The following is a 1,135,124-nucleotide window of genomic DNA, read 5'->3' as shown; positions in this document are numbered from 1 at the left end:
TTATCCCTTTACACTTGTGTGTATAAGGTAGTAGTTTTGGAATTGTTAGGTTAGATTACTCGTTGGTTATTACTGCATTGTCGGAACTAGAAGCACAAGCATTTCGCTACACTCGCATTAACATCTGCTAACCATGTGTATGTGACAAATACATTTGATTTGATTTGATTTATATTTCCACACTGAGATTGGAATAATACTGTGAAATTGTGACAATTATGATAATACCCCTTTTAGTGTGAGCTGTTTGAAAAGACTGCCTGAAATTGAATCGTGTTTTGGTGGGATGGCGTTTTGGCCTGCCTGCTGACATCACCAGGCGGTAAATTAGTTAATAGACAAGTAAGAAAGAGAGTTCCAAACCTCACTGCCAATAACAGCTAGTTTTCAGTTTTCCCTCCCCACCCAGACCACTCCCAGACAGTCCTAACAAAATTCTTGCTTGAGAAATATCTCTTTGCAAAGAACACATTTTTGTTTCTTTTTGACCATTTTAAATTAAAACAAATCACAGTAAGGTACTTGATTGTTATTCAGGAATGATTTGATATTGAGATAAAAATGGCTGAAGTGGATCTTTAAGAACCATAACACAATTCAGAAATACATTTTCTAAAAATCAACACATGATTCCATCAACATAAGCGAGACAGTGTACTGTACAGTTCAGCCAGTAGTCCATAAAGCAGCAATATGTTTGCATAATAGTGGCATTTCTTCCGACTGTATTAAGGAATCTTGATAGTTGCACATGTGGCCTTTTCAGTGGCGAGATGACTGGACACATTCTTCTGAGTGCGGTGGGTCCATGCAGCGGGCAGCCAGGCAAGGGTGAACAGAGTAGGATCTTCACTACTAGAGCCCACACAGGCCGACTGTGTTCTCTTTTTGACTGGACGATTGTCCTGCATGGGACACAAGGATCAGCCAATCACTTAGAACCACTTTTTTTGTTCAGCTGCAACAACAAACACCATCTTTTGACTTACTGGTTATAGTACAGTTGTCCAGAGGGGTTGAAACCTTTTGTGTAAGGATGGTGATACACAACATGGTTTCTCAACATAACAAGAAAACGTCCGAGTTCTTAAATATTGTATCATTGTTCCCATTTGAAAACCTGATCATGGATGGCAAATGCTTTAGCCAATGAAACATTTCTTAACATTTTTAAATGGACTCATTAAAATGGGTGAGTGTCATCATGCATAAACAAAAGAAGAAGTGAAAGGTTCCCTCCACAGTTGTCCTCATGTTGACATAGAACTGAGGGCTCGGCGAAATCGGTTAGTCAGGGGCCTTGTGTAGCGTTGTGACAGGAATCTCTGTAGTCAACAGATCATACTCAGACCCCAGCGCTACTTGCCTTCTGGTGCTGCATACAAACTGAATGAATGGGAACCGGCTAGTCCCTTACTCCAAAAAGTCATCACAACTGTGCCAAACTGGGCCCAGGATACAAACCCCGCAGTAACACTGTACAGAGCTCTGAAATACATCTTTGTCCCAATGTTTTACAGTTCAAAATGTACAAAAGTCAATAAAACAAAGATGGCCATCCATCTCATAGGAGTCTGAGATAACCTATAAAGTCATCACAACAACATTTACCAACACCTATTGTACTGTTGAATAAACATAAAACATAATCATATTCAAGCAATATGTATTATATCATACACTACACAAAAATAGATTATGGCTACATTGCAAACCCAGTAAAAAGCATATAAAAGGATTCAGGTATACATTTCACTAAATTATGCTACAAATGTATTTTTATCCTTATCCTGAGTGGTTGATTATTTCATTTCAACAAATCTGACCATGTTCCTGCTTTTATTGTGTTTAGTAAAGATGAGTTGTTCACAGTAATTCATAAAAACAGTTTTATAAATAGAGAAGAGTATCTGAGAGGGAGGTTGACTAATTCAGTCTAGTAATGAATGCATGAATGAATAGAGTGATTGGTACCGTACAGCAGTATCAGGGGTTCACTACAAACAGTCTTGTCTACCAGATCACTACATGTCTGGGGACACCAACCTGTTCCAACACAGAACAACCATGTTTTCACTGGACAAACTCTCTGCCTTTTCCTCTTATAATATATACTGCATTTTCCTAATATTTAATAATATAATAATATAATAATAATAATATATTCTATATATATATAATAATATATATCCTAATACTGTGTTGCACCCCCCCCCATTCAGAATAGCCTCAATTTATCGGGGCATGGACTCTACAAGTTGTCAAAGCGTTCCTCGTGGATGCTGGCCCATGTTGACGCTAATGCTTCCTACGGTTGTGTCAAGTTGTCTAGATGTCCTTTGGGTGGTGGACCGTTCTTGATACACACGGGAAACTGTTGAGTGTGAAAAACCCAGCAGCGTTGCAGTTCTTGACACAAACCGGTGCGCCTGGCACCTACTGTACTACCATACCCCATTCAAAGGCACTTAAAAATGTTGTCTTGCCCATTCACCCTCTGAATGGCACACATACACAATCCATGTCTCAGTTGTCTCAAGGCTTGCAAATCCTTCTTAAACCTGTCTCCTCCCCTTCATCTAAACTGATGGAGGTGGATTTTACAAGTGACATCAATAAGGGATCATAGCTTTCACCTGGTCAGTCTATGTCATGGAAAGAGCAGGTGTTGTTAATGTTTTGTACTCAGTGTATATCGCTCTCCATCTCTCTGCCACACAATCAGAGATGATTTCCCAGTTGAGACTAGGCCTTTAAAAGTGATGACTAAAGAGAACTGGAGCCAGCCAGGCCCTGTGTTTTTGGATACTTGGGGACTGGGTTCTAGCGCGGGCCAAGCCAAGATTATAAAGAATGAGCACAGGGGAGAAAATTAAATGGCACATGGCATAAGGCCACACAAGCACCTCAGCCCTCTGCTCATCCCATTCCCAGCAATCTATAATGGAAATGGAGGGAGAGTTTTTTTTTCTTCTCTCACGCCACGTGTGTCCAAGCTGCTCTTGGAATAATATTTAAATAACCATAATATTTAAATTAAATTCTGCTTCTTGTATTTTTTCTAGAGTTCTCATTTTTTAGAAAGCTTATACACGGTCACTACTTTTATAGCCATCTGTGTTAATCAGGGTAGGCTCTTACTTATCACCCGACCGAAAAAAACAACAAACCATCAAATATTATGGTAAGTCAAACCTTTTTTTTTATGTCATCCATTATATTTTTGGGACCTAATAATGTTCGATTGGTTGTCCTTTACTATTGACCTTTTCAAATAAAGCTTTGGTTAGCAAGCGTTTAAGCATGAAGAACAAGACCCTCTTGAATTGAATGAAGCCGGGAGGGATTAAATACATTTCCTGTTCCTAATCTGGAAATTAGCCCTCGAAAGACAAGAACTTTTCTTGGGGATTTTTAACCATTTGAAGGAAACAATGTGACCGAGACATGGAACCCGGAACCCAGAGGCCTGGTTGGTTGGGGCTGGGGTTGGGAACAGAACAGAGCAGACAAGGACAGACCAGGACAGAACTTTCAGGTCCATTAGAGTGGAATGTGGCTGGGGGTTGGTATGAGATAAAACATGCAGGGGAAAGAGCCTGCCATCCTTCCCCCCTCATTGAGCGACCGCGTCCTTGAGGTCCCATTCATGGAATCCCACTAATGAGAGTGGAAATGTCAGCTATGATACACTCAGAGGATAGAAGGGAAACAGAGCGCCACACAAAGGTCTTTTATGAGGTCTGCCTTCTATTTCCTCTGCACTTGTTTTCCAACTCTTTTATAACTTGATTAGTGGGCCCTTTCACACATTCTCACATGCAGAAAGAGAGCTATTTGCTTATAGATTATTTTTAGTAAAGCACAGACTGCCCTCATTGTATTCGGTGGTGGTAATGGTGGTAGTGGTGGTGATGGTGGTGTAGGGGTTGTATGGTTAGGGGATTGGAATTGATTGCCTATCTGAATGGTGTCTTCCAGTTGGGAAAGCACAGACTCTGTAATGCATGCTTGGCCAGTCTGTGATAGTGGTGCTTCTATTTTCTTAACAGAAGACCACTGATGGGGGAGGGCACAGCAATGACAATAATTATACTGAGAGAGCACAGTTAGTTGAAAGCAAAAAGTGACATGAAGCTGGTGTGGCTGTTGGGCACACAAGATGAGCAAGAGCCCAATGGTCTTCATGTTGTCATCTCCACTGAAGCAGCTGACCTTGTAGTGCCAACGAGTAAGAGTAATGTGTTCCTTGAACTGATCAGAGAGCCAAAGGACTGACTGTACACATGGCAAAGTAGGTTACATAGTTAATTAAGAAAACTTGGCTCTAAATCCGCTAAGTCAAATTACCCCCCCGTAGAGACAGTGGAAATAACATTGGCAGATAGGAAATCACTAAATCCTGTGTAAAATTATAAAAAGATGGACCTGTCAAAAACGGAGTCTGGCGCCTACGAGAATGGCATTAGATAAATGAACCTCCACACGACTCCAGAAGGGGATGTGTGGTTAGGACAGCCAGCTCTACATACTGTACAGAGAGAGAGAGAGAGAGAGAGAGAGAGAGAGAGAGAGAGAGAGAGAGAGAGAGAGAGAGAGAGAGAGAGAGAGAGAGAGAGAGAGAGAGAGAGAGAGAGAGAGAGAGAGAGAGAGAGAGAGAGAGAGAGAGAGAGAGAGAGAGAGAGAGGGAGAGAGAGAGAGAGAGAGAGAGAGATTTCCTGGGTTAGCAGGTAATAGAATATCCTTCCAAGGTTTCTGGATAACAAAGAGAGAGGTGATCTCAGGTGTGAGGCCCCTTCTCCATGAATCTGATCAATCATACTGAGACAGTTCCCCCAGGACAGAATCGTAAGGCCATTACACCTGTCTCATTACCACACACTTCAACACAGTCTAACCGTCAGGCTGCATGGGTGTAAAGAGAGAGAGACAGTGTCATCTCCACTTTTACCCATTTCACTGCCACTGTTTTCTCACATAAATAAATCTACAATCATTACTATCATTACTGTGTTTTTGCTCCATTTTAAATTACTAATAATTGTACTTTTCAGAAGTGATGGTGAACCATGAGCGGTGCCAAAAATGTCAATAAATAATTAACAACATAACCATATTTGATGGGGGAGTTTTGAAATGTGTTTTTCTAGCATGTTCACCCCGCTGTGTGTTTTTTCAGTAGCAGAGCCCTGGGGTCACAGTGAAAAGGTGTTCTGTTCTGGAGCTTGTGGTCACTGAGTGGGTGATTTTCAACACACTCAGTCCTGCGATAAAGTTTCACATGCTCGCTGAGTTTACCTACGCTGACTGACGGCCACGGAAGAGGTGGGACTTGTGAAGGGAAAGGGACCATCCAGCTAGTCAGTCACTGTGTTAACCTGCCCTCTGCTCAAACCCTGATCCATCTACCTACTGCTCTCTGCCTCACCTGGCTGGCCCTGTCTGCAACAGAACACAGCATAGGCTGCCTGCTCTCTTCTCTTTGTCTCTTTAAGCTACAGTCTGCAGTCCCTCTAAGATGCAGCTAAAAACACAGAGAGAGGAGGGGGAGCAAAAGGGAAAGAGAGAGAGGGAAAGAGAGAGAGCGAGAATGAGAGAGACATATCTGAAATCTGCATAGAGTGTTTCTGGAGAGGCCTGGGCCCTTGAGCCTGTTGTTACCTGTCTGGGATAAACAGCAGCAGGCTGGGTGAGCTGAGCTGAGCTGCACACCCTGGTCACACACTAAGCAAACTCTCCCCAGGTGTGCACGTAGAGCCGACCCTCCGTCAGCATCCTGTCATGCACAAGATGTTTATCCAATTTGTCAAGATAATCTTTCCTCAAACAAGCGCTGGGCCCAGTCCCCGGGACACACTGACTGGCTGGCTGCTGGGCCTGAAATGCAACCCTGGCCTCCATCTCTCTGCATCAACTCCATTCTGCCTCGCAGGAAACCAGTAAGTAATTATATCTCCCTTAACTGAATTATCTGGCCAGATCATTTGCTCTGGGAGTTAAAAAAAAGTGTCTCATCCCTCCTCCACAACGCACTTCACACATTTACACTCCTTAATGGAGCCAATATCTGTAGATTTTTTTCTCCAGGATTACAGCTTTCTTAATGATGTCAGTTTTACAGAAATAAAAAATGGCATGTCGATTTACATAAATAACACACACTCCAACAGACACACACTGACACACACTCTCTTACACATGCAAAGTAAAAAAATCCTAGAATGTTCTAAAGCTGCTCATTTTATAATGAATCTTTTCATTTGGCATGGTTCGGATTACTTTAAAGGGATTTTGGGGGAATATTTACATGCATTTAAATGATTCACTAACTTTATATTTATAGAGGTTCATTTATCAACGGATATCATCTTCAAATTATAACGGCTATAAAACAAACCTCTGAAATGATGTACTGCACAATTACACGGCTACAGCACATGTTTATTTCTCATTTGTGACAACATCTATGAAGTTAGTGTGTGAAAAATGTCTTAAGAGGATAGATTAAAGTCTTGGAAATCATGTTCAAAGTCGTACGTCTACTCCACTCTAACTCTTGCATTACAACTTGCAGTAGGAAGCTGTGGACACTCAGATTTCAAACAAACAAAAACCCTGCTTGGGCAACACTTGGCACAATGTTTATGTTCATGGAATGTTAGAGCTAATACGCTGGGCAGAGAGACAGAAAGCTTAAAAGCACTGAGAATACTAGACGTTTTTGCACAATCAGGAGAAATCACAGGTAGAGCCTGAGCACCGATTACAATCCAAAAGGTTAACAGTGAATTCCAGCTAATGGATCAATCACTAGGCTCAATGACTACACTATAACAGCCACTAGAGGCCAAATCATTTTTATTTTGTGTAAGCGATTGGAGATTAAATGTGAGCCAAAAACGGTTGGCTGGTAACTAAAATGCTATTCTAGAGTTTAATAATGAGAAGCAGACATGACTGAATTGATTTGACACAATTAAGGGCTTTGGGTGACAAAGTGTCCCCGTCTTAGCCTGTGTGGTGACTGTCATCAGCACAGTGGAAGTTGTAGTACTCTCACACAGTAACAACTCATAGTCACACAAATCAAATCCCCCGAACAGTGGGTAATACCATGTCCTCTCGGTCTACTCCTCTGTCCTCTCACATGGTTACCTGAAGAGGCTTACTGCTGCTAGTTTGGACACACATAGACCTCCCTGGCTTGTGATAGCCTGCTGTCCTGAAAAGAGTGATGAATGCATCTGTCTGTCTGGACGAGAAACTCCCAGACACATATTCACCTCCACCTTCTGTCTGTCTGAGCAGACACCCGGCCCATCCAGGTATACCGCACACACACTTGTCGCACCACATCCCCACAGGCAGTGGAACACTTGAGCGAGGCACACAGACACTCCATTGACACTGCCCGCTCAGTCAAGTGCTTAAATCTGAACTTTGGATGAGATGGTCGCAATCCTGTGATTTCATTCTACAGCAGATTGTCATTGCTTAATTGAATTCTTAACTGGGCAATAAATTCAGCCACCTTAAATAGATGTGAACTGCTTTAGACATGAGCAGAATCTGCTAGTTAATCAAATCATTTGGGACAGTCCCAAGTCTGTCTGTTCTAATCAAAAGCACAACATCTGCACAAAACCAACCAAAAACACACTTTTGTCTCTGCAGACTATTGAATAATGAACGATCTTGTAACATTTTAGAATAAATCATTCTCGACAGAAAACATTGACATGAACACACACAGTTCACTCGAGCTGTGCCTTATCTTCAGCTGTGTTTTTGTGAATGATGAGATGTTTTTCCCCAGGCAGGCAGGCCCGGAGCAGCGCGACGAGTGGCCCACGTGGAGGGGAGTGCTGCTGTGCTGCAAAAGCTTCAGACAGCCCAGAAGTGGGACTAGTCCAGCCAGTTACTCACTGGAGCTTTAGCAGCAGACCAGGACCAAACAAGAGACATTGCCACAGAACACCCACCCACTGGCTGCCATTGTATCACAGGGGGCCCACTATCTGGCCTGTGTGTTTTTGCATGCAATCGCTTTATCTGGATACCACCATGCTCGATGCAGGCTCATGAAACGACTATAATGACAAGATGCTACAAGACGTACAGTACCACAGACAGTGTTCCTCCAGTCAAGCCCTGGGTTCACTCCTCTACAGTTAACACAGTGTTTATCCCCCTTTCATTGTGTCAATTACAGTGTCAGTCACTCATCAGAGAAACAGATCAGCTGCGTGCTTAGCATGCATTCCAGCAGACTCATCTGAGCACTAAAATCCTTCTGCCATCTTTCTGTGACCCAATGACACAGCTGGATCCATTTCAAGAACAAGAGAGGTAAGGTGTCTTAAGGCAAGGAGACAGTAGCTGGGTGAGGGATCCACCTTGTAGTCTATAGCAACCCCATCCGTCTTCCTCCAGGCCTGAGACCTGAACACTATGACTACCTGTCACATCACCGTATTCTCATGGACTAGCAAGACATTAAGCAACAAGGCCTGTTATGGTGATTGACAGGGTGTGAAAAGGTGTGAACCTGGGTCTGTGTGTGCGCACCTGTCTGGGTTTCTTAATTATTCTAACCCATACTGTAGACAATAACTTCTCTGATACAAACTACAAAGTGTAATTAGGATCATTTTGTCATAAAGTGACTTTGTCATGACTTACTTGGGTTTTGATTTTGACAATGCTCACTTGCCCACTAACATGGGATACACAGCTGTGGTGATTGCGCTCAATCCATTCCTGCGGCAGAACACACAGACAGTGAGATAGACCTGCCCATCAGCACAGAGGATCTGACTTTGTTTACGTAAGACAACACGTCACAACACGTTTATTCAAGAAATACGGTAGCAAACACAATAGCGAGATATCTTAGATTCATTTGGGCTATTTTAAGGACGTGATACTGGCTTTGTTTCTGACTTGTCATTGAGGACTAACATCAGTAACTGTTGCATCGAACCACACCCCAAATCAAATCAAATTTTATTTGTCACATGCGCCGAATACAACAGGTAGATAGACCTTACCGTGAAATGCTCACTTACAATCCTTAAACAACAATGACGTTCAAGAGAGTTAAGAATGTATTTACTAAATAAACCATAAAAATGTTTTAATGAATAAGTAACACAAGAAAATTACATAACAATAATGAGGCTATATTACAGGGGGTACCAGTACCCGAGTGCGGGGTAAAGGTTAGTAGAGGTCATTTGTAAAGTGACTTGCTGAAACCTTGTTTTCATTAATGAACAACAGAGAAACACATGACGTATCGGTGCTTTCAGTCGCTCTTTAATGTTACTGTTAATGAAATAAAACACATTTCTGAGCAATAAATAAACATAATGTGAAAGCTACATAGAACGTAAACAAAGTTTTATAATGCCCCTCAATCTATCCAGCAGCCTTAATGATTGATAGTACTATGTAGCTTTGTAAAGTGTATATTTACAATTTGGGGTACTATCTTTTATAATGGGTCAAAACTAGAGTAGCAACTTAGATTTTTCTTTTTAATCCCCCACTCCTCTGTCATTGTAGGTAGTAATGAAGCATGACAGTTCCATGGTTTTGTAATGACCTTTCACCCCTGAAATGGTGCCATGGAAGCCCCCCCTAACAGAGCCTGTATGTAGACCTCACCACATTGTTTCATCAGATTAGTGGAGATGCTGGAAAACTCCAGCGGACGTGTAGCTTGTGTGCACAGTAAGCCTGTCATGATCGTCTCCTCTTCCCTACTTCTCAAAAAACAACCAAAACCAGTTCCCAAGCTCATTACATGTGCTCCTTTCTACATTACACACGCACGAATGGAAGAGGGGGGGGGGCAATAAATCCCAGAGAAGAATTACAGTTTGAAAATGTATCACTTTACTTGAGTGGTCCAAAATTTGAAGAGGCTCGGAATGTCTGTGTGGAAAAAAAGAAACACTCAGTATTGGCAATTAAAATCCAAATGGACAAGACACTTAGTACTGTTAACGCTGGCCCCTTAGGTAGAACCAATTTCCCCCAGCTATACAACTTATAATTATCCTGATGTTAATCGCAGCAAGATGACTGTGAGGGATTGGCCTTTCCCCTCGCTTTTATTCTGACTCAGATCTTATCTCTTTGAAAAGCGATGTCAGACCGGGGTCTCTGCTCAACACTAGGATGTTTTTCTCCTAACTAATTTGATAGAAAGGGAATAAATGTGTTGCCTCTTGGCAGGATGCAACCTGGACTCACCTGGTAGAAGTAACATAATAAATGTAAATCTGGGACACTAACTACACTGAACAAAAATATAAACACAACATGTAAAGTGTTGGTCCCATGTTTCATGAGCTAAAATAAAAGATCCCAGAAATGTTCCACATGCACAAAAAACGTATTTATCTTTGAGGGAGCGTGCAATTGTCATGCTGACTGCAGGAATGTTTACCAGAGCTGTTGACAGATCATTTCATGTTAATTTCTCTAACATAAGCCACCTCCAACGTTGGTTTAAAGAATTTTGAAGTACACTTGACCAGCCTCACAGCCGCAGACCACGTGTATAGCGTCGTGTGGGCGAGAGGTTTGTTGATATCAATGTTGTGAACAGAGTGCCCCGTGGTGGAGGTGGGGTTATGGTATGGGCAGGCATAACCTACGGACATTGAACCCAATTGCATTTTATCCATGGCAACTGGAATGCACAGAGATTCCGTGACGAGATCCTGAGGTCCAGTGTTGTGCCATTCATCTACCGCCATCACCTCATGTTTCAGCATGATAATCCACGGACCCATGTTGCAAGGATCTGTATACAATTCCTGGAAGCTGAAAATGCCCCAGTTCTTCCATGGCCTGCATACAAAACAGACATGTCACCCATTCAGCATGTTTGGGTGAACGGAGCAAAGTACAGAGAGATCCTTGATGAAAACCTGCTCCAGAGCGATCAGGAGGTTCACCTTCCAAAAAGGATAATGACCCAAAGCACACAGCCAATACAACACAGGATTGGCTTTCGGGACAAGTCTTTGAATGTCCTTGTGTGGCCCAGCACGAGCCCGGACTTGAACCCGATCGAACATCTCTGGAGAGACCTGAAAATAGCTGTGCAGCAACGCTCCGCATCAAACCTTGATGAGTTTGAGAGGATCTGCAGAGAAGAATGGGAGAAACTCCCCAAATACAGTTTAAAAAATGTATTTCACCTTTAGTTAACCAGGTAGGCAAGTTGAGAACAAGTTCTCATTTACAATTGCGACCTGGCCAATATAAAGAAAAGCAATGCGACACAAACAAGCATGTTGCCTCATACCCAGACTTGGTGGTAATCGCTGCCAAAGGTGCTTCTACAAAGTACTGAGTAAAGTGTCTGAATACTTTTGTAATTGTGATTTTAGTTATAAATGGGGGGGGGGGGGTGATTTAATCCATTTTAGAATAAGGCTGTTACGTAACAGAATGTGGAAAAAGTCTGAATACTTTCCGAATGCACTCTACATTTTTGTTCAGTATAGTATGATATGTTTAATTTCGTATGGTATGTATTAATTTGTGGATTTCCATTAGCGTTTTCCTATGGTATTGTGCAAATTACAATTCATATGATATGTTATGAATTGCAATTCGTACAATATTTTATGAATTGCAATTCGTACAATATGTTAGAAATTTGCTGAATTTATGATATGTTACAAATTCCAATTTGTTGTGGCAAACTTTAGTTAGGTGGCAAACACTAATGTTAGCTAGGATGCTTATGTTAGCTAGGACAGGGGTTAGGGGTTAAGTTTAGGAGTTAGGTTAAAGGGTTAAGGTTAGGGGGAGGGTTAGCTAACATGCTAAGTAGTAGCTAAAAAGTAGTAAGTAGTTTCAAAGTCGCTAAAATGCTAAAGTTGTCCGTGATGAGACTCAACCGTGCAACCTTTATGTTTTAATTTTTAAATTTTTAATTGAATTTGTATTTAACCAAGTAGGCCAGTTGAGAACAAGTTCTCATTTACAACTGTGAGCTTGCCAAGATAAAGCAAAGCAGTGCAAGAGAAACAACAACAGAGTTACATATGGAATTAACAAACGTACAGTCAATTCTACAATAGAAAAAATGTCTATATGCAGTGTGTGCAAATGGCGTGAGGAGGTAAGGCATAGATAGACCATAGTAGTGATGTAATTACAATTGAGCAAATTAACACTGGAGTGATAGATGTGCAGATGTGCAAGTAGAAATACTGGTGTGCAAAATAGCAAAAAAGTCAATAAAAACTATATGGGGATGAGGTAGGTAGATTGGATGGGCTATTAACAGATGGTCTGTGTACAGATGCAGCGATCGGTTAGCTGCACAGATAGCTGATGTTTAAAGTTAGTAAGGGAGATATACTTCAGTGATTTTTGCAATTCATTCCAGTCATTGGCAGCAGAGAACTGGAAGGAAAGGTGGCCAAATAGGTGTTGGCTTTGGGGATGACAAGTGAGATATACCTGGTGAAGCGCGTGCTATGGGTGGGTGTTGTTATCGTGACCAGTGAGCTGAGATAAGATGGAGCTTTACCTAGCAAAGACTTATAGATGACCTGGAGCCAGTGGGTCTGGCAACGAATATGTAGCGAGAGCCAGCCAACATGAACATACAGGTCACAGTGGTGGGTGGTATATGGGGCTTTGATGACAAAACGGATGGCACTGTAATAGACTGCATCCAGCTTGCTGAGTAGAGTGTTGGAGGCTATTTTGTAAATGACATCGCCAAAGTCAAGAATCGGTAGGATATTCAGTTTTACGAGGGTATGTTTGGCGGCATGAGTGAAGGAGGCTTTGATGTGAAATAGGAAGCCGATTCTAGATTTCATTTTGGATTGGAGATGTTTATTATGAATCTGGAAGGAGGGTTTACAGTCTAGCCATACACCTAGGTATTTGTAGTTGTCCACATGTTCTATGTCCGAACCGTCCAGAGTAGTAATGCTAGTCGTGCAGGCGGGTGCGGGCAGCAATCGGTTGAAAAGCATGCATTTAGTATTACTAGCTTTTAAGAGCAGTTGGATGCAATGGAAGGAGAGTTGTATGGCATTGAAGCTCGTTTGGAGGTTTGTTAACACAGTGTCCAAGAAGGGCCAGATGTATACAGAATGGTGTCGTCTGCATAGAGGTGGATCAGGGAATCACCCGCAGCAAGAAGGACATTGTTGGTATATACAGAGAAAAGAGTTGGCCCGAGAATTGAACCCTGTGGCACCCCCATAGAGACTGCCAGAGGTCCGGACAACAGGCCCTCCGATTTGTCACACTGAACTCTATCTGAGAAGTAGTTGGTGAACCAGGCGAGGCAGTCATTTGAGAAACCAATGCTGTTGAGTCTGCTGATAAGAATGTGGTGATTGACAGAGTTGAAAGCCTTGGCCAGGTCGATGAAGACTGCTGCACAGTACTATCTAATATCGATGGCGGTTATGATATCGTTTAATACCTTGAGCGTGGCTGAGGTGCACCCGTGACCAGCTCGGAAACCGGATTGCACAGCGGAGAAGGTACGTTGGAATTCGAAATGGTCAGTGATCTGTTTACTAACTTGGCTTTTGAAGACTTTAGAAAGGCAGGGCAGGTTAGATATAGGTCTGCAACAGTTTGGGTCTAGAGTGTCACACCAGCTTTCCAATATTTAGGTTTCTTGGATGATACGAAAGAGAGGTTGAACAGACAGGTAATAGGAGTTGCGACAATAGCAGTGGATAATTTTAGAAAGAGAGGGTCCAGATTGTCTAGCCCAGCTGATTTGTACTGGTCCAGGTTTTGCAGCTCTTTCAGAACATCTGCTATCTGGATTTGGGTGAAGGAGAAAATGGTGAGGCTAGGGAAAGTAACTGTGGGGGGTGCGGAGCTGTTGCCCGGTGTTGGGGTAGCTAGGAGGAAAGCATGACCAGCCGTAGAGAAATGCTTCTTGAAATTCTTGATTATCGTGGATTTATCAGTGGTAACAGTGTTTCCTAGCCTCAGTGCAGTGGACAGCTGGGAGGCCGTGCTCTTATTCTCCATGGACTTTACAGTGTCCCAGAACTTTTTGGAGTTTGCTACAGGATGCAAATTTCTGTTTGAAAAAGCAAGCCTTTGCTAACTGACTGTGTGTATTGGTTCCTGACTTCCCTGAAAAGTTGCATATTGCGGGGACTATTCAATGCTAGTGCAGTCCGCCACAGGATGTTTTTGTTCTGGTTGAGGGCAGTCAGGTCTGGAGTGAACCAAGGGCTATATCTCCTCTGAGTTTCACATTCTTTGAAAGGGGCATGCTTATTTAAGATGGTGAGGAAAACACTTTTAAAGAATGACCAGGCATCCTCTACATGAGGGTGCCCATGTTTATGGATTTAGGGTTGTACCTGGTGGGTTCCTTGATAATTTATGTGAGATTGAGGACATCTAGCTTAGATTGTAGGACTGCTGGGTTGTTAAGCATTTCCCAGTTTAGGTAACCTAACATAATGAACCCAGAATACTTATTGGGGGCAATCAATACACATATGGTGTCCAGGGCACAGCTGGGAGAGAATTATTTCTGGAAAGATACATTTAAAAAATGTTGCTAGATGTTTGTGTTATATGCCCACCAATCCACCCCGACCAACCACCCTAGTTTCATTTTTGTCTTAAACCTCTCTAGGGTAGGGGACAGAATTCTGAATTTTGGATGAAAAGCATGCCCAAATTCAACGGCCTGCTACCCGGGCCCAAAAGATATGATATGCATATAACTGGTAAAATAGTGTCTGTGAGTATAAAACCTGAGAAAAATCCATTCAGGAAGTAGTTTTTTTTTGGTTTTGTAGTTTTCTATTCAATACCATTACAGTATCCATTGACTTAGGACTCCATTTGCAGTTCCCATGCCTTCCACTAGATGACAACAGTCTTTAGAAATAGTTTCAGGCTTGTATTCTTATAAATGAGGGAGTAAGACCAGTCTGAACGAGTGGACCCTAATGTGACACAGAGCTTTTTCAGGCGCATGTGCATTTCTTGTTTACCTTTTATATTGATGACATTATTGTCCGGTTGAAATATTATAGATCATTTAGGCTAAAAAACAACCTGAGGTTGGAATATAAACTGTAATTGAATTTGATGCTCTGCAACCTCACTGGATGTTGGCCAGATGGGACGCTAGCGTCCCACGTACCCTAGAGAGGTTATTAAGTAGACTTCTGTCTTATGTAACCATACAAAATGTAACATATCATACTAATTTGAGTGTTCTGGATTTACATTTAGGATGTTATGTTTAGTTTCTGAGACCAGGCTGCAGTATGTGGTGGAGAGTAAAGGGGTGAAAGGGAGCTAAATCCACTGTGTAGAGATGGAGACAGCACACACACACACACACACACACACACACACACACACACACACACACACACACACACACACACACACACACACACACACACACACACACACACACACACACACACACACACACACACACACACACACACACACACACACACACACACACACACACACACACACACACAGAGACAACAGACCTACGGCCCAAGGGCATCACTCACCCCCTCCAGCCTGGAAACTGGCTTTAAACAGGCAGGGGACAGGGGGACAGGTGGACAGGGACAGATCTCTCTGCTTTCGGAACACTTCCTACAGGAAGTAGGCAGTCTTTTATCCTCCAGGGATCAACTAATTAGTGACTCCAAATTAGGTTCATAGCATTCACTATACAAAGCATATGCTTGAAAGAAACAATATTCCACAACATCCACTGAACAAAAATATAAACGCAACATGTAAAGTGTTGGTGCCATGTTTCATGAGCTAAAATAAAAGATCTCAGAAATGTTCCATATGCACAAAAAGCTTATTACGCTCAAATGTGTTTACATCCCTGTTAGTGAGCATTTCTCTTTTGCCAAGATAATCCATCCACCTGACAGGTGTGGCATATCAAGATGCTGGTTAAACAGCATGATCATTACACAGGTGCACCTTGTGCTGGGGGACAATAAAAGACCACTCTAAAATGTTCAGCTTTGTCAAACATCACAATGCCACAGATGTCTCAAGTTTTGAGGGAGCGTGCAAACTGCAAGTATGTCCACCAGAGCTGTTACCAAATAATTTAATGCACATTTCTCTACCATAAACCGCCTCCAACGTTGTTTTAGAGAATTTGGCAGTACGTCCAATTGGCCTCACAACCGCAGACATGTGTGGGCGAGAGATTTGCTGATGTCAACATTGTGAACAGAGTGCCGCATGGTGGCGGTGGGGTCATGGTATAGGCAGGCATAAGCTACACACAACAAACACAATTGCATTTTATCAATGGCAATTTGAGTGCACAGATGAGATCCTGAGGCCCATAGTCGTCCCATTTATTCGCCGGCATCACCTCATATTTCAGCATGTTAATGCTCAGCCCCATGGCGCATGGAACTCTACACAATTCCTGGAAGCTGAACATGTCCCAGTCCTTCCATAGCCTGCACACTCACCAGACATGTCACCCATTGAGCTGTGTGGGATGTTCTGTATCACCATGTACGACAGCATGTTCCAGCTCCATTATCCAGCGATTTGAAGAGGAGTGGGACAACATTCCACAGGCCACAATCAAACAGCCTTATCAACTCTACTGTATATGAAGGAGATGTGTCGCGCTGCATGAGGCAAATGGTGGTCACACCAGATACTGACTGGTTTTCTGATCCACGCTCCTACCTTTTTATTTAAAGTATCTGTGACCAACGGATGCATATATGTGAAATCCATAGATTAGGGCCTATGTAATGTATTTCAATTGACTGATTTCCATATATGAACTGCAACTAAGTAAAATCTTCTAAATATATATTTTTGTTCAGTATATTTTCCCCCCCATAAGTTGCAATGCACCTATACAGAATATTAAAACTATATCAAACAGCAATTCTATGAAATTACAACATTTTCTGATGGCAAATTCATGTTAAATTTTCCATTCAACTTCCATGAAAATGTGGAAATTGAAACTCATTAATCAAGGAATAGCAACATGCTACTCAACAGGTCAGACTGGTGTGTCTACTAACCGATGGAGGATTGGGCAGATGTGTGTGTGGTAGGGTAGGACAGAGAGCGTGATTCGGGCTGTAACACCAGCATGTCTGGCATCAGTGGGACTTCTCCTGTCGTTAGCCTCAGCAGCTGTCAGCGCACTGTGAGCACCGAGACGACTTGTGACAAGCCCCCAGTGAAGCAGAAAAGGAGGGCCAGTGATGGCGGGGCGAAGAGGCCCAACGCAGATGTCCTGTGACAGCTCTCCGCTGGGCTCGGGTGCAGCTGGAAGCAGCTGTCTAGCCTGCTGGAGGAAGGGAAAGGCAACCCCTCTCCCCCGTACCCCCCTCTGTACCCCCCCTGTGCCCCCCCCTCTCCTTTCCACCCATCCCGCAGCTGTATCCAAAGAAGAGGGGACAGTTTGAGATGAGGTAATGAGTGAACCGAGAAACCCCTATGGAGACTCCGCCCCCATTCCAATACTGTAGGTACCTAACTAACAAACTAAGCGCCCGCTCTAATGACAGCAGTCTGTCTCAGTGAGCCAGTTAGAAACAGGAGCAGTACCCTGTGGTGACCTCATGCCTCACTGTCTGTCTGTCCTTCAACCTGTTTACAGCACACAGGGTCAGGAGGGGTCAGGCAGAAGATTGGGGCCCCATTTCAGATGACATGTTACATCTCTCTGCATTTCTACAGACATCGAGGTCAGCCCTCTTTCATTAAGCAGTCCATCTCTTCAGTAAAGACAGCACTGTGGTGATGAACAAGATTATCACATTGTGTCCACAAAAAAATGCATATTTTGAGCAATGTATGAAATTATATGTTGTGTAGATAATCCTCTAAGAAAACCAATGGTGCAAACTTCATGTCTTTATCTGTAATGCTCCGGGTGTCGTGGGTGTGGAGTCAAACGCAGGAGACAGAGAGTGCAATGCTGTGCGTCTTTAATAGCACCAACGCACCACAGGGTGCTCACAATAGTAACGGCCCCAAACACAGGGAATGAAAATGTACAATGGAAAAGTCACGACCAGGCACTAACACGTACCTCTACAGCAGAGCCGAAGGTTACACTGAAATAATCCCGCACAACAACCAGGCGGGCCGGCTGTCTAATAAAGACAAACTAATTATACATAGACAGGTGCTACCAATAAACATACAAAGAGAGGGAGGAAAGACAATCAGTGGCAGCTAATAGGCCGGTGACGACGACCGCCGAGCGCCACCCGCCCGGGAAGGGAAACCACCCTCGGTCGGACTCGTGACAGTACCTCCCCCTGACACGCGGCTCCCGCAGCGCGCCGACACCGGCCTCGAGGTCGCCCTGGAGGACGAGGTGCAGGGCGATCCGGATGGAAGCGATGTAAATCCCTCAACATGGATGGATCCCAGATGTCCCCCACCGGTACCCAGCACCTCTCCTCCGGGCCGTACCCCTCCCAGTCCATGAGGTACTGCAGGCCCCTCACCCGGCGTCTTGAGTCCAGAATGGCCCGGATAGTGTACGCCGGGGACCCCTCGATGTCCAGAGGGGGGGGAGGGACCTCCGGCTCCTCACTGTCCTGCAGGGGACCAGCTACCACCGGCCTGAGGAGAGACACATGAAACGAGGGTTTAATACGATAATAGGAAGGGAGTTGTAATCGATAACACACCTCGTTTATTCTCCTCAGGAATTTAAAGGGCCCTACACACTGCGGACCCAGCTTCCGGCAGGGCAAGCGGAGAGGTAGGTTTCGGGTCGAGCGCCAGACCCTGTCCCCCGGTACAAACACGGGGGCCTCAATGCGGTGGCGGTCAGCACTCCTCTTCTGCCGTCCACTCGCTTGTTTAGAGATTCCTGGACAGCCCTCCAGGTCTCCTTGGAGCGCTGTACCCATTCCTCCACTGCAGGAGCCTCGGTCTGGCTCGGATGCCATGGTGCCAGGACCGGCTGGTACCCCAACACACACTGAAAAGGGGACACGTTAGTAGAGGAGTGGCGTAGTGAGTTCTGAGCCATTTCAGCCCAGGGAATATATCGTGCCCACTCCCCTGGCCGATCCTGGCAATACGACCGCAGAAACGTACCCACCTCCTTGTTCACTCTCTCCACCTGCCCATTACTCTCGGGGTGATAACCGGAGGTCAGGCTGACAGAGACCCCCAAGCGTTCCATGAACGCTCTCCATACCCGAGACGTGAATTGGGGGCCCCGATCAGAAACGATGTCCTCCGGCACCCCGTAGTGCCGAAAGACATGGGTGAATAACGCCTCCGCAGTCTGTAGGGCTGTAGGGATACCGGGCAACGGGAGGAGACGGCAGGCCTTAGAGAACCGATCCACAATCACTAGAACCGTGCTGTTCCCCTGAGACGGCGGAAGATCAGTCAGGAAATCTATGGACAGATGTGACCATGGCCGCTGTGGAACGGGGAGGGGTTGTAACTTCCCTCTAGGAAGGTGCCTAGGAGCCTTACTCTGAGTGCACACTGAACAGGAGGAGACATAACCCTTAACGTCCTTAGCCAATGTAGGCCACCAATGCCTCCCCTGAAGGCTCCCCACTGTCCTCGTCACCCCAGGGTGACCCGAGGAGGGTAGGACGTGAGCCCACCGAATCAGTTTGTCCCGAACACCAAGCGGCACGTACCTTCGCCCCGCTGGACACTGAGGAGGCGCGGGTTCAGCCCGTAATGCCCGCTCGATGTCCGAGTCCACCTCCCATACCACTGGTGCTACCAGCTTTGAGGCGGGAAGGATGGGAGTAGGTTCAGTGGACCCATCCTCCGTGTTGTAAAGACGGGAGAGTGCGTCAGCCTTTACGTTCTGGGAGCCCGGTCTATAAGACAAAGTAAACCGGAACCGGGTGAAGAATATGGCCCACCTTGCCTGACGTGGGTTAAGTCTCCTAGCTGCCCGAATATACTCCAGGTTCTGGTGGTCGGTCCAGATGAGAAAGGGGTGCTTAGCCCCCTCAAGCCAGTGTCTCCACACCTTCAGAGCTCTCCCCCACATCATAGTTACGCTCCGCTGGGCTGAGCTTCCTTGAGAAGAAAGCGCAGGGGCAGAGTTTTGGTGGCGTACCCGAGCGCTCTGATAGCATGGCACCCACCCCAGCCTCGGACGCGTCCACCTCCACTATGAATGCTAGAGAGGGGTCCGGATGCGCCAACACGGGCGCATCAGTGAACAGCGCCTTCAACTTGTTGAATGCTCCGTCCGCCTCTGCTGACCACTGCAACCACACCGGGCCCCCCTTCAGCAGTGAGGTAATGGGAGCCGCTATCTGGCCAAAACCCCGGATAAACCTCTGGTAGTAGTTGGCAAAACCCCCAAACCACTGCACCTCCTTTACCGTGGTCGGAGTCGGCCAATTACACACGGCCCTAATGCGGTCACCCTCCATCACTACCCCCGAGGTGGAAATGCGATATCCCAGAAAAGAGACGGCTCGTTTAGAGAACACGCATTTCTCAGCCTTGACGTATAGGTCATGCTCCAGCAGTCTACCAAGCACCTTGCGCACCAGAGACACATGCGCGGTGTGAGTGGCCGAGTAGATCTGAATGTCATCGATATCAACAACCACTCCCTGCCCGCACAGGTACCTGAGAATCTCGTCTAGAAAGGATTGAAAAACGTCTGGAGCATTTTTTAACCCATACGGCATGACAAGGTACTCATAGTGGCCTGATGTGGTACTAAATGCGGTTTTCCACTCGTCTCCCTTCCGAATACGCACCAGACTATACGCGCTCCTGAGATCCAGTTTTGTGAAGAACTGCGCTCCGTGGAATGATTCCACCGCCGTAGCGATGAGAGGTAGAGGGTAACTATACCCCACTGTGATGGCGTTTAGACCTCTATAATCAATACACGGACACAAACCTCCCTCCTTTTTCCTCACGAAAAAAAGAAACTCGAGGAGACGGGTGAAATGGAGGGCCGAATGTACCCCTGTCACAGCGACTCCGTGACATATGTCTCCATTGCCAACGTCTCCTCCTGGGACAGCGGGTACACGTGACTCTTGGGAAGCGCAGCCAGGGAGTCCCCAGCACCACTGGAAACGCAAGCGAATCAATAATAAAAAACTGATACGCTCCCTATGATTCTCCTGCGTCACCATGTCCAGTGGGACCGTGGTCTCCCTGACCATCCCTGACCCTAATGGCCGGCTATCTAGGGAGTGCACGGGGAAAGGAGAATCTATCGGCACCAGTGGAACCCCTAACTTAAGGGCGAGTCCGCGATCCATAAAGTTCCCAGCTGCGCCTGAATCGACTAGCGCCCTATGCTGGGAAGAGGGAAAAAAGTGAAGAAAAAAGGTTAAGACAAACATGTGGCCAACAGGGGGTTCTGGGTGAGTTTGATGCTGACTCACCTGGGGTGACCGAGAAGCGTTCCACCTGCCATCTCTACTCCCAGACGGACCCCCAGCACCGATCAGACGTGTGTCCTCTCCGACCACAGTTGGTGCAGGGAAGGCCTCCTCCTCCGGTACCCCTCGGCGCAGCCCCTCCCAACTCCATCGGAATGGGAGCGGAGGGGCTGGGTGGTGGAACGCACAGGACGCTCTCTGAATGCCCACGGGCAGCCAACAGATTGTCCAGTCGAATGGACATGTCAATCAACTGATCCAGTGACAGAGCGGTGTCCCGACACGCTAACTCCCGGCGGACGTCCTCTCGAAGACTACACCTGTAGTGGTCCGTAAGGGCCCTGTCGTTCCACCCAGATCCGGCTGCCAAGGTCCGGAACTCCAGCGCGTAATCCTGGGCGCTCCTCCTCTCCTGCCCGAGATGAAATAGTCGTTCTCCCACAGCTCGGCCGTCTAGAGGGTGATCAAACACGGCACGGAAGCGGCGGGAAAACACTGGGTAGTGCTCCCGCGTTGAGTCTGGGCCATTCCAGACTGCGTTCGCCCACTCCAAAGCACGACCTGTGAGGCAGGAGATGAGGACACTCACCCTCTCCGCTCCTGAGGGAGTGGGTCTGACGGTGGCCAGGTATAGCTCCAGCTGAAGCAGAAACCCCTGGCAACCCGCCGCCGCTCCATCATAAGCCCTCGGTAGCGTCAGACGGAGGGTGCTGGAGTCGGGAGATGGGGAGTCCGGAGCCGGGGGTGCCGAGGGGTGGAGAGAGGAGACCACTCCTCTCCCATCGGTCCATTCTCTCCATCACTTGATCCATCTCGGATCCGATCCGATGGAGGACGGTGGTGTGGTGTAATAAAGACAAACGAATCATACAAACTAATCATACATAAACAGGTGCTACCAATAAACATACAAGGAGGGGGAGGAAAGACAATCAGTGGCAGCTAATAGGCCGGTGACGATGACCGCCGAGTGCCACCCGCCCGGGAAGGGAAACCACCCTCGGTCGGACTCGTGACATTATCATAATCCGTTCAGAAGTTATTGGAATTTTTCCAAAGTTGCGTCGAGAAAGATGCACCGCTCTGTCAACAGAGCTCAGTGCTTATCATGGGATGTAGGGTACAAAATCCACCTTGTTGTATATACTGTTACTGAAATGATAGAGAAAGACCTCACTGTATGATTAAGAACATGAATAATCATATTTGTCTTGGTAAAATGTATTTTATAACATAAGAAAGTGAAATTTCATCACCAAAGCGGGGTTTTACCCACTCTGGGCAGAGTAGACACCCTATATTATGATACTATGTATAAAAATATTGACAAACTATCTGACATTTTAAACACTCTACTCTTTATTTTATAGATGTATTTTTTTTGTAATTGTGCTTTCCCTGCCTGCCCACCAAAAATGGTCAGTAAAATATTGTATTTTGTAGATGTCCAAGATGACGTAGCAGTCAGACGTTGTTTTCCTCGTCTTGTCGTGTCCCGTGTATAAATCTTTTTATATCTTTTTTTCTTTGCATATATTTTCATATTTTTCTTAACCTCAAATTCAACATACACTCCTGCAATCCGCCTCACCCAATGTGGTATGGATCTGCTATTTTCTTTACTTTGAACCGGAACCCCCAACAGAAGCTAGCCAGCTAACTAGCTATTAGCTTGTTGTCAGCAAGCCACTGCTAGCGGTCGGTCATCAGCTACCTTTAGCCCGGAGAACTCTCGCCGGTCTGCACAGTGCGACCCAAACCAGAGCAAATCTGACTTATTTTTCTCCATATCTCCGGATTCCTACTGCAAGCTCTGAACCTTTTCACCTGGATCATCACAGCTAGCTAGCTGCTATCCAAGTGACCACTCCTGGCTAACGTCTCTGTCCCAAAGCAAGCACCAAATATCTTGGAGCTAGCCTTTGCTAAGGCCATCTACCGGCTAGCCGAAGTCGTCCATCAGCCACTGCTTGGGCTACAATATCTATTTTGCCAATTGGCCTGGACCCCCACGGACCCATCACAACTGGACTAACAACGTAATTCGACCAAGGGGGGTTTTCAACTGGCTCCTCCGTCGCGACGTCCCCTGAATGCCCATCTGATAGCCTACTATCCACGGCCCGCTAGCTGTCTAGAGCATATCGGACTGTTATCTTAAAAGGCCCATCGGACAAATTCTTGGCCACTATACCTATTTTGCCATTTGACCTGGACCCTTTCACCACACAGAGCTCTGCTGATCCACGATGACTGGTCTGCCGATGTTACAGCACGAGGGGGCTACAACTGACTTCTTCCGTCGCAACGTCCCCCTAAGGCCCTTCTGCTAGCTTGGTAGCCCCGGCCCACTGGCTGCCTGAATCGCCGTGTCTCCGACCCACCAAAGCCACTCACTGGACCCCTATGATCACTCGGCTATGCATGCCTCTCCCTAATGTCAATATGCCATGTCCATTGCTGTTTTGGTTAGTAATTATTGCCTTATTTCACTGTAGAGCCTCTAACCCTGCTCAATATGCCTTAGTTAACCCTTTAGTTCCACCTCCCACACATGCGATGACCTCACTTGGTTAAAATTATGTTTCTGGAGACAATATCTCTCTCATCGTCACTCAATACATAGGTTTACCTCAACTGTATTCAAATCCTACCATCTTTGTCTGTACATTATGCCTTGAACCTATTCTACTGTGCCCAGAAACCTGCTCCTTTTACTCTCTGTTCCAAAAGTACTAGACGACCAGGACTTATAGCCTTTAACCGTACCCTTATCCTACTCCTCCTCTGTTCCTCTGGTGATGTAGAGGGTAATCCAGGCCCTAGCTAGCTCCACTCCCACTCCCCAGGCCCTCTCATTTGTTGACTTATGTAACCGTGAAAGCCTTGGTTTCATGCATGTTAACATTAGAAGCCTCCTCCCTGAATTTGTTTTATTCACTGCCTTAGCACACTCTGCCAACCCGGATGTCCTAGCTGTGTCTGAATCCTGGCTTAGAAAGACCACCAAAAGCCGTGAAATGTCCATCCCTTATTATAACATTTTCCTACAAGATGGAACTGCCAAAGGGGGCACAGTTGCAATCTACTGCAGAGATAGCCTGCAGAGTTCTGTCTTCCTATCCAGGTATGTGCCCAAGCAATTTGAGCTTCTACTTTTAAATATCCACCTTTCCAGAAACAAGTCTCTCACCGTTGCCGCTTGCTATAGACCACCTTCTGCCCCCAGCTGTGCCCTGGACACCAGGGTAGCCTAGTGGTTAGAGCATTGGACTAGTAACCAAAAGGTTGCAAGTTCAAATCCCTGAGCTGACAAGGTACAAATCTGTCGTTCTGCCCCTGAACAGGCAGTTAACCAACTGTTCCTAGGCCGTCATTGAAAATAAGAATTTGTTCTTAACTGACTTGCCTAGTTAAATAAAGGTAACATATGTGAATTGATTGCCCCCCCATCTATCTTCAGAGCTTGGGCTGTTAGGTGACCAAAACTACAATCTAAGCTAGATGCCCTCAATCTCACACAAATTAGCAATGAACCTACCAGGTACAACCCTAAATCCATAAACACGGGCATGCTGATAGATTTCATCCTAACCCGCCCTCCAAATACAACTCTGCTGTTTTCAACCAGGATCTCAGCGATCACTGCCTCATTGCCTGTGTCCGTAATGGGTCTGCGGTCAAACGACCACCCCTCATCACTGTCAAATGCTCCCTAAAACACTCCAGCAAGCAGGCCTTTCTAATCGACCTGGCCCGGGTATCCTGGAAGGATATTGACCACATTCCGTCAGTAGAGGATGACGGAATGTGCTTTCCTCACCATCTTAAATAGGCACGCCCCATTCAAAACAAAATTGAACCAGGAACAGATATAGCCCTTGGTTCACTCCAGACCTGACTGCCCTTGACCAGCACAAAAACATCCTGTGGCGGACTGCATTAGCATTGAATAGCCCCGGCGATATGCAACTTTTCAGGGAAGTCAGGAACCAACATACACAAGAAGTTAGGAAAGCAAAGGCTAGCTTTTTCAAACAGAGATTTGCATCCTGTAGCACAAACTCCAAACAGTTCTGGGACACTGTAAAGTCCATGGAGAATAACAGCATCTCCTCCCAGCTACCCATTGCACTGAGGCTAGGAAACACTGTCACCATCGATAAATCTGCAATAATTGAGAATTTCAATATGCATTTTTCTACAGCTGGCCATGCTTTTCACCTGGCTACCCCTACCCCGGTCAACAGCCCTGCATCCCCCACAGTAACTTGCCCAAGCCTCCCCATTTCTCCTTCACCCAAATCCAGATAGGCGATGTTCTGAAAGGACTGCAAAATCTGGACCCCTACAAATCAGCCAGGCTAGACAATCTGGAACCTCTCTTTCTAAAATTATCAACCCCTATTACTAGCCTGTTCAACCTCTCATTCGTATCGTCTGAGATCCCCAAAGATTGGAAAGCTGTCGCGGTCATCCCCCTCTTCAAAGGGGACACACACTCTAGATCCAATCTGCTACAGACCTATATCTATCCTGCTGTGCCTTTCTAAGGTCTTCAAAAGCCAAGTTAACAAACAGATCACCAACCATTTCAAATCCCACAGTACCTTCTCTGCTATGCCATCTGGTTTTCGAGCTGGTCATGGGTGCACGTCAGCCACGCTCAAGGTCCTAAACGATATCATAACTGCCACCGATAAGAGACAATACTGTACAGCTGTATTCATCAACCTGGCCAAGGCTTTCGACTCTGTCAATCACCACATTCTTATCGTCAGACTCAACAGCCTTGGTTTCTCAAATGACTGCCTTGCCTGGTTCAACAACTACTTCTCAGACAGAGTTCAGTGTGTCAAATCAGAGGGCCTGTTGTCCGGACCTCTGGCAGTCTCTATTGGGGTGCCACAGGGTTTAATTCGGGACAACTCTCTTCTCTGTTTACATCAATGATGTCTCGCTTGCTGCTGGTGATTCTCTGATCCACCTCTAAGTAGACAACACCATTCTGTATACTTCTTTGGACACTGTGTTAACTAACCGCCAGACGAGCTTCAATGCCATTACAACTCTCCTTCCGTGGCCTCCAACTGCTCTTAAATGCAAGTTTACACTGCAAACTCTCTTTCCAGACTCAGGTTAAGCATCTCCAATCCAAAATTAAATCTAGAATCGGCTTCCTATTTCGCAACTGAGCATCCTTCACTCATGCTGCCAAACATACCCTCGTAAAACTGCCTAACCTACCAATCCTTGACTACGGCGATGCCATTTACAAAATAGCCTCCAACACTCTACTCAGCAAATTGGATACAGTCTATCACGGTGCCATCCATTTTTTCACCAAAGCCCCATATACTACCCACCACTGCGACCTGTATGCTCTCGTTGGCTGGCCCTGGCTTCATATTCGTCACCAAACCCACTGGCTACAGATCATCTATAAGTCATTGCTTGGTAAAGTCCCGCCTTATCTCAGCTGACTGGTCACCATAGCAGCACCTACCTGTAGCACACGCTCCAGCAGGTATGTTTCACTGGTCACCACCAAAGACAATTCCTCCTTTGGCCGCCTTTCCTTCCAGTTCTCTGCTGCCAATGACTGGAACGAACTGCAAAAATCACTGAAGCTGGAGACTCATATCTCCCTCACTAGCTTTAAGCATCAGCTGTCAGAGCAACTCACAGATCACTGCACCTGTACACATCTGTAAATAGCCCATCCAACTACCTCATCCCTATACTGTTATTTTGTTTTTTATTTTGCTCCTTTGCACTGCACACTCATCTTTTTCACAACTATCGCTCCAGTGTTTAATTGCCATATTGTAATTTTCTCACCACTATGGCCTATTTATTGCCTTGTACCTCCCTTATCCTACCTCATTTGCACACATTGTATATAGACCTTTTGTATTGTTTTACTGACTGTATGTTTGTTTATTCCATGTGTAACTCTGTGTTGTTGTTTGTGTCGCACTGCTCTGCTCTGCTTTATCTTGGCCAGATCGTAAATGAGAACTTGTTCTCAGCTAGACTACCTGGTTAAATAAAGGTGAAAAAAAACCCAACTGCAAACGGAACATTTCAGATATACTGTAAGATATGTACCTAGTCATAAATATTGAAGTCACACATTTCCATGCCAATGTACTGAGGTCTACAAAACACACTAAGTGGGCCAGAAAATGAGGTCACACTCAGATGGGACATGAGGGTTTGAGTTGCACAATAGGCCTTCCTCTTATCATACTACATCGGCTGTTTGGGTTTCAACAGGTTACACATCACTGCTGCCTGTGTATCCTCTGTGATTGCAATTCATCCTGCCACAAAGAGCTGATTTAATACTTTGGTTTTGTTGGACAGACAGCACAGCGCGTACTTCAACAACAAACTCACTTCAGAGCTGTTTTAATAACAAACATCATTACAATCATTATTTCTCTTCAATTTGTATTTTTATTGTTCTTGAACTTTGGACCTTTGGTTTTCCAAGATGACAATATGATTTCATTTCAGACTATCAAATTGCTTTTAGTAAATTAAACACACCAAACACTACTCTTTGCTATAATTGTACCATCTTATTTCCACAATCAAACACAACCCTGTAACATAAAAGACACTGAATCCTTACCAAACACTCTTAACCCCTGTGCAACATTTGCGTTTTAATCTACAGTGTCCCCACTGAGGCCAGCTAAAGAGTGACCACCACAAGAACCAGCAGCAGAAGCAGCAGAGCTGAAACTTCACTCTGGGATCCATGTCTGGGCCAGCGATCCTCAGACAAAAGTCTACCTGACGTGCTAATTAGGCTGTGAACTCAGGTGGTGACCCCTGGGCCTCGGAGTGCTGGTTATGCTTTTGCAATTGTTGGATGTTGGCTCATTTCGGACACAGCTATAATTATTGAATTAGTATACAAGTTCAAAATGGGACTCCAACTTCAGATCATTACTGAGCTTCCTGATGAAATATTAATCGCAGCGCTGTTCCTATGTGTGTGTGTGTGTGTGTGCGTGCGTGCGTGCGTGTGTGTGTGTATGAGTTCCAGAGTCTCACCACAAACCTGCGTGCGTCTTTTCAGATGAAGAGGGATTGAGTTGAGAGAGAAGTTGGCTGCACATTCTGTATTAACTTGTGAAAGCTATGCTCTCCGAATACATTTCCAAGCCATCCCCATTTTAGGTGTTGGACAGACTCAGGCAGACTAGCAGGTGCTGTACATTTAAACTAAAAGTGCAGCATAAGCAGAGATTTAGTAATGTGTGTGTAAACATGGCGTGGCTTGCAGGTATTTTACCGGGTAAAGCTGGGGTCTTTGATGGGTAGAATGAAGATGCCTTGGCCAAATAGGAATAACAGAATGCCTAATCCAGCCTGATGACAGGATGTAATTCTCTCTCCTTACAACCCGTCGTCTGTCACTTCTGAGGTGTGTTGGCGGCCACACACACGTACACACAGACGCACGTACGTACACGCGCTCACAAAGGAATTATCAGCCTTCTCCCTCTCTTTGTGATGCACTTTAGCCGAACTGAATGTCTGATTTGCTATGGCAAGGTGGAGTTGGCGAGGAGTGAGAAAATGGATAGGGAAGTTTAGAGGGGGAAATGTAGAAAATATCCGAACAAATCCTGTTGTTTGGGTTCATCACGCACTGTCTTTAACGGTGTTGTGCGTCTGTATCAATAATGTTTTGATTGAAGTGATGAAGGAAGAGGAAGGTTACTGTTCTATATCATTTCAGTCGACTTACACAGATTCCAGTGGCAGATAAGATCCTAAACAAACTGCCAGTGTATGACAGTGTTACAGGCTTTTAAAGCTCTCCAGGAAAATAAGCCAGGTGCTGGATTACTCATCTTCATGGTTGATTCATGTAACTACATATGTACCATTTTTAGGTTAAGTAGTTTTGAATGAAGTGGATATGCACAGTGTCTTCTCATACTATTTTTAGTTGGGGACAAAAATGATACGGCAGACTGAAGAAGATGGATGGCTATGACGGGGACTGTCTGGAGGTTTCCCTAGGTGGGTGTAGAGAGAAGTGGTTTGTCCATACCTAGAGTTAGTGCAGACAGACTGAGGGAGCGCCTGGGCTGGCTGGCAGGATGGGAGGGGGGGTGCCATGGGAAGAAGAGCATCTTAGTCGGGCTGATGTGTTCACAGTGAGGCCTTGGCTCATCAGTCGCTCCTGATTCCGTTGATGTGAGGCCCAGCCTGCGTTGGAAACACTGAGGGGAGTGATGCCTGGCCTCATTTTGGCTCTTCATCTAGTAGAATTTGACACACACTCACACAGTGCGAGTGATAGGCCCTAGGTCTCTTCAAGTAGCCAAACAACAAAACTAGGCTACTTCATTGGGAAGATGCTGAATAGCGAAGCTTCTGCGGTGGTGTTCAAATGTAGGCAAAGTAGTTTTTGTTCTCCTTAAAATTATCACGGAGTATTGTATTGTAGTGTTTATTGTTTTCTTGGCCTTCATCAGTGCTTTTAAACAAAACACTAAACCATATTTTTCTGAATATGTCACACTTGGCTTGGATGTGGCTACGTTATTGATGTCATGTTAATCAGGGCTGGGTTCTTGTCCGGGGGTGTCATCGGATGGGGCCACAGTGTCTCCTGACCCCTCCTGTCTCATCCTCCAGTATTTATGCTGCAGTAGTTTATGTGTTGGGGGGCTAGGGTCAGTTTGTTATGTCTGGAGTACTTCTCCTGTCCTATCCGGTGTCCTGTGTGAATTTAAGTATGCTCTCTCTAATTATCTCTTTCTCTCTTTCTTTCTTTCTTTCTCTCTCCCGGAGGACCTGAGCCCTAGGACCATGCCTCGGGGCTACCTGACATGATGACTCCTTGCTGTCCCCAGTCCACCTGGCCGTGCTGCTGCTCCAGTTTAACCTGTTCTGCCTGTGATTATTATTATTTGACCATGCTGGTCATTTATGAACATTTGAACATCTTGGCCATGTTGTTATAATCTCCACCCGGCACAGCCAGAAGAGGACTGGCCATCCCACATAGCCTGGTTCCCGTCTAGGTTTCTTCCTAGGTTTTGGCCTTTCTAGGGAGTTTTTCCTTGCCACCGTGCTTCTACACCTGCATTGCTTGCTGTTTGGGGTTTTAAGCTGGGTTTCTGTACAGCACTTTGAGATATCAGCTGATGTATGAAGAGCTATATAAATATATTTGATTTGATTTGATTGGATGATTTGATAAGGTTGAAAAACAACACAACATGGATATAGAGTGTGTAAGAGGTTGTGGTCCCAGGTCTGTAGCTCTATCCCCAGCCAGACCTCTCCCAGGCTCCTGTGCTGCGGCTGTTGCAGGATGTTATAGGCCAGTCCTTCAGCCAGTGACACCTGACTCCTGGGAGTGGACACATCTTCACTGGTGGTAATGAGAGCTCTCTGTGTGTATGGTGATAAAGCCTGTGTGTAAATGACTTTCTCTACCTGGGACACACACACTCCCCCTCTCTCTCTTCTCTCTCATTCTCTCTCTAACTGGATTCCCGTTGGATCTCCCGGGTGAAATATAAGAATAAGACCCTCACTAACAAGGAGAGATATGGATGGCATTTTAGAATGCTCAAATGTTTCATGGCCATTGGCTAGAAATATGGACAGATTAATAATAGGAAACATTTTGAATCTACCTCCAAACATAAGTCTAGAAAAACACAACCATAACATAACCACAACCTATGATATATAGCTCCCACAGTAAGCCATGTACTATTCAATATCTTTAAATGTTCAGACCACAAAAACATGGATTATTTCAGGATTTACCCAAGGCACTCTGACACGTACAGCACTCAGTCAGTTCTTTGCCGACGATGACAAAGATTCATTTTTAAATGGTTCCTTTTTCTGTCCATAAAAGAGTTCACACAGACACAATTAAAAGATTAGGCTGTGTGCCAAGGGAGTAAATGCACTTTGACGTGGTGAGTCATTCCCCTCCCTCCCTCCCCAGGATATTTGTTGTCTTTGCAGTGTTGAGATGGAAAGAGAGCTGCTAACAGTGACGTTCTGATTACTTTTAACATCAGGTATTACTGCTAATCCCAAAACCAAATCTCACTCACATACCCTGGTCCAGGTTCCAGAAGATTCTGCAAATAAAACACCTAAGTCAAAGAAGGTCAAAAAGGGATAAATAGGTGTATTGAATTGAACCTATAGACTCCCAAATCACCTAAACACCACAACTGCGCAACTTTCCAACGACATCAGACCACCTGGTAACCATGGGTACCCTCAGTCCAACACGACCATAACCCCACCCCCCACCACCACCATACCCAAACCCTCCTATGAAAACACACTGCTCTCTAAACCTGAATTTAAACCTCCTTAAATCTAATGAGGGGGTTCTGCCACATAAGCAATCGAGGATTTACTATAATATATCAGAAGCATTATTTAGCATCTAGCAGTGCAAAGTGCATTATAAGGCACCAGTGTAATGTGCTCAGAGTGGAGGCGGTGCAGCCTCCTGGTTTGCAGATTAACTGGGCTTGTCCATCAGTATGGTCTGCTGTTTAGATATTGGATTTTCACCCTACATTATTCATGCAGGATGTATTTTGAAAACGTCAACTGGCCCAATCGGTGTCAAATTCAAAATTTGTTCCTCTTACATTATTAATGGTTGGAAGCCGTTGGAGTAATGAAAGGAACTTTTCTGTTGTTGCCTGGCAAGCCACATGGTGACCGAGGAGTTTGTGGCACACATGCTCAAAGATTCCCAAAACAATTGTTTTTATAGGCAAAGACAGTGTACTGCATATGTACAATTAATACAAAATAAATGTACAAGGATTTTAACATCAACTTGTGGCAAAAAGTAACACCAGAGAGCCAAACACCATTTGGCAACAATGGACAATTCCTAATTGTTTCATTGTCCATAGAGCTAGAACACATTAATCCTAAATATTAGTTACAGACAAGATTGGGAAAAGATAGATTTTCCTCATAACATACTTCATGTACTGTATGTACATTCATATTTGTTTAGGAAAGTTAAACATTAACTAACAGTTCCCAGAATGCCTCTCTCCTGCCAGGGCGGACCAAGCTGAGAGGATCCCAGTTAGACCTCACCTGTAGGAGGTTGGGGATTATTGGGCTCGCACGCACGCACGCATGCACGCACGCACGCACGCACACACACACACACACACACACACACACACACACACACACATACACATACATACACATACATACACATACATACACACACATACACACACATACACACACACACACACGCTGTTTATCCATCATCCATCTACTCCCAATGGCATGACAAACTGCAAAGCTGCCCAAAATATTTACTAGTTACCAGGATTACTCACGGCACTGCTAACCACACACAGAGGGTGCAAATGAGTACGCTGAGCCATGTGGGTTATAAAAGATTCTGCCATTTCCTTTGTACAAAGAAGCCTCTCCATGTGCCTATGTTAACCCTTTACACTCATACGGGTTGAAAATGGGAGATATGGGCAGTAATAAACTCACAAATTGGAACGTATTGGCTGTACACTAACATGCTATACATGACGCTCTGCGCTTCACAGCGTTGTATGGGTTTTGACTGACAGCCATTCTGAACTTGAGCACTGCGCTCGACAAGAAGTTGCCCCCAGACTTCCTGCTAATTGGGCAACTTTTGCAAATGTATTGTTGTCTGAGTGAGGAAAATGTTAAGTTAAGATGACGATGTATTTTTGAAAGAGGAGACGTTACCACTTCGATGTCATACAAGCAAGCCAAACACCCGTGAGTCCAAATGGGCACTTCACCATCTCCAAATCATAAAACTCATGTCATATACCGTGTCAAAATGTATGATCACTATGTTTTATGTACAGTTACAAGATGACATGTCTGAACAGAATGAGCTTGTTTGTCTATTGTGAAGAACATTTTCCACCACACACGCCCCTGAATGCACTTATGACTCCTTTCTATGCGTACCAAAATTATGATTGGCTTCTGAATTGCCTTGTGAAAGCATAAGACTGTAAGATCGTATTTTATAACTTAGCTCGTCATGTTGGCAATAGAACAAGCTTTCAAATCATGCCCACCTGACCCAGATTGCGACTTATCATGGACCGTTTTTGGATTGTATAAACAACAGTAATTGTGTGATGGCGGGGATTCAGGGTTGTATTCCAAACAAAACAACCATAAGTGTGCTTGCTCTAGTTTCTCAACAGCACATCTAGGAGAGTTTAAAAAAAAGTACCTTATAGTTGAAGACTCTTCTTTGAGTCATTGAAATGACTTAGGAACTGTGCATACTTTGCAATGGTGTTTGGCCACCAGTTAATTCAACCCCTTTTTGTTGTCTTATGTTACTTTTTCAGATTTAGTTATAAAAGAAATGTGATGAAAAGTACAGTAAATGTAAAAAAAATCACCTACTTAGATTCAGTCTTGTGTCAGGTGAACCGTTGTGTCCTCACGTTTGGTCTAATCATTTTCCTGTGTCCTCCAAACTGTTCCCTTTCAATTGCTACCATAGTTATGAATATGCTTTTCATATTTCTTCTGTAAGAAACATTTCAATTTAGCCCATTCATATAGGACAATTCCCACCAGTGTAAAGGGTTAAAGCATGTGAAAATACATGCCAACTTATAATTGATTGGTCTCTAATCAATTATCCAATCGGATTCTATGAAACTGGCAATTTTATTATTTATGTTGTACATTAAAAGGCCAAGGTCTGTAGAGATGAAACTATTCAGGCTATTGTGAGACCAAGGTTTCAGACTGCAGTGCTCTGGTCTGCATTGTGCTTGCATATCGATTTGAGACTGACATTGAAAATGGCTTTCATTGTTAAAAAAAAACAGAGAAAAATAATGGAGTCTAAGCTGTAATGTCATGGACAGAGAATTCAGAGTAAACTTCACATCTTCAAAAATCCATTTGTCTAACCCCTTTACCTTGGTTCAAAAAGGATGGGAATAGAAATACATACACTATAGATGAATGCATTTGATGAACACATCTGTCTCATAGCAAACAAGGGGATATGTTATAATGTCATGATAAGTAAAGCTTTGTTAAATAACCTTCAGGTACAGTGTTATTTTCCACAACCATGTTATTGAGAGAAAGGGTGGGAAAGAGGTACTCGCAGGCCTACTTTTTTTGTCAACCTGTCTATTGTCTTGCGTTCCTTCCGATCTCTTCGATACACTTCAGGCTGGTTCTCCGTCCCACAGTTTAAAGCTGTGGGCAACAGCTGGCAGGTGGAGAAAACCTGTTTAGCCCCGTAGAGACAGGTCCACTCCTAGACCGAGCAGCCTCTATCTTCTCCACTGTGAGGCTCAGTTGCCCTGAGACAAAGGCTGTGGACAGATAGGTGTAATTACCTCTTCTACTGTTGCTCTCAGCTATCTCCCCTGACTCCCTGAGGTGGGAGTAGCAGTTTTCTAACCCAGCCCTATGCCTGCTGTCTGTTTGTTGATGGATTGTCACAGAGTGAGAGGTCAGTCTCAAAATGTGAGCATTCAAAAATATGAAGTTGTTCATGAAAGTTATGATGTAAATATCAATCTAGGAAGAAAAGAGTTAGAATAAATGTAATATTTCGGGATTACAGTGATCCTGGTGGAAAAGGCCTTAATTCCAACTAAGAACTCCATCCAAACATGAGAACAATGTGGCCTTTTTATTGAACACCAGTCCGACTATGTGAGCCCTTGGTCAAGCGAACTGTCAACTGCTTTGGTCAAACTTGCAGTAGCACTAGGATATGCTTTGTCTACTGTTCACAACAAACTGCATGTCTAGTGTGAGCTGAGGGAGTCAGGGGGAGTAGTGTTCTTCTGGTGGAGACTAAATACACTGCCCCCATTAAGAGAAAGAAAAAAGCAGGTAATTGTGCAGTATTATGATCTGTGTATAATTACATCAATTTTAGGAGTCAAAGCCATTTCTGTGTTGAACGGTCAGACTGCATAAATTTAAAGGAAGGCAAAGGCCACATGGGTTAGACCAGGGCAAGACAGAGCCATCCACATGGATTAGACCAGGGCAAGACAGAGCCATCCACTTGACTCAAACTACATTGATAATCCAAACCAAACTAACTTCGCTCACAACATTTTAAAGAATGGGAAATCCTTCCAGAGCCAGATAATGAAAACCTACAACATTAAGGAACATGTGCAAGAGACAAATAGCTGCTTTGTGCTTCTGTGGCTTGAATGCAAGTCTGATGTTTATAATCAGATTTCATGTAGGCTATTGATTAGCCATTTAAATCATATTAACGCCATTCAGCTCATGGTTACAATACATCTTCTTTCAGTTGAAGATATCTTCCTAAATATGAAATTGGCCTTAATGTTTTCTCCTGTATCATTTGATTTTACAGCCGACACTAAAATTAAACTACATAATGCAGCGGTTCCCAAACTAGGGGTTGTGCCACCATATGGGGTCACCTGATATGAAAATGGAGTCACGGGGGAAATTCCAAAATCCTGGAAAAAAATATATTATACACAATACCAGTTTGAACACATTCCAGGGCTTTTCTTTATTTTCACTATTTTTACCTTTATTTAACTAGGCAAGTCAGTTAAGATCAAATTCTTATGTTCAATGACCGCCTAGGAACAGTGGGTTAACTGCCTTGTTCAGGGGCAGAACGACATATTTTTTATCTTGTCAGTTCAAGGATTTGATCTTGCAACCTTGCAGTTACTAATCCAATGCTCTAACCACTAGGCTACATGCCACTCCAGAAAAACAGCGAAGACATCAAAACTACGAAATAACACATATGGAATTATGTAGTAACCAAAAAAAGTGTTAAACAAATCATAATATATTTTCATAGTAGCCACCCTAAGCCTTGATGACAGCTTCGCACTCTCTTGGCATTCTCTCAACCAGCTTCATGAGGTAGTCACCTAGAATGCATTTCAATTAACAGGTGTGCCTTGTTAAAAGTTAATTTGTGTAATTTCTTTCCTTCTTAATGCGTTTTAGACAATCAGTTGTGTTGTGACTAGGTAGTGTTGGTATACAGAAGATAGCCCTTTCTGGTAAAAGCCCAAGTCCATATTATGGCAAGACCAGCTCAAATAAGCAAAGATGAATGACAGTCCATCAATACTTTAAGACCTGAAGGTCAGTCAATCTGGAACATTTCAAGAACTTTGAAAGTATCTTCAAGTGCAGTTGCCAAAACCATCAAGCACTATGATGAAACTGACTCTCATAAGGACCGCCACAGAAAAGGAATACCCAGAGTTACCTCGGCTGAAGAGGATAAGTTCATTAGAGTTATCAGCCTCAGAAATTACAGCCCAAATAAATTCTTCTCAGAGTTCAAGTAACAGACACATCTCAAAATCAACTGTTCAGAGGAGACTGTGAATCTGGCCTTCATGGTTGAATTGCTGCAAAGAAACCACTACTAAATGACACCAATAAGAAGAAGAGACTGGTGGAAATCGGTCCTTTAGGTCTGATGAGTCCAATTTTGAGATTTTTGGTTCCAACAGCCATGCATTTGTGAGACGCAGACTAGGTGAACGGATGATCTCTGCATGTGTGGTTCCCACCGTGAAGCATGGAGGAGGAGGTGTGATGGTGTGGGGGTGCTTTGCTGGTGACACTGTCTGTGATTTATTTAGAATTCAAGGCATACTTAACCAGGATGGCTACCACAGCATTCTGCAGCGATACGCCATCCCATCTGTTTTGCGTTTAGTGGGACTATCATTTGTTTTTCAACAAGACAATGACCCCACACACCTCCAGGCGTTGTGTAAGGGCTGTGTAAGAGTTATTTGACTAAGAAGGAGAGTGATGGAGTGCTGCATCAGACGACCTGGTCTCCACAATCACCCGACCTCAACCCAATTGAGATGGTTTGGGATGAGTTGGACCTTAGAGTGATGGAAATGCAGCCAACAAGTGCTCAGCATATGTGGGAACTCCTTCAAGACTGTTGGATAAGGATTCCAGGTGAAGCTGATTGAGACGATGCCAAGAGTGTGCAAAACTATCATAAAGGCAAAGGGTGGCTACTTAGAAAGAATCTAAAATACACAACTTTACCATTCGGCCATCAGATTTGCCACCAATGTTCCTTACAGGACACATCACTGCACTCTATACTCCTGTGTAAACTGGTCCTCCCTCTATACCCTTCGCAAGACCCACTGGTTGATACTTATTTATAAAACCCTCTTAGGCCTCACTACCCCCTATCTCAGATATCTGCTGTACTGCAGCAGCACGCATCCTCCACATACAACATCCATTCTGCCAGTGACATTCTGTTAAAGGTCCCCAAAGCACACACATCCCCGGATTGCTCCTCTTTTCAGTTGCTGCAGCTAGCGACTGGGACGAGCTACAACACTCAAGCTGGACAGTTATATCTCAATCTCTTCATTCAAAGACTCAATCAGGGACACTCTTACTGACAGATATGGATGCTTTGCGTGATGTATTGTTGTCTCTACCTTCTTGCTGTTTGTGCTGTTGTCTGTGTCCAATAATGTTTGTACCATGTTTTGTGTTGCTACAATGTTGTGTTACTACCACGAGGTTGTCATGTTGTGTTGCTGCCTTGCTAGGTTGTTGTCTTAGGTCTCTCTTTATGTAGTGTTATGTTGTCTTTCTTGTCATGATGTGTGTTTTGTGATATATATATATATACAGTTGAAGTAGGAGGTCTACATACACCTTAGCCAAATACATTTAAACTAGGTTTTTCACAATTCCTGACATCTAATCCTAGTAAAATGTCAGTTAGGATCAAGACTTTATTTTAAGAATGTTAAATGTCAGAATAATAGTAGAGGGTGATTTATTTCAGCTTTTATTTCTTTCATCACCCCCACAACATGATGCTGCCACCCCGTGCTTCACAGTTGGGATGGTTTTCTTTGGCTTGCAAGCCTCCCCATTTTTCCTCCAAACATAACAATGGTCATTATGGCCAAACAGTTCTATTTCTTTTTCATCAGACCAGAGGACATTTCTCCAAAAAGTATGATCTTTGTCCCCATATGCAGTTGCAAACCGTAGTCTGACTTTTGTTATGGCGGTTTTGGAGCAGTGGCTTCTTCCTTGCTGAGCGGCCTTTCAGGTTATGTCAATATAGGACTCATTTTACTGTGGATATAGATACTTTTGGACCTGTTTCCTCCAGCATCTTCACAAGATCCTTTGCTGTTGTACTGGGATTGATTTGCACTTTTCGCACCAAAGTACGTTCATCTCTTGAAGATAGAATGCATCTCCTTCCTGAGCGGTATGACGGCTGCGTGGTCCCATGGTGTTTATACTTGCGACTATTGTTTGAACGTGGTACCTTAAGGCGTTTGGAAATTGCTCCCAAGGATGAACCAGATTTGTGGAGGACTACAATTGAAAAAAAATAAATGTATATATTTTTAATATATGCATATTCAAATATATATAAATGATAATGTCATCTTTGTATCTCAAAATCATTGAAATGTGGATAACCTTAAAAATCGATATAAAAATGATTAAAATCAACATTTTAAAATCTAACCAGAGAGTGCCCTTAAATCATAGGGAAAGGCGTTCCGGTTTCTGACTCAAAAGGAATACCTTGCCGTCTCCCTCTGAGCATTAATGCGACGTTCAAGACAACTGGGAAATCAGAAAAATAGTTTTGAACGGTCATCCAACTCGGAAACTCAGGCCTCTTTCTAGAGCTCTGACTTTCCAACCTGAAGATCATTGAAGTCATGATTTGACCTCGTATTTTTCAGAGTTCCCAGTTGTCTTGAAAGCACCATAAAATGAATGGTACCCTTCGCCAGCTTATACCTGTGTGAATGTCGTGATCTCGCCTGGATTAAAACCAAATATCGATCCAGGTTAAATGTGATAGCGGAGATGAGGTGTTGACCACACCCCCAGACTTTGAGAAGCTCTGATGTGACATGCATCAAGCCACACCCGTCTCATTAGTGGTGGTGAGATAAGAGACATTATGTCAGAATAATTTGCAATTGACTGTCATAGCCCGTATTAAAAGTATGTGATGCTGAGTTGAGAAGACAATCAGAAAAACTGTTAGATTGTTTTTCCATTGACTGCCATAGCCCCAAATAAAAAAGTTGTGGTCCCGAGAATTTTCAGATATCAAAATGGAGTCGTGGGCCAAAAAAGTTTGGGAACCCCTGAATATGGCCTCTTGGAGATGCCACACACTTTCCTGGCTTTTAATATTAGAGTGCAACAGTACCTGGTTACTGGAGGACAAGTTGTATTGGGTGACTCTGGGCATAGTGGACACTTGGCCTATTAAAACAAAGGTTTTAGTGGCTTTTAAATAAAACAATATTTATTTACGGGGGCCTTTGTTGGTGTCCCCCATAGCCAACTGGTCCCATAAACACCTCTCCACTGTGAGAGACATGGCTCCAGCGCATGGGGCTATCATGAAAGTTTCCAAACAGGTCAACTATATGCTAATGCTATGTGCATACAGCTGACTCGTTTAGCATTCCTGCTTAGTGCGGGGGTTGGCACGCTCCTTGGCAGGGGTGGCACTGCCATCTGCCTGGCCGGGGGGAACGGAGTGAGATAAATGGGTGATTGAGTGCGGGCCCTGCCTGGTGTAAATGGGTGACTGGCATGGGGCAACGGGTACACTGGGGCATTTGGACAGATTGGAGGGAGCCGTCTGTTTCTTCTCCCTTTCCTTGTAGAAACACTGTTTGGCTTCAATGTTGCCCTACATAAATTCTGCCATTCTCATTGAAAACATCCATCCGGCCCGGTCTGCTCCCGTTAGATCATCTCCCACGGCCCCGAGATCACTCCTCTGATTGGTGGACCAGTTTATGATAAATATGAACAGTGTGTTTATCAAAAGTCTCTGGAATAAACTCTTAAAATCTTGAAAAACTTAGCTTTGTTGTTGTTCGCGATCTGGAGGCAGTTAATTTAATTGGTGATTTGGACTCAGAGGTGAAAGCACATGGCCAGTATTGAAAGGGTGGTGAAGTCTCCCAGCTGTCACTTTGTTCAGCAGAGGCTGAAGGAGCAGCAGGCCGACTCGGCCGGCCTTTAGACAGAGGTGCATAAATCAAAGGGGTTCAACAAAGCGAGCACCTATTAACGTCAGCCGCCCAGGGCAATCTATGGCTCTACCTCACACCACCCTGTGACAGTCAAGACAGGGAGTCTGAAAGGGAAAGCTAGGCTAAAAACACAAGTCCTGTCAGATGAAATGGTGATTATCGGCTCTTAATGTTTAATGGTAGCCTTATGTAAGTCTTAAATCCACATTCCCTGCCAGATACACTATATCCCCATCTACCAAATGCTTATTTTTCTGTATGAAGCTAAAAGTTTGCAGAAAAACAGCTTAGCAGGTAAGAGAGTGGTGAGGGGAAAGTGAGGAGTTGATCATTTGAAGGTAAAAGACCTAGGAGAGCTGGGTTTACATGCTGAGAGCACAGCAGATAAGAATGAGGATTTCTGCGATCTTGGGATTAGATCCTGCATACCTGTATTAAGACATGTTGTGGAGTTTTGGGCTTTGAGAAGTGGGACAGTTGACTGATGAGTGTGAGTGTAGACTGTATGAGTGTGTGCGTGCGAGTTTCCAGCCGGTCCGGAAAGAGCCATTTGTAGCCAGGAAGAGGGAGAAGGCCACAAATGGAAACTCAAGAGGTGCTGTTTATCAGCGCTCAAGAGTGGAAGGGCACTAAGCTGATAAACAGAGGGCAGAGTTGATGTGGTCTACTGTTAACTTCCAGGTGGGCAAAAGTAATGCCCCTAGATTCCTCAGCATCTTCTCAGAAACCACCGGAGAAATCCCCCTTGCTCTTAGTCCTTAAGCACCTTGCAAAGTCGAGGTGGCTTGCAACGGATTGTCTTAATCTTTCCTTTTTGCAAAGAAAAGGGTAAGCCAGGCAGAATGTCAGTCTATATCAGTCAAGAAACCAATTGGTTACAAGGATTTTTTTCTTTTGCAAGGAAGTAGTTGCTACCAACTTTGTGAAAAAGCTTGACGTGCTGACACCAAAGCACAGCACAAATGCATACATCCCAGGTAATTTAATGTGTAATCATATGTGGGATTAATCCTCATGTTATGAGGGGCAATGCAATTTTTTATGCCCCATCCAGAGGTCAGATATCTTTCTGCTGCTCTCAGGGCTTTCAGGGGAGGCTTAGCGATATGTTAATGAGAACGTTGTAGCAGTAAGTACAGGGAGTTGCTTTAGATTAAACAGTAAAAACTGTCCCTGGCACTCGAGTGGCTTAGGTGGGCAGTCCAAAACTCATTACGCTGATCGAGTCCCAGACAAGCAGCGAATCATCTCCACGCCGCTGCTCAGGCGCTGCAGAATCCCAGGACGTACAATTTCATCCGGCGCTCTCCTTACTTATCAGGCCCTGACTGAGATGTACTGTACCCAGCCTCCACTGTCTCCAGCCCCCCTCCACAGTCTCCAGCCCCCCTCCACTTTCACACCACACTAAGAAGCTAACTTCTCCTCCCACCAGGACAACAAAACAGGAGAGAGGAGTTCCTGCATCTAGGGGACTGCCTCAGCATTCAGACTGAGGACACCTCAGTCCAGAGAAAACACCCAAACAAAACACTACTGCCCGGAAACAAATCCAAAAACAGCCTCCCACATCAGGGTGTGGATGTATGGAAGCTTGGTATTACTTTTATAATCCCTCATGAGAAATGAGTGATTAACAACCTATCACAGTCTGTTAATTAAAGTTTTGCTCTAATACTAACTGAGCAGGTGATTGGAGCCATCATTTTATACTAAAGACTGGTAGGCATAAAGCCACTGTAGAAAAACAGAACAGGACAAACAAGGGAGGAGGGAGATAATGCTGCACGTATTGACATTAGTTTGCTGAGTGTGATGACAGCGTGACAGCAGACCAGCCTGGCCAGGTATGATGGAGGAGATATAGGTGGGAAGAAAGACACTTCCTGTTGACGGGCTTCTGCAGGATCCTAGGGGCACACAGGGGGAGAGGCACTGAGGCGTGCAGAGGTGTAGCTCCCCTGCACAGCAGCTGCGTTGGGAGGAGGGAGTCACACAGGACAGGACCACACATTGAGATGCCAATTTCCCCTCCTCTTCCCCCTCCCCTCTGCTCCACTCCCAAACCCTCCACTGATATGGGGCTTTAATTGGAGATACATGTTCCCAGTAAAAACTCAGGAAGGAGCTTACTGTACCAGGGTCAAGCTGAGAGAAAGTGTTCATCCAAGGCAGAATGTATACAGATTAGGTTAAATCAACCTGCTCTCTGATATCAAAATCCACAGAATGATGTTAATTGTTGGTATGTTTTTGTAATATTGTATTTTTTACGAACGCATACCACATTTCAGATTGCAGTAGTTATAAGGCAGTGTTAGTGCAAATGGGCTAAAATACAAGATACGTGTAGTATGTGTGGCCAAAAATAAACAATGCAAGCTTTGCAAACCCAGAGATGTTGCGGGTGCATAGCAGAACGGTTATAATGCTCATATACATCTCAGCCACACTAAGCCTGGCCAGTCATGGCCAGACCAAGAGCTGAGCTGAAATTAATCTTCGCGACATGGCTGTTCAAATTTAGCTTCTCAATTTAACACAGGCGATTTGCAAGCGGTTTTTCTGCCTATCGGCCAGCTCGAGATTTATTTAATTCCATTAGTGGATATGCTGTCCGGAGCAGGGTTGTGCATGAATGCGGTCCGGCCTGAGTCTGCTGAGTGGGCCAGAAAGGGGCCAGGGGAAGGGGAGACAGGTGTGTTGTTGGCTGGTGCTGTGGCTGGGTGGGACTGTTTGCCTGTCAGTGGCAGAGCCCTGCGTCTTACCAGCATGGCTGATTGCACAGGGCAGAACCCGGAGGTTAGCTCCGTTGACAGGTGGAGGCAATCGGAGCATATCAGTGCTAATCCACCACTGCCATAGGAAGGAGAAGGAAAGGGAGAGGGAGAGAAAGGGGGGACCAGAGAGAGAGAGGGGGGGGAGAAAAATAGAGGAGGGAAATGGAAACGGTGAGATAGAGAGAAAGACACCAAAATAAAGCTGTGCTTTTGCCTGAGGGTCACCAATAGGTAGTGGCAGTGTAGTCCATCTTGATTTCATCCAATAATACTGGACCAGTTAGTCAGCAACGCAGCATGATAAATCATACCACAGTCAAAAACAGCAACAGAAAAGAAAAGACTTCTCACAGCAGCCCAAAACCTTGATAGGCATCACTGGCCGAGGCATAAGAATAAGACAGAGTGGTGTGCGCTAACGCGTACACAAACACACACACATACACACATACACACATACACACACACACAGGCTTCCATCCCTGCCACAGGAGATGTTATCGTGCCATTGTGTTGTTTCTTCAGGTGCTTCTGTGCTGCTACAGCAAGTCAGACCATGTACAGCACACGCAGCCTGCCATATCGTTTTCCCCATTACCCAGCAAATGTCATCCCTTTGATCTGCCTACCTTTGAATCTCAAGCATGGTGGCTCTATGGTTTCCTGGCTGCATGTTCCAAACAAACATAGTGTTCCCCTCCTCCCCTTCCTTCCTTAACCTACAGAGGTTCAGAAGGAACAGGTAGTGAGCAGAGCCATCAAGCAGGCAGATGTTTATCGGCCTGCCTCCCCCCACCAGGGCTGCTTCAGTAATCATGTCACTTAAATTGCCTGGCTGGTGTACAGCGAGAGCTACCCAATCAGTCAAACACAGAGAGCTCTACCAAAACAACAGAAACTTTAAAATAGACAAATAATATTGAGAGCTGGAGTACATGAGTTCCTCTCCCCTTTTACTATTAAACATGCAGGGATACTGTATAGTATTTCTTTATCTGAGGTCTGTGATTGGCTTGTTCTTTACTGAGAGGGGAAGGGAGAGTTGGTGTGTGGTGTGAAAATAAAGGATCATGGGAAAAGGTCATCGAAAGGTTTTTTTTTACAATTAGGAGTGGTGGTTACTAATCATGTGGAAGTAGCTGGGATTACTGCAGTCTGACATCTGGGCTTAATGTGCATCACATTCACTCTGGAACAGGAAGGGGAAATGTCAAATACACTTTGGATTCATGTACAAGTTTCTGCACATAAGCAGAGTCAAATTTGGTGCCCTCGTGTTATACATAAAACTTAAAGAATGTAGTAAACCAAAATATCCTAGTAATCCATCAAAGTGAGCAAGGCTTCCCTCTCTTTACGATGAGTTTTCAATACCTCTCATTGAAACACAAACCAAAACAACAGACCTGTTTGTCGACGGGGCCTCGGGCCCTCGGTGGCAGAGGTTCCCATAACATCAGGTGTACATATCTTTTGTGTCACCTGTGTCATGTGACGAAGGCAAACAGCTGCATCTTTCTGCCTTTATAACTTTCACCTTTCTCACCTGGGTGGGCCCTGTCTGGAACCTCTGTTTGGATTAGTGACGATTAACAAGACAAAACATATTAAATCAGGAATCGAGTGTTGCTTGTTTTCCCGGACCAAATTACAGACAGAGCAGGGCACAGCACTTCCTTTTCATGTTCTTCTGGTGAACCCTCCAAACAAACAGGTCTGCAGTATACAAGAGAAGCATCGGAGCTTAAGCCCCATCTGTCATTGCAGTTATTGTGTGGCCTGCAGTTGACCATGCTTGTTCCTGTCTGGCTGGGCTGGGCTGTAGCTACGGTCTCATCTCCTGAGAACTGCAGCGTGCTTTCATTGAACATTACCTGTACTACCAAAGTAAATACAAATTCCTTTGTCGTTTTATGTTGATTCTATTGTTTATTGTCTGGCACATCGATAGATGTGGTTTTGGGAGCCTGGACGTTTCTGGTGAGAATTTGTAAAGGGGAAGGTAGTTGTTCAAAACAAAGCTGAACGGCTAACACACTATGGATAAGAAAAACTAAGAGGGTACAAATATATATCCTGGACAGAAGAGTAGAATCGACCAAGATGAACAGATTGTTTCTAAAATGTATGGTCAAGTTTTTATAGAACATATTTTTCTTTGGGGACATTTTCTTGTTCTGAAATTATTTAGCCTCTTTGCTTGTGTTGGACATTGTCAAAGGATATGTTCTGGTGAACTGTTTAAGAAATGCTGCCACTGTCATGCACCCTTGACTAATTCACACGGATTTACACCTGATCCCCTCCCCTCTCTTTAAGATGGTCCTGTGTGGAATGTGCCTCTTTTAGTCAGTCAAAACACAACATTGTGTGTTGAACATGGTGCACGTGGTGCTGAACATGGACACTTTGCCGGAGGGTGGGCCTGGTGCCGTACCACAATCCAAAATTGACAACGCTGGCCTAACATCAATTGAACAATTCCTTTACAACCATACAGCACATCTGCATATTCAGGGAGAAGAGTACACTGGCCTCCAATGGATCCTCACCAGGCTGTAGTGTATTCTGATAGCATTAGTTACACATTGGAGCTACAAAAGAAAGGATGTTGTGTAAACCCAAGACTAATCAATTTCCTTTTTAATGACGACAGTGCTTTCACTCTGCTTAGGGCTGTCGTTGGAGAAGAACTTAGGCAGGACTTTTGTCTTCTGAAGTGATCTCAGCCCCTCCTATCTCAGCAAGATCAACACATTCTGATTTGTTTGCTTGGCCAAGAGTAAACTAGCCATAGCACGACACCCAATGGGTGAAGCAGGTCACAAACACATGACGGACAGGTTGGAGCTTGCTGCAGGGAAACTGTTTGTGGAGGACTGGAGCATTAGAATGGGGCATTAGAGGGTTTATCTAAGGTGTGGTCCACCTCAACTCTGGGTAATTATCCAGCATATGACAGCTGAGGGCTGCCAGCCTTGCTCTGCCTCCCTCACACCGGCTGCACTTAACCCATGAGACAGTGGGGGAAAGGACTCGCACTAGTTACCACAATATATCCTTCTCACTTTCCCTCCATTGTTTCTTGACACACACTCTCTCTCTCTCTCTCTCCCTCTCTATGTGTTTCTCACCATCAACCTTCTTTTTTGACACTAAAATTTCAAATCAAAGACCTTGAAATAAACCCAATGAATTGTTCCAATCCATAGCTCTTACTTTTGAACACATGAAAATAAATGAATAAATAACTGCGCAAACATTTTATTCACAAACTATAACAATCGATTATGATTCATTACTACCTATTTCTTCTGAGCTCGATCCTCCTTGAGCTCCAAGAGAATCCTGTTCTCCATCCATCACTTTTTCTTTTCTCTCACCCTCACTCTTATAGTACGTATAGCATATAGTACGTAGACCTACAGTATACAAAACTGAAATGTGACATCTGATATAGAAACCCATTAGTGTCAAACCTGTAAATCATGAACCCTAGCCCTGACATTTAAATTGTTCAGATGGTGCTAATATTTAAAACATATATGATCAATCATATTTGTACATCACACAGCATTATATGTATAGTACAGCTTATCCATATCATCCACTGGCAGTGATGTTTGGGAGTGAATACAGGCCCTGGATATAATGTACAGTATGCTGACAGGCTAAATTAAACTTTCACTGGGCTGAGCCCTGGCTGTGAGGGAGAGGAGGGAGGGTGTGAACAAACAAACAGGCTCAGAGTGTGTAAACGGCTGCTCCCCCCCCCCTCCTCCTCCTCCTCCTCCTCCTCTCTCTCTCTCTCTCTCTCTCTGGTGGAGGAACGGAGAGGTGATCACAGTGTTGCGTTGCAGTGTTTAATTCGATTATTTATATCACCAGGCTGTGTTAACCTGATTACCGTCTTCAGACGCTCCATAGTTCCCCTGCTCCACACTCTGTCATTGCCGTGGTGACTAGTTAACTTCACACACAGCTCTAGTGCTCTGGGGCCATGTTAATAATGTTAATGATGATATTTATTAATGCTCTGGCGTTGGGTATTAGAGGCCTATGATGTGTTTGTCCATCCATCAGGGTAAAGACCAAGCAGCCATATGTACGTCTATAGAGGAACGGAACAGGTCGGCCTGCCAGGCAGGAGCACAGAGCAGAGCAGCATAAACATAAATCCCTCATTAAAACACTGCTAATCCCCACTTCACTGACAGACTAAACTACGTTACATTACAGTCTGGAGTAGAGACAACATGATGAGACCCAATGAAACAGCATCATCTGTTCCCACTTTATGAGCCAGACACACCTTGTAGACTCATTAGAAAGGTGATTTGTCACCTTAAAAGGTGAGCCACTTTGAAATGGGGATAAAATACTATAACGGCTCTGCCATTGTGCGTATGTGTGCAGTGCTGCATACAAAGTGTACTGTCTTTCAGAGGAGTCTGTCTCTCTCAGCTGCCTGGTTACCCCCGACAACTCCAGACTCTATGTCCAATTGCTCCCTGTGATGCGTTGTGCAGGACGTCAAGAGGAGGACGGCATAGAGAGCATCTTCTGGCCTAAGTATGTCACGGCAAAAGCCTACAACTGGGTTGAACAAGGCGTGAAAACAGACCATTCTCTCCCTGCCTGCCAATAGGGAGCTGTCTGTTCTCCTAAAGCAGGCAGGGGAGGGAAGCCTCACCCTCTCCCCTCTCCCTCCAATGTCACAGAGCGCCAAGGGATACAATATTTACGTCACGCCTGCCCTTCATAACTCTTTTTTTGGGGGGAATAGGCGGGCCACTACAGAGAGCGTCAGCCCGACAGGCAGTGGAGATAGTTAAGATGAAAAGCTGTGAGGAGCTTCTTCACAGTCAGTGATGCAGCAGGAAGCCCTGTCTGGCCCTGGGAGGAAGACAAAGAGCAGAACATAAAGGGAGGGTTTCACTAGACCATTTTACTGGACCACTGTTTGATACCACTGTCAATGCAGACACACTTAAGAACAACCTTGCGAATAAGCTGATAAACAAAAAGGCAATAAATGAATATGCTTACAACGTGATGCATTTGAAGAGTATAGGGGTACAACTAGAAGACAGTAGACATTCCAGACATCCTGAGCCCATATTTTGTCTGAGTGCTGGAAAGAGGCCGTCTTTAGGTTCCTGTGCAGACTGTTATTTTGTTTTGACATTCACCTGCTGTCACAACTCTGAGCCTTCATCTTCTATGTCTGCTCCTTTAGGGTAGTGGAGAGGGGGGACTTGGATACTTATCCAACCACATGTAAATAAAACACTACAATGAAGAGCCGGAAGAAGGGGAGGACAGAGATGCAATTTGCCCAAGCATATTTACAAGTGGCTCTATTGAGTGATACCTTATTTCTGCAGAGTGGTGATTTGGATCCTGTGTGGTTGTTGTGACAGAAAAATACATTAGGGTTACTTTTGTGCAATTATGAGAGATGGGCGGTGATATAACAGGGCTAGACAGTTTGGTCTCTTTCTCTCTTCCCCCTCTCTCGCTTTCTCCTCCACTGGGTATAGGCCTGCTTTAGTATAAGAGTCTTTGCACCGTCTCCAGGGACTAGCAGAGCTGAGAGGATTAAGTGGATGGCATATCAGTAAAAAAAATCAGATCAAAAGGCTAAGTTGGGGCCAGTTAGAAAGTTGCAGCCCTATAGACCGAAGAGATTTCAAAGGCTCCTAGTTGAACAGAAACCCCTTCTTTATCTTCCGCCACCCATCGGGTTTAGTGTTGGACCGTGGAAATGGTGATATAGACAGAGCTTTGTTTTAGGCTTGGCGAATATGTGGAGGAGAGGGCCAACGACAAACCCAGCCCTATTAAGGGGTAAAGCACTGGGAAGATACAGCAGTGATCCTTCACAAGGGACAGCCACATACATCTATGCCCTCAAGGAGGGCCTTTCAATTGCTTTTTCATTTGACATTCATCCGTGTTACAAGCGTTACATTTACAACTGAAACATGATTTATAGCTACGTATGATGTCATGTAACATGTAGGCCTAATAGTCTTTACGAAAGCATTCACCAAACATAGTGCATGTGTTTATTGATCATTTAAAAAAAATCTACAATTATTTTTAAAAAATGACAATCTATAATGATGAATGTTTGATGAATAAATACATACACAAAATGTCCAAAATGACAATATGGTACGATGACAATCCTGTTTGCCAAGAATCTGATCTGTATTTGTGTTGAAGTGTTGACCCAGATAAGCATTTCTAGTGACTGTGTGTTTTTCCGTGTTCCTGACCTGTGGGTCACCTGATAGCCTCTACCCATAATCCCTGTGTTAATGCCATGGGCAGGAAGTGAGAGTAGACGTTTTGTGAAAAGAAAACCCTTTCACTGGGCTTCCTCTGTTTACATGTGTTGAGGTTGGTTTAACTCCTTCCTGTAGCAGACACACAAAGCGACAAGGGCCGTTCAGAATGACTGCCTACTGACACCACAGTACCACAGACCTGGAGGCTACAGAAGGAAAGCTCGAAAGATTTCTGGAATCAAGTCAACAAAGCAACGAGCCAACAAATATGACAGTGTCGCATAGGTCAACATAGGTCAACATAGGTCAACATAGGTCAACATAGGTAAATAGGTAAACATGTTTACATGTTTGTTCATTATCAACACATATTGTTCTATTGCTCTTTCCTTTTTTCTCAAACAGATGCACATGATAAACCTAACCAAGCCTGCCTGAAGCTTTGGTAGAAGTCTGAAGGTTAAAGTATGAGTAATGGGGGGTTGATTGGACATAATAAAGTTAGTACTTCAAACTTAATGTGACCCATATTAAAACAACCAGCTTGATATAACTATTAACTAAGATGTATAAATGGGGTAGTGCACCGGAGGTGTCAGATTGGGTTGCAGCCACTCTTTGATTGGCCGCAAAAAAAACACATCTCACCACGGATGGCTTTGAAACCGTTTCAGCCTCGGTGGATTATAATCTTTATCAATTATCGCATCCTATCAGGATGAGCGCTCAGCTTCTCATTGCCTAATTGAATCATTAAACAATTTCAGTTCCTTGGGAGATGCGGTGTGCAGGGTGCTGTTTGCAAACAGAGTCATCCTGAGCCCTCCGGCAAGCGACAATGTGCTTTTCAGATATGTTTATTAATGTTGAATCCCCTGGCAGGCTGTGTTTGGAGGGAGCACAGAAAGCTGTCAACCTCCGCTAGACTAGAGCCATGTGTTCATCTCAACTGGCAATCTCTCCCTTCTAAATAAGACTGCAGGCCGCCCTGCTGTACTCACTGGAAAATAGATCTAAAAAAAGTCTCCCCCGTTGTGAAAATGTGTTATAACCCCTCTAAGAGGGGAGCCGAACAAAACAAATGTTTTTATTGAATTGTCATGCCCACAACAATGTGGTTGCATACTGAGTACTGAGCAGGGCAAAGGTGTGAGGACACCCCCTCTCTGAGCCTGGTATTTGTAGTGTTTGTGGAGACACTTGGCCTGTGAACGCCCCTCTAACGCAAGGCACAGTGGAGTCCCAGTGGTGTCCTGGCTGCCTCTGCTACTTGGCAGAGGGAATCACAACCGTTTCACAAGACACTAACAGTGAATGGCGTGGATCATCACCATGGCATCACCATGTCACTTACTAACACTACAATGAGAGAGGCACAGAAACCCACTGCCATCAACTGGGGAGCTGCAATGTATGTACCTTCATACTGGCATGGCCTGAATACTCAATTGAACACTAGCGTTATAGTCAGCTAATTGCTAGCGTTAAAAATACCAGCTGTATAAATAGGCAACTAATCATAATTTTAAATGCTCATAGTAGATCCAAGCAAAACTAATTTCTTATTAATATTGGAGCTTATTTTTGTTGTGGTAGTTGTCTCCATAAGGACGATGATGAGACTGTTACATGAGTGTTTACCGAAAGTGGAATACTTTGTCAAGAAATTTGCTCCTCTTTGTTGCTCACAGGCTATCGGCAGCACGCGGTCAATTTTGATAAGTATCTCTTCGTCAAGCATATGTCACTCATCCACACACTCCTTCCACCCCAACAAAACTTCTACCCCAGCCCTGTTCTGTCTACCAGTGGTGTTGGAGGGGAAGGTGGATTAGTCACCCCCCCCACATACTTCTGGAACAGCTGGTCAGAGCATTTGAAAGCTGAGGTAAGGGAATGAAAGACGTGTGTGGTGGTAGGGGGGGGGGGGGGGCTGAAAGGGGAGAACCAATTTACCTGTCAGCTGTAGTGAATTATAATGAGCACATTATTGACAAGTTGAGGTATAGATCCTGGGGCTTGGCCAGGCTGCAGATAAACAGTCCTGTTATGTGACTAGGAGGAAGACCAAGTCAAATCTAAGACCACATACCTGTCTCCCCTGCACCCACCCACGTTTCCAAAGGCATACTGCACAACATAGAACACCTTGTCTTGGAGAGATTCAGGGATACAGTTAACTTTGAACCAGGAGGAGAGTGACAGAGATTGCCTGACTTCACAAACCTCCCATCGTGAGGCTGTGAAATTTGCAGGGTCTCCGTCTTGGATCCAATTCGTCACTGCCTTAACACTCACTGTTCTGGGATGTCCTGTAGTTATGTTCTTCAATTATTTTTCCTCTTTAATGTGCCAACTGTACATCGATATTTAGTCAACCAATGTAATTGCTCCGCGTGAAATATACCAGATTCCTGGTTTGAGAATCAAAGGGGTGATAGAGTTTCCTCAGGCATGTTTAAAGATTTGCATTTTTCTATATTCTTTGGGCTACATCTGCAATTTGAGGCACAACAGTTAAGGCTACTGAAGTTTGGGTTTTCAGCATGGCAAGCAGATTTCTAGAAATCTCAGGTAAGGATATAGGTATATTAACATGGAGGATAGAGAGGACATTCAAACAACAAATAATGGGAATAAACAACCCTCCCATTCACTGTTTCAATCATGAGAGCTTTACTTTTCAAACAAAATGATGACATCACAAAGTGAAAGTTAATATTCTTGCTGTATTTCTTGGAGAAAGCTTGAGAGTGCATTTCCAAGCAGTCAAGATGCAGCATATTAATTTATTTCCAGAATACAATTATTGCTTTGAATTTAATGCTGAGGTAACAGGCCCAGGGAGAGAGGTTGATTGGCTCTTATTTAGAAAAAAAACTACATTATTGAGCATCTGGAGGTAAACTGGCAAATAGAGGATGGTGGTCAAATCGATGATGAGGTGAGGGCTTGAATATATAGATCTGGCCAAACAGCAGGGAAATTACTTCAGTATATTCATAGGGTAGGTGGCCTGATAACAGCTGCTATTGTCCAGGAGCACTGGAGAGAAACACCAGGTAAAAGAGGGTAACTATCTCACTGGTTTATACATAGTTTGGCCTATAATCATTACGCACATTTGCATTCAATAGTATTAGATATATTTCATTATTTGTATTAATTAGAGATGAGTAAAACAGCATGCAGAGTGGTGCTTACATTTTAGGGGTTTGGTATGTAGCTTACTGTAAGAAAACACTATTCACAATAAGCCTTTATAAATCAAATCAAATTTTATTGGTCACATACACGTGTTTAGCAGATGTTATTGTGGGTGTAGCGAAATGCTTGTGTTTCTAGCTCCAACCGTGCAGTAATATCTAACAAGTAATATCTATCAATATCACAACAATACACACAAATCTAAAGTAAAGGAATGGAATAAAGAATATATAAATATTTGGACAAGCAATGTCAGAGCGGCATAGATGAAGATACAGTAGAATAGAATAGAATGCAGTATATACATATGAGATGAGTAATGCAAAATGTGTCAACATTATTAAAGTGACTAGTTATAACAGCACTGAAAGTGATTGTAAATTTGAGGGATTTCAGTCCTCTACTACATGTCTCTGCTGTCTCTTATCACAGTAGACAAGTGCTAATTTAGGCCTGTGTGTGAGATCCCAGGGAGGCAGAGTCAGGGTTTAGCTAAGGTGACTTGTTTTGCAAGTAGACGTCAGCCATAAGGCCTACTAGTGAAGAAAGGCTTGCTGCAGAACTAGCAGAGATAGAGCTCAGGTAGTCAGTCATACTGGACCTGAACAGGCGCTTTGATGCCAAGAAACCTAATCCTATTAATAAAACTAAAATCAAAGCAAACATGACAGTCCTAACCTCTGAGCACTCTCCTACCTCTGCCCAAGCCAGCACTGGAATTTTAAAAGCCAGTCACAGACAAGCTCCAACCCGGGTGTTTTCACAATTTAGCTTGCAGTGAAGTCACGCACTGCATCCCAGGTGGGGCGGGCAGACCCTTGACACACACACACCTATCTTCAGAGTTCGTACTGTTAGCTGACCTAAACTGGGATATGCTTAACACCCCGGCCATCCTACAATCTAAGCAAAATGCCCTCACACAGATTAAGGAACCTACCAGGTACAGCCCTAAATCCGTAACCATGGGCTCCCTCTTAGATATAATCCTGACCAACTTGCCCTCTAAATACACCTCTACTGTCTTCAACCAGGATCTCAGTGTTCACTGCCTCATTGCCTGTGTGCGTGATGGTTCCTCAGTCAAATTACCACCCCTCATCACTGTCAAACGCTAACTAAAACACTTCAGCGAGCAGGCCTTTCTAATCGACCTGGCCCTGGTATTGACCAAATCCCGTCAGTAGAGGATGCCTGGTTGCTCTTTAAAAGTGCTTTCCTCAACATCTTATGTAAGTATGCCAAATTCAAAAAATGTAGAACTAAGAACAGATATAGCCCTTGGTTCACACCAGACTTGACTGCCCTTGACCAGCATAAAAACATCCTGTGGCATTCTACATTAGCATCGAATTGCCCCCGCAATATGCAACTTTTCAGGGAAGTCAGGAACCAATACACTCAGTCAGTTAGGAAAGCTAACGCTAGCTTTTCAAACAGAAATGTGCATCCTGTAGCACTAATTCCAAAAAGTTTTGGGACACTGTAAAGTCCATGGAGAAAAAGAGCACCTCCTCCGAGCTGCCCACTGCACTGAGGCTAGGAAACATTGTCACCACCGATAAATCTACGTTAATCGATCATTTCAATAAGCATTTTTCTACGGCTGGCCATGCTTTCCACCTGGCTACCCCTACCCTGAGCAACAGCTCAGCACCCCCTGCAGCAACCCCCCCCCGGTTCTCCTTCGCCCAAATCAGCTACAAATCAGCTGGGCTAAACAATCTGGACCTTCTCTTTCTAAAACTATTTGCCAAAATTGTTGCAACCCGTATTATTAGCCTGTTCAACCTCTCTTTCGTATCGTCTGAGGTCCCCAAAGATTGGAAAGCTGCCGCGGTCATCCCCCTCTTCAAAGGGGGAGACACTCTAGACCCAAACTGTTATAGACCTACATCCATCCTGCCCCTCCTTTCTAAAATCTTTGAAAGCCAAGTTAACAAACAGATCACCGACCATTTCGTGTCCCACCATACCTACTCCACTATGCAATCTGGTTTCCGAGCTGGTCATGGGTGCACATCAACCCCGCTCAAGGTCCTAAACGATATCATAACCGCCATCGATAAAAGACAGTACTGTGCAGCCGTCTTCATCGACCTGGCCAAGACTTTCGACTCTGGTTCACCAACTACTTCTCAGATAGAGTTCAGCATGTCAAATCGGAGGGCCTGTTGTCTGGACCTCTGGCAGTCTCTATGGGGGTGCCACAGGGTTCAGTTCTCTGGCTGACTCCTTTCTCTATTTATATCAATGATGTCGCACTTGCTGCTGGTGATTCTCTGATCCACCTCTACGCAGACGACACCATTTTGTATACATCTGGCCCTTCTTTGGACACTGTGTTAACACACCTCCAAACGAGCTTCAATGCCATATAACACTCCTTCTGTGGCCTCCAACTGCTTCTAAATGCTAGTAAAACTAAGTGCATGCTCTTCAACTGATTGATGCCAGCACCCTCCCGCCCGACTAGCATCACTACTCTGAACGGTTCTTAGAATATGTGGACAACTACAAATACCTAGGTGTCTGGTTAGACTGTAAACTTCCAGACTCACATTAAACATCTCCAATCCAAAATTAGATCTAGAATCAGCTTCCTATTTCGCAAAAAAGCCTCCTTCACTCATGCTGCCAAACATACCCCCGAAAACTGACTATCCTACAAATCCTTGACTTCGGTGATGTCATTTACAAAATAGCCTCCAACACTCTACTCAGCAGACTGGATGCAGTCTATCACAGTGCCATCCATTTTGTCACCAAAGCCCCAAATAATACCCACCACTGTGACCTGTATCCTCTCGTTAGCTGGCATATTCGTCGCCAAACCCACTGGCTCCAGGTTATCTATAAGTCTCTGCTAGGTAAAGCCCCACCTTATCTCAGCTCACTGGTCACCATAGCAACACCCACCTGTAGCACACGCTCCAGCAGGTATATTTCACTGGTCATCCCCAAAGCCAACACTTACTTTGGCTGCCTTTCCTTCCAGTTCTCTGCTGCCAATGGCTGGAATGAATTGTAAAAATTGCTGAAGCTGGAGACTCATATCTCCCTCTCTAACTTTAAGCATCAGCTGTCAGAGCAGCTTACCGATCACTGTACCTGTACACAGCCGATCTGTAAATAGCACACACAACTACCTCATCCCCATATTATTACTTACCCTCTTGCTCTTTTGCACCCCAGTATCTCTTCTTGCACATCCCCATCTGCACATCTATCACTCCAGTGTTAATGCTAAATTGTAATTATTTAGTCTATGGCTTATTTATTGCCTACCTCCCTACTCGTCTACATTTGCACACACTGTACATAGATTTGTCTATTGTGTTATTGACTGTACGTTTGTTTATGTGTAACTCTGTGTTGCTGTTTGTGTCGCACTGCTTTGCTTTATCTTGGCCAGGTCGCAGTTGTAAATAAGAACTTGTTCTCAACTGGCCTACCTGGTTAAATAAAGGTGAAATAAAATCAAATGTAAAAAAAAATAAAACACACACACGACAGCTGTTAGAGGTGCATCAGTAGAAAATACATTATGTGAACCGTACGTTCAGTCGGTCACTCGGTAGAACATACGATGGGAGTCAACGACAAATCCTATTCACCTGAAACAAACTGGAATTGCGTCCAACAGGGCAATGGATGCCAAGCCCGCCCTCGGAAGTGCCGCCTTCCTGGCTACAATACCAGGGCTCGCATCCACCTAAATTCTTCGCTCTTCAGCTTACCTGAAGGAAGTACATGTCGCACAATTTAAAAACCTTTCAAGCACATGAATGCGACAAGATTCGTCTCAAACTTAGGTGTCTGTTAGTGGGGAAAACAGACTCGTCCCCCTAGATGTTGAGAGTTTTAGGTCTTGGTATCAGTTTTTGTGTTTGCTAAAAGCTAACTACTTTCTGATCTGCTTGTGTAGCTAATGCTTCCTTGCTTGTGTAGTATTTGTGTTGGCTAAAAACCCAGTACTTTTTGCTCTGCTGGTGTAGCTAGTGCTTCCTTGCATGAGTAAGGCGGCAGGTAACCTAGCGGTTAAAAACGCTGGGCCAGTTACCGAAAGGTTGCTGGCTTGAATCCCAGAGCCAACTAGGTGAAAAATCTGTCATTAAGTACCCTTGAGCAAGGCTCTTCACCCAAATTGCTCTGGATAAGAGTGTCTGCTAAATTACTAAAATGTAAATGTACCATGGTAAGAGTAGGTTCAAAAAGGCTAACCAGCTGAGTTTGAAAATCCTACCTAATTCAAATTAAAGATACTTACAAGTGCTGTTCTGTTGCCTGAGGTGGAAACATGCTCAATAGGCCTTGGTTCGGACCAGTTCGTGTGACAACCAGTTCGTCTCTGAGGAAGATTGGTGTCGGAGTTGATAGGGGTGTCATCCCAGCCGTGGGAGGCTCATTCCGGTTTCTCTGACAGGGTTCAGAGTCCAGATTCCGGGGATGATATTCTATTTCTGATTGGCTCTGGAGGGTTTGAAGAGTGTGAATCAGGTGACATCAGCCTAAAGCCCCAGCTTTGGATTGAAGAGAGTGAAACACTGGGATGTGCATTTGATGGCATTTCCTCCCCCAGGTTTGGGTGAAGGTAGTTACCTCCAGTTCCTGCAGCAGGGAAGCGTTTTTGCATGACAAAATAAATAACTAATATCCCAGTTCTCAGGGTGGCACTCTGCCCCTTCAGGAGATAATGTATAGGGGACTGGCAGTGTGCTCCGTCCAGTGGTGGGCAAGCATAGTTTTACCATGGGTGATGAGGATGTTGACGAGGGGGTACAGTCTGCAGTTCGCTGTGCATCCTCCTCCTTTTAGTGGCGTCAATACGTCAATGGCCCCCAAGGTCCTGACGTTGCGTCCCATCGTGGACTTGCGTGTTTTAAATAAGCACCTCAAGAAAGCAAGTTGAAAATGTTCAAACATCACAGGCTATTGCAGTTGGTGCATCCCAGTGATTAGTTCACATTCATATATCTGAAGTACATATTTTCATGTGCTATACATCCTCTCCATCTCCCTATCACCCTGCAACTTTCTGTGGTGGTGGAGTATTGGTTGATTGGCTGGTCATAACAAAGTTGAGGGAACAGGTGGAGCTCCACACTGCCACGCTGGTTTACCATATTCAGGGAGTGGAGACCGCATCCCTCGGTGGTGGCCCAGATATTTTTGGTTTATTTATTTTATTTAACCTTTATTTAACTAGGCAAGTCCGTTAAGAACAAATTCTTATTTACAATGGCGCCCTACCAAAATAAAAAAGGCCTCCTGCGGGGACGGGGGCCGGGATTCTAAATATTTGAGATAAAACTGTCCAGTTTGAGTGTTTGTTGCAGCTCGTTCCAGTCGCTAGCTGCAGCGTACTGAAAAGACGAGCGACCCAGGGATGTGTTTGCTTTGGGGACATTTTACAGAATGTGACTGGCAGAACGGGTGTTGTATGTGGAAGATGAGGGCTGCAGTAGATATCTCAGATAGGGGGGAGTGAGGCCTAAGAGGGTTTTATAAATAAGCATCAACCTGTGGGTCTTGCAATGAGTTTACAGAGATAATTAGTTTACAGAGGAGTATAGAGTGCAGTAATGTGTCCTATAAGGAGCATTGGTAACAAATCTGATGGCCGAATGGTAAAGAACGTTTAGCTGCTCGAGAGCACCCTTGCCTGCCAGTCTGTATATGATGTCTCCGTAATCTAGCATGGGTAGGATGGTCATCTGAATCAGGGTTAGTTTGGCAGCTGGGGTGAAAGAGGAGCGATTACGATAGAGGAAACCAAGTCTAGATTTAACTTTAGCCTCCAGCTTCAATATATGCTGAGAGAAGGACAGTGTACCGTCTAGCCATACTCCCAAGTACTTGTATGAGGGGACTACCTCAAGTTCTAAACCCTCAGAGGTAGTAATCACACCTGTGGGGAGAGGGGCAGTCTTCTTACCAAACCACATGACCTTTGTTTTGGAGGTGTTCAGAACAAGGTTGAGGGTAGAAAAAGATTGTTGGACACTAAGAAAGCCAAGGATTGAGCCTTGAGGTACTCCCTTGGTGACAGGCAGTGGCTGAGACTCCTCCTCCTACTCTGTACTCTTTGCGAGGTAGTTAGCAAACCTGGCCAAACCAGAGACCCCTCAGAGACACCAATACTCCTTAGCCGGCCCACAATAATGGAATAGTCTACCGTATCAAAGGCTTTGGCTAATTCAATAAAAATAGCAGCACAACATTGCTTAAAATCAAGGGCAATGGTGACATCGTCATTGAGGACCTTTAAGGTTCCAGTGACACATCCATAACCTGAGCGGAAACCAGATTGCATACCAGAGAGAATACTATAGACATCAAGAAAGCCAGTCAGTTGATTATTGACAAGTTATGAATATAACTACTGTTCCCTGAAGGAGGGAACGAGGTATACATTTTGGGCCCTGTGCTGTCAGGGGATTTGGGCTCGCCTAAGAGCAGTACTGATTTGCCAGGAAGGCGGGATATCCGAGGACGTGCACGGCCTTCATTGGCCCGTTGGGCATGATTTCAGTTTTCTTCAGGTGATTATGACTGGTCGTTGACTCCTATAGTATGTTATACCTCGTTCCCTCCTTTAGGGAACAGTAGTTATATTCATAGCTGTACATTTTCTTAGCAGAGGTCATTTACTATATTAGTGGTCGTCTAAACGGATGCATTAGCTGGTAGCGTACGGTTCATATAATGTAACTTAAGGCATAGATTCACATGTTTTGGGTTGGGAATATTTTTCTCCACTCTGCTGATGAGTATTTTTCTCTGTTCATACAGGAGTAATGAAAGCCTAGTTCACTAATGTTGTGGAAATTTTGTAAATCGTTTTTTAATGTATTATTATAATAATTTTTCTATGTTTCCTTTTATCAGGGGGTGCTGCACCCTCGGCACCCTACTTCCCACGGCTATGAGCAAAGGTACATGAAAATAAAAAACAACGATTTACTCATGAGGGCAAAAAAACTGAAAGAGTAACCAGACAATGCCCATTTCCACAGTTCGGTAATATTAGTCATTCACAACATGACTAATCCAGACGGAAAAAATAGAATCGATCAGCACAGCCAATAGAGTACATATATGAAAAGATAATACTTTCCCTGTGGATAAGGTTCACTGCTATCACCAACTGCTTTGTGCAATATTTCTCTCCAGATATAATTGCTTATCTCAGTCTTTTCACTCTATTTTGCCAACCCTATCAGAGACAAAACTGGAGTTGTCTTCAGAAATGTTCCACCTTTTAGAGTGGAAAGACGATACTAAGTTTCATGGGCAAAGGTGCAACTGGAAGGACATTGTTGCATTGACAAGGATTTTTAAAAAGCCTTCTTACAGAGGTGAGCTGAGACAATTCCATGGTAAGTAACGAGTCAATCACTCACCATGGCCAGTCTAACCAGAAGGGTATCCTATGAAGCAAGCTAGATCTACTCGGGGTTTTCTAAAGCTAGCCAGCTCTAGTTAGTTTCACATTCCAGTTTAGGCTTCATCTGTATTACGATGGTGGTTATTGCTCATCCGCCTGCCGCTAACTCTAGCAGGCTTGTAACTGCGTGTACATGTCACGAGTGCCTAGTCCAACACCGAACTCTTCATTGAAACAGTGCTGAAACATCCATCAGTGCCACATTTTTATTTGTGGCCAAATCAAAACGAATGAAAAGTTATCTTGCAAATTCAGCATTTCAGGTGTGAAATAGGCTTGTATTACTTAACGTTAATGCCACAAGCACCTTTTTCCGCCACTCCTTTTGATAAAATTATTGTCATACAAAAGTGTTCCTGTGCGTGAAGTTTAAAATGCATTCTGTCATTACTAAATGTGTAATGTGATATACTTTAACATGATACATTTTAAGGATCCAACCCTTTTTTTTCAACTTTCGCCTAAAATGACGTAACAATATCTAACTGCCTGTAGCTCAGAACCTGAAGCAAGGATATGCATATTCTTCATACCATTTGAAATGAAACACTTTGATGTTTGTGGAAATGTGAAATTAATCTAGGATAATATAACACATTAGATCTGGTAAAAGATAATACATAGAAAAAAACATGCAGGTTTTTTTTGTACCATCATCTTTGAAATGCAAGAGAAAGGCCATAATGTATTATTTCAGCCCAGGCGCAATTTAAATTTTGGCCACTAGATGGCAGCAGTGTATGTGAAAAGTGTTAGCCTGATCCAATGAACCATTGTATAACTGTTCAAAATGTTGTATCAAGACTGCCCAAATGGGCCTAATTGGTTTATTAATACATTTTCAAGTTCATAAATGTGCACTCTCCTCAAACAATAGCATGGTATTGTAATAGCTACTGTAAATTGGACAGTGCAGTTAGATTAAGAATTTCAGCTTTCTGCCCATATCAGATATGTCTATGTCCTGGGAAATGTTTTTGTTACTTACAACCTCATGCTAATCACATTAGCCTACGTTAGCTCAACCGTCCTGCGGTGGGGACACCGATCCCGTACAATGTTTTATAAGTCATCTTCCTCAAATAAAAGGATGATGACTCAATATTTGCAAGAGGGAGGAAATCTGATTTCATTGGTCCTCAATTCGTGGCTCAGTCATTTCATTCAGGGTAAGTGGAGTTAGCCTGCCCCGGAGCAGGTTAGTTCTGAAGGATTCGTTGCAAAATAAATTTAGCTGGCTTAAAGGTGAACCACTTTCGTATGACCGGTTATCCTGAGTTGAACTCATAGTACATTTACATTTACATTTAAGTCATTTAGCAGACGCTCTTATCCAGAGCGACTTACAAATTGGTGCATTCACCTTATGACATCCAGTGGAACAGTCACTTTACAATAGTGCATCTAAATCTTAAAGGGGGGGGGTGAGAGGGATTACTTATCCTATCCTAGGTATTCCTTAAAGAGGTGGGGTTTCAGGTGTCTCTGGAAGGTGGTGATTGACTCCGCTGTCCTGGCGTCGTGAGGGAGTTTGTTCCACCATTGGGGGGGCCAGAGCAGTGAACAGTTTTGACTGGGCTGAGCGGGAGCTGTACTTCCTCAGTGGTAGGGAGGCGAGCAGGCCAGAGGTGGATGAACGCAGTGCCTTGTTTGGGTGTAGGGCCTGATCAGAGCCTGGAGGTACTGAGGTGCCGTTCCCCTCACAGCTCCATAGGCAAGCACCATGGTCTTGTAGCGGATGCGAGCTTCAACTGGAAGCCAGTGGAGAGAACGGAGGAGCGGGGTGACGTGAGAGAACTTGGGAAGGTTGAACACCAGACGGGCTGCGGCGTTCTGGATGAGTTGAAGGGGTTTAATGGCACAGGTAGGGAGCCCAGCCAACAGCGAGTTGCAGTAATCCAGACGGGAGATGACAAGTGCCTGGATTAAGACCTGCGCCGCTTCCTGTGTGAGGCAGGGTCGTACTCTGCGGATGTTGTAGAGCATGAACCTACAGGAACGGGCCACCGCCTTGATGTTGGTTGAGAACGACAGGGTGTTGTCCAGGATCACGCCAAGGTTCTTAGCGCTTTGGGAGGAGGACACAATGGAGTTGTCAACCGTGATGGCGAGATCATGGAACGGGCAGTCCTTCCCCGGGAGGAAGAGCAGCTCCGTCTTGCCGAGGTTCAGCTTGAGGTGGTGATCCGTCATCCACACTGATATGTCTGCCAGACATGCAGAGATGCGATTCGCCACCTGGTCATCAGAAGGGGGAAATGAGAAGATTAATTGTGTGTCGTCTGCATAGCAATGATAGGAGAGACCATGTGAGGTTATGACAGAGCCAAGTGACTTGGTGTATAGCGAGAATAGGAGAGGGCCTAGAACAGAGCCCTGGGGGACACCAGTGGTGAGAGCGCGTGGTGAGGAGACAGATTCTCGCCACGCCACCTGGTAGGAGCGACCTGTCAGGTAGGACGCAATCCAAGCGTGGGCCGCGCCGGAGATGCCCAACTCGGAGAGGGTGGAGAGGAGGATCTGATGGTTGACAGTATCGAAGGCAGCCAATAGATCTAGAAGGATGAGAGCAGAGGAGAGAGAGTTAGCTTTAGCAGTGCGGAGCGCCTCCGTGATACAGAGAAGAGCAGTCTCAGTTGAATGACTAGTCTTGAAACCTGACTGATTTGGATCAAGAAGGTCATTCAGAGAGAGATAGCGGGAGAGCTGGCCAAGGACGGCACGTTCAAGAGTTTTGCAGAGAAAAGAAAGAAGGGATACTGGTCTGTAATTGTTGACATCGGAGGGATCGAGTGTAGGTTTTTTCAGAAGGGGTGCAACTCTCGCTCTCTTGAAGACGGAAGGGACGTAGCCAGCGGTCAGGGATGAGTTGATGAGCGAGGTGAGGTAAGGGAGAAGGTCTCCGGAAATGGTCTGGAGAAGAGAGGAGGGGATAGGGTCAAGCGGGCAGGTTGTTGGGCGGCCGGCCGTCAAAGACGCGAGATTTCATCTGGAGAGAGAGGGAGAAAGAGGTCAGAGCACAGGGTAGGGCAGTGTGAGCAGAACCAGCGGTGTCGTTTGAATTAGCAAACGAGGATCGGATGTCGTCGACCTTCTTTTCAAAATGGTTGACGAAGTCATCTGCAGAGAGGGAGGAGGGGGGGGAGGAGGATTCAGGAGGGAGGAGAAGGTGGCAAAGAGCTTCCTAGGGTTAGAGGCAGATGCTTGGAATTTAGAGTGGTAGAAAGTGGCTTTAGCAGCAGAGACAGAGGAGGAAAATGTAGAGAGGAGGGAGTGAAAGGATGCCAGGTCCGCAGGGAGGCGAGTTTTCCTCCATTTCCGCTCAGCTGCCCGGAGCCCTGTTCTGTGAGATCGCAATGAGTCATCGAGCCACGGAGCGGGAGGGGAGGACCGAGCCGGCCTGGAGGATAGGGGACATAGAGAGTCAAAGGATGCAGAGAGGGAGGAGAGGAGGGTTGAGGAGGCAGATTCAGGAGATAGGTTGGAGAAGGTTTGAGCAGAGGGAAGAGATGATAGGATGGAAGAGGAGAGAGTAGCGGGGGGGAGAGAGCAAAGGTTGGGATGGTGCGATACCATCCGAGTAGGGGCAGTGTGGGAGGTGTTGGATGAGAGCGAGAGGGAAAAGGATACAAGGTAGTGGTCGGAGACTTGGAGGGGAGTTGCAATGAGGTTAGTGGAAGAACAGCATCTAGTAAAGATGAGGTCGAGCGTATTGCCTGCCTTGTGAGTAGAGGGGGAAGGTGAGAGGGTGAGGTCAAAAGAGGAGAGGAGTGGAAAGAAGGAGGCAGAGAGGAATGAGTCAAAGGTAGACGTGGGGAGGTTAAAGTCGCCTAGAACTGTGAGAGGTGAGCCGTCCTCAGGAAAGGAGCTTATCAAGGCATCAAGCTCATTGATGAACTCTCCGAGGGAACCTGGAGGGCGATAAATGATAAGGATGTTAAGCTTGAAAGGGCTGGTAACTGTGACAGCATGGAATTCAAAGGAGGCGATAGACAGATGGGTAAGGGGAGAAAGAGAGAATGACCACTTGGGAGAGATGAGGATCCTGGCGCCACCACCCCGCTGACCAGAAGCTCTCGGGGTGTGCGAGAACACGTGGGCGGAGTTGAGCAACCCCTCAAATAATACATTCTCACTTTGGTATTTTGTCTTATATTGTGCTGCAACCACTGTGAAAACCAATAGCTCTCCAAAATAGGTCAATGTAGTACATCTGCATCTTTGAATCTTTGAAAATCACAGTGTAAGTCTTTAAAACCTCAGGATAGAAAGATGGGTGAAAAGCAAATAATTTGTTTGTCAAGGATTAGAATAGAAAAGTCGTGTTTCTGAATGACAAAGTGGTCTTTGGTGGTGTCTTTATTCCTATTTAAATATTACCCTATTTAAATATTATACTAGTAACTATGGCCTCACTGCAGACAATAAAGGGCAAACATTTGGTTTGACTTTGCCTTGTTTTCCCTTCCCTTTCAATAAAGAAAGCCAGGACAGAGATCTAAATCTGGCAAGTCCCCTGGTCTTACCCTGTTGTGTGGCTAAAGGGGACACCTGCTAGAAAAACACACTTGGCTGGGCAAAAATGAAAGGCACGCAAAGCACTTGATGGCAAGCCTGAAAATGGCCCTTTGTCTTACCTAATGAATATATCCTTATGCTGGAGCTACCAGGGGACGAATCTCAATTGTCCTGCATATGAAAGGCAGGGCAGGAGGGAAGTGTGCCTTTGAAAATTAATAAAAGTTTGAGGACCCTCCCCACGCATTGAAGAAAGTGGCAATGAATAGATACTAGTGATTGACTCTGAAAGCAGCCTGAATACTACTCCAACAATGGGAAAGTTTTAAACCTGAGGCATGGGTGAAATACATTTTTTAAAAGTTGCTAAAAGATGGCGGCTGGCTGCAAAGTTGCCACTCCAGCCCCGATCCTTTTTGACCTCTCCTTTATGATGGGCCGCAGAGTTTGTTTTGTGTCAGTCGTCAGTTTACAATAGAGTTCATTTGCCCTAATTTCATTCCTGTGTGCATCTGAATGGTCTCAGAAACGCTCTATAGACACATATAAGTGTGCATACAATTTTGGCTCAGGTATCTAAGTGAAAATCACTAGACCAAAATAATGTGTAACTTGAGCCCCTGTTTCCACTTGAGACATTTCCTGATAAAACACACAGATCAATTTAATTTGACCTGTTCTATACTACAAATAGACCACTGAGAAATAAAAAGCAATATGGTATGTTAAATCAAAACAAATTTGAGGAAGCTAAATATAAAGGATGATTCACTCCCCAAGGCTAGAGAAAACAAACAATCCTTTACACTTGACACTTGACTTTGCATCCCCAGAAAACCCCTGTGGTTCAAATGTCAGACTTTTCCTTGAAGGAAATGCTGGGTAAACAAACGTGTCATTGTGTGCTTTCTCAATCACACACACCCATGTGAAATTCAGTTGTGCAAGATGCTTGCAAATAAAAATGTTTTAAACAATGTCATTTATCTGAAAAGTCTACCTGTGTATAATATAGTACAGGTCGTAAGTGAGGGAATGCAGTGTGTCCCGTAGATATGAGTGTATAGGTCTGGGATGTTTGCCTTCTCCAGCTGTGTGGACCTCTCACAGCACAGGGCAGGTCTTATCTGCATCACAGAGATGCTGTTTGCTCCTGCTTAATATAAATCGGTTGCCGGACAAGTCAAACACAGTCAATTATCCCTGCAGTATGAGCAGTGAGTACACCTACGTGATTTTAAAATGAATGGTAATGAGGTGTAGTTTAGAGAGGCGGTGATTCATGCAGCAAATGTTGATGAAAGAGGTGGTTATAAAGCATGAAGTTATTGCTTAAGTGGGAGGGGTGTCCCTGAATGACAGCTCATCAATTACAAGTGTTTGGCAATGGCTTGTTGAATGACGTCAGGACATTATGAGCAGAGCACGCCCTGCCTCGTAATATGATGAACTTCCTCACCTCTGACCTCAAACAAAACTTTCCAAACACACAGTATACAAACAGTATGGGTGATACTGTAGGCCAGCACAGCCACATACCGCAAACACCGAAGGAAAATGCTTTTAAATGTTGTGATCCTAAATGGATTAAAGGGACATTTCTCCAGCATCACCCCAACATCAACATGTGCAAAGTGCATGTTTCTATGGTTTATAGTAAAAAATATAGAGAAAGATGTGTTTCCAATGACATCTGTGTGCATTGTTTGATTTTAACCAATTATGAGTATGCATTACCTCCTAATTGCCAACTTATTGTCTACTAATTGGTTGAGGATGTCATTGGAAATACTTATCTTCCACAATCTTTTTTATTACAAAACATAGAAACACGCCATTTTCACACATGTTGATATTGGGGTAGTGCTGGAAATTATGAATGTGAACTTGAAACATTGTGAAATTTCCCTTTAAGGTCTAAGCAGATGTGTAACAGCACATTCCAGTGGGTTTAGTGTTTCATAGGCAGAATCATTTGCTGTGCTGTGCTATGGGTGTATGGGTTGGTTTGTCGGGTGGCAGTGTGTACACACCCAGGTCAGCTCTGTGTCAGGAAGTGGACAGGAGATGGGGGCTAATCCTGAGATTAGACCAGAAACACAGAGCATGTCCTGCTTTAGAGGAGGTCTGGGTGGGGGTGGAGGGGGTGGGAGGGCGCTTCCCGGTGGCCCTCCTGACAGGCCAGGTTGAGTGGAGGTGGTGGTGGCTGCAGACTGGAGTCATAAGACTGGAAAGTACAGTGGAGCATGGTGGTGCCACCTCCTGCCTGCCTAGCATCCAGTGGGCCACCACCACACTTCAGCCTTACCTGGCTAGGTCTACACTCCCAATAAGCCATACATACTGTACCTCCCACGGATCATGAGGCTGTGCAGGATCATGTTGATGTACAGTATATACAATATGTGCACATGACTGAAAAATATACTGTAGAACATAGGTCTACACCAGTCAGCATAGCCTCCAACAAACAGCTCAAGGCTGCTTCTGAGCTCACGGGAAGTTGAACGAGTGTACAGAAAAACAAGCAAAAGCAGGTTTTTAGATTTTTTTGCAAATGTATTACATACAAAAAACTGAAATATAACATTTACACAATTATTCAGACTCATTTACTTACATTTAAGTACTTTAGCAGACAGACTCTTACTCAGTACTTTTTTGAGGAGCCTTTAGAAGTAGTTACAGCCTTGAGTTTTCTAGGGTATGGTGCTACAAGCTCTGCATATCCTCTCAAGCTCTGTCAGGTTGGATGGGGAGCGTCCTTGCACAACTATTCTCAGGTCACTCCGGAGATGTTCGATCCGGTTCAAGACCAGGCTCTGGCTGGGCTACTCAAGGACATTCAGAGACTTGTCCCGAAGCCACTCCTGCGTTGTCTTGGCTGTGTGCTTAGGGTTGTTGTCCTGTTGGAAGGTGAAGCTTCGCCTCAGTCTGAGGTCCTGAGCGCTCTGGAGCAGGTTTTCATCAAGGATCTCTCTGTAGTTTTCTCCGTTCATCTTTGCTTTGATCCTGACTAGTCTCCCAGTCCCTGCCGCTGAAAAACATCCATTCAGGATGATGCTGCCACCACCATGCTTCATCACAGGGTTGGTGCCAGCTTTCCTCCAAACGTGACACTTGGCATTCAGTCCAGAATCTTGGTTTCATCAGACCAGAGAATCTTGTATCGCATGTTCTGAGATTCTTTAGGTGGCTTTTGGTAAACTCCAAGAGGGTTGTCATGTGCCTTTTACTGAGGAGTGGCTTCCTTCTGGCCGCTCTACCATAAAGGCCTGATTGGTGGAGTGCTGCAGAGATGGTTGTCCTACTGGAAGGTTCTCCCATCTCCACAAAGGAACTCTAGAGCTCTGTCAGAGTGAACATCGGGTTCTTGGTCACCTCACTGACCAAGGCCCTTCTCCAGCGATTGCTCAGTTTGGCCGGGTGGCCAGCTCTAGGAAGAGTCTTGGTGGTTCCAAACGTCTTCCATTTAAGAATGATAGAGGCCACTGTGTTCCTGGGGACCTTCAATGCTGCAGAATTGTTTTGGTACCTTTCCCTAGATCTGTCCCAACACAATCTTGTCTCAGAGCTCTACGGACAATTCCTTCGACCTCATGGTTTGGTTTTTACTCTGACATGCATTGTCGACGGTGGGGCCTTATATAGACAGGTGAGTGCCTTTCCAAATCATGTCCAATCAATTGAATTTACCGAAGGTGGACTCCGATGAAGTTGTGGAAACGTCTCAAGGATGATCAAAGGAAACAGGATGCATCTGAGCTCAATTTCGAGTCTCTTAGCAAAGGGTCTGAATACTTATGTAAATAAGGTATTTCAGTTTTTATTTGTTCATATATTTGCATAAATTTCTAAAAACCTGTTTACGCTTTGTTATTATGGAGTATTGTGTGTAGATTGCTGAGGAACAACATTTTAGAATAAGGCTGTAATGTAACAAAATGTTGAAAACCTCAAGGCATCTGAATATTTTCTAAAGGCACTGTATGTATAAAAGTATGTGGACACCCCTTCAAATTAGTGGATTCGTCTACTTCAGCCACACCCATTACTGACAGCGGTATAAAATCGAGCACACTACCATGCAATCTCCATAGACAAACATTGGCAGTAGAATGGCCTTACTGAAGAGGTCAGTGACTCTCAACATGGCACTGTCATAGGATGCCACCTTTCCAACAAGTCAGTTCTTCAAATTTCTGCCCTGCTAGAGCTGCCCTGGTCAACTGTCAGTGCTATTATTGTGAAGTGGAAACATCTCGTAGCAACAACGGCTCAGTCACGAAGTGGTAGGCCACACAAGCTCACAGAATGGGCCTGCCAAGTTCTAAAGCACGTAAAAATAGTTTGTCCTCGGTTGTAATACACTACCGAGTTCCAAACTGCCTCTGGAAGCAACATCACCACAAAAACTGTTCATTGGGAGCTTTATGAAATGGGTTTCTATGGCCGATCAGCCGCACACAACCCTAACATCTACATCTCTCCGGAGCAGGGGAAACACGTTCTCTGGAGTAATGAATCACGCTTCACCATCTAGCAGTCCGACGGATTAATCTGGGTTTGGTGGATGCCAGGAGAACGCAACCTGTCTGAATGCATAGTACCAACTGTAAAGTTTGGTGGAGGATAAATAATTGTCTGGGACTGCTTTTCATGTTTTTGGCTAGGGCCCTTTGGCTTGGCCCCTTAGTTCCAATGACATTCTAGACGATTCTGTGCTTCCAGTTTCGGGAAGGCCGTTCCCTGTTTCAGCATGACAATGCGCCTGTGCACAAATCAAGGTCCATACAGAAATTGTTTGTCGAGATCGGTGTGGAAGAACTGACCTCAACCCAGTTGAACATCTTTGGGATGAATTGGAACACCGACTGCGAGCCAGTCCCAGCAGCAATGTTCCAACATCTAGTGGAAAGCCTTCCCAGAAGAATGGAGGCTGTTATAGCAGCAAAGGAGGAGACCAACTCCATATTAATGCCATGATTTTGGAATGAGATGTTCGACAAGCCTGTGTCCACATACTTTTGGTCATGTAGTTTATCTCTTGAAATAATTATTGTTGGAAGAGCAGCTTTTTCAAGGAATCAGGTATTAATTAAGAGTGCATTAATGCCCAACCCACGTCAATCAAGCCATGAAACAATAGATTTCAAAAATCAAATTAGAAGAGAAAACAGATGGGGGACATACAGAAAATCAACAAAGGAAACCGAGGATGTTATTAAAGAAGGGACTGAAAGACACAGGCAGTTATCCTCGCAGCAGACTTTTACTTCAGACAGCTTCCTTGCTGGATGTCACAAGCTTTTCAGAGTGCAGTCTTTAGCTGGCTGCCAGCCCTAATGAGCCTGACCTTGTAGCATAGGTTGCTGCACAAATACTTAGTCACCCGACAATAATCTTTTTGTCACGTATAGGTGCTCTGCTGCTTTTCTCCGAACAGGAGCTGACTTATCATCAGATTGACAAAAGCTCCCTGTCCTTATTTGTTAGTCTGCTTCATTATATTGCCTCCATTCCCCGAGTTCACAAAGACAATGCGGTGTGTGAATGTGTGATTATCTTATAATTACTATTTTATGATGTACGCATCTCGCTCTGTGTGTTTTTGCTTTAAAAGTTGCAGGGGGAAGGGGGCGTTAATTGCAGCACCCATTCGTTAACCATCCAGATCACAAAAAGCAAGTCCCACAGCATGATGGCAGTCCCTGTGTAGGTGTGTCAGAAACCCTCATTTACTGTACAGCCCCAGTATCTCCAGTACTAAGTTGTGAAGACCTCTCTCTCTCCACCACTCCTCATTTCTCTGTCATACAAGGCCTATCCATGGACACTTAGTATAGTTCCTAGATACTTATATGCTTCTCATCCCTTCAGATATTTTTAAGACGTCTTACACCCTACTCCCTGGAACCACTTGCCTGTGCGCTTTAAGCACATTAATATTGCCTTCACTGATCTCCAATCTCCTCTATCCTGCTGGATTCCCCCCATTTCCCCAAAAGCTTAGTGGCCCTTCCTTTGAATTCACTGAGACAACCTTGTCATTATCAAGTTAAAAAATAATGACTACTAGCCTGTAGTACTACTAACCATAATGCACTGCATAGCAGTAGACAGACCCTATTGTCACACTCTGTTGTGTTCCCTTTGAGAAGTTATGGACACTGCTCCATTATTGTGACTGAATACCAACTCCTGACAAAGGCTAAACATGCATTACCGACTCAAAGAGGACCTCGTGACAGAATATAGGCTACACACAATAGTCACACCAATACTCTACAACATCTCAATTCACCCAGTATGAGAATATGTTTTTCATTGCGGATTACAATGATGTGTTATGTCGACACCAAGAACACTGTCTGATCTCAATATGAATGCTTACAGTCCTGTAACGAGCAAGACTATACTGATCTAATGGTGCCCGGACAATAGCAACTTTTGATCAAGCAGATGTAGCAGACAACTGTGAGATGAAGATTGTTGAACACACCATATGATCCTGAAGTTCATGCTAAGTGCCTTTGACAAAAGTTGTAAGGAGTACAATGACTGTGTAACACATTTGAGGATAAATAGTTACAATGATTTGGAACACAATCCCATTTTCTCGCTAGGCCTACATCACATAATATAATAGTGAGAATGATGTCAGTGGTAGGTTTCCACAGCATACTTGGCATAGCATGGCCTATCTCTCCACCTATGAAAGACTGGACAACATGGCTATCTTGACTTTAACACACCCACCCACCACTCATGAAAACATGATATGCTTATTTGTCACAGAACTGTCTTGAATTTGAAGTCTCGTGTTCTTTGATGATAAGGTTTGAAGAAAACAGCTTGTACCTCTTTTCATTCACCCAGCCAGATAAATCGAATGCGTGCCTTTCACACTAGAACCCGCAACTTCTCGAACATCTCGACGGATAGGAAATGAATTGCTAGTGAGTGGACACAGAGGCAGGTGCTCTTTAAATCCAGACATGGCGCAGCGCAGAGCGGGGGAGCGACAGACGAATCAAAATTAAAGATGGGTTTTTAAAAAGTACGTATTCATGAGCAAACAAAATGTGCAATATTTATAAACATATATATTCTCCATTATGGGTACACAAAACAGCTTTCCATCTGTGTATTAAGGGAGCAAAGGCGGATTAGAGAAAGCAGTGAGCGTTAGTGACGGGGAGGGCACAGAGATAACTGCAGGTTCATTACCGACGCTCGTGGTCCCCGTTCCAGAACCCGTGACGTTCAATTGAAACATGGAGCTCCATTTCCATATGAACAAAACACATTCTCAAAGTGTGTGTTTGTGTGCAGGTGGCTGTGGAGCACCACACCCACACACTCCTTTGACACCCACCTCCACTCCTATCACCTTCATTAATACCCTGCACTTTATATGATGCTCTGTGAAGAAGCCTCACTTTGTGCATTTATTAAGAGGTAATTTGGCTAAGCAGGGCTAAATGGAGAAGGGGGAGAGAGTAGAAATGCAGGTCTTCCTCAAACATAAAAGCTAACATTCCTTTCTTTTTCTAATCCAAATAGATGAGAGATGGGCTTTGCTTAGAAGTCTTGGATTATTTGTTTATTTGAGGCTGGAGCACTGCATTTTCCCATTTGTAGTATTACTGAGCTAACAGTTTAATCGTATATTCCCAAACACAACACATTTACAGTTCAAAGAGGAGTATATCTCAGTATATTATGACTATTAATATCACAATATTCACCTTGCCAGAAAACATCTCAAAGGCACGTTCATATTGTGGTTAACCAAGTATGGTCATTCTCCAAAACATGACCTCTTCTAAAGGAACACGGTATAGTTGTATTGAAGTTGCTTTTTTAAATCAAAAACAGAGTCCATGGTCTGTTGGCAGCATACTGTATACTGTACGTTGTAAAGCACAAAATAATTGATTGCAAATTAATTACTTAAAAATCATACAATGTGATTTTCTGGATTTTTGTTTTAGATTCCGTCTCTCACAGTTGAAGTGTACCTATGATAAAAAATTACATACCTCCACATGCTTTGTAAGTACGAAAACCTGCAAAATCGGCAGTGTATCAAATACTTGTTCTCACCACTGTATATCAATACCAATACATACAAACAAACGATCTATGTCAAATAGGGGAGAGGCGTTGCCCTAAGGTGTTGCTTTATCTGTTTTTTGAAACCAGGTTTGCTGTTCATTTGAGCAATATGAGATGGAACGTAGTTCCATGCAATAATGGCTCTATATAATACTGTACGCTTTCTTGAATTTGTTCTGGATTTGGGGACTGTGAAAAGTCCCCTGGTGGCATGTCTAGTGGGGTAAGTGTATGTGTCAGAGCTGTGTGTAAGTTGACTGTGCAAACAATTTGGGGATTTTCAACACATGAATGTTTCTTATAAAATGAACAAGTAATGCAGTAAGTCTCTCCTCAACTCTTAACCAAGAGAGACCGGCATGCATAGTATTTATATCAGGGCTCTGATTACAATGAAGAGCAAGACGTGCCACTCAGTTCTGGGCCAGCTGCAGCTTAACTAGATCTTTCCTTGCAGATCTTGACCACACAACTGGACAATAATCAAGATAAGACAAAACTAGAGCCTGCAAGACTTGCTCTTTGGAATGGGGTGTCAAAAAAAGCAGAGCAACTCTTTATTACGTACAGACCTCTCCCCATTTTTTTACAACAATTGAATTTACATGTTTTGACCATGACAGTTTATAATCTAAGGTTACGCCAAGTAATTTAGTCTCCTCAACTTGTTCAACAGCTACACCATTCATTACCAGATTCAGCTGAGATTTAGAACTTAGGGAATGATTTGTACCAAATACAATGCTCCTAGTTTTAGAGATGTTCAGGACCAGTTTATTACTGGCCACACATTGCTAAACAGACTGCAACTCTTTGTTAAGGGTTTCAGTGACTTCATCATTTGTGGTTGCTGACGGTTGAATCATCAGGATACATGGACACACATGCTTTGTTTATTAATACCAGTGGCAGGTCATTAGTAAAAATAGAAAAGCTTAGAGGGCCTAGAGAGCTGCCCTGTGGTACACCACACTTTACATGTGTTACATTAGAGAAACTTCCATTAAAGAAAACCATTTGAGTTCTATTAGATAGATAGCTCTGAATCCATGATATGGCAGATGTTGAAAAGCCATAACACCTACATTTCTTCAACAACAGGTTATGGCCCAAAATATCAAAGGCTGCACTGAAATCTAACAGTGTTAGCGTTACAGTAATGTAAAATACGTATGACTGCATAGTATTACATAAACATTTGTAACTCTAAGCCATCCATTTACTGCACTGCATTGAATGAATGAGGTTGGTTATCATGCTGTACTAAAAAAAATTGTACATTGTTTACAGTTCCTATGTTGAACACATACTGTGTTTGAATTCTGTACAGTGGAAAGGCAAAGACATCATGGAGGACGAGGACGCTTGTTTACAAATGTACAAGAGACTGCAATTATAAATATGGTTTTGGCCAACAATGCAATTAGGATTTGAGAGATAAGAGAGCATATCTTGAATAATGACACCATATTTAACAACATCAATGTTGTAAGCCTGTCGACCATACAACGCATCCTCCAACGGCACCGAGTGACGATGAAACAACTTTACAAGGTGCCATTTGAGAGAAACTCTGACAGAGTCAAGAATATGCGACATGACTTTGTAGAGGTATGTATGCAACACTACTTCCAGTACTTCAGACATACCATATTTACTCATCTGTATATTCTTTTGTCTGTTACAGAGAGTACTGGAGCTGGATGCCCATGTAATTCGCCATGATTTATTTACATGGATGAGGTTGGCTTCAACCTCACCAAAACCAGGCGCCGCGGAAGAAATGTAATAGGACAGAGGGCAATTACCAACGTCCCTGGACAGCGTGGGGGTAATATGTGTGCTGCCATCACTCAGAACGGGGTCCTCCATCACAATGCCACACTGGGTCCATACAACACCGGCCATATGCTCACTTTTCTGGATGCAATTTGCACAATGCTTGTCCCTGATCCAGATCAGGAGCCTGCTAGATTTGTGGTTTTATGGGACAATGCTAGTTTTCACTGGGCTGTTCTGGTCCAAAACTGGTTTGCCACCCATCCACAATTTGTAGTTTTGTACCTACCCCCATATTCACCTTTTCTAAATCCCATAGAGGAATTCTTCTCAGCCTGGCGCTGGAAAGTGTATGATCGCCAACCCTATGCCCGCATGCCGCTTCTCCAGGCAATGGAGGACACATGTGGGGACATAGAGGTTGCCTCTGTCCAAGGTTGGATACGACAACTGAGTCAAAGGCTGAGAAATTGCTTATGGTTTTGGATATTTGGTGTGTAGTTTTGCACTTTTGAGTGAGAGGTTTCAAAAATCGTGTGACATGAAAATATTTTGTGTGTAAGCAGTTGGGAAAAAACTGTAATCAAGTGCACCGTCTGGATACTCCTTATTAATCACATCAGACCAACAAATATGTTTTACATCATCCACATAAGAGTCACAGCAAAATCTTGGGTATGCTCACTTATACACTATTTTAGGCCCAGCTTTTGGAACTTTGGCATTCCTGGATATAGCCACGCTATTGTGTTCACTGCATCCAATGGTTATGGATACAGCTTTAGAACACAGTTCTACAGTATTTGTAAAAATGTGATCGATAGATAGTGTTTGTAAACACCCTGGTAGGTTGATTAATAACCTAAACCAGATTACAGGCACTGGTTACAGTGAGAAGCTTCCTCTTGAGCGGACAGCTTGATGAAAACCAGTCAATATTCAGGTCCCCAAGAAAATAGACCTCTCGGTTTACATCAAATACACTATCAAGCATTTCACACATATTATTTAGATACTGACTGTTAGCACTTGGTGGCCTATAACAACACCCCAAAAGAAAAGGCTTTAGATGTGCCAAGTGAACCTACAACCACAACACTTCAATAACATTTGACATGAGATCTTCTCTAAGCATTACAGGGACATGGCTCTGAATATATACAGCAACACCTCTCCCATAAGTGTTTCTGTCTCTTCTATAGATGTTATATCCTTGTATTGCTACTGATGTGTCATCAAATGAATTATCTAAGTGATTCTCAGAAATGGCTAATATATGAATGTCATCTTATGTTATGATTTCATTAACCTTGTTTCTAAGGCTACATATATTACTATGGGCTATTTTCAGCCCTTTCCTGGGTAGCTTATCAGAGATAGACACAATATGGAAAGAGCAAACAAAGCAAGAGAAAAAATATATGCATTCAGCACTCCATTAATCAATTGGTGTTTGTGTGTGCTATTGGTGTGTGTGTGTGCTATTGGTGTGTGTGTGTGCTATTGGTGTGTGTGTGTGCTATTGGTGTGTGTGTGTGCTATTGGCGTGTGTGTGTGCTATTGGCGTGTGTGTGTGTGTGTGTGTGTGCTATTGGCGTGTGTGTGTGTGTGTGTGTGTGCTATTGGCGTGTGTGTGTGTGTGTGTGTGTGTGTGTGTGTGTGTGTGTGTGTGTGTGTGTGTGTGTGTGTGTGTGTGTGTGTGTGTGTGTGTGTGTGTGTGTGTGTGTGTGTGTGTGTGTGTGTGTGTGTGTGTGTGTGTGTGTGTGTGTGTGTGTGTGTGTGTGTGTGACGAACCCATAGGCTTGGCTCTCTCAACCCTTCCAGGCTTCTGGGAGGGAGGGTGGACAACAATGAGCCTGTCATAGCGGATGAAAGCAATGTCCTCATGCGCTTTGGTAGCTTTCATGGCTGGTTCTTTCCTCTTCTCAAATCAAACTTTATTTGTCACATGCGCCGAATACAGGTGTAGACCTGAAATGCGTACTTACATGCCCTTAACCAACAATGCAGTTCAAGAAAGAGTTTAGTTTATTTGGTAAATATAAAAATATAAAAAACTAACACAATAAAATAACGAGGCTATATACAGGGGGTACCGGTACCGAGTCAATGTGCTGGGGTACAGGTTAGTCGAGGTAAATTGTACATGTAGGTAGGGGAGAAGTGACTATGCATAGATAATAGACAGCAAGTAGCACAGCAGTATACAAAAACAAATAGTCTGGTGGCTATTTGAATAATTGTTCAGCAGTCTTATGGCTTGGGGGTAGAAGCTGTTAAGGAGCCTTTAAGTCCTAAACTGACCATTTTTAGGGCTTCCACGGACACCGCCTATTATATAGGCACTGGATGGCTTGGAGCTTGGTCCAAGTGATGTACAGGGCCGTACGCAGTACCCTCTGTAGCGCCTTACGGTAAGATCCCGAGCAGTTGCCATACCAGGCAGTGATGCAAACGGTCACGATGCTCTCAATGATGCAGTTGTAGAACTTTTTGAGGATCTGGGGACCCATGCCAAATCTGTTAAGTCTCCTGAGGGGAAAGGTGCACAGCTTCAGGATAGACCTCGTTTAGGAAGATATACGCTCCTCTCAAGTTCTTGGCTCTTTCCAGAACAGCTACCTTGTCCTTGAACATCAGGAACCTGACCACTATCAGTCTGGGGGCCTGTCACCTGGGCTGGTGGTGGGTTTTCCAGTCCTGTGGGCGCACTCCAGCTCAATCTTCCGGTGGTCCATCTTCAATTTCTCAGAGATCATTTCTCTCACTTTGTCCTCAGATTCCATCCAGGTCTCATGTGGGTATTCTGCAATTCCGTCCACAACCATGTTGGTCTGGCTTGATTGTCCCTCGTCTGATTTATCCGTCACACAGAACTGATGTCCTCTCTCAATGACTTACAGGTTGCTGTCATCTCTCCCTTCTCCTGTTTCACCTCTCTGGTCAGGTCGTGGACCTCTCTGGTCAGGTCGTCCATTCTTTTAGTAGTTGAATCAACCAGTATTTGGGCAAAACACTTGAAGCTATTTTCTTGTTGTTGTAACAACTGCTTGTGTAACTTTTTTTGTTTGTTAAAAAGATGCTTCACCTGTGATAGAGACAAGACTTTCCACAACGGTACTCCCGCCGACTTTGGTCTTGGTAGTTAGCAAAGTATTATTTTTTTTGTTTCACCTTTATTTAACTAGGCAAGTCCGTTAAGAACAAATTATTATTTACAATGACGGCCTACCCGGCCAAACCCTAACCCGGACGACGCTGGGCTAATTGTGATACCGCCTGGAAGGTTACGCTGTTTCTCCTCGCAGTTACACACAGGGAAGGTCCCATGGAAGATTGAACACAACAAACAGCAGGGCTATAGACAGCCACAAACCCGGGACAATCCGCGGTCCCAGCCAAATCAAATCAAATTTATTTATACAGTCCTTCATACATCAGCTGATATCTCAAAGTGCTGTACAGAAAACCAGCCTAAAACCCCTAACAGCAAGCAATGCAGGTGTAGAAGCACGGTGGCTAGGAAAAACTCCCTAGAAAGCCACAATGTCTAAACGCGCCGGGGTTGCATTCAAGCCCTCAAGAAACCCTGCAAGTTTGATAGGCAGCTAGCTTGCAGCTAGGTTAGCTGCTATGCCAAATAGCTCCTCAGACCCGGCCTTGGTTGGCAGGATCACTAGACAGAGAGTAGCAGTCCAAGAAACTGATGCCAAATGCATCGCGGGATCCAAACTAAAAAGTTAGCTAGCTACTAAGCAACTTTCCAATACACTTTCAAAACAAACTTTTCAAAACAACAAACCGAGCTCTCCCTTGTTCAACAGGAAGTGTTGAACAGGAAGTGACATCAGCCATGGATGGGGAGAGTTTGGTGAACCACATAGCTTGAGCAGAAGGGAGATCAACGGGGAGATCGGGCAGGTCCTTCAGAGGCAGGCAGCACACTTCACTCTCCACTAGGCATCTCACCGGCACCTCGGCGTCCCTCCATCTGACTGCAACTTCTCCATAGCCGTTGACTCTCTGGTATTGTAGAATGACAGTGATTTCATTTTTGAGCTCTCCACTCACTCTGGATAATGATGACAGTCCACTCATAATATCAGAGGAAACCTCCTGACCAATTAAATTATCACTGCCAGCTCGCCATACATTGTAGTCCTCCCATTGCGTCAGAAGACCGTAAAAATAACCAAAAATAGGCTGGTGTATGCAAATAAAAAATACACGAACTAGCTAGCTAGCTTGATAGCATCGCTAGTTAGCAATCTTGAGAAAGCTGATTTGCCAGTAATTCATGGGAATTAAACAAATGGATGCAATCCAGACAAGATCTATACACATTTGGCTATTCAAAACCAAAAACAAAGTAAATATTCAAACAAAAAAACAAAAATGATCAAATATTGACAAAATACACTCTGCATAGGCGACCTCACAGCACCATGGCAACAACGGAACTCCCATGTGCTGCCCGTGTCAAAGACTAGGCCAATACTAGGAAAACATAGCAGTGACAAGCTGGACTCTATGCCCAGCTCAAATGAGGAAATAATTTGTGAGGTCAACCTCTGGCTCTGTAACTTTAAAATGTATTACACAATATTCCATAAACATGTTGCTGAAAGAAAGAGAAAAAGAGTGAGAAAGAGATAGAAAGAACGATAAAGAGAGAAAGAATGAGAAACAAAAGCTGGAAAACGGGACTAATAAAAGACATCTATGCAGCTGAGCAGTCCTCTCCTGGCTGGGTGCCACCATCATTTCCCATCTTTACACACAAATGTGATAAAATCCCAGCTTACTGCACCTGCACCAATTATTATCCAATTAGTAACAAAAACTACGCAATTAGGGGTAAACTTTCACACAGAGTTCTAAAAGGCTATAAAAACGGAGAGCAATAAATTACAGGAGCAGAAGCGATCAAAGGCAGATTAATCAGCAGAGGGAAATGTGGATCTCTACCACCACAACCCTCAACACTTCCTGCATTACTGGGTGGCAGATCTTTATGCAGTCATAAAATGTCACAAATAACTCTGTTTGAATGATTTGAATGATACATGCACTGTATCTGTCACTGATAAGAAAAGGAAACAGGCCACTAATAAAAACTAGATAAAAAAGTTAGGGTTGGATATTCCCGGTGTCATGAAGATGGCGGCATTTGGTTTGGCTGGCTCTTCTTCTTGTTTTTTCCAAATAACTTAGGCAACTGTTACTTTATATAGTTATATGTCCCTCTTTTTTGTGTAATTAAATGCAACATTTCTTGAAAAACAGTTTTCTTCTCCCAAGGTGATACTGGCAGATATTGTGTTCTTGGTATGACATCATTTTCAGCCCTGTCCAATTGTCATGGAACACAAAGCAATAACAGAGGTATAAGAAAGGGTTCCAGGAGTAACCGTGTAACTGAGGAATGTAAGTTAAATCAGTCAGTGAGAGAGTGAGATCTGTCATGTCACGCTAGTCATTTTATCAACACTCAGACTAACAGCCAATTGAGCCAAAGATTACAAGCAGGGTGTCAAAATAACTGCTTCAACTTGAAGACAACTTTCTGGCACGAGCTCCTCTTTCCTAATTGGCTGAGAGTTTGACTGATATAAAACTGCATGCAGGCATATCTGGTCAAAACAGAAATCCATTCGTATTCATATACATTTTCTGTTTTAAATTGTGTTCTCTGCTCTTAACACATTTTGGGGTGATTGAAAGCAGGGTGAAGAGAGAGCAGCTGAAAGGAGCTCAAGTTAGACAGCCCACACAGAGGGGAATGAGGCCTTTGCCCAACAATTTGATAACCAAAATGTGACATCACTGTCAAAAAAAGACACCGAAATTCAGCACTCGGATTGCGGTGATCTGTGTCAAAACAGCAGTTAACGGGAGCCGCAGAGAAAAAGAGAAAAAACATGGTAGCGCATAAAGACGGGTGTCATTCAACACTTCTTCTCCACCTCTCAGATAAAATGTCAGTTTACTTCAGAAGACTGTTCAAGCTGACAGAAGCAGACTCATGTTTTGGCTGAGGCATCTGGCACGGGCCACAGTGTTGAAGCCTTCAGAAATGTTTGGGGAATGTTCAACAGTAAACATACTTGTTCCGTTTGATATGACACAGACGCCTTTGATTGTGCTGTCTTTGATTGCTAGAAGGCACAGATCTCTGAACGAGGCAATTAATGGGGATGAAATCCCAGAAGTCCAATAGCCTGAGGTGATAGAAACCCTCCTCAAAAGACTGATTCACTGTTAATGTCATTGAGAAATCCCCCTCATTCCCTCTGCTCTGTTTCCTTCTGATAGCCACACTGAGTCCAGGCATATGTTTAGAAATACAACAGTATTATTTATAGAGGGTAAGTAACTCTGCGTACCAACCAGGACTTACATCTATCTGGTACTTTCCTAATCTGGAGTTGCAAGTCATTCATTAACCAGGAAACCTGTGCTCTGCAAATGTTGCCTTTACTTCCAATTGAACTAAGTGGTTGTACTGCTACAAAACATTATTTTCAACTGAAGCATTTTGTTGCCTTTACATATTCTTAAATTCAGTTAACACGTCTTACTTGATCACAACTGAAAGGCTGATTGGAGATTGTCTGACTTTGATGTGGCTTCCAGGAAGAGAGTAAAATACTTGACATTATGCCTTATAATGAATTGCTAAATTGCTAACCATTGTGGGTAAAGTGAAATTGAGAGTTGGTTTGCTTCTTGGCGGGCAGTCAGTCGTGCAGTGTGAAAGGTGACAAGGCCAGGGTTAAGGTGAGTATAAGTGTGGTCTGTGGACGGATTCCAGCTCTCATATGTATCCACCTGCAGAGAGAGGCCATTGAGTCAGAGGTGAGTCAGCTAGGTTAGCACCGCATGGCCTGTAGTAATCTGCCTCCTGCTCTCTCCTAGTCACCAGCCACCACATTAATGGATTCTGATAGAATCAAACCAGAATCCAAGCACCATAAGGTGGGAAGACAGGCGGGTGGGATGGGGAGGAGGGATGGTTACAACAGCATGAAGGGAGAGTGGCGCTATTAAAGACAGATACATTTCATTTCAAGAAGCCTCATCATAATGTCTTAATCAGCTTCATTACAAGGGATCTTCTCAGTTTCAAGCCTTGGGTGGAATTAATCAGGAATGAACAGTGTGTGCTAGCTACAACATGTGGATGTGTCATTGGGTAGAAGCCAGGCTGCAGAAGGAAGGCGGCTAGCTACCTCTGATCAAAGTGTTTTAGGTGGTGTCCATGCAGATAAAGCAGGATTAGCAGAACCTACTGAGCAAATAATTGCCCTTGCTTTGAAATCCTGCGTTCTGAGGGAATGATATAGAGGGTTGGTCATGGAGACCACTCTGAGGGAGAGGCGCTAATACCCCATGCCTCCTCTAATTTGATTGTTCCCCTTTAATATATTGTTGATAAATTCTAATCAAGACTTTGTCATTATATAAGGCTTCCTTCCCAAACACCTCTGGATACATCGTGGACATTCAATGGATGTCCTCAATTAATGACTTACTTTCTAATCTCTCTATTTTCCGTGGTCCAGATTTAGCTAATGAAGTACATACCTGTGGAGTAAGCTCTTTACTCCCCCCATAGAATATTAATTAGAATTATTCTGAACTGCAGGCATTTAATCATCTATTTATTTCCCAATGAACTAAAATCCCACCAAACCCTTAATCTGTTTAATTATGAAGGGACAACCCTTGAAAGAAGCTGCAACTTTACAGCGCCGCAAAAACAATTCATATTGTCCAAGGATTCTAAGCAATCACAGTACATACTGTAGACCAGTGAATTCTCATTTAGAGAAGATTCTACTGTGGTATTGTATGTGCTCTGCTGTGACATTTTGGGAAGTAAATACACAGAGAACATAGGAAGGCCTCAAAGAAATGACTCATTTGGGCTGATCCAATATAGCTCATACTGAAGATAATATATTACAAACACTCAACAGCATTTTTCAACAAAAAAAAGTAAATTGGCAATGATCTCACATTGAAAGCATATTTGAAAAGAAAAAGTAACTTTTTCTCATATTGTTGGAAGTTATGCCGCTATACCCGCTATCACACACCGCAAGCCGGTTTTCAGAGAGTTCATTATCAGTGTGTTTGAGAGAAAGCAGAGCAGTCCCCCCTAATCCAGCTCTCCACAGTATCAAGGGAAGCCCATAAGGAAGACCACCAACAACCACTAAGCACCAGCCTCTTGTCTGGGTCTCTGAGAAAAACACACATAGCTCCCTTCACTCAAGATGCTACCATTGGAGTTTCACTGAGAGGACTGGGCAGTGTGTTGTGTGCTTTACAAACACGCACGCACGCACGCACACACCTGTGCGGGGTCACAGGATCCCACCTCGCCTTTTGATCTCATGCGGTGTGTATAGCCGTTTAAAAAACGCCAGCATGCTCAAACAGGGTGCGCACCTCCAGCACAATCTGCTTATTAATTAGGTTTAGCAGGCGAGCCAGGCCAGTGCCCTGAGAGGAGTGTGTGTGGGCTGAGGGTTATGTGCTAATGCAACGGCCTTGTCACGATACCAATATGTCAACAGTTAAGGTTGGCAAACCTTTGACTCAGTACGCCTACACCAACAACTGGCCATTTTTCTAGTTCATGTTCTCTGACATGATCCTTATGATATCCCTGGCTGATTAGTGTTGTCAGCTTGAGGTGTTAGAGCACTGTATTTAATGGCAACAGTTACTTGAGGCTAACCTCGTAAAGTTTCCATCAGCTAAAATGCTCATTCCTGACGGCATTGATACTCGGCTGTAAAGGCTTAGACTGTCATGAGAATATCAAACATGGAAAGGTCATATTGAGTGTACAAGGCCATATAACTATGACTGAGTTAGAGATGGACGGCTTGAGAAGTCTGGGGCACCATTGCTGTCTGTTGTCCCGGAGCAATGCCCTCATGTGGTGCATCATCACCTGATAAAAAACTGCCTCCTGAGTTCTATTACTTTCCTCTAGAAATCAAGATGGTTGTCCATCATAAATATTAATACATAGACTAAATACGGGGACACAACCGAATGACAGAAGACAGTCAGTGGCACAACTTTGAACTTCAACTACTGTAGTCCAGATTTGATTTTCAATAACAGCCTGAGAGAATGACTGGCTGTAATGATATTTTGTAATTTGATTAAGACCTAAGACAACTGAAAGGCAATACGATTTGTTAGGCCATTTATTTTCCCCTCCGACATAGAACAGCTTAACCACCAACGTTCATTCCACTTCCTCTCAATCTCCTCTTCTTGATGGAAACGTTTCAGCAGCGAACAATACCCAATTACACATCAAAATAAACACATCAAATGCCTATTTTAATTGTTTCAGATGCAGATTGGAATGAAATTACAATAAAATGTGTCTTTTATACAACTTCTGTCTTCATAACTGACTCATTGCACAACAATAGAGGAACAGTTTCATTTGTAAATACACAATGGCTCTTTGTCTCCTTTGTCATGTTTGACTCTTCAAAGATGGCATAAATCTGAAAACAATTCACTAATAATCAGTGGCAACCTACATGTACATCATATGAAATAACACAATGTCATATAGTGCAATTTGACTTGTTACTGAAGTGACTGAATAAGTACCACATGTCAACGTCATGTTTAAAGTCGCGCTACATGATATCTTTGTCGTTAAACCAAAGAAAATCATGCTTAGAGACAACCTGCATGCTTGGCTGTCACAACATCCCTCATTTACGGCCACGCCGGGACTGAAAGCTGTAATTTACAGTTAAATGAATTATCTTGACTTTATCTTATCTTTATCAAAGTGCTGAGCAGGCAAGAGACAGGACAGACATGATGCTAATAAATGGTCAATTGTCTCCCAGAATTGGTTTTGCTTGAAGATATTAACAAAGATCGATGAATAGATTTTAAGATTATTATATGGCCAAAAATATACAATTATATGTCCAAAAATATACTTTATATTCAACTGCTCTTTACACATAATACCTTACACATTCCAATGTTGTTTTCTGCTTGTGATTGCATTTCCATTTGAATCATTTAGCACACACTCTTATCCAGAGCGACTTCTTGGATTGCTTTCATTATACGTTTGAGATTTTATATGATGCCTTTTCAAAGCCATTCATTCTGAACGACAGTGTTTGTGACACCGACTTATTTGTTGGAATCAGTTATAATCTAAAGAGCCAGGAAAGGGAATGTCTGTCCTTTCAAAATTTCAAAAGCATGTGTTGAAAAACCCACAAGTGTGTCTCTCTTTTTTCCACTTCGGCCCTGAGATAAAGGGCACAATTGGGTGCAGCAATATGTTCAATGGCTTGAGAGAGGAAGCCATGGCAGAGTGCCCATACTGCACTGGGATTGTGTCTGTCTGTCTGTGGCTGTGTTCTGTGTTGAACTGAACAGATAGGATCAGCAAACTCCCAAGAGGCAACAGACTGATCCAGGAAGGATTCATCACCTTATAGCCCGAGCTTGATCACCTTTATGGCTGTTTGATATAAAAGGAAAATAAATATATCTTAGCAGGCTAAAGTTCTGTGTTGCTTACAAAACCAGTAAACTGGTGTATCAACAACAAGGCTTTATCTACTTTGAGAGGCATACGCCTCTTATTGACTATTCATACAGATACTATTTTCTTTGAAACAACACAGATTTGATTGGACTGTTCATGGTATATATTCACTTAATATTTAACTCGAGCTGTATAGAGATGGATATAAAGCATATGTCATATTGATACTCCATAAGTGGAGTAAACCATTTTAAACAAAATTATACCTGGAACAGTTGAAAATAACCCACCAAAATGTAAAGTGTTTTATGTGACAAACCATCTCTGCCATTCACCAAATTCACATAGTATTTCATCTGTTATCCTTACAAGGCTACGGAGAAAACATCCAATCTGACTCTAATCTTGTATGGTTTGTCCCAGTTCTGTGCCATAATCTAGCATGGTGAATTCAAAATATATTACAATATTTATGGCGATTACAGATTGTACATGTATCAAAGCAAGGCTGAAAAACAGTAGCATTAGAGGGTCATGGGGGGGAATAGCCAAGCTATTTATAGTAGTCTCTTAAAGTTCACCACTCCTTTGAAATCCCCGGCTGCCTTTTGAATAATGTTGTGAATAAAATCAATATAATAACAAACAAATACTCACGTCAATGTTGAGAAAGTGGTTCTTTAGCATGTGTTTTATGTGTAGTACTGCAACAAGTCCACCATTCTAATGACAACACAGAAATTAGACAATGAATAGTAATGGTTATTATCATATGAGAAAATCTATTACAGAATTTGTGAGAGCAGTGCTTTACGTATAGCGTTTTCAGGGGTGAAACACGAAACACAAGATCACTCTCTATAGATGTTTAGTACTGTAAGCTGAGGGAAATGCTTCTCTGTGGCTCGTGTAAAAATGTTAGCACCTTACAGAGGAGTATGCAGCAGAGTGAAATTTGCCTCACGAGAAGAGAAATTTGGAGGTGAATCCGAAAAGGTTTAATTAATTTTAAATGATGCTTTTCAGAGTGTTAGAGGTTCAAAGCAGTGGAGTGGAAAGCAGTTGGAGTGGCTAGTGCTTGGCAACCGGACTAATCTAGGCCCTCCTCAGCAGGCTCATTTGGGAGTCTTACATCAGCATGTAGGCATCCCGAGGTGGAGCTTTACTGGGTCGCTAGTGGGGCTAGTGGGGGGTACTCAAAGTTTGTAAATCCACAAGCTTCTCCCATACAGAAAATCAACATTGCTATATTATTCAATGTGGACAATACACGTATACAACTTTGAGCAGGGCTTTAAAGCACCTAACTATCCTACCCCATCTTACTGCTACGAGGAATCCTACTTTTCATTTAAACTCCATTATGTTCTTTATGCATTCATACAAGCATTGGGGGGAGGGCCGGGAGAGGCAGACATCTATTTCTCCCTCAACTACATTACATGTTCTTTAGAGATAATTGCTTGCAATCTATGCTAAATCTAGAATTCTTGAAATCTAGAGTTTACTTTCCATGCCATTATGCACATTTATACTATTTTTCTTCTTAACTGGTTTCCCATTTGGGCAGCAGAAAAGTTTGAAAGCAGCTTCATGATGACTGCGAATAGGAATTGGACAAGCTCTTGGTTCCAATACTTTACATAAGCATAGGTTATGTAAAGATGTTCATAGTTATGGGGACACCTTTGTCTACTTATCTACCTATAAACAATATAGACACATTACTAAACAAAGCAACAAGCACCACTCTCTCTCTCTCTAGTGGTAATTTACAGCGATGTGTCCATTCTGTAAGCTATCTCCACACAAAGGCAATAAAATGCTGAGCACGAAAGATACAGCTCCACGGGAAGGAGGCCTCTGCTTGGCAGTGAGAGGAGGGGAAACAGTCCCCTCCTTGTTGTGGCCGAGTTGCTGCAGCTTATCGCTTACGTGGCCTACATGACGCGAGGGCCACGATAAGGGAGGCACAAATGCAGCCTTTATTTCTGACTGCAACATGAAACTCAGTCACTCGCAGATGAGTGGCAGGAACATCCTCAACAATTTATGCCCCTTTCACAGGAGTGGGACAAAGTGGCCGGGGACGGACGTTTTCACATTTGGGGTAAAATGGGGTTGTTTATGGGAAACTTATCAAATCAAATCAAATCAAATTTATTTATATAGCCCTTCGTACATCAGCTGATATCTCAAAGTGCTGTACAGAAACCCAGCCTAAAACCCCAAACAGCAAACAATGCAGGTGTAAAAGCAACAAAACTGTTTAAACAGTTTAATATTTTAATGCAATTCAGTATACCATATAAGTATTGTTTGTGTTTTCAGTTTGTTTTTCAAGTGTCAAGTTTTATTGTCACGTGCAGTACAGTGAAATACCTTTCTTGCAAGCTCTAAACAAAACAATGCAGTAATCAATATCAATGTAGCACAAAAAAAATTACGAGGTAGAACAAAACACACGAGAAATACAAATAATAAATACGTTTAATTGATTCACCACCTTTAAAATAGCAATATAAATATTTGAGTGTGTTTTCACATTATATGGAACCTCACAGTATATGGAACAGCAAATGACCCATGTTCAAAAACAGACTATTGTATGCATAGCTTAGCTACCTGTTGATATCAGCTGCTGCCGCACTTAAGCATCCTCCTGAATATGGTAAGGGACTTGTCTAGATGTCCACACTATCCAGAAGTGCCGAGGACACATTTTCTTTCCAAGGGGAGAATTTGTGTTTGTAAGGAGGGTTCCTGGGGCCTTTGTTTCCAGGCCTTGATGTGTGACCAGTCGCTCTCAGGCCTCCCCTTCACCCCTGGCCTATTCTGCCAGTGTTCTGCCCACCCATACTGTCACAGCAGGGGAAGGGTTTCAGGGAGAGACTGAATCAAAAGCTCAAGGAGAAAAATTGCTTTTCAGGCTCTGCTGTGTGGGAATCGGATGAGGGGCCTCGCTCAAATCCGGTCTCCAGGCAACCAGAGCGATATGCCGGGGGAATATCATTAAAGTTGGAAAACTAAGCAGTCTTTCTGAATTTGTAAACCTAATCAGCAGAGGTAAAAAAAAGGGAAGGGGAAAAAAGGATGACACACGAGGCAACCATCAAAGTCTGTCCCAATGTTCTCTTTTTTGTGTTTGCTTGTTCATTTATTCATTCATTAATTGATACTAAGAATACCCTATATCAGGGATCATCAACTAGATTCAGCCGTGGGCTGACTTTTACTTGAGTGGATGGTTGGGGGCCGGAACATAATTAAAAATTATTTGTAGACTGAAATTGACCACAAGAAGCACAAACAGTTATAACATTTGACTAAAACATAATCATTTCAAACCTTGCTTAGATTTGTATACGATCACGTCGTATCTCTCTATTATGCGTGGGAATACTTGGGAACAGATTTATTATATTAAAATGACTTTGAGCTGATTTCCTGTCTTTTATGTCTAACAATGAAAATTCCACCCCAAAATATTTTGTTTACATTTATTTTTTGCTCAGAAAAACAAATAAAACCACTTGCGGACCAAATTTGGCCCGCGGGCCACGAGTTGGGAAACCCTGACCCACATATTATGTGATTTTGAATGAAAGACAATGACACGATAGAGAGTAAATCTAAACCAGTGAAAAGTGCAGCTCCAGACAGACAGACCCAGGTTGGGAATGAAATAGGGGAACTGCCACCTCTGCAGCTGGCCCTTCATCACAAGATTAATAAGTTGCCGTTTCCAGGCCGACCAGAACCTAGTGGGAACCATCCAGCGCTTCTGTGAACGCCCTCACCACAAGCTGGCCTGGTTTACAGCTCTGTTTTGTCCTGCACTCTTAAAGTGGTGAAAACATCTGTGACTAGAATGATGTCACCATGAAGGGTGTCCAACAAGTTGAAGCAATCAAAAAAAAGAAGAAGCCAAAACAACAACAGCCAGGTTGTATTACCAGCCAATGGAGCATGTCCAGCACTTTTGATCTCTTTCCATTTCCTTTAGTGGTCTACTTTTGTTCTCATTTGGATGGGAGAAATAATGGGTTTACTTTCCAGCAACAAGATTTCAGATTTACTGAAGAATCTCTTATCACATACAGTACTTTTTTATTGTCTCTGGAAATTGGACACAAGGTTGTTTTCATGTAAATCAGAAACTAGTTCATCTATGATCATAAGTACTGTAATAGTACTGTACTAGTACTGTAATGGTTCAGTCCTCCACTACTACATGACCAAGGCTACAATGAGTTCCTTCATCTTTAGATCCGCCTGTCAAAGTTCTCTAAAATCATTAGTAAGCAAACCACGAGAACAGGTGCCTGGGCCATGTGATGCTGTGATACATACCTTATATATAACTTACATGAATTAGATGTCGGAGTTTTAAAAGGACTTAGAAAAACAGTAAAGCATGTATGATAACCTTCTCTTTCCAGAAGGTTGCTAATAGCATAACATCTTCAAACTCCCTACTTAGGGTAATAAAAGAGTATGTCCCCTCTTTGTTCATCATTCTACAAATGAATTACCCATAAGAGTCTCACAGATCAATTACTGAGTTGGACTACTTCATGTTTCAGAGGGTATGCAGTGGCACTGCCCCCCAGTGGATCACTGGAAGACACTTCACATTCAGACTAAACAGACTTGACACTATTACTATAAAGCATGGTACTGGAGTGATTGGAAATGTAGCTGACAGAAAGTATCATTTTGGCTTGTGCAGCTAGAAGCTCATTTTTCTCATTTTATATTTGTATAATTTTTTAATTTTTAATTTTATTGGAAAAACGGGATACTAAACTGTCATCAAGAAAAATATAGTTTCTAAATTGTGATTCTTTGCCATCACGCGACAACGCCATACAAGTCCCTGCTGTTGACTACAGTGAAGCTGCTTTGTTCGCCCAGGCTCATACGTTTTAATGAATCCAAAATAGCTTTTAACATTTAAACTGGGCCCTTTTATTCAAGTTTCACTGCACTGTAAGGAATACAGTGGGAGTAATGAAGCAGAGCATAGAGGAGATAAGAGTTTATAATATAGGTAATCACAACCCAAAGCAGCAACCTTAACACATAAAAAAACACTGATTATCACCAGGTATTGTATTCATTCAGTATACTGTATGGGGGGAAATCTGTGGTGTGTGACCATGTATATTATCCATCCTAATGAAAAATACTGCAATTACTTCAGATTGCTGTTGGCTTACATTTACTTTCATTGAGCCTGCTCTCTTCAAGAATCTTTGAGTCTAAATACGTTTTGCACACACACACACACACACACACACACACACACCACACACACACACACACACACACACACACACACACACACACACACACACACACACACACACACACACACACACACACACTTTGTCAGCATGGGGTGACATTTCCCTTCGTCCACTGATTGTTGTGTTTGTGTTTCCTGTGCGGACCTTGCCCCCCACAAAGAGCTCTATGTTTCACTGTTACCTGCCTGACAACCAGACGTAAACTAAACTAGTGCTCCTCCTGCTTCCTGACATCACAGTACTGGGCGAGAGGTTGGAGGCTGGATAGAGCAGCCAGGCCTGGCCAGTATCTGGAAATCGCCCACTGCCCCCCTGTGAGACAAAGCCAACTCCCAGAAGAAAATTAGCGCATTTAGCTGTCAGCACCAGGCTCGCTTTTCAATCCAGATCAGCATTCACAGAGACCCGCTTTTTTCCTCCCTTCTTTCTTTGGCTGGAAATGCGATCTCCATATAGCTCAAAGATCAAGAAAAAAGGTGTAAACTGCACATAAATGTGATCAAGTGTCCCTCTATCAGATCCCTTAGATCTGACTGAACTCCCACCCACCCAGACTAACCCACCCCTCTTTGTGGCTCCCGAGCCATCTCTCAAAAAGAGAAGCAGACAAGTGCAACACAGTTTTACTATTACTCACAGTGCAACTTTTCAACACTGGACAATAAAACACTTGTAATGGCAATGTTTATTGCTATTGTAAACATGTATAGATGCCACTCACTGTTGGACATTTTACCACAAAATAGCAAACACCCCAAAACATTTAACGCAGTAGACTTTTTACAACAGAAGTACAGTCTAACTACTTTTCCCTTTCTTTAAAGGGATCCACTCTGGCTGGCTGACTCTACTCTGATTTACACTGTTTTTTCCATGAGGGCCTACACTATAACTTGATTCACCCATCTTCCCACTTTGGTGACAGTCCCTTTGCCAGAGGCTGGGAAATGAGGGGTTGGGAATGCGGGGGTGGCACGGGTCCTGGCTGTGCCTGTGTGTGTGTGTGACTGGACTGAGTGAACCCCCCCGGCCCTGCTCTGCTCCGCCTGCCACAGGCATGACCCACATCACACTGGAGTCCCAGTGCACCCTGAGCACTTCTCCCGCCAAGGAGGCAGGCAGGGACGCGGGAACAACAAGTCATTTGTACCTGTAGAGGAGGACACTCCTGGGAAACAAACAGATGAGCCTCTCCCCCTGAATACAAGCCTTTCTCTCAGGGTAAACAGAACTGCATGAGAAACATACAAACTATCGGGAGGATCGCACTTAACTCTTTCAGCGCCTGCCGTAAGGCCTGGAGGGGACAGAGAGAGAGTGACGCAGAGGAGCGATTAGCCACACCTGCTGGGGACTGGGGTGGGAGACAGACTGTCCAGGAGGAGGACAACATCCTGATGTAGTAAGGGCAGCTCTACCAGGGCATTACATCACCACATATACAGGCTCACAGTGCTGCACTTCATGCTAATTCCACTTCATACTAAAAAATGTGTCAAGCTGTGCAAAAGTGTTTGAAACTGCCATAAGCAGCTTCGCTTTTGACTGTCATTGTGTTCTCTATAAATCCAAATTGTTGAACCACAATCAATTATCTGATAATAATGTAATTGTATAAAAACAAAAACAGATAAATAGTAGATACATTGTGGATGTGTTTGATTGCGAAAGCATTGCTTTTATTTTGATTTAAATCTGTGCCTTGAGGTACTTGTGAATAACCTTCCATTGAACACAGAACTCTTGCCAGTTCACATGGCTGTGCAGAAGACAACCCATTGTACACCCAAGGACATTTCTGTCTCTCCATCCATAGAATTTATACTTCAGCACCTAATAGGAGACGTCATATGGACTCGCTACAAAGAAACACTATGCATCTGCTCCCAAATACCCGAGACAATAAACAACTCAGACGAGATGTTAAAATCTCATTCTCAGACAGTCTGAGAAAAATAAATTACGTACATTCCGCTTTTGGACAATTCTTTCCCAGAGTTTCCTTAAGAGCCACCATTATCTTGGAGAAAGTTAATTAAAGTGGCAAAGTTTAAATCAATGAGGATTTTTCTCCTTGGTCCCAGACCGACAAACTGGATGGTCAGAAATGAGTGATGGGCATGACAAGACTTTACAAGATTATCCAGGAAGACAAAACTCAGCAAATGCTTCCTCCTGGAATACACTGGGAATCCTGCACTCCCTCTTTCTCTCCCCAAAACAATCTGGAGACACTAGTCAAAAGTCTCCCTTTGCCTCATAATGTGACCACATCGTGTAATTCCACAGATCATTACCAACTTTCCAAAACTTAATTTTGCAATTACACATGCAATTAATTAATAAATGTACTGTCATTACACTCCCCATGTGATCCCTGCCAAATGAATACCTCTAAATAAAGTAGTCAAAATGAACTGGGTGGGTTAAAAGAGAGAGGGAGCGAGGGGGGGGGGTGAAATTGTTATTAAGGGATTGTGAAGTTAATCTGGTAAGCAGCTAGGCGGATATGGGGATAGTTCTTCAAGGCAGCACTCTCTCTCTCTATCAGTGCGGGGGTCTAGATGGATTCAGGGCCGTTAGTTATTGAGAGCGATGGATGGAGAGTAGAGCTCCCGTCCCAGAGGACGGATTAATGACATCTATGAGCTCAGAGAACTCCACCGCCACGCCGCACCAACGCTAACCACGCCAGATCTGAGGAGAAGCGGAAAATATGGGTTGTGTACATCTTCGCTTAATGCACTGAGATCCCCGCATCGACCCAGCTTCTGTATTGCCAGTCTGTCTGACTACTGTACAGAGTGCCCACACAGTACCAGCACACTTACTGTATCAAAGAAGATCACATCAAGTCATTTCAGCCAATTGAATCATGTCCGTCATTAAGATGACCGAATTAGATCCGATCTCTCCATTGGATACTTTTCTCCATTTGCTTTTTCGACTTTTCAGCCCAAAAATGTACTAATAGCCGTATGACTCTGCACCACTTGGAAAGATATTTCTTCCCAGAATATTTTGGATCAGGCATTGCTTTAGGATTCATCTGAATACAGTTTTTCTTTAATCCTCATATGCAACATTTTTACACACACAGCTGAAACCATCTAGCAAATATACTATTGACACTATGAACAGCTTCAGAGGTATTTGATAACCATTGACACAGTGCACTGGGTTTGCTTGTTGCTGACATGAAGTATAGAGAGGAAGAGGAAAACACCATGGTTTGTTTCCAACAAGATCATGGACCGTTAAAGCCACTTTTGACAACAAACCTGAGCCCGTCCTCCATTAGTCCCCTCTTCAGTTACTAGATGATGTGTTTGAGGTGAATTCATTAATAATAAGGGTTAAACACTTCAGGTTCCATTTTAAAGCCTTTTGTAGTGGTAAAATACATTTTAAAGCCTTTTGTAGTAGTAAAAGTGCAGCCTGGATCATATAGGGTAAGGTGAGTCAGGCCCTAAAAGCACTCCACAGCACCTGGGAGCAACTAGACGATTGTTCAATGACAACTGATGGGCCACTATCTGCTGCTGAATGTAGATCTCAGTCCAATAAGAGAGAGCAATGAAACTAGCTACATCTGCTACGAGGACATCACTGTGCATACAGGGACATGGAAGGGAAATGTTTCCAAACAATACAAGCTCTTAAAGAACAAATCCTTTTTATACCAGTTTGTTTAAATATAAAATGTCATACTTTGTGGATTTTAGCTTTGACCATGAAGATTTGGGCATTTTCTATAGAACTGTGCCTTGTGTGCTTATGTACAAATGACAATGCACTTCGGATTGACTAAAATGCCGCTTTCGCAAACAATATTATCATGCATTCGTTGTCAAAACACAATCTATAGCAAAAAAACAATTCAGTGAATTAAAATGCTTAAATGACAGTCAATCAGCCTTGTAATCCACAGTGCAGGTAATTAGCGACTGGGAACCCAAATGACTCTGGTGAAACCCGAGTCTTCTTTCCTCTCGACATGGTTCATCAGATGGATCCAATGACAGCTACAGTATTAAACTCATTAGGCTGTTCACTCACAATGCAAGGCCTATAGAAGATGGTAAATACGCCTGGGAATTTAAAAAAACATTTAAACTGGTATTCAACTCTCAGTTGGGTAACAACAGGTCTTTTTTAATCAACCTTGACTCTTTTTAAGTACAAGAGTTTCTTTTTGCATGATTATGAGGGCTTAATTACAGGAATAATAGCAAGAATCTCTGTCTGAAATATTAAAGGGATACTTCAAGATTGTCAGATGAATTGTGGGTGCCATTTTTGTGTCTCTGTGTCCAGTATGAAGGAAGTTTGAGTTTGTTTTGCGAGCCAATGCTAACTAGCGTCAGCGCAATGACTGAAAGGCTATGGTCTCTACTAGCTTGCTAGAGAGAAGGAGAAAAATAACCTGCACACTTTTCAAACTGTTTCAGTTGCACACTGCTTCCCCATCTCCATGGAAACTCAAGTTGTGATTCTAAAATACAGATAATTGATCATCAAATCTGTCTGGTCTATGATAAGTTGACCAGACAGGGCTGTGTCAGTAACACCCCTAGAGACACGTGAAGGGGAGCGAGAAGAAGAGGGGAGAGGAAGAAGATAAGAAAGGAGGGGAGGGAGTAAGGGGGAGGGAGGGAGAGAGGTGAGGAGGGAGAGAGGATAGAGGGGGAATGGGTTGGAGAGAGCAGATGAAAGGAGGGAAAGAGGAGAAGAGGGAGAGAAGAGATGAGGGGAGGGAAGGGAAAGAGGAGGGGAGGGGAGGGAAAGGGGAGAAGATGGGAGGGAAGAGGAGAGGAGGGGGAAGAGAGGAGATGTGGGAGAGAGGAGATGAGGGGAGGGAAAGAGGAGAAGGAGGGAGAAAGGAGATGAGGGGAGGGAGAGAGGAGAAGAGGGAGAGAGGAGGGGAGGGGCACTGGGAAGCTAAAGTGGGTCAGTGACTGAAGCCGTCTGGAATGTGATGTGGCAGTAGGTGCAGTTGCCTGTTAAATTCACTGAGTGCCACCCTGCCTGCGGAGCGGTGCCACTGCAGTCGCCAGTCCCTCCAGTCTCTCTGGATCCACCATTCTGTACGCGTCGCTCTTCTCGACTGCTCTGGGTTGGCGTCACCCCAGAGTTGGCGGTTCCTTAAGTTAGCCATGTGCAGTGACCCGCTCCCGACCTCCAGCCATGATACAAACTACCGGATTGCAAGTAATCTCTAATTACCCACAATACCCCTCTTCACTCAGTCCACGCCTTATGATGTCGGCCTAATCAATTTGGACACCACCAAGATTTGGATTCCCTTGGATACGCAGGGTAGAGCAAATTAGGAAGCAAGGCTGGTGCCCCATTTAAAAATCCAAGGGGAGGGGGAATATTGTTACATAGTGATGCCACTGGACAAGTCCCATCCCCTCAAAATAGTTACTACGACCACACTAGCTGAACAACTCATGGAACGTCAGAGAACTCATAAATATGAGTGACACATATGTTCTAAATTGATTAACGTCATAACTTTCCAGCTGCCACAGTAACGGGTGTGAAGTCGAGGGACATTTCTCTTATAAGAGAGGGTTGTTTGACAGCAGCAGTCTCTTCCTGGGAAATAGACAGCCATTTTCTTATATGACTCAGCAGCATCATAAACTGCATATCGGACCTGGTCAAAGAGAACCGGGTCACTAAACACAGGAGAGTACGTAGACACAGACAGCACAAAGAACACGCCTTGTCATTGTCTAGGATGTAAAAATGAAACTACTGACAGGAAGGAATGACGGCATGGGTGAGAAGACATGACAACAAATAGACACAGAGAGTAGTAGAGTAGTCCGAGAGGAGTCTACTATAGCACAAAATATAGTCCAAACTGTATCTCCATTGCTTACATTAACAGCTATGGAATAGAATAACTTTTCAGACAAAAGTTCTTATTAGTGTTTTTTTACCTGCCCAACAATATTAGATATGAAATATATAATAAAATACCTCAACTATAGACATGTTTTGATATTAGATAAAAGCTATATGGTTGGGTAGCATCAACGTGTTTGACTGTAGCAGACCAGTAACTGTTAGAGTGGATGAATCTGGCCTGGATAACATCGTCGACAGCAGATTATATTTCACCTTTTCTGTGAGTGACCTTTCATCAGGGACAGAGCGGAAACACCATTGTTCTGGAGAAAATACAATACGCAGCTTGGGTTTTGAATGGTTAGGGGCAATGGCAAGAGAATTGGATTCCACACGAGAGCCTTAAGGCACATCATTCAAGAGACATGATCTACAACCAGGCTCCTGTCTTGAAATATGAATCCATCTAACGTATGAAGCGCATAGGTATCAGACTCCATGTTTATCATAAATATTTACATATCACAGTGGCAATCAGTTACTTATACAGTAACTATCATGACACAAGGTGAGACCCAGATGCAGACACAGGGGGCAGATGGTTGGAGTCTTACAATGTTTATTAAAAGGAGTAGACAAGAGAATGGTCGTGGACAGGCAAAAGGTCAAAACCAGATTAGAGTTCAGGAGGTACAGAGTGGCAGACAGGCTCATGGTCAAGGCAGGCGGTTACAGAGTCCAGAAACAGGCAAGGGTCAAAACTGGAAGCACTAGAAAAAGGAGAATAGCAAAAAGCAGGAGAACGGGAAAAATGCTGGTTAACATGGAAAAACATACAAGACGAACTGGCACAGAGAGACAGGAAACAGGGATAAATACACTGGGGAAAATCAGTGATACCTGGAGGGGGTGGAGACAATCACAAGGACAGGTGAAACAGATCAGGGCGTGACAGTAGCAGCCCCCACCCAGGGACGCCACCTGGTGTCCAACCAGGGCACATACCTAGCTGACATTGGTGTCGGCGGTGGAATTCGGCGATGAGGGACAGGTAAAACAGACCACGGTGTGACAGTAGAAACTGGTGTTAATTACAACTATAGCTACATGCTTAGGTAGGAAACAGGTGAAAAGGGGACAGGTGAGGGACGTGAAAAATACGCCACTTGGCGTCCTACCTGGGCGCATACATGGCTGACCGGGGTGTCGGTGGTAGAAATCGGCGATGGGGGCCGGGTCCAAGATGTCTTTAGCAGGAACCCAGCACCTCTCCTCCAGGCCATAACCCTCCCACTCAACCAGTTACAGGAAACTCCTGCCCCATCGCACAAGACAAAGGACTGTGAGACACAAGCTTAATTCTGGACACATGAAAAGTAGGGTGGACACAGAGGGTACGAGGTAACACAAGATGGACAGCAGTGGAACTCAGGACTCTGGAGATGGGAAAAGGACCAATGAACCGGGGAGACAGTTTGCAGGACTCTACCCGCAGGGGCAGGTCCCGAGTGGAAAGCCACACCCTCTGCCCAATGCAGTAGTGGGGAGCTGGGGTCCGGAGACGTCCACACCGCTGTCGACAATACCTGGAATTGGTCTTTAGAATAGCCACCCTGGCTCTTCTCCGGGTACGTCGACAGCGGTGGACAAACATCTGGGCCGAGAGTACGCTGACCTCATGCTCTTGTTCCGGGAAGAGTGGAGGCTGATATCCCATGGAGCACTCGAAAGGGGAGAGTCCCGTGGCAGAACAGGGAAGCGTGTTCTGGGCATACTCCACCCAGACCAGTTGATGGCTCCATGTAGTGATGTTGGTTGAGACCAGGCATCTCAAGGTGGTTTCCAGATCTTGGTTGGCTCGCTCCGACTGAACGTTGGTTTGGGGATGGAATCCAGATGACAGGCTGGCCGACGACCCAATAAGGGTGCAGAAAGCCTTCCAGAAATGAGACGAGAACTGAGGTCCCGGATTGAAGACCATGTCTATCAGGAGTCCATGCATCCGGAAGACATACTGCACCTTAAGCTGGTCCGTCAGCTTATGGGATGATGAGGGACTGGGAGAGGCTGAAGGAGGCCAGAATGAGCTTGCCGTGGAGTCTTGTTCTGAGAACACACTATGCATGCAGCGAAGAAGGCAGAGATGTCAGGAACCATTGTGGACCACCAGAAACGTTGTTGGAGGAAGGCTAGTGTACAACGGGACCCTGAATGACAGGTCAGCTTGGAGGAATGAGACCATTCCAGTACCCAGGACTGGACTGGGTTAGGGACAAACAGCCGGTTAGCCGGGCCTCCTTCAGGTCCAGGCTGGGAGCGTTGAGCCTCGTGAACCAGTTTCTCAATACCCCAATCGACAGTGACAGCAAGGCATGATGCAGGGAGAAGGGTTTCAGAGGTTGAGGGTGTGGTAGAGGAACTATATCGGCGGGAGAGAGCGTCAGGCTTCACATTTGTTGACCCTGGGCGGTAGTAAATTGTGAAGTTGAATCTGGTAAAGAAGAGGGCCCACAGGGCCTTCCTGGATTTGAGGCGCTTGTCTGTACAGAGATATTCCAAGTTTATATGGTGGGTCCAGACCAAAAATGGCTGTTCTGCTCCTTCCAGCCAGTGCCTCCACTCTTCCAACGCCATCTTAACCGCCAGGAGTTCTCGATTGCCTACATCGTAGTTCCTCTCTGCAGGATTGAGATGATGGGACAGGAAGGCACAGGTATGAAGGTTTTGGTCCTGGGCAGATTTCTGGGACAGGATGGACCCCATGCCAACATCAGAAGCATCAACTTCCGCCACAAATTGATGGGAGGGGTCCGGAAGGATGAGGATGGGAGCTGTTGTGAACCGATGCTTCAGGTCCACAAAGGCTTTGTCGACAGCTGGAGACCATTTGAACAGTACCTTGGGAGAGGGGAGTGCCGAAAGGGGGGGCCGCCGCTAGGGTGCTGTAATCCCGAAGGAAACGGCGGTAGAAGTTAGCTTAAACAAGAAACCATTGCAACTGCACCCTGGACGTTGGTTGAGGCCAATCCACCACTTCTTTCACCTTTCCAGGATCCATCTGAACATTGCCCTCAGCAATGACATATCCCAGAAAGGTGATAGTAGAGCGGTGGAACTTACACTTCTTGGCTTTCACAAACAATTGGTTTTCCAGGAGGCGCTGGAGAACCTGTCTGACATAAAGTACATGTTCTTGGGAAGATCGGGAAATAAACAGGCATTCCGAAGGTCCAACTTGGAAAACATGGTGGCTCCCTGGAGATTATTATTTTTTTGTTTGTTTTTTTAACCTTTATTTAACCAGGCAAGTCAGTGAAGAACATATTCTTATTTTCAATGACGGCCTGGGAACAGTGGGTTAACTGCCTGTTCAGGGGCAGAACGACAGATTTGTACCTTGTCAGCTCGGGGGTTTGAACTCGCAACCTTCCGGTTACTAGTCCAACGCTCTAACCACTAGGCTACGCTGCCGCCCCAAACGCCGAGGAGAGGAGAGGTAGGGGATAACTATTTTTTACCGTAATGTCGTTAAGTCCCCAGTAGTCAATGCACAGACGCAGGGCTTGTCTTTCTTTTCCACAAAGAGAAACCCTGCGTCGGCAGGAGATGCAGACGGACGAACAGCCCCAGTGGCCAGAGACTTCTTTATGTACTCATCCATAGCTTTGGTCTCTGGTCCGGACAGAGAATACAACCAATCCAGAGGTGGTGTAGGGCCTAGGAGAAGATCAATGGCACAGTCATAAGGACGGTGCGGGGGAAGGGAAGTAGCACATGCCTTACTGAACAATTCCAGGAGATCATGTTATTCAGTGGGAATATCTGAGACATCCACAGTCTTGCTAACATCCTGGGAAAGACGACTTGGGGAAGGCTGTGCTGCTTGAAGGCAGTGGGAATGGCAAAATGGGCTCCAACCCAGGATGGAGCTTGTGGTCCAGTCAATCACCGGATTGTGCTTTTGTAACCAGGAAAATCCCAAAACGACTGGAACATGGGGAGATGCAATGAGGAGGAACTGTATAGTCTCACTGTGGTTACCAGAAACCTGTAATTGAACGGGCACAGTACTATGAGTGACTTATAGAGTGGCCGCCCAGTGCCCTAGCACCCATGGGTACAGAAAGAGAGGTTGAGTGTGAATACCAAGCTCCGAAGCAATAGTGCCCCCCCCCCCCGAAACAGATCAGGGAGTGACAGTAGCAGTTGGCGTTAAGTTCAACTATAGCCACTTGCTTAGGTCGGAAACTATATGAAATCCAACAACAGTCTTGTTGAGGTGTCCTAGGAGTACCAAATTGTGTTTACTCGAAGGAAAAAAGGAAATCGCAAATACATTCCTGCCCATTTAATTTTGCATGTCGCGCTCTTTGAAAAATAGCTGTTAGAACTATTGAGTCAATAGCTTGACATGTCATTAAAATGCTAATGTGGTGTTTAACTTTGGTTCCAGTTGTCCTGTTTGTTTACTGTAAACTGTTGGAAAGGAGTGGCTGCCTGGATATTTTGCTGACAATAGTGTCTTTCCCATATAGCAAAATGAGACATTATGCTACATGCTTGATTCAAAAGTAAGAGGTGGGTAGTTGTTACCAAGACAACAGAGTCTCATTTTACCCCACAGCCCATTTCCAACCTGTTACCAAATTACTAAGTGCTGGGGCACAGCTTCAAAGAGCAGAGACTGATGCTACTAATGTAATGAAACTGTTCACTCATCTATTTAAAACGTGGTGTGTCAGCTTGGAAGTAAGACAACCAATTTTTTTTCTTTCCTTTTGGCAAAATATCAACGTCTTGGAGCTTCAAAGTATATTCCCAACATGTGCCCCAGGCAAAATTCCATTAATAAAGACATGTATAGTTTCAAGTCAGAGAAAAAAATGTCAGTATTTCCTTTAATTTACAGAAGGTGTACTTGAAAATCATTTCTAAGATGTGCTGGTTGGAGGTTCTCGTGAAAGTGTTAATGTATAGCTATTAGCCCAGCTATAGTGTAGTAATAGAAACATATTTCCAGACAAGCTATTGTTATGCTTAAAAAGGGGCAATCTGTAGTTGAACAAAAAAAGTTTTCCCCCCCTTTATTCACCTAAATAACAAAGTGGGCACCCAACACTGTGTTGGTGAAAAGCTGAGGGATGGGGCTGGAACAATTTAACCAAATTTCTAGATAGATCTATGGATGCAAAGACTGATCCATGATATAAAAACTATAGTTTGAACCATGTTTTGAGCCCATACAGTGTTAGTTTACATTCACGTTGTTTACAAACATTGGAGTAAAGCAAGCTTATATTTTGGGAACTGATGAAGTATGACAGTCAAACTAAGCTAATAAGCTATACTCTTCAAAAATCTATGGGTATCATTAAGTCCATTAATGGATGTAGCAACTGCAGATTGTCATTGTCATAATGCCTCTAGGAAGCCTGCCAATCACGTGCCATGCAAATTACATCTGTTATTGACAGTTACTTGAATAATATTACCTTCATTTCCAAGAACCTCCTATCTATTATGGCATCATAACAATAGTAGAGCTGGCTACAGCACAGCATGAGACCAGGCTATACAAAGACTGCCATTAGTGTATTGTCACATAAAACAACTGGATTATGATGGACAGTCCAAGTTCACTACCATGGACAGAGTAGGATGGTTGTTTGGGTGGATATCCAGCTTCCTCCTGCCTCAAACCATTTCAGTCCAGTTACAAAGATAGACCTATTGAGAAAGACAATGGCATGCGTTTTCCCACGGGTTCTAAAGGATCCACCCAACATCATTCCCAGGCCAGGGATTTTCAAACCTCTCCTCATGGATACCATTTTCAAACCTCATGGATACCATTTTCAAACCTCTCCTCATGGATACCATTTTCAAACCTCTCCTCATGGATACCATTTTCAAACCTCTCCTCATGGATACCATTTTCAAACCTCTCCCCGTGGATACCATTTTCAAACCTCTCCTCATGGATACCATTTTCAAACCTCTCCTCATGGATACCATTTTCAAACCTCTCCTCATGGATACCATTTTCAAACCTCTCCTCATGGATACCATTTTCAAACCTCTCCCCATGGATACCATTTTCAAACCTCTCCCCATGGATACCATTTTCAAACCTCTCCTCATGGATACCATTTTCAAACCTCTCCCCATGGATACCATTTTCAAACCTCTCCTCATGGATACCATTTTCAAACCTCTCCCCATGGATACCATTTTCAAACCTCTCCTCATGGATACCATTTTCAAACCTCTCCCCAGCCATTCCATGTATTCTAATTCATTATCAAATACTTGACTACTTGGATCAGGTGAGTTAGTTTAGGGCTACACCAAAACTGTGAAACGTCTGGGGCTCCCTGAAAAGAGGTTTGAAAACCACTGTCACAGACAATGAGATAGCAACGCAATAACAAACATGGCTAAGGGACTTGTCGTGGGAAGGGTGCCAGCGATCATTTCATTTACTGTATGTTCAGGTAACCTAGACAACATGAGTTGCCATTACCTCAGCTTTAAACTTGACAATATTATAGAGGTAGTGTTTCCCAAGGTTTAAGTTTCAAAATGACATCATCGACCCCATTCTGCTCCAGAAAATAAAGATCTAACTTTTGTTCCACAAAATTACTGCATCTGTGAGTTGTTTTTCCTAGATTTATAGTTTCCTTTGAGACAGTGTATGCCATACTATGGATTTGTGGCCTACGTCCTCTAAATGGGTTGTTATAAATCATTTCCATTCACATTCACACTAAAGTAATGATTCACTTCTTGCCTTGACAAAGGTTAATGTGACTATGCTGCCTTTGTTAATAAATGTGTATTTTGCAGGTATAGCCGTATTCCTGGAGGTAACAAAGATTTCCAAATAATAAGTTATGATAATAGGTTATGAGTTATCAAGTTTGTCTAGAATAAGTTGTTGAGGCACATGCTCTGTGGTTTTCAGGTCGATGTGTGGGTGTGATCCATCTCTCCATTACCCATATGGGATAAGAAGGAAGGGGAGGGGAAGAGCTGGCCTGGCTTGTGGTTCTTCAAGAGAAACAACACAAACACACAGCCAACCTCCTGGGACGTATCCTGGTGGCCAGGGAACAGTTGGCCAGCAGAGGATCCTGGGCTGGGGTGGGTGTGAGATGTGTGTGGCTGCAGGGCATAGGCAGTGCTTGGCACCTGTCTGTCTGTCTGTCCTGCCTGCCTGCCTGCCTGTCTGTCTGTTGTCTGTCTGCCGGCCTTCTGCTCCTCCCCCCAACCTCCCTGTAGCTAGGACCAGGTTTTGGTTCTCACAACTTTAAAGGGTGGGGCTGATCTCCACCCAGTAATGCAACCCTTGGTTTGAGCCCTACCACCCTCGGTATTGTTTGGCCAATCCCCCAGGCAGGTGACACACTTTCCAGGCAGCATCCGGATGCTCCTCCTGCACACCTTACCGTCTCCGATCTGTCAGCAGGCTAATTTAATACTTCCCAGAAGACAGATAGAACTTTTCCTGTCCATCCAGTCAGTGGCTTGGGGTTTGATTTCAGGTTGAATTAAATACTGTAAAATGAGTAACAAGTGCTCCAGGGGGACTGCTAGGCCAGCAGAGAGAATATGGGCGTTGTGGTGGTAAGATATCCTCCCAGTGTTGGAGTGGAGGGGTTATGAGACGCTACACGTTGTGGTGGTAAGATATCCTCCCAGTGTTGGAGTGGGGGGGTTATGAGACGCTACACGTTGTGGTGGTAAGATATCCTCCCAGTGTTGGAGTGGGGGGGTTATGAGACGCTACACGTTGTGGTGGTAAGATATCCTCCCAGTGTTGGAGTGGGGGGGTTATGAGACGCTACACGTTGTGGTGGTAAGATATCCTCCCAGTGTTGGAGTGGGGGGTTATGAGACGCTACACGTTGTGGTGGTAAGATATCCCCAGTGTTGGAGTGGGGGTTATGAGACCCAGTGTTGTGTTGGAGTGGGGGGTTATGAGACGCTACACGTTGTGGTGGTAAGATATCCTCCCAGTGTTGGAGTGGGGGGTTATGAGACGCTACACGTTGTGGTGGTAAGATATCCTCCCAGTGTTGGAGTGGGGGGTTATGAGACGCCCCTCCCAGTGTTGGAGTGGGGGGATTAGTGTGGTGGTAAGATATCCTCCCAGTGTTGGAGTGGGGGGTTATGAGACGCTATGTGGTGGTAGATATCCTCCCAGTGTTGGAGTGGGGGGGTTATGAGACTACACGTTGTGGTGGTAAGATATCCTCCCAGTGTTGGAGTGGAGGGGTTATGAGACGCTACACGTTGTGGTGGTAAGATATCCTCCCAGTGTTGGAGTGGGTGGTAAGATATCCTCCCAGTGGGTGGTGGTAAGATATCCTCCCAGTGTTGGAGTGGAGGGGTTATGAGACGCTACACGTTGTGGTGGTAAGATATCCTCCCAGTGTTGGAGTGGGGGGGTTATGAGACGCTACACATTGTGGTGGTAAGATATCCTCCCAGTGTTGGAGTGGGGGGGGTTATGAGACGCTACACGTTGTGGTGGTAAGATATCCTCCCAGTGTTGGAGTGAAGGTGTTATAAGACGCTACAAGTTCCCTGCCTGAGTAGGTAGATACACTGAGTAATGTTCCCCAGAATCAGATAATATCACACATCTTTGTCTGTTGCTAGTTAACCCCTACATGACAAACCACTCACTTTAGGGAGTAGTAGGAAAGCACTTTTGTTTTTACTTCATGTAAACAGTGTCAATAATAATATTCATTTCCCATTTCAATAAACCACTTACCTTTAATGATATTAAAAACATATTTAGTGAACTTGTACTGTACTATACATTGAGTTACAAAACCAATGACAATCAAGCGGCTCAAATAGGCAGACTACCATGCCATAGGTACTGAAACAATGATATTAACTCAATGGTTCCTATACAAGTCTGTTGCTAAGGCCTACCAGAACAATTGCCATTAATCATTAAACCATGACCACAGTTTCACCATATTTGGATTAGCTTTTTAGATTGGAACTAGCTTTTAATATGCTCCAGTATTACAACACATTTTCTGCCTTGAGTTTAATCAGTTGAACCAAAATGTCACACACTCACACAATGACTAAATATATATATATATAAATATATATATATATATATATATATATATATATATATATTTCTTTGGCATATTCCATTTTGATGAGAGGAGGAAATATATTTGGTCAATGTAATCCTACATGTCAAATTACAAAGAGCAAAGCTTTGGCAAGCAGAAAAGACAAACATTTGCTGTCTAACAGGTTCATCTTTACCAAGGCCTACTTGAGGCTCAATTTCCCATTTCCCTGAATTGCACTCTGTCTGTGTAGACTAAATCCTAATAACCACTTTTTAAGGTGTTTACTTGGGTTCTGAGATATTAGATGTTGGACCAAGTTGGTCTCAATTGGCTACTGGGAACAAACTGGAGAACAGTGGCATAAGTATCATCAAAGCATTACGATTTAAATGATTATAATTATTCACAACATGAAGACATCATTGTACTCTTCCCTACCATGCTGTTTTTCACAACACCATAAAGGGAAATTGGGCCTGATGATCAGTCTTTGTACGCCTGCATTTTCCAGCCCTCTGCTCAAATCGGCAAAGATCATTATTTCCATTAGAGAGGGTCATTATAACATTATTTTCATAATGCCTTTATTTGGATCCTGTGAATCAACACTGAGGCTTACTTTCATTTGAGCAGAATGAAATTAGGCCATCTTAACAGCCGCCACAATGTCCACGCTCAATCTAAGCTGTGTAAATGTTCCCACCTCTTTGAATAGCCACAAAGGCATTGAATAGAACCAACGGGGAGAATAGAGAGGTCCTAGAAAACGTCATCTCCTTCTCAGATCTGTCTGTGCTCCTTGCCTAGGTCAAAATAAGATAAGAGTAGTGATGTGTCCAGAGGTGCACACACCTTATTGAGCCTCCAGTTGTGGTGGACCTCATCGTTTTATTTTGGTTTATGTAGTCCTTTACACTCATACCCATATAAAGGTTGAAAATCGCAGATCTGTTTCTCTGAATTGCCTTGTGAAAGCCTATCACTGTACGATTATATTTTAGAACTTTGAGTCATGTTGGTAATAGAACAAGCTTTTAAATGACCGTTTTTGGGTTGAATAAACAACAACAGTAATTGTGTGACGGTGGGGATACAGGGTTGTGTTCCAAACAAAACAACTACAAGTGTTCTTGCTCTAGTTCCTCGACAACACAGCTAGGAGAGCTCAAAAAAACACCTTATAGTTGAAGACTCTTGTTTGAGTCATAAAAGTGCATTGAAATGACTTAGGAAATGTGTATACCTTGGAGGCCAGTTATTCCTCACTCAAACCCTTGTAATTTGTTTTTCATGTTGCATCTACCCCTCATTTCCAGGAATATTCTTATGTTATCATTTTCTGATTTCGTTATCAACAAATGTGCTGAAAAGTACAGTAAATGTAAAATGCACATAAAATCAGCAGTGTACCGTTTGGATTCAGTCTTGTGTCAGGTGAACTGTTGTGTCCTCACGTTTGGTCTAATAATGTTCCCATAATCTCCTAACTGTTCCCTTTCAATTGCTACCATGCTTAAGCATATACTTTTCATATTTCTTCTGTAAGATATATTTCAATTTAGCCCATTCATATTGGCCAATCCCCACAAGTGTAAAGGGTTAAGCAAAGTTAAAGGCTTGACGTTTCTGGTTCTGATGAAGGCCAGAGAGTTTTTAAAGGGATACTTCAAGATTTTGTCAATGAAAGCCCTTTATCTAATACCCCAGAGTCAGATGAACTCATGGATAACATTTGTATGTCTCATCATCCAGTATGAAGGAAGTCGGAGGTAGTTTTACTAGCGTTAACGTTGGAGTTAGCTAACAAGCGTCAGCGAAATGACTGGAAGTCTATGGTATCTACTAGCATGCTAGCAGTTACCATAGACTTCATCATTGCGCTAACACTAGTTAGCAACTTCCTTCAAACTGCACGCAGAGACATAAATGTTATCCACGAGTTCATCTGACTCTGTGGAAGTAGATAAAGGGCTTCATTGCTAAAATCCCTTTAATGGTGAGCAAGCGTTGTGACTTTGCCTTTTCAAATTCCTTTAAATTATTAAAGGAGGTATGCTTTTGAATTTTTTCTGTAAAAAATTATGAATCCCTTACATACAGGGGGCTCACTATTGAGAGTCTATCCTTGTCTAGGACACCAAGTCCCACAGAATATACTGGACATTTAGTTGTGGGACTGAGGTGAGTGCACTGCAGTGGAGGGGATGTGTGTGTGTTGTCCCCCAGTCAGCAGTCCAGCAGGTAGAAGCAGCAGCAGCAGCTTTGATCCTGGCTCAGGTGACTGTCTCCGCTCCGCCAGCGAGCTAGAGGTAGCCATCAGCCCAGGAGGGTCCCAGGGGAGGTGTCTGGTTGACCAGAAAGCTCAACTTTAGGCATCTGATACCTGAAGGATGGTCTTTCAAGGATTGGCATAATAGTCTATCATTCTGTCAGTCCCCCACCTTGCACCAAGGAGCCTCAACAGTCGTCAGCACATAAATAACAATTAAGTTCTCTGTTAAGCTGATAAAAACACAACATCCAGTACCAACTCCTTAAACTTAAACCAACACAGAGGGAGGGTGTCTACCAAGCCCATAGGAAAACAACAGAAATCTGTGGATAATGGACCATGGACCTTGTTGTCACACCATCACCATCTCATTGTTTGATTAGAACCAACAGACTATGTTCAATAACTCAGGCGTGTGTGGCCCTCTAGCCCTTTATCATTAGTACAGGTGTTCTCTTCATACAGATGGCTCGGAAGGTAATATGCAGGTAAAAACAGACAGAAAGAAGAGTTTTAAACCACCACCGGGGCCACCAGACTGCACCTGTACAGTATAACACTTCTAAAACTAATGGACATAGACAAATCCACAGTCCCCTCCCTGACTTCATCGTGGGGGACAATCATGCAAAACCTCCCACCAAAATACACAAGAACATAGACCATCTCCGTTACACACAGCAAAGTGGATAGCTAAGTAGGCCCTACATGTGTTTACCACAGCACTGCCTTGGAGAAGAGCAGCAGAGCAGCAGTGAATTGGTGGAGTTGTTTTTCCTCTTGTTCTCTCGCTCTGTCACCATATCAGGCTTTGTGATCAGGTAAATGAGACAGGTAGCAAGTCATCATCCCCCATTCCCTGAGGAGAGAGTCTGATCAGGGGAGGAAAGGGAACAGGGGGGCGGAGGCCCCGTCTTCAGGCCTGCCATATGCCTGGATGATCGTTAAGGTCAGAATTAGGGACATTTACATAATCCCACCCCTCCTCTGAGGTTGTTTTACGTACTTAACCCAGCTGGAACCCTTCATAGATTCATTCCAGTTTATGTCACGGTAGATTGTGGGCCTGTCTCCTGACTTCCTGTGTGTGGCTGTTTGTTTTGAGGAATGGGATTTAGTGTCACACTATGCAGTTTGGGTTACTAACGCTTGTATGTACATTCCCCATTCCCACCCCCAAAACGGCTTCCTTCTTTTGCCTTGGCAGGTACAGTCATTCCAATTTGCAGTAGCCTGTCAACTGAGCCTTATCTCAATTGGACAGAACTCAAAATGTCTTGTTGATGTCATCGTCTTCTAAAAGGTTCTTGTCAGAAGCCGTGCTTATTACTTTAAGGAGGGATTAATGCACTACACATACAAGTGATGACAACATCAGCCAACTTTGTTTCAGTACATGTTTATGAATCAGCTTTAAGAGCATTCATTTCAAAATGTATCTACAGACTGTAGGTTATGACCTCCCTAATAACCTGAACTCACTTACAAGCCATAAAACACATCTTCAGTGATGTATTCAACACCATGTTATCAACTAGTGCAATGAGGTTCATTTGAAGAAAACAATTTGACTGACAGCACTGTATAAGCAGTTACTGTCCAGACTACGTTCTTCACTTAAATATTGGACTAGACAATAACAATCTAGGAGAATTTTAGTTAAATGTTCAAGTTATCACAGCTTATGTACAATCAAGCACAATTGGCATTATCTCCGAACAGTGTATTAATGGACTATCAACCTCAACAAAAGAATGAGAAAAAGTTAATAACTTTGACTTTGCTAGCATAGGTTCTGAGGGATAGCAGTAAATGTAGAGGCACTTTATCTTTAAGGTCAAATATGCAATTAACCTCTCTGTGGAACATTAAAATCCCATGTCGGACACAAAAAGATCGGGGTGACTTTTGTATTCATAATAACAAAAAAAATATTCAGCATGCTATCTTTCGAAAGAGAATGGGAATCAAAGAAGATAAATAAGTTGTCAGTGCCTCCCCATCTCCCCTTTCCCCTTTTTGTTTAGCTAGTGTTGCGTTACCATAGCTCCCTCTCTTTAGTTCATGGTGAGTTAACATAGCTCCCTCTCTATAGCTGGTGGTGAGTTAACATAGCTCCCTCTTGTTAGTTCATGGTGAGTTAACATGGCTCCCTTTCTTTAGTTCATGGTGAGTTAACATAGCTCCCTCTCTTTAGTTCATGGTGAGTTAACATAGCTCCCTCTCTTTAGTTCATGGTGAGTTAACATAGCTCCCTCTCTTTAGTTCATGGTGAGTTAACATAGCTCCCTCTCTTTAGTTCATGGTGAGTTAACATAGCTCCCTCTCTTTAGTTCATGGTGAGTTAACATAGCTCCCTCTCTTTAGTTCATGGTGAGTTAACATGGCTCCCTCTCTTTAGTTCATGGTGAGTTAACATGGCTCCCTCTCTTTAGTTCATGGTGAGTTAACATAGCTCCCTCTCTTTAGTTCATGGTGAGTTAATATAGCTCCCTCTCTTTAGTTCATGGTGAGTTAACATAGCTCCCTCTCTTTAGTTCATGGTGAGTTAACATAGCTCCCTCTTGTTAGTTCATGGTGAGTAAACATAGCTCCCTCTCTATAGCTGGTGGTGAGTTAACATAGCTCCCTCTCTTTAGTTCATGGTGAGTTAATATAGCTCCCTCTTGTTAGTTCATGGTGAGTTAACATAGCTCCCTCTCTTTAGTTCATGGTGAGTAAACATAGCTCCCTCTTGTTAGTTCATGGTGAGTAAACATAGCTCCCTCTCTATAGCTGGTGGTGAGTTAACATAGCTCCCTCTCTTTAGTTCATGGTGAGTTAATATAGCTCCCTCTTGTTAGTTCATGGTGAGTTAACATAGCTCCCTCTCTTTAGTTCATGGTGAGTAAACATAGCTCCCTCTCTATAGCTGGTGGTGAGTTAACATAGCTCCCTCTCTTTAGTTCATGGTGAGTTAACATAGCTCCCTCTCTATAGCTGGTGGTGAGTTAACATAGCTCCCTCTCTTTAGTTCATGGTGAGTTAACATAGCTCCCTCTTGTTAGTTCATGGTGAGTTAACATGGCTCCCTCTTGTTAGTTCATGGTGAGTTAACATGGCTCCCTCTTGTTAGTTCATGGTGAGTTAACATGGCTCCCTCTCTTTAGTTCATGGTGAGTTAACATGGCTCCCTCTCTTTAGTTCATGGTGAGTTAACATGGCTCCCTCTCTTTAGTTCATGGTGAGTTAACATGGCTCCCTCTCTTTAGTTCATGGTGAGTTAACATAGCTCCCTCTTGTTAGTTCATGGTGAGTTAACATGGCTCCCTCTCTTTAGTTCATGGTGAGTTAACATGGCTCCCTCTCTTTAGTTCATGGTGAGTTAACATAGCTCCCTCTCTTTAGTTCATGGTGAGTTAACATAGCTCCCTCTTGTTAGTTCATGGTGAGTTAACATGGCTCCCTCTCTTTAGTTCATGGTGAGTTAACATGGCTCCCTCTCTTTAGTTCATGGTGAGTTAACATGGCTCCCTCTCATGGTGAGTTAACATAGCTCCCTCTCTTTAGTTCATGGTGAGTTAACATAGCTCCCTCTCTTTAGTTCATGTGAGTTAACATAGCTCCCTCTCTTTAGTTCATGGTGAGTTAACATAGCTCCCTCTCTTTAGTTCATGGTGAGTTAACATGGCTCCCTCTCTTTAGTTCATGGTGAGTTAACATGGCTCCCTCTCTTTAGTTCATGGTGAGTTAACATAGCTCCCTCTCTTTAGTTCATGGTGAGTTAACATGGCTCCCTCTTTAGTTCATGGTGAGTTAACATAGCTCCCTCTCTTTAGTTCATGGTGAGTTAACATAGCTCCCTCTCTTTAGTTCATGGTGAGTAAACATAGCTCCCTCTCTTTAGTTCATGGTGAGTTAACATAGCTCCCTCTCTTTAGTTCATGGTGAGTTAACATAGCTCCCTCTAGCTGGTGGTGAGTTAATATAGCTCCCTCTCTTTAGTTCATGGTGAGTTAACATGGCTCCCTCTCTTTAGTTCATGGTGAGTTAACATGGCTCCCTCTCTTTAGTTCATGGTGAGTTAACATAGCTCCCTCTCTTTAGTTCATGGTGAGTTAACATAGCTCCCTCCCTCTAGCTGGCGGTGAGTTAATATAGCTCCCTCTAGCTGGCGGTGAGTTAATATAGCTCCCTCTAGCTGGCGGTGAGTTAATATAGCTCCCTCTAGCTGGTGGTGAGTTAATATAGCTCCCTCTAGCTGGTGGTGAGTTAATATAGCTCCCTCTAGCTGGTGGTGAGTTAATATAGCTCCCTCTAGCTGGTGGTGAGTTAATATAGCTCTTATTACCTTTAGCCTTTTTTGTCCCCTGTTTATTACAGGGGAACAATTGTGGAATATGAAAAACGGAAGCCAGGTACGTTGATATCAAGTTATGCTTCTGTCGTGTCGGGACCAATGGGAAAGGAAGGGCTTCTGGTCTTTTTGGGAGCCCTCAGGGGAAGGGGATGAAGACAACTAGCACCGGAGAGAGAAAGGAGAGGGATCCCCCGCCCATTCCCAGGAGACTGAAATGGGAACAGGGTAGGGACCTGAAGGCAGAGGGGATGAAAAGCCACAGTCTCCTATCCCATTCAAAATGGTGAGGGTTCACAAAGGTTCAAAATCACTGGCAGGACATGGCCCTGCTTCCCCCACAGACCACAGGGACCCACCCAACCCAGAAAACAAATAGCAGACGCAGGTTTGATGTGGCTGGGTGTGAGTGTGCAAGTTCATATTTCAAACCGGTCATTTTCAAAAGATACCAGTACCTGTGGACAAAATAACAGCATGGCTAGCTATAAAATAAGTTCTAGAATAAGTTAGATCAAAACATGGTTTCCTAAAATCTTGACATTTCATTAACAATCATATTTAATAACTCCAACTCATTTCTGTTCGACTGAAACCCAGGCAGAATGGTGTGTTATTTTGTCAATTCTATAAAACGAATTAGACATTTCAAAAGAAGGAAGAGAAAACCAATTAATAATATATGTCAATGCAGTGGGGCTGTCATTCAAAAACTCATTAAGCACCGACTTTAAAAACAAGGTTCCCACATAATAAAACAGGGTCCTTGATCAGAATATAACATTTCTACATCAAAATTAAATGAAACGAATTGCAAGCATAAACACTAAGGAACAACAAACAAGAAACCTTGGAAAATCCATTGCCATTACATGCTGATTTCACATCATTAATAACACAGGGAAAATAGAACATTCACAATGTCTCTCTTTAAAAAAGGAAAGCTTTTGGCCTTGATTGTCAAGTGGAGTAGGCTAAGGCTTACACACAATTGAGAGGTAACATGGCTCGGGAGGGAGAAATGTATGAGCTGCGAGCCAGCATACAACGCTGTGTGCTGCCTGCCGGGCACAGAGAGAGCATGTTTAAATCTGGGAGGACTTAGAGAGGTTCAGATTACCCCAGTTGCTGTAATAGTCACACCTTTAGTAGCAATTACAGCTGTGGTTTCTTGCATGGGACCCTTTTGTCATGCTTGCTTGGATTCAATTTGGGACTTTCAGTGTGGATTCTAGAGACATTCCCAAGTTCAGCCAGTGGATCTAGTAAATACTGTGCTGTTTGGTTTGTGTGGGACAGATAGAAGAAGAAGTGAAGTGGAGTGTATCATACCGTTAAGGATGATATGTAGGCCTGTGTGTGGCTCATGCTGGACTCAACAAAAGCTACATGTAGCCTAAATGTCATATAAATTGTGGACATAAGGGTGACAAATATGTTGTTAATATGATCGAAGTAGAACAGCATGCTTTACTTCCCGCAATAAAGATAAGGAAATAGGCGTCAACCGCAATTCTAATTATGTGACATGAAGAGGCTCGCCGTTTGTATCTCATAGGCCCCTCTGGTTTCACCATGAGTCAGAGTGCCTAGAGAATTAACAATCAAGTTTGGGTGAATTTACCGCCTAGGGGTTGATCTATGATCGAGTTTCACTTCCAATGACTAGGAGGCTTGTCACTCACTGCACTGACCAGGCAGAGGATCATTCATCTCATCCCTGACAGTCTTCACAAACAAACTGGAAGGAATCTCCAGCCAAATTATTATTCATATTTGACCTGTGCATGCCCATAGAGAGCAGCTCATTCCGCTGCCTTTTCCCCTGGCTGACTAGTTGGATTGTATGCTTGAGGAGATAGATTTGGGGGGAGGGTCTTTAGTAGTCCAGAGTGCTAATAATACTGCAACCGGTGGACCTTTGTCTAATATCTGCTGCAGAAACATGCTGTGTAATCCTTGGCTACCCTTTGATAAAGGCTGTTTTGATTATGCCATGTGTCAAGTCCCTGAAGCACTGAATTATTAGCTGAAGATTAGAACCTGCTAATATCCTACTGGCATTGTCCTAAAGGACTGGTTGAGTTTATGATACAAATAAGATGAGGCTAACACACCACATAGGTTGCTTTTCATTAACCCTAAGAAGCAACCTCCAGAGCCTCTGGGTATTGGTCACAAATGAATCACACAACTCCTCGAAACCAGGGAGACCAGAGGAGACCATCTATAATGCTTCCTCCAGCACTAGCAGAGATTCAATTAGCACTAGTCAGCAATCTCTGTTTATAGGGGTTACACTGACATGTTATGAATTAAAATAAATCTGATTGGCCGTAATGTTTCTCATCTGGCTGTGGTTATATGGATTGAGTAAGCACTTATGGCGATTTGAGTTACAATAACTCAATGGATTGGACCTTTGCCACACTACATTTGTAGAAAACAGAGGGATTAAATGAAATATATAAATCGCTAAATTAACCAAAATATGAAAGCATTATCTTGCTCGTATCATTCTTTGTCTCCCTCTAGTGTTCAAAATCCCAGCAGGTTAAATTATGAGTGTGCGTGTGTGTGTGCGCATGTGTGTGTGCGCATGCACGCAGGGGTTCAAGATTTAATTAAGCAATAAGGCACAAGGGGGTGTGGTATATGGCTAATATACCACGGCTGAGAGCTGTTCTTAAGCATGACGCAACACAGAGTGTCTGGATACAGCCCTTAGCTGTGGTATATTGGCTATATACCACAAACCCCCAAGGTGCCTTACGGCTATTAAAAGCTAGTCACCAAAGTAATTTGAGCAGTAAAAATACATATTTTGTCATACCCGTGGTATACGGTCTGATATACCATGGCTGTCAGCCAATCAGCATTCAGGGCTAGACCCACCCAGTTTATAAAAAGGAAGATACTCTGGAGAGGACAGCTTGTTGTATAGCCTGCTATAGTATGTGAAGCTCCACCATGGCACCTGAGCACAAAGCCCGGTCCAGCCTGCTCACTGTCTTACACACATACACAAACACACACACTCATCAACCTTTGGGATCCGACAGCTTAGCATGAAAGCAAAGGTGAAACTGAAGCTGAAAATTGCAGTGCGGCGAGAGAGACGAGGTAGCCATCAGTGTGCTCCGGCTGAAATCACATCGTTGGGATAGGGTTTCCACCGTGTTTTCATGCCCAGGTCAGCTGACCGTGGCCCCAGGGCTCTATTGGACGCCCTGCTCACAAACCCCCGTAATGATGTAACCAGAGTGTGTGGGAACCAGAGTTCCGTGGCACATTGTGTGATGAATGCTACTTTCCCACTCCTGTGCCCGAGAATGGAGGCAAATTAACCTCACCATCTTAGTCCTGCCACTGGTTATCACGAAATTCAACCTGTGTGTGTGCGCGCACGTATATGACTGAGTGAGTGAATGAGAGAGAGAGAAAGAGTGGAACATGGTAGGGGAGATGAGGAGAAATAAAAAGAGAGTGGGTGAGAGGTAGAGGGGAGATCTGCACTTTCTCACAGTTTCTCACTCAAACTCAAGCTAATCAAGAGACGGAAAATTCACTTAAATTGCACATCCGCAGCCTTGTTCATATCTGGCCACAAAACATGAGCAGCATGTCCTCAATATCGCCCTCCCACATCACAGTATTCCTCGCTACCTTCCCTTAGCTGCTTCAGACATATCCCATGCCTAATTGCAACAAGATTTCCTGCCTCTCATGAATGCAGGTTTTAGCATAAAGGGTAATGAAGTAGAACATAACCAGGATGCTAAAGCTTAACGAGAAAATGCCTCCTTAATTACTGGTTAGCCTTGAGTGCCGTTGCTCTCCTAGTCATCAATGCGTGCTATTACAGCAGGCAGATTAACAGGGTCTGAGTACAGCAGGACCATGGAGCCTGTCTGTCTGCATCCTGATGTGCTGGACAATAGTCCCATTCCATCAGCTTCTTCTTCATTTCCCTCAACATCAGCCCAACTTTTAATCGCTTCAAATTCACTTCACACAGGTAAATACTATGGAGGACATAGCAGCCAACTCCTGATTCGTGCCATACAGTTCACCGGTCCCAAATCAGAAACATTACCCTGGAACAAGATCTAGTTTAGGCCATGCATTCACAACAGTCCTAAGCCACTGTAGGAGTCTACAGTAATACAGTTCCTTCTGTGTATTAATGATTGCGGGAATGACATTCCAGGGTGCATGTCCATTTCTGAAATAAAAAGCAGCTGATATTACAGTGTACCCACCAGTTTGACTTGGCATTGCCAGTTGTAAAACTCCTAATTGCAGATCATGCCGTGAAGGCAAAAATAACAGTCATTAGAAAATAGAAAAAATATAAGCATGGGAAGTGTTGTATTTGTGTTGTTTGCTTACAGTAGAGATGTACTGGTAACAATAGCAGTAATTGCACATTAACAACCCAATGGGCAGAGCTGTGTACACCAGAGGCCGCAATGAACCATTCACATGTTGAGAGACTAACAAAGAGCCAGAAGGTAAACTGGGGCGGCAGGGTGGCCTAGTGGTTAGAGAGTTGGACTAGTAACCGAAAGGTTGCAAATTCACAATCCCCGAGCTGACAAATCTGTCGTTCTGCCCCTGAACAGGCAGTTAGCCCACTGTTCCTAGGCCGAGAATGGATTTGTTCTTAACTAACTTGCCTAGTTAAATAAAGGTAAAATAAAAAAATGTAATTGTATAGTAACTCCAGCTCTTAAATTCTGTACAGCACTTTGTGACATCAGCTGATGTAAGAAGGGCTTTATAAATACATTTGATTCAGCCTTCATAGCAAGAGTAGTCTTAGTGGACCATATCAGATTTACTCAAGGAAATCAAAATATCATATTCATACAGTGCATTCGGAAAGTATTCAGACCCCTTCACTTTCTCCACATTTTGTTACGTTTACAGCCATATTTAAAAAACATTGATTCAATTGTTATTTTTCCTTATCAATCTGTAAGCAACACCCCATAATGACAGAGCAAAAACAGGTTTTTTAGAAATATGATATTTACATAAGTATTCAGACCCTTTACTCAGTACTTTGTTGAAGCACCTTTGGCAGTGATTACAGTCTGGAGTCTTCTTGGGTATGACGCTGCAAGCTTGGCACACCTGTATTTGCGGAGTTTCTCCCATTCTTCTCTGCAGATCCTCTCAAGCGCTGTCAGTTTGGATGGGGTGTGTCGTTGCACAGCTATTTTCAGGTCTCTCCAGAGATCATCGATCGGGTTCAAGTCCGGGCTACTCAAGGACATTCTGAGACTTGACCCAAAGCCACTCCGGCTTTGTCTTGGCTGTATGCTTAGGGTTGTTGTCCTGTTGCAAGATGAATCTTCGCCAGTCTAAGGTCCTGAGAGCTCTGGAACAGGTTTTCATCAAGTTCAACCTTGGTTTCATCAGACTAGAGAATCTTGTTTCTCATGGTCTGAGAGCCCTTTAGGTGCCTTTTGGCAAACTCCAAGCAGGCTGTCATGTGCCTTTTACTGAGGAGTTGCTGCTGTCTGGCCACTACCATAAATGCCTGATTGGTGGAGTGCTGCAGAGATGGTTGTTTTTCTGGAAGGTTCTTCCATCTTCACAGAGAATCTCTGGAGCTCTTTCAGGGTGACCATCGGGTTCTTAGTCACCTCCCTGACCAAGGCCCTTCTCCCCCGATTGCTCAGATTGGCCGGGAGGCCAGCTCTAGGAAGAGTCTTGGTGGTTACAAACTTCTTCCATTTAAGAATGATGGAGGCCACTGTGTTCTTGGGGACCTTCAATGCTAAATAAATGTTTTGGTACCCTTCCTCAGATCTGTGCCTCGACACAATCCCTCATGGTTTGGTTTTTGCTCTGACATGCACTGTCAACTGTGTGACTTAATATAGACAAGTGTGTGCCTTTCCAAATCATGCCCAATCAATTGAATTTACTACAGGTGGACTCCAATCAAGTTGTAGAAACATCTCAAGGATGATCAATGGAAACCGGATGCATCTGAGCTTAATTTTGAGTCTCATAGCAAAGGGTCTGAATAATACTTATGTAAATAAGCTAATTCGGTTTTCATTTTTCATAAATGTGCAAGAATTATGGGTTATTGTGTGTATATTGATGAGGAACATACAAATATATATATATTAGAATAAGGCTGTAACATAACAAAATGTGGGAAAAGTCAAGGGGCCTGAATGCAATGTATATGGGAAATATAATTTGAAGGTGAAAATGGTATTTTAAAGGGGTTCCCTGTGGCAGCCCTAACAGCCAGACGTCCCCCAAGATAACGGCATTCTAATATGGGAGGCTTGTTTGTTTCACTGCACTTGTTGACTGGACAACGTTGCAGGGGGCTGGGGGATACGACATGGCCGGGACACACTACAGAAAGGGTTAACACTCAGCCTCCTCCTGCTGAACCTCCTCCTGCTGAACCTCCTCCTGCTGCTGAACCTCCTCCTGCTGCTGAACCTCCTCCTGCTGCTGAACCTCCTCCTGCTGCTGAACCTCCTCCACCAACATTCCCTCTGCTCCCAGAGTGTACCCCCACAGTCTTGGCAAATCCTAATCTTAATTAATACAAGCCTGGGTGGAAATGGGAACGCGGCCGGCTCTCAGGCCCTGGCCTCCCTCTGAGCCGCTCTCTGAGGTAATGAGAGGGCTGCGCATCGGGGGCTGCCAGCTGAGGGGAAGGGGTCACTTGGAATGGATTTGCAGGCCTTCAATGAGAAGCCCCTCCATGCTGAGAGAAGCTGGCTTGTTTTCGGACACCTGGTCATTAACATTGCTAATTAGCGGCCATTAATCAGGTCTATGTGTGTGTGTGTGTGTGTGTGTGTGTGTGTGTGTGTGTGTGTGTATATATATATATATGTGTGTGTGTGTGCACGCAAGTGTGTGTGTCTGTCTGTCTGTCTGTCACACACTCAGTGTGGAGATGCCTGTTAAAAGAAGATTGCTCCTTGCCTCCCAAAGAGGTAAGATAAAAGAGGATCCCATCATCTAAAAATGAGCTGGATGTAGTGTTGGATTAAACAACAGTTTCCCATCAGCACCGCAGGTAGGCAGGGACTAGAGGGAGACACAGCAGCCCCCCTCCAAGGCTAAATCAATTAACTATTATTAATGAAATTGCACTCTGATCAGCACTAACCCACTCGAGAGGCTGGGAAGACAGTCTATTATTTTGAGGGATCAGCCAACCATGGTCTGTTTTCATAAGCTTTGAATTATGTACAAAGTATTTTCATTCGGTGACCTTGATAAGAAATAATAATGGCCCTATAACAATAAATCCAATGTCAAATTGGACAAAAATTACATTACAAATGTATACATTTGCCACCTTGATCATAAAATCAACATCAAGTCAAAAAAGTGAATTGAATCCAAACGTCTAACCTACGTTTTCCCTTTGGTATGGTGGATTATCTGTAAAGGTGGTTATTGATCAGCAGAGCAGTTTGAAGCAGATCATCTTCTAATGATCTTGTTAACCAACACACATCTCTTCAAATGGAAATGTGACCCGGGTCATATGTTGAGGCACCATCATTCACAAAAGTCAAACATAAGAAACTATTCTGGTAGCATATCGCTAATGAAGGATAATTGTACCTCGACAATTGTATTGTTTATATTATTGTGATACTAATGATGCAGTGCAAAGTAACATCTACTTTTTAAACAGCATCACTGTCTATTCAGAACCAATCAAGCAAAAAGTGTTGTAGCCCATAGAAAAAAGTTGTATGCTGATATGAGCACCGTAGCCCTGGGTCTTATCTTCTTCTCTCACTTTACCGCCTCGCTCTTGCCTTCTTTCCATCCCTTTTTCTCTACATCCTTAAAATGGAGTCTTCCCCTTGGTTTGATATGATTTCTGTGATTTCCCTGGGAAAATTGAATAGGCTGGGGCAGATTAAAATGACCAACTGAGGAACAAGACATAAGTTGTGCAAATGGAGCACATTCTTCCATTTTTCTCATGACAGATTGCTTGTGAAATGAGTGAGGCGAGCTGGTAAAATGGTAATGAGAGAGACGCATCAATGAGCTGTGTCATCCCTGGGGGGACCTCGCGAGGGGCAAAAGAATTTGGTTTTAGCGATGGGGACAGCAGCTTAAATCCACCACAGCCCCCTTTGCGAGCAAGCGCATTCCTTTACTTTCAGGGGCCAAGAGCTAAATCCCCCAGAAGTATTCATGGCATTGGAAAACAACTTAACCCACACCACACGACACACGGAGCGTTCTTTTGATTGGTCCATTCAGCTTCTGGGATAAGTAAACTGAAATGGTCACAGAAAAGTCAGTGAAGCATCCCATCCATCCCTCAACCCAACTGTTCCTGGGAGTCTTACTGCAGATGCATGGAATATTAGGATATTCCAGACCACATCTCCTCAATACAAAACAACCTGTTGAATCCAAAAGGTTTTACCTGTCTATTTAAACATGTACAGAAATATCATTTCCATATGCACATATTATATAAAGTAAATTAAACAAAGCCCATTTATAATATAGCATATGAAACTGCAATGTTTTTTTAAAGACGTGTTCAGTTCAGACAGAATAAAACTGTATTTTTCCTGTAGAGGGGTATAAAAGAAACCTGTGTGGCTGATGAAACGATGAGATAGACGCAGACACAGCTCAACCGAGGCCTTAGAAGGGAAGAGCACTATGCTAGACAATAACCCACACCGCCCGTAGCCTATCCGCCAGACTTCAGCTCAAGTTGTTGACGATGCCGGTACCTCAAGAAGGGAACTCACAGACTATACACTCTCTCTCCCTCAATTAATGCAGAGGTCTGTGTTTGCTGAGGACACTGCTATTGGAGGGGGAGAAATTGGGCCCTGGCAGCTTGTATCTCAGCAATTACAGTGTGAATTGCATGAGAGGATTACATGAGTGCTTGAGGCAGCCAGGCCGCCTCGTCTTGAGTACCAAAAACAGCTGCTTAGGGCCCATGCACCTGCTTGTTAACAGACCATTTTCACCTTCACTGCCATCTGAAACAAGAACATTCATTTTTTTATAGACACAGTCCTCCTCAAATGGAAGAAAAGAAAGAAAGAAAGGAGGACTGAGAAATAAGGCATGAATGAGGCTGGTATGGTGGTTGGAGGTAAGGGGGTTGGAGATAAGGGGGGGGTAAGGGAGGCTGGTTGTAAGGTGGGGTTGTAAGGTAAGGGGGCTAGTTGTAAGCGAGGCTGGTTGTAAAGGGGGTTGTAGGTATGGGGGGCTGACTGTAAGGGGGGGGTTGGAGGTAAGGGGGCTGGCTGTAAGGGGGGTTGGAGTGGAGGTTCCAAAATTGCTCTGGTTATACTGGGCTGCTTGGTAGTAAAACTGTCTTCAAAATCGTAGCTTTTTCATGATCATTCACAACAGTTTAAGTCCAACTGTAAAGTGTCTCTCAACCTAAGATAGTGCAACTCCCCTCCCCCGGGACCCCTTTAATTCATATCTAGAGTGACCAGCGTTGGCGAAAAAACAGCCAGGCTTTGCTTTGACGGTTACAATGTAAATGAGAAGATGGAATGAATGGTAAGGTCCCACCCACTCCCCCTGCCTTCTCTTTCCCAAGTCCTGTGGATCAACATACGCGTGGCTGTGCGTGCAGTGCATAGCAATGAGGCAGTGGCTTCAGCAAAGGAAGAAAAGAGAAAGAGGCAGCCAGAGTCTGGCCATGCAGGAACATCCGTCTGTGCAGACAGACTGACAGACACATCACTGCTGCAACCTGCTGGATCAGGAACACAGTGGAATGAAGTGGATTAGGTTGAAAGTAGATTTCTACTTTTGCATATGACGAAACGTCTCGAATCTCATAATCACAGGTTTGCTGCTGATTGTCTATTAATAGCCACCGTTAAGTCCGTTACAATACCATAAACAGATAATGCACTAGATGTACAATTTAATTGCAATTGTCAACTACTTAAAAGTGTACAAAAAAATGGCGTTCATTTTTATTGACGCTCATCCGTGATGAAACTGAAACTACACCGTGTTTCTCTCTACTATATGTGTGGCATTGCAAACAAGGTCTGATGTAGCCCAACCATCCTGCCATTCCAATCGGGGATTAGAGGAGGGAGGGAGGTTTATACTGAGAGGGAGGGAGGAACAGTATTACACACCATTCACATGATGTCACCAATATCAAACCAGACACTAATAAGCTTACTCACTGATCTGGGCCAACTCATTAAAAAGTTTGTCGACAAATTGCTGTGTATTCACGTCAGTAAAAGGTGTCTACTGGGGGGGGGGGGTGAGAATGGGGAGTAAAGAGGGAGGTAACAGAGGAGTGGGGGTGGCACAGGTGTTTAGATCAGCTTAAAAATAATAAACCCCCTCCCCACTGGGAGCTCCCCTTTCACAAGTCCCCTGCTTTTCTTCCCAGCTGTTAAGGGCTACCGTGAACAGGAAATTCCTCACGTGATTGGCCTTTATGAGTGGTGCTGAGGCTTAAAGATGGGCCTCTGAGGGGTCATTTGTGGATGACCATGTGAATAACCTTGTTAGGGCCCATGTTTCTCTTCACACCCAATGAAGAGACGCAATTACTACTTCACACCTCTCCCTGGAGAACACTTTATTGACCAGCATTAAAAACGTAACCAAGGGAGCCTAAAGGCAATCACAGACTTCTATAAAGCCCTTAGGCTGTGTGGAGTCCCTGCTTTATTCAGGCCATTAACACAGACTATTCACGTAAGCACACAGTACAGTCAACAGGGAGGTACTGCATGTAAAGGCTGATGCTTGATATGCAAATAGTTTGTTGCTCAACAGTATCATTTACAACATGGTTACAGTTTAATTAATACAACATTTCCATAATTCAACCCAATGTGAATCACCTTGACAATAAAATCACAATAATATTGATTTTAAAAAGTCTTAAACATAATTAAGCAAACTCTTTAAAGCTTTTTCTTGATCCTGGTTGATTATTCCATTAGGATGTTTAAACTGCCATTAAGGCCCTTTAATCACACAACCAATTCCAAGCTTTTGCAAGTGACATTATTTGAGTTAGCGGACATCGATCAATCTGAAAAATATAAATACAGCATCAGGACAAGGGTACTGCTGCTGGTCATACTCCAAAAAAATGACTTTCTCCACATGGTTGTTTTTCACTATTCCCTGTACGAGGAGAATCAGGAGAGGAAGCAACTCTCTCTGACTTCTACAAGCTCTACTCTAGCCTCCAAAGCCAGGCCTATTGCTTTTTTGTATGTAGTATACACACATCACTGAGCAATTCCTGGTAAAAAAGGAAGCTCTACTGTGAGGCTCTCCCACCCACTTTGTGAGGAGGCCAATTGTTCATAAAAAGTCAGTTACTACTCATGATGTCTTGGAGGTGCGTTCACAATTGGAAACCAATCAGGCTGCAGGATTTCTTGCACAACGGAAGCAGAGGTAATGTCCAAAAGCCAACCAACCCGCAAAGTCTTACCAAGTGTTGTTTGACTCAGATCAAAGTAGTAAGCAGACACACACCCAGTAGATACAATTTAAGCTAGCCCAGTACAAATCTGTGTAGTCCATTCTTAATATCAGTCCCCTTGTGTTTGTAGTGCATGTGAGGCAACATAACCAAATATATACACACACACACCTGCCAAAGTCATAAGGGTCTCTGAACTAAAGTGAGTGGGTACAGATCAGACCTGCGACTTTTGATACTAACACACCACAACAATTCAGTCTGTATAAAGCTACATCCTCAGAGTAACCTGATGAGGATCTGACTAGCTCGCTCTCTGGCTCAGACTATAGGTCTTGCTTGTGTCAGAATGAAGTAAGCACTTTAAATATGTACACCTGACTAACTATGAACAATCCTTAAGAGGAAACACTTTAATAAGATGGGCAAAATCCCACCCCAAAATTCAGTCATAATTTCAATTAAACGCCGATTTCAAACAGCCGCCTGTCCCTTTTAATAGCCGGGCAACGGTACACATTTCAGAAAATAAATGCTGGATCTAAATGAATTGTTTACTAGGTTACCATGAAATACCATGAATTGTTTATGAGGTTTAATGTTAGATTTGTTATATATAATAATTCAGTAATGACTCAAATTATGACAATCATCTGTTTTTATTGCCAGTATGAATCTGCTAGCCATTGAGTGCTAAGAGCTGAAAACTGCTAGCTAACTGGCAAGCACAAAAACAGTCAACAACTTCGTAAGTACAGACCCCCAGAAATCATTCAATCACCCTCTAGTGGCAAAAGTAAGAACTGCCGAAAATGCTGTGAAAATAATTATTCTGTCAATAAAAATAAATAAAACAGAAATAGAGACATACTAAAACAAAATAAATGTGATGCAGTGTGTAAATTATAACATTATAACATTCACTTTCAAATACTGGAAGTGAATGCTAGAATTAAACAATTAACTATGCAAATGAGCAAAAACTGTGTGCATTAAGGAAATAGAAGCCCATCTCTAATAAGTGCCTGTTGTGTTCAGTGATTTAAGCAAATAGACACCAGGCTATTGTTGAAGTTTTACAGCAGTTATTAGGTGGCTCTGTGAGATCCACTCTGTGCGAGAGGAACAGAGGAGCCACGCCTGTGCAGCTGACTGCAGTGAGGCAGGCAGGAGTCTCTCTGGAGCGGAACAGGGAAACAGGGCGAGGTCCCTGGCTGGATCTGTTGCACAGCGCTGTCTACGATGGACAGCTGTTACGCATATCTGCTCTGCTCTGCTCCCAGAGCCCCTCTTTGTTTGCTAATGCCTGGGAACCCACTGTATGACCAGGTGAGCAAACGCTGACTATTCCATGTTTCAGAACAACCGGAGGGCGAGGCAGCTCAATCTTTCCTCTTTCATCTCTCAATACAAGCGCTCAACCAGGCGGCATTTCAAAAAAGTAACACAGACAATACACACTGCTGCAGATGAGCACAGGAAGGGGGTTAAGGATTCTAGAAATCAACATGGTGAATAGAGAAAACTGTGATGGCCTGTCAACTTGTCAACATGATTAACACTAATAATGGCACAACTCTGGTTATGTTGACAACTTGTTCAAAGCTGTGCATTTGGACTTATTCATGAGTGGCAAGTGGCAGAGACTTTAAATATGGCATAAACTGTCTTGTGGTGACTGACTGTAGCTGAGAGTATTGCTTTAGTGATTGCTGTGAGAAGGGGGGTCATTCTCCTGGCCTCTTGCTTCTGTTCATAGTGTTCTCTCTTTATGAGCTGGGGAGTACAGCATCCTACCCCAGACAGGCATCAAAGAGGATGACCTCACTCTAACCTTATTGACATAAACTTCAAAACACAGGCCTTTACTCGGCTCCTTATTGTGCAAATAACGGTAATTTCATCAAGTGGTCAGCAATCTAAAGGAAACTTTTGTTGAATCGCAATCAATAGCAAATTAAAAAGGTAAATGTGACCGAGTGTAAGCCTTAAGTAGTTTATAAACTTGATGCCAGTACAACAATGACCAAAAGCAACCAACCATTTACGAAGGGACAAATACAGTATATCCTCAAAGAACAGAATGCCATTCATGCTTGATTGTAAAGATTAATACAATTTAGCATTTTGACATGCTTGCTTTTGTTCAAGGTGACCATCTTGCTCATTGCAGGTGAATTCACCCAAATAATACAAAAATAGAAATACACTAAACCAAACTATGTGAATGAAATAGCCTACTGTACCTAATCTCGGAGAAACTAGTGGTCTGTGTAAAATGAGGAGAATTCTAATCTGCTCCATGGCACATTACTCCCATATTTCAACACATTACATGAACTGATTTTGGTAATTCAAGCATTGGCTACTTTCAACTATGCAAAATGACTAAAATGATCATAATTTCAATATTTGTCACCGTATTATTGCATGAGACATTTTAACATACGAGTGGTTCTATTTCAAGGTAGTCAGAAATGAAGAGAGCAATTGATCAATGTTCATTTTAGAGTTCTAACTATGTAAAATGTTCTAATCATGCAGGGGGACTGTTTGCGTGCTTCTATGTCAACTTACAATTAGACTAAGCTATATTACCGTTCGATTAACTAAGAATAGAGTAGACCACGAGATGAGTTTCAAGTGTAGCGATATGTAGTCCAATCAAGTGGTCATTTCAGGCTTCAGATGTTTTGTTTACACCTGGAAATAATATTGGACAATGCTTCATATGTCTACACAATACAACAATGCTGAGACAGATTGAAAATGTAAGAATAATGTTTGCATTGATTTTGCTGGGTGTGGATTTCGCCACTTTTCCTCCCACATTTGCATAGTCGAAACAGTGTCGTCAGCTCTGATACTGTTATTATGGTCATGGGTTTCTAAATTAGGCAGTGTAGCTAAGAATTGAAGTTACCAACATAACATTGAAAAGTGTGCCGTCTTTTACGACAATTACACACTGCAATGGTGTCCTACGCTAATGCCTTTCCGGGCAGCAGCAATCCAAGACTTGTGTAAGAGCTGAAGAGAGGTCCATTCTCAATAACAATGTCACCAGACAGGAGTTGGGAAGGGGGAAGAGAGTGTTTCAAAACAATGAGCATGTTTATTCTTCATTTCTACCATGACTTGCTAAGACACAAAAAGCTCAAAATAGCTTAGGCACAATGTTATGAAGTACTGGTCGCCATCAAACATGGCAGCCATCCAAGGAGGTTATGTAGGTCAGCCCACCAGAGTTCTGGAATAGGTGTCCACAAAACTGAGTGTCAGCTTCACTTAGACTGACTGTTGCTTGTAATTGCAACTGTCATCATCAATTAAGAAGGAATGTAGCACTTTAAGGCCTTTGCTTAATGTTGCATTCATCCAATCACAGTCAACTCTTTCTCCTATTCAGTCAGTGTCCTGTATGGATCAGCAACATACATATTAGATTCCAGATGCACTGAAGCGCATGTTCTGAAACTGTGAGCAAGAATTTGTTGGCACCAATACCATGCTTATTGTGTACACAACAAGACTTGATCATAGTTCATTCAGTGTTTCCCCCATATTAATTTAGCAGTGGCGGGCCACCACTTGTTGCTGCCACTTCCAAAAATATGAATTCAAAAACAGTTTCCTTTTTTCAATTTGTTATAATTTTGGGGGGGATGGGGGGGATGGTAAAATGTTTCCAGTGTAAAGGACTAAACCCAGATATAAAGTATGTAGAAAAGATAATGGACCTATATATTTTTTTTATTAGATCCTCTGAGAACTAACAGTCACCAAAATAATAACTGGACTGTCAGGGAGAATCTAAAATTCTAAAAATGTTATGGTATCCCATTGATTTTGTTATAATGTTTGAGTCACTCAGATAGCATAAGAACATAGCATAAGAACATGGCATAAGCCATGGCGAAATGTGTCAAATTGCAGGAAATTTGCTTTAAAACTGACATTTTTTCTCTCAGCCCCATGACAAAATGTGTAGAATTGCATAAAACTAGCTTTACAAAACTGTACAATTTTCTCTCCGCCCCATGTAAAAAAAGTGTAGAATTGCAGGAAATACAATGTATAACAGCTCATCTCTGCAGCCAAGAGGAGGGCCTATCTTTCAATCAGAGACCGTGCCATTGGCCATGTCCACTGTCACTTCCCTGCCACCCCCACCATTTCGTTCCAGAAAAAACCCTGGAGTGACAAGTTACAACGTGCTGTATATTTGTAGCATTTGATTCATTGAATCTTGTGGTTTTCAATGAGGTAAATGAAGATGGACAACCCCATGCTTCAGCCTATTTATTTAAAGCCGCTATGCTGCATCATTTGGGCTACAGCTTATAATGCTTTTAAAGGGAACATTATATTTCAGATGGTGTCAATTTAACTTTCATTCATTTTGGAGTAGAATGTCGTTTTAAAAAGTCACCAGAAGTGACCTTCTCACAGTCGTTTTACAAAACAAATACCACTGTGGTGCATGCCCCCCCCCATCTAACTTTGCCACCACTGCTGAAAGAAAATCTTAGAGGAAACACTGTTCATTAGACTACTTTTTTATCTACAAAAAATGTCATACAAAAATACAAAACCATGAAAACATAGCTGTAATGCACAACCAGTAAGAATAGCAATCCACTCTGCTAACCAGCTGACAAAATGCACTAAGCAAAACAAAGATCCATATGTCGTTGGTTTGTGTGCCAGCACACCACTTGGTCTTTCTCAGAGGCCTGAGACAAATCCTGTTGCTAGGTTTTACATGTTGGAAACCATCCAAGCACTCATGGAGGAGTGGACGGTTGGTCTGTGGATTTATCAACACAGTCATATTTACAATGCAAACTGGGACTGACTGAATGCGCTACTACAGCTGGGCAACTTCAGAGGAGCTAGCCTACACGCACAGGCGTTGAGGGGACAATTCCTTTGACACCATTAATCTTTAAATTATAATATCTAATTACTCATCCTATTTACTTGTCAGGAGTTCAGTTGGCGAACTCACAGTGGGGAACAGCCCCTTAGCAACCCTTCTTGGCCCCGACCTTGCCCTCCCAGCAGTGTCGGCGTGACTGGCTGCTTCACCTGCCCAGCGGCAAGCTGTCCCAGGAATGTCCCAGGCTTGTCTGGGGCCCTCTCTCCACATCATGATTAATGTACAGGCCTCCGCGGGGTCACACTCCATGGGCACAGCCTGAAACAGAAAGAGACCAGCCTTGGGTGGTGTCCAGGAGCATCCGCTGCAGACGCAGATATTTGGGCAAACAATTTAGTGGCCAAAGAGGACGGCTGACAGCTCGTTGAAGAAGATGAATACTACATATAAGCCAAGCCTTACTAGAGCCAAACTTAGAGAACGCTTCAGTAAGATAAAAAAGTAATGATACAAATGCACAGATAGTTGTTTTGTTTGTATCGTTCTTTCTATTAGTATCACTATACTAATAGACATTCATGCACTTTTCTAGATCTTGGATTTCCTATTATTTTCTTCATAGAGCACCACAGTGGAGGTGTCATAATACTCATAATACCTAGCGGTCAAACAGGGAAATGGTTCCAATTATTTTTCTACCATAAATTCTTCCCATAGGGAATTTTAGAAACACTTAAAATACGTGCTGTGTTTCGTGTAGGTTTACCCTGGAGGGACGTTTTGATAACCATGTAAATCTCTCTCGGACAAGGTGACTTTTATCAATATATTCGGCTCTATTTACTCTCAGATTTGAAAATGCTAATTAGCATCAAAGTAGACTCATGCAAGACTACAAATCCCTGCAGGCTCTTGTACGTCATCTGTAGCTGACAACTTTGCTAATAAGTATTGTATCAATCTAAAACTTGCACAAGAAAGTTCCCTGAATGGTCCATTTAAAGAAATATAGGAAATTTATTAATGACTAAATGTAGCTAACATTATATAGTTAATCCAGAGATTCTTACCTTTGCCTCTATTCGGCAGTATCGTCCAGATCATCATGGCATTTGTAGTTCTTTATGATAGCCACATTAGCAGCAAATTAGCATTTCATTTTTGGGGGGGTAAATACAGATGAATGAATATATTAATATTACATTGTCCGAGAGAGATTTACACAGTTAACAAAAACTTCATGCCAGGGTAAGCCTACACAAAACACAACCCTTAAGTGTTTCTAAAATCCCATATGGGGAAAAAGTTAGAAAAGCGATTGGAACAATTTCCTTGTTTGATCGCTAGGTTTTATGGGTATTATGACTCATAATGTGGTACTCTATACTTCCAGGTTTGTTTCATTGACTCTCCCCTTTAACTTCCCGTAATTGCTCCACTTTTACAACTTCCGATGACCAGAGATTGAGTCAGTTGGAGAGGATCAGCTTGAGCAAAGTGAGGAGCAGAATCACTGATCTACAAATAATCTTCTTCGCCAAATAATAGACTTTGTAGAATCAAGATTTGCAGAGCTACACCACCCCTAACTCAAATACGCATGCACAACCAGACATAGATTGATAGATTGGAGACACCTTGTGCAAATTACTAGGATTTTGTACCTACAGCACTAGCCGGATAATGTTGGAAATACTGATCAAATTACAGTGCCTCATTTAATTGCGCAAAAACACAAGTACCTAGTCATGGGTGAAGCTTGCACGTGACTGGAGAAAATCTCAACTTTATTTTGAGTGAACTAACCACATCACACCAGACTGCAATGGCCCAAATGACCCAATACTGTTGTAATTGACTATACTTACAGTATCATCATATAAAGATGATTTATCAATCTTGTCAGACAAAAAGTTAAACACTTAGCCCTCCAAATTGAGCAGAACCTTAATCCACCTTGCTTGGACTAAGTTGCTTGCGTCCACTTCGCTTTCCTGACATTTCAGATCTCACGTGTGTGCTGGCTTTTGTTTCAGAGCCTCGCTGTTGATGCAGCTCACTCTCCTCTCCAGCTGGGCGCTCATTCATCTTGTTATACCCTGTATGTGTGGAGGCCATCAGCTGCTACACAACACAACAGCCACACGAACACTGGGGAGACCGGCTGAGTTGAGCTAAGCTGAGCCAAGAGGAAGCTCTACACAGCCTCTACAAACAGTCTGGGAACTCATTGGATTTCTGAACTGTTACACCCTAAAGATGACAAGCTCAAACCAAATTATGTTTTTTTCCAAAAGAGAACCAATGCAAACCTAGATTTGTTTTGTGCCAGCTGTTGACACAATGGATGAAACGGGAGAAAGCTTTTGAGCACCCATAAACCAATATTTACCTGAGGGTAACAAGTTCAAGATTATTTTGATGTCAGGTGTCCTTCCTTCAGGTCTAAGCTGAGTGAAAACAACATGCACTCTATCATCCCTGGAATTAATTGACTTTTAGCGGGAGACTTTGTTGAAGGTTCTGTTGAAACTATCAGAATTTCCGCTTGCGCTCCAGTGGGATTAGGGTCCTTAAGAGCGTGGTAGTTCTCTAGCAGCCAAAAAGCAAACAAACAAGAAAATAATTTCCATACACACAGCTGCTGTGCCATCCATCCTTTCCTGGGCTCGGTGCAATAGTCACGCATGTTCCTAACCACAAGCCCTCTGTAGGCAACATCAATCCACACGGCCAATTGTTACTGTACACCTGTATGTAACTTGTGATCTTTTACCCACCCCCTACAGTACTTACAAACCAGAGCACCGTGGAAAAAGATGTCACTTTGTAAAGCTGTGTGTATGTGTTTCTGTGTGCATAAGTGTGGGAACAAATGAAAATGTTTGTCTGTGCCTTGATGACATATACAGTAGTACATAAGACTATACACACACACAGAGACACACAGATATAGGGTCAGGGATATTAAAACAGCAGGCACAAAATGTGCAGAAGAGCACTGGAGCGCGACACAAGAGAAGATGAAAAATCCATTCAGCAAAGCAAACAATCTCTCATGTAATGATGCCTAGTTCTCCATGTATGTCATGTCAGCCTAGCTGAGCCGGGAAAGTGAGCTGCTATGTGACATTCGACCGTTCATTCATTATTTCCCTCAAAATAAAAAAAAATGAACCTCAACTCACTGAAGTATATTTAGCTGCAAATAAGTGCTCCCCTGTGAGGTTTGATGTTTAAGTAATTTTCACTGTTTTGCATGGATAAGAAAGAGTTAGATTTTAGATGTATTTTTACACCATACTTTATTTAATTATTGTTATGAGCAAATAATGCTTCTACAGATGAGGATTATGTTGTTCTGATTTTCCCTTCTGGTTTCAGTTTGGGACTGAGAAGATTGGACTTTCAAAATAAGGAACACAACTATTTGCCTTTGTTTCACCTGGAATAAAATGCCATTTGTAAAATACTGCACAATTATGTTTTTTTATTTCAATTTCTGGGGGCAATGCAATAGATGGAGCATTACATGACAATATACCAAATTCCTACAACCAAGTTGATTAAGTTGTTCTTGATGTCCTGAATATCTTCAATGTGGGGTATTTTGAGTATAGAACATAATACATGACTGAAAAACGATCATATTCGGTGGTTTCAACAGTACACCAAGCCACAGTGTTGCCATACAGAGTGTATAACAGTGTAAAGCTGGGGATGGTGGAAGACTGATCTGGTCTGCAGGGTACCATGATTCACAAGATTGTTAGATTTATCTGCAGAACAAATATAACCCTTTAAACTCATGGGGATTGGCCTGTATGGATAGGGCAACATTTATACGTTTCTTACAGAAGACATATGAAAAGCATATGCATGGTAGCAATTGAAAAAAGGGGAAAATTTGGAGATTTTAGGAAAACGATTAGACTAAAGTTGAGGACACAACAGTTCACCTGACACAAGACTGAATCCAAACATTACACTGTTGATTTGATGTTCCGGTTTTATTTTTGCTGCACTTGTTGATGCTTACCAGTAACATGATCCGAATATCCATGGAAAAATGTGTGGTGGATGCAACATAAGACAAAGCAATGGCAAGGGTTTGAAGGAGAGGACTAACTGGTTTCTCCAAGTGGCAACAACACTGCTCCAAAGTACGCACAGTTCCTAAGTCATTTTATTGCACTTTGATGACATGAAGAAGTCTTCAACTATAAGGTGCTTTCTTGAACTAGAGCAAGAACACTTGTTAGTTGTTTTGTTTGGAACACAACCCTGTTTCACCGTCATTACACAATTACTGTTGTTGTTGTTGTTTACACAATCCGAATACGGCCATTATAAATCACAATCTGGGTCAGGTGGGCATAATTTGAAAGCTTGCTCAATTGCCAACATGACTAGCTAAGTTATAAAATAAGATCTTAGTGGTAGGCTTTCACAGGGCAATTCAGAGAAACATCATTTTGGTCCGCATAGAAAAGTCATGTGTGCATTCAGGTGCGTCTTCCATGGCAACATTTCTTCACAATATACAATCATAGGCTCATTCTGTTCAGAACAACCCAGGGTATGACCCATGTCATCAAACATATTGGTCATAAACGTTGACACTGTAGATGACAGGAGTTTTTTTTTTTGATATGGAAATGTGAAGTGCACATTTGGACTCAGGTGTCTGATTTGCTTGTATGACATCAAAGCTGTGTTTATTATAATCCTCAACATCTCATCTGTCAAGATATATCAAGTCCTTAAATTTGCAGCATTTCCCTCACTCAGACAACCAAAAATGTGCTAAAGTTACCCAATTAGCAGGAAGGCTGGGGGCAACGTCTTGTCACATGCGGTGCTCAAGTTCAGAACGTCTCTCACTCCAAAAGCCCATACATCGCTGTGAAGTGCAGAGAATGAGTTCTGATGTCATTCATAGCATGTTACTGCATTCCAATGTAGGCGTTTATCAGTGCCCAAATCTGCCATTTTGAATCCGTACACAGGTACAAGTGTAATTAAAAAGCTTACCAAATATAAAATAACATGCATTTACAAATCAGAATTCACATCCAATCCGTAAATAAGTGTTTGAACTTTTTTTGGTCAACCATCTCTGTGTAGCATTTGGAAAAATCTTCTTCCTAAAAACCACTAGATTAAATAGATATAATAGTTATATTATAAATACACCGCCACACTGATTTAATGTAAAGTATTGAACCCCACATTCTGTAGTGGAGTAACATGCTACAGGTTTTCCATCGCTACCTTTATCTGTTCATTGGTGAGTATACAGTGCCACCTGCTGGTTCAGGAGAGAACAGACTGTGGAGATGATTCATATTGTTATGTTACTATTCCTTTGCCCAGAGTTAGCTAAAAACTAAGCATGTTTATGTGTATTTGCAAATGTTTATTCTGAATCTAAAGATACACATTAATGAAATTCAAAACAACACAAATCAATAAAGAAATGCCCTGAAAGAGTTAGGCGTAACTCACCTCTAACAAAGAGTAGACTAAAACTACTAGTAAAGATGGAAAAATGAATGTTTTCCAATTTTAAAAAAGACTAGAAAGAAATGGATGTCATGCTTCCTGCAGCCACTACATATGCCAGACAAAAATATTTACCTTCCATACAGTGATCTTAAAAGGGCTGCTTTTGGGGGACTGCCACATGTTTTGTTATGTTCAAAGCCTGTTTCCCCTCCTGCTTGCCTTTGATTCCAGTGTTTAGTAGAGGGTAGTCTCCTATGAACAAAAGAGACCGAGCAGGAACTCAAATATGGGTGAGGAGTGTGATTAGATCTATGTGATATTGCACTCGCACCACAGCTTGGTTGAATGTCCTCAGAGACAGTGGGGACATGAGGGCCTCCTCTCAAGCTTTCTCAACATTTGGCATCGGGAGATCTCAGAATTAAACACAACAACAAAATACACTGCAATATGGAATATCTGAATTTGGAATAGATAAGAGAAAGCAAAATGTTTTCATCAGAGTTGAAAGTGAGAGGAGAAATAATAATGACAAGAGCAAAGAAAACATATTTTGGCACACAGCCCTGGTGGTCTCCATCTCTCTCCACGGTCATGCTTTAGGAAATGATTCACCGCTTTTGAGAGACAGACAGCATTGGATTAGCTAACAATTGACAGGTATGCAGCGCTTCGCTTCCAGAAGTTTACATGCAAAAACTCTACAGGTGCATTAAACCTAAGCCACAAAATCTCGAGTCAGACCCACAGTCAGGGGCAATTACTGAAGCCCTGTAAAAGTCACAGCTCGATATTGATTTAGTCAGGCTAGAGAGAAAACATGTTTGGATGAGCAATTCTAGACCTGTCTTTTCTCTTGCCAGCTGCAGTGAAAACATTGTGTCGAGGGGGAATTAGAAATGACTCTGTGGCTTTCTCACAGCCCTGGATTGTACCGCTTGCTGTACCTTGGCCCATGGGTCCAACACAGATACCCTTCAGTTTGTAGAGAGTTTGTTACTGTATGACTATACATACACCTACTTCTCAAAGCATCTAGCCAACTTCTTTCTCAGATTGAGGGAGGGAGGGATGCAGCATCGTTGGGGGTCAGGAATGGCAGGAGAGGTGCTAGGAGAGCAGCCTGGGTTGCAGGTGTGTCCTGACAGAGTCTGGGCATTCTTCTCTGCCGCTTAAGCAGAAAAAACAACAGGAATCGAGTGGATTAAGACATATGCAGGTACTAACAGCCCCAAGAACGTATTTGAAATGGCACTTCAACTTTCTACAAGACAGGTGGAGCTTACATGATGGCATGGCAATTAAATACATGTTTTAGTGGGGGAAAGCTTAGGAAACATGAAAGGCTGTAGTATACATGACTATCAATTATCTTCCATATGTGCCACTCTGTCTACAGCCTGAAGCTTTGCTCCATAACAATTTTGGACAATTTCTGTCAGACAAGTGGTACATATCACTTATATTTCAGTATTCTATCAAGTATTTCAACTCATGCTGCTTTTCTGTAATAATGAAAACACTACAACGCCTATGGTTCAGACGTGAAAGGTAGGCTATTTCTCAATATGGATGATTTATTGCATTGAACTTGGCAAATTTGATTTGACATCAGTGTGGCAACAAAATACTTGATCTAGACAAGCTGTCAGTGTGAGCAGGGGGTTCAGTCAGAGGCTCCGTGATAACATTCACAGAAAGCACCTGGACTGTGCTTCAAGGTGTCAGATACCTCCACTCTGATCACTTAAACAAACGGTGTTCCGCTCTTAGTCCACCCAGAGCAGTTCAAATAGTTTTGTAGTCAAACAGAGGTCAAAGAGTTTCCCTCACCACTGCAAATACCTATCCTAAACCAAACACACTCCACTTCTGGCTGAGAAAGAACATGATTGAGTGCAACATGCAAGGTGTGGGTCTGATTATAGTGGGTCAGTGGTTGCAACTTCAGATTTTCCACAATCATTCACTATCATTAGGAATTCATGCATTTCTTGGCTCATATCATAACCATTTCAGACTATGCAGTAATATACATACCATTTCAATTCACCTCTGTGTCCTCAGTTCATAAAATCCATCATGAATGTTTATGAAATTGATATTTAACCTAAAACATAACTGTGTCAGGGAGTATCCGTCTATTTAGTAAAGGGAAAGAGACTTCCCACCAAAACCCCAATGCCTTTCCAGCACTGATAACCTGAGAGACAGGATGATTCCTCCTTTTCACCCTATTACCGTCACTATAAACATGAGAGCAGAAAAGCTAGACAGAAGATTAGCTTGATCAGTGAACAACACTCTGCCATTCCATTACTTTCGTGATTTCTTTTACTTTCTGTTCTGAATGGGCCGTAACCTCCCTGGAGATTAAAGTTAAAGTTGTAAATATTGTGAAGTGTGTGCAGCAGCTTTTAGTTACCAGAGGTCGCTTTCACACCGGCGTGACTAGCAATTTGAAACCACCAACAGCATCTAAGTAATGAGTCCGAGACCACACTCCATCTTCCCCCATTACAAGAGAGCAAATGTGTCACAGTCTGCCAGGATAACCCCACAATCACTCTGCTTCCCCTTGGCTGCCATTAGTATGCTGTGTCGGCTCAACAGGATTTTAGGGGCTGTCAGCAGGGTACCCTTCCCCCTAGACTTCTTCAAGCAGCGACCTGCCCCTTTGGAAATGAAGCACATCTGAAAGCATGGTTTAAAAACTCTGCACCATTCCTCACCACTCCCATCATCATCACAGGGTATCCCTCTAACCCTGTTTGTTAGCTGTCTACCTGCCTAGCCTGCTGCACTGCGTTCTATCTAGATCATTCACCGTTCTCACACATGCCCTGACAAATTCCACCTTGAACTCAACAGAACTGGCAACAGGGGTCCATTTATACTGGAATTGTATTATATTTCTTGGCATGATATTATACGGTTCCCTGATAGCTGAATCATCCACACATTTCCCCCTTCATAGTTTTGTTGTGACTTGGTGTTTTAGTGTATTGTAGAATCTTGCAGCCTTTTACACTGAGAGCTAAGGGTAATTTAATTGGCAGGCGCAGGCCACACAATCCACACACACACACCGAATGTATATGCTAGTTATCTATGCATAGTCACTTTAACTCTACCTACATGTACATATTACCTCAATTACCTCAACTAACCTTTGCCCCCGCACATTGACTCTGTACCGGTACCCCCTGTATATAGTACTGCTTGTTATTTTACTGCTGCTGTTTAATTATTTGTAACTTTTATTTTACATTTTTTACTTTACTTAACTTTTTTTTCTTAAAAATTCTTAAAGCATTTTTGGTTAAGGGCTTGTAAATAAGTATTTCACTTGTATTCGGTGTGTGTGACAAATACAATTTGATTTGTATTTTCTCCACCCTCTCCGAGTTGGGCATCTCCGGCGCGGCCCACGCTTGGATTGCGTCCTACCTGACAGGTCGCTCCTACCAGGTGGCGTGGCGAGAATCTGTCTCCTTACCACGCGCTCTCACCACTGGTGTCCCCCAGGGCTCTGTTCTAGGCCCTCTCCTATTCTCGCTATACACCAAGTCACTTGGCTCTGTCATAACCTCACATGGTCTCTCCTATCATTGCTATGCAGACGACACACAATTAATCTTCTCCTTTCCCCCTTCTGATGACCAGGTGGCGAATCGCATCTCTGCATGTCTGGCAGACATATCAGTGTGGATGACGGATCACCACCTCAAGCTGAACTTCGGCAAGACGGAGCTGCTCTTCCTCCCGGGGAAGGACTGCCCGTTCCATGATCTCGCCATCACGGTTGACAACTCTATTGTGTCCTCCTCCCAGAGCGCTAAGAACCTTGGCGTGATCCTGGACAACACCCTGTCGTTCTCAACTAACATCAAGGCGGTGGCCCGTTCCTGTAGGTTCATGCTCTACAACATCCGCAGAGTACGACCCTGCCTCACACAGGAAGCGGCGCAGGTCCTAATCCAGGCACTTGTCATCTCCCGTCTGGATTACTGCAACTCGCTGTTGGCTGGGCTCCCTGCCTGTGCCATTAAACCCCTACAACTCATCCAGAACGCCGCAGCCCGTCTAGTGTTCAACCTTCCCAAGTTCTCTCACGTCACCCCGCTCCTCCGCTCTCTCCACTGGCTTCCAGTTGAAGCTCGCATCCGCTACAAGACCATGGTGCTTGCCTACGGAGCTGTGAGGGGAACGGCACCTCAGTACCTCCAGGCTCTGATCAGGCCCTACACCCAAATAAGGGCACTGCGTTCATCCACCTCTGGCCTGCTCGCCTCCCTACCACTGAGGAAGTACAGTTCCCGCTCAGCCCAGTCAAAACTGTTCGCTGCTCTGGCTCCCCAATGGTGGAACAAACTCCCTCACGACGCCAGGACAGCGGAGTCAATCACCACCTTCCGGAGACACCCGAAACCCCACCTAGGATAGGATAAAGTAATCCTTCTCACCCCCCCCCCTTAAAATATTTAGATGCACTATTGTAAAGTGGCTGTTCCACTGGATGTCATAAGGTGAATGCACCAATTTGTAAGTCGCTCTGGATAAGAGCGTCTGCTAAATGACTTAAATGTAAATGTAAATTTGATTTGAATACATACAAGTGTATAGAGCTGCATCACCTTGCTCTCTGGGTCAGTGATTATAAAGTGAGGGTGTGGGGTAGAGGATTATTCCTTTAAGAAACTCAATACCTCACACACAATTAGGTTAAAGAGTTGTCATAGAGCAACCAAGCAACCCTAAGCAAGTTGTGTGAACAATTACAAGCATTGAATATGCTTGTTGCAGCAGTAAAAAACACGAAATATATATTTAGCGTGTAACATTCCACTATCCCTCAGGAGATGAGAAACTTTCACTGGTCGTTGTGGCTCTACTACCATTGCTTCTTCCCCACCACTCGTTCCTTCCGAATTTCTCAATGCAGATAGGAGACACTCCGGACACTCCTACAGGGCACTCCAAGAATTCAGGCGCATGTTCACCTCCACAGTTGCAGCATTTCCCTTCATATGGCATACTATACTCTTCCCTTCTGCACACACTTGACACATGACCAAATATTTTACATTCATGACACTGAAGGGGCTTGTGCACAAAAGCTCATGAATCCTAACTTTAGATGAGAAGGGAGAGACTACTGTTCATCAAAGAACAGTAGCATTGATGAAGTGAATGTATTTTCTCCGTCCACCATACAGGTCAGTCGACGAGCACCAGCCACTCCATTGAGGTAGTCAGTAACATGTACCAGTCAAACGTTTGGACACACCTACTCATTCAAGGGTTTTACTTCATTTTTACTCTTTTCTACATTGTATAATAATAGTGAAGACATCAAAATCATGAAATAATAAAAAAGTGTTAACCAAATCAAAATATATTTCATATATTAGATTCTTCAAAGTAGCCAACCTTTGCCTTGATGACAGCTTTGCTGGTTAAGAGAATGCCAAGAGTGTGCAAAGCTGTCTGGCATTAGTGTGTAAGCCTAAGCTTTAGGGCCTAACTGTATGCACGCCAAATAACCTACACTCCAATTGCCAAATGCTTTTGGAAATGGGCATAAAAAGTTAACATAGATCCATGGAGGCAAAAAGGACAATGTCGGAGTTTAATTCAATAAGAGAAAAGTTGCAAAATGGAGAGTTGAAAATAAAGATAAGGGAGGACCAGAAAATAAATGTTTTTGAAAGATTTGTTGAAGTGATAAGAGGATAATAGCAGTGCTGGCTATGTAAAGCCTGTGTGTGATGATTGTGAGGCACTACACAAATGCCAGTCACAAGATGGGACTTTAAAATAGGCCTATGGCACATGTAGCCTACTGCTCAGATGGGTTAAATGGAAACTGAAATCCGGACACTGAGTGTAGGTCGAAAGCCTTAATTTGAACTCCTGCAAAATTAAAAATTTCTTGCAGTAAAATTATACACCAAATCTAGGCAACATTTTGACTTAGGAGAAAGAGTGGAGAAATATGAGCCCCACCTGTTTAGCTTTTTTTTTAATGTTCTTTTGGCATTAATACATAGAAAATATCAGTTTGCAAACTATGCAACATCAATTCAAACATGGTCTCTTTTTTGCTTTTTTGAGTAAGACAACTCCAAAATGCAGGTGTTTCAGCCTGGCTCAGTGCTTTCTGTGGTGGTGGTGGGGCAGCCAGCGGAAAATACAGAGCATAGGGGTTGGGAATCTTCACTAGTTGTGCTGTGATTGGCTCAGTGTTCTGTCACTCATGGGGACACAACATCACCTTTCAAATCTACAGGGAGATCTAGAACATTCAAGCCCCCTTGGTTGCTGCCATAGATTTACATTAGAAGTGCCCATCCAAGAAGGATCAAGGTCATTGGCTACAGATAAAATGGCATCAAATCACATTACATCTACAGGAGTTTTGATTGGACTGATCATGTCAACATCATACTTTCAAAATCTTAGCCAGCAAGCTAGTCAAGCAGTCATCTTCATGAATCACATCGACAATCTACTAGCAAATCCTTTTTAATCCTTGTCATATGAAGATAAAACGTATCGGTTCTCATCGGCCATTGGACATAAACATTGCACAACAAGTTGAAATTCGCAAATTCAACAATGAGTGGTTTGGAAGAAATCAGTGGCTAACTGCAAGCGTTGCAAAGTAATCAGTATTATGCTTCCCCTGCTATTCGGTGGAGAGAATGAGTCGACCAAGTCTGGGTTTTCCAAGATAGGATAAAAAAAGGATAAACATTCACACGCAACACCATGGGTCAGAAAAGGTTGAATACATTGGCCATGCTGTCAATCCAGCATGACTACCGCATGTTTAAAAGAACTGGAAAAGCTCAGATTTCAGTGAGTTCAAGACAACTGGGAATTCTGAAAAAATATATAGCTCAGACTAGGAAAATACATTTTGAACGGTCATCCAACTCAAAATTCCAAGTCAGGAACTGAGGCCTTTTTCTGGAGCTTCTACCTGAAGATCACTGACATCATGATTCAACCTAACCTTCAGAGTTACCAGTTGTCTTGAAAGCACCATAGATCCAGAGAATAACAACATTTGATGCCAAAGTGTCATTACAAAATTTGGCCCCAAGAAGGATTCCCGTGCCACCTTCCTGTTCATGTAAGCAGAGCACAATGGTCCAAAATTGTATTTTATGCTGCTGCATAAATGATGTAATATGTCAGGGAGATATGTATACTGTGGCTAAGAAAGTAATACTAAGTGTATGTTGCATAGTAAGCTGTTAGTAGGCCATGTGCTTCACCCTAATCATTTGGTCCCCTTCCCCTCATAACGTAGCTTCCTGTTCTGACTTGGTGGTGTACATGTAGCCTATAGCCTGTTTAAAATAAATGTTGTCATCAAATATTGTAAGATCTTTCATTGTCTGCTTATATGCCCCCTTTATTTATCCTACGGTTCTGCCTTGGTGTACAGGGAGAATACTGTACGAATGGCCCATGTTCTAAATTCTGTAACTGTACCTTCCAAAAGTGCTGAATAGTTATATTGACTATGTCCTTCTTAGCTCACTCATTAATGTCTTAAATCGAAATGACAGATTGCCTCTTATCCGCTCGTCGTTCCCTTATGCATCTCAATTGTCACTTTTATAGAGCAATTAAGGTATTGCTGTGTAATGGCTTTGCTGGCATGCATCTTAAACCAAATATATTAAGTTTGCCCCACCAAGATTTACATTCTAAAATCGCCACTGGTGCAGTTATATTCCATCTGTAGAGGTGCTATCTTTATCAGCATCAAATCAAATTGTATTTGTCACATGCGCCAAATACAACAGGTGTAGACCTTAGCATGAAATGTTTATTTACAGCCCTTAAAATCTGATATATTTTATGTCATTTGAAATACTGTGTCCAAGCCAAACTGAAATCTTATCAGAAACATGCTGGGTTGTTTTCACAACATTCTATTTCCTTACAACCAGTCAAACTGATGTGACAGCGCCTCTTCCCCCTCAGGAGGTTGAAAAAGTTTGTCACGGACCCTCAAATCCTCAAAAAGTTTTACAGTTGTACCATTGAGAGCATTTTGACTGGCTCCATCACTGCCCGGTAAATGCAATAGCACTGCCCTCAATCGCATGGTGCTACAGAATGTGATGCGTACAACTCAGTACATACCTGGGGCCGAGCTCCCTGCCATCCAGGACATCTATATTAGGCGGTGTGGTAGGAAGGCTCTGAAAATCATTAAAGAACACAACCAACCAAGCTATAGACTATTCTCTCTGCTTCCGCATGGCAAGCCATGCCGGTGCATAAAGTCTGGCACCAACAGGCTCTTGAACAGCTTCCATCCTCAAGCAATAAGATATACCTAATAAAAAAATAGCTAAACTGACTATTGGAGTTAACCTTGTGTACTTATTGACATTTCATTTTTGCACGGTCTCTATGCACACGCACAGGATCCTACACATTCATTCACAAACACACACACACACACAATTAAACATACATTTATACTGACTACACACACCCACTCACATACAAGCTGCTGCTACTGATAATCTTATATCCTGTTGCATAGTCACCTTACCCCTATCCATATCTACCTCCATAACTCCAGTATCCCTGTCACCTTACTCCTATACAGTGCCTTGCGAAAGTATTCGGCCCCCTTGAACTTTTTTGCGACCTTTTGCCACATTTCAGGCTTCAAACATAAAGACATAAAACTATTTTTTTTCTGTGAAGAATCAACAACAAGTGGGACACAATCATGAAGTGGAACGACATTTATTGGATATTTCAAACTTTTTTAACAAATCAAAAACTGAAAAATTGGGCGTGCAAAATTATTCAGCCCCCTTAAGTTAATACTTTGTAGCTCCACCTTTTGCTGCGATTACAGCTGTAAGTCGCTTGGGGTATGTCTCTATCAGTTTTGCACATCGAGAGACTGAATTTTTTTCCCATTCCTCCTTGCAAAACAGCTCGAGCTCAGTGAGGTTGGATGGAGAGCATTTGTGAACAGCAGTTTTCAGTTCTTTCCACAGATTCTCGATTGGATTCAGGTCTGGACTTTGACTTGGCCATTCTAACACCTGGATATGTTTATTTTTGAACCATTCCATTGTAGATTTTGCTTTATGTTTTGGATCATCGTCTTGTTGGAAGACAAATCTCCGTCCCAGTCTCAGGTCTTTTGCAGACTCCATCAGGTTTTCTTCCAGAATGGTCCTGTATTTTGCTCCATCCATCTTCCCATCAATTTTAACCATCTTCCCTGTCCCTGCTAAAGAAAAGCAGGCCCAAACCATGATGCTGCCACCACCATGTTTGACAGTGGGGATGGTGTGTTCAGGGTGTTGAGCTGTGTTGCTTTTACGCCAAACATAACGTTTTGCATTGTTGCCAAAAAGTTCAATTTCGGTTTCATCTGACCAGAGCACCTTCTTCCACATGTTTGGTGTGTCCCCCAGGTGGCTTGTGGCAAACTTTAAAACAACACTGTTTATGGATATCTTTAAGAAATGGCTTTCTTCTTGCCACTCTTCCATAAAGGCCAGATTTGAGCAATACACGACTGATTGTTGTCCTATGGACAGAGTCTCCCACCTCAGCTGTAGATCTCTGCAGTTCATCCAGAGTGATCATGGGCCTCTTGGCTGCATCTCTGATCAGTCTTCTCCTTGTATGAGCTGAAAGTTTAGAGGTGACGGCCAGGTCTTGGTAGATTTGCAGTGGTCTGATACTCCTTCCATTTCAATATTATCGCTTGCACAGTGCTCCTTGGGATGTTTAAAGCTTGGGAAATATTTTTGTATCCAAATCCAGCTTTAAACTTCTTCACAACGGTATCTCGGACCTGCCTGGTGTGTTCCTTGTTCTTCATGATGCTCTCTGCGCTTTTAACGGACCTCTGAGACTATCACAGTGCAGGTGCATTTATACGGAGACTTGATTACACACAGGTGGATTGTATTTATCATCATTAGTCATTTAGGTCAACATTGGATCATTCAGAGATCCTCACTGAACTTCTGGAGAGAGTTTGCTGCACTGAAAGTAAAGGGGCTGAATAATTTTGCACGCCCAATCTTTCAGTTTTTGATTTGTTAAAAAAGTTTGAAATATCCAATAAATGTCATTCCACTTCATGATTGTGTCCCACTTGTTGATTCTTCACAAAAAAATACAGTTTTATATCTTTATGTTTGAAGCCTGAAATGTGGCAAAAGGTCGCAAAGTTCAAGGGGGCCGAATACTTTCGCAAGGCACTGTACATATCTACCTCCATCACTCCAGTATCCCTGTCACCTTACCCCTATACATATCTACCTCCATCAATCCAGTATCCCTGTCACCTTACCCCTATACATATCTACCTCCATCAGTATCCTCCACCCCTATCTACCTCCATCACTCCAGTATCCCTGTCACCTTACCCCTATACATATCTACCTCCATCACTCCAGTATCCCTGTCACCTTACCCCTATACATATCTACCTCCATCACTCCAGTATCCCTGTCACCTTACCCCTATACATATCTACCTCCATCACTCCAGTATCCCTGTCACCTTACCCCTATACATATCTACCTCCATCTCCAGTATCCCTGTCACCTTACCCCTATACATATCTACCTCCATCACTCCAGTATCCCTGTCACCTTACCCCTATACATATCTACCTCCATCACTCCAGTATCCCTGTCACCTTACCCCTATACATATCTACCTCCATCACTCCAGTATCCCTGTCACCTTACCCCTATACATATCTACCTCCATCACTCCAGTATCCCTGTCACCTCCCCTATACATATCTACCTCCATCACTCCAGTATCCAGTATCATATCTACCTCCATCACTCCAGTATCCCTGTCACCTTACCCCTATACATATCTACCTCCATCACTCCAGTATCCCTGTCACCTTACCCCTATACATATCTACCTCCATCACTCCAGTATCCCTGTCACCTTACCCCTATACATATCTACCTCCATCACTCCAGTATCCCTGTCACCTTACCCCTATACATATCTCCATCACTCCAGTATCCCTGTCACCTCCATCCATCTCCAGTATCCCTGTCACCTTACCCCTATACATATCTACCTCCATCACTCCAGTATCCCTGTCACCTTACCCCTATACATATCTACCTCCATCACTCCAGTATCCCTGTCACCTTACCCCTATACATATCTACCTCCATCACTCCAGTATCCCTGCACATTGTAAACATGATATTGGAACTGACCCTGTATATAGTATGCTTACTTACTTCCTGTGTTCTTCATATTTCTTTTTAGTATTACATTGTTTATATTGCATTGTTGGGTGTTGAGTTTGCAAGAAACAAATTTCACTGTACTTGTACATGTGATATTAAACATTTGGAAATTTAGCCAGAAAATGTTTCCTGTTTTTTGGAGATGTGGGTTTATTGCATTTTCTCCCCAGTTCCCTAAACGTCTTTGCATGACGAAAGAAGTAGAGATGGCAGAGAAAACTTTACCTATGTCAACTAGATTGAAGCATTCATTCTATTAATTTATGACATTATGCTGGTGAGCAAAGGCTGCATGAATTTAATTATAGAAAAGTTTACTTACAAATAGCCTACCAAAATTTTGGAAATTATAAGCAGAAACATTTAAAATCAGGCAAATAATAATCGTTCCGCCATCTCTGACTGCAGCCTACAGCGCATTTTTTATATTAGCGTGTTAGGGTCGGGGCCTCAGATTTTCACTTTATCACATTTAGTCGGGCGGTTTCGGATGGATGATGAGCAATTGCATTCCAACCAGCCAACCAAGCCTGAGCAATATTGGCCATAAATTACGATGCTCAATCAGTGATGACTTCTTGTGTCCGGTAGGGGGAGACCTTCGCCTTGACTTGAAAATTGTCAATTTTATATTTATGCTGTAAAACAGATAACTCATTTTAGATTATGTTGAAATCATTATTGATGGCATAGAAAGTGAAATAATGTAATCTTTCATCATTATTGACTGTACCATGGTCCAGTCCTGAGCCATGCATTTAGAATCCAGTCTAATTCAAGTAGTTCTAATTCCTTATTCTATAAGTTAGTCTAGTCCCTAGAATACAAAACAAGTGAGTTTGAACAAAAAGCTAGGTCTTGGGAAGCTTTATACTGACACATACCAGCACTATGGACAGCTACCATTTTAGAATGTAAGCTATTTTGATATAGCAATCACAGGAGGTTGGCAGCACCTTAAATTGGGGAGGACAGTCTGTTGGTAATGCATGGAGCAGAATCAGTGAAATTGTATCAAATACATCAAACACATGGTTTAACCCTCCTGCTGTGTTCCAGTCGAATTGGACAGATTTACATATTTTCTCTCTGAAAAATGTAGTTAATTTAAATCTAATTGTCATAAGGTTCCATGACTTTTGTCCACACAGGGCATCTAAACACACAAAATACATTTGGATTATTTTCATTACATTTTGGTTGTTTTATTTAACTTTTGTACACCTGTGGTGTTCCCGGTCAAAAATGACCGGTTGATGAATGGGTGAGACTACATTTAGGTTCTAAATTAGAGTTCAGGCACATGCCCATTCATCAGATGGACACACTTCCTCTCCCAGACCCCCACATGCATATGAGTTTGAGCACACACACACACACACACCTCACTCCTCTTCTTGGTTTCCATGGCAACCCCAGGGGAACCTTTCCCCAATAGAATATTTCCCCCATGGGAACCACACCTGTTGACATTCTCATTTACATTTTTACATTTAAGTCATTTAGCAGACGCTCTTATCCAGAGCGACTTACAAATTGGTGCATTCACCTTATGACATCCAGTGGAACAGCCACTTTACAATAGTGCATCTAAATATTTTAAGGGGGGGAGGGGGGGTGAGAAGGATTACTTTATCCTATCCTAAGTATTCCTTAAAGAGGTGGGGTTTCAGGTGTCTCCGGAAGGTGGTGATTGACTCCGCTGTCCTGGGGCCAGAGCAGCGAACAGTTTTGACTGGGCTGAGCGGGAACTGTACTTCCTCAGTGGTAGGGAGACGAGCAGGCCAGAGGTGGATGAACGCAGTTCTCACAAACAATCGCAACATTGTTTCAACAATATATAGAACTTTTCTAGCAGCTCTGGTAAATTAAGCTTTATTGAGGCCTTGTTCACAACTCATTCTGTGGCAGCACAATGACCAAACTATATAATATATATGTGAGGCTGTTGATCATATCTTTGATCAACAGGAGAGGGTCCTTGTTAAACTTTGACACAAAGTACTCTGTGATAAATAGCGCAATATGTTTAATCTGAGAATGTGTTATAATCAAAATAATCCATGCATTATGCTTTTTTTACTCAAATGTGTGGTATGAGCTCAAGTCAATGAGGCCTACAGGCCATACATAGCAAATAGAAGTTCAAAACTTGTAATGTTCACAAGAATTTAAGTTGATTGTTATGGATTTATAATCAGCTATATTGGGGGCGGTCATTTTCGACCGGGAACACAGAATTAAGGAACATGAAACGACCAGAACAGGAGAGTCAATGCCATTCGCTCCCTTCCAAACATTTATGAGCCGTCCTCCCCTTAGCAGCCGCCACTGAAAGCAATGCTTCCTATGAACAGGATTTTTCCCCAACGCGTTTTGCATTCTAGGGACTTTAGTGAGAAGACTGAACACAACAAATATTTTTCCTGTGCAGTGCAATATTTCTAACAGTGTCCAGGGGCCCCACACAAACCAGTTTGACCACAGTAAAAGTACAGCAACACTTGGTACGACCTAGCTTTTTGTTCAACTCACCTTTTTTGGATAATATGGTATGCTCTAACGAGTAGACTGAACTTTAATTTTATGGACACACAATCAATATATTTCCTTTAAAGTCAACTTTGTTTATGCAATATAACAATCCCACTGGGCACAGACTGGTTGAATCAACGTTGATTCCATGTCTTCTCAATGAAATTGTCATGCTGGTATGAATGACTCGAGATACAGGCGCAGGAATGCGTAATAGTTTAAATTTCTTACCCAAATGCCAGAGTGCCGTGTAAAGGCACAGGGATGAAGACCAAACAAACACTATACAAAACACAGGGTTGAAACCCAAACAAAAGAGCGAGGAGTACCTCGAATAAATAACACAAGCGCACAATGATTAACACACCGGACCCGTAATCATCTGCGCAATCCACAATGGCACAAAAGCCAAACCACACAGCACAGGTACTCACACAAACCAATGGGCAATGTAACAATAATCAATAGGACAACGGTAAACCAAGGACACGCTTATACAATTATCAATCACTGGGAATAGGGGCCAGGTGTGCGTAATGAAAACCCGGGAGGGATCCATGACAGAAATTACGTTGAACCAAAGAAGAAAAGACGTTGAATTGACGTGTGTGCCAAGTGGGATGCTTAAACATACATTTAAAAATTGCATCCTTAAACACAGGTAAATTAAGAATAATCCATATAATCAAAATAATTATTTATAATTTTAATTGTATATTATTTTACATGTAGGCTATTATTGTTATTATTATAGCCTATATTTTATTCATGAATTTGTTTTACTAACAGATAAATGACACCAAACAATACATCCCTGACAGAAGACAGAAAAACAAAAACTGAATGAAAAAAAAACAGAAAACAACATTGCTCTTAATTAAGGAATCTGCAACATGTTTTACAGCTGAGCTATTATTATGTTCTTTACATGCATAAAGGTTACTTAGGCTCCAACCATTTCTCAATAGGCTCCACATATAATTTAACTTATAAAAAGTAGGAATACTCTTGAGTTGAGTTTTTTCCCCAATGTAGTTATAATTATGTATCATAATTTAACATTATGCACTATGCAAAACTTCCACCTAAAAATATGTTGTATCTAGTGTCACATTCATGTGCTAGTAGTAACTAGCAAACTCAGAAATGTCTGACTTGCTAACTGGTTGTAGTTATACACGTGCCACGTTCAACCACTTAGCAAGTCTGACATTTCTGAATTTCCTAGTTCCGACTGGCAAGGGAAGGCGACAAGTACACTCCGTGCACAAACGATTAGGAACACCTGCTCTTTCCATGACATAGACCAGGGTTCCCAAACTCTGTCTGCCCCCGGTGCACATTTTGGTTTTTGCCCTAGCACTACACAGCTAATTCAAATAGCCAACTCACCACGATTTGATTATTTAAATGAGCCCTGTAGTCCTTTAGCAAAAAACGAAATGTGTACCCGGGTGGTCCCAGTACAGTTTGTTTGGGAAACCCTGACAAAGACTGACCAGGTGAATCCAGGCGAAAGTTATGATCCCTTATTTAAATCCACTTCACTTAGTGTATAGATAAGACAACATATTAAACTGCCGTTGAATGGGTATGGTAGTAGGTGCCAGTCGCACCGGTTTGAGTGTGTCAAGAACTTCAACGGTTTCATGTGTCTCCAGAATGCTCCACCATCCATAGGACATCCAGCCAACTTGACACATCTATGGGAATCATTGGAGTCAACATGGGCCGGCATCCCTTTGGAACGCTTCAAAACCTTGTAGAGTCCATGTTCCTAATATTTTGTACACGCCAAATAAATAGCGTTTCATTGCGAGCTTTTATTTTGAAGGGGGTACAACGGAAGTCAATGTTTTTTTATTTTTTCATTATAGGCCTCTATATTTTTTCTTCCAATTCCAATACAAAAACAAATAAACATAGCACATCACAAATATATTTTCTATTTATGTTTTTATTTATTTTAGTAAATAAACAAGAAATAAAAATCACTACAAATGTAGGCTACTTACAACCAGAGACTACAATTTCATTGTGGCCAGCTGTGACCACGTGATGCTGACGTGACGGTAAATCAGAGAGGAACAGGCGAATATTTGATTGAATATTCGGTAATTCCACAATTGGTTTGGATAATTGGTTTGATTATTGTGGACAGTTTTGACGGGAGTAAACTCTCGCTTCGCCTCATCCTCCCTTTTTATATTGCACCTCTAGCCCGAGGTCCGGCGCGCTATCGACTTGTGTCTCAAAAGCATGCTCGTGCGGCAGGGTCGATTTCCGCGTTTATAAACCCAGGGTCGTTACACTACTCCCTCCTTTCAAAGAGCGCGTCCTCGCGCTAGTTTGCGACTCTACGTTTTACAGGAACGCGCTCACCGGCCAAGCACACGCACTGTCGTGGATGCAAGGTCCGATCCCACTTCTGACACCAGTGTAATGAAACCGGCAGGGAGCAGGTCACGAACCCTCGACCTTCTAGCCCGAGGTCCGGCGCGCTATCGACTGTGCCGCAAAAGCATGCGGCAGAGTCGATTTCCGCGCTTAAAAACCCAGGGTCGTTACAATATTTAACCTTCATTTAACTAGGCAAGTCAGTTAAGAACAAATTATTATTTACAATGACGGCCAAAACCGTTCTTATTATACCTCAGTGGATCCAACTCATCCAACAGCCACAGAGTTTCTAATACTGTACTGTCTTTGACTCAGCTGCTCAACCTTTTCCGGGTCAAGGTTTTCACGTACTACCAAAATAAGAGTCCATATTGAAATCCGGGTGCAATCATTGGATAAAATAGCAAACAGTGAATTATATCGAGCATTACTAATTCCTATTTCAGATAAAGGTACAGCAATTAACAATTCAATATACATCGCTTTTTACAACGTTTCTAATTCTGAAGAATGACTTTTACAATTAAATATTCACATTTGAACCGGAAATAGTCATTTAACCCAGAAAGGCTTATGAAATGCTTGGCTCCTAAATTTAGTTTTCTATCGGCTTTTTATAAATACATAGCGAGCTAGCTAGCTAACATTATTGGCATAACTAACAAGCTGGTTACACAAAGTTAGTGGCACTAACAACATATGAACAATGTCACGCTTTAAAAGAGGTGCCAAAGTGGATTCTAGAGCAGGATTTAGAACAGAAAAAGAGGAACCGGGTGCTGTCCCTTATGGATTGTTGAAAACCGCCAGAAAAAGCGGGCAGCTCAATTTGTCTGGGCGAGGGCTGACTGAAGGTAACTGTCAGGGAAGAAAGACTCTGCCTATTTATCATGATGACACATCATGAGATGGGTATGGTGTTGATTGGTTGGTTGATTGATGACCACTTGAATGAATGCATGTAACGTTATGCTAATGCTAACCATTTTACCACTATTCTGCACTTAGTCCCACAAAGTGTCTGGAGGCTGAACTTAGACACACCTGAGGAGGCCAAACAGAACTTGTCCTTTGGGGCAGATGATCGCTGGTGGGACCAGACAGACCTGACCAAGCTGCTTCTCTCTTCAAACAAGCTGGAAGCTCTGTCAGAGGATGTCAAGCTGTTGCCAGCCCTTACTGTTTTGGATGTGGGTATTGTTTTTTTCTGAGGTGTTTTGTGTTGCCTGATTTAAGAAGTGATCGACTAGGCCCTTTCAAAGCTTGAATGGAAGGTCTATGCTCCCAAGATTTATGGGAGAAACTACTTTGACAAGTTTGATGTTTACGATGACCCTCTGACATTCTGTCTTGTCTTTCCACTTTCCCAAGGTCCATGATAACCAGCTTACCTCATTACCCACATCTATTGGAGAGTTGCAACATCTTCAGAAACTCAGTCTGAGGTATGTGAGGATTTTGTCAACTAAAGTTACTCAACAAATGAGAAATGCACACCAGGAATCACTTCCATTATAAAGAAAGAAGAGGTCCCTCCTCTATATACTGACGTTCTGCTAAAATGCTGTCCGTTACCTGGGCGGGTATAATTTGTGGAACATTCCAACAGGAATCTGTTCCAAAAACTTTGTAAAGTACAAGGTTGCTAACAAACAATGCATACAAAGTAACATGATCAATTCACCTAGCGAACTAGCTGCCGAATAGGCATCAACTCACCACGTAGCTTATTCTTAATGTTTGTCCATAGGTTACCAGAGTGAGGACAGACATTTTTCAGAATAAACATGGTGAGTGAAAAACTTAATTAAATAGCCCACTCACCTACCCGGTATCTTATTCTGCCGCTATACATTTTATTTGTCACATGCGCCGAGTACAACAGGTGTAGACCTTACAGTGAACTGCTTACTTACAAGCCCTTAACCAACAGTGCAGATTTATGAAAATATCCCCCTCCCCCAAATTTGTATTTATTTTTTATTAAGAGATAAGAATAGCAAATAATTAAAGAGCAGCAGTAAATAACAATAGCGAGACTATATACATGGGATACCGGTATGGAGTCAATGTGCGGGGGCACCGGTGTCAAGGTGATATGTACATGTAGGTAGAGTTATTAAAGTGACTGTGCATAGATAGTAACTGAGAGTAGCAGCATAGAAGGGGGGCAATGCAAATAGTCTGGGTAGCCATTTGATTAGCTGTTCAGGAGTCTTATGGCTTGGGGTTAGAAGCTGTTTAGAAGCCTCTTTGACCTAGACTTGGCACTCGGTACCGCTTGCTGTGCGGTAGCAGAGAGAACAGTCTACGACTAGGGTGGCTGGAGTCTTTGACAGTTTTTAGTGCCTTCCTCTGACACCACCTGGTATAGAGGTCCTGGAAGGCAGGAAGCTTAGCCCCAGTGATGTACTGGGCTGTGCGCACTACCCTTTGTAGTGCCTTGCGTTTGGAGGCCAAGCAGTTGCCATACCAGGTAGTGATGCAACCCGTCAGGATGCTCTCGATGGTGCAGCTGTAAAACCATTTGAGGATCTGAGGACCCATGCCAAATATTTTCAGTCTCCTGAAGGGGGATAGGTTTTGTCGTGCCCTCTTCACGTCTGTCTAGGTGTGCTTGGACTATGTTCGTTTGGTGATGTGGACGGCAAGGAACTTGAAGCTCTCAACCTGCTCCACTACAGCCGCATTGATGAGAACGGGGGCGTGCTCAGTCCTCCTTTTCTTGTAGTCCACATTCATCTCCTTTGACTTGCTCACATTTAGTGAGAGTTTGTTGTCCTTGCACCACACGGTCCGGTCTCTGATCTCCTCCCTACCACTGTTGTGTCATCAGCAAACTTAATGATGGTGTTGGAGTTGTGCCTGGTCGTGCAGTCATGAGTGAACAGGGAGTACAGGAGGGGACTGAGCACGCACCCCTGAGGGGCCCCTGTGTTGAGGATCAGTATGGCGGATGTGTTGTTACCTACCCTTACCACCTGGGGATGTCCCATCAGGAAGTCCAGGATCCAGTTTCAGAGGGAGGGGTTTAGTGCTGGAGTCCTTAGCTTTGTGATGAGCTTTGAGGGCACAATTTTTTTTATGCGTTATTTGTTGGCAACCTTGTTATTTACAATGTTTTTGTAATAGATTCCTGTTGGAATGTTCCACAAATTATACCCACCCCCATTACCTCTCTGTTGCAGTCACAATAAACTGAAAGAGTTTCCGGAGGAGATATGGAGTCTGAAGAACCTCACCTGTCTCCAGCTGCAGCAGAATCTACTGGAGCACCTGTCAGAGGGAGTGGGATTGCTCACTAACCTGGATGATTTCGTAAGTTCAGAACTGGCAATGAAACACTACTAAAATGTGTCAGTGTAACAAAGTGATTATCTTAGATTAACTCTTGGATGATCTCGCTGACTTGTTTTTGTATTGTTGGTGGAAGGATCTTTCCAACAACCAGCTAACTGCCGTCCCTGACAGTCTGGGCAACTTGAACCATCTGGTGAAGCTGAACCTCTCCCACAACAAGCTGAAGAGCCTCCCCTCAGGAATCAGTGTCATGAAAAGTAAGACGGAAATGGCAGCATATGTTTTGGTTTGTGTGTTGTTTAGTTTTTGTATGTACTGCCTACCTGTTAGAAATGGATGCATCCACTGTTATATTCTTGACATGAACATGGCTGAAGCATAACATCCTGTATGAATGCCTCCACAGATTTAAGACTGCTGGACTGCACACACAATCAGCTTGAGAGCATACCTCCTGTCTTGTCTCAAATGGCGTCTTTAGAGCAGCTCTATCTGAGACACAACAAACTGCGCTTTCTTCCTGAACTGCCCTCCTCAAGGCTCAAGGTAAGGACACTGATGATTTCCTTTGAGAAGGAACGTTTGAGTCTCAATGAGATCACCTGTATGAAGGAATTGTAAACAAGTGCCCTATGCAAACTCTGACAGCTTTCTGTCACATGTCTGGTAGGAGCTGCATGTTGGTAATAACCAGATTCAGGTGCTGGAGGCAGAGCACCTGAAACACCTGAGCACTCTGAGTGTATTGGAGCTGAGGGACAACAAGGTGAAGACTCTCCCTGAGGAAATCAAACTACTCCAAGGCCTGGAGCGCCTAGACCTAGTCAACAATGACATCAGCAGGTAGGTTTGCCTGATCAGATCTCCCCTGGTCTCTCCTCCGTGGTTACTGTACTTGGTCCACCTCACAGGTCGTGTGCTGTTATTCTTAACTCATTTGTTTATTATTTAGTTGATTTAGCCTCTTTCATCAGTGCATATAACAGATTTATACACAGCACAAATATAAACCAATTAAATAAGAACAAAGCTCACAAGTCAAAACACCCCAAAATGTCCTGTGTAGTGTTTAGCTGCCTGGATATCTTATGGCTGTGCTACTGCATTTCTCCCTTGTATGCGTGAGCCAGTCTGCCAGCTGCCCTTGCCCTCCTGCCCAAGCTGAAGATCCTGACTCTAGAGGGCAACCCTCTGAGAGGCATCCGCAGAGACCTCTTGACTGTGAGTTAGTTAGGACGACATCCCATTACCTTCTGGAAGCTACTACAGTTTCACCACTATAGTAGAACCTCAATTAACCTCACTGTAGAGTTGCAATGTAGCCAATTTTATTTATTTATTTTTTACCTTTTATTTATTTAATTTAACTAGGCAAGTCAGTTCTGTGATAGGATATGACTGTTGTGTCCTTCACAGAAAGGAACCAATGAATTGCTGAAGTACTTGAGGGGTCGAATAAAAGGTACAATGATGTTTGTCTTTTTCTGTCTATGCAGAAGGTTCTCGTATTCAGTGAATAGACCCTTTTATTTACTTTGCAAGGTTTTGTGGAAAGGCTGCTGTTGATTTACCAGACTGTCTCATATCATTGGACTGACATCTTCATTTTTCATTTGGATCTGTAGAGGATTCCGATGGCAAAGGAGATGAGCCTGACACTGCCATGACTCTGCCCAGTCAGGCGAAGATCAACGTGCACACCATTAAAACACGGAAGACATTGGACTACAGGTGTGTGTCAACAATTATTTTTGTGCCGTGTTTGAAGCTCAGTTAAGACATTCTGGGAAAGTTAAAAACTCAAACGTTCTACCACAAAATGATATTGCATTGCCACAGCATGAGGGTAGTTGTGATGTAGTGAAGTGTTGTCAGTAAACTGTTGCTTTGTGTGTGACCCTGGTTCCAGTGAGAAGCAGATGCCATGTGTTCCTGATGATGTGTTTGATGCTGTGGGAAGTGAGCCTGTTGCCAGTGTCAACTTCAGCAAGAACCAGCTGGCTGCAGTACCTCCCAGGTACCTTGCTTGTAATCAGTGACTTCACACCACAGTCTGGGCCTATGGAGGAAAAACCCTCCGTGTGAGAAGAATCACACCACTCCTAAAAGTCACCACAAAGCCATTGATAGAGAATGTCAGATACAAGTAGGACTGTTGTGGTGATAATGTTGGATGAGTTTGAATGAGTCTCTGCTTGGTCCTCAGGGTTGTGGAGTTGAAGGACTCTGTTTCTGACATCAACCTGGGGTTTAACAAGCTGACCAGCCTCCCCTTGGAGTTTTGCATGCTGCAGCAGCTGGCACACATAGACCTCAGGTACATAAACTGACAATCAGCCTCCACAGCACATCTGTCAGCTCTACAGCTCAAATACCAGAAAGCCTTGTCTTTCCAAATAAAAGTAGCGTTTGTGTTGCGGAGGTCAGTGAAACGAGAGGCTCAAATTTTTTTAGACTCCGAGGTGTTTCTGGTGGGAGCATTGTTTTAACCCGGTCTAAAATTGGTACATTTGCTTAAGATGGTGCATGTGAGACATTTGTAATATGCAGTTTATTTTGGCTTTTCCCTCAGAAACAATCTTTTGACATCTCTACCAATGGAAATTGAGGCCCTAATGAAACTGCGGAGCATCACACTGTCATTCAACAGGTAAGCACTCTGGTCTTAAAGGAATGTAGTCATCGTGCTGTACACAGATGATTGGTAAAAACGGATTCAAATTCATGTCATATTTTGACAGGTTTAAGTTGTTCCCAGAGGTGCTGTACCGGGTTCCTAGCCTGGAGACCATTCTTATCAGTAATAACCAAGTGGGAGCCATTAACCCACTGCAGCTCAAAGCTCTGGACAAGCTGTCCACTCTGGACCTGCAGAACAATGACATCATGCAGGTGCCACCTGAACTGGGCAACTGTACGAGCCTGAGGTAGGGACCGGGATGTGACACTGTGTTTAGGGGACGATATATGATGTGACGAAGATATAACTGGACAGGATTTCAAAAAGCATGGTCATATCTGGTTTTATTTAGATAGGGGTGGAAGCTGCAGGAACTGCTGTTTGTGTCAGGTATGGTGTTGAATAGCAATCAGAAAAGGTATATGCGCTAGGGCATCCAACTCAGTGATCCATATAGTTGTGATTTTGCTCCGAGCTGTTGTTGTATAGAGGGAAGTATGTGTTTGTATATCAATATTTGAAGCTGGCTTGAAGCTGGTCTCACTAATTCTCTCGTCTTTCCTTTAGAGCCCTCATGCTGGATGGAAATCCTTTCCGCAACCCCAGAGCAGCCATTGTATCCAGAGGAACTGATGCTGTCCTGGAGTACCTACGAAGCAGGATCCCTACATAGTCAACTGCATTAAAGCCAAACGAGATACAACACACAACTACAACACACCAAGTGAGATACAACACACACAACTACAACACACCAAGTGAGATACAACACACACAACTACAACACACCAAGTGAGATACAACACACACAACTACAACACACCAAGTGAGATACAACACACACAACTGCAACACACCAAGTGAGAAAGTACCATTTTATGATTAATCAGTGTTTGTTTTTGGCTTGAAACTAACTGCCATTATTCCGTGAAAGTGTTCATGACATTCGAGCCTGATGATTTGAAGTGTACTTTCTCTTGTTTGATCTAAGATATAAAGTTTGAATGATTACTGCTGTAACAATGTTTACAAGATCTTCTACCAATGGCAATATTTGAATTGCATTCCAAGCTGAAAAGCCTGTCTTAGTGTGGGTTCTTTTTCTCAATATATGGAAAAACAATAGCAATTCCACTAAGCTTATTCTTTAGGAAATTTTTGCATTCAATGTTTAACATAATGTATGGCAATTGCAAGATAATCTGACACTTCTACTGATTTGGCCTTGGCCTGTTTGATACTCTGATCCAAACGAGACATTTTAAAATGTTATATCATTCTCAAGAATTCATTTGTAATGACATTGAGATATGTTGTTACACTATCTAATAGCCTGAAAAAAAAACATCTGTGTTCTTCAGTCGCTTTTTATGTGTGACAGAAGAACTTGCATGCACTCTCAATTGTATTCATGAAAACTGAGTAAGACAATTGAACCATGTCTGTTTCAATGACTCCAACAACAATAATGATTGAATTCCAACCACATTAAATGTGTACAAGGCAGATGTGTTTGGTGCTTTGATGATAGTCTTTAATAAATACATAGTATGATACTGTTTAGAACAATATATTTGTATGTGGCAAAACACCACCTAGTCATGGAAAATCACGTGTGATAGATGGCTCTAAGATACCAGACTTACCATGAAATATTCCATTTGAGTCATTTAGCAGATGCTGTTATCAAGTGTGACAAATTAACTTCCTAATTTAGGGGAAGAAAATACTGGTTTTGATGGGATTGTATAAAGACCACAGAGGACCATGAAAAATAACAAGTGACATTTTTATTATTTGTACAATATACATTATTCAAAACACTTCTTAAATACTGAAAAATTGTACTTCCAAAGCCGAAAATGGCTCTGTATTTGCTGCACAGCATTTTTCATTCAATTTTATAATCTTTTTTTAATAAAAGTGTATCTTAAATATGTACAGATAGCATCTGCGAAATGCAATCTAAACACACAATATATACTTTACCAATTACATTTCTTTGTGTTAATACAGAAATAAAACTGGAAGGATTAAACTTGCATGTGCAAATAAATAGTATAATAAATTATCACTAAATTTGTCCAACTAAACAGAATAATTCTCTTTCAATAGTTAAAATTACTTTTTGCACAAAAAATGAAGCAGCATTCAAGTCCAGTGAGTCTTCATACTGCAGAAGCTTGGAGTACATTCACAATCTATGAATAAATTATCTCAATGTGTTTTTTCATTCACAATTATTTACATCAATACTGCAATTTGACTGAATATTACCATATATTCACTTTTTATATTTAATTGTATTTTAAACACATACAAAAATGACTATTTTTATATTCATATACATATATATAATATTTGTATAACACAAATTCACAATTACTGTAGAAATACATTTGATAGTAGAGCTTTTCTTCAAGTCGTAAGATCTTCATCCATACTCTTTCATTGTCCTTATAAAATCTTGCAAATTGAGCAAAGCTATATATTTGAGCAAAGGTATATCAATATATTCTGAATAATTACCTGAAAACATTTAGTAAAAATAATTATATTATCAAACTTTCTGGAACAATATCTTGAATATTTGAACTCATAATTGACTGGATACCGAAGTTCCACTTACCAGCTTAGCTTGGCACAAATTCAACCAGGGTCCTTCCATAGAGTTATAGGTGCTTAGTTTTTCTCAAGAATGTCACATTTGATGCTACATTTGACAAAAATGTTATGAAAAATTGTCAGGGCTCATAAGGAATATGTTTTTGATTGGGATAAAATGGCACCAATTTTGACAATATAATAATCTCATTGGTTTGCAAAAAGAGAGACATCTCTTTATAAGAGAGACCCTAAAATCTATTTCAAAACGCAGAATGTATCCCAAAAACATATTCAAAGACCATGCTGTAACATCAGAGCTTAAAATGAACATCCATCCAGAAATGTAACAGGGTGAAATGCTTATTCTGGGCAGTGGCATTGTTGAAAAAATACCATCATAGTTCTCACATTAATACTTCTCCAATGATGCGTACTCATAATAAACTGAGCTTGAAATGTTCTAAAAAGTCATTGGTGTTCCACAGAGTGGTGCTGAAAAGCTAAGCAATATTACTCACACCACTTCAAATCAGTGCGAACAAAACCACTCAAAGGTTTTTTATAGAAACACAGACAAACAGATGAGAAACGATGTTACAATTGTGCTTAAATGCACAAACAATGGATTTTTCTGTATATGAATGTGGGGGTATGTATGCATTACATACTCCTTGGCACAATTATGGGATACCACATAATATAGCCAGCAGATGGCCCTCTAGGGTAGTCTTGTCATGTTGGGATAGAATATTGCTTCTACTTCAATTTTGCTCATGTGTTCATTATTGAACATTGAGCACCTACAAACATTCTAGTTCACAGAATGCAGTGACTGGTTGGGTACAGAGAGCAACATAGTTTTAAAACAATTAAATAAACCGGTGGGAAAAGCTATAAGAAAAAATAAAAAGCAGTTTATAAGTTGGCCCTGTATTAAGGTTGGAGACAAGTGCGATTTCCTTCTTCTGTAACAAAAAAACAATAATATTTTCAGTACCATTCACCTCTCTACTGTTCATGTCTTTATTGTAAATGAAAATATTTACACAAGGCATATACAAAGTTGAGGCAGTGTTTATGGTGAATGTAATTTCTAAAGAGCTAGTGTGTTTTCATGCTCTGAGAGTAAAATGAGAAGCTACAATGAAAAAAGGTACAAAATAAAAGGCAATATAAATAAGCATAAAAACTTCTAAATAAAAACAAAGATCAAATAAAAATAAAAATAAATAACATGAAATTACTCCAACCTACAGCCTCGGGCTTGAATGAGAAAAATGACTTTCATTCACATCAACTCAGAATATACATTTCCTGTTTACACAAAATTCATAGATAGGTTATAAGATATGTATCCTATAGTACATTTGGCACTAGTATTTGCCATTGGTCCAGCAATTGGCAAATGTCTCTGTTCATAGATAAAAATCGGTTGTACACATTTCCACAAACCGTTTGGGCAAGAAGCAATGGTGTTATAAAAAATATTTAAATTGTGCTCTCCCTCAAGATTACCAAGTCCACAGGTTTCTGGAAATTCTTCAGAAGAGAGACAGCAGTTTCATGTTCCATGTGTAAAAAACTATGTCCATTGCCCTGCAATGCAAAAATGAAGCAGAAGGTGAACAGAGTGAAGGGGGTGAGGAGGGGCAGGGCGGGGCAGCACGGAGAGGACTGGAACAGTCCTAGCTCAGGAGATAGAAACACAACACTGTCAAGGAAAAGGAGAGGAGAGGAAGAGCAGAGAGATGCACACAGGAAGAGAACGAGGTCATGCTGTAAAGGAGAGAAGGAGGAGAGAAGCTGGTCTTTAGAGGTCTGTCCTTCAGCTAACACTTGTATCTGTGGAGAGAGTAGAGAAGTGCCTGCTTCTGCAGGCTACGGGTGGGCGAGGGGAAAGGGGCGAGGGCTTCTACTAGCACACATTTAAAGCGACACAGATATAACAGACATGCCAATAACTGTAGAGACTATTGCAATCCCATTAAGTTGTATTGGCGCAGAGAGCCTGGCTTGTTCATGTAGGCTTCACTGACATTGGGTTTGTATTTATGACTTACAAATATAGCCTGAACAGTAGCTTCACATGGACCAGGGATCTGGCATTCTACATGGGTACAGTGCCCTCTCTGCACTATGGTAAACACTTACTTTGACAGCTTCATCCTTATGTACTGTATGTGTGATGGTGATTACCCTTTTAGAGTAACAGCCCTCTACCTAAGCTAAATACACCACCACATCATAGTGTGCAATTTGTTTCTTGTCACATTGGGTAGAAGAACTCTGATGCTCATCCTAAAATGTTTACTCCTAAAGTATTTTCCGAGAAGAGATTGAAGTATCTGATATTACTAAAATAGAGGAAGAGACCAGATTCAATCTTTGCTGCAAAGTTGGAAAGATGGAGAGGACAGTTGAGAAAGCAGAAAATGCTCCAGGGGTTTCAAGGTTATCAAAAAAGTTGAGATCATTACATTGCTGGTCGATACTATATATATAAAACATCACATTAGGAATCCTATATATCAGCAAAGTTACTTACTTGTATGTTATCCACTTACATTTTTCAGTCTGTTTCTATGGGCCTTTATTAGGATACATACAGTATAAGCACTATTAGTAGAAGACCTGACTGAGGGACAAGTAAAGCATGTTGGAGGTTTGACAGAGGTCAAAACAGAGGACCATGCTCACTTGGTAGACACATGTACGTCCAGCACAAAATGCCACATGCAAAGCCTCTACTGGCAATGTGGCGGAAGGAGGATGCGCTCTCACAGACTCAGAGGACAATGATGATCGATGCAGTGATGAACAACATGGTTACCTTCAGTATTTTGTCCCCAGGCAGAAGCAGGTTGGAGGCCGGTCCATCAGGCTGTACCCTAGTAACAAAGATACCCTATAAGTCAAAAGTGATATGAGGTTAGGAACCACATGGTGAAGATGGTTTAGAATCTTTGCCTTTCAAACTGGGTGTTTGGCGCTTTTTTGTGTTTCCTCGAACTCAAGTTCTGTGCATGATTTTGATGAAGTCATTGTCAACATTAACTGTATAGGTTTAGCTGGACTGTAAAAAGCAGACAACTATCGTAAGGATCTGTCACAAGATCAAAAATGGAAGTGTTCTCTGAGTGTGCTCTGTTTGTTAAACTCAAGAACTACATGTACCTACATGGCATTTACATCTAACTTTAATGAAAAGATATCAACAGTACTAAAACAGATACGATAAAAATATATATATTTGTCCAGCTATTTACAAAGTTATGGACACTGTGGGGGAGGTTTTTTCATTTCATGTTTCCAAAAAATGTCTAATCAAGGCAGAGATTATAAATATACCAATCTTTGCATGCGTTTAAACCATATGAAGATGATCATAATACCATATGAAGATGCTTATTCAACACAGTTATACAGTTAATCCTCACTTGAAGCCCGAATAACGTTACTAACATCTAATGACTCATGTATTACATCAGGGACTCCTTGAGGCATCACAGGAAAGCAGGCCCTCAGAAGATTCCCTCTGTAATCAGCATGCACCACCTTTCAGTGGGGTGCTAAGATGGGGGATGATATGCACACAACATATACAACACATTCAATGGCTATAACAAGGTGTAGAAAATTGAATTTGAATTCTATTTCCATGGCTTACAATACTTTCCACCCTGCAAATATAATGTCAAGGAGAAGAAACTAGGGACTGGATTCGCGGAAGATCCACGTTATGCTCAATTGATATTTAAAGGCAATGTTCCCGCCACTACATTCACGGTAAACGCTGCATGTCATCTAAATCGGAAATTACCTTTACATTTTTACGTGGATCTTCTACGATACTTCTGCGATAAGGATTTAATCCAGCCCTAGGCTTTGATGTTTCAAAACGACAAGGGAAAAACAGCAACAACATTTGAACTGATTTAGAAATTGTTTAAATGCAAAGCTATGGACATTTTTCTCACTGCATCCTTTCTTTGCGGTTACCATGGTAACAAGACAGTATTGAACTATTGGGCATTTGCCAACCTTACGTCTACATTACGATTCATTGCCACAAAACATGTGGAGTCTTTTGATTGATTCTTGCTCATTATTGGCATATAATAAAAAGGTTCAAAGTTAACCAAGTAAACTGCAGCACTGTAGTAGCACCTGTTACCATGGAAACTCTGAAGGAGACATACAGTGCTGTGCAGTGGTTATTCAAACAGCTTAAGGAACAGCCTACAGCAGAGGAAAATGGAACATGTTCCTATGGCACAGGCTGCACAGTATCAGACCCCCAACAGAGAACATTTAGCTGCTTTAATCTTACCATGTCAGAAGGCTTGAAGGGGTTCCCTTGGCCACTGATTCCTCCTGAGATGCTGAACCCTAAGCCTGGATTCTTCTCTATCCGCACACAGAACTGCCAAACGACACAAAAACTTCATATTGCCAAAAATATAAATTTGATATTGTATTACGATACAATTATGTGGTGCAAATCTCTCCTCTCTATATACCGGTAGCCAGAATATAGGCCTCTCAGAGATCTGTTGTCAACCAGATTGAGAGAGGGAAAGGAAGAGAGAGAGAAGGAGAGTGAAAGGATGCCTAAGAGGAAGAGGGTGAGATAGAAGTACAAAGAGACAAACACAGATGGAGGGACAAACACAGAGACAAACAAAGAGATGGAAGTGGAGCGAGGGAGTGATGGCCAACCTGCTCCTGGAAGCCATCCATGCTTTTCTGGCCTTTGGTCTGGATGAGACAGCGTGCGCTCTGGGGCCGGGGACTGGTGGTGGTGGCCATGGGCAGAGGAGACTGGTACTGTTGAATGGAGATCTTGTTGATGGCGCCCTCGTACTGCTGGTCCCGCACCGAGCGGTGTGGGGGTGTGGCCGACGCGGATGTCACTATCATTGTCTGTGATTGGTGGGGGTGGTGGCCGCCTGCCTGTGGGTAATTCAACCCGTTAGGCAAAGAGTCAGGAAGCTGCAAAGATGCAAACGTCACGTCTTACAAAATGGCGGATAACAGACAGATGAGGTGCAGCATGCTTCAGCCCCTATCTCTGTTAGTTTGGTTTTCTTCAAGCCTGAATGACCATATAGAGGCTTTCCTGCAAACCCTATCATCCTACATGATACTCTTAGAAAAAAAGTGCTATTTAGAACCTAAAAGGGTTCTTCAGCTGTCCCCATAGCAGAACCCTTTTTGGTTCCATGTAGAACCCTTTCCAAGGTAGTTCTACCTGAAACCAAAAAGGGTCCTAACTGGAACCAAAAAGGGTTATCCTATGGGGACAGCCGAAGAACCCTTCTGGAACCCTTTTATCTAAGAGTGTACAAGTAATAAAACAGGATACACAACCCACAGTTCTCTCTGTGCATTAATATTTCATAGGAAGTCCCTGGTCTACCTTTCTCATTACTGTTGCACAGACACTGATGACTAGATTGTGACCACAATTAAATGACAGCCAAACCAACTGAAAAACAGAGGTTGCCAGGGAGACCAAGCAAGAATGGAGCGCTGCTGGAATGATTCATGGTGCTTAGCAATTACTCCTGACATTTAACAACATTGACATAGCAATCACAGCTAAATAAAGGAGCCCATCTTAAAAGAACAGGTGGAGTAATCTTAAGAAGTACAACAGAGACAAGACAAGGGACCCTTTATGCAGCATTATGTGGTTATACTGTATGTCCTTGTAATGTCACCTTTGTTTAAAACAATGCATGTATGGGGGGGTGTATTACAGTTTGACGTGAAATGTACTGGTATGTCATAAATAAATACATGAATGAGCTACAAGCTCAATGTTTCAGTCAGCAAGCTGGGTGATAATGAGCACTATATCATCAGCGTAGTTTAGGCTCAAATTAACAGTGACATTACACCACATATCTAACACTCCAAACAGGCCTCTCTCTCTGGGTCCTTTGTCAGTGTAAAGCACAAACCTTTTTCATGATGTTTTCTGGGGGCACGTCTCTCCTGCCCAGTGAGTAGGGGGCCCACTGAGTGGTGGGAGAGACCACCTCCTGGCCGTTGTCTAATATATTGCTCTGTTGAGAAGGGGTCTGGAGAGAGAATAGGGTAAAGGAACAGGGTTCAGGGTATCATTACGGCTATGGGGTTAACCTGCGTTTTCTGCCAAAAGGACTACAGTTTTACCAGAGATAAAGATGAATTGATTTACAGTGTTAATTATAAGGTTATAATCACTGATAATAATATTACTATTGACGGAGTACTGCAGCTAGTAAACTAGTGGGTGTCCTTGGATCAATCATGACCTTAACTTATTTATAATAGTAAGCGGAAAGTCCTATGCGTATGAATATATTAGTTGGGTTATTTGCCTCCTGTCATTTTTCCACATACAATACTTTTTTGTTAAGAATAGATTGAAACAGGTGTAGAGATATTCTGAATGATGGTTTCGCTTTCAAAATTATACATTGTCTAGGCACTAAAATACCTTATACGAGAAAGATACAATCTCCGTGTTTTATTACAATGTGCTTGTCTATGTCCTGAAATGCATGGTGTCTATTCACTAGGCTCCATTGGATTGAGGCTACTGAGTGACACAGTAATACTTGCACAGAGGACGGCTGTAACCCGTAGAGCAGAGCAGACACCGTAGCTGACACACATATATTGCAGACATGCAACACACCGAGGACATTTTAAGATTTCAGACAACAGATAAAAGACAGCACTTGGCTTGAAGTTGAAATGGGAGGGATTGCCATGTCCGTCAGTTTAAGGCTTGTTTCACCATTTGGCTGAGAAATGGTATAATACTCGGCTTCACTATGGATTCTATACTGATACTGTGATACATGAGGCTTAGCCCATCACATGTCATGGTTTATCTGTAGGCTAGTTTCTGTTTGATGTTGAAATATGGACTATAATAAAAAAATATATATATGTACGGCCATAGCATTTCAATATTTAAGGCAAGTGATAACAAATATTCACATTCTCCATTGGCAATTGTAGGTATTGGTAATATTGTGCTTCTTATGATAAATGTTATTTTTAAGCTTTTATCCTTACAAAACAGGACAAATGCAGTACACACTATCACATGAACGTTAACGGGTTCAACTGCACTGAGACTGTTTCTGTGTTTTCTGGTTCATACTCACATTGGGTAGAGGTAGCCACTGTGTCGTTTGGTTTTCATGCTTATTCGTGTTATTGTAAAAGTTTATTGTCATGCTTCTGCCGGCATGCGGTGCGGCATAGCCTCCAGAGTACAGCATGCCGAAGTTTACTGTGTTGTGCTTAAGGACAGCGCTCTGATTGGAGGGAAACAACCGCGTGACATGAGTAAATGGGTGAGCCACTGGGTAAACGGGATTGCACCAACACACATTGCGTAGCTGCAACAGATAAAGTGAGCTTGACAAACAGAACAACAACAGTACAGAGTTACTACAGTACCAGAACAAACACATTAAAAACACACTCATGGATACAGTACGATTACGTATACCATACAAGCAACAGTATGTACCTTTATTTAAGAGATGTATAGCACTGAAGTACTTGCCTATATTATCAAGGGCCGATTTCCCGGACCCAGATTAAGCCTAGTCCTGGAGAGCTTTTTAGCTTAGAACCAGACTTAATCTAGTTAGGGAAACTCATCCAAATTGTTGTAGTACAGACAGATATACTTGTCTTGTTAAAGTATGATATCATACTAACAGTAATAGTAGAATGAAAATTAAAGAGAAAGAAGAGGAGAAAACTTACCATGTTTGTGCTTCTTATCACAATCGACATAAGTGATTAACATACATATAGAGAAACATCAAGTGGGTCTGGTGCCACAACTGGCGCACTTTGCTAAGCAGTGGACTGACCACGTTCATTAATACTGACAGTCATGCAGTCATGTGGTGTGTCAACAGAAGCGCCCATATAGATGTTACGTGAGCATGTAATAAACTGTGTTTAAGAAGTTGTCAGACTTACCCGGTCCAATCGTTTGGCCTCTATATGTCTAAGCAGCTGTTGCCTCCAGTCTACTGGCATCTTAGAGGACATATCATCAGGCTTATGCTGCAGCTGCATGGTGCGCATTTTCATCTCATCAGGGCTCTTTATATTCTCAGTGCACGTGCTCAGATTATAATCTGGAGGCATCTTCTCCAACAGTGCAGCCATTGTGGGTCTGGCAGACACAGGCCTGGCCTGGGACGCCCCAAACGTCTCTGTGCTGTAACTCCTGGCCGACAGGGGGCGTCGCTGCGTCAGGCTCTTTGTAGGGTAGCCCATGATAGGCTTCTTGGGCTCCTGGTAGGAGGAGTAGTCTTCCTCGTACCTGCCATTCCTCTTGTTGTACTGTTGGTCCTGCTGGGCCATGCTGGGACTGTTCTGTTGCTCCAGAATGCCTTTGAAGTGCTGCCGGCCGTAGTGGTCCGACATCTGCTGCATCTCCTGGGCCTCCTGAACCCTGCGGAACAGAGCCAGCTCTGTGGAGCTGACCAGGGAGTCAGCCCGCCTCAGGAATCCAGGTCGGGAGCGCTGACTAGGGATGGGGAAGGGTTGCTGCTGCTGGGGAGGCTGGTTCTCCTCGTTGACTGAGGGCTGAGAGTAGGAGAACATCTGGTCCATAGGAGGGTAACCCCGATAGCCCCTGGGGCTCACCAGCTCTTTGGGCAGGGTCTTCCCTGGCTGGTTGACATACTCAGGGGTGTTGGGGAAGGGTGGAGGGGCCCTCCTCTCCTGCTGCTGATTCCTCATATCCATAGCCACCTGAGGGTTGAAGCTCTGGTCGAAGTGGTAGACCTTCTTGGGGATGGCAGGCTTCTGCTGCTGGCTATTTGTGCCGTAGGCGTCATCATCGTCCAGCATGGGGGCAGACTGGCTGCGGGACATGCTCTGTTCCATGGGGGCCGGCATGTCTGGACGGTCAACACTCCCATGGTTCTCTATGCTGGAGCTGTAGCTGTCCACGGGGATGCTGTACACCTTGTAGGAGCCCATGTCTATTTCATCAATGCTCTGGGACTTCTTGAACTTAGCCTTCACCTCCTTCATCATGGGAGAGAGGCGCTCAGAGCTCTTGCTCATCACCATGGCCCCAGAGCTTGGTCTAGTGGGTTTGGATTGGACATGTTGGTACATGCTGGATATGTTGGCCTGCTGGTTGCTGCGCCCCTGACCCTGCCCCGAGTTCCTGGAGTCTAGGTAACCCCATGTCCCTGTGGAGGGGAACGTCCCTGGCAGCTCCCCATGATGCATCTCCTGCTCAAAGTCCTTGCGGTCAGGGTTGGGGCTGTTGCCTGGGGAGCTCAGTTTTGAGGGGAAAGCTGTGCGGTCCTCGAAGGGGCTGGGCGTCCGTGTCCAGTTCTGCCATGGGTTGGGAGGGGGAGGCTGAGGCACTTCATTTTCTGGCGTGGTGCGGACATTATGGAATTGGTGGGAGGGGTGTGGGTGTTGGTGAGGGGCATCCTGCAGTTCCAGGGGGACGCCCACGATGCGCTCCTGCCTCATGAGGGGCCGGCGGCCCCCGTGGGAGGTGGAGGAGCTGCGGGACTTGGAGCCCAGCATGGGGTTACCACTGCTGCTACCACTGGGGGTCTCCAGAGGAGCCTCCTCAGACACGAAGCCTGTGTTGTCGTAGTGGGAGGTATCGTTCCACTGGTCAAAGGTGTCACTGAGGGGGCGTCGCTCACCACGCTGCTGCAGTGTGCTGGAGGGAGGGGTCTCTCTGGGGTCTCTCTGACTCAGTAGCGGCTTGGTTTCGATGGGTTTGGGGAACTGCTGGACCAGCCTGCAGAAAGAGCGTAAGCACAGGTATGACAGCGTATCATTTCATTAAGATGTACAGCACTTTTACATTTACATTTAAGTCATTTAGCAGACCAATCAAAAGTTTGGACACACATACTCACTCAACGGTTTTTCTTTATTTTTACTATTTTCTACATTGTAGAATAATAGTGAAGACATCAGAACTATGAAATAACACATATCATACAGTAACCAAAAAAAGTGTTAAACAAATCAAAATACATTTGAGATTTTAGATTTTTCAAAGAAACCACCCTTTGCCTTGATGACAGCGTTGCATACTCTTAGCATTCTCTCAACCTACTTCATGAGGAATGCTTTTCCAAAAGTCTTGAAGGAGTTCCCACACATGCTGAGCACTTGTTGGCTGCTTTTCCTTCACTCTGCGGTTCAACTCATCCAAAACCATCTCAATTGGGTTGAGGTCAGGTGATGCAGCACTCCATCACTCTCCTTCTGTCACGTTGGCATAAATGGTCGGAAGACAGGCGCAGGAACGCGTAATAGTTTTTTTATTATACCCCAACTTACAGAGTGCCGTTTAAAGCCACAGGGACGAAGCCCAAACAAACACTATACAAAACACAGGGTTGAAACCCGAACTAAAGAGCGAGGAGTACCTCGAATAAATAACACAAGTGCACAATGATTAACACACGGGACCCGTAATCATCTGCGCAATCCACAATGGCACAAAAGCCAAACCACACAGCACAGGTACTCACACAAACCAATGGGCAATGTAACAATAATCAATAGGATGATGGTAAACCAAGGACACACTTATACAATTACAAATCACTGGGAATAGGGGCCAGGTGTGCGTAATGAAAGTTCCGGAGCGATCCGTGACAGTATCCCCCCTGCCGCGCTGCACAAGCAGTGCAATGCCACCGGCCTCGAAGACGATCACAGGAACGCAGTACGGGTCGATCAGGACCCAATGCAGCTGCCGAAGTTGCAACGTCGTCGGACGGGCTAGTTGCAACTGCCGAAGTTGTATCGTCGTCGGACGGGCTAGTTGCAACTGCCGGAGTTACGGCGGTTGTCGGAAGGACCATTCGCAGTGGCGTCTGACGAACCGGTTGTGGCGGTGTCGGACGGCCTAGTTGCAGCTGCTGAAGTTGCATCGCCGGACGGACTCGTTGTGGCGGTGTCGGACGGCCCAGTTGCAGCTGCTGAAGTTGCATCGCCGGACGGACTCGTTGTGGCGGTGTCGGACGGCCCAGTTGCAGCTGCTGAAGTTGCATCGCCGGACGGACTCGTTGTGGCGGTGTCGGACGGCCCAGTTGCAGCTGCTGAAGTTGCATCGCCGGACGGACTCGTTGTGGCGGTGTCGGACGGCCCAGTTGTAGCTGCTGAAGTTGCATCGCCGGACGGACTCGTTGTGGCGGTGCCGGATGGACCAGTCACAGCGTCGTTGGATGGGCCATTCCCGCTGTCTCCCGTAATGGTCGATTATTCTGTCACGTTGGCATAAATGGTCGACAGACAGGCGCAGGAACACGTAATAGTTTTTTTATTATACCCCAAATTACAGAATGCCGTTTAAAGCCACAGGGATGAAGCCCAAACAAACACTATACAAAACACAGGGTTGAAACCCGAACTAAAGAGCGAGGAGTACCTCGAATAAATAACACAAGCGCACAATGATTAACACACGGGACCCGTAATCATCTGCGCAATCCACAATGGCACGAAAGACAAAACACACAGCACAGGTACTCACGCGCACCAACGGACATTGTAATAATAATCGACAGGACAATGGTAAACCGAGGACACACTCAAGCAATTACTAATCACTGGGAATAGGGGCCAGGTGTGCATAATGAATGTTCCGGAGGGATCCGTGACACCTTCTTGGTCAAATAGCTCTTACAAAACCTGCAGGTGTGTTTTTGGTCATTGTCCTGTTGAAAAACAAATTATAGTCCCACTACGCACAAACCAGATGGGATGGCGTATTGCTTCAGAATGCTGTGGTAGCCATGCTGGTTAAGTGTGCCTTGAATTCTAAATAAATCACTGACAGTGTCGCGAGCAAAGCACCCCCACACCATCACACCTCCTCCTCCATGCTTCACGGTGGGAACCACACATGCAGAGATAATCCGTTCACTTACTCTGTGTCTCACAAAGACACGGCGGTTGAAACCAAAATGATTAAATTTAGACTCATCAGACCAAGACAGATTTCCACCAAATTGCTTGTGTTTCTTGGCCCAAGCAAGTCTCTTCTTATTGGTGTCCTTTAGTAGTGGTTTCTTTGCAGCAATCGACTATGAAGGCCTGATTCACACAGTCTCCTCTGAACAATTGATGTTGAGATATGTCTGTTACTTGAACTCTGTGCAGCATTTATTTGGGCTGCAATCTGAGGTGCAGTTAACTCTAATGAACTTATCCTCTGCAGCAGAGGTAACTCTGGGTCTTCCTTTCCTGTGGTGGTCCTCATGAGAGCCAGTTTCATCATAGCACTTGATGGTTTTTGCGACTGCACTTGAAGAAACTTTCGGAATTAAAGTAATGGTGGACTGTCATTTCTCTTTTCTTATTTGAGCTGTTCTTGCCATAATATGGACTTGGTATTTTACCAAATAGGGCTATCTTCTCTGTGTGTGAGAGTGAGTGAGTGAGTGAGTGAGTGAGTGAGTGAGTGAGTGAGTGAGTGAGTGAGTGAGTGAGTGAGTGAGTGAGTGAGTGAGTGAGTGAGTGAGTGAGTGAGTGAGTGAGTGAGTGAGTGAGTGAGTGAGTGAGTGATAGAGAGAGAGGTGTGCTGTGCGGCGCTCTGTCAGTCTTATGGAGATGTATGTTAATGAAAGATTTAAAATAGCCTTGTTGCGCCACTCTCTCCCCTCACACAGCCTCTTGACAGCTGGAGTTCCAACCCTTCTTCACCCAGGTGCTCTACACAACATCCCTGTCTCAAGAAACAGACGGCTGGAATCGATGCCTGCTAAATGACATATTTACACAGTACAGAACAGTACTGGATGTGACCCAGCTAGCAAGCACTTATCATACCACAGGTGGCTGAGGCAGCACACCATGGTAGGCAAACTGACATCAGACCATTGTCGGCAAAAAGACGATATAGGGCTATGCTGAGCCTCTGATTTTGCCGATGGAAGACCGATCATGGGTCACCGTAAGCTTGCTATCAGGCGTGTGTCTGTAGCTAGCTACTGGTTCTGTGTGAGGACTGTGGGTTGAAAGCCGGTGAGCCACTGCCCACCTGTTGGTCCAGTGTTGTTGAGGCACTCCTCCATCCTTCCCAGCAGCCTGCAGGGCGGCCACGTTGCCCGGGGGGTTAGAGGAGCCAGAAGAACCCTGGGATGGAGAGTAGTCCGAGTAGGTGGCTGACGAGCCACTGTTGTTCAGGCAATGCATCTTATCCGGATCTGATTCATCTGTAGACTCTGACAGGGAAGGGCGAGAGAAAAGCATTGACATGTCTCTGCTGTCATCTACCTGAAAATTTCATTTGAATGGGGGCTTAAGGAGTTATCTTATTTTCAAAAGGTCACTGATCATGTTTCCACTTGAAATGTGGGTTAAAGCTGGGTCTCCAGGGGAGCAAAAGCTATTGGAGAGAATTGGATGCTGTTCTCCTCAATCCAGCAGGGAGTCGTTATGTAATGGATTGCAATAAACATGGGCGATTCCACGTCAAATATTTTTGGTATCTCAGATAGTTCTGGCAATTCTCACATAGTTACTTCCTTGGGAGGAAGGATGTATAACATGCTTTTTACATTTGTATCAAAAAACTTGTTTTGTATTATGAATAATATTGCAATTTTATGCCCATCTTGGTGTAATTATACTCCTTATAGTGGTCTCTCTAATATGTAGTATGTCTTTATTCTGAACAACCTTTTTGATGAAGATTATTTTTGACATATTGTTTGTAAACATCTCTAATTTACATAGTGTGCTCTCTGGTACTTTTAATGATATGACCCATTTTATATACAGAAATTGACGTTATAGGTCAGTAACCAATCACAGCCCTCCTTTAGGATTGCACATTCAGCAAGTCACCAGCAGAGGGAGTTTGTATTTCATCTATTTTCCCATTCAGGGTGTTGGTGGTGCTCATAAAATGTATCATACTTTCAGAATTAGTCCACTCTAGAAATGTGATGTACTTGTAGAGTATATTGTCCTGAACAATCCGTTTTAAAATGAACACAATCTAAAAAGGGTCATTTTGAGGAATAAATATTTTTAATGTTGAATAAATGAATGTGAATATTTGTATTTCAGAATAAAGACATACTACATATTAGAGAGACCACTATAAGGAGTATAATGACACCAAGATGTTGTATCATATATATCATTCCCGCTCCCGCTGAACCATATATCTGTATCATATATGGTTCACATATCATATGGTCTTACAGGAGGCATGTATAGGTCTATAAAGGGCATAAAATGGCCAATTCCATCATGATTTTCAGAAAAATCGTTTGTGATACAAATGTAAAAAGCATTTTAAACATTCTTCCTCCCAATTAATTTTCTATGTGAGAATTGCCAGAACAATCTGAGATACCAAAAATATTATTCCCGCTCCCGCTGGCGTGGAATCACCCTTATGCTTTATACCGTACCTAATTAGAATACAAAACTCCCCGAGGACATTATATAATAATTGTGCATTGCAGGACTATGCTTTGTAATCTCACAGGAGGAAACAACCATGCAATTAGAAAGAACAATAGCAAACACAGGGATTTTCACTGTAGAGTTTAGAAAGCTTGAGGCTTTTTCATGTCAGAATAGGATAAGAGCGGAGAGTGAGTGTATTTACTGATAGGGGTCAGCCTACCACCGGTTGAGATATCAGCCCAAATGGCCTGCAGCAACTAGTCAATCAGCTCAGTCTCTGGTTTATCAGTTTGAAAGTACGGCCCAAGATATACAGTACCAGTCAAAAGTTTGGACACACCTACTCATTCAAGCGTTTTCCTTTATTTTTACTATTTTCTACATTGTAGAATAACAGTGAAGACATCAACACTATGAAATAACACATATGGAATCATATAGTAACCAAAAAAGTGTGAAACAAATTAAATATATATATATTTTTTATATATTTGAGATTCTTCAAAGTAGCCACCCTTTGCCTTGATGACAGCTTTGCACCCTCTTGACATTCTCTCAAGCCGCTTCATGAATGCATTTAGATTTACAGGTGTGCCTTGGTAAAATGTCACGTAGAAAATAGTACAAATAACCCTTGAATGAGTAGGTCCAAACGTTCGACTGGTACTGTATATGGTGGGGTCACCATTGATAAAGATGAGCAATAATGACTATAAAATCAATTTAAGACATTGGGAAATTATATTATTTTATACTAGTATAATTGTTCAGAGAAAGAGATTTTGTTTAACAAGTAATCATTGTTTATCTCAAAAAGGTAGGTATAAAAATGATTGACACCCCTAAAGATTCTTATAAAGTATTAAAAAGTTCAGTATTTGTACCCATTTTCCTAGCATGCAATGACTACATCAAGCTTGCGACTCTATAAACGTGTTTGATGCCTTCACAGTTTGTTTGGGTTGTGTTTCAGATTATTTTGTGCCCAATAGAAATAAACGGTAAATCATTTGTGTAATTTTGGAGTACCTTTTCTTAGAAATAAGAATATAATATATTTCTAAACACTACATTAATGTGAATGCTACCATTATTATGGACAATCCTGGATGAATCGTGAATAACAATGACTGAGAAAGTTACAGAGGGTCAAAGATCATACCCCCAACACAATGCTAACCTTTCTCCATTACCATAACAGGGGAGGTTAGCATGTCTTGGGGGCGTGATCTTTGACCTCTAACATCACTCATTTTTGTTTTCTGAAATGAGTTTAGAGGAACAGGGAGCAGTGATGATATAACCTTAATGCTAATGGTTGTGTTTGTAGTGAAGTAGAATACCAGGGATGGGAGTTTACGGCCTACCTTTCTTGTCTTTCCCCAGTAATACAACCTTTGGTTTGTACATGGCCGGTTCCACCAGGGTGGGCCTCATATCAGAGATACGGATATCATTCGGAGAGCCACTCATAGAATCCTGAGAAAAGTTATTACACAATTCTTATTTCTGAACAAAAGACCAAAAGACACAAACCGACACACAGCTTGGTTTAACAGCTTCAACGACTTAACTCCACAAGCTCTTCCTGAGGCAGGAACTAACAAAAGTACACAAATATAGTACATAACTGATCATTATTGTACTGCTTATACTGATAGTGTCATCAGTAACTGATATATGTTCTCTATATCTTAGTGATGTGTAACACACTGGAGCATGTCCTATCTGTGACTTCCTTCTCTCTTAGGGCTTAGAGGCCCAGCTGCTTGCTACAGGAGAGCCTACTTCCCACACCTGATGTCCCACATCTGCAGCTCTGCTCACTGCACCCCCACAGGGCAGGCTGAGGCAGCCGAGCGGAGAGAGACCACCAGGCCTCTCCAGGAACCACATCCCAGGAACACTCACTACACAGCACTGTCTCATTGGCATATCTGTATCTCCCACCATCTTCTTTTTCTCTTGTGTAAAAGAAGAGATCGCAATATATCCCATACTTCTATATGTTTCAGAACATATAATCGAATATCTATAAATCCATACCCATGATGGGGCTACTATGAGGGTTCAGCATGTTCAGTGTTACATGACACGCCACGACAGCTGCAACCGCTTTCTGCTTTGGGTAAAAATGCCACCTTAAATCACTCCCGAGATTGTGTCCATAATTTACCAGCACTTTCTCTGTGGCTGGGAGTAATTGGTATGCCAGGCTTGATGCTTTTTGCCACGTCTCAGAGGAATGCTTGATTAACTCAAAACAAACAGCTGCGTGGTGTGGTGATGCCAATAAGTGCTGGAGTTAGCCTTGGCACTGCCAGTCTACTGCCCGTTTGCCCACTACTGTGTATACTATATATGCCATGATGCAGACTTTGCATAAAAAATGTTCCTGTTCATAAGTACTGTATATACATTATATACATTACATATCTACAGTTTCACTGTTCATTAGAGAGAGTGGCTGTTATCGGCTTTCATCTTCATATTTCATGATACTCCGACTTTGTTTCTCCAGACGTTTCATAGTCTTTGTCAGCGTGAAAGAGGCAGTGTGAAATCACACCAGCCGAGCCGTGGTTGAGCAGACTGTCTAATGTCTGATCTCACAGCCACTTACTATGAGGCAGAAACAGGAAGAAGCTGTAACGGCTGATGATGTATTCTCTTGCTGTGGCAGCTTGGGAACCACGCGATGTAAAGAAATCTAAGCAAAACAAACAAACACACATACAAACAAATAAAAGATGGAGAGGAAGTTTTCATGGTTCTACAAAAAAAAAGTTGTGTGAGGTAAAGAAGCATGGTTTATGGCATCAGCCCCCCCCACCCCTTCATCCCCCCACCCATCCATCCCCCACATCCCTCCACCCAATCTCTCCAGCCCCCTCCCCACCAGCCCCCCACCCCTCCAGCCCCCACCCAGTGACCCAGTTCCCATTGCGGCACCGCGGCACCCAAGGGTCTCTTTCTCCCTGGGGTTTTATGGGAGGAGACAGCATGCAATCCAAAGCAGTTATGGACACAAAGTACACAGGACATTTGTGCTCCGTCAACACAATTTACAGAGAGGTAGAGATATAGCAGAGTGTCAAGCACAGGAGAACCTTACAGATTTAGGGTTAGGAAAGTAAGTGGTTGCTAGCTGACTCCTTGGAAGTTCGAACCTACTTCCACTGGAAATGTATTTTCATTTTACAGGTTAAAATCAAATCTAATCTACATCTCATCTTAAATATATGCAATGTTTAAAGGACTCACAACCAGCATGAGTGCATTTACAACCCTGATGTAAATTGCCCAAACTCTGGGCTCCTATAGAGCTTATAAAGAAATGACAGTAAGCAGATACAAGATACATATTATATGACCTGCTTCATTGATCTCCAGATGCTGACCACTTGACTCAGGTGCTTATTCAGATCTAGCCTCTTGGAGTCCTCTGAATGCAATTGACATTTAACACTGACCTTTGCTCTGTTTGTTCAACAGCCTCTGCTGTTCGTTGTCCAGTATTTCAAGCCTTATTAAAGGCTACAAATTCTACACCCGGTTGCCCCCCTGGGGACTTGCAAATGCACTAATACTTGACATTTGAGCTATGGCCGAGTTAACCTCCATTTCAGCCCCAATATGATATTATGCCAAGATAATGCACCTTTTTGCACACAGCATAAAAAAAACATCTGAAAACAGCACCTCAGCAGCCTACCTGTCTGACTCCTCTGCGTATTCAGAGAGAGAGAGCTAACGATTTAACAAAGACCCAGTTGAAGCCATCATGGGGCCTTTGAGGCTTCCAGATGAAAGGATTCTATGATCTCTGTAGGTTTCAATCACCTCTAAAAAGTTGCTAGGCCACAGTTCCATGGCCCTGGGTTTAATACATTGCCCCCTCAAACTTTGTCACACCTGGCCATAAGTCAAAAACACTGAAACCTGATACTACATTAATCTATGTCTTTGAAAAAGTTTGGACACACCCACTCAGTTCTTTCAATGAAATTCAGTTCCCATGCGTTCAATACAGGTGGTCTCACCTCTACCCGAACTCTCACATTGAGATGTCCAAGGCAACTAAGGACTAAATCTGACATAACGGCCTGAGAGGACCTTGAGGCTGCAGTGTAAACATTCATGTCAGTACTCTCTCCCCCACCAAGCCCAATACAAGCTGTTGTTTTGTTTTGCTTTCCTGGTGTTAAAAGGACGTAATAAGTGCTACAAACGATTGAACATTTTCACAACGAGATAAGGAAATTGCTCCTGTACCTCTGAGCTCTCAGTCAGATCCTCCTTGTCCTTGCGCTTTGGGATGTCGATGGCAGAGTTGTGTATGATGCCCTGCTCTGTCATCTGAGTCTTGTTGAACTCTCTCTCTCTCTCTAACATCTCTCTTTCCATCACCTGGAACAGAAGATCACTCTGAGTGACTGGGTGACACATATCTATCGCATTCAGCCAAAGAGGACTATGTATAATCAAATCATTTGTTTTTGTATTTGTGTTTGTGTGTGAGAGAGAGTGTGGTGGTATGTGTGGGTCTCTGGGTGTGTGGTATGACCCGGTATGTTACCTCTTTGGGGGGCATGGGCCAGGGGGGCTCATACTGTTCTTGTTTTCGTGACTCCATGTTGGTACCAGAGGAGTTAGTACCAGTGCTGAGGGGAAGCTGGTTCTTGCCCACCATGTTCTGCACTGACTTCACCATGTTCTTCAGGTCCTCTGGGTACGGTGTGGGGTAGCGCTTCAGATTGATCTCAACCTGGACGGACAGGACAAGCAGAATAAGCGGTAATAACAAGATAAAAACGGGGGGAAACTGAGGTCAACAGAAAGTCCTGTGAAACCTTGACTTTTCCAGAGTTGTCCTCCTCCTCCTTCTTCTCCTCGAACTCAAAGGCCACGGTCATCCTCTGCTGACGCTGCTCCTCCCATAAGGTGGGGTTGAAGCTGTCGCTGTCTGACTGGTAGTCTACAGAGAGGACGGGCAGGGAAACAGGGAGGTGTCACTGACTTATTGTGCACTGGTCTCACACTGGTGCTGTTCTGACATGCTCACTTCACCAACAGCATACAGTGCACTGGCACCTAACCCAACCATCTGTCAAATGCCCTCAAGTGGAACCTCAAAATGGATTCAATCTCTGAGTAAATTTACACCTTCAGTCTCTCTGACCCTCAAAGGGTAGTTCAGTGACACATGCTCTGCACACATATCACTATACGCATTACTATGAGGGATACCAGTGTTATTTCAAGCACCATTCATCAATTGTAAATACATATCCATGGCACCTTAGCGATCACAAAATCACATACTCATAGTACTGCAACATCCACTTTGTGGGAATACTTGGCTATGAGCATTTCCCCTCATGTCAGCATGTGTTACATTTCCACCCACAGTATCTGGCTAGCTCACCCTCATCATGTCGTGGTTGCTGAGGGAACATATAGTTGGTGAGGACCCTCTGCTTGGTCTCTGGATGGGCCTCTGTCTGGAGAGGGATCAGGGCCTTGGACTGCACACAGAAGACAATCACACATCACTGACACTTCAAGTATAGCTAACAGGTAAAACTATAGATTTGATCCAAAAATGTAAAGGTCTGTTTCTTTCTAACAAAACAATATATAAGATCATAAGATTACCTGATTGTCTGAAAGCCAAAGAGCAGCAAGATCTTTTAGTTTTGTGAAAGTGAATGGGAGATTTTTTAATCTGTGTAAGGGAGAAGAAGACGACATGGGAGTAAGAAGGCAATTCATCTCAATAAGTACACTGTGTTCGGGTGTGTTCAAGGACACAGATCATCATTAAATCCCGTGTGAAAAGCCAATATTATTCCTCTGCCAAGGAACTATAATAGCCTGCCTCTGACTGACTGACACCCACTACTCACCTTGGCAACACGCTCAGCAAACTCTGCCTCACTTTGACAACAGAAATATGCCAGAGGAAGACAGTGTTGTGGGCTACCGTAGGCAGGATGATGCAGGGTTGGGGTGATTCCATGCCCATTCTGAGGCAGCCTATCAGCTCTGTGGTGTGTGGTGCTGCGTGTAGAGGCAGGTCTGACTAATGGCTGTCGTGTGTTAAGTGATGGTCAGGTTTAATTACCTTGGATCCAGTTAATCACTGGCAGAGCAACCAAACATCTCATAAAGAGCTTTCTTAATTAGCCCGTGGGCAGGGGGAAGTGCTTTCGAAGGCTGTGCAGCTATCTTAATGTGCTATTAACAAAATAATAACCACTAGCTAGCTTCCCTAGTTTTTATAAAATCCTCAGAAGAATGCCCTACTCCACCTACGCTCTATGTAAATATATAGACACACAACACAAGCTTTTTCCTCGTCAATGAGAGTGTGAGGAACATATGGATTCACTGTGTGTCTGCGTTACTGTGTGTCTGTGTTTCTCTGTGTTTGTGTTTCTGTGTGTGCGTGTGCTACTGTATGTATACATAGCAGAGCAATCGGTAGATACCTATTGTCGCTTAAGTTGAGAACACGTAGCTTGGTCATCTGCCCAATCTCATCAGGTAGAAACTCTAGTTTATTGGAGCGCAACGACATGACTGTCACATTCTTACAGTTCCCAATCTGCAACAAAAGAGCCAAGCAGATATTTCAGTGATCACTTTCCATCTTCCATGAACCAAACCATATAAATGACCAGTTTTGAGGAAGCTACTCTGAAAATATAGTTTACCACGCTACCAATTACTTCAAACTGGAAGAAGTTAAGCTACACTAAAGCTACCCTTAAGAAAAAGTAGATCACTACATCCAAACTACTTTGTGCTAAATTATCATATCCCAATCTGAAATGTCATAGACTACAAATTGCAAGAATAGATCACTCTGGAGTCAGATGTTAGCAGAATGTGTGATTTAGCCTATTCAACGTTTCAAGTGAAAGTTAGGCAGGTCTGACGCTGAAAAAGCAAGAAAATTATTGCCTACCTCACCGATATATTATTTTTGCAAAAAAGTAGCATGTAGTTCCATTAGCTGGCTACACCGCTGCATGGCAAAAAAGTAATTGACTACTGACAGCACTACCAAGACTTGAATTGAGTTCAACTGCCACCAAGCTACTGCAAAATGTAGTTAAATGACTAGTTGAACTAGATGTTGTTCACTATTCCCCAACACTGTTAAATACACAACCAAATGCATTGTGTATGTGTGTGAGTACAGGAGCACTGTGAGGATATAGGGACAGACGGACGTACCTCCCTGGGTAGTTCAATGAGAAAGTTTTCATCAGCAGAAAACGTGCGAAGGTTGGGCAGGTAGCCAATGGTGGGGGGCAGGGACTCTAATTCATTACAGCTGCAGTCAAACTCCTCTAAAAGCGATAAACTGGATAGAAGAAGAAAGAGGAGAACGAGTCCCTTAAGAATCCTTCACGCCACAGCTACTTCCACTTGGTTAGTTATTAGTGTAACATCAACATGTAAAGAAGCACAATAACCAAAACCCTATCAATAAAAACAACCACAAATCTGCATAGATGTTCTACTACACATGTCTTTGATGTACCATATTAATATGTGCATATCATTTTGTCAAGAACCTGCGAAGCACAGACCTACTTACACAGACCAACTTCATTTGTACGCAAAGAAATGGGCTGTGAATTATTGAAGTGGAACATTTACATACACTTAGGTTGGAGTCATTAAAACTTGTTTTTCAACCACTCCGCAAATGTCTTCTTAACAAACTATAGTTTTGTCAAGTCAGTTAGGACATCTACTTAGTGCATGACACAAGTAGTTAACAGACAAATTATTTCACTTATAATTCACTGTATCACACTTCCAGTGGGTAAGAAGTTTACATACACTACGTTGACTGTGCCTTTAAACAGCTTGGAAAATTCCATAAAATGATGTCATGGTTTAGGAAGCTTCTGATATGCTAATTGACATCATTTGAGTCAATTGGAGGTGTACCTGTGGATGTATTTCAAGGCCTACCTCCAAACTCAGTGCCTCTTTGCTTGACATCATTGGAAAATGAAAAGAAATCAGCCAATACCTCGGAAAATATTGTAGACCACAAGTCTGGTTCATCCTTGGAAGCGATTTCCAAAAGCCTGAAGGTACAACGTTCATCTGTACAAACAATAATACACAAGTATAAACACCATGGGACCATGCAGCCGTCATACCGCTCAGGAAGGAGAGGCGTTCTGTCTCCTAGAGATGATCGTACTTTGGTGCAAAAAGTGAAAATCAATCACAGAACAACAGCAAAGGACCTTGCGAAGATGCTGTAGGAAACAGGTACAAAAGTATCTATATCCACAGTAAAACGAGTCCTATATCGACAGAACCTGAAAGGCCGCTCAGCAAGGAAGAAGCCACTGCTCCAAAACCGCCATAAAAAAAAGAAGACTACGGTTTGCAACTGCACATGGGAACAAAGACTGTACTTTTTGGAGAAATGTCCTCTGGTCTGATGAAACAAAAATATAACTGTTTGGCCATAATGACCATCGTTATGTTTGGAGGAAAAAGGGGGAGGCTAGCAAGCTGAAGAACCCCATCTCAATCGTGACACATGGGGATGGCAGCATCATGTTGTGGGAGTGCTTTGAACTGAAAAAGTGTGTGTGAGCAAGGAGGCCTACAAACCTGACTCAGTTCCACAAGCTTTGTCAGGAGGAATGGGCCCAAATTCACCCAACTTATTGTGGGAAGCTTGAGGAAGACCTCCCTGAAACGTTTGATCCAAATAAAACAATTTAACGTCAATACTACCAAATACTAATTGAGTGTATGTAACCTTCTAACCCACTGGGAATGTGATGATAGAAATAAAAGCTGAAATAAATCACTCTCTCTACTATTTCTCTGACATTTCACATTCTTAAAATAAAGTGGTGATCCTAACTGACCTAAGACATGGAATTTGTACTAGGATTAAATGTCAGGAATTGTGAAAAACTGAGTTTAAATGTAGTTGGCTAAGGTGTATGTAAACGTCCGACCTCAACTGTATCATAATGATACAAGCATTATTTCACTCAAGCCACGGGCAGATTCATTTCAGCAGCAGGTTGCATTATTTGTTATTGACTGTATTTGTTGTTGACAGATACAGTCTCAGATGACTGATCCCTCCTTGGTGTAGAGACATGAATGGAAACAAAGCATAATTGTGTTCCTTATAAAGTAGTAGATCCATCTAAGACATGTACAGACTACAGAAAGGTGAAGTCATGAATCAAATGGATTCATGAGGATCATGGCAATATTCAATACCATGACTAGATAGAATGAGAGATTTTTTACAGACAAACCACAAAATTGATTCGACTTTATTCATTCCATGAGGGAAAATGAAAATTAATACTCACTATCTGGTGGTGCCAGTATCTCTTTTCAATCAGATTATAATCAACAGTATACTTTTTACCAAAATCGGGAATACTGAACTTCATGAATGACAAACTTAACTCTATATCTTATATTATACCTTAAACTCTAAAGCCACAGTGTTTATTGAGTCAAATGCCCTTTGCCTCTTTGTCAGATTTGAAAGGACAACGTGAGCAAAAACAACAACAACTGTCCAGTTTTTAAATTCAAACTCCAACAGAGCGTTAAGTGTAAAATGTCATTGTATATTGACAGGATAAGATGAGGGAAAGAGCTGCCTCCCCACACTGGAAATACTTCATTTAAGCAATAAGGCCTGAGGGGGTGTGATATATGGTCAATATACCACAGCTAAGGGCTGTTCTTAAGCACGATACAATGTGAAGTGCCTGGATACGGCCCTTAGCTGTGGTATATTGGCTATATACCACAAACCCCTGAGGTGCCTTATTGCTGCTTATCAACGTTATTAGAACAGTAAACAGTTCATTTTGAGTCATACCACAGCTTTAAGTCAATCAGCATTTGGGCCAATCACCATTTACAATTGTATTTATTTATTATACACACAGCAGAGTCATTAGCTCAACATTTGTCTGAACAGGCTGGCCCAGCTGGCCTCCCATATGCAGGCCTTTTACTAGAGCTGCTTCCCTGGCCGGAACATACAGACAGGGGACATTAAGGGGAGCACTTGCCTGAATAAACATGCTGTGGCGAGGAGGAACGTGTACAGGAGACAGGGATTTACAGTCTACTTACCCTATTTTGGCGCGTCCACTAAGTGGCCCATTTTAGATGCATGTGAAATAACCACAACACACAAAACCGACCAATGACAAACCAAGAAAAAAAGGTGTACAGGAAACAGTATAACAGGCTTGGGGAGCAGCAGTGGGGGAGGCAGGGCACGGTAAGGATGAACATGACATGATGAGCTGTAATGTGGTGACCCTGACCTATGTCATCCCAGTAACTGGGCGTCTTCAGACTTGACCCCCAGAATTGCCTCTGACTCATTCTAGTTTACAGATTAAACTGATATAGTATATATAAAACAAGCAAATCAACTTTGCTGGCTATTGTGTTTGAGTTTGAGGTTACAATACAAGCAGAGGAAGCTTGGGAAGTTTTTTAAATGTATTTTTTACATCAGAGTCAAGTCCACTCAGACAGCCTCCATTTTAAATATTGCACAACAAATTAATGGCACACCCCAAAAATGTATCTCTCTCCCTCTCTGCCCCTCTCTTTCCCCCGCTCTCTCTCTCTCTCTCTCTCTCTCTCTCTCTCTCTCTCTCTCTCTCTCTCTCTCTCTCTCTCTCTCTCTCTCTCTCTCTCTCTCTCTCTCTCTCTCTCTCTCTCTCTCTCCCTCCCTCCCTCCCTCCCTCCCTCCCCCTCTCTCTCTCTCTCTCTCTCTCTCTCTCTCTCTCTCTCTCTCTCTCTCTCTCTCTCTCTCTCTCTCTCTCTCTCTCTCCCTGTCTCCCCTCTCTCCCTCTCTCCCCTCTCCCTCTCTCCTCTCTCTCTCTCTCTCTCTCTCTCTCTCTCTCTCTCTCTCTCTCTCTCTCTCTCTCTCTCTCTCTCTCTCTCTCTCTCTCTCTCTCTCTCTCTCTCTCTCTCTCTCTCTCTCTCTCTCTCTCTCTCTCTCTCTCTCAGTGCTGCCAACTGAGACGCAATGTTCTACATCACTCTGTACTTGGTGTGAACAGTGATGGAGCAAATCAGCGTTAGCCGATGTGAGGTGAGAAGCAGCATCAAGGAGAAGGTGCCAGAGTGAGACAGCAGAGTTTCAGACCCCTTCTATCCACAGGCCGTGTTGACTACAGCAACAAACCACTGGCATAGAAGACGAGCTAAGATTAAGATGCAATGTGTCAACTGAATTTACCATCAAAATCTGTGTCTCTGACAATTTTTAATTTGGTTATGCAATAGATGCCCTAAAACGGACTAACATTCAGTTCAATGATAGATATGCATTAATAAACAAGACTTGGAATTTAGTTTAGCTTTTGGCCACATCCTTTCAAAAAATGTCATTTGGGAAGTTCAGGGATTGCAATTTGAGAAGTGAAAGTACTCACCTTCCAATGGTGTTAGGCAGTGAGGTGAGCTGGTTGTCATCCACTTTTAGTGTTGTGAGCTTCTTCAACATTCCTACAATGGAGACAAAGACATAACTCTAGTTTTACTATTCATTTGATGTTATGTAATTGATTCTTTAAAAAAAGGAACAAATACACTATGAGAAGCAAGGTCAAAAGAGAAGAACGCGGTTAAAAGGAATTTTTCAAACCCTTTGTATATATAATCCTCTTACCGGTTGATTCATTTACAGCCGGGAAATTATTGACAAACTTATTAAGTACAAAATAACTTAATTGATTGTTTGAATACTCAAATTTAATTTGCACAAACACTTTTTTCTCTCCAAATAGGAATGGCATTTTAATGACGCATATGATTGATAATGGCAATCCAAATCAGGGATTTGCGCTCTCAGATAACAACCTCCAAGAGGAGCCGCCACGATGAATGCAGTCATTACAGAATTAATCATCCTCTCCCCACCTTATCTCCTAATCATCCTCTCCCCACCTTATCTCCTAATCATCCTCTCCCCACCTTATCTCCTAATCATCCTCTCCCCACCTTATCTCCTAATCATCCTCTCCCCACCTTATCTCCTAATCATCCTCTCCCCACCTTATCTCCTAATCATCCTCTCCCCACCTTATCTCCTAATCATCCTCTCCCCACCTTATCTCCTAATCATCCTCTCCCCACCTTATCTCCTAATCATCCTCTCCCCACCTTATCTCCTAATCATCCTCTCCCCACCTTATCTCCTAATCATCCTTTCTTGAGCCTTTTTCTTATTCTTTCTAACTAGGAGATCCTATTGTTCCAGAGGGGAGAGAGCAGAGACAATATAACCAGGATATGCTATTGTTCCAGAGGGGAGAGAGCAGAGACAATATAACCAGGATATCCTATTGTTCCAGAGGGGAGAGAGCAGAGACAATCTAACCAGGAGATCCTATTGTTCCAGAGGGGAGAGAGCAGAGACAATATAACCAGGATATCCTATTGTTCCAGAGGGGAGAGAGCAGAGACAATCTAACCAGGAGATCCTATTGTTGCAGAGAGGAGAGAGAGGAGACAATCTAACCAGGAGATCCTATTGTTGCAGAGAGGAGAGAGAGGAGACAATCTAACCAGGAGATCCTATTGTTGCAGAGGGGAGTGAGAGGAGACAATCTAACCAGGAGATCTTATTGTTGCAGAGGGGAGAGAGAGGAGACAATCTAACCAGGAGACCCTACTGTTCCAGAGAGGAGAGAGAAGAGACAATCTAACCAGGATACCCTATTTTTTTAGAGGGGAGACAGCAGAGACAATCTAACCAGGATATCCTAATGTTGCAGAATGGAGAGAGCAGAGACAATATAACCAGGAGATCCTATTGTTGCAGTGGGGAGAGAGCAGAGACAGTCTAACCAGGAGATCCTATTGTTGCAGAGGGGAGAGAGAGGAGACAATCTAACCAGGAGACCCTACTGTTCCAGAGAGGAGAGAGAAGAGACAATCTAACCAGGATACCCTATTTTTTAGAGGGGAGACAGCAGAGACAATCTAACCAGGATATCCTAATGTTGCAGAATGGAGAGAGCAGAGACAATATAACCAGGAGATCCTATTGTTGCAGTGGGGAGAGAGCAGAGACAGTCTAACCAGGAGATCCTATTGTTGCAGAGGGGAGAGAGCAAAGACAATCTAACCAGGAGATCCTATTGTTGAAGAGGGGAGAGAGCAGAGACAGTCTAACCAGGAGATCCTATTGTTGCAGAGGGGAGAGAGCAAAGACAATCTAACCAGGAGATCCTATTGTTGAAGAGGGGAGAGAGCAGAGACAGTCTAACCAGGAGATCCTATTGTTGCAGAGGGGAGAGAGCAAAGACAATCTAACCAGGAGATCCTATTGTTGCAGAGGAGAGAGCAGAGACAATCGAACCAGGATATCCTATTGTTGCTTAGGGCAGAGTGAGGAGACAATCTTACCAGGAGATTGTATTGTGGCAGAGAGGAGAGAGCAGGGACAATCTAACCAGGATATCTTAGTGTTGCAGAGGGGAGAGAGCAGAGACAATCTAATCAGTCTACCCTATTGTTTCAGAGGGGAGAGAGCAGAGACAATCTAACCAGGAGATCCTATTGTTGCAGAGGGGAGAGAGCAGAGACAATATAACCAGGAGATCCTATTGTTGCAGAAGGGAGAGAGCAGAGACTATCTAACCAGGATACCCTATTGTTGCAGAGGGGAGAGAGCAGAGACAATCTAACCAGGAGATCCTATTGTTGCAGAATGGAGAGAGCAGAGACAATCTAACCAGGAGATCCCATTGTTATAGAGGGGAGAGAGCAGAGACAATCTAACCAGGAGATCCTATTGTTGCAGAAGGGAGAGCAGAGACAATCTAACCAGTCTACCCTATTGTTTCAGAGGGGAGAGAGCAAAGACAATCTAATCAGGATACCTTATTTTTTCAGAGGGGAGACAGCAGAGACAATCTAACCAGGAGATCATATTGTTGCAGAGGGGAGAGAGCAGAGACAATATAACCAGGAGATCCTATTGTTGTAGAATGGAGAGAGCAGAGACAATCTAACCAGGAGATCCCATTGTTATAGACGGGAGAGAGCAGAGACAATCTAACCAGGAGATCCTATTGTTGCAGAGGGGAGAGAGCAGAGACAATCTAACCAGGAGATCCTACTGTTCTAGAGGGGAGAGAACAGAGATGTTCTATGGCCTCACCTATGGTGTCAGGCAGATGCTGCAGCATGTTGGAGGAGAGTAGGAGGTCCTCCAGGCACTCACAGCCAGAGATGTCAGTGTCCAGGCTTTCAATCCTGTTTTTAGCCAGGTCCAGGTAGCGCAGCTGCCTCAGCTTCCCTATACACTTCAGCAGAAGGGGAGGGAGAGACATGGAGAGATGGATGTTAGAGCGGTTGAAGAGAGTGAGAGACAGACAGAGAGACACAGAGAGAGAGAGAGAGGGGGGGGAGACAGACAGAGAGAGATGGAGAGACAGAGAGAGAGACAGAGAGAGAGAGAGAGAGCATTCTATGCCATCAAAAGGAACATCAATTTCGACATACCAATTGTCATAGAGCCCATTGCCCTTTATGGTTGTGAGGTCTGGGGTCCACTCACCAACCAAGAATTCACAAAATGGGACAAACCACAAATTGAGACTCTGCATGCAGAATTCTGAAAAAATATCCTCCGTGTACAACGTAGAACACCAAATAATGCATGCAGAGCAGAATTAGGCTGATACCCACTAATTATCAAAATCCAGAAAAGAGCCATTAAATTCTGCAACCACCTAAAAGGAAGTGATTCCCAAAACTTCCATAACAAAGCCATCACCTACAGAGACATGAACCTGGAGAAGAGTCCCCTAAGCAAGCTGGTCCTAGGGCTCTGTTCACACCCCACAGAGCCCCAGGACAACAGCACAATTAGACCCAACCAAATCATGAGAAAACAAAAAGATAATTACTTGACACATTGGAAAGAATTAACAAAAAAACAGAGAGTACACAGTGGCAAAATACCTGACCACTGTGACTGATCCAAACTTAAGGAAAGCTTTGACTATGTACAGACTCAGTGAGCATAACTTTGCTATTGAGAAAGGTCCCGTAGGCAGACATCGCTCTCCAGAGAAGACAGGCTATGTGCTCACTGCCCACAAAATGAGGTGGAAACTGAGCTGCACTTCCTAAACTCCTGCCCAATGTATGACCATATTAGAGAGACCAACCAGTGAACAACAAACACCATTGTAAATACAACCCATATTTATGCTTATTTATTTTCCCTTGTGTACTTTAACCATTTGTACATTGTTACAACACTATATATATATAATATGACATTTGTAATGTCTTTATTGTTTTGAAACTTCTGTATGTGTAATGTTTACTGTTAATTTTTATTGTTTATTTCACTTTTGTATATTATCCCATGCCAATAAATCCCCTTGAATTGAATTGAATTGAGAGAGAGAAAGAGAGAGAGACAAAGAGAAAGAGAGACAGAGAGAGAGAGACAGAGAGAGAGAGAGACAGAGAGACAGAGAGAGAGAGAGAGAGAGAGAGAGACAGAGAGAGGGAGAGAGAGAGAGAGAGAGAGAGAGAGAGAGAGAGAGAGAGAGAGAGAGAGAGAGAGAGAGAGAGAGAGAGAGAGAGAGAGAGAGAGAGAGAGAGAGAGAGAGAGAGAGAGAGAGAGAGAGAGCGGGCGCTGTCACCGGCTTGCCATTGTTCCAACATGTGGGTTTGAGGGAACTGTCTTGCAAGAGTTTCCCTATGGTAGTGCATCACAACCGCCATCTACAGACCTCATCAGGGCCAATGACAAATGAAACAGACAGATAGTGACTGGAGGTGGTAGTGAAGGGCTGTAGGCCTACCCCAGGTATCTTCTGCAGAGAATTGTTGTCCATCCACAGCTCCTTTAGGTTATGGATCTGCTCCAGGACTTCAGGCTGAAACACCAAAGACACACAACATCCTGTAGCTGTCTAGAACAACCAGCAGCAGGAGGGCTGTACCTTAGAAAATAGCCCAGAAACTAGGGCAGAGACATAAGAAAGCCCTAACAACTTGGAGTCGGGGCAGGGTGAGGAGTGGCATGTCATTTATCATCATGGTAAAGGAAGTGGGATTTTAACACCCAACAATATAAGAAGTGAATACTCTCATTCCACAACACCAATGGGGGTAATTACAAAACAAAATAGGCATGTCAATGACGGCTTATGCACACAGAATGGTGCCAAGTTACGATCCTCAGTCGCTCCTCCAGATGTATTCTAGAATCATCTCACGTTCCGTATTCTATAATGGGAAAGGTGTGTTTGAATCGCTGCATGGGCCACAGAGTGGGGTAATGAATGAATGGAGCTCTGTGAGTGATTGTATTCGATACAGGCCTGTGTGGAGAGGCCTGGCCAGACTGTGTGTGTCTCTCTGGAGTAAAGGTTATACCCGACTATGTGTAAATGACTCCATTAGGCCAACCTGAGAGACTAAGTGACAGACCCCACAGTCCTTCATGCTGCCCAAATCAATTCCAATCTCTCTCATCTAGGTGTTTCATGCATTTCTTTCCCCAGCATGGTGTGGCATCATTGGTGTGGCAGTCAATAAGGACTCCAAATTGTATTGTGGACTATTTTCTATTTAGACTATTTCTGATTGTTATTTCTGACAGCTTTTTTTCTCATAGATTTGAGGGTAGCTACAGTATCTTGTGTGTTTTCTGAAAAAAGTAGTGATGTTTTATTAAGTTTGCCAAGGGCATTCTCCTATAAAAATGGTATGTGCTCGCTTCAGTGACAGAATTTGTGAGCGAAGTTAACAGAATCTCAGCATGGAAGCAGCGAGAACCCAACAACAACAAAAACAGGAGGTTCACAACCACTTTCTCAAAAATAATAGAAATTCCTACAGCATCATTTGAGACTTTACAACATAGCAATCTAAATCAGACTGATGCAATGCACATTCTATTATCTGCTCAAAAAAAGTATAATTTAGAGTAAACTTCAAACCCCCCCCTCAAAAAAAAGGAAGTTTCCTTCCCACTAAGGGTATAAAGAAGGTCATTGGGTAATGGATGCGGTGCTAAAAATGTCCCATGTAGGCGCTGTGTCCCCTACCTGCCCACTACCCTCCCAAAACATCACACACAATCTCCAAATCCCTCATTGAACTCTTGGAGTGTTGTGTGTAGTATGACTCATCAATCCATAACTCACTATCTACAGTAGAGCTGGAGTCAGTACAGTAGCACCACACTATTTTACTTGTAAGTTCAGCGTTAATGAGAAACAAAGAGAAGGGTTGGCATGGTGGACTGTGTTGGCACCTCTACCATGCATCCTGTTCTCTCCGGATGGAGATTAAACACTTGGATGGTGCTCAGTGCCATGGAGCTTCCTGTGCAGAGGCATGTCCTCTTGTCTGTCTTTGAAGCGCTGCGATGTCATTTCCTCTCTGCCGATGACATCCACTGCTCTGCTCTACTCCGGCCCTCCAAGCACCGGCATCTGCAGCCCCCCTCCCCCTCCTCCCCCCCTTCCCCTTCTCCAGGCAGGGACTTTAATTAGGAAACTTTCCTCACTCTCTGCCTGTGACACACAGGACTCAGCATCTGCTCGTGGCTCAGCTGGGCCCACATGTGCTGAGGTCATTGTTTGGTTTCGTCACATGACAATGCCTCTGAAGTTGCAGACGTTTTCACATCTGCAACTTCTGCATGCGTTTAGCCTAGAGCAAGAAGCACAATGTTTTCAGTCTCATTCATATCAATGAGCTGCTTGTGCTGAATGCACATAAGGTGCATAAGATAAGGTCTTCTGAATCCTGGTCTTATACATGTAAATGTTTGCAGTTTAGTAAAACCGAGTAGAAGACTGATTGCCACTAAAATAAGGCATGAGCTGAAATCAGAGCTTTCATAGAGCTTCTGGTTCAGCCAACCTGTTAGAAGCTCTGTTTATTCTGAATTATAGTCCAGAGCTTAGTTAAATTAAGGGGAAAGGTGTCTGCCTCTACAAAGAAATACCAATAAACCACGACGGAATTCTGGGAAAAAATCCATGAATTCTCCGTGCTGAAAAACACTGATAGAATAATCTAACATTCGCCACAGAAACCATCAGCTGAAGAAATGCAATAGGCATGTTGGCACAAAGTATGGGGCAGACAACAGCTTAAGGAATGCGAGAAAATGCATTATATTTTCCCTGGGCTTCGAAATCAGCAGGCAATAAAGCTAGACTACAGGATTCTATTTGAGGGGAATTGAGATGCAATTGGCAATGTTGCTCACACTATCAGCAAAAAGCAACAGGAGTCCTTGAATGGAGAAGGGATAGGACAAGAGAGGCCATAAGTGGAGGGAGGAAGGCTTGTATTTAAGTAGGACACACAGATTGTGAGTTCAGACTATAGCACCAGGAAGAGTTGATGGGCGCTCTCTCTCTCTCTGCAGTAACTTGGGGGCTTCAGCAAAGCATGCTTATCACAATGCCAAACCATCTGCTCCCTTGGAACGGGCTGTGCAAATTATGCCTTTTCCTCACTTCCCAAGGACAAAGTCCTGGAAATACTGAAGGTACATCAGACGTGACAGAAAGTATAGACGAGGGGTTCCCAAACTTTTTTGGCCCGCGACCCCATTTTGAGATGAAACATTTTTCGTGACTCCATCATGTAAACAAAGTGATCGTAATCAACGGCCAATGTTTACTTTTTTAAAATTGGGGTTATGACAGTCTATTACAAATCAGTCTGACAGTACTTTTGACAGTATTTCAATCTGAAGGAAGTATGTTTTGAAGTGACTGAAATGCATCAGAAAGGTTCAGAAGACCAGTAGTTTTGTATGATCTTGATATTATTCCCCCCCAGGCTGATTTAGTGCCTGGTCTTGTCCACTCTGTTCTAATAAGTCCTGCGTGGCTTGTGGGCTTTGCAGGGAAACAGAAGACACATACATGTCTTAGAGTCTAATCTTTCAGCGATGGGGTCATAACATTTTGTAGTTTAAACTGTTTAAAAAAATAGAGCCATTTTTAGGAAGAAAACAGAAACAGCTCTGTTTAATACCTCTAGCGGCTACCGGCTATGAAGCAAGTTCAATCTTTTTTTATTTCATTTCAGAGTTTCTCTCACAACCCTATTTTGAAATAAGGCGACCCCACATGGGGTTGCGACCCCTCGTTTGAGAAACGCTGGTTCAGACCTTCAACCAACTCCAAACAGAAAAATGCTCTTATGTTTAAAATTCGATGGTTGGAAAATATCACCCAGTCATTCTGAGATGGGTTTGTGTGCCTGTTAAACTTGACCTTGAGTGAGGAGGAGGCAGGTGCTGCCGTGTGCATAGTGAGTGTGTTCCATCGACCACAGTGAGTCACAGAGGGGTCCGTGGAGGCAGCCCAGCCCTCAGTCTAACAGCACATTTAGACATGCACAATTAAGGCATCAGTGGGACCTGTGGCACAGAGCATGTCATGCATGGCATCACCCAGCAGCTCTCCCAGGGGCTCCGCAGTCCCAGCACAGTGTGTGATCATGTTAACCAAGGATGACTTGAAAAGTTACGCACTTGAAAAGCCTCCCTCCCTCCCTGAGCATTCTGCATCCACACACTTCATATTGCCCCATTTTAGATATCACATGGATTGTCGGTCAATAATCATGCAACATTTTAAACTAATCTCACAGTACCTCTCTAATGTACCAGCCATTTCCCATGGCACACTTGCACGCATTCACGCACACATGTACACACACAAACAGCGGGCGGAGGGAGCAGTGCTGGAGATGTAATGAGGGTGCAGAGCAGAGCGAGGGGGGCCCGGCTCGTCTTCCAGGTCTGCTGGGTCATGGCTGCCTGTGTGGTGACAGCTGCTGTCCACGTGACTGCCGTCTTCAAAAGGCCTATTTTCTTACCAGTTCAGTGAATTCATTGCTTCCCAAGTCTAATCGCTCCAGCTGTGACAGTCTGTGTATTGACCTGCAGCAAACAAGAGGGAAGAGCCTCAGATTCTGGCATAGAAACAAAGTCACCATTTAGAAAGGCCAATCACCAGCCAAACTCCTTCCCAAACAGGCCTCCTGCAACTCTGCCATCGCAGAGGGGACGCCGTGCTTGCCAGATATCCCCACACATTCACATAATATTCACTACAAATATAAATAGCTCAAATCAAAACAATGCAGTTAGTTAATAATTAATATAACATGAAATTGCTTTCTCCATTGCACCATGCAACACCTCAAATGAAACTCTTTCATCCATGCAGTGTACACAGTGTCAGCCGGGGAGAGCAATGTCAGAATGATTTCATCTAGGATGCATTGCACATCATTACTGGTTGTATTGGCTTGCGATTGCAGAGGACCTTTGTCTTGAGTGGTGCGCGTCCATTAGTAAAATCACTAAAGAGGATAGTCTGCCATGTATGTTTTATGTCATGATATACAGCAGCTGGGCCATATAGTCCATTTCAATTATGATGTGAGAACAAACAGATCAGATCCCTCGTGGCAGAATATCTCCCCAACCTTGATTACATATCAAAATCCTATTTGTAATCTATACCCTTCCTCTAGGATACACTTTCCCTCCAATGACTCTGTGATAACGTGACACACTCATTAACTGAATGAGGACATTACACTCATCTTCCAGGGGAAACATGTTTGAGTTGGTTTACGCAGATGAATAAACATCCCTTGCTGTGCCACATTAGAGGTGACAGAGGATGAGTGTACTTCATTTGATTCAATCTCTAGTGTGAGGGATGGGGGTAGGGTTATTGTTATGGTGGGATAAAAGTTGTTTTCAAATCAGGACACCTGAGTGAGCCAGCATGCACCAACCAATGTGAGCAGTGTGTGTCTGTCCCTTGGGCACGCAGTGCAACACTCTCCACTATGATAAATCACAACACCACTGGCTGCGCTCCACTAGCTACACACACACCAGTACACACACACTCCAACATGGGGCCTTCTTCACATTTCATTTAGACATCAAATAACAAGACCACAGCACAGCGCCCCTCCTCTGACACATGCTACCCATCGCACAGAGAGAGACTGATGGCATTTGCTTTAGAAGCTGCTATTTACCATGCTCTGACTCTTATCTGCCCATTAAGATTCCACCTCAGAATGTTACTCAGGCTATTTGCCCCCCAGCGTGTGATGCAGGGGGAATGGTAAAACCAAAGCCTGCTGTGTTGACGAGTACCTTGGGCAGGGTTGGATTATTCATAGGGACTGAGTAGGCATGCTGGCTGCTAAAGCTGTCAGTGCTTCCATTAACAGACACTTTTCATGGCTACTTCAGTGGCTACTTCAGTAGCTCCTCCATAGGAGAGAGGGTACAGACGTGAGGTGGGTAGGCTATGTGTAGGCTGGATGGAGTGGGATGAAGGCTATCATTTATTTGAAGTGCTTGTGGAAGACATGGAGACGTTGCAATAAAATACTCTATTAACTTGTGGATAGATAACACTGCAACAGTTCAACATTGTAGTTCTCTCTAGTTGTATGAATCAGTGATATTGGCTGCAAATTATCCAGGCTGTATCACAACTGGCCGTGATTGGGAGTCCCATAGGCCCACGTCGTCCGGGTTTGGCCAGCGTAGGCCGTCAATGTAAATAAGAATTTGTTCTTAACTGACTTGCCTGGTTAAATAAAGGTTAAATCATTTTTTTAAATAAAATTAGATGTACTTTAGTGAAAAGTATGTTGGCAAAGAGTTTAGTTTCAGCCTGGGATGTCTTTTACTGTACCCTTTCCTTTCCATCCCATGATCAAACACGCCTCTGTAGCTAACTCTAGCTGCCCTGGTGAGTCACTCACTTTGGCATCGTTTTCAGGTGGTTCTCTCGCAGTTCCAGGATCCGTAACTTGGAAAGTCTGAAAGGTAGAGGATGTCAAAAACACACACAATCACGACAAGACAAACAAAATAAATTATAGGGAGGGTATATTCCTGGAAACTTTTGAAATTTGCCAGAAAATTACCAGAATTTTAATCTTTCAAGGATTTTATGTAATCTATTACAAGGCATTTAGTGGCCCTTTGGGTACTTCAGATTGTCACAGGTGCCTGTAATAATCTCTGGCACTCTGCGTGGCCTTATCACATGTAAAATACATGAAATAATTGAATAAGAGTAAAAAAAAATGGAATGACAAAGCTACAAAACATTATCCTAAATAAAAACGCTAAACTCAGGGTTCCAGCATGAAATAACCTTTATACAGTGCATTTGGTGCATTCGGAAAGTATACAGACCCCTTGATTTACAACCTTATTCTAAAATGTATTAAAACGTTTTTTTTCCCTCATCAATCTACACACAATACCCCATAATCACAAAGCAAAAACATGTTTTACATTTTTTTTGCAAATTCCGCTGTAAAAAGGCTGTAACATAACAAAACGTGGAAAAGGTCATGGGGTCTGAATACTTTTCAAATGCACTGTAGAAACTTTGATTTATTTTACTATGTCAATATGTATTTGTTGTCAATATTTTGGCGTCAAACTGGTGGTAGCTTTGAAAAATGTCAATAGTTGGAAGAGTTACAGATTTAATTCAAAATAATTCCATTTGTTGACAAGATGCTTTTTTCATTAATTATTATATTTTCTCTTGAACCTTATGGTCTATCAATTAGAAACTCATGGACAATTATGGACATAATAAATACATACTATATATGAATATATCATATTTTTTTTTACAGTTATCCAAGTAGAAATGACCAAATTTACAATAGATTGCCTTACATTTTCTGTTAATTACCAAAATTACTGAAGATTACAGTAACTTTGGTAAATGAACCTTAGTAGTAATAAATGTTAATGATATGCATAGGACTGTCAAGTATTGGATCAGAAAACATGACACCCCAACCTTAAATTCCATTACACTGAGCCCAAGAGCAATACCACTGCTGTTTTGATGAACTGTTACTTTATTTTCAATTCATCACCAAACCAGAGAGGAGATGCTGCTAAACCCATTGCTTTATTAAAGCAAGCCCCAGGCTGGTGCTTTTTACCAGGCGTTGTGTGCAGAGAATAAAGAACAGTCTGTTGACAATGTAAACCCACCCAGGCATACTTGTAATGGAGCGCAGAATAAAAGCTCCAATCCAAACCCTATACATACACAGAGGGCCCAAGGACCCACAGACGCAGAGCAGGGCACTACATAAGCTGAGCTCACCTGCCAAAGTTGGCGGGGAGGTACTCCAGAAAGGCGTCGTTTAAAAAGAGCTGTGTCAGGTTGAGGAGCTGGGTGAAGCCGTCTGGGAGCCTGCAGTGGAGAGATTGAAAATGAGAGAGAGGGAAGGGAATAGAGAGAATTGTAGAAAGAAAGAGAGCAGGTTCCTGATAGTTGGTGCCAGGGTACAGGATTTACAGAGGCTAAGGACCTCAGACACATTTAAAGTCAGGCTAAATGTTAGCCCACCCCATTCCCATGACAACTCCCCTGAACCAGCTCCACTCAGCACTGTCAGAAAAGCTAGCACACTGCAGCACTACAGAATGACTCATAATCATACCTTGGTGCCCCAAGGTTCAATATTCAGGCCCACTATTGTTTACAACATATATAAATAACATTGGTAATGCTGCAAAAAAATGTATATAATTGTAAGCAGATGAGACAGTGTTGTATTCCATTGCTCCATCGGTTAGCCACGCCTTTTCACATTTTAAGTCAGATTTTCAAGCACTGCAGAGGTCACTTTTTGATCTAAAGTTAGTGCTAGATGCAAACAAAATACATGTTTTTTTTTCTAGGTCCCAAAAAACAAGATTTAAATTAATATGTAATGCCTAGTTTGAACGGTACACAAATTGAGCGAGTTCCTTCCTACAAATATCATGGTAGCTGGCTTGGTGACAAACCTTCGTTTAAAAAACGTCACTGAGCTGGTGAAGAAGTTTTTTTTTTTTACAGAAACAAGCATGTCTGACTTTTGTTAATAGGAAGGAAATTGTCCAGGCCACTTGAATGTTTATTTTAGATTCTGGGGATATCATCTATACGCATGCAGCAGCAGCTACACTTATACCACTAGATGCTGTTTCATTGTGCCCTTAGGTTTATTACTGGTGATAGTTGTACAACTCACCATTGTGTTTTGTATCAAAAAATGGGTTGGGCCTCTTTGTATGTAAGGAGATAGCAGCAACTATCTACAAAGCACTCATGTAGAAACATCCTATGTATCTATCATCATTAATTAAATGTAGACTTATAAAATGGCCAAACCCAGGCTCAGACTTGGATAACAGCGGAGGCCCCTTCAGTCTCTACAGAGCTGGGTAAAGCTGATTTTAATTTTCTTGCACCATTTATGTGAGATCTCTGAAATGAGATGTTCTGGTCCCCATTGGTCAGTTCTGAGTACTGATCAGAGACCTTTACGTTGATAAATGTGTCTGTTTTTTCTTAATATGTTTGGAAACATTGTGTATTGTGTGTTTGACGTATTTATGCAGGGCTCATCTGTAAAAGAGACCCTAGTCTCAGTATAATAAAACGCCAATCAGTAATACATCCTTACTCTAGTCTACCAGGAGCCATTTGTTTGTCAACCTATGATTTTCCACCAAAAAATGCTAAATGTATGGTGTAAAAATGTTCAGTGGCAGAGCAACTCCTTATGGCTTTTCAATGTATTTAATAGCAGGAGTCACGTCATGTCATGAACTAGCAAAGAGACCTGCATTACCCTCTGTAAGGACAGAAAACGACTCAAAATCAAATGTATTGGTCACAGACACATGGTTAGCAGATGTTAATGCGATTGCAGCGAAATATTCCATATTTAACAAATGGCATATTTACACAATGCAGTATCAATTAAGATAATTAACAGAAATGTCTTAGTTTAACATTGATGGAATTGTTTATATTCTTCTATTCAAATCATTTCAATTCAGAAAAAAGCCTCAGATACACAAATAGAACAATCTCCCATGTAGTTATTTGCCTCTTTATGTTTATCTGTTAGAGTTGCCCTGGGGCGATTTTGGAAAATATTAAAAAGATTGACCCATAATTTCTACAGCCATTTTTACTGAAATATTAATGGATGTTTCTTACTGAGGTCATCTGTGGTTGTTGCTTGGTACATAACGACAGACACAGCTGTTGGCGATGATAGTACAGCATTACCATTGTCCCCATAGACTACAGCCATTCCACCACAATGATGCACTTCTCTCTTCACTTACTTGGCAATGGGATTTACACTGGCCTCCACAACAGATAAGCATTTACAGCATTTAATGTTGTCTGGGAACTCTTGAATACCTAAAGACGGAATGGAATAGAAACATGTTAGTCATTCATAACCAATTACCACTCATGCCTCATCCTTTTGTACATCATGCAGACATTTAGAGTCACAGTATCAGTAGAGAGTAGAGATTTCGAATAGATCAGAGTAGAAACTAGCAGAGATTGATGGATCTCACTGGCTTACCGTTTTTACTGATGTCCAACTCCCTCAGGTTTACAAGGCTGGCTATGGTGGTTGGCAGGTTTGACAGGTCATTGTCAGGCATGCTCAGCTTCCGGAGAGCCTGACAGTTAAATAGTTGCTTTAGAAAGAGAGAGGCAGGATAGAAGAAACACAAGTTTTACTCTTAGAGTTGAAAGAGTAGACTTGTAGACTTGTAGACTTGGTGAGACTTCATGCATTGAGTTGCAATGAGGCTGGTCTCGAGTGATGCGATGCTGTTAAATGAGTAACGTCTCAACATTCTAACGGGTTTCCCATTGATCACTGTAAGAGCAGAGGTAACAGAGAGAGATAAAGGGTGCTATACAGAATTATAGTGTGCATGTGCATCACAGCATGCCACTTGATGTTTGAGATAACAGGTTACAAATTATCATCACAGTGTATCATGAATAATGAATAGATCAGCTTTTACATTCAAAGCCAGCCAATACAGTATCAGCAAGCGCCTTCTCCTATATTTGACTGCAGTCCATTCCTTTCTCCATGAAAAGGAGAGAATAGAAAGGGTGACGTTCTGAGTCTCTGCATCCAAAACAGCACCTTATTCCCTATATGGCCCATGGGGCTCTGGTTAAAAGTAGTGCACTACAAAGGGAAGAGGGTGCCATTTGAGATGCAGTCAAGGAGAAATTACAGTCCAGTGGGGACATTACTATAACATGCCCATTATGAGAGGCCATTACTCTTTAAGAGCAGTAAGAGCCAGAGGGGGAGTAGCTACAAAAATGAAGACTGGAGAGGAGAGCCAGCATTGTCCAGTCCTGCCCAGGGCATCACTCTGATACATGAGCCACACTTACATAAAGGACCACACACTCTGGGTCTATCAATGCCTGGTCTTATGCAACCCTGTAAGGAGCCAAACTGGCCCTGAACTCTCTTCACAAAGACCCTAACCTAACGTAGCAGGCGTAAAAGAAAATGCCTGAGCGGGGTCCCCATATCCGGGTGTCATGAGAAAAAGAAGTTGAAGATACCGAAGTCGGTTTCTGCTGACTTAAAGCATCTAATTGGGAGTTTGTTGATGAACACTGAAATTTCATGAAATGTAGTAATTCCACTGAAACACTCTGAAGGATATCACAGTTAATTGCACTGTACACATTCAGCCAATACATTGTTGGATTTCATCAATGTTGTACTAAACGAATACGATGTATTCAGCCACGGGTTTCAATTTAAAACAAATACACTATTGTCAAGATTGTAATAGATCTCCGTTGAAAGTCTTAACGAAAGCTACATTCACAGATTGTATTGTTTTCAGTTCAATGTGAAGGTCAGACAAGAGTCAGCAAGTCCATTTGTGTTTCGCTCTCTGCTTCATAAGCAGCTCATTTACAGACAGGAAGGACATTGCGGCACTGTTTGGTCTGTGGGGTCTGGTTGGCCTGGCAACTTATTTAGCCAATCAACACTGAGCGCCACATGAAGAGAGAGTGCATCGAGCTGAGATAACGTTTCCATCGATCATTACGACATGCTTTAGTAATGTGGGGGAAATTCAAGGGAATGACTGTTGTCTGAACTATTTGGCTTTATAGAGCCTCTTTTCTACAGTTCACCCCTTTCATTTCCCAGCCCCAGCCTCAACCCCAGCCGCAGCCTTGTCCCCAGCCTTGTCCCCAGCCTCGTCCCCAGCCTCGTCCCCAGCCTCGCCCCAGCCTCGCCCCCAGCCTCAGTCCCAAACCCAGGCCCAGCCCTGTCCCCAGCCTCAGCCCCAGCAGAACCCACCTTGGGCAGCTCCTCGATCTGGTTGGCATCCAGGTAGAGTTCCTCCAGCGTGCGCTCAAAGCTGAATATCTCCTTGGGCACCTGCTGCAGGCTGCAGTGGGAGTAGTCCAGCACTGAGATGACCTCCTCCTCACCCCGGAAGCACCGGCATGGCACCAGGCGCCCAATGATCTTCCTCTTAGTCGTCATCTCCAGACACTGCACTGTTTAGGGGGAGGAGGAGATGGAGGAGGAGAAGAGAGAAGAAGGAAAGAAAGGGAGAGAATGTCAATGTACCGCATTTCAATCCCATATTAATGTGTGCTGACGCCAGGCTAGCGTGTCCTGAGTTATCGACAACATAAACTGGCCGAGCGTTCCTCTGACCCACTCTGCTTTAAATAATCTCCCCACTGCTTGGCCCACGCCTCGCCATCCCCATGATTAGGTCAGGACAGCATTGCAGAAGATTAAATGTAATTAGCCGCAGCCATGCTGAACCACGGTCGTCGACCAGGCTCTTAATTGTCTCCGACAAAGTTAAGTGCATTTAGCCAACCTGAGTCAAAGCCACTATTCACACTGTTACAAAGCACAGCAATACCATCATACCAGTGCCACATCCTAATTATACTGAAGACAAATATAAACTCAACATGTAAAGTGTCAGTCCCATGTTTCATGAGCTGAAATAAAAGATACCAGAAATGTTCCATACACATAAAAAGCTTATTTCTAAAAATGTTGGTGCACAAATTTGTTTACATCCCTGTTAATGATAATTTCTCCTTTGCCAAGATAATCCATCCACCTGACAGGTGTGGCATATCAAGAAGCTGATTAAACAGCAGGATCATTACACAGGAGCACCTTGTGCTGGGGACAATAAAAGGCTACTCTAAAATGTGCAGTTTTTTCACACAACACAATGCCACAGATGTCTTAGGTTTTGAGGGAGTATGCAATTGGCATGCTGACTGCAGCCATGTCCACTAAAGCTGTTGGCAGAGAATTTAATGTTAATTTCTCTACCATAACCTTCTCTCCAAAGTTGTTTTAGAGATTTTGGCAGTTCGTTCAGGACCTCCACATCTGGCTTCTTCAACTGCGGGATTGTCTGAGACCTGCCACCCAGACAGCTGATGAAACTGAGGAGTGGCTCCCCAGCGCCTCTGCCAGTCATGTGAAATCCATAGAATAGCGCCTAATGAATGTATTTCAATTGACTGATTTCCTTATATAAACTGTAACTCGGTAAAATCGTTGAAATTGCTGTTGCGTTGTGGTTGTGTTTATATTTTTGTTCAGTATAGTTTACATCAACTATCAAGGAGAAGTATAGTCATTTCACACAAATAAAAATGTAATATTCTTCTCTGGACAACAACTCCTAAGCACTATTTCTTAGGGCTAAAGGAGATTTACTGGATAAAGTAAATGGTAGATATCAGGGCCGATAAAAGGTACTATTATTAGCATACATTCTCCATCTGTCTTTTTTCACTATCACAAAACTGTGCAAATGATGCCACTTATCAATACGTACAAGGTACGCAAACAAGGTAGTATGAGCTGAAATATCTCTGTAAGTGTAAGTCCTCTAGTCCAAAGTGGTTATGTGTGCCTATCCACAGTCTTTAATGTATTGAATAATAGAAAGGAGACAAACATTGGACTAACAATAAATAGACACTGATCTGGATGTGATTAATTTGTTAGTGATCAGTCAGCAATAGAACAGTCTCTCACAAAGCCTCTCTGCACATCCCCACTGGTTAACTAACGGTGGAACATGTTTATGTGAAGACAAGGAACATGTTTGTGTGAAGACAATTTGCACTAAATAATTAGCAGCTCTGCACTCAAAGTTATAGAAGACAATTAGTATGAATGTGTCCTATTTCCATGTAACGATGTGGTAAGATCTGAGTTGTATCTGAGTTTATAGAGTCTGCGAGACCATATTCCTTTCTCTTGGAGATTGTATAAACAGTTTTTCCCAATGGGCTCAGGACTGGCAAAGGTTGAGTCATGCTTTCCCCGAAACATGACCCGCAAGCCTCGCTTCTTAAAACACACTCGCTTAACCCGGAAGCCAGCTGCACCCATGTGTCTGAGGAAACACCGTTCAACTGACGACCGAAGTCAGCTACCTGGGGTCGAACCCCAGGCTGCAGCGACGCCGCAACACTGCGATGCAGCGCCTTAGACCACTGCAAAACTCGGGAGGCCATGATGAGATCTTTTGAACAAAAGTCAATCATTCCCCCAATTAAATAACATTTATATTTAATAAAGCAGTGGTATAAATGTGATTAGAAATGGGGTGGTTCGAGCCCTGAATGCTGATTGGCTGACAGCCGTGGTGTATTAGACCATATACCACAGGTATGACAAAACATTTATTTTTACTGCTCAAATTACATTGGTAACCAGTTTATGATAGCAATAAGGCACCTCAGGGGTTGTAATTTATTGTGTCGTGCCTAAGAACTGCCATATACCACACCACCTCGTGCCTTATTACTTAAATGTAGCCTTGTGATAATTAAAACATTCTTCTATTATACTGAACCCATCGTTCAGTCTCTGCTGGGAAATCAATGCCAAATTAACAAGATACTTGTTTATCATTTTAGTTTTTCCTGTTTTAGTCCTTGTAAATACCACATTAAACACCACTAAAAATACCAAGACGTGAAGCTGTGATTGTCCCCTAACCTAGGGCTGCTCTATGCCACTACAACTAGTCCCCTGTATAAATCCACCGTTCACTGTAACGTCACTGTAAGATTTTTGTCTCTGTTTATTTTGAAAGATGCAGTCACATCAGTTCTGGCAGTCAAACGAGGTTTTTCATCATAGGCTAAAACCATATGATGAGATTTGGATTCCTACAGATGCAGCAGTAGCAGCTCTGAGAGGCGTGGCGTTGGTTAGTGTACTGTGCTGTGTAGTGTGTACAGTATGCTGGCGGGAGGACAGCTGTGCAGGTGGAGAGCAGGGGCAGCTGGGTACTGATCCACAGCCCCCACTAGCCAGTAGTGACTCCACAGCGAACAGGCTGGGTCCCACCACTCATCTTTGTTTTTCACCCAAAAACACACACACAACAACAATGGCTATAGCACAGGCAGAACAACCTTCTTTCCAGAAGCCACATTTTCCATGTATTGTTCTGAAATCCTATTGTAAAGGAGACAAACAGCCCTGTTTTAATCGGAGCGCCTTGTAAAGAGCCTCTCTCAATACTATAGAGCAGAGCAGAGCAGGGAGATAAATGATATTTCAGCTTGGGAGACATAAAGCCGGTATGGAGCCGGGCTCTCTGGGGGCAGGAGTATATCACACAAGGTCACAGTGAAATCCCTCTATCACATCCCCACTCCTACTTCCAGGAACACAGCAGCAGCTGCCAGTTCCCTCTCCTCTTCTCCTCAGTCCTCACACACACACAGCAGCATCAGGGGTCACACCCACAGAGAGGTGTCAACAGCCAATCAAAATGCAGGGAAGAGGCTGTCTGAGCAGCACAAAAAATACCCTTAGAAATATCCAGCAGCTTCGTGTGGGTTTCCTAATCAGATCCTTTGAGTGAGATCCCTGCTCTTATGACTGGTTGTATAGCATAGAGCCAGAGGGCCTCTCATAGAAGTATAATTCTGATTATATAGGGCCTCTTCACACAGATCAGACCTGCAGGACTCCAGTGCTAGGCTCAGCTGCCTGTGTGTGAGAATATTCCCAATGGGGCTAGAGAGAGAGAGAAGTGACAGAGAGTGGTGAAGGTGAAGACAGGCAGCAGAGAGAAAGAAGAAGCAGCATCAGCCAGACAAGATAAGGTCTCCTTAATCTCCACAGTAGTCAAGAAGGCTGACTGACAAAACCACAGCAAGATTTTACACACTTGATCCACAGCTCGTGAAATGTATCTATTTGTTTTAGGCACCATTTATTGTAAGACTGTGGTTATCTTACATAGCAATCCTAAACAATTCAGAAATGTGAAAACGAACTGATGCCAATACTATGTTCTCTCTACAACCAACAATAAACAAGTGTTCAAATTCCTGATCAAGATTAGCTGCATTACACAATCAATGAACCCTATAACCCACTGAATCTCATTTTTCTGTAAGATGAATTGCCTCTAGAACAGAAAGATTGCATAACACTGAATGAGTTCATCAGCAATCTGACATTGTGGGAAATCTATGGACTCAATCTATGGTCTCATTTAGGTTGGTCTCATTTACTCTAAGTGCAGGGTGAAGAGGTACCCCAAACGCTCAATCAAGTCAAATCGAGTATTGGAGTATACATAACAAAGTAACATACACATATGCCTGTAATGCAAAATGTATCACTTGTTGAATTGTATACAGTTTATTGAGCTTCTATTTTGAATATCCTTTTGTATACAGTACAATGACTATTATTCTATTCTCTCCAGTCTACCAAGTGTCAGAGAGAAAAGGAAACAGTAAAAGAAGAGCACTTTGGTATGTTGTGTTATCATCAGTCAGTTCTGCTCAGGGTGCTATGGAAACTACATGACGCAGGAGCAGATTCTGCAGAGGTGAGGAGCGAGGACACCGGCTCAGCTCCATCTCTATCTCTCTCTGTCAGCCATTCTATGGGAACAGCTCTGCTGATTAGATTTCATTCGCTAGACGAGTCATTCTAAATGTCTCTAACGTGAGCCCTCACTCTTGTGTACAAAATATGTACTCTTTTGTTGGCTTATCAAGAGCACTGCTGAGAATATGCACAAGAATGGAGATGTTGCCTGTAAAATAAGTTTATTTTTGGCTACAGATTTCAATAAAAAGCCAGCTCTGTCTTATTTATTTAAGGAAAGTTGTAATTTGTGTCTATATCCGTGGCTCCGGTGAGCAAACCCTTCTCTCCCAGGAAATGTGGATCAGCAGAACACTGTACATACTCATTATAAATGCATGCGTACCCCAACAGCTGAATTCCTCAGGGTCAGCTAGCAGCCAACTTTACAAACGCAGCTCCTCACAATAGCTCCAATCCGTTACCACGGTAACCACCTTTAAGGGGTCAATGTATTTTATAGACAATTGTATTTATTTATCTGACAGTTGATATTACACACGTTCAGGAACCAAGGAAAATAAGCATTGATTTAGATGTCCAGAGAGTGTTGTGTAATACCCTTGTTAAAATCAAGTAGAGTTTATTTGTTATAATTACATTGTATTAGATATAAAAGGTGATCGAATTGCTCCTGAAGTGTAATGTCATTCATGCATTTTTTTAAAGAAATATTTCTTTAATGTACAAGTGAATAGATTAGTTTACTTTGAAGTTTTGACCAATATGGTAGCTTGTTAAGCTGAGGCCAATGGGAGAGTTGACCTGGTTAACAGGAGGCCTGAGAAAGAGACGTTGAAGAAAGAAAAAAGAGATGTTGAAAAAAGGACGAGGAGACAATATCAGTGTTGGTGAAGAAAAACTATAAAAGAAGTAGATAACAGTATAACAAAACCCATATCTACAGAGTTTTGGAGGGAAATACTGATTTTATTTTATTTGAGAGTTATATTTATTTTGTTCAGAAAGACTTAGTAGAGACTGAAGCTACCGTTTCATCGTGGAGGTATTTGACAGCCTCGAAGTTAGCCTAGTATCGTGCGAGACGTGGAGAGAATTGCTTGTGGAAATACAGTGGGGAGAACGAGTATTTGATACACTGCCGGAAACGTATGATCTCTGTAATTGCAAACAAAAGTTTCTGTACCAAATATTAAGTTCTGCTTTTCTTATGTATCAAATACTTATGTCATGCAATAAAATGCAAATTAATTACTTCAAAATCATACAATGTGATTTTCTGGATTTTTGTTTTAGATTCCGTATATTTACCTTGCCAGAAAACATCTCGAAGGCATGTTCATATTGTGGTTAACCAAGTATGGTCATTCTCCAAAACATGACCTCTTCTAAAGGAACACGGTATAGTTGTGTTGAAGTTGCTTTTTTAAATGAAAAACAGAGTCCATGGTCTGTTGGCAGCATACTGTATACTGTACGTTGTAAAGCACAAAATAATATTTTTTTTTCTGGATTTTTGTTTTAGATTCCGTCTCTCACAGTTGAAGTGTACCTATGATAAAAAATTACAGACCTCTACATGCTTTGTAAGTAGGAAAACCTGCAAAATCGGCAGTGTATCAAATATTTGTTCTCCCCACTGTAAATGAGTTCATGTTTCCATGGCATATCTGTTGCTGCTAAGGAGTACTGTCTGCATTGGTAGCTGTGCTTGCTCTGGATCTTGTGAGGACACCTACACAGAACTGCTATACTTCCCTGAGGAAATATCAACTAATAGTGAGTAACCATAATGGTGGGGTTCTTCGGGACTTCGTGTGTGTCGCAATTTTTTTTCAGCTCCAAAGCAAGCTTGTAAGTAATTTGGACAATGGTTGTATTATTTTTCATTTCTTTTGATGTGATACATTGAAAATGTGATAATATGATAATATGATTGATAATATCATTGGTTTACAGAAGAAGGCTAAAAAGTATGTATTTTTCCTCTGTGAACAATATGTTAATAAGGATGGATGCTGCGGAAGTGATTGAGAGCTATGCCTTCCTTGCCTGGCTGTAAATAATGGAAGATTACAGTGAACATGAAGGAAAATGGGCTTAGGGTAATAAATCAAGCAATCTGTAAAAGGTAATTGTAGCACTGGGGCTTATTCACAGAGCCTGGGCAGAGCCTGGCCCACTGACAGAAAGATAGACAGACAGAGCCTGGCCCACTGACAGACAGAAAGAAAGAAAGAAAGAAAGAAAGAAAGAAAGGGGTTAGGTCGGGGTGTGACTAAGCAGCGTGCCCAGGAGGAGCAGGGATCCTGGGCCTGGGAGGAAAGCCAGGAGTGGAGGACATCCTGGACTTGGGACGAAATAATGGCAGGAGACAAAAGCCTGCCATGGAAGCAGGCGGAAGCAGCGAAAGAGGGACAGCGAAGAGCTGTTGGTTTGGCTGGAGAGGCAAGACAGTCGCCCTGAGGAGTGTGTTAGCCGTCCGATGCCACCTGTGCCAGCTCTCCGCACTCACTTTGAGGAGAGTGTCATCGTTCCGGTACAATGTTTTCAGGTTCTATGCACCGTGTCTCCAGTGCACCTCCACAGCCCAGTGCATCCTGTGCCAGCCCCCCGCATTTGCAGAGCGAAGGTTGTCTGTCCAGGACACATTGTGCCAGCTCCACGCACCAGGCCTGCAGTGCGTCTCCCCAGCCTGGTACACCCTTTGCCAGCTCCACGCACTGGAGCCTCCAGCGATGGTCTGCAGTCCGAAGCCTCCGGCGACTATCCACGATACGGTCCCTCCAGCGACGATCCACGGTCCAGTTCCTCTGGCTAAAATCCATGGTCAGGTTCCTCCTGCGACGATCCACAGTCCGGATTCTCCGGCGACGATCTTCGGGCCGGGGCTTCCGGCGACGATCCACGGCCCGGTTCCTCTGGCGACGATCCATGGTCTGGAGCTTCAGGCGACGATCCCCGCACCAGAGGCACCACCGAAGTGGGCGGATCCGCAAGCGGAACGGGGTCTACGTCCCGCACCGTAACCGCCACCGAGGCTAGATGCTCACCCTCCCCTATAGAGTCAGGTTTTGCGACCGGAGTCAGTACCTTTGGGGGGAGGGGTACTGTCACACCCTGACCTTAGAGATTCTTTATTCTCTATTTTAGGTTAGGTCGGGGTGTGACTAGGGTGGGCATTCTAGTTTCTTTATTTCTAGGCTGGCCTGGTATGGTTCCCAATCAGAGGCAGCTGTCTATCATTGTCTCTGATTGGGGATCATACTTAGGCAGCCTTTTCCCACCTGTTGGTTGTGGGATCTTGTTTGTGTATAGTTGCCTTGAGCACTGCATAGCTTCACATTATTTTCTTTCTTCTTTATTGTTTTTTGCCGGTTCACGTTAAATAAAGATGATGAATCCTACCCACGCTGCATTTTGGTCAGATTCTTATAACAACGTTCGTGACACAGACAGAGACAGAGACAGACAGAGCCTATAGCCTGGGACACATTGACTAGGATGCTACCAGTATTAAAACTATTAAAAAGCTCCATGCATCCTGTATGTCTAATCATTACATATTCAATGATCTGTAATGTTTTATGTAAATATTCTGTCATAATGCCTACACAAGGTTGTCATAAACTTGCCTTACACCGTGACATTACATTTAATGACGTTCCATTGCCAAGTTTGGCCTAGCCAGCCTTGGAGGCACTATACAGCCTAGTGTAGTAGACTAGTGTTACAACACACTATATAGCCTAGTGTGCTAGAGTAGTGTTACAGTTTACTAAAGGGAATGCCGCAGGTACAGTTGAAGACTGAAGTTTACATACACCTGAGCCAAATACATTTCAACTCAGTTTTTCACAATTCCTGACATTTAATCCCAGTAAAAATTCCCTGTTTTATGCCAGTTAGGATCACCACTTTATTTTAAGAATGTGAAATGTTAGAATAATAGAAGAGAGAATGATTTCTTTCAGATTTTATATTTTTCATCACATTCCCAGTGGGTCAGAAGTTTACATACAATGAATTTGTATTTTGTAGCATTGCCTATATATTGTTTAACTTGGGTCAAATGTTTCGGGTAGCCTTCCACAAGCTTCCCACAATAAGTTGGGTGAATTTTGGCCCATTCCTTCTGACAGAGCTGGTGTAACTGAGTCAGGTGTGTAGGCCTCCTTGCTCACACACACTTTTTCAGTTCTGCCCACAAATGTTCTATAGGATTGACGTCAGGGCTTTATGCCACTGCCATTTCGCCACAACTTTGGAAGTATGCTTGGGGTCATTGTCTATTTCGAAGACCCATTTGTGACCAAGCTTTAACAACCTGACTGATGTCTTGACATGTTGCTTCAATATATTCACATAATTTTCCTCCCTCATGATGCCATCTATTTTGTGAAGTGCACCAGTCCCTCCTGTAGCAAAGCAACCCCACAACATGATGCTGCCACCCCCGTGCTTCACGGTTGGGTTAGTGTTCTTCGGCTTGCAAGCATCCCCCTGTTTTCTATTGTGTTTCGTGGGTGATTATTTTCTGTTCTGTGTTTTATGTATGCACTGTACAGGACTGTTTCGGTTTCATTTCGTTCTCTTTGTTGTTTTATTATTTAGTGTTCTGAGTTACAAATAAATTTTCCAAGCTGTTTAAAGGCACAGTCAACTTAGTGTATGTAAACTTCTGACCCACTGGACTTGTGATACAGTGAATTATAAGTTAAATAATCTGTCTGTAAACAATTGTTAGAAAAATGACTTGTGTTATGCACAAAGTAGATGTCCTAACCGACTTGCCAAAACCATAGTTTGTTAATAAGAAACTTGTGAAGTGGTTGAAAAACGAGTTAAGTGTATGTAAACTTCCGACTTCAACTTTATATCAGACAGGTATTAGTCAATAACAGGACATTGATTTAATATTTTAGGGCAGTTGAACTTGTTTGAAGAGAAAAACACTAAAATCTCTACTTTTACATTCCCATAATTCTCTGTCACAATTTGTAAACAGCGTATACAAGCAAGGTGTGTTGTTTGCCACCTACAATTCAGACATCAGTCAATTGACATGTACTGTCACGAGTTTGTAGTGTCTAGCAGCTCTGGGAATTTGCAACAGCTGGATGAGCCCAAGTTGAAGTTTGACAACTTTGTGAATGGCTCCTTAGAATGGAAACACAAAGCAGAAGTCCCAAAGCAGTCAATGTGTCACGACAGTATGAACACGTATACAAATCTATCAAGAGATACACACAAGAGGGAAGTTAGTACAAATATAGCATGCCTAACTCTCATCCATCTCCCCTACTTCTTCTACTCACTATCTTTCTGTGCCTGCTGCCCTGTCAGAGGAGATGCAGTTTATTTAACAGTGAGCAGCACATCACTCTTAAGCAGCATGGTCCTGTTTGAGTGACTAGACGAGTCGTCTACCTCCCTTGGGCTGGATTGAGAACAGGCCCTGTGGAAGTCACAGCCAGGTCAGGAAGAGTAAGCCCTCCACGGCTCAGTTACAATGTGCAGCCAGACACACAATACAAACGTCTCCAGCTGGACATCAGCCAACAGTGGATTACAGAAGTTTACAGATAAGACTATAGAGGGCACCCAAAGTCACCAGAAACAGACTTCTTGTTTGTTTTGCTACTTTCAAAAAATGATATTGGTATGAATTACACACACAGCAACATGTATGAGGCATACTATTTCCTCGGAATTCCATATTATTTCCTTGGAATTTTACAGAATGTCTCAGCTTTAGCTCAGCGGGCTTAGACTTTCTTGTGGCGGGCAAAAGACCTGAATTCAAACCCCAGTCAGTCACACTAGTAAACCATTTGTCAGAAAGAAACTTCAATAGCCTTGGTGCTCTGGGACTGGTGTTACAGCACACTATATAGCCTAGTGTGGTTGACTAGTGTTAGAGCATGCTATGCAGTCCTAGTTAACAAGAAAATGAGAAAGCTACTCTCAAGGGCACATGTCACAGAGAGGCAGTGTAAAGGGGTGAGAAGGAGTACCTGTCAGGCAGCAGAGTGTGTGAATATACCCCTTACTAGCAGTAGGAGGGAGAGAGCAGTTAAATTAGAGCAGAGTCAGATCAAGTTACTGAGTCTGCCATCTCTCCAGTTCTCAGAAGTTTGGCCTAGCCAGCCTTGGAGGCAGGAGTGTTAAGGACATAGCTTACTGAGGGGAATCTCACAGTTATATCAGACAGGTGCTAATCAATAACAGGACATTGATTTAACCTTTTATCTCAGACTGCAACTATATGTTTGGATTATTTGTGACAGGTCTTATTTACGTCACAGTTTCTGCAAAGCTTAACAGTCTAATCCTCCAACAACACTATTTAAATTATACACATCCTTAGGAAGGATTCACTTTAAGATTCAAAGTGTAGCCAACCAACAGTTTAAAGTGTAGCCAACCAACGTTCATGAAAATTATAGTCCAGTTAGAGTGAAACTACTCTACATACTGTGTAAACACATCAAATATTAAACCGTTAAAATAATTGAATTGAAATCAAGGCTAATTTGGGTATGCATGGATAGTGGTAGATCTGAATAAGTACACTTTTATTTATTTAACCCCCCCCCCCCCCCCCCTTCAGTGATATCCAATTGCGATCCAATGATGATCTTGTCTCATCGCCTCAACTCCCCAACGGGCTCGGGAGAGGCAAAGCTCTATAGACCCGGGTTCGATTCCGTGTTAAGGAGCGTGGTTTGGCGGGTCATTTGGAGGGCGACTTACTCAGCCTTTGCCTCTCCCTTGCAGTGATGAGACAAGATCGTAATTGGATATGACAAAATTGGTGAGAAAAGGGGGGGGATAAAATACCAACAATTTTAAGAAAATAAAAGGACTCTTTTTAGTCCCCCCCAACCCCCCCTGACGATCCCACAGGTGAAGTAGCTGGATGTGGAGGTCCTGGGCTGGTGTGGTTACACGTGGTCTGCGGTTGTGAGGCCGGTGGAATGTATTGCCAAATACTCTAAAACAAAATGAACATTCAATTATCTGACAACAGCTCTGTTGGACATTCTTGCAGTCAGAATGCCAATTGCAAGCCTCACCTCAAAACATGAGAAATCTGTGGCATTGTGTTGTGTGACAAAACAGCCAATTTTTAGAGTGGTATTTTATTATTCCCAACACAAGGTGCACCTGTGTAATGATCATGCTGTTTAATCATCTTCTGGATATTCCACATCTGTCAGGTGGATGGATTATCTTGGCTAAGGATAAATGCTCTTTAACAGTTATGTAAACAAATTTGTGCACCACATTTTAGAGAAATAAGCTTTTTGTGCATATGGAACATTTCTGGGATTTTTTATTTAAGTTCATGAAACATGGTAACAAAAGTTTACATGTTGCATTTATATTTTTGTTCAGTATAAGAGAAGACAATATGAATGTCGTTATGTAGACTAGTCTGAAATTTCTAAATACAAAATGACTGTTAGTACGCACATCCAGATGAGACAACAAACAGACTACTGTCACAGATCTGTTTGCTGAGAGGTTATTTGTAAGAATCCCAAGAAAATAAAATGTCGTAAGACTCAGTCATGCAATAATTGTTGGACTGACTCCACAATATGGCCTTAGAGAGCCATACATCATGAGAGTGGAAGCTCTCTCCATTGAAACATGGTGCCCAAGGGTCTACTGTAGTCCATCACTGATGCTCACACACACACACACACACACACACACACATACACACACACACACACACACACACACACACACACACACACACACACACACACACACACACACACACACACACACACACACACACGCACGCACGCACGCACGCACGCACGCACACACACACACACACACACACACACACACACACAAGGTGACTTCAGAATGAGATCATCACAGCTGCCTCTCCTCTCGTCATTGGCCAGTCAACACCATCCTAATTTACACTAGAAAAAGGATTTCAACATATAGTACTGCATGTGGTTCACTTCATAGTCTACTTTATGACATCCACAGCTGGCTGCAGGAAAGAATAACTGTGCAGATACAGATTTAACACTGATATGTCTACATGCAGCTTTACATTGCCTTATTCCTAAAAAACAGACTACACCCTCAATTGGTGATACCAAACTAAAATGTTAGGTGTTAAAGGACTGTAGCTGTGTGAAGGATGACAGGAAGCTGAGACTTGATGGGAACACTTAAAGGTCACTCAGTCTACTGGTAGATGTAGACAATGAAGACATACGCTATATAACAGGACTGGGCTTCTGACAGCTATTCTCATCCTAGAATCCAGGTCAACCTCAAAGGCGCGTTGTTTCTAAAACTCTGAAATTACTGAAAAAATGCTCCAAATAGAAGGACCTCTTCAGTGGGTTTAACACAATGTTTTACAGAATAGTGTTGACTGAACAAGGGAAATCATGTTATACTGTGAGATCATTGTTTTCTCAACAATGTAGCAACTGCTCATTAAACATACAGGCAAGCTAAAATGTTAACATTTGAGGACAGGCCTCTTCAGCACAACATCAGTTGTACTTGTCACGATGGCAAGGAAAATGGGGGCTTCTTTTTTCCATGTCCTGTGCTCTACATTACAATCAGGCTCTCTGTGGTAACATGTCAGAGTGTGTGGGAGGAAAAAGCAAGGAACATCTTTTTTTATTATCTTGTTCTGCCGCAAGTTGTCATTCATTATAGAGGAAGACTGGGGATGCAGGATGGCAAAAGTAAGATCCTCACATGGAGACAAGATGAGTTTTTAAGCAGTGCACAGAATGCTCTGATGAGTCAGACAGGTTGGGCAATGGACCATGGCTTCCAATGGTGAGAACCGACAAAACACAGCTATGTCTGTGCAACAAACTCACAAGGGCAGTGGTGCTGATGATGATCAATAGCTTTTGTTGACAACTGGGTGGGATTTTTATATTGATTTAATATATTTCATACATTAAATGTCATGTATTTATCTTCACAACAACGTTCAGTGAGTCCTTTTATATTCACTCACCAGGTGTGAGATTCACTTTGATGAAACATGCTAACAAGGCACAGCTCTCCTATTCGCTGCAGTTTGTCCGTATGCAGGGTTTTGTAGTCACAGACACTGGCACTTCCATTGGTCGGCTGCAGAATTGCCTAATTAGCCTCACTATGTTTTAGCTTAACAGCCACCTACAGTGCATTCGGGAAAGTATTCAGACCCCTTCCCTTTTCCACATTTCGTTACGTTCTAAAATTTATGAAATCATTTTTTCCCCTCATAATTCTACACACAATACCCCATAATGACAGAGAGAAAAATGTTTTTTATTTTTTATTTGACCAAATGTTTTAAAAATAAAAAACAGAAACACCTTATTTACATAAATATTCAGACCCTTTGCTATGCGACTCTAAATTGTGCTCAGGTGCATCCTGTTTCCATTGATCATGCTTGAGATGTTTCTACAACGTGGAGTCCACCTGTGGTAAATTCAATTGATTGGACATGATGTGGAAAAGAACACACCTGTCTATATAAGGTCCCACAGTTGACAGTGCATGTCAGAGCAAAAACTAAGCCATGAAGTGGAAGGAATTGTCCTTAGTGCTTCGAGACAGGATTGTGTCGAGGCACAGATCTGGAGTACCAAAAGATTTCTGCAGCATTGAAGGTCCCCAAGAACACAGTGGCCTCCATCATACTTAAATGGAAGAAGTTTGGAACCACTAAGACTCTTCCAAGAGCTGGCCGCCCGGCCAAACTAAGCAATCGGGGGAGAAGGGTCTTGGTCAGGGAGGTGACCAAGAACCCGATGGTCACTCAGACAGAGCTCCAGAGTTCCTCTGTGGAGATGGGAGAAACTTCCAGAAGGACAACCATCTCTGCAGCTCTCCACCAATCATGCCTTTATGGTAGAGTAGCCAGACGGAAGCCACTCCTCAGTAAAAGGCACATGACAGCCCGCTTGGATTTTGACATAAGGACTCTCAGACTCTCAGACCATGAGACACAAAATTCTCTGGTCTGATGAAATCAAGATTGAACTATTTGGCTTGAATGCCAAGTGACACATCTGGAGGAAACCATTTAAAAAATGTATACATTTGCAAACATTTCTAAAAACATTTTTTTGCTTTGTCATTATAGGGTATTTTGTGTAGATTGATGGAATAAAACTTGAATCAATTAGAATAAGGCTGTAACGTAATAAAATGTGGAAAAAGTGAAGGAGTCTGAAAACATTCCCGAATGCACTGTATACATACACACGTGCCCTCGCGTCCTCCTTTTTAGCTCTAGGTGGATTCCAGGTAAGACGGAATCATCTGTTACTATGCTGATTTTTCACGCAAGTGACATAAGAAAAGCCTCTGCAATAATTACAGTCAAAATGCTCAACATCACAAAGCCTGGGGAAATGTACTGTAGAAAGTTTTTAAAGTCAGTGATGTGAACTTGAGACTGTCCTTGAATTACTTGATTTACTGGCTTCAGTTGTCTGAATTACAAGTGCCGGGAGAGGTTTCGTGGCTTAAAATGGAATCATTTGTGTTCTTAAATACAGTGGCCAGGTCACAGACTATTAAACCAAGGAGATATCCAAGCCTTCAAGAGTGACAAAAAGCAGTTTAGAACATTATAGCATTACCAACAACCGCATTATATGGTACAGTACTGAGGGATTTAGCTATATTTGATTGGCCTCTTTTGAGGCCACCACTTAGTTTTTTTCTCTTTTCTTGGACAAAAGCCTGTGATCCATGGCCCAGTTCTGCCTCTGTCGCAGAACATCCTCGAGCATGAGAGTGGGCCAGGGACAGCATCATAATGACATCTCACGCTCTGTTGCTAGAAAGAGGGAATCTATCACTAACAATAGAGAAAGACTCAATTTTCTGGGTGAATTGGTATAGCGAATAAGGGGGAACAGCCAGACGGGGCATGAACCAATAACCTATTATTACAGGGTAAGCATGCTATGTTGGCCCATAAAGATCCCAGTCTCTTGGCAGAGGCAGTATGCTTCCCATGCAGGGTGGATACACTATGTTCTCTCTTGAGAAATAGGCCTATGTCCAAATAAACAGGGGCACACATAAAAAAATTAATTGCAGCCATATCCCATGACTGCCACTGGTGTAGCGACTAAGCGGGAACAGCTTGAGTGCTTTTACATACAGTACAGGGAGGCTATAATATCAATTCATGTCTAAGTAATAATAATTTACATAAATACTTTTATAATGGAACCATTTGTCCCCTTACAACAAAAAGTACCTCTTGAAAAGGAGCTTGTGTGCACTGCCTTAATACTGTTGACAACAACTAAATATCTGGAGAGAGTGCAGTGCTGAGCATTAAAGTTAGGACTGAGGATGGTGGTGATTGGTGCTGTGTTTTAGGTCACCTAACAGAAGGGACTCCCAGCTGCCTGTGAGAACTGGTGCTCGGTGCCCAGGGAGCCAGGGACTTTCAAGATAATGGAGACAGATCCAGGACATCAGGCAGAGCAGACCATTATAGTGAAGATGGAGGGGAACTAGAACAGATACCTCACCCTGCTGGAGTCTGACAACACCTCCTGACATTTATTTTGTGGACTCAAACCAATGTATCACTTTTCTCAACACTATGAGCTGTTTCAGCATTAATTGCCAAAAATGATTAATATGACAAGAATGTATTCCAAAGTAATGTCTGCAAGTGAACAAGCCTTGATGCACCTGAATATGTTTCCTAAAGCCTGAGTCCTTGCAGATACTTCCATGCACTCTCATAATTCTGACAGGCAGAGGGAATTTGTGCTCTGTGAGTAAATGTGGTTACTGAGGAGGAATGCTTTGCTCCTGTGATCTTTAGCAGGTCAGTGGGCAGGCAGGCAGGCAGGCAGGCAGGCAGGCAGGCAGGCAGGCAGGCAGGCAGGCAGGCAGGCAGGCAGGCAGGCAGGCAGGCAGGCAGGCAGGCAGGCAGGCAGGCAGGCAGGCAGGCCAGTGGGCAGGCAGGGAGGCATGCAGGTCAGTGGGCAGGCAGGTGGGTCAGTGGGTAGGCAGGAAGGCAGGCAGGGAGGTAGGCAGGCAGGCAGGTAGGCAGGTCAATGGGCAGGGAGGAAGGCAGGCAGTCATGCAGGCAGTCATGCAGGCAGGGAGACAGGTCAGTGGGCAGGCAGGCAGGAAGGGAGGGAGGCAGGTCAGTGGACAGACAGGGAGGCACGCAGGCAGGCAGGGAGACAGGCAGGGAGACAGGTAGGCAGGTCAGTGGGTAGGGAGGGAAGGAGGCAGGCAGTCAGCCAGGGAGACAGATCAGTGGGCAGGCAGGCAGGACGGGAGGCAGGTCAGTGGGCAGGCAGGGAGGGAGGGAGGCAGGTCAGTGGGCAGGCAGGGAAGGAGGCAGGCAGTCAGCCAGGGAGACAGATCAGTGGGCAGGCAGGCAGGACGGGAGGCAGGTCAGTGGGCAGGCAGGGAGGGAGGGAGGCAGGTCAGTGGGCAGGCAGGGAGGGAGGCAGGTCAGTGGGCAGACAGGGAGGCAGGTCAGTGGGCAGACAGGGAGGCACGCAGGCAGGCAGGCAGGGAGACAGGTAGGCAGGTCAGTGGGCAGGCAGGGAGGCAGGTCAGTGGGCAGACAGGGAGGCACGCAGGCAGGCAGGCAGGCAGGCAGGCAGGCAGGCAGGCAGGCAGGCAGGCAGGCAGGCAGGCAGGCAGGCAGGCAGGCAGGCAGGCAGGCAGGCAGGGAGACAGGTAGGCATGTCAGTGGGCAGGCAGGGAGGGAGGCAGGGAGACAGGTAGGCAGGTCAGTGGGCAGGCAGGGAGGGAGGCAGGGAGACAGGTAGGCAGGTCAGTGGGCAGACAGGGAGGCACGCAGGCAGGCAGGCAGGGAGACAGGTAGGCAGGTCAGTGGGCAGGCAGGGAGGGAGGGAGGCAGGTCAGTGGGCAGGCAGGGAGGGAGGGAGGCAGGTCAGTGGGCAGGCAGGGAGGCAGGCAGGGAGACAGGTAGGCAGGTCAGTGGGCAGGCAGGCAGGCAGGCAGGGAGACAGGTAGGCAGGTCAGTGGGCAGGCAGGCAGGCAGGGAGACAGGTAGGCAGGTCAATGGGCAGGCAGGCAGGCAGGGAGACAGGTAGGCAGGTCAGTGGACAGACAGGGAGGCACGCAGGAAGGCAGGCAGGGAGACAGGTAGGCAGGTCAGTGGGCAGGCAGGCAGGCAGGGAGACAGGTAGGCAGGTCAGTGGACAGACAGGGAGGCACGCAGGCAGGCACGGAGACAGGTCAGTGGGCAGGCAGGCAGGCAGGGAGACAGGTAGGCAGGTCAGTGGACAGACAGGGAGGCACGCAGGCAGGCAGGGAGACAGGTAGGCAGGTCAGTGGGTAGGGAGGGAAGGAGGCAGGCAGTCAGCCAGGGAGACAGATCAGTGGGCAGGCAGGGAGGGAGGGAGGCAGGTCAGTGGGCAGACAGGAGGGGGGCAGGCAGGGAGACAGGCAGGCAGGTCACTGGGCAGACAGGGAGGGAGGCAGGCAGGGAACTGGCGGGTTGAGGGGTTCAGTGACGCAGTGTTGTCATCACTCATCACCACATCTGTTCACTGACTATGTGTATAAACAGAGTAAAGCTACCGGAGGGGAACAGGCAACTGTCGTCCATTTCACCCTGTCACAACAATCAAAGAAACAATCACTCAGCTGACCCAGGTCCAGCTCACATTACGGAGGAGGATAGTGAATCATAGCTGATCCTGAGGAGAGGCATTATGATATGTCTCCATTAGGAGGAAACACAGTTAAATACCTACTATAATTACATATCTATAATGGGTAATGACCCATTTCCATGCAATGAGTCTGTTTAGCCTGATATACTGCAGCACGTACGTCTCTGTATGACCCAAGCCTTGGCCCATGACCCACTATCTGACGCTGATCTAATGCTTCTGTAGTCTGAAGCCAGACAATCTGTCCTCTGTCTCTAGGCCGGAAAAAAAAAATGATACCCCCAAGTAATAAAAAGAGGATTCCTTCTGTGCAACAAACACAACAGTGTTTTCATTGTCCCTTTAGTATAGGTCAGTACTCCTTAAGTAATTGCCCAACATTTAGTATTATTAATGATTCCATATTATACCAACTATTTTTGAAAAAGGTCAAATCTAATTAAAAGTTTTTCAAAGTGTAATTTCTAATGCTATTTTTCTTGATGAGCCTTCTAACCTACATATTAGACCACCATCTCCATTCATTATTACACTCTTAATGAGTACTGGGGAACAAGTGACCTTTCCATATAGAACACATTTCACCCTCACACAGAACTGCTACGTTTCCGAATTTCTCCATTGATGCATTATTCTGGGATTGACTCCCCTTGCCTTGCTAGCGCTAATTTAATCTCTTTGTAGTCTGTGCCAGGCAATTGCTCTGTGAGGCTCTCCATTTCTTTCTTCTGTGTCCCTTTATGAGCTACACAACCCCAATAACAGACACATTTTTCTCTCACTCCCGCTCACAGAACTCAACTTTTACCATCTCCCCCTCTCAAAATACGTCATTAAGTTGGCTGGACAACCTCAAGCTCCTTTTCCTCCCTTTTCCAACACTCGACATCCCTATATTGGGGGCTAATAAGCATTTAGCCTCAGCACATGAAGCATTTAACTGTGCTGAACTACCATTTAAAATATCAAATAACAATTAAGGCATGTTCTGCACGTGTGTGTGTGTGTGTGACTGTTCCACTGGATGTCATAAGGTGAATGCACCAATTTGTAAGTCGCTCTGGATAAGAGCGTCTGCTAAATGACTTAAATGTAAATGTAATGTAAATGTGTGTGTGTGTGTGTGTGTGTGTGTGTGTGTGTGTGTGTGTGTGTGTGTGTGTGTGTGTGTGTGTGTGTGTGTGTGTGTGTGTGTGTGTGTGTGTGTGTGTGTGTGTGTGTGTGTGTGTGTGTGTGTGTGTGTGTGTGTGTGTGTGTGTGTGTGTGTGTGTGTGTGTGTGTGTGTGTGTGTGTGTGTGTTGTAAGTAGGGTTGCAATGCTACTGGTAATCTTCAGAAAATAACAGAAGATCAATGGCACTCTATCATTAACTTTGGTAATTTATACTTGAATAATTTGAATGCATTCATATATAGTATTAATTTATTATATCTGTCTCCATATTGTCCATGAGTTTCTAGTAGATAGACCATATGGTTCAAGAGAAAATAGCCAAATTAATGAAAAAAAGCATTGAATCAATTAACATTTTCAATTAACTCTACAACTCTTCCAGCTATTGCTGAAACTCTCATATTAGACACCAATGGTATTCACTAAATTGATGGTTTATATTTAGGAGAATGTTTTACAGCTTTGTCATACAGTTTTTATTAAATAAAAAAAATATCTTATTAAATTATTTCATATATTTTACATGAGGCCACTCAGAGGTCCAGAGAATATTACAAACACCTGGGATAATCTGAAGTACCAAAAATGTTCACTAGATGTCTTGTGATAGATTACATAAAATCCTTGAAAGATACCAAAAGTATTGTAGTGGAAGTTGGTGGAGGTATCTGAAACAGCCGGTAATCTCATTGAGGAAGCGGTAATGTTAGACAACAATGGGCCTGACACAAATCAAATCAAATGTTATTAGTTACATGCGCTGAATACCTTACAGTGAAATGCTTACTTACGAGCCCCTGACCAACAATACAGTTTCAAAAAATATGGATAAGAATAAGAGATAAAAGTAACAAGTAATAACTGACCTGAGCCCTAGGACCATGCCCCAGGACTACCTGACATGATATCTCTTTGCTGTCCCCAGCCCACCTGGCCATGCTGCTGCTCCAGTTTCAACTGTTCTGCCTTATTATTATTGGACCATGCTGGTCATTTATGAACATTTGAACATCTTGGCCATGTTCTGTTATAATCTCCACCCGGCACAGCCAGAAGAGGACTGGCCACCCCACATAGCCTGGTTCCTCTCTAGGTTTCTTCCTAGGTTTTGGCCTTTCTAGGGAATTTTTGCTAGCCACCGTGCTTCTACACCTGCATTGCTTGCTGTTTGGGGTTTTAGGCTGGGGTTCTGTACAGCACTTTGAGATATCAGCTGATGTACGAAGGGCTATATAAATAAATTTGATTTGATTTTGATTTGATTAAAGAGCAGCAGTAAAATAACAATAGCGAGACTATATACAAGGGGGTACCAATACAGAGTCAATGTGCGGGGGAACCGGTTAGTTGAGGGAGTATTTACATGTAGGTGAAGTTATTAAAGTGACTATGCATAAATGACAACAGAGAGTAGCAGTAGTGTAAAGAGGTGAGAGGGGGGGGCACTGCAAATAGTCTGGGTAGCCATTTGACTAGATGTTCAGGAGTCTTATGGCTTGGGGGTAGAAGCTGTTTAGAAGCCTCTTGGACCAAGACTTGGCGCTCCGGTACCGCTTACCGTGCGGTATCAGAGGAAACGGTCTATGACTAGGGGGGCTGGAGTCTTTGACCATTTTTAGGGAATTCCTCCAACACCACCTGGTATAGAGGTCCTGGATGGCAGGAAGCTTGACCACAGTGATGTATTGGGCCATTCGCACTACCCTCTGTAATGCCTTGCAGTCGGAGGCAGAGCACTTGCCAAACCAGGCAGTGATGCAACCAGTCAGGATGCTCTCGATGGTGCAGCTGTAGAACATTTTGAGAATCTGAGGACCCATGCCAAATCTTTTTAGTTTCCTGAGGGGGAATAGGTTTTGTCGTGCCCTCTTCTCGACTGTCTTGGTGTTCTTGGACCATGTTAGTTTGTTGGTGATGTGGACACCAAGGAACTTGAAGCTCTCAACCTGCTCCACTACGGCCCCGTCGATGAGAAGGGGGGCGTGCTCAGTCCTCTTTTTTTTCTGTAGTCCACACCAGACTGAGTCTCTGTACCACAGGGCCTGATAAGCAGTACAACAGTAGCTAGTGCTGGTGGCTTCAGAACATGTCGTCAGCAAGGCTTTGTAAATCTGTTTTACCACTACAGTGATCTCCGCCAATGTTATAGATGGTGTTATAGATTGTGTTATAGACGGCTGCAACAAACACTGCTGATACACTTGACTTGGTTGCTGCCCAGGAAAGAATAAATTACATTCTAAACAAAACTTACGACTTAAATGCCCCAGTTAGGAATAATTAAATTGATAATGTTGTTTATCCACAACTTTCCAGTGCCGAGCTAACTTAGCAGATAGAGCATGCTCAGGCAGCATTGCGTGACAGCTCATACCCCTGAGTGGCCTTGAACCACTTTCAGAGATAATGCAAAGTAATAAAGTTTAAAAATGGCTCTGTGGAGTGTACCCAACACACTCTCCTCCTCCTCGCCTAATTTGAAGATTTGAAACTTCACCCTGGGAGTGACTGGTGATTTACAAAACGGACTCTTGTACTGTCTGTGTGATCAGAATCTTGTTCCACTTAATCAGTGAAGTTCTCCACTGATGCCTCCATGGTTTGGGACTTACAGAGAGATCCTGATGAACTACTGTCTTTACATCACCAGACCCAATAGAGAAATGATGAAAAGATTTCTAATAGGCTAGAAAAAGTGAAAGTTGCCTTTTTTGTCTTTAATCATAGGGATTTAATGTTCATGTGAGTGAACCTGAAATGAAAGACTACGCTGTTCACCAGTGGGCGCTAGAAAGCAGTCTGGGGAAGGAGGCATTGGCAAATAATCAACCTGCATCGTCTAATTAGGATACCAGTGGTGACGCAGCGGTTCATAACATTCAGAACTCTGGGAAAGAAGAAAAAAAAGATCCTCTTCACAGTTAATGAGTAATCCTCTCTGACCTGGTGTGATGTGGCTCACAGTCCATTCACACAGTTCATATGGGGCTGGATGTATGTAGTGGGAGTATGAATTTTCTCTCTGTCTTCCTCAGGTTGATATTAGGGGTCATGAAATGAATTGTCATGTTATCGTGGTTACCCAGGGAAACCATGAGATTGGTTGATGTGAGCGGAGAAGTGTGTTGGGTACTGGAACATTAGATTCTGAACCAGGATGTACAGACCCAGTCCAGTATGCTTTCACTTCTTTTAACAATATTTGCAACAAATACTTGGGCCTATGCGATGTATAAAATGGTACAGGAGGACAAAACTAGGAACTGTCTGATGCAACACAAGACAGTCACAAGGCCCTCTGATGTTGAGTGAAAACATTGCCAAAATTCCATCCTAAAATCTATGCTCAGTCGACCTCAGGTGCCAACCAATAGACTGGCTTGAAATCACTCTAACTGCAACAAAGTGCAAATGATAGGATTTTAACAAACCAAGATGAGTAATTAATGAAAACCCCCGTGCTTAATACTATGAAAGCCACATTTCAAAATATGTGTTCGGCCAGACAACTTGACAAGGTTAAGCACTGTGAATGAAAAGTTGGTGTTTTAATAAAGCCTTTTCCTATATATCATGAAACTATTATGAGCGGCGGCAGGCCAGGCAGAATTTATAACATCATATATTATTTATCTCAAATGTAGCTATGACCTACTTCAGAATCCTATGCAGTACAATAGAATGGTATGAAGCTACAGTATATGCAAAGATTAGACTGATAACAAGATAGATAAGACTGCTTTACAGAACATGTAACCAATCCACATCTTCATTCAAAGTAGCCTATGACTTTCGTTGCTGCTCACCCAGCGGTCATCATTTGGTGTATGGGACATAATGTGATGTCATTGTCTGGTTGAAATGTGGTTTTCTGGTTGTGTTAGTTGGGTAATGTGATTGCTTCTACAACTGATGAGTCCCCTTCCTTGTTGGTATGCCGAATGCAATGAATCGGTACCAACCCGCCATGTTGGTGGGCGAAACAAATGCTAAAAATGACTTGTATCACACAACCCTGCGATATTAAGAGCTGCTATTTTTAAACCGAGATGCAAATGTGAGAGGCATAAGTAATCAGTGCTAAGGCATGTGTATGTAGAGCTTGTGACACTATTTTCTGATTCTCTCTCTCTATCTCTCTCTGATCATGCATCCAGGGCATGTCCATAGAGTCCCTTCCAGTATGAGGCTGAGGTAGGTAGGTAAACCATCTTGTAAGAGAGAGAAGAGGGGAGGACTCCAATAGCATTGAGCCCCTCTGGACTGCACTCACTCAGCCATAAATGTTTTTGCTCCATATTGCTTACTCTACTGCAGCCAGGAAGCCCTGAAGCAATGCATGTGAAGTACAACCATGAGAGGAAAGCTTAACCTGTACAACTTGAGAAAGATTACTGGAAGTCTGTGCAACACACGGTGCCCCATATTGCCTAACGCAGACATTAAAAATGTTGCACCAATCAACATTTGCATATGAGCCGAGTATGACCACGGTTTATATAAAACTGAAAGCCAATGGGAGGGTCAGGTGTAACGACGGGTCAAAGGAGCAAGCTCCATTCAATAGTGGTTACCGCTGCGTCGTCATACAAGTGCATCTAAAAAAAGAACATGCTTCCTCAGCAGAAACTGGCCTCATTCGATAGACTGATACCTATAAGTGAATCAAGGCTCTAGGGACTCGGCCTAGATTCAGAATTGGGAGTTGTTCCGAGAGCTGGAAGGAGAGACCAGGGAGAACAATTTCTGGAAAGTTACAGGAAACCCTGTAAAACTAATACAGTATATTTGTCTACTCCATTCACTCCATTCACTCCATTCTCCATAGAATGCTGATTAAAGGGGGTATGATGAAGTAATCCACCCTATCTAATATCTCATTTGTGCCCCGGTGCATTTACCACGACTCAACACACTAGCCAAAGGTTACAATGTCAAGGCCCATATTTATTATTGTTACTTAATATAAAGAGGGTGACAAAATGACTAATTGGACTAATGAGCCAAATCTGTGTTCAAATCCGGCTAGTGCTCCGAAGCATCTTGAGGGTATTTCTCTTACTTTTCATCTCAGTAGTGTTATTCCAGAGTGCTGTTCCATTTCTTTATGCCTGAGAAAGATTACATGACATCTCCATCGTGATATGGCCCTGCGGAGGAGGGAGGAAGGACAGCGATGGTTTAAGGTGCCCTGTAATCTGGGAGAATAGTGGAATTACACAGCAGGAATGTAAAGTGTTCTCTGAATGGAATTGCCCGGTCAGTATTCTTCAATAATCCTGCCTCTCCCAGGACCACTAGTGCCGCCCAGTCATCCACCCACATCCACAGCACACATCAACTAAACCATCCAGCCGTAGAACCGCTAACCATAAACATGTGAGGTCATTACAACCCCAGAGCCCATTAATGGGAGCCATGCACTCATGTGGAAATGATATTGCATCACAGTGGCATCTTATCAAATCAAATGCAGTAGCTGGAGTCGTACTCCTAATTAATGTATACTGAACAAAAATATAAATGCAACATGTAAAGTATTGGTCCCATGTTTCATGAGCTGAAATAAAAGATACCAGAAATTGTCCATACAAATGTGGGTGAGAAACAAATTCTAATTGGCTGAGCCTGGCTCCCAAGTGGGCGGCCCTATGCCCTGCCAGGCCCACCCATGGCTGTGCCACTGCCCAGCCATGTGAAATCCATAGATTAGGGCCTAATGAATTTATTTCTACTGACTGATTTCCTTATATGAACTATAACTCAGTAATATCTTTGAAATTGTTACACGTTGCGTTTATATTTCTGTCCAGTTTTTAACAGTGTTGGTTGAATGAACCTCTACCTCCTATTGAAGTCCCGACTTCTTCCTCAACAACAACCTTGGCCTTGTATACATTTCATATTTGTGGGAGTACTGCTTTGCTGTAAAGACCCCATCCCCCATCCGTGATGGCTATTCACTTACTGCTGAATAAATCCACAGTGTAGTGTTCCACCCTCACACCCTCAGTAAGAAGAGAAAGAGAAAAAGAAGGCAAGAAAGAGAGAGAGTGAGAGAGCAGTCAATAACCCCCCCCCCCTCCCCTCCAATGGTAATCCAAAAACATATGAGCTGCACATAGCCTTACATACCTTAAGGGAACATTTGGGAACATATGGGAACATATGGTTAGTGAGAAAGTCCACATTGCAAATGTATGGTCCCTTACTAGACGTCCGACAACGTTTCTAAAATTTACGGACGGCGGCGGGCAGTGCAGCAGGGCCGTGCAGCAGGGCCGGATTTTCCAGGAAGTCATCAAATGAAGTCTCTCAGACATTTGGTTTCCGTTTTTAACATTTTCAAATTTTGGTCATTTTTCCGCTGTCCCGGTAAATCCCACAGGAGGAATCATATTGAATCATATTGCAAATCATATTGCAAATGTACAAAACATCACCAATCACGACGTGTCCTTATCTCCTAAACGGAAAAGACTTTGAAGATTAAACTTGGTGAGCATAGGTTTGGCATAATGGGCAGTTGGCCCCGAACAAGATGGCGTCCAGGCCTCAACGTTTTTTGAGTTATGGCCATTTTTCTGGGATTAAAGGTCAAAAATGAAAATAGAGCAATAATTTTCCCACTTCACGTCAAAGTAAATGAACCTACGGTGTCAATAAAAAAGAACCAGCCATTTATCTATCGTAATTTAAGAGAAATCGTACAATGTCAAATTGGTGAAGTTCAAAAAAAGGTTTTGTTTTTTAAAATTACAGATCCAGTTGCAGTGTTCAGACTAAACTTTTTTAATTGTGTTTCCGAGCTATGCGAGACTTCTGTGATTTTCTGAAATAACACACACTCATTCAACCCTCTGCAAATAAGTCAGATCTTAACATAAAGACTTAAAACTCAATATTCTATAAGTGCCTACCTAAAGGAGGATATCTGTTCACTTTCAGCTTCCTGTGAAAACGAGAAGTGCATTAAAATGGTGTCATAGGTGCTGTTTCGAAGGGTTAAAAAGGTCTGATATTTTCAAAACTTCCTATGTGTGATTAGGCAACCCTCATGAACTGTAAATCAGTCATTTCTCCCAACAGATGTCAAAGAAAAGCACACACACACACACAGGAAGGATGGAGTGACAAAGTGCGGTGCTTAAAGACACACAGAGCCTGCAATGGCATTTCCATATTCTCAAGGCCGTGCCGAGTTCAACAAGATGTCCTGCTTGACCGTAGCTCGCTCTGAGTGCAGCGGTTCATCTCACAGATTACAATGACAGCTCTCCCCATAGGAATACATTGCCTGCTCCCCTAAATTCAACCTGAAGCCTATGTGAGTTATGAATGTCTTATGAACCGGTCTTCAATGACAGTCCATCAGGCCACTATGAGGTCTACCTGTGTCGATTCTAAGCTTCTTGGAGCAACCGGAAGTGGTTAAAATCACCCTAAAAGTGTTTGCCATATCCAACCTGCAGTTTGTGAGAAATAGTGCATTCAACCCTGTGTAAATCAGTCAGTTCTTAACGTATAGACTTAAAACTCAGAATTCTGTAAATCCTACTCAAAGGAGGATATATGGCTACTTTTAGCTTCCTGTGCCAACCGGAAATGCCTTTAATTGGGGTCACAGTGTCTGTTTTGAATGTCAAAAAAGTCACTTCTTTCCAAAACTTCATATGTGTGACTAGGTAACCCTCGTGAACTGTAAATCAGTAATTTCTCCCAACAGATGTCAAAGGAAAACCTCTCAAACGCACACACACAGCAAGGATGGAGTGACAAAGTGTGGTGCTTAAAGACACACAGAGCCTGCAATGGCATTTCCATATTCTCAAGGCCGTGCCGAGTTCAACGAAATGCCCGCTTGACCGTAGCTCGCTCTTGAGTGCAGCGACCGTGAGAAATAGAAGGCCCAAAATGAAGCCTGGACCTACATTTCATTTGCTTTTTGGTGACAGTGAGAAGCACAATTCGACCTCAGGTACGTTCCTGAGGTCCTCCCGATCTCTGCAAGCCTAAACTTGACCGTGTGGCATTAACCCATAACAGTGAAAACAGTTTTTTTTCATCTCACAGTTCACAATGACTTCTCTCCCCATAGGAATACATTGCCTGCTCCTCTAAAGTCAACCTGAAACCTATGTGGGTTATGAATGCCTTATGAACCTGTCTTCGATGACAGTCCATCAAGCCACTATGAGGTCTACCTGTGTCAATTCTAAGCTTCCTGAAGCAACCGGAAGTGGTTAAAATCACCCTAAAAGTGTTTTGCCATACCCAACCTGATGTTTGATAGAAATAGTGCATTCAACCCTGTGTAAATCAGTCAGTTCCTAACTTAAACACTTAAAAAAGCATACTGCAGGGAGGATATGTGTTTACTTTTAGCTTCCTGTGCCAACCGGAAGTGCCATAATTGGAGTCATAGGGGCTGTTTCGAAGGGTTAAAAAAGTCAGCTCTTTACAAAACTTCTGTGTGTGATTAGGCAACCCTAATGAACTGTAAATCAGTCATGTCTCCCATAAAATTTCCAAGAAAAACTCACACACACACACACAGCTTGGACGGAGGGACACAGTGTGGTGCGTAGAGATAGACAGAGCCTGCAATAGTTCACTTTGTTCAAACTATTAAAGAACCGTCAGACCTAGAGTTCTGAAACTTTAGAAACCTGTTCTAGAGCTCAGATCGATAGTGCGTAGTGAGTTATGTGGCTCTAGAAGGTTCTCGGACTGAGAAACAGCCTTGTACATTTGCAATAACTTCAATTCATTTTGACCATTATGAAAATTACGACATTTAGAAAAGTCCCAGAGTCACAAGACTAGGTACATTAAAACCGGCTCGGCCCATAGAGACGGACCTCAACGTTTCTGTCCGATAGCTCATTCAAGGACCCCGTAGCAAGGCATGGAAAAAAGTGGATTTTCAGCACCAATTATGGTCTTGCTCGGGATGTGAGGTTGCCTCAGCTAGGCCTACATATAATGTCAGAACTGGGCCCGCAGCTAGAACGTAACTACGTGTTTCATGTTTTTATTATGGTTTGAACAGAAGGTGCTGTGAATTTTGGGCCAGCTCTGAAATATGTGATAGTTGGCTTCTAAATGATTTGGAAAAAGTGGGTGTGGTGTCAGTTTGTATCAGTTTGGTGTCAGAATGATATCTAATTGACTGATGGACAGTGACTTGCTGGCTGACTTTTGTCCATTTGCAATATGTTTAAACAGTGAGGTACCATCACCAAAGTGACATTCTGAAATCAACCCCAACGAGTGATGGAGAGGAACCAGAATCACTGCCCGGCCATCCCGAGTTCATTAGGCCAGTCAATTTAGCATTTCTGCAGGAGTTTTGAGCATGCCAAATTCGTGATTCTAAATGCCCATTGAAACATATTGCAAATGCACAGTGCATTTGTAACGGATGTGAAATGGCTAGCTAGTTAGCGGTGTTCGCGCTAAATAGCGTTTCAATCGGTGACGTCACTTGCTCTGAGACCTTGAAGTAGTAGTTCCCCTTGCTCTGCAAGCACCGCATCTTTTGTGGAGCGATGGGTAACGATGCTTCGAGGGTGACTGTTGTTGATGTGTGCAGAGGGTCCCTGGTTTGCGCCCGGGTATGGGCGAGGGGACGGTCTAAAGTTATACTGTTACATTGATGCTGTTGACCCAGGTCACTGGTTGCTGCGGAAAAGGAGGAGGTCAAAAGGGGGGTGAGTGTAACGGATGTGAAATGGCTAGCTAGTTAGCGGTGTTCACGCTAAATAGCGTTTCAATCGGTGACGTCACTTGCTCTGAGACCTTGAAGTAGTGGGTCCCCTTGCTCTGCAAGTGCCGTGGCTTTTGTGGAGTGATGGGTAACGATGCTTCGTGGGTGACTGTTGTTGATGTGTGCAGAGGGTCCCTGGTTCGCGCCCGGGTATGGGCGAGGGGACGGTCTAAAGTTATACTGTTACACATTTTCAATGTGATTCAGCAGTGAAAAACATCACCAAATGGACATGATGAAATCAACACAATGAGCGATGGAGAAGAACCACTGTCACTGCCCGGCCATCCCGAGTTCATCAGGCCAGTCAATTTAGCATTTCTGCAGTATTTTTGAGCATGCCAAATTCGTGATCATAAATGCCCATTGAAAAATATTGCAAATACACAGTGCAAAAAATCTGATAATCAAAATAATCAAAACAAGTATGTTCATACAGTTCCTATACATGTGTAATTGACAAAAAAAATCGAAAGAATTCCGTAAAACGGTCCAGTAAGCACTTTTTTAAGGGGGTGATAAGTTTTTTCAAATGTTTTGTTATTTTTTACTTTTGACTTCCTATGAAATCATATTGCAAATGGACAAAACATATGCCTTATGCACAAGTAAAAATACATGTTTTAAAAAATTATAATAATAAAATTTGACAAAAGTATATTCATACAGTTCTTATACGTGTAGTTGACAAAAAATTGAAAGAATTTCATTTTTTTTGTTTAATTTTTCAAAATTGTGTTAAAAAAGTTGAATTCTTCAAAATTGTGTTACATTTGCAATTTGAAAAATTACGGTGGAGTGCACTTGCCATCTGTTGGATTTTTGCAGTGTTACACTTGGCATTTGCCATATGGCAAATTGAGTGGTATTGGACAATGTGTATATGTTTTGTACGGTGCCAATATGTTCCCAATCATTTTTGTACATTTCAGGGGGTGTTCCCTTACAAAAGTGAAGCACTACATGACCAAAAGTATGTGGACACTGCTCGTCGAACATCTCATTCCAAAATCATGGGCATTAATATGGAGTTGGTCCCCCCTTTTTGCTGCTATAACAATCTCCACTCTTCTGGGAAGGCTTTCCACTAGATGTTGGAACATTGCTGCAGGGACTTGCTTCCATTCAGACATAAGAGTATTAGTGAGGTCGGGCACTGATGTTGGGCAATTAGGCCTGGTTTGCAGTCGGTGTTCCAACTCATCCCAAAGGCGTTCAATGGGGTTGAGGTCAAGGCTATGTGCAGGCCAGTGAAGTTCTCCCACACCAATCTCGACAAACCTCTTCTGTATGGACCTCGCTTTGTGCATGGGGGCATTGTCATGCTGAAACAGTAAAGAGCCTTCTGCAAACTGTTGCCACAAAGTTGGAAGCACAGAATTGTATAGAATGTCATTGTATGCTGTAGTGTTAAGATTTCCGTCGGACTGCCAGATGGTGAAGCGTGATTTATCACTCCAGAGCATGCGTTTCCACTGCTCCAGAGTCCAATGGCGGCGAGCTTTACACCACTCTAGCCGACGCTTGGTATTGTTCATGGTGATCTTAGGCTTGTGTACGGCTGCTCGGTCATGGAAACACATTTCATGAAGCTCCAGACAAGCAGTTGTGCTGACATTGCTTCCAGAGGCAGTTTGAAACTTGGTAGTGAGTGTTGCAACTGAGGACATACAATTTTTACATGCTACATGCTACACACTTCAGCACTCAGCTGTCCCATTCTGTGAGCTTGTGTGGCCTACCACTTCGAGGCTGGGCCGTTGTTGCTCCTAGACCTTTCCACTTCACAATAACAGCACTTTGACGAACTGAATTCTTGGAAAAGTGGCATCCTATGACGGTGCCATGTTGAAAGTAACTTCAGTAAGGCCATTCTACTGCCAATGTTAATTTATGGAAATTGCATGGATGTGTGCTCAATTTTATACACCTGTCAGCAACGGGTGTGTCTGAAATAGGGCTGTCCACATAATTTTGTATATATAGTGTATTAAGGTTGCACTGCCGTCAGAGAAACTTCTCTTGATACCTGGAACACACATTGTAACACACAAAGCACCTTGACTGCATCCTGTTCACTTGACAGGTTTATATACTGTATATAAATATGAAATGCCCAGAAATAGTAAACCAGCATTTGTGCAACCATTGGGATATACTGTACATAGTGACAAACAGAAAGAATATCAACAGATGCTTCATATCCTCCAAACACTCTACAACCAGCTTACAGAAGCAAACAATTCCTAAATCTAAGGTATTGTCCTTTCCAAAAAAACATAAGAGAATAGATGAAGCATCCAAGTATGTTTGCATGCAATAGTTTGTATTAGTGGTATGTAATACAGCAGCATAAATATGACAAGCTGATGTTTAACCAACAAGGTAAATTAAGAGAGGGAGAGATGAGTCTAAATCACAAAGAGAATGATAGTTATGATTACTGTTTACCCCACATGATTCTGGAGTAAAAGACGTTTAAGTTTACCCCACAAGATTCTGGGGTAAAAGACGTTTAAGTTTACCCCACGTGATTCTGGAGTAAAAGACTTTTAAGTTTACCCCACATGATTCTGGAGTAAAAGACGTTTAAGTTTACCCCACATGATTCTGGAGTAAAAGATGTTTAAATTTACCCCACGTGATTCTGGAGTAAAATACTTTTAAGTTTACCCCACGTGATTCTGGAGTAAAAGACGTTTAAGTTTACCCCACGTGATTCTGGAGTAAAAGACGTTTAAGTTTACCCCACGTGATTCTGGAGTAAAAGACGTTTAAGTTTACCCCACGTGATTCTGGAGAAAAAGACGTTTAAGTTTACCCCACGTGATTCTGGAGTAAAAGACGTTTAAGTTTACCCCACGTGATTCTGGGGTAAAAGACTTTTAAGTTTACCCCACGTGATTCTGGAGTAAAAGACATTTAAGTTTACCCCACGTGATTCTGGAGTAAAAGACGTTTAAGTTTACCCCACATGATTCTGGAGTAAAAGACTTTTAAGAACAAATAATCCCTCTCAAAATGACCCAAAAGAAATGACAAACATGCAAAGTTATGGGTTATACAAAGTATTATCAGTTCAGTTTAATCATCCCTATTTCTTACTTTGAAAAAATTATGAGCAGCAACCAATATATTCTCAGTAGAACATCAGTCTCACTTCACCTTCGGGAGTGCAAAAATAGATAGCATTCCCTTGAGGTACACCAAGGTAGTGTTCAGGTTTTTTGTGTACAGTACCGCCTGCCCTTCCACATACATTCATGTTGGATTCAAACAGATCTTGAACTCAGTAGCATTAGTTGATTGGAGCTTTATACGATTATAGATCTAATAGGGTCTACAGGCACACGATGATAGACTTAATACAATGAATAACTTGTTGTGTTGTTGTCCTGAAATGCACCTCAGAGGCTATTAGCATCCATTGTCATCTTGCCTTTGCCCTCTAGCCCAGACAGGCCAATGACAGCCCTGCTGAGACACAAGTCAAAGCTGACTACTGGAAAGAAAACAACAGACAAATGTTGCTTGCCCCGGTCTGTCCGCTCAGACTACACTCCTATCAGCTTCCTGATAGCACATGGTTAGCGACTCTCTAGTAGATACAGTCAACATGCATGTACAACATACTGTAGATTAGTCTCGCTTGGCCAGACTTACAGAACAATGAGGCCAGGTCTAATTTGACATAAAGTCAAGACGTGCATTGATCAAATTGGATGATTCTTCCAACGATTCTTCTGCTTAACGATTTGCTGTGGGTCTTCCTAGCCTAGTACATCAGTGGCCATACAGAATTATAAAAACACATGCATAATGATATGGAGTTTTTGAACTCGTCTCCTCCAGTCAATTGCAGTCATTTCTATAGATAATGGAACCCTAAGGGCAGGAATACTTTTACTCTCTAATGTGAGCACTTATACTATAAGAAAACAGCTAGTAGAGTCATACAAAAGCCTCTGTCCTTTCAGACTGTCAGAATAAGGCATAGAGCCAGGACGAACCCACGGCTATACAAGACAGGCAAAGCCTACTTGTTTTATTTTGCACTTCCTCTACTCAACAGCTGAGAATTATTGGGAACGAAGATGTGGTGTGTTTGTACAAAATACCAAAAACATACAAGGCAAACCCAAATGTCTCAAGTGATACAGTCCATGTTACGTCTTGCTGCTGTAATTATTAGGAGTAGTAGTCTAGGTTGTCACAAAACATCAGACATATGGTTTCTTATTGTTTTCAAAGCCTGAGGAGAAATATGATGTAGTTATGTTTTTTATCCCAGTAGTCCCAGTTTATCCACACAGGAAGTACATTACAGGATTGGTCCATTCTTTCTACACCTCCGTTCCTTTATTTACAGTGCCTTGCGAAAGTATTCAGCCCCCTTGAACTTTGCGACCTTTTGCCACATTTCAGGCTTCAAACATAAAGATATAAAACTGTATTTTTTTTTATTAATACTTTGTAGCGCCACCTTTTCCTGCGATTACAGCTGTAAGTCACTTGGGGTATGTCTCTATCAGTTTTGCACATCGAGAGATTGACATTTTTTCCCATTCCTCCTTGCAAAACAGCTCGAGCTCAGTGAGGTTGGATGGAGAGCATTTGTGAACAGCAGTTTTCAGTTCTTTCCACAGATTCTCGATTGGATTCAGGTCTGGACTTTTTTCTTGGCCATTCTAACACCTGGATATGTTTATTTTTGAACCATTCCATTGTAGATTTTGCTTTATGTTTTGGATCATTGTCTTGTTGGAAGACAAATCTCCGTCCCAGTCTCAGGTCTTTTGCATACTCCATCAAGTTTTCTTCCAGAATGGTCCTGTATTTGGCTCCATTGATCTTCCCATCAATTTTAACCATCTTCCCTGTCCCTGCTGAAGAAAAGCAGACCCAAACCATGATGCTGCCACCACCATGTTTGACAGTGAGGATGGTGTGTTCAGGGTGTTGCTTTTACGCCAAACATAACATTTTGCATTGTTGCCAAAAAGTTCAATTTTGGTTTCTTCCACATGTTTGTTTGGTGTGTCTCCCAGGTGGCTTGTGGCAAACTTTAAACGACACTTTTTATGGATATCTTTAAGAAATGGCTTTCTTCTTGCCATTCTTCCATAAAGGCCAGATTTGTGCAATATACGACTGATTGAGAGTCTCCCACCTCAGCTGTAGATCTCTGCAGTTCATCCAGAGTGATCATGGGCCTCTTGGCTGCATCTCTGATCAGTCTTCTCCTTGTATGAGCTGAAAGTTTAGAGGGACGGCCAGGTCTTGGTAGATTTGCAGTGGTCTGATACTCCTTCCATTTCAATTTTATCGCTTGCACAGTGCTCCTTGGGATGTTTAAAGCCTGGGAAATCTTTTTGTATCCAAATCCGGCTTTAAACTTCTTCACAACGGTATCTCGGACCTGCCTGGTGTGTTCCTTGTTTTTCATGATGCTCTCTGCGCTTTTAACGGACCTCTGAGACTATCACAGTGCAGGTGCATTTATACGGAGACTTGATTACACACAGGTGGATTGTATTTATCATCAGTAGTCATTTAGGTCAACATTGGATCATTCAGAGATCCTCACTGAACTTCTGGAGAGAGTTTGCTGCACTGAAAGTAAAGGGGCTGAATAATTTTGCACGCCCAATTTTTCAGTTTTTGATTTGTTAAAAAAGTTTGAAATATCCAATAAATGTCGTTCCACTTCATGATTGTGTCCCACTTGTTGTTGATTCTTCACAAAAAAATAAAGTTTTATATCTTTATGTTTGAAGCCTGAAATGTGGCAAAAGGTCACAAAGTTCAAGGGGGCCGAATACTTTCGCAAGGCACTGTATATGTGCTGTGCTTGAGGTCCAGGTAATGCAAATGTAATGCTACATAATCACAGAGGTGAAACCTTGCAATCAAGGTATATTTAATACTGCTCACTAAAGCAGTTTGCCCCTCTCCCTATCTCTCTTTCTCCTTCCCACATACTGCATATGAATGAATGCAATTAGACATGGCTGGCTGGCACCCTGATCCACAATGCTGGCTGACAGGATTCTTTATCACGCTCACAACAGCTCTTCAGCACTTTAAGTAAGAAAAGGCACTTGGATAATTAATTGAGATTATGCTGTGAGAAATACGCGGTGCTGTTGCAGTCAGGGGATTCAGATTGTAATCGCTCGCTCTCTTTTCTTACCCACTCGGATTTATCCATTGAGTTTTATAGATTAGAAAAGACTAAACTCTAGGGTTGCAAAGATATCAGGTAATCTATGGCAATCTATCGTATTCATATATAAGTATTAATTTATAATATCTGTGTCCATATTGCCCATCAGTTTCTAGTAGATACACCATATGGTTTAATGGAAAATAAAATAATGAATGAAAAAAGCATCTAATCCACAATGGCATTATTTTCAATTAACTCTGCAACTCTTCCAACTATAGTTTTTTTCCACAACTGCCAGCAGTTTGACGCCAACACATTGACAACAAATACATATTCACATAGTAAAATAAATAAAAGTTAGAAAACTAAGTTGATGGTTTTTATTTAGTATAATGTTTTATAGCTTTGTTATTAAAAAAATATTTAAATATTAAATTATTTCACATAGTTTACATGTGATAAAGTCACACAGAGGCACTGAGATTATTACAGACACCTCTGATGATCTGAAGTACCCAAAAGGGCCACTAGATATCTTGTCATAGATTACATACTTTATTATTTTCCTTGAAAGATACCAAAATTCTGGTAGTTTACTGGTAAAGAACGAAATGTTACAGTAATGTACCCTCCCTTTGCAACCCCACTCAAAAAACCTTAAAACTACCCAGCAGGAGGAAACAACATCCTAGATGACTTTAACAGTGGTTGTCTATTGTCATGCAGGTGAAAGAGGACCCAAAAGCGACTTAACAGAAACAGAGTTTATTTAAGTCCAAAACGGAATAACAGAAATCCTCTAGATTTGTAGAGGGGAAACAACTGGAGAAGCGGCCACAGACTGCAGGTCGCTTCGGGTAGGCGCAGGCCGTAGCCGACAGAGACACCTGCTCACACGCAGCATCTGATGAAGGCAAAAAACACGACAGGACAGGGCGATACACAATCACGGCAAAAACACGACAGGACAGGGCGAAACGCAATCACAGCATGGTGAATACAATACAAGGAACCGACGGGACAGGAACGGATCACAAAGGAATAAATAGGGACTCTAATCAGGGGAAAGGATCGGGAACAGGTGTGGGAAGACTAAATGATGATTAGGGGAATAGGAACAGCTGGGAGCAGGGACGGAACGATAGAGAGAAGAGAGAGCGAGAGAGTGAGAGAGGGAGGGGGAGAGAGAGGGATAGAAGGAGGGAAAGAACCAAATAAGACCAGCAGAGGGAAACGAATAGCATGGGGAGCACAGGGACAAGACATGATAATAAATGACAAACATGACAGTACCCCCACTCACCGAGCGCCTCCTGGCGCACTCGAGGAGGAATCCTGGCGGCAACGGAGGAAATCATCGATGAGTGAACGGTCCAGCACGTCCCGAGACGGAACCCAACTCCTCTCCTCAGGACCGTAACCCTCCCAATCCACTAGGTATTGGTGACCCCGTCCCCGAGAACGCATGTCCATAATCTTATGTACCTTGTAAATAGGTGCGCTCTCGACAAGGACGGGAGGGGGAGGGAAGACGAACGGGGGTGCGAAGAAAGGGCTTAACACAGGAGACATGGAAGACAGGATGGACGCGACGAAGATGTCGCGGAAGAAGCAGTCGCACAGCGACAGGATTGACGACCTGGGAGACACGGAACGGACCAATGAACCGCGGAGTCAACTTACGAGAAGCTGTCGTAAGAGGAAGGTTGCGAGTGGAAAGCCACACTCTCTGGCCGCAACAATACCTTGGACTCTTAATCCTGCGTTTATTGGCGGCTCTCACCGTCTGTGCCCTGTAACGGCAAAGTGCAGACCTCACCCTCCTCCAGGTGCGCTCACAACGTTGGACAAACGCTTGAGCGGAGGGAACGCTGGACTCGGCAAGCTGGGATGAGAACAGAGGAGGCTGGTAACCCAGACTACTCTGAAACGGAGATAACCCGGTAGCAGACGAAGGAAGCGAATTGTGAGCGTATTCTGCCCAGGGAGCTGTTCTGCCCAAGACGCAGGGTTTCTGAAAGAAAGGCTGCGTAGTATGCGACCAATCGTCTGATTGGCCCTCTCTGCTTGACCGTTAGACTGGGGATGAAACCCGGAAGAGAGACTGACGGACGCACCAATCAAACGACAGAACTCCCTCCAAAACTGTGACGTGAATTGCGGGCCTCTGTCTGAAACGGCGTCTAACGGGAGGCCATGAATTCTGAATACATTCTCAATAATGATTTGTGCCGTCTCCTTAGCGGAAGGAAGTTTAGCGAGGGGAATGAAATGTGCCGCCTTAGAGAACCTATCGACAACCGTCAGAATCACAGTCTTCCCCGCAGACAAAGGCAGACCGGTAATGAAGTCTAAGGCAATGTGAGACCATGGTCGAGAAGGAATGGGGAGCGGTCTGAGACGACCGGCAGGAGGAGAGTTACCCGACTTAGTCTGCGCGCAGTCCGAACAAGCAGCCACGAAACGGCGCGTGTCACGCTCCTGAGTCGGCCACCAAAAGCGCTGGCGAATAGACGCAAGAGTGCCTCGAACACCGGGATGACCCGCTAACTTGGCAGAGTGAGCCCACTGAAGAACAGCCAGACGAGTGGAAACAGGAACGAAAAGGAGGTTACTAGGACAAGCGCGCGGCGACGCAGTGTGCGTGAGTGCTTGCTTAACCTGTCTTTCAATTCCCAGACTGTTAACCCGACAACACGCCCATAAGGAAGAATCCCCTCGGGATCAGTAGAAGCCACAGAAGAACTAAACAGACGGGATAAGGCATCAGGCTTGGTGTTCTTGCTACCCGGACGGTAAGAAATCACAAACTCGAAACGAGCGAAAAACAACGCCCAACGAGCTTGACGGGCATTAAGTCGTTTGGCAGAACGGATGTACTCAAGGTTCTTATGGTCTGTCCAAACGACAAAAGGAACGGTCGCCCCCTCCAACCACTGTCGCCATTCGCCTAGGGCTAAGCGGATGGCGAGCAGTTCACGGTTACCCACATCATAGTTGCGCTCAGATGGCGACAGGCGATGAGAAAAATAAGCGCAAGGATGAACCTTATCGTCAGACTGGAAGCGCTGGGATAGAATGGCTCCCACGCCTACCTCTGAAGCGTCAACCTCGACAATGAATTGTCTAGTGACGTCAGGAGTAACGAGGATAGGAGCGGACGTAAAACGTTCTTTTAGAAGATCAAAAGCTCCCTGGGCGGAACCGGACCACTTAAAACACGTCTTGACAGAAGTAAGAGCTGTGAGAGGGGCAGCAACTTGACCGAAATTACGAATGAAACGCCGATAGAAATTAGCGAAACCTAAAAAGCGCTGCAACTCGACACGTGACCTTGGAACGGGCCAATCACTGACAGCTTGGACCTTAGCGGAATCCATCTGAATGCCTTCAGCGGAAATAACGGAACCGAGAAAAGTAACGGAGGAGACATGAAAAGAGCACTTCTCAGCCTTTACGTAGAGACAATTCTCTAAAAGGCGCTGTAGAACACGTCGAACGTGCTGAACATGAATCTCGAGTGACGGAGAAAAAATCAGGATATCGTCAAGATAGACAAAAACAAAAATGTTCAGCATGTCTCTCAGAACATCATTAACTAATGCCTGAAAAACAGCTGGCGCATTGGCGAGACCGAACGGCAGAACCCGGTACTCAAAATGCCCTAACGGAGTGTTAAACGCCGTTTTCCACTCGTCCCCCTCTCTGATGCGCACGAGATGGTAAGCGTTACGAAGGTCCAACTTAGTAAAGCACCTGGCTCCCTGCAGAATCTCGAAGGCTGATGACATAAGGGGAAGCGGATAACGATTCTTAACCGTTATGTCATTCAGCCCTCGATAATCCACGCAGGGGCGCAGAGTACCGTCCTTCTTTTTAACAAAAAGAACCCCGCCCGGCCGGAGAAGAAGAAGGCACTATGGTACCGGCGTCAAGAGACACAGACAAATAATCCTCGAGAGCCTTACGTTCGGGAGCCGACAGAGAGTATAGTCTACCTCGAGGAGGAGTGGTCCCCGGAAGGAGATCAATACTACAATCATACGACCGGTGAGGAGGAAGGGAGTTGGCTCGGGACCGACTGAAGACCGTGCGCAGATCATGATATTCCTCCGGCACTCCTGTCAAATCGCCAGGTTCCTCCTGAGAAGTAGGGACAGAAGAAACGGGAGGGATGGCAGACATTAAACACTTCACATGACAAGAAACGTTCCAGGATAGGATAGAATTACTAGACCAATTAATAGAAGGATTATGACATACTAGCCAGGGATGACCCAAAACAACAGGTGTAAACGGTGAACGGAAAATCAAAAAAGAAATAGTCTCACTGTGGTTACCAGATACTGTGAGAGTTAAAGGTAGTGTCTCAAATTTGATACTGGGAAGATGACTACCATCTAAGGCAAACATGGGCGTAGGCCTGTCTAACGGTCTGAAAGGAATGCTATGTTTCCGAACCCATGCTTCGTCCATGAAACAACCCTCAGCCCCAGAGTCAATCAAAGCACTGCATGTAGCACCCGAACCGGTCCAGCGTAGATGGACCGACATAGTAGTACAAGATCTAGATGAAGGGACCTGAGTAGTAGCGCTCACCAGTAGCCCTCCGCTTACTGATGGGCTCTGGCCTCTTACTGGACATGAATTAACAAAATGTCCAGCAACTCCGCAATAGAGGCACAGGCGGTTGGTGATCCTCCGTTCCCTCTCCTTATTCGAGATGCGAATCCCTCCCAGCTGCATGGGCTCAGTCTCAAAGCCAGAGAGGGGAGATGGTTGCGATGCGGAGCAGGGAAACACCGTTGATGCGAGCTCTCTTCCACGAGCCCGGTGACGAAGATCTACCCGTCGTTCTATGCGGATGGCGAGAGCAATCAAAGAATCCACATCTGATGGAACCTCCCGGGAGAGAATCTCATCCTTAACCACTGCGTGGAGTCCCTCCAGAAAACGAGCGAGCAGCGCCGGCTCGTTCCACTCACTAGAGGCAGCAAGAGTGCGAAACTCAATGGAATAATCCGTTATGGACCGTTCACCTTGGCATAAGGAAGCCAGGGCCCTAGAAGCCTCCCCACCAAAAACTGAACGGTCAAAAACCCGAATCATCTCCTCTTTAAAGTTCTGGAATTTGTTAGAGCAATCAGCCCTTGCCTCCCAGATAGCTGTGCCCCATTCTCGAGCCCGGCCAGTAAGGAGTGAAATGACGTAAGCAACCCGAGCTCTCTCTAGAGTATGTGTTGGGTTGGAGAGAGAACACAATCTCACACTGCGTGAGAAAGGAGCGGCACTCAGTGGGCTGCCCGGAGTAGCAAGGTGGGTTATTAACCCTAGGTTCTGGAGGCTCGGCAGGCCAGGAAGTAACAGGTGGCACGAGACGTAGACTCTGGAACTGTCCAGAGAGGTCGGAAACCTGAGCAGCCAGGTTCTCCACGGCATGGCGAGCAGCAGACAATTCCTGCTCGTGTCTGCCGAGCATGGCTCCTTGGATCTCGACGGCAGTGTAACGAGCGTCTGAAGTCGCTGGGTCCATTCCTTGGTCGGTTCCTTCTGTCATGCAGGTGAAAGAGGACCCAAAAGCGACTTAACAGAAACAGAGTTTATTTAAGTCCAAACAGAATAACAGAAATCCTCTAGACTTGTAGAGGGGAAACAACTGGAGAAGCGGCCACAGACTGCAGGTCGCTTCGGGTAGGCGCAGGCCGTAGTCGACAGAGACACCTGCTCACACGCAGCATCTGATGAAGGCAAAAAACACGACAGGACAGGGCGATACACAATCACAGCAAAAACACGACAGGACAGGGCGAAACGCAATCACAGCATGGTGAATACAATACAAGGAACCGACGGGACAGGAACGGAACACAAAGGAATAAATAGGGACTCTAATCAGGGGAAAGGATCGGGAACAGGTGTGGGAAGACTAAATGATGATTAGGGGAATAGGAACAGCTGGGAGCAGGAACGGAACGATAGAGAGAGGAGAGAGAGGGAGGGGGAGAGAGAGGGATAGAAAAAGGGAACGAACCTAATAAGACCAGCAGGGGGAAACGAACAAAAGGAAAAGCAAAATGACAAGATGATATAAGACAAAACATGACACTATGACGCTAGAAAGGAAAGGCAGTAAGTTTATTGGAGTCATTAAAGTATATTACCCTCTCAGTCAGTATATTTTCATTGAAAGGTCTAAATAAAACACATACTGTATATGGAGTAGAAAGACAGATATTATAGCCATTTATGTTGCTTAGTTACAGGAAAATCTGTAGTTGATTAAATGGTACTAGCAATTGAAACCCCAACCATATATTCAAACTGAATAATATAAAATCACATTTATGGAGCCTCTCATCTTGTACCTCACGGTGACACTATCAACAGGAAGGATATTAGCTCAAGCTTATTGAGGTATCCTGTGTAGATCTGTAATGCATTAGTTATAGCCCACTGGTAAACCCCTCTGTGGTAGAGCCAGACACAGGAAGCTTTATTTCCAGAGAACATCTGATGACCTCAAAATTGGGTTAATGGAGATAAGGATTTGGCCTGAATTCTGCATGGCACCCTCTTCAAGCCAACATTGGGGGTCCATTGGCAACTCAAAGCAGACACACCATAAGGTAATTTTGAGGATTCTGCCATTTGTCTTTAAGAGGTAGTGGGAGTGGCTGAATAGACATAGATTTGGAGACACTTTGCAACAGTTTCTGTTAATATGTTGTGGTTGAGGCAGCTGTCCAGGCAGGGGCAGGGTGTATGAGTAGATGATGGATGGGCCGCCTTTGGCGACAGGCCCCAGGAGCTCCCAAAGCGCCTGGCAGGGGTCCAGGGGACTCAGGCCTGTTTGCCCTGCCTGGGTCCTCTCCTCTCTCTCTCTCTGCTACTAGAGAGAGGCCCATTAATCTCCTGCCAGTGCAATGGCCCATCATACAAACATCCCTCTGCTCACACTGTCACTCAGGTTTTGTGCTGCAGTCAGGCCTGATCCATTCCCATGGCAGTGCTTACGGGAGACACCACCGCCACACCTAATCTCCTCACACCTGTCCACCATGTTATCTCGTCCCTGCACTCCCACTGCAGGCCATTGAGACCAAAGTCTCCTGCCCATATGACTAACAATCAAGCCACTCTTCAGTTGAGGCTGGCCGAACCCATCTGTGAATAGAAAATCAACTGCAGTGTAAATACTGTAGCAAACCAATTTTGACAACTGACTCATACTGGCATCTATCAAGGTAACGTTAATAGAGACTGAGAAGAGATAATATAAGCACAATAGTTTCAAGTGTCTGCTTTGAGATTAAAATGGCGCCGGAGAAGAATGCAGACGTTTTACGTGCCCCCAAATTATTTTGTTTTTTGTTTGTTTCTTTGCGTTGTTTGTGATTTCTTTACTTATTTTGTACATAATGTTGCCGCTACCGTCTCTGACCGAAATAACTTCTGGACATCAGGTCCGCGATTACTTACCACGGACTGGCAGAATACTTTTTTTCCTTTAATGAGAATGACGAGCCCGATGCAAACAATATACTGCTTTCTCTGGAACAGGCCCAGATCCCCGTGGTTTGTGTGAAGAGGAGGCGGAGAAAAGGGCAGCTGGAGGGCGGGCTGCCTTCTGAGAATTCGTATGCGATCAAATAAACCCCCACTTCCTTCCATTTTGCTAGTAAACGTGCAACCTTTGGACAATAAATTACCTACGCGGAAGATTAAACTACCAACGGGATATTCAAAACTGTAATATCTTATGCTTTACAGAGTCGTGGCTGAACGACGACATTATCAACATACAGCTGACTGGTTATACGCTGCAGTGGCAGGGTAAAACAGCGGTGTCTGGTAAGACAAGGGGCGGCGGACTATTTATTGTTAATAACAGCTGGTGCACGATATCTAAGGAAGTCTCGAGCTATTGCTCGCCTGAGGTAGTGTATCTCATGATTAGCTGTAGACCACACTATCTACCTAGAGAGTTTTCATCTGTATATTTCATAGCTGTTTGCATACCACCACAGTCAGAGGCTGGCACTAAGACAGCATTGAATGAGCTGTATTCCGGAATAAGCAAACAAGAAAACGCTCACCCAGAGGCGGCACTCCTAGTAGCCGGGGACTTTAATGGAGGGAAACTTAAATACCAAATTTACCAAATTTCTATCAGCATGTTAAATGTGCAACCAGATGGGAAAAAACTCTGGACCCCCTTTACTCCACACACAGAGACACATACAAAGCTCTCCCTCGACCTCCATTTGGCAAATCTGACCATAATTCTATCCTCCTGATTCCTGATTACAAGCAAAAATCAAAGCAGGAAGCACCAGTGACTAGATCAATAAAAAAGTGGTCAGATGAAGCAGATGCTAAGCTACAGGACTATTTTGCTTGCACATTACCCTCCCCCAATTTGCATTACCCACTCTCCTCTCCCCCTCTTTTACACCGCTGCTACTCTCTGTTGTTATCATCTATGCATAGTCACTTTAATAACTCTACCTTCATGTACATATTACCTCAACTAACCGGTGCCCCCGCACATTGACTCTGTACCGGTACTCCCTGTATATAGTCTCGTTATTGTTATTTTACTGCTGCTTTAATTACTTGTTACTTTTATTTCTTATTCTTATCCGTATTTTTTCTAAAACTGCGTTGTTAGTAAGGGGCTTGTAAGTAAGCATTTTACTGTAAGGTCTACACCTGTTGTATTCGGCGCATGTAACTAATAACATTTTATTTTTTATTTGATTTGAAGCCTATATTGCAACTGTACTGATGTTGATGTCGTCTTCAGTTTGACTTCAGAGCTGCATATTGTTGCCCTGCAGAGTTTGTCTACTAACTTGGTATCTTGCTCTAGCAATGAATACACAAACTGGTAGAAAGAAATGACTATAAAACAGTCCAATATATGAGAGAAATACTGTTAGTATAAATATATTTATTTGCAAAAAGAGATGGCTGACATTTTCAGCATGGCAGATGGACTAATCAGTGAAATATGATGAATAGTATATGTAAGGAAGCACAGACAGCAGCTGCCCATGTCCATGGACAGATGCCACAACAAAGAACACCTTTTCCACTGTGTTTACAGATCCAGTTGGGGTCATCCAATATTCAAATCACTTGTCACTATTCTCCACCTAAAGGCTGGAAAGTTTAGAGTCCTCTAAACTTCAGAACATCATTTAGACTTGTAAAATGTTGAACATCTAGTAATTGATAAGCAGTTGTTAAACTAACAGAAACACTCACAATTCATAATTCATTAACACACAAACATAAAAAGCATTTATGTTAATTGATGGAAGACACAAATAGGGTTATGGAGGCTTAATGAAGAGCCTCTTCACAACTACTACACTTTTCGTAAAAATATCGTTGGCTGTTACGTCTGGAGCGCTACCTCTGGAGGTAGCACATGACCTCGCCCGACAGTTGCCCCCCTTGAACTAGGGTAGAGTAAACAGAATTGTCTCACTGAACTAACACTCCTACAGCATATCTGGTAATAGCAGAGCAATATTTTTGAAACAGGTGAAATGTATAGACCATTTCCAAATTTTTCCTTGAAATTGAATTAACATCCTTTCATATTCGCAGTAGCTGCCGGCTGCACTGAGTGACTTAAAACTATGGAATCCCATCACACCACCCAAAAAATGTCAAATGTAGATTATACAAATAGGCAGTGGCGGTCCGCCATATTTTGACATTAATACATGTCACATACCAGTTTGCAAAAAAAAAATCACTGAGTTAATAAAGCTGCATACATGCAACATCTGTTTTTTGCTTTCTTGAGAAAGGTAGCTCCAAAATGCAGGTGTTTCAGCCTAGCTCAGTGCTTTCTGTGGGGGTGGGGGTGGGGCAGCCAGCTGAAAATACGGACCGTAGGGGTTGGTAATGTTCTCTAGTTGCGCATGATTGGCTCAGTGTTCTGTCACTCATGGGGACACTACGTAGACTTCTAAGGGTAGAGCTCAAAACATTCAAGCCCCTTGCTGCCATTAAGTTACATTAGAAGTGCCCGTCCAAGAAGGTTCAAGGTCATTGACCACAGATAAAATGACGTCAAATCACGTTATATCTTTCCTTTCCTTCCAGTTCTCTGCTGCCAATGATTGGAATGAATTGCAAAAATCTCTGAAGATGGAGTCTTATATCTCCCTCTCTAAAATTAAGCATCAGCTGTCAGAACAGCTTACCGATCACTGTACCTGTACATAGCCAATCTATAAATAGCACACCCAACTACCTCATCCCCATATTATTACTTACCCTCTTGCTATTTTGCACCCCAGTATCTCTACTTGCACATCATCATCTGCACATCTATCACTCCAGTATTAATGCTAAATTGTAATTAATTTGAAATAATTAATTATTTCGCCTCTGTGGCCTATTTATTGCCTACCTCCCTACTCTTCTACATTTCCACACACTGTACATATATTTTTCTATTTTTATTTTATTTTGTGTTATTGACTGTACGTTTGTTTATGTGTAACTCTGTGTTGTTGTTTTTGTCGCACTGCTTTACTTTATCTTGGCCAGTTGTAAATGGGAACTTGTTCTCATCTGGCCTACCTGGTTAAATAAAGGTTAAATAAATAAAATAAATAAAAACATATCTACAGTAGCTTTAATTTGACTGATTATGTCAACATCATACTTTCAAAATCTTAGCTAGCAAGCTAGTCAAGCAGTCATCATCATGAATCAAGTCGACAATCTACTGGCAAATCCTTTTCAATCCTTGTCATATGAAGAGAAATAATAAAGAGAAATTATAGAGAAAACGTATCCGTGCAAATCGGCCATTGGACATAAATATCACACACGTTGGAAATCGCAAATTCAACGTTTTTCCAAGTATTCAAGTTTTTCCAGCATGATATCTGCTCAAAACAACTGGAAACTTGGAAATGTGAAATATCAGACTTAAGTGAGTCCAAGAAAACTGTGAACTCCGACTGGGAAAATATGTTTTGAACAATCATCCAAATCGGAATTGCATGTTGAGAAATCGAGCTTCTTTCTAGAGCTCCGACCTGAAGATCACTGACGTCATCATGATTCAACCTTGGTTTTTCTGAGTTCCCAATTGTCTTGAAAGCACCATAAATCCAGAGAATGCCAGACTTTGATGACAAAGTTTGATGACAACATTTGTTCACAAAGGACCCCCTCGCCACCTTCCTGTTCAAGTGAGCACAGCACAACAAGGTGAGTCCAAAAATGTATTGTATGCTGTTGCATAAATTATGTAATATGCCGGGGAGATACTGTAGCTAAGAGAGCAATACTAAGTGTATGTTGTGTAGTAAGCTGTTAGTAGCCCATGTGCCTCACCCTAATTATTTGGTCCCTTTTCCCCTCATAATTTCACCTACTGCTCTGACTTGGTGGTGAACATGTAACCTATAGCCTGTTTTAGAGAAATGTAATCACTTAATATTGTAAGATCTTTCATTGTCTGCTTATATCCCCTCTTCATTTATCCTGTTCCTTCTGAATTGGTGTATCTGCTCGTAGTCCCATTATGCCATAGTTTGTACATCTCAATTGTCAGTAGAAACCACGTTTGTTTAAGCAAGTCAGCCATTTCAGCTATGTTTTTTTTAAAGGTGTAGCAGTGGTAAGGTGTTGGGACTACAGTTGGGACTCTGCTGTTGGGACAGCTTTATGTAGGCTCTAACCGTTTGTGTGTCACGACTTCCGCCGAAGTTGGTCCCTCTCCTTGTTCGGGCGGTGTTCGGCGGTCGACATCACCGACCTTCTAGCCATCGCTGATCCATTTTTCATTTTCCATTGGTGTTGTCTTGTCTTCCATCACACCTGGTTCCAATCCCATCAATTACATGTTGTGTATTTAACCCTCTGGTTCCCCCTCATGTCGTTGTCAGTGATTGTTTATTGTAAGTGTATGTGTACGTCTGTACTGGTGTGTATTTAACCCTCTGGTTTCCCCTCATGTCGTTGTCAGTGATTGTTTATTCTAAGTGTATGTGTACGTCTGTACTGGTGTGTATTTAACCCTCTGGTTCCCCCTCATGTCGTTGTCAGTGATTGTTTATTGTAAGTGTATGTGTACGTCTGTACTGGTGTGTATTTAACCCTCTGGTTCCCCCTCATGTCGTTGTCGGTGATTGTTTATTGTAAGTGTATGTGTACGTCTGTACTGGTGTGTATTTAACCCTCTGGTTCCCCCTCATGTCGTTGTCGGTGATTGTTTATTGTAAGTGTATGTGTACGTCTGTACTGGTGTGTATTTAACCCTCTGGTTCCCCCTCATGTCGTTGTCGGTGATTGTTTATTGTAAGTGTATGTGTACGTCTGTACTGGTGTGTATTTAACCCTCTGGTTCCCCCTCATGTCGTTGTCAGTGATTGTTTATTGTAAGTGTATGTGTACGTCTGTACTGGTGTGTATTTAACCCTCTGGTTCCCCCTCATGTCGTTGTCAGTGATTGTTTATTGTAAGTGTATGTGTACGTCTGTACTGGTGTGTATTTAACCCTCTGGTTCCCCCTCATGTCGTTGTCGGTGATTGTTTATTGTAAGTGTATGTGTACGTCTGTACTGGTGTGTATTTAACCCTCTGGTTCCCCCTCATGTCGTTGTCGTAAGTGATTGTTTATTGTAAGTGTATGTGTACGTCTGTACTGGTGTGTATTTAACCCTCTGGTTCCCCCTCATGTCGTTGTCAGTGATTGTTTATTGTAAGTGTATGTGTACGTCTGTACTGGTGTGTATTTAACCCTCTGGTTCCCCCTCATGTCGTTGTCGGTGATTGTTTATTGTAAGTGTATGTGTACGTCTGTACTGGTGTGTATTTAACCCTCTGGTTCCCCCTCATGTCGTTGTCGGTGATTGTTTATTGTAAGTGTATGTGTACGTCTGTACTGGTGTGTATTTAACCCTCTGGTTCCCCCTCATGTCGTTGTCAGTGATTGTTTATTGTAAGTGTATGTGTACGTCTGTACTGGTGTGTATTTAACCCTCTGGTTCCCCCTCATGTCGTTGTCATTGTGATTGTTTATTGTAAGTGTATGTGATTGTTTATTGTAAGTGTATGTGTACGTCTGTACTGGTGTGTATTTAACCCTCTGGTTCCCCCTCATGTCGTTGTCAGTGATTGTTTATTGTAAGTGTATGTGTACGTCTGTACTGGTGTGTATTTAACCCTCTGGTTCCCCCTCATGTCGTTGTCAGTGATTGTTTATTGTAAGTGTATGTGTACGTCTGTACTGGTGTGTATTTAACCCTCTGGTTCCCCCTCATGTCGTTGTCAGTGATTGTTTATTGTAAGTGTATGTGTACGTCTGTACTGGTGTGTATTTAACCCTCTGGTTCCCCCTCATGTCGTTGTCAGTGATTGTTTATTGTAAGTGTATGTGTACGTCTGTACTGGTGTGTATTTAACCCTCTGGTTCCCCCTCATGTCGTTGTCAGTGATTGTTTATTGTAAGTGTATGTGTACGTCTGTACTGGTGTGTATTTAACCCTCTGGTTCCCCCTCATGTCGTTGTCGGTGATTGTTTATTGTAAGTGTATGTGTACGTCTGTACTGGTGTGTATTTAACCCTCTGGTTCCCCCTCATGTCGTTGTCAGTGATTGTTTATTGTAAGTGTATGTGTACGTCTGTACTGGTGTGTATTTAACCCTCCCTCTGGTTCCCCCTCATGTCGTTGTCAGTGATTGTTTATTGTAAGTGTATGTGTACGTCTGTACTGGTGTGCGTCGGGTTATGTTACCCATTGATTTGTATTATTCTGTTTTCCGGTGGGTTTTGTAGATAAACTGCGCCGTTGGAAACACAGTTATTTCTCTCCTGCGTCTGACTTCTCTGCCGCCAGTTCACACCCCTTACATTGTGGGCACCGTTTGTCACCGTTATAGTGAAATTCATTTATTGTTTAGTGTTGTGTTGGGTAGTGGCATTGCTGACATGCATCTAAAAAAAAATGTTTTTTTTGCCATACTAAGATGTATATGCTAAAATGTTTTTTAATTTGTAACGTGTGATTTCATAGGAGACCCAACAAGTCCCATAGTGGTGTGGGGGAAATTGTTTTCCTGGGGCCCAGAGTTTTTCCTGATCTGGTAGTGGGCGACCCTAACCCACTCTGGACCCTAGTTGTAGCGTATGACAGTAATAAATCAGCTGTTAAAATTTTTTTTTATATGGGCTATGATGGGACCCGATTATTTTTCTAATCAATTCAAATAGTAAAAAATAAAAAATAAACTCCTGGAAAAACTCCTGGCCCTAAGGAGGTTGAAAACGTTAAACCCCTTTACACAAACAAAGAGACAGGGCTGAGCTCACTGTATGCAGGGTTGCATTATGTAGGCCTTTGCATCTGTAATTAAAAAGATACTCAAACAGTATGTCATCTCTTTCGTGTTGATTCATTCCAGTCAATACTTTTTTATTAAAAAGACCTAGGTAGCCTAGCCACCCGAAGTTTGAATATAAACCAAGTTTGATCACATTAACAATTTCTCCGAACACAAATAAATGGGCCTATTTTAGACTAGAAATACATAGCTTAGGCTACAAAAACATGATGTTATGTTTCCCCTGGCCAGGCCTGTCACGCCTTGGTCATTGTATCTTGTGTTTTTGTTATATGTTTGGGTAGGCCAGGGTGTGACATGGGTTTATATGTTGTATTTCGTATTGGGGTTTGTATTAATTGGGAGTGTGTATTATTAGGGGCGTGTCTAGTTAGGCTTGGCTGCCTGAGGCAATTCCTAATTGGAGTCAGCTGATTCTAGTTGTCTCGGATTGGGAACCGTATTTAGGTAGCTTGAGTGCGCGTTGTATTTCTTGGGTGATTGTACCTGTCTCTGTGTTAGTCACCAGATAGGCTGTATTAGTTTCACTCGTTTGTTGTTTTCGTTTGTTGTTTTCGTATTTTCAGTTATTTCATGTACCGCTATTTTCTTCATTAAAAGTCATGAGTAACCTACACGCTGCATTTCGGTCTGACTCTCTTCAAACAGCAGACGAATATCATTACAAGGCCAAGATGGGATCAGAGAGCATGGGCTACCTACAGTTGGGATTGTTATCAGTAGGCTACAGTTGATCAGACTGAAACACAGACTAATTGTGCACGTTGAGAAATCATGGTGGTGTGTATCGGCTTCCATATAAAACAGCCCATCGCAGTGAATTCACCTATACCCACATTTTCAGCCACAGTTAGCTTATAGCACATGCAATGATTTGCATGATATAGATCAAAATTAAACAATGTTGTAAGGTAGGCCTACTGTACTTATATCTTCATATGAGAGAGTTAATCATACATTTTTGATAGGCTAACGTTACTTGATGTAATGAGTGTAGCATACAGATGCGTAAATTAACCCTTTAACTGTCTGCACATGCTTGTGAATTGTTGTGTTATTCAAGATTATAGAACAGGTGGTTCTAATCCTGAATGCTCATTGGTTAAAACCACATTCTGGTGTCTACCACAAGTTACCACCAGCTACATCTATGACGTTAAAATTCCTATTTACTCTGTTCCATCTGACTACACAATCCACTGTCTCATTAGCCCATCCAGGCACTTTATAAACTTGATCTCCGCTATAAAATGCATCTAGACATTATCTCACATTTCTTTAAGACTAACATTTTGTTTTCAACAGAGATTTGAATAAACCCTGCTGTCTGTCTCTCTGACATTTGCAACATTGTTTCAATATATATATTCGATCTCTACCCCTCCTGAGTGGTGCAGTGGTCTAAGGCACTACATCGCAGTTGCTAGCTGTGCCACTAGAGATTCTCTGTTGCAGCCGGCCGCGACCGGGAGACCCATGGGGCGGCGCACAATTGGCCCAACATTGTCCGGGTTAGGGAAGGGTTTGGCCGGCAGGGATGTCCTCGTCATATTGCACTCTAGCGACTCCTGTGGTGGACCAGGCGCATGCATGCTGACACGGTCGCCAGGTGTATGGTGTTTCCTCCGACAAATTGGTGTGGCTGGCTTTCGGGTTACGCGGGCAATGTGTCAAGAAGCAGTGTGGCTTGGTTGGGTCGTGTTACGGAGAACGCATGGCTCCCGACCTTCGCCTCTCCCGAGTCAGTATGGGAATTGCAGTGATGAGACAAGACTGTAACTACCAATTGGATACCACGAAATGTAGTTATTAAAAAATTATTATAATAATTATGTCCATCTCCATCTGTCTAATAGTCATGAACTAGTCGGGACGAGACAGACAGGTAGGCAGCGTTTCTCAGCCAGGCATCATTTTTATGGATACAAAGAAATGTAAATTGAAAAAAGGTCAAACGTAAGGAAGTGCAGCAAGTTTGCTGTCTTTCCTGCTTCAGTTTAAAGTGACTGTGTTAGCTGTGTTGTTGGCTAGCTCCTGTGAACAACAGTGTCCTGACGAGAGAGCACATTTTCTATGTCAGGCGAAATCGCGCCTCATTAGCTCATTGCTATGGATGTATCCAAATAAATGTCACTGGAAAACACTTTAAACAAATGCAAATGCAGCTACTGTTGTTATTCTGACTGCACTGTTTGACGTGACTGTAAGTTAGCCGTAGTTGGCTAGCTAGCAAGCAGGGGATAAGAACGTTGCCAGCCAGTATGGCAATGGAATGTTTAGAACGAACGACTGGGTCGCGTCCATAGATACAGAACAAAAAGACTGAATGACTGGGTCGCGTCTCTGGCAACCGAACCAATAGAACAAACGACCAGTCGGCTTGGGTAGCAACCCTAGATTTGTGTCGGGACTATATCTAGTGGAAGGATGAAATAGTATGAAGAAATGAATCAAAATAAGGTTTTTAATTAAAATATGTCAATCGTTATTTGAATATGTTGGTAACTCATTGTATAAAAGTGAAACCAAAGTGAAACTTTTCTTCTAAAACTTTGCCCTATTGAATAATGCAACCAAACCATATTACACTTACAGTGGGGCAAATTAGTATTTAGTCAGCCACCAATTGTGCAAGTTCTCCCACTTAAAAATATGAGAGGCCTGTAATTTTCATCATAGGTACATTTCAACTATGACAGACAAAATTAGAAAAAAAATCCAGAATATCACATTGTAGGATTTTTTATGAATTTATTAGCAAATTATGGTGGAAAATAAGTATTTGGTCACCTACAAACAAGCAAGATTTCTGGCTCTCACAGACCTATAACTTCTTCTTTAAGGGGAAGTGTACCTATGATGAAAATTACAGGCCTCTCTCATCTTTTTAAGTGGAAGAACTTGCACAATTGGTGGCTGACTAAATACTTTTTTGCCCCATTGTAAGTGATAATGCCCTGAAAGCCTGTGTTTAGATCATATATTGGCATGGTTAATCTCGGGCCTAACAACACCCGTGCTCTCCTGTACTCCCCGTTCACCCAGGACTGCGTGGCCACGCACGCCTCCAACTCAATCATCAAGTTTGCGGACGACACAACAGTGGTAGGCTTGATTACCAACAACGACGAGACGGCCTACAGGGAGGAGGTGAGGGCCCTCAGAGTGTGGTGTCAGGAAAATAACCTCACACTCAACGTCAACAAAACTAAGGCGATGATTGTGGACTTCAGGAAACAGCAGAGGGAACACCCCCTATCCACATTGATGAGACAGTAGTGGGAAAGGTAGTAAGTTTTAAGTTCCTCGGCGTACACATCACAGACAAACTGAATTGGTCCACCCACACAGACAGCATCGTGAAGAAGGCACAGCAGTGCCTCTTCAACCTCAGGAGGCTGAATAAATTCGGCTTGTCACCAAAAGCACTCACAAACTTCTACAGTATCACTGCCTGGTACGGGAACTGCTCCGCCCACAACCGTAAGGCTCTCCAGAGGGTAGTGAGGTCTGCACAACGCATCACTGGGGGCAAACTACCTGCCCTCCAGGACACCTACACCACCCGATGTCACAGGAAGGCCATAAAGATCATCAAGGACAACAACCACCCGAGCCACTGCCTGTTCACCCCGCTATCGTCCAGAAGGCGAGGTCAGTACAGGTGCATCAAAGCTGGGACAGAGAGACTGAAAAACTGCTTCTATCTCAAGGCCATCAGACTGTTAAACAGCCACCACTAACATTGTGTGGCTGCTGCCAACACACTGACTCAACTCCAGCCACTCTAATAATGGGAATTGATGGGAAATTATGTCAAATATATCACTAGCCACTTTAAACAATGCTACCTAATATAATGTTTGCATACCCTACATTATTCATCTCATATGTATATGTATATACTGTACTCTATATCATCTACTGCATCTTTATGTAATACATGTATCACTAGCCACTTTAACTATGCCACTTTGTTTACATACTCATCTCATATGTATATACTGCACTCAATACCATCTACTGTATCTTGCCTATGCTGCTCTGTACCATCACTCACTCATATATCTTTATGTACATATTCTTATCCCCTTACACTTGTGTCTATGAGGTAGTAGTTTTGGAATTGTTAGCTAGATTACTTGTTGGTTATTACTGCATTGTCGGAACTAGAAGCACAAGCATTTCGCTACACTCGCATTAACATCTGCTAACCATGTGTATGTGACAAATAAAATTTGATTTGATTTGATTTATATCCTCCAAACACCGGCTACTAAGGCATTATCACTTAAGTGTAATATGGTTTGTTTGCATTATTCAATAGAGCAACATTTTAGAAGAACGGCTGACCAAGAGTGTCGCATTGCCAGCCACAACGAAAGGTAAGGCAAGGACATAATGTGAATTGAAAAGTAGAATTATCTTTCGCCACAATGCTCCTCTCCTTCATATCTCGTAGTGGGAACAGGGCCCAAATGGAAGATAATTAGATTATTTCTGCTTATTTCTGCAGTAGTTTTATGAGCACTAAACAGGCAAATGTGTAGACATCAATGAGTTAATTAGAAAGATGCACTAAAAACTCAAGGTAGAGATATTTTCATGTGGAAGACCTGTTGTCAACTTTGAATGGCTAGCTAACTTCAACGGTACAGATTGTAGCAGTTAGCTGCTGCCTCTTTTCCAGTGACTTTTCCAGTGACGTGAACTGGCAGGTTGTGCTTTCATCAGCCCCTTCAAAGGCACAAAATGTAAACAGTACCTGCTTACTAATGAGAATGGAAGACAGCTTTCATCCATAAGCAAAAAATATGAACCAAATTAAAAATTAAACACCTCAACCCTTACACACACTCTTTACATTTTGCTGCCTTAAAATTAAAGGGATACAACTTTATTTTCCTACTGATCTCCTCAACCTAGTCCACATTTTCAAATTGAAATAAAACATTTCCAAATCAATAAAAATTGAAATGAAGAAGTCTTGATTGTGTGCCTTCATACCCCAGAGTTAATCCTATGTGGGAGCACCATTGATTAAGATTAGATTATCATCACTTTATTGGTCAATTACACAAAGGTCCAGCCAAAATTCTACTCCGCTTTTAACCCATCCCCCAAGAAAGACACACATCAGTGGAGACTCCTCAGAGGAGGAAGGGGAGGACCATCCTCCACAGTGAATTTCGTAAAAATGTTAATTGTAAAACATTAAAAAAGTTCAATTGTTTAGATAAAACTATACTACATATAATCATGTCACCAAAGAACGAATAAAAACACACTATTTTGCAAATAACGTCTACAGTAGCCTGAACAGCATTCTGTAGGGCAGAACCATGGTGTAGCCAGAAGACAGCTAGTTTCCATCCTCCTCTGGGTACATTGACTTCAATACAAAACCTAGGAGGATCATGGTTCTCACCACCTTCCATAGATTTGCACAGTAATTATGACAACTTCTGAGGACGTCCTCCAGCCTATCAGAGCTCTTGCAGCATGAACTGAGATGTGGTCCAACCAATCAAAGGAATCTAATACTGAAAGCATAAGGGTCAGCTAGCTAGCACTGCAGTGCATACACTGTGGTGAGTAGTTGACTCAAAGAGAGAGAAAGACCATAGTTGAACAGTTTTGAACAAAATAGAGAGAGAGAGCGAGAGCGAGAGAGAGAGAGATATCATTTTTTAAATTTAATTAGCTAGAAAATGCAGCTAGCTAGTTTAGCCTACTGAAACATCCTTCTAAAACAGAGGGATGCCCTGTTAGCTAGCTAGCTATGACTTAAAAACACAACAAGGTAAGCTTTTGTTATTGCAAAATTATTGCCACAGGTGCCCGCCGGCGTAAATGCTTACTGACTGCACACAAACTTTATGATTGTAGCCGGTTTACTAACGCATTAGTTATATTAGCTATGATGACTATGACGTTACTTTAGCTAATATGGTGACAACGATGTAGGCTGTGTGTAGTGGTTTGGCTTGGAAAGTTTTTTTCGCCTGGTCACATACAGCTGATGCATTGAAGTCCACAAGCGAAGGGAAGAGGTTACACGAAGAGAGCGCATAGATGCGAGATGGAATACAACATGGCTGCTATGAAAGTGAACTGTGTTTACGCATGATCAGGGGTGTATTCATTTAGCTGATTCTGTTTAAAAACATTTCTTAAATGGAAGCAAACGGAACAAAACAGGAATAAACATGCCTGAATCTGTCCAATTGAAACTCATGTTTGCAACTGTTGGACTAATGATTACACCCTATATCAGCTAGATGCAGGCAAGAGTTTGCAAGGCCGTATTGAATGTCACAGACTGTCCAAATCGTTCTCTCGACCTGTGTGCACCTACGTTGAAAACTTTAAATCATAGGCTAGGTTGTAGCAACCTCATGATGGGTATTGGGAAAATTAGAGTATCATGTATTAGCCTAAACCTATCGCTGTTACATTGAACTGGGTGAATGGAATATGAATATTTGTCATCCAATAAGCTGTAATAGAAATAAAGCCATGCTTTTGAAATAAAAATCTTCCGCCCTCGCCCTAAAATGGCACTGACCGCCACTGACACACATACAGGGTGCTCCGACACTGGGCGCCCAGGAACTATTGCTGTGTGGGGGTAAGTCCCTTGCTCAAGGGCACAACGGCAATTAATGGCATCTAGGATTTGATACCAGAAAATCTCCAGTTGCCAGCTCAATTCCCGCCAACCCTCTGGTGGCTGGCTCGCCGCTCGAACAGCTAGGCTACTTGCAGCCCTAGCAGACATTACAGCTGTGAATCATTTTAAATAAGATTCTACCAACTTTGCTCTATAAATTATAAACAATAAATGTATTTTACTTTGAAAATGTGGACTAGGTTGTGTAGATCAACAGGAGCAAAATCAAACTGAATCCTTTTTTAGATTGAATTTTTAAGGTAGCAAAATGTAAAGAGTGTGTGAAGTGAATGGTGTGCAGACTTTCACCAGGCACTATATGCAAAAAGGAAGCTGTCAACTCCAAATCAAATCAAATGTTATTTGTCACATGCACTGAATAAAACAGGAAATAAGGCCATGCTCATGAAATACTTACTTACAAGCCCTTAACCAACATTTCAAGCAATAGAGTTAAGAAAAGATGTACTAAATCAAATAAAAAGTAACACAATGAAATATCAATATCGAGGCTATTACAGGGGGTACCGGTACCGAGTCAATGTGCGGGGGTATATGTTAGTCGACGTCGTTTGTACATGTAGGTAGGGGTAAAGTGACTATGTATAGATAATAAACAGTGAGTAGCAGGTCCTGGATGGCAGGAACCTTGGCCCCAGTGATGTACTGGGCCGTACGCACTACCCTCTGCAGTTTCCTATGGTCGGATGCCAAGCAGCTGCCATACCAGGTGGTAATGTAACCGGTCAGGATGCTCTCGATGGTGCAGCTGCAGACATTTCTGGTGACCCATGCCAAATCTTTTCATTCTCCTGAGAGTGAAAAGGTGTTGTTATGCCCTCTTCATGACTGATCTGTTGTGTTTGGATCATGATAGTCTGTTGGTAATGTGGACACCAAGGAGGTTAAAACTCTTGACCCGCTCCACTGCAGCCACGTCAATGTTAATGGGGGCCTGTTTGAACCTCCTTTTCATGTAGTTCACGACAAGCTCCTTTGTCTTGATCACATTGAGGGAGAGGTTGTTGTCCTGGAAGCACACTGCCTGGTCTCTGACCTCCTCCCTCTAGGCTTTCTCACCGTTGTCGGTGATCAGGCCTACCACTGTTGGGTCGTCAGCAAAGTTAATGATTGTGTTAGAGTCGTGTTGGCCACGCAGTCGTGGGTGAACAGGGAGTACAGGAAGGAGACTAAGCACTCACCCCTGAGGGGCCCCAGTGTTGAAGATCAGCGTGGCAGATGTGTTGTTGCCTACCCTTACCACCTGGGAGCGGCCTGTCAGGAAGTCCCGGATCCAGTTGCAGAGGGAGGTGTTTAGTCCCAGGGTCCTTAGCTTAGTGGTGAGCTTAGTGGGCACTATAGTGTTGAACGCTGAGTTGTAGTCAATGAATAGCATTCTCACATAGGTGTTGCATCATTTGTGGATCTGTTGGGGCGGTATGGGAATTGGAGTGGGTCTAGGGTTTCCAGGATGATGGTGTTGATGTGAGCCATGTCCATCCTTTCAAAGCACTTAATGGCTACCGACGTTGGTGCTACGGGGCGGTAGTCATTTTGGCAGGTTACCTTCGCTTTCTTGGGCACAGGGACTATGGTGGTCTGCTTGAAACATGTAGGTATTACAGACTGGGTCAGGGAGAGGTTGAAAGTATCAGTGAAGACACTTGCCAGTTGGTCCGCGCATGCTCTGAGTATACGTCTTGGTAATCCGTCTGGCCCCGGGGTCTTGTGAATGTTGACCTGTTTTTAAGGTCTTGCTCATATCGGCTACGGAGAGCGTGATCACACCGTCGTATGAAACACTGGTGCTCTCATGCATGCTTCAGGGTTGCTTAACTCGAAGCATTCATAAAAGGCATTTAGCTCATCTGATAGGCTCGTGTCACTGGGAAGTTCGACGGCTGGGTTTCCCTTTGTAGTCCGTAATAGTTTGCCGGCCACATCCGACGAGCATCAGAGCTGGTGTAGTAGGATTCAATCTCAGTCCTGTATTGATGCTTTGCTTGTTTGATGGTTTGTCTGAGGGCATAGCGGATGTCTTATAAGTGTCTGGATTAGTGTCCCGCTCCTTGAAAGCGGCAGCTCTAGCCTTTAGCTCAGTGCGGATGTTGTGTGCTAGCAAAACAGTCCTGTAGCGTAGCATTCACGCCATCTGACCACTTCCGTAATGAACGAGTCCCTTTTACTTCCTCCTTTAGTTTTTGCTTGTAAGTAAGAATCAGGAGAATAGAATTATGGTCAGATTTGCAAAATGGAGGTTGAGCTTTGTATGTGCCTCTGTGTGTGGAGTAAAAGTGGTCTAGAGTTTTTTTCCCCTCTGGTTGCACATGCGACATGCTGGTAGAAATTAGGTAAAATGGATTTTAGTTTGACTGCATTAAAATCCATGGACACTAGGAGCAATGTTTCTGGATGAGCATTTTCTTGTTTGCTTTTGGCCTTATGCAGCTCGTTGAGTGCAGTCTTAGTGCCAGCATTAGTTTGTGGTGGTGAATAGACGGCTATGAATACTATAGATGAAAACTCTCTTGGTAGATAGTGTGGTCTACAGCATATCATGAGGTACTCTACCTCAGGCGAGCAACACCTTGAGACTTCTATAATATTAGACATTGCGCACCAGCTGTTACTGACAAATAGAAACACACCCCTACCCCGCATCTTACCAAAAGTAGCTGCTCTTTCCTGCCAATGCACGGAAAACCCAGCCAGCTCTATATTATCCGTGTCGTCGTTCAGCTACGACTCGGTGTAGCATAAGATATTAGTTTTTAATGTCCGGTTGGTAAGATAGTCTCGATCGTAGATCATACAGTTTATTTTCCAGTGCTCATTGGCCAAAATAACTGATGGTAAAGGTGGTTTACCCACTCTCCGATGAATTCTCTCAATCTTTTCTTCACACGAATGACAGGGATTTGGGCCTAGTCTCGGGGAAGCAGTATATCCTTTGCGTCTGACTCATTAAAGTACTCAGTTTGGACCCAGTTCGAGGTGAGAAATCGCTGTTCTGATGTCCAGAAGCTTTTTTTGGTCATAAAAGACAGTAGCAGTACCATTGTGTACAAAATAAGTTACAAACAATGCAAAGAAACTAAAACAATAGCACAGTTAGTTAGGAGCCCGTAAAATGGCAGCCATCCCCTCCAGTGCCATTATGTTACGTCACTATGAAACTGTATCATTGACTGGATATCTAACCAGATCAATTCCAACAGGATTAAGACACAATCCGACCTGTATCAAGGCACTGCAGTATCAGTTGGAGTGACCTGCTTATGCCACTCATATGAACACCAGGAAATTCATAGCCTTCTCATTAATTGATCAATTTAAGAAACAGTTGATTTGGATTGAAAGTGGATTGTACTATGGGACTACTAATAGACCCATATCCTCATTCAATTGTCTAAGATGATCTGGGTTCACCTTGAATAGCTATGATACCATAGAGGTGCAAACATGTCAATCATGAATATCAGGGACAAGTAGCCTAGGCACCTGGGGAACAAACATAGAGTGGCTCATGGTTCAATATAAACATCAAGCCTGATGTAGCCTATACTGTAGGTTAGTGAAAGACTAATAATGGATATACACTACCTTTCAAACGTTTGGGGTCACTTAAAAATGTCCTTGTTTTTTAAAGAAAATATATTTTTTGTCCATTAAAACGACATCAAATTGATAAGAAATACAGTGTAGTCATGATTCATGTTGTAAAACACCAGTCTCAACGTCAACAGTAAAGAGGCAACTCCGAGATGCTGGCCTTCTAGGCAGATTTGCAAAGAAAAGGCCATATCTCAGACTGGCCAATAAAAATAAAAGATTAAGATGGGCAAAAGAACACAGACACTGGACAGAGGAGCTCTGCCTAGAAGGCCAGCATCCTGGAGTCGCCTCTTCACTGTTGATGTTAACTGGTGTTTTGCGGGTACTATTTAATGAAGCTGCCAGTTGAGGACTTGTGAGGCATCTGTTTCTCAGATACTCTAATGTACTTGTCCTCTTGCTCAGTTGTGCACTGGGGCCTCCCACTCAGTTTGCTCTGTTCTGTGAAGGGAGTAGTACACAGCAATGTACAAGATTTTCAGCTTTTGGCAATTTCTCACATGGAGTAGCCATCATTTCTTAGAACAAGAATAGACTGACGAGTTTCAGAAGAAAGTTCTTTGTTTCTGGCTATTTTGAGCCTGTAATCAAACCCACAAATGCTGATGTTCCAGATACTCAACTAGTCTAAAGAAGGACAGTTTTATTGCTTCTTTAATTAGCACAACAGATGACAGCTTTGCTAACATAATTGCAAAAGGGTTTTCGAATCATCAATTATCTTTTTAAAATTATAAACTTGAATTAGCTAACACAAAGTGCCGTTGGAACACAGGAGTGATGGTTGCTGATAATGGGCCTCTGTATGCCTATGTAGATATTCCATAAAAAATCAGCCATTTCCTGCTACATTAGTCATTTACGACATTAACAATGTCTACACTGTATTTCTGATCAATTTTATGTTATTTTAATGGACAGAAAATGTGTTTTACTTTCAAAAACAAGGACATTTCTAAATGACCCCAAACATTTGAATGGTAGTGTATGCAATTATAATATCAATATAACCAAGTCTTTATACAGAACTCACTGCTAGCCTATATGTGAAATGTGAACATAATCTTCATAAAACATAAGAATCTTGCAATTGGTAACAGTGATCAATTGAGGTGCAATATTTTGTTATTATATCATTTGCTTACTACATTAGATGCAGTTTCTTATTGATGACATGGCTTTACAGTATCAACAATAAAATGCACACTTACGTTGTAGATGTGAGTAATTGTCCATTGGGTTGTTCTATAGAATTTATCTAAATCCAATTGTAATTCCAAAACCGGGCAGTAGCCTTCTGTGACAGGTATGAGCAGAGGTGAGTAGACTATTCAAGGAGCACCAACCCATGGTGCGGTTTTCCTTTCAGTGACAAGGAATAAATGGGTCTCTTTCAAGACAAAACAAATGAGCATCCACATGCTGACCATAAACACGTTAGACTGTAAGCACATCATAAAATAGTATTCCTATTCTAATAGCAGATTTCAGGTGATAATAGGATATTGATCAAGATGCGCTTTATATCACTGTAAACCGATAGATGAACACCCAGCCATTGCTCCCCATACTTTTATCAAAGGGTTCAAAGTCATAATGCTTATCTTCTTTGTGCATACAATCCCGTTTACCGAGGTGCACAAACACGGCAAAAAAACACGCGATTATGCCGGGTTTGATAGATTACGCTCATTGGGTGATTCCGTCATCGAATTTCGAGGCAGGTACCGATTTGGTCCTCTGCCCTCCACGAATAATTCGATGTCCTTCTCCGTGAGGGAACTCGAAGACTTCTCACGAATGAAATCAAATGAGCGTTTCCTCCTCTCGCATCGACACGAGAGAGGAGGAGGCAGAAGAAGGGAGGTGGAGGGAGGAAATGAGGACTAGATGAAGATGGAACGAACGGGGACGCAAAAGGAGTGGTCTGTGTGCATGCGAGCGCGTGAATAAAGTGCGCGGCAGGGAAACAACTGAGATAAAATAAGACCAGAATACACCGTTTATAAAACTAGAAACTACACTCCTGTCTGACCACTGCTCCACCGCCACTCTAGAATTACTCAAGAGCCTGCCCAATGCTGTGTGTATAACCCTTCCATGTCTGTGTAAACCAACAGTGTAGCCCACTTTCAATTAAATAAAAGTCCAATATTGAGGTTTAATACAGTATTTTTTCAGCCTACTATTGCATGTTGCTTTCATCATTCCTCTTCCAGACAGAAATTTGGGCAAGCTATCTCCGCGCTCTCTATAGCAGACACACAGAGGAATGGTGAGAGCACAGATCACATTGGGCTTCTTTGGAAAGCTATTGCATCTGTAAAGAAAACTGGATTGAGGAGGGCTTGTAACCTGTTGTTATACTTAGCTGCTTTAGTCTTAATATTTTTTGGTTTAGGGACAACTGAGAAAAAACTTAAATGTTTTAAGAGGGCATAGTTTACATTGCACTGAGCTCAGAACTCAAGAAAAACACACAAAACAACAGTTTTGTTAGGATTTATTGGCACCCTTGGTTAAGATGAGCAAAAGATACTATAAAATAAAGAGCTTCACAAATTTGTGAAATTATATTATTTTATTCTAATACAATTGCTCAGAGAAAGTAATTTTGGAAAAAATTCAGAAAGATAGGGGTCAAAATGATTGACACCCCTGTTTTCGATACTCTAGCAATACTCATCGACTTTGATTAGTGCTTGGGGTTTTTGTCTTGATGGAAGATCCACTTGTGGCCAAGTGTCAGTCTCCTGGCAGAGGCATCCAGGTATTGGGATAAAATTAGCTGGTACTTTGTAGTTCATGATGCCGTTGACCTGAAAGGGACAGTGTAGTCAAACACACAATTTTCTTGTATTTTATATAGGCTGAGTGTACAAAACATTATGAACACCTCTTTCCATAACATAGACCAGGGGAGTCAAACTCATTCTGTGGAGGACCTACTGTCTTCTGGTTTTGGGGTTTTCATTTTTAATTCATCAATCAAAGACAAGGGAGGAGTGAAAACCGGCAGACACTCAGCCCCGTGTGGAATGAGTTTGACACATGTGACATAGACTGACAAGGTGAGTCCAGGTGAAAGCTATGGTCCTTTATTGATGTCACTTGTAAAAATCCACTTCAATCAGTGTAGAAGAATGGGAGGAGACAGGTTAAAGAATGATTTTCAAAGCCTTGAGACAATTGAGACATGGATTGTGTATGTGTACCATTCAGAGGGTGAATGGGCAAGACAAAATATTTAAGTGCCTTTGAACAGGGTATGGTAGTAGGTGCCAGCGGTTTGTCTCAAGAACTGCAACGCTGCTGGGTTGTTCACGCTCAACAATTTTCTGTGTGTATCAAGAAGGGTCCACCACCCAAAGGTCAACCAGGCAAATTGACACAACTGTGGGAAGCATTGGAGTCCACATTGGCCAGCTTTCGACACCTTGTAGAGTTCATTGAGGCTGTTCTGATGGCAAACAGGGGGGGTTGCAACTCAATATTAGGAAGGTCTTCTTAATGTCTTGTACAATCAGTGTATATTTCTATTCAATGAGTTTTTAATAATACTATGAAATTGTGCAAATTCTGATACTGTCATTTTAGTGTAAGATCTGTTTGAAAAGATCGCCTGAACCTTCCGTTTGTTTGGCTGGGTGGGGATTTAGACTGCCTGGTGACGTCAAAATTCTTGATGGAGAAATTGCATTTTGCTAAGAAGCTATTTTAATTTATTTTTGACCATTTTAATTGAAAATAAGCACAGGTACTTAATTGATATCCAGAAATGATTTTGTATTGAGATGAAAACAGCTGCATTGGACCTTTAACAAACATCTCTCTGGTAAGAAGAGTGGCGGGGGCGTATGCCTCATGACTAACGGGACATGGTGTGATGAAGGAAACATACAGGAACTCAAATCCTTCTGTTCACCTGATTTAGAATTCCTCACAATCAAATGTAGACCGCATTATCTTCCAAGAGAATTCTCTTCGATTATAATCACAGCCGTATATATCCCCCCCAAGCAGACACATCGATGGCTCTGAACAAACTTTATTTAACTCTTTGCAAACTGGAAAACATTTATCCGGAGGCTGCATTCATTGTAGCTGGGGATTTTAACAAAGCCAATCTGAAAACAAGACTCCCTAAATTTTATCAGCATATCGATTGCGCAACCAGGGGTGGTAAAACCTTGGATCATTGTTACTCTAACTTCCGCGACGCATATAAGGCCCTGCCCCGCCCCCCTTTCGGAAAAGCTGACCACGACTCCATTTTGCTGATCCCTGCCTACAGGCAGAAATTAAAACAAGAGGCTCCCACGCTGAGGTCTGTCCAACGCTGGTCAGACCAAGCTGACTCTACACTCCAAGACTGCTTCCATCACGTGGACTGGGACATGTTTCGTATTGCGTCAGATGGGAATATTGACGAATACGCTGTTTCGGTGTGCGAGTTCATTAGAACGTGCGTCGAAGATGTCGTTCCCATAGCAACGATAAAAACATTCCCTAACCAGAAACCGTGGATTGATGGCAGCATTCGCGTGAAACTGAAAGCGCGAACCACTGCTTTTAATCAGGGCAAGGTGTCTGGCAACATGACTGAATACAAACAGTGCAGCTATTCCCTCCGTAAGGCTATTAAACAAGCTAAGCGTCAGTACAGAGACAAAGTGGAATCTCAATTCAATGGCTCAGACATAAGAGGCATGTGGCAGGGTCTACAGTCAATCACGGACTACAAGATGAAATCCAGCCCAGTCACGGACCAGGATGTCTTGCTCCCAGGCAGACTAAATAACTTTTTGCCCGCTTTGAGGACAATACAGTGCCACTGACACGGCCTGCAACGGAAACATGTGGTCTCTCCTTCACTGCAGCCGAGGTGAGTAAGACATTTAAACGTGTTAACCCTCGCAAGGCTGCAGGCCCAGACGGCATCCCCAGCCGCGCCCTCAGAGCATGCGCAGACCAGCTGGCCGGTGTGTTTACGGACATATTCAATCAATCCCTATACCAGTCTGCTGTTCCCACATGCTTCAAGAGGGCCACCATTGTTCCTGTTCCCAAGAAAGCTAAGGTAACTGAGCTAAACGACTACCGCCCGTAGCACTCACTTCCGTCATCATGAAGTGCTTTGAGAGACTAGTCAAGGACCATATCACCTCCACCCTACCTGACACCCTAGACCCACTCCAATTTGCTTACCGCCCAAATAGGTCCACAGACGATGCAATCTCAACCACACTGCACACTGCCCTAACCCACCTGGACAAGAGGAATACCTATGTGAGAATGCTGTTCATCGACTACAGCTCGGCATTCAACACCATAGTACCCTCCAAGCTCGTCATCAAGCTCGAGACCCTGGGTCTCGACCCCGCCCTGTGCAACTGGGTACTGGACTTCCTGACGGGCCGCCCCCAGGTGGTGAGGGTAGGCAACAACATCTCCTCCCCGCTGATCCTCAACACGGGGGCCCCACAAGGGTGCGTTCTGAGCCCTCTCCTGTACTCCCTGTTCACCCACGACTGCGTGGCCACGCACGCCTCCAACTCAATCATCAAGTTTGCGGACGACACAACAGTGGTAGGCTTGATTACCAACAACGACGAGACGGCCTACAGGGAGGAGGTGAGGGCCCTCGGAGTGTGGTGTCAGGAAAATAACCTCACACTCAACGTCAACAAAACTAAGGAGATGATTGTGGACTTCAGGAAACAGCAGAGGGAACACCCCCCTATCCACATCGATGGAACAGTAGTGGAGAGGGTAGCTAGTTTTAAGTTCCTCGGCATACACATCACAGACAAACTGAATTGGTCCACTCACACTGACAGCGTAGTGAAGAAGGCGCAGCAGCGCCTATTCAACCTCAGGAGGCTGAAGAAATTTGGCTTGTCACCAAAAGCACTCACAAACTTCTACAGATGCACAATCGAGAGCATCCTGGCGGGCTGTATCACCGCCTGGTACGGCAACTGCTCCGCCCTCAACCGTAAGGCTCTCCAGAGGGTAGTGAGGACTGCACAACGCATCACCGGGGGCAAACTACCTGCCCTCCAGGACACCTACACCACCCGTTGTTACAGGAAGGCCATAAAGATCATCAAGGACATCAACCACCCGAACCACTGCCTGTTCACCCCGCTATCATCCAGAAGGCGAGGTCAGTACAGGTGCATCAAAGCTGGGACCGAGAGACTGAAAAACAGCTTCTATCTCAAGGCCATCAGACTGTTAAACAGCCACCACTAACACTGAGTGGCTGCTGCCAACACACTGTCATTGACACTGACCCAACTCCAGCCATTTTAATAATGGGAATTGATGGGAAATGATGTAAATATATCACTAGCCACTTTAAACAATGCTACCTTATATAATGTTACTTACCCTACATTATTCATCTCATATGCATATGTATATACTGTACTCTACATCATCGACTGCATCCTTATGTAACACATGTATCACTAGCCACTTTAACTATGCCACTTTGTTTACTTTGTCTACACACTCATCTCATATGTATATACTGTACTCGATACCATCTACTGTATGCTGCTCTGTACCATCACTCATTCATATATCCTTATGTACATGTTCCTTATCCCCTTACACTGTGTATAAGACAGTAGTTTTGGAATTGTTAGTTAGATTACTTGTTGGTTATCACTGCATTGTCGGAACTAGAAGCACAAGCATTTCGCTACACTCGCATTAACATCTGCTAACCATGTGTATGTGACAAATAAAATTTGATTTGATTTGATTTGATTTGATTTTTAACAAGGGTCCCAGGACCTATGGAAGCAAAATATGGATCCTCCCCCATATTTTACCATCAGTATGAGGTACTTTTCCTCATGTGCTTCTGTTTTTCAATGCCAATCCCACAACTGGTGTGTGTGGCCGAAGCGCTCTATTTTCATGTCATCTGACCATAGCACCGGTTCCAGTCCAAGTGCCAATGCCGTTTATCAAACTCCAGGCGGTGCAACAGTCAGATGATCATAGCACCGATGGTCATCCTAATATGGGTGATTTCCATAACCCAGCTCTTGAGAGATGACTAAATCGCCTATGACTTTTCATTAGATCTCCCTCCATACATTGAAGGTCAATGATTGGAATTGTTCCATACAATGGCCAGTCAGCCTGTAAGCCACGTATATATAGGATAAAGCGCTGGAATTGGGACAGAGGCATAGAGTTACTAAATGGATTACAGATGGATGGTTGAATGTTTCAAGCTATATGGATCAAGTCCAGTAATAGTAAGCTAGATTATACAGTATCTTAGGCTATTATTGGCTTCTAAATATTAGGCATCTAAATGGCTGCATGAATACCCTTTCACCTTCAGACAGGCACCATTTACTTTGGCTATGGTGTAAATACAGTCATTCCCAAATGAAGGAGAATGCTTGCCACGGGTGTGTATTGTTGTGTTGTCATCACATGCACTGCACAACATAATCAAAGGCAATTATACACCTTCACACACTAGAGAGACTATAATCCAACCCACAGCCTCTATAGTATGTTTCAACCACTAACTATACATTTCTGTTTTATGATAAAAATACCTACTGTCAAAACATGTCCATTGAAAGACTGGACTCATTTGCACACCCTCTTAAATAAATGTATGTAGAGTCGAATGTCTGAACACATTATAAAACTCAGCCTCTTGTAGAGGTATTGTCAAGTATTTTAGTGTTGAATGCAGATATTACATCCTTCTTTCCTTGGTTACTATGGAGACATTGTGACAAGAATCCCTGTAATCCAAGGGCAAATAATAATAATCATACATTTTCATTACAAGGTTATCTCAAAGCTCTACTGAGGGGGAAAATAGCATTTATATACAATAAAAACAACATACATTTAGAATCAAGGCAGGTAAAGTAGTAATAGTGGGCTAAGTGCTAAATGCATTTTAGATTTGGACTAGGACTATGAAAAAGACAGTCTGTAGAAGTGGGTTTTAAATCTCCTATGACTCTTCATTAGATCACCCTCCATACATTGAAGGACAATGATTGGAATCTTTCTATACCATCGCCAGCCAGCCAGTAGGCTACAGTATATGGGAAATAGCACCTGAGTGGGGACAGAGACATGGAGTTACTAGATGGATACACACTCAGATCCATGTTGGAATGTTTCAGGCTGAGTTTACATGCACATGATGCAAAAAACATGTTTTTATTCATTACAAATGTTATTCTACACACCAAAATGTATAATCATCATTGTCATACATCATACTACAGACTGTATGTCACACATTACAATTGCTTCACAAAATCTATATACAGTAGCTTAATTTAACACAAACTCCTATCTGTCTCTCCTCTCTGTCTGTCCAACCCAGTGAATACCTACTATACGGTACACTGTCAACTCTCACAGCTGTCTCACTGTTAGATACAGCCAGAGGATGATTTTCATAATCCAGTGAGAATGATGAGCTAGTTTACTGACCTTCAGAGTGTCACTCATTATCCATAATCAATTATGAGCATGACAAATACACAGAATGCCATTAGGATGAAAATAAATATGAATATAAACAAAGTCTATGTTCTGGTTTAATGTTCAGTGATGTGCTCTGTGAGTGTGGTTGCTGCATAGGGATATTACATGATAATTAAGCTATCAAACAAGTGACATAACTGCTGTGTGAACCCTTTGTAATAAGATGCACTCTATGGCCTTGTCTCCGAAGCCAAACCCCCCGTCATCACAAGGCAGACATTCCCAGGTGGAACCCCAGCATGCACTACGATCGGAGAGGGTCTGTTTCAACGCTGCTTCAGAAGTGTCTGATTCAATTAGGCAGTCTGACAGCGAGTGCAGCACGACTGGAGAGACCCTCTTTGTGGGGACTAGGAAAGCTAGTTAACATTGGCAAGGCACTCCGCTAGCGTACAGCATCAGGCCTCTGCTCTCAACATCAAAGAACAGACCTGGACACGTCTTTAACGAAGCAGGCAGGGCCTGGCCAATCTCACTGAGACAGTTGCAAATGAAGAACCAAATGCAAATGAAGGCAATCAGACACCTCCATGTTTTCAAGGCCCAGGGGCTGTTTGTGTCTATACTACATGGGAAATGTATTCACTAAGTGGCATAAAATATGGTTTGCTCAGATCTGGGTAGCTATCTGAGATTTGTAAAGATTGCTGATTCGATATCTGCATGTCATCACTTATTAACAAGGGGTTATTTGGTTTTATTTCTGCTCTAACAGCCACCTGTGTGTTGACTGTCTGTCTCCTGCCGACTGTGCAGTGTTGTGGGCAACCTTCGTGGGGTAGACTGCTGTCAGAGAGGGGTGTAATGGTGATGAATGAGGTTCTGGGGAGGTATTGAGTCCATCTGTGAAATCCACTGCACTGGAAACACCAGTGGGCTTCTCAATGGACAGCACTATACAATGACATAACCCTTTTATGTCAGTGTGCTAATGGTCATTGGTGCAAAGACCTCAAAGATTGGTCATCATGAGATGAGATGCATAGTAAGGGTCCTGTCAACCCTATATCATACATTAATTAATCACTAACATCATTCAGTCATACCAGGACCAGTTTGATAGGTCCAATAGAGGAAATAGAAAAACAGATGGAAATGATAGAATTCTTATAGTGAATTCCACTGCAGTTGCCTGTTAAGAGGTTAACAGTGTTAGTAGTACATTTTCATTGATTCTTTCCTTCCTCAAAGGGATCAGCCTACAAACAGTCCTGTTTGATTTTTCACAAATGACACCGTTATCTAATTGTTAACATAAGCATGCACACAGTCCTTAAATAAACAGATCGTACATTAAGTTGAACACATTTGAATTATACAGCTAATAGATTTGAACATGTTTCTAGTCTCTGGTGACCGTTTATCCACCTACAACTAGTAAACCTACAGTATGGTATTGCACTGGGACTGGATACTCTGAATGAATCAGAACTAGGCAATATCTTTGCATTCATTTCCTCCATCCTGACAGCTACCCCAGGCTTTAGAGAGCGTTAAAGTAACTATCCAGGGAAATCTCACATTTAAAAGCTCATAAACTGTTAACACATACATAAACAATGTTGTTGACTTATTCTATACTCGTATTTGTGGCCAAAGCATAATTTGTAGAAAAAAACACAAAAAGAACCCACAAAGAGTTTTTTCAAAAATTTCAAATATAAGCACCCCCTATTTGACCTTTGACCATTCTGTTGTAGGGGTACGCCCACAACATTCCAACACAGAGAACTGCTTTTTGAACATACTTAATTACAATTTTATGGAAGGAAAACTACATGTATTTCACTCATATAGTAAATAATTATAGGTCATATTTCATAGAAATCTGGAAACACTGGAGAGTAAACTTTAAAAAGAACAGATCGCTTTTGTCATTTTCAATCTGTGAGAGTAATCCCACCAGAATTGCCATATCATCTCAAAGCAATTTTACCTGAGGTTGCCTGTAGTTTTAGCACAAAGGTAAACATTAAGACAAAGATCCCTAAACTATTCAATAAAAATATAGCTGTCACTTACAATTATAGCTCTAAAATTAAATGTAGGCCACTCAAAAAAATGGGGTTTCATTTTCCACGTCCTGCAGCGCTTGCCTAGACTAATGAAACCCCATGAAACTGAGTTGCATTTTCTGCTTATGATGGGGATGAAGGATAAGACAAGAAATACATACTTAATCAAATAATCAAATATGAAAATGGACCTAGTATGGCTAAATATACACAAATAATCTCCCACTCCCCCTCTTACCTCCCCCTCTCTCAGAAGTCCAAAACTTTCTCCAACAGTGAACCCGAGTGTCAGCACTTCTGCTTGGATATGAATAAATGATTTAGATTATTTTCCACAGGCCCTTTCATCAGCATTTCAGACCCTCACCTTTGGGAAGGGGAAGTCAATTTGTGTCTTCTCAGTTCACTATGGCTGCAGCAGCCCAGCCTGGCTCTCGAAACCTCATCTAATTAACATTGGTGCAGTGTTGTCAATGATCAGTCCAGAAACCCTCCCAACGACCATTAATACAAAGGCTGAGAATCAGGCTCTGATACTTTAATACCCTCATTAATTATGATCATTTTATACCACAACTCCACTAAGTCCCCCCTTGCAAATCAATGTTATCAATATGGGATTTATATCATTCTGGGACACACGTTTCCTTCACTGATGAACACAACACAGAGCTTCTTCTCTCATGCATAAAATGTATACCTGCATCAAACAAAACAAGTCATTAATGTGACACATTTCCACCTCATTAATAAAACCATACAACAATATATTATAGAGTAGAATTATTACCAGGAGGCTTCAATATATCCTGTATGTATCAGTAGAGGCTCCTCAGAGGAGAAAGGGGAAGACCATCCTCCCAGAAAATGCCATAAAAATAAAAATAATGTAACATTAAAAAAGTTATCCTTTTTAGATAAAGCTACACAAAATATATTCACGTCACCAAATAATTGATTCAAACACACTGTTTTGCAATGAAGATCTACATTAGCTTCAACAGCACTCTGTAGGGTAGCACCATGGTGTAGCCGAAGGACAGTTAGCTTCCATCCTCCTTTGGGTACATTGACTTCAATACAAAACTTAGGAGGCTCATGGTTCTAAACCCTTACCATAGTAATTATGACAACTTCCGGAGGACATCCTCCAACCTATCAGAGCTCTTGCAGCATAAACTGACATGTTGTCCACCCAATCAAAGGATCAGAGGATGAATCTAGTACTGAAAGTATAGAGTTGTTGTCTCAGCTTTGAACAAATTCATTTCTTCAAAAATGGGGGAGCAAAAGAGAGAGAGAGAGAGAGAGAGAGAGAGAGAGAGAGAGAGAGAGAGAGAGACAGCTATATTTCATAATTATTTTTTCACTTTCACTTTCACTTTCACTTACTTAGCTAGCAAATGCAGTTAACTAGTTTAGCCAATTGAAGCACCCATCTTTAACAGAGAGATGCTATGTTAGCTAGCTGGCTGTGACTATCCAACACGGGAACTCTTCCAAGTAAAGGCAAGCTTTTGGTTTTACTAATGTATTGCCACCGGGGCCCGCCGGTGTAACAGATAAATATCTTACTGGCTGTACACTGCACTGCATGGTTGTAGGAGGTTTACTAACACATTGCTTCTATTAGCTATGTTGACTATGACGTTACTTTAGCTAATATGGTAACAACGATGTCGAGTGTGAGTAGTGGTTATGATATGAAGGTTTGGCTTGGAAATGTTTTTTGCCTGGTCACAGACAGCTGATGTGTTGTGCATTGAAGTCCACAAGTGAAGGGAAAGGTGAGAGGAGAAGAGGGCTTAGATGCGAGAAGGAATACAACACGCTGTTGATATGTGGCTATGAAAGTGAACTGTTTGTGTGATCAGGGGTGTATTCATTCTGCCGATTCTGTCAAAAAACGTTTCTTAAACAGAAGCAAATGGAACAAAACAGGGATAAGTATACCTGAATTTGTCAAATAGAAATGCTCGTTTGCAACTGTTGGACTAATGATTACACCCTAGATCAGCTAGATGAAGGCAAGTGTCACGCCTTGGTCATTGTATCTTGTGTTTTTGTTATATGTTTGGGTAGGCCAGGGTGTGACATGGGTTTATATGTTGTATTTCGTATTGGGGTTTGTAGTATTGGGAGTGTGTATTATTAGGGGTGTGTCTAGTTAGGCTTGGCTGCCTGAGGCGATTCCTAATTGGAGTCAGCTGGTTCTCGTTGTCTCAGATTGGGAACCGTATTTAGGTAGCCTGAGTGCGCGTTGTATTTCGTGGGTGATTGTACCTGTCTCTGTGTTAGTCACCAGATAGGCTGTATTAGTTTCACTCGTTTGTTGTTTTCTTCTTCAGTTATTTCATGTACCGCATTATCTTCATTAAAAGTCATGAGTAACCTACACGCTGCATTTCGGTCTGACTCTCTTCAAACAACAGACGAACATCGTTACAGCAAGAGTGTGCAAGGCGGTGTTGAATGTGTCACTGACTGCCATATCGTTCTCTCGACCTGTGCGCACCTACGTTGTAAACTTTCTTTCATAGGTTGTTGCAATCTCATGATGGGTATATGGAAAATGTGAGTATCATCGTAGGTCGTAGGTCATAGCCTAAACCAGTTGATGTTACTTTGAACTGGGTGAATGGAATATGAATGACAGTCATCCCATATGCTGTAATAGAAATAAGGTCATGCTCATTAAAAAAAATGTCCTCCCTTTTAAACGGCACTGACTGCCCCTGTTAGGTATGTAGCTGTATTGTTATCAAATCTAATTTTATTTGTCACATGCGCCGAATACAACCTTACAGTGAAATACTTATTTACAATCCCTTAACCAAAAATGCGGTTTTAAGAAAATATTTTTTTTAAGTAAGAGATCAACGTAACAAATAATTAAAGAGCAGCCGTAAAGTAACAATAGCGAGGCTATATACAAGGGGGTACCGGTACAGAGTCAATGTGCGGGGGCACCAGTGTCGAGGTAATTTAGGTAATATGTACATGTAGGTAGAGTGATTAAAGTGACTATGCATAGATAATAACAGAGAAGAGCGGCAGCGTAGAGGGGGGGGAGGCAATGCAAATAGTCTGGGGAGCCATTTGATTAGATGTTCAGGAGTCTTATGGCTTGGGGGTAGAAGCTGTTTAGAAGCCTCTTGGACCGAGACTTGGCGCTCCGGTACCACCTACTGTGCGGTAGCAGAGAGTACAGTCTATGACTAGGGTGGTTGGAGTCTTTGACAATTTTTAGGTCCTTCCTGTGACACCGCCTAGTATAGAGGTCCTGGATGGCAGGAAGCTTGGCCCCGATGATGTACGCACAACCCTCTGTAGTGCCTTGTGGCCGGAGGCCGAGCAGTTGCCAAACCAGGCAGTGATGCAACCAGTCAGGATGCTCTCGATGGTGTAGCTGTAAAACCTTTTGAGGATCTGAGGACACATGCCAAATCTTTTCAGTCTCCTGAGGGGGAATAGGTTTTGTCGTGCCCTCTTCATGACTGTCTTGGTGTGCTTGGACCATGTTAGTTCGTTGGTGATGTGGACGCCAAGGAACTTGAAGCTCTCAACCTGCTCAACTGCAGCCCTATTGATGATAGGCGTGGGGGGGCGTGCTAGGTCCTCCTTTTCCTGTAGTCCACAATCATCTCCTTTGTCTTGACCACATTGAGGGAGAGTTTGTTGTCCTTGCACCACACGGTCAGGCCTCTGACCTCCTCCCTATAGGCTGTCTCATTGTTGTCGGTGATCAGGCCTACCACTGTTGTGTCACCTGCAAACTTAATGATGGTGTTGGAGTCGTGCTTGGCGGTGCAGTCATGAGTGAACAGGGAGTACAGGAGAGGACTGAGCACGGAACACCTGAGGGGCCCCCGTGTTGAGGATCAGCGTGGCGGATGTGTTGTTACCTACCCTTACCACCTGGGGCGGCCTGTCAGGAAGTCCAGGATGCAGTTGCAGAGGGAGGTGTTTAGTCCCATGGTCCATCGTTTAATATAGTGTTGAACGGTGAGCTGTAGTCAATGAATAGCATTCTCACATAGGTGTTCCTTTAGTCCAGGTGTGAAAGGGCAGTGTGGAGTGCAATAGAGATTGTGTTATCTGTGGATCTGTTGGGGCGGTATGCAAATTGGAGTGGGTCTAGGGTTTCTGGGATAATGGCGTTGATGTGAGCCATGACCAGCGTCTCAAAGCACTTCACGGCTACAGAAGTGAGTGCTATGGGTCGATAGTCATTTTGGCAGGTTACCTTAGTGTTATTGAGCACAGGGACTACGGTGGTCTGCTTGAAACATGTTGGTATTACAGACTGAGATATGCTCGGAGTACATGTCCTGGTAATCCGTCTGGCACTGCGGCCTTGTGAATGTTGACCTGTTTAAAGGTAAAGGTGTAGAAGGGATAGGTGATATCCCTGGAAAAGAGGAATAATAGCTTGTGAGTCACAGGTAAGCTAGAAGAACAAATGAATGCCAAAGAGAGCTTCTTTAGAAAATAAAACGAGAAGTAATACCAGCGTGAGCACAAATCCACTAACAAATCATTAAAACTCCAAAAAGAGCTTATACAACTAAACACACACACACTCAGAATGTGTGCAATGGTGGCCTTCTCTAGCATAATGAGTGCCTTATACCCAAAAGGACAGGGACAGGGCCAGTGGTATAGAGCAGTGAAGTGGCCTTGCTGGACACTGTAATCACAGGACACTAAGGTCTCTCAGCCATCTATCACTCATTGATCCCTGAACCCTGGCTCCTCCAGCCTTAAACAACCTCCCACAGAGTCCCCTCCCTGCACATCCTGGGATCCCTCCCTGCACATTACATCCTGGGAATACGACGGGACTGGAATCGACCACATTGTCGGGGGCATGTATAATATATGTATAATATATGTGTGGGTGCTGCAGCCCCGGTTAAGCATTTCAAATCCTAACTGGTTCCATTGAAGTCAAAAACATTTTTCACCACATCAATGTCGCCTACTGTACATGCCACCAGCGGCGTTTGACACACTCAGAGTGTATCTGAGGAAAATGGGTTCTGATCATATATCCAGGAGAAGTGGTGCCCCACTCTTTTACGCTACTGCTACTCTCTGTTCATCATATATGCATAGTCACTTTAACCATATCTACATGTACATACTACCTCAATAAGCCTGACTAACCGGTGTCTGTATGTAGCCTCGCTACTTTTATACCCTCGCTACTGTATATAGCTTGTCTTTTTACTGTTGTTTTATTTCTTTACTTACCTATTGTTCACCTAACACCTTTTTTGCACTATTGGTTAGAGCCTGTAAGTAAGCATTTCACTGTAACGTCTGTTGTATTTGGCGGACGTGACAAATACACTTTGATTTGATTTGTATTTTGGAAAATATAGAAAACAAAGCGAGACTAGTATAGGAAAATATAGGAATTATTGAATACACCCTGCTGTGTTTCCTACCATAAATCTTTAAATAAATTACCACAAATAGGGACTGTGTGTTTAAAGGAGATTTGGAGTTAAATAATGAGCACATACAGGTGTTCTTATTGCTGTGTTTTTGTATAATATGAAGCTAAATCAACAAAACGAACCACTTTTTAATCTTAATCTGCTTCATTTCTCAATGGGGATTGCTCTTCCCCATACTGCACATCAGTTCTACATCTGTACTGGAGAAATCTCAGCCTTGCACATCCTCACCACTTGGTTTCCCTATGGGCTCTCTGTTGCCATGGAAACCCCATCCTGTAGCTAGCCCGGTGGAGACAGATCAAATACCTGAAGAGGAAGTGGACAGATGGATTCAGAGCTAGGCCTGGCAGGATGCTCCAGCTAAGACAAATAATGACACAGAGAATCAACGCGGTGTATATGGTTTGAATGGTTCCTCTTGGTCTACACACGTTAGAGTAGGAGATTGATTTATTAAGGGAGGGGAATGAAGCAGGGAGCTAGGGGGTTAAGTGGGAAGATACTCACTAAAAGCTGAAACATTAACAGCACCGTTTCCTTGTGTCTCCCTGATGCCTTGTGAGTAATAGGTGAGGGTGTACAAAATTCTCAACCAGTGGGTTTTAAATCTGGATAGAACATGTTCTGCTGTGGTGCTCCTCCTCATGTCCCCCTGCAGCTGTTACAGGGCGCGTAAGGCAGAACGGTTGTGTATACGTGGAAATATATTAGCGAGGCTTGTGTCTTCACTAATCTCTGTTGTTTAAGACATTCTTCTAATTAATCTCATTGTCTGTCTGGCATAACAATTCCTTTTGGCAAGAAAACCCTTTAAGTATTCCAAGATCCATCTCTGGAGTATTCCGATGAGACCCACTCTTATTGGTCTGTTGCTATTGTTTAATGATAAGGCATGATTCCTATTCAGATGCAACATTTATCATCTTTTAGGCTCCATATGCGTATCATATGAAATATTTAGATTGGAATGGGCAGTTATATTTAGTTTATTCTGCTTTGTCTCCTCTTTCCCAAGGAATAAAACAGCATTTGGCTGAGCAGCAGCAGCAAGGTCATCAGACATTGAGCAGAGGCTATTGAGTGCAGTGTTTATGAACGCTACCCAGAGAAGTGACACTTGTGCTGGGGGAGCGTTACTTCATTATGCCATCTGCAGACACAGTACATTACAGAGGAGTGCAGGGAGCTATCCGATGGCCTGCAAAGGCCTAACAAACATCATGCAAAGAAAGCAAGCTGTGGATAACATGGAAGAATTTCATGAAATATACATTAAAAAACGGAGAGTGGCTCTGGAAAGAAAGGAATCAAAATGGTATAATAGAACATCCAGTCAAAATTTGCCAAGGTTATAAGAACTATGTTGTTTTAGCTCCATGTCATTAACCAGCAGAGTTTGAGCAGTGGTGTGATTACATTAAGCACTGGATTCTAAACTGGAAGCTCTCACGCAAATACCCGAATCCGCTTGCCTGTGCCCCCAAATACATTTCATAGCGCTCATGTTTGTGATGTCTGTGTATGCAGAGTATTTCTGTCATTTTCTTCAGGGATAGGTTGTGTGTGTCCGCCCCCAGAGCCTGATATTATAACTCAGCCAGCCTATGACAGACAGAATGTGGGGGCTGCCATACAGCAGGAAGCCATGCAGCCTCAAGAACATCACATAGATTAGAGCAGGCCTGGGCAACTCTAGTCCTCAGGGGCCTGATTGTTGTCTCACTTTTCCCCCATCCCTAGCAAACACACCTGATTTAAAAATCATTTCATTTTTAACTGAAGATCATGAGTAGTTGATTATTGGCATCAGGTGTGTTAGCTGGGGCTGGGCCAAAAGTGTGACACCAATCAGGCTCCCGAGGACTAGAGTTGCCCAGGCCTGGATTAGAGGGTACCAGGCTACACAGCTGCCAAACGCATCGCATGTCATCTCTTCAACCAAAAACACAAAGCTCCACCATGCTAAGCTTCAATGAATACCATGTGTTAGCACTGTCTGGAGGACATATAAACATTAGAAATGTTTTCAAAAAGATACTTGATTAATTGGTTGCTCTTAGTATACATTACACTGGAAATTGCATTTGAGTTACTTAGCAGACACTTTATCCAGAGAAATTTACAGTAGTGAGTGCATACATTTCTGTTAGTTTCCCCATGCTAATTGAACCCACAACCCTGGTGTTGCAAACACCATCCTCTACCAACTGAGCCATGCAGGACCACAGAAATGGTGCCTAGAGGTGCCCTCCTTTTGGAAGCAGCACAGTAACAGGCACAGTCTGCGTCAGAGCATGCCATGTTGGCATAATTAAACCAGGCCTGAGTGGCAGAGCTCTGATAGGGAAAGGTTGTCAGTGGTACTGTACATCACAGGCTGTGCCAGCTTCAGCACTGCCACACGGACAGGTCTGGCACGAAGCCAGTGGAGATGTCAAGACAACAAGAGGATGGTGAGATAGAAAGCCCAGTCCAACTGCTTCAATCGGGGTCACAATAACACCTTTCAGTGAAGAGGCATGAGTCAAGCTTCCTCTGTTCTATTACTAATTTCACTATAAAGTGTGTTTCATTTCCTACATGTCATTTCTCAGTAAAAGATTATGTTCAGTATAAAATGTTTTATATGTCATATGCTAGGAAAATCTCATGTAGTCCAAAACACTTCCATGGAGACCCACAGCTAGCTGTGCCTGCCTGTGTATCAGCTCATGCCAGGGTTTGAGTGGCATGCCTAGGCAGGGTTCTGACATGAAGTTACAGTGTCCAGTCCTGGACGTTCAGCATCACTGAGTCTCCATAGATACACAGTCAGCTCCCATAGTGGGCTTCTTTGAGCCTGGAGTGGACACTCTCTGTTGCAGTGTTGCTCAGGTCTCAAGGTCTCATCATACCAAAGCACAGATGGTTATTGGCCTGTAAATGAACAGGCAAGAAACAGATTACTGCCATGGTGACCCAGTTTATCTGGTGAGTGTATCAACCTTACTACAAGCTAAATGCATCACCACCGGCTGAAGACCAATCCAGATGTCGGTCCAGTGCTTGGCTTTAAGAATTTAGAATGGATTATTGTCCACTTGTTTCGTTGTCCTAGTAAAGTATCATATGGTAGCTGTCAGCTTCCTTCATCTTAAACACAAACATAACCTCCACCCAACACCTTAGCAAGAAACACGACTGTGCTCGGAGTGTAGTATCTATCTCCTCAAATTCACATAAAGAGTGAAGAGAAAGATGAATAAAATAGTGTCCCTGTTCTCTGTGTTACAGTGAGAGTGGCTTGCCTGCCTCCAGTGTGGGTGGTGGTAGAGAAGAGGTACAGAAAGCAGCAGTAGCAGTGAGCACATCCCCTCGCTCCAAGAGGACCCCAGCCACTCTCTGCTCTCTATCTCTGCTGAGGTGTAGCTGTGTTCCATCTGCCACTGTTGCTATGGAGACCAGTCCCACTGATCTACATAGGAGACCGTTGGGGAAGATCTGCTAGGGCTGTTCCTATTAGCATGACTCAACGGCAGGCAGCATTACAGGCCCTGCCAACCATCCTTTCTGCCTGGCCACATGACATAGTTTTTATTTAACCTTTAATTTGACAGGCAGTCAATGCTGAGACCATGGTCTCTTCCCCAGCTGAGGACGGTATAGCACCACAATACACATCAAAATACAATAAAATACACATTATTATAAACAACGAAACAATCATATAAAACAGACACATTCTTCAGTAACAATGTCCCCTAACAACCATCTGAAATGCCGTAGAGGCACCAATTCCACCATTTTGAAAGTGTATTTTAGATCATTCCACATGTAAGGTTAATGCTCATAATTTTTCTCTCGTTGGGCTGAAATTATAAATGGGAGGTCACCTCAATCCCCGTGTTCTCATCACTGTTCCGAAACCTATGGTTGTTGTTGTATGGAGGAGCTGCATGGGGCAGAAGTGATGATTCAACACTGCAATTAAGAACATCTTGTGAAATATTGATTTCATGATTGTGTACCACAGAGACATCTTTTATTGATTTTCACAATGATTAAATTACTTAAAACCATGTCCCAAGTCACATGTACCGGTATATTCCAGTATTCGAAGATGTTAGTTTATAGTGTATCATGTTCAGTAGCGACCCGTCATTCATGGCAGGTGGGGCTATTTTTTGCCCCAAAATAAAAATATATATATATATTTTGGGGGAGGGGTCTTGCTTCTTTTGCATGTTATTTTGGCATTAATATGTGTCACATATCAGTTTGCAAATAATGTAAATATATATATATATAATTGAGTTAATAAATGTTGTCTTGAGTAAAGGAGGTCTAAAATGCAGGTGTTTGAGCCTAGTTCAGTGCTTTCTGTGGTGGTGGGGCAAGCCAGCAGAAAATATGGAGTGTTGCGTGCTTCTATACCTGCATTGCTTGCTGTTTGGGGTTTTAGGCTGGGTTTCTGTACAGCACTTTGAGATATCAGCTGATGTATGAAGGGCTATATAAATACATTTGATTTGATTTGATTTTGCGCAATGATCGGCCCAGTGTTCTGTCACTCATGGGGACACTACATCACCGCCAAGTCTAAGGGTAGAGCTCGAAAAGAGCTTCAAGCCTCATTGGATACTGCCATACATGTCAACGTCATACTTTCAAAATCTTAGCTAGCAGTCATCATCATGAATCAAGTCGACAATCTATTGGCAAATCATTTTTAATCCTTGTCATATGAAGAGAAATAATTAAGAGAAATTATAGATAAAACGTATCAGTGCTCATCGGCCATTGGACATAAACATTACACAACCAGTTGGAAATCGCAAATTCAACGATGAATGCTTTGGAAGGAATCAGTGGCAAACTGCAAGCATTGCAAGGAAATCATTAGCCTGCTATTCAGTGGAGTGGCTGTAGGGTCCCAAGTCTAAAATTAAGGGTCTCTTTTCCTAGTTTAAAATTATAAACATTCAACACTGGCCATGCTGTCAATGAAGCATGACTTGTGCCGCGCTCAAAACAACTCTTATCTCTGAACTACAAAATCTAACTTTAGTAAGTTCAAGACAATTGGGAACTCGGGGAAAATACGTTTTGAACTTTCATCCAACTCGGAATTGTAAATCAGGAACTCTTTCGAGATTCAACCTTTTTTTCCAGAGTTCCCAAATGTCTTGAAAGCACCATAAATCCAGAGAATGCCAGACTTTAATGACAAAGTTTGATGACAACATTTGCCTACAAAGGACCGCTGCGCCACCTTCCTGTTCAAATGAACACAGCACAACAAGGTGAGTCCAAAAATGTCTTGTATGCTGCTGCCTAAATAATGTAGTATGCCAGGGAGATATGTATACTGTAGCTAAGAAAGTAATACTAAGTGTATGTTGTGTAGTAAGCTGTTAGTAGTCGATGTGCCTCACCCTAATAATTTGGTTTATTTTCACCCCTTAATTTTGCCTACTGTTCTGACTTGTTTCCCTGACCTGTTTCTGAGAAATGTAATCATCAAATATTGTAAGAGCTTTCATTGTCTGCTTATATGCCCCCTTTAATTAGCGGCTCATGTTCTGAATTCTGTCCCTGTACATTTCAAAAGTGCTGAACAAATAGTCATATTGACTACGTCCGTCCTAGCTCGCTCATTAATGTCTTACTTGAAATGACGGATTGCCTCTTATACAGTGCCTTCCGAAAGTATTCGGCCCCCTTGAACTTTGCGACCTTTTGCCACATTTCAGGCTTCAAACATAAAGATATAAAACTGTATTTTTTGGGGAAGAATCAACAACAAGTGGGACACAATCATGAAGTGGAACGACATTTATTGGATATTTCAAACTTTTTTAACAAATCAAAAACTGAAAAATTGGGCGTGCAAAATTATTCAGCCCCCTTAAGTTAATACTTTGTAGCTCCACCTTTTGCTGCGATTACAGCTGTAAGTCGCTTGGGGTATGTCTCTATCAGTTTTGCACATCGAGAGACTGAATTTTTTTCCCATTCCTCCTTGCAAAACAGCTCGAGCTCAGTGAGGTTGGATGGAGAGCATTTGTGAACAGCAGTTTTCAGTTCTTTCCACAGATTCTCGATTGGATTCAGGTCTGGACTTTGACTTGGCCATTTTAACACCTGGATATGTTTATTTTTGAACCATTCCATTGTAGATTTTGCTTTATGTTTTGGATCATTGTCTTGTTGGAAGACAAATCTCCGTCCCAGTCTCAGGTCTTTTGCAGACTCCATCAGGTTTTCTTCCAGAATGGTCCTGTATTTGGCTCCATCCATCTTCCCATCAATTTTAACCATCTTCCCTATCCCTGCTGAAGAAAAGCAGGCCCAAACCATGATGCTGCCACCACCATGTTTGACAGTGGGGATAGTGTGTTCAGGGTGATGAGCTGTGTTGCTTTTACGCCAAACATAATGTTTTGCATTGTTGCCAAAAAGTTCAATTTTGGTTTCATCTGACCAGAGCACCTTCTTCCACATGTTTGGTGTGTCTCCCAGGTGGCTTGTGGCAAACTTTAAACAACACTTTTTATGGATATCTTTAAGAAATGGCTTTCTTCTTGCCACTCTTCCATAAAGGCCAGATTTGTGCAATATACGACTGATTGTTGTCCTATGGACAGAGTCTCCCACCTCAGCTGTAGATCTCTGCAGTTCATCCAGAGTGATCATGGGCCTCTTGGCTGCATCTCTGATCAGTCTTCTCTTTGTATGAACTGAAAGTTTAGAGGGACGGCCAGGTCTTGGTAGATCTGCAGTGGTCTGATACTCCTTCCATTTCAATATTATCGCTTGCACAGTGCTCCTTGGGATGTTTAAAGCTTGGGAAATCTTTTTGTATCCAAATCCGGCTTTAAACTTCTTCACAACAGTATCTCGGACCTGCCTGGTGTGTTCCTTGTTCTTGAGACATGATGCTCTTTATACTGATTACGGTGGATTGTACTTTTCATCATTAGTCATTTAGGTCACCTCATGAGACTACTCACTGTCATGCAGGTGATTTGTTAGAGGACCATGATTGTGTCCCAATTCTTCAAGCAAAAAATACAGTTTTATATCTTTATGTTTGAACAGAAACAGAGTTTATTCAAGTGAAAGAGGACCAAACAGGGTTTAATAAACAGAAATCCTCTAGTCTGTAGAGGGGAATAACAAGAGAAGCGGCCACAGACTGCAGGTCGCTTCGGGTAGGCGCAGGCCGTAGTAGACAGAGACACCTGCTCACACGCAGCATCTGATGAAGGCAAAAAACACGACAGGACAGGGCGAAACACAATCACAGCACGGTGAATACTAAACAAGGAACCGACAGGACAGGAACGGAACACAAAGGAATAAATAGGGACTCTAATCAGGGGAAAGGATCGGGAACAGGTGAGGGAAGACTAAATGATGATTAGGGGAATAGGAACAGCTGGGAGCAGGAACGGAACGATAGAGAGAAGAGAGAGCGAGAGAGTGAGAGAGGGAGGGGGAGAGAGAGGGATAGAAAGAGGGAAAGAACCAAATAAGACCAGCAGAGGGAAACGAATAGAATGGGGAGCACAGGGACAAGACATGATAATAAATGACAAACATGACAGTACCCCCCACTCACCGAGCGCCTCCTGGCGCACTCGAGGAGGAATCCTGGCGGCAACGGAGGAAATCATCGATGAGTGAACGGTCCAGCACGTCCCGAGACGGAACCCAACTCCTCTCCTCAGGACCGTAACCCTCCCAATCCACTAAGTATTGGTGACCCCGTCCCCGAGAACGCATGTCCATGATCTTATGTACCTTGTAAATAGGTGCGCTCTCGACAAGGACGGGAGGGGGGAGGGAAGACGAACGGGGTGCGAAGAAAGGGCTTAACACAGGAGACATGGAAGACAGGATGGACGCGACGAAGATGTCGCGGAAGAAGCAGTCGCACAGCGACAGGATTGACGACCTGGGAGACACGGAACGGACCAATGAACCGCGGAGTCAACTTACGAGAAGCTGTCGTAAGAGGAAGGTTGCGAGTGGAAAGCCACACTCTCTGGCCGCAACAATACCTTGGACTCTTAATCCTGTGTTTATTGGCGGCTCTCACCGTCTGTGCCCTGTAACGGCAAAGTGCAGACCTCACCCTCCTCCAGGTGCGCTCACAACGTTGGACAAACGCTTGCAGGGAACGCTGGACTCGGCAAGCTGGGATGAGAACAGAGGAGGCTGGTAACCCAGACTACTCTGAAACGGAGATAACCCGGTAGCAGACGAAGGAAGCGAATGTGAGCGTATTCTGAGGGGAGCTGTTCTGCCCAAGACGCAGGGTTTCTGAAAGAAAGGCTGCGTAGTAACCAATCGTCTGATTGGCCCTCTCTGCTTGACCGTTAGACTGGGGATGAAACCCGGAAGAGAGACTGACGGACGCACCAATCAAACGACAGAACTCCCTCCAAAACTGTGACGTGAATTGCGGGCCTCTGTCTGAAACGGCGTCTAACGGAAGGCCATGAATTCTGAATACATTCTCAATAATGATTTGTGCCGTCTCCTTAGCGGAAGGAAGTTTAGCGAGGGGAATGAAATGTGCCGCCTTAGAGAACCTATCGACAACCGTAAGAATCACAGTCTTCCCCGCAGACAAAGGCAGACCGGTAATGAAGTCTAAGGCGATGTGAGACCATGGTCGAGAAGGAATGGGGAGCGGTCTGAGACGACCGGCAGGAGGAGAGTTACCCGACTTAGTCTGCGCGCAGTCCGAACAAGCAGCCACGAAACGGCGCGTGTCACGCTCCTGAGTCGGCCACCAAAAGCGCTGGCGAATAGACGCAAGAGTGCCTCGAACACCGGGATGACCAGCTAACTTGGCAGAGTGAGCCCACTGAAGAACAGCCAGACGAGTGGAAACAGGAACGAAAAGGAGGTTACTAGGACAAGCGCGCGGCGACGCAGTGTGCGTGAGTGCTTGCTTAACCTGTCTTTCAATTCCCCAGACTGTTAACCCGACAACACGCCCATAAGGAAGAATCCCCTCGGGATCAGTAGAAGCCACAGAAGAACTAAACAGACGGGATAAGGCATCAGGCTTGGTGTTCTTGCTACCCGGACGGTAAGAAATCACAAACTCGAAACGAGCGAAAAACAACGCCCAACGAGCTTGACGGGCATTAAGTCGTTTGGCAGAACGGATGTACTCAAGGTTCTTATGGTCTGTCCAAACGACAAAAGGAACGGTCGCCCTCCAACCACTGTCGCCATTCGCCTAGGGCTAAGCGGATGGCGAGCAGTTCACGGTTACCCACATCATAGTTGCGCTCAGATGGCGACAGGCGATGAGAAAATAAGCGCAAGGATGAACCTTATCGTCAGACTGGAAGCGCTGGGATAGAATGGCTCCCACGCCTACCTCTGAAGCGTCAACCTCGACAATGAATTGTCTAGTGACGTCAGGAGTAACGAGGATAGGAGCGGACGTAAAACGTTCTTTAAGAAGATCAAAAGCTCCCTGGGCGGAACCGGACCACTTAAAACACGTCTTGACAGAAGTAAGAGCTGTGAGAGGGGCAGCAACTTGACCGAAATTACGAATGAAACGCCGATAGAAATGAGCGAAACCTAAAAAGCGCTGCAGCTCGACACGTGACCTTGGAACGGGCCAATCACTGACAGCTTGGACCTTAGCGGAATCCATCTGAATGCCTTCAGCGGAAATAACGGAACCGAGAAAAGTAACGGAGGAGACATGAAAAGAGCACTTCTCAGCCTTTACGTAGAGACAATTCTCTAAAAGGCGCTGTAGAACACGTCGAACGTGCTGAACATGAATCTCGAGTGACGGAGAAAAAATCAGGATATCGTCAAGATAGACAAAAACAAAGATGTTCAGCATGTCTCTCAGAACATCATTAACTAATGCCTGAAAAACAGCTGGCGCATTGGCGAGACCGAACGGCAGAACCCGGTACTCAAAATGCCCTAACGGAGTGTTAAACGCCGTTTTCCACTCGTCCCCTCTCTGATGCGCACGAGATGGTAAGCGTTACGAAGGTCCAACTTAGTAAAGCACCTGGCTCCCTGCAGAATCTCGAAGGCTGATGACATAAGGGGAAGCGGATAACGATTCTTAACCGTTATGTCATTCAGCCCTCGATAATCCACGCAGGGGCGCAGAGTACCGTCCTTCTTAACAAAAAGAACCCCGCCCGGCCGGAGAAGAAGAAGGCACTATGGTACCGGCGTCAAGAGACACAGACAAATAATCCTCGAGAGCCTTACGTTCGGGAGCCGACAGAGAGTATAGTCTACCTCGAGGAGGAGTGGTCCCTGGAAGGAGATCAATACTACAATCATACGACCGGTGAGGAGGAAGGGAGTTGGCTCGGGACCGACTGAAGACCGTGCGCAGATCATGATATTCCTCCGGCACTCCTGTCAAATCGCCAGGTTCCTCCTGAGAAGTAGGGACAGAAGAAACGGGAGGGATGGCAGACATTAAACACTTCACATGACAAGAAACGTTCCAGGATAGGATAGAATTACTAGACCAATTAATAGAAGGATTATGACATACTAGCCAGGGATGACCCAAAACAACAGGTGTAAACGGTGAACGGAAAATCAAAAAAGAAATAGTCTCACTGTGGTTACCAGATACTGTGAGAGTTAAAGGTAGTGTCTCAAATTTGATACTGGGAAGATGACTACCATCTAAGGCAAACATGGGCGTAGGCCTGTCTAACGGTCTGAAAGGAATGTTATGTTTCCGAACCCATGCTTCGTCCATGAAACAACCCTCAGCCCCAGAGTCAATCAAGGCACTGCATGTAGCACCCGAACCGGTCCAGCGTAGATGGACCGACATAGTAGTACAAGATCTAGATGAAGGGACCTGAGTAGTAGCGCTCACCAGTAGCCCTCCGCTTACTGATGGGCTCTGGCCTCTTACTGGACATGAATTAACAAAATGTCCAGCAACTCCGCAATAGAGGCACAGGCGGTTGGTGATCCTCCGTTCCCTCTCCTTAGTCGAGATGCGAATCCCTCCCAGCTGCATGGGCTCAGTCTCAAAGCCAGAGGAGGGAGATGGTTGCGATGCGGAGCAGGGAAACACCGTTGATGCGAGCTCTCTTCCACGAGCCCGGTGACGAAGATCTACCCGTCGTTCTATGCGGATGGCGAGAGCAATCAAAGAGTCCACATCTGATGGAACCTCCCGGGAGAGAATCTCATCCTTAACCACTGCGTGGAGTCCCTCCAGAAAACGAGCGAGCAGCGCCGGCTCGTTCCACTCACTAGAGGCAGCAAGAGTGCGAAACTCAATAGAATAATCCGTTATGGACCGTTCACCTTGGCATAAGGAAGCCAGGGCCCTAGAAGCCTCCCTACCAAAAACTGAACGGTCAAAAACCTGAATCATCTCCTCTTTAAAGTTCTGGAACTTGTTAGAGCAATCAGCCCTTGCCTCCCAGATAGCTGTGCCCCATTCTCGAGCCCGGCCAGTAAGGAGTGAAATGACGTAAGCAACCCGAGCTCTCTCTCTAGAGTATGTGTTGGGTTGGAGAGAGAACACAATCTCACACTGCGTGAGAAAGGAGCGGCACTCAGTGGGCTGCCCGGAGTAGCAAGGTGGGTTATTAACCCTAGGTTCTGGAGGCTCGGCAGGCCAGGAAGTAACAGGTGGCACGAGACGTAGACTCTGGAACTGTCCAGAGAGGTCGGAAACCTGAGCGGCCAGGTTCTCCACGGCATGGCGAGCAGCAGACAATTCCTGCTCGTGTCTGCCGAGCATGGCTCCTTGGATCTCGACGGCAGTGTAACGAGCGTCTGAAGTCGCTGGGTCCATTCCTTGGTCGGTTCCTTCTGTCATGCAGGTGAAAGAGGACCCAAAAGCGACTTAACAGAAACAGAGTTTATTTAAGTCCAAACAGGGAATAACAAAAATCCTCTAGTCTGTAGAGGGGAATAACTGAGAAGCGGCCACAGACTGCAGGTCGCTTCGGGTAGGCGCAGGCCGTAGTAGACAGAGACACCTGCTCACACGCAGCATCTGATGAAGGCAAAAAACACGACAGGACAGGGCGAAACACAATCACAGCATGGTGAATACAAAACAAGGAACCGACGGGACAGGAACGGAACACAAAGGAATAAATAGGGACTCTAATCAGGGGAAAGGATCGGGAACAGGTGAGGGAAGACTAAATGATGATTAGGGGAATAGGAACAGCTGGGAGCAGGAACGGAACGATAGAGAGAAGAGAGAGCGAGAGAGTGAGAGAGGGAGGGGGAGAGAGAGGGATAGAAGGAGGGAAAGAACCAAATAAGACCAGCAGAGGGAAACGAATAGAATGGGGAGCACAGGGACAAGACATGATAATAAATGACAAACATGACAGTATGCTTGTCATCCCCCTTATGACATAGTTTGTACATCTAAATTGTCAGTATAAAGCACATTTATTAAAGCAAGTCAGCCGTTTTTTTAAAGGCAGTAAATGAGGCTAAATAAACTTTCGTTGCCAGGTGTAGCAGTGGAAAGGTGTTGGGACTCTGCTGTTGGGACAGCTTTATATAGGCCCTAACAGTTTGTGGGCACAGTTTGTCACCGTTATAATGCAATTAATGTATTGTTTACTGTTGTGTAGTGGCTTCCCACATTTTACTTCTTTTCTTTTGCCCCACCAAGATTTACATGCTAAAATTGCCGCTGATCATGTTGTATGCATTGCATATGTAATTGATACGACATAAATAATGTATCAACTACACTCTTTGAGGTTTAACATGAGCGATAGAGGCTTTTTCCGAATGTCAGCTTTGAAGTATAAAATATTTTTTTAAAGAAGAAGGAGCTTTAGACATGGGCATGGAAATGAACCTTGACTGGCATTATTCAAATGTCATAATATTCACGGCTGGTTGACTATGCCGACCATCATAGCACTACAGTGCTGTGTAAAGCAGAACATTCCCTGGGGCTCTGTCCCTTTCTCCACTGAGCCAAATCCACACTTGTCCATGACTATGTGGGAGTTCCTAGGGAAAACAAGAAAGCACTTTGAAAGATGAATCCAGATCAACAACGCTAGCCAGGGTCATGATGGGATGTGACTATCACAACAGAATAAAGGCAAGGTAAAAGTCAAAGCTTTTAGACCCCCTATTACTCCAATAACAGGATGTATGTAGTGAAGGGGTTCTGGATTGTAAAACATAGAGAATTATAGCACTTTCAGGAACAGACGATAATCGCTCCTCTTTGGGAAAAGTCGGCTTGGAGCCAGGAAGTCACCTCAGAGCCATTTCTCTTTCCAGGGATGGGAATAGCAGTTAATCTCCTGATTACGCTGGTAGAACTGGTGAAGTGACCCTAAACATCTATAAGGCTCTCCAATCAGAACCATGGCTCTCCTTCAAATCAAATTCAGCCAGGGATGAAATCCCATGGGTGACTAAAGTTGAACATGCCAGCATCCATAATACCGGGCCTTGTCAACAACCATAACGTATGGCATCCAAATATTATTATGTGTCCTTGGTCTCTTTCCATCTCTCTCCTTCACACTGTAGAGGAAGGCTCACAAAGACAGTCTGACAGTGCAAGCCCGCCCTGAAGATGATTGACAATTGTTAGGCTCTGATGCTATCTCCATGGGAACTGATTGGTAAGATAAATACAGTGCACCAGAAAGAGCGGTGGCTCGCCCAATAAGAGAGGAGCTGACCTCCTTTATGCACCATAAACCCAATAATTACTCAAACCTCATCACATAATTAAGCAAATTAAAGCCCTATGTTCATGACATTCCATTAGTCGTGTCATGTTTATTACCCACCTCATCAAACACTAATGATATGTCAGGTAATAATTAAATCATCAAACAAATGAACAGAGTCAATATACGGTATAGCCCTATTCTGATAATGTGGTTAGTGTTATTCATTGAGGATTATTATTCAGTTCATGAACTTCTGTGTAGACTATATTGAATGGCCCTGTATTCTAATGGTAAAAATACAGGGCTGATTCTAGGTTCTTATAGTTTAATGGCAGCTGAGCGAGAGGACTCTAAATGTGCCAGCCTCCTCCCTCCCTAAGAGGTTAGAAGAAAGTGCTAATGAGAACATCTGGTCAAATGGCTGAGAGCCAGAAGTGTTCCTGAGACACTCTGAAAGACACCTCTCAGCGTCGCTCTCCAAAGTGGAGCACATTCACTATTCACTGCTGTCATCATTCAACTGCACTTTAGTGGAATGGACATATAATTGCAATGCATTACTACTGTTGATTATATATCTCACATATTAAGGCCCTTGATTTGATCTGTCTCATAAGACCCCTGCTCATTATTTATCTCACATATCAAGATCAACACTTTGCGGACACAGCTCAAAGATACAAAAAATACAAACAGAATACAAGACAACATTTAATATTCTGCAGCAATGGTTGATAAAAATGTTTGATCTGGCTACAGCAAACACAAGTTCAATTTGCTCCTGTTCTTAACACTTGGAGCGTGAAGAAACACATGATTGTACTGTCCAGTGGCACCACTTACTCTCTTCTCCTAATGACTCGACTCTTCTCTTTCACCAACCCAACAAAGCAGCACAGCGATGTGTATTTGGCTTTTGGCCATAAAGATGGCATTTAAGACTAGCAAATATAGATTTTTTTACGACATTGGAATTACAGACATTTAATGTTACAGCCTGCTGGCAGAATGAGTGAGTCAACATTCCAATCTGCCATATTCAGACAGGCCTTCCTCTCAATCTGCCATATTCAGACAGGCCTTCCTCTCAATCTGCCATATTCAGACAGGCCTTCCTCTCAATCTGCCATATTCAGACAGGCCTTCCTCTCAATCTGCCATATTCAGACAGGCCTTCCTCTCAATCTGCCATATTCAGACAGGCCTCCCCCCCTGCATGTCTCCATAGATCATTATCACTGCACTATATCCAGCTGTGGTCAACCTCTCCCTGGAGGGAGGCCAGAAGTTAAACAATTGTATTATTGGACCCATATCCAGGCTGTAGTACACCTCAGTGAGTCCATTACATCAGTTCATTCACCCTTTTACTAGACCTTGTTCATCACTCAAATAGAGGATCCAGCTGCACTCCGATGACATCAGAAGAGTCACCCAGGCCTAGCGACAGGGTCAGTAAGTCTACAGCACTGGGAGACTACATCACTGCAAAATGAACCCCCAAAAACAGTTTCTGAAGCTCATTATAAAATTGTTGATCATAAAAAATATATTTTATTACTTACCAGGGCAGACAGGGGACGGCCTTGGGTTTGTGTTGCCTATGTTGTCGGTTTAGCCAGGGTTAGTAGAAGGCCCCTGGATTTCACTGGTGGTGGATGGACACAGTCGCCCAGTGCATTGACCTGCGTTTGTTCTTGTTGTCCTGCCTCATCTTTGCCTCCCTGTCCGTGCAAATCCTGCAGGGCACTAGGCTCTGGAGAAGTCTCTTGTTACATCCTCCATGTTATGTACATATATATGGCACTCCTGCCACTCTCCTGCTCTCAGTCCCAATGTGATGATGAATGCTTGTTACTCCTTAAGCGCCAATGATTCCTAAAAAAATGAATAAAAGGGAAGGGAAGGGACATCTTTAGTTCTGCTTCACAGGTTGCTCAAGTGGTCTACTGGTTTTCAGTTTGGTTTCAATGCGAGAAAAGATTTCCAACAGCAGACACAGTACATTAAAATGTGTATTATTGTCATCTCTGAAAAGAGAATCATGGAGGGCTGTGGCACAAGAGAGATGAATTGAGGGCATGTTTAGTACATCATATAGCTTTCCATTAAAAATATTCTCTAGTTGAAAGCCTCATGAAGAATCTGCCAGTGCACTCATGGCAATGTGCTTTATTTAGTGTGTGAAACATTTCCCTATTTTACTGAGGAGCAGGAGGACTCTGCTGCCTGCGATGGCCACACCATTCATGTCTTCAGGAATAAATGCTTTTAAACTTGAAAAGAGTGGAAAATAATGAAGCCCTTGAAAAAGGCATTTAGCCATTATTATAAATCCCTGCATAGAAGGACTTATCCCACAGTTAAATGTTTCAAAACCAAGTATAAATTATACACTCAATGTTCTCATCAATACACTTCAACATCTCTGTGTTTTCTCCCAGAGCAGAACAAAACAGACCGTACATCATCACCCCTTAAGCAGAGAATGTAGATAGATTAGGTTTATGTAAATTCACTGAAAGTTATTTCTGTTCTATGGCATGATTGCATGTCATGGCAATCAAATCAACCCACTGTCCATATTGTGTCAATGCTAAGAGCAGAAGAGTATTTAAATCTGTAGCCATGGTGAGCTTGTGTCATAAGAACGCATGTTCATTAAACTATTGAGGCTATTTAGATGCTCAGTTAATAGAACAACCTAGATACCAATGCTGTGTACCTCCTCAAAACAAGGCAAGAGCTCAATTTATTTTCTTAAAAACTTCAATTTGTAAATGTGGTCTACATAATGTTGTGGGGCAATGTGAACTCAACTGTGTTCTATTATCAAGGAAGTCTCTTAAATGTTTGATTTTTCAGCTGATTTTATATCATTCAACCCAGAGTCTTCCATTGGAGTGGTTGTGACTGTAATGTTAGCTGGATGGGCTGAGCCTCACTGCGAATAACTTACAGTAAATCACACTTCCCTGCTCTTAAACCATGGGGCCACAGAAGAACTAAACATACAGTACCCTCAGACTCAGAAGGAGGATGAGTGAGTCATTGGCATGAAATGGAATTGTGGGTATTAAACCCAAATGTGATTTGAAGGAGAGAAATACGTTTTGGCTGTGAGTGACAGCAGGCAGCATCAGTGTTGTGATGGAGACATGTCTATTTTCATAAGCTTTATCCTTGAGAATACCAAGCTCCACCGTACGGATTTATGCCCTTCTGTTCACATTTGTTTGGTTGCCATACCATGGATCTCCCTTTAGATCTCCCTTTAGGATCTCCCTTTAGGATCTCTCTTTAGACTGCAAGCCAATGGCATGATCATGACTGTCCAGTTAAGGCTTGGATAATGAATTCCTCCTCATGGTTACCCCTGATGTCTAACTCATATAATAACGCAGCGTCTAGACTAGAGGAAGGTCCACCAGCAGACATGCCATCATCCTCAAAGATATGTTACTTAAGAGTACCTCATTATGCACACAATGAAAATCCTCAATTATTGAAAATAGATCATTATGAATTCATGTTTAATGATTGCATTTGAGTGGTTATCGCATATGACATTGACTAATACAGTATTCGTGTAGCTCTCATGTAGATATTGTTCTGCTCGAGATTGGATATTTAACTTAAAGTACTTACTGTAGCCATGTGTACTTTACTTATTCAATATTAAATGACATTATTTTCCATTTTATATTTCCCTTGTTGCTCCTGTGTGCTGAATATGGGCTACATATACACCTGCATTTCTAAAAAAACAATGACGTGTCATTTTGTACTTTACAGTACACATAAGGCCATCCCCAGGCATGACTCAGAAAGAATGCCCAAAACTGAATTCAACTACAAAGTGCTGTCATGTTAATCTTCTTCTCAGCCTCTAATACGGTTCCCTTTCAAACTTAATCAATCAAGTAAAGACAGGAAAATAAATACTAACTGTTCATAGTTTGAACGTCCCTGAGGCAAATGAGAGTATTTTCTCTCCTTAAAACAGAAATGTTGCTGCACCTATCAGTGAAAATGCAGAGGCATTTGCCTTATATTATATTGCATACATCCATTTTCTTTCTCGACACATTTAATTATCCTGTAAAATATTGTTTTAGTTATAATCAGCCAAGATGCTTTTTGGAGTGTGATTCTCTAAAATGGGCTTCCAAAGTGGGCAAGTGTTAAATATTCCATATTAATGAGCCCAGAGAGGGCATCGCTTACTACAGAGTAGGCTGGGCAGCCTAAGGTGAAGATAAACTTAGCCTGATAGTGTCACGCCTTGGTCTTAGTATTTTGTGTTTTCTTTATTTATTTGGTCAGGCCAGGGTGTGACATGGGTTATTGTGGTGTGTTTTTTGTCTTGGGGTTTTGTCGGGTGTCTAATTAGTCTATGGCTGCCTGAGGCGGTTCTCAATCAGTCAGGTGATTATCGTTGTCTCTGATTGGGAGCCATATTTAGGCAGCCATATTCTGTGAGTGTTTTCGTGGGTGATTGTTCCTGTCTCTGTGTAGTTGTTCACCAGACAGGCTGTATAGGTTTTCTCGTTCCGTTTGTTGTTTTGTAATATTAATAGTTATTTCATGTCTCGTTCACTTTCATTAAAGAACATGAGTAACCACCACGCTGCATTTTGGTCTGCTTCTCCTTCAACAGATGAACGCCGTTACAGATAGCATGTAATCTTAACCCATGGAGTCATGGTTTCTCCCAGTTTCACTATGCTGCATCAAAGAAGTCTGGTAAAGCAAGCATACAATATGTTAAGCAACAATACCCCCGTGTATTAACAGCTCATTCACCCTTCCCTTGAATATAATGTGTAACTCTCCCACCCACACAGCAGGTAAAGTGATGAGTAATCTCCTCTGCAGCTGTGCCCCAGCCAGGTAAACACTGTGTGCATAAAGATGACCACTCACACCAACCACTCTGCCCTGATGAGTAAATGTCACCTCCCACCCCCACCCCCACCACCACCGCATGTCCAGGTAAACAATGACGGGCCCCTTCAGATCCTCTCTGCTGCCAGCCTCGTGACTGGCAAGGGCAGCTTTAGTGTAGTGAGTGGTGTTAGTGGATTCCCATGCCAGACGGGGGCAACCTGATGAAATAAGGCTGACGGTGGGGGGAGCCACGCACAGATTGAAAGTGGTTAAATCACAGCTGGGTAGCCGTGCGGACGGATCAATGGAAAGAAAGTATCTCTCCCTTAGTTCCACCAGTGAGCAGCATTTAAACATGCCAAGCTCAGACTCAATCACTTTACCTAATGTGCCACATTCGTTTTAGGGTTGTATAGGCAGTAACTGGGGGAGACACAGCACGCTTCATCTCAAAATGTATTGTATAGCTCAGATGGTATAGTACACATCATAAAGGACAATTTGCAGCATTTGTGACAATTAGAGTGTTTGTGACAATTAGAGCAGAGCAGCCATCTTATATTTGAATATTCATTTTTAGATTAAAGCCAAATGTTACTAATTTCGCTTTCTCTTTTTTCTGACTAACTTTTTATGTATGTTTGTCAGTCAAAACCACATGCATGGTCATTGAGTAATTTCTAACCCCCCCTTATAGTTGGTTAAAAGGGCTTACATAAGTTAGTTAGTGAGCGTCTGGATCTGTTGTGTATTTCCCACATAACACATGTGACTCAGTAGTCAGGTGGTGTCACTCAACTGAGTGAATTTCATCCTCCCTCTCAGACGAAGTCAGTCACGATGGCAACCAGATTCACTTACAGTAGTACTGTAGCTCCAGCCACTCAACTCAATCATGTTAGAATCCTGACCTCAAGACAACTTCAGACCCAAGAGGCAGGCTGGCCACAGAGCCAAAATAAGCAGCATACTGTATACCCTCTCTCTGAATGAGGTTGAAAAAAACTGGAGAACACTAAATCTAATACAAGGGCATCAGAGAGGTTCTATGTGGGTGTATGTTCTATAGGTATCTATAGATTTCAAATGTAGGTAAGATTTATTTGTGGTTAATGCTTGTGTGGAGTACTGCACTACACTGCTCCTCCACTGACTCTAACCAATGCACATAGGCCTACATTTGCCAATAGTAATGTGAGCACAGTCAGCCGGACGGTGAGCACCTCTAGAAAATTCAAATCAAATAATTTATTGTTCACATACACAGATTTCAGATGTTATCACAGGTGTGGCGAAATACTTGTGTTTCTAGCTCCAACAGTGCAGTAATAACAAATATTTGTATAACTAACCCCATATAGACCAGAGCCTGTCGTTTCCAATGGGAGCAAAGTAATCATAGTGGTCAGAACAAGCAAGGAGGTGGGCCGAGCCAAGTACGAGCTAATGAGATTCTATTGGCGCATTCAAGCATTCATTTGCATATTAACGTTAGAGAACTCCGACTCTGTGAATTGCTCGAGTGCAATAACTCAATTCGCCCTTGCACTCCTTCTAAACAATGCAGTCCATTCTGTCTGTTACATAATTTAGTTTGCAGGGGGGGGGGTATTGCAAATAGTCTGGGTAGCCAATTGATTAGCTGTTCAGGAGTCTTACGGCTTGGGTGTACAGTCATGGCCAAAAGTTTTGACAATGACACAAATATTAATTTTCACAAAGTCTGTTGCCTCAGTTTGTATGATAGCAGTTTACATATACTCCAGAATGTTATGAAGAGTGATCAGATGAATTGCAATTAATTGAAAAGTCCCTCTTTGCCATGCAAATGAACTGAATCCCCCCAAAAATTCCACTGCATTTCAGCCCTGCCACAAAAGGACCAGCTGACATCATGTCAGTGATTCAGCTGCGGGATCGGGGCACCACCAGTACAGAGCTTGCTCAGGAATGGCAGCAGGCAGGTGTGAGTTCATTTGCACGCACAGTGAGGCAAAGACTTTTGGAGGATGGCCTGGTGTCAAGAAGGGTAGCAAAAGAAGCCATTTCTCTCCAGGAAAAACATCATCAGGGACCGACTGATATTCTGCAAAAGGTACAGGGATTGGACTGCTGAGGACTGGGTTGGTTAAGTAATTTTCCCCTTTCCGATAGTTTGGGGCATCCGGAAAAAAAAGCTTGTCTGGAGAAGACAAGGTGAGTGCTACCATTAGTCCTGTGTCATGCCAACAGTAAAGTATCCTAAGACCATTCATGTGTGGGGTTGCTTCTCAGCCAAGGGAGTGGGCTCACTCACAATGTTGCCTAAGAACACAGCCATGAATAAAGAATGGTACCAACACATCCTCCGAGAGCAACTTCTCCCAACCATCCAGGAACAGTTTGGTGACTAACAATGCCTTTTCCAGCATGATGGAGGACCTTGCCATAAGGCAAAAGTGATAACTAAGTGGCTCGGGGAACAAAACATCAATATTTTGGGTCCATGGCCAGGAAACTCCCCAGACCTTAATCCCATTGAGAACTTGTGGTCAATCCTCAAGGGTGGACTAACAAAAACCCACAAATTCTGACAAACTCCAAGCATTGATTATGCATGAACGGGCTGCCATCAGCCAGGATGTGACCCAGAAGTTAATTGACAGCATGCCAGGGCGGATTGCAGAGGTCATGAAAAAGAAGGGTTAAGACTGTAAATATTGACTCTTTGCATCAACTTCATGTAATTGTCAATAAAATACTTTTACACTTATGAAATGCTTGTAATTATACTTCAGTATTCCATAGTAACATCTGACAAAAAATATTTAAAAAGACACTGAAGCAGCAGACTTTGTGGAAATTAATATTTGTGTCATTCTCAAAACTTTTGGCCACGACTGTAAAAGCTATTTTGGAGCCTCTTTGACCGAGACTTGGCTTGCCGTGAGGTAGCAGAGAGAACAGTGTATGAATAGGGTGGCTGGAGTCTTTGACAATTTTTAGGGCCTTCATCTGACACCTCTGGTATAGAGGTCCTGGATGGCAGGAAGCGTGGCCCCGGTGATGTACTGGGCTGTACGCACTACCCTCTGTAATGCCTTGTGGTCGGAGGCAGAGCAGTTGCCATACCATGCAGTGATGCAATCGTCAGGATGCTCTCGATGGTGTAGCTGTAAAACCTTTTGAGGATTTGAGGACCCATGCCAAATCTTTTCAGTCTCCTGAGGGGGAATAGTTTTTTTGGTGATGTGGACGCCAAAGAATTTGAAGCTCTCAACCTGCTCCACAACAGCCCCGTCGATGAGAATGGGGGCGTGCTTGGTCCTCCTCTAACTATGTACGCTGAGAGTCGGGAAGCAAGTTCAGGAAGTGAATACATTTAATAAATAAACGAACATGAACTAAACAAGAAACATGAATAGCGCACCGACATGAAACAGAAACAGAAACAATAACACCTGGGGAAGTAACCAAAGGGAGTGACATAAATAGTGCAGGTGAACAAGGAGGTGATGGAGTCCAGGTGATTGTCATTAGGCGCTGATGCGCATGACAGGTGTGCGCAATAATAAACAGCCAGGTGACCTAGAGGCTGGAGAGGGAGCACACGTGACAGTACTCCCCTCCCCGACACACGGCACTAGCCGCAGGACTGAGACCAAATGGACAATCCCGGGGATCAGGAGTGGACTGATTGCCTCCGCTGAGGCGCAGAAACCTGACGAACCGGCTACTCCCTGGTTGCTTTGGCCGAGGCACGGGAACCTGTTCACCCAGCTGAGGCATTGGAGCCTATCGAGCCTGCTGAGGCATGGGAGGCTGTCGAGCCAGCTGAGGCATGGGAGCCTATCAAACCCGCTGAGGGATGGGAGCCTGTCGATCCCGCTGAGGTAAGGAAACCTGTCGAGCCAGCTGAGGCAGGGGAACCCGTCGAACCCGCCGAAGCATGGGAGTCGGACAAACCGGCTGAGGCCTCCGTTGTAGCTCTGGTACTGACACCCGGACCTGACATCACCTCCAACACAAAAACAAAACAAAAAACACTCCCTGATGCTTCCCTTTGGTGAGGAGTTATTCTGTAAAGATGTATGCTGAGAGTCGAGAAGCAAGTTCAAGGAGTGAATACATTTAATAAATAAACAAACATAAACCATAAACCAAACAAGAAACACAAATCACGTGTAACAGGTGTGGCGCCTGGTGACCTAGAGGCCGGAGAGTAAGCACACGTGACACCTCCTTTTCCTGTCATCCACAATCATCTCCTTTGTCTTGATCATGTTGAGGGAGAGGTTGTTGTCCTTGCACCACACGATCAGGTCTCTGACCTCCTCCCTATAGGCTGTCTCATCATTGTCTGTGAAATATCTGTCTCATTGTTCTATCTGTGGTAATAACACCTAGCAAAACACAACAATAATCCCAACATTTTAAATAAAGAAATGAAGAAATATCAGAATGAGCAATGTCAGAGTACGGAATATAAATATATATTTAAAATTATATAGACAGTATGGACAGTATATGAATAGAAAATGTACAGCAGTAGTTATATTGCATAAACCATGACTAAAATACTGTATATACATTTCACGGTAAGGTCTACACCTGAAATATAAGCATTTCACGGTAAGGTTGTTGTATTCGCCACATGTGGTAAATACAATTTTATTTGATTTAGATATAATGTGGTTAAAACTTCTTCGGGATCGGTGTCCCATCCATGGGACGGTTGAGCTAACGCAGTCTAATACAATTAGCATGACATCATGCTAATCATGCGCTGCTTTTGATGTGTTTGACCACGAGTTCAACAAGACAGTGGATGTCAGGGAGATAGGCACTATCATCCGCTCCTTAGGCTGCTTCCCTAACGAAGGGGAGCTACATGACGTCATAGCAGAGATTGAGGAGGAGGAGCCGACAGGATACATCCGCTTTGAGAAGTTCCTCCCCACCATGACCAAGGTTCTAATGGAGCGCAAGTTCCGGCCCATCCCAGAGGACCTGATGCTCCAGGCCTTTGAGGTTCTAGATAAGCAGAAAAAGAGACATTTGGAACTGGAGGAGCTCACAAAGTACATGACACAGGAAGGAGAGCCCTTCACCCAGGAAGAGATGGAGGAGATGTTGTCAGCTGCAATGGACCCTGACAAGAACCTCATCTTCTACAAAGACTTTGTTAGCATGATGTCCGTGGATGACCCCAGATAGACTCTCAATCACACACACACACACACACACACACACACACACACACACACACACACACACACACACACACACACACACACACACACACACACACACACACACACACACACACACACACACACACACACACACACACACACACACACACACACATAGACATTCCTGCTGGGAGTAATGACAAATGTAATGTTGTCTTGCGTAATTGTTATATTATTATAGTCTAATACAGAATATAATTTGTAAGTCGCTCTGGATAAGAGCGTCTGCTAAATGACTTAAATGTAAATGTAATCATGCAACAAGAAATGACGTAAGTAACAAGAAAATTTCCCAGGACATAGACATATCTGACAGAACGCTTAAATTCTTGTTAATCTAACTGCACTGTCCAATTTACAGTAGCTATTAGAGTGAAATAATACCATGCTATTGTTTGAAGAGAATGCACAGTTTTGAACATGAAAAGTTATTCATAAACAAATTAGGCACATTTGGCAAGTCCTGATACAAAATTTTGAACAGAGATGTAATGGTTCATTGGCTCAGTCTTAAACTTTGCACATACACTGCTGCCATCTTGTGGCCAAAATCAAATAGCAGCTGTGCTGGAATAATACATTATGGCCTTTCTCTTGTATTTCAAAGATGAAGGTACAGAATAACGGGTTTTTTTCTTTGTGTTATCTTTTACCAGATCTATTGTGTTATATTCTCCTACATTCCTTTCACATTTCCACAAACTTCAACATGTTTCCTTTCATATGGAACAAAGAATATGCATATCCTTGCTTTAGGGTCTGAGTTACAGGCAGTTTGTCACGTTCTGACCTTAGTTATTTTGTTATGTCTTTGTTTTAGTATGGTCAGGGCGTGAGTTGGGTGGGTTGTCTATGCTCCTTTTTCTATGTGGTGTTTTTTTGTTTGGTCTGGTATGGTTCTCAATCAGAGGCAGGTGTCGTTAGTTGTCTCTGATTGAGAATCATACTTAGGTAGCCTTTTCCCACCTGTGTTTCGTGGGTGATTATTTTCCGTTTCAGTGTTTGCACCATTCGGGACTGTTTCCGTTTTCATTTTGTTTCTCTTGTTCCTTTTGTATTCTGTATTCATTCTCATTAAATTAAATTATGGATACATACCACACTGCATTTTGGTCCTCCGATCCTTCCTACTACTCCTCCTCAGAAGAGGAGGAAGAAAGCCTTGACACAGTTAGATTTGGGTATGTCATTTTAGGTGAACATTTTAAAAAGGGGGTGGATCCTTAAGACGTACCAAGGCCAAAACTGTTTAAAACATACATTTGCCTAACCTGATTTCAAAAGTGTGTTCCTGCGTTTGCAATAAGAATTGTTGTGCAATTACATCAGTGCCATTTATGATGAGGGAGGATTTTTTTATATGTTCATGGTCTTATTTCTATTACAGCATATTGCATGACTGTCACTCATATTCCATTCACCCAGTTCAATGTAACATCGGTAGGTTTAGGCTACTACATGATACTCTAATTTTCCCTATACCCATCATGAGGTTGCTACAACTTAGCCTATGAATGAAAGTTTACAACGTAAGTGCACACAGATCGAGAGGGTTCAATACCGCCTTGCACACTTTTGCCTGCATCTAGTTTATCTAGGGTGTAATCATTAGTCCAACAGTTTCTATTGGACAAATTCAGGTATTTTTTATCCCTGTTTCGTTTGCTGCCGTTTAAAAAACATTTCTCAAAATAATCTGCAGAATGAATACACCCCTAATGACACGGAAACACAGTGCACTTTCATAGCAGCCGTGTTGTATTCCTTCTCGCTTCTATGCACTCTCTTCCGCTCAACTTTTGTCACAACTTTTACCGAAGGTAACTCCTCTCCCTGTTCGGGCGGCGCTTGGCGGTCGGCGTCGCCGGTCTACTAGCCACCAACGATCCCTTTTTCCTTTTCTTTGTTTTGTCTTTGGTTCTTTTTTCACACCTGGTTTCATTTGCGTTAATTTCTGTGTGTTTAAGGGTAACCTGTTGCCTGCCTAAGTTTGTGCGGGATTAGTCTTTTTATGTATGTGCTCGGTTGTATTTACCGTTGCTTTCTTTTCACGGTTATGCAAGTGTATTATGTGTCGGAACTGTGTTCTCTATAACGAGGGCGTAGTCCTTTTCGACTGTGCCATTCCTGTGTTGGTGGACTGTGTTATTAAAACACGCTTCTCAGACATCCCTGCTCTCCTGCGCCTGACTCCTACACCTATCACCTAGACGCACCTTATCACAGAATCCCGCACCAACTCATGGAGTCAGCAGGAGCGGACGCTCTCCCCGTGTCTATGGAGGAGTGCGTTCAACACCACACGGCAGTGTTACACCAGCTGGGGACCGCAATGGATCAGGTGATGGCGATGATGGAAAGATGGGAGAGAGCTGGCCTTCCCACACCTCCATCAGCCACACCCCAACCAGTACCACCACCCTCTCCTTCATTGCCTGGGTACAGTGGGATCCAACTGCGGCCGGGTGCCAGGGGTTCTTACTCCAGATGGACTTATACCTGGCAACCGTTCACCCGGCTCCTTTGGGAGGTGAGAGCATGAACGCCCTCGTCTCCTGCCTCTCAGTTAAAGCTCTGGAGTGGGCCAATGCAGTATGGAATGATTCTGACTCGGCGAGGGACCACTACCCAGAGTGAATGGCTGTTCCATCTGAGGCAGGAGAAGAGGAGTGTTCAGGACTTTTCCCTAGAGTTCCGGACCTCGACTGCTGGAGCGGGATGGAACGACAGGGACCTGATCGATCACTATAGGTGCAGTTTGCGAGAGGACGTCCGTAGGGAGCTAGCCTGTAGAGACACTACTCTCTCCTTGGATCAGCTGATCGACATGTCCATTCGTTTGGACAACTTGCTGGCGACCCTCGGACGTCCAGATCGGGTTCTGTCAGTTTCATCCCCCAGCTCCTCCACTCCAACGCCCATGGAGCTAGGAGGTGCTGCAGCGAGGGAGACCGGAGGAGGGGGCCTTTCCTGTGCCTTTCCTGTGGTCGCAGAGGGCATAATGCTGACCGGTGCTGGGGGGTCCTCCAGGGAGTCGAGACGCCAGGCCGAGCACTGCTCGGACACCTCAGGTGAGTCAGCACCAGGCTCACCCAGAGCCCCCTGTTAGTCACATGTATGTATTGATTGTTTTTCCTGAATTTGCCCCTCTTTCCCGGCATAAGGCGCTAGTAGATTCAGGCACGGCGGGGAATTTTATTGACCATGGTTTAGCGCATAGGTTAGGGATCCCCCTTGTTCAGCTTGACAAACCCTTCCCAGTGCACGCCTTAGATAGCCAACCATTAGGGTCAGGGCTAGTCAGGGAGGCCACGGCTCCACTGGGCATGGTTACGCAGGAGGGTCATGAGGAGAGAATTAGTCTCTTCCTCATTGATTCTCCTGCATTTTCGGTGGTGCTGGGGATCCCCTGGTTGGTCGGTCACAACCCCAGGATTTCGTGGCAACGGAGGGCTCTCAAAGGGTGGTCAGAGGAGTGCTCAGGCAGGTGTGTAGGAGTTTCCATCGGTGCTACGACGGTGGAGAGTCCAGACCAAGTCTCCACAGTGCGCATTCCCTCAGAATAGGCCGATTTGGCTATCACCTTCTGTAAAAAGAGGACGACCCAATTACCACCTCATCGACAAGGGGATTGTGCGATAAATCTCCTGGTAGGCGCTGCACTTCCCAGGATTCACATGTATACACTGTCACAGGAGGAGACGGTGGCTATGGAGACATACATATCTGAACCTCTGGGGCAGGGGTACATTCGGCCCTCCATATCACCTGCCTCCTCGAGTTTCTTTTTTGTGGAAAAAAGGAGGGAAGCCTGCGTCCGTGCATTGACTATAGAGGTCTAAATTCCATCACGGTGGGGTATAGTTACCCGCTACCTCTCATTGCCACGGAGATTGAGTCATTTCACGGAGCACGCTTTTTCAGAAAAATGGATCTCAGGAGCTCATATAACTTGGTGCGTATCCAGGAGGGAGATGAGTGGAAGACAGCATTTAGTACCACATCCGGCCATTATGAGTACCTCGTCATGCCGTACGGGTTGAAGAATGTTCCAGCAGTCCTCCAATCTTTTGTAGAAGAGATTCTTAGGGACCTGCATGAGCAGGGTGTGGTGGTTTATACCGATGATATTCTGGTATTTTCCCGCTACACGCGCCGCGCATGTGTCTCTGGTGTGCAAGGTACATGGGCGACTGTTGGAGCATGACCTGTCCGTCAAGGCTGAGAAATGCTTGTTCTTCAACAGGCCGTCTCCTTCCTTGGGTATCGCATTTCCACATCAGGGTTGGTGATGGAGTGTGACCGCATTGCAGCCGTGTGTAATTGGCTGACTCCAACCACGGTAAAGGAGGTGCAGCGGTTTTCCAACTACGTCCCGGAGGTTTATCCGGGGTTTTGGGCTCCCGATCCCCCGGGCAGGTGGCTGCTCCCATTACGTCACTGCTGAAGGGGGGGGACGGTGCATTTGGGGTGGTCGGCTGAGGCGGACAGGGCTTTTGGTCACCTGAAGGCTCTTTTCACCTCGGGCCCCATGCTAGAGCATCCAAATCCCTCTTTGGCATTCATAGTGGAGGTGGACACGTCCTAGGCTGGGATTGGAGCCGTGCTCTCACAGCGCTCGGGTACGCCACCGAAGCTCCGCCCCTGTGCTTTCTTTTCACAGAAGCTCAGCCCGGCGGAGCGAAGCTATGACATGGGGGATCGGGAGCTGCTGGATGTCGTCAGGGCACTGAAGGTGTGGAGACATTGGCTTGAGGGGGCTCAATACCCTTTTCTCATCTGGACTGACCACCGTAATCTAGAGTATATTCGGGCATAGAGGAGACTGAACCCTCGTCAGGCAAGGTGGGCCATGTTTTTCACCCGATTTAGGTTCACCATCTCCTATAGACCAGGCTCCCAGAACACTAAGGCAGACACACTGTCCCGACTATATGATACGGAGGAGCGGGCCATTGATCCTGCGCCCATCCTCCCGGCCTCTTGTCTGGTGGCACCGGTGAGGTGGGAGGTGGACGCAGACTCACACGTTGTGACGGCCCTGAATTTTTCTGAACCGTCTCAGTGCAGCTCCTTCCAATAGGGCGCTTTCCCTTTAATTCCCAATTAAATAGCCAGTATCAGCTGCGCAAAAGTGGGGTTGTGATGGAGACGTGCATGAGGATGTGTTCAACCCTCAGTTCCCGAAGCTTCTCTATTCCGTTGTTTTGTTGCCGTTAAACGTGTGTTTTGTTGCCTAATAGAGTTTACCCAGGATCGGATCCACTCTTTGCGTCCCTGGACTACACCTCTCCGTTCTTCGTGGCCTTTCTCCGCGGGAGATCTATTGGCGGATTGGATTGTCTGACTGACCGACTGACTACCACCTTTTTGTATACGGTATTTCATTTGTTTTGATGTGATGTATACTGTGATTTATGTAGTTAGTTGTAGTTGAGGACTTATTAAGAGTGATACGCTTTAAAGTTCTGTGGTAAACTTATTGTTCTATTGATGGTATGATTAATACTGGGTTTATGCTACACGGAATGAACGGACAAACATTGCGTGACAGAAGTCACTTGAGTTCCCTGAACTTTACCGGGCAGGACTCTTTTTAGGCCCGAGGTACAGGACATTTCTGGAGGAACCAGAACTCATTGTGATATTATTATATATGTGTGTAATCATTGTTGTTGCTAATACAACCCACGCAACAGAATATAATTGTTTTTGAAGTTCTTTTCAATGTTTTAAGGGTTTATGAAAAGTTTATTTCCATCCTGACTTTTACATACGTCCTTTGTATTGGTGTAGACTTGACGGACCAGATGGGACTCATTCCCACCCAAACTAAAAGGAGAAACTAATGTTTTCTCTGGTAGGCACAACCTACCTGGCACCCCTATAAATAATAACCTCAAGTCAAAACCGTTACAACGTCCACACCTTTCCCCTTTGTTTGTGGACTTCAACGCACATGTAATGATGGGGCGGTGAGTCAGAAGCAGGTGCAGGCAAAAATGTAATATAAAAATATAATACAAAACAAGATGACGCCTGGGGAAGGAACCAAAGGGAGTGACATATATAGGGCAGGTAATCAAGAAAGTGATGGAGTCAAGGTGAGTGATGACACGCATGTGCATGTAACGACGGTGACAGGTGTGCTCCATAACAAGCAGCCCGGTGACCTAGAAGCCGGAGAGGGAGCACACATGACAGCACAACACATCAGCTGTATGTGACCAAGCAAAAAAACAATGTTTGAAGCCAAATTATGTCATAACCGCCACAAAGCCTACATCGTTGTCCCCATATTAGCTAAAGTAACATCCTAGTCAACATAGCTAATAGAACTAATGCTTTGTAGTAACATTAGTGTATAGTCAGTAATCAGTTTAGCAGTTACACCACCAATAAATGACAATAAATGAATAAAGCCAAAAGCTTACCTTGACTTGGAAGAGTTCCAGTGTTGTGTTGGATAGTCATAGCCAGCTAGCTAACATAGCATCCCTCTGTTTGAGCCAGGTGTTTGTGTAGGCTAAACTAGCCAGCTGCATTTGCTAGCTAAGTAAGTGAAGGGAAAGTGAAGAAATTACAAAATCTCTCTCCTCTCTCATGCTTCTCCTTCAATTTTGAAGAAATTAATTTGTTCAAAACTGTTCAACTGTTCAACTGTCATCTCCAAACCAGTGTTTTGTGTAAATATGATTATTTTGGTCATGAAGTCAATCTCGTCTGAAACAGAGTTTGGAACCTCACAACGAGTAAATGAAGGTTGGGTTTGGATTACAATTATGTCAACAAATCATACCCCCTTTTGCCAAGCTCCACTTGCAAATTAACCCTCCTCCCACTTCACTTCTCTTCATTGAGGGGAGTCGATTAATTGGCATAAGCCAGGTGCTCCGTTCACAGCTCATGGCGAAGTCTTGTCTTCACATATCATGATATCTGAAGTGAAATAGAAAGGTGAATGCAGCAACCAGGTGGGTTCCACCATGCTAATCATAACCACCATTGATAATGTAATCAGTGCTCGGTGTGTGTGTGACCGACCAGTATCTTTGATGAGGGGCCAGGAGATGATCTCCACTGCCATGCCCATCAATGGGGCGCTGGCAAAGCCCTTACCTCCAGCCTCACCTTTTGCCTGCTCGCCAACGGTCGTCGATGGGGAAACCAGAATTAGGTAGGTTTAATCGGACCGGTTAAAACTTCAACATAGTATATGTCTGTTTGTCAGAGATCATCTATCTTAATAGAACAGTGACTATGTGTGTATTCGTTCACAGATGCATCTATGGTGCCAGCACTTGTTAGACTTGCAAGATGATGTGATGGAGCCCTAACCGACAGACAGGCTTGACACTGGTGTCTCTGAATGGAGAGAGACCTGGCACTCTGCATAAAAATGTTAATTTCACTTGTATTGTCTTTTTTTATTATTTAATTGAATTGTATCAGTCAATATGGGGAGGGAAAACCCTGTGTATTCTGCACCAGTATCAGGGAACTCCTGTTGTATATGGGACACCACACGGGAAGGTGTGACCACTGTGACATGTTTGCCAAGGTAGCCCCATTGCCACCACCAAAATGCCGATAGGCACAGTATCTGTATTGGCTGGGAATGACAATCAAAGGTGAAAGGTGCACAGCGTTATATTAACAGAACACTGCTTCTATAGTATTATGTAAAGGGTTGTTTATACTACATGGACCTGTTACAACATTTGAAAGATATCACAACTCTTATTTTAGAATATCTACAGATAAATGTATATCTACCTATATCTACCTACATCTGCCTGTAGTTATTGAACTCAACCTGCAGGAGGTTTGTTTGTTGTGATTGAGTGAGGGAAAACAGCTGTGGGCAAGGTTCTGACAGATGGGTGTGTCTTGATGATGGCAAATACACATCCAAGAAACACCACATCAAACCACACCCCCAACCCAACTCACGTTTGGCTTCTGTCATGCCCGCCACATTAGTCATGTTTACATGCTGTTTAAAAAAAAGAGTGGTATCCCAGTTTAACATTTCTACAATGATTATTCATCTACTCCTTCAGTTGAGCATGTCATTGTTTTACAGATACACTTTTACATCTGGAGTTTTAAGAAAGGTTTAGATGCAGCTGTGCAACAGAAATTTTAAAGGGGCAATGTCGTTTTAAAAGAGCAATGACATACTTTGTAATAGAAACAACGAAAAATCGTATTTTGGGTGAATAATAATGAATATTTATTTATACATACATTCATATTTATAATAAAATAACAATAATTAATAATAATAACAATCAGGATGTTGTCTCCAATCGGGTAAACGCAGATGGAAAAACTCCATGCTTCCACCTACAGTATGTACATTATATAGCCACTATGGTTTATCAGTTGGGTTACAGGTGATAATGCTTATTGCTAATAGCACATCTGATAATATAGATCATTCATAGGCTACATGCATAGTCCAATATGTTAAAATAAACAATACTAACCTAAATGACAGAGTGAAAAGAAGGAAGCCAGTACAGAATAAAAAATATTCAAAAACATGCATCCTGTTTGCAATAAGGCACTAAAGTAAAATTGCAAAAAATGTGGCAAAGAAATGTACTTTATGTCCTGAATACAAAGCATTATGTTTGGGACAAATCCAACACAACACATCACTGAGTACCTGTCACGCCCTGACCTTGGAGAGCCTTTTTATTTCTCTATTTGGTTAGGTCAGGGTGTGATTTGGGTGGGCATTCTAGTTTTTCTGTTTCTTTGTTGGCCGGGTATGGTTACCAATCAGAGGCAGCTGTCTATCGTTGTCTCTGATTGGGGATCATACTTAGGCAGCCTGTTTTCCACCTTAGTTTGTGGGATCTTGATTTTGTATAGGTGCTGGGTAGCCTGCAGAACTTTACGTTCATTTTGTATTTTTGTTGTTTTTCGGTGTCATTAAAATAAAGAAAAAATGTACGCCTACCACGCTGCACATTGGTCCAATCCATCTTTAAACGAATGTGACAGTACCACTCTTCATATTTTCAAGCATGGTGGTGCCTGCATCATGTTATGGGTATTCTTGTCATCGGCAAGGACAGGGGAGATTTTTTTTTAAATAGAAAGAAACAGAATAGAGCTAGGCACAGGCAAAATCCTAGAGGAAAACCTGGTTCAGTCTGCTTTCCAACAGACACCGGGAGACAAATTCACTTTTCAGCCGGACAACAACCTAAAACACAAGGCCAAATATACACTGGAGTTGCTTACAAAGACAACATTGAATGTTGCTGAGTGGCCTGTTTACAGTTTGGACTTAAAATAGCTTGAAAATCTATGGCAAGACTTCAAAATCACTGTCTAACAATGATCAACAACCAACTTGACAGAGCATGAACAATTTAAAAATAATAATGTGCAATTCTTGTACAATCCAGGGCCCAGATTCACAAACCTTCTTAAGAAGAAATTTATTTTTAACTGCCATTTTTTCCCTTAACTATAGACTTACAAAGGAAGTTAAGCAAAGTTGCTATTACTCAAAAAGGTTATTGGAAATTGTCTTGCGCTATTTCAAAATTTGATTATTGAAAATAACATTTTGGGATTTGTTCTTAATTCCAAGTTAGCTAAACCCTTGTCTTAAACTCAGGCTAGTGAGATAATACACTCATGAAAGCAATTGAACATGTTTAATTCACATAATTCACTCACAGACGTAATCTGAACGTTTTACTATTGATTATTTTAAACCCAATAACATGTTTTTGAACAGTAAGTAGGAAATATGCTAATATAAGTGCTTGTATAAGTGCTTGTAAAACAAAGTGCAGTGTGGCTGAGGCCAAGCTACAGGCCACAACTACAGTAATATCTATTGTTATGTTGGACCTTCTGGCGAGGTTGCCTATCTGGGCATAGTGTTCTGTTGCCCTTATTCGTGACTACATTGCATTACATTAAGCCATTGAACGTTCCCTTTAGCCTTGTGAGGTAAATGTCCCAACTATTTGATGCTGCCCGAATGCGCTGTCTAAACGCAAATACGCTTCGCACGTGATACAGTTTTGAAAACATTTGGAACTTAACTTTCATATAAGCAGGAAATAATTGTTCAATTATACAAAGTTGCTGCAAACCTTTTCACCTATTGCTTATACAATATAACTTAAAAGAGAAAACTAAAAACATTCCTGTTTCCACAAGTCTCCTTCATTCCACTACATCAAAACCTTCTAGTCGCCAGTGCCATTCTAAACTGAGGCTCTAGGTCTCTTTCTGACAATGCCATTCAACAATATCCTCCCTGCAGCCCACTGAGATGCTCTCTTGCTTTAAGACCATCTCACAGACATCCTCCCATCCATGGTCCAGACAGGGATGGCACAAATAAAAGAGAGATAAATTAATAAATGGAGGGAGGGAGGGAGGGGAAAGTGGAGCAGAAATCCCTTAGGTCTCCCATTTCTGGGACGCACCATCAACATCACTCACATGGAGGTGATGCAAACCCACAGATCGCTGCTCCACGCTTATTATCATAGAGATTAAGAGGGAGAGCGGGGGGAGCACAATCCATACATCCCATACATATAGCCTATGTTTGTTCCAGCCGGTCTCCCGGTGGAGGGTACAAAAAGGAAGTTACAGCATGTTGTGACTAAGTACACCTGCAGGCACATCCGGCGGAGCGTATGGCCACTCATAGATTTATTCCCTCACCTGTGTCTTTAGTCGGCTTTCTGAGGTAAAATGCACTGGCAGTGAACCTACAAAACACTGCCCTCACGATATGTTTACAGTACTTTATATGTAAAATAATATATTTTCAATGCATTTTCAGTACCTACAGTTGAAGTCGGAAGTTTACATACACCTTAGCCAAGTACATTTAATCTCAGTTTTCACAATTCCTGACATTTAATCCTAGTAAAAATTCCCTGTTTTAGGTCAGTTAGGATCACCACTTTATTTTAAGAATGTGAAATGTCAGAATAATAGTAGAGAGAATGATTGATTTCAGCTTTTATTTCTATTTCTTCACATTCCCAGTGGGTCAGAAGGTTACATACACTCAGTTAGTATTTGGTAGCATTGCCTTTAAATTGCTTAACTTGGGTCAAACGTTTCGGGTAGCCTTCCACAAGCTTCCCACAAGTTGGGTGCATTTTGGCCCATTCCTCCTGACTGAGCTTGTGTAACTGAGTCAGGTTTGTAAGGACTCCTTGCTCACACACACTTTTTAAGTTCTGCCCACAAATTTTGTATAGGATTGAGGGGTTTGTGATGGCCACTCCAATACCTTGACTTTTAAGCAATTTTGCCACAACTTTGGAAGTATGCTTGGGGTCATTGTTCATTTGGAAGACCCATTTGCTTTAACTTCTTGACTGATGTCTTGAGATGTTGCTTCAATATATCCACATCATTTTCCTGCCTCATGATGCCATCTATTTTGTGATGTGCACCAGTCCCTCCTGCAGCAAAGCACCCCCACAACATGATGCTGACACCCCGTGCTTCACGGTTGAGATGGTTTTCTTCGGCTTGCAAGCATCCCCTTTTTCCTCCAAACATAATAATGGTCATTATGGCCAAACAGTTCTATTGTTGTTTAATCAGACCGGAGGACATTTCTCCAAAAAGTACGATTTTGTCCCCATATGCAGTTGCAAACCGTAATCTGGCTTTTTTATGGCGGTTTTGGAGCAGTGGCTTCTTCCTTGCTGAGTGACCTTTCAGGTTATGTCGATATAGGACTTGTTTTACTGTGGTCATAGATACCTTTGTACCTTTTTCCTCCAGCATCTTCACAAGGTCCTTTGCTGTTGTTCTGGGAATGATTTAAACATCTCTAGGATACAGAACGTGTCTCCTTCCTGAGCGGTATGATGGCTGCGTGGTCCCATGGTGTTTATACTTGCCTACTATTGTTTGTACAGATGAACGTGGTACCTTCAGGTGTTTGGAAATTGCTGACCAGGATGAACTAGACTTGTGGAGGTCTACAATTTTTTTCTGAGGTCTTGGCTGATTTCTTTTGGATTTTCCCATGATATCAAGGGAAGAGCCACTGAGTTTGAAGGCAGGCCATGAAATACAGTATATTCACAGGTACACCTCCAATTGACTCAAATGTTGTCAATTAGCCTATCAGAAGTTTCTAAAGCTATGACATCATTTTCTGGAATTTGTCAAGCTGTTTAAAGGCACAGTCAACTGAGTGTATGTAAACATCTGACCCACTGGAATTGTGATACAGTGAATTATAGGTGAAACAATCTATCTGTAAACAATTGTTGGAAAAATGACTTGTGTCATGCACAAAGTAGATGTCCTATCTGACTTACCAAAACTACAGTTTGTTAACAAGAGATTTGTGGAGTGGTTGAAAGACAAGTTTTAAAACCTCTTATGGCTGTGATCCCCGTACAGGGATCAACATCAGGGGGAATTTCAGACTGACAACTAAAAATACAACATTCTTGAAAATGCAAGTGTCTTACATCCTTCAAAACATTAGAATCTTGGTAATCAAACTACGTTTTCCGATTTAAAATAGCATTTTCCGCCATGACAGTGTTTACACATTCACATCTGAAGGTAAAATTATGACTTACATTCTGATATCTTGCTCTTATTTCTCTTCCTGAGGGTCCCAGTGATCAAATGAAGTAATGTAAGCTTCCGAGTTCAACTGTATACAGTATTACTACATGCTAAATTGGAGAAAACATACCACCGTCTCTTTCTGTCAGTGAGAAACTTTCCTACTAACTGTAACTTATCACATCTGTGGTCATCTGACCCAAAGAGCTGTAACGTTTTGCACAAGGTCATATCTAATGAAGTGAATTCATTAACTGTTGTTAAGTTTATTATGTTTGTCCATCAATGGGGTTAAAGGAGAGAGATCTTCTACCTCACAGACGCCCACATAGTGTCTGATGTGTCCCATTCACATCCCACCAAATTGCCGCCAAGGAAACATTTGTATAAGTAATCTTGGTTTACATTTTACAATTTCGAATCACAAGATGGATTCAATTGGAAATGTATAATCTCTTTTCTCTCTGCAGAGTCATAACATGAAACTGAAGTACTGACAGTACTTAAGCACGCCTTAATTTTGAGAATATGCCGTTAAAATTAAACACTGTGGAATGAGGGAAAGCTATATTAAATGGATGTCTAGTTTTGTAGAAGCCCAGGGGGTGTCCTGTCATCCCAGAATGCCTCACACTGGCCTACTTTGGTATTTCTGTTCCTACATTTTGTCACCGCAACAGAGTGAGCAATGAAGCCCTCTCAATAAACCAGTGAGTATAGCCTATCCATAAGTCCAAGAATTTGAAGAATGCATGGAACGAATAGAGTCAGTCCTATACTGAGAGATAAAGAAAACATAAATTGCATCAAGGTCTAATATCACATCTCCTCACAATGAAAGAGGAGCTACAGGAAGATCATGATGAAAAAAGTCCATTCCAGTTTCCTGTGGAGAAATAAGGCATTGTCCTCAACATTTTGTTTTGTTCGCCCCCCCCCCCCAAATGGCAATTTGTTATGTAATATGGATTTAGGAGCAGCATCCCATCAAAGCAGTGAGCCTCAATTGCTTTTATTGCTATTACTGAGATCATTAAACTCACCTTACAGCGTGTGGATGGCTTTATAATACTGAGTCAATGTGCTGAACATGAGTTTGCATTAGGGTCTGAGAGGAGAGCATATAGACGAGACACATTGTCTTATCTACACAGTGTCTTAAAGCAGAGCGGGGCCTCAGGATATTTCTTGTTTTGTCAAACGAGAGGCTCTTAATGCCTGTGCAGTGACTGATTCACTGACCCTACACTTGTAAACGTTTACCTTCCTACAGTAACAGGGTCATAGTAGTCTTCCATTATCATGCTAAGGAGAGAAGATGCTGTTAAAATATGACAAGTCTCTGACTCTCCCAAACAGGGTCCAACTCAACCATCCACTGTTGGGTCTTGTTGAGGTAGCCCTGATACATAACTTACTGTAAAACCATTGCATTATCCATTATTTTTATTTTCCTCTCAATTACCTCCAAAACACACAGCAGGCGACTTCTCTCTAACTCAGATCCATTGGTCTTTAGTGCCTTACTTCCTTTCCCATTGAAATACACAGCTTTATCAGGATGTCTTGTTTGTAGTGATCAAAGCATAAGACCTCATTTACTTTGGATGGTGTGATTCAGGGTTAGGGTCTACTGAATAAAGTCAGTGCCTATTGATATAGTAACTATGATTGTGTTCATTAACCTAGGCTACAACTCACCATGGGTTTGGAGGGGCTAAAGAGAGAATGGATTAGTATGAGAGCAGTGAGAGGGCTCATGAAGGCTGAGGGAGAAGTGCCTGGATCTCTCTCTCTCTCTCTGCTGTGGTGGTAGTGGTGAGATGGTGTGATGTTGAAATGAACAGACAGAATGTTTTATTTGTGACTTCACACAGAGAGGACTGAGCAGTACTGCACTGCCTGAGTGGGCTGACAACCAGTCATGCAACACAGAGTTACCATGGAAACTAGAAAAGGCAAGGAGAAAAATGCAAGACCATGGATGAGAGGAAAAGTTCCGTCATTTCGGGCAGTGCAATGTAAACTGTATCTAGTCTCTGTGTAGCATAGGGTGAATGTCAGTAATAAAGCTTATTTAGTCATTCCTTGAGCTATACTGCTCAGTACACTGTACTACACAGGCAAGGTCCCTAACAGTTGGTTAACACTTTTTTTATCTGCTTTTTTAATCCACCAAGACAAACTAAAATCTAGAAATTGATTTAGCCTGAAACGCTTGGTAAGATGAGAGTTTGGTCCAGAGTTGCAACATGTTCAGGCCAGTGATGTGAATCCCCTGGAGGTGGCTTTTTGAAAAACAAGTCACACAAGTAACATTTTAAATTTGTCTTACACAGTAGGTTGTAACCTCCCTCAGCTTGGTAGTTATTAAATAGCCTTAACCCAAAACACCAAATATTCATTTTTAAGAGCTAAATTTGCACATTCTCACACCAACCATTCACAAGCTGCACCAGGGCTCCACCTGCTGAACAGAGAGGAGCAGCGGAGAGGGACCTCAGACTGGGACTCTATCAGCAGCATTATGTGGATATATCTCCTGTATTTTATCTACCAGCCCCGCTAGTCACATCAGTAGGAGGAATAGGAGGGATTAGAAGAATAGGGTTTTCATTGGTTAATGTATCAGCACTATTTCTTCAGGAGGAGACACCAAGGACATCTCTATAGTCCATAAAGTCCTTCCACCAGTACTTCCTTCTCCGTGACTCATTAATCCATACGGCATGTTAGATTTATCTGTTCCATCAGAGCAGGTTGGCCTCTACTTCAATTAAAAACTCTGCTGATTTATGGCCAACTGCTCCAAAGGATTAGTGCCAGGGCCTGTGAAGACAAAGTACAGTGAGTAAGCAGAGTAAGAGAAAAAAATATTTTTTTATGTATGCAACTTGGCTGACTAAACTTTTAAATGTCAACTGAAACGGTCTAAAAGTTCCTATTACAGGATTTCAAAGTACTGTAAATGTATGATGTTGTTAGATCCGAGGCACTGTGCTAGATGATGCAGAAAGCCATAATGTTTTCATTTAATTGGATATTTCCAGTAAATAGATCACATTTGTGAAACATTCCATGTAGGTTTAACAAGCCCAGTATTGCCCTATTTTCCCTACAAGCCTTCCGATGCAGTTGTAGATCTGGATGTTCTTTCTTTTGGCCAGTATCAAAGATTGGAGCTAACTTCATGTTCTGCAGGGACTCTGTGTTCGCCCTTCGGTTTAAATAAAGGAGGATCAAGAGGAATAAAAGATTAAAGTAATTGCTCATTCCAATTCAGCTGTTTTTTTTAACAAAGTGAACATCTCATTAAAAAACTGTGTATTTGTTTCTGCATGATTTTGAATAATGAATCTAAATAATGCATATTGATCACTGAGGGAGTAAACAATAGCTCTCCAGTGATTTGATACTACAGTTGAAGTCGGAAGATTACATACACCTAGGTTGGAGTCATTAAAACTCGTTTTTCAACCACTCCGCAAATTTCTTGTGAACAAACTATAGTTTTGGCAAGTCGGTTAGGACTTGTCGGTTATCTACGTTGTGCAGTCGGTTATCTACTTTGTGCATGACACAAGTCATTTTTCCAACAATTATTTACAGACAGATTATTTAACTTTTAAATCACTGTATCACAATTCCAGTGGGTCAGAAGTTTACATACACTAAGTTGACTGTGCCTTTAAACAGCTTTGAAAATTCCAGAGAATGATATCATGTCTTTAGAAACTTCTGATAATTGACATCATTTGAGTCAATTGGAGTTGTACCTGTGGATGTATTTTATGGCCTACCTTCAAACTAGGTTCCTCTTTGCTTGACATCATGGGAGACTCAAAAGAAATCAGCCAAGACCTCAAAAAACGAATTGTAGACTTCAACAAGTCTGGTTCATCCTGGGGAGCAATTTCCAAATACCTGAAGGTACCACGTTCATCTGTACAAACAATAGTATGCAAGTATAAACACCATGGAACCACGCAGCCGTCATACCGCTCAGGAAGGAGACACGTTCTGTCTCCTAGAGATTAAAGTACTTTGGTGAGAAAAGTGCAAATCAATCCCAGAACAACAGCAAAGGACCTTGTGAAGATGCTGGAGGAAACAGATACAAAAGTTTCTATATCCACAGTAAAACAAGTCCTATATCGACATAACCTGAAAGACCGCTCAGCAAGGAAGAAGCCACTGCTCCAAAACCTCCATAAAAAAGTCAGACTACGGTTTGCAACTGCACATGGGGACAATGATTGTACTTTTTGGAGAAATGTCCTCTGGTCTGATGAAACAACGATATAACTGTTTGGGCATAATGACCATTGTTATGTTTGGAGGAAAAAGGGGAGGTTTTCAAGCCGAAGAACACCATCCCAACAGTGAAGCACAGGGGTGGCAGCATCATGTTGTGGGGGTGCTTGCTGCAGGAGGGACTGGTGCACTTCACAAAATAGATGGCATCATGAGGCTGGAAAAGTATGTGGATATATTGAAGCAACATCTCAAGTCAGGAAGTTAAAGCTTGGTCGCAAATGGGTCTTCTAAATGAACAATGACACCAAGCATACTTCCAAAGTTGTGGCAAAATGGCTTAAGAACAACAAAGTCAAGGTATTGGAGTGGCCATCACAAAGCCCTGACCTCAATCCTATAGAACATTTGTGGGCAGAACTGAAAAAGAATGTGCGAGCGAGGAGGCCTACAAACCTGACTCAGTTACACCAGGTCTGTCAGGAAGAATGGGCCAAAATTCACCCAACTTAAGGCCACCCAAAACGTTTGACCCAAGTTAAGCAATTTAATGGCAATGCTACCAAATACTAATTGAGTGTATGTGGGGGCCACAGTGTCTCCTGACTCCTCCTGTCTCAGCCTCCAGTATTTATGATGCAGTAGTTTAGGTGTCGGGGGGCTATGGTCAGTCTGGATAATCTGGAGTATTTCTCCTGTCTTATCCGGTGTCCTGTGTGAATTTAAGTATGCTCTCTCTAATTCTCTCTTTCTCTCTTTCTTTCTTTCTTTCTTTCTTTCTTTCTTTCTTTCTTTCTCTCTTTCAGAGGACCTTAGCCCTAGGACCATGCCTCAGGACTACCTGGCATGATGACTCCTTGCTGTCCCAAGTCCACGTGGCCGTGCTGCTGCTCCAGTTTCAACTGTTCTATGGAACCCTGACCTGTTCACCGGACGTGCTACCTGTCCCAGACCGGCTGTTTTCAACTCTCTAGAGACAGCAGGAGCGGTAAAGATACTCTCAATGATTTGGCTATGAAAAGCCAACTGACATTTACTCCTGAGGTGTTGACCTGTTGCACCCTCGACAACTACTGTGATTATTATTATTTGACCATGCTGGTCATTTATGAACATTTGTACATCTTGGTCATGTTCTGTTAAAATCTCCACCCAGCAGAGCCAGAAGAGGACTGGCCACCCCTCATAGCCTGGTTCCTCTCTAGGTTTCTTCCTAGGTTTTGACCTTTCTATGGAGTTTTTCCGAGCCACCATGCTTCTACACTTTTTCTCCCCAATTCCATGGTATCCAATTGTTTTAGTAGCTACTATCTTGTCTCATCGCTACAACTCCCGTACAGACTCGGGAGAGACGAAGGTTAAAAATCATGCGTCCTCTGATACACAACCCAACCAAGCCGCACTGCTTCTTAGCACACATCCAACCCGGAAGCCAGCCGCACCAATGTGTCGTGGAAACACCGTGCACCTGGCAAGCTTGGTTAGCGCGCACGATGATACAAGGATATCCCTACCGGCCAAACCCTCCCTGACCCCCACAGACCTCCAGGTCGTGGCCGGTTATGACAGAGCCTGAATCTCTGCAGTACAGCGCCCTTAACCACTGCGCCACCCGGGAGGCCGACATTTCTCATTCTTAAAATAAAGTGGTGATCCTAACTGACCTAAGACAAATAATTTTGACTATGATTAAATGTCAGGAATTGTGAAAAACTGAGATTAAATGTAGTTGGCTGAGGTGTATGTAAACTTCCGACTTCAACTGTATGTATCGAACAGACTGTTATTCAATATAAAAAATATAAATACAAATCCGTCTGCCAGAAATACTGTAAAATGGTGATGAATGTGGGGAAAAGAGCACTTTTTATATACCAGCTATGATTCATGAGTAGACCTGCTAAAACGTATGGTTAAAGTGTTAACATACTTATGTTTTGTATTAAAAAGTATAAAACCTGAGTCAACAAAATTAGATGTGTTATTTTATGTAGTCCATTAGCGCGATTGCTTGTGTGCAAATGACATGCGCTGCCACCAATCAAGAAAAGCTGCAACGAGCTAGCTACTATAATATAATAATGTTCTACAGAAGAGATCTTCTATTAACCTTAATCATAGCATGCCAGAGTGATGATTTCCTACTACAAAGACTTCAAAACCATTTCTCACGCACACAATAGTCTCACTACTATGAGAAAATTGCAATAGTGTAACTGTTTTAAACAATTCTCAAAGTGTTTGTGAAACCTAAAAGACTTCAGTGAAGTGGAACTTGCACCATGAGTTGAAAGAGTAGGCCTATGAGTAGCTGGTACATTTATTGCCTTGGGCTGTGACTCTCTCATTACAGCATGTACAGTACAACTGCCGCCCTCCTAATCACCCTGTTAAAACAGGACAGACTCCACTGCCTCCCTTCACACCTCAGGCATACAGGTGCCATTGGCCACAGCAGTCATTCCCACCCCTCAGGTATGACTTCCATTTACAGAAAGCAAATACAGAAGAGAAAGTCATGCTTGCATTGCTCCGCGACACAAAAGTCATTATAACAGCGATGGGGAAGGTGGTGAGAGGCACTTATTGAGTTCTAAGAGACACTCTCCTCTCTCCTCCCCAGTATACCCTGTTGTGAATGTCTTGTAATGTCTTGAAAATTATATAAATGCTTAATCTTGCTGGACCCCAGGAAGAGAACCTGCTGCCTTGTCAGCAACTAATGGGGATCCATAAGAAATACAAAATACAAATTGTCAATGCTAGATCATTTGGAGACAGAAATATTTGTCCTATGGCATTACATGACCTGTTATACACATTATATTATGGTCTTTTTACACATCAAACATACATGTCTTCCGAGGATCAATCTACTGCAACACCAAGTCAAATAAAATCCTCTTTCAGTCACACATATACTGCATTCAGATATGAGGCCACACAGACAGGATGAAAGGGACAGCGAAAACATACAGGTGATGTTTCGTTGAACTTTTCCTAGAAACAGACCCATAGAGAACACTCCATTTAATTTCAAATGCATAACTTAGTCTGTGAAATGTATAAAGGCAGATAAACCTCTCTTTTGAGTACAAATCTGCTGGGCAGGTTTATAATAACTCATGATCTTTTATAATGTAATCCTTTTAAGCCCAAAAACTGGTCACACTTTTCATGATTCACACATTTATACTACAGCACAGTCATTTGAATGTCCAAGTATTATCACTTTGGCGAGATCTAATATCTCTATAACTAATATGTTCATTATGAGAGTATCAATTACATTAATGCTCTTTCTTTCCTGGGTATTCCTGGGAGGAGAATTTGTCATTACACTGCCAGTGTCTGTACCGTGCGGAATTCAAGGATTTGGCTCCTCGGCAAGCAAGGTTTTGAGAATTGATGTGTCTCGGTAGCAAAATGCAAATTAGCCTTCTCCTGCTGGTTGTATGATTACACAACATCATCATAAAATGTGAAATGATTGAAATCCAGCTTGTATCATCTTGGAATCTAGCTGTTACACATACTGCAGCATATCTTCCACTCTCAATTTTTCAAATCTCTGACAGAATAAAACTGTCTTCACAAAGCAAACTAAAGGTTGTTCCGGGACCAAGGTGCAAGAAAATCAAGTGTTTATAATAAAAATTCTGCTGTGACTCTTGTTACCTGGAATAGAATCCTCAATTGAGAATGAAGTTAATACAGTAAAATCCTACTCCTTCCCAGCCACATGCCATGATTAACCCTGCCTCGTGAAGAGCCAACACTGCTACCTACAGCCGGCTGCCCTGACTCACAACTGAAGCACCAGCCATTTTGTCGTGGGAACATTCATACGAGCAAAATGAATACATTGGCTCTGCTGGTCAAACCTCCCAGTCAGGAGGTTTAATGGGAGGAAAAATAAACAAGCAAATTCCTTTTGTATCATTCACAAAAATAGGAATCGTATTGCTAGTGCACCGACAGCGGAGCAAACAGTTCCCAGGAGACAATGACATGTCTTTACAGTGAGCTGCTCACTGATAATTATACTCAGTTTGGGATGCCCTTCTGGTGCAGTTGGCTAAAGTGTCCATATAGGACCTAAGCTATGATTCAACCCCAGTGCTGAATCTTCCCCCACCAGCACTATGGCCCCCCAACACCTTACGACTATGACACTGGCAAGGGTTTAAAGGTCATGGGCTATGATGGGATGTGTTAGCACAGCAGCACTAATGGCATCAGGAAACCCTAAAGCATGCTATGAACACACATACAAACACACACACACACGCACACACACCTTTCTGCATTATCTGTTGCTGGTTTGCTTCAGAACAGTTCAGCCTGTGACTGATGCTTGATGAGTTCTTGGAAAGGGTATTTAAAATAGATAACACAACCATTTAGAAAAACACAGAGACAGAATGTAATCACTCGACATCAAGTAAAATGAGCATTTAGTAGTCAGATTCAAGGCTGTACAATCTCATTACATTGTCATGTACAGTTGAAGTCGGAAGTTTACATATACTTAGGTTGGAGTAATTAAAACTCATTTTTCCACCACTCCACAAATTTCTTGTTAACAAACTATAGTTTTGGCTAGTCAGTTAGGACATCTACTTTGTGCAAGACACAAGTCATTTTTCCAACAATTGTTCACAGACAGATTATTTAACTTTTAAATCACTGTATCACAATTCCAGTGGGTCAGAAGTTTACATACACTAAGTTGACTGTGCCTTTAAACAGCTTTGAAAATTCCAGAGAATGATATCATGTCTTTAGAAACTTCTGATGGGTTAATTGACATAATTGAGTCAATTGGAGGTGTACCTGTGGATGTATTTCAAGGCCAACCTTCAAACTCAGTTCCTCTTTGCTTGACATCATGGGAAAATAAAAATAAATCAGCCAAGACCTCAGAAAAAAAATTGTAGACCTCCACAAGTCTGGTTCATCCTTGGGAGCAATTTCCAAACACCTGAATGTACCACGTTCATCTGTACAAACAATAGTATGCAAGTATAAACACCATGGGACCATACCGCTCAGGAAGGAGACACGTTCTGTTTCCTAGAGATGAACGTACTTTGGTGCGAAAAGTGCAAATCAATCCCAGAACAACAAAGGACCTTGTGAAGATGCTGGAGGAAACAGGTACAAAAGTATCTATATCCACAGTAAAACGAGTCCTATAGCGACATAACTCGAAAGGCCGCTCAGCAAGGAAGAAGCCACTGCTCCAAAACCGCCATAAAAAAAGCCAGACTACGGTTTGCAACTGCACATGGGCACAAAGATTGTACTTTTTGGAGAAATGTCCTCTGGTCTGATGAAACAAAAATAGAACGGTTTGGCCAGAATGACCATTGTTATGTTTGGAGGAAAAAGGGGGAGGCTTGCAAGCCAAAGAACACCATCCCAACCGTGAAGCATGGGGGTGTCAGCATCATGTTGTGGGGGTTCTTTGCTGCAGGAGGGATTGGTGCACTTCACAAAATAGATGGCAACATGAGGATGGAAAATTATGTGGACATAATGAAGCAACATCTCAAGACATCAGTCAAGAAGTTAAAGCTTGGTCGCAAATGGGTCTTCCAAATGGACAATGACCCCAAGCATATTTCCAAAGTTGTTGCAAAATGGCTTAAGGACAACAAAGTCAAGGTATTGAAGTGGCCCTGACTTCAAAGCCCTGACTTCAAGCCTATAGAAAATGTTTTGGCAGAACTGAAAATACATGTGCGAGCGAGGACACCTGACTCAGGTACAGAGGAATGGGCCAAAATTCCCCCGAATTTATTGTTGAAAGCTTGTAGAAGGCAAAAACATTTAACCCAAGTTAAACAATTTAAAGGCAATGCTACCAAATACTAAATGAGTGTATGTAAACTTCTGACCCACTGGGAATGTAATGAAAGAAATAAAAGCTGAAATAAATAAATCTCTCTCCGATTATTTTTGACATTTCACATTCTTAAAATAAAGTGGTGATCCTAACTGACCTAAGACAGGGGATTTTTACTAGGATTAAATGTCAGGAATTGTGAAAAACTGAGTTTAAACCTATTTGGCTGAGGTGTATGTAAACCTCCGACTTCAACTGTAGATGCACAATTACAGGTAACGTATTGTATTGATGGAAGCAGCCCAGACGTCAATTCAATGTCTATTCCACTTTGGTTCAATGTAACATTGATTCAACTAGTGTAACGTCGTTCTTCGTTTGTAGAATGAGAGTCGGACCGAAATGCAGCGTAGTGGTTACTCATGTCTTTAATGAAAGGAAAAAAGCGATACATGAAATAACTATACAAATACGAAAACAACAAACGGAACGTGACACCTATTACAAGCCTATCTGGTGAAACTACACAGAGACAGGAACAATCACCCACAAAATACAAAGCGAAACCAGGCTACCTAAATACGGTTCCCAATCAGAGACAACGAGAATCACCTGACTCTGATTGAGAACCGCCTCAGGCAGCCAAGCCCATACAACACCCCTACTCAGCCGCAATCCCAATAATACAAAAACCCCAATACGAAATACAACAACATAAACCCATGTCACACCCTGGCCTGACCAAATATAATAACGAAAACACAAAATACAATGACCCAGGCGTGACAACTAGTGTGTGCCCATTGGGGTGTTTTATTAACTTTTCCCAGTATTAATGAATGCAGAAAAGCTGCTCACAAATAAAATATTCTATTCTATTCCCTCAAACGATTCCTTTTGAAAGACATTGCAGGGCATCCGACGCTTGCCGTTATCTATGTACATCCTGCTCTAGTGTGAATATATGAGTATATGAGTGATCTGTGAGTATTGAGCCTCCGATAAGGAATTTACACCACTCCTGTTGTTTCAGCAACATTGTGATGGAGGCCACCCTACCCAATCTGCACACCAATAAAAAGGAAGAGAGAGAGAGAGAGAGAGAGAGAGAGAGAGAGAGAGAGAGAGAGAGAGAGAGAGAGAGAGAGAGAGAGAGAGAGAGAGAGAGAGAGAGAGAGAGAGAGAGAGAGAGAGAGAGAGAGAGAGAGAGAGAGAGAGAGAGCAATTGGGGGGGACTCCGGCATCAATGTGTATTCCTCTCACATGTCCTCCCACACATCTCCTCCCACAGCGGGCCAGGCTCTGGAGTGCTGTATTAAGGAGCTGAAAATTGGAAGATGGAGGGATGCTTTACCTTGCTACGTAACCCACTTAAGCATGATATACATCTACAATACAGGACAGAATCGACAAATGGGTTACATGAGACAACCACTGCCAGGCTATGGGTAGATCAATCCCCAAATCTCCAAAAGTCACATATAGTGTGGATTGTCATATTCAGCTCCTTATTCACAGCACAATTCAATCTTGAAAGAGATGTGGACTCATAGAAAAAAAGGTTCTAAAAGGGTTCTTCTGCTATCGCCATAGGAGAACCCTTTTTGGTTCAGGTAGAATCCTTTTGGGTTTCAGGTAGAACTATTTTGGGTTCCATGTATTTTGGGTTCAATGGGGAAGGGTTCTACATGGAACCCAATAGAGTTCTACCTGGAACCAAAAAGGGTTCTTCAAAGGGTTCTCCTATGGGGACAGCTGAGGAATCCTTTTAGGTTCATTGACCTGGCCAAGGCTTTCGACTCTGTCAATCACCACATTCTTATCAGCAGACTCAACAGCCTTGGTTTCTCAAATGACTGCCCCGCCTACTAACTACTTCTCAGACAGAGTTCAGTGTGTCAAATCAGAGGGCCTGTTGTCCAGACCTCTGGCAGTCTCTATGGGGGTGCCACAGGGTTCAATTCTCTGTGTACATCAATAATGTTGCTCTTGCGGCTGGTGATTCTCTGATCCACCTCTACGCAGACGACACCATTCTATATACTTCTGTCCCTTCTTTGGACACTGTGTTAACTAACCTCCAGGCGAGCTTCAATGCCATACAACTCTCCTTAAATGCAAGTAAAACTAAATGCATGCTCTTCAACTGATCGCTGCCCACACCTGCCCGCCCATCCAGCGTCACTGCTCTGGACAGTTCTGACTTAGAATATGTGGACAACTACAAATACCTAGGCGTCTGGTTAGACTGTAAACTCTCCTTCCAGACTCACATTAAGCATCTCCAATCCAAAATTAGATCTAGAATCGGCTTCCTATTTCGCAACAAAGCATCCTTCACTCATGCTGCCAAACATACCCTCGTAAAACTGACCATCCTACCGATCCTTGACTTCGGTGATGTCATTTACAAAATAGCCTCCAACATTCTACTCAGCAAACTGGATGCAGTCCCACGTCACATGCCACTGGATCATCGGGCTCCCCTTCTTCAGCGGGATCGATGGGTGTCTTGCCTCAGCCGGATCGTCAGGCTCCCATGCCTGAGCCGGCTCGCCAGGCTCTCACACTCCTGCCGGTTCATTGGGCTTTCATGCCCCAACCGGCTTGCCCTGCGCCCATACCTTGGCCGGTTCGCCGAGTGGCGTCCCAAGAGGGAGGGGTACTGTCACGTCTGCTGCAGCTCTTCCCTTCCCCTGGCGCTTGAGGGCGCCAGGTTACCCTGCATCACACGCTCCTGCCATCCATCACTCACACCTGCCCTCCCTCGTCACTCGCATCAGCGTTATTGGACTCACTTATCTCCTGTTTATTTCCTCCCCTATATTTGTCAGTTCCCCAGCTCTGTTCCTTGCTGCTGCATTGATTGTTTTTGTCTTTAGTTTTAGTTCTTGACGCTGTTCCTGTCTAGTGTTATTTCAGTTATTTATTAAATGTTTACTCCAGTACCTGCTTCCTCTCTCCAGCGTCATTCCTCGTGACACATCCCCATATTGTTATTTCTTTTTTTGCTCCTTTGCACCCCAGTATCTCTACTTGCACATTCATCTTCTGCACATCTATCACTCCAGTGTTTAATTGCTAAATTCTATTTACTTCGCCACTACGGCCTATTTATTGCCTTACCTCCCTAATCCTACCTCATTTGCACACACTGTATATAGACTTTTTCCCATTGTTATTGACTGTACATTTGATTATTCTACGTGTAACTCTGTGTTGTTGTTTGTGTCGCACTGCTTTGCTTTATCTTGGCCAGGTCGCAGTTGTAAATGACAACTTGTTCTCAACTGGCCAACCTGGTTAAATAAAGGTGAAAAAAAGAAGAAAAAAATAGTGTGGGTAATATGACAAATTTGGGGATATGTCACGTTTCAGAACCATACATTCTGCGGTTTCCTTATCTCCTAAAAGTAGATATCTCACAGGCCTGGGAGAGAGAGACAGGCTCATGCTGTGGTAGATGAGTGTAGCTCTGGTTACCCTTTGCAGCAGCGCACCACAAGCCCTGTGCCCAAAGCAGAGCACAGCGGAATAGGGAACTGGTGCTGAATACAGAATACCTCTCTCTCTCACACACTCACACACACACATACATACAAACACAGCCGTTTCCCATCCTGCATCAGTCTCCCCTTGCTCTCCCAGCAGCAGGGGCCGCTCTGGGCTTGCTGCTCTCGTCGGCAACGGTGGCCTGTAGGGGTAACTGAGTAACTGTTGAGAGTGCAGACACCCACGCTCTGTTACAAGCTAAAGCTCGTCAGTGGGTGGACAAGCTGGAGAGCTGCAGCGATGTTCTGGAGGAGCAGAGAGTGGAGATGGGCTTTGCATATTCATGACCTCCCCAGTCAAAGCCAGTCAAGGCACCGGCTCGGGAACCCCAGCATGACACACCCATATGGACTCAGTGAGCCCACAAGTACAACAAGCATTACACTCTCCTCACGACCATAGAACAGCAGCTCCCACTACAACAGGGTATATGTTCTCAGTCCATACCGCACAGTGTAAGTCTGAGTACACAAGCTCCTTGTGGTCTTTTTCCTCTGTTGAGGTATTTACAGATATCACCATCATCCGTTAACTGCACGTCAGAGGGTATATCGCCCACATGAGTCAGGTGAGGAGATCCTGTTGCTGTGTAGCTCACTGAGCCAGTGTGGATACTGGGAGGAAACTGTTATGACATATAAAAAAGGGTAATGATAACAAGGTGTTGAAGAGCACTGCGGGAGGAGTGTAAGTAGATCTCTCTCTCTCTGTCGCTGCGCTGGGATTGGCAGTGTGTGGGTTGGCTGCTCTCTTTCTCACTCCCTCTCTTGCACAGATGATGCAGCACCATGGAAACCTGTGCAGATATCTGCAGCTAATTATACGACCCGGTGACAGATATGAGCAAGAAAAAGTACAGTGGAATTAAGCTGCCAGCTCAGTGAGTCTAGGGCTCCTCTCCTTCCTCTCTTCCTCACCATCTTCAACACCCCCCCCCCCTAAAAAAAGTCAACAGAGCAGTACAGCTGGGCTTGTGTCAGCTTGTAAATCCTGTCTCACTAGACTAGAGTAAACAACTATATTACTGTAAATAAGGGACAGAATGATTTTTCCTCAAAGTTAGAATACATCCCCACATACAATATGACTAAATAGCACGTTATTCTGTGTTGATCAATACGTTGTTGCTATGGTGACCGGAAGAGGCGGCTGAGCTGATCAATACGTTGTTGCTATGGTGACCAGAAGAGGCGGCCAGCGCACTGGCAACTTGTGCAGAGCCCTTCTAAAGTGTGAAGGGAAGTAATTTGCTGGCCTGACTACACACAGTGGTAATTGGGTCTCGCCAATAGTCTAATGAGGTACCGTAGCCAGAAGAATGGGGGCACTTCTATGTCAGGCAATAGGCTATTTGACATCGTTACTCTTAAGGTGAGAACATGGTGAATCTCTATTACAAGGAAAATATGTCTAAAGATACATGTTATGTTGGCTTAAAGATTTAAAAAAAAAAAAAAAAAATTATTTTACCTTTATTTTACCAGGTAGGCTAGTTGAGAACAAGTTCTCATTTGCAACTGCGACCTGGCCAAGATAAAGCATAGCAGTGTGAACAGACAACACAGAGTTACACATGGAGTAAACAATTAACAAGTCAATAACACAGTAGAAAAAAAGGGGAGTCTATATACAATGAGTGCAAAAGGCATGAGGAGGTAGGCGAATAATTATAATATTGCAGAATAACACTGGAGTGATAAATTATCAGATTATCATGTATAGGTAGAGATATTGGTGTGCAAAAGAGCAGAAAAGTAAATAAATAAAAACTGTGGGGATGAGGTAGGTGAAAATGGGTGGGCTATTTACCAATAGATTATGTACAGCTGCAGCGATCGGTTAGCTGCTCAGATAGCTGATGTTTGAAGTTGGTGAGGGAGATAAAAGTCTCCAACTTCAGCGATTTTTGCAATTCGTTTCAGTCACAGGTAGCAGAGTACTGGAACGAAAGGCGGCCGAATGAGGTGTTGGCTTTAGGGATGATCAGTGAGATACACCTGCTGGAGCACGTGCTACGGATGGGTGTTGCCATCGTGACCAGTGAACTGAGATAAGGCGGAGCTTTACCTAGCATGGCCTTGTAGATGACCTGGAGCCAGTGGGTCTGGCGACGAATATGTAGCGAGGGCCAGCCGACTAGAGCATACAAGTCGCAGTGGTGGGTAGTATAAGGTGCTTTAGTGACAAAACGGATGGCACTGTGATAAACTGCATCCAGTTTACTGAGTAGAGTGTTGGAAGCAATTTTGTAGATGACATCGCCGAAGTCGAGGATCGGTAGGATAGTCAGTTTTACTAGGGTAAGCTTGGCAGCGTGAGTGAAGGAGGCTTTGTTGCGGAATAGAAAGCCGACTCTTGATTTGATTTTCGATTGGAGATGTTTGATATGGGTCTGGAAGGAGAGTTTGCAGTCTAGCCAGACACCTAGGTACTTATAGGTGTCCACATATTCAAGGTCACTGAAAGAAGTTACTAAGGTTCATCAAACCATTTCATTGCCATAACATTTCATGAACTTTCTACAGTTTGCTTAATATAAAACAGTTTGTTCAAACCCAAAAAGTATATTGTCTCCTAACCAAACATTTGTGGTGGAAGTCTGGAAGGGGCTTCCACAAATGTTTTTTGTCTAAAAAATGTGCCTACAGTAAATGTGTCACAAGACATTGGACTATAAAGCTTAATAAAGACATATACTTATCAATAACATCAAGTAAAGGACCTTGCCCTGTTTGTCTACTGTGCATGATTAGGCACTGTGCCTTTCTGTAATTCACTGCTCTACCAGCAGGTGGTGCTTGTGTAAGGGACAGGAACAGGGAGCAGCCAGGCTGAGGAGGGACAGTTTTTTAATGACAAGATGAAGCTCCATCAAGGCAGGGCAGACTATATTTAGACTGAGTGCAATTCCTCGTCCAGAAAGCTTCTGTTCATCTTGAAGGGAGAGTATGAGGAACCTTGACTTACTGAATCATTTATCAGTGTTGCTGAACTGTCATCCATCATCCATCATCACTCCCCCCTCTACAATACTATCACCTTGAGATGAAAGCAATGGCAAACAGAATATAAATCTGAAGTTAGTTTGTCTGTGTTGTCACAAGATATGACATTTTTCATTAACACATCATGAGAACTCTCTCTGCAATTCCTTAAACCTTAAGTCAAAAGACAAGAGAGATGTGAACACCAGAACTGATGCTGAGTGCTGTGGGCAGACCAAAGGTGACACTCTGAGATGGTGCTGGAATAGCCTGCTACAGGTTAAAACCCACACACAGTTCTCTGTTCTGAACAAAATCTTTTCATAATCCGAGAGAAGATGGTGCAACAGCCGGGGTGGCTAATGCTCAAATAAGGCGTTATGTCTTTGGTCATATTGAGCGTATACTGGATATAAAACCTCCTTTGCCCATCACTCTGTGATGAAACATAATGGGAAAATCACAGTCAAGCTATTCCATGGGATGAATGAATTTAGGCCATTGTGACCTAGATAACAGAGGACCTACTTTCATCTGATTGGCTTTATTTAAGGCAGTCCACTCCCAGTTCCCGGGCCCAATCCAAACTAGCCCTGTCTCAGAGCCATATCCTCCTTCCCTTGCAGATCCCAGCTGGAAGGTGACATCTCACAGACAGTAGCAGTACCAGGCCGTAGTGCTCAGCCTCAGCACATATCAGATTCCTCCACTCTGTCTATACAGGGCATTCGGAAGTATTCAGAAGCATTTACTTTTTTCACATCTTGTTACGTTGTAGCCTTATTCTTACGTTGCTGCCTTATTCTAAAATTGATACCCGATAATGACTCATTGAAAACAGGTTTTCAGAATGCTTGAAAATGTATTAAAAATGTAAAACAGAACTAACTTATTTACGTAAGTATTCAGACCCTTTGCTATGAGACTCGAAATTAAGCTCAGGTGCATCCTGTTTCCATTGATCATACTTCCTACAACTTGATTGGAGTCCACCTGTCATAAAACATGATTTGGAAAGGCACACTCCTGCTATATAAGGTCCCACAGTTGACAGTAAATGTCAGAACAAAAACCAAGCCATGAGATTGAAGGAATTGTCCGTAGAGCTCGGAGGCAGGATTCTGTCGAGGCACAGATCTGGGGAAGGGTACCAAAAGATGTGTGCAGCATTGAAGGTCCCCAAGAACACAGTGGCCTCCATTATTCTTATTGGAAGAAGTTTGGAACCACCAAGACTCTTCATATGGTTGGCCGCCCGGCCAATTGAGCAATCGGGGGAGAAGGGCCTTGTCCAGGGAGGTGACCAAGAACCTGATGGTCACTCTGACAGAGCTCCAGAGTTTCTCTGCGGATATGGGAGAACCTTCCAGAAGGAAAACCATCTCTGCAGCACTCCACCAATCAGGCCTTTATGGTAGAGTGGCCAGACGAAAGCCACTCCTCAGTAAAAGGCACATGACAGCCCGCTTGGAGTTTGCAAAAAGGCACCTAAAGGACTCAGACCATGAAAAACAAGATTATCTGGTCTGATGAAACCAAGATTGACCTCTTCAACCTGAATGCCAAGCGGCATGTCTGGAGGAAACCTGGCACCATCCCTATGGTGAAGCATGGTGGTGGCAGCATCATGCTGTGGGGATGTTTTTCAGCGTCAGGGACTGGGAGACTTGTCAAGATCGAGAGAAAGATGAACGGAGCAAAGTACAGAGAGACCCTTGATGAAAACCTGCTCCAGAGAGCTCAGGACCTCAGACTGGGGTAAAGGTTCACCTTCCAACAGGACAATGACCCTAAGCACACAGCCAAGACAAAGCAGGAGTGGCTCCCGGACAAGTCTCTGAATGTCCTTGAGTGGCCCAGACAAAACCCGATCAAACATCTCTGGAGACCTGAAAATAGCTGTGCAGCGACGCTCCCCATCCAACCTGACAGAGCTTGAGAGGATCTGCACAGAAGAATGGGAGAAACTCCCCAAATACAGGTGTGCCAAGCTTGTAGCATCATACCCAAGAAGACTCGAGGCTGTAATCGCTGCCAAAGGTGCTTCAACAAAGTACTGAATAGAGGGTCTGAATACTTATGTAAATGTGATATTTCAGTTTATTTTATACATTTGCAAAAAAATGCCTAAAAACCTGTTGTTGCTTTGTCATGATGGGGTATTGTGTGTAGAATGATGAGGGGGGAAAAGTAAAGGGGTCTGTCCACTTTCCCGAAAGCACTGTATGTTCCCTATTCAAAGTCATGATTGCCATCACTATATTAAACTGTAGAGGTATTGTGGGGAATAACCACTGGGTTGAAGAGAATGAAAAAGCTTCAGAGTCATATATTTAGTCATGTCCTAATGCTTGTCATCTATCTCATGATAAAGACAGGTCCTACTGTGTATCGGCTGGCAGGAGTGATGAATACCACACTGCATCGGCAGACGCTCAGCGTGTCTGTCCCAAATGTCTGCTCTTAAAGCCGGTTCCACCATGACTTCTAAAATAACACAACAAATCTGAAATGTTTTAGTCCAAAGGTTATACAGTATACAGTGACAACAACGAGCCTCGTGGGCATTTACTAGAAGGTAGAATATGATTGCTTCATTGTCTTACTTATGTAAACGGAGATGGCGATATGCCAAGATCTTGAATGAATAATGATGACACACACACACCCACTCAATGACAAACAGTGATTTTAATGAGGGTTGGAAAATGACTAATTGAAAAAGATATAAAGGAAAAAGAACAATAATGTTTTTATCACCAAATAAATTACTTTGTGTCTTTAGAATACTAAGGCATAAACTTTTTAGACAATAACAGATGGTAAGACAATAATTCAATAAAACTAACAGTTTTACTGACACGTAAACTCAGAAAACGAGAAAACTATCATTCAAGGTCAACATCTAGCTACGGTATTGCATCTCAGTCCTTCATGTCTTATTATAACCAAGGTCAGAGCCAATGAAACCAGAGTCTTAAGCAGAAAGCTGACACATTGTCCTCCTCATACTTTGCATTGTTACAGAATTCTACTTTCTACTCTATTTTACTATTTTACTATGTGTGTGTCTCTCTTTCTCCAGATAGCAGATAGCCAGATGATTGCTTCTTCTTCTCGGCTAGTTGCCGGATCTACTGGCTCTCTCCAATGACTTTGAAGAACAAAAACAATCCAAGGATGTAACCTTCTGCAGGAGAACCATCATACCCTCCAAGGCATGGATATCATCCCTCAGAATAACTGGAGGTTTAATTCACATACTGCCAAGTTAGCACACATTCTTTTGGTTCAGGAATGACATAAAAATGATCAAAGCTTGGATAAAATGAAAGTGGAAACTAAGGATACCTGCATGAAACTTCAATTTATACTCAATATACTGGACAAAAAATGTATTGCTTGAAAAGCGACATCGATTTTAAGAACAATGTCTGTTATCTATGCACTGGCTAGGTTCTTTCAGATGAAAGTATTCTGTTTGTGGGCTGAGGTTGAGAGAAGTTGAGAAAATCTATGGTTGATAGCTTGAAAGAAGAATCAACCAAAACAAAAAATATATAATATTTCCGTAGCAATGCGGAAACCTGCCACATTTTGTTGCATTAGAACAGTAGGAGTGTACAACTGAACTCACAAATCATTAGCTTCCAAAAGAGTCAGTGTTGGTTGCCGTGCAACCTAGGTCTATATCATAATAAAGGCAAGGAGACGAACAATATAACTTGACTGGGGGAAGGTTACAAATCCACCGAGAGCGTAAGTATAAGGCTATCAAAAATATATATTTATTTGTTGTGAGGATAAAGGCATGAACATCAGATATTATTGCATCCAGAGCAATGAGAGAGCGATAACGGATGGCTCTTTGTTTATTACAGTGGTCAAAAAGAAAGGCTTGGTGCTGAGAGGGTCAATTTGACATTGAGCCAATCTCACCAGAACACATTTTTAATGTACTCCCCACCACCTCAGCAACAAACCCCAATTCCACCCAGCAGAGGAGGAAAGGTCCACAGGACAAAAAAACAAATCTCTCTGAGCCAGAGGGCGCATCTCCATTCCATAGTCCGTCTGGTGGATAGAACCCAAGGCTATTGGAACAGAGGAGAAACCAGAGAATGACGTTTCTAAGGAAACAGTGAAAAGAGCCTTTTCCACAACAAGATTATGTTGTTGTCTTTATGTTTGTTCCCATAACATGGCTGAGGTACAAGCAGTGTACAGCAATAATGCCCGAATATAAAACATTCAAGTTCTCTGTCTAAGTCATTATTGACAAGGAAGTAATATGATAGCATTTAGCATGACTTAAATAACCTCATTAATGGATTTCAGATTTTATTAATTGGGCCATATAGATCTCAACAGGCCACCCTAATACTGTACACTCCTTAGGGCACTAATGGAAAACATGAATATGTATACATTTCATAAGGCTAATATCAAAACATGTTTAATACATGAAATGAAAAATGGACATCCATTATTTGCAGAGGTATCAGGGAAGGATATTGACCTGCACTGCTTGAAGATGAGATTGTATTACATACTACCACCGGTGCTTTTTTCAGCACACAGAATAATTGGCCCTATTTTATTTCATGATTTGTTTTTGCATTAGGAAAAGGTTCATTTGATTTGATTGGCCATGTAGGTTATTTATTATATGTTATTTGAAAGGTCTACGTTTATATGTCGGTGTTCGTCAATGTCATGTAAATATCCATGGATCCCGCTCATCTTCTGCGCCTGTCACACCCTGATTTGTTTCACCTGTCTTGTGATTGTCTCCACCCCCTCCAGGTGTTGCTTTGTATCCCTGGTGTGTATATCCCTGTGTTTCCTTGTCTCTCTGTGCCAGTTCATCTTAAATATTTTTCAAGTCAACCAGCGTTTTTCCCGTACTCCTGTTTCGATTCTCTTGCTAGTCCTCCCGGTTTTTGACCCTTGCTTGTTTTCTGGACTCCGTACCCGCCTGCCTGACCATCCTGCCTGCCCTGACCTCGAGTCTGCCTGCCACTCTGTACCTACTGGACACTGGCCTGGTTTTGACCTTTTGCCTGTCCACGACCATTCTCTTGCCTACCCTTTTGGATTGTTTAATAAATATCAAGACTCAAACCATCTGCCTCCCGTGTCTGCATCTGGGTCTCGCCTTGTGCGCTTATAGTACAATCTGGCCATGACAGACCCAACAGACTTGGACCAGCTCCGCCACGCTGTCTCCTTGCAGGGAGCCACCATTGGGAGGCATGAAGAGTTACTACAGGACCTTTTGGAATGGCTTCGTTCCCTGATGGAATGCCATGACCAAGGGTTTAAGGCTATGATGGAGGAAATCAGAGAGTTAGCTCATAGGCAGCCTACCACCTCTGAGAACACCAAACCACCCAGTAACTTTTTCCCTATTAGTGGTGAGTTTGTACAGCCGACCCCGGCTCCCCGAGAACCCTGCTTACTACCTGCGGAGCGATATTCTGGGGATCATGGTACCTGCCAGGGTTTTCTTTCTCAGTGCTCTCTTATTTTTGAGCTCCAGCCATCTTCGTTTATTTTGGACTGATCGAAGATAGCATCTTTTATTACGTTAATGTCAGGAAGGGCGCTATTATGGGCTACGCCAGTCTGGGAGCAACAATCTGACATTTGTCGTCATCTGAAGGATTTCATGACAGAGGTGAGGAAGGTGTTCGAATCTCCGGTATCCGGGAGAGAGGCTGCCCAAAAACTTCTTGAATTACGTCAAGACTCCTGTAGTGTGGCAGACTACGCTAATCCCTTTCGCACATTTTCCGCCAAGAGTGCCTGGAATCAGGAGTCTCTTTTCTATACCTTTCTTCATGGATTATCTGAGGTGGTAAAAGATTACCGGTGAACCTCAATTCCCTCATCCCACTCACCATTAGAATTGATGGACGTCTAAGGGAACGCAGGAGTGAGAGGAGGTCTGGCCTAGGTCACACTCGTTCATCCCCAGTGGCTCGCTCACCTTCGAAGGAAGTCCCTGAAGGCTGTTTTTCTGGGAGGATCGGAAGCCACCCGAGCTCCCTCGAGAGTCATCGACGACGGGTGAGTCCGGAACCTATGCAACTGGGCAGAGCTAGGTTATCGCCTAGGGAATGTTCACATAGGTTAAGTTCCAACAGTTGTCTGTACTGTGGGGCTGTGGGACATTATATAGCCACCTGCACAGTTAAGATACCTATTTATGTAGTAGGTACAAGTACACTGGTGAACCAGGCTGGGAATCCTCTACATCCCATCAACCGCACTCCTTTTTTTGTGATACCGCTGTGGGGAGACCAGTCTAAATCTCTCCGGGTGTTTATTGACTCTGGGATGCATGAGAGTTTTATGGGCGCTACCCTAGTTTCTGAATTAGGTATCCCAACTCAACTCCTCTCTGTTCCCATGGACACTAGAGCACTGGACGGCCGCTCCATTGGTAGAGTTACCTACAGTACTGTTCCTGTTAATCTGCGGGTTTCAGGAAATCACAGTGAGCTTCTCCTCATTGAGTCTCCCCATGTTCCTGTTTAGAGATTTTCTTGGCTCAAAAAACACAACCCCATTATTGACAAGTTCAATCCTGGGTTGGAGTCCGTTCTGCCATTCCCATTGCCTCAAAGCAGCGCAGCATTCCTCGAGACGGCCTCCTCAGGGCTTAAGTCAAATCTTGGATTTCTCTGCCGTCTCCACAGAGTACCACAACTTCCTGGAGGTCTTCAGCAAGGCACAGGCTATTTCTCTTCCCCCGCACCGTCCTTATGATAGTGCCATTGATCTCCTCCCAGGCACCACACCACTTCGTAGTATGGCTATATTCTATATCCTGGCTGGAGACCAAGGCCATGGAGGAGTATATAGAGGACTCTCTAGCTACCGTCTGTCTGCATCACCTACAGGCGCAGGATTTTTCTTTGTGGAGAGGAAGGACAAGACTCTGTGTCCGTGCATTGACTAGCGGGGTCTAAATTACATTACGGTTAAGAATTGTTACCCCCTACCACTCTTCTCCTCAGTTTTCAAACTTCTCCAGGGTGCCACCATTTTTTCCAAGCTGGACCTTCAGAATGCATACCACCTGGTTTGGATTTGCGAAGGAGATGAGTGGAAGACAGTATTCAACACAGCCAGTGGGCATTATGAGTACCAGGTCATGCCGTTTGGACTCCCCAATGCCCACTCTGTCTTCCAGGCTCAGGTAAACGATGTGCTCCGGGATTGTTAAAATGTTTTGTGTTTGTCTACCTTGACAACACCCTGTTTTTTTCCCGGTCTGCCCAAGGACATGTTCTTCATGTCAGACAGGTCCTTCAGCGCTTCCTGGAGAACCAATTGTTCATGAAAGCTGAGAAGTGAGATCCACCGCTCTACAAACTCCTTTCTGGGATATGTCATCGCTGAGGAAATTGTCCAGATGTAACGGCGTTCTTCGTTTGTCGAAACAGAGTCGGACCGAAATGCAGAGTGGTTGTTACTCATGATCTTTAATGAAGGAAAACGGAACGATACATGAAATAACTCAATACAAAAACAACAAACGGAACGAGAAACCTATTACAGCCTATCTGGTGAACAATCACCCACGAAATACAAAGCGAAACTCAGGCTACCTAAATACGGTTCCCAATCAGAGACAACGAGAATCACCTGACTCTGATTGAGAATCGCCTCAGGCAGCCAAGCCTATACAACACCCCTAATCAGCCGCGATCCCAAATACTACAAACCCCAATACGAAAAACAACATATAAACCCATGTCACACCCTGGCCTAACCAAACATATAACAAAAACACAAAATACAATGACCAAGGCGTGACAGAACCCCCCCCCCTAAGGTGCGGACTCCCGGACGCACCTCAAAACCATAGGGAGGGTCCAGGTGGGCGTCTGTCCATGGTGGCGGCTCCGGCTCGGGACGTGGACCCCACTTCATTAATGTCCTAGTTCCTTCCCTTCGCGTCCTGGGATAATCCACCCTCTCCGCCGACCATGGCCTAATAGTCCTCACCCAGATCCCCACTGGACTGAGGGGCAGCTCGTGACTGAGGGGCAGCTCGGGACAGAGGGGCAGCTCGGGACAGAGGGGCAGCTCGGGACAGAGGGGCAGCTCGGGACAGAGGGGCATCTCGGGACAGAGGGGCATCTCGGGACAGAAGCAGCCCGGGACTGAGGGGAAGCCCAGTACTGAGATGAAGCTCAGGCAGGTAGTAGGCTCCGGTAGATCCTGGCTGGCTGGCGGAACTGGAAGATTCTGGTTGACTAGCAGATCTGGAAGAGACTGGTTGACTGGCAGATCTGGAAGAGACTGGTTGACTGGCAGATCTGGAAGAGACTGGTTGACTGGCAGATCTGGAAGAGACTGGTTGACTGGCAGATCTGGAAGAGACTGGTTGACTAGCAGATCTGGAAGATCAAGGCTAACTGGCGGATCCTGGATGACTGGCGGATCCTGGCCGACTGGCAGATCCTGGCCGACTGGCAGATCCTGGCCGACTGGCAGATCCTGGCCGACTGACACTTCTGGCGGATCCTGGCTGACTGGCACTTCTGGCGGATCCTGGCTTACTGGCACTTCTGGCGGATCCTGGCAGACTGGTGGATCCAGGCTGACTGGTGGATCTAACTGATCCTGACAGACTGGCAACGCTGCGGCGCTGGGCAGACTGGCGGCGCTGGGCAGACTGGCGGCGCTGGGCAGACTGGCGACGCTGGGCAGACTGGCGACGCTGGGCAGACTGGGAGCACTGGCGGCGCTGGGCAGACTGGGAGCACTGGCGGCACTGGGCAGACTGGGAGCACTGGCGGCGCTGGGCAGACTGGGAGCACTGGCGGCGCTAGGCAGACTGGCGGCACTGGCGGCACTGGGCAGACTGGCGACGCTGGGCAGACTGGCAGCGCTGGGCAGACTGGCGACGCTGGGCAGACTGGCGGCGTTGGGCAGACTGGCGGCGCTGGGCAGACTGGCGGCGCTGGGCAGACTGGCGGCGCTGGGCAGACTGGCGGCGCTGGGCAGACTGGGAGCACTGGCGGCGCTGGGCAGACTGGGAGCATTGGCGGCACTGGGCAGACTGGGAGCACTGGCGGCGCTGGGCAGACTGGGAGCACTGGCGGCGCTAGGCAGACTGGCGGCACTGGCGGCGCTGGGCAGACTGGCGACGCTGGGCAGACTGGCAGCGCTGGGCAGACTGGCGACGCTGGGCAGACTGGCGACGCTGGGCAGACTGGGAGCACTGGCGGCGCTGGGCAGACTGGGAGCACTGGCGGCGCTGGGCGGACTGGGAGCACTGGCGGCGCTGGGCAGACTGGCGGCACTGGCGGCGCTGGGCAGACTGGCGGCGCTGGGCAGACTGGCGGCGCTGGGCAGACTGGCGACGCTGGGCAGACTGGGAGCACTGGCGGCGCTGGGCAGACTGGGAGGACTGGCGACGCTGGGCAGACTGGGAGCACTGGCGGCGCTGGGCAGACTGGCGGCACTGGCGGCGCTGGGCAGACTGGAGACTCCGGCAGCGCAGGAGAGGAGACAGGCTCTGGCTGCCCTGAACAGGCGAGGCACACTGGAGGCCTGGTGCGTGGTGCTGGAACTGGTGCTACAGGATCGAGGACACGCACAGGAAGCCTGGTGCGGGGAGCTGCCACCGGAGGACTGGAGTGTGGAGGTGGCACAGGATGGGCTTGACCGTGAAGGCGTACTGGAGATCTTGAGAGCAGTGTTGGCACAGGACGTGCAAGGCTAGGGATGTGCACAGGAGGCCTGGTGCGTGAGGCTGGCACCAACTTCACCAGCCGACTAACACGCACCTCAGGTAGAGTATAGAGCGCTAACTCAGGTGCTATCAAATCCCTGACACGATCCGTCGGACGAATATCGTATCTATAGCACCAAGCTAGCAACTCCCTCATCACTCTCCACTCCACTTTCCCCATTAACTCCTTCACAGTCTCTGCTTCGCTCACCTCTGACACCGGCTCTGGTTCTGGTCTCCTCCTTGGCTCCTCACGATAAACAAGGAGAGTTGGCTCAGGTCTATCTCCTGACTCAGCCATACTCTCCCTGAGCCTCCCCCCAATAACATTTTTGGGGTGACTTTCGGGTTTTGCTCTGCACCGCAGTGTTCTCCTTTTCGACTCCATTCGCCTATAGCCCTCTTCGCATTGCTCCAGCGAATCCCACTTTCTCTGGGTCGGCCGCCCACCTGTCGATTTCTTCCCACGTCGTATACTCCATACCTCTGCTCTCCATAACGTCCTCCCTTCGCTTTTCAAGCTGTCGCTGTCGCTGCCTGTTAACACGCTGCTCGGTCCGTGAGTGGTGGGTGATTCTGTAACGGCGTTCTTTGTTTGTTGAAAGAGAGTCGGACCGAAATGCAGCGTGTTTGTTACTCATGACTTTAATGAATGAAGAGCATAACATGAAATAACCATAACATAACAAAAACAACAAACGGAACGAGAAACCTATTACAGCCTATCTGGTGAAACACTACACAGAGACAGGAACAATCACCCACGAAATACAAAGCGAAACTCAGGCTAACTAAATACGGTTCCCAATCAGAGACAACGAGAATCACCTGACTCTGATTGAGAATCGCCTCAGGCAGCCAAGCCTATACAACACCCCTAATCAGCCGCGATCACATGGCCTCCAGCTGTCGACAAAGCCTTTGTGGACCTGAAGCATCAGTTCACAACAGCTCCCATCCTCATCCATCCAGATCCGTCCCGTAAATTTGTGGTAGAGGTTGATGCTTCTGATGTTGGAGTGGGGGCCATCCTGTCCCAGCAATCTGCCTAGGACCAAAAGCTTAATTCCTGTCCCATCGTCTCAATCCTGTAGAGAGGAACTACGATGTAGGTAACCGAGAACTCCTGGCGGTGAGATGGCGTTGGAAGAGTGGAGGCACTGGATGGAAGGAGCAGAACAGCCATTCCTGGTCTGGACCAACCATGAAAATATTGAATATCTCCATACAGCAAAACGGCTTAACTCCAGGCAGGCCCGGTGGGCTCTCCTGTTTACAAGATTGAACCACCATTTCCTACCGCCCAGGGTCCAAGAATGTGAAGCCTGCCACCCTCTCCCGCCTCTACAGTTCCTTTGCCAAACCCTCAGTCTCCAAAACCATTCTCCCTACCTCATGCCTTGCAGCCTCAGTGGGTTGGTGTATTGAGACCCTTGTTTGCAAGGCACAACGTTCCCAGCCTGGACCTGAAGGGGGCCTGGCTAACCAGTGTTTGTCCCTAACTCAGTCTGGTCCTGAAATGGGCTCATTCCTCCAGGCTAACCTGTCATTCCGGTTCCCGCCGTACCCTAGCATTCCTCTGACAACGTTTCTGGTGGCACACAGGACTCTCCCCTTTTGAGTGTTGCATGGAGTATCAACCTCCACTCTACCCAGAACAAGAACCGTAAGTCAACGTACCCTTGGCCCAGATGTTTGTCCGCCGCTGTCAACATACCTGGAGAAGAGCTCGGGTAGCACTTCTCAAGACCAACTCCAGGTATTGTCAACAAACGGACCACCGCTGGACTCCAGCTCCTCGTTACCGCATTGGGCAGAGGGTATGGCTGTCCACACGGGACCTGCCCCTTCGGGTAGAGTCCTGAAAACTGTCCCCTCATTTCATTGGTCCATTTCCCATCTCTAGAGGCCATAGTTCCACTGCTGTCCGTCTCTTGTTACCCCGGACCCTCCGCATTCACCCTACATTTCATATGTCTAGGATTAAGGCCTTGTCTCACAGTCCATTGTCTTCTGTCTTCTGTCCCCAGGCCCCCCCCCCGTGTCATTGATTGGCCATCCGACATACAGGTTGTAACATCTCCTGGGTGTTCAACCATGGGGCAGGGGTTTCCAGTACCTGGTTGACTGGGAGGGTTACTGCCTGGGGGAGAGGTGCTGGGTTCCCACTAGACATCCTGGATCCAGCCTTCATCGCCGACTTCCACCGCTGTGATTTGTTTCCCCTGTCTTGTGATTGTCTCCACCCCTTCCAGGTGTTGCTTATTATCCCTGTGTTTCCTGTCTCTCTGTGCCAATTAGTCTTGTGTATTTTTCAAGTCAACCATAGTTTTTCCCGTACTCCTGTTTTTGACCCTTGCCTGTTTTCTGGACTGTACCCGCCTGTATGACCATTCTGCCTGCCCTGACCTCGAGCCTGCCTGCCGCTCTGTACCTCCTGGACTCTGACCTGGTTTTGACCTTTTGCCTGTCCACGACCATTCTCTTGCCTACCCCTTTTGGATTGTTCAATAAATATCAATACTCAAACCATCTGGGTCTCGCCTTGTGTCCTTATAGCGCCTGTAAATATATCTGCATTTTGCACCTGATTTCATCTGACTCGTGATTCTTCGCACTCCCTGATAAGACCACCTAGGGTCCACTATCTTACACATTGGTACCTGTTTTAGTTGCTGACAGATTTTCCAAATAAGGGTCAGTTTCTCAGGTTTAAAAAGATGCCATATCATGTTCAGTGACCAACTAGGCTACTACCAATGTAATTAGCAAAACAACCTGTATTACCAGATTTTGTTTCATTGGTATAATTCTATCCACTGCCTTTTGATTTGTGCTCTGACCTGTAAGTGATATCTTAGCCTCAGTAACCCTATAGGACCCAGCTAAGCTGGCAAGGACATGGAGGACCCCTCTCCCTAGAAGAAAATAGCTTAGGTCAGCTAGCGTCAAACAGAAGGTTCTTCTGGAGAAATACATTTCTTACAAGGGCAAAAAAGTTATAGCAAACTTTTTAGAGGATCATTGGTATTCGGCTGAGTGCTTGGGTTGGGTATTCCATGGCAACTATTTTCTTCTGGTAGCAATCGGCTAAAGAGAGCTGAGTGTAAAATGGATGCTCAGTGTGAGTTTGAGGCATGAAGTCCATTCAATAGAGGAGGTATGTGTACTCAAGTCTCAACTGTACTAGTATAAAAGTACTAGTGATAGTCAAGAAAGTGGCCAAACGCAAACCATACACAAAATGGATGACATTAGATGACTAAGTAGTTTCCAATCAATCCTTTGATAACCTTAGCCTACTTGAACACAGCCTGATAATATATGCCGTTTAGCAGAAGCTTTTATCCAAAGCGACTTAGTCATGTGTGCATACATTTTACATATGGGTGCTGCTGACGAATTCTATTATTTTGTTCCCCTCATATTCTCCCTCATTACTCAGTCTCTTTGATGTTAGGCAACAGCAGCTTTACACAGCACTGTGAATGGTGTTTTTAGAGAGTCAGCATGGATGGACTTGGCATAGTGGGGATGAGGGAAAGTCTGTATAGGCATGCACTCCAGTATTAGCCTCGGAGACACAGCTCAGGGCACATAAGCAAAGCTATCTAAAGAGCTTATGGTGATATGTTCACATGCAACAATGTAACCTGCAATGTAACCAATGCTAACCACCCTTTCACGATGGGTGACAGCACTCATATGCAACATAAGTGTTGCTGGAGCTTTGAATTAAACTAGTGTAATTCGTAGTAGTGCAGCCTGGTCTCAGAGCACTTTGTATTATTTTGTATGTAAATGCGACAGTCCGTTTAGTTGTTACATTTCGTATGGTATCAATTCATTTGTAGATGTCCATCCCGCATTTCCTATGATATGTTACAAATTAAACTGAACAAAATATAAATGACTTACAGTTCATATAAGGAAATTAGTCAATTGAAATAAATAAATTAGGCCCTAATCTATGGATTTGACATGACAAGGCATAGACCCACCCACTTGGGAGCCAAGCCCAGCTAATCAGAATGAGTTTTTCCCCACAAAAGGGCTTTATTACAGACAGAAATACTCCTCCAACATTCAATTCTCTGGCAACAGCTCTGGTGGACATTCCTACAGTCAGCATGCCAATTGCACGCTCTCTCAAAACTTGATACATCGGTGGCATTATGTTGGGTTACAAAACTGCATATTTTAGAGTGGCCTTTTATTGTCCCCAACACAAGGTGCACCTGTGTAATGATCATGCTGTTTAATCAGCTTCTTGATGTGCCACACCTGTCAGGTGGATGGATTATATTGACAAGGGATAAAATGCTCACTAACAGGGATATAAACAAATTTGTGAACAAAATTTTAGAGAAATATGCATATGGAAAATTTCTGGGATCTTTTGTTTCAGCTCATGAAACATGGTACCAGCACTTTATATGCTGCGTTTATATTTTTGTTCAGTGTACAATTCATATTACATGTTACGAATTTGCAAACGACGCCGGCCCATCCACCCCAAACATCCACCCTACTTTCATTTTTGCCTTAAGTAACCATCTGTCTTATATAACCAAACCAAACATCATATCATACTATTTTTTTCGTCACAGATTTTCGTTTACTTTGTTACGTCTAGTATATGAAACCAGACTGAGTAGTGGTATCCTTGTATACAGTAGTAGCTTATATGTTACAGTAAATATTGAAGAAAAAAAACTGAGCCAAGATACTCACTTTAGTAAATACAAGGGTTTACCTGCATATACGTTTTTGCCTAATTCGGTAGGCGTAGTTTCTCCTCCACAATGCAGATACAGTAGGTTATAGCACTCACTGGACCCGTACAGTTTACATGATGTAACGAGCCTCCTGCGCAGCATAAAGAACATGCACATGCATCACACTTATGTTAATAAAAATTACCTACCGTATTGAGCAGGTCGTACATTTTGATTAAACCTTCACAAGGTCACAACAAATGCAGTCGTTTTCCCTCGGTCAAATCCTCTAGTTTACGAATTAGTCACGTTCTTAATTAAACTTGCACAAATTCTTCCTTTCGGGGTGGTGACGGTCGGAGTAAATGTAGGTATGTGGTATAGCTACTTCCTCGAATGGTGTTTTGATTTCTCAATCATATATCTACTTAGATATTTCGCTTGCATATAATAGCAGCCTTTTATAACACTTGCTGCGATGGGCACAGCATGCGCTGCGCTACAGACTTACAATGTCAATCAAACAGGTTCATTGGCAATTGGAGCGCCCACCCCTACGCAACGCGGATTGGCTCATATGTTTGATTGACATACATTTTAACATAACTGCGCCGATGTTCATAAACTGGAAGCCAGATTGTGAACTCACAGGGTGCAGGCTGTTGATACAGATGGTTACATTCCCTATTTATGATGACATCTATCCTCAATGATGCAGACCTTTTCTGAGCAATAAAAAAAAATGATCACCTCAAGGAGTTGGGAAAAAATATATATTATATTGTATTATATCTATCGAGGCATTTAGCTTGTGTACCTACAACAGTAGTCTAACTGTTTGTGTAATTACACATTTAAAGATGTTGTGCATATGATTTACACAAAACAATATAATCAGTGGTGTGAGTTTATTACAGTCCGAAATGTGCACATAATCTGTAATTACACTGTACTTACATGGGTATTATTACAGTGTTAAAATGGTATTGTCAAGAATACACTGAATAAAGATAGGCTATTCCAGATCCAACCCAGGTATCCCCATGTGACAGACCAACAGTACAGCACCCTGAAACATAAGTCTAATCCAACATAAATGTTCACATAGTGACATACTATAAAATAACACAACCTCATTTCATAATCCACAAGCATGGGATCAGTAGGCCTGGAAGAATCTCATCGAAGAACAAAGACTAGACCTATGTCACATGAAGGAACTGATAAAACTTTTATTCAGAGAATTCCATCAAGAATGTTGCCTTCAAAAATCTATAAAGACATTTCTTCTGAATAGAATTGCATGTCCCTTGTGAAAAATGGCATCATTAATCACCCCCCTCCAAATCGTCCCTCTCCTATGTAATAATCGAAAGGCCCATAGCTATGCTGTGAATATGAAGTGGAGGATGATTGGTAGGAGGTTATCTGACTTCGGAGGTTTACTGTTTTATTTTACAGTTGCTTAGCAACAGACTGATATGTGGTAAGTAGAGAAGCAATGTGATAAAAACTGTTAACAGCTGATGGTCTTTAGTCCTTGACTCCAAGCCGGTTTGAAATGTTTCTATGAACTCAGAATTTTGAATATTTCAAGAACCTCTGAATATGAATTGTTACTTATATACCAAATAATTGATGGTTACTAACTTACTTTTCAATGTTGCACCCTTAGAAGAAAGATGCATGCATGGTGTACTCATTAGATACATGCTATTCAATCAAAGTCAAAACATTAACTACTGTATCATATACTTGTGTATTACACGCCCCTCCTCACTCACCGCAGCCAAAGACATAGTAAAGCTTTCATTTAAAACACAATTTGAGGGCCACATTTGTAGTTTATTTGAGACCATAATCATCCACTGCTGGCCAAGAGCTATGGCACAGTGACCCTCGTTTAAATGATTTGTAACACATCCTCATGCTCTGCCTTTACATCGCCTTCACTTAGGTCCATGTATGACATATAGCTCTCTTACTGCAATAGACGTTACTCTGCAGATCTAGATCACTGCTAAAGAGGGTCTGGTGGTGGCTTGTTGGAGATGGTTGCAGTGAGTAATATATGCAAAACATATTAGCTGCAGAGCATGGCAAGAGTACAAACAGATCTGGGTCAAGCATGGAGTATGAAACTAAAGCATCAATGCATCCTACAGGCTATACATTACTCATACACGATAATGGGCTTAGTACGTCTGCATCTTGGACAATGTGACTAGTGTATAGCAGAAGCTTTTAGATACAACGTGTTGTCTCAACAGGGTTGGGGAGTAACGAGTTACATGTAATCCATTACATGTAAGGGATTACAAAAAACGGTATCTGTAAGCCGTTATATTACGGGGAAAAATATTGTAATCATATTACAGATACAGTGCCTTGTGAAAGTATTCGGCCCCCTTGAACTTTGCGACCTTTTGCCACATTTCAGGCTTCAAACATAAAGATATAAAACTGTATTGTTTTGTGAAGAATCAACAACAAGTGGGACACAATCATGAAGTGGAACAACATTTATTGGATATTTCAAACTTTTTTAACAAATCAAAAACTGAAAAATTGGGTGTGCAAAATTATTCAGCCCCCTTAAGTTAATACTTTGTAGCGCCACCTTTTGCTGCGATTACAGCTGTAAGGGAATACCCCCCTGTATTGGACAAAAATTAATGGGAAGTCATTGGCATCGGACAAACCATATACACATTGTCCAATACCACCCAATTTGGCATTGATTCATGCAAAGTGTATTTGCAAATGCCATATGGCAATTGCCAGTTGTAACACTTAAAAAATTCAACAGGTGGCGAATCCGCTCCACCATGGTTTTTCATATTGGAAATGTAACCCAAGTCAACCTCCAAAAGCAAAATTTTGAAAAAATGATTTTTTTGTCAAAAACTTAAGTGCTTTCTGGACCGTTTTTCGAAATTCTTTCGATTTTTTTGTCAATTACACATGTGTAAGAACTGTATGAATACACTTTTGTCCAATTTTATTATCATGTTTTTTTTTTTACATGCGCATAAGTAATATGTTTTGTCCATTTTCAATATGATTTCATAGGAAGTCAAAAGTCAAAAGTTAAAAATGTCCAAATTTTGTAAAAAACTTCACACACCCTTAAAAAAGTGCTTTCTGGACCGTTTTTCGAAATTCTTTCAAATTTTGTGTCAATTACACACGTATAAGAACTGTATCAACATGCTTTAGTTGTATTTTATTATCATAATTGTTTTATTTTACTTGTGCATAAGGAATATGATTTGTCCATTTACAATATGATTTCATAGGAAGTCAAAAGTAAAAGTCAAAAGTCACTTTTTTGGGGGCCAAATGCCATAAGAAATTTGACATGCTCAAAAATCCTGCAGAAATGCAAAATTGACTGGCCTGATGAACTCGGGATGGCCTGGCAGTGATAGTTGCTCATTTCCATCACTCATTGTGTTGATTTCATCATGTCCATTTGGTGATGTTTTTTCACTGTAGAATCATATTGCAAGTGCACGTGCATTTGCAATATGGTTCAATGGGCATTTACCATATGAAATTTGACATGCTCAAAAATGCAAAATTTACTGGCCTAATGAACTCGGGATGGCCTGGCAGTGATAGTTGCTCCTTTCCATCGCTCGTTGTGTTGACTTCATCATGTCCATTTTGTGATGTTTTTTCACTGTTGGATCATATTGCAAGTGCACGTGCATTTGCAATATGGTTCAATGGGCATTTACCATATGAAATTTGACATGCTCAAAAATGCAAAATTGACTGGCCTGATGAACACAGGAGGGCCGAGCAGTGATAGTTGTACCTTTCCATCACTCGTTGTGTTGATTTCATCATGTCCATTTGGTGATGTTTTTACACTATAGAATCATATTGCAAGTGCACGTGCATTTGCAATATGGTTCAATGGGCATTTACCATATGAAATTTGACATGCTCAAAAATGCTAAATTTACTGGCCTGATGAACTCGGGATGGCCTGGCAGTGATAGTTGCTCCTTTCCATCGCTGTTGTGTTGACTTCATCTTGTCCATTTTGTGATGTTTTTTCACTGTTGAATCATATTGCAAGTGCACGTGCATTTGCAATATGGTTCAATGGGCATTTACCATATGAAATTTGACATGCTCAAAAATGCAAAATTGACTGGCCTGATGAACACAGGATGGCCGAGCAGTGATAGTTGTACCTTTCCATCACTCGTTGTGTTGATTTCATCATGTCCATTTGTTTATGTTTTCTTACTTTTGCAAAATCACTGTGCATTTGCAATATGGTTCAATGGGCATTTACCATCACAAATTTATCATGCTATAAAAATCCTGCAGGAATGTGAAATTGACTGGCCCGATGAACTCGGGATGGCTGGGCAGTGATTCTGGTTCATCTCAATGGCTCGTTAGGGTTGATTTCAGAATGTCACTTTGGTGATGGTACCTCACTGTTTAAACATATTGCAACTGGACAAGAGTCACCAGCAAGTCACCGTCCATCAGTCAATTAGATATCATTCTGACACCAAACTGATACAAACTGACACCAAACCCACTTTTTCCAACTTGTTTAGTAGCCAACTATCACATACTTCAGACCTGGCCCAAAATTCTCAACGCCTTCGGTTCAAACCATAAAAAAAAACATAAAACACGTAGTTACGTTCTAGCTGCGGGTCCATTTCTTATGTTACGTGTAGGCCTAGCTGAGGCGACCCCGAATCCCAAGTTTCGGCTCGATCGGTCATTCGGTGTCTGAGCAAAACCCTAATTGGTGCTGAAAATCCACTTTTTTCCATGACTTGCTACGGGGTCCTTGAATGAGCTGTCGGACAGAAACGTTGGGTTCCGTCTCTATGGGCCGAGACGGTCGCAATGCACCTAGTCTTGTGTCTCTGAGACTTTGTCAAAATGAATTGAAGTCATTGCAAATGTACGAGGCTGTTTCTCGGTCCGAGAACGTTCTAGAGCCACCTAACTCACCACGCACTATCGACCTGAGGTCTAGAACAGGTTTCTAAAGTTTCGGAACTCTAGGTCTGACGGTTCTTTTTTAGCTCGAACAAAGCTAACTATTGCAGGCACTGTCAGTCTCTAAGCACCCCAATACGTCCCTCCTTACAAGTTGTGTGTCTGTGTGATTTAATTTTCCTTTGAAATTTTATGGGAAAAAAATGACTGATTTACAGTTCATGGGGGTTGCCTAATCACACATATGAAGTTTTGGACAGATCTGCCTTTTTTAACCCTTCGAAACAGCACCTGAGACACCAATTATGGCACTTCCCGTTGGCACAGGAAGCTATAAGTCAACACATATCCTCATTGGGGTATGCTTTTACAGAATCCTGAGTTTTAAGTCTTTACGTTAAGAACTGACTGATCTACACAGGTTGAATGTAGTCATTTTCACCTTTGAAGGTTATGTACATCAAAACACCTTTTGGGTCAATTTAACCACTTCCGGTTGCTCCAGGAAGCTTAGAATCGACACAGGTAGACCTCATAGTGGTCTGATGGACTGTCATAGAAGACAGGTTCATAAGGCATTCATAACCCACATAGTCTTCAGGTTGAATTTAGAGGTGCAGGCAATGTATTCCTATGGGGAGAGAAGTAAATGCAAACTGTTTGATGTAAACACCTTCTTTTAACTGGTAAGGGTTAATGCCACATGGTCAAGGTTAGGCTTGCACTGATCGGGAGGACCTCAGGTACGTTCCCGAGGTCGAATTGTGCTTCTCACCTTAACGGTTCTCTCACTGTCACCCAAAAGCAAATGGGCCTACTTTTCTAATGGTCGCTGTGCTTAGACCGAGCGAGCTACGGTCAAGTGGGGCATCTCGTTGAACTCGGCACGGCCTAGAGAATATGGAAATGCCATTGTAGGCTTTGTGTTTCTTTAAGCACCGTACTTTGTCACTCCATCCTTGCTGTGTGTGTGTTTCTGTGTGTGTGTGTGTGAGGGAGAGCTTTTCTTTGACATCTGTTGGGAGAAATGACTGACTTACAGTTTATGGGGGTTGCCTAATCACACATATGAAGTTTTGAAAAGATCTGACCTTTTTAACCCTTGGAAACCACTGTGACACTGTTCCTGTTGGCACAGGAAGCTATAAATAAACTCATATCCTGATTGGGGTATGCCTTTACAGAATCCTGAGTTTTAAGTCTTTACGTTAAGAACTGAGTTATTTACAGAGGGTTTAGTGAGTGTGTGTTATTTCAGAAAATCATAGAAAATCACAGAAATCTCACAGAGCTCCGCAGCACACTTTAAAAAGATTCGTAAGAACACCCCGCAACTGGATCTGTAACCGTTGAAAAAAACCAACACCTATCCGTGAACATCACCTATCTGTCATCGTACGATTTCTCTTAAATGACGATAGATAAATGGCTGGTTCTTTTTTTATTGACACCGGAGGCTCCTTGACTTTGACGTGAAGTGGAAAAATAATTTCTCTATTTTCATTTTGGACCTTTAATCCCAGATAAATGGCCATAACTCAAAAACCGGTGAGGCCTAGACGCCATCTTGTTCGGGGCCAACTGCCCATTATGCCAAACCTACGCTCACCGAGTTTCGGCTTCAAAATATTTTTAGTTTTCGAGATAAGGCCCCGTCGTGAATCGTGATGTTTTGTCCAATAGCAATATGATTGCTTATGCCCTCTTGTGGGATATTCCGGGACAGCGGAAAAATGACCAAAATCTTATTATTTTTGTAAAACAGAAACCGAATGTCCGACAAAGTTCATTTGATGACTTCCTGGTAGGTCCGGCCTTGCCGCTCGGCCCGATGCCGTCCGCAAATTTTACAAACGATTTCGGACGTCTAGTAAGGGACCGTACATTTACAATATGGACTTTCTCACTAACCATACAGCAACTGCCGAAATCTTCCCTTAAGGTATGTAAGTCGCTTGGGATATGTCTCTATCAGTTTTGCACATTGAGAGACTGACATTTTTCCCATTCCTCCTTGCAAAACAGCTCGAGCTCAGTGAGGTTGGATGGAGAGCATTTGTGAACAGCAGTTTTCAGTTCTTTCCACAGATTCTCGGTTGGATTCAGGTCTGGACTTTGACTTGGCCATTCTAACACCTGGATATGTTTATTTTTGAACCATTCCATTGTAGATTTTGCTTTATGTTTTGGATCATTGTCTTGTTGGAAGACAAATCTCCGTCCCAGTCTCAGGTCTTTTGCAGACTCCATCAGGTTTTCTTCCAGAATGGTCCTGTATTTGGCTCCATCCATCTTCCCATCAATTTGAACCATCTTCCCTGTCCCTGCTGAAGAAAAGCAGACCCAAACCATGATGCTGCCACCACCATGTTTGACAGTGGGGATGGTGTGTTCAGGGTGATGAGCTGTGTTGTTTTTACGCCAAACATAACGTTTTGCATTGTTGCCAAAAAGTTCAATTTTGGTTTCATCTGACCAGAGCACCTTCTTCCACATGTTTGGTGTGTCTCCCAGGTGGCTTGTGGCAAACTTTAAACTACACTTTTTATGGATATCTTTAAGAAATGGCTTTCTTCTTGCCACTCTTCCATAAAGGCCAGATTTGTGCACTATACGACTGATTGTTGTCCTATGGACAGAGTCTCCCACCTCAGCTGTAGATCTCTGCAGTTCATCCAGAGTGGTCATGGGCCTCTTGGCTGCATCTCTGATCAGTCTTCTCTTTGTATGAGCTGAAAGTTTAGAGGGACGGCCAGGTCTTGGTAGATTTGCAGTGGTCTGATACTCCTTCCATTTCAATATTATCGCTTACACAGTGCTCCTTGGGATGTTTAAAGCTTGGGAAATATTTTTGTATCCAAATCCGGCTTTAAGCTTCTTCACAACAGTATCTCGGACCTGCCTGGTGTGTTCCTTGTTCTTCATGATGCTCTCTGCGCTTTTAACGGACCTCTGAGACTATCACAGTGCAGGTGCATTTATACGGAGACATGATTACACACAGGTGGATTGTATTTATCATCATTAGTCATTTAGGTCAACATTGGATCATTCAGAGATCCTCACTGAACTTCTGGAGAGAGTTTGCTGCACTAGAAGTAAATGGGCTGAATAATTTTGCACGCCCAATTTTTCAGTTTTTGATTTGTTAAAAAAGTTTGAAATATCCAATAAATGTCGTTCCACTTCATGATTGTGTCCCACTTGTTATTGATTCTTCACAAAAAAATACAGTTTTATATCTTTATGTTTGAAGCCTGAAATGTGGCAAAAGGTCGCAAAGTTCAAGGGGGCCGAATACTTTCGCAAGGCACTGTACTTTTGAAACACTAGATGATTACTTCGAGGATTACTTTTAAATTCAGAAAGGATTTTTGCGGAAAAAAATCTTTGACACTTCTCTATTTTCTCAATGACATTCAAATCAGCATTGAAAAAAGGCACAAGTTTCAGTTTGTTCCATCTGAGTTAGTCTGACCCCAAGTCAGAGACCACTATCATGACACATCAAATGTGTTTGATAGATCGCGGGAAAGAACAGGAATAGGCTTTTGTAGGCTACAGACCAGGCTATGTCTTCCAATGGTGCGACTGCTGTCGGTATCCAAAGATTATCCAACTTGAATAAAAGCTTGGAGGTAAGGATGACCGCAGTAGTGTAGTCTACAGCAATACGGATAGCACTTATTATTGATATTTACATAGCGCATTGATGTGAATCAAATTTTACCTGAAACACACAAGGCACTCTACACCGACAATTAATCCACAGATAAAAGGCTTCTTCTTCTTTGGACTTTATATGGCGGTTGGCAACCAACTTTAAGAGGCATTACCACTACCAACTGCATTGGTGTGTGGACCTCAGTTCATCTTTCAATCAACCACATGGGTATATGCTCCTAAAAACCAATGAGGAGATGGGAGAGGCGGAACTTGCAGCGCATCAAGCGTCACAAATAGAACCATGTTCTATTTTAGTGCCTGGCAACGCAGATGCTCGGTGACGCACGCAAGCAGTCTAGGTGCAATAATTGAATAATATGTATGTGTACATTTATTTTGCAACGCTCGCGCACGTGATGCGAGCTGTGTGGTCAGCATCTTACGGATTGTGGTTGCTGTGGATGGCTGTTCACAAATCTGTTTTTGAATTTGAACCCCATAATGGTTGAATTCAAGATGTTTAAGCTGCCTATAAATCATTGATTTTTGAACCAGTGGACAGCTATTGAAAAATGTGCTCTTGTAACAACTGCATAGTGCGGATCCCAGCCTACGGAATAAAAGTGGGACTTTTATTGCTCAATCTAATTGATGCTGATAAATAAAATCCATAGACCTAATGGACACATGCTCAAACTCACACACTTTTGATAGACTTAAAGGGCCATCTGTAGTTGCTACATCCTTTTTGGACTTACAAATGATATATATTAATGTAAAGATATTTTAATCGTACTACTATACGTAGTAGAAAATGATGGGTTAGAAGAAGCCTACAAAACCAACCCATAAAGTAAAATGTAACATCCATGTATGGCCAGCTATGTAAACTTTAACATTGATTTATCCTGCAATAGATGTTGTTCAATTGGTAACATACATTTTTGTCTTCCTCTAATGCCTCTTATTGGGAAAGTAATATAAAAGTAACTGAACGTAATCAGATTACGTTACTGAGTTTGGGTAAATCCCAAAGTTACATTACTGATTACAATTTTGGACAGGTAAATAGTAACTGTAACTGATTACATTTAGAAAGTAACCTATCCAACCCTGTGTCTCAAGTTGTGCAAGTCTTCAAAGATTTGAGATTTGAGTTGCATGTGTAAAAGACACAGAAACTAGTTACTGTTGGACAATGCAACACCCGTCTATTCATTTTCGATCATTTCTTACAATCAGTCCTGACATTAGCAAATCTAAAGCACTACCCTAAACCTTTTCATAATGTGTATCTAACCTCCCTCCTTTAACTTTTCATATTTTGTGTCACAGCATTGCCTAATTGGATAACACAATGCAGGAGGTGTTAAGAGGCTACTGACAAACTGAAATGGTACACCCACACAGACAGTGTGATGAAGAAGGCAGAACAGAGCATCTTCAACCTCAGGAGGCTGAAGAAATTTGGCTTGGCACCTAAAACCCTCACAAACTTTTACAGACACCCAATTGAGAGCATCCTGTCGGCATATATCACCGCCTGATATGGCAACTGCACTGCCCGTAACTGCAGGGTTCTCCAGAGGGTGGTGCGGTCTGCCCAATGCCAGGACACCTACAATGCCAGGACACCTACAACACCCGATGTCACAGGAAGGCAACAAAAAAAAGTGAATCAATGACAACAACCACCCGAGCCACGGCCTTTTCACCCCGCTATCATCCAGAAGGCGAGGTCAGTACAGGTGCATAAAAGCTGAGACTGAGAGACTATTTTTTATTTTATTTTTTATTTCACCTTTATTTAACCAGGTAGGCAAGTTGAGAACAAGTTCTCATTTACAATTGCGACCTGGCCGAGATAAAGCAAAGCAGTTCGACAGATACAACGACACATAGTTACACATGGAGTAAAACAAACATACAGTCAATAATACAGTATAAACAAGTCTATATACAATGTGAGCAAATTAGGTGAGAAGGGAGGTAAAGGCAAAAAAGGTCATGGTGGCAAAGTAAATACAATATAGCAAGTAAAACACTGGAATGGTGGTTTTGCAATGGAAGAATGTGCAAAGTAGAAATAAAAATAATGGGGTGCAAAGGAGCAAAATAAATAAATTAATTAAATACAGTTGGGAAAGAGGTAGTTGTTTGGGCTAAATTATAGGTGGGCTATGTACAGGTGCAGTAATCTGTAAGATGCTCTGACAGTTGGTGCTTAAAGCTAGTGAGGGAGATAAGTGTTTCCAGTTCCAGAGATTTTTGTAGTTCGTTCCAGTCATTGGCAGCAGATAACTGGAAGGAGAGGCGGCCAAAGAAAGAATTGGTTTTGGGGGTGACTAGAGAGATATACCTGCTGGAGCGTGTGCTACAGGTGGGAGATGCTATGGTGACCAGCGAGCTGAGATAAGGGGGGACTTTACCCAGCAGGGTCTTGTAGATGACATGGAGCCAGTGGGTTTGGCGACGAGTATGAAGCGAGGGCCAGCCAACGAGAGCATACAGGTCGCAATGGTGGGTAGTATATGGGGCTTTGGTGACAAAACGGATTGCACTGTGATAGACTGCATCCAATTTGTTGAGTAGGGTATTGGAGGCTATTTTGTAAATGACATCGCCAAAGTCGAGGATTGGTAGGATGGTCAGTTTTACAAGGGTATGTTTGGCAGCATGAGTGAAGGATGCTTTGTTGCGAAATAGGAAGCCAATTCTATATTTAACTTTGGATTGGAGATATTTGATATGGGTCTGGAAGGAGAGTTTACAGTCTAACCAGACACCTAAGATTTGTAGTTGTCCACGTATTCTAAGTCAGAGCCGTCCAGAGTAGTGATGTTGGACAGGCGGGTAGGTGCAGGTAGCGATCGGTTGAAGAGCATGCATTTAGTTTTACTTGTATTTAAGAGCAATTGGAGGCCACGGAAGGAGAGTTGTATGGCATTGAAGCTTGCCTGGAGGGTTGTTAACACAGTGTCCAAAGAAGGGCCGGAAGTATACAGAATGGTGTCGTCTGCGTAGAGGTGGATCAGGGACTCACCAGCAGCAAGAGCGACCTCATTGATGTATACAGAGAAGAGAGTCGGTCCAAGAATTGAACCCTGTGGCACCCCCATAGAGACTGCCAGAGGTCCGGACAGCAGACCCTCCGATTTGACACACTGAACTCTATCGGAGAAGTAGTTGGTGAACAAGGCGAGGCAATCATTTGAGAAACCAAGGCTGTCGAGTCTTCCGATGAGGATGTGGTGGTTGACAAAGTCGAAAGCCTTGGCCAGATCAATGAATACGGCTGCACAGTAATGTTTCTTATTGATGGCGGTTAAGATATCGTTTAGGACCTTGAGCGTGGCTGAGGTGCACCCATGACCAGCTCTGAAACCAGATTGCATAGCAGAGAAGGTATGGTGAGATTCTAAATGGTCGGTAATCTGTTTGTTGACTTGGCTTTCAAAGACCTTAGAAAGGCATGGTAGGATAGATATAGGTCTGTAGCAGTTTGGGTCAAGAGTGTCCCCCCCTTTGAAGAGGGGAATGACCGCAGCTGCTTTCCAATCTTTGGGAATCTCAGACAACACGAAAGAGAGGTTGAACAGGCTAGTAATAGGAGTGGCAACAATTTCGGCAGATAATTTTAGAAAGAAAGGGTCCAGATTGTCTAGCCCAGCTGATTTGTAGGGGTCCAGATTTTTCAGCTCTTTCAGAAAATCAGCTGAATGGATTTGGGAGAAGGAGAAATGGGGAAGGCTTGGGCGAGTTGCTGTTGGGGGTGCAGTGCTGTTGACCGGGGTAGGAGTAGCCAGGTGGAAAGCATGGCCAGCCGTAGAAAATGCTTATTGAAATTCTCAATTATGGTGGATTTATCAGTGGTGACAGTGTTTCCTATCTTCAGTGCAGTGGGCAGCTGGGAGGAGGTGTTCTTATTCTCCATGGACTTTACAGTGTCCCAGAACTTTTTTGAGTTAGTGTTGCAGGAAGCAAATTTCTGCTTGAAAAAGCTAGCCTTGGCTTTTCTAACTGCCTGTGTATAACGGTTTCTAGCTTCCCTGAACAGCTGCATATCACGGGGGCTGTTCGATGCTAATGCAGAACGTCATAGGATGTTTTTGTGTTGGTTAAGGGCAGTCAGGTCTGGGGAGAACCAAGGGCTATATCTGTTCCTGGTTCTAAATTTCTTGAATGGGGCATGTTTATTTAAGATGGTTAGGAAGGCATTAAAAAAAATATCCAGGCATCCTCTACAGACGGGATGAGATCAATATCCTTCCAGGATACCCCGGCCAGGTCGATTAGAAAGGCCTGCTCGCTGAAGTTTTTCAGGGAGCGTTTTACAGTGAGTGGAGGTCGTTTGACCGCTGACCCATTACGGATGCAGGCAATGAGGCAGTGATTGCTGAGATCTTGGTTGAAGACAGCAGAGGTGTATTTAGAGGGGAAGTTGGTTAGGATGATATCTATGAGGGTGCCCGTGTTTAAGGCTTTGGGGGGGGTACCTGGTAGGTTCATTGATAATTTGTGTGCGATTGAGGGCATGAAGTTTAGATTGTAGGATGGCTGGGGTGTTAAGCATGTTCCAGTTTAGGTCGCCTAGCAGCACGAGCTCTGAAGATAGATGGGGGGCAATCAGTTCACATATGGTGTCCAGAGCACAGCTGGGGGCAGAGGGTGGTCTATAGCAGGCGACAACGGTGAGAGACTTGTTTTTAGAGAGGTGGATTTTTAAAAATAGAAGTTCAAATTGTGTGGGTACAGACCTGGATAGTAGGACAGAACTCTGCAGGCTATATTTGCAGTAGATTGCAACACCGCCTCCTTTGGCAGTTCTATCTTGTCTGAAAATGTTGTAATTTGGAATTAAAATTTCATAATTTTTGGTGGTCTTCCTAAGCCAGGATTCAGACACAGCTAGAACATCCGGGTTGGCAGAGTGTGCTAAAGCAGTGAATAGAACAAACTTAGGGAGGAGGCTTCTAATGTTAACATGCATGAAACCAAGGCTATTACGGTTACAGAAGTCATCAAAAGAGAGCGCCTGGGGAATAGGAGTGGAGCTAGGCACTGCAGGGCCTGGATTCACCTCTACATCGCCAGAGGAACATAGGTGGAGAAGAATAAGGGTACGGCTACAAGCAATAAGAATTGGTCGTCTAGAACGTCTGGAACAGAGAGTAAAAGGAGGTTTCTGGGGGCGATAAAATAGCATCAAGGTATAATGTACAGACAAAGGTATGGTAGGATGTGAATACAGTGGAGGTAAACCTAGGTATTGAGTGATGAAGAGAGAGATATTGTCTCTAGAAACATCATTGAAACCAGGAGATGTCATTGCATGTGTGGGTGGTGGAACTAATAAATTGGATAAGGTATAGTGAGCAGGACTAGAGGCTCTACAGTGAAATAAGCCAATAAACACTAACCAGAACAGCAATGGACAAGACATATTGACATTAAGGAGAGGCATCCTTAGTCGAGTGATCAAAATGGTCCAGTGAGTGGAGTGGTTGGTTTGGGGGTCACTGCGATTTAGACAGCTAGCCAGGACATCGGTAGCAAGCTAGCATAGGATGGAGGTCTGTTGTTAGCCACCTCTTGCGTTCCGTCAGTAGATTAGTGGGGTTCCGTGTGGTAGAGGGGATTAGTCCAAATCACACAACAACAACAAAAAATAAAAACAATAGATATAGTTATAGAGGCCCAAGAAGAAACATAATAGTAATACAAATAAATAAATTGTCCGATTGTCTATTCTGAGAGCAGCCGGTAAGACAGCTAACGGTTAGCAGGCCGCAGATGGGTGTTCAGGTAACGTCGCGATGGAGGAGCCAGCCGGATCTCCTTCGGGTAGATAACGTCGGCAGTCCAGTTGAGAATGCCCGGTGGGGCTCCGCGTAGGCAGTAAAACGGGTCCGGATAGGTGACTGCAGCCCAGGAGTGATTGACGGAGCTCAGGAGTGATTGACGGAGCTGGCTAGCTCCGGAGTAATTGATGTTTGCTCCAGAATCGACGAGAGAGCAGATAGACACACGGATAGCAGCTAGCTAGCTGTGAGATCCGGGAATGAATGTCCAGAGAGCAGTTAAAATTCAAGGACATGGAGAGAAAAATTGGTCCGGTATGTTCCGTTCCGAGCCGCGCTGCGCCGTACAAAACTGGCGATAGATTTTCGAGCTAAAGGATAGCTGATGACCACAAACCGTGGTTAGCTAAATACTAACGATTTGCCAGTAAAGAAGCTAACTAGCTTCTGAACTAGCTTCTGATTAGCTTCTGGTTAGTTTCTGGCTAGCTTCTTGGAGTTTCTGGCTAGCTTCTGGCTAGCTTCTTGGAGGATTGCAGGTTTGAGGTAAATAATATTTATTTATAAATATAAATTGGTGAGGCGGGTTGCAGGAGAGTGTTTTGAAGATGAGTTGATGGAAAACAAAAATAAAATGTATGTGAAAAAAAGTTGTAAATATATATATATACAGGACACGACAAGGCGAGGACAAAAGACGTCTGAACTGCTATGCCATCTCGGGACCACCCCGACTAAAAAAACAGCTTCTATCTCAAGGCCATCAGACTGAAAAATAGCCATCAGTAGCACATTAGAGGCTGTTGCCCTATATACATAGACTTTAAATCACTGGTCACTTTAATAATGGAACACAAGTCACTTTAATAATGTTTACATATTTTGCATTACTCATCTCATATGTATATACTGTATTCTATTCTACTGTATCTAAGTCTATACCGCTCTGACATTGATCGTCCAAATACTCATATATTCTTAATTCCATTCCATTACTTTAGATTTGTGTGTACTGTTAGACATTACTTGTTAGATATTACTGCATTGTCGGAGCTAGAAACACAAGCATTTCACTACACCCGCAATAACATCTGCTAAACACGTGTATGTGACCAATAAAATTGTATTTGATTTGAAAACCATGTCCATTGAATATCACTGTTTCCTCTGTGCTAGATGTATTTTTTTAAACAGTATATGCATTGGTTTATTCGTCATTAGAACATTGTGGAAGCAAAGTTCAGAAACCTTCTCAAAGAAACAAAAGAAGAGGCCCTTATTAGATGATTTGACTGTTCCACTGGATGTCATAAGGTGAATGCACCAATTTGTAAGTCGCTCTGGATAAGAGCGTCTGCTAAATGACTTAAATGTAAATGTAAAAATGATTTACAGACAGTGTTGCTATCCAGCTGTGTCCCACTGTAATTCAACTCACCCAGGCCTTTTATTATACAAAGTAGAGCCACTTGCTCTGTTTTCACACCCATCTGTCAAACTCACCCTCCTCACCGTTTTTTGAAGGTTTTACAAAGATCCATACTATAAGAAACCCTTATCAAAATACCCAAATTACACATTGTTATCCTGATATTACACAGGGGGAAGGAGATTATGTGGTTTTATACACGTGATTACAGTTGTTATTCCCACACGACAGTTCTCTGCTGTGTTACTACATTTCCCATGTCACGAGGAAAGGTACATCAATAATTAAGTATAGCTGAATATGATTAGACTCCAGGTTTAAGTTATGGACTAATATTAATGTTGGTGAATAAGGGAGGACTTGTCTATGGGAAACAGCATCTACTACTCTGTGGAGTAAATTCATCCTGTGGATGGATTAATGGGATGAATGAGTGTGTGGAACAATGGGCCCGGGGCAGGCAGTAACCCTGGTCAGTGGAGGCCCTTGGTGATGAGATGATAGTATTACAGCTTCCTGTCCTGCAGAGCTCAGCAGGAGGGACTGTGTGTACTGAAGCTGCATCCTCCTCCTCTGAAGATCTGAGCAGAAACCACACTAGTTTGCTTCCTTCAGTCAGCTTCCCCCAAAAAACTAATTTTCTTCCCTCTTTCAATCCTGGAGTATTCATTTTCATTTCAATATTTAGAACCATTTGCACAATTTAGTCACCAGCGTTTAATGAACATCTTTGTTGTAGACAGTTTAGAAAACTCCATCACAAAGTTTGATGCCAATCACATCAAAGAACAGTACATGCCTGTTCATGAATGGCTACTTTACGTCTCATGAATGGCTATAATCCCTGTTTTATATATGTTCATGTTTACAGTATCGGATCACTGTATTTATAGTTAAATGTTGTTAAGTAAACTAAACAAACTGTATTAACGTATTTTAGTTTTGTAGGCTACTGTACTGCTCTGTTTGTTGTGGGGTCATACTGCATGCACCAGGTGGCAGTCTACATTCAATGTTTCACTCAAAAGTTATGCTTCTCAGAATTCACTGCTACATGATATCATTTTGACAATCTCTGATAAAAATGACATAGATTGTTGCCTGTGTTTGCGTAATCATTCATGAGTCTCGCCAAAAGAATCGCCTATTTGTTTTGATCTCACAGTACTCTTTTGTGTCGTTTGTCCACCAGCCTTATGAATAGTCACATGACAAAGATGTTGTCCAATCAGCTGCCTCCAGAAGTATGCTCGTAATTTTAAACAGTGTGGAATGCCACTGGTCGCTGCATCGACAATGTGGCACCGATAACCAACAAACGTCAATAATTTGGGTTTGCACGTTGATTCTAGCGTCAATATGATGAGTTCTCATATTGTCACTCCTGGGCCGTATAGGGCGACAAAACTGGTAAGCTTTTCTTGTACACTTGTTCTTGTTGTGAAGTTAGCTATCTAACGTTAAACCGTTAACTAGTGTTACGATGCTAGCTATGCTGCAATTTGGGCAAACGAGCAAACGAGCGAACTAGTTATGGTGTAAATTGGGCAACCTAGTTACCTATGCTGTAATTTGGGCAAATAGGCTGGCTAGTTAGCTAACGTTAGTATGTTGCAACTTTGGTGGGTTGGCTGGCTGGCTGGCTGGCTGGCTGGCTGACTGACTGACTGACTGGCTGGCTGACTGGCTGGCTGACTGGCTGGCTGACTGGCTGGCTGACTGGCTGGCTGGCTGGCTGGCTGGCTGGCTGGCTGGCTGGCTGGCTAGCTAACGTTAGCTATATTGCAAGCTGGCTAGAACTGTGCAGATCACTCACAATGTAACGCTGTCTGCTATCGGTGTTGTTTTTTCCAGAGTCGGACAGCCCTAACATATTTTAGGCTAGTAATATGTTACCGAGGATTAGCTAGTTAGTGACAAATCCCTGATCGTTTTCCTATGCTGATTTGACGTCAGGATGATATCACATCAGCAATTAGTAGTTGAAACACTCCCCGCCTCTGTTTCGGTAGAAATGAGAGATGGTGCTGGAGAATTGTAACCACTCTCAAATGAATAGACAAAACTATGGTAGCCCTTGATCACGACTCTCAGTTCCATTACACATAACGTTACGAGTCAATGGATGAATGTGTCCTTCTGTATGGGGGAAATTTGAACGCCGGGGCTCTTAACAATCAGAAAATTAACGAGGTATGGTTTTGGAAGCTAGGACCGTAACTTTAATTTCAGCGATAAATCATGAAAATAGAAGTTGTTCCCACATGGCCATATCTAAATGTTACAGCACTTGTGGAAGGCGAAGCCACCACCTGTGTGAATGCGTAATTCTGGAAGTGTAGGGTAGTTTTGTTGGAGGGAGTCACCCATAGCTGCATGGAAGTGTGCAAAACGGCTACAGTAAGTGTATCTGTTTTATTTGAATGATTATTTATTTATGCAGAAAGAGACTGGCCCATATGTTTCGAAATCCAAAATCTCAAGCGATGGACGTTTCTAAACGTTCACAGCCTAGAGTTTGAGAGCAATGGATGCAAAGACTATTATACCAAACTGATCGTTGAACATTTTTTTTTTTAGGCTATATAGTGTTACATTTATAGTTCTATGAGTTGTTATTTTGTTTACAAACACTGGCGTAAAACTAGTCCGGCTGTGATAGTTTATATACAGTATATACATTCTGAAAGCACTTGTGTGCAAAATCGTGTAAATGTTCCTTAGTAAGAGTAAGAATGTTGAGTTCAATACAATTTTAACATACTCTACAGGTTGTTTGTGGGGTTTGTACTTCAGCGCCTCAATTTGACAAAATATACTTATGAAATACTTTTTTAGAGGTGGTATGTATATGGTTCGGTTTGGCACCAAGATAAAGACAGTTTAACATAGGATATTTGGTTTTTGCTCATCAGTAGCTATTGAACCAAGCATGACATGACAATAAAAAATTGTATATTCTGAATCAGGGGAGGGTGGAGAAAAAATCCACTGTTTATATATTGATCTGAATACAAAATTGGACAAACTTCACAGACAACCGGTAGAGTAAGTACAATTTAATTTGTAAGTACAATTTAATTTGCAGTGGAATGAAGTCACAAAACTATTCAAGGCAGGGATGCCTCTGCGGAAACATCGACAACACTTCAGAGTATATGGGAACTGTTTTACTGCCATAGCAGCTGTCGACTGGCTACACGAACTACTCAGGTACAATAGTAACTTTGGACCAGATGTCACCAGACAACAGACTATCCAACTGCTGAAGAAGTTCCTCAAAAATCATGTGATCGAGGATGTGAAGGGCAGATGGGGTTCAGAAGATTTGGAAGACAACAGCCATCTCTACAGGTAGCCTAAATCCTAGATGGTGGATAAATATTTCAATCAGGCTGTTTGTTTACCATTGTAAAAGATGTAGACCAAAGCCAGCATATAAATGGGCATTCCCCCTCTCGTGTGAACATACTTTCCTGCATGAGCTCACGGTTCCTCCATAATCTTTGATATTCTCACACAGGGGGGGAGCTGGAGCTGGATTTGGTCTAGGTGTGGCTTTAGGTGACCACGCCCCCGAGTAGGTTACACTCATATAATTAGCGTAACTTTGGCATCATCCTAAGCAAACTGACACTTAAAAAAAACGTCTAATGTTTTCAATCTCGTTGATATTAACATACTTGGCTGTCACAACAAATGATTTGCATGATACTTATTCTTCAACTATAATTTGTTACCCAACCTGTTAACACTTACAGAAAAGATGTCACATTATATTTGTCATTGTTTGTTAACAGCTAGTTTTTTCGCCCGCTGGTTAGCTGTCTGGCTAGTGAGAGAAGTTAGTCTCGCTCTAATTCGCTAGTCGTGTAACTACTTCCACTTTTTGCCTACCTGTAGTTATTTGAGAGTTGCTTCTTGTTGGCTTGCCTATACAGTGGGGCAAAAAAGTATTTAGTCAGCCACCAATTGTGCAAGTTCTCCCACTTAAAAAGATGAGAGGCCTGTCATTTTCATCATAGGTACACTTCAACTATGACAGACAAAATGAGGAGAAAATCACATTGTAGGATTTTTAAGGAATTTATTTGCAAATTATGGTGGAAAAATAAGTATTTGGTCAATAACAAGTTTCTCAATACTTTGTTATATACCCTTTGTTGGTAATAACAGAGGTCAAATGTTTTCTGTAAGTCTAAACAAGGTTTTCACACACTGTTGCTGGTATTTTGGCCCATTCCTCCATGCAGCTCTCCTCTAGAGCAGTGATGTTTTGGGGCTGTTGCTGGGCAACACGGACTTTCAACTCCCTCCAAAGATTTTCTATGGGGTTGGAGACTGGCTAGGCCACTCCAGGACCTTGAAATGCTTCTTACGAAGCCACTCCTTCGTTGCCGGGCGGTGTGTTTGGGATCATTGTCATGCTGAAAGACCCAGCCACGTTTCATCTTCAATGCCCTTGCTGATGGAAGGAGGTTTGTACTCAATCTCACGATACATGGCCCCATTCTTTCCTTTACACGGATGAGTCGTCCTGGTCCCTTTGCAGAAAAACAGACCCAAAGCGTGATGTTTCCACCCTCATGCCTCACAGCGGTTAGAGCATTGGACTAGTAACCGGAAGGTTGCAAGTTCAAATCCCTGAGCTGACGAGGTACAAAACCTGTCGTTCTGCCCCTGAACCCACTGTTCCTAGGCTGTCATTGTAAATAAGAATTTGTTGTTAACTGACTTGTCTAGTTAAATAAAGGTTTTAAAAAAAAATAGGTGTGGTGTTCTTTGGATGCAACTCAGCATTCTTTGTCCTCCAAACACGACGAGTTGAGTTTTTACCAAAAAGTTATATTTTGGTTTCATCTGACCATAGGACATTCTCCCAATCTTCATCTGGATCACCCAAATGCTCTCTAGCAAACTTCAGACTGGCCTGGACATGTACTGGCTTAAGTAGGGGGACACGTCTGGCACTGCAGGATTTGAGTCCCTGGCGGCGTAGTGTGTTACTGATGGTAGGCTTTGATACTTTGGTCCCAGCTCTCTGCAGGTCATTCACTAGGTCCCCCCGTGTGGTTCTGGGATTTTTGCTCACCGTTCTTGTGATCATTTTGACCCCACGGGGTGAGATCTTGCGTGGAGCCCCAGATGGAGGGAGATTATCAGTGGTCTTGTATGTCTTCCATTTCCTAGCAATTGCTCCCACAGTTGATTTCTTCAAACCAAGCTGCTTACCTATTGCAGATTCAGTCTTCCCAGCCTGGTGCAGGTCTACAATTTTGTTTCTGGTGTCCTTTGACAGCTCTTTGGTCTTGGCCATAGTGGAGTTTGGAGTGTGACTGTTTGAGGTTGTGGACAGGTGTCTTTTATACTGATAACAAGTTCAAACAGGTGCCATTAATACAGTTAACGAGTGGAGGACAGAGGAGCCTCTTAAAGAAGATGATGCAGGTCTGTGAGAGCCAGAAATCTTGCTTGTTTGTAGGTGACCAAATACTTATTTTCCACCATAATTTGCAAATAAATTCATAAAAAATCCTACAATGTGATTTTCTGGATGTTTTCCCCTCATTTTGTCTGTCATAGTTGAAGTGTACCTATGATGAAAATTACAGGCCTCTCTCATATTTTTAAGTGGGAGAACTTGCACAATTGGTGGCTGCCTAAATACTTTTTGCCCCACTATGTCCTTTCAACTTGCCGGAGTCCAGCTGGGCATACAACTTTAACAAATGGCCCTAACAAAAGTAGCCTATGGTGATGTTTACACCTACTTGGACTCTCCAGGCCTGCACAAATATTAAAATACAGAAGACTATTATAGCTGTTATTTGGACAGATACAGCTCACTAGTCCATACTACAAGCTAACTAGCAAGCTTTATGCAAAGCGACTTACCGGTGATTAAGTGCTTGAACACACAAATGTACCGAGTAACCGGAGCCCACAGCTTTCCATCATCAATAGCCTGAAACAATAAGGTTTGTCTAACCTGGTCCTTGGGCAGTTGATTAAACTGAATTAGATGGTATTTTCTCCATTCAAACAAAACAGGACACAACAGCTTTTCAGCATCTTAAAAGCAGGGCTAGTTAGCTAATTGAAGAAAGTCTGTTGTAATTAGCTCTTTGGCTGATAATTGTGACATACATTCCATGCAACAGTCTCTGTTCATGCTAACATTTTTACATCTAGAATGAAAGTGTTTTTAGGTATGATGTAGTTTGTTTAAGACGACATGGAAGTATGTTAGATGACCAACCAAGAATTTCCACAATTTTTATAGAATTATACAATAAGAGTAGACTTTGTCGGCTTATGCTTAAAGTAGGCAATTTAACATGGGGAGTGCCCTACGGCTGTACCTTACTCGGGGGTGTGGTCACTTTAAGCCATGTCATGTGTATTATCCCTGCCCACCAGAAATTGAGCCAGAGAGATGACTCCTTTCTCTATAATCTCTGGGGCACCCCCTCCGCGGGGTGGGGGCAATAAGCAGACCAGTGCGATCCCACCCCGAAAGAATGAGGGAGTGGGATGTCTCGCTTTCTCTACCATCTCTGGCCTAAGTCATCTTTTTGGGTGTTTCATTGAAATAATTATAGTACTTCATATTTGCTGTCCTAGGTTTGCTTCAACATCTCCTTTGAAACCAATTCCCCATCGCCCACCTGTGTCAGGGCCTGCATCAGTAAAGAAGAGTTTCTCAATGAAAGAAAAGGAAGGCTTCTTCAAATGTAGGACTTCCAAGAAACCTGGCAAAGAGACTATAGTAAGTATTGTTGATATTTTAGAAAATGTTCCCCTATTGTGCCCCCGGTATGATTTGCCCGCATAATTGACTGAGAAATTGTTTCTCACAGGAAAATGTGGATCCATCAAAACAAGAAATGGAGACTGAGCCTGTGATTGAAGTGGTCCAGGCCAGAGCACTAACAGAGGAAGATATTCAGGATGTTTGGAGAGGCATCACTCTCACACAGTAAGATTCACTCTTCATTTATTTTAAATCATTTTTACTCATTTTAATGAGTAGATCCTTATTCCATTGCCTCTTTATTCCTTCAGCCTACAGAAAACATTGGGATTGACTGCGCTTGAGGATGTTTTGGATCCAAGACACATCAATTCTCAAAACATTGTGTACAACATGAACAATGTGAACAAGCATGGGGTTGTTACACTTGAGGACAAGACTGGTATAGCCTATTCTTTCTCTGATTTATATCTGCACTCTGTACACAATGTACGCAAAATGTAAGATGCATGGTCATTTATTAGCCTTTTCTCCACAGATGACCTCCCACACTGGGTCTTGTCTGCAATGAAATGTCTTGCAAACTGTAAGTAAGATTTTACTCAACTGTTTTAGTGGCATATTGTATTGAGAAATAGATTTCACCTCACACAAAACAAGACTAGGCTCTCAATAGGAGAGCTATGTTTTCAGCCCAACATCTAAAAAATGTCACTGAACCCTTTCAAATCAAATCAAATCAAATCTTTCTAGGGCCGAAGTATGATTCCAACCAGCCATCCTATCCTGGGTTTGAGAGGGATGTGTTTAAAACCGTCTCTGACTACTTCTACAGCCTCCCTCAGCCACTTCTTACATTTGAGTACTATGAGTTGTTTGTCAACATCTTGGGTATGTATGCATTTTGCAAGCTTTAAAATTTAATGCATAAATGACCATGAGGTGAAATGGTTTGACAAACTTAATTTTTGGGGTTTCCCTGTTCCTCTCTAACCTAAAGTGTTACTAAAACCTGGATTGAATTAACCTATAATGTAATTTTCCCATCTTTTGCAACTTAGCTATCAACATTTGCAGTCATTTATAAGTTAAAGTAGAGGACAAATCTCAGGTGTGGTTATTGAATTCAGGCAAATGTTTTAAAGTTTACTGGATTAGTATTCATCCTTCTATATGACATTTCATAAAAAAAAAAATAAGAGCTCTATTTGATAAGATTTAGTTTGTCTTGTCTCCACTCTGCAACTGAACAAAGATTGACCAGATCCAATACAAGCAGCATGAAACTGCAACTGGTTTGTTATTTCCCTCCTAACAGAGGATGTGACTTGACTGCTCTGTGACTGTGAGATTTGTTATAACTAACTCATGTATGTCCAATTAGCTATTCCCTTTCCCCACAATGTGCCAACTCTCTTGTTTATGTCCTGCTGGCTTCACAAGTGTTGTTTTTGTTTTTGTCTGGTCTCTTGCTAGTTTTATGTGGCTACATTGTGGCTCCTAAAACTCAAAGAGGAAAGCGAAAAAACCAAGAGGATCCAAGCTACCCCCAGCCTGCAAAAAACCAAGAGGATCCCAGCTACCCTCCGCCTGCAAAAAACCCTCACATGAACGGTGTTAACCTGTTCAAATCAACGGAATGTCTGTTGTTGAGCTTAATTCGGAAAGAGGCTTTTGAAGAGGGCGACTCACCAATGAGAGAGGTGTTCAGCTCAAAGGCCCAGTCCGCGTTTGCAGCTCTGAAGACGGGCTGTGCCGGGAGGGTCCCCCAGATGAGTCTGACAGGCCGAAGGGCCAGTTCTGGGGATGTCCTGGGAGGCAACTCTCCGAGTCTTGTACGGTCAGAGAGCAGTGGCGCCTCCTCAGTTAGGCTCAGAAGACCCAGTAGTTGTTCCCTGGAGAGAATCCTGGATGAATCAGCTAAGTCTGACTCATACGCCCAACACAAGTTGTTCCAGTCTACAGAGAGTCTGGTGTCCTGCAAAAGTAACAGTGGCAGAAAGTACAGCACCCAATCTCAGAATAAAACTGACTCTCTGTCTGTTTTAGACAGCTACCCTTACTCTGAACCCCAAGTCTTTGTCACCATGGCAACTCCCAGTTGCAACAGCAGTTCGGGTGTGATGTCTGTAGAGGGTAGCACTCACAGCTCCAAAAGCAAGGGTGCCAGAAGCAGCATCTCGCTACCAATGGACAACCTCTCAGTCAGTCAGAAGCCCAAGCGTCCTAGGAGCATTGGTACCTGTTTGGATATAGCTGAGCACAGAGGGATGTCTGCCAGCTGTTTCAGTATTAACGCCCCTGTAGCAGAGATCACCGTGAAGCCAGACTCCTCCTCCACTGTTGGCCTGAGGGGTCCCAGTCTGCTTAACCTGAGGGCCAGCAGCATGGACCTCCGAGACCTCAGAGCTGGGCCTTCTGTTAGCAGGCGCTGTCAGAGCTCTCTGGACCTGTCCAGGCCAACCCTTGCTCTGCCCTCTGTGTTCACTTATGCACGCCGTCTGAGTTCCGAGCAAAGTAAGCCTACATCTGCATGCTTGTGTTTGTGCTTTTGCATGTCTTAACACCTGGCCTAACATTGCTCATTAGGCTTGCACTAATATGGGGTGAGACTCTAATTGTCCTTTAAGAGAAGGTTATCACTGCAAGCATTTCAATTGTAATCATCTGGATACTTTCCAGAACTTTAAACTGCCCTGTTTAAAGTATTATGCCTATACAATTACATGTAATGATGATGTGTACAAGTTAAATGTAACATAGTTAATGCAGTTCTTGCTGTAGAGAAGCAAGGGCTTTTTGCCATTGATATATAACATTGATTTAATCTTCCAAGTGAAATCACACACGTTTCAATGCATTTCATTAGCCTCAAGTCCTAGTGGTGTGTGTGCATCGTTTTGATCTGATGCATATCAAGGGATGAATACATGCCATTCCAGTGTACAGTCGTGTGATTGTGTATATGTGTGAAGGTCTCCTCCAGCCTCAGTTGGAGCGGGTGGCCATTGAGGCTCTGCAGCTCTGCACCCTGTTGCTGCCCCCTGCCAGCCGGAGGAAGCTCCAGCTGCTGATGAGAATGATCTCCCGGATGAGTCAGAATGTGGACATGCCTCGGCTCCATGACGCCATAGGAACACGCACATTGGTGAGGGCTGAGAGAAACGCAGGTTTTACAATTCTGCGTGATGATTTGAACATATCCTCATAACTCCATTATTCAATCCCATTGTGTTTCCAGATGGTCCATACGTTCTCCCGCTGTGTGCTGGGCTGTGAGGAAGAGGTGGACCTGGATGAGCTTCTGGCCACCAGACTGGTCTCCTTCCTCATGGATCACCACCAGGAGATACTCCAGGTGCCAGTCTATCTGCGGAACGCTGTCCGAGACCACCTGGTATACCTCAGAAAAGTACAGGTATAATACTGTCACTCTTATAAGGTATCTATTATATACTGTAGTTGGTTACGTGAGTTGTCATGAAATATAATTTTCATTGATTTTAAAGGTAGACTCATTGAAATTACGTTGCCATGAGCAACACTAGCTATTGCGATGAGCAAGATGCAAGACTTCCTGGTCACACAGTATCTGTGCATCTGCAAGGTGTCCCCTTCACGCTGTTTTCAATGTAGTAGCTACAGGACCAAAACAGCGGTGAAATTTAGCCTCTCGCTTCAATACTCTTAGTTGTGGAAATTGACCCACTATTCTATTTACTTTGTGTATCTACGTCATATCGCTGAGTCTACCTTTAATAAAGAAAGTAGACCGTGACGTGTTGAAAGTGTGACTATCCTCTCCTCCTCTAGATAACCTACCCAGGTAGTGGTGGTGTGGAGGCCCCTATGCCCATCTACTCCTTCTGCAGACAGATCAGTACCGAGGAGTTTGAGGAGCAGAAGCTGAGTGTGTCCCAGGCTGCCATCGCTGACCTGCTGGAGAGCCTGGTCAAAGACAAGAACATGTCTGTGAAGGATAAGAAGAAGAAGCTCAAGCAGGTAACAAATTAGACGGCATGTTGTGTGAACACTTTCTTAGTATTCTCTTATCTCACTACACAGTACGAAAATGGATGCACTCACTTGTAAATCACTCAAGACTCTGCTAAATGACTAAAATGTTCAAATGTAATCTCACTACACATTTGTGTACAATTTACCCCCCCCCCAAACTAATACATTTTTGTATCATCAGTTTCAGAGGCAGTATACAGACATTTATGCTCGCCGATTTCCAACGACTGCGAGCGAGGCGCAGCTTTTTGAAGATAAACCAAAGATCAAACCTCCAATGCTGATAAGTATGAAAAAACCAAAAGCTTTTGGAATTAGAAATTGAAGGTACAATTGGGATGCAACTGTTTGTGTGGAATATTTTTGTTGCTTGAAACTAGACCTGGCAGCTAAATGTAGGAAGGTGGGAGGAAACTACTATGGGGGACCACCACAATTTATACTGCAACTATAACATTTCTCTTTAGGGTTGAATTATGCATGTTTTATGTTAAGTCATGTTTTTGTGTGTAATTTCTAAATACTGCAGTATGTATAGTTAGTGCACAAAATAATTTATTCGGGATTGATGATGCCCTCGTATGGGAGTATAAGCTGTAAGCAAATTACAATTTGGGAGTCGATTCTTTATTTTGAAGTTGATCCAGATTTATAGACTCCGATTGACATCAATGTACGGAATTTAAACCTTCAAGCATTTGTGTTTTCCAGGGATTCATTTTTATTGTTAAGATTTAATTTTATTATTCGTCTACCTAGTTTTTTTTCATAGGGTTGTATGAAATGCTTATAATTGAACTTTGTTCATGTTTTTCTGTTTTGTCACTTCTCTGTATTTTTATTCCATTAACATTCTCCAAGTTGAGCTCAAATACTTTATTGTATATTTTTGGTGTGGGATGTTTTTCCTCTTTCTTTCCTGGCTAGTTATGTTCAGCCATTTGGGATAATGGAAGTTTTGCACTATTTTCTGTCATTTTTTAAACGAACAGTAGTTTAGACCAGTCAATACAATGGTTCATATATATACTTGACAAATATGTATTTTTACTGCCATTTATGAAGTATTAAACCTAAAAGGGAGACTTTTGGACTTATTTAGATGCATTTTCTCAATACCTCTTTATAGCTGGATACCTAACCTCAAAGAGCCATCAATGACATATAGTTTACCCTTTGACTTGTATTGTTATTTCCCCGCAAAACATCTGTTTACTATGCAACGTTCTTGAAAATAAAGTGTTCAACTGTAAAACAAAATCCTCTTTACGAACTGTACAAATGTACTTGCCTTTATTAGTGTTCTAGGATGGTGTTTATTTAATCATATTTGTTTACCTCCGTGTCCTTGTACTGTCTGTCTGGCACCAGAAGGGGGAGAGAGTTAACTCTGACCACAGAATTCCATGTATCTTTGCACTACACATGGTGAATGTGGCAGAGCTCTGCTGTTAAAATTCTAAGCTCATTGCAACTGAAGATGATGACTTGCATGTCCCTCTGATTCTGGCCTTCATCCCTCTAGATCGGGATAAAGAAAAGGAAGACCCCCAGTTAATCATACATGTGCACAACAAACACCCTCTGTGTGGGTGGCCTACACAGATTATTGTAAAACATTTGAGTTAAATTAATCTGAAATCCATCCAATTAGTTCTAAATACTGTGGGAACATCTTTCTCTGACGTGTAAAACATTTGATACAAGCTAGAAAGATATTGCATAATGAAGTACATTACTTTCCTGTTTTTTTTTCTCTTGATTTAGGTATGTTGGTGGGCTCAGGTTAGCAAATGTGGTTCTGGTCTTAATTACGCTGAGAAATTCCTGAAGGAGGAGTATTGGGGCGGTGGGTTAAAAGTACATGGGAAAGTGAATGGTCTGGGTACAAAGGGATTCTTGTTTCAGAGACCTCTGATTGGTTTGGGGGAGGTTCTCAAACTCTCGGCGCTCTGCCTGGGAATCTAACAGTGTCTAAAGGCTGCTGATCACTCCACGGTTCAGACTGATTTCCTACACACTGTCAATAGGAAAATGGTTAGTCGGTGAGTAACTCCTTTTATACATTTTCCTTAGCTTCAACTTTTCCCCCATACAAGAATATAAGTTGGTGAGTAAACTACCTCTTTTTTTGCATACTTTTCATAACTGACAGTCAGTTGAGTAACTGTTCTTGTGCAAAGCTTTTAGATCAAAGCATTTTTCTCACATTACTTTTTTGCTGCATGCTCGTGTAAAGCAGTTGAACATGTGTGTTCTGGTCTCGGATTGTATTTTTTTGTTTTGAACAAACTTAATTTAGTGTAATTGTGTATGCAATAGTGTTTTTAGGTCTGAAAAGATTAGTTGGATCAGTTGCCTAGGATTTCATGTGAATAGATGTTCCTATTTGATGGAGTAATTTTGTTTGGTTTTCAGAATTGAGCATCCGGCTGGTGGCTACAAGAAAATCTTTGAGACATGTGAAGAGTTGAATGAGCCTATTCCTGCTGTGGTTGTAGGTATGTGAGGAACAGGTCTGAGACTCCACTACCCTTTGGTTTACAAGCGAGAAGGTTTGGGGTTTTATGACGGTTAAGAGCGGAATGAGCACAACAAGGTAACATGGATCATTTCATGCTGTGTTCAGGTGTGATCCCAGAATGGCTGAGCGGCAGTCTGTTGCGTCTTGGACCCGGCCTGTTTGAGGTGGGGGCTGAGCCTTTCTACCACCTCTTTGATGGCCAGGCCCTCATGCACAAGTTTGACCTAAAGAACGGCCATGTGACATACTATCGGAAGTAAGCCCCTCTGTGTGTTGATGTTGACTTCAGTGATGTGTAACACTTTACAACCGTGAGGTAGTAAAATATATATTTTATGAGGGCATGCAATACTTTTACACTACACACTGGTGGTAGTTGTGTAGTTTTGTGAAATGTTCCCCTCGGCCCATAAATTTGACTGGAATGTTTTGAGAAACCTCAGTGAGGACTGTTTCTCATTAAAACAGTGAATACTAAAACACAGTGACCTACTGCTGCTCTCAAAAGCTTTGGAAAGAGCTGAAACAGAAGTGGGCCTATCGATTCCCAATCTGTATGTTCCAAGCTACATGTTTAAATGCTATTGGTTGTAATTGTTTTTAACTACTGTTTCTCTAAAGATTTGTCAAAACAGATGCCTATGTGCGAGCCATGACAGAGAAAAGAGTGGTCATCACGGAGTTTGGAACAGCAGCCTACCCAGATCCTTGCAAAAATATATTCTCAAGGTGATTTGCGATCATTTTATGATAATCAAGTTAAACACTCTTGTCATGACTTAGTTGTTAGACGCAACATTCAAATGGTCCATTCTTTGTCTTTGTAGGTTTTTCACCTACTTCAAAGGGATTGAGGTGACAGATAATTGCTTAGTGAACGTGTACCCTGTTGGTGAGGATTTCTATGCCTGCACAGAAACCAACTACATCACCAAAGTGGACCCAGACACACTGGAGACTCTGAAAAGGGTATGTGCTGCTCCCTCTGGCTGACATCTGAGTGAACATAACTCTCGTCACAAAGAAAGTCTCTTTCTCCAGGTGGACCTGTGTGACTACCTCTCGGTCAATGGAGTGACAGCTCATCCACACATTGAAAGTGATGGAACGGTGTACAACATTGGGAACTGTTTTGGGAAGAATATGTCACTGGCCTACAACATTGTCAAAATTCCTCCCACACCAAAAGGTTTGTTCTGTATACAGCATTGATACTATATTCTGGAAGTGAGAGCCATTTGATTTAGGGACATCTGGTTGTGATTCTTGTTTTCAGATAAGTCAGACCCCATTGCAAAGTCCAAGGTTCTTGTGCAGCTCCCCAGCAGTGAGAGATTCAAGCCCTCCTATGTTCACAGGTTGGTGACATTGCTTTCAAGGAATAGGAATAGAACAGACAAATAATTTGCTTGATTGTTAACTTTTGGATAACTAGGCCCCTGGAGTTCACATTCTTGCTTGTAACATTATTGCACATTTTAAACGTATTAAAATACTTTTCCTGCATCCTCCATCAGCTTTGGAATGACAGAAAACTACTTTGTCTTCGTTGAGACTCCAGTGAAGATAAACCTTCTAAAATTCTTGACCGCTTGGAGCATCTGGGGCACAAATTACATGGATTGCTTTGAGTCAAACGAAACCATGGGCGTAAGTAAAGGAACACCTAGACCACTATCAAACTGTATTCAAGGGCTGTTAGCATTTCAATGTTTATTGATACTAAAATAATCTGTCTTCAACACTAGCTAACAGTATCCCTTTTCATCTAGACATGGTTCCATCTGGCTACAAAGGACCCAGCTGAATACATAGAGCATAAATTCAGGACTTCTGCCTTCAATCTCTTCCATCACATCAACAGCTATGAGGATGATGGCTTCATCGTTGTTGACTTGTGTACTTGGAAAGGGTGAATACTGGCCAGTTGTTGTAGTGACTTGAGAAGAACATATGTACAAGACACTTATCCAGTGCCTCTTTCTCTTGTTCAATTTTAGCCATGAGTTTGTCTACAACTACCTATATCTGGCCAACCTGCGGGAGAACTGGGAGGAAGTGAAGAAAGCTGCTATGAGGGCACCTCAGCCAGAGGTCCGGCGATACGTTCTGCCCATGGATGTCCACAAGGTAAGTGTTGTGGCCTTAATCTTAGTCATTTCTGGAGTAAAGAGTTATCACTGCTTTGATGTTATCCTCTCAGGATAGAGGACAAAATCAGGTAAGTTTTTTTCCTGCTTGTACTTGAACTTGCAGGAGGAACAGGGGAAGAATCTGATATCCCTTCCGTACACCACAGCCACTGCAGTGATGCGCAGCGATGGAACCATCTGGCTGGAGCCTGAGGTTCTGTTTTCTGGACCACGACAAGGTAACACACACACAGCTTGTTTCATTAAACCTTGAGGGCTCCCCTATTCTTATACCATCTAATGCCACTAATTATCTGTTCATCTGTCATCAGTCAAAAGATTTTCCTCATTAGAATTCCTTTATCATTGCAGCTTTCGAGTTCCCTCAGATCAACTACAGTAAGTTCTCTGGGAAGAACTACAGCTATGCCTATGGACTGGGCCTGAACCACTTCATCCCTGACAGGGTGAGTATAGCATGCAGACAGGAACGCTGGTGATGCATAAGCCAAGTCTGAGGTTTATGATTAGACTAATCTGCTAATAATCATTCTGGGAGTACGGTTTTGATTGTGTCATGCTCTAGATCTGCAAACTGAACGTGAAGACTAAGGATACGTGGGTGTGGCAGGAGCCAGACTCTTACCCCTCAGAGCCCATCTTTGTGCAGACCCCGGATTCTGTGGAGGAAGATGACGGTAAACCGGGATTTTAGGCGATTCTATAATATGATAGACAGGAGGCACAATTGTGGTCTTTAACATTTAACTGATCAGGTAGCATAACTTACCTAAGCAGGATCCACCTTAGTGTGATGTAAAAGGCCGACATACCAATACTATACGAGTTGAGGTGGGAGGACTCTCTTTTTGTAGATGTGACACTGCTCTTTTCCCTCTTCCTAGGGGTGTTGTTGAGCATCGTGGTGAACCCTGGAGCAGACCAGAGGCCAGGGTATCTCCTCATCCTCAATGCCAGAGACCTGACAGAGATCGCACGGGCTGAGGTGGAGGTCATCATCCCTGTCACCTTCCATGGAATGTACAAACCTTAGGACTACGTTCTCAAACACATCTACAATACCACTCCACAGGAGAAAGGGACAATAATAATACTAAAACCTTTGTTGGGAATGTTAAAAAATATATAGATATATCACTGATGTAACCTGTTCGTGGCTTAGTTTCAAAATCAATGTTGTGATATACACTGTACAAAAGTATGTGGACAGCCCTTCAAATTTGTGGATTCGGCTATTTCAGCCACATCCGTTGCTGAAAGGTATATAAAATCGCACACACAGCCATGCAATCTCCAAAGACAAACATTGGCAGAATGGCCTTACTGAAGAGCTGAGTGACTTTCAATGGGGCATCCTACCATCATAGGATGCCACCTTTCCAACAAGTCAGTCAAATATCTGCCCTGTTATGAGCTGCCCCGGTGAACTGCTGTTATTGAAGTGGAAATGTCTAGGAGCAACAACAGCTCAGCCGTGAAGTGGTAGGTTACACAAGCTCACAGAATGGGACCGCTTAAACGTGTGAAAATCACCTGCTGCAACATTCACTACAGAGTTCCAAACATCCTCTGGAAGCAACGTCAGCACAAGAACTGCATTCTCTGGAGTGATGAATCACGCCTCTCCATCTGGCAGTCCGATGGACGAATCTGGGTTTGGAGGATGCCAGGAGAACTCTATACCTGCCCCAATGCATAGTTTGTTGGAGGAATAATGGTCGGTGGCTATTTTTCATGGTTTGGGCTAGTTCCCCTTAGTTACAGTGAAGGGAAATCTTAACGTTACAGCATAAAATTACATTCTAGATGATTCTGTGCTTCTAACTTTGTGACAACAGTTTGGGGAAGGCCCTTTTTCGTTTCAGTATGACAACACCCCTGTGCATAAAGCGAGGTCCATACAGAAATGGTTTGTCAAGATCGGTGTGGAAGAACTTGCCTGGCCTGCACAGAGCCCTGACCTCAACCCCATTGAAGACCTTTGGGATGAATTGGAACGTTGACTGCAAACCAGGCTTAATTGCCCAATATCAGTGCCAGACCATACTAATGCTCTTGTGGCTTAATTGAAGCAAGTCCCCAACATCTAGTGTGAATACCTTCCCAGAAGACTGGAGTCTGATATAGCAGCATGGTGGTGACCAACTCCATATGTTCCACAAGCAGGTCTCCACATACTTTTGGTCAAGTTTTGTATCTGTCATTAACTCAGACCTAAAGGCCTAGTGCTCATTAGCTTTAATGGAACCATGTACGATGGCTTCAAAGTATTCACACCCCTTGACTTCACACACACTTTGTTATAGATTAAATTGAATTGTTATATCGAAATGTTAACCCTGAATTTGTCACAAGTTGCATGTACTCATCCTGTGTGCAATAGTAACATTTGTAAGGTTTCTCAGTCGAGCACTTGAATTTCAAACACATTAACCAAAAGACCAGGAAGGTTTTCCAAGGGCACCTATTGGTAGATGGGTAAAACAAAATCAGACATTGAATATCCTTTTGAGCATGGTAAAGTTATTACACTTTGGATGGTGTATCAATACAACCAGTCATACAAAGATACAAGTGTCCTTCCTCACTCAGTTGCTGTAGAGGAAGGAAACTGCTCAGGATTTCAGCATGAGGCCAATGGCAACTTTAAAACAGAGTTTAAAGGCTGTGATAGAACTCATGGAGAAACATTAACCTAAATAAGTGAAGAGGAAGCTGTTTGTAACAGTGAAACTGCAAAATATGTGGCAAAGAAATTAACTTAATCCTGAATACAAAGTGTTGTGTTTGGGGCAAATCCAACATCAGTAACACTCCATATTTTCAAGCATGGTGCTGGCTGCTTTTTTTTTTTTTTAGAGAAACCTGGTTGTCTGCTTTCCAAGAGACATGGAGACACATTCACCTTTCAGCAGGAAAATAACCTAAAACAAGGCCAAATAAACACGAGTTGCTAACCAAGATGACATTGAATGTTCCTGAGTGACCTAATTACAGTTTTGCCTTAAATCTTTGGCAAGACTAGATAATGGCTGTCTAGCAATGATTAACGACCAATTTGACAGAACTTGAATATTTAAAATGTGCAAATATTGTATAATCTAGGAGAGCAAAACTCTATGTATACAGAGACTCAGCTGTAATCGTTGCCCAAATTTGTTAAAACATGTATTGACTCAGGAGTGCATACTTATGTCAATGAGATTTCTGTATTTTATTTTTTTAAATACATTTCACAAAAACATGTTTTCCCTTTGAGTATTGTGTGTAGATGGGTATTTAATACATTTTGAATTCAGGCTGTAACAAATGTGTAAATAAGTCAAGGGGTATGAAGGCACTATGTAAGAATTAACACACGACAATTGTTTTACCTTGTATGTTTCAAGTTGTATTTACACATTCTTTTATTCAATGCCAGTACAAATAAAAAATATGTTATTAAAAATCTCCAAAGTTTTTTCTGTGATCAGCACTTCTTTAAGGTAATTAGGGCCTTGAGGCATTGTCAGATTTAAGACCTTTTTCTAAAAAGTTTTACATTCGAAGTAATGGAGTCCTTATTTTCTCTTTGGAGAGTTGGTATTCCTGTTGTTTGATGATTTTCAGACAATCACTCAAAACCTAATGAGAAAATGTAATGGTCAATGTGTAAACTGATAATGATTCACAGATAAAGGACTTGCAACACTCTGTATTTAAAAAAATTAACCTACCAAGTAGCATTCAATAACCCTACTTCTTTCAAAAGGCGAAGAGATTCTCAAGAATAACAACTTGTGATGGCCAACTAAACTATGCCATTACGTAAGTTTTGTTTTTTCCACATGTGTATGGTAAACCGCAAAATCTGCTTCCAGTCAGTGAGGACAAGCCAGGACTGTGACCTTAAGTGGCAGTTGTGATTCTACAGAGATTTAAAAATCAATCCTGGTTCTGTGTGCCTTAGCTTTTATACAAAGCAACTAAATGCCATGTTATTTACCTTCCTCGTGTCCTGGGGAAGAATCACTCCATCATCCCAAAGTCTGCCAGACGAGAAGAATGCAGAGCTCTCCTTCTCCAACCTAGAAGGATAAACACTCCTGTTAACATCCACAACCAATCATATTCCTGTATGAAAGACTGTACTATGCAGTGCAGGCTCCTCAGTGAATTTCAGAAATGTTTTAAAGTGATCGCTTTTAGATAAAACTACTAAATAAATTCATGTCACCAATAGTTAATTGAAACACTGTTTTGAAATTAAGTTCTGCAGTAGCCTCTGTCACATCCGGCCGTGATTGGGAGCCCAATAGGGCAGCTCACAATTGGTCTGGGTTTGGCCGTCATCGTAAATAAGAATGTTCTTAACTGACTTGCCTAGTTAAATAAAGGTTAAATAAAAAAATTCAACTCTGTAGGGTAGCACCATGGTGTAGTCGGAGGACAGTTAGTTTCCTACATCCTGTGGGTACATTAACTTCAATACAAAACCTAGGAGGCTTGTGGTTCAACTCCTTCCATAGACTTACACAGTAATTATGACAACTTCCATAGGATGTCTTCCAACCTGTCAGAGTTCTAGTACACCCAATCAAAGGATGAATCTAGTATTTAAAGCATGGCAGTGCATAAAATGTAGTGATTAGATGACTCAAAAGGGAGAGAAAGACAATAGTTTAACAGTTCTGAACATTAATTTAATCAAAAATATTTTTTTTCCACTTTCATTTAGCTAGCAAATGCAGCTAGCTAGTTCAGCCTGCTCAAACATAGGGATGCTATGTTAGATAGCTGGCTATCCAACACGGGAAATGTTCCAAGTCAAGGTAAACGTTTTTATTTTTGTCATTTATTGCCACCGGGGCCTGCCGATGCAACTGCTAAACTGTACTGCATGAATGTAGCGAGTTTACTAATGCGTTCGTTTTAGTAGCTATGTTAAATATAACATATGGTCTGTGTGTAGCGGTTATGATATGATGGTTTGGCTTGGAAAGGTTTTTTAGCCTGGTCACAGACAGCTGATGTGTTGTGCACTTAAGTCCACAAGCGAAGGGAAAAGGTGAGAGGAGAGTGCATAGATGCGATAAGGAATACTACAACAATCAAAGTGATCATGCTAAATCTATGTGGCTGCAATAAATAGAACTGTGTTTGCTTGCGAGCAGGGGTGCATTCATTCTGACGATTATTTTTTCAACAATCTTAAATGAAAGCAAACAGAATGAAACGGGGATGAACATACCTGTATCTGTCTATTAGAAACTCCTGTTTGCAACTGTTGGACTAATGCTTACACCCTATATCAGCTAGATGCAAGCAATTTAGCCTTTTGCAGACATTTACATTTAAGTCATTTAGCAGACGCTCTTATCCAGAGCGACTTACAAATTGGTGCATTCACCTTATGACATCCAGTAGAACAGTCACTTTACAATAGTGCATCTAAATCTTAAAGGGGGGGTGAGAAGGATTACTTATCCTATCCTAGGTATTCCTTAAAGAGGTGGGGTTTCAGGTGTCTCCGGAAGGTGGTGATTGACTCCGCTGTCCTGGCGTCGTGAGGGAGTTTGTTCCACCATTGGGGGGCCAGAGCAGCGAACAGTTTTGACTGGGCTGAGCGGGAACTGTACTTCCTCAGTGGTAGGGAGGCGAGCAGGCCAGAGGTGGATGAACGCAGTGCCCTTGTTTGGGTGTAGGGCCTGATCAGAGCCTGGAGGTACTGAGGTGCCGTTCCCCTCACAGCTCCGTAGGCAAGCACCATGGTCTTGTAGCGGACGCGAGCTTCAACTGGAAGCCAGTGGAGAGAGCGGAGGAGCGGGGTGACGTGAGAGAACTTGGGAAGGTTGAACACCAGACGGGCTGCGGCGTTCTGGATGAGTTGTAGGGGTTTAATGGCACAGGCAGGGAGCCCAGCCAACAGCGAGTTGCAGTAATCCAGACGGGAGATGACAAGTGCCTGGATTAGGACCTGCGCCGCTTCCTGTGTGAGGCAGGGTCGTACTCTGCGGATGTTGTAGAGCATGAACCTACAGGAACGGGCCACCGCCTTGATGTTAGTTGAGAACGACAGGGTGTTGTCCAGGATCACGCCAAGGTTCTTAGCGCTCTGGGAGGAGGACACAATGGAGTTGTCAACCGTGATGGCGAGATCATGGAACGGGCAGTCCTTCCCCGGGAGGAAGAGCAGCTCAGTCTTGCCGAGGTTCAGCTTGAGGTGGTGATCCGTCATCCACACTGATATGTCTGCCAGACATGCAATATAGTGTGCAAGACGGTACTGAATGTGTCAATGTCTGTCAAATGTCTCTCAACCTGTGCACCTACATTGTAAACTTTCATTCATAGGCTAGGTAGTAGCAACCTCATGATGGGTATAGGGAAAATTCAAGTATCATGTATTAGCCTAAACCTATCGACGTTACATTGAACTGGGTGAATGGAATATGAATAACTGTCATCCAATATGCTGTAATAGATAAGGCCATGCTCATTAAAAACAAAAAGTGCGTCTTCCCTCATCTTAAACGGCACCGACTGCCACTGGTCCTATGGGTGACTTACCTCTTATTGATCTTCTCAACATCCTCCTCCTCTTGTGCCAGAGCTGCAGAGTGACCAGGGGCCACCAGGGACACTCTGGCATTGGGCCAAAGGAATAGGAAGTTTGGGTCAAATGACCTGCCACACTAGATAAAGAAAAACACAGAAAAGAGACCCGTTTCGTTAGTATTTTCAAAATACACTCAGTGGCCAGTTTATTAGGTTCACATAGTGCTTTGCGAAAGTATTCGGCCCCCTTAAACTTTGCGACATTTCAGGCTTCAAACATAAAGATATAAAACTATTTTTTTGTGAAGAATCAACAACAAGTGGGACACAATCATGAAGTGGAATGACATTTATTTGATATTTCAAACTTTATTAACAAATCAAAAACTGAAAAATTGGGCATGCAAAATTATTCAGCCCATTTACTTTCAGTGCAGCAAACTCTCTCCAGAAGTTCAGTGAGGATCTCTGAATGATCCAATGTTGACCTAAATGACCAATGATGATAAATACAATCCACCTGTGTGTAATCAAGTCTCTGTATAAATGCACCTGCACTGTGATAGTCTCAGAGGCCCGTTAAAAGCGCAGAGAGCATCATGAAGAACAAGGAACACACCAGGCAGGTCCGAGATACTGTTGTGAAGAAGTTTAAAGCCGGATTTGGATACAAAAATATTTCCCAAGCTTTAAACATCCCAAGGAGCACTGTGCAAGCGATAATATTGAAATGGAAGGAGTATCAGACCACTGCAAGTCTACAAAGACCTGGCCGTCCCTCTAAACGTTCAGCTCATACAAGGAGAAGACTGATCAGAGATGCAGCCAAGAGGCCCATGATCACTCTGGATGAACTGCAGAGATCTACAGCTGAGGTGGGAGACTCTGTCCATAGGACAACAATCACTCGTATATTGCACAAATCTGGCCTTTATGGAAGAGTGGCAAGAAGAAAGCCATTTCTTACAGATATCCATAAAAAGTGTTGTTTAAAGTTTGCCACAAGCCACCTGGGAGACACACCAACCATATGGAAGAAGGTGCTCTGGTCAGATGAAACCAAAATTGAACTTTTTGGCAACAATGCAAAACGTTATGTTTGGCGTAAAAGCAACACAGCTCATCACCCTCAACACACCATCCCCACTGTCAAACATGGTGGTGACAACATCATGGTTTGGGCCTGCTTTTCTTCAGCAGGGACAGGGAAGATGGTTCAAATTGATGGGAAGATGGATGGAGCCAAATACAGGACCATTCTGGAAGAAAACCTGATGGAGTCTGCAAAAGACCTGAGACTGGGACGGAGATTTGTCTTCCAACAAGACAATGATCCAAAACATAAAGCAAAATCTACAATGGAATGGTTCAAAAATAAACATATCCAGGTGTTAGAATGGCCAAGTCAAAGTCCAGACCTGAATCCAATCGAGAATCTGTGGAAAGAACTGAAAACTGCTGTTCACAAATGCTTTCCATCCAACCTCACTGAGCTCGAGCTGTTTTGCATGGAAGAATGGGAAAAAATTTCAGTCTCTCAATGTGCAAAACTGATAGAGACATACCCCAAGCGACTTACAGCTGTAATCACAGCAAAAGGTGGCGCTACAAAGTATTAACTTAAGGGGGCTGAATAATTTTGCACACCCAATTTTTCAGTTTTTGATTTGTTAAGAAAGTTTGAAATATCCAATAAATGTCGTTCCACTTCATGATGGTGTCCCACTTGTTGTTGATTCTTCACAAAAAAATACAGTTTTATATCTTTATGTTTGAAGCCTGAAATGTGGCAAAAGGTCGCAAAGTTCAAGGGGGCCGAATACTTTCACAAGGCACTGTATCTAGTACTGGGTCGGACACCCATTTGCCTCCAGAATAGCCTGAATAGTTTGGGAATTGAAACGTTGCTCAAGTGGTATGAAGGGACCTAACGTGTGTCAGGAAAACATTCCTCACACCATTACACCACCAGTCTGTGCCGTTGACATCAGGCAGGATGGTGCCATAGACTCATGCCACTCACGCCAAATCCTGACTCTGCCATCAGTATGACATAACAGGAACCAGGATTCATCGTGAAAATCCCAGGAGGCCAGATGTTTTTGAGATACAGGAACCGACTCGCCTGGCACCAGCGATCATACCACACTCAAAGTCGCATAGGTCACTCGTTTTGTCCATTCTAATGTTCAATCGAACTGTAACTGAATGACTCGATGTCCGCCTGCCAGCTTTATAGAACAAGCCACGTGACTTAGTCTATAGGAGCAAAACATTTTTGCGAATGGGGTGGTGAACCTAAAACTGTCCACTGAGTGTATAAGGGAATTGATGTGTAAGCACTGGGCAAATTCATACAGCGACTACTGCTGGCACTATTGCACAAACCATAGCGTAACTTTCAGCGCCATGGCATCCCCCAATGACGATGGTGATTTTTGGAACAGAGGCACATGCCACAGCTGACATCATGGAACCCTGAGCCTTCAGTCTGTTGGTGTTGGTCTCTGCCTAGAGTAGAGAGGATACATACACACACATAGTTAACAGATTGGTCCATGAGTAACACCAGCAGAAACTTGTTAACACACCGACATGAAATTCCACAACCATGTTCAAGAACAGAGCATAACATCCTGATGACATGGCTGTATTGATTTTGAGACCTGTTTTTAATCAGTCCTATTTAACGTGGCTGACTGAGTTCCACAGGAGTGTCCATCTACAAAATAATATTGAGAGGCCTCTCCGTGCTCCTCCTCGCCAGGCTTTGTTTTACATTCGGAGTAATGGAGTCCTTATTTTCTCTTTGGAGAGTTGGTATTCCTGTTGTTTGAAAAATGTGGTTTTATTCTGTGGTGAGTGCTCTGGGTTGGCTGCAGTGCCATACCTGGGTTTGGGAGAGGGTCAGCTCTGGCATTGGGACGGTGTTCTGTAGGAATATCAGGGGGATGTCTCGCTGGTCACACAGCTGGACAAAGTGGCTGCCTTTTAATGATGCGTTGTGCGTCAGCGCCCCATTGCTCGCCACAATGCCAACCAGATGCCTGAAGAAAAAATATATACTGCAAGTTAGGCATTAGACTTTAATAAAATGTATTACCTTCATACAGCAGTTGTGAAAATTGTATTTTAGTACTTTTAGTGGAGTTTAAGAACACAAAGTGAAATAAACTTTTCATCAAGATTTATATGGATTTTCATTAGTAATTTCTTGATGAATTGTTTGAGCACCATACCCTGATTAAAATCAAAATACCCTCTGGGATCTAGAATGCAGGTTGACGTTTATTGCCATGGCTATATTATAAATGTTTTGGTTAGGCATTAGGTTTAGCAGTGTGGTTAGGGTTAGGTTTAAAATCAGATTTTATGACTGTGTCAGCTTGTGACCACTCTGCAGCGCTGCCTCCAGAACAAGATTAATGACGAACAACGCTAACCTGCATCTAAAACATTCCACTGCCATGGCAACGAGTTGCTCTCAGAGAAGTTCTTTGTAAAAGCAGATGAAAGCTGGCTGAAGTGACTTGTTTTCCCTTGTGTTCTCCATTCTCATTCAAAAACATTGCCCATCTTAATCTGACTCTTGTTGGGGTAGGGAAAGATTTGACTGGTTGGAACACAGAAGCACACTAATCTAATTTGCAAATTAACAGGGTTAACCGTTAACCTCCTGATGCTCTTTTGTTAAACAGTCTGCTTCAAAAATGTGTCAGTTAATTAATGTTATCGGAGGATAGAGGTTTTAAGAGGTTCCAATATACAGCAACTTTCTGAAGCAAATAAAATACATTAAAATGTATGCATAATGAAGGGAGATGTAGAAGTCTGACCTCTAAGATCAAATCTACTAAACCATTGAAGGAGGGACGGGTAAATACTTCAAGAATAAAGACTGTCAATCAACAACTCTTACCTGCTAATTCTGGCAAAACCAGTCACAAGGGTTGTTCCATATCGAGCCTTGAATTCCTGGAACTTACTGCCATCAGTCAGCCGACTCAGGATCTGACCAGAAAAAAAGACCAGAAAAAAAAGTTACAAAATAATTGTAATTCTAAAACATCCCCATGAGATGTGACTGTTGGTTTAAGTGTGTGTTGAGCTGACCAGCTTGACCTCCAGGCTGTGTTCATAGTCTCGTGGGGCCAGACCCATCAACTCCTCCACACTATGTAGAGGCTCCTCCACCCCTGCCTCGTCCTCCTCGGGCAGCTCAAAGTTGAGGGTAGAGATTATGTTACGTGTGGTTTCATAGGCCTCCTTCTCCACAGAGGCAAAGTGGTCAACACAGCCGCTCACTCTGAAACAGCACGGGGAGGGGGAGGTGAAGTTTGAGCCTAATAGTACAGATATAGTAGTATAGTGAATCGCACAGAGAACTTGAGAGTTTGCCGGCTTTCCACTCACTCACTCACTCTGCATGGAGTGTGGCCCCACCCAGATTCTCTGGGGAGACTTCTTCCCCTGTGGCAGCTTTCACCAAGGGTGGTCCGCCCAGGAATATCGTCCCGATCCGGTGCACCATCACAGTCTCTTCTGCCATAGTGGGGATGTATGCACCGCCAGCTGTACATGAACCACAAACCACAGATACCTAGAGGGAGTAAGATACAACATTCATGGGTAGAAAATATTGTGTTTGGATTGTCTTCAATGGGATGTTTAGCATTTCTGTCTCACCTGAGGGATCTTCATGGCAGACATGATGGCTTCATTGTAGAAAGTACGTCCTCCTTGGTTTTTATCAGGGAAAATCTCAGACTGTGGATGGAGTAAACTTAGCAATCAAGTATTGAGTCATTCATCAGTGGTATTAATCTCAATGAGTTGAGTTCATACCTGAAGAGGAAGGAATGCACCTCCACTATCCACCAAGTAGACACAAGGAAGTCGGTTCTGGATAGCTACATCCTGGGCTCTGAGCTGCTTCTTGACGGTTATGGGATAGGCTGTACCACCACTCACAGTAGCATCATTGGCAATAAACACACACCACAACCCATTGATTTTACCTATACCTGCAACAGTGACGAAGTGCACAAGGAAGCAATAAGGCGGAGTATAACTCATTCTTACTTATACATATTGTTTTACAATGCACTGGAACAAGACATTTCCCTTGCTGCCAAATTTCAGGTTGGATATTTCAAGTTTCTGTCTGAGTGATAAGCATGCATTAAGAACATCCGTCACTGACAGAGCAGAGAACCCTCTACCAGTGAGACAGCCTGCTGAGGGGATGTCTCCATAGGGTAGGCCCATTCCAGCGAAGGGAGACAGCTCAAAGTAGTATCCGTCATCAAACAGCATGCGAAGACGGTCCGTAACCAACATCTTCTTGTTTCTCTGGGTGTGCCTCTTTACTGCATTCTCCCCACCCCCCTTCTTCACCTTCTCCATGTATTCAATATACCTGGAAGTGCCACCATGGTCAGAAGGCTAATACTATACAGCAGAAATGGAAAACTAGTTGATACACTGAGATTGCTGAGGTGTGTGGAGTTTCGACCTACCTTTCTTGGCATGCCTGGCTGTTTCGTAGGTTAGCCTCAAATACGTCATTGTGAATTGGCTGAAGGGCTTCATCTAAAACTGGAAAGGCACTTGGCAATCGTCTTCTGTGCACACTGGTGCTCATCAAGTAGGCTGCCACTGGCAGCTGCTTAGCTTGGCCTGAGAGAATGTGTGCCAAAGGTTGCCATAGGTTACCTGCTGATGTCCTTAAGTGTAAACAGCGTTCTGGACGCCTGTGTGTGCACGGGTCAACGTTCCATAGAGGTGACTGAGAGGAGACATAACCAGGACATAGTCTGCCTTTGGTCCTCAAACCCCTGAAAAGCAATGAATGAATGACAATGCAATGTAGAGAATGTTTTAATGGAGAAATCTAGCTAATTGACAACACGCCCCGTTATTTCTAATTTGTTGACAATGTAGCTAATTTTCAAACATCGTAGAAGACCAGTGGAGGCTGCTGAGGGGAGTACGGCTCATAACAGCAGGACCGGAGCAAATGGAATGGCATCAAACACATGGGAACCATGTATTTGATACCATTCCACCAATTCTTCTCCAGCCCTTCCTCCCCAATTAAATGTGCCACCAACGTCCTGTGTAGCAAACTATTTTGCATCATTCAGTGTTACAAAGTAACACACAGCTACAATATGTATATCAGCTTGCTAAGTATGCCAAAGGTCATCACAGTATTTTGGCTGTTGTGAACTCGCTAGCAGCAGTCGTTACCTAGCTTTGTAACAATCTCAGCAATATGACATAGCTAGCTACTTTGGACTACATGCACCATAGTACTTACCTTGAAAGGCAACTGTACATGACTGTTTAGCTGCGTAAAATATTAGACGTATCTCAAGTTTATTTCCATTACAAATGGACTTTGCTTCTAGGTGTTACACAAATTAACGTCTGGACGGAAACAAAAGTGATCCTTCAACGCGCCCATCTTGTTAGACCATACCCTATACACACCACTAGATGGCGGTATTTGAGAATCAATAAAAAACATCAAGCATGTTAGTCAACCACAGAACTCAGGTTACGGCGTCATTCATTAAAAAATGTGACATTAAAGCCCCTTGATATTCCCCACTAATGTTTGTTTCCTACATAATTTTTCATTCAACAGTAAGAGTTAAATAAACGATGAATTACTTAATGTGGCTAACATTTTAGGCAAATAATTCCAACCAAAATAATCCATAAGTGATTGTTGTGACAAGTGATCAAATGGTCGATAGGAGCTAATATGATAGGAGCTAATACAAAATTAATCGATTGACACATTTTCTTCATAAAGTCTTGCCCTCCCCACCAAATTTGAGAAATAAAAAAAAATAGTGTGAAGGGGATTATCTCATCACCATAGTTCTAGAATAACTCATTTGATTTAACTCAATTATTGTATGTGTTTACTTAAGTTCTATAATTATTTGCTTGATTTCTAAATAATACTAAATAATATGCATGCCTTGAAAATCTTATTGGAGAACCTGAACCTCCCGTTTATCTGTATCCTCTGCTAGATCCCAACTTCCTCCGGCAAGGCTAAATCAGACAGCTCCTCCAGAGTGAGCAAGGAGTAGCTACACCACAGACGACGGCAAACGATTGGAAACGCAACCTTGGCGAGTTTTGAGCGGGGAATACGCTGACAGTCTGGGGGTTTATTAACAAGGGGAGTCCGCAATGACTTGGGGAACGGAGCTTTGGGTAAGTTTGCAAGCTATTGGTATAAACTATTTTGCTCTCTTTGTTCTTGTGTGGACTACACACCTAGCTGCCACACAACTTGGCACGAATTCAATGAAGGTGCTCGGGTACCTTACTAGAATTGTGTAAAGCTAGCCAGCTAAGCAGGCTAATGCTGACATGCACCTTTACCATAGAGACGGTAAACAATAGGCAATACGTGTACAAATATCAGCCAAGCAAGGCAGATCATTTACTCACTTGTTATCATAACATGACTGGCTTGATTTCGGACCCTTAATGTGTTATTTTTAGCAGATGAATAGGGCGCCTATCACACCCTGTTTCTTAGTTCAAAGACAGACTCTCCCTAAAAAAGGTGGAGACGCCGGTGGCTAGTAAGCAAACCCCTGTACTGTTCTCTCGATGCTCGTATGGATCGACTACCCCAGCATGAAACAATACACGTGCACATTTAGAATAACTTCGTTCTCAAATCTCCAGGTTATTTATTTGCTCTGCTTCCACGCTGGGTCTTTGTGAGTAACTCGTCAAGCTTAACCATTGCTCCCAATTTTCTAGGAGATTGCGCAATTCATATAATCAGCTAAACAATAGTAGCCTATTATTTTTACCAATATAACAATGAACTGCCTATTGAACAGACCTTTTGGGGAGCTAATTCAAGGTGCCGTCTTTGTCATGTTCTGTCTGGTCTGGCTTGTCTATGACTGCCAGCCCCTTGCCCTGGCTACATCATCCGGCTTGTCCAAGGTGTTTATTGTCTTATTTACTTTGCGCATGTAGCCATCTACCATGTTACTTGTTATTGAGAACATAATCTTCACTTATCAGGGACATTGAACTCATATGAAATGTAGCTATTCCAGTGACAAGGGTGTTGCCCATAAAACGCTTTGGTCATCACCCGTAGCTTACCAGTGCAGCTTCTCCCCCTTATAGTTCTAAAATGTACAGTTGCAAAACCTGCAGTGTTGCTGCCAAAATGATAGTCAAGGAAGTAATTGGCCTATTTCATAGCAATTACATTGATAGCTAGCTAACATTGATAGACAGAACTGCACTGTCATGCAGTTTGAGGGAACAGAACAATATGTTGAAGCCTTAGTCAACATGTGTCAATGTGGCACATATGGGTTCACTTCAGTATGATAAACTTAGAACCAAAATTGCTGAGAAAATGTCTATTTGCTACAGTTTTTCATGAAAAAAATTAACATTCTGTATAGCATGTCTGTGCCCTGTGAGGCTCATACTGTTTGCTTGCAAGAGCTGTCTGTATGATAAAGGTTTCAGCAAGTAGGCTATACTCCTAACCTACTGCACCATGATGTAAAATGCCTAATTTTTTCCAACATTGTGCAATTCAATTGTATTGATTTGCATGCTAAACACATTCTCCTTGCTGTGTAGACACAATAACCACCCTTGCTTTCTAGGACTCATGTTGCACAGTGGATTACTGCTATTGACTATTTACCCCGGATTTGCAGGATTATGTGGCTAATTGTCTGGGTGCATGTGTTAGGCCCTTATCCCTTATATTTTAAATGTGTGCCATGCGGGAACCAACTTGATTCAAAATGTCCATTCCATTGTTTTACTCCTAAATCTCAATCAGGAATCTCCCTCAAAACATAATTGGGTTATTTCCCCAGAGTGTCTGGTTCGCTAAAATAAATCTAAATTTGCAGATTGAATTTGCATCGTTAGCACAGTAACGCCGATGTTATCTGCCTTGTCTCTTTTTATGAATTAAATTAATTTAGGCCTGGTCCTTCTACCTAACATCACATTGAGGTTTTGTAATTCTGTATTTCTACTTTAGAACAACAGAGATTGCCGAACACATGCTAATAGCTGTCTGGTTTCACAATCGAATATTCAGAAATGCAAACGAACTACAATGCAATCAAAACACAACTAAGCCTATCACTGTTTGTAGTCACGGTATGACGGGTGTTTGTTAGTAGTGTCATCACATTGACAGTATGATTTTGTGCTCAGGGTCCATTACTGTAGGCCCTGTCACGTTTCCCATTTCTCTGTTCACCTGGCATTCATCCATTGCGTTGAGACCTAATGCCTGAGACTAACACATACTTTTACATGGTGTTGACATGTCTAACTGACTGACTGGAGATCAGTGTGAGGTTAAGTGTTACCAAGCTGAGCACACAGGCTATCAACAGTTATTCTAGCATTCTTTTTCATAACAGATTTCTTCTAGGCTAGTTTGTTTTGTTGCTTGCAACTGCTTTGAATGATGATGATCATTGTTAATGTGAGGTTGGTCATTTGTGTGAGAAGAGTGATCGAGAGGGGGAGAGATCAATTAAGGTCACAGCCATTAAATCACACCTGAGACCTGCTATTGCAGTCAGTCCCCGGCACACATCCTTAAGTCGTTTCCCCTCAGTGAGGTTGCTGAGAGAAGGAATCACAGGATTGTGTAGAGGAGTGTGTGGATGTTGTCTTTTAATAAAGGGAAGCTGTGCTACAGGCATGGCTTAGGGAGGTGTTAAACAGGGAGAGTGTGAACGGAGGAGGAGGTAGACAGGGTTTTGGAGACAGATGGGGAATAGTGCGTAACGCTTGTTCCCATGCATCCCGAGAGGCGGACTGGGAACATTGAGGGAAATGCTGCCCTGCCTAGGTAAATTACACAGGACAAAACAGAAGAGGCAGTAAAATAATCAACAAGAGAGGGAGGTGGGTGCATCACAGATCAACAGATCGGTGGAGGCCCACTGCATAGCCAGGGTGCCTGCGGCTTTGGGTTGCATGCATTAGTACATTTGTCTTTGCTTTATCTGCATAGAATTTAGTCCATTAGTCACGTTTGTTGTGCAGTTTTATGGTAAAAAAAGTATAGCTCATTTATTAGCTGAGACATGTCAGGCCATCAGACCTAATATTGGAGGAAAGAGTTGGTTGTGGTTTACAGTGTGGCTTCATGTATTTTATTGAGACTGGCAAGCTGACATACCATACTTTTTTAAAGATGCAGTCAGGGATTTCTCTGATATCAAGCAGTGCAACATGAGGTTGATATCAAACACTTAAAGAAGTGGGGTCCTCATACATATATTTTCAGACGGTGCTCAGCTATTTAGCCTGGTGAGTCGTCCTCATTCCCCTAGTTTTTGCTTTCTGCTATTTCATGCCCCTCTAATTTTCCGCTTGACCAAGCCTGCCCTGGACACACTTGGCTCTCTTTGGAGTCTTTTTTTCTTTTTACAAGGTAAATGACCCATGATCTGTCAGAATGATTTGAACGCCCGTGCCTCTTATCTGATTCTTAGGGAGTTCTGAAAAGGGGTTTTACTATGGGGGGGTTGCTCATGCTCTCTAGACACAGTGTGTGTCCTCTATGTGGACGGTGCATTGTAACGCCTCACTGACTGTTAGAGCTTTAGAAGGGAGTAGCAGAAGCAGCAGAGCTCAGTTTAAGACTGTTCAATTAATGCTAATCCTGCTGACTGGATCATCATCCTGGCCCTGGGATTCTGGCATGTTTTTGACAACCTGGACCCCTCCTCTGTTATTGCAGAAGGCCTAATGCAGATTTTTGCAGCATCAATTCAAGCCATTCCCCCTGTATAGAGCGATACATCAGATATGACTATATTACTATATTATCTGTGATGGGTTAATTCCATGTCCTGTGAATAATGTAGCCCATCTAGCAGCTAATGTCCGAGGAAGGTGATTCACATTCTGTGTTGCTCCCAGTCCCTCCTATGATTTGTGGGTTGGCTGGTGGACCTCCTTTGTCCAGGCTTTTTTCTTAGTGTTCATCTGGACAACATGGGGTTAAGTCAGGTGAGTCCAGCAGGTCAAGATGAGAGCTGCTAAACACTCTGCCTGCTAGTCTTCACAGAGGGGCCCTTGCTTCCTTCCACTGACAACCATGGTGAAAGAAGACTGGGTAATGATGACTAATGAGTAGGCTATAATTGGTCTGTATTTGGGATTCTATTCTATCAAGTTGTAGAGATCTGGTCACATCAATGGAGGGCTGACTGAGACAATGGTTCACCATGACCCAGCATATTTCTTTTGTCTCTGACCTATTTCCAGTCAGGTGCAAAGAGAACGGTTTCAAATGAGGACATTTCAAATCCACCACTGATTTAAAACAGTAGGACATTGACCAAACTGTAAATCTCAGCTGAAATGCAGAGTTCTCCTTTTCGTTTGCGGTGTGAAAATCGTGTGGGTCTACAAGGCATTACAATCTCCTGTTTTGGTTTTTGGGATCATGCATTGAGGGAGGAGAGGTTGATTGCTCATTACTCTCAAGAAAGCCTGGCTCAATTCTGATAAAATAAATATTTAAAACGAATTTGTGAAATGGTGTTTTGTTCTCAGCCAAGCTTTGTTTCATGACACTGTAACACCTTCCCTCTACAGTACAACCCCAGGGTAATGACAGCAATGTAGTTGAGATTTACACACAATTAATGTTTAATGTTCTCTGCTGCCACTGTCTCTGTCCTCTGACAAGTCACATTGAAAACACAGCTGCTGGGCTCTTCCTGTTAGGCTGGTGCTCTCTGAAAACATGTCCCCACTCTGCTCTCTGGAACTCTTCCCATCCCTGACTGGATTTAATGGACCATGTAACCTCCTTTTCTGTGCTCTTTCTTAGAATCCGATTTAGTTTTCACTAATCCGGAACATGTAACCTAGCCATAGGTTGTAACTAAGCATATTGCATAACTTAATTGTCTTTCCTGCTTAACTGCCATGGTCACTAGCTAAAGTGCTGTGTGTTGAAGCCTAAAGTCATTACGTTAGGCCCCCAAATCCCCAAATGCAGTGCATGAATACACTACACTACATTTCAGGACTTTTTCAACCCTCTTGAATGGATGCCAGTTCGGTGGTGATGCTTCAGGTTCTGCATTCTGTCGCAGACAGTTAGTCAAGACATTAGTCAAAGCATTAGGAATTTTACATAAAGTGTGGGAATTTTAGCAAAAATGACTCTCAATACAGCCATTATCAATTCTCTCACACGATGTCTGGTTTGATGCCAAATGTACGTTTGGAACATTGGCTACAACAGTAATTTTCCACCCTCTGTGACAAAAGTATCATTGGGAACACAGCTAATGTTTCACAAGGTGAATGAATACCCTTTTGACCTTATAATTTAGGCTATAAAGTCATGACTTGGTAGACCTTTTGAATGTCAGGAACAGAAACTGGTGTTGTGTCCTGGGTTCATACAGGTAGGTCAGCCGACGCTCCCACAGGGTCCTCATACTGGGTTATCTTATTGCTCTGGAGCGCTAAAGGCTTTTGACACTGCTGGGATTGATGTCCGTCTGATGCCTTTTGCCCAATGTGTACAAAACAGCCCACCAGCAACCTCAGTCAGGTGAGGTGATATTGTTGTGATTCAAATCTGTTCTCTGGACATCCACACTACAAACATGCATATCACATGAACTGTAGTGTTGCACCATTTTCAGTAATCCTCTTTCCTCATTGAGGGTAATAAACGGGGCATAACATGTCGTAATAAATAAGTCATGGCCATGCATTTGAACCATTGAATGAAGACTGAGTACTGGCACTGCAAGTTATTTTGTGCCACACAAGCAGTGGTTGTCTTTGACCTGCTGTCCATTCATTTCATTTCATTTCATTTCTGCTTTTGTTCTAAGAACTTTGTGCATTTGGCAGCCATTGTTCTGCAAGCATGGAAAATGAATTGCGCTTTAGCGTGGGCTCTCTGAGTGTTGGCTGAAGTTGTATGAGAGGGTAACAGAGTTCACTGACTCCCCATTCATTTTTTGCTGGGCCTCTTGCAGCTTGACTAATTATTTGGGTCTGTTTACATGAAGGGGAAACAAGACATGAGAAAGTGGACCACATTGTGTCACCTTTTTTGTTTAGATGACAAAGCAATGTATTGCTTATCGACCAGATAAATACAGACTGAACCACTTTAGCTAGGGGGGAATTGAGTAGTATGTGTGGCAGGATTCCAGGAATTTAGCCTTTTGCAGACATTTACATTTACATTACATTTACATTTAAGTCATTTAGCAGACACTCTTATCCAGAGCGACTTACAAATTGGTGCATTCACCTTATGACATCCAGTGGAACAGTCACTTTACAATAGTGCATCTAAATCTTAAAGGGGGGGGGGTGAGAGGGATTACTTATCCTATCCTAGGTATTCCTTAAAGAGGTGGGGTTTCAGGTGTCTCCGGAAGGTGGTGATTTACACTTCCTATTGATTCACAGGCTGCTGTTTTCCTTCCCCAAGACAATGAGCCGAGTAGGAAGAACATGTTATAGCCTATAAGGAAAAATAATGATTATGGTTTCTTTTAGTGATCTGCATACTAACATGTTGATTGGTTAGTTGTTGCTGTGGAACCATCAGACAGGCAGACAAGGGGACGTGTCTTTCCCAGAATGTATTTCGCTGAGCTTGCTGACAATTTACTACACGATATGTTTGCTTGGTAACCCTTTTCTCGGAATGAATAATGACTTTCTGAACATATTCAAGTCAGGTAATTGACTTCCTCATGTACGAAAAACAGGACATTTGGCGGTGACCCAGAGCAGCCTGGACCTGAGTATCAGGATCAGCCCATATGCTGTAGGCTGTGTTTTACAAGACAACCATTTACCAGTGCAGGAAATGTAGGCTACCGTTCTGAAGTTAATTATTAAACAAAGTAGTCGATTAGCCAAGCATGACAGGGATTCACTAACCTACACTGTAGTTGACGAAGTGAAGCAGGCTCAACACCTCTCAGGCTGCAGACTTGTGTAGTCAACATGCATAGAGAGATGCCTAATTTCCTTCAGTTATGTTATGGTGAAATATTTAATCTGAGCCACATTTTCACAGGCACCACTGGTGTCTACTCAGTTCACACAGCAGAGAGATGGTGATAAGCTCTGCTAACTGCTCAAAGGCACCTTGAAATGAGTTGGGGCTGGTATGAGCCCCAGTGTTGAATGGCCAGGAAGAGGTGGGTGGGGGATGCAGGCCTCGTGAACCCCCGTCCTCCTCTGCTGATCCCCAGCCACACACACTAAAACTGTAGTGCTGAACAAATGCCACTGTTAAATGGCAGTAACAGAGTAGACAGCAGAAGGAGGCCAGATGTTGATAAATCATGATACTATTATTCATCAAAGGAATCACTCTCCCACTTGATTCCTTTCATCAGAGATGTGTTAATAAAAGCATGTAACCTACTGTAATTCTATCACTGGTCTAATGATGTCACGCTGTGATTTGCAGAGAGCGAAAGCAGAAAATGACACTGAACTAGATGGTGAATAAAATGAGGTCAGTGTGTCAGACTCGAATGTCACATGCTACAATTCTGTGTAGAATCAGTCCTGTTCTGCATTAAATCAGAATAACATTTCACAGCCCTATCATAGAAACAAGATGGGATGGGAAGTTGTTCAAAGCGTTCGGTTCTCTTCAGTTGACCTCTGTGCTGATGGGCTGAGACGTGGGGAACAAAGGTGTTGACGGGGACAGAGACGAGGACCTTATTGGGGCCCACGCTTTAACACCACAGCTGGAGTCTACCAAGGAATGCCTTTTAACTATCACTTCATATACCAGGCGCTGTGTGGCGCTGTGTGGTGACTGGGGCAGACAGAAACAGTGGCGTTCTGATTTCTCTCTCGCATATGTGCTAGCTCACACACACACACACACACACACACACACACACACACACAAGATGGCGTAGCAGTCAGATGGCGTAGCAGTCAGACGTCGTGTCCCTTGTATTTATCGTTTTTATCGCAACCCATATTATTTTTCTTCGCATATCTTTTAAAACATTTTGCTAAACATCAACTTCTAAACACTCTCCTGCAACCGCCTCACCCAATGTAGTGCGGATCTGCTTTTTTTTCTAAAGTATTATATTTACTTCGGATCCGGAACCCCTCAACTGAAGCTAGCCAGCTAACTACCAGCTATCAGTCAGCAAACCATTGCTAGCGGTCTTCAGCTAACCGGTCATCAGCTAACCTTTAGCTCGGAAAGCTCTCGCCAGTTCGAACAACACGACTCTAACCAGAGCATAACAGACTTATTTTTTATCCCCGGATTCCCACCGGATTCCCACCGCAAATGGAACATTTTCAGCTGGATCTTCACAACTAGCTAACTAGCTAACCGCAACCCCGGATGATTACTCCTGGCTAGCGTTTTCACCCGGCCAGAGCTCCTGTGCTACCACTGAAGCATACTCCTGGGCTACCCACGACCGGTCTATCGATGTCACCGCATGAAGAGGCATAAACAGACTCACCCAATCGCGACGTCCCCCAAAGGCTAACTTTCTAGCCCTTGCTATCTCCTTGCTTGCTAATTCGGCCTGCTTACTGCTAGCTTGTTTAGCCCTGGTCCGCTAACTGCTACCTTGTTTAGCCCCGGCCTACTAACTGTTAGCTTGTTAGCATAGCCCTGCTAACCGTCTGAATCGCCGGGTCCCAACCACTCACTGGACCCATATTTACTTTCAATCTCTTTTCGATTTTTAATTCGTTTATACCTTCCGGTAACCTGCCTCACCCAATGTGATACGAAATCGCTATTATTTTACATTTTTAGAACACACTCAAGAACCTCCAGAAACTAACTAGCTACAAGCTATTTAGTCATTGTTAGCCACTGCTAGCGGCTTTTACCTTTTACCTTCTGCACAGCCAGCCAGTTTTTTTTAACCTTGATAATACTCGCCAGTCAAGCTTCCCTGCCCCGTCCACCGCTGCCCCCTGGACTCTGATCACTTGGCTTCATAGCTGATGCATGCTGGACTGTCCATTAATCACAGTACTCCATTCTGCTTGTTTATGTTTTATCTGTCGGCCCCAGCCGCACTCAGGCTCTATTTGTAGTTAATCCGACCCTCCCTGCCTAGTCATCGCCATTTTACCAGCTGTTGTTGTGCTAGCTGATTAGCTGTTGTTGTCTCACCTACTGTTTTAGCTAGCTCTCCCAATTCAACACCTGTGATTACTGTATGCCTCGCTGTATGTCTCTCTCAAATGTCAATATGCCTTGTATACTGTTGTTCAGGTTTGTTATCATTGTTTTAGTTTACAATGGAGCCCCTAGTTCCACTCTTCATACCCCTGATACCTCCTTTGTCCCACCTCCCACACATGCGGTGACCTCACCCATTACAACCAGCATGTCCAGTGATACAACCTCTCTCATCATCACCCAGTGCCTGGGCTTACCTCCGCTGTACCCGCACCCCACCATACCCCTGTCTGCGCATTATGCCCTGAATATATTCTACCATGCCCAGAAATCTGCTCCTTTTATTCTCTGTCTCCAACGCTCTAGGGGACCAGTTTTGATAGCCTTTAGCCGCACCCTCATTCTACTCCTTCTCTGTTCCGCGGGTGATGTGGAGGTAAACCCAGGCCCTGCATGTCCCCAGGCACCCTCATTTGTTGACTTCTGTGATCGAAAAAGCCTTGGTTTCATGCATGTCAACATCAGAAGCCTCCTCCCTAAGTTTGTTTTACTCACTGCTTTAGCACACTCTGCTAACCCTGATGTCCTTGCCGTGTCTGAATCCTGGCTCAGGATGGCCACCAAAAATTCTGAGATTTCCATACCCAACTATAACATTTTCCGTCAAGATAGAACTGCCAAAGGGGGAGGAGTTAGCCTGCAAAGTAATGTCATACTTTCCAGGTCCATACCCAAACATTTCAAACTACTAATTTTGAAAATTACTCTCTCCAGAAATAAGTCTCTCACTGTTGCCGACCCCCCTCAGCTCCCAGCTGTGCCTTGGACACCATTTGTGAAATGATCGCCCCCCCCATCTAGCTTCAGAGTTTGTTCTGTTAGGTGACCTAAACTGGGATATGCTTAACACCCCGGCAGTCCTACAATCTAAGCTAGATGCCCTCAATCTCACACAAATCCTCAAGGAACCCACCAGGTACAACCCTAAATCTGTAAATACGGGCACCCTCATAGATGTCATCCTGACCAACTGGCCCTCCAAATACACCTCCGCTGTCTTCAACCAGGATCTCAGCGATCACTGCCTCATTGCCTGTATCCGCTACGGAACCGCAGTCAAACGACCACCCCTCATCACTGTCAAACGCTCCCTAAAACACTTCTGTGAGCAGGCCTTTCTAATCGACCTGGCCCAGATATCCTGGAAGGACATTGACCTCATCCCGTCAGTTGAGGATGCCTGGTCATTCTTTAAAAGTAACTTCCTCACCATTTTAGATAAGCATGCTCCGTTCAAAAAATGCAGAACTAAGAACAGATATAGCCCTTGGTTCACTCCAGACCTGACTGCCCTCGACCAGCACAAAAACATCTTGTGGCGGACTGCAATAGCATCGAATAGTCCCCGCTATATGCAACTGTTCAGGGAAGTCAGGAACCAATACACGCAGTCAGTCAGGAAAGCTAAGGCCAGCTTCTTCAGGCAGAAATTTGCATCCTGTAGCTCCAACTCCAAAAAGTTCTGGGACACTGTGCAGTCCATGGAGAACAAGAGCACCTCCTCCCAGCTGCTCACTGCACTGAGGCTTGGTAACACGGTCACCACCGATAAATCCATGATTATCGAAAACTTCAACAAGCATTTCTCAACGGCTGACCATGCCTTCCGCCTGGCTACTCCAACCTCGGCCAACAGCTCCGCCCAAGCCTCTCCAGGTTCTCCTTTACCCAAATCCAGATGGCAGATGTTCTGAAAGAGCTGCAAAACCTGGACCCGTACAAATCAGCTGGGCTTGACAATCTGGACCCTCTATTTCTGAAACTATCTGCCGCCATTGTTGCAACCCCTATTACCAGCCTGTTTAACCTCTTTCTTATCGTCTGAGATCCCCCAAGGATTGGAAAGCTGCCGCAGTCATCTCCCTCTTCAAAGGGGGAGACACCCTGGACCCAAACTGTTACAGACCTATATCCATCCTGCTCTGCCTATCTAAGGTCTTCGAAAGCCAAGTCAACAAACAGGTCACTGACCATCTCGAATCCCACCGTACCATCTCCGCTGTGCAATCTGGTTTCCGAGCCGGTCACGGGTGCACCTCAGCCACGCTCAAGGTACTAAACGATATCATAACCGCCATTGATAAAAGACAGTACTGTGCAGCCGTCTTCATCGACCTTGCCAAGGCTTTCGACTCTGTCAATCACCATATCCTTATCGGCAGACTCGGTAGCCTCGGTTCTTCGGCCTTGCCTGGTTCACCAACTACTTTGCAGACAGAGTTCAGTGTGTCAAATCGGAGGGCATGTTGTCCGCATCCCCATACTGTTTTTATTTATTTACTTTTCTGTTCTTTTGCACACTAATATCTCTACCTGTACATGACCATCTGATCATTTATCACTCCAGTGTTTATCTGCAAAATTGTAATTATTCGCCTACCTCCTCATGCCTTTTGCACACAATGTATATAGACTCCCCTTTTTTTCTACTGTGAAATTGACTTGTTAATTGTTTACTCCATGTTTAACTCTCTTGTCTGTTCACACTGCTATGCTTTATCTTGGCCAGGTCGCAGTTGCAAATGAGAACTTGTTCTCAACTAGCCTACCTGGTTAAATAAAGGTGAAAAGAAACACACACACAAATCACACTCACACTCTCCACCTCTCTTCAGAGGGAGGCAGGGACACATCTAGAAGATTGTTAGGGAAACATCTTCTCTGGTTCATTTTGCCTGAAGGGTTTCATGGATCACATGGCTACTCTACTATAAAAGGTTCAAATAATTTTTCAGTTCAGAGCCTTCACCTTTTTAAAGGGACAGTTGAAAAAAAAATGCCAACTTAATCTTCAGCACTACCCCAACATCAACATATGTGAAAATGGTGCATTTCTATGTTTTGTAGTAAAAATGTTGGGGTGATGCTGTATTTGTTGAATATGAAGTTTATTTTGTTTTAAATTTCCCTTTAACTAATCCTCAAGTCTCATATAAAGGACTGCAGAATATTGAAAGGACCTTGTCATATTGCACAGGGAAAGGTTTCCATTTCCGGTCCATTCAGCTGACTCAAGCTGCTGTGCTGGACTGCACCGGAGGACTTCTTATGTTCACATGAGTTGGCTTTTCATTAAACACCATCTATTATGTTTGGCAGGAGGCTCTGGATTGAGCTAGGAAGGGATATAAGGGGCCACCAGATTTGCTTACCTCTCCTCTCGGGCCCGGCTGCCCCCTCAGCCTCTAAACAAGCTGGGCCAGGAACTTCTCTGGACTCTTCGTCCAGCAGATGATTTACTGGGACGGCAGAACATACAAACATTCCCATCCTGACTTTGAAAACATTTCATCATTCTTTCCTCTCCTGCTGCTCACTCCGCAGGGAGCCTGAGTGAGAATGGATGTGCTGTCATAATACACTCGCAGAGGGAGAAGAGTTTCCTTTTGGTCCAGATAAGAATAGCTGTGGTGGCCCGTAGTTCATGTTTGTGGCTTGGGCAGGTTTTCTGGTTGAGGTCAGCCTGTCAGTGCTGCTGCTGCCCCAGGACAGGAGTTGGAAACAGCCTGGCTGGACTGAGGCTGAGGCTCCTGCCACATGGGGGTCCTAACTGGCCAGGAAACTAAAGGAGCCTATACAGTTGTGAACGTGTGATGTGGCCCTGCTGTGCTACATTATGGCAGTGCCCGTGTCATGTGGACAGTGTCCTCTATCTTCCCCCTTCCCCTATTCTCTCTTTCTGTCTCTCTAACCCTCTCTTCCTGTCTTCCCCTATTCTCTCTTTGTTTCTCCAACCCTCTCTTCTTGTCTTCCCCTATTCTCTCTCTGTTTCTTCAACCCCCTTCCTGTCTTCCCCTATTCTCTCTTTGTTTCTCCAACCCTGTCTCTTCCTGTCTTCCCCTATTCTCTCTTTGTTTCTCCAACCCTGTCTCTTCCTGTCTTCCCCTAATTCTCTTACTCTCCTTTGTCTTTCTCTCTTCCCCATTTCTCTCTCACTTCTCTGACCACAGCCCTGTCCTCTCTCTCTCTCTCAACAGCCCCCTTTCTCTCTTCTCTTTATAGAGCCCTGTCCTCCTTTCTCTCATCCCCCTTTTCTCTCTTCTCCATACACCACTGTCCTCTCTCTCTCTCTCTCTCTCTCTAGCCCTATTTTATCTCTTCTCTCTATAGAGCTCTGTCCCCTCTCTTAAGTGAAAAAGGATGTCAGGAAGTAAACTGGTTCCTGCCCCAAACCCAGCCGGCCTGCTGCTACAGATTAATTCATAGCGGATGTTTGGAGCCTCTATTTTACGGGTGGGGATCCTTAAAGGCAGCCAATGGCTTTAGTAGTAGTATGAACTCACTGGGACCCTCTGCACTGTGTGCCATTAGTCATGTCAGCCATTTCTTTGTGTATCACCCAGCAGGCCGCGAGAGGAGGAGGATGTATTCACTCTGTCTTGCTCACAGTTCAAGGAGCACTTGGAAGGGGCAGGAAATAAGGTGGCTGTTAGAGAGTGGAGCTGTTCCTTGATTGTGCTTTGATACTGATAGGAAGACCAATATCTCAAAATGGAATAAACATATTTATCGTACAGAAGACCTCAAACTCAGTGGAGTTTCAAATGTTTACTCAGCGACGATCCAGCTGAATACATACATTCAATACAGTGTCCACTTACACCCTGAGCTCCCACCCCCTCCCTTCCACAAAGATGTACTTTTCCATCACACAGGATTTGTCTGTGCTCCTCCGTGCATATCACAGGACTTTTTATCAGCCAGGAGAGGCCTTGAGATGTTGGGAGTGCACATTCCTGCAGTCCACTAAATAATGACGTTTTTCATACACACAGAGCTTGAACCTAACGCTATTCATACTAATAGGATATAATGATGTATAGATATTAAACGGTCATTTACGATCTGTCACCTCCGAGTCATTGTGTGTATTATTAAGTGAATGAGTCACCATGGCCCAACAGCAGCCACTTCAACATCCCCACATTGTTGTCACATCAAAGTCCTCAACACTGGACCTGGGATTTGACTTCTTCCTTGAGGCATGGCAGGCCTTTCTATTTTCATCCTGTGTGTCTGGGCATTAGGAGTGGTTAGATAGAACAGTGCTAACAAGCCAGGGTGTTGACAGGCTTGGAGGTGTTCGGTATTCCCTACAGTCATGCTGCCTGGACTCTCTGCTGACTGAGATAGATGAATGCTGACAGGTTAGCAGCCAGCTGTGGAGGTGCCCTTTCTACTGTGTGTGTGTGTGTGTGTGTGTGTGTGTGTGTGTGTGTGTGTGTGTGTGTGTGTGTGTGTGTGTGTGTGTGTGTGTGTTGCGCAAAAAGTGGTCTTAGGCTACATCTCGGCAGGGGACTTTGTCTCCCATAAGTTTGCTCTCTGACCACGCCATGTCCTCTTGGCCAAACAAACGTTGTGCCACCTCGGCATTCTAACTGAGTGGCTATTTCAGCCTGTTTTTCTAACCACATATACCTGTATAGAAGAAGTTAGACCCGGGTTCAAAGGTCTATACACACACAATGACAAAGATGCACGAAAGCTTTGATAGCCTATATGCAGCATAATGGGTTGAGACAGTCACACACTGCGCTGACCATATCAACAGGGAGTCGGGGACCTAATGTGTGTCATCAAAACAGTTTGGCTGTATGACAAGGAAAGTCTTAAACGGTCACATCCTCAAGTAGTAGGGGAATTCTCTGATCGCGTAGGCAGTCAAATCCTTTCAGCCCCATTATATTCCTCTGTCTCTGCCAGGTTCTGTGCCCGTGTGTGGTTCTCTGCAGGTTGCCTCCCCATCCACTCCTCACAGCTCCTTCTGCCAGCCTTCATGTGATGCCTGCTAACTCAAAGGAAGCTGGGACAAGATGGCACATGTACCGCCAGGACAACATTATCATCAAGCCTATATCATACACTGATGCACAGGAAATGAATAGACTAATCATTTGAATTGATTGTTTTTAAAGAAACAAACTGTGACCAGCTGTCTCGGGGCTTAACAGTGTGAACGTTTTACTTGCAGATGCACCTTATTATTTAGCTGTGGGACCTGTAATTTTTATTTGGGAACACCAGTGTGCCTAGAAAAATTACAGATTCTAGCTTTATTACCTCAAACAGTTTAAATTGTCCTCCTAAATTTCTTTGTGCGCCTACATTTTGTCAACTTAGGCACACACATGCTCCTTGTAAAAAATAAATACAAAATAAAGTCAGTGTGGAGTCTTGTGTCTCTTACAAGATCAAGTATTCAAATTGTTTATCCGTATCTATTTGCATTAGTTTACAGGAAGAGCCGGTAGCGTAAACATCCTCCGTTTGTGTTTAAAATGCTAATATTGCTCTGATATTCTGATCTCCTTTGCTTCTTTGTAACTCCACAGGCCGCTATTGTTTGTGACAAAGGCCACCCTCACCCAGCCTTGCCTGCTTCCTCTTTCTGACTGGGTGCCACAGAAAAAGCCACTCGACTTGTGTGACAGGGTCGGGGTGTATTTTGCAGAAGGATCAGAGCAGACGATGAGGCAGATTGTTGCTATGAAACTTGACCAGGTTTTTTTTCGGGACTAAATATAGAGACATGTGGCAAAGCTATGAAAGTGGTTTTTCCTGCCTTCTGTAGCAGGCCAACTCTAGAGTAATGAAATATCTGTGATATGAAAAACAACTCCAGTCAGGCTCTGTACAATCACAGCTATATGATCTCTGTGCGTCTGTAAGCAGCAGCCTGTCTCATGGTAACAGCCCAAACTATACCACAATAGATGGCCTCAGGAAGATTGGCTGTGTTTTGAAGTGGTCTGGTACTAATGGTGACAGGTAGTTGGGTTGACTGTTATTAACACCGTGTTAATGATTTTAACGTTTAATAAAGTCAAAATGAGCTAAGATTTAAAGCAGGATTTTGAACAGAAACTGATCTCGCTCCTCTCGTCAGCATGAATCCGATGTGTGCTGTCAACCTTTCTACCCGTTCTTGATTATGGTGACGCTATTTATCAAACTGCCTCTACTCTTAAACCCCTGGATGCCGTTTCTCATTGCGCCCTTCGTTTTATCACAGGAGACCGTTGTATTACTCATCACTGTATTCTGAACCAATGGGTTGTCTGGGCCTCTCTTAAAGTCACGTACATCATTATGCTCTTTTTGTTTACAAAGCCCTGCTCCACAAGCTCCACACTTACCCAACTTCACTGTTATCAAACCTGTTCACAGGGTTGGTTAACTCTGGTGTTTGGAATAAACTCCAAAAGATGTTTCGATTGGCTGCTTTGGTGTCCCTCGGGCAATTCAGACAGCTGACAGAGGATTTTATAATGAAGAATGTGTTTGTTTTAATTGACTGTTTTTGTATTTTAATATCTATATTGTGTATATTTGTTTATCTATACTATCCTAATGATGTTTTTGTACTGTGCATGACAAAGTCTTTAGTCTCAATATTCCTTCCCTGTTGAAATAAGGTAAATAATAAAATAATGAAGAGGTCTCTCTGAGCCTTGATTCAGGTTTCTCCCAAAGTAGATGTGTTTGTCTGTGGTGTGTCCTGTCCTGTGGAAGTTAGCTTCCAGCCGTCAACATGCTGATGAGGGAGGAGGGGGGAACAGCATTCCCAAGCTCGCTATTAGAACAGGAAATGGGATGCCCAGGGCACACAACATGGGGGTCACAAGGCCACTCAACGGAAAGATTGTAGTTTTACTGTCTAGAGGTGGAAAAGGCCAGTACTGTTAAGCAGGCAGACGCACACACAAGCTCGTCTGCCTGCTGGTGAGCACGTCTGTGTATTGAATGTAGATGTACACACTCCTTCCGGTCCTATGGGTTTGTGTGTAGTGTGCTGTTGTAGTGGATTCTTCAGTGAGCCTGGCTGCAGTGCTGGGTCCACCCTGTCAGATGTCATTCCCTGGCCCAGGAGCAGTGATGAGCTCACCAGCTCAGGCCCAGATGGTGTCAGGCAGACCAGGGTCAGCCCTGTACTTAGACTGCTGTTCTCCAGCCAACAGCCAAACAAGGCAAGAGAGAATCACATAAACAGGAAAATTAGATGTCTGCTTAAAATCGGAACATTTGCTCTCTTTCTGAAAAATAGTAATTGTAGCCTAGATGTTTCCTTATTTGTCTGACTTAAGGCAGGCAATGTACAACTGTGAGTTCTTACTCTTATCATTCAATTTCATTGGCTATTTTTATAAGGCAGACTTTTCACAACATGTATTCAACTTTCTTGAAGCACTCCCTATGATTGTGGCTTGCAATAAACAAGTCACTGAGATAAAGGTTTTACATAGACATTGTCTGTATGAAAGTAAAGATGTATTGTCTTTATTTACAGAATCCACAAATGGAGCTAGAGAGTAAAACCCCTCCCCTTTCCCACAGAAATATATGCTAGCTGATGACTTTGGGAGCTGTTTCATATCGTTCTTCCTCTCTCCATATATAGAATAATATCCGGCTGAGTCTCTCCAGGGCTCTGTGTCATGTTAAAGGAATTAGTATTAGTGCCTAAGAAGTAACTATTGTGGTGTGTAGCCAGGTCACTTCAATTATTGGCCAAATAAAATTAATGGCACATCTGTCTTGCACATTGGCGCTTGACCAGAGTGCTACTGGATGAATACCAGTCTCACATGCTGCAGGGCCGGTGCTCTGATGAGACAACAGGGGCCTAGTTTATGTCCCCCCGGCCCCCTCTTCATGAGGGTAAGTTGGTAATTCACCACAGTATGTCTTTTGTTTCTAGGCTGGGCTATGAAAATATATGAACTAGCCATGGCACTACTAGTATGACAAGAAGCTGTTGTTCTTGCCCCACTTGGAGCCCTTGGTGGTAGTAGGAGACAGACTCATAAGGGCTGTGGCTTGGTTCAAATTTCACTGACCCCCAATGACTCACTAAAGACATTGGCCACTTCCTCTCCATCAATGTTGTTTTTCTGCATGCTAAACATTTAGCCTCTGTGGCATGGAGTGCAGCACAATGTTCCTGACTTGTCAGATTGTGTATATTCCACTTAAGTCGTTGCAGAAACACAGGGTCATGCACAAAGTAGCCATTGTGTTTCTGTCAGACTTAACTCATAATTTTGTCCCAAATGACCCATGAATTAACTCACATTTATCCAGGTCAATTCATTGCTTATCAAAATCCAGGCAAATATGAAATAATATACAATTCTCATGCTTCTGAATTGTATACATACAGTAGGCATAATCTGGAAAGCAGATGATGATGATGATGGGCCTTATGTGTTCTCCAGGCGCTGATGACGTGGGTGTCGACTTTAAGGCAGCCCCCCGCACCTCTCTGATTCAAATGTGGAAGATACCGTTCAGTTGAAGGCATTCAGTTTTACAACTGACTAGGTATCCCCCTTTCCCTTTTTCTTGTCTCATGATTCGCTACATCTCAAACTACTTGAAATGCTAAATAGGCCCAGTTCTCAGGCAGTTGAATGCAAACTCTGATGCTCCTGAAGAATCCTGAGAGGCAGTAAATCAGAGTCCACCAGACCTGGACAGGCCAGACTTCTCTAATGTCTGCCACATCAATTCCACTACGCTACAGCTCCAGGAGAAGCCATGAGAGATCACCATGGCACAGACACACACTCAGAGCGGACAGGCAGCGGTGTAGGCCCACGCCTCCTCAGAGACTGGAGTAGAGGGGGGTAAAGTACCGTCTCTCACTCTACATGTAATCGATGTGACTACCATCCGGCTGGAACTCGTGATCCTTTCTGTCATAAAGGAGACAGTGAGTCTTCCCTCCCAGGCTGAGTACATGGGGCTGCTGCCTGCAGCACCAGTGGAAAACGCCTGGCCAGGCCAGCCAGGACCATAGAGTCATTGTGTAGTGTTAGTCCCTGGGCCCTACAGCCTCTTCCTGTCCCAAGTCCTCCTACGCATGATCACATTCTCATTCATCTCCAGGGTCTAGTTTGATCAACAGCCCACTGACTCTCCATCCAAAGAACAGAGTCCTCTCCTGCTCTCTAGCACCTTCCGGATGGTTAATGTATCACAAAGGCAGACTCATTCAAGCTACAAGGCCCACAGGGAACTGCTTCTAAAATGCTTTAGAAAATAAATTGCCATGGTGGAAGCCAGGGAGCCAACTGTGTAGGACATTAAGACAATGCAGTACGACATAGACATGACGTCTCTATTATAAGGTGACGGGACAGTCCCTGATTTCCAGGGACCGTTGCCGACCAGCCCTCAGAAAGAAAAAAGCAACAGAAGATAAATTTAAGGCTGATATTTTAGTCATCAAAAGTTATATCGAATTTGATTTGCATGTAAGAAATCCATGTATGCATTATAATTAATACAAGTATTTGAAAGGACAATATCGGGGGTAGTTAAATTTAGTTCCATGCCCCCCACACTACCAAAAAACACCCAGATTTTAATTTTCCCTAATCTGTTCACCTTACTCTATCACATGTTGAAAGTGTGAGTTTTAATTAACACTCTCCCTCTCCCTCATCCCCTGCTGTGCACAGCCCATGTGATCCAGTCAGTTCCCGTCTCTGCATGGGAATGGGATTACCAGCTACATGGTGCTGCAGCCTCTGCCTGCCTCTACACGGTCAGCCTCCAGGACTACTGTAACTTGTCCTGTCTGTCCACAGAACAACCAGGGATTGGCTAACCAGAGTCAAATGTTGCAGGCTGCCCGGCAACTTAATACAAGGCCTGTTTTTTTCACCCCCCTGCCACTCCCTTTCTCTCTCCTCTATTTTTTTCAGCACATCAAAAGGTCTGGCTGGTAGAGATTGGATTAGGACAGGGGTTTGGGTCTGTCTGAGTTGTAGAGCGGGGCTGGGGATCAAAGGGGAACACTAGTCCCTGGGCCCCTGGGGGCTTCATTAGAACAGCAGGTCTGAGTGATTTTTAGAGGTGGCAGGGAGGATGTGGTTAACTAGCTTCATAGCTAGCCAGCTCTTATAGTACAGTGTATCATGTATTTTTTTGTTTTGCCCTACCCCTCTCACAGGGACATTTTTTTAACAGTTTTTCTGCTGGAAAAGGAGGGGGGGGGGCCTCAGTGGCAGAACCAGAGTATTTTAATGCCAATGCAGGTTAAAGCTCTTTTTTTCCTAAATAACACAAGCTGGTTTGAGAATCTTAGCCAGTGTCCCATTGTGAATGTATGGACACATTTTATCAGGGTTCTACTAGAAGAAATGAGCTGTTACATTATTCTGCAAAGCTGCCTTGATTTGTCTTGTATTCTCCATGCATTATTCATGAAATAAAGATGGGGGGGGGGGCTGCATAGTTTCACCTCCTCCCTCTTTTCAACCCAGATCTCCTCTTATCTGGGTGTTGTTAAAGCCAATGTTTACACTCTACACACACACACTCACTCACACTCTACACACACACACACACGCATACACTCATGTGCACGCACAGTCACACCACACTACACCACACCTCACTCTCACACAGTGCAGACAGGGCCTGGAGGCCCTCCAGAGTGATGCCAGTGTTTTAGACACTGTGACATTTCCCACTCTGAAGCCCACTCTGAAGCCCACTCTCCCAGGAACGTCTGCCTTCTTTTGACACTGACCCCGAATGCCAGGGTGTAATGAGGGTATTGTCCCCACAGCCATGTGTATGCAAATAAAACCCCTCCATTATATTTATGTTATGCACATAGCATTTCTAGTGCTAGGAGTGTCATACCACGTAGGCTAGGGGCTAATAGCTACTCTCATAATACAGCTCCTAGAGAGACCTTGGGAGTCCCTGATGGTATTGTTCCAGCAATGACATCACATCCTGACATTATTCTTCGTAAGGATGTTTTCCTCTGGCCCAGGGGGATGCCTTTCCAGATATCGTTGTGTTCCTCTGTGGTTGTGGCTTCTGGTTTGGGGGGCCCCACGTATATGATCCCTTTTGTTTTATTCAGAGAAATTTGGATTATTGTTTCTTATGGTCAGTAAAGTCATTGCTGGAGTGTTCTTATGGGGCTACTGAATTTCATCAAATCATAATGTTTGCTGAGTATCTTTAAATATGAGAGGAAATGAAATGTAAGACAGGCTATGCACAAGAGAAATGAAACTAGACTGTGTTTCCCTTCCACTGCCCCTGTGCTAACTGGGCTCAGTGTCTCCCACTCTGGGGACACAAGGGATCTTCTCTAGAGGGAAAAATACTTTTGTATGTAAATGGGAAGATCGTTTCCAAGCTACACAAATTATATTGAAACCCAACCTTCAGACCTACACAAAAACAACGGACTCTGTTTGAGGTATACAGTGAGTGAATGGGAGACCAGGTAGGCTAAAAGGCTCAGCAGTGGTCTCAAGCTGCCCTGTGTGTGTCTGACATCATCCACAGACAGTGGAAAGAGTAACCTTGGAGAATGAAATGGAGAAACACTCAAAAGAGAAACCTGATCTGCTGAACTGGCCTCTTGGGAATCTCTATCCAAATCTCTAGCCATAAAGAAGTTTTCCCCCTCTTCCAAAATACAGAGGCTATTCCCCTGTCAGTCAGTCCAGCTGCTGAGAGTGAGAGACTTGGCTTGAAGGCACTTCCAGGCACATCCAACGGTCTGTTGGGCTGTACTCTGGCCTACATATTACTGTTCCTCCTCAGGCTTTTCCATAGAGGGATCCCAGTTATGACAGACTGCTGTGTGAAGGTCTGGTTACTGAAAGGTGAGCTCTGAATCCCTTCTAACTGGCCGGTATTGCACTGCACTGTGACTCTTTGTGCTGTATTGTACTGTGCTACTGTGTGCTGTGCCGTCTGTCATGGCTGTGGCGAGCCAGAGAGGAGGAGCAGGCCGAGGCTGGGATGGGGAGCTCATGGAGTTACTTATTCATGAGTATTGAGCGATGGAGGAAAGCTGACGTAAGGCAGATGGGACAGAAAGACACCGATACAGACATGAACATCTGCTCCTGCCCACAAGGAAACATGCTGGGGCATGGAGGTGTTGTTCACATCCTCGGCAGTGGAATGAAAGAAACTGATGCCGACCCTTGATGCTCCAGATCCTATCATCCGTATCCCAGAGATTGGATGTCTAGGCCTACTTTGGGTTGTAAGACTGTAGGAGGCGGTAAACATAACACAGATCTTTTGTTGTACCCTAATCGGCACGCAGAGCTTTGCATGGTTACAGAGCCACTCACCTCTGATTAGAGCCTTACTAGAGCCTCAGAATATCTCTGTTCTGCACAATTCCTCTCCTATCAAGCACCATTTGTCAGCTATGCAGTTGGTAGTTGAGTTAATCAGTAATAGTATTCTGCACTTCGATGGCAACAGTAACCTGTATCATCACAACACTCGAGTGAGGAACAACAATATATAGCAGTTCATGGCCAAGAGAACGCTATCGCTTTGAGATTAAACAGCGAGCGCATAATGAAATCGCAGGCTGTCCTCTGAGGATAGGAGGCTCCACTCCCAGGCCCACTGATGAGCTGAAAACTGCCTTGTGTTATTGAAAACACCCATTAGGCCTCCTCATGCAGCTCCGCAAGGAGAACCATGTGAGAATGAACTAGTGTTAGTAAAAACATCAGTCGTCGTCATGGCTAGTCTCAGAGGAGAACCAGCACCAAGGAATGAAGTTAAATTCACAGGGAGTCGTACATGGAGTTTGCAATGTGAAACAGGCCCTGCTGTAACAACACATCTTTTCATTTTATGGACCCAATTCTTCCTTTTTCACCACAAGCCCCCCTCCTCCCTGGGTCTGATTCAGTCCTATTGCAAGGTTCTTACCCGTCATCATAGTAGTCACTGTGGGTTGCTGCGCTCAGTCCATTGAGGTGTTGTGGTTTTCCCTCCCATTTCCTTCTCGTCCTTCCCTTCACACTGTAAATACCTTGCCTCTTATGTTGCTGTCTTGGCACAAACCATGTGGTGGTTGTCTGCCTGATTTTTGTATTTTTTAATTTTTAGACTGGTGGGTGTCATGTGTTTCTGCTGCCTGTCTGTATGACAGATGTCGGACACACACCAACTAACTCGGTCTCCTATAGTTTTATGAATTCTTCAGTATTTATTTCCATTTGGAGGGATGGGATCATAATAATCTAAAAGAACGAGCTAAACCACCTGTTTGGGTTAGGATGGTATCAGAGGGTGAGGACCAGTTGGTTTTCCTGCTGACTGTGATGGAAGAAGGGACACCCCGCCTGACCCGGCTTTATTCCTGCCGTTTACATGTCAACAATCATTAACTCCGCTGAAGAAGTGCTCCGTTGCTTTACTGTGTGGGAAGACTCAAAGACGGACCGTAAAGCAGAAGTGAGAAGCATTGGTTCTTATCTTTATTGGAGGCATAAGGGCTCTCTCCCTCTCTCTTCTCTTTCTCTCTTCTCTCTCTCTGTTCTCCACCCCCGCTAGACTTTCACGAGTGTGGGGACCCTGACATGTGCTGAACATTGAAGCTGGAGGGGCCTGAAATGGTAATGGAAATGCAGAAGCTGCGGAGTCATTCCGCAAGGAAGCCATTTTATTGGAGGAGAAATGTATTTCCATGCCGACGGCTGAGTCCACTAAGCTGTGAGACAGAGCTTTAATCAGACGAGCAGCTAGGGCTCAGGCAGACCTGGTCACAGTCAGTCTGTTCTTACTTCTCTCTCTATCACTCTCTCTCTCTCTGTGTGTCTTGGTGTAAAACAGTGTGTTCTCTCTTGCGTATCTCATTTGGCACGCTTTGCCCAATCGCAGGGATGTATTTCTGGAAGGTTGTCGATTCAGTATCCGTTGTTGATCTTAGTATTAGCCCATGATCTGTGCGCACATTTTTTGAGAATGGGTTTCATGTATGGTATAACAGGCCTGTGGAATTGCCTAGCTCGCTCTCTCTCTCCTCCCTCCCTGTATGCGTATGGACTGAGTCTGTGTGAAGCGCCAGTGAGGAGGGGTCCATGGGGATGGCCTGGGTATTGTTCTCTCGCAGAGGAAGTGTGTTGGCTGGAGTCCACCAGTCAATCCCTCTGGGTCTGTCTACGTCCTAAGCCAAGCCTAAACACTGCCTCGCTCCCAGGCAGGGCACAAGCCATGGGAGAGAAGAGACTTCACTTCCCCCCCCTCGCTCTACTTTTCACCTTCTCTCTCCCTTTCTCCCTCTCCTCCAGTACAGCTCAGACAGGGGGAGCAGACGGGGGGGGGGGGGAGCAGACGGGGGGGGGGAAGCAGACGGGGGGGGAGGGAGCAGACAGGAGGGAGAGAGGAGCAGACAGGGTGGAACTGGAATCCATCCCCCTCTCTCTTTCCCTCTGTATCCCAGAACACAGCATGAGAGAGTGACTCACCTCATCAGGCTCAGGGCTGGACTGTGTATAGTTCTGTGCTGGTGGTGATCCTGACAGTTTCTATCTATTTCGAGCCTGCAGACAGTCTCTGAAGTAGGAAGGTAAGCGTGACCGCTGAGCAACTCCCCCTTAGGTGAAATCATCTGAGTCTGACTGACTTTGGTATAGCCCAGCTCCACTGTTCCCTCCTAGACTTAGCTGGACTGTACAATCTGTTTCTCTTCACCTTAGTTGGACTTAATCTGACGCTTGGCCTTTTGGCCTGAACGTCAGGGCTGAAGTATGGAAAATGTATGCTAGTCTCTCTGGCTGGTGGTGCCAGACTGTCGTAGAGCCAAGCTGGCTTCAGAGGGAGAGTCCAGTGGCACAGAATGATCTAATCATCACTATCCTGTCTCTGTCGGTCAGCAGCAGCTCAGACATCAAAGCGGAGAGGAGGAGACCAGTGGTGTGAATGAAATTGAGTCCGTATCAGTCAGAATAGGGAACAGGAATGTCAATGGTCATAAATGAGATCACACCATTTTTAATCCATCCTCTAAGCCTCCTCTATAGACTCAGACTGGCTACTGATATCATGTAGGTTAGATGTTGACTTGTTCCAAGTAAGCCTTCAATTAATGGGGATCGCCTCCGCTGTGCAGAATGTGCACAGTGCCTACTGCATAGGCTATCAGTGAAGAGAGTAACACGAGGACAGGCAGCTGAAAGTATGTTCTGTCAGCTGTATTGACTCTTGTGTGTTTTAAACATTTCCCTTTCAGCCCAGGACTGTTAAAATGGATCTCTTGGAAAGATACAACATTGACCTTCTCTGGATATTTAAATCAGGCTATCATCCATCCAAAATATACAGTAAGGCCTGTTCTGCCTTTACTCTATAGACAAGTAGGGCAGGAATTTCCAGGGACCTGATGATACGATGTTATCACATTACTTTGGTACCGATTTTATATGTTGCGATTCGATGTTCCAAAGCTTCCAAGCTACGAAGGAAAAATACTGGTGTTTTGTTGCATGTACAGCCAATTAACACACAAATAATATTTTGACATTGTCAAAAGGATACAATATATCGTCCAAAATAATATCCCGATATGTGATATCAACCCCCCCCCCCATATCTAGAGACAAGGTGCAGCTGGTTCTGCGCCGTGTCTGCGCCGTGTCTGCGCCGTGTCTGCGCCGTGTCTGCGCCGTGTCTGCGCCGTGTCTGCGCCGTGTCTGCGTAGCTTTCCTTTCAGTTGATGAAATAAAGCCCGACACTCAGCAATAAAGTAGTGACTCAACATATGTTTGTTATCCCATGTAATATAACTGGTTCTCATTCATGGATCATTTAATTCAGTCTGTCATGTGCATGTCACTAAGATGTCACACGGTCGGCCAGTCTCCCTCCAACGCTAACCTCCCTCTTCTCTCCATCTCTTTCTCAGGACCAGTTTGAAAACCTTGACAAGCATACTCAATGGGGGATTGACTTCCTAGAGAGGTATTCAAAGTTCGTCAAGGAAAGGCTGGAGATCGAACAGACATATGCAAAACAGTTGAGGTGAAAACCCTATTCAAACTCCCTCCCTGGCCCACTGGTTTTAATCTTTCAATTCCATGGAACTGTTTTGAGGTGTGTTGCGTACACTGAATAATGAATTGACGAGTACGCCTATTCTGTGTTATACATGCATATTGGACATTAGTAGTTCTGTATATTAACCTTCATGTTATATCAAAGATAATGAAACCTCATTATGAAATGATGTGATTGGATCTGTTTTAATGAATATCTGAGAACATCAGTACGACCACTCTGTCTGAACAATAGGTGCAACTCACCCAATCAGACATGCTTGTGCTGCCATGAATTGATTTTGGTAGGCCACAAATCAATATAATAGGATTAGCCACAGAACAAATGGATTTCTAGGAGGTGGCTCCTGGACAGTCTCTAGACAGTAGAAGAGTAGGTCTACAGATCTATATGCAATTGGATTACTCAACTCTGTATCCTGCCTGACAGCCATGTGTAATCTTTTGGAGCAAATCTACAGATGAGCAAACCAAGGACTTCTAAAACGACGACGATTCTACCAGTTCTTGGATCAGAGTGAGACCACTGGTTTAACAAAATGTAAGCTGGGAATAGGCAGATGTAGGCTCTGGTTAGTAAACCATAGGTGACCACTCACTGAACCTGCCCCCACACTCACACATGGCTCATGATGTCACCATGGCATGCTGTGGTTAAACTTCATGCCTCTGTTTCCTGCTTAATCGTCCCCTCTACTCTGAGCTACGTCCACGACTGAGAGAGTATGACTCTTGTCTCCTTCCCTCTCACGTGGTCACTTTTATTAGGCTGGTTTGTTTTCCAGAAGAAAAGCCATTTGGAAAAAAGGTGTCAATGCTGACACATTTAGTTTCATGTATGTTGTACTTGTGAGTAACTGGTACCACATCCCATATCAGATGCCATAAACGCTAACATTCTATCCCACATTAAAAGGCATCCTGCCGTGACTATCTCTGTTACTAAGGTTTAGAAACCACAACATCTCAGCAGTGTGCTGTCAATGCACAAGGGAATTGAATATTATTCCTAGTATTTCCCAGCATCCGTGCTACACCATCTGGCTGTGTGTTGGTGTGTTCCTCCTCATTCCCCTGAAGCTATGTCATCACTGCTGCCTGGCATGTGGGACGGTAATGTAGAGGGGCTCCTGCTGTGGCCTCTGCAACCCCCCTGGAGGCTTTACCCCCCCCACCCCCCCACCACACACACACACATCGCTTTGAGGTGTTGCCTAGATACAACACTGCCGCTGACCAAGTCTCCTTAGCATGTCATGAGCCACCTACTGTAGCCGCTCAGTAAGACAAGCACCAGGACCCCCGGACCATCAGAAACTAGACCCCTGCTGCGCTGAAGTATGACATTTTATTGAAGAAGGAAATCCCCCTAGGGTACTGTTTTAAGAGTTTTGGTTTGGTTCAGATTATTTTGACTTGAAATCATATTGTTTTGGAAGATGTGCGAAATATGTTTTTCGTGTGTGTGAATGACGACCAACCTATTAAACTGGGGATGTTTAGTCACAGCTCCTAACGAGAGGTTTGCACACGAAGCACGTGTAACCCAGTGAATAATTTAACCAGCTATGAATTATGGGCTGAAAACGAGGAGCTCCTGATTTCTCCGTTATGCATTCTTTAAACATGTGCATTGCATGCTGATAGGCTACACACAGTGAGTGGAACGAGTCTTTTCTACTCGTTATCACCCTACCATTTCTGTTGGGGAATTTCTCCCTGACTTCCTGGACAGTCACTCTGTTCAGGTACAGTGCCTTGTGCAAGTGCTGTGTAGACTTTCACTGTCTTCACATTTTGCTGCCTTAAAATTAAATACAAAAGGCTAATTATTTATTTATACATTTTTATAAATGTTGTTCATCTTATTAAAAATGATTCACAGCTGTAATGGCTGCCAAAGGTGCTCCAAGTATTAACTCTGGGGTATGAAGACTGATGCACAATGAAGACATTTGTTTTTTATTTGTTATTAATTTGCAACATTTTCTATAACTTTTCTCCCACTTTGAAAATGGGGAGTAGATTGTGTAGATCGGTAGAAAAAATAATCTAATTTATTTCTGGGGAACAATTACGTTCCTCTCTGTGATTGTTTTCAATTAAAACTATCAAAAAAACAGAGCATTTTTTCAAGCAAGACTGTCTGGGAGTGTTCTGAGTGGGGAGGGGAAAACAGAAAATGAGCTCTTATTGGCAGAGAGGTTTGGAACACTTTCTTATTGATTTGTTAATTTACTGCATGGTGATGTCACCATGGAAGACCAAAACCCCATCCACCAAAACAGGCTGACATTTCAGGTGGTCTTCTCAAACTGCTCTTACACTAAAAGGGCACTATCATAATTTTCACAATTTCACATTATTCCAACCTCAGTGTGGAAATGTATGTAAAACATAGGATAATCGTGTTTTTGAATGCACTGGGCCTTTTTAAGGTAACAAAATGTGCAAGGGGTGTGTAGACTTTTACTAGCGACTGTATTGTTCTGTGTAATTCATGGAAAGGCACCAGACCAGGCTGATGTTTCTCAGTCTGTGTGTGGGGAGCTACTCCCCTGGTCCCCTGCTCCCCAGGACAGGGGAAACAGAGTGCTGGTTCAGTGGAGACTGGGAGGGGGACAGACGCGTCTGAAAACCTCTCTGGATTCCTCCTCCATTCATCCCTGAAGAGCGATTGGAGCCAGAGCGTTGCATGTACTGCATGCCTGAAGAACACCACATCATAACACTACTACAGGAGCATCTCTCCAGAGGGACGACTTTATCAAAGAGAACCATTTCTTTGTGTTGCTCCTCCTGCGTTTGCAGGAATATCACAATGTGCCAGTTTAGCTGTGTGTGTCTGACCTACTTTATCTAGTTTATCTGACTGACGGAAATGAACTGGGCTATTTAATCTCAGTCTCCGAACGGCTGTCTCCTCTCACCTCACAGGAACCTGGTGAAGAAGTACTGTCCCAAACGCTCCAAAGATGATGAACCTAGGTGAGTAGAGTAGACCCCGTTTCATTAAATAGTTAACCTGTGAGTGGTATCAGCTTTACACCACACACAGGACCTTCCCACTAGCCTTGTCGCCAACAAACACGGGCTGCCATGACAACCCAGCACTTTTAAACATTTAATTGCTTCCATAGAATCGAGTAAGAGAGTTGGGGAGAGTCCTACAGCTGTGTAGGATATCTGGCTCTGAGGTACGGTCACAGTGCTTGGCCACTCCACGGTGACATTTATTGGCTGCTAATGCACAGGAATGATCTCAAAGGAGAGGGCTGGGAGAGCGACGCACAGAGAGAGAGCTCTGTCAGACTCTGGGTATGTACATAGTCAAGGCTTTAAGGTACACCTGTAGCTCATCAGTTGGCAGTAGTACTGTAGACTACTTCATCATTGACCTCAACCCAGAGTCTCTTAGAGCGTTCAGTCAGTCCACTGACCCCTGTCATATCACAGCAAAATCACTCTCTGCTTGAACAGAGCAATGCACATTCACGAGGCATCAAAGCCAAAGGAATTTAATGATGTAAAAAAAAAAATGCAGAAGATGGCATGTAAATGGTGTGGAAATCTACCAAAAAACAATCGGGCATCAACAAATTCAATCCCTTCTAGACAATTTCCTGGACAAAAGGTTACACTGTAAATAGTGAAGGTGTAAACTTGACAGTATAAAATCTAAACATTATGTTTGACCTCTCGGCTTCCTTATCAAATTTAAAGCTGACAACCTAAGAAAATTAACAACCATGACCTTGATTTGATGAAGAATGCAGAAAGAAATTGAGAAACCTATCCAACCAAAAACATAGATACCCAGAACCTAAGCTGACGCCTTCACTATGGTGAATCACTAAAACAATGCAGAAATACACTATGGAAAAAGAAGGAACAGCACATCAGAAATCAACTCAATGTAATAAGAATCCATAGAATCTTACCACTTCTGGGAAAACCCTTTGTTGTTTGTTTCGAGTTATCTATTCAAAACAGATGTATGGATAAACCACTTCTCCAATATGTTTAGCTCTTTAACCAAGAACAAACAGCAAAAACATATTCGGGCTCAAATATAAATCTTAGAATCAACTATTAATGACTACCAGAACCCACTGGATTCTTGAATGAACTACAGGACAAAATACAAACCCTCCAACCCAAATAGGCCTGTGGAGTTGATAGTATCCTAAATGAAATGATAAAATTATACAGACCACAAATTCCAATTTGGCCATACTTAGAGTTTAACATAATACTCAGCTCTGGCATCTTCCACAATATTTGGAACCAAGGACTGATCACCCCAATCCACAAAAGGGTTGACACATTTGACCCCAAGATCTACCGGGGGGATATGTGTCAACAGCAACCTTGGGGAAATGCTCTGCATTATCATTAACAGCGGACTTGTACATTCCCTCAGCGAAAACAATGTACTGAGCAAATATCAAATTGGCTTTTTACAAAATTACTGTACGACAGACCACGTATTCACCCTGCACACCCAATTGACAAACAAGCAAATCAAAACAAAATCTTCTCATGCTTTGTTGATTTCAAAAAAGCTTTCAACTCAATTTGGCATGAGGCTCTGCTATACAAATCGATGGAAAGTGGTGTTTGGGGAAAAACATACGACATTATAAAACCCATGTACACAAACAACAAGTGTGAGGTCAAAATGGGCAAAAAACACATTTCTTTCCACAGCGCCGGGGGGTGAGACAGGGATGCAGCTTAAGCCCAAACACTCTTCAACATATACAGTGGGGCAAAAAAGTATTTAATCAGCCACCAATTGTGCAAGTTCTCCCACTTAAAAAGATGAGAGGCCTGTACACTTCAACTGACAGACAAAATGAGAGAAAAAAAATCCAGAAAATCACATTGTAGGATTTTTAATGAATTTATTTGCAAATTATGGTGGAAAATAAGTTGAACTTGCACAATTGGTGGCTGACTAAATACTTTTTTGCCCCACTGTATACCAACGAATTGGCGAGGGCACTAGAACATTCTGCTGCACCTGGCCACACCCTACAAGAATCTGAAGTCAAATGTCTACTGTTTGCTGATGATCTTGTGCTTCTGTCCTCAACCAAGTAGGGCCTACAGAAGCACTTACATTTTCTGCACAGATTCTGTCAGACCTGGGCCCTGACAGTGAATCTCGGTAAGACAAAAATAATGGTGTTCCAAAAAAAGGTCCAGTTACCAGGATTACAAATGATATCTAGACACCGTTGCCCTAGTGCACACAAACTATACATACCTTCGGCCTAAACATCAGCGCCACAGGTAACTTCCACAAAGCTGGGAACAAAGGCAAGAAGGGCCTCCTATGCCATCAAAAGCAACATAAAATTTGACATACCAATTATGATCTGGATCTAAAAATACAATTGAGACTGCATGCAGAATTCTGCAAAAATATCCTCTGTGTACAACATAAAACACCAAATAATGCATGCAGAGCAGAATTAGGCCGATATCCGCTAATTATCAAAATCCAGAAATTAGCTTTTAAATTCTACAACCTCCTAAAAGGACTTGATTCCATAACAAAGCCATCACCTACAGAGAAATTAACCTGGAGAAGAGCCCCCTTAGCAAGCTGGTCCTGGTGCTCTGTTCACGAACGCAAATAGACCACACAGAGCCCCAGGCCAATAACATAATTAGACCCAACCAAATCATGAGAAAACAAAAAAATGATTACTTGACACATTGGAAAGAATTGACAAAAAACTGAGAACTAGCATGCTGTTTGGCCCTAAACAGAGAGTACACAGTGGCAGAATACCTGACCACTGTCACTGACCCAAACGTAAGGAAAACATTGACTATGTACAGACTCTGAGCATAGCCTTGCTATTGAGAGAGGCCGCTGTAGGCAGACCTGACTCAAGAGAAGATGGGCTACTTGCTTAATGCCCACAAAATGAGGTTGAAACTGAGCTACACTTCCTAACCTCCTGCCAAATGTATAACCATATTAGAGACACATATTTCCCTCGGATTATACAGATCCACAAATCATTTGAAAAAAAAAAATAAACTACCATATCTATTGGGTGAAATACCACCTGTGTGCCATCACAGCAGCAAGATGTGTGACCTGTTACCACAAGAAAAGGGCAACCAGTGAAGAACACAAATACATCCTATGTTTATTTATTTTCCCTTTTGTACTTGACATGTGTTTCCATGCCAATAAAGCCCTTGAATTGAGAGACAGAGAGCTGCATTTAGGCTCAGCCTAACAGCACTGATATTTACAGTGGACACATTTAGGACAGGCCATGGTTGGGACAACACCCTCTGAATTCTCTGAAACCATTCCCCTAATGAATTACATTATCCCTGCATCATTTGTCCCTGTGTCCTAACTCCTAACACTGGTGCTATAACAGGACAGGGAGAGGAGCGTTGGAGGGAGGGAGTGGGGCTCCTGGGGCCCTCTTAAGGGATACATAACATATGTCACAGTGCCTTCTGTGGTCCTTCCTCTGTGGATGTGTGTGGGGGATGGAGGCTTGGGAGAATTCTAATAAAGTGAGATGGTAACGTCCTTAAGGCGGAGGTGGGCTTGTTGTCAATCTCGACACCGAGGCCAGTGTTATTGGATTTCCAGCTCCCACTGGGCGTCCTCCTCTGTCTGTGTGGTACACTCGGAGCCTAAATCCAGACTCGACCCATATTGTAGATGTGGCCTTAACCACTGCTATCTAAGGGGTTCACAGCATGGATCTCTCTCTCTCTCATTCTATCCTAATAAAGTTATCTTGCTAATACCCTGGTTTTCTATACCCTAGGGCCGAGGCCAGTATACATGCTTAGATGAAGTGTTGAGTACCCTGACCTGTCCTTTGTGTTCAGGTTCTCGTCGTGCGTGTCATTCTACTCCATCCTGAACGAGCTGAATGACTACGCGGGGCAGAGGGAGGTGGTGGCCGAGGAGATGGGACACAAGGTGTACGGAGAGCTGATGAGGTATTCACAGGACCTCAAGTCAGAGAGGAAACAGGTGAGTGGCTTTGCTAGTAGGCGTACACTACTCCCTGGTAGAACATGCCTTCATTATGTACAGTTTGGTTATTTTGTTTACACTGTAGTGGGTGCATTATAAATGTGTTTATTGAGATCCTCCTTTGTTGAGTTGTTTGTCTTTTTTGACTCCACAGCACCTCCAGGAGGGCAGGAAGGCCCAGCAGTATCTGGACCAGTGTTGGAAACAGATGGACAATGTGAGAGAAGGGAGGGATAGAGGGAGGGAGGGCCACGGTGGCACAAGGCACAAAGGGGACAGGGAAAGGAGGGTGTGACACCTCCAGCAGGGACCTGCTCCCCTCTGCCGACTGCCAGACGCCTAGTCCTGCTGGGCTGCATGCAAGAGAGGGCCTAGAGGATTTCCGCTTACCTACACAGCGCGCACACATTTCAAATAGTACACACACACACACACACAGGAAGATACATGCATAAAAAAGCAAGTGGACACACACACTGACGAGAGGAGCATTCCTGCATTTCAGGCCTTTTCCGTCTCCGAGGCTCGATCATCTTTGCAGCTTTTAGGACTTGTATAATTGCAGCCAGCTACAGCTGAGTCTCAGATTGAGAATGGCAGTGTTGTAATGCCTTAGGTATTCCTCTTTGTCACGTAATGCAACACAGATGTTCTGGCAGGAAGAAAGGATATATTTATTTTTAGTTTTTTAGTTATCACTGCTGCCTGTTTAACCACTGCTATCTCACAGCATGGATCTCTCTCTCTCATTCTCTCTCAAAGTTGTCTTGCTAATACCATGGCATGATAAGTGTTTTGCTCTCCCATCTATGGCCTGTAGAAATGGGACAGGGTTGCCGGATTGACTCTCGGGTTTTGAGAAGAGCTCAACAGGTCTTTACTAGTAATCTCAATCTCCCATTTGACTTCTTAGAGCAAGAAAAAGTTTGAGCGGGAGTGCAAGGAGGCAGAGAAGTCACAGATCAGCTACGACCGGTTGGACAACGACATCAACGCCACCAAGTCGGAGGTAGAAAAGGTAAGTCCTGACCTGGCTTGAGACATGACATCTACACTCATACACCTCAGAGGTTGGGATTTGCTGTCTATATTGAGCGGTCCTGAATTATCCCTCTTATCCACGGCAGGCAAAGTCCCAGTTGTACCTGCGCACACACTCAGCAGACGAGAGTAAGAACGAGTACGCTGCTCAGCTGCAGAACTTTAACGGGGAACAGTGGAAACATTTCAACGTGGCCATTCCACAGATATTCAAGGTAAGCCACAGTCAGCCATTCTTCTCCCGGCTTCAACTTCTCTCTTGTCCCCTATTGGCCTGACAGATGGAAATCTGAGCTGTGATTGCCTAACAGGAAACCAGAAGGTCAGAGATCATTGTGTGTTTTCCAACCTCTCCAGAACCTGCAGGACATGGACGAGAGGCGGACAGTGAAGCTGGGAGAGACGTACCGGAGCTTTGCCGACGTGGAGCGCAGAGTCGTCCCCATTATCTCCAAGTGTCTGGAGGGTATGGTGACTGCGGCCAAGGCTGTGGACCAACGCAAGGTGGGCCTGGAGGATGATACACCTGCATTATATAGCATTGTGCCCTATAGTTTGAGCTAGGGTGTACACCAGACCATCCTTTACCACAGTGCACGGAGCGGAGGCAGCACGTGGCATGGGTGGAGCAGGACCAGTAGTTAGTCATCCACCCAGCAGCCAGGCCAGCGGTGAGGCAATTGCTCCCTGGGCTCTATTAAAGCCGGCCTCAGCCTCCACCAGTGTTTGTGTGGCATGACTGGTACTGGCAGTCTCCTCTCTCCTCCCCACCCACAGGCCTACAGGCTGTTGCTGCTGCTGGAGGCAGCTGAGCAGAGCTGCTCCCCACTCTGTGTGTCATGTTTTCATTTGATTCTTATTTATGCACTCAACGTGTGGTTTCTACCAGGGGCTGGGCTGTGGAGTACACTGCTGTCATGATATCCCAGAAAACATCATTTTAAAGAAATGTCAGTTTGATAGTGAACATTAAACATTACATTCTTTCTTTCTTTCTTACAGGACTCAGCGATTGTAGTGGAGTCGTTTAAGTCAGGCTTTGAGCCTCCGGGGGACTACCCGTTTGAGGACTACAGTCAGAACCTCTCCCGGACGGGCTCAGACAACACCATCAGCACCCCCAAGAATGAGGGGGGGGTCAAGCCAGACCCCAAACACTCCATCAGCAAAACAGCCAAGAACAAACTGTGGCTCTTTGGGAAAAAGCCGAAGGTGAGAGATCTGTCATCACTTAATACTAACACATTCTCTCATTGTTTCAGTGTTAAATAACTTGTATTTATCTTTCTATGTTTTTCTGTCATAACAGAGTGCACTGGTAGGTTTATACAACCGTCGTCTAACACCCTTTCTGTTGACTTACGGTAACTGGGTTTTGTAACAGTCACCTAGATCTAACATTTTCTACTCCATAACATCCGTCACTACACTTTGACCTACCAAAGGCCAAATTGTCTCTGTTAATCTATAACTTTTGGGGGGTTTGTGTTAGAGCAGCTTGCCATTTTCAGATGACTTGTCTAGTCTGTGTAAGGAGGTGTTGGTGCTCTTATTGCCTCTGATTTGCCTGCTCTTGTTTTGTCTTGTTCATTCTTGTCTCACACCTGAGGTTCTCTCAAATGTCATCTTGCTTCACTGGAGTTTCTCCTGCTGAGATTTGTTTTGTGGGATAATATGTTGAACCACATGTTTATCACTTTTATATAGAAACAACACCATGAGTTTCTGTTCAATCATTACAATATGCTCCAAGTTTTGAAAGTTGGGAGGTTGATCAACCCTTTTTTGTTGCCCCCCCCCCTGGCCCCTCGTCAGCCACTCTATTTCCTAAATTTGCCTGTGACCCCATAGTTTTCTGTCTGTCTGAAATGAGAACGGTCACACCCAGGATAGCGTCTTTCAGGGGTCTTAAACGAAGGGTAAGACTAAGAGCATGTCAGTGTGTTTGGGTTTGCAGTGATTTACCTCTCTCTCTCTCTCTCTCTCTCTCTCTCTCACCTCTTTTCTGATGTTTAATCAGGTTGTTTTTCACTAGTTAGGATCAGGGGTATGTTGAAATCACAGGATTCAGATGTCATGATTGAGTCTGTGTCTAGTGTGAAATGTAGGAAGCGATATTGAAACTGTAGGTGGTATATGGATGGAGTGGTGGTGGTGACATGTCGATGTGACATGAAGGTTAACTGTATTGTACCTCGTCATGAGCCACCCAATATACTGTATGATGGCTACACAGTCTGAATGACACAAGGTCCATTGATTGTGTGTCACCCCTGTGTGTCTCATTGGTTTCTGGCTGAAGGACCTGGTTTAATTTCCTTAATGGATGGCTGAGGTGATTCATGGTGTGTCTGCAGTAAAGAGACAGACTTCCTGGAAACAACCCTCTCTCTGTGCTCTAAATTGCATCGCATCGTCTAGAAGGGGCTTTTAAAATGTCAACTCGTCTTTGGTATACCTTGAGAACAGTGTATTCTCCTTGGAGGATGGCCTTTCTGATACATGATACAACACATTATGTGCAGAATCATTCAATCACTGAATATAAATAACACAGATTATGTAACATTGTGGCAAGTATAACTTCACCCAGATTGAGACACTAAACATGCTCATCAGATTGTGCCTACCTCTGTCCTTAACGTTTTTGGGTAACTTTGCTCCAAACAGAAAATAGCCACACCCTTGTGATAGTTTGATGCTGTGCTTTTAGTTACCATGGTAACCTACATGAGCCACATACGCGTTGACAATCTTTTTTTGGGATCTTTTTTCCTATTGGCCTTTTTTAACACAGTGGTCAGTGGTGTGATGTCTCCACTGCCAGAGCTAGTTTGTCCCATCTAGTGGAGTTCTATAGCACATGTCTTGTGTTACAGACAGTTCTTGAGTGAGGTTTTCAAACATATTCTTTCCCTGGTCTCTCCTACTGTCATTCTCTTGGTTCTTGCTGTGAAAAGGTTTCTAGAGCCCATGACTGGCTGTCATTTTGACTAGACGGTATACTGATGTGATTTCAGGCTCCATCACTGGAGGACTTCAGCCATCTGCCTCCTGAACAGAGACGCAAGAGGCTCCAGGCTCGGATAGACGAGCTCAGCAAAGAACTACAGAAAGAAGTGGACCAAAGGTAGGACATTGGAACACTTTAACGATGCATTCTATCTTATATATTGCCCATGTTTCTGCTCCATTAGTATTTCAGTGCCATTTCTTCAATTGTTTGTGTACGATGTTGTCCCATTGTGACTGTGTATCCAGAGATGCACTGAACAAGATGAAGGATGTGTATGAGAAGAACCCTCAGATGGGCGACCCCCAGAGTCTCCAGCCCAAGATATCAGAGACCATGTGCAACATGGAGAAACTGCGCTCTGAGATCCACAAGAATGAGGTAGGTCTTCCCAGCCAAGAGCCCTGGAGCCCCAACCAGAGAGCAGAGGGTAGGGGACTGGAGGGGAGCCTTCACAGCACATCTGGAGACATGGTGATTGGGCTGAGGTTTACAGTGCTGAGTTAGCCCCCTCTGGGGGATGACTATATACACTGCTTCTCTTTGTCAACAGCACACTGAGTAGAACAGGATATGACTGCCGGAGTACAGTATGTGAGCGGAGCGTGCCCAATTTGACTGGAGCGCGGAACTAGATTCCCGAAGGCTGGAGCGTCGGCCTTCTCGCCCGCTCCAGTACCGCTCACTTCACGAGCTCAGGCCATGCCCGTCCCAGCATGCATTTGTAGTCTACTTGTGCGCTGCTATCCCCTTGCTTTAGCTATTGTCATCAAGTATGCTAAATCTTTTCATAAAGAAACTGATAAAACACACAAAATCAAGGTGACTTACAAAGATGAGGATAGAGCAAGAGAGGGAGTGTGGCGATGAACTAAAGAATCATTGTGGAATCTGAAAAGACTCATATCCCAAAAGCATGATGGTGTACTTACTACGTGCACATGTTAAAAGATAGGAACTAGGTGGGTAGATAACTGTGTCACTGTAGCAAAGTATTTATACACTAAGAATAAGATCACTTAAAAGTTCATTTTTGTTCTCTTGTCTATACAATAGGCCATAATTGAATTTGGCCCAATAGGCCTGGCATATTCCCAATTTCAAGGAGCTTTCTGTTTTTGATTGGGTGATTTTGCCTAAAACCCTTTAGACCTACCTATAGGGGAAAAAAAGCAACTCTGCATCTCTGCTTAGCCTGGCAAGAGTGGACAAAAGGGTGTTTAGCATCCCCAGTGGCTCTGCAAGCACGGTGAGGATATTCTCCACTGCAGGCCTGCTCTCCAGGCACCATCGTATGAGCCTGAAGCCACATACTGGTCAAACTCATGTTTCTAAAAATAAAATCAAAGGCACTGTCAGTTATACCGAAGGCACTTTTAGTTTAATTTGTGTTTCATTCTTTGTAAGTCACAGCTTAAATGCACAATTTATAGATGTATTCCTTTGTAGGCTATAGCCTTGAAATATTCTAGCCTAAATAATACATTTCCTTCTTAGGCTACCTAAGAAGGCTACCTGTCTGCTCCGGACCCGTTCAGTGTTTTTATGCTGTTTTAATATGACATGTAGCCTATTTGAAATGATGAGCGCTACAGTCACCTTTTCATGTTTATTCAAATACTTTTCATTCAAATCTTATGGTTTGGTTTCAATACTTCAAAACCAAATGGTAGGTCCATGTCGTCACAAAGATAGATGGGTGTTGTTTCAATTGTGATTTTAATGAATGGAGCACATTTGGAGCGGAAGTTTGTTTTTTTTCTGTGAGAGGAGCGGTTGGAAAGGATGTGGAGCAGCACCAGCACCGCTCCATGAATGATGAGCACCAGCACCGCTCCATGAATGATGAGCACCAGCACCGCTCCATGAATGATGAGCACCAGCACCGCTCCATGAATGATGAGCACCAGCACCGCTCCATGAATGATGAGCACCAGCACCGCTCCATGAATGATGAGCACCAGCACCGCTCCATGAATGATGAGCACCAGCACCGCTCCATGAATGATGAGCACCAGCACCAGCACCGCTCCATGAATGATGAGCACCAGCACCGCTCCATGAATGATGAGCACCAGCACCGCTCCATGAATGATGAGCACCAGCACCGCTCCATGAATGATGAGCACCAGCACCGCACCAGCACCGCTCCATGAATGATGAGCACCAGCACCGCTCCATGAATGATGAGCACCAGCACCGCTCCATGAATGATGAGCACCAGCACCGCTCCATGAATGATGAGCACCAGCACCGCTCCATGAATGATGAGCACCAGCACCGCTCCATGAATGATGAGCACCAGCACCGCTCCATGAATGATGAGCACAAGCAGGTTTCCTCACCGCTCCACTCTGTTCACATGCTCTGATGGCTGCTTGGATCTTCAGGGGGTTCCATCTACTACACTATATTGAAAGACTGGCTGAATGATGGCATATCAAGGACAGGAATGAGTGTATCCACCGTGGGGTTGTGAACAGCAGTATGACTGTTATATGACTGATTCTCCCGCTGTTAATTTCCTCTCTCTCATGCTCAGAGCTGGCTGTCGGAGGTGGAGGGGAAAGTGAGCACCAGAGGAGACCGAAGACCCAGTGCTGATGTCAACCATCACGCCCCCCACGGCAGAGAGAGGTCAGAGGGCACACAAACACACGAGGACTGGTATAGATCCTATCATGCGTAGTAGAGGGAGTCATTGTAGTGAAACGGGTGCCCATGGGCCATAGTGTTAAAAAAATCCACATTCACCAGATGTCTTTGTATAGATATAGAATGGCACACATTCTAGTTATGTCTGTCTTAGAATACTTATCATGGGTGGTGTCGTAATCATTTTCTGTAAAGGAACATGACTCAGTCACAGACTGACTGGAGCAGAATCATACAGCTTGCAACTCACCGAGAGTTCGGTGAAAAACTTGAGCTGGCACACACTCAAAAAGGTTAGTAGAGGTACCTGTTAAATCCGCTTATATCAGTGTAGAAGAAGGGGAGGAGACATGTTAAAGAAGGATTTTTCAACCTTGAGACAATCAAGACATGGATTGTGTATGTGTGCCATTAAAAGGGTAAATGGACAAGATTCATTTAAGTGCCTTTTGAACAGGGTGTGGCAGTAGGTGTAAGGCACACTGGGGTCATGTCTGGACTATCATTAATTTATCTATGTCAAATCAGTTCTCTAGCTTGAATTATTACGTGATTAAACTAATCATGTAAACATTAACTAGGAAGTCGGGGCACCACTGAAAATGTTTATTACAACGTTATAATTTTCCGAATAGAACTCTTCAGATATTTTAATATCTGATCAACTAGTCTTCTATTAATGAATCTGTTTTCATCAATTCTCATCAAACCCTTGGATATCTGCACAAACCCTAGCCAAAATCACGATATAGCGATATACAAATTGGCTTAGTAAATAAATAAATAATTAAATAATCACACATAATTACATGACAAACAAACAGTAGATATTGGTTACTAACAATGATAGAAAAGTCCTTATTGGGCTAAGCCGATATGACGGCTTGGTAGACAAAGGAAAGGGATGGGGACTGAGAGAGAAGGAAAGACTAAATGGATTCACTACACAGTCTAATTATATTCATTGAAATGCTTTTCCTTTGCACGTGAACGGCCGCTCATTCGAGAATAATTACAATGTATATATTTACGCCCGTATGTCATTGTTGTTTTCTCTTTTGAAATCCTCAATCGTCCTGTAGAGTTCATCAGTCTCTGTATTGTAGTTGGTTGGAATGGATACTTCAGAGTACCATTTGGAAATGTTCTCATAGGATAGATGCTTCGGAGGTTGTCGGTATTTCTAGCTGCAGACTAGTAATTTGTGTCGTCTAGAATTTGCTCTTATTCTGTAGTGATCGATAGTCTAAAGAGTTTAACTATTTCCAGCCTTGTAGCCAAAACTACAGCTGTATGGTCTCTGTGGCCTATAGAATTGTAGCCATTCCAACGTGGGGACTCTGTCCCGGCGTTCTCTTACTTAATGTATGTTTCGTAGGAATGGGTTTTATACACTTCAGAGAAAAGGGCGATCCATGACGCCGACATAATGTCTATGCTCACGTGGGCCTGCTTACTGACCTGGTTAACTTTTTACATGAAAATTTTCTCATTTAGAAGGTTAACATCACACTACATCTTTTCACAAATAGTTTTATGTTTAATCACATACGTTTCACAATATTTAGATATAAACCTGACAGCTGGGCAATGTACACTTTTAAGAGATACAGTTATTTGTGTTTCCTGTCCTTCATGAGATCACCAAATGAAACACACTCAGCATGACTATCCCTTTAGTGTCCCCGGACAATTCCCACATTCTCAAAAATATCAATATTGTTTAGTTCTCCCATTTTGGGGATTAGGAGTTTTCAACGAAGAGAAGCTCTTTCTACCAGGTATTTATGACCTGTCTTAAAGTCATAAAACTTGTGGTGGGGAGAGTGAGAGAGAAGGTAGGAGCCACGGTATACACCCTCAAAAGGCCACGTCGTGACACTGGTTATAGCGTGTCAAGAAATGCAACGCTACTGGGTTTTTCACACTCAACCGTTTCCTGTCTGTATCAAGAATGGTCCACCACCCAAAGGACATCTGGCCCTGTTGAACCCTTTAACCCCTTTGTAATCCATGCCTGATGAATTTAGGCTGTTCTGGGGGCAAAGGGGGGTGCAACTCAATATTAGGAAAGTGTTTCTAATGTTTGGTACTCAGTTTATAATCTTCCTGTAATTTATTGGGTAAACCACCAACGTTTTGGCATCATAGTGCCTTCTTCAGGGTTATCATGAGTTCACCCATCTAAACCTGAGTGGCTGAGATGGAACTGACTCTCTCTCTCATCCTTCCCTTCACCCTCTCTTCTCCTCTCTTCATCCAGCCCTGAGGGCAGTTACACCGACGTCCCCAACCAGGAGCACCGCAGCCCCCCTCACCAGCCAGACCCCCGGCAGGCCCACCAGCCAGACGAGTTTGATGATGAGTTTGACGATGACGACCCGCTCCCTGTCATTGGCCACTGCAAAGCAATCTACTCCTTTAACGGTACAGCACAGCAGAGCCAGTGATGCTCTCCGCATTTCACTGGCTCACTGTGTGTAGTGACAGTAATAGTGGTGGGCGTTCTGACTAGTGGAGCAGTATTTAGTATTTGCGTGAATGTGAATATGAAATGTGATATGTGCTATTCCTGTACAGTGTGATTCTTTCCCTGTGTGCAAACAGTATGCCTCTGTTGTGTTGTGCTGTTGACCCCCAGGTCAGAACGAGGGTACGTTGTTGATGAAGGAGAACGAGGTGCTGTACATCATCGAGGAGGACAAGGGTGACGGCTGGACGCGAGCCAGGAAGCAGAGCGGAGAGGAGGGCTATGTGCCCACGTCCTACGTGGAGATCGCCATGGAGAAGAACAGCAAAGGTGCAGTCACCTACATCTGATCTGACCACCTGCATGGACTCCTATATCATATGCCCTCTTCCTCCTCTGGGGATTGCTGGTCAGAACAGCAGCCCCTCTTCTTTGTTCACTGTGTGAGCTCACGACAAACAAACACAACAGACATCCTGGTAGTGTAGTGACCTCCCTGTACAGGAGCTCTGTATCAATGAATTAAGCCATGTGTGTCTGTATGAGGATGTATCCATAGCCACGCTCTGTGGCAAGGGGACTCCTCCCCCACTTAAGGCAGATTGTATTTAATATTTCAGAAGTGATTTGTGTTATGTTTGTTTTTAGTTCATGTGTCTTTTGTTTTTAGAAGGAGATGTTGTCATGCTCTACTGGTTCTTATTTAGAAAATAGAAAAAGAAACGTACCTGTTTTACTTTTGTATGGTCTTATATGTGTTATCAGCCATCTGTTGTGAGTCTCATATGTGAAGTGATCTGCTCCACCTATTTAAGACAGGAATGGAGTTGGCCTGTTTTGTGCCTATATGACTTATGCCTCCCACTACGGTACTACTCTTTAAGAGAATCATACACTTTGTCTCTCTTTGTGTGTGTCACAACAATGGCACCCTCTGGTGGTCAGGACTATATTACACTCAGAGGAGTAGTTGTACTGTCTCTGTCCTAGTGCTGTGGGTTGTGGCAGGTGTCGATGCTCTGTAGCCGGGTCGGTACAGTAACTCCTCTCCTCTCTCTCTCTCCTATTGGACTGCAGATTCCTGAGGGGAGCAGTGTGGTGAGGTCTTTGGTGGAGGGTACATGCTGAGTCTGTTCTGGGCGGGCAGAACAGGGGAGGGGAAAGGCTTGGCAGGTTGCATGTTTGCATGCACACGTCCATGGCCATTAACATGATTCCATAGCAGCAGAGACTCTTGGGATAGTAGCTATGCCTCTGTAGGTTGGGGAGCATTCTTCCTAGACTGTGTCTGCCTAGACACAGCACAGAGTAACCATTCAACTGCAGCATAACAGCAGAATCTGGGACCGGGGAGGGGTCTTAGAGCTAGCAGCTTACAACATCATCATTTATAATGAGAGAACTACACTACTACTCACCTCTGTATTTCTGCTCCTCAGATAACGTCCAGCACTAACATCCTGTCTTGTTGTTGCATTGTCATTCTATTGTTGGGAATGCCTGCCTGACTGTGCCACTCTCCTGTGGTCGCCTTACCTTAACGCGCTTCAGCATGTCTGTAACATGAACTGTCATTCCTTCATACAGGACTGGCCATGATGAATGCAGCTTCTCGGATGTAACTCTGTGGTCGCTCCCACCGCCCATTCATTCACTTCTAATCTTCCTGTATGTCTTCTTCATTCTTCCACGTTTAGTTTTTTTGTGTGCCTTGTTTTTGTTCCAACTGTGTTGATGGAATTGTTCTCATCGTGCTAGTGTGTGTGTGTGTTGAATGTCATCTCTGTCATGGTGTTGTTCAGTAACTCGTGGCACCGCATTCAGTCACTCAGGTCAGTGTAGGACTACTCTAGTCACAGACAGCCGGCTTGCCCATCACACTACCCCCTCCTCACTCCTCCCTGCACCAGCACCAGACAAGAGGAAGGCTGGTGGGGTAGTGCAGTGACATCAGCACACCAGCAGAGGGCCTTCCTCCCTCACCAGTCAGTCACCACACAGGAACTCGGGCTCAGGCCAGGAAACCTGGAGGCTGAGCTAAAACAAACTACAAAGGCCATCCAACAACAACACTCCATGCATTATTTTCCTTAATAATATCTGAGAGTGAGGATGGACCCACTGAGTGCTCTTCCATTACTCTCTGCTGCACACGAGGACTCCAACCGACTCGGTCTACGCTGGCTTGCTGTGGTGCTGCTCTTGGGCCTGACCGCCACGTCTCTTCTCCTCTGTCTCCGTGGAGCATCCTGGGGCCTCGGTGTGCTGCCATCTCCACACGAATGAGTGTTGCATTACCTTAACGTTCCTCTTTCAAGTGCATATTATATTTCTGATTGTGATGATACATATATTAACATATGTATACATATACCTGTATGTATATATGTAGTTAATTGTATTACTGAATTGTATTAACATCTCTTTTATTTCATACTGAATGTGTTTTTATGGTGACTTTTTATAGGGTTTTAATCAGTCGTACCGTTAGCTCATAGTAACCATGCATTGTTTGTCAGAACATCCTTGTGAATAGGGATATGATGCACTTTTGCCCTATAGCATTTTTAATGAAATATCAATGATTGAATGAATGAATGAAATGGACTCTGTATGCTACCTTTTGTACAAATGTAAAGTGAGACAGCTGTGACCACTGTTATTATAGGTGTAGAGTTCAGAACTACCACAAAATATAGGAATTTACTGCTTTTGATACTCCTAGTCCTAACCATTTTTTATTTAATTAATTTGGAAGTGAATCTAACTTGCATGATTCCCTTTAATTCATATGAACATAATTGACATGGTGAGAGATCACTATGATCACCCATGTTGCTTAAAACAAAGAAAAGATGTAGCTTTTATCAGACTGACACAGGGTTATACCCTGCCAGGATATAATATTCCCCTTTTTTGCAGTTAATTTGGTGGTCCCACTTTGAAATGCTAATACGATCAGTGATTTAGTTCCTAATAATTACTTAAAGCTGTGAAAGTTATACCATATGTTCATCTTACTTGAACTGCATCTCAACTTCCTAGAGACAACCCTAGGTCTTAGACATCCAATGGAGGAACAGATCTTCTTCCTTGATGAATGTGCACTAACTAACACAGATAATGCTGTTTAAAATGGAACAGCGCAGGTTATATACACCCTGCGATTCTGTTTAGTTTCATCATGTCATTCCGTTGCCTGGATGAGCTCATTTGAATGTTCACTCCTCTTTTGTTGAACTGGTGTATGTTATCAGAAGAAATCAGAACTGGGGGAGTCCTTCCCTTTGTTTCAGTGACATTCCTTTGAGTGGCTTACCGAGGAGCATGAAGGTACATGCTTGACTCAACATATCTGGAGTTCACAGCAAATATTTAAGCGCTGTATATTGGCTACCTGCCTCTATTGTAGGCCTATTCATGTATTGACCCTTGACCCTACTCTCCAATATCAACCGATATAATAATACTGGTTAAATCCCTGATGGACATGTAATTGTTGATCAAAATCAGAAGAGGACGTCAAGGTTTAATTTGTTAATGTGTAAGTAGTTGTTTTTTAATATGAAGTGCGTTAACCCATTCATGTCTGCAGTGTGTGTCTGGCTATCCTCCATCAGTAATAACAAGGATTTTGACACGCTTGTCTCTAATTGCCTAAAACGGTGCTGGACCGAATTGTTGGCACCACAGTGCAAGTGGCCTTCAGTGATGACACTTTTTGATGATGGATATGTAGGTTTCTCACTAGCATCCTTAACCAAATGTTATGCCATGAAGGGATTTTCATTTTGGACTGAAACTGAGCTAAATCGTATCCGTTATGCTGTAGTTCTGATCATTATGCAAAACTTAACAATAAGTTTTAAGACTCAGTAATATTCACGCTTATGGTGGCAAATTCATCTAATGACAGAAAAGTAGATATGAGAATGTCGCTGTTGTCTTATTTTAACATATATTGTAATAACCAATTGCAGTACTTCTATTTCTTCATGTTGTGCACATCTTTTTACTTTTAATGTTGTGAGACACTTTGTGTGGGAAAAAAATCTGTTCTCTCAAATTGTTCTAATAAACAAACACATGAACAAACATTGGCATATTTTTGAAGACTTCATTAACATCTCTGTATACCTGTCGCAAAACCCTCTGGTTGATGCTTCTTTATAAAACCCTCTTAGGCTTCACTCCCCCCGATCCGAGACATCTACTGCAGCCCTCATCCTCTACATACAACACCCATTCTTGTCAGTAAAAGGTCCCAAAAGCACACACATCCCTGGGTCACTCGTCTTTTCAGTTCGCTGTGACTGAAAACTTTTGTCTACCTTCTTGCCCTTTGTGCTTTTGTCTGCCTAATGTTTGTACCATGTTTTTGTGCTTTTGTCTGCCTAATAATGTTTGTACCATGTTTTTGTGCTTTTGTCTGCCTAATAATGTTTGTACCATGTTTGTGCTTTTGTCTGCCTAATAATGTTTGTACCGTGTTTTTGTGCTTTTGTCTGCCCAATAATGTTTGTACCATGTTTTTGTGCTGCTGGCATGTTGTCTTAGGTCTGGCCTGTTTTGTCTTAGGTAGTGTTTTGTCTCTTAATGTAGTGTTGTGTTGTCTCATCGTGATGTGTGTTTTGGTCTATATTTTTAATCCCAGTCCCCGTCCCCTCATGAGGCCTTTTTGGTAAGCCGTCATTTTAAATAAGAATTTGTTCTTAACTGACTTTCCTATTTTAAATCACAATACGTATGTTGAAACGTGTATATATGTGTTTTGAAGTTGTTACTCAGACACCTGCATGTCATTTCTTTGTCTATTTCTTGCCACAACAGCTATTTACAGGTCAATAATATTTAAGAGGGAAATATATTACACTGTCTAGCATTCACATGCTCACATTAAATATGTACACCTTTTACCATTCAGGATTATCCAGATGAACTCGTGTACCGCGACATCTGAGGAACATTAAACATGAAGCAGACAGTTGAAGAACTAGTTAATGTACACGCAGTATATATTCCATAGTATTTTAGACCATATACGGTAACTGCCTCTTGTATAGCGACCAAACGTCGTCCTTTACTTCTGTTTCATCATTTCATGTCCTCTTGTCATTTGTTGAACCCTTATAACAAGGGTCAGTCCCTACTTTAGTGATACATTCATACACCCATTTCTTTCAGAAAGTCTTCTCGGGTCCTCCTCTTGGTCTCAGTGCGGTCAGTGTGTTCTCCTCTCTGCCACATCCACTAGGATGACTACCGCTGCACATACACTGAGCGTAGAAAACATTTGGAACACCTGCCTTACATTGAGCTGCACCCCCCTTTCGCCCTCAAAACAGCCTCAATTCATCAGGACTCTACAAGGTGTCGAGAGTGTTCCACAAGGATGCTGGCCCATGTCGACTCCAATGTTTTCCACAGTTGTGTCAAGTTGGCTGGATGTCCTTTGGGTGGTGGACCATTCTTGATGCACACGGGAAACTGAAAAAGCGTGAAAAACCCAGCAGAGCTTCAGTTCTTGACACACACAAACCGGTGCGCATGGCACCTAATACCCTGTTCAAAGGCACTTAAATCTTTTGTCTTGCCCATTAACCCTCTGAATAGCACACCTACACAATCCATGTCTTGAGGCTTAAAAATCCTTGAACCTGTCTCCTCCCCTTCATCTACACTGGTTGAAGTGACATCAATAAGCGATCATAGCTTTCACCTGGATTCACATGGTTCGTCTGTCATGGAAAGAGCAGGTGTCCTTAATGTTTTGTACACTCAATGTATATGGTGTAGATCTGTTTTTGCTATCATGCCAACTCCCTTTCACTCATTGTCATTCCATTGGCTTGACAATGACAGCAATGGAGTAGGCAGGAGCACAAGCAGATCTTGGACCAGGCTACCCCCCTCCTGTGTTACTGAGGGAAATATTTCCCCTTCATAAGAACACACTCAATATCCTGCCACTGCCAGGGAAGAGTTCCAACTGGATCTCAGACACTCTCCCTCCATTGGACAGGTTGGGAAATCACAGTAGTCTCGCCACCATCTTCCTCATCCCCAGTTAATACAGGGCACAGTTTGTCCTCTCTCTTAACCAGCCTTTAGGTCCTTTTACAACCCACCAGTGTTCACTAATACAGTCTGTTTACTACAGGCTCGGTTTAGAGTTCTGTGTGTTTGACCGCTGGCTCCAGCTTTCTGGACAAAGCAGTTAGGATGAGTGTGAACTTGTCGTATCTCTCCGTCTGGTTAACGGCCGCCCCTCTGCTGCCCCACAGCAGACGCAGCTGAAAGTCTGTTTTAAAGATCTCCAGCAGGTCCTCGTCAGCCTGGAAGTCTGCACACAGAAAGAGGAATACATTATCGTTAGCCTTGTAGCACATCATACCAGCTTTGTCATGCATCTGTTATAGTGTCTTAAGCAATCTCGGGCACTATAAGAAAAGCTGTGACATTTTGGACAAGAGCATTTGTTTAACAAATAATGTTAACAGCTGTGAGCACTATCTAGCAGAAGGTGTGAAGTGTATTACCTTTCAGGACGTGTTCAGTGTTGGCGGTGTATGAGTCAGCATTGTGTGCCACGCTGCGGGCCTCCTCTAGGTGACGCAGCATGATCTCACAGCCCTGGTCGTTGCTCTCCCACAGTTCCATGCCCTCGAACGCCACCGCCGGGCGCTCCATCAAGATGAGCAGGGGCATTAGTAGGGGCACCGTGGTGCCAGTCAGGGGCATGTCCACTACACACACAGGGACACGGTCAGAGACTACAATTGCACTTAAGCTCAGTGAGAGCACCAAGGAGGCTCTATTGAAGTGCTTACCTGTTCCTTCATACAGGCCCTTGTAAAAGGGCTTGAGAGACTTCTCGTATATGATGGCAGTCTGAGTGTATTTCCTCCTCAGCATGGTCCAGGTGTCGTCTAATCGTGTGATCTGTGCTCAAGGGCATACATACGGTATGTTAGGAAACAAACAGCACAATCACAATATCCCTAGGGACATCTGCCTTTAAATAGTCATCTCAGAACACGTGGTGGGGTTGGGGGACCATGTCTGGCTGTATTGAGTGGGGTACCTGAGGCATGTCCAGTGCTTTCATGATGGAGGAGAAGGCGTACAGGTCCCCCATGGAGTCCTTCAGTTCTAGAGCCACCATGATAATGCGGTTCAGCGTGGCGGTTCGCTCCTCCAGACTTCCTGTGCAGCCCAGGATGTCCACGGCAACCCCGATGGCCATGGTGTGGTGCCTGAGTTACACAACGGAGAGTTCAGTCATGAGTGCCTTGTGTCTACATGTGGGTTCCTATCACCTGAGGCGTGTGTCAGGTGGGTTTGGGTGTGTATGTGTGTTTACCTTTCCATCAGGTCTCGACGCAGCTGCCTGCCGTGGGGTAAGGTCACCAGCTCCAGACCAGAGGACACACCCATTTGACCTTTCACCTCCTCAGAGACACCAAGTACCCTAGCAACCTGTCAGGTACATAACCATTTTTTAGTTGAGCTATAGGAGGATGGAAGTGTTTTAGAATGGTCACGTTTGGGGAAATTCTATCATTGATTATGAGTTCCTTCTGACTGAATTAAACGAGACATCTTTATTGAATTCCACAGCCACCTTGCATAACGTTGTGCCATAGCTGTTTTTAACAACACATAAAGATGTTTCCCTCAAGACTAGACACCCAGTCATGGGTTTGGCTACAGAGCATTTTTGGTGCATCTAACTAAATAACATTTACTGGTTTCATTTGGCCCTTTGTGTAGTGTACCACTCCCAGACAGACATAAGGCACCTGACTGTCTGTGAAATGCAAAATACCAACGAGAGGAAATGAATGAAATGCCAGTCGTCTCTGATGCCCTCTGTGAGCCTGACTGTCCAGCCCCTAAATTAGATGCTGCTGAAGAATAAGACATGTATCACGCAAACACAAACTGTCCTGAAAATCTCCCATTCATGTTCATTAATGATGTACACTGACATTTCTTTTATGATCTCAAGTTGGGATTCAGCCCTGAGTGCTCAGACATACAGTAGGCCTAGTGCGGTAGAGAATGTCCTGTGGGTAACCTGGGTATGGTGTAGTGGGACAGTGCAGTACCTGGCAGTCTGCCATGAGGATGTGCTTGGCAATGATGTGGTGGTCTTTCTGAACGAGCAGTTCTTTGGCTCTCTTCAGCACACTCATCTCCAGGGGTTTGTTCTCCGCAGGCAGTAGCCTGGATTCAAACTCCCCCGGCCGGAACGTAGACGCGGTCTCCCACACAGGCCGCCGGAAGCTCCTCTCTTTCTCCTCCCCTGTCTTCTCTATCTCATCCAGCTCTCCTTTCCTCTCTTGTTCCACCTCCTCCTCTTCGCTGCCATTCTCCAGGGCTTCGATGGCATGGTGGTAGGAGCTGCGGTCCAGTTTGGAGCCATGGCTGCTCTTCTCATTCTCCTCTGTCCTCAGCCTCTCTACGTAGCTGTTGATATTGTTGTTGTTGTTAGGCTGGAGGCCCAAGCCTGGAGCCTGGAGCCTGTCCCAATCCGCTGGGCTGCAGGGGCTCAGCTCAAAGTAGTTCACCTCCGGGCTGCGGAGCTGGGGAGACTGGAGAGCCTGGGTCAGATGCTGCTTCTTGGGCTTCAGTGGGGGAACAGGGGGACCTGGGGCTGGGCTGGCCAGAGGGGCCAGGGGTTGCAGGTGTGGGGAGTGGGGTATCCTCATGGCAGGCACCTTGCTGGGCTTGGGGGGCGGCTTGGGGCAGAGCTGGCTTTCTGAGCCCCGGATGGCCTCTCCGGCCTGGGTCTCAAAGGCCATCCTCCTTGGCACAGTGGGACTGAGGGCCGGCTCACTGCCCGTCCTGAACACTGGAGACTGGGACCGAGGCTGATGCTCCATCAGCTGGGACTGGGGCTGGGGCCTGGAGCCTGGGGAGTGAGAGGGGACCATCATTACCTGAACCTGCACACTGCAGCCTAGTACATACAGCTAGAGCCATGTCTGTGTTGAGGGTACAAAGCAAGGTTTTGAAGGCTTGTCGGGGCTGTAAATCCTCTGACAACAGGATGAGAGAGAGAGAGAGAGAGAGAGAGAGAGAGAGAGAGAGAGAGAGAGAGAGAGAGAGAGAGAGAGAGAGAGAGAGAGAGAGAGAGAGAGAGAGAGAGAGAGAGAGAGAGAGAGAGAGAGAGAGAGAGAGAGAGAGAGAGAGAGAGAGAGAGAGAGAGAGAGAGAGAGAGAGAGAGAGAGAGAGAGAGAGAGAGAGAGAACCTACCTAGAGGAAGAAAGCTCTCTGACTGGTGGGTTTTGAGAGGCAACCTTCTCTCCTGAACGTGGTTCAGACACGCCGGCTGGCTTCCACACTTGTCTTTGTTCCTGATGGACAGAAAGAAAGAGAGAGAGAGCGAGAGGTCAATTGGACTGAGCCCTTTAGCTACCAACAGAGGCACGTCCACTGGGCACACCACACCACTAACCCCTACTGAAACCTGATACATTGACGCAGTGTTTATGTAAAATGGTACTGGGTAATTTGAGGGGTTATTTTTTATCCTGGTTTGCCTTGGCATTGTGCTCAGAGGTTGGTATTCTCCATCCAGGCTAAACATCACTCCTTACTTACTTTGCCTCAGTAATGGTTTATTGTATATGTATACTTATCTCTGTGACTCCCACATTAGTGTGACAAATTTTGAGTGCACATGTGTTGTTTGCATGGCAGGCTATACATGAACATTATACAGATCAAATTCCATTTGGAGTGACCCCTGTATGACGGAATGTACAGTGTCTATATAAGCTCCTGGGTGCAGAGGAGAATAAAATGAACTTTAATGTCGTAATAAATCAACTGCAGGAAAGCATCTCCATTGTACCATTGTAACACACTGGCAATTCACCATGTCAAGAGCAGACAACCCTGAACCTCCTTAGATAGCCTACTAACCTAAGCAGGTTCCCCCGTCCAAGGCTTTGGTCCTGGGTATGTCCGTTCATGATGTTGAGGCTCAGGCGTTTGGAGGTCTGGCTCTTCCTCTCGGGCAGGGTCAGACCGGTCTCCACACGGACACAGGCCACCCCATACTTCTCCTCTAGGCAGCGCAGGGGCAAGGCCCTGTTGATGGGCTGGAAGATGATGGCTCCCACCACCTCCGTCACTGGCTTCCTGTTTCCCACGTAGTAGCGCACCAGGGCAGGCACGCTGTCGAAGCCCTCCTTCTCAAACAGGTACTGCACCCGAGAGTAGGCCTCGTTCATGGCCACCACCATCTTATTGATCTTGAAGTGCTGCGGGCTGTTCTTCCACTGGCAGGTCAGGACGTAGTTCCCAGGGCTGGACAGAGAGTCCCGGATCAGGAAGTCCCCGTCTCTCTGGATCAGGTTCTCTGCCACCTGGACACCAGAGGACACGTGTTGAGCACATATAGACAGAGACACATACACACAGGCATACTGTATAGCTCATACAAATGGCTGTATTTTCAATATCACACAGTTGGAACTGTGTTTTCCTTTTGTCACACTTGTTGGATTTGTGGCGACAGGTGTTCTCGTCCCTCTCACTGAATGGCCTCATTAACCTGCTTGGCTCACTGAATGTTTTCTCTAGGACTACTGTTACTGTACTGTAACATCCTGATACCTCCCAGCATGCTCTCTGAGCCCAGGCCACACCAAGCCAAACAGGAACTCATAGTCAGAAGGGTCCAGTGTCCAAGCCCCCAGTGTTGTGTAGAAACTCTCATACATTGGTCCACACTCTTGAGCTTTATAATCATATAATATCATATATCATCATTATAGTCATATAATCATCCAACGGGCTTTGGAGAGGCGAAGGTCGAGTCATGCATCCTCCCAAACATGACCCGCCTAATTCATCTTCTTAACACCTGCCCGCTTAACCCGGAAGCCAGCTGCACCAACGTGTCAGAGGAAACACCGTTCAACTGATGACCGAAGTCAGCCTGCAGGTGCCCTGCCCACCACCAGGAGTTGCTAGAACGCGATGAGCCAGGGAAAGCCCCCCCAGCCAAACCCTCCTCTAACCCGGGCGATGCTGGGCCAATTGTGCGCCACCCTATGGGACTCCTGGTCACGGCCGGTTGAACCCGGTCCGTAGTGACGGTGATGCAGTGACTCAGACTGCCACGTCACACAGGAGGCCACCTGTTTGGTTTTTGAAAATGTCTGAATAATATTTTGTTAAATAATACAATTTCAAAACAAATGTGTCCACACTCCACTCCACCACTTATGTCATTCCTCCAAACATTTAATTACCTTACTATTTAATTAGCTTAGTATTGAACTAAGTATTTATGTTTATATAATCATGAGTTGGAAGGTTAAGGGTTTCTAATTAGACTTTTTAAAGGCCCTCTTCACAATGGGGCCGCAGTGACACCAGGAAGGAGCTTGAAACCTGATTAGGATCACTTAGCAGCATGAATGCTGTTTTTCAGTATCCTTACATAAAGTCTCTGTCCTACTGAGGAGGTGCTGGCTGAGCCGTAAAACTGAGCACTGTGTGTGTGTGTGTGTGTGTGTGTGTGTGTGTGTGTGTGTGTGTGTGTGTGTGTGTGTGTGTGTGTGTGTGTGTGTGTGTGTGTGTGTGTGTGTGTGTGTGTGTGTGTGTGTGTGTGTGGTGTGTGTGTGTGTGTGTGTACCAGTCTTATGCCACCCTGTCACAACTGCAAGGACAAGCTCAAAAGAGTTAAATTTCTTATTCAGGGTCCCATCTGTTATTTTACACACAAAGGCAATGCTTTGGGTTTATAAAGCCAGTCTGACGCATTGAAAGTCATTTGATTTATACCTCATTAAACTGCTAATTTATATTAAGATACATGTTAAATCCATTAGCCATGCAATCTTGTTTATATATTTCTAATAGACATCTGTTGAGAATTCATTTTGTTGTGAAATTTACTATCCTCGATGCACTGGCATGGAGAGAAACTTCCTCAATCACCTGAAGCTGCTGATGTGTATTGTCTAATGGTAGAATGGGAGTGGACTGAGCTGGTCTTACTAGTTCTTGTTGAGAAGACGCACAGTCTTGTGGGTAAACATGACAGTGTGTAACGTACCGTGTGCAGCTAGCCCGTGGTGAGAATTATAGAGGCGTGGTCAGTGCCAGATCAGTGAACCAGCAGAAGGCCATAAGATAAGATGTCATTAATAAATGGTGTCATGTCATCTGATTAAGACCTGTGTGTGTGCTGAGAGACAGACTGAGCATCCTCACTGAAGCTGAGGTTCATGGAAAGAGCTCTGCGGTCTGAGCTCTCAGTACTACAGTATGTACACACACAGATGCAGTGTGTGTATGTATCAGGGCCACTCTGTTCTCACTGACAAGTTCTCAGTGACAAGCTCTTAGTGAGATAATGATGAAAGCACAAGGTTGAAATTAAGTCCATTTCAATTGCCTCATTCAGCCACAACACGTCAAACTGACAGCCTCACACCATGGATTCAATACAGCCAGTGCTGTAGAACGGACCAGACAAGATAAATACTTATCTCTGTTGTTGACTTGTCCTTATTTGTCTGATTCTGATCTGGCTCAACCAGTTTCAGACAAGCTGCCAGAGAATGAATCTGCTCTGTGTACATAGGCACTCATTTGAGCTGAGCCCTGGGTGTGAGGATGTCATCAGTGTTCTTCCTCATCCCCTTGATCTGATCCTGCTGTTCTGGGATCTGTCACAGTCTGTCACAGTCTGTCATAACCTCCTCCTAAGTCCCCACCCTCAGCCATGTAGCTTTCACTCTGCAGTCCACATAAAAGAAAGCTCCCTTCTGGAAACCTCTAGACACCCAGGGAGTTTTCACATATTTATGACAAGAACTGCCAGACAAAGTGTCTAGGCTCCCTGACTCTCCATTCACACAGTAGTCCACAGAGTGACCAACAAAGCATTGTTTGGGATGTCATTATAGAGATGTTTGATTGAGCTTGGAAAAGGTTATGTCTGCCCAGCTGTCCTGCCCTGCGTGGGTATGCGGAAGGTTTTGCATGGTTGTCATGTTTTCAGAGCACCAGTGCATTTCACTCTCAGTCTACACCTGTTGTTTACGAAGCATGTGACAAATGTTATTTTATTTTATTTGCTGTGATTCCTCCACAGGGTGAGTGGGTGACCAACAGGCAGTGCTGTGATTCCTCCACAGAGTGGGTGGGTGACCAACAGACAGTGCTGTGATTCCTCCACAGAGTGGGTGGGTGACCAACAGGCCGTGCTGTGATTCCTCCACAGAGTGGGTGGGTGACCAACAGGCAGTGCTGTGATTCCTCCACAGAGTGTGTGGGTGACCAACAGGCAGTGCTGTGATTCCTCCACAGAGTGGGTGGGTGACCAACAGGCATTGCTGTGATTCCTCCACAGAATGGGTGGGTGACCAACAGGCAGTGCTGTGATTCCTCTACAGAGTAGGTGGGTGACCAACAGGCCGTGCTGTGATTCCTCCACAGAGTGGGTGGGTGACCAACAGGCAGTGCTGTGATTCCTCCACAGAGTGGGTGGGTGACCAACAGGCAGTGCTGTGATTCCTCTACAGAGTGGGTGACCAACAGGCCGTGCTGTGAGTCCTCCACAGAGTGGGTGGGTGACCAACAGGCATTGCTGTGATTCCTCCACAGAGTGGGTGGGTGACCAACAGGCAGCAGGAATGACAAGGCCCTGAATGAAATAAGTGTGCAACTGGATACCCAGTCATAGCTGTTGGCAACACGGGAACCCCTCCCCTCTCTGCATGCTTTCATTGGGCTAGTCATGTTTCACGGTAAGCCTCTCCCTTCTCTCAGCTCCATCTCTTGATTGAATTATCCTCTTTCACAAAGAGCCAGCGTGTGCCGCCGGCCGCAAAAACAATACCTTATCAAAAATCCTTTGACCCAAGCTAAAATAAGGCTCATGATAAATCATTAAACAGCAGCTGAGTTGTTCCTCCAGAGAGAGTGTGTGTGTGTGTGTGCGCATGTTTGTGTGGCTATTTACCACCACAAACCTATGCTGGCACTAAAACCGCACTCATCGAGCTGAATAGGGTCATAAGCAAACAAGAAAATGGTCATCCAGAGGCGGCACTCCTAGCAGTGATTTTAATGCAGGGAAACTGAAATCAGTTTTACCAAATTTGTACCAGCATGTCACCTGTGCAAAAAAGTTCTAGATCACCGTTACTCCACACACAGAGACGCATACAAAGCCTTCCCTCACCAGCCATTCGGCAAATCTGACCATAAGTCTATCCTCCTGATTCGTGCTTACAAGAAAAAACTCAAATTAGAAGTACCAGTGACATGCTCAAAGGGAAGTGGTCCGATGAAGTGGATGCTACACTACAGGACTGTTTCACTTTCACAGACTGGAATATGTTCTGGGATTGCTGGCATTGAAGATTTTACCACATTAGTCACCGGCCTCATTAATAAGTGCAATGACTACGACGACGCCCCCACAATGTGACCATATGTACATATTGCCAATTACAGGCAACATTCGCACTGAGCTAAAGGCTAGAGCTGCCACTTTCAAGAAGCGGCACACTTATAAGAAATCCCTCTGCGACCTCCGACAAGCCATCAAACAGGCAAAGCATCAATATAGGAGTATGATCGAATCATACTACGCAAGTGATCACGGATTACAGAGGGAAACCCAGCCGCGAGCTGCCAAGTTGACACGAGCCTACCAGACGAGCTAAATGCCTTCTATGCTCGCTTCGAGGCACTCAACACTGAACCATGCATGTTCTGTACGACTGTGTGATCACGCTCGCCAAAGCCGACGTGTGTAAGACCTTTAAACAGGTTAACATTAACAAGGCCGCAGGGCCATACGGATAACCAGTATGTGTACTCAGAGCATGCGCTGACCAGCTGGCAAGTGTCTTAGCTGATATTTTCAACCTCTCCCTGACCCTTTCTGTAATACCTACAGTACATGTTTCAAGCAGACCACCGTAATCCCTGTGCCCAAGAACACCAAGGTAACCTTTCTAAATGACTATCGTCTCATAGCACTCACATCTGTAGTCATGGAATGCTTTGAAAGGCTGGTCATAGCTCACATCAACACCATCATCCCAGACACCCTGGGCCCAATCCAGTTCGCATACCGCCCCAACAGATCCACAGATGACGCAATCTCTATTCTCTACTCCACACTGCTCTCTCCCACCTTGACAAGAGGAACATCTATGTGAGAATACTGTTCATTGACTAAAGCTCATCACTAAGCTAAGGACCCTGGGACTGAACCCCTCCTTCTGGAAGTGAATCCTGGATTTCTTGACGGGCCGCCCCCAGGTGGTGAGGGTGGGCAATACCACATCCGCCATGCTGTCCCTCAACACGGAGGCCATTAAGAGGTGTGTGCCTAGTCCCCTCCTTTACTACCTGTTCAACAACCATCATTAAGTTGCTGATGACGGTGGTGAGACAGCCTATAGGGAGAAAAAATATTGTAATAATAAATAATATATGCCATTTAGCAGACGCTTTTATCCAAAGCGACTTACAGTCATGTGTGCATACATTCTACGTATGGGTGGTCCCGGGGATCGAACCCACTACCCTGGCGTTACAAGCGCCATGCTCTACCAACTGAGCTACAGAAGGACAGAAGGTCAGAGACCTGGCAGTGTGGTGCCCGGACAACAACCTCTCCGTCAACGTCAGCAAGACAAAAAAGCTGATCGTCAACAAGACAAAGAAGCTGAGATAAAGGGCCGAGAATGCCCCCATTCACATCAACCAGACTGTAGTGGAGTGGGTCGAGAGCTTCAAGTTCCTCTGTGTCCACATCACTAAGGATCTATCATGGTCCAAACACACCAACACAGTCGTGAAGAGGGTACGACAACACCTCTTCCCCCTCAGAAGGCTGAAAAGGCTTGGCATGGGACCTCAGATCCTCAAAAAGTTCTACAGCTACACCATTGAGAGCATCTTCACTGGCTGCATCACTGCTTGGTATGGCAACTGCCCGGCATCTGACCGCAAAGCGCTAAAGAGAGCAGTGCATACGGCCCAGTAGATCACTGGGGCCGAGCTCCCTGCCATCCAGGACCTCTATACCAGGCAGTGTCAAAGGAAAGCTTTAGAAATTGTCAAAGACTCCAGCCACCCAAGTCATAGATTGTTCTCTCTGCTACTGCATGGCACGCAGTACCGATGCACTAAGTCTGGAACCAAGAGGACCCTGAACAGCTTCTACCCTCAAGCCATAAGACTGCTAAGTGGTTCGTTAAATAGTTAACCAAATATCTACCCAGACTATCTGCATTGACACTTTTTGCACTAACTTTTTTGACTCATCACATATGCTGCTGTTACTGTTTATTATCTATTCTGTTGCCTAGTCACTTTATTATATTGAGGTAGATGTACTGCCTCGTACCCCTGCACATTGACCCTGTGTACATTATATATTCAAGTTACTTATTGTGTATTTATTATTACTTTTCTGTTATTTCTCTACTTTCTTTCTCTCTGCATTGTTGGGAAGGGCTCGTAAGTAAGCATTTCACTGTCAATTTACATCTGTTTGTTACGAAACGTGACAGAAAATTTGATTTGATTTATTTTTGTATGTGTCTGTGTGTGTGTTACCTGTCTGGGAATGGCTCCATGGTACCAGGCGTGGCTGCATGGCTCCTCACTGGCCATTTTCAGCTCTTCCTCCAACTCTTTGCGTAGTTTCTCCGGCGGGCCCTCCATTATGTACTTGTCCCTGGAGAACTGCACATAGACAGGAACAACCGCTTCTTTCAGTACTGGGATTCTCACAGACATGGATGCGCACTGCACTGGCTGTCTGCTCCTGTCTGTGTAGTAAACCTTTTAAATGTAACTCTCCCTGTATCTACCTCTCACACGTTCTCTTTCTCTTTCTTTTTCTCTCTCCCTCTCTTTCACTCTGTGTAAGCAATGTGTCATACATGGCTCTCCTCCCCTCTTTGTGTTCTGGGCTGTAATTTCCCAGAGCCACACCATGCCGAAGGCTGCAATTGGCGAGGGCTCTACCTGCCTCTGCTTTGACTGCTGTGTCATATCCTGGTCTCGTTGCCACGCCCCTCTGCCCCGCCCAAGCGAGAGGCCTCAGGGCGGAACACAACACACCTACCTCTTCCTCCCTCACCTGACTGCTGTGACACACTCACTCATATAGAGTGCAGTGTGTATACAACCAATAAACTTTTATTTTATTTTATTTGACAGAGTCCAGTATGCCGGGCTGTTGTGACACACTATGATTTACAAAACCTATCCTCCTTCACAATCAATAGACTTCACCTACACATTCTTTTTTTACCTTTATTTAACTAGGCAAGTCAGTTATTTTCAATGACGGCCTAGGAACAGTGGTTTAACTGCCTTGTTCAGGGGCAGAACAACAGATTTTTACCTTGTCAGCTCGGGGATTCAATCTGGCAACCTTTCGGTTACTAGTCCAACGCTCCAACCACTAGGCTAGCTGCATGTCCTGCATTGAGTTTTGTAAACACATTACAAACGGGATTGGTCTGTTGTTGTGCAACCTCTGTCTGCCCGCAATATACCAGTATCTATGTCGATAAATGATCAGAGTAATACTGAAATTTCCCTTCTGTGGCGCCACTCGTGGGATTAAACCGAGCTTCAGTTTTCTACTTCATTAACTAGAGGTCCAGTAGACCCAGCCAGAACAACACACTCCATAATGTTTTATAATTGTGTAGCCCTTTAAACAAACCCCCTGGAGATGGCAGGCAGGATTAGACTCTGGAGGAAATTACTGTAGCCATTGTGTTATTTTAGATGTTGGCAACAAACGTGCAACTTTCCAAAACACAATCTGAGGATTACTAGGGGCTGCCAAGACCTGGTTCATAAAGAGATGAGGAGGTTGTGGGAGGAGGGAGTTGATTGGCTATTCAGCATTGACCCTAAGGGTGAGCGATGACCAGTAGGATTATTGTGTTACATCAACTCAATACCTTTCTCCAGTGACCAATATTATACTTGGTTTTCTAATAAATTGTTGTTTGTGTACAACCTCTGCATTAACCTTACTTGCCTAGTGCCATCTTTGTCCCTGCACACTACAACAATGATCTTTCTGGGAATATTGACAATACAGATGAACATTGATCAACAACAATGATGTAATATGACAATGGCCTTCGGGACAGAAACTCTTCACAGCTGTATTTTTCCCTTTAAGGGACTGGGACAGGACAGGAACATATAGTATCATATACCCATTTGTCCCCTTCTAAAATAGCATGAGGCCTTCTTGACATTGGCTAACTGTTAGGAATGTTCAGAATGCACAGTGTTTTGCTTATCTGACCCCTTCCAGAAGCAGTGACGCGGTATTGTGCCGAGCTTAACAGGCTATTTGTTTCCACTGTTTAACCCACGGCTAAATTCGTTCACCTTTGACCCCAGAGAGAACATCCGGAAGGACTGTAAATTTGAGTTTTCTGTTATGGCCGACAATTATATGCCAAATAAAAAATGTAAGGCTCCAGGAAATGGTGTTTTATTTTTGCGGGTGGAGGGGGTAAGCATTGGAAACTCAAGCTTGAGGTAGTATGGAGCTATTTATTTTAGCAGTGTCGTTCCATGTCAAATCAGCAAGCCATGACACCCACCATCTCAGATTGCTATGAAATCATTTCTGTAGTTTGAAACAGATCAGAAAAGCATTCCTGCAACATTATTCTGTTGAAGTATAATTTGATCTCTGAGAAAGTTTGCTAATTCATTGCACCCAAATTTGCTGTTTATAGGATTCATATAATATTCAATACATATAGTACCTAACATCTGATTTTGACCAAACGTGTTTCTAACAATGAGTAAGAGATAAAGAATCCAAAGAAATGGTCAAAAGCCACCCACAGACCCCACACGCTAATTCCACCCTAACAAGAGTAAACAGTATCAGTTCCCTATGTAAGACAAGTAGTATGGAGCTGCGGCTCAGAGTATTATTTCTTCATCCTATGTAATGTATTCTCAGTGAATTTGATGTTTTACTTTCCCTATTCAGAGGAATTATTCAGTGAAGTTGTTAGGTTTATGTCTCATCCTACATCCACCAGGTTCTGATAAGATTATTTGGTTGAAATATAATTTTAACAGGAATGCTAATCTTATCTGTTTCTAACAACATCAACAAATCTAGAACAATCTGAGATGGTGGGTGTTGAAATCCTCTTTCTTGTGCTTTTTGAGGTGGAACGACCTAGCAGAGAGCTAAATAAGTGGACTGAATCACTGTCAGCTATGGGCTGCTGCTACTGTTTTATATCTGTATATATATATATATATATTAGTCTGTCTGTTCCATTGGAGAGACAGTGGACCTGCTGCTCATCAGATTAAAATAGGTTTTATATGTTTCAAAGACGATTGAAAAGATAGTCTAGGGTTAAACTTCCTCTAGTGAGGCTATGGGTGTCTGTGCCTGAGACTCTCCACGAGAGAAGATGAGAGAGCCTCATTGAAGCATAAGCCTATCCATATGCATAGCCTGCATGCTAAACTTAGATTGGTGGGAAATGAATGCAAGGAAAAGTCTTGTAAATGTCATGACAGTAGTAGTGAATATTCTTCTTACACTGCATCCTTTGCAGGCAGGCTGTCTCTTTCACTCTGCTTTACTGTGGAAGTGCACACATGCTTGCACAGACACACACAAACATACCCTGGGCGAGGTGGGCTGTCAACAGCCTGTCAGCCATGTGTGATCCCTGCACGGCCCAACGCTCCCCAAGAAACGGCCCACTAGCCCTGGGGAAGCTGAGGATCGAGAGAGCTGGCATCTCACAAACACATTCAAGCTGAGCCAGAGTCAGATATTCTATATCCTCGAAAGCTATAAGCCTAGAAGTCAAAACGAATGATAGAATTATCCATAGTGGGTGAAACAAGCTTAGCCTCATCACAGCAGTGTGAAGAGTTTTACACGATCTCCAGGGGGATGTTACATAACAAGAGTCTAAATGTAATTAGCACAATAAAATCCCCATCAAAATATGTCTGTTTAAGCTAGAGATATATATTTTTAAATGGACTGTGTCTCCATCCACTGCATCTGCTTTCCGCCTCTGCGTTGGAAGGAGGCAGAGCTACAGCGATGTTTGTCAGACACCCCTAAAATCTGTCTTCTCTTTAAGAACTTCTGTAGTGTACGAACCATTTGGGCAACAAACTAATATGATCCCTCTATGGAAAGATGAGACTCTCACGAACATGATGACGTTCTCCGTTTTGCAAGCATCACGGGACTCGTATGAAGTCGGTACTGCCAATCTGACAACTTCTGTCTCTAGTGCCCGAAACATTTTGGGCTACACACTACAATAATATGACCGCATCATCGAAAGGTGGTACGGGGAAAACTTTTATTTTGATTTTTTATGCAAGTAGTTTATCGCCCAAATAAAAGGGGTTAAATATTGGTAAAAAAAAATATTTACAGTACCAGTCAAAAGTTTGGACACACCTACTCATTCAAGGGTTTTCTTTATTTTTACTATTTTCTACATTGTAGAATAATATAGAAGACACTAAAACTATGAAATAACACATGGAATCATGTAGTAACCAAAACACAAATGAATGAAAATATTTTTTATATTTGAGATTCTTCAAAGTAGCCACCCTTTGCCTTGATGACAGCTTTGCACACTCTTGGCAATGGCGATTGCGTCATCGGTGGATCTGTTGGGGCGCTGTACACCTGGACAAGAGGAAAACCTATGTGAGAATGCTGTTCATCGACTACAGCTCTGCTTTCAACACCATAGTGACCTCCTAGCTCGTCACTAAATTCAGGGTCCAGGGTCTGAACTCTGCAACTGGGTCCTAGACTTCCTGACGGGCCGTCCCCAGTTGGAGAGGGTAGGCAGCAACACCTCCGCCACTCTGATCCTCAACATGGGGGCCCCCCTGTACTCCCCTGTGCTCAGCCCCTCCTGTACTCCCTGTTCTACTCCCTGTTCACCCATGACTGCATGGATACGCAAGACTAGAACTCAGTCATCAAGTTTGCTGACGACACGACAGTGGTAGGCCTGACAATGATGAGACATCCTACAAGGAGGAGGTTAGAGCTGTGGCGGAGTGGTGCAAGGAAATAACCTCTCTTTCAGCGTAAAAAAACAACTAAGGAGCTGATTGTGGACTGCAGGAGACAGAAGAGGGAGCACCACCCCATCCACAATGACGGGGCCTCGCAAACGTCATTACAGTTTGGTACGGTAACTGTGCCACCCTCAATAGCACGGGCAGGGTTTGGGAGTAACAGATTACATGTAATGGATTACAAAAAAACAGTAATCTGTTACGTTACCAACAAAAAGATTGTAATCAAATTACAGATACTTTAGAAAAACTAGATGATTACTTTTAAATTCATAAAGGATGGTTGCGGAAAAAAATAGTTGACACCTTTCTGTTTTCTCAATGACATTCAAATCAGCATTCAAAAAAGGCGCACATTTAAATTTGCTTCGCCTGAGTGAGTCTGATTAGAAGTCACTGACAACTACGATGACACACAATATGCTTTTGATGGATTGCGGGGAAAGAGCATAAATGGGCTTTTGTAGGCTACAGACCAGGCTACGTCTTCCAATGGTGTGGCTAATGTCGGTATCCAAAGATTATCCAACTGGAATAAACGCCTAGAGGCAAGGACGACAGCGGTAGTCTAGCCTACGGGGTGATATTATTATTGATATCTACATAGCACATTGATGTGAATCACACTACTGCTCTCTCATATAGGTATTTGCGGCTTACATATTGTGGTTGTTGTGGATGGCTGTTCACGAATGTATATGTATATTTTAAACCAACAATGGTGGAATTGAAGAAGTTTAAGCTGCCTATCAATCTTTTTTTATGTCCATAGGCCTAGCAGACACATGCTCAAACTCACACACTTTTGATAGACTTAAACAGTTGAAAGTTATAGATATATCAGTGTCACCAACGTAAACAATAGGCCTATAGCAAATGCAGCATATGGCATACATTTTTCACATGCAAATAACACTTTTCGGTGGTGCTCAAAGCACGCCATTCCATGTGAGCAACATTGTTTTTCAATTCGAAGCAATTAACCCAATCAGTCTTCCATGACAACAAAATAAACAACAGAGTAGTAAGTACTTCATTTGTGTGTTATGCTCAGGTAAAACCATTTGTGTGTTATGCTCAGGTAAAACCATTTGTGTGTTATGCTCAGGTAAAACCATTTGTGTGTTATGCTCAGGTAAAACCATTTGTGTGTTATGCTCAGGTAAAACCATTTGTGTGTTATGCTCAGGTAAAACCATTTGTGTGTTATGCTCAGGTAAAACCATTTGTGTGTTATGCTCAGGTAAAACCATTTGTGTGTTATGCTCAGGTAAAACCATTTGTGTGTTATGCTCAGGTAAAACCATTTGTGTGTTATGCTCAGGTAAAACCATTTGTGTGTTATGCTCAGGTAAAACCATTTGTGTGTTATGCTCAGGTAAAACCATTTGTGTGTTATGCTCAGGTAAAACCATTTGTGTGTTATGCTCAGGTAAAACCATTTGGCGAATCTACATTCCCATATTTCCTATTCTTGAAGTTCAAGGGGTATTCATTCTTTCGAATGACTGGAAATCTGACAGACTTTTAAAAATGTTTTTTAAACATACAGCAATGGGTTAGAAGAAACCTACATAACCAACCTATAAAGTAAAATGCAACATCCCTTTATGGCCAGCCAAGTAAACTCTAACATTGATTTATCCTGCAATAGATTTAGTTACATTTGTAATATTTATGTACTTTCGATTGTTATTTCTTGATGTCTTGTTTTGATGTTTTTGATTAGTCACGTATTTCTCTTGTATGTGCGCGACATTATACTGCAGTGTTGGAAATGTAACACGCACTTCGCTGTAACCCCTGCTAATCTGTATAAGCGACCAATAAACTTTGATTTGATATTGATGCCATCCAGTGAGAATAGGATAGGATAACAATACAGGCCAGTATGGTATTTTACTGCCCTGAACAACCGACCAGAATCACATCTATGGCTCGAGCATTAGCCTCTGTCACAGGATTTGAGGCATCAGCATGTGTTTGTCACATGACCCAGTACCATATATGTTATTCCCATGGATACTGTGGCCAGGGTGAACCCATTGTTCACCATGGCCACCGTATGTGTGGCATGTGTCAGAACTGTCCCGTGTCGTTGTGATAAAGACGCTGGCATGCTTTGGCGTGTACCCCCAGATGATACAACAGGTCAAGTGATGAAGAGTATAATAAGACATTGACCGCCTAAAAAAAACAGTCAGTCTACTGCTTCAAATATCTTTCATCTGGACAGGCCTGAATAGTGTGCAATGCAATATTACATAGAAAACCACAGCACAACATGGCCCTGAAATACCACAGCACCACATGGCCCTGCAATACCACAGCACCACATGGCCCTGCAATACCACAGCACCACATGGCCCTGCAATACCACAGCACCACATGGCCCTGCAATACCACAGCACCACATGGCCCTGCAATACCACAGCATGCCCCTGCAATAACATGCACCACATGGCCCTGCAATACCACAGCACCACATGGCCCTGCAATACCACAGCACCACATGGCCCTGCAATACCACAGCACCACATGGCCCTGCAATACCACAGCACCACATGGCCCTGCAATACCACAGCACCACATGGCCCTGCAATACCACAGCACCACATGGCCCTGCAATACCACAGCACCACATGGCCCTGCAATACCACAGAAAAGGAAGCTAACATAGCCTATGGCCACTATGTCAATGATGTAATGTAAATCCTAAAAAATCTCACTGAAATAAAAAATGAAGTAGCTATAACTCATAAAGCGGTGAAAGTTTTGCCCAGTATGGAAAAGTTCTCATCCTTCCATCTCCACCCATTGGGTATTTATACATGTCATGTATATATAGAGACTTACAATCCCAGGCCCAAGCAGGGGAGCACAGCCTGAAATAACCACTGAGGGCACTGGCATTGTACTGAAGGATGGCCCGAGGCAGGGCAGGCAGGCAGGCATACTCTCTCCATGTTGTCAACAGTCTCTAGACCCAGCCAACACCCTTAAGCCACAGAATTACAGTGACCAGACACTCCATACCCAGACAGCAGCCTGGGAAAAGTATCTTTCCAGGAGCTGTTAGTCTTTGCTTCTGTCTTTCCTTTTTTCAATTCATTACATAATACTCCCAAAGACCTTCAACCTCCATTCACACTCACAGAGCTCCTTCTCTCCCTCCCCTCAACACTTAGCCCAGTTGAATTAAGGATGTTTTATAGCAGTATGGGGAACTTGACGCCAACTGAACACAGGAGGATGGTGGCATCTTAATTGGGGAGGACGGGCTCATGGTAAATGGCTGGAGTGGAATCAGTGGAATGGTATCGAATACATCAACCACATGTGTTTGATGCCATACCATTCGCTCCGTTCCAGCTGTTATTATAAGCTGTCCTCCCCTCAGCAGCCTCCACTGCAACTGAAGTAGATTTTCTTGGCATCTCGTGGCTTTTCAACAGCACAGAGGAACCACTTTACGATGTTGAAGAATTACAGCAGGCCCTGGTTCACATAGCTGTCCAATGAGGAAATCAACTCTTAACCTGAGTTTAAAAATAGCTCTGGTATAATTAGTCCTGAGGAGCCTGGTGATACGATGGACATAGTTAATCCCTCCATCAGGGTAACTACATTATTCCATTTCTGTTAGTCACATGTCTGTGGAACTTGTTCAGTTTATGTCTCAGTTGTTAAATCTTACGTTCATACAAATATTTACACATGTTAAATTTGCTGAAAAGAAACGCAGTTGGCAGTGAGAGGACATTTCTTTTTTTGCTGAGTTCATATTAGCCCACACAGGTACAAGGATGCACTTTCATGCTAGGTTTAGGAGCTCATATTGAAGCTTATAGAGACCCCAACTGATGTATAGAACCATCTTAAAATGATCTACTTTGGTTTAGATACAAGTATCATGAAACCTCTGACACAAATGAATTTGACTTAGTGATTAGTGATTTTCTTTTAACCTAACTTGCTTACCACTTTCTCCATGTGGTTTATTCCTTCACAGACTACACAACATAATGATCTCTTCCTAAATATCCGGTCAAATTATAGATTTTGTGTATGGTTTCCTAGAAACAGGGGTGGCTCAACTTACCCCTTTGGCTCAACTCACTCCCTCTCCCCTATGCCTGAATGTTCACACATTTGCATGACTGATCATGGGGTGGCTTTTTAAAGACCTTCTCTTTACTGTCCATGTCATCATCGTGGAAAGCACCCATCCATGTTAGACGGACTCTCAATCATGATTGCATCGAGTGCATATCTCTGGCTGGGCTTCATCACATTACCCTGCTGCCATTCCCTAAGACAGTTACGTGGTGTTGCTGTCATCTTCATCCGGATTGCTAGCTTAAAGACACAACCTCCAGAAGGATACAGAGCCAAACACAGTGGGATAGATGCAGAAGTGTCATCCTTCCAGATGAAAATGGGACACAGTCATCTGTTTGTTTTGAGGGCATGGCTGTGAGTTACTGGACATGGTTCAGGTTCATTGTGTGATTTAATGACTTGAGGAAATGGGGATGTGTTTAGTGGGTTCTCCTCAGAGAGCTGGCCCCTCCAGCCCTTGCTCCAGATGATGTGAACTGCAGCGGTTCGTCAGAAGTAAATCTCTCTGGGTTAAAACCAGGGGTTGTAACCAAAATGATTTTCCAATCAACCATACTTTTTTTTGTTCCGTTCCACTGTTCCGACCAGCAAAATCAAGTTCTGAACTGGTTCAAATCCCCCCAAAAGTACCGGTTTAAATTGTTCCTTTTTAAACCTCTGAAATCATTTCTTTTCTTTTTACTTTTAGCTCGTCATTGAATTACTTCACCAATCAGCGGTACGGATACAGCAGCTGGGAGCTGGCAGGCTATAGCTCAATGAGTTGTTTACATGTGTGATGGAAAGACAAGTGTAGGGTGCAAGATGAGTGAGAGAGGGTGGAAGAAGAGGCTTTGCTTAAAGCGCTGGGCATCTTGTGATGACATGCATTATCTGAATTAGGCCCACGGAATTATACCTACGGAGGAGTGGCTTCTATGGAGGAACTTTGAAATCCTTTGAACTTTAACGTTGGCTTAGCTCTGGACCAGAGAGGCCAGCTAGCTAACAAGCTTGTGTGTGCAGAGTGGCAGCAGAATTAAAAACACATCTTACCTATTTGTAGTTAATAAATCCAATATGAAATGTGATAACTGTAGTATCCCTAACTAGAATTTAAAAGTGAATACATTCTAATAAAATTATCTTCGGAATCATGCTTGTATTATCAGTAGGGCTGAGAATGACGCTGCAGTGGACAGCAGCTGTTTTACAGGCAACTGACCAATTCTGCTATTTTGTGTGTTTTGTTGCACTGTTGTTAACTTCTTTTTGTATGTACATAATGTTTCCACCATCGTTTCCTGTGACAGAAAAGAGTTCTGGACATCAGAACAGCGATCACCAACCTCGACTGGGATGAAGATTTCTACTTCAACGAGTCGGAGGCGCAGGACATACTGCTCACCCCAGACCAGAGAGGCCGACGTGTGGCCACCTTAACAAAACTACGTCGGCGAGTACATAAACCACCTCTACCCTCGGTTCTATTAGCGAATGTACAATCACTGGAAAACAAACTGGACGAGCTCCGTTCGAGACTATTCTATCAACAGGACCTGAAAAACTGTCAAATCCTATGTTTCTCAGAGTTGTGGCTGAAAAAGGACATGGATAATATACAACTAGCGGGTTCTTCTATGCATCGGTAGGACAAAACGACATGAAGGATAAGATGTAGACCAGGTATTCCCAAACTGAGATACGTGCAATGCCATCGGGGGTACACCAAATAAAAATGTGATTCACAATTTTAAAAATACCAGTATTTTCAAACAGTGCATTTATATTTTCCAACGGGGCTATACATTCGCCTGAGTAGCCTCGTTTCACTGCCAAAAATAAAATTAAACCAGTGTTCAGCGAAAAAACAACACAATGTCAAATACAGGTAGCCTGGTCAAATAATTTACATCCAATCTCATTACCTGTTACTCTCCCGCAGGAGAGAGTCACATTACCTGTTACTCTCCTGCAGGAGAGAGTCACATTACCTGTTACTCTCCCGCAGGAGAGAGTCACATTACCTGTTACTCTCCCGCACTAATGGTCCGTAAGTAGTCAAACGTAGCTGCTGCTCATGTTGGTCTCTGTACTGATGGCTCAAAAGCCATGACAGGGAGACCTAGGGAAGTGGTAACGCTCGTGCAAGCAGTTGCTTCCGACGCCACTTGGGTACACTGCAACATCCATCGATAAGCTCTTGCTGCCAAGGGAATGCCTGACAGCTTGAAAGACGTTTTGGACACTACAGTGAAAATGGGTAACTTTGTTAAAGCAAGGCCCCTGAACTCTTGTGTTATTTCTGCACTATGCAATGATATGGGCAGCAACCATGGAACGCTTTTACAATATAAAGAAGTCTGTTGGGTTATCAAGGGGCAAAGGTTTGACACGTTTTTTTGAATTGAGAGACGAGCTTAAAGTTCTTTATTGACCATCATTTTCACTTGTCTGACTGCTGCATGATGACGGGTTTCTCCCACGACTGGCCTATCTGGGCGATGTTTTTTCTCTCCTGAATGATCTGAATCTAGGATTACAGGGACTCTCCGCAACTATATTCATTGTGCGGGACACAATTGAGGCTATTGAGGCTACGATTAAAAAGTTGGAGCTCTTTGTCTGCATCAACAAGGACAACACACAGGTCTTTCCATCATTGTATGATTTTCTTGTGTGCAAATGAACTCAAGCTTATGTCAAATGTGATATAGTGAAGCACCTAAGTGAGTTGGGTGTGCAAATAAGCAGGTACTTTCCCAAAACGGATGACACAAACAACTGGATTCATTATCCATTTCATGCCCTGCCTCCAGTCCACTTAACGATATCTGAACAAGAGATCCTCACCGAAATTGCAACAAGCGGTTCTGTGAAAATGGAATTTATTCAGAAGCCACTGCCAGATTTCTGGATCCTGCCTTGGCAAAATTGCGCAGTTAAGACACTGATGCCCTTTGCAACCACGTACCTATGTGAGAGTGGTTTCTCGGCCCTCACTAGCATGAAAAGTAAATAGAGGCACAGAATGTGTGCGTATAATGATTTAAGACAGACTCTCTCCAATACAACCCAACAAACATTGCAGAGTTATGTGCATCCTTTCAAGCACACCCTTCTCATTAACCTGTAGCGAGTTATTCACAATTTTCAATTAACAAATAAGGTTTTATATGTAAGAGGGTTAAATAAAGAGAAAAATGATTATACAAAATGATGGCAAAAACAACCTTTGAGAGTGCGCTGACCATGGTGCTAGAGGGGGTACGCAGCTGGAGGTTGAATGTTTGAAGGGGTATGGGCTATAAAAACTTTGGGAACCACTGATGTAGACCAAACTATTTACCAAGAGAGTTTACACCTATATTTTTGTAGCTCTATGTAGTCTATTTACAACCATAAACCAATGCTGGCACTAAGACCTCACTAAATGAGCTGTATACACCATAACTAAAAAAGAGCACGCTCATCCAGAGCCGGCTCTCCAAGTAGCCTGTGAACTCCCTTGTCCTCCATTTGGTAAATCTGACCATAACTCTATCCTCCTGATTCCGGCTTACAAGCAAAAACTCAAACAGGAAATACCAGTGACGTGTCCAATACGGAAGTGATCCGGTGAAGCGGATGCTAAGCTACAGGACTGTTCCGCTAGCACAGACTGCAATATGTTCCGGGATTCATCTGATAGCATTAAGGAATTTACTACATCAGTCACCAGCTTCATTAATAAGTGCATCGATGACGTCGTCCCCACAGTGACCATACATATATATCCCAATCAGAAGCCATGAATTACAGGAAACAACCACACTGAGCCAGCCACAGCTGCCTAATGACGTAAGCCTACTCTCACTTCAAGGCAAGCAGCACTGAATCATGCATGAGAGCACCAGCTGTTCCGGATGACTGTGTGATCACTCTCGCCATAGCTGGTGTGAGTAAGCCCTTTAAACAGGTTAACATTCACAAGGCTGCACGGACAGACGGATTACCAGGATGCGTACTCAGAGCATGTGCTGACCAGCTGGCAAGTGTCCTATATGTTTCAAGCAGACCACCATAGTCCCTGTGCCCATAGTAACCTGTCTAAAGGACTCATCTGTAGTGAAAGGCTTTGAAAGGTTGGTCATGGTTCACATCGACACCATTATCCCAGACACCCTGGACCCACTCCAATTTGCATACCACCCCAACAGTTCCACACATAGCACAATCTCTATTGCACACTGTCCTTTCCCACATTGACAAGAGGAACACCTATGTGAGAATGCTGTTCATTGACTACAACTCAGCTTTCAACATCATAGTGCCCTCCAAGCTCATTACTAAGATAAAGACCCTGGGACTGAACACCTCCCTCTGCAACTGGATCCTGGACTACCTGATGGGCTGCCGCCAGGTGGTGAGGGTGGGCAACAACACATCCACCACGCTGACCCTCAACACGGGGGCCCTCAGAGGTGCGTGCTTAGTCCCCTCCTGTTGTCCCTATTCACCTATGACTGAGTGACCGCGCACGACTCCAACACCAAATCAAATTTTATTTGTCACATACACATGGTTAGCAAATGTTAATGCGAGTGTAGCGAAATGCTTGTGCTTCTAGTTCCGACAATGCAGTGATAACCAACAAGTAATCTAACTAACAATTCCAAAACTACTGTCTTATACACAGTTTAAGGGGATAAGGAATATGTACATAAGGATATATAATAATAATAATAATAATATATGCCATTTAGCAGACGCTTTTATCCAAAGCGACTTACAGTCATGTGTGCATACATATATGAATGAGTGATGGTACAGAGCAGCATACAGTAGATGGTATCGAGTACAGTATATACATATGAGATGAGTGTGTAGACAAAGTAAACAAAGTGGCATAGTTAAAGTGGCTAGTGATACATGTATTACATAAGGATGCAGTCGATGATGTAGAGTACAGTATATACATATGCATATGAGATGAATAATGTAGTTTGCTGACGGCACGCCGGTGGTAGGCCTGAACACAGACGGCAATGAGACTATAGGGAGAAGGTCAGAGACCTAGCAGTGTGGTTCCAGAACAACAACCTCTCCCTCAACATCAGCAAGACAAAGAAGCTGATCGAGAACAACAGGAATCAAAGGGCAGAGCACAGATCCCCATTCACACTTGTGCCACAAGGGGTATTTTCACAGTCCCCAAATCCAGAGCAAATTCAAGAAAGCATACAGTATTATATATAGCCCTAATTGCATGGAACTTCCTTCCATCTCATATTAAACAGCAAACCTGGTTTCAAAAAACAGATGAAGCAACACCTCGAGGCACAACGCCTCTCCCCTATTTGACCTAGATAGTTTGTGTGTATGCATTGATATGTAGGCTACGTGTGCATTTACAAAAATGTTTTTTGTAGTTCTGTCTTTCAGCTGTTCTTGTCTGTTGATGTTCTGTATTATGTCATTCTGTATTGTGTTTCATGTTTTGTGTGGACCCCAGGAAGAGGAGCTGCTGCTTTTGCAACAGATAATGGGGATCCTAATAAAATACCAAATACATTAACAGAGCTTTAGTGGAGTGGTTCAAGAGCTTCAAGTTTCTCTGTGTCCACATCACTAAGGATCTATCACAGTCCACACACACAGTCATGAAGAGGGCATGACAACGCCTCTTCCCCCTCAGGAGACTGAAAAGATTTGGCATGGGCCCCCAGATCCTCAAAATGTTATACAGCTGCACCATTAAGAGCATATTGACTGGCTGCATAACCTCTTGGTATGGCAGCTGCTTGGCATCTGACTGCAAGGCGCTACAGAGGGTAGTGCATACGGCCCAGTACATCACTGGGGCCAAGCTCCCTACAATCCAGGACCTCTATACCAGGCGATTTCAGACAAAGACCCTAAAAATACTCCAGCCACTCAAGTCATAGAGTGTTCTCTCTGTTACTGCACAGCAAGCGGTACCGATAAACAAAGTCTGAAACCAACAGGGCCCTGATCATCTTCTACCCCCAAGCCATATGACTGCTAAATAGTTAGTTAAATATTTAACCAAAAAGCTACCTGGGCTACCTGCATTGACCTTTATTGCACTAACTTTATTGACTCATAACATACGCTACTGCTACTGTTTATTATCTGTCACTTTAGTCCTAGTTATATGTACATATCTACCTCAATTACCTCGTACCCCTGCACAGGGACTTGAATCTGGTATCCTGTTTATGTAGCCAAGTTATCTTTACTCATTGTGTATTTATTATTACTTTTATTATTACTTGCTCTACTTTACTATTATTTCTCTATTTCCTTTCTCTCTGCATTGGGAAGGGAAGGGCCTTTTAGTAAGCATGGCATTGTTATTCTACACCTGTTGTGTATGAAGCATGTGACAAATACAATTTTATTTGAGTAGGTTACAGTTATGCTTGGGAGGGGAAGGGGCTGGTAGCCTACACATACACACCTGGAAAAGATTTTCAGCTGGCAGGCAGATGCTGGAAAAAGTTTCTGATTCACATAGGAAGGGCTTTGCATAGGCGCTTTGTTGCGTTTTTTGTGGGACTGGAAAAAAATGCCCGGAACATTAAAGAACATTATTAACCGGTTCCCATGCTTTTAAATAACTGTTCTGGAACTTTTGTTCCAGAACACTTTTGTTCCCGGTTCTCGTTCTATTCCTTGAAAATGTTTGTTATTTTCCGTTTTTGGGTTCTGTTCCCTGAACCACTTCCAACCCCTGGTTTTAACCGGGTTCTGGCTTACTATGGACCTCTGAGCTTTGTCTTTAAGATTATGATTATGAACCACCATGGCCTTGCCCCATATTAATCTCTGTGAGTATGAATGATTTCTCAGAATAAAATAGAATATCTACTGAAGAAAAATACAAACGCAACATGCAACAATTTCAACTACTTTATTAAGTTACAGTTCCTATAAGGAAATCAGTCAATTGAAATAAATTAATTAGGCCCGAATCTATGTATTTCACGTGACTGGGCGCCAGCCATGGGTGAGCCTGGGAGGGCATTGGCCCACCCACTTGTGAGCCAGGCCAGCCAATCAGAATGAGTATTTCTTCCCCACAAAAGGGCTTTATTGCAGACAGAAATACTCCTCAGTTTCATCAGTTGTCAAAGAGGCTGGTCTCAGACCAGGCTCAGTGGACCCTACAGTCAGGCTCCTATTAAGCTTTTGATCACGCGGCCATGTTCCGGGTTGCCGCTGAAAATAACATTGACTTATACACTGACACGATGAGAGGAGGACACCATCAGTCCCAGAGGTTAAGGAAGATAGGGGGTAGTTAATGGTCTTTCTTGGCCTTTCTATCACTCATCTGTGATTTGATGCGTGGGCTCACCCTTCCTGTGTAGGGGTAAACTGATAGGTCCATCAGGGCATCCTATCTCTGTCTGAGGCCCCTCAGGAGACCTACTGCAGTCCACTGACCATCCATTATCCCCTCTCCTGTTTATGACTACTGGGCTCCATGGCTCCATAGCCCTGTTCATCCACATCAACATATTGGTAATATGATGCCCAGTAGCAGGACAAATCCACACAGGAAAGCATGGGAAGTGATGGATATGGAGGAGGCCCTGAGCTGCTTTGAACTCATCCTTAATGCCCACATTTCTCCGAAGCTGCATGGTTCTGATCGGTGGTCTAACTTGTCATTGTCTAAAAGATCAAAGCCTTTAACCCTAACCCTTCACAGAGGTTTTTTGGCCATTTGAAAGAACTTATTGTTTAGATAGAGTCGAATAATATGTGCTTTTGAGTCCACCTTAGCTGCGTTAAATCAGCACCTTCCTGGGGCTTTTCTCTTAACTCCGCTCCACTTCCCCAAAGTGCACCACTCAGGGCTCCACTCAAGCCCCAGCCCAGCGCTGGCATCCTGGGGAAGGACCTAAGGCAGCTGGGCCAGATCACTGGAGACCCGGGGTGGTCATCTTTAAAGTTTCCTCAAGCGCAGAGCAGTTGAACTACAGAAAGAACAGGCTTAACCCCATGGTACGGAGGAGCTGGAGGCTCCCTGGCTGAAACAGAGGGAGCTGAGGAGTACACAATGGAAAAATACCTAAGGGATAGAAAGAAAGAGAACAAGAGAAAGAAAGAAAGATAAACAGGAACATAGAGAAATAACAGGATTGAGATGATAAGGATTTGTTGGTCAGACAGCAGCAGGCTTAATTGAAGCGAGAGAGTAAGTTGTCAGAGATTTGACACACACCTGTCTGTAATGACGTTAGGTACTAATAGTGATGGACAGGCTTCAGCCATGCTGTTTGAGCACCTCAGACTGCTTCTGTCAGGGGATGATGTGATGACACTCTGCACCTCACTCCCATGCTGTTCTACACAGCTTCAAAGCTGTGTGTGTGTGTGTGTGTGTGTGTGTGTGTGTGTGTGTGTGTGTGTGTGTGTGTGTGTGTGTGTGTGTGTGTGTGTGTGTGTGTGTGTGTGTGTGTGTGTGTGTGTGTGTGTGTGTGTGTGTGTGTGTGTGTGTGTGTGTGTGTGTGTGTGTGTGTGTGTTGGTTCTTCTATCCTTTATTCTTGTGTGGACCTAGTGAAAAATGGAAATTCTCTCTCGTGGGGACATTTCCCACATCCCCGTGAGGATAAAGGCCATTTTAAGTTTAGGGGTTTGGTTTAAGGTTTGGGTTACAGTTAGGGTCATGGTTAGAGTTAGGGTAAGGGGCTGGTGATTGGTTTAGGGTTAGAAGTTAGGTTTTAGGGTTAGGGTTACGTGTTAAGTGTAGGGTTAGGGAAAATAGGATTTTGAACGGAAATAAATTGTAGGTCCCCACGAGGATAGAAGAACATAATGTGTGTGTTATAATGGGACAGTGCATATTGCATCAGTATAGGGTGTTAATAGAGATGAGTGATGTATGTAAGTGAGCAAGCCTGTTAATCTACACTGGCCTTCTAGAGTGTGTGTGGGGTTTGCACCCTCAGCATACAGATCCTTGGCTCTACATGGTTGTCCTCCACTTCCAGCTGTGCTGCTGAGCTGCCTGGGTCCTTTAATAGTGCTAAGTCTAAAGCTGCAGTTGGGTGTTGTTTTCATGGAGAAGAAATTAGTGAGATGTCTTTCAGTAGTTACAGTAGCTTGGCCTATATCCTCTCACATAGCACAGGCCCCTGTGTAATTCTCCCTCTGTCTCTCTCTCTCTCTCCCTCTTCAATGACCCCATGCACCAGAGCCCAGAGCCCCAACACTGCCCACTGTGTTCCCCCCGTGACCCCCTCCTCCGACCCCCACACACAGACCAGCCTGTCCGAACAACCCCTAGAGCTATTTTAAGCCTGGGCCAAACAAAACAGAGCCCATGTCTTAGCTAGCAGACTTCCCGGACTCTCTGGGGTCCGTTGGGTTCAACTGGCCAGATGTGAGGAACCACAAATTGTGGGCTATTTTGGGGGGAAATATCTCCCCTTAAGATGATGATGGGGCAGCAGGGTAGCCTAGTGGTTAGAGCATTGGACTAGTAACCGGAAGGTTGCAAGTTCAAACCCCTGAGCTGACAAGGTACAAATCTGTCGTTCTGTCCCTGAACAGGCTGTTAACCCACTGTTCCTAGGCCGTCATTGAAAATAAGAATTTGTTCTTAACTGACTTGCCTAGTTAAATAAAGGTAAAATAAAATACATTTAAAAAATAGTCAGATGGATCATAGACTTGTACATGCCATTCTCCACTATGGGTGATGATGAGAGAGGTTCACAGAAGGAGAGAGAGAGAGAGATCAATAGCCCTACCTCCTGCTGATAGATGAGTGTGAGAGACCGTAGACGACGATGATGATGATGATGATGGGCCTGATCTCCCTGTGGCTAACACTGATGAGCTTTGGGACAGTAGACCTCCAGGGAAACGTCACTTCAATCTACAAGCTTTTCACTCATATGCAGTTTAGCTGTTGCAGCTATTATTACAACCCACTTGTATTAAATAATGTATGTACAAAGGATAGCTCTATTACAGAGTACTGTACGGTACAGGGGGTTGTACAAGGGGTTCAGCCAGCCAAGAATAATTATCAGAACTGATAATGGCTATTAATAATGTCAGAATTTTGGTCCATCTCATGACGCCCTAGCCCTTCTGGAGTTACAGGCCCACGTCACTTCCATAAACACGGTTGGGACAGATATAGGGCCTCACTATTTCAAGCCTCACCATCAATTCACTTAATGTCACTGCAACAATTCCCTCCGATGACATAAAAGGCAGAACACTGCAGTGAGACAGAGTAAAAACAAGTCCTACTTTGGACAAAGGAAAGTGAAAAGAGCGTTTAAATAACCCAGCCTAACCTCAAAGACGTAACATAGTAAATGTGAATCTGTGACACTCAAACTAGTATGATATGTTACACTTGGTATGGTTACATAAGACAGAAGGTTGCTTAAGGTGGAGGTTGGACAGGACCCAAATGTGTGGTCGAATCACATCACGGACAACTTTAGCATTTTAGCTAATTAGCAACTTTGTAACTACTTAGCATGTTAGCTAACCCTTAACCCCTAACCTTAACCCTAATCTTAACCCCTAACCCTAAACCCCTAACCTTAACCTAGCTACAACAAATTGTAATTCATAACATATTGTACAAATTGCAATTCGTAATATATGATATGAATTGCAATTTGTAATATATCATACAAATTGTAATTCATAACTTACCATACAAAATGGATGATGGACATCCACAAATTAATATATACCATATGCAACCTATCATACTAAATGGAGGGAGACATTTTTATATTTACTATGTTACCTCTATTCCTGAGTCCAGGTTGAAAAACACAAGCTAATGGAATGTGAATTCATGCTAACTCAAATACACTGATATTTACAGATGAGATCTCACACATTTATTTGAGTGCAAGGGCACAGTCACACACACACACACACACACACACACACACACACACACACACACACACACACACACACACACACACACACACACACACACACACACACACACACACACACACACACACACACACACACACACACACACACACACACACACACACACACAATCACAAACACACTTAGCATCACTCTCCAGCTCCAGAAAGTCGTCACATGGAGTGGGGTGTCTGGCAGACGTCTTCACTTACTATGATGAAAACAGTCATATATCTAAACAGTATGTCTTGGTTGGGACAATAAAAACCAACTAGCACCCACTGACTAGGCTATTTAAAGCTTTGACTCAGACATATGGGCCAGGCAGCACAGAGCATAGAAAAACACAAAAAGAAAGTAAAAGTCCTCTCTATCCCACATCAGAGAAACAATCCACATGGACCAGTTAATACACAATAGATTGTGAAAAAAAACATGTTAAGCACTCCCACAGTCCACAGAGGACACATTCATCACATCCAAATACCCAGGCTAAAGTAAGGGATCAAGGATAAAGCTTCCTTTTAAAGGAGCAACTGATGATTCATTTAAATTACCATCGGATAAGCCTGTTAGCCCAAAACAAAGCTTTTAAGAGTAAGATTACAGGGGACGAATCAGAGACTTTTCCTTTCAATAAAGTACAGAAGTAATTACAGGAAGTACAGCGCATGCCATTCAGATTACCTGGGTTTAAAACATGCAATACACTGATTATGTTGTAATGTGAATGCTACTGTGTGAACAGGTGACACAATGCCTGTCTGTCTTTCTGTCTGTCACTCACCTTGGCCCCGATGACGGAGCTCTTCTGGTAAAAGCAGCACAGGGCTGCAGTTAAGGTCCTCAGAATATTGCATCTCTCCGACATCTCTCACCCCTCTCACAGTAAAAGCCACTCCAAAAACTACAGAGAATCTCAGTTAGCATTCACTTCTGTCGCACCAGGGGTGTGAACATGGTAGCAGCTCACTCTGTGGCTCTCTCTCTCTAGTCTCTCTCTTTTTCAGTTGAAGCAGTTCTGTTCTCTGTGCGCTCCACAGTGAACACACCACAACATGCTGCTTCACTCAGTCCCGGAGCTCCATGTATGGAGCTTTGGAATCCCCATGTGATTTCGCTCTCCCGCAAATGAAATCTTAGCCAGCTGGGAGGGAACTACCTCTACCTCTACTGCCTCTGGCTCTACTAAGACTAACCCCCAGCAACCCCCTCTCACCACTGGCTGAGTTTAGAGAAGAGAGGGGGGGGTAGAAAGCGAGACAGAGAAAGAGAGAAAGAGAGGGAGAGAGAGAGAGAGAGAGCGAGAGAGAGAGAGATGGGGAAGGTCGAAAGCGAGAGAGAAAGAGAGAGAGGGAGAGAGATAGAGTGAGAAGCTGCTGTGTGTTTTTCTGAAGCCCCCTACCCCTACCAACAGTGCTGCTCTGATTAACACACCATCAGAGAGAGGGGGTAAAAAGATAGAGAAAGAGAAGCTGCTGTGTGTTTTTCTGAAGGCCCCTACATCTACCAACAGTGCTGCTCTGATTAACACACCATCAGAGAGAGGAGGTAAAAAGATAGAGAAAGAGAAGCTGCTTTGTGTTTTTCTGAAGGCCCCTACACCTACCAACAGTGCTGCTCTGATTAACACACCATCAGAGAGAGGAGGTAAAAAGATAGAGAAAGAGAAGCTGCTGTGTGTTTTTCTGAAGGCCCCTACACCTACCAACAGTGCTGCTCTGATTAACACACCATCAGAGAGAGGAGGTAAAAAGATAGAGAAAGAGAAGCTGCTGTGTGTTTTTCTGAAGGCCCCTACACCTACCAACAGCGCTGCTCTGATTAACACACCATCAGAGAGAGGAGGTAAAAAGATTGAGAGAGGGTGAAAGAGAGAAGCTGCTGTGTGTTTTTCTGAAGCCCCCTTCCCCTACCAACAGTGCTGCTCTGATTAACACCATCAGAGAGGGGAGGTAAAAAGATTAAGAGAGAGAGAGAGTGAAAGAGAGAAGCTGCTGTGTGCTTTTCTGAAGCCCCCTACCCCTACCAACAGTGCTGTTCTGATTAACACACCATCACCACACACATTCTATGAGCCTCTTCTGCTCTTTTAACATACTGGTGTGTTAAACTGTGGAGGTATTTTGGTTTGTTTTAAATTAAAGGATGCATCTGTTCATCTCAGAAAAATAGGAAACCCTCTACAAAGGAAGACAGATGTGTGTAATGCAACAAAATCCAGGTCAAATAGGTGAAAATATCTGCAGTTGAGAATAAAAGTGATATAAAACTAAGCTTTAAATCAGTCAGGTCGGACATAACCTGTGTTGTTGAAGAGACAAATAATGAAATAATCTGGTTTCTGAAGGCTCTATTCAATCAGATCTGTTTGATCCTCCACATAGAAGTTGTCTTGCGGTGTCTGAGGTGGAACTGCTTTAGAGCTGTCAAATCCACAAGCAGCTCCTGGTATTACACCTAAAGCGGACATTGCCATTGGCTGCACAGAGTCACATTAAGAGAAATCCCATGCAGCCTTCTTTACAAGTTTGAACCCTGGAATGTGAGATGTAATCTACACCTTGATTAGGCTGATCGAAATCCTCATTATTTCGTTCAGTGATTTAAAATTTGAGCGTCATTATTTCTATAAGGCCTAAACTTTCCTGTTCTGAACTTCTAACGCAAATGGGACTGTTGTGGCTTCGTGACAATGATCAAGAGCATCTGCTCACCGTTTTGACAGCTCCGAAGCAGTTACACCTCTCACACCGCCAAAACATAAACTATGTGGGTGTGGGCTATCGCTGGTTAACGCTTGATCTGGTTAAATCTAAGCATTAGTCTGTATTTGTCTCTCGGAACAACCATTGAGAAGAATGTAGAGCATTCAGATGTGGACCGAGGAGGGGAACAGGAGAGATGAGTGGCAGGATAACTATTCACTGGGGTCAGCGCTGTATCTCTCTGTGTCTCTTAATGTGGAGAGATGAGTGGCAGGATAACTATTCACTGGGGTCAGCGCTGTATCTCTCTGTGTCTCTTAATGTGGAGAGATGAGTGGCAGGATAACTATTCACTGGGGTCAGCGCTGTATCTCTCTGTGTCTCTTAATGTGGAGAGATGAGTGGCAGGATAACTATTCACTGGGGTCAGCGCTGTATCTCTCTGTGTCTCTTAATGTGGAGAGATGAGTGGCAGGATAACTATTCACTGGGGTCAGCGCTGTATCTCTCTGTGTCTCTTAATGTGGAGAGATGAGTGGCAGGATAACTATTCACTGGGGTCAGCGCTGTATCTCTCTGTGTCTCTTAATGTGGAGAGATGAGTGGCAGGATAACTATTCACTGGGGTCAGCGCTGTATCTCTCTGTGTCTCTTAATGTGGAGAGATGAGTGGCAGGATAACTATTCACTGGGGTCAGCGCTGTATCTCTCTGTGTCTCTTAATGTGGAGAGATGAGTGGCAGGATAACTATTCACTGGGGTCAGCGCTGTATCTCTCTGTGTCTCTTAATGTGGAGAGATGAGTGGCAGGATAACTATTCACTGGGGTCAGCGCTGTATCTCTCTGTGTCTCTTAATGTGGAGAGATGAGTGGCAGGATAACTATTCACTGGGGTCAGCGCTGTATCTCTCTGTGTCTCTTAATGTGGAGAGATGAGTGGCAGGATAACTATTCACTGGGGTCAGCGCTGTATCTCTCTGTGTCTCTTAATGTGGAGAGATGAGTGGCAGGATAACTATTCACTGGGGTCAGCGCTGTATCTCTCTGTGTCTCTTAATGTGGAGAGATGGTTGGAGTATAACAGAGCATGAGCAAAATATATTTCTTCATTCAAAACAATGCCACTTCGCAGGCACTTTTATCCACGTTTCTTACAGTGCAGTGCATGCATCATTTTACATCATTTTCACACATTGTACATCACATGATGTATGTGTGATCCCTGAAGGGATTGAACCCATGACCCTGGTGTTGCTAACACTCTTACCAACTGAGCCACACACGACCTCTTTTTGTCCGTCTCCCCAGCAATGCCAACAGAGTGGAATACCAAGCACTCCAACAACTACAGGAATTTCCATCCCCATTTCATTAGCATCATGTTGGGCTCTCAGCTGTTCCGGGAATGTTTGGTTGGATGGATGATGATGGGCTGTTTAGTTCTTTCTCTTGGTCCTCCAATACCATGACATCAGCAGACATCCTATTATGTGTGTAAAATCCTCCTTAATTCACTTGTCAGTTGAAATACTGTAACTTCAAGGAAACTTACGACCTGTTACAGGAAGGTGGAAAAAAGCCATGTTAGAAATCTGCTTTACTTCAGCAAATACAGCCTCACAGGACTGGCTTGCTTCAGCCCTATGAATCAGAGATATGATTAAACTATAGAAGAGGGAGAGAGAGAACTGGCTGACTAACGATGCAGAGTTGTGAGAATGAATGTCTGAAATGCACAGCTCAGCTATTTGCAGGTGCTTTCTTAAAAAGGGGAGCAATCTGCACTTATAAACTGGCCAATCTTAAACTATGCAAAGTGAATAATCTGTTAAGTGGGCCTCTCTGGCTGCATTTAGACAGGCAGCCCAATTCTGATATTTTTTTTCTCACTAATTGGTCTTTTGATCTGATGTGATTGGTCAAAAGACCGATTAGTGTAAAAAAAACAGTTCAGAATTGGGCTGCCTGTCTAAACGCAGCCTCTGCTTTCACCATTAACAAACCTATTGCAACACCTTTAGAACTAAAACTCAAACACCAACTCAGTTGGGGTAACTGCAGTGGGATAGGGAAAGGGCCAGGAGGGCCACTACCTGGGGGGTGTAATTACCTAAGAGCCATTAAGAAATGCTGGGTTCCATTCTGCTGCACCCAAATCGCTCATAAAATTTAGAAAAATACATTAGGTAAGGCAGGCTGGCTTCCTCTCTACACAGTGTGACACTGATGATGACAACACTGATGATGAAACGTGAGACACACAACACTAATGCTGGCACAGAGCATAATTGACCAGTGCCACGTGTGCTGCATTGATATATCACATATAACATCATGTTTTTTCTCTTGGTCATTTCTAGATAAAAGATCTAGGAACAGTGTGTAATGTCTGTCCTTTTAGACTTGGAAAACTACAATGGATAATAAAAATACAATATGGAAAGCATATTGGCACATCCTTTAATTCAACTCCTGAAAAGAATAGGATAACAACAGATTAGCAAGAGATTTACTAGTATTATCAGTGGATGTTCATGTCTGTTCAGCTGTTCGGCTGCATAAATGATACTGTAGTTCTTAAGTCAAACCACTAGAGAGTGCCATTTCTCTTCTGTGTGATAGAGTAGATTGTGGACTATGACCCTGCTGAAGGGCATACCGCAGTTCTAACTCGTCTAGGAAACAGGTAAAATGGATACTGTAGATAGGAACAACCGGGAGAGATGAAGGACAACTGAGGTAGAGAAGATAACTGTCCTGAGGGGGTCACTGGTACCTGTACTGCATATTCTAGCCACACCATGTACATTATGTATGAGTGGGGCTTGGAGAGTTGGGTGAGATGAGCAACTCGTAAGCTGCAGCAATTTTCTGAACGACTTCATCCTACAGATAAAAGGTCCAGAGAAGCTATCCGCTGTCCTGTTCCTATTTAGAAGTATTGTCATAAATCCAAACGTATAATGTCTCTGTAGTTCTGGCAATTTGTGTATCTCTCTAACCCAGCTCTCACCCTGCCTGCCACAAATAGTGTATTTATTTCTGCGTGTGTATTTCTGTGTGTGTATTTCTGCGGGCTATGCTGTGCTGTGCAGGCCACATGGAGGGCCAAAGGGTCTTCATCTGGGCTGCAGATCTCTCATGTGGCATAGAGAGCCATTGTTCCCTTTAAAGCTCGTTCATGAGCGGTTAGCTACCACTGGGCAAAAACCAGTTGCATCAACGTTGTTTCCACGTCATTTCAACCCCTAAATTCAATCTGATGACGTTGAATCAACGTGGAAAATTTATGGGATTTTTTTTAAAGTCCTCAACCAAGGGGATTTCTTATTTTTTTTTCACCAAACTTTTAACCAGACAATCCACGAGGCCTGATGTTCTCCATCCTGTCTTTGTTGTCCTCCTGTTCCTCCTCTCTCTTCTTCTTTCTCTACTCTTTCTCTCTTGTGCTGTCTCTTTCCATTCTTCTCTCTCTATCTCACTCTCTATCAGTCTCTCTTCTACACTAGTGTTTCACTGAAGAGTCTACTGGAGTAGCAGGTGTCTCTCATCCTGGTCTCTATCCTCATCTGCCACCATGTTGTCTTTGTGACTGTATCACTCTGACAGTTAGTCTCACTCTAATCAATGTCAGGCTCATTACATAAGCATGATTTAAAACCCTTTTCTCATAAACACCACATACTCCCAGAGGGAGAAGTTGGGCTCCACCCAGAAAAAGAGGGTATTTTAGGCATTGAGTCCTTCTTGAACAATTTCCCCTCTCCCGCCTTCTAGATTGGCTTTGAAGATTGTAGCCATGTCAAATCAGAGGCCAAACAACAAGACTTTCACACGCAACAGTTTCCACCCACACTGTGGCTACATTCAGTCATTCTCAGACCAGCCCTGGTTTATCTGTTGTCTCTCCAGTACACCCATCTAAACCACCATCCCAGTGGCTGGTTGCAGTAGGATTGTGGCCATTGGGCATTTGTAACGGATGTGAAATGGCTAGCTAGTTAGCGGTGTTCGCGCTAAATAGCGTTTCAATCGGTGACGTCACTTGCTCTGAGACCTTGAAGTAGTAGTTCCCCTTGCTCTGCAAGGGCCGCGGCTTTTGTGGAGCGATGGGTAACGATGTGGGTGACTGCGTCAGGCCTCTCTAGTGTTGGTTAAACACCACTCTACACTATCTACCATCCTGAATCTGGTGAAACTCACCTCAGAGTTTGTGTGTGCATGCAGACGTGTGCTTGTGTGTGTGCGTATAGCTAGGTTCATTGTGGAGAGGATAAAGGGCACAGATGACTCTTGCCTAAGAATGAAGCCCTGCATGATCTCAGTTGCACTCTCATCTGTCTAATCCTTCTGAGGGGAGCTGAGGTGAGGACAGGGCTCTGATGTCACAGCGTTTGTGATGTTTCCTCATATAACACTGTCTGATCTGGTATCAACAACAACTCATCAAGCTGACTCAGACAAGGCAGGTGGCTCTCTCCAACATTACAATTAGTAATGAGGGAAGATGTAGTCCATGCAGTTGCCTGTTCCTGTCCCAACATGTTGAGGTGACTGAATAAAGCCTTCCACATGCTTTGGTTCGGCTGGTCCCTAGCAGAGTTCAGCTAGGCGAACCGAACAAGTGTGTAAGCATTCTCCCTTAAAAGTCCTTTACTTAAAAAAGGAGAAAAACACAGCAATAGCAATGTTTGTCCATCTTGAAATGCCAGGGTAGCCTAGAGGTTAGAGCATTAAACTAGTAACCGGAAGGTTGCAAGTTCAAACCCCCGAGCTGACAAGGTACAAATCTGTCGTTCTGCCCCTGAACAGGCAGTTAACCCACTGTTCCTAGGCCATCATTGAAAATAAGAATTTGTTCTTAACTGGCTTTCCTAGTTAAATAAAGGTAAAAAATAAATATATATACTTACTCAATATCGAAAATAAATCTGTCATTATTTTTGACAAGGAGATCTTAGTCTCACAATTTTACATCTAACTAGGATGTTAGGTGCAATATTTCTGTTGTGCATGAAAACGTTTTGTTTCTCATTGAATGACAACAAACACTTTACTGAAGAATCCCTATTGTTGACCAATCACTGATAAATAGGTGTAGATTTGCAGCGAGAGAAAACACTTGTGTGCACGAACAGCCGAAAAACCGTTGCCGAAGACCAAAACTAACAAAGACGTCACAAAATCTTGTCATAATATATGCACAAACTGTTCCCAACTGTTTCGGCTGGGAAGCAGGCATGAATAAATGATTGGAGATGGAAGTGAGAGAATTCATATTTGAAAGCAGGAGAGGGTACGTGACAATCAAGTGACAGTCTGAACTGTGTGTTTCTTTTTTCTTCTCATTCTAAGGCATATTGAGCCAGTGCCCTGAGGGGTGGTTAGGACTACCTACTATCCTAGTGAGATAGTGAAGTACAGTGCCTTGCAAAAGTATTCACCCCCCTTGGTATTTTTCTATTTTGTTGAATTCCAACCTGTAATTTAAATTGATTTTGGGGGGATTTCATGTAATGGACATACACAAAATAGTCCAAATTGGTGAAGTAAAATGTAAAAAATAACTTGTTTAAATTCTATATTGTTTTAAACAGAAAAGTGGTGGGTGTGTATGTATTCACCCTCTTTGCTATGAAGCCCCTAAATAAGATCTGGTGCAACCAATTACCTTCATAAGTCACATAATTAGTTAAATAAAGTCCACCTGTGTGCAATCTAAGTGTCACATGATCTGTCACATGATCTCAGTATATATACACCTGTTCTGAAAGGCCCCAGAGTCTGCAACACCACTAAGCAAGGGGCACTACCAAGCAACTGGCACCATGAAGACCAAGGAGCTCTCCAAACAGGTCAGGGACAAAGTTGTGGAGAAGTACAGATCAGGGTTGGGTTATAAAAAAATATCTGAAACTTTGAACATCCCACGGAGCACCATTAAATCCATTATTTAAAAAATGAAAAGAATATGACACCACAACAAACCTGGCAAGAGAGGTCCGCCTACCAAAATTCACAGACCAGGCTAGGAGGGCATGAATCAGAGAGGCAACAAAGACACCAAAGATAACCCTGAAGGAGCTGCAAAGCTCCACAGCGGAGATTGGAGTATCTGCCAAAAGGCATGTGGGAGACTACCCAAACAAATGGAAGGAGGTACTGTGGTCAGATGGGACAAAAATGTTGCTTTTTGGCCATCAATGAAAACGCTATGTCTGGTGCAAACCCAAAACCTCTAATCACCCAGAGAACACCATCCCCACAGTGAAGCATGGTGGTGGCAGCATCATACTGTGGGTAGGTTTTTCATCAGCAGGGACTGGGAAACTAGGCAGAATTTAAGGAATGATGGATGGCGCTAAATACAGGGAAATTCTTGAGGGTAACCTGTTTCAGTCTTCCAGAGATTTGAGACTGGGACGGAGGTTCACCTTACAGCAGTTTTGCCCTGAAGAATGGGCAAAAATCCCAATGGATAGATGTGCCAAGCTTATAAAAACATACCCCAAGAGACTTGCAACTGTATTTGCTGCAAAAGGTGGCTCTACAAAGTATTGACTTTGGGGGGTGAATAGTTATGCACTCTCAAGTTTTCAGTTTTTTTGTCTAATTTCTTGTTTGTTTCACAATTAAAACGTATTTTGCATCTTAAAAGTGGCATGCATGTTGTGTAAATTAAATTATACAAACCCCCCAAAAATCGATTTTAATTCCAGGTTATACGGCAACAGAATAGGAAAAATGCCAATGGGGGTGAATACTTTCGCAAGCCACTGTAGCAGAGTGGTGGTTAGGGCTACCTACTGCCCTAGTGAGATAGTGAAGTAGTAGAGTGGTGGTTAGGACTACCTACTGCCCTAGTGAGATAGTGAAGTAGTAGAGTGGTGGTTAGGACTACCTACTGCCCTAGTGAGATAGTGAAGTAGTAGAGTGGTGGCTAGGGCTACCTACTGCCCTAGTGAGATAGTGAAGTAGTAGAGTGGTGGCTAGGGCTACCTGCTGCCCTAGTGAGATAGTGAAGTAGCAGAGTGGTGGCTAGGGCTACCTACTGCCCTAGTGAGATAGTGAAGTAGTAGAGTGGTGGCTAGGGCTACCTACTGCCCTAGTGAGATAGTGAAGTAGTAGAGTGGTGGTTAGGACTACCTACTGCCCTAGTGAGATAGTGAAGTAGTAGAGTGGTGGTTAGGACTACCTACTGCCCTAGTGAGATAGTGAAGTAGTAGAGTGGTGGTTAGGGCTACCTACTGCCCTAGTGAGATAGTGAAGTAGTAGAGTGGTGGTTAGGACTACCTACTGCCCTAGTGAGATAGTGAAGTAGTAGAGTGGTGGTTAGGGCTACCTGCTGCCCTAGTGAGATAGTGAAGTAGTAGAGTGGTGGTTAGGACTACCTGCTGCCCTAGTGAGATAGTGAAGTAGTAGAGTGGTGGTTAGGGCTACCTGCTGCCTTAGTGAGATAGTGAAGTAGCAGAGTGGTGGTTAGGACTACCTACTGCCCTAGTGAGATAGTGAAGTAGTAGAGTGGTGGTTAGGACTACCTACTGCCCTAGTGAGATAGTGAAGTAGTAGAGTGGTGGTTAGGGCTACCTGCTGCCTTAGTGAGATAGTGAAGTAGCAGAGTGGTGGTTAGGACTACCTACTGCCCTAGTGAGATAGTGAAGTAGCAGAGTGGTGGTTAGGACTACCTACTGCCCTAGTGAGATAGTGAAGTAGTAGAGTGGTGGTTAGGACTACCTACTGCCCTAGTGAGATAGTGAAGTAGTAGAGTGGTGGTTAGGACTACCTACTGCCCTAGTGAGATAGTGAAGTAGCAGAGTGGTGGTTAGGACTACCTACTGCCCTAGTGAGATAGTGAAGTAGTAGAGTGGTGGTTAGGACTACCTACTGCCCTAGTGAGATAGTGAAGTAGCAGAGTGGTGGAGTGGTGGTTAGGACTACCTACTGCCCTAGTGAGATAGTGAAGTAGTAGAGTGGTGGTTAGGACTACCTACTGCCCTAGTGAGATAGTGAAGTAGTAGAGTGGTGGTTAGGACTACCTACTGCCCTAGTGAGATAGTGAAGTGGTGGTTAGGACAGAGTGGTGGTTGGTGGTTAGGACTACCTACTGCCCTAGTGAGATAGTGAAGTAGTAGAGTGGTGGTTAGGACTACCTACTGCCCTAGTGAGATAGTGAAGTAGTAGAGTGGTGGTTAGGGCTACCTACTGCCCTAGTGAGATAGTGAAGTAGTAGAGTGGTGGTTAGGGCTACCTGCTGCCTTAGTGAGATAGTGAAGTAGCAGAGTGGTGGTTAGGACTACCTACTGCCCTAGTGAGATAGTGAAGTAGCAGAGTGGTGGTTAGGACTACCTACTGCCCTAGTGAGATAGTGAAGTAGTAGAGTGGTGGTTAGGACTACCTACTGCCCTCGTGAGATAGTGAAGTAGCAGAGTGGTGGTTAGGACTACCTGCTGCCCTAGTGAGATAGTGATGTAGCAGAGTGGTGGTTAGGGCTACCTGCTGCCTTAGTGAGATAGTGAAGTAGCAGAGTGGTGGTTAGGGCTACCTGCTGCCTTAGTGAGATAGTGAAGTAGCAGAGTGGCGGTTAGGACTACCTACTGCCCTAGTGAGATAGTGAAGTAGCAGAGTGGCGGTTAGGACTACCTGCTGCCCTAGTGAGATAGTGAAGTAGCAGAGTGGTGGCTAGGGCTACCTACTGCCCTCGTGAGATAGTGAAGTAGCAGAGTGGTGGTTAGGACTACCTACTGCCCTCGTGAGATAGTGAAGTAGCAGAGTGGTGGTTAGGACTACCTACTGCCCTCGTGAGATAGTGAAGTAGCAGAGTGGTGGTTAGGACTACCTACTGCCCTCGTGAGATAGTGAAGTAGCAGAGTGGTGGTTAGGACTACCTGCTGCCCTAGTGAGATAGTGAAGTAGTAGAGTGGTGGTTAGGACTACCTACTGCCCTAGTGAGATAGTGAAGTAGTAGAGTGGTGGTTAGGACTACCTGCTGCCCTAGTGAGATAGTGAAGTAGCAGAGTGGTGGTTAGGACTACCTGCTGCCCTAGTGAGATAGTGAAGTAGCAGAGTGGTGGTTAGGACTACCTGCTGCCCTCGTGAGATAGTGAAGTAGCAGAGTGGTGGTTAGGACTACCTACTACCCTAGTCAGATAGTGAAGTAGCTGTGTGTTGATGACAGGCTGCCATGGCTTCTGAGGGGAGACCTGTTTTGGTTTGCTCTCCTGAACTGCATGTGAGGAACCACTGGGTTTGCTTTTCACACTGGCCTGAGAGCATCCTATTCTGTGAGGCAAGCAGGCCAGGGAAAGAGCGACAGACTGAGAAAGTGGGTGAAGGAAAAAGTGAAGGAGTGGGTGAATGAGCATGTGTGAGAGAGATGGCAGGTGTGTGAGAGTGATGGTAGTGTGGTATCAGAACACACAGGCCTCAGTCATCACTCAAGCCCAATCACAGTGTACAGGGACACAGGTGAAGGTAATGGGAAATATTATTTGTTTGATGCATTGCTGTACTTCTGAGACTAAGTGCCTCGTAGCCTGGAGAGAAATTGGATTAGTGTATTAGATAGAGGACATTTCCTCCCCTCACTCATCCTTTTCCTTATGAGGCTTTTTGATAGCCTCCAGCCTTAGAGAGAGTAGAATGATTTGTGTACACATCAACCTTACGTAAAGAGGAAGTATAGGTAGAGACATCAGTTAATCAGCTATTAAACGTGTACCATACATCAACTATTTAGAGCACTTGATCGCTAAAAAGTCTACTTGGAGGAAATTGAACATTGTTCCACGTCATTTACATCTAAGAGCGACTCCTTTCTACCTCAAGTGGTATCTGCAACTTTTTAACCAAAGAGACGTTAGTCCCCTGAAGACGTTACTCAGCCCTTTAAATGCAGATGGGTTACAGTGTGGCTCCTTCTGACACGAAACAGACAAATCTAGTGAGTCACAGTCTCCTGTTTGCCTACTGTTGTCCAGTGGCGTTGGGGTAATAGTTCAGGGCTCATGAGGACAACGTCTGGATATTCACCCCATTTCAAACAAACCCACCCCTCTCTCTGCCATTAAGTGGGTATACAAGACTATATCTACACAGGAAACCAAGCTTGTAGAGGACACTGTCGCACAGCTAAACTTTATGAACCGAAATGAGATGAAACACTGTAGTCAAAGGAATAGTTATCAGACCTTCTAAAGGTCAAACACAGGAACACCCACACATACAGTAAACACCATGTACTCTCATGTCTTCTACCATGTGTATATATTTACTGTCTATTAATCTATCTTTCGTCCTATATCCTTTAAAATACCGGAAAAAATTAACTGAGAGACTCCATATCCTCTATGTCAGATCAGCATCATGTGTCAATGTTCCGAAAGAGAGGTCCCTGGAAGCTACTTGCATTCCTGCCCTATTTCACTGACCTCACAGTTAAAAAACAAGCCTAATCTATATCAGATATCCCAGAGGAATTAGTGTTATATCAAATTCCAAAAGCTGAACTACATAAGCTTACAGTATTTACTACAGTTTTACTGATACTGAAAGGAAATAGAAACGTAAACCTGTAAGACTGGACTGGTCTTGTCTGTCCTGACTAAAACACAATTCAGATTAGCGATAATTGAACCAACCCTCAATCTTTCTGACCTCTTCTCAATCAGAAGTAACTAAACCCTAGTGATGCCTGTTGGACCCTGTGTCTCAAGCAGCAGTGGAATAGGTAAGTGGGTTGAGTGGGTTCCTACCTTGACGTACTCCAGGGTGGGATCAATGCTGCTGCTGGGGTCCCTGGGGAACAGAGACAGAGTTCTGTTGAGTGAACACATTCCCAATGGCATCTTCTGGTCCCCTCCACTCCCTCCCTGTGCTGTGATGTGTCTGCTTCTGCTATCCTGCCTGCTGACTGTGGGTCTACCTCCTCTCTGACAGGAGTGGCATGCTCAGACACTGCCTTCCCTCCTCTCCACCCCTCCACTGCACCCCCACTCTTTAGTCTACTCACCCAGCCCCCACACAAGTCACAGCTACACGTGTCCCCTTTTTCTGACCCCACTGGCAAATTCACAGAGGGGTAAGAGACACCCCCACATCTGCCCTGTCTCTTACATCAGAGGGAAAAAAGGGGGTTTAAAATGCCGTATCATTAGCAGGGCTAGTCCTCCCAAAATTCTCAGTATCACTTCAGATGTCAGAAATGCATTTTGAGAGGACATAACATCATTAAGCTAAGATTAGTTCTTTTCAAATCCCTGAGGAAGTGTGGATGCATTCCCAGATCTCTGCGAAAAATTCTGTTTATTTTGAGTTCTGCCTCTGTCTCTCATCTCAAATGGGTTTTTTCGGGGGGGTTAGAGAAGTTGAACGCAAGCCCTTGATGCAGGGGTCTTACAGTCAGACAAGAGGGGGAGTAATTCCTTGAGCCTTTAACCACTTTTCCCATCGGGATTGTAAAGGGAAAAAACACAAACATCTCTTTTAAGAGCCTTCGTGGAGTAGGAAACAAAAACAGTGGAATTTCAAGTTGCCCCTTAATCCATTCAAAATGTTGCATAAGCGAGTTAGTATCTAAACCAAAGGATTTAGTGTAAAATTACAATCTAAAAATAACTCACCGAACTGCTGTGATGGCCCTTGGTCTTTTCTTTCCTCCCTACTTTCAGAGAAAGGCGGGAACGCAGCAGGAAATACGGTTGAGAGTATAACAATCTGAAAAATACTCCCCAAGAAGTTCAGCACCGGCCACTAGCTCTTAAACAGATCTTTCTCCATTTAGCTGCTGTACGACCGCGTCTCATCTACTCACTGCGAGGAGAGGTGAACTTTCTCTCCTCTGCCCATTCTTTCATGTCAGCCTATACAGTAACCTGGCTTGTCTTTCAGCAGGGTGAGTGACTGGTATGTCATGCCACCTCAGAGGACCACAACACAGGCAGGCTGCTGCGCTGGCTGGTTCACCTCTGAAGCCGCTCCATCCGCAACAGAATAAAGAGCTGGCCTTGTTATTCAACAACTACATCTACAGTGTTAGGTAACGTCACAATCAGTTCACAGTATGGTGGTGTTCCTATAGAATTGGACAGGACATTACACGTTCCACCTGCTCCCATCAGACAGCCGAGACTAATAAAGAGAATAGATATCCCACCCATAGTGTTCATATTGGGTAGAGAACAGATATCCCACCCATACTGTTCATATTGGGTAGAGAACAGATATCCCACCCATACTGTTCATATTGGGTAGAGAACAGATATCCCACCCATACTGTTCATATTGGGTAGAGAACAGAGGTGTTGGGAGACACATCATAGAGTTGGAGAGAGGACGAGTGAGAGGACAAGTGAGAGGACGAGTGAGGCCACAGGCCAGCCAAAGAGCCTCTCCTTTAGACCGGTTTAGTGTCAGCCAGACCACAGCTGCATTGTGTCCTGGTGAGGAAATGTACCCTGCTCAACCACTGACTTTCCCCAAACCTCAAGTTCAAATGGAGCTCAGTCAAGCCAAGGACAAGGACAGGGCAGGTCACACACAGACGACCTGGCTATAATTGGATTTCCGCACACAGCCTCCCCTTCTCTGACTCACTGACTGAGAGAGAGGGGCACTTGACATGCAACACTCCCTCAGTCAAAGGTTGTTCTGGATGCCTAAAGACGTTCGCCTGCTTCCCAGCCGAAAGAGTTCGGAACAGTTCGTTCATATATTACGACAACATTTTGTGGCGTTTTTGTTCGTTTTGGACTACAGCAAGGTTTTTTTTCCGGCTGTTCAGGCACATAAAACATTTTCTCAAGGCAATCGGAAGTTGGTAGCCAAAGTCAGCACCCCCTCATCGGCGATTGGTCAACAGTAGGAATTTTTCAATTCCTCCTGTCATTCAACGAGAAACAACTTGTCCTCATGCACATTTTTTCACTTGAGACATACTGCACCAAACATCCTCGTCAGGACGACTTGGCAAAAACTTAAAAATGAATGACCGATTTCTTGAGTTATCTTAGATTAATTCTGACTATTTTGAGGACTGATTATAGTGTCTCAAGAGAGACAATCAGTACTATTGCCACTTTTTTCTAGTTTTTCAAGCGAAGGTCTTTTAAGGGAGTATGGGAGCACACTAGTACGGTTCGCCTAGCCGGGTTCGGCAAGGCCCAGCCCAACCGAAGCCTGCGGAGGCACATCCACACTACTGACTTAAGGGACAGTTTGACTCTATTGGAAAATCCCTCAACTTCTACATGTACTGTATAGTACAGTGGATCAGTGCTCTTCTGTGCACAAAATAACATATATAAATGCATACATATACTAATCTCTCCCAAACAGAATTGAGTGTCCATCTGGTCATGAAATAATGAATGCAGGGAAAAATGAAGAGGAGAGGGGGTGGTAATGAGTTGCTCTGGTTGAGTTCTCTTTCTCTCTTTTTATTTTACTGGGTAGCTACAGGTGTGTGTCCCATCAGACCGAACATGTGCTCTCAGCCTGCTGCTATCTGGCCTTATAAAAGCAGAACCAGCTGTGGCTATACTGCCTTCTGCCTACTCCTTACTCCAACCCAGAGGAGAGGGAGAGAACGAGAGAATGAGAGAATGAGGGAGCAGATGAGAGCGAAAAAACAGGACACCCCTGGTCCAACACAAACAGGAGCTGCTAAAAGGAGCGCTGTTTATTTACCCACCAGATCAGCACTCACGGAGGAGAGGGAGAAACTTCTGCTCTGGCTGGACATTATGAACAGAACTAACACTAGGACAGGATTTATAGTGCTTACACTGTGATTGGCTCACACAATAGAAGCCTTCGAGTCCCACAGACAATCATTAACAATAATAGTGTACAGTAAAAATTATTGTTCCGTGGCTGTGCTTCTGATATGGGAATGGAATATTACTTTTAAGATATGGGAATAGAATGTTTACTGTACCTAACCAACAGCTTTACAGTAACACAGCATGGCATCATTTGGAGATGCGACCAATGATCAAACAGCAATGTTATGATGACATCCTTTTCTTAGGATTGGGTTAGTTCACGGTGTCCTTGTGGCCGGACATCACGGCATCATTACTTATCTCTGCTGTGATACAGAGGACAGCCTGGGCATGACGTAAACAAAGACTTTCTGTGAAAGACGTGGTGTGTGTGATGCCTATTCGTCTACCTACCTGGTCCTAACAACGCATGTACTGCAGCTGTAGCACCATGATTCCCAGTGGGATGTTTTGGTTTTTGATCAGAGTGGTTGAGAACTGACGTTGACAGACAGACATCCAGAAAACACTTCACCACTCTCTAGCCTTGGAGGAAACCATCCAGGCATCAGATCTGACCAGCAGCAGACCATTTCTCAGCAGAACAAACAGAGAGAATCAGTCACTCTAGATTCTGAGCTCACGGCCAGCTCCGTCTTTTATCAGCCCTTTCATCTCCTATACAAGGCTGTAAATCTTCTCGCCATCTCAACCTGAGTCAACCGGAGTCCAACTCATAAAGTATTTGCAGGCACACCACAGCCAGAGCTGTCTGCCTCCCCTGGGGCAGAGTGAGTGGGCCCTGGGTTATAGTGGCTATCTGGCTTAGGCACATACAAACACACACAACCACACACAACCACACAGGCACACATACCACACAGATTGACTGAGGTTAGGGGTCACCTGAAGAATCACTCACTTTCTGGATCAATCCAGATAGCGTCATCGATACAGAGTAAACACTGATTAATTAGTGTGTGGTTAAAGGATGGAGCACCGTCTGGGTCAAGGGTCAACAGACAGTCAGGGAGACTAAAAAGTCAGCACAAAGAAACATAGGTTGGTTTAAAACATGTACAATATCCACAAAACAGGAATAAGCAAAGTAGTTCAATGAGTAGAAATGAAACAGTGTTCATTGATCAATGTAATCTGCATGAAAAGAGATGGACAGAGTGGCATATCCTCCCATCCTGAAGTTAATGACAGAGCCACACGTAACTGCCAAAATAAAGGTAACACCAACATTAAGTGTCTTAATAGAGCAATGGGCCGCCACGAACCAGAACAGCTTCAATCCACCCTGGCATAGATTCTACAAGTGTCTGGAACTATATTGGAGGAATGCGACACCATTCTTCCATGAGAAATTCCATCATTGGTGTTTTGTTGATGGTGGTGGAAAAACGCTGTCTCAGGCGCTGCTCCAGAAACTCCCATAAGTGTTCAATTGAGTTGCGATCTGGTCACGGAGATGGCCATGGCATATGGTTTACATCATTTTCATTCTCATAAACCATTCAGTGACCCCTTGTGCCCTGTGGATGAGGCATTGTCTTCCTATGGGGTCACAGTCATCGTAACCTAAATAATGGCCTGCCCAGCATTTTTATACATGACCCTAAGCATGATGGGATGTTAATTAGTTAATTAACCCAGAAATCACACCTGTGTGGAAGCACCTGCTTTCAATATAGTTTATATCGCTCATTTACTCAAGTGTTTCCTTTATTTTGGTAGTTACACGTATATTTTCACAAGTGATGAGGACAAAGCCCTTTGACTAATCCTGAAATCTCCCTCATCAGTCAGCCATACCCAGCTCCCTGGCAAAGCCAGGTAACCAACCAATCAACCAGCGGCCTTCAGATAGACACAATGGGCCTGCAGTCCTGTCCTGTAGCAGGCAGCACAGTGCTGGCAGCCACACAGTATGGGTCCCTCAGAACTATAGCTGTCATAGTGTTCTGTTAGCCCTGATCCCTCACCATCTCCACACATCTATCTGCACATCAGCGTCTAGAGTTACAGCAGCAGCCATAATCTGGGCTTTGGTCTCCGTGTGCTTAATGCACCTCAGGGCTCTCTTCAGAACCTCTCTAACCCTCCTCTCCATCCCTCTCTCACTATCTCTCTCCTTCCCTCCCTCCTTGCTTCCCTTTCTTTGCTGAGCCAGACAACCCTCTTCCTCTGTTGCTCCTCCACACCTCCACTGTGTATCCCATACTGCCAGAATGAAGGTTGTGGCTTATTTATTCTCCTTCCTTTTGTCTACTTTTCACCTTTACTAACCTCACCAGCTTTGTGGAGATTAAATACTAGACCTATATTAGATAACCTTCAAATGTCAAGGGATAGACACAGCCTTTTCAGTTATTAGTAACACCCCCCTCGCACCCCAACCCCCTTCCTCCACCAAAGTCCAGACATATTCTGTCCGCCTGCCCAAAGTGTGTCTAAAGAGGGGGACTGTGTTTCATTCTGTCCAGCACTGCACCGTTGCTCTGGTCTATAGTGACACATAAAACTCTGTCACACAGGATTTAACTCACAGTCTGGGTTGTCTGGGCGCATATATCTCAACCATCTAGACATGCTTTGTTGTTGTGGCGGTTGGTTTATATCACTCTAAACAAAGGGCTTACCTTCACTGCATCTCTCTGAGGTCTGTGTGTGTGTATACGTGTGAATGTGCTGTTGTGTCTTTATCCACAGTTTCCTGGCCTAATCACATGGATTGATGCTGAGGAACTTCTCGTCACTTCTCTGTGTTCTCTAAGATCAAGCAAGCCCTATCAGCAGTCTGACAGTGTTGTGTTTTAGTAGTGAGTGAGGTGTTAAGCCCTGCAAAGTGCTGTGGGGAAGAGGAGGCCCTGACAAAGCAGCCCCAGCCCCCAGATAACATCTATAGGGGGCCACAGTGAAGCTGCTCTGCAGTAACTCAACAGGGCCTGAGGGATACAGCCCCCTGCCCTGACAGACAGAGAGGTGGTAGCAGAGAGGCTAGTGCTAACATGTGCTGCTCACTGATTACATCTCAGCTGATCTGCTTACCATGGCTTGAGCTGGGACACTATTTCAGAGTGAAGTAGTCTCAGTTAGTCAGGGGGGTGGTAGCAGCTGAAAGTCTGCAAAGTACTTAAGGGGCTTTAAAGAGCGCACCCTAATTGTCTTATTGGACAAAACATAAATATTTGTTTTAGATTCGGATTCTGTGAAATTAACAAAGGAAATGATAGCGCTGGAGCATAAAAGATGTGTGTGGCTGTACCTGTATGAGGTGTGGCCTTCCATCCCTGTATGGTAAGGCTGATGTTCCTCGATAATGTTGTGGATGAGTGGCGAGGTGGGCAGGCGGGCTCGGGCCGGGTGGGGCAGAGTGCCCATGTGACTGTACATGTCCCAGGAGCGGGCAGGGCCCTGAACCGGGGCCCCTTTCTTCCTCCTAGGCAGAGTGCCATGGATGGAGACACTGTGGTATCCGGCTGGGGGCAGCTCCGGTACTGCAGGCCTGGAGCTCAGCAGGTCCATGGAGGAGGCCAGGGAACACTGCCTGCTGCCCACGCCCATGTGCATATTTCTTGGCAGACTGGAAAACTTCCCCTCTGCCATCATCCTCAGCTCTAATAGGGAAGAAAGAGAGAGAGATATCAGATCAGACCATATGGCAGGAGGAGGAGTGGGAGGACTAGGGGTTATATAAGGCTGACAATATCACAGACATGGTGCCCGGTAAAGTAAACATGTGCTGCTGATGCACATCCTCACAAAGGACAAATGTGTGGAAACATATACATGTGTACGTACAGTTCCTCTTAAGCTGCCCACCCGGTATACTATAGCTCAGTGACAACTGCATTGGCACCGGATTTGTTATGATAATGATGGAATATATATACGTAAGTACAGTGAAATGAAGCCAGTGGCATAGAGACCATGCTTCATGTATCCCAGTCATAGTTCCACTGATGCTCCCTCCCTCTCCATAGCAGCAGCTAGGAGCAGGATGACATAACTGCAGGCTATCAGTGAACCACCAGCCAGTCTGACTCTGACCACAAGACAGCAGATAGAGACGTCTTGTTCCATGCCCTCTCCAAAAAACATGTTTACCTCAGCGTTCCACACCCAGTTTTTGGACCACTACGCCACTAATTGGGCAATGAAATCAAGACTCCTTTCTAAGCCGAATGGATTTTCTGCTCAGCTTTCTGCTTTCATCCTTTGCCCCCAGCCAGCCTTTTAGCATGCTAATGAGCAGAGAAACAAAACTCATGCCTTAGCAGAGAGAGAGGCTGACATCACTTGCTGTTGCTGCTGTTTCTTCACCTGCTCCTCACAGAGCAGCCACACAGCTTATGGATTATTCATAACCTGTTTTATTTCCTTAACTTGGCTTGGCATGTGAAGGGAAGTGAACTTGGTAAAACATTTATGGCAATCGTCTCAGCGGTGCAGCCATAATTTATGATATTGGATTATCATAAGGGGTCAACTGAGGATAAAGCCTGCTGCCTTAATTAAAATGAAATCATGTGGTGATGACAGACAAAGAAACACTTTGTCCTGGCATTTTGATAGAGTTTCTTACTCAGCAGTCTTTGTTTTACTCATGCATGGATGTAAACCTCTGTGTGGTAAGACGTGGTGGTGGGTTGAGGGAGCAGCAGTCCTATAGGAACGGCCTCTTGGGGAGGACGGGGATAAGGAGAGGTAGAGAATCCACTGACCCAGACAACAGCTGAGTGTGAGCACGCACTGACCCCGTTAACCAGTTCTATTAAAGCTATTCAACAACAAACACACCGCCACCGAAACACACACACATGCACACGCACACACACACACACAGGGCAGTGCTGATGTTGCTTTCAAAGCCTTTGTCCCCTTGGTGCTGTGTGAAATTTTTATCTGAGCCAGGGCTGGTGTCAGTGTTTAGGTCTGGTATTAACTCTGTGTAATGTCTCTAACTGAGAGGGGGCGATTTAAGGCCCTGCTTCACGTCCCTAAAATGGTTGATCCACCCCACAGTAATTGCAGTGCAACCAGATATCATCTTCTTCAAGGAGATGCTTTGCTGTTGGATCAGTGCCAGGAGGGCAGCAGCAGAGAGGACTGTACTATAGCAGTATGGGTCTAGAGAGTCTGGTGGGAATTTCCCAACATCATGGGTGCTACTGACTGATGGGAGAGTACCATAATCTGCCTTGTGATGACAGCACACTTCAAAATACACAGACACTCACTCTGATTCTGCAAATTCAATGAAGAGTAGTCAAATCTAGTCCTGTAATTAAAGTATGATAAGGTCTCCCTTCTCTCTGTGCTATGTCTCCTTACTCAGCATTGCAGTATTGAGGAGATGAAAGAACGCCATTAGGTAAGAGGAGTAATGAACACCAGGGGTGTAGACTAAAGGCATCAGCATGCTTCAGTTTGGCTGGCGGCTAGCGGAAGTCGGCTAGGCAAACCGAACGAGGGTGCTCGCATGCTCCCTTAAAAGACCTTCGCTTGAAAAACGAGAAAAAAGGGGCAACAGTACTGTTTGTCCATTTTGAGACGCTGTAGCCAAAATACACTTTCTCAAAGTAGTCAAGAGTTAATCTAAGATAACTCAAGAAATCTGTCATTCATTTTGACGTTTTTGCAGAGGAGATTTTTACATCTAACTAAGATGTTTGGTGCAGTATTTCTCAATGAACAAATGTGCATGAAAATGAGTCATATCTTGTTGAATGACAACAAAGACATACCTACTGTTGACCAATCACTGACAAAGGGGCGTAGACTCAGGTTCCGAACTTTGGCTTGCCTCCAGAAAAAATGTTGTGTGTCCAAACAGCCAAAAAAAAACTCACCGAAGTCCAAAACTAACAAAACGTCACAAATTGTCATCATAATATATGCACAAACTCTTCTGAACTGTTTCGGCTGGGAAGCATGTGGACGTATTTACATCTGGACATCCCTCATAAAAAGTAGCTTCCAATTACCTACTACTCATCACTACTACACAAGATCTACACAAAACCTCCTGGTTTTACTACCCAATTACTTTTGAGATGTGTCGTAAGCCAGTGGTGATTTATGTAGTAATTTAAGTAGTAATGAGTGATAAATTGGGACGTTTCACTACTGGTGAACACTACATATTTCCTGTGCAAATCACTACGTAATTCTCCCTTAACTGTGTAACTACTGAGCTTTTGGTTATCTACTACTTAAAACATACACATACCTACACAATTCCTACATGCTCATGTAACCGATGTGAAATGGCTAGCTAGTTAGCGGGGTGCACGCTAATAGCGTTTCAATTGGTGACGTCACTCGCTCTAAGACCTTGAAGTAATTATTCCCCTTGCTCTGTAAGGGCCGCGGCTTTTGTGGAGCGATGGGTAACAATGCTTCGCGGGTGGCTATGTGTGCAGAGGTTCCCTGGTTCAAGCCGGGGAGGAGAGGGATGGAAGGTAAAACTGTTACATTGGTGCCGTGACTGCGGAAAAAAGGAGGAGGTCAAAAGGGGAGTGAGTGTAACGACGTGAAATCCTTTCCAACTACTCCGCTAAATATCACTCCTCGCTCACAGGAAAAAAAACAGCTGCTACAAATTCGCTCCATTCAATAACATCACAATTTAACCAACACCAATATATTTTTGTGACTACCTGGACCTATAATTTGTTTTTTGAAGTATAGAAACCAAATCATATGATTTGAATGAAAAGTATTTTAATAAACAACTGGAAAATGTGACTGTAAGAAGCGCACATCACTTCAAATAGGCTACATGTCATATTAAACAGCATATAAACACGCTAAACAGGTCAAGAGCCAGACAGGTAGCCTAAGAAAGCACGAAAATGAATTATTTAGGCTATATTATTTAAATTATTTAAAGGTTATAGCCTTCAAATAAATACATTTTGAAGCATTTGCGAGTGCGACACACTAGGCTGGCAGGGACATTAAGCCTTAGGCATTTAAACAACATTTTGTTGTATTAAATCACTATAGTCAATAAATTGCGCAAAAGGCTGTGTGACTTACTTCAATATAGGAACAATGAATTGTTAGGCTCAGTCTAAAGTGCATTTTAATTCATTTTTAGAAACATGAGTTTGTGGCTGGAGAGAAGACCAGCAGCGGAGAATACTCTCTGTGATTGGGGATGCTAAACATCCTTTGGGTCACTCTTGCCAGGCTGGGCAGGATGTGTAGTGGTTTTTTCTGTAGGTAGGCCTAAAAGACTTTAGCGAGAATTGGGCCAAAATCAGTGATGGCCTATTGTATAGATAATAGAATGAAAATGAACAAAACTTTTAAGATATTTTTTGTTTATAAATACTATGCTACAGTGACAGACTTAGCTAGCTACTCACCTCATTCCTTTCTGTTAGCATGTGCACATAACAAGTACACCATCGAGATATGTGTTTTCTCAGATTCCACAATGATTCTTTAATTGTGGACACTTCATCACCACACTCTCTCTCTTGCTCTATCCTCCTCATCTTTGTAAGTCGCCTTGATTTTTCACCTATGTGTTTCATCAGTTTCTTTATGAAAATATTTAGCATGCTTGATGACAGTAGCTAAAGCATGGGGATAGCAGCACGCAAGTAGACTACAAATTCATGCTGGGCTGGGAATGCCCTGAGCTCACGAAGTGAGCGCTACTGGAGCGAAATTGGAGCAGGCGAGAAAGCCAAAGCTCCAGCCTTTGGTGAAACTCACTCCACGCTCCAGTCAAATTGGGCACATTCTCTGGTCACCACTAGACTAGCGCACATGTTATTTCCTCAAGTTTGTAACTGTAGTTATATCATCAAACAATAAATCATATGCTTATACAAATTTAATTGTATTTTTTTATTTAATTAATTACATATTAAATGATATATTTACACTTTTGTTAATCCCTTTAAGGCCTTCTCTTCATTCAGCTTTAATTTAACTATCTTCGGATTTAAACATTTTTGCAGACACATGTCTCCACCATGTAACCTTTTAGAAAATAAAGACAAGCACAAGAGAGAACCAATTATAAGGCATTATCAATCATCTGCTAACAGAGGTCACATTAGATAACACAGAAAGAAAAACATTTGACTAACAATGTTAATCTTACCAACAACGGCCTCCAGTCTTCTTATGTTGAGGACCTCCTTGGCAACAGGTCAAAAAGACATACAGTGCCTTCAGAAATTAAATAATAAATATTATTCACACCCCTTGACTTTTTCCACATTTTGTTGTTTTTCAAAGTGGGATTAAAATGAATTTAATTGTCATTTTTGGTCAACAATCTATGCTAAATACGCTGTAATGCCAAAGTGTAAAAAAAGCTAACATTTATATAAAATAAAAACACTAATATATTGTGAGGACAGACACTGGAGATGAGAAGCAAGAACAGGGAGTGAATATTTAATGGAAAACGGACATACAACAAAAACAAGAACAACGTCTGGACAGGGGGAACAAAATGACATTCTGACAATAATGCTGACACGGGGAGCACAACTGAGGAACATATAGATACAGAGGGGGCAATCAACAACGTGAAGGCGTCCAGGAGACAGGTGTGTGCAATGAAGGGCAGCCTGGTGCCCTCGAGAGCCAGAGAGGGAATGCTGGAGCAGATGTGGCATATATTTTCATTAAATAATACTCACCCCGTTAGACAATACATGTTAGAATCACCTTTGGCAGCGATTACAGCTGTGAGTCTTTCTGGGCACGTTTCAAAGACCTTTGCACACCTGGATTTGCACACCAATATTTACCCATGATTCTTTTTAACATTCCTCAAGCTCTGTCAAGTTGGTGGTTGATCATTACTAGAAAGCCAATTCCATTTTTTGCCACCATAGATTGTCAAGACGATTTAGGTCAAAACTGTAACCAGGCTTCTCAGGAACATTCAATGTCATCTTGGTAAGCAATTCAATTGTAGATTTGGCCTTGTGTTTAAGGTTATTGTCCTGCTGAAAGATGAATTTGTCTCCAAGTTTCTGTTGGAAAGAACACTGAACCAGGTTTACCTCTAGGATTTGCCTGTGCTTGGTTTATTCCATTTATTTTGATCAACAAAAAAAACTCCCTCGTCCTTGCCGATGACAATCAAACCCATAACATGATGCAGCCACCACCATGCTTGAAAATATGAAGAGTGGTACTCAGTGTTGTGTTGTGTTGGATTTGCCCCAAACGTAACGCTTTGTATTCAGGTCAAAAAGTGAATTTATTTGTCACATTTTTTCTAGTATTACTTAGGTGCCTTGTATTCTGTAAAGACTTCCTTCTTTTCACTCTGTCATTTAGGTTAGTACTGTGGTGAAACTACAATGTTGTTGATCCATCCTCAGTTTCTCATATCACAACCATTAAATTCCGTAATTCCGTTTTAAAATCACCATTGCCTAATGGTGAAATCCCTAAGGAGTTTCTTTCCTCTCTGGCAACTGAGTTAGGAAGGATGCCTGTATCTTTGATACACCATCCAACGCCAAATTAATAACTTCACCATGCTCAAAGGGATATAGCACGTCTACTTTTCTATTTTTACACACCGAGTTTGCTTTTCTATTTTTGCACATCTACCAACTGGTGCCCTTCTTTGCGAGGCATTGATAAACCTCCCTGGTCTTTGTGGTTGAATCTGTGCTTGAAATTCATTCCTTGATTGAGGGACCTTACAGATAATTGTATGTGTGTGGTACAGAGATGGGGTATTTATTCAAAAATAATGTTCACTGCTATTACTAAACACAGAATGAGTCAATGCAACTTATTATGTGATTTGTTAAGCACATGTATACTCCTGAACTTATTTAGGATTGTCACAACAAAAGGGTTGTGGGTTTCCAACAAGTCAGTTTGTCAAATGTCTGCCATTCTAGAGCTTCCGCGTTCAACTGTAAGTGCTTTTCTTGTGAAGTGGAAACGTCTAGGAGCAACCACGGCTCAGCCACAAGGTGGTAGACCATAGAAGTTCACAGAACGGGACCAAAGAAAATTGCGCGTTCCAAACGGTCTGTGGAAGCAACATCAGCACAATAACTGTTTGTTGGGAGCTTCATGAAATGGGTTTCCATTGCCAAGCAGCCACACACAAGCCTAAGGTCACGCAATGCAATGGTGTAAAGCTCACCGCTATTGGACTCTGGAGCAGTAGAATACATTCCCTGGAGTGATGAAACACGCTTCACCATTTGGGAGTCCGGCGGACAATTCTGGGTTTGTCGGATGCGAGGAGAACGCTACCTGCCCGAACTTATAGTGCCAACTTTAAAGTTGGGTGGAGGAGGAATAATGGTCTGGGGTTGTTTTTCATGGTTCGGGCTCGGCCCCTTAGTTTCAGTGAAGGAAAATCTAAATGGTACAGCATACAATGACATTCTAGACGTTAATAGGTTTGTGTAGTAAATAAGTATCACCTTTTCATGATGGATGATATGCTCTTTGAAACTTGTTCCTGGTTGACATAGTAATCTAGCTAGCTATGTATATTAGGAGATGGTTACCAGCAGGTTTCAATCTCAGGAGAAAAAGGACATTCCAATGAGATAGGATCAGAAAGACTTTTGATCCACCTACTGTACTGTACTTAATGTTCCAGATGCATGGTGGGACTGAAAATCAGAGCAGAGAACAGGCTTTCACAGAGTGATACGGCACTGGATATTAGGTATCCAGAATCAAAAACTCCTCTAATATCATGTTGATCACAGGTTATGAATGACATGATGCAGAACTCGTGCCGCATTCTAAACTACTGGGAACTCGGAAATCCCAGACTTCAGTGCATTGAAGACAACTGGGTAGCTTGGACTGGGAAAATCATTTTTAACGGTCATCCAACTCAGAATTCAAATACGGAAACTCTTTTAAGAACTTCAGCTTTCCGACCTGACGTTTTTTTTTATGTTTCCAGTTGTCTTGAAAGCACCTCGGATCAGACCACCACAGATGTTTATTCACCTGCTCTGTTAGACTCGTCAGGTGGGTTGAGTCACTGAACATGTCCCAGTTACTCAGCATCATCATACCACAGGACAAACGCCAGCGAGTGGGAAGAACATATCCCTTCACAGCTCTAAAACACATTACAGTCTATGCAAGTGCGACTATTCACACAAATCAACCAAACACCCTACCTTAATTAACAGCACCCACCTGGGTGATGATGCACAGTGGGTGGGTCAGCAGCCATTTTGTGCCAGACCACTGACCAGTCACAACCACACATCCCTTCCTGCAGTAGCCAGGTGATGATTCCTATCGCCAGTTAAACTGGTGGTGCGGAGGCAGGGGGTTAATTGGCTGGTGAGTAAAGTGCCTGTGGGCTGGTCAGTGTGTGGAGGCCTGCTGTTGACCTCGGAGAGAGCAAAATGAAGCAGCCCAGCAGTGAGTCAGTGGGGCCAGAACCAGGCACATATCTTTCCACTTAAGGAATGTTGCTTGACAATTACTCCCCTGTGGTGACAGTCTGTCGCACGTGCCGGAAGAGAAAGGGTTAACCCTCTCTGGGCTCCTTAAGAACATGAATATTCAGGACATTAATCTGATAACATAAATTATTCAGGCAAAATACTAGAAGAGGTGACAAGGTTATGGCCATCATTTGAACTGAGGTGTGGGTCTAGAAAATACTTCTTCTTTCATCTATCTCCTTTGTGTCTCTCATGATGTTTCTCCTCCTTACCTCACACTGTTTTACTTTATTTCTCTCTTTTGTCTCTCTACCTCTCACAAGCACAATGGTCTTTCTCTGGCTCTCTGCCCACTGCATATATCATCCTCTGCATCTTTCACTGAAGACACACAATACCACACACACACACACACACACACACACACACACACACACACACACACACACACACACACACACACACACACACACACACACACACACACACACACACACACACACACACACACACACACACACACACACACACACACACACACACACACACACACACACACACACACACACACAGACACACACACACAGACACACTCGCAAATTCTTTAGAGTCCTTTGTATCTGGCTCGTGACACAGGGCACATGCCATTGCTGATGTCAGCAAACACAAATATTGTCTTTCTTTTACTGTACCTATAGTAGGAGCATTGTGTCCTGCACTAGTCCCACAGCACATACAAATCTGTTAAGTGAAAGTGAACAAAACTGGCCTTGATTCAAAAAGACACACGCAAGAGTCAACATGCAAAGGAAATAAAACTATAACCTTCCAAACTAAAGCTACTAGAGATGTACAGGGGAAGAAGAGAATACTCCAGTGCATTTCTAAACAGTGTTATCAGTGTTATGTTTTCTCCAGCCTTCCCCCACTCTCACTCCTCCGTGGGAATCTAGTGAATAATGCAAGTCCCCTTCAATGAATTCAAACCTGCTTTGAGTGGACAAAAGACCCAGAGAGGCTGTGGGCCACGAGCACTCTTCAGAATAAACCCTCTAATAAATCTGTCACCATAGCCTGACTGCTATTCCCAACCAGCTTCTCTCATCCATATCCCATATTTGACAATGGTGCAGTTCTGTGGGAGACAAAACAGTTTGGTCTGCTCTAGTCTACAATATCAGTCTGCTCTACACAGTGGACATCTGGGCTGGACTATACATCTAAACCCACGTCAGACCCATCATACCCAGAGCTTTGGGGGTTTATCTCTCCCCCATTAATGCCGGTCCCCCACTCAGTACACAAATCCCAGTGAATCAGGCTGTAGACAGACTCCGAGCCGACACTCAGGGTTTCTACAGCAGGGCGTTCAACCATCTTATGTAGTGTACAGGAAGGAATAGGAAGCTTTAGCGAAAGGGGCTGACACACAGCCAATCAGCTAAGACGTGGAGGCAGCAGGCAGGGCAGGGAGATCAGAATGTGTTTCAGCTGGGGCTCTAAAAGTAGCAACTAGCAGACACTTTACAGCTCCAGCTCTGTCACATGCTGCAGGCCTGGCCCCTCATTACCCAGACAGCAGAACAGACCCACTAGGAAAACTAATGAGTGGCACAGGAAAATAAAGCCACAAATAAAACACATGCAGGGAAATGAAGAGAGGAATACAATTAACTAGAGGTAACTGACGGATGAGGTTGCCCTTCCTTTCTCACTGCAAACTGGAGAGAGTGGATGGGCGGAATACTGCGGACAAACATGTTTGCACACAGACATTAGCATGAACATACACGCACACATGCACACACAAATGCACGCACACACACACAGCAGTGCATTACTAAAGCAACCCCTGGCCAGTCTTTCTCCAGACCTCTGAAAAGAACAAAGAGTCCAACTGTCACATGACACTTTTTGGCCCTTCTTTTGTTGAGAGAAGGGGGTGTTTGATATGAACTCAGATCTCTCCCACCTTCCTCTCCTCCTCCTCAGAGAGAGAGAGAGTCTTCCCGTCTGTGAGCTGCATGGCTGGTCTGTGTGTGGCATATGAATCACGAGTTATTAAAGCCCACAGCAGTGGCTGCCACTCAGTTCCTCACCAACAACTCCAGCTACTGTCATCTCTCTCCTACACAGCAACCAGAAACTTAGGTGGCCAATTTCCCAGGGGAAAAGTCTCCGAAATCTATTCCATTGACTAACAAAGTCCCTGAAAAACATGCTTATCTTATCTTATTGTGTAAAGCGTTTGAGGAAACATTTGTTAAAGTTTGACCTTGTTAGTGAGAAAAAGCATCAACTGAACTGACTGAAGTCATTCCACTGAAAACAATACAAAGAGTGTCCTGTTGACAACTCTGAATAAATCTAAATTATTTGAGGTTGTACAAAGTTGCTAGAGAGAAACTAGCAAGAGAGATACTGCTCACACTTCTGTAAGTATCTGGATACAGCACCAACACATTCCAACACGTTTATACAAAGCAGAGTCCAATCCAGTACGGTTTCTAGAAATCCTTACCTGTCTGTTTAAAGTTGCACTTGTTTTGAAGAACAGCACAGCCAGAGATTTCCTCCTCACTTCACTTCAGTAGAGTTCCTCCTGAGTGGCAGCGCTACAGAGTTCCAGGCATAGTAGACTGACTGACCAGCAAAGAGACTCACACGAACAGGCAACAACAAGGCTAGATTGCAGAAACAAACCCCTTCCTCCTCTCTCTCTCTCTCTGGCTTTGTGTGTCTCTGGGCCTCCCACAGTGGCTGTGTTGCCGTCCTCTTCCCCTCCTTAGTATGCTCTCTCTCTCTCTCTCTCTCTCTCTCTCTCTCTCTCTCTCTCTCTCTCTCTCTCTCTCTCTCTCTCTCTCTCTCTCTCAATTCAAGGGCTTTATTGGCATGGGAAACATATGTTTACATTTCCAAAGCAAGTGAAATAAATAATAAACAATAAAACATCTACTGTAAACATTACACTTACAAAAGTTCCAAAAGAATAAAGACATTTCAAATGTCATATTATGTATATATACAGTGTTCTCTATCTCTCTCGCTGATACACACACTCAGACACACACACGTGCCCCTACTCCTCCACACAGACACCGAGCCACAGGGGAGTGATTTACGACTTACCCTCAACCCCATCCTCCCCTGCCCCCCAGCACTGAAAACGTCCCTCTCTTCACACCTCTTCCCTCCTCTCCTCTGTCACCAATCCCAGGGAAGAGGCCTGAGCAGCCTCACATTTAATGTCCCAACAACACTTTTTGTTATTGTCCAGTTTCACTCCAATAATGTTATTTGAAAATCCAATAATGTTCTTTAAACAAAAAAAGATATACTTGTCACTGTACAGACAGTGCAACTAAACAAACAAACAAAAAAGTTCCTTTTTCAGGACCTTGTCTTTCAAGGATAATTAGTAAAAATCCAAATAACTTCACAGATCTTCATTGTAAAGGGTTTAAACACTGTTTCCCATGCTTGTTCAATGAACCATAAACAATTAATGAACATGCACCTGTGGAACGGTCGTTAAGACACTAACAGCTTACAGACGTTAGGCAATTAAGGTCACAGTTATGAAAACTTAGGACACTAAAGAGGCCTTTCTACTGACTCTGAAAAACACCAAAAGGAAGATGCCCAGGGTCCCTGATCATCTGCGTGATCATGCCTTAGGCATGCTGCAAGGAGGCATGAGGACTGCAGATGTGGCCACGGCAATAAATTGCAATTTCCATATTGTGAGATGCCTAACACAGCACTACAGGGAGACAGGGTGGACAGCTGATCGTCCTCGCAGTGGCAGACCACATGTAACAACACCTGCACAGGATCCGAACATCACACCTGCGGGACAGGTACAGGATGGCAACAACAACTGCCTGAGTTACACCAATCCCTCCATCAGTGCTCAGACTGTTCGCAATAAGCTGAGAGAGGCTGGACTGAGGGCTTGTAGGCCTGTTGTAAGGCTGGTCCTCACCAGACATCACCGGCAACAACGTCGCCTATGGGCACAAACCCACTGTCGCTGGACCAGACAGGACTGGCAAAACGTGCTTATCACTGATGAGTCTGGTGCAGTCCATGAGGAGGAGATGCACTGTAGTACTTAATACAGCTGGTGGCCACACCAGATACTGACTGTTACTTCTGTTATTTTTATTCCCCCCTTTGTTCAGGGACACATCATCTCATTTCTGTTAGTCACATGTCTGTGGAACTTGCTCAGTTTATGTCTCAGTTGTTGAATCTTATGTTCATACAAATATTTGTTAAGTTTGATGAAAATAAACACAGTTGACAGTGAGAGGACATTTCTTTTTTTGCTGAGTTTATGATGTGCAATCTGATCACATCTCTGAAAACATTAAAATAATAATTATTAAATGTTAAGGTAGCTAGTATTCTGTCTTGTAAGACACGTGTACTATCTCAGAGGGAGTGCTGTTTGTCTTGGCTGAGGTACAGAATATACTTTCCCTGTCTTTGTCCTCTGAATCCTTCACATTGTCTGTTGATGATAACACACAACCCAGTGTGCATGTGTGTGTTCCTTCCTGGCAGACTCTGGCCAAGGATACCAGTCCTGTTGCCCTGTGATTGAAAGGACAGGTGATGTTTGTTTCGTGCAACGCTATGCTAAATCTGCCATGGTGACTCAGTGTGTGTATATATATATATATATATATATATATATATATATATATACACACTCAGTGTGTGTGTGTGTGTGTGTGTGTGTGTGTGTGTGTGTGTGTGTGTGTGTGTGTGTGTGTGTGTGTGTGTGTGTGTGTGTGTGTGTGTGTGTGTGTGTGGGTGTGTGTGTGGGTGTGTGTGTGTGTGTCCACAGAATCCTTCAGCCCCTGCATCCCAGCTGGGTATTTTGTCAGGAGGACACACGCACACACTTGAAAGACATCTGGAATCAGACAGACCCTCTCCAGTTACACTGCACCTGCCAGGACACTCTACCTCATAACACCCCTCATTCATCAAGGTGTCAGGACATTGAAAATGTCTCACATTTTAATGACATAGTATGTTGTGATAGTCATATTATTTGACAATAAATCATAATGAACCAGGTCAGACTGTGGTACAGCGGATGTGAAGCTAGTATGTTTGAGAGAACTGTAGGTTCTGTAGACAATGTCTGTGTGTTCTCATTTGTTATGTATTGATGCCGTTTGGCTTGGCACAGCTTCTCACTGAGTGACCCTGGTGTTATCTGATGCCCTGGGTGTCCTCAGGCACCTCAGCTACATACACATACACACACACACACATACGCATACACGCACGCACGCACGCACACACACACACGCACGCACGCACACACACACACACACACACACACACACACACACACACACACACACACACACACACACACACACACACACACACACACACACACACACACACACACACACACACACACACACACACACACACACACACACACACACCACAAATGCACATACGCATACACACACGCACACACGCACGCACACACACACACATATACGCATACACGCGCACTTGCATGCACACACGCATGCACGCACACACACACACACACACACACATGCACGAAAACTCCTAGTCCAGCGCACATGCATTCATCAGGCGAAAGTTCAGACGCCAGGTGCCATGTTTCTTCCCCTCGGAATAGATCCAAAAGTCCTGATCCCATCTCATTGCTCACATGTTTGTAAAGGAAGGGGGGCATTTCCAAGAAATCACTCCTCTGATCAATCCGTCACCCTCTATTTCCTCTGAGTCAAGATCCTGATCTGTAATCTGCTGTTGGTTACTCACAGTACTGCCTGTTGATGACCATAGATTACCACATTCACGCAGGAGCCATCCCATGTCCATAAACTGTTAATCATAACCAAGTTCCCTCTGAGAAAAATAAAGTTATTCTGTTCTGTACCCAAGGCTGCGAGGAAGAACAATTTGTCAGAAATGTAAACTATCCCTGTTTTAAAGAACACCTCATTCCATAACTTTTTAACAGAGTATGAACGACCATTGTTTTATTGCATCATTCCAGATTTGACATTGAACACTCTTAATTACAGAACAATGTTAGTAGGACCAGGACTGATTCAACTACACCATCACTTCATAGAATTCTCTGGGATTTAGTTATGAGGAATGTTTTTCATGGTTGTCAAAACTTGTAGAACAATGTGAGCAGCTCGCAAATATACTGTACCTGTGCCACGTATGTGTGAATGTCTGCATGGTCTATCTTTGGTCCACAGTCTCAGCTGAGCACCATGTGGAATTCTCTCACCATGGTAACTTGTGTTTTCCATCAGGGACAAATAACAGTTCATCTGCATGCTGCTGCATTTCTGCCCATCATCTGCCTTCTCACATTCCTGAAGGGCAGTCAGCCTCAAATCGAATCAAATCAAATTGTATTGGTCACATACACGTGTTTAGCAGATGGTATTGCAGGTGTAGCGAAATGCTTGTGCTTCTAGCTCCGACAGTACAGTAATATCTAACAAGTAATATCTAACAATTACACAACAAATACCCAATACACACAAATCTAAGTAAAGGAATGGAATTAAGAATATATAAATACATGGATGAGCAATGTCAGAGCGACATAGACTAAGATACAGTAGAATAGTATAGAATATAGTATATACATATGAGAAGAGTATTGCAAGATATGTATACGTTATTAAAATGGCATATTTAAAGTGACTAGTGATCCATTTTTTAAACTGGCCAGTGATTGTATATATGTGTATATAGGCAGCAGCCTCTCTGTGCTAGTGATGGCTATTTAACAGTCTGATGACCTTGAGTTAGAAGCTGTTTTTCAGTCTCTCGGTCCCAGCTTTGATGCACCTGTGCTGACCTCACCTTCTGGATGATAGTGGGGTGAACAGGCAGTGTGGTTATTGTCCTTGATGATCTTTTTGGCCTTTTACCCCAGGTGATGCATTGGGCAGACTGCACCACCCTCTGGAGAGCCCTGTGGTTGTGGGCGGTGCAGTTGCTGTACCAGGCAGTGATACAACCCGACAGGATGCTCTCAATTGTGCACCTGTAAAAGTTTGTGAAGGTTTTATGTGACAAGCCAAACTTCTTCAGCCTCCTGAGGTTGAAGAGGCGCTGTTGCGCCTTCTTAACCACACTGTCTATGTGGGTGGACCATTTCAGTTTGTCAGTGATGTGTACGCCGAGGAACTTGAAGCTTTCCACCTTCTCCACTGTGGTCCCATCGATGTGGATAGGGGGTGCTCCCTCTGCTGTTTCCTGAAGTCCACGATCATCTCCTTTGTTTTGTTGACGTTGAGTGAGAGGTTATTTTATTGGCACCACATTCCCAGAGCCCTCACGTCCTCCCTGTAGGCTGTCTTGTCATTGTTGGTAATCAAGCCTACTACTGTTGTGTTGTCTGCAAACTTGATGACTGAGTTGGAGGCATGCTTGGCCACGCAGTCATGGGTGAACAGGGAGTACAGGAGGGGGCTGAGCATGTACCCTTGTGGGGCCCCAGTGTTGAGGATCAGCGAAGTGGAGGTGTTGTTTCCTAGAATTTCTAAGCAAACAGCTGGAGGCAGGGCTTTCTCCTATAGAGCTCTATTTTTATGGAATGGTCTGCCTACCCATGTGAGAGACGCAGACTCGGTCTCAACCTTTAAGTCTTTACTGAAGACTCATCTCTTCAGTGGGTCATATGATTGAGTGTAGTCTGGCCCAGGAGTGTGAAGGTGAACGGAAAGGCTCTGGAATAATGAACCGCCCTTGCTGTCTCTGCCTGGCCGGTTCCCGTCTCTCCACTGGGATTATCTGCCTCTAACCCTATTACAGGGGCTGAGTCACTGGCTTACTGGTGCTCTTTCATGTTGTCCCTAGGAGGGGTGCGTCACTTGAGTGGGTTGAATCACTGATCTTCCTGTCTGGGTTGGCACCCCCCCCCCCCCCCCCCCCCCCCCCTTGGGTTGTGCCGTGGCGGAGATCTTTGTGGGCTATACTCGGCCTTGTCTCAGGATGGTAAGTTGGTGGTTGAAGATATCCCTCTAGTGGTGTGGGGGCTGTGCTTTGGCAAAGTGGGTGGGGTTATATTCTTCCTGTTTGGCCCTGTCCGGGGGGTATCATCGGATGGGGCCACAGTGTCTCCTGACCCCTCCTGTCTCAGTCTCCAGTATTTATGCTGCAGTATTTTATGTGTCGGGGGCTAGGGTCAGTTTTTTATATCTGGAGTACTTCTCCTGTCTTATCCGGTATCCTGTGTGAATTTAAGTATGCTCTCTCTAATTCTCTCTTTCTCTCTGAGGACCTGAGCCCTAGGACCATGCCTCAGGACTACCTGGCATGATGATTCCTTGCTGTCCCCAGTCCAACTGGCCGTGCTGCTGCTCCAGTTTCAACTGTTCTGCCTGCGGCTATGGAATCCTGACCTAGTCACCGGACGTACTACCTGTCCCAGACCTGCTGTTTTCAACTCTCTAGAGACAGCAGGAGTGGTAGAGATACTCTTAATGATCGGCTATGAAAAGCCAACTGACATTTACTCCTGAGGTGCTGACTTGCTGCACCCTTGACAACTACTGTGATTATTATTATTTAACCATGCTGGTCATTTATGAACATTTGAACATCTTGGCCATGTTCTGTTATAATCTCCTCCCGGCACAGCCAGAAGAGGACTGGCCACCCCTCATAGCCTGGTTCCACTCTAGGATTCTTCCTAGGTTTTGGCCTTTCTAGGGAGTTTTTCCATGCTTCTACACCTGCATTGCTTGCTATTTGGGGTTTTAGGCTGGGTTTCTGTACATCACTTTGAGATATCAGCTGATGTACGAAGGGCTATATAAATACATTTGATTTGATGATGACAGAAGTGAGTGCTACGGGGCGATTCACCAAGGGGAAGTCCACACACAGTGGATAGGAGAAAATCACTGTGACCCAACAATACCACAGGCTATGGCTGTCAGTCAGCAGTGAGTGTTGTAAAAATAATGGATGGCCCTGTGTCAGTGACAATGCTATGTACTGTAGCATGGTGACTAATGCAGGCAGGCTGGTGGATGGGCTTTGATTGGACACGCTGCTTAAGCATTGTTTGAGCTCACATTGCAATGAGAAATGTATCACACAAGCCTGGTTGATAATAAAACTGACCAGTGATTTCTAGTTGGAGTGGCCTGTGACTGTTTTACTATCAGCTATCAGCACTAAAATAGGTAGAGATATTAGGTCGTTATTAGCAGGGTTATTTCAAACTGAGCAACTTTTCTCTTTCTTTCTTTCTTTCCTTCTTTCTTTCTTTCTTTCTTTCTTTCTTTCTTTCTTTCTTTCTTTCTTTCTTTCTTTTTCTTTCTTTCTTTGTTTATGTTGGTGAGGAACAGGGCTGGTCTGGACATACTGAACCCTCTCACCACTGTCCCGCCCCATGTGACAGAGGAGCAATGGGAACGGAGACCACCCTGAGAAAACGCCCTCCTCCATCATAAGGTTTTAATAGACATCTCTGAGTGTTGTCATGGTAGGAGGAAGTGTTGCTATCACGTCAGGGGCTTCATTCCCTTTCTATCCAACGCTACTAAAACTTGTTCTCCATGTTGTCATAATCTGGCTCTCACAATAGTTTCATTAACCATCCCATCAAGTATGGTCATGTCTGTGACATCCCAGGTCATCTCCTGGACCCAAGGGGCAATGCAGAGAGTATTGCTGTATGTCATGATGAAATTAAATTATCATAGTGTGGGACTGCAAAGACCTAGCATTAGTATAGCATTTATCTTCTGTCTTTATTTCTTGCAATGTTTTTAATTCTCAGGGATGAAAGTGCTAACCCAAGCAGAGTTTTACACTCATGGTTACAGAAGACACTTAAATATATATGTAGGCTGGGCTGGAATCCAATGAACAGCAATATATTTAAATATGCTTGCCATCCCCATATGTATACATACTACACTGAGTATACAAAACATTAAGGACACCTGCTCTTTCCATAAAATATACTGACCAGGTGAATCCAGGTGAATGCTACGATCCCTTATTGATGTCACTTGTTAAATCTACTTACATCCGTGTAGATGAAGGGGAGGAGACAGGTTAAGGATTTTAAAATCTTGAGACAATTGAGACATGGATTGTGTGTGTGGCATTCAGAGGGTGATTGGGCAAGACAAAATATTAAAGTGCCTTAGAACAGGGTATGGTAGTATGTGCCAGGTACACCGGTTTGAGTGTGTCAAGAACTGCAACCCTGCTGGGGTTTTCACGCTAAACAGTTTCCCGTGTGTATCAAGAATGGTACACCACCCAAAGGACCTCCAGCCAACTTGACACAACTGTGGAAACACTGTCCTTTATCAAGGACAAAAGGACAAAGGTTGTCCTTTATAAAACCTGAACTTGACATGAGAATATGCTTATCCTCCGGCAAATCTTAGACCATGTGTTCACATAGTTTCTAGTGGTTGAAGTATTGCATTGCAAGACACAAAAGTAACCTAGTAGCCTTGTGCAAAGGGAGAATATATGACAACTTATTCCTAACAAAAAAGCAGGTAGCTAAATATCATGATGCAATCATTGCCTGTTAGTGAGAAGAGCGAAAAATCTATTCATTTTATCTTTGCATTTTGTGCACAATCTTTTCAGATATAGCGCATGCAGATATTTAGTGTAAAATTGCGTAACGGTTAGAAATGAGGCCACATGCCCCGAATAACTGAGGCTGTTCTGAGAGCACAACTCAATACTAGTGTTTGGTATACTTAGTGTATATTCTGACACTGTATTGGCTTTCAAATGCTCCGTTGTGCACTGAAGTGACAACACACACATAAATATATAGAGATTCATACAGTAAACTTTGCGCAAGCATACATACACTTTTCTCCCTTTATAAATCAGACTTGTGGTACAACTGTGCGTGTGAACGAGCATTATAACTCTAATTAAATGAAAGATGTGCATGGAAATGTGTTGTATTACTACCTCTGGACTATGAACTCATCATAGCCAGAAATGGTGAGGAATTTATTCCGCAATCGTTATGATATATGTATTATGTACCATGTACCCCATGGTGGTAACACTTTACTTGACACCTAGCGTCATAACCATGTCATAATAGGTCATAACAGCTGATATGACTTGTCATAACCTGTCATAATATGGTCATAACACTGTCATGACCCATATATTTACACCTGTTTTGACATATATTGCATTATTTTATGTCTGGTTATACCACCTACAGATTCCAAGAACACAGGATGAGATGTTACTATCCTTTGTGCAAGCACTTCCAAGAGTTAATGAACAGTGAGCGTGGTGAAATTTGGGGAGCGCATCGCCAGTAGTGTACCTTTGGTTCCTAGGGTGTTTCGGCCTTTCACACTATACACCCTCCTCAAAGGCGGCCAGCGACAGGGTGATCAATCCTACGCTTGCGTCCCATTCCCAATTAGTCATAGGAGTTGCCTTGTTGTTGATAGCAAACATCCCATGGGACTATGCATGGCAGGGGCGTCCTCCTCCCTGAGTCAATCATTGTTGACCGCATACCTCCTGGCCCTCTCACTTCGGGGCCCAGCTGGGGTCTTTCCTCTTCATCCAGAGCCACTGACTGCTGCCTTCTGCCGCCTCTGATACAGCTTTGATTGCCGAACGCTGGCTCTGGCCCTTAATTCCCAGGTCTCTAAGCAGTCTGGTTGTAGATGTTGCCACAAAACCTCTGCAGCCCACCTCCACTGGTCGGACTTCTGTGTTCCAGCCATGATGCCGTGCTTCGGCAGCTAGATCAGCATAGCGCAGATGTTTTCGCTCATAAGCCTCATCTACTGAGTTTTCCCAGGGTACTGTGAGCTCAATGATGAAGACCTTATTGAGTGAACGGGACCAGAGCACCATGTCAGGTCTTAGGGTGGTGGTTGCGATCTCCGGAGGAAACACAAGTTGCCGGCCAATGTCAGCTAGCATTTTCCAGTCGCGGGCCAAGCGCAGCTGGTCTCGCTCTAATGGTGTAGAGCCGCTCTTCGGTGGTTTAGCCCCTTCGCGGACAAAGTTTGTCCGTAAGGAGTGTGATGCTGCTGTGGGTGGTAGGGAGTTGGTGGCAGCTCGCTTGTCCTCCAGGGCGGACGCAAGGTTTTTAAGGACTTGGTTGTGACGCCAAGTGTAGCGTCCTTGGGCGAGGCTTGTTTTACAGCCTGTGAGAATGTGCCTGAGGTTGGCTGGCATGGAACAGAGGGCACAGTCCGGATCTTCACCATACCATTGGTGAAGATTAACTGGTGTTGGAAGGACGTCATATGTTGCTCTGATGGAAAAGCTCAACCGCCTCGCTTCCATGGCCCACAGATCCTTCCAGCTGATCTTCCTCTTCTCCACACTGTCCCATCGAGTCCACTGTCCCTGTTTGGCAAGAGAGACTGCCTTGGCCCACCTTGCAGCCTCCTCCTGATGGCGTACTTCCTGCACTACCATCTTCCGCCGCTCTGGTGCAGTGGCCTTACTCCAAGCAGCACGGCTAGTTAGCCCAAGGCCTCCTCTCCCTTGCTGAACATGACCCACAATGTCAGCATGTCTGAGGGCTGCTGTTGCCTCCTGGACTGCTTTTCCTGGCCTCCATTTGCGCCCAGTTGCCAAGGTCGGCGCGTTGTTGCTCACCACTGGGTCTCGAGATTCATTCAGTGTCATTTGGAGCCTGGTTTTTGCACACTTGAATTCCTCTGTTAGACTGGTGAGGGGCAGCTTGAGGACACCATCTCCATAGAGGCCTATGGTGGTAAGGCATCGTGGAACTCCAAGCCACTTCTTTAAGTAGCCTGTGACTCCTCTTTCCATCTTCTCCACTGTTGAGATTGGAACCTCATACAGTGCTAAGGGCCACAACACCCGGGGTAGGAGACCAAACTGCAGACACCAGGCCTTTAACTTTCCAGGTAGCTGGGTGTTGTCGATGGACTGTAGGCTACTACTGATGTCTTTGCGCAGCTGTTGCACCTGGTCTTTGTCCTTCAGGCTTGCATCATACCACCTTCCAAGGCTTTTTACCGGCTGCTCAGACACTGTTGGGATTTGGTCATCTCCGATGAAGAATTCCAGGTCAGAGAGTACTCCCTTCACAATCGAGATGCTGCGTGACTTGGATGGTTTAATCTTCATACGGGCCCAGCTGATGTTCTCCTCAAGTTTTCTGAGCAGTCTCCTGGTGCATGGGACAGTGGTGGTCAATGTTGTAATGTCGTCCATGTAGGCTCTGAGTGGAGGGAGGCGGAAACCAGAGTCGACTCGCTGTCCACCAGCAACCCATTTTGAGGATCTGATGATAACCTCCATTGCCATTGTGAATGCCAACGGAGAAATGGTACATCCCGCCATTATACCTACATTCAGGCACTGCCATGAGGTGGTGAACTCTGAGGTGGTGAAGCAGAACTGCAGATCCTGGAAGTACGACTTCACCAGGTCTGGTTATACCACCTACATAAGAGTGTCAAAACTCACAAAACCTACCACACAAGGCAAAACATTATGACCATGTCATAACGCTTGGTGTCAAGTAAAATGTTACCCTTATATTTATAAATGAAATATTTTAAAATTGAACAATTTGTTGTTACAGTATTCAGACATAGCCTATAAACATCTATGGAAAAGGTGAACTGTCTGGTCTACTCTTAAACTGCACTTCAGATCGGACCAAATAGAGAAAAATACTTGAAATAGCTTATATATTTACTACTGTGAAGTGGGTCCAGTTAAATGAGAGATGGGATGAATGGTAGTCTATCCTAACTTGTTGTAGGCCTATAGGCTATTTTGCAAGTGTGAAACCATCACAGTCAGAAAATATGAGGAATTTATTCTGCAATGATCATGGAAATGAAAAAATAGTATGAAATAGATAACTATTTCTAATTATTTTAGAATGCGAAAACTAAGCGAAAACTAAAACTAAGCGATTGTATCTTGTTATTATATTAAGCTACCTGTTTGTTTTTGTTATGAATAAGAGTGTGATCATATTTTCCAGCACAAGGCTAGGATACTTTTGCCTTCTTGCCATGTAATACTTCAACCACCATGGTCTAAATTTTGAAGGAGGATAACATCTCTAGGGTAGGGGGCAGCATTTGGAGTTTTGGATGAAAAGCATGCCCAAATTAAACGGCCTGCTACTGCTAGAAGATATGATATGCATATAACTGGTAGATTTGGATAGAAAACACTCCAAAGTTTCCAAAACTGTTAAAATAATGTCTGTGTGTATAACAGAACTGATTTGACAGGCGAAAACCTGAGAAAAATCCATTCAGGAAGTAGTTTTTGTTGTTGTTGGTTTTGTAGTTTTCTATTCAATGCCATTACAGTATCCATTGACTTAAGATTCAAATTGCAGTTCCTATGCCTTCCACTAGATGTCAACAGTCTTTAGAAATAGTTTTAGGCTTGTATTCTGATAAATGAGGGAGTAAGACCAGTCTGAATGAGTGGACCCTACCGTGTCACAGAGCTTTTTCATGCACAATCCCGAGAGAGTGCCTTTCTTGTTTACCTTTTGTATTGACGACGTTATTGTCCGGTTGAAATATTATAGATAATTTAGGCTAAAAACAACCTGAGGATTGAATATAATATCGTTTGACATGTTTCAATGAACTTTACGGACACCATTTTGATTTTTTTGTCTGCCTGTTTTGACTGCGTTTAAGCCTGTGGATTACTGAAGAAAACGCGCAAACAAAACAGAGGTTTTTGGATATAAAGAGACTTTATCGAACAAAAGGAACATTCGGCAGGACACCCTCAGCGTAGCAGACTATGCGGTGGAGTTCCGCATGCTAGCGGCGGAGGGTACCTGTTTGACACGTTCCTGCACGGATTATCGGAGGAGGTAAAGGATGAGCTGGCAGCCCGAGAACTACCGACAGATCTCAACTCACTCATCGCTTTAACCATCCGGATCGATGGTCGGCTACGGGAACCTAGTAGGGAGAAGAGGTCCGATTGCGGCCCCAAATACTCACTCAGGGAGCCCACCTTGCATCTGATGAACTCCAGAAGTCCCCATAAGGATCCGAGCTTACCCGAGTCCCTTCAAGAGCCTTGGGAAACTGCCGATTCACCTCTTCCCGAGCCAATGCAGCTCGGCAGGGCCAGGCTGTCCCCAGAGTTCTCTGTATTGGGGTACTGCCGGTCATTATGTGTCTACCTGTCCCTTAAAGAGACATAGCTCATTCTTTGGAGTGAGTACTCTGGTGGACCTTAAAACAATTGTCTTCCCTTGCTCACTCCCTTCTCCGTGCCAACCCTCGGTGGGGGACCAATCCAAGTCTCTCCAGGTACTCATCGACTCCGGGGCCGATGTGAGTCTCATGGACGTTACACTGGGGTCTGAGCTGGGAATCCCCACTCAACCCCTCTCCATTCCCATGGGTGTTAGAGCGTGGATGGGCGCTCTATAGGCCGGGTCACCCACCAGACCACCCCCGTCAACCTACAAGTGTCGGGGAACCACAGCGAGACGATCCAAGTCCTGCTGGTTGAGTCTCTGCAGGTTCCGTGGTATTGGGATTCTCTTGGCTCCAGCAACACAATCCCTCCATTGACTAGGCTACTGGTGCCATCGTGGGCTGGAGCCTGTCCTGCCACACTCATTGCCTGAAGTCAGCTCTGCTTGCCCTGAGACATCTTCCGGGGGCTTGGAAATTGCCCCGCCGGACTTCTCCGCCAGCTCCGCAGAGTACTAGGACCTCCGGGAGGGGTTCAGTAAGGCCCGGGCCACATCACTTCCGCAGCACCGACCGGTATCCAAGAAGGTCAAGCCTAAGGCGCTGGTACACAGCTATAGTGCCACGGCTACTGCCTCGGAAGCCGAGACCTTCCCCCCCGCTGTCACGTCCATCTCCTTGTTTGGGCAGTGTTCGGCGGTCAACATCACCAACCTGATCCATTTTTCATTTTCCATTGGTTTTGTCTTGTCTTCGATCACACCTGGTTCCAATTGCATCAATTACATGTTGTGTATTTAACCCTCTGTTTCTCACCATGTCCTTGTCGGTGATTGTCTGTTGTATGTTTGGTGCAAGTTATGTTCTGGTGTGCGACGGGTTTTTCACCCTCTTATTATATTTTGTATATTTCGGTTTTCTGTATTTTTGTATATTCATTAAACGGCTCCGTTTATACTAAGTTCACTCTCCTGCGCCTGACTTCCCTGCCACCAGCACGCACCCATTACACCCGCTCCAAGATCATTAGCCCCTCTGCTGTTCGTCCTCGGTTGCCCCGCATCCTCTGTATTTTTCCTACCTTTTCTATGTCTTGAGTTAAAACCATGTCTGACTGCCCCTTGTCTAGTGTTTCCAGAAAGCATGAGTATGAGAAACTGGCCCAGCATAACTGAAAATGTTTATCTACCTCAGTACAGTACTTTGGAAAGATATTCAATAGAAATCCAATAATTTTCAGAAGTGTCAATTCCACTCTACTCGTTGCTTTGAGGCCACTTAACTGTTTGCTAAACACTACTGAGTCACAGTGTAGGATATGTCATATTTGTCTGATTGTGCTAAGACTCCTCAAAGAGAAAAGTTACTGTAACATTCAGAAGAACAGAAGAAGGCTAATCTATTTAGCACTATCCCTGAATCCACACACCATTAGCCAACACTCCCTGCAAGTTTGTCTTTCTGATCGTTAGTGTGAGAGGCTATTAAACTTTTGGTGTGGATGGATGGTGCAACAGGAGACTTGATGACCCTTTATCAGCAGCCCAAAGCCACTTAATGCAGACACATAAAAAGCAAGTGTATTTTGTTAGGAATGGAATATTGCCCTACATGAACACTCTTTTAGAATAAAGAATTCAAATTGCCCCAAACCAAATGTCATACACTTGGTAGTAACCATACCACCAGTAGGGAGTCGGCGTATAATGCATTGGAAACAAGCAGCGGCCTGTCTATGATCCATACGGAGACCTCATCCCCACTTTTCTACAGAGTTAATTATACACAGCAGGACACCTGCCCCAGGGCAGCCACCGCTGCTCCAACTCTTACAGCTGCCTGGCTAGACCCTGTATAATCACCTGGTGTGTGTGTGTGTGTGTGTGTGTGTGTGTGTGTGTGTGTGTGTGTGTGTGTGTGTGTGTGTGTGTGTGTGTGTGTGTGTGTGTGTGTGTGTGTGTGTGTGTGTGTGTGTGTGTGTGTGTGTGTGTGTGTGTGTGTGTGTGTGTGTGTGTGTGTGTGTGTGTGTGTGTGTGTGTGTGTGTGTGTGTGTGTGTGTGTGTGTGTGTGTGTGTGTGTGCGCGTGTGTGCGCGTGCTTGCGTGCGTGTGTTCCACCGTCGTTGTAGGAATAGGATGCTGTGTTGTGACGTCACCCCATTGAAGTTGACATTTAAAATGGTTAAGGCAAGGATTAAGGTTAGGTAAGGGTTATGGTAATGTTAAGGTCATGGTGGGGGTTACGGTTAGGGTTTAGGTTAGGGACATCCAAGGATCCTTGATTGCACTAACCCTGGAAGTATGCCTATGCATGACTCATTATCTGTGTCTACAGTAAATGAGGCTGTGTTTTGATTTCCACTCCTGTTCCCAGGCCTAAGATGCCTGTCTGTCTTATCTCAGTAATCCCTATATGTTGCCATCAGCCTCCTGGTGCTTTCATGACATACAGCTGAACACCTTATTACCTTCGTCTGTCTTTACAGGTGGCATCAAGTGATAAGAACAAGAGAAGAAGAAAGAAAAACATTAAATCTGTTGAATATCCTAATTAATCACTGATTAGTCTTGAGGACTCCGGAGCTTATTCATTCAGATGACCAGTAAGTCTTTAGCCTTTAACTAGGGCACATCGTTTTCCCTGATGACTGTAAGGAACGTATCAGCTACTATTCAGCACAACACTGTTTCACTGGAGGGGGGCTATCCTCTGAACCCTGGCCCAGTGAGGTGGGGCCGTAGGGTGGCAGTGGCCAGTGAGAGAGTGCCGGTGGGCTTGTTCCCTACTATGGCCATCTTCTCTATCCTTCCAAACGCATTACATGGCCTGTGCTGCCCAACACAAACAGAGGCCAGGATGGGAGGGTATGGAAGCAGAGAGGGAGGGATGGGAACCAAACGAACAGGGTCTGAGCCAGTCTGTGAAAACAGTATGATGGGCCGGATGAGGCCTGCTCCTGTTTGGTCAGCCGTGTGAGTGTTGGAAGAGAAAGACACTTCTCTTGTTAAAACACTACCACTTTTCCTTTCACATCCAAACAAGTGTAAGTGCATTGGGTGGGTGTTATGTGGCATATGCTTGGCATTGCATAGCATTTAGCATTTAGCAAACAACAGCTCAAAATCTACGGTTTAATCTTGAGGCTTTCAATGGGAATGACTGGGACTGGGAATGTTTCAGCGGGAATTACTTTTCTGGATTTGAGTCACAACAACAGTGACTCATAATGTGAACAGACCATAACAAAGTATATTTTTCATCAACAGGTTTGGTATAGGAAGATAACATTGCCTGCAACTACCAGTGAGATGATGTTGTGCCACTGACCTCTCCTCCTCTCCCTCTCCTGCAGTGTCTGGATGCTGGTGAGGATGTGGATGCGGTGGAGGTGGTTATGGACCCCCAGCTCCAGCAGGTCCAGCTCATTCAGGTGCAACAGGTCCTGCAGGGAGAGACACAGATGGATGGGAAGAGGGTTAGACTATATGAAGAAGGAATGCCCGCATGGTGTACCAAACTGTACCATAATGCAGACACAATTTGGCTGTATCAGCCTTCTTCAGGAGCAAGACAGGACCGTTTTCAGACAGGCAAGGACACCTTCCCCTACCTCCAAACTGAAGAGTGTGTCCTCTCCTCTCCCTAATCTACTCAGGCCAGTACCATACACTGCCTGTCATTAGTGGGCTGCCACTTTGCTGCTGCTGATGGTGCCCTTTCTTACACTTCAAACCAGGGGCTTGTTTCAAAACAATACATTATTGATGGCGAGCTCACAAACACCACTTTGTTTTCCTCAGAGTGCCAGCATGCATTGATCCCCAGAGAGACAAAACAGACCAGTTTAATTATAGGTTTGGTTAGGAGATATTTTCTGCTGTTTGGAACTGCTTTGAGCTTGTGTTAACAATACTGAAATATCCAAACAGAGGAAATGATGGGTTCATTTTCTCTGTGAGATCAGGGTGAGCTTACAAATAATGACATAGCATTCATATCATATATTCTTGATGCAAGTGAAGTTACAAGTTCGCTTTAGTCACATGATAATAACATTTTCATTGTAACAACAACATGGAGATTTCAAATTCTCAGCACTCCTGTTTGCTTTGCCTTTATCATCCCTTGTGCAATGGAGCAGTGATCTGGACCAGATTGTTTTAAGGCAGCAGAGTTATTTTTCCACCACGGTACATTAGAGTTTTTGTCCCTGTTATCTGTGTAGCGGTGGAATCTCAGCCAGGATCTCTGTGTTCACCAAGCATACTTCTGCATTGTCCTGCCTTTGTTATAATGGGGGGCCCACCAGACCCAGCCAGCCTCAGTCAGCCTCCCAGGGCAGCTGGGATGGTGTGTGTCTGTCTGGGTATCCAGATAATGTCTCCACTAGGGCAATGGGAGCCCTATGCTGGTAAGGGTCCATTATCCGATGACGGCTCCTAGATGTGCAGTGCTTACCCATAGAGGCCCCTAGTAGTTACACACCCTCTTACCCACTTGCAGACAAAGCTGACATTAATAGCCAAAAAGAGCCCTTTGGCCTATCCGTAAGACTCTCCAGTGCATTATTCAACCGTGCCATGGCATTTCAATACATTCCTCAAGCAGATATTTGAATAGTTATCTTTGTCAGGTGGTGGCGTGCGGAGTTGTGGTTTGGTCTGAGTTGTTGTTTTCTTGTCTGGATATTTGAGCACCGGCAGGTCTGAATGACTGGCAGTTTGTTAATGTAACGCTGACGCTCAACAGCGTTGGAATGTGGTGAGATGTAGCAGAACGTGTCCCCAGGGAGTGAGAAGCATAGACTGTTAGAAGTGCTGATATCTCCCCATTACTCTCATTACAGGGCTGGTTATCAGGGCTGCATAGCCAGAGAGGCAGAAACGAAGAAAGGAAGGCAGAAGTGCAGTCATGCGTCTCCCCTCATCTCTCTCACCTGTCTGGGCAGCATTGAAGCAGAGAGACGTCACAGACAATCTCCTGGCTGATAGATGCTCTCCAATGGTTGATAGATAGGCATTAAAGCACGCCTGTGTTATAACTGTAGCATATTTCACCACATACACTGTGTATGTTTTATCACTGGTTTGACCCCTAGGACAGTTAACTTGTGTGGCATTATAGGGTTAGGTTTCGCAGTGTAGATTCAGTCTAAAAGAGAAGGTCCATTAGAGAAATTTGATAAAAACTTGTATCCCCCACTCTCTCTATTTTCTCACTTAATTCTGCCAATAATGGAGCAGTTAAGGAGGTTCATTAGCACACTCCATAATCTCTGTTTCACATGACTGAGGCATTGTGGGCCTTCATTAGCATGGCTGAAATAGCTACATTTCTGCAGCATCCAACATCTAACAGCCATTGATCTGAGTGAATAATAAAGTCAGGTAAACTTATGTATGTTGAGATCTAAAGAGTTCACTCTTAAGAGTTCTCTCTACTCTCTGTAATGGTGGGATAGAAGGTTGTAATAGCCTTCCTGACCTTCCTGATTAACGTGGGGAACACTGTCTATCCATGACCATAGGCATGTGACCCTACCAAGGTTTTGTGTCACTTACTGTAAAAGGCTTTTAGAGGCCAACTCTGCAACTTTATGAAGCCTGTTTGAAGTCCTCACACATAGGATGGTATGTGTTATAATGAGGGAACAGGTGGATCCCCTCTCCTGTGTTTAAAAGGTCTGTTGAACAGCACTGCAGAGCCATGGACTTAAATGTGCATTCTAAAAAATGATGATCCGTGTATTTCCTTTGTCGTAACTATTTGGGTTATTTCTCTGGTGGTTCTGGGGTGATTTAGCGTGGATATAAGCTCTTGAAGTACATGATGAGCATGTTCTGAACAAGCTCATCACAGTGAATCACATCTTTGCTTGTACCAAATACTGTATATATGTAAGCTGCTAAGACATCAGATACTGTAGGTTCATCATCTAATAACATATTGCCAAAATAGAAGTGAAATACAGAAGTGATGTATGTGCAGAAGATGAGTGTGCAAGTAGAGATGCTGGGGTGCAAATGAGCAAGATAAATAAAATCAATACAGTAAGGGGATGAGGTAGATAGATGGGCTGTTTACAGATGGGCTATGTACAGGTGCAGTGATCTGTGAGCTGCTCTGACAGCTGGTGCTTAAAGCTAGTGAGGGAGATATGAGTCTCCAGCTTCAGTGATTTTTGCAGTTCGTTCCAGTCATTGGCAGCAGAGAACTGGAAAGAAAGGCGGCCGAAGGAGGAATTGGCTTTGGGGGTGACCAGTGAAATATACCTGCTGGAGCGCGTGCTAAGGGTGGGTGGTGCTATGGTGACCAGTGAGCTGAGATAAGGTTGGGCTTTACCAAGCAAAGACTTGAGGATGACCTGGAGCGAGTGGGTTTCGCTGCGAATTTGAAATGAAGGCCAGCCAACGAGAGCATACAGGTCACAGTGGTGGGTAGTATGTGGGGCTTTGGGGACAAAACGGATGGCACTGTGATAGACTGCATCAAATTTGCTGAGTAGAGTGTTGGAGACTATTTTGTAAATGACATCGCCGAAGTTAAGGATCAGTAGTATAGTCAGTTTAACAAGGGTATGTTTGGCAGCATGAGTGAAGGATGCTTTTTTTGCGAAATAGGAAGGCGATTCCTGATTTAATTTTGGAGATGCTTAATGTGAGTCTGGAAGGAGAGTTTATAGTCCAACTAGACACCTAGGTATTTGTAGTTGTCCACATATTCTAAGTCAGAACCGTCCAGAGTAGTGATGCTGGACGGGCGGGCAGGTGTGGGCAGCGATCGGTTGAAGAGCATGCATTTAGTTTTACTTGCATTTAAGAGCAGTTGGAGGCCACGGAAGGACAGTTGTATGGCATTGAAGCTCGTCTGGAGGTTTGTTAACACAGTGTCCAAAGAAGGGCCAGAAATATACAGAATGGTGTCATCTACATAGAGGTGGATCCTAGAATCATCAGCAGCAAGAGCAACATCATTGATGTATACAGAGAAGAGAGTCGGCCCGAGGATTGAACCCTGTGGCACCCCCATAGAGACTGCCAGAGGTCCGGACAACAGGCCCTCCGATTTGACACACTTAACTCTGTCTGAGAAGTAGTTGGTGAACCAGGCCAGGCAGTCATTAGAGAAACCAAGACTGTTGAGTCTGCCGAAAAGAATGTGGTGATTTACAGAGTCGAAAGCCTGGGCCAGGTCGATGAATACAGCTGCATAGTATTGTCTCTTATCGATGGCGGTTATGATATCGTTTAGGACCTTGAGCGTGGCTGAGGTGCACCTATGACCAGCTCGGAAACCAGATTGCATAGCAGAGAAGGTACGGTGGGATTTGAAATGGTTGGTGATCTGTTTTCGAAGACCTTAGAAAGGAAGGGTAGGTGGATATAGGTCTGTAGCAGTTTGGGTCTAGAGTGTCTCCCCCTTTGAAGAGGGAGATGACCGCGGCAGCTTTCCGATCTTTGGGGATCTCAGAAAGAGAGGTTGAAAAGGCTAGTAATAGGGAGTTGCAAAAATTTCGGCAGATAATTTTTAGAAAGAGAGGGTCCAGATTGTCTAGCCAACTGATTTGAAGGTGTCCAGATTTTGCAGCTCTTTCAGAACATCAGCTACCTGGATTTGGGTGAAGGAGAAATGGGGAGGCTTGGGCAAGTTGCTGTGGAGGGCGCATGGCTGTTGACCGGGTAGGGGTAGCCAGGTGGAAAGCATAGCCAGCCATAGAAAAATGCTTATTGAAATTCTCAATTATCGGGCATCGGTGGTATTTTCTGCCTCAGTCCTGGTTCTATTCTCCATGGACTTTCCACTTGTCCAATAACTTTTATCGCGGATTCATCGGTGGTAACAGTGTTTCCTAGCCTCAGTGCAGTGGGCAGCTGGGAGGAGGTGCTCTTATTCTCCATGGACTTGTCCACTTGTACAGTGTCCAATAACTTTTTGGAGTTTGCTACAGGATGCAAATTTCTGTTTGAAAAAGCTAGCCTTTGCTTTCATAACTGCCTGTGTATATTGGTTCCTAACTTCCCTGAAAAGTTGAATATCGCGGGGGCTATTTGATGCTAATACAGTACACCACAGGATATTTTTGTGCTGGTCAAGGGCAGTCAAGTCTGGAGTGAACCAAGGGCTATATCTGTTCCTGGTTCTTTTCTTTTTCTTTTTATAATGGGGCATGCTTATTTAAGATTGTGAGGAAAGCACTTTTAAAGAATAACCAGGCATCCTCTACTGATGGAATGAGCTCAATATCCTTCCAGGATTCCCGGGCCAGGTCGATTAGAAAGTCCTGCTCGCTGAAGTATTTTAGGGAGTGTTTGACAGTGATGAGGGGTGCTCGTTTGACCGCAGACCCATTACGGACGCAAGCAATGAGGCAGTGATCGCTGAGATCCTGGTTGAAGACAGCAGAGATGAGGGTGCCTGAGTTTACGGATTTGGGGTTGTACCTGGTAGGTTCATTGATAATTTGTGTGAGATTGAAGGCATCAAGCTTAGATTGTATGATGGCCAGGGTGTTAAGCATGTCCCAGTTTAGGTTACCTAACAGCATGAGCTCTGAAGATAGATGGGGTGGCAATCAATTCACATATGGTGTCCAGGGCACAGCTGGGGCGGAAGGTGGTCTATAGAAAGCGGCAACAGTGAGAGACTTGTTTCTGGAAAGGTGGATTTTTAAAAGTAGAAGCTCAAATTGTTTGGGCACAGACCTGGATAATAAGACAGAACTATGCAGGCTATCGCTGCGGTAGATTTTAACTCCGCCCATTTTGGCAATTCTTACTTGTCCGAAAATGATATAGTTAGGGATGGAAATTTCAGGGTTTTTGGTGACCTTCCTAAGCGAGGATTCAGACCCGGCTAGGACATCTGGGATGGCAAAGTGTGCTAAAGCAGTGAATAAAACAAACTTAGGGAAGAGGTTTCTAATGTTAACATGCATGAAACCAAGGCTTTTACGGTTACAGAAATCAACAAATGAGAGCGCCTGGGGAATGGGAGTGGAGCTAGCCACTGCAGGGCCTGGATTAACCTCTACATCACCAGAGCAACAGATGAGGAGTAGGATAAGGGTACGGCTAAACTCTATAAGAACTGGTCGTCTAGTACGTTTGGAACAGAAAGTTAAATGAGCAGGTTTCTGGGCACGGTAGAATAGGTTCAAGGCATAATATACAGACAAAAATATGGTAGGATGTGAATACAGTGGAGGTAAACCTATGCATTGAGTGACGATGAGATAGATATTGTCTCTAGAAACATCATTTAAACCAGGTGAGGTCACCGCATGTGTGGGAGGTGGAACTAAAGGGTTAACTAAGGCGCTCACCACGGCATCTGAGGAAAACACGAGACAGGTACACAAACACAGCACGGTGAATTCTATTGAGCAGGACTAGAGGCTCTACAGTGAAATAAGGCAATAATTACTAACCAAAACAGTAATGGACAAGGCATATTGACATTAGGGAGAGGCATGCGTAGCCGAGTGATCATAGGGGTCCAGTGAGACACGGCGATTCAGGCAGCTAGTGTGCCGGGGATTGCAAGCTAGCAGAAGAGCCTTAGAGGGACGTCACGACGTTAGAAGTCTGTTGTAGCCCCCTCGTGCGATTACGTCGGCAGACCAGTCGTCATGGATCAGCAGGTCTCTGTGTGGTAAAAGGCTCTAGGCCAATTGGAAAAATAGGTATAGTGGCCAAAGAATTTGTCCGATTGGCCTCTTCAGGTAACAGTTCGATATGCTCTTGATGGCTAGCGGGCCGCGGCTAGCTTGCGGTAGGAATCCGGAAATATGGAGAAAAATAAGTCAGATTTGCTCTGGTTTGAGTCACGCTGTGCAGACTAGCGAGAGTTGACCGGGCTAAAGGTAGCTGATGATCGCTATCAGTGGCTAGCTGACTACTTGCTAGTAGCTAGTTAGCTGGCTAGCTTCTGTTGGGGTTCCGGTTCAAAAGTAAAGAAAATAGCAGATCCATACCACATTGGGTGAGCCGGATTGCAGGAGAGTATATTGAAGTTGAGGTTAAGAAAAATATATTTTTAAATAAATGCGAAGAAAAAGATAAAAAAGATATATACACAGGACATGACTGACTGCTACGCCATCTTGGATCACCACTTGTGCACTTATTATTACGGGGCTCGTCCCGTGTATTGTCATAACGGGTCTCGTCCCGGGTATTTATTAGAGGTTTAACCTCGCTTTTTTGTTTGGTTTACATCCCTTTCTTTTTGTATACCTGTTTGTTTTTGGCTTCATCCCTGTGCCTTTCATGGCATGTTGTATTTTTGGGTGGAGTATTAAACCCTCCTAATACGTATTCCTGCGCCTGTCTCCAATCCTTTATACAACATGACACATCACCACGACAGCCCAGGGCTCACACACCATCAACCACTTCTGCCCTGCTCACACACATTCCTCACATAGTGTCCGCAGGCTCTGGGCGGCCACAGCTTTAAATCTATACTAGGAATCGTATTTTAGGCCTGCAGTTAAGGGATCCAGGGTAAGAGGGTGTTTCTTTCTCGTTGAATTGATGGATTTCCCAGGGCAGGGACATTGCTATATGATTTTATTTTCCCTGGATCGATCACTCTGTGGCATAATTTGAGGATTGCAGACTGCATTCACAGAGGAAATGTAATCTATAAATCAAAACCTATCCATGACGATGGGTAAAAAGTTAATTAATCCGATTTTAATTAAATGCATCTCTGTTGACTTTAGTTTTTATTTTGCTACAACTACTTTCACTGCTTTTGGCTAAGTGGGTCATTTGAGACACACTGCTGTGCTTTGGTAGTCTTTTCCACTGATCTGCTTCATCAGCAGACTATGTGTGTTCTCTTTAGTGGATATGTGTGTTCTCTTTAGTGGATATGTGTGTTCTCTTTAGTGGATATGCGTGTGTGTGTCGTGTCAGTGTGTCTGTTTGTGTTTGCTTGCGCATACGTTTCTGCATAGTGAATCAGGCTAAGTTCTGCTCTTACCTCCACACCGTCATACTCCTCGTCAAACAGAGCGCAGTACTGCGGCAGACCCAGCTGACTAAGCCACTTGGAGATGGCCAGATGCTTCATGCTGCCAACCCTCCACCAGGCCAGCCTCTCCCTCCCCTGGGGCTCCCCTGGGGCCTTTGTCACCTGAGGAGAGGACCAGGCACAACATCACCATTACAACCCACTCAGGATGGCTGCTACATATGTTTGTAGTGATGGGTAAAGAGGAAAATCAGTCATTAAAAGTACATTAAAGGACCCAACATCAGACGGTGTCATCAGCTTTCATTCAGGCATCGGAGAGGATTACTATGAGTCCAACCTGATTCATACATCCATCAGATCAGTTTGACTGGATTATGGTTATTGTATGATGTTTTATACAAACTCAGCATCATGGGGAATTTACAGTGCAGCACTATTACTCACAGCCTGAACACCCTGCCATGAACAAATCATTTAGCTGTCACTTCATACACACTGCCCTCATGAGAGAATAGCTTACAATGTTCACAATGCTCAGAATGGTTAGAAATGTGTAAAAAAAAAACTCAAATAAGGGTTTTATATGATACTTTTTAAACCTGATCTTAAACATTGTCTTCAGTGTCTATCCTTTTTTATATTAATACTGGGTAAAAATAGTGATTACATGGTAGCCCTTCACACTCGTACCCGTAAACTGGTTGAAAACGCCTAAATTGGAATGCAGTGGCTGTACAGTAACATGCTACACATGACGTCAGAGCTCTAGCTCTGCGCTTCACAGCATCATATGGGTCTGACTGACAGCCATTCTGTTCTTGAGCACCGCGACAACCAATTGCCTCAATCCCTCCTACTAATTGGGCAACATTTGCATATGTTTTGTTGTCTGAGTGAGCGAAATGCTGTAAATTAAGAGGACTCTATGTATTTTGTGGTCCTTCTGTAGCTCAGTTGGTAGAGCATGGCACTTGTAACGCCAGGGTAGTGGGTTCGATCCCCGGGACCACCCATACGTAGAATGTATGCACACATGACTGTAAGTTGCTTTGGATAAAAGCGTCTGCTAAATGGCATATATTATTATTATTATTATTTTGAAAGATGAGATGTTGAGGATTATAATAAATACCACTTTGATGTCATACAAGCAAACCAAACACCCGTGAGTCCAAATGTGCACTTCAGATTTCCATATCATAAATCTCATGTTATATACAGCGTCAACGTTTATGATCACTATGTTTAATGAATAACCACGCCGGGATGAGCCATCACCACCAGGGCGGTGTCATACCCAAATCAAAATCTAATTTTATTTGTCATATACACATGGTTAGCAGATGTTAATGCGAGTGTAGCGAAATGCTTGCATGTCACTGTCTTCAGAACCCTGGGACTGGAATACCCTGGGTTGTTCTGAAGAGAATGAGCCTATGTTTGTCTTTTGTAAAGAAAACAATGCTGTGTCACACGCACCTGAATGCACTCTAAATTGCATTGTGAAAGCCTACCACCTACCACTGTGACCTTAGCTAGTCATGTTGGCAATAAAACAGGCTTTCAAATGATGCCACCTGACTCAGATTGTGATTTATAATGGACCATTTTTGGATTGAATAAACAACAACAGTAATTGTGTGACGGTGGGGATACAGGGTTGTGTTCGAAATAAAGCAACTATAAATGTTCTTGCTCTAGTTCCTCGATAACACAGCTAGGAGAGCTCAAAAAAGCACCTTATAGTTCAAGACTTCTTTGAGTCATAAAAGTTATTTGCAATGACTTAGGAACTGTGCACACTTTGCAGAGGTGTGTGGCCACTTGGAGACACCAGTTAGTCCTCTCACTCAAACCTTTGTTTCACTGACCCCACATTTTCCAGGAATATTCTTATCATGGTACTTAATGTATCCACAGTATTTTCAGATTTAGTTATCAACAAATGCGGCGAAAGATATAGTTGTGTTCTCCCAAAAATTCCAAACTGTTCCCTTTCAATTGCTATCATGGTCATGCATTTCATATTTCAACAAAATATAACTTGAATAACTTGGCAAAGAACTTCTTAATGAGAGATGGCCTTTGGAGAGAAGCCATTATAGTTATTACTTGGGCGTTGCCAGTTAAAGGCCAGTCTGTGGTCACCTCTCAGGCAGAGAAGTGCGTTGTTAAGTGTTCTCTATGCCAGCTGATGTGTCCTCTTCACACTGCTCAGCTCAGCTTATACACTCTCCTCCACAACCAGGCTCACACTAGCTTTCATCAAGTAAACAAAGATGGTGATTAAACCAAGATGGCGTAGCAGTGAAGACGTTTTGTTCGTGTCTCGTGTACTTTTGTATTTATTGTATTTTTTTGTATATATATTTCAACTTTATTTTCAATCTCTTTCAAATTTTTCATTAGATTATTACCTTCCGGTAACCTGCCTCACCTAATGGGATACGGTATTGCTATTATTATTTATTTTTTTAACTTTAGAACACATTCAAGAACCTCCAGAAGCTAACCAGCTAATTACCTACAAGCTATTTAGTCATTGTTAGCCACTGCTAGCGGCTTTTACCTTCTGCACAGATACCAGCCCTGTTCATAGCCTGGATAATACTCGCCAGTCTACCAGTATCGGACTGTCTCTCCACAACAACGCCGGATTCTTGCCGTAATCCCTGGACCACTACTTCTGGTCTTCACAGCTAGCTTGCAGCTAGCTAGCACACAGCTTGCAGCTAGCTAGCACACAGCTTGCAGCTGTCGGAGGGTCTGCTGTCCGGACCTCTGGCAGTCTCTATGGGGGTGCCACAGGGTTCAATTCTTGGACCGACTCTCTTCTCTGTATACATCAATGAGGTCGCTCTTGCTGCTGGTGAGTCCCTGATCCACCTCTACGCAGACGACACCATTCTGTATACTTCCGGCCCTTCTTTGGACACTGTGTTAACAACCCTCCAGGCAAGCTTCAATGCCATACAACTCTCCTTCCATGGCCTCCAATTGCTCTTAAATACAAGTAAAACTAAATCCATGCTCTTCAACCGATCGCTACCTGCACCTACCCGCCTGTCCAACATCACTACTCTGGACGGCTCTGACTTAGAATACGTGGACAACTACAAATACTTAGGTGTTTGGTTAGACTGTAAACTCTCCTTCCAGACCCATATCAAACATCTCCAATCCAAAGTTAAATCTAGAATTGGCTTCCTATTTCGCAACAAAGCATCCTTCACTCATGCTGCCAAACATACCCTTGTAAAACTGACCATCCTACCAATCCTCGACTTTGGCGATGTCATTTACAAAATAGCCTCCAATACCCTACTCAACAAATTGGATGCAGTCTATCACAGTGCAATCCGTTTTGTCACCAAAGCCCCATATACTACCCACCATTGCGACCTGTACGCTCTCGTTGGCTGGCCCTCGCTTCATACTTGTCCCAAACCCACTGGCTCCATGTCATCTACAAGACCCTGCTAGGTAAAGTCCCCCTTATCTCAGCTCGCTGGTCACCATAGCATCTCCCACCTGTTGCACACGCTCCAGCAGGTATATCTCTCTGGTCACCCCCAAAACCAATTCTTTCTTTGGCCGCCTCTCCTTCCAGTTCTCTGCTGCCAGTGACTGGAACGAACTGCAAAAATCTCTGAAACTGGAAACACTTATCTCCCTCACTAGCTTTAAGCACCAACTGTCAGAGCATCTTACAGATTACTGCACCTGTACATAGCCCACCTATAATTTAGCCCAAACAACTACCTCTTTCCCAACTGTATTTTATTTATTTATTTATTTTTGCTCCTTTGCACCCCATTATTTTTATGTCTACTTTGCACATTCTTCCATTGCAAAACTACCATTCCAGTGTTTTACTTGCTATATTGTATTTACTTTGCCACCATGGCCTTTTTTGCCTTTACCTCCCTTCTCACCTCATTTGCTCACATTGTATATAGACTTGTTTATACTGTATTATTGACTGTATGTTTGTTTTACTCCATGTGTAACTCTGTGTCGTTGTATCTGTCGAACTGCTTTTTTTTTATCTTGGCCAGGTCGCAATTGTAAATGAGAACTTGTTCTCAACTTGCCTACCTGGTTAAATAAAGGTGAAATAAAAAAATAAATAAACAGCTAGCTTACACTCACCGTGGCATCCAGTACTGAAGCTATCCCTGAGGCCCACCTCCCGGCCTACTCAGCTGTTCACCCGAACCCCACTCATACATGGCGAGAGCCCAATACTCCACCGGATCCTTGCTGTAAACTCTGGACCTTGGCACAGGTTCACCGCTGCTACCGATTGGCTATGGTGGCTAACGCCACTGCCACGAAGCTAGCACCAATTAGCCGTGAGCCAGGCGCATCTCCCGGCTATCAAACTAAATTCTACAACACCTCATTTGGCCGCCTTTCCTTCCAGTTATTTGCTGCCTGTGACTGGAACGAATTGCAAAAATCGCTGAAGTTGGAGACTTTTATCTCCCTCACCAACTTTAAACATCTGCTATCTGAACAGCAAACTGATCGCTGCAGCTGTACATAGTCTATCGGTAAATAGACCACCCAATTTACCTACCTCATCCCCATACTGTTTATATTTATTTACTTTTCTGCTCTTTTGCACACCAGTATATCTTCCTGAAAATGACCATCTGGTCATTTATCACTCCAGTGTTAATCTGCTAAATTGTAATTATTCGCCTACCTCTTCATGCCTTTTGCACACAATGCACACTGTGTTATTGACTTGTTTATAGTTTACTCCATGTGTAACTCTGTTGTCTGTTCACACTGCTATGCTTTATCTTGGCCAGGTCGCAGTTGTAAATGATAATTTGTTCTCAACTAGTTTGTTTGTTCTCAACTAATAAAGGTGAAATAAAAAATTAAAAAATGTAAAGTGGGACAACTTTCATTTAAGTCACTGGCAGTCTTTATGGTGTATTCATAATATTGTAGCTGTATAATTTCTTGATGAGAATTGTCGCTGTTACATGAGGCAGCAACTTCCGGGTTGGAGCGAGTGGTCGCATCGGCACTTCGCTCCCGCGGGTAGTATAACTTTTTCATTACATTTCATTATATTTCATTATAGCACAACGGTTTGATTTGTCTAATCTTAGCAATTTCTTCTCAGCTAGCTACATAGCCGTCTTTGTATCAAAGATAATTGCGTAATTATCGTATTTCGCCGTCCTAACGTAGTCTTCACTAGCCAGCTAGCTAACGTCCACTGATTAGCTGCACTGGGAAAACTATTACACTCAACTGAACGACTTGATTAGTGTAGTGTTAGCTAGCTACATAGCTGTCTTTGCTGTCTTCGTATCTTCGTATCCAAGATAATTGTGTTGTTTAGGTTTAGAGTGTGTAGTCTTAGAGTGATTATCTTAATTTACCGAGGTTAGCTAGCCAGCTATTTGTCGTCCTTAACGTAGGAGACTCTGCTAGCTAGCCAACGCTAGCCAACGTCTTCTGAATAGAACTCAACAACCCGGTCGCATTCACAGGTAGTATCACATTTTCACTTCATTTCATTACAGTACAACGGTTTGATTTGTTTGATCGTAGCTAGCTACATAGCTAGCTACATAGCCGTCTTTGTATCAAAGATAATTGTGTAGTCTAGAGCGATTTTCTAGGTTAGCTAGCCAGCCATTGTCGTTCTTTTAACGCAACGTAACGTAAACAACACTGCTAGCTAGCCAGCTAGCCCCCGAATAGCAACACTGCAGAAACTATTACACTCAACGGAACGACTTGATTAGTGTAGTGTCAACAACGCACCCACTGCCAGCTAGCCTACTTCAGCAGTACTGTATCATTTTAATCATTTTAGTCAATAAGATTCTTGCTACGTAGCTTAACTTTCTGAACATTCGAGACGTGTAGTCCACTTGTCATTCAATCTCCTTTGCATTAGCGTAGCCTCTTCTGTAGCCTGTCAACTATGTGTCTGTTTATCCCTGTTCTCTCCTCTCTGCACAGACCATACAAACGCTCCACACCGCGTGGCCGCGGCCACCCTACTCTGGTGGTCCCAGCGCGCACGACCCACGTGGAGTTCCAGGTCTCCGGTAGCCTCTGGAACTGCCAATCTGCGGTCAACAAGGCAGAGTTCATCTCAGCCTATGCCTCCCTCCAGTCCCTCGACTTCTTGGCACTGACGGAAACATGGATCACCACAGACAACACTGCTACTCCTACTGCTCTCTCTTCGTCCGCCCACGTGTTCTCGCACACCCCGAGAGCTTCTGGTCAGCGGGGTGGTGGCACCGGGATCCTCATCTCTCCCAAGTGGTCATTCTCTCTTTCTCCCCTTACCCATCTGTCTATCGCCTCCTTTGAATTCCATGCTGTCACAGTTACCAGCCCTTTCAAGCTTAACATCCTTATCATTTATCGCCCTCCAGGTTCCCTCGGAGAGTTCATCAATGAGCTTGATGCCTTGATAAGCTCCTTTCCTGAGGACGGCTCACCTCTCACAGTTCTGGGCGACTTTAACCTCCCCACGTCTACCTTTGACTCTTTCTTCTCTGCCTCCTTCTTTCCACTCCTCTCCTCTTTTGACCTCACCCTCTCACCTTCCCCCCCTACTCACAAGGCAGGCAATACGCTCGACCTCATCTTTACTAGATGCTGTTCTTCCACTAACCTCATTGCAACTCCCCTCCAAGTCTCCGACCACTACCTTGTATCCTTTTCCCTCTCGCTCTCATCCAACACCTCCCACACTGCCCCTACTCGGATGGTATCGCGCCGTCCCAACCTTCGCTCTCTCTCCCCCGCTACTCTCTCCTCTTCCATCCTATCATCTCTTCCCTCCGCTCAAACCTTCTCCAACCTATCTCCTGATTCTGCCTCCTCAACCCTCCTCTCCTCCCTCTCTGCATCCTTTGACTCTCTATGTCCCCTATCCTCCCTGCCGGCTCGGTCCTCCCCTCCCGCTCCGTTGCTCGATGACTCATTGCGAGCTCACAGAACAGGGCTCCGGGCAGCCGAGCGGAAATGGAGGAAAACTCGCCTCCCTGCGGACCTGGCATCCTTTCACTCCCTCCTCTCTACATTTTCCTCCTCTGTCTCTGCTGCTAAAGCCACTTTCTACCACGCTAAATTCCAAGCATCTGCCTCTAACCCTAGGAAGCTCTTTGCCACCTTCTCCTCCCTCCTGAATCCTCCTCCCCCTCCCCCTCCTCCCTCTCTGCAGATGACTTCGTCAACCATTTTGAAAAGAAGGTCGACGACATCCGATCCTCGTTTGCTAAGTCAAACGACACCGCTGGTTCTGCTCACACTGCCCTACCCTGTGCTCTGACCTCTTTCTCCCCTCTCTCTCCAGATGAAATCTCGCGTCTTGTGACGGCCGGCCGCCCAACAACCTGCCCGCTTGACCCTATCCCCTCCTCTCTTCTCCAGACCATTTCCGGAGACCTTCTCCCTTACCTCACCTCGCTCATCAACTCATCCCTGACCGCTGGCTACGTCCCTTCCGTCTTCAAGAGAGCGAGAGTTGCACCCCTTCTGAAAAAACCTACACTCGATCCCTCCGATGTCAACAATTACAGACCAGTATCCCTTCTTTCTTTTCTCTCCAAAACTCTTGAACATGCCGTCCTTGGCCAGCTCTCCCGCTATCTCTCTCTGAATGACCTTCTTGATCCAAATCAGTCAGGTTTCAAGACTAGTCATTCAACTGAGACTGCTCTCCTCTGTATCACGGAGGCGCTCCGCACTGCTAAAGCTAACTCTCTCTCCTCTGCTCTCATCCTTCTAGATCTATCGGCTGCCTTCGATACTGTGAACCATCAGATCCTCCTCTCCACCCTCTCCGAGTTGGGCATTTCCGGCGCGGCCCACGCTTGGATTGCGTCCTACCTGACAGGCCGCTCCTACCAGGTGGCGTGGCGAGAATCTGTCTCCTCACCACGCGCTCTCACCACTGGTGTCCCCCAGGGCTCTGTTCTTGGCCCTCTCCTATTCTCGCTATACACCAAGTCACTTGGCTCTGTCATAACCTTACATGGTCTCTCCTATCATTGCTATGCAGACGACACACAATTAATCTTCTCCTTTCCCCCTTCTGACGACCAGGTGGCGAATCGCATCTCTGCATGTCTGGCAGACATATCAGTGTGGATGACGGATCACCACCTCAAGCTGAACCTCGGCAAGATGGAGCTGCTCTTCCTCCCGGGGAAGGACTGCCCGTTCCATGATCTCGCCATCACGGTTGACAACTCCATTGTGTCCTCCTCCCAGAGCGCCAAGAACCTTGGCGTGATCCTGGACAACACCCTGTCGTTCTCAACCAACATCAAGGCGGTGGCCCGTTCCTGTAGGTTCATGCTCTACAACATCCGCAGAGTACGACCCTGCCTCACACAGGAAGCGGCGCAGGTCCTAATCCAGGGACTTGTCATCTCCCGTCTGGATTACTGCAACTCGCTGTTGGCTGGGCTCCCTGCCTGTGCCATTAAACCCCTTCAACTCATCCAGAACGCCGCAGCCCGTCTGGTGTTCAACCTTCCCAAGTTCTCTCACGTCACCCCGCCCCTCCGTTCTCTCCACTGGCTTCCAGTTGAAGCTCGCATCCGCTACAAGACCATGGTGCTTGCCTACGGAGCTGTGAGGGGAACGGCACCTCAGTACCTCCAGGCTCTGATCAGGCCCTACACCCAAACAAGGGCACTGCGTTCATCCACCTCTGGCCTGCTCGCCTCCCTACCACTGAGGAAGTACAGCTCCCGCTCAGCCCAGTCAAAACTGTTCGCTGCGCTGGCCCCCCAATGGTGGAACAAACTCCCTCACGACGCCAGGACAGCGGAGTCAATCACCACCTTCTGGAGACACCTGAAACCCCACCTCTTTAAGGAATACCTAGGATAGGATAAGTAATCCCTCTCACCCCCCCCTTTAAGATTTAGATGCACTATTGTAAAGTGACTGTTCCACTGGATGTCATAAGGTGAATGCACCAATTTGTAAGTCGCTCTGGATAAGAGCGTCTGCTAAATGACTTAAATGTAATGTAAATGTAAATGCAGCATATTGAAAGAGTTCCCTTGCTCTAACCACTCCATCTTTAATTTCCCCAATGTAAACTTGTGCCAAACTCCTGTAGAGAGCAGGCCTCTCCACTGGAGAGTCTCCAGGCTGCAAATAATGCCCCTCTCTACATACTTAAACTACGCTCTATAAAGTGTAGATAGAGGCTCATAGCAAGGGTCATAAACCCAGAAGGGGACAATGAGGTTGTAGTTAGTTCCCCCAGCTGAGCCCACTGACTGGGATGGTGTTTCTGGCGTGAAGCAATCAGCAGAGTAAAACTATTTAAATCAGGGGCAGATTCATCCCCCATTCATCTCAATCATGAATGTCAATGTTCTCCAGACCCCTGGGTCTGGAATAGCTGAGTAGGCTCTTCCCTGGTATTGTTGAGTCTGGGGAAGTATCCAATGGTGTCACACACTCTCTCATTACCATCATTATAGTCGTGCTGTATTAGGGTCATTCCACGAAAATAATGCATTTTGTGTCCTCCTTTATGGCTAATTTAAGATGTTATCATCGACCTTGTTACAGTCAACCCTGTTACTTTATTTGGCACTTAATAGCCATTTACTATAGTCATTTTTTGTTTTTTTATGAAGTTGAAGTTAAACTTCTCAAAAGGTGCACAAGCATTTCTGTTTGTACAATGCACTGTGCCAAGCCATTAGAAGATGTCTGTTCAACATGTCATTTGTTTAACAATGCCATAAACTACTGTTTGCAGTTGCATAATGCATACACAGGAAAACAGCATTTTAAATTTAATTTTACCTTTATTTAACCAGGCAAGTCAGTTAAGAACATATTCTTATTTTCGATGACGGCCTGGGAACAGTGGGTTAACTGCCTGTTCAGGGGCAGAACGACAGATTTGTACCTTGTCAGCTGGGGGGTTTGAACTCACAACCTTCCGGTTGCTAGTCCAACGCTCTAACCACTAGGCTACGCTGCCGCCCCAGGTTTCCTAAATCAGTGGCAGTCTAAACAGAGGACCAAAATAAAAACAGAGCTTGGTCAAAAATAATACATCAATGGACGGTAATAGAATTAGTAATGAGGTAGCTTATTTCATCTATACTAACACCCACTGACACCCAACCATAACTGATGAGGTACCACCCTATGATTGACGCTCAGCCATTAGAGCTATTGCCCTTGACACAACATCCACATCAGAATGATTCAATTCCCTTAAGAGTCACTGAGTGGGCACGTGCAGCAGGCTTCATCAGGTTGCCTATGCCGCCTTAATCACGCTAAGTGATGTCACATACACACGCAATGTCATGTGTCCCCGGGGGTCCCCACCTAACCTAAGACAAGCTCCCGACTGGCTTCATTATCCTCACAATGACGAGCCCCTCACTCTAGATCATCCTAAACTCTACTTTCTGTCCTCATGTCATGTCAATGTTCTACTAAGCTCTGCTTTCTGTCCTCATGTCATGTCAATGTTCTACGTCAGTGGTGGCTGTAGGAGCAGTTTTGCCTGTTTATGTGTTGTGTGTATGTTATCTGTCAAGGGTTATTTGAACTTGTTTTGTACACTAAAGAACACTATATGTTGGGGTCATGGGTCACTGGTCACATGTATATAGCTAGCACAGGTGACCAGCAAGGGTTGGCACAGGTGACCAGGAAGGGTTGGCACAGGTGACCAGGAAGGGTTGGCACAGGTGAGAGGAGAAGGCATACAGATCTTACCTTATCACAGATACAGCTTATAGAATTGCATCTCTCTGTACCTTTTGTGTAGGAATAGGTGTATTGGAGATATTATATTTTATACGCACAATAAATGGGAACTTCATCAGAAAAGAGTAACGTTTGGAAAGCTGATTGTTGTGGACACGTTATGGACAGCTCTCTCCTGTGCCAGTGGCATTTCACTGGCTGACGCCACTACAGTGGGTATAACTCTAATCCTGGAGGGCTCTGGTGTGTGGTTTTGTCACTGCACCAGCACACCTTTCTAACTACAGATCTGTACTGTAGTACCCACTGCTCAGCAGCAGTAGCATCAAACCATAAGAAGAAGAAGAAGAAGAAGAAGAAGAAGAAGAAGAAGAAGAAGAAGAAGAAGAAGAAGAAGAAGAAGAAGAAGAAGAAGAAGAAGAAGAAGAAGAAGAAGGAGGAGAAGGAGGAGGAGAAGGAGGCTGGAGACAACATTCCCCCACACAAGAACCCCAGCACTTATTACACTGCCTCCTGCATCCTGTGTGGGCCTGCTTCCTGCCTCCTAAGAGGTGGTTGGAAGCATAGGAGGTTTCCTAACATGCAACAAATAAGAGAGTAACTGCCTTACAGACAAACTTTAAGACAGACTACTGTAGATTTAGGAGGATCATTGAGTTCATATTTATCTTCTTGACCTAGCACTTTAAAATCTATACCCGTTCTGACAGCATGCTTTGTCCAGTGTCCCTCAGCACCCTCCCTTCTTGTGTTCAATGACTCATGCACGATGATGCAGTGTATTGCATCATATGCTGCTATGAAGATAGACATGTGGGCACTATTTGATAGCTCCTCATTGTTTGGTACTATTACAGTGCCATTACCTTCCATTCTAATCATGTGTTGCGGGGTGGACAGACAAGTGGGATGGATTTTATCTCGCCTTCATTTCCTGCACTCATTCCCTATCCCCAAACATACACTGAGGCCCCAGTCCTAGGGCCCCAGTTAAGGCTATTCATGCCCCTCCAGTTGGTTCTTGTCACGAACGTAAGGAGAGACGGACCAAGGTGCAGCGGATGTTGAATTCCACATACTTATTATAAAGTGAAACTTAGCAAAACAAAACAATAAATCAAATAAACTAACAACGAAACGTGACTACGTGGTGCCCATGCATAAAACACAATATAATATCCCACAAATGCAAGTGGGGAAACAAACTACCTAAATATGATCCCCAATCAGAGGCAACAATAAACAGCTGCCTCTTATTGGGAACCATATCAGCCCCCACATAGAAATATCTATACTAGATCACCCCCTAGTCACGCCCTGACCTACTAAACCTACTAAACCCCCCCCCCCCCCAAAGGTGTGGCCTCCGGCTGCAAAACCTGACACCAAATGAGGATGGTGGGGGGTTATTAGTGTCGGTGGCGGCTCCGGTGCAGGTCATAGCCCCCGCCCAGACACCGGATCCGGCCAAGGAGGGCTCCGGCCATGGAGCTGGGTTGGACGCCGTGCCTGGACTGGGAACTGGGCAGAGGAAGGCTCCGGCCTTGGAGCGGGACAGGACGCTGTGCCTGGACTGGGCACTGGTGCAGAGGAAGGCTCCTGCCATGGAGTGGGACTGGATGCCGTGCCTGGACGCCGTGCCTGGACTGGGCATCAGTGCAGGGGAGAGCTCCTGCCCTGGATCGGGACTGTGGACCATCGCCGGAAGCTCTGGACTGGGAACCGTCGCCGGAAGCTCTGGACTGGGAACCGTTGCCAGAAGCTCTGGACTATGAACCGTCGCCGGAAGCTCTGGACTGTGAGTGCGCACTGGAGGCCTAGTGCGTGGAGCCGGTACAGGACTTACCGTACAGGGAAGGCGCACTGGAGGACTGGTGCGTGGAGCCGGCACAGGTGACACCGGACTGGTGACCAGCGCCTCAGGGTGAGTGCGGGGAGAAGGCACAGGACGTACCGGACTGGGGACCCGTACTTCAGGGCGAGTGCGGGGAGCAGGCACAGGACATACCGGACTGGGGAGGCGCACTGGAAGCCTGGTGCGTGGAGCCGGCACAGGTGGCACCGGACTGGTGATGCGCACCTCAAGGCGAGTGCGGGGAGCAGGCACAGGACATACCGGACTGGGGACACATACTTCAGGGCGAGGACAAACCGGACTGGGGAGGCACTCTGGAGGCCAGAAGCGTGGATCCGGCCCAAGTTGCACCATACCATACCGAGTCCTCTGGTCGGATGTTGAGCAGAACACACTTGCACAACATCTCTCTCCTCTCCCAACTTCCCCATTGCCTCCCTGACAGTCTCTGGCTCTGCAGGGCGAGTGCAGGGAGCAGGCATAGGACGAACCGGGCTAGAGAGGCGCACTGGTGACCTGGTGCGTGGAGCTGGCACAGATGGTACCGGGCTGAGAAGGCACTCCTCTGCGCTGCAGCATACTCCTTGCCAGAACCTCTCTCCGGTATCTTTCATTAAATTCCTCTATCGACTCCCACACAGGCTCTGGCACTCTCCACTGCTCGACCGCTAGCTCTGCCGACCACCCCTCGTGACCCCCCCAAAATAATCTTGGGGTTGTCCTTGGGCTTTCTGTGGGCGCGAACCCTGGCGTCGTCGCTGTCCTCCATTTTTCCTTCCGTCTGCCGCCAAGGAAGGGTTTCGCATCCTCTCATGTCCTCCCAAGTCCAAAACTTCCTCACCTCATGTTCACGCTGCTTGGTCCTTTGTTGGTGGGATATTCTGTCACGAACGTGAGGAGAGACGGACCAAGGCGCAGCGGATGTTGAGTTCCACATATTTATTATAAAGTGAAACTTAGCAAATCAAAACATCAAATAAACTAACAACGAAACATGACTACGTGGTGCACATGCACAAAACACAAAATAACATCCCACAAATGCAGGTGGAGAATCAACCTACCTAAATATGATCCCCAATCAGAGGCAACGATAAACAGCTGCCTCTAATTGGGAACTATATCAGCACCCACATATAAATATCTATACAAGATCACCCCCCAGTCACGCCCTGACCTACTACACCATAGAGAACTAAGGGCTCTCTATGGTCAGGGCGTGACAGTTCTATTCAGAGCTGGCCTAAATAGCCCTAGTGTTGGAAATGTTAGAACCCCTTTCCACTGAGGCTACCAGCCTGGCTCAGGACTGAAGCTATCAGACTGGCTCAGGACTGAGGCTACCAGCCTTCAGGCCTGAGGCTACTAGCCTGGCTCAGGACTGAGTCTACCAGCCTTCAGGACTGAGGCTACCAGCCTGGCTCTGGACTGAGGCTACCAGCATGGCTCTGGACTGAGACTACCAGCCTTCAAGACTGAGGCTACCAGCCTGGCTCTGGACTGAGGCTACCAGCCTTCAGGACTGAGGCTACCAGCCTGGCTCTGGACTGAGGCTACCAGCATGGCTCTGGACTGAGGCGACCAGCCTTCAGGCCTGAGGCTACTAGCCTGGCTCAGGACTGAGTCTACCAGCCTTCACGCCTGAGGCTACTAGCCTGGCTCAGGACTGAGTCTACCAGCCTTCAGGACTGAGGCTACTAGCCTGGCTCAGGACTGAGTCTACCAGCCTTCAGGCCTGAGGCTACTAGCCTGGCTCAGGACTGAGGCTACCAGCCTTCAGGCCTGAGGCTACTAGCCTGGCTCAGGACTGAGGCTACCAGCCTTCAGGCCTGAGGCTACCAGACTGGCTCAGGACTGAGGCTACCAGCCTTCAGGACTGAGGCTACCAGCCTGGCTCTGGACTGAGGCTACCAGCATGGCTCTGGACTGAGGCTACCAGCCTTCAGGCCTGAGGCTACCAGCCTTCAGGCCTGAGGCTACTAGCCTGGCTCAGGACTGAGTCTACCAGCCTTCACGACTGAGGCTACCAGCCTGGCTCAGGACTGAGGCTAACAGCCTGGCTAAGGACAGTGTGGTCACCTATTACTCTCAGCAGAAAATAAATAACTCTACTATTATGAATCTTCTCCTCTCAGAGCTTGGGCCAAACCACACACAGAAAAACTCACACATCCCTCCAACATAACTACAATACCACAATGCTTTTTCACAGATGCAGGTTTGATCAATGGCATATATTATTTATATTATTATATTATATATTATGATCATTTGGTAATGGGGCATGTAATTCCAATATCAGTGGATATGAGCATTATTTCTGACATCCAGCCACAACTCAATACAGAATATATCAATGTGACAAATCGTTCTATATGCCAGGCTGAGGTAAGCATTTCTGCTAATCTGGAGAGATGTGAAGACTAGATGAAAAAAATGACTCTCCTCTGAAATAAAGGGCCTGTTCTGTTCAGTGATGTAACAGTTCCAGATTGCCCAGGGCCAGATCTCTGCTGTACTGTACCAGTGGGAGGTCCCCTGACTGGCAGGCACACGCAGGCAGCCGGCAGCCTCTATGAATGGTACAATGCAGGGAAGCACCACCAGAGCACTCTTGATTAATGACAGCATCGCATTTGTGTGTGTGTTGTGGTGTGTGCGCATGTGTGTGTATTCATTCATGCGTGTGTGTGTATGTGGGTGGGGGGGAGGGAGGGAGGGGGGTATGTATGCTGTCAGACCAGAGTGTGCAGTCCACCACTGAAAGACAAACATTTCTGAGGCAATGAGGGGACAGAGCTGGGCTCAGATCAGGAGTCCAATCAGCATTGATAGGAATTCCAACATTTACTCTCCATATCCACATCAAGTCCAAAGACATGGCGTGTGTATGTACGTGTGTGCAGGGGTGTGTGCATGTGTGTGCGTGTGTGCGTGTGTACGTGTGTGCTCTGCAGCTGTTCTTTGTGTTCGTCAGCACACAGTGAGATAGGCATACTAATCATCGTTGGAGGTTCAAAGTAACCTCGCTAAGAAAACATTCTAATACAGGATAAAAACAACTGTATTCCCACACAGGATTCTTGCAGTTAAATTTATATATCACATATTTGATGTAACCTAGCCCATTATACATTCTAGTGAATGTTATTGCTCAATGTGCCCCCTCTCAGCAACTGCTGATTTAGTTTCCTATATGCTTAGTGAAAACCATTTGGAAGTCATTATGTTTAATTGCAACTTTTGCCGGATAAGAGTGCATTCATCCGTGACAAGTCATGGAATACTAAATAGTTTCGTGACGTAAGCACAACCCCATATGTACAGTACATACTGCCTGCTGCACTGCAGACCTGATGAACAGTACAGATACAACATATTTTTTTTTAGAACTATGTCTTCTCTGTATCATTTGTTTTTCCTTTTCGGATCTACTGAAATGGAGGATATTAATCACCAATATTGGGGGGAAACAAAAAAGACCATTTCATGCATCTCATACAATTTTGACATCATAAAATAACGAATAGAAACAGATCCAAGGTCTGTTGTGAGGGCCTGGGCTGTCGCTCTGAAAGCCTCTCTGATGACATTATTATGGGATATCATGGTGGAAAAAAGCTCAGAGTATAGTCTGTTAAGTTTCTTTCTACAAATAATTGACGGCACAAAGCTCTACTAAACTTAGCCCATTACATGAGGGGTGATGCCATCTCTTTGAATAGACAGTATTGACCAAGGGCAACTTGTCAAGCCTCTAGTCACAGACTGTACGAGGTCCGCTAGTATCATCAACAGTAACCTGATATAAATCAAGGCTGAAGGGATGGAGGGACTATTTAGAAATTGGCAGTCATTTAGCATGACCCACTCAGTACTCATGCTGAACCTGGCTGAGGGACATCATCTATGTGCAGAGCACTGCAGAAGATCTACTATCAGCAGTCTGTAACGGTTGAGAGTTCCGGCCCAAGTCTCCTGAAATCAGTGCACTTGATCAGGACATGAAAGTACCTAGAACTGACCATTACCAGTAACCTGCCAACTCAGAGCTCTATGGGAGATGCTTGTGTAATAGAGGAACATTTCACAAGGCTGCAGAACCAAACAGAGGTGCGTTTCCTCCCTGCAGTGAGTGCCATGCCTGAGCCGTGGCGCTCACCACATTCTCTGGCTTGACTCATGCCCTCTAACATGCTGTTAGATAGCGCTGGTATGTCAGCTGTGTAGTGTACTGTAAACACTAGTGGAAGACTCCTAGTCCTGAGGGAAGGGGAGGGTCGGCACCCATTTAGGTGGGAGGGTGTTGTGTGAACACTATGTTTATTCACAGATCTGACAAGTATGCATGACTGTGCTGATGAGTTATGGACAGTGCACTCCTGCTAAGCTGGCTTTGCATAACCCTACCCCAACCCTTGACATGGTCCCACAGTTAACCATTCAAACACAAATATGATGCATATTTTCCAGTATAGCATCAATCCTAATTAGGTTTAGGCGGTATCCACATCTTCATACCGTTACTGACAGTGCACACAAGGGGCACTATTTCTTCCTAAAAGATAGTTTAGATAGTTAGTTTAAAGTAATAAGCAATGGAGTAACACGGTATGTGGTATAAACAGTATACTGCCCAAGCCTAATCCTAACACACAAAACCATACTGTACACCGGAGTAATCTCTGCAACTCTATGTCAATACTGAGGCTGAAGGCCATAGAGGTCCTAAGGGATTCCTGAAGGTCACAGATAATGAGAAAAACAGAGTCATATAGCCCTGTTTCCCATGTCCTATTTAATTGTGGGTCCATGAAATGCTTTTATAAGCTGCTAATACCAGCCAAAGTCAAGTGAAACGGCACCATGTGAAGAACCTAGCCATTCAGAAATATTCACCTTTTTTAAAAACACTACTGGGCTATAAACATCACAATTCTTGGGTATCCTCATGAGATGTACTATTTTAAGTTGTTGGCAAAAACATCTATTATAAATCTGGACTCGTATGAGATTGACAATCACAGACAGCAGAGGGCACAAAAATGCTGAATACACTTGGCAGCAATAGATAAGGATTAGAGAACTCACAATGAATGTGACCCTACACAATATATTAAGTCCATTTGGTATTGATTACTCTGCTGGTGCAAGGTCATCAATTGTTCAAATTGAATTAAGTTAGAGCAAAATGATAAATGCTGCCCATGACTCATAGCACCATTTTTGTGTTAATCCTGGCAGTAGTGAAGGGAAGTTAATCTCTTTTTACTGAACAAATATTTTGACTAATTTCGTTCACTTGATTCATTAATACCCAGAGCACGCAGGACCCCTACCAGAAAATGATGAACTAAAAATGCAAAAGAATCGTGATTCTACAAGTCTCTCATTCACCATAGGGGGTTTGTTATTAGAGCTGTCCTTTGTGATTGAGACTTATAAAAGTGTGCTTCATCACAAACAATTGTGATTGCTAGGCATTCAAATAAAACATTTTATTGATACCTTTGAAACTAGGTCTTGTTGCGGCTGCAACCAGACTAGAGTGTGAAGGACTCTTGACGGAATGACACTGCTTGCAACAGCCCCCCACAACGATTCGTTCTCAAGTTTGCGTGTTGAGCAGAGGCAGTTTGTGTATGTTTTGATTCTACTAAAAGCTATGTCCATCAAGTAACATTCAATAATCAATTAATATAATTTATTGCACAATGCAATCAATGCCTCAAATGCCTCAAATCAGTTCAGGAGGAACATGCTTCAAACAGTTATGATTACACATATCTTGATTACAGCATGTTCATAACTTCAAATCCTCGCCATTTTGGGTGGAGAGAGTTGAGAGAGTTCAGTTGACAGCGTCCTGTGGAGCTTGGAGTTTGAAAGCTGTGGGAGCAGAGTGGAAGAGCAACATCTCTTCAGTCGTCTGCCCGCCCGCCTCCCCATCGTGCTAAGGCATGATGAAGGGGGCCACATGAAAAGCTCTGAACATATTGCAGCGCTGTGGTGTGGTTAGCTCATAAACACTGCCAGAAAGGACTCAGGTCTCTGTCTCCTTCTGAAATTACACCCAGGACGGCAATAACCCATTCCTCAGGCCCCCTGGCATCCACGTGCCTTCCAGTGAGAAAGATCTCATTTGCACTTCTGACTCTAATGTCTGGACTGATACAAGGTCCCTGCACCAAACCTATTAGCCCGTAGATGACAGGAGACCCTGGGATCAGAGATGGTTTATTGGTACTATGGCAGTGATCATTCTGGGTTACTAACTCTGCGTGACTGGGCTTGTGAAGAAGACATGGTACTAATGTTAATGCAGCAGGTGACTCTCTCCATAGTGATGCCCCAGGAAGATATAATATAATATAATAATAACAGCCAAGCATAAACACACCTTATGTATTATCCATGGCAAGTTGAAGGTATCTTGTGTGGACTCCCTGATCTTTTTCATGAGACATCTTGATAAACAGAATTATGACAATACATAATGTCAAGGATTAAAGTTTGTGTATATCATAACAGTTACTGAAAATCCCCATGAAATTGTGATTTGTTGTTCCCCCATCATTTACATAATTTGGCAGTCAGAGGTAACATTCTTGAGGGATGCATGTGAGCACACATCACCCTGCAATAAATCACAAGACGTTACCTGTGTAGCTTCTAACTAACTGCATGCCATGTTACAACATGAGAAGGTGCATGTGCAATGAACAATGTCCTATAATGTTCGAACAAAGATTTTCTAAAAGTAGATTTTGAGTGCGTTGCAGCATCAAACATGCACAAATGTAATGGAACATAATGTACCACATTCCATCTGATTGACACACGTTCAACATGCACAATTGAAGGATAGCCTTAGAAATAAAGTTACTAAACACACAACTTACCTTACAAGACTTGAGCAATTCAAGGCAATCCAAAACGCAAGAGCAGTTCGAAAAGAGTAGTTGAAGAGGAGAGTTGAATTCTGAATGAGAAAGGTGTATCTTCCTTTGCCAGGTCGATAACCATGGCAGTAAAATTGTCCCTTGGGACAGAAAAGCTGCGTAGTGCACACACCTCAATGATGCACGCCAGTGGAAAAAATGTCCACTTTTCTGCTGCAGAGATAACAGCAGCAACTGCCAACTCTTATCTACACTGAATGGGCTTCAGGAAGCAAATGCATCCTGCTTGATGTCACTTTCTCTGTTGCGCTGCGCTCTGAGCTCTCCATGGAGATGCTGCACCGTGGATGGGCTTCATCCACATTCCTCTCATACTGCCGCTGACCTGCCTCTGCAGATGTGCTCTGTCTCTGTGAACCAGTTTATATTTTTACAATTGCCACCCTCTATAGATGACAAAATAACTTCAATGGCATGCCATCATTTTACATTTCACATCCCTCTGTCAGTAAACGTAATCCTTGCCACCTTCCACAAACTAGGATATAGGGCCTGGCTATGGTCCAATTGATGTGAACAAAATATTCATATTGATCTGATCTGATTCATGAGGATTCTGTCATTGTTTCTGTAATATGCATTACAATGGTCACAGACTGAAGACTGCCATATCCCTTTAGGAAGCAATCTGACACTTTAATCACAGCCAAAGAACATTGGTAGGCGGAGGATTTAAATATCCTCGCCTAAACTTAATTCCAGCTTTACCTATTGACCATTATTCTCTGCACTAAATTATCTGTGGTCCCGTGGACAAGACTTTTAGCACTTTGATAATTAAACTTTTCTCATACAGGGAAGGCAGCAAAAACCACTTCAGCTGTTGTAGTCTGACCATTGTTCTTGCCTAGATATGACCTCCGGGTTTCATTTACCTTTTATCTTATCAGTATGTGGCCTATATTCAAAATGGATCTCTATATATTTCAATTTCTGGAGACATCTTTAAAATACTGTATAACTACTGTATGTAGATACACATTTACAATTGTAATCTGTGACACACTGATATAACTTAGAAACACTTTCTAGATGTCCCTAATGATTGTTTAGTTTCTACTATAGGAAATATACGTGTGAGATAATATGGGATATATGAAAACATGTTTCATTCACTAGATTTGTTCATGGTCAATTATGTCTTAAAGAAAGAAATCCTCAGTTTGTTTGGAGAGAGAAAAAAAGAAACAACCAAAGAAACAAAATGATTAAAAAGAGTAAGTTGACAAGGTGAGTGTCATACAGTGACATCCATGACTGTCGCCTATCAAATCAAATCAAATATTATTTGTTACATGCGCCGAATACAACAGGTGTAGATCTTACAGTGAAATGCTTACTTACCAGCCCTTAACCAACAATGCAGTTTAAGAAAAATCCATGTTAAGTTAAAAAAAAATAGATAAGTAAAAAATAAGAAATAAAAGTAACAAATAATTAAAGAGTAGAATAACAATAGCGAGGCTATATACAGGGGGTACCGGTACAGACTTGTTAATTGTTTACTCCATGTGTAACTCTGTGTTGTCTGTTCACACTGCTATGCTTTATCTTGGCCAGGTCGCAGTTGAAAATGAGAACTTGTTCTCAACTAGCCTACCTGGTTAAATAAAGTTGAAATAAAAATAATAAAAAACAGAGTCAATGTGTGGGGGCACCGGTTAGTCGAGGTAATTGAGGTAATATGTACATGTAGGTAGAATTAGTGACTATGCATAGATAATAAACAGAGAATAGCAGCAGCGTAAAAGACGGGCAGGGGGGGCAATGCAAATAGTCTGGGTAGCCATTTGATTAGCTGTTCAGGAGTCTTATGGCTTGGGGGTAGAAGCTGTTGAGAAGCCTTTTGGACCTAGACTTGGTGCTTCGGTACCGCTTGTCGTGCGATAGTAGAGAGAACAGTCTATGACTGGGGTGGCTGGAGTCTTTGACAATGTTTAGGACCTTCCTCTGACACTGCTTGGTATAGAAGTCCTGGATGGCAGGAAGCTTGGCCCCAGTGATGTACTGGGATATATGCACTACCCTCTGTAGTGCCTTGCGGTCGGAGGCCGAACAGTTGTCATACCAGGCAGTGATGCAACCAGTCAGGATGCTCTCAATGGTGCAGATGGAGAACTTTTGAGAATCTGAGGACCCATGCCAAATCTTTTCAGTCTCCCGAAGGGAAATAGGTTTTGTCGTGCCCTCTTCACGACTGTCTTGGTGTGCTTGGAACATGACCGTTTGTTGGTTATGTGGACACCAAGGAACTTGAAGCTCTCAACTTGCTCCACTACAGACCCATCGATGAGAATGGGGGCGTGCTCGGTCCTCCTTTTCCTGTAGTCCACAGTCATCCCCTTAGTATTGATCACGTTGAGAGAGATGTTGTTTTCCTGGCACCACACAGCCAGGTCTCTGACCTTCTCCCTATAGGCTGTCTCATCGTTGTCCGTGATCAGGCCTACCACTGTTGTGTCATCAGCAAACTTAATGATGGTGTCGGAGTCGTGCCTGGCCATGCATTCATGAGTGAACAGGGAGTACATGAGGGGACTGAGTATGCACCCTTGAGGGGCCCCAGTGTTGAGGATCAGCGAGGTGGATGGTGTTGTTACCTACCCTTACCACCTGGGGGGGGCGGACCGTCAGGAAGTCCATGATCCAGTTGCAGAGGGAGGTGTTTAGTCCCAGGGTCCTTAGCTTAGTTATGAGGGCAATATGGTGTTAAATGCGGAGCTGTAGTCAATGAACAGCACACATAGGTGTTAATTTTGTCCAGGTGGGAAAGGGCAGTGTGGAGTGCAATAAAAATTGCATCATCTGTGGATCTGTTGGGGCAGTATGCAAATTGGAGCGGGTCTAGGGTTTCTGGGATAATGGTGTTGATGTGGCCATGACCACCCTTTCAAAGCACGTCATGGCTACAGAAGTGAGTGCTACATGTCGGTAGTCATTTAGGCAGGTTACCTTAGTGTTCTTGGACACAGGGACTATGGTGGTCTGCTTGAAACATGTTGGCATTACAGGCATTCAGTGAAGACACTTGCCAGTTGGTTAGTGCATGCTCAGAGTACACATCCTGGTAATCCTTCTGGCCCTTTGGACTTGTGAATGTTGACCTGTTTAAAAGTCTTACTCACATTGGCTACGGAGAGTGTGACCACACAGTCGTCCGGAAGAGCTGATTCTCTCATGCATGTTTCAGTGTTACTTGCCTCAAAGCGAGTATAGAGGCAATTTAGTTCGTCTGGGAGGCTCATGTCACTGGGAAGCTTGCGGTTGTGCTTCCCTTTCTAGTCTGTAATAGTTTGCAAGCCCTGCCATATCCGACGAGCATCAGAGATGGTGTTGTACGATTCGAGATCTTAGTCCTATATTGACACTTTGACTGTTTGATGGTTCGTCGGGGGGGCATAGAGAGATTTCTGTTAAGCTACCGGGTTAGAGTCCCTCCCTCTAAACTTTAGCTTAGTGCAGATGTTGCCATTAATCATGGCTTCTGGTTGGGATATATACGTACAGTCACTTGGGGGAACGACATCATTGATACCCTTATTGATGAAGCCAGTGACTGATGTGGTGTACTCCGAGCATACCATCAGAATAATCCCGGAACATATTCCAGTCTGTGATAGCAAAACAGTTCTGTAGCTTAGCATCTGCTGCATCTGACCACTTTTTTTGCTTCGTGCTTAAGTTTTTACTTGTAAGCAGGAATCAGGAGGATGGAATTATGGTCAGATTTGCCAAATGGAGGGCGAGGGAGAGCTTTGTATGTGTCTCTGTGTGTGGAGTAAAGGTGGTCTAGAGTTTTTTCCCCTCTGGTTACACATTTAACACGCTGGTAGAAATGAGGTAAAACGGATTTAAGTTTCCCTGCATTAAAGTCCCCAGCCACTAGGAGCGCTGCCTCTGGATGAGAGTTTTCCTGTTTGCTTATGGCCGTATACGGCTCATTGAGTGCGGTCTTAGTGCCAGCATTGGTTTGTGGTGGTAAATAGACAACTACAAATAATATAGATGAAAAACTCTCTTGGTAAATAGTGTGGTCTACAGCTTATCATGATATACTCTACCTCAGGCGAGCAAAACCTCGAGACTTCCTTAGATATCATGCACCAGTTGTTTACAAATATACATAGATCTACACCCCTTGTTTTACCAGAGGCTACTGTTCTATCCTGCCGATACAGTGTCTAACCTCACCAGCTGTATATTATTCATGTTGTCGTTCGGCCATGACTCAGTAAAACATAAGATATTGCCGTTTTTAATGTCCCGTTGGTAGGATATACGTGCTTGGAATTAGTCTATTTTATTATGCAATGATTGTATGTTGGCTAATAGGACCGATGGCAAAGGAAAATTACCCACTCTATGCTGGATCCTTACAAGGCACCCTCACCTTCGTTCTCGATATCTTCGTCTCTTTCTCCTGCGAATGACGGGGATGAGGGCCTTGTCGGGTGTCTGGAGTAAATCCCTCTCGTCCAATTCGTTAAAGAAAAAAATCGTCTTTCAATACGAGGTGAGTAATTGCTGTCTAGAAACTCTTTTCGGTCAGAAGAGACGGTGACAGAAACATTATATACAAAATAAGTTACAAATAACACAAAAAAAACACACAATAGCACAATTGGTATGGAGACTGTAAAACGGCAGCCATTCTCTCTGGCGCCATTAATGTAGCATTGTAATCATTAAAATGCATTTTAATTTCATTCATTTTTCACATGGGGCTATGTCCTCTGATTCAACTGAATGTTCCAAGGAGTGGTGAGTGATGCACTCTGTTAACATAGTTTAATACCCTTTCCCCTTTTTGAAGATGAGATTCTATTTGGCATTGTGTCTCAGGTTCCCCTTTGATTTATGCTGCAGTGCCAGACAGAACCCATCATTGATGTGTTTAGTTTGGGAGCGAGTCTACAAGCAGCCCTTTCTCTGTGTGATACAGTAATTGGGACTACAAATATTTATATGTCAGTTGTTGGTAACCGTAGCAGATGACATGCTTGGCACGGGCATCAAGTTAGGTTGTAATGGCAGGAGCCATGCAAGACTGCTCATCTGAAGAGCCAGGAACGATACACACAGAAAACAACACAATAAGCGCTCTGAAACACAACTGTTACATTGTCTGGGACACATTTTAATTTGCCTGAGTAGGAGAGAAAGCACCCACAGAGATCAGTGATGCACAATCGATCTGTGTTGCGCATAACTTACCACCACAGCTGTATTACATACGGTAACACTTGGAAACATTTCAAACCATTTGCCTCAAACAAGTATTCTACAGATGCTTTATGTTTCACATATGTTGTTGCAAAGCTTCTCAACAGTCCATGTAATGTCTTGAGAAACAACAATTTGTTGAAAGGGAACTATAATGGTGTGTTAATGACATCAGGTGAAAGAAAAGTATGGTTTCCCCCACTGGGTAGGCCACTCAACTGTCTTAAGCCAAACAAGTCCCCCCCCCAGGGCACCTGAGGCCCTGTCTGACCTGTCTCAGACAGAGAAGTACATGGTGACTCCATGGAGGGAGGCAGTCAGTCCCCATTGTGTGTACAGGGACTGAATGTCATATTCAATGATTAGGGTGGGTATTCTATGTTTTCTATTTCTTTGTTGTTTTTGCCTAGTGTGGTTCCCAATCAGAGGCAGCTGTCTATCGTTGTCTCTGATTGGGGATCATATATAAGTTGTGATTTTCCGTTTGGGTTTTGTGGGGAGTTATTTTCTGTTTATCTGTTTTGTTGCCTGACAGAACTGTGCGCTTTTTTTCTACTTTGTTATTTTGTGCGGTGTTCAGTTTTAATAAAAATCATGAATGCCTACCACGCTGCACCTTGGTCTCCTTCTTCAACCCACGAGAGTCGTTACTCTGAACCTCTAGACAAACTCAAATTAGTTGCACGATTGCCCCTGGACAGTCCTGTCCCGACAAGTCACCTCTGTAGGAAGGGGAAAATATCACCCTGAGAAAAATGACACTGCTAGTGTACTCCCCCCTCCCACCATACATTCCCTACTTCTCCAGTTTTACTGCACTCACTCAAGATTAAATTGAACCATTGTGAGACATCTGATCACTTGATAATTCAATTCAGCCCCTAAACACATCTTTAGACTGTCAGTCAATTGTGAACAGTGTTGAAAACAATCCTGTTGTGCAAATTATTTCAGTTACTGTTTGAACAAAATTGTCCTCCGGTAAGGTAAGGGTTGAATAATACAACTCATCCAGAACGCCGCAGCCCGTCTAGTGTTCAACCTTCCCAAGTTCTCTCACGTCACCCCGCTCCTCTGCTCTCTCCACTGGCTTCCAGTTGAAGCTCGCATCCGCTACAAGACCATGGTGCTTGCCTACGGAGCTGTGAGGGGAACGGCACCTCAGTACCTCCAGGCTCTGATCAGGCCCTACACCCAAATAAGGGCACTGCGTTCATCCACCTCTGGCCTGCTCGCCTCCCTACCACTGAGGAAGTACAGTTCCCGCTCAGCCCAGTCAAAACTGTTCGCTGCTCTGGCTCCCCAATGGTGGAACAAACTCCCTCACGACGCCAGGACAGCGGAGTCAATCACCACCTTCCGGAGACACCTGAAACCCCACCTCTTTAAGGAATACTTAGGATAGGATAAAGTAATCCTTCTCACCCCCCCCCCCCTTAAAATATTTAGATGCACTATTGTAAAGTGGCTGTTCCACTGGATGCCATAAGGTGAATGCACCAATTTGTAAGTCGCTCTGGATAAGAGCGTCTGCTAAATGACTTAAATGTAAAATGTAAATGTAATAACAGTGTGTACATTTTTTAAAACATTTTTGTAAATTCTATTTCACCTTTATTTAATCGGGTAGACCAGTTGAGAACAAGTTCTCATTTCCAACTGCGACCTGGCCAAAATAAAGCAAAGCAGAGCGACACAAACAACACAGAGTTACATGGGATAAACAAACGTACAGTCAATAACACAATAGAAAAATCTATATACAGTATGAGCAAATGTAGTAAAATTAGGGAGGTAAGGCAATAAATAGGCCATAGTGGCAAAATAATTACAATTTTGCAATTAAACACTGGAGTGTGTCAGGTGTGTGCGTACTGTTAGTGAAGTCAGGTGCAGGAGAGCAGAGAGTTGTGAACAAGCCACTCTTTATTGAGGCAGGCGGAACCAACAGTCGGACGCAGCTGCGTCAAAACCTCCAGCCCATAGGCAAAAGTGCAAAACACGCAAAACAGTCACAATAATTTATGTATAACAATAAACATATTTGTGAACAACACGGTATAAGCAAACCAGTCTGACACGTCAACAATTAACACGTAGCACAAACAATTTCACACAAAGACATGAGGGGGAACAGAGGAATAAATACAGTGGGGCAAAAAAGTATTTAGTCAGCCACCAATTGTGCAAGTTCTCCCACTTAAAAAAATGGGAGAGGCCTGTAATTTTCATCATAGGTACACTTCAACTATGACAGACAAAATGAGAAAAAAATCCAGAAAATCATATTGTAGGATTTTTAATGATTTTATTTGCAAATTATGGTGGGAAAACATCACTGCTCTAGAGGATTATTTTTTCTAGAGGATTTTTATTTCTCATTTTGTCTGTCATAGTTGAAGTGTACCTATGATGAAAATTACAGGCCTCTCTCATCTTTTTAAGTGGGAGAACTTGCACAATTGGTGGCTGACTAAATACTTTTTTGCTCCACTGTACATGCAGTGTGATTGGGGAATGAAAACCAGGTGTGCAGGGAACAAGACAAAACAAATGGATAAATTAAAAATGGAGCTGCGATGGCTAGAAAGCTTGTGACGTCGATAGCTGAACGCCGCCCAAACAAGGAGAGGAGCCAACTTCGGCGGAAGTCGTGACAGAGTGATAGATGTGCAGAAGATGAATGTGCAATTATTGTTACTGGGGTGTAAAGGAGCAAGAAAATAAATAACAATATGGGGATGAGGTAGTTTGGTGGGCTATTTACAGATGGGCTTCGTACAAGTGCAATGATCGATAAGCTGCTCTGACAGCTGATGCTGTTAGTGAGGGAGATATAAGACTCCAGCTTCAGTGATTTTTGCAATTCGTTCCAGTCATTGGCAGCAGAGAACTGGAAGAAAAGGCGGAGGAGTTGGCTTTGGGGATGACCAGTGAAATATATCTGCTGGACAACAGGCCCTCCTATTTGACACACTGAACTCTATCTGAGAAGTAGTTGGTGAACCAGGCGAGGTAGTGATTTGAGAAAGGCTATTGAGTCTGCTGATAAGAATGTGGTGATTGACAGAGTCGAAAGCCTTGGCCAGGTTGTTGAAGACGGCTGCACAGTATTGTTTTTTATCGATGTCGGTTATAATATTGTTTAGGACCTTGAGCGTGGCTGAGGTGCACCAATGACCAGCTCGGAAACCAGACTGCACAGCGGAGAAGGTACAGTGGGATTCAAAATGGTTGGTGATCTGTTTGTTAACTTGACTGAAGAGGGGGATGACCGATGACTTTGGGGATCTCAGACGATACAAAAGAGAGGCTGAACAGGCTAGTAATAGGGGTTGCAACAATTGCGGCAGATCATTTTAGAAAGAGAGGGTCCAGATTGTCTAGCCCAGCTGATTTGTAGGGATCCAGATTTTGCAACTCTTTCAGAACATCAGCTATCTGGATTTGGGTGAAGGAGAAATGGGGAGGCTTGTGCAAGTTGCTGTGGGGGGTGCAGAGCTGGTGACCGGGGTAGGGGTAGGGGTAGCCAGGTGGAAAGCATAGCCAGCCATTGGAAAATGCTTGTTGAAATTCTCGATTATCGTAGATTTATCGGTGGTGACAGTGTTTCCTAGCCTCAATGCAGTGGACGTTACAGTGTCCCAGAACGTTTTGGAGTTTATGCTACAGGATGCAAATTTCTGTTTGAAAAAGCTAGCCTTTGCTTTCCTAACTGCCTATGTATATTGGTTCCTAATTTCCCTGAAAAGTTGCATATCGCGGGAGCTATTTGATGCTAATGCAGTACGCCACAGGATGTTTTTGTGCTGGTCAAGGGCAGTCACGTCTGGAGTGAACCAGACTGTTCTTAGTTCTACTTGTTTTGAATGGGGCATGCTTATTTAAGATGGTGAGGAATGCACTTTTAAAGAATAACCAGGCATCCTCTACTGACGGAATGAGGTCAATATCCTTCCAGGATACCTGGGCCAAGTTGATATGAAAGGCCTGCTCGCTGAAGTGCTTTAGGGAGCGTTTGACAATGATGAGGAGTGGTCATTTGACCGCGGACCCATTACGGACGCAGGCAATGAGGCAGTGATCGCTGAGATCCTGGTTGAAGACAGCAGAGGTTTATTTAGAGGGCATGTTGGTCAGGATGATATCTATGAGGGTGCCCATGTTTACGGATTTAGGGTTGTATCTGGTAGGTTTCTTGATCATTTGTGTGAGATTGAGGGCATCTAGTTTAGATTGTAGGACTGCCGTTAAGCATATCCCAGTTTAGGTCACCTAACAGTACAAACTCTGAAGTTAATTCACATATGGTGTCCAGGGCACAGCTGGGGGCTGAGGAGGGTCGATAACAAGCAGCAACAGTGAGAGACTTATTTCTGGAAAGGTGGATTTTTAAAAGTAGAAGCTTGAACTGTTTGGTTACAGACCTGTTTAGCATGACAGAACTTTGCAGGCTATCTCTGCAGTAGATTGCAACTCCATCCCCTTTGGCAGTTCTATCTTGGCATTAAATGTAGTTGGGGATGGAAATGTCAGAATTTATGGTGGCCTTCCTAAGCCAGGATTCAGACATGGCTAGGACATCAGGGTTGGCGGAGTGTGCTAAAGCAGTGAATAAAACAAACTTAGGGAGGAGGCTTCTGATGTTAACATGCATGAAACCAAGGCGTTTACAGTTACAGAACTCAACAAATGAGAGCGCCTGGGGAATAGGAGTGGAACTGGGGGCTACAGAGCCTGGGTTAACCTCTACATCACCAGAGGAACAGAGGAGGAGTAGGAAAAGGGTACGGCCATGGGCTATAAGAACTGGTCATCTAGTGCGTTGGGGACAGAGAATAAAAGGAGATAAACCTAGGCGTTGATTGACGATGATAGAGGTTCCATCTCTGGAGGCACCAGTTAAGCCAGGTGAGGTCTCCACATTTGTGTGGGGTGGGACAAAAGAGCTATCTAAGGTATTTTGAGCGGGACTGAGTGCTCTACAGTGAAATAAAACAATAAGAACTAGCCAAGACAGCAGTAGACAAGGCATATTGACATTAGAGAGGCATAAAGCAATCACAGGTGTTGATCAGGAGAGCTAAGACAACAACGAGTAAATGGTGATGAATGGATGGGCAGAGCGATGAATGAATGAATGGGCAGAGCGGGTCACATTTCTTCCCCTTGGGATTAATATAGATCAAAATGGTCACGGATCCATCATATTCTCTGTCCCAACCTTCGAAATAAGGGACCTGCTGTCTGGGTATTCATCTGCCATCTGTGGAGTACAAGAATAGCCTTTTCTCCTCATCAGACATAATTTATCACCCACACTCACCTTCACTCAGCATCAATCTGAGCCCTGGCTTTGAAGGGGAGAACCCTGGATCACAGTAAGCTGAGACGGTGTGCACAGTAATGCGTAAAGATGATAAATTAGATTGATGATAAATTAATGTCACAATAAGGTCACTGATTCATCTGGGCTAGCAGTGAGGAAAGTGAATGGCTTGCCTGTGCAGTGACCTGGCTGTATGCACAGTGCCTTCAGAAAGTATTCAGACCCCTTGACTTTTTCCACATTCTGTTACGTTACAACATTACAACATTGATGGTGATCCACTTTGGTTGGAAACTGGACCCCCTTGAGAATAAGCCTCAATCATTATCAACACTCACTTATACCTGCTACACAATTCATCCTCTTTTGTTCAAGTGAATAATTGGTTCCGGGTATATGAAGAGGTAAATAGGAGCATGTATCATATTACAGTTGGACGATGTTTATTTTTCAACTGGCCTCCAGGGATGAGAAGAAGATACATACACACATGCACCCACCACATCTCTAACAGTTGCTTTTGAAGAGAAGTAGAGGACTTGTTACTTATTACAACAAGCATCTGCTCATACCCTAGGCATTATAAAAGTTATTTCAGCATCTACTGGGGAACAAAATGTGCCCTGCCATGCGTTTAACGTTTTTTGTTGTTGTGTCAAAAACAAATAGTCTTTTCAGGCTTTACACTCAAATATAGCAACAAACAGGTCTGATCGACAAAACCCCCCATAGTTGAATCAAATAAGCCCTGATGGGGTTATACACCTCTCAAATTGAGGGTTTCACTAGTTACCACAGCCACAAAGTAAAAATTGGCTCTCGTAAACATTTATGAAACCAAACATTTGCTTTTTGGTCTTCATTTAAGGTTAATGTTAGGCATAAGGTTAGCAGTGTGGTTAAGATTAGGATTAAGGTTAGTATTAGGTTTAAATCAGATTTTAAAAAGATAAATTGTAGAAATCGGTATTATGACATATCAGTGTGGATGACGGATCACCACCTCAAGCTGAACCTCGGCAAGACGGAGCTGCTCTTCCTCCCGGGGAAGGACTGCCCATTCCATGATCTCGCCATCACGGTTGACAACTCCATTGTGTCCTCCTCCCAGAGCGCTAAGAACCTTGGCGTGATCCTGGACAACACCCTGTCGTTCTCAACTAACATCAAGGCGGTGGCCCGTTCCTGTAAGTTCATGCTCTACAACATCCGCAGAGTACGACCCTGCCTCACACGGGAAGCGGCACAGGTCCTAATCCAGGCACTTGTCATCTCTCGTCTGGATTACTGCAACTCGCTGTTGGCTGGGCTCCCTGCCTGTGCCATTAAACCCCTACAACTCATCCAGAACGCCGCAGCCCGTCTGGTGTTCAACCTTCCCAAGTTCTCTCACGTCACCCCGCTCCTCCGCTCTCTCCACTGGCTTCCAGTTGAAGCTCGCATCCGCTACAAGACCATGGTGCTTGCCTACGGAGCTGTGAGGGGAACGGCACCTCAGTACCTCCAGGCTCTGATCAGGCCCTACACCCAAACAAGGGCACTGCGTTCATCCACCTCTGGCCTGCTCGCCTCCCTACCACTGAGGAAGTACAGTTCCCGCTCAGCCCAGTCAAAACTGTTCGCTGCTCTGGCCCCCCAATGGTGGAACAAACTCCCTCACGACGCCAGGACAGCGGAGTCAATCACCACCTTCCGGAGACACCTGAAACCCCACCTCTTTAAGGAATACCTAGGATAGGATAAGTAATCCCTCTCACCCCCCCTTTAAGATTTAGATGCACTATTGTAAAGTGACTGTTCCACTGGATGTCATAAGGTGAATGCACCAATTTGTAAGTCGCTCTGGATAAGAGCGTCTGCTAAATGACTTAAATGTAAAATGTAAATGACTGTGGTCACCTGTGTAGATAGAGGTGATAGCCTTTTGGTTGACACGTTGAAAACTCAGCAGTATCTTATTGTTGTGTGCTCTCTAGTGGTTGATGGCAATATTGCATTACACAATTTTTCTTTGTGGATAGAATGGAAGGACCAAGGCAGGTGCATTGCAGATATGTTATACAGTAACATAATATTATAATACTACCTCTTCTCCGCTAAATAAAAAATTTAACCTATATTAATGTGAATGGCTTTGCACATGTGGCCTATTGAAGTGGCCAAGCTGACAGAAGGCTAATAGAAACCATGACAGAGTAGGACACAAGTGACTAAAAGACTTATATACAGTACCAGTCAAAGGTTTGGACACACTTACTCATTCCAGGGTTTTCTTTATTTGTACTATTTACTACATTTTAGAATAATTGTGAAGACATCAAAACTATCAAAAACACATGTGGGAATCATGTAGCAACCAAAAAAAGTGTTCAACAAATCAAAATAAATGTTATATTTGAGATTCTTCAATGTAGCCACCTTTTGCCTTGATGACAGCTTTGCACACATTTGGCATTCTCTCAACCAGCTTCATGAGGTTGTCACCTGGAATGCATTTCAATTAACAGGTGTGCCTTGTTAGAAAGTACATTTGTGGAATTGCTTTCATTCTTTCCAATAATTTATTTCCTGCATTTCAGCCAATCAGTTGTGTTGTGGCAAGGTAGGGGTGGCATACAGAAGATAGTCCCATTTGGTAAAAGACCAAGTACATATAATGACAAGAACTGCTCAAATAAGCAAAAGGAAATGACAGTCCATTATTACTTTAAGACATGAAGGTCAGTCAATGTAGAAAATTCCAAGAACTTTTAAAGTTTCTTCAAGTGCAGTCACAAAAACCATCAAGCGCTATGATGAAACTAGCTCTCATGAGGACCGCCACAAGAAAGGAAGACCCAGAGTTACCTCTGCTGCAGAGGATAAGTTCATTAGAGTTAACTACACCTCAGATTCCAGCCCAAATAAATGTTCACAGAGTTCAATTAACAGACACATCTCAACATCAACTGTTCAGAGGAGACTGCATGAATCAGGCCTTCATGGTGAATTTCTGCAAAGAAACCACTACTAAAGGATACCAACAAGAAGAATAGACTTGCTTGGGATAAGAAACACGAGCAATGGACATTAGACCGGTGGAAATCTGTCCTTTGGTCTGATGAGTCCAAATTTGAGATTTTTGGTTCCAACTGCCGTGTCTTTGTGAGACGCAGAGTAGGTGAACGGATGATCTCCGCATATGTGGTTCCAGCTGTGAAGCATGGAGGAGGTGTGATGGTGTGGGGGTGCTTTGCTGGTGACACTGTCAGTGATTTGTTAAGAATTTAAGGCACACTTAACCAGCATGGCTTCTATAGCATTCTGCAGCGATATGCCATCCCATCTGGTTTACGCTTAGTTGGACTATCATTTGTTTTTCAACAGGACAATGACCCAACACACCTCCAGGCTGTGTAAGGGCTATTTGACCAAGAAGGAGAGTGATGGAGTGCTGCATCAGATGACCTGGCCTCCACAATCACCTGACCTCAACCCAATTGAGATGGTAGGGATGAGTTGGAGTGCAGAGTGAAGGAAAAGCACTTAACAAGTGCTCAGCATATGTGGGAACTCCTTCAAGACTGTTGGAGAAGCATTCTAGGTGAAGTTGGTTGAGAGAATGCCAAGCATGTGCAAAGCTGTCATCAAGGCAAAGGGTGGCTACTTTGAATAATCTAAAATCTAAAATATATTTTGAATTTTTAACACTTTTTTGGTTACTAAAAAAGTGTTATTAGATAGTTTGATGTCTTCACTATTATTCTACAATGTAGAAAATAGTATGAAGAAAAACCCTTTAATGAGTAGGTGTGTCCAACCTTTGACTGGTACTGTATGTTAACAAATGTTAACTCTAGTTTCAAGTTTTATTAGTCGTGTGTACGGGATAGTCTACGCATGGTATACATCGTCCAACAAATGCTCACTTGCAGGTTCCTTCTCGGCAATGCAACCACATAAAAAAATAGTAAAAAATATGAATATGAACATAAAGTAAATGGCAGTAGAATAGAATCAACATTTTAGCATAACTTAATACTGTAAGGCACAATTTATAGTTCAATTGTTAAATGCATATTGGGAAAGGGAGTAATGGGGAGCAAGTGTATAAATTGAGCAATATAATAAGAGAGAGTCTGGTAGCAGCAGATGTGATGTGTGTGTGCTAAGGTGTGGAGAATCAGAACAGGTGGTCAGTCCAGTTCAAGTGTTCATAGCTTGTAGCTTGTAGACACCTTGCATTAGGAGAGTATTCAGACCCCTTGATCTTTTCAACATTTTCTTATGTTACAGCCTTATTACTAAATTGATTAAATAGTTAAGACAAAGCAAAAACTTGTTTTTGTTTGCTAATTTATACAAAAATAAAATAACCTTAAATGTCTAATTACAGTTGAAGTCAGAAGTTTACATACAAAATAGCCAAATACATTTCAAATCAGTTTTTCACAATTCCTGACATTTAATCATAGTAAGAATTCTCTGTCTTAGGTCAGTTAGGATCGCCACTTTATTTTATGTGGCGATGTGAAATGTCAGAATAATAGTAGAGAGAATAATTTATTTAAGCTTTTATTGACTTTCTTCACATTCCCAGTGGGTCAGAAGTTGACATACACTCAATTAGTATTTGGTAGCATTGCCTTTAAATTGTTTAACTTGGGTCAAACGTTTCGGGTAGTCTTCCACAAGCTTCCCACAATAAGTTGGGTGAATTTTGGCCCATTCCTCTGTACAGAGCGCTGGTGTAACTGAGTCAGGATTGCAGGTCTCCTTGCTCGCACATTCACATATTTGGAAGTACGCTTGGGTCCATTGGAAGACCCATTTGTGACCAAGCTTTAACTTCCTAACTAATGTCTTGAGATGTTGCTTCAATATTATCCACATGCCTCATGATGCCATCTATTTTGTGAAGTGCACCAGTCCCTCCTGCAACGAAGCATCCCCACAACATGATGCTGCCACCCCCGTGCTTCATGGTTGGGATGGTGTTCTTCGGCTTGCAAACTTCCCTCTTTTTCCTCCAAACATAACGATGGTCGTTATGACCAAACAGTTTTTGATTTGTTAAAAAAGTTTGAAATATCCAATAAATGTCGTTCCACTTCATGATTGTGTCCCACTTGTTGTTGATTCTTCACAAAAAAATACAGTTTTATATCTTTATGTTTGAAGCCTGAAATGTGGCAAAAGGTCGCAAAGTTCAAGGGGGCCGAATACTTTCGCAAGGCACTGTAGATGTGCACTGTATGCACTGTATGTAGATGTGCACTGTATGTACTGTATGTAGTCTCTGGGCCTGTTGGTAACCGACCCCATGCTCTGCAACATAGTCTAAGAGTATTTTGTATTATCCTGTACATAAATCCCAGACACCCTATTCAGTATGATATGTTACATTTCGTATGGTGTTTATTAATTTGTGGATGTCCATCATCCATTTCGTATATGTTACGATTTACAACTCGTATGATACTTTAAGTTACAAATTGCAAAATTTACAATATAAACTAATTGTCACGCTCTGACCTTAGATATCTCTGTTTTCTTTATATTTTGGTTTGGTCAGGGTATGACGAGGGTGGGTATGCTAGTTTTGTATTGTCTAAGGTTTTGTATGTCTAGGTGTTTTGTAAGTCTAGGTATTTGTATGTCTATGGTGGCCTGATATGGTTCCCAATCAGAGGCAGCTGTTTATCATTGTCTCTGATTGGGGATCGTATTTAGGTAGCCATTTTCCCTTTTGTGTTCGTGGGTTCTTGTCTATGTGTAGTTGCCTGTCAGCACTCGTTTGTATAGCTTCATGTTTTGTTTTGCTATTTTGTTAGTTTGTTCAGTGTTTCATTCTTTAAATAAATAAGAACGTACCTATACCACGCTGCACCTTGGCCTCCTTCATATGACGAACGTGACACGAATTTGCAAAATGGGTAGAGCAGGAAAATTAAAGCAGGAAGCACCAGTGACTCTGTTTATAAAAAAGTTGTCAAATGAAGCAGATGCTAAGCTACAGGGCTGTTTGCGATCAAGACTGGAACATGTTCCGGGATTCTTCCAATGGTATTGAGGAGTACACCTCATCAGTCACTGACTTTATCAATAAGTGCATCGAGGACGTCTTCCTCACAATGACTGTATGTACATACCCCAACCAGAAGCAATGGATTACAGGCAATATTCGCACTGAGCTAAAGGGTAGAGCTGCCAGGTTTCAAGGTGCGGGACTCTAACCTGGAAGCTTCCAAGAAATCCTGCTATGCCCTGCGACGAATCATAAAACAGACAAAGCTCGTCTTATGTGGCAGGGCTTGCAAACTATTACAGACTACAAATGGAAGCACAGCCGCGAGCTGCCCAGTGACACGAGCCTACCAGACAAGCTAAATCACTTCTATGCTCGCTTCGAGGGAAGCAATACTGAGGCATGCATGAGAGCATCAGCTGTTCCGGACAACTGTGTGATCACGCTCTCCGTAGACGACGTGAGTAAGACCTTTAAACAGGTCAACATTCACAAGGCTGCGGGGTCAGATGGATTACCATGACGTGTGCTGCGGGCATGTGCTGACCAACTGGCAGGTGTCTTCACTGACATTTTCAACATGTTGGTATTACAGACTCAATCAGGGACATGTTTCAAGCAGACCACCATAGTCCCTGTGCCCAAGAACACGAAGGCAACCTGTCTAAATGACTACAGACCCGTAGCACTCACGTCCATAGCCATGAAGTGCTTTGAAAGGCTGGTAATGGCTCACATCAACTCCATTATCCCAGAAACACTAGACCCACTCCAATTTGTATACCGGCCAAACACATCCACAGATTATGCAATCTCTATTGCACTCCACAATACCCTTTCCCACCTGGACAAAATGAGAATGTTGTTCATTGACTATAGCTCAGCGTTCAACAACATAGTACTAAGCTAAGGATCCTGGAATTAAACATCTCCCTCTGCAACTGGATCCTGGACTTCCTGATGGCCGCCCCCAGGTGGTGAGGGTAGGAAGCAACACATCTGCCACGCTAATCCTCAACACTGGAGCCCCCCAGGGGTGCGTGCTCAGTCCCCTCCTGTACTCCCTGTTCACCCACGACTGCATGGCCAGGCATGACTCCAACATCATCATTGAGTTTGCAGACGACACAACAGTGGTAGGCCTGATCACCGATAATGACGAGACAGCCTATAGGGAGGAGGTCAGAGACCTGGCCGGGTGGTGCCAGAATAACAACCTATCCCTCAACGTAACCAAGACTAAGGAAATTATTGCGGACTACAGGAAATGGAGGACCGAGCACGCCCCCATTCTCATCGATGGGGCTGTAGTGGAGCAGGTTGAGAGCTTCAAGTTCCTTGGTGTCCACATCACCAACAAACTAGAATGATCCAAACACACTAAGACAGTCGTGAAGAGAACGACAAAGCATATTCCTCCTCAGAAAAATAAAACTATCTGGCATGGGTCCTCAGATCCTCAAAATGTTCTACAGCTGCAACATCGAGAGCATCCAACCAACATAGAGAATAAACAGCTCTCTATGGTCAGGGCATGACAAGGTGAGGGCACTCGGAGTGTGATGTCAGGAAAACAACCTCTCACTCAATGTCAACAAAACAAAGGAGATGATTGTGAACTTCGGGAAACAGCAGAGAGCACACCCCCCAATCCACATTGAAGGGTCAGCAGTGGAGAAAGTGGAAAGTTTTAAGTTCCTCTGCATACAAATAAACAACAAACTGAAATGGTCCATCCACACATATAGTGTAGTGAAGAAGCGCCTCTTCAACCTCAGGAGGCTGAAGAAATTTGGCTTGTCACCCAAAACCCTGACTAACTTTTACAGATCCACAATTGAGAGCATCCTGTTGGGCTGTATCACAGCCTGGTAAGGCAACTGCTCCGCCCTCAACCGCAAGGCTCTCCAGAGGCTGGTGCAGTCTGCACAATGCATCACCAGGAGCAAACTACCTGCCCTTCATGACACCTATAGCACCCGATGCCACAGGAAGGAAAAAAGATAATCAAAGACAGCAACCACCCAAGCCACTGCCTAGTCATACCAGAAGGCGAGGTTAGTACAGGTGCATCAAAGCTGGGACAGAGAGACTGAAGAACAGCTTCTATCTCAAGGCCATCAGACTGCTAAACAGCAATCACTAACTCAGAGAGGCTGCTGCCTACATGGAGACCCCATCACTGGCCACTTTAACACATGGATCACTAGTCACTTTAAACAATGCCACTTTAAGTAATGCCACTTTAATAATGTTTACATATCTTACATTACTCATATCATATGTATATACTGTATTTTATACCATCTATTGCACCTTGCCTATGTCGCTCGGCCATCGTTATTCCGTATATTTATATGTACATATTCTCATTCACCCCTTTCAGATTTGTGTGTATTAGGTAGTTGTTGGGGAACTGTTAGATTACTTGTTAGATATTACTGCACTGTCGGAACCAGAAGCAGAAGCATTTCGCTGGACTCGCATTAACTCTTACTAACCATGTGTACTGTATGTGTACAAATACAATTTTATTTTATTTTATTTGAGTCGTCCGGGTTAGGGCCGTCATTGTAAATGAGAATTTGTTCTTAACTGACTTGCCTAGTTAAATAAAGGTTAATTAAATGAAATACCAGCCGGCTCCTCAGGCTGTAGTTCCCTGCCAACAAACATCCCAGCACGACTGAACTACACACAGACAGAGAATATTACTAGGAATACATTATAGCTATAATGTATACATTTATGCACGAAGTTGATAATTCATATTCTTTAATAAATTCAAATATATTACATGGTTGTGAAAGGTTGACATTTGATTTGATTCAAACCAGTGACTGTATTCACACACAGGATATCACAAGTAGGAACCATTCGGTTGGTAATTGTTCCCAGACGTCGTTTATTTAGCGGACAACTGCGCATGACTGTCCGCTTCCTGTTCTCTCTTTTACGTCTCCAAAAACGTAACAGTGAGATAACTAACATACAATTTCTTTTGTATGTTCCTTTGTTTAAAAAATAAAAGCTAGACTCCGACATGGCCCTACTGAAAGTAGGCCAAGTATGGACGTTGACGAGACTTTTAAACAGGTAATGTTAAATAAACTACGCGTTGGTTTCGAAGAGATTCAATGGGAAGCACGTTCGCTAACTATCAGCTCTGGTCCTGGTTGTTACGTACGGCTTGAGCCTTCTTCAACGCCCTACATATTTCTATAGAGTGGTGACGAAGCGACTTCACCATTCATTGTCTGTATTCAGTGTTCACTCAAACATCGTTCTAAGCTTTGTTTTACTATTTCAGTTACAGCTGATTTGAGACGGGTGCAACTGCATCCCGCAATTCGGGGCGTTCCTCGGTGTAGGCATTCCGGGATCTTCAGGAACCTATCTTTTTCTTCCATTGGCCATTTTTGACTAGTATATAGGCAGGAGGCAGTGGCGCTCCAGTACAGTAGATGGCGATAATGCACCAAAGGATGAATTGGCTTTGGGGGTGACCAGTGAGATATACCTGCTGAAGTGCGTGGCGATGGGTGCTGCTATGGTGAGCTGAGATAAGGCACGGCTTTACCTAGCAGAGACTGGTAGATAACCTGTAGCCAGTGGGTTTCCTGTTTCAGGAGGAATGGGCCAAAATTCACCCATCTTATTGTGGGAAGCTTGTGGCAGGCTACCCGAACGTTTGACTCAAGTTAAACAATTTAAAGGCAATGCTACCAAATACCAATTGAGTGTATGTAAACTTCTGACCCACTGGGAATGTGATGAAAGAAATAAAAGCTTAAATAAATCATTCTCTACTATTATTATGACATGTCATATTCTTAAAATAAAGTGGTGATCCTAACTGACCTAAGACAGGGAATTTTTACTTAGATTAAATGTCAGGAATTGTGAAAAACTGCATTTAAATGTATTTGGTTAAGGTGTATGCAAACTTCCGACTTCAACTGTACAAATGAGATGGGTAATGCAATATGTAAAAACAATTTAAAAGTTACTAAGATACCGTAGAATAGTGTGGAGTGCAGTTTATACATGTGAGATGAGTAATGCTAGATACGGAAACATTATTAAAGTGGCTAGTGATCCATTTCTATAAGTGGCCAGTGATTCCTAATCTATGGCTATCGGTAGCCACCTCTCATATGCTAGTGATGGCTGTTTGTTTAGCAGTCTGATGGCCTTGAGATAGAAGCTATTTTTCATTCTCTTGGTCCCAGGTTTGATGCACCTGTACAGACAGACCTCAGTGGCTCGGGTGGTTGATGTCCTTGATGATCTTTTTGGCCTTCATGTCGCATCAGGTGCTGTAGGTGTCCAAGAGGGCGGGACGTTTTCCCCCAGTGATGTGTTGGGCAGACTGCACCCTCATCTGGAGAGCTTTGCGGTTGTGGGCGGTGCAGTTGCTTTACCAGGTGGTGATACAGCCTGACAGGATGCTCTCGATTGTGCATCTGTAAAATTTTGTGAGTGTTTTTAGGTGTTAAGCCAAATTTCTTTAGCCTCCTGAGGTTGAAGAGGCGCTGTTGTGCCTTCTTCACCACACTGTCTGTGTGGGTGGACCATTTCAGTTTTTTAGTGATGTGCACGCTGAGGAACTTGAAGCTTTCCCCATTCTCCACTGCGATCCCATCAATGTGGATAGGGGGGTGCTCCCTCTGCTGTTTCCTGAAGTCCACAATAATCTCCTTAGTTTTGTTGACATTGAGTGAGAAGTTATTTTCCTGGCACCACTCTCCCAGATCCCTCTCCTCTGTTGTTGTTGGTAATCAAGCCTACTACCGTTGTGTCGTCTGCAACCTTGATGATTGACTTGGAGCTGTGCTTGGCCACGCAGTCATGAGTAAACAGGGAGTACAGGAGGGGGCTGAGCACACACCCTTGTGGGGCCCCAGTGTTGAGGATCAGCGAAGAGGTGTTGTTTCCTACCTTCACCACCTGGGGGCGACCCGTCAGGAAGTTCAGGATCCAGTTGCACAGGGTGGGGTTATGAGCCAGGGCCTCAAACTTAATGATGAGCTTGGAGGTTACTATGGTGTTGAATGCTGAGCTATAGTCAATGAACAGCATTCTTACATAGGTATGCATGCTTCTTGTCCAGATGGGACAGGGCAGTGGGCAGTGTGGTGGCGATTGCATGGTCTGTGGATCTATTGGGGCGGTAAGCAAATTGCAGTGGGTCTAGGGTGGCAGGTAAGGTGGAGGTGATATGATCCTCGACTAGTCTCTCAAAGCACTTCATGATGACAGAGATGAGTGCTACTGTGCGATAGTCATTTAGTTCAATTGCCTTTACTTTCTTAGGTACAGGGACAATGGTGGACATCTTGAAGCATGTGGGGACAACAGACTGGGATAGGGAGAGATTGAATATCTGTAAACACACCAACCAGCTGGTCTGTGCATGCTCTGAGGCCGCGGCTAAGGAAACCATCTGGGCCGGCAGCCTTGCAAGCCTTGTTAACGTGCTTAAACGTCTTACATCTTGTAACGGTCGTCGTATGGAGGAGAAGAGGAGGACCAATGTGCAGCATGGTATGTGTCCATATTTAATAGAACAAACTGAACATGACAAAATACAAAAATAACAAAGTGAAATAACAAACCAAAACAGTTCCATGTGGAACACACAGACACACAAAATAAACACTACAATCCGAAAGAAAATAAATGTACTTGTTACCCCATACATTTTCCCTGACACCCAAAAGTAGTCTTTGCATTTTGAATTCTTAGCAGGGCAGGAAAATTGTCCAGTTATCACAGTTAGCAAGAGAACATCGCTGGTCATCTACGGCCTTTGATCTGGCAGACTCACTAAACACACATGCTTCGTTTGTAAATTATGTGTTGGAGTGTGCCCCTGGATATCCGTAAATTAAAAACACAAACTGGTGCCATCTAGTTTAAATATAAGGAATTTGAAATTATCTACACTTTTTTTGATACTTCAATATATTATAGCAATTACATTTACTTTGATACTGTAAGGGTTTTCCTGTGGTGAAGGAGAAGCGGACCAAAATGCAGAGTGGTGGTTATTCATGTTCTTTAATAAAGGAACTAGACATGAAATAACATCCAAAACAATAAATGTGCGAAAACCTAAACAGTCCTATCTGGTGCAAACACAGAGACAGGAACAAGGACAATCACCCAACAAAACCCAACACCAAACAGGCTACCTAAATATGGTTCCCAATCAGAGACAATGACGAACACCTGCCTCTGATTGAGAACCATTTCAGGCCAAACATAGAACTAGACAAACTAGACATGTAACATAGAATGCCCACTCAGCTCACACCCTGACCAACCAAAACATAGAAACATACAAAGCAAACTATGGTCAGGGTGTGACAGATACTTAAGTATATTTAAAACCAAATACTTTTAGACTTTTACTCAAGTCGTACTTTACTGGGTGACTCACTTTTACGTGAGTCATTTTCTATTGTGGTATCTTAAAAATTAGGGCCAGCTTCCCTGTGGAACGCTTGCGACAACTTGTAGTTAAATTGAGGCTATTCTGAGGGCAAAAGGGGGTCTGCAACTCAAATCGAATCTTATTGGTCACATACACATGGTTAGCAGACGTTATTGCGAGTGTAGCGAAATGCTTATGCTTCTAGATCCGATAGTGCAGCAGTATCCAACAGGTAATATCTAACAAATTCCACAACAAAACTAATACACACAATCAAGTAAAGGAATGGGATAAGAATATAGAAGTATAAAACATGGATGTGACAGAGCAGATAAGATGCAATAGATAGTAAAGAATAGATAGTGAAGGATACAGTACATATTATATACATATGAGATGAGTAAAGCAAGACATGTAAACATTCTTAAAGTGGCATTATAAAAGTGACTTGTGTTCCATTTATTAAAGTGGCCAATGATATCAAGAATGGTAGGCAGCCGTCTCTGTGCTAGTTGTGACTGTTTAACAATCTTATGGCCTTGATATAGAAGCTGTTTTTCAATCTCTCTGTCCCAGCTTTGGTGCACCTGTACTGACCTCGCCTTCTGGATGGAAGCGGGGTGAACAGGCAGTGGCTCGGTGGTTATTGTCTTGCCTTCCTGTGACATCGGGTGTTGTAGGTGTCCTGGAGGGCAGGTAGTTTGCCCCCGGTGATGCGTTGTGCAGACATCACCACCCTCTGGAGAGCCTTGCGGTTGTCATGTTTTGTACACAGATAGCGCTGTTGGCTAGACGCACGTGCCAATACCAGTGTGAACACTCACTATTTAATGCAATATTTTTTTTGTGAGAAACCCAACAGTAGAGTTGAAAATGCGATGGAAACCCATTTAACTTGCATTTTTTATTCAGTACATGGGGAATTTAACCGCAAAAGGTATTTTATGTCCAATACATCATCACGCACAGCCTTTTATCTGTAACAAGTCCATTTGATGGAAACGCATCTATGGTAGGAAAATGTGCATATGGCTTTCATGCGGATTTTAGAATATTCGCATGAAAATCTGTCGCCAAATGGATGGAAAGCTAACTACTGACCCTGATCAAAGAGTACACATACAGATGACAGTTTTGGCAATAAAAAGTCTAAATCCCAACAACTAAAAACCACATTACCATTATTGTTTGACATTCTAATTATAAACCAATTAGCATTTTGTGTGTGATCAGTAATTCAATAAACAATATGTGATTCAACAATATCTATAATCAAAATGAGAGTTATATTAACTCAGGCAAAGTAGCCCCACATAAAGACATTGATAGAGAGTAGTATGAGGGCGTTCGCATTGCACACGTTCCGCCAGATTGGTTCTTCCTCAATGCTGGTCAGTTTTAACTCCAAGGCATTTTTCTCCTCCAGGGTTAACTTTTTCTTCTCAGGCCCAGACAGCCCACACAGCCACATTCCAGTACGCTTCCAGCATGGCCCGCCCTCCACAGCAGCCTCCTCCCCAACTCTGGGGTCAGGAGTTCTGGGTGGTGTCCTGGGCTTTGTGGTCCATGGGTCATTGAAGTCAATGCGCGGCTCCTTGCTGTGTCTTGTCCACCATGTCAGGCGATGGAGCTGCAGGGGGATTGAAGAGGGGAAGAATGAATAGGTTATAACATGTAACAAAATGTGTACATGTTCTTTTCTTTTAACTGAAATTAATCTCATAAGTAACAGCATATATTTTGCATGTCTGTTTAATGTTTATGATTAGTACATGTGGCACTCTTACATGGTGCTCTGGAATGGCTGGAGTGCAGAGGCTGACAGCAGTGATGACCAGGCCAGTGAGAGCCAGGAGGATAAGAGCAAAGTACAGGTAGTGGACATCCCTGATGAAGGCTGGCCGTATGTCTATCTCTCCACAAGATGGGGTGCCATACACAAACACCAGCACCATCTGCACCAAGCCAACAGCAAGGCCCACGATCAGACCCCAGAAGGCTCCCTGTGTTAACGGTCATCCACATTGAACGCACACACAAAGGGACAGTGTTTTGTATCAAATCTCAACAATGTGCTTTATGACATAAAAACAAATAATGGCATAAAATCCTTGATCTGACCTGCTCATTGACACGCCTCCAGAAGATGGCCATGATGAAGACAGCAGTGATGGGAGGAGCCAGGTAGCTGGTGATGGCCTGGATGTAGTCAAACAGCTGTCCACTGTTGGCTGACTGGATGATGGGGATCCACAGAATGCTGAGCACCACCATTACTAAGATGAACACCCTGCAGGTGATGACCACAAACAGGAGGTGAGGATTATTTCAGTTTAAAGTATTGTATAATGAATCGTACATAGGTTACTTTTGTTAGGAATCGTTGCCTTACTAAAATAGTTTTAATTTTGAAAAATCCTGATCAGTTTTCTAGTATGTAAATGCAACTGTATTGAGTATATACAGCATTGGACTTTGGACCAGAGGTCATGGGTTTGGATTATGGGGCAGGGAAACTTAAATTGCCTCCATAAAACAGACATCTTAATGGGATATATACCTTAAGTCTTGCATTCTAAACAAGGCAATGTTTGCAAATGGGAATTCCCACAAAACAAATAATGCTTGCTCCATCCATTTTGTATTATTGTTTGAGAAAAAAATTATATCACTTGTTATTTGGGTAAAAATGTAAAATATTGACACTTTAATTAAGCTGCCTAGATTTTGTATAATGTCTTCTGAGGTTTAGTTATGTGATTTTATACTAAGCTTATTATTCACAGGGGAGTTGTAGCACAAAATACAACAGTGCCTGGAGTAAACAAAAGCAGAACCTGAGGAAGTTGGGCATGTTCAGACACAGCTATTGTCAAACAACTGGCTTTGACTCATGTTTAGAAGACATTGCTGTACATTTCTTTAATGGCGTTACCTACCTGCCCACTACCATGAGTTCTGGCTCGGAGGCCTGTGGCCGGACCCTCTGCCAGATGTCCATGGTGAACAGGGTGCTGCTGCTGTTGAAGATGGAAGTCAGAGAGGACATGAGGGCAGCCATCATTACTGCAATCATCAACCCCCGCATGCCTGGAGAGGATAGACACAGATATAACAGATTGAAGAGTGAAATTGGGCGAGTCAGATTTAAAATACAAACATCCTCAGAAAATTATATAGACACACATACAGTGATGACATTTGAACCTTTTCAAAAATAGGATCAATAGTAAGTGTGTTTTCAGTGTGTTCACGCATGTGTGCGGATGTCTTACCAACAGGCATAAGTTCTACCACTAGTTTTGGGTAGGCAATATTGGAGCAGCCCACGGTGGCTCCACAGATTCTTTGGCACGCAATGGGGTCAACACATCCTACCTCATCTGCGGACATAAAGAGACGATACACAGTGGGGCAAAAAATTATTGTCAGCCACCAATTATTAAAAAGATGAGAGAGGCCTGTAATTTTCATCATAGGTACACTTCAACTATGACAGACAAAATGAGAAAACAAGTCCAGAAAATCATATTGGAGGATTTTTAATACATTTATTTGCAAATTATGGTGGAAAATAAGTATTTGGTCACCTACAAACAAGCAAGATTTCTGGCTCTCACAGACCTGTAACTTTTTCTTTAAGAGGCTCCTCTATCCTCCACTCGTTACCTGTATTAATGGCACCTGTTTGAACTTGTTATCAGTATAAAAGACACCCGTCCACAACCTCAAACAGTCACACTCCAAACTCCACTATGGCCAAGACCAAAGAGCTGTCAAAGGACACCAGAAACAAAATTGTAGACCTGCACCAGGCTGGGAAGACTGAATCTGCAATAGTTAAGCAGCTTGGTTTGAAGAAATCAACTGTGGGAGCAATTATTAGGAAATGGAAGACATACAAGACCACTGATAATCTCCCTCGATCTGGGGCTCCACGCAAGATCTCACCCCGTGGGGTCAAAATGATCACAAGAACGGTGAACAAATTCCCAGAACCACACGGGGGGACCTAGTGAATGACCTGCAGAGAGATGGGACCAAAGTAACAAAGTCTACCATTGGTAACACACTACGCCACCATGGACTCAAATCCTGCAGTGCCAGACGTGTCCCCCTGCTTAAGCCAGTACATGTCCAGGCCCGTCTGAAGTTTGCTAGAGAGCATTTGGATGATCCAGAAGAAGATTGGGAGAATGTCATATGGGCAGATGAAACCAAAATAGAACTTTTTGGTAAAAACTCAACTCGTCGTGTTTGGAGGACAAAGAATGCAGAGTTGCATCCAAAGAACACCATACCTACTGTGAAGCATGGGGGTGGAAACATCATGCTTTGGGGCTGTTTTTCTGCAAAGGTACCAGGACGACTGATCCGTGTAAAGGAAAGAATGAATGGGGCCATGTATCGTGAGATTTTGAGTGAAAACCTCAGCAAGGGCATTGAAGATGAAACGTGGTTGGGTCGTTCAGCATGACAATGATCCCAATCACACCGCCCGGGCAACGAAGGAGTGGCTTCGTAAGAAGCATTTCAAGGTCCTGGAGTGGCCTAGCCAGTCTCCAGATCTCAACCCCATAGAAAATTTTGGAGGGAGTTGAAAGTCTGTGTTGCCCAGCAACAGCCCCAAAACATCACTGCTCTAGAGGAGATCTGCATGGCGGAATGGGCCAAAATACCAGCAACAGTGTGTGAAAACATTGTGAAGACGTACAGAAAACGTTTGACCTCTCTCATTGCCAACAAAGGGTATATAACAAAGTATTGAGATAAACTTTTGTTATTGACCAAATACTTATTTTCCACCATAATTTGCAAATACATTCATTAAAAATCCTACAATGTGATTTTCTAGATTTTTTTTCTTCTCATTTTGTCTGTCATAGTTGAAGTGTACTTATGATGAAAATTACAGGCCTCTCTCATCTTTTTAAGTTGGAGAACTGACTAAATACTTTTTTGCCCCACTGTAGTAATACACAGTACATTAACATACTATACAACTTCTGAACAAGGGCAATACCATTGCTGTATATCTGGCAGAGGGTCCATTGCTGTATATTGGATTTAGTATAGACAAAGTGAGAACTCACTTGGGTAAAGTGCTCTGCTGATCATTCCAGGCATCACTATAAAGAACATGGGCAGGACCTTCAGGTAACCTCCCAGCACAGAGCCTCCTTTGGCATGGGACAGGTTCTTGGCTGAGAGAGACCTCTGCACTGTCACCTGGAGCAGGTTAGGACAAGGTCACTTATGTGAGGAAATATCATGCCTCTCCAAAAAGGTAGGATTCTTCATAATGGTCTACTGCAGGGGTGTCAAAGTCAAATGGACGGAGGGCCAAATAAAAAATGTAGCTACAAGCCGAGGGCCGGACTGTTCGAATGTTCATTGAAATTTTTTTAAATGACGCATATAGTCTAGTGAACCTAATTGAACCTACTGAAAACCTAACAAATATATTCCAATATGATCAGATAAATAAAGCAATATTTTCTTATGGCTCTGTCAGTAATCTTTAATTTTCAACAGACACAAAAGACAAATTTCCTTTATATAAAAATCCCCATAACATGAACATTAAATGAAAGAAACCGGTATTCAAGGCACCATCAGTAGCCTATATTTTCTATTTTAGCAAAAGTGGGCTAAATTTACTTCAAAGAAAAAAACAATAATAGCAATTTTCTATCATCCACTCAACTGAAATATTTTTAAAATATAATTGGATTGAAATACAATAAAATAAAGTGCAAAAATCTATTAATCAAAAACAACACTTTGTTTAAGGAGAAGTAACATGCAGTGAAAACAAATATTAAACTTTAACTTTTAAACTTGAACTGAGTAAAAACTCTAAATATGTGATTGCACAGTAATGTTCACTTGTTTGAGGTTGAGGGTGATACTTGGTGGTGTCCCATCTTTTCCACAAGTTCATCAATGTTCGGGGTAAGGCTCTGAGCTGAGGAAATCCTCAGAATTGAGTGGAGGTGTTCAGCAGTAAGTCGACTTCTGTGTGATGTTTTGTTCAAGTTCATCAAAGAAAACAGTTGTTCACACAGGTATGTGCTGCCAAACATAGACAACGTTTGAGCAGCCTGGATGCGCAGCTGGGGCATTGTGTCGGGGAGGAAACGGGCGAACTCCGCAGCACCCACTGCCGCATATTTTGCCCTCAGTGCATCATTGCATTGGAGGTCAATCAACTCCATTTGGAGGTTTGGTGGTGAGCTTTCCACGTCAACAGCAAATGGGTTACCGAGCAGTTCCAACCTGCTTTTTTGTGCTTCAAAGTCAGCAAATCGGCGTCGAAAGTCAGCGGCAAGCATACCTATTTTATCAGCCAACTGTGCGCTCGGGAACGCACTGGTAGAGAGCTTCTCTTTCATGGTCTGGCAGCTGGGAAAGTGGCTCAAATTTTCTTTCCGCATCTGCGTCTCCCACAGAGTCAGTTTGGTTTTAAATGCCTTCACTGTACTGTACATATCAGAGATGACACGATCCCGACCCTGCAGCTGCAAGTTCATTGCATTCAGATGACTCGTAATGTCACACAGAAAAGCCATTTCACACAGAAACATTTCGTCTCGGAGTTGTGTTGTGTCTTTCCCTTTGCTGTCCAAGAACAGACAAATCTCCTCACGAAGCTCGAAACATCTTTGAAGCACCTTTCCCTGGCTTAGCCATCGCACCTCTGTGTGATAAGGCAAATCACCATGCTCCGTTTCTAACTCCGTCAGAAATGCCTTGAACTGGCGGTGATTCAAACCTTTGGCTCTGATAAAGTTAACTGTGCGCGTGATGATGCTCATTACATGCTCCATTTTCAAGGCTTTACCGCACAACGCTTCCTGGTGTATGATACAATGATAAGCTGTCAGCTCACCTGTCGCGTTTTCCTCTTGCATCTTTTCCCGTATCTTCGCCACCAGTCCGCTCCTGTGTCCACACATCGCAGGTGCTCCGTCGGTTGTCAAACCCACGAGTTTTTCCCAAGGCAGCTCCATCTCATTTACACATCTTGACACCTCTTCATACAAATCATGCCCCGTAGTTGTGCCATGCATAGGACGTAAAGCCAAAAACTCCTCTGTCACGCTTAGGCTGGAGTCCACTCCGCGGATGAAAATTGACAACTGGGCAATGTCAGAAATGTCGGTGCTCTCATCCACAGCCAAGGAATATGCAATGAAATCTTTTCCCTTTTTCACAAGCTGCTCTTTTAGATTGATGGACAACTGGTCTACTCTCTCGGCAATGGTGTTTCTGCTCAGACTCACATTTAAAAAGAGTTGCCTTTTTCTGGGCAAACTTCGTCACAAACTTTAATCATGCAGTTTTTGATGAAATCCCCCTCCGTAAATGGCCGGGCTGATTTAGCGATCTCTTCTGCCAAAATAAAACTGGCCTTGACAGCAGCCTGGCCTTGTGATTTGGCTTTTTTGAACAGAGCCTGTCGAGATTTGAGGCCTCGTTTTAATTCCTCTGCCTTTTGTAGCCTTTGTTCCATGTCCATATTCTTGTTTTTGTCCGCGTGTTTCGTTTCATAATGTCGTCTCAGATTATACTCTTTCAGTACCGCCACACTTTCTCCACACAGAAGACACACAGGTTTTCCAGCTACCTCCGTGAACAAATACTCCGACTCCCACCTTGTTTGAAACCCCGGTTCTCAGTGTCCACCTTCCGTTTTGCCATTTTTGATGGGTATCTGAAAGTTAATTTTACTGTGATGCTGACAACTGCTGTGCCAATAAATATTGAAATGAAGCAGCCTACTGCTCGGTGCGTCACCGTTGCATTGTGGGAAATGTAGTATTGGTGCGTGTAAAAGATCTGCGGGCTGCCGGCTTGCTGCGGTCTGCGGGCCGGTTCTAATAATAAATCAAGATCATCCCAGGGGCCGTAAAAAACCTTCTCGCGGGCCGGATGTGGCCCGCGGGCCTTGACTCTGACATATGTGGTCTACTGTAACATACCTAAATAACAAGTCAAAATAACACCTTAGACGACTGTAATGCAAAATGCAAGTCAACTACAAAAGTCCCATCACATACCTGGTCAGTGCACCACACCCAGGTGGCTAGCACCGTGAGGCCAAACAGCAGACCAGGCCAGGGCAGATCCCCCGTCACTGGGTCTCTGAGGATGTGGAAGGCATCGGACCGGGGTAGGTGACATGTAGTGTTGGGCACAGTCAATGTGGGGATGGCCTCCTTGTACTGCTCCAGCAGACCCTCATACCAACCCACTTTGTCAAACGCTAAAGATAAAGTTCAAGGGTCCGTTTGAAAATGGATACAATAAATCATCCAATCACTAATTAATAAAATAATTCTATACTATTATACTAAAGTAGTTTTAGACAAATTCATATTTAGAGGTATATACTGTATACCGTTGAACTTATACTATAGAAAACATAAAAACAGTACCTATGAACATGAGTACGAATGCGCCTATCACCATGATGACCGTCTGTAAAGCATCTGTATAGATAACTGCTGTCAGCCCCCCTGGAATCAATAACAGCCAATGGTAATCAATAACAAACAATGCCATGTAATGAATGAATGAATAAATGACTGGTAGATTATGTTGAAAAGTTACCAGCTATAGTGTAGAGGGCAGTTACTAGAAGAAGCACCACTGTGGAGAGATAGAGGTCCCAGCCCAGGGACACTTGAATGAACAGAGCGCCAGAGAAGATGTCTGTCTGTCAGCAAAGGTAACAAGAATATTCAACTAGCACCCTGAATTGCAGTATGACAAATTTTAGATTTTTTTTTATATGAGCATCTTACTGATATCTTGGTGAAAATATAGAGGATGAGGGAGAGAACACTCATGTAGATTCTGATGCGCTGGCCCCCAAACCGCTTCTTCAGGTACTCTGGCATAGTTACCACACCAGCAGAGATGTAAACCGGCACAAAGATCCAACCAAGAGCAATGAGGACCCAAGCTGCCTGTGAAACATGAAAGCTTATTCTAAGCTGAAATACTGTGGATAGGTCTTCATAATAAAGGGTGTCCACCTCCTGATGGAAATATTGACAAACTGTAATAACTTGATTATCCTCTCCATTGTTTATCATCTTGGTGTTTTTTCACAATGCACTTAACATATTACTTACATTCCATTCAAACCCTCCAACAGCGATGCCTCCTGCTGCTCCAGTGCCAGCTAGTCCAATGAACAAACCACTGCCAACATTACTGGACATCAGAGAGGCCCCAATCTGAGACAGCAGAATTTTTTTTACTTCATTTTGTCCATTTTTATCTTTGGATATAGATAGCTACTATCAGTATCAACTATTTTCATCCAATTATTTAATGTTATAAAAGAAACAACGTTCCTAATTTAAAATAGATGATAATACTTAATAGTCTGGATCATAATTAACTTTTTATCTAGTTGACATACTAATTTCTTCACTAATGTTCAGTTCAATGCATAGAGTTTATTTGAGTTCAATACCATCATAATCTCAGGCTACTTACAGGCCACCATGTCATGGATCTTCCAGCCAAGAAGTATCCACCCACTGTCCCACGGTTTGCCCTGACAGAAGACTGCAATAAAGAGTTAATTTACATCATACATCAAACTATACTGTCTGTAGATATTAGTTACAGCAAATCCTTCTCAATGACATTGCTTTATACTTATTATTTAGTCAATATTTCATTTATTTGAACAACAGATTTTGTGAGAGGAAGAATTCTGATGAATTAATCTCCACAGTACAATTTCAGTGTCAGGTCATTGTACCAGTCTGCCCTCTTCATACAATGAAAGCATCCACCAGGTAATAGGAGTGTTTATTACTTACCCATATTCCCACAACAAGAACAAAGACGAAGTATACCACAACTACAACAATATCAAGAGTTTCCAAAGCAAACTTTTCCGGTAATTCAGGCACAGAAGTCGTTGTCGCAAGACTAGGTGTTGAAGTCATTTTGACAAAAACATAGAAAACCGTGTGAACTTTGAGGCTAGCATGAAGCAAGTCAATAATTAATCAGATTATCAAGACAATATGGAACCACATTCATTGGTCACATATAAACTGGAAAGTCTTCATAAATACCTATCCGATTGTAAAGGATGTTTCCTGGAAAGATTTCAGTGGTGACATTTTCCTAAAATCCATAGGATGTGTATGTGTGTGCTGTATGCTCTGTTGGGCAGCTAACAAACATAATATTATGTTCCAGAACTGGTTTGACAAGAACATTATCTGAGTTAAACAATTATTGAATAATGATGGCCAACTATATGATTATCAAGACTTCATGAGAACACAATGTTGCATTCACTCCTGAGGAGTATCAAATTGTTGTTAGAGCTGTCCCTAAAGGCGCTATTCTTCTTTTAGGAGAATATAACAACACTCCAAGTGCAACTGTTGAGGATTTTGTAGACTCAATACAGTTAGAAAGAATTGACATTTTAAACTATAAATGTAATAACATGTATATAAGGAAACTATGTCAATATGTTACTATTCCCGCTGGTAAAATGTACAGGAATGCAGCCCTAGGACAAGTGAACTGGAACAAAGTCTCATTGTTGTCTGGTAAATATTGTATATCTAATAAGGTGAAAGAAGTGTCATACAAACTCATTTATAGAATCTATCCTGTAAAGACCTTTATTATATACAGATTTAAAATAGCTATTGATAACAAATGTGTATTTTGTGGCTGTGACCCAGAAACTCTTGACCATTTATTTTGGGACTGTTCTTATGTCAGAAGATTTTGGAGTGAGTTTGAAGATTTTATTTGAAAAGAAACTACTATTAATGTTAATCTGAGAGAATCTGATAATGTTTATTTTGATCCAAATTATATGGAACGTGACTGTCACACCCTGACCTTAGTTATTTTTGTTTTCTTTATTATTTGGTTAGGTCAGAGTGTGATGTTTAGTTTTTGAATTGTCTAGGGGGTTTGTATGTCTAGGGTTTTTGTATGTCGAAGTGTTTATATGTCTATGGCTGCCTGGATTGGTTCTCAATCAGAGGCAGCTGTTTATTGTTGTCCCTGATTGGGAACCATATTTAGGTAGCCATATTCCTTGGTTAATTTGTGGGTTGTTATTCTATGTTTAGTTGCCTGTTCTGCACTAGCCATATTGCTTCACGTTTTGTTGTTTAGTTCTGTTCAGTGTTCTCTCTTTAATTAAAGAGTTATGTTCGCTTACCAAGCTGCGCCTTGGTCTCCTCTTTATGACAACAGTGACGTAACTTTCATTGTTAATTCATTTATCCATAAGATGTAGTGGGCAGAGAACAAACCCCTCTTTACATTATTTAAGATACTTTAAATATTATTTTGAAATGAAGAGTAAATGTAAAAACAAAAAGGAAATATGCACCATAAAAGTGTTAGTCTCGATATGTAATACCCATCTGTTAGGTTTATGTACTCTTGTTTGTATATTTCTGTAATTTGTATGTTGTGTTCATAATAAAAAAATATAAAAAATAATTAAACCTATGGTCACAAAATTATATATGTAGTTAAGTGAATAAAAATAATTATTTTATTACTAATATGGGATAAAGATGTACATCTACAAATAATATATATACACACACAATAATGGCAGAACAGTAAAGTTAAGTAGCTACAGCAGGCTCTATCACATCTTCCAAAACTTGCTGTAATCATCCCCTTTGAAATAGTCTTTGAATTCCACCTTCCTCTGCTTAACAGCTCCCTTCTTGGGATCCTACTTCCAGATCCTGATTTTCCTTTCTTCCTCTGAGAGTGTACTGATGTCCACATGCATCTGAAGGGATCCAACACAAAATCATCAAAATCACTCTCACAATTTGTCTGATTAGCATTCAAATGTAAGATTCCTGAATAGTCAAAAGTGGCAAAAATGTAAACTCAGCAAAAAAAAGAAACAGCCCTTTTTCAGGACCCTGTCTTTCAAAGATAATTAGTAAATATCTAAATAAATTCACAGATCTTCATTGTAAAGAGTTTAAACATTGTTTCCCATGCTTGTTCAATGAATCATAAACAATTAATGAACATACACCTGTGGAACGGCCGTTAAGTACACTGTACAAAAATATAAACTCAAAATGTAAAGTGCTTGTCCCATGAGCTGAAATAAAAGACACCAGAAATGTTCCATGCGCACAAAAAGCTTCTCAAATTTTGTGCACAAATGTGTTTATTTTTTAATTTCTGCTTTGCCAAGATAATCTATCCACCTGACAAGTGCCGGACATCAAGAAGCTGATTAAACAGCATGCTCATTACACAGGGGCACAGGGGCACCTTGTGCTGAGGACAATAAAAGGCCACTCTAAAATGTGCAGTTTTGTCACACAACACAACACAATGCCACAGATGTCTCAAGTTTTGAGGGAGTGTGCAAATGGCATGCTGACTCTGGGAATGTCCACCAGAGCTGTTGCCAGATAATTTAATGTTAATTTCTCTACCATAAACCACCTCCGATGTCGTTTTATAATTTTTGGCAGTACATCCAACCAGCCTCACAACCGCAGACCACGTATATGACGTCGTGTGGGCGAGCAGTTTGCTGATTCATAATTAATGTTACAGAAACAAGAAGATGCCACGTAGATTGGCATAATTATTTTTTTTCAACATTTTGAACGTTTACCTAAAAAAAATATTTTTCCATCAGACCTGTCACATTTTTTCACTGACATGTAAGTTACTAAGCATAAAAAGGTTGGATGGAAACCTGGTTACTGGTGGTTATTTTCATGTTGAATTAAAAATGAAATATTCTCTCTTGAAACAAGAGTACTGTACTGAACTGTAACAACATATTGGTCAAAAGGGTGCTAAATTCCACATAAATCCATGCCAGATTTTGCACACAACGCACAGTTACAAGGTGGGCGTGCTCATAGCGCTAGTTTCCACCAGCAAAATAAACTACCGGTACATATGCAATTCACAGAGGTACTGTTTTTGAAACGCGGTGAGTCCTGTCGCTAACTGCAGAATTAAATAACTGGATAAGTTGCTGGATAGCTTAAAAGGACGTTTCACTACTATATATTTACTTACAACCAAGGACACCACATGGACACTCACACCACCAGTGCTAAAGTGCTTCTCAACCATGCTACGACATTGAATCTGCACACGGGGAATTTAGTAAACCGTAGCCGTCTCAAGAAGAAATGTCCGTCTTCACCTAGTGAAGAGGTAAGACTGACCATTGACTTTTTCATAACTGGCTAGCTAATGTAAGACGTTTGAAAAGAGTGCATCACGGCTGGTCAGCTAACTGGCTAGATAATGTTGTTGCTAACTAGCTTGAAAAACCATGGCCTCGACTTAAATTAGCGCGTTTAGGTAGCTCAACAACCATGCGTTGTCTTTCCTATATCCATCCCCATTACGTCATTAAAAACGTCAGTTTGCGTTATGTAGTCTGACGTGTATGGCTGTATTGCAAGACCTGTCAGTGTCATGATTCATCTGATGATAAGATTCAAAGATGCATGAGGACATTTTAAATCAAGAAAGCCAGGATTTGTCTTGTGTAGATTATTGAAGGCCAGCTTTAATTCGGCATGGAGAACAATCAAAACGATTTCCTTGAAGCTGTGCCCAATTTGACTCTAAGAATCTCCATGTAGCGTTTAATAGTGTTGATGTTGTATAGTAAGCCATAGCTCAGGACCAGAACTTAATGCGCACATTTTCGTACTGTCCAAGTCACTAATTGCCAGCAGTGTACGAAATAATCCTATACTGTCCATGTCTGGCAATCTTTCACAGCACCATTGAGTGATCTGTAGGCATCATTGAAAGCCCTACCTAGTTACGAGGTGTTGTTTATAGCAAACATGTTAACACTTCCATTCATTTACAGTCCACTCTTAATACATAATTTTTTTTACCATTCCAGATTCAAGACTGTGTTCGCGCTACACTTAGTGAGTGGTTTGCCACGATACCACCACCAACTTCACCAACGGTTAGGCAGTTCTCTTATTTATTTATTTATTTATTTATTGATCTATATTTGCTATAAATGAATGGGCTGAAGCACAGTTTGCCTATCTGCATTTAACCTATTGGACTAACAATTAGCTAGATCCCAAATGTGATCTTTTAATCTTTTATCTAGTTAGCATTCTATTGATTTATTTAAAAAACTTACATAAACACAGTGAATATAATGTAGGCATACCTGTCAGGGTAACTTGGGGTCACCTAGGGTAACAGAAACCACTTCATGTCACCATTTACCCCCCATCCAACACATTCCCTGGTTGCTACTACTCTTGTTCAACTACGCATGTAATCTGTCACCACAATTTAAGTCACTCCTCAACAATATATAGTGGTTATTGCATTTTACCCCAAGTTACCCTACAGTTGACCCATGTTCCATTTAGTCCCACTCTCCCAATGCACTCACTGCAAACTCTGGGTTTAAAATGGTGCCGTTCACAGATATTTAGGAGTTGAGAAATAAAGTAGGAATGGAAAGCTGGGATCCCCCTCTTTTCAATAAAGGCCATTAAAACTGCTGTTTTCCCTGCAATTGCCAGAATTGTTGTGCATTGACTGCTTGTCTGAATGCATGTTTTCCTCCCTATGGCACTGATAACTTGAACACACAAGCTGACCAGGGAAATAGATAAATCAGACAACCCATAGTATAATAGTTTATCTATTCATTAGTTGTTTTGTTTGCAGAGGAAAACTACATCTGGACCGCTCTAGCATCTTCAAAGTGCTCCTCGGCAGAAATATTGTTCATGTTAGATATATATTTTTGGCCTGGTGGCAATGATTTTACCGTGGCGCAGCGCCAGAGCTAAATGACTGCAGTGGAAAAACTGGAGAGACATCACACTCCATCCACCCACTCAATACCACATACAGTGCATTCAGGAAAGTATTCAGACCCCTTCCCCCTGGACAAGGCAGCAAATCCACTGTTCCTAGGCTGTTATTGTAAATAAGAATTTGTTCTTAACTGACTCCATAATGACAAAGTGAAAACAGGTTTTTAGACATTTTTGAAAATCTTTTTTTTTAAACGGATACCTTTATTTACATAAGAATTCAGACCCTTTGCGATGTGACTCGCTAATTTGAGCTCCGGTGCATCCTGTTTCCATTGATCATCCTTGAGATGTTTCTGCAACTTGGAGCCAACCTGTGGTAAATTACATTGATTGGACATGATTTGGAAAGGCACACACCTGTCTATATAAGGTCCCACAGTTGACAGTGCATGTCAGAGCAAATACCAAGCCATGAGGTCGAAGGAATTGTTCGTGAAGCTCCGAGACAGGATTGTGTCTGCACAGATCTGGAGAAGGGTACCAAAAAATGTCTGCAACATTGAAGGGCCCCAATAACACTGACCTCCATCATTCTTAAATAGAAGATGTTTGTAACCAGCAAGACTCTTCCTAGAGCTGGCCAAACTGAGCGATTTGGGAGATAGGTCTTGGTCAAGGAGGTGACCAAGAACTCTATGGTCACTGACAGAGTTCCTCTGTGGAGATGGGAGAACCTTCCAGAAGGACAACAATCCCTGAAGCACTTCACCAATCAGGCCTTTATGGTAGAGTGGCCAGACAAAGCCACTCCTCAGTAAAAGGCACATGACAGCCGGCTTGGAATTTGCCACAAGCACCAAAAAGGCTCTGACCATGAGAAACAAGTTTCTCTGGTCTGATGAAACAAAAATGTAACTCTTTGGCCTGAATGCCAAGCGTCATGTCTGGAGGAAACCTGGCACCATCCCTACGGTGAAGCATGGTGGTGGTGGCAGTATCATGCTGTGGGGATGTTTTTCAGACTAGTCAGGATCGAGGCAAAGATGAACAAAGCAAAGTACAGAGAGATCCTTGATGAAAACCTGCTCAGGATCTCCGACTGGGGTGAAGGTTAACCTTCCAACAGGAGGACAACCCTAAGCACACAGCCAAGACAACGCAGAAGTGGTTTTGGGACAAGTCTCAATGTCCTTGAGTGGCCCAGCCAGAGCCCGGACTTGAACCCGATCGAACATCTCTGGAGAGACCTGAAAACAGCTGTGCAGTGACGCTCCCCATCCAACCTGACAGCGCTTGAGAGGACCTGCAGAGAAGAATGGAAGAAACTCCCCAAATACAGGTGTGCCAAGCTTGGAGTGTCATACCCAAGGACCGAGGCTGGAGGAGCTGCTTAAGGTGCTTCAACAAAGTACTGAGTAAAAGGTCTGAATACTTATGTAAATGTGATTATCTTGTTTTTATTGAATAAATTAGCAAAAATGGCATCTGTTTTTGCTTTGTCATGGGTTATTGTGTGTAGATTGAGGAGGATAAACTATTGAATCCGTTTTAGAATAAGGCTGAAATTAAAAATTGAAGGGGTCTGAACTTTGCGAATGCATTGTAGTTCGCCAAGCTGATAGACTTTTTTTAGCTGCAAAGCATCTGTGTTTTTAGTAATGACAAAATATATATTATTGCTATGCATACGCTTTAAAGTCTAATTTATCCACTACATGAAAGTGCTTCTATTATTTCTGAAAATTTGTTTGAACTTCTTTTGGCATTAACAACTACCTTTTGTTCTATTGTATTTTATCCATGATCAAAGAGCACCTCATGGTAAACAACTATAACCAAAGAAGCACTCCTTCTGTGTCTACCGCCTAGTTGAATTTCCCATGCATGTTTTATTACGTACATAGCTACAAAAGAGCTATTAACCCAACTTCCAAACACCGATTATCATGTTCATAATCTTTTTACCAAGTTCCCATGGTGACCAAGTGTCTACAGTATCTCTGATCAGCTCACATTTTACATCATCTAGCATTAATGAACAATACTTGTGTAACCATGGGTTACTTCTACGTGATGGCGTTCTTCTCCTGGGAAAACAAAATAGCTGTCTGACTGCAAAGAATTCCCCAGACTGATGAAAGGGAACTGTCATTTTGATCGTTCATGCAAAGTTGCCTGCGAAAGGTTCTACATGTGCTTCTGCTGTGAGGTTGGCGTAGCTTTGCCCTGTGGTATTTCTGCTAATCTGCTTCAGCACGCTCACTGAATACAGAGGGGAGAGGGGGTCTAAGCCCTAAATAAAACCTTTTTAGTTCGATGCGGTGATAGAACTATTTCACGTTCTCTTTGGAAGGGCGGGAATAGAGGGCTGTCTGAAACCATTAAGTGCGCCTCGTTGGACTTTTGATGATAGTTTGGCAGCCTCTGCCGCATATTCGGCACGGTGCATATGAAGCACGCCTCTGTTTCATGCAGCATGCCAGAGCGAGCAGTTCTTCCACTGTCGGGAGAAATGGTCATGCATATCAATATTAATTGCATGCAAATAAAGATTGCTTAGCTACAAACACAACAGCGGAAGCACATTCATGATCTCTGATTCGCAGGTGGAGGACTTCTGTGAGAGCTTATTGTTATGCCTTAAAACCTTTGCCCCCCAACCAACGAGGAAGTCTGCTGTAGTGTTGCCAGCCCGCTCTTCATTTCCATTCAGTTCGACTCGCCATAAGTTTGGGGTCTGAACTGTGCATAACGTACACAAAGCCAAAGCTTATTGGAGCATCCCTGCAATGAAATCCCACAAGATTGTAAAATAGAAATTCTGGGTTCGTATTTGAACAAAGTGGAGGCACAATTGAAGTTTCTTCTCTGGTTCTTTAAGTAATTTTAAGCTTCATTTTTGTAATTATTTTCCTTTTGACAAACTTTTGTTGAAGTTTGAGTACATGTTCTAATATTGATTTACACCTATTTATTTAGGACTTACCAGACACAATTGACTGCTCCATCCCTCAAGCTACAGAAGCAATCACACCTGAGGAGAGGGAGGAGCTGAAAGTTTCAGGTGAGTTTTACTGTTACTTATGTCTTTCATGACTATGGACATAGTGATGATATGAGACAGTAGTGTGGCATTGACATGAGAGTTGCAGAGGGGTTGTTTTTGTCATTAACATGACCATATACTTGCTTTGCAGTCAAACTATTTATTTGCGAGGCAGACCTCTCTTCAATCAAAGATGCAGTGGATAAGGGTGAGTATTACATTTGTTACAAATAAGCAAAGAACCATATTGACTCGGTGACTGCCAAAAGTCCATTTGGCATATGCGATAGTCTATAAACCTGACCATGCTGTCATATCAAAATTCAACAGACCAAAGTAGACGTTAGTATCAGTGAACTTCTGTCTGTTCCTGGACCACACCCAATTCATGTTTCCATAACCTCAACCAATTTTGTGCTTTAAGTTTTATGCTCATAAGATGGACTGTTTCTGACAGCTTGCCAGGCCCTGGCTGTTTCCCAGCTGGACTCAGTGATCATTGCGCCCCCTGCTCTGCCTGAGGAAGTGAGCCAGACCCTGGACAACCTGCAGCCTGCCTGGAGTGAACTGGAAGGTCTGGTGCAAAGCCACAAGATCGCTACCATCGGCACCTCCGACCTGGACAAGGAGCTCCTGGAGCAGCTCTACAACTGGGCCCAGGTGAGTGGTGATGTTGATGAGACCCTCAGATTGTTCTAGGATTGCTTTGGTGTATTTTGGGTTTTGAATTGTTTTTTTCTCCTGGTCTAGGTGAAACCCAGTAGTAACCAGGTGAATCTGGCCTCCTGCTGTGTGATGCCCCCTGACCTGACTGCTTTTGCAAAGGAGTTTGACATTCAGCTACTGACTCATAATGACCCAAAAGGTGAATATTCCGCTCTTGCATTTGAATTTGTGATATTTTCACTATATAATCAGATTCATGTTTTACATGAGTAGGGTACAGACAGGATGTGTGTGTGCGCTGAGGGTCAGTGAATTAACATATTGTCTCTTCCTGTAGAACTGATTACTGCTGCGAGCTTCCAGGAAGCAGTGCAGGAGAGCACTCAGGACCTGAAGGTGGCAGACTGGAGGTTGGAGTGGGTTTTGCGTTACTCCATCATAGTCAAAAGCAGGGGGATCATCAAAGCAAAAGGCTACCTTGTTCACGCAAAGAGAAGCAGCCTGTAGCATGTCCTCTGAAAACCAGTTGTTCAGATGTTATTCATGACCAATGCATTCATAGTAATGAAACCACTTACCCTTCTGCATTGCAGTGGAAGCTGTGTTTTAAAGACTGATAGGTAGCTAAACTTTTATCCAACATGGTTTCAAAGTGGATTTTTCTCCTTTTCTCCCCGCATCTACTTTATTTTGCTGTATCAAGGATTATGGGGTATTATGAAAAAATGATGCATTGGTACCACATAATTTGTATTTTAGTACAATGGCAGAATTATTCAAAAGCAGTTTAAAGGGGAAACACAGCCTCTAACCCACTATGGAAATGTCCTATGATATTTTTACATTGTAAATTTGGATCTGTTGTTAAAGCTTGAGTCATATGTAAAGTCCTAGTGCTCTCTGATGTGTATGAGCAGCTTCTACTGTATAATACTGGCACCCTCTATTGGCAATGGGGGGGATTAAGGCCTAATTACAATTGACATTTATGGTTAGTTCAGAAACTATTTTTGATTGTGTACACATTTTATTTGAAACAAATCTAGTGATACTTTATGGATGTTAGTATTGTCATGTCAAACATTTTAATATATGTTTAAAGCCCTGTACTTACTGAGAATATACTAGGACAGTGGTTCCCAAACTGTGGGGTGCGCCTCCTCGGGTTTAAATTAGTAGGCTCAGCACCTTTATTGTGTACATAATAGCACTGAAAAATTCCAGATTGGCATGGAAAATGAATTACAAGCTCTGAAGTGTCTGGATTGATAATGCCTTATTCATCATGGCTTTTCTTCCAGACATTGTCCAAAAAGTTTGATTTCTCTCTTGTACTGTAATTAAAATGTTGCTATTTTCTGTATATCATGTCCTAGAATTGGGTTTATTAAATGATGAAAGACTTAAGTGTTATTTTAAAATGAATGCGTTAACTGTAAGTGTCTCTGGATCAGTGTCTGCTAAATTACCGAAATGTGTTCAGTGTTAAGGTATAGTGCTAAGCCAGTTTTTCTCTTGAGTCAGTCAGTCACGTAATTAGCAATGTCCACTATCTGAACTTGTCGTAATTATGGCCGACTACCGACCGGGCACGGAAACATTTACTTTCTCTCTGCAATCGAGAGGGGGGGGGGCTAAAGTGTTTTCCCTGCCAGGTGGGGTGGCCACTCAACCAAATCTCACTTAGGGCCCCCAAAGGCTAGGGCCAGCCATGATTCAGTTACCTAACCAAGGCCCCCTAAACGCCTATACTCCCATCTAATGATTAACAGAGCTGCAAGAGTGCATGCTCCTGTGGTTTGCAGTTGCAGTAAAACATTTTAAAGTATATATCTATAAATAGTACCAGTCAGAAGTTTGGAGACACCTTGAGGGTTTTTCATTATTTTTACTATTTTCTACATGGTAGAATAATAGTGAAGACATCAAAACTATGAAATAACATATGGAATCATGTAGGCTCCCGAATGGCGCTGTGGTCTAAAGCACTGCATCTCAGTGCAAGAGGTATCACTATAGTACCTGGTTTGAATCCAGGCTGTATCACATCTGCCTGTAATTGTGAGTCCCATAGGGTGGTGCACAATTGGCCCAGTGTCATCTGGATTTGCCTGGAGTAGGCCATCATTGTAAATTACGAGTTTGTTCTTAACTGACTTACCTAGTTAAATAATGGGTACACTTTTTTTAAATAATAAATGTAACCAAAAAAGTGTTAAACAAATCAAACATTTGAGATTCTTCAAAGTAGCCACCCTTTGCCTTGATGACAGCTTTGCACATGCTTAGCACTCTCAACCAGCTTCATGAGGTGGTCACCCGGAATGGATTTCAATTAACAGGTGTGCCTTAAGTTCATTTGTGGAATTTAGCCCTATTTGGTAAAAGTCCAAGTCCATATGTCAAGAACAGCTCAAATAAGCAAAGAGAAACGATAGTCCATCATTACTTTAAGACATCATTCAATGCAGAACATTTCAAGAACTTTAAAAGGTTCTTCAAGTGCAGTCGCAAAAACCATTAATGATGAAACGGGTTCTCATGAGAACCGCCGCAGGAAAGGAAGACCAAGAGTTACCTCTGCTGCAGAGGATAAGTTCATTAGAACTGCACCTCAGATTGCAGCCCAAATAAAGTTCAAATAACAGACACATCTCAACATCAACTGTTCAGAGGAGACTGCGTGAATCAGGCCTTCATGGTCGAATTGCTCAAAAGAAACCACTACTGAAGGACACCAATAATAATAAGAGACTTGCTTGGGCCAAGAAATCCATGAGTAATGGACATTAGACCAGTGGAAATTTGTCTTTTAGTCTGATGAGTCCAACTTTTAGATTTTTGGTTCCAACCACCGTGTCTTTGTGAGACGCAGAGTAGGTGAACAGATGATCTCTGCATGTGTGATTCCCACGTGAAGCTTGGAGGAGGAGGTGTGATAGTGTTTTGCTGGTGACACTGTCTGTGATTTGATTTAGAATTCAATGTACACGTAACCAGCATGGCTACAACAGCATCCTGCAGCAATACGCCATCCATGGCTGTGTAAGGGCTATTTGACCAAGAAGGAGAGCGAAGGGCTGTTCAAATCAAATCACATTTTATTGGTCACATACACATGGTTAGCAGATGTTATTGTGAGTGCAGTGAAATTATTGTGCTTCTAGTTCCGACAGTGCAGCAATATCTAACATGTAATCTAACAATTCCACACAACTACCTAATACAAACAAATATAAGTACAGGAATGGAATAAGAGTATAAACATAAATATATGGATGAGCAATGACAGAGCGGCATAGGCAAGATGCAATAAATGGTATAAAATACAGTATATACATATGAGATGGGTAATGCAAGATATGTAAACATTATTAAAGTGGCATTATTAAAGTGACTAGTGATCAATTTATTAAAATGGCCAATGATTTCAAGACTGTATGAGATGGGTGAACATGATTACTCCAGAATCACTATTAATTTATTATAGATCATATAAAAACAAGTATCTTTGACACATCCCCAAGGAATGAATGATAAACTTGACTATTCTCACTTGAGTACTTTCATTAAAAAAAAACAATCGGTTTACGTTCCTCAGCATGCATCGCGATTCGATGTCTTGCTGACTTTGGGAACACGTGTCGGAAGTGAGACAGAAAAGCGCGAGCATGTGTGTTCCCCAACGAAAACATACCCTGATGAATCCTCTGGAGTTACGGTACGTTTTAATTGTGCGATTATGGGTATATTCAATTCCAGGGGCCCTATTGGCATGGGAAACATATGTTAACATTGCCCAAACAGTGAAGTAGATAATATACCAAAGTGAAAAGACAATAAGAATGAACAATAAACATTACACACAAGTTCCGTTAATGCTCACGTGGCAGCAAGCTAGCAGAGCAAGCAGTCCCGCTCTGGTTTGCTTTGCAGTGAATCTTAGAAAGAACACGAGTTGCTAGTGTATAAGCACTTGTTCTTTTACAAGGCAAGCAGTTGTGTATACATCATTACGGTAATGCCATTTCCACCGAAGTAGTCACAAATTGGTCCTGCCTGTAGAGTTTGCAGTTAAGGGCAATCCCATAGTAAGGGAATTACACTATACTTGCAAATCGAGTGAATTAAGAAGGATTTTTTTGTCATTCCAGTTGTACTTGGTCTGATATACCATGGCTTTCAGCCAATTCGCATTTAGGGCTCAAACCACACAGTTTATAATTGTAAATAAATCCAGTTTGGATGTGCATGACTATAGATCCTACAGGAGAGTTTCAGTGGTGAATTTCGGACAGGATCTTGAGGATCTCTGCAAGAAACATGGAGACTATTTTCTGGCGATTGTCTTGATGTGCCAGATGTTGACTACAAACGGTTATAAATGGCCTATTTGCGAGGTTTACATAATTCAATAGAAATCAAATCGGGATTTAGAATTTGCAATTAAATTTCCCCATGGTTTGCTGAGCTAGATACAGGTAGCCTATAGGCCAACATCTAATTTCAGGGAAAAGTCCACAATGAAACTGTCATTACATTCGGAGAATGATAGAGGGTAGTGCTTACGGCCCAGTACATCACTGGGACCAAGCTTCCTGCAATCCAGGACCTATATAATAGGGCGTGTCAGAGGAAAACCCATAAAATTGTCAAGACTCCAGCCACCCAAGTCAGACTTTTCTCTGTTCTATGGAAAAGGACTGTCTTTGTAATGACCAATCTAAATAGCCTACCTACAACTGGTAAAGGTATCATGATGTGTGCGCATGCTACTTGGTTTCTGTGACTGCTGCGGCACTTTCTCAACCAGTACCCGTTAAATGTTTGGACACAACTACTCATTCAAGAGTTTTTATTTTTACTATTTTATATATTGTAGAATAAAAGTGAAGACATCAACTATGGAATCATGTAGTAACCAAAATAAATGTTAAATAAATCACAATATATTTTAGATTCTTCAAAGTAGCCACCATTTGCCTTGATGACAGCTTTGCACACTCTTGGCATTCTCTCAACTAGCTTCATGAGTTAGTCCCCAGGAATGCATTTCAATTAAGAGATTATAACAGAACATGGTCAAGATGTTCAAATGTTCATAAATGACCAGCATGGTCAAATAATAGGTCTGGGACAGGTAGCACGTCCGGTGGACTGGGGACAGCAAGGAGTCATCATGCCAGGTAGTCCTGAGGCATGGTCCTTGGGCTCAGGTCCTCCCAGAGAGAGAAAGAAAGAGAGAATTAGAGAGAGCATAAGACAGGAGAAGTACTCCAGATATAACAAAAACTGACCCTTGCCCCCCCGGCACATAAACTACTGCAGCATAAATACTGGAGGCTGAGACGGGAGGGGTCAGGAGACACTGTGGCCCCATCCGATGATACCCCGGACAGGGCCAAACGGGAAGGATATAACCCCACCCACTTTGCCAAAGCACAGCCCCCACACCACTAGAGGGATATCTTCAACCACCAACTTACCATCCTGAGACAAGGCCGAGTATAGCCCACAAAGAACTCCGCCACGGCACAACCCAAGGGGGGGAGCGCCAACCCAGACAGGAAGATCACATCAGTGACTCAACCCACTCAAGTGACGCTCCCCTCCTAGGGACGGCATGAAAGAGCACCAGTAAGCTAGTGACTCAGCCCCTGTAATAGGATTAGAGGCAGAGAATCCCAGTGGAAAGAGGGGAACCGGCCAGGCAGAGACATTGCGGTATTATATTATCAGTAGATTTGGATAGAAAACACTTTGAAGTTTCTAAAACTGGTTGAATGATGTCTGTGAGTGTCACAGAACTCATGGCAGGCTAAAACAAAATAAAATAATCCAACCAGGAAGTGGAAAATCTGAGGTTTTTAGTTTTTCAAGTCATTGCCTATCGAATATACAGTGTCTATGGAGTCATATTGCACTTCCTAAGGCTTCCACTAGACGTCAACAGTCTTTAGAACCTTGTTTGATGCTTCTACTGTGAAGGAGGGGGGAATAAGGGCTGATTGAGTCAGGGCTCTGCCAGAGTGCCATGAGCTGATCACGTGCGCTCACATATTCTCAGTCACGACCTGCGTTCCATCACATTTCTACAGTCAAAGGAATTCTCTGGTTGGAACATTATTCTCCGGTTGGAACATTATAAAATCCAATCTGTAAGTGCCCCAGGTTTTGAAAGCGCTGCGTTCCAATGACTCCCTATTCAGCTGTGAATGCACCATCAACGAGCTTACGCTTTCTACGTATTCCCCAAGGTGTCTACAACATTGTGACGTAGTTTTACGCATTTCTGTTGAAGAATAGCCATAGGTGGCCACATTGCGTAAGTGGTCACATGGTGGCTCCGAGAGAGATTCTTGCGTGAAATACAGAAGTAGCCATTATTCCAATCGGTCCTAGTGAAAAATGAATTGTCCCAACGGATATATTATCGAATAGATATTAGGAAAACACCTTGAGGATGGATTCTAAACCACGTTTGCCATGTTTCTGTTGATATTATGGAGCTAATTTGGAATATTTTTCTGGGTTGTGGTGACCGCAATTTCGGGCGATTTCTCAGCCAAACATAAAGAACAAACGGAGCTATTTCGCCTACTAAAATAATATTTAGGGAAAAAATGAACTTTGGCTGTCTACCTGGGAGTCTTGTGAGTGAAAACATCTGAAGTTCATCAAATGTGAACGATTTAATTTGATTGCTTTTCTGATTTCTGTGACAAGGTTGCCTGCTGCTAGCAAGGCATAATGATATGCTAGGCTATGATAAACTTACACAAATGCTTGTCTAGCGTTGGCTGTAAAGCATATTTTGAAAATCTGAGATGACAGGGTGATTAACAAAAGGCTAAGCTGTGTTCCAATATATTTCACTTGTGATTTTCATGAATAGGAAGATTTTCTAGGAAGATTTATGTCCGTTGCGTTATGCTAATTAGTGTCAGATGATGACAACGGTCCCCTTCACGGGATGGGGTGCCACTACAGATTAAAGATTCTAAAATATATTTTGATTCAACACTTGGTTACTACATGATTCTGAATTTGTTTCATAATTTGTTTCATAGTTATCAAATTTTGTCATATGTTTAGCAGATGTTATTGCGGGTGTAGGGAAATGCTTGTTTCTAGCTCCAACAGTGCAGTAACATCTGTCAATTTCACAACATACACAAATCAAAGTAAAGGAATGGAATTAAGAATATATAAATATTTGGACAAGCAATGTCAGAGTGGCATAGACTAAGGATAGAATACAGTATTTACATATGAGTAGTGAGAAATGTACAAAATGTAAAATGATTAAAGTGGCCAGTGATTTTAGTCTCTGTATATAGGGCAGACACCTCTGATGTGCTAGTGATGGCTATGTAACAGTCTGATGGCCTTGAGATTGAAAAACAGCTTTGGTCTCGGTCCCAGCTTTGACGCATCTGTACTGACCTCGCCTTCTGGATGATAGTGGGGTGAACAGGCAGTGGCTCGGGTGGTTGTTATCCTTGATTATCTTTTTGACCTTGTGACATCTGGTGCTGTAGGTGTCCTGGATGGCAGGTCGTTTGCCCCCGGTGATGTTTGGCCGTCCGCACCACCCTCTGGAGAGCCCTGCAGTTGCGGGTGGTGCAGTTTTGCCATACCAGGTGGTGAGACAGCCCGACAGGATGCTCAATTGTGCATCTGTAGAAGTTTTAGGTGCCAAAACGTTGTTTTCTTCAGACTCGTGAGGTTGATGCGCTGTTGCACCTTCACCACACTGTCTGTATGGGTGGACCATTTCAGATCGTCAGTGACGTGTAAGCCAAGGTACTTGAAGCTTTTCACCTGCTCCACCGAGGTCCCGTCTATGGATCGGGGCATGCTCCCTCTGCTGTTTCCTGAGGTCCACGATCAGCTCCTTTGTTTTGTTGTTGGGTGAGGGGTTATTTTCCTGGCACCACACTCCCAGGGCCCTCACCTCCCTGTAGGCTGTCGTGTCATTGTTGGTAATCAGGCCTACTACTGTTGTCTGCAAACTTGATGATTGAGTTGGAGGCGTGTGTGGCCACGCAGTCATGGGTGAAAAGGGAGTACAGGAGGGGGCTGAGCACAGGAGGGGGCCCCAGTGTTGAGGATCAGCAAAGTGGAGTTGTTTCCTACCTTCACCACCTGGGGGCGGCCTGCTAGGAAGTCCAGGATCCAGTTGCACAGGGTGGGTTTCAGACCCAGGGTGTTGAATGCTGAGCTATAGTCAATGAACATCATTCTTACATGGGTATGTATGCTTCTTGTCCAGATGGGACAGGGCACTGTGTTGGCGATTGCATTGTCTGTGGATCTTTTGGGGTGGTAAGCAAATTGAAGTGGGTCTAGGTTGTCAGGTAAGGTGGAGGTGATATGGTCCTCGACTAGTCTCTCAAAGCACTTCATGATGACAGAAGTGAGTGATACAAGGCGATAGTCGGCACCCCCTGTAGTAGTCGCACTGGATCCAACCGCAGATCCAGGGCAGTTCCACTTACCCGGCTAACAGCCAAGGCCCTGGATATACTAGTTGAGAAATCCCTATGCTAGTCAGATAAGGTGAGGTTACCTGAGTTTGCAGAGGATAGTGTGTCAGAGGACCATCAATTAGAGGACGCAATCAACGCTGATCCATACTGCTCCGTGATAGAAGTGGGTGAAGAAAAGATCATCCTTGAGGATCAGGATGTAGTGATTGATGAGCCAGAGCCCATCCAAGTTCCAAAATCTGCTCTGGAGCAAACTGGGAGTGTGCCAGTCTCTCAGGATGCAGAGGTCACTAGTGTTCAACAGGAGTCCGTTGAGACAACCGTCTGTGAAGAGCCAGAAAAGAATACCTCTGAGGCGGATGTCCCTGCTCAGCAAAACATCCTAAAAGATGAGAAAGTGATCCCAGCAGAGTCTGAAGTCAGAGTATCAGTCTGTGAGAGTGCTGATGCAGAGATGGCTGAGGCCCTCTGTGAGCCTGCAGTGGAATCAGAAGACCAGCAGAGGGAGCTGTCCACTGAGGATGCAGCAGATGCGGATGCCCCAGTGATAATAGAACAGGAGTCGATAACACCAGCTGATGCGCAAGTCTCTCTCGATCATACAGTAAAAGTAACGGCGTGTGAAAATGCAATGTCCCCTGTTATAGTGGTGTCTGAGGAAAAGGCCATAGATGTAAACCCCCACACAGGTCCTCCATCGGAGGTAGACAGCCAGGAATGTAAGGCAGTGCCTAGTGAGGAGACTATGGATGTGAGCAGCACAATAGTAACTGAAAATGAAAGGGCTGATCAAGATGAAGCCCCTCACACCACAGAGCCCATTTTGGTGACCTCTATCCAGAACCTGAAGGTCAGTGTATCTGACGCTGACAAGCTAGAGGAGCCCAGAGGACACGGTCATTATACAGAAATCTGGCGTGATCAGTTTACTGGAAAGCAGTGATGACAATAGCCAGCATTCTGAGGAGGAAGGGGATGGTCTTGATGGTGAAGAGGAAGCTGTCTGTATAGAGGATGCAGACCCATCCAGACGTCAAGCTGCTGCTGCTCAGGCCTCGGCTCCTGATGGCCTGTTTGTCATAGACACACCCTGTACTGTACTACGAGGATGAGAAGGAAAAGGAGGGGGACACTGCTGGTGACACGGAGGCCATTGGAGGGAGACTATGATAAAGATGCACAAGTCCTCTTCACAAGCAGAAATCCACAATTGTAAGTATCTGTTTTTTGTTGTTGTTCATGATCATGTCATCTGTGCATTTAAAAATGGCTGTAAGTTGACAGGGCTACACTGCCATTTTTAGTCTGAATGGATAGCAGGATTTTTTTTTTTTTTTTTCAAATCTCAAGCAATGGAGCTATTTACTCAAATATTGAATTGCAATGCCAAGCACGTATAAAGACTTTTCACATTCATTTTCATTAACATATCAAGAGCGAACCAGTTGGAGACTAGACAATGCTTCCTCTCCCGGGTAATTATTTGAGACAATCTGTTATAGGAAAGAGTTGTCCAGCCGCATTGACCCGGGCCTGAGATTGAAGGAGCTTGGGGGATTATACATCAATTTTGATGGCAGCAAATCAAAGACTGTCTCTAACTCCCTGAAAAAACTAAAGGAACAGAAGAGCCAAGATGAGGTAAATAACTTTCATTGATTTTGTTTTGAAGGTGATATATGGCGTAGAATTGATAATGAATTGTGCAGTTATGCAAGGCTGGGTAATTCAATAACGAGGAAGTTTTTCATGAATTTCAACCCCTTGACTGCCACGGATTTCTGCGTTTTTCAGATGTTCTGCTTCTACATTGTGATTTGTTTTTTTCTGTTGGCAGTTGATGAAGAAAAGTGTTATTGGCCCAGAGCTTGAGAAGAAAGATGCTGTGCCTCCATACAGGCTGTGAAACTGAAGCGCAAAGTGAATACAAGTCCATGTAACCTTGTTTATTAACCTTGTTTATTTATTATTTAGTGTGATACAAGGAGAAGTTATATTTTTAGTACATTTAGCAATTTTTGTTCACTCATTGACTGGCATATTTCCTCCTTGGCTTGCCATGTTCAGGAGAGGGACTTGACAACTGGAGCCAGGCGGTTTAACATGCGGGCTCCTGAAATGACAAGATTAATTAAAGGGCGAACTCAAAGCACTGAAAATGCATGGAGCAATGGACCCCAAGTGGTTTTACAAGAAGAACGATAGAGATGGATTCCCCAAGTATTTCCAGGTCAGTAATCATCTAACCCTCAACTGTGCTTGATTTTCCCAGTGCTCCATGTGTTGTGTTCAATGCTATGAGGGGAAAAACCTTGAGCAACTATTCTTCACTACTCTTAGCTAGAATTACTGTAAAGATTTACAATGTACTTTTTATTTTGGAACTATTTTAACCTTTTTGTGCTTGAATGTCTTTGTCCCACGTTGCTACAGTAGTAGAAAGCCCTGTGGACTTCTATCATTCCCGTGTCCTGAAGAAAGACCGGAAGAGAACCATGGTGGTGGAGTTGCTTGCTGATGCAGAGTTCAGACAGTAAGTTTCATTTGATCTTTGTCATGTACAGTATTAGTTCATATCATGTCTGAAACTGTTTTTGGCATAGTGTATGGAACAGCATAACAATTGACAATAAATATTTGATATGAACTACTTGAAGTGCTTATGCTTTCCCTTTAACCTCAACAGAAACACCAACAGATCATGACAGAAAAAGCAGCCATTGGTGCTGGCTGCTAGTTCACTTTCTGAACTTGAGACCATTATATGTTAATGCCTGAATGAAACCTGTTAAACACACAGTACCATTTTTAAAGTGTCTGAGAGTCGATGCATCTGTTAAATGTTTTATTAACATGAACAATGGATCAACAGATTTTATGACTTTGTAATTCAAAGGTTTTTTTTATCTTTATCACATTTTTGGGAAACAATAAAAGTACCTTACTGTGATTGTTTTATTTTTTGTATCATTTTAATTGAAAACAAATCTCTTCATAGCAATTTCTCAAGCAATAATTGTCAGACTACTCCCAGACAATCATAAGGGGGAGGGGGAAAATTGAAAACTAGCTGTTATTGGCAGAGGTTTGGAACTATCAACTAATTTGCTGCCTGGCAGGCCAAAACTCCATCCCACCAAAACGGTCTGAAATGTATTTTCAAACAGCACGCACTAAGGGCATTATCACAATTTAATTCCAAATGCAGTGTGGATATAAACTCAACAAAATAAACATGTAACAATTTCATAGATTTTTAATGAGTTAAATTAATAAGGCCCTAATCTATGGATTTCACATAACTGGATCCTTTAGCCACAGACACCGTTAACAAAAATGGGCCTCAGGATCTCGTCACGGTATTTTTGTGCATCTAAATTGCCATCAGCTTATGCCTGCCCATACCATAATATCACTGCTACCATGGGGCACTCCTCAATGTTGACGTTAGCTGGACATATTCTCTAAAAATGACATTGGAGACAACTTACGGTAGAGAAATTAACAAATTCTCTGGCAGCAGCTCTGGTGGACATTCCTGTAGTCAGCATGCCAATTGCACGCTCCCTCAACTTGAGACATCTGTGGCATTGTTGTGACAACTCCATTATAGTGGCCTTTTGTCCCCAGTGTAATGATCATGCTGTTTAGTCATCTGCTGGATGGCTTATCTTGGCAAAGGAGAAATGCTTAACATTTGAAAGAAACAAGCTTTTTGTGCATATGGAACGTCTCAGGGATCTTTAATTTCAGCTCATGAAACATGGGACCAACACTTTACATGTTGCATTTTTGTTCAATATATGAAACATGTTTGACTGCACTGGGCCTTTTTAAATTAATGGCCATAAACAATGGAAATCAAGATTTCAAATATTATGCATAGGCACCATTGCTATACTTGTTAGGAGTTTCCCCATTTAGTATACTTAAATCAAGATGAAGAGGCTTTGGACTGAAGTGCCAAGAAACACTGCTTGGGAACTATTCATACTTTTCCCTGACATATCCAATATGAATTGATATTTTAGGATGAACGGACATACTTAGTTCAAGCACTAATTTTCAACTTTCCAATGATTTATTGAACAAAACCACCATTGGTCAACTGTACTTTATCTTCATCCTGATAAGCCAATTGAGTTGAATGGGCTGATTTGTGCCCAAATGGACTGTTTTACAAAAGCTATTCTCTGCAACCCTTTCCATTATGTGTACATTTGCTGGAACATGAAAGAGATTTTTTTTTTATCTGAGGGTACAAATCCACATAAAGAGATCAAATGAATTAACATCTGCTCAACCAGTTTCTACCCAGAGAATGAGTACACCAAATCCACAAGATGGACAGGAAAGACATTTTGAAAAAGTACAGTCATTATCTGTTTAGATAAACATTCTTAGTACAAAAATATGGAAAATTGTAATTAGTGCACACATGTAACCCTATAAATGAGCTAAAAATCAGTGTAACCAGGGCACATATGACAAAGCGTTGGTTATGGTATAGCACAGGGTCAGTGTTCCTTCATCTTAGCAATTAAGTACCACCAGTCATAATTGGAACCCAGCCAGGTGTCTGAAGCAATAATAGTGTAGGTCTCAGGTGGTGCTCAAGGCCCTCCTGTACATGTTCTTGTAGATGAGTCCCAGACTGTCCTCAAACACAGCCCTGTGGGGTTTCCCTGTGTAGCTGGCAACCTGCCTGCTCCAGAATGTCCCATTGTCCAGGTGGACAGATGTCTCTCCAGGAGTGTCCCTGCAGCGGGAGGACATCAGAAAAGGCCTCAGGTTAAGAACATTAATGCTACAGTACAGGTCATTAATGCACATCGTTCTAATTATTGTTTGAAGATAACTAAACGTACAAATAATCCTGGAGTAATTGCTACATAAATATATATTGTTAAAACAGCGGAAAGATGGTCTGTGGGAAAACTTTCTGGTTATTATGATGATGAAGATGTCAGTGATTAGGTGTTTCAAAGTATTATGACAGGCCTAGAGTGTGTACCTGTCCTGGAAAGCCTGGCTGTCACATAAAGAGTCTTCACAGGAGAGAGGAGGCCCCCGCTTAGCCGAACACCCATCCTCGTCCTGAAAATATACAAATATTTTGTATGTTACAATTATTGAGCATTACTGAAAAAATTAAATAATTATGCACTCCAAGTGTGTGACGTGACATTAGCGAATCAATTAATTGCACAAACTCCCAAAATATAGCACTGTTTACTATAATTCAAAATATCCTATTTAAAGTCGAGCTCTTTTAGTTGTTTGATTTCATTCTCTTAAGTAAATCCCCCTCAGTGTTTCCTTTTCATTATGTGTGGATTAAGCATCTCTTCCTCTTGAAGCTCTGCTTCAGTCATGTAGCTGTTGGCACCATGCTGAGGCTCCTTGGTACCTTCTCTATTTTTGTGCTGGAGAAGATGAGCCCTTAACAGAAGCTTACTGCCTGAAGATCTCCCACCCACAGAACCCCGTCTCCCTTTTATTTCATAGCCGCTTTCAGACAGCTTTAGGGTAATTAAACAGATTTCCCTTTGGTTTCGCCATCAGGATATTTCAAACAGCAAAGGGTGGGAAGTGATACGTCTTATTAACAACACCTGCCAACTCGACAGCTTTTCCCATTTGAGGTAAACCGAGCCGAACAGGTATTTCAAGGCTTTAAATTTAAATGAAAATGGGGAACAAAAATGTAGAGGTGAGAGGAAGTTCAGCTCACCAAATGAGTAAAATCAAAGTGTGCCTGGACAAAGATGTAGTGCAAAACTAATGTACCATAACATGCAAATTAATCTTCATAACCAACAGAAGTGTTCCAAGCTCCATATTATAAATGCGTCTTAGGCATTGATCTGTCAATATCAGTAGGGGCCTATGCTTTGTCTGTCCTAAAAGGTCATACATTACTCACAAAGTGTAGTTTCCTGTCAGTAGAATGGGTGTGGAGAATCTTCTGGACTCGACTGTGGATCTCCTTAGACGGACTGGACTCACTACTATGGAACCTAGAATAATGACATCACAGTCACATCCCCGTCACACAACAAAGTATGTAACATTATGGGTAAGCAGGAAACCAAATCAAAATGTATCTACAATATTTAACTCAAAAAAACAAACGTAATCTATGTATTCTGAACAGCACTCATTTTCTCCACTAGTCTGTGCTGTACGCCAAGTCCTGGGATAAAAATATCAGTGGATATAAAACATGTAGACAAAAGACATACCGCAAAAAAAGAAGCTAAAATGTACCCATTGTAGCATGTAGGTAACTACTCTATATTATTGAGGCTTTGAATGTTTCACATTTCTTTGAATTCAACTCTTCTAAAAGAGTGTTATTGGATTCTGTGTTCTGATCCTAAACAGTGGTATGTCAACAGTTAGAATACTGTCTATTAGTCTAGGGACAGACTTATTTTTTTAGCACAACATAAAAGTATTGCTGTCCGTAACTGGAAAAGGGGCAATATAAAATAAGAGGCTTACAAAAGACAAATACTTCTAAGTTCGGTATTACTTCCAATTCACATCTGATTGGTAAGGGAGACGTGCCATTTGGTGCTGCTTTTATCTTTAAACAGCTAAATGTAGTCGCTGCTTCAGACAGATAGTCATAAAGGACAAACCATCACAACATAAATAGACTGAGGGCGGAGGGCAAAGTTGATGTAAGGATCTATCATTTGCTTTTCCATCAAAGACTTCCACAAGACGTGCTCCTTCTCCAGTTGTCAGAATCTACAAAACCCAGCTTAATCTCCAGCACTGTGACTTCTGTCGCGTTTTCAATTGAGGGAAGCATCATTCATTTCCTACAATTTACTTTCCAGTTTAAAATTGCCTATTGATTTTAATGTTTACTTATGAACTGAAAAAAGGGAGGTGGCGTAACAAACAACCAAACATTTGTTGGTTTTAGCTCGCAGCTGTTCAGATCAATGACAGGGTCTCTCAGAATTTATTAAAGTGTGCGTCAGGTCAAATGCATTCGGCCTTGCTGAAACACAATCAATACCATTTTCCCTTGTTTTCTCAGGGATCCTTTTTTTCTTTTAAGTAATGAACAAACATGACAAGACATCAGATCCTGTCATTTGACAGAGGGGGATATTCATCTTGGCTGTGGAGTGTTATCAAAATAAAGATTACAAGTACAAAGTCTGCTGTATCTGGCCAGGTTCTCATGAGGTCCAAATTGTCAATACCATATAATTGGAAATAATTTTGCACGCCCAATTTTTCAGTTTTTGATTTGTTAAAAAAGTTTGAAATATCCAATAAATGTCGTTCCACTTCATGATTGTTTCCCACTTGTTGATTCTTCACAAAAAAATACAGTTTTATATCTTTATGTTTGAAGCCTGAAATGTGGCAAAAGGTCGCAAAGTTCAAGGGGGCCGAATACTTTCGCAAATACAGGTGTGCCAAGCTTGTAGCGTCATACCCAAGAAGACTCGAGGCTGTAATCACTGCCAAAGGTGCTTCAACTAAGTACTGAGTAAAGGGTCTGAATACTTATGTAAATGTATTCAGAAAATACCTAATCTGTTGTGACTGAATTGAGGGGTCCTTTCAGTTCAGTAGCCTAACTTTTATGTATATAACTGCATATGACTGTCAGTTAAACTTCTTTTAAGGGGAACTGCGTGGTTCTGGTACCAACCAACATTTTTTGCATCTGATTCGATCAATGGATACTGTAGATCGAAATGGCTTACCGCCTGGCCCTGGTTCCCACGGACACGTAGGATGTGAAATCTGAAACCACTTCAAACTGGGATTTTCATACCATTTCATTGGTTCTTCCGACTGTAATCAACTCCTGTACATCACAGCCACGGACAAAGCACAATCTTTATATCGCAGCACAACAGGAGAGAGTGGCCAGCAGCATACCACCCTGCATACCACTGCTGGTTTGCCTCGGAAGCTAGGGTAGTGATTGGGGACATTGCCCTGTGTAGGATGCAGTCTTTCGGCTGGGACTTTAAACAGGTGTCCTGTCTCTCTGTGGTCACTAAAGATCCCATGGCACTTTTCGCAAGAGTAGGGGTGTTAACCCCGGTGTCCTGGCTAAATTCCCAATCTGGCCCTCATACCATAATGGCCACCTAATCATCCCCAGCTTCCAATTGGCTCAATCATCCCCCCCCCTCCTCTCCCTTGTAACTATTCCACAGGTTGTTGCTGTAAATGAGAATGTGTTCTCAGTCAACTTACCTGGTAAAAATAAAGGGTTAATAATAAAAAGTGGTTTCATCAGTAATTAATAGATTTTAAACAAAACACTTTCCGTTTGTCATAGATTAATATGAGACGAAAGGCGAGTTCCTAACGAGTTCAGGAAGCCAATCAAGAGTTCTGTGAGACGTTCACAGTGAAGGGGGCAGATGTTTTGATCAAGAAAGACCTTTTGAAAATATGCCCATTTTCTCCAACACTAAACATAAATGTATTTTACAGTTATAAGGTGAAATCTTAGTCATTTTATCACTTGACTATGCTATATGTAGAAAGCTTGTCATTTCAAGCCTTACAGTTTTGTTGAATAGGAAATACATTAAAAAATTCATATTTTACTGCATACTTGAGCCCGTGTCCTCAAAAGTGACCACCAATTTATAACTTTTTTAAACCAGAAAGGTAAGATTTTAACCTTTGAGTATGCAGCATTACTAGTTATTGTTTATGGCCCTCTAATGATAAATAAGTTATTTTGGGGATTACGTAGATTACATTTAGTTACATTTAACTGGTTAACAACTGCACACAGTGTGGGAGACAGCTGCTCAGGCCAACGAGAGGTAGGCCTATCCCTGTTCTAATAGGCTATTTGTACATCTGCACGACACCTTCAGCATTCAGATGCTTGTAAAATGTCTTTCGCAATGTCAAAGCATAGGCTTTAGTAGTTGAGTGACCTCCAATGTAATTTGCTGGGTCAATGTTACCAAATGCCCTGTAGAAAATAGGATTTTAGCCTACCGGAGTGGACACAACTAACATCCAGCTGCTGATTGAAAACCCCAATCATTCAGATTTTATTTAGATTGTTCACCATAAGTAAATAGTTTGTCATTTTGCTTTAAAACAGTCAGTATATATTTGGTCATTTTTACATGAACAGAGTAATTTCATAAAGGTAAGCAATCATTTTTGTGAGCTGCGCATGGTCACATTCATTATCAGAGTTGGAGAAGCTCTCCTTAAAGTTCCAAACCATTCACTTTTGAGACTGGGTAAAAAAAAAGCTGCATTATATTGAATGCCATGCTACTTTCGAAAGATAATTACTGACACAGCACCTAGCTCAAAACAATTTGAATCTGCAAAACTGACAAGTTAATCAGTAGGTGATGGTGATTTCAGATAAAGTGGGGGGACAAAAAGCATAAATAGCTTATTATTAGAAAAAAATGTGATTCCCTCCATTAAAACTATGCAACGTAAATAACACCTCTGTGCTTGGATATCACCTTGGTTGCAAAATGTCTTCAATGATTCTAATGGTTGCTAGCAACATAATTCTGAGAAGCAATATCTTAGTTTCGGTGGACAATGCCCAGATAAATAAGTAATTTATGTTATTTGATGGCCAGCTTCAGACTAATAATAGCATTACATGGTTGTATAATAAATATAATAAAAATGCTAATTGGGACATCCTGGCATATTAACACATTTTTAGGAAATGGAATAAATATATCCTGATTGAGATTGCCATTTGGAGTGGACCGATAATGAAATGAAACTAAGTCGTTTTTTCCCAATTATTTTCTCTCTTTTTTGGTTAAACACAAAAAGCCCATTTTCCACCATGAGTTGTGCTTGTCTGATATGATTAGTGGGCCTGGTGGTATTGGTAATGGGTGATAAAGCAGGGTGTCCTTGAAACAACAACGCCTGAACCACAAGTAGCGTATAAAACAAGAAACGAGACCCATTCAAACGGATGCAAATCATGTCGAGAAAACCCATTTAAAAAGAATGCCATGTCAAGTCCACACCGTGAGACTTCACAAAGAGTGACATGCACACAAACACAGACAAAAAAAGGAGTGACAACAGTGGAAATAGACAAGACAGCTGTCTGAGAGACTAGATACAAGAGACAGAGGGAGAAGAGAATTACTAAATTCTCCATTACAGGGCAAGACATTTTAAAGGGTTCCTATTGTAAAAGTGGAAAAGAGGAGCCTTAGTGCATTGCTCAACCTGCCAGGGTAATGAGAATCCTGAGTATCCATTAGCGTCATATGAAGAAAGGCTAAAGGCAGCATCAATGATGCTTCTCCCTATCACTTTACTCTGATTCACATCTCCTTGGGGGTCACGACAGAATACCTACACCCATCCAAATCCAGCCATTTTGTCAATAATGCCCATTAAAATAAATGGCTCTGGTAACAGCACCTGGAGAACGGTCCTACATTTCACAACACTGACTTGATAGATAATACTCAAAGGCCTGAGGTTTGTAATTTGTTATTGGAACAATAAAAAAAAAAATCTATTTTTTGGTCTGATTCTGCAGGGGCTTTTAAGTTCTCAGGGAAAATGGATGACTACCTTGCTCTCGCTCTCCTGCAGTCTGTCTGCCAAATACCCCTTTAAAGTATAGCCATCAGAGCGGATTACACTAGAAAAATTGATAGCACCCGTTATGAAACACAAATCCTGAAAGGAGCTGCAAATCTTCAGTTTGAAAAGTAAATGGAAATATTATGCAACTGAGCACAACTTGCCCTTTAAATTCAACGGACACAGTGAGGAGAAGTCAGGTGAGAACAACGGATACGAACGCTGATTGACTGGCTGTTCCTCTAAACAAAGCACAAAGACACCAGAAACCGGGCCTGGATATCAATTCCACTGATCTGCTTCTCTATAATTAACTTCACAAGGAGAGGATACCTTAAAATGTGCTGCTAAACTACCGGGATGTCAGTAGCCATGGCAACAAAATAGGTATATGGTGGAAAGTGACTAGAATAATAGAAAAATAAATTCTGTAGAAATCCAGAAATAATTTGTCAATGTCAAACTAGGGTGATCATTGAGCTCTTATATGTGCCACGATCAACCTCTGCCTTTAGCTGTTAAAGGTACCAATGTTAATATAGTAGCACTATACAGTATTAGCCTGTTTTTGTATTTCATCAAGGACATACAAATCTGAATGATAACATGTAAAACAATTTACATATCATTTAACTGTCTACAAGACAAGAGTATTGACGAGTGTTAGGATAATTGATACATGTTTATACATGTTCAGCTCACAAAATGTGGAGCCTACCGTACAATACAATATAGGCTGTAAACCTAAACTGACTTCACAAAATATGTTAGGTAGTACTCCCACTGTTAAGTAAGCCTATAGTGAATCAATTCTTGTGTACTTTTGAAACAATTCAAAAGTACACAAGAGCAAAGATAATGGGACAAACAGTGGGGCAAAAAAGTATTTAGTCAGCCACCAATTGTGCAAGTTCTCCCACTTAAAAAGATGAGACCTGTAATTTTCATCATAGGTACACTTCAACTATGACAGATAAAAATTACAAAAAATCCAGAAAATCACATTGTAGGATTTTTAATGAATGTATTTGCAAATTATGGTGGAAAATAAGTATTTGATCAATAACAAAAGTTTCTCAATACATTGTTATATACCCTTTGTGGGCAATGACAGAGGACAAACATTTTCTGTAAGTCTTCACAAGGTTTTAACACACTGTTGCTCGTATTTTGGCCCATTCCTCCATGCAGATCTCCTGTAGAGCAGTGATGTTTTGGGGCTGTTGCTGGGCAACACGGACTTTCAACTCCCGCCAAAGATTTTCTATGGGGTTGTGATCTGGAGACTGGCTAGGCCACTCCAGGACCTTGAAATGCTTCTTACGAAGCCAATCCTTCGTTGCCCGGGCAGTGTGTTTGGGATCATGGTCATGCTGAAAGTCCCAGCCACGTTTCATCTTCAATGCCCTTGCTGATGGAAGGAGGTTTTCACTCAAAATCTCACGATACATGGCCCCATTCATTCTTTCCTTTACACGGATCAGTCGTCCTGGTACCTTTGCAGAAAAACAGCCCCAAAGCATGATGTTTCCACCCCCATGCTTCAGGGTAGGTATGGTGTTCTTTGGATGCAACTCAGCATTCATTGTCCTCCAAACACAACGAGATGAGTTTTTACCAAAAAGTTATATTTTGGTTTCATCTGACCATATGACATTCTCCCAATCTTTTTCTGGATCATCCAAATGCTCTCTAGCAAACTTCAGACGGGCTTGGACATGTACTGGCTTAAGCAGGGGGACACGTTCTGGGATTTTTGCTCAACGTTCTTGTGATCATTTTGACCCCACGGGGTGAGATCTTGCGTGGAGCCCCAGATCGAGGGAGATTATCAGTGGTCTTGTATGTCTTCCATTTCCTAATAATTGCTCCCACAGTTGATTTCTTCAAACCAAGCTGCTTACCTATTGCAGATTCAGTCTTCCCAGCCTGGTGCAGGTCTACAATTTTGTTTCTGGTGTCCTTTGACAGCTCTTTGGTCTTGGCCATAGTGGAGTTTGGAGTGTGACTGTTTGAGGTTGTGGACAGTTGTATTTTATACTGATAACAAGTTCAAACAGGTGCCATTAATACAGGTAACGTGTGGAGGACAGAGGAGCCTCTCAAAGAAGAAGTTACAGGTCTGTGAGAGCCAGATATCTTGCTTGTTTGTAGGTGACCAAATACTTATTTTCCACCATAATTTGCAAATAAATTCATTAAAAAATCCTACAATGTGATTTTCTGGATTTGTTTTCTAATTTTGTCTGTCATAGTTGAAGTGTACCTATGATGAAAATTTCAGGCCTCTCATCTTTTTAAGTGGGAGAACTTGCACAATTGGTGGCTGACTAAATACTTTTTTTGCCCCACTGTATGCTATAAGACGTGCTTTAAAACCAAATAACCATTTAGATCACTGTCTCGTCTGGAAATGAGAAACCCTCATCTCCTTCCTCTTTATTAACTATGGCTGTCTGGGTATCATTCAAATCTCTCAGCTGAACACAATTCATTGTGAACACGGAAACACTGGGTGTGATGAGGGCAGTAAGGAGAGGACACACTTACAGGGGAGGCAGGCTGAGGCTGGCTATCTTTCCCATCACATTCCTCAATGACAGACATGGTTGCAAACTCCACTTTAGGAGAGATTCCCTGAGGGGACAGTAGAAAACAAAAGCCTTTAACAAGGAGCTGGAAACCCAACCAGAGAGTGACTTCAGATAACACATCGCTTGCAAGATCAATTTGCAAACACAAAATCTACAATCATTGCATTCTCAAGAAAACAAAATGAAAGAAAATTGGCTTTGGATATGTTTAACATATGACAAAGCATGTGGAGGAGGTGGTGCACCCACAGGGAAACAGATAGATCTCCTCATCAGCATCTCTCTCTCAGGACCATCGGCTCTAGGTGTCAGCTTGGGGCCTGGATAGAGGAATTCTCTGGTCTTCTCTTCAATAGTGGCCAAAATATCCCCCTCTAAAACCACAGAGCAATATATAGCTTAAAGTAATACTCCACACAAAAAATATTAGTCCATTGTTGATATAGTCCCAAAATGTTTTGCATGTCAGCAAGCAAGTTTTAAAGATATAACTTTCAAAATACAGACAGTATGATGCAGTGTTTTGCATCATATGATGCATCATACCGGCTGTATTTCGAAAGTTACATATCTTCAAAATGTGATTGCTGACATGCAAAACATTTTGGGACTATATCAACAATGGACTAATGAAAGAAATACAAAAAGATATGCTGAACAAAAAGGTAAAGGCAACACGCAACCATTTCAAAGATTTTGCTGAGTTACAGTTCATATAAGGAAATCAGTCAATTGAAATAAATTCATTAGGCCCTAATCTATGTATTCCACATGACTGGGCTGGGGCGCAACCATTGGTGGGCATAGACCCACCCACTGGGGAACCAGGCCCACCCAATCAGAATGAACACCCCGCCCCAACCCCTCAGGCAATCCTGCAGGTGAACAAGACAGATTTGGAGGTCATGGGCTGGTGTGGTTACACGTGATCTACACCTGTGTAATGATCATGCGGTTTAATCAGTTTCTTCATATGCCACACCTGTCAGGTGGATGGATTATTTTGACAAAGGATAAAATATTCACTAACGAAGATGTAAACAAATTTGTACACAAAATTTGAGAGAAATAAGCTTTTTGTGCATATGGAACATTTCTGGGATCTTTTATTTCAGGTCATGAAACCAGCACTTTACATGTTGCGTTTATATTTTGGTTTAGTGTAGTTTTTGGTATTTGTTTCATTAGTACATTGTTCTATGTACTGTATAGCCATGCTAATTTACAACAGGGAATATACACAGAGTATACCAAACATTAGGAACACCTAATATTGAGTTGCCCTCAGAACTGCCTCAATTCGTCAGGCATGAACTCTACAAGGTGCCGGAAGCATTCCGCAGGCGGTCTTAATGTTTTGTTTACTCAGCGTAGGTAGTGTGAAAAAAACAAGTCAAGAGATGATTTGTAAATAGGTTACTTTTAGAAATTATGAAATGCATGTCCCTATCATGCTTAAAAACCATGAACTGTTAAGACATTTCATTTTTTTCATTCTGGAAAGTCCTACCTGGAGGCACAAGCTGAATCAGTTCAAAGGATGTTGTGTCAGCTATGGAAAGACAACAGAGACATAAGATATTTTATGTTATAAAATTATATCACAAAACGGCTCAGAAATGAGAAAATGACTACCTTCAAGGAGGTCCACAATGTGACCTGGGTCAGCAGCTCCTGTGAACATCTTCAGATGGAGATAAAGAACATACGAAAGCAAGTTTGATGGTGACAACATGATTGTTTTGTGTTGCTGTAAGCAATGTTGTGGGTCGGGGTATAGTATGTGTTTCTATCCTTCTTACCTTCACAAATACCATGTTCTCATGGAATAGAAGAGGGAAGGCAGGCGGCAGACAGAGAGTCTTCTTGAACTGTCCCATGACGCAGACACTCAGGTATATGTCTTCCTTATTAGGTAACACAACCCCTGGACAAGTAATCTGTAATCAAACAAATAAATTGTAGATCACTACTGGGCTAGATAGCAATTGCTTACTTTGTGCAAATAATTGCTACCGTAGCTATTATTAGCTAACGTTAAAAGACAAATCCAACAATGGGCTGGCAAGCCTAACGTTATTGATCTAGCTATTTTGCTTGGGGGACCACTTTTGTGCACAGTGGGAGCAGTTGGCTGCAGTAGTTTTAGGCGTTTGTGTGTGTATATTGATGGTTGGAAGATGGATAGCAAGCTAACGTTTGCTAGCGAAGATTGAGTGTGCGGTTTGGGTTAGCTTAGCTAGCTCATTTGCGAATATAGTATTAGCATTATGGATCAAGTAAAAACTTAGTGAGAGAAAATAACATCAGGTTGTACTTACAGCTTGGATTTTAATTTGCACGGTGCATTTCAGAGCTTTCTGAGACATTTTAGAGGAGGAGAGCTTCTTCTTTTGAGGTGTCAAACCACCCATTTTCAAACTTCGTTGTCATAGCTGCCAAACACTAACAGGGAGCGGAGAGATTCTTCTTCTTCTTCTTCTTCTTTGGGATTTAAAGGCGGTTAGCATACAATATGTTGCATTACTGCCATCAACGGAAGTATAATATACACCCATTATACTTTCTGATACAAAATGGGAAAAGCAAAAACTAAAATGAACATAAAAATGTACAGTACCAGTCAAAAGTTTGGACACACCTACTCATTCAAGGGTTTTTCTTTATTTTTACTATTTCTACTCATTTTTTTTGCATACTCGTGGCATTCTCTCAACCAGCACCACCTGAAATGCTTTTCCAACTGGCTCCTGAGTGGTGCAGTGGTTTTACGTAATTGCATGAGGTGTCACTACAGTTCCTGGTTCAAATCCAGGCTAGATCACATCTGGATGTGATCTGGAGTCCCAAAGGGCGGTGCACAATTGGCTCAGTGTTGCTGTGATATGCTGTCATTGTAAATAAGAATTTGTTTTTAACTGACTTGCCTAACTAAATATTATTTTTTAAACAGTCTTGAAGGAGTTCCCACATATGCTGCTTTTCCTTCACTCTGCGGTCCAACTCATCCCAAACCATCTCAATGGGGTTGAGGAGGCCAGGTCATCTGATGCAGCACTCCACCACTCTCCTTCTTTGTCAACTAGCCCTTACACTGCATGGGGGTGTGTTGGGTCATTGTCCTGTTGAAAAACAAATTATAGTCCCACTAAGCGCAAACCAGATCGGATGATGTGTCACTGAAGAATGCTGTGGTAGCCATGCTGGTTAAGTGTGCCTTGAATTTGAAATAAATCACAGACTGTGTCACCAGCAATGCACCCCCACACCATCACACCTCCTCCTCCATTCTTCACGGTGAGAACCACACATGCAGAGATAATCTGTTCACCTACTCTGCGTCTCACAAAGACACGGCGGTTGGAACCAAAAATCTAAAATTTGGACACATCAGACCAAAGGACAGATTTCCACCGGTCTAATATCCATTGCTCGTGTTTCTTGGCCCAAGCAAGTCTCTTATTTTTATTGGTGTCCTTTAGTAGTGGTTTCTTTGCAGCATTTCGACCATGAAAGCTTGATTCACGCAGTCTCCTCTGAACAGTTGATACTGAGATGTGTCTGTTACTTGAACTCCGTGAAGCATTTATTTGGGCTGCAATTTCTGAGGCTGGTAACTCTAATGAACTTATCCTCTGCAGCAGAGGTAACACTGGGTCTTCCTTTCCTGTGGCGGTCCTAATGAGAGCCAGTTTCATCATAGCGTTTGAGACTACATTTGAAGAAACAAAGTTCTTGAAATGTTCCCGATTGACTGACCTTCATGTCGTAAAGTAATGATATACTGTCATTTCTCTTTGCTTATTTGAGCTGTTCTTGCCATAATATGGACTTGGTCTATTGCCAAATAGGGATATCTTCTGTATACCACCCCTACCTTGTCACAACACAACTGATTGGCTCAAACGCATTAAGAAGGAAAGAAATTCCACAAATTAACTTTTAACAAGGCACACCTGTTAGTTGAAATGCATTCCAGGTGACTACCTCATGAAGCTGGTTGAGAGAATGCCAAGAGTGTGCAAAGCTGTCATCAAGGCAAAAGGTGGCTACTTTGAAGAATCTCAAATATAATATATATTTTGATTTGTTTAACACTTTTGTGGTTACTACATGATTCCATATGCGTTATTTCATAGTTTTGATGTCTTCACTATTATTCTACAATGTAGAAAATAATAAAACATAAAGAAAAACTCTGGAATGAGTAGGTGTGTCCAAACTTTTGACTGGTACTGTATATACAAAAGAACACTCTTCCAACTAACCCTACACTAAAACATTAAAAACCCATTCCACTACCTTGACCTTATCTGTTCATGTACCATGCAAATGGCCTGGGAGAAAGGGACACCACCACTCAACACATACAGAAGGTAACTCTTCTAAAGTCAAATCTCATCTCGTATACCCAAATACTTCCCTGGAGCTGCCACCACAACATCCATTTTCTGCCATTTATGTTCCACTTCTGCAGCACAGTTGATAACCATTGCTATGAACGCAGAGAAGCCAACCATACTGAAGCATATATTACTCATTAACTTATCCCTCTGTGCTGGCACAGATCTACTACTCACAGGATCCCTTATCCTTGGACCCATCCTTCTCAATTGTCTGCACTGCTTCAGCATACAACACCTTCTGCGCTACTCTGACTCTAGCAAAGCAACGATATTGGTGGTCATGTGACTCTTGGGGGAAAAAAATTGGAATTCAATCAATCTGCATTTTGTAGACTGTGTTCAGTGGATCCAACAAAAGTCCAAAACCATTTATTGGGCAGATTGAGAATAAATAGTTACAATGTCCTGATAAATGATGAGAGCTGCAGAGCGATAAAAATAAGTGGATCATGCCACGCATTTAATTTATTTGAGTAATGCTTAGAAAAACAAACTTCCAGTCCTACCCCACATTAGTCTTGCATTCATGATCATCCTTTAGATGAGTAGTTATACACACCAACCTCTACTGGCTTTGTTATATACAGGGTGACACTGACCACAGCAGGGCTCTATAAACAGACTTGTTTGCAGTGCTTTTACATTTGAGTAATTTAGCAGTTGCTCTTATCCAGAGCAACTAAGGTTAAATGCCTTACTCAAGGGCACATTGGCAGATATTCACCTAGTTGTCTCAGGGATTTGAACCAGCAACCTTTCAGATACTGGCCCACTGCTCTTAACCATTAGGCTACCTGCAGCTGCAATTAACCATCCTCTTAGATAAACAAGAACCTCTGGGATTTGGTAAGAGGCTAAATAATGCATAACAAATGGTAAGGACGGCTAATTAGAAATATAATTTTCTTGACTATTGAAGAGAAAATGTATTAACAATTCTCACCTTCTCGCATGCATAGCTGTGTACAATTAATTAGAAAGTAATGTGCCCAGTCTCATTGAGAAAGCAATAGAGAATAATATCTCTAGATAAAGCTTAAAATGATAGCAGCACACTGGGGACCGTGCACTTTGAATAGAAGGAAGCATTTTCCTGTGTGTGTGCATGCAGTTTGTTTGTGTGTGTGTGTGTGTGTGTGTGTGTGTGTGTGTGTGTGTGTGTGTGTGTGTGTGTGTGTGTGTGTGTGTGTGTGTGTGTGTGTGTGTGTGTGTGTGTGTGTGTGTGTGTGTGTGTGTGTGTGTGTGTGTGTGTGTGTGTGTGTGTGTGTGTGTGTGTGTGTGTGTGTGTGTGTGTGTGTGTGTGCAAGAGATGCACTAACATGCACTTTAGTGTTGGACAGGTCCAGGTCTGACACATGTTCAGTGAAAGCATCAAAAGACAAATGTCTTTCGTCATTCTCGTACAGCCTCTCCATCTTCTCGTCAACCATGTAAAAGTCCTTTGTGTATGCTTTTATGCTGACAGATTGCCTCACTTATTCCAAATGACTGGTCTGAAAATTACATGTTGTTCTTCACGCCACACTTGGCTAATGTACCATTCTCTCTAGCTCTCCTACTTATGCCTTTGTGTTGAGCAAGTCCCATGGATGATGTTTTACATAATGCAGTGAAAAGCACTCTGTGCTCTGAACAGATAGGTTGAATAGATGTTTACATTGCAGTAAAATATGGAAATGAATGGATATCAGTCAATTCAGGGCAAGTTCATACTTGATAGATACCCATCATTTTCTAGAGGGATTTCAAATTCATGAATTTTCTTCTATATTATAATCCATGAAATGACTTCAGTTGAAATCTGTTTCCTTAAAAATCGCAAACACCTGTGTAAACTAATGCACTGACAATGACTGAACATCAATTTCACAAACTTACAAATGTGTGTTATATTTCATAGTTTTATCAACAGAATACTTAGATACCGTTATGGTCATGACTAAACAAAAATGGGTTACCCCTCCCATTAAACCCCTCCAAATGACTTAAATGTAAATGTAAATGTAAATAATGTAGGATACAGAGCGGCAAGATAAACACAAAATAAGTTACTTACAAGAGAAAACACATGCACTTATTTTCAATGACATGCGTGAATACATTTGAATAAAAAGCAATACATAAAATGGACAAAGCACATTGTGGTAAAATATATGAATGACGTATGAAGGCCTCAAATGGAACGTGAGATGTATATGTGTCAGCTTGATTCGTCCCATACATTTCATACAGTCAGAGCAACTTGCTCTAATGAAGTTCCATAGGTAAATATCCTCCAATTAACATGTTATCCAAAAGTGATCCGTTTGTGAAATTGCATCCTTTGTCTTGGGCTGATGCATCTAATTTTCATGAGGGCTGTGTGGATATAGTGTGAGGCTGTGTGGATATAGTGTAGGGCTGTGTGGATATAGTGTAGGGCTGTGTGGATATAGTGTAAGGCTGTGTGGATATAGTGTAGGGCTGTGTGGATATAGTGTAGGGCTGTGTGGATATAGTGTAGGGCTGTGTGGATATAGTGTAGGGCTGTGTGGATATAGTGTAGGGCTGTGTGGATATAGTGTAAGGCTGTGTGGATATAGTGTAGGGCTGTGTGGATATAGTGTAGGGCTGTGTGGATATAGTGTAGGGCTGTGTGGATATAGTGTAGGGCTGAGAGTCAGGAGCCTTATACAGTGGTCAGCCTGGACTGGTCTCTCCAGTATGTTATTGCCAGGTGTCTAGTACTCTCCTGTGATACTCTGGTTCTTCCTCTCTGCTCCTCTCTCACTCCCAGACGTCCTCCCGTTCCCATTTCCATTCCCCTGTCGACCTTGGGACAATACCTCCATACTGAGGACACAAAAACATTAATGAATATTATCAAGTTAAACAAATAGGATGTAAACTGGACAAGTTATTGAAATGTTTCATTAGAAACACTACCTGTTGATGTGATTTGGGATTTGTAGTTTGTTGTCATCAATGAAGTTGTTGTGCCTGTAGTAGTCGAGGAAGGTGCGGGCAACATTTCTTCCCAGCTTCATGTCTGAGGGGACCATGTTAAGGTTCTTCCCTATAACATGAACATATGGCGCTGTTAGCCTTTAGTTTAGTCAACAACAAGGCAATTTCTCCCTGGCTGGGAGGCATTTACTGGAGTTACACTGTTTCATTTCACAAAGCCTCTAAATCCTGCCTCTGACACTCTACTATTAATTGAAATAAATAAATAAATAAAGCCCTAGTTTCTTCCTCACAGAACAAATAGAACCATTTGCAGTAAATAACTAAGCAATAACCAGTAGAGAAATGTGGCGTATAAATTACCAGGCTACAACACACTGTGTTCCGCACTTAGTGGGGGTAAATCAACTGCATCAGCCAAAAACACGAAGGTGGAAGGCATCACAGTGGCAATTACTTACCGCCCAGGCTTTTTAAAAATTCACAAGTCTAGCCCCCAGCCCCCACCACATTATGGAAGGCATCAATAACTTGAGACACTTGATCATAAAACTGTGTGGTTACTCTGCATGCTGTTGCCATGACGCCGAGCTGGATTAGATTACAAACACAGATAATAACAACATGATTTAGATTAAGGCAAAATGTAGAAAACATTTTTTTTTTAAATGCTGGTCAATCTAGACGAATCACTACACACATAAATACTGTTAAGACAATAGGTAAAACGATGAGAAAAACATTCCCTCATGTACGATTATAATTCATAGGACCAGAACAAGAAAGAAATGAGTGACAAATACCAGTAATCCATATTTCATCAAAGATGGACACATAGGTTCCCCAGTAAAGGTGCTGTTATGAATATATTCTTTACCAGACAGACCAAAATGATGAAATGACACAGAGACATAATTGTTCACCTCTTGTCATTTCCTTGTTGATGTTCCGATATGACCTGTCTATCTGTCACACCTCTATGATTGAAACAAGTGCCAGTGAAAGAAATATAAAAATAAATTGTGTATTTTTTGTAATATTATTCATTTCAACGCTCAGATATTACCTAGGAAACATAAGTCCAAGGCCTTGTAGGTGAAATCCCATTATCCAAAGCTGTTAACTCATAAACAATCCATCCTTGGGCTGAATTGAGTGTCTGGGTGGAGGTCCATGCCTTTGTGTCTTTTCAGTGAACACATGCACGTGCACACACATCACACTGTATGGAAGCTAACATGTCATAGATGAACAAAAAAGACAAATCAAATCAAATTGTATTGGTCACCTACCTGTGGTTAGCAGATGTTAATGTGAGTGTAGCGAAATGCTTGTGCTTCTAGTTCTGACAGTGCAGCAATATCTAACAAGTATCAACAATTACACAACAACTACCTAACACACACAAATCTAAGTAAAGGGACGGAATAATAATATGTGCATATAAATATATGAATGAGCGATGACTGAGCGGTATAGGCAAGATGCAATAGATGGTATAGAATATAGACACTCTTGCCGACAGTTGTGGCTGCTTTGTGTGATATATTGTTGTCTCTACCTTCTTGCCCTTTGTGATGATGTCTGTGCCCAATAATGTTTGTACCATGTTTTGTGCTGCTACTATGTTGTTGTTATGTTGTGTTGCTACCATGCTATGTTGTTGTCTTTAGGTCTCTCTTTATGTAGTGTTGTGTTGTCGTGATGTTTTTTCCTATATTTATATTTGACTTATTTTTCATCCCAGCCCCCGTCGTCCCCGCAGGAGGCCTTTTGCCTTTTTGTAGTCCGTTATTGTAAATAAGAATTTGTTCTTAACTGACTTGCATAGTTAAAAAAAGGTTACATTTTAAAAATGAGATGAGTAATGGCCAATGATTTCGAGTCTGTATGTAGGCCGCAGCCTCTCTGTGTTAGTGATGGCTGTTTAACAGTCTGATGGCCTTGAGATAGAAGATGTTTTTCAGTCTTTCGGTCCCAGATTTGACGCACCTGTACTGACCTCGCCTTCTGGATGGTAGCAGGGTGAACAGGCAGTTGATTGGGTGGTTGTTGTCCTTGATGATCTTTTTGGCCTTCCTGTGACATTGGGTGCTGTAGGTGTCCTACAGGGCAGGTAGTTTGCCCCCGGTGATGACCTCACTAGCCTTTGGAGAGCCTTACGGTTGTGGGCGGAGCAGTTGCCGTACCAGGAGGTGATACAACCCGACATGATGCTCTCAATTGTGCATCTGTAAAAGTTTGTGAGGCTTTAAGGTGACAAGCCAAATATCTTCAGCCTCCTGAGGTTGAAGAGGCGCTGTTGCACCTTCTTCACCATACTGTCTGTATAGGGTGCCTCCCATTTGCCCTATTTTGGCTTTGAGTGCCAGCACCTTCCTCATCCCCCTTCCATACCCCACTGTTGCTACTCAGTCACCTTAGCCTGGAAAGGTGGTGTCTCTGTGGGCCTCATTCGTCACTCTGCCGGTCGATGGGCACTCTCCGCACAGCTCCAGCTCTTGTATTTACACCCATCTGTCTGGCGCTACAACCTCTGCATCATGCCATTAACTATTTTAGGCTCATAACCTGCTATGCATCTATAGTTACAATAATCTTCTTCTCTAGATATTTTAGAAGGGTAACATGCAGTATCTTAATTCTAGCCTTATGTCATGTTGACCATCCTCTGAAGTGAGTACCATAATTTTGAGGATTCTTCTGAAGACATGATGCAGTACAACATTGTCCTCCAGACTGTTATAATCCAATACAGGTCTGTTTTAACCCAGAGTGCTCTCCATACGGTTATCCTACACCAGCCTCTCCAGCCACTGATAGACCACCGTCCCTCATGTATCCCTGACATCTTCATTTTGACCTTGGGAAAGTTTTGTGTTACCCCGTGATCAAACGGTGCCAGCGCAAACGCATGCTCTGAGCAATGACAGAAATATCCCAGAAACCCGTGGAGTGCAGATGGCCTCTCAGCTTGTGATGTCACATCTCACATCTATTACAGGAAGTTGGTGATGGATGGCCGCTTCGGAAGGAAAATACTTCATCTGCATCACAGCTGCGGGCGGGACACTCCAACACCCTGATTGGCTGCTGACCTGTTGCCAAGGGCAACCAGAGCAGTCGGGATGAGCTGCTAGCGGCAGGAAGTGAGGACTCTGCCAAAGCACAGCCTGAGGGCAGCTCGCGAAGGAGGGTGGAAAGTTCCAAAACATCAACTCAACACACCAGGCAGGAGGGAAAGGTGTTGCTTAATCAAGGGGGTGGAAGTTTGGCAGCCCTTCCTGCAATGGTGCATAAAGAAACAAATGTATGCAGTTGGCAATATGTAAGTATTTTACTGACACAAAATGTCACATTCCACCTAGACAGTACATTTTCCCTTTACTATCAAAGTTCCTTCCAATTCCTTGTCTCCATAGAAAACAAGGCTGCCCAATATAAGTAGGCCCATTGGCACAGTCAGGCAGAAAATAAGCCTTCCCTGAAGGACCTTCCCTGCCAAGATGGACAATATCTTCCTCTCAGGATAATTTCTATACTAAATCTCCCTGCCTGGAGACAAACGCAGGACATCAGGCTAAACGACTGGACACTAGACAGCTGGCTCTGAACTCAATAGCAGTCTATTCTACTGTAACTCACAGAGGACAGGCCAGGGAATACAGGATGTCCTCGGGAAACATGGCAAGAAATTTGGTGGTAAATTAGGGTGTGCTTTATTGTGTTATCAGATGGAGAACTGGACAGCGGAGGTAGACTACAGTAAAGCTCAGAGAGGACGTCTTTGTGGTGCTTGTTGGGTAAGGTGATAGGAACTCAACTTTTGGTACATTGGAATGTCAGGTCAATGAGAAGAGGAGAGTTGTGCTGGGTGCTCTGGCCTGCCAGATCTACAGTATGGCAGAGAGGATACTGCAGCAGCTTTGGAGCATGAGGGGCTTTAATATCTCCTCTACCCTCTTGTAGGATCGATAAAGGCCTTTGTTGTGACTCACGGACAAGCCACCGTGGGGCTGATGAGGTGACGAGACAATAGGAAAATGGACACTCCACAGCAGATACGACAGATGATTTGTTTACCAAGCTGTTTATCTGCTTTCAGTGTCATGTGCCCAGTCTAAACAGACAGACGGACAATGATGCCCCAATGACAAGGAACAAAACACCAGCGTCCACAGCAGACCATCCCTAATAAGAAGACAAATTAGGGACATCAGCGCCATCAATACCATCAAGTGACAGGCCTGTCACCAGGGTGATACAAAGAGCCAATTAACAATGCTAATTAAAACAGTAAACAGCGGTGCACAAAGGGAGCATGTTTTCTCCCCGCAGCTAAACTATGTTCAAAGACCTTGTGTCCTTTTCCTATAAGAAACTTTGTAGCTAATGTGTAATGCTTCATTCATTAGACATCCAACACCTGTTCTCCCCCTTAAAGACATCCAGACACAAAACACAGGCATCCATGCAGTACCAAAGACATACACACGCATGAACACACACACACACACACACACACACACACACACACACACACACACACACACACACACACACACACACACACACACACACACACACACACACACACACACACACACACACACACACACACACACACACACACACACACACACACACACACACACACACACACACACAGCTATCAGATAGGGCCTCATCTTCAGCAGACTCCTAATGGGGACTGACAGCAGTGATAAGGAGTAGCCCTGAGTGCTGCAGGTCTGGAGTCTGTCCAGTGTCCGTCACTTAAGAGGTGCAGAGGGCAGGCAGCAGATATGTCCAGTGGCTAGATTGGTACGTACATCTCATGCCATAAAGCTCTCAGAGCCACTGGCTGAGCAGCATCAGATGACCTCTATCTAATCTGTCTGTCTAAAAGCCAGTAGGGATGATGAAGGAAACTTCATTTAAGACTCCATGTATACTGTCACGCAAGTCAACTAATAGGGTTTTGAATGGCATGAAATTCCTAATTATATTTGTTTGTGGATAAAAGTAAGCCTGCCCTGTGATTTAATGGAAAGGAGAAAGAAAATAAGTCAACAATTGAGAGAATCCTACCACGTCTAATGATGATCTGAGGAGCATATTACTGCAACTGTGGGAGAATATCTGCCTACTTGTCACTGTCCATCAACTAAGTGTCATGATTAGCGAAGCCTGAAATGTTCAATTGGCAGGTTTGGTATTCAAATGTCCCTGTGTGAGTCACGCTCCCATACTTTGCGTGTGCCAATGTATTGCTGTTGTCAGAGTGATCTCCCAGACTGCAGCTAGCTGTCAGGCCGTGCCGTCTTCTGTGGGCTGGTGATTGATGTTGAAGCCAGGAGGAACCACCGAGCTGTCCGGTTCCACATTGTGCTCCTCGTGCTGTATCAATTTATGTGTATGGAACGTGTTCAGGACAGCACAACACTTAAGTGAGGCAGTGATACCAAACTAAGGGTTTGACAACATGGCCATGCTTGATTGAGTGAGACTTTTATGGTGAGACCCGGGGATAATAGGTCTTTCAGTAGCCGTCTGGACTGGAGCCTAAAGGACAGGGGGAAATGGCACACCGCCGGGACAAGGAGCTGTCTCTCTTCAGCCCAGCGCTGGACTTGTTAACTCAAGAGTAAAAAGGGCAACGCATAGCTGCCTCTCACCACTGGCATGCCTGGTCACATGACATAGCTAGCGCTGGAGTCCATTGTCCAATCAACCCTCATCATCTTACTTTAAATAGATGGAAGGCATTGTGTAAAGTTCTATAAAAAAAACTAAAAGTGGGAAGACATGAAAGTCACAGATTACTTGCTCTCCCAGTCAAAGCATCAAGCTGGGTTTTGAACAAGGTCCCAGATTCTCTCAACATTCACACTGTCTGGTCTCCCTGTTAATGATGTTCTGACATTACAGTGTGTATACCTCATCAAAAAGATCAAGTTTGATTGAGAAAATAGAATAACCTGAAAACCTCCACAATAACCTAAATGAGAAAATAGAATAACCTTGACAGAAAGGTAGACCAAATGTGTCTGCTCTGTCCTACTTCAGATGTATTATAAATTACATACTTGAAGTAAGACATAACATTTTGAATAATATATTTTTTGAAGTTATTTTAAGGAAACAGCTCCATCGCAAAGTCTTTGAGCAAAGAGGTTGGTATTGTACCTTCCTCTGTTTGAGTGCTCATCTCTTCACAATGTTGCCAATCCCTATCCATGGAGAGCCATAACAGACCAGCACACAGAGACTATAGACTCAGAGGGACACCAGTCCTATGAAGCCACAGTGGAATCTTCATAATAGGACATCAGTCTAAGAACAAAGCAAATGCCTCAGTGAATTCTCAGCATGAAACATTGTTTCTGTCCATTTCGTGCAAGATTACAGGTGGTGAAATCATTAAACGACTGAGAATATTCCAACTGCTCTGGCGTGGAACATTCACAGCTTGCTCATTCAATATAATGAGCCTTTTAGACCTGGGTGACCCTAGACGGGGGAAGGAAAGTAAGGAAAAATCGGTGAATTTGAAAAATATGAAATTCGCATTGACGTGGGGAGCAAGAAAATACCCTCTCTCTGGCTGGAAACCTGTTGCAGGTTTTTGAAAATAACCGTTTTTCTTAAGTTTGATCCTAAGCTGTGATGAAACAGTGAAGCTTTTTTTTTAGGATTTTTCATCTTATCTTTTTAATCACAGAAATGGGCCATTTTCACATATGTAGATGCTAGTATTGTGCAGGAGATAATGAATATGATGTTGAAAAGTGGCAGAATTGCCCTGGTGACTACAAGGTCCTTCCATCAAATTAGTCCATTTTGGGTAGTGTAACTTGGTGATTTTGGTGTTGTTGATGTCACCAAATTATTACATTCTGTCATGAAGAGCACATGTTCAACTTAATATAAACACCTTGTTTCCACCTCAAAAGGTTAAAAAAAAGACTATAGTAAGTTCCTGTTAAGTACCAAATAAATAAAGCAAAAGGGTTGACCGTAACAGGGTTGACCGTAACAGGGTTGACCGTAACAGGGTTGACGATTTCCTCATAAATCAGCCATACATCCCCTTGAGACATGGGGAATAGAAGCTTGTTGTGTGCAAAAGGGAGGGGCAACTGAATACAAGCTTAACAACAATGATGGGTAACAGGGTTGACGTGTTATGCTTGACCCACCACAAAACACCAGATAATGGCCAAAAAGAGTAGAACTAGCTTGTCTGCTTTTCCACTATGATTTGACTATAAGATGTTCAATGTTTCTTAAAAATATTTTTTAAAGGAATAGTTTCACCATATTAAAATGAGAATTCAGTTCACGTAATAGGGTGGACCTTAAAAATGTATCACTAATCATATGAAATCAATAATAGCCTTCAGAAATGACTTTGTCAAAGCAACCAAATAACTAGGGCTTTCCAATGATGGTGAAACCTTGAGACATTTTTTGGGGGGGGTTAAGTGTGTTAAATCTTAATAGACGTCACAGAGAGTGCACAGAGGGACGAGGGCACTTCATTTAATAACAGACTTTAAACAGGAGAAGGGGGATTCAATGGGGTGTCCAGGTAATTATTTATTTATAATTCATTCATTTTTAGAGCGGGAGGGGGGTTGCAAAGCATAAAGGTCTTTGTTGATGATTTGCACTCAACAGACCAGATCACCGGGGAGTAAAAAGCGACATGGCTGGTTCCTTCAACCTGTCTGACCCCAATCTTTGCTCTACACGAAGTCCCCGCTGCCCTCTCCCTGCGTAGTGCTGACACTCCCCCTCCCCAAGCCCAGCTACACGCGTCCCCCAGGCCTGTTCCTGCCTGCCTCCAGCAGGGCCCCCAACCCCTACCATGACTCAGTCCCCCCTCCACATCCCGATCACCCACTAGGCTCGCCTCCATGGTATTCCTATATAATGTTCACCACTTTACATTATTACATCACCTCATCCATCTTGCTTTCAGCCAGCATACTTTAGCGCAGAGAGACCAACAAAGACAGCCAGTAAACACTGCTACTCCAGAAGCATAAAGGGGGTGTGACGGACCGCAGCAGCTCTGTTCTGTTTTCTTATCTCTTTCTTTAAGCCCACTGCACAGTGACAAATAATCAAGGGACTTGTTATGCACTTGCAGTGTGTGGCCATCACCGTGGTTATGCTATGTGCATACATATTACAGCAGCCTCTCTGTTCCAACTGTCTCCTCTGTACAGCACAGCTCTTTTATGTGGGGAAACAAAGAAAGGAACATTTTCAAGGAGAGGAGCATCACGGGTAAATTATGACTCTTTCCACACACAGTAAAGAGATTTTTTTTGTTTCCATCCCCTCTCTGACACTAAGGGATAAGAATGTCCTGGAGGCAGTGTAATTCTACATGAATGGGTTTCTTATTATAGCGAGCCAGCCAACTAGGCCTTGGACTTGACAGTTCAGTGGAGCACTGGGTTGGGGGAAAACATTGAGTGAGATGAGAAAGCTTTAGAGCCCTTTTGATATAAAGACAAGATAAATAAATAATTAAACAAAGAAGTGTATGGATGCCCTGTATATAAGGGCAGTGGGTTGTCTACAGTGTGACAGAGTGATACAAGGCAGGCAGGGACAGAGCCACATGGAGCTGAGCCACACACAGACACCTCACCCTCCTGGCACTAGAGGGCACTTATGGTACACAGAACATCTCCTCTCATCTCAAAACAGGGAATATGGGCACTGTATAGTACACTTTTCTGCCTGTAGGCTGACTCCACACCACTCTGGTTTTCTGCTTCTTCTCTATCCCATGGATCTGAGACGTGTCTCCTCTTTTCCAACAAAGTTTGTTAAAATGGTTAAAAACAAGTTCATCTGAAGGAACATTTTAGTCTATAGAGAATGTCTATTTAATGCCTATTTATTTTGTAAGGCTCCCGAGTGGCGCAGCGGTCTAAGACACTGCATCTCAGTGCAAGAGAAATCACTAAAGTCCCTGGTTTGAATCCAGGCTGTATCACATCCGGCTGTGATTGGGAGTCCCATAGGGCGGCGCACAATTGGCCCAGCGTAGTTTGGGTTTGGCTGGAGTAGGCTGTCATTGTAAATAAGAGTTTGTTCTTAACTGACTTGCCTGGTTAAATAAAGGTTACACATTTAACCCTGAATGCATTTGGAGTGTACAAAAGACTATGCAATTAACAGGCCTGCTGTATTCTATTCTTCATCACAACAAAAGCAGAACACACATGCTCTCTACCTCTTTTGTAAACAAAATCAATGGGGCAGGTGTTGCCTTCCCACTGTCACTACGTATCTGGCTGAACAAAAGAGCAAGGCAGCGTTCAGGTGGATAAGGGCTGACCTGACTCGTCTACATCTCAGCCCTGTACTGCCTGTCGATCGAGCCAGGCCTCCAATAATGACTAGGAAATCAATAGGCTCTCGTCTGGCCCTAAATGAGGTTGTTACTATAGGGGCAGGCAGTGTGGATAAACGCTGGGGGATGGAGAACCAGTACAATAGACTGACATTATCACCATCAGCCCTCATTAGTGGGCTCTACAGACAGCTTTTCTGTTGCATGGTGTACAGACACGGCCCAGATAATTTCACTGGCCAAGACATCTGCACAGGTCTGGCTTTTGTCTACTCAGGAGTAGCATTGATTTGGAGAATCAGACCTTTTGTAGTCCAGAGTATCTCCCTCAAGAAGACACAAATTCAATCTGCCCACAGTGCCCAATCGCTGTGCACAGACTGGGCTCTCAGGGAGAAATCGGATTCTGTTTTCGATGCGTGTTGGTGTCCACAAAAACACAAAACACTGTTAGTGTTTGTACACTGATTTGCTGGCTCAATGACATGAGCCTTTCAATATACGACAGAACCTCTCACTCAATTTCCCTTTAAACCAATCTGTGCTGCAGCCTGCATCCCACAAGTCCCAGGCACCAGTAATATACCCTCCATTTGCAACCCTAGTCCCGGGCACCACAACACACAATCTCCTCTGTTCCTGTTGCATATCTTGTCCTACATGGATGGACAGGGTGTATTGATGTAACTATCAATCAACTCTGACACCAATACAGCATGCTTTCTATGAGATGTGAAGCTCTGAAGTTTGGGGAAGTTAGTGGAGGGAGAGAGGGAGGGAGGAGACATACACGTGTCGTGTGCTCCATCTCTGTCTCTCCCCCTGATGCCTCCTCTCCTTTCTCCTCCATCAGCCAGCGGGGGAGGGTGGGAAGGCGTGGGCAGAAGGAGGCGGGGGCCCGGGCCAGGCTCCCTGGGAACCCTGATGACAATGAGAGAGAAGGATACAGGTGTCCTCGGTGTAGGGAACGGGCGACGTGCTCCCCGCTGCCATGTAGCTGTAGAAGGACACCTCCAGGGTGTAGCAGTAAGACGTGTCGTCCAGCAGGCCACCCAGGAAGCGCCTCCCGGTGCCAGCCTTCACCACGTCACGGTTAAATGACGTGTTGGACTGTGAAGTGAAACACTGTTAATACAGAAAATATTCTACTATACCAACATTATAAATCAATAATTAGTCAGACAAGTGACAAAGTATATGTGTATAGAAGCCGAAACACGTCAGAGTTTTTAAACTTTGTTTCCATTGAACATGCCATTCAAATAAAGGTATTTTAATTCATTATCTGAAGAGTGCCTTGGTCCTCCTTTTTTTTTGGTGTATGTTGGTGAATTTCAATGCTTAATTCTAATAATTCCCACAGCACTCATTGTGGTCCTGTTGTAATGCATATATGTCCAATCAAAAGAGCATTTTTGACCAATGGGACAATTGTGTTAATATACTTCTACGAAAACCAATGGTCCAAACTTCATGTCTCTATCATAATCCGTTAAAAAGTTATTGGAGTTTATAAACTTTTGGATTGACAGAATTAGGGTGACTAAATCAATGGAGGCCAGAGAACACATGGTCAAAAATCTGGAAAATTGAACTGCGTCAATTTGGCTGGATTCTGTGCAAGAATTAAGCCTACTGGTTAACGTTACCTGACAGGCTCACTTTCCCATTGAACTCGTCATCTTTCTCCTCAACTCCACAGGACATAAATTATTATTATTATTATATATTATTATATTATTATTATTACATAAAACAATATAGAAGTAAGATGGATATCGATTTTGAATACACGACATGTATTATTTTCATATTTTATTATACACTTTTCACATTAATTAGAAATTCCTGTTTTCGAAGATTTCTCACGAAAATAATATCTGAAATGTCAACGGAGCACTGAGTGTAAACCAAGATTTTTATTTTCAAAGCCTTTTACATTTAATTCAGCTCGTCATGTTAATTTAGCATTTTGCTACCCACGGCAACAACATGCTACCCACGACAACCTCAAAATGTTAAATGATCAAAAGTTGTTACGACAAAACCTGCACCTCCATGTCAACAGAGCTCGATATAGACAAGTTCGCTGACAAAGTCGCGAAAGCAATTTGCGCGCTTCAATGTGGGCAGAAGTCCAATCAGTTGGGATTTTAGATGGCCAGATAGCTTGCAATAATGACACGAAGCTGCCATGTGGAGAATTGTAGGTGGCTCGTTTCAGCTCGTTTTATCTTGTCCTTGATACCATGTCTTGTTTTGAGGTGTTTTTACTGATGTCACTTCTATGCTAATATGGCAAAAATTCACTAGCTAGCTTAACATGAACTGTAACGATGTATTTGAGAGACAAGTACTCATTGTCAAATCAAAAATCAAATCAAATTGTATTTGTCACAGGCTTCGTAAACAACAGGTGTAGACTAACAGTGAAATGCTTACATATGGGCCCTTCCCAACAATACAGAGAGAAGAATAGAAAGATAATAACACAAATAAATACACAATGAGTAATGATAACTTAGCGTAGGGGTAAAGTATCAACCAGCTAAAGGTGTCACAACCTGTTATTGAGTGGTAAGGGGCAATTCCTTTTCACACAGGGGAATTGGGTGTTGCATAACTTCGTTATTTTATTTAATTAAGTATCAATTTTTGTTATTTGTAAATTCAGGATCACTTGATCTAATATTAGGTTTTGGTTGAAGATCTGCTAACATTCAGTATAAAAAACAAGTGAAAATCAGAAAAGGGCAAATACTTTTTCACAGCACTGTATTTGGTTAACTATTTAGCAGTCTTGTGGCTTGGGGGTAAAAGATTTTCAGGGTCCTGTTGGTTCCAGACTTGGTGCAAATGTACACTGAACAAAAATAAAAAATGCAACATGTTGGTCCCATGTTTCATGAGCTGAATTAAAAGATCCCAGAAATGTTCCATACATACAAAAAGCTTATTTCTCAAAAATCTTGTGCACAAATTTGTTTACACCTCTGTTAGTGAGCATTTCTCCTTTGCCAAGATAATCCATCCACCAGACAGTTGTGGCGTATCAAGAAGCTGATTTAACAGCATGATCATTACACAGGTGCACCTTGTGCTAGGGACAATAAAAGGCAACTAAAATGTGTAACTTTGTCAGACAACACAATAGAGCCCCACAGTGGTGTCATAATACCCATAAAACCTAGCGGTCAAACAGGGAAATGGTTCCAATCGTTTTTCCACCATTCATTTTCCCATAGGGAATTTTAGCCCTGGTGTGACGTTATCATAACAATGTAAATCTCTCTCTGTGTCACGTCCTGACCATAGAGAGTCTTTATTTTCTATGGTGGAGTAGGTCAGGGCGTGACTGGGGGGTTAGTCTAGTTTATTATTTCTATGTGGGTGTTCTAGTTTTCATATTTCTATGTTGGTGATTTGTATGATTCTCAATTAGAGGCAGCTGGTAATCGTTGTCTCTAATTGGGGATCATATTTAAGTAGTGTTTGTTCTGCACCTTGGTCCTTCTCTACAAACGAACGTGACACCCGGTCAAGGTGACTTTCATCAATATAGTCGTCTCTATTTACAGATTGGAAGATGCTAATTAGTATCAAAGGAGACATCATGCAAGACTACAAATCTCTGCAAGCTCCTGAATGTCATCTCCAGCTGACACCTTTGTTAACATGTAGTGTCAATTTAAAACTTGCACAAGACAGTTTGCAAAATTGTAAATATAAAGACATTTAGCCAATGTATTACTAAGTTTACCTAACATTAGATAGTTAATCCAGAGATTCTTACCTCTGCCTTGATTCGTCAGTCTTGTCCAGATCACCATGGCATTTGTAGCTCTTTATGATAGCCACATTATCAGCTAATTAGCATTTCATATTTGGGGGGGTAAATACAGATTAATATATTGATAAGTCACCTTGTCCTAGAGAGATTGACACGGTTATCAAAACGTCACGCCAGGGTAAGCCATATACGAAACACACCTTTATTTTAAGAGTTTCTAAAAATCCCCTATGGGGGGGGGCTTTTTCTTGTTTGACCACTAGGATTTATGGGTATTATGACTCATACTGTGGTACTCTATGCCACAGATGTCTCAAGTTGAGGGAGTGTGCAATTGGCATACTGACTGCAGGAATGTCTCCCAGAGCTGTTGCCAGAGAATTGAATGTTCATTTCACTACTATAAACCGCCTCCAACGTCGTTTTAGAGAATTTGGCAGTATATCTAACCTTCCTCACAGCCACAGACCACGTGCATGGCGCCGTGTAGGTGAGCGTTTTGCTGTTCACAACGTTCAATTCAGAGTGCCCCATGGTGGCGATGGAGTTATGGTATGGGCAGGCATAAGCTACGGACAACAAACACAATTGCATTTTGTCAATTTCAATGCACAGTGATAACGTGACGATATCCTGAGGCCTCTTGTCTTGGCATTCATCCTCCGCCATCACCTAATATTTAAGCAGGATAATTCACGGCCCCATGTTGCAAGGATCTGTACCCAATTCCTGGAAGCTGAAAATGTCCCAGTTCTTCCATGACCTGCATACTCACCAGACATGTCCCTATTGAGTACATTTGGGATGCTCTGGATCGACATGTACGACAACGTGTTCCAGTTCTGTCCAATATCCAGCAACTTTGTTCAGCCATTGAAGTGGGACAACATTCCACAGGCCACAATCAACAGCCTGAATAACTCTATGCGAAGGAGATATGCTGCATGAGGCAAATGGTCACACTAGATACTGAATGGTTTTTGGATCCACGCCTGTACTTGTTTTTTTAAGGTATCTGTGACCAACAGATGCATATCTGTTTAGATTAGGGCCTTATACATTCATTTAAAATGACTGATTTACATATATGAACTGTAACTCAGTAAAATCTTGAAATAGTTCTGTTGCATTTATATTTATATATTTATCTTTTCAATAAACATTGGAGAGACCTATACAGTGCCTTCGGAAAGTATTCAGGCCCCTTGACTTTTTCCACATTTTGTAACTTTGCAACGTTATTATAAAATGGATTAAATAAATAAAAATCTTTATCAATCTACACACAATACCCCATAATGACAAAGTGAAAAGTTTTTTTTTTGCAAATTTATAAAAATAAAAAACAAACCTTATTTACATAAGTATTCAGACACTTTGCTATGAGACTCGAAATTGAGCTCAGGTAGATCCTGTCCACATTGATCATCCTTGCGATGTTTCTACAACTTGATTGGAGTCCACCTGTGATAGATTCAATTGATTGGACATTATTTGGAAAGCCACATTTGACGGTGCATGTCAGAGCAAAAACCAAGCCATGAGCTCGAAGGAATTGTCCGTAGAGCTCCGAGACAGGATTATGTTGAAGCACAGATTTATTTAATTTATTTTTATTTCACCTTTATTTAACCAGGTAGGCAAGTTGAGGACAAATTTTCATTTACAAATGCAACCTGGCCAAGATAAAGCAAAGAAGTTCGACACGTACAACAAAACAGAGTTACACATGGAGTAAAACAAACAGTCAATAATACAGTAGAAAAATAAGTCTATATACGATGTGAGCAAATGAGGTGAGATAAGGGAGGTAAAAGCAAAAAAAAGGCCATGGTGGCAAAGTAAATACAATATAGCAAGTAACACACTGGAATGGTAGATTTGCAGTGGAAGAATGTGCAAAGTAGAAATATAAATATTGGGGTACAAAGGAGCAAAATAAATACAGTAGGTGAAGAGGTAGTTGTTTGGGCTATATTATAGATGGGCTATGTACAGGTGCAGTAATCTGTGATCCAGGGAAGGGTACCAAAAAATGTCTGCAGCATTGATGGTCTCCAAGAACACAGTGGCCTCCATCATTTTTAAACGGAATAAGTTTGGAACCACCAAGGCTCTTCCTAGAGCTGGCCGCCCAGCCAAACTGCACAATTGGGGGAGAAGGGCCTTGGTCAGGGAGGTGACCAAGAACCTGATGGTCATTCTGACAGAGCTCTAGAGTTCCTCTGTGGAGATAGGAGAACCTTCCAGAAGGACAACCATCTCTGCAGCACCAATCAGGCCTTTATGGTAGAGTGGCCAGATGGAAACCACTCCTCAGTAAAATGCAAATTACAGCCTGCTTGGAGTTTGCCAAAAGCCACCTAAAGACTCTCAGACCATGAGAAACAAGATTCTCTGGAAACCAATACTGAACTCTTTGAAATGAATGCCAAGCGTCACGTCCGAAGGAAACCTGACACCATCCCTGTGGTGAAGCATTGTGGTGGCAGCATCATGCTGTGTGATGTTATTCAGCAGCAGGGACTGGTAGACTAGTCAGGATCGAGGGAAAGATGAAGGGAACAAAGTACAGAGAGCTCCTTGATGAAAACATGCTCGAGAGCGCTCAGGACCTCAGACTGGGGCGAAGGTTCACCTTCCAACAGGACAATGACCCTAAGCACACAGCCAAGACAAAGCAGGATTGGCTTCGGGACAAGTGTCTGAATGTCCTTGAGTGGTCCAGCCAGAGCCTGGACTTGAATGCTATCAAACATCTCTGGAGAGACCTGAAAATAGCTGTGCAGCAACGCTCCCCATCCAACCTGACAGAGATTGAGATGATCTGCAGAGAAGAATGGGAGAAACTCTCCAAACACAGGTGTGCCAAGCTTGTAGCGTCATACCCAAGACTCAATGCTGTAATTGCTGCCAAAGGTGCTTCAAAGTCAATTATATTTTTTATAAATGATAATAAATGTCTAAAAACCTGTTTTTGCTTTGTCATTATGGGTTGTGTGTAGATAGTCCCCCCCTATCAATATAATACATTTCAGAAAAGGGCTGTAATAACAAAATGTGGAAAAAGTCAAGGGCTCAGGAATACTTCCCGAAGGCACTGTAGTTTGTGTTGTCAACAATCTAAGCCATCGCTGTCTGTTTAACCCCATAGTTGCGCATGTGTTGGTTTTGTTGCTAAACAACCGACCGTTTAATAGGTTACAAAATCCGACATTTTGGATATAATGAACGATTCAGAACATGAATAATCGTATTTGTCTTGGTAAAATGTTATAAAATATAACATAAGGAAGTGAAATTTCATAACCAAAGCGTGTTTTCACCTACTCTGGTCAGAGTGGGTGGACACCCTCCATATGACATGTATTTTCAGTCAGCTTCAGTGTAATACATGATTAAGTCAATTTAGTTTCCATTGCACTCTAGTAGTCCACTCAACATGAATGGAACTTGACCCCTGTAACGTAAATGCAGGGTTGGCTTTCACTCCTGGCAGTTTTCACTTATTGATTTCTATGTGCTTTGGGCAGTGCTGAATGGGCAGGAAAAAAAGAGCACAGTAAGGGACATGACTTCTGGCCTGCTGTCACCACTACTGTACACACCCCAATGGTATACACTCACACTCGACGCGAGCACACACATGCAGAAGTACACGCACACACACAAACGGTGTGGTGAAGATGGTGCTGCAGTGGATAGTTGCCGTCTTATGGGCTCATAACCAATTCTGATGTTATGTGTGTTTTTTTTACGCTGATCTTAACTTGTTTTACATACAGTTGAAGTCGGAAATTTACATACCCTTAGCCAAATACATTTAAACTCAGTTTTTCACAATTCCTGACATTTAATCCTAGTAAAAAATTCCCTGTCCTAGGTCAGTTAGGATCACCACTTCATTTTAAGAATGTGAAATGTCAGAATAATAGTAGAGACAATTATTTATTTCAGCTTTTATTTCATTCATCACATTCCCAGTGGGTCAGAAGTTTACATACATGCAATTAGAATTTGGTAGCATTGCCTTTAAATTGTTCAATTTTGATCAAACGTTTCGGGTAGCCTTCCACAAGCTTCCCAAAATAAGTTGGGTAAATTTTGGCCCATTCCTCCTGACAGAGCTGGTGTAACTGAGTTAGGTTTGTAGGTCTCCTTGCTCGCACACACTTTTTCAGTTCTGCCCACAAATTTTTTATAGGATTGAGGTCAGGGCTTTGTGATGGCCACTCCAATACTTTGACTTTGTTGTCCTTAAGCCATTTTGCCACAACTTTGGAAGTATACTTGCGGTCATGGGCCATTTGGAAGACCCATCTGTGACCAAGCTTTAAGTTCCTGACTGATGTCTTGAGATGTTGCTTCAATATATCCACATAATTTTCCCGCCTCATGATGCCATCTATTTTGTGAAATGCACCAGTCCCTCCTGCAGCAAATCAGCTCCACAACATGATGCTGTCACCCCCGTGCTTCACAGTTGGGATGGTGTTCTTTGGCTTGCAAGCCTATTCCTTTTTCCTCCAAACATAACGATGGTAATTATGGCCAAACTAGAGGACATTTTTCCAAAAAGTACGATCTTTGCCCCCATGTGCAGTTGCAAACCATAGTCTGTTTTTTTATGGTGGTTTTGGAGCAGTGTGCCTTCCTTGCTGAGCGGCCTTTCAGGTTATGTCGATAAATTACTTGTTTTACTGTGAATATAGATACTTTTGTAGCTGTTTCCCCCAGCATCTTCACAAGGTCCTTTGCTGTTGTTCTGGGATTGATTTGCACTTTTTGCACCAAAGTCTCTAGGAGACAGAACACATCTTCTTCCTGAGCGGTATAATGGCTGCGTGGTCCCATGGTGTTTATACTTACGTACTATTGTTTGTACAGATGAACGTGGTACCTTCAGGCGTTTGGAAATTGCTCCCATGGATGAACCAGACTTGTGGAGGTATACAATTTTTTTTCTGGGGGTCTTGGCTGATTTCTTTTGATTTCCTTATGATGTCAAGCAAAGATGCAATGAGTTTGAAGGTAGGCCTTGAAATATACACAGGTACACCTCCAATTGACTAAAATGATGTCAATTAGTCTATCAGAAGCTTCTAAAGCCATTACATCATTTTCTGAAATGTTCCAAGCTGTTTAAAGGCACAGTCAACTTAGTGTATGTAAACTTCTGACCCACTGGAATTGAGATACAGTGAAATAATCTGTCTGTAAACAATTGTTAGAAAAATGACTTGTGTCATGCACAAAGTAGATGTCCTAACCAACTTGCCAAAACTATAGTTTGTTAACAAGACATTTGTGGAGTGGTTGAAAAACGAGTTTTAATGACTCCAACCTAAGTGTATATAAACTTCCGACTTCCAACTGTAATATTTCTGCCATCATTTCTATGACCAAAAATATCTCCTGGGCATCAGAACAGTGATCACTGACCTCGATTTGGGTGACGATTTCTACTTCAACGAGTCGGCAGCTGTGGATGTACTGCTTATTTCGATGAACGTACAACCACTAGGGAATAAACTAGATGAACTCCATACGAGACTATCCTATCAACGGACATGAAAAAACTGTAATATCCTATGTTTCTCGGAGTCGTTGCTGAACATGGACATGGATAATATACATCTAGATGGTTTTGCTATGCATCAGCAAGACCGAACGGCAACTTCGGATAAGGTTAAGAGGGAGGTGTGTCTCCTTGTTAACAACAGCTGTTGTACAATCTTTAATGTTAAGTCTCAAGGTTTTGCTGGCCTCAGTTAGAATCAGAGTATGTGAGCAGAGCAGGTGAGGAGCAGAGCATGCCCAATTTGACTGGTGAGTTTCCCAAAGGCTGGTGCGTCAGCCTTCTCACCCACATTGATTTTGGCCCAATGGGCCTGACATTTTACTTCTTTCAAGAAGCTTTACGTTTTGCTAGGGTTATTTTGCCTAAAAACCTTTAGAACTACCTATAGAAAAATGTAAAAACATCTCCGCATCCCTACCCAGCCTGGCAAGAGTGGCCGGATGGGTGTTTAGCATTCCCAGTGGCTCTGCAAGAGCGGAGAGTGTATTCTCCGCTGGTGGCCTGCTCTCCAGGCACCATCGCATGAGCCTAAAGCCAGACTTTAGACAAACTACTGTTTCCAAAACTGAATTCAAAGGCATTGTAGACTGAGCCTAACTAGGCATTTTTCATTCAATTCACAGCCTATATGCACAATTTATAGATGATACTAATTGAATACAACAAAATGTTGTTTAAATGCCGAGTGCATAATGTTCCTGCCAGCCTAGTGTGTCGCACTCGCAAATGTTTTACAACAACACTGAGTATACAAAACATTAAGGACACCTGCTCTTTCCATGACATGGACTGACCGGGTGAATCCAGGGGAAAGCTATGATCCCTTATTGATGTCACTCCTTAAATCCACTTCAGTCAGTGTAGATGAAGGGTAGGAGACAGGTTAAAGAAGGATTTTTAAGCCTTGAAGACAATTGAGACATGGATTGTGTAATGTGTACCATTCAGAGAATGGTAGGCAAGATAAAAGATTTAAGTGGCTTTGAATAGGGTGATAGTGGGTGCCCGGCACACCTACTACCACCCTGTTTTTCACACTCAACCGTTTCCCATGTGTATGAAGAATGGTCCACCACCCAAAAGACACCCAGTCAACTTGAGTCGAAATTGGAAAGCATCACTGTGGAACGCTATCGACACCTTGTATAGTCCATTCCCTGATGAATCGAAGGTGTTCTTAATGTTTGGTATACTCAGTGTATTTATTTGTAGGCTATAACCTTGAGGTAATAGGCTAATAGTGTAAATAATTCACTTTCATTCCTTAGGCTACCTGTCTGGCTCTTGACCTATATGCTGTATATGCTGTTTTATATGCTGTTTAATACCACATGTAGCCTTCAAACGGTCAACCTTTCATGTTGTTTACTAAAATACTTTTCATTCAAATCATATAGTTTCATTTCAATAATTCAATACCTATCGGTAGGTCCAGGTAGTCACAAAAATAGATGGGTATTTAAATTGTGATTTTAATGAATGGAGCGAATTTGGAGCGGGTTTAAGTGGAGCAGTTGGAAAGGAGGTGGAGTACAGGAGCAGTGCACAAGCACCGAGGCTTGAGCTCACCTTTAGATCACCTTTACTCCACACACAGAAACACATACAAAGCTCTCCCTTGCCCTCCATTTGGCAAATCTGACCATAACTCATTCCTCCTGATTACTACTTACAAGTAGAAACTCAAAAAAAGGAAGAACCAGTGACGCACTTAATATGGAAGCGGTCAGATGAAGCAGACTACAGGACTGTTTTGCTAGCACAGACTGGAATATGTTCTGGGATTCAACTGATGACATTGAGGAGTTTACCACAGTCACCGGCTTCATTAATTTAATAAGTGCTTCGACGACATCGTCCTCACAGTGACCGTCCTCACATATCCAAACCAGAAGCCATGGATTCCAGGCAACATCCGCACTGAGCTAAAGGATAGAGCTACTGCTGCTTTCAAGGACCGGGACACTAATCCGGACGCTTATAATAAATCCCCCTACGACCTCTGACAAGCCATCAAACAGTCAAAACGTCAATACAGGACTAAGATTGAGTCCTAATACTCTGAAACTCGTCAGATTTGGCAGGGATTGCAAAATATCATAGATTACAAAGGGAAACCCAGCCACAAGCTCCCCAGTGACATGAGCCTACCAGACAAGCTAAATTCCTTCTATGCTTGCTTCGAAGCAATCAACACTGAACCGTGCATGAGATTACCAGCTGTTCCGGATGACTCTGATCTCGATCTCCGTAGCCAATGTGAGAAAGACCTTTAAACAGGTTAACATTCACAAGGCTATGGGGCCAGGCAGATTACCAGGATGTGTACTCAGCGCATGCGCTAACTAGCTGGCAAGTGTCTTCATGATATTTTCAACCTCTCCCTGACCCAGTCTGTAATACCTACATGTTTCAAGCAGACCACCATAGTCCCTGTGCCCAAGGTAATCTGTTTAAATTACTATCGCCCCGTAGCACTCACATCTCACATCGTAGCACCAAAGCCCCATATACTACCCACCACTGCGACCTGTACACTCTCGTTGGCTGGCCCTCGCTTCATACTCGTCGCCAAACCCACTGGCTCCAGGTCATCTACAAGACCCTGCTAGGTAAAGTGCCCCCTTATCTCAACTCGCTGTAGCACGCGCTCCAGCAGGTATATCTCTCTGGTCACCCCCAAAACCAATTCTTCCTTTGGCCGCCTCTCCTTCCAGTTCTCTGCTGCCAAGGACTGGAGCGAACTACAAAATCTCTGAAACTGGAAACACTTATCTCCCTCACTAGCTTTAAGCACCAGCTGTCAGAGAAGCTCACAGATTACTGCACCTCTACATAGCCCATCTATAATTTAGCCCAAACAACTACCTCTCCCCTTACTGTATTTATTTATTTTGCTCCTTTGCACCCCACTATTCCTATCTCTACCTTGCACATTCTTCCACTGCAAATCTACCATTCCAGTGTTTTACTTGCTGTATTGCCAAACTAAGCCATTGGGGGAGAAGGGCCTTGGTCAGGGAGATGACAAAGAACCTGATGGTCACTCTGACAGAGCTCCAGAGTTCCTCTGTGGAGATGGGAGAACCTTCCAGAAGGATAAACATCTCTGCAGCACTCCACTAATCAGGCCTTTATGGTAGAGCGGAAAGACGGAAGCCACTCCTCTATATAGCCAAATTATCGTTACTCATTCTGTATTTTTACATGTGTTATTATTTTTCTATTATTTATCTTTTTTTCTTTCTGCATTGTTGGGAAGGGCCCATCAGTAAGCATTTCACTGTTAGTCTACACCTGTTGTTTACGAAGCATGTGACAAATAACATTTTATTTTACACATGCAGGCACACACGTCTGTATACACTCACAACAAAAGGTTAGCTCTTTATTGAGCCAGCAAAATAAATAAGTGGTGGACAATCTGTGACATTCTTTATGTATGCTGGTTGGCTAAAGTAATTTTGGCTGTTGAAAGACTTTCCTTGTGTACTGGTGAAGAAATTTCTATGAGAGCTGTGAATGTGTCACTGCACAAAAAAGGTTATTCTTCTGGCTATATGTAACTGGCACTGATACAAAATGTCACATTGGCGGAGCGCTGAAGGTCAATGTGGCTGAGAGGTGAAAGGGAACACAGAATTTTTAAATATAGCTTCCACACCCAGCTGTACGATAGATCCCAGTTAACCCTGTTGTGGGCGATACAGTAACTACTGTAGCATAGCCAACTAGCACCTGCTAATATGTGGGGTGCATTTCCTGTGGAACATATGTGAGATGAGTATGGTTAGGATTGATATGGCCTGACCAGGGACAACTCTGGGCCCTAAAGTTGTCCCTGGTACAGTTGATGTGATGGACTTACAAAGGAGAAGTCTGGGGCGTTTTGGCAGAGCAGGCGAGGGAACACGGCTTGTCTCTGGACTCTCTCCTCCTCCTCAAACACGTTCCCGTACATGAAGCCATTCATCATGGTGGAGTGGGCATGAACATCAATGTAGAACTCCAGCCCTACCTAATGAATACATGGCACACACACACACACAGAGAGAGAAAGGGGCACAGGGCAGGGGTGTCACAAACCTGCCGAATATACACCATTTACAAATTTCATAGCCATTGCCATTTCTATCAAAATGTAAAGATCTTGATTTGACTAAGACTCCTTGGCAACATATTTTTCAAATGCCCACGTCATGTATTCTACAAAAACATTGGGAACAACAACAACCAAGCTGTGTCACACAAATGCCTTGTTTGGCTGTGGAGGGCATCTTCCGAGTGAAAGATGACTCTCCTAGGTGGCAGAGCACCAGAGGAGAATCACAGAAGAGCTAGCAAACCTCCCACAGCGACAGTGAGAGAGAGAGGGAGGGAAGAATGATGATACTAGTCATATTTTATCCCCTGTAGAGCCCAGGGACAGAGCTGAGGAGAGGAGAACCCAGGAGACTGGCTTGGTGGCCCCACACAGATGAGATGTGGAGACTTGCTGGGGAGAGCCTTCCAGATACAGCTGCACTACAATACAGTAGCCCACACACAATCAGGCTTTATTCAGACTATAAGTTACTGTAACTACACTGCTTCCCACACAGCAGGCTGAGGAGCTGAGAGGAAAACTCTATGAGAACCAGCTGTCACACACACACGCACACACATACACTACATGACAAGAAGTATGGGGACACCTGCTCATCCAAAATCATGGGCATTAATATGGAGTTTGTCTCCCCTTTGCTGCTATAATAGCCTCCACTCTTCTAGCTTTCCACTAGATGTTGGAACATTGCTGCGGGGACTTGCTTCCATTCAGCCACAAGAGCATTAGTGAGGTTGGGCACTGATGTTGGGCGATTATGCCTGGCTCGCAGTCAGCGCTCCAATTCATCCCAAAGATGTTCAATGGAGTTGAGGTCAGGACTCTGTGCAGGCCAGTCAAGTTCTTCCACACAGATTTCGACAAACCATTTCTGTATGGACCTCACCTTGTGCACAGGGGCATTTCGGACCCATCCTAGGTTACAAGGTACACACACACACAGCTGATATGGCTGAACACATCTCCCTGGCATATTACATCATTTATACAGCAGCATATAAAACATTTTTGGACCTTGTTGTGTGCGGCGGTCCGTCCTTGGCAAATTTTGACATCAAAGAAAAAGATGTACAATTCCGAGTTGTATGACCGTTCAAAACATATTTTCCCAGTGTGACTTCCCAGTTGCAATGCTTGTGGTTAGCCACTGTCACCGATTCCTTCCAAACAACTCATAGTTGAATTTGCGATTTTGCGATTTACAACTTGTGTAATGTTTATGTCCAATGGCCGATGAGCACAGATACGTTTTATCTATATTTTCTCTTCATTATTTCTCTTCATATGACAAGGATTAAAAACAATTTGCCAGTAGACTTGATTCATAATGATGACTGCTAGCTAAGATTGTGAAAGTAAGATGTTGAAATGATCAGTCCAATCAAAACTACTGTACATATAATAACCTTGAGCCTTCTTGGAAGGGCAATTGTAATATAACTGTCTCATAGGGCTGAAATTTTGGATGTCTACCATTTACTGAAGGACTGAAGCTTGGCGATTGCGCAAATCCCTATGACTGACAGAATGCTGAGCTAATGCCCCACCTGCCCTGAATGACGGGTCGCCACTGTTTGACATACAGACTAGATCTTTGAGAGAAAATCTGGTACTGGTATCAAAAGAAAACGCGGGTGAAGTCCTGAAAGTGTGGTGAAAGAATTTCCGGCGATGCTGTCGATAAAATCCAACTGAACGGGTACACCTTTTCAGACAGAAATATGCATCCCAAATTTGCATCCTTCAATGATAAAATAATGGTTAAAAGTCTGGGTAAAAGACCCAGTGGCATGAATGATATGATCCCGAAGGAAATTGCAGAACTGTGCAAAGTTCTATAACCACTCTTCAAGGAGAATAGATTAAAAGAGAAACGTGTAGCTATTGTAGTCGATAAACTGTATATTGATAACCAAATGTTCAGAGACACCAAGACTACTCCATGGCTATTCTAAATATGACACATTTCCCATAGAGGATTAGAATAATGGAACACCCAATACTATGAATGATAGGGATTGTAATAACACAATATATATAAAAAATAAAATACAACAATTGATAAAGAAGTAAACTACAACTACACTATACCTTTCAAGATAGAGAATGTTGTCAAATAATTCATATTCAACTTTCTACGTATAGTATTTTATAAATAGATAAGACAGCATTAGAAGAAAAGTTAATTGGATAAATAATACATCTTAAAATAAACTTCCCTTTTTCAGGACCCTGTCTTTCAAAGATAATTCGTAAAAATCCAAAATAACTTCACAGATCTTCATTGTAAAGGGTTTTAACACTGTTTCCCATGCTTGTTCAATGAACCATAAACAATTAATGAACATGCACCTGTGGAACGATCGTTAAGACACTAACAGCTTACAGATGGTAGGCAATTAAGGTCACAGTTCTGAAAACTTAGGACACTAAAGAGGCCTTTCTACTGACTCTGAAATACACCAAAGAAAGATGCCCAGGGTCCCTGCTCATCTGAGTGAACGTGCCTTAGGCATGCTGCAAGAAGGCATGAGAACTGCATATGTGGCCAGGGCAATAAATTGCAATGTCCATCCTGTGAGACGCCTAACACAGCACTACAGGGAGACAGGAAGGACAGCTGATCATCCTCGCAGTGGCAGACCACGTGTAACAACACCTGCACATGATCGGTACATCCGAACATCACACCTGCGGGACAGGTACAGTATGGCCACAACTGTCCGAGTTACACCAGGAACGTACAATCCCTCCATCAGTGCTCAGATTGTCCACAATAGGCTGAGCGAGGCTGGACTGAAGGCTTGTAGATTTGTTGTAAGGCAGTTCCTCACCAGACATCACCATCAACAACGTCGCCTATGGGCACAAACCCACCGTCACTGGACCAGACAGGACTGGCAGAAAGTGCTCTTCACTGATGAGTCACGGTTTTGTCTCACCAGGGGTGATGGTCGGATTCACGTTTCTTGTCGAAGGAATGGGCCTGTACTCCAAATCGATCCCGCTCCAGAGGTGGAGGGTCCGTCATGGTGTGAGGCAGTGTGTCACAGCACCATCGGACTGAGCTTGCTGTCATTGCAGGCAATCTCAACGCTGGGCGATACAGACATCCTCCTTGCTCATGTGGTACCCTTCCTGCAGGCTCATCCTGACATGACCCTCCAGCATGACAATGCCACCAGCCATACTGCTCGTTCTGTGCATGATTTCCTGCAACACAGGAATGTCAGTGTTCTGCCATGGCCAGCGAAGAGCCTGGATCTCAATACAATTGAGCACGTCTGGGACCTGTTGGATCGGAGGGGGAGGGCTAGGGCCATTCCCCCCAGAAATGTCTGGGAACTTGCAGGTGTCTTGGAAGAGTGGGGGAACATCTCACAGCAAGAACTGGCAAATCTGGTGCAGTCCATGAGGAGGAGATGCACTGCAGTACTTAATGAAGCTGGTGGCCACACCAGATACTGACTGTTACTTTTGATTTTGACGCCCCCTTTGTTCAGGGACACATTATTCAATTTATGTTAGTCACATGTCTGTGAAACTTGTTCAGTTTATGTCTCAGTTGTTGAATCTTGTTATGTTCATACAAATATTTACACATGTTAAGTTTGCTGAAAATAAACACAGTTGACAGTGAGAGGACGTTTCTTTTTTTGATGAGTTTAAAAGGAACTGGGACACATAAGTTCTCAACACAGTAGGGATAAAAACACAGCAAATAGGACATACAGTGCATTCGGAAAGTATTCAGATACCTTGACGTTTTCCACATTTTGTTACATTAACAGCCTCGTTCCAAAATGGATGAAATCATTCCCCCCCCCTCATCAATCTACAAACAATAGCCCACAATGACAAAGGGAAAACAGGTTTTTAGAAATGTTTGCAAAATCATAAAAAATACAATAACAGTAATACCTTACTTACATAGCTATTCAGACCATTACTCAGTACTTTGTTGAAGCACCTTTGGCAACGATTACAGCCTCGATCGAGTCTTCTTGGGTATGACGCTACAAGCAAGTTTCTCCCATTCTTCTCTGCAGATCCTCTCAAGCTCTGTCAGATTGGATGGGGAGCGTCGCTGCACAGCTATTTTCAGATCTCTCCCGAGATGTTTTATCGGGTTCAAGTCTGGGCTCTGGGCCACAGAGACTTGTCCTGAAGCCACTCCTGCGTTGTCTTGGCTGTGTGCTTAGGGTCGTCGTCCTTTTGGAAGGTGAACCTTCACCTCACGCTGAGGTCCTCAATGCTCTGGAGCAGGTTTTCATCAAGGATCTCTCTGTACTTTGTGCCATTCATCTTTCCCTCAATCCTGTCTAGTCTCCCAGTCCCTGCCGCTGAAAAACATCCCCACAGCATGATGCCGCTGCCACCACCATGCTTCAAAATGGGGATGGTGTCAGGTTTCCTCCAGATGTGACACTTAGCATTCAGGCCAAAGAGTTCAATCTTGGTTCATCAGACGAAATAATCTTGTTTCTCATGATCTGATAGTCCTTTAGGCAAACTCCAAGTGGGCTGCCATGTGCCTTTTACTGAGGAGTGGCTGCCGTCTGGCCACTCTACCATAACGGTCTGATTGGTGGAATGCTGCAAAGATGGTTGTCCTTCTGGAAGGCTCTCCCATCTCCATTGAAGAACTCTGGAGCTCTGTCAGTGACCATCGGGTTCTTAGTCACTTCTTATATAGACAGGTGTGTGCCTTTCCAAATCATGTCCAATCAATTGAATTTACTACAGGTGGACTCCAATCAAGTTGTAGAAACATCTCAAGGATGATCAATGGAAACAGGAAGCACCTGAGCACTTGTAAATAAGGTATTTCTGATTTAATCTTTAATACATTTAGCAAACATTTCTAAAAACCTGTTTTTGCTTTGTCATTAGGGATTATTGTGTATTATTAAAGCTGATCTACCCCCTAAACATTTTTACAAAAATAATACACTCCCTAAATCATTAATCCAAGCTTTATTTCAAAAGTTTGGCTTTAACAGTGCAATATGGTGATAGGCATTCTCTCTAGGGACAGTCTTCTGAAAATCTCTACCAGTTGACAAGGCTGCATAGCAGGGGTGACACAGTGGGGAATAACAGTTCAGTTACATTTTATCCAGTTGAGAATTGTAGAATAGGATTCAAGGCCAATCACATGCTACTGTGGCCAGTGTATAAAGCTCAGGCTTGCTCTTGCTCTCTCTCTAGCCCTGGACACAGCGAATCAGGTGTAATGGGCCCTCTCTCACTCTCATTCCCCTTGACCCCTCACTCTCCAGCCCAGCTCAACACAGCCTCCTTCTCCTCCCTATCTCTCCTACTCTTGTTACACATTCCAGAGCGCACATCAGTTCCCGGGGGTCGTCAGGGAGTGGGGAGGGATGGAGAGGGAGAAGAGGAGGGTGGAGGGTGGAGAGGGCGACGCGATGCTTGAAATTCTGCTCACAGCCAAAGCAATTTCCTGGCAAGCGCGGTGCTGTCAGCTGCTCTGATGGCTAGCTGTGAAATATTGTGGCTGGGAGTGGGCCGGCAGCAGGCTCTGGCAGCCTGATGGATGGAGCCCAAGCGGAAGAAGGGGAAACAACAACAAAAAAATAGAAAAAGAAAGCAAAACGCAGCCGCCATTAAGGCAGCTCCATCACGCAGTTGAAGGAGTTCCCAGGGTCTAATAGAGGCAGAAAGCCCTCTAATCGGCAGCGCTCGCCAAGCTAAAGGGGAGGAGGTAGTTGGGAACCACCCCTTGTTAAAGCACAGCTCGAATGATGGGGTACTGTATGTAATGGTGCAATTTGAGCTGGCGCAGAGGTCCTGCAACGATGGAGTTGGATTGGCTCACCCGCTTTTTTTTCTTCTGTTAACAATGCAATTAAGAATCTAAATGAAATGGTCGCACAGCGTTGGGTGACTTAAATGGCCGTGCTCCAGAAGTTTTCTCTGGAATTATATAAAAGATTCAATCTGGGAAGCCAAAGTGAATCTCCAACAGAATCTCTTAGTCTCCAAACAAAACGTCACTATGGTGATTCCCCCTAAAATGTCAAGGACAATGGAAGTACAATGATACAGTGAAGTGCAATCCAGCCCACAATGTCAACTGAGAGCCAGCATAACAGCCTCCTAATGTGATGCCAATCACAGGCAGACAGGACTGTGAGGCTGAAGCAGTGATTGATTGTTTCATTAACAACCCACCTTGACCTAGAGAATTGTTCATATGAAATTGTAATTAAGCAATTAGAGACAATTAAGAAATGTAGAGAATGAAAGTCAAAAGACAATCTGAGTGTAGAGGTATTACAAATGAAACCTCTCAGAGGAAGATGCAGAGGACAGATTGTTCCGGTAGAAGCTCCCTACAACTCGATAGAAGGACTCGGGCTCAACTTCATCTGAACTGGTGTTGCTGCAGTTTAGTTTAAAGCGGAAGGTCAAATGAATTTTGTCCGACAAGTACTTATCTGCTGCATATTAATTAGTCTGGGCCTATAAGGGCCATAAACGGTTCGCTTATCTTAACACAGAAAAAAATGCTGCTGATTTAAGCAGGATTACAGACTAGCTGATTCTCTCACAAAGCATTTAGCATTTGCTAACTTTTGCTCTCTGTTAACATTATTACCATATAGCTGAACATGCTAAAATGGTACTCCATCATCCAGGGCAAGAAGTGTTTATAAATGCAGAATCATTTACCGATTGTCTAAACACAGCACTTTCAATTCTGACACATGATCACTATAATATATCTACTCTGGATTGTTAATTGGACTCGTTCTGTAATTTCTTGGTTTCTTGTCTTGATACTTTTTGTCTGCATTTGTATTGTATTTGTGAGACATACTACTGCACTGTCTGAGCTAGTTACATAAGCATTTCGCTGCACCTGCGATAACACCTGTAAATCTGTATACGTGACAAATGAACCTTGATTTCATTTGATAAAGTCTATAAGTATGCCTGTATGACTGGAGAGCAGAGAAATGAGTGATGCAGTGTGGTCGGAGCAGTGGGTGAGTCCAGATGTAATGCAGAGAGAGAGCAGAGAAATGAGTGATGCAGTGTGGTCGGAGCAGTGGGTGAGTCCAGATGTAATGCAGAGAGAGAGCAGAGAAATGAGTGATGCAGTGTGGTCGGAGCGGTGGGTGAGTCCAGATGTGCTGCAGAGAGAGAGCAGAGAAATGAGTGATGCAGTGTGGTCGGAGCAGTGGGTGAGTCCAGATGTAATGCAGAGAGAGAGCAGAGAAATGAGTGATGCAGTGTGGTCGGAGCGGTGGGTGAGTCCAGATGTGCTGCAGAGAGAGAGCAGAGAAATGAGTGATGCAGTGTGGTCGGAGCGGTGGGTGAGTCCAGATGTGCTGCAGAGAGAGAGCAGAGAAATGAGTGATGAGTGTGGTCAGTGGGTGAGTCCAGATGTGCTGCAGAGAGAGAGCAGAGAAATGAGTGATGCAGTGTGGTCGGAGCGGTGGGTGAGTCCAGATGTGCTGCAGAGAGAGAGCAGAGAAATGAGTGATGCAGTGTGGTCGGAGCGCCAGATGTGGGTGAGTGATGCCAGATGTGCTGCAGAGAGAGAGCAGAGAAATGAGTGATGCAGTGTGGTCGGAGCGGTGGGTGAGTCCAGATGTGCTGCAGAGAGAGAGCAGAGAAATTAGTGATGCAGTGTGGTCGGAGCGGTGGGTGAGTCCAGATGTGCTGCAGAGAGAGAGAGCAGAGAAATGAGTGATGCAGTGTGGTCGGAGCGGTGGGTGAGTCCAGATGTGCTGCAGAGAGAGAGAGCAGAGAAATGAGTGATGCAGTGTGGTCGGAGCGGTGGGTGAGTCCAGATGTGCTGCAGAGAGAGAGCAGAGAAATTAGTGATGCAGTGTGGTCGGAGCGGTGGGTGAGTCCAGATGTGCTGCAGAGAGAGAGCAGAGAAATGAGTGATGCAGTGTGGTCGGAGCGGTGGGTGAGTCCAGATGTGCTGCAGAGAGAGAGCAGAGAAATTAGTGATGCAGTGTGGTCGGAGCGGTGGGTGAGTCCAGATGTGCTGCAGAGAGAGAGCAGAGAAATGAGTGATGCAGTGTGGTCGGAGCGGTGGGTGAGTCCAGATGTGCTGCAGAGAGAGAGCAGACGTGGTAGTGTTCAAGCCCGTAAGCCCCTCATTCTCTCTCTGCCACAGACTAATTGATGGACATATTTGGCCCTTTTTAACACAGAGGTGACATGTAATCAAGCTAAACGGGCACTCAGACAGCACTCAGTGCCTGTTAGTGCTTCATAAGCAGCTGCATCTGTCTGGAATAGTGCTGAGAGATTAGAGCTTTATGAGGTCGGTTCGGTTCGAGTATCAATAAATAATCACGGTTTTCGATTTTGGTTTCTATTCTTCTTCTTCTTTTTTTATACATGAAATGCATTATGAAATAATGATGTTACAATTATTTTTGAGATTTTTAATTGAAAATATTCCATTGTCTCTGTCAGGTGCACATTGGGTAGACATCAACAGAAAAATAGGAAATGACTATGAAATAATAAAACATTTCAGTTGTGTATATTACTTGGTTTTTATTTGATTACTTTATTATATAAAGTAATCATCTCATCTCTGCTCAAGCAGTAGCAGTCAACCAGCCACGCCATACTTTACTGTCTTTAGTCATCCTATTTAGCTTGCCTGCCTAAGTATGCTGCAGAGCTGTCTGACTAAAAAATAATTTGACTAGTTATTCAAAGTAGATAAGGTATAATTTCACAAACTGTCTCTGTCCTTCTCCTAGTTGTTTTGTGTACATTCCTGTCTCGTGCGGTCTATCCAGTCTGTGTGTATCTAACCTAACGTGAAGTGTATCCGTCCAGAGATCTGTATATAATGACAAGATGCTAATATCTATGCCCTAACAATGAGAGTCGTTGTCTCAAACACTGGAAGGCAAGGCGACAAGGTTAGCTCCAAAATAAATCCATAGAAACGCATTGTGTTATTTTGGACAGATTTTGGCAAGAGTAAAACATCTTGTTTCTGGAAAAAACTGAGCTGGAAAAAACTGGTGCAATGGATTATGGTCATTATAGTTAAATACCACTTTCTGCCCTGAACTAGGTTGAAAACTATAACTCCCTTCAGCCCAGCGTCCCACATAATTATTGACTTGATTTGTCCGATTTCTCTCGTGAATGAGATGATTTCTCTCTAGAGAAACAGCGCGTTGGGTACAAAGAACTCACTAAATGGAATTCAAGTAATTGAACCAACGTCAGTCAAAGAGCATGGTCTGTTTGGTGGATCTATGCTCCCATTGTGTCACCAAAGCATCTTGAGTACAAACTGCACACACCCGAAACACACCCCAAATGGGTTCCTCCACGGTGTCATTTTCTTGTTTTTTGCCTGTGAGAGCCAGACAGGTCTGCCTCAAACTGGAGGAGAAGTGGTTGAGGAATTGAAAAGGGGGAGTAATGATGGAGACAAATTGCCCGTAACTCTCAGAAATGGATAAGAAATGGGCTGATGACACCAGAGGACATCTCAACAGACAGACAGACAGACAGACAGACAAAAAGAGAAGTTTCCCCAAGTGCCCTGAATACAGCAGACAATGGCTCCCCACAGAAATAAAGGAAAAGAGAGAAAGTACAGCCAGGAGGAGGAGGGGGGATTTTCAAGGTGCAATATTCATCTAACCGGTATGACCGCACCTAATACATTTGTTTCAGATAGAAAATTAATTTTCTAATATTAAAAAGGTCAGAAATGAACCATGGCAATACTGGCCCTTTTGTCATCCTTAACAAATTATCAAAAATGGCGCTGTCAGATTGCTGAGGATACGTTCACTATGATGAATGTTCTGAGTAATCATCCAATCAAAAATAAATCTTATTTTCCTTTGATAAATGGTCTGGAAAAGCATTGCTTTAGGTGGGAGATGAGTTCATTTGTTTCTTCACTCTTCCTTTTTTAAAACAAACACCAAGGAGCTTGGGAACAGATTGTGTTCCAATGTCCTAAAATTCAGATGGATTCAGCGCTATAATAAGGACATAAGGTGTTAGACTGCTTTGAGGTATTTTAAAAAGCAATTAAAATCTGTAATTAATGAAAATAAATCTTTGTCAATCAGGCTTAGATGGATTTTTAGAGATTATCAAAAAGGAGGGATCTTTCTCGAATGAAAGACAGATTCAATCACAGATTTTCAATGATAAAAAACGAAACGTGTATATTACTAAAAGGGATTAAATAAATGTTGTTGCAGTCTGACTGTCACTGAGCCCTTTCCTAAAGCTAGAGAAATGGCTTTGGTTTGACATTCTTCGAGAGTCAAATGGCCGTTGACAGCTTGAAATCCTCTGTGTCTGCAACCATCTGCCAGCTAGAGGGAAGCGGACAAATAAAGAGTAACATGCTAGCCCGGCACTGATCTCCTCCTGTTGTCCTCAGACCGTGACCTTGTAACCTCATTAGTGGATGTGCACAGTGTGAGACAGCAGTGGATGGAGGGCCAGGCCCCTGGCCATAGAGCTGGCACTGGGATTGGCATCTGGGAGCCCCAAATCTGAGTGCTGTGTCTGATGTGATTAGCTGGAGAGAGGCGGCCCAGGTCTCTCCTCTGACAGGGCCAGTCGGCCACAGCCAGGCCAGAGGATGGGATGGAGAGAGTGGGGCTGATGAGATGTGGGGACATGGCCCTGCTTGGGATTGCACTGTACGGTTGAATGTAGTGCTGAGGGTGCTGGGGGGTTCAGAGACTGTGAGGTGGTGGAGAGGTGGAGAGCTTAACAAGAGTTCTCCTTCCAGCCACTGGATCAGCCAGTGGAATCATAATTACACATGTGGGCAGGCAGACAGAGGTTCTCTCCCTCAGACCTTGGTTCCGCACTAACCTACATGTGCATGTTCTCTATGGGAGTTGGAGTGCATTAGAGTGGGACTGTGAGGGAAAACAATGTATGCGTGTGAGTATGACACTGAATGTGTGTGTGTGTGTGTGTGTGTGTGTGTGTGTGTGTGTGTGTGTGTGTGTGTGTGTGTGTGTGTGTGTGTGTGTGTGTGTGTGTGTGTGTGTGTGTGTGTGTGTGTGTGTGTGTGTGTGTGTGTGTGTGTGTGTGTGTGTGTGTGTGTGTGTGTGTGTGTGTGTGTGTGTGTGTGTGTGTGTGTGTAAGAGAGTGAGAGTACCTATGTGTGGTGTGTGTTTGGATGGGAGTGTGTAGTTTGCAGAAGTGTGAGGGACATGAGTGGATCACTCTGCCGTGAAGGAGCCCATCGATCAGCATGTCAGCGCTGGGGGAAAAGGTTAAGCTGAGAGCCGTGCCCCTTTGCTCAGCAGAACACCCTGGTCTTATCAGGATTAGAAAGTGTAAGAAAGGGCAGACGATTCCCAGGACAGACTCTGACCTTCAGTAATCTAACAACCTGCGTTTCCACTTATAATTAACACGAAGGCAAAAAAACACAAGGGCCCGTTCTTCTAACAAAGAAAGTGCAAGCTGAATATATAGTACACTACAGACACTGGCCCCTCAGTACAATCTAATGTCACAGAGACCTACACTCTGCAGAGAGCTGCTGAGTATCAATCCTACAGCACACCTTTCTATAGTTCTCAACCACATGAGTGCGTAACCTTCTGAACTAAGTCAACTGGAAACAGAGTTTAGATTCAGAACAGTGTTCAAACCTCAACTCAGGTGTTTTATATAGCTAGTATCTGTGGAATTTGAGCATATTCTTGACTCTGATACTGTGTTGCATGTTGTGTGCTGCAGGGTGAGGAATAGACAGCCCACACAGTAACTACAGTACGAAGTGTGTAATACAGGTGTTGGTCGCGGGCTGGAGATTGGGACTCACTGGGTCCTGACTGAGCTGGACGATGAGCTGCTTGACGGCGTGGAGGGTGGGGTGGGCCCAGGGGGATGGCTCCTGCCAGTGACGGTTAAGGTCAAAGCCCATCAGAGAACACCTGGGAATGAACACACACACACGTGAGTTGAACATTTGCAGATACCTGCAATACTACTGATGCTGTGGCTGTATGTGTTTATATCTAATCAATTCAATCAACAATCAAACCTTCCCAAGAAACACAGATCTTTAGTTTATATGAACAATCAATTACCTTTAGCTTCCCTATCGGAGATCTAAGATCCAATGATCCAATGTACCAGAAAGTAATTCTACTGCAGTCAAAGAGCAGCTAAAGCCAGTACCTCTAGTCAGAGGTTTCAGGTTGCAGATGTTTTATTGAGCCTGTCTTAACATTTAGTGTAGTTGCCTGGTTTGGCTCCCTTACGAGTCAGAATATTCTAGAGAGAGAGCTCAGTGACTTTCAACGTGGCACCGTTTATACGATGCCACCTTTCCATCAAGTCAGTTAGTCAAATGTTTGCCCTGCTAGAGCTGCCCTGGTTAACTCTAAGTGCTGTTAAGGTGAAGTGGAAGCGTCTAGAAGCAACAACGGCTCAGCAGCGAAGTGGTAGGCCACACAAGCTCACAGAACTGGACCGCAGAGTGCTGAAGTGCGTAGTGCATAAAAATCGTCTGTCCTCGGTTGCAACACTCACTACCGAGTTCCAAACTGCCTCTGGAAGCAACGTCAGCGAAAGAACTGTTCGTCAGGAGCTTCATGAAATGGGTTTCCATGGCCGAGCAGCTGCACACAAGCCTAAGATCACCATGCTCAAAGCCAAGCGTTGGTTGAAGTGGTGTAAAGCTTGCTGCCATTGGACTCTGGAGCAGTGGAAACGCGTTCTCTGGAGTGATGAATCACGCTTCACCTTCTGGCAGTCCGACGGACGAATCTGGGTTTGGCAGATGCCAGGAGAGTTACCTGTCCAAATGCAATGCATAGTGACAACTGTAAAGTTTGGTGGAGGAGGAATAATGGTCTGTTGCTGTTTATCATGGTTTGGGCTAGACCCCTTAGTTCCAGTGAAAGGAAATCTTTATGCTACAGCATACAATGACATTCTAGACGCTTCTGTGCTTCCAACTTTGTGGGAAAAGTTTGGGGGAGGCCCTTTTCTCTTTCAGCATGACAATGCCCCTGTGCACAAAGCGAGGTCACTAAAGAAATGGTTTGCCGAGATCAGTGTGGAAGAACTTGACTGGCCTGCACAGAGTCCTGACCTCATCCCCATCGAACACCTTTGGGATGAATTGGAGCGCCGACTGCGAGCCAGGCCTAATCGCCCAACATCAGTGTCCAACCTCACTAATGCTCTTTTGGTGGCTGAATGGAAGCAAGTCCCCGCAGCAATGTTCCAACATCTAGTGGAAAGCCTTCCCAGAAGAGTGGAGGCTGTTATGACAGCAAAGGGGGGACTAACGCCATTGCAATGCCCGTGAATTTGGAATGAGATGTTCGATGAGCTGGTATCCACATACTTTTGGTCATGTTGTGTATATGTTTACTATACATCTTTATCTTATCTGACATGCCACAACTGAAGTTCCTTCTGGAAAAATAAAGTAACTCTCATCTATTCCAGAGTGGCTGTGGAAGGAAGGTAGCTGGGCTATTGAGCTGCTGCTGCTCAGTATCCATGACTTTCATGGGGGCCTGTGTCTGCGTGTCAATGCCAATGTGCAAGCAGGCATGCCTGAAATACTAATCTGTGGTCAGCACTGATTGATTCTGATCCCTGCATGCATCTGTTCGATCACCCTCCAGATGCAGTGTGCTGCTAAGCCCACAGAAAGGCCAATCAGGCCTCACTGGGAGGGGCAGAGAGAGACACTCTTATTCACTTCATATTAATATGGAGCTTATCACCATTCAGCCAGGCCGACCGCATCATTTTCCAGAGTTGATGAAAACAACCTTTAAGGGTCAACAATCAGCAACAAGATGTTTTTAACCCCTGTCATCATCAGAGCAGATGTGATGCACCATTGACAGACTGGGTGCAGCGCAGGGAAGCGATCACTAGATGGCAGCCACAAACACTTTTATTGGCAGCACCAGAGTCTCAGCACATTTGTATTCCTTATGTCCAACCCATTAAGTAAAAGGCAATTATGGAGAGGGAGGTGGAAATGATGCCCATGGAGCCTGTGCCTCAGTGCTAAACAGAGGCTGGAACGTATGGCCTCAGAAACAGCAGCACTACAACTAAACCCTGTGAAAACACGCTCAGCAGAGTGTATGAGACACCGCATGGCAAGAACAGGCAAGATGGCACAGGCAAGATGTGTCTTACACAAGAAATAGGTATAGAAAGGAATAAATATATGTAGACGAGTAAGGGGAGAGTGGATGTGGGTTTATATGTCTGTGACACAAATACTCTAACACATCCCCCACTGGTAAATGTGTGTGTGTCTGGCTTTACACACACGATTTGATTGACAACAAGCACTGGAGAGGAGAATAAGAGGGGGAATTGACTACTGCAGCTATTACAATGATCTGAACTGTCAACAGAGGAGAAAAGAGATCGGAAAGCCAGCAGGTCATATTCCAGAGATGGTGCGGTTGCCCATCCAGATATACCCACACATGGCCTTCATATCTGTAACAGCAGAATCTATCAATCCTCTGGTAGGAGACCTACACAGTGGGCATTACCAAACACATCATATCTCCTTGGCTCTAGCAACGTGATGCAGCCTAGTCAGATATCTCTATCAGAATCCATCAAATGTACAACATTTCAGAGGTAGACCTCAAGCAACATGATGGAAATTACTACAGCAGTAAATGTCATAAAACAACTGAACAGCTCTTTTAGTCCATGAAGAAACAGATGATTTGATATATTGATAGTAGAGCTTACCTGTAGTTGCCTAAGTAGACGCCGTCAGGGTTGAGCATGGGTACAATCTTAAAGATGACATGGTCACGCAAGGTTTGGGCCACAGGGTGCTGGCTGACTAGGAAGTCAATCACTCCTAAACAATAACACATGGAGATACACAAGAGAGACTGTCAGGGTTATTTCACTCTATAACTGGAAAGCATTATGCTCAAAGCTATTCTCTCTCGCTCACACCCAGAAGCAAGCATGGGCAACCACGCACACACACACACACACACACACACACACACACACACACACACACACACACACACACACACACACACACACACACACACACACACACACACACACACACACACACACACACACACACACACACACACACACACACACACACACACACACACACACACACACACACACACACACACACACACACACACACACACACCCCTGCACACACTCCCAGTAAAATGGACTTTAAAGGAAAACTCAAGGCCCCAGTTAATTGAGTTTTGAGTAACAAAAAGAAAAGGACAAAAAGAGGGCATTATATAAATCTGAGGGGAAATCTGAGACATCCGTCCACAATCGATAGAAATGGAATGGAGCTGACAGTGGGATAAAAACAGACAGCAGACCTAATTAGCCCACAGGGCCTCAGCCACTGAGTGAGGGAGATAATGCTATCTGCCACAGATGAGACAGCGAGAGTGAGAGAGTTGGAAAGAGAGAGACAGAGAGGGATAGATACATCCTGGCTACTGAAAGCCATCCACAGCCCTGGACTGAAGCAGGATAATTGACAGGTAAATAAGAAGCAAAGAGGGCCGACAGCCAGCCTGTAGCCCTCCCTCCCCATCCCACTACAGCCGCCCGCCCCACTCTGTCCTGCTCGTTACCATTAATGGAGGCATAACAAGCTCTCTAATTGAGTCAATGTGGCAGGCAGGAGGAGAGATGGAGCGTGGGACACAGGTACAGGCCACAGAGTGTGCCATCTAATTACTCAGACTTCCTGAGATTACTTCATGCACATCTGCGTGTCGGAGCTGGGGCTGGTCCTTTGTGGAGCTTAAAGTCACATTGAGCTACATGGGCTGTCTGCTCTCAGGGCTCTGGGGTGACCAAACACTACTCCACAGACTGGGAGCTTTTAACGGTTTCCTGTGCTGTATTGTCAATGGAAAAGTAAAGAAGTTCCAAGGACAAGCTTTAGCTTTAACTTAAACTATGATATTAGCTCAAAATGTAAAGACCAGGTAAGCCCAGACTTCAACCCTAACCCTGACCCTAAGCCTAACCCTTGTCCCCAAAACCCAAGCTACAAACAAGCTAGTATAATAGTCTTACATACACTCTTAGAAAAAAGGGTTCCAAAAGGATTCTTTGGCTGTCCCCATAGGAGAACCCTTTTTGATTCCAGGTAGAACCACTTTTGGTTCCAGGTAGAACCCTTCAGGGTTCCATGTAGAATCATCTATTGAAAGGGTTCTACCTGGAGCCAAAAATGGTTCTTCGGAGTTATCTTATGGGAACAGCCAAAGAACCCTTTTAGGTTCTAGATGGCACCTTTTGTTCTAAGAAGTTAGTCTTGTGTCCACGCCTTATGTAAAACCTCTTCAACCGTCATCTCATTAACTGTAACTCACTCTTTCTTCACAGTTCAGATGTCCTTGATTTTGAGGAGAGAAACTCTCCAGGAGTTCAGTTACTTGTCGACAAAATAAGAGGCTCTTCAGGTGAGAGCTAATCTTAATAACAGCCGGACAAATGCCAGACATGCTACGAGAGGTATGAGTGGAAGCCTAGGCTCTTTTTGAATGATCTGCTCCTTTGCCACTTTTTTCCCTGTAATTCTACGAGAACTGTGCTTCTGTAGCTCAGTTGGTAGAGCATGGCGCTTGTAACGCCAGGGTAGTGGGTTCGATCCCCGGGACCACCCATACGTAGAATGTATGCACACATGACTGTAAGTCGCTTTGGATAAAAGCGTCTGCTAAATGGCATATATTATTATTATATATTACTTGATAAACTGCTGGTGAGATGCTCCACCTGGGCTGTGTGTCCGTGTGCACACATGAGTATTAGGGATGTGTATAGAGCACCAGGTTGGAGACAGAGACCTACCTTGGCAGATGAAGGATGCAGGCGACTCCCCAGGGTGTACACGGGCTGTGAGGACAACTAGCTTCTTCACCTTCTCTGGATTCTGTTGAGCTGGAGATGAAACACACACAGGTTAGACGCATGCATATTCGGCAGCACAGGAGCGCCCCGCTGTCAGAATGAATTGGTCACTAAACACACTTCACAAGTATGTGATGTAAATTAGCATTCAGCCAAGGGATAATCACCCAGAAAACAGGATAATGTGGATAAAACATTCAGTGACTCCTACACACGGGTGTAATAAGGAACATACAGTATATATATATATTTATCATTGTTAAAAAGGGACATTGTGGCCCATTGGAAATGATGTGACGTGTGTGCTCGTGAGGCTGCTCTAACCCATGTTGTGTAAGGACAGGCTCTTTGTAATGCAGCAAATTCAATTCCATGTGCAGTTTTCCCCACTAAAGATGCTACAATGACCTCCAGATCCATTTGGAGATATTCTTCTGGAGGTATGTTTTTACAATCTACATGATGTTCATGATAGACTGCCCAGCTTAATGCACCATAAATCAAATCTGCCTGCTATTTTCTCTCTGTGAAAGGACCAGGCTGTATGGGAAATTAGGAAGAATTGCATTCAGGCTAATAAAATCGTTTTGATGAATACCGGTGCTGCTGGACAAAAAGCTCTTTTAAAATGCTGATCTGCTTCCACCTGCTGCGAGTCACGCTCATTTCTATTCCTGCCTGCTCTGCTCTGTTCTGTTCTGCGTGGGGGACGGGGAGACAGGGGGCACTGGCACAGCAGCAGCCTTTGTTCATGTAGCACAATGTTCCCCTCGTTATCAACTACATGATGGGCTGTCCAAACACCAAGCCCTGCCTCTCATTTCCAGGCAGGTTTCATTACCATCAACATGGTTACCTGCTGAATGGAGCGCCTGGTATTCACCAGAAACACAGAACAAGTCCCCCTATATCCCTGGATCTGTTCTGCCTTCACAATGGACCCCTCGACCTCACTGCGTAGTTACACACCATAATTAACCACATACAGGTCAAGCCTGTCTTCACTTGCTTTGTCTCTTATTCAATATAGATGATTCCATTCCATATAGCAGATTATATTTAACTAGATGATGATAAATGTATATATTCCAGTGGTCACACAGAGGAATGCATTTTGTTTCTTCAGGGCGTCCATTGGATGAATAAGTGATAGAGAGACGCCAAGCACAATGGAGAAGAGGATGGATTGACACCTTGGCCAGTATGGAGGATGGGGTATCACTGGTACCCAAGTCAACCCACAAAAACGTCCCCCTCACTCTCAGCCCCGCACATGAATCATTAAGTAAGAGCATGGATTATTCAGCACACTCTTTGAATTATATATACATATATCACGGTCTGTAAAAACAAGCATGACCTAATACATTATGGCTCTTGCTTTGGTCTCCATAGGATAGCCCCAGGCCTGGGGAGATTTGGTCTCCATAGGATAGCCCCAGGCCTGGGGAGATTTGAGGGTTCCGGGGGTGATAAGAGGGGACTGTGGCTAATGTTGTGAGGGTTGTGAGATGCTGGAGGGTTGTGAGATGCTAGAGGGCTGTGCAACTTTAGCCTGAGAGCAGGTATCAGAGAGCCACTCAGTGATAACAGACGTTACTCTGCAGCTTGACCACAAATGATCACTATGTTTGGAAAGATGGTCTTAAGAAGTTTATAGCCACTGCTGAGAGGAAGCCAGACCTGTTAGCAGAACTCCACATGAGCCTTATTGTGTTGATCGCTACTGTTTGTTAGGGCCAAATACTATCTTGCTCAATAGAAGCAAACTGTACCAATGCACTTCAGTAAAGCTTGAAAACTGGCAAATGATTGTCACAGAACACAGGTCAGGCAGCCATCGGAGGTCGACATTTCTCCACATGTTTAGTGTTGCTAATGGCTGGAAGTAATTGTGTGCCTTGTTTCTATGTACACAAACTTAATATCCTATTGATCCCCCTGAGCGTCTCCTGAGCAGAGAAAATGCTAATTGGAAATGGGCTGCGTACCTTTTCCTCTCTTTAATTCCAATTACGATTCTAAGGGCTTTGGAAAACATGGGTTGCTGGTGTGAGGTTCTGTGGGGGACAGGGGGGGGGTGGGGGGAGTGGGGGAGAGGGGGTGTGGGGGAGAGGGGGTGTGGGGGAGGGAGGGGGTGTGGGGAGAGGGGGTGTGGAGGAGAGGGGGTGGGGGAGAGGGGGTGTGGGGGGGGTGGGGGAGAGGGGGGGTGGGGGAGAGGGGGTGGGGGTGAGGGGGGAGTGGGGGAAAGGGGGTGTGGGGGAGGGAGAGGGTGTGGGGGAGAGGGGGTGTGGGGAGGGAGGGGGTGTGGGGTAGGGAGGGGGTGGGGGAGAGGGGGTGTGGGGGAGGGAGGGGGTGTGGGGAGAGGGGGTGTGGGGAGAGGGAGTGTGGGGGAGGGGGGGTGTGCGTAAACATAAAGTATTATTCTGTTTTTAAAGGAGAAGAAAAAAAGATAGTTCCCTCGCTTTCTCTGTTTGCCCTTCACAGAGACAAATGACTTTGCCATTCAGGAGTCTCGGCAGAGCCGCCGGGGCATTGGTTGTAAATGTGAGTGCTCACCAGGCCCAGCGCTCACTTGGGTGTGAAATTCCATCAGTTATAAATTCCACCTTGGCCTCGACCCGACGCGACATGGCTCTTGATGCACAACAATGGAGCAGTGCCCACATAGTGCCGTGGGCGAGCACAGGGAGCGCTTCATTCAGAGAGGTCTTACGGAGTAAACGTAGCATGCACACAAAGCCCTTCACATTAAAACCAACAACCTTGAAATAACAGCCACCTCAAAACAGAAATCTGTGTGGGATTAAAAAATAATGCTCTTGTACATATATGTTCATCAGTGCAATTTCCACCAGGCTTTTGCAGCTTAGAGAAGATCTACCGTTTATCTTAGTGCAGTGTATAGGGAGTGTCTAGGATCCCTGCTGCCTCCTCAGCCAAAGCACTCCCCTGCCTACAACTCTCTGTCTATCTGCCTGCATGCCTCTGCCCAGCCGAGCGTTCAGCCAAACAGCACCACAGGTTCCCAGCCCCCAGAGCACAGCACATAGCTGCAGTGGCACATGCTGGCCAGCAGGTGCCGCTAAAGATCAGCAGGGGACGCTCTAATCCCCACACATCCGGATACATGGAAACAGGAGGGAGTGAAATACAACCTTTTAAAACAATAGAAATATGCTGTAGAGGCAAATTCTCCTGCAGCATCATTGAGTTATTTGCTCACTTTATTTTGGTTAAGCATTGGAAAGACAGTCTGATGCATGTGTGTGTGATGTATGCTTTCCAGGCTTATACACTGACATATGATATTGCAACACTCAAGATACAGGATAAGGAATCAAAATAAAGCAACCACAGATGGCTGAGTCAATGAGTCAAACTACACTTTTCATTGTTAAACAAATACACTCAGCGCTGTCAGTTAGCCTTGAAAAACATGAATTTCCATTTCTTGTTTAAGTTTGAAAAGCAGCTATTTTGTTATGGATATCTAGTCTTTACCAATGGCTCTGCCCCATCTCCTTAGTGCCATATAAGCAGAGTGGAGTGGTGATAAGAGGAGAGCTTTGAGTGTTTCTTACTGAGCAGGTCTCCATGTAATGAACCTCTTAACACTACCATCATCACAGACCTCAATGGGCCTGTCACAGCACTGCAGATAAGGAGGGGACTTACATTAGGAAAGTCACAAGAGTCAGGGAGGAAAAAGTATAAGTGAGTGTAAGAGGGAGACTGTGTGTGTGTGTGTGTGTGTGTGTGTGTGTGTGTGTGTGTGTGTGTGTGTGTGTGTGTGTGTGTGTGTGTGTGTGTGTGTGTGTGTGTGTGTGTGTGTGTGTGTGTGTGTGTGTGTGTGTGTGTGTGTGTGTGTGTGTGTGTGTGTGTGTGTGTGTGTGTGTGTGTGTGTGTGTGTGAGAGAGAGAGAGGGAGAGAGAGAACTAAAGGTAGCGAAAGAGAGAGCAAGAGAGAGCAAGAGAGAGAAATAGAGGGAGAAAAATGTCTGCCCACACTTTAGCATCAAACTGCTCCCTCAGCATATTTCTCACCTGAGAAAGTCACATACGCCACATTAGCGCTCAGAGCTTGAAAACATTTTAAGATGTCATATTACGATCAGGTCTGATAAATATGTAAATTGCATCAAAGAAGAAAAGTGTCTTTGACAAACATCCTAAATCTAATGAAATTTGAAGGTCACTCTGATTGTGCAGTTCAGCGTTTTTGCCATGACAGTCTCACCACTTCTAATTCAGACAGATAAGACTTGGAAAGGCTTCTGACATAATACAATTAACTGAGGTCATTGTTTTCTTGAGCTGGATTCATGGAATATCACATTCTGCAGAGTACAGTTTTTTATTGGATACTACTAGCATTATTCAGTATTCATGTATTAATATGTCTGATACGGCTCCCGAGTGGCGCAGCGGTCTAAGGCTCTGCATATCAGTGCTAGAGACGTCACTACAGACACCCTGGTTCAGCGGTCTAAGGCTCTGCATATCAGTGCTAGAGGCGTCACTACAGACACCCTGGTTCAGCGGTCTAAGGCACTGCATATCAGTGCTAGAGGCGTCACTACAGACACCCTGGTTCAAGGCGCATATCAGTCTAAGGCACTGCATATCAGTGCTAGAGAGACGTCACTACAGACACCCTGGTTCAGCGGTCTAAGGCACTGCATATCAGTGCTAGAGGCGTCACTACAGACACCCTGGTTCAGCGGTCTAAGGCACTGCATATCAGTGCTAGAGGCGTCACTACAGACACCCTGGTTCAGCGGTCTAAGGCACTGCATATCAGTGCTAGAGGCGTCACTACAGACACCCTGGTTCAGCGGTCTAAGGCACTGCATATCAGTGCTAGAGGCGTCACACTACAGACACCCTGGTTCAGCGGTCTGCAAGGCACTGCATATCAGTGCTAGAGGCGTCACTACAGACACCCTGGTTCAGCGGTCTAAGGCACTGCATATCAGTGCTAGAGGCGTCACTACAGACACCCTGGTTCAGCGGTCTAAGGCACTGCATATCAGTGCTAGAGGCGTCACTACAGACACCCTGGTTCAGCGGTCTAAGGCACTGCATATCAGTGCTAGAGACGTCACTACAGACACCCTGGTTCAGCGGTCTAAGGCACTGCATATCAGTGCTAGAGACGTCACTACAGACACCCTGGTTCAGCGGTCTAAGGCACTGCATATCAGTGCTAGAGACGTCACTACAGACACCCTGGTTCAGCGGTCTAAGGCACTGCATATCAGTGCTAGAGACGTCACTACAGACACCCTGGTTCAGCGGTCTAAGGCACTGCATATCAGTGCTAGAGGCGTCACTACAGACACCCTGGTTCAGCGGTCTAAGGCACTGCATATCAGTGCTAGAGACGTCACTACAGACACCCTGGTTCAGCGGTCTAAGGCACTGCATATCAGTGCTAGAGGCGTCACTACAGACACCCTGGTTCAGCGGTCTAAGGCACTGCATCTCAGTGCTAGAGACGTCACTTACAGACACCCTGGTTCAGTTTGGTCTAAGGCACTGCATATCAGTGCTAGAGACGTCACTACAGACACCCTGGTTCAGCCAGATCTAAGGCACTGCATATCAGTGCTAGAGGGTGTCACTACAGACACCCTGGTTCAGCGGTCTAAGGCACTGCATATCAGTGCTAGAGGCGCGTCACTGGTTCAGACTTCTGCATATCCTGGTTCAGCCCTGGTCTCTAAGGGACTGCATATCAGTGCTAGAGACGTCACTACAGACACCCTGGTTCAGCGGTCTAAGGCACTGCATATCAGTGCTAGAGGAAAACGTCACTACAGACACCCTGGTTCAGCGGTCTAAGGCTCTGCATATCAGTGCTAGAGACGTCACTGCAGACACCCTGGTTCAGGGCGGTCTAAGGCACTGCATATCAGTGCTAGAGGCGTCACTACAGACACCCTGGTTCAGCGGTCTAAGGCACTGCATATCAGTGCTAGAGGCGTCACTACAGACACCCTGGTTCAGCGGTCTAAGGCACTGCATATCAGTGCTAGAGACGTCACTACAGATACCCTGGTTCAGCGGTCTAAGGCACTGCATTTCAGTGCTAGAGGCGTCACTACAGACACCCTGGTTCAGCGGTCTAAGGCACTGCATATCAGTGCTAGAGGCGTCACTACAGACACCCTGGTTCAGCGGTCTAAGGCACTGCATATCAGTGCTAGAGACGTCACTACAGACACCCTGGCTCAGCGGTCTAAGGCACTGCATATCAGTGCTAGAGGCGTCACTACAGACACCCTGGTTCAGCGGTCTAAGGCACTGCATCTCAGTGCTAGAGGCGTCACTACAGACACCCTGGTTCAGCGGTCTAAGGCACTGCATATCAGTGCTAGAGGCGTTGACTGAAGACACCCTGGTTCAGCGGTCTAAGGCACTGCATATCAGTGCTAGAGACGTCACTACAGACACCCTGGTTCAGCGGTCTAAGGCTCTGCATATCAGTGCTAGAGGCGTCACTACAGACACCCTGGTTCAGCGGTCTAAGGCACTGCATATCAGTGCTAGAGGCGTCACTACAGACACCCTGGTTCAGCGGTCTAAGGCACTGCATATCAGTGCTAGAGACGTCACTACAGACACCCTGGTTCAGCGGTCTAAGGCACTGCATATCAGTGCTAGAGACGTCACTACAGACACCCTGGTTCAGCGGTCTAAGGCTCTGCATATCAGTGCTAGAGACGTCACTACAGACACCCTGGTTCAGCGGTCTAAGGCACTGCATATCAGTGCTAGAGACGTCACTACAGACACCCTGGTTCAGCGGTCTAAGGCACTGCATATCAGTGCTAGAGGCGTCACTACAGACACCCTGGTTCAGCGGTCTAAGGCACTGCATCTCAGTGCTAGAGGCGTCACTACAGACACCCTGGTTCAGCGGTCTAAGGCACTGCATATCAGTGCTAGAGACGTCACTACAGACACCCTGGTTCAGCGGTCTAAGGCACTGCATATCAGTGCTAGAGACGTCACTACAGACACCCTGGTTCAGCGGTCTAAGGCACTGCATATCAGTGCTAGAGACGTCACTACAGACACCCTGGTTCAGCGGTCTAAGGCACTGCATATCAGTGCTAGAGGGGTCACTACAGACACCCTGGTTCAGCGGTCCTAAGGCACTGCATATCAGTGCTAGAGGCGTCACTACAGACACCCTGGTTCAGCGGTCTAAGGCACTGCATATCAGTGCTAGAGGCATCACTACAGACACCCTGGTTCAGCGGTCTAAGGCACTGCATATCAGTGCTAGAGACGTCACTACAGACACCCTGGTTCAGCGGTCTAAGGCTCTGCATATCAGTGCTAGAGGCGTCACTACAGACACCCTGGTTCAGCGGTCTAAGGCACTGAATATCAGTGCTAGAGACGTCACTACAGACACCCTGGTTCAGCGGTCTAAGGCACTGCATATCAGTGCTAGAGACGTCACTACAGACACCCTGGTTCAGCGGTCTAAGGCTCTGCATATCAGTGCTAGAGACGTCACTACAGACACCCTGGTTCAGCGGTCTAAGGCACTGCATATCAGTGCTAGAGGCGTCACTACAGACACCCTGGTTCAGCGGTCTAAGGCACTGCATATCAGTGCTAGAGACGTCACTACAGATACCCTGGTTCAGCGGTCTAAGGCACTGCATTTCAGTGCTAGAGGCGTCACTACAGACACCCTGGTTCAGCGGTCTAAGGCACTGCATATCAGTGCTAGAGGCGTCACTACAGACACCCTGGTTCAGCGGTCTAAGGCACTGCATATCAGTGCTAGAGACGTCACTACAGACACTCTGGTTCAGCGGTCTAAGGCACTGCATATCAGTGCTAGAGGCGTCACTACAGACACCCTGGTTCAGCGGTCTAAGGCACTGCATCTCAGTGCTAGAGGCGTCACTACAGACACCCTGGTTCAGCGGTCTAAGGCACTGCATATCAGTGCTAGAGGCGTCACTACAGACACCCTGGTTCAGCGGTCTAAGGCACTGCATATCAGTGCTAGAGGCGTCACTACAGACACCCTGGTTCAGCGGTCTAAGGCACTGCATATCAGTGCTAGAGGCGTCACTACAGACACCCTGGTTCAGCGGTCTAAGGCACTGCATATCAGTGCTAGAGGCGTCACTACAGACACCCTGGTTCAGCGGTCTAAGGCACTGCATATCAGTGCTAGAGGCGTCACTACAGACACCCTGGTTCAGCGGTCTAATGCACTGCATATCAGTGCTAGAGGCGTCACTACAGACACCCTGGTTCAGCGGTCTAAGGCACTGCATATCAGTGCTAGAGGCGTCACTACAGACACCCTGGTTCAGCGGTCTAATGCACTGCATATCAGTGCTAGAGGCGTCACTACAGACACCCTGGTTCAGCGGTCTAATGCTCTACATATCAGTGCTAGAGGCGTCACTACAGACACCCTGGTTCAGCGGTCTAAGGCACTGCATATCAGTGCTAGAGGCGTCACTACAGACACCCTGGTTCAGCGGTCTAAGGCTCTGCATATCAGTGCTAGAGGCGTCACTACAGACACCCTGGTTCAGCGGTCTAATGCACTGCATATCAGTGCTAGAGGCGTCACTACAGACACCCTGGTTCAGCGGTCTAATGCACTGCATATCAGTACTAGAGGCGTCACTACAGACACCCTGGTTCAGCGGTCTAATGCTCTACATATCAGTGCTAGAGGCGTCACTACAGACACCCTGGTTCAGCGGTCTAAGGCTCTGCATATCAGTGCTAGATGCGTCACTACAGACACCCTGGTTTGAATCCAGGCTGTATCACAACCGGCCATGATTGGGAGTCCCATAGGGCGGAGCACAATTGGCTCAGCATTGTCTAGGTTTGGCCGGGGTAGGCCGTCATTGAAAATAAGAATTTGTTCTTAACTGACTTGCCTAGTTAAATATCTCATTGAGATGATGCATGTTTGTTACATAGTTGTTTATTAACTCAAATACTGTAATTTATGGTTTACGTAAAACACACAGACCATTCAAACCAGTGAACAGCCAGATGAGTAGAACAGTTGACTGAGTTGAATGGGACTGTGAGAGGGTGAAATGATGCTATAGTCACACACTGGTCCTGGATTGTCTCTGTGAGGAGAGACCAGTGCTGCCTCCCACTGTCCGAAGACTTTCTTAACCCAGCCTCTGGCCCTACCAAGGCCCTACTCCCTATGAATGCACTAGAATAAATTCGCTTCACTTTGCGTGGAAGTGGAAGCACGACACGTGTGTCATATTCGCGACGTACAGTAGCAGGGTCAATCACGGATTAAAGAAGGAAAACCAGCCATGTCGTGGACACTGACGCAATGCTTCCGGACAAGCTGAACACCTTCTTCACTCGCATTGAAGATAATACAGTGCCAGGGCCTCCCGGGTGGCGCAGTGGTTAAGGGCGCTGTACTGCAGCGCCAGCTGTGTCATCAGAGACTCTGGGTTCGCGCCCAGGCTCTGTCATAACCGGCCACGACCGGGAGGTCGTCTGGGTTAGGGAGGGCTTGGTCGGTAGGGATGTCCTTGTCTCATCGCGCACCAGCAACTCCTCCTGGATGCGTGCTGTGTTAAGAAGCAGTGCGGCTTGGTTGGGTTGTGTATCGGAGGACGCATGACTTTCAACCTTCATCTCTCCCAAGCCCGTATGGGAGTTGTAGCGATGAGACAAGATAGTAGCTACTAAAACAATTGGACACCACGAAATTGGGGAGAAAAAGGGGTAACATAAAAAATAAAAAAAGATAATACAGTGCCACCGATGTAGACCGCTATTAAGGACTGTGAGCTCTCCTTCTCCATGGTTGACGTGATTAAGACATTTAAGCGTGTTAACCCTCACGCGCAGACCAGCTGGCTGGTGTGCTTACAGATATTCCATCTCTCCCTATCTGTTGTCCCCACATGCTTGAAGACGGCCACCATTGTCCCTGTACCTAAGAAAGCAAAGAAAATTGAACTAAATGACGCATGGAGGTGGAAACATCATGCTTTGGGGCTGTTTTTCTGCAAAGGGACCAGGATGACTGATCCGTGTAAAGGAAAGAATGTATCGTGAGATTTTGAGTGAAAACCTCCTTCCATCAGCAAGGGCATTGACGATGAAACGTGGCTGGGTCTTTCAGCATGACAATGATCCCAAACACACTGCCCGTTTTTAAGTGGTCCTTCCGGACTTCCAAAGACAATTTACGTCCGCTCCATTGTCGACGAAGGAGTGGCTTCGTAAGAAGCATTTCAAGGTCCTGCAGTGGCCTAGCCAGTCTCCAGATCTCAACCCCATAGAGAATCTTTGGTGGGAGTTGAAAGTCCGTGTTGTCCAGCAACAGCCCCAAAACATCACTGCTCTAGAGGAGATCTGCATGGAGGAATGGGCCAAAATACCAGCAACAACGTGTGAAAACCTTGTGACGACTTACAGAAAACGTTTGACCTCTGTCATTGACAACAAAGGGTATATAACGAAGTATTGAGATAAACTTTTGCTCTTGACCAAATACTTATTTTCCACCATAATTTGCAAATAAATTCATTAAAAACCCTACAATGTGATTTTCTGGATTTTTTTTCTTCTCATTTTGTCTGTCATAGTTGAAGTGTACCTATGATGAACATTACAGGCCTCTCTCATCTTTTTAAGTGGGAGGACTTGCACAATTGGTGGCTAACTAAATACTTTTTTGCCCCACTGTATATATTCTTAATCCATTCCTTACTTAGATTTATGTGTTTTTTGGGGTAAATGTTGTGAAAATGTTAGATATTACTGTACTGTCAGAGCTAGAAGCACAACCATTTCAATACACGCACAATAACATATGCTAAACACGTGTATGTGACCAATAAAATGTGATTTGAAAAAAATTATTATTATAATTGTCACTCACGTTAAATGTATACAGGCCCTTGGAATAAGATGCAGACGGTTGTTCTGCCCAGTCGATTGAGCCCGAACAACCATCAGAGCCCCCCTCTCTGCCCCCCCTGCCACCCACTGCTCCTCAAGGACAGGCAGAGAGGAAGAGAGAGGGCTTTAAAAGCAATAGAACTTTATGGCACTGTTTTCTTCCTCCTGAATAGGTCTGGTCATGACAGGATATAAGATTGTGGGAACACAAAGCCTCTGGTCTCGCTCAGATTTATTCAGCTCATCTTATTTTGGAGGCATGTTGGTGCCAAGGCCTTCTGAAACACTAATAAACCATCCTCCGTCACTCCCCACTACAGGCCACACATATGCACTCCCGGAGAGAGATACCCTTGGCTCTCACAACATCCCTACTGTCACATACAGACTACAGAGCTCACAGTCATGCCAAATCTAGATTCCACCAAATGCCAACTCCCTCTCTGACTCCACAAAATGAAAAGCAAAGCAGATAGCCACCGCAGACTCATATTTAATGATATTCTAGGACCAGGAAAAGGTAACAGAGGACAGTATGATGTGCGATGCTGACATTGGTCAAAGGTGCGGATTGACCACTCTAAAACACAGCTCCCATGTCCCAACTGAGCTGATGAGAGGACAACTGAAGTGGGCAATCAGTAGAGGATATTTCACAGTCAGCCTTGTGTGAGAAATGACCTGAAAAGAGGATTAGAATGGCATGTTGTGACACTCATATCAGAATCACGGCGAGGGAGAAACTCTTGAGAACGCAGCATGTAAATATAACCTCGGCCTCTCAAGTGGAGATGAAGCCCATAGGATAAAAGAACTGAGCGCAGTGTGATTACAGATCGATTTGCTGCAATCAAGGCCCTTATGCCTTTTCACTGTGAAATGAAAAGATTTCTCCACTTCAAGGGCGAGAGTGATGACAATTGAGGTCATGGGCGATTTGAAGTGACAGCTCCGAGGCATGGGGCTGAGGATTGAGGGTGGAGAATTTTCTCTTTAAAGAGGCGCTATCACAAATTTCTTGGATGAAGGGCTCCTAATTATGTAAATGGTGAGAGGCCGACCTGAGATATGGCCCACAGCAACAATTGACCATGTAAGCCTGCAGTTCCTTTGTGTTCTTTTCCAACAGATGATTCTGTGCAGGCGTTAGACAAGGTCAGCTTAGCTAGGGTACCCCATCAGCTTCCTTTTTCATGTAAAGCAATGGACTGTGTTTTTCCAGGTAAACAACACACTCCCTTTTGTCATAATGCCTTCAAATGCAGATCCACATATCTCTTATAGCACTACATTATTACATATTTCTAGAGAAATGGAGAACTGAAGATCTTTTTCCACAGATTAGAGTAAGCACACTTTTTAAATTTTATTTTTTAAGGGGGTGGTTCAATGTAATTGTCTGCATCATTTCCAATCCCCTATATATTACATACATACATACATACATACATACATACATACATACATACATACATACATACATACATACATACATACATACATACATACATACATACATACATACATACATACATACATACATACATACATACATACATACATACATACATACATACATACATACATACATACATACATACATACATACATACATACATACATACATACATACATACATACATACATACATACATACATACATACATACATATACACACTTTTCTTTAGAATATACCTTTATTATTTCATACATACATACATACATACATACATATACACACTTTTCTTTAGAATATACCTTTAATATTTCCCGCAAACCCTACCACCCCTCCCCTAAATTGAGTAACCGATTAAACAATAACACTTAGGCTTCTACCTTCAGTTTATACATATTATACACATTTTACAGATGAAATCTATTTTACAATAGTCATATTTTGTTTGTCCTCTATATTTTGTCCTCTATTTCTGATGTCCATCCAATTGTAAATTAAAGACAAAATATTTTGCTAAAATAATTATTATATTATTGAATGATTGACTATGACTTTTCAAATCACCCAGTATTACTATCTGCAGCGTTAGTTCTAGGTAAATGCTGCAATTCTTTAGCAATTCCTGGACCTGAGATCAAAAACTAGCTACACATGGACAGTACCAAAATAAATGATCTAATGACTCTGCCTCCTCACAGAAAAATCTGCAGAGCTAGGAAGATTGTATCCCCCATATATACAGTCCCTTGTATTCACACCCCTTGTCTTTTTTCTATTTTGTTGCATTGCAACCTGTAATTTAAATGGCTTTTTATTTGGATTTCATGTAATGGACTTACACAAAATGTTGAAGGGAAATGAAAAAAATAGCTTGTGGGAGCTTGTAGGCATGTGGGAGACTCCCCAAACATACAGAAGAAGGTACTCTGGTCAGATGAGACTAAAATTGAGATTTTTGGCCATCAAGGAAAATACTATGTCTGGCGCAAACCCAACGCCTCTCATCACGACGAGAACACCATCCCCATAGTGAAGCATGGTGGTGGCAGCATCATGCTGTGGGTAGGTTTTTCATCGGCAGGGACTGGGAAACTGGTCAGAATTGAAGGAATGATGGATGGCGCTAAATACCAGGAAATTCTAGAGGGAAACCTGTTACAGTCTTCCAGATTTGAGACTGGGACAGGGGTTCACCTTCCAGCAGGACAATGACCCTAAGCATACTGCTAAAGCAACACTCAAGTGGTTTAAGGGGAAACATTTAAATGTCTTGGAATGGCCTAGTCAAAGCCCAGACCTCAATCCAATTGAGAATCTGTGGTATGACTTAAAGAACACATCCAACTTGAAGGAGCTGGAGCAGTTTTGCCTTGAAGAATGGGCAAAAATGCCAGTGGCTAGATGTGCCAAGCTTATAGAGACATACCCCAAGAGACTTGCAGCTGGAATTGCTGCAAAAGTATTGACTTTGGGGGCGTGAATAGTTGTGCACGCTCACGTTTTCTGTTGTCTGTTTTCTTGTTTGTTTCATAAGAAAAAATATTTTGCATCTTTTAAGTGGTAGGCATGTTGTGTAAATCAAATGATACAACCCCCCCAAAAAAATACATTTTAATTCCAGGTTGTAAGGCAACAAAATGGGAAAAATGTCAAGGGGGATGAATACTTTTGCAAGCCACTGTATAATATTCTATTGGTTGCAAGAATTTGTATAATCATTTAAATTAAAAAATGAGAAGTTTTGAATTCAGCGTTGTTTTGCGTGTCAATTCATAAACCATGTGCCATGGAATCAGTACATCGAAAATCTCTTCCCAACTATTTTGCAATTTGTATGGCACAGCTGTCAATTCTTTGGTCTTTAAATAATATTGGTATATATTTTTTATTTATCACAATTTTCTTCAACCATTTATGGTTTTTAATACTGGGCCGACAGACAAGTTCCTTACTTTTTCCCCCTTTCTACTTGCCTCTTCCATTTTTGTGGTAATGCTGCAATTAATTGGTTGTAATTTTAGATAGAGCAGACATTTCCATATGTCTGTGTTAGCAGCATGTGTGACATAACTCCACCAGTCCTATTTATGATATCATTCACTAAAATTATACCTTTAAAATTAGTATATTTGAGTTGAATCACAATATTTGTTGTATTATTTGTTTTGTGTTTTCTGGTGGATAAAACTGAAATTGCAACCAACTTTCTAAGGCTTGATTAAAAAATTACAGTACTTTGGAGATTTCATTTTCAAATAACCGAAAGTGAGCAGTTGTAATCTGAATAAAGGGGAAAAGGCCATTCTTGAACATGAGGTGAGACATTCTTACTAATTTACTTGAGAACCATTTCAGATTTAAGTAATTTTGCCTGACTTGCCATTCCAAATTCAACTGAATATTTTTTGTTCCTATAATTTTTAAAAAACAGGTCACTAGGTGTAGGCAAAACCATAAGCAAATAGGTCAAATGTGATATGACTAAAAGAGTTAATCAGGGTGATTTTTAAAAAAAATTTTAGACAGGTATTTTCCTTTCCATGGTAGAAAGATCTTATCTATTTTTGCCAACTTTCTATAAAAATTTATTGGAGTGAGATCAATTATTTATTTCGGGATATGTATACTGAGTATGTCCACATCCCTGTCAGACCATTTTATTGGTAAACTACACGGTAATGTAAAAGTTTCATTTTTTTGTAATCCAATACATAATATAGTACACATCATAATTTGGTTATAATCCAGAGAGGTTAGCACAGATTTCTAATCCCTTAATATTGTTGGATCTAATTTTAACAACTAACATTTCGATGGCAATAATAAATAGATATGCCGATATTGGACAACTTTATTTTACTCCTCTTGACAGTTTAAAACTTTCTGAGATGTAGCCATTATTTACTATTTTACACGTAGGCTTCCTATACATAACTTTAACCCATTTTACAAGAGATTCTCCAAAATTGAAATATTCCAGGCATTTATATATCAACTCCAGTCATACTTTATCAAATGCCTTTTCAAAATCTGCAATGAAAACCAAACCTGGTTTCCCCATAGTATTACATTGTTTCCAGTACTTGTCTTATATTATCTCCAATGTATCGTCCATGTAAAAAACCTGATTAGGATGAATGATATGACAAAACCATTTTAATTCTATGCACCAAACATTTAGCTGGAATTTTTGCATCACAACACAGTGTAAGAGGCCTCCAATTTTTTTAATCGACTGGAACTTTATATATCCACCACTTGGATCCTGTTTCAGTAATAATGAAATCAGACCTTGTTGCTTGACCGATAATCTACCATTTATATAGGAGTGGTTAAAACATGCTAATAATGGTCCTCTGAGTATATCAAAAAAGTGTGGCATACTTCCACTGGTATGCCATCCAGTCCTGGAGTTTTCCTGGACTTAAAGGCTTTAATTGCATCAACAAGATCCTCTAATTTGGCCTACACATGAGTCTTTCTGTACAGATGTTAATTTTACATTATTAATAGGAGAAAAAAACATAAAATTTAGCGTTTGTTGGTGGAGATGGAGACTGAAACAAAAACATATTCTTAAAGTGCTTTATTTCCTCTTTCAAAATATCATTCTGTGAATCATGCCTGACTCCATTATTTGTAAGAAGTTTCAAATATATATATTTTTTTAGCATTACTATGTTGAAGATAGAAAAAGAATTTGGTGCATTTTCCCCATATTATCCAGTTCGCTTTATTTGTATAATATATTACACTGGATCTTTTTTTGAATAAGTTCCTCCATTTCTTTTTGTTTTTCCTCTAACTTATTCTGTGCCTCTATGGTTGTAACGAGTGCGCTGAGAGTTGGGAAGCAAGTACATGGAGTGAGTGTTTTACAACATGAAACAGTCAATAACACCTGAGGAAAGAAACAAGGGGAGTGACAGATATAGGGAAGATAATCAAGGGGCTGATGGAGTCCAGGTGAGTGTCATGAGGTGCAGGTGCGCAAGACGATGTGGTGACAGGTGTGCGTGATAATCAGCAGCCCGATGACCTAGAGGCCGGAGAGGGAGTATACGTGACAATGGTACAGTTTTTATTGCTATCTAACTGTACTGTTAGTCCTTCAATTTCTTAATATGGACTCTTTCGATCTAAATTGCTTTTGTTTTATAGAGGAGTACTGAATTGCATGGGGTCAAGTGTGTTCCCTCTCCACACCTGTCACCATCGTTACACACATTATGACATTCACCTGGACTCCATCACCTCCTTGATTATCTGCCCTACATATGTCACTCCCTTTGGTTCCTTCCCCAGGTGTCATTGTTTCTGTTTCATGTCTGTGCATTGTCCATGTTTTTCATTTTGTATTATGCTAGTGTTTTTTGTTTTGTTTTATGCTAGTGTTTTTTGTTTTGTTTTATGTTAGTGTTTTTTGTTTTGTATTATGTTAGTGTTTTGTTTTATGTTAGTGTTTTTTGTTTTGTTTTATGTTAGTGCTTTTTGTTTTGTTTTATGTTAGTGCTTTTTGTTTTGTATTATGTTAGTGTTTTGTTTTATGTTAGTGTTTTTTGTTTTGTTTTATGTTAGTGCTTTTTGTTTTGTTTTATGTTAGTGCTTTTTGTTTTGTATTATGTTAGTGCTTTTTGGTTTGTATTATGTTAGTGTTTTTTGGTTTGTATTATGTTAGTGTTTTTTTGTTTTGTATTGTTAGTGTTTTTTTGTTTTGTATTATGTTAGTGTTTTGTTTTATGTTAGTGTTTTTTGTTTTGTTTTATGTTAGTGTTTTTTGTTTTGTTTTATGCTAGTGTTTTGTTTTATGTTAGTGTTTTTTGTTTTGTTTTATGTTAGTGTTTTTTGTTTTGTTTTATGCTAGTGTTTTTTGTTTTGTTTTATGTTAGTGTTTTTTGTTTTGTTTTATGCTAGTGTTTTTTGTTTTGTTTTATGCTAGTGTTTTTTGTTTTGTATTATGCTAGTGCTTTTTGTTTTGTTTTATGTTAGTGTTTTTTGTTTTGTTTTATGCTAGTGTTTTTTGTTTTGTATTATGCTAGTGCTTTTTGTTTTGTTTTATGTTAGTGTTTTTTGTTTTGTTTTATGCTAGTGTTTTTCATTTTGTTTTATGTTAGTGTTTTTTGTTTTGTTTTATGTTAGTGTTTTTTGTTTTGTTTTATGTTAGTGTTTTTTGTTTTGTATTATGTTAGTGTTTTTTGTTTTGTATTATGTTAGTGTTTTTTTGTTTTGTATTGTTAGTGCTTTTTGTTTTGCATTGTTAGTGTTTTTTGTTTTGCATTATGCTAATGTTTTTTGTTTTGTATTATGCTAGTTTTTATTTATTAAAACACTCACTCCCTGAACTTGTTTCCTGACTCTCAGCGCACATCGTTACACATGGCCTCCAAAGGCACATTTAAAAGTGTCCCATACAATAAGGGGATGTACCTATGTTATGTCGGGAAAAGTCCGTTATAAGTGATTCTGTCCTAACAAGTTATCATCCAGTAGGCTTTGATTACATTTCCAATATCCTCGTCCACGTGGAAATTCTGTAAGAGTAATATATATGCCAATTATGTGATGATCCGACCGCATTCTGTCCCCTATCTACACTTTTTAAACTTTTGGTGCCAGAGAGAATGGTATAAGAAAGTAGTTAAGGTGACTAGCTTGATTAAGCCTCCGCCATGTATATCTCACTAGGTCAGGGTATTTAAGCCTCCATATATCCACTAATTCCAATATATCCATGACATTCATGATTTCCTTAAGTGCCTGAGGGTGATAGTTTGTAGTGTGATTTCCTTTATGGTCCATAGAGGTATTTAAAACCATATTAAAATCCCCCACCATAATAATAGAGTATAGTGTTGCTTGTAGAGTTGATAAATTATTATATATATTTTCAAAGAAGCTTGGATCATCATTATTCGGACCGTATAGGTTAATAAGCCATATCTGTTTATTGTCCAATAACATATTTAAAATAATCCATCTACCTTGATGATCTGTTTGGACAATTGGCACATCTGGATCAAAATGACGGTTAATATCATCACCCCTTTTGAATGTCTTTGCCAATGGAAGAAAATATATTTAAGTAAGCACACTCTTACCATAAAGGGACAAAAACATAAAGAGAGAGACAGCTCTGTCAAGCGCAAAGCACTTTCACTGTATTGGATGACTTGTGCAAACTCAGAGGAGAAGCCCGCTTTCCATTTAAAGGCATTGGTCATAGTCCTTTCCTCAAACTCTGACTTCTCCTCTTTGCTTCAAAAATGTGACAGGAAGAAAGGCAGATAAAAAAAGAGGGATGACTGGTCTGTGCACTGCATGATACAGAATCAGAAGGAAGCAGTAATAGCCTTTCTTGAAGAATGCGCCACTGAACTTTAGGGCTGTCTTGCTTGAAAGGACAAGTTACAAATAACAAGAAAGAAGAGGAAGAAATGATTCCCCAGGGAAATACACCCCACTGCGCTGCCCTATCCTTGCATGGTTGTATGGTTAAGGGGTGGGGGGAATGGGGAAACACATTGCTGCCGTGGCAACTGGCCTGAAGCCACAAGCCGGTGCACACACAAGGCAACCTCCCATGAGCCATTGGGGATCAGGGCCAAACAGGGGCTCGGGGCCAAACAGGTGGAACACACCTGAGGGAGACCACAGAGCAGTCAATGTGAGAAACATGGAGGGGACTCCTAATACATTAACTCACCTGGTGCATGTGCTCCAACAACACCGCAGCTTTACACTGCTAGTGTTCTCTATTCACAGTGATCTGATCCAGAGACAGACAACATTTGCTGCGTCTGCGCTATACTTGAACCTAGCCGGTTTGTCTGAATCTCAACTTAAAATGAGGGATCTCATTATTGTTCTCTAAAGGCCAATGAGGCCCTAATATAGAGTTGTTGTTCACGCGAGATCAGAGGTTATTTCTGGCAGCACATGAAGCAAACCCCTCTGAACCTTGGACTATAAACAGAGTGGAAAGAGAAAGGCTTGCCGTTTTAAAATATATTATTAGTTCCTCTCCCCGGAGTTATAAATTATTTCTGAGAGCAACAAAGTCCAGACACTGAACCCCATCCCGCTTTGTTACAGCTCTGAGGTTTAATTTCTCTCATCTTATCTCCCACTGCGTAGAAGTTGAGTGAGATCACTGACACTCAATTTACAGCCTTGCTCTCTCTCACTGTCAATCTCTATCTCATACTCTCAAAAAATATATCGACACACAACCCCTTGCTTTTGGCCCGGGGCTTCAATTGTGGATGGCAAACTATTTTCTTGTGAGCCTTGCGTTTTCCACTGCCACGCCCGGCTTGTCTGTCTGAGGAATATTGATTAAGCAGTGTGAGAAGAGGAACAGTGGTTTTGTCTTTCTCCCACACTAATCAGTGAAGTGGGACCTCTTGAACAGAAGGCTCAGGTTCAACATGGGCACATCAAAAATGTCAGACTACAATAAGAGCTTTGATAAAAAAGCTTTGAGTAGTGGATGTGCATTCACACAGAGCATTCAATAAAGTTTTGTTATTTGAATGAGACAACTGGATCATTCACGGATGAAGCAGATGCTTTCAACACATCTAACTCAATTTACTTTAAACATTTTGCCATGGCATAGAGTGTATCTCTATTGGGGACATGTATCTGTTCAAACATTGAATGTTCAAGACTTGTATGTGGGTTCAAATTGGGTATCAATGGTTCTCTTTGAAGATCATTTTACCAGAGATCAAAGCTCTGGGCGTTATTCCATCTCTTCCTCTCTGTTCTCTGTCTCTGTCCATGTGTTTGGAGTTCCTCTCCCCCACCTCCTGTCTCTCCATCTCTGCTGCAGGAGGGGGAGCAGGAGGGGGAGCGAGAGGGCAGCATGTAGCTTCCCAGGCAGCCTGAGCAGCAATGTCACACTGCAGTTTAGTAACAGGCCATTACCCTGTTAATAACACACTAATAGGCTGCTGCTATTTAAAAACACAGCCACATTTCTGCCATTAACATCCACTTACTGTTTCACTCACATTCTGCAACAGAGGATCAGCACAAAACAACCAATCAGTTCTACAGTCCTGCATCATCACCATAGTTAGGGACATATAGAGACTTAGAGTCAGTACAACTACACAAGTACTATTTAGTTAGCTAACGTTTCAGGAGAAAATACTGCACAGTTATCTTAAATTAATCTCCAGACTTGGGAAAAGATGAGACTCTAAAATGATCATAATCATTAGCACATATTAAAGGGGTGTGGAATTCTGTGTGCTTTTTAGAAGCTAAAGGGTGCTTTGCTGCTCCCTGTGGAGTAGACATTTGAAGAATGTATCAAACACCGAAGTAAAAGGGCAGAGACGTGGTTTGTGCTGGGTACGTCCAACTGAGCACTTCTCATTTCATTGGGGTTTGTCTTTTAAAGAGACACAATCCTCTGTGCCCTTTTACTTGAATGCATTTGCCATTTCCTTTACAATGATGCTGTGAAATGTAATAATGCCCTGTAGGCTTTATTGCAACAGCAATCATGGAGAATGTAGTTAGCCAGACTTTGATAGAGATTAATGAAATGTCTGTTAATTCTGGGGAATACTGATAGGCTGGGTGAAATAAATATAAAAAACCTTGGGTAGCCAATCCCTAATGATGATGAATGCATGCAGCATGAAGATACAGCTCACATAGAGCCCTGTCACTGACGACATATTAAAGAGATGCTCCGTAACTTTGGCGACTATTTTTTAAACCTCCCGCTTTGGGCTGGATATGTCAGTGTGTAGTTCATACATGCATAATCTATGAGCAGAATTACTGTCTTACCTCAATTAGCCACGAAATATCTAGTTTGAAAGCGATTGCTTTTCGCGAACCTGTGCCATGCCATTTTCCCTCCATTTCCTCCCATGTGGGCCAGCCCCCGAGCAATTTGAGTTCAATCAATGAGTTTCTGCCCCTCAGCATTTCAGTGAGCATTTCAGTGACAAGAGGCACGTCATCAGTGACAGCTATGCACATATCTGAGGCTGTCACTGCCTTAGTTAGGGACATATAGAGATTTAGAGTCAGTACAACTTCACAAGTAATATTTAGTTAGCTACTTATACTTTCCGAACTACTGGCTAAAAAAGTATACAAAAGTATCTGAGAATCCCTCAAAGATGAGGTAAAGTTTGGACTTTGTGTTAACTTTGACAATAGCTTTTCACTCCAGTGGAATGATTAAGTCCTATCCCTCATTCTAATTCCTTTGTAACTTTACATAAAAGACATTAATACACACCTTAATACCCGCTGTTACTATAACCCACTGATAAAATGAACATCAAAAGTGTGAGATTATATCTCTACTTGCCTTTGAAACAAATTTACTTGATAAATAACTCCACATGTGAGTTTAAAGAGGACTGAGCTGGCTGCTCAGTTGGGATTCTGTTGAGGGAATGATTTGAACCCTAAGGAAAGCTGCTATCTTTTGATTTAATTGGCTCGACCTCATTTGGATTTTCCCAATGAATACACAAACGGAACGATTAGGGTGTGTGTGTGTGCGTGTGCGTGTGTGTGTGTGTGTGTGTGTGTGTGTGTGTGTGTGTGTGTGTGTGTGTGTGTGTGTGTGTGTGTGTGTGTGTGTGTGTGTGTGTGTGTGTGTGTGTGTGTGTGTGTGTGTGTGTGTGTGTGTGTGTGTGTGTGTGTGTGTGTGTGTGTGTGTGTGTGTGTGTGTGTGTGGGCTACTCACTATATCAATAGTCTAATGCTGCACCTCAGTAATGCCACACAGCTCACCTTTGAAATCAATTAAATAAGATGGAAAAAGGGTTGAGCTAATTTAAATGAGGCCTTTGTCACTTCCTTCACACTCCTGGCTACCTGCTCCATAGAGGTTGGAGGATTATGGAGTTGCCATGGCGATGAGCAGGCAGACCTATATGGAGGAATGGGGGCCTATGTTTGAAGTGGCAGGCACTTTGATCAAGAAAATGTTTGTAGTGGGGGCAAACCTCAAGAACAAACAGGGCTTCTGAGAAACTAGTTATCTGTGGAATATAGTCCTGTCTTGAAGGCAGCTTTTAAAAATCCACGACTGCCAGCTCCCTTAACTGATAATCACTCCCTTTTTTTATGTAGATGACTGAGAGAAGAAAACAGGGAAAACAGAGAGAGAGTAGCCACTCGAGGAAACTGTCTCCCAGCTCCCCACCTTTCTTTTCACAGAAAACACAAGACAATGTACACATACTGGAGGGCACAGAATAAGCTACATGGCTGATGGTGTTTTATAGTGTCTCCAACTGAAAGGCCCTGAATCATGGAAATGCCTGCGCTGTCCCTCCATGCCATTGTACAGTAATAGTGGAAGTGCTCAACACACACACACACACACACACACACACACACACACACACACACACACACACACACACACACACACACACACACACACACACACACACACACACACACACACACACACACACACACACACACACACACACACACACACACACACACACACACACACACACACACACACACACACACACACACACACACGGTTAGGCATGAATGATTATGAGTCCTCTGGTAGAATGTGTTGTTACAGCCCATTCTCTCTAATGGGAAGAAAGGAAGAAAGGCTCATTCACAGGAGAGAGAGATTTGCATGAAGTACTGCTCGTGACACTCAAGGGTAGAGGGAAGCTATAAGAACAAGCCGAGCTGGCCTTGGTATCGTCTGCTGGTTATAGTACTCATTACAGACTAGTCCTGGGGTGTGGCTCAGAAGGGGGCTCGCTACGGGGCGTACTGAGGCTCATTTGTGCATGCAGAGAGAACATCCTGGGTCACCAGTCTTTCTGCTCACAGTCCGTATCACAGCCAGTACCTTCACAATTACCTTGAACACTTAACAATCTGTCTGTCTATCAGCCCATGTAATCTTCTCTAAGACAGGACACACATGGGCCTTGTCTCTGCTATAACATTACATACAGTGCCTTCGGAAAGTATTCAGAACCCTTGACTTTTCCCACATATTGTTAGGTTACAGCCTTATTCTAAAATGGAATTAAGAATGAAATAATCCTCATCATTCTACACACAATATCCCAAAATGACAAAGCAAAAACAGGTTTTTAGAAATGTTAGCAAATTTGTTAAATATAAAATGCAGGAATACCTTATTTACATAAGTGTTCTGACCCTTTGCTATGAGACTTGAAATTGAGCTCAGGTGCATCCTGTTTCCATTGATCATCCTTGAGATTATTTGCACAATTTGATTGAACTCCACCTGTGGTAAATTTAACTGATTGGACATCATTTGGAAAGGCACACACCTGTCCATACAAGGTCCCACAGTTGACAGTGAATGTCAGAGCAAAAACCAAACCATGAGGTCGAAGGAATTGTCCGTAGAGCTCTGAGACAGGAATGTGTCGAGGCACATATCTGGGGAATGCTACCAAAAAAATGAGTGGAAGCCACTCCTCAGTAAAAGGCACATGACAGCCCACTTGGAGTTTGCCAAAAGGTACCTAAAGACTCTCAGACCATGAGAAACAAGATTCTCTGGTCTGATTAAACCAAAATTGAACTATTTAGCCTGAATGCCAAGCGTCACGTTTGGAGGAAACCGGGCACCATCCCTATGGTGAAGCATGGTGGTGGCAGCCTCTTGCTGCCGGGATGTTTTTCAGAGGCAGGGACTGGGAGACTAATCACGATCAAGGCAAAGATGAACGGAGCAAAGTACAGAGAGATCCTTGATGAAAACGTGCTCCAGAGAGCTCAGGGACTCAGACTGGGGGCGAAGGTTCACCTTCCAACAGGACAATGAAGCACACAGCCAAGACAACGCAAGAGCGGCTTTGGGACAAGTCTCTGAATGTCCTTGAGTAGCCCAGCCAGAGCCTGGACTTGAACCCGATCGAACATCTCTGGAGAGACCTGTGAATAGCTGTGAGCAACACACCACATCCAATCTGACAGAGCTTGAGAGGATCTGCAGAGAAGAATGTGAGGAACTCCCCAAATACAGGTGTGTCAAGCTTGTAGCTTCATATCCAAGAACAACCGATGCTGTAATCATTGCCAAAGGTGCTTCCAACAAAGAACTGAGTAAAGCCTCTGTATACTTACAGTACCAGCAAAAGTTTGGACACACCTACTCATTCAAGGGTTTTCTTTATTTTTACTATTTTCGACATTGTAGTTAAGACATCAAAACTATGAAATAACACAAATGGAATCATGTAGTAACCAAAAAAGTGTTAAACAAATCTAAATATATTTTATATTTTTCATAGCCACCCTTTGCCTTGATGACAGCTTTGCACACGCTTGGCATTCTCTCAACCAGCTTTAACTGGAATGCCTTTCCAACAGTCTTGAAGGAGTTCCCATATATGCTGAGCACTTGTTGGCTGTGGAGGCCAGGTCATCTGATGCAACACTCCATCACTCTCCTTCTTTGTCAAATAGCCCTTACACAGCCTGGAGGTGTGTTGGGTCATTGTCCTGTTTACAACAAATGATAGTCCCACTAAGCACAAACCAGACGGGATGGCGTATCGCTGCAGAACTGTGGTAGCCATGCTTTTCCTTCACTCTGCAGTCCAACTCATCCCAAACCATCTCAATGGGGTTGAGGTCAGGTGATTGTGGAGGCCAGGTCATCTGATGCAACACTCCATCACTCTCCCTCTTTGTCAAATAGCCCTTACACAGCCTGGAAGTGTGTTGGGTCATCGTCCTGTTGAAAAACAAATGATAAACACAAACCAGATGGGATGGCATATCGCTGCAGAACTGTGGTAGCCATGCTGGTTAAGCGTGCCTTGAATTCTAAATAAATCACTGACAGTGTCACCAGCAAAGCACCATCACACCGCCTCTTTAATTGCTTCACGGTGGGAACCACACATAGATCATCCGTTCATGTACTCTGCGTCGCACAAAGACACAGCGGTTGGAACCAAAAATCTCAAATTTGGACTCATCAGACCAAAGGACAGATGTCTAATGTCCATTGCTCGTGTTTCTTGTCCCAAGCAAGTCTCTTCTTCTTATTGGTGTCATTTAGTAGTGGTTTCTTTGTAGTAATTCGACCATGAAGGTCTGATTCACAGTCTCCTCTGAACAGTTGATGTTGAGATGTGTCTGTTACTTTAACTTTGTGAAGCATTTATTTGGGCTGCAATTTCTGAGGCTGGTAACTCTAATGAACTTATCCTGTGCAGCAGAGGTAACTCTGGGTCTTCCTTTCATGTGGCGGTCCTCATGAAAGGCAGTTTCATCATACCGCTTGTTGGCTTTTGCGACTGCAGGGCGTCTCTACTTTGAATAAATAATGTGTTTAACACTTTTTTTGGTTACTACATGATTCCATATGTGTTATTTCATAGTTGTGATGTCTTCACTATTATTATATAATGTAGAAAATATTAAAAAATAAAGAAAAATCCTGGAATGAGTAGGTGTGTACAAACTTTTGACTGATACTGTATATAAATGTGATATTTTTATTTTAAATTTTTAATAAATTAGTTTAAAAAATAAAAACTGTTTTTGCTTTGTCATTATGGGGTATTGTGTGTAGATTGATGAGGGGGAAAAAACAATTTAATACATTTTAGAATAAGGCTGTAACGTAACAAAATGTGGAATAAGTAAAAGGGTCCGTAGGCAAACTAGAGGCCAATTCAGTGTGTGTGTATGCTGTGTGGATGAATGGTGCGTGCTTCCCTGCAGGCAAAGTGTAAAGCCATGTAGGCTCACCGGAGGCAGGGCGAGTGCTTTAGTGCTCAGGGTGTGACACAGGGCCCCAGTGCTCCTCCATCACGCTGTGGCAGAGAGCACGGCAGTCAGGACCCGGGCTGGGGGCAATGATTCAGACAAATGCATAGGCCGGCGCTCCCGCTCCCAACCAACCATGTCCCCCAAGTCACACTTTATTGTGGCTATTCTCAGCGCAGAAATCACATTACTCGAACAAGTCAGGCACAAAGGTCATATATTTCTCAGGCCTAGTTGGGGCTGTGTGCTTGCCAAAGTGGAACTGTTACACTGCCATGATGCCGTTGTGAGTCACGGTGCCCCAAGGATGGATGTTGTTATTTATTAATTTTTTGAAATTGGAACAACAGAATCATGCTGGGTATAGTGGATGAAATAAGGCCATGTTGTTAACGTTCAGCAGTACAGACTGTTCCATAGAGGCCTTTATAGAACATCTGTCTCTATAATAAGCTGTAGGTGATATGTGTTTGTCACTCCTCCCCCCTGTATGTGTTTCCAGACTGGCATTAGTGCCACCCTCCCCCCTCATTTGAATTCCCCCATCTGACTGTCTGTCAGGTCTGCAGGGTGGGAGATGAATGGGTGATTATTGCATAGCAGGAGCATCAGATAGGCTAATGTATTATTAATGGCTCAAATATCTCTGTTTGATGTGATCACTCCGCTGATGGACATGCTCTATGCACAGCACAAGTCTCTTCTGCATTTAGGCTCTCAATAGCTCTGACTAACATTCCACATCACTCCAACAAACACTCTAAACCAGGAAATTGAACCTCCCAGTCAGAAGCAAAAAACACACCATGCTCTGTCTTCAGTGATTTGCAATTCTCAAGAGAATAGTAGAATCTTTATCAATTCTATACGCAAAGTGATGCAGTAATACTCTCCAAATCCTTTAGCCCAGGGGTGTTAAACACATTTTGCCCCGGTGGCCGCATTCAGTCTTCAACGAGGTACGCACTGAAAATGTGTTATATTTCCTCGCTGTCAAAATTGACAAAAGATAGTCCTCTATACATTGTTTTTGAATTTTTGATCGTCCCAGACTGTCTAGCTTTCATTCCGGTGACTATTAGCGAACTGAACACAGCCAAGAAACTGTATAAATGCAGGTTCATTATAATCTCTATACAGTTTATATTAGAATTTTGTCATTTTAAAGTATAATGAGTTATGTTTCTTACTCAAGCCACTCACGGGCTGTATGTTTGACCCCCCCCCCCCCCTAAATTTCTGCAGGTTTGGTGAAGATCAGGGGTGTGAAAAGGTGTTCTCATCAGAAGTGCCCCTATCAGGAGCTCTGTGGGTGGATTAAAAGAGAAGGGAAAACAGTGATGAAATATTAATTGTACGAGGCATGTGTCAGCAAGCAGGAGCCCGGAGCAGGGGCCCGGAGCAGGGGCCCGGCCTGGTCCCACAGGAAGGCCTGTCAGGAGCAGAAAGAGATAGGCAGGAGAAGCCCCTGACCTTTGCTGTCAGATGGAGGGGTGTGGGGATGAGGCCCAAAGCCCCCTGACACCCCCATGTCCCCTGTTGGGACCATACTGCTCCTTCCCTGACAGACAGACAGGCAGACAGACAAACACTAGTCTCAGATGTGCTCTGGGGTTCCACACTAGAATGGCTGCGATCTCTGCCGTCACACAGCCGGTGACGAGAGTGTCACCAGCTACCAGCCCTACATCCCTACCCAGCCAAACACCATGACTGTCCCGGCAGAAACATATGGGCTGGAAAGGAACTCCAGCTGGGATACTAGCTCGGGACCATGTCACTTCAACTCACTTCATTTTCTCACTTTCATACTATAGAACAGGAAACACATATCATTTACAGATATCATAGAAAATGTCATGAATACAGACGATTGAAGAACAATTCCTCTTCATCAGCATGCCATTGGTAAGTAATAATGACAGCAGCACATAATACATGATCTTAATATATTCAACATGAATAGGCCTATCTTGTTTATATGGATGCTCGCTAACCGAAAAAGATGTGATTCACTGTTGGCAATCATACTGAACAGTAAGTATATAATCACTGTATGCACTCATGCCAACAAACACCCACACAAACACAACCCCTCTCCCCGACGGAGCCTTGACACATGGCAAACAGCTATCCGGAAACCATAGCTGCCAGCTCTTTACACTTCTCATTAATTATGACCTCAACAAAAGGCATCCAGAGGCAGTGGAACAGATAGCTCTGTAAGTGTGACACCGTCACAGTTTAACACTATTTCCTTAAGTCTGACAAATGAAGTCCTGGCACTGCAAACCACCCACAAGTTCAAAAAGAAAGAATGTGTCAAATCCAATTGCCTCTTCCTCTATTTTTGTTGTCACACAGCAGCAGGAGCAGGGAATCCTCAATGGGTGACAAGGCCCTCTCAGCTCGTGTTATTCTCCAGTAAAAGCCTCACGCCTCACCGCTTGGCCAACACCTTGCTGTGTGCAGGTACACGGCTGCTGGCTAGCTGTCGGGATGAGTTTTCACTAGCCACACGCACAGTCAAACTCTCTCAGCTTGGCTTCAACACTGTTCCCCCTTATTGTCATCACAGGAGCGCACCAGAACAGTCAGACTCAAACGTGCCTGTGGTGGCTACCTTGAAGCACAGACTGGGGCCAGAGGGTCATTCGAACCAGATCTGATTTCAGATGATACCAGAGTACAAAGTGTAAATAACTGTCCACGATGGAAATATTCCCCTCATACATCCATCTTTTATTTTGTCATCCACACAGGGAAGTGTGATACGTTAGGAGGCTGTGGTGCTGTGTTAACAATGGGAGAGGGAGAGAAGAGAGGAGCAGAGGAGAGGAGTAGAGAGGAGTATGGAGGAGACTGGTGAGGAGAGATGAGTGTGGAGTTGACAGCCAGCGTGCCTGTCCCACTCTTGGGAACACAGAGGCGAGCTGACAGCAGCTGGGTCGCCGCGGCAGCTCCCAGACAGACAGGCAGACAGGCGGCCAGCAGGAAGTCACAGTCATGCTGCCCAACTGCACCGGGGAGCACTGGCACTCTCTCTCCTTCTCTTTCTACTCTCTCTCTTTCTCCCTCTTTCTCTCTGCCGGCCCTCAGCTCATGCTGAGCAGCTCTGACTGGAGCCATCATCACCTCCATCTACTCTGGCCCCCAATGCCAGACACACTTCCATCCTCTATGCGTGCCTGCCTGTCGTCCCTACCTCCCAGCCTGGCCCTGCTGTCGTCAGAACCTCCTGGCAAGTTCCAGAACCCTGTCCGAAGCAAGAAAAGGATGAACTCATGAGCCCATTTAATTTATTTTAGTCATCAAACCCTGATTAGGACAGTTTGCTGGCTAAATGTTGGTTAATAAATGATTGCATCAGAGCCACTAGAGCGGGAGTTGGGTAACAGGTGGACGTTTTTTTTTATATTCCTGGTGTTTCTACATTTTATTTTTTTATTTTTACCAAAAACAAAAATTCTTCCCCAAAAATAACATTAAAAAACATTTGGAGGGTCCAAAACATTATCCCGTGGGCGAGCCAAAACCAGCCTACGGGAGAATTGTTTGGACCCTCCAAATGTTTTTTAATGTTATTTTTACATTTACATTACATTTAAGTCATTTAGCAGACGCTCTTATCCAGAGCGACTTACAAATTGGTGCATTCACCTTATGACATCCAGTGGAACAGTCACTTTACAATAGTGCATCTAAATCTTAAGGGGGGGGGTGAGAAGGATTACTTATCCTATCCTAGATATTCCTTAAAGAGGTGGGGGGAGAGGTTGAGGGAGAATTTTTGTTTTTGGTAAAAATAAAAAAATAAAATGTAGAAACACCAGGAATAACGTTTTTTTTAAATCAAGTATTCGCACAAAAAAAAGGCTCAATCAAGCTAGTCGTCTTGACTTTCTTATGTCATTCTCAAAAGTTTATAAAGTGTTGATAGGGTACAGAATGCGGTCAGACTATCAAATGATTGGCATATACTGTATATAACTCTTACAGAATTTCCACGAGAAATGAAGGCTATTCTACAGTGCTAACAATTGCAAACTGGTTTTCTAATAATCAATTAGACTTTTAAAATGATAAAAACTTGGATTAGCTAACACAACGTGCCATTGGAACACAGGAGTGATGGTTGCTGAGAATGGGCCACTGTACGCGTATGTAGATATTCCATTAAAAATCAGCCGTTTCCGGCCTCACGGGTGGCGCAGTGGTCTAGGGCAAACTGGTTTTCTAATAATCAATTAGACTTTTAAAATTAAATTAAGAGCTGTGCCACTAGAGACTCTGGGTTCGCGCCCAGGCTCTGTCGCATCCGGGAGGTCCGTGGGGCGACGCACAATTGGCCTAGCGTCGTCCGGGTTAGGACTCCTGTGGCGGGCCAGGCGCAGTGCACTTTAACCAGGTCGCCAGGTGCGCGGTGTTTCCTCCGACACATTGGTGCGACTGGCTTCCGGGTTGGATGCACGCTGTGTTAAGAAGCAGTGCGGCTTGGTTGGGTTGTGTTTCGGAGGAAGCATGGCTTTCGACCTTCGTCTCTCCCCAGCCCGTACAGGAGTTGTAGCGATGATACAAGATAGTAACTACTAACAATTGGACACCACGAAATTGAGGAGAAAGGGAGGTGAAATTCAACAACCCCCCCCCCAAAAAAAATCAGCCGTTTCCAGCTACAATAGCCATTTATAACATTCAATGTCTGCACTATTTCTGATCAATTTGATTTTATTTTAATGGCCAAAAACGAGGCCATTTCTATGTGACCCCAAACTTTTGAACGGTAGTGTAGGTACAGCAGATCCCCTTATTGTATGGGACACTTTCAAATGTGCCTTTGGAGGCTATGCAATTCAGTACTCATCTATAAAACAAAAACAATTTAGGTCCAAATAATTCATATTAACAAAGGAATGTAACGATGTACGCTGAGAGTCGGGAAGCGAGTGAATACATTTAATTAATAAATGAACAAAAGAAACACGAACCGACATGAAACAGGGACAATGGCGACTTGGGGAAGAAACCAAAGGGAGTGACATACAGTTGAAGTACGTTGGAGTCATTAAAACGTGTTTTTCAACCACTCCACAAATGTATTGTTACCAAACTATAGTTTTGCATGACACAAGTAATTTTTCCAACAATTGTTTACAGACAGATTATTTCACTTACATTCACTGTGTCACAATTCCAGTGGGTCAGAAGTTTACAGTCAACTTAGTGTATGTAAACTTCTGACACACTGGAATTGTGATACATTTAATTATAAGTGAAATAATCTGTCTGTAAACAATTGTTGGATAAATTACTTGTGTCATGTGCAAAGTAGATGTCCTAACCGACTTGCCAAAACTAGCCACTCCAATACCTTGACTGTGTGGTCCTTAAGCCATTTTGCCACAACTTTGGAAGTATGATTGGGGTCATTGTCCATTTTGGAAGACCCATTTGTGACCAAGCATTAACTTCCTGACTGATGTCTTGAGATGTTGCTTCAATATATCTACATCATTTTCCTGCATCATGATGCCATCTATTTTGTGAAGTGCACTAGTCCCTCCTGCAGCAAAGCACCGCCACAAGATGATGCTGCCACCCCCGTGCTTCACGGTTGAGATGGTGTTCTTCAGCTTGCAAGCATCCCCATTTTCCCTCCAAACATAACGATGGTCATTATGACCAAACAGTTCTATTTTTGTTTCATCAGACCAGAGGACATTCCTCCAAAAAAGTACATTCTTTGTCCACATGTGCAGTTGCAAACCGTAGTCTAGCTTTTTTAATGGCGGTTTTGGAGCAGTTGCTTCTTCCTTGCTGAGGGGGTCTTTCAGGTTATGTCAATATAGGACTCATTTTATTGTGGATATAGATACTTTTGTACCTGTTTCCTTCAGCACCTTGTTTTGTACTTTTCGCACCAAAGTACGTTCATATCTAGGAGACAGAACGCATCTCCTTCCTGAGTGGAATTATTTTTTTTATTTTTCCTTTATTTAACCAGGCAAGTCAGTTAAGAAATTCTTATTTTCAATGACAGCCTATGACAGTGGGTTAACTGCCTGTTCAGGGGCAGAATGACAGATTTACCTTGTCAGCTTGGGGGTTTGAACTTGCAACCTTCCGGTTACTAGTACAACGCTCTAACCACTAGGCTACCCTGGTTGGACCCATGGCTGGTTGAACCCATGGTGTTTATAATTGCATACTATTGTTTGTACAGATGAATGTGGTACCTTCAGGCGTTTGGAAATTGCTCCCAAGGATGAACCAGACTTGTGGAGGACTACAATTTGTTTTCTGAGGTCTTGGCTGATTTCTTTTGAAGTCAAGCAAAGAGGCACTGAGTTTGAAGGTAGGCCATGAAATAGATCCACAGGTACACCTCCAATTGACTCAAATGATGTCAATTCGCCAATCAGAAGCTTCTAAAGCCATGACATCATTTTCTGGAATTTTCCTAGCTGTTTAAAGGCACAGTCAACTTAGTGTATGTAAACATCTGACACACTGGAATTGTGATACAATGAATTATAAGTGAAATAATCTGTCTGTAAACAATTGTTGGAAAAATGACTTGTGTCATGTGCAAAGTAGATGTCCCAAACGACATGCCAAAACTATAGTTTGTGGAGTTGTTGAATAACAAGTTTTAATGACTCCAACCTAAGTGTATGTAAAATTCCGACTTCAACTGTATATAAAAAAGATATTTATATATATTTTATATATATATTTACAAAAACTTATATGAGGGATAAGAAATGATGTAGACAATTACATTGATGGAAACCACAATCTATCTCCAATATGAAAGCTGATCCACCCCTGAAATAAAAATAGGCATATGTTATCGTGTCTCAATGTAATTACATCTCTTTTTTGGCTTAGATGTCGTCAATTTGCAGTGTAAAATGTTTTCGAATTATGGTCCGGCCCCCCTGACAAAAAGTAATCTGAATCTAGTTGCCTACCCCATACTAGAGTGTGCAGCTTGTCCTTTTCTTTTAGCATGTACAGTATACTCATGCGGACCCCTGCATTTAAACATTGTGTGATCTAATGCACAAATGGCCACTTGGTTGAGTACATACAGTACATATGACCTGATGTATCATGGTCAGCTATATGACCCAATAATCAACATGTGCACAATATTTATACACGGTACAAACCGTGTTCTACAGAGCTCTGGTCCCTTGCTCTGAGACATGGTGCAATCTGGGAGTGGCAGTAGAGAGGGCCGAGCTATCTGCTGCCTCCGGCTCTATGGACACGAAGATGTTGTTTGTTTCTATGGGTCTGGGTTATCTGACAGTTTTAGAGGTCTCTAATTAACATGGGCCTGGCAGGGGAGGGCACTTAATGTCACCACCTATAATGCAGTCTCTGGGGACCAGCCGGTGACAGTGAGGAGGGACAACACTTGTCAGTTTACTCTTTGAGTGTCAGGCCCTCCACTCTCCACCCTTACAGCTACTTAAGGCCACTATCGCATTAGCCAGGGAAAAACAGATTCCCTCAGAAACAGAATGAGTTGGATTTTAACCTACGCAGCTGCTTCATTGAGTTTGGTGTCTGTGTGAATAATACTAAGAGAAGGTACTTACAAGTCCACTCCTATTCAGAATCCCAGTGCTTTCTTTATTTAACCAGGTAAGTTGACCGAGAACACATTCACAGCAACAACCTGGGGCATAGTTACAGAGGAGAGGAGACAAATGCACCAATTGTAAGCTGGGGATGATTAGGTGAGCATGATGGTCAGATTGGGAATTTAGCCAGGACACGAGGCTTAACACCCCTACTCGTACAATAAGTGCCATGGGACCTTTAGTGACCACAGAGAGTCAAGACACCTGTTTAACACCCCCCCTACACAGAGCAATGTCCCCAATCACTGCCCTGGGACATTGGGATATATATTTTAGACCAGATGAAAGGGTGCCTCCTACTGTCCCTCCAACACAACCTCCAGAAGCATCTGGTCTCACATCCAGGGACCAACCAGGAGAAAGCCTGCTTTGCTTCAAAGGCAAGCCAGCAGTGGGACACAGGGTGGTATGGTGCTGCTGCTCACTGAGTGAAAACATCTCATAATCATAGAGAATTCCACAGCAGATTCAGTTGAATAAGAATAAGATGAAAATGAGTGTGAGAGACAGAAGAATGATACTGGGCCCAGCCAGGTGCTGAGCAGTGATAACATGTTCTGCTGCAGTGCGGTGTGAGACCTGAGTGAAGAGGGCCCTCAGCATCCTGTTCAGGTACACACAGTCAGACAGGAGCCGAACAGGACAGAACCGCCTCAGTCTCCTCAGATTTGAAGACTCCCACAGGGCCTCCCTTCATCCTCACCCCTCATCTCAGCTGTCACAGCAGCTGATTGATAACCCTCCCCTCCTGTGGCCTTTAGCACCCACTCCTTCAGCCATTGCACAACGGCCCTCTCCCTCCCTGTCTCCTCTCCTTCCCCGGAGGAATATTTATCAGTGAGGAGGCAAGTGGCCAGTCTACCTTTCCTTTTATACACCCTTGTCCTCCTTCAAACTTTTCACTCTGCGACAAATAACATTATGTGAAGGTAATTTGTGAGCAGTGCTTGAGCTGGGGGAAAGTGCTGAGATGTCGCAGGGTGTGTAGCAATCCATTAGCCTCAGTCAGGTCCTGAGCAGCCAGCAGGCAGAAGGACATTCCCCAACTGCAGGCTGGGTTGGGAGCTGTGCTGCAGGGTGCACTCACTGGGAGGCCCCTGAGCCTATTACTCTCTACCGGGGGGGTCCAAACACTACTTTATACACATTTGGACCAACCGTTTGGATCATAACTCATATAATACTGGCACATTAGGCCATTTCAAAACTGAATACCAACAGACTCAAAGACAGTTTCTATGTACAAGCCATCAGACTGCTGAACACATGAACTGGACTGACCACCTGCTCTGATTCACCACACCTTAGGAAACATGCACCTACTCACGCACACACACATATACAGTTGAAGTCAGAAGTTTACATACACCTTAGCCAAATACATTTAAACAACATTTTTTCACAATTTCTGACATTTAATCCTAGTAAAAATGCCCTGTCTTAGGTCAGTTAGGATCACCACTTTATTTTAAGAATGTGAAATGTCAGAATAATAGTAGAGAGAATGATTTACTTCAGCTTTATTTCTTTCATCACATTCCCAGTGGGTCAGCAGTTTACATACACTCAATTAGTATTTGGTAGTATTGCGTTTAAATTGTTTAACTTGGGTCAAACATTTCGGGTAGCCTTCCAAAAGCTTCCCACAATAAGTTGGGTGAATTTTGGCCCATTCCTCCTGACAGAGCTGGTGTAACTGAGTCAGGTTTGTAGGCCTCCTTGCTCGCACACACTTTTTCAGTTCTGCCCACAAATGTTCTATAGGATTGAGGTCAGCGCTTTGTGATGGCCACTCCAATACCTTGACTTTGTTGTCCTTAAGCCATTTGCCACAACTGTGGAAGTATGCTTGGGTTCATTGTCCATTTGGAAGACCCATTTGCGACCAAGCTTTAACTTCCTGACTGATGTCTTGAGATGTTGCTTCAATATATCCACATAATTTTCCTGCCTCATGAAGCCATCTATTTTGTGAAGTGCACCAGTGTCCCTCCTGCAGCAAAGCACCCCCACAACATGATGCTGCCACCACCGTGCTTCACAGTTGGGATGGTGTTCTTCAGCTTGCAAGCCTCCCCCTTTTTCCTCCAAACATAACGATGGTCATTATGTCCAAACAGTTCTATTTTTGTTTCATCAGAACAGAGGACATTCCTCCAAAAAGTACATTCTTCGTCACGAGTGGCTTCTTCCTTGCTGAGCAACCTTCAGGGTATGTCGATATAGGACTCGTTTTACCGTTGGATATAGATACTTTTGTACCTGTTTCCTCCAGCATCTTCACAAGGTCCTTTGCTGTGGTTCTGGGATTGATTTGCACTTTTCGCACCAAAGTACGTTCATCTCTAGGAGACAGAATGCGTCTCCTTCCTGAGTGGTATTACGGCTGCCTGGTCCCATGGTGTTTATACTTGCATACTATTTTTTGTACAGATGAATGTGGTAACTTCAGGAATTTGGAAGATGCTCCCAAGGATGAACCAGACTTGTGGAGGTCTACAATTGTTTTCTGAGGTCTTGGCTGATTTATTTTGATTTTCCCATGATGTCAAACAAAGAGGCACTGAGTTTGAAGGTAGGCCTTGAAATACACACACAGGTAAACCGCCAATTATAATAATAATAATATATGCCATTTAGCAGACGCTTTTATCCAAAGCAACTTACAGTCATGTGTGCATACATTCTACGTATGGGTGGTCCCGGGGATCGAACCCACTACCCTGGCGTTGCAAGCGCCATGCTCTACCAACTGAGCTACAGAAGGACCAATTGACTCAAATGATGTCAATTAGCCTATCAGAAGCTTCGAAAGCCATGGCATCGTTTTCTGGAATTTTCCTAGCTGTTTAAAGGCACAGTCAATTTAGTGTATGTAAACTTTTGACCCACTGGAATTGTGATACGAGGAATTATAAGTGAAATAATCTGTCTGTAAACAATTGTTGGAAAAATTACTTGTGTCATGCACAAAGTAGATGTCCTAACCAACTTGCCAAAACTATAGTTTGTTAACAAGAAATTTGTGGAGTGGTTGAAAAACAAGTTTTAATGACTCCAACTGTACATTCATGCTACACACACAACACAACTGCTGCTCCCAGACTCTACCAACCAATCCCCCCTCCCCAATTGCTGTATAAATATTGGACTATAAATTGTTCCTTCCTGTATTATATGTATGCTAAAAAATATATGATATTCTACTGAGCCATTTACTTTATGTTCGTATCCTCATCTTGAATTATTTCTTATTGTTGTTGCATTGCAGAGAAGAAACCTGCAAGTAAGCATTTCTTTGGACAATGTATACCATGCATATCCCATACATGAGGCTAATAAAACGTGAATGCATAAAACCCTTTCTGTAACTTTCTTCTTGTGTCTGCCCACCCCTCCCCCCCAAAATATCAGCCCCCTTTATTTGAGAGGAGAGTGGTGGCGTGTCAGGTCACAGTTAATCAAGGTTTATGGTTTATTTTAACGTAATGTCACAAGGCTGATACTTCACAGCTTTCGCCGACTGACAGCAACTTCTACATCTCAAGTCTTAGAAGACTGATAAGACTGAAATTGTAATACTTATCTGGCACAAAGGGATTGGTGTGGATGGTGATGGTGGCGGTAGTGATGGTCGAGAATGGAATAATTTATCATTAATTATTCACAGTCACAGGGGAGATGTCATCTTCACACAAAACTCCCAACTTTGTAGCCCTCTTAAAACCGAGAAAAGGACAAAGATAAACTCACGCAGGCTCTTTCAAAAGCAAGCGCTTGCCACTTCTTATTTGAAGTCCACTTTCTTCTCAACTGGATTTGCAATGCATGTTTCACTTGCGGCACATTAACATTTAAATAAACAAGCCAGCTAAATGACCGATGCTGAAACTTAAAAAGAGGAAATAAATTGTTTTTTCCTCACTCTCCCTTTCTACTCTAACCCTTCCTCATCATATGAGTTTGTGTTAAGCTGAGAAAACAGTTGATGTGCCAAGGAATATAAATATGAATGCATTTCCAATCTTTACTTAAAAGGTATACATCTAATCACTAACTGATGACAATGTATATGACTCAGAAAGTTAAGTAGACATTAAACGTGGCTGTTCTGTTGAGAACTCCACCCACCCACGCACACACGCACGCACGCACGCACGCACGCACACACACACACACACACACACACACACACACACACACACACACACACACACACACACACACACACACACACACACACACACACACACACACACACACACACACACACACACACACACACACACACACACAACTTTGATTTGATACAGTAACCAAAGTGCATTGGAAGAACTAAATATAATTTTTTTAAATTGCAAAAAGGACACAAAATGGACAGCAAGACCCTTGATTATTGATGACATGGTCATACAACCAAACTACAGTACAATTACAATATCAGTCAGCCTAACCTCACCCAGTGTGCTCATACCTCTCAATATCAGTCAGCCTAACCTCACCCAGTGTGCTCATACCTCTCAATATCAGTCAGCCTAACCTCACCCAGTGTGCTCATACCTCTCAATATCAGTCAGCCTAACCTCACCCAGTGTGCTCATACCTCTCCACTAAGTTTTCCAAAGTCAAGACAGCCTGTGAGAGCCATCTTGCTGTCAGAGTGCCACTGCATTGATATCTAAATATGTACACAGAGAATGACTGCCTCAGACAAATGGCTAAACAATCAGGGTAGGGGCGTCAAATCTGCTGTTCTCGATTTAGGAACAATGCATTATTTACAGTGCCATTATTCCTCTGGATTTGAGACGAGGCTTCAGTCTTAATTTCACTGTAATCAAAGTCAATGAATATTTAATCAGCATTGCTTCCCGAAACGTAGTAATGCTATTAATATAAAGCATCACAGCTCACTACAGACCTTTTCAAAGGACACAGGGATTCTGTTCGTGTATAGGCTTCTGATATACACACGCAGACAGTACTGATGGTCTGCGGGCCTACTAGGGCTATGGAGTTTCTCTTTGTTGATTGCTTTGATTTCTTTACAGATTACTTCCTTACTCAAGTTAGTTGTTGTTCTTGTATCATAAGTCCTCCTATCAGGGTCTTGTGTCAATGTTATAGCCCCTTAGTTATTGCACTGAACAAAAATGTAAACGCAAATGTAAAATGTAAAGTGTTGGTCCCATGTTTCATGAGCTGAAATAAAAGTTCCCAGAAATGTGTGATGTAAACGTTCCTTTTTCAGGACCCTGTCTTTCAAAGATAATTCGTAAAAATCCAAAATAACTTCACAGATCTTCATTGTAAAGGGTTTTAACACTGTTTCCCATGCTTGTTCAATGAACCATAAACAATTAATGAACATGCACCTGTGGAACAATCATTAAGACACTAACAGCTTACAGACGGTAGGCAATTAAGGTCAAAGTTATGAAAACTTAGGACACTAAAGAGGCCTTTCTACTGACTCTGAAAAACACCAAAAGAAAGATGCCCAGCGTCCCTGCTCATCTGCGTGAACGTGCCTTAGGCATGCTGCAAGGAGGCATGAGGCCTGCAGATGTGGCCAGGGCAAAAAAATTCTGATCGTCCTTGCAGTGGCAGACCACGTCTAACAACACCTGCACAGGATCGGTACATGCGAACATCACACCTGCGGGACAGGTACAGGATGGCAACAACAATTGCCCGAGTTACACCACCAATACACAATCCCTCCATCAGTGCTCAGACTGTCCACAATAGGTTGAGAGAGGCTGGACTGAGGGCTTGCAGGCCTGATGTAAGGTAGGTCCTCACCAGACATCAACAGCAACAATGTCACATATGGGCACAAACCCACCGTCGCTGGACCAGACAGGACTGGCAGAAAGTGCTCTTCACTGACGAGTCACGGTTTTGTCTCAACAGGGGTGATGGTCAGATTCGCGTTTATCGTTGAAGGAATGAGCATTACACCGAAGCCTGTACTCTGGAGCGGGATCGATTCGGAGTCCATCATGGTCTGGGGCGGTGTGTCACAGCATCATCGGACTGAGTTGGTTTTCATTACAGGCAAACTCAACGCTGTGTGTTACAGGGAAGACATCCTCCTCCCTCATGTGGTACCCTTCCTGCAGGCTCATCCTGACATGACCCTCCTGTATGACAATACCACCAGCCATACTGCTCATTCTGTGGGTGATTTCCTGCAAGACAGGAATGTCAGTGTTCTGCCATGGCCAGCGAAGAGCCCGGATCTCAATCCCATTGAGCACGTCTGGGACCTGTTGGGTCCGAGGGTGAGAGCTAGGGCCATTCCCCCCAGAAATGTCTGGGAACTTGCAGGTGCCTTGATGGAAGAGTGGGGTAAACTCTCACAACAAGAACTGGCAAATCTGGTGCAATCCATGAGGACGAGATGCACTGCAGTACTTAATGCAGCTGGTGGCCACACCAGATACTGACTGTTACTTTTGATTTTGACCCCCCTTTGTTCAGGGACACATTACACCATTTCTGTCAGTCACGTCTGTGGAACTTGTTCAGTTTATGTCTCAGTTGTTGAATCTTGTTACAGTTGAAGTCGGAAGTTTACATACACTTAGGTTGGAGTCATTAAAACTCGTTTTTCAACCACTCCACAAATTTCTTGTTAACAAACTATAGTTTTTGCAAGTCGGTTATGACATCTACTTTGTGCATGACACAAGTAATTCTTCCAACAATTGTTTACAGACAGATTATTCCACTTATAATTCACTGTATCACAATTCCAGTGGGTCAGAAGATCACATACACTAAATTGACTGTGCCTTTAAACAGCTTGGAAAATTCCAGAAAATTTTGTCAGGGCTTTAGAAGCTTCTGATAGGCTAATTGACATCATTTGAGTAGATTGGAAGTGTACCTGTGTATGTATTTCAAGGCCTACCTTTAAACTCAGTGCCTCTTTGCTTGACATAATGGGAAAATCAAAATAAAATCAGCCAAGACCTCAGATTTTGTTTCTTTTAAATTCCTCATGTGAAGAACCCACTCCATGTCTGGTTCATCCTTGGGAGCAATTTCCAAACGCCTGAAGGTACCATGTTCGTCTGTACAAACAACAGTATGAAAGTATAAACACCATGGGACATCAGCCGTCATACCACTCAGGAAGGATACACGTTCTGTCTCCTAGAGATGAACGTACTTTGGTGTGAAAAGTGCTAATCAATCCCAGAACAACAGCAAAGGACCTTGTGAAGACGCTGGAGGAAACAGGTACAAAAGTATCCATATCCTATATCGACATAACCTGAAAGGTTACACATGTTTACACATGTTACATTTGCTGAAAATAAATGCAGTTGACAGTGAGAGGACGTTTCTTTTTTGCTGAGTTTATCACGGCTCATCTCTATTAGACTGCCTGGTTTTACAACTCCAGTCAAAGTTACTGTCGGGCTCCCGAGTGGCACAGCGGTATAAGGCACTACATATCAGAATTTTAGCATGCTTATAGGGAAGGACACTCAACAAGCACTGCACTTACACAAATGACTGATGATTGGCTGAGAGAAATGGATGATACAATGATTGTGGGGGCTGTCTTGTTAGACTTCAGTGCAGTTTTTGACATTGAAATAGTCTGCTGCCCGAAAAACATATGTGTTATGGCTTTACACCCCCTGCTATAATGTAGATAAAGAGTTACTTGTCTAACAGAACACAGTGGGTGTTCTTTAATGGAAGCCTCTCAAATATAATCCAGTTAGAATCAGGAATTTCCCAGGGTAGCTGCTTAGGCCCCTTGCATTTTCCAAATTTACTAACGACATGCCACTAACTTTGAGTAAAGCCAGAGTGTCTATGTATGCAGATGACTCAATACTATACACGTCAGCTACTACAGCGACTGAAATGACTGCAACTCTCAACAAAGAGCTGCAGTTACCTTCAGAGTGGGTGGCAAGGAATAAGTTAGCCCTAAATATTTCTAAAACTAAAAGCATTGTATTTGGGACAAATCACTCACTAAACCCTAAACCTCAACTAAATCTTGTAATAAATCATGTGGAAATTGAGTAAGTTTAGATGACTAAGCTGCTTGGAGTAACCCCAGATTGTAAACTGTCATGGTCAAAACATATTCATGCAGTAGTAGCTGTCCTTTGGTCTGATGAGTCCAAATTTGAGATTTTTGGATCCAACCGCCATGTCTTTGTGACGCAGAGTACGGATGAACGGATGATCTCTGCATGTGTGGTTCCCACCCTGAAGCATGGAGGAGGTGTGATGGTGACACTGTATGTGATTTATTTAGAGTTCAAGGTGCACTTAACCAGCACGGCTTCCACAGCATTCTGCAGCAATACTCCATGCGTTCTGGTTTGTGCTTAGTGGGACTATCATTTGTTTTTCAACAGGACAATGACCCAACACACCTCCAGGCTGTAAAAGGGCTATTTGACCAAGAAGGAGAGTGATGGAGTGCTGCATCAGATGATCTGGCCTTCACAATCACCTGACCTCAACCCCATAGAATAGCCTTAATTTCTCAGAACAAGAATAGACTGACGAGTTTCAGAAGTTCTTTGTTTCTGGCCATTTTGAGCCTGTAACCGAACCCACAAATGCTGATGCTCCAGATACTCAACTAGTCTAAAGAAGGCCAGTTTTATTGCTTCTTAATCAGCACAACAGTTTTGAGCTGTGCTAACATAATTGCAAAAGGGTTTTCTAATGATCAATTAGAATTTTAAAATGATAAACTTGGTATTAGCTAACACAACGTGCTATCGGAACACAGGAGTGATGGTTACTGATAATGGGCCTCTGTACGCCTATGTAGATATTAAAATAAAAAAATCTGCCGTTTCCAGCTACAATAGTCATTTACAACATTAACATTGTCTACAATTTCATGTTATTTTAAAGGACAAAAAATGTGATTTTCTTTCAAAACAAGGACATTTTAAGTGACCCCAAACTTTTGAACGGTAGTGTATATCAACTTCCCATCAATGTATCATCAATTCAGCAGATATTCAGGCAGGCAGTAAGTGACCTCCATATGGCTGACACGTTGTCTATCATTAGAGTCATTGTTGAGGCTGTCAGTGGGTTGTCATGAATATCTAGTCGGGGGAGCAGCCCAATATTCCCTTTGTCTCTCATGACAGAGGCGGGCAGATTTGATCTTATACAAATTGATTGCCCTTGAAATGTGACAAAATTGCTTAGCAAGTAACAAGCTATATTTACTGCATTATATAATATAATCATTAAAATTATATTACAACAATTAGTTAATTTCCATTATAAACACCATCCACAGAGAGAGAGAGAGAGAGAGAGAGAGAGAGAGAGAGAGAGAGAGAGAGAAATAGGGTGGGTGAGAGAAACTGATGGAGGGTGAGAGAGCGTTGATAGAGGACAGTAGAGAGGAGAAAACACAGGCAGGAATATTAAACAGCTGTGGTGATTAGCATCGCAGCAGAGTGGCCTCGTGACAGTGACATTGGCCGTCAATGTCAGACCCCTTTGTGGAGTTTCACCACAATGTTCTTCATTTGTGCCATAATTAGCTTAAACGCTCCAAGAATGAAAAATTCATGATCACTTTGGATTTTTTAATTGAGGGAACATTATGCATTAATCGAAGCCATTTTAAAGCCTTCTGCTCAAGAAAAAGAGAGAGTAATCCAAAGGAAGGTAAGGTGTCTGAGCCTCATAACCCATTTCCTTTTAAATAAGGCCAATTTGTGAGAATGTGAGACTCCATGGACATATGGTCCCGCACAGACGCCAAACCTCCTCAACATTTCATTCTAGTGTGTGTGTGTGTGTGTGTGTGTGTGTGTGTGTGTGTGTGTGTGTGTGTGTGTGTGTGTGTGTGTGTGTGTGTGTGTGCGCTCGCGCGCGCACATGGGAGTGGGAGAGAAGCATAAGAGACTCATCTCATTTTTACATCATTCTCTGTATTCAATATTATATGAGACACAAGAGACTGTGTCCATGGCGTTGCGGGAGGTAGTGTTAAGACTGACGTCCTCTCTGTTACCTTCCGGGGATGAGAGGCTGACTAGAGGGCATCTCAGTCACACTGGCCCCTATAGCAGAATGTCTCCAGACACCTCTTCCATGGACACCAGGACCACCATGGATGGATTGGGGGAGAGAGTGAGAGATTTTAACCTGATTGCTTGATTGGCATGCTTAACCATGCAAATCATTTGATGACATTGAAGACCAATGGCAGAATTCATTATAAGAATCTCATTGTCTGCTAACCCTGGAGTTTTTTTTACTAACATGAAAAAAAGAGCATCACAAAAATAAATTACTCAGAACAAAAAGCAAACACTTCGACAACATTTGCTGGATCAATGTGTACGCATCAATATAGTATAACCATAAAATAACATTTACTGTTGCAAGATTTCACTCAATGATTAGTCACTGTGATCTGGAAAAGTAATGTATACCTGTCGGTAAATACTATAAGTGAATACCAATCATCCACAATAGTACTGAGAGCTAAAACCCCTCTACTGTGCACACATCACAGATGATTTTGAGGGATTTTGATTATAAAAACAAAGACAACATATTTCACATGGAATCTTGAGCATTGAGTTTGAAACAACTGGATAGATCAGAACCATAGGAGAAGGCGGCAGCTGTCTGTAGGTTCAGTAACAATATGGACACATGGGGTATGTACCTCACCAGGGCTGCAAATTAGACAAAAACAGATTCCTCTCCTACAGGCTTTTTCAACGGTATGGCAGATGCATGACTACTTACGTCTGTGTAGCCAGTAATAGTCTCCCATATGATACATAGTATTAACCACTCTACTGACTCCACACGCAGAGACACTGCTGTGCTTCAAGACTGTCAAAAGACCACCAGTTTATTATGGAGTGGGTTCTTCACATGAGGAATTCTAAATAGATGCCTGCAGGACTATTTATCTCTACACACTCTCCATTACCTTCTGTCTCCATAACTTCTGTCCCCCTCCGGCTAGAGCATTTGTCCCAGAATCGGCCCAATTAAGCCCACTCCCAGGTAAGGGATGAAATGTGAAGCGTCGGTAGGTGCTGACTGAAGTAGGCGGCCGGGGCCTAGCTATCTGACAGCACATCAAAGGGAGTCTGATGGACGTTAGCCTGGGAGCAGCAGCGCTGATTAAACCAGTCCGTGTCGGAGCTGACACCTCTCCCACCCGTCACCAATGGCAGCTCAAGCGCTGAGAGTGAAATAGTGTTCAGGGTCACCAAGGTTTTTAATGATGTGAAAGCAGGCATACATTGAGGTGCCACTCACCCCTCTGCTCTATAACACCCCCTCTCTCCTTCTCCAATTGTCTCAAAATAGCATGATTTAACCGCCAAAGCTAAGGATTCCAGTGGTCACACACAGTGTGCTCAGAAATAATAGTTGACTCCTTCTGTCACTATTTTCACTAATAATGAATAAGGGATCCTTCAACTGGGTGGTCTAACTGAAAGGCAGCAGACAGGTCACACCAAACTGGCCAAACAGAATGAAACCATATGACTGAACTTCCCTCTATGAGGCCTGGTCTAAATAGAACAGTGGAGCTGATCACCGCTGCCAGGTTTCTATTCATACTCTCATTATCTTGAGAACTGCTGATGGTAGAATGAGACTCAGGCTTTCATAGCAAATGTCACATCAGCCTCTTCCTACTATTGTGAATGTTAATTTAGATATCCAAATAGGCAATGGTTTCTGAGAGGGAACAAAGGCCTAGCACAATGTATTTTCAGATCCTGTTGATTAGACTGCAGATATCATGTAATGTATTGGTCAAGACTGTGGCAATGGAGTATGTGGTCATATTTGTTCAAATGCAAGGTATAGTATGTAGACCTGTTGTCACTGTTGTCTTAAACACAGGTTTTTAAAACCAACAGCAATATAAAGGGATTTAAATGAATACCCTACAATGTGTAATGTAAACAGTGTTTAAGATGAGTGTGTCTCCAGTACTGCAGTGGTGACTAAAAGGACACAGTATACCGACACTTGGTTGCAGGAGACAGAGCCCAGCCCTGGCTGTTCCTCCTAGGCCAATCCATCATTACTACACTGAATCATCTCATTGTCAATAACGGATGCAGCAATACATTTCAGGCATGTGGCAACTGTTAGCGTTAATGACATTGAGCAGTCAGTCCCCTTGGGCAGAGAAAAAGCCTAGCTGCACAACACATTGCTTAGTAAGGCAATAATACATGGAATGCATTATGAGGCAAACAGAAAGGGCTTGCTCACAAGGAGTGCCATTTCACCACCATATTTAACAACATGCAAAAGGCTAATTCAATGCAAAACAGCCGAAAATCTGTCCCCCCCACCACCACCCACAACATTGTAAAAGATTGAGATTCTCAATCGCTGCAATAATTGCTCGTTTAATATTACACTGGAGCTTTGACATTGTCATACATTCTAAACCCCTAGTATTGCCAGATTTTCTTGTTTTTGTGTGCCATTGCAGCATGTGGGCTGATATTAACTTCCCGTCTCCCCAATAAATCAGAGAGCCCCTGTCCGCTTATCTCTGGCTGACACCCAGATCAATCTGCCTTTTAATCCCCAGCCCACTCCGCCTCGTGTGAAACCAGCACATCAGACACAGCCCGCCAGCCTGTGTCCCATATCCAAAGTCAAAGCTCCAGGAAGAGATGGGGAGCGAGGATTGATCTCAGCGATGATAGGAAAAGAATGCAGAGTGCATACAGAGCTTATGTGTGATCTACTGTAAAATGCCATAATGCTAATCTAAATACCAAACAAGGTGTCTAATTTGCGTATGCTACGCTCAGCAGAGCTGTGATGTATCACTGGGCTCATCTCTATTTGTCTGCCTGCTTGGTTTCACAACTCCAGTCAAAGTTGCTGTCAACAACAAAAGACTGACAAAGTTAGACTATTTTCTGAGCTTGAGACTCGGGTAGGTTTGTTTAAGCGATTTACAGATTTTTGTTTTTTTCATAAACATACAGTAGGCCTACATTTATTTAACCTTTATTTAACTAGGCCAATAAGTTAGAGACAGAATGCTAAATCAAATGAAATCTTTAACTCTCTACTCCACACATTTAGGTTTTTCCAAGATATAGGCATTCTGATAATGCTGTACCAGGGTACTATAAAACACCAAGGAAAATCAGATATTTTCAGAACATTTATTAAGTGAACCTGGTAGAAATAAGCACTCATTTCATAAGATAATACAAGTTGGGCATAAACTAGTATTTCACTGCCTCTCAAACCTGATTCTTGGGGCCCATTCTTCCTCGCTGTCACTGTCCTCAAGCTAACTGTCCTCACTATCAGAGGGTATGATCCTAACTGCTCAATTAGGCTCCTTTGGCCCATAGAATTTATGACCCTGTGAATGTCAGTGGATATGTTGGAATAAACATTGATCAAGGCCATCATTTGACATCAAATTTGATATGATATTGTCCTGAAAAGTAGGCTAACTGCACAATTTTGTCCTGAAGCAACAACAAAAAAGTAGCCTAACTGCACCTGACGCAATACTTTCGGTGTTCCGCAAGGTTCTGTTTTAGGACCACTATTGTTTTCACTATATATTTTACCTCTTGGGGATGTCATTCGAAAACATTATGTTAACTTTCACTGCTATGCGGATGACACACAGCTGTACATTTCGATGAAACATGGTGAAGCCCCATATTTGCCCTCCCTGGAAGCCGTGTTTCAGACATAAGGAAGTGGATGGCTGCAAACTTTCTACTTTTAAACTCGGACAAAACAGAGATGCTTGTTCTAGGTCCCAAGAAACAAAGAGATCTTCTGTTGAATCTGACAATTAATCTTAATGGTTGTACAGTCGTCTCAAATAAAACTGTGAAGGACCTCGGCATTAACTCTGGACCCTGATCTCTCTTTTGACAAACATATCAAGACTGTTTCAAGGACAGCTTTTTTCCATCTATGTAACACTTCAAAAATCAGAAATTTTCCGTCCAAAAATGATGCAGAAAAATGAATCCATGCTTTTGCCACTTCTAGGTTAGACAACTGCAATGCTCTACTTTCCGGCTACCCGGATAAAGCACTAAATAAACTTAAGTTAGTGCTAAATACGGCTGCTAGAATGCTAAATAGAACCAAAAGATTATCATATTACTCCAGTGCTAGCCTCCCTCTACTGGCTTCGTGTTAAGGGCTGATTTCAAGGTTTTACTGCTAACCTACAAAGCATTACATGGGCTTGCTCCTACCTATCTTTCTGATTTGGATCCTGCCATACATACCTACACATACTTGACGGTCACAAGACGCAGGCCTCCTAATTGTCCCTAGAATTTCTAAGCAAACAGCTGGAGGCAGGGCTTTCTGGGATTCTCTGCCTCTAACCCTATTACAGGGGTTGAGTCACTGGCTTACTGGTGCTCTTCCATGCTGTCCCTAGGAGGGTTGCGTCACTTGAGTGGGTTGAGTCACTAACGTGGTCTTTCCATCTGGGTTGTGCCCCTACTTAGGTTGTGCCCCTCCTGTCTAAGCCTCCAGTATTTATGCTGCAGTAGTTCGTGTCGGGGGGCTAAGGAAGTCTGTTATATCTGGAGCATTTCTCCTGTCTTATCCGGTGTCCTGTGTGAATTTAAGTATGCTCTCTCTAATTCTCTCTTTCTCTTGGAGGACCTGAGGCCTAGGACCATGCCTCAGGACTACTTGGCATGATGACTCCTTGCTGTCCTCAATCCACCTGGCTGTGCTGCTGCTCCAGTTTCAACTATTCTGCCTGAGGCTATGGAACCCTGACCTGTTCACCAGACATGCTACCTATCCCAGACCTGCTGTTTTCAACTCTCTAGAGACAGCAGGAGAGGTAGAGATACTCTCAATGATCGGATATAAAAAGCCAACTGACATTTACTCCTGAGATGCTGACCTGTTGCACCCTCGACAACTACTGTGATTATTATTATTTCTGAACATTTGAACATCTTGGCCATGTTCTGTTATAATCTCCGCCCTGCACAGTCAAAAGAGGACTGGCATCCCCTCATAGGAAGAAACCTAGAGAGGAACCAGGCTAGGTTTTGGCCTTTCTAGGGAGTTTTACCTAGCCACCGTGCTTCTACACCTGCAACACCTGCTTTTTCCACGACAGACTGACCAGGTGGATACAACAGCTATGATCACTTATTGATGTCACATGTTAAATTTACTTCAAATCAATGTAGATGAAGGGGAGGAGACAGGTTAAATAAGACAATTGGAGACAGGTTAAATGAGACAATTGAGACATGGATTGTGTATGTGTGCCATTCAGGGGGTGAATGGGCAAGACAAAAGATTTAAGTGCCTTTGAACCACAGGAGGTTGGTGGCACCTTAATTGGGAAGGATAAACTCATGGTAATTGCAATTAGTGGAATGGATCCATTTGATCATTTTATTTAACCAGGCAAGTCAGTTAAGAACAAATTATTATTTACAATGACATCCTACACCGAACAAACCCAGACGACGCTTGGCCAATTGTCTACCTCATGGGGCTCCCAATCATGGCTGGTTGTGATACAGCCTGGATTTGAACCATGGTGTCTGTAGTGACGCTTCTAGCACGGAGATGCAGTACCTTCCACCGCTGCGCCACTCAGGAGCTGTTTGAAAAGTCTGCCTGAAATTTCTCCTATTTGGTGAGATTAAGTTTGGGCTTGCCTGTAGACCAATAGAGTTACAGAACTCTCTTCCAATAACAGCTAGTTTTCCCCTCCCCACTCAAACCACTCCCAGACAATCCTAGCAAAATTCTTGCTTGAGAAGTAAGTAATTTGTTTCTTTTTGACCATTTTATTTGAAAATAATCACAGTAAGGTACATAATTGTTACCCAGAAATGATATGATCTTTGGATAAAAACCTTTGCATTGGACCTTTAAAAACAATGGGGGGGTTGTGAGGAGTTTAAAGGTTTTCTGTTGCCTGAGGGCAACGATGTGCAATGGAAAAAGAGCCATGAGTCAAATGTTCTGGTAGAATAAAAGTCTGGATTTATTTTGATCTGTACATTGAACAGGTGTACCTGGACCGCATCAAACACATAATTATGCTAAGCGTCAAAATCGATTGCATGGCAGAGGTGTGACCGATTTGCAAGGAAATGTATATTTATAACATTTTCTTTCTGTAGGACACATTTTGGGGATGGTGACTGAGGGTCTCAGTCCCTCCCTAGGACACACTGATGAGGCCACACCCCCTTCCCAAGGACAAATTCACAGATCTTGGCTCCGCACACCACCTTACACAAGAATATGTATGATCTCAAAGACTAGACTGTTCCTGAAACCTGTATCTCTGACTCCAAGAAAAGAGGGATGTAAAAAGACCACATGACTACAGCAGAGCCACAGATGGAGTACATATACAGAGTACATATACTGTTCATAGATCTATAGTTCTGGTTCACAGCAAATGAGCATGTTCGCAATTATTTATATATATTTTTTAATGAATTTGTTTATTTGGCTCCCCATTGGCTTTTGCAGAAGCTACTCTTCCTAGGGTCAGGAAGAGTAGCAAGAATGAAGAAGATCAACAAGAAGTGAAAAAAAAAAAAAAAAAAACTTGTGATTGATTACGATTCCAATTTTTAGAGGTGAAATTGATGCATTTTTGACATTTTTCAAATTATGTCACATATCAACAAGAGGTTGTCAGGACAGTTCACACCCATCTATAAAATATTTTTACAAGATTTTAAAAAATTAGGAGTACATTTAATATTCTCTGAGATAAATTTACAATCCCATCCAACCCAATATTGAATTTCCAGCTAAATACTAGACACTGCTTAGAAATAACCTTGTATTGTAACTGCAATCTGTCTGTAGAAGTGTTGTCACAGCATTGACCTGTGGATAACCAAACATTTACTGAGGACCAAATCTCTCTTATTGACCTGCCCAGTCCAGTTAGAAAATGGTTTTAGCACAACTGCCCATGAAGCCAATATGCAACAAGCTAATAGCAGTATTTGGTGAAATGGTGATCTGAGATCAAGTCCAAATCTGAAGCAAGCTCAAATTGTCCAATTCCTAAGTATGCAGATAACTGCTAAAATATAGATTTTAAGATGAACTAGGAATTATGATGTACTTGACATAAAAACAACACCAGAGTTGATGTTGCTACAACCAGAATGTATGATTTAAACAATAAGAAATTTGACTTGTCATTGATTTTGGAATCACCAACCTGAATAAACAGCTTAATGAGAATAAAAACATAGAAAACATTAGCACCATTTTGAGGTAAGAGACACAGATCAGTTAATCTGTTTGCTGGTAGCACCATCAACCGTGGAAATCTCAAAGTGACGTAAAACACCCATCAAAGTTACAGCATAGCAACAATTTGAAATATATATTTGGAGACAACTGGGCATCCCTTGACAGTCACATCTTTAGTAAACAGGTTAGAAAACAGATTTCCCAATAATGATATCAACTGTGTAGTATTGAGGTTACGAGTTTACATATACATGTGGAAAGGAGTTACAGTAAGGTATTTTCCTATAGTATTTTAAATATATACATCACACACAGACACAAGAGTAGCAATGAGGTAGGGCGGTGATGCTAGATGAAATATACCTGGCTAATGGATTGTAGAATAAAGCTACATGTAAAGATGAGTAAGAATACATTTTTTAAAATTACAGAACAAAAACATCTAATTTAGTGTAAGCTTGACATTTTATCTGAGGTGAGTACATTGGGCCTCATGAATCAGACAGACAGCCAGACCGAGAGTGCAGTAAGACATGCTGACAGTCCATGACTCACTGCCATAGTGAGGATATGACAAATTCATCTTTTTGTAAAACCTCATATCCACTTCAAACCTAAGGAAGTGTTGTCACTACGTCTAGTGGCAGTGATAGTACTGTAGTAGGAACACTGGGCAGTTTGGAAGGTTAAACCTGGACTGGTCCTCAGCATCAGAAACAACATCTTTTCATGAACGGGTCAGGTGACAATATAGTCCAATATTCATCACGGTTTAACCACACACCCTGTTTTGGCATCAGAAAACAAATGAGTATACAACAATAACATGTCACAGGAATTCATCACAGTCCACACAGCAGAACAGTTTCACAAACAACCTAAAAGCTTTAAACGTATGCATTGTAATACATAGTGTGCATAAGGACCCGACAGGACCATGTTGATTACTACAGAAATGATAGTATGACATCTACATTAGGGAGAATAAAAATAAATAAATACATTTAAAAAAAAATATATTCAGTCTCTGTGGTAACTTAGATAACTCTGGACTAAACTTGGCAAGGGTCGTTGTTGTGCAAGTTCAAACCCAGCCTATTTCCTCACCAGCTTTCCCCGCTACATCGTCAGCATTCAATACTTTGTCTTATTATTACCACTCATCCACAACAACACTCAATATATCCAGCACCGCTACACAATCAGTTAAGAGCACACAATCCATTCGTAATGCACATCTCCATTGCCAAGGTCCTTGAATTTGTGAATCACATTAGATGAAATAGCACAGTACAGTCCTTGTTTGTTTGATATGTCAACCCACCCAATTCCCCATCCCCAGTCAGTTCCCATGCTATCTGTTTGTAGTGAGCTGATGGAGTCTGCCATCCCTGTGGCTCAGAGCTGCCCTTCCCTGCTCTATAGCCATTCCAACACATTATCCTGTCTGGTAACACAGATGGATCCAATGTTTAACCACTAGCGATAGCTTGGCATCTAGTGCAGCCTAGGGTTCAGCGTGATTCTACTGTCAATAACAACAAAGCTGCAACATGACATGGCGGGCCATAAAGGGACCAATGGCTGTGAGGGCTGAGTGACGACAAGCCATGTATTGTATAGTAAATTGCCGTGCCCACCTTAACCATTAGCTGTCCAAACAGAGAGGGAGGGGCCGGTTATAAAACTGGACTATTTTCTTAACTACTCCACCGCACCACAAAATACAGGGAATGTTCAATTTCTCAGATTTGAACATTTGTTTGACAAAAATAACAGTGGACTGAAAAGGGCTGTAGATTATTTTTGGCAATCATTCAACCAGTATATCATTCCAGCAGAGCTTCCAGTGTTCCCAGCGTCCCACTCCCTAGTCTACATCTTAAACAATCACATCATTTAAATAATAGGGTCAATTCAAAGCACATAAAAATAACTGTCAAACATGGAAACAACAGGACAAGAGAGCAGCAGACAAGATTATCTTAACATTTTGAACAACTATTATGCAGTTCCTGTGTAGAATTATATCGTCTGGCTCAAAGGAAGTTGCTTTAAAAAACAAAACATCTTTGTTTTACACATTAGTTTGAGGTCTAAAGCTTATTCCAATATCTGTGGAGTGGCAGGTGGGAGGGAATAGGCTAAACCTGGGGAATATAAAGCAGTAAGTGCCAGTGGCATTGCTTACTAAGGACCACTCTTCACACTTATTCAGTTCATACAAATAGCAAACCAGAACTCAAATATATAATACATTGATTGTTCGTTGTCTTTTTTCCATTTTGCAAACAATCCATTTCTTTGGAAATAGACAATCGGTCACAAGAGATTTAAAGTGCATTCGATGATTGATTTGCTAGTCTGACCAATCCTTAAAACAGGGGAAACATAAGATATGTCAAGAGTGTTGTGGTTTGTCTTGAGGTCACACAAGAGACACTTCATTTCTTTGAGTTTAGATGCTCCTGATATACAACATCAAGCTTAAAGCCAACGCTGATTACGAAAATAAACAAACAGAAAAATAAATCACCAAGTAACAAAGGAACTTCAATGTCAATTAACAAACCAGACAAAGACCGAAAAGGTATTTAACATGGTAACGTGTAAGTCGGACTAAAAACTGAAAATCCACGATTTGTGAAAGAAACTACTAGTTATATACACACTAAAATGTCCCCACATATGGTAGCTTAACAAAAGGTTGACCGAATGGTAAGAACTATAAAGAAAAACCATAGACAGACACAAACAAAAATAGAAAGTGATGAGACAAAAAGGCTTGACAGGCAGACCTGCAGGTGATTCACAGTTAGCCACATGGTCACAGTTGAGAATTCAATCTGCAGCATTTAATTCCAGATCGCAGACAGCCAGACAAGCCGTTTGGGGAAAAACAAAGAAGACATTTGAAAAGTTCTGATGGCATGTCATTGGAAGTTGTCACTATACCTTATTTCATTCCAAGTGGTGTGCCTCAAAAAAAGAGGGCTGTAAGAGAGCAGGAAGTTGGCTTAATCCAGGCCCACAGGGCTGCTGCAGACAGCTTTACCTACAGCCACACACAGTATCTGGCAACTTTTCACATTCAGACACCAAAGTGCAGTTTAAAGCTATATCAGCTTTACTTTACAATCACAGCTTACTAGAAAACTTGAGGACACAGTCCCCAATAATTGCCATATTCTAAGGCCTTTCTCCAAAACAGTTTTAATGACCTGCAGGACAGTTTGAATAAAGATAACTTCTACAACAATGACATTTACAGTTGAAGTCTGAAGTTCACATACACTTAGGTTGGAGTCATTAAAACTCATTTTTCAACCACTCCACAATTTTCTTGTTAACAAACTATAGTTTTGGCAAGTCGGTTAGGACATCTACTTTGTGCATGACAAGTGATTTTTCCAACAATTGTTTACTGACAAGATAATTTCACTTATAATTCATTGTATCATAATTCCAGTGGGTCAGAAGTTTACAAACAGTATGGTGACTGTGCCTTTTACAGCTCAGAAAGTTCCAGAAAATGATGTTATGGCTTTAGAAGCTTCTGATAGGCTAATTGACATAATTAGAGTTGATTGGAGGTGTACCTGTGGATGTATTTCAAGGCCTACCTTCAAAATCAGTGCCTCTTTGCTTGACATCATTGGAAAATCAAAAGAAAATCAGTCAAGACCTCAGAAAAACAATGTTGACCTCCACAAGTCTGGTTCCTCCTTGGGAGCAACTTCCAAACGCCTGAAGGTACCACGTTCATCTGTACAAACAATAGTACGAAAGTATAAACACCATGGGACCACACAGCCGTAATACCGCTCAGGAAGGAGACGTGTTCTGTCTCCTAGAGTTGAACGTACTTTGGTGTGAAAAGATCAAATCAATCCCAGAACAACAGCAAAGGAACTTGAAGATGCTGGAGGAAACGGGGACAAAAGTATCTATAGCCACAGTAAAACGAGTCCTATATCGACATAACCTGAAAGGCTGCTCAGCAAGGAAGAAGCCACTGCTCCAAAACCGCCATAAAAAAGCCAGACTACGGTTTGCAACTGCACATGGGGACAAAGATCGTACTTTCTGGATAAATGTTCTCTGGCATAATGACCATCGTTATGTTTGGAGGAAAAAGGGGAAAGAAAGCTTGCAGGCCGAAGAACACCTTCCCAATCATGAAGCACGAGGGTGGCAGCATCATGTTGTGGGGTGCTTTGCTGCAGGAGGGGACTGGTGCACTTCAGAAAATAGATGGCATCATGAGGGGGAAATTATTTGAATATATTGGAGCAACATCAGTCAGGAAGTTAAAGCTTGGTCGCAAATGGATCTTCCAAATGGACAATGAACCCAAGCATACTTCCAACGTTTAATTTTTTATTTTACCTTTATTTAACAAGGCAAGTCAGTTAAGAACAAATTCTTATTTTCAATGACAGCCTAGGAACTGCCTTTTTCAGGGGCAGAACGACAGATTTGTACCTTGTCAGCTCGGGGATTTGATCTTGCAACCTTTCGGATACTAGTCCAACGCTCTAACCACTAGGCAACCTGCCGCCCCAGATGTGGCAAAATGTCTTAAGGACAACCAAGTCAAGGTATTGGAGTGGCCATCAAAGCCCTGACCTCAATCCCATGGAAAATATGTGGGCAGAACTGAAAAAGTGTGGGCAAGCAATGAGGCCTACAAACCTGACTCAGTTACACAAGCTCTGTCAGGAGGAATGAGGTCTACAAACCTGACTCAGTTACACCAGCTCTGTCAGGAGGAACGGGCCAAAATTCACCCAACTTATTGTGGGAAGCTTGTGGAAGACTACCCGAAACGTTTGACCCAAGTTAAACAATTTAAAGGCAATGCTATCAAATACTAATTGAGTTCATGTAAACTTCTGACCCACTGGGAATGTGATGAAAGAAATAAAAGCTGAAATAAATCTCTACTATTATTCTGACATTTCCCATTCTTAAAATAAATTCTTAAATTGGATCTCTCAAGTAGGATAGATAAATACTGTGAACAAAGTATCCAGAAAATAACATATTGTATCCTCTCAAGACCGTTGCTAGTCTGACAAGCACCGCACTGAAACAATGATAAACCTCTGAACCAAACTCTTAATGTTCATTGGTGCTCTATACTATGGAAATCCATATTTCCATGGAAGATACACAGCAATAATCTCTAGGGCAACAGAATATCTGTACAATGTGGCCTCGATCAATTAAGACCTTGTTGTAAAAGTGCATCTTTACATCCTCCCCAAAACACATTAAGTACCAATAGCACAACACAGAGACCTCAACACTAAGGCCTTCGTCATGGCTAACCTTTCCACCACACACACGAACATGATTATTCCAAAATATCTTCTTATAACCAGAATACTTATTTTTCAAGGGAAATCACTGAGAAAAATTAGTACTCACTGTCATGTTCTGACACAGAACATTTGGTTTGAGCGCGACTGCATTCTCTAACAACCAGATTGCTTTAAGAATCTCTTCACACAAAAACATCTCTAAAAACCAAGGTCCACCCAGCCAAATCAAACTTGGTCACATGCGCCGGATACAACATGTAGACCTTACCGTGAAATGCTTACTTACAAGCCCTTAACCAACAGTGCAGTTCAAGAAAGTCCTACTTAAAGCTTGTAAAAAATACTCACACCCGTTCATATGACTCATATGACACCAAAGCACTCAACCACTCATGGCATTGACTGGTAGGTAAAGCTGTCTTACAGCTGATGGATTGTTTAGGGCCTTGGGTCCTCACTGAAAACCTCTAGTGCTGGCACACATGATCCTACCCACCAGAAAATGAGAGGTACAGTATGGTGACAACTTTACGACACTACATGCCATCATAGGTAAAATTCTCGTTTTTGACAGTTTGTTTAATGAGCAGCTTCGATTCCCGCCTCTCCTCGTTCTTGATGGATTTGTTGATATCCATAATTTTTTCACAAATGTATTTGTTCACTTTGGACAATCTTTGTGTGATCTCTGTGCTGTCTGCTGTTTCTTGAGACACTCTGTCATACAGACACTCTGGAAAAAAGGAAATAAGAGTGCATTATTCATCCCCCAAAATTAAGCGATATTCCAAACTTTGTGAGTTGCAAACAGTGCCTAAAACATCTGAAAGCAGGCCTACACAGTTCTACCTCTGACTATTTTCAGCTTGCTTGGGGAGAGCGGGGGCTTGGGAAGGGCATCTTTCTTCTTTTTGGTGGCCACGCCAGTGACACTCCTATTCTTGAGGGTCTCAGTGCCCCAGATCATGACGGCCAGGTTCTTGGTAAACTTGGAGTCTCCCTGTGTCCGCTGTAGCTGGTGCCACTTCTCTTCCTGCACCCAGATGCCCCCGCCCAGGTGCACCTGCAGCAACACAGCACAGATATGTAGTGAGGGTCACCTACACCCAGACCTGTGACCACACTGGACTATAACCAACAGCAGCAAAGCAACCCATCCCACAACTATTCAGCCCAAATTAGAAATCAAAAGAGCCATGTTTCAGCAGCTACATTAATAAGTAAGAGGCAATTGATTCCAGTGTGGATGACTTGCAATGAGTATTTATACTGGCATAGAACCACAGAGACAGGCCTGCCCTGAGTTAAAGGTGAGCGAATCCATGTGTGCCGTCCTGCCTTTATCGCTGAGAAGTCTTTAGGCTGGCATCCAAAGGCTTTTCCCTTTGCAGCTAATGTGCTTTAGGCTCCTTGCCAGCAGACAAGCTTTTCACTGCTCTTAACTTAGAGGAGCCCTTTCTCTTTTTTCTTTCTAGGGCTACCTGTCAGTCACTTCAATTCCACTGGTAGAAATAATTAATAGCGGGCAATGTGTGAGAGTTCTAATTTGCTTTTGTTCTTCACGCTTGAACTGAGAGGCTCTTTGCTTGTAACACAAATTCCCCCTGTCATGTGAAGCAAGCAGAATTACTACGTGTATAGCCCTGCAACCACTATCAGGGCAATAAACAGTACTGATGTCTAAGCTATACAGACAATCATCTCAGCCTTGTTTACCCTCAAGGAGAGGTGAACGCTTGTGCAAAACAAGTTCCCAAGTTCATGTGTAAGGGAAAATAGAATGCTTCCACCCCATCAAAGCAACTACAGCGCGGAAGAAAGAAAGGGGGTGAGACCAGGGTCGGTGACACTCACCTTGCCATCATTACAAGTGTAGACTGTTCTAGGGGAGGGTGAGTGGCTGGAGCTGGTATTGGCCTCTTCTCTGTACACTTCCTGTGGCTCAACGACGGGCTCCATCACCTCTGCTTTGATTGTCTGAGTGCCATTGTCATGCATAGGCTCTGTATAAGGTGCAAAATCAAAAGTAAAGTTGAGATGCATATCTCTAGGCACATTGTATAGTGTTGTTAGTCTCTCAGGTGACAAGCATAGAACACAGAGGCCAGAGGCCTTGACTCATCCACAACAGTTTAACATTTTTTTTTTCTTTTTACCTTTATTTAACCAGGCAAGTCAGTTAAGAACAAATTCTTATTTTCAATGACAGCCTGGGAACAGTGGGTTAACTGCCTGTTCAGGGGCAGAACGACAGATTTGTACCTTGTCAGCTCGGGGGTTTGAACTCGCAACCTTCCAGTTACTAGTCCAACGCTCTAACCACTAGGCTACCCTGCCGTATGTGGTTAGGGAGTTGTAGTCTTAGCTTTGGACTGGCGCCTGCCGCAAGGCTTCACTGTGCCTCGAGACTGTGGGGCTATTTTAACCCAGTAAGCTGGCTTGGTGGTTGGCCACACTAAGCGCTAATGTAGCTGATAAGTTTTAATATTGGTCAGCGCAATACATTCCTGACCCGAAAGCACCCTTGCCAGTCTAATCTTTAGCCTGTCCCATTCCACCGCCTGGCTCCCATGTCACACTCCAGTGGCACCAATGCAAAACACATGGAGCTGGCCATGGAACTGGCTTGAGGGCTGCACTTCCACACTACAGTAGTCTCAGGGTTCTAGACTAACTTTCTCCACTGGTGGCACCTACTTTTTCAGTTGATGGCAACCAGCACGATTTTGGTCGCACCAATGTTTCACAGCTGTGACCTGACCTGTGTCCGTTTATACAATCAATTATACAATCAATTTGACTTTGTTTTTTACCACTCTGACTACATAATGGTAATCATTTATTTGAATGGTAAATCTCTATTGATAAACAGATGAAATACCCTAGGCCTATTCACAGTACAGGTGGATGGGATGGGTTATTATTCATTTAGCATTATATAAAAGCCCCTTGGATATTCTCAGATACAGTTGAAGTCAGAAGTTTACCTACACTTAGGTTGGAGTCATTAAAACTCATTTACCAACCACTCCACAAATTTATTGTTAACAAACTATAGGTTTGGCAAGTTGGTTAGAACATCTACTTTGTGCATGACAAGTAATTTTTCCAACAATTATTTACAGGCAGATTATTTCACTGTATCACAATTCCAGTGGGTCAGAAGTTCACATGCACTAAATTGACTGTGCCTTTAAACAGCTTGGAAAATTCTGATAGGCTAATTGACATCATTTGAGTCGATTGGAGGTGTACCTGTGGATCTATTTCAAGGCCTACCTTCAAACTCAGTGCCTCATTGCTTGACATTGCTTGACATCATGGGAAAATAAAAATAAAATCAGCCAAGACCTCAGATTATTTTTTGTAGTCCTCCACAAGGCACCACGTTCATCTGTACAAACAATAGTACGCAAGTATAAACACCATGGGACCACACAGCCGTCATACCGCTCAGGAAGGAGACTCTGTGTTCTGTCTCCTAGAGATGAACGTACTTTGGTGTGGAAAATCAATCCCAGAACCACAGAAAAGGACCTTGTGAAGATGCTGGAGGAAACGGGCACAAAAGTATCTATATCCACAGTAAAACGAGTCATTTATCGACATAACCTGAAAGGACGCTCAGCAAGGAAGAAGCCACTGTTCCAAAACCACCATAAAAAGCCAGACTACGGTTTGCAACTGCACATGGTGACAATGATCATACTTTTTGTAGAAATGTCCTCTGGTCTGATGAAACAAAAATAGAACTGTTTGGTCATAATGACCATCGTTATGTTTGGAGGAAAAAGGGGAACGCTTGCAAGCTGAAGAACACCATCCCAACCGTGAAGCACGGGGGTGGCAGCATCAGGTTGTGGGGGTGCTTTGCTGCAGGAGGAACTGGTGCACTTCACAAAATAGACTGCATCATAAGGCAGGAAAACTATGTGGATATGTTGAAGCATCATCTCAAGACAATATTTAGGAAGTTAAAGCTTGGTAGCAAATAGGTCTACCAAATGCACAATGACCCCAAGCATACTTCCAAAGTTGTGGCAAAATGGCTTAAGGACAACAAAGTCAAGGTATTAGAGTGGCCATCACAAAGCCCTGACCTCAAACCCATAGACAACTTACCTAAAACAAGGGATTTTTACTAGGATTAAATGTCAGAAATTGTTAACATTTGGCTAAGGTGTATGTAAACTTCCGACTTCAGCTGTATATATTTTTATACCCCTTTTCCCCCCCAATTTCATGATATCCAATTGGTAGTTAGTCTTGTCCCATCACTGCAACTCCCGTACGGACTCGGGAGAGGCGAAGGTCGAGAGCTATGCGTTCTCTGTAACACGACCCTGCCAAACCGTACTGCTTCTTGACACACTGCCAAAATAGCGGAATAGCCGCTCGGATCAGAGACGAGGCAGAGCATTAAGCTTTGATGAATAACTGGGCCTGCTGGGAGCATAGCAACAGACAGCGCATCTCAGTATCAGAAGTAAAAATACAGCCAGACTGGTGTGCTGCTGTGTTTTTCCAAACCTTATAACACTGTTGAGAGTTGACCTACAACTGATCCAAAAGGAATGAAACATTCAAATTACAGGGCTTTTGCACCATTAATGAAATGTAATTTTCCCTGCAGTTTACAGCCGAGAGTAGAATTGTGTACTCTCTCGAAAACAGTAATGCAATTATTCATTGCATTGGTGTTGTAGGAATCTAGGTAGGATAACTGTAATGTCCCTAAAAGAGATCAATAGGGGAGCATTATGAGCTGCGTGTCTCATGTCTTCACTGTTCTTCCACCCGCAATGAGGCACCAGACCTCTCCGCTGCCTATCAGCTATACCGCCATGTTCTTGTGGAATAAAATATAAATACAACATTGGTACAGCTTTGAATGATTTTTTTTTGTGGTATGATCGCTAGTTAGCCTATTGCAGATCTGGACAAATGGTCCACCTACCACTATTGTCACTATGAATGGTGGATAGAGGGAAGAATAGAGAGACTGGTAGATTATATCGACCTGTGGTCAAGTAAGCATGCGGAAAAGCGTAGAGCATAAGGGAAGTACCAAAACACCTTGATATAGGGGAGGGCGCATGCTAGCAGATTAAATTTAGCTAGGATGGAGGAAATTATATAGTCAAACCTGCAAAATGTAAACCAGGGAAAAAAAAACACACTACCCTCCCCTATAACTAATAAAACTTTCTTTTTTTTGACTTCCCAAAGCAATTTTTATTTATTTAAATGACACCCCCCCCCCCCCCCTTAGCAAGGAATTTTAGCCTACATAGCTGGATGCTACTGGTATCTTCCTGCATTGTAAAGTGTTATAGCCTGTAATGCACAGTTTTGCGAACTGTAAATAATATTTGCAATATTTCTACATGCCGTGTTGCATTATTCAAGTGTGTTAACTTCTGTGCAGCATGAGTGGGGAGCTAACATGATACAGCCTAGACTCCCAGTGAGTGCAGTGGTTCCTCAGGACAGGCTACAGCTAGCAATGAGTAAGTGGAGCAGGCACGGTGCTGTCGTGCTATAAAGGGACATGGGCTGCGCTGACAGACTTGATCCTCTCTCAATCAATAGACGGCGTGAGACATTTCACGGAAGTACCAAAAGTAACAAAAAGTGTATGTTCTATTATCGAAAACGTACCAAAGTTTTGGTAGGCCTATACTAAGCAACATTAAACTAAGCTATAATAAAACTCACTGGCACGCTAGGGTCCAATTACAAATTGGTGTCACACTGCCAAGTCAAAGGGTCGCAAATGAGAGTGTTCGACGGATTTGAACCTTGTCAGCTCGGGGATTTGATTTTGTAACCTCTCAGTTACTAGTCCAACCACAAACCACTATGGCTACCTGCCGCCTCAAATAGCTGTAGTATCAAGCAAATACTACGATTTACAACATAAACACACTAAAGACTTTAATGATAACAACTAGAGGTCGACCGATTATGATTTTTCCACCGATTATTGGAGGACCAAAAAAGCCGATACCGTTAATCGGCCGATTTTTAGAAATGTATTTGTAATAAGGACAATTACAACAATACTGAATTAACACTTATTTTAACTTAATATAATACATCAATAAAAATCCATTTAGCCTCAAATAAATAATGAAACATGTTCAATTTGGTTTAAATAATGCAAAAACAAAGTAAAAGTGCAATATGTGCCATGTAAAAAGCTAACGTTTGAGTTCCTTGCTCAGAACAAGAGAACATATGAAAGCTGGTGGTTCCTTTTAACATGAGACTTCAATATTCCAAGGTAAAAGGTTCTAGGTTGTAGTTAATATAGTATTTATAGGACTATTTCTCTCTATACCTCTCTATAGAGAAATAACACAATTTCACCTGGTTAATATTGCCTGCTAACCTGGATTTCTTTTAGCTAAATATGCAGGTTTAAAAATATATACTTCTGTGTATTGATTTTAAGAAAGGCATTGGTGTTTATGGTTAGGTGTAGTCGTCCAATGATCGTGCTTTTTTCGCAAATGCGCTTTTGTTAAATTATCCCCCAGCGATGCATAGATTATATGCAGCGCAGGACACGCTAGATAAATAAGTAATATCATCAACCATGTGTAGTTATAACTAGTGATTATGATTGATTTTTATAAGATAAGTTTAATGCTAGCTAGCAACTTACCTTGGCATTCGCATAACAGGCAGGCTCCTCGTGGAGTGCAATGAGAGGCAGGTGGTTAGAGTGTTGGATTAGTTAACTGTAAGGTTGCAAGATTGGGTCCCCCGAGCTGACAAGGTGAAAATCTGTCGTTCTGCCCCTGAACAAGGCAGTTAACCCACCATTCCTAGGCCGTCATTGACAATAAGAATGTGTTCTTAACTGACTTGCCTAGTTAAATAAAAAGGTATATAAAAAAAAAGAATAAAGGCTAAATCGGCACCCAAAAATACCGATTGTTATGAAAACTTGAAATCGTCCCTAATTAATCGGCCATTCCGATTAATCGGTCGACCTCTAATAACAACCAAATACTTCATAACTTATCAACTCTGCAGCTGATTGTTAAAAAGCATATAATGACAGTACCCAAACCTACAGATAAAAAATATATATAAAATGTAAAAAAATGATAAATAAATAAAATAAAAAAATCGATGAACTCAATGTGGGTGACACTAGTCTAGTAAAACAGTTTTTTCTTAACCTGAACAGATGTGCAAGGCAGGCTGCAGTGAGAGGTGACCGGAGAGTGTGTGACTCTCACCGCTGCCGAGCCTCATGAGGAGTACGTCCTGCAGCCTCCTGTTGAAGTCACGCAGCTCCTTCACCTCTGTCAGCAGGCTGCCATACTCCTTCAGCTTCTTGGCCTGCTGGACCAGCTGCCTGCGGGTTCTCTCCAGCTCCTGCTGTAGCCTCCTCACCTCCTCCTCCTGCTGCCTGTAGCTGTGGACCAGCTCCTCATACAGAACCCGCGGTACCACCGCCTTCTCGGGCCCAGAGTCCCCCTCCTCTTCCAACTCAGCCAGCCTGTCCTCCTCCAGGTCATCATCTCCCTCTATGCAGGAACTCACAGCGTTCCTCTCCAGGCGGGCCACGACCGCTGCCAGGCTCTTTGAGGAGTTGGCTGTGGGGCGCCCATGGTCCTGTGTCTGGGCCTGTAGAATCAAATAGGATTTAATGCAGGTTATCATTGTTTAAAACACAAGTGTTATGTATGTGATAATAATGAAGTGGAGCCTGCGTCACCATTTCATGTGATAAGAGTGATATGGTGTGTCATAAATGTCATATTTTCAGTAAAATGTTTGTAATAAATTTGACTATATATTTATATACAGAACAGAAATATGAATTCAACATGAAACAATTTCTGATTTTACTGTGTTACAGTTCATATAAGGAAATCAGTCAAATTAAATAAATTCAATAGCCCCTATGGATTTCACATGACTGGGCAAGGGATCAGCAATGGGTGGGCCTCTGGGGAGCTAGGCCCAGCCAATCAGAATGAGTTTTTCCCCACAAAATAACTTTATTACAGTCCCTGGAAATCCTGCAAGTAAAGAAGCCGGATGAGGAGGTACTGGGCTGTCGTGGTTACACGTGGTCTGCGGTTGTGAGGCCGGTTGGGCATACTGCCAAATTCTCTACAACGGCATTGGAGGCGGCTTATGGTAGAGAATTGGACAGTCAATTATTTGGCAACAGTTCTGGTGGACATTCCTGCAGTCAGCATTGCAATTGCACACTCCCTCAAAACTTCTGGCATTATGTTGTGTGGTACCTGCACATTTTTATTGTGGCCTTTTATTGTTCCCAGCACAAGGTGCAACTGTATAACCTGTGTTTAATAAGCTTCTTGATCATAACTTTACATTTTTTGTTCAGTATATATATATATATATATATATATATATATATATATATATATATATATATATATATATATATATATTGGTTTAAAATGTTTAAATGTACATGTTGAATAGATGTCCATATATCCATGGGGGGGGGGGGGTGGCTTGCTTGACAAAATTATATGATGTGCTATAATCACTGGGAAGAGTCATGAGGTTATTTGATGAGATACTCAGAAGACTTGCCTTACAGATAGGGGGCAGTATTTTCACTTTGGATGAATTGCGTGCCCATAGTGGACTGCATCAAAATCTGTCCTAAATTGCTAATATATGCATATTATTATTAATATTGGATAGAAAACACTCTGAAGTTTCTAAAACCGTTTGAATTATGTCTGAGTATAACAGAACTCACAGGGCAGGCAATCTTCCAAACAAGTTTTGATATCCTGAAAGTTGGGGCAACTTTGACGTCATCGCCCCCTCACTTCCAAACAAGTTATGGATCTGGAAACACTTCCTACGTCTTCCACTAGATGTCCTCATTCAGTAGAAAGTGTAATGGAGCATTTGCTGTGAACTTTGACCTAATGGGAAGGAAAGTAGTTGGTGTCGCAAAATAATTCCATTTTGTTGTGGCGCGTTTGTCTGAGTGCTTCGGCTGTTCCAATCAGCCCCAGAAGAAAACGAATGATCCGGTTGGAATGCTATTGGATATATATGATTATAACATCTTGAAGATTGATTCTGCACTTAGTTTGACCAGTTTCTTCGACCTGTCTTTTGGAAGTTTTGATGCAAAGTTATCCTGGACCAGAAGTCATTTTTTGGGCATGTGAGCTGAAAGTGGTAGCAAATGCTGCTACTTGGACACTAGTATTGAACATTATGAAACAAAACGATTTATTGTTGAACTAGGACTCCTTGCACTACATTCTGATGAAAGATCAAAGGTAAGGGAATATTGTTACGTCTGAGCGCCGTCTCAGATTATTGCAATGTTAGGCTTTTTCCGTAACGTTAAAAAAAATGTGACACAGCGGTTGCATTAAGAACCAGTGTATCTTTAATTATATGTAGAACATGTATCTTTAGTCAAAGTTTATGATGAGTATTTCTGTTATCTGGCGTAGCTTTCTATAATTCCTCCGGATATTTTGGAGGATTTTCTGAACATGGCGTCAATGTAAACCGAGATTTATGGATATAAAATGCATATTATCGAACAAAACATAAATGTACTGTATAACATGTCATATGACTGTCATCTGATGAAGATTTTCAAGAGGTTAGTGATTGATTTTATTTTTTAAATCCTGCTTTTGTGATTTTTATCTTTTGCTGGAAAAAATGGCTACGTTTTTTCTTTGTTTTGGTGGTGGTCTAACGTAAAACATTTTAAAAATCTGACACGCTGGGTAGATGAACAAGGTGTTTATCTTTCATTTGAGGTATTGGACTTGTTAATGTGTGGAGGTTAAATATTTCTAAAGAATATTTTTGTATTCCCTGCGCCACCATTTTTGTATTCCCTGCGCCACCTTTTCAGCTGAACAGGGGGGTGGAGTTCCTGTAGGGGAACCCATCGCCTTTTAAAGGGCAGCTGTCCAGAGTGCTGAAGGTGTTAATCCAGCATATGGTTAAACAAAAAGCAGGGGGATTTTTGGGGAACGTCCAAACTCATAGTAACAGTTTGTTAAATTATAAAAAGACAAATTACCATAAGTATTCTTCATATTCCTGGAGAACAGCGTTATTAGTGAAGATTTTTGAATCACACAAATCTAATTTCATTTGTCACATGCTTCATAAAGAGGTGTTGACTAACAGTCAAATACTTACTTACGCACCCACAAAAACGCTCTAATGGTTTGAAAACCATGACTAGTTTTGACTACCTTACTTTGTTGCACCTACCTTTTTATGTCTCAATGGCAGTCGTTCCTCCCCAAAGTGTTTCTCAACTGAATTTCCCATATTCCTTGTTGACATCTTAGGAATTTTCATCTTCTTTTGCATTATATTGTGTTCAAACTCATCAATGTTATCTGCAAAATAGAGCCTAGTGTCAGCTGAAATCAAATATATAAACTCTTCAGACAGAAGTAAATGTTACACAAGAGAAAAAAAGATTCTCAAAATCAGAGTGAATTTGTTGTGTTATGGCAAATATTATGGAGGGTGATCAGTGCCAGTTCGAAAATGCAAAGCTTAGATTCTAAATTGGTATATTATAAAATGTATTTTTATTTTCAAAACAGTGTGCATGATTCATGCCACAATTAAATTGCAAAGTTAAAATGAAAAATAGAAAAATGTTAATTGAAAATGGTAAATGGATATGCTTAATTTGAAATAAAAATGGTAAAAGTGCACATTATCCCACTAAACCAGTCTATCACCAATGCAACCCATCAGGTATCATGCAAGGGTACTCATCATGCGAACAACTAACCAGGAAGAAGTGGCTCGGTGACTGTGCACGTGATGAGCAACTCAGCCTAGTGTTTGTACTTTTTCTGGGCTCAGGCAAAGTTAACCAATCTAAATTGCCTAGGCTTTGGCTTAGCAGGCCAATATGTTATTCTAGTGTACAGGACACCAGATTCAAACCCCGTCGGTTACAGCAGTTAAAATCATTGCAACGAAAGCCTGACATGGCTAGAATGTACCAATGCATGGTGGTGTTGTGTTGCTCTCCTGGTTCACACATCCAGGAAGCAATTTGCATGAACGTGGAAAATTAAGAGAGAAAAAATGTTAAAATTGAGCATTTGGTAATGAAAATCAGCCCCTTTTCCATTTACCAATTTTCAATTAACCATTTTAACATTGCAATTTCATTGTGGCAAGCCCACTGCTATGAAAATATAAATGCATTTATCATTTGGGCATTTAAGCATTGCATTTTTGAACTGGCACTGATCACCCTCCATAAAATGAGCCAGCACGAAGACCTTTTATACATCTCCATCTGGCATAGGAGTTTCACCCATCTTCAGTAAACAAGCTGCATGTAGTTTGTTTTACTTATGTGAAGCTAGCCACAATACGAATTTTCCACAATATTGGAATTTGAGGTTCACCTTCAAAATAAAAGTCCCTAATTGAAAGAAATCCGTTAGTTACAAATAGTGGAATTGCGCCATGTTTTGACTTGATAATGCTAAACAAGTTTGGACTGTTATATACATTTTAACAAAAGACAAGTTAATTTGACAAAAATAAATAACATCTGTTAAATCGCACTGTGGATGTATTAGATTTTAGAATTGTACAAGGTACTTGTATTTTTTATTTATTTTACCTTTATTTAACCAGGTAGGGTAGTTGAGAACAAGTTCTCATTTACAACAGTGATCTTGCCAAGATAAAGCAAAGCAGTGTGACAAAAACAACACAGAGGGATAAACAAACATGGGACAAACAAACGTACAGTCAATAACAATAGAAAAGGTATGTGTACAGCGTGTGCAAATGTAGTAAGATTAGGGAGGTAAGACAAATAGGCCATAGAGGCTAAATAATTACAATTTAGCATTGACACTGGAGTGATAGATGTGCAGATGATGATGGGCAAGTAGAGATACTGGGGTGCAAAAGAGAAACAACAAAAAATTACACGGGGATGAGTTGGATGGGAGTGCTATTTACAGATGGGCTATGTACAGGCACAGTGATCGGTAAGCTGATGTGACAGCTGATGTTTAAAGCTAGAGGGAGATATGTCTCCAGCTTCAGTCATTTTTGCAACTCGTTCCAGTCAATGGCAGCAGAGAACTGGAAGGAAAGGCGGTCAAAGGAGGTGTCGGCTTTGGGGACGACCAGTGAAATATACCGGCTGGAGCGCATGCTACGGGTGGGTGTTGTTATGGAGACCAGTGAGCTGAGCTAAGGCGGGACTTTACCTAGCAAGGACTTATAGATGACCTGGAGCCAGTGTGTATGGCGATGGATATGTAGCGAGGGCCAGCCAACGAGAGCATACAGGTGTCAGTTGTGGGCAGTATATGGGGATTTGGTGACAAAACGGATGGCACTGTGATAGACTGCATCCAATTTGCTGAGTAGTGTGTTGGAGGCTAATTTGTAAATGACATCGCCGAAGTCAAGGACCGGTAGGAAAGTCAGTTTTACGAGGGTGTGTTCGGCAGCATGAGTGAAGGAGGCTTTGTTTGGAAATAGGAAGCTGATTCTAGATTTAATTTTAGATTGAAGATGCTTAATGGGAGTCTGGAAGGCGAGTTTAGTTTAAACATATATGGAGCGCATGCTCCATAACATATTTTGGGCTGAATAATTTTGCACGCCCAATTTTATAGTTTTTGATATGTTAAAAAAGTTTGAAATATCCAATAAATGTCGTTCCACTTCATGATTGTGTCCCACTAGTTGTTGATTCTTCACAAAAAAATACAGTTTTATATTTTATGTTTGAAGCCTGAAATGTGGCAAAAGGTCGCAAAGTTCAAGGGGGCCGAATACTTTCGCAAGGCACTGTACCTAGGTATTTGTAGTTGTCCACATATTCTAAGTCAGAACCATCCAGAGTAGTGATGCTAGTCAGGCGGGCAGCAAAATCGGTTGAAGAGTATGCATTTAGTTTTACTAGCATTACAGTAAACAAGCAGTTGGAGGCCACAGAAGGAGTGTTGTATTGCATTGAAGCTCGTTTGGAGGTTTGTTAACACAGTGTCCAAAGAAGGGCCAGATGTATACAGAATGGTGTCGTCTGCATAGAGGTGGATCAGAGAATCACCAGTAGCAAAAGTGACACATCATTGATATATACAGAGAAACGAGTCAGCCCGAGAATTTAAACCCTGTGGCACCGAGGCCCTCCGTTTTGACACACTGAACTCTTATCAGAGAAGTAGTTGGTGAACCAGACAAGGCAGTAATTTGAAATACCAAGGCTGTTGAGTCTGCCGATAAGAATGCGGTGATTGACAGAGTCGAAAGCCTTGGCCAGGTCGATGAAGACAGCTGCACAGTTCTGTCTTTTATCGATGGCAATTACGATATCGTTTAGGACGTTGAGCGTGGCTTAGGTGCACCCATGACCAGGTCGGACACCATATTGCATCGTGGAGAAGGTACGGTGGGATTTCAAAATGGTCAGTGATCTGTTTGGTAACTTGGCTTTTGAAGACTTTAGAAAGGCAGGGCAGGATGGATATAGGTCTAACAGTTTGGGTCTAGAGGGTCTCCCCCTGTGAAGATGGAGCGTTGGACTAGTAACCGAAAGGTTGCAAGTTCAAATCCCCGAGCTGACAAGGTACAAATCTGTCGTTCTGCCCCTGAACAGGCAGTTAACCCACTGTTCCTAGGCCGTCATTGAAAATAAGAATTTGTTCTTAACTGACTTGCCTAGTTAAATAAAGGTAACATGGGTATGACCGCAGCAGCTTTCCAATCTTTGGGGATCTCAGTCGATATGAAAGAGGTTGAACAGGCTAGTAATAGGGGTTGCAACCATTTCAGTTGGTCATTTTAGAGAGGGTCTAGATTGTCTAGCCCAGCTGATTTGTAGGGATCCAGATTTTGCAGCCCTTTCAGAATATCAGCTGTCTGGATTTGGGTGAAGGATAAGCGGGGGGAAGCCAGGTGGAAAGCATGGCCAGCTGGAGAAAAACGCTTATTGAAATGATCTATTATCGCAGATTTATCGGTGGGGACAGTGTTTCCTAGCCTCAGTGCAGTGGGCAGCTGGGAGGAGGTGCTCTTATTCTCCATGGACTTCAGTGTCCCAAAACTCTTTGGAATTAGTGCTACAGGATGTAAATCTCTATTTGAAAAAGCTAGCTTTAACTTTCCTAACTGATTGTGTATACTGGTTCCTTACTTCCCTGAAAAGTTGCATATCGCGAGTGCTATTTGATGCGAATGCAGTACGCCACAGGATGTTTTTGTGCTGGTCAAGGGCAGTCATGGCTGGAGTGAACCAAGAGCTATATCTGTTCTTAGTTCTAAATTTTTTGAATGTGGCATGCTTATTTAGGATGGTGAGAAAACACTTTTAAAGAGCAGCCAGGCATCTCTACTGACAGGAAGAGGTCAATTTCCTTCCAGGAAACCCAGGCCAGACAGATTAGAAAGGCTGGCTCGCTGAAGTGTTTAAAGAAGCATTTGACAGTGATGAGGGGTGGTCGTTTGACCACGGACCCATTACGGACACAGGCAATGATCGCTGAGATCCTGGTTGAAGACAGCAGAGGTGTATTTAGAGAGCAAGTTGGTCAGGATGATATCTATGAGGGTGCCCATGGTTACGGATTCAGGGTTGTACCTGGTAGGTTCCTTGATCATTTGTTTGAGACTGAGGGCATCTAGCTTAGATTGTAGGACGACAGGTGTGTTAAGCATATCCCAGTTTAGGTCACCTAACAGTACGAACTCCGAAGATAGATGGGGGTGAAAATCAATTCACATATGGTGTCCAGGGCACAGCTGGGGGCTGAGAAGGGTGTATAACAAGCGGCAACGGTGAGAGACTTATTTCTGGAAAGGTGGATTTTTAAAAGTAGAAGCTCGAATTGTTTGGGCACAGACCTGGATAGCATGACAGAACTATGCAGGCTCTCTCTGCAGTAGATTGCAACTCCGCCCCCTTTAGCAGGTCTATCTTTTCGAGAAATGTTGTAGTTGGGGATGGAAATGTGTCTTTCCTAAGCCAGGAATCAGATACGGCTAGGACATCAGGGTTGGCGGAGTGTGTTAAAGCAGTGAATAAAATAAACTTAGGGAGGAGGCTTCTGATGTTAACATAAATGAAACCAAGGCTTTTATGGTTACAGAAGTCAACAAAATGAGAGCGCCTTGGCAATGGGTGTAGTGCTGGGGGCTACAGGGCCCATTACATCACCAGAGGAACAGAGCAGGAGTAGGATAAGGGTACGGCTAAAGGCCATAAGAGTGGGTCGTCTAGTGCTTTGGGAAGAAGGAGCAGATGTCGGCAATAAAGAGTACAGGCCAATTGGCAAAAGAGGTATTGTAGCCCAAGAATTAGCTGGTAGACCTTTTCGGCTAGCCGGGAGATGGGCCTAGTTTGAGGCTAGCTCAAGACTAACTGGTGCTTTCTTCAGGACATAGGCATTAGCCAGGATTAGCCACTCGGATTGCAGCTAGCTAGCTGCGATGATCCGGTATAAATGGTCCAGAGCTTGCGATAGGAATCCGGAGATGTGGTAGAGAAAAAGCAGTCCGATATGCTCTGGGTTGATATCGCGCTGTACAGACTGGCAGGTTGACCGAGCGGAGGCTGGCTGGTGTCCCGAGTTAATGGTGAAGACCGCTAGCAGTGGCTAACTGACTACTAGCCAGATAGCTGGCTAGCTCCTGATGGGAGTTTACGGTTCTAAAGTATAATAGCAGATCCGTACCACATTGGGCGAGTCGGGTTGCAGGACACAATATTCAGTCCGTAGATGGAAAGTGAGATTAACATATTTCGTATATGAAAAAACAAAGAAAGAAAACAATTTACACAAGACAAAACACACGTCCGACTGCTACGCCATCTTGGATTATCACTGTACAGCCTTACCTAATGGATTGTTGATCAATGAAATGGGTGACCGACAAACAACTGAGTTTACACAACTATTAATGAAATAGCTCTTATTGCAGGACTCAAAGCACAGAAAGGAGCCACATTAAGCTTACTAGTCAACCTATGTGTATTGCAGGGCTTGACATGAACTTTTGTAGCCACTTGTCCTTCAGACAAGGTAACTGATTTCTTTACTTGTCTGAAGGAGAAAAAAAATGGCCTACATGTCAAAGTGTAGGTGATATGCATATTGACTACAGACTCATGTCCAGAAAATGTAAATGTTGACAGAAAATGTAGCCAAATTTAGCACATTCCTTGTTGAAGGAGGGGTCAGAGGAGTGTGATGAAGACATGGGTTTTGGTGTCTTCTTTCTGAACTCTGTTTAAAAACCATCTGGCAGTCCGGACAGACGGATTTGGGTTTGACGGATCCCAGGAGAACGCTACCTGCCCCAATGCATAATGTCAAGTGTACAGTTTGGTGGAGGAAGAATACATTTTTGGGGCTAGTTCCCCTTAGTTCCAGTGAATGGAAATCTTAACAGAAAGGTCTAACCGCCCAACATCAGTGCCGGACCTCACTAATGCTTGTGGATGAATGGAAGCAAGTCCCAGCAGCAATGTTCCAACATCTAGCAGCAAGGGGGGGGACCAACTCCATATTAATGACCATGATTTTGGAATGAAATGTTCAATGAGCAGGTGTCCACATACTTTTAGTCAAGCAGTGTATAAGTATGCCCCCAATACAATTCTGAAATCCAATACATTCAGTCAGGGGTCTCGTTAAGAGTTCAGAAATCTGCATTTCAAAACACAGACAAAAATGTTTAAATCTGTTTTATACCATTTCACCTGCGTTTTATATTGATAGGCAACTGTGTTTTGTTTGCTTTAATAGAGTGATCAGGGGTGTGCAACTAGTTTTCCTTCACAGAAAATACACTGCTCAAAAAAATAAAGGAACACTAAAATAACACATCCTAGATCTGAATGAATTAAATATTCTTATTAAATACTTTTTTCTTTACATAGTTGAATGTGCTGACAAAAATCACACAAAAATGATCAATTGAAATCAAATGTATCAACCCATGGAGGTCTGGATTTGAAATCACACTCAAAATTTAAGTGGAAAACCACACTACAGGCTGACCCAACTTTGATGTAATGTCCTTAAAACAAATCAAAATGAAGATCAGTAGTGTGCATGGCCTCCACGTGCCTGTATGACCTCCCTACAACGCCTGGGCATGCTCCTGATGAGGTGGCGGATGGTCTCCCGAGGGATCTCCTCCCAGACCTGGACTAAAGCATCCAACTCCTGGACAGTCTGTGGTGCAACAGTCTGTTGGTGGATGGAGCGAGACATGATGTCCCAGATGTGCTCAATTGGATTCAGGCCTGGGGAACGCGCGGCCAGTCCATAGTATCAATGCCTTCCTCTTGCAGGAACTGCTGACACACTCCAGCCACATGAGGTCTACATTGTCTTGCATTAGGAGGAACCCAGGGACAACCGCACCAGCATATGGTCTCACAAGGGGTCTGAGGATCTCATCTCGGTACCTAATGGCAGTCAGGCTACCTCTGGCGAGCGCATGGAGGGCTGTGCGGCCCCCCAAAGAAATGCCACACACCGCCAAACCGGTCATGCTGGAGGATGCTGCAGGCAGCAGAACGTTCTCCACGGCGTCTCCAGACTGTCACATGTGCTCAGTGTGAACCTGCTTTAATCTGTGAAGAGCACAGGGCGCCAGTGGCGAATTTGCCAATCTTGGTGTTCTCTGGCAAATGCCAAACGTCCTGCATGTTGTTGGGCTGTAAGCACAACCCCCACCGGTGGACGTCGGGCCCTCATACCACCCTCATGGAGTCTGTTTCTGACCGTTTTAGCAGACACATGCACATTTGTGGCCTGCTGGAGGTCATTTTGCAGGGCTCCTCCTACTCCTCCTTGCACAAAGGCGGCGGTCCTGTTGCTGGGTGGTTGCCCTCCTACGGCCTCCTCCACGTCTCCTGATGCACTGGCCTGTCTCCTGGTAGCGCCTCCATGCTCTGGACACTACGCTGACAGACACAGCAAACCTTCTTGCCGCAGCTCACATTGATGTGCCATCCTGGATAAGCTGCACTACCTGAGCCACTTGTGTGGGTTGTAGACTCAGTCTCATGCTACCACTAGAGTGAAAGCACCACCAGCATTCAAAAGTGACCAAAACATCAGCCAGGAAGCATAGGAACTGAGAAGTGGTCTGTGGTCACCACCTGCAGAACCACTCCTACATTGTGTTGCTTAAGTGTTCCCTTTATTTTTTTGAGCAGTGTACATTAGTGCAACACATTCAGCAGAAAACAGCTTCAAAAAGAACCATTTTAGATCTGCATTTAGAAAGTTCTTTATTTTCCCAACTACCTTTTTACATTAACTAATTACGGTCTTTTGTAGAATTGATATAACAATCCAACATTATCTAGTCAAAGTATGGCATGATTCCACTTTTTGTATACATTCGCAACGCTTTAAATTAGTAACTTTAATTTTAGGTGATAGCAAATTCCACTATTGTGGCTACTCCTTATTGTGGAAAACTTCACATAAATGTGTTTTCTAGATACCTAGCTATGGAACAAGATACCTGCTAAAAGGTTGAACATACGTATCGCTAGGCTCGTGAGAAAATCCATACGTGAATTGTTAAAATCGGAAAAGCCACGCGTGAAACATAAAATTTCATCTTGAACATACAAACATGTTACGATTACAGACAAAAAAAATTAGGCTTGAACAAATCTTGTGCTGCAATTCTGACGTACAATAAAACCTTTCAGAGTTTTGGTAGTTTCATCGCCAACAAACGTACACCAAACAGCCTATGAGGATGTGAACAAGCATAACACAGTCTAAAATAAACGGGAGTCAGGGAACACGGAAAGAGGTATCCTGCACATTTTCAAGTTAGGTCTCCATTCTCTATTACTCCAAAGGTTGCCAAGGACCACTCAAAACCCACCCGAAAGGTCTAAAATCTAGGCCAATTTTTTTCCACAGCAAGATAAGGTGTTCCAATATTTATACAATAAACCCTTTTCCCATAACATTATCGAGCCAACTAAGGAATATCGTAGTAACTTGTAATGACGTTTGAAGCAAAATTAGGTTGACCTAAAGATAATTTTTGCGAGCTATGACATGACGTAATAAAGTAATTTGAATATGTAGCAAGTTTAGAAATAATTTACCCTTATTAAGCTCGGCAGGTCATTTTTCCATCAATGGATGTCGATTTCGCTCGTTGACTGCTATGATTAAGCAATAAGGCACATTGGCGTATGGTACAGTGCATTCGGAAAGTATTCAGACACCTTGAGTTTTTCAACATTGTTACGTCAGAACCTTATTCTAAAATTGATTAGTGCTTTTTCTCCTTCAATCTACACACAACACCCCATAATAACAAAGCAAAAACAGGTGTTTACATTCTTTTGCAAATGTATAAAAAACATAAAATTACATTTACATAAGTTTTCAGACCCTTTACTCAGTACTTTGTTGAAGCACCTTAGGCAGCGATTACAGCCTCGAGTATTCTAGGGAATGCACCAATTTGTAAGTCGCTCTGGATAAGAGCGTCTGCTAAATGACTTAAATGTAAATGTAATGTATGACGCTACAAGCTTGGCACATCTGTATTTGGGGAGTTTCTCACATTCTTCTCTGCAGATCCTCTCAAGCTCTGTCAGATTGGATGGGGAGCCTCGTTGCACAGCTATTTTCAGGTCTCTCCAGAGATGTTCGATCGGGTTCAAGTCCGGGCTCTGGCTGGGCCACTCAAGGACATTGAGACCTTCCCCGAAGCTGCTCCTGCATTGTCTTGGTTGTGTGCTTAGGGTCGTTGTCCTGTTGGAAGGTGAACCTTCGCCCCAGTCTGAGGTCCTGAGCAGGTTTTCATCAAGGTTCTCTGTACTTTGCTCTGTTTATCTTTCCCTCGATCCTGACTAGTCTCCCAGTCCCTACCGCTGAAAAACATCCCCACAGCATGATGCTTCCACCACCATGCTTCACAGTAGGGATGGTGCCAGGTTTCCTCCAGATGTGACACTTTGTAATCAAGCCATTATTTCTCATGGTCAGAGTCATTTAGCTGCCTTTTGGCAAACGGGCTGTCATTTTACTGAGGAATGGCTCTCGTCTGGCCACTCTACCATAAAGGCCTGATTGGTGTTGCAGAGATGGTTGTCCTTCTGGAAGGTTCTCCCATCTCCATAGAGGAACTCTGGAGCTCTGTCAGAGCGACCATAGGGTTCTTGGTCACCTCCCTGACCAAGGACTCTCCCCCGACTGCTAAGTTTGGCCAGGCGGCCAGCTCAAGGAAGATTCTTGGTGGTTCCAAACTTCTACTTAAGAATGATAGAGGCCACTGTGTTCTTGGAGACCTCCACTATTGTACACATTTTTTGGTACCCTTCCCCAGATCTGTGCCTAGGCACAACCCTGTCTCGAAGCACTAAGGACAATTCCTTCCCCTTCATGGCTTAGTTTTTGCTCTGACATGCACTGTCAACTGTGGGACCTTATATAGACAGGTGTGTTCCTTTCCAGATCATGTCCAATCAATTGAATTTACCACAGGTGGACTCCAAGTTGTAGAAACATCTCAAGGATGATCAATGTAAACAGGATGCACCTGGGCTCAATTTAGAGTCTCATAGCAAAGGCTGTGAATACTTAACTTAATTCTGTTGTTTAAAAAAAAATATATTTTTATAAATTTGCCAACATTTCTAAAAACCTATTTCAGTTTGTCATTATGGGGTAGTGTGCAGATTGATGAGTAACGTTTTTCATTTAATACATTTTAGAGTAAGGCTGTAACGTAACAAAATGTGGAAAAAGTCAAAGGGTCTGAATACTTTCCGAATGCACTGTATTATATCCAATGGTAGACTACAATGGCTTATAAGATAATAGGCTACTTGATGGCCAACAGAAGCAAACGTATCATTCTACACATGTAATGTCAGTTTCATTGAGAACTTTTCCCCATAAAATAGAACCAAGCGAGGGAGTTCCATAACTTCCATTTCAAATTTCCACTCGGGCAGTCCCCAAGACGCAAGAACTGAGCATGTATAAAACACTTCGCTTGATACCAATTTCTTTAAGCAAAGTCAGCATTTGAATGCAGTTTAAAACCACCTCAGAGCGAATTCATGTAATGCGCCCAAAATCGTTTCCCAGCGCTTCGTCCCAGTTGTAGCGTGTTAACATGTTTTATGGAATAACCACAATCTAAATAGTCTACCTACAACTGTTAAAAAGTTATCAGGACGTGCGCGAATGCTGCTCCCTCTCTCGCTCAAGTGACTCATCCAATAGTCGTAGCGAACACCCCTAATCATTCTAACATTTAATGAATAGTTCATTCATTTCAGTCAGTATGTCATCCATCCTATAATTTGTCTGAGTTGCAATAGGAACTAAATTAAAGAGAATAGAACAGTCTTACATATGGATTCCAATAAACAAATACGTATACAAAATTATGTCTTCAGTCTATCACTTCAAAAATATATTTTTTTAATTTAGGCATACCTGCAGAATAATTTTAGAACTCTGTGCTGTTTTTATTATAGGGCTCCCAATAAAAAGAGACCCTAACTCACAGGCCTCTAAATATAGCATTTAAATACATTGTAACCAAAATAGTTGAAGAAGCACTTGCTGTGGCTGATAGGGTAAACAGATCTGGCAATAGGAATAGGCTACAGATAGTCTTGACCATTTGGGACCCCTTGGCCATTTCACGTAGGACAGGTTAAAGCCAAGACTTATCAATATTTTGTCTTGTCTCATTTATTGATATAGCCTCTGTGATGGGGTTGTGCAATGCAAATGGCTATCACAAGGTTATATACAGAATGGAATTCACTAATACAAGTCAAAATGCCTTAGATATTTTTTTATTTTACCTTTATTTTATAGTCCAACGCTCTAACCACTAGGCTACCCTGCCGCCCCAGATAAAAGGCATACAGTCCGTGCTCCCAAATACTGGAAAAAGTGTGAATCATTAAGTTACATGACCACCACAGAATCCCAACGCGGCTAGAAACATATATCATGCAATTATATGGCCATTAAATAACACACAACAGCATGGCATATTTAAATAGAAGAATAGGCCTAAATCATATTTACTTATTTTGCAGCTCTGGAAGACCAGGCTCGTGTCTCTTTCTCACACAAGTCCTTTGCTGAAGGCCCAAGCCTATACTACGCCATCTACTTGTATAACGTCATTATCGAATGCAGTTCTAAAACAAGCTCTACTTTTATTTTGGAAATGAAACCAGAAGCTGCAAAGCAACTCACATCTGGGCTAGAGTTCCTTGATTGACTATCTAACTTTGACAAGCGACATTCGGTTCATGTCCTTTGCAGATGCTACACTACTGACAAAAGTTTGAAGGTGTAAAAACAATCTGTAACCAAGTAAAGGCAGACGTAAAGTAAGAATTGAACGTGAAAATGGTCATTCATAGTCGGTGAAGTTAGGGTTTGTACTAGGGATGCACGATAGATCGGTGAACATGTCGGAATCGGACGACATTAGCTAAAAATGCCAACATCGGGATCGGCCCGATGTTTAGCTTAACGCCGATGTGAAAACCCAATGTCAAAGCTGACGTGCATACCTAAATAACGTAGATACAGTGGGGCAAAAAAGTATTTAGTCAGCCACCAATTGTGCATGTTCTCCCACTTAAAAAGATGAGGCCTGTAATTTTCATCATAGGTACACTTCAACCATGACAGACAAAATGAGAAGAAAAAAAAATACAGAAAATCACATTGTAGGATTTTTAATGAATTTATTTGCAAATTATGGTGGAAAATAAGTATTTGGTCACCTATAAACAAGCAAGATTTCTGGCTCTCACAGACCTGTAACTTCTTATTTAAAGAGGCTCCTCTGTCCTCCACCCGTTACCTGTATTAATGGCACCTGTTTGAACTTGTTATCAGTATAAAAGACACCTGTCCACAACCTCAGTCACACTCCAAACTCCACTATGGCCAAGACCAAAGAGCTGTCAAAGGACACCAGAAACAAAATTGTAGAGCTGCACCAGGCTGGGAAGACTGAATCTGCAATCGGTAAGCAGCTTGGTTTGAAGAAATCAACTGTGGGAGCAATTATTAGGAAATGGATGACATTCAAGACCACTGATAATCTCCCTTGATCTGGGGCTCCACGCAAGATCTCACCCGTGGGGTCAAAATGATCACAAGAACAGTGAGCAAAAATCTCAGAACCACACGGGGGGACCTAGTGAATGACCTTCAGAGAGCTGGGACCAAAGTAACAAAGCCTACCATCAGCAAGGGCATTGAATATGAAACGTGGCTGGGTCTTTCAGCATGACAATGATCCCAAACACACCGCCCAGGCAACGAAGGATTGGCTTCGTAAGAAGCATTTCAAGGTCCTGGAGTGGCCTAGCCAGTCTCCAGATCACAACCCCATAGAAAATCTTTGGAGGGAGTTGAAAGTCCGTGTTGCCCAGCAACAGCCCCAAAACATCACTGCTCTAGAGGAGATCTGCATGGAGGAATGGGCCAAAATACCAGCACCAGTGTGTGAAAACCTTGTGAAGACTTACAGAAAACGTTTGACCTCTGTCATTGCCAACAAAGGGTATATAACAAAGTATAAATAAGTATTTGGTCAATAACCAAAGTTTTCCACCATAATTTGCAAATAAATTCATAAAAAAATCATACAATGTGATTTTCTGGATTTTTTTTCTCATTTTGTCTGTCATAGTTGAAGTGTACCTATGATGAAAATTACAGGCCTCTCTGCCTTTTAAGTGGGAGAACTTGCACAATTGGTGGCTGACTAAATACTTTTTTGCCCCACTGTATATGGCATAATGACGCCACGTACAATGTTGCGCTACACAGCATGAAACACACCTAACATTGCCCACAATGTCTGCTGTGTGGATCGAGCAGTCGTTTGAAAGAGTAAGAAGATTTCAGCGAGACAACTCAATAGGCTAACTGGGGAGGTGATTTCACACAGTCACAGTCCCACGACAATAGCTACAACGCCAATATTTGCATAAACTCTTCACAGTTGTGTTCTGTGGGTGTCACCGAGTAGACTGATAACCTATTTTATTGCTTCACATTCCAACTTTGTTTAACATCATCTACTCTAAATATGGCATGATTCCACCAACTGTAACCTTCTGCATCACTTTCAAAGAGGTACTTTAATTTTGAAGGCAAACCGCAAATTCCACTATTGTGCCTAATCCTTATTATGGCTAGCTTCACAACACATAACCCGGTCCGGTCGAGCCTCGCAAGCCAGATGAAGCTAGTTGGCTGCTTATAACGTTAGCTTTGTGCAACATGGTTAAGAAGCTGGCTAGCTATTTATTTTCATGAACTGAAGTACAATTTCAATAGGCGAACAATAAGTGGCAACCTAGCTAATACTTACAAGGATTCCTAAATCATTGCTAAGAATATTGAAAATGACTGCAGTTTCTACTGGTCATTGTTTTCAGTCTGGTTGTATTGGTGCTAGCTAGCTACCCCAGAAGTTGCGGTCAAATAATGCTTATTACCAATGCGCTATTGTAAACATCGTTTGTGGCCGATGTTTGCAGACTTTTTGTACAGCTTTTTAGGGGCTTCCTCTGACACCGCCTGGTATAGAGGTCCTGGATGGCTGGAAGCTTGGCCTCTGTGATGTACTGGGTCGTTCGCACTACCCTCCGTTGTGCCTTGCAGTCAGAGGCCGAGCAGTTGCAATACCAGCCATGCTCTCGATGGTGCAGCTGAAGAACCTTTTGAGGATCTGAGGACCCATGCCAAATCTTTTCAGTCTACTGAGAGGGAATAGGTTTTGTCGTGTCCTCTTTACGACTGCCTTGGTGTGCTTGGACCATGTTAGTTTGTTGGTGATGTGGACACCAAGGAACTAGAAGCTCTCAATCTGCTCCACTGCAGCCCCATTGATGAGAATGGGGGCGTGCTCGGGCCTCTTTTCTGTAGTTCACAATCATCTCCTTTGTCTTGATCACATTGAGGGAGAGGTTGTTGTCCTGGCACCACACGGCCACGTCTCTGACCTCCCTATAGGCTGTCTGGGCGTTGTCGGCTTGGTTTGCACGTGCAAATTCAGAACACACAACATTCTATAATAGAACTGTGTATTTTGACGTGTCAAATTAAAAGCTTATTTAACACGCCAAATAGTGTTATTGTCAAATAGTATTATTTGACGTGTGCCTTTTTAGACATGCAAAGACCCAACAGGTTTCCATAGTATGTTGTGAAGCTAATAGCAGTGACGCTATTACTGTGTAACTCCGGTAGGGAAACATCTGAAAAATAGCGCACTTGGTCGTGTGTACTGGTGTTCGGCCAGTCGTGAAACCCAACATCACCCACGACAGAGAAAGGTTGATTGTCAACTAAAATTAATTCCATTATCTTGGCTTTAATGGATTTCGCCTTTGAGTTGCCTCACTGAATTGTTCTTACTCTTTCAAATGACTGCTCAACTTGTTGACTGCTCCTTCCACACAGCAGACATTGTGGGCTAGGCTAGGAATGCTGTGTTACGCAAAATTTTACATGGCGTCATTACGTCATGTGCCTACCTACGTCATATAGGTATGCAAGTCAGCTTTGACATCGGTTTACTATCGTAACAATTTACATATGGATTTCCTTACGATAAGCATGTTCAACATTTTGGCTGCTATCTCGCTCCATACCTAACTATCCAGTGTGAACCTAGAGGCATAAGGTTAGCTCAGCCAGGTCGTTCAAGATTGACATAGAAATTGGACGTCTATCCATGACCTGAGGACGTTGAGAAATGTCTTAAAAAGTGAGCCAGGTTGCATGTTCGATCACAGTCGTGGACAGTTTTTTTTGTTACACAGGTTTTTATTTTCTGTTTAAACCCTATCCCAAACATTAACCATTCGGAATGAGTGCCTAAACCTAACGTAAACATTTTAAGTCTGGATAAATGGAAAGCTATAGCAACAATAACACTTCGAAATGTGAAGTTTCAAGCAACTTCGATTTTTTTTGTACGTTTATAGAATGTGCATATACGTCTAATTCTGTTGTGAGAGAAATATTGTTGGGTTAGCGAGCAACACTATGACAATCTCAAACAACAACAAACCTAACCAATGCACACTCAATTGACATTAGCCAGGGACCTGAGATCATTCAGATATTTAAACCCAGGGACAGTTCAGACACGAGGATTATTAATAATCGTGCTAAATACCATAGTTATGGATGGTGCAAAGCTTAGCTAGCTACTTGTGGCTGCTCTGTTACACGATGCAAGTGTGAACCCATGAACAAAACGTTCCACTCAAATATGTGTAGGGGGAAATGTTTTTGATATAACCGGTGACGTGCTGGATACTTATTGATAGCTAGCTAACTTGCATGCAGCTGGCTTGACGTTGTCCGAGCTAGCTACCTAAGGTCGACTGACAGTGACAGTCATCACATCACGTAGCTAGCTAACTATCGTATCGAAGTGTTGTGTATTGCTAGCTAACGTATCCAATGTTAGTAAGCAAGCTGGGTGTGTGAGTGGCTGGCTCAGCTAACATTAGCAAACAAGCTAACGTTGATGTCACTTAACTAGCTATACATTAGGTAGTTTAGATAGCTAGCCACGTTAGCTGAAAACAATGTCAGCAAGAACTCTATGTAGCTTTCATATGTACATATGTGATGAGAGCAAATGTATCTGTAAACTTGCAAACTAGGTAACGTTAGCAATAGCATCATTGCGAGAACAATGTTAGCTTAATAGCTAGCTAGCTAAGTTAGTGTTTTTGACAGAAGACCGTGGTATCTTCTTCTCTGATATGTCTCACTTCAAACATTTTAACTATTTCAATGCATAAACAGTAAAACAAAGAGAACATGAAGCGAACTTACCTGCAAGGGCAAGAATCTGTGCTTTGCCCGGCTGGCCTGCACCATTCTCTTCTGCTCTGAGAACCAGATACACCTGATTATCAAAATCTGTCTTGTGCAGAGGTCTAAAATCTTTCACATTTGAAGCAGGTAAAGCGTAGCACATATCGTCTTCCAAGAACCTCACAAAAACATACATTATTTTTCTTTGGTCCTTTACTTTGGATTGGTTGACAGTTTTCCCTCTAAGTATAAGTATTTAAACAAATAAAAAGTGGAATTGGAGAGGGTTTCTATTCTGCCCTCTGCTACTCTGGCCTGGTCTATATCACTTTAGGATATTTGCCGCGCGCTCCATCACAAGACATTGCTAATGGAGAGAAGAATATACTTTCTTCATCAAAATTAAATGTAAAATAAATTCATGAAATAATTTAATTAAATATATATTTACTGACAGAGTACACATATCAACACAGGGCACACATAATATCCTACAGTAAAGGCATGGGCAGGGATTCAGTCAAACCCGCATCTCAACCCTGATAGCGGAAAAATGACAGGCTTTGCGCTATAAAGTGATTTAACATTTTTTTTTTATGCTTTTCAAATTTTTTTTGTAGGGGGCGGGGTACAAAACGTGACTGATTTAAAGTCCTCCCTTTACTGTAGCTCAAAAGGATATGCAGGATATTACCTTGTTTGTGATTGTGACTCTCTGTGATAAATCACACATTTGTCATCACAGAAGTTTAATCTAAAGGAATCTTTATTTTGGTGTTTGTACATATGGAAATCATAGTTTGAAATACAATAAAAGTCAACTCCCTAAACTACTGGGGATATTCAAGAAAAATGGTTTCGAGTGAGCTGACTGTAATATTTCAGCTTTTTTCCTGCTGTTTCTTTCCAGATACTTCCAGTTAAAGACATGGCATTTCCACAAACCAATCATTATTGTAATCAATACATTCACCTATTACTTTCATTCTGCCTCTGTAGGTCCCATTGAGTCCTCAACCCCCTGGAATGAAACCAAGAGAAGAGAAGAAGGGCCACAGAGATGATTATCTGGTCTGATCTCTGATTCTATTTGTCTGTGGGCGTACAAGTGTGTCTCAGTCAATGTGTTGCCTGGTGTACCTTTTCTTCACACTAGATGACAAAAGCCATCTGACAGAAAGGAAACTCTTTGTTATAGTAAAATAGTCCGGCTGTTTCACAATGGAATGGATTTCTTCACTTGTACTTTAATAGAGAGTAGCATAGTCGATAAATGGCACTAACAATTTCGTTCTGCTTCGCCTGTCGTAATTGAAAAGTAACTGATGCAGAACTTGGATGCCTTTTCTACTCTGTTATTTAATTTCATTTTTTGATTCAGATCAGACATCAAGGCTCGGGGCATAGGTTGCTGTAATATTCTGACGGAGAATGAGGACAGGTAACCAGTTGGCTATTTCAATTGTTGTACTAGAGTTTGATCTCCTATTTCAATGTGGTAGCTAGCTACTACCGCTGTAACCCCAGTGGGGATCTCTCTGGACAGCTAAAATATTTTCTGTAGTGTACATGTGAGTGGGAAACAGTACCAAAATAAAGTGCTAAGTAATACACTGATATACACTGAGTGTACAAAACATGACATAGAATGATCAGAAGAATCCCGGTGAATGCTATGATCCCTTATTGATGCCACCAGTAAAATCCACTTCCAATCAGTGAAGGGGAGGAGACAAGTTAAAGAAGGATTTTTAAGCCTTGAGATAATTGAGACATGGATTGTGTATGTGTGCCATTCAAATGGTGAATGGGCAAGACAAAATATTTAAGTGCCTTTAAACAGTGTATGGTTGTAGGTGCCAGGCATACTGGTTTGAGTGTCAAGAACTGCAAAGCGGCTGGGTTTTTCATGCTCAACAGTTTCCTGTGTGTATCAAGAATGGTACACCATCCAGCTAACTTGATACCACTGTGGGAATCGTTGGGGTCAACCTGGGCTATCATCCATGTGGAACGCTTTCAACACCTTGTAGAGTCCATGCGCCAATTTATTGTGGCTGTTCAGAGGGCAAAAGGGGGTGCAACTCAATATTTGGAAGGCGTCCCTAATGTTTTGTGCACTCAGTGTAAATTGCTAACATTCATAGGAAAATGAGTTGTGTATCAGTTAAACGTCAATCATCCTGGGATAAGACAACGAGAAAAACAACATTTTTTAGAAAGAGAAAGGACACTTGTACACTTGTAAAAACTAGACCAGTGAGCATCACTGGTAGGCAAGATTTCAGCAGCTTCTCGTCTCCAATGTCTCCAATGGAGGATTACTGTTAATCTAATCTACTGTCCAATGGCTAGGTCCTCAAGCCTGTGTCTGGCACAATAAAACAGCTCAATTCCAGGAACTGTTGTTTTGAAGTGTCTCAGGCTTAAGACTGAACTTCCCCTGTCCTACCTCAAGCAAACCTGACCCCCAGCATGTGCCTTAATGGATCTGCACACTAATTCTAAACACTGCACTCACTGTGGAATGAGAATACATATACTTAAAACCATTAAAACTACAAACCAAAAGTAGGCCTGCCATATGTAAAAATGACATTACACAAGAAACTGTGTAGACTGACGTTTCCCCACCCTTAAATACATAAAAGCAGCATGTTAAATACACCTTTATAGCACAGTTAGAAGGTAATACAATGAGGACAAAATCTATCCCCTCAGTGGTATTAACAGAGAAGTTGGGCCACACAAAGGTTGAATTTTCCTGAAGCTTTGGGAGCAGTTAACACTGTAAACTTTAGTCAGTGTAGAGTCAGACATCATGTCCTGCCAATTAGCTCCTCGCTGCCTCTCTCATTTATCTTTATTGGTGATACATTACCCTGTATTAAAAAGAGACATGGGATAATAGCAATAATGATGATGATGGAATTAGACTGCTGAGACGGACGTCATCTCGTTGTGCCTGGAATTCAAAAGGGCTTCGCATATGTTCACAGCAGGTCTTTAGTCCCTTCACGCCTGGGGCTTTCAAGTGGACATGGGATTTTGGTAAAAAAGCTGCGATGCTAGGGATGCATTAACATTAGAGCACAGCCAATCAAAACAAAGCACCTGTGCCAATATGTGCGATGGACAGACGCTAGCACAGGTGTGCCTGATGGCTGGCTAGGTTTAACGCCAGCAGGCTGGCATGCAGAACGCCACAGCCTTTGCCAGGCAAATGAGCATACAGCAGGGACAGCAGGATAATTTGGTGAACTAATCGAAATATGCGTTAAAGGGATACTTCGGGATTTTGGCAATGCATCCCTTCCCCAGGGTCAGATTAACTTGTGGATACCATTTTTATGTCTCTGTGTCCAGTATGAAGGAATTTAGAGGTAGTTTTGTGAGCCAATGCATAACTAGCATTAGTGCAATGGCTGGGAGTCTATGGGTATCTACTAGCATCTGACTCTACTAGCATCTGGGGAAGTAAATGGCCTAATTGCCAAAATCCCAAAGTATCAAATAAAATAAAATGTTATTTGTCACATGCTTTGTAAACAACAGGTGTAGACTAACAGTGAAATGCTTACATACGGCCCTTTCAAAACAATGAAGATAGAAAAAAAATGATAGAAAAATAATAACACAAGGAATAAATACGCAATGAGTAACGATAACTTGGCTATATACACGGGATACCAGTGCCGAGTCAATGTGCAGGGGTACGAGGTAATTGAGGTAGATATGTATATATAGGTAGGGATAAAGTGACTAGGCAACATGATGATAATAAACAGTAACAGCAGCGTATGTGATGAGTCAAAAGTGTTAGTGCAAAAAGGGTCAATGCAGATGAATCGTTAACCAATAGCTACCCAAACGAACTATTTAGCAGTCTTATGGCTTGGAGGTAGAAGTTGTTCAGGGTCCTGTTGATTCCAGACATTGTGCATCAGTACCGCTTGCTGTGCGGTAGCAGAGAGAAGAGTCTATGACTTGGGTGGCTGGAGTCTTTGATCATTTTTAGGACCTTCTTTTGACACCACCTGGTAGAGAGGGCTTGGATGGCAGGGAGCTCGGCTCCAGTGATTTACTGGGACCTACGCATTACCCTCTGTAGCGCCTTGTGGTCGGATGCCAAGCAGTTGACATACCGAGCGGTGAAGATGCTCTCAATGTTGCAGCTTTAGAACTTTTTGAGGATCTGAGGGCCCATGCCAAATCTTTTCAGCCTCCAGAGGGGGAAGAGGCGTTGTCGTGCTCTCTTCACGACTATATTGACGTGTGTGGACCATGATAGATCCTTAGTGATGTGGACACAGAGGAACTTCAAGCACTTGACCCGCTCCGCTACAGCCCCGTCAATGTGAATGGGGACGTGCTCGGCCTTCCATTTCCTGTAGTCAGCGATCAGCTCCTTTATCTTTCTTGAGCTTGAAGGAGAGGTTGTTTTCCTGGCATCATACTGCCAGGTCTCTGACCTCCTACCTATAGGATGTCTTATAATTGTCGGTAATCAGGCCTACCACCTTCGTGTTTTTAGCTAACTTAATGATGGTGTTGGAGTTGTGCAGTCGAGGGTGAACAGGGAGTACAGAAGGGGACTAAGCACACACTCAAGGGAACCTCATGTTGAGGGTCATCATGGCGGATGTGTTGTTGCCTACTCTAACCACCTGGGGTGGCCCTTCAGGAAGTCCAGGATCCAGTTGCAGAGGGAGATGTTTAATCCTAGGGTCAGTTTAGTGATGAGCTTGGAGAGCACAATGTTGTTGAACGCTGAACAGCATCCTCAGGTAGATGTTCCTGTTGTCCAGATGGGAAAGGGCAGTGTGGATTGCAATAGAGATGGAATCATCTGTGGATCTGTAGGGGCGGTATGCAAATTGGAGTGGGTCCAGGGTGTCTGGGAATATGGTGTTGATGTGAGCCATGACCAGCCTTTCAAAGCTTTTAATGGCTACAGATGTGAGTGCTATGGGGCGATAGTCATTTAGACAGGTTACCTTGGTGTTGTTGGGCACACAGACTATGGTGGTCTGCCTAAAACATGTAAGTATTATAGACTGGGTCAGGGAGAGGTAGAAAATGTCAGAAGACACTTGCCAGCTGGTCAGCGCAAGTTCTGAGTACATGTCCTGGTAATCCATCTGGCCCTGCGGCCTTGTGAATGTTTACCTGTTTAAAGGTCTTACTCACATTGACTACGGAGAGCGTGATCACACAGTCATCCAAAACAGCTGATGCTCTCATGCATGGTTCAGTGTTGCTAGTCTCAAAGCGAGCATAGAAGGTATTTAGCTTGTCTGGTAGGCTAGCATCAGTGGACAGATCGCGGCAGGGTTTCCCTTTGTAATCTGTGACAGTTTGCAAGACCTGCCACGTCCGACGAGCATCAGAGCCGGTGCAGTAGGAATTGATCTTGGTCCTGTATTGACGCTTTAAAAAAAATATATATATATATTTTTTTTACCTTTATTTTACTAGGCAAGTCAGTTAAGAACAAATTCTTATTTTCAATGACGGCCTAGGAACAGTGGGTTAACTGCCTGTTCAGGGGCAGAACGACAGATTTTGTACCTTGTCAGCTCGGGGATTTGCAACCTTTCGGTTACTAGTCCAATGCTCTAACCACTAGGCTACCCTGCCGCTTTACCCGTTTGATGGCTACCCAGCCGCTTTACCCGTTTGATGGTTCGTCGGAGGGTGTAGCGGATTAGTTTCCTGCTCCTTGAAAGCGTAGGCTCTAGCCTTTAGCTCAGTGCGGAAAATGCCTGTAATCCATGTCTTCTGGTTGGGAAAGGTACGTACGGTCACTGTGGAGACCACGACGTCGATGCACTTATTAATGAACCCGGTGCCATTGGATGAATCCAAGAACATATTCCAGTCTTTACTAGTGAAACAGTCCTGTAGTTTAGCATCCGATTGAGCGCCTCACTGGTACTTCCTCTTTGAGTTTTTGCTTGTAAGCAGGAATCAGGAGGACAGAGAAATGGTCAGATTTGCTGAATGGAGGGTGAGGGAGAGCTTTGTATGTGTCTCTGTGTGTGGAGTAAAGGTGATCTAGAGTTTTTCACCTTTAGTTGCACAGGTGAAATGCTGGTAGAAATGAGGTAAAACGGATTTCAGATTTCCTGCATTAAAGTCACCAGCCACTAGGAGCACCGCTTCTGGTTGAGCATTTACTTCCTTGCTTATGGTCCTATACATCTTGTTGAGTGTGGTTTTACGGCCAGCATCGGTTGGCGGAGGTACAGTTGAAGTCGGAAGTTTACATACACTTAGGTTGGAGTCATTAAAACTTGTTTTTCAACCACTCCACACATTTTTTGTTAACAAACTATAGTTTTGGAAAGTCGGTTAGGACATCTACAAGTCATTTTTCCAATAATTGTTTACAGACAGACTATTTCACTTATAATTCACTGTATCACAATCCAGTGGGTCAGAAGTTTACATACACTAAATTGACTGTGCCTTTAAACAGCTTGGAAAATTCCAGAAAAATATGTCATGGCTTTAGAAGCTTCTGATAGGCTAATTGACATCATTTGAGTCGATTGGAGGTGTACCTGTGGATGTATTTCAAGACTTACCTTCAAACTCAGTGCCTCTTTGCTTGACATAATGGGAAAATCAAAATAAATCAGCCAAGACCTCAGAAAAATAATTGTAGACCTCCACAAGTCTGGTTCATCATTGGGAGCATTTTTCAAATGCCTGAAGGTACCACGTTCATCTGTACAAACAATAGTACGCAAGTATAAACACCATGGGACCATGCAGCCGTCATACCGCTCAGGAAGGAGATGCGTTCTGTCTCCTAGAGATGAAAGTACTTTGGTGCGAAAAGTGCAAATCAATCCCAGAACAACAGCAAAGGCCCTTGTGAAGATGCTGGAGGAAACCGGTACAAAAGTATATATATCCACAGTAAAACGAGTCCTATATCGACATAACCTGAAAGGCTGCTCAGCAAGGACGAAGCCACTGCTCCAAAACTGCCATAAAAAAAGCCAGACTAAGGTTTGCAACTGCACATGGGGACAAAGATCATACTTTTTGTAGAAATGTCCTCTGGTCTGATGAAACAAAAATAGAACTGTCTGGCCATAATGACCATCGTTATGTTTGGAGGAAAAAGGGAGAGGCTTGCAAGCCGAAAAACACCAACCCAACCGTGAAGCACGGGGTGATAGCATCATGTTGTGGGGGTGCTTTGCTGCAGGAGGGACTGGTGCACTTCACAAAATAGATGGCATCATGAGGCGGGAAAATTATGCGGATATATTGAAGAAACATCTCAAGACATCAGACAGGAACTTAAAGCTTGGTCACAGATGGGTCTTCCAAATGGCCCATGACCGCAAGTATACTTCCAAAGTTGTGGCAAAATGGCTTAAGGACAACAAAGTCAAGGTATTGGAGTGGCCATCACAAAGCCCTGACCTCAATCCTATAGAAAATGTGTGGGCAGAACTGAAAAAGCCTGTGTGAGCAAGGAGGCTCAGTTACACCAGCTGTCAGGAGGAATTCACCCAACTTATTATGGGAAGCTTGTGGAAGGCTACCCGAAACATTTGACCCAAGTTAAACAATTTAAAGGCAATGCTACCAAATACAAATTGAGTGTATGTAAACTTCTGACCCTCTGGGAATGTGATGAAAGAAAGAAATGCTGAAATAAATAATTCTCTCTACTATTATTCTGACATTTCACATTCTTAAAATAAAGTGGTGATCCTAACTGTCCTAAAACAGGACATTTTTTACTAGGATTAAATGTCAGGAATTGTGAAAAACTGAGTTTAAATGTATTTGGCTGAGGTGTATGTAAACTTCCGACTTCAACTGTAAATAGACAGCTATTTGTGTTTATTATGGATCCTGCTGCCAAAGCAGCAGCTACTCTTCCTGGGGTCTTGCAAAATAAAGGCAGTTATATACCATTTTAAAAACATTACAATACATGCATTACAGAATTCACAACACATTAAGTGTGTGCCCTCAGACCTATACTCCACTTCCACATATCTACACTGCAAAATGCATGTGTACGTGTGTGTATGGTGTGTATGTTATCATGTTTGTGTATGCATGTGTTTGTGCTTTGTTTTTGTTGCTTCACAGTCCCCGCTGTTCCATAAGGTGTATTTTTTACCTGCTTTTAAGTCTGATTCTACTGCTTGCATCAGTTACTTGTTGTGGAATAGAGCTCCATGTAGTTATTGCTCTATGTAGTACTGTGTGCCTCCCATAGTCTGTTCTGGACTTGGGGACTGTGAAGAGACCTCTAGTAGTGTCACGCCCTGACCTTAGAGATCCTTATTATTCTCTATGTTCGGTTAGGTCAGGGTGTGACTCGGGTGGGAAAGTCTATGTTTTCTATTTCTTTGTTTTTGGCCGAGTGTGGTTCCCAATCAAAGGCAGCTGTCTATCGTTGTCTCTGATTGGGGATCATATACTGTATAAGTTGTCATTTTCCTTTTGGGTTTTGTGGGATCTTGTTTTCTGTTTAGTATCTGAGCCTGACAGAACTGTGTGCTTTAGTTTTTTTGTCTTTGTTATTTTGCGTTGTCAATAAAAATATGATGTACGCCTACCACACTGCGCCTTGGTCTCCTTCTACAAACGAGAGCCGTTACAGGTGGCATGTCTTGTGGGGTATGCATGGGTGTCCGAGCTGTGTGCTAGTATTTTAAACAGACAGCTCGGTACATTCAGCTTGTGAACACCTCTTACAAAAGCAAGTAATGATGAAGTCAATCTCTCTTCCACTTTGATCCATGAGAGATTTACATGCATGTCGTTAATGTTAGCTCTCTGTGTACTTTTAAGGGCCAGCCGTGCTGCCCTGTTCTGAGCCAACTGCAATTTTCCAAAGTCCCTCTTTGTGGCACCTGACCACACTACTGAACAGTAGTATAGGTGCGACAAAACTAGGGCCTGTAGAACATGCCTTGTTGATAGCATTGTTTATTATGGATAAACTTCTCCCCATCTTATCTACTGTTGTATCAATATGTTTTGACCATGACAGTTTACAATCCAGGGTTACTCCAAGCAGTTTAGTCACCTCAACTTGCTCAATTTCCACATTATTCATTATGAGATGTAGTTGAGGTTTAGGGTTTAGTGAATGATTTGTCCCAAATACAATGCTTTTAGTTTTGGAAATATTTAGGGCCAACTTATTCCTTGCTGCCCATTCCGAAACTAACTGCAGCTCTTTGTTAAGTGTTGCAGTCATTTCAGTCGCTGTAATAGCTGACGTGTATACAGTAGTTTTAAGTCATCCACATACATAAACACACTGGCCTTACTCAAAGCCAGTTGCATGTCGTTAGTAAAGATTGAAAAATGCAAGGGGCATAAACAGCTACCCTGGGGAATTCCTGATTCTACCTGGATTATGTTTGAGAGGTTTCCATTAAAGAACATCCACTGGGTTCTGTTAGACAAATAACTCTCTATCCACATTATAGCAGGGGGTGTAAAGTCATAACACATACGTTTTTCCAGCAGCAGACTATGATTGATAATGTCAAAAGCTGCACTGAAGTCTAACATGACCGTACCACAATAATTTTATCATCAATTTCACTCAGCCAATCATCTGTCAAGTGCGTAAGTGCTGTGCTTGTTGAGTGCCCTTCCCTATATGCATGCTGAAATGATGTTGTCAATTTGTTTACTGTCAAATAGCATTGTATCTGGTCAAACACCATTTTTTCCCAGAAGTTTACAAAGGGTTGGTAACAGGCTGATTGGTCAGCTATTTGAGCCAGCAATGGGGGTTCTATTCTTGGGTAGCAGAATGATTTTTAGCTTCCCTCCAGGCCTGAGGGCACCCACTTTCTAGTAGGCTTAAATTGAAGATGTGGCAAATAGGAGTGGCAATATGATCCACTATTATCCTCAGTAATTTTCCATCCAGATTGTCAGACCCCGGTGGCTTGTCATTGTTGATAAACAACAATATTTTTTCCACCTCTTCCACACTGACTTTACGGAATTCAAAAGTACAATTATTGTCTTTCATAATTTGGTCAGATATACTTGGATGTGTAGTGTTGCTGGCATGTCATCCCTAAGTTTGCTTATCTTGCCAATGAAAAAGTCATTAAAGTAGTTGGCAACATCAGTGCGTTTGGTGATAAATGAGCCATCTGATTGAATGAATGATGGAGCCAAGTTGTCTATTTCCCTCAAAATGTAATTTAAGGTGCTACAAAGCGTTTTACTCTCATTCTGTATATTATTTATCTTTGTTTCATAGTATAGTTTATTTTTCTTTAGCTTAGTCACATGATTTCTTAATTTGCAGTATGTTTGCCAATCAGTTGGGCTGCCAGACTTATTTGCCATACCTTTTGCCTCATCCCTCTCAACCATACAATTTTTAAATTCCTCATCAATCCAAGGGGATTTAACCGTTTTTACAGTCATTTTCTTAATGGATGCGTGCTTATTAGTAACTGGAATAAGCAATTTCATAAATGTGTCAAGTGCAGAATCTGGTTGCTCCTCATTACACACACCAGACCAGCAAATATGATTTACATCATCAACATATGAATCACTACCAAACTTATTGTATGACCTCTTATACACTATATTAGGCCCAGCCTTCGGAACTTTGGTTTTCCTAGATATGGCTATTATATTATGATCACTACATCCTTTGGATTTGGATACTGCTTTAAAGCAAATTTCTGCAGCACTAGTAAAGAAGTGATCAATACATGTTGAAGATATCATTCCTGTGCTGTTTGTAAAAACCCTGGTACTGTAGGTTGACTGACAACCTGAACCAGGTTGCAGGCACTGTTTACAGTTAGAATTGTTTTTCTTGAGTGGGCAGCTTGATGAGAGCCAGTCAATACTTAAATCATCCAGAAAATATACTTCTCTGTTGATATCACATACATTATCAAGCATTTCAGACATATTATCCAGATACTGACTGTTAGCACTTGGTGGTCTATAGCAGCTTCCCACAAGAATGGGCTTTAGGTGAGGCAGATGAACCTGTAGCCATATTACTTCAACAGTATTTAACATTAGATCATCTCTAAATACATATCATAACTATGTATTGCTACCACTGTATCAACGGTATTATATAAGTGAGTTTCAGAGATAGTCAGAATATGAATGTCATCTGTTACAAGCAAGTTATTGACTCCATGAACCTTGTTTCTCAGGCTGCGTAAGTTAATATGGGCTATTTTTAGTACTTTTCTGGGTTGCTTGATTGTTTTTAATGCTTTATTGGGAAGTTATTCCGAAGTAGACTTGGCCATGTTATTTATATTGGAGCTGATAGTGCAGGGTGAGCTGCACAAACTGGCCTTCCTTATAGGGCACACCGCCTCAGTGCTAACAGTATAAATCTGGTTCATAGGCTCATGATTACTGCATACAATAGCTGTAGGATTAACAGAGGTGTTCAGGGCAATTAGGGGACATAAATTAAGTTACTTACATTGTGTCTGCCAATGCCTCTAGTATAATGTACATTTGATGCAGCATTATGATGACTCATTGTCAAAATGGTAGGGATTAACTGAGCTGGTCTTGGGTCATTGATAAGTAATTGTCTTAACGCAGCCTTGAAATGCGCGAACAGAGTCCAGGAGTCAAGATGTTTGGAAGAAAAATATAGTTGAAAATAAATAGTATGGTCTATAGCTTATCATGAGCTATTCTAACCTAGGCGAGCAGAACCTCAAGACTTCCTTAATATTAGAGATCGCGCACCACTTTGTTGTGAAAACCAGAAAACCAAAGTTCCAAAGGCTGGGCCTAATATAGTGTATATGAGTTCATACAAGAAGTTTTGTAGTGATTCATACGTTGATGATGTAAAGAATATTTGCTGGTCTGGTGTGTGTAATGAGGAGCAACCAGATGCTGCACTTGACACATTTATGAAATTGCTTATTCCAGTTACTAATAAGCACGCACCCATTAAGAAAATGAATGTAAAGAATGTTAAATCTCCTTGGATTGATGAGGAATTTAAAAATGTTATGGTTGAGAGGGATGAGGCAAAATGTATGGCAAATAAGTCTGGCAGCCCAAACTGATTGGCAAACGTACTGCAAATTAAGAAATCATGTGACTAAACCACCGGTCAAAAATTTTAGAACACCTACTCATTCAAGGATTTTTCTTTATTTTTACTATTTTCTACATTGTAGAATAATAGTGAAGACATCAAAACTATGAAATAACACATATGGAATCATGTAGTTATCTTTAGCTCATTCAGTACAACCATAGTTCACAATTTTATTTCTTGTTTAATATGTAATGTTGGTACTTTGGTGTGTTTGGACTCTAGGAAGAGTAGCTGCTGCCTTGGCAGGAACTAATGGGGATGCCTAATAAATACAAATACACCACCTCCCCTGAGCTTCCCCAACGCCACCATTCTGTCCTGCCGATGTATAGAAAACCAGCTATGTTTACCTTAACCTTGTTCAGACACGACTCTGAGAAACATAGGATATTACAGTTCTTCAGATCACATTGAAATGACAGTCCAGTTTATTCTCCAGTGATTACACATTCACCAATAGAACAGAGAGTAGAGGCTATTAATCCACCCTCCAACTTAGTTTTATCAGGTATCCCACATGCCGGCCTCTATGGTCAAGTCTCCTCCTTCTTCGATTGTCAGGGATTTGAGCCTGGTCCGGGATAATCAATAATTATGTCTTTCACCTCTGACTCATTGAAGTAGAAGTCTTCGTCCAAATCGGGGTTAGTGATAACTGTATTGATGTCCAGAAGCTCTTTTCAGTCATAGGAAACGATGGCGGAAACATTATGTACAACAGTTAAGATCAGCACAAAAAAAACACACAAAATAGCACAATTGGTCAGGAGCCTGTAAAACGGCCGCTATTCCCACCAGCGCCATTACCACCAGAAAATAACAAAAACAAAAGTATCCCTTTAAGATCACAAGTGTAAGGTAAACTCACAGGAAATTAGGGTACGTGTCACGTGTGCTCCCTCTCCGGCCTCTAGGTCACCAGGCTGCTAGTTATGGAGCACACCTGTCATCATCATTACGCGCATCTGCACATAATGACACTCACCTGGACTCCATCACCTCTTGGATTATCTGCCCTATATATAAGTCACTCCCTTTGGTTCCTTCCCCAGGTGTCATTGTTTCTGTTTCATGTCCGTGCGTTGTTCGTGTCTCTTGTTTTGTATTATGTTTTCATTTATTTATTAAAATACTGACTCTCTAAACTTGCTTCCAGACTCTCAGCGCACATCGTTACAGTATGGAAGTGAATCCAAGATGGATTTTTTTTAAAACTTGGGTCTATTGATCAAGGGACTATTTACATAACAATTATGTTTTTTTACATTTTAAGTATGGTCTTAGTGTTCCTTTATTTTGCTTCTTAATTAGCACTTCACAAATAATTAATTGGCCATGAAAGTAGTCCGTTTCCAATTTAAAAAAGTGATAGTGCATGAAATGAACAGTGGCCGCCAATAGGCTGAGGGACATTAATTACTAGTGTGGCCCAAAGACAGACTTCTGACAGCAAGAGCACGAACAAACTTTGTCTAACTCCTTCATTAGATATTTGGAGAGGTATCATTGCTCCCTCTGCCTACAGTGTATTCTCACTGATATGCCAGAGGACATTGATCTTTTCTTAAAAGAACAAATGACTACCACAGAAATAGTGATCATATTTCAGCGCCAAACTATTCAGTTCACTAGGGCCACTCTTTACCCTGGTTATTTTGTATTGATTGGCGAAGGCAGTGGTGGAAAAAGTACCCAATTGTCATACTTGAGTAAAAGTAAAGATACTTTAATAGAAAATTACTCAAGTAAAAGTCACCCAGTAAAATACTTCCTTGAGTACTTGAGTAAAAGTCTAAAAGTATTTGGTTTTAAATATACTTAGGTATAAATAATTTCAAAGTGCTTATATTAAGCAAAGCAGACAGCACAATGTTTTTTAAAATTTACGGATAGCCTGGGGCACACCACAACACTCAGACATCATTTACAAATTAAGAATTTGTGTTTAATGAGTCTGCCAGATCAGAAACAGTAGGGATGCCCAGGGATGTTTTCTTGATAAGTGTGTGAATTGGGCCATTTTCCTGTCCTGCTAAGCATTCAAAATGTACTTTGGGTGTCAGGGAAAATGTATGGAGTAAAAATTACATTTTCTTTAGGAATGTAGTGAAGTAAAAAACTACTTAAGTAGTATATTACACCACTGGGCAAGGGTCATGGGGATATATTCTGCACTCTCTCAATATGAATTCTCAAGGATGTATGGACATATAGACTATAAAGACACCACAGTTACTTAGCTAAAAACTTGTTGGCAATTTGTTGCATATATGATGAATATTTCAAATATTTTCACTGAGGTAAACATGTCAATATGACAAACAATGGACAGAAAATGTCAAATAAAAGTAAGTTCTGGTTTATTTAATCCATCTGAACGGGAAAACAAAATATGATTTTTCACAGTATATTTTTCCATGTCCAAAAACTGTCAGCCTACTAAATACATAGGCCTAGCTGTTAGGGAGGCTTTGGTCCTAGGGAATAGGGTTTAATGCTTATCCCTACAGCCCCTGGAGCTGCCACAAATGGAGGCAGCAAGTGACACATTGAAGGTGTTGGTATGACAGCAGCTTGCCTGTGGGATTGCACCAGAGGCCAATGTCGTTCGTGTGTGATGTTTGACAGATAATAGCAGATAAACCCATGCCCAAACAGAAGTTAGCCCGCTGAGGGACAGGCGGCATATGAGGAAGAACTGTGCCTTTAGCCATTCAGCAGGATCCTGAAGCCATATATACAAGTCAAGGACACTCAGGGTCATCTCACAAACACCATCTCAGCATCAGTTTATATGCCTGTAACCGGAGCTTGAAATGGATTTGGAGCTTATGAGATATGATAGCTGAGTGATTGAATTAATGTCCAAAGAGCTAAGTCATGTTTTTGGTTCTTGCTGTTTTATTTTTTGAGAAATACCTCATACAACGCTATTTGTTTGTGTGCCGCCTACAATGTAGAGGGGGGACCTAAGTTCTTGATATTCAAAATGAATACACACAGGCCATTTCAAATGGACACTCACATTTGTTTAACGGCTTGGTCAATTTTCAATCAGAGTAATAACACATTTTTTTTGTGGCGCACTGTTGTTCACTGCAAAAGCAGAGAAACAAAATGTCCATAATGAAACACACCCACCGCAAAGAGACATTACATTTCACAACAGATAATTCTCAGTAAAGAAGGGCCCCTTCAAAATGAGCAAACGGAGCAAGATTCCCTTTTGATGGTGACAAGCATCTCCTTTCACATCCAGATAATGGAGGCAAGTTAATATGACACAGTGAAAACACAGCTCATCTTGGGCTGTTGGAACATGTAAATGTCAGAGGGGAAAGGGAACATGGAGACATGATCTGATAACCAGGTGCTACACGGCGCAGCAGATACAGCCTGACAGCTAGCTGCTCCTTATTGAGCCAACACACGACGCCACTGCTAAGTAAGAGACGGAGAAAAGGCTAATGATGTGACCCTGCAAACAAGCCTGCCTAGTCGACAGGTAACCATATCAACCATATTAGCCCAGCAGCTGTGAAAGAGAGCCTGAGCAGGTCGCAGAGCAGAGACTGCTGCTGTTCAATGGGTGCTATGGTTGTTGCACAACTCCACACAACCACATCAGCCCCCACCAACTCAATCCACACAGGACAGACACCACGGAATCAACCTCTATTATACACTCCCTTACTGGAGATACAAAAGGCACCCAGGAACAAAAATCCAATCTATTTTTTCCATAAGGATTTGCTACACAGCAGTGCTCAGCAACAGTGGTGGCTCTGGTGACAAAGAAATAATCACAGCTGTCTTCCCTGTTGGAGCAAAGATGCTGTTAAAATGTTGTTTACGTTTTCCAACATCTTCTTTCTTCAAATAAGACAGAGGGAGTTACCCGGAAAGCAATGTTGTGAATTGTCATTTAGTGTCCTTTGAGTTTTAGCTTTGTTGTTCAAATGCCAAACATGAAAACCGTGGCTGATTATGTGAAGAGTGTGAAATTGTGGTATTTGCAAGGCAGGGAATATTTACTCTAGGCATTAGTAGTCAAAAATATTGAGTGTAAGGAAAGAGACATGATTTTAAATAATGGTTTAATGATGCATATTTTCTAAATATCTTTCCCTACTGTGGACCTCACTCGTCTTTGCCTGCTGAATTATCACACTCATTCTCAATTCATTAGCATGCTCTTGCTTATTTAGCCACGCTTCTGAGAGGGTTTCGAAAAAATCTACTGGAAAATAGTCAATATAAAGCAGCCAGAGAGAGAGAGCCCCCTCCACTGCTCAGCCATCTCTTTGTTGTGTTGTATTCTTTCCTTCATTAAAACGATAGCAAAGTCCCCTATAATGAATTTCAGGGAGATAAAATATGCAAATTCACAGAGAAAGGATATAATTAGGGCAATAATAGAAAGTGTTGTTTTCACAGCTGCTCATTTATACAAAGTCCTGATAGTGTTTTATAAATAATACCCCTATCTCTAAGTCCCTGCATTCCATTAAAGACACATCTCTCCGCTCCTGCTCCAGAGCCCAGGTATTGAGAGCAGGCCTGTGCAGCTGTCCCGCTGCCCTGCTGGCTGAAACCCTAGAGTCCCATGCACACACAGAGCAGAGGCCTGTCCTGGGAAGCCTAGCCAGTAGCCATCCACTAGGCCTCTCACCAGTGGATATCACACCAGCAGACTCGGACTGAAAGCTATGTAGCCTCTCAGAAATCTAGCATGAGACAATGTGATGCCACCAGGAAAAATAAATGCACAAACGGGCTCTTTCAGTTTCAGCTTTTCACAAGGAATGAATGGCTTTCTGTATAGGCCTACATCTAGTCTACTCCAGACTCCAGTTCTCTAACTTAGAGTGGCATGTGTTAAACAGAGATACAAAGTGACATACTGTTGCTTATCTGTAAATGAAAACTGAAGGACAATACAACATTGTGCAAAACATACTGGACTGTCACATCATGCATAAGAGGTGTGAGGGAACTTGTCCCCACAAACAGCCCACCTATCATCGGGCTAATTTGTTTAAGAGGCTCTTGTTCTGAGGCATGTGTGGTAATTGTGAGATTGAGATAAATGAAGAGGAACTGAAAGGTATTGAGTGATCGAGAGAGAAGGAAATATAGATAGAAAGAGCAAGCGTTGGGGGGGGGGGGACCTCTATAGATGTTGTGATTCTGGATGGCCAGATTGCAAGCAAGAATGACAAACTACTATGTGGGGAATCATAAATGGCTCAGTTCAGCTTGTCCTTGACACCATGTCTTATTTTGAGGTGTTTTGACTGATTTCAGGTCAATGCTAATAATTATTGCTAAAATTCTCTAGCTAGCTTACCAACAACTGTAAAGATATATTTGAGAGGATACAAGTTCTCATTGTGCAAATGTATTTATGTTTTCAATAAACATTGGAGACAAAACATACTGTAGCCTACATGTTGTCAACAATCTAAGCCAACCTCATCTGTTTTGCCCCATGGTTGTGTTAATCGTTTTTGTTGCTTAACTGCCAACCTGTGTATAGTAATATCAGGGCCCTGAGAGAGTGGAGTCCCACAGCCCTAGAGAGACTGAAGACTGAGACTGAAGAGAAACAACCATACCATTAGAGGACATCTGAAGGTTGCCTATTATCTCTCTGCTCCGAGGCCTTGCACATCTATCCAAATCTCATGAATGTGATTGACCTTTTCCCCCCTGTAATGCACAGAGCATATGAAGGGGAAAAGGGACTTAACACAGCCAAGCTAAGTTAATTTAGTTCAAAACACTATTGTAGGGAGTCCAGATATATGAAAAGGTCATTGAGATCAATAGATTGACAATATGTTCTCAAAACATTGTGACCACCCAAAGCGTATTCTCCCAGCATTTGTGTGAATAAAAGGTTTCTGGGTACAGTATGTGTATTTTGGTCAGAGAGTGTAGATACTGCAGGTGTTTAGTTTAGCATATTTCCTCTCTTCCTGGGCACATCGCAGTGTGTGTGTTAGTGTACCATTGTGGTGAAAACAATGGCCAGGGCTAATCATTATTTAGTTGTGGCAGGTCTGGAAAGGTCAGCAGTCTGAAATGTCAGACTTCAATAGACCCAGATGCACATCGCTCCGCTCAAGTGTCCAATTAAAGACGGAATACCGAGGTTGTGGGGGAAGCGCACTTCAGACAGAGGGGCTAATGAGGGCCCCTGGACGGAGGCTGGGGCCAGAATGGCTGATGCTGATCCATGGAGCATCCTGCAGCCCTCCCCTCTCACATACACCATCACCCACTGAGCTGCATGGGCCCTTTTAACCACTGAGGGTCTCTCCTCCTCTGACCTTCCCTCAGACCCCCACACCCACAGCCATGGCCCCACTTGATCTTATTAGTGTCCTCACACCTCCAGCACCGTCTGCAGCCCCGCTGCCCGACTGCATGTACTGTAAGAGAAAGAGGAGAGCGGAGAGATGTCTTGGAGAGAAGATAGAAAGGAAGGGATTGAAAAAATAGGAGAGAAAAGATAGGGAGAGAAGAAGAGATCGAGTCTCCTTTAATCTTGAGGCAGAAAGGGAGAGAGTGTCCTCTTGTTGTTGCCTCCGTATCAGCCGCATTCATCTAAAAGCACAGACGGTTTTCCATACAACTGGCATAATAACCTTACCACAGACTGCAAGGGCCCAGTGAAGAGTCACAGGTGGGGGGAAGTGAGCAATGCTTTTTTTTAAATATTTGACTCCTTATTGTTCTCCCACTGTGAATTGTAATAAGCACAGTGCAGGTCCATACAATATGTCTGCAAGGAGTACAGTACAGCAGTCCTGCCTGTATACGCAGCCAAAATAAAATCAAACACCAGGAAACTAACCAGACTGGCCAATGCATTGAGCAGAAGAGTTGCCACTTAAAAAAGAAACAAAGACCCTGATATGACATATAATGCTCTGCATGTCTGATTGCCCTTTTCAGAGTTGTCAAGGTCAGAGATAGTCTTTCCTGGGCATGGGGAACAGATGCCAAATAAATCTGTGAAATTAGCAGGCTCCACGTGCCTCCCTCACATAAACATGATTTTAATCAAAGCATATTAGACCATCCAGATAATTTAGACATAATAGACACTGTATCATTTCTGGCGTACCCATCTGTTTCCCCTCGCCATCTCTGCAATTTGCGCCATCACCCAGCTGCTTTTACAAGACATTGGGTTCGCCTTTCCCAGCAAAGGCTCTTTAGAGCAGCACCAGTCCAACTGGGGCGCTCCAGATCACAACACATCGCAGCTCCGCTGAGCAGCAGACACATGCTGTTTCATGATACCATATAATATGAAAATAATAGACAAGAGTTATTCCCATTAAATCCAATTAAATGAAAATAAACATAATAGCTATTTTGATGTCTTCATTCACATTGCTAGATCATCGTGCAGACGTTTTGAAGGTTTAATGTGGATGTGAGTGTACGCTATCAGGGTGCTAAAATGAACAAAGCAATGACCCCAGGGTGTCTGGTAACTGATCCTGTAGTGCCCTATTATCCAGGGAACCTTTATCTTTTAACGTGTACTCTGTGCTAGTCGTCACTATCAGCTCTGCAAACAGAAGTTGTTTTCTGTCCACTGTTTTTTTTCTGTCTAATGTCAACACTCACTCACTCTCGCTCGCACACACACCCCATCAGCATCAGTAGAGTTAGGAAACACTGGGCACTCACCAGGGCTGGTGATGGTTAGGAGGTCAAGACGTCGCTGTTGCTGTAAGGAAAAGAGAAGAGAAGCAAGGTCAGAAGGTCATAGGGCGGAAATGGGTTGGTCAAGTCGAAATCTCTCCAAAACAAATCAAATATCAAATTAGAGTATATATAACATGTATGCTACATTATATTATGGGCATATAGCAAGTAACATCTGTTTGTGACTGGACACAAACAGACATTTACTGTTTATCTCAGTCATAAAATTGGTCAGCATCAGTTTATTATTTTTGCACAAGGCAATAGTTTGTCTGATCCATTTCCAACATTCGTTCTCTGTGTTGTCTCTATTGCAGCCAGGGGAATGTGCCTTGCCTGTCCGCTCGGCCTGTGTGATGGAGTGTTTATGAGAGTGTGCCCAATTTTACACTTCATGTCTCTAGTTTGGAGAGGGGGGCCAGAAGAGGTGCTAGTTCACCCCTTTCTTTAACCCTCTGCCAAGGCTGCAGGCTCCTGAGTGCTGCATTAATCAACACCTTCCCCCTCTCTTACACTGTGTGTCCCTGAGGAACCAGATCATGCACCACAGGCTAGGGAGGTGTGAGTGTGTGTGTGTGTGTGTGTTAATGTTTCTGTATTCACGCGATGCTACATATTTTTGTCATTGCCTTGATTGGATGCTGACGATAGGTTCACCTGCTGGGCCACAGACTGTGATCAATGCAAATGTATTCAGAAGATGAAGCCAACTCCTTTAAGATTCAAGCATCTTAATGTAAAAACACACATATGTATCCCTCCAAAGCCAGTGCTTCAGGTCCACTCTCACCATATGGACAAGAGTCAGAACCTCTCAGATGCACTAAACAAATTTCAGATGAATGCACAGTGAGTGTTGTGGAGTATAGAGAGAGGGAGGAAGTGGGAGTCGAGGCAGCAGAGGTCACTGTGACAGCATGAGAGCAACCAGCCCCAGTAAGACACCTGTGTAGGCTGTTGACTCACCACTTATTTGATATGGAGCCACTGCAATAATCAATATCAAAACAGAAAGATGGATCTAGACCTCACTGTTGCTACATATAGATATTGTAACACAGAGAATGCTATCTTAGCTTACATTACATGAGACATATCATGAACTCAAAGCAACTTTGAAGATTAAAAAAATTATGTTATGTCATTTAAGAGGAAAATATATTCCGCAGTGGACAAATTATCAAATCAAAATTCCAACATGATCTTTTTGGTCCATTGATTGATTTCTGTAATAAAGTCATTTTGAAATGATTCTATCCTAATTCATAAATGACCTCGCTCTGATTTTGTTTGAATAACCAACAGGCTGATGTTCATGCAGAACTCCTACTTAGAACTGTGTATCGCCCTCTACTGGCAGTCTGTTACTCTGCAAGTGAAAGTGGGGAGGAAGAAAAACAATGATTCCCTCTTGTCAAGACACACTCTCTTTGGGAAAGTAAGGCTGGCTGCGTGATCAAAATCACTGGAGTATGTCCATGTTATTAAAATCAGTCCCTGAAAACATTCAACATGGCATATTCAGACCGATTACCCCTAAGTACAAAACTATGCTCAGTACATCTGAATATTGTGTACATGAAGACATTTCCCTTGTAACTAATTCACAAAAATCCATCAAAATGTCACATGACAATTCATTCTAGTGTTGCCTGAATACTCAGTTCAGTGTAATGAAGAGAGTAGGAACCATATTCATACAGGTGTGAAAACCCATTCACAACAGCTCTCAGTAAAAGAATATTGATCTGCCATATACTGCACGTCACTGTAACGAGCCCGTACATATCACAGGGTTACTGTGTGCTACTGGCCAGCCTGGAGAGGAACTGAAGAGGATTTGCCAAACAGTGTTTCAGCCTGGCCCAATCCTGTACCCTGACGCTGCTTATCCTGAGATAATTAATCTACAGTGAATTAGAGTATTATAGCACACTAACACAGCTCGCATCACTCTCTCATTGTCACTCCTTACATGGATAAGGTGCTTAGTGTTTCCCAGGAATAGAGACAGGGAGAGAGAGAGAGAGAGAGAGAGAGAGAGAGAGAGAGAGAGAGAGAGAGAGAGAGAGAGAGAGAGAGAGAGAGAGAGAGAGAGAGAGAGAGAGAGAGAGAGAGAGAGAGAGAGAAGAATCACATTAGGAAAGGCAATCCTGGGCAGAAAATAGGATTGTATTAATCTTTATCAAACGCAGCCAAGAGCTGTGGAATCACACCACCCAATACACCCTCTGCCAGCACAGCCACCACGCGAGTTGGTGTCCAGTGCTCCAACGCTGTCACAGGGCTTAACCAAGGCCTGATATAGAATGATACTGTGTCAGAGTGTGTGTGTGCATGTGTACATCAAGTTGACAGTGCTGATCATTTCCAGTGGCCCAGCCAGAGTCTAAGATTAGTGGGTGGAACAGGTTAAATGGCTGTGAGGCTGGGAACAGACTGTAGGTTGCCAATACACCTACCCAGCTGTCATGGTAACACCTAAACCCCCAATGTTCCTACTAAAGGTACCAGTGTCACACCATAGCAAACATACACAATATCATGTTTAAAGGACTTAGAGGTTGGGTTTTTATTTATGTTTTAGTAATTTAACAAACATCCTTATCTAGAGTGACTTAAGTACCTTGTTCAAGGGCACATCGACTGATTTTTCACCTAGTCGGCTCAGGGATTCGAACCAGAGTTACTGGCCCACAACTCTCAACTGGTAGGCTACTTGCCACTCCAGTAAATGAGGATTGAACTTACTTCCTTGCAACTTCTGTAACCTCTGGCTCTTGCTTTGCAGTTAGAGTGTGGGGCCAGTAACCGAAAGGTTGCTGGTTCGACCACCTGAGCCGACAATGTGAAAAATCTGTACATCTGCCCTTGTGCAAGGTACTTGACCCTAATTTGTTCCAGGGGCAACATACTACTATTGCTGACCCTGTAAAACAACACATTTCACTGCACCTATTCAGTGTATGTGACAATAAAACATATACAGGTAACTGCCAAAATAAAGGAAGCACCAAAATAAAGTGTCTTAATCGGGAATTGGACCATCACGAATCAGAACAGCTTCAATCCATCTTGGCATAGATTCTACAAGTGTCTGGAACTCTACTGAAGGGATGCGTCATTTTCCACGAGAAATTCCATAATTTGGTGTTAGTTCATGGTGTTGGAAAACACTGTCTCAGGTGCTGTGTGGATGAGGACATTGTCATCGTATGGGGGCATAGCCATCGTAGCCAAAATAATGACCCGCACAGCATTTTATACATGACCCAAAGCATGATGGGATGTTAATTGCTTAATTAACTCAGGAGGCATACCTGTGTATACTTTGTATCCCTCATTTACTTAGTGCTTCCATTACTGGCAGTTACCTGTATATATACAGTGGGGAGAACAAGTATTTGATACACTGCCGATTTTGCAGGTTTTCCTACTTACAAAGCATGTAGAGGTCTGTAATTTTCATCATAGGTACACTTCAACTGTGAGAGACGGAATCTAAAACAAAAATCCAGAAAATCACATTGTATAATTTTTAAGTAATTAATTTGCATTTTATTGCATGACATAAGTATTTGATCATCTACCAACCAGTAAGAATTCCGGCTCTCACAGACCTGTTAGTTTTTCTTTAACTACCCCCCTACCCCCTACTTTTTCGAACATTCTGTTAAAAATCGCGCAACATTTCAGCACCTTGCTGCTCATGCCAGGAATATAGTATATGCATATGATTAGTATGTGTGGATAGAAAACACTCAGACGTTTATAAAACTGGTTAAATCACGGCTGTGACTATAACAGAACGTGCGTGTCATCGAAAAGCGCAGGAAAATCTGATCACTGAAAATTGGAAAGTATATCAATGCGCCACTTGCATGTATTGTCTATGGGAAAGCAAATTACCTGGAGCCGAGATTACAATTCCTACAGCTTCCACACAATGTCAACAGTCTTGTCATTTGCCTAGGCTTTGTTTCTTGGTCAAACGAAGAAGAGACCGTGCATTTCTTCAGGTCTCGGAACGGATATTTTGGTTGAGATTTACCCGAACATTATTTCCAGACGTACCCCTATAGAATATACATCGCCTCGTGATCAATTTGGTCGCTTATTAACGTTTACTAATACCTAAAGTTGCATTACAAAAGTATTTCGAAGTGTTTTGTGAAAGTTTATCGTCAACTTTTTTAATTTAAAAAAATGACGTTACGTTATAAGACGCAATTTTTTTCCGTTTATCACACAGTCTTCATAGATCGATATCTAGGCTATATATGGACCGATTTAATCGAAAAAACCCAATAGTGATTATGGGACATCTAGGAGTGCCAACAAAGAAGATGGTCAAAGGTAATGAATGTTTTATATTTTATTTGTGCGGTTTGTGTAGCGCCGACTATGCTAATTATTTTGTTTACGTCCCCTGCGGGTCTTTTGGGGTGTTACATGCTATCAGATAATAGCTTCTCATGCTTTCGCCGAAAAGCATTTTAAAAATCTGACTTGTTGCCTGGATTCACAACGAGTGTAGCTTTAATTCAATACCCTGCATGTGTATTTTAATGAACGTTTGAGTTTTAACTAGTAGCATTTAGCGTAGTGCATTTGCATTTCCAGATGTCTAGATGGGACGCCTGCGTGTCAGGTAGGAGCAAGAGGTTAAGAAGCCCTCCTGTTCTCCACTCATTACCGGTATTAACTGCACCTGTTTGAACTCGTTACCTGCATAAAAGACACCTGTCCACACACTCAATCAAACAGACTCCAACCTCTCCACAATGGCCAAGACCAGAGAGGGTGTAAGGACATCAGGGATAAAATTGTAGACCTGCACAGGGCTGGGATGGCCAACAACCTCCTTCCCTCAGTAAGGGCATTGAAGATGGGTCGTGGCTGGGTCTTCCAGCATGACAACGACCCAAACACACAGCCAGGGCAACTAAGGAGTGGCTCCGTAAGAAGCATCTCAAGGTCCTGGAGTGTCCTAGCCAGTTTTCAGACCTGGACCCAATAGAAAATCTTTGGAGGAAGCTGAAAGTCCGTATTGCCCAGCGACAGCCCGAAACCTGAAGGATCTGGAGAAGGTCTGTATGGAGGAGTGGGCCAAAATCCCTGCTGCAGTGTGTGCAAACCTGGTCAAGAACTACAGGAAACGTATGATCTCTGTAATTGCAAACAAAGGTTTCAGTACCAAATATTAAGTTCTGCTTTTCTGATGTATCAAATACTTATGTCATGCAATAAAATGCAAATTAATTACTTAAAAATCATACAATGTGATTTTCTGAATTTTTGTTTTAGATTCCGTATCTAACAGATGAAGTGTACCTATGATAAAAATGACAGACCTCTACATGTTTTGGAAGTAGGAAAACCTGCAAAATCGGCAGTGTATCAAATACTTGTTCTCCCCACCGTGTATATATATATATATATATATATATATATATATATATATATAATATATATATATATATATATATATATATATATATATATATATATATATATATATATATATATACACACTACCGTTCAAAAATTTGGGGTCACTTATAAATGTCCTTGTTTTGAAAGAAAAGCACATTTTTTGTCCATTAAAATAACACCAAATTGATCAGAAATACAGTGTAGACATTGTTAATGTTGTAAATGACTATTGTAGCTGGAAACAACAGATTTTTTATGAAATATCTACATAGGCGCACAGAGGCCCACTTTCAGCAACCATCACTCCTGTGATGTCAACAGTGAAGAGGCGACTCCGGGATGCTGACCTTCTAGGTAGAGTTGCCAAGAAAAAGCCATATCTCAGACTGGCCAATAAAAATAAAAGATTAAGATGGGCAGAAGAACACAGACACTGGACAGAGGAACTCTGCCTAGAAGGCCAGCATCCCGGAGTCGCCTCTTCACTGTTGACGTTGGGACTGGTGTTTTGTGGGAACTATTTAATGAAGCTGCCAGTTGAGGACTTGTGAGGCATCTGTTTCTCAAGCTAGACACTCTAATGTACTTGTCCTCTTGCTCAGTTGTGCCCCGGGGCCTCCCACTCCTCTTTCTATTCTGGTTAAAGCCAGTTTGTGCTGTTCTGAAAAGGGAGTAGTACACAGCTTTGCACGAGATCTTCATTTTCTTGGCATTTCTCGCATGGTATAGCCTTCATTTCTTAGAACAAGAATAGACTGACGAGTTTCAGAAGACATTTCTTTGTTTCTGGCCATTTTGAGCCTGTAATCGAACCCACAAATGCTGATGCTCCAGATACTCAACTAGTCTAAAGAAGGCCAGTTTTAATGCTTCTTGAATAGGCACAACAGTTTTCAGCTATGCTAAGATAATTGCAAAAGGGTTTTCTAATGATCAATTAGCCTTTTAAAATCATAAACTTGGATTAGCTAACACAACATGCCATTGGAACACAGGAGTGATGGTTACTGATAATGTGACTCTACGCCTACGTAGATATTCCATAAAAAATCTGCCATTTCCACCTACAATAGTCATTACAACAATTTGATGTTATTTTAATGGACAAAAAATGACCTTTTCTCTCAAAAACAAGGACATTTCTAAGTGACCCCAACTTTTGAACGGTAGTGTATGCATATATATATATATATATATATATATATATACAGTTGAAGTCTGAAGTTTACATACACTTAGGTTGGAGTCATTAAAACTTGTTTTTCAACCACTCCACAAATTTCTTGTTAACAAACTATAGTTTTTGCAAGTCGGTTAGGACATCTACTTTGTGCAAGACACAATTAATTTTTCCAACAATTGTTCACCGACAGATTATTTCACTTATAATTGACTGTCTCAAATTGGAGGTAATTGGTTTTCTATGGGAAACTATATTATGAGGAACCTGGTTGCAGTTCCTATGGCTTCCACTAGATGTCAACGGTCTTCAGAAATTGGATAATGTTTTCCTTTTGAGAAATGACGAAGTAGGGCTGTTCTGTGTGAGTGTCAAGCCAAGTGGACTCTTCTGTGTGGCGCACGTGAATTGGAGCTCGCTCCACGTTGTTTTTATCCACTATTGAACACGGTATATTCCATCTTAAATTTGATAGATTATTTACGTTTTAGGATATCTAAGGTTGGATTAGGAAAGTTGTTTCAAATTTTGGACCAAGTTTACAGGTAACTTATTAGATACTTTGTCGTCATGTTGGGTGAGTTGGAACCGGTGTTTTTTTTTAACCAAACGCGCTAAATAAATTGACATTTTGGGGATATAAAGAAGGAATTTATCAAACAAAAGGACAATTTGTGATGTTTCTGGGACATTTTGGAGTGCCATCAGAAGAAGATCTTCAAAGGTAAGGCATGAATTATATAGTTATTTCTGACTTTCGTGGTCCTTCTGTAGCTCAGTTGGTAGAGCATGGCACTTGTAACGCCAGGGTAGTGGGTTCGATCCCCGGGACCACCCATACGTAGAATGTATGCACACATGACTGTAAGTCGCTTTGGATAAAAGCGTCTGCTAAATGGCATATATTAGTATTATATATTATATATTAACTCCCTGGTTGAAAATGATTTGTTATGCATTTGAGTGCTGGGCGCTGTCCTCAGATAATCTCATGGTTTGCTTTCACCGTAAAGCCTTTTTGAAATGGTGGCTGGATTAACAACAAGTTAAGCTTTATTTTGATGTAGTGCACTTGTGATTTTATGAAAGTTAAATATTTATAGTAATTTAATTTGAATTTGGTGCTCTGCAATTTCATCGGATGTTGTCGAGGTGGGACGCTACCGTCCTACTGATCCGAACGACGTTAAAGTATTGTTGGACTTTCATTTCTCTTTGCTTATTTGAGCTGTTCTTGCCATAATATGGACTTGGTCTTTTACCAAATAGGGCTATCTTCTGTATACCACCCTTACCTTGTCAAAAAACAACTGACTGGCTCAAACGCATTAAGAAGGAAAGAAATTCCACAAATTAAATTTTAACAAGGCACACCTGTCAGTACTAAAAGTGGAGTAGCAATTCAAGGGCTCAGACACAAGACGTATGTGGCAGGGTCTACAGACTATCATGGATTACAAAGGGAAGACCAGCCATGTCGTCTTGCTCCCGAACAAGTTAAACACCTTCTTTGCCCGTTTTGAGAATAACACACTGCCACCGAAGCAGCCCGCTCCCATGGACTGTGGGCTCTCGTTCTCCGTGGCCGACATGAGTAAGACATTTAAACGTGTTAACCTTCGCAAGACTGCCGGCCCAGATGGTATCCATAGCCGCATCCTCAGAGCATGCACAGACCAGCTGGCTGGAGTGTTTATGAACATATTCAATCTCTTCCTATCCCAGTCTGCTGTCCCCACTTGCTTCAAGATGTCCTGTACCTGTAGAAAGCAAAGGCTATCGCCTCGTAGCACTCACTTCTGTCATCATGAAGTGCTTTGAGAGGCTAGTTAAGGATCAGATCACCTCTACCTTACTTGACACCCTAGACCCACTTCAATTTGCATTCCGCCCCAATAGATCCACAGACGATGCAATCACCACCACACTGCACACTGCCCTATCCCATCTGGACAAGAGGAATACCTATGTAAGAATGCTGTTCATTGACTACAGCTCGGCATTTAACACCATAGTACCCTCCAAGCTCATCATTAATAAGCTCGGGCCCTGGGTCTGAACCCTGCCCTGTGCAACTAGGTCCTCGAGAGAACGCCACTATCCACATCGACGGGACCATAGTGGAGAAGGTGAGTTCCTCGGCGTACACATCACCGACAATAAATAGGCCACAGAGGCGAAATAATTACAATTTAGCATTAACACTGGAGTGATAGATGTGCAGATGATGATGTGCAAGTAGAGATACTGGGGTGCAAAAAATAAATAATAATATGGGGATGAGGTATATGGGTGGGCCATTTACAGATGGGCTGTGTACAGGTGCAATGATCAGTAAGCTGCTCTGACAATTGAGGCTTAAAGTTAGTGAGGGAGATAAAAGGCTTCAGTGATTTTTGCAATTCGTTCGAGTCGTTGGCAGCAGAGAACTGGAAAGAACGTCAGCCAAAAGAGGAGTTGGCTTTGGGGATGACCAGTTAAATATACCTGCTGGTGCAAGTGCTACGGGTGGGTGTTTCTATGGTGACCAGTGAGCTGAAATAAGGCGGGGCTTTACCTAGCAAAGACTTATAAATGACCTGGAGCCAGTGGGTTTGGCGACGAATATGAATCGAGGGCCAGCCAACGAGAGCATACAGGTCGCAGTGGTGGGTAGTATATGGGGCTTTGGTGACAAAACGGATGGCACTGTGATAGACTACATCCAATTTGCTGAGTAGTGTTGGAGGCTATTTCGTAAATGACATCGCCGAAGTCAAGGATCGGTAGGATAGTCAGTTTTACGAGGGTATGTTTAGCAGCATAAGTGAAGGAAGCTTTGTTGCGAAATAGGAAGCCGATTCTAGAGTTAATTTTGGATTGGACATCCTTAATGTGAGTCTGGAAGGAGAGTTTACAGTCTATCCAGACACCTAGGTATTTGCAGTTGTCCACATATTCTACGTCAGACGGACGGGCGGGCAGGTGTGGGCAGCGATCGGTTGAAGAGCATGCATTTAGTTTTACTTGCATTTAAGTTGGTGGCAACGGAAGGAGTGTTGTATGGCATTGAAGCTCATCTGGAGGTTTGTTAACACAGTGTCCAAAGAAGGGCCAGAAGTATACATGATGGTGACGTCTGCATAGAGGTGGATCCAAGAATCACCAGCAGCAAGAGCAACATCATTGATATAGGGAAGGGAAGTTGCTGTGCGGGGGTGCAGAGCTGTTGACCGGAGTAGGAGTAGCCAGGTGGAAAGCATGGCCAGCTGTAGAAAAATGCTTATTGAAATGATCGATTAGATTTATCGGTGGTGACAGTGTGTTTCCTAGTGTAGTGGGCAGCTGGGAGGAGGTGCTCTTATTCTCCATGGATTTTACAGTGTCCCAAAACATTTTTGGAGTTTGTGCTACAGGATGCAAATTTCTGTTTGAAAAAGCTAGCCTTTGCTTTCCTAACTGACTGTGTATATTGGTTCCTAACTTCCCTGAAAAGTTGCATATCGCGGGGGCTATTCGATGCTAATGCAGTATGCCGTACGCCACAGGATTTATGTGCTGGTCAAGGGCAGTCAAGTCTGGAGTGAACCAAGGGCTATATCTGTTCTTCGTTCTACATTTTCTGAATGGGCATGCTTATTTAAGATTGTGAGGAAAGCACTTTTAAAGAATAACCAGGCATCCTCTGCTGACGGGAATAGGTCAATATCCTTCCAGGATACCCGGCCAGGTAGATTAGAAATGCCTGCTCGCTGAAGTGTTTTAGAGAGCGTTTAACAGTGATGAGGGGTGGTCGTTTGACCACGGACCCATTACGGACGCAGGCAATGAGGCAGTGATCGCTGAGATCCTGGTTGAAGACAGCAGAGGTGTATTTAGAGGGCAAGTTGGTCAGGATGATATCTATGAGGGTGCCCATGTTTATGGATTTAGGGTTGTACCTGGTAGGTTCCTTGATAATTTGTGTGAGATTGAGGGCATCTAGCTTAGGTTGTAGGACGGCAGGCGTGTTAAGCATATCCCAGTTTAGGTCACCTAACAGTACGAACTCTGAAGATAAATGGGGGGCAAACAATTCACAGGGCACAACTGGGGGCTGAGGGGGGTATATATGAAGCGGCAACAGTAAGAGACTTGTTTCTGGAAAGGTGGATTTTTAAAAGTAGAAGCTCGAACTGTTTGGGCACAGACCTGGATAGCATGACAGAACTCTGCAGATTATCTCTGCAGTAGAGTGCAACTCCGCCCCCTTTGGCAGTTCTATCTTGGCAGAAAATGGTGTAGTTGGGGATGGAAATTTCAGAATTATTAGTGGCCTTCCTAAGCCAGGATTCAGACACGGCTAGGACATCAGAGTTGGCAGAGTGTGCTAAAGCAGTGAATAAAACATACTTAGAGAGGAGGCTTCTGATTTTAACATATGTGAAACCAAGGCTTTTACGGTTACAGAAGTCAACAAATGATAGTGCCTGTGTAACGATCATCGTATGAAGGAGTGTACCAAAACACAGCGTGGTAAGTGTTCATGATAAATTCATACTCAAAACACTCAAACAAAATAACAAAGAGGGAAAACAGAAACAGTCCTGTCAGGTGCAGACACTAAACAGAAAACAACTACCCACAAAACCCAAATGAAAAAGGACAACTTATATATGATCCCCAATCTGAGACAACGATAGACAGCTGCCTCTGATTGGGAACCACACCAACATAGAAATAAAGAAACTTGAATGCCCACCCTAGTCACACCCTGGCCTAACCAAAATAGAGAATAAAAACCTCTCTATGGCCAGGGCGTGACAGCCTGGGGAATAGGAGTGGACCTGAGGGCTACAGGGCCTGAGTTAACCTCTACATCACCAGAGGAACAGAGGAGGAATAGTATAAGGGTACCGCTATAGGCTATAAGAACTGGTTGTCTAATGCGTTGGAAACAGAGAATGAAAGGAGCTGATTTCTGTGCATGGTAGAATAGATTCAGGGCATAATGTACAGACAAGGGTATAGTAGGATGTGAGTACAGTGGAGGTAAACCTAGTGACGTTGAGAGAGGTTTCATCTCTGGAGGCACCAGTTAAGCCAGGTGAGGTCTCCGCATGTGTGTGGGGTGGGACAAAAGAGCTATCTAAGGCCTGTTGAGCGGGACTGAGGGCTCTACAGTGAAATAAAACAATAAGAACTAGCCAAGACAGCAGTAGACAAGGCATATTGACATTAGAGAGAGGCATAAAGCAATCACAGGTGTTGATTGGGAAAGCTAAGACAACAACGAGTAAATGGTGATGAATGGGTAGAGCGGGTCAGTTAGGTACATAAAAGGCCTGAGTTCGAGGCTGGGGACCGACAGATAAACAAAATGAGGTACCGTGTTATTGAAACAGCTGTGTAGCCGAGTGATCATAGGGTCCAATGAACAGCAATAGGTGAGTCAGGGGGCCGGTCGGTAGTCACTACTACACCAGGCGAGCGTGGAACACAGCATTCAGAAAGCTAGGGGGCTGCGGCTAGCAGATGGTTCTTCAGGAACATCGTAACGGAATAACCTGTTGAGATCACATCGGGCAATTACGTCAGCAGACCAGTCGTGATGGATCGGCGGGGCTCCGTGCCGACAATAAAGGGTCCAGACCAATTGGCAAAAGAGGTATTGTAGCCCTAGAATTAGCTGGTATATAGGCCTAGCTCGAGGCTAGCTCAAGGCTAACTGGTGCTTGCTTTGGGACAGAGGCATTAGCTAACAGTAGCCACTCGTTTGCAGCTAGCTAGCTTCAATGATCCGGTGTAATGATCCAGAGCGGCAGGAATCCGGGGATGTGGTAGAGAGAAGCAGTCCGATATGCTCTGGGTTGCTATCGCGTGCTGTGAAGACTGGCAGGTATTGTCCGGGCTAAAGCTGGCTGGTGTCTGAGCTAAAGGTGAAGACCGCTAGCAGTGGCTAACAAAGACTAGTAGCTAGTTAATTCCTGATGGAGATTCCGGTTATAAGGAATAAAAACAGCAGATCCGTACCACATTGGGTGAGGCGGGGTGTAGGAAAGTAGATTTAGTTCATAGATAGAAAGTGAGATTTAAATATATACCAAAAAACGACTATTTACACGGGATAAGACAAAGACAAACACACGTCCGACTGCTACTCCATCTTGGATTGTATATGTGTGCCATTCAGAGGGTGAATGGGCAAGACAAAATATTGAAGTGCCTTTGAACGGGGTATGGTCGTAGGTGCCAGCCACACCGGTTTGAGTGTATCAAGAACTGCAACGCCACTGAGTGTATCAAGAATGGTACATTACCCAAAGGACATCCAGTCAACTTGACACAACTGTGGGAAGCATTGGAATCAACATGGACCAGCATCCCTGTGGAACGCTTGACACCTTGTAGAGTCCATGCCCCAACGTATTGATTCTGTTCTGAGGGCAAAAGGGGGTGCAACTCAATATTAGAAAGGTGTTCCTAATGTTTTGTACACTCAGTCTATATAAAACTAATGGCTAAACAATTATAGACTGGCTTGACTGAGTGATTGGCTTATTTCACTCTGTTTTGTTGAACAGGATTCACCTTAAGCATCAGCAAATAAAAACGGGCACCTGAAACTTTATTTCCAAAAGTCATTCATTTGATCTGTCCGATTCTCCCCCTGTCCAATGTAGGTGTAATCTGGTGCAAGTGATGAGCAGCACAGCTTTAATTAACAGAGCAGGCCAGCAGACAGGAGAGGAGAGCGCTCCCTCCACAGCAACAATCTAGGGAGAGACCACAGCCGTCTGTAAAACCATTCATTTTTTACTAAACCTCACTTTTATGACTAAATTAAATATTCATGCACAATCTACCCGAACCCATTTGCAATATTTCCCCCTGAATTGACTTTTCATATTTGCTGATTATTATTATGTGAGTGAAGAAAGGGGGAGTATTTCAAATCCACCCACCATTTTGTAGTTAATTTCAGATTCAATGAAAGGTCAATATTATACAATTACAGCAGGTTTCACCTTCCACCCCTTCCCAGTTATCAATTTAAACATATAGATGGATATAGTGCAAATATAATTAAACTAAGGTAAGGTTATATTACCAAGGAAATAATATTGTGGAACATCCACAAGGGGAGTAAATGCATGAAGCAAAACTATCACCTGATTTTGGAACAGTTATTATTGACCCTGGTGAACCCTGTCTCTGTCCAGTTGAAGTAAAGGAAATTAGCAGGGAGCTATTTAAACCGTCTGCTTCCTTCCCTGCTCAGGGACTTAATGTCCTTGCTGGTGTCCCCCAGGATCTTTCCGTCTGACGCCTGCTTACCAGGGTCTGGACTGGGAGATGTGGAAGGAGACAGAGGGGGAGGGGGGTGTCAATAATCTGACTCACCTCTCCACCAGCCCCCATCTCTTTCTCTCTGAGAGTTCTGTTGCGTGACCAGGAGCAGATCAAATCAAACTCCCCCCTACTGTGAGTAACCACACTGCCTCCCCCACAATCTCTCCCCCTCGCCACACGCTCAACTCCCCCACGCCCCAGTCTGTAGCCAGCTTGCCACATCATGATGCACTAACACACCACAAGATCAAGTTAGGGAAGCCTCTCTGTCTCTTACTCATCTTCCAAAGGGAGAAACAGGAGTGAGGTAATAGTGAGCTAATCGTCTCCTGGGTTTTTGCCTTCACACTCACAGGTCAATACTGTGAGTGCCTGTTATATTACATGATTGAATACTGGATATTCTGCTAGATGCTCCACATCAATTTTATCATTGGCAATAACAAGTCATTTACATGCACAAAAGCTAAAACATAAAATATACTGGCTATTGTTTTATTGGCTCTGTATTTTCATCTCTGGTTGATCCATATCTGTATATATTTTCATGAATATGGGACTGACATGTAGCTGCAGAGTATTCTAGAAATAGCTGTGGGGGATTTGTGTAATTTAAGATGAATATATATTAATCAATATTAACCATACAATTGCAAACAATGGCAGTCTTGATTGGTTTATTTTCTTTCAGTGTGTACACTTGTTTTGAGAGTGTATAATGAAAAATAATCCTACCAATTTCACCTCATTATTACCTGTATTAGTACAAACAACATTAAAAGGTGTCACAGGTAATTATTGATCTGGATCTATTTTAAATGGCTGCCAGTGTAGCAAAAATGTATCTATCACTCGGTATGCATGCAATTAAAAACTGTAGGACTGTGTAAAAATCTCAGGTCCGGGGATGCTATTGCGTGACCAGGAGCCCTTGGTTAAAAACAACAAAGAAACAAATAAAATATGAAATCCTTCAGAGAGAGAGCGCCGGCTCCCCTCAGACCAATAGTGTAACTCTGCCACCTGCACTCCTGCAGTCCTCCTTCCACAGTAGACCAGAGAAATCTAATAACGTACCAGCCTTCCCCTGCCTCTGCCCTGGCCGACACACCACTCTCCGATTCAGCAGTTAAAAACCATGATTGAATTTCATCTTGATTTCATTAAATATTCATAAAGGCCAATTAGAAGAGAAGCTTAGCAGGCTGCAAGAACCTTTTTCCATCATTCTGTCACTGCTAGTCCATCAGATGACCCATTTTGAAAGTTGACCCAGAGAGTCCATATGCTTGACCCTGACTCCTCCTGCTTCCCCTCCCTCCAAATCCTCTGAGTCTCTCTCACACACAAGGAAAGAGGCAGGCAGGGAGACAGGGACCGAGACAAGAAGTACAGCCACTCAAAATACCCTGTGGGCTAAAAACAAACAGGCATATTTACAGATGGAAGCAGAGAGGATATCATCAGAGATCTGTGTATAATGATGAGATGCTAACAATGGGAGTCGTTGTTCAAAAGGCGGGAAGACAGGTGACAAGCTTAGGTCCAAAATAAGCCCATAGAAACACATTGGGCTTATTTTGTTCAGATTTTGGCGAGAGTGAAACTTCTCGCTTGGCCTCTTCCTCTCTGAAATCATATAGAAGCATGCAGCCCCTTCATATGCCTTATGGACTGTGATTCATTCAATGGCGAAGAACCACTCTTTGATTTGTGGCTGGCGGAGGGAGGATGAATGGGTGATATATAATCACACACACTGCAGTAACTGAATACATCACTTTAGGAATGAGGCACAGGAGCCTGAAGCCATAGTCACACACTGCCTGCCACCCATCTACATGAGCAGGGCTTGACAGGGGCTGGAGCTATTAGAGCAGAGGGGAACAGTTCATCACAGTCTCTCACTTCAACTACATTGCAATCCCTCTCAGGGCTATATACAGTAGTAGTCATAAGAGTGTTGGACTCTGGTGGTAACCCCACACACGCTGAACACTGAACACCGACTGACCTTCTTCTGTGACCTGGAAGAGAATCAATGACATCATGTTGACATGGTGACTGATCAATGATCTAAGAACAGGTATAACATATACAATGGTCCACCCTAACCCTCATTATTTGAGCAATTGGAATCTAACTGACCCCTCATCGATGGAGTGCAGATCAAGTTACCTGGTATTTACCAGAGGCAATGACCAATGATCCCCTACTAGCAAACACAGTGTACAACCTCCACCAACCACAGTGTAATTCCGTTAAATAGCAGCTCTGACAACCATGTCATGTAAGGACCGATGCTGGAGTCGAGAAACAGGTACGGGGAGTCAAACATTTAATAAGGAACAAGACAGGAACTGCGTCAGCACACGGATAACAAAAGAACATCCGAACGTTAATGCGGAAGCGGGGAACAGAGCTGGGGGACAGACACATATAAGCTGGGGGACAGACACATATAAGCTGGGGGACAGACACATATAAGCTGGGGGACAGACACATATAAGCTGGGGGACAGACACATATAAGCTGGGGGACAGACACATATAAGCTGGGGGACAGACACATATAAGCTGGGGGACAGACACATATAAGCTGGGGGACAGACACATATAAGCTGGGGGACAGACACATATAAGCTGGGGGACAGACACATATAAGCTGGGGGACAGACACATATAAGCTGGGGGACAGACACATATAAGCTGGGGGACAGACACATATAAACTGGGGGACAGACACATATAAGCTGGGGGACAGACACATATAAGCTGGGGGACAGACACATATAAGCTGGGGGACAGACACATATAAGCTGGGGGACAGACACATATAAACTGGGGGACAGACACATATAAGCTGGGGGACAGACACATATAAGCTGGGGGACAGACACATATAAGCTGGGGGACAGACACATATAAGCTGGGGGACAGACACATATAAGCTGGGGAACAGACACATATAAGCTGGGGGACAGACACATATAAGCTGGGGGACAGACACATATAAGCTGGGGGACAGACACATATAAGCTGGGGGACAGACACATATAAGCTGGGGGACAGACACATATAAGCTGGGAACAGACACATATAAGCTGGGGGACAGACACATATAAGCTGGGGGACAGACACATATAAGCTGGGGGACAGACACATATAAGCTGGGGAACAGACACATATAAGCTGGGGGACAGACACATATAAGCTGGGGGACAGACACATATAAGCTGGGGAACAGACACATATAAGCTGGGGGACAGACACATATAAGCATGACTAGGGAAGTATGTGTGCGTAATGATGGTGGCAGGAGGGCGTAACGCTGGAGTAGCCCGGCACCCTCATGCGCCAGGGGGGGAAGAGGAAGCAGGAAGCGGCACGTAGCCTAGTGGTTAGCGCATTGGGCCAGTAACTGAAAGGTTGCTGGATCGAAACCCCGAACTGACAAGGTAAAAATCTGTCCTTCTGCCCCTGAACAAGGCAGTTAACCCCTTGTTTCCCGGGAGGCTGTCATTGTAAATAAGAATTTGTTCTTAACTGACTGGCCTACTTAAATAAAGGTAAAATAAAATAAAAAAGAGCAGGAGCAGGCGTGACATGTCAAGTCATCTTAACACTGAAAAGTTCAATCCATAGAACTGAATTAGGGTCAAGGGTCAATTAATGAGTATCCCTAAATGTGTTTATTGCGGTTGTAGATTAAATGTTTTATGAATGTGTATGCATAATTAATAATGCTATAGATGATAGGTGATTTTATTAGTCATATGCACAGCTCCAAAAGTATACAGACCTTGACATATTATTTGTTGTTTTGGCTCTGTACTCCAGCACTTTGGATTTGAAATTATACAATAACTATGAGGTTGAAGTGCAGACTGACAGCTTGAATTTGAGGATATTTTCATCCATATTGGGTGAACCGTTTAGAAATTACAACACTTTTTGTACATAGCCCCCCCCCCCCCCATTTTAGGGGACCAAAAGTATTGGGACAAATTCACTTATACTGTATGTGTAGTAAAGGTGCAACATGCATGAATCCCTTCGTCATTTCCTGGTTGCTAAAATTGTAATAGTTTGCCTAATTTCAGTTTATGTGACAAAACAACCACTCATTGTACCATCTATACCGCTGTGAAATATATTTTCAATAACCACAAATATTGTATTTTCAGCTGTTTGAAGCTGGTGTAGAAAAGGGTTAGGGTTACATAGAACAGATCTACTGCTTTTTATACTTGCTTTCAATGAGAATGACAGACCTATAATTCACATTTCTATGTGAATTTGGCTGGGTCACCAAAAAGTTACATACCGCATTGCAGCTTTAAATGAGCAAAAAGTTTAGTATTTGGTCCCATATTAATTGCACGCAATGACTACATGAAGCGTGTGACTCAACACATTTGTTGGATGCATTTGCTGTTTGTGTTTCCGATTATTTTGTGCCCAATACAAATGAATGGTAAATAATGCATTGTGTCATTTTGGATTCACTTTTATTGTAAATAAGAATATCAATTATGTTTCTAAACACTTCTACATTGATGTGGATGCTAAAATGATTGCAGATAATCCTGATTGAATTGTGAATAATGATGAGTGAGAAAGTTGCAGATGCACAAATATCATACACCTAAGACATGCTGGACTCTCACCATTACAATAATAGGGGAGGTTAGCATTTTTGTGGGGTATGGTATTTGTGCCTCTGTAACTTTCTCACTCATCAATATTCACAATTCATTCAGGTTTATCTGTAATCATGGTTGCATCCACTTTAATACACATAAGCAAATTTGTCACAATACTTTTGGTCCCCTAAAATGGGGGGACTATGTACAAAAATATTCTAAATGGTTCACCCGATATGGATGAAAATACCCTCAAATTAAAGCTGACAGTCTGCACTTTAACCCCATAGCCGGTATCATTAATCATTTCAACAAAATGTGTCAATGTCCCAATACCTTTGGAGCTCACTGTATTTGCAAGGTACAGTGAAATTCTTAAACGCCAAGCTCCACAGTGGCATGTATTCATGGATGCCAAGAGAAGCCAGGCCTCCCCAAAAAATGTACTAAGAAAAAAACATAAATCATTTATCTTCGTCTCTCTGTGTTTAATCATTTTCTTGCAATTGGCAAGAGGCTGAATATGTATCTCAGCAGAGAAAGCATCCAAGAGATCAAAATAGCGTCCCTCTGCCTCAGTATGTGTAGCCTATCTATCTGGTGCTGTCTGGTCAAAAAGACTATGATATTGTTGCTGCCGGGTGCATTGAATGCAAGGGAAACTGAGTGAGCTCAACTGTGAATGTTCCTGGAGCACCAAAACAAAGTATCAAGGGAAGCCAGTTTGGATTAGGCTTCACACCATTATGGGACGAAACCCCTAATCATCTGCGCAATCCACAAGGGCACGAAATCCCAAAACATACAGCACAGGTGCTCACACGCACCAACGGACATTGTAACAATAATCGACAGCACCATGGCGAACAAAGGGCACATATGTCATGTTTTGTCTTAGATTGTCTTGTCATTATGCTTTCCCTTCTGTTCGTTTCCCCCTGCTGGTCTTATTAGGTTCGTTCCCTTTTTCTATCCCTCTCTCTCCCCCTCCCTCTCTCTCCTCTCTCTATCGTTCCGTTCCTGCTCCCAGCTGTTCCTATTCCCCTAATCATCATTTAGTCTTCCCACACCTGTTCCTTATCTTTTCCCCTGATTAGAGTCCCTATTTCTTCCCTTGTTTTCCGTTCCTGTCCTGTCGGATCCTTGTCTATTGTTCACCGTGCTGTGTCTATGTATTGCCCTGTCGTGTCGTGTTTCCCTCAGATGCTGCGTGGTGAGCAGGTGTCTGAGTCTGCTACGTTCAAGTGCCTTCCCGAGGCAACCTGCAGTTCTTGATCAAGTCTCCAGTCTGTTCTCGTCATTACGAGTAGTATTATGCCTTTTGTTTGTAAAGTAACTTTACTGGATTAAAAACTCTGTTTTCGCCAAGTCGCTTTTGGGTCCTCATTCACCTGCATAACAGAAGGATCCGACCTAGGAATGGACCCAGCGACTACAGATGCTCGTAACACTGCCGTCGAGATCCAAGGAGCCATGCTCGGCAGACACGAGCAGGAATTGTCTGCTGCTCGCCATGCCGTGGAGAACCTGGCCGCTCAGGTTTCCGACCTCTCTGGACAGTTCCAGAGTCTTCGTCTCGTGCCACCTGTTACTTCCTGGCCTGCCGAGCCTCCGGAACCTAGGGTTAATAACCCACCTTGCTACTCCGGGCAGCCCACGGAGTGCCGCTCCTTTCTCACCCAGTGTGATATTGTGTTCTCTCTCCAACCCAACACATACTCTAGCGAGAGAGCTCGGGTTGCTTACGTCATTTCACTCCTTACTGGCCGGGCTCGAGAGTGGGGCACAGCTATCTGGGAGGCAAGGGCTGATTGTTCTAACAATTACCAGAACTTTAAAGAGGAGATGATTCGGGTTTTTGACCGTTCAGTTTTTGGTAGGGAGGCTTCTAGGGCCCTGGCTTCCCTATGCCAAGGTGATCGATCCATAACGGATTACTCTATAGAGTTTCGCACTCTTGCTGCCTCTAGTGACTGGAACGAGCCGGCGCTGCTCGCTCGTTTTCTGGAGGGACTCCACGCAGTGGTCAAAGATGAGATTCTCTCTCGGGAGGTTCCTTCCAGTGTGGACTCTTTGATTGCTCTCGCCATCCGCATAGAACGACGGGTAGATCTTCGTCACCAAGCTCGTGGAAGAGAGCTCGCGTCAACGGTGTTTCCCTGCTCCGCATCGCAACCATCTCCCTCCTCTGGCTCAGAGACTGAGCCCATGCAGCTGGGAGGTATTCGCATCTCGACCAAGGAGAGGGAACGGAGGATCACCAACCGCCTGTGCCTCTATTGCGGATTTGATGGACATTTTGTCAATTCATGTCCAGTAAAAGGCCAGAGCTCATCAGTAAGCGGAGGGCTACTGGTGAGCGCTACTACTCAGGTCTCTTCATCTAGATCCTGTACTACTATGTCGGTCCATCTACGCTGGACCGGTTCGGGTGCTACATGCAGTGCCTTGATTGACTCTGGGGCTGAGGGTTGTTTCATGGACGAAGCATGGGCTCGGAAACATGACATTCCTTTCAGACAGTTAGACAAGCCTACGCCCATGTTTGCCTTAGATGGTAGTCATCTTCACAGTATCAGATTTGAGACACTAACTTTAACTCTCACAGTATCTGGTAACCACAGTGAGACTATTTCTTTTTTGATTTTTCGTTCACCTTTTACACCTGTTGTTTTGGGTCATCCCTGGCTAGTATGTCATAATCCTTCTATTAATTGGTCTAGTAATTCTATCCTATCCTGGAACGTTTCTTGTCATGTGAAGTGTTTAATGTCTGCCATCCCTCCCATTTCTTCTGTCCCCACTTCTCAGGAGGAACCTGGCGATTTGACAGGAGTGCCGGAGGAGTATCATGATCTGCGCACGGTCTTCAGTCGGTCCCGAGCCAACTCCCTTCCTCCTCACCGGTCGTATGATTGTAGTATTGATCTCCTTCCGGGGACCACTCCTCCTCGGGGTAGACTATACTCTCTGTCGGCTCCCGAACGTAAGGCTCTCGAGGATTATTTATCTGTGTCTCTTGACGCCGGTACCATAGTGCCTTCTTCCTCTCCGGCCGGGGCGGGGTTCTTTTTTGTTAAGAAGAAGGACGGTACTCTGCGCCCCTGCGTGGATTATCGAGGGCTGAATGACATAACGGTTAAGAATCGTTATCCGCTTCCCCTTATGTCATCAGCCTTCGAGATTCTGCAGGGAGCCAGGTGCTTTACTAAGTTGGACCTTCGTAACGCTTACCATCTCGTGCGCATCAGAGAGGGGGACGAGTGGAAAACGGCGTTTAACACTCCGTTAGGGCATTTTGAGTACCGGGTTCTGCCGTTTGGTCTCGCCAATGCGCCAGCTGTTTTTCAGGCATTAGTTAATGATGTTCTGAGAGACATGCTGAACATCTTTGTTTTTGTCTATCTTGACGATATCCTGATTTTTTCACCGTCACTCGAGATTCATGTTCAGCACGTTCGACGTGTTCTACAGCGCCTTTTAGAGAATTGTCTCTACGTAAAGGCTGAGAAGTGCTCTTTTCATGTCTCCTCCGTTACTTTTCTCGGTTCCGTTATTTCCGCTGAAGGCATTCAGATGGATTCCGCTAAGGTCCAAGCTGTCAGTGATTGGCCCGTTCCAAGGTCACGTGTCGAGTTGCAGCGCTTTTTAGGTTTCGCTAATTTCTATCGGCGTTTCATTCGTAATTTCGGTCAAGTTGCTGCCCCTCTCACAGCTCTTACTTCTGTCAAGACGTGTTTTAAGTGGTCCGGTTCCGCCCAGGGAGCTTTTGATCTTCTAAAAGAACGTTTTACGTCCGCTCCTATCCTCGTTACTCCTGACGTCACTAGACAATTCATTGTCGAGGTTGACGCTTCAGAGGTAGGCGTGGGAGCCATTCTATCCCAGCGCTTCCAGTCTGACGATAAGGTTCATCCTTGCGCTTATTTTTCTCATCGCCTGTCGCCATCTGAGCGCAACTATGATGTGGGTAACCGTGAACTGCTCGCCATCCGCTTAGCCCTAGGCGAATGGCGACAGTGGTTGGAGGGGGCGACCGTTCCTTTTGTCGTTTGGACAGACCATAAGAACCTTGAGTACATCCGTTCTGCCAAACGACTTAATGCCCGTCAAGCTCGTTGGGCGTTGTTTTTCGCTCGTTTCGAGTTTGTGATTTCTTACCGTCCGGGTAGCAAAAACACCAAGCCTGATGCCTTATCCCGTCTGTTTAGTTCTTCTGTGGCTTCTACTGATCCCGAGGGGATTCTTCCTTATGGGCGTGTTGTCGGGTTGACAGTCTGGGGAATTGAAAGACAGGTTAAGCAAGCACTCACGCACACTGCGTCGCCGCGCGCTTGTCCTAGTAACCTCCTTTTCGTTCCTGTTTCCACTCGTCTGGCTGTTCTTCAGTGGGCTCACTCTGCCAAGTTAGCTGGTCATCCCGGTGTTCGAGGCACTCTTGCGTCTATTCGCCAGCGCTTTTGGTGGCCGACTCAGGAGCGTGACACGCGCCGTTTCGTGGCTGCTTGTTCGGACTGCGCGCAGACTAAGTCGGGTAACTCTCCTCCTGCCGGTCGTCTCAGACCGCTCCCCATTCCTTCTCGACCATGGTCTCACATCGCCCTAGACTTCATTACCGGTCTGCCTTTGTCTGCGGGGAAGACTGTGATTCTTACGGTTGTCGATAGGTTCTCTAAGGCGGCACATTTCATTCCCCTCGCTAAACTTCCTTCCGCTAAGGAGACGGCACAAATCATCATCGAGAATGTGTTCAGAATTCATGGCCTCCCGTTAGACGCCGTTTCAGACAGAGGCCCGCAATTCACGTCACAGTTTTGGAGGGAGTTCTGTCGTTTGATTGGTGCGTCCGTCAGTCTCTCTTCCGGGTTTCATCCCCAGTCTAACGGTCAAGCAGAGAGGGCCAATCAGACGATTGGTCGCATACTACGCAGCCTTTCTTTCAGAAACCCTGCGTCTTGGGCAGAACAGCTCCCCTGGGCAGAATACGCTCACAACTCGCTTCCTTCGTCTGCTACCGGGTTATCTTTGTTTCAGAGTAGTCTGGGTTACCAGCCTCCTCTGTTCTCATCCCAGCTTGCCGAGTCCAGCGTTCCCTCCGCTCAAGCGTTTGTCCAACGTTGTGAGCGCACCTGGAGGAGGGTGAGGTCTGCACTTTGCCGTTACAGGGCACAGACTGTGAGAGCCGCCAATAAACGCAGGATTAAGAGTCCAAGGTATTGTTGCGGCCAGAGAGTGTGGCTTTCCACTCGCAACCTTCCTCTTACGACAGCTTCTCGTAAGTTGACTCCGCGGTTCATTGGTCCGTTCCGTGTCTCCCAGGTCGTCAATCCTGTCGCTGTGCGACTGCTTCTTCCGCGACATCTTCGTCGCGTCCATCCTGTCTTCCATGTCTCCTGTGTCAAGCCCTTTCTTCGCACCCCCGTTCGTCTTCCCTCCCCCTCCCGTCCTTGTCGAGAGCGCACCTATTTACAAGGTACGTAAGATCATGGACATGCGTTCTCGGGGACGGGGTCACCAATACTTAGTGGATTGGGAGGGTTACGGTCCTGAGGAGAGGAGTTGGGTTCCGTCTCGGGACGTGCTGGACCGTTCACTTATTGATGATTTCCTCCGTTGCCGCCAGGATTCCTCCTCGAGTGCGCCAGGAGGCGCTCGGTGAGTGGGGGGTACTGTCATGTTTTGTCTTAGATTGTCTTGTCATTATGCTTTCCCTTCTGTTCGTTTCCCCCTGCTGGTCTTATTAGGTTCGTTCCCTTTTTCTATCCCTCTCTCTCCCCCTCCCTCTCTCTCCTCTCTCTATCGTTCCGTTCCTGCTCCCAGCTGTTCCTATTCCCCTAATCATCATTTAGTCTTCCCACACCTGTTCCTTATCTTTTCCCCTGATTAGAATCCCTATTTCTTCCCTTGTTTTCCGTTCCTGTCCTGTCGGATCCTTGTCTATTGTTCACCGTGCTGTGTCTATGTATTGCCCTGTCGTGTCGTGTTTCCCTCAGATGCTGCGTGGTGAGCAGGTGTCTGAGTCTGCTACGTTCAAGTGCCTTCCCGAGGCAACCTGCAGTTCTTGATCAAGTCTCCAGTCTGTTCTCGTCATTACGAGTAGTATTATGCCTTTTGTTTGTAAAGTAACTTTACTGGATTAAAAACTCTGTTTTCGCCAAGTCGCTTTTGGGTCCTCATTCACCTGCATAACAACATATATACAAATACAATCCGTGGGAAAAGGGGCCAGGTGTCCGCAGTGAAAGTTCCAGAGGGATCCATGACCTGGATGGAGATAGGGATTTGGACACGTGGTTTTACTTAATTATCCGTACTGGCCAATGACTATAACAGCAATTCTGATCCAACCATAAATTCATACATTTTGCCCCTGACCTGAGAGGATGGAAGTTCAATATGTAGCTAAGTGTCGATAGTAGGCTAATGTTAACTAGCTGGCTCATCATTGCCCATGAAAGGAAGTTAGGCTAGCGAGCAAGAATCTTAGCCAGGACAACAAAAACTAAAAGTGTGTAGCCTACTGTATGACAGAGTCATAGACCGTTTCGGTGGAATGAAAGAGAGGAGGATGGCATTGGTGTTTCTCTAAGTAGGGTGAGTCAACATGCTTTTTCTACTTGCACGCACTTTACACACAAATCAGTACCATGGACAGCCACATCATATTTAGCTTATCATTTACATTTACATTTAAGTCGTTGATTGGACTAAATTGCTTTTGGAATCTTTTAGTTTTTACTGTATTAGACTAAGCACAGGTGATTTGATGATGTTGAAGTTGAAATGGTGATGGAATAGTGGAGGCAGCTCCTGTTTTCTTTGTGACTTGCGGTAACTCTCCGTGGTTCAAAATCAATAATTATTTAGTAATTTGAAAATGTTGCAAACGTTAACTTGATTGACAATGCTGTAGGTCAGGTAACTCTTTGTTACATACAATATGTTTTGTGGACTTGCTGCTCTCTGGTATCGTGATGAAACAAAGGTGTATTCTCCCACTGTTTATTCTCCCACTGTGTCTTCTTATTGTCTCGGCCATAGGCCTACAGTGCCTTCGGAAAGTACAGTATTCAGACCCCTTGACTTTTCCAACATTTTGTTATGTTACAGCCTTTTTCTAAAATTGATTCAATTGTTTTTTTCTCCTCCTCATAAATCTACACACAATACCCCATAATGACAAAGCAAAAACAGGTTTTTAGACATTTTTGCAAATGTATTACAAATAAAAACTGAAATATCACATTTACATAAGTATTCAGACCTTTTCCACAATACTCCATAATGACAAAGCAAAAAAACGTTTTTGAAAATGAATATAAAAATAAATAAATAAAATATCACATTTACATAAGTATTCAGACCTTTACTGAGTACTTTGTTGAAGAACCTTTCCCAGCAATTACAGCATTGAATCTTCTTGTGTATGACACTACAAGCTTGGCACACCTGTATTTGGAGAGTTTCTCCCATTCTTCTCTGCAGATCCTCTCAAGCTCTGTCAGGTCGGAATGGGTGTGTAGCTGCACAGCTATTTTCTCTCCAGAGATGTTCGATTGAGTTCAAGTCTGGGCTCTGGCTGGGCCACTCAAGGACATTCAGAGACTTGTCCGGAAGCCACTCCTGTGTTGTCTTGGCTGTGTGCTTAGGGTCGTTGTCATGTTGGAAGGTGAACCTTCGTCTCCGATCTGAGGTCCTGAGCACTCTGGAGCAGGTTTTCATCAAGGATCTCTCTGTACTTTGCTCTTTTCATCTTTGCTTCAATCCTGACTTGTCTTGCAGTCCCTGCCATTGAAAAACATCCCCATAGCATGATGCTGCCACCACCATGATTCACCGTAAGGATGGTGCCAGGTTTCCTCCATACGTGATGCTTGTCATTCAGGCCAAAATGTTCAATCTTGGTTTCATCAGACCAGAGAATATTGTTTCTTAAATTGACTTTTGTCAAACCCCAAGTGGGCTGTCATGTGCCTTTTACTGAGGAGTGGCTTCCGGTTTTTTGTACCCTTCCCCAGATCTGTGCCTCGACACAATCCTGTCTCGGAGCGGTGCGGACAATTCCTTCGACCTCATGGCTTGGTTTTTGCTCTGACATGCACTGTTAACCTCTCTAAGGTAGGGTGCAGCATTCGGAAATTTGGATTGAAAAGCACGCCCAAATTAAACGGCCTGCTACTCAGGCTCAGATGATATCATATGCATATAACTGGTAGAGTTGGATAGAAAACACTCTAAAGTTTCTAAAACTGTTCAAATAATGTCTGTGAGTATAACAGAATTGATTTGACAGGCAAAACCTGAGAAAAATCCATTCAGGAAGTAGGTTTCTTTTGGTTTTGTAGTTTTCTATTCAATGCCATTGCAGTATCCATTGACTTAGGACTCAATTTGCAGTTCCTATGCCTTCCACTAGATGTCAACAGTCTTTAGAAATTGTTTCAGGCTTGTATTCTTATAAATGAAGGAATAAGACCAGTCTGAATGAGTGGACCCTACCGTTTCGCAGAGCTTTTTCATGCGCAATCCCGAGAGAGTGCATTTCTTGCTTACCTTTTATATTGACGGCGTTATTGTCTGGTTGAAATATTATAGATAATTTAGGCTAAAAACAACCTGAGGATTGAATATAACATCGTTTGACATGTTTCTATAAACTTTATGGATACAATTTAGATTTTTTTGTCTGCCTGCATTTGACTGCATTTGAGCCTGTGGATTACTGAAGAAAACACGCGAACAAAACAGGTTTTTGGATATAAAGAGACTTTTTATCGAACAAAAGGAACATTTATTGAGTAAATTAATGTCTAATGATTGCCATGATATGAAGATCATCAAAGGTAAGGGATTAATTTTATCTCTATTTCTGAGTTTTGTAACACTTCTGTTTGGCTGGTTACTGTTTGTAATAATTTGTCAACTGGACTATGTTCTGGGCTAGGTATGCTTTCGCCGAAAAGCATTTGATAAATCTGACACCGTGGTTGGATTAACAAGAAGTTAATCTTTAAACCTATGTAAAATATGTTTTTTGAATTTTTATAATGAGCATTTCTGTATTTGAATTTGGCGCTCTGCAATCTCACCGGATGTTGGCCAGATGGGACACTAGCGTCCCACATACCTTAGAGAGGTTAAGTAAGTATTTGATCACCTATTTGACAACCAGTAAGAATTCCGGCTCTAGTTTTTCTCCACTCATTACCTGTATTAACTGCAACTGTTTGAACTCGTATAAAAGACACCTGTCCACACACTCAATCAAACAGACTCCAACCTCTCCACAATGGCCAAGACATCAGACCAGAGGACATCAGGGATAACATTTTAGACCTGCACAAGGCTGGGCTACAGGAAAATAGGCAAGCAGCTTGGTGAGAAGGCAACAACTGTTGGCGCAATTATTAGAAAATGGAAGAAGTTCAAGATGACAGTCAATCATCCTCAGTCTGGGGCACCATGCAAGATCTCACCTCATGGGGACATCAATGACCATGAGGAAGGTGAGGGATCAGCCCAGAACTACACGGCAGGACCTGGTCAGAACAACAGATTTTGTACCTTGTCAGCTCGGGGATTTGAACTCGCAACCTTCCGGTTACTAGTCCAGCGCTCTAACCACTAGGCTACCCTGCCGCCCCAGTCAATGACCTGACGAGAGCTGGGACCACAGTCTCAAAGAAAACCATTAGTAACACACTACGCCGTCATGGATTAAAATCCTGCAGCGCACGCAAGGTCCCCCTGCTCAAGCCAGCCCATGTCCAGGCCCATCTGAAGTTTGCCAATGACCATCTGGATGATCCAGAGGAGGAATGGGAGAAGGTCATGTGGTCTGATGAGACAAAAATAGAGCTTTGTGCTCACCGTGTTTGGAGGAAGAAGAAGGATGAGTACAACTCCAAGAACACCATCCCAACCGTGAAGCATGGAGGTGGAAACATCATTCTTTGGGGATGCTTTTCTGCAAAGGGGACAGGATGACTGCACCGTATTGAGGGGAGGATGGCCAACAACCTCCTTCCCTCAGTAAGAGCATTGAAGATGGGTCGTGGCTGGGTCTTCCAGCATGACAACGACCCGAAACACACAGCCAGGGCATCTAAGGAGTGGCTCCGTAAGAAGCATCTCAAGGTCCTGGAATGGCCTAGCCAGTCTCCAGACCTGAACCCAATAGAACATCTTTGGAGGGAGCTGAAAGTCCGTATTGCCCAGCGACAGCCCCGAAGTGTGTGCAAACCTGGTCAAGAACTACAGGAAACGTATGATCTCTGTATGATCTCTGTACCAAATATTGAGTTCTGCTTATCTGATATATCAAATACTTATGTCATGCAATAAAATGCAAATTCATTCCTTAAAAATCATACAATGTGATTTTGTGGATTTTTGATTTAGATTCCATCTCTCACAGTTGAAGTGTACCTATGATGAAAAATTACAGACCTCTACATGTTTTGTAAGTAGGAAAACCTGCAAAATCGTCAGTGTATCAAATAATTGTTCTCCCTACTGTATGTAAATAAGGTATTTTTAATGCACTTTGTTATTTTTGTTAAATTTGTTATTTTTAATACACTTGCAAAAATGTATAAAAACCTGTTTTTGTTTTGTCATTATGGAGTATTGTGTGTAAATTGCTGAGGATTTTTTAGTTATTTAATACATTTTAGAATAAGGCTGTAACGTAACAAAATGTGGAAAAAGTCAAGGAGTCTGAATACAGTACTTTCCGAAGGCACTGTATATCATGGTGGTAAGGCCTTTGAACTAACAGGTTATGGAGCAAACAATGCAATTATCACAACACATAGGTTGTAATATTGCTTTTTCCCCCTATCTTGGCTTCCCCAGTGATTTGATCCACACGCCACTACTGGAGCTCCAACAGTGCAGGTCAAAGAGAAGTGAATGAAATTATAATACAAATAAATATATAATTGTCTCCAATGCAGGTGCTTCTTCTCTTTTATTTTGCTAGTTCACATTTCATTTGTTGTATCACCCCGTAACAGTATCAGGGACTGAAGAACTTCATTCAGGTATGGGAATACATGCTGAATACTCTTGCTGGTAATTAAAAAGGACAATAATTAGTGTGCGATCAATCTACGAGTCATGTTTACAATCCCAGAAGTTGTGCGTCTGAGCAGATGGAATGCACAGAAAGCACAGAGTTGGGTGGGAAATGGAAACACAACATCTTGGGGAAATAAAAATAGTAGAAGAAATAATATGGAGATGTGGAAGGAGGCTGAACATTTTTGTTGAGAGAGCGGTTTAATAAAGAATGACACATTTGGGAATTCTCCGTGCCACTTCACACAAGGATAAAATAAATCCAAATGATGTAGACATGTTGGCTTCCCAGAAATTGTACTTGGAGGGTGTAAACTTTATTTGTTTTTTTACATAAAAAAAGAGACAGAGAAACCGATGCGCATGATTATTGACCGTTAATTAACATAAACACAATTAGCATTTCCTGGCTTCCACGGACGCAGACCTTTGAAACATCTACATTTTAAAAGTCTAACAAATCCATGCAATATAGCCTACACCATCACAATAAATGTATTATTTATTTTAGACAGATCCGAATAAACATCATATGAAGAAAATGTAGCCTATTTCAGAAGAACAGAATATAATAGTCTGAGTTGTTCCGATGTTAGGCCCTAATCTGGCCATTCCATATGGCTGTGGGATAAACTAGTTCATTTGGCAGACAAGATTTGCGTAGAATTCCGTGGCATTATTTTCAATTATTGTATAGTGTGAAGAATACAATTGAACATAGCTGAAAATGATAGAAAGGATATTTTCTCCAAACGATTTGAGGGAGTGCGCACATGCGGCTATTCTGTATTGTGCAGTTAACAAAGAAACAGGTCCTCCTATATACTTAATTTAGAGTTATTTATGCAACTTTATTTGAGATACAAACATTGGGCAATATTTTGGATTTTTAATACATTCTAAGGATGCATGATGCGACTCTAAAGTTGGATGAAAGGCATGAGCTCTGCTTTGTTTTGTTTTTTAACGCAGGCTGCACACCCTTCATCATTCTCTCATTCACAATTTGACAAGCACTTGTTAATGCCTCAAATTTCCCGGCAGCATCCCCTTTGTGTGGCCGTAATGCCCCCCAAAAATCCATGCCTTTTGCGCCCAGTGGCTGTTGTGGGCTGAATATAATAATTATAATTCACTTCTCCCAGCTGCGTGCTCCAAAGCACCTCTCACTCACATGGCTCTCTCAGATATCTAAATTCTTATTAGCCAAGGCCCGTCACGTGATCGGATCCTTCTCACAGGCTACAAGTGAAGACAGACACATCGGGGACGCAACTACGTGCTTCCTTATCAAATTCCGAGGCGCATATTGTTGATGTTGGAAGAACTGTCCACATTTACTTTTCGTCAGTCAACAAGATGAGTAGCCCTAACGAACAACAAAAGCACTAGCTTATGTCAATCTACTATCCCCCATAGTACAAAAGTTGACCTATTCTGTGCAATAAATAAATATTCCAAACATAGCCTGGGACAGTGGTGGGATGCGATAGATCCCAAACTAATACAACCACTAGCCTCAAAAATATTTTAAAAGCAATGAGGCTACATGAGGTGTGCAACTATGATTTGAAGAAAAAAAATGCATGTGTTGTTTGCCTTCAGCTGGGCATCATTCACAAGGGATAATATATCATTCACAAGTGAAAGGATAATGTTGTCACCCATCAGACTATTCTTGACTTAATCTTGTCTTTACCTATACTAAATCATTTATGTGTGAAATTTGTTTTGTTTTAGAAAAGACAATTATCATGCACCTGTTTCGAAACATTACATGTCATCTGTGACCCGATTCAGGAAACTAGGCGTATGTCGCAAGTCACAAATTCACAGGAGAGCCTTTTGAACGTGAATATTTTTTTTAATCAAAATGCTTTTTTTGGCAGAAATATTTTCTTGGTCATGTGAAATTTCAAGCAGCGATTCAGAAAGACCAGAGTGAACACTTTGTCTGAGATTGCTGGTGTTGTGAAGGACACCACTGTGACAGGGGTCAACATCCAAAAGCTGGTTGGACTGAAGGATGTTACAGTGCTGGTGGAAAATTATGGCTGGCAACAACACCTGACTCTGTACTTCAGGCCGTTGCCACAGATCAAGCAGTACTAGCACTTCAAGTAAAAATTAATTTGAATTGTATGAGGTTATTCTTATCTAAACTTGGGAGGTGAATTGATGTTGTGCATGTTTGTAATGTCTTCTGATTTTTTAGTGTTCTCTGTTTTACAGCTTCGATGCGCTGGAGCCTGGTGTTGTCCTCAAGGAGCATTCAGACTGTCTGGACCAAGTTTCAGCTGCTGAGTATCCTTCCTTCCATAGATGGTCTGCCTGTAAAAGCACCACTTGGACTGGACACAGCTAGACAAAATATATTTTTGACAAGATCAGGGAGTTTTGCGACGAAGAGGCTATGGACATCACATGCCCTGCACCAAAGTCAAAGGCAGGACAGAAACAGCCTCTCCAAATATATATTCCCTTGTTCATGCGTGATTTGTATGGACCAGTCATCATCACTATCTGCAGTACCAAATACTTATTTTCCACCATAATTTGAAAATAAATTCATAAAAAATCCTACAATGTGATTTTCTGGATTTTTCCCCCCTCATTTTGTCTGTCATAGTTGAAGTGTACCGATGATGAAAATTACAGGCCTCTCTCATCTTTTTAAGTGGGAGAACTTGCACAATTGGTGGCTGAATAAATAATTTTTTGCCCCACTGTATACAGTAGCGAGGGTATAAAAGTAGCGAGGCTACATACAGACACCGGTTTGATGTCATGGCTTTAGAAGCTTCTGATAGGCCAATTAACATAATTTGAGTCAATTGGAGGTGTACCTGTGGATGTATTTCAAGGCCTACCTTCAAACTCAGTGCCTCATTGCTTAACATCATGGGGAAATCTAAATAAATCAGCCAAGACCTCAGAAAAAAATTATAGACAAGTCTGGTTCATCCTTGGGAGCAATTTTCATCTGTACAAACAATAGTACGCAAGTATAAACACCATGGGACCACGCAGCCGTCATACCGCTCAGGATGGAGACGAGTTCTGTCTCCTAAAGATGAACGTACTTTGGTGCGAAAAGTGCAAATCAATCCAAGAACAACAGCAAAGGACCTTGTGAAGATGCTGGAGGAAACCGGTACAAAAGTATCTATACAGTAGAACAAGTCCTATATCGACATAACCTGAAAGGCTGCTCAGCAAGGAGGAAGCCACTGCTCCAAAACCGCCATAAAAAAGCCAGACTACGGTTTGTAACTGTACATGGGGACAAAGATCGTACTTTTTGGAGAAACGTCCTCTGGTCTGATGAAACAAAACTAGAACTGTTTGGTCATAATGACCATTGTTATGTTTGGAGGAAAAAGGGGGAGGCTTGTAAGCCGAAGAATACCATCCCAACCGTGAAGCACGGGGGTGGCAGCATCATGCTGTGAGGTTGCTTTGCTGCAAAAGGGACTGGTGCACTTCACGAAGTAGATGGCATCATGAGGAGGGAAATTATGTGGATATATTGAAGCAACATCTTAAGACGTCAGTCAGGAAGTTAAAGCTTGGTCGCAAATTGGTGTTCCAAATGGACAATGACCCCAAGCATACAGTCAGAAGTTTACATACACCTTAGCCAAATACATTTAAACTCAGTTTTTCACAATTCCTGACATTTAATCCTAGTAAAAAGACCCTGTCTTAGCTCAGTTAGGATAACCACTTTATTTTAAGAATGTGAAATGTCAGAATAATAGTAGAGAGAATTATTTATTTCAGCTTTTATTTCTTTCATCACATTTCCAGTGGGTCAGAAGTTGACATACACTCAATTAGTATTTGGTAGCATTGCCTTTAAATGGTTTAACTTGGGTCAAACATTTTGGGTAACCTTCCAAAAGCTTCCCACAATAAGTTGTGTGAATTTTGGCCCATTCCTTCTGACAAAGCTGGTGTAACTGAGTCAGGTTTGTAGGCCTCCTTAAGCGCACACACCTTTTCAGTTCTGCCCACACATGTTCTATAGTATTGAGGTCAGGGCTTTGTGATGGCCACTCCAATACCTTGACTTGGTTGTCCTTTCACAATTCCTTATGTCAGGAATTGTGAAAAACTGAGTTTAAATGTATTTGGCTAAGGTGTATGTAAACTTCCGACTTCAACTATATATGGTGCTTGCATCTGTTTATGTACTGTACATGTGCACCTCACTGAGGTTTCAACTGAGGTTGCATGGCCTTAACTTATGTATGGAATACTATGTGATAAGTGCATGTGTAACAGTATATAAATTATGCTAATGTATGGTGTGAAGGCATTTGGGAAGTTGTGTAAAGTACTTAAGTAAAAATACTTGAAATAACTACTTAAGTACTTTTTGTGGTATCTGTACAATACTGTACTTTACTATTTTATATTTTTAGCTACCTTTATTTCACTACATTCGTAAAGAAAATAATGTACTTTTTACTTAATACATTTTCCTTGACACCGAAAAGTACTTTTTGACAGGAAAATTGTCCAATTCACATACTTATCAAGAGAACATCTCTGGTCATCCCGACTGCCCCTGATCTGGCCGACTCACTAAACACAAATGCTTTGTTTGTAAATGAGTGTTGGAGTGTGCTCCTGGCTATCATCAATAAAAAATAAAATAATAGTGCCGTCTGGTTTAATATAAGGAATTTGAAATGATTTATACTTTTACTCTATGACAATTGAGTACTTTTTCCACCACTGGATGTGTCTGGGTAAGTGTCGAATATTTATAAAAACATTTATCGGACACTATGTTTACCTGGAATTGTTCCTTATTGTAGGCTACTACCACTGTTAATCTTAATCTTTACTACACTACTTACTGTTTAGCACATGACCTCACATGTGAATCCTTAAAGAGATGGATGGGGCTGGCTTAAGAGGGTAAGAACAATGCTGAATGGGTGTAGACAAAGGACAGCACTCCTTTCAAAGTGAGTTTACAAGTTGATCAACTTACAAAGCAGAATTACTTTCCCATTGTTCCTCAAAATGCAGTGTATGATATACCATTTTGTTATCCGAGTGTCTATTTTTCAATGTAAAAGACCCAATTTCAATTTGCTACATAAGACCATAAGACCAATTTGAGCTGGTCAGTCATATCTAAGCACTTAAATAGCGAATGAGGACACTTTTCCCGTGGTTAATTTTCATGCCAGGCTATACTCATGTTGTAAAGAGAAGCAATGTTTTTAATATTAGCAAAGTTGAGAAATAAATATAGTAGGCCAAGCCTATAGAAAGCTGACTTTAATAGAGGCCCTCAAAACTCTGTTTTCTCACACAAGGGATCTGCCAATGCCAATATCCTGCCTTGTGACTTGGAACTTACCAAATCAAGTTTAGCAACAAAAGAAACAAAGCATTGGCAATTGTACATGGCTTTTGGCTAATTTCATTAGTCATTTCTGAAATGGCAAGGTGGAGGCACTGAATGGGGAGGACAGAGCGTGTTTTATTTACATGACAGCCGTACAATGTCAAGGGGATTATCCCGGCTGGTCTGGCTGCATTTCCACAGTGGCAGAACGACATGAGGAGGCCGAGAGTGGCATACTAAACGCACACAGAGGACATTGTTGTAGGACACTATTATCCATGACAACTGGCTGAATGTGGCTATGCTTTGATGATTTACTGTGACATTCCTTCCCCAGATTCTTCTGCTCATTCTCAGCTACTTACAGACACAGCGTGAGGGAAACGAGTTCTGATTTAAATTGACAAAAACACTGAGTGAGATGTTGCACTTCTAGTTGTCTCCATCCACTCTCTAGTCAGAGGTAATCCAGAGGTAATAGCTAGAATAAGATCTGATATCTCAGATAACTTTTTTCTAGAGCCATATGGCTCTTCAGGCAGAGCATCCAGAACTGCTACTCTGATTCTTAGTGAGGCTGTGTGTCACGTCCTGACCTTAGTTCCTTTTTTATGTCTCTATTTTAGTTTGGTCAGGGTGTGAGTTGGTGTGGGTATTCTATGTTTTGTTCTGTGTGTTAGATTTCTATGTGTTTGGCCTGGTATGGTTCCCAATCAGAGGCAGTTGTCAATCGTTGTCTCTGATTGAGAACCATACTTAGGCAGCCTGTTTTCCCACTATGGGTTGTGGGTAGTTGTTTTCTGTTTTGTGTTTCTGCACCTGACAGGACTGTTTCGTTTTCGTGCATTCTCTTTGTTATTTTGTTTTGTGTTCAGTTGAAATAAAAAATAACATGAACACTTACCACGCTGCGCTTTGGTCCACATCTTCCGACTGTTACACTGTGAGAGCATATAGGCAGAGACTACAGTATGGTGGGTTACAGTTGGCCTTGGAGAAGGTCCTACAAGAAAGCAGCAGCTCTCCAGGAGCATGAATGGAGTGTAAATGGGTAGATAAGTGTATGCAGGTTAAGGAGCATTGTGCCCTGTGGTCCCCCAGAGAGAAGGGAGATGGTTATGATGTGAGGGCAGAGCCAAGCTGACGTGATGCTCCTCACTGATGCCACTGGGAAGGGCTCCCCACCTCCCCCATCCACTACCAGTCAGTCCCTGGACCCCCACAAAATCAATGTGTTTTCTCCTCACGCCTTTTTTTCCTCCCCAGATAAAATAAACAAGAAAACAGTAATTTGACGCATCTGTAATCACCTTAGCCACATCCTTGGAGCTGCAGGCTTTCATTTTGCACGCTTTTAATTTGTTTTCACAGTGGTTCGAGCAAATTGAATTTGTTAATTAAAGCAGCAAAATGAAATGCTGAGCATTATTGACGAGATGCTAATTGAGTTGGTGTGGAAATTGGAAGGGGGGGGGGGTTTGGGGTATCAATAGCCAGGACAAATCATATTATAGAGGAGAGCAGGAGAGGCGCATGCCAGGCCGTCCCACGAGGCTCCATCAGTGTGTATCCATTCACTATATCTCCCCAGGCCCTGCTGGCACACATACACACAATCCACACCACATACAGAAAGACAGCTGCTCCTACAGCTTCCCTCCACTCACATCTCCAATCCGCTTTGGCTTTGCCACATCATCTGCTTACTCTAAGATGGAGGAGCAGCAACAAAGAAATATACGCCGCCCCCGGCACCTAGCTCTGTAATCATAATCCATGTTTTAACACACATTATAGAGCAGAAAATGTAGCCTCTGTAACTGAAGGAATATTGAGTATTGCCAAAGTATTCCCAGGAATTGAGGTTCACATCAGTTATTGCTTACAATTCATACTAACCATAAAATGTCAAATTGAGGAGTAATAACCCTCTCCTCTGCAAAATCGTATGGTATCATTTAAAAAGTTAGGCAAGAATTTAGTTGTGCACGCACACGTACTACATATTACAGAGGGTAGAATCAATGCTAGGAGAGTTAAAGTACTGTCTCTCTCCCAGAGAGCACGTATCCAGACAATAGTGTAAATGTGCTTTCTGTGGGCATGGTTCCATCAGCCCCAGTGATAACCCCACACTGAAGACAGGGTCATTGGCTTTATTGCCTCCACTGGCGTGCTTATCCTTCCCACAGCTTCATTTTGCATAAATTGACCAGTATTAAACATCAATCCTTAAACAGATCATTTACTCTCTGAGCCCGAGTTCAGCCACCCTCCAGTCACATGGGCCAGCGGCTAATGAGAAGAATTCCCCAAGTTGTGCTAAGTTTGTGCCCCCGGAGCGGGCAAAGACAAGGAGAGAGAGGAGAGAGAAAGAGACCTGGAGAGAAAAAAAGAGAGAGCATGACAGAGCGAGAGAGAGAAGCACAGACAGAACGAAAGAGACAGGGACAGAGAGCCAGAGATCGGACAGAAACAGAAAAAAAAGACAGAGAGAGCAAGATGGATTGCGCATTCGGAAAGTTTTCAGACCCCTTCACTTTTCCCACATTTTGTTATGTTACAGCCTTATTCTAAAATGGATTAAATAAATACAAATCCTCAGCAATTTACACACAATACACCATATTGACAAAGCCAAAACAGGTTTGTAGACATTTTTGCAAATGTATTACAAATAAAAAACAGAAATACATTATTTACATAAGTATTAAGACCCTTTGCTATGAGACTCAAAATTGAGCTCAAGTGCATCCTGTTTCCATTGATCATCCTTCAGATGCTTCTTTGACATGTTTCTTGTGATATTCTACAACTTGATTGGACATGATTTGGAAAAGCAAGAAAGCTGTCTATATAAGGTCCCACAGTTGACAGTGCATGTCAGTGCAAAAACCAAGCCATGAGGCCGAAGGAATTGCCAGTAGCGCTCCGAGACAGGATTGTGTCGAGGCACAGATCTGGGGAAGGGTACCAAAAAAAATTCTGCCACATTGAAGGTCTGCAAGAGCACAGTAGCCTACATCATTCTGAAATGGATGAAGATTGGAACCACCAAGACTCTTTCTACAGCTGGCCGCCTTGCCGAACTGAGCAATCAGGTGAGAAGGGCCTTAGTCAGGAAGGTGACCAAGAACCCGATGGTCACTCTGACAGAGCTCTAGAGTTCCTCTGTGGAGATGGGAGAAACTTCCAGAAGGACAACCATCTCTGCAGCACTCCATCAATCAGGGTTAGGGTTAGCCCTTCATGGTAGAGTGGCCAGACGGAAGCCACTCTTCGGTAAAAGGCACATGACAGCCCTCTTGGAGTTTGTCAAAAGGCACTTAAAGGACTCTCAGACCATGAGAAACAAGATTCTCTAATCTGATGAAACCAAGATTGAACTCTTTGGCCTGAATGCCAAGTGTCACGCCTGGATGAATGAAACCTGGCACCATCTCTACGGTGAAGTATGGTGGTGGCAGCATCATGTTGTGGGGATGTTTTTCAGCGGCAGGGACTGGGAGACTAGTCGTGATCGAGGGAAAGATGAACGAAGCAAAGTACAGAGAGATCCGTGATGAAAACCGACTCCAGAGAGCTCAGGACCTCTGACCTGGACGAAGGTTCACCTTCCAACAGGACAAAGACCCTATGAACACAGCCAAGGCAACACCGCAGGAGTGATGGCGCAGGAGAGGTCGGCTGCCTTGTTATTGGCTCTTAACCAACTGTGTTATTTTGTTGGTTTTTCCGCATTGTTTGTAACTTATTTTGTACATAATGTTGCTGCTACGGTCTCTTATGAACAGCGATTTTTTTATTTAATGAGTCGGACAGGAAGGACCTCTATACCAGGCGGTGTCAGAGGAAGGCCCTAAAAGTATTATTGTTATTGTCAAAGACTCCAGCCACCCTAGTCATAGACTGTTCTCTCTGCTACCGCATGGCAAGTGGTAGCATAGTCTAAGTCCAAGAGGCTTCTAAACAGCTTCTACCCCAAGCCATAAGACTCCTGAACATCTTATCAAATGCTACCCTGTCACGCCCTGAGCATAGAGAGCCCTTGTTTCTCTATGGTGTGGTAGGTCAGGGCGTGACTAGGGGGTATTCTAGTTTAAAAATTCTATGTTGTGTTCTAGTTTATATTTTCTATGTTGGTGTTTTGTATGGTTCCCAATTAGAGGCGGCTGGTAACCGTTGTCTCTAATTGGGGATCATATTTAAGTAGATATTTTTCCCACCTGTGTTTGTGGGATATTGTTTGTGTTCGTGTGTTTGGGCACTACTTCTTCACGGTCTTTAAGTTGTGTTGTTTTGTTTCTAGTTTCACTTTGTATTAAAAAGATGTGGAACTCAATGCACGCTACTCCTTGGTCCGCTCATTTCCAAGATCGTGACATACCCAGAATATTTGCATTAGACTCTTCTACCCTGCTGCTACTCTGTTATTATCTATGCATAGTCACTTTAATAACTAAATTACCTCGACACCGGTGCCCCCGCACATTGACTCTGTACCGGTACCCCTTGTATAAAGCCCCGCTATTGTTATTTTACTGCTGCTCTTTAATTATTTGTTATTTTTGTCTCTTGCCTTTTTTTAGGTATTTTCTTAAAACTGCATTGTTGGTTAAGGGCTTGTAAGTAAGCATTTCACTGTAAAGTTGTATTCGGCACGGGACAAATAACATTTGATTTGAAGACAACGCCGGAATGGCTTCGGGACAAGTCTCCGAATGTCCTTGAGTGGCCCAGCAATAGCCCGGACTTGAACCCGATCAAACATATCTGTGCAGCGACGCTCCCCATCCAACCTGACAGAGCTTGAGAGGATTTGCAGATACGAATGGGAGAAATTCCCAGAATACATGTGTGCCAAGCTTGTAGCATCATACCCAAGAAGACTCGAGGCTGTAATCGATGCCAAAGGTGCTCCAATAAAGTACTGAGAAAGGGAAGGGTCTGCATACTTATGTAAATGTGATATTTCAATTTCTATTCGTTTTTAATAAATTTGCAACAATTTCTAAAAATCTGTTTTTGCTTTGTCATTATGGGGTATTGTGTGTAGATTGATGAGAGAGGAAAAACCCTGATTTAATCCATTTTAGAATCAGGCTGTAATGTAACAAAATGTGGAAAAAGTCAAGGGGTCTGAATACTTTACGAATGCACTGTAAATAGATAAACAACAATGGAGGATGAATGGCACGACAATAGAGAATGAACGGCACGACAATGGAGGATGAATGGCACGACAATGGAGGATGAATGGCACGACAATGGAGGATGAACGGCACGACAATGGAGGATGAATGGCACGACAATGGAGGATGAACGGCACGACAATGGAGGATGAATGGCACGACAATGGAGGATGAATGGCACGACAATGGAGGATGAATGGCACGACAATGGAGGATGAATGGCACGACAATGGAGGATGAATGGCACGACAATGGAGGACGAATGGCACGACAATGGAGAATGAACGGCACGACAATGGAGGATGAATGGCACAACAATGAAGGATGAATGGCACGACAATGGAGGATGAATGGCACGACAATGCAGGATGAATGGCACGACAATGCAGGATGAATGGCACGACAATGGAGGATGAATGGCACGACAATGGAGGATGAATGGCACGACAATGGAGGATGAATGGCACGACAATGGGCCTCAGGATCTCGTCACAGTATGTGCATTCAAATTGCCATCAATAAAACACAGATGTGTTTGTTGTCCGTAGCTTATGCCTGCCCATACTATAACACCACTGCCACCATGGGGCCCTCTGTTCACAACGTTTACATCAGCAAACCGCTCGCCCACACAACGCCGTACACGTGGTCTGCAGTTTTGAGGACAGTTGGACGTACGGCCAAATTCTCTAAAACGGCATAGAAAAATGAATATTAAATTCTCTGCCAAATGTTCTGGTGGACGTTCCTGCAGAAAGCATGCCAATTGCATGCACCCTCAAAACCTGAGACATCTGTGGCATTGTGTTGTGTGACAAAACTGCACAAACAGGGATGTAAACACATTTGTGCACAAAATTTGAGAGAACTACGCTTTTCGAGTGTAATGTAGAATTTCTGGGATCTTTTATTTCAGCTCATGAAACATGGGACGAACACTTTACATGTTACGTTTATATTTTTGTTCAGTGTAGATAAGCAGATAGAAAGATCGATCGATCGATCAATCGATAGATACAAAAGAGAAAAAGACACAGAGATACGTGTCCTGGAGCCCTGATGCTACTGCAGTGTCTTTCCCGTCCCCAGCCCTGCTACAGAGCAGAGAGAGCAGGCGCGACAGTGAGCAGTGGTTAAATTACCAAGGTGATTATGCTACTAATTACTGGCAGTCCTGCTCTATTGATAAGGGCCCAACCTGCACCTGACAATGCGGCTCCATTTGCTACCTTCTCTCAGGTTTATAGGGCCATAAGCCTTTTGACATCCCAGCGTAGACGGAGAGAATGAGTGGTAAAATTAGAGAGAATGATGGATGGGGAGGGCTATAAAAACACACAATGAGGAAAAAAAGGATTCACAAAATAACAGTTATTTTATAGGCTGTAGTAGCCTATAACGTTACAGTAAGACGAAAAACCCAAGACATTTTATTCTCAACAGTGCGCGCCGAGGCAAAATACACATCTAGGTTATGCGACAGTTTGTTAACACCATATGCTCTAACATTCTGAATGCATATCCCCATGAAAATGATTCATATCAAATGGTTGGTGTGCAAGATACTGCATGGACGTTTCACTGTTAAAACTTGAAGAATTATCATTCACGATTCACAGTGAGAAATGTGAAGGGAAGGAGACCACAAAAATGTGTGCGTAAAGTAGAGGGAAAGAAACAAACGAGAAGAAGCTTCGGGATCTTTAGTCTGGAAAAAAAAAGGTCAGGGAGAAGTTGGATCCGCAGCCACTCCATATTTTACGTCTTTGTCTTATACAGTTGAAGTTTACATACACTTCGGTTGGAGTCATTAAAACTAGTTTGGTAACAAACTATAGTTTTGGCAAGTCGGTTAGGAAATCTACCTTGTGCGTGACACAAGTCATTTTTCCAACAATTGTTTACAGACAGATTATTTCACTTGATGTCATGGCTTTAGAAGCTTCTGATAGGCTAATTGACATAAATTGAGTCAATTGGAGGTATACCTGTGGATGTATTTCAAGGCCTACCTTCAAACTCAGTGCATCTTTGCTTGACATCGGGGGAAAATCAAAATAAATCAGCCAAGACCTCAGAAAAAAAATTGTAGACCTCCACAAGTCTGGTTCATCATTGGGAGCAATTTCCAAATGCCCGAAGGTACCACGCTCATCTGTACAACTGTACAAACAATAGTACGCAAGCATAAACACCATGGGACCACACAGCCATTATACCGCTCAGGAAGGAGACGCATTCTGTCACCTAGAGATGACTATACTTTGGTGTGAAAAGTGCAAATCAATCCCAGAACAACAGCAAAGGACCTTGTGAAGATGCTGGAGGAAACAGGAACAAAAGTATCTATATCCACAGTAAAACGAGTCCTATATCGACATAACCTGAAAGGTTATCAGCAAGGAAGACGCCACTGCTCCAAAACCGCCATAAAAAAGCTAGACTACGGTTTGCAACTGTACTTGGGGACAAAGATCGTACTTTTTGGAGAAATGTCCTCTGGTCTGATGAAAACTGTTTGGCCATAATGACCATCGTTATTTTCGGAGGAAAAAGGGGGTCGCTTGCAAGCCGAAGAACACCATCCCAACCGTGAAGCACGGGGTTGGCAGCATCATGTTTGGGAGGGCTTTGCTGCAGGAGGGACTGAGACAAAATTGATGGCATCATCAGGCAGGAAGATTACGTGGATATATTGAAGCAACATCTCAAGACATCAGTCAGGAAGTTAAAGCTTGGTCGCAAATGGGTCTTCCAAATGGAAAATGACCACCCGCATACTTCCTAAGTTGTGGAAAAATGGCTTAAGGAGTGAAGGTATTGGAGTAGCCATCACAAAGCACTGACCTCAATCCTATAGAACATTTGTGGGCAGAACTGAAAAAGTGTGTGCGAGCAAGGAGGCCTACAAACCCGACTCAGTTACACCAGCTCTGTCAGGAGGAATGGGTCAAAATTCACCCAACTTATTGTGGGAAGCTTGTGGAAGGTTAGCCGAAACGTTTCACCCAAGCTAAACAATTTAAAGGAAATGCTACCAAATACTAATTAAGTGTATGTAAACTACTGACTCACTGGGAATGTGATGAAAGAAATAAAAGCTGAAATAAATCATTCTCTCTACTATTATTGTGACATTTCACATTCTTAATATAAAGTGGTGATTCTAACTGACCTAAGACAGGGAATTTTTACTACGATTAAATGTTAGGAATTGTGAAAAAGTTTAAGTGCAAGTGTATTTGGCTAAGGTGTATGTAAACTTCCAACTTCAACTGTATGTATATAGTTAGCTATCTAACCAAACCTAACCTAAGTTACAGTGCATTCGGAAAGTATTCGGACCTCTTGACTTTTCCCACATTTTTTACGTCTAAAATGGATTCAATGGATCAATCTACACACAATAACCCATAACGAGAAAGCAAATACAGGGTTCTGAAATGTTAGCAAAGTGATTACAAATAAAAATAGGAAAAACATTTACCTAAGTATTCAGACCCTTTACTCAGTATATTTTTGAAGCAACATTGGCAGAGATGACAGCCGCCAGACTTTTTGGGTATGATGCTACAAGCTTGGCACACCTGTATTTGGGGAGTTTATCCCATTCTTCTCTGCAGATCATCTCAAGCTCTGTCAGGTTCGATGGGGAGAGTCGCTGCACAGATATTTTCAGGTCTCTCCAGAGATGTTAGATCGGGTTTCAAGTCCAGGCTTTGGCTGGGCCACTCAAGGACATTCAGACACTTGTCCCACAGCCACTCCTGTGTTGTATTGTCTGTGTGTTTAGGAAGGTGAACTGTGAAATGTCGCCCCAATCTGAGGTTCTGAGCGCTCTGGAGCAGGTTTTTAAGGATCTCTCTGTATTTTGCTCTGTTCATCTTTCCCTCGATCCTGACTAGTTTCCCAGTCCTTGCAGCGGAAAAACATCCCCACAGCATGATGCTGCCACTACCATGCTTCACTGTAGGGATGGTGCCAGGTTTCCTCCAGATGTGACGTTTGGCATTCAGGCCAAAGAGTTCAATCTTAGTTTCATCTTTGTTTCATCAGACCAGAATTTTTTTTGGCAAACTCCAAGCGGGCTGTTGTGCCTTTTACTGAGGAGTGGCTTCTGTCTGGCCACTCTATCATAAAGGCCTGATTGTTGGCCTGAGTGCTGCAGAGATGGTTGTCCATCTGGAAGGATATCCCATCTCCACAGAGGACCTCTAGAGTTCTGTCAGAGTGACCATCGGGTTGTTGGTCACCTCCTTGACCAAGGCCCTTCTCCCCCAATTGTTTAGTCTAATAAGAGTCTTGGTGGTTCCAAACTTCTTCCATTTAAGAATGATGGAGGCCACTGTGTTCTTGGACCTGCTGCAGAAATGTTTTGGTACCCTTCCCCGGATTTGTGCCTCGACACAATTCTGTCTCAGAGCTCTACGGACAATACCTTCGACCTCATGTTTGGTTTTTGCTCTGACAACTGTGGGACCTTACATAGACAGGTGTGTGCCTTTCCAAATCATGTTTAATCAATTTAACTTACCACAGGTGGACTCCAATCAAGTTGTAGAAACATCTCAAAGATGATCAATGGAAACAGTTGAACTTGAACTCTATTTCGAGTCTCATAGCAAAGGGTCTGAATACTTACGTAAATAAGGTATTTCTGTTTTGTATTTGTTATACATTTGCTCAAATGTAAAAAATAATAATAATAATTTAAAAATAAACTTTTCGCTTTGTCATTATGGGATATTGTGTTTAGATTCATGAGGGAAAACATGCATTTAATGAATTTTAGATTAAGGCTGTAACGTAACAAAATGTGGAAAAGGAGAAGGGGTCTGAATACTTTCCGAATGTACCGTATGTCTGCCACTTATCTATACTGTATGAAACGTAAAGTTAGCTTGAGAAACGCTTCATTTTATCAATAACTATCTATCTGACTGTGACTTGAGGCAAGAAAACCCTTAGATCCTGGTTTGTTGTGACCATGTTTTCCCACTAAATAACATTGAGCAGAGAAATAAGTCAATAAGGCAATAAAACGATGGCTTTTCTTTTCAGCAGTCTAACATACCTAATCACTAACATGATGATGTACAGTGGGGTCCTTAATTATTGACACCCTTGATAAAGAAGAGCAAAAATGACTGTATAAATTAAATAATTCAAATATTGAAAAAAAGTATTACTTGGTTAACACATCTCTTTCTCTGAGCAATTGCATTAGTATAAAATAATATGATTTCCCAATTCTTTTGAGCATACAATATAGCTCAGTATTTTAATGATTTATTTGATACAGTCATTTTTGCTAATTTTTTTCAAGGGTGTCAATAATTGCGGACCCCATTGTACATGTAAAGTGAGCCATAGGTTACATAGGGAAATGTTACAAATGAGAGGAATATGCATTAGGTACAGTACTGCAGGGATATTATCCATACGGATCTATATAATGTTCATGCTACCTCTCTAAACAACCTCTGGTTGAAGATGAATCTTCATGACTAATTGGCTCTCTGGTCTACCACCATTACACGTTTACAATTTTGCCCATTAAAACATTCATTAACAGCCTCAGAAGTGGAGTTCAAAGTGGAGAACCGGAGGGGGTTGGGGAGGCAGAGTAGCTCCGAACGGTAGGACTAAGGTGGGTAAAAAAGCCAGTGCTGAGATGTGTCATCAGGCTGTCCTGCTGTTTGATCCTGGTGACTAACACTGACTATCACTGTTCAGTGTTCCCCCATTGGGTTTCTCAGTGTCTTTGAACACCAAACATCCACTATAAAAAAGCAAACACTGGAAAAATGCCATATGTTGGTTACGCTAGTTATTAAATCCCTGCACAAATACTGATAATTAACTAAAGCTATAAATTGTATTTATGCACAGATATGTGCCAGGGTAAAAAAATATCACATACTGTACACCAAAGACCTTTAATTAGACTATGTTTATGGCAATTACAGCTCCCTGCCTCTATGATGCTAACTGAGAAAATTATTATTATTTAACCCCGAGATACAGTATATTACCATTTAGGATGTACATTTAAAATTCAAAAGGCGTTTCAAGTTCAACTGATGAATAAAACAGTGGCGAGTCTGGCTGTTCTGGGTCTGCTATGTGTCAGTTTGAGCCTGTATGTATGAACTGGGGAGCTGGCTGAGGTGAGGTGGTGTCCTTGTGTCTCCTGAGGGTTAGTTTCCTCTCTCTGTTTAAATCACTGCAGATGGCCAGAGAAACGCTTCACTTTATCAATAACTATCTATCTGACTGTGACTTGAGGCAAGAAAACCCTTAGATCCTGGCTTGTTGTGACCATGTTTTCCCACTTAGATAAATAACATTGAGCAGAGAAATAAGTCAATAAGGCCAACAAATTTGGCCTTGCTACATGTTTCTTTAGCACCTGAAATCTTATTGAAAATGAAGGTCCCTCGCCTCATACAGTATATTACTTACCAGTTATCATATAAGACTTTCAGTGAACACTTACTCTGGGTAATTCTTCTCTTTTACCGTCTCTGCTAAAATGTTTGGAAGAAAACAGAAAAGGTGTTTGTCTGAATGGCCATGGTGTATGGTCCTTAGCACAGGGTTTGATACAATATCCTACCACCCAATTACCAGGTAAAATTGCCTGTTTAATTTCAGGGGTCGACTATCAGAATACTCTTTTGTAGAATAATGGTTATTGCAGTGAGCCTTACGACTAGTCTGGTCTATCCTAAATACATGCAGTGAACATAGCAAAATAAATCAAGCACAGTGATGATAACTTTTTGCTTGGGCACAGTGATCCATCCCATCAGCTCAATTCTGACTGTTTTCATTTAAGACAGCAGCCTATGAGGCTTTCTGCTAGAATATAATGGTTTGGGTTTAATGAGCTGGAAAAGAGGAGAAGGGAAACTGAAACCATGCGGTGGATGAGTTTTAAAAGCAAGGTAAACATCCCTCTGTCACAACAAGCACAGAGGAAATAATGACCTAACTAAATTGGGCCAGGCACCGAGAACAGGGTCAAACTCCTTTTTAACAGTCTGTCTGTCTGCTATTGAACATTTGGGTCAATGTTGCCACCATCTCTCCTCCATCAGCTTAATTGTTATTTTCTTCATGTAGATACAAATCAGTCCCTCTTACCAGCTCATGCAGCCTGCTTACCCTTCACAACTAACCAGTGGCTCAATGTAAAGGCTTCTCCACTGGAGAACAACCCGTTTGTTGTTGTTCTTTAAAGACAATACCTACCTCCTCTGACAAGAAACATCCAGAGGAGCATTAAAGACAATACCTACCTCCTCTGACAAGAAACATCCAGAGGAGCATTAAAGACAATACCTACCTCCTCTGACAAGAAACATCCAGAGGAGCATTAAAGACAATACCTAGACAAGAAACATCCAGAGGAGCATTAAAGACAATACCTACCTCCTCTGACAAGAAACATCCAGAGGAGCATTAAAGACAATACCTACCTCCTCTGACAAGAAACATCCAGAGGAGCATTAAAGACAAAGACAATACCTACCTACCGCCTCTGACAAGAAACATCCAGAGGAGCATTAAAGACAAGAAACATCCAGAGGAGCATTAAAGACAATACCTACCTCCTCTGACAAGAAACATCCAGAGGAGCATTAAAGACAATACCTACCTCCTCTGACAAGAAACATCCAGAGGAGCATTAAAGACAATACCTACCTCCTCTGACAAGAAACATCCAGAGGAGCATTAAAGAAATACCTACTCCAGAGGAGCTACCTACTCCTCTGACAAGAAACATCCAGAGGAGCATCCAGACAAGAAACATCCAGAGGAGCATTAAAGACAATACCTACCTCCTCTGACAAGAAACATCTTAAAGACAAGACAAGAAACATCCAGAGGAGCATTAAAGACAATACCTACCTCCTCTGACAAGAAACATCCAGAGGAGCATTAAAGACAATACCTACCTCCTCTGACAAGAAACATCCAGAGGAGCATTAAAGACAATACCTACCTCCTCTGACAAGAAACATCCAGAGGAGCATTAAAGACAATACCTACCTCCTCTGACAAGAAACATCCAGAGAGCATTAAAGACAATACCTACCTCCTCTGACAAGAAACATCCAGAGGAGCATTAAAGACAATACCTACCTCCTCTGACAAGAAACATCCAGAGGAGCATTAAAGACAATACCTACCTCCTCTGACAAGAAACATCCAGAGGAGCATTAAAGACAATACCTACCTCCTCTGACAAGAAACATCCAGAGGAGCATTACCTCCTCTGAGCATTAAAGACAATACCTACCTCCTCTGACAAGAAACATCCAGAGGAGCAAAAGACAATACCTACCTCCTCTGACAAGAAACATCCAGAGCATTAAAGACAATACCTACCTCCTCTGACAAGAAACATCCAGAGGAGCATTAAAGACAATCCAGAGGAGCATTAAAGACAATACCTCCTCCTCTGACAAGAAACATCCAGAGGAGCATTAAAGACAATACCTACCTCCATCTGACAAGAAACATCCAGAGGAGCATTAAAGACAATACCTACCTCCTCTGACAAGAAACATCCAGAGGAGCATTAAAGACAATACCTACCTCCTCTGACAAGAAACATCCAGAGGAGCATTAAAGACAATACCTACCTCCTCTGACAAGAAACATCCAGAGGATTAAAGACAATACCTACCTCCTCTGACAAGAAACATCCGCATCCTCTGACAAGAAACATCCAGAGGAGCATTAAAGACAATACCTACCTCCTCTGACAAGAAACATCCAGAGGAGCATTAAAGACAATACCTACCTCCTCCTGACAAGAAACATCCAGAGGAGCATTAAAGACAATACCTACCTCCTCTGACAAGAAACATCCAGAGGAGCATTAAAGACAATACCTACCTCCTCTGACAAGAAACATCCAGAGGAGCATTAAAGACAATACCTACCTCCTCTGACAAGAAACATCCAGAGGAGCATTAAAGACAATACCTACCTCCTCTGACAAGAAACATCCAGAGGAGCATTAAAGACAATACCTACCTCCTCTGACAAGAAACATCCAGAGGAGCATTAAAGACAATACCTACCTCCTCTGACAAGAAACATCCAGAGGAGCATTAAAGACAATACCTACCTCCTCTGACATTAAAGAAACCTATCCACAAGAAACATCCAGAGGAGCATTAAAGACAATACCTACCTCCTCTGACAAGAAACATCCAAGAAACATCCAGAGGAGCATTAAAGACAATACCTACCTCCTCTGACAAGAAACATCCAGAGGAGCATTAAAGACAATACCTACCTCCTCTGACAAGAAACATCCAGAGGAGCATTAAAGACAATACCTACCTCCTCTGACAAGAAACATCCAGAGGAGCATTAAAGAAATACCTACCTCCTCTGACAAGAAACATCCAGAGGAGCATTAAAGACAATACCTACCTCCTCTGACAAGAAACATCCAGAGGAGCATTAAAGACAATACCTACCTCCTGACTGAAGAAACATCCAGAGGAGCATTAAAGACAATACCTACCTCCTCTGACAAGAAACATCCAGAGGAGCATTAAAGACAATACCTACCTCCTCTGACAAGAAACATCCAGAGGAGCATTAAAGACAATACCTACCTCCTCTGACAAGAAACAGAGGAGCATTAAAGACAATACCTACCTCCTCTGACAAGAAACATCCAGAGGAGCATTAAAGACAATACCTACCTCCTCTGACAAGAAACATCCAGAGGAGCATTAAAATACCTACCTCCTCAATACCTAAAGACCTCCTCCTGACAAGAAACATCCGGAGGAGCATTAAAGACAATACCTACCTCCTCTGACAAGAAACATCCAGAGGAGCATTAAAGACAATACCTACCTCCTCTGACAAGAAACATCCAGAGGAGCATTAAAGACAATACCTACCTCCTCTGACAAGAAACATCCAGAGGAGCATTAAAGACAATACCTACCTCCTCTGACAAGAAACATCCAGAGGAGCATTAAAGACCTACCTCCTCTACCTACATTAAAGACTCCTCTGACAAGAAACATCCAGAGGAGCATTAAAGACAATCCTCTGACAAGAAACATCCAGAGGAGCATTAAAGACAATACCTACCTCCTCTGACAAGAAACATCCAGAGGAGCATTAAAGACAATACCTACCTCCTCTGACAAGAAACATCCGGAGGAGCATTAAAGACAATACCTACCTCCTCTGACAAGAAACATCCAGAGGAGCATTAAAGACAATACCTACCGCCTCTGACAAGAAACATCCGGAGGAGCATTAAAGACAATACCTACCTCCTCTGACAAGAAACATCCGGAGGAGCATCCTACCTCCTCTGACAAGAAACATCCAGAGGAGCATTAAAGACAATACCTACCGCCTCTGACAAGAAACATCCGGAGGAGCATTAAAGACAATACCTACCTCCTCTGACAAGAAACATCCAGAGGAGCAAAGGACATGGTTGCATTCATGAGGATGACTTTTTAGACAAAAATCCTTATCTGAAAGGTAAACATACAGGATATAGAGGAAGAAATGTGAGTATGTGTGTATGTTCGCATAGTATGTATGTTTTTTATCTGTGTGCTGGTGTATAGTGGACTGGTTCTCGGGTAAATTAAATTAAGGCATTTGACTTTCAGGCAGAGGAAGGGCAAGAAAGTGTTACCCAGTGGAAGAGATAACATTGATTTCAATCAAGTCTAAGAAAAGAGAAAGATAGAAACCGGTTTGGAAGTGAACAGGGAAGAAGATGTCTGCAAAACATCAAACTTTCTTCTCTCTTTTAGATCGAAATTACTACCTTAGAAGGGGAATGAGGATTTTAATTAGAACTCAAGGCTATCTAATCTTATGTGAAGTTAAAGGCTAATCCTCCCTGCCTCTACCTTGGTACTTTGTCAGTTATTTAATAGCTCCTTTGTTATCTATCTAGTTACATTTGCAAGGTACTTAAATCAGCCATGGAATTTAAAGGCATTCTGATGGCACTGCTGTGATTTCACATGCACATGGGCCCTTAATCAGCTCCTTCAGATGCACAGGCTTCATCACTCTAAACCAAAGTTATCATTTATTTTATGAAAAATGAACATAAAGAAGCAGATTATCGTGAACAAAACAGGTCTATTACTGACGTGATTATGTAGTCAACAATTTAGTCAACGTCAAGTTATTTCAAATGCCTGGGCATAAGTTTACTCTTAATAACGTAGACAAACTGTTGGGGGTATAAATGGCATATTCTTTACAATATCTGCCCTTTTGGTTATATTGAAATAAACACAGTTCCATGCCAGTATACCCAAGCGTTAGGATCTCCTCGATGCTTTATGCATCGGTTGTTAAAAATCTAATGGACACACATGAAACCAATCCAATGTATCATTCCTGTAGTTGCAGTTCAAACAGGTTATCATTGTTGAGACAAAGCTCTATAATCAGAGGGCTCCCATCGTTCTGTCATATTGTTTTGCCTCACCAGTGTGCGTCAGTCAGTCCTATGGGAGTGCTGCTTCCTCTCAGAATGAGCAGGCTGGCTTTGAGAGGGAGGCGATGCTCTTCATCAGCATCATTCATATATTGAATCATTAGGAAAGCCCTGCAGCTCTCTCTGCAGAATAGAGCTGACTGAGAGACTTACACCACCCATTACAGCACACTAGCCTCTAATCTGAATGGACCAATACATCCTATTCCAATAGCGATTCTTCAAACAGACAGCCAAGTGAGGAGTCAATGATATGTAGAAAAACAACAACAACAGTGCTGTAATTGTGCATTTACAGTATAGTGTGGAAAAAAGCAGGTCTGTCATGGAGAGTGAACTGTTGTACACCAATTCTTATGCTTTCACTGTGCCATTAATTTTCATTAGAGTGATTGATTTGGATGTAAATGGGAGGCTGAGGAGACCTGTAAGTAACTGGTTAAACCAGCCATTTAAAAGCAGGCCTGTCAAGAGGAGAGCGAGGAGACAAAGACAACTATTGATCGCTCAGTGAAAAGAGATGGACGCTGGAAGCCCAGTGCAGCCGCTTTGTGCCTCACCAATGCAAGTTTCAAATCATAGGGTGGCAGCTTGACGGCTCCACAATGGGCATCTATGGGATGCTATATCTAACATCCACGCAGTCCGAAAGGTTATTTCCTTTTCAAGTGGCCCCTCCATCCCCTTTTCTGCCTCACCCCTCAGCCTCTTCACCTCCTTCAAATCAATGTGGAAAAGTCATGGAACATCTGAGGGTAAGTCACTGAATAGATATCAGATTTTTCTCATGACAGAGCGCTTTTGTGCATGTGGATGAGACTTTGTTATTTTCCGTCCATGTTCTGTGGTAGCAATGGGGGGAAATGTGAAGATTGATCTGTTACAGAGGTATTTATGGGACAAAAGTCTTCAATTCATAATAGAAATAATAGGTGACAGGAAGCTAAAATCTGCCCGTCTCTAAGGTGTATCCATAGAAACCAAGAAGGTATAGGGAAGGGCTGTCACCATTACTCATGCACAAATCCCTAATATTTAAACACGCCTTTCAGGAACGGCATAAACTTTATTACATATGACAGATCTAAACTTCCAAAGACAGCCTTGCAAGGAAGTGACACGACTAATTTATCTTAACATAATCCAATTATATCGGGATGGGGCTTAATGCACTTCTCTTTTATTATTGCATTCTAAAGAGATCATTAAGTGTCTGCTACAGTAGCAGTGATCATAGGAGGGTCCATTCATGGTAGAGCCACGCTCCTCTTTGGCCACAGCCTCTCTCTCCTCTCACTCTGCCCTCGCACAAATTAACATCAACGCCTTACAAATCTTACATAACCGGAAGTGTCCAACCTAATGTAAAACTGACCATACAAACAAATTAAGATACGTTTTGTATAAATTAGCTAGGGCTTACAGTTATATAGTATTGTATATTTGGTGAAGTGTGCAGAAATGTTGAGCTTTAAACAGCTTGTCGTATGGCTCCCATTAAGAGACGATCAGGGCTAACGTATCAGACTCACTACTGTAGATCACACAGATACAGTCTGATATAACCGACTGTATGGCCTACAGAGTTTCAGGGAAAACCACCTAGAGAGAGAAGTCCACTATATGAACCACACCGTTCTCATCATGAATCCTACACGAACCTGTCAATAGTTTGTCATTTTAATTGGAATCATTTAATTCCCTTTGATATCAATAGCTAGTTTCCATTAAATAAAATATCTCTTTGTTCTTAGAGCTGGTTTCACATTGAGGTATTCTCTCTTCTTTAGCAGCATTCACAGCTGACTGCTCATTTGCATATAGCTGCTGATCTATCACTCCACAGAGATAACAAGCGTAATGTAAATGTGTTGCTAAGTCGTTAGAAAGACCAAGGATTTGATAAAAAAATCAGTAATTACATTTAATGATTCTCTCCAAGAGGAATGAATGCGTAAAGGGAAAGCTTAAACATGACATGTTCAAAGAATTAACTAAACATTGATATGAAATGGAAAAAAACACGAGATATTCCTTGAAGAAGATGTGTGTTTTCTTTATTTCAATACTTAACTGATCAATAGGAACTCCCACATGGAAACAAATCCATAGAAGAACAAAAGGCTTCTACTTTTACGCTCCTCTCCTGAGAATCATTTCATTCAGCAGTACAGTATTTCCTAACATAACCGGCGCCAAAGAGATGAATAGCCATGCAGATGGGAGTGAATCGACAGAAATCAACTGCCACGCCACCTGGCAGCAGATCCAAGTCCATCCCCTTGACATCCAAGTCCCCCCTCCCTTCATACCCCCTCTCCAGCCAAGCTCCCCCAGAGCCGCCCGTGACCCAAAACCCTCCAGCCTGCGCCGCTCCTGCTCTGATGAAAAGCAGGCCGCAATCCCTTTCAATTCCCCCAGTCTGCCTGGGTTCCGTTAAAGGCAATCGACTCTAGTGAATAGAAGCACTATATCACAATATGCAGGTGCAGGCGTGCTAGAGAGGAGAGACATTGTGCCTTTGGAGAGAGAGGAGCTGGCATCCATCTCTCTCAGGCAGACACTCCAGTGTTGGGGAGAAGAGCAGACACACAGGCACTGGGGCTGGGGGGAGCTGAGGGAGAAAGGAAGAGGAGTGAATAGAAAGTGGAGGAAAAATGGACCCAGTCACATCCTTCCTTTTTTCTTTACTTCAGGTAAAAAGGAGAAGTGCAACAGGGGAGTTAAAAGAGAAGTGTGGAATGGACAAGAGTATCTGTGCAGGGCGGATAAAAAGCCGGGTGGGTGTGAGAGGCAGAGGAGGATGACTGGAGATGTTTGTTATCAGTCGTCTCCAGTCCCCACATGTCAGGGCACTGGGCCGAGGCAGAGGGGCTGATCCCGGAGGAGTGTAGGGTTAGGGCCTGTGGCCAGGGTGGAGGCCACTGTTCTGTAGAGGACCCCAGAACCACGTAGAGAGAGAAAGCGCTTCAGTGACCACGCTTGCTCATCCCCAACCCTGACCGCCCTAAACACACGCCCTCACCCTTGGGCTGTCCTCCCTATGACTGCCTCAAGGCCCTGTGTGTTTAATTTATAGTGAGACTGCCTCTTGTTGTTTTATTCAACAGGGACAATATGTCCTCTCCTCACATGTTTACCATACTGTGGTCAGCAGCATTTGAGGATGCCTTGTGTGACAGACAGACTCATAAAAGAAGGACTGGAATGAAGATCAGACTTATGTAAGTCTCATAGGCTTTAGAGTTGTTCTGTTGAAGGCACTGCAGGGATGGCTGCTCCTCTTCATTGACTCTTATCCTCACATTCAATCCCATGGGAGTACATCTCACCCACACACCCACTCAGAGAGCTCCAACTGTCTGGCTCCAACTACTATGCTATGGGAACATTGGAGAGGGGTACTGAGTGCTGTATACCAGGGTCAAGGACTTCGCTTTGTTCAGCCTTTCTGAGTAAAATGACTTGCTTCATAGAAAATTGTCCTCACATGTATGTTGAGGTCTAGGCTATAACTGCAGGCAGGGATAAAACGGACCAGGTTTCTGATTTAAATACCCTGGCAGTAATTCCATACCACAGCCACCAGCTAATCAGAACAATTTGGCTGTATCGATCTATACAGTATTGAAGATTCTAAACCAGCACAACATAATCTTCCCCTGTGGAATTAGACACATATAGGATCTGTCCCTAAGCCAACTGGGCCACATACTATTATCCTTCTAGGTAACTTTTGACAGGCTGAAGTTCTCAGAAATACACTAGTATCACAGACTTATTTTCATCCCAAATGACGTTATAGGAGGGAGTAATAATGACTATCCATCTACAATGGATGAAAATAACAGGCTATGCATTTCCTCCCCATTCAGCTTAAGCATTCAGAGCATAGCATCCTCATCTGCCACAGACAGGCACCGCAGCCTCTCCTCCCTATTCCTAAATATGTTTTTCACCCATTTACAACAAATTAAGTTTCCCTCAAAGTGAATTTCAAGCTTGGCTGCATTCAGAGGGTGAGCAACTCTCTTTTCATTAATTTTCATTCTTTTCTCCTAACAAATGATCTACTGTACACCTCGCTCTCTCTCTCTCTCTCTCTCTCCTTCCATATCTCTTTCTATCTCTCCTCTTTTCTCTCTTCTTCCTTCCAGGGTCCCAACTCCCCACTATGGATCTAGCAATGGAAAGCAATTACACTGTCAGAAAAGTGTATTCTGACCTATTAAAAAACCTGAACACTTTTAGAAAACTATTTCTTCTTTTTCCTCTTCCTTGGCCCCATGGGAGAGGAGGACTGACACTAAAATGAAACAGATACTTTTTTACATGCACGGTCCTCCATCCATGGAGTCATCTAGAAAGTAGTGGTTAGTAAATATTCATTGTCGGGCGGCAGAGAGAGCGAGAAGGACGGCAGTGCAGAGCTTTGTGGCTTGGATTCGATTTCTCTGAGAAGGAGCAAACGAGTGTGTCTGCGGCAGCGGATCCATTTTAGAACGCATCCCTTTTCCTCTGTCACTCGATCACTCACTCTCCCAACCACCTCCACATGACTCCCACACTGCAAGGCAACACCTACAGTACCCACTCTCCCTCAGCAGAGCCTTCCTTCCCAGCACCACCACTACCTACCTAGCCCACCACTGGAGCTAAGTGCCAGTGAGAAATGTTATCCCTGCACTGTGAGGCTTGTGGGTCTGCTAACAGTACCACCTCTCCTCTGGTGCCGATGCCTCAGTATGTGAGGACAGGGTTGTTGATGATGGAGAAGATCTATCTATTATAGGTGAGTGCAGCAGGAGAGAGAGGATGAGAGAGGAGGCAGAGGTGTTGTATCTGAGGCTGAGAGAGCTGCTGCCAGCTAAGTGACAACATAAGCCATGCTGGGTGATATCCTCCTGTCCATAAAGCACCCCTCTCCTCTCTCACCACTCAGTCATTCTATCTGCGGGCCCGTGAATATAAAGTAGCTCACAGAGCCGCTCCACAATATTGAGAGAGCGTTAAGCCTTAAAGGTGTGAGCGATTTCCAATTTCAAAAATAAATATTATCTCTGACTGAGCAAATCTGCTCTTTTTGTGCCTGCATTATAATAAGTCAAGTTGGAAAATACACCACCATCTGACAAACATTCTACTGAATTATCTTTCTACCACACATAGGCTATGGCCTCCAATTCCACTTAAGATAACGTATGTTAATGACAATGGCCACTGTCTCCACCACACTAGCCATACCTACCTTTTCTCCAGCCCACTCCATTCTTTCGTCATTACTATACTAAACACGGGTGAGATGGCATTGCTATAGGGGTCATGATATGCAATAAAGCACTGAGACAACAGCCTAGAGGAATCTCATTGGTCTAGATAAAAGGCCAGCTCAATAGCATGGGGTCGGATAAACCGTTTTATCTTCAATTTCATGTGGAATAAATTCCTTGCTCTACTGTTGGGGTCAGAGGCCAAGCCATTGATCCAACCTCGCTGAGATATAACAGGTGAAACAGACCCATTTATATCCCTAAATGCACATCCAGCTACATCAGCACTTTCCAACTATGTTGGAATATAGGTCAAATACCAATAAAGGCCAGCTTCTTGTCATAGCAACCAGAGCAGCCAGGGTCAAGCAAAAGTGATCATGCATGACCCCACAACCCTTCAGAAAGGTTGAGCCGCAGTCTGGTGTATGACATTCTAGGCTGCTGCAGTGTTATCATCTATAGGCAAACAGCATTCCTAGGCAAGACATCAGAACCAGAGATCATCAATTCCCTCTGTATGTTCTAAGCGACTTCCACTTAGTGCAGTCGCTGTATGTGATATTGTGCTCTCAGCTCATACAGATGATAATGAAGGCTTGCCCAGGCAGTCTGATAGAGGCTCAAAAATACCAGTCAGCTGTTGGAGGGCTCTCCAAATTAGACCGCCATCATAGGATCATTCATGGAAGAACAGACATGGCTGCTGTCAACAGCATCCTTGAACGGGGATGTGAAAGAGTGGACACAAAGGGAGAGCAAAATGCTTCATGATGTAGTGTGAGACACTTTGGCTGCTGTTAAGCCAGTAAATGGCAAGACCTCGTGCAATTACCCAGCAGCCTGGTTTCACACAGCATGGCCATCCATCCACCATGCAGTAGGAAAGACAAACCTAGTCTCCCTCTCTTCTCTTCTCTTCTCTAGCATCAGCTACTAACGCTCAAGTCAGTTTGACCTTCTCTCCTAGCGAAAGGTAGAGTGGCTATTGATTAAATCTTGGCACACAGTGTACAAACACAGCGATAAGCCCAGCAGACAGCCGCAGTGCCAACTCCGTGGGCCAAAGGCCCCTCTCATCCTTTATTCCCACTAACAGGCACGAAGACACAGTCCCCTACAGCCTGTCTGCAGGAGACCCAGTGGCCATTAGGACCGTAGAAAATCACCTTCCCAGACCAGCACATCATCTGACGTTTCCACACGCCTCTTTCCTCCTGGGAGCATTGGGATGGAAGGGCCTCTTTACATCCTCAGTCTGTGTGAGCCCTGAACGTTTGAAGGTGACATCCACAGGGCACTTAGAAGGCCTATTATTGTAGACAAGCTCAGAGCTGGTTTAGAATGAGGAGCAAAGGGTTTTGTGGTTATTACAGCAAGCATTGTGTAACTCCGTTGCAACAATGTCAGTTTATTGTGTTCCTATGTCAAATTTGAGGAACTTGTTTTCCTTATTTAAGCTGCACACTTCAAAATGATAAAATCCTCTGTTTTGAGAACATACTTTGAGGGTGATTCTTTTTCCCTCATTAAACACAGTAAGTATTGTGGAACTCAGTGATGGCAGCTGAGGGGTGCAGACTTAAGGATGGTCATCGACTCCTCACTTATCATCCTGAGCAGCTCCTATTTGCACATTAATCATAGATGGCTGCAGATAAGTGCTGCTTTGTCAGAGGTGACAAATAGTGCCACAGTTGGCCATCATGACAGGAAAGGAATGGTAAAAGTGCTTTCTCTGCAACTCCTAGACTGACTCTGCCCATAAGAAAATGCTTTGTCAACTTGTGTAGCAAACACACTTGGTGTGCTTTCAATACTGGGCCCTGGCCGTCTTTTTAGCAGTCAATACGAGAGAAATGGTGGAATAGTTTATGGAAACTTCTGCCTGGAGTGCACACACTTGTTAGCAGAGAAAGGTCCAAGCAGCATCCACTCTGTCTTCATGGACTTGTCCCTCAGGGGGAGAGTAGCTCACACAACAGTCAAGGAATGGATTGTAGGAGAAATGTTCAGAAAGAGAGAACAGGGGAATGGATACACTGCCTAACCCTTCCAACAGAAACCCTATGAAACCTTTCATATAACCCACTAGTCCATCACAGGACTGTAGACCATCACAAAGAATGTGTTAGGGTACAAGAAGCAAGAGAGACATCCAGTATGTCTGTAATGTCTGTCTTAAAAGAGCTGAAGGAAAGGAACCTTTGGCCATAAACAAAAGCCCGTGCTGCCTGTTAAATTGTCACAGATGAACAGAGGTTTTTCAAACCTCACCCCACATCTCATTGAATGACACCTGGGCAAAGCAGATGGCAAAAAAAGATTTCCATACACTGACTGACAAACATGCAAACGCATACTGCTTAGTATGCTTAGAAAGCTTTGGTGTTCACCTACAGTAGCACATACGCCATCAAAAAGCTGTTTTACTATTGGTCCCTGAAGCAGATCTAGGCGCTATATAAAAAGGGAGTGGAGAAGAGAGAGAGAGAAGAAAACGATAAAGGGATGGTAGAGAGACGGAGGCTAAAAGGCAATATGCAGTTCAAGCATTTGTTATTATCCCAGAAGTGCAATTATAGTAGTCCTCCCCTATTACAGTGGAGCTATGATCTCTCTTTGTGTTTGGTGGAGACGAGGCATCACAATTACTGCAGCTGTTTATCGGTAGGCAGGTAGACCTAGTGTGCTACAGCTGCTTGGCCCTGAGGCCTGATTCCCTCTGCTTGTCTTCCAGTCTCTAAGGCTGTCACTCTGAGTCCAGTTTGTCTCCTCCTCATCTTTTCTTACTTTGGCACTTGTTTACATTCCCTGAGACATCAGCCAATGTACACACTGACGTAACCCTCCTTTCAAATCCCTCCAACAATGAAAGTTGAAAGTTAATGCGGAGTAGCAGAAAAGTGGAGGAACTGTGTCACTGACAAATTCAAGCCCTGCATTTCTGACAAGCACTTTCAGGCTCATTCTGGTCTGAAACAATCCAAGCGACCTCTGATTTATAATCACACCTCAAATGTGTAGCTACATCTCTGAAATCAAGCTTTCCAACAAGTTCCATTTGGAGCTATGACTAGCCTATGAACAAGCCATACCTAATGATCAGAAATAAGGAGCATTGTACAGCACACTTTCTATCTCATGCCTTCATGCACAAGTTAAACTGAGTGAGAGGCTGATTGAAAATGCTATTGTTCATGCTAAGGCAATCAGTCAAGCTCACCAGTGAACGCCACACTAAATGTTGAGGCTTTTGTTTTACCCCCTGATGATTTACTATAGGTCCATTTGCTATTTAATGCCACAGTGTCATTTCTTCAAGGAGTCTGCATCTGAAAGGGCAATGGAACAAAAATCACTCTTTCATTGTGTGGGTAGATATGCACATGTGGTTTCTCTGTGTGTGTGTGTGTGGGGGGGTTCTCTCAACCAGCTTCACCTGGAATGCTTTTCCAACAGTCTTGAAGGAGTGCCCACATATGCTGAACACTTGTTGGCTGCTTTTCCTTCACTCTGTGGTCCAACTCATCCCAAACCATCTCAATTGGGTTGAGGTCGGGTGATTGTGGAGGCCGGGTCATCTGATGCAGCACTCCATCACTCTTCTTCTTGGTCAAATAGCCCTTACACAGTCTGAAGGTGTGTTGGGTCATTGTCCTGTCGAAAAACAAATGATAGTCCCACTAAGAGCAAACCAGGTGGGATGGCATATCGCTGCAGAATGCTGTGGTAGCCATGCTGGTTAAGTGTGCAATGAATTCTAAATAAATCACTGACAGTGTCACCAGCAAAGCACCCCTCACACCTCCTCCTCCATGCTTCACGGTGTAACCACATATGTGGAGATCATCCGTTCACCTACTCGGTGTCTCACAAAGACACGGTGGTTGGAACCAAAAATCTAAAATTTGGACTAATGAACTTATCCTCTGCAGCAGAGGTAACTCAATGTCTTCCTTTCCTGTGGCGGTCCTCATGAGAGCCAGTTTCATCATAGCGCTTGATGGTTTTTGCGACTGCATTTGAAGAAACTTTAAAAGTTCTTGACATTTTCCAGATTGACAGACCTTTATGTCTTAAAGTAATGATGGAGTGTCGTTTCTCTTTATTTGAGCTGTTCTTGCCATAATGTAGTATGGACTTGGTCTTTTATCAAATAAGGCCATCTTCTGTATACCACCCCAACCTTGTCACAACACAACTGATTGGCTCAAACGCATTAAGAAGGAAAGAAATTCCACAAATGAACTTTCAACAAGGCACACCTGTTAATTGAAATGCATTCCAGGTGACTACCTCATGCAGCTGGTTGAGAGAATGCCAAGAGTTTGCAAAGCTGTCATCAAGGCAAAGGGTGGTTCAAATATAAAACATATTTGATTTGTTTAACACTTTTTTGGTTACTACATGATTCCATATGTGTTATTTCATAGTTTTGATGTCTTCACTATTATTCTACAATGTAGAAAATAGTAAAAAATTAAGTAAAACCCTGGAATGAGTAGATGTGTTCAAACTTTTGACTGGTACTGTATATGGTAAGCTCTTCCAGCTAACATGTATCATGTGGGTGTGTGAAGCCACTGGAGGGACTTGGGCTCTTTACTGCAGCAGACGGAAAGGTCCCCTCATCCCTCTCTCATTGCAGGTCGTAATGAGATTGCTGGGCCGGGCTGTCAGAGATCCAGGACCGCAGGACATTAAAAGACAAATAAGGCCATAAAACGCCTCTATGACTATGCATACTAAACTAATCCTTAGTCTGAGTGCCAACTGACTCAGTTTTATGTCTGAACTTCTTGTATTTATCGCAAAGTGCTGGTGAGGCTAAAAAGTAGAACTAATGCTGCACACTTTGGAGCCATCATTTTGTACTTGGACATGTCATAGGACAGTGGGAAGCATAGAAATACTAATAGAATTCTAGAATTCTAATTATATGATGGGAACTATTGAAGGAATATGCCGATACCTGTTCTTGTCTTTGTTGCCAATTCTGGGCTCCTATTAGTTGAGAGATCACTTTCTGAAATGATTCTTCACCAACATCATCTGCCCTTTCAAACCATATTTCATAAAAATGTGACTCCTCTAAAAATTTACACCACATTCCTTATTAATAAATGCACTTTCAACATTGCCCCTTGCAGCTAGCTCTCCTTGACAAATGTTATTTCAAAAAATAATAATACAAAAATAATAATAATAAGCATTTCTAATGAGTTTTTCTCCTACTATTATTTGATAAGAGCAGACAGTACTGCAGGCAGTGTGAAAGATCCTCTTCCTGTTCCTGTGAAAAGAGAGAGCTCTCCTGATTACAGGCAGCAGTGTTCTCCCTCAGAGGGCAACCAGCGTGCAGCGCTGCACAGGCACAACACAGCGAGGAGACACTCTGTGTGGCTCAACCAGCCTCACCACCACACCACCTACAGTAGCACAGTCAATGATCCCTCCTGTCCTCTGGCTACAATCACACAGAGTTGAACAGTCATACTGATAACATGAAAATGTGAAGGGAGGACTGGTGGATAGACCTGGGCTGGGGCTCTTTGGTAGTCTGTTGAAAACTGTTTGATGAGGGAGAGAGGACACACACGTATATGCACGCATGCGCACGCACACACACACTCACCACACTGAGCCCCAGCTGCTCCCTCTGCAGGTAGTCCAGGTTCCTGCGCTCCAAGCTGTCCAGGTAGTGCTGCAGTCTGGTGTAGGTGTAGGGGTAGCAGTAAGCAAATTGGTACACATCATCCTCTCGATCAAAGCAGAAGGCAAAAGACATCACGTAGTTTCTCCGATGGTCAGGGCAACGGTAGTAGTACACATTCTTGGTCGGGAGTCTTTGCCTGCAAGGACAGGGGAACATTTCAAGGATTTAGAGAAAATTAATGTCTCATATACAATACATACTGTATACATATTAGATAATTCCCTCAGAACCTTTCCCCAGACTCTATCAGGTTGATAACCGATTATAAAGGGACAACTGCTTGCAGCATTTTGTCTATAAGGTCATTGGTATCAATGTGAGAGCATGGAACAGTACGGAAAGTTTCTAGTCTCGCTGTCATCCGGTCTGTTGTGGTAATGCCGAGGGCTACAAGGAGAGTGATCCAGGGGCCTTAAGTAGCGATCAATCAGAAATGTGACACTACTGCATCCCCTACAGCCTCTCAGTTTACTGCTCTGCTCTGCTCTGCTCTCTCTATTCCCCTGGCTGCCTCTGCATCTCTCCTGTTCACTGGGCATCATCTGAGTTGCATCCCAAACTAACTGTATTAAGCAGTAAATAAAGAAGGACAATGGTAGACTATGGATATTTCATACGGGCTAACAATTGATGGTACATCCCAGCTGAATGAGTGTCTACGCAGCTGATAACTGCATATAAAGCCTGTGCACATGCAAATAAAAAAGCTGACAACAAGGATATGTGAGAGAAAAGGTGGGAGGGGGGGGTGAATAACGATCCACAACAAATGTTGGCAAAGAGGAGTAGAAGAGAGTGAATCTTCTGAGAGGGGAAAAAGCAATAACGGACAGGCATTGAGCTGAGGCCACAGAGAGGATGATGGGAAGGGGAGGGGTGAGAGAGTGAGTGAGGAGGAGGGAGACAGAAGATAAGGGGAGGATGAGAAAGAGGAGGCAGATCAGAGGCTGTGATGGCAGGCTGGCGTCTCTCCTGTAGGACCAGGATCAGATTGAGATGCTATCTGTATCTGATAGCAGCCTGCCGTCCTGAGCGGCCTATCTGATAAGCAGAGGGCAGCAGGCAGCCTGTCTCAAATGAACCTGGGACTCACTGACCCCCCTCTCAATAAGCCCCATACTCTATCGCCTCTCAACTGGGGATGGGCAGATGGGAAATAGGCTGTTGGTTTTTATGCTGACGCACACACACGCATATATATATATACAAACAAACACTCAAAGAAAATGCTGCTGCCACTACAAAGTGAAATATAAAATTAAAATCAAACCAAATTAGCCGAGTTGTATAAGGCAAAGTGAGGAAAGGGGGAAAAGGCCAAGCTGATTATTCCCCTGGTAGAGGAGAAAGTGTTCCTATCTCTGTGCAAGTGTGCCTGTCTCAGCAGAATACTAATGCAGCCACCCCGCCCTGCCTCATGCCTGGCTGAAGGGAAGGAGAGAGAAAGAGGGGAGAGAGGTAGAGAGAGGGGAGTGAGAGGAGAGGGGGCAGTAAGCAGTGCTGGCCCGCCCCCTCCAGAGAAGGCTCTTATCCAGTGTCTGCAGAGCCCCAAGGCTGGCTGCCTGGGCGGGTGCCTCTCCCACACCCCTGCACTGCATCCTACAGGGCATTAGGTGGCTGACGAGCTAGTCGACAATACTACTGGGCACGGGCCCAAAGACATACACCACACATTCGTATGTATGCATGTGCTCAACAAGCGCCATGAAGAGAAGGAATGGGAGAAGGAAGCAATAATTTAAAACTTTTCTTTTAAGAATTTCTAAATTTTCACTAACTTTAATCTGCTTGTGTAATCAAGTATACTCAGTGTGATATTTTGGGATCTTGGCTCATGCAATTACCTTTAATTTAAATAAAATATATTACCTTTCATTTAAATCAAAGTATTTTATTCCTAATCAAACATATTGGTGGAATGTGGGATGAAAAATGTGTATTGGTGAAGTGTTTGTCCTGTTCATGTGAATTCATGTGAACACACACACACACACACACACACACACACACACACACACACACACACACACACACACACACACACACACACACACACACACACACACACACACACACACACACACACACACACACAAACACACGCACGCAAAACACACGCACGCACACATGGATGCCCACAAAACACACGCACGCACAAACACACGCACGCACGCACAAACACACGCACGCACACATGGACGCCCACACAAACACACACACACAAACACACACACACACACACGCACAAACACACACACACACACACACACACACACACACACACACACACACACACACACACACACACACACACACACACACACACACACACACACACACACACACACACACACACACACACACACACACACACACACACACAAACACACGCACGCAAAAACACACGCACGCACACATGGATGCCCACACAAACACACGCACGCACAAACACACGCACGCACGCACAAACACACGCACGCACACATGGACGCCCACACAAACACAGCACAATGATAGTTTGTGTCAGGAGGTCCCAGGTGTTTTGCTTCCTCCATTGCTTGTCCAGGTCTGAGTGCAGGACCTTCTGCTGTTCCCTGCACACCCAGGAGACCTGGCAGGCTGAAAACAGGGGGCCGCATTACCTTGTCACACCCCACCTCGGAAGAATGAAATAAGATGACACTTTATCCAGTTATTTATTCATCTATCTGTTTGGCATTATCCAGCCGTGCAGCTCTTCTCTGTACCATTTGACCTTGTTGGCTACTGAGCGAGTCTTCGATATTGATTGTAATTACACAACAGGAATTTACTGCTGGCCATCGCAGGACTGCTTTACTGTTATGAGCCAAAGACAATAGCTTTGTGTCTTCCTCTGGAGAGCAGCGATGCAGAGGCTGCTGTCCCCCTGGTTTATATCTCTGCAGTGTCTGCTCCTGAACGGCTGCTGGCAATTCGTTTTATCTAAATAATGCTGCCCCATGCCTCTCGTACTTCAGGATGTGGTACAGTGCCCCCATTCCCAAACAGATTTATCACTGCATGTGGCAACAACAAAAATGCCGCCTCCAATGATAATGTGCACAAACGTGGTTTCACAATTCAGTGCCACAGCAGACACACGCTCACACGTCACAAATATATTCAACACCACGGAAAGTTCCATCCTAAAGCTCAAGGTCATCAACTGAACGAGGGCTGTGAGACGTGTTAACACAACTTCCATACAAGAGCAGGCATAAATGAAGATAAGAAAAACAAAACTCTGCTTGAAATGTCTTATGTGATAACACGACTTCTCCGGTAGAATCCGGGTCAACACCAAAGAGAGCAGAGCACTGGCAGCTAAAAGCCTTTACTGAGGTGTCACTCTCCTTCCCTCTGCTTTTCAACTTCTCAACTGTTAGCAGATACAAGAGGGGCTTTGATTTTGATGTTGATCTGTTTCCTTCAGAAGTCTCAGAGATGAGGGATAAAATTGGTAGCTTTCATACTAGGGACATCTTGTCTACATTCTCAAATCAATCAAGCGTAGAGGTCACTGCAGTCACGCTACTCCCTTCTCTCTCTGCTCAAAGCTGAGCCTGTCATGCGCTCAATGTTGGGAATGGTTTCAAATATGTCCCACAAGTGCCACAGTTCTACACCATCAATTTGTGACAAATGGAAGCTCCGTTCCTAAAATAAAAATGTTTACATTTGGATGATATTTTTCACAATGATACTATACAACCATAATGTACTACCAGCCGCATTTGAAGAGCCAATCTCTCTACCTACGCTGCCAGATGTTGAACAATTTCACTTTTGTTGAAACATGGCACAGCCTCCTTCTTTTGCATACTAATCCAAGCAGAAAATAGCTTTAGAATGATCCGAAAACAGTCAAGTATGCCTCCTACTCACATGTGTGATGTATCTATCCATCTTTTTAGGATGCAGATCAGACATAAAGACGGTATCCAATCGCACTGTTACTAAGCAACCTCTCTTGCTTTGTCATTCTGTTGGCCGTATGTGATCACTGATGGTATACTGTAGTATAGTGTATAGTGGTTGCCACTGCAAGTCACTGAATGTCCTGGAAAGCATCAAATCAGTGTGTGGGTTTAAAACAATGTACAGTAGTCATGGGTTGTTAGTAGGCTCCGGGCTTTCCTCTGGAAAGGCATCTCAAAGCCCACTTTCTGTGGAGACAATAAGCAGTTTACAGAGACATCTGAGCCTGAACAGGGACCCTCTGAAGCTGAGTGGTTTAAACAAGCCGCTGGAAGATTTTCTAAGGTGTTAACATCAAAACCGTTAGGAGATTTAATTTGCTGTCTTGTCCCTTTTTCCACAGCATTTTGGGGAAAGACAGAAGTTAAAATAGGCATCACACGTGAGATGTGACATCCATGTCAGAAGTGTTCACTTCTCACCATTCAACCCTCATGATTTGCTGGTTCTATTCAGTCGAGGTAAATCTGTCTCCCCAACGTTATGCTGTCTGATATCAGCGTTTAAAATATCCTTTTCTTTAGAGACTACAATAAATGACAAACCCTTGGGTGAATTAGATGAACAAACAGGCGAACAATCAATATCAGATCAAATTCATAGAGCTTACCATGATTGAATAGTAGGCAGCAGCAGATACAGTATTCTATCAGAGTTAAACAAATCCCACCTAAAAGCACCAAGTACTATGTGTAAGAGCAAAAAATGCCTTGGCTCCGTACTTTGTTCTATTGCAAGAGCATGCGGGTGATGCTTCACCTCCACTCATAAATGCTATGGGGACATAGCCATGTTAGAGCTAAGAGCCTGGCGAACAGCAACACACACATACAGCCTCCCAGACCTTAAATCATTGGGTCATTAGACCTGAAACCATAAACTCAAAGACCCAGAGAAATGCACTGGGGTTGTATATTCCAATCTGCTTGCATGCAGAAATGGAAACTATGAGGAACTTGAGCCACGTCCAAGACACTAAGGTGAAATTCACTAATAGCGGTTTCTTACATCTATAAAAAAAATCTAAATTCTTTCTCTATTTGGACTGGTGATTAAATGTGAAATCATAGACTGACATAGAGTGGATTTTCAGAGTATTAAATTAGAGGAGGTAATGGATGAAAGTGGATAATGGATCAAAATGAGAGCTATTGTTGCAGAGAGGAGTAAGAAGGAAGTGGATTATATAGGTATCAGGTCACATAAGAACATGTAAGGTCGCTGCGCATCACCATGGTGCTTCTTCTGTTTATCACACAAACAAGACATCACACCCCGGCTCACTTTTATTCACGTTTTAAGAGCGTCGCAAATTCTCTCGACCAAATCACTCAGAACACACACACTGGGTACTTAAGTATTCAGCTAGAGGCATCGACTCAACTTCAGGGTTCGTTTTATGGCGTCATTAAATATATCAAAATAAGTCATCAAAATACATGCCATTAGAATTACTCAGTGGGCTCGGGGGTGATCAATTACGGTACTGCTGACAGTTCTTTGAAACGCAGTGGAAGATTTTTTCCAGTTTGGGTTGGCTGGGTAGTGGTGGTATGGAGGGAGCCAGGCAGGCAGCACTGTAAAGTGGGTTCATACAGTAGGGTCAGTGGTGAAGCATAGAGGCTTGGGATGGAGGACAGTCCTTCTACAACCCCTGGTGAGTGGGTTGCATTATATTACCCTGTAGTGCGGAAATATTCCACTCATATCCGTGTGCAAACAGTGGACCTCATTCATACACATATCACTCATGCACAGCCGGTTCAACAGACAGACATCTCCACGGGTGTTATGTGGATGTCGATGTGATGTAGGGCCAGTGGCTTGCGATCACATGCAGAATCAAAACCAGGGCAAACATGTCTTAAATGAGGTCTTGAGAATCCTGTCCTGTCTGATCAAGCAACCTTGTACCGTGCTCAGTGCTCAGAATCATCCTGGAGAGGAGTGTAGCTGTGCCAGCACCCTGATTGACCAGCAGATGGCCACACCTCTCGGTGGTGTTCAGTAGTGGCATGACCTTCCCCTCCCTGCTACAGACAGTCCCAGGTCCACTCGCCTGTCTTTAGATCTCTCTAAAGTACTGTGGTCACTACCATAGCACTAAACTTCATCCAAAACCTGCGAACCAATCTGAAAGTTTGAATACAAACTTGGTGTGGATAGTTTAGATTTTTCTCAATGGGGTAAATTAATTTGATTAACAGTGGACAATGTGCCAGACAGGGCAGAGGGTTGACTACACCGCAGCACCCTCCCCTCCCCCAGGCCCGCCCATGGCTCCATGCTGGTGCAGCTACAGGTCCCACTGTGCTGAGAGCAGATGATCACCCTGCCATCGCCAGCGTGGCGCCACCACCCCCCTCTGGGGCATGAGGGCAGGTGGCATTAGTCTGGGAGGGGGGCACTAACACGCCACAACCATGATGTCAGTGTTTTATCCTGGTGTGTGTGTGTGTTGATAAATGTGTAAGAGGGGTTATGATAACAGGAACAAACACCAGCTCCCCATGCACCTACACCATGCAGCATTAGACCCCACCCCACATTAGTGTTCAGTCTCAGCCATGTCCCAGGGGAGCCACAATGCCACAGAGTGGTCTGGCTGACGGCTGACACCAACACACCCATCACACCCATCATACTAGGACTACAGCTAATGTGAATATGCTAAACATGGAGTAAAGCGAATGTCATAATGACTCATAATAGAAAAGCTTGAGATGAACTCACTTCTGTAGACAACAAAAAAACTACTGGCCTTGCCCAGCTGCAAACAACAGAGAAATCACACATTCTATTAGACACACTGATAAATCAGTAAAAGGTGTCTGAAAGCATGTTGTAAACAAATAGTGTGTATGAGATAAAGAGAGAGAGAGAGAGAGAGAGAGAGAGAGAGAGAGAGAGAGAGAGAGAGAGAGAGAGAGAGAGAGAGAGAGAGAGAGAGAGAGAGAGAGCAGGTGGAGTGGTTGTGAGACCTCTCTCTCTCCTCTACTCTCCTCTCCCAGGGGACATGTGGATGTGTCTACTGCTCACTGGGTGGAGTGGACCCAGGGAGACAGCCTGGCGCCAGACTGGCTGGCAAACAGCACTTCAGACACACTCACACACTCACAAGCACACAACCAACTCAAAAAAACAACAACAAAAACACACACATTTCTTAGATCCGAGACATACTGTAGAGCAATCTGCTCCTGACAACTGTACCGCATTCATTCTCCATAGAAGGCGAACAATAGCTCTCTCTGTTAATTACAGGAAGGCAGACATGTAGCTTAATGTAGCCTAGGGCAGTGTGCTGGAGAGATGCTGTTGAGATGGAGTAGAGATGGTGGAGTGACAGGGCTTTTTAAGGGCTAATGCAGATGCATCTCCAGATTCAATTTGCCTGCTCTCTGATAGCATTATCTTCCCAGACAGACAACCTCCCCTCTCACTCCTTTGTTGTCTGTGAACTTACCTCAAGTATTTACGTAAACATTCATACTGGGATAGGACAGGAGTCTAACGTGAAATGTGTAATGATTCCTGTAGAGTAAACCACATACAGTAAATTCACCCGCAGGTTCCTGAAATATATAAGTTGTGTTGGAAATGTGGTCATCAAAGGAGACATGTATTCTGCAACAAAAAAACGTCATTTCTGAAAGTGAAATTCCAATGATGAAAGTATTCCCATCTCAGCTCTCTGTGTAAAACCTCTTTGTTGCTTTCTCTCAGCCATAACGTAAATCTAAAAAATGCACATCCACATAGTCATTAAATAGAGTACGACAACAATGATCTCAGCCGTATCATAACCATGTTACTGTGTCTGTGTCACTATGACTCATCAGATAGAGGTTAGGCTGATGAGATCATCCACTCTCCTGATGGCAACATGACAAATCATGAGGTCACAATGAGGTCATCAGAATAATGTCATACACTTAGAGTGATGTCATAGTGTACACAGGAAATGAAGAGCATGAACCAGTAATTTCACTGGAGAATGACCTCACACATACACAAGGACATTAGGACAAAGGATAGCTACAATCCTTATGAGATTCAAAACAATAACATCATATTGGAAAGGATCTGCACTTTGGATTTAGGATACTGCCTCAACAAAAGCTTCAAGTATAATTTGACCACAACCGGCATTAAAATAATCATTGTGATTCTACTACAAAAATGCTACATTTTCCACTTTGTTGTTTTAAAGAAGCCAATTTTACACAACAACCAAATCCAGCAGGCTCTTCGCCTTCTCTAAATGGAAATCACTGTTGTGCCTGTTAGGGCATGGCAGGTGAGTCTCTATCTCTCTCTGCTTTCTCTCTCCCCACTACCACCCAGATCTGTAAACCATCTGTCCCCTGAGGGTGTCCCTGCCTGGCACAGCCGGCCAGCCTGTCTGACCACATCCCCCCTGGCACCGGTGGCAGCTGTGGTGTTTGGGCTCTCTCCGCTCGCTGCCTGCAGGCAGACTGGTGGCTCCAGGTGCCAGGGGGGTAACTGGGCGCTCGGGCTCCCAGACAGCAGATGCTGCCAATTAACTTCCACGCCACAGGCTGGTATTGGGGCTGGGGGAGCGGGAGCAGGAGCGGGCACCGCACTTATTGAGGTTGACTGGAGTCAGCTAGCGAATCACAGGCTTAGCACAGCACTACTATCCTCTTACTGTCTCTGTGCCCTGTCCCGGGGCACCACATGTCACATCAGAGCCTCTGAGAGGCACAGCTCAATTACGGTAGAGGAAGAAACAATACATTACCCTTCACACTCCACCGCTATCATTCACAGTCAAATCACCCGAGCATCCGCTTTTGTTTATTCGTATTTGCTTCATTTCCCAGTTATGTTGAATTTAATTTAGAGCCGAATGTACTTTTATCACAGCTGGGCTGGCAATCTCAGTCTTTGATTGAACTCGGCGAATTGTAGCGCAGTCAGAATAACAAAAGGCAACCTTGTGGGATGAAATAAGGCCAGCTAGACCGTAGCCTCTCTAAGAGATGGTAGGAGTATACTGTAGGTGTATAATGGAATAGGGATGGATGACATGACATGGAGAGCTCATCAATAGAGGGAGTGAGACAAAACAGAATGGCCTCCAACAAGTGTGGTGTAGATGAGGAGCAGATTGTGATGAGGGGAGAGGCACGAAATACTGTATTTCACAGGTAGGCCGGGGAGACCATCCCAGCTCTCAGCCTCTCTGATGTGATGTGTTGGTGTGGGTGTGGGTGTGAGTGACAGCCCTGCTCGGCCACAGGACAGTAGTGTGAAAACAGAGCCTGACCCCTGGACCACAGCCCGCCCCGCCCTCTCTTTCTCTCTCTCCTTCCCTCACACACACTCAGCACAGAGGGGATGTGACAGCCATGACATTGGGCAAGAAAGGGGATCAACTCTGCTCTCTGAAGAGAAGGGGCTTTTTGACTTATTGTGGGGGATTTTCTCTCTCTTTCTTTCACACACGTCCACACACACAGTTACATGAAAACACATACACACACGTTTTCTGGTCAGAAACCAAGCAGGGATGAGTTGATAGTGGGTGAGTAATGCGCATTGTTTGCTTGCTTTCTCTGGCTGTGTTGACAGGCCATTACAGTGATTACCTTGGACACTGGGAATTACAGGTCATTTTGGAGAGATTCTGGCTGCCAAAGCCTTGCCCTTAAAGCCTCAATGCTCTCAAACAACATTTCTATAGTCGGGTCAACAAAATACAAACCTCTGTATGCCTAATGTAACAGAAAAATAAACAAAGGAAACATACAACTAGAATCTTACACTGATGTTCCATCACATCTGACTTCCATCATCACCCCCATAAAACAACTCCCTAACATAAACCTGAGAGTAAAAGCTAACCATCCACACTGTCCCAGGGCACCAACTGATCAACTACATGACTATCCAGCATTGCTTTGCACTAAGCAGCACTGTAGTATTTAATTGATGCTTGCTGCTCTTTAATATCCCTCATGGGAGACAGAATAGCAAGTCTTGGGGCCACTATGTCACCAGAGTCTCATCCGCCATGCGCAGAGTGACAGATGACTTGTCGCAGAGCTAAGCGAGAATTTTTACTGCAGATTGAAAAGCTGAAAAAAGAAAGAAAGAAAGAAATTGCTCCATTACGCCACAAAGGTAAATCATTCAACGTGCTGGAGCCCCGGGAATGTCATTTACACATATCCGTGCATTTTCACATCCAAATACAATTAGATTTCCCCTCTTGCTGTGTGTGTGTGTGTTTTTGTTTTACTATTCTTAGGGTACCAGAAGTCCTCACAAGGATAGTAAAACAAGGAAAATTCAGACAAGTGGTAACTAAAACCCTCACAAACTTTTACAGATGAACAATCGAGAGCATCTTGTCGGGCTGTATCACCGCCTGGTACAGCAACTGCAGCGCCCACAACCGCAAGGCTCTCCAGAGGGTGGTGCGGTCTGCCTAACACATCACCGGGGGTAAACTACCTGCCCTCCTGGACACCTACAGCACCCGATGTCACAGGAAGGCCAAAAAGAACATCAATGACAACAACCACCCAAGCCACTGCCTGTTCACCCCGCTATCATCCAGAAGGCGAGGTCAGTACAGGTGCAGGGACTGAGAGACTGAAAAACAACTTATATCTCAAGGCCATCAGACTGTTAAACAGCTTTCACTAACATTGAGAGGCTGCTGCCTATATACAGACTTGAAATCACTGGCCACATTAATAAATGGAACACTAGTCACTTAAATAATGCCACTTTAATAATGTTTACATATCTTGCATTACTCATCTCATATGTACAGTGGGGCAAAAAAGTATTTAGTCAGCCACCAATTGTGCAAGTTCTCCCACTTAAAAAGATGAGAGAGGCCTGTCATTTTCATCATAGGTACACTTCAACTATGACAGACAAAATGGAGAAAAATAATTCCAGAAAATCACATTGTAGGATTTTTGATGAATTTATTTGCAAATTATGGTGGAAAATAAGTATTTGGTCAATAACAAAAGTTTATCTCAATACTTTGTTATATACCCTTTGTTGGCAATGACAGAGGTCAAACGTTTTCTGTAAGTCGTCACAAGGTTTTCACACACTGTTGCTGGTATTTTGGTGTGTTTGGGATCATTGTCATGCTGAAAGACCCAGCCACGTTTCATATTCAATGCCCTTGCTGATGGAAGGAGGTTTTCACTCAAAATCTCACGATACATGGCCCCATTCATTCTTTCCTTTACACGGATCAATCGTCCTGGTCCCTTTGCAGAAGAACAGCCCCAAAGCATGATGTTTCCATCCCCATGCTTCACAGTAGGTATGGTGTTCTTTGGATGCAACTCAGCATTCTTTGTCCTCCAAACACGACGAGTTGAGTTTTTACCAAAAAGTTATATTTTGGTTTCATCTGACCATATGACATTCTCCCAATCTTCTTCTGGAACATCCAAATGCTCTCCAGCAAACTTCAGACGGGCCTGGACATGTACTGGCTTAAGCAGGGCTACACGTCTGGCACTGCAGGATTTGAGTGTCACGCCTTGGTCATTGTATTTTGTGTTTTTGGTATATGTTTGGGTAGGCCAGGGTGTGACATGGGTTTTTATGTTGTATTCGTATTGGGGTTTGTATTATTGGGATTGTGTATGATTAGGGGTGTGTCTAGTTAGGCTTGGCTGCCTGAGGCGATTCTCAATTGGAGTCAGGTGATTCTCGTTGTCTCGGATTGGGAACCGTATTTAGGTAGCCTGAGTTCGCGTTGTATTTTGTGGGTGTTTGTTCCTGTCTCTGTGTTGTATTCACCAGATAGGCTGTAATTAGTTTCACGTTTCATTTGTTGTTTTCTTATATCAGTTATTTCATGTACCTTTTCATTCATTAAAGTCATGAGTAACCTACACGCTGCATTTCGGTCTGACTCTCTTCTTACAACAGACGAACGTCGTTACATTGAGTCCCTGGCTGCGTAGTGTGTTACTGATGGTAGGCTTTGTTACTTTGGTCCCAGCTCTCTGCAGGTCATTCACTAGGTCCCCCCGTGTGGTTATGGGATTTTTGCTCACCGTTCTTGTGATCATTTTGACCCCACAGGGTGAGATCTTGCGTGGAGCCCCAGATCGAGGGAGATTATCAGTGGTCTTGTATGTCTTCCACTTCCTAATAATTGCTCCCACAGTTGATTTCTTCAAACCAAGCTGCTTACCTATTGCAGATTCAGTCTTCCCAGCCTGGTGCAGGTCTACAATTTTGTTTCTGGTGTCCTTTGACAGCTCTTTGGTCTTGGCCATAGTGGAGTTTGGAGTGTGACTGTTTGAGGTTGTGGACAGGTGTCTTTTATACTGATAACAGGTTCAAACAGGTGCCATTGATATAGGTAACGAGTGGAGGACAGAGGAGCCTCTTAAAGAAGAAGTTACAGGTCTGTGAGAGCCAGAAGTCTTGCTTGTTTGTAGGTGACCAAATACTTATTTTCCACCATAATTTGCAAATAAATTCATTAAAAATCCTACAATGTGATTTTCTGGATTTTCTTCCCCATTTCGTCTGTCATAGTTGAAGTGTACCTATGATGAAAATTACAGGCCTCTTTCATCTTTTTAAGTGGGAGAACTTGCACAATTGGTGGCTGACTAAATACTTTTTTCCCCCACTGTATATAATGTATTTTATAACACCTATTGCATCTTGCCTATGCCGCTCTGCCATTGCTCATCCAAATATTTATATCTATATATTCTTATTCCTTACCTTTACTTAGATGTGTGTGTATTAGGTAGTTGTTGTGGAATTATTAGATTACATGTTAGAAATTGCTGCACTGTCGGAACTAGAAGCACAAGCATTTCGCTACACTCACATTAACATCTGCTAACCATGTGTATGTGACCAATACAATTTGATTTGATTTGATTTTTACATTTTGCCAGTCCACACAAGGAAAAACACTATTTTAGGTTTAGGTTTAGGGTTACAATTATGGTTGGGGTTAGAATTAAGGTTGGGGTTAGGGGTTACGTTTAGGTTTAGGTATAGTTTTAGGGTTAGGGTTACGTTTAGAGTTATGGTTAGATTAGGGGTTAGGGGTTAGGGTTTGGGTTAAGTTTAGAGTTATGGTTAGATTAAGGGTTAGGGGTTAGGGTTAGGGTTAAGTTTAGAGTTATGGTTAGATTAAGGGTTAGGGGTTAGGGGTTACGTTTAGAGTTATGGTTAGATTAAGGGTTAGGGGTTAGGGTTACGTTTAGAGTTATGGTTAGATTAGGGGTTAGGGGTTAGGGTTTGGGTTAAGTTTAGAGTTATGGTTAGATTAAGGGTTAGGGGTCAGGGAAAATAGGATTTGGGAAGGAATACAACATGGTGTGTGTGTTGCCATGTTCTGTTATAATCTCCACCCAGCACTGCCAGAAGAGGAGTGGCCACCAGTCATAGCCTGGTTCCTCTAGGTTTCTTCCTAGGTTCTGACCTTTCTAGGGAGTTTTTCCTAGCCACCGTGCTTCTACACCTGCATTGCTTGCTGTTTGGGGTTTTAGGCTGGGTTTCTGTACAGCACGTTGAGATATCAGCTGATGTAAGAAGGGCTTTATAAATGAGTGAGTGAGTGAGTGAGTGAGTGAGTGAGTGAGTGAGTGAGTGAGTGAGTGAGTGAGTGAGTGAGTGAGTGAGTGAGTGAGTGTGTGTGTGCTTGTACTGTATGTTGGCCTAGCAGTACTTTCCGTGACCCATGTACAGTAGTACTCAGCAGGTAGGCAGATGGCTTTCTCTCTTTCCATCTTTCCATTCTCTCTTTCGTGTCTCATAAGCACAAATATACATCCACTCATAACACAGGAACCCATTAAGACCACACACCTCTAACATGGTGATACATGGTGACAGGAATATTCATGTTATAAAATATAAAAACAATGTCTTTGCATGTTGTCTTACCAAAATATGGTAATATCCCAGCAAACCCCTCAGCTCTTTGAAACATACTGTACGGTTCTCTCAGGACACGGCTTTGTTTCCATTGGCATGAAGAATGGCACGGTGTCTGATTGATGGTTTGCATTCCATGTCATCTAACAGCATTAGAACATTTCACCTCATCATAATAAAACATGGGAAGACTCCCATCTCAGTCCAGTCAGACTCCCACCAACCACCCCTCTTTCTCATCCTCCTTTCATCTCTCACCATCACACACCATGGAGATGATGGGAGCTGCTGCTGGAAATCATTTGCTGGCCCCACCAAACCTTCTGCATACAAACAACAATTATCTCCCCCATTACTAACCATAGTTCAAAGTGCGGCCTTGAGAGAAGCAGAATCAATATGTAACGCTTTCAAGATTTGTCTTAATTAAGAAACAGGGCTATGGGAAGAAAGAAACACAATGACCTTTTCCTCTATGCAACCCCATTACTAAATATTCAAGTTAGACCATAGCAATAGCATGATTACGCCTACTAAATCAGCGATGTCAAACACATGTTCTCATACAAGTAATATGTAAATGAGGACACAAAGCAAAAAGCACAACCAAAACCCTAGGCAATAGTCCCATTATGGATGATGCCAATTTTCACTCTTCTGTTGAGTGCATACCCACAATTTTTCTCCGACATGGTTCAACAACAGTCTCATATAATGAAAAGACAAATGGCATGTTACACCTTGGTGCCGTGAAATGTAGACAACGATCCATCCCTTTCGCAGCAGACTGTCATGCCATCGCCCTGCACTGACTCAAATATCCCACAGCAGGAAATAAGCAGTTGGCCAGAGTGCAGATAAAGAGTGATGCCTAGCAGCGTCCTGGAAGGCACCGCTGTCCTCAACACATGCACGTTGTCCTCCTCCCGACAGTTTTACTCCTATGTCACCCATCTTTCATTTCCTCTCCTGAACAAAAGAACAGGACCTCCACTATGAATAATGGACGAACCCCATCAATGTTCCATGAAGCAACAGGGTTATTATTTTGAAGGTGGGAGAGGATTAATGAAACTATAACTTATTTATTTTTCTGTTGGACGTGGAGTGGGATTTAGTGAGCTAGCAGCGAGCTGGACTGCAGATTACTGTTGCCATGATGGCATCCCTCCTGCCCACACTGTAACACGGCAGAAATCTCTTTAACACACTGCTAAACTGTAATGGGCCAGCCTGTGGTTAATAAAAACAACACAGAGGTCAAGGCTCGAGGGGATTTCACTAAATACAAATGCATCAAAAAGACGGCTCATTAAAAAAGCATTGGAGCAAAATGTAATAATATCAAGATGATATTTCCAAGGATTAGATTCCTCCTTCAATCAACGTTTGTTATAGTTGCATTGTCCTTTGGGGCATAAAGGGTTAACCCCACTCGGAGCAGACCAGGCAGAGATAGTGTGTGGCCGGCCGCGTATGGCCAAATCATAGCAAATCACACTCACTCACATCTGCCTTACGATATGCCCGCTCGGTGAAATCACTAGGCTTACGTTCAGAGCAAGCTGAGAGCAATCGGCCAGTACAGCAGGTTCCCCAGTCAACCCCACTCAGAATTACACAGAGAGAGGCAATAGCCTGCACCTGAGCTGGAAGAATGGACAACAGGCCCAGATGAGACCAGGACAGGATGAATTAGCAGTCCACTAGTGCCAGCCCAGTGATTATCGCCCAACATTCTCCTGCTTGTACTCCCACTGTGAAATTGCAGGAGTTTTGCCACAGTCATTTTTCATTGTCTGCTTATGACGTTTCACATGTGCTCAGTGACTTTCATTTAACCTCCCACAACACACACACACACACACACACACACACACACACACACACACACACACACACACACACACACACACACACACACACACACACACACACACACACACACACACACACACACACACACACACACACACACACACACACACACACACACACACACACACACACACACACACACACACACACAAGCGCATCCAAACACAAATGTCATTTAGGCAGTCCTCACCCATATTCATTACAGCTGGTACCTTGGAGAGATAGCTACCTTACTGCTGCTGTTCACTCTGCTTACAGTGTTCGGCTCCAGCCAAAGTACCTACTACCTAACTAAGGTAGATGGTCCAAATATATGTGTGTTTCAGTCCTCAAAGTTGTTGTACTAGTAGTGCAGGTTCCCTGGAGTCCTGCTGGTCTATTAGTAATCTTCCTACTGTGTTTGTCAGGAGTCTTCCTTCCTCTCTCTCCCTCCCTCTCTCCCTCTACTCCCCCCATGCCCTGTGCTGTGCAGTGGTGTGGAGATTGATGCACGTCGACGCTGCTGTGTGATTGAAACACCTCTCCCCATAAAGCTGTCAGAGGGCTGATGGAGCCGCGGGCCGTTTTATGCATTACACCTGTCGCCCTTCTTCTTCATACTGACACACAATGAAATGGGAAAATCTGGATATTTCTTTCCTCGGCCTTGAAACCGTGCTGTTGAATCATGGAGTGCCACTGGGTGTCTGTTAGCAACCCCAGGCACCGCTGGTGCCGGTGAATGAAGACGTGCTCTGGGTCCGCAGAATCTAGCCTCTACAGAGACACACACACACAGTCCCTAAGGCCCTAGAGAGACTACTGGCCTCTCCACTGGTACCACAGGACAAACACAACAACCTCTGACTCTGACAAATGTAGGCTTGACTCTCATCCCTATAGGGAATTACTACCTGAACTGCACCAGTAAAAGTGGAGAGTGTACTTGTGTTCTGCTCCCAGCAGATCACACTGGCCTCTTCTCCCTAGTTGTATAGCTTTGCCAGAAGATGGCGTGCTACAGCTCAGACTCCCCAGCTCCCTACTAGCTGCCACTGGCCCTGGACCTGCCTTCTACAGCCAGAACAAGCCTCCCCTCCTTTAGGCTCAACTCCATTTGATTTCACATTTGAAGTGACCTTTGAAATATATGTCTAGGTGCACATCTGATGATTTATGTAACCAAACAAAAAGCAGTGCTGGCAATGTTAACCAGAGGATTTATTCCTCCCTGATCTGAAGCCAGTGATTCTGTAGTACGCAGCAGCCTTGATGGAGTGGAGTCTAAAAGAGGCAAGAGAGGGACACAGAATGATAATGAGACTTAAGAGGGCTACAGGGAGTGTGAAATCACCTGTTCTAAAAACAGGATGATGAAGGAATAGCAATAAAAAAAGATAAGATATAGGTCTAGCTTAGATACAAACACCAACTGCTTCAATGGATTTATGGCAAGACTAACTCTCAGGAAAAGTTGCTAAAGAGATTTTGTGAGAAAATATATCCTCTAGTCTTCACCTGTTTCCTTCATTTTACTGGGAATTTCTATTTTACACAGCAAGAATCTACTGTGTGAATTTTATGTGAGTATAAAGATACTGTGGTTATACAAGTCTGCTACTGTACCTATTCTTGTGGCCAATGTTTTCTTTGTCAAAGTGACTAAAACATGTCACTCTCAATCCTGCACTACTTTCACTGTTTAACAAACAACCACTACATAAACCCACTACAAGAAAAATGTTTTGCTTCTCGTCGGGAAAATTATAATCCTTAACAAAACAACTACCAGCTTTAGCATATTGCTAAGCGCAAAAGAACAACCAGTTAGAGGAACCTCACTAGTTCACAGAATAAAGTAGAACTAGTTGATTACGCAGAGGTCTAGAAGCCCCACCTCCTTCATTTAATTGAGTTCAAACAACATGTTCAGAAAGAACACGTAACCCCTACATCCCTATGAGATGGAATCTGGTTCCGATTTCTCCAAACCAAGTCATCGTATTTAGCCTCTGATGGTTCGTCCCTCTAAACAGACCTACCAGTCACATCTGTGATATGATTCATAATGATTGTGAGACATGTATTAGAAAGCCATTCTTTCTTGAATTGATCTCCATGGCTGTCTGTTTGGGATAGACATTATTGATAGCGTGCAGAGTGGACTTATTGAATGTCTGGATTACTCTTGGAATTGTGTGAGATTGAGGTATTACACGACTACACATGTGAAAGGACACAAAGCTTCCTAGTTGAAATGCCGGAAGGCAATCCTTCCTGTGAGACCAGATAGTAATAGATGCCACAGAAAGTGGGCTTCCATTCAACTGCCTAAAAATAGTTCAGAGTCAAACAAAATATGACCCTCTATGGCTCCCATGTTGAAACCTGGCAAGACAAATGATATTCATTCCCAGACTACGCATTTAATCAAAGAGTGTGATAATTAATGCTACACTCCATTGCCCAAACAGATATCTTTGTCAAGGTGCTTGTTGCTAAACAAGTCCTTCTCATGTTCTCAAAGACATGATAACATGCCATCTTAATTGCCTTCATCCCATAGACTATATGAGCATTGGGCACCGACTCACCCTAACCCCACAGGTAGAACAATGAGCCAGATATTTAACCAAATGTATAAATCTGAAGCATCCGGTTGGCATTTACACTCACCACCAAATATGGTGATGAGAGGAAGCCCAGTGGCTGACAATGAGAGAAGATGGAGTGAGATTGATTTTGGCCAACATTTTGCACATTTTCTAATCAATTAAACATTTGATCTCAATACAGTATTCTGTTCCCAAAACTAAAATCAGCTACGAACAGATTGGACTAACTTTTGTAGACTTTACCCTTTCCTAAAGTTTCTAAAATGTGCGTTGTTTAGAAGGAGTGCAAGGGTGAATGGAGTTATTGCACACGCACACTTCATAGAGTAGGTGTTCTGTAACAGAAAAACATGCTAGAACGCGCCAATAAGATCTCACTAGCTCGTGCTTGGCTGGCCACCTCCTTGCTTGTTCTGCCCATTAATTTTCTCCCATTGGAAACGACAGACTGTGGTCTATCTTGGGTTAGATATAAAAAAATCTTTGCTAACCATCCCCTCCAACAAGTACATCAGATATTTTATCGTGCTTGCGCACCGCTAACTTTAATAAACTGAACGACCTTGTGGGATTGCACAGGGGATAAATGACGTTTGCCTTCCCCACTGGCAGAAGCAACCACCACACAGGGGTCCTTATCTGGGCTCCACTTAATTACGTGCTTTAATTCTAACATTTTTAAAATGACCCCTCACCACGAAGAGACAAGCTGTTTTAATTAAACAAATGAATATGGCGCTTATCGTACAGGATCAAAGCTCTCATTTGTCACAGTTATAGTTAAGGATGCTGATAATATTATCTCGAGACCTATACGAAATTCCACCACACAGAAAGAAAAGCCATCTTATCTCCTATCGGTGCAATGATACATACCCATTTCTGTGTGGCTGCAACATCTCATTAGATGCAGGAGACATGTCTACTTATTTCTATCTTCATCTGATGAGGTATCTCCACTCTCCTTATTACAGTGATGGAGGCCATTTTATATGAGGGCCAAAGGGAAGTGCACTGCCAAATGCTGCAGGCTCATTACTCTGCTTTGAACAAATGAGCCATGTGCTTCAGTTGGTAGAGCATGGCGCTTGCAACGCCAGGGTTGTGGGTTCAATTCCCACAAGGAAAATGTATGAAAATGTAAGTCGCACTGGATAAGAGTGTCTGCTAAATGACTAAAATGTAAATACTGTTTACAATCCTTATTATATATAAAAGTGAGCTGCTCGTGTATGACTACTATGCAGGATCATACAACTCTATTGCATTGGAATCTCTGGGTATACAGTACCCTGTCAGTTCTGCCTCAGTGAGTCCCTACAGAAACATCAAAAGTGTTGCGTTGGAATCTCTGGGTATACAGTACCCTGTCAGTGCTGCCTCAGTGAGTCCCTACAGAAACATCAAAAGTGTTGCGTTGGAATCTCTGGGTATACAGTACCCTGTCAGTGCTGCCTCAGTGAGTCCCTACAGAAACATCAAAAGTGTTGCGTTGGAATCTCTGGGTATACAGTACCCTGTCAGCTCTGCCTCAGTGAGTCCCTACAGAAACATCAAAAGTCTTGCGTTGGAATCTCTGGGTATACAGTACCCTGTCAGCTCTGCCTCAGTGAGTCCCTACAGAAACATCAAAAGTGTTGCGTTGGAATCTCTGGGTATACAGTACCCTGTCAGCTCTGCCTCAGTGAGTCCCTACAGAAACATCAAAAGTCTTGCGTTGGAATCTCTGGGTATACAGTACCCTGTCAGCTCTGCCTCAGTGAGTCCCTACAGAAACATCAAAAGTCTTGCGTTGGAATCTCTGGGTATACAGTACCCTGTCAGCTCTGCCTCAGTGAGTCCCTACAGAAACATCAAAAGTGTTGCGTTGGAATCTCTGGGTATACAGTACCCTGTCAGCTCTGCCTCAGTGAGTCCCTACAGAAACACCAAAAGTGTTGTGTTGGAATCTCTGGGTATACAGTACCCTGTCAGCTCTGCCTCAGTGAGTCCCTACAGAAACATCAAAAGTGTTGCGTTGGAATTTCTGGGTATACAGTACCCTGTCAGCTCTGCCTCAGTCAGTCCCTACAGAAACATCAAAAGTGTTGCGTTGGAATCTCTGGGTATACAGTACCCTGTCAGCTCTGCCTCAGTGAGTCCCTACAGAAACATCAAAAGTGTTGCGTTGGAATCTCTGGGTATACAGTACCATGTCAGCTCTGTCTCAGTGAGTCCCTACAGAAACATCAGAAGTGTTGCGTTGGAATCTCTGGGTATACAGTACCCTGTCAGCTCTGCCTCAGTGAGTCCCTACAGAAACATCAAAAGTGTTGCGTTGGAATCTCTGGGTATACAGTACCCTGTCAGCTCTGCCTCAGTGAGTCCCTACAGAAACATCAAAAGTGTTGCGTTGGAATCTCTGGGTATACAGTACCCTGTCAGCTCTGCCTCAGTGAGTCCCTACAGAAACATCAAAAGTGTTGCGTTGGAATCTCTGGGTATACAGTACCCTGTCAGCTCTGCCTCAGTGAGTCCCTACAGAAACACCAAAAGTGTTGCGTTGGAATCTCTGGGTATACAGTACCCTGTCAGCTCTGCCTCAGTGAGTCCCTACAGAAACATCAAAAGTGTTGCGTTGGAATCTCTGGGTATACAGTACCCTGTCAGCTCTGCCTCAGTGAGTCCCTACAGAAACATCAAAAGTGTTGCGTTGGAATCTCTGGGTATACAGTACCCTGTCAGCTCTGCCTCAGTGAGTCCCTACAGAAACATCAGAAGTGTTGCGTTGGAATCTCTGGGTATACAGTACCCTGTCAGCTCTGCCTCAGTGAGTCCCTACAGAAACATCAGAAGTGTTGTGTTGGAATCTCTGGGTATACAGTACCCTGTCAGCTCTGCCTCAGTGAGTCCCTACAGAAACATCAAAAGTATTGCGTTGGCTTTCTTATCTAAACAGATATGTTGTTTGCCTTCACACAAAGACAAGACAAGAAAGTTGCAATTTCACACAATAATTTCCCTCCCCTCTGAAGGGGAGCTGAGAGGAAGGAGACTGCAAGGCGATCTGAAAGTCATTTACACTTTCTAGCTAGTTTATGGGAGTAATATAACATATTTTGCACAATACCTAACACTGAGGGTTCCTGCAAGCTGTCTGACCAAATTTAATGGGAAAAGTGTCCGAAAAGACATTATCCCAGCAGGAGGAGAGAGGCCTATTACAGATTACTGCTGGTTGCTAACGTAGCAGTGAAACACTGGGAGGACGGTTAAAGTGATTGTATAGTGGTAAAGTAGGTCAGTCCAGTGAAGGATATTGCAGATGGACTGATCTCTGCCCACCCAGTGTAATGCCTAAAATAAACAAATGTATCTACCTTTAATGGCCCACCCACTGATTTGAGCCTCACCCAAGAAAAGCATTTGCTTACTACAAAATGCTAACCTCCAAACCAAGAGCAAATTGCAAAAAAAGATATACTTAACAGATCTAATTTACACTGTGGGATTCACTGGTGCTGATATTTACTAGAATATTGTGTGTGTGCTGTTCATAGAGATTATATCAGTCACCATTACCCAATCAACTCTTATTAGTTCCTTGTATGAGACCCTCTTCTTCCAATGATGCTGTTACATGTTCTCCAACATAAAGGCCTCCTGTGATTCCCAACTTTATTAAGGTAAAGGGCTCAGTATCTGCCTGACAGCACACTTGAACGTTTTGGCTTTGTGATAAACTGCCTTGATGAGCTGGCAATCTCTGTCTCCCAGCTGTTCAGCTGGCTCCTAAAACTGGTGAGGTGCCACTGTGAGTGAAGACCCGCTCCCCTACCGACAACTGCCTCAGGGCAAAGCCACAGCCTCTCTCTCTCGGAGTGACTAGTGAAAATATCTCAGAGCAGTGCAGCCTGGTGACATGGCTGAGATAGACATATCCAAAGCACTGACAGGTCCTGACAAATGAGAACCAGTTCAACTTAAACAGCCCGTTCTCAGGCCTTTGCCCAAATGACAGTCCCTTTTCCAAAAGGCAAAGAGCTGTCAGACATGTTTGTGGGGAAGTGGGTGCCCTTAGGCTATGACATCACATGTCCTTCAGGAGGTCCAACGAGGGGCCTAGATATTTCACCCCTCTAGAACATGCACCAGTAGGACAGTGTCTTCATCATGTCTTGCCTACAGGAGGGAACTATTCTATTCTGTTTGACCTCTAAGAGACCTGGCACATCAGAACACACAGAGAAGAGCTCTGCAACCTGATCAGACACCATTCACAATTTACCAATGACAGGAGGGATATTTAATCCCATTTCCTTGATCATCATGTTGCAGTGTATGTCTAATTTGATTATAACATATTTCCCGTTCATTATGCTGAATGGAAACTGCCCAAAAGTATTTTTCTCCTCATTTCCCCTCCTTAAATGATAGAATTAACACTCCCACATTGATCTTCTAGAGGGAGTATGCTCTCTGTGAAGAAAGGAAGACAGCGTGATTATGACGACTTCTTCTGTTCAGATTCATATATTGAAAAACACACAGAACCAGGGAGAAATCAAAACACTGATGGCAAGAATTAGTGGTGAGGATCAGTCCCCTAACGTACTACCCCGGATGGGCCTATTTGATGAAACATGTCTCAGTGGGTGGGGAGGGAGAGAGGGAGGCGTCAACACCTCCCAACATTATTCAAGTGATGGAGAGGTGAAGATTTTATTTTCCATCTCATCAAGGAGCTGGAGGAGTTAGAGTCTCTCAAGTGAACTTGACTTGACCCCTAACCAGCAGGCACTCCACAGTAATCAGTCGCTTGGCTGTGGCCCCTCCCACCCCTCCTTTCATCCTACGGTAGTCACAGCCAGATCCTGGTAGGTCTGGGCCCAGAGAGGGCAGACCAACACACAGAGGGTAGACCAACACACAGAGGGTAGACCAACACACAGAGCACAGTACAACCACATGTCTCCAACAACATGACATCCATGAATTACCTTGGCGTGGTACATGTGCTACTGCATCTTAGATGTATGCAAAGAGAGAAAGAGCAAACAGGCCAAAAGCAGTGTAACTTTCTGACACTGTGCCCTGCAGTCGCCAGTGAAGAGGACTGATGTGAGAAGCATGGAAGAGAGGAGCAGCGGAGGAGGATGTGCTACAGAAGGCTGCACACTGTGCCTCTGCAGGCTGGGAGGGACACATCATTAGAAACGCCATTAGGGGGCCAGGGCCGGGTAGCTAGAAACGCTCCAGATCCTGTTCAAACACACTCGCCAGGGGCCCTGCGTCACCTAATGGGTTGATTTGTAACTCTTTGATTGAGTGAACCCGGCAAAATTCACTGGACCACCAGTTACTTTAATGGAACCAATCACAGACAAAGACATCAGCGACAAAGGGTCTTCTAATATGGCAGGAGGAGGAGAGCAGTGGAATATGCAAGGGCAATAAGAGGAAGTTAGGCATTAAACTGAAATATTATTTTGACATTCTGCTTGAGAATTCTCTTCTATCTTTAAGGGACATTATTTCATGGGCCATGGCACATTGTGCGTGGTGCTTTATTCTACTACTGATACTGACTGGATTTTGATCAATATGTATTTGACTTAAGTGGAGGACACTGCAATCGTTGTGCGCTTGAAAACGTACATCGTATACTAAAGCAAATAAGCAAATAGTTTTTGTTGTACCTGGAAAAAGATCTGGCAATTCAAGTGAGAAAAATCACAAATCCGTCTGAATACTAACCTCTAATGCATTTAGTTTCTAATCGGGAGGGTCTAAACTAGAAGATATGTTTGGAATTAACACATTTAGCCTATTTTGGGAAGCACTGGTCATGTTTCCAAACAAGCTCTGTTTTTTAGCAGACTGATTGCATGGATGTGATTTAGTCATTCAAGGTGCCGAATCAACATGAGAAAATTGGGCTGCATTGTTCAATAAATTATGGAATCTGTTTCCTTCTCCGCCTCCTTAATTACATTTCAAAGTTATAATTACGTAGATCAAGGTCTACAGGACACTTTCACCATTATCCCAGTCTTCTCAAATTATGATGACTGCAAGCTACTGTTGAGTCTTTGGGAAATTAATGTGCAATACACAGTAGGGATGTTGTATGCTGATGGGTGGAATAGTTGATGTTTTATGGTAGCAATTCATGGGAAATGTTAATGAAATAATACTGTGAGTGGTAGTAAACATTTCACTATTCTTAAGAATGACTGTAAATACACTTTGTACTTGGTCTTTTCAGAAAACAAACAACTGGGAAAGAAAACATGAAACTACATTTTGGGGTTATATTCCCTCTTGAATGAAATCTTTCCCAGATTCAAATGTTTAGAAATGCAACTAAGTATCCACATGAACCACTGTATTGATGTACAAATAACAGAGAATTAAGTCCAAAGCTTTTTTTAAAGAACACGTGTAAAGACAAATAGTGAGTGACCTATGGCCATGAGCAGCCTTGTAATTCTCTCTAATTAAGGTCATAAATAAATGATTGAGTCGTTCTGCATGATCACTCTGATGCTCTTTCTCTCTCTCTCTCAGCATGGCTGGGCCGGGCCCCAAGGGCTCCCACAGACAGATACTCTGCTCCTAATCTCTTCAAAACAACCTCTGTTCAACTCCATGACCACACTGCTATCTGGAAACATGAAGGTTATGGACTGATTCATCTAATCATAAATAAGTCTGAGTAATGTAGGGCTCACCAAGGCAATGATTGGCACCTTTTACAGAATACATGCTGCCACACAGGCCACCATATTCCACTCTCCAACACATTCACTTTGAAGCCTGTATATGTTTGGCGTTGTTGTTGTTATTGTTGTTTTCCCATTTCAAATGGGGGTAAAAGTGTGACTTCTGTCCTCTCAAAGCAAGGCAATTTACTTCACAGGCCAAAAACAAAGAGACAGTAATAAAAAGGAAAACGATTGCTTTTTCATTTAATTTCCACTGGGAAATCTGTTGAGAGAAATAAATGCAACACAATAATACAGTTTAAGAGGAACCTGTATCTTTCCATTCCCTGTGTAATCCAACACAGGCATGAGGGTCAGCCACATTTAATAACTCTTCATTTCAGCAGTGGCAGAGTGAAACTGTAATAATGTTTGTTTTGGTGAACAGGAGACCCTGCAGCGGTGACACAGTGTGACATTGGCCTGCAGTACAGAGAGCTCACAGGGCGGGCTTGGCCTTAAAACCTGGAATGACTCCCATGTTGAAGCGCTCTAGTCTTACTGATCACCACCGTCCACGTTATGAAGAGTTAACAGTGTCTTATAAAATTTGATACACGTGCTATAGAACCACGGCTAGATTTGTATGCAATGATAAAACTAGTATCCCCTCATCACATATAGTGCTGCCTATCTCTCTGAAGATCGGATTTAATGAACCACATTAGAGGATACTATGACTTTTATATGATGACTTATAGGTATCCTGGTGTCCTGTAGCTCAGAGTAATGGCCCTTGGATATTCTCAGCACACTCTGGGAGATATTCATGATGCCCCACCTTTCCCTTCCAGTCAAATACTGACAAATTCTCCCTCAGCCTCTAATGTGCCTTTTGTTGCATTAGCAGCCCCAAATGCTTAGATGCTTACCAAATGACATACGAGTGGTGCCAACCCAAACCAGATGGGACCAATCTATATTCAGATTAGCTGTTTCCTCAGATCCATAATAATCTACGCTGTAGTCCTACAATCTCAACGAGCTCTCAGAGTGGTGAGGACTGCCTTGTTTTCTCTTTACCTTTCTGAATGAATGACAAGACCAACGCTGTTATTTGCATTATAAAGCAAACTGCAGCCTGACATAAGTACAACAATATGACAGGAACATTATACTGTAACCCTTTACAACAATATGACAGGAACATTATACTGTAACCCTTTACAACAATATGACAGGAACATTATACTGTAACCCTTTACAACAATATGACAGGAACATTATACTGTAACCCTTTACAACAATATGACAGGAACATTATACTGTAACCCTTTACAACAATATGACAGGAACATTATACTGTAACCCTTTACAACAATATGACAGGAACATTATACTGTAACCCTTTACAACAATATGACAGGAACATTATACTGTAACCCTTTACAACAAATATGACACAAGACACTCAGATGTATTAAATTAACATAACTTCAAAGGCTACATTTAATATAAACAACAACAAAAAAAGTATGTACAAATGTAAATAGATTCTTCCCAATATATGGGTTATAGCTGAGTGCTGGAAGGCAGTACGTGGACAGCAAACAGTGCTACTGCAGAATAAATAATCATTATTCTTTCAGACTAAATTTGATTCTTTCTGTGCTGCAATAATTAAATCCCAGCTCTGATTTGTGAGACAGCCCAATCCCCCAGTCTTCACACTCCATTTACTCATTCACATTTCTGACACAGAGGAGCACCAGAGCAAGACCAAAATATCCATTTAAATACAAAATCATACACAACACATGAATGAAAACCGTTGTCACATGGATGAATATCAAGAACTTATCACATATGTATATATTGTTTATATATTTAAATATTTGAGAGCTGTGCAATCAAATACATTTCTGTGCCCCCCCCTCCTCTTAAAGCTCCTGGGATGACAGCTAATTAAATGGAGAGCAAAATGCTCAGCAGGGCCTGTGGTCTGAGGAGGGATACTTTAGTTGATAGCTAGCAGAAGAGGAGAGAAGGAGAAATAGAAGGAGAGAGAGAGAGAGAGAGAGAGAGAGAGAGGGGGAGGGGGAGAGAGGACTAGAAGAATCGAGGACTTGAAGGAGAGAGAGAGAAAGGGGGGAGAGGACTAGAAGAATAGAGGACTAGAAGGAGAGAGGACTATTAGGAGAGAGGACTAGAAGAAGAGAGAGAAAGAGAGAGAGAGAGAGAGGGGGGAGAGGGGGAGAGAGAGAGAGACTAGAAGAATAGAGGACTAGAAGGAGAGAGGACTATTAGGAGAGAGGACTAGAAGAAGAGAGAGAGAGAGAGAGAGAGAGAGAGAGAGAGAGAGAGAGAGAGAGAGAGAGAGAGAGAGAGAGAGAGAGAGAGAGAGAGAGAGAGAGACTAGAAGGAGAGAGAGAGAGAGGGGGGGAGAGGACTAGAAGAATAGAGGACTAGAAGGAGAGAGGACTATTAGGAGAGAGGACTAGAAGAAGAGAGAGAGAGAGAGAGAGAGAGGGGGGGGGGAGAGGACTAGAAGAAGAGAGAGAGAGAGGGGAGAGAGAGAGAGAGAGAGAGAGAGAGAGAGAGAGAGAGAGAGAGAGAGAGAGAGAGAGAGAGAGAGAGGACTAGAATAATAGAGGACTAGAAGGCGAGAGGACTATTAGGAGAGAGGACTAGAAGAAGAGAGAGAGAGAGGGGGGGGGGAGAGAGAGAGAGGACTAGAAGAATAGAGACTAGAAGGCGAGAGGACTATTAGGAGAGAGGACTAGAAGAAGAGAGAGAGAGGGGGGGGAGAGGACTAGAAGAATAGAGGACTAGAAGGAGAGAGGACTATTAGGAGAGAGGACTAGAATAAGAGAGAGAGAGAGAGGGGGGAGAGAGAGGACTAGAATAATAGAGGACTAGAAGGAGAGAGCACTATTAGGAGAGAGGACTAGAAGACTAGAGAGAGAGAGAGAGAGAGAGAGAGAGAGAGAGAGAGAGAGAGAGAGAGAGAGAGAGAGAGAGAGAGAGAGAGAGAGGGGGAGAGGGGGGGGAGTACGAGGAGAGTGAATGCAATTAGTACGAGGAGGATTTCTTCAAGGACCCATCTTCAAAAGGGAGGAAAATGGTTTCCAGGCCTGCTCTGTGCTGATACATGCAGCAGAAGCATCTGTCTGGGCTCCTCTAGTCAAGCTGTTGACTTAGCAGAGCTGTTTGAATTTGCCACGCTCTCTTGTACACTGCCGAGAAATAACATAAAGTCTTTGCAGAACAGAATACAGATATCAACAAACCCTTCGGAGTGTCCTAATGTGTCCTGTCAGCGGCTGACAGGAGAGCTTTGTGAAATCGCTGAGATACCCATAATCTCCCCACTCAGGTCAAAGGTCACCTCACCACTGTGCTGAGCACGCCCCAATAAACCCCTGCACAGCATCGCAACCCGTATCAACTGCACACCCGCCTTATTTCTCCACAACATGCAGGCCTGGCCAGTAATTACTGCAACTCCTGCCAGGCTCAAAAAAAGGCAAGTGTATAATACTTTTGGATGAGCTTTCGCATGATGTGGCCTGTGATACTCTCCCAACATTTCACGCTCCTTATACTATTAGGTTGCAGCAGGAACAATGGGAGTCGGGAAAGCAGGTAGTGAGGCTGCTAAATGGAGGACTGACTTGCAGTATTCATGGAACTATTGGCTGCAGAAACGGCAACACTCACATAGTTCATTATAAGATGACACAACCAATTTGTAGCTCTGGCTGCTGCAATCTACAAAATCTCCCCTGACAAAAGCATTTAGATTAGACTGCTTTCAGAAAGTACTGTGGTGACACGAACAGCTATACTCTAAAATGGGAAATGAAATCAGTTTTAATTCTCCTCCAGGCAAACATAAAACTGTCCAGGTAAGTCATTTACGGGTTGAATGGAGAGCCAGGAGCAAGCTGTCTCTGCACCACCCTTGCTTCTTGTTCTCTCTCTCTCTCTCTTACACACACAGAGAGAGGTGTCATGCCATAAGGGGCAGAGGGACACGTGCCCCCTCAGATTTGCCCTGTTTGAAAGAATAGAGTATTCGGAAAGTATTCAGACCCCTCGACTTTTTCCACATTTTGTTACGTTACAGCCTTGTTCTAAAATAGATATTTTTAAATTATAAATCCTCATCGTTCTACACACAATACCCAATAATGTCAAAGCAAAAACATTAATACCTTATTTACATAAGTATTCAGACTCTGCTATGAGACTAAAAATTGAGCTCAGGTGCATCCTGTTTCCATTGATCATCCATGACATTTTTCTACAACTTGATTGAAGTCCACCTGTAGTCAATTAAATTGATTGGACATGATTTGGAAAGGCACACACCTGTCCATATAAGTTCCCAAAGTTGACCGTGCATGTCAGAGCAAAATCCGAATGAATTGAGACAGAGACAGAGACCAAAAACCCAAAAGGCACATGACAGCCCGCTTGGAGTTTGCCAAAAAGCACCTAAAGGACTCTCAGACCATGAGAGACAAGATTCTCTGGTCTGATGAAATGAGAAAGCGTCACGTATGGAGGAAACCTGGCACCATCCCTACGGTGAAGCACGGTGGGCGCAGCATCATGCTGTAGGGATGTTATTCAGTGGCAGGGACTGAGAGACTAGTCAGGAACAAGGGAAAGATAAACGGAGCAAAGTACAGAGAGATCCTTGATGAAAACATGCTCCAGAGTGCTCAGAACCTCAGACTGGAGCGAAGGTTCACCTTCCAACAGGACAACGACCCTAAGCACACACCCGAGACAATGCAGGAGTGGCTTCGGGCAAGTCTCTGAATGTCCTTGAGTGGCCCGGCCAGACCCGGACTTGAACCCGATCGAACATCCCTGGAGAGACCTGAAAATAGCTATGCAGCAACACTCCCCATCCAACCTGACAGTGTTTGAGAGGATCTGCGGAGAAGAATGTGAGAAACTCCCCAAATCAGGTGTGCCAAGCTTGTAGCGTCATTCCCAAGAATACTCGAGGGTGTAATCTCTGCCAAAGGTTCTTCAACAAAGTACTCAGTAAAGGTCTGAATACTTATGTAAATGTGATATTTAATTTATTTATTTTTAGATTAATTTGCAAAAACGTTTTTTTGCTTTGTCATTATGGGGTATTGTCAGTAGATTGATAAGGAGAAAAAAAAACATGTTAATACATTTCAGAATAAGGTTGTAACATAACAAAATGTGGAAAAGGTGAAGGGGTCTGAATACTTTCCCAATGCAGAGTGTTTATTTCATATCTGTCAATGTTAAAGGAAGATTGCTACTTTTGAGCCTGCACAAAAATGATTTAATCAATTTTAGAATAAGGCTGTAACGTAACAAAATGTTGAAAAAGTAAAGGGGTCTGAATACTTTCCGAAACAGATATCATGCTGGAGGGAAGCATATTTAGTTTCTTTAGAAAAATAACCACCAGTCAGGACGATACAGACAGCTCAAGAAGTATGCTTAGATGCAGAAAAATATCCTTTTTTTTTTTTTTTTTTTTACATAGAATTAAGCATAATGATTATGGCTCTAGATTGCTAGAAAAATCTTTTTCAGGTGTTTGAAAAATGCAAAATTCTCAAATTTACGGATGTATAACCCCCCAGCCATCCTCACGTACTTTGTGCCCCCTCAGATTTACGGGGTACAAGACGCCCCTGCACAAGCACACACAATTGCACCCTGTTATCCTCATTGGAAGGCTATTAATCTATTTGTTACATTTTCACACATTATTTCTCAAATAATCCTCTTTTACCTCATCTCTTCATGAATGCTAATGAGTTCCTCTGAACAACGGAGCTCCATAGATTATTCCCATTGGAGCCCCCACCTGCTCTCCATTTCCTATTTTTCCTAATGTAATACACATGTGAATGAAGCCTCCAAGATGGAATTGGAAGCTGAAAATAGAATGAGGTGCCATTCCATCTAATAAATATAATTCTGTAATTTCTTTTTGACAAAGCTTAAAGTCTGCTAAACCCAGGTTGCAGTACAAGAAATCGCCCTGGTACATGACTGGTACTTACATTTTAGGTAGTGCCACTGAACTCTAATATTGCCACATTAAATATATTATTTTTTAAATATTCTCTCAGATTGATATCCCTTTCCATGTTCCTTCATCGAACTCGTGACACACAATTATATGTCAGTACTTTCCTCCTATTTTCCTCTTTCCTTTCTTTTCACTATAACATTTCGTCCATATCCCTTATCACACAGATGATGTTGACTGAAAATCCTATATTCCAGGTTTTAATTTACAATCCTACAGAATCCATGGGTTGTCAAATAAATTATATGGGCTCCACTGTGAAAAATGTTGAATATCCAAATGGGGTAAGGGAGGTTAGAAAACAATTTAAACAAAACATGAAAGTATTCAGAATGCATGCACCAAGAGATGTGAGCACAACTGAAATACACAATTTACTGTAAGTAGATATTGTGCTCACATGGAAATACATTTTCCAATAAGGGGGGGGGGGGGGGGGGGGGTTGGAGGTCAGGGCAGGGAAGGGGGGGGTTCATCAGGAGCAGAACGGGCTGTTTGACCTTTTTTTTATGAATCACGACTGTTTGAAAATGAGTCGTTAGGCCTGGCATTATAGCTCAAATTACCAGAGCCGGTCCTTGTCCTGTTTGCCCTTAATTAACAAGCATTCAATTCCCTTATTAATTAGCACAAGCTCTTAGCTATTTTACATCACTCTTAATTTGTAGACAATTAAAGGGCCTAATATTAAAAGCATGCCACACGGTTAATTGTGTGAGTGGCTTAGCAGCGCGACAAGTGACAGACTCCCGGAGTTGGGAATCAAAGTAGTCCCTGCAATCTTTCCTGTCTATCTTCTATCGTTCTTTTAAAATGTCTGAATTCTCTCGTGATTCTGCTATTGTACTCTTCAAGAGGAAATAACTTGTCCTGGCTACCATTAAACACCAACTGTTTACTTCCAGACAGGTTTGCAGTGGGCGAATTTAAAAATAGTTTGTTTTGATATTGGACAGTAGGGATTGATAGGAGTTAATGCGGTTGATCTGCATGCTGTGTTATTTCAGAGACGGTCCCCTAGGTTCCGTGGCCAAGCGTTCTCCCTCCCTCTGTGGTTGGTGATTGAGCTCTATGTGTGTTGGAGACTACCTCTCTGTGGTACACAATGTGCCTGCCTGGCAAACACAGACTGCTCCTTTGGTGTTCAGTAGGGCTAGAGTTTACCTCTCACGGAGACCCTCAGCACACTCAAACTGCTCCCGAGGACACCAGTAACATTGAAGAGAGGAGGTCATACACTTAATAACAAAAACAAAACAATAAGAATACCTTAATCAATATTCAAGGTTGTTGAATCAAAACAACTTAAACATTTAGTAAAGAAAAAATAAATATCAAATCAGCCTAATGCATCCTCTAGGCTCTTACATCAGAAATGACTTTCCATTAAGAATTCATATGGCCCTTCCCAGTGCAATCAAAGACCATTACCAAATGAGTCCTGGGCTTCTCTGCCAAGTACTTCATTCAACTTTGACTTTATTTATATATTTTTACATTGTCAAATTCACTAAACAAATATGTAACTAAGCGGCCACTTCTTTAAAAATATTCCAAAGGAAGCATAATGGTGTAACCCTTTCTACAAACTCTTTTATATTAAGAATGTCTGTATTTAAGACTTTATATAGGATATAATAAGAGCCACGTAATATAGTGCTATGTTTGTGCATGCCATGAATGCATAATAGATTTGAAGTTAGTTGCGGCCCGCCCATTTTGTGATTGGTCACCTCCCCCCCCAAAATATACACTATATATACAAAAGTGTGTGGACACACCTTCAAATTAGTGGATTCGGCTATTTCAAGCCACACCCATTGCTGACAGGTGTATAAAATTGAGCACACAGCCATGCAATTTCCATCGACAAAAATTGGCAGTAGCATGGCATTACTGAAGAGCTCTGTGACTTTCAACGTGGCACTTCATAGGATGCCACCTTTCCAACAAGTCAGTTTCAAATTTCTGCCCTGTAAGAGCTGCCCCGGTCATGTTTAAGTGCTGTTATTGTGAAGTGGAAATGTCTAGGAGCAACAACGTCTCAGCCGCAAAGTGGTAGGCCACACAAGCTCACAGAACAGAACCGCCGAGTGCTGAAGTGTGTAGCGCGTAAAAATTGTCTGTCCTCGGTTGCAACACTCAGTACCGAGTTGCCAAGCGTCGGCTGGAGTGGTGGAGCAGTGGAAACGTGTTCCCTGGAGTGATGAATCATGCCTCACTATCTGGCAGTCGACGGGCGAATCTGGGTTGGTGGATGCCAGGAGAACGCTACCTGCCCGAATGCATAGTGTCTACTGTAAAGTTTGGTGGATGAGGAATAATGGTCTGTGGCTGTTTTTCATGGTTCGGGCCCCTTAGTTCCAGTGAAGAGAAATCTTAACACTACAGCATACAATGACATTCTAGACGATTCTGTGCTTCTAACTTTGTTGCAAGAGTTTGGGGAAGGCCCTTTCCTGTTTCAGCATGACAATGCCCCTGTGAACGAAGCGAGGTCCATACAGAACTTGACTGGCTTACACAGTGCCCTGACCTCAACCCCATCGAACACCTGTGGAATGAATTGTAACGCCAGAGTAGTGGGTTCCATTCCTGGGACCATCCATACCTAAAATGTATACACGCATGTAAATCGTCTGCTAAATGGCATATATTATTACATCAAACAAGAGTCAAAGGACAGAGGGATACAGTACACTAGCTAGAACCTTCTCTGGTAGGACAAAAAATTATTGTATTGTTTCCGCTATGTTCATCAGGTTCTACTGTAGGTGACGAAAACAGCATAAAACCGGGTGTATCACAGAGTATATCAAATTAATTAGTCAGCTACAGAAAAATGCATAAATAGTCGGGTCAATTTGTTGGTCAAATTAACCAGTTGATAACCTTTGATAAGCAGCTAGCTAACTAGCTATAACTAGCTGGTAGCTTGCTAGCTAGTTAGTCTCTACTGGATTGGTGTCCCTATCCCTAGACGGTTGTTTCTAATGAGCTAATGTGACTAGAATGACGTTGTAAGTAACATCCAACCTTCCTGGACATTAACATGTCTTATATGTGCATAAAGCTTAAATTCTTGTTAATCTAACTGCAGTGTCCAACTAACAGTAGCTGATTACCTGTTCAGGAGGCTTATGGCTTGGGGTAAAAACGGTTGAAAAGCCTGTTGTCCTAGACTTGGCACTCCGGTAATGCTTGCCATGCGGTAGTAGAGAGAACAGTTTATGACTGGGGGTGGCTGGGGTCTTTGACAATTTTTAGGGCCTTCATCTGACACTACCTGGTGTAGAGATCCTGAATGGCAGGCAGCTTAGCCCCAGTGATGTACCCGGCCGTATGCACTACCCTCTGAAGTGCCTTGCGGTCGGAGGCCCGAGCAATTGCCGTACCAGGCAGTGATGCAACCGGTCAGGATGCTCTCAATGTTGCAGCTGTAGAACCTTTTGAGGATCTCAGGAACCATGCCAAATCTTTTTAGTTTCCTGAGGGGGAATAGGCTTTGTCGTGCCCTCTTCACGACTGTCTTGGAGTGTTTGGACCAATCTAGTTTGTTGTTGATGTGGACACCAAGGAACTTAAAGCTCCCAACCTACTCCACTACAGCCCCGTCGAGGAGAATGGGGGCGTGCTCGGTCCTCCTTTTCCTGTAGTCCACAATCATCTCCTTAGTCTTGGTTACGTTGAGGGATATGTTGTTATTCTGGCACCATCCGGCCAGGTCTCTGACCTCCTCCCTATAGGCTGTCTCATCGTTGTTGGTGATCAGGCCTACCACTGTTGTGTCATCAGCAAACTTAATGATGGTGTTGGTGTCATGCCTGGCATGCAGTCGTGGGTCAACAGGGAGTACAGGAAGTCAGTTAAGGGAGTCAGTTAATCCCCCAATAACTCCTGCTCCCCGGGAGCTGAAGAGATCAAATCAAATCAAACTTTGTCACAAGCGCCAAATACAACAAGTGTAGACCTTACCGTGAAATGCTTACTTACAAGCCCTTAAAGAACAGAGCAGTTCAAGAAGAATTAAGAAAATATTTACCAAATAAACACAAGTAAAAAATAATAAAAAGTAACACAATAAAATAACAATAACGAGGCTCTATACAGGGGGTACCGGTACCGAGTCAGTGTGCGGGGGTACAGGTTAGTTGAGGTCATTTGTACATGAAGTGACTATGGTGAAGTCACTATGCATAGATAATAAACAGCGAGTAGCAGCAGTGTACAAAACAAATGGAGGGGTGGGGGGGTTCAATGTAAATAGTCCGGTGGCCATTTGATTAATTGTTCAGCAGTCTTATGGCTTGGGGGTAGAAGCTGTTAAAGAGCCTTTTGGTCCTATACTTGGCACTCCGGTACCGCTTGCCGGGCGGTAGCAGAGAAAGTACATCGATCAAGGCAGCCCCCAGCACCTCTCTGATTCAAAAGGGTTAGGTTAAATGCGGAAGACACATGTCAATTGAATGCATTCAGTTGAACTGACCAGGTATCCCCTTTCCCCTTACCCAATTTCAAGTCTATCTAAACTAATATCTGACTAACTGGGAAATATGAAGTTATCAAAGTTAACTGGCTATCATGCTTTGAGACATTATGCTAGCTATCCCCAGATAGATAATGTGTTTTCACTTATTGCATCTGCATGCTTGTTGCGTTCTCCCTGGTGCACTCAGTCGTTCATGAGCTGGCTGCTCGTTCTAAATAGTATAACTAATCTGTTCAAAACAGTGGCAGCATGTGCAGCAGTGGTCATCCGGTTTCTGACAAGCAAAAGTAAAATAGGTGTATTAATGCTGTTGTTCAAATGCATAGAGCACCTTATTATCTTCTCAAAGAAACTACAGCTAATTGGAAACCTTGGCATCATATTTCTGCCATGCTGCTTTGTTGACTCTAACCAACTCCAACCCCTCCCACCCCCCACCCCTCCCCCTCCAGTCAGTGGCTGCAACTGTTTGAAGTTCATTGAAACTTCCATAACTTCTTTGCTGAAAATGTAAAAATTAAAAAATTAAATAAGCTACTTTTCAAGGACAAGTTAGAGTGAAAACATAGCTAGCTAATATGGTACACTACATTATTGTTAGTAAATGAGATACTCCACATACTCTTGTGAGAGACCTGAAGAGCATTTTTGTATTTATTTTTAAAAACTATTTTTAAATGTCCAGACATTTAGGACTGTTGACTGTGTCTGGGCTGTGATAAAGACAAAGGTAGTTGCTGTGGCGAGTAGTGATCGGAGAGCAGGATGTTTGAGATGGATGGGCAGGGGAGAGGAGAGACGCAGAGGGGAGACCTGAGACGCTGTCTGTCTGTCTGTCTGTCTCCCCCACTGAGGCCAGCCTCTCTAACCCAGGGCTTAAATGGTCCAGAGCGCAGCAGGACTTGCTGTGATTGACAGAGCAATTACCGCTAACATGAGCCCTGATGGAGCTGGAGACATCTCCAAATAGAATTTACTATTTTGTAGCATCAGATGCTCACAGAAAGGATTCTGTACAAAATAAAAATTGCCCCACCAACTGAAAACGGAGCACTGCTACTTACAGAACACTTAGTGTGTGTGTTTTTTTTCTTTCATAAAACCCTTGTCCAAGGCTGGCTACCTCTAACTTCTGTCACTGTTTTTGTTCTACTTTACATTTCTCCAACTCTTAATTTGTTTGCTCAGTTAAGGGGGCTGTCTATTTTTACTTGAAAGCTGCTGAGTGCTGAAAAAATGAAATGCTAATTACAGCTGACATAATTCTGGACGTGAAGAGAATTATCAATAAAACATATAAGTTTGAGTGCAAAACACAATAAATCCCTGTCTAAAAGGTAGTGCTATATTGTGGGGGATCTATGCTGCTTTCTCACTTGCTTCAGCTCACATAATGAGAGCTGTTATAGACAGAAGTTATCTCCTTCTCTTCCCCTCAACCTGGGAGCTCCCAGCAGCATCTGTGGGTTGAGCCACTCTGCTATTCAGCATGCTCCCAACTAGAAAATGCCTGGATGCCATGCGCTGAATTACATTACACACACAGATTTTTTTATTTGCTCTGGAGAAAAAAGGATGCTTAGTAATTCTTTGCTCTATCAGTCCAACAAATAAGTGAACACAAGGGGGCCCGTTGGCAGACAGCATTGTCCAGAAGGTCAACACCTTGGAAAGAAAAGCAGAGGAAAATATGGCACACTCTCTGAGCTTACGCAAACACCACACACAAACAACTGAGAATGCCAGTTCTATAGCTGCATCCTCTCATCACAGTTTCACATCCATTTGTAATGCAACGACAATCTGGAGGAGGAGAGCTCCTCCATAGAGAGAGGAGTAGTCAAGAGAATAAACAAAGGAAAGATGTGATTATCTGCTGCTATTGCTAGTGGTGGATTTTGCTGGGCTGGTGGTGGGGAGCTCTGCGATGGTAAAAATCAGAGAATCACACTGCAAAGAGATGAGTCATGTCATAGCTTGAGCCCAACCCCTCCCAGGGAAATCCTATATTCCTCTAAGGAAACAGGAGAGATCAGAAGTCAGCCGGTTCAATTGTCTGCAAGCTCTTCCTCATGCAGCTCGGGGGTGGATGAGCAGAATGTTAAAAGGCCCACAGACCTGTTGAGAAGAGGCTGACTCCACACGCCCACGCATGAGCTGTACACTGGCTTCGATCCACTTAACTACAGAGCAGTGAAGTTCACTTGGGAGATATATCAAGAAGTGGGAGGGCTCCCAATAAAAAGTCCCATTTGGATAACAATGGCCCGGGGCCATTCACATAACATTAACTCACTGGCTGACATCTCCTAAACATTACACGCTGTCCATCACCGCATCTCTCCCATCTCTGATCAAACTAATACTGATGGAGGGTGTCAGAATGGGCCAGCAGCTCACAAGGTGCTCCAGCTATGTCAGCTCCCTCAACGCTAGCATTTATCACCTGGCATAAACTGCTTGCTGTAACACAATCAAAATACAGTGCTCTATCTCCTCTTATTACTGCACCTTCAGGTCTACGATGGATCCCTGCACTTGGCAATGGGTTCTTATCTGATTGCTGTCTCTCACAGGGGAACACAACCTAGCCCCCAGTAGCACAACCAGGGGCCCCAGGCAGAACTGCTCCTGTGGATAGAAATTAAGGCTTCAACTTCTAGGTTAAAAGGGCCTCCCGGGTGGCTCAGTGGACTAGGGCACTGCATCGCAGTGCTAGCTGTGCCACCAGAGACTTTGGGTTCGAGCCCAGGCTCTGTAGCAGCCGGGAGCGACCGGGAGGTCCATGGGGCGACGCACAATTGGCCTAGCGTCGTCCGGGTTAGGGAGGGTTTGTGCCGGTAGGGATATCCTTGTCTCATCGCACACTAGCGACTCCTGTGGCGGGCCGGGCACAGTGAACGCTAACCAGGTCGCCAAGTGCTAGCTGTGCCACCAGAGACTTTGGGTTCGAGCCCAGGCTCTGTAGCAGCCGGGGGCGACCGGGAGGTCCATGGGGCGACGCACAATTGGCCTAGCGTCGTCCGGGTTAGGGAGGGTTTGTGCCGGTAGGGATATCCTTGTCTCATCGCACACTAGCGACTCCTGTGGCGGGCCGGGCACAGTGTTTCCTCCGACACATTGGTGCGGCTGACTTCTGGGTTGGAAGAAATATAAAAAATATTTTCAAAAGTGTGACTTTTTCACTGATATATACAGCAAATGTAATCTATTCCCCATTTCTCTCTCTCTTGTGCTGAGGCACAGATCTGGGGAAGGGTACCAAAATGTTTCTGCAGCATTGAAGGTCCCCTTCTTCTACGCTGCTGCTACTCTACTGTTATTATCGATGCATAGTCACTTTAATAGCTCTAACTACATGTACATATTACCCCAATACCTCGACACCGGTGCCCCCGCACATTGACTCTGTACCGGTATCCCCTGTATAAAGCCCCGATATTGTTATTTACTGCTGCTCTTAAATTATTTGTTATTCTTATCTCCTACTTTTTTAGTTATTTTCTTAAAACTGCATTGTTGGTTGTATTCGTGCATGTGACAAATAAAATTTGATATGATTTGAACACAGTGGTCCCCATCATTCTTAAATGTTAGACGTTTGGAACCACCAAGACTCTGCCTGGCCGCCCGGCCAAACTGAGCAATCGAGGGAGAAGGGCCTTGGTCAGGGAGGTGACCAAGAACCCAATGGTCACTCTGACAGAGCTCTAGAGTTTCTCTGTGGAGATGGGAGAACCTTCCAGAAGGACAACCATCTCTGCAGCACTCCACCAAACAGGCCTTTATGGTAGTGGCCAGACAGAAGCCACTCTTTAGTAAAAGGCACATGACAGACCTCTTGGAGTTTTCCAAAAGGCACCTAAAGACTCTCAGGCCATGAGAAACGAGATTCTTTGGTCTGATGAAACCAAGATTGAACTCTTTGGCCTGAATGTCGAGCATCACATCTGGAGGAAATCTGGCACTATCCCTACGGTGAAGCATAGTGGTGGCAGTGTCATGCTGTGGGGATGTTTTTCAGCGGCAGGGACTGGGAGACTAATCGAGGGAAAGATGAATGGATTAAAGTACAGAGAGGACATTGATGAAAACCTGCTCAAGAGCGCTCAGGGCCTCAGCCTGGGTCAAAGGTTCACCTTCCAAAAGGACAACGACCCTAAGCACACAGCCAAGATAACGCAGGAGTGGCTTCATGACAAGACTCAATGTCCTTGAGTGGCCCAGCCAGATCCCGGACTTGAACCCAATCTAACATCTCTGAAGAGACCTGAAAATAGCTGTGCAGCAAATGCTCCCCATCCAACCTGACAGAGCTTGAGAGGATCTGCAGAGAGTAATGGGAGAAGCTCCCCAAATATAGGTGTCATACCCAAGAAGACTCAAGGCTATAATCTCTGCCAAAGGTGCTTCAACAAGGTACTGAGGAAAAGGTCTGAATACTTATGTAAATGTGAAATCTTTAAAAAAAATATATATATAGATTTGGAAGAAAAAATATATAATAATTTTTGTTTTGTCATTATGGGGTATTGTGTGTAGATTGATAAGGGGAAAAAAACATTTTAATCAATTTTAGAATAAGGTTGGCCACTCAGGAACATTCACTGTGGAAAATTCAAGGGGTCTGAATACTTTCCCAAATGCAGTGTATTTATTTAATATCTGTCAATGTCAAAAGAAGATTGCTACTTTTGAGGCTGCTTTGTTGTCATGATGAAAAGCAAATGGAAGCTCTTTTAAAAGCATCTTGACCACTTATGGACAAAAAAACTGTCATGTTTGTCTCAGTAAGCTCACCGGGTTGTATTCATTCTTTCATATGGGTTTAAAAAGCCTTTCTTAAGTTTTACTGAGCCTTGATTAAACAAGGTATTAGAATACTGAGGTATTCATGCTGTGCCTATCCCTTAAATATTTGGCCACAAGAGCTTAATTACTTAAAACATGACCAGAGTTAAATGATTAGTGCAGTATTAAACAGCTTAAAACCAATAGGCTTAGAATAACTAGTCTACCTAATGTAGGCCTAACAGCTCCAGCTGGGGACAACGGAATAAACTTTATTCAACCATGAATCAAGAGGGAGTTTTGTTATTCAAAATATCAACAGTATCACCACCTAATTTGTTGATAACACTGGGTTAGAGACTGCAAAGTAACAATAGGCCCCGCCCACTATTAATAGTGACAGCAATGCTAAATGTAGCCTATTAGTCTTCTCCCAAGTCTGGGAATTCATCTTGACCATAGTTCCCTCACTGTTTCGCACACAATGTAACACTAGAAGAGCCGAGTGAGTCATTTTGACTCAATATGACATAATAATTCAAATATCTCTGCCATTTTTAAAATCATGCCCCCCTCCGTCCTTGACTTTTCCTAAATATGTCTATTTAACACACATATGTTGTAAGAATTTTGATAACACAAACCAAATGTGATATAAGCAGTTTTAAGAGGACACGTAACTTTTTCTAATCCTCCTTTAGAGTCACAACAGGTAAGATGTTTTGATTTCTCTATAGTATCAGAAAGAGGAAATTCTGAGGATTCCAAGGATTCCAGTGAGGGAACTATGGTTGCCAAATAACTATACAAATTGAAGAGATGAGCTCTATTTCAAAATATTACTTTTCCTAAGAGTAACCACCGTTCCAATGCGCTCCACAGTGAGCTTGCGGCAATGGATAGCCTACGGTAACATAAACTAATGAAAATGCTATTTTATTCTTTGAAATACATTTTTTTTGTATAAACATAACCAAAATATAATGTTTCCAATAGCATACAATATATAAATGCATTAATTAAGGCGTCAGCATGCTTCAGTTTGGCTGGCGTCTAGCCGAACTCGGCTAGCCAAACCAAACGAATGTGCTCACATACTCCCTTAAAAGACCTTCACTTGAAGGTCCCTGAGTCAATACAAGTTAGAAACACCTTTGGCAGCGATTACAGCTGTGAGTCTCTAAGAGCTTTAGACACCTGTATTGCGCAATATTAGCCCATCATTTTTTTCATAATTCTTCAAGCTCTGTTGGGGATCATGGCTAGACAGCAATGTTCAAGTCTTGCCATAGAATTTCAAGCAGATTTAAGTCAAAACTGTAACTTGGCCACTCAGGAACATTCACTGTCTTCTTGGTAAGCAACTCCAGTGTAGAATTGGCCTTGTGTTGTAGGGTATTGTCCTGTTGAAACGTTATTTCCTCTCCCAGTGTCGGGTGTAAAGCAGTCTGAAACAGGTTTTCTTCTAGGATTTTGCCTGTGGTTAGCTTCATTACGTTTATTTTTATCCTGAAAAACTCCCCACTATTTGCCGATGTCAAGCATACCAATGCCATGATGCAGCCACCACCATGCTTGAAAATAAGGAGGCAGTTACTCAATGGTGTGTTGGATTTGCCCCAAGCATAAGGCTTTGCATTTAAGCCAAAAAGTGTATTATGTTGTCGTGTTTTTTTTGTACTATTACTTTAGTGCCTTGCTGCATACAATATGCATGTTTTGGAATATTCTGTATACTTGTATTCTTCTTTTCACTGTGTCATTCAAGTCATTATTGTGGAGTCACTACAATGTTGTTGCTCCATCCTCAGTTTTCTCTCATCACAGCCATTCAACTCTGTTTTAAAATCCTCTACGGCCTCATGATAACATCCCTGGGAAGTTTCATTCCTGTCCTGCAGCTCAGTTCAGGACAACTGTATCTTTAATGTGTCTGGGTGGTTTAATACATACAGCATAATTATTAACTTGACCATGCTTAAAGAGAGATTCAATTTCTGATGTGTTATTGTTACCCATCTACCAATCACTGCCCTTCTTTGTGATGATTTCAAAAAGCTCCCTGGTCTTTGTAGTTGAATCTTTGCTTGAAATGTAATACTTGACTGAGGGACCTGACATTTGTTGTATGTATGGGGGACAGAGGAAGGGTTAGTCATTCAAATCATGTCAACCCCTATTATTTCACACAGAGTGAGTCCATGTAACTTATTGTGTGATTTGTTAAGCCAACTTTTACTCCTGAACTAAGGTAGTATTACCTAAACAAAGGGGCTGAATACTTATGCAACAACTATATTTTAGTTATGTATTTTTTTTTCTTCCCCCCCCACTTTGACAGAGTATTTTGAGTAGATTGTTGACCAATAAAAATGCATTTAAATCCATTTGAATCCCACTTTGTAACACAATAAAATGTGAAGAAATCCAAGGGGAATTCTGCAAGGCACTGTAAGTGTTTAAGCAGGCCCTCTTGGAGTTTGTCACACCTCTGTCATCTCATAGAAAACAGAGAAGCAGTGCTCTATCCTTGCTATTCAGTCAGAGATCCTCCAGAAACAACACAGATTCAGTAGAACATTGAACACTGTGTCCCACTATGCTGGGGTTGTTGCAGTGAGGGGGACTGGGGTTGTTGCAGTGAGGGGGTCTGGGGTTGTTGCAGTGGGGGGACTGGGGTTGTTGCAGTGAGGGGGACTGGGGTTGTTGCAGTGAGGGGGACTGGGGTTGTTGCAGTGGGGGGACTGAGGTTGTTGCAGTGAGGGGGATTGGGGTTGTTGCAGTGAGGGGGACTGGGGTTGTTGCAGTGAGGGGGACTGGGGTTGTTGCAGTGAGGGGGACTGGGGTTGTGGCAGTGCAGGGGGACTGGAGTTGTGGCACTGGGGGGACTGGAGTTGTTGCAGTGAGGGGGACTGGGGTTGTTGCAGTGGGGGGGGCTGGGGTTGTTGCAGTGCAGGGGGACTGGAGTTGTGGCACTAGGGTTGTAGCAGTGGGGGGACTAGGGTTGTAGCAGTGGGGGGACTAGGGTTGTAGTAGAGGGGGACTAGGGTTGTAGCAGTGGGGGGGGGTAGGGTTGTGAGGGTGGGGGTGGGGGTGACTAGGGTTGTAGCAGTGGGGGGACTGTGGTTGTGTTAGTGGGGGGGACTAGGGTTGTAGTAGTGGGGGTGACTAGGGTTGTAGCAGTGGGGGGACTAGGGTTGTAGTAGTGGGGGTGACTAGGGTTGTAGCAGTGGGGGGACTAGGGTTGTAGCAGTGGGGGGACTAGGGTTGTGAGGGTGGGGGTGACTAGGGTTGTAGCAGTGGGGGGACTGTGGTTGTGTTAGTGGGGGGACTAGGGTTGTGGCAGTGGGGGTGACTAGGGTTGTAGCAGTGGGGGGACTAGGGTTGTGTTAGTGGGGGGACTAGGGTTGTAGTAGTGGGGGGACTAGGGTTGTGTTAGTGGGGGGACTGGGGTTGTGGCAGTGGGGGTGACTAGGGTTGTAGCAGTGGGGGGACTGGGGTTGTGGCAGTGGGGGAGACTGGGGTTGTAGCAGTGGGGGGACTAGGGTTGTGTCAGTGGGGGGACTGGGGTTGTGGCAGTGGGGGGAGACTAGGGTTGTCGCAGTGGGGGGACTGTGGTTGTGTTAGTGGGGGGGGACTAGGGTTGTAGTAGTGGGGGTGACTAGGGTTGTAGCAGTGGGGGGACTAGGGTTGTAGTAGTGGGGGTGACTAGGGTTGTAGCAGTGGGGGGGGACTAGGGTTGTAAGGGTGGGGGTGACTAGGGTTGTAGCAGTGGGGGACTGGGGTTGTGTTAGTGGGGGGGACTGGGGTTGTGGCAGTGGGGGGGGACTAGGGTTGTGTTAGTGGGGGGACTAGGGTTGTGTTAGTGGGGGGACTAGGGTTGTGTTAGTGGGGGGACTAGGGTTGTGTTAGTGCGGGGGACTAGGGTTGTATGTGGGGGGACTAGGGTTGTGTTAGTGGGGGGGGACTGGGGTTGTGGCAGTGGGGGGACTAGGGTTGTGTTAGTGGGGGGACTAGGGTTGTGTTAGTGGGGGGGACTAGGGTTGTGTTAGTGGGGGGACTAGGGTTGTGTTAGTGGGGGGACTAGGGTTGTAGTAGTGGGGGGGACTAGGGTTGTGTTAGTGGGGGGACTGGGGTTGTGGCAGTGGGGGTGACTAGGGTTGTAGCAGTGGGGGGACTAGGGTTGTGCAGTGGGGGGAGCAGTGGGGGGACTGGGGTTGTGTCAGTGGGGGACTGGGGTTGTGGCAGTGGGGGGACTAGGGTTGTGTCAGTGGGGGACTGGGGTTGTGGCAGTGGGGGGGACACTAGGGTTGTAGCAGTGGGGGGTGACTAGGGTTGTAGCAGTGGGGGGACTAGGGTTGTGTCAGTGGGGGGACTGGGGTTGTGGCAGTGGGGGGGAGACTGGGGTTGTGGAAATGGGGGGGACCACTGTTAGATTAGGCCTCCCCACGCAGCCCTTTGATGAGGTGGACTGTGGCATTTGTAGGCAGAAGTGGTCTCAGTTGGATATTCCCCTTTCATAAACGGCACAGGGTCATTAGAAAATATTGATAGGTATCCACTCTTTCTCTCACAACAGGAATAGAACAAGGTAGTAAAGAGTAATAGCATTTCTTACAGCACAACAAGTTATCTTTTTTAAAATTTATTTTATTTTTACATTTTCCCATAAAGTTTCCCACCAGATCAAGATAAAACAAATTTGCACACAAAGACATTGAACGGAACACATTGAGAGAAAGTGGAGCTCAAAGAGTCAGAACAGCCCTATGGTAACATGGCATGTAAAAAGTGTGAATCTGGCTGTGAGATGCAAAGTAGTTTATTGTTGCTCTCTGGCATCTCATTCTCATTGTCTCTCCCCATTAGCCTGTGACCAGGGGTTGGCAGACGTCGACAGCTTCCTGTGGCAGATGCCTGGTGTTTCAATGGCTGCCCTTGATCGCCTTATGACAGATGTCAAGGCTCCTGTTGAACGGGCACGCCCCGTGCCTCGGTGTGTCTGGCAGACAGCGGCCAGCCCCACGACACCCTCCCGCCCCACCTCTGCATCCATCAGTCTCCGACTATTACCTCCGACAGCCATCACATAAGCACCCAACGGTTCACATGCAAATGGGCCCAGACACATCCATTTTGGAATTCTAATGCATCAGTCTTAAGCCTTCCACATGCTTTGGTTCGAACTCGGCTAGGTGAACCGAACGAGTGCGCTCGCATACTCCCTTAAAAGACCTTTGCTTGAAAAATGAGAAGAAATTGGCAATAGTAATGTTTGTCCTCAAAATAGTCAAAATGAATCTAAGATAAGAAAGAAAGAAATCGAACATAAATGTTGACATTTTAGCCGAGGAAATTTTAGTCCCACAATTTTACATCTAACCAAGATGTTTGGTTCAGTGTTTCTTCAATATTATTTTTTGTTCATGAAAACGATTTGTCTCTCGTTGAATGACAACAAACATTTTAGTTGAGCTAGCTGTGAAGGGGCTTTATGTTTGACACAGAACAGTGTGACACAGAGGACAGGTTTTCAGTTACATGAGAACATTAAGCCCATGTAGGTAAAAGACTTGCTGGGACCAAAATTGGCACGAATGATCAGTTTCCGAAGGACACTGGAGAATGGCGCAAAGTTCTGTATCCAATATTCAAAGAAAATAGATTAAAAGCGAAACGAGTAGCTCTTGTCGTTGATAAACTATATATTGATAACCAGTTGTTCAGAGACTCAAAGACTACTCCATGGTTATTTTAAAAATTGCAAAGTTCTCATAGATGAGGAAAATAAATACAATTCTATCCCGGTTATGGATTGTTACAATACAATAAAAAATATAGCTTTTCTATATATCTTCACATATAACTAATTGAACACACAAGCACTAATTCAACATAGTGAAGATAAAAACTAAGTAAACAGAAAGCACAGTATGTGTAGATGGTGTGGTGTGTGTTTATTTTTATTTGTTAGGTTTGGAAAGTAGAGTGAGTGAGTAATGAAATGGTTGCATATCCCAGAGCCAATGTATTGCTGTGGGCCGGGGTATGAGAGGGCTTTCAATGTTGTTCAGATTATGGATATACTTTTCTAATTAATTATATGTCTTATTTATTTATTGTCCTATCATGGTGGAACAGTTTTAAAATAGATGATACATTTGATTTGTTATTGTCCTATCATGGGGAACTACATTTTAAAAATAAATTATATCTAATGATTTATTTATGATCCTATTTTAATGGTACAGTCCATGACCCCATACCCTAGACACCCACCTGAATGACCCACATACTAAGGAGAAGTCCCTAACTGTTTTATGGGCCTGCTGTAAGCGGTCTGTATGCAGCCAAATGATGGTCAGAGACCAAGAGCAGCACTGCCCCGTCAAGATTCTGAGCCTGCTTGGCAGGGTTGGTCCTGCAAAGCCAAAGCCCCCTAAAGGGAGAGCATAATATACAAAGAAATTCTCAAAGCTGCTAATGAGAACCTTGATGACCTTGTACTTAGCCGGTGGGGATTCCGGTGGGGTGCCCCCACCCAGGCAGTGGCAGTACTGGCAACACAAGATGCAGTAACCCATGGGGAGGGGGTCACACTTGGACATTCAGAGAGGGGGTATATTATTGTGACCCTAGTGGCACAGAATCAAGTCGAACTGCATGGGATGCTTGGGAATATGGTCACCAATATTGGTAACCGTATTGTGGGTGTTTCAGGGAAAAGGTGTACATTTGACCTCTATCATCTAGGATGTGACAATGGTAAATAAAATCTCTACATTTTTGCCAATTTTTGGTGCGGTCTTGCAGGCCTTCTCATGCAGCTGCAAGTGCATTTGTAAATCAATACTTTTCTTGAGTTGGGCTCTGGGGTGGTGCAATTGGTTGAGTGTGTGTGGGTGTATGTATGTATCCAACAACTGTTGCGAAGGAGTAAAAGATGTTAGGGACAATAGAGGATGATCCACAGCTATATATAATACAAATTGAGGTGAGGACGATGGAAATGCATTTGGCAGTTAATCTACTTCAATTCGGTAAATGGCACTGTGTGCTCTTTTCAAAGGATGGATCCCAGTCGGTTATGGGTTATGGGATACAGGGGGTCGAAGGTGGTCTGCAGGGCATTGGGATGACAACCCAACTCAGGATGAGGAGGGCTTTTAGCAAGTGGAATAGTAGGGACCAATTGGAGGTTTACTTAGTAGAAATGCAAAGATCATGGTACAGCTATATAGACACTCCATCATCATGTTACTTTTTAATGGAACATTTACAAACATATATTTTGATGAAAATAACTGAAAGTTGTGTCTCATTATGATAGATGATGAAATATGTAGAGCCACTTACAATTGTAATGGCCTAGCAGATAATAAGAAAAGACAATCAGTATTTACCTGGCTAAAAGTGAAGGAATATAATATCTATTGTTTACAGTAAACCCATTGAGCAGTTTTAGATGAAGTTTTGTGGAAAAATAACTGGGGGGGGGGGGAAATATACTTCTCCCACGGGCAAAGAAATTCAAAAGGGGTGATGGTTTGAATTAACAATAATTTTGATCCAAATGTGCAAATTGTCCAAACAGATCCTCAGCGTAGATGGATTATTTAAAATATGTTATTGGACAATAACAATATGTTATTGGGCTTATTAACCTATACGGTCCGAATAATGATGATCCAAGCTTCTTTGAAAATATATATAATAATTTATCAACTCTAGACTCTATTATTATGGTGGGAGATTTTAATATGGTCTTAAATACCTCTATGGACCGGAAAGGAAATCACACCACAAACTTTCACTCTCAGGCACATAACGAAATCATGAATGTCATGGATATATTGTAATTAGTGGATATATGGAGACTTAAATACCCTGACCTAGTGAGATATACGTGGCGGAGGCTTAATTAAGCTAGTCGCCTTGACTACTCTCTTATACCATTCTCTCTGGCACCAAAAGTTTAAAAAGTGTTGATAGGGGACAGAATGCGGTCGGATCATCACATAATTGGCATATACAGTGCCTTGCGAAAGTATTCGGCCCCCTTGAACTTTGTGACCTTTTGCCACATTTCAGGCTTCAAACATAAAGATATAAAACTGTATTTCTTTGTGAAGAATCAACAACAAGTGGGACACAATCATGAAGTGGAACGACATTTATTGGATATTTCAAACCTTTTTAACAAATCCAAAACTGAAAAATTGGGCGTGCAAAATTATTCAGCCCCCTTAAGTTAATACTTTGTAGCGCCACCTTTTTCTGCGATTACAGCTGTAAGTCGCTTGGGGTATGTCTCTATCAGTTTTGCACATCGAGAGACTGAATTTTTTTCCCATTCCTCCTTGCAAAACAGCTCGAGCTCAGTGAGGTTGGCTGGAGAGCATTTGTGAACAGCAGTTTTCAGTTCTTTCCAGATTCTCGATTGGATTCAGGTCTGGACATTGACTTGGCCATTCTAACACCTGGATATGTTTATTTTTTAACCATTCCATTGTAGATTTTGTTTTATGATTTGGATCATTGTCTTGTTGGAAGACAAATCTCCGTCCCAGTCTCAGGTCTTTTGCAGACTCCATCAGGTTTTCTTCCAGAATGGTCCTGTATTTGGCTCCATCCATCTTCCCATCAATTTTAACCATCTTCCCTGTCCCTGCTGAAGGAAAGCAGGCCCAAACCATGATGCTGCCACCACCATGTTTGACAGTGGGGATGGTGTGTTCAGGGTGATGAACTGTGTTGCTTTTACGCCAAACATAACGTTTTGCATTGTTGCCAAAAAGTTCAATTTTAATTTCATCTGACCAGAGCACCTTCTTCCACATGTTTGGTGTGTCTCCCAGGTGGCTTGTGGCAAACTTTAAACGACACTTTTTATGGATATATTTAAGAAATGGCTTTCTTCTTGCCACTCTTCCATAAAGGCCAGATTTGTGCAATATACGACTGATTGTTGTCCTATGGACAGAGTGTCCCACCTCAGCTGTAGATCTCTGCAGTTCATCCAGAGTGATCATGGGCCTCTTGGCTGCATCTCTGATCAGTCTTCTCCTTGTATGAGCTGAAAGTTTAGAGGGACGGCCAGGTCTTGGTAGATTTGCAGTGGTCTGATACTTCCATTTTCAATATTATCGCTTGCACAGTGCTCCTTGGAATGTTTAAAGCTTGGGAAATATTTTTGTATCCAAATCCGGCTTTAAACTTCTTCACAACAGTATCTCGGACCTGCCTGGTGTGTTCCTTGTTCTTCATGATGCTCTCTGCGCTTTTAACGGACCTCTGAGACTATCACAGTGCAGGTGCATTTATACGGAGACTTGATTACACACAGGTGGATTGTATTTATCATCATTAGTCATTTAGGTCAACATTGGATCATTCAGAGATCCTCACTGAACTTCTGGAGAGAGTTTGCTGCACTGAAAGTAAAGGGGCTGAATAATTTTGTACGCCCAATTTTTCCGTTTTTGATTTGTTAAAAAAGTTTGAAATATCCAATAAATGTCGTTCTACTTCATGATTGTGTCCCACTTGTTGTTGATTCTTCACAAAAAATACAGTTTTATATCTTTATGTTTGAAGCCTGAAATGTGGCAAAGTTCAAGGGGGCCGAATACTTTCGCAAGGCACTGTATATTAATCTTACAGAATTTCCATGTGGGAAATTGGAAATTGAATCAAAGTCTACTAGATGATAAATTGTTTAGAACTAGGACAGAATAATTTATAAGTTACTTTTTCAGACATAACATAGGTACAGCAGATCCCCTTACTATATGGGACACTTTTAAATGTGCCTTTAGAGGCAATGCAATTCAGTACTCATCTATAAAACAAAAGCAATTTAGATCAAAAGAGTCCATATTAACAAAGGAAGTTGAAGGACTAACAGTACAGTTAGATAGCAATAAAAACGGTACTATAGAGGCACAGAATAAGTTAGAGGAAAAACAAAAAGAAATGGAGGAACTTATTCAAGAAAGATCAAGTGTAATATATTATAATAATAAAGCGAACTGGATGGAATATGGGGGAAAATTCACCAAATTATTATTATCTTCAATATAGAAAAAAATGTATTAAAACTTGTTACAAATGATGGAGTCACGCATGAGTCACCAAATTATATTTTGAAAGAGGAAGTAAAGTACTTTAAGAATATGTTTTCATTTCAGTATCCTCCATCTCCACTAACTGAAACTAATTGTATGGATTTGTTTCCTAATAATAATGTAAAATTAATATCTGTACAGAAAGACTCATGTGTAGGCCAAATTACTGAGGAGGAACTGCTTGAGGCAATTGGGGCCTTTAACGATGGGGAAACTCCAGGGCTGGATGGCATACCAGTGGAAGTATACAAAACTTTTTTTGGTATACTCAAAGGACCATTATTGGCTTGTTTTAACCACTCCTATATAAATGGTAGATTATCAGATATGCAACAAGAAGGTTTGATATCATTATTACTGAAACAGGACCCAAGTGGTGGAGACCTCTTACACTTCAGTGTCGTGATGCAAAAATCCTAGCAAAATGCTTGGCACATAGAATTCAAAAAGTATTGTCAGATATTATTCATCCTAATCAGACAGGTTTTTTACATGGACGATACATTGGAGATAATATAAGACAAGTACTGGAAACAATAGAACACTATGAAATATCGGGGACACCGGGCCTGGTTTTCATAGCTGATTTTGAAAAGGCTTTAGATAAAGTACGACTGGAGTTTATATATAAATGCCTAGAATATTTCAATTTTGGGGTATCTCTTATAAAATGGGTTAACGTTATGTATAGTAAAATAATAAATAATGGCTACATCTCAGAAAGTTTTAAACTGTTTAGAGGAGTAAAACAAGGTTGTCCACTATCGGCATATCTATTTATTATTGCCATTGAAATGTTAGCTGCAAAGATTAGATCAAACAATAATATTAAGGGATTAGAACTCCGTGGCTTAAAAACTAAGGTGTCATTGTACGCTGATGATTCATGTTTTATTTTAAAACCACAATTGGAGTCTCTCCACGGCCTCTTAGAGGATCTAGATACTTTTGCTATCCTCTCTGGATTAAAACCAAATTATGATAAATGTACCATATTATGTATGGGATCACCAAAAAAATGCACATTTTACATTACCATGTAGTTTACCAATTAAATGGCCTGACGGAGATGTGGACATACTCGGTATACAAATCCCAAAAGAAAGAAATGATCTCACTCCAATAAATTTTTATAGAAAGTTAGCAAAAATAGATAAGATCTTGCTACCATGGAAAGGAAAATACCTGTCTATTTGTGGAAAAATCACCCTGATTAACTCCTTAGTTATATCACAGTTCACCTATTTGCTTATGGCTTTGCCTACACACCGTGACCTGCTTTTTAAATTATATGAACAAAAAATATTAAATTTTATTTGGAACGGCAAGCCAGATAAAATGAAAAGGGCCTTTTTATATAATGAATATGAATTTGGTGGGCAGAAATGATTAAATGTTAAAGCATTAGACCTCTCACTAAAGGCATCAGTCATACAAAAGTTATACTTAAATCCAAACTGGTTCTCTAGTCAATTGGTACAAATGTCTCATCCTATATTCAGGAAGGGCCTTTTCCCCTTTATTCAGATTACACCTGCTCACCTTCGGTTGTTTGAAAAGGAAATACTCTCCAAAATATCTTTATTTTTTTAAATAAACCTTAGAAAGTTGGTTGCAATTTCAGTTTAATCCACCTGAAAGGACAGAACAAATAGTACAGCAAATATTGTGGTTAAATTCAAATATACTAATTGATTTTAAAAAAAAACTGTATTTATCGAAGACGTTTTTTAAAAAGGTATAATTTTAGTGAATGATATCATAAATAGGACTGGTGGAGTTATGTCACACATGCTGCTAACACAGACATATGGAAATGTCTGTTCTATCTAAAATTACAACCAATTAATTGCAGCATTACCACAAAAATGGAAGAGGCAAGTAGAAGGGGAAAAAAGTAAGGAAATTGTATGTCGGCCCTGTATTAAAGAACATAAATGGTTAAAGAAAGGTGTGATAAATAAAAACATATACCAATTTCATTTAAAGGGCCTAAATAGTTGGCAAGAGATTTTCGAGATCTTGACATTTTTCAATATAAATTACTATACAAAATTCTTGCAACTAATAGAATGTTATATATATATATGGGGGATATAATCTTCCCACCTCTGCAGATTCTGCTGTGAGGAGGCAGAGTCATTAGATCATTTATTTTGGTATTGTCCATATGTAGCTCGTTTTTGGTACAGGTCCAGGAATGGCTGAAGAATTGCAACATTTGCCTAGAACTAACACTACAGACAGCAATACTGGGTGATTTGAAAAGCCATAGTCAATCAATCCATAATATAATAATTATTTTAGCAAAAATGTTTATTTTTAATTTACAATCTGTAGAATCTATGAGAATAGGAAGGTTCAATTATTTTGTGAAGCATCACAGCAGAGTTGGAAAAATATATGGGAAATAGAAATCCGAAATGGATGATGTTGAGAGATAGATGGGAGGGGTTTAATGGAGCTGAAGGGTGGGACTAATAACAAGATAAACCATTTAAAGCATACGGGATCTGTAAAATGTATATAGGTTCGGAACTTTTGTGAAATAGCACAGTTACAAATAGAAATCAAACTGGATGGACATCAGAAATAGAGGAAGGACTAAGAACAAACAAGAGAGAACTATTGTAAAGTAGACCGTGTCTGTAAAATGTGTATAAGATGTATAAATTGAAGGTAAAAGCAGAAGTGTTTATTAGTTTACTCCAATTGTGGGATCGGCGGTAGGGTTTGCGGGGAATAATAATAAAGGTATATTCTTAAAAAAAATATTATGTCTATATAGGTATGTGTATGTATATATGTGTATATGTATGCATGCGTGTATGGATATATATATATTTACCCAAAGAATATGGGGGATTGGAAATGATGTAGACAATTACATTGGAAGCAACATTCTTTCCGCAATATGAAGCTGATCCTCCCTCTAAAAAAACAGCCAATGTAGGTCCAAGTCTACGACAAAGCGTTATGTACTGTATGTAACTGCTCTTGCCTCATGTCTAATTCTCTAATCAACATCCCTGTCACTGTCCCTCTAACTACCAGGGCATCGCTGCCATGGCAACGGAACATCTTTAGCAACGTATCCAATCTCACAACTTCAAACACTATTTTTAATGTCTGGAAAACTAGAGGTACAGGTTGAACAGGTTGTAGCAGACCAATTCTAGCACAACTAAATAATAAACAAGCTAGTGGTACTTTGGAAAAAGTTAGAATCTAGAAATCTGCCCTCAACCACTACCTACTGCGTTGGTAAAGACGTGTTTGAGTGAGATCAAACAGCCCCTTTATGCACCTGTTAGATGACTCTGATTCTGACAGTTTGGACAAGCTTTGCTGGATCGATCTGTTATGGCCTGAGGTTGACTACATGTAGGTTTTCCTATCATCATAAACATGAAGGTTTCAGGTTTAAAGTAAAACCTCAGTTAATGTGTGGGTTTAGCTTTCATCATGAAGGTCCGTGTATCGCATGTCATGTCCAAAATGTGCAGTTTAAATGTTTTATTTTGAAAACCGTGAACGTACCATTTAGGCCGGCTGGTGGACTTCACCACTGGAGACATGCCATCTCTATACAGGCTCTTGGTCTTGCTAAAGTTGACAATGTTGAAAATCACCCTCTGAAAGACAAACATGAACATTCCATTAGAAGAATTCAAGAACAAGAAAAAGGGGATGATATGAAAAGGTAGAAATATCAGAAGGTGAGCACTGAGAGGGAAATAGAGGAACGCGATGCCAACACACCACTCTTCAATCGTATATAATGACTGATTATTATGTCAGAGTAGAGATAAGAAAGTGAGCTTCAATACATGATAGCACAACACACTATAAAGTAGAGATGAAAAGACATGTCTGTCTACAGATAGCGTGGTGAAACGGTGGCCTAGCAGATGATCATGCTGAAACTGGCAGGCTACCATGGGGCCAGCTTGGCTTTAAAACCCTCATTCATGGCTGACTGAGGTATATATGTCCTAGTCTCCCAGGAAATGCACTGGGACCCCCCTCCTCCACCAGGAACCCTGATTAGAATCAGGGGAAGAAATAGGTATGTGGAGAGAATAATAAATATATAAATAATGATAATAATATCACCATGCAGTAAATGAATCCTATTGATGGACCATATCAAATTACCAACTAAGTCCAGGTGGTGGAAGTGAACTGTGTGCTACTGAAATCCTATTACAACACCCCCCCCTCTTCCCCCTCCCTCCTTGCCATCACAGGAGCAGGGATTGTGGCAGGCTGATTCAGACTTAGGTAAAATGACATTTAACTGATGTTCAGACTGGCAGCAGGCTCCTGTACCGTGGAGATAAGACCATCGCTGCTGGCATTTCAATTACACTTTACTGCCCTGCACATCTGTTGCCAGCCTACTTTCAGCTTTTCCTCAGGCAAATACATCCTCATTCTCTGCCTTACATTGGTCATCTTTCTTCTTTTTCTCCAATTCAGATTGTCTTATTCAGTGGCTGTGTCTCATGTCTGTAATCTATTTGTTAAGCGTCTGAACTCAGAGGGGGAGCTCTGTACTCCACCAAAGCAGGCAGGCTGCAACAGTCTCTGTGCTTCTGTTAAGACAAGGTGATTAAAGAGGTTCCTTCCCTCTTCTTCAAGCTCAACACTGGATCACATGAAGACTCACACAAGGAAGAGAAGACTGTGTTCTTTGAAGTCATATTTCACTGAGACCTGTAAACATAGAGACCTGTTATTGATTTCATTGCATGATGCACAATGGTGTTGTATCTAGGCAGATTCACTGTTTTATAGTCCAAACTCATTGCAACAGCTTGCATGCCTGAAAGTTAATCCTCCAGCCAGCTTACCTGTGAGGGAATTTAGTTACAACATGTAGATGGAGAAACTGAGCAACTGTTCAAAAAACATAGTAGACCAAACCACATATAGGCCTACAGTACATTGCTGATGCTGCTGTAAGGTTTGGCTCTCAGATTGATCACATCATTGGGGGGTTGAATTTCTTAAGCCTTTAAACCTTCACCCTTCACTGGCATTAACTGGGAACAGAAGTGGCATGAGTGTGACAGATCTACACTGTAGGGTCATCATTCATCATCCACTTCCCTGATACCGAGCCTCTCACATGTACCCTACACTGCATCATAGCTCATGTGTGTCCCTGTCCTTTATCATGGAAAATCATCACTAGCGGTGATTGCCTCTCTGTGCTTATGCACACATTAATCTTTCCACATCCAAAAACTGCTGGTACTGCTGATGCTGCGGCTCACATCTGGATGTGTTAGCTGTGCTAGCTGTATTAGCTGTGCTAGGTGTGCTAGCTGTATTAGCTGTGCTAGCGGTGTTAGCTGTGTTAGCTATCATGAGGAGTGACTCTCCAGCGATCCTCGCCAGTCTGCAGAGTCCTACAGCATCATAAATTGAGGCCAATGGGAGATTGAGATGAGGACGAGAGAGGAGTCAAATTGGAGAGTATTTTTATTTTGGGGTCATTAAGTGGTTTGTGTGGCCTAGGCCGCCTGGAGCCCACTCATCACACGCAGGAAGACTGACTGGCGGTTGGGTGCTGTAGGCCCACCACTCTTGTTATAAACTCTGCCTACACCCAGGACCAATTTGGGTGCCCATCTCCCTAGGTGCGGAGAGCACTGTCCTGGAAATGTAATTACACATTGAACAGTTTGAACAGATTAACATCCAGGCTGTCTGAGCTGTCATCTCCATGAAGCATGTCAAACCCCCCTATGTCCCTGTCACTGCCAGAGCGGAGCCCAAACAGGTGTCTCTCTGTCACCCAGCAGCACACACCAAGATACAAGCACCGTGTAACCACTACGTAACCATTCGTTGGAGATTTCTGCCTTTGGCGAAACCTTTGGCAAAATAATGTAAAATGAATAAAAAACAAGAAATTCTATGTTGAGTACTATCTCATACATTTCTGAATGTTTTGATCTAGCTCCAATGTGTTGACTGTAAGCAGTAGAGAAGGAAGCAGTGTTGGGGAGTTTTGAACTACATATAGTTCAACTACATATTGTCATATCTTGGTGGTAGTTGAACTAAATTCAAATCTTGGTAGTTTTCAGTAAATTACTTTTTTGACATTTAGCAGTTAAGCTAACTACTTGAACTACACTTCTTTTGTTAAATGAAAATAAAATACGGGTGAAATATTTTCTTTCATACTCAGACCTGCCGAATTGTCACTTTTTGTGTTATGTTAACATATTATATTTGTAATGAACTTCGTCTGTTGTTTGAAGAGAGTCAGACCGAAATGCAGCGTGTAGGTTACTCATGACTTTTAATGAAGAATATGCGGTACATGAAATAACTGAAAATACAAAAACAACAAACGAGTGAAACTAATTACAGCCTATCTGGTGACTAACACAGAGACAGGTACAATCACCCCGAAATACAACGCGCACTCAGGCTGCCTAAATACGGTTCCCAATCCGAGACAACGAGAATCAGCTGACTCCAATTAGGAATCGCCTCAGGCAGCCAAGCCTAACTAGACACACCCCCAATTAATACAACCCCAATACGAAATACAACATATAAACCCATGTCACACCCTGGCCTACCCAAACATATAACAAAAACACAAGATACAATGACCAAGGCGTGACAGAACCCCCCCCCCCTAAGGTGCGGACTCCGGGACGCACCTCAAGAGCATAGGGAGGGTCCGGGTGGGCGTCTGTCCATGGTGGCGGTTCTGGCTCGGGACGTGGACCCCACTCCATAAATGTCCTAGTTCCTCCCCTTCGCGTCCTAGGATAATAAAAGCTCGGGACCGAGGGGCAGCTCGGGACCGAGGGGCAGCTCGGGACAGAGGGGCAGCTCGGGACAGAGGGGTAGCTCGGGACAGAGGGGCAACTCGGGACAGAGGGGCAACTCGGGATAGAGGGGCAACTCAGGATAGAGGGGCATCTCAGGACAGCGGGGCAGCTCGGAACAGAGGGGCAGCCCGGGACAGAGGGGCAGCCCGGGATAGAGGGGCAGCCCGGGACCGAAGCAGCCCGGTACTGAGGGGAAGCCCGGTACTGAGGGGAAGCCCGGTACTGAGAGGGAGCCCAGTACTGAGAGGGAGCTCAGTACTGAGAGGAAGCTCAGTACTGAGAGGAAGCTCGGTACTGAGAGGGAGCCCAGTACAGAGAGGGAGCCTAGTACTGAGAGGAAGCTCAGTACTGAGAGGAAGCTCAGGCAGGTAGTAGGCTCCGGTAAATCCTGGCTGGCTGGTGGACCTGGATGATTAAGGTTGTCTGGCGGATCTAGAAAATCTTGGCAGACTGGCACTTCTGGCGGATCCTGGCAGACTGGCACTTCTGGTGGATCCTGGCAGACTGGTGACGCTGGGCCGACTGGCGGCGCTGGGCAGACAGGAGACTCCGGCAGCGCAGGAGAGGAGAAAGGCTCTGGCTGAGCTGAACAGGCGGGAGACTCCAACAGTGCAGGAGAGGAGAAAAGCTCTGGCTGCGCTGAACAGGCGAGGCGCACTGGACGCGCTGGGCCGACTGGTAGCACTGGTGGCGCTGGACAGACAGGAGACTCCGGCAGCGCCGGAGAGGAGAAAGGCTCTGGCTGCGCTAAACAGGCTGGAGACTCCGATAGCACAGGAGGGGAGAAAAGCACTGGCTGTGCTGAACAGGCGATGCGCACTGGACGCGCTGGGCCGACTGGGAGCACTGGTGGCACTGGACAGACAGGAGACTCCGGCAGCGCAGGAGAGGAGAAAAGCTCTGGCTGCGCTAAACAGGCTGGAGACTCCGATAGCACAGGAGGGGAGAAAAGCACTGGCTGTGCTGAACAGGCGAGGCGCACTGGAGGCCTGGTGCGTGGTGCTGGAACTGGTGGTACTGGCGCGAGGAAACGCACAAGAAGCCTAGTGCGGGGAGCTGCTACCGGAGGACTGGTGTGTAGAGGTGGCTCTGGATAGACCGGACCGTGCAGGCGCACTAGAGCTCTTGAGCACCTAGCCTGCCCAAGCTTACCTGGCTCGATGCCCACTCTAGCCCGGCAAATAGGAAGGGCTGGTATGTGTCGCAGCTGGCTCTGCACCCGCACTGGAAACACCGTGCGCTCCATAGCATAACACGGTGCCTGCCCGGTCTCTCTAGCCCAACGGTGAGCACAGGGAGTATGCGCAGGTTTCCTACCTGGCATAACTATTCTCCCTTTTAGCCCCCCCCCAATATTTTTGGGGGGGTGACTTTCCGGTTTCCAACCGCGTCGCCATGCTGCCTCCTCATACATGCGCCTCTCCGCTTTAGCTGCCTCTATTTCTTCCTTGGGACGGCGATATTCTCCCGGCTGCTCCCAGGGTCCTTGACCGTCTAATTCCTCCTCCCATGTCCAAATCTCCAAATGATGCAGTCTCTCCCATTGCAACTGCTCTTCACGATTAACAGGGAGAGTATCGGTTTTCGCTCTGTATAGCAATGCTTTCCTTCTCGATTCCATACCGATACTCTCCCTGTCAACATATAAACCCATGTCACACCCTGGCCTACCCAAACATATAACAAAAACACAAGATACAATGACCAAGGCGTGACAATATTATGTTAACATCTGACCCCAGAGTGATCTATTATTGCAATGTGTAGTCTATGACATTTCAGACTTGATAATTTATCACAAAGTTGTTTTTAATGTAGTAAACGATATTTTATTAAAAGGTAGCTTTAGTGTAGCTCAACTTCTTCCAGTGTGAAGTAATTGGTAGCTTGGTCAACTATATTTTCAGAGTAGCTTCCCCAACAATTCCCCCAAAACAATTTGACATTTGACAATTTACTAATTTAGCAGGCACTCTTATCCAGAACAATTTACAAGAGCAATTAGGGTTTAGTGCCTTGCTCAAGGACACAGATTTTTAACATAGTCAGCTTGTTAACCGCTAGGCTACCTCCCGCCCCTGACAGGCATCAGGGTAGTGAATGTGAAGTGTGGCCCTCACCTAACCACTGACCTCTACAGAAACACAGCACTCAGAGCTCCCAGGTCAGGCACTGATAACCCAGATCAGGCTCCACACTAAAATAGCTCTATGTCAAACAGCGTTTGGGTGCAAAATGCTGTCTTTTGATACACATCAATCCACAGTGAGCCCAGCTCCTGAACTGAAACCAGCACTGAACTGAGACTATTCTTAATGGGGTGGTAGTCTATACGGACAATGCAATCCCTCTACCAGTGGAACAAAAATACACAACATGTGATCTAGCTAGCTAGAAGTGCAAGGTGCAAGTTGAGAGATCCAGGGAAGTGCAGCAAGGCATGATTAAAAATAGGACTAGATTGAATCTAATTTCACTGTGATGGTTAGTCAACATGCAATAATACCTGTATACTCTCAATCAATGAGATGAATTATTTGCGTTTATATGAACAAGATCAGAACTACTGAGTCTAGCCTTTACCCCTCCCTTTTCAGTGACTGATGTGAACTACAAAAAAAAGCCAACCAATACTTCAGGTCAGTACAATCAATGATCATGTATAAATACATTGATATGCATGATACGTGTGTGAGTTGTACAGTAGTAGAAATAGCTGCATTAGCTCTATGTGTGTGAGCATGTCTCTCTATCTCTCCCAATGTGATTTTTTTCCCTTTTCTTAACAATAATGAATTTGGTATCAGCGATGCTGGCTTAATTAAAACCGGTTAATCTGATGGATTTTGTATGTCCTTGGTCTTATTTATTTGTTTGAGGGCCTAACATGAGGTCAACTTTACCTTTTTATCCTGGAGGAATACTCACATACCCAGTCTCATTACTTTGTGTGAATGATATCTCTCTACTTAAAACAATGCGAAATTCAAATACAAAATCATTTGTTTAGCTTCTTTCAATTCTGTGGCTGCATGAAACAGCAAACATAACATGAATTCAGTGATTACAATTGTTTACTTAATCTTTGTGGCTCCCTAATGAAACAGAATAACAGCCATTACTGTAGTCAGGCTTAGCCAACCAGTACTCTATGGCTTAGCGGTGTGTTGAGTAGATTCTATCATCCAGACTTGAGCAAGTGCTTGGCTCGTTCTCGATCAATGTGTGCACCAATGACTGTATATGGTGTGCACCCGTATGCGCGCTGAAATCTACAGCACCACCCACCGGGCGAAATGGCGTGAAAAGTGTGTCTCCAGTCATCACAGACACCCAGGCTTATTGTTCGTGGCAGCCTACCTGTTCCTCTCCAGCAGGCTTTGATCAGTCGATTGCTGGGAAAGCATCACCACCAGGCCTACATCAGATTCACAATGAAGTAAGTGACAGCCCTGATGCCACGGCAGACAGGAATACAGAGGGGAAACGCAGGGGCGCCAGCCACAGTTCTTCCCTATAAAACATAGGGCTAGACCTTAGCCTAAAGATACGGCAAGGGTTACATTTCACACGTTTAGTGCTATGGGGTATGCCTTTGAGGATTCACACAGTCAGAACACTGCAATCCTAAGGCTTTACTCTATTGGCCCCAGAGGTGAAGGTCCTGTCTAATGCAACACAATCATGACCTGTGGTTATCCTCCCTTCATCACACCGGTTGTAAAATAAAACAAAATAAAAAAATGTATGGCCGTGAGTTCAAGATGCAGAGGGACAGGATTTTCTCCTGTGGGGGATTAGCAGGAGCAGGAGAGCTCTTTTCTTTGGAAGACCTGACAGGACGCTCACAAGCTGCCAATGTCAGCTCAGGGTGGCGGCCTGTGGAGGGGACGCTGACCTCAGGTTAAAAATATTACACTGTCAGTGGCATCTCCTGTTGTCTTCCTGTCGCCACCTGAGCTTCACATGGACAAAACAAAAATAGGGTTTTGTATTGTTTTGAAATGTCCTCTGTAAAATAAAGTAATGTGAAGTCTTAGATACCTAACTATTGATCTGAAGACCTGCTGGGTAGCCTTTAAATGTCAGCTTTTAATTTCCTTCTCCTTCTCAAAACAATATGTATTCAAAAGTCTTGTTTCAGAGCTATCAGATTACAGGAAACGGTGACAGTCATTTAAAGCAGCCGTCAGACCTTTTGTTTGGATAGGCATTCACAGCCTTTTGTATTGGTATCTATTATTTAACCAGAGAACCAGGAAGTTCACGCTTTGGGTCTTTACGTGAAAGGCAATCTATAAATCCATTGTATGGCCATGTACGATTCAAACAAGTTTAATTAGGCCTTTCCTTTGAGTGTCTGACAGTCAAGCTCAATATCCTCCAGACAATGTAGAAGGTCAGACATAGAGAGACAATAATACCCTCTGAGTTCAAAAAGCATTCCATTAACCTATTGAGGACATTTTTACAGCTGAGGCAATAATAATATAAAACTGCTAAAATACTTTGTATAACAGACTTGGCACTACTGCGCTATGGGCGCATTTTCAAGCATATATATATATATACAGCATATAACTAAGTTACCATATGTAGCCTATAGATGCTTATATACAGTGTGAATATGTATGCATACTTTGACTGCGTTACATGTATTGATTGTGTGTGTGTGTTTTCCATGGTCAGCTTGCCACACTGCTTCAGATATGAAAAGACTCCACTGCCTCCAATGTAATCGGCAGAGTGTTTTGATAGCTCTCAGGCAATAAAACACAGCGAGCTTTGACGCATGCTGTGAGCATGCAGCTATCTTTATTAGCCTGGTCTTCATTTCTTGCCTGCTGAATTTTCAGATGGATAAACCCTCAACCAGATAAATATGAGGAATATTGATATCTGTGCGCCACAAAGTATCTCCGTGCTCACACAACCCTCCCCTATCAAACATGTGTCTTCACTAACATCCACACAAGTAAAGAGCAGAGCGATGCATACTGACAGCCCATGCTTTTAATATATTCACCTTGGCAAGAGAAATGCCCATGCTCTAAATATTAAGTACAATCTCTGGTCTCTTGAGGATACCTGGCTATTTCTCTCCTACTGAAGCATTTCCCCTCTATGATTCCCTCCTGTATGATTTAGAGGAGCTGCAAGTCCTACAGGCCCACTCACCTCATACGGCCAGGCTAGAACTAATGACAGCCTCTACAGACAACAGTCTCCTGCTGCAAGACGAGGACTAAGAAGATGGTCAAATCAAGAAATGAATAAACCTAATTCAGAGCCAACTGATGTTACTCTTGCTTTAAACATGGCAGAGTTCATTTGCTCAGTCTAGCAGCTCTCTCCATCTCTTGCATCTCTTGCAGCATTTTTGCTCAGGGTCCCCCGTCAAGCCCACTCCAGAGCGCTGGAATTGTCAGAAGTGATGGATGACTATCAACCTTCTGCTGTCTTCCGGACCGCTCCTGGGAGATTTACAGGCCCGCTGACTACCAGGCATGAAAACCAATCTGTTTTTCTCATTCCTCCCTCTCTCCCTCATACCACCTCACTCTCTCTATTTCAACTGCCTCTGTTCCTAAAAGCTTTTCTAATGGAGAAAGTGTGAAAAACAACACACATATTCACGCAAACAGGAAAACCAATTTGTCTCTTGAAGGGCATTCTTACCATGTCACTACACCATAACATCTTTATACTGACAGGCTGGTCTCTGACAACCTATCTGGTGACTCTACATCCAACTTCTCCACAGGCCAAGTCACAGAGACTACCCATCTATATGTATGGGTTGTAATTATAGCATCTGAAAGGTGTGAGGCTAATTGTGCTCTCAAAATAGTAATTACTTTATTATCATGACTATTCTGGTGGACATAATGATCGTTAGAAGGCATTATGTTAATGCAATTAAATGGTTTCATTCTCCCACTAATTGGGGGTATTTTCCAGGGTCAAGTCCTTAAATAAGCAAAGTTGCATCTAAACCCTCCTTTGGGCTAAAATCTGAATAGAGAACAGGAGTGGACTAAACTGTGTAACTCATATAAAATTCCAAGAATGTACTAACGTGATTGGACATAGACTATAGTGTCAGAACAATAAGAAGACCACTTATACGTCTTGTCTTGTAAGTCTTACAAATAATTTTCGCTCATGCAAAAACCCTCTTCATCAGTCCTACCATGTCAATAAAACTACAGATTGTACATTTAGGCCTAATGGAAATTTACTGGGCTAAGACATAGGTTGCAACTCAATCAATTTGATGTTGCAATTATGTTCTATGACTTTTCAGGGGGAAAAAATGAGGAGACTAGGAGACAAGCTGAATGGTGGAATACATTTCTATTTAAGTATAGGGAGCTGACACATCTCTTCAGAAAAGAGGGTATACATAAATTAACATGTAAATGTTATTTTGATTGCAGTCTAATAACATGCAAAAGAGCGTTCTGACTAGCTTTATCAATAATTTGAGCTTGTGAAACGTGGCCACCTCCTACTCCTGACTGCAGTGGAAGCCTCTGTAATGGTACCTGAGCAAATGATCTCTAGCCTATCTGTCAACCTATTACACAGTTTATGCTGAGGTTAATCAGACATGTTCACATTTTTCATTTATATTCTGTGGCTCATTAAATTCCAATGAAATCTTCGGAGGGCCCAAATTTCTCCCAGATTGGAATCCCGTTCCTGTGCTGAGACATGTTTATGATGTATTTAATTATGTTTATTTGTCTATCTATTTTTTGCCCTGCAGCAGAGACCGGTGTGATTACCAAACATGCCATCATTGCAATGAACATCTAGACAGGAATGAAGGCTGAAGTATACCATCACAGAGCTTAGCACACACACAAGCTGAAAAGCATCAGCTAATGGCGTCCTGAGATATTTTGAACTAACCACTCTCACACTGAATCCATTCCCTGACAGAGAAGCACTTTTCTGGGAATGGTTTCCATTGATCTGGCTGGGGTATGTATGCTGACTGGTCATGTCATCCGTCTATATATCCCCACACAATGAGTTCCTGTGCTTACCTGAAGGTGATCCAATGGAGCTGCTCAACAGTTTGAGCCTTTACCTTCCCTCTCAGGGATCTGTCCACATTTAAACCTTCATCCTACAGCTTGAACTTCAAATCCTAGCAACCTCGAGGTCAAAAACCAATGATATTGTGAGGAGGCGGATGGGCATTGCAGAGAACCAATCTGGTCTTGCCATCTCTATGCCTGGTGTTGGGCGTGTGGGTTAAGTTGACTATTTTAGATTTAGCCACTGGAAGTGTTTCAGTCAAGTGCGCATAAAATATCAAGCATGAAAGTAAATATGTTATTTTGCTTTTCGCTCGGTCTGCATTAATTACAACACAGCCATTGGTCAATCCTGGCACACTGCTAAGAGCCATGGGGCGAAATATTAGTCATTTTGAGATGAATAATGCATTACTGTCTAGAGGGGAAGTGCCAACATCTAAGAGTGAACCCAGGATCCTGGCTATAAATAACAGGGCTGGACATCTCACAGAGCCCACACCAGCAGGTGCTCTCTCATCTCTCTACTACGCACATGAATATGCAGATCTGAGAAAAGGCCAAATAAATAAAAGCATCAGGGGTTTCCTGTGATAGTAACTGATGGCATTTGACCCTGCTACATTCTGAGGGGGAAGATGATAGATGTGCCATTCAGTCTTACAGCTGTTCACACATCAACAGAAGCCCAAATTAAAAAATGTAAGTAGCACGGCTTTATTGCTCATGATACTCTGGAGGGTGATATGTCAGGGCCGTGGTGATGGAGAGGAGAGGGGGAGGTTAATGAGTGTCCAGCACCGTTGGCAGAGGCATATTTTCGGCCTCGCCTCACTGTCAAAGGCCTTGACAATAGCACACCCCAAAATAACATAGACACCAATTTGAAGGGGGAAAAACCTTGGTCAACAGGACCAACAACAAGGGGGTCCAAGGACATCACAGTCATGACAACAGTGCTGCGTTGGCAGGAAGTGATGTCACAGGTCAACGTTTTTAATGCAGTGATCCCCAGGGGACTTGGACCCCACAGCCCTGCCGGATCAGCAGCGGCTGCTGAGAGAGCTCAGTGTGAATGGCTAAACATCTCTGAAGAATATCAATCTGGCTGCTGTGCACTCCTCACTCGTGAGGTAACACCCTAATTCATTTATCAGCCAACTCTGTAGGGCCTGCTCCATGCTTTTTATTTCCCTCCTTCCCCTTCTCCTTTAACCCCTCTGTGTCTCGGCACATCCTACAGCAACAATGGCTGTGGGAGAGTATTGTAATGCGAGAGGTACACTCTGCCCCCATCTGTTGCTGCAGTGTTTGCACTCTGGCTTTGATTGAGAGGCTGTAAAAAAGCAATCTTCTAGACTAGGGCTCATCTACATGCATGCTGCGTGTCTGCCCACATGCCTCTGAGGGAGACAGTTAAAACATGGCACACAGTTTATTATGGAGCCATGCTGGTTTTAGCGCCAAGGGCCTCTTTGTTTGCAGATTATGAAAAAGGATTGAAACGGACAACTCTGCTGCATCTGCTCGTGTCAACAGCTTGGAAAAGCAAGAGAGCAGAGTAAAGTGATATGTGGTTGTCTCACCCAGCTACCTTAAAATGAATGCACTAATTGTAAGTCGCTCTGGATAAGAGTGTCTTCTAAATGATGCAAATGTAAATGTTAAATGTACAGAAGTACAAGAAAGAGGACAATAGACTCAGACTCATCACTTGAAAAATGTGTTGAGATGTCTAATGGCTTTTGGTGATGCCTTTATAGCACTCCGCTAATGTAATGCATCATGACTCCAAAAATGCCTGCTTTTTATTGAATGCATGATCGCATTAATGCACAGAGTAACCTTTGCAACGTCATGCGTAACAAAAAGTGATGATTTTCCTGCAGTTGACTGATTACAGTCTGATAACCATGGAAAACACCACACCCACCATCGATTCCCAGGAAAACAAATCAATAAACACAAGCACACACAACAGAAAATCCAAGAATTCTTCAAGCTCAAAACCTACAACCAGCACACCTTACAGCAAATCCATACCGTAAAGAATGACTGTAGCTGTTTCTTATTACATTTAGAACAAATGTTCCCTCATCCACCTATAAACAGACCACTATGTATCTTAGTTATGACACCACTCATGAAGTTATCTAGTTCTAGTGGAATGCTTGATTCAATCATAGTGTAACATGGTTTACATTTTAAATTGTTGCGTGTGAGCTGCCCCTACTGAAGAGTTGTTAACATTTCATTGCGGGATATACCATTAAATGGGAATTACAGGAGAAAACCAAACATTTTCAATTTGTACTGCTCTTGTAGCTATGATAGTTTACATTTCCCATGATAAAAAGACATCCTATAAAACCTATTGATGAGTATTTCTCCACTGACACACCATACTCATAAGTGTGTTAAAGAAAGGGATTAGTGAGTTGAGAATGTAATGCTGATTTGTATTCAGTCTTACACCTCCGGTCGCTGGGAGTGGGAATATTTTTCTATTGAAAGGCTTAAAACTAAAATATTGTACCCATGTCCCGACAGGGTACAGCATGTGTCACGCCCTGACCTTAGAGAGCCTTTTTATTTCTCCCTTTGGTTAGGTCAGGGTGTGATTTGGGTGGGCATTCTAGTTTGTCTATTTCTTTGTTGGCCGGGTATGGTTCCCAATCAGAGGCAGCTGTCTATCGTTATCTCTGATTGGGGATCATACTCAGGCAGCCCTTCTTGTTTGTGTGTAGTTGCTTTCTGCACTGTATGTAGCTTTACGTTCATTTTGCATTTAGTTGTTTTTTGGTGTCACTTAAAATAAAAGTACGCCTACCACGCTGCACCTTGGTCTCCTTCCAACAACGGATGTAACGACATGCCATTTGTATTAAACTAACTACAGTACTATCATGCTGCATGATATTAACTGACTGAATATAACATAAAAAGCTAACAAGATCAAATTTGACATTGTATTCCGATATAGATTTTCCTCTGAAATAGGAGCACAGTAGGATCACCGTCATTTCATTACTTCCATATGTGCAGCACATACTAGCACTGCACATATTAGTGGAGGAAGACTGCAGGTAAGGTCACAGAAAGGTGGGAACAACAGACAAAACAAAGTTAGGATGAATGTTGGCTTACATGCCAAGATTTAAATGAATTGATGCTATAGTACCATACCAAATGAATCAACACAACATTTGTGCCCAAAAGGATCTGATAAATGCATAGATAAAGTAATCTAAACAGTCTTATCCTCTCATATTTCAGTATAAAAGAGAGGCCTAATTAAATGCAGGAGTAAAACCCATAAAGATGCTAAAGAGAATATCAGTCCAGGAGATCAAATTAATGAATCCACCACATAGATAAAACAAGAAGAAGAGGGAGGGAGGAAAGTTTACACAGAATGAAAGAGGAGAGAGCGCAAGAGAGAAACAAAAAAAAGGTTATGTTGATGAATCTGAGTTGCCATAGTGATAGGAAGGAGGTGTCACTCTTGGATATGAATATGGATCATCAGTTTGGCTGCGTTCGTAAATTCACCCTGGCAACCTACTCCGATTTCAGAGCACTCTGGTGTGAGAGTGCCAGAGCGCAAAATAAATAGGGGAATTTACGAACGCCCTAAACTCGGTTGTTATGACAGGTGTAAGTAAACATCGACAAAAAAACGGAATTAAATTGTTGCCAGTAACACAGTTACAGTCATTAACCCTCTTGATAACAATAAAACACTCTAGCAGCTCTGCTGGTAAAATGAACGAGGTGTTCTCTCATTTGTGTCTGGAAATACAGTACGTTCGGAAAGTATTCAGACTTTTTCCAGATATTGTTACATTACAGCCTTATTCTAAAATGGATTAAATAGATTTTTTCGTCATCAGTCTACACAGTGCACTCTGAACACTCCGAGAGCAAAACGCTCTGAATTTCAGAATGGACAATATGACAAGGCTCAGAGCAAACACTGACAGTCTAGAGAGGATTTACGAACGCACCCTCCTGTGTATAGTAGCTTTAGCTAACTGCTTTACAAGCACATGATTGGTCAATGGCTGAGACACCTGTATGTGACACTTGCAGCCCAACTACTAATATCTCTCTTATGGAAACTCAAAGGTGATTGCCTCGCCTGGTTCAGCAACTACTTCTCTGATAGAGTTCAGTGTGTCAAATCGGAGGGTCTGCTGTCCGGACCTCTGGCAGTCTCTATGGGGGTGCCACAGGGTTCAATTCTTGGACCGACTCTCTTCTCCATATACATCAATGAGGTTGCTCTTGCTGCTGGTGAGTCTCTGATCCACCTCTACGCAGACGACACCATTCTGTATTCTTTTGGTCCTTCTTTGGACACTGTGTTAACAACCCTCCAGGCAAGCTTCAATGCCATACAACTCTCCTTCCGTGGCCTCCAATTGCTCTTAAATACAAGTAAAACTAAATGCATGCTCTTCAACCGATCGCTACCTGCACCTACCCGCCTGTCCAACATCACTACTCTGGACGGCTCTGACTTAGAATACGTGGACAACTACAAATACTTAGGTGTCTGGTTAGACTGTAAACTCTCCTTCCAGACCCATATCAAACATCTCCAATCCAAAGTTAAATCTAGAATTGGCTTCCTATTTTGCAACAAAGCATCCTTCACTCATGCTGCCAAACATACCCTTGTAAAACTGACCATCCTACCAATCCTCGACTTTGGCGATGTCATTTACAAAATAGCCTCCAATACACTACTCAACAAATTGGATGCAGTCTATCACAGTGCAATCCGTTTTGTCACCAAAGCCCAATATACTACCCACCATTGCGACCTGTACGCTCTCGTTGGCTGGCCCTCGCTTCATACTCGTCGCCAAACCCACTGGCTCCATGTCATCTACAAGACCCTGCTAGGTAAAGTCCCCCCTTATCTCAGCTCGCTGGTCACCATAGCATCTCCCACCTGTAGCACACGCTCCAGCAGGTATATCTCTCTAGTCACCCCCAAAATCAATTCTTTCTTTGGCCGCCTCTCCTTCCAGTTCTCTGCTGCCAGTGACTGGAACGAACTACAAAAATCTCTGAAACTGGAAACACTTATCTCCCTCACTAGCTTTAAGCACCAACTGTCAGAGCAGCTCACAGATTACTGCACCTGTACATAGCCCACCTATAATTTAGCCCAAACAACTACCTCTTTCCCTACTGTATTTCATTTATTTATTTTGCTCCTTTGCACCCCATTATTTTTATTTCTACTTTGCACATTCTTCCATTGCAAATCTACCATTCCAGTGTTCTACTTGCTATATTTTATTTACTTTGCCACCATGGCCTTTTTTTTGCCTTTACCTCCCTTCTCACCTCATTTGCTCACATCGTATATAGACTTGTTTATACTGTATTATTGACTGTATGTTTGTTTTACTCCATGTGTAACTCTGTGTCGTTGTATCTGTCGAACTGCTTTGCTTTATCTTGGCCAGGTTGCAATTGTAAATGAGAACTTGTTCTCAACTTGCCTACCTGGTTAAATAAAGGTGAAATAAATAAAATAAAAATAGAAAAAGGAAACAAATCAAAGTAAAGCTCACATATGAGCAGCTGAAAAAAAGAGTTTGGTTGTTTCAGTCGTATGTAATCATTGCTCATTAACAGTTTACTTTAGAGATCAGATTGATTTGACTGGTTTATTCCCTATCTGCCATAAGGGGATTACAGGAGAGCTGACTTCTCATGTCTTAAACACAAACAGCCTTGGTATGATGGAGCAACACAACCGCTGAGCGAAACCATCAACAACGTGCTGCTGAATGGATACGCTTAGTGTGTGCAGGTTATCCAGCATTTTACTCTCCTTTTTACAAGCAGTGTTTGTGCACTTTATAGAAAAAGTGTATGGTACTGAATGTTATGACTAGGTACTTACTGTTGAAGAGATTGTGATCCCTGTATTTGTACCACTATCCAGCGTTCAAATTGAAATGGACTGATTGCAAGCTGCTATGAATGAGGATGTCTGTTGAAGGGCTAAAATGTACATGTTACATCAGTCATGCTAAAACGGAAAATATCTATCCATTTTTATGAGGAACATCCTCAAAAGAACAAATGTTTTTCAACATGTACATGCATACGGTAGTAATTCCCCATGCTGACAAAGATTGAACTATGAAATACCCAAAGTAAACTGAAAAAGGTACATCAAATCATTTCCCCCCCATGCCACAGTTGTAATAATCCAGCAGTGCTTTAAATATACATTAAAACGATGTAATTAGTTCTGTTGGCCTATGATTGGCAGTTTAAATAAACAATAATCAATCACAATAGGTTAAATAAGTCATTTGAACGACAAAAAACTGTTTCAATGATTCATGTATTAGGTAAATCACATTGTCACGCCATGATCTGTTTCACCTGTCCTTGTGCTTGTCTCCACCCTCCTCCAGGTGTTGCCCATCTTCCCCATTATCCCCTGGGTACTTATACCTGTGTTCTCTGTCGCCAGTTCGTCAAGTCAACCAATGTTTTCTCTCAGCTCCTACTTTTCCCCAGCCTCTCTTTTTCTCGCTCTCCTAGTTTTGACCATTGCCTGTCCTGACTCTGAGTCCGCCTGCCTGACCCTGAGCTTGCCTGCCTGACCACTCTGCCTGACTCTGAGCTTGCCTGCCTGACCACTCTGCCTGACCCTGACCACTCTGCCTGACCCTGAGCTTGCCTGCCTGACCACTCTGCCTGACCACTCTGCCTGACTCTGAGTCCGCCTGCCTGACCACTCTGCCTGACCACTCTGCCTGACTCTGAGCCCGCCTGCCTGACCACTCTGCCTGACTCTGAGTCCACCTGCCTGACCACTCTGCCTGACCCTGAGCTTGCCTGCCTGACCACTCTGCCTGACCACTCTGCCTGACTTTGAGTCTGCCTGCCTGACCACTCTGCCTGACTCTGAGCCCGCCTGCCTGACCACTCTGCCTGACTCTGAGTCCGCCTGCCTGACCACTCTGCCTGACTCTGAGCCCGCCTGCCTGACCACTCTGCCTGACCACTCTGCCTGACTCTGAGCCCGCCTGCCTGACCACTCTGCCTGACTCTGAGCCCGCCTGCCTGACCACTCTGCCTGACCCTGAGCTTGCCTGCCGTCCTGTGCCTCTGACCCTAATCTAGATTACCGACCTCTGCCTGACCTGACCTTGTCATCAAATAGAGTATGTCTGATGATTATTCCGTCTGATAAATCATCAGATAAAAACCCTTTTTAGTATCATAATGCAAGGAACATCCAAATAATGGAATCAGATTCAGGCAACAGGACACCTGTCGGTGAACATAATGTAATAAGATAGATGCTTTAAAGTCTACATTTCCTGAATGATCTCTTTAAATACTGCCAATCAGAGAAGAAGTAGAAGTAAATGTTCAGGGACGCATTTCAAGCAAGGACGGACATACACCAATCCTCTGTGCTCTAAAGGTTGAGTGGAAGTCACCCACCCAACCTCTAAAGCTTGGAGGAATGGGATTCTTAGGTCTGTGTTGAATGACATCACCTTTGCACACCATGAACAAAAGGTAGCGTGAAAGAGCACTGCAAATGGACTCGAGCTTGATTAAATGGTCACCGAGTCGGAAAGCAGCCCTGATTTGATCTGTGACCTCGCACCAAAATCTTTTTAAGAAAAGATGAAATGAATACACCTTTAAAGGAACCTGTGGGACGATGTCAGGTTCCCTTCGCCCCCAAACACAGAGGTAGGAAAAATGGGTTTGAGGGCCCAGGGAGTCACTACTACATCAACTGCAAACACAAATGGCTGTCATTCCAGGCTCAGCACAAGCCAAAACAAGATCGTAGATGAGGGCAGCCGAGATTTTCACCACTCATGCAGAGCCTTCTAGGCATCACTTCTGTTTCATTAGAGAATAGCGTGCAATGAAAGAGACTGTTACTGATGGTTCAAAGGAAAGTGATGTTTGTTGACTGACCCCATTATTTTTTTCCAAAGCAAATTGATGACCCAGTTTTACTGTGAAACTTTCCACATCTACGGTAGTTCAACTTCAGTTCAAAGTGAGTTTCCTCCACCACTGAGTCTGACTAGCCGGCTCATTACATTGTTTTCGATGAATAATATTGAATAATACTAATATTTCCCATGTCTTCGAGTATGTATGCCATACTGAATCCTAATGTATAATCTATCTATACCATAATACTGTTCTACTTGAATAATGTCTTTCTCGTACCTCATTATTACCCACCATGCATCATTCCATAAATACTGTACCACACTGCAATGCCTCTAAACACTGTAAAAGCGTTCCCAATAGACTTTGGTGATGAACCTGAGAACTATTCTTTATCAAACACTGATTTAGTTGGGAGAGCATGAAGTTAAACATTAAACACTAACTTTTTATTGAAACCTTCTTGTTTTCAACACCAGAAGAGTAATGTGCAAGAGTGTGGTTTTCAATAACGACAGTAATTCATTTACTAATGCCAGTATGGTATCAATCTCATTCTGCAAATTATATTTATGCAGCTCCACACTGTACATATTTATTATCCTGTAGTGATATGAATGATAGAGAAACAGCCTATTACAAACATTTACTTGAGTCCTGTTTATGACTGCAAGACAAATGGTCTCCGTTTGCTGTTTAGAAATAACATCAAATCACTGTCAGTATCACATACAATCACATGGCACACACATAAAGGCAATGCCACTTTTTGGCTTTCAGTGGGTGAAAATCTTTGAGATGGTGGTGCATAACGTGTGGTTAGAAAAAGTGAAACCCTCCATTGTTCTGTGGAACGTGGGGCCATCACTTTGGTAGACCCACATCATTTCAATCAGAGACAATCCAATCACAGGTGTTTTTATTGCAATCAGACAGAGAGGGGCTGGGACCTTGGAAGAAGTGAACTGCTGCTTCAGAGAATTTCAGATCTGTTGAACAGCAGGGACTCAAATCATGTGTCTATGAAGTCTTGATTAGAACGACTTTACAGAGTCAAATGTAGCGAGAGCACAAAACACATCATTTAGCGTTACATTTTAAGTGAAGAACACCATGCAAAGACGTCAAAGCTTTGTCAAGGGATTATGTAGATGCCTTTAAGAACCTCATAATAATCCATTCTTATCAGCCGTATTCAAAGAGGTACAAATTGGAATGGAATGGCTGACAAAGTTGTACAAGTGATTTTAGTAGTTTAGTGCTTCAGACCAAAGAGGACCACCAAACACAAAGTTGAACAAAGTAGCCTAGTCTTCACATTAGTTTGTCACACACTGGCTAAGCCTTTTGGAGCACTCCCTCAAATGTGGATTTGAGACAAATGTATACTTTGTTCAAATAAATGGTATTTTTACTACTAAGTGCAACATTCAACCAAGAGACAGACACCACTTCACCATGTCAGAAGACAAAAGTGAAAGAAAACGGCAATGTGATGGTGTAAGCACACAACGCCATAGGGAGTCAGCTGAAAGTAGCCATTTCTAAGGGGTTTGCTAGGATTACAGTACATGTGTGCTGAGGGCAGGAGAATGGCAGTGGAGGGAGAGAGATGTAAGGAAAGCTGGGAAGGGCTCATCAGAACAGGGCCAGAGCTTCAGGTAGCAGCTCAGACTTCCCACCACCACTCCCTGGGCCAAGGTTATAGCTCTTATGGCTAATTGATCTGCAGTGTTTTAATATGACTTGAAATGAGCTATTCGTTATGCTAATAGGGGGCGAAATTAATCTGATGGCAGCAACCAGTCGTAAGGCCTGTCATTGTACTCACAACTTCCATTTGACATGAGTAACGAGCCCACCTGGCCCCTGGAATTCTGGAACCACGCAAATAAATCCTCCCTCCCCTAACCCAGTGTGGGGATGGTGAGCATGGGAAGGTGACTTTCATGGAACAGCAGAGGGCTGACTCAAGCAGTCCTGGGCTTAGGCAGGCCACAGGAGTCTCCTAACAGCCCAGCCTCTCTATATGGCGAGAGCAAGAGGGTTTTTAAAGAGAGCTGCAGCCTGTAATGGGCTGGAGCCAGATATCATTATCTCTGTGACTCAGGATAGAATTATCTTCCTCGTCTTGCTTTATTGAGTTGGATAAATATAATATCTCGCTCCGATCCATTATCTATTTATACAACAGACCCTAATGCATTCTGTCTTCAAAATCTATGAATAGCCATGCTATGCTATTTTTACATCAAGTTCACTAAACTACTAAAATGTAATCATAATTATAGTTAAGGAACTATGCAATGGTTACTGAACATTTAATGTTTTACCTGCTGGACAAAATACAAATGTACAATGTATTTCTGCTTCAGAGTGATTTTGTAAGGTACAATATTCAACCCATGCCACCACATATTTGAGTGTTTGATCTGTCGAAAGTGCAGTAAATGAGAAGTGCTGTATAACAGGGATTCTCTTTGATCTGCATGCTGCAGTATTTCCTAACAGCCGGTCACCTTGACATGACACTCCACAACCAGAGGAGAGGGTGAAGGTGGTGTCTCACTCCTCTTTCCCTCGCTGGATTTGACAGGTAGGGAAATATATCAGCCAGGCATGACAGCTATGAATGACCCCCCCCATCATATCCAGATAATATACTCCTCAATGTAAGCCAGAGCCCTTCAGCCAAGGTACTATGAAGCTCAGTAAATGTCTAGTTGGTCGTCAGACAGACTAACTATAGTTCTCCAACAGGAATTTAAGCATCTATGCCTGCATGCCACGTTTTAACAAAGATGGCTTGAAAGTGTGACTTCTCTGTGTCTATCTGTCTGTACAATGAGTACCTGATCTGAAGTTGTCTAAAGTGTTACTGCAGTTAGATGCATTAAAGTCATTCAAAAGATGCAGTATGGGTATAACACTAGAGGGCAATTATTTGTTGTTCAGCACAGCACCTTCCAGTTACTCCCTCAATAAAAAAATATTGTTTTGTTTCTGTCTAAGCTTGTGGTTGGACTTGTTCCTAAAACCATGACCCCATCACCGGCCCTTTAATAGCCCTATGTTCTCTTCTTATTTGTTTGCCTGTCTGTGCTGTCTGTGAGTGTTTTTCTGTATTTGTGGGGGGTTAGGGCTGGGACTGAGCCAGCTGTTTGGATCTCTGCTGAGTGTTCTAGCACCTTCTCCCTTCCTCCTGGTTTTATGTGACATCGTGCTGACAGGTCAGGAATGTAGGGATTAACCTGAAGAGATTTCTCCCTCTCAACCATATTGAGGTAGTGCCCTTGAAATTCACAAGGACACATTATGTTGCTGTATGCTGCTGGTGTTGTTTTCGAGCTCAGCCTGCAGTATATCACTGAGCAAGGAAGCCACAAAACATTTAGAATAATTAAATGATGATTTGAGCTTGACACTAATGAGCATTATCAATATCTTTGTTGTTAATATAGCGCGATAATTCACACTGCTTCCTCTGCCAACGAGTCTCATCAGTTCAGTTCAGTTGAATAACAGTGGTAGTCGTCTTTTTACACATGCAATTTCGGAATTCTGCCACACATTTAGAGGTAGAGGTCAAGTTGAAAGAGAAGAGAGAAAAACTAAAGAGAAATCAATGCAAAGCACCACCAGGATACAAAGAAAACCATACTGCTTACCATTTGTTGAATTTTCTTGGGCCCAAATACTGACAGGTCTATTTCTCAACAATAAAAAAAAAGAGCCAGGCATAGCAGAGGACACCTAATTACCCAGCATTGTGTGGAACAATAAAGCCCCCGATAAGCCACGATAGAGAAGCTAGTGAGTCTCTATCTCTCTGTGTGTGCATGTGTCTGGAGATGGCTATGGGCAGTGAGATCTTGCTCCCTTTCGCCTGTGCAGCAGACAGTAATGAAAGTCATTCAAATGACTAATGTCTTCATTGGTGAAAAATTAATGATTTTTTTAGCTTGGGTTAATGGACGTGTCAAACAGAGAAAATGAGTTGTTTGAAAGTAAATTACTGTAATCTATATTTAGTCAACTCTGTAGCCCCATCCCAGCTACCAACAGCAGCACCCTCCTCTCCCCGTCGTACCCGACCCCAGCCAGAGCACTCAGTGGGCGAAGAGCTGCCCAAATTTATTTAGCTTCTGCCACTCATTTGATTGATTTATGCATTTTATTTATAATTTCTCATAATCCGCAGATAACCTTCTTTTGGGTTCAAATACCACATATACTGAGATAGACTGAAGCCATTTTGTCAGAGAGCTTTATTTTTCTGTTACTGGAATAAAAGCTTAAATAGAAAACTGTCTGGATGGAGGAAAGAAGAGGAGTAAAGGAAATATACATGCATTCAGGCTTAGGAAATGTTAGTCATATAAAAAATGGCATTTTCAGCAGTCTAAAAATATATGTCTGGCAAAAAAAATAACAAATAATTACAGAAGTACAAAAAAGTGTCTTCTGCAGTTGGTACATTTGGTAAATCTGCATCTCGTTTGGAACAGATAGAGATTACTCATCTAACGACACTATTCCTTCTGCAGTTGGTCAATACATTTGGTAAATCTGCATCTCGTTTGGAACAGATAGAGATTACTCATCTGACGACACTATTCCTTCTGCAGTTGGTCAATACATTTGGTAAATCTGCATCTCGTTTGGAACAGATAGAGATTACTCATCTAACGACACTATTCCTTCTGCAGTTGGTCAATACATTTGGTAAATCTGCATCTCGTTTGGAACAGATAGAGATTACTCATCTGACGACACTATTCCTTCTGCAGTTGGTCAATACATTTGGTAAATCTGCATCTCGTTTGGAACAGATAGAGATTACTCATCTAACACACTATTCCTTCTGCAGTTGGTCAATACATTTGGTAAATCTGCATCTCGTTTGGAACAGATAGAGATTACTCATCTGACGACACTATTCCTTCTGCAGTTGGTCAATACATTTGGTAAATCTGCATCTCGTTTGGAACAGATAGAGATTACTCATCTAACGACACTATTCCTTCTGCAGTTGGTCAATACATTTGGTAAATCTGCATCTCGTTTGGAACAGACAAGAGATTACTCATCTAACGACACTATTCCTTCTGCAGTTGGTCAATACATTTGGTAAATCTGCATCTCGTTTGGAACAGACAAGAGATTACTCATCTGACGACACTATTCCTTCTGCAGTTGGTCAATACATTTGGTAAATCTGCATCTCGTTTGGAACAGATAGAGATAGAGACAGATAGAGACAACACTATTCCTTCTGCAGTTGGTCAATACATTTGGTGAATCTGCATCTCGTTTGGAACAGACAAGAGATTACTCATCTAACGACACTATTCCTTCTGCAGTTGGTCAATACATTTGGTGAATCTGCATCTCGTTTGGAACAGATAGAGATTACTCATCTGACGACACTATTCCAGGGAATCCATAATTATGTGCATTGCACCAAGATTATTTTGTGCCGAGTCAAAACCTCTGCTTGAGCAAGGTTACCAATGGGTTAATAAAAGAACAGAAGAGGGTTGGCTTCAGCAATGCCAGCTGATGTATCTATTTATTATAGAAGTAAACAGCATAAAGCTCCCTGAACACAGAGAATTCAAAAATAATCTTAAAAGTTGCCACTGGGGGAGCCATTGATGTTTATATGTTCACATTACAGCTCTAATGGGCAGAAGTGTGTGTGTGTGTGTGTGTGTGTGTGTGTGTGTGTGTGTGTGTGTGTGTGCGTGCGTGCGTGCGTGCGTGCGTGCGTGCGTGCGTGTGCATGTGTGTGTGTGTGTGTCCCTCTCAGACACTATTCCTTCTGCAGTTGGTCACAGCAGACAAGAGATTACTCATCTAACGACACTATTCCTTCTGCAGTTGGTCAATACATTTGGTAAATCTGCATCTCGCTTGGCAGTGGCTGTGGGGATGCTGGGCCAGAGAGGTTACGTGGAGGTGATTGCACAAAAACATTATTGTGACCCTCGCCCCACTGCTGCCTTAGAAAACCAGTCACGACTAACAGATTATGATGTGTGTATTCCACTGTATCAATTTCAATGCTGTAATATAGTAATGTGCGAGGTAGATTAACTCAAAATGGCAAGAAAATGAATGTTACAACTACTGTATAACCAAATCTCTTTGATGCTCCCTTCCATTCCAGCTATTCCCTCAACACTCACTTCAGCCCTGCACCTCCACAGATGCTCACATCAACACACAGCTCTGTTTTGCACCAGTTGAGGACCCTTCACACTGCTGCATGGTGAAATAAAGAAATAACTTGCGTGAGGACCCTTCACACTGCTGCATGGTGAAATGAAAAAATAACTTGCGTGAGGACCCTTCACACTGCTGCATGGTGAAATAAAGAAATAACTTGCGTGAGGACCCTTCACACTACTGCATGGTGAAATAAAGAAATAACTTGCGTGAGGACCCTTCACACTGCTGCATGGTGAAATAAAGAAATAACTTGCGTGAGGACCCTTCACACTACTGCATGGTGAAATAAAGAAATAACTTGCGTGAGGACCCTTCACACTGCTGCATGGTGAAATAAAGAAATAACTTGCGTGAGGACCCTTCACACTGCTGCATGGTGAACTAAAGAAATAACTTGCGTGAGGACCCTTCACACTGCTGCATGGTGAAATAAAGAAATAACTTGCGTGAGGACCCTTCACACTGCTGCATGGTGAACTAAAGAAATAATTTGCGTGAGGACCCTTCACACTGCTGCATGGTGAAATAAAGAAATAACTGGTGTGAGAAGACTTATGATGACTGACAGACGGCAAACACAACCATGTGTACCTTGGGCCACAACTTGAACACTTTCAGATAGAATACCATTACCAGCCGTGGTAAGTGAGTTTGACAGTACTGTGATGAAACAGGAGGCAGCGCCAGGTTTCAAAGGGCCAGCTGCAGCCCACACAATACCCAGCACTGATTCACCCTCTCCTCTCCCAACACTGGAGATCTGGCAGTAGAGCTGAGTCCAAGCCATATGTGAGCCCTGTGTGGATACCAGGCTGGGCTGGGCACTCAGCCTGCTCTGCTGCAGTCACTGAGTGGACCTGGCTGGCTGATGCACAATCTCTCAGCAACAGGGTGTTCAGAAGGATGTTGGCTCCATGCTGTTTTTTCCAATCAGTCTCCTGTTCATAGTGCAGCATGTTTTAGGCAGATAACAGATTCCTTCACAGATTTATCAGTACAAAATGAAACATTGATTCTTTGGAGTACACTATTATTTTGTTATGATAGGATGTAGCTAGACTATGTTGCTTTAAAGATCCACTATGCAGAAATCACTCTGCCATTTCCTGGTTGCTAATATTCGAATACATTACATTACTAAAAGTATGTGGAAACCTGCTCGTCGATCATCTCATTCCAAAATGATGGACATCAATATGGAGTTGGTGACCCCTTTGCTACTATAACAGCCTCCACTCTTTTGGGAAGGCTTTCCGCTAGATGTTGGAACATTGCTGCAGGGACATGCTTCCATAGCCCGAACTATGAAAAACAGCCTGAGACCATTATTCCTCCTCCACCAAACTTTAAAGTTGGCACTATGCATTCGGGCAGGGAGCGTTCTCCTGGCATCTGCCAAACCCAGATTCGTCCATCAAACTGCCAGATGGTGAAGCGTGATTCATCACTCCAGCGAACAGGATTTCACTGCTCCAGAGTCCAATGGTGGCGAGCTTTACGGTACTCCAGCCAAAGCTTGGCATTGCGCATGGTAATCTTAGGCTTGTGTGCGGCTGCTCGGCCATGGAAAGCCATTTCACGAAGCTCCCGACGAACAATTCTCGTGCTGACGTTGCTTCCAGAGGAAATTTGGAACTCGGTAGTGAGTGTTGCAACCGAGGACAGACCATTTTTACGCACTACGCGCTTCAGCACTTGGAGGTCCCGTTCTGTGAGCTTGTGTGGCCTACCACTTCACAGCTGAGCCGCTGTTGCTCCTAGACGTTTCCACTTCGCAACAACAGCACTTACAGTTGACCATGGCAGCTCTAGCAGGGCAGAGATTTGACAAACTGACTTGTTGGAAAGGTGGCATCCTATGACGGTACCACGTTGAAAGTTCTTGAGAATGGCCATTCTACTGCCAATGTTTGTCTATGGAGATTGCATGGCTATGTGCTCAATTTTTTTTTCCCCCGACACCTGTCAGCAACAGGTATGGTTGAAATAGCCGAATCCACTAACTTGAAGGGGTGTCCACATACTTTTGTATATATGATGTAGTTCGCCAAATTTCAGTTTATGTGACAAAACAAGGAAGTATAGTGTAGAGAATCATTATACCATCATACCATCTAAACCGCTCCAGAACCAAAAATATTGTATTTTCAGCTCTTTGAAGCTGGTGTACAAAACCAAAAGTAAAAGACGCAAAAATGAAACTTAAGAATAGAAACAGCTAAATAACTCTTCAGAATGACCTCTACAATTCAAAAACCTAACTGTAACCGGGGCTTAAATGTACTAGTACAAAAACAGGCTTGTATGAGGTGCATGAAGTGGCCACCTTTTATGGTTAGCACTAGTTCTGCTATACAAACACTAAGAGTCCCAGTAGAGCCCTCCCTTTCTGTCTGGCTGCCACAGACCATCATCCTGTTCCACAGAGAGCTCCAGCATGCAAACCACGCTAAAACGCCAGTCACAGCAAAAACACCCAAATAGTTATTTTAGACATGTCAGAGTGTCTTACATAAGCAAAACAGTTCAACACACTGTATTGTTTCAAAGAATACACACACAGACAGTTTCTTATAGGGGAAACAACTGCACAAACAGCACATAAACAACAATCCAGGGAGACAAAAGTTAAAAATAGAATATTGGGGCCTGTACTGGGCACACTACCTCAGGCCAATGCACAGAACAGTGATAGGAATATACATAGAAGGTATTATCCGCTATAAAATAAATTATATTAGCCTAGGCCTAAATACAAAACATGTCTCCTTTCAAACACTCCAGCTAATGTTTCTAGTTAAATCAGTAAACCTGACCACCACCTCCATTATCAAAATCCTCAACAACAACCTATATAGTGTTTCTGCCCGTTATAAAACAAACAGGCATCTGATTTACATTGTTACTGAGTTTATTGGGTTTAAACAAAACTACCTATTGAAAGGGTCTAATTGCAAAATATTTGGTAAAAACAAAAATCGCCATAAGCCTGTAATTTTTAGAATACAATGAGGAAATGATTCAATATTGTGATCAAGTCAAGCTATGTTGTTGTTGTTATTGTTGTCCCTCTCGGTCCCTGTTATCTCAGCTTGAAGCTATGTTTTCTGTTTTATTGTTCCAATCTAAATGAATCACACTCGCAGCTTGAAAAAGGTGACCTGCTTGCTAATGAGCCATAAGTGCCAAAGCTTATTTATGTGTGTGTTTATCCCAGACAGCAGAAACATATTAAGCTTGCTGTATTAGGCATTAGCTCTAGTTGTCAGACCTGCAGACTGATGTGTCCTCAGCAGATGTACATCTGCCCCACTGTCCCTGAGCCTCAGCCCAGCTCAAGTTATACCACTTCATTTCCCCCGTTTTTTTTTTTTAATCGCCCCAGTATTACATTGTCCAGAGAAGGTGACCTGGCTGCTCCACTATAAAGAGCAGAGGAGAAGAGAGCAGTGGTGAGTGGGGAGCGATGGCTGCTGGTTCAGCAGAATGTGAGCAGCTCTCCCCCTCCTCGTGCCAGTGTCTGGGGAGCCCAAGGGCGAGCACTCAGCTGTCACCTCCTTCCTACGTCCCAGCCGGCCAGCCGCGCCCAGTCCTGCCTGCCACACATCAGAGCACAGAAGGGTTCGCCTTTCACTGCCACCACCACCTAACACTCAGCTTCCACGTGCACACTTCTGATTTTCAATATGTGCAAAACCCTCACTGCCACAAACCACCGCCTTCATACTAAACAGCTCCCCTGGGACAAGAGGCACGGAGGAAATAAATATGTTTCTTGATGCCAGAGTTTCTGACAGAACCTCACACTGCACACTGAGTGTTACTAAGTTTGTCAGCGGCAACTGTGAGCTGTAAGTGTGAGTGTATTCCAACAATATGTGGCGGTATTCAGAGACAATGCTTCCTGACAGCACTTTAATATCTTCGCATTTATTATTGTTCATGGAAATGCTCTTGGCTACTCCTGAGATGAAGATGTTTCTCTTTCAGTTCAGACAGTTACAGCAAATCTAGTACTGTGTAAGTACCACAGTTTTCAGAGGCAAATTAAAATAGTGATTCAATCATAAAAGTACTAATAATAGTATTATTATCTACTAGCTACTAGTATACTACCTAATATTCTAGTAGTCAGTTATGATTCTAATTTCACATTAGACATACAGTGCCTTCGGAAAGTATTCAGACCCCTTGACTTTTTCCACATTTTGTTACGTTACAGCTTTATTCTAAAATGGGGTTTTTTCTCCGTCATAAATCTACACACAATACCCCATAATGACAAAGCAAAAACACATTTTTAGACATTTTTGCTAATTTATTACAAACAAAAAACGGAAATATCACATTTACATAAGTATTCAGACATTTTACTCAGTACTTTATTGAAGCATCTTTGGCAGTGATTACAGCCTAAAGTTTTCTTGGGTATGACGCTACAAGCTTGGCAAAGAGTTTGATCTTGGTTTCATCAGACCAGAGAATCTGGTTCCTCATGATCTTTAAGTGTGTATTGTGGAACTCCAAGCAGGCCGTCAAGTGCCTTTTCCTGAGGAGTGGCTTCCGTCTGGCCACTCTACCACAAAGGCGTGATTGGTGGAGTGCTGCAGAGATGGTTGTCCTTCGGGAAGGTTCTCCCATCTCCACAGAGGAACTCTGGAGCTCTGTCAGAGTGACCATCGGGTTTTTGGTCACCTCTCCGGACCAAGGCCCTTCTCCCACGATTGCTCAGTTTGGCTGGGTGGCCAGCTCTAGGAAGAGTCTTGGTCGTTCCAAACTTCTTCCATTTAAGAATGATGGAGGCCACTGTGTTCTTGGGGACCTTCAATGCTGCAGATCCGTGCCTCTACACAATCCTGTCTCGTAGCTCTACGGACAATTCCTTCGACCTCATGGCTTGGTTTTTGCTCTGGCGTGCACTGTCAACTGTGGGACCTTATATAGACAGGTGTGTGCATTCCCAAATCATGTACAATCAATTGAATTTACCACAGGTGGACAATCAAGTTGTAGAAATATGTCAAGGATGATCAATGGAAACAGGATGCACCTGAGCTCAGTTTCGAGTCTCATAGCAAAGGGTCTGAATACTTATGTAAATAAGGTATTTGTTTTTGATTTTTAATAGATTTGCAAAAATTTATAAGAACCTGTTTGCGCTTTGTCCTTATGGGTTATTGTGTGTAGATTGATGATTTTTAAAATCAATTTTATAGACTAAGGCTGTAACGTAACAAAATGTGAAAAAAGTCAAGGGCTTGAATACTTTCCAAAGGCACTGTATGAGTGTTCTTCTGAGTCAGAGAGAACAGAAGAGCTTGGCAGTGCCGTTTGTTTGTTTCCCAGAGAATGTTGAGTCATACACCGCGTATTTTGAGAAGATAGAACTTGTAGGACAAGTCTGCCATGTCAAGGTCAACTGTCTGCAGCAGGATGCAAACAAAACTAGCATGGCAGTTCACTCTTCTAATCAAATCAAATAGGAAAGAGGCTTCTGAGTGTGATACATTTCAGAGGAATAATAACAGCAGCTTAAAATGCTCTTGATCACATTATCCAGCCATCACAAAATAGGATGTTGAATGCCCATTACAAATGACTTAAGCACTGCAGACCAGTAACTCAATATGGGGGGGTGTGAGTAGTGGGGGGTGATCGATAATAATTATATTCCTCTTCCAACCCCCAAACCTTTTCAGTAGTGTTCCTCCCTTAATAAAGTAATGATCTGACATTAATCATCCCATGAATTTCTAGGCTCGATAACATAATTAACATTGAGATTTTTTTTTAATGATTTGACACAGTGATCTTAAGCCAAGCCTGACTAGTCATGCCTAAATTGCTTAAGGCAGCAGAGCAGGTAGTGGGCGTGAATTATAAGTGATCAGTGTGAGGGCACATTTCAGGACACTGTCTCCCTTCCCCATTATGTGATTATTCACAGGAATTCATCATAGCACTACATTCAGACTGTAGAAATCAACATTATTTATGTAAAATGGGTAGAAGCGAGGAGAAGTAATACAAGTGAAAAACAAATCAATCAAAACTGAGAAAACACAGTTAGACTTTTACTTACGTCTGTTGCTTCTGAGTTAGGGTTGTTTTTTCAGAGAGGTTGTTTTATAGGAGTTTCAAAAGGCAGTGTCTCATGCCTGGGGAGGCCTAGGGCTCCATGGCTGTGGTGCTCCAGGGCCCCTCTGCTCAGGTGGGCCTCCATCATTCTTTGACAGTTCCATCTGATTTAATTTGGTTCAGGTGGAACAAATAGGCAGGTGGGAGGTAGCTAGCACCGAGCTGGGAGTTTGCAGCCACAAGAAAAAACGTGTGAGCTGGAGGGGGTGGGGAGACTGCCAGCATCTGCTACTTCATTAGCTTGTGAGTATAAAGAAGCACTGTAACAGCCCAGGCTGACAGAGAATGAAGAAATATCTACCTGGAGTCAAACGCAGAGCCAGAGATGCTCCATTTGTCACCATGAGAGTCTGCAAACTCCAGGGGAAGTTGTGGAAGGAGCACAGGGAGATGGGGAGATGGGAGTGGGAGTCAGGGAGAAGCTACTTTTTCACCTTCTTTTAGACACAAAAACAAGTATCACACCACACAGGATACACTCTGACACTAAAACATTATTTATTAGAGGTTAAGTAAGAGAAACCACTTGGGGAAAAAAACACAGCCCTAAGTACTTCCAAGAACTAAGAGTAGTGAACGTGTGGACGAGTGGAAGAGGCCTTTAAATCTCAGTAAGAAATTTGGGGTTGTAATCCAGAAGTTGGTCCTAAGAACAGAGTGGGGTTAGAATGGTCCCTCAAGAGTTTTGAAAAACTGAAAAAAAAGCACAATCAAGGTCCCTATGATTTTAATTGTAATTGTTTTATTTAACCTTTATTTAATTGAAGAAGGTGCAATGAGTCTCCCCTTGTCAGAGCCGTGTGTGAGAGTAATATTATCCTTGAACTGAAGACCATCTATCAGCCGTGGTCAGGGGTGAGGTTTGGGGGCCCTCCCCGTCCCCACTAACTCCTCTACTCTTATCTCCATCCTGCTGGAGCATGGAGCAGCCTCCCTCTGCTTTCTGATATACTACCCTCTACAGGGAACAGACATGACTGACAGTACAGTCAAAGGGGAAAAGTTCAGGATTGATCTCTAACTTCAGATGGATGGAATATTTTTCAAATGTCTAAGTGATACTGTGAGGAAACACATACATAATACATAACCCACTGTGCAATGTAACTCTATCAAAGTTCTTGTGCAGAGTGCAATAATCTAATTGCTGATTGCGTTCATGATGATAATGTTGTGCCAGACATACACTCCCCAACACCAATGTGTATTGGCGTACTTCATTAGAAGGTGATGGGCAAATTCAATGGGGGTGGGTGCCACAAGAACTCTGAACTCATTACGAGGGGCCGCAGTGGCTCGCGGGTCTGTGTACCCGCATCCATACCCACACATGCAATCAGAGCCGGCCCTAGACTTTTGGGGGCCCTAAGTGCAATTGTGTTTGGGGTTTTTCTCCTACTGAATGTATTAAGAGAGAAAATAGCTGTTAAAATTGCTGTTGAGAGGAACACACTGAATAGGCCTTGTGCATTTATGTATAAGTGTAATGACTTGAAATTTTAATCAAATTATTAGGATTTTTGTGTGCTAAATGCTATCTTCACCAATCTATTCCTCAACTGGTAATTTAATGTTATCACTGCAGTAACAAAGAAGTGGTTTTGGTCAAATATCCAATATATAAATCTTCAAGTGACATTACTTCACAGAAGGTGTTACTGGGGGTATGACATTTTGTGGTTTAATCAGCATAATCACCTTGATGAAAGTGAAATCACATTGACTGCAGTACAATACAGTTGATTAGTTCTGATGGGAAACAGTGGCATTATAATCAACTGGAAAAGTAATGGATATTTTTCTTTGTCCTTTGCCACGTTACTTAATATGTCTGGCCACACCATTCTTCCTCCCACCATCAGTACTGGTTGCAGACTATAACAACCATGCACTCATAACTAAAACATGAGCCTAAAACTACAGCTATAAGCTATACAATACCAGTGTAATAATATTCAACACATACAGAGTACAACCATTTAAGATGATTATTTCCCGGTTATCAACACTTGAACATGGTGACCCCTACAGTAACTCAAACCTGATTCCATAATGACCTTGACTTTTGCAAACGTGTGAGCCACAGCCAGTTCATCAGTAATGTACCGCAGCTCTGCAAACGAGAGCAAATGACGGAGAGGCGAGCGCTTGACAGCACTAGCAATCGGTTAATTTCTCTTGCACCTTTCCTTTGTTGTAAATAAAACATTATTTCAGATGTTCAATTAAGATAAGTACCCTTAATTTAAGACCTCAGTCAATGTACGACCATCATTATTCAGCCCAGAGTCTAGGTCTTGCTTCAGCTCCCAGACAATTACTCAGGGTCCCCAGCAACCCAGCGAAATTGCAGTCAATTTCTGGAGCACTCATTTGCTTAACAGGGAGAAATCAGGGGATGTGAATCAGAACACCAAGGTATGGAGGAGTAGGGTTGCAGGGAGAGTTAGCTGGCTTGTAATCCAGGGACCTTCACCATGAACTACAGTTGTGAGTGTTTTGAGCAAAATCAACCCCAGCCGACTTGCCTCGACGAAATATATCAAGTCCTTGAAAGGAAAAAAGCTTCTAAGCTCCCATCTGATTTCAGGACTTTGTGTTTGTACTTCGTTACAGCAGCTGATACAAGATTAGATAAACACTGCGGTATCTGTGGCCTGCATCGGTTACGTTCGCAAAGTGCACTTTCCAATTCTAGAGATGACCTTCGCAAAGGGTTGCCAGACACAGGAGCTAAGGGGGAGGGCACACAACCCTGTCTGTCAACAACTCCTCAACACCCACCACAGAAATTGGGATCCTAAGGATTTCCAGACCAGATATTTAACTATTATCCATATGGCAGTGAAACTGAGTGCTCGCTAGCCCTATATCTCATACATTTTCCTTTGCATAAAAGTACCAAAATGCTTCTCATTGAGGTGTAGAAAATGCAATACTGCTGAAGAATGGCCTGAGGACTGGAGGAGGTTGAACTAGTTTTCTTCTGGGGGCTGGAGAGTCTGGTCTAAGCTGGACTATAAAACTAGCAGGGTAATTTCAAATGCCTCTGGGGAAGATGAGCTGCCTAGTCTTTCCTCTTGACTGGCTCTCTCACCTCCTCCTGACTCCCCCTGGAACAGTCTAATCCGGAGAAATGGACTTCTACCAAAGTCGTTGGCCCCTACTGCCAAGCCAACCACTGGGCTGACACAGTGAGAGAAAAACATTGTGCGCTCCACACCCTATATACCATTGTGTATTGCAGAAGGGAAAGTTAACTGATTACTTGGTGTTGAAAGAGGTGAATCAATCTATAACAGGTGGATAACATACAGGAGGAATGGAATTTCAATGAAACAAGCATTGCAGTAATCATGGAAGGTATTTTATGTATTTTAAAAGCAGTTTCAATTAAGCTACATCTTCATATGCCTTGGTTAGAATGAATCATTATTACAATTTTACGTTACTTTCTGCTTATTTGGATTCAAACCCAACTGCAGTAAAGCTACAGGTAAGGCCAAGGTAAAAGGCGAACAAGATAATGTTCCTCATATGTCTTTAGAGAAAGCACAGGAAAAACTGCTGTCTGTCTGCCAAAAGTCCACATAAGTCATTGATCAGTCTGAGGAATTTAATCAGAGTGATTTCTGACTGGCTAGCCAGCTCAATCAATTACCCAGGAGTCACCCACCCTGTGCTGAGCAGTATGACAGGCCTGGAGGGATGTGGGTACTGTGGAACCAAGAACCATGGCCAGCTGAGCCAAAGTGTCCTAAATATAGCAGTCTGCTCAGTCATGAGGGTCTAACATCACTGGGGGAAGAGCTCACAGTGTCAGCCATGAGCCAGATGACCTTGGACACAAACACTAGGCCGATACTGAAGCAGCAGTGTTCCAAAGCTCTCTCTCTGTAGCAGGTAGAGGTCCACAATGGATCTCAGTTAGCAAGCCCTGTACTTGAGACTGGTTCCACTAACGGGGGACTATTGACAAAGCCAATAGTAAGACTTGTGTAGATTACCAGATAGACTGCACTTTATTTTCACCTTTTTTCCTGGTGTGTGTCAATCGTTTCCTGCAGTAGCGCAGTACAGTAACTAAAGCCAGTGAGTTTTCATTATAAGTCACTTAATCTCCAAGCGCTCAGAGTCAGTGCTCCCTCTCGTCAAAGTGCTTTCCCTGAGAGGGGGTTGAAAGGGGTGTCAGCATGCAGTTCAGCAGAATGGAGCCTGACAATAACCGCATATTGAGCTGTAAAAAGGCCTTGAGCTTCACCAGGGGTTCATGTTACATTAAAAACAAACAAACAATGGCAATTGCCGATAATGGAGACATGAGAACCCATTTCAACCTTTTAAAAGGCTTGAGCTCTGAGACGGCCTGAGCGATCTTTAGCTCTAATAGTTATCTCTGAAGGCAGATCTATTTTACCCCACACAACCCCCCCCCCTACAAAACACACTCTCTGTTGTATGTTCCCTCTAATGATTCAAAGTTAAACTCTTTTTGCATTCAAGCTCCTTTCAAACCAGACAGACAAAGAAAAAGGCCATGATTTTGTTGAAGATTCTGCCACCCAGAGCCTAGATACAATCGGTAACTCTTTATTTGAAAGGTGGATATACTGTGATCATGATATTATGACAAAAACGATTTGATACTTTTACAAGCTATACAACACTACCTTTACAACATATGGATCACTGCCTTATCAGGTAAGTTCAAATGAAGGGTTGCCTGTTATGAGGGAGGCCTGTGAGCATTATCGAAACATGTTAAGCTACTTTGGTGATACTGAGAAAAGAGATTCCATGAAAACCTAGTCCAGTTCAACAAGGTATATTCACCAAAAGTACTTGGCAGAACTACTGCAACACAAATGCATGTGAGAACTAACACATCTATTCCTACTCAGAGATTCTCACCTACTCTGTTTGATCTACTGTTAATTAGCAATCCTGTTAGTAAGATGTCTTGTGAGTACACTAAGCACATGTATCTTCTACTAGTTTTCATTTAGGAGGAAAAACAATCCCAAATGTTTAAAACGTCAATCAAATGTTTAAAACCTCAAGAGAGAAAATAAATGAACTTGGGTATGCTCATAAAATCCAATTGGGTACTCATCCAGCACAGATTATTTTTAATTAATCTAGGATGAAATTTAGAGGGAACCTGTGCGACACAGTTAAAGCATTTCATCAACATCAGACGCAACAGTGGGTCTGTTTACCGAAACTAAATAGGGCCAAATGTTCCTCTCTGAAAAGCAAAACACAGAAAAACAGAAACAGCCTATGGCTGTCTTTGAACACAAGATGGTCTGATGGTCTGTGTGTGTTGGATGGACATATGAGATTGGTCTCTTAGTTTGTGTGTGTGTGGTCTTATGTTGTCTTGAGAGACTGTGACAGTGATAGAGACTGCTCTGGTGCCCCTCCAGTCAACCTGAGTGGTAGGATATCTCAATAGTCTGTCTGCCCGTCAGTCATCTAGCTACAGCCCTCTGCATGTTTAATATGCTCATAAATACAGTCTCCTCATTATGTAGTGTCTTGTACCAAACTGACACATGTTGTAGGTCTATAGTGAGCTGTTGTCTTGCTATAGTAAACCTCACCTTGAGGTTAAATATGATCTCCTCTTTAATAAGAAACTTTTATTATTACGTCATATTTAATCAAAATAGAGCAGCACTTCACTGCCCTTGATGACCACAGTGGATTCAACATTATGACAGAATAGCATAGCATAGCATAGCCTGATAATACCACCATCAAATTACCAGGTAAGACCATTGTTCTTATATCTCAATTGCTCTTCCACCTCCCAAACTTTAATTTCCTCTAAAAGAAGGCATTATCAAAATACAAGGTTAAAGTTAAAGGAACAACACAATTCAATAACCATGTTGGCTGTGCTATCATACCTCCGGAATGAAAAGCCAGCAAAAACCTCTTGAAGGCATTATTATTAGTCATGCAGTGTCATTGGTCTTCAGCAGAGGTGCTGTGTTGAAAGAGTAGATCTGTCACTAGCCAAATACAAGCACAACTAGGTACAACCCTGAGGGTCTTATTATCTAAGGAAGTAGTAACTATATACAAATAGAACTATAAGATAAATAATAAAATATAAATGTCTATGAAACCCAGAGGGATCTGCTTAGTTGTATTAACAGTTGATTCACGCCACAAACAAAATTCTAAAAATCAGTGTTTTACAAAAACATTGCATGTCCTGTCAACTAACAACACATTAAACTTTTCAAATAAATGTGTTAGGTCCCACCCTTTATTCTGAGAAACCTGTTCTGAGAACTGTAGCCTGAGCTGAAATTTCAATCACTTTAATCATAGGCACATGCTGTTTTCTTTATTGCTGCATTGTTAGGGTGGAATATTCCTACATAGGCTTGTCAAGTGCCTTCACAAATCATATTTTTTTTGTTATCTGTCACCCATTCAAAAAGATGAGCCGTCAGTTACGGAAAGGACCCCCATGTTCACTGTGTCAATCTCATTATAACCCAAAACAAAGCAGATATTCAATTTAGATAAGTCCTCTGACCATGCTTCACTCTTGAACATGAGACAATGCTCCATTTCCCTCACCATGCAAGAGAGAAAATGGAAAGTACATTATGAGTCAGATTGACAGCTAAGCAGAGAAAATGTCCAATTATGGTTTTACTATAAGGGATGAAAAAAGAGGCAGTGGAAAAACATCTGTGGAATGAAAGCAAAAGGCCTATTCTTCGGTGGTTGTGCCTATTCTTCGGTGGTTGTGCCGTTTTTATATTTATCTCAGTCCACTTCAAAGTTTTTCCACAGACTGCAAACTCATTGTGGCAAAGAGGTAGATGAGGCAGGTGGAAAGGTCAGGGAGAGAGATGCACTATATGGGCCACATTTCCTCTTCCTAACATTTTACAACAATAATAATTAGAAAGGCAGATCGATCCCGAGTCATAATACTAATGATGTGCAGTCAAGGCTGCTAGGATCCTGGTAATGGCGAAAGAATGTGACATCATTACTCTTGCCTGGACATGAGAGTCTGAATGCCCATTAATACCTAGGTACAGTGCCTTCGGAAAGTATTCACACCCCTTCACCTTTTCCACATTTTGTTGTGTTACAAAGTGGGATTAAAATGGATTTCATTGTCATTTTACACAAAAATACTCTGTACTGTCAAAGTGGGAGACAAATTATAACATTTGTAAGTAAATATATATATGAAAAATAAAACACTAATATATCTTCATTAGATAAGTATTCAACCCCCAGAGTCAATACATGTCACATGCTGACGAGACCAAGCGGCGCGTTAGCCATCATGCGCATGTTGATTTTGTCCATCCACACCAGACACAATCAGGAAACTCAAGTTGAAATATCAAAATGAACCAACTATATTAATTTTGGAACAGGTCGAAAAGCATTAAACATTCATGTCAATTTAGCTAGCTAGCTTGCTGTTGCTAACTAATTTGTCCTGGGATATAAACGTTGGGATGTTATTTTACAATTCATTCACCGATAAAAGGGTATACTGATTTAGTTTCTAGTAATCTCTCCTCCTTCAGTTCTCTTCTTCTTTCGACTTTATATGGCGGTTGGCAACCAACGTTAAGGTGCATTACCACCACCAACTGGACAGGGGTGTGGACCTCAGTTCATCTTTCAATCACCCACGTGGCTATACACTCCTAAAAATGAATGAGGAGACAGGAGAGGTGGGACTTGCAGCGCGTCAAGGGTCACAAACCAAGTTCTATTTTTGTGCCTGGCAACACATATGCTCGTTGACACGTGCAAGCAGTTTGGATGCAATGATTGAATAAAATGGACAGTTGAAGTCAAACGTTTACATACACCTTAGCCAAATACATTTAAACTCAGTGTTTCACAATTCCTGACATTTAATCCTAGTAAAAATTCCCTGTCTTAGCCAAATACATTTAAACTCAGTTTTTCACAATTCCTGACATTTAATCCTAGTAAAAATTCCCTGTCTTAGCCAAATACATTTAAACTCAGTTTTTCACAATTCCTGACATTTTAATCCTAGTAAAAATTCCCTGTCTTAGGTCAGTTAGGATCACCACTTTATTTTAAGAATGTGAAATGTCAGAATAATAGTAGAGAGAATGAATTATTTCAGCTTTTATTTCTTTCATCACATTCTCAGATCAGAAGTTTGCATTCACTCAATTAGTATTTGGTAGTTTTGCCTTTAAATTGTTTAACTTGGGTCAAACATTTTGGGTAGCCTTCCACAAGCTTCCCACAATAAGTCCCACAAATTTTGGCCCATTCCTCCTGACAGAGTTGGTGTAACTGAATCAGGATTGTAAGGCCTCCTTGTTCACACACACTTTTTCAATTCTGCCCACAAATGTTCTATGGGATTGAGTTCAGGGCTTTGTGATGGCCACCCCAATACCTTAACTTTCTTGTCCTTAAGCCATTTGGAAGACCCATTTGCGACCAAGCTTTAACTTCCTGACTGATGTCTTGAGATGTTGCTTCAACATATCCACATCATTTTCCTACCTCATGAAGCCATCTATTTTGTGAAGTGCACTAGTCCCTCCTGCAGCAAAGCCCCCCCACAACATGATGCTGCCACCCCCGTGCTTCACGGTTGAGATGGTGTTCTTCAGCTTGCAAGCATCCCCCCTTATTCTCCAAACATAATGATGGTCATTATGGCTAAACAGTTCTATTTTTGTTTCATCAGACCAGAGGACATTTCTCCAAAAAGTATGATCTGTGTCCCCATGTGCAGTTGCAAACCGTAGACTGGCTATTTTTGCGGTTTTAGAGCAGTAGCTTCTTCCTTACTGAGCATCCTTTCAGGTTATTTCGATGTAGAACTCGTTTAACTGTGGATATAGACACATTTGTACCTGTTTCCTCCAGCATCTTCACAAGGTCCTTTGCTGTTGTTCTGGGATTGATTTGCATTTTTCGCACACTAAAGTACTTTCATCTCTAGGAGACAGAATGCGTCTCCTTCCTGAGTGGTATGACGGCTGCGTGGTTCCATGGTGTTTATACTTGTGTACTATTGTTTAAACAGATGAACGTGGTACCTTCAGGCGTTTGGAAATTGCTCCCAGGGATGAACCAGACTTGTGGAGATCTACAATTTTATGGCTGATTTCTTCTGACTGAGTTTGAAGGTAGGAAATACATCCACAGGTACACCTCCAACTGACTCAAATGATGTCAATTAGCCTATCAGAAGCTTCTATAGCCATGACATCATTTTCTGGAATTTTCCAAGCTGTTAAAAGGCACAGTCAACTTAGTGTATGTAAACTTCTGACCCACTGGAATTGTGATACAGTGAATTCTAAGTAAAATAATCTGTCTGTAAACAATTGTTGTCCTAACCGACTTGCCAAAACTATAGTTTGTTAACAAGAAATTTGTGGAGTGGTTGAAAAACAAGTTTTAATGACTCCAACCTAGGTGTATGTATGTAAGCGTAATGCGAGCGGTTGTTCAGCATGTAACAGTGAAATTATTACTTACTGGCAATTTCAAACAATGCAGAGACAAAAATATAGAACAATAATAACATGAGGAATAAATACACAATGAGTAACGATATCATGGCTATATACACACGGTACCAGTACCGAGGCGATGTGCAGGGTTACGAAGTAATTGAATACAATGAATACCATTGTAAAGCACAATTTCTCCCCTTTCCAGCACAATCAATGACGAGACCTTCATGCTGCCCGTCTCTGCATGACTGAAGAAGGCAATGAGCTCCGTTGGGTCTTTTTAAAAATGGAGGGTGGGGAAGCGAAACCTACTGCGTGATAGTGATGTTGTGTGGGGAGAATGCTTTTTTCCCATCTGTCCAACTTATCACCTCTAAAATGTAAATAAGACACTATAAAAAGTTTATATAATGTGTCATTACAGGTTTGTGTCGAATTTGAATCTGGTTTTTAGGGTGGTCAGTTTTTTCAACTGTAGTCCAATACTATTGGGCCATTACCATGTTAATCAACACTTGAAACTAAACATGGAGGCGTTCGCCTTAGCAATCTCACTAGACCTCCTCCATTCCTGCCATTATTGAAAGAGATTGCGATTCCTAACATCTCAAAATAGGCTACTTAATGTTAGATCCCTCACTTCAAAGGCAGTTATAGTCAATGAACTAATCACTGATCATAATCTTGATGTGATTGGCCTGACTGAAACATGGCTTAAGCCTGATTAATTTAGTGTGTTAAATGAGGCCTCACCTCCTGGTTACACTAGTGACCATATCCGCCGTGCATCACGCAAATGCGGAGATGTTGCTAACATTTACGATAGCAAATTTCAATTTACAAAAAAAAGAAGTTTTCCTCTTTTGAGCTTCTAGTCATGAAATCAAATCAAATCCAATTTTATTTGTCACATACACATGGTTAGCAGATGTTAGTGCGAGTGTGGCGAAATGCTTGTGCTTCTAGTTCCGACAATGCAGTAATAACCAACAAGTAATCTTGCTAACAATTCCAAAACTACTACCTTATAGACACAAGTGTAAGGGGATAAAGAATATGTACATAAAGATATATGAATGAGTGATGGTACAGAGTGGCATAGGCAAGATACAGTAGATGTATTGAGTGCAGTATATACATATGAGATGAGTATGTAAACAAAGTGGCATAGTTAAAGTGGCTAGTGATACATGTATTACATAAGGATGCAGTAGATGATATAGAGTACAGTATATACGTATACATATTAGATGAATAATGTAGGGTATGGAAACATTATATTAGGTAGCATTGTTTAAAGTGGCTAGTGATATATTTTACATCATTTCCCATCAATTCCCATTATTAAAGTGGCTGGAGTTGAGTCAGTGTGTTGGCAGCAGCCACTCAATGTTAGTGGTGGCTGTTTAACAGTCTGATGGCCTTGAGATGGAAGCTGTTTTTCAGTCTCTCGGTCCCAGCTTTGATGCACCTGTACTGACCTCGCCTTCTGGATGATAGCGGGGTGAACAGGCAGTGGCTCGGGTGGTTGTTGTCCTTGATGATCTTTATGGCCTTCCTGTGACATCGGGTGGTGTAAGTGTCCTGGAGGGCAGGTAGTTTGCCCCCGGTAGTTTGCCCCCTGCTGACGCCCCCGGTGATGCGTCAGCATCCGACAGGATGCTCTCGATTGTGCATCTGTAGAAGTTTGTGAGTGCTTTTGGTGACAAGCCAAATTTCTTCAGCCTCCTGAGGTTGAAGAGGCGCTGCTGCGCCTTCTTCACGATGCTGTCTGTGTGGGTGGACCAATTCAGTTTGTCTGTGATGTGTACGCCGAGGAACTTAAAACTTACTACCCTCTCCACTACTGTTCCATCTATGTGGATAGGGGGGTGTTCCCTCTGCTGTTTCCTGAAGTCCACAATCATCTCCTTAGTTTTGTTGACGTTGAGTGTGAGGTTATTTTCCTGACACCACACTCCGAGGGCCCTCACCTCCTCCCTGTAGGCCGTCTCGTCGTTGTTGGTAATCAAGCCTACCACTGTTGTGTCGTCCGCAAACTTGATGATTGAGTTGGAGGCGTGCGTGGCCACCCAGTCGTGGGTGAACAGGGAGTACAGGAGAGGGCTCAGAACGCACCCTTGTGGGGTCCCAGTGTTGAGGATCAGCGGGGTGGAGATGTTGTTGCCTACCCTCACCACCTGGGGGCGGCCCGTCAGAAAGTCCAGTACCCAGTTTCACAGGGCGGGGTCGAGACCCAGGGTCTCGAGCTTGATGACGAGCTTGGAGGGCACTATGGTGTTAAATGCCGAGCTGTAGTCGATGAACAGCTTTCTCACATAGGTATTCCTCTTGTCCAGATGGGTTAGGGCAGTGTGCATTGTGGTTGAGATTGCATCGTCTGTGGACCTATTTGGGCGGTAAGCAAATTGGAGTGGGTCTAGGGTGTCAGGTAGGGTGGAGGTGATATGGTCCTTGACTAGTCTCTCAAAGCACTTCATGATGACGGAAGTGAGTGCTACGGGGCGGTAGTTGTTTAGCTCAGTTACCTTATCTTTCTTGGGAACAGGAACAATGGTGGCCCTGTTGAAGCATGCGGGAACAACAGACTGGGATAGGGATTGATTGAATATGTCCGTAAACACACCAGCCAGCTGGTCTGCGCATGCTCTGAGGGCGCGGCTGGGGATGCCGTCTGGGCCTGCAGCCTTGCGAGGGTTGACAAGTTTAAATGTTTTCCTCACGTGGGCTGCATGAAATCTATGCAACCTAATCAATCACTTTTTATAGCTACTGTTTACAGGCCTCCTGGGCCATATACAGCGTTCCTCACTGAGTTCCCTGAATTCCTATCGGAACTTGTTGTCATAGCAGGTAATATTCTAATTTTTTGGTGATTTTAATATTCCCATGGAAAAGTCCACAGACTCACTCCAAAAGGCTTTCGGAGCCATCATCGACTCAGTGGGTTTGTTCCAACATGTCTCTGGACCTACTCACTGTCACAGTCATACTCTGGACCTAGTTTTGTCCCATGGAATAAATGTGGTGGATCTTAATGTTTTTCCTCATAATCCTGGACTATCGGACCACCATTTTATTACGTTTGCAATCTCAAAAAATAATCTGAACAGACCCCAACCAAGGAGCATCAAAAGTTGTACTATAAATTCTCAGACAACACAAATATTCCCTGATGCCCATCCAGACTCCCTCTGCCTACCCAAGGACGTCAGAGGACAAAAAGAGGAACTCAATTTAATCTTGCGCAATACCCTAGGTGCAGTTGCACCCCTAAAAACTAAAAACATTTGTCATAAGAACTAGCTCCCTGGTATACAGAAAATACCCGAGCTCTGAAGCAAGCTTCCAGAAAATTTGAACGGAAATGGCGAAATACCAAACTGGAAGTCTTCCGACTAGCTTGAAAAGACAGTACCGTGCAGTATCGAAGAGCCCTCACTGCTGCTCGATCATCCTATTTTTCCAACTTCATTGAGGAAAATAAGAACAATCAGAAATGTATTTTTGATACTGTTGCAAAGCTAACTAAAAAGCAGCAAAATTGCCATCGCTAGAAGCCTGTGTTTCAGACATAAGGAAGTGGATGGCTGCAAACGTTCTACTTTTAAACTCGGACAAAACAGAGATGCTTGTTCTAGGTCCCAAGAAACAAAGAGATCTTCTGTTGAATCTGTCAATTCATCTTGATGGGTAAACAGTCGTCTCAAATAAAACTGTGAAGGACCTCGGCGTTACTCTGGACCCTGATCTCTCTTTTGACGAACATATCAAGACTGTTTCAAGGACAGCTTTTTTCCATCTACGTAACATTGTAAAAATCTGAAACTTTCTGCCCAAAAATTATGCAGAAAAATTAATCTATGCTTTTGACACTTCTAGGTTAGACTACTGCAATGCTCTACTTTCCGGCTTCCCGGATAAAGCACTAAATAAACTTTAGTTAGTGCTAAATATGGCTGCTAGAATCATATTACTCCAGTGCTAGCCTCCCTACACTGGCTTCCTGTTAAAGCAAGGGCTGATTTCAAGGTTTTACTGCTAACCTACAAAGCATTACATGGGCTTGCTCCTACCTATCTTTCCGATTTGGTTCTGCTGTACATACCTACACGTACGCTACGGTCACAAGACGCAGGCCTCCTAATTGTCCCTAGAATTTCTAAGCAAACAGCTGGAGGCAGGGCTTTCTCCTATAGAGCTAAATTTTTATGGAATGGTCTGCCTACCCATGTGAGAGACGCAGACTTGGTCTCAACCTTTAAGTCTTTACTGAAGACTCATCTCTTCAGTGGGTCATATGATTGAGTGTAGTCTGGCCCAGGAGTGTGAAGGTGAACGGAAAGGCTCTGGAGCAACGAACCGCCCTTGCTGCCTCTGCTTGGCCGGTTCCTCTCTCTCCACTGGGATTCTCTGCCTCTAACCCTATTACAGGGGCTGAGTCACTGGCTTACTGGTGCTCTTCCATGCCTTCCCTGGGAGGGGTGCTTCACTTGAGTGGGTTGAGTCACTGACGTGATCTTCCTATCTGGGTTGGCGCCCCCCCCTTGGGTTTTACCGCGGCGGAGATCTTTGTGGGCTATACTCAGCCTTGTTTCAGGATGGTACGTTGGTGGTTGAAGATAACCCTCTAGGGGTGTGGGGGCTATGCTTTGGCAAAGTGGGTGGGGATATATCCTTCCTGTTTGGCCCTGTCCGGGGCTATCATCGGATGGGGCCACAGTGTCTCCTGACCCCTCCTGTCTCAGCCTCCAGTATTTATGCTGCAGTAGTTTATGTGTCGGGGGGGGTTAGACTCAGTTTATTATATCTGGAATACTTCTCCTGTCTTATCCGGTGTCCTGTGTGAATTTAAGTATGCTCTCTCTAATTCTCTCTTTCTTTCTCTGTCTCGGAGGACCTGAGCCCTAGGACCTTGCCTCAGGACTACCTGGCATGATGACTCCTTGCTGTCCCCAGTTCACCTGGCCGTGCTGCTGCTCCAGTTTCAACTGTTCTGCCTGAGGCTATGGAACCCTGACCTGTTCCCCCTGTGTGCTACCTGTCCCACCTGCTGTTTTTAACTCTCTAGAGACAGCAGGAGCGGTAGAGATACTCTTAATGATTGGCTATGAAAAGCCAACTGACATTTACTCCTGAGGTGCTGACTTGCTGCACACTCGACAACTACTGTGATTATTATTATTTGATCATGCTGGTCATTTATGAACATTTGAACATCTTGGCCATGTTCTGTTATAATCTCCACCCAGCACAGTAGAAGTGGACTGGCCACCCCTCATAGCCTGGTTCCTCTCTAGGTTTCTTCCTATGTTTTGGCCTTTCTAAGGAGTTTTTCCTAGCCACCATGCTTCTACACCTGCATTGCTTGCTGTTTGTGGTTTTAGGCTGGGTTTCTGTGCAGCACTTTGAGATATCAGCTGATGTAAGAAGGGCTATATAAATCAATTTGATTTGATTTTGAATAGAAACGTAGTTCACACCCAGGATCTTGATGGAAACACAGTCACTACAGTCCCTTTAGTTTTTATTGCAGCGTCATTAGCCACAGTAGTGCAAATTTGTACGGAATGGGGTTAGTCACCGTTACCAGTCAAAGGTTTGGACACACCTACTCATTCAAGTGTATTTCTTTATTTTTACTGTTTTATAAATTTTTGAATAATAGTGACGACAACAAAACTAGGAAATCATATGGAGTCATGTGGTAACCAAAACCAATCACAATAAAGTAGCCAACCTTTGCATTGATGACAGCTTTGCACACTCTTGGCATTCTCTCAACCAGCTTCATGGGGAATACTTTTCCGACCGTCTTGAAGGATTGCCCACATATGCTGAGCACTAGTTGGCTGCTTTTCCTTCACTCGGTCCAACTCATCCCAAACCATCTCAATTGGGTTGAGGTCGGGTGATTGTGTAGGCCAGGTCATCTGATGCAGCACTCCATCACTCTCCTTCTTTGTCAAATAGCCCTCACACAGTCTGGAGGTGTATTTTGGGTCATTGTCCTGTTGAAAAACAAATGATAGTCCCACAAAGCACAAACGAGATGGGATGTCGTATCTCTGCAGAATGCTGTGGTAGTCATGCTGGTTAAGTGTGCCTTGAATTCTAAATAAATCATAGACAGTGTCACCAGCAAGGTTTCTTTGCAGGCATTTGACCATGAAGGCCTGATTCACGTAGTCTACTCTGAACAGTTGATGTTGAGATGGGTCTGTTACTTGAACTCTGTGAAGCATATATTTGGGCTGCAATCTGAGGTGCAGTTAACTCTAACAAACTTATCCTCTGCAGCAGAGGTAACTCTGGGTCTTCCTTTCCTGTGGCGGTCCTTATGAAAGCCAGTTTCATCATAGCGCTTGATGGTTTTTGCGACCGCACTTGAAGAAACTTGAAAAGTTCTTGATATTTTCCAGATTGACTGACCTTCATGTCTTAAAGTAATGATGGACTGTCATTTCTCTTTGCTTATTTGAGCTGTTCTTGTATTAATATGGACTTGGTCTTTTACCAAATAAGGATATCTTCTGTATACCCCCCCCCCTACCTTGTCACAACACAACTGATTGGCTCAAATGCATTAAGAAGGAAAGAAATTCCAAAAATTAACTTTTAACAAGGCACACCTTGTTAATTGGGGGGCCAGGTAGCTTAGTAGTTAGAGCGTTGGGCCAGTAACTGAAAGGTTGCTAGATCAAATCCCCAAACTGACAAGGTAAAAATCTGTCGTTCTGCCCCTGAACAAGGCAGTTAATCCATTGTTCCACTTGGCTGTCATTGTAAATAAGAATTTGTTCTTAACTGACTTGCATAGTTAAAGAAAAAATTGAAATGCCAGGTGACTACCTCATGAAGCAGATTGAGAGAATGCCAAGAATGTGCAAAGCTGTCATCAAGGCGAAATATATTTAAGATTCTTCACTTTTTTTGGTTACCACATGATTCCATATGTGTTATTTCATAGTTTTGATGTCTTTGCTATTATTCTACAATGTAGAAAATAGTAAAAATCTGACTGGTACTGTATTGGTAGGGCTAAAGTGGCTAGGCAACAGGATAGATAATAGTATGTGAGCTAAATTGATGAGTCAAAAGAGTGCAAAAAGAATCAATACAGATAGTCCGGGTAGTTTGGTAGTCTTATGTCTTGGAGGTAGAAGCTGTTCAGGGTCCTGTTGGCTGCAGACTTGGTGCATCGGTATCGCTTGCCGTGTGGTAGCAGAGCGAACAGTCTATGACTTGGGGGGCTGGAGTCTTTGACAATTTTTAGGGCATTCCTCTGACATCGTCTGGTATAGAGGGCATGGATGGCAGGGAGCTCGGCCCAAGTGATGTACTGGGCCATACACACTACCCTCTGCAGCGCCTTCCGGTCGGATGCCAAGCAGTTGCCATACCAAGCGGTGACGCAGCCAATCAAAAGATGCTCTCAATGGTGCAGCTGTATATCTTGTTGAGGACCATGGACAACAGTTCCTGTGTGTTCGACTCAGTATAACAACTAAATACAGACGTTTCACTACAGTTTCAGTAAAAACTCAAATGTAGAGAACAGAGTCCTCTCCTGTTCAGTTGCTGTAGAGATTATCCACAAGATGATAGCTTATGGAATGAGAACGAAGAGGTGTGATGGCACGTGCATCTGTAATTTAATATGAATACAGCGGGGTGTGGGTAGAGTCACACCTGCTAACCTCAGTGAAAGAAACATTCCATCAAAGGCGGAACAGCTCTCATTAGGATGGAATTGATGGATGTGAGTTTCCAAGGGTAAGCACCAGCTCAGGGCAGATTTCAGAACACTGAGCATATCACGCTTACTCTATCATCCGGGAAACAGGTTCCAACAAGGCAGAGGAAGCCCAATATTGCCGTGAGCTCAGAGCAGATTTCTCCTGTGAGCACCGTGACCTTTCTCCCAATCATGGACTTTTTTGTCTGGTTTAAGTTTCAAACAGGTAAATCAGCTGGTTTATGAACCAAGCATTACATATTGATACATATACTACCTGAATAGGAATTGGAGTGTGTTCAATATGAAATTTGTAAAATGTATTCCCCTGCTCCTGTCTCTACCTACTGAAGTGAATGAATGGCATTAACATCATCATGATGTTAACCAGTAGAGCTGATCAAATTAAATGACTGCATCGCTACTTGAGCTCCCTAGATTGTGTATATCTATCTGTCTGTGTGTGTGTGTGTGCACACGTCTGTGTATGTGTGTGGGTGGTGTGTGTGTGTGTGTGTGTGTGTGTGTGTGTGTGTGTGTGTGTGTGTGTGTGTGTGTGTGTGTGTGTGTGTGTGTGTGTGTGTGTGTGTGTGTGTGTGTGTGTGTGTGTGTGTGTGTGTGTGTGTGTGTGTGTGTGTGTGTGTGTGTGTGTGTGTAGAGGGGGGGGGGGGTATCATTGCGCTCAGGAGAGATGGCTTGTTAACAGGAAGAGACATATTGGCCCCGCTGAAGAGCTGTGCAGAGTAGAGTGATCCCAGAGTCCTGGCCTGACCTGTTGGGAGGTTGTTGGAGGGGGAGACTAATGCAGCCTTGTGCATTACCTCTGCTGCTCCGCCACCAGACACATGGGTTTCCTTCCACCGCTGACTCTCTCACACCGAGTGAGTGCAGCCAAGCACAAGGTGCTTAATAACAGGCAATGATGTGCTGCTCTGTCCCAGTCGAGAATAAACCTGTGCTGCGTTGCCCGGGATGTCAACTCTACTCACGTCAATTAACAGCCTTCACACTGGTCTCCATAATACTGAAGGAGCCAAGGAGGAACAGCCATGGGCCTTTCAAGAAAAGATTCGCTAATAGTATATTGGCAGTGTCATACCAAGACTTCATAGCACATCCAATCTAGGGCATGAAATCAAAACCAGAACTCTGCATCAACTATTATGTCTACAAACGAAGCATTTTGAGAACGTACATACCCAACAGACTACTTTGCTATGGGCACTGTACCAACCGTGAAGGGCTAAGCTAACAAAGCGATTTTAAAGGGTAAGGCTTGTGGCTGGTGGCAGCTGCCGGTTCATCAAGGAGAGTGCTAAACAGACCCTGAGGAGAGGAATGAATGAGGCTTTCAATCTGATGGCTGGTGCGGGAGTCCTCGGGCTCCCGGTAACTAAGACAGCGCCGTCTGTGTCAGTGTAGCAGAAAAAGACAGCTGTCACAATGAATAGCAATGGGGATGGGGTGAGAGCAGGGCAGCATTGGGCTGAGTGTTGGGAGGGAGGGGCACAGTGACAGTGTAATAGGAAGAGAGCCCTCAACTCCTCAGGAACCCCCAGGTCTTTCACACAGCCACTGATGAATACACATACATAATAACCACATCACATATGCACACACACAAACAGGCATTCACAAACACACACATACTACTGCTTTTCTTCACTTTTTGAAGACACTATTGTCCTGTGTAGTTCTGGTCAAGCACCGGGTCCTGAATATTAGTAACTAATTCACAGTCCGTGTGTTCCTTTGTATTGTTATACAACCCCTCACAAAAACGAGTACAGTTGGGACTTACACAGGGTCTATGTTGATCAAATCTGGCCCTGCTCTAACAGAGAGATTTGATGATTGAGAGCAGGAAGGTTTCTAGACTAATACAGAAGGAATGCTCCTTTTGAAATTGACTGTGACCCCTGACACACTTGCAATTGACTATTGCACTCGACTGTATGGAATTTCTGGGTCTCTTGTCTTCTGTTATCATCTATGTTCTATTTTCTCCTAAAAATGAAAGTACACTCACACTATGTGCACCCTATTGTCTTCAGAGGTGAAGGGTGGCAGGTAGCCTAGCGGTTAAGAGCGTTGTGCCAGTAACCACTGGTTCGTATCCCTGAGCCGAATAGGTGAAAAATCGGAAAAACCTGTCAATGTGCCTTTGAGCAAGGCCCTTAACCCTAATTGCTCCTGTAAGTCGCTCTGTTTACATTAAGTTATTACTCAAATGTAAAAGCTATACAAAGAGGGTAACTATTTCTAATGTATAGAGTCATTATTGTTATCTGTTTGTTTTTCCACTGCCTCTTAATATCACTAATTTCGCATACATACAAACACAGTACACTGTACAAACACAATCAAAACTGCATGGCATGCATTGTCCGCAAACTATCATCAATTACCAAGGAGAATGTCAATGTCTAAGCCTATTTTGGGGGTTGGTGTTTTTGAATGTGACTCCACTAATGCCAAGCAGGATCTCTAAGCGGAGGCTATAAATCATCAGCTGAAAACATCAATATGCAGCAGGCAAAAAACCCTGCTGCCTCCCCAGGCAGCGCTGCACCGCACCTCGCCGCCTGCTGTACACCACCAATAAAGCACATGCATTCCAAAGTATAGGAAAAGTGTAAGTGGATTAATAGTGTAAAACGGCTGATGCCACAGATTACTGTGGCATTAGTGTGAATGCAGCATCAGATCTGGGATTGAAAAAGATCGCTACAGTTTGAATGTGTTGGACATACAGTGGTAGACAGTTTGGGGAGCAGAGAAAGCCGGAAAGCCTAGCGTGAACTTATATGGACGACTGGGAGAACAGTGGAAATCCATGTTACATAAGGCTTGCTTTGTCTATACTGGAGAACTTAGACGGGAGATGACAATCTAACTTTTGGGTTTGTTTTTAAGGTGCAATGAACCCATGTAATAAGACCATAAATGTAAATAAATCCCCTTTTTTATTCTATTTTTGAATGACTACAGAGAGCAGTGCAGCCAGTTGTTCATGTCCTCAGCAGCATCCCAGATAAAGCTTCATGCAGATGAGGGTTCATTAACTTCCCAGAGTGTTTAACTGGGACACTCAGAGGACATTCAAGCACCTGGATTATCAACTGGTCATGCTTTTCATTTGGCTAGGATTATCACAGCCTGGAAAGCGGCACAAATGTGATTTGAGGCGGGAAAAAAGGCAATCAACAAGCCATCTCCAAGCACAAGTAGAAAATAACTCTTTCATCGTCTCGCAATATATTGTTTGAGCATCCCAATTGTACTCTTGAGTATGATTAGGCCTACATCTAAAAAATGAAAGCTGAAATGGGCTTTAAGAATATTTGACATGAGAGGTTGAAAGGACCTGCATTGTGAAATGGAAATTATGTAGGATCTGGTGATGACAGGAGGAAATTAGAGATGTTTGTCCTCCATAACACACAGTTGTTCATCTGAGCCTTTTCAACATGCATGTTCCATGTACCATTATTGGGCCCCAAGGTCTCATGAGCCCTGTAACAGCACACAGATGACAAGGTAGTTAGGGACGAGCTGCCTGTTCCAAGACACTCAATTATCCTGTATTACGCTCTGCCCCATCATACCCACACACTCAACACAGGCACAATAGACCAACAGACTGGAAGACTGGCAAGTTCAAAATGTTTAAATCTCAAAATACTTACAGTAGTGTTGATTGGGTTGGTACCAGCAGGCAACAGAACAATGTACAGTGCTCTATGACCACACTTTAAAAGGCCCAGTGCAGTAAAAAACGTGAATTTCCTGTTTTACATATATTTATTTCCACACTATGAAGTTGGAATAATAGTGTGAATTTGTGAAAATGAGGATAATGCTGTTTGAGAAAAAAATTCTGCCTGTTTTGGTGTGATGGAGTTTTGGCCTGCCTGGAGACATCACCAGATGGTAAAGTAGTTAGTTAATAGACCAATAAGAAAGAATTCCAAACCTCTCTGCTGCTAATAGCTAGTTTTAAGTTTTTCCCTTCCCACTCAGACCACTCCCAGACAGTCCTAGCTAAATTATTGCTTGTGAAATTGCTCTAGCTAAGAAGCTATTTCTGTTTCTTTTTGACCTTTTTAATTGAAAACAATCACAGTAAGGTACCTAATTGCTACTCAGAAATGATTTAATATTGATATAAAAATGGCTGCATTGAGCCTTTAACAACATGTTTACACACTGCTGTGGTTATTCATCCTCTGACATTTTACAAGAAACACCTTCCTCAGACACTTTACAGTCGCAGTAATAAAAACTAAAAAACACACGACACCAGAAATGTGTGTGTGTGTGTGTGTGTGTGTGTGTGTGTGTGTGTGTGTGTGTGTGTGTGTGTGTGTGTGTGTGTGTGTGTGTGTGTGTGTGTGTGTGTGTGTGTGTGTGTGTGTGTGTGTGTGTGTGTGTGTGTGTGTGTGTGTGTGGTACCACTTGCCGTGCGGTAGCAGAGAGAACAGTCTATGACTAGGGTGGCTGGAGTCTTTGACAATTTTTAGGGCCTTCCTCTGACATCGCCTGGTATAGAGGTCCTGGATGGCAGGAAGGTTGGCTCCAGTGATGTACTGGGCCGTACGCACTACCCTCTGTAGCGCCTTGCGGTCGGAGGCCGAGCAGTTGCCTTTCCAGGCAGTGATGCAACCAGTCAGGATGCCCTCGGTGGTGCAGCTGTAGAACCTTTTGAGGATCTGAGGACCAATGGCAAATATTCTAAGTCTCCTGAGAGGGAATAGGTTTTGTCGTGTTGAAGCTCTCAACTACAGCCCCATCAATGACAATGGGGGCGTGCTTGGTCCTCCTTTTCGTGTAGTCCACAATCATTTCCTTTGTCTTGATCAGGTTGAGGGAGAGGTTGTTGTCCTGGCACCACACGGCCAGGTCTCTGCCCTCCTCCCTATATGCTGTCTCGTCGTTGTTGGTGATCAGGCTGTTGTGTCATCGGCAAACTTAATAATGGTGTTGGAGTCGTGCTTGGCCGTGTAGTCATGAGTAAACAGGGAGTACAGGAGGGGACTGTGCACACACCCCTGAGGGGCCCCCGTGTTGAGGATCAGAGTGACGGATGTGTTGTTACCTACCCTTACCACCTGGGGGTGGGCCCGTCAGGATGTCCAGGATCCAGTTGCAGAGGGAGGTGTTTTGTCCCAGGGTCCTTATCTTAGTGGTGAGTTTTGAGGGTACTATGGTGTGGAACCCTGAGCTGTCGTCAATGAATAGCATTCTCACATAAGTGTTCCTTTTGTCTGGGTTTGAAAGGGTAGTGTGGAGTACAATAGAGATTGCGTCATCTGTGGATCTGTTGGGGCGGTATGCAAATTGAAGTGGGTTTAGGGTTTCTGGGATAATGATGTTGATGGGAGCCATGACCAGCCTTTCAAAGCACCTTTCAAAGCTACAGATGTGAAGGATACGGGTCGGTAGTCATTTAGACAGGTTACCTTAGTGTTCTTGGGCACAGGGACTATGGTGATCTGCATGGAATATGTTGGTATTGCAGACTCTGACAAGGAGGGGTTTAAAATGTCAGTGAAGACACTTGCCAGTTGGTCAGCACATGCTTGGAGTACACGTCCTGGTAATCCGTCTGGCCCTGCATTCCCGTCTGTGCTAGCAAAACAGTCCTGTAGCTTAGCATCTGCTTCATCTGACCACTTTTTTATTGACCGAGTCACTGGTGCATTCTGATTTCATTTTTGCTTGTCAGCAGGAATCAGGAAGACAGAATTATGGTCCGATTAGCCAAATGGGGGGCGAGGGAGAGCTTTGTACGAGTCGCTGTGTGTGAAGTAATGGTGGTGTAGAGTTTTTTTCTGCCCTCTAGTTGCACATTTAACATGATTGTAGAAATGAGGTAAAACGGTTTTAAGTTTCCCTGCATTATAGTCCCCGGTCACTAGGAGCGCTGCCTCTGGATGAGTTTTCCTGTTTGCTTATGCCACGACGACTCGGCGAAACATAAGATATTACAGTTTTTAATGTCCCGTTGGTAGGATATACATGCTTTAAGTTCGTCCAATTTATTATTCAGCGATTGTATGTAGGCCAATAGTACCGATGGCAAAGGCAGATAAGCCACTCGTCGGTGGATCCTTACAAGGCACCCCGATCTCCTTCCGAGATACCTTTTCCGTCTCATTCTCCTGCGAATGATGGGGGTGAGGGCCTGTTCGGGTGTCTGGAGTAAATCCCTCTCGTCCGCCTCATTAAAGATAAATTATTCTTCCAGTTCAAGGTGAGTAATTTCTGTTCTGATTTACAGAAGCTCTTTTTGGTCATGAGAAATTGTGGCAGAAACATTATGTACAAAATGAGTTACAAATAACGCAAAAAAACATACTCAATAGCACAATTGGTTACGGGATCGTAAAACGGCAACCATCTCTTTCGGCGCCATTTAGTTTATAAATACTTTGCTACAATGACACACTTAATTATCTACCCACCTCGTTCCTTTCTTTTATCGTGTGCACGTAGTAAGTACACCATCATGCTTTCGAGATACGTGTATTTTCAGATTCCACAATTCATCTTTAGTTATGGACAATACATCACCGCACCCCCTCTCTTGCTCTTAGTCCTCCTCATCTTTGTAAGTCACCTTGATTTTGCACCAGTGTGTTTTATCAGTTTCTTTATGAAAATATTTAGCGAACACCATGATAGTAGCTAAAGCTAGGGGCTATAGTAGCACACAAGTAGACTACAAATGCATGCTTGGCCGGGCATGCCCTGAGCTCGTGAAGTGAGCGGTACTGGAGCAAATTTGGAGCAGGCGAGAAGGCCGACGCTCCAGGCTTAGGGAATCTCGCTCCATGCTCCAGTAAAATCGGCTCTGCTCCGCTCACATAGTCTGGTGTAGGGATGAGCTGTCTGTTGCAAGACACCCAATTATCCTGTATTACGCTCGGCCCCATCATACCCACACACTCAACATAGGCACAATAGACAGGAAGTGACAAGATAAAAATGTTTCAACCCCAAAACATTACAGTAGTGTTGATTGGGTTGGTATCAAGAGGCAGCAGTACAATGTACAGTGCTCTATGACCACAATTCAACAACATGTTTACACACTGCAGTGGTTCGTCATCCTCTGGCATTTTACAAGATACAAAAGCACCTACCTCAGACACTTCACAGTCAAAGTACTTTTTTCAGCAAAACCACAGGACACCAGAAATTCCCCATTGTGTGTATGTGTACAGTAAGTTTTTCCTTTCCATTTTTTTCCCCATTACTCTACCTCTGAATACGTAGGCTGTAGAAGCCAGCAGCGTTTAAAGTGGGCTGCTTGTCTCACCGGAATTCCCCATCTTGTAGGAATCTCATTTTCAACAAATGTTGGCAGATCAGAAACAAGGCATCTAGGGGAAGAGTGTGTTTGGGGAGGGTGAAAGCACAAGAGGACATTTTGTAGAATCTTACACGAATACTAACACACAGTCCATAACACAAACTGCTCCAGCCATTCCAGTATTAAATTAGTATTTGGCTTATTTGAGGTTTAACTGAGTCTCACCACAGACTTAAGCCTATGTGTTACAAAACTATATAGGATCATAAGCCATGTTTTGATTCAATTCATGACAACAAATTCAGTAGATACTACCATTCCACACACAAGGTTACTGCACTTCCAGTTACATGGAAACTGTAACAGAAACAAACTACAGTACAAAAAAACAGGAAAATACTGTATCTCTAGTTTCTCAATATAAGGACTTCACCAAGAGTTCAATAGACAGCTAGCCTACTGCTTCATTGGAAAGACAGGAGACAAGTTAGTTAAACCAATGTTTGAGCTCGATAACAGGCAGTGTTTTCACTTTCATATAAAAGGATTATTGAGAATCCAGTAAACAGATTAGGTTGAGCGTTGTATTGCTTGACACCATAGGAAGATAAATAAGGTTTAATCCCACTAAACACAGCACTTCCTACCAAAGCAACACTCTAGCAACATGTAGAAAACATGGGAAAACATACAAGCCCCGACACAAAGCATCCATCTTGGAACTCACATTCTCATTATAAAGAAACCACTAATCCTCATACAGTTGATGTCGGAAGTTTACATACACTTAGATTAATTAAAACTTGTTTTTCAACCTCTCCACAAATTTATTGTTAATAAACTATAGTTTTGGCAAGTCGGTTAGGACATCTACTTTGTGCATGACACAAGTCATTTTCCCAACAATTGTTTACAGACAAGATCATTTCACTTATAATTCACTGTATCACAATTTCAGTGGATCATAAGTCTACATACACTAAGTTGACTGTGCCTTCAAACAGCTTGGAAAATTGTCATGGCTGTCATGGCAATAGAAGCTTCTGATAGGCTAATTAACATAATTTGAGTCAATTGGAGGTGTACCTGTGGATGAATTTCAAGGCCTACCTTCAAACTCAGTGCCTCTTTCCTTGACATCAAGGGGAAATAAAAATAAATCAGCCAAGACCTCAGAAAAACAATTGCAGACCTCCACAAGTCTGGTTCATCCTTGGGAGCAATTTCCAAACGCCTGAAGGTACCACGTTCATCTGTACAAACAATACTACGCAAGTATAAACACCATGGGACCATGCAGCTGTCATACCGCTCAGGAAGGAGATGCGTTCTGTCTCCTAGAGACGAACGTACTTTGGTGCGAAAAGTGCAAATCAATCCCAGAACAACAGCAAAGGACCTTGTGAAGATGCTGGAGGAAACAGAAACAAAAGTATCTATATCCACAGTAAAACGAGTCCTATATCAACATAACCTGAAAGGCCACTCAGCAAGGAAGAAGCCACTGCTCCAAAACCGCCATAATAAAGCCAGACTACGGTTTGCAACTGCACATGGGGACAAAGATTGTACATTTTTGAAAAATGGCCTCTAGTCTGATGAAACAAAAATAGAACTGTTTGGCCATAATGACCATTGTTATGTTTGGAGAAAAAGGGGGAGGCTTGAAAGCAGAAGAACACCATCCCAACCGTGAAGCACAGGAGTGGCAGCATCATGTTGTGGGGTGCTTTGCTGCAGGAGGGGCTGGTGCACTTCACAAAATAGACGAAATAGATGAAAAAAGGAAAATTATGTGGATATATTGAAGCAACATATCAAGACATCAGTCAGGAAGTTAAAGCTTGGTAACAAATGGGTCTTCCAAATAGACAATGACCCCAAGCATTAAAAAAAAAACATTATTCATCTAGGCAAGTCAGTTAAGAACAAATTCTTATTTTTAATGATGGCCTAGAAACAGTGGGTTAACTGGCTGTTCAGGGGCAAAATGACAGCTTTCTACCTTGTCAGCTCAGGGGTTTGAACTTATAACCTACCGGTTGCTAGTCCAACACTCTAACCACTAGGCTACGCTGCCACCCCATACTTCCAAAGTTGTGGCAAAATGGCTTAAGGAGAACAAAGTCAAGGTATTGGAGTGGCCATCACAAAGCTCTGACCTCAATCCCATAGGAATTTCTTTGGGCTGAACTGAAAAAGTGTGTGCGAGCAAGGAGGCCTACAAACCTGACTCAGTTTCACCAGTTCTGTCAGGAGGAATGGGCCAAAATACACCCAATTTATTGTGGGAAGCTTGTGGAAGGCTACCCGAAACGTTTGACCCAAGTTAAACAATTTAAAGGCTACCAAATACTAATTGAGTGTATGTAAACTTCTGACCCACTGGGAATGTGATGAAAGAAATAAAAGCTGAAATAAATCACGCTCTCTACTATTATTCTGACATTTCTTAAAATAAAGTGGTGATCCTAACTGAACTAAAACAGGGAATTTCTACTAGGATTAAATGTCAGGAATTGTGAAAAACTGAGTTTAAATGTCTTTTGCTGAGGTGTATGTAAACTTCCAACTTCAACTATGTACCATTTCATAGTGCCTAAGATGTTGTTGAATTTATGTAACTACTTGGCATTTTTGCAAAGGTTAGTTTATTGTTGCTCTCTAAAAGGGAAATCCTTTGGTAAATGTGTCAGATTAATTCAGGAACAGGAACACAGAAAATGGCAGGTATTAAAGACTGCATATTTCATCACAAATAGTTATTTGACTAGCATATAAATAGTTTTCTTAACCTTAACATGTCCGTATAATAAGTGGATTTAAGCTCGGAACATTGTATCGGAGTGTCATTGTGTTTCAAAATTGCACTGCCCAGCTTACATTACAAGGCAACAGAGGTCATTTCTCAGCAAATTACCCTGTCCATTTCTACAGCGAGGGAAACGTTGCAACTGTAATGTTCTCAAAAATATCACAACAGCAATGGTTTTGCTCCAGGCAAGATAAAATGAATGCTGTTATAATTGGTGAATTTATTAAAATGACCTACACACCAACACCATTACGCCTGTAAACCTGCTGCCACACTCTGCTGCACATATCTCTGGAGGAGTTGGAATGCGTATTGGCAATATTAATTGAAAGGTGAAAATTAGTTGCAGGTTTAATATATAAGTTAATTGTTGCAGAATTCCGATAAGCTTGTGTTGAGATTGGATTGACCTCTTTTGCCGAAGAAAAATAGCCACCAGTACTGGTCGATGAAACCCTGAGTTATTTTTCACTGTCTCCATCTCTCTCAAGTTGCAATCCCAGTCATTAGGCTGAAAGGAAAGACAGGAAGGATTTTCTCCCTGTATAATAAACCTATTAAGTTGCTATCACCTCTCCAACACCCGTGTGAGCCTGTGATGTATTAATATGTTGTCCTCTAAGGTACAGTTCTACGGATACAGGAGAGCATTTCATGCCAGCCAGCTTATCAGCGGAGGCTTATCTCTTTCAGACAGTTAGCAAAGAGTATAGACTGAGGGAATGGCACAGCTACAGGTCATCCATCCCCAGAAATCCCTGCAATGTTTAGAGTAAAACCCTTTCAAGAGGAATCCTGTCACTAACAACTAATACAAGGTGTAGGTCTCACCTGGATTTGGAGAGGAAGTCAACTGAAACGCCAAACTTAAACTTTTCTGAAGAAGAATGCTCATGCATTTGAAGAAATTGATGTAAAAACAATTCCATGATATGCTTAAAAAATAAGATTTATGCTAAATATGACTATGAAATTCTTAACTGCTTATTTGATGAGTGGGTTTGTCTTTAATGTTGTATGGTTATAATAATAAGCCTACTCCTATCTCTCACCCTTCTATGGATCAGTGCCCAGGAAAGGTGAAAGCTGTGAGTAAGTTACTGGAAGTGTGATCCCAGCGGAAAGGCTGCCAAAGGCGAAACAGAGCTGGGTGGGAATTAGACTAGGACTAAAGTAATCGTGAGCACTGGGAGTTGGAGGGGTGCTGCAAAGCTCTGATTTATTTTGTGCATATCTGTAAAGAACCTTCCATCTGGCAGAGCACGAAACCATCAACACTGTAATTAAAATGCAATTACCATCTTTCTCCTCCCCCAGAAACACAGTAATCCCAGAGAATATATTCCATCTGTGCCATATACAGCCTGCCATCTCCTTCTCACCTCAATAGCATTCTCCCTTTAGCTTCTCCTCCTTTATGTGCTGTACATCTACAATAATAGTCATTTTCCTCATCCATTCTATCCATTGGCTCCATTGACTACACTCAGAATCAATAGCTTTGTTCTGTGGGGTGCTTTCCTCCATGTAATATACGCAGAGTATACCAAACATTAGGTACACCACCCTAATATTGAGTTGCTCTCAGAACAGCCTCAATTCGTTGGGGCATGGACTCTACAAGGTGTAGAAAGCGTTCCACATGGATGCTGGCCCATGTTGACTCCAATGCTTCCCACAGTTGTGTCACGTTGGCTGGATGTTCTTTGGGTGGTGGACCATTCTTGATGCACACAGGAAACTGTTGAAAAACCCAGCAGCATTGCAGTTCGTGACACAAACCGGTGTACCCGGCACCCTTTACCATTCCCTATTCAAAGGGACTTAAATCTTTTGTCTTGCCCATTCACCCTCTGAATGGCACACATATACAATCCATGTCTCAATTGTCTCAAGGCTTAAAAATCCCTCTTTAACCTCTCCTTCCCTTCATCTACACTGATTGAAGTGGATTTAACAAGTGACATCAACAAGGGATCATAGCTTTCACCTGGTCAGTCTATATCATGGAAAAAGTAGGTGTTCTTAATGTTTTAAATACTCAGTGGATATCTGTTTGGACTGAATCACCCTTCAGAAGGATGCATCTGCTTGAGGGTGTAAATAATCACCTGAGCTGCCCTGTCAAAATAAGAACAAGATAAAAAAGAGATATACTTCTCCATTCATATTGCATTGTGCGCCACTCTCTTTTCCTCTGAAGGTTATCAGAGGTTTCACCACATATTCACATCTCTATGACTGAAACGCAGGTTGAAGTTAATTGTCATGAATCTTGCCTTGGAGGCAGAACTGAGTCATTTACACTAGTTGGGCCTGCTGCAAAGTAAAAAACTGGCTATATCGTAAAAAATATTTTTGGTCTTAATTTAAAGTTAGGGTTAGGGTTTAGGGTTAGCAGTGTGGTTAAGGTTAGGGATAAGGTTAGGTTTAAAAGAGAGTGGAGGAAAAGAGAGTGGATTTTATGACTTTGTGGCTGTGCCAGCTAGTGGCTGTGACCACTCTGCAGAGCTGCCTCCAGGGCAAGATTCATGACAATAAATTCTCATAGCTGCGGGAAGTAGAGGTGCTGTGGGTGCTACAGCACCCCTGAATTATTTTTCTACAAAAGTAGTGCACTGGGCCTTTAATGGTCCCTGTTGACAACAAAAAATACCACTGTCAGCGATAAGATAGCAGCACCCCTACCCCCAAACATCTTCCCATGGCTATGGCATGTTCACTCACGCTGCCAAGCTTACCCTAGTAAAACTGACTATCCTACCGATCCTCGACTTCGGCATCTACAAAATTGCTTCCAACACTCTACTCAGCAATCTGGATGCAGTTTATCACAGTGCCATCCGTTTTGTCACTAAAGCACCTTATATTACCCACCACTGCGACTTGTATGCTCTAGTCGGCTGGCCCTCGCTACATATTCGTCGCCAGACCCACTGGCTTCAGGTCATCTACAAGGCCATGCTAGGCAAAGCTCCGCCTTATCTCAGCTCACTGGTCACGATGGCAACACCCATCCGTAGCACGCGCTCCAGCAGGTGTATCTCATTGATCATCCCTAAAGCCAACACCTCATTCGGCCGCCTTTCGTTCCAGTACTCTGCTGCCTGTGACTGGAACAAATTGCAAAAATCGCTGAAGTTGGAGACTTTTATCTCCCTCACCAACTTCAAACATCAGCTAGCTGAGCAGCTAACCGATCACTGCAGCTGTACATAATCTATTGGTAAATAGCACACCCATTTTCACCTACCTCATCCCCAGTTTTTATTTATTTACTTTTCTGCTCTTTTGCACACCAATATCTCTACCTGTACATGATCATTTATCACTTCAGTGTTAATCTGCAATATTGTAATTATTCGCCTACCTCCTCATGCCTTTTGCACACATTGTATATAGACTCCCCTTTTTTCTCTGTGTTATTGACTTGTTAATTGTTTACTCCATGTGTAACTCTGTGTTGTCTGTTCACACTGCTATGCTTTATCTTGGCCAGGTCGCAGTTGCAAATGAGAACCTGTTCTCAACTAGCCTACCTGGTTAAATAAAGGTGAAATAAAATAAAATTAAATTTAAAAAATGTTGACCTGCGACAGAAACTGCAATCCATCAATTTGTACAGTGGAATCAAACGTGGGTGTTCAGTTCACTAACAAGGGTCTTTTTAGAAAACAAACAAAAATTAGGGACAACAATGAGAAAGACATAGGAGAAGAGGCACACAGACAACAATGACCTCAGCCACCCGAGCCACAGCTTGTTCACCCCGCTACCATCTAGATTCTAGAAGGTGGAGACAGTGCATGTGCATCAAAGCTAGGACCGAGAGACCGAAAAACAGCTTCCATCTCTAGGCCATCAAACTGTTAAATAGTCACCAGCAGCCAGACTCCACCTAGTAACCTACCCTGAACCTTTGTCATATTTACTAGCTGGCTACCACCTTAGAGGCTGCTGCCCTACGTACAGTCATTTTACCCACTTCATACTGTATGTATAAATTATAAGAATAAATATATACAATATTCTAGTCTAGGCTCATTTTATATAATTACTGCTGTACATACCTATTATATTCATAATGTCTATATACACCCCATTATATACAAACAGTATATTCAATTCCGGACTCTGACATTGCTCGTTCTGATATTTCTTAATGTCTTTTATTTGTATTTTTGATTTGTGTGTATTCTTAGGTATACTGCACTGTTGAAGCTAGAAACATAAGCATTTCGCTACACCCGCCATAACATTTGCAAAATATCTGTAGGCTACCAATAAAATGTGATATGATTTGAGTGTGTTTGTGTGCATGTGTGCGTGTTTGTGGCTGTATCGACAAGCACACATGCATGTGTTCATGTGTGTCATGGGGGGGATAAATCACTTCCTCATACAGTTACACAGCACATGGACAGGGAGAATGGGAAAGATATTAGAGGTAGAGCAAGAGAGGAAGAAAGAAAAAGTCAGATGTGATGAGGGAGAGGTAGAGATTTGGACAAAATTAGGAAGGTAAGAGAAGAAAAACTTGACACATGGAGGGACAGAGGGATAACAGGACTTACATCTTCATTCCATTCCTAATTATTTGAGAATTGTAGAGATGTGGTGTGCAAAACAAACAAAAGCCATACCTAAGACCGCATATGTGACCACCTTGATTCAGTGGTATATCCGCCACTTCATCAGGAGCATGCACAGGCATTGTAGGGAGGTCATACAGGCACGTGGAGGCCACACACACTACTGTTTTAAGGACATTACATCAAAGTTGGAACAGCCTGTAGTGTGGTTTTCCACTTTAATTTGGAGTGTGACTCCAAATCCAGACCTCCATGGGTTGATAAATTTGATTTCCATTGATCATTTTTGTGTGATTTTGTTGTCAGCACATTCAACTATGTAAAGAAAAAAGTATTTAATAAGAATATTTCATTCATTCAGATCTAGGATGTGTTATTTTAGTGTTCCCTTGATTTTTTTGAGCAGTGTATTATTATTTATTTATTTTTAATGGCGTTAGACAAGATTACCTACACATACTAACCAGCTCAAATAGACAGACCCGTGCTATATGGCAGACCAATCCGAACCATCTCTTGGCATGTCCAGCCCACTCATTATCTCAGCCAATCAAGGCAAGCGGTAAGGTTGCTGCCTTTTTCTGTGGCTAAACCAACTAGGCTCGTAATTTAACAATTCTATTCATATTTACAGATGGCATACAAGTTTGTTATTAAGGCATATGAAAGTTTGCATATTCCAGAAGGCATTTCTGCCAAAAGAACACAAAAAAACGTTCAAATTGCTCTCGTGTGAAGTAGTGACCTGCGACATACGCCTAGTTTCCTGAAACGGGTCACATATGAGGAACATGTATTCTCACAGCACATAACCTATTTCAGAGAACATCTTACTGCGTTTTGGTGAATACTACTGTGTCCATATTAGGACGCTCTCAGTATGAGTTGTGTCATCAGGAGTTGTGTCTTCAGGACCTGTGTCTTCAGGAGTTGTGTCATCAGGACCTGTGTCTTCAGGAGCTGTGTCTTCAGGAGCTGTGTCTTCAGGAGGTGTGTCTTCAGGAGTTGTGTCTTCAGGAGCTGTGTCTTCAGGAGTTGTGTCTTCAGGAGCTGTGTCTTCAGGAGCTGTGTCTTCAGGAGCTGTGTCTTCAGGAGTTGTGTCTTCAGGAGTTGTGTCTTCAGGAGCTGTGTCTTCAGGAGTTGTGTCTTCAGGAGCTGTGTCTTCAGGAGCTGTCTCTTCAGGAGCTGTGTCTTCAGGAGCTGTGTCTTCAGGAGTTGTGTCTTCAGGAGCTGTGTCTTCAGGAGTTGTGTCTTCAGGAGCTGTGTCTTCAGGAGCTGTGTCTTCAGGAGCTGTGTCTTCAGGAGCTGTGTCTTCAGGAGCTGTGTCTTCAGGAGCTGTGTCTTCAGGAGCTGTGTCTTCAGGAGCTGTGTCTTCAGGAGTTGTGTCTTCAGGAGCTGTGTCTTCAGGAGCTTTGTCTTCAGGAGTTGTGTCTTCAGGAGTTGTGTCTTCAGGAGCTGTGTCTTCAGGAGTTGTGTCTTCAGGAGCTGTGTCTTCAGGAGCTGTGTCTTCAGGAGTTGTGTCATCAGGAGTTGTTACATATTACTCTTAGAAAAGAACAAACACACACTGAAGACAATAGTAATACAGATAAGATTTTCCCTCAGTCTTGAAGATGAACAGAACTGGATCTCATCCAAACTACAGTATGAGATGTATTTGAGCTGAAGCTGAAGGTTGAGATAGAAGACATTAGGCCTAGATGCAGGTATATGATTTCATTCTTCAACATTCTTTCCTTCCTGAATTTGTAGGCTGAATTTGACCTTCAGATCTGCTCCACTGACCACATTTAACTGAATATAATAAAAACTTTCATGATTTCATCTAGGGTTTTCACTGATATCAAATAGTTGTACGTTCTTTGTTGTGCCCCCGCAATGAGTCACATGATGAAATGTCTACCAAACATGGCCAGATTTCCATTCCAATTGCCAGTGTAATGGCAGGGAGGGGGAATGAAAAATAGAGGCTAGCTGAAGCCACTGGGGTTAAGCACAATTGTTGTTGCAGAAAGAGGACATTATTGGAAATGGCTTTGGTACTGTGGGCGTCCCTGTTGAATAGCTTCTGCTTCTCTGAGGCTAGCAATGATTCCCTCCTGTTTCCCTCAAACTATTCCATCATTGTAAAGGGGATATATCGTAAGGGAATACCTTCTCCTCCTCCCCTCCCTCCTAAATAGAGCAGAATCTATAGAATTAAAGCCATGACCTTGGGGGATAGGCTGCAATGCTGCTGATGTAACCAACTCAATGATGGGAAAAATAAGATGCATGACAAGCATTAAATAATAAGCATGTTGGAAGAATGACAGATAGTCGATCGGATTTGTAAAAGGCCAAAACAGTGAGCACCCTTCAGTGTGTTAACCACCTTACACTAACCACCTTAACACTAACCACCTTAACACTAACCAACTTAATAAGAAGCTAGAAAAGCTAGAAAACCCCATCAGGTTACAAAACCCATTCTCCATAGCTCTAGGGATCTCCCCTTCTCTGCTATCACTGAACGAGATGGTTTTCACTACACTCTATATTCTTTATGAGATTATTTGTGAGACAACAAAATGTGCAGAATCAAATCAAGCTCACTCAAATACAAATGTGTCTTGGATATGGGAAAAAATTGCCAGGACCCATGAGTAGACAGGGTAAAAAATATTTGAGCACATAAAGATAACATCATACAAATTCTAAAACAAATAGATACCTCCCAACACACAATGTTTTTCTTTGATTTCAAAATTCTAGTCACTTCCTCGAGAGTGGTGTTAAACAAGCAAAACTCCAGATTTTTTGGAACTCATAGATTTTATTGACATTGGCCTATTCCTTGGTAATAATGGTGCACTCTAACTCAGGTTTGATTACCTGGCTGATTGGGAGAGGAGAGAAGGATGTGCACTATACCACTGTATTTTATCTTATCTCTTAAAGATAAAATAATGGCAGCACACACAGTTTCTATAATAAGAGCACTGCAGCTAGCTATCAAGTTCTTATCAAGTCTACAGAGAGTATTGGACCGTATTGGAATTTCAAACAGTAAACACAATACTGTGTGCATTTCCCAGACAGAGTGGAACAAAAGCCATGTGCCCTCTGTTACATCCCCCATAACAGTTTAATAATTTAGGGCTGGTTAAATGACTGAGAAACAGTCAAAGTAAAGGAGGGGAATAAAGATGGAGATAAAGAAAGGCAGCCTAAGCCTGGAGTAACCAATCTGTTTGAGGAAGTGCCCTGGCCCGCTGCAGCTTTACAGGGCCCATCCATCAGGAGGGACTGCTGTTCTGCCGCACATTAAAAGGCATTTCCACCATCTCCTCAGGTCACAGGCTCCATCACGAGGGAGGTGCAACTGTCACGAATCCTTCAAGCCAAAGAGTACCCCCACCCATGTAGATGTAACACATTTGTCAATGCAGCAGAAGCTGGTGATACTGTATCTTATACATTTCTTTGTACAAACAGTAGAATACAATAGAGAGGTGTCAATGTAGGCATAAATGTTACACTCATACATAGGCTATATTTCATTGGTGGGGATGAATGAGACTTTACCAAAGATTTTTATAACTAACCCAAGATGCAAAACAAGCAAGGAGGTGAGCAGAGCCAAGCACGAGCTAGCGAAAGTCAATTGGCGCGTTCTAGCACGTATTTGCATATTTCTTTTAGGGAACGCCTACACTGTGAATTGCTCATGTGCAATAGCTACATTTGCCCTTGCACTCCTGAACAACGACATTTTTAGAAACTTTGGCAACGGGTAAAATCTACAAAACTTAGTCCACCCTGATCGTAACATATTGAGATTTTTTATTTTATTTAACCTCCATTAACTAGGCAAGTCAGTTAAGAACAAATGTGCATTTATAATGACAGCCTACCAAAAGGCAAAAAGCCTCCTGCGGGGACAGGGGCTCGGATTAAAAATAAAGATATAGCACAAAACACACAACACAACAAGAGAAACACCACAACACTACATAAAGAGAGACCTAAGACAACAACATAGCATGGCTGCAACACAACATGGCAGCAGCGCAACATGGTAGCAGCAAAAAAAACGTGGTACAAACATTATTGGGCACAGACAACAGCGCAAAGGCGAAGCAGCCACAACTGTCAGTAAGAGTGTCCATGACTGAGTCTTTGAATGAAGATATGGAGATAAAACTGTCTGTCCGGTTTGAGTATTTTTTGCAGCTCGTTCTAGTCAAATCAAATTTTATTTGTCACATGCTCCCAATACAACAAGTGTAGACTTTACCGTAAAATGCTTACTTACAAGCCCTTAACCAACAGTGCAGTTCAAAAAGAGTTAAGAAAATATTTACCAAGTATACAAACATAAAAAGTAATAATAAAAAGTAAAACAATAAGAATAACAATAACGAGGCTATAGACAGGGGGCACCGGTACCGAGTCAGCGTGTGGGGGTACAAGTTAGTTGAGGTAATTTGTACATTTAGGTGGGGGTGAAGTGACTATGCATAGATAATAAACAACGAGTAGCAGCAGTGTACAAAAAGAAAAATGTAAATTGTCTGGTGGCAATTTTACACATTTTTTAGCAGTCTTATGGCTTGGGGGTAGAAGCTGTTGAGGAGCCTTTTGGTCTTAGACGCTCCGGTACCACTTTCCGTGTGGAACCAGAGAAAACAGTCTATAACTTGGGTGACTGGAGTCTCTGACAACGTTATGGTCTTTCCTCTGACACCGCCTACTGTATAGGTCCTGAATGGCAGGAAGCTTGGCCCCACTGACGTACTGGGCCGTTCACACTACCCTCTGTAGCGTCTTAAAGTCAGATGGCGAGCAGTTGCCATACCAGGTTGCCATACCAGGATGCTCTCGATGGTGCAGCTGTAGAACATTTTGAGGATCTGGGGGCCCATGCTAAATCTTTTCAGTCTCCTGAAGGGGAAAAGGTTTTGTCGTGCCCTCTTCATGACTGTCTTGGTATGTTTGGACCATGATAGTTCATGGTGATGTGGACACCAAGGAACTTGAAACTCTCGACCCGCTCCACTTCAGCCTCGTCGATGTTAATGGGGGACTGTTCAGCCCATCTTTTCCTGTAGTCCACAATCAGCACCTTTGTCTTGGTCACATTGAGGGAGAGGTTGTTGTCCTGGCACCACACTGCCAGTTCTCTGACCTCCTCCCTATAGGCCGTCTCATTGTTGTCAGTGATCAGGCCTACCCCTGTTTTGTTGTCAGCAAACTTAATGATGGTGTTTGAGGCCATGCAGTCGTGGGTGAACAGGGAATATAGGATGGGACTAAGTACACACCCCTGAGGGGCCCCAGTGTTACGGATCAGAGTGGCAGACATGTTGTTGCCTACTCTTACCACCTGCGGGTGACCGGTCAGGAAGTCCAGGATCCAGTTGCAGAGGGAGGTGTTTAGTCCCAGGGTCTGAGCTTAGCAATGAGCTTTGTGGGCACTACAGTGTTGAACGCTGAGCTGTAGTCAAAGAACAGCATTCTCACATAGGTGTTCCTTTTGTCTAGGTGAGAAAGGGCAGTGTGGAGTGCGATTGAGATTGCGTCATCTGTCGATCCGTTGGGGAGGTATGCGAATTGGAGTGGGTCTAGGGTGTCCAGGAGGATGCTATTAATGTGAACCAAGATCAGCCTTTCAAAGTACTTCATGGCTACCGACGTGAATAGGTAGCCAGTTCCTTGGGAACAGGGACTATGGTGGTCTGCTTGAAACATGTAGGTATTACAGACTCGGTCAGGGAGAGGTTGAAAATGTCAGTGAAGACACTTAACAGTTGGTCTGCGCATGCTTTGAGTACTCGTCCTGGTAATCCGTATGGCCCAGTGGCTTTGTGAATGTTGACTTGTTTAAAGATTTTTTTCACATCAGCTATCGAGAGCGTTATCACACAGTCATCCAGAACAGCTGGTGCTCTCGTGCATGCTTCAGTATTGCTTGCCTCGAAGCGAGCATAAAAGGAATTTAGCTCGTCTGGTAGGCTCGCATCACTGGGCAGCTCGCGTCTGGGTTTCCCGTCGTAATCCGTAATAGTTTTCAGGCCCTGCCACATCCGACGAGTGTCAAAGCCTGTGTAGTAGGATTCAACCTTAATCCTGTATTGATGCTTTGCTTGGTTTGATGGTTCTTTCGAGGACATAGCGGAATTTCTTATAAGCGTCCGGATTAGTCTCCGGCTCCTTGAAAGCGGCAGCTCTAGCCTTTAGCTCGATGTGGATGTTGCCTGTAATCCATGGCTTCTGGTTGGGATATGTACGTAAAGTCACTGTGGGTACGACGTCGTCAATGCACTTACTGATGAAGCCGATGACTGAGGTGGTGTACTCCTCAATGCCATTGGATGAATCACGGAACATATTCCAGTCTGTGCTAGCAAAACAGTCCTGTAGTGTAGCAGCTGCGTCATCTGACCATTTCCGTATTGAGCAAGTCACTGTTACTTCCTGCTTTAGTTTTTGCTTGTAAACAGGAATTAGGAGGATATAATTATGGTCAGATTTGCCAAATGGAGGGCGGGGGAGAGCTTTGTATGAATCTCTGTGTGGAGTAAAGGTGGTCTAAAAAAATTTCTCTCTGGTTGCACGTGACATGCTGGTAAAAATTTGGTCAAACTGATTTAAGTTGGCCTGCATTAAAGTCCCCGGTCACGAGGAGCGCCACTTCTGGGTGAGCATTTTCTTCTTTGCTTATGGCCTCATAGAGTTGGTTGAGAGCGGTCTTAGTGCCAGCTTCATTCTATGGTGGTAAATAGACAGCTACAAATAATATAGATGAGAACTCTCTTGGTAGATAGTGTGGTCTACAGCTTATAATAAAGTACTCTACCTCAGGCGAGCAAAACCTCAAGACTTCCTCAATATTAGACATTGCACACCAGCTGTTACTGACAAATAGACACACACCCCCACCCCTCATTTTACAAAAGGTAGTGTCTCTGTTCTGCCGGTGCATGGAAAATCCCTCTAGCTCTATATTGTCCGTATCGTCGTTCAGCCACGTCTCGGTGAAACATAGATGTTACAATTTTTGATGTCCCATTGGTAGGATAATCTTAGTCGTAGGTCAACAATTTTATTTTCCAATGATTGCACGTTAGCAAGAAGAACAGATGGCAGTGGGAGTTTACTCGCTTGCCTATGGATTCTCAGAAGGCTGCTCGATCTGCGGCCCCTTTTCCTGTGTCTTTTCTTCATGCAAAAGCATGGATCTGGGCCTGTTCCAGTAAAAGCAGGATATCCTTCTCGTCGGACTCATTTAAGAAAAAAGTTTCTTCCAGTCTGCGGTGAGTCATCGCTGTTCTCATGTCCAGAAGTTATTTTCGGTGATAAGATAGCAACATTATTTACACAATAAGTTTTAAAAAATAAGTTACACAAAACGCTAAAACAAATCCTAACAAAATAGCATAATTGGTTGGGAGAGTGTAAAACGTCTGCCATGTTCTTCGGCGTCATCTTTATAGTCGCTAACTGCAGGGAACTGAAAAGAGAAGCGGTCTGTCAGCTCAGTAAAGCCTCAAACATAAATTGTCCGCAACAGTGAAATAGGCTACTTCTTATGCAAATTAACGAGAAGGCGGAACACAGCTCAATTCAAACTGCTGTTAGAAAATAAAACTTGTTTGAAAATAATTTGAAATTGACAAGTAGCCTATAGATAATTAGCAGGCAGCGTGCCTTGGTTTGAGAGCAGCAAGGTTAATTATCCTGTTGCGTAACAGTGAGAGCATTCTGAAATCACGAGCATGAAAAAACTCCAGCAGGGGTGACAGTTAGAGATATTTGGTACTCCTGCGTGAAAAGGTTAAGGGAAGAAATTCCACAAATTAACTTTTAACAAGGCACACCTGTTAATTGAAATGGATTTCAGGTGACTACTTCATGAAGCTGGTTGAGAGAATGCCAAGAGTGAGCAAAGCTGTCATCAACGCAAAGGGTGGCTACTTTGAAGAATCTCAAATATAAAATATATTTTGATTTGTTTTACACTTTTGTGGTTACTACATGATTTCATATGTGTTATTTCAAAGTTTTAATGTCTTTACTATTATTCTACAATGTAGAAAATAGCAAATATAAAAACAAACCCTGGAATGAGTAGGTGTCAGGCATTCAGACCCTTTACTCAGTACTTTGTTGAAGCACTTTTGGCAGCGATTACAGCATCCAGTCTTCTTGGGTATGACGCTACAAGCGTAGCACACCTGTATTTGGGTAGTTTCTCCCATTCTTCTCTGCAGATCCTGTCAAGTTCTGTCAGGTTGGATGGGGAGCGTCGCTGCACAGCTATTCTCAAGTCTTTCCAGAGATGTTCGATCGGGTTCAAGTCAGGGCTCTGTCTGGGCCACTCATGGACATTCCGACACTTGTCCCCAATTCACTCCTGTGTTGTCTTGGCTGTGTGCTTAAGGTCGTTGTCCTGCTGGAAAGTGAACCTTCGCCACAGTCTAAGTTCCTGAGCGCTCGCTCTGGAGCAGGTTTTCATCAAGGATCTCTCTGATCTTTGCTCAACTCATTTTTCCCTCCTGATTAGTCTCCCTATCCCTGCCGCTGAAAAACATCCTAAAAGCATGATGTTGCTGCCACCATGCTTCACCGTAGGGGTGGTGCCAGGTTTCCTCTAGATGTGACGCTTGGCATTCAGGCCAAAGAGTTCAATCTTGGTTACATCAGACCAGATAATCTTGTTTCTCATGAGAGTCCTTTACATGCCTTTTGGCAAACTCCAAGCAGGCTGTCGTGCCTTTTACTGAGGAGTGGCTTCTGTGTCCCATTACCATATAGGCCAGATTGCTGAAGTGCTGCAGTGTCAAGACCCGGTTACGAACCCGGGTCTCCGGAGTGAGAAACAGTCACTTAACCAACTGAGCCACGAATAGTCGGCAGAACCCAGAAGATGAGGCAGACACAGCAGTACTTGAGACGGTGTATTTAATGAAGTAAAAAGTGAAGTTCTTCAGGAAAACATGTTACTCCACAACCTCAAAAGGAATTCCATAAGAACAAAGGTAATCCTCCAAGACAAAAAGGTAAATCCACAAGGTGGAAGGTATAGCACAAAAAGTCTCAAAAGATACTCAAAAACAAACAAACAAGAACAAAAAAACAGAATTCCACAAGAGAGTCCACCGGGATCAACAAGAGTTCACAGAGTACTAGGGCTGGGTGCTAACATACAAACACAGAGCAAAGAACAGAGGAAAACAAAGGGTTTAAATACAATCAGGGGAAACGAGGCACAGGTGCAAATAATAATGGGGATCAAGGGAAAACAAAAGGTCAAAAGGCACAATGGGGGCATCTAGTGACCAAAAACCGGAACAACCCTGGCCAAATCCTGACAGAATCCCCCCCCCCCCCCCCCCTAGGAACGGCTCCTGACGTTCCTACCAGCTCTCTCAGGGTGGAGGGCCCTGAACTGACGAATGAGGTCAGGGTCCAGTATGTCTTTGGCAGGAACCCAGGAGCGCTCCTCGGGACCGTAGCCTTCCCAGTCCACCAGATACTGCCAGGACCGCTGCACCCGGTGGGAATCCAGTATCCGATGGACGGTATAAGCCGGCTGGCCTCCAATGACACGAGGCGGAGGGGGAGGTCTGTCTGCCGGGACAAGGGGAGAAAAAACAACAGGTTTTAATAAGGAAATGTGAAACGTGGGATTAATTTTAAGGGATCTGGGTAAGTGTAGGCGATAAGAAACTGGGTTAACTCTCCTGGCAACCTTAAAGGGACCGATGTATTTTTGGGACAGCTTGCGAGACTCCACCCGTAGTGGTAAGTCTCTTGTGGAGAGCCAGACTCTCTGGCCGGGGCGCAGGGTAGGCCAGGGACGGCGACGTCGGTTGGTTTGTTGTTGGTACCTCTGTGAGGAACGCATAAGATTAAGACGGGTCTTCCTCCACATAAGCCGACAGCGTCTGACGAACTTCAAGGCTGAAGGCACTCTGACTTCTGCCTCCTGGTCCGGGAACAATGGAGGGGCATAGCCAAACTGACACTCGTGCGGGGACATACCAGTGGAGGAGGAGCGCAAGGTGTTGTGCGCGTATTCGGCCCAAACAATGAAGGACGACCATGTGGACGGGTTGTTACGAGTCATACATCGGAGGGTGGTTTCCAGCTCTTGATTCATCCTCTCTGTTTGGCCGTTGGACTCCGGATGGTACCCTGAAGATAGACTGGCAGAAGCCCCCATGAGTTGGCAGAAGGCCTTCCAAAACCTAGAGGCGAACTGGGGACCTCTGTCAGAAACCATATCTTGAGGAATGCCGAAGACTCGGAACACATGATTAATTACCAACTCAGCCGTTTCCTTGGCAGAAGGTAACTTAGTCAGAGAGACGAACGTGGCCGCCTTTGAAAACCTGTCGATTATGACTAGGATAGTAGTATTGCCATGGGATGGAGGAAGGCCAGTAATAAAGTCCAACGAGATATGGGACCAGGGTCTGTGGGGAACAGGTAAAGGGTGAAGGAGTCCTTGCGGGCGGAGGTGAGAAGATTTGCCCTGGCAGCACACGGGGCAGGCTTGACGAAAGTGGCAACGTCTTCTCTTATGGTAGGCCACCAGAACTTACGCTGGATGAACTCCAAGGTGCGACCTACGCCCGGGTGACAGGTGAGGCGAGAGGAGTGCCCCCACAGAAGGACCTGAGTCCTCACTGCCTTGGGGACAAACAACCGATTGGCAGGACCTCGTTCGGGTCCGGTTCAATAGCTTGAGCTCGTCTCACGGTATCCTCAACTTGCCACGAGATCGGAGCCACCATCTTAGCAGCAGGAAGGACAGGCATGTCCGTGTCATCTCGAATGGCAGGAGCGTAGACTCGGGACAGGGCATCCGGTTTGAGATTCTTCGACCCGGGCCGATAGGTGAGGATAAACTGGAATCGATTGAAGAAAAGAGACCATCTAGCTTGTCTAGAGTTCAACCGCTTCGCCTGCTGGATATACTCCAGATTTTTGTGGTCCGTAAGCACTTGAAACGGGTGAGAAGCACCCTCGAGCCAGTGTCTCCATTCCTTCAATGCCATCTTAACCGCTTGGAGTTCACGATCCCCCACATCGTAGTTCCTCTCAGCCGGGGTAAGCCGGTGTGAGAAGAAAGCGCACGGATGAAGCTTCTTGTCTTCACCCCTCTGAGACAGGACAGCTCCAACACCAACCTCTGAGGCGTCTACCTCCACCACAAACGGTTCATCCGTAGTCGGTAGTATCAGGATGGGAGCAGAGAGGACGCGCTGCTTGAGTCCTTGGAAGGCCGTCTCAGCTTCTCTTCCCCCAAAAAAACTTGCATTGCCACCCTTGGTTAAAGCTGAGAGAGGGGCTGCCACCAAGCTGAAGTTCTTGATGACCTTGCGGTAAAAGTTTGTGAAGCCCAGGAAACGCTGAACTTCCTTAACGGATTTGGGGGTGGGCCAATCCGCTACCGCCCCTACCTTCCTGGTGTCCATTTGGACTCGACCGGGTTCTACTACAAATCCCAGGAATTGTACTCGGGATGAATGGAATTCACATTTTTCCGGCTTAACGTACAGATGGCTGTCTAGGAGGCGTTTGAGTACTTCTCTGACATGCTTTGTGTGTTCTTGAAGAGAGCTCGAAAAGATGAGGATGTCATCCAAGTAAACGAACACAAATATGTTAAGCATATCCCTAAGCACATCGTTTATGAGCGCTTGGAACACCGCTGGGGCGTTGGTCAGGCCGAAGTGCATCACCAAGTATTCATAGTGACCAGTAGGCGTGTTGAAAGCGGTCTTCCACTCGTCACCAGGTCTGATCCGCACAAGATGGTAGGCGTTCCGCAGGTCAAGCTTAGTGAAAACAACTGCTTCCTGGAGCAGCTCGAAGGCTGTGGCCATAAGGGGTAGCGGGTAACGGTTACGGACGGTTATGGCATTGAGTCCCCGGTAGTCGATGCAAGGACGTAATCCACCGTCTTTCTTGGCCACAAAAAAAAAACCCTGCTCCCGCCGGGGAGGTGGATGGACGCATGAGGCCTGCTTCCAGAGCGTCCTTGATGTAGGTATCCATAGCAGCTCGTTCGGGTGGAGATAGGGAAAAGATCCGACCCCTGGGGGGGCAAGTGCCCGGAAACAGTTCGATGGGGCAATCATAAGATCTATGGGGTGGTAGCATGGTGGCCCTCTGTTTGCTAAATACCAGTTTGAGGTCATGATAACACTCGGGAACTCGGGTCAGGTCGATGGATTCTAAAGACTCGGGAGTAGAACTCGGGAATTCGGGAAAATACAAGTAGCTTGGCATGTAGGACCCCACTGATTGATAGTGCCCACAGACCAGTCGATGTTAGGGTTATGGCTGTGAAGCCAGGGGTATCCAAGGACGAGAGGGAACTCGGAACAGGAGATCAAATGAAAGTTAATCTATTCCTGGTGTTGTGAAACTGAAAGTCGCAAGGAGGTAGTGACATGAGTGACAAGTCCAGATCCCAAAGGGCTTCCATCCAATGTAATAACCCTCATGGGGTCACTTAGAGGTTCAGAGGGAACGCCATTCTCCTTCGCCCAGACACCATCCATGAAGTTACCTGCGGCTCCAGAGTCTACCAAGGCTTGAAGGTGAAGCTTGTGGTTGTCCCAGGAAAGGGTGACTGCAATGAGTAGACGGGAGTTGGACGGATGGGAGGAGGTTATGTTTCCCGTTACAGTTCCCCCCGGTCTGTACGGGACAGAGCGTTTCCCTGGAGCCCGGGACACGTGGAACGGAAATGGCCCGGTTTGCCGCAATATAGACAGTGTCGCTCCCTCATCCGGCGGTCTCTCTCAGCCTGGGAGATGCGTCCAATCTGCATGGGTTCCGGTGGAGCCAGCGGGGATAAAGGTGGGGACTCAGAGCTGGGACTGATAGGAGCTAGAGGTCTACGGTTGAGTTCTCTCTCTCTCAGACGCTGGTCAATGCGTGAGGCCAACTTGATCCTCCAAGACAAAAAGGTAAATCCACAAGGTGGAAGGTATAGCACAAAAAGCCTCAAAAGATACTCAAAAACAAACAAACAAGAACAAAAAAACAGAATTCCACAAGAGAGTCCACCGGGATCAACAAGAGTTCACAGAGTACTAGGGCTGGGTGCTAACATACAAACACAGAGCAAAGAACAGAGGAAAACAAAGGGTTTAAATACAATCAGGGGAATCGAGGCACAGGTGCAAATAATAATGGGGATCAAGGGAAAACAAAAGGTCAAAAGGCACAATGGGGGCATCTAGTGACCAAAAACCGGAACAACCCTGGCCAAATCCTGACACTGCAGAGATGGTTGTCCTTCTGGAAAGTTCTCCCATCTCCACAGAGGAACTCTGTGACCATTGGGTTCTTGGTCACCTTCCCGACCAAGGCCCTCCTCCCCCGATTGTTCAGTTTGGCTGGGCGGCCAGCTCTAGGAAGAGTCTAGGTGGTTCCAAACGTCTTTCATTTAAGAATGATGGAGGCCACTGTTTTCTTGGAGACTTTCAATGCTGCAGAATTGTTTTGGTACCCTTCCCCAGATCTGTGCCTCGACACAATCCTGTCTCGGAGCACTCTAGGCAATTCCTTTGATGCCCGGCAACTCAAATCAAGATGGAACTGTTGTCAACACAGTGATGGGGGCAGAAAGCATGTTAGCTTTACCAGATTTAATTAAGGTTATTCCCTCAAGTTACAGATTCCTTCAGCATACATATTGTTTAGATGATGAGCAGAACTGTATTGATTTTCTGTATTCTCAATCATATTACTCTTATTCACAGAGCAAATTCAATTCCGTTACAGGCGGTTAACAATAAGTTTATAAATACTACAATACCGAATTAGTAACTTGCTAAAGTAATTGGATTACAGTGACAAACTGAGCTGCGTTATCATAGCAGAGATGCATAATTTCCTACCGACAAAAAAGTGGTAAGACTGTACGCATGAGGCACAACAATGTCACCCAGCTATATAGGGACATAAGCAAACAAGAAAATGCTCATCCAGAGGTGGTACTCCCAGTGGCCAGTGATTTTTATGCAGTAAAACTGAAATACATTTTACCTAATTTCTACCAGCCTATCACATGTGCAACTAGAGCGAACAAACTCTAAATCACCTTTACTCCACACACAGAGACGCATACAAAGCTTTTCTCCACCCTCCATTTGGGAAATCGGACCATAACTTTATCCTCCGGATTCCTGCTTAGAATCAAAAACTCAAAAAGGAAGCACCAGCTCAATACGGTGGTCAGATGAAGCAGATGCTTAGCTCCAGGACTGTTTCACTAGCACAGTGGAATTTATCCGATGGCACTGAGGAGTTTACCAGATCAGTCACCGGCTTCATTAATTAGTGCATTGACGACATTGTCCCAACAGTGACCGTACTTACATATCCCAACCAGAAGCCATGGATTACAGGCAACATCCGCACTGAGCTGAATTCTAGAGCTGCCGGTTTCACTAATCTGGAAGCTTTTAAGAAATCCCACTATGGCCTCCGGCGAACCATCAAACAGGGAAACTTCCAATACAGGACTGAGATTGAATCCTACTACACAGGCTCTGACACTCGTCGAATGTGGCAGGGCTTGTAAACTATCACGGCTTACAAAAGGAAAACCAGCCGTGAGCTGCCCAGTGATGCGAGCCTACCATACGAGCTAAATGCCTTCAATGGTTGCTTTGAGGAAAGCAACCCTAAACCATACGTGAGAGCACCAGCTGTCCTGGACAACTGTATGATCATGCTCTCGTAGCCAATGTGAGTAAGACCTTTAAACAGGTTAACATTCAAGGCCGCAGGGCCAGACGGATTTGTCATGCAGGTGAATGAGGACCCAAAAGCGACTTGGCGAAAACAGAGTATTTAATCCAGAATAAACTTTACAAAACAAAAAGCATAATACTACACGTAAAGACAAGAACAGACTGGAGACTTGATCGAGAACTGCAGGTTGCCTCGGGAAGGCACTTGAACCTAGCAGACTCAGACACCTGCTCACCACGCAGCATCTGAGGGAAACACGACACGACAGGGCAAAACATAGACACAGCACGGTGAATTATATATGAGGATCCGACAGGGCAGGTACGGGAAACAAGGAGAGAAATAGGGACTCTAATCAGGGAAAAGGATCGGGAACAGGTGTGGGAAGACTAAATGATGATTAGGGAATAGGAACAGCTGGGAGCAGGAACGGAACGATAGAGAGAAGAGAGAGCGAGAGAGTGAGAGAGGGAGGGAGGGGAGAGGGATAGAAAGAGGGAAAGAACCTAATAAGACCAGCAGAGGGAAACGAATAGAATGGGAAGCACAGGGACAAGACATGATAATAAATGACAAAACATGACAGTACCCCCACTCACCGAGCGCCTCCTGGCGCACTCGAGGAGGAATCCTGGCGGCAACGGAGGAAATCATCAATGAGTGAACGGTCCAGCACGTCCCGAGACGGAACCCAACTCCTCTCCTCAGGACCGTAACCCTCCCAATCCACTAAGTATTGGTGACCCCGTCCCCGAGAACGCATGTCCATGATCTTATGTACCTTGTAAATAGGTGCGCTCTCGACAAGGACGGGAGGGGGAGGGAAGACGAACGGGGGTGCGAAGAAAAGGCTTAACACAGGAGACATGGAAGACAGGATGGACGCGACGAAGATGTCGCGGAAGAAGCAGTCGCACAGCGACAGGATTGACGACCTGGGAGACACGGAACGGACCAATGAACCGCGGAGTCAACTTACGAGAAGCTGTCGTAAGAGGAAGGTTGCGAGTGGAAAGCCACACTCTCTGGCCGCAACAATACCTAGGACTCTTAATCCTGCGTTTATTGGCGGCTCTCACAGTCTGTGCCCTGTAGCGGCAAAGTGCAGACCTCACCCTCCTCCAGGTGCGCTCACAACGTTGGACAAACGCTTGAGCGGAGGGAACGCTGGACTCGGCAAGCTGGGAAGAGAATAGAGGAGGCTGGTAACCCAGACTACTCTGAAACGGAGATAACCCGGTAGCAGACGAAGGAAGCGAGTTGTGAGCGTATTCTGCCCAGGGGAGCTGTTCTGCCCAAGACGCAGGGTTTCTGAAAGAAAGGCTGCGTAGTATGCGACCAATCGTCTGATTGGCCCTCTCTGCTTGACCGTTAGACTGGGGATGAAACCCGGAAGAGAGACTGACGGACGCACCAATCAAACGACAGAACTCCCTCCAAAACTGTGACGTGAATTGCGGGCCTCTGTCTGAAACGGCGTCTAACGGGAGGCCATGAATTCTGAACACATTCTCGATAATGATTTGTGCCGTCTCCTTAGCGGAAGGAAGTTTAGCGAGGGGAATGAAATGTGCCGCCTTAGAGAACCTATCGACAACCGTAAGAATCACAGTCTTCCCCGCAGACAAAGGCAGACCGGTAATGAAGTCTAGGGCGATGTGAGACCATGGTCGAGAAGGAATGGGGAGCGGTCTGAGACGACCGGCAGGAGGAGAGTTACCCGACTTAGTCTGCACGCAGTCCGAACAAGCAGCCACGAAACGGCGCGTGTCACGCTCCTGAGTCGGCCACCAAAATCGCTGGCGAATAGACGCAAGAGTGCCTCGAACACCGGGATGACCAGCTAACTTGGCAGAGTGAGCCCACTGAAGAACAGCCAGACGAGTGGAAACAGGAACGAAAAGGAGGTTACTAGGACAAGCGCGCGGCGACGCAGTGTGCGTGAGTGCTTGCTTAACCTGTCTTTCAATTCCCCAGACTGTCAATCCGACAACACGCCCATAAGGAAGAATCCCCTCGGGATCAGTAGAAGCCACAGAAGAACTAAACAGACGGGATAAGGCATCAGGCTTGGTGTTCTTGCTACCCGGACGGTAAGAAATCACAAACTCGAAACGAGCGAAAAACAACGCCCAACGAGCTTGACGGGCATTAAGTCGTTTGGCAGAACGGATGTACTCAAGGTTCTTATGGTCTGTCCAAACGACAAAAGGAACGGTCGCCCCCTCCAACCACTGTCGCCATTCGCCTAGGGCTAAGCGGATGGCGAGCAGTTCACGGTTACCCACATCATAGTTGCGCTCAGATGGCGACAGGCGATGAGAAAAATAAGCGCAAGGATGAACCTTATCGTCAGACTGGAAGCGCTGGGATAGAATGGCTCCCACGCCTACCTCTGAAGGTCAACCTCGACAATGAATTGTCTAGTGACATCAGGAGTAACGAGGATAGGAGCGGACGTAAAACGTTCTTTTAGAAGATCAAAAGCTCCCTGGGCGGAACCGGACCACTTAAAACACGTCTTGACAGAAGTAAGAGCTGTGAGAGGGGCAGCAACTTGACCGAAATTACGAATGAAACGCCGATAGAAATTAGCGAAACCTAAAAAGCGCTGCAACTCGACACGTGACCTTGGAACGGGCCAATCACTGACAGCTTGGACCTTAGCGGAATCCATCTGAATGCCTTCAGCGGAAATAACGGAACCGAGAAAAGTAACGGAGGAGACATGAAAAGAGCACTTCTCAGCCTTTACGTAGAGACAATTCTCTAAAAGGCGCTGTAGAACACGTCGAACGTGCTGAACATGAATCTCGAGTGACGGTGAAAAAATCAGGATATCGTCAAGATAGACAAAAACAAAGATGTTCAGCATGTCTCTCAGAACATCATTAACTAATGCCTGAAAAACAGCTGGCGCATTGGCGAGACCAAACGGCAGAACCCGGTACTCAAAATGCCCTAACGGAGTGTTAAACGCCGTTTTCCACTCGTCCCCCTCTCTGATGCGCACGAGATGGTAAGCGTTACGAAGGTCCAACTTAGTAAAGCACCTGGCTCCCTGCAGAATCTCGAAGGCTGATGACATAAGGGGAAGCGGATAACGATTCTTAACCGTTATGTCATTCAGCCCTCGATAATCCACGCAGGGGCGCAGAGTACCGTCCTTCTTCTTAACAAAAAGAACCCCGCCCGGCCGGAGAGGAAGAAGGCACTATGGTACCGGCGTCAAGAGACACAGATAAATAATCCTCGAGAGCCTTACGTTCGGGAGCCGACAGAGAGTATAGTCTACCCCGAGGAGGAGTGGTCCCCGGAAGGAGATCAATACTACAATCATACGACCGGTGAGGAGGAAGGGAGTTGGCTCGGGACCGACTGAAGACCGTGCGCAGATCATGATATTCCTCCGGCACTCCTGTCAAATCGCCAGGTTCCTCCTGAGAAGTGGGGACAGAAGAAATGGGAGGGATGGCAGACATTAAGCACTTCACATGACAAGATACGTTCCAGGATAGGATAGAATTACAAGACCAATTAATAGAAGGATTATGACATACTAGCCAGGGATGACCCAAAACAACAGGTGTGAAAGGTGAACGAAAAATCAAAAAAGAAATAGTCTCACTGTGGTTACCAGATACTGTGAGAGTTAAAGGTAGTGTCTCAAATCTGATACTGGGAAGATGACTACCATCTAAGGCAAACATGGGCGTAGGCTTGTCTAACTGTCTGAAAGGAATGTTATGTTTCCGAACCCATGCTTCGTCCATGAAACAACCCTCAGCCCCAGAGTCAATCAAGGCACTGCATGTAGCACCCGAACCGGTCCAGCGTAGATGGACCGACATAGTAGTACAAGATCTAGATGAAGAGACCTGAGTAGTAGCGCTCACCAGTAGCCCTCCGCTTACTGATGGGCTCTGGCCTCTTACTGGACATGAATTAACAAAATGTCCATCAAATCCGCAATAGAGGCACAGGCGGTTGGTGATCCTCCGTTCCCTCTCCTTAGTCGAGATGCGAATCCCTCCCAGCTGCATGGGCTCAGTCTCAGAGCCAGAGGAGGGAGATGGTTGCGATGCGGAGCAGGGAAACACCGTTGATGCGAGCTCTCTTCCACGAGCCTGGTGACGAAGATCTACCCGTCGTTCTATGCGGATGGCGAGAGCAATCAAAGAGTCCACACTGGAAGGAACCTCCCGAGAGAGAATCTCATCTTTGACCACTGTGTGGAGTCCCTCCAGAAAACGAGCGAGCAGCGCCGGCTCGTTCCAGTCACTAGAGGCAGCAAGAGTACGAAACTCTATTGAGTAATCCGTTATGGATCGATCACCTTGGCATAGGGAAGCCAGGACCCTAGAAGCCTCCCCACCAAAAACTGAACGGTCAAAAACCCGAATCATCTCCTCTTTAAAGTTCTGGTAATTGTTAGAACAATCAGCCCTTGCCTCCCAGATAGCTGTGCCCCACTCTCGGGCCCGGCCAGTAAGGAGTGAAATGACGTAAGCAACCCGAGCTCTCTCTCTAGAGTATGTGTTGGGTTGGAGAGAGAACACAATCTCACACTGGGTGAGAAAGGAGCGGCACTCAGTGGGCTGCCCGGAGTAGCAAGGTGGGTTATTAACCCTAGGTTCTGGAGACTCGGCAGGCCAGGAAGTAACAGGTGGCACGAGACAAAGACTCTGGAACTGTCCAGAGAGGTCGGAAACCTGAGCGGCCAGGCTCTCCACGGCATGGCGAGCAGCAGACAATTCCTGCTCGTGTCTGCCGAGCATGGCTCCTTGGATCTCGACGGCAGTGTTACGAGCGTCTGTAGTCACTGGGTCCATTCCTCGGTCGGATCCTTCTGTCATGCAGGTGAATGAGGACCCAAAAGCGACTTGGCGAAAACAGAGTATTTAATCCAGAATAAACTTTACAAAACAAAAAGCATAATACTACACGTAAAGACAAGAACAGACTGGAGACTTGATCGAGAACTGCAGGTTGCCTCGGGAAGGCACTTGAACCTAGCAGACTCAGACACCTGCTCACCACGCAGCATCTGAGGGAAACACGACACGACAGGGCAAAACATAGACACAGCACGGTGAATTATATATGAGGATCCGACAGGGCAGGTACGGGAAACAAGGAGAGAAATAGGGACTCTAATCAGGGAAAAGGATCGGGAACAGGTGTGGGAAGACTAAATGATGATTAGGGGAATAGGAACAGCTGGGAGCAGGAACGGAACGATAGAGAGAAGAGAGAGCGAGAGAGTGAGAGAGGGAGAGGGAGAGAGAGGGATAGAAAGAGGGAAAGAACCTAATAAGACCAGCAGAGGGAAACGAATAGAATGGGAAGCACAGGGACAAGACATGATAATAAATGACAAAACATGACAGGATTACCATGACACGTACATTTTCAACCTCAACCTCTCTCTGACCCATTCTGTAATACCTACACTGAACAAAAATATAAACAGATCTAAACATGTAAAGTTTTGGTCCCATGTTTCATGAGCTGAGATAAAATATTGTTTACAATTAGTTTACATCCCTGTTAGTGATCATTTCTCCATTGTCAAGATAATACTGACAGCATATCAAGAAGTTGATTAAACAGCATTGTCATTACACACGTGCACCTTGTGCTGGGGACAATAAAAGGCCACTCTAAAATGTGCAGTTTTGTCACACAACATAATGCCCCAGATGTCTCAAATTTCGAGGGAACGTGTAAATGACATGTTGACTGCAGGAATATCCACGAGAGCTGTTGCCAGATAAATTCATGTTAATTTCTCTACCATAAGCCACCTCTAATGTCGTTTTATTGAATTTGGAGATACGTCCAACCAGCCTCACAACCGCAGACCACGTGTAACCACTACAGCCCAGGATCTCCACATTCAGCTGCTTCAACTGCAGGATCATCTGAGACCAGTCACACGAACAGCTGATGAAACTGAGGAGTATTTATCTCTTTAATAAAGCCCTTTTGTGGTGAAAAACTCATTCTAATTGCCTGGGCCTGGTTCCCAGGTTGGTGGGCCTATAACCTCCCAGGCTCACCCATGGCTTCGCCCCTGACCAGTCATGTGAAATCCATAGATTAGGGCATAATTAATTTATTTCAATTGACTGATTTCCTTATATGAACTGTAACTCAGTAAAATTGTTTAAATTGTTGCATGTTGCGTTTATATGTTTGTTCAGTAAACATGTTTAAAGCAAACCACCATAGTCTCTGTGCCTAAGAACACCAAGGTAACCTGTCTAAATGACTACCGCCCCATAGCACTCACATCTATAGCCATGAAATGCTTTGAAAGGCTGGTCATAGCTCACATCAATACCATCATCCCAGAAACCCTGGACCCACTCCAATTTGCATACCGCCCTAACAGATCCACAGATGATGCAATCTCTATTGCACTCCACACGGCCCTTTCCCACCTGGAGAAAAAGGGAACACCTACGTGAGAATGCTGTTCATTGACTACAGATCAGTGTTCAACACCATAGTGCCCTCAAAGCTCATCACTAACTGAACACCTCCCTCTGCAACTGGATACTGGACTTCCTGACGGACCACTCTCAGGTGGTGAGGGTAGCAACAACACATCCGCCACAATGACCCTCAACACGGGGCCCCCTAAAAAATCGAACATTTATGTTCCTTGCTCAGAACATGAGAACATATGAAAGCTGGTGGTTCAATTTTCCCAGTTAAGAAGGTTTAGGTTGTAGTTAATATAGGAATTATGATGCGTCAACTATTTCTCTCTATACCATTTGTATTTCATATACCTTTGACTATTGGATGTTTGTCACGTTCTGACCTTTATTTCCTTTGTTTTGTATTTATTTAGTATGGTCAGGGCGTGAGTTGGGTGAGCAGTCTATGTTTGTTTTTCTATGTTTCGGGGTATTTCTATGTTTCGGCCTAGTATGGTTCTCAATCACAAGCAGGTGTCATTAGTTGTCTCTGATTGAGAATCATACTTAGGTAGCCTGGGTTTCACTGTGTGTTTGTGGGTGATTGTTCCTGTCTCTGTGTTTTGCACCAGATAGGACTGTTTTAGGTTTTCGCACGTTTGTTGTTTTTGTTAGTTATCTCATGTGTAGTTTCTTTATAAATTAAAGAAAATGAATAACAACCACGCTGCATTTTGGTCCGCCTCTACTACACCTAAAGAAAACCGTTACAATGTTCTTACAGGCACTTTAGTTTTACCAGCATAATCTCTGGAGTTGATGCTTGAAGTCATAAACAGCGCTGTGCTTCAAGCATTGCTAGGAGTGCTGGCAAAGGCAGTAAAGTGTTGTTTGAATGAATGCTTACGAGCCTGCTGCTGCCTACCACCGCTTAGTCAGACTGCTCTATCAAATATCAAATCAGACTTAATTATTATGTAATAAACACAGAAATACGAGCCTTTGCTCATTAATATGGTCAAATCCGGAAACTATAATTTCAAAAATAAAACCTTTATTCTTTCAGTTATGTTATGTCACAATTATGTACAATTCTGGCAAATTAGTTCACAGTTCGCAACGAGCCAGATGGCCCAAACTGTTGCATATACCCTGACTCTGCTTGCACTGAACGCAAGAAAAGTGACATAATTTCCCTAGCTAATATTGTTAACATGAATTTCCTTAACTAAATATTCATATTTAAAAATATATACTTCTGTGTATTGATTTTAACAAAGGCATTGATGTTTATGGTTAGGTACATTTTTCACCAATGCGCTTTTGTTAAATCATCACCTGTTTGGCGAAGTTGAAGTAGGCTGTGATTCAATGATGAATTAACAGGCACCACATTGATTATATGCAACTCAGGACAATGTAGTTAACCTAGTAATATCATCAACCATGTGTAGTTAACTAGTGATTATGTGAAGATTGATTGTTTTTTATAAGATAAGTTTAATGCTAGCAAGCAACTTACAGTGGCTCCTTGCAGTCACAAAGTCATTTTGACGCTGCACTCGCGTAACAGGTGGACAGCCTGCCATGCAGTTCCCTCGTGGATTGCAATGTAATCGGCCATAATCGGCATCCAAAAAGGCCGATTACCGATTATTATGAAAACTTGAAATCGGCCCAAATTAATCCGCCATGCCGATTAATCGGTCGACCCCTAAAACTGACACTCTATCACACACACATACATACACACACTACATACACGCATATTGATGCCACACACACACACACACACACTCAGACAGATACACTTTCACACTGTTCACAAATGCTGCTGCTACTCTGTTTATTAGATATCCTGATTGCCTAGCCACATTTACCCCTACTCAAATGTACATACTGTATAACCTCAACTACCTCGTACCCACAAATTGACTCAGTACCGGTACTCCTTGTATATAGCCTCATTTGTGTTTTTATTGTGTTATTATTTCCTTTTTATTTAGCAAATATTTCTCTTACTTTTTTAACTCTGCATTGTTGGGAATGTGCTCGTAAGTAAGCATTTCACTGTAAAGCCTACACCTGTTTCATTCGGCGCACCAATAACATTTGATTTTTGATTTAAGGAATCTACAATATGTTTGAAATAAACACCCAGATAGTTCAACAAAATCTGCAATAAAGTTAAGTATTATCAGCAGACCACAATCAAATCTACTCTCTATTTCTGAATCACTTTTTTATAGAGAATATTGTGTATAAGCCTGTTTTCTAAGCTGGTCTTGAAAGTCAGGAAAAGGGCTGATCAGCATGAATTGACATTGGGCTAAATCTGTTGCATTGATTTGTTTACTAATAGTGGGTGGAAACAGTAGCCTGGCTCTCTGCTATCAAACCAGACAGAGTATTGAATAATCAATAGCATGTTGGTTACTTTTGTGCTATAAATGAATTGCTGTAAAATAACACTGACATTAGACAACCAAGCTGTACAGCATGTTCTCGGAATCAAGCCCCAGCTGTAGTTTATATCTACAGCCTAGTCTGAGCACCCAGACAGAGGAAAATGCATGATTTAGACGAGACTAAACTATTTTCACAAAAAAGGTTTTGCATTCACATCTCTAAATTGTCTTTATTATGCTTCCCATAACTGAGATGATTGTGTAGAAGTCTGTGAAAGCTTGTATGGTATACCTACAGCCTAGTCTGAGTGAGTACCAAGATGAGGAAATGGCATGTTTTTAGACAAATAATGAATTTTCACAAATCTTTGCAACATATACAGCTAGCACATTAGGTTTCATAGAAGTTGTGGGAACATAAAGTACCTGTCAAAAGTTTGGACAAACCTATTCATTCCAGGGTTTTTCTTCATTTGTACTATTTTTGACATTGTAGAATGATAGTGAAGACATCAAAACTATGGAAAAACACATATGGAATCAGGTAGTAACTAAAGAAAAGTGTTAAACAACATATTTTTGATATTTTAGATTCCTCCACCCATTGCCTTGATGACAGCTTTGCACACTCTCTCAACTGACATTCTCTCAACCAGCTTCATGTGGTAGTGAACTGGAATGTATTTCAATTAACGAGTGTGCCTTGTTAATTTGTGGAATTTCTTTCCTTCTAAATGTGTTTAACCCAATCATTTGCGTTGTGACAAGGTAGGGGTGGTAAACAAGATAGCCCTATTAGGTAAAATACCAAGTCCATATTATGGCAAGAACAGCTCAAATAAGCAAAGAGAAATGACAGTCCATCATTACTTTAAGACATGAAAGTCAGTCAATGCGGAAAATGTTAAGAACTTTGAACGTTTGCAGTCGCAAAAACCATCCAGCGCTATGACGAAACTGGCTCTCATGAGGCCCCCACAGGAAAGGAAGACCCAGAGTTACCTCTGCCGCAGAGGATAAGTTCATAAGAGTAACCAGATTCAGAAATTGAAGCACAAGTCAATGCTTCACAGAGTTCAAGTAACAGACACATCTCGACATCAACTGTTCAGAGGAGACTGCGTAAATCAGGCCTTCATGGTCGAACCACGACTAAAGGACACCAATTAGAAGAAGACTTGCTTGGGCCAAAAAACACGAGCAATGGATATTAGACTGGTGGAAATCTGTCCTTTGGTGTGATTAGTCCAAATTAGAGATTTTTGGTTCCAACCACCGTGTCTTTGTGAGATGCAGAGTAGGTGAACGGATGATCTCCGCATGTGTGGTTCCCGATGTGAGAGAAAAAATACAAGATTATGTTTAATACTGTTTATGCATCGAATAGCAATGATGAGTACTCTCTCATCTGTGTCTGTTGGGCTGAGTTGGGCCTCTGGGGCTTGAGCTGACAACTGACCTACAGCTGGCATTCCATAGATAAGATGTGGTGGGTGTAACCGAGATAGAGATAGCCTTGAGGAATATAACAAAACCCTTATTGTGTCTAATCATTATTGCATCTGGGCAACGGCACCGGGTGCAGATGACCACAGGATGAACCCAGGATGGCTTGTGGTGCCTCCCAATCTGCATGGGAGGGGTGTGGAACCGGCCATGACTAAGAATTCTTAGTGTCAGCTATATACCAGGATTCCTCTGTGTCTTGCCCATACTAATCCTTGTTATTGGGAAAATCAAAGGAATACCTCCCAGATTGCAGTTCCTAGGGCTTCCAGTAGATGTCAAAAGTCTTTAGAAAAAGTTTCAGGCTTGTTTTTTGAAAAATTAACTAGAATTTGTAGTTCTTCTAGGTGGCTCCCATTTTGACTGGATGAGGGCGTGCAGTTCGTTATTCATATCCGGTAATGAACATACTATTCTCAGTCGTAACTTTTATTGTTTATTTACATATTAGGATACCTAAGAATTGATTAGAAACATTTTTAACTTGTTTGGATTAAGTTTATTGGTAACTTATGGGAAATCTTTGTATGTATTTTGAACGATGTAAACAGGTGGATTACCGAATCAAGCGTGCCAACTAAACTGACTTTATTGGGATATAAAGAAAGAATTTATCGAACAAAACAACCATTTGATGTGTAGCTGGAACCCTTGGTATTGCAAACAGAGGAAGATCTTCAAAAGGATTTATTCTGACTTTTGTGACGCCTCTGCTTGTTTGGAAAATGTTTGTAATGCTTTTGTACGCGAGTCGTAAAGCCTTTTTTAAATCTGACAAAGCGTCTGGATTAACAAGAAGTTAAAGCTTTTAAATCATGTAGGACACTTGTATAATGATGTATGTTTAATATTTTGATTTTGTATTTTGAATTTGGCGCACTCCGATTTCACCGGATGTTGTCGAACTTGATCCCGGTGATGGGATATCCGCACTAAGAGGTTAAAACCTCTTCGGGCTAAGGGGCGGTATTTTCACATCCGGATGAAAAGCTTGTCCAAAGTAAACTGCCTGCTACTCAGGCCCAGAAGCGAGGATATGCATATAATTGGTATATTTGGATAGAAAACACTCTAAAGTTTCTAAAACTTGTCTGTGAGTGTAACAGAACTTATTTAGCAGGCGAAACTCCGAGGACAAATCATCCATGATACAGTTTTTTTGAGGTAACAGTGTTTTCAATGGGTTTTCTATGTGGATCTAGATTTCTAACGCACTTGCTTGACGTTCCTATCACTTCCACGAGATGTTGACAGTCTTTAGAAATTGACTGATGTTATTCCTTTGAGAAATTAAGAAGTAGGGCTATTCAGAACGAGGGTCGAGTCTAGTGTGCTGTTGTGGTTGGGGCGCGCGTCCTGAAAGCTCACTCCACTTTTTAATCCGCTATTGAACGCAGTTTATCCTGTTTTAATTTTTTTTTGTTGTATTAGGAAAGTTGTTTGGATCAAGATTACAGGTAACTTATTAGATATTATGTAGTATATCATGTAGTCATGTTGAGCAAGTTGGAACGCACCAAATAAATGGACATTTTGGAGATATAACGACGGAATTAATCGAATAAAAGGACCATTTCTAATGTTTATGAGACATATTGGAGTGTCAACAGAGGAAGATCTTCAAAGGTAAGACATGAATGATATCGTTATTTCTGACTTTTGTGTCCCGCCTGGCAGGTTGAATTATGATTGTCATGTCTTTGCTTGATGGGGTGCTGTCCTCAGATAATAGCATGGTTTGCTTTCGCTGTAAAGCCTTTTTGAAATCACGGTGGCTAGATTAACAAAAAATTTAGCTTTAATTTGGTTTTTAACAGCTTGGAAAATTCCAGAAAATTATGTCATGGCTTTAGAAGCTCCTGATAGGCTAACTGATATAATCTGAGTCAATTGGAGGTTTACCTGTGGATGTATTTCAAGGCCTACCTTCAAACTCAGTTCCTCTTTGCTTGAGATCATGGGGAAATCAAAATAAATCAGCCAAGACCTCAGAAAAAAAATGTCATACCTCCACAAGTCTGGTTCATTCTTGGGAGCAATTTCCAAACGCCTGAAGGTACCACGTCCATCTGTACAAACAATAGTACACAAGTATAAACACCATGGGACCAGGCAGCCGTCATACCGCTCAGGAAGGAGACGCGTTCTGTCTCCTAGAGATGAACGTACTTTGGTGCGAAAAGTGTAAATCAATCCCAGAACAACAGCAAAGGACATTATGAAGATGCTGGAGGAAACAGCAACAAAAATATCTATATCCACAGTAAAAGGAGTCCTATATCGATATAACCTGTAAGGCCGCTCAGCAAGGAAGAAGCCACTGCTCCAAAACCTCCATAAAAAAGCCAGACTACGGTTTGCAACTGCAGATGGGGACAAAGATCAAACTTTTTGGAGAAATATCCTCTGGTCTGATGAAACAAAAATAGAACTCTTTGGCCATAATGACCATTGTTATGTTTGGGGGGGAAAGGGGGATGCTTGCAAGCTGAAGAACACCATACCAACCGTGAAGCACGGGGGTGGCTTAAGCAGAACAAAGTCAAGGTATTGGAGTGGCCATCCCAAAGCTCTGACCTCAATCCTATAGAAAATTCACCCAACTTATTGTGTGAAGCTTGTGGAAGGCTACCCAAAAGGTTTGACCCAAGTTAAAGGCACAGTCAACTTAGTGTATGTAAACTTCTGACCTACTGGAATTGTGATACAGTGAATTATAAGTGAAATAATCTGTCTGTAAACAATTGTTGGAAAAATTACTTGTGTCATGCACAAAGTAGGTGTCCTAACCGACTTGCCAAAACTATAGTTTGTTAACAAGAAATTTGTGGAGTGGTTGAAAAACAGGTTTTAATGACTCCAACCTAAGTGTATGCAAACTTCCGACTTCAACTGTATGCTATTGTTAGTTCCTGGTACTTCACCTGAGGTGGAGGTTAGAAAATACGAGATAAGATTGGTGCTTCTACACCTGCATTGCTTGCTGTTTGGGGTTTTAGGCTGGGTTTCTGTACAGCACTTTGAGATATCAGCTGATGTACGAAGGGCTATATAAATAGATTTTATTTGATTTTGATTTGATTTTTGGGACCATGTTACACAATTAGATAGGAGACACAGGTACTCTGTAGGTAGTTTTGCACATTTGGATAGACGTAACATAATCTATACCACAGTAATCGCAGTGGGCGATATCCCAGTGTGGATACAATGCCCCGTTTTAGGAGCACAAATTAGGCAATATTTTGATAATGGTATGGGTTTCCCTGTTCATATAGACAGGGTTTGACAACAAAACAAAAAGCGCTAACCGTCCTGTCCGTCTTGTCTGTTTCATTCTCCTGTTTCTTCCTGTGTTTGTGAATGCGATACGAGAGTTGTGTGAGTGTGGAAATAAGTGTTAATCTTACATTTGGATAATAAGATATAGACATTTGCATAATAAGATGATTGGAATTTGGATAACAAGTTTCGAGATACGCAGCGTTATCTTGGGGTTCCGTCCATCACTGCCCATCATAGAATATTACGGGGTGGTATTGAGCACGGGATGTTATTTTAGAACAGTAGCGGCATGTCTATAATTTCTGGAAGTCTTGAGAACCGTTGAGGATCCGTGTGGAGCATTATTTCCATGACCGGCCGGGCAGCATACGGGAAACTTGAGTTTTTTGGGTTCCGCTGGGAGTATGTTTGATGAGCTCCTTTTTAGCGATGAAGAGTTGTTGAAAGCGCAAATGGAGTGGTTAATGTGAGTACCTAATATTTATAATGTTATACATGGATTCTGTGAAGATATAGAACATTTTGAAATTGCATGTGCGTATAATCGATTACTGGAGATTTGATCATGGAAATAATAATAATATACAACCTTGCACACCCATACGTAACGGGTGTAAAAGGTATTCTGAAAGGTTCAGAGTGGTCCCTTTATGGATCATTTGATAGAGATATAGTTAAAGGACTATATGGCTGTCCACATGATCTGGGAGATAGTCTCTATAAATGATTGCCATATATTAAAACCGTTATTTAGGAAATCTAAACTCTGGATATCGTTGAGAGAGGGACAGAAATAACCATCATAGAAGAGGTATACTATAGGAAAGCCATAGAGGCACTAAAATAAGCGCATGAGCATTCTACCAATTCGGCTTGAATATGGGAAAATATAATGGATAAAATTCGGCAGCATTTCCCTGCTGACAGGAAAATTCTAATCTAATAGAGAATTCAGGGACGCAATTGGGACTTTTTCAGACACGAGACGAGAAGTATGTCAGGCAATTACAGAATACTAAAAGAAAACCAGCCACATCACGGACACCGACTCCTTGTTTCCATACAAACTAAACACCTTCTTTGCCCGCTTTGAGGATAATACAGTGCCACCGACGTGGCCTGCTACCAAGGACTGCGGGGCCCCCCTCTCCTTCTCCGTGGCCGACGTGAGTAAGGCATTTAAGCGCGTTAACCCTCCCAAGGCTGCCAGCCCAGATGGCATCCCTAGCCGCGTCCTCAGAGCATGCGTAGATCAGCTGGCTAGTGTGTTTACGGACATATTCAATCTCTCCCTATCCCAGTCTGCTGTCCCCACATGCTTCAAGATGGCCACCATTGTTCCTGTACCCAAGAAGGCAAAGATAACTGAAGTAAATGACTATCACCCCATAGCACTCACTTCTCTCATCATGAAGTGCTTTGAGAGACTAGTCAATGATCATTTAACCTCCACCTTACCTGCCACCCTAGACCCACTTAAATTTGCATTCCGCCCCAATAGGTCCACAGACGATGCAATCACACTGCACAATCACTTCTGGACAAGAGGAATAGTAATGTAAGAATGCTGTTCATTGACTACAGCTCTGCATTCAACACCATTGTACCCTCCAAGCTCATTAAGCTTGAGGCCCTGGGTCTCAACCCGACCCTGTGCAATTGGGTCCTAGACTTTGACGGGCCGCCCCAGGTGGTGAAAGTAAGAAACAACATCTCCACCCCGCTGATCCTCAACCCTGGGGCCCCACAAGGGTGCATGCTCAGCCCCCTCCTGTACTCCCTGTTCACCCATGACTGCATAGCCATGCAGGCCTCCAACGCAAATATCAAGTTTGCGGACGACACAATAGTAGTGGGCTTGATTACCAACAACGACGAGACAGCCTACAGGGAGGAGGTGAGGGCACTCGGAGTGAGGTGTCAAGAAAACAACCTCTCACTCAACGTCAACAAAACAGAGATGATCCTGGACTTCAGGAAATAGCAGAGGGAGCACCACCCTATCCACATTGATGGGACAGCAGTGGAGAAGGTGGAAAGTTTTAAGTTCCTCGGCATACACATCACAGACAAACCGAAATGGTCCACCCAAACAGACGGTATGGTGAAGAAGGCACAACAGAGCCTCTTCAACCTCAGGATGCTGAAGAAATTTGGCTTGTCACCTAAAACCCTCACAAACTTTTAAATATTTAAGTATATGGCCTGGTACGGCAAATGCAACGCCCAGAACTGCAAGGCTCTCCAGAGGGTGGTGCGGTCTGAACAACGCATCACCGGGGCAAACTACCTGCCCTCTGGGACACCTACAGCACACGATGTCATAGGATGTCCAAAAAATATCCTCAAGGACAACAACCACCTGAGCCACTGCCTGTTCACCCCGCTACCATCCAGGGGGTCAGTACAGGTGCATCAAAACTGGGACCGAGAAACGCAACTTCTATCTTAAGGCCATCAGACTGTTAAACAGCCATCACTAACACAGAGAGGCTGCTGTCTTCATACAGACGTAAAATCATTGGCCACTTGAATAAATGGATCACAAGTCACTTTAATAATGCTTACATATCTTGCATTACTCATCTCATATGTATATTTTTACTGTATTTTATACCATCTATTGCATCTTGTCTATTGCCGCTCGGCCATCGCTCATCCATATATTTATATGTACATATTCTTACTCCATCGCTTTACTTAGATTTGTGTGTATTAGGTAGTAGTTGTGGAATTGTTAGATTACTTGTTAGATATTACTGCACTGTCGGAACTAGAAGCACAAGCATTTCGCTACACAAGCATTTCGCTAAACACTTGCATTAACATCTGCTAAACATGTATATGTGACCAATAAAATATAATTTGATTCGATTTTTTACTTGGCACAATGACATAAAAGAAGAATCAAAAGCTCAATACACTAGCGTATTGATGTTAACGTCCTATCAAATGAAAAGCAAAACTGATGAAATCAAGATTAGTAGATGTACTCAGCGTAACCGCACTTACCGTGACATTTGTGAAGTAAATTGAGTATGTAGTATGCTTATTGGTCTTAAGACACAAATTCATTGATTTAACAAATTATGACAAATGTTAAGAACATGCTGAACAATGTTATAAAGGAATGACTTTTCAAATAAAGTTACATTATACGACTCCCCTTTTTTTCTCTGTGTTATTGACTTGTTAATTGTTTACTCCATGTGTAACTCTGTGTTGTCTGTTCACACTGCTATGCTTTATCTTGGCCAGGTCGCAGTTGCAAATGAGAACCTGTTCTCAACTAGCCTACCTGGTTAAATAAAGGTGAAATAAAAAATTAAAAAATAACAAATGTTGGTTGACATATTTGTTGGTTACACTATCCTTATGATCTGCATAGCATATCATTGCATCGAACTTGCTAGTATATTAACAATATGCTATCCAACTACCCAACGTTTATTGACTTGATTATTCACGTCATTCTTAGCTTTGCTAAATGGTGTAGCCATTGTGCGTTCTCAACGGACATTGCTAAATAGGGTGCTTGTAAATTCGCCCTGGCTATTTGTTCTGATTTCAGAGTATAGAATAACTGATGAATTTACGAACACTCAACACCCCCCGTTGAATATGGCCGGTTTCAGTAAACGTCAGGGAAAAGGACGTAATTCAACTATTATCATGTTTTTCTTAGATAGATATAGCAGCCAGTGTTTGTTTTAAGATGTAAACTGAACGCTTTAACAGCTTGCTTAGTTCAAATTGAAAGGCTAATTTATTAAACATGAATAGCGAAGCAATTTCGAGGTAATATGTTTTTGTGTTGCCTAATGGTCTGCTACAATAGCCTACTGAGAATGGAGTCCTATTTGAATCACTGAATCATGAACTGAATATATGTTTGTCAACAATTGCAAGTGTTTGTTTTATTACCTGTAGCGTAATCAACTGTAAGGACAGTTACCTAGATCGAATGCATTCTAATAACAGCTGATTGGAAATTGCGATAGAGCTGTGACCATGATCTTAATTGATAACTGAACATGGGGATTAGTTATTGCATGATAAAACAAGGCTATAACAGCAATGTATTGAAGTTTTGGGCAGGAAGAGGCTCTCGTATTGTGAATTATTTGGTCTTTTCCTTAAGAATTGGCTGATGTATTTTGCTGAGGTTTCAATACAAGGTAAAATGATTGAGCCTTCAGATTGAAAAATAGATTAGCTGCGGTTGAAAGCGAGCGGGCTGTAAAGAGCGTAGTGGGACATTTGAAGCAGAGGTCTGAATAGTTGAATCGGAAACGTTCTTTGAAAGTTTGATTATTGTTGCTCGGTTTTGTAGTTTAGGTAACACCAGGGAATTTAAGCATGTCATTTAAAATTATAATCTGTTTCCATTATGTGGAACAGTGTCAAGTAACTGAAGTGGATTGTAGTTTGTTTTGACAATTGCACTGATGAGACAGCACCAACATTTTGGAGGTCCTAGATTTGTTAAAACAGGTTTCTAAGGAGATACAGCTATTAACCATGTCTTTAAACATATGCCCATTAACAATGACTGGATCATTTTACATGGATATAAGTGGAGCCGATTTTGGAGTTGAATAATCCTTGTGAGAATCAAAGACAGTGGATATTAGGTAACATATTCAAATTGGCAGTATATATGGGCGAGAGCAGGAATGATGTTTACAAATAATCAAACTTTGTATCACGCCGCATTTAAACAATCAATAAATGGTGTAAATTTGAGGGCTCTGTGTTGATACAATATGTAGTGAATTTGTTATTGGTGTAAAAAGACAAAGAAACTCATATGAAAACGTCACCACATTAGTAAACTCTTTGGTAGAGCAAGGTCACAGGTATCATATAGGAAAGTACAACCAGAGAAACAAAAGATAACATTGTAATTAAAGTGGCCTTCCTGTGAACAGAAGTTTTGTTTGTTTTAACTATGAAAAAAAATGGTTTTATTGTTCACCTGGTAAAGTAACATTAGACGGAAAGACAGAGGTAGAGTATAGTAGAGATTGTAGAGGGCTTTCTGAGTTAAAGAAAACAGATGTAGACTAGTGAAGGTAACAAAGGAAATGGGAAGTTCAATGGAAAGTAAGAATTTTGAATTTGAATTGTTTGGACTGATTAAGATTTAGCAAAATGGCAACTAACTAAATGTTTATTTCTCTCCCATTCAAATGTTTCCAAGGTTGTTGCCTTGTTGCCAGCAGTTAGTGAAATTCTGCAGTTTTATAAAGTATAAAGGTACCCGATTCGGCCATAGAGGGAGCTCCCACATTAAATAAGGCCTGGCAAATTTTGTTTGTTTAAACCTTACATTATGAATATTTGTTAGTGTTTTTAATGTCTGATTTATTGTGAGTAGTGTATTTCGTTTGGTTTTAGTGTGTTTTTCACGGGTTAAAGACAATGTATTTTAAAGGCACACACAACTTGAAGTTTTAGAGGTTTTACTTTCAGAGTTTTAGAGGTTTTACTTAACGAGTTGAACACGTTAATAATTTTTTATAAGAAATGTACTGAAGAAACTTACTGTAACCTGGGATACGAAAATGTTTGACTGTTTTTAAATAATTAATTAATCTAATAGAGAAAGAAACATATGAAAGGTTTGAATGACCTTTGACCTGACTTTCTAGTGTGGTTTGATCACCCTCACTAGAAAGCTGAGAGACATTGGATGATGATTTAAAGGTCATACGTAATACTGATTTTAAAGGTCATTTGTAATACTGATAATTACAAAGAAGTTTATAATTAATAGTTATATGTGTGATTCAGACCACGAGAAGGATATACCTGTCTATTTTACTATCAGCTTATGGGTACCATTTATTTTCTTAATGGTATTAATTCTACTTTGATTTGCAGGGTTGTGGTTTTTTACACGTTAATCACGAGGTGAGTTGTGTCAAAATGGGGGAATTACCAGTCCTTTGAGGTTTTTTGGATTGAAGTTTACACATCAAGTGATATATAGAAATGTATCGAGTGATATGTAAAGGAGTGTATTGTAGTGTTGTTTGTTTGTTTTGTTTCGATACAAATCTCACCAGATTGGGTTGCTGGATGATCGGGATAACTTCTTGAACCTGTGACTCTGCGATGAGGTCGACAGTGTGGTAGAAGTGATCATTTGTCACACAGTCAATGTTTGTCTGGATTTCTTGAATCAGAAATTAACTAAACTAAATTGTTGTTCTGTTCTGTCCTCTTTTGAGATTATGGTGAAGGTGACTCCAGATGGTATCTAGATGCATGGAAGGTGGTCCTGTTCTGCACCACTTCTTTCGAGAGACCTGAGTCCATGCCAGCAACCTGTACACAGCATCCAGTCAAAGCTATCAACTCCTTTTCTCTCATGCTTTTTTCACTCAGGAGCGTGACAGAAGTCCATGTGGAGTGAGCATGAGAGATCCGTCCAAAACTTCTCTCATGTTGCTGGTATACTGGTTGGCAAATGTAAAATACCTAATGGGTGTTGTGGTGAGGCTCAAGTGAGACAGTCTGTTTGAAAAATCAGATTATACCGTAGACACTGAAATTGGAACATTATCATGGGCCATCCACTTTGAACTGTGAAGCTATCTGAAGAAGACAATGACGAGATGCCGGAAGATTGAGTGCCGGAGAGGGGGGGTGCCCGTAATTGATGTAGACTTGTCAAAATGTGTTTATTTTGGGGCATCAGGTTGATTGTGGAGGTCTACACACAGCTAAATGTGTAGTAATTTAGGCTAATGCTGTTAGATACTGATCTGTAATTATAACTGTGATGAGAAAGTTAATACTAGAATTATAAGATTACTATATTGCATGTTAATATAAATGTACATTCTGCCGGTGTTTATGTGTGTTAAGTTGAGGGTTGTACCTTTGAGTGATAGAACCAATGTGAATCACTAAAGAATGTCATCCTAAATTTGATTGGATAATTAATTGGCTTTTGATTATGATTTGGAAACGGAATTCATTTTAAAACTGACTAAATGATTTGAGTAAGTAAGATGTTAGTATGTTAATAACTATATGATTGGAGCAATTCATGTATTAATTGTTTTGATTGTTGTTATGCTAGTAGTGACATGTGTTAAGAAGTTGTGTACCAAAGATGTTGACAAGTTTCCCAGCATGCCCTGGTGAATGGGGAGGGTGAACTCTGATCCTGAGAGTGAAACTGATCCTAATCTATTTGACATACTGTATATCCTTTCCAAAATTCAGTGGGGTAAAAAAGTATTTAGTCAGCCACCAATTGTGCAAGTTATCCCACTTAAAAAGATGAGAGAGGCCTGTAATTTTCATCATAGGTAACCTTCAACTATGACAAACAAAATTAGGGGGAAAAAATCAAGAAAATTACATTGTAGGATTTTTAATTAATTAATTTGCAAATTATGGTGGAAAAAAGTATTTGGTCAATAACAAAAGTTTATCTCAGTACTTTGTTATATACCCTTTGTTGGCAATGACAGAGGTAAAATGTTTTCTGTAAGTCTTAACAAGGTTTTCACACACTGTTGCTGGTATTTTGGCCCATTCCTCCATGCAGATCTCCTCTAGAGCAGTGATGTTTTGGGGCTGTTGCTGGGCAACACAGACTTTCAACTACCTCCAAAGATTTTCTATGGGGTTGAAATCTGGAGACTGGTTAGGTCACTCCAGGACCTTGAAATGCTTCTTACGAAGCCACTTCTTCGTTGCCCAGGCGGTGTGTTTGGGCTCATTGTCATGCTGAAATACCCAGCCACGTTTCATCTTCAATGCCCTTGCTGATGGAAGGAGGTTTTCACTCAAAATCTCACAATACATGGCCCCATTCATTCTTTCCTTTACACGGATCAGTCGTCCTGGTCCCTTTGCAGAAAACAGCCCCAAAGCATGATGTTTCCACCCCCATGCTTCACAGTAGGTATGGTGTTCTTTGGATGCAACTCAGCATTTGTCCTCCAAACACGACGAGTTGAGTTTTTACCAAAAGTTATATTTTGGTGTCATCTGACCATATGACATTCTCCCAATCTTCGTTTGGATCATCCAAATGCTCTCTAGCAAACTTCAGACGGGCCTGGACATGTACTGGCTTAAGCAGGGGGACACGTCTGGCACTGCAGGATTTGAGTCCCTGGCGGCGTAGTGTGTTACTGAAGGCAGGCTTTGTTACTTTGGTCCCAGCTCTCTGCAGGTCATTCACTAGGTCCCCCCGTGTGGTTCTGGGATTTTTGCTCACCGTTCTTATGATCATTTTGACCCCACGGGGTGAGATCTTGTGTGGAGCCCCAGATCGAGGGAGAATATCAGTGGTCTTGTATGTCTTCCATTTCCTAATAATTGCTCCCACAGTTGATTTCTTCAAACCAAGCTGCTTACCTATTGCAGATTCAGTCTTCCCAGCCTGGTGCAGGTCTACAATTTTGTTTCTGGTGTCCTTTGACAGCTCTTTGGTCTTGGCCATAGTGGAGTTTGGAGTGTGACTGTTTGAGGTTGTGGACAGGTGTCTTTTATACTGATAACAAGTTCAAACAGGTGCCATTAATACAGGTAACGAATGGAGGACAGAGGAGCCTCTCAAATAAGAAGTTACAGGTCTGTGAGAGCCAGAAATCTTGCTTGTTTATAGGTGACCAAATACTTATTTTCCACCATAATTTGCAAATAAATTCATTAAAAATCCTACAGTGTGATTTTCTGGATTTTTTCCCCCTCATTTTGAAGTTGAAGTGTACCTATGATGAAAATTACAGGCCTCTCTCGTCTGTTTAAGTGGGAGAACTTGCACAACTGGTGGCTGACTAAATACTTTTTTGCCCCACTGAATACTCTCTCATCTGTGTCTGTGGAGCAGAGTTGGGCCTCTGGAGCTTGAGCTGACAATTGACCTACAGCTGGCATTCCATAGATAAGACGTGGTGGGTGTAACCGAGATAGAGATAGCCTGGAGGAATAGAACAAAACCCTTATTGTGTCTAATCATTCTTGCATCTGGGAAAAGGCACCGGGTGCAGATGACCACAGGATGAACCCAGGATGGCTTGTGGTGCCCCCCGATCTGCATGGGAGGGGTGTGGAACTCTTTGTGTCAGCAATATAAGAAGCAGGATTCCTCTGTAAAGGTTAAGCTCTTGGAACACACCTTAGATTTTGCAGTCGACCAGGTCCATTACTGCAATAATGAGAATCAATATTAAATAAAGATGATTGGCTGAAGAAATTACAAAGTCTCTCTCAGTGTACATGAATTTCCACGACACCGACATGAAGAATGGAGGAGGAGGTCTGACTGGTGCTTTGGTGAGGGATTTATTTAGAATTCAAGGCACACTTAACCAGCATGGCTACCACAGAATTCTGCAGCGATACACCATACCATCTGGTTTGAACTTATTGGGACTATCCTTCTTATTTTAACAGGACAATGACCCAAGACACCTCTAGGCTGTGTAAGGGTTATTTTAACAAGAAGGAGAGTGATTGAGTGCTGCATCAGATGACCTGGACTCCACAATCATCCAACCTCAAACTAATTGAGATGGTTTGGGATAAATTGGACAGCAGAGGGAAGGAAAAGCAGATAACAAGTGCTATGTGTGGGAATTCCTTCAAGACTGTTGGAAAAGCATTCCAGGTGAAGAAAATGCCAATAGTGTGAAAAGCTGTCATCAAGGCAAATGGGTGGCTACTTTGAAGAATCTAAAAGAACACCTTTGCTGATATAACAGCCTCCACTATTCTGGAAAGGCTTTCCACTAGATGTTGGGATATTGCTGCAGGGACTTGCTCCAGCCGACGCTTGGCATTATGCATGGTGATCTATAGCTGCTCTGCCATGTAAACCCGTTTCATGAAGCTCCCAAAAAACAATGATTTGTGGTGACGGTGCATCCAGAGGCAGTTTGGAACTCGGTAGTAAGTGTTGCAACCAAGGACAGGCTATTTTTACACGCTATGCACTTCAGCACTTGGCGGTCCCGTTCTGTGAGCTTGTGTGGCCTACCATTTTGCGGCTGAGCCATTGTTGCTCCTAGATTTTTCCACTTCACAATAACAGCACTTACAGTTGACTGTGGAAGATCTACCAGGGCAGATATTTGAGTTGTTGGAAAGGTGGCATCCTATGACGGTGCCACGTTGAAAGTCACTGAGCTGTTCGGTAAGGCCATTCTACTGCCAATGTTTGTCTTTGGAGATTGCATGGCTTTGTGCTCAATTTTATAAACCTGTCAGCCACCGGTGTGGCTGAAATAACGTAATCCACTCATTTGAAACTGTGTCCACATACTTTTGTATATATAGTGTATATTTCTGCACTGTTGTAGAGATGCTTGCTGAATTCATCATGCTAGCATCTTGAGGGGGTCCTGCTGCGCCTCGGCTGTACAAAACACTCTGCTTCCCTCATCAGTGCCAGAGATAGAATTTGGTCCATCAGTCAAGCTGCTGCAGAGGTTGGATCAAAGTTGACTGATACAGTATGCATTCGAAGCACTCACGCTGTGACTTCAGGAGGACCTGTGCCAACTGTTTTGCAACAGTAGTTGACTGCAAGTGTGACTCAAGATTGAGAAGGCATGACACCACATCACACTACTTCTACGACTGACTTAAGTTGGTCGGTGTGGATTGCGAACGGCTCCAGCAACTTCCAAAGCTAGTGATAGTGATACACAAGCTAGACCTACAGTGGGGCAAAAAAGTATTTAGTCAGCCACCAATTGTGCAAGTTCTCCCACTTAAAAAGATGAGAGAGGCCTGTACTTTTCATCATAGGTACACTTCAACTATGACAGACAAAATCTGGAGAAAAGAAATCCAGAAAATCACATTGTAGGATTTTTAATGAATTTATAGTCCAGGTAGCCATTTCATTAGCTGTTCAGGAGTCTTATGGCTTGTTGGGTAGAAGCTGTTTAGAAGCCTTTTGGACCTAGACTTGGCGCTCCGGTACCGATTGCCTTACGGAACCAGGGACAACAGTCTATGACTGGCCTTCCTCTGACACCTCCTGGATGGCAGGAAGTTTGGCACCAGTGATGTACTGGTCCATACGCATTATCCTCTGTAGCGCCCTACGGTCGGATGCTGAGCAGTTACCATACCAGGCAGTGATGCAACCAGTCAGGATGCTCTCAGCAGTAGAACTTTTTGAGGATCTGGGGACCCATGCCAAATATTTTCAGTCTCCTGAGGGGGAAAAGGTGTTGTCGTGCCCTCTTCACGACTGTCTTGGTGTGTTTGGACCATAATAGTTTGTTGGTGATGTGGACACCAAGGAACTTGAAACTCTCAACCCACTACAGCACAGTCGATTTTAAATGAGGGCCAGTCCGTCCCTCCTTTTCCTGTAGTCCAAAATCATCTCCTTTGTCTTGCTCACATTGAGGGACAGGTTGTTGTCCTGGCACCACATTGCTAGGTCTCGGACCTCCTCCCTATAGGCTGTCTCATCGTTATCTGGGATTAGGCCTATCACTGATGTGTCATCAGCAAACTTAAGTGATGGTGTTGAAGTCGTGCTTGGCCACGCAGTGGTGGGTGAACAGGGAGTACGGGAGGGGACTGAGCACTGAGGGGCCCTGGTGTTGCGGATCGGTGTGGCAAATGTGTTGTTGCCAACCATTAACACCTGGGTGTGTGCCCATCAGGAAGTCCAGGATTCAGTTGCAGAGGGAGGTGTTAAGTCCCACGTTCCTTAGCTTAGTGATGAGTTTTGTGGGCACATGGTGTTGAACTCTGAGCTGTAGTCAAAGAACAGCATTCTCACATAGATGTTCCTTTTGTCCAGGTGGGAAAGAGCAATGTGGAGTGCAATTGAGATTGCGTCATCTGTGGATCTGTTGGGACGATATGCAAATTAAAGTGTGCCTCGGGTTTCTAGGATAATGGTGTTGATGTGAGCCATGACCAGCCTTTCAAAGCACCTCATGGCTACAGACGTGAGTGCTTCAGGTCAATAGTCATTCACCTTGGTGTTCTTGGCCACAGGGACTATGGTGGTCGGCTTGAAACATGTTGGAATTACAAACTCGTCAGGGACAGGTTGAAAATGTTAGTGAAGACACTTGCCAGTTGGTCCGCGCATGCTTTGAGTGCACGCCCTGAAATCCGTCTGGCCCCATGGTCTTGTGAATGTTGCTTATGGTATTGCACAGCTCGTTGAGTGCGGTCTTAGTACCAGCATTGATTTGCGCTGGTAAATAGAAATCTACAAAATATATAGATGAAAACTCTCTTGGTAAATAGTGTGGTCTACAGCTAATCATGAGATACTCTACCTCAGGTGAGCAAAACCTTGAGACTTCTTTAATATTAGATTTTGCGCACCAGCAATTATTGACAAATAGACACTAACAATAATGCTCATAGGAACTCGAACCCAGGCACAGAGCCAGGCGCAGAGAACCACAGCAAGCAGAGGTAAGGGTAAATCCATAACTTTTACTGAGAGTCTTAACAGAAACAAGGCAACCGCACAAGAGCACACGAATAAAACATGAGACCCAAGCAAAGATACAGGCCAACTTAGGAACCTAAATAACAAGGCAACCAGGTGAACAGAGAAGGTAATTAAAGACAGGTGAATCCAATAAGTAATAATCAGGGTAATCTGGAAACGAGAAAACAGGTTAATGGTGCCCTCCAACTGTAACCTAAGGAAACAACAATCAAATAACACAGAAACTGTGACAGACAGACTGCCACCCCTTATCTTACAGGAGGCAGCTATTCTATCTTGCTGATGCACGGAAAACCCAGCTAGCTGCCATGTCGTCGTTCAGCCACGACTTGGTGAAACATAAGATATTACAGTGTTTAATGTCCCATCGGTAGGATAGTCTTGATCGGAGATCATTCAGTTTATTATCTAATGATTGCACGTTGGCTAACAAGACGGATGGTAGAGGCGTGTTACCTACTCGCCGTCGGATTCTTACAAGGCACCTCAACCTATGTACCCTATATCTCTGTCTCTTCTTCATGAAAATTACCAGGTTTAATTAAGCCTTTCCAGGGTCTGAAGTAAATCATTTGCGTCCGACTCGTTAAAGAAAAAATCTTCATCCAGTACGAGGTGCGTAATCACTGTTCTGATATCCAGAAGCTCTTTTCAGTCATAAGAGACGGTGGCAGAAACATTATGTACAAAATGTGTTATATTTATTTCTATGTGGGCCTCCCAGGTGGTGCAGTGGTCTAGGGCACTGCATCGCAGTGCTAGCTGTGCCACCAGAGACTCTGGGTTTGCACCCAGGCTCTGTCGCAGCCGGCCGGGAATGGGAGGTCTGTGGGGCGACTCACAATTGGCCTAGCTTCGTCCGGGTTAGGGAGGGTTTGGCCGGTAGGGATATCCTTGTCTAATCGCGCACCAGCGACTCTGTGGTGGGCCGGGCGCAGTGCGCGCTAACCAAGGTCGACTGGTGCACAGTGTTTCCTCCGCACAGTGCGGATGGCTTCCGGGTTGGATGCGCGATGTGTTAAGAAGCAGTGCGGCTTGGTTGGGTTGTGTTTCGGAGGACGCATGACTTTCGACCTTCGTCTCTCCCGAGCGCGTACCGGAGTTGTAGCGCTGAGACAAGATTGTAACTACTAATAATTGGATACTACGAAATTGGAGAGAAAAAGGGGGTAAAAATTCAAAACAATCTTTATTTATTTATTTCTATGTTATATATTTCTCTTTTTTATCAACAACAATATGTTGATAACTGGTAAAACAAATAAAAATATATATTATATTCTATATTCAATTTCTTGCAAAAATAAAACACCATAATAAATAACAGAAGAAATACCTTAAATGTTCCTTATGCAAAACCATAATGAGTACTCAGAGCAGACAAAATAATTGTACAATTACATCTAAACTGTTCTAAAATCTAATTTGACAATTATCAGGGTTAATTTGCTCATCCATTGCCATAATATTGGGTCAAATTACATTTATGACACCAATAATGAATTATTCATTACAGCTAAACCATTTACTGAATTAAATGAGTGGTTTAGAAAAATAATGACATCGTTATGATGAAAATGCAATGTGTAAAATAGTTGTTTTAATGTACACTACCATTCAAATGTTTGGGGACACTTAGAAATGTATGTGTTTTTGAAAGAAAAGCTATTTTCTTTCAAAAAAGCTAAGCTTTTTTCCCCCATTAAAATAACATCAAATCGATCAGAAATACAGTGTAGACATTGTTAATGTTGTAAATGACTATTGTAGTTAGAAACAACTGATTTTTAATCTTCTCGTTTTATTGGCCAGTCTGAGATATGGCTTTCTCTTTGCATCTCTGCCTAGAAGGCCAACATCTCGGAGTCGCCTCTTCACTATTAATGTTGAGACTGGTGTTTTGCAGGTACTATTTAATGAAGCTGCTAGTTGTGAGGTGTCTGTTTCTCAAAGTAGACACTGTAATGTACTTGTCCTCTTGCTCAGTTGTGCACCTGGTCCTCCCACTCCTCTTTCTATTCTGGTTAGAGCCAGTTTGCGCTGTTTCTGGCCATTTTGAGCCTGTAATCGAACCCACAAATGCTGATGCTCCAGATACTCAACTAGTCTAAAGAAAGACAGATTTATTGCTTCTTTAATTAATCAGGACAACAGTTTTCAGCTGTGCTGCTTAGCCTTTTAAAATTATAAACTTGGATTAGCTAACACAATGTGCCATTGGAACACAGGAGTGATGGTTGCTGATAATGGGCCTCTGTACACCTATGTAAATATTCCATTTAAAATCAGCCCTTTCCAGCTACAATAGTCATTTACAACATTAACAATGTCTACACTGTATTTCTGATCAATGTTATTTTAATGGACAAAAAAATTGCTTTTCTTTCAAAATCAAGAGCATTTCTAAGTGACCCCAAACTTTTGAACGGTAGTGTAGTTTTAGAACCTCCCTTGCAGTTCACTGCTTAGTAACACATTATGCTTATTTATTTTGGTGGTCTGTTTCTCATCATCTGCTATGTAAACAGTTTGTATCATGCTATGTTAATTTAAATTTGATTTATTTCACCTTTATTTAACCAGGTAGGCCAGTTGAGAACAGGTTCTCATTCACATCTGCGACCTGGCCAAGATAAAGCATAGCAGTGCGACAAAAACAACAACACAGAGTTACACTTAAACAAACGTACCGTCAATAACACAAAAGAAAAGAAAAATAGAAAGATGTGTGTGCAAATGTCGAACAGTAGGGAGGTAAGTAATAAATAGGACATAGAGGCGAAAATAAATACATTTTAGCATTAATACTGGAGTGATATATGTGCAGATGATGATGTGCAAGTAGAGATACTGGGGTGCAAAAGAGCAAGAGGGTAAGTAATAATATGGGGATGTGTCGGGTGTGCTATTTACAGATTGGCTGTGTACAGGTACAGTGATCGGTAAGCTGCTCTGACAGCTGATGCTTAAAGTTAGAGAGGGAGATATAAGACTCCAGCTTTAGAGATTTTTGCAATTCGTTCCAGTCAATGGCAGCAGAGAACTGGAAGGAAAGGCGGCCAAAGAAAGTGTTTTGCTTTGGAGATGACCATTGAAATATACCTGCTGGAGCGCGTGCTACGGGTGGGTGTTGCTATGTTGACCAGTGAGCTGAGATAAGGCGGGGCTTTACCTAGCAAAGATTTATAGATGACCTGGAGCCAGTTTGTTTGGTGATGGATATGTAGAGAGGGCCAGCCAACGACAGCATAGAGGTCGCAGTGGTGGGTAGTATATGAGGCTTTTGTGATAAAACAGATGGCACTGTGATAGACTACATCCAGTTTGCTGAGTAGAGTGTCAGGGGCTATTTTGTAAATGACATCGCCGAAGTCAAGGATCGGTAGGGTATACAAGGGTATATTTGGTGGCATGAGTGAAGCCGGTTCTAGATTTACTTTTGGATTGGAGATGCTTAATGTGAGTAATGTACTTCCATAGTTTGCATCCGGAGCCAGTTTTATCCACAAGCTGCGGCATGGAGGTATGATATTTTCTTTAGAAGAAGCCATGCAGTCTGCATTTTCTCTTTTCTTGCTTGCTTCTCAAAAGTGGCTTGCGCTGTGTCAGATGCATGTGTAAGAACAGCCTGGTTAGCTACTGCCCATTGAGAAGGTTCAGAAAAATTACGAGGCAGATTCTATCCTCTGAATCCGTGTATATGACGTGAGACACATTTGACAGAATTACCAAAAGAAACAATAATTCTATTACCGAACCTTTTTTCATGTTCTACTATAGTATCAAAAAAGTACATACGTTTCAATATAACGTGCAATACTAATGTGAAACACTGAAATTCCCACAGAAGAATATTGTTTCATTCTTGAAACAATTTGAGAACATTACTTTAAATAGAACCACAAGGAAACCTGTAGGAAATGTTATGCCGAAGTGTTGAACGATATGAGAATATTCCCAGCCAGTTGGAGAACGTTCCCAGAACACTGCTAAAACTGCAATTATATGTAACCATGTATGAACTTTTAAGACAGTGGTTACCAAACTGTGGGGTGTGAGGGGTCGGCAGGGAAGGGGGCACAGGTGTCCCCTCAAAAGAATTATATATATATTTTTAACTTCTTGGTGACAGGGGGCAGAATTTTCACGTCCGGATAAAATGCATGCCCAAATTCAACTGCCTGCTACTCATCCCCAGAAGATAAGATATGCATATTATTAGTATATTTTGATAGAAAACATTCTGAAGTTTCTAAAACTGTTTGAATCATGTCTGTGACTATACCAGAACTTATGTAGCAGGCGAAACCCCAAGGAAAAACCATTCAGATTTTTTTGTTGTTGAGGTCACTCTTTTCAATGGCTTTTCATTGGGAATCCAGATTTCTAAGGGACCTTCTTCCAGTTCCTACCGCTTCCACTGGATGTCACTAGTCTTTAGAAATTGGTTGAGGTTTTTCCTTTGTGTAATGAAGAAGTAGCCCTGTTCAAAACGAGGGTCACTTCAAGTGTACTGTTTGTTAGAGGCACGTGACCAGAAAGGTAGCGTCAGTTTGTTTTCTTCCTGTATTGAACACAGATCATCCCATCTTCAATTTTCTCAATTATTTACTTTAAAAAATACCTAAAGTTGTATTACAAAAGTAGTTTGAAATGTTTTGGCAAAGTTTACAGGTAACTTTTGAGATATTTTGTAGTCACGGTGCGCAAGTTGGAACCGGTGTTTATCTGGATCAAACGAGCCAAATAAATGGACATTTTGGATATATATCGACGGAATTAATCGAACAAAAGGACCGTTTGTGATGTTTATGGGGCATATTGGAGTGCCAACAGAAGAAGCTCGTCAAAGGTAAAGCATGATTTATATTTTTATTTCTGCGTTTTGTGTCGCGCCTGCAGGGTTGAAATATGTTTTCTCTCTTTTGTTTACAGAGGTGCTATCCTCAGATAGTAGCATCGTTTGCTTTCACCGAAAAGCCTGTTTGAAATCTGACATGTTGGCTGGATTCACAACACGTGTAGCTTTAATTTGGTATCTTACATGTGTGATTTCATGAAAGTTTGATTTTTATAGTAATTTATTAGAATTTGGCGCTCTGCATTTTGGCCAGATGGGACGCTACCGTCCCACATATCCCAGAAAGGTTAAAGGAACTCAAGTCTGGCTTTAAACTTACTCTTGAAATTTGTAATAGTGGAATGCACAAGGTTAGAGCATCATCAGTTCCTCAGTTCCTCTCATTGCATACCTTAGAGAGTTATTTATAGCTTGCCATAAATGTTCAAATCAACTAGCCTATGTCAGCTAAAATAAAATAAAATAAAATTTTAGCCCATAGATATTGTTGTAATTTTTTTGTCATATCGCATGAATACACATTAGACATGGAAAACATGTATAGAATCGCAAATAATAAGCCTTAAACCTAAAAAATTCTCACCACCAACAAGAAGGGTGCAAACAGTTTGTGTCATGAACAGTGCTCATGAACAGTTTGTGTCATGAACAGTGCTCATGAACAGTTTGTGTCATGAACAGTGCTCATGAACAGTTTGTGTCATGAACAGTGCTCATGAACAGTTTGTGTCATGAAATAGACGTAGCGCGTACCCACACGTGGGGGGAGGGCGGCACAGGGTGTTCTCGATTTTTGCCACGGGTCCGAGTGAAAAAGTTTGGGAACCCCTGTTTTAGAAAACGTTTCGTATTAAATACCAATATTTAAAAACATTTTTTGTCAAGTTCCTTAAATTGACTGAGAATGTTCCAAAGCCAAGCAACTATCTTGCACCATTCCCAGAAAGGTTTGGGATGGTTGCATGCAAAATAACCATAGAACGACGCTCTCACCGAGCTCTAAAAATCATTTGGTTCTCAGAACGTTATGTGCTAGCTTGGTTCATAGCTGTAAATTGTCTTCATTATGCTTGGCTAAGCTGAATACACTGTGGAGAAATTGTCTGGAGTCTGAAAGCTGGTATGGTACGCTACTCAATATGGGGCCTGACAGACAAATCCAAAGTGAACATGGAATGTTTTTACAAGATTACCACATCTATTATTGAGAGAAAGCAAACATTTATACTATATTTACCTACTTGTGGGAGGATTTATCAACTCACAATGAATATATTGAGCATAGACTGTCATTCTAATCATGATGTTGGTTTTGTTAAAAAATAAATGTTTATCTATTTAACCTTTATTTAACTAGGCAAGTCAGTTAAGAACAAATTTGTATTTATAATGACAGCCTACCAAAAGGCCTCCTGCGGGGACGGGGGCTGGGATTAAAAATAAAGGATAAAACACACATCACTACGAGAGAGACAACACAACATAAAGACAAACCTAAGACAACAACATAGTAAGGCCGCAACGTGGTAGCAACACAACATGGTAGCAGCATAAAACATGGTACAAACATTATTGAGCACAGACAACAGCACCAAGGGCAAGAAGGTAGAGACAACAATACATCACACAAAGCAGCCACAACTGTCAGTGAGGGTGTCCATGATTGAGTCTTTGAATGTTTGATTGTTTGTTGCAGCTCGTTCCAGTCGCTAGCTGAAGCGAACTGAAAAGATGAGCGACCCAGGGATTTGTGTGCTTTGGGAACCTTTAACAGAATGTGACTGGCAGAACAGGTTTTGTATGTGGAGGATGAGGTCTGCAGTAGATCTCTCAGATAGGGGGGAGTGAGGCCTAAGAGAGTTTTATAAATAAACATCAACCAGTGGGTCTTGCGACGGGTATACAGAGATGACCAGTTTACAGAGGAGTATAGAGTGCAGTGATGTGTCCTACAAGGAGCATTGGTGGAAAATCTGATGGTCGAATGGTAAAGAACATCTAGCCGCTCGAGTGCACCCTTACCTGCCAATCTATAAATTATGTCTCTGTAATCTAGCATGGGTAGGATGGCCATCCAAATCATGGTTAGTTTGGGAACTGGGGTGAGAGGAGCGATTACGATAGAGGAAAGCAAGTCTAGATTTAACTTTAGCCTGCAGTTTTGATATGTGATGAGAGAAGGACAGTTTACCAACTAGCTATACTCCCAAGTACTTGTATGAGGTGACTACCTCAAACATGATCTCTGGGCCATATCTAAGTCTACATCATAACAAATAGACTACTGTTCATCATCCTATGACACATCTTAAATAATAACACCAGTCATTGACATGCTAAAACTTAACACAAACATTGTCAGCTCGTGTTGCATGATACTTGATGAGCGTTATACTGCTCTTGACAAAAATGTATCTATCTATCAGCATCATCTAAAGTCAACATTTTAAACAACTCTCTGTTTATGTATACAGGAAGTGGCAGCTAAATACATCTGTAAATAAAACCAAAACAGACAAATATTTCTAACAGAAAGGAGAACATATCAGTCTCAGATCATTCCTTGAGGTTGCAGAAAGGGAGAGAGCAGAAGGGGGCAGCCAGACTGATAGAGACATTGATATAATTGAGTCTGACTTCTTCCACCACCCACCCCTCTGTCCATCTGTACACAGCCTTGGACCCACCGCATGCATCCACAACAACAACCTGCACTCCCCGAAATAAATCTCCACTTGACGCACGGCTGTCTACAGGAGAACATCTGGACAAGTTTCACAGAGCCAACCTTGTGCCAACCTGCTTAATAGCCTATGGAGTCAATTATAAAAGGAAAATGTACTGGCTTAATCGTTAATGGTGCCATCTGGATAGTGGCAATTTCAGAGAAGACTTCTTACCTGGTCATCTGGGCATTTTCTGTTGTACCAGGCTCTAGAGCAATGGAGTATAACCAACAGAAAAACAGTTATTCATTTTTAATGAAGTTACTATTTCACTCCTCAACTAGTATATGCCTGTGTGTGTGTGTGTGTGTGTGTGTGTGTGTGTGTGTGTGTGTGTGTGTGTGTGTGTGTGTGTGTGTGTGTGTGTGTGTGTGTGTGTGTGTGTGTGTGTGTGTGTGTGTGTGTGTGTGTGTGTGTGTGTGTGTGTGTGTGTGTGTGTGTGTGTGTGTGTGTGTGTGTGTGTGTGTGTGTGTGTGTGTGTGTGCAAGAATCCTTGATCAATCTTCATTCATATGCAAAACAACTCCTTTTGGGGAGCTAGGGAACTCTGCAAATTAAATGCCCCATTTTCTTTAATGGTCTTTAAAACCTCTTAAGGATGGGACCCTTTTTTTCAATTTCCACCTAAAATGACATTTAAAAAAATGACATAAAATGACATAGTTTTCCTGTTGTGTCTTCCTTTCAATACAATTCAGAACTTGTTTGGCCAAGGACTGCATTACAGATTTGCAGTTGGAGACTTCTCAGTAGAAATTATGAATCATTTTTTTATAAAACAAATTCATGGTGTAAATATCCGGTCTGGGGTTTTTGTTGTAATCCAAAGCCTTCTAGCACTCAGGCTTGTACTGTGCAATTTAAAACTCAATCCCCTAGAGCAAATAGCAAGAGCATAAATTCCCTCACTGCAGGGGATGGTTTAACAAATGTGATTCAGCGCAACTCAGGGGCAAAGGTAGAGGGTTATTTATCGAGGCCTGTGAGGGATGATGCTCTATAGGATGGTGGCAACAACAGCATGACAGGCAGAAGTAGAAGACAGAGAGAAGGAAGGCTCTAGCAAGCATGGGGGATTTGGTGGTGGGGAGGGGGCAGTAGGGGAGCTGATAGATTGAAAAACACATTTACTTAAGTGTTTGGCATACCGCTCACAAATCTAGCTTGGCATGAAGGACAATTTGGACCTCAGAGAAGCAGCACTCTAAATCAAGGACACTGGAGAGTAAGCGGGAGGAAGCACAGGGGTTGCTTTAGTGGGAGAGCTCACCACATTTACTCATCTTGCAGATCTCCCTCTACCTTGGCAAAGCCTATAAGGTCAGCCCATCTACTTTTCAAAGGCATATCATGCCTGCGACAGGACAGGAGGCCAAAGTCTGCAGAATGCTAATGACTTAGTTACTAAAGAACAGTAGAAGCGTGTCACGCTCCTTTCAGATTTAAAAGAGCAAAGCTACAGTATCTAGTTCAGGAGCCTAGTATGTTTCATGACATATAGTCAAGACCATTTAATCTTATTCTGCTCTTTTGATTTGAAACTACCTCAGTATTCTGAGAAACCAAGTCCATAATATCAGCAGCCTGCTAATGTGTGAGTCGTTACAGTGCAATACATATCCAATTATGATTACAGTGATTCCTTGTTGCAAAATTTTTATAGTTTGCCTAATTTACATTTGTGTGACAAACAAGCAATGCATACTGAAGAGAATCATTGTACCAAAGATGTTGTATTTTAAGCTGTTTGAAGCTGGTGTAGAAAACCGAAACTAAAAGACGCAAAAACAAAACTTAAGAATGGGAAGCATAGAAATAGCAAACATGGAAGAGATCTACCACTTCTTAGACTTGCTTTCTATGAAAAGGACATCTACAGTGCCTTCAGAAAGTATTCATACAGCTTGACTTATCATACATTTTGTTGTGTTACAGTCTTTGTGAGACGCAGAGTAGGTGAACGGATAATCTCCGCATGTGTGGTTCCCCCCTTGAAGCATGGAGAAGGAGGTGTGATGGTGTGGGGATGCTTTGCTGGTGACACTGTCAGTTGTTTATTTAGAATTCAAGACACACTTAACCAGCATGGCTGCAGCAATACGCCATCCCATCTGGTTTGCGCTTAGTGGGACTATCATTTGTCTTCAACAGGGCAATGACCCAACACACCTCCAGGCTGTGTAAGGGCTATTTGACCAAGAAGGAGAATGATGGAGTGCTGCATCAGATGACCTGTCCTCCACAGTTGGACAGCAGAGGGAAGGAAAATGAGCCAACAAGTGCTCAGAATATGTGGGAACTCCTTCAAGACTGTTGGAAAGCATTCCAGGTGAATCTGGTTGAGAGAATGCCAAGAGTGTGATAAGTTGTCATCAAGGCAAAGCTGTCATCAACAAAAAAAATTAAAGGCAAAGGTTGGCTACTTTGAAGAATCTCAAATATGAATTTTTGTTTTTTTTGTTTAACACTTTGTTGGTTATTTCAGAGTTGTGATTTCTTCACTATTATTCTACAATGTAGAAAATATTCAAAATAAAGAAAAACCCTGGAATGAGTAGGTGTGTCCAAACTTTTGACTGGTACTGTAAGTAGTCACACCCCTGAGTCAATACTTTGTAGCACCTTTGGCAGTGATTACAGCGGTGAGTCTTTCTGGGTAAGTCTATAAGAGCTTTCCACACCTGGATCGTGTAACATTTGCCCATTATTTTAAAATTCTTAATTCTTCAAGATATGTCAAATTGTTTGTTGATCATTGCTAGACAACCATTTTCAGGTATTTTTAATAGATTTTGAAGTAGATTTAAGTCAAAACTGTAACTCTGCCACTCAGGAATATTCAATGTCTTCTTTGCAAGCAACCCGAGTGTAGATTTGGCCTAGTGTTTGAGGTTATTGTCCTGGTGAAAGGTGAATTAATCTCCCAGTGTCTGGTGGAAAGCAGACTGAACTAGGTTTTCCTCTAGGATTTTGCTTATGCAAAGCTCCATTCCATTTATTTTTTATCCTGAAAAATTCCCCAGTCCTTAACAATTACAAGCATATTCATAACATGATGCAGCCACCACTACACTTGGAAATGTGGAGAGTGGTTGTATTGGATTTTACCCAAACATAACACTTAGTATTCTGTGGAAAAAATGAATTGCTTTGCCAAATGATTTGCAATAATACTTTGGTGCCTTGTTGCATGCTTAGGAAAATGTTTATTATGTACAATTTTCCTTCTTCTCACTCTGTAATTTAGGTTAGTGTTGTGGAGTTCACAGCCATTAAACTCTGTAACTGTCACCATTGGCCTCATGGTGAAATCCCTGAGCTGTTTCCTTCCTCTCCGGCAACTGAGTTAGGAAGGACACCTGTATCGTTGTAGTGACTGGGTGTATTGAAACTCAAAGGGATATTCAACGTCTGCTTTCATTTTATTTATTTTTTCACATCTACCAATAGGTGCCATTCTTTGCGAGGAATTGGAAAAGCTACCTGGTCATGATGGTTGAATCTGTGTTTGAAATTCACTGCACGACTGAGGAAACTTACAGATAATTGTATGTGTGGGGTACAGAGATTAGATATTCATTTAAAAAATCATGTTACACTATAATAAGCAAAGTTTTACTCTTGAATTTATTTAGGCTTGCCATAACAAAGAGGTTGAATACTTATTGACTCAAGACATCTCAGCTTTTTATTTTTAATTAATTAGTACAAATTCTGAAAAACATAATTCCACTTTGACATTATGGGGTATTGTGTGTAGACCAGTGATATTTTTTATTATATTTAATCAATTTTAAATTAAGTCTATAACACAACAAAATGTGGAAAAAGTCAAGGGGTGTGAATACTTTCTGAGGGCATTGTATAACTCAAATTTCTATGTAAATGTGGTTGGGTTGCCTAAAAAGTGACATATTACAGCTTTAAGTACCATACATGACTGCAACATTGACCTAGCCTCTCGAAAGGGGAATTCAAAGACTAAACAGCTAGTACAACAATGGCCAAGGGTGGCACACAGCTCAAATAACCACTCACTCAACACAACACGTACCCACCCCCTTAATTGAAATCACGGCCATGGCAGAGAACCGTCCCCATGAGCCGAAACAAATGTGTGTTTGATTTGTTATCATTTGTAAGGGAAGGGGTTAAAGAAATAAGCACCCACGCTAACGGCGTCCTGACAAATGGAGACCGGGGTATATGAACCATGAAATGAACACTCTGGCAATTTGAAGGCAGGAGGCTTTCAGCACCATGGTCAGCAACAAAGTGCCTGCAACACCTCACTGCTTGAGCGATGGTATTATCAAGGCTAGAGAGAGTCACAGAGAAAGAGTAGAAAAGGATGGGAAGAGAAAGAGATTGTGGGGATTGGAAATTGGAATAGGAGATAAATAAAAAGAGTGAATGAGAAAAGGAGATGGAGAAAAGAGGACCCAACTGCTTAAATATGGATATTATGAAGCACATTGAGCTGTGTTGTTGGCTTTTCATGATCTGGAATAGTAAAACATAAGAGTAGAGGTTGATGAAAAGCAGATTTAAAAGCTGTGTTGTAAGATGGCATCCATAGAATACATGAAAAGCATGGCATATAAAGGCCACTATCTGTAGTACAGGAAAGGCCTGTGTATAGATATTAGCCTATTTCCTGAGTTGGAAGTAACTGTAATATAAGCTTCCTCTGCCTCCACATAAAATGAGCCAAAGTTATCAGAGGTGTGCAGAATGCAAAGCCCAGATGAAGTTAGCAAATAACTTCCACCAAACCCTGCTGTTTAATTGCCTTCTTTTTTTTTACATGAATTGCTGTTTTGGTTCAGTATAGCCATTAAACAGTAAATAAGCCATTAACAACACTGCTTGCCTGTGTGCCCTGAGCCAGGAACTGTATTTCTCGGTAAGAAATTGAAGTATGAGCCCCACAGGCATGGCTGCTGAGGTTAATGTAGTTTTTGTTGATGACGGGCTCAGCCACAACAACTCAACCTGCGTTAAAAATAGGCCAGTCTGCAAGGCCCATCTGTCTACATTAGATACCGTGCAATTACTTATCCCTAACATTTTGATAGCAATAATTTCAATGGACATTTCATTGCTTGATTTGATAATGATGAAAATTCCTCTTGCTTGGAATATTTATAATGGTTATGTAGTGCTTCTCGGCACACTAAAGTAAAGACGTGAGATTCTGCAAACCGACAAGAAAAAGGCCTATATTGGTTGTGGTGTCTTTCCTCCAGCACATCTACTGTACCATCAGACAAGTGAAATAAGTTGTTTAGCTGTAAATGCTGAACCCAAAACGCTAATATTTTCAACCTGACAGAACATTAACATGTGGAGTAATAAATAGAGTCCAAGGGAAAACATTTTGTTTTCTGTGCATTTCGAATCTAATAACATACCAAAACAAACAGAGTAACCAATTCCTCTCCATACAATTGAAAATGTTGAAGTAACCATGACAGACTGAGACAGCAGAGACAACCCTGAGCAGATATACTTGTCCAGTGTCATGCCCTCGGTCTTCCACTCCTGTCTGCTCAGTGAGATGATGGCACCTGGCAGTCCACTACAGCCAGTGTCTTTCTCCATAACACCAGCGCTCCATCATTCATGTCTGATCTGCCCCGTACCATCTCTCTTTTGGGGCTTTGCTTTTGCTTTTAGAGGTCCTGTTGACATGTAAAACACAACTCTGATTTCGGACTTATTTGAGACAGACAAGGATGTAGCCTATTATTCACTTGTTGCAGGCAAAATGAGAGCACACTCCTTCAAATGTCAAAGTGAGTCTAATAAAGAATGTTCTGGCTGTCGAGATGGTGTGGTGTCAGAGTAAATACAGACTTCTCAAAAGGGCCCTCTCTCAAAACATCCCAACATTCAAGTATGACAGTAAGATTTACATTTGGAAAGGGAAATGGTGTCATTCTAATAGGGGTGTAATTAAAAGCTGCATCTCATCAACTACAGAAGGAGATGAACAGTCTTTGTCCGCTCTCTCAGAGCCTGTAAAAACAAGGAGTATAAAATCATTCTTAATTACACATGTCACATGAAAAGCATTCAGCCTACTTTTTATGTGTTCTAACAGCACTCCTCTTGGCTGATTAATTCAACAAAACACACATTCCAACTGCTCATTATACTCCAAACTTTTACTCTCTTGGCTTTTATGTACGTCTTTTCCATTTCAATTTTCTTATTTTTCCAGTCCTCAGCATTTCACGCTTTTCAACTGCGTAGCATCATATATTCACTGCCAGCCACCCACGGTGGCAGTCTTTTGGGAGAAATAGTTTGACAGCATTGATAGCCTGTCAGTTTTATGTTGGCCAACACTGAGATGAAATTTAAAAGAAGGGAAACAATCTTTTCATGTTATTTACAGGTGTCCCAAAAACATACAAAATCAATTGTATTAATGGGCTTTACCTTCATAAATAACTGCATTTAAATAAGTCTAGTAATATGTCAAACTATTTAACAATGAGGGCGTAATGTTATTAATGCAAAATGTATCTTATATTGAAGCAAATCAAATTTTATTTGTCACATGCGCCAAATACAACAGGTGTAGACATACCGTGAAATGCTTACTTACAAGCCCTTAACCAACAATGCAGTTCAAGAAATAGAATTAAGAAAATATTTACTAAATAAAAGATTGACAGCACCTAGTATATAGGTCCTAGATGGCAGGAAGCTTGGCTCCAGTGATGTATTGGGTCATACCCACTACCCTCTGTAGTGCCTTACGGTCGGATGCCGAACAGTTGCCATACCAGGCGATGATGCAACCGGTCAGGATGCTCATGATGGTGCAGCTACAGTAATGTATAGGATCTGGGGACCAATACCAAATCTTTTCAGTCTCCTGAGGGGGAAAAGGTATTGTCGTGCCCTCTTCACGACTGTCTTGGAGTGTTTGGACCATGATAGTTAGTTGGTGATATGGACACCAAGGAACTTGAAACTCTGGACCCGCTCCACTACAGCCCGTCAATGTTCACGGGAGCCAGTTTGGCTCTCCTTTTCTTTTGGTCCACGATCATCTCCTTTGTCTTGCTCACATTGAGGGAAAGGTTGTTGTTGTCTCACGTCAATGGGCAGTTTCCCTTTGTAGTCCGTAATAGTTTGCAAGCACTGTCACATCGGACAAGCATCAGAGCCGGTGTAGTAGCATTCAATCTTAGTCCTGTATTGATGCTTTGCCTGTTTGATGGTTCATCTGAGGGAATAGCGCAATTTCTTATAACCGTCCGGATTAGTGTCGCGCTCCCTGAAAGCTGCACCTCTGGCCTTTAGCTGGTGCTGATGTTGCCTGTAATCCATGGCTTCCGGTTGGGATATGTACTTACGGTCACTGTGGGGATGAAGTCGTTGATGCACTTATTGATGAAGCCAGTGACTGAGGTGGTATATCTCTCAATGCCATTGGATGAATCACGGAACATATTCCAGTCTGTGCTAGCAAAACACTCCTGTAGCGTAGCATCTACGTCATCTGACCACTTCGGCATTGAGCGAGCCACTGGTACTTCCTGCTTTAGTTTTTGCTTGTAAGCAGGAATCAGCAGGATATAATTATGGTCAGATTTGCTGAATGGAGGGCGAGGGAGAGCTTTGTATGCGTCCCGTGTGTTGATTAAAGGTGGTCTAGAGTTTTTTTTTTCCGGTTGTACATGTTACATGCTGGTAGAAATGACGTAAAACGGATTTAAGTTTGCCTGCATTAAAGTCCCCGGTCACTAGGAATGTCGCTTCTGGATGAGCAATTACTTGTTTGCTTATGGCCTTATGGCCTTATACAGCTCGATGAGTACGGTATTGGTGCCAGCATCGGTTTGTGGTTGTAAATAGACGGCTACGAATAATATAGATGAGAACTCTCTTGGTAGATAGTGTGGCCTACAGCTTATCATGAGGAACTCTACCTCAGGCGAGCAATACCTCGAGACTTCTTGAATATTAGACATCGCGCACCAGCAATTTCTGACAAATAGACACACACCCCACCTCTCGTCTTACCAGACGTAGCTGTTCTGTCCTGCAGATGCACGGAAAACCCACCCAGCTCTATATTATCTGGGTCATCGTTCAGCCACGACTCCGTGAAACATAAGATATTACAGCTTTCTACTCTCAACCACAGATCATCAAGTTAAATCAGGAAAGTTATTCATGTAGACAATTAGGAAATAATGAATGTGCAATTTAAATTTCAATCTATAGATGGGTTAACTGACGTCATGAAAACGATGCTTCCATGGGGCAGACGTCAGTCCGTCTATAGTTATAGTTAATTTAATCCCATATATTGAATTCAATCCCATATATTGAATGAACTTTCACTTTACAATGTCTTTTGTGTGCAATTAAACCGACAATATATTCAGTGTGATCAATTAAAGATTCACGAGGTGTGGTCAGCTGCTAGTTATTAATTAAGCTACAAGGGAATGTGATGTCTGCAAATGATCTAGAATGCCACAGCCCACATGGTGTTCAACCTACAAGTTTTCCTATGTCAGATCTGGCAACCTTTCGCATCCACTACAAGACCATGGTACTTGCCTACGGAGCAGCAAGAGGAACTGCCCCTCCCTAACTTCATGCTATGCTCAAACCCTACACCCCAACCCGAATACTCTGTTCTGCCACCTCTGGGCCCAGATTCCTAAAACATTTCTCATGCAAAAACGTAAGAAGCTTCTTTTTAAAAAGCACGTTCATAAGATAGTAAGTCAATTCCTCAACACTATGTTAATGATTTTCTTGCGAACTTTGAAAATATATTCTAACCAATTTCTTAACTATTTTAAGATTATTGTCCCTAGGCAACCAATTTAGCTAGCAAACACAATAATATTAGCATATTTCATACTGGGTTTACTGTTCTAAAACATGTTCTTGGGTTTAAAATAATCATCACTGAAACTTTCAGATTTAGGTATTTGGTATTTTATTAGGATCCCCATTAGCTGTTGCAAAAGCAACAGCTACACTTCCTGGGGTCCACAAAAGACATGAAACATTACATAATACAGAACCTCAATAGACAAGAACAGCTCAAGGACAGAACTACATACATTCTTTAAAAAAGGCACCCGTAGCCTACATATCAAAACATACACACACAGTATCTAGGTCAAATAGGGGAGTGGCGTTGTGACGTGAGGTGTTGCTTTATCTGTTTTTTGAAACCAGGTTTGCTGTTTATTTGAGCTATATGAGATGGAAAGAAGTTCCATGCAATAAGGGTTATACTGTACGCTTTCTTGAATTTGTTCTGGAATTGGGGGCTGTAAAAAGACCCCTGGTGGCATGTCGGGTAGGGTAAGTGTGTGTGTCAGAGTTGTGTGTAAGTTGACTGTAAGTTGACTATACAAACAATTTGGGATTTCCAACACATTAAAGTTTTAGTTATTCTTAAAAATAAGTGATGCATTCAGTCTCTCCTCAACTCTTAGCCAAGAGAGACAGGCATGCATAGTATTTATATCAGCCCTCTAATTACGATGAAGAGAAAAATGTGCCGCTCTGCTCTGGGCCAGCTGCAGCTTAACTAGATCTTTCCTTGCAGCACTGGACCACACTGGACCACACGACTAGACAATAATCAAGATTAGACAAAACTAGAGCCTGCAGAACTTGCTTTCTGGAGTGTGGTGTCAAAAAGCAGAACATCTCTTTATTACGGACAAACCTCTCCCCATCTTTACAACCATTGAATGTACAGTGGGGCAAAAAAGTATTTAGTCAGCCACCAATTGTGCAAGTTCTTCCACTTAAAAATATGAGAGAGGCCTGTAATTTTCATCATAGGTACACTTCAACTATGACAGACAAAATCAGAAAAAAAATCCAGAAAATCACATTGTAGGATTTTTTATGAATTTATTTGCAAAACACTGTATATGTTTTGACCATGACAATTTACAATCTAAGGTAACGCCAAGTCATCTAGTCTCCTCAACTTGTTCAACAGCCACACCATTCATTACCAGATTCAGCTGAGGTCTAGAACTTAAGGAATGATTTGTACCAAATACAATGCTCTTAGATTTAGAGATGTTCAGGACCAGTTTATTACTGGTCACCCATTCCAAAACAGACTGCAACTCTTTGTTAAGGGTTTCAGTGACTTCATTAGCTGTAGTTGCTGATGCGTATATTGTTGAATCACCAGCATACATGGACACACATGCTTTGTTTAATGCCAGTGGCAGGTCATCGGTCAAATTAGAAAAGAGTAGAGGGCCTAGAGAGCTGCCCTGCGGGACACCACACTTTACATGTTTGAAATCAGAGAAGCTTCCATTAAAGAAAACCCTTTGAGTTCTATTAGATAGATAGCTCTGAATCCACAATAAGGCATAGGTTGAAAAGCCATAACACATGTGTTTATTCAACAACAGGTTATGGTCAATAATATCAAAGGCTGCACTGAAATCTAAACGTACAGCTCCCACAATCTTCTTATTATCAATATCTAACAAACCAATCATCAGTATTTTGTGTCAGTGCAGTACATGTTGAGTTCCCTTCTCTATAAGCATGCTGAAAGTATGTTGTTAGTTTGTTTACATTGCATTGTATTTGGTCAAATACTTTTTTCTAACAGTTTGCTATGAGCTGATGAAGTTTGTGAATGAATTAAACATACTTAATTGCTGACATTGGTTTATTATCTCACTGCCCTGAGTTTATGACAAGGGTTTAGCTGTCTAGGAATAACGAACATCTCCAAGAACAATTGAATAACTGTATTTTCAATAATTTCTTCTTGATGTTTTTGCTTAAGGAGAAACATAAGCAATAACGCTAGAACATTTCCAATATCCTTTTGGAAGAATAGCAACTTTGCTTACATTTCTTCATAAGTATATAGTTAAGAAGACATTTCTTATTAAGAAGGATTTGTGAATCTAAGCCCAGATCTTTTGGCCCTAACCTCTATGGGAGGGCAACTCCCGCTCAGCCCAGTCAAAGCTCTTCTCTGTCCGGGCATCCCAATGATGGAACCAGCTTCCCCCTAAAGCTAAGATAGCCGAGTCCCTGCCCATCTTCTGAAAACGTCTGAAACCCTACCTTTTCAAAGAGTATCTTAAATAATCCCACAGCTAATACACCCAAAAAAACAACTTGACAACAACAACAACCTTGCCTTTTCATGAACTAACACTCACATTTATTTTTACTGGCATTGACTTTGCTGACAGCTACTTTACTGAGGAGAAATGTACTTACTATGACTGAGGTACTGTATGTGGCGGTCCCACCTAGATATCTTAAGATGAATGAACAAACTCTAAGTCACTCTGGATAAGAGTGTCTGCTTGTCACGCCTTGGTCATTGTATTTTGTGTTTTTGTTATATGTTTGGGTAGGCCAGGGTGTGACATGGGTTTATATGTTGTTTTTCGTATTGGGGTTTGTAGTATTTGGGATCGCGGCTAATTAGGGGTGTTGTATAGGCTTGGCTGCCTGAGGCGATTCTCAATCAGTCAGGTGATTCTCGTTGTCTCTGATTGGGAACCGTATTTAGGCAGCCTGAGTTTCGCTTTGTATTTCGTTGGTGATTGTTCCTGTCTCTGTGTTGTGGTCACCAGATAGGCTGTAATAGTTTCACGTTCCGTTTTGTTGTTTTTTTGTATTTAGTATCAGTTATTTCATGTACGCGTTGCTTTCATTAAAGTCATGAGTAACCAACACGCTGCATTTCGGTCCGACTCTCTTTCTTCAACAGACAAACGTCGTTACACTGCTAAATTACTAAAATGTAAATGGAATGTCATATGCAGACTTCTTGTATTTGGTCAAACACATTTCAAGATTATTTTGATGATTTTGAAAATAATGTTGACATATGTCACAAAAAATAACAGTATACAGTTCAAGTCATAAGTTCAAGTCAGAAGATTACACACACTTAGGTTGGAGTTATTAAAACTTGTTTTTCAACCACCCCACAAATTTCTTATTAACAAACTATAGTTTTGACAAGTCGGATAGGACATCTACTTTGTGCATGACACAAGTAATTTTTCCAACAATTGTTTACAGATATATTATTTCACTTATAGTTCACTGTATCACAATACTAGTGGGTCAGAAGTTTACATACACTAAGTTGACTGTGCCGTTAAACAACTTGGAAAATTCCAGAAAATGTCATGGCTTTAGAAGCTTCTGATAGGTTAATTGACATCATTTGAGTCAAGTGGAGGTGTACCTGTGGATGTATTTCAAGGCCTACCTTCAAACTCAGTGCCTCTTTGCTTGACATCATGGGAAAATCAAAAGAAATCAGCCAAGACCTCCGAAAAAAATTTTGACCTCCACAAGTCTGGTTCATCCTTGGGAGCAATTTCCAAATGCCTGAAGGTACCACGTTCATCTGTACAAACAATAGTACGCAAGTATAAACACCATGGGACCACGCAGCCGTCATACCGCTCAGGGAGGAGACGCGTTCTGTCTCCTAGAGATGAACGCACTTTGGTGCGAAAAGTGCAAATCAATCCCAGAACAGCAGCAAAGGACCATGTGAAGATGCTGGAGGAAACAGGTACAAAAATATCAAAATCCACAGTAAAACGAGTCCTATATCGACATAACCTGAAAGACCGCTCAGCAAGGAAGAAGCCACTGCTCCAAAACCGCCATAAAAAAAGCCATACTATGATTTGCAACTGCACATGGGGACAAAAATCATACTTTTTGGAGAAATGTCCTCTGGTCTGATGAAACAAAAAAATAACTGTTTGGCCATAATGACCATCGTTATGTTTGGGGGAAGAAGGGGGAGGCTTGCAAGCCAAAGAACACCTTCCCAACTGTGAAGCACGGAGCTGGCAGCATCATGAATAGATGAATGGATAACAAAAGATGGCATCATGAGGTAGGACAATTATATGGATATATTGAAGAGATCAGTCTGGAAGTTAAAGCTTGGTCGCAAATGGGTCTTCAAATGGACAATGACCCCAAGCATACTTCCAAAGTTGTGGCAAAATGCCTTAAGGACAACAAAGTCTAGGTATTTGAGTGGCCATCACTAAGCCCTGACCTCAATCCTATAGAACATTTGTGGGCAGAACTGAAAAAGTGTGTGCGAGCAAGGAGGCGTGACTCAGTTACACCAGCTCTGTTAGGAGGAATGGGCCAAAATTCACTCAACTTATTGTGGGAAGCCTGTGGAAGGCTACCCTAAACTTTGACACAAGTTAAACAATTTAAAGGCAATGCTACCAAATACTAATTGAGTGTATGTCAACTTCTGACCCACTGTCAATGTGATGAAAGAAATAAAAGCTGAAATAAATCATTCTCTCTACTATTATTCTGTCATTTTCTATTCTTAAAATAAAGTGGTGATCCTAACTGACCTAGGACAGGGAAATTTTACTGTGATTAAATGTCAGGAATTGTGAAAAACTTTAAATGTATTTGGCTAAACCTCCGACTTCAACTGTAAAGTATATACAGTACCAGTCAAAAGTTTGGACACAGCTACTCATTCAAGTGTTTTTCTTTATTTTTCCTATGTTCTATATTGTAGAATAATAATGAAGACATCAAAACTATGAAATAACACATATGGAATCATGTAGTAACCAAAAGAGTGTTAAACAAAGAAAAATATATATTATATTTAAGATTCTTAAAAGTAGCCACCCTTTGCATTGATGACAGCTTTGCACACTCTTGGCATTCTCTCAACCAGCTTCACCTGGAATGCTATTCCAACAGTCTTGAAGGAGTTCCCACATATGCTGAGCACTTGCTGGCTGCTTTTCCTTCACTCTACGGTCCAACTCATCCCAAACCATCTCAATTTGGTTTAGGTTGGGTGATTGTGGAGGCCAGGTCATCTGATGCAGTACTCCATCACTCTCCTTCTTGGTAAAATAGCCCTTACACAGCCTGGAGGTCTGTTGCGCAAACCAGATGGGATGGCGTATCACTGCAGAATGTTGTGGTAGCCATGCTGGTTAAGTGTGCTTTGAATTGTAAATAAATCAGACTGTGTCACAAGCAAAGCACACCCACATCATCACACCTCCTCCTTCATGCTTCACGGTGGGAACTACACATGCACATGCAGAGATCATCCATTCACCTCCTCTGCGTCTCACCAAGACTCGGCAGCTGGGCCCAAAAATCTCAAATTTGGACTCATCTGACCAAATGACAGATTTCCACCGGTCTAATGTCCATTGCTCGTGGTTCTTAGCCCAAGCCTGTCTCTTCTTATTATTAGTGTCCTTTAGTAGTGGTTTCTTTGCAGCAATTCGACAATGAATGCCTGATTCATGCAGTCTCCTCTGAACAGTTGATGTTGAGATGTGTCTGTTACTTTAACTCAGTGAAGCATTTATTTGGGCTGCAATTTCTGAGACTGGTAACGCTAATGAACTTATCCTCTGCAGCAGAGGCAACTCTGGGTCTTCCTTTCCTGAGGCAGTCCTCATGAGAGCCAGTTTCATCATAGCACTAGATGATTTCTGCGACTGCACTTGAAGAAACTTTCAAAGTTCTTGAAATTTTCCGCATGGACTGACTTTCATGTCTTAAAGTAATGATGGACTGTCATTTCTCTTTGCTTATTTAAGCTGTTCTTGCCATACTATGGACTTTTTTGTCTTTTACCAAATAGGGCTATCTTGTATACCACCCCTACCTTGTCACAACACAACTGACTGCCTCAAATGCAGTAAGAAGGAAATAAATTCCACAAATTAACTTTTAACAAGGCACACCTGTTAATTGAAATGCATTCCAGGTGACTATCTCATGAAGCTGGTTGAGAGAATGTCAAGAGTGTGCAAAGGGTGGCTACTTTGAAGAATCAAAATATATTTTGATTTGTTTAACACTTTTTTGGTTACTACATGATTCCATATGTGTTATTTCATAGTTTTCATAGATTGGATGTCTTCACTACAATTAACTGTAGAAAAAAAAACTTGAATGAGTCCAAACTTTTGACTGGTACTGTACATATTCTTATAATATGTTTTATTGCCACATACACCGGATGTGAAATGTGTTGTTTTACAGAGTCAGCCATAGTAGTACGGCACATCGACAGATTGTTCACCTTGTTGGCTCGGGTATTCGAACCAGCTACCTTTCGGTTACTGGCCCAACGCTCTAACCTCTAAGATTACCTGCCGCCCTATATAGTGATATAGCTGGTAGATGTTGTCTCACTCACTCTACTTCTAACATTCCCCTTTTTCTTTTTAACACTCTTCGTGTAGCCAAATATGTTAACAATGTGCAACTTTTGATTCAGTTAGGAAGTTTAGACAGAAGGACAGGTCCATTGGCTCCCTGGAGTACTTAAATCTCTACATCTGAAAGACAAACAACATCTGTTTACTCCTAGCAAACAATCTCTGGCTAGGCTGTGGTGTAGATATCACACACATGATGTACAAGCAGTGGGTTTTCAAAGTCTCTATCACACTGGGATTCCAGGGTTATATTCAAGATAAAATTCTAATTGGTTTTGCATCCATGCAATTTGCATGACATGATGCACCCACCAAAAGCATGATGGACCCAAAAAGGCAACTGAGAAAAAAAAAACATTAGAAACATTCAATGTGTGTGAGTGCACGTGTGTTAGCGTGTGAGAGAGAAGAGTGTGCTCGTGCGCATACATCCAATGATAGGAGGTAGCCCTTGGTAAGCAAAGTCGTGACAAATTCATGCAGGATTCACCCCAGGCATCAAAGAGGAGGAAGTGAAAAAATGGCCGATGAGAAATCCCCTAGGGCTCTGGTCTGCACGGAATCGCCACAGCATGAATATGTTCTGCTTTGTTTCATTGACATCCTGCCTCTCTGGATCTACCTGCAGCCACGACAGAAAGAATACACACTGTCAAGGCCCCGGGTCTGATTTATAGAACTGCAGAGTTCAGGCGGCAGCGACCCCAAGGTGCTGCTGGGAGATAAAATCCTGCATGGACCAACGACCCATCACGGACCACCATCGCCACACTCCCCTCTCAGCTAGTCGCACTGCACTCTTCCCCTCCAAGGCCAAGACATCATATCACGCCATATCTAGGCTAACTGCGACACACCATATATTATTATTTTATAACTGGTTGGTTCGAGCACTGAATGCTGGTTGGCTGAAAGCCGTGGTATATCAGACCGTATACCATTGGTATGACAAAACATTTATTTTTACTGCTCTAATTATGTTGGTAACCAGTTTATAATAGCAATAAGGCACCTCAGGGGCTTTTGATATATGGCCAATATACCACGGCTAAGGGCTGTGTCCTGGCACTCGGCGTTGCGTCGTGCATAAGAACAGCCCTGAGCTGTGGCCTATTGGCCATATACCACACCTCCTCGGGCCTTATTGCTTAATTATATTATATGGACCAGCTAGCAACAACACGCCTGATATGTTAGATTTAATAGACCTGAATTCTACTGCAAATGTCATGAAGCAATACTGATTAATTAACATATTAAAACATTTTTGAAATTGTTGTTTTTTCTGATTAGGCTATATTATTTCCACAACACAGGCTAATAGCAGATTATCCTTATTAAGAAGGGTACATTCAGAAAGGAAATAAAGAGTGGTTCCCATAATTAGGCCACTGTTACATGGTTAAAACAATTAATTTATTACCATTCACATCGCCTTTACCTACAATAATTATCTCAAAGCATTTTGGCACCATTAGGGCATTTATAGCAAGAGCACCTGAACCTGCCTAAGAATGGTTAAGCGTGAGACCTCAGTTAGAGACCTATATTAAACTGCAGCCCATTGTGAGTGTGTGTTATGCTGGCCCTCCACCTCACTGTAAGCCCCAACTGCAGTGGCTATCAATGGCTCTCCTAGCATGGGCTCCTCTCCTCTCTCTCCTCTTCTGCAGCAGGGGAGTCAGACGCCCACGCTTAGCTCTCATGTTACCAGGCACACCGCCCGCCAGCCCCACCTTTATTACAACACGCAGCGAAAACAACCATATTGGCTTTACTTAACAACATTAACCGTGAACACAGATTGACAGCAGCTCCCTCTGCAGCCTCCTACAGCAAATAATACAGGGGAAATTGTGTTCAATACAGAGAGCCATCCAGCGAATTAGAGATTCAAAAACAACATTTGAGTAATAAGTGAAAGCCACTGAATAGAATGAAAATGCAAATGTGGGCTGAGGACTTGCATGTTTAAAAACAAGACAAACCTGCCTGGCTTTTCAAACAAATACAGTACATTAGGGGCATCTCACTGTTGTGAAATTCGTTTAACCTGGGTGGGCCCTATATTATCTTACAGAAGGGTTGTTTTTTCCCCCTCGAACTACTCATTTAGTCTTACGGTTGATTTGGTTACATGAGTGATAATTAGACCAACAACATGGAGATTTAATTAGCTATTCAATATGAGGCCTAGTCAAGGCTTCGGTCTACACTCCTACAGAGTGATGGTTCTGAGTGTAGCACTTACTGCTTGATAGCCAGCTATGAGGAATCTATGTGTTGATTTTATAATGCACTGAAGACCTCGATCTTCCATGTTATACCAACTCCAAAGTGAAGGGTAAGCAAATGAACAACTGAAACACTTGTCTAGCTCATTACCAAAATCCCCAGACAGTCAACAAACGTGTAGCCCAACTCCACAATGCTAAAGCACAACCATCACCATGCCCCCCATTGGATATAAACACAGATATAACATCATGAGAACAATTTATGAAGTAATTAGCCATTATGAGCAAACAGTGCAGCGAGAAGGAGAACGTTTGCTGATTGAATTAACCACATAAATAGAAACAAAAGCAGCATCAAAGCAGCACCACAGTGCTGCTTAGTAGCTCCTTGCTGTTTAATAAACAGGGAAAAATGTGTGCTCCCAGGCCACTAGTTGGCATAATGAACGTGTCTGCATCTGAATGCTGGCGTTAAACCCTGTGGTGCTGTGATCGGACTCTGTCCTCCCATTATCTGGACACCAACGGGTTACAACAACAGAACGGGGAACGCTCACACTGCTAGGGAGCCAACACAAGGCCCCCCTTTAAAACAATAGCCTAATTACAACATTTATAACCCAGAATCTAGAATTGAATTTAGTCCAATTTAAGGCTGCGCTGGCATGAAAATACTATTTGATTAGAACAGCCGTGGTTTCATTTGTGGCGCAGCAGATTGCAGAGCATCTCTATCCGGTGCGCAATCTGTATTCATTACGCTGTGTAAAGGATGATCCATGTCCTGACTCTGCATTGATAATTTCATGCAGATGCACAGCGCTCCACATGGCCCCAGTGCTTCCCTTACAACGGCTCTGCTCATCTCCTCTCTGCCGCCTCACATGCTGGGCTCAGCAGTGCTGCTCAGCCAATTTCAGCCTTTTAGGACCTCAAAAGGCCTCCCAGGCACCCCCACCACCCATAGCAAGGAGTATCAAAAGGCGGAGACATCAAAAGCTGAAAGAAATATATATTTTGATGTATATAAATTGGCCACATGTGTCTGTCTGATATGTGTAGTAGCAGTTGATATTTGTAGTAGCAGTGCCATACAGATGTAATCGTCCTCTTTCATGATTTGGGACGAGGACCAGAGTCTGTATCTGGATTTGGCAGTGATTCACACTCTGTTGTATGGCGCACAGATGCATATACAGTCCTGATGAACACAGCATACAGAGATGGGGTTCTATACTGTCAAATCCAAAATAATTGTATATCTGTTAAATAACAATCATTTCTAATACTGTGAATACTGAGAGGAATTCTGCTATAGTGATCATATTTCAAACACTGCATAAAAACAGAAGTAGGCCTACTGCTAAGTTGGCTTTAGTCTACTTGGTGTCTGTTCTGTTTCAAAACAACTCAGATCAGAATGTATTTGACTAGGCTTTAAATTAATAAAGCTAAAAAAATAAAGCAATACATTTTTATAAAGAGTATCGTATCAGAAGATAACCCATGGAAACTGATTTTGCTATAATTAGAAAATCCAATGTGTGCCCTCAAATCCTTTTGTCTATCTCATTATGCAAAATCTGAAGACTATTGGTCTTGACAAAGAATAAGATCCATTAGTTCCCCTTGGAGAGGAAAGTTACTTGATATCATCAGAACTCTCTGAGTGCACTGTTTAATGACTGTCTTTCAAATTCACAATTTTCTCTTACTATGTTCTTACCACGCTTTAAACCTACAATCCAAAACTTTATATCCGATGTAAGCCTATTTGTTCCCAAATCCCACTTTGTCGAATAATCCCTTTGAATAAACCACAAAAGCCCATTCCTCTTCTATAGTGACTGGGAGAGAAACCTTGAAAGCATTCCCCACAGCAGCAGAGCAGGCATAGGAAATATAAATGGCTGTCCTGCTCCCAAAGCAAAGCAAGAAGGGAAAAAAGGGAAAGGATAAAAAACAGAGACTCTGCCTGTGCAGTATTTTTAGTATTGCAGAATAAACAGAGGACGAGACCTGTTGCAGAGTGGGGGAGCCAGTATGGAGAGACCTGATAAACTGCTTGTGCAGCCTCTAATCCAGGAGCTCAGCACCGTAAGCCCTCCCACAGGCAGGCCCCCACACCACGCTGCCGCACCACGGCATGCCGGCCATGATTACTCATCTTCCGGCAGTCACGGGGGACCCGGCTGTCCCCATCAGCAGTGAAGGACATCAGGCAACAGAGGAAAGGAGGGGTTAAATAGCCACGCCCAGACATGGACCAAGGCTTCCTTCCACAGCACCCTGGTCAAACCTGACCATCAGATATTTCAAAATTAAATTTAAAAAACATTATGCAGCATTCAAGAGGTTCTAGAAGCCAGCTTTGGCAAGCATTTTTCATGTTATCCAACAAATGTAAACATCTGGAGTTTGCTAAACGGAATTGGCACTTGGATTGGAACCAGTGCTGTGGTCAGATGACATGAAAGTAGAGCTCTTTGGCCATGCACACCAGTGGTGGGTTTGGCATCTAAATGAGAATGCATAAGCAGAAAATAACCCCATACCTACTGTAAAAAATGGTGGTGGATCTTTGATGTTATGGGGCTATCTTGCTTCCACTGGTCCTGGGGCCCTTGTTAAGGTCAATGGCATCATGAACTTTACCCAGTACCAGGACATTTTAGCCAAAAACCTGGTTGTCTCTGCAGGAGGCTGACACTTGGCTGCAAGTGGATCTTCCAGCAAGACAATAACTCCAAGCGCACATCAAAATCCACAAAGAAATGGTTAATTGGCCACAAAAATCAACATTTTCCAATGGCCAAGAGGGCAATCCATAAGCGCAGACGAAGGATATAAAGGATCTGGAAGGATCCCTCCCAATGTGTACTTCAACTCATAAAACTGTAAATAGCCCATCCAACTACCTACCTCATCCCCATTTTTATTTTTTTTAACTTCTTTTTTTGCACAGCAGTATTTCTACTTGCACATCATCATCTGCACATCTATCACTCCAGTGTTAATTTGCTAAATTGTAATTACTTCGCTACTATGACCTATTTATTGCCTTACCTCCTAACTACATTTGCACACACTGTATATAGATTTTTCTATTGTGTTACTGACTGTACTTTTGTTTATTCCATGTGTAACTCTGTGCTTTATCTTGACCAGGTCATAGTTGTAAATGAGAACTTGTTCTCAACTGACCTACCTGGTTAAATAAAGGATAAATAAAAAATACAAAAAATAATAATAATTCTCAATGCCATTATCCTCGCAATGTGAGGTATTGAAAGGTTTTGAAACCAATATTGACCCCTACCTTTTTGAGAAAAAAATGTATTACTTGTTAAACAAAATCTCTTTCTCTGACCAATTGTATTAGTATAAAATAATTTCCCTTTTTTATGCATACAATGTAGCTCAGTATTTGAATAATTTATACATTTTTGCTCATCTTTATCAAGGGTGTCAATAATTTCGGACCTAACTGTACATTTAAAACAGGACAATTCTCGTAACTACATTCCTATCCCTCCTCTGTGAAAACAAATCAATGTGCATTACATCCATTACCGTGCTCATGGACAAGTCAGGGACTCCAAACTACTTAGCCTTTCTCTCTTCTCCTCAATACACTGCAAAATATGTCCAAACATTGACATCTCTTAAAACTGATGTGCAAATTGTACATTTCACATTCTATTCAGAATATAGCAAAGTGCAGAGGAAATTTGAAGACCTTTTATGCTCAATTAGAAATATTAATAAATCTGAGAAATCTATATCATGCCCTTTGACACCCAGTCGGGCACAACTGAATGATCTAATAGTTCCTATCAGCATGACACTGCCCAAAATGAGTCAGTCACCTGAGATTAAATGTCATTTAATATATGTGCCATATATCTCATGTTAGATTAGACCATATCATCATCAATAAATGTCAATATAAAAAGATCTGGAGAGATTATTGTCCTTTAGGAATTCAAGACACCTCACATTCTAACTAAATTCTTTCTATTTTTTGATTATGGAGAATAACTGCCTCTGCTGAGCTTTTCCTGGATAAGTGAAGCTTGTAAATCACACATGAATTTCAGTAGCTGAAGGCAGTCGTTTTACTGTATTATATATAGTATTGCTCCCCAAAGATTTCTATGATAATACCTCACAGCCGTGCCCTTCACGCAGCTTGATGTCAAACAGCCACCGTCCACAGCATGGATTAAATAGAAGCACAGCACATCACTGTTTCCACTGGTTAAAAAGCTCAATATATATTTTTCAGAGGTGAGAGAATATGGGGAAGAATCTTGAATAGTTTCCATGCTCTCTCAATTTGAAATACTGCATGAAAGAGATATATTTGTACTACACAGATAAATGCAGTAACATGGCTGGCTTATTGCCTAAAATTGCTACACGAGTATATCAAAAAAAAAAAGAGAGATTATATCACAAGCAGAAGCGGTCTAACATCAATTCATCACTGACACACTATCAGTGTCCATAAATATGTAGACTATATTTTATGGTTAGGTGACATTGGACTAACATGAAGTCCTAGGATTTAATAACTGGCTCAACAGTCAAAATTACTTGAACGATAACTCCAGTTTAGAGTGCTGCTATGCTTTGCTCAGTCGTTGCAACATAATTAACCAGCATCAGTCTCACCATACCAAATGCAAGACGAAGTTTGAGGTGAAGGTTTTGTAGAGAAGAAAAGAAAAAGACATCCATCCATCATAACCGTGCTATGGTGCAGCCAATTTCCACAAAGCTGCTAAGCTGATTGAGGCCGACCAAATCTTTTTCACCAGCTTACATTCCTTCAAAATGGTCATCTCAGTTCCAATATCACGGGCTTTTACTGTTTCCAATTTCACTGTTCTCGACTGAGAGTCGGTCGGCTTAGTTGGATAAAACACTCTAGCCCAGTTCCTTGTGAATGTACTGATATCTCTATAGCACAGCTTCCACATAGCTCTATTTATTTATTTACTCATGCCATATTTTTATTTATTTCTATTTATAAAATGCAAGTAAACCGCCAAATAACAATTACATCAAACATACTCACTCTCTCTCACCCCCCCCCCACACACACACACACACACACACACACACAGTTACAGTGCACATACATATAACACACACGACACCGTACCAAAACACACATGCACCAGATACCCTACAACCTCCTACTGAAGTTGATTCAATTCCCACAGGCTCGCATTCTAAAAAAGGAAATTGGAGATATATATAAAATACAATAAAGAAAGGACTGTGTGGCATCAACAAAACACTCAGAAGCTAATTGTGAAAATGTTTATTCCTACTGCTTTTTCCCCCACCTGTAGATGTCTGTGTATGTGTGTGTATGCAAGAGTCATTGAGTGTATGTTCGTGTGGGCTTCTCACTAGCCTTTCGCTCTCCTCTTTTTTTGCCACAACAGCAAATATCCTGTTGGCGCAGGATGCCGGGCCGTATCTGGCCCTAAAATCGATAAGGCTCCTGGCTAAGGGCTCCCATTCATCTCTTGGCCATAAAATTTGATTAGCGCTGACTACAGCACTGCAGGGAGATGGGGCCGATAGGGCAGGGCTGCAGAAGACAGCATTCAATTTTTTCATCCACGCTCTCTCGCTCCGTCTGTCTCTTAGCCCAGGCTCTCACTTTTCAACATAGAGCTACCCAGGCTTGTATGCCTACACATTAGACAGCAGGAATAGAATTCCGCTGCCGGTTGACTCCTTTTTAGTATCTTGTTTTCTCTCTCTGAATTAGATCGAAATGACAGAACTGATGAAGCTCCAATCAGAGTTGATAAAATTAAACAAATGCCCTCGGCAGCAGCCTGAGCGTTCCGCAGACATGAAACACGCGTTCTGTTCCCTCACACAGTATCTCTGTGGCATGTGACCACTGCTCTCAGCCAATCCGAGAGCTCAACGCATGCAAGTGGCTAGCGCTTCTCAGTGCTGTGATGAGGAAGCAGGTATGAAACAAACAACTCTTCTGAAGGTCTAGGATACAACAAAACTTGAAATCATTTAGAATTGTGAGCTACGGACACATTCTTTTTGAAATACCCATAAAAGTGTGCATAGAAATTTGAATAAAGGCAGATAGGTTAATAGTAACAGTCAATAAAGAAAATATGTGTATATTTGGAATGCAGTATACAGTATTAATACAAATTCAGGGAAAGCCACCACCTACCTGTGTCTCCCGCACGTTTTCCACTGTGAAGTTGAACCAAACTCTGAAGCGAGGGTTACAGGTGTCAGGTCTGATGAACAGATCAAACTCAAATTCACTGATGTAATCAACACGTCCAAGGTTACCTGAGAAAATGAAGATCACATTCAGGAATCATTTCACATCCTGGCAAGTAGTCTAGTTGCCAGTTATGCCTCAACTAGATGCTTTTGAAAATGTGATGCATAACCCCCCTTTCCAAGATTAATAGATTTGAAGATACTACATATGCTGCTTACTGAAATAAATCTGAAAATGTTATATTTAGAATGGTCTTCATTGATGCATTTATGTTGCAGGCATCTCCTTCACCACTCATGTAGCTAGAACCTTGGGATATATTTTCCATTGGATTCATTAAAATTCAAGTGATCAACTTGTTATCCGTTAGATGTGTATATAATGTATCAGACACGGATGGGAGGACTAACCCTGTCCATCCCTCACCATAGCCTCTTCCTGCAGGCACAGTGACAGTGACAATATGTGGGATGAAGAGAATGGAACTTAGCTACTGTTCAGGTGAAAAATGGGAAAGATTTGAATGGTGATATCTTCAAAATAACAAGCCGTCAAAGATGTTCATCTAGCTTTAATTTGCAGGGCTACATATATATTATATTATATATATATTATATATATATATATATTATATATATATAATATATATATATATATATATATATATATATATATATACACATATATATATTTCACAGCACGGATCTATCCACCGCTGTGTGATTTATACAATGTCAAATAAGCCTAGACCAGAGGCCCGGCTTAGCCCACTGGCTCGCAGACAGTTAACTCCCCAGGCAAGAGGACAACCTGCTTTGCTCTGCTCCGCGTCCCTCAGCCTGTCCATGTGGTGTGGATGGAGTGTGGAAGCGACCGACCACCTGGTGCCAGGTAGCACAGAGCTAATTATCGACAGATGGGGTAACCACCACACTGTCAGAGCAGATCGCTCTCCTTCTGCCATCTGAGAGGGCTAATCCACCCGCTTCCTGAAAATCCCTTCACTCGTCACGCTGTCCACAGAAATACCATCATCTACCAACCCTCACAGGAAACTGCATGTTGCTCCTGTATGAGCTCTAAAATATATGCTTTATTATTTTTTATACAAATACATCAACGACCCCACTGGGAAATGCAATATGGATTATGGACAACAGAACCCCTACAGAATATGATCTGGAAATCATTTTGGAAGTGTCTTACAAATTGTATGCTTATTTTGTAACACATAATTCTGTATTTACATGTCTGCCATTCTCTAACAGCTTTGCTGTTGCACTAATGGCTACTGGCGTTTCATTCCAACACATTGGTTGCAAAATGGAAATGCTCTCTGCAAAAATGAATATTGGCACTCTAACTGATTACACTGTGACTGTAGCTCTTGTGAACAATGCTAGAGCTATAAGAATACAAATAGGGGTCAGACATAGTGAGAGCTGTTCACAACTTATCAGACACCTATGGCAAAGGTTGATAACTGACCTTTACTGTGCCTATTACATTACATTTACATTTACATTTAAGTCATTTAGCAGACGCTCTTATCCAGAGCGACTTACAAATTGGTGCATTCACCTTAAGACATCCAGTGGAACAGTCACTTTACAACAGTGCATCTAAATCTTAAGGGGGGTAAGAGGGATTACTTATCCTATCCTAGGTATTCCTTAAAGAGGTGGGGTTTCAGGTGTCTCCGGAAGGTGGTGATTGACTGAACGAACATTGTGTGCTTGCACTCGTGTGTAGTTTAAAAGGGCGTAATGTATCATCACAGCTATTTCATTTAATGACACACCACCTAGCCTACCCCATAGCACAACATATTGCTACACTTGGTGGTAGTTGGGAGAAGATAAGTGAAACACACTGTACCACAAACCAAAGACACATCTGTTTTACAACCCTTACTTGAAATAACCACCTACTGTACAAACCGACTGAGAAGTGTCAGGTGCTGGCAAAGCAATCCAGAGCCATAGTTGTTAGCTGAAACAAGCACAGCTGCAGATAGTATGGTGGGGATATGAGAACTGCACCTGTTCCAACCAGATGTGCTGTATAATCTATCATCTCTAATTCCAATGTCTTAGCGATTTATCTGGTTTGCCCTACCAAATATTAGCTAATAGAGGACGCATATAGCCTCTAAAGATTGTTTCATATGGAAGTGTGGATATCACAGCTACTGTTTTGGTTGACTAATTTATTTAAGCTACTTTCACTATTCAAATTAATACAATTGAAGGATGTATCTACAGGTTTGTAAACTACAGGCATGTAAACATGGACTAAACATAAGTGTGTTAAAAATAAATGTCAAGAGATTCTGAAGCTTTTTAACGGCATATGATTTATGAAGAGCCAAATATATTGCATGCAATACAACTTTCTAAATATACATTAAATAATGACTAAGTCCATTGAATCTGTCATATGGCTCCAAATAGCACAAGGCTGCAACTAAACCGAAACCTTGTGTACACTAATTCAACATCATAAAGAGCTATCAAAATCTCACTAACTCTTTGGCTCTCTCACTCAGACTGCAGCCAGAGTCCTTTCCATTCGTTTGGCATTTCAGAACCATGGACAGCGGATAAGCATATACAGTAGGTCTTTCTCAGGCACAACTACAACAAGAGGTTCAGAGGAATTTCAACGAAAGCACTGAAGGTCTTCATTGAATGGCATGCCACTTATCTCCTCTTCATAGATGAAAAAAAAAAGAGTCAAACCAAAAGTGCATTTACCATACCACAAACTGGTGAGGTAGAAGTTACCCATCAGAAAAGTACCAGACAAATACAAAGATGATGAACCAACTTTTAAAACAAACTGAGGATGTCATTGCAGGGAGATAGAAAATGCTATCTCTACTTTAAAGCACAGTAGCCACGCACTGCTAGGTTATTGAGCTTGGTGCTTGAAGACCTGAAGTGAGGGATAGCACAGGCCTCAAGGTTAGAATGGCATGTTCAGCTTGTGGAGCAGGGATATGACACAGTATTGATTTTAATTGTAATTTTATGGTGGCTAACTCCAGATTCCAATGCTGCAGTACTAATCAATTCCATATTATTCAGTATTTAACACACATAAATGGCAAACAGACCTCTCTAAATCCTAAAGCATAAAAAGACCATCATATTGGTAGCCTATGGACTACTTGGAAAAGTGAGAGTGACTTATCTAAAGTTGTTTTATTAATATGCACAAATATGCAGTCAAACTATAGTGTAATTAGTGTAGGCTACACTAGAGGAAAGAGAAAGAAAGAGGAAGCAAGCAACAGAGAAAAACATCAGTTATCTAATAAGAGTTACTACTGCACGGCTTGTGTGTCTACATTCGTCCTTAGTGGAGGTTTCATAAGTTATGTTCCATATCAATCATCTATAAAAAAATATATATATAAAAGAGAGTCGCACACATAAACTCCCAGTCATTTATTGGGTAAATCACCAACGTTTGGGCATCACTTTGCCTTCAGGGTAATATCATGAATACTTGAACCAGGTCATGTAGACAAACAGTGCAATTAGTGCAACCAATGACAATAGTGAGGGGTGGGTCATAATTATTCAGTTAATTAGAATGAATTATATATCAATCATCAACCATTGGGAGAAACATATGCAGCACATACAATTTAATAATTTGGGTTTCAACAAATGGCCTGACTGTAAGAACCCACCCAGTGGGCTGACTAAACCTACTAAAGGCTTTGCTGTTCTTTGGAAATCAGTTTAAACATGACAGGTTCTCCATAAGGACTCCGTAGTTTGTACGAAACCACCTCTTGTTCTCTCTCGCTTTCTAGTCTCTATCTTTATTTTCTTAATTAAAAGATTGGGGGAAATGGTGAACCATCTGAATGTATACCGGTTTTAGTGAAGACACACCATGTGTCTCTCTTTCTCTCCACTACTGCTGTGTGCTGTCCAAACTCCCGCCATTTGAGTACTTTGTTCCCCCATTATAAATATTTGTTAATGTTTCCCAAAGTTCAAATCAATTTATGTTACATTTATATTCCATATAACCTTAGAGTAATTACTGGCTAGCGCTACCCAATCTCAATCCCTTTCCAGAAATTGCAACATTGTCGATATTTCTGTAAAATTCGGTACACAGTAAGTTGTATTTCTTTTTCTATTTCCTCTCCTCTGAGTGGGTGCAAGCTTAAAGTGCACATGAACATTTGCTAGTTCATTTTATACCCAATAAATGTACCCAATAAATTTGTACAATAGTACAAAAGCTTGTATGAAATTTAAATGACAACAAAATGTGATGCTTTGTTTGATCACATGCATTTTCAAAACATGTTTCAAAATGTGAGATCCCACCATAGACTGTAGGTGTTTCTCAATATGCATACTACGCTGCTCCACACTATCATGCTCCGAGTTCAGTCTCCAAGGAAGTTCTCTTGAGTACGTTCTTGTGAGGATGAGAGTGTGGAGAACGCATCAAATGTTACATAAGAGACGCAAATGCACTCTGTGCTACTTACGGTATTACCTTTGACCAATACAGACGAAACAAGATACATTTTTACTTCATAATCATCAGCCAAGCAAGATTAGAAAATGTCTATATTTTCAAGTAATGTGGTGGCAGCAGCATCATGTTATGGGTATGCTTGTCACTGGCAGGCAATGGGGAGTTTGTCAGAATCAAAAGAAATATGAAAGGAGCAAAGCCCAAGTAAAAAAAATGGGAAAACCTACCTCAATGTTTTAAACCCTGGGATAGTTTTTTGTATTTTAAATAAAAATGCATTATGACACCTTTTGGTTTTCGCAATGGCATTGACATATGATGACAAACCAAATGCGTTTGAAGGATCCTTTTAGTCTTCTTCTAATGCATCTTAAGGGGAAAATAATCCAAAAGTAACAGAAAGTGATATGATTACCGTACCGAGTTTCGGTAATACAAAAGGTATTCTACTGATTAAAATTTTGGAAAGGTAACTAGTAACTGTAAAGTAACCTACCGAAGCAATCCGCAAAAATGGAGGATGCAAATGGAAGAAAGTAGGGAACTTGTTTGTGTCCCCTATATTAAAGACTATATTTGGCAACAAAAAAAATGTCATAAATAAAACAATTATTTATTAATTAATTAATTAATTATGTATTTATTATTATATATACAAGTTGCAAAATAGTTGGGAAGAGATTTTTGATGTGCCGATTCCGTGGAACATGGTTTCCGAATATATACGCAAAATAACACTTGATTCAAAACTTAAAGAGTTTTTCCATTTAAAATTATTTTACAAAATTCTTGCCACAAATATAATGTTAGGTAATGGGGCATACAACCAGCTCAGCTCTGCAGATTTTGCTACGAAAAGGCAGAATCACTAGATCATTGATTTTTGTATTGCCCATATGTAGCTTGTATCTGGTCACAATTTCAGGTACGGCTGGAAAATCACAACATTTATCTAAAAATAACCCTACAAATAGCATTGTTGGGAGATTTGGAAAACCATTGTCAATTAATCAACAATATAATAATACTTTTAGTAAAAATACTTATCTTTAACTCACAATCTGTATATACTATATAATGCGATTAGACAGGTTCAGAGTTTATGTGAAACATCTCAGCACAGTTAAAAAAATATATAGCACATGGAAATCACAACATGGCGGTTTACAGAGATAGGTGGGATGGACTGAGTAGCAGAGGGGTAGATTTAGAAGTTCATGTTCTATAATATACAGTTGAATTCGGGAAGTTTACATATAGTACACCTTAGACAAATACATTTAAACTCAGTTTTTCACAATTCCTGACATTTAAACCTAGTAAACATTCCCTGTCCTAGGTCAGTTAGGATCACCACTCTATTTTAAGAATGTGAAATATCAGATAATAGTAGAGAGTGATTTATTTCAGCTCTTATTTCTTTAATCACATTCCCAGTGGGTCAGAAGTTTACATACACTCAATTAGTATTTGGTAGCATTGCCTTTAAATGGTTTAACTTGGGTCAAACGTTTCGGATAGCCTTCCACAAGCTTCCCACAATAAGTTGGGTGAATTTTGGCCCATTCCTCCTGACAGAGCTGGTTTAACTGAGTCAGGGCTGTAGGCCTCCATGCTTGCACATACTTTTTCAGTTCTGCCCACAAATTATCTATAGGATTGAGGTCAGGGCTTTGTGATGGCCATTCCAATACCTCGACTTTGTTGTCCATAAACCATTTTGCCACAACTGTGGAAGTATGCTTGGGGTCATTGTCCATTTGGAAGACCCCTTTGCGACCAAGCTTTAACTTCCTGACTGATGTCTTGAGATGTTCAATATATCCACATCATTTTCCTGCCTCATGATGTCATCTATTTTGTGAAGCGCACCAGTCCCTCCTGCAGCAAAGCACCCCAAAACATGATGCTGCCAGCCCCGTGCTTCACGGTTGAGATGGTGTTCTTCGGCTTGGAAGCCTCCCACTTTTTCCTCCAAACATAATGATGGTCATTATGGCCAATCAGTTCAATTTTTGTTTCATCAGACCAGAGGACATTTTTCCAAAAAGTACGATCTTTGTCCCCATGTGCAGTTGGAGCAGTGGCTTCTTCCTTGCTGAGTGGCCTTTCAGGTTATGTCGATATAAGACTCGTTTTACTGTGGATATAGATACTTTTCTAACAGTTTCCTCCAGCATCTTCACAAGGTCCTTTGCTGTTGTTCTGGGATTGATTTGCAATTTTTCACCAAAGTACTTTCATCTCCAGGAGACAGAACGCATCTCCTACCTGAGCGTACTATTGTTTGTACAGATGAACGTGGTACCTTCAGGCATTTGGAAATTGCTCCCAAGGATGAACCAGACTTGTGCCGGACTACAATTTTTTTTCTGAGATCTTGGCTGATTTATTTTGATTTTCCCACGATGTCAAGCAAAGAGGTACACCTCCAATTGACTCAAATTATGTCAATTAGCCTATCAGAAGCTTCTAAAGCCATGACATAATTTTCGGGAATTTTCCAAGCTGTTTAAAGGCACAGTCAACTTAGTGTATGTAAACTTCTGACCCACTAGTATTGTGATACAGTGAACTATAAGTGAAATAATATATCTGTAAACAATTGTTGGAAAAATTACTTGTGTCATGCACAAAGTAGATGTCCTAAACAACTTGCCAAAACTATAGTTTGTTACCAAGAAATTTGTGGAGTGGTTGAAAAACGAGTTTTAATGACTCCAACCTAAGTGTACATAAACTTTCGACTTAACTGTATATATGACTGAAAATACAATGTATAATGATTAAATACTATCTATCCAGATGTAATGTACAGTGCATTCGGAATATATTCAGATCCCTTGACTTTTTCCACATGTTGTTACAGCCTTATTCTAAAATGGATTAAATTAAATGTTTTCCTCTTCAATCTACACACAATACCCTATAATGATGAAGGTTCACATGTGCCTTGTTGCAAACAGGATGCATGTTTTGGAATATTTTTTATTCTGTACAGGCTTCCTTCTTTTCACTCTGTCAATTAGGTTAGTATTGTGAAGTAACTACATTGTTGTTGATCCATCCTCAGTTTTTCTCCTATCACATCCATTAAACTCTGTAACTGTTTTAAAGTTATCATTAGCCTCATGATGAAATCTCTGAGTAGTTTCCTTCCTCTCTGGCAACTGAGTTAGGAAGGAGGCCTGTATCTTTGGAGTGACTGGGTGTGTTGATACACCATCCAAAGTGTTATTTATAACTTCACCATGCTCAAAGGGATATTCATTGTCTGCTTTTGAAATGGTTGCCCATCTACCAATAGGTGCCCTTCTTTGCGAGGAATTGGAAAACCTCCCTGGTCTTTGTGGTTGAATCTGTTTGGAATTCACTGCTAGACTGAGGGACTTAACAGATAATTGTATGTGTGGGGTACATAGATGATGTAGTCATTCAAAAATCATGTTAAACACTATTATTGCACACAGAGTGCAACTTATTATGTGACTTGTTTAGCAAATGTTTACTCCTGTACTTATTTAGGCTTGCCATAACAAAAGGGTTGAATACTTATTGACTCACGACATTTCAGCTTTTCATGTCTTAATTTCTAAAAACATAATTCCATTTTGGCATTATGGGGTATTGTGTGTAAGCCAGTTACAAACATTTTTCAATGTAATACATTTTAAATTCAGGCTGTAACACAACAAAATGTGGAAAAGGTAAAGGGGTATGAATACTTTCTGAAGGCAGTGAAGGCCTATGGGCCTATACATGATGCAGTCCACTATGATTTGAAAAAGTAGCAAAAAAAATGCATGCACTATTTGTTGCCTTTAGACTGCACATGCTGGGCATCATTCACAAGTGATAATATTCTCACCCATCAGACTATTCTCAATATAATCTGGTCTTTACATATACTAAATCATATATTTGTGAAATGAGTTTTGATTTAGAATTACCATGCACCTGTCGGAACAGGGGCAGGGTAAAAAAAAACGTAATCCATACGCACTTGAATAACGAATGGAGGACGCTTTCCCGTGGTTCATTTTCATGCCAGCCAGGTAGGTTACCTCAGTTATAAAGCCAATCAATGTGCTTAATATAAGGAAATTTGAGAAATAAATATAGTAGGCCTAGCCTATACAAAGATGATGGGATCCCCCTCTTTTTAATAGACAGCATCAAAATATGTTTTTCTCACGCAATTGCACAGCCTATAGAAATGTTATTTCATTCCATGCATCAACCAGCTATGAGGAGCTGGCTCTCTCTGTGCAACAGGTGATCCTATTCTGCTCAAACTCAATGTCAGGGCTGAACTGTTTGATTTGATTTAGTTTGCATTGATGTCAGAGTGATTAAATGGGACAATAGAGCCCTGAGTACCAGGTCATTAGCAAGTAGCCTAATGACCATCAGCGGCATCAGAGCACAGTTTGGGAGAAGACTTGTAACCATGACTCAACAGTCACATGGAATTTGACTGCGGTCATGACTCGTGACTGCCGGTGATACGGTCACCTTAACAGCCCAAGGGAGGACGATTTTTTTCATGAGTATGGTCTTATTTCTACTACAGCATACTGAATGCATACTGTCATTCATATTCCATTCACCCAGCTCAAGGTAACATCGCTAGGTTTAAGCTACTACATGATACTCAAATTTGTCCTATATCCATCATGATGTTGCAACAACCTAGGCTACAAATTAAAGTTTATAATGTAGGTGCACATGTCGAGAGACAAATTGTAGTAATCAAGGTGACATTGACACATTCAATACCACCTAGAAAGTTTCTATTGGACAAATTCAGGCAGGTCCCTCCCCGTTTCGTTCCGTTTGTAGTAGCCTAAACCTTTGCAAGCTAAACATCTGCACCTGAACCTGGCTGCCTCCTACAACATTTCTGCCCGTACAACTGCTACCAGGTCTCTATTTTACACCAGTAAACTGGTTTAATACATTTACTTATGTGCTTTGTTAAAAAAACACTGTTCATTTGACAGTAACATGGGAGCTGCAAAACCTGTAACTGCAGAAGTGTGCAAAATGGCAGCCAGTGCATGGGTAAGGCAAGAGGAAGGTCATTCACACATGGACTCACAGGAGAAAACATGGCTAATCTAATCCCATTACGGAGGTACAAAGGAGAGCAGTCACAGTGCTCAGCCCACACAATGTGACAGCCTGTAGCTGCTCTGGATGGATGGCCTGTGTGCCTCTGCCATGCAGATGTATCATGCAGCATGCCCGGGGTGCTGCCTTCAACAGAGCCATAGTAATGTAGATAGTTGTTTTCAAATGCATTATTTCAATGATTGATTTAGGGCTGTACTTGTGATGACTTCCATTTAGGGTAGCCTAACTAAAATGATAAATAAACATTTTCCACAACATTTTGCTCCCCCAGAAATGTCCTTTCGGCACAATAAACAGAATAACATACAGTATGTGTCTGAAATGAAATAGTATAAAAGGCTTGAGAATGGAAATTGACTTTACACATGAAGACAAATTGACTGCTCAAATGACTTAAATGTAAATGAAATGTGTTGAAAATCAATTTTCAATACCAACACCAATAAATTGCTGAATATTGCTTGATAAAGTAATGTCTTGTGGTATTATTGGTATGAAGCACTTTACACTGACAACTGTGTCTATACTGTATACTCTAAAACGCAACATGCAACAATTTCAATGATTTTACTGAGTTACAGTTCATATAAGGAAATCAGTTAAATGAAATAAATAAATGAGTCCCTAATCTATGGATTTCATATGACTGGGCAGGAAAGCAGCCATGGGTGGGCATCGGCCCACTCACTTGGGAGCCAGGCCCAAACAATCACAATTAGTTTTTTCCCACAAAAGGGCTTTATTACAGAAATAAATTCTCCTCAGTTTCAACAGCTGTCCGGGTGGCGGATCTCAGACGATCCCGCAGGTGAAGAAGCCGTATGTGGAGGTACTGTGCTGGCGTGGTTACATGTGGTCTCTGGTTGTGAGGCCAGTTGGACATACTGCCAAATTGCACGCTCCCTCAAAACTTGACACATTTGTCTAAAGGCAAAAAACACCCCTGCAATTTCCACCTGAGGAAATGTGTACACAAAAAATGAGGGCTGGTCAAAGACATCCATCTGTCCTTTTCCTGGGCTTTCCTCTGTGATACAAACTTTACTGGAAATTAAAAGGGACTTCTGAGAGTGGGAACCTTTTAAATGTATTTTTGCTATGTGCTCCATTTCATTATTGGAAAACACATCAGTTTGCCCCTGGTGTGAGAATTTCAGGGTACAGACAACTGATAAAGACGGAATTGATTCCATCCAGCAGAGGTGTCTCAGTTTAGACCTGAGGCAAAATGTCTGTCCTTGCACTTTTCCTCCAGTATCTAAAGGCAAGTTGTCAAAGAGAAAACATCAATCTCTTGCTTCAGGACTTCTAAAAAGCAGTTTTTCCTCTACCTTATCATTAAATAGGGTGGCAGGTAACCTAGCAGTTAGAGCGTTCGGCCAGTAACCGAAAGGTCACTGGTTCGAGAACCTGAGCCAACAAGGTGAAGAATCTGTCGATGTGGCCTTGAACAAGGACAAAACACTTGACCTCCAAGGTCCACACAAACTCTCTCACAGATGTGAAAACATAGCGAATTTAAATAAATTTTTGTTAGAACTTTAAACTATATAATTTTTGGGGGCATTAACAGAATGCCAGAGACAGCCCTGAAAAGACAGTGAATCTGTATGTGAAAAAAGGAGATAACAACTGAAGTGGAGAGAACAAGGTAAACAACATCATCCCTTTATGAAACCATTTGAGCACCAGCAAACTCTAACAGATATTAAAATGGCTCAGCCTGGGGATACCAGTGAGATATGCAGCCCACATATTTGGCACAAATGATGTAAAAGCCTGTAAATTCAAAAGAGACCACATTTTCTCGCTGCCCTTTTATAATCATTTTCAAAAGACCCTAAAGCAAGTATGTTACATCCAGAGCAGTTGGTATGGTAATGGGTCATACTCATAGTGGTGCATGTATTCTTAGTAAAACTGGCTTTGTTGTATTATCAATCTCAGCCAGCCAATGTGTTAGCCCACAAGTTCTTGTCACATCAAGCTAGCCCTTGACATGAGCCTGTAAAAGCAGTTAAACATTATCATCTTTACATTTATTAATTTCTGAAGCCTTACATTATCAGGTTTTACCAGAGGAATCTATAGTAAGCTTGTGCATTGTTTTTGTTTTGTTGCGTCTGTGTTTTCCTCTCCTCTTATCATTTTGTGCTATGCAGTGGTGGCCTCTTCAGAGAATAAATACAAGTCTGTTCCAATTTCATGCTATCTTCTTACAAGTTAATTATGTGGAGGCCTACAAAGGACAAGAGAGGCTTTGGCAGAGGGACAACAGTCCAGGTCTCGTCTTTGTTGTTTTGTCTGTTTTGTTTCTTCTTCTCCCAGACACACTCTCCCTCTCTTTTTCTCTCTCTCTCTCTGCCTCTCACAACACAGGAGAATAATCTTCCCTGCAGAGAGTTTGGAGATAAAAACAGAGAGAGCTGAAGGGTCCTTGGCGAGCCCAGGGCAAGGAGAAGGTCAACAGGACTGCTAAGAAGGGCTGTTATCATCTTGGTAACATGTTATCGGGAAGCCTGCAGTCCTGGTTATTTACAGTTATTGCTCCTTCTGGGTGCACACTTCAGTGCTTGGGGCTGGGCTGATTGAGCTGTAATGAGTTCAGGAACACAGGGAGTGGGCAAAAGAAAAGGGGAGAAACAAGGGAGACTAGAAATCAACAGCCATACCAATAGGTCAGCAGAAAAAAAAAGTTTCACTGAAAATGCAAGTGGAGACAAAAGGAGAGTAAACTACTAGTATGGCTCTTCTCTCCATGCACGTCCTTCCATTTGAAACCAAACAAATCTCCCCAATAGAAGAGGAGAGGGCAGGGTCCCCAATGAGGCTCCTGGCAGGTAATCTGACAGTAAGTGACTCTTGACATTCAATACAGTGTGACAGAGAGGGAGGTGCCAACCCTCAGAGTCAAAGTCACAGGCCAAACTGAGGATCAACATCACTGCTATGAATTTGCTCAAAAATATTTCAATTTTTTTACCTGCACCTGTCCAGTATTGTGTGTTAATCGGATAGGGCCATAGTTAAGGGGAGGTTGAAGTGAATCCGAGAGTTGAGCTAGTCGGGAAGAGGATGTCTGTAAATCCCAGTGTGGTTTCCAACCGTCAGGAGCAACGCTGAGGAAATCTCTCATTGTGAAACAGCTTTTCAATCTGGGGAATTACACAAAGTGCTGCTACTGTCAATGCACTGCCAGCTTTACACAAAAATGAAAGGACAGGAAAAAGGCTATATTGAAAGTCATTCAAAAGGCTTGGCAGAGGATCAGGTTTTTGTGCAATCACTCTGGCAAGCTGTACCCAAGCATGGTGCAATTACTTAAGAGAAATTAAACAACAGAGCAATAAATATATATATATAATAAAGTCAAAAAGTACAACGAAAATAAAATATTCATAATAACTTCTTTTTTTTAAATAGCAGAAAGGAAAAGACAACACATCCACAGACATCCTAATCTCTATTAAATGCATTGGATGTAAGAGAAGATGCATATTTTGGACATGTCAATTTACAAAAATATTTTATCAAGAAAGAAAATAGTGAAGAGGGACGTTTTGGCTAGGAATTCTTCATCACTGCAGGAAGTGCAGATCCCAGAGGTTTCCAAGAGCAGAGCACAGATTTAACATTCTTCAGAAGAGGGATGCAAAGTGTCCCTCTCATTAGAAAAAGATTGTTCAAATACTCAAATAGCCCTTATTCACAGCCAGTGGGCAGTCTGAAATGGTTTCTGGTGAATGTTGGAGTTCATAGAGGCATCTCACATTCGCTAGAAAATCCTTTCAAGTGTTTTGAAGACACAAATCGCTCACAATGTGATGCTGATGTATGTGAAGGGCCAGGCTTGCATCAGAAAATAAGCTGTCTGTCATGATATTTTGACCACATAAGTTTTTATGTCCATCCATGTCAAAATCAGATAAGATTAAATCAATGTGTTGACTTGTCTGTACTGCATATCATGGCAATGTGCTATTGGGAAATGGGATTAATAATTAGCTTAGTCATAACAATCATTGAGCAATGCACATTAACCTACATCAAGACTAGTTGTTTAGCCCTGAGCATTTCAATAAAATATTATAGGCATACATCCACTATCCTCATGTGTCAAAATAAATCAGGGCAGAAACATTAAAAAGCGCTAAAATCCCATTTCTACCAAGATGGCATTCATAGGTGGTTGCCCCATCAATGAATATTGTAGCGGCAGAAATTGAATTATAGCCTAGCCTTTGAGAATATGATCGTCTAATAGCTTCACAACTTCTCTCCCAATCTGGCAGAACCCGGCCTGCATATTATGCACAGTGTTTGGCAGAGGGAAGACAGAAACAATATAAAGTCATTATCCTGGTAGGAAGCTCTGTCAAGTCTACCTACCCTGAAGCAACTGGTCATCACTAACAAATGCAAACCACTGAAAGCAGTTGTACCTGGCTAAATATCCTATATTCTATTCTGTCTGTGACATCAAAGTATCCCTGCAATATTTCAACTAAATTATTTTAAAGGGGATACATACTTACATTCAATATGAGATCTTGTTAAACCTTTGTGGTGTACATTTCAATGTTGTCTACTATGAATAGCGGAAGACAGCCGTCTGTATCAAAATCTCATGTATTCTATCAAAATAGTCTTATTTTGCACTTCACTTTACAAACATATTCTGCGCATGAATTTGTGATATCAAACAAAACCTGACACATGACTGAAGCTCATCTCAGGAAGGCATTCTAAATAAATCAGCAAAATAAACAGAGGCAGCTTAAAAAACATGAACTGCTAAAGTGTTACAAATCCTCGCCATTTTCCCAAACTGCACCCTCTTGCCTCAGATGAGAAACGACACGTTTGCCTAGAAACTGTGTTTATGGAATCAGGATTGCTTGGAAATGAATTACTCCATCATTGGAGCTCTGCGCTCACACACTACAAGTGCAATAGAAGCTTGTTGCCGTCATGTTCACTTACAACATATTAACATCTGAGAGATTGAGGAGAAGCATGGACCCTGAGGACTATGACCCAAAGGCCCAGAATCCCCATATTACCATCTCTTGATCATTTAGAGACAACAAAAAACATGATTCATCACAGCCAAACATCCTGTACAAGCACACAAACACATGTCAACGCTAAAGGGGAGCAAGCCAACATCAACCTAAAACACATTTTTATGTCTTTGTGTGCAGTTGAAGGAAGTTGAAGGTAGTGTCACAAGCCATTGTTAACTAGTGTTAGCACAATGACTGGAAGTCTACCCAAACAGTATCAATCTGACTCTGGGTAAGTACAGTAGAAACAGGGCTTAATTGCAAAAATATAATATTATCCCTTTTAGAAGGGTTCATAAGCAATAATGGAAATAAAGTGTACGACTGTTGCATTATAAAATAATATGCATAAATTAACCTTTTCTACCTATCGTTAAAGCACCACCATGTAGAGGAAACATTTGCCAGCAATGTGAATATTCTGTTCAAACAATTACCCTACAAATCTTACAAAACGATTGTGTGGTTACTAGCATTTTGTGACATTTTGAGAACAAGAGGCCAGCTCAATATTTTTATGTATCTCAACAATCAACAATTAACTTTCAAAATATTGAAGATGTTTGTACTACTTCTGCCAGGAGAAGTGTCTGTGTCAGAGCAAACTGGGCCATGTGTTCCCTCTCTGATTAGATGAAACCAAGAGCGGCAGGCGAGAATGTCAGACAGGATTATCGCCCGTTTCATTTGCTCTGCTTTTGCACAAACCTGATATCACCTCCCCTGCCTCGCTCAGTGACATTGCACAGACACATATGATAACTGAGACTACTGTAGCTTGCAAATATTATGACACTAGATGGGACTCTTCTGAAACGTTTGCTCTGCTCAAACTTGCAATGTGAAAATGGAGCCAGTATTCTTACAATATGTATTTTTTCTGTACATCATTAACATAGTATTTTACCTGTGCAAAGTGCATTCTACAGACTAGCAACTGGATTGGCAAAGATTCTGCTGCTGCTTTGACCCTGGTGCAATGGCTGCCCATGTCTCCAGAGCTACAAAGCTCTATGCCTGCTTAAGCGTAGCACCTTAATCTTGGGATGTTTTGTTTCCTTCAGGGCCATGCCTATATAACGACACAACACTCACTGGGTATCAGATGGGACGTAAAAGGAAATAAAAAATGGACAAAAAAAAGAGTCCAGAAAAGAGGGCGAGAAAGCAAGGGAATGGACATAGAAAAATGTAATAATATAAATAAATATATTTTAACTCATAATTATAAAGGGTTGATAAATAGAATAAATCAAAAGGAATAGTCTAGCCGACTCTCACTTGACAGCCCAAATTTATCTCCATAATCTCCTCCCGATTTAAAAGAAGAAGAAAAAAAGCTTTAAAAAAAAGAAAAAAAAGTGAAAAGACCATTTAGTGTTTTGGGCAGTGAAGCCAATCCAATACCAAGGACAAGTAAGGGAGACGGAGAGGCTAGATTTCCTCCCAATACATCAGAGTCATAGCCTAAGTGTTACTGCACAACAAAATATTCATCTGGAAAACCCATAACTCAGTTAAAGTTACATAAGCTTATATAAGACAAAGTTAAAACATGAATTTTAGCCTATGTGGAATGGCTAGCTAGTGACTGTAAGATGCAATGACATCCAAAATTATACCCACGGTCCAAAGATAAATAAGCAACTTTTACAGTATATCCTTAATTTAATTATATTTGGTTACCAATCTAATCAGAAATCACGATGCACAGCTTTAGATCTGCTTTTCCTTTTCAGAAGAAAAACAAGTTTTGTCTACTGCTTTCCGCTATGTTATGTTTTAATCACATTTTAGTCTTGGAATAAAACCAACAACAGGACATCAGGAGTGGCACTGTAGCTCAGCCCTCTCCAAACCACTTGTGCTAAGCATCTTGCTTGATTGTTAAAGCGTTTCCTTTTTCTTTAATCAATGAAGACCCAACTGTCTTGATTCATGGGTATTCTGGAGTATATAAATGTCTTCTGACAAGCTTGACTGCATTTCCCCCCAGCATTCGTTCAGTTCCTGTTTAGTTTTTTTCCTCTCTAAATGTTGCTTTGGCTCTGGCTGTAATCACTCATCCTGTAGATGGGCTCTGCAATTGCAACATGAACACTTCTGAGAGAAGATAAGGCAAGATAGATTCCGTAAAATGCTTGGGAAAAGAAAAAACAATTAAACCTTCATCAGCAGTGAACAGTGCAGGAATTGTTCATAGTGTTTATCCTCATTAGTAATCTCTCTGCAGAATCCTTTTAGTCCATTTTTTTTACAGTTTTCTATTGTTCACTGATTCCAAAAATATTTTTTCATCTATTATCATTACTGTGCATGATTTCAAATCCACGTAGCAAATCCATGAAATGCTTCAGAGGTTCCATACTTTCTATAATGTCTATGGCGGATACATTCGTTTTGCATTTGGAAACAATTGTATTATCAAGAATAAACATAAGTATATTCCCTACTTTTGCTTATTCATTCAGTTGCTACTTACTGCCCTCAGACTATGTTAACACATTTAGTTGGCATTTCAGAGGTAGCCATGTAAAAGTTGCATAAATTACATTCGTTTTCTACATTTGGATAAAACATTTACATCACAAACAATTAGAAACACAAAATGCCACATGAATAAACATTACGGTACAGAAATTGTTATATTTTGGAAGGAAACCCCTCCCTACACTCTTAGAAAAAAGGGTTCTTCAACTGTCCCCATAGAATAACCATTTTTGGTTCCAGTAGAACCCTTTTTGATTCCATGTAGAAATTTTTTTTCCATGTGTAAAAGGTTCTGCATAGAACCCAAAAGCCTCCTTCAAAGGGTTATCCTATGGGGACAACCGAAGAACCCCTTTAGGTTCTAGATTGCACCTTTCTAAGAGTGTATATGCGACAGGTAGCCTAGTGGTTAGAGTGTTGGGCCAGTAACCAAGCGTTTGTAAAAATCTGTCGTTCTGCCCCTGAACAAGGCAGTTAACCCACTGTTCCTAGGCCGTCATTGTATATAAGAATTTGTTCTTACACTGACTTGCCTAGTTAAATAAAGATTAAAAAATAAATATGCAGTGTTATCTCAGTAGGAAAAACAACACTATGCCTCGTCTGATAGGTGGGCACAGGATTTGCCCAGAGCACGAATGAGGTGCATCAGCCTGATATTCCATGAAAATGGTGAAAGCGAGTGGCAGACGCATGCAGGCAAAACAGTTGATGAAGTGTGAAGGGAAATGGCGTCCAACAGCAGTGGATGCTGTGGTGGACTCAAGGTATCTGCATAGCAAATACAAAAACAGTCGCTAGCACACCCAGGTCTGTGAAAAGAGCATCTGTTTCGACTTGATAAATCCCCTTTCCTTTCTTCAGTTAGACTTTTTCCCTGTTCTCTGGCATACCATCATAATATCCCCACTTCTTTATCTGTCTTATTACAAATTCCCTCAACTCACATGACAATATCAAAGCTGTGGCCTGAGAAAGAGGAATAATGTTTAATAAAAACAACAGTGACATACAATAGGTCTATAACAAAATACAAAGTTTTTTGAACTGCTACTTAGACAAAAGATGTTGGCAATTACAGGTGATTTTGGATATTACAGCCAAACTCATAACAATCAATGAGGCTTAATGAGTTGTGTCTGCAGTCAGTGTGAAACAAGTCAATTAGAGGATTTTACAGGTGCTGCATATCCCACAGTGGAAGGTCACATGAATATGTGAATCAGAGTTCTGTTGTAGGGTACCGTACGCTTATCAATTAACCTTACTAAATATCTGCGATCTCCAAAGCCTTTACTTTGATTCGGTCTCCCTCTCCATGCAACTTGATGTCTGAAGACCGAGTTCAGGCAATAATCAATGATGGCTTAATAACTTCTGTGAATGGTCAACAGGAACAGTAAAACAATATGCTAACACTGTCAGTGTCATCCTTTAATGAGAAACACAGTGCTGGAGGCAATCAAGCCATTGACCACCTAAATTCAGAATCCACAAAAAAGATGTAGGATTCAATTGAATACCTACAGGCAGGTCTCAAAGTTCATCATTAGATCTGACAAGTACTTTATTATTAATATATTTGTAGGAAAGATTTTCCTACAAATATAAGCTACAGAATGGTTTAGCTAAATCCTAATTGTGCACAGATGGATGCACCGGTTGAATTCTGGAAAATGATTCACTGTATAGAATATTTCTAATTTATTCTAATTTGACAGTTCAAATTATTTCTGATTATTCGTAAAACTAATGGAGCTCATTTGATTTGTGATTGGTGACTAATATTACCAATGTAAAGAATTATGTTTCAAGCACTAATCCGCTTTCACATTAAAGAAATGCCATAATTCTGTCTGACATTGATAGAAAATAACTGTCAGAGGGACAAACACTTCATTTCTCCATGTACACATCGTAAAACTAATGATACAGGTCCAAGTAATAATAGATACAAATATGTTCCTTTCTCTAAATAAAAACCCATTGATTAATAAACATCCATAACAAAAATGAAATTGATGGGCTAAAGAGATCATTATAACTATTAAAACTCAATTAAGCATATAGAATTGACATTGTTTTTCATACCTCCATATCTACAGAACCATCCATATGGTTTTAATGACAGCTTGAGGAAATAGTCATTATTTTTTCTATACTATCAGTCTGCATTTTCTTGAATTATCTTAAACAGCTAAGGAAGGGAGGACTGCTGAAGCTAGTGTGACTCAGAGACCTGTGGGCTCCAATGCCTATGAAAATATATACCACTGACATAATCTGCATATGGTTGACAAGAAACTGAATTATGTCTCATCTAAATGTAAATTAGGGGTTTTATACATTTAGTAAATGGCTTACATACCGTAGTCTGTTTTAATAAACCAATTAGAATGTATTACCAGGGATACTAAAGAAATAAAATAAAATCTCTAGTATCTAAAATGTATGCAAAATGTTGACAGCTGTCCTACAAAGAAAGTGGCAATATTGGCAGCATGAACCTTTCTGAGTGATATCTCTGCATAAATTCAAATAAATGTCTGCTTGAATTCACATGTTTCAGGCAATATATAGTTTGAGGTGAAGTGATCCATATAGTGATCCGTACAGTAGCCTCTATAAAGGTATTCAAATGTTCTTCCTGTCAGTGTCATATTATATAACAAATGCATGAATTGGAAATGTGAGACCTTCACAGATATCACTGTCACTACATGGAATATGGATGCTAGTTATTTGACCATGCAGTGAGTGATACTGTCTAGATATTGATGTAATCTAAAGGGTCAATTTAAGCACGACATCAACAGTAGATATTCAACAGTAGATATTGATCTTGAATCTTCTTGGCAAACGAACATGTTTTAAATATGCTTATACCTTGGTAATATGAAAGGTATTCTTCTTCAGTGAAAACACATTGATATTGAATGTGTGTTGCTACTCAAGGTAGGCAATGCCAAATCGCTGGATTATGAATAGTCCTCTTCGTTTCTACATTCCACCAACAAAACAAACCGCAATTCTTTATGAACCGTGAGGGCTAACTCCTGAAAAAAACATATCACTCCTTGTGAAATGTATTGACAGATACTCACCATATGACCACTGAAGTGAAAAATGACTTTTTATCATTTAGTCCTTATAGGAGACCTGTTGGCTTATAAGTGGTTAAAATAGTTAGCCTAGCTGCAGTGTTGCTTCGTTGAAACAGCAACACAACATTAATTTGACATTAGCGTAGTTCAATTCCTCTCCGTTTCCAACTTTAGTAATGCATTTACTGGAAAGAGATTAATATCAATTCCATAAATCATTCAGGAGAATTTCCGGACCTAGAGACATCTGGGTAATGTTGTACATGTTAGCGGATCTCAGTCTGAGAGCTCAACGCCCATTAATCAATGTCTGAGGTCCTCTGAGTATGTCATCTGGGAAAATAAGGAAACTTATTTAAAAACCCGTAAGAAACGTAAGTCTCCTGATAATTGATGAATATCCATATCAACCTCCTAAAACATATGTTTGTCTACTCTCCTCTCTATTCACTCCCCTTTGACAGGCCACATGCATAGCCGTTTTAATCTTCATTTATAACTCGGGATCGAGCATAGCACTCACTTTTAGACAAATCCTCAAATCCTCATGGCTTCCCAGATCTTAGTTAGAAGCTCTTTGTTTGTCTCTTAACTTTCAAACCTCTCACCTGTTATGTGGTGCCATGGTGTGACTGACAATATCATATGATATTATAGTAATACCCTATCATATTAATTTCATTTGATTGACAGTGCCGTTCGGTAGTATAAGCTTACCTTAAAAAATGGTGTCTAATAAACCTCTAACCACTTGTTTATTCAGTATTATGTCTGGGAGAAAAACACATAGATTCTTCTCAGAAGTTTCACATTCTATCCAAATAAACAAAGTCAAAAAATAAAAATCAACTTAAAAAGTCTATCCTCTGACAGCTGGGCCAAACAGCACAGAATCACAAGTTAAACTTCGTCTCTGCACAGCCAGAAATTGGTTGCCTGCCAAGAATATGAAAGCTATGTCTCATCTGTTGAAGACCCTGAACCTAATCTCCCAGCAGAGAATGATATTGTGAATGTTCCACTGGCCCACTGATTCACTGTCACTCCAGCCCAGAGTCACTCTCTTTGCTGCCCACTTGACCTTGTCACAGAGGAAAGCACTTTATTTTCATTGCAGTGCCATTCATTTGGTTGAAAAGTTCAAAACAAAGGCCATTTACAAAGCATTCTGGAACATATTAACTTGTTTAATTACAGTCTTCAACTAGGAAGATGGACAAGGTAAAAGAGCAGTGACTCACTTAGAACCTTTTAATTTTTTTGTTACCCTTTTCTATAGCTAATTAACCATTAAAAGACACAATCAAAGAAATGATTTAGGCCTAGTTATATAGAATATTATGCTTTTATTAATAGGCTATGTTTAATATAATTTCACTAATTCGATAGGATGCAATTCAAATCACAGAAACGTATCTAAGGAAATAAAATGGTTTTGTAACTGAAGTATATGAGATCTGTAAAGGAGGATCAGAGGATCGCACTACAAAACAACCTGTTTGGGTGCATGTGGGTCTTCCTGTATATTAGTAAACAAGAAAAATAATTGGCTGAAAATGTAATACAGTACCCAGAAATGTGGTATATAGTGACGAATTACCTGTCAACCTGCCTTGCATCAGCAGGTATAGCCTACATTATATTCATTATTTACTATAGCCTAGGTCTTATACTGCCCTTTTTAAATGGAGGGATGACAATAATATCATCATAGAATGATCACTTAATAACACTGGATTGTTTTGTGATCAAAATAAAATTACATAGCCTATAACTACTTAAGCTAGGTAAAGGAAATTCTAAGTTAGCCTAATTAGCGTAGATAAGCCTAGTCTGTGGATGTATTTACAAATATTGTGATAAATGTATCAAATGGTACAGTAGTTTAAATTGTGATATTACACCTCATTACAGTTTGTACTTACCACTCTCGAAGCAAGCATCAAAGACAAGGTGACCTTTCCGTGGAACTCCTGTGTATCCTGGTGGAGTCACCATCAGCTTGCTCACATTGCCCACTAAGGCATCCTCTCCTCCAGCTTCACTGCCTAGGACAACCACATATCACTTGTCAAACAACTTCATCTGAACTAATATCTATTAAACACCCCACCATTCTAAGGATATCATATGCGGTAAATATCATATTAATATTTTCACACTTTGTGCCTTATCAGAAGTAGATACAGTATGACAAGATTTCTTTCGTGCATCAAATGTGGCTTGCCTGCCTTATGCATAGTAAGTAAGGCATGCTGTTGGCAAAGCCTTAACTGAGGTCACCTTGCAGAAATATATCTACTTGTATTGTATTAGAACTAAATAAAAACCTCAAGACAACAAAAAGGCATGAAATGATTTATTTTGGTGTGTTCAGAGATTTCACTATTGTAAACAAATGGTGTTACTAGCTAAAACTTCAAAACCTTTAAAAGCTATAGCCTGGTCTAACAAGTGCTTGGCCTGCTTTTTTTGACAGGTGCTAAAGCAGGTGGTTAAACAGCCTATGCTATTTGGAGTGAAACAAACTGTCCTTTACCTGCATATAATGCATGAATAATTATCAAGTGTCCCTGTGTCATGTTTGTCATTTATTATCATGTCTTGTCCCTGTGCTCCCCATTCTATTCGTTTCCCTCTGCTGGTCTTATTAGGTTCTTTCCCTCTTTCTATCCCTCTCTCTCCCCCTCCCTCTCTCACTCTCTCGCTCTCTCTTCTCTCTATCGTTCCGTTCCTGCTCCCAGCTGTTCCTATTCCCCTAATCATCATTTAGTCTTCCCACACCTGTTCCCGATCCTTTCCCCTGATTAGAGTCCCTATTTCTTCCTTTGTGTTCCGTTCCTGTCCTGTCGGTTCCTTGTTTAGAATTCACCGTGCTGTGATTGTGTATCGCCCTGTCCTGTCGTGTTTTTGCCTTCATCAGATGCTGCGTGTGAGCAGGTGTCTCTGTCAGCTACGGCCTGCGCCTACCCGAAGCGACCTGCAGTCTGTGGCCGCTTCTCCTGTTATTCCCCTCTACAGACTAGAGGATTTCTGTTATTCCCTGTTTGGACATTTCCTGTTAAGGATTCAGGATTTGTCGTTTTCTGTTTGGACTTGAATAAACTCTGTTTCTGTTAAGTCGCTTTTGGGTCCTCTTTCACCTGCATGACAGAAGGAACCGACCAAGGAATGGACCCAGCGACTTCAGACGCTCGTTACACTGCCGTCGAGATCCAAGGAGCCATGCTCGGCAGACACGAGCAGGAATTGTCTGCTGCTCGCCATGCCGTGGAGAACCTGGCCGCTCAGGTTTCCGACCTCTCTGGACAGTTCCAGAGTCTACGTCTCGTGCCACCTGTTACTTCCTGGCCTGCCGAGCCTCCAGAACCTAGGGTTAATAACCCACCTTGCTACTCCGGGCAGCCCACTGAGTGCCGCTCCTTTCTCACGCAGTGTGAGATTGTGTTCTCTCTCCAACCCAACACATACTCTAGAGAGAGAGCTCGGGTTGCTTACGTCATTTCACTCCTTACTGGCCGGGCTCGAGAATGGGGCACAGCTATCTGGGAGGCAAGGGCTGATTGCTCTAACAAGTTCCAGAACTTTAAAGAGGAGATGATTCGGGTTTTTGACCGTTCAGTTTTTGGTAGGGAGGCTTCTAGGGCCCTGGCTTCCTTATGCCAAGGTGAACGGTCCATAACGGATTATTCTATTGAGTTTCGCACTCTTGCTGCCTCTAGTGAGTGGAACGAGCCGGCGCTGCTCGCTCGTTTTCTGGAGGGACTCCACGCAGTGGTTAAGGATGAGATTCTCTCCCGGGAGGTTCCTTCAGATGTGGACTCTTTGATTGCTCTCGCCATCCGCATAGAACGACGGGTAGATCTTCGTCACCGGGCTCGTGGAAGAGAGCTCGCATCAACGGTGTTTCCCTGCTCCGCATCGCAACCATCTCCCTCCTCTGGCTTTGAGACTGAGCCCATGCAGCTGGGAGGGATTCGCATCTCGACTAAGGAGAGGGAACGGAGGATCACCAACCGCCTGTGCCTCTATTGCGGAGTTGCTGGACATTTTGTTAATTCATGTCCAGTAAAGCCAGAGCTCATCTGTAAGCGGAGGGCTACAGGTGAGCGCAACTACTCAAGTCTCTCCATCAAAATCCTGTACTACTTTTGTCGGTCCATCTACGCTGGACCGGTTCGGGTGCTACATGTAGTGCCTTGATAGACTCTGGGGCTGAGGGTTGTTTCATGGACGAAGCATGGGTTCGGAAACATGACATTCCTTTCAGAGAGTTAGAGAAGCCTACGCCCATGTTCGCCTTAGATGGTAGTCATCTTCCCAGTATCAGATTTGAGACACTACCTTTAACCCTCACAGTATCTGGTAACCACAGTGAGACTATTTCTTTTTTGATTTTCCGTTCACCGTTTACACCTGTTGTTTTGGGTCATCCCTGGCTAGTATGTCATAATCCTTCTATTAATTGGTCTAGTAATTCTATCCTATCCTGGAACGTTTCTTGTCATGTGAAGTGTTTAATGTCTGCCATCCCTCCCGTTTCTTCTGTCCCTACTTCTCAGGAGGAACCTGGCGATTTGACAGGAGTGCCGGAGGAATATCATGATCTGCGCACGGTCTTCAGTCGGTCCCGAGCCAACTCCCTTCCTCCTCACCGGTCGTATGATTGTAGTATTGATCTCCTTCCGGGGACCACTCCTCCTCGAGGTAGACTATACTCTCTGTCGGCTCCCGAACGTAAGGCTCTCGAGGATTATTTGTCTGTGTCTCTTGACGCCGGTACCATAGTGCCTTCTTCTCTCCGGCCGGGGCGGGGTTCTTTTTTGTTAAGAAGAAGGACGGTACTCTGCGCCCCTGCGTGGATTATCGAGGGCTGAATGACATAACGGTTAAGAATCGTTATCCGCTTCCCCTTATGTCATCAGCCTTCGAGATTCTGCAGGGAGCCAGGTGCTTTACTAAGTTGGACCTTCGTAACGCTTACCATCTCGTGCGCATCAGAGAGGGGGACGAGTGGAAAACGGCATTTAACACTCCGTTAGGGCATTTTGAGTACCGGGTTCTGCCGTTCGGTCTCGCCAATGCGCCAGCTGTTTTTCAGGCATTAGTTAATGATGTTCTGAGAGACATGCTGAACATTTTTGTTTTTGTCTATCTTGACGATATCCTGATTTTTTCTCCGTCACTCGAGATTCATGTTCAGCACGTTCGACGTGTTCTACAGCGCCTTTTAGAGAATTGTCTCTACGTAAAGGCTGAGAAGTGCTCTTTTCATGTCTCCTCCGTTACTTTTCTCGGTTCCGTTATTTCCGCTGAAGGCATTCAGATGGATTCCGCTAAGGTCCAAGCTGTCAGTGATTGGCCCGTTCCAAGGTCACGTGTCGAGTTGCAGCGCTTTTAGGTTTCGCTAATTTCTATCGGCGTTTCATTCGTAATTTCGGTCAAGTTGCTGCCCCTCTCACAGCTCTTACTTCTGTCAAGACGTGTTTTAAGTGGTCCGGTTCCGCCCAGGGAGCTTTTGATCTTCTAAAAGAACGTTTTACGTCCGCTCCTATCCTCGTTACTCCTGACGTCACTAGACAATTCATTGTCGAGGTTGACGCTTCAGAGGTAGGCGTGGGAGCCATTCTATCCCAGCGCTTCCAGTCTGACGATAAGGTTCATCCTTGCGCTTATTTTTCTCATCGCCTGTCGCCATCTGAGCGCAACTATGATGTGGGTAACCGTGAACTGCTCGCCATCCGCTTAGCCCTAGGCGAATGGCGACAGTGGTTGGAGGGGGCGACCGTTCCTTTGTCGTTTGGACAGACCATAAGAACCTTGAGTACATCCGTTCTGCCAAACGACTTAATGCCCGTCAAGCTCGTTGGGCGTTGTTTTTCGCTCGTTTCGAGTTTGTGATTTCTTACCGTCCGGGTAGCAAGAACACCAAGCCTGATGCCTTATCCCGTCTGTTTAGTTCTTCTGTGGCTTCTACTGATCCCGAGGGGATTCTTCCTTATAGGGCGTGTTGTCGGGTTAACAGTCTGGGGAATTGAAAGACAGGTTAAGCAAGCACTCACGCACACTGCGTCGCCGCGCGCTTGTCCTAGTAACCTCCTTTTCGTTCCTGTTTCCACTCGTCTGGCTGTTCTTCAGTGGGCTCACTCTGCCAAGTTAGCTGGTCATCCCGGTGTTCGAGGCACTCTTGCGTCTATTCGCCAGCGCTTTTGGTGGCCGACTCAGGAGCGTGACACGCGCCGTTTCGTGGCTGCTTGTTCGGACTGCGCGCAGACTAAGTCGGGTAACTCTCCTCCTGCCGGTCGTCTCAGACCGCTCCCCATTCCTTCTCGACCATGGTCTCACATCGCCTTAGACTTCATTACCGGTCTGCCTTTGTCTGCGGGGAAGACTGTGATTCTTACGGTTGTCGATAGGTTCTCTAAGGCGGCACATTTCATTCCCCTCGCTAAACTTCCTTCCGCTAAGGAGACGGCACAAATCATTATTGAGAATGTATTCAGAATTCATGGCCTCCCGTTAGACGCCGTTTCAGACAGAGGCCCGCAATTCACGTCACAGTTTTGGAGGGAGTTCTGTCGTTTGATTGGTGCGTCCGTCAGTCTCTCTTCCGGGTTTCATCCCCAGTCTAACGGTCAAGCAGAGAGGGCCAATCAGACGATTGGTCGCATACTACGCAGCCTTTCTTTCAGAAACCCTGCGTCTTGGGCAGAACAGCTCCCTGGGCAGAATACGCTCACAATTCGCTTCCTTCGTCTGCTACCGGGTTATCTCCGTTTCAGAGTAGTCTGGGTTACCAGCCTCCTCTGTTCTCATCCCAGCTTGCCGAGTCCAGCGTTCCCTCCGCTCAAGCGTTTGTCCAACGTTGTGAGCGCACCTGGAGGAGGGTGAGGTCTGCACTTTGCCGTTACAGGGCACAGACGGTGAGAGCCGCCAATAAACGCAGGATTAAGAGTCCAAGGTATTGTTGCGGCCAGAGAGTGTGGCTTTCCACTCGCAACCTTCCTCTTACGACAGCTTCTCGTAAGTTGACTCCGCGGTTCATTGGTCCGTTCCGTGTCTCCCAGGTCGTCAATCCTGTCGCTGTGCGACTGCTTCTTCCGCGACATCTTCGTCGCGTCCATCCTGTCTTCCATGTCTCCTGTGTTAAGCCCTTTCTTCGCACCCCCGTTCGTCTTCCCTCCCCCTCCCGTCCTTGTCGAGAGCGCACCTATTTACAAGGTACATAAGATCATGGACATGCGTTCTCGGGGACGGGGTCACCAATACTTAGTGGATTGGGAGGGTTACGGTCCTGAGGAGAGGAGTTGGGTTCCGTCTCGGGACGTGCTGGACCGTTCACTCATCGATGATTTCCTCCGTTGCCGCCAGGATTCCTCCTCGAGTGCGCCAGGAGGCGCTCGGTGAGTGGGGGTACTGTCATGTTTGTCATTTATTATCATGTCTTGTCCCTGTGCTCCCCATTCTATTCGTTTCCCTCTGCTGGTCTTATTAGGTTCTTTCCCTCTTTCTATCCCTCTCTCTCCCCCTCCCTCTCTCACTCTCTCGCTCTCTCTTCTCTCTATCGTTCCGTTCCTGCTCCCAGCTGTTCCTATTCCCCTAATCATCATTTAGTCTTCCCACACCTGTTCCCGATCCTTTCCCCTGATTAGAGTCCCTATTTCTTCCTTTGTGTTCCGTTCCTGTCCTGTCGGTTCCTTGTTTAGAATTCACCGTGCTGTGATTGTGTATCGCCCTGTCCTGTCGTGTTTTTGCCTTCATCAGATGCTGCGTGTGAGCAGGTGTCTCTGTCAGCTACGGCCTGCGCCTACCCGAAGCGACCTGCAGTCTGTGGCCGCTTCTCCTGTTATTCCCCTCTACAGACTAGAGGATTTCTGTTATTCCCTGTTTGGACATTTCCTGTTAAGGATTCAGGATTTGTCGTTTTCTGTTTGGACTTGAATAAACTCTGTTTCTGTTAAGTCGCTTTTGGGTCCTCTTTCACCTGCATGACACCCTGATAGTGTTGCTTTTAATTACAGTACATTCTAGGTAGCTAATATGTCGTGCATGTTAACCTACACATGTGGATTAGGATTTAACTCTATGAACTCAGGTCTTGTAATTGTAGACTAGAAAAGGACATTTAAATGTGGTGTGATGTGCTTGCTAGTCTTGAAGTATTTATGGTTGTGATATAGTGGTAGTGACAGCAATGGTATTAATAGGGTTTTCAAAGGCTATGTGTTAGTTATAGTGACCTATTTTGGGTGCTTTGTAGGTGTGGAGTCGTTATAGTCAGTGGTTTAAAGTACTTAAGTAAAATATACTTTAAAGTACTACTTAAGTAGTTTTTGTGGGATATCTGGGCCTGGTTGCATAACATATCTTAAGTGTTTCTCTTAAGGCCATACTTTAGGGCTTTTACCATAGTTTGAAGGCATGCATGGCAGAAAGAGTATCTAGCATAATTCACTAACTAAATGTATCTTCAAAGTGATCACATTTATTTTGTTAGATAGCAAAACTTCCACAATCAACACAGGATAACAAAATTGCTTCAGAAGAAAATAAACCAAATTTGTAGCCATGGATTTTGCACCTTCCAATGTTTAGCTAAGTACCCAGTTGGTTGATGTTTTCCTTTTGTAAACAAGGCTGATGAAAGCAACATTCACCTCCACAAATTATGTTTACACTGATATCCATACTGAATTAAGCAGTTAAGGGACCTCATGAGCACCCTTAACTTTTGCACTTAATTTAAGGGGGACATTCACCTTAAAATGTTTTGTGCAAGTGACTTACAGTTAAGAAAACTTTAAGGGAAAGATGAGGGGGAAATTAACTTCAGGTGTTTTATACAACCGGGCCCTGTACTATTTATATTTTGGACAACTATTACTCCACTACATTCCTAAAGACAATATGTACTTTTTACTCCCATACCTTTTCCCTTACACCCAAAAGTACTTGTCATTTCGAATGCTCAGGCAGGACAGAAATATGGTCCAATTCACGCACCTATTAATATAACGCGTTGTCTTCCCTACTGCCTCAGATCTAGCGGACCAACTAAACACAAACTCTGCGTTTGTAAATTATGTCTGAGTGTTAAAATGTTAAAAACAAGAAAGGTGTGCTGTCTGGTTTGCTTAATATAATGAATTTCATGTATAGCATTTACTTTTACTTATTACTTTTTCACAAGTATGTCAATTGAGTATGTTTTCCACCACTGTACTTAAGTACACTTAAAACCATACACTTTTAAACGAGTAGTATCACTTTTACTTGAGTCATTTTCTATTAAGATATCTTTACTTTTACTTAAGTATAACAATTGAGTACTTTTTCCACCACTGATTATGGGCTTGTATAGTAGGCTAGAGTGAGTGCTATGTCATCATTAGGTGTTTTAAAGCTCTTAAAATAAAATTGTTTGAACATTCTGAAAGCTTTGTGGCAGTGATTTCAGTTTAGAGCGTTGGACTAGTAACCGGAAGGTTGCGAGTTCAAACCCCTGAGCTGCCACGGTCTGTCGTTCTGCCCCTGAACAGGCAGTTAAAGCCCACTGTTCCTAGGCTGGCATTGAAAATAAGATTTTGTTCTTAACTGACTTGCCTAGTTAAATAAAGGTAAAATATTTTTTTATTTATTAAAAGGCCTGCATTCCACCATTGAAATGAACAGGGATACAAAACATTTTATAGTTTATGAGGTAATAGTATAAAAAGCTGAATACAAGAACACTATTCCAGACTGGTCTGCTCGTTTTAGAGTTTGAATGGCGTTTCTAGCTTAAACGGTTGAAGACTAGACAGAATATTTGCCCATTCAATTCTATGGCCCCTGAAATGCATTGGGATTCATACAAACATGGTTGTAGTGTGAAAAGTACAAGTAGTATCAAAGCAACAGTTCCAGTGCCAGTCGCCATGTTTTAACTGATTTGCATAGTTAAATTAAACACTTTTTTTTTTTAAAGGTATTCCATTAATAGGCAACTCAACTGCCTGGGAGAGCATATTTTTCAAGAGTTCGTAAAATTATAAAAACATATTAGTCATTTCTTCATTATCAAATGATGTCTTAGAAGTCAACAACATTTTACAACCTTGTAATTTCCTATTTTATACACAATTAGTTTTTTCTTTAAATGGTAAATTAGGTTCGGTTTTGCACACATTCAAATCAAAATTCAAAATTTGTCACGTGCGCCGAATACAACAGGTGTAGACCTTACAGTGAAATGCTTACCTACAGGCTCTAACCAATAGTGTGAAAAAAAGGTGTGTGTGTGTGTGTGTGTGTGTGTGTGTGTGTGTGTGTGTGTGTGTGTGTGTGTGTGTGTGTGTGTGTGTGTGTGTGTGTGTGTGTGTGTGTGTGTGTGTGTGTGTGTGTGTGTGTGTGTGTGTGTGTGTGTGTGTGTGTGTGTGTGTGTGTGTGTGTGTGTAAGTAAAGAAAAAAAACAACAGTAAAAAGACATTTGAAAATAACAGCAGCAAGGCTATATACAGACACCGGTTAGTCAGGCTTATTGAGGTAGTATGTACATGTAGGTATGGTTAAAGTGACTATGCATATATGATGAACAGAGAGTTGCAGTAGCGTAAAAAGAGGGGTTGGCGGGTGGTGGGACTCAATGCAGATAGCCTGTTTAGCCAATGTGCGGAAGCACTGGTTGGTCGGGCCAATTGAGGTAGTATGTACATGAATGTATAGTTAAAGTGACTATGCATACATGTTAAACAGAAGTAGCAGCAGTGAAAAGGAGGGGTTGGGGGTACACAATGCAAATAGTCCAGGTAACCATTTGGAGTCTTATGGCTTGGGGATAAAAACTGTTGAGAAGCCTTTTTGTCCGAGACTTGGCACTACGGTACCGCTTGCCATGCGGTAGTAGAGAGAACAGTATATGACTGGGATCTTTGACAATTTGTAGGGCCTTCCTCTGATACTGCCTGGTATAGAGGTCCTGGAGGGCAGGCAGCTTAGCACCAGTGATGTACTGGGCCGTACGCACTACCCTCTGAAGTGCCTTGCGGTCGGAAGCCGAGCAATTGCCGTACCAGGCAGTGATGCAACCGGTTAGGATGCTCTCGATGTTGCAGCTGTAGAACCTTTTGAAGATCTCAGGACTCATGCCAAATCTTTGTAGTTTCCTGAGAGGGAATAGGCTTTGTCATGCCCTCTTCACGACTGTCTTGGTGTGTTTGGACCATGATAGTTTGTTGTTGATGTGGACACCAAGGAACTTAAAGCTCCCAACCTACTCCACTACAGCCCCGTCGAGGAGAATGGGGGCGTGCTCGGTCCTCCTTTTCCTGTAGTCCACAATCATCTCCTTAGTCTTGGTTACGTTGAGGGATAGGTTGTTATTCTGGCACCACCCGGCCAGGTCTCTGATGTCCTCCCTATAGGCTGTCTCGGCGTTGTCGGTGATCAGGCCTACCACTGTTGTGTCATCTGCAAACTGAATGATGGTGTTGTGCCTGGCCATGCAGTCGTGGGTGAACAGGGAGTACAGGAGGGGACTGAGCAGCACCACTGGGGAGCTGCAGTGCTGAGGATCAGCGTGGCAGATGTGTTGCTACCTACCCTCACCACCTGGGGGCGGCCCATCAGGAAGTCCAGGATCCAGTTGCAGAGGGAGGTGTTAAGTCCCAGGTTCCTTAGCTTAGTGATGAGCTTTGAGGGTACTATGGTGTTGAACACTGAGCTGTAGTCAATGAATAGCATTCTCACATAGGTGTTCCTTTTGTCCAGGTGGGAAAGGGCAGTGTGGAGTGCAATAGAGATTGCATCATCTGTGGATCTGTTTGGGCGGTATGCAAATTGGAGTAGGTCTAGGGTTTCTGGGATAACGGTGTTGATGTGAGCCACTACCAGCCTTTCAAAGCACTTCATGGCTACGGACGTGAGTGCTACTGGTCTGTAGTCATTTAGACAGGTTGCCTTTGTGTTCTTGGGCACAGGGACTATGGTGGTCTGCTTGAAACATGTTGGTATTACAGACTCAATCAGGGACATGTTGAAAATGTAAATGAAGACACCTGCCAGTTGGTCAGCACATGCCCGGAGCACACGTACTGGTAATCTGTCTGGCCCCGCAGCCTTGTGTATGTTGACCTGTTTAAAGGTCTTACTCACGTTGACTACGGAGAGCGTGATCACACAGTCGTCCGGAACAGCAGATGCTCTCATGCATGCCTCAGTGTTGCTTGCCTCGAATCGAGCATAGAAGTGATTTAGCTCGTCTGGAAGGCTCGTGTCACTGGGCAGCTCATGGCTGTGCTTCCCTTTGTAGTCTGTAATAGTTTGCAATCCCTGCCACATCCGACGAGAGTCGGAGCCGGTGTAGTATGATTCAATCTTAGCCCTGTATTGACGCTTTACCTGTTTGATGGTTTGTCGCAGGGCATAGCGGTATTTCTTGTAAGCTTCCGGGTTAGAGTCCCACACCTTGAAAGCAGCAGCTCTACCCTTTAGTTCAGTGCGAATGTTCCCTGTAATCCATGGCCTCTGGTTGGGGTATGTTCACTTCCTGATTTTCAACCATCTTTGGATGGGTGTTCTAAAAATATATGGGAGTCCGATAATGAAAACCACATGACATTTTACGAAATGGCATTGGTTGAGATTATAAAATATGGCAAAATTAGCTGCCTGTTAAAGGGTTAAGAACACATTCTTATTTACAATGACCACCTACCCCAGCCAAACCCTAACCCGGACGACGCTGGGCCAATTGTGCGCCGCCATATTAAGCCAACGCTAGATATGATTTTGGACAATAGAAAAATATTATTATGGGATCATTATTAACTGCCTGCCTGTTATCTTCAATATGTTTTATAACATCATTCAGTACATGAAATGTTATTGTTATTCTAAGCATATGAACTGTAAACGCATTCAGTTACATGTATCATATTTATTCAAATCATCAGTCCTCATTTAACTAGGCCCATCTTCCATTATAAGTAAATTAAGCAGACAAGATGTAAATTAAGCAGACAAGATGTAAATGAATGTATCCTGTTTTTGATGATTTAAAAAATCAATGCAAATTCCAATACAAAATGTGTTTACTTTAATTGGGCAACCTGCTGGTTGAGATGTTTGCGATGCATTATCTATCAAAGTTTAAGTTTCTATCAAAGTCATGCACACAAAAATTATTAATTTCTAGCCTATATCTGGCATCACCATCATCAAACCATAATCTAACTCAGTTTAGGAGCCTGAGATCGCGGATATATTGAGGGAGTCATACCCTATAGTTATGACAATGTCATCCTGTCCTTTGTTTTGTTATGTTTTAAAGGTGTATGCTTATTAGGCTAGGTATGCCTATTAGGCTAGGTCTACTGTGAAGCCTAGGCCTACTATGTTGTTTGTAAATGTTTTAAACATTTATTTATGAAGACCACAATGAAAATACGTTTTCAAAGTTTTGGTGTCATCCTCAATGATTTTAAATGCATTATCCACATGTGTGGTTGTATTGTGTTTTACATTGTCAAATAAACCTATATTGAGGCTAAACACACATATTTTGAATAACAATCATTTTTCAGATAAAATGTTTTATTGGTGTGCCAGTTAAAGGTTAAAGTTGTTATGGTGTTTACAGATTTGGTATTAGAGATTCCAGCGAAATAATAATAATAATAAGCATGACCGGTTTATAAAGCAAAGCACACCTAATTAAAACCCTTACAATGACGTGTAGCCACAGCCATGCTATTACCATAGATATATAGGGAACCACTACTTCTTGTGTCTAACACAGCTACTTGCCACAGCCAGTTGCTGCAAGAGGCAGCTAGTATTTGCTAGCTCTGGTCCTGGGCGTCGTTCGGTTGAGAGTACAGCAGAACGACGCTCTGGACCAGAGCTAGCACTAGCTAACGTTAGCTACTAAGCTCAGTCACAGAGCAAATCCCGCACATTAGATGCATAGCAAGTAGTCTGTCCAGGCAGTGTTTACGGCAAACACTTCAATTTGCTGAACATTTTAATGCTACTAACTAGTATTATTTATATCAGGTAGCTAAATTAGTAGCTAGCTAACTAGAAGGTTAACGTTACCTAACAAAATAACGTCGTTAGCTAGTAACAAGCTTACTTAGCTAACTAGCAAAGTGATGTTTACAAACGATGTTGTGTCGGTCTAGGTGATTAATGCAGCAGTCCAGACTCATTCATAACTAAATGTGCAGCAACCTGCTATGCACTCTCATGCACTTAAATATAGGTACTATAGGAGGTAGGTAGCACTACTATTTACACACCAGCGTCGACGTCTCTCATGTTCTCCTCCATCTTCCTTTCCATTTTTGCACAACACACCAGCGCACAACGCTGGCTGAGTGTTGCCACGGCAACGCAGTCTAGGGATAAGGACAGGTGGGAGGGAGTTGGGTGGTTTCCACTAGCTTCCACAGTCAGATTCCTCAGCCACAAAGTCAAAATTGGTTACAAGCCTACAACAACTATTTGCTTTGTGGTCTGCATTTAAGGTTAGGGTTAGGCATAAGGGTTAGTAGCGTGGTTAGAGTTAGGTTTACAATTAAGAAGATAAATTATAGAAATGCGCCCATTGGGGTTGCCCTTTTTAAATTTTATTTAACCAGGCAAATCAGTTAAGAACAAATTCTTATTTTCAATGACTGCCTAGGAACAGTGGGTTAACTGCCTGTTCAGCTCGGGGGGTTTGAACTTGCTACCTTCCAGTTCCTAGTCCAACTCTCTAACCACTAGGCTACCCTGCCGCCCCTAAGCAAGTCAAAAGCAGGTGCAAGCCTCAAGAAGAGGGAACATATTATCCATTTATAAGAATGATGGTCAAATGAGTAGTAGTTTACTGTGGAAGAACCATAATTTGGGTCAGTATTTCCCCTGGGACTCTAATTACTAATGAAACATGTAAAACGGTATAAACTCACCCCTGACCAGTTCTCAGATGAGAATTGTTTAATACATTTTATTTTTATTATTACTCATATTATTACTCATTATTACTTTTATTACTCATGATACAAAAATCAACTTACATTGCTACATCAAAAATGTCTAACAAAACAAAACACAGGTATTAACAAGAAAATACTCAAACATACCAAAAAATATTTTTAAAAAAACATTTATTAACAATTTTAGTGCAATTGTATTCACTCTGAAAAAAATATTCAGGAAAATAGTATTCTTGTTGTTATTCACTGGGGTTCATGTTTTAATTAGATTTGTAATTTTGGTATCGAATTTTGGAATTTTTGTTTGTGTATGAAGTATTTGGCAACAAGAATGAAAAACATTACAATCATGTCAGTGGTCTTGTTACCACTGCAATAGTAGCATATTATATCTTTCATGTCAAAAACATAGGCAGTGTTCATAATGGTAAATAAGTATTTTGCAAGGTTTTCCCAAAATTCTGACACAAATTTAATTACATTTTCTGACACAAATTTAAAGTGAGACAGATTCTCACCTTCTTTTTCACAGAAAACGCAGATATCATCAATAGCCACACATTTGGATATCATAGAATTACATAGATATATCTTATGTAAAATTTTGAAGTGCACTTCCTTAACTTTGTTTTGTATACAGTATTTGTAAGGCCTTAACCATGCATTTTTCCAGACAATGTCAGGAATAAGCATGTTCCAGAAAAACTTTCCTCTCGGTGTAAGTTGGTTTTGTGAATGAAGAATTTGTCTTATATATTTATTACAACAAGATCTCTCAAATAAGCCAACGCCTTCCAATCTGAGTTCTGGATAAACTTTGATCATTACCAAAGCTAAGATGAGTTTTCATTAGTGTAGTTAGACCACTGGGAACAGCATTGATCACAGAAATAAATGCTCTGAAAGGTATTGGAAACTCTTTCAATGTTATAAATTGTTCATATGTGAACATTTTACCCTTGTTGTCGAAAATATCAAGAACAAAGTCAATATTCCTCTCATGCCAGCTGGGGTAGAACAATTACTTTTTCCTTATAGTTGAGTCTGAATTATTCCACAAAATAGCTTTATGTGGGGAAAAACTGTGCAGGAAACATATTTTCCAGGCCATTAAAGCTTATTGGTGAAACCTAGCCAATTTAGTAGGTAATCTTTCAGGAATATAATTACATTTCAGTAAAAATTGAAGACCTCCCAATTGATTAAACACATTATTTGTTATGAAATACCATATTGAATCAGTATTGATCAACCTTTTTTCAACCAGTTTATCTTGAAAGTATTATTTATGTTAACAAAATCCAACACTTCCAGACCGCCTTCAGCTTTTTTGTTAGAAAGGACAGATTTTTTAGTTTGTGAGACATATTTTTCCAGATGAAGTCAAGAAAGGTCTTATTGATCTCTTTACATACATACATACATAACGATAATGAGGGGTACACAAAATGAGACAGTCCCTCTGCCTTGGACAGAAGTACTCTCCCAAGTATAGAAAGATCTCTTTATAGCCAATTATTAAATATATGTTTAGTTCTCTTAATTTTAGGAGAGAAATTCAAATGTTGTCTGACTAAGTGTTTTTTTGACAGATGTATTCCTAAATATTTAACACAGTCCTTTACAGGCATATTTTCTATTTCTTTATCATCAGTGTCTAATAAACATAAGATTTCATATTTAGAAACATTCAGAATTAATCCTGATGCTGTCATGTTTTGTCTTATATTGTCTTGTCATTTTGCTTTTCCTTCTGTTCGTTTTCCCCCTGCTGGTCTTTTTAGGTTCGTTCCCTTTTTTCTCTCTCCCTCCCTCTCTCTCTTCTCTCTATCGTTCCGTTCCTGCTCCCAGCTGTTCCTATTTCCCTAATCAATCATTTAGTCTTTCCACTCCTGTTCCCTATCTTTTCCCCTGATTAGAGTCCCTATTTCTCCCCTTGTTTTCCGTTTCTGTCCTGTCGGATCCTTGTATATTGTTCACCGTGCTGTGTCTTTGTATCGCCCTGTCGTGTCGTGTTTCCCTCAGATGCTGCGTGGTGAGCAGGTGTCTGAGTCTGCTACGGTCAAGTGCCTTCCCGAGGCAACCTACAGTTTATGATCGAGTCTCCAGTCTGTTCTCGTCATTACGAGTGGAATTGTTTGTTATGCTTTATTTACCGCTCCGATTTGTCTAGGAGTATTGCATATTTCCTTTTCTGGATTAAAGACTCTGTTTTCGCCAAGTCGCTTTTGGGTCCTCATTCACCTGCATAACAGATGCAATAGAATATACAGTTATAGCATTAAGGGCATGTGCGACCTGGTCTTTGTCTCGTAAGTAAAGAGTAGTATCATCAGCCAGTTGGGAAATTTTGATTTCTTTGTTAAAAAAGGTTAATCCATACAAATGTATTTATTTATTCAGAATATCTAGAGATAGAAGTTCCACAACCAAAATGAATAGAAATGGCAAAATTGGGCATCCCTGTCGTATACTTCTGTTGATACTGATACAGATGAGAACTTTTGTCCTGTAGGTCATGAGCTATGTCGTTGCACTACTAGTCTGTTGGTGTGAGCGCAACCATGCTGTTTTTGAGTTGTATAGTCAAATGTTTTATGTTTATGTTTGTTTTAAGTTGGTTGTTTATTTCGATGTGTTTGGGTCGAAGAAATAAATGTTTTCATTTTTTAATCTCTGGTAGTGGAAGTAGCCTTATTTTGGAAATCTCCACTAACAATGTATGCTCCTTTCCCCACTTAACTTTTTAGCTAACAGAGAGAACATGGTAGGCTACAGAGCCTGAACATGTAGCATGATTTTCGATCGTGATTTTAGAAATGCAATGTCTCGCTGTTGCCAATGGCCCTAAATTATCTACGGATTGATAAAATATGTCCTATGCAGAAATCGCTCCATTTCCTGGTTGCAAAAATGTCTAATAGTTTGCCTAATTTCAGATTGTGATATGTAAGTATAGTGTAAAGTATCATTGTACCATCTAACCCGCAGTGAAATATATTTTCCTTAACCACATTTTTTTCCTTCATTTTCAGCTGATTGAAGCTGGTGTACAAAAGTAAAAGAAGCAAAAACAAAACTTAAGCATGGAAACCATAGAAATAGTGCACATAGAACAGATCTACCGCTTCTTAAACTTGCTTTCATTGAGTGACAGACTTATAACTCACATTTATGTCACCCAAAAAGTGACATATTGCAGCTTTAAAGCATGAGGATTTCCCATTCATAAATGCTAACTACCTTTAGCGCCTATTGACGATAGTAGGACAATCTTCTGGTTAGGAGAGTTTCGTTAAGAGGCCTGACACTTGCTATAAACGTTAACACGCATCGCTTGCTGTACAGTTTTGGAAAAAAGCAACTTGTATTTTATATCAGCAAGAAATACATTTATTTAACATATATATATATATATATATATATATATATATATATATATACACACGGTCAGCTGCAACTGTGTTGAAACTAGTTAAAACAGTGTAAGTGTATATTTTGCATTTGTGAAATTAAAGTATAGTGCATTATTTTTCTAGAACCGTACCGCAATCGAGTTGAATGTTTAGATGGGAATATTTAGCTGTTTTGGCTGCCAGAGCCAATTTGCCTCGATGATGTACATTTCTTGGACTATATGGTTACGTGTGGCTCGTTTAGTCCATTATTGGGCTAGAGGCTTTCTAGATAATTGGAGCATATGTCATTAAGCCAATTGCTTTCCATTATTACCGCCACACCTGATTAGCTGGATCAAATGAATGGCCATATGACTCCAGAGCAAGAGGCATATAGACTTTCTGTTGCTTATTTTCAAGTTATAAGCTTTGTGTAACAGGAACAAATAAATAAGGCTGGGAGGAGGGCAATGATTGTTGTCCCTGTGATCATATTTGATAGCTACAGGCAGCTAAACAACTAGGGCGGCATTATTATTTCTTAAATTATAAAGAACAGTGCTGTGCAATATTTCCAGAAAATTGAATAGCTGTCCTTCATGGCATGTCATCCCTTAAATCTAACCAATTAATGGGCTCCATGGTGCTGGATTTATTTTGGGACTGATGTTCAATGAAATTACTGTGAGACGAGAAACAAAAGTATTTGTACAGTCATTGATATTCCATGCCTATTTTTGATATGGGTTGTTAGTGATCATGTTTTGAGGAGACCATTCCACACTGCTCATAGCAGAACGGGAAAACAGGAAACCCTCAGGGAAAGGGTTTTGCTACTACACAATATATATTTTCAAATGCTCCTTTCAATGCTACTATTTTAAAAATATTTGTATTTATAGCATGACTGAAATTATTTTAAAAAACAACTTCTCTTAGTGATTGCTTCTAGTCTGTCTTTTCCTGTGGAACACCATGTATTTTCATATACGGTGTTGGTACAGGGAAACCCTTTTTAGTTTGACCATGTAAGGACTTCCAACATATAAAGCACCATCAACGAAAAGGAAGTCATGCAAAATCAAAAGACAGGACATGGGGGACTGGAAAGAACAGGCGGCATAAGAGACCATCACTATGGCGACAGCAATCAAGAGACTTGGGACTGAGCAGGTCAGAGAAGAGGGCTTGAAAGGCAGCTGACAGAGAAATCAACCCTCAGGCTGGATGATTCAAGTGACAGCTCATCCCAGAGTACAGGTGGCCTGGCTGTCCCCGGAGAGACTGTTTTGAGAAGCCAGTTGTACACGGTAACAGCCTTTGTGAGGTAAATGTAAGAATAAGGCCATGATAGAAAAAAACACCTAGTAGTTGTATTATTGACTAGTGCTGTATGGTCTCAGCTGTTCTCTAGGTATGTACGATTTCAGCCATATTCTTACTCTCTCGCCTTCTAACTAACTAACTTTTACATATCCATGCAAGTATACACATCATCACACATTCAAATGCACAACATTAACAGCATTAGGAGAGAATTGCAGACTGTCTCTCTTCTCTGCTTGCAGTGACTCTGTCCTCTCCTGGCTGTGGTCCATACCAGCAGATGGTCTGGTGTCAATGGGCTGCTATTAACTGGCCACGGTCCTCTCCTGGGGCCTGGCGAAAAAAAGTACATACAGTGAGTGCACTGGAGACAGACAAGCCATGCTGCTTGTGGATGTACTGACACTTTATCACTATTTTAAGATGAAGTCAAACCAAACTGATGAACGGTATCATCACAAAGTTTATTATATTCAGTAGAAATATATCTACAGGAAATTATATTATGTTTCTCTGTACTAACACTGGAATTACTGTCATGATTGGGTTGTATAAACATGCTTTTACATAGTAATTGTAGTATCCCAAGCCTTAAATGACATACAGTGCAAGCCCAAAGAATCTGACTCAAGAGAGACGGTACAGGTGACTGTATCACAAATAACATGTCTCACACCAATGTTCTATGTTTTATGTGGCTATTTTGTACTTGTCATGCTGAAAAGGAATACACTGAATACACAATAGTATATTTATGGTGGTGTTCCATCATCCTGCTATTAAGTGGTCCCATTGAGATGAGGACTACGCAGAAAAGGAGAAAGAATGGGCCTGATCCCTGTGTCTCATGTCTTATACACATACAGGAAACCGAGAGAACAGGCAGATGTGGTGGCGTCGCTGATGTTAGAACAGTCTTCCCACCTTGTGGTAGCAAAGTGAACTGTAGCTGCCTGCATGAGAGCGTGAGCAAGCGAGTTGGGGGGGAGAGAGCGACACAGAGAGATGGAATGAGAGAGAGAGGGAGAGAAAGGGCGAGAGAGAGGGAGTTTAAACTAAGAGCTATGTTTTGGGACAAACTAATCTGCTAGAGAGCAGTGTGAGGATCGGAGCGCATTGTGTGAGCGAGTGTGCGGTGGACAGATAAGGGAACAAGCCCGCCAGCCCGACTGCTTGTTTTAATGTGCTGACTGGGGAGATATAAAAAAATATTGACTCTTCAGTCGTGTGCCGAGACCCTGGGCACAAGCGCCACATACACCAGAGGTGTACCAAAAAAGGGGGAAAAGTGGACAAAAATCTGACATTAAACAGATATTATAGAGGATTTTTTCCCCCTGTTTTTTAATTTATTTATTTTTTATTTGTTTTTTCCTGGGACTGACTCCCATTTCCAGTAGAAAGAGGGAGACAATAACTGAAGGAGAGCCCTTAGAAAATAAGAAAAGGACGAAAAAAGCATTGTCTACAAGATGTTCGAAATCAGCCGAACTCTCAACGCTGCTTTGTTGAGCAATGAGGTAAAGAAATTGTCTTTGTTTCTTCTCACCTCCCCAGTGTATGTGCTGCCTACCATTCTGTGTTTTGTATTATAGTGTGTGTGCATTTCTGTGCTCATGGTTTAAGTGTAAAGACGAAGGGTTGATTAATGCTTAGCCTATTATCCAAGCTTGATGGTTGGCAGTAGAAAAGGATCACTACGCTTCTCACTCATTCTTGCTTGCAGTAACAAATGGGATGCTCGGCGGCTGGCTGTTTTATTTCCCCTAATTTACCCAAAGCAAGGTAGCTATCTATGCTAAGCTTGCTTGAGGAATCGCCCATCTTGGGCTCAAAATGTGTGTACGTACATATGTGTATGAGCGTATGATTGTGTGTGGGTGTGTGTGCATATACACACAAGCTTGTGTGTGAGTGCATAGTGTACTGTGATTGCCCTCCTCTTCCCCCCTCTCTCTTCTTTCGTCTCCTCACTCCCGCTATCCTTTGCCATTCTGTTTCTGTCCTTCCTACCTTCCGTTTCTGTTCTTCCTTTCTCTCCCTCTCCCCCTCTCTCTATCTGTGTGTGAGCGTGCACTCTGTGAGCAGCATCTCAAGATGATGGTGCGGTACCCCCAGCTCTCGGGACTAGCCACTGCTGACGGCTCCGTCCCTGAGAGGCTCTCGCCGCTATTTCCCAGGGATCTCCCATCCACCCAGATGGGGTCCAGGTCAATTTTGGTAAGAGGATAGACAGAAATATCTCACTCTTAAAACACTAACAGGAGACAAAAGACAAAGTGAGAGAGAGCAGTAGAGAATAGATCAATTTAGGAAGATGACTATCCCCAGGAATTGTATTAGCAGCTATTTACATGCTTGTGTGTGCTCAAAAATATCCACCTACTTTGCCTTATTTAACCCTCTGTCAATCAGTCCGTTATCTTGGGAGTAAGAGCGGCAGAGTGAATTTTCAGTGTGTATGAATTCAGTGTAGCAGCCTCTCTGTGTGCGTAGTTTGCCAATGCCAGCATCTTTATGTGAATTTTGTATGTGTGTAAGCTTATCCGTTATGTGCATGGACATAGTTACTGCAATATTTATAAACAATATATTTAAAAACATTTTTTACATCTGAAACAGATCAAATTAGAATATGGAAATGAGTATGTAATATGGCGTCAGGTAATAGTTTTTCATTGAAAAGTGTGGGGCTGGGTACATTACTACATTCACCATGGTGACACTCGTAACTGCCAGATGTGATCTGCGGCAACTTAGAAACACAGGGTTACTGCAAGAACAATGAAACCTTGCTACAATTATGAAACACTGTAAAATATAAATGTTATCTTTAATACCTGATGCTCTGTATGGACAGAATAGTATGGATATAGTGTAGTTCAATTGTTTTACTTTTTCTAACATTTGTTTAGACAGGGTACTGATCTGATTTCTTTATGTAATGAAGATGGTGGCTTTTAGTGGCAACTAAATCAACCTGAAGTTAAACCATAACGCTATATTAACAGTTAAATGATGTGCGTAATGAGAAGAGGAGGCAGCAATGTACCTACATTAAGCCTGGTCTTTGAGATCATTTATTCCAGTCTTCCTCCTTATTGTTAGAACGTGAGTCTACAGTATGTGCTGTTTATAATGTGGTGTAGTTCAAGGGGAAGAGAGGCATGAGAAAACCCTCACTGGAAAACGTTGAGAGAAAATCCCTCACTTGGTGCATTACATCTACATGAAACTGTGGGTGTCTAATCTGTGACGGGCTCTCATTCGGCTTCCCTTCAAACAGGCTCAGCTTCCCACCCTAGAGCTTTCCTGAATTTAGCAGAAATCGTTGTAATGCTGACAGCATTGAGGTCTGCTGTTGACTGTACGCGAATGCAGAGGAAATGTTTGGTCATCCATAAAGACTTAATGTTCTTATTCACCTGGCAGAACCGTCTTATTCAGTCACAGACTATTTTCGCATACACAGTCATGCTATCTAGCTACCTGTAAAGAATCCCAGTAGTTATATATAAACTTAAATTGCATATGACAAGTAGATTGATGCTGTGATTTCTCTTTCACATATAACAATAGTACCACACAGTGCCTTAATTTCTGCTGAAATGAAAATTGAATAGTAGATTGTAATAATAGATAGTGAGGTTATGGCAAGTTATTAAATCACCTCTTACAAGCCTTTTAATTGCAATGCGTGAAATTATTTTGCATTTGGGTTAGCTAAAGAACTTGATGTGGATGTTTGTATTCATTTTCATTATATCTGACTGAGTAGGCAGACAGTTCTAAAGCTATGATCAGAGTAAACGCAGACCCTGTTTCTATGTGATACTGAAAATGCACAAATACGATGCTACTTCCTGTTAAAATAAATGTGAATACATGAGTTGTATGTAAATCAGAATATATGAGGCGTGTCTGGGATTCTGATTACCCTGGTTAAAACTGACCATCGTTACAATGATTAATGGTACCTTCATTAAGCACAGCTAGATCATTTGCATACATTAGATAAATGTGCTGGAAGATTGTTGAGGCTTTGCTCTTGGAGAGCTGGATTGTTGTATTCTTTTGGTGGATGCAAGGCATAATATTATGATACTAGAGACCAAAATGCTTAGTTCTAGATGTCTGAGCTGTCTTACGGTGTGAGCTGTGTAATACCACTGTATGGATATGCTTCAGTATGAAATCAAAACTGAAGGATTGACAAAATGAAATCAAACGCAATAATAAAAGGATGTTATTATAGTGGTATGATACTGAACACCTTCAAATATATTTCAAGGGAATCCAGTATAGCAAAGTAATAAAGCAAAATACATAGCTTGCTAAATGGCTACAGTCTAGAACAATGTCCCTGTAGTCCAGGCAGCCATTTGTCAGGCTCTAGGTGAGCTAGAGAACATTGTGTTTAAAAGGATGTCTAACATGTTCTAAAACTCTACTGAGTTTTCTATCAGAACCAAAGGATCCAGCCAACATAGACTGGGAGGAGAACACGCCACTCAGGATATCAGCCATATTGGTTGCTATGAATGGTCTATCAAAAATCCAAGAACGTCAGCATGGATAGTAGTCAGAGGCAGATATGGGTGAGGAATAAATTAAGATTTCTTAACTGTCTGTTTTGAATGCCGTTTATTTGTGAGCCCCTGACTGCTGTCGTCATGCAGCTGTTGTTTTTCATAACACGGTGCTTTCTTTGGTAACTCCATTCTTCAGTAAAAAAAAAAAAAGGTTAGATTTACCTTAACTCATTTAAGGCATCGTCATGACAAACAGAAGCAAGGCGAGTAGGGGGAATTGTACAGCAGTTGGCAAAGGCATATTGGCACCCCATAGATTGTGAGGGTCATCTCTATTTCACAACAATGATTAGCTCCTTCCATCTGTCGCTTCCATCACTTCCTCCTTCCCTGATTGCAGTGTGTCTCTGGTTAATTTACCCCAGGAAATTAGTTCATTTAAGCTCCACAAGCCTGCCTTTGCTGTTACAGGTGCAATATACAGAGAGGAGGCAGGTATCATCTCTGAGAGAGGCAGTGCACTGTGCCAAGTAGGTAGAATCACCCACCTAACTGCGACACAAAATCATATCTCAGATAAAAAGGCCATAGATTGATATCGATTAACTTACAGGAGCATCATTTTAGGATTTACTATCGGTGAATAATGAAATGAAGAAATAACCAGGATTTGCTTAATGTTGGATTTGGACCAATATTGAGTGAACTGAACGAAGATCTCAATTGGTAACATGTCAATACCAACACGATTCATTGAACCATATGGGTTCACCGGATATAGATGTTTTTTTAACAGCAGTATGAGTAAGAAAGAGCCAAGACACACAATCACTCAGTGTGTGGTTGTCTGAAAATAAAGGAACACTTCCTTTTTCAGCAGAGATACCAGAACCTTGATCAATCATATGTGGCTAGGTTAATGCGATTTGGCAGAGCTCTCTTCAGTTTTAGGAAGAAAAGTGCTATTTCTCCTGCTGGTCAATCAGCGGTCATCTGCATACAGCTGCAGAACTACAGCCCATCTCAAACTGCGACACAGCTGTTAACTACATATAGGCTGTGGAACATTTTATCATAGATTATTGCAGTGTGGGTCCACAATTTTTATTGTTATTATTTGTTTGTTTATTTCACCTTTATTTAAAGGTGAAATAAAGTAGGTCAATTGAGAACAAATTCTCTTTTACAACTGCGACCTGGCCAAGATAAAGCAAAGCAGTGCGACAAAAACAACAGTTACACATGGGATAGACAAACGTATAGTCAATAGCACAATAGAAAACTCTGTATACAGTGTGTGCAAATGAAGTAAGAAGGTAAGGCAATAAATATGCCAATAAGGGCAAAGTAATTACAATTTAGAAATTTACACTGGAGTGATATATGTGCAGATGAGGATGTGCAAGTAGAAATACTGGTGTGAAAAAGAGCAGAAAAACAAAAGCAAATATGGGGATGAGGTAGGTAGTTGGTTGGATAGGCTATTTACAGAAGGGCTGTGTACAGCTGCAGCGATCGATAAGCTGCTCTGACAGCTGACGCTTAAAGTTAGTGAGGGAGATATAAGTCTCCAACTTCAGTGATTTTTGCAATTCGTTCCAGTCATCGGCAGCAGAGAACTGGAAGGAAAGGCGGCCAAAGTAGGTGTTTGCTTTGGGAATGACCAGTGAAACATACCTGCTGGAACACGTGCTACGAGTGGGTGCTGTTATGGTGACCAGTGAGCTGAGATAAGGCGGGGCTTTACCTCGCAAAGACTTAGAGATGACATGGAGCCAGTGGGTTTGGCGACGAATATGTAGCGAGGACCAGCCAACGAGAGCATACAGGTCACAGTGGTGGGTAGTATATGGAGGCTATTTTGTAAATGACATCGCCGAAGTCAAGGATCGGTAGGATAGTCAGTTTTACGGGGGTATGTTTGGCAGCATGAGTGAAGGAGGCTTTGTTGCGAAATAGGAAGCCAATTCTAGATTTAACTTTGGACTGGAGATGCTTAATGTAAGTCTGGAATGAGAGTTTACAGTCTAGCCAGACACCTAGGTATTTATAGTTGTCCACATATTCTAAGAACAATAAGGCTGTTAGAGAATATGCTGAGCTACTTGAATAGTTACATGCTTACTACATGCTAATTACGCCCATAAAGAAACTAACTGTTGGGTCAGGTGGCCTGTGTGGTATAGGGTATGCTTTGTCAGCTTCTTGTAAAGAACCCAGTAACTGTCCAATGAATGCCAATCACACTGATCGTGTCAAGTCAATGCCATCATAATTGATTTCTGAGCCGACTGTGGTAGCTACTGTACTGTGTTCCTGCGTGGCAGGCAGGGCCGGGAGGGCAGGCTGGCAGTGCCACACTGAGAGGGGGCCAGTGCTGCAAGGGGGGCCTGGTGAGCAGCAGCTGAGCCAGTGTCCCGCTGGGAGCCGTCACCGCTGAGTGGAGCAGGTGTCTCCAGCCAGGCAAAAAGCTTCTCTAAGCCAGAGGGGGGGCAGGGCCGACCACAGCACTGTTTGCCCCGCAGAGGACAGGTGGCCCACTCTCTCTCTCTACTCCTTCACAGTGCCTCCTCCAGGGGCTGTCTTTGAATACCCAGCCACCCTATTGTGTAACTTGTCCTCCGAGTACATTTAAGTGTGATCACATTAGCATGTTTTGCTAGCAATGTCACTGTCCATGGTGCTGAAGGTCCAGATAGATATACAGGGGGAGGTGGTTGTCATCCATAACACTTAGCAGAAGGGTCAGCTTTCTGAATACAGGTAGCCTGACCTGGAAGTAAGTCTGTGATTTCACCCGTAGAGAGGCGTTTGAAGACTAGAGAAACACAGAATACAATTATGATGATAGTTTGAAAACCATGACTTTGAGAACAGAAATTGTAGTTTGACTGTTATGTCAGAGCGCTTAAAACGTACAATAGTTTGAAACCACAAACTTTCATAGCAAACATTACTGCTTTTTCCTCTGACAACCCCCAAGAGCAGTTATATTGTGTTGATTAAACCGACATTTCATTTTAGAGCCACTTTTATTTACCAGTATGCTTACTGTGGCCATTGTTTCATATCTAATCACAGTTATTTCACGGCTGTTAACAGAGTAATTAGAAAAGGAACAATGTTGAAAAGTTTGTAGAGAAAAAATGGAATTGTGTTGTCTTTATTGCCTGAGAGCGAGGTTTACTCTCGTCTGTGTACACACAGTAATGAATGTTACTGTTAATTAGAGTGGAACGGTGAAAGGGTATTGGGGAAAACAGACACAGCTTTATGCCAATCTCAGTCAACTGTTTCCGTACACTCAGTTCCAGCAGCATAAACATGGGCCATACCACCAACCATAACAAAGGAGGCATTACCCAGCTTGAGCCTTACTGACCAGTGTAGTTTACTATTGTAATCTCTCTTAGCTGACTGGGCTCAAAATCCCAAAACACAACACAAGAAGTGGGGTGGAATGGGGACACCCACGACCTGCGGATTCCATCTTTAATAAAAATAACAATGACGCTCTAGTCAAGATTATCTCCTCACAAAAGACACATTCTACCTTTTCAAGACATACAATTGAAGTGTCTATATTAGAGAAAATTGCCTTTTAATTTGATTCAAAATTGCATTGCACATTATGATGCATAAGAACTTAAAACAAAAAAATGTCAGTCAAATGGATGCACCTGCTATTCAAGAGCAAAAATCAGTATCGGGCCTCCATCTTAAGAGTAGAGATTCAAAAATGCTATAGATCACAGCTACTGACCGTTGGTGAAGTGATAAATGTAGCCAACACCTGAGCAATAGGCTGTGGCTGAATCTTGACGTAGTTTTTTAGCACATCCCTTTTATTGATTTACTCATTGTTTGGGAGCTAGAGAGTGACTGCTGCGGTCATGAATGAATGATATGTGCCTGACGTGTACATTACTGAGGAAGACCTGCGAGGCCAGGCATTACTTCCGTAGACACATAGCGGTTCTCTTCACAGCCCTGGGAAAGCATCATCCCTACTTGTTTTCCAATCCATTAATAATTCATCCTTTCTAACAGCAGCATTCAGGTTTAAATGTGTTACCATGGAGTCTTCCTAGAACATCAGTGACAAGACTCTAAAATAACCCAATTTAAAGCAGGAGAAAAGCGTATTTATGTATGGTAATTATTCCTTAAGGTATTCTTCTCTGCTGCGCTCTCCATTCTCCATTTCTTTACTCTCCTTATCTCGTTCTCTATCCTCCTGAGAAAGTGCGTGCACGCATGTGTGGGATGGGTGGGGGGGGGCTTGTTTTCTCAGAGCAGTGTTTCCCAACTCCAGTCCTCGAGGCAGGTTGATGTTTATTGTCATGAGTCTTGCCCTGGAGGCAGAACGGAGTGGTTTCCGCTGGATGGGCCAGCTACAAAATAAAAAATGTATGAAAACAAAAATGTGTTTTTTGATCATAATTGAAGGTTAGGCATAAGGGTTAGCAGTGTGGTTAGGGTTGGGTTTAACATCAGATTTTCTGACTTTGTGGCTATGCCAGCTAGAGCTGCCTCCAGTACATGAGTAATCTCAATAAATGGCAACCTGCGACCTCAAGTGTTCCCCCAACACCACACACTTTTGTTGTAGCCACAGAAAAACACACCTGATTCAGAGGGCTGTATTCATTCCTTTCATAGCTAGTGTAGAAACACAACATAATTTATTAATGCATTGCATTTTATCAAACATAGGTCTACGCCTTTCTAAACAAGGGGTTTTCTTGTTTAATAAAACACAGCTACTACAACACACAAGGTGAAGCTCTATGCTGTTAAACTAAAATACTGCAGAGTGAGGCTAGCATTGTGCACTCGCCTTCCTACTAGCATCATAAGGAGGAGCAGTAAACCATGAAGTGACATTTAGAAAGATGAAATGTGCAGCGTGGGCATGTTAGAGGGGCTCCAGTGCTCTGAGGCAGGCAGGCAGCACAGCGAAGGGCTGGGGCCAGGCAGGAGAATGATTCCCCGCTCTGAGGGGAGGTGCTGATTAAAGCCCCAGCCAGATGGACCGCAGTGGTCTCCCTCGGAGCGTGGAGGTACCCCGACTGGGATCAAACACAGAGCAGGCCGCCCCACAGCCAACCACTACACCACCATGACAGCACCCGCCACACACAATGGCAACACAGACGCCAATAACGATGAGGGGCAACACTGGTAATGACAAGGGGAGAAGGCAACGTGTCGTTGCAGTTGAATATCATTTATCAAGCGGCAAACACCTCTGTAATCCAAATGGACTGTAATCCAAGGTCTCCTGCTGTGATTGCAGCATCTGAGCCAGAATACATGTCAACCATGCAAACCCCCCTGTGCAATTTTACAGCCCTGTCATTTCAGTTTTAGGTTATAGGGGCCTAAGTCCTTGCTCCCAAACAATTTTTTGAAAGTATATACTTGAGATGTAGGCTACCTTGCTGTGGTTCAGTATTTATAAAACAAAGTTCCTTTGGCGTGGCCACTGGTTTTTGTAATAACTACCACCGCTATTGAATTGTAATAACTGTCTTACTACCTGCATTTTGTGACGTGGCCATCTCTCCATATACAGTATGTGGTTCTCTCCCATCACATTCTGTTCCACAGACATAAATATCTTAGTCAGGTAGACAAGCCATGTCACTTCTTAAGTCTAAAAGCTCCTGCTACCCTGAACAAAAATATAAACCCAACATGTAAAGTGTTGGTCTCATGTTTCATGAGCTGAAATAAAATATCCCAGACATTTTCAATCTGCACAAAACGTATTTCTCTCACATTTTGTGTACATTTGTTAACATCCCTGTTAGTGAGCATTTCTCCTTTGCCAAGATAATCCATCCACCTGACAGGTGTGGCATATCAAGAAGCTGATTAAACAGTATGATTATTACACAGGTGCACCTTGTCCTGGGGACAATAAAAGGCCACTCTAAAATGTGCAGTTTTGTCACACAACACAATGCCACAAATGTCTCAAGTGTGCAATTGGCATGCTGACTGCAGGAATATCCACCAGAGCTGTTTCCAAATAATTGAATGGTCATTTATCTACCATAAACCGCCTCCAATGTTATTTTTTTTAATTTGACAGTACGTCCAACCGGCCTCACATCCACAGACTACGTGTATGGCGTTGTGTGGATGAGCGGTTTGCTATGCTCAACGTTGTGAACATAGTGCCCCATGATGGCGGTGGGGTTATGGTATGGGCAGGCATAAACTACGGACAACAAACACAATTGCATTTTAATCGATGGCAATTTGAATGCACAAAAATACAATGAGAATGAATGTCTTGTTGAGGAGTTTCTCTTAGGTGGTGATATGAGTATGAGTTGAAATGGACGTGGTTCATGTCCAATGACATGGAAAGATAGGTATTTACCGGAGAAAAGTTTCTCATGCAGTTTTAGGAGCTGAGTAAGGATTTGGCGGAATGCTTGTCTGTCGTCTTAAACATCAAAGATAACAGAAGCCAGTCCTGACGGCTAAATGCAGATTTGTAATTGATGCCTGATGTCTCAGAGTAAGCAATGCTGAGTTTGTCACACTGTATCGAGACAAAAGGTCTGACCCCAATTTGTTGATTTGTTACGGGTGCAGACTGGACTTAAGCCAGGTAAGTGATGATAATCAATCTGAGTTGCACGGCCAGGTGCAGCCAAAACTTGGATACAGGAAGTAAATGGATTCTTCAAGGGAAATGAAAAAGAGCTACGTAAGCTCCTGTATACTGACGAGAAGAGAAACCTGGGTGTTTATTAAAAATAATCAGCTAATTTATGAGGAACGTACTGTGCTGGGATTTTTCCATGACAGGCCCAGTTCCATGGAAAGTGCATGAGGAACAGAATGTTTTTGAGGTCTATCTTCCTATGCCAAAACAGGCATAAATGGGCTAGAAAAGCAGGCAGGGGAGGACACTTTCAATCCGGTTAGTATCCCTCGTAGGAAATGTCACAGCACGGGCTGGAAGAGGCGAGGCCTCCTGTTAGCAAAGCTGAGGATCTAACTACAGGCCCAGTGTGACATGCTAATTAATCAAGGACTGTTGACCTTTCACTGACCTGGTTTTCTGGTGGTCATTCAAACAGCATTGTGAAAGTCACCATTTCAATACAGATCCGTTTTTTATTCTTTAAAATCAAAGGGAATTTCGGATTTATTCTTAAAAAATATAATGAGTGATATTTTAAAATATGTATGAGTCCATGGATGAATGTAACAAATTCTGAAATCTATGTTGTTTATTCAAAGTACATGTATGGCATTAAGCACAGAGGGTTAGTTACATGTATGGCATTAAGCACAGAGGGTTAGTTACATGTATGGCATTAAGCACAGAGGGTTAGTTACATGTATGGCATTAAGCACAGAGGGTTAGTTACATGTATGACATTAAGCGCAGAGGGTTAGTTACATGTATGACATTAAGCGCAGAGGGTTAGTTACATGTATGGCACTAAGCACAGAAGGTTAGTTGCATGTATGACATTAAGCACAGAGGGTTAGTTACATGTATGGCATTAAGCACAGAGGGTTAGTTACATGTATGGCATTAAGCACAGAGGGTTAGTATATGTATGGCATTAAGCACAGAGGGTTAGTTACATGTATGGCATTAAGCACAGAGGGTTAGTATATGTATGGCATTAAGCACAGAGGGTTAGTTACATGTATGGCATTAAGCACAGAGGGTTAGTTACATGTATGGCATTAAGCACAGTGGGTTAGTATATGTATGGCATTAGGCACAGAGTGTTAGTTACATGTATGTCATTAAGCACAGAGGGTTAGTTACATGTATGACATTAAGCACAGAGGGTTAGTTGCATGTATGACATTAAGCACAGAGGGTTAGTTACATGTATGGCATTAAGCACAGAGGGTTAGTATATGTATGGCATTAGGCACAGAGTGTTAGTTACATGTATGTCATTAAGCACAGAGTGTTAGTTACATGTATGTCATTAAGCACAGAGGGTTAGTTACATGTATGTCATTAAGCACAGAGTGTTAGTTACATGTATGTCATTAAGCACAGAGGGTTAGTTACATGTATGGCATTAAGCACAGTGGGTTAGTACATGTATGTCATTAAGCACAGAGTGTTAGTTACATGTATGTCATTAAGCACAGAGGGTTAGTTACATGTATGGCATTAAGCACAGTGGGTTAGTATATGTATGGCATTAGGCACAGAGGGTTAGTTGCATGTATGACATTAAGCACAGAGGGTTAGTTGCATGTATGACATTAAGCACAGAGGGTTAGTACATGTATGTCATTAAGCACAGAGTGTTAGTTACATGTATGTCATTAAGCACAGAGGGTTAGTTACATGTATGGCATTAAGCACAGAGGGTTAGTTACATGTATGGCATTAAGCACAGAGTGTTAGTTACATGTATGTCATTAAGCACAGAGTGTTAGTTACATGTATGTCATTAAGCACAGAGGGTTAGTTACATGTATGTCATTAAGCACAGAGTGTTAGTTACATGTATGTCATTAAGCACAGAGGGTTAGTTACATGTATGTCATTAAGCACAGAGGGTTAGTTACATGTATGGCATTAGGCACAGAGTGTTAGTTACATGTATGTCATTAAGCACAGAGGGTTAGTTGCATGTATGACATTAAGCACAGAGTGTTAGTTACATGTATGTCATTAAGCACAGAGTGTTAGTTACATGTATGTCATTAAGCACAGAGTGTTAGTTACATGTATGTCATTAAGCACAGAGGGTTAGTTACATGTATGGCATTAGGCACAGAGTGTTAGTTACATGTATGTCATTAAGCACAGAGGGTTAGTTGCATGTATGACATTAAGCACAGAGTGTTAGTTACATGTATGTCATTAAGCACAGAGTGTTAGTTACATGTATGTCATTAAGCACAGAGTGTTAGTTACATGTATGTCATTAAGCACAGAGTGTTAGTTACATGTATGTCATTAAGCACAGAGGGTTAGTTACATGTATGGCATTAAGCACAGAGTGTTAGTTACATGTATGTCATTAAGCACAGAGTGTTAGTTACATGTATGTCATTAAGCACAGAGGGTTAGTTACATGTATGTCATTAAGCACAGAGTGTTAGTTACATGTATGTCATTAAGCACAGAGGGTTAGTTACATGTATGTCATTAAGCACAGAGGGTTAGTTACATGTATGGCATTAGGCACAGAGTGTTAGTTACATGTATGTCATTAAGCACAGAGGGTTAGTTGCATGTATGACATTAAGCACAGAGGGTTAGTTGCATGTATGACATTAAGCACAGAGGGTTAGTATATGTATGACATTAAGCACAGAGGGTTAGTTGCATGTATGACATTAAGCACAGGGGGTTAGTATATGTATGGCATTAAGCACAGAGGGTTAGTTGCATGTATGACATTAAGCACAGGGGGTTAGTATATGTATGACATTAAGCACAGAGGGTTAGTTGCATGTATGACATTAAGCACAGAGGGTTAGTTACATGTATGACATTAAGCACAGGGGGTTAGTATATGTATGACATTAAGCACAGGGGGTTAGTATATGTATGGCATTAAGCACAGGGGGTTAGTATATGTATGACATTAAGCACAGAGGGTTAGTTACATGTATGACATTAAGCACAGGGGGTTAGTATATGTATGACATTAAGCACAGAGGGTTAGTTGCATGTATGACATTAAGCACAGGGGGTTAGTATATGTATGGCATTAAGCACAGGGGGTTAGTATATGTATGACATTAAGCACAGAGGGTTAGTTGCATGTATGACATTAAGCACAGGGGGTTAGTATATGTATGACATTAAGCACAGAGGGTTAGTTGCATGTATGGCATTAAGCACAGGGGGTTAGTTGCATGTATGGCATTAAGCACAGGGGGTTAGTATATGTATGACATTAAGCACAGAGGGTTAGTTGCATGTATGACATTAAGCACAGGGGGTTAGTATATGTATGACATTAAGCACAGAGGGTTAGTATATGTATGACATTAAGCACAGAGGGTTAGTTGCATGTATGACATTAAGCACAGGGGGTTAGTATATGTATGACATTAAGCACAGAGGGTTAGTATATGTATGACATTAAGCACAGGGGGTTAGTTACATGTATGACATTAAGCACAGGGGGTTAGTATATGTATGACATTAAGCACAGAGGGTTAGTTGCATGTATGACATTAAGCACAGGGGGTTAGTATATGTATGGCATTAAGCACAGGGGGTTAGTATATGTATGACATTAAGCACAGAGGGTTAGTTGCATGTATGACATTAAGCACAGAGGGTTAGTATATGTATGACATTAAGCACAGAGGGTTAGTATATGTATGACATTAAGCACAGAGGGTTAGTTGCATGTATGACATTAAGCACAGGGGGTTAGTATATGTATGACATTAAGCACAGAGGGTTAGTATATGTATGACATTAAGCACAGAGGGTTAGTTACATGTATGACATTAAGCACAGAGGGTTAGTATATGTATGACATTAAGCACAGGGGGTTAGTTACATGTATGACATTAAGCACAGAGGGTTAGTTACATGTATGACATTAAGCACAGGGGGTTAGTATATGTATGACATTAAGCACAGGGGGTTAGTATATGTATGACATTAAGCACAGGGGGTTAGTATATGTATGGCATTAAGCACAGGGGGTTAGTTACATGTATGACATTAAGCACAGAGGGTTAGTATATGTATGGCATTAAGCACAGGGGGTTAGTATATGTATGACATTAAGCACAGGGGGTTAGTTACATGTATGACATTAAGCACAGAGGGTTAGTATATGTATGGCATTAAGCACAGAGGGTTAGTATATGTATGGCATTAAGCACAGAGGGTTAGTTGCATGTATGACATTAAGCACAGAGGGTTAGTTGCATGTATGACATTAAGCACAGAGGGTTAGTTACATGTATGACATTAAGCACAGAGGGTTAGTATATGTATGACATTAAGCACAGGGGGTTAGTTACATGTATGACATTAAGCACAGAGGGTTAGTTACATGTATGACATTAAGCACAGGGGGTTAGTATATGTATGACATTAAGCACAGGGGGTTAGTATATGTATGTCATTAAGCACAGAGGGTTAGTTACATGTATGACATTAAGCACAGAGGGTTAGTATATGTATGGCATTAAGCACAGAGGGTTAGTTACATGTATGACATTAAGCACAGAGGGTTAGTATATGTATGGCATTAAGCACAGAGGGTTAGTTACATGTATGGCATTAAGCACAGAGGGTTAGTATATGTATGGCATTAAGCACAGAGGGTTAGTTGCACGTATGACATTAAGCACAGAGGGTTAGTTACATGTATGGCATTAAGCACAGAGGGTTAGTTACATGTATGACATTAAGCACAGAGGGTTAGTTGCACGTATGACATTAAGCACAGAGGGTTAGTTACATGTATGGCATTAAGCACAGAGGGTTAGTTACATGTATGGCATTAAGCACAGAGGGTTAGTTGCACGTATGACATTAAGCACAGAGGGTTAGTTACATGTATGGCATTAAGCACAGAGGGTTAGTTGCACGTATGACATTAAGCACAGAGGGTTAGTTACATGTATGGCATTAAGCACAGAGGGTTAGTATATGTATGTCATTAAGCACAGAGGGTTAGTATATGTATGTCATTAAGCACAGAGGGTTAGTTACATGTATGGCATTAAGCACAGAGGGTTAGTATATGTATGTCATTAAGCACAGAGGGTTAGTTGCACGTATGACATTAAGCACAGAGGGTTAGTTACATGTATGGCATTAAGCACAGAGGGTTAGTATATGTATGTCATTAAGCACAGAGGGTTAGTTGCACGTATGACATTAAGCACAGAGGGTTAGTTACATGTATGACATTAAGCACAGAGGGTTAGTTACATGTATGGCATTAAGCACAGAGGGTTAGTATATGTATGTCATTAAGCACAGAGGGTTAGTATATGTATGTCATTAAGCACAGAGGGTTAGTATATGTATGGCATTAGGCACAGAGGGTTAGTATATGTATGGCATTAAGCACAGAGGGTTAGTTACATGTATGGCATTAAGCACAGAGGGTTAGTTACATGTATGACATTAAGCACAGAGGGTTAGTTACATGTATGGCATTAAGCACAGAGGGTTAGTTACATGTATGGCATTAAGCACAGAGGGTTAGTTACATGTATGACATTAAGCACAGAGGGTTAGTTACATGTATGGCATTAAGCACAGAGGGTTAGTTACATGTATGGCATTAAGCACAGAGGGTTAGTTACATGTATGTCATTAAGCACAGAGGGTTAGTTACATGTATGGCATTAAGCACAGAGGGTTAGTTACATGTATGACATTAAGCACAGAGGGTTAGTTACATGTATGACATTAAGCACAGAGGGTTAGTTACATGTATGAGCATGACATATTGAAACGTCTTACAATGTTAACAGTTCTTGACACATTTCAGGTGACACCTACACTTTGCTACCTTTTAAATAAACCTGTAATTATTCAGAGTGAAACATGAGTCAAACATACTGGATCTAACAGTTGATTGCTTTGACTTAAATGAAGTTGACACTATAAGACTGTCTGCTGCATGCCTAAACTGATTTCATGCTAACTACATACAGAAGAGATATCTTACAATGTTGCTATCTAACTGCAAAAATCAAGTGTACAGTATGTGAGAGAGAGAGAGCGCGTGTGTGCGTGCGTGTGTAGTCAGCAGTAAAAATTATAAAAATCATTGGTTGAAACTCAAGTCAGCATTGAGGACCGATCCCTAGTTGCATCAGCAGAAAAAAATATTAGCTGGATGTTAATCCGTGGAGGGGTTTTGAGTGGGAGGGGTTTAGGGTGAGTAGGGAGGGCAGGAGAGAGCAGGTGGAGTTCATGACAATTAGCCAGATGCTGGTCTCAAAATTAGCAGGCTTTCAGCAGAGGCAGGAGCCATTCTGGTGGGGCACTATAATTAGGGCTACAGCAATCGGTGTGTCAGGTCGAAGGTACTTTGGGAACAAAGGGTGTGAGAGAGAGCGTTTGGGCATGTCCAGGCAGAGACAATCAATGAGACAGGCTTTACATTGCTGACTGCACCGTTGGGTTAGGGCCAGTAAAGCTTCCCACTTAAAAAAAATGGAAGCATAAACAAAAACCTCAAACATTCCAGAATAGTCTAAATACACAGTACAGTACATAAGGCTTAAGCTGAATTCACATTTATTTTTATGCAACATCTTACAAAATCCCAAAAACTAAATTAGACAAATTTGATAGATTGTACCTTCCTTTTATCTGTCACACAAACACGCACACACATACAGGGCTGTGATGATTATGTAATTTTGAGTAACAATGAATTGTCAAGCAAATAGTCACGGTTATTGTCATATATTTTATTTTTGTTTGAAAATGTTTTGAGTTCGTAATGTATCATAATGGATATTTGAAAATGAGCTTTGACACACCTAATGAATACAATACAGCTTGGGTGACACCCGTCTCAAAAGCGAAAGGTTTTGACCCCTTGGAACTTTTGGAAATAAAGCTTCTCCTCCTGACCGTGCCATTCTGCTCCTATAATGACCAACTTTATCCCCTTCATGTAAAAATGAAAAACTGCAATTGGGTAAACGATATCCACTTGAAAATAAAGTATAATTATTGTTATAGCGGTTATTTTCCTTAGTTCACGGTTATTGTTAATCATTATCGGTTACATGATTATACGATTATTGTGCCAGCCCTACACACATACACAGTGTATATAAAGAGCCAAAGCCCAAGGGAGGTAAACCTTCCTGTCCAGCAACTCCAGTGACTAGATCTGAAATCTCCCAGCATGGGTGGCATCCTATTTAGAATCTCTCAAACAGCTCACTCCATCTGTCTCCAGGCAGCCAACCTCCCCCATCTGACAACACTGGAGAGAGCAAAATGTAGCACTGCTTTAAGACCCCATTCACTCTCATCCATCACATTCTACAGTATTGATTAAAACAACGTAAGAAAATAATATGGTGAAACAAAGCAATTACAATAGAGGATATTTTGGATATTTGAAAGATTTTCGAGTTATTGAGGATGCCGGTGCGTAGATAAGAATCGTCTTCCTGGAGCGCCTTTACTGCGTACCTATTATTTCAATAGTTACAGTTCTCTGTAATCCCAAAAAAAAGGATTGTTTTCCATCTGTGTTATGTTCGGATATTTACAGCCAAGAATTAAAAGGTGGCAATAAAAGCATGGTGCCAGAGAGAATATTAAAGTCAGTGAGGCAGAGAATTACTTCCCAAGCTTGCACAGAATGCAATGGATTCTGAAAGGTCAAGTTGGAAGAATAAAAGCGATAGAGAACCTAGTCTCGTATTAATTACAGGTTTCTAGACTGAGAAGCATTGCCCCAGAAAACTCCCGAAACAAATAGGCAGTTGGTATGTGATATTGTCCCTGGCAGTAAGGGATAGCGGAAGATACCACACATACATTAAAATAACTCCAGAAAACACGTCCATTCGGGAAACACCCGAGTCCTGTTGATTCCTAATTGAGGGTGGCAAGGCTTTAGCCGTAGCTTTAATTAATGCTCATTAGTATTTCAAGCACATTGTTGTGCATGGCTTTAGTACTCAGTGAGGTGGAGGGGCCAGAGGTGCAGAGGGGAGATTGGAGAGCTTCAAAGCTCTTCCTAGCAGTTTCTCACTGTGGGGAAATTCTGTGCCCTGTGAAAGTTGACCAACGTTATTGGTCTCTTCTCATTGTCACTATGCATGTAAAATACTGTATATGGATATTATACAGTGTACTACTACTGTACATGTACAAATATACATACATTGCATACATATTACCTGCAGATATAGTATGTATAGCAAGCATTCATAAAGAAAATACATACATTGTCTTCCTTACATATTGAGAATTGAACATTTGAGTCATTCCAAGCCCACGTCCACACCAAAAAACTCCTGAAAATGTTTTGGGCGTAATTCTGGATTAGGCTAACAGTGCTGCAGCGTTTTGTTGGCTGTCAAGAGCTCTGTGTGATTTGCCATCAGCGCTCGTTCAGCTGGAGATTGGTGAACTCAGCCAGAGGTTAATGGACTTACTCAAGTTAGTCTGTCTGCCATGAGAGCCACCTCCTCCTAATTGAATAAAAGAGGACTAGCTAGATGTCTCTGGTGTGTGGAATAAAACAATGTACTGTAATGACGCAGTGTTGAACAATGGATAAAATAGCCCTACTGCTGCCTAACACACAGGCAAATGCTGTAACAAAACATTGTGCAGTAACAAAACAACAACACAGCAAAGTGTAATATACTGTGCCATGTCAACTAAATGAATTAGAGTATGCAGGTGCTTGCTCTCCTTGTTGCTGAGTCTGGGGCCAGCTAGGGTAAATCTGATATTTTATGGCCTCTCTGGTCACTGCAGCTCTCATACCAAAAGCTATTCTAATCAAATCAGACTATCCCCAAGAGGATGTGGCTGCTAGATTAAGGCAGATGAGGTATAGAACATACTGTATACAATATGCATTGTTATTGCATCTAAAATACTGTATAAAATATGCATTGTTATTTTATCATTGTAAAATCTAGTTATGAATTATTGTGTGGCCTACATCAAATCATAGCTGTGTGTTGGAGGCCACACTGAATACATTTATGGAGGCATTCTCATAATGCAAAGGTGGCATTACTGAAGTTTATGTTTGAGATGTGCCATGTACTGTAGTTAACTTGTGCAGGGTAGGATTGACAGGACTGCAGTAATACAGGGATGTCAAATGTTCAGGCTGCTGCACGGACACTATGGAGGCTCTAGTCTAGAGAGGCCCGGTTACATTGTGTTTGAGAAAAAATGTTAACTCTCATATGTCATTGTTGCAATAGTTTGTGAGTCGGCAACATATAATCATGCTAAATCATTTTATACTGCGCTAATTTTCCTAATGTGGACAGTTTGTGTTACTACCTCACACTGGCCCAAAGGCCGGCAGATGGTGATGTTGAGTGGTTTCATCTTACCGTCCAAAGGGAATGCATGCAGCTGGCTGTACACTCATATCCCCCACGGACCGGTTCATACATAAAACATTCTCCATTCAGGCTGCAAAGGCTTCGTTTTCCTCCTGAACTAGATTTAATGGCGACAAGGCAGGGAAAATATGAATACATTCTTTATGAAACACCATTTTCCAACACCATGCTAGAGTGACTAATGAGGGAGAGGCTATACGGACACACCCGGTGCCCAAATTGCTGACGTATGTCACACAGCGAGAGTAGAGTGGAGACGAAGGGATTTGGTTTAGTCAGTAATATGTCCTGATGAGCCCTTCCCAGCTAGCTAGTTAATAGACGTGGCTAGAAAATTCAGTGAGAATTAGACACTTGTCTGTCGAAGTTGGGACTTTCTGTCTCAAACGTTTGCCCCTTATTCTATTTATTTCAGCGTGATATCGATAAGTGATTCATTAAAAAAAAGTATAAACACGGAACAAAAATATAAATGCAACAATTTAAAAGATTTTACTGAATTACAGTTCACATAAGGAAATGAGTCAATTGAAATAGATTGATTATGCCCTAATCTATGAATTTAACATGACTGGACAGGGGTGCAGCCATGTGAGGGCATATGCCCACCCACTTCCTCACAAGAAGCCTTTATTACAGACAGAAATACACTATATATACAAAAATATGTGGACAACCTTCAAATTAGTGGATTCAGCTATTTCAGCCACATCCGTTGCTGACAGGTGTATAAAATCGAGCACAGTCATGCAATCTCCATAGACACACATTGGCAGTAGAATGGCCTTACGGAAGAGCTCAGACTTTCAACGTGGCACCGTCATAGGATGCCACCTTTCCAACAAATCAGTTTGTCACATTTCAGCCCTGCTAGAGCTGCCCCGGTCAACTGTAAGTGCTGTTATTGTGAAGTGGACGTCTAAGAGCAACAACGACTCAGCCGCTAAGTGGTAGGCCACAGAAGCTCACAGAACAGAACCGCCGAGTGCTGACGCGTCTAGCGCATAAAATTGTCTGTCCTTGGTTGCAACACTCACTACTGAGTTCCAAACTGCCTCTGGAAGCAACGTCAGCACAAGAACTGTTTGTCGAGCTTCATGAAATGGGTTTCCATGGCCGAGCAGCCACACACAAGCCTAAGATCATCATGTGCCAAGCGTCGGCTGGAGTGGTGTAAAGCTCGCCACCATTGGAATCTGGAGCAGTGGAAATGCGTTCTCTGGAGTGATTAATCACGCCTCACCATCTGAAAGTCAGACTAATGAATCAGGGTTTCGCTGATGCCAGGAGAACGCTATCTGCCCGAATGCACAATGCCAACTGTAAAATTTGGTGGATGAGAAATAATGGTCTGGGGCTGTTTTTCATGGTTCGGGCTCGGAACCTTAATTTCAGTCCAGAAATCTTAACGCTACAGCATACAATGACATTCTAGACGATTCTGTGCTTCCAAATTTGTGGCAACAGATTGGCCCTTTCCTGTTTCAGCATGACAATGACCCTGTGCACAAAGCGAGGTCCATAAAGAAATGGTTTGTTGAGATCGGTGTGGAACAACTTGACTGGCCTGTACAGAGCCCTGACCTCAACCCCATCAAACACCTTTTGGGTGAACTGGAAGGCCGACTGCGTTGGGCCTAGTTGCCCAACATCAGTGCCCAACCTCACTAATGCTCTTGTGGCTGAATGGAAGCAAGTCCCCACAGCAATGTTCCAACATCTAGGGGAAAGCCTTCCCAGAAGAGGGAGGCTGTTACAGCTGCAAAGGGGGACAAACTCCATATTAATGCCCATGATTTTTGGAATGAGATGTTCGACGTGCGCAGGTGTACACATACATTTGGTCAAGTAGTGTACTCCTGTTTCTGTATATTGGTTATTCATTTGGACACTTTAAAACTATGTTTTTACATTGGGCTATTTATCTAAATGTATTTTCATCAGGAAGCAGCTAGAGCATTATTTTCAACTTAAGTTTTAGGACTACAAATTTAACTTTCAACATTAATTTCCAATGGTATTGTACTTAATCAGGTAAAAACTGCTGAATGAGTCCAAACACATGCTGTGATTTATTTATTTGCTGTGATTTATTTGCTGTGATTATTTATTTGCTGTGATTTATTTGCTGTGCTGTGATTTATTTATAGCAGAAATCACCTAAATGGGTTTGCCCTGCCTAGTAGTAGGCTTATAGGTATGGGATGAGATGCATCCCCTACCCAGGTACAAAAGTCCTCCCACCAGAGCACTACAACCACAGAGCTGTAATTATTGATGGTGCTTGCGTGCAGCTGTGAAGGGAAGTACATGTGGTTGAAGCTCACAGAAAAGACAGGAGGGAGCAGGGGGTATAGAGTGGCGAGCTGGGGCAAGGCTGTAACATCAACAAAATCCTCAACATCAAAAGGGCATATATACTACTGTGTAATGCCATGCAGAGGAACGATTAAGCTACTGTACTTCTCTATACAATGTTAATGGTGCTAGGTCTCCATCCATGTAGGCTACAAAACCTCATCACACCGTGTGTGGGGGTTCGAGGTGGTTATTGGTTACCTTGCTTCATGTTACAGCTGCCAATTAACTTCTCTGCCTTCGCTTGGAGGTTAGATGAATACTGTAGATGTTGTAGTGCGTAATATAAATAGCATCTTACGTCGGTACCATCGCCCCCCGTAGTTCCCTGCTGCTCAGTCTATAGCCCTCCTCCAACACTCTCCTCCTCTAGCGCGCCACCCCTTCTTCGCTCTATCGCAGCCAATGAGATTCTAAACCATACAGACTGAATAACCCATAAATGGTTTGAAGGAAAAGGGTTGCTTGCATTAGCTGTTTCCTTTCAGTGAAGACTTACCCTTTTAGTTTTGTTTTATTTTTTGGGACCGTTTCTTTTCTCCGACGCTCCCGAAGAGATTTCCACCCACGGCTCGCCTCTGACACGCTGCACACACTGCAGGCTCACGTTCATCCACTCACACGCGCCTTCTTTATCCGATTGTCATTGGGACCACGCGCGCCCAGCACTAGGATCGACTCCTTCAGCTACCGATTTTCTTTATCCACACGAAGACTAAATACTTGCTGCTCTCCTTTCGCTTTATCCTCCTCAACCTAAAACAAGAATGGTCATGGTGAGTAGGGAACAATTTGTTTAGCCTATGCTAAGGCATCTATCTGTCTTATAAGCTATATCTATCTTATTATTTGTCTACGTTTAATGAGCTGCTTTGAGTAACCGTCATCACTGCATCTCTGCAGCAGTAGCCGAGCCAGGTGATACACTTCCGTATGGGGTTTGTGTTTGAATCCGTAGTGAGCCTATCCCATTTTTGGGGGGCGCTTTGTTGTTTCTAGATGTGTCGCTCCTGCAGGTGTGTGTGTGTGTGTGTGTGTGTGAGAGAGAGAGATTTACAGTTTGACGTGAGTACAACTTTATTGTCCATCCAGGATGGACATTTTTCTTTGGCTTTACCTTACACTAAAACGATCACACACATACATTCTCACATCACACACTTCTAAAAGTCACTAAAAACAGAGGACACTGATACATTCATTCACTCACAATGCACTGTTAAAATAGATAGCTATGTGCATATCAGTAGTAACCTGTGTAAACCCAAGGCTGGCTTAGTTATTTAACAGCCTTTTTTTTTTAAATAACTGCAACTTAAAATTAGGCTATATAACATTTGTATTTAGAATTTGTTTTAGCAATATCTAATGATGTGTTTCATGAATTGCAAATTACATGCATTTTAACTGGATTCCCATCCTTATTTGAATAAGATACATGCAACAAATATCAGCACATATGAATGTGTACAACTAGCCTAGTGTATATTTGCAGACTTAATCATGCATGCAGTAATAGCTAATTTATATACATAGTGCTGTTCAGGCATCCTATTACCATAGTGCCTGAGGGTGCAATCACTCTTTGTGCTCACTCAAGCAAAGACCTTAGCAGCGATTGATTGCTTTGCTGGTACCAAAAAGCTTTTATTTGCCAAGCGCTCCTTGCATCTGTGAGGCTACCAGAGTGAATGTGTTAACTTTGTGGAGGAGTGGGCTGGAAAGACAGGCGCAGGAGCCAGTGAGAATGCTGCAGCACACGCTTCCAGAGAGAGGGGAGCTCTGACCTCACAGATGAGGAGGAGACCGGGGAGGGGGCTGCAGCCCAGAGCTCACGTTGAAGCCTTTTACATTCTCACCCAGCCGCTCTGGAAGAAGGGCATGCCTGTTTTCACAAGCCGCCTACTGTCTGACCATCACAGAGAGAGAAAGCAAGAGACAGAGCTCCAAGTGAGGGGGACATTTGCTCAGGCGCTGGGGAGAGAAAACAGCTGCCGGCTCACAAATGGAGTGGAATGGGTTTAAAATGGTAAGGAGGCTGCAGCCTGCCAGCTGCTTGTTGTGTCCTTGCATCCATCCGACAGCCTGCAGCAGTAGCACCATGCCTCACTCAGTGTGCCTTCCTTCCCCAACAGTTAACGGGGTGTTATTCATCCAGTTTTGGGAGAAGGCGATGGGTATAGTCATTGCTATGAGAGGAAAAGCATGGAGGCGAGGGGCAGTGGAGAGGTTTCGGGGATCGACACCCATTTTACGACCATGAAGTGGTGCGTGAATCTCCTGTCCTCCCTGTAGGTTTGCACAAACTATTCATGTTACCTGTGCAGAGCAAACGTAAAGTACATTATTTAATCTGATATTTTGCCTGCATGATATTGTTCATGATGTTGTTCATTGTAAATAGTTGATGGTACTTTTGTAGGTTTGGTATATTCGTGTTTTATAGTGCACATTTTGGTAGGTTTTATTTTGTTTATTATGTTTGACAGTGTATGAACTGTAGGCCTACGGTTGTGAATTGCATTTGTGAATGTGTAGTGTATCAGAGGGAGATAGGTTTATGTAGAAATAGAGAGAATGTGTGTGTGTGTGTGTGTGTGTGTGTGTGTGTGTGTGTGTGTGTGTGTGTGTGTGTGTGTGTGTGTGTGTGTGTGTGTGTGTGTGTGTGTGTGTGTGTGTGTGTGTGTGTGTGTGTGTGTGTGTGTGTGTGTGTGTGTGTGTGTGTGTGTGTGATGCGTGATGCATGCCTGCATTGGTGTACATTTCCCCTCACTTAGACAGATTTTTAAAGAATCGCCTGTGCCTCCTCTGCTTCTGCCTCTGACGCTGCTGGTAGGTCTTGTCTGTGCTGCATGGTGGATGTTTGTGCATCCATTGTTGACTAAGGGCTCAGAGTCACTTCCTCCCCGGGCTGTCCCCCGGCTGGTGGGAGGCAGTGCCTGCCAGGGACTCAGTTTAACTCTGATCCATCCACAACAACAACATACAGCCAAGTGGCAGGGCTGACTAACCAAATCAACAAACACGTATTTTTGTAAAACCTTTCTGCATTCACAGAGGCTGTTTTCCCTTACTTCTACATTTCCATAGACATGTCAAACATTATTTTACTGTATGCTGTTAATAATAAGCTGAATAAAATGTTCAAATGGCATTATACTGCTTTTAAAATGTTGTCCCTGTCACAAAAGGAATTTGCCAGCTTCCATATTAGCATCTTGAATGTGGGAAGCATTATTCATTTTTCGAAGTGAATATTTGATCGTTTGTGTGTGGGCTTTTCCGTGCATTCAAAATGCTAATTGAAAAGAAAGCAATTCCCAACCATGGTGACACTGATAGCACCCTGTCTCCCTGACTGCTCTCTGTAGCGTAGTGATGGAGGGGTTTGCCAGTAACTCCGTGCTAAAGGAGGGAGACGGGGACATTGGGAGTGATAGAAGGAAGCAGAGGGGTGGGGAGGATATCTAACGCTAGTGTTTACGCTGTGGAACTGAGCGTTGCTCCTCATCCAGCAGCACCCTGCTGTCTGTCAGTGGGGCTCAAACACTGGGCAGTGTCACCACACTTCTACTGCCCTCCATTCGAGGTACAACACGTTCCTATCCAGCACCAATCTTTACTATCCAGCACCAAGGTTACATATCAATGCTAATAAGTAGAGATACTCAGATCAATATAAAGTAGGGTTTTGTGAGCAGCTGGATGGTAATGCCACAGACTGGTGTGGGTAGAGGAGGGGGCTGCTGACTGACCTCAGTGGGAGAACTCGGGGTGAGTAAAGAGCTGTGGATGGTGTGGTTCAGAAGGTGGGAGAGTTTGCTAACACGCATAACAGTGGAGTGTCAACGGGGCTCTCAGATTCTCACAGTTGGACAGGGAGTGAGAGAGGGTAAAGAGATGAATATGAATCACATTTTATAAGATCAGGTTGTGTTCTCTTTGCTTAGGCTACCATTGGTGTGAAGAGAAGTCATTCTAAAACGGACCAGTATTGCCTCAAACAGCGATAGGATCTATAGGTGAGGCAAGGTCCTCCTGGAAGAATACAATTATTTATTTATACCTGAATCAAGTAATGGTGAAGGAGGTATAAGTACAGGTGTAAGAACAGTATTAAAGCTATTAGAGGTTCTGCCGAACAACCGTGGTGGTGGTTTGTGGTGATTAAATTAGCTTGCTCCGCCTTAGATTCTGTGCCCTTGAGAGTAGTGCTCTTGAGAATAGTGTACTCAAATCAAACATGTAAAGGTAAAGTTCAGCTTGCTGAGTGCTATTTCCATCCATCCAATCAGGTATGAAATATCATGGTTACAATTTTATACATGTAACAACGGGATGTATTTGAAAGGATTGCATGATAGTTGCATGATAAACAGTAACATATTGGCTGCAATATAATACTGAATAGGAAATAAACTGCTAAAACATCGTTTTTTTTGTCATAGATGTCTTGTAGTTAATGTATTGTATCCTATGCTGTGCAGATGCAGTTTGTCATAGAGTTGAAAAGAAGTACAACTGACAAGTGTCCAGATGTAGATAGACAAATGAGAGCCGGATTAACGAGTAGACAAATTAAGAGAGGAGTGAGACTGACTAAAATGGACAGTGGAATACTTTGCCATTACTCAACAGGGCAGTTGACTTCTACCCATCTGTAATCAGTGAATAATATCAATATTCAGTACTATCCCTGTCATAGAGGGATCTAACCATTAATTACAGCAATATAACTGACCACATGCCTCGCCCTTAGATCTGAATCAATCTGTAGAACCATTGAATAGCCAGATGTGGACAAATAAACACCCCGCAGCTTTCCAATGTTTTGTGTGAGATGTGATCGTGTTGTTGCTGTTGACATGCTACCGTGCCTAAGAGAGGACTTGGACTGAGTCTCCAGTCCCTGAGCAGCGTGGGTAATTATTCACATGCAACTCCCAGCAGAAATGCCACATGGTCATGTTGGTGTCCTCTCAATCATCTATCTCCTGCCTGCTATAGTCACTAACATGGCAGTATCTTAATCAACATGGTGATTTGTTAAATAATTGCATGTTTTGATTATTTATGCCCTGAAGAGGGATCTATAGTAATTCATTTGGATTGAGATTTAAAGCAGGATGATAAATCACATATAGTAGAACATTTGCTTTGTAAAGTAGATTCGCATTTTAATTTCAAACTTATGCCATAAATGTCTCTCGTTTATAATTGATTCAGAAACGCCTTTTTGTTTTATTGATAACACTATGCATTTGCATGGATTGGAAATTAAGGAAATTATAACAGTTGAATCCCATAAGCATTAATAAGTCTCCCTATAAATGTTTTGGTGTTATCAATATTACTAATGTAAGCAAGAAAAACACTCATTTTCCACATAACTTAGCCTATCTATACTCAGACAAAAACAGTAAGGACTAATGAGCTAATGCCCATTTGAATAAGCCGCTCTGAACCATTGTCTCAAATATATGACTTTGTTATTAAACATTCCTTTTGTGTGAAGACTAAACATACATGAATATTAACAAAACGCTTTTGTTAATAATGTAACAGGCTTCCACAGTGATATATTTTATTTATTTATTTCAATTTCCCCTTTAGAAAGGAGGGATGAAGGAATTCAGCTGTGAGGGGGAACTGACTTCACAAATACAAGCCTAATTCCTTTGGCGGAAATTGAAAGTACCACAGACAGACAATAATCAGCTACAAATTCTTAGCGCAAACAACCCGGTAGCAAACACAGGGTCATGCTCTTGTTGTTTGTTGCTGCTGCTTTTCTGAGTAAATATACTAAAGGAAAGTAAGGAAATTGATAGATATTATTATATCCAACTCTATCTCTGTTCATTTTGGGTGGCAGGGTAGCCTAGTGGTTAGAGTGTTGGACTAATAACAGAAAGGTTGTAAGTTCATATCCCTGAGCTGACAAGGTACAAATCTGTTGTTCTGCCCCTGGACAGGCAGTTTACCCACTGTTCCTAGGATGTCATTGAAAATAAAAATGTGTTCTTAATTAACTGACTTGCCTAGTTAAATAAAGGTTAAAAAATGAAAATTCAAAGATGGAAGTAGAACGCTGACTTCCATATTTCTTCTCTTTCTTCATCCTCCTCTGTATTCCGTGTGTTTTGGTATTCATACATACTTTTGGATTTGAGTGGCAGTTACTCCTGAGACTGTGCCCAAACCTCACACTCCTCTGATCTCCATTTTGCATCCCAGGAAAAGGAGAAAAGAAAGCAGCAGCAGGCTTGGTATCGTTAGCAGTTGCTCCGGCTCGTTGTTCAACGTTGCCAAGTAAAGTGGCCAGTTACTGTGATAAAGGACGTTTCAAGGTCATCCTTCCAACAGGGGATTTTTTTCACAGCCATCAAACATTTATATTTCTGTTGCCGGATGAATTATACATTTAACATGCAACATAACAACATGCAACAAAATGGCACTGCTGGTTGGATTACAAACAAACACATTAGGCCTATCGCTTCCCTACATCTTTACACACAGTCTGCACCATCAAATCCTAGTACTGTAAATATAAACAGGGGGAAATATTCTGTTTCTACTTGCTGTAGGCCAAGAGAAAGAAAGGGGAGGAGGATTAAGAATGAGATGGAAGGAGGAAGGAAGTACATTTCCTAGTCAGATCTACCCACAGACCCGTAGTGGGCAGGGTACCCACAGGCAAGGGGTCAGGGTGGTGGAGCTGACAGAAGCTTCCTCAATCCCTATTGAGAACATAAAAGTGTTACTGCCTAAAAGTCTATGGTTCATACCTTTATTTTTCTAACGCTGTCAAAAGCCGAGGCAAGCATGAGGGCGATGAGATTTGATCACTAGGTCGTTCCACCCCAAAAAGCACAAGAAAGAGGATTTCAACACCCACCATCTCAGATTGTTCTAAAATCGTTTCTGTAGTTCATAACAGATACAATTAGCATTCCTGAAACATCATTTTATTGAATTTGAGAAATTAAACCAATTGAATCCCCCCCAAAATAAAAATAAATACATATTTGAATCCTATAAATTAGAATGTCCAATTTGGGTGCAATCAATTAGCTTAATTTATCTGAGATAAAATAAAATGCCAACAAAATAATGATTCAGGAATGCCAATCACACCTGTTTCTAACTACAGACACAATTTCCGAACAATCTGAGATGGTGAGTGTCATGGCTATCTGAAATGACATGGAACAATTCCACTGCCATCAGAGGTTTTCTCATCTGGGAAAGGGATTCATCCTGTCAATGCCTATACCAGTGTTTCCCAAACTCTATTCTGGGGACCCCAAGGGGTGCAAGTTTTGGTTTTTGCCCTAGAACTACACAGCTGAGTCAAAGAATCAAAGCTTGATGATTAGTTATTTATTTGAATCAGCTGTGTAGTGCTAGGGAGAAAACTAAAATGTGCACCCCTTGGGGTCCCCAGGACCAAGTTTGAAAAACGCTGGCCTATTCCCTTCATATCAACTGTAAAACGTTCTCCTCAAACTAGATGGAAAGATGAATTTTGCTACAGATATCTATCAAGACAGATAAACATTTGAAGCAATTAACATTACTATCAAGTTGGGATCCAGAGAGATAGATGTATACAATCTGCTATCTTCCAAATACATGTCTCCCCGGCATGCTATTGATATAAAACTCCATTCCAGAATGTTCCATGGAAATAGCCCTATATTTTCTGGCACATACTATATGAACATAGATAGTCTCCTGTGGGCATTTTCAATTACACTGTACCATGGCAGAAGGAGATTAATCTTCTATTTTGAATGCATGCCACATTTTATGGTTTAGTTGATATGCTGGAGGGGTAATCTTAGCTGTGAGTATACATTTAGGCTTTGTCTTCTCACTGCAGTAGAAGCTAAATTTGAGTTGATTTTTGTTTGTTTCCAATTTTCTAATGACCTAATATGCTCCAAGTTAATATATTATATCACAAACAAATTGAGGATTAGTTTCATAGATGCACTTTTTTAAATATGAATATTACTCATAATAGAGCTTGTATAGTATGATTAGTACCAGTACAATTAAATGTACTGCACATGGATAGATATAACAATGGATGCTAATACAGAACATACTGTACATTAAACTGTCATACAAGGACATTATATGTAATGAATCTGTCTCTCTTGCTCTTCTCAAATAATGTATTAACTGTCTCCGTCCAGGTGCTTGCTTTTCTGTATTTTCGATCGCTTTATTGACTTAAGATAGCTGCAAGACGAAAGGACAACCTGTCATCTATTTGATTATATGAGCTCCAGTTCAGATCCTAATCAATAACCAGATTAGCTCCTAGCAATGTACTGTTATCATGGGCCTTGGAATGAAGCCCTGTGCAACGGCTGGTGTCTGTGTGATTTAGCTTCCTGTGTGAGCTGCAAGGCCCCTGACTGTCAGGAGAAGGCAGGCACACATTCTGGTCATTGGAGACACACAAGCAGGCAGGCAGGCAGGCAGGCAGGCAGCCTGGGAAGCAGCTGATGGGGCAGCAGAGATCATAGGCAGTGATTAGTGGGCCTCTGTGTGTGTGTGTGTGTGTGTGTGTGTGTGTGTGTGTGTGTGTGTGTGTGTGTGTGTGTGTGTGTGTGTGTGTGTGTGTGTGTGTGTGTGTGTGTGTGTGTGTGTGTGTGTGTGTGTGTGTGTGTGTGTGTGTGTGTGTGTGTGTGTGTGTGTGTGTGTGTGTGTGTGCGCGTGTGTGTGTGTGCGTGTGTGTGTGCGTGCAGGGAGCCTGGGACTCTTCCTCTCCCTCTCTGTCTTATAGGCAGGCAGACAAGGCTTTGCCCTAATGCAGCTTAGTTTCTGGTCTTTTACCTACAGGCTATTTGTACATCTATACCTGTTTTATCCAAGCAAATATGACTCATCCTAGCTTCAAATCAGCATTAATTAAAAGTAGAATCAGGGGATGGTGTTTAGGCATGTGCAAAGGTTTGATGAACTAGAATCCAAAGTACATTAGTTCATTCTAATTTGAACAAAAACATTTAAATATTTAATTACAACTAGCCTGGGGATTTTACATATAATTTATATTTTAGACATTACGAACAAGGAGAGGAGCTTATTGTTGGTCAGGAACATTGATGCCTGCACAGGTGCAGTGAACTGACACCTGGTGTTGATGCAGTGGAACCATGGCTTCTACACTGGCTAAAAACAACCTCAAGATGGTAATGAGCTTTCACTTAAAATACGAACTAATATAAACCAAGACTGCATTGTACTGTAGTCACCTTCATTCAGAAGTATCCCACTTGTGTAGATGAGGGTCCAGTCATGTAGTAGTGATAGAGTGGCGCGGGTGCGTGCATAGTGAGGGGTGACAGTGTATTGACCCTGTCGTTGGGAATCAGCCTTAGGTCTGGGGTTAGCAGACATGGGTGGTATTATTCTCTCTCTCTCTCTCTCTCTCCTTTAGTTGAACTGTATTAAATGAAATCATGTAATCTGTCATGAAGACTTAATAACCTATTAAGGGAACATTAATATCCCACATGAGCGGTGTGATTAGACCAATGCACATGTAGTATTGATGTTTTGTCAGTGATGAGGCTGTGAGGCTCTCTGAGTGGACCACTGTGTTCAGAGTTCAGTCTCAGCTGGCCTTTTGCAGCCTGTGGATATCACAGCTCCTCTCCCCATGCTGGCTCATGGACAGGACCCCCAGAGGCCCCTGGGCCCAGGGCTGGGGCCGAACATATACGCCTAGGGTACAGGGTACGGCCAAGCTGCCAGGCAGGTGGCCAGGAGTTCTCACACCACTTCAGGGGAGGGGAGGATGGCACAGGTCAGTGGAGCCACACAAATTGAAGTGTCATCTCAGAATCAAGATGCTCACCAATTTTCTGCTTCCATGCATTGGTGCAGAGTTGGGATTTAGCCAATGTACAAATGGCTTGAGTCCACCTAGGGTTTGGCAGTGGCAGGAGACTGCGGCCCGTAGGTCCCTATGGTCACTGTCCGTGGGCTGCTTATTCTCTAGACTAAGGCAGTTTACAACTCCAATGCCACAAAAACAAATCAGGAAAAAGCTCACTGCAGAGAAGCTAGATTACATTTTGATTGAATTCAGGCCTAATTATAATTCAGTTGTGTAGGAAAAAGTTTCAGTCTCTCCCAATGTTTCCCTTCTAGTGGTTATTAAGTGGTCTTTTGTTTGCAATTTGAACTTTCCTGAAAGTAGTCTGGCGGACGTTTACTTGTGCTTTAGTGTTTGCTTTTTTTAAAGATAAGTTGTTTTTCCAATTACCATCAGAGCTGGGAAGAAGGAGAGGGTGATTTAAGATGCTAGCAGAAAGCTTTAACAGCCAGTGAGTTAGAGTGAGAAATCCATTTGATGCACATGGTGCTTTTAGAAGTGGAGAGTAACACTGACAGACTTAGCTGTCGGATCTGAGATTTAGCCCACGGTCAAAGAATGTCAGGCTAGGACCTTCTAGAAGCAGACCTTGGATGCATTTCATATTTATTGTATAACCAGTGTATATTTTAAGTTTGTTTTGAGGATACATTCTGATATTTATATAAGTGTCTACAGTTGGACAATATAATAAAGAATTGATGAAATTGAAACAATGTAAGACTGATGTCTCCAAGGTAGTCTGAGATTAGACTAGATGTAGCTGTGATATTTAAAGAGCTTGACTCTGCTGCAGACATCTTCTGCAATTAATAGCGGCGTGTTGCCTTCCCGTCTCCTGACCTTTGACCCTAGAGAGTGTACGTAGATTACTCAGTGGAGAGGCCAAGAGAGGGTTCTGGGAAAGTTCTATCGATCCCATAAAACAGTAGACATCATAAGGGGAAAAAGTCAAGCAAAGTGAAATGAAAAATTGCTTACATACAGCACTGAAACATTTATTATTCTGAGTCACACAGAGAAGGGAAGGGAAAAATCCATTTGGCAAAGTAGATGCGGATCGATGTTGGTGGAGTCAGGCGGGTGCGGCGCAAGGTGTTCCAGATTACTTTCCTGATTGATCCGACCCAGCTTCCGTCTGACCTGCAGGATGACTGAAAAGGCAACGAAAAATAAAAAGATGGAGAGAAAAAAAATCTATAGCATGGAGGGAACTTCACTGACCTGGAGTTAAGATACAAAAATCATATACAGTAAATGTGTCTGAATCGCTTTCATAACTCAAGTTCCCTCTTACTCTGAAGCACTTTGAGGGAATTGGTGCATACTGGGGTTTCAATGGTTGAGTTTGTGACCTACCCTCTCCTTGAAATGAGCATTTCAATGGATCGAGGACACTATGACCTTTCACTGTATTAGATGACAGAATTACAGAATACTTTACAGTACGATGGACAACCCTTTGATTAAAAAATATGAAATATTTAACAGATTGTATTTCATTCCGTGTTTTATGATTGAACATGTCCATGTAAACAGGAAAATCTGAAAGGATAATTTTACTGATAGTCTAATGAGTCAGTGTATAATATCCTGTTGGGGTCATCCTCTGTTCTAGCATATAGGAGAATGCTGGGATGTGGCGAGACATTGAAATCACAAGCAACCATCCAACTGACCTCCATTTTGTGCCAGGCGCTATCAGTTCAATTATACTACTGTCGCATTCTGATCCACTGCAGTGTCTCCTCTCCGCATCCATCCCAGCAAAGTCACGGGAAATTGATTGTCTAAGCTCGTTTGGGCAGAGGAGGTCTGCCTGGCAGTAAAGTGGCGCTTTTACAGTGTCACCGTGGCAGAGGAGAGGCTTCTGGTCATGTGAGATTTGCTAGATGACGCAGGCTGCGGAGGGAGATAATGTCCTCTGTGGGCAGTTATAACATTTTCTACATGACTGCCATACCAGACACACCTCAGGAGCTCAAGGAGATGGGGAGCCCTTACAGGGTGTCAAATATTTGACACACTAGAGAATATATGGATTATATAATAACTCTGTCTAATGTCTGCTGCGCACAACCAAAATATATTCCCTGAATAATGGAAATTGTACCCATGAGCGATTGCTCATCTGTTGTTGTTGTTTTTTACGTAATTGCACTGTCCCTTCATTTGAATATTATTTGAGATGTTATCAGGAAGTGTGTGTGTTGTGTTCATACTGGAGAGAGCCAGACCGACATAGAAAGAGGGAGAGAATCATTATTAGTGGCTCTATTGATACACTTGGCTGCATATCTGTTATGCTACTGGTAATAAAACAATAGAATGTAGATTTCAGCTACCGTACGTCTTTATCGTATATCTAATACCCACTAAAATCTCTCAATATTTCAGCAACTGTTTGCTTGCTTGGAAATTGGTTTTAGAATAGATATTTGTTTGCATAGAGTTGATATTGTAGCTACAGTATGTGAATACAAAAGGAACACAAACTACCCTTTTGCTGCAATACTACCCACAACCTCTCCGTAGAGTGGGCAGTGCATAATTTGATCAAATGTTTTGGAAACCATAGCAAATGTTTAGTCCTACACCTGCTTGCTGCTTTTCACCATGTTTTGAGACCTCATTTGAACATGCTGCATATTATGCTTACTTTGGCAAAAATCATTCATTTTAGACTCGCCCATTCAAAGCTATCCATTACAGATGGGGTGAAAAATGCTTTTAATGTTTCACCTTTGTTTAACATCTCTTTTCAGGTTAGCTTTCAGAATTTTAAATGAGATTAAAACTCAATGGGGAAAAAATGATGTTGCATGATCAATATGCCTTCTCCTTTAAAATGGACGTTGGTTCACCATGTTGGGCGACCTCTTATGTCCACTGGGTACCAAGCCTTGGGGGCATATCTATTTAAGGCTATCCAGCCCATGCTGCTTTCTTTGGCTAAAAATAGGGGTCTGTGCAATACCTGTATTCACTTTGACAAATCCTGTGTGTATGATGGTTCAGGTTGACTCAAGCAGTGTATTGTTTCATCTGAATCCCTGTGAATGGGAAAATCTAGATCCTAAGAAAAAGCTACATCAAAAATGTATATTACCATAAGCATTAATCCCCCAAAGATGAATGTGTAATAATACAGTGTGTTCTTTATATTCTAAAGCTGTAATATGTTGCTATAACCTTCGGTCTTCACCTAAACTAAAACAGAGGTGGCATCTGGTAAAGGAAATGTACCCATAATTCATTGGCTCAATTTACATTCCCCAAATTATCAACCCAAACATCCTGACACACGCCGACCTATCAGCATACACAAGCTGCCCCTCTCTATTCCCCATTCCCCTCTCCAACTGACAGTCCATTCTCATTTGGAACCCCAATAACACCCCCCAGAGGAAGAATGGTCTCCTCCATCACCTGACCCGGACTGGTTACATCCCATAGCATTCCTCTACCTTCTCATCCCTCTGTCTGGGAGAGTAAATGAAGCAAGGGGTCAGCCTTAAAATCCTGGTGTTACAGCTTCAGCTCTATATTCTGCAGAGGATACTGCTGCCTGCAGCCCGCAGCTCATTTGAGGAGCTGTCTTTGTCCAGGGGCTTGTTTACTCACCAGGAGTGAGAGGGATATCCACATCGTTAATGCTACAGAGGTCACCATAGTTCCCAAGTCAGGTCTATCCTCCTCTCCCCAAATAGACCACGTTATACTCAACACCAACATTACAGTAATGGTCCCTCATCTGAATTATACCCAAGTCTCAATGAGCAGTATTCCTATACAGAAACCAACCCCTACCTGGAAGGAAGCAAAGCCACCTGTGTGTTTTAGTGTGGCTGGTGACCGTAAGGCCTGTGTAGAAAAACAAGCATGTTAAATCTTGACCCTGAAACCTCCTAGGGATCGACAGAGACACAGTGGCGTCAGGCAGAACTCCCGCAGCTACAGGGCTGGGCAGAGAAGGGATTGCTGACACAGCCAAAGATGGTAAGGAGACAGCCACAAAAATGGCTTTTTACCCAACATTATCAATGGTGATGACAGTGCTGCTGAAGGAGCAGGCCTGTCTGTCTGCTAGGCCAGAGGGGAGGGGCCCTGATGCAGGCCGGCCGGGCAGACCCACTGCGCCAGCTACTTTTTCTGCCAACCTAATGTACTGTGTGCTGGGAGGATGCTGATTGATTTACTGTGAGTGGAAAAAAAGATGTAGAGTAAATATAGCTTTATATATAATATAAATATGTGAATCTTTACAATATTGGATGTAAAATTATAATGCTTTAACCATTCATCAACCTTAATGTACATGTTTTAGGTCCTATAAATATAAATGCTCTAAATTTTGCATCCAAATGTTTTTATGTCGGCTATATATTTCCCCTTCTGTAATTTTGTTCTTGCATCTGGTGTGTTATTTATTGAATAATGAAGACAGTATAGGTAATGGACAATTTATGCATTTTGTCAAGTTGTGATGTACGATATGTGAAAATATTCCAGCCTTGCAAATCACTTCTTACCTCACTCCCAATGTGAGATACTGTTTCATAGTCACATAAATACAATCTTATTTCAAATCTAAATAATACACAACAAAATCCTTGATAATAAAAACCCATGACATTAAATCACCGGTACATAAGTATTAAGGATGGGCCTGGATGATGTGTTTCTGTCGACTCACTCATCTAAACGGGTGAACTTTAACCTCTTCTAATGGACCTCTATCCCCTCCGTCTTCCTCCACACAGACACGGCCTCCAGAGACACTGCCTTACTCACGCCTTGCATGACTCACACACATTAGATTCATGAACCAATATTTATTTCCTACACTCTGAACCCACTAAGGCCTCCATTTTAGTCCAGAGGAAGCAGGTCCCTCCCACACACCATGCCCAGTGGCATTAATGGAGGCTGTAAATCCAGCATTGTGTTTCAGCCCGGTCAGGGGAAACAAGCTCTAATCTGAAGCTAGTGTTAGCTAGCTAGCGTTCTGTTGAATCAGTAGGCCCGGTTTCTGTCCTCAGGCTGACGCTAGAGCTCCTTTGAATGCTTTGCTTGTGTGCTGTAGTGCCTCGGCCAGGAACCCAGAGAGACCATGGAGATATTGCCTTTCTCAGCACTGGGCTACTCTGTGGGAGAGCAGAGATACCCAGCCACTGAGGCACAATGGACAGCTGAGCATGGGTAGTGCCGGTGGCAGGGGGTAGAAATTATAATTGGTCAATCTGACTGACGGGTCTTGGGTAATTCAAGGTAGCCATTTTTTTTCCCTGGTGAAAACTCAAAGCACACGTCCCATGGAGTTGAAAGTATTTTTTGACAGAATGAAGCTCAGCAGGAAGTGTAAACAAATTTAATAAGGCCCCCCAATCAACTTTGTTACTGCTAGGTACTTTATCCCTTCTTCCTCGCTGTCTCCATGGTCCTTCTTTGGTGGAGTGGTGAGGATACTGTCAAAAGCACAATTTGCATGCAGAATAGATCGTGAGCGCTTTTAAAGAGGCGGTTCTCTGTTTGTATTCTGCTGTGTGCTCCAGGCATTATCTTGTGTGTTGTTCCATTGTAAAGTAGACTGGTGTGTGTGGAATGAGAAGATGGGGGGTTGAAATGATTCACATTCAAGTTTATTTATGATATACCCTCCTCCACTGTAGATAATGTATGTCTCAGGCTTGAGGTTAGTGTTAGAAAACAAAAGGAGAAAACAATAGAGTTGAGATTTACATGACTGATAATGATTGTTCAGAATATTGTGATAAAATATTGTCTATTTCAGTTTTTAAACCAGTTTTCAACAACATCATTGCTATCAAAACATGAACTTAGCTACAGTCAGATGGGGAAACCTTTCTAAATATGCTGGTTATATATAACATTGAAGTTTGTACCTCTATTCAAAACCAGCATATTTAGAAAGTATATATATATATATATATATATATATATATATATATATATATATATATATATATATATATAAATATGACCAAACCTGTGTTAAGATCTTTCCTTTTCTATGATTTTGATTCACTTTTGATTCAAACAGCAGAAACATGTAACCTATTTTCCTCATCTTTTAGATCTTTATTTAAATGACACCAAATTAACAGTCATTTTAGAGGTGAGCTTTATACTACCGTTAGTTCATTTTGGTTCACCTCTGGAAGTGTTTACCTGTGTTTTCTTCCAAGGTTCTTTGTTAAAGGTGCAATATGCAGAAATCTCTCTGCCATTTCCTCGATGGTAGAATTCTAATAGTTCATTTAGTTTATGTGACCAAACAAGCATTGTATAGTGTAGAGAATCATTGTAAAATCCAAACCGCTGTGAAATATATTTTCAATAACCAAAGATATATTTTCAGCTGTTTGAAGTTGGTGTACAAAACCTTAAGTTAAAGACGCAAAAGCGAAACTTAACAATGGGAAGCATAGAAATAGTGCACAGAACAGATCTACCATTACTTAAACTTGCGTTCGATGAGAATGACAGATATATAACTCACATTTCTGTGTGAATTTGGTCGGGTCACCCAAAAAGTTACATTTTGCAGCTTTAATGATTTTGTATAGTTGTGTTGTACAGACACTGACAGATTAAACTCAGAGTCTACACAGCCACAGTGTCTCTGGTACAGACTTTCAATAAAACACAGAAAAGTAAATCAGTGCTCTGGCTGTTGTTCACACTGTTACATTTCCCTATATCGTCTTTAGTTAAAAGCCCATCAAGTTTACCTTTCAAAGAACCTTGTTTGGGGTGTTTTCACCCCCATGTGGGGCAGATGCTTTAAACAGCAGGCACCCTGAGGTTCCTATTCTGTCACCCTATATCTCCAAACACAAACACACCACACCTCGCACAGACCTTCCATAAACCTCTTAGGCTCAGCTTCTCTGTGTAAGTGGATGATGGTAATCAACTGACTGTAACCGAGAATCAAATAATACCATTAAACACACAGATTTTATGCTAATGGCTGAATATATTTGGTGGCAGTCTTGGGATCTTGAAATAAGTGTTTGCCAGTAGATAAGCACATCAGACTGCCTTTCCTCAGTGCCTCCTCCCTCAAGGGCCTGCAAGCTCTACTTCAAACACCTGCTCTTAAAGCACACTGCAAAACCAGCCGCAAATGTTCCCTGTGACAGACAGCAGTGCCCCGCTGAATCGCTCAAATTTTTACCACTCTCTAACTGCACCAGCTATCAAAGCACAGAGAAGAACTCAAAAATATCACTCATGTCTCTAACAGCTATGTCTGCATGAATATGTAGGAGTTTAAGTTGCATGTGTACATATAGTGTTCACTTTATGGTCTCATACTGTGAGTTAAACTTGGTGTTTCTTTTGTCTGAGTTTTGATGGCCTGAAATGTAGATTTGATGTTTACTGTGTTTATGTGAGGTCCAATAATGAATCATGGTTCTCAGATTGAGACACCATACCTCCTACCCCCCCCCCCTTTAATTGTTCTTCTTCCCAAACCCTTCCCTCCCTCAGATAATCAGCAACATGGAGCCTCAGGTGACGAATGGCCCCAACGGCACCACGGCTAACGGGCCGTCCAGCAACAGCCGCAGCTGCCCTTCACCCATGCAAACTGGAGGACCCACCGACGACAGCAAGACCAACCTCATTGTCAACTACCTGCCCCAGAACATGACCCAGGAGGAGTTCCGCAGCCTGTTCGGCAGCATCGGGGAGATTGAGTCCTGCAAACTGGTCCGCGACAAGATCACAGGTACGATGAAACACTGGCCATGGGAAGAAAGGAAGTGGGTGGGTGTGGTACAGGGTGGGATGGCATGGTGCCAGAGGCCTATGATCCTGGACAGTACTCCAGCTGGTTACTGCAGAGCAGGAGGATGGGGCTTGGCCTGGAGCTGGCCGGTGAGCAGCAAAGTGAAGAAACCCAGTGCTATGTGGCACAGGGGTGTTTAAGCAGCACTTCCCAGCTAATCATGCCTCTAATCCCAGCCTAGTGGCTGTGTGGGTGGTATAGCAGATGGATGGGGGAGGCTGCTCTGAGATAATGCCAGATAATGGCTTTCATTTTAGATCCTACTTAGTGACACTTCTTCCTTGATAATCTCATTAAAAAGGGCCAGTGTTGAAGAGCAACATCTACTCTTGACCATGAGAAGCAGCCAGGCTAGGCAGTGGCTCAGGCAGCAGCAGGCTGATGGAAGTACAGGGCCATCTTTTACAATAATGGGCCCGAGCTGGCAGGAAGGTTATGTGTAGTATATATAAGAATAGCACCTGGAAACCACACTCTCCACTCATTTTACATATATTTTTTCCATATGTGTGATGCACAGTAAACAGTGAGGTCTAACATTTTATATCGGAGAGAGTAAAAAGAGACATCATAGAGTAATAATATATGACTTTAGCAGATGCTTTTATCCAAAGCAACTTAGTCATGTGTGTATACATTTTACGTACGTGTGGCCCCAGCGGGAATAAAACCCACAAAATGTGGTGTTGCAGGCGCCACGCTCTACCAACTGAGGCACAAAGGACCACAGGATTACCAGGAAGCTCTCACTGACCTAAATGGGAAAGTAAGGCCATTTCTGAGAACGTTGAAAGTTCTCTACCATACAAGGTCTCTGATGACTTAGGAACACAAAGTGTGTTATAAATATCCCCCTTCTCCAGTGGATGTCTGTGTTGTGCTCCCATGGGTGCAATTTCGTCGTTGAAACTTTTAGACTAACAAACCGTTTCTCCCTCTCAGTTGAGGGAATGCCAGGAGGCTGCATGCACAACTACTTGGTATCATTATCTGACTTTCGGGGAGGACTATTTTTTAAGCTTAATATACACCTGAGCCCTTTCTTGTGCATCTCCAAACATACCTTTCTAGACATTTGACCAGAATACCATGTAAAACACTACATTCTCAAACACCACATACAGGACATTAATGCATATGGACCTGCCCTTTCAGTTAACTGTATGTAAATTTTTTAAGTACAGAATGTGAAATTCCTTTCCACTGCAGTTCAAAGGGAAGGAGGATGCCTGTGATGACAAGGTGATGAGAGCTACCTAAAGCCCGAGCGTTGTAAGAGACAGGCTTCTCTTTTCTCTGGACCGGGTGCTGTCAGCTTTGATGAAGCGAGAGCGGCGTGAGGTACAAGCCCACCCGGCCACTCTGCGCTCGTCTGTCAGGCCCGCTCCAGCTCAGTGAAGTGCCACCTCAGATTGTTTACCCTGCTCCCCACGCCTTTCTTGCTGCGCATGTAATACACCAGGGACCTACAGGTTAATCTTTTATTTAAGGCAAACTTACACGCACATCGCTAGAGCCCACACATGCCCTTACTGACTCTGGCACATCACCCTCTCAACTTTCTCTCAGGCTGAAGACAAAACTAAAGAGAGACACAAAGTGAGTTGTATTGTGTGGCAGAAGGTTCCACTTTTCAGTGGGAAGGGAGTGAAGGACAGGGTGTTTGAGGTGTTGACTAAAACAGAAGGTTCTCCAACAGACTTGTGTGTATCTCTATAAAGACGGTATTAAAATCCTAATCCTCAGTAAAAATGCAAACATCTTCAGCCAGAGCTGAAGCATCACCGTCTCTGTCTGCCTCTAATAACATAAACATACACCCTTGGGGAGAGCTAGTGATATTCTTGTGGACCTGGTAACATATTGAATGACAACTTTTGATGGAATACATTAGGAAAGTTTTAGTGATTCTGGTCATCAGCATACAGAGAATGGAAATGACTGATCAGGTGACACCAAGGCAGGAATTGGATCATTGTCAGTTGCCCATTTTTCTGGATAATTTTGTGCACTAGGCTGTATTTCTTTAGGAAAATGAATGCATTTGTATTTATAACCAGGGAAGCTAAAGTCATTCTGCTACCCAAGAATAGTAAAGCCCCCTTTACTGGCTCAAATAGCCGACAACAGATTGCGTTTGACCAGATGCAATGCTATTTTACAATGAACAAATTGACAGTATTTCAGCATGCTTATAGGGAAGGACACTCAACAAGCACTGCACTTACACAAATGACTGATGATTGGCTGAGAGACATTGATGATAAAATGATTGTGGGGTCTGTCTTGTTAGACTTCAGTGCAGCTTTGACATTATCGATCATAGTCTGCTGCTGGAAAAACGTATGTGTTATGACTTTACACCCCCCTGCTATAATGTGGATAAAGAGTTAATTGTCTAACAGAGCACAGAGGGTGTTCTTTAATGGAAGCCTCTCAAATATAATCCAGTTAGAATCAGGAATTCCCCAGGGTAGCTGTTTAGGTCCCTTGCTTTTTTCAGTTTTTACTAACAACATGCCATGACTTTGACTAAAGCCAGAGTTTCTATGTATGCGGATGACTCGATACTATACACTTCAGCTACTACAGCGACTGAAATGACTGCAACAGTCAACAAAGAGCTGCAGTTAGTTTCAGAGTGGGTGGCAAGGAATAAGTTAGCCCTAAATATTTCTAAAACTAAAAGCATTGTATTTGGAACAAAACACTCACTAAACCCTAAACCTCAACTAAATCTTGTAATAAATAATGTGGAAATTGAGCAAGTTGAGATGACTAAATTGCTTGGAGTAACACCAGATTTTAAACTGTCATGGTCAAAACATATTGATGCAGTAGTAGCTAAGATGGGGAGAAGTCTGTCTATAATAAAGCGATGCTCTGCCTTCTTAACAACAATATCAACAAGGCAGGTCCTATAGGCCCTAGTTTTGTCGCACCTTGACTACTGTTCAGTGGTGTGGTCAGGTGCCACAAAAAAAGGACTTAGGAAAATTGCAATTTGCTCAGAACAGGGCAGCACGGCTGGCCCTTGGATGTACACAGAGAGCTAATATTCATGTCAATCTCTCCTGGCTGAAAGTGGAGGAAAGATTGACTTCATCACTACTTTTATTTATGAGAGGTATTGACATGTTGAATGCACCGAGATGTCTGTCTAAACTACTGGCACACAGCTTGGACACCCATGCATACACCACAAGACCTGCCACAAGAGGTCACTTCACAGTCCCCAAGTCCAGAACAGATTATGGGAGGCACACAGTACTACATAGAGTCATGACTACATGGAACTCTATCAAGTAACTGACACAAGCAGTCAAATTAGATTTAAACAACAGATTAAAAAAACACCTTATGGAACAGCGGGGACTGTGAAGCAACAGAAACATTGGCACAGACACATGCATACAAACACATAGATTTAGTAATGTAGATATGTGGTAGTGGTGGAGTAGGGGCCTGAGGGCACACAGTGTGTTGTGAAATCTGTGAATGTATCTGTGAATGTATGTTTTAAAATTGTATAAACTGCCTTAATTTTGCTGGACATCAGGAAGAGTAGCTGCTTATGGGACTTTCTGCTTTCTGGGGCAGTGCCTGAGACAGCGTTTTTCCACCACAATCAACAAAACACCAAATTATGGAATTTCTCAAAGAAGAATGGTGTCGCATTCCTCCAGTAGAGTTCCAGACACTTGTAGAATCTATGCCATGGTGGATTGAAGTTTTTCTGAGCTCGTGGGGTTCCATCATTTGTTTTTTTTGTTGTTTGGCAGTTACCTGTACATTCAAAGGATTCACAGTCAAAGCCAATGCGTTTTATTTACTTCCAATACATGGTTTGTTGCTGGAACTGTTTGTTTACCAAGCTCTTGCGCAATCAAACGTTCCATAGTGGTGAGTATCAGGAATGAATGTCAGTGCTTTGCAGAGTGGAACACAGTGTGTATTCACCCTCCTCCGGTTCACATGAATCTCACTGGTTCATATAACAATTAATATGATGCAAGCGTGCATAAAATAGCTAAGAACGCTGATGATAAAAACAGTATGATATAAAATACTTAGTATGACAATGAGGCTGGTAGCTCTTAAATTGGACCAAAGTGAAAGATAGAAAACAAACTCTGCACCACCTTAGACATACTAGCAGATACCTATTGATTCATTTCAAATCGCTATCATTTGTTAAATCCAGAATACATGAAGACAGAAACCATAGAAGGTTAAAGAAGGCATTAATATACCTGGTATGGGACGAGATGAACACACATCTGTCGTCTTCTCTTAAGACAGGTATTACAGACCAGCCAGGCCCATAAGTGCAGATGCCTGGAACTCAAAAACTTAAATGTGTGTTCGCAATACATTTTTAGAATCCCAGGGATAAAACACCCTGGCTGTCTCCTTGCTTCTCCCCCCACTCCCTGTGCTGCTTGAGTGGCCCATACATGGGAGAGGGAGAGTGGGCCAGTCAGCCAGTCCCCAGATCTGGAGGACCATCGCACTCCTCCGGCTCTAGCTGCTGCTGCCACTGTTGTCATATCCAGGGCCTGACGTCATGGAGCTGGGGTGTCCCAGATTCACAGGGGTCCTCTCTCCTGCTACTCTGCTATCCTCCCAGACATCCTACACATTTTGAGCTTCCATCCAACTCGCCTCAGGCAGCAGCCACCGATTGGGAGGAGGGACTGGGGGGTGGGTGGGAGACTCCTGCATATTACAGTTGCTGCTACCTTGGCAACCCTAGAGAACAGACATCTGAGCGGAGGCAGTGTATGCGTGGAATGTTTATTTGGTCAGCAATTTAGTCACACTAATGTAAGCGCATAGCTATAGTAAGGCTGTATTAGTGTTTGAATGCCATTATAGTCAAATGTTTATATTATGACCTAATGTTTGTCAATTGTTCAGTGTTATGCCATTGCTGTAGGTATAAAAATGAAATATGGCCAAAAATGCAAATGGTAAACAGTGGCATACAAAATGCCCTTAATAGCTCTGAGTCCACGTTTGCTGTAATCAAATTACTTTTGCTATTAACAGCCAGTTAGAATGAATTGAGCCTCTGTCAGTTTTTCGTACTAGAAGCACTTACCGCAGCTAAGTGGTTTATGTAGATTTAAAGTGTGAATTATAAATGTATATTCAATCATATCATAAAACTGCACATTAGGTGATTGTACTTTCTTTAGGAGATTAGCAAACAAAACCTAACTTCTTGAACTTTAACAACATAATACTGAACTGGGAACTTCTAGAAGTTTGTATATGTGTATTTGTCGGAATATAAGTTGGTGACTACTCTCGCAAATATTTTGGAGAGTGCTGGTCCGTGAAAAATAGTTCCCAAGTTGCTGTTGCAACAGGGGTAAAATGTCAGGGAACCAACACGATGATACACATCTGTTTTGACAAACTGGAATGTTTTCTTTCCTCCTCCAAATCTTAAATGTGGCTAAATTTAAGACTGTTTCTACCTCAGGAACCTGGTGCTATCAAGGTATGTTACTGTCAGCTTTTCATAACACTGTCATCCTGTGCACAGTGCACTTTCCCCCTCTTCTCTCTCATCCCATTGCATCTTATATGACAGATTGAAGCCATTTTCACTGACAGGGATGGAGTGGGGACTCCGAGACACAGACTGAACATGGAGGCTTAGAGAGAACAGGTTGTAAGTCATTAATACAGAGCGTCGCAATGTTGTCTTAACCATTGTGAAATATTAAGGCAATTCTTATTTTTATGAAGGGCCCAATCACAGAAGGATATTGTTTACTACTAGGTTACAGATCATGTCTTGTGTACAGACATGCATGTTAATAAATGGAATGGAGGTACTGTAACTATCTACGGGGTACTTAAAGGTAATAAATACCATTTTATTGGTCGAGTACACATATTTTCCAGATGTTATCACGGGTGTAGCAAAACTCCAACAGTGCAGTAATATCTAACAATACAAAACAATAGGAAGGAAGGAAGACCATACGTGTATGGAAGCCATGTCAGAGGAGGTCCCAGCGGGCAACTCTCTTTCCACACGGTGTGTGTGTCTGTGGTTCTCTGTGCAAGTCACCACATCGGGAGAGGCAGAACACCCGCTGGAAACACACTCATTTTATCATCTCACACATTCCGCAACCTGCTGCTCTTCAGGAAACAAATAATGACTTAGTCATACTGTAGCACCACCGAGAGGAGCCACTCACTGGAAATAGCAGTGATTTGCCAAGGAAAAGCATTTGGTACACTGCCTATTTCCCCCACGTATTTATTTTTTGACTGTACGGGGAGCGGTGCAGACCTGGTGAGGTGGTCTCAATTACCCCCGGCCCGCTCTCTCATCAGTAGTGGTTAGGGCTAAAACGGGACAGCTGTTATGAAGCATTATGGCACTGCTGTGTTAATGTCACAACTAATGAGCTCAATTATCCCCGCGCACGTCTGCTACGAACCAACGCACCACTCTGGATCACAAAGAGGGGGGATCCACTGTCACACACAACTATTGGCCCTGTGCTTTTAGCTCAACTCATCCTAATGAAGGAGCTCAGCACGATCCCACTACTAACATTACTAAGCTGTTTATTTAGAATATCCCTTTTAACTGATGTTAAGCATTGTCTTTTTAGTTTCTACATGTTGTTCAAACGCCTCCAGATTTGGGGATGGGATGGGATTGCTGTTTTTAGGAGCTGAAAGTCATGGAAAATGAAGATCTATCCTCATTAAAAGCTCATTAAAACTGCAATGCATCATTTTGGTTTGGGGTTTTAATTGACAATTAAAATGTGTAAGTTAATGTATCCATTAGACAAATTAAACGGCATAGGGATAATTTCCTGTTTGCTCTTCCATTAGAGGGTATTTATTATGCTATCTTAATGGCATTTTCAGCTTCCTGGGATGCCTTTTTTTCCAGATGTTTGTCTATAATTATCCTTAATGGCATTTGTACAATCCTTCAAAATGGCACTCAGCCTTTCTAGTGACACGTGGATCTAGAGTCCTATATATAACACAGTAAACAACCAGAAAATAAGCCTTTATACAAAAAGCTAAAACATTTTTGTGCTAAAACACCTGCACTCTCCTGGACAGCTATGTACTGTAGTAGTAGTAGCTTTGCTGTGCTGTGTAGAACAGTGTTGAGGCATGTTGTGCTGCGCCGTGCTGAGCTGTGCTGTTCTGAACCGTGCTGTGCTAGGCCTGTGTATTTATTTCAGTCAGGCATCGTGCTGGGTTGAACCTGCTGGGCTGCGTGCGTGCAGAGCAAGTCGTTGTTGTGAAAGGCCAGGACAAGTTTGCCTGCCAATGTTGGGCCACAGTCTGCGCACTACCGCTTTTTGACCTTGTCAGGGTGTGTGTGTGCACTTTCTATTTACTGTGTACGTTTTAGTGGTATATTCACATCAGCGGTCCATAGTTTGCAAAAAAATGTTTTTTACATGCACTATGAGTGTATGTTTCTGTGCGTTGGCGTTGTGTCTCCGGGAAGCAGTCAGCCCATGGACCCCTGCTGTGGGCTACTCTGTTACTGGTGGGTGGAATCCCCTCTTGGAGCTGCCTCGTGCTGAAAGCAGCTGCCTCACCCCATTTCTCCACTCACCTAGGGAGTGGTGCCAGGGGGTGGGAGGAGGGGCACACCCAGATCTCCCATCCAGCCTTGCCAAGGTGGGCACAGGGACTGGTGCCAACTCCCAAAGAAACACTGGTGTAGACTGCACCAGAATTGGAGGGAGTGAGGGATCACAAACAGAGACAGTTCCTTGTGTTCATTTGGAATCCATTTACACACGGACACGTGTTTATAGTATGTATACGGCACATGTGCCTAGAAACATATATAAGCACACATGTACTTTAGAGAGGTGCTTGGCACAGCGGACATGACAGTGTAGGGGCCCTGATGGCCTCCTAGAGCTGAGCGCTGAGGGCCAGGGTGAGCATGCAGAGGAGGGATGAGCACCTGAGACTCTCTTCACACACAGCTCCTGCCTGCCTGCCTACCTGCCTGCCTGCCCGCCCAAGTGCAATGTAACTGTATCATTAATCGCAACCCAGCACATCCAGGCGCCTCTGCATGAGTGCGCTTCGGAAGCACACTTCATTTCAGCTAACCTTTTGTAAGCTATGCTTGTCGAGCCTCAAGTTCTCCTTGTGAAGCAGTGGAAGGGGGAGGAGGAAGGTGACAGAGAGGGGGGAGCCGCTCTGCAGTTGGCTAATTATCAGCAACCCACATTGAGGAGTATGAGAAGAGATGTCTTTTCGAAGGCACTTTGATATTGAATACATATCCACAGGCCCAAGGATATTTTTTGCGTTAATGGCATAGTTCTATTTTAGTGTCCAAACTTTCCGAGGGGTGCTGTCAGATCAGTGTCAGCGAGATGAAGGGTAAAAATAGCTGTGAACCACAGAGATTCTCTCCCGGACAGGAGGTTTTTAATGAACAATGGAGAAATGATAATCCAGGGTAATCCACTGAAAGTGAGGGAGAAGCATCGTGTTTGATGTGAGAAATACAGCTCCCTTTGGCCCAAAGCTGCGGCTTGCCTTGGATGCTATTTACTTGGTGCTAGAGCAGCGCTGCATTACATTTGAGATTCACTTTGTCTTTTCCACTGTGGACTTACTGCTGTCTGGTTCCATTAATGGCTATAAGTACGTTGCTCCACTTGGACTTGCCAGGCACTTGTGTAGCAAGTTTGTTTATTCTACTATCACACAGCCACAATAGCTTTGGGCGTTTGTTGAAAGTCAACGAGCTCATCAAAGCCGACTCTGCCTGAAATATATATCCAGAGATGTCAGGATAATGTTCAATCAAAACAAATCGGGTATTAATGACAATGTCAGACATTTTTCAAAAACAATGACATTTTTTCGCTTTCAGTTGTGAAGACATTACTTGGACTTCGAATGTATCTGTACCAATTCTGAATGTACTGGGTAGAATTCTGTATTGTTAAAATGCTCTTTCTGTTTTACAGGACAGAGTCTGGGCTATGGGTTCGTCAACTACATAGACCCAAAGGATGCAGAGAAAGCCATTAACACATTAAACGGACTCAGACTTCAAACCAAAACTATCAAGGTAAGTCAGATTGGTAAAAACGGTTCTGTACCCTGAATATCAATTCACCCAGCGGCCATGTGATTAGGAACGCACTGCTTCAGTGCCCATGTAGGTTTTAGGAATGTTGGGCAGTGACTGAGGCTTCTGATAAGCTAGAGAGGAGATTCATACTAATTTAAATACATGCAGAGAGAGAGAGAGAGAGAAAGAGTAGCTGAATCAAAGAGCATAAAAAGCCGTGAGGTATAACTGATATGCTAATTCAGTTCTAAAATGTCAAAATGTAAAGGTGAAACTAGAAAGATTTTCAGACAGTAGGGAAAAAACATTTATTACATGCTGCCAAAGTTAAATAGAGGACTCCAATTAATATTACATTTTATTAAAGGTTGGGAAGTCAAATATAGATGAAGGGAAAAGTATAATTTCATAAGTAGTATAGTTTTATTAGTATACTCAATATCCAGTCGTTTGTCTTTACTTGTTGAGCAGGATTATGATCACTATCCCCTCATATGGCTCCGTTATGCTGTTCGCTTTAAGCCATACTGTAATCTGCTCTGCTACCATAATCCAAGCCCTTTCAGTAACATATTTCTAAATCTAATCAGATCAGATTACCCTGCCGAGCTGAATGGGAGAAGCTCATACACAATCCCCAATCCCTCGACAGCCCTGAACATGACAGGTCAATATTGTAAAGGGAAACAGCCACACCAGATCAACACAGCCCAGCCTGTTTTCAATCCAGCACAGTGCTTTGAAGTGGGCTCTTGAGAGGCAAGGGCGTGGGGAGACAGCCAGAGCTCTCTGTGCGTGTCAGATTGTGACAGTCAGTATGACCCACAGTTACTCTAGCGCAGGTCTCACCCACTGAGCGTAGCTGACAGGCGTTAGGATGAGTCACTGGGTCCGTGTCTGTAGATTCCCGCTGCCACTCTCCCTCACTAATGAAGTCTGCTGAGATGGAAAACCAGAGGGCCAAGCTAGCACCCAGGCCCCCAACCCAGGCTTCTGTAGCAGTGACGCTCCCCAGTCCTCCCAAGTCCCCACGCATCAGGCTTGTCTTTAGGAAGCAGCCCACTTAGGAATCACCAGCGTGCCATGGCCTGTCCCCTTGGGCTAGAGAGAAGAGCCTACTGCTGTTTCTCATTGGCGCTGTCAAAACCCATAGCATATTCAGAGCTACACACACACACTCCTCGCTTCCTCAGCTCTTGCACAGCCTCTTCCTCCCACAGCTTGTGTGTAATAAAACGGAAGCGATCTTCCGTGTCCATCATCCTGGAGCACACAGTCCAAAGAGCAAGTACACCAGTGAGCGATGTCCTCTCCCCCCACACGCACTGTCCTCCCCTATCTCTCTCGCTTACAAATACACACACATCGTTCAGCTTCCTCTGTCTGTCCATCTTATCCAGTCAGACGGAGCAGCATCTTCGACTTCACCCTAGCTCTCAGTGATAGCAGCAGATTCCCTCTCTGCATGAGAGGTTTAGGCCCTTTTGTCTCTCTCCCTTCGATTTGAGTTTTGCTCTTTTCATTCTTGCCATTGTGCGAAACCCATTATTTAGACTGTGCTACCCATATCAATAAGGCCTTTTAGCAGCACTGAAGAAAATGTCCCTTTTACAACTTCTAATAAGTGTGTTCAAGGTCATTATCTACTTAAAATATCCATGCAGTGCCACAGGCCTTTCTTTCTGCACCAGAGGTTATCTTAAGCAGCCATGAAAATGAAGACAGACTCCCTAATAGCAGCAGACAGCTCTGTCTTGCAGCCCAGTGTGAGGCTCTCTGGTGGGAGAGAAGAGAGAGCTGCTTGTGGTGTCATTGAACTACAGTTCATACGTCGATGTGCAGAGGAAACATTTAGAGCCCTCTTTTCGGGAAGACACTTGACATGAAGAGCTTAGTGTCTTTGATATGACTTTCCAGTTTCACACCAAACCTCAGCTGATGAAACGTGTTTCTTATGCAGTACAATACTGTAGTTAATATGTAGGCGATCGTGTACAGTAAGCCTATGGGAATATCCATCCGTATGTGTGTACACATAATACTCACAGACACATCACTCCCTATTCCATACACACGTTTTCCTTCTAGTACCCCCATAACACTCGTACCCTCAGTGCTCCCTCACTGTAGGGTGTAAACAAAAAGGAGCGGCTCGGTTCGCCACAGAGTTTCACACACACAGGTGGTGTCTTTCTGGGATATGTTTCTGTCTTTTAAAGCGTGTGGTTTCCTCCTCCATGACACCTCAGAGTTTCTCAGCACAACTCTGCTGCTGCTACCCTGTGGAGGTGTGAGAGGAAGAAGCCCGCTGGAGGTGAGAAGAGCAGGGCTACACAGTCTCTCTTCACACACACACACACACACACTTACTTGTTACAGCCATTGGAGGTGTTGATGGATAAGACATCTGGGGTGGGCTGACAGGGAGAGAAGGAGAGAAAGTGATAGAACCAAAGGGGAAAGAAGGAAGGAAGGTTTGAAAGACGAGGGCCACAGGGGAAGCTAACTGCCAATGCTTTTGCCTTCAGAGTTAAATAGGATTTTTTGTGATTATGCCGAGATGTTTTTATTTGCACAAGTACATTTTTTAACCAGGCAAGTCAGTTAAGAACAAATTCTTGTTGACAATGTTTTATTATTTTTTATTTCACCTTTATTTAACCAGGTAGGCTAGTTGAGAACAAGTTCTCATTTGCAACTGCGACCTGGCCAAGATAAAGCAATGCAGTTCGACACATACAACAACACAGAGCTACACATGGAATAAACAAACATACAGTCAATAATGCCATAGAAAAATAAGTCTATATACAGCATGTGCAAATGAGGTAGCATAAGGGAGGTAAAGGCAATACATAGGCCATGGTGGCAAAGTAATTACAATATAGCAATTCAACACTGGAATTGTAGATGTGCAGAAGATGAATGTGCAAGTAGAGATACTGGGGTGCAAAGGAGCAAGATAAATAAATAAATACAGTATGGGGATGAGGTAGTTGGATGGGCTACAGATGGGCTATGTACAGGTGTAGTGATCTGTGAGCTGCTCTGGCAGCTGGTGCTTAAAGCTAGTGAGGGAGATGTGAGTCTCCAGCTTCAGTGATTTTTGCAGTTTGTTCCAGTCATTGGCAGCAGAGAACTGGAAGGAGGGGCGGCCAAAGGAGGAATTGGCTTTGGGGGTGACCAGTGAGATATACCTGCTGGAGCGCGTGCTACGGGTGGGTCCAATCTATGGGAATCTCTGACGATACAAAGAGAAGTTGAACAGGCTAGTAATAGGGGTTGCAACAATTTCAGCAGATCATTTTAGAAAGGGAGGATCCAGATTGTCTAGCCCGGCTGATGTGTAGGGGTACAGATTTTGTAGCTCTTTCAGAACATCATCTATCTGGATTTGGGTGAAGGAGAAATGGGGGAGGCTTGGGCGAGTTGCTGTGGGGATGGAGGGCTGTTGATCGGGGTAGGGGTAGCCAGGTGGAAAGCATGGCCAGCCTTAGAAAATGATGGCCTACCCTGGCCAAACCCTAATCCGGACGACACTGGGCAAATTGTGTGCCACCCTATGGGACTCACAATCACTCACTATGGAACTCCCAATCACACCCACCTGGAATTGAACCAGGGTCTGTAGTGACACCTCTAGCACCGAGATGCAGTGTCTTAAACCGCTACGCCACTCAGGAACCAGTGTTTAAAGATTTATGTCTTTGTATGTATACCCTGGATGGAAAAGGTTCTCCAGTCAGCAATGGTAACAGGATTAAACTCACATTTTGAAAAAGTAAAACCAGATCGCAATCTAGAAATTAGAACAGCATTCAACAAAGGACAGGAACTGTTTCAGGAGAGAGTGAACATGGCACGACTGCAATATGAAGGTCTGATTTGCCAGTTAAAGATCATGAAGAACACCCTGTCAATGACAAACAGAACAGCCTTCAAATAGTAGCTTCCAATATAGTGTAATACTACAGTTTATATGACCTTTTAAAATAAGAGTTAAGGAAATGGTAGCATCTAAATTAGACTGAGGGAGGTGAGTGTGTGCTCTGACAGAATGAGAGCTGTGACCCAGGCTAACAGGAGAGATGACAGCCAAGCAACGACAGTCTGTGTGAGAGTGGGAGTGTGAGGGACTCTGAGTGTGTGAGAGAGAGGCGCTGTCCAAGGTGCTGGTGAGTGTGGCACACTGAAGAGAGGGTGTTACAGAACTGTGGAGGGGTCTGTGAGAGAAGGCACCCACCTCATTTAGGTTGCATAGTTATAGTTAGTACAATCCATCCCCATACAACCCCCCCCTCACCAAAATAGGATTTCCAAACGACCTCTTTTCGTCTCTTTCTCTCTCTCTCCCACCCTCATCTACAGGCTGTAAATACAAATGATCTCCCATCTACCGTATGTGAGTGCATTTGTTTTTATGTAAGAATTAACAAGAGCGATATATTTTTGTCCAATACTTCCATATTAATGATGAGGGTTGATGAGGGTTCGATGTGTGAGCCTTTTGCTACAGTACACAAATATGAATGTTATACAACAAATAAAACGGAAGATAAATTGGTGCCAAACTAACTTCCTCACATCTCTTCTGCATGGGGTCTGCTAGGCTAATGTGTAAGTGGCTTTTAGATGGAATCTGCTGTAACGCAAGTTATGTGCTAATTAAAACAAGCTCAGTAAGGTGAAGCCCTGTGATTCAGGTCATTAAAAACAACTTGCACCAACATCTCTGCCAATGCCCTGGAAAAAATACAAACCAATGCTCTACGCTCAAGATGTTCTCATAGATGCTACAGTCATTTTTATCTCTTACCTATCTCCTAAGGTGTCATATGCACGTCCCAGCTCAGCCTCCATCCGAGACGCTAACCTGTATGTGAGTGGTCTGCCAAAGACCATGACCCAGAAGGACCTGGAGCAGCTCTTCTCCCAGTATGGACGCATCATCACCTCCCGCATCCTGGTGGACCAGGTCACAGGTATCCATGGGGAGCCTTTTCATTTCTATACATACAAACCTATACACACACACACACACACACACACACACACACACACACACACACACACACACACACACACACACACACACACACACACACACACACACACACACACACACACACACACACTGTCTAACCCTCTTGCCAGCACAGCACACATGCATTGGCCTAAACATGATAACACACACAAATATGCACACACACACATATATACATAAACTTATGTTCATCTGAGTCATACACACCCTACACACAACCCGAGCACAGGCACAAAAAGAGATTAAACCATGATGCCAAAACATGCAGCATGACTTCCATTGCACAGCTCTTAGATCCATTTCAGAGGTTTTGTCTGCCTGCGGCAGGCTCCAGTGTTGTGTGTACTGAAGAAGCAGAATGAGTACCACACATTGTAAGCCACACTCATTTGCCTAAGCAGAATAAATCAGCCCTGACACTGGGGCCCTCCACACACAACAGAGCAGGATCAAATTTAGAGCAGGTCTGTTTATTTGAGGCTATGTTTCCACAAGACCTGTTCCACACAGCCCTCGGGATCACAAACAACAGCACAAAAAGTAAAGGCAGTGGAAAACACATCTGTTCAAATAACTACAGTACTATCCAGCTAGATATTCCCATTAACCTTGTCTCATACCACTGTCATAAATAAATCAACCTCTGAATAGCCTAAATGGAATGGAATGGAATGTCTGACGCATTCTGTGGAGCAGTATTTAAAAAAAGAAAAGGTCTAAATAGTTAATGGTATTACCATGCTTGCACACAGTTGGTCTTAAGAGACAGAAACAGTTTCCCAAGCATGTTCTCCACAAGCCCAATGCTCATCCTGTTGGTGTGCCAACAGTCTCTTCTCCATTGTATCCCAATCACACTGTTGAAGGGAACAGTAGGCAGGATCATAACCTTACATGTCTCACAGTGCCAGAACCACTCCACAGAGAGAGAGAGAGACAGGCAAATCTTCTGCCTCAGATGCGTGCACACGCACACGTTCTCTTTCTCCTTCTCTCTCTTTCTCCACTCACACGTACACACACACAAAGTGCCTGGCCCACCAGCACATACAGGCCCTACCCGGCCCAGAGAGGCCTCCCCTGAGGCAGGGGGATCTGCTGAAGGAATTTCTAATTAAATTTTAGTTGCTGGTGATTAAGAAACAAGGAGGGTTTTTAGAGGAGCCCGAGAGCTCAGAGCTAGCACATCACACATACTGCCATAAAGAGAAATGGACCGTAAATTAAAACTCTCTTGCGACTCACACAAGTGTAACTGTGGGGTGAGAGAGGGGAAGAGAGAGAGATTAGTTTTAAAATTTTGCCTTTGTCCTTTACTTTTGAGTGGTTAACCATTCATATGTATAGGACAGTTAATCATGCATTGATTTCAACATCATTACACACACACACGCCAATATCATCAACATAATTTGATATTCCAAATCAGAATTCCCCTCCATCTGTTCAGTTTCAGACATTACTGTGGCTCAGAGTGAGCACACAAGCTCCAAAGGCCAATCTAGGAATCGGTTTGGTTTGGACAAATGTGCTCAAACCCACTAATTAGGAGATTTAGTTCATTTTCACAGACCATCAACGTGATGCATATTGCAGTCAGTCTCCTGCTCAGTATCATCAGAAAGAACTTTGAGTCACAGTTTGCATAGTTCACAGTCAGAGAAGACAATGTTCTGTTACAAATAGTCCAAGGATGGCGGACTGAACTCACATTGATTTGACAATGAGTTGGGACTGGGGAATTATGTTATTACAAAGCCTAAGCCCACATTTCTTGCCACTGCCCTGATCATGAAGATTTTGCTGTCCATCAAGAAATAACCCCAATGACCTTTATAACCAATCAGAACATCACACGGTAGGCCAGTCGCTCATCCACACTGATGCAGGCTTGGCAGTTATTGCATAACACATCAATCATGTAACCAAAGTCTTTTGTCAATATTAGTATCTTTCTCTTCTCTCTTTCTGTTGATCTCTGCAGAATGGATATGTGTATTTCCCCTCTATCGGAACAAATATCGCAGAGAAGCATTTTTATATCGCATCACTCTCTCTAACCTTTGGGGAAAGTAGTCAGATCATGATGTTCAATGCGAACAGAAACTCAACGTGAAGGAAATATAATACGGAGAGGCTTTGATCAACAGTTAAATATTCTCAACATCTCTGCAGGGCCCAGGCACACAGCAGTCAGTCAATACACATCTCCTCAAAAAGGACAATACAATTGATCCGGAGAGCTTTCTTTTATAAGTTACGCCTAGTCACACAGACTAGAGCATGCAAAACATTCATACACACTACATATATTAAAACCCTGATCAATCAGTGTGTGGCTTCCTCTCCATAGACACAGCTACACTTTTACAGTGGATGTCGATGAGGAATGTTGTAATACATTCTGGCTCATGTAAAATCCCACCATGTGTGGCTGAAGATCAAGGCTAAGGACTGTATGAGCAAACCTGATTTATTTACAGATACAATAAGACCTTGTACAACTCATCTCTTTCCTGGTGTCTCTATAACCCACCAGAACCCATAACATGGAGTGTATTGCATAGTTACCTTGGCCTGCGGTCACACATAGAAGCAGACAGATGGCTTTAACTCTGCTTTTACTGAGCGGAGCAGAGAGCACCTAAGCTCTTCAAAGGCTTCTTTCACACTGCCTTTTCAAAGACCATCTGTATCTATCCCCACAAACTAAGTTACATAAAACAAGAACAGGTCTTTCTCTCCATCTTTCTCTCTCTCTCTCTCTCTTTCTTTCTCTCTCTCTCTCTCTCTCTCTGATTAGGAGGCAGGGAGAGGCTTTTTCCTAATGTATTTCATGTGTAAGTTTAACAAACATTCCATACAGTTGCTACAGCCACTTCAAAGAACGGAATGACAAACGGTAGCAAAGCGCCCAGGTTTGGAGCGGAGAGAGAAGGCTTTCATCAGCCGCCTGGACAGATTCTCAGATCCCTCCAGATTTCCCAGAGGAATGTTTGCCGAGTGAAGTGTTGGGGAGCACCGTGGTAGTGTCTGGGTGCAGTGGGCGTGCAGAAAGCTTTGTCAGGGCACTGGCAGCTCCTTGCCACTGTCTTCTCTGGTTGTGGTTATTAATAAACCAGCCATTCTCTGTGTTCATGTGTGCTCGGAAGAGATAAGTACAGGTAGAGTTACATAAGCCATGGCTGATGACTTTGAATGAAACTGCCTGTAGCCTGTAGTACATTGTGGCCTAATGCAGTATGGCCTGTGATAAGTGCTGGAACCGGCTGAAGCTGCCTGCCTGCCACCGTCTGTTTCCCAGTTTTCCTCAGCCTGCCTGTTTGCATTGCTTTGTTGTTTTGATATGCAAAAAAACAAACATCTGGAAGCTCATTATGTAAATGTTGAAATGCTAGTGGGGGGGGGGGATACTCCACAATATCAACACTGACAGCAATTCAGTAAAATAAAATAGATAACTAGATAACTTCTGGGATTGTTTTGTTAGATTTCTGCCTTGCTTGAGGGAACCACTGATGAAAGCCAAAACTTATACCCTACATTAGATTGTATTCTGAAGCGACTGCTGTTAACTGTCTGACACACAGACCTGTTTGTATGGAGTCTCTTCTCTCTGCCAGGATATCACAGTCACTGCTTCAAAGTTCATGATCGCCTGACCTGTTGTGGTGTAATTGCATTAGGCAGTAGTAGTGCAGTAGTAGTGTTTCTCCTCATGCCCAGAAGGTCTATACGGCAGTGAAAGGAGAAATGAGAGGAATTACTGTTCGTGGGGTCAAAGACCCTCACACCTCTCTCCACAGTGCTACCATATAGGCACAGAGATCCTCACACCTCTCCACATAGACAGGGACAGACCTAGTTCTCAAGAGACCACTGCATTAGCCCTCCACTCTTTACACCCCTTCCTTAATGGACACCACTTCAAGTCAACACTTCATTCAAGTGGCTGGGGTGTTTTTCTCAGATCCCACCCTGAATGTGGGTTTGCAGCCTTCAGCTGTATGCTAAGCACTGCTGTAGTGTAGATCTCTTCAAACAGCTGCAGCCTGGTGCAGTTCAAGGCCAAGGGGCATACATAGACCACTGGTGCTCGTCTGCTCTCTTCACTAGAGGTGTGGTCATATCCCTACAGGAGATGAGTCCACAGGGTGTAAACAGGTATTTCATTGCTCTAGAAACTCAAAAATACTGTATTCTTTAAGTCTTATAATGTCCCGACTCTTCCACAAGGGGAATACTTGACATGAGTAGCTAGTGGGTTTATGGCTTCACTTTTATCATGTTTTATTCATACAGTAATGTGCAACTGACCAAAAATAAACCATATTTCTAAAGAGGCAACAACTGCCCGGGAATGCCCCTGTCTTTGTGTGTCAGGGCTCGACATACAAGGCAGGTTTCGGGAACCCTCTGAGCCAGGCAATCATCCCCGTCAGTGGCCCGCTTGGGCCAGTGATTTTTTTATTTTTAAAGACGGATTACCAAAACTGTTCGTTCGTTGTGTCGATTATTTATCATACGCACGGCTGCACACATATAGCAGCTCATAAACAGCTGGTTGTTGTGTAGAGCAGCTCATAAACAGCTGGTTGTTGTGTAGAGCAGCTCATAAACAGCTGGTTGTTGTGTAGAGCAGCTCATAAACAGCTGGTTGTTGTGTAGAGCAACTCATAAACAGCTGGTTGTTGTGTAGAGCAACTCATAAACAGCTGGTTGTTGTGTAGAGCAGCTCATAAACAGCTGGTTGTTGTGTAGAGCAGCTCATAAACAGCTGGTTGTTGTGTAGAGCAACTCATAAACAGCTGGTTGTTGTGTAGAGCAACTCACCGAAGACCAACAGCGGTAGTAAATATGTTCCAAATTATATTTACCAGTAAATGCTGGCAAGAATGGGTATGCAAACCAGATATTTAAAAGTTCAAAGTCTTGGTTGAATATTTGCGATGTGCAGTTCAGTCATTTTGCCTACCTTGAAAATCAGACTTTTCCTCTAACGCTCTCTGGTCCTTGAAAAGTCATTGAAGTTAAGGTAGCCTATTTAGAAGTTCTACTGCTCTAATATAATTATTTCGTGATTTCATTTCTGATCGGTTTTTGAGAGATGCAGCCGCTTTCGTTTGTTTCGATTGAAGGGTGTTGCGCTTCTTGCAGTTAAACCGGTTATTATAATCAAGATAGCCTTATCGCGAACCATTAGCAGAAATCAGCTAAAGTGCGGTCGAAACCTGGTGTTACATCAGTGACGCCTCGCAACATGTCAAACCAATCAAATGCCTTGCTCCAAAGGTGCTCACCAGATTAGTACCGTAGGAGCAACAGTGCGTGAAGACTGAACATGTCAACAAAACCAAGCACACTTTAGAATGTTTACAGCACGCTGGTTTTCACAGCATTTGTTAATTCAAGTTGAGCTAAAGCTGCAGCAAGAGGGGAGAAATGGTCTACAATGCAGGCCATATCAATACGTTTCTGAAGTGATATTTGGCTGTAAAGGCTAGCATTAGGGACAATAAATAGCTAGCCACATTGAAGTTTGTTTTGAGAAAGTCAGCTAACCATGTAAGCTACCTAAGTACAACTAACTAGCTAACGTTAGCTACTAGCTAGTTCAATTTCTCTCATGTTTATAAAGCCAACAAAATGTTAATAAAAAACAGCATATTATTGACCTAAAAGGTTAGCTGTGTTAGCCCAGTCACTAGCTTATCCAGGGTCAGTGATGCGTAACGTAAACTCGTACATCGCCTTGGTCCGTACAATTGCCCTTGTTTTAGCGCCCAAAATGTAATACTTCCAGATCAACTGTAATGTCAATACCATTGTAAAGCACAATTTCTCTCCTTTCCAACAGACTCAATTACATGACCTAAACACTGCCCGTTTCTGCATAATTCAAGCAGGCAATGAGCCCCGTCAGGTCTTTTTTTAAATGGCGGGTGGGGAAGTGAAACTAATGCGTGATAGTGAGAAGGAGAGATGTCGTGTGGGAAAATTTTCACTCGATCTGTCTAACTTATCGCCTCTAAAATGTAAATAAAACATTATACAGAGTTTATATAATGTGTCATTACATACCTATTTGATGGTTTGTGTCGAATTTGAATCAGGTTTTTAAGGCAGTGCTAAAGTGATCTTAGAAGTAAACAGCGGCTTTGAGAATGATGATTGCATGCAAATAATGACTAGGTATCTCCGTTACCCCCCATCACTGTCCATTTATTGTTTTTAAAGGATGACAGAAGTGCTACACCTGGTGGAGAGAGATTGTAAGACAGAATTAGTTGCTTTCTGCGTGCTGTACGTTACGACATGACACACCACGATGTAACGGAGGGTCAGTTTTTAAAAACTTTTCTCCAATACTATAGAGCCATTACCATGTCGATCAACGCGCTACAACGCGCTACAGTCCCATTCGTTTCCTTTGTAGCCTCATTTGAATGTTGAGGTTACGCACATTTGTACGGAATGGGGTGAGTTTACGTTACACCATATTTTAGAAAGTAAAAATAATGTCAATGCTTAATGCCAATGGGTAGTAATGCATACTTTTTCGTATACATTGAGTTTTTTTTCTATAGGCTATTACAACAATTAAATATAAAATTGAAGTCCTTGAATTGTAATTTCCATGGTCTGTATGAACCCTGTAACATTAGGGGAAAGGGGGATACCTAGTCAGTTGTACAACTGAATGCATTCAACTGAAATGTCTCTTCAGCATTTAAAAACTTCTTCGGGATGTCTCTTCAGCATTTAAACACTTCTTCGGGATCGGTGTCCCGTCTATGGGCTGGTTGAACTAACGTTAACTGCCTTGCTCAGGGGCAGAACAACAGATTTTTACCTTGTCAGCTGTGGGATTTGATTCAGCAACCTTTTGGTTACTGGCCCAACAATCTAACCACTAGGCTACCTGCCGCATGGTTCTCCAACTCTGTTTTCCCTCCGACCCTAATCTAGAGCACCTGATTATAATAATTAGCTGGTCGATGACCTGAATCAGGTTAGTTACACCTGGGGTTGGAGCGAAAACCTATAGGAGAGTACTCTCCAGGAACAGGATTGGAGAGCCCTGCTGTATAGGCTACTTGGATAGCCCGTAAATGAAAGATCAAATCACCAGCTATTGGAATTATGCACGCATCATTTGCTTTCCTGTCAGATCTTGACCTGGGACAGTATTTTTTTTCATTCGGACCAGTAGCTTTCAGTTGGCACTAGTTGGCACTAATTTTATCTGAATGATGAGCCCTGCTGTGTGCGGTGCGAGTAGGGCCTATAAGTCTACCACTTTGTGTATCTGTTAGCAATGCTAATGATAGCCTAAGCGTTTTTAGGTAGATGGAAAGGTAACTTTTTTTTTACTGTGATATCATTTTGGTATCAAGTATCCTTTTTCCAGTTCTGCCCTCTCGACGATTTCGCAGAAAACATGGTACTTTGAAATCTGCAAAAAATACATTTAGCACTTTATTGTAACAGTCTCTTTTCTTTGCCGTTACAGTGATTCTCTCCAAGTCAATGTAAGAACACAAGGGCATGCTAATTTAAAAGATAGCTAGTCATTATTGGCCTGGTTATGTATGGAATGCAGGTACATTATGGGACAGGTCATCATCAATTATTGAAAAAAATGTTTTTAACATTTTGTGCAACCAAATCGTGATGGTGCCAACAACTGAAAAAGTTAGTGTAGAACCCTGCAAACAAATCAACATATTGTACAAAAACAGTATGCACTTGTTACCACCTAGGAATATCAGTATGACATTATTTTCTACCGAAGGAGCAGTGACCCTAGTTTCACATCGGAGCCAGAGCTGTATGCCAACAATTCAAACCCCTTTGGAATAACAGACTGTGTTTATTCTTTTCTAGCAGTGACAACCTAATTACAATGTACAGGTACAGGGAAGGCAGGGAGGGATTGGGAGAGTCTGTCAAGAGCTGCAGCAACCCATAAGTTAAATTATTCAGCATTCGAGTGAATGAAAGCATTCGGCGTTGGAGAGATTGTGTGTAAATGTTTGTTCAGGGCTGCACATATGAAAAGAGTCTCTGATTCGAGAAGACAATGAGACAGCGGAACAGAAAAACATCAATAAGTGCAAGCGGCGTTGTGAGAGAGAAATGACAATCAAAAGTGTTTCTGTGTGTGGTGTATAGATGTGCACACACAGTATTATGCAAATAGTGCTGGCAGCATGCTGTCACTGAGCGAGTGTCCCCTGGGCCAGTCAGCCAGCCTCATTAAAAACGAGCAGCACGCGTTTATGGAGACCAAGAAAAGACCTCCTGGGCAGTACGTCTCTCCAAATGTTACTTTCAGGTGGCGGTCAAAAAACATTGCCTCGAGACGACTCAAATGTCGCCAGCAACATAGCGCGAGGCCTGAGTGTGTGGCCATCAGCTAGGAGGAGAGCTGCAGTGTGTGCTGAGTCCAACGCACCTCACGGAGTAGCCTCAATGAGCTGTGAGGAGACACAGCACTACAGCAGCTAGCACAAACAACACAACAGCATTTCTGCATCAGCAGGCATCAGCTCCTCTATAGCCTCCCCTCTTTGACAGCACAGGAAATCATGGTGGTGCCTTCGCTTTTCCCTCTGCGCTATACTGTCTTCTTCAAATAACACTGTTATACACATAACACAATCCCTCTCTGTATGGAATACAAATAATGACCAACTCATAGTATCCCCTTTATAAAACGTTGCTTTCAATGTTATTAAAAGCAACAACAGACATCATCTCTGTACCATGTATGAAAGTGATAATACGGGCTGTTAGGGTGTGTGTGTGTGTGTGTGTGTGTGTGTGTGTGTGTGTGTGTGTGTGTGTGTGTGTGTGTGTGTGTGTGTGTGTGTGTGTGTGTGTGTGTGTGTGTGTGTGTGTGTGTGTGTGTGTGTGTGTGTGTGTGTGTGTGTGTGTGTGTGTGTGTGTGATCTAACCGGAACCACATGAAGTAAAAGGACGGCCCTATGTTTGTGATGTGTTGGCCCCACAGGTGGTTCGCGGGGTGTGGGGTTCATTCGCTTTGATAAGAGGATAGAGGCTGAGGAGGCCATTAAGGGGCTGAATGGACAGAAGCCCTCTGGAGCTGCTGAGCCCATCACCGTCAAGTTCGCCAACAACCCCAGCCAGAAGACCAGCCAAGCCCTACTGTCCCAGCTGTACCAGTCCCCCAACCGCCGGTACCCAGGCCCCCTGCACCACCAGGCCCAGAGGTTCAGGTAAATACCTAGGGCTCACAACAAGGGTCGGGAGGTCAGGTTCAGCCATTGGGCTATTGGTTCAAATATATGTTTCTACTGTTATATGTACTGTAGAGTTGAGTATGGCATTTTATTGTCTAATTGCAACGATCAACCACCTTGTAAGTCATCAGTCACCAATACGATGTTTGATTCTTTGTGCATTCAACCAAGAAAGCATTTTTGTTCCAAAGAGTGGGTTTCCTGGAGCTCCACCCATAACTGAGAAGAACTGTTTACAAGAGACAGTGGGGTTCTGTCGTTCACAATGTCTCCATCACATCGCCTCATCACCCTCCTTATTCCATAATGCAACCAGCTGTCATCCCTCTTTCCATCCACTGTTCATTCCCAACACATACTTAGCCTGATACTCACCGATTCCAGACTGTAGTCCCAATGAGAATATATGAAAATTATCATCTGAACCCCAAAAATATTTAAGATTGTGGAGCAAATTATTATAATAAAAAAAATATATATTTCTGAAAAGTTAGACCAACAAAGTTAGGAATATACAACATGATTTTCAGTAGAATCCAGGGTCTGAGCACTGCAGATCCAGAGCATTTCAACTTCCTCAGCATTACAACCAACAGCCACAGGGCTGAACCTAATCCACAAACTCAGACAGAAATGCATCACATATCTTGTCAATGTTGCCCATTTGCCACCAGTCAATATAATGCCTGTTTGTCTGATCCACCTCTAAGAAGGCAATATAATCCCTTAAGCAAAATATTGTAGATTTCAGTTATTAGTGATGCTCCACATTACTAATGACAGTAATTGGTCAATTAGGCTTATTATATGTAAGGTAGGAGCAGGTTTTAATTTAACATACTTTTTTTAAACGGAAGGTTCCCATTTACATGCATTGAGAGGCACCACTTTTGTATGCTGTGGGCTTGGAGAGGGTTTGTGAAAAGCTGGCATCCAAGGCAGGTTTTTTTTATTTTTTTTACAGCAGTAGCCCATCAGATGTCTCCAGCACCGTGGCCTGAAGCGCCTCCTCAGAGCTTCCAGTCCAATTGACTAATTTACCCACAAAAGCAGATTGCTCAGTCCCAGCCCGCATAATGGCCTAATTGCTGCTTTAATGAGTCAACACATTTTTGTGCTTTGTTTAGATTTTTTGGTCAGGTTCACAGACGGCATCTCTGCTCACTGATGACCTGCAGCACAGACAGTGTTTTGAAAGGGAGAGGTACTTTAGAATGGCCCCAAGTTCCCAACCCTTCCATTAGGCTGAAAGGCTTACTAAGACATGAGACAGTGCAGACCCATGTGACAAATGATGGTCATTGCGTGGCCACGCAAGGCTCACTCAAAAAGCCTCTGATTTATGTGGCTGAGTGTCTTCCATCCTTGGCCCACTGAGCACAGGGACTATCTGTCTGCAGGACCGGTCTGATTTTTCCTGCCGACCAACTGACTAACAAACACCATTCCATTTAACATTCTACATGGACAGGTGTCAAAAGAAAGCTATTTATTTTGGTCAGTTACTATTCAGTAGTGTTTACTTAGTCCAAACCATGCAACATTATTCCCTGATTTGTCATCTTCCTCTCTTAAAACCTTTACCATCTCTCAACAAAATGCCAAACCATTACACTGACAGAACTCTATTTTTTTATAGAATTATTATACTATTTAGTAGTATAATATATGTTTAATTTGTCTCTCAACCTTCTTGAAAATGACAAACTTAATGCCAAAGTACCTGAGGGGCAATTGGAATAAGGATGCAAAGCAGTTTTCATAGTTTATGACATAAATAATCATTATTTGTCATTTGTTATATGCTGTCAGGATCGACAATGAATTTGAGAAAGAAAAGATTTCAAAACTTTCTTTGACATCAATACTATGGCTTAACTCACAATTATAAATGACTTGTAAATGATCTGACCTCAACACAACAGCACAGATGTACAACGGAACCACTCTGAAAGCCCTGTGCAGCATAAGAATGTGTGGAGCGTGAGAGTGCTCTCCATAGGGCCTCATGCTAAAAAAAGAAAATGTCGCTGTGTGCTGGCTGATTGGGCCACAGAGTGGCCTCTTGTGTTAGCGCTGTACAGTACTGTTGCTAGCCTGCTGCTTTGTTGCTGTGTGAATGACACCACCCCTGACTGGTGGGGCTCCTCAGTGTAATGGCCCATCTCTGGATGGCTTTCTTCTTTGAGTGAGGCAGGGATGTAGAATTAGTTCCATTGAGTGAGTCAACCATCTGCCTGGCATTAACCCCAGAACCCTCCTTCTCTTTACAGGCTGGACAATTTGCTTAATATGGCCTATGGCGTAAAGAGGTAATTAAAACTTCACCGAATGCCAGATGTCCATGTTGACAAAATGATTTCTATCCTGTTTTCTTCATTTTTAGAAGTCACTTGCATTCGAATCAGTTCAAGGTTATTCTGCCTTGATGTTTTTGGTTTTCTTTAGCCTTGTTTAATTTGAATCCACCAACCACTAGTCCAAAAGGAAAACAATCGTCTTTTGTTTTCTAATGTTCAATTTGCTTTGAGTATGATGAGTGCTGACTTTTACATTCCGATTGCTTTGGATAGTTTCTGTGTATATTTCTGTTTTCTTGTGTGTAGCTCCTGTTTTTAGGCGTGTTTTTCTACCGGATTCAGGTACTCTAGCCTAACCTCTGTCCAGCTTTAGATGTTACATTGGGATCAAGTTCAGTTTGAAAACAATAATATCAAAGCAGTGAATGGAACTTACAATAACAAACCACCCAATTCAATAGGACTTGCCATAATGGTTGTAATAATACATTTATTACAACATGTTATTACAGCAGTAGGCAGTAGTGATGGGGCGTTGGGGTTAAGGGGTCAGTAAGGGGCAAGATGGGAGAGGCTGGAGACACCTGGATCCCTGCAGGAAATGCTGTTTCACTGCAGGCAGCTCAACTTCTGATCACCTCTTTTTGCTCATAACTTTTGCTTTTGCTACTGTTGATGTAACATGAAGTGAAGCGGCTGTGAGACATCATGATATCAGCTGATGACATTTTGTTGCATGTTAGAGTAATCAGTGAGATCCTTTGATGTCCACTCACTGGAATAGAAAGGCTGTGATCCCAGATGTAGCATGGAAAAATAAGCATTTGCTTTTTACATTTTTTAAATTGAATGTTTAAATAGCTTTTTCTGTGAAAAGAGCAAATCCACTGAATTCATCGGTTTCCATAGCAGTGATTAGCAGCAATTCTTGCTGAGAGTGAAGGCTCAACTATAAGACGGTGACAGAATGATGCATGGGAAAGACTGTTTAGCGCATAGCTCTACCTCAATGTCCCAGGCAGCAACTCGTTTGTCTAACATACCTCTATTTGTACTGGGGGCAGGAAACAATTAATTCAGTTGAAGGGGGATGCAAAAGATCTGGCCAAGAAAATGACAACAAAAAGAAGAGAAGACATTTATAATATTCACCAATATGCTGCAGTGCCTGCTGGTTGAACAACACAGTACCAAGGCAAAGACTATTGAAAATGTACAAACTGTCAAAGCAGTAGAGTTTTGGAATACAGAAATCCAACAAGCCCTGCCTTCAGAACAGCCTCTTGCTTGCTTGGCACATGGTTTGAAGTGCTGATGATTAATGAACAAAGGCAAGTGTAGTAGTAGTCAGTGTGCTTTAGAAGTGAGCAGTGGAGGTGGGAGCTAGGGGAGGGTGGGATGGCTGCAGGTCAGCCCTTGTTGCTATGCAACTCCTTTCCTTTTCTATGGAAGAACCACACAGTGTGTTTGATCCTGCCCTGTTAGACACCACTGGAGTCTCCTCCGTGGCTCTGTTATCCAGCGTGATTGTCTCTCACCTTCACACACTCACACATACCTGGATTTGCATCGGAATTACTATGGAGGTGTTATTTCACCCAGACAGAGAGATCCGAATACAATTGAACGTGTTAGAAAAGGCCTTGACGTGACTAGAGGTTTTAAGACCCTAGTGAAGGGAACTTGCTGTTAGAAAATACACAGGGACTGTAATGAGACACAAACAAGAACCAAAAAGGATATTGTGTTGGCAAAAATGTTAAAGCTCAAGTCGTGGCCAAAGTACTGATGAAAGGTCTGAGTGATTCTTGCCGATACTTAGAGGCTCTGTGGTCTGAGCAAGACTATCGATCACTGTCATCCTCATCCGCCCCACAACAGATGACTGCAGGAGTGGGTGGATGGAATACACTTTGTTCCTAATACTACTGGGTTGTAAAGTGTTTCCATTTTCCATTTAGTTTGCTCCTTCCTTCCTCCCTTCCTTAAGAAGGGAGGCTTCTCCGAGACAGCTGCAGTAAAGCGGAAATCTCAATTAAAGCATACCCAATAATGCCTATAGTCATTCTGAGAGGTGGCATAAGAAATTAACCTTTCATCCAATTTACCTTTTATTTAAAGTGGAAATTTCCTTTAAGCGGAAAGGCAATTAAGTGAAGTCAACTGAGCATTCAAATCTCTATCGCAAAAAGGGAGAAGATTACAAGGCGAATAAGTGCAGATTTACTTGGTTGCATACTCAATCTCTGATGAATTTCAAAATCTTTTAATTCAGCAAGTTCCTGTAATTTAGCTCCCAATAGAGGCACTCAGGAAGACCGAGGGAGAAAAGCTTCCCCTGTGCATCCCTCCCTCCCTCGGATGCTGCTGAAGCCATTTCCCAGCAGGCCCCCCACAGAGCAGTCAGCCTTGAGAAAAGGCCACTCAGTCAATATGGAGGCGCACAGAGGGGAAATAGTCTAGCAGGAGGATACAGTACACAGACAGACCCTTAGTCATAGTGCATCATGTGCACTGGGTTGCACATGTAATAATCAATGTAGGATGGTCAGGAATGCTCGAACTGTTTGGTTGGTACTGTATGTGGGTGGGTGCTTTTATTTGTCCTATTTCACACATGTACACGTGTTTTAATACACATGTGTGAATTAGAAATGTGTTTTTTGCATATCGCAACTCTCCCTGAGACACACTCAGAGAGTGGGGTCATGGTGAGGTTCACTTTGGACACTTGGAGAGGAACTTGAGTGTATAGGGAAATGCCTTGGCCTGCAATCTCAATGCTTGTAAATCCATGCACACGCAGTTGGTTTTCTATTTCTCTCAATTGGGCATTTGTTTCACTTAACATTGTAATTTTTCTCTCCCTCCCTCTCTCTTTCTCTCTGTCTATCTTGTGGTGCAGGTTTTCTCCCATCACCATTGACAGCATGACTAGCCTGGTGGGCATGAACATCCCTGGCCACACAGGCACTGGCTGGTGCATCTTTGTCTACAACCTGTCTCCAGACTCTGACGAGAGCGTCTTATGGCAGCTGTTCGGGCCCTTCGGAGCAGTCAACAACGTCAAGGTCATCCGCGACTTCAATACCAACAAGTGCAAGGGCTTCGGCTTCGTCACCATGACAAACTACGATGAGGCAGCCATGGCCATCGCCAGTCTCAACGGGTACCGGTTGGGAGACCGCGTCTTGCAAGTCTCGTTCAAGACCAACAAGACCCACAAGTCCTGAACCCTTCCTCACTCCAAATCCCCTGTCACCACTACCACTACCACCTTACAGTCGCCCAACACAGCAACTCTCCAGAAGGAACACAGCAAACAAACAAACAAAAAAGAACTAGAAATGGCTTATACTATAACTTTGGAACTATAAGCCAATGTTGCCTAAGTATTACAAAATGAAAGATGAAAATATCCATGATTTGGAACCCCTGTGATTCTACAGGATTCCTGTTGTATATCCTTTCTGTTCTTGTGGTTGTTAAACTATTTTCTCTTCTATGTAAACAGTAGCAAAAACCAGTCCCCTTATTTCAAAGAAGAGAATGTCCTTTTTAGATTTAACTTTCTTGGTCTTGATTGAGGATTTATTTTTTTTTTAAATCCGGATCCACTGTCGTTAGAATTATGCCTCCCTGACAGAAGAAGGGAGGGGGCTCTTTTTTAAATTGGTGACCATTCATTCATTTTTTGTGTATATTAAAACCCCCTAACAATTCTAAGGGATGACACAATCCTGTTTTCTCTGATGCAGAAAAAAGAATTTCTAACATTTGTTTTGTTTTGTATTGCAAACAAAACACGTCTTTCCTCACTGGGGTTTGGGAGATGGGGAGAGGGAAGGGATGGGTTAGGAATCCTGATGACAGGTTAAGTGATTTAAAAAACACTGTTGCCAAAGAGAAAATCTCTTTGCTTGAAAATGCGTTTAGAAAAATAAAAAATAAAGAGAAGAAAATCTATTTTTATAATATGATAATTAAAATAATTATTGAAGAATTTTTACAAGAATCTGGATTTGAAAAAATAGAAAAATATTTTGACTGGCTAATTAGGCGGTGGGGGAGGGGTGGGCGCCACCTTGTCTTGTTCGTTCTGCCGTGGTACTTTTTAGGAGCAAAGGTTGTTTGTTTTTAGGAGAAATTGATTGGAGATGATTTTGTAGATGGAAGGTTTTGTCAAGGGATGCAAATTGAGGCGGGTGATCGTTGTAATTTTTCATAGTGCGTAATTATTCAACAGCGATACCCAAAAGGGAAGGGAGAGGGGTCTTTCAAGGCCTAACCATCCTCACAGTTGAGAGCCCAAAGCAAGAAGACCCATTGTCCACTTGTTTTCTTTTTGTCATCAGCCTATGGGATATCAGTAATGAATATATACACATCTATCCATTTAGAAAACATACATTATCTATTGTTTTCTTTGCTATAATTTTGTGGAATTTGAAAATAACTTCCTTTAGCGATCAACAGTAGGTGCTATATTACATGATTCACGTATCTTAAATATCCACATTTGTTGTTCTATGTGTTGTTCAGAGAAAAAATACTTCGATGTTGGCATTGAATTGAGCTGCTGTTCTTGTTTATTTTTGTTGTTGGCCCCCATCTGGTTAGACTATTTCTTGCTGAAATACCAGATGACGGACTTCGGGCCGTGTAAGAATCACTTAACAAGTTTTCTTTGGCTTGCTGACTTTTAGGTTACTTGCTAAGTGTGAAGCGTTGTCAAAATTCAATAATAATTAGCTAGTTCTGTTAGTCTAGATATTTGTTTCCTCAAAGGATCTATTACAACTGTGTCTTTATTTGTTGTGTACAAATAGATAATATATAGTCTACATTTGTTTTACAATATCTATATCTATATAAGTTGTCACTGTCTTTTGTTTGAGCTTGTCTTTTTCATATGACAACTTTATGAAGTGATGGTTCAGTTACTTAGAAAACACGTGAGGAATCCTGTTTAATATGTTGTCATGTCGCTTGTAAAAAAAAATGTAAAAAAGATTTGGAGAAAAATTTTGGTATCTGCCGCGGCAAAAGAAACCGAACAAAAGCTTCGAAAATAACTATTTATTCATTTATTTATTGATCGATTGATTGTTTCATTGCTTCAACTATTTATTTATATTGATTATTTATTTATTTTTATATTTATTTGTTCTGTTGTCTGTGTATTTGCGTGAATCTGGTACAGGGAGGGGTGACGTTTCTGAGCAAAAGGGAACAAAGCGACTAGGGGAGAGGCTCTTCCATTAGTCCACTGCACTGAGAACTTTTAGTACGTTTGTGCTTTGTACCGATATTGTACCGATATAAATTACAATATAAAAAAATCTAAAAGTTGAAAACTAAAAACGCTCTTCCCTTATTACTAGAAACAGTTACTCGCTATGCATAACCTAGTTGATAGTTAAATTTGCTATTGCTTTTTTCTTGTCTTGTTAAACAAAATCTTTAAATCTTTTTCAATACAGTTTAGTCTTAATATAATGTTATAACAGTTGTTCTGGTTCAATATAACCTGTGATCAGTTTGTGTCGTTTTAAAGCCACTCCGCACCCTCCCTCCACACTACCGCTTTGTGATGAAACTTTATGCAAAAATGTGGGTCTGAAGCATAATTTTCAGTTTTCAAACATTTTATAACATCCAATTTTGGAGGCTCAGGCACCTGAATTCGATGAGCAAATGTCCATTGTATTTGAGGGTCATTCATTGCACTGGACTAATCAGTCAACTCACCTAAGAGTCAAACTTATTTTTAGAGAATCATGTTTGAAAATTACAAAAGAACATCTCTTTAAAGAGATCTTGATCATTGTACACTAACTATACTTATGGCAGTTGTTGCTATTTAAAAATACTGAAGGTATTTAATGGATTATACCCATTCTATATTTTATATACTATAATATGATATATATTTTGAAAGGTAAAGATAGGGAATGGTTCCTGAAGTACTGAATTGGATTTTGTTGAGCCAGGAAACATGAGGTGTAGGAAAATTGTAAACACTCAGACACATGCATATATATATATATATATATATATATATATATATATATATATACTATCTCTCATAACCACATCTTAGGCAGACCATCTGTCATCATCCAACCACTATACAGTTCTGACCTCAGAACACCAACAGACCCCTTTTCATGCTCCAGAGCTGTTTGGAGCTTGAATTATGCAACGACCCCAGTAGAATGTTGTTCTGATGTGTGAACATATTTCCTATGTCTTTTGAACTGTGTTCATGCTCATGAGTGTGTTTGTGAACACGTTTGTGTGTGTGTGTGTGTGTTTGTAAGGGTGTTTGAAACATGGGGATGCGTCACCTCGGTCTATGCCCAACCCCTATGGCTCACACATCCCCTGTAGCGCCTTCTAGTGGCAGCCTGCCAATAGGAAATCAACAGCCAGTAGTGTAGGAGGGAAGGTTAAGAGAGGAACAAGGCTCTTGTCATTTTTCATTTTCTCCTGAAATGTGTTTGTTTACTATCTGAAAATCTATAAACTATCTTTAAAGACAAAAAAGAAGAAAAAAAATTCAGAGCCTAATTGGTCTCTCCTATTTATGTTATTCCTTATCAATTATCAATTATTATTATTGCTATTATTCTTAGTATTCTTATCCTTATTATTAATCCAATTACTGCGATGAATGACTTCATGTTATCCTTGCTAGTTTAGGTCATTTCTGAAACTGGAAACAAAAAAATCTTGCTGTAAATGTTTTTTTTTTCTCCATAAAACTGTTGTGTTTGAATTATTTGTACTTTTGAATGTTGGGACAATAAAATGAGGTGTTGAAGAGCGTTGTTGTTGATTCTCTTGTATGCCGTTATTAAGTGATCAATTGCACATGGTATTTAGCTTTACTCCAAACTCACATCTTAGAAGTAGTGTAATATATTAGATCAGGGGTCTTCAACTCTTAGCCCACGAGGTCCAGAGCCTGCTGATGTTCTGTTCTATCTGATCATTTATTGCACCCACCTGGTGTCCCAGGTCTAAATCAGTCCCTGATTAGATAGGAACAATGAAAAAAATGAGTGGCTTCGAGCTCCAGAGTTGAGTTTGAGGTTATTAGGTGCTAGATCCCGTAGACCAGAGTGATGTCAAATCAAATGTTATTTGTTACATGCGCTGAATACAACAGGTGTAGTAGACCTTACAGTGAAATGCTTACTTACAAGCCCTTAACCAACAATGCTTTAAGAAGCCTTTTGGACATAGACTTGGCGCTCCAGTACAGCTTGCCGTGCGGTAGAAGAGAGAACAGTCTATGACTAGGGTGACTGGAGTCTTTGACAATTTTTAGGGCCTTCCTCTTACACCGCCTGGTATATAGGTCCTGGATGGCGGTGATGTACTGAGCCTTACGCACTACCCTCTGTAGTGCCTTGCGGTCAGAGGCTGAGTAGTTTCCATACCAGACAGTGATGCAACCAGTCATGCTCTCGATGGTGCAGCTGTAGAACCTTTTGAGGATCTGAGGACCCATGCCAAATCTTTTCAGTCTCCTGAGGGGGAATAGGCTTTGTCATGCCCTCTCACGACTGTCTTATCGTGTTTGGACCATGATAGTTTGTTGGTGATGTGGACACCAAGGAACTTGAAGTTCTCAACCTGCTCCACTGCAGCCCCGTCGATGAGAATGGGGGCGTGCTCGGTCCTCCTTTTCCTGTAGTCCACAATCATCTCCTTTGTCTTGATCATGTTTAGGGAGAGGTTGTTGCCCTGGCACCACATGGCCAGGTCTCTGACCTCCTCCCTATAGGATGTCTCATCGTTGTTTGTGATCAGGCCTACCATTGTTGTATCATCGGCAAACTTGATAATGGTGTTGGAGTCGTGCCTGGCCATGCAGTCGTGAGTGAACAGGGAGTACAGGAGGTGACTGAGCACGCACCGGTGTTGACGATCAGCGTGGTGGATGTGTTGTTACCTACCCTTACCACCTGGGGGCGGCCCGTCAGGAAGTCCAGGATCCAGTTGCAGAGGGAGGTGTTTAGTCCCATGGTCCTCTCGCTGCTGGTGATTCTCTGATCCACCGCTACGCAGACGACACCATTCTGTATACATCTGGCCCTTCCTTGGACACTGTTAAATAACCTCCAGACGAGCTTCAATGCCATACAACTCTCCTTCCGTGGCCTCCTACTGCTCTTAAATGCAAGTAAAACTAAGTGCATGCTCTTCAACCGATCACTGCCCGCACCTGCCCGCCCATCCAGCATCACTACTCTGGACGGTTCTGACATAGATTATGTTGACAACTACAAATACCTAGGTGTCTGGCTAGACTGTAAACTCTCCTTCCAGACTCACATTAAGCATCTCCAATCCAAAATTAAATCTAGAATCGACTTCCTATTTCACAACAAAGCATCCTTCACTCATACAGCCAAACATACCCTCGTAAAACTGACCATCCTACCGATCCTCGACTTCGAGGCTATAAAATAGCCTCCAACACTCTACTCAACAAATTGTTTATCACAGTGTCATACCCCATATATTACCCACCACTGCGACCTGTACGCTCTCGTTGGCTGACCATCGCTTCATAATCGTCGCCAAACCCACTGGCTCCATGTCATCTACAAGTCTCTGTTAGGTAAAGCCCCTCCTTATCTCAGCTCACTGGTTACCATAGCAGCACCCACCCGTAGCACGCGCTCCAGCAGGTATATCTCACTGGTCACTCCCAAAGCCAATTCCTCCTTTGGCCGCCACTCCTTACAGTTCTCTGCTGCCAATGACTGGAACAAACTGCAAAAATCTCTGAAGCTAGAGACTCTTACTTCCCTCACCAGCTTTAAGCACGAGCTGTCAGAGCCACTCACAGATCACTGCACCTGTACATAGCTCATCTGTAATTAGCCCATCCAATCTACCTCATCCCCATACTGTATTTATTTATTTATCTTGCTCCTTTGCACCCCAGTATCTCTACTTGCACATTCATCTTCTGTACATCCTACCATTCCAGTGTTTAATTGCTATATTGTAATTACTTCGCCAGCATGGCCTATTTATTGCTTACCTCTCTTATCCTACCTCATTTGCACATGCTGTATATAGATTTTTCTACTGTATTTTTGATTGTATGTTTGTTTATTCCATGTGTAATTCTGTGTTGTTTTATGTGTCAAACTGCTTTGCTTTATCTTGGCCAGGTCGCAGTTGTAAATGAGAACTTGTTCTCAACTAGCCTACCTGGTTAAATAAACGTTTTTGCTTTGAGGGTACTATGGTGCTGAACGCTGAGCTGTAGTCAATGAATAGCATTCTCACATAGATGTTCCTTTTGTCTAGGTGGAAAAGGGCAGTGTTGAATGCAATAGAGATTGCATCATCTGTGGATCTGTTGGGGCGGTATGCAAATCGGAGTGGGTCTAGGGTTTCTGGGATAATGGTGCATCTCTAAAGCAGGGGTAGCCAGGCAACCCTGTTCCTGGAGTGTTGCAGGTACCTCAAGATTTTGTTTCAGCTAGGTACCACACCTAACCAACTGAGCTAATGGATCAGTTCAGTGATTGCCTAAATTCAACACACCTGGTCTTCCAGTTCGGTTAAATCCAAAACATGAAGTCCCTGTGGCACTCCAGGACAAGAGTTGCTTTCTCCTGCTCTGAAGCTTCACCTAACTCAGGGGTGTCCAACTCAGGGGCCTATTTTCTGCAGGTTTTTATTTTTTTCTTTCAATTAAGCCAGAGACAACCAGGTAGTTCCTTACTAATTAGTGACCTTAATTCATCAATCAAGGACAAGCAAAAACCGCAGACACTCGGCCCTCCGTCGAATGAGTTTGACACCTGTGACCCAATTGCTGCCTTGGGAATACTAAATGTCAATTTCAATACAGATGTCATAGAGAATTATTCACTGCTCAATATAAAATATTTCACTATCATAACTGCTTCATATCTTTCTCAAACACTCGAAACTGATGCATTTCTAACACCATGAAATACACTAAATTGTAATAGTGATGAGATAAAAGGGCATTTGTCCTCTGTCTTGTAGACAGTCACATAAAACCCAGTCAGGTGGCACGTGGAAAAGTGAAATTGTGAGATACTAGTGCCCCCTGCATCCCTGCTCAAGTATTATTTCTAACATCAGAGATTATCACCTCTCACATTGTTGACATTAACCACGTTTCCATCCACAGATTTTATGTGGGTAAAGTCATACCGTATAAAAAAATAATAATGACAGCTGTGATGGAAACAGGAAGTTTCGGTACAATTGTATAAATATCCAAATCTGTACGTTCAACATGGTGGGATCTTTTTGTGTTGGTAAGATTAAAAATGTGAGAGATTCCAGTGGAAACGCCTTTATGCGCAGATATTGATATAACAACCACTATATCGAAGTAAACTTGGAGTCATGTGATGACATGGTGTGTGGTCCTCTCACCAGGTGCACAACTTCACTGGGGACGGGGGGACCATGACCCCCCCCACATTCTGAAATGGCATTTTTGTATCCCCAGTTTTATCATTGCACTGTGATACAAAACACGGCTCCAGTGTGCTTTAGGACCATGTGAACGCCTCAGAGTGGTTGGGTAGGCTGCTTTCGAGTTTCAGTCAGCTCCATTTAGGACCTCACAGACACCACACAGCACAGACATCACACAGCGTGCGGCCAGGCTGTGTGAAGGCAAAGCTTCTGAAAGGTTGGCGTATAGGACCAGCACAGGAGAGATGAACAGAGGCAGCTGCTGTATGTGTTGTGCTTTTTCTCTGAGTTGTAAAAGCAAGCAGAGCAGAAACTGACTACTCTTTAGTTGACTGATTTAGCTGGCATGGTAACTGCTGTTTGACAAAAAAAACAAATATTTACTCCAATGCTGAGCTAGTAGTGTAAATGACATGCTACGTTAGCTAATGTTTCATCACCCTCTCGACTGAAGTGAATGAACTATTAGCAGCTAATTAGTAGCTACCACAGCCAGTTCAGCTCTAGCTAGCCTCTAGCTATCTGTCAGGTAGCAGTATCTAACAGCTGTTGTGTGTATGGAAATGTTTTGTAGCCTTAGTTTTGTCCCGTTTCAACAGAAGTAAATTTGATGATGTGTCATTGTACCATTAGTTAAAAGTTAGCTAGCTAGCTCACTAACTTTGGCTATTATTTTTGCCTCAATCACACTAGACCTGAATCAAATGATGAAACCAAAAACGACTGAAGACCGATATTTTAATGTTTTTCAGCCCAATGTGAGTTTTTATTCATGTCAGTATAGCAATGTAACGTTATTGATCTGTCAGTTTCTCTAGCGACTTCCCTACTTTTCACACTGACACTGTATAAACAGCTCTACAGGCTTCACTGTCATGGTGCACAGTCAGTACACAACACTATGCTCATCATGTCTTAGAAGGATCAGATGGTGACAGGTGTCCCTGCAAGGTCAGACAGCCAAGGAAGACCAGTCTACAGAGCTCAGGTCAATTTTGCAGTATATTATAACAATCATTGAATGGATACAAAGTTCAATTTTGAGTTGATGTGTAGGCTATAGTCTGGGATCTTCGAATAATGGTAATTTTAATTGTTGAAACATGTATTCCATTCATGGATAATATAATGTATTAAAGAATTACATTGGTATACATTTAATGTACACCAATGTAATTCTTTGTCATGCTTCATCTGAGCAGGGTCAGATGGTGACAGGAGTCTTATCAGGGTCAGGCAGCCAGGGAAGACCAGTCTGTGACAGAGCTGAGGTGAATTTTTGCAGATACAACACTTTATTTTTATCTGTGCAGCAAACCACTGGACAAGCAAGAAGCTTCAAAGATGGAAACTATTTTAAGGCAGCCTGACAGACCTCTAAAGTTGATTTCCAAAATGTAGCCAGGGTTGATCGAGGCTTTTCCTAATGACACACGTGTAAAACAAAAAATGTGAGGAAGAGCTATTGATGATAATGAATGGTACAGATACAGTATGTTAGAAAGCCCAGGCATGTTCATATAATCTCAGACATAAATTACTGCAGTTTAAGACCATCCATAGAACATATTATATGCAGTTGAAACTGAATATCATGCACTCATAAATGTAATTATTCTGCTGGAGGTGTAAAACACAAAAGGGGAGATATTTGCATATGTTAGGGTCTTGTGAAGGCTGGAGGAATTCTAGCAAAGAGTGTGTGTGCTCTTTTATCTCAGCATGTCTACAGATTCTCTGGTTATCCTCCCACAACGGATGGAAGAAATGTAAACATATGTATCACTAGATTACATTTATTACAAAATGAAGGGTATACTGTGCAACTTTCATAAGGTCTGGATGCCTTATACAGAATACAGTACGACAAAAGGAGTCTATATTGAAAACATGCCCACGTCAGGGGAGATACCTATTTAGTCAATCCCTAGCTGCTGGGCTGCTCAGTCCTGGCCCTGGAGGTCGCCATATTGTTGGTTGATGAATGTTTCACTAAGATCGTAAAGCTGAGTGGGGTGTGTTGGGTTGGGGCGCTGCAGTGCTGTGGACCCCTAGGGACAGGATGGGGTGGTCCAGCTATATTGTGTGCAAGTAAAAAGAGCTCTACGGTACTAGCAGGCCTATGATATGAATTATATGGCGGGTGTACTGTTTCTGTGTGTTACTGTGTAGGTGTATGTGTTTTTCTAAAACTGTAGTTTTCCAAACCTTTCCTTAAGACACAAAAAAAATGATGGGAAGGAAGTTGTGTTGGGGAGAGACTGGTGGTGGTCAGGTGTGCAGGCAGCTCGGGCTGGCTTGGTGGTCTGGCTGACATTTTAGAAAGAGTATGTGTTAATAAAGACAATCGAAAGTCTTTGTACTTTATTGGTGTGTTCATTTTGTTAGGCAATTGGTTAAATGTGCAACACAATATTGATTATTGAATTATCATTGATCTAGTTCAGTCTTATCAATCACTTTAACAATGATCTCTTACCGAGCTTGATGACTGAGCATTTTTGCTTACTTTATGTTGTTCTAAATAGAGACGGCTAGAAGGGCCATGGGTCATATTAGATTTGTAGAAATGCAGGAAATGAGCTTAAGATGTCCACAGAAATGGGAGGACCCCCAGACCCCCCACCAAGTTATGTCCCCCCTCCACACTTCTAAACCCAAAGTTGCACCCCTGCTTCCCACTATGACTTGGGGGACCATGCAGTTTATTAGGCAACAGATGAAATAAATGATGATGAACTTCACAGGTTGTCAAAGTGCACAATAATATTGATGCTCCTTTCCAATAAATATTGAGGGTCTTATTCTGGTGACATGATAATCGATGCTTGACAAATAAACTATTCTCGCTCTTTAGATGTTGTATTCTGTACATGGAAATGTAAGCAAAAAAATAGGCCCATATTTCATGTGCACTACGTCATCCATCACCCACAGTCTTTTATTTGCAACAAGTACATTTGATGGAAACATATCTCTGGTGGGAAAATGCACATATTGTTTTTATGCAGAAACATCTGTTGCCTATTGGATGAAAACCTAGCTACTGAAATATAGCCCAATCTTGTCTGTTCATGTGAGACATTTTCCTGCCACAATAATCACTTCAATAAAAACAAAGGCCTTTATGGATGCTGAGGAGATTATGGATATAAAAGGTGCTGTCCATCCAGCTTTGTGTTTTCCTGTTGTTAATGGTTTAATGAGGCAGGAATCCCATCAAGGCCGGGTTCTGAGAACGAGTCACTGTTCCATTGCTCTGGAGTCCCCTTCAAACCAGCCTTCAGTCTCTGCCTTCAGCATACTTTTGGAATAACCTGACCATTACATTTACCAACTAGCTCTCACAGTCTGACGGCAGAATTCGACGTTCTATTTTCCTCAAATGTCAAATTTCAAAGTTGTTGCAAACATCACATTTCCAAGTTAAGGCATTAACTCCAAATATTTAAGGTTAGGGTTCATTTTAAGCACTAACTCCAAAATCTTAAACTTAGGCATTAACTCCGAATGATTAAGGTAAGGGTTAAGGTTTGGGATAAGCTTAAAACAAAACTCTCAAAAACAACATTCTATTACTGGATTCAAACTTGCAACCTTTGGAATCAGAGGCAGACGCTTACACCCATCCGCAATCCCCTGCGCCCATTTGCCATTCCTGTACACAACGCCCTAGCAAAACCTACTTGAAGGTAACAGTGCTCACTGATGCCCCTAGTGGCCAGTTTCAACATAATCTCCCAACATCCCCAATCATGGATGGACGTAGAATACTGACTTGTACCATGGGTGACCTGACTGAAGTTTAGCACTGACCCGTTTCTCAAACAAACTAACTTGTAACGAGAACAAAGGCACTGTAAGGGTAACTTCCCTAGATATCCCTCATCCCCTCCAGCTTGGACTCTGATTGGTGGTGGTGACATATGATTGTGATTCTCAGTTTCATATAAACCTCTGATCACACTTGTTACGTCGTGTGAATGTCAGCATCCTGCGCTGGTGCAATAGAGAGCAAAGCTGCCAAAAGAAAAGCCTGAAGCTGCCTCAGTAGGAGACACGTTTTGACATGAGGTTTTTTTTCTGCCCCAAATATAAATCCATATGGCAGTGTGGCTGCGCCCCTCTTCTCCCCTCGCCCCTCTGTCACCTCCCCAGGCAGCAGACGTCTTTCTCTGCGCTGCGTAGCGGCATGGTGGCTGGCACCAGCACTGGGCGCCCTATACTGCCTGTTTGTTTAGAGACAGACGGTGTGACTCCACTGTGTTCAGTTCTCAGCTCCAGGCCTCTGCTAAAGCCCCTCACACTGGCCCTGGCACCAAGCAGCACATGCTGGATTCTCTCTCTCTCTTCTTCCGTTTGGCTTTCATCCTCCCAACGATAAAGTGGAACATTACAAGAGTGCACTGCATGGCAAATTACACTGTTGTGCTCCCAACCTGAAGATATACCCAAGATCCTGAGATACAGTTTATGATGGTCTGATAAGAAAGTGCTGCAGAAAACAGTCAGAAACTTTGAAAAACATAGCTCGTCATATGCCAGTAGTTCCCATCATCAAATATAATTTATCCTTTCCCAAAGCAAAGAATGACAGTGGCCAGAAACGTCCCATAGATCTGTATATCTCGGCTCAGCAACCACAGCATCCAACCATCTGTCACAGAGGGCGGCCATGTTCAAAAGCCAATCATCTCATTCCAAGACCCCTAGAATTCTCGCTCCGCATTCCAACAGCAGGCTGGGACACAACCCAATGCCAGGTGCGCATTCATAGACAGACAATGACAAACTATGACACATGTATCTGTCAGCATACACACCAGCCACACCTTGCACACACACAGGACCCTGCTTTCAAAACATGACTTTCGACTGCCATTGATGTAACTTTGGTTTCTACAACAATTACTTACTCACCACAAGTCCAAAGAGAGATATCATGCTATGGATCAGACAAATAGCAACGCTGCTAAAAATACACTCTTGATCAGCTGTTGGAAAAACAATGAGAAAAGGTTCCATAATCCAATGCTGAGTTCCATAACATGATGGATATAACTTTGCTGATTTCTCAACAATAGGGTATAGTCAGTGTGGTATATCTCATTGGATTTCTGAACCATGCATGTGCACGCTGAACTTTTGAAGAGGGTCGAGACAGGTTAGAGTCAAATACTGTACTGCTTGCCTTGGTTCTAAATCCCTGAGGCCCATCAGGTTGCAGAACAGACCAATTTCAAATGGTGGTCATGAAGAGAGGATTTAATAAACCTCGAAATATAAGTGTGCCATAATCCTGTCCTTTCTTCAAATGTTGAGGAGAATGTAAGTGATAATGAACCCTTGAAACAGATATACCGTGATCCACTGACTTTATGCTGCATTTGAAATGATTAAAGATAGAGTTCAAAAAGCCAATGGACAGCAAGTTCTAGTTACAGTCTGATGGAGCACACAGTACACGGGCCTTTCTGTCTGAGGTCTCACCCCACTTGTTCACTATGTTTTAACACCTGTCATCACAGGTCCAGCTTAGCACCTCTACACTGAAAACAGCTCTGGAAATGGCTGACCTGTTTGAGATGACCAAATATGGTGCCAACTGTCTAAAGCTGCTAGGCATAAAAACATCCAAACACCAGCCACAGGCTATGATTAGATTAAAACACTGCACATATCCAGTTGTCTGGCAGTCACTGGCTCTTGCCTCAGGCCTAAGAGGAACCTATCATCAGCACTGTGCGTATAATTTGAAATCAGTGGGTCAGGCACAGTGTGGATTTAATTTGGCCCTTGGTCCGTGGAATAGGATGTTGTTGTGAGAATCGCACACACGCACGCACACACACAGGCAGCCAGGCAAGTAGTGGTTCACCTGGTGCCTGGCGGGCACCCTCGTCCTTCCTGCTGTCACCACTGTCTGTCTGTAGTGAATGCTTCTCTTCCAAGTCAATAGACTCAACACCATCTCACCTCAGTTTCACCTCCAGGTCTAATTAGCCATACATACCATATACTGTAACCCCCCCCCCCTCCCATACTGTGGCCTGGCCACATCACTAATCTACAGGGATTTAGGTGATGTGGTTTAAATTTACAGTGCTCTTCAACCCTCACTTAAGTTTTGGTATTGCTTTGTTTGGTGTTTGTTGATGTGGTGGACACTGACATCACCTCATATTTTCCGTGCTACGGACATGGTGACATTAAACACAGTGAATTTAATGACATCTGTGGGAGATCATTGAAGTAGAGGGTTTTTAATAATCTGGCTTTAGGAAAAAGTCTGAAATGGATACTCATGGTGATAAAAAGCAGAGTGAGTGCTGTGGCACTGGTCACCAGATTCAACAGCCCACTCCACCAGGCGGAGCAGAGAGCTGTCAGACCACCTGTGCTGTTAGTCCTCTTCTGGCCAAGACCAGGGGAAGTGGTAATGGATATGAACTGCTCTCCTGGTGGAGTACTCACAATTAGCCGCTAGTACATTTTACAGAGGGTTCCACTCTCAGGCATTGGGTCAATTACGGGGATAATGCACAGCGCTGGAGTACAATAAAATCTTGACCCTCTTGATCACACTGTCCACCAATGGTGTAATAGGTAGGAAACAGGGAGAGAAAAATCCTGAAGCACTGCCCAAATACAAGTAAGATATAATATACAGTATACAGTCTATCAGTTAAGTCCACTAAATGTCCTTCGTTTACAAGAGCAGAGAAAGATGTCTGCTAGTGCAGCCAAATAACGGTGACAGGGTATTTGTTATGGTCCCTCCCTGCTTTGACATCTGCTCAGTAACAAAGTTTCCTCTTTAGGAAATGAGTGGGACTGTTGCCAGTTCTCAGAGTCAGCTCTTATGCATTGGCATGGTCAAAATTCTTAACACAAAGAAAACGCTTCGTCTGCATTCATCCTGGCCGACTACCGCATAGGTCCTGCATTAAAGTGTGCAGCATTGAGCTGGTATCTGATTCACTGACCTTCTGTGTGCTCATGCCTTGCAAATGTAATCAAGTGCAGCTCTCGATGCCATTCCCCGGAAAAACCATTCTGGCATGTACTGTACATCCAGGGAAGACGTATAACCCACCACCCCCTCAAACCTCCCCAGAAGTACACTCTATAAGAGAGCTCTGAGCCTAGAGACTGGGGGAGAGATACAGACAGTATATTACTGCACCAGCTAGAGAGAAACACCACCAGCCCTACAGCCACTAAATCAGCTCTGCTAGTCTGGAGGCAGGACCAGTGGGTCCAGTGGAAGAGCCTTGGAGAGAGAGATCCCTGGTTGCCAGTGATTTCCTGGCCTCCTCTGTGTTCCTGCAGTAGAATGTGTGCACACCACACATCATTTGGAGGCAGTTCACACAGGACCTCCCGCCCTCTACCGTGCAGGTGGAATTTCACATGCATGGCTGAGCTTCTTGACTGCAGCCAGTGTTGCTAGGCGACAGGCGATCTAGCAGCAGAGGGGACCTGACATTAGGAAAAGCAAATTGACCACAGGAGGGCTAATCTGGCGTGAAACAACAGCTGGCCAGGCATACTCCATCAGCAGGGCCAGGCAGCAGCAGTCACTGTCAAGGTCCAGGGACAGGCCTCCCCATGGGCCAGCGTAACCAGTGTGCCAGGGCCCCGGCAGGCTGCAAGCAGGCAGAAGGAGTCCTGCTATGTGATCCATGTTGGAGCTCAAATAAGCTCAGGGCTTATATGCCTGTAGAGCTCAGCGATGACAGCGGTGGGTGTGCAATGATGTCCGAGGAAGGAATCTGTGTTGATGTTGAGGGTCTGGTGTGTCTGGTGTCTAGATGCTGCTCCATGGGACAGAGTGCAGAGCAGAGATACAGACAGCTGAGGAATGGCAGCTAATGAATATCATCCCGTCAGTCTAATGTTTATTCAAGGGCATACATCCTCTGTGAAGTAACTCAAGTGCAAGAAGTGCTGGAGAAGACAGCCAGAGTGCTGAGATAATTGAAGCAGAAATGATAGGGGATGAAAACAGTGACAGATCACAAACTGATAACCTCCTATATAAAACTTTCAGGAAATTAAGCATATAATAGGGGCATTAGTTCCTAAGTAAATGCAAGAAAAGCTTGAAACCTCAAGATCCTGTCAGAAAGTAAGATGGTCTGTAACCATAACAAGGAAAGGGGACATCAAAATGCACTATTTGTCTGGAAGTGTGGAGAGCTCTTCACCTCCAGACTAGTAGTCAAAATCAGACATAAAGACAGACAGACCGACAGGGTCTCCTGGAGTGTTTTTTTTTTGTGTGAATGCATGGCTGTGACGAGAGGGTGAGTCTACCTCAGTAACACAACAACTGAGCGTAATGATGTGATGGGCTTCCCTGAGTCAAAGCAGGCAGGCGGGGGGTCTCCCTCTAGTCAGAATACTGTCTGACTAATCATAGGGCAACCCCACTAGTAGACAATGGGCCAACAAACCGCCCTCATCAACCTCCCATTCGCTCCATGTAGCCATCAGCCCAGGAATTATCTCCCTTTTTAATTCCAGGTCTTCCTTATTAACTTAACATCAACTGCATAGAAATAACTTGGGATGGAAAGTCAGATGGATGTCTACAACCAAGAAACATAGCAGTAAAACATGGTGGCTTCATCTGAACCCCTGTACTGTTTGATGAAGTAGTACAGTATATCTTTTATACATTGATTTTGTCATCAGTGACATTACAGCCATACTGATTTGGAGGTGGTCAGCGAAGTTCATCTTTGATGTATTCATCTATCAGAGTTTTACTCTGCTTTTTATTACAAGTTATCAAACAATAAGGAGATAAATCCATCCACATTATTCTCCCTAGCAGCAGACCCTGCACTGCATCTTGCCAGCTAATTAGCAGAAGATAGAATACATGGCACTAGCATTTGGGGTTGGGGTCCCTCTGGAGGTTGGGCCCCCCAGATAGCATATGAACATGTCATGAATTATTACTTTTAGAATTACAGGAAATTAGATTTAAAACTGCAAATATGTCTCACAGCCTCATGGCAAAATGTGTGGAATTGTAGGAAATTAGCTCAGGAATTCTTGAAAGTCGGGACAATCCTTGTCCGGTATTATTTGAGCTTAAAATGTACATTTACGGGAAATTTATAAAGAAAATATTAGTTTTTTAAGTGTTCATGTATTTCAATATTACGAAGTTCCATGTCGGCCCTATGCCTGGAAAGAACCTTGTCCAGAGCAATTTCATAACTCTCCCAATTTCAAACTCTCCCAATTTCAAACTCTCCAAAAACATGTTAAAAAAAAAATATATATAAAATAGCCAATTAGAAATATGAACTGGATAAGGATCTTATGTACAATAGTTTCTTGCAATAGCCCTCTGTGACTTCTCTCAAAACTGTGATTCCTAAAAGATGTGTCCAGAAATTTGGTCAAATCTATCAGTTTGTCTAAAATCCTAAATGAATCAGGAATGAGAAAAGTCAGCTATAACATAGAAGAGACACACATACATTTGATGTATTTCATATTGTATTTTGTATTGTATTGTATTCTATTTGTTGTGTATTCTACACTATATATACAAAAGTACATGGACACCACTTCAAATAAGTAGATTCAGAAATTTCAGCCACACCCGTTGCTGACAGGTGTATAAAATCAAGCACACCGCCATGCAATCTCCATAGACAAACATTGGCAGTAGAATGGCCTTACTGAAGAGCTTACTGGCACCGGCATAGGATGTTAGTCACAAGTCAGTTAATCAAATTTCTGCCCTGCTAGAGCTGCCCCAGTCAACTGTAAGTGATGTTATTGTGAAGTGGAAACGTCAAGGAGCAACAACGGCTCAGCCGTGAAGTGGTAGGACACACAAGCTCACAAAACAGGACCGCAAAGTGATATCCTCGGTTGCAATACTTTGAGTTCCAAACTGCTTCGGGAAGCAACGTAAGCACAATAACTGTTTGTCGGGTTCTTCATGAAATGGATTTCCATGGCCAAGCAGCCGCACACAAGCCTAAGATCACCATGCGCAATGCGCAGTGGTGTAAAGCTCACCGACATTGGACTCTGGAGCAGTAGAAACGCGTTCTCTGGAGTGATGAATCGCGCTTCACCATCTGGCAGTCTGATGGATAAATCTGGGTTCAGCGGATGCCAGGAGAACACTACCTGCCCCAATGCATAGTGCCAACTGTAAAGTTTGGTGGATGAGGAATAATGTTCTGGGACAGTTTTTCACTGTTCGGCTAGGCCCCTTAGTTCCAGTGAAGGGAAATCTTAAAGCTACAGCCTACAATGACATTATAGACAATTCTATGCTTCCAACTTTGTGGCAACAGTTTGGGTAAGGCCCTTTCCTGTTTCAACATGACAATGCCCCCATGCACAAAGCGAGGTCCACACATAAATGTTTGTTGAGATTGTTGTGGAAGAACATGATTGGCCTGCACAGAGCCCTGACCTCAACTCCATCGAACACCTTTAGGATGAATTGGAACACCGACAGCGAGCCAGGCCTAATCGCCCAACATCAGTGCCCGACCTCACGAATGCTCTTATGGGTGAATGTAAGCAAGTCCCAGAAGAGTGGAGGCTATTATAGCAGCAAAGGGGGGACCAACTCAACACAACAAAATGTGGAATAAGTCAAGGTGTATGAATACTTTCTGAAGGCAGTGTAAAGAGGTGTGTTTCTTTCCAAATCATGTCCAAACAATTTAATTGGCCACAGGTGGACTACAATAAAGTTAGTGACATCTCAAGGATGATTAAAGGAAATTGGATGCACCTGAGCTCAATTTGGAGTGTCATAGCAAAGGGGTGTGACTACTTAAGTAAATGAGATATTTAATTTCCAGTAAAAATGGCAAAAATGGCTAAAAACACATTTTCACTTTGTCATTACGGGGTATTGTGTGTAGATGGACGACAAGAAAACAGATTTTGAATCCATTTTGAATTCAGGCTGGAACACAACAAAATGTTGAATAAGTCAAGAGATATGAATACTTTTTGAAGACACTGTATATCCTGAAGTCCCGGGTCCTCCTTTTATCAACACAGTGGGGAAACTACCAGAAGTCAGATTCTCATTCTCATTCCTCTTTACCATGCAGCTGCACCACTAAGTCATACATAGCAGTGGTTCTCAACAGGTTTTGCCACGGGACTCAAATTGAACCAGGTCTCAGTCGTGATCCAATATTGATATTAAATGTACCAATTATATGACAAGGGAACAACAGTTCCACCTTTTTCATTGTCAATAATTCCATTTTGACCATATTCTTGATGAACAATGTTATGCTCATTGGTTTGAGACCTTAAAATCAACCAAATCCGCTAAATAGCGTTGATAATAACTCTATATTGAAAATACTGGGATTGAAGAAAAATGTACTTTGTGACTAGTGTGTCCTCACTATTTTGCCTTTTCCTTAAAGCGGCAATCTGCAATTCAAAGAATAGCAAAGTGGACACTGCCCCTGTTTTGATAAAAAGCTGAGTGATGGAGCTGGAGAAATGTAAGGATGTAATTCATGTACAGTAATGTAATCTGTTTATTGCACTCTGCTGTACTTTGTTTCAAAAGCTTTTAGGCACTCTCATTCACCAACCC

At 43.0% G+C, this 1,135,124-nt stretch overlaps 15 protein-coding genes, 3 long non-coding RNA genes and 1 pseudogene across 45 annotated transcripts; 9 read left to right on the top strand and 10 right to left on the bottom strand.

Annotated features, from left to right (window-relative positions):
• The first annotated feature begins 5,696 nt into the window (after positions 1–5,696).
• Positions 5,697–8,487, top strand: LOC123996434. The gene is made up of 3 exons (XR_006831997.1): positions 5,697–5,939; positions 7,162–7,325; positions 7,817–8,487. It is a non-coding gene; the product is annotated as an uncharacterized LOC123996434 (long non-coding RNA).
• A 75,453-nt stretch (positions 8,488–83,940) lies between these two features.
• Positions 83,941–85,994, bottom strand: LOC123998128. The gene is made up of 2 exons (XR_006832224.1): positions 85,943–85,994; positions 83,941–85,258 (listed from the first exon to the last, which is right to left on the bottom strand). It is a non-coding gene; the product is annotated as an uncharacterized LOC123998128 (long non-coding RNA).
• Positions 85,995–128,223: 42,229 nt separating this feature from the next.
• Positions 128,224–135,210, bottom strand: LOC123997951. Of its 2 annotated transcripts, none has more exons than XR_006832202.1 (3): positions 135,073–135,210; positions 134,182–134,301; positions 128,224–128,859 (listed from the first exon to the last, which is right to left on the bottom strand). It is a non-coding gene; the product is annotated as an uncharacterized LOC123997951 (long non-coding RNA). The 2 variants fall into 2 exon arrangements; XR_006832203.1 differs by lacking the exon at positions 128,224–128,859 and adding an exon at positions 133,357–133,444.
• Positions 135,211–150,828: 15,618 nt separating this feature from the next.
• Positions 150,829–158,300, top strand: lrrc40 (leucine rich repeat containing 40). The gene is made up of 15 exons (XM_046300870.1): positions 150,829–151,132; positions 151,287–151,468; positions 151,650–151,723; positions 153,467–153,596; positions 153,712–153,835; positions 153,985–154,124; positions 154,249–154,421; positions 154,709–154,799; positions 154,995–155,040; positions 155,204–155,309; positions 155,488–155,595; positions 155,785–155,895; positions 156,151–156,228; positions 156,320–156,505; positions 156,826–158,300. The coding sequence occupies exons 1-15, from the start codon at positions 150,985–150,987 to the stop codon at positions 156,929–156,931; spliced, it is 1,803 nt and encodes a 600-aa protein (XP_046156826.1). The 5' UTR covers positions 150,829–150,984; the 3' UTR covers positions 156,932–158,300.
• Positions 158,032–344,721, bottom strand: lrrc7 (leucine rich repeat containing 7). Of its 12 annotated transcripts, none has more exons than XM_046300862.1 (29): positions 344,419–344,721; positions 291,941–292,253; positions 200,608–200,810; positions 198,832–198,949; positions 198,581–198,659; positions 196,557–196,646; positions 195,178–195,234; positions 193,252–193,315; positions 189,198–189,272; positions 187,535–187,679; positions 184,800–184,872; positions 183,478–183,495; positions 180,559–180,688; positions 179,808–179,923; positions 178,972–179,041; positions 178,742–178,841; positions 178,167–178,291; positions 177,893–178,081; positions 177,589–177,723; positions 175,937–176,023; positions 174,681–174,792; positions 171,932–172,115; positions 166,867–168,670; positions 166,032–166,184; positions 164,832–164,951; positions 163,585–163,857; positions 163,196–163,288; positions 161,696–161,770; positions 158,032–160,461 (listed from the first exon to the last, which is right to left on the bottom strand). In XM_046300862.1, exons 3-29 carry the CDS (start codon positions 200,794–200,796, stop codon positions 160,354–160,356), a joined length of 4,782 nt encoding a protein of 1,593 aa, XP_046156818.1. In that variant the 5' UTR covers positions 200,797–200,810; positions 291,941–292,253; positions 344,419–344,721; the 3' UTR covers positions 158,032–160,353. The 12 variants fall into 12 exon arrangements, 10 of the variants coding, with proteins under 10 accessions (XP_046156818.1, XP_046156817.1, XP_046156821.1 ...); XR_006832058.1 differs by lacking the exons at positions 291,941–292,253; positions 344,419–344,721 and adding exons at positions 162,328–162,434; positions 261,860–262,482 and having other exon boundaries at positions 160,381–160,461; positions 161,696–161,753; XR_006832059.1 differs by lacking the exons at positions 291,941–292,253; positions 344,419–344,721 and adding exons at positions 162,328–162,434; positions 261,860–262,482 and having other exon boundaries at positions 160,418–160,461.
• Positions 298,791–300,687, top strand: LOC123997236 (dynein regulatory complex protein 8-like). Its single transcript, XM_046301396.1, has 2 exons — positions 298,791–299,137; positions 300,026–300,687. The coding sequence occupies exons 1-2, from the start codon at positions 298,791–298,793 to the stop codon at positions 300,459–300,461; spliced, it is 783 nt and encodes a 260-aa protein (XP_046157352.1). The 3' UTR covers positions 300,462–300,687.
• Positions 344,722–361,332: 16,611 nt separating the features above from the next.
• depdc1a (DEP domain containing 1a) lies at positions 361,333–372,138 on the top strand. Of its 2 annotated transcripts, XM_046300853.1 has the most exons (12): positions 361,333–361,498; positions 363,177–363,442; positions 366,713–366,857; positions 366,949–367,067; positions 367,154–367,284; positions 367,381–367,428; positions 367,596–367,733; positions 368,319–369,359; positions 369,818–369,990; positions 370,084–370,260; positions 370,656–370,844; positions 371,041–372,138. In XM_046300853.1, exons 1-12 carry the CDS (start codon positions 361,448–361,450, stop codon positions 371,182–371,184), a joined length of 2,622 nt encoding a protein of 873 aa, XP_046156809.1. In that variant the 5' UTR covers positions 361,333–361,447; the 3' UTR covers positions 371,185–372,138. The 2 variants fall into 2 exon arrangements, with proteins under 2 accessions (XP_046156809.1, XP_046156810.1); XM_046300854.1 differs by lacking the exon at positions 368,319–369,359.
• Positions 372,139–372,735: 597 nt separating this feature from the next.
• On the top strand, positions 372,736–377,207 carry LOC123996963 (retinal Mueller cells isomerohydrolase-like). Its single transcript, XM_046300858.1, has 14 exons — positions 372,736–372,904; positions 373,278–373,360; positions 373,489–373,639; positions 374,005–374,112; positions 374,211–374,352; positions 374,425–374,572; positions 374,660–374,741; positions 374,901–375,033; positions 375,156–375,295; positions 375,384–375,513; positions 375,640–375,754; positions 375,888–375,982; positions 376,102–376,213; positions 376,421–377,207. The coding sequence occupies exons 1-14, from the start codon at positions 372,894–372,896 to the stop codon at positions 376,567–376,569; spliced, it is 1,599 nt and encodes a 532-aa protein (XP_046156814.1). The 5' UTR covers positions 372,736–372,893; the 3' UTR covers positions 376,570–377,207.
• A 1,572-nt stretch (positions 377,208–378,779) lies between these two features.
• On the bottom strand, positions 378,780–388,551 carry si:ch211-198n5.11 (methylcrotonoyl-coenzyme A carboxylase 2). 3 transcript variants are annotated; one of them, XM_046300856.1, is made up of 13 exons: positions 388,396–388,551; positions 387,593–387,910; positions 387,296–387,492; positions 386,919–387,097; positions 386,760–386,840; positions 386,495–386,673; positions 386,196–386,379; positions 385,993–386,084; positions 384,964–385,120; positions 384,462–384,584; positions 382,086–382,210; positions 379,522–379,603; positions 378,781–379,160 (listed from the first exon to the last, which is right to left on the bottom strand). In XM_046300856.1, exons 1-13 carry the CDS (start codon positions 388,413–388,415, stop codon positions 379,074–379,076), a joined length of 1,824 nt encoding a protein of 607 aa, XP_046156812.1. In that variant the 5' UTR covers positions 388,416–388,551; the 3' UTR covers positions 378,781–379,073. The 3 variants fall into 3 exon arrangements, with proteins under 3 accessions (XP_046156813.1, XP_046156812.1, XP_046156811.1); XM_046300855.1 differs by having other exon boundaries at positions 378,782–379,160; positions 386,187–386,379; positions 388,396–388,550; XM_046300857.1 differs by lacking the exons at positions 387,593–387,910; positions 388,396–388,551 and having other exon boundaries at positions 378,780–379,160; positions 386,187–386,379; positions 387,277–387,411.
• Positions 388,552–389,130: 579 nt separating this feature from the next.
• On the top strand, positions 389,131–434,693 carry LOC123996960 (formin-binding protein 1-like). 3 transcript variants are annotated; one of them, XM_046300851.1, is made up of 16 exons: positions 389,131–389,309; positions 415,064–415,179; positions 418,152–418,202; positions 422,094–422,241; positions 422,399–422,461; positions 423,158–423,262; positions 423,372–423,500; positions 423,643–423,789; positions 424,288–424,497; positions 424,595–424,603; positions 426,306–426,415; positions 426,547–426,679; positions 428,841–428,935; positions 431,217–431,380; positions 431,595–431,753; positions 432,501–434,693. In XM_046300851.1, exons 1-16 carry the CDS (start codon positions 389,286–389,288, stop codon positions 432,506–432,508), a joined length of 1,671 nt encoding a protein of 556 aa, XP_046156807.1. In that variant the 5' UTR covers positions 389,131–389,285; the 3' UTR covers positions 432,509–434,693. The 3 variants fall into 3 exon arrangements, with proteins under 3 accessions (XP_046156807.1, XP_046156805.1, XP_046156806.1); XM_046300849.1 differs by having other exon boundaries at positions 389,132–389,309; positions 431,595–434,693; XM_046300850.1 differs by lacking the exon at positions 424,595–424,603 and having other exon boundaries at positions 389,133–389,309; positions 431,595–434,693.
• Positions 434,694–437,085: 2,392 nt separating this feature from the next.
• LOC123996958 (breast cancer anti-estrogen resistance protein 3-like) lies at positions 437,086–521,882 on the bottom strand. 3 transcript variants are annotated; one of them, XM_046300845.1, is made up of 13 exons: positions 521,736–521,882; positions 514,074–514,188; positions 487,339–487,690; positions 481,056–481,098; positions 448,035–448,163; positions 441,357–441,802; positions 440,685–440,785; positions 439,535–440,340; positions 438,787–438,902; positions 438,508–438,679; positions 438,254–438,365; positions 437,963–438,169; positions 437,086–437,766 (listed from the first exon to the last, which is right to left on the bottom strand). In XM_046300845.1, the coding sequence occupies exons 1-13, from the start codon at positions 521,823–521,825 to the stop codon at positions 437,591–437,593; spliced, it is 2,865 nt and encodes a 954-aa protein (XP_046156801.1). In that variant the 5' UTR covers positions 521,826–521,882; the 3' UTR covers positions 437,086–437,590. The 3 variants fall into 3 exon arrangements, with proteins under 3 accessions (XP_046156801.1, XP_046156802.1, XP_046156804.1); XM_046300846.1 differs by lacking the exons at positions 514,074–514,188; positions 521,736–521,882 and adding an exon at positions 498,027–498,258; XM_046300848.1 differs by lacking the exons at positions 481,056–481,098; positions 487,339–487,690; positions 514,074–514,188; positions 521,736–521,882 and adding an exon at positions 468,383–468,774.
• Positions 521,883–565,185: 43,303 nt separating this feature from the next.
• Positions 565,186–574,320, bottom strand: slc5a9 (solute carrier family 5 member 9). Its single transcript, XM_046301600.1, has 13 exons — positions 574,142–574,320; positions 573,810–573,881; positions 573,440–573,544; positions 573,107–573,271; positions 572,913–573,018; positions 572,738–572,818; positions 572,360–572,565; positions 569,390–569,525; positions 567,572–567,679; positions 567,236–567,386; positions 566,418–566,586; positions 566,084–566,299; positions 565,186–565,926 (listed from the first exon to the last, which is right to left on the bottom strand). The coding sequence occupies exons 1-13, from the start codon at positions 574,268–574,270 to the stop codon at positions 565,591–565,593; spliced, it is 1,980 nt and encodes a 659-aa protein (XP_046157556.1). The 5' UTR covers positions 574,271–574,320; the 3' UTR covers positions 565,186–565,590.
• Positions 574,321–577,196: 2,876 nt separating this feature from the next.
• On the top strand, positions 577,197–584,261 carry LOC123996522 (glutamate--cysteine ligase regulatory subunit-like). Its single transcript, XM_046299922.1, has 7 exons — positions 577,197–577,523; positions 578,233–578,301; positions 582,104–582,188; positions 582,322–582,378; positions 582,628–582,830; positions 582,921–583,035; positions 583,174–584,261. The coding sequence occupies exons 1-7, from the start codon at positions 577,398–577,400 to the stop codon at positions 583,341–583,343; spliced, it is 825 nt and encodes a 274-aa protein (XP_046155878.1). The 5' UTR covers positions 577,197–577,397; the 3' UTR covers positions 583,344–584,261.
• Positions 584,262–591,086: 6,825 nt separating this feature from the next.
• LOC123997235 lies at positions 591,087–594,278 on the top strand (annotated as a pseudogene).
• Positions 594,279–595,055: 777 nt separating this feature from the next.
• On the bottom strand, positions 595,056–599,301 carry LOC123997234 (spermatogenesis-associated protein 6-like). The gene is made up of 4 exons (XM_046301395.1): positions 599,258–599,301; positions 597,255–597,348; positions 596,343–596,425; positions 595,056–596,087 (listed from the first exon to the last, which is right to left on the bottom strand). Exons 1-4 carry the CDS (start codon positions 599,299–599,301, stop codon positions 595,931–595,933), a joined length of 378 nt encoding a protein of 125 aa, XP_046157351.1. The 3' UTR covers positions 595,056–595,930.
• Positions 599,302–604,393: 5,092 nt separating this feature from the next.
• On the bottom strand, positions 604,394–607,017 carry LOC123997233 (spermatogenesis-associated protein 6-like). Its single transcript, XM_046301394.1, has 6 exons — positions 606,846–607,017; positions 606,327–606,464; positions 606,160–606,208; positions 606,035–606,076; positions 604,774–604,898; positions 604,394–604,567 (listed from the first exon to the last, which is right to left on the bottom strand). The coding sequence occupies exons 1-6, from the start codon at positions 606,936–606,938 to the stop codon at positions 604,394–604,396; spliced, it is 621 nt and encodes a 206-aa protein (XP_046157350.1). The 5' UTR covers positions 606,939–607,017.
• A 3,924-nt stretch (positions 607,018–610,941) lies between these two features.
• Positions 610,942–1,041,286, bottom strand: agbl4 (AGBL carboxypeptidase 4). Of its 2 annotated transcripts, XM_046300835.1 has the most exons (13): positions 1,041,206–1,041,286; positions 1,028,852–1,028,974; positions 1,006,559–1,006,683; positions 871,703–871,797; positions 817,503–817,719; positions 754,842–754,881; positions 651,610–651,699; positions 649,492–649,606; positions 646,565–646,676; positions 634,495–634,644; positions 622,203–622,365; positions 611,856–611,958; positions 610,942–611,762 (listed from the first exon to the last, which is right to left on the bottom strand). In XM_046300835.1, exons 1-13 carry the CDS (start codon positions 1,041,246–1,041,248, stop codon positions 611,651–611,653), a joined length of 1,488 nt encoding a protein of 495 aa, XP_046156791.1. In that variant the 5' UTR covers positions 1,041,249–1,041,286; the 3' UTR covers positions 610,942–611,650. The 2 variants fall into 2 exon arrangements, with proteins under 2 accessions (XP_046156791.1, XP_046156792.1); XM_046300836.1 differs by lacking the exons at positions 1,006,559–1,006,683; positions 1,028,852–1,028,974; positions 1,041,206–1,041,286 and adding an exon at positions 893,708–893,817.
• Positions 707,656–735,206, bottom strand: bend5 (BEN domain containing 5). 2 transcript variants are annotated; one of them, XM_046300837.1, is made up of 6 exons: positions 735,029–735,206; positions 718,386–718,516; positions 715,313–715,763; positions 709,974–710,122; positions 708,969–709,182; positions 707,656–708,852 (listed from the first exon to the last, which is right to left on the bottom strand). In XM_046300837.1, exons 1-6 carry the CDS (start codon positions 735,204–735,206, stop codon positions 708,656–708,658), a joined length of 1,320 nt encoding a protein of 439 aa, XP_046156793.1. In that variant the 3' UTR covers positions 707,656–708,655. The 2 variants fall into 2 exon arrangements, with proteins under 2 accessions (XP_046156793.1, XP_046156794.1); XM_046300838.1 differs by having other exon boundaries at positions 715,373–715,763.
• A 6,359-nt stretch (positions 1,041,287–1,047,645) lies between the features above and the next one.
• On the top strand, positions 1,047,646–1,119,849 carry elavl4 (ELAV like neuron-specific RNA binding protein 4). 7 transcript variants are annotated; one of them, XM_046301892.1, is made up of 9 exons: positions 1,047,648–1,048,130; positions 1,048,699–1,048,830; positions 1,083,388–1,083,474; positions 1,086,997–1,087,237; positions 1,096,303–1,096,406; positions 1,101,238–1,101,391; positions 1,110,470–1,110,695; positions 1,112,993–1,113,031; positions 1,115,925–1,119,849. In XM_046301892.1, exons 1-9 carry the CDS (start codon positions 1,048,083–1,048,085, stop codon positions 1,116,250–1,116,252), a joined length of 1,359 nt encoding a protein of 452 aa, XP_046157848.1. In that variant the 5' UTR covers positions 1,047,648–1,048,082; the 3' UTR covers positions 1,116,253–1,119,849. The 7 variants fall into 7 exon arrangements, with proteins under 7 accessions (XP_046157850.1, XP_046157849.1, XP_046157848.1 ...); XM_046301891.1 differs by having other exon boundaries at positions 1,110,461–1,110,695; XM_046301894.1 differs by lacking the exon at positions 1,112,993–1,113,031 and having other exon boundaries at positions 1,047,646–1,048,130.
• Positions 1,119,850–1,135,124: the final 15,275 nt, after the last annotated feature.

This window comes from Oncorhynchus gorbuscha, linkage group LG15, assembly GCF_021184085.1.
Source record: "Oncorhynchus gorbuscha isolate QuinsamMale2020 ecotype Even-year linkage group LG15, OgorEven_v1.0, whole genome shotgun sequence".
NCBI classification, from domain to species: Eukaryota; Metazoa; Chordata; class Actinopteri; order Salmoniformes; family Salmonidae; genus Oncorhynchus; species Oncorhynchus gorbuscha.
Note: the sequence above shows the minus strand (reverse complement) of the source record. Positions and strands in the feature narration are given on the sequence as shown.

What these genes read in the sequence shown, in the direction of transcription:
- elavl4 (XM_046301891.1), top strand. Translation starts at nt 1,048,083, where the DNA reads ATGTTCGAAATCAGCCGAACTCTCAACGCTGCTTTGTTGAGCAATGAG. An exon ending in CTGCTTTGTTGAGCAATGAG is followed by an intron (nt 1,048,131 to 1,048,698) that starts GTAAAGAAATTG and finishes CTCTGTGAGCAG; the next exon opens with CATCTCAAGATGATGGTGCG. An exon ending in ATGGCCTATGGCGTAAAGAG is followed by an intron (nt 1,113,032 to 1,115,924) that starts GTAATTAAAACT and finishes CTTGTGGTGCAG; the next exon opens with GTTTTCTCCCATCACCATTG.
- slc5a9 (XM_046301600.1), bottom strand. Translation starts at nt 574,270, where the DNA reads ATGACTTCAACACCTAGTCTTGCGACAACGACTTCTGTGCCTGAATTA. An exon ending in GGTAGAACTTATGCCTGTTG is followed by an intron (nt 567,387 to 567,571) that starts GTAAGACATCCG and finishes TATCCTCTCCAG; the next exon opens with GCATGCGGGGGTTGATGATT. An exon ending in CAGCCATTCCAGAGCACCAT is followed by an intron (nt 565,927 to 566,083) that starts GTAAGAGTGCCA and finishes ATCCCCCTGCAG; the next exon opens with CTCCATCGCCTGACATGGTG.
- agbl4 (XM_046300835.1), bottom strand. Translation starts at nt 1,041,248, where the DNA reads ATGGAAAGGAAGATGGAGGAGAACATGAGAGACGTCGACGCTG. An exon ending in TGCATCCTTCATCTGCCAAG is followed by an intron (nt 649,607 to 651,609) that starts GTAGGTCTCTGT and finishes GTTATTGTTTAG; the next exon opens with GAGTGATTGACTTCCTAGTC. An exon ending in TCCAGCTCAGTCAGGACCCA is followed by an intron (nt 634,645 to 646,564) that starts GTGAGTCCCAAT and finishes TGTATTCATTAG; the next exon opens with GTAGGGCTGGAGTTCTACAT.
- LOC123996522 (XM_046299922.1), top strand. Translation starts at nt 577,398, where the DNA reads ATGGACACTCACACCACCAGTGCTAAAGTGCTTCTCAACCATGCTACG. An exon ending in CACCACCAACTTCACCAACG is followed by an intron (nt 578,302 to 582,103) that starts GTTAGGCAGTTC and finishes CTATTTATTTAG; the next exon opens with GACTTACCAGACACAATTGA. An exon ending in GGAGGAGCTGAAAGTTTCAG is followed by an intron (nt 582,189 to 582,321) that starts GTGAGTTTTACT and finishes CTTGCTTTGCAG; the next exon opens with TCAAACTATTTATTTGCGAG.
- si:ch211-198n5.11 (XM_046300855.1), bottom strand. Translation starts at nt 388,415, where the DNA reads ATGTACAGTTGCCTTTCAAG. An exon ending in CTGCCATGAAGATCCCTCAG is followed by an intron (nt 386,674 to 386,759) that starts GTGAGACAGAAA and finishes TACTCCCTCTAG; the next exon opens with GTATCTGTGGTTTGTGGTTC. An exon ending in GGGGCCACACTCCATGCAGA is followed by an intron (nt 386,380 to 386,494) that starts GTGAGTGAGTGA and finishes GTGCTGTTTCAG; the next exon opens with AGTGAGCGGCTGTGTTGACC.
- LOC123997236 (XM_046301396.1), top strand. Translation starts at nt 298,791, where the DNA reads ATGCGCATGACAGGTGTGCGCAATAATAAACAGCCAGGTGACCTAGAG. An exon ending in AGCCTGTCGATCCCGCTGAG is followed by an intron (nt 299,138 to 300,025) that starts GTAAGGAAACCT and finishes ATCATGCTAATC; the next exon opens with ATGCGCTGCTTTTGATGTGT.
- LOC123996958 (XM_046300845.1), bottom strand. Translation starts at nt 521,825, where the DNA reads ATGAAGCATCTGGCCATCTCCAAGTGGCTTAGTCAGCTGGGTCTGCCG. An exon ending in GGACGGGGGAACCTGCTTAG is followed by an intron (nt 440,786 to 441,356) that starts GTTAGTAGGCTA and finishes TCTGTCCATCAG; the next exon opens with GAACAAAGACAAGTGTGGAA. An exon ending in TCCTCATGGCAGACTGCCAG is followed by an intron (nt 438,903 to 439,534) that starts GTACTGCACTGT and finishes TGTACCTGACAG; the next exon opens with GTTGCTAGGGTACTTGGTGT.
- LOC123997233 (XM_046301394.1), bottom strand. Translation starts at nt 606,938, where the DNA reads ATGGGTGGTTTGACACCTCAAAAGAAGAAGCTCTCCTCCTCTAAAATG. An exon ending in CATTGTGGACCTCCTTGAAG is followed by an intron (nt 606,077 to 606,159) that starts GTAGTCATTTTC and finishes GTCTTTCCATAG; the next exon opens with CTGACACAACATCCTTTGAA. An exon ending in GGAGATCTATCTGTTTCCCT is followed by an intron (nt 604,568 to 604,773) that starts GTGGGTGCACCA and finishes CTGTCCCCTCAG; the next exon opens with GGAATCTCTCCTAAAGTGGA.
- LOC123996963 (XM_046300858.1), top strand. An exon ending in TATTCCTGCTGTGGTTGTAG is followed by an intron (nt 373,361 to 373,488) that starts GTATGTGAGGAA and finishes TGCTGTGTTCAG; the next exon opens with GTGTGATCCCAGAATGGCTG. An exon ending in TGCAAAAATATATTCTCAAG is followed by an intron (nt 374,113 to 374,210) that starts GTGATTTGCGAT and finishes TTGTCTTTGTAG; the next exon opens with GTTTTTCACCTACTTCAAAG.
- bend5 (XM_046300837.1), bottom strand. Translation starts at nt 735,206, where the DNA reads ATGTATGTTTTTGTGAGGTTCTTGGAAGACGATATGTGCTACGCTTTA. An exon ending in ACAGATTCTTGCCCTTGCAG is followed by an intron (nt 718,517 to 735,028) that starts GTAAGTTCGCTT and finishes TCTATTTTGCAG; the next exon opens with ATAACATTGATGAGTTTGAA. An exon ending in TGCCATTGAGACATAAAAAG is followed by an intron (nt 715,764 to 718,385) that starts GTAGGTGCAACA and finishes TTGATTCTACAG; the next exon opens with GCCCAGACACAGGACCATGG.
- LOC123996960 (XM_046300849.1), top strand. Translation starts at nt 389,286, where the DNA reads ATGACTTGGGGAACGGAGCTTTGG. An exon ending in CCAAGTCGGAGGTAGAAAAG is followed by an intron (nt 423,263 to 423,371) that starts GTAAGTCCTGAC and finishes TATCCACGGCAG; the next exon opens with GCAAAGTCCCAGTTGTACCT. An exon ending in CCATTCCACAGATATTCAAG is followed by an intron (nt 423,501 to 423,642) that starts GTAAGCCACAGT and finishes CAACCTCTCCAG; the next exon opens with AACCTGCAGGACATGGACGA.
- LOC123997234 (XM_046301395.1), bottom strand. Translation starts at nt 599,301, where the DNA reads ATGTCCCCAATCACTACCCTAGCTTCCGAGGCAAACCAGCAGTG. An exon ending in TCCGAGGCAAACCAGCAGTG is followed by an intron (nt 597,349 to 599,257) that starts GTATGCAGGGTG and finishes TCATTATTCTAG; the next exon opens with GTTCCATAGTAGTGAGTCCA. An exon ending in AGCCAGGCTTTCCAGGACAG is followed by an intron (nt 596,088 to 596,342) that starts GTACACACTCTA and finishes CTCCCGCTGCAG; the next exon opens with GGACACTCCTGGAGAGACAT.
- depdc1a (XM_046300853.1), top strand. Translation starts at nt 361,448, where the DNA reads ATGATGAGTTCTCATATTGTCACTCCTGGGCCGTATAGGGCGACAAAA. An exon ending in AATGAAATGTCTTGCAAACT is followed by an intron (nt 367,429 to 367,595) that starts GTAAGTAAGATT and finishes AAATCTTTCTAG; the next exon opens with GGCCGAAGTATGATTCCAAC. An exon ending in TATACCTCAGAAAAGTACAG is followed by an intron (nt 370,261 to 370,655) that starts GTATAATACTGT and finishes CTCCTCCTCTAG; the next exon opens with ATAACCTACCCAGGTAGTGG.
- lrrc40 (XM_046300870.1), top strand. Translation starts at nt 150,985, where the DNA reads ATGTCACGCTTTAAAAGAGGTGCCAAAGTGGATTCTAGAGCAGGATTT. An exon ending in CTTCAGAAACTCAGTCTGAG is followed by an intron (nt 151,724 to 153,466) that starts GTATGTGAGGAT and finishes TCTCTGTTGCAG; the next exon opens with TCACAATAAACTGAAAGAGT. An exon ending in TGCCCTCCTCAAGGCTCAAG is followed by an intron (nt 154,125 to 154,248) that starts GTAAGGACACTG and finishes CATGTCTGGTAG; the next exon opens with GAGCTGCATGTTGGTAATAA.
- lrrc7 (XM_046300859.1), bottom strand. Translation starts at nt 261,884, where the DNA reads ATGGACAATTACTCACATCTACAAC. An exon ending in CTCTGCAGAAGATACCTGGG is followed by an intron (nt 187,680 to 189,197) that starts GTAGGCCTACAG and finishes CTTCTGCTGAAG; the next exon opens with TGTATAGGGAAGCTGAGGCA. An exon ending in CAACAACACTGGACCAACAG is followed by an intron (nt 168,671 to 171,931) that starts GTGGGCAGTGGC and finishes CTCTTTCTGCAG; the next exon opens with GCTGGTCCAGCAGTTCCCCA.